The sequence below is a fragment of the Ranitomeya variabilis genome, chromosome 4 (assembly GCF_051348905.1).
Source record: "Ranitomeya variabilis isolate aRanVar5 chromosome 4, aRanVar5.hap1, whole genome shotgun sequence".
Classification (NCBI taxonomy): domain Eukaryota; kingdom Metazoa; phylum Chordata; class Amphibia; order Anura; family Dendrobatidae; genus Ranitomeya; species Ranitomeya variabilis.
The window spans coordinates 421464027-422617459 of record NC_135235.1 but is presented as its reverse complement, the minus strand read 5'-3'; positions in this window follow the sequence as shown (position 1 = coordinate 422617459).

Sequence of the window (1153433 nt, the reverse complement as noted above, 5' to 3'; positions counted from 1 at the left end):
TGTCTCAATGACATATATATATATATATATATATATATATATATATATATATAAACGAAACCCGACTTTGGAGCGAAGATCGCCGACCGCCGACCCGATCCCACAGTGAAATTGTGTCGGGTTTCACGAAACCCGACTTTGCCAAGAGTCGGCGACTTTTGAAATTGGCAGATCTGTTTCGCTCAACCCTAGTTAGGATCCCTAGGGTTAGGGGTAGGTTTAGGGGTAGGGTTAGGGGTAGGGTTAGGGTTAGGATCCCTAGGGTTAGGGGTAGGGTTAGGGTTTGGATCCCTTTATCACCTTGATGGTGGGGGGTGGCTTATGGGTTAGGGTTAGGGTTTGGATCCCTTTATCACCTGGATGGTGGGGGGTGGCTTATCAGTGTGTATTCTTGTTTTTTTCTATTAAAACGCAAGCAAACGCATATGCTTAAAAACGCATGCGTTTACATAGACAGCAATACGTTTTTTTGCGGCAAAAAAATGCCTCTAGAAATTACTACATGTTGCATTTCTGCAACCAAACGCAAGCATAGAAACGACGCATGCGTCGTCAAACGCGGCAAAACGCATACAAAAAAACGCATGCATTTTTAATGTTAAATATAGGAAAAAAAACGCATACTTTTTTTGCGCTAAAACGCAGCGGCAAAAAACGCAAATGTGAAACCAGCCATAGAAGTTGGGACCGCTATTCTTGGTGTGGGTAATATGATGTCCCAGCCTCTTACTCTGTCCCATACACAACCAGGTTCAGCCAGTGTGCCATAAGGGAAATGTAGCGTCCCTATCCACAAGAACTTGTCTATGTGTCTGTGGGAAAGAATACCTTCCCTGTGACTGCATTTGCCAGAGCACGGCTGATATTGTTGAACACATGCTTATGTAACGTGTTAACGGCACACCGGGAAAAAGTGTTGGATGGTAATCAAGTACTGTTGGGCTGCCACTGCCAAGAGGTAGCAGATAGACTCCTTTCTCACAAAATGAAACCTCAACATGTTCAGGCCTACCAATCTGGCTATGTGGGTGTTTAGCGTTTTGGTCTGTGGGTGGGTGTGTAGATATTTCTGATTTCTGTTAAATGTCTGGGGCAGGGACAAGTGAATACTGCGCTGGGACAATGAACTGGATGTGGTTGCTGACTGTTGTGTCTGTACAACTGAAGTTTGTGGGAAGGAGGCATCAGTGCCTGCTTCATGGACAGCAGATTGGGAAGGGCATAATACAGGGGAAGGAGCAGTGGTTTCATCATCAGGCACAGATTTTGTACCCAGGCATTCCACCGACCTACTTGGGTGCCTGGCTGCCATGTGCTTTTGCATGTGTGTGGTGCTCAGGTTGGAAGTGTTCTTGCCTTTTCTTAACTTGGTTTGGCACATGATGCATATTACGATTGTTTTGTCTGAAGGAATTTCAGAAAAAAACTGCCAGACAGGGGAAGAATGCACACTTAGCCTGTTATTTAGCTGAGTGCGGTTGACTGTGTGGAACAGTTGACCAAGTTCTCTCTCTGGTTAAACCACTACCAGGGCCGTATTTAGAGTTTCTGCTGCCCTAGGCACATTTCGTGCCGCCTCCCCCACTGGTGAGTATGACTAATGCAGACACTGTCGGCAGTGACTTGGGCTACTTTCACATCAGCGATTTTTACCATTCGTGGCCGATCCGGCAGTTTTTCTGCATCTGCCACGTAATGCATCACTTACGGCAACACTGCGTTCGGTCTCATTCATTCCCTGTCGGACTTGCGGACATGTGCCGCACTTGCAGTTTTGCCACGATCCGGTAAATGCGGTACTTGCAGCAACGGAAAAAAACGCTGCTAGCAGTGTTTTTTTGTCTCATCGTAAGGCCATGTTCACACTTTGCGGGTTTTACCGCGGATCCGCAGCGTTTCTGCAGCTGCGGGTCCGCAGCAGTTTCCATTGCGTTTACATTTACATGTAAACCCTATGGAAACCGCAATCTGCTGTGCACATGCTGCGGGAAAAACCGCGCAGAAACGCAGCGGTTTACATTCCGCAGCATGTCACTTCTTTGTGCAGAATCGCTGCGATTCTGCACACATAGGAATGCATTGATCCGCTAACTTCCCGCATGGAGCTGTGCCCACGATGCGGGAAGTAAGCGGATCATGTGCAGATGGTACCCGGGGTGCAGGAGAGGAGACTCTCCTCCAGGCCCTGGGAACCATATTTGTGTAAAAAAAAAAAAGAATTAAAATAAAAAATGATATACTCACCTCTCAGCGCTGCACGCGGCCGTCCGGTCGCAGGGTTGCTGTGCGAGCAGGACCTGCGGTGAAGTCGCGGTCACATGACCGTGACGTCACGAAGGTCCTTCTCGCACAGCATCTTTGGAACCAGACCGCCGCGTGCAGCGCCGAGGAGATCCCGTCCCGTCAGAGGGTGAGTATAAACCATTTTTTAAATTATTTTTAACATTACTATTGATGCTGCATATTGCTGCATATGCAGCATCAATAGTATAGGAGTAAACCCGCAGCGGAAACCGCGGAACAAACCGCGATAAATCTGCAGGGATAACCACAGCGGTTTTGCCCTGCAGATTTATCAAATCCGCTGCGGGAGAACCCGCAGAGGACCCGACCTACGTGTGCACATAGCCTAAGTGTAAAACCGCAAGTGCTGCACATGTTCGCAAGTCCCATAGGGAATCAGTAAGGGGTCCAAATCTATGTATATGCCCATGTAGCTCTTTCAAAGACAATTTCAGCAATATTTTTACATGTTCAGTCCATTCATCTGAAATCAGTTTGCATACATATGCAAATGAGGGAGTAAATCTGTTACTCAGCTCTATACCCCCTTATATACTCACCCTCCGGAGTCCACCGAAGCTGTCCCGATGCGCGTGATGCTGCCGCCAGCTTCCGTTCCCAGTGATGCATTGTGACCGTCAGCGGAGACCGTCAAGTCATCTGGGTAATTTCGCAATGCATCACTGGGAGCGGAAGCTGGCGGCAGCATCGCGCGCATCGGTGGACGGCGGAAGGTGAGAATAGCACAATTTTTAAATTATTTTTAACATTATATCTTTTTACTATTGCGCTGCATAGGCAGCATCAATAGTAAAAAGTTGGTCCGGGATGGGGCGACACACTGGCACTGACAGCTCCGCACACACGTACAGCTCCACACAGACACACACATACATACAGCTCCGTGCACACACACACAGCTCCGCTGCCCACGCGCACACACATACAGCCCCACACACATATAGTTCCACACACACACATACAGCTCTGCACACACACAGAGCTCCGCACACACACACACACAGCACCGCACAGACACACATACATATAGCTCTGCACACACAGAGCTCCGCACACACACACACACATACAGCACTGCACAGACACACATACATACAGCTCCGCACACACAGAGCTCTGCGCACACAGAGCTCCACACACACACACATACAGCACCGCACAGACACACATACATATAGCTCTGCACACAGAGCTACACACACACATACAGCCCCGCACACACACATACATACAGCTCCGCACACACAGAGCTCCGCACACAGAGCTCTGCGCACACAGAGCTCCGCGCACAGACACACATACATACAGCTCCGCACACACAGAGCTCTGCGCACACAGAGCTCCACACACACACACATACAGCACCGCACAGACACACATACATATAGCTCTGCACACAGAGCTACACACACACATACAGCCCCGCACACACACATACATACAGCTCCGCACACACAGAGCTCCGCACACAGAGCTCTGCGCACACAGAGCTCCGCGCACAGACACACATACATACAGCTCCGCACACACAGAGCTCCGCACACACAGACACACACATACAGCTCTACACACACACACACAGCTCTGCACACCAGCACTGGCAATGTTTGCTCCCAGGACCCAGATAGAGTGAGTGGGGGTGTATTATACCCCACCCCCACCACTCACTCTCTGGGTCCGTCTGCCGGGAGCAAAGATCAAACAGACATCATACATTCAGGGCTGCTGTGTTTGCACGGCTCCTCCAGCCTCAGGCACTACAGGAAGAAACGAGGCTGAGGAATGTGAGGGAAGAGGTGAGGACCGTGAGGTGAGTCACAGGCAGCCGTGCAGCAGGCAGCGCACGGGCAGGAGCCAGGAGGGAGATCATTACAGACAGAGACAGTACACTACTTACTACTGTGTATGTACTGCTCTACTGTCTGCGAGTCCTCCAGCTCCAGGCCAGCAATGTGTGAGTCCAGGACAGGACCGAGGGTCGGAACACAGGGCGCCGCCGCTCCACCTCAGCAGTCACATTCCGGCCGGCACCACCAGTGAGCCTGTGAGCAGGGGGTCAGTGAGGTCACTGTGTCTCAGCAGGGGGAGTAGGGAGAGTCGGCCACCACCACGTGTTCTGGCTGCCGCTCTGCCGCCCCCTGTCTTCAGGAAGGGACCCACAGGACTAGTATTAAAAAAAAAACAAATAAAAAAAAAAAACTTGCTCAGGTGCCGCCCCCCCGCCTGTCCCCGCCCTAGGCACGTGCCCTCAAGTGCCTAGTGGCAAATACGGCCCTGACCACTACCTTGCATTGCTGTGCTCGCTAGGCGTGCCACCATGATCCTCCTTCTGAGTTGCAATTTTAGGCTGACCTGATGACAAATATGTGTCATGTTTATTCTCCTCCTCTTCAGACATGAATTGACCTTGCTTACTCCAGGCTGTGGGTGCTCAAAAGTTTGGGCATCACTGCACTCTACCTCCTCATGACCCTGTTTAATGGTACATGTGGAGAGGCCTGAAAAATTACAAGGGAACATAAACAGTTCCTCAGAATGGCCAGCGTTGGGGTCATATGTCTCCTGGGACTCTTGATGGTGGGAGGAAGAAAGACCAGGTTGAGCATTCAGAAGCCCAGCCTCTTGGCTCCTGAGACTAGACCATTTGGAAGACTTTGTCATGCTGCTTGTCAACACACTGGCCAAAACGCTCTGTGTGAACATAGGCTAAAGGGGAGGTATATATACATTTTTTTTATTATTTTGCGTTATGTAAATGTAATTATGAACGAAATAATGTTTCTTAGCATTTTTCCCCTTAAAAAAAAATTCTGGAAACCCGGCAATAGTCTGACAACATTATTCCCAGATACCATATGTGAGTCAGAAAGCATGCAGGCATCTTCTCTATGCTGATCCAATTTAGTTTAGCTCTTTCCCATCAATTTCAGCTTTTTTCTCTGGCCCCCAGACCTGTTTGTTGGGTCCAGCAGAAAAATATTCGGCTTTCCCTTGATTTGCATTGGATTCGGTATTCGGTACGAATACACAGATATTCGAAATTATTCACGCCGATTTTCCCGAATCAAATATTTCACTATTCGATCCTCAATAATATTTGCTAAAAAGTTATAAACGTTATTAACACGAATAATCTATTGATTGATAGTAAAGCTGAAAGCAATTAATTTAGGGAGATTACCACTTTTATACTACTACATTTGGCCATGGTATGGAATGCTTTTAAAGGGAACCTGTCACCTGAATTTGGCGGGACCGGTTTTGGGTCATATGGGCGGGGTTTTCGGGTGTTTGATTCACCCTTTCCTTACCCGCTGGCTGCATGCTGGCCGCAATATTGGATTGAAGTTCATTCTCTGTCCTCCATAGTACACACCTGCGCAAGGCAATCTTGCCTTGCGCTGGCGTGTACTCCGGAGGACACAGCATGAACTTCAATCCAATATTGCGGCCAGCGGGTAAGGAAAGGGTGAATCAAACACCCGAAAACCCCGCCCATATGACCCAAAACAGGTCCCGCCAAATTCAGGTGACAGGTTCCCTTTAAAGGTCAAAATATATGTTAGTTTTCATTTACACCATGATGTGAGATAAAAAAGGTACTGGTTCCCCATTGACCATTAGCAATCCCCCTTCCCTGCCAAAAAAAAAAAAAAAAAACATCAGCACCTTTTTATCTTTCTGTAATTATGTTCATTATTTTCTCTTTTAATGCTTGCTTAACCCCTTTCCGACGTTGGGTGCAACAGTACGCCTGTTAGGGTTGGTGGATTGCACTAAAAAAAAAAAAATAATAAAGTGCAAATGCAACCCGGGTTCCACTGCGCAGAGATGTATAACTGCTGCTAGTGTGAACAATGGTGGGACACAACAGCGTGCAACCACTATAACCGCACTGTGTTAACGCAACACAGTATGAACCGTACACTAAGTAACTAGCTCAGTTACTTCACTGAGAGATACTGCACTCAATATGCTCAGTACTATACCCTGTTAAACATCACAGGGAGGAAATGCATTGTGCTCGCTCTGCAACTAAACTGTATCAATCGAACACAAGAATGAGGCAGATGCTGAGGCAAACTCATGCGATGCTAGGTGCAAAGCCCTGATGCTTTCCTTGAGAGGTATAGCCTGAGGGTTGGATTTGCTCTGTGACTCAACTGTGCTAACCGCACTCATGTAGGAACAAGATGCTAAGCCAAGGGGTAGCTACCCAGTCCTAACCCTACCTTGCCAAAAAAAGAACTCTAATTGTATAGAGCATCACGTGTTAACAGAGTGGTAGGGTATCCACTCACAAACACCACACATAAATGATATTAGCATGCCCATGTGCACTGCTGAGAGCCTTTTAAACCCTAGGCTCCACCCCAAACACTCCCAGCCAGCCATGGCATCACCCGCTGGCCAATCCGGAGCTGCAACATCACCAGAGCAGCTAACGTCCGACCACCAATGAGAAAACGCAACATGCTCAGTGAGGTGATCTCTGGTCTTAGACTCCGGAGCGCATGGCTGCACCAGAATATCACTGATTCCCATGGACTTGGCTGGAGAGCCAGCAGTAACCAAGTGAATATCACGAGCTTGAGCAAGATGCTGGGAACAATGTCTGCGCTGAGCAGCACCCGCCTCAGTCGGACCTGAATGGGAGACCACAGCATCAGGCAATCCTTGGGATATATCCCGAGCAGCGGGAGAGTCCTGATGCTTAACAATGCCCATGTCGGAATCCCTCCCTTTGATGTGTGCTCCGACATTGAGCCCACATCTTTTCCAGCACATGTCAGTTGTTTTGAACAGCTGACATATGCCTCTAACAGCTGCGAGTGGAATAGCGATCCTCCCGCAGCTGATAACCTGTTAGATGCCAATGTCAATCTTTGACAGAGGTATTTAACTTGCGGTTCCAGAAGCATTGGAGAGTACTAAATCAGCAATCTGTCAGTTTGAAGCTGAAGTCCCATCCTGGGACACTGCAAAAAAGTAAGAGAAAAGTTAATGAAAATTGTAAAAATATTTTTCAAAAATCAAAAAATATTATTATTATGCATTTGTTTGTGTTTATAGCTATTTAACTCACTTTTGCTTGTCCTTATGTGGAGAGATCACATAACTGTTTTTAAAGGGGTTTATGATCCATGTAGACCTGGACATTTGTTTATCTGATCACTACATTTATTGTGTCCTGCTGTCTCAACTGAGTTAGATTGATTGGTAACAAGAGGGGGAGAAACACCCTTTAAAAAAAAAAAAAAGTGAGATCTAAGAGCTAGCCTTCTATAAATGTAGACATAGCTTGGGGATGCATTCATGCAGGGGTGCATTCGTGCACTATTATTCGTGTATTTTTTTTTCAAAGTATTTTTTTTTTCTAAGTATGCGGCAGTTATAACATGGCAGTTAGACAGGGCAGGAGACAGGTAAGACAATCTAAAACAATTCCCTATTCACTTGAAACAAAACAAATACACACCATATGTATCTGTATAATCTATATCCTGGCTGCTGCATTCACTCACCGCCCTTGCATAAACTCTTTAAACTCCATCCATATCGGCCCCTCTGTCCTTGCCTCTCCTATGTATAGCACTCATGCTCTGTTCACATTGCTTAACAGCGCAGATCCATTCAGTCCCACCATCCAACACAAGAGACGCTCTCACAAATCACTTAACCATCTGCTCACTCTTTCTATCCTCCTTCTCCTAGTCGCTGGAGACATCTCTCCAAACCCCGGCCCCCCATGTTATAGCCAGTCAAACCTCCCAATTGCTACACCCAGAAACCCCTCTAACCTTATTAATATTCCATGCATGCCTTCTGTCTCTTTCAATTGTGCTCTTTGGAATTCTCGCTCTGTGTGTAATAAACTCTCCTTCATTCATGATTTCTTCCTTTCTAATTCTCTTAATCTCCTGGCTCTTACTGAAACCTGGATCCAGCAGTCAGACACCACTGCTGCTGCTGCTCTCTCATATGGTGGATTACACTTTTCTCATACCCCAAGATCAGACAACAGAGCAGGTGGAGGCGTTGGTCTGCTCCTTTCACCCAAATGTACCTTCCAAGTTATCCCCCAAGTACCCTCACTTGTATTCCCTTCCTTTGAGGTCCATGCTGTCAGACTCTACGTCCCCTTCTCCATGCGAGTGGCAGTGGTGTATCGTCCTCCTGGCCCCTCTCATCAGTTCCTGGATCATTTTGCCACCTGGCTTCCACACTTTCTCTCCTGTGACACCCCCACCCTTATCATGGGTGATTTCAACATCCCCATTGCTTCTCCCCTTTCCCCGTCTGCTTCTCACCTTTTATCTCTAACCTCCTCTTTCGGCCCCTCGCAGCATACTAACTCTCCAACGCATGAAGATGGAAACTGCCTTGACTTGGTCTTCTCCCAGCTTTGCTCAGTGGATGATTTCACAAACTCCCCTCTCCCGCTCTCTGACCACAACCTTCTTTCATTCTCTATCAAGAACTGCCATCCCGCTCAGGTCACCCCCACTTTCCACACTTATAGAAACATACAGGCCATTAACACCCAGAAACTTATGAAGAACTTGCAGTCCTCATTGGCCCCAATCTCCTCCATCTCATGTCCTGATTCTGCTCTGAAGCATTACAATGAAACCCTGCAAAGTGCCCTGGATGAAGCTGCTCCTCCTATACATAGAGCAACTCGACACAGACGGCGACAACCGTGGCACACGCTGCAAACACGTTTCCTGCAGCTGTGCTCCAGGTGCGCCGAACGTCTGTGGAGAAAATGTAATCTACCCGAAGATTTCATCTATTACAAGTTCATGCTAAAAACATACAATTCTGCCCTTCACCTCTCCAAACAAACCTATTTCAACACCCTCATCACCTCACTGTCCAATAACCCTATACGTCTCTTCGACACTTTCCAGTCCCTACTCAACCCAAGAGAGCAGGCCCCAACCACAGATCTCCGCGCTGACAATCTGGCCAATTACTTCAAAGAAAAAATTGACCACATTCGCCAGGAAATCATCTCCCAATCTCTTCATACCAGGCACTGTCCTCCCTCCCCCACTGCATCTAGTTCACTCTCTGACTTTGAACCAGTTACAGAAGAAGAAGTAAGCAGGCTCCTTGCATCTTCTCGCCCGACCACTTGCACCAGTGACCCCATTCCGTCACATCTAGTGTTGAGCATTCCGATACCGCAAGTATCGGGTATCGGCCGATACTTGCGGGTATCAGAATTCCGATACCGAGATCCGATACTTTTGTGGTATCGGGTATCGGTATCGAAACAACATTAATGTGTAAAATAAAGAATTAAAATAAAAAATATTGCTATACTCACCTCTCCGACGCAGCCTGGACCTCACCGAGGGAACCGGCAGCGTTCTTTGCTTAAAATGCATGCGTTTACTTCCTTCCGTGACGTCACGGCTTGTGATTGGTCGCGTGCCGCCCATGTGGCCGCGACGTGACCAATCACAGCAAGCCGTGACGTAATTTTCAGGTCCTCAATGCCTAATTCTAGGCATTCAGGATCTTAAAATTACGATCTGGCTTGTGATTGGTCGCGTCGCGGTCACATGGGCGACGCGACTAATCACAAGCCGTGACGTCATGGGAGGCAGGAAACGCGCGCATTTTAAAATTACGTCACGGCTTGTGATTGGTTGCGTGCCGCCCATGTGACCGCGACGCGACCAATCACAGCAAGCCGTGACGTAATTTCAGGTCCTGAATGCAGAATTAGGCATACAGGACCTGAAATTACGTCACGGCTTGCTGTGATTGGTCGCGTCGCGGTCACATGGGCGGCACGCAACCAATCACAAGCTGTGACGTAATTTTAAAATGCACGCGTTTCCTGCATCCCGTGACGTCACGGCTTGTGATTGGTCACGTCGCCCATGTGACCGCGACGCGACCAATCACAAGCCGGAACGTAATTTTAAAATCCTGAATGCCTAGAATTAGGCATTGAGGACCTGAAAATTACGTCACGGCTTGCTGTGATTGGTCGCGTCGCGGCCACATGGTCTGCACGTGACCAATCACAAGCCGTGACGTCACGGAAGGAAGTAAACGCGCGCATTTTAAGCAAAGAACGCTGCCGGTTCCCTCGGTGAGGTCCAGGCTGCATCGGAGAGGTGAGTATAGCAATATTTTTTATTTTAATTCTTTATTTTACACATTAATATGGATCCCAGGGCCTGAAGGAGAGTTTCCTCTCCTTCAGACCCTGGGAACCATCAGGGATACCGTCCGATACTTGAGTCCCATTGACTTGTATTGGTATCGGGTATCGGTATCGGATTAGATCCGATACTTTGCCGGTATCGGCCGATACTTTCCGATACCGATACTTTCAAGTATCGGACGGTATCGCTCAACACTAGTCACATCTCTTCCAGTCCCTTTCCCTGGCTGTCACCTCTCACATAACAAAAATATTCAACCTTTCCCTCACTTCCGGTATTTTTCCCTCCTCATTTAAGCATGCCATCATACATCCATTACTTTAAAAAACCCTCCCTCGACCAAAACTGTGCCGCTAATTATAGACCTGTCTCTAATCTTCCCTTCATCTCTAAACTCCTGGAACGCCTGGTCCACTCCCGTCTTACCCGCTATCTCTCAGATAACTCTCTTCTCGACCCTCTTCAATCTGGCTTCCACTCTTTACACTCTACTGAAACTGCCCTCACTAAAGTCTCTAATGACCTACTAACAGCTAAATCTAATGGTCACTACTCCATGCTAATTATCTTGGATCTTTCCGCAGCATTCGACACTGTGGATCATCAGCTCCTCCTCACTATGCTCCGCTCCATCGGCATCAAGGACACTGTTCTCTCTTGGTTCTCTTCCTATCTCTCTGACCGATCCTTCACTGTATGTTTTGCTGGTTCCTCCTCCTCTCACCTTCCCCTTACTGTTGGGGTTCCTCAAGGATCAGTCCTAGGCCCCCTCCTCTTCTCTTTGTATACTGCCCCTATTGGACAAACAATCAGTAGATTTGGTTTCCAGCACCATCTCTGTTATGATCCCAGTGGCTGGGGATCACAGGAAATACTAGCTAAGTAACTAAACATAGACACGAGCTCTAGGGAGGTGGTAACTGGACTGACCGCAAAACCTGATCCTATCCAAACACACTAAAGGTAGCCGGTGAACGTGCCTAAAATCCTGGACGTCTCGACGCAGCCTGAGAAACTGACTACCCCTAAAGAGAAAGCAAGACCTCACTTGCCTCAAGAGAAATAATCCCAAAGATATAGGAAGCCCCCAACAAATAATAACGGTGAGGTAAGGAGAAAACACACACGTAGGAATGAAAACATATTCAGCAAATGAGGCCCGCTAATACTAGATAGCAGAAGACAGATAGCGAACTGTGTGGTCAGTAAAAAACCCTACCAAAATATCCACGCTGAGAATTCAAGAACCCCCACACCAACTAACGGTGTGGGGGGAGAAACTCAGCCCCCCAGAGCTACCAGCAAGCTGGGAAATCACATATTAGCAAGCTGGACAAGAAACATATAGAACACTGATGATTAGTGTTGAGCGATACCGTCCGATACTTGAAAGTATCGGTATCGGAAAGTATCGGCCGATACCGGCAAAGTATCGGATCTAATCCGATACCGATACCCGATACCAATACAAGTCAATGGGACTCAAGTATCGGCCGGTATCCCTGATGGTTCCCAGGGTCTGAAGGAGAGGAAACTCTCCTTCAGGCCCTGGGATCCATATTAATGTGTAAAATAAGGAATTAAAATAAAAAATATTGCTATACTCACCTCTCCGACGCAGCCTGGACCTCACCGAGGGAACCGGCAGCGTTCTTTGCTTAAAATGCGCGCGTTTACTTCCTTCCGTGACGTCACGGCTTGTGATTGGTCGCGTGCCGCCCATGTGGCCGCGACGCGACCAATCACAGCAAGCCGTGACGTAATTTTCAAATCCTGAATGCCTAATTCTAGGAATTCAGGATTTTAAAATTACGTTCCGGTTTGTGATTGGTCGCGTCGCGGTCACATGGGCGACGCGACCAATCACAAGCCGTGACGTCACGGGAGGCAGGAAACGCGCGCATTTTAAAATTACGTCACGGCTTGTGATTGGTTGCGTGCCGCCCATGTGACCGCGACGCGACCAATCACAGCAAGCCGTGACGTAAATTTCAGGTCCTGAATGCAGAATTAGGCATTCAGGACCTGAAATTACGTCACGGCTTGCTGTGATTGGTCGCGTCGCGGTCACATGGGCGGCACGCAACCAATCACAAGCCGTGACGTAATTTTAAAATGCGGGCGTTTCCTGCCTCCCGTGACGTCACGGCTTGTGATTGGTCGCGTCGCCCATGTGACCGCGACGCGACCAATCACAAGCCGGAACGTAATTTTAAAATCCTGAATGCCTAGAATTAGGCATTCAGGACCTGAAAATTACGTCACGGCTTGCTGTGATTGGTCGCGTCGCGGCCACATGGGCGGCACGCGACCAATCACAAGCCGTGACGTCATGGAAGGAAGTAAACGCGCGCATTTTAAGCAAAGAACGCTGCCGGTTCCCTCGGTGAGGTCCAGGCTGCGTCGGAGAGGTGAGTATAGCAATATTTTTTATTTTAATTCTTTCTTTTACACATTAATGTTGTTTCGATACCGACAACCGATACCACAAAAGTATCAGATCTCGGTATCGGAAATCCGATACCCGCAAGTATCGGCCGATACCCGATACTTGCGGTATCGGAATGCTCAACACTACTGATGATCAAAAAATGAACAAAACGGAAACTTAGCTTGTCAATATTTAATTTGCTCAGACAAGCATTCTTCTTTTTGTATTAAACTGGTAATATAAGGTGATGAACTTTGATTTTTGCCTTGTTGAAAGGTCACTACAACAAAAAGTGTACAAAAAAAGGTTGCACTCTATCGTGCCAAGGCATGTCAAATATGTGAAATACATGAAATATGAACAGCTAAATGGCTTTTGAACTTTAGGAAAAATATTCATTCAGACATTAGCCTTGGGTAAGTGTTCACATTGGACAGGGAGGTCAGGGACTCATCACATTAATGAGGCCACCTTGACGATGGTTGATGGGCTCACTGTTATGACCCCAATGGCGAGGGTCTCAGAGGTACGTGGAAGTCTGCAGAATACAAAAATCCAGCTCATAGGGCAGTGGTAACTAGGTTGACCATATATCTACTCCTAACGCCAACACTAGAAGTAGCCGGGGATCATTCCTACGTTGATTCTAGATGACACGCTCCAGCCGGAGAATCTAGCTACCCCTAGTAGAGGAAAACAAAAGACCTTTCTTGCCTCCAGAGAAGGGGACCCCAAAGCTGGATAGAAGCCCCCCACAAATAATAACGGTGAGGTAAGAGGAAATGACAAACACAGAAATGAACCAGGTTTAGCACAGAGAGGCCCGCTTACTGATAGCAGAATAAAGAAAGGTAACTTATATGGTCAACAAAAACCCTATCAAAATCCACACTGGAAATTCAAGAACCCCCGAACCGTCTAACGGTCCGGGGGGAGAACACCAGCCCCCTAGAGCTTCCAGCAAAGGTCAGGATATAGATTTGGAACAAGCTGGACAAAAATGCAAAACCAAAACAAATAGCAAAAAGCAAAAGGCAGACTTAGCTGATATAACTGGAACCAGGATCAGTAGACAAGAGCACAGCAGACTAGCTCTGATAACTACGTTGCCAGGCATTGAACTGAAGGTCTAGGGAGCTTATATAGCAACACCCCTAACTAACGACCCAGGTGCGGATAAAAGGAATGACAGAAAAACCAGAGTCAAAAAACTAGTAACCACTAGAGGGAGCAAAAAGCAAATTCTCAACAGTACCCCCCCCTTAGTGAGGGGTCACCGAACCCTCACCACGACCACCAGGGCGATCAGGATGAGCGGCATGAAAGGCACGAACTAAATCGGCCGCATGAACATCAGAGGCGACCACCCAGGAATTATCCTCCTGACCATAGCCCTTCCACTTGACCAGGTACTGAAGCCTCCGCCTGGAGAGGCGAGAATCCAAGATCTTCTCCACCACGTACTCCAACTCGCCCTCAACCAACACCGGAGCAGGAGGCTCAGCAGAAGGAACTACAGGCACAATGTACCGCCGCAACAAGGACCTATGAAATACATTGTGAATAGCAAACGACACAGGAAGATCCAGACGAAAAGATACAGGATTAAGGATTTCCAATATCTTGTAAGGCCCAATAAAACGAGGTTTAAATTTGGGAGAGGAGACCTTCATAGGAACAAAGCGGGAAGAAAGCCATACCAAATCCCCAACGCGTAGTCGGGGACCCACACCGCGGCGGCGGTTGGCAAAGCGCTGAGCCCTCTCCTGTGACAACTTCAAGTTGTCCACCACATGATTCCAGATCCGCTGCAACCTATCTACCACAGAATCCACCCCAGGACAGTCAGAAGGCTCCACATGACCCGAAGAAAAGCGAGGATGGAAACCAGAGTTGCAGAAAAAAGGCGAAACCAAGATGGCGGAACTAGCCCGATTATTAAGGGCAAACTCAGCCAACGGCAAGAATGTCACCCAATCGTCCTGATCAGCAGAGACAAAACACCTCAAATAAGCCTCCCAAGTCTGATTGGTTCGCTCCGTCTGTCCATTAGTCTGAGGATGGAAAGCAGACGAAAACGACAAATCAATGCCCATCCTACTACAAAAGGATCGCCAGAACCTAGAAACGAACTGGGATCCTCTGTCTGACACAATATTCTCAGGGATGCCGTGCAAACGAACCACGTTCTGGAAAAACACAGGAACCAGATCGGAAGAGGAAGGCAGCTTAGGCAAAGGAACCAAATGGACCATCTTGGAGAAGCGATCACATATCACCCAGATAACGGACATGCCCTGAGATAGCGGAAGATCAGAAATGAAATCCATGGAGATATGTGTCCAAGGTCTCTTCGGGACAGGCAAGGGCAAGAGCAAACCGCTGGCATGAGAACAGCAAGGCTTAGCTCGAGCACAAGTCCCACAGGACTGCACAAATGACCGCACATCCCTTGACAAGGAAGGCCACCAAAAGGACCTGGCCACCAGATCTCTGGTGCCAAAAATTCCCGGGTGACCTGCCAACACCGAGGAATGAACCTCGGAAATGACTCTGCTGGTCCATTTATCCGGGACAAACAGTCTGTCAGGTGGACAAGACTCAGGCCTATCAGCCTGAAATCTCTGCAACACACGTCGCAGATCCGGAGAAATAGCTGACAAGATAACTCCATCTTTAAGAATACCAACAGGATCAGCGACTCCAGGAGCATCAGGCACAAAGCTCCTAGAAAGAGCATCGGCCTTCACATTCTTTGAACCTGGTAAATACGAGACAACAAAATCAAAGCGGGAGAAAAACAATGACCAGCGGGCCTGTCTCGGATTAAGGCGTTTAGCAGACTCGAGATACATCAGATTTTTGTGATCAGTCAAGACCACCACACGATGCTTAGCACCCTCGAGCCAATGACGGATCTCCTGGCGCCAGCGAAAAAGCCCAATCCTGAGGGTCGCCCCGTAAGAACGAAATAACTATTTTTACTTGCTGAGCAGAGTCTCCAGATGAACAGGGTCTCAGGGACAAAAACAATTTACAATTATTCACAAAATTCCTAAACTTAAACCTGTCTCCGGAAAACAGTTCAGGAATCGGTATTTTAGGTTCTGACCTAGGATTTCTGATAACATAGTCTTGTATGCCCTGCACACGAGTAGCCAGCTGGTCCACACTTGTAATCAAGGTCTGGACATTCATGTCTGCAGCAAGCATAGCCACTCTGAGGTAAAGGGGAAGAAGAAAGAAAAAAAAAAAAACTCAGAATCTTCTTTCTTATAATCCCTCTTCTGCAACGCATTAAACATTTAATACTGGCCTGGCAAACTGTTATGACCCCAATGGCGAGGGTCTCAGAGGTACGTGGAAGTCTGCAGAATACAAAAATCCAGCTCATAGGGCAGTGGTAACTGGGTTGACCATATATCTACTCCTAACGCCAACACTAGAAGTAGCCGGGGATCATTCCTACGTTGATTCTAGATGACACGCTCCAGCCGGAGAATCTAGCTACCCCTAGTAGAGGAAAACAAAAGACCTTTCTTGCCTCCAGAGAAGGGGACCCCAAAGCTGGATAGAAGCCCCCCACAAATAATAACGGTGAGGTAAGAGGAAATGACAAACATAGAAATGAACCAGGTTTAGCACAGAGAGGCCCGCTTACTGATAGCAGAATAAAGAAAGGTAACTTATATGGTCAACAAAAACCCTATAAAAATCCACACTGGAAATTCAAGAACCCCCGAACCGTCTAACGGTCCGGGGGGAGAACACCAGCCCCCTAGAGCTTCCAGCAAAGGTCAGGATATAGATTTGGAACAAGCTGGACAAAAATGCAAAACCAAAACAAATAGCAAAAAGCAAAAGGCAGACTTAGCTGATATAACTGGAACCAGGATCAGTAGACAAGAGCACAGCAGACTAGCTCTGATAACTACGTTGCCAGGCATTGAACTGAAGGTCTAGGGAGCTTATATAGCAACACCCCTAACTAACGACCCAGGTGCGGATAAAAGGAATGACAGAAAAACCAGAGTCAAAAAACTAGTAACCACTAGAGGGAGCAAAAAGCAAATTCACAACAGCTCACACTATTTGGCCAAATTTTGTGTCAAGCGTCTCATAAATATTTTTCCTAATGTTCAAAAGCCATTTTGCTATTCAGATTTCATGTAGTTCATATTCGACATGCTTTGGCATGATAGAGTGCAACCTTTTTTGTATATTGTGTATGGAGGTAGCTGCTCCTGGTGTGCTCCTATTCACACTAGTTTGGATGTGCCAGTCATTTTTCTGTTATTACAACAACAAAAAGGTTATTGGTGAAAGCTGCTTGTTTAGTATGTCAGCCTTTTTTATGTGTCCTCTATAATTATCCTTCTATTATTGTCTTTTAAGGGGCCGATGCCATCTTTTTTGGGGGGCATGGGGCATTGATGTATTTATAACATTTTTGGAGATTCATTTTGATGTCGCTGGCTATTTGATTCTCTGTAGATATCTTTAGTAGCTTGATTTATTTATTTAGATATTATTATCCCTGAAATATTATTTTTAATTTCTCAGACTTCAGGATATAGAATGCCCTTTGTGTTTGACTTGTTAAACTTTGTACTGCCTTATTTATCCATAATGGTTTCTTTTTATGCCTTGACGTTTTATTACCAGAGGGTTATCCCTTTATCTGTTGAAATCAGCTTTCTTACAGCTCATGTTTTTTGCATTTCCCTTTTTGAATGTTTTTGTAATAGAAAATTACATTAAAACTTACCATATTATGGTCACTGCTTCCTAAATGCTCCCTGACCTGTAGATCTGAAATTGTATCTGGTCTACAGTATTTGACATAACTAGATTGAGCAGATTACCTCCCTTGTTGGTTCATTTACCATCTGTGAGAGGTAATTGTTTTGAATTGCAGCTTTTAGCACAACCAGAAGGTCCCATGTCCCAATGAATGTCTGGATATTTAACCCCTTAATCCCGTTTGACGTACTATCCCGTCAAGGTGACCTGGGACTTAATTCCTGGTGACGGGATAGTACGTCATACGCGATCGGCCGCACTCACGGGGGGAGCGCGGCCGATCGCGGCCGGGTGTCAGCTGCCTATCGCAGCTGACATCCGGCACTATGTGCCAGGAGCGGTCACGGACCGCCCCCGGCACATTAACCCCCGGCACATCGCGATCAAACATGATCGCGATGTGCCGGCGGTGCAGGGAAGCATCGCGCAGGGAGGGGGCTCCCTGCGGGCTTCCCTGAGCCCCCCGCAGCAACGCGATGTGATCGCGTTGCTGCGAGGGTCTTACCTCCCTCCCTGCCTGCTCCAGACCCGGATCCAAGATGGCCGCGGATCCGGGTCCTGCAGGGAGGGAGGTGGCTTCACAGAAGCCTGCTCAGAGCAGGCACTGTGAAGCAGCCTGCACTTTCCTCAGATCGGTGATCTGTCAGAGTGCTATGCAAACTGACAGATCACCGATCTGTATTGTCCCCCCCTGGGGCAAAGTAAAAAAGTAAAAAAAAAAATTTCCAAATGTGTAAAAAAAAATAAAAAAAAAATATTCCAAAATAATGAAAAAAAAATATATATATTATTCCCATAAATACATTTCTTTATCTAAATAAAATAAAAAAACAATAAAAGTACACATATTTAGAATTGCCGCGTCCGTAACGACCCGACCTATAAAACTGGCCCACTAGTTAAGCCCTTCAGTAAACACCGTAAGAAAAAAAAAAAAAAAAACGAGGCAAAAAACAACGCTTTATTACCATACCGCCGAACAAAAAAGTGGAACAACACGCGATCAAAAAGACAGATATAAATAACCATGGTACCGCTGCAAACGTCATCTTGTCCCGCAAAAAACAAGCCGCCATACAGCATCATCAGCAAAAAAATAAAAAAGTTATAGTCCTGAGAATAAAGCAATACCAAAATAATAATTTTTTCTATAAAATAGTTTTTATCGTATAAAAGCGCCAAAACATAAAAAAATGATATAAATGAGATATCGCTGTAATCGTACTGACCCGACGAATAAAACTGCTTTATCAATTTTACCAAACGTGGAACGGTATAAACGCCTCCCCCAAAAGAAATTCATGAATAGCTGGTTTTTGATCACTCTGCCTCACAAAAATCGGAATAAAAAGCGATCAAAAAATGTCACGTGTCTGAAAATGTTACCAACAAAAACGTCAACTCGTCCCGCAAAAAACAAGACCTCACATGACTCTATGTACCAAAATATGGAAAAATTATAGCTCTCAAAATGTGGTAACGCAAAAAATATTTTTTGCAATAAAAAGCGTCTTTCAGTGTGTGACGGCTGCCAATCATAAAAATCCGCTAAAAAACCCGCTATAAAAGTAAATCAAACCCCCCTTTATCACCCCCTTAGTTAGGGAAAAATAAAAAAATTTAAAAAAATGTATTTATTTCCATTTTCCCATTAGGGTTAGGGTTGGGGCTAGGGTTGGGGCTACAGTTAGGGTTGGGGCTAAAGATAGGGTTAGGGTTTGGATTACATTTACGGTTGGGAATAGGGTTGGGTGTGTCTGGGTTAGGGGTGTGGTTAGGGTTACTGTTGGGATTAGAGTAAGGGGTGTGTTTGGATTAGGGTATCAGTTATAATTGGGGGGTTTCCACTGTTTAGGCACATCAGGGGCTCTCCAAACGGGACATGGCATCCGATCTCAATTCCAGCCAATTCTGCGTTGAAAAAGGAAAACAGTGCTCCTTCCCTTCAGAGCTCTCCCGTGTGCCCAAACAGGGGTTTACCCCAACATATGGGGTATCGGCGTACTCAGGACAAACTGGACAACAACTTTTGGGGTCCAATTTCTCCTGCTATTCTTGTGAAAATACAAAACTGGGGGCTAAAAAATCATTTTTGTGAAAAAAAAAAGAATTTTTATTTTCACGGCTCTGCGTTATAAACTGTAGTGAAACACTTGGGGGTTCAAAGTTCTCACAACACATCTAGATAAGTTCCTTGGGGGGTCTAGTTTCCAATATGGGGTCACTTGTGGGGGGTTTGTACTGTTTGGGTACATCAGGGGCTCTGCAAATGCAACGTGACGCCTGCAGACCAATCCATTTAAGTCTGCATTCCAAATGGCGCTCCTTCCCTTCCGAGCTCTGTCATGCGCCCAAACAGTGGTTCCCCCCCACATATTGGGTATCAGCGTACTCAGGACAAATTGGACAACAACTTTTGGGGTCCAATTTCTCCTGCTACCCTTGTGAAAATACAAAACTGGGGGCTAAAAAATCATTTTTGTGAAAAAAAAAAGAATTTTTATTTTCACGGCTCTGCGTTATAAACTGTAGTGAAACACTTGGGGGTTCAAAGTTCTCACAACACATCTAGATAAGTTCCTTGGGGGGTCTAGTTTCCAATATGGGGTCACTTGTGGGGGGTTTGTACTGTTTGGGTACATCAGGGGCTCTGCAAATGCAACGTGACGCCTGCAGACCAATCCATTTAAGTCTGCATTCCAAATGGCGCTCCTTCCCTTCCGAGCTCTGTCATGCGCCCAAACAGTGGTTCCCCCCCACATATTGGGTATCAGTGTACCCAGGACAAATTGGACAACAACTTTTGGGGTCCAATTTATCCTGATACCCTTGTGAAAATACAAAACTGGGGGCTAAAAAATCATTTTTGTGAAAAAAAAAAAAGAATTTTTATTTTCACGGCTCTGCGTTATGAACTGTAGTGAAACACTTGGGGGTTCAAAGTTCTCACAACACATCTAGATAAGTTCCTTGGGGGGTCTAGTTTCCAATATGGGGTCACTTGTGGGGGGTTTGTACTGTTTGGGTACATCAGGGGCTCTGCAAATGCAACGTGACGCCTGCAGACCAATCCATTTAAGTCTGCATTCCAAATGGCACTCCTTCCCTTCCGAGCTCTGTCATGCGCCCAAACAGTGGTTCCCCCCCACATATTGGGTATCAGCGTACTCAGGATAAATTGGACAACAACTTTTGGGGTCCAATTTATCCTGATACCCTTGTGAAAATACAAAACTGGGGGCTAAAAAATCATTTTTGTGAAAAAAAAAAAGAATTTTTATTTTCACGGCTCTGCATTATAAACTGTAGTGAAACACTTGGGGGCTCAAAGCTCTAAAAACACATCTAGATAAGTTCCTTATGGCGTCTACTTTCCAAAATGGTGTCACTTGTGGGGGGGTTTAATGTTTAGGCACATCAGGGGCTCTCCAAACGCAACATGGCATCCCATCTTAATTCCAGTCAATTTTGCATTGAAAAGTAAAATAGCGCTCCTTCCCTTCCGAGCTCTGCTATGCGCCCAAACAGTGGTTTACCCCCACATATGGGGCATCGTCGTACTCAGGACAAATTGCACAACAACTTTTGTGGTCTAATTTCTAATCTTACCCTTGGGGAAATAAAAAAATGGGGGCGAAAAGATCATTTTTGTGAAAAAATATGATTTTTTTATTTTTACGGCTCTGCATTATAAACTTCTGTGAAGCCCTTGTTGGGTCAAAGTGCTCAACACACATCTAGATAAGTTCCTTAGGGGGTCTACTTTCCAAAATGGTGTCACTTGTGGGGGGTTTCAATGTTTAGGCACATCAGGGGCTCTCCAAACGCAACATGGCGTCCCATCTCAATTCCAGTCAATTTTGCATTGAAAAGTCAAATGGCGCTCCTTCCCTTCCGAGCTCTGCCCTGCGCCCAAACAATGGTTTACACCCACATATGGGGTATCAGCGTACTCAGGACAAATTGCACAACAATTTTTGGGGTCCAATTTCTTCTCCTACCCTTGGGAAAATAAAAAATTGGGGGCGAAAAGATCATTTTTGTGAAAAAATATGATTTTTTATTTTTACGGCTCCGCATTATAAACTTCTGTGAAGCACTTGTTGGGTCAAAGTGCTCACCACACATCTAGATAAGTTCCTTAGGGGGTCTACTTTCCAAAATGGTGTCACTTGTGGGGGGTTTCAATGTTTAGGCACATTAGGGGCTCTCCAAATGCAACATGCGTCCCATCTCAATTCCAGTCAATTTTGCATTGAAAAGTCAAATGGCGCTCCTTTCCTTCCGAGCTCTGCCATGTGCCCAAACAGTGGGTTACCCCCACATATGGGGTATCAGCGTACTCAGGACAAATTGTACAACAACTTTTGGGGTCTATTTTCTCCTGTTACCCTTGGTAAAATAAAACAAATTGGATCTGAAATAAATTTTGTGTGAAAAAAAGTTAAATGTTCATTTTTATTTAAACATTCCAAAAATTCCTGTGAAACACCTGAAGGGTTAATAAACTTCTTCAGAGTGGTTTTGAGTACCTTGAGGGGTGCAGTTTTTAGAATGGTGTCACACTTGGGTATTTTCTATCATATAGACACCTCAAAGTGACTTCAAATGAGATGTGGTCCCTAAAAAAAAATGGTGTTGTAAAAATGAGAAATTGCTGGTCAACTTTTAACCCTTATAACTCCGTCACAAAAAAAAATTTTGGTTCCAAAATTGTGCTGATGTAAAGTAGACATGTGGGAAATGTTACTTATTAAGTATTTTGCATGACATATGTCTGTGATTTAAGGGCATAATAATTCAAAGTTGGAAAATTGCGAAATTTTAAAAATTTTCGCCAAATATTCGTTTTTTTCACAAATAAACGCAAGTTATATCGAATAAATTTTACCACTAACATGAAGTACAATATGTCTCGAGAAAACAATGTCAGAATCGCCAAGATCCGTTGAAGCGTTCCAGAGTTATAACCTCATAAAGGGACAGTGGTCAGAATTGTAAAAATTGGCCCGGTCATTAACGTGCAAACCACCCTCGGGGCTTAAGGGGTTAAAATCTCCCATAATAAGGACTCTTTTATTATTTGCTGCATTTTTATTTGTTCCTCCTCTACCTGTTCAGCTTTATTAGGAGACTTGTAGCAAACTCCAATTAGCAGCTTTCCATTATTGTCATCTCCTTGTACATTTACCCATACTGACTCAACGTTATCACAGCTCCCCCCAGTATCGTGATTTAGCACAGGTTTTAAGTTGGATTTTATGAAAATACACATCCCTCCACCTTTTTTGTCTTTCCTGTCTTTCTAAATGTAGTGTAACCCCATTCATGGCTTTCATCCATTCTGGTTTCTGTAATGCCCATCACATTGTATTCTGTGACTTACATGAGTGTCTATGGTTCACCTATTTTGTTTGTGAGACTTCTTGCATTTGCCAGTACAATTCAGGGAAAAATGGATGGTGTGAAAAACAGAGATATTCTTGAACAAAACCTGTTTCAGTCTGTCATTGCTTTGAGACTGGGGCGTAAGTTCACCTTCCAACAAGCATACTGTATAGCTCAAGCAAACTCAAGTGGTTTAAAGGGAAACATGTAAATATTTTGGAGTTTCCTAGTCAAAGCCCAGACCTTAATCCAATTGAGAATCTGTGGTCAGGCTTGAGGATTGCTGTTAACCAAAGGAAGCTACCTAACCTGAAGGAGTTTGAGTAGTTTGGACTTGAGGAATGGGCATCAATCCCAGTAGCAAGATGTGTAAAGCTCATAGAGACTTATCCACAGCGATTTGCCTCTGTTTTTTCTGAAAAAAAGGAGGCTCTACAAAGTGCTGAGTTTAGGGGGTTGAATAGTTATGCACAGTTTTCAGTTATTTTGTCCTCTTTATTGTCTGCTTCACAATTAAAAAAAAGCCAAATATTTACAGTTATAGGAATGTTCTTTACATGAATTGATGTAAAACCTCAACAAAAAAAAGTGAAATTCCAGGTTGTGAGGTGGCAAAACATACGAAATGCCAAGAGGAGTGAATACGTTCGCAAGCCACTGTGCATCCTATAGTCCAAAATATATGATACTTGTCCTATGTATTGGGTATTCATAGGTCAATTCATATTTTTTTTTTCTGTTAAATTAAGAATGTCTTCTGGTTTAGAAAACTCATTCTAAATACAATATTAAATAAGCATGATACAATAAATTCTGTTCACAATGAAAACTAGGCTTTTAAGCTTACATTTTACAAGAAGGATCCCGAAAGCTAAGGGGATTCAGAGAGAATACGAAATTATAGACCCATTTCTCTCATTAATTGTGACATCAAGTGGAGCGCCCACTTGGACCGTGGGGTACTCGGGCCGGGTCCGGAGGTACTTAAAGGGGTGGTCACGGTGGCAGTGAACCGGTCCATGGCCCTGGGCATCCAGTTAAAGGGAATGAATGAAAGTGGAGAATAAAGTCTATAAAGGGATAATTCATGATGCCACCTGTGGTACTCAGCAATAAAGGTGTTAGCCGACACTTCTTAAAGAGACCACTGGGGCTGATGGTGATGCAGCAGAGTTGGTACATCTCTCCACAGGCAGAGCTTTAGTCCCAGGGCATTTAGGTTGTTAAAGATGGAGATGCTGATGATGGATATAGGGCAGGGTGGATGGCGCAGTAATTAAGTGTGAGGACACAGCGGGGTGCAGTTTCCAATGCTTTACTCACAGTTCTTAGTTGCCCCAGCCAGGGTGCTGTGTCCTCTGGGTTTGTGGTCCACCCAGCTCTCAAGCAATTTGGGTGCACTTTCCAGAACCCCCTTTTTTCTTCTTCTTCTTCTTTATTGATATAGCACCATTAATTCCATGGTGCTGTACATGAGAAGGGGTTACATACAAAGTTATAGATATTGTTTACAGTAAATACATTTACGAGGACAGAATGGTACAGAGGGGAGAGGACCCTGTCCTTGCGGACTTACATTCTATGGGATAATGGGGAAGAGACAGAAGGTTGGAGGTGCAGCAGCTCCAGTGGTGGTGAGGCGGCAGCTCGGGTGGAGGTGAGGCGGCAGAATGATTATTGCAGCCTGTAAGCCTTCCTGAAGAGATGGGTTTTCAGATTCCATCTGAAGGTTCCAAGGGTGGTGGATAATAGGAAGTGTTGAGACGTGGAATTCCAGAGGATGGGGGATATTCGGAAGAAATGTGGAAGGCAGTTGTGTGAGGACCGAATAAGTGTGGAGGAGAGTAGGAGGTCTTTTGAGGATAGATTATGTGAAGGAAGGTATTGGGAGATTAGTTCAGAGATAAAGGGAGGGGACATGTTGTGGATGGCTTTGTAGGTCAGTGTTAGTAGTTTGAACTGGATTCATTGGGCATTTCTTATGATTTTTTCTTTCTTATGTCCTTTACTGGCCATCTCTCTGCACTGGCTCTCGCCTCTTCTGCCCTGTGCCTGCCACACAGTGTCCCAAGCCAGCAGCCATGGATCTTGTCAGGCGGCAAACTCTAAGTCCCCCTGGATCCTATACGGCTGCCTTTTCAGCAAATGTGTGCAGATGTGGCTGTACTTCTTGCAAAAGCCACAGCCTCTGGTTATCTAGCTGAGTCCTTAGTTTCTCCACTAGCATGGGGCTGGTCCCCTGACTGCAACCTGGTTCCTCCACCTGACTATGGTCAGTGTGAATGAAAGCCCCACGGGTGGACATCTCACTACCCGTGCCTTTAGGACCCCTTCCTTCTCTTCTTTCTTTAGCTTCACTTTCCTTTAGTTCCCTCTCTTTGGGAAATCCTTTCTGTCTGTCTTGATCTTTCTGCTTCCTCTCTCTCTCTCTTAGGTCTGCTCTCCTCTCCTTCTCCCTGCAGACTCCTCTGTCTCCACCCATACCCTCTGCCTATAGACTGCCTATAGATAGTGTCTAGTGTTGGATGCTGTGTTAGGGTTCTGTGCCATGCCCCCTCCTTACCTAAGAGTGGAATACCACACCTCTGGGTAAGGTGCAGTAGCTCTGTGGCACCTGGATCCCAGGGGTGCCACACAAGATTTACTCAAAGATTCTGGCAGAATGTTTAAAAAAATATACTCCCATACCTAATAAAAGATAACCAAATAGGATTTATAGGGTGACAAGAACCAGATGGGACAAGAAGGTTAATAAAACTTGATAAATCTGTTGAAATCTACAAACTCCCAAGCAACATTCCTAACACTAGACACCGAAAAGTCCTTTGATAGGCTAAACTGGGCATAACTAAAAGCCACTCTATAAATTTGGTTTTAATGACTATTTTATTTCTTAAATTTTTACCCTATATTCATGCCCTGGTGCAAACATTTACACAAATAATTTTGTATCGAAATCTATCCCCATCACTAACAGCACGAGATAGGGGTGCCCGCTATCTCCTCTTCTGTTCCGTCTCGCCATAGAAGCCCTTGCAGAAAGAATTAGGCTGAATAGGTAAATTCTTGGATTAAATATTCCCGACCATCTTTTTAAAAGTAGCTTTCTCACCGATGATCTTTTCCTAACAATGAGAGATCCCATAAACTCCATCAGGGCCCTAACTCTAGAATTGGAGACTTTCTCTAATGTTTCATACTTCAAGATAAATTCTCAAAAGTCCAAAATACTTACTTTAAGGGTAAGTTCACACAGGGCGTTTTTTTGCTGCGTTTATTTCAGCTTTTTTAATGCTAATTTTCAGCTGTTTTTTCCATTACCAGCAAAACCTATGAGATTTCAGAAATATCATGCCCACACATTGGTTTTTTGTGTCCTCAGTATTTTGTGCTTTGCTGCGTTTTTTGGACATAGAGAATGTCACTTCTTTCAGCGTTTTTGCTGTGGTCTTTCAGCGTTTTTCACCCATTGGCTTGAATGGGTGTTGGAAAAAACGCTGCAAAAATGCTGCAAAAATGCAGGTATCATTACTTGTTGCTTTTTTTGTGCAGAAAAGTCCTGGCCAGTAGGAAGTGACCTCACAGCCAAGAGCTTTGGGCTGTGGTTAGTGACATGTCCATAGTGACAGTGAGCTATTGCCAGGTAGTGTCAGTTAGTGAGGTATGCTCATAGTGCTCTATTGTGAGGGAGTGTCTGGTAGCAGTGAGGTGTGAAGAGCTATTGTGAGGTAGTGAGGTGTCCTGATAGTGATCTATTGTGAGGGAGTGTGAGGGAGCATTAATGTTTCCCAAATAATCATATGGGTGGTTCTACAGGAAGCAGTTACTTTTTTTTTCTCTTGGGACACTCAACTTTATTAACATGCGCAAAGAGACAAAAAAAAGCATGCAAAAACACACAAAAAACACCAAAAAATGCATCTAAACCTGTGTTTTTTTATGCAGTTTCTTTCCTGGCAAGAAATCAGGTTTTGCTGCAAAAAAAAGCATCAAAAAAGCCCTTAAGGCCTTAATATGAACAAGGCCGAGATTGGTGATTTGAGGGAGCAAACGTATTTTACACTGGAAGAGAAAGAAATTGTCTATCTAGGCATCATTGTTACAAATAAGCTACACTCTACTGTTGTTGCCAATCTAGACAATATTATAAAAACTATCTCTGTTGATGTTACTAATCTTGAGCACGCAGATCTCTCCCTGTTAGGCAAAATATTGGCAGTTAAATCCTTTATTCTACCCAAAATCCTTTACATATTTAGGACTCTTCCAATAATTATTCCTCCTTGGCTTATTTTCAAGATTCAAGGCATGATCAACTCCTTCATTTGGAGTGGGAAAAGGACTAGAGTGGTGTTTGACATTTTGTACAAGCGTAAATGTAACGGAGGTTTTGGTTTACCAAATATATATGCTTATTACCTTGCATCCCTGGTTAAACAAAGTTGTCATTGGTTCAACGACCAATCTCACCCTGTGTGGCTCATCTTAGAATATGTTTATAGCGTCCATAGGTCTATTAGAGAGATGTTTTTCAATTTCTTAATTCTTACTCCGCAAAAAGAATCTTCAAACCCAATTTTTAATGCTTTAATTCATGCCTGTAAAATACTCAGTAAACCTTCTAAAAGCTTCACTAAGGTTGAACAAATCAAAAAACTTCCTCTACCTTTGCTCGCTTCTATTTGCGATTTCTCTCTACCAGATATTTGGACCAAGTCAGGGATTTAAAAAAACGGGATATTTACGATGGAGGCAACTTTCTCTCTTTTAGTGAAATAAAAACCAAGTACAAACTTCCTTCCTCTGAATTGGTGTTATAAACATTCATAAATGACTTTATTAAAAAGCTTTTTAATAATAAAACAATGAATATTGAAATCCTCTCTTTGCTTTTGTGTAACACAAGCAACACAAATATTTGGAGTCTAAAAAATCTATACAACTACTTTAACAAAGATGTTACCATTAGGGTTGAGCGAAACGGGTCGGCCATTTTCAGAAGTCGCCGACTTTTGGCAAAGTCGGGTTTCATGAAACCCGACCCGACCCCTATGTGGGGTCGGCCATGAGGTCGGCGATCTTCTGAATCTGGTATCGGTATTCCGATACCGAGTTCCGATATGTTTGCAATATCGGAAATCGGTATCGGAATCCATATTTAAGTGTAAAATATAGAATCAAAATAAAAAAATATTGATATACTCACCCTCGGACGCGCCCTGGTACTAACTGGCAGCCTTCCTTCCTAAGAATGAGCGCGTGAATGACCTGCGGTGATGTCACGGCTTGTGATTGGTCGCGGCCGCCCATGTGACCGCTCACGTGACCAATCACAAGCCGTGACGTCATCTAAGGCCCTTCACGCGCTCATTCTTAAGAAGGAAGGCTGCCGGAAAGAAGCAGGGCACGTCCGAGGGTGAGTATATACCTAATAGGAATATACTCACCCTCTGCTTCTTTCCGGCAGCCTTCCTTCCTAAGAATGAGCGCGTGAAGGGCCTTAGATGACGTCACGGCTTGGGATTGGTCGCGGCCACCCATGTGACCGCTCACGCGACCAATCACAAGCCGTGACGTCACCGCAGGTCATTCATGCACTCATTCTTAGGAAGGAAGGCTGCCAGTTAATACCAGGGCGCGTCTGAGGGTGAGTGTATCAATATTTTTTATTTTGATTCTTTATTTTACACTTAAATATGGATCCCAGGGCCTGAAGGAGAGTTTCCTCTCCTTCAGACCCTGGGAACCATAGTATCCCATTGCACTGCATTGGGTTTCGTGTTTCGGCCGACCCCGACTCCGACTTTTTTATAGGATCGGCCGATTTCACTCGACCTGACTTTTGAGAAAGTCGGGTTTCGTGAAACCCGACCCGATCCTATAAAAATAAAAGTCGCTCAACCCTAGTTACCACTCTTAAGAATATATATAAGAAAAGGTGGGAGGCTGACCTTAATATTAGTCTTCAGACTGATCAATGGGACAGTGCTATTAATGCTACGTATGCCTCTAATATCTCAATGACTCTACATGAGTCTTTCGTCAAACTGTTGTCAAGGGGGTTCTATACCCCTATTAGACTATATTATATTAGACATATAAGTCCTGATCAGTCACCGTTATGTTGGAGGAACTGTGCAGGGCCGGCTTCAGCACCCGACGCACCAGGTCAAGTGCTGGGGTCCTGGCAAGACAGGGGGGCCCACTCACGCTGTCTGGGATACAGCACCAGGGCCGCCATCAGGGCATTATTGCCCTTACTGTGTCTGTGGCTCGGTCAGCAGAGGGGCCCTCATCGGGCCCCATCTCTTCTGCTGATCCGGCCCCAGTGGCAGGATTTTGCCGGTGCTGTAACTGAACCCTGTGTCCGAGACACAGGGTTCAGTTACACTCTATTCCCATGCATGCCTGGACCCACATGGCAATAGTTAAAGCCACCAGCAAATAGGAGGCTGACAGCTGACGTCAGTGCACACATCGCCGGCGTCTGACGTCATCGTCATTCGCCGGCGAGTGCGCACTTTTAGCCTGGAGGGAAGATTGCTCACTGCAGGAGTGTGGCAAGGTAAGTGAAAAGGTGTTTTTTTAATTTTTTTTATTTTTATTGAAAGCGGCAAGATGGCAGGGTGGACTCGAGTCAAGTGTTCATCCTGCCGGGGGCGGAACAGAGATGAGGTAGATTTTAGATAGGGGGCAGGGTGAAAGATATGGAGGCATGATTGGAGACAAAGTGGGCAGGATTGGAGACACATGAGGAGGATTGGAGACACAGAGTGCAGGAAGGAGACACAGGGGGCAGGATTGGAGACACAAGGGGGCATGATTGACAGGGGGAATAATAGAGACACGGGGCATTATTGAAGACATGGGGCAGAATGCAGACACAGGGGGCATAATTGGAAACACAGGGGGCATGATTGGAGACACAGGGGGAAGAATGGAGACACAGGGCATGATTAGAGACACAGGGAATAATGGAGACACTGGGCATGATTGGAGCCATGGGACAGAATGGAGACACGGGGCAGAATGGAGACACAGGGGGCAGAATGGAGACACAGGGGGCAGAATGGAGACACAGGGGGCATGATTAGAGACACAGGGGCAGGATGAAAGATATGGGGGCAGGATGGGAGACACAGGGGGCAGGATTGGAGACATGGTGCAGGATTTGGCAGGATGGAAAAAGATGGGGCAGGATGGAGACAGATGGTGCAGGTTTATGGGGCAGGATCATGGGACAGATGGGGCAGGATAATGGAACAGATGGGGCAGGATAATGGGACTCCAATTATATAAACTCCATATTATATAGTCATTATAAACATAGTGATCTATTTCAAGTGTTTATTTCTGTTAACGTAGATGATTATGGCTTACAGCCAATGAAAACCCAAAAGTATGCACTTCCCCAGACGATCAGACTGATACCTAGCACTGACCTATTCAAGCGCGCTTTGAAAACCCATCTCTTCAAACAAGCCTACCACATCAACTACTCAGTAAACTGACTTTGCCCTGTTCCCTCCTTCCAAATATTACTCTGAATCTACACCCTACTATTCATCTGTCTCCACACCCTCCATACACATAACTGCACTTGTTACTTGACTATTGCACTTAAACACATGGGCTGATGACCGGATCATAGAACAAGCCCAAAATGAAAGAAAAAAATCCAATGTTCATCCACATACCCACAACCACAGTGGGGGAGTCTACTGGGAAAACATGCTTAATGAAATAGGGCCGCCCCCTGACGAAGCCGACGCAAAACGCGCGTTGGGGCAACGGTGTGGTCCGGTCCTGGTGCCTGTGTTTTGGTAAGAATCCGGGGTGGGGAATCTTGGTATTATATTGCGTGATATGAGCCAGTGTACAGGGCTCACTATACTTTCCTATACCGCTCCATAGGCCCCCCGGGTTAATACCAGCATTAGATCCTGCACTATGCATGTGACCTTTTTTTTTTTTTTTTTTTTTAACAAAAAGGAAGAAAAATCGGAGTGACAAAATCCACCAGAGTATGATAAAATTCAAGAGAGTTTATTTATATATATATAAGCAATTACATGTATGGCACTATAAAAATCATGTGTATTACCATAAAACACAGGACATCAGCTATATTGAAGCAAAACTCAGATGCAGCTCCACATGCAGACCGACCAGACGCCAAGGCAAGAAACTAGAAATACCAATAAAGTGCTCGTGCAATAAATATAAATTCATTAAAGGTAGTTACCATGAATAGCCAAGAGAGTTAGCACAAAGCCAAAAAGTGACCACTAGTGCCAGAATTACTAACAATACCCTCTCATGGCATACATAACAATGTGAGGCTAAGTGATTATTTCTTACCCATATCTCGTCAGGTCGGCCGCACGTGTACCCCTACGCGCGTTTCGCGTGGGCTTCGTCAGGGGGGGCTGTGATGTTGATCACAGCCCCCCCTGACGAAGCCCACGCGAAACGCGCGTAGGGGTACACGTGCGGCCGACCTGACGAGATATGGGTAAGAAATAATCACTTAGCCTCACATTGTTATGTATGCCATGAGAGGGTATTGTTAGTAATTCTGGCACTAGTGGTCACTTTTTGGCTTTGTGCTAACTCTCTTGGCTATTCATGGTAACTACCTTTAATGAATTTATATTTATTGCACGAGCACTTTATTGGTATTTCTAGTTTCTTGCCTTGGCGTCTGGTCGGTCTGCATGTGGAGCTGCATCTGAGTTTTGCTTCAATATAGCTGATGTCCTGTGTTTTATGGTAATACACATGATTTTTATAGTGCCATACATGTAATTGCTTATATATATATAAATAAACTCTCTTGAATTTTATCATACTCTGGTGGATTTTGTCACTCCGATTTTTCTTCCTTTTTGTTAAAAAATTTTGTGTGGAGTGGTTCCATGGCTAATGCCTGTGGTGGCCGGGATATGTAGGCCTACGGTCACCGGTGTTCACATTTATACTGTCCTAAAGGTCTTTTTGTTTTCATGCATGTGACCTTGTTGTATATGGCATCAGCCTGAGTGCCGCACCGTTTTTGGTCTGTGCTACAACCCTTTTTTCTTCTACTATTCTGTATCTTATTAAGTTTTTTGTAATATGTTCTCTGGTATTTTTTATAATTGATTAATAAATTATGCAACTAATTCTGGACATGTACTCCATTTTTTTCTGCTTTATAAATGATGACCGGATCATGCAGCTTTGCATGAAAATCCCTATTTATTATAATTGCCAGACCTGAAATAACAAGCACTTTTCACCTATTGTGTCCCCCTATTTCCTTGTAGATTGTAAGCTTGCGAGAAGGGAACTCACCCCTAATGTCAGTGTTTAAATTGTCTTAACTCATACCGAATTTATTGTTTGTACATGTCCCCGCCTAATTGTAAAGTGCTGCGGAATATGTTGGCGCTATATAAATAAAAATTATTATTATTATTCTATAATGTTGATTTGCCTCTAATATTACAGGTACTGATACCCTGAGACCTGTGGACCTTAGATCACCAGCGTTAGCCATCTGCTAAAGCACAGGATCTACATGTCACCTAATCCAAGAGTGGCACAGTGCAGAAACGCCACTATTAGGACTTGGTTTCAAGAACACACACGTGGACTAGTAAGTGACCAATCATTAGTATATATTAGGTCAGACTCGAAGTTCCACTTGCAAGAGCCTCACATCACTTCACCCTGCACAGCCGCCCTTTCTTGGGACAGGAGAGTGCAGCTGCATAGAAATACCGACATTTCGGGTGATGCAATGCAAGGCTCGCTCATCGCTCTCGCATAATTCGCATATAAGGGGTTGACTTATATAAAGCCCATCTGCTGTATGGTATTGTAGAATTTACAATAGCTATCACTCATTTAAGAAGTGAAATCTGGCTTTGTACTATAACTATATTTCTCTGCTGTATCTGTGCATCATGAATCGTGGTATGTGTTAAGGGGGGCACTGAGACTCTTTCGCCCGGGGCCCTCAAAAACCTGGAGCCGTCCCTGGAACTGCGGACTTCAGGGCAACCTTTGACACATATTTTCAGGGTGCTCTAAAGTTAAAACACTGTGGATGCACGTTTCACAACATATTAATTCTTTCACAACAATACCTTTTTGATAACCCCTCAAAGGGCACTTCTCTCTATCAACATGGAGCATTTGGATTCTTCGATCATCGTCCACATTTTTTTAGTAGTTAAGAATACGTTGTCGTATTGGTGGAAAAAAACAGAAATGCCCAAATTTACAGACATACTAGATAAACTTCACCTACTGTATACAGCTCTCTAGAGTGGAGGTTCGTATTAACCCCTTTCTGACCTCGGACGGGATAGTACGTCCGAGGTCAGATCCCCGCTTTGATGCAGGGCCCCGGGGGTGAGCCCGCATCAAAGCCGGGACATGTCAGCTGTCTTGAACAGCTGACATGTGCCCGCAATAGCGGAGGGTGAAATCGCAATTTACCCACCGCTATTACCTAGTTAAATGCCTCTGTCAAACACTGACAGCGGCATTTAACCGGCGCTTCAGGCCATCCGGCCGGAAATGAGCGCATTGCTGACCCGCGTCACATGATTGGGGGTCAGCGATGCATCAGAAGGGTATCCATAGAGGTCCTTGAGACCTCTATGGTTACTGATGTCGGCCTGCTGTGAGCGCCCCCCTGTGGTCGGCGCTCATAGCAAGCCTGCATTTCTGCTGCATAGCAGCGATCTGATGATCGCTGCTATGTAGCAGAGCTGATCGAGTGGTGCCAGCTTCTAGCCTCCCATGGAGGCTACTGAAGCATGGCAAAAGTAAAAAAAACAGTAAAAAAAATGTGAAAAAAAATAAAAAAAATATAATAGTTTAAATCACCCCCCTTTCGCCCCATTCAAAATAAATCAATAAAAAAAATCAAACCTGCACATATTTGGCATTGCTGCTTTCAGAATCACCCAATCTATCAATAAAAAAAGGATTAACCTGATCGCTAAACGGCGTAGCGAGAAAAAAATTCAAAACGCCAGAATTATGTTTTTTTTGGTTGCCGCGACATTGCATTAAAATGCAATAACGGGCGATCAAAAAAACGTATCTGCACCAATACGATATCATTAAAAATTCCAGCTCGGCACGCAAAAAATAAGCCCTCACCCAACTCCAGATCACGATAAATGGAGACGCTACAGGTATCGGAAAATGGCGCAATTTTTTTTTTTTTTTTAGCAAAGTTTGGATTTTTTTTTCACCACTTAGATAAAAGAGAACCATGACATGTTTGGTGTCTATGAACTCGTAATGACCTGGAGAATCACAACGGTAGGTCAGTTTTGGCATTTAGTGAACCTAGAAAAAAGCCAAACAAAAAACAAGTGTGGGATTGCACTTTTTTTTGCAATTTCACAGCACTTGGAATTTTTTTCCCATTTTCTAGTACATGACATGCTAAAACCAATGATGATGTTCAAAAGTACAACTCGTCCTTCAAAAAATAAGCCCTCACACGGCCATATTGACTGAAAAATAAAAAAGTTATGGCTCTGGGAAAGAGGGAAGCGAAAAACAAACACGGAAAAGCAGAAAATCCCAAGGTCATGAAGGGGTTAATAAAAACGGCATAAATAAATACAGTAGGAAGTGGGAGATATGGAACTTAAAATTGTGTAATTTGTGAGCTACTTGTAAGATCTGTGTGGACAAACTTTGACCAGTAGATTTATTTGTCTTCATCTTGTGTTAACCATAATTAAGTTTTGTACGTGTTCAGGAGTATAAAAACACACAAGTAGTCAGCTTACCTGGAAATCAGCCACTTCTCATCTGTTCCTGCACGGAGATAGGAGCACACAGTCCACAGGAGAAAATACGATAAATCTAGCAGGAAATTCAAGTAAAAATTCTTGTTTATTTCTTCATGTTAAAATATAGATAATGGTAAATGTTGTGAACTCTGTTTTCGGGCTCCCTCTTGTGGTCACAGGTGGTATTGTGTGAGTTTTGTTTTTGGGCTCCCCCTGGTGGCTTTGTTTGTTATCCTGCGGATCTGTGGCTGAATCAGCTGCCTCGTTATGCACTAGGGAGTTTCCTATTTAGCTCTGCTTCACCTCCACTTGTTGCCGGCTGTCGATGTATTCAGTGCTATTCTGGTCTCCCCTGATTATCTTCGTTTTCAGTCTCTTCTGGAGAAGCTAAGTTTCTGTTTGATTATTTTTTGCTCATCAGTCTGCAATTTGATTTCAGTGTATAATGAGTTTAGTCCAGCTAGCTAATATGTGAGTTCTTGCTGCTGGTAAGCTCTGGGGTACGGAGTTGCTTCCCCTGCACCGTTAATTGGTGCGGGGGCTCGAGCAATCTCTGCGTGGATATTTTGCTTAGGGTTTTCTATTGACCGCACAGCTCCCTTCCTATTTTCTGCTATCTAGTGTTAGCGGGCCTCATTTGCTAAATCTATTTCATCTCTGCGTTTGTGCTTTCCCCTTAACTCACCGTTAATATTTGTGGGGGGCTTTTCTATATCTTTGGGGTCATTTCTCTGAGGCAAGTAAGGACTTTACTTTCCCTCTAGGAATAGGTAGTTTCTCAGGCCATGAAGAGATGTCTAGGATTTTCAGGAAACGTTCCACGGCTGCCTATAGTTGTTTGCGGATAGGTTCAGGTTTGCGGTCAATCTAGATACCACTTCCCCAGAGCTGGTCGTCGGTTTAGTTACTTAGCTAGTCAAACTTGCGATCCTTGCCACTAGGATCATAACAGGTAAACCACTCAAAAAGTATTAAACAGCAACACGCATAAAAAGTTAATGGAGTGGCAGCGTTATCCCGACGCGTTTTGACTTGATGTCTTAATCATGGCTAAGATTAAGGGGCTTGTAACTTCTGTCAGTATCATTTAACGGGGAATTCTTTGCAGATCAGCTCTATACATCATAAAATAAGGGATTTAATTACCTGTAAAACCAAATACGTTGTGTATATTATTTTCTGTCAATGTTCATTTTACTACATAGGAAAACCATACGTTCTGCTTTTGCAAGATTTAGAGAACATTTTCATTCAGTCTCTACAGGCAAAGGCTCACCCAGATTAATAAAGCACATCCAAGAAAAACATGATTCGAACCCCCGCTTCCTGCGTTTTGCAGGCTTGGAAGTTAAGTTGCCACCCAGCGGAGGGGACCACAATAGAATCCTTCTAAGACAGGAGGCTAAATGGATCCTTCGCACTAATGCGCAAGGTCCGCTTGGATTAAATGAAAGATTAGACTTTTCATGCTTTTTATAGAATCTGTTTGGTTGGTACTGGTTAAATTCTGCTGTCAACATAATATGTTTTTATTTTTAATATGTTTTGTCATTTCGTATGAATAGTTTTTATCGAACTGTTTTTTATTTTATAAGCACCCTTTTCACCTTATGCAATGATCGACACAGGTGCTGCTTAATGATATGCAAATATCGATATGTGTGCTGGTTAAAAGGAAATGACATACTGTTTTGCCTATCTGGACCCATGGAAGCGTGTATAATGTGAAACGGCCATAGTCCTGTTTCTCTGCCTGTACCATCTGCTCTGTACCTGCTTGCATTACCTTGTCCATGCAATTCGCTTGAAATAAAGGACTAAGGGTACCATCACACAGTGCCATTTTCATCGCTACGACGGCACGATTCGTGACGTTCTAGCGATATCGTTACGATATCGCTGTGTCTGACACGCTACTGCGATCCGGAACCCCGCTGAGAATTGTACATCGTAGCAGATCGTTTGAAACTTTCTTTCGTCGTCTAGTGTCCCGCTGTGGCGGCATGATTGCATCGTGTGACACAGGTTGTATACGATGTGCGCACAGTAAGCAACGGCTTCTACATCGCAAATACGTCATGAAATTATCGCTCCAGCGCCGTGTATTGCAACGTGTGATCGCAGTCTACGACGCTGGAGCGATAATCATACGACGCTGCAACGTCACGAATTGTGCCGTCGTAGCAATGAAAATGGCACTGTGTGACGGTACCCTAAGGTTTTTTCGTCACTGGATTTTGAAGTGTTGCTACATTTTTTCTTTCTTCTTACGGACTTCCTTATGTGCACTTCATGTCATGCACCTTCAATACCATGAACTACGTTCCTGCTGTGAGGCCTGTGATTCAGAGACCACTTCACCACACCAGTGAGTAAAGCACACTACTCAGTGCCTTTCTTTTTTCTTCATTTCATGCATTTGTTGTGAACAGAGCACAAGTTTACTGCATTTTACTTGTTTAATTTGGTGGATTGGAATACCAGTTTGCTATAATGGATGTGGATAATACCTCCGATGAGGCACATGCAGCGAGAGATAGACTCTTGCTAGGTCGGGCAGATGCAGGCAATTTTTTCATTGACTGTAACACCAAAGATGAATTAGAAGTAATCAGTACTAAATCTTTGGAATTTAAGATTCAGCTTTTGGCCGAAAAAGAGGTCAGAATGTTTTGGACTATTGAATCCTTAAAATCTTACATTGATTGTGACAGAGTACTGCGAGGTCTGAGAATTTTTAAGGAACCCCCTGTAATACTATTGTAGGAACTCAAGGATTCTGATAGTGTGGGGCAATGAACAGACAGAGACGGGTTTCTTTAGTGCAAATAGTGTATTTGTACAACAGCAATAACACAAAAAACAATATAATGATAACCTACAGTGTCCTGGAATGAAACAAGTCCTTGAAACATATACAGCAAATCAGCAGAGTTCTTAAGGCAGAGTCCTCAGCAAGGTGATAAAAAGGTGAGTGTGACAGGTGATGTGGTGCAGATCCAAACACTGTCGGTGCAGAAAGAGTCAAATCCAGGTATGAAGTAAACACAGGGAAGTCCAGAATAAGTCCACAAGTTCATCCCAGGTGTGGCATGAACACGGGTAAGTCCAGAAACTAGTTCACAAGTTGATCCCAGATGTGGCATAAACACGGGTAAGTTCAGAAACAGGTTCACATTTAAGTATTATACTGGTGTTGTTTCCAACAGCTCCCACCGGGGGGGAGTAAATGAAGGATTAAGTAGCAACACACAGTCCAGAAACAAAGTCCAAAAACATAGTTCCAAAAACACAGTTCTTACCAGGAGGAATGAACCAAGGGTTAAGTTCCAAGTCAGCAGACTAATGATAACATAGAGAGTGTAGCTACATATGCAGGGAATGTCCAGAGCCAGAGGTAGAGACACACTCAGAAACAGCAGCTGAGCAACAGGAGATCAGAATCAGAATACTCCAGCATAGAGGCTGACACCTGACCCGGGTTTTAAACAAACGAACAGGAAGTAGGGCAGACAAAAACAGCAAACTCCATCTTAAAAAAAGGGCAAAATCATTCACAAGGTGACTTGGAAAACCCGGAATACTGACACCCTCACAATTTCAAGATGACCCTGAATTTTTAAAAGCATGGGAGGCTATACACCTCGAATGCTCCCAAAAATTACTAAAGTTGGTGACATCAAAGAATGAACGTGAATATTCATCAGTATGTAGTCATTTGGAAAAAGCTAAAAGTGAACTTTCTTCACGATATAATGAAAATCAAATGGAGCATTTTGAGAAATAACTGGACAGAAAATTGTTACACAAATTGACACTAAACAAAAGAAAAAATAAAAATTTTTGAGGGACAAACAGGATTTCAATGCTGGTCGTGTTTTTTCATGGAGGCATGTTTCTAATAATAAAAAACGCAATTTTAATAAAAACCACCGCAGAACTTTCAGAAAGAAACCCACTACGGACGGTTGGTTTACTGATTCTGACTCCAGCGCAGCTGAGGATGTTGTAGAATCGTCTGCTTTTATTCCCAGTGTCTCAGCAGTCCCTTTAGGTGGAAAAAAACACGACGAGGAGGGAGGCGTTTTAAATCCACTCAAAAAACGCAAGCATGTCTCTTGGAGGAAATTAATTGCGTATTGTAAATTTGTCACGTAAAACTTTATCTGCAGATCATATTTCCTTACTATCCAGGGGCATGAATTTTTGCATTCCTTCCTCATTCGATCTGACTGAGTTTAGAATTGATATGTTTAAGTGTGTAAGGAAATTACATCTGCATAAAATGTTTATTGACACCGATAAAAAGCCTGTTATTGAGCCATCAAGAAATTTGGTTTCAATAGGGACACTTGGTTTTATGGCTTATCCTCCTGAAAATTCTTCTCATTTTGATGATGTGCAAACATTATTGGATATTTCTTGTCCAAACAGCAATATAACACCTTTGCAGGATATTGCCATTTCAGCTCCCCTTTTTATGGGTGGTGTAAAATCAGATTTTGTCCCTCCTACTACACCAGGCAATGTTATCGATTTGTTTCATGAATTGGTAGTAAAAGATGTTGAAGCTTTGATATATCGTAACCCTACAAAAAATCTTACACATCAACAGCATAAAGTCTTAGATGAGATGCGCGCCTGGGATGATGTGGTATTCCATAATGGGGACAAAGGCGGTAACATAGTTATACTTGATAAGGACTATTATATACAAGAAGCCATGTCCAAACTCAATCAGACAGAAACTTATATACATCTAAAACTCAACCCTATCCCAAGATATAAAGAAAACTTAAGGACATTTTTACGTAAAAATGTTGAGAATGGTGTTTTAATCGTGAAAGAGGGTGAGAAATTATTGCCGACATTTCCTTGTGTTCCACATTGGTACACAATACCGAAGACGCATAAGTCGCTCTCCCATCCGCCCGGTCGTCCGATCGTGTCCGGGTTGAACTCCATCATGGAACCGCTTTCCCAATATTTAGATTGGTGCTTAAAACCTTTGTTACAGCAAATCCCTTCTTTTGTGCGTGATTCTGGAGGTTTTCTCAGAGCATTGCAATCAGTTGAATGGCAACCTGGTTTCACTTTAACATCAATTGACATTGATAGTCTGTATACCAGAATCCCACATATTGAGGGTATTCTGGCAGTAGAAAGGATTTTGCACAATTCTGATAAATCTCCCTTATTCATTGCTTTCATTTTGGAGGGTCTTGATTTTGTCTTGACTAGAGATGAGCGGTGTTCCTCAATTTCAAATTCGAGCTGTTTTGGGCGGTGTTCGAGTCGTTCGATGAACCCGAACAATTTGCTTAAAATTCGGCTGTTCGAGTTTCTGTTCGATAACTGTTCGATCACCAAAAGCTTAGCTTGATTTGCACATTAAAACTGTTTATCATTGTTAATGGACTGTTTCAGTGTATAGTGGGCGGGGGAGGGGCGGGGGATAGATCTGTGCTGAAATAACACCGATCTCCATTTTTTTTTTTTTCCGCATTTACAGAGGGGCGGTGCAGTCTCTCAGCCTATCAGCAGTGCACACACACAGCAATGTGCATGTGATGCACACAAGCAAGGGCATGTGTCATTGGCTGTGTATGTCACATTTCCTTGCCCTATAAGAACCAGCCATTTGCCCCGTCGCCACCATTTCCTCACTGCTGCAGCTTAGTGTTAGACGGCACCACTGCTGCTGTGGGTGCTATACAGACTGAGTGTTTTTTTGGAGCAAATTGTCAGAGATAGGTTTAGGGAGTCGGGAGGAGTCGGGACTAGTTGTAATATCAGCCCTTTTCAGGGTAGGTTACAGCAGTTCATAGCACTGTTTGCCAGGCAGGTCTGAGCCAGTGCTGTGCAAGTGGTAGTCACAGCATTTGGTGTAATCTAGCTCAGCCAATCCTTTTGAGCTAGTAGCATTGTCTGATAGTCATCTGAGTAGCCTGCCTGTGAAGCTAGCTACACCGCCTGTGTATCTCAATTTTTACTGCATCTAACCCAGTAAATTGTTTTGGGGTTTTGGGCTTAGTAGCAGTGTCTGCACGTCAGCAGAGTAGCCCGCCTGTGAAGCAAGCTACACTGCCTGTGTATCTCAATTTTTACTGCATCTAACCCAGTAAATCATTTTGGGGTTTTGGGCTTAGTAGCAGTGTCTCCACGTCAGAAGAGTAGCCCGCCTGTGAAGCTAGCTACACCACCTGTGTATCTCAATTTTTACTGCTTCTAACCCAGTAAATCATTTGGGGGTTTTGGGCTTAGTAGCAGTGTCTGCACATCAGCAGAGTAGCCCGCCTTTGAAGCTAGCTACACCGCCTGTGTATCTCAATTTTTACTACATCTAACCCAGTAAATCATTTTGGGGTTTTGGGCTTAGTAGCAGTGTCTGCACGTCAGCAGAGTAGCCCACCTGTGAAACTAACTATACCGCCTGTGTATCTCTATTTTCACTGCATCTAATCCAGTTAATAGTTTAGGGCCTAGGAGCAGTGTCTGCACGTCAGCAGAGTAGCCCGCCTGTGAAACTAACTATATAGCCTGTGTATCTCAATTTTTACTGCATCTAATCCAGTGAATAGTTTTGGGCCTAGGAGCAGTGTCTGCACGTCAGCAGAGTAGCCCGCCTGTAAAACTAACTATACTGCCTTTGTATCTCAATTTTTACTGCATCTAATCCAGTTAATAGTTATGGCCCAGGAGCATTGTCTGCACGTCAGCAGAGTAGCCCGCCTGTAAAACTAACTATACCGCCTGTGTATCTCTATTTGTACTGCATCTAATCCAGGTAATAGTTTTGGGCCTAGGAGCAGTGTCTGCACTGTCCGACGAGCCCTGGTGCAATATGTTATGACGTATAGCCTGGGCCAACAAGATCAAGAGGTGGGGCAAATCACGCTGCAGGAGTGGTCTCAGATCAGGGACCTATGCACCCTTCTGCACAGTTTTGAAATAATAACGACGATGTTTAGTGCTGACGATGCCATTATCAGCATGACCATTCCGGTGACTTACATGTTGGAGCACACCTTACACAGTGTTCGGAGTCAGGTGGTGGAACAAGAGGAGGAGGAGGAACAGGAGGAGTCGTATGCGGAAGGGATCATATCTCCAAAGTCAAGAAGGTTGGCAGCACCAAGGCGGCTGGCGTTGGAGGCTGGGGGAGAGGGATTACCGAGGGCACATGGTAGTAGCCAAACTGTTGACGAAGGTGCAGGAGGCGAGGAAGAAGTGGAGGACGAACTGGCGCTGGGCATGGAAGAATCATCAGATGAGGGAGACCTTGATCAAATTTCTGTTGTGCAAGGTTGGGGGGAGAGGGCAGATGAAGGAAGCATGATTCTCACCTTGCCACCACCAAGACAACAAGGAAATTGTCCTCCTGGATGCGCAAGACACATGAGTGCCTTCTTGCTGCACTACCTTGACCCTCAGATTGTCAGAATCCGAAGTAATGCCGACTACTGGGTTGCCACACTCTTAGATCCTGGTACAAAAGCAAATTCGGCGAAATAATTCCTGCCATAGAAAGGGATTCATGCATGCAGGAGTATCAGCAGAGACTGTTACAGAATCTAACATCTGCTTTTCCACAAAACACCAGTGGTGCACGTAGTCAATCTCTGAGTTCTAACTTGCCAACCGTGGGCCTATCGAGTCATCACTCTAACCGTAACAGTAACATCGTATCTGGTGGTAACAGCAATTTTTTCCAATCGTTTCAAGATTTTTTTAGACCATCCTTTGCAAGGCCACAGGAGACAAGAAGTCTGACGCACAGCCAATGCCCAGAGAGGATGGTACAAGAGTATCTCCAAGTTAACATCGATGCCATGACTGTGGAACTGGACCCTTGCTCATTTTGGGCTTCCTGAGCTCGCCACTCACGCCTTGGAGATCTTGTCGTGCCCCGCAGCCAGCGTTCTCTCTGAACGTGTGTTCAGCGCTGCTGGTGGTGTGCTGACAGATAAGTGCATGCGGATGTCCAGTGACAATATAGACAGACTAACGTTCATCAAGATGAACAAATCCTGGATCCCCAAGGACTTTTCTACCCCTGTGTCATCTTGGGGAGACTAAAAGCTTGATGATTTTTGAAAATCACCTCACCAACCGTTTTAAAAAACTCTGGCGAAATTGATGCAACTTAAGTGGTGTCTGTTTTTTGAAAAAATGGAGATTCTTTTATTTAGTCCCCTTGCTGAGTTTTACATGACGTTGCCATCGTCAATTCCAGGTGGGTGGGGTCGTCTGCAGAGTTGTTTACTCATACTATTGCCTGGGATTCGGAGGTCTGCTCCAAAGCTTCAGTGTCTGCTAGTCAGCAGAGTAGCCCAGCCACCCACCACCTGTTTACCTAAGTACTATTTTTGATGGCATCTGGCCCAGGAAATACTTTTGAGCCTAGTACAATTTGGTGCTACTCAGCAGCGTACCCCACCCATGAAGCAAGCTACACCGCCTGTTTACCTAACTACTATTATGTAATGGCATCTTGCCCAGGAAATCCTTTTGGGCCTAGTAGAATCTAGTGCTACTCAGCAGCGTACCCCACCCATGAAGCAAGCTACACTGTTATGATCCCAGTGGCTTAGGATCACAAATCTAACCAGCTAAGTCAGAGATAATAGGACAAGCTCTGGGGATGTGGTAACTGGACTGACCGCAAACCTGATTCTAACCAAACACACTAAAGGTAGCCGTGGAACGTTTCCTGAAATCCTAGACGTCTCTTCACGGCCTGAGAAACTGACTACCCCTAAAGAGAAAGTAAGACCTCACTTGCCTCAGAGAAATACCCCAAAGATATAGAAGCCCCCCACAAATAATAACGGTGAGTTAAGAGGAAAAGACAAACGCAGAGATGAAACAGGTTAAGCAAATGAGGCCCGCTAACGCTAGATAGCAGAAAATAGCAAGGGATCTGTGCGGTCAGTAAAAAACCCTATGCAAAAATATCCACGCAGAGAATGCAAGAACCCCCACACCAACTAACGATGTGGGGGGAGCAACTCAGCACCCCAGAGCACCAGCAAGCAGGGAAATCACATATTAGCAAGCTGGACCAAAACACATCATATACTAGGACACATCTTGAACACAGATGAGCAAAAATAAGCAAACAAAACTTAGCTTCTCTTGGAGAGACTGATAACAGATGTAGACAGGAGCAATCAGAATAGCACTGAATACAACGACAGCAGGCAACCACTGAGAGTCCAGCTGAACTAAATAGGAACCAGCTAACAGATAACGAGACAGCTGATCCAACCTCAGACCTGCAGAATGACACAAAGAGCCACCAGAGGGAGCCCAAAGACAACACTCACACAGTACCACTTGTGACCACAAGAGGGAGCCCAAAAACAGAGTTCACAACACTACACCACCTGTTGATCTAATTACTAATTTTTAACTGCATCTAGCCCAGGAAATTGTTTTTTACCTAATAGCATTTTGTGCTACTCAGCACAGTACCTCACCCATGAAGCAAGCAACACCGCCTGTTTACCTAAGTACTATTTTTTAACAGCATCTAGCCCAGGAAATCCTTCTGGGCCTAGTAGAATTTAGTGCTACTCAGCAGCGTACCCCACCCATGAAGCAAGCTACACCGCCTTCTTTCTTTCTCAATCTAACCCCTCGGCTCTGGGGTGTCCACTCTCCCTCCAGATCTCTCCTTCTCACAGGTGGACTACCGCATGTTTTCACACTGTGATGAATCTTTTGGGCAAAGGCATAAGAAGTCGTCGAGGTAATGGATAATATGTGCTGCCTTAGAAACGTCCATGACGACCCATTCGAGGAAGCAACTAAACTCCTCAAATAGTGAGCAGGATATGGAGCACCCCATGGGCAAACAGCGATCTATGTAGTATGCTCCTTCACAGAAGCAGCCCAATGGGAGGACACTATTCGGAGGCACAGGTAGTAACCCGAACACCCCCTCAATGCCTGTTTTGGCCATTAGGGTGCCCCTTACCAACTTTTGACCCGCCTGATTGCCTCTTCAAAGGAGGTACAGTACTTGGTTCCGCATCGATGTTGTCGTTTACTGACCTGCCCCTTGGATAAGACAAATGGTGGATTAGTCTGAATGTATTGGGTTCATTTTTTGGCACAACTCCCAATGGGGTTACCACTATGTCTTCTAAGGAAAGTGTTCTGAATGGACCAACCGCCATTCTACCTAAAGATTTTTTTTAATTTTTTTTTTCAAGAAGTCTGGGTGTTGGTAGAGTGAGTTTAGATTTTTACTCCAGCCTTTCTTGATTTTAGAAGGGCATGACATGCCTATATCTGTGTCTCCTCCTCCTTTTACTCCTCCACCTCTTTTCTTTTCGCATGACTATATGTAGTTGTGACTTTTCCATGTGTTTGTTGTGTCTTCTGAGCAGTTTGTCAGCTTTTGTACACCTTTTAAGGTGTTTTCTATGTGTTTTCCATGTGTTTGTGTTTGTGTTTGCCTGCCATTGGTTTCAATGGGGTTCGAGGGTGTTTGTCGAACATGGCCCTGTTCGACGAACTGAACCGAACCCGAACACTAGGGAGGTGGCTCATCTATAGTCCTGACCCATAACGCATTCAAATTTCTCGACCAATGGTTTTTACAAGTGGTTGGTACAGCTATGGGTACTCCAAGTAGCATGCGTTTTTGCGAATTTATTTTTAGCAGCATTTGAGGAGAAATTTATTACAAGTGTAAAAAATCCCTTCCTGAAACATATAAAACACTACATACGTTATGTGGATGATATTGGTATTATTTGGGATGGTGATCAATCGGAATTTGAACAATTTGTAGCATATTTAAATCTTAGTAACGATGAAAATATGCACTTTACGTCATGTTATGGGTACGATAGACTTAATTTTTTGGATATTGATATTCAAATATGTGATGATACTATCATAACAAAAGTATATAGAAAATCTACTGCTTCTAATTTGGTATTACATTTTGATTCTGCTCATCCTTATTTCACGAAAAAAAAGTCTCCCCTACAGCCAGATGTTACGTTTAAGAAAAATTAATAATGACGACACCTGTTTCAGCAACAATTGGATGATTTAAAAACTCACTTTGGGAAAAGAGGTTATCCCCCACAGTTATTATATGAGTCTGAACAGCGTGTTAAAATGAAAACCCAGTCCGATTTATTAAGGAAGAAAAAACCATGTTTTTCTCCGCCTCATTCAGATTTATCCACACAGAAATTTTTTTTTTAATTTCTGTTTTAAACATACTCCTTTAGATTCTGTCATCCACGCATCAATTCGTAAGCATAGGCACGTTTTGACTACGGACAGTACTCTGAATAAACGTGGCGAAATTACTCCCCGCTAGTGTTGAGCATTCCGATACCGCAAGTATCGGGTATCGGCCGATACTTGCGGGTATCGGAATTCCGATACCGAGATCCGATACTTTTGTGGTATCGGGTATCGGTATCGAAACAACATTAATGTGTAAAATAAAGAATTAAAATAAAAAATATTGCTATACTCACCTCTCCGACGCAGCCTGGACCTCACCGAGGGAACCGGCAGCGTTCTTTGCTTAAAATGCGCACGTTTACTTCCTTCCGTGACGTCACAGAATTAGGCATACAGGACCTGAAATTACGTCACGGCTTGCTGTGATTGGTCGCGTCGCCGTCACATGGGCGGCACGCAACCAATCACAAGCCGTGATGTAATTTTAAAATGCACGCGTTTCCTGCCTCCCGTGACGTCACGGCTTGTGATTGGTCGCGTCGCCCATGTGACTGCGACGCGAACAATCACAAGCCGGAACGTAATTTTAAAATCCTGAATGCCTAGAATTAGGCATTGAGGACCTGAAAATTACGTCACGGCTTGCTGTGATTGGTCGCGTCGCGGCCACATGGGCGGCACGCGACCAATCACAAGCCGTGACGTCACGGAAGGAAGTAAAAGCGCGCATTTTAAGCAAAGAACGCTGCCGGTTCCCTCGGTGAGGTCCAGGCTGCGTCGGAGAGGTGAGTATAGCAATATTTTTTTGTTTTAATTCTTTATTTTACACATTAATATGGATCCCAGGGCCTGAAGGAGAGTTTCCTCTCCTTCAGACCCTGGGAACAATCAGGGATACCGTCCGATACTTGAATCCCATTGACTTGTATTGGTATCGGGTATCGGATTAGATCCGATACTTTGCCGGTATCGGCCGATACTTTCCGATACCGATACTTTCAAGTATCGGACGGTATCGCTCAACACTACTCCCCGCTTTTCTTATAAAAGAACAAATAATCTATCCGATATGTTGGTGAAACATGGTGTTTCTCAATCTAAGGCTACTTTCACACACAGCATATTTGCTGCGTATTTTTACGCGCGCGTATTTTGCTGCTGCTTTACCTGCGTTTTTTTACGCAGGCAAAAAACGCAGCTGCTTTCACACACAGCGTTTTTTGCTGCGTTTTTTGCAGCTGCGTTTTTTTCAGCATTGTGTACTGAAAATAAAGTTTGTTTGAAAAAAAAAAAAGGGGAAAAAAAAAGAGTCATTGAGGTCATTTCCTGTCTTTATGACTCAGAATACAATACACACTGGAGTTAACATCATGTCGATTCTGCCAGCTGCAATGGCCTTGAGCCAAAGACGCCTCAGCAAGCGGAACAGACATCAGCTGGGGTTTACTAACCCCACTGTCACTAACCCCAGGTTATTAGGGCAGGCGTCAGTCAGACGCCCCCCCTCGTAACCCTGTACGGTAAGGGTATGTTCACATGATCCTGATTTCAATCCTTTTTTTTCAGGACAAAAACCGCAGCTCTTGGCAGAAAACGCAGGTGCGTTTTTGGTGCGTTTTTGGTGCGTTTTTGATGCGGTTTTTAGTGCGGTTTTTTATGCAGTTTTCTCTGCAGATTGTCTGTGTTTGACACAAATAAAGCTTTAACTGCAGTGGGGGAAAAAAAAAAGAAATGATGTCATTTCCTTGTCCAACCCTTTTCTTCTTCCATCCTCCATTTTGGGACTAAACACCAAAATGAGTGGACGTGTTTTGAATGACAGCGCTCCGCAGAGTGCTGAGCGTAGGCCAGATCACAGCTCGCGGATCCAGCTCTATCCAGCTATTTAAGTCTACGTTCACATTTGCGGTCTGCGCCGCAGCGTCGGGCGCCGCATGCGTCATGCGCCCCTATACTTAACATGGGGGCGCATGGACATGCGTCGCACTTGCGTTTTGCGCCGCATGCGTCACTGCAGCGCACGCATCCGGCCGCAGAGGACGCAGCAAGTTGCATTTTTGCTGCGTCCAAAATCAATCAAAAAAAGGATGCATGCGGCGCACAACGCAAATGTGAACATAGCCTAAGTGCCACGTATTTAAGTGCCACGTATTTAAGTGCCACGTATTTAAGTGCCACGTATCACGTATTTCAGTGCCACGTATTTCAGTGCCACATATTTCAGTGCCACGTATTTCAGTGCCACGTATTTCAGTGCCACGTGCCACGTATTTCAGTGCCACGTGCCACGTATTTCAGTGCCACGTATTTCAGTGCCACGTATTTCAGTGCCACGTGCCACGTATTTAAGTGCCACGTGCCACGTATTTAAGTGCCACGTATCACGTAATTCAGTGCCACGTGCCACGTATTTCAGTGCCACGTATCACGTATTTCAGTGCCACGTATCAAAGTGCCACGTGCCACGTATCAAAGTGCCACGTGCCACATATTTCAGTGCCACGTGCCACGTATCAAAGTGCCACGTGCCACATATTTCAGTGCCACGTATCAAAGTGCCACGTATCAAAGTGCCACGTGTCACATATTTCAGTGCCACGTGCCACGTATTTAAGTGACACGTGCCACGTATCAAAGTGCCATGTGCCACATATTTCAGTGCCACGTGCCACGTATCAAAGTGCCACGTGCCACGTATTTAAGTGACACGTGCCACGTATCAAAGTGCCACGTATCACGTATTTCAGTGCCACGTATTTAAGTGACACGTATCACGTATAAGTGCCACGTGTCACGTATTTAATTGCCACATATTTAAGTGCCACATATCAAGATTTTCCATGGAGAACAGACACATCCAGAGATATGTCTGCTCTCCACGGCTGCAGCAACACACTGACAGGAGCCATAGTTCCTGTCGGTGTGTCACTGCGCATGCGCGAGCGAGTTTACCGGCGGTCATTGACCCCGGCACTCTCGCTTAACGGCAGTGCTGCGTGGGAAAGTTCAACGCAGCTGTACTGCTGTTAACCGAGACGCCGGAGCCATTGAACTCCGGAACAGTACGCGATACACTGCTAGGAGCTTCGCTCCTGGCAGTGTATCGCCGGAGAGCAGCCGATCGGCGTGGGACACTCGTTTTATGGATTCTGCGGACAGGGAGTATGAATTTGGTTTATTATTTTTGGATTTTTTCCTGGAGGATCGAGGGCTTCGCCTACAAGTGTGCTGTTGGTGAGTATATACTCTGTGTTATATGTTGTATGTACTGTGTGTCATGTATGTGTATTGTGTGTAGGTGTTATGTGTAACTTTTGTTACAATTTTATACAACTACAACTTTTGTAACAATTGTGCTAAGTCGCCGGACACAGGGACAACTCTCCCATCCTAATACCGGATGGGAGTAGTAGTCCCATACGGCGACTTAGCACAATGGTGGCACTAGCGTCGCATGGGGACACACACACACACACGCACACACACGCACACACGCACACACACACACACACACACACACACACACAGAAGGACTCCATGCTGCTTCACTGGGGGCGGGGGCTTCCCTCTTCCTGTCCGACGTCACGTCCGGTCCTGGGTGTCAACCCCTCCGTACAAAGACGCCGACACCCAGGACAAAGGCGCTGTGTGTGGAAGGTAATATGGGGCCCTAGGGGGATACGCAGACACGCCGCTGCGTAAAGAATTGACATGTCAATTCTTTTTACGCCGGCGTGTTTGCAGACAAAAGCGCCGCGTTTTTTTGCGGTGTGTCTGAACGGCAAAGTGAATTTCTCATTCACTTTGCCGGCAGACGAAAATGACATTGCGCATTTTTGAAAAGCGCCCGCAAAATAGCGCTCAAAAATGCGCTATGTCTGAAAGTAGCCTAAGTCTAATTGGTTAACTAATAATATCCCAAAAGGGATTACAAATGCGGGCCTTGTAACTTCTGTCACTATCATTTAATGGGGAATTCTTTGCAGATCGGCTCTATACATCATAAACTAAGGGATTTAATTACCTGTAAAACCACATAAGTTGTGTATATTATTTTCTGTCCATGTTCATTTTACTACATAGGAAAAACCATACGTTCTGCTTTTGTAAGATTTAGAGAACATTTTCATTCAGTCTCTACAGGCAAAGGCTCACCCAGATTAATAAAGATGGGGGCGGGAGCAAGGCGCAGCTGGGCGGAGGCCCCCCATGACTGCTTTGAGCCGGGCGGTCTTTTTAAATAATGCCACGGTTGGGGATAGGAGGATGGCAGGGGGGAGGAGCTTGGAAGGGGGAGTTGGTAGGGAAAGTGCAGGAAAACCGCCATTTCCTACCTTAATCCAGGCGAAGAAGACGTGCCTTATGGAGTCGGCCGAATCCATGATATCCCGACTGCGGGAGATGGCTAGGTCCAGGAGGGGAGGTTGGCTTGAGGCCGCTTTCCTCGATCCTTGGAGCTGCAGGCATATCCGGAATAAGCGCACGGGGCAGGAGGACCAGGCCCCCAGAGAGACTCGGCGCGTGGCAGGCGCAGGCTCCGGAGCCCCCCCGGGGACCCTGTGGGCGGTGAGTCCAGCGGCGCCGCCCCTCCCAGGCGCCCCCACTCTGGCAGGAATCCAACCACCCAGCCTGCAGGCGCCAGGCGTCAGGCCCAGGACCGGAAGTTCGGCCGGCGCAATCCAGGCAGCACGCAGCCGCCGCTCCCCCTGCTTCCAGCAGGTCCCCGGCGCCCAGAGGGCACGCAGCTGCCACTCCAACTGCCTCCATCAGGTCCCCGGCGCCCAGTGGGCGCTCAGGCGCCGCTTCCCCTGCCTCCATCAGGTCCACAGTGCCCAGGGGGAGTGCAGCAGCAGGCAGAAGAGGCGCACAGCTAGGTCGAGCAGAAGCAGCGGTGAGGGATGCGGACACTCTACCTGCGGCAGGCACCCCCAGCCCATCTCCTCCCAGGGTGCCTGCTGGGATTGCTACCAGGAGTACACAGGCGGCAGGCGGTCAGCGTTGGGAGCCTGTCAGCGACTCACATCCAGGGCACGGCCCGGTGGAGATAGAGATGCAGGCAGCAGTGTCGAGCTGTCTGTGCGGGAGCGAGGAAGGTTATACGACCGGGCGGGCTCACCCGGGTTTGAGCACGGGGATCGGTCGAGGTCACCTAGGAGGTCTCCCGAGCAAAGTCCAGCACGTACCCGGAACCTGTCCGACGGTGAAGTGTCCGGGGATACTGGCCACGGACGGAGGAGTGGGTCAGTCCGGCAGCTCCACCACACTCGGGTCCCCCTGGTGACGAGGAGGCCAGGAGCGTGGGCCTGGGGCAGAGAGGGCTAGCGGCGCAGCGGTCCCACCACGCTCGGGTCCCCCCTGGTGATGAGGAGGCCAGGGGCGCGGACCTGGGGCAGCGACGCAGCGAGGAGGTGTCGGCGTACAGCAGCGATCGTCACGAAGGGACAGAGCGACAGGGATCCGGAGGTACGGCTGGCGGGGACACAGCACCCGCGCAGCGGTGTGAGTATGAGTCTATGTCTGGTTTGTTGCCCGCAGGAGCTGGGTTACAGGAAGCTAGAGGGAGCCGGGTGGTAGGGAGTGAGGAACGGCAGAGGGGTGGGCCGGTTGATGCGGAGGTGCCAGGCCTGCAAGATTTATTGCAGGGTATGTTGCAAATTTTGCGTAGGCTAGATGGCGGGTCAGCGACTGGGGTCGCCGCATCGCCGGTTGAGGCGTGGATGTCTGGGCGGGAGGTGGAACCCCCGTCGGGGAGTGGGTTGTTAAGCCCTGGTCGGGTGTTGGAGGCAGCATCGTCAGGTGTCTATTTCGGTTCAGACAGAAAAGGAAAAAGGCGATACGGTTAAATTAGACAACAGAGCGAAAGGGGAAGTTTATATGTGCTTCGAGGGGCCGCTGGGAGCGCATTTGAAGAAGGAGGTAAAGGAGAAGATTTGGTGGGATGAGTACGTGAAAATTTTTTCCCTGCTTCCATTGGAGAAGTTTAACTTAGATAAAGGGAAAAAAGACGATAGCAAAAAGGAGGAGGAAGAAAAGCGGAGGTGGCGGTTAATCCCGCAGACATTTGTAAATTGGTTGCAGGCATTTGCAATATTGGCGAGTGTGGTGGGGAGAAGGCGCCCGAGAATTGCTTGGGTTTGTTTTGCTATTTGGACTCGATTGGCGCATCGTACTTATGGTGGTCAGATGTGGCTGCAGTATGATGAGCAGTTTCGGCAGAGAAAGGCGGTGAGGCCGGAAATTAGGTGGGACCAGAAGGATATAGGCCTTTGGCTGAAGGTTATGGCCCCAGCTAGACATGGGCAGTTCTTTCACGGGACTGAAGGTGGTGGCAACCAGCAGGCGGGACATGGCAGCAGTAGTCAGGGTACACAGGGAGCAAAAGAGAAGTCTGGAACCTGCTGGCAGTTTAATGACGGTCAGTGTAAATACGGGAATACCTGTAAATTTAAGCATGTGTGTTCCCACTGTAATGGAAGTTCCCACGGGCCTTCAAAATGTTTCAAGAAAGGGAAAGGAAAGCCAGCTTTGGGTACCGGTCAAGGGGGAGAGCCCGGTGAGGCTTCGCGAGATGGCCCCCTTTCTAAATACAGTGGGGCAAAAAAGTATTTAGTCAGTCAGCAATAGTGCAAGTTCCACCACTTAAAAAGATGAGAGGCGTCTGTAATTTACATCATAGGTAGACCTCAACTATGGGAGACAAACTGAGAAAAAAAAATCCAGAAAATCACATTGTCTGTTTTTTTATCATTTTATTTGCATATTATGGTGGAAAATAAGTATTTGGTCAGAAACAAAATTTCATCTCAATACTTTGTAATATATCCTTCGTTGGCAATGACAGAGGTCAAACGTTTTCTGTAAGTCTTCACAAGGTTGCCACACACTGTTGTTGGTATGTTGGCCCATTCCTCCATGCAGATCTCCTCTAGAGCAGTGATGTTTTTGGCTTTTCGCTTGGCAACACGGACTTTCAACTCCCTCCAAAGGTTTTCTATAGGGTTGAGACCTGGAGACTGGCTAGGCCACTCCAGGACCTTGAAATGCTTCTTACGAAGCCACTCCTTCGTTGCCCTGGCGGTGTGCTTTGGATCATTGTCATGTTGAAAGACCCAGCCACGTTTCATCTTCAATGCCCTTGCTGATGGAAGGAGGTTTGCACTCAAAATCTCACGATACATGGCCCCATTCATTCTTTCATGTACCCGGATCAGTCGTCCTGGCCCCTTTGCAGAGAAACAGCCCCAAAGCATGATGTTTCCACCACCATGCTTTAGAGTAGGTATGGTGTTTGATGGATGCAACTCAGTATTCTTTTTCCTCCAAACACGACAAGTTGTGTTATGACCCCAATGGCGAGGGTCTCAGAGGAACGTGGAAGTCTGCAGAATACAAAAATCCAGCTCATAGGGCAGTGGTAACTGGGTTGACCATATATCTACTCCTAACGCCAACACTAGAAGTAGCCGGGGATCATTCCTACGTTGATTCTAGATGACACGCGCCAGCCGGAGAATCTAGCTACCCCTAGTAGAGGAAAACAAAGACCTTTCTTGCCTCCAGAGAAGGGGACCCCAAAGCTGGATAGAAGCCCCCCACAAATAATGACGGTGAGGTAAGAGGAAATGACAAACATAGAAATGAACCAGGTTTAGCACAGAGAGGCCCGCTTACTGATAGCAGAATAAAGAAAGGTAACTTATATGGTCAACAAAAACCCTATCAAAATCCACACTGGAAATTCAAGAACCCCCGAACCGTCTAACGGTCCGGGGGGAGAACACCAGCCCCCTAGAGCTTCCAGCAAAGGTCAGGATATAGATTTGGAACAAGCTGGACAAAAATACAAAACCAAAACAAATAGCAAAAAGCAAAAGGCAGACTTAGCTGATATAACTGGAACCAGGATCAGTAGACAAGAGCACAGCAGACTAGCTCTGATAACTACGTTGCCAGGCATTGAACTGAAGGTCCAGGGAGCTTATATAGCAACACCCCTAACTAACGACCCAGGTGCGGATAAAAGGAAAGACAGAAAAACCAGAGTCAAAAAACTAGTAACCACTAGAGGGAGCAAAAAGCAAATTCACAACAGTACCCCCCCCTTAGTGAGGGGTCACCGAACCCTCACCACGACCACCAGGGCGATCAGGATGAGCGGCATGAAAGGCACGAACTAAATCGGCCGCATGAACATCAGAGGCGACCACCCAGGAATTATCCTCCTGACCATAGCCCTTCCACTTGACCAGGTACTGAAGCCTCCGCCTGGAGAGGCGAGAATCCAAGATCTTCTCCACCACGTACTCCAACTCGCCCTCAACCAACACCGGAGCAGGAGGCTCAGCAGAAGGAACTACAGGCACAATGTACCGCCGCAACAAGGACCTATGAAATACATTGTGAATAGCAAACGACACAGGAAGATCCAGACGAAAAGATACAGGATTAAGGATTTCCAATATCTTGTAAGGCCCAATAAAACGAGGTTTAAATTTGGGAGAGGAGACCTTCATAGGAACAAAGCGGGAAGAAAGCCACACCAAATCCCCAACGCGTAGTCGGGGACCCACACCGCGGCGGCGGTTGGCAAAGCGCTGAGCCTTCTCCTGTGACAACTTCAAGTTGTCCACCACATGATTCCAGATCTGCTGCAACCTATCCACCACAGAATCCACCCCAGGACAGTCAGAAGGCTCCACATGACCCGAAGAAAAGCGAGGATGGAAACCAGAGTTGCAGAAAAAGGGCGAAACCAAGGTGGCGGAACTAGCCCGATTATTAAGGGCAAACTCAGCCAACGGCAAGAATGTCACCCAATCGTCCTGATCAGCAGAGACAAAACACCTAAAATAAGCCTCCAAAGTCTGATTGGTTCGCTCCGTCTGTCCATTAGTCTGAGGATGGAAAGCAGACGAAAACGACAAATCAATGCCCATCCTACTACAAAAGGATCGCCAGAACCTGGAAACGAACTGGGATCCTCTGTCTGACACAATATTCTCAGGGATGCCGTGCAAACGAACCACGTTCTGGAAAAACACAGGAACCAGATCGGAAGAGGAAGGCAGCTTAGGCAAAGGAACCAAATGGACCATCTTGGAGAAGCGATCACATATCACCCAGATAACGGACATGCCCTGAGATAGCGGAAGATCAGAAATGAAATCCATGGAGATATGTGTCCAAGGTCTCTTCGGGACAGGCAAGGGCAAGAGCAAACCGCTGGCACGAGAACAGCAAGGCTTAGCTCGAGCACAAGTCCCACAGGACTGCACAAATGACCGCACATCTCTTGACAAGGAAGGCCACCAAAAGGACCTGGCCACCAGATCTCTGGTGCCAAAAATTCCCGGGTGACCTGCCAACACCGAGGAATGAACCTCGGAAATGACTCTGCTGGTCCACTTATCCGGAACAAACAGTCTGTCAGGTGGACAAGACTCAGGCCTATCAGCCTGAAATCTCTGCAACACACGTCGCAGATCCGGAGAAATAGCTGACAAGATAACTCCATCTTTAAGAATACCAACAGGATCAGCGACTCCAGGAGCATCAGGCACAAAGCTCCTAGAAAGAGCATCGGCCTTCACATTCTTTGAACCTGGTAAATACGAGACAACAAAATCAAAGCGGGAGAAAAACAATGACCAGCGGGCCTGTCTCGGATTAAGGCGTTTAGCAGACTCGAGATACATCAGATTTTTGTGATCAGTCAAGACCACCACACGATGCTTAGCACCCTCGAGCCAATGACGCCACTCCTCAAATGCCCATTTCATGGCCAACAACTCCCGATTGCCCACATCATAATTTCGCTCGGCAGGCGAAAACTTCCTAGAGAAAAAGGCACAAGGTTTCATAACAGAGCAACCAGGGCCTCTCTGCGACAAAACGGCCCCTGCCCCAATCTCCGAAGCATCCACCTCAACCTGAAAGGGAAGTGAGACGTCAGGCTGGCACAAAACAGGCGCTGAAGTAAACCGGCGTTTCAACTCCTGGAAAGCCTCCACGGCAGCAGGAGCCCAGTTAGCTACATCGGAGCCCTTCTTGGTCATATCCGTCAAAGGTTTCACAATGCTAGAAAAATTAGCGATAAAACGACGGTAGAAGTTAGCGAAGCCCAAGAACTTCTGAAGACTCTTAACTGACGAGGGCTGAGTCCAATCAAGAATAGCTCGGACCTTGACTGGGTCCATCTCCACAGCAGAAGGGGAAAAAATGAACCCCAAAAAGGGAACCTTCTGTACACCAAAGAGACACTTTGAGCCCTTGACAAACAAAGAATTTTCACGCAAAATTTTAAAGACCAACCTGACCTGCTCCACATGCGAATCCCAATTATCAGAAAAAACCAAAATATCATCCAGATAAACAATCAAAAATTTATCCAGATACTTCCGGAAAATGTCATGCATAAAGGACTGAAAAACTGAAGGCGCATTGGAGAGCCCAAAAGGCATCACCAAGTACTCAAAATGACCTTCGGGCGTATTGAATGCGGTTTTCCATTCATCACCTTGCTTAATGCGCACAAGGTTGTACGCACCACGAAGGTCTATCTTGGTGAACCACTTGGCACCCTTAATCCGGGCAAACAAGTCAGACAACAGCGGTAAAGGATACTGAAATTTGACAGTGATCTTATTTAAAAGCCGATAATCAATACAAGGTCTCAAAGATCCGTCCTTTTTTGCCACAAAAAAGAATCCCGCACCAAGAGGGGAAGAAGACGGACGAATATGTCCTTTTTCCAGAGACTCCTTGATATATGAACGCATAGCGGTATGTTCAGGTACCGACAGATTAAACAGTCTTCCCTTAGGAAATTTACTGCCTGGGATCAAATCTATAGCACAGTCACAGTCCCTATGAGGAGGCAGTGCACTGGATTCAGACTCACTGAAGACATCCTGATAATCAGACAAATACTCCGGAACTTCCGAAGGCGTAGAAGAAGCAATAGACACAGGCAGGGAATCCTCATGAATACCACGACAGCCCCAACTTGAGACTGACATAGCCTTCCAGTCCAGGACTGGATTATGGGTCTGTAACCATGGCAGCCCTAAAACGACCAAATCATGCATTTTATGTAAAACCAGGAAACGTATCACCTCGCGGTGTTCAGGAGTCATGCACATGGTAACCTGAGTCCAATACTGCGGTTTATTTGCTGCCAATGGTGTAGCATCAATACCCCTAAGAGGAATAGGATTTTCTAATGGTTCAAGAGTAAATCCACAGCGCTTAGCAAATGAGAGATCCATGAGACTCAGGGCAGCACCTGAATCTACAAACGCCATGACAGGATAAGATGACAGTGAGCAAATCAAAGTTACAGACAGAATAAATTTAGGTTGCAAATTACCAACGGTGACAGGACTAACAACCTTAGCTATACGTTTAGAGCATGCTGAGATAACATGTGTAGAATCACCACAGTAGTAGCACAAGCCATTCCTGCGTCTATGAATTTTCCGCTCATTTCTAGTCAGGATTCTATCACATTGCATTAAATCAGGTGTCTGTTCAGACAACACCATGAGGGAATTTGCGGTTTTTCTATCACATTGCACCGAATTAGGTGTCTGTTCAGACAACACCATGAGGGAATTTGCGGTTTTGCGCTCCCGCAACCGCCGGTCAATTTGAATAGCCAGTGCCATAGTATCATTCAGACCTGTGGGAATGGGAAAACCCACCATAACATTCTTAATGGCTTCAGAAAGGCCATTTCTAAAATTAGCGGCCAGTGCACACTCGTTCCAATGTGTCAGCACGGACCATTTCCGAAATTTTTGGCAATACACTTCAGCCTCGTCCTGCCCCTGAGACATAGACAGCAAGGCCTTTTCTGCCTGAATCTCAAGATTGGGTTCCTCATAAAGTAAACCGAGCGCCAGAAAAAACGCATCAAGATCAGCCAATGCCGGATCTCCTGGCGCCAGCGAAAAAGCCCAATCCTGAGGGTCGCCCCGTAAGAACGAAATAACAATCTTTACTTGCTGAGCAGAATCTCCTGATGAACAGGGTCTCAGGGACAAAAACAATTTACAATTATTCACGAAATTCCTAAACTTAAACCTGTCTCCGGAAAACAGTTCAGGAATCGGTATTTTAGGTTCTGACCTAGGATTTCTGATAACATAGTCTTGTATGCCCTGCACACGAGTAGCCAGCTGGTCCACACTTGTAATCAAGGTCTGGACATTCATGTCTGCAGCAAGCATAGCCACTCTGAGGTAAAGGGGAAGGAGAAAAAAAAAAAACCTCAGAATCTTCTTTCTTATAATCCCTCTTCTGCAATGCATTAAACATTTAATACTGGCCTGGCAAACTGTTATGACCCCAATGGCGAGGGTCTCAGAGGAACGTGGAAGTCTGCAGAATACAAAAATCCAGCTCATAGGGCAGTGGTAACTGGGTTGACCATATATCTACTCCTAACGCCAACACTAGAAGTAGCCGGGGATCATTCCTACGTTGATTCTAGATGACACGCGCCAGCCGGAGAATCTAGCTACCCCTAGTAGAGGAAAACAAAGACCTTTCTTGCCTCCAGAGAAGGGGACCCCAAAGCTGGATAGAAGCCCCCCACAAATAATGACGGTGAGGTAAGAGGAAATGACAAACATAGAAATGAACCAGGTTTAGCACAGAGAGGCCCGCTTACTGATAGCAGAATAAAGAAAGGTAACTTATATGGTCAACAAAAACCCTATCAAAATCCACACTGGAAATTCAAGAACCCCCGAACCGTCTAACGGTCCGGGGGGAGAACACCAGCCCCCTAGAGCTTCCAGCAAAGGTCAGGATATAGATTTGGAACAAGCTGGACAAAAATACAAAACCAAAACAAATAGCAAAAAGCAAAAGGCAGACTTAGCTGATATAACTGGAACCAGGATCAGTAGACAAGAGCACAGCAGACTAGCTCTGATAACTACGTTGCCAGGCATTGAACTGAAGGTCCAGGGAGCTTATATAGCAACACCCCTAACTAACGACCCAGGTGCGGATAAAAGGAAAGACAGAAAAACCAGAGTCAAAAAACTAGTAACCACTAGAGGGAGCAAAAAGCAAATTCACAACAAAGTTGTGTTTCTACCAAACAGTTCCAGTTTGGTTTCATCAGACCATAGGACATTCTCCCAAAACTCCTCTGGATCATCCAAATGCTCTCTAGCAAACTTCAGACGGGCCCGGACATGTACTGGCTTAAGCAGTGGGACACGTCTGGCACTGCAGGATCTGAGTCCATGGTGGCGTAGTGTGTTACTTATGGTAGGCCTTGTTACATTGGTTCCAGCTCTCTGCAGTTCATTCACTAGGTCCCCCCGCGTGGTTCTGGGATTTTTGCTCACCGTTCTTGTGATCATTCTGACCCCACGGGGTGGGATTTTGCGTGGAGCCCCAGATCGAGGGAGATTATCAGTGGTCTTGAATGTCTTCCATTTTCTAATTATTGCTCCCACTGTTGATTTCTTCACTCCAAGCTGGTTGGCTATTGCAGATTCAGTCTTCCCAGCCTGGTGCAGGGCTACAATTTTGTTTCTGGTGTCCTTTGACAGCTCTTTGGTCTTCACCATAGTGGAGTTTGGAGTCAGACTGTTTGAGGGTGTGCACAGGTGTCTTTTTATACTGATAACAAGTTTAAACAGGTGCCATTACTACAGGTAATGAGTGGAGGAAAGAGGAGACTCTTAAAGAAGAAGTTACAGGTCTGTGAGAGCCAGAAATCTTGATTGTTTGTTTCTGACCAAATACTTATTTTCCACCATAATATGAAAATAAAATGATAAAAAATCAGACAATGTGATTTTCTGGATTTTTTTTTCTCAGTTTGTTTCCCATAGTTGAGGTCTACCTATGATGTAAATTACAGACGCCTCTCATCTTTTTAAGTGGTGGAACTTGCACTATTGCTGACTGACTAAATACTTTTTTGCCCCACTGTAGGTACCCTGATCAAGTGAAGGCGGGTATTATTTTTAATGGTTTTGCGGATGGTTTTAGGATTCCTCCCCCGGGTCACGAGGTTGCTTTCTCGCTTAAGAATTTGCGGTCGGCAATGTTGCATGCCGAGGTTGTTGATGCTAAGCTCAAAAAAGAAGTGGAGTTGGGAAGGATGTCGGGGCCGTTTTCGCACCCGCCGACGCAAGGGATGGTGGTTTCCCCTTTGGGGGTAGTGCCTAAAAAAGAGCCGAATAAATTTCGGTTGATTCAGCATTTGTCATATCCAAAGGGCCGGTCGGTAAATGATGGCATCGCCCAAGAGCTGTGCTCTGTTGAATATACATGATTTGATGCAGCGGTGCAGTGGGTGAGGAGGCACGGCCCGGGGGCTTTGTTGGCAAAGACGGATATTGAGTCGGCATTCCGTTTGCTTCCGGTGCACCCGGACAGCGTTCCGTTGTTAGGTTGTTTTTGGAATGGTGGTTACTATTTGGATAGATGTTTACCAATGGGTTGCTCCATTTCTTGTTCCTTGTTCGAGATGTTCAGTACTTTCTTGGAGTGGGCGGTTAGGGACGTGGTGGGAGTTCAGTCTGTTATCCATTATTTGGATGATTTTTTGTTTTTTGGTCCGCCTGATTCCACGGTATGCCGTACGGCGTTAACGGCTATGTTTTGGGTTACAGAGCGTTTTGGGGTTCCATTAGCAGCGGATAAGACGGAAGGTCCCAGTACAGTGTTGAGTTTTTTGGGAATTTTAATTGACTCCGAGAGAATGGAGTGTCGGTTGCCGGAGGACAAGCTGGCACTGCTGCAACAAGAGGTGGATAGAGCTAGGAAGATGCGGAAGCTGACTTTGAAGGAGTTGCAGTCTCTGTTGGGTAGATTGAATTTTGCGTGCAGGATCATACCAGTGGGTAGGATATTTTGTCGCAGGTTGTCGGTCGCGACGGCGGGTGTGAAGGAGCCGCACCATTTTATTCATTTGAACAAGGAACACAAAGATGACTTGTTAGTGTGGCAACGTTTTTTGAGCAAGTACAATGGGCGTTCATTGATTCAACAGGAACAGGAGGTATTAACCAATTTTGACTGCGAGATATACACAGACGCAGCCGGTTCGGCCGGGTATGGGGCCTATTGCAGGGGTCGGTGGTGTGCAGGACGTTGGCCAGACCAGTGGAGGGAGTTGGGCCTTACAAAAAACCTGGCTTTGTTAGAATTGTTTCCTATCGTGGTGGTGGTTTCCATTTGGGGGGGAATGTTCGCTAACCGGAGGGTTCGTTTTCATTGTGACAATATGAGCGTCGTGTCGGTGATTAACAGTCTATCGGCCTCGTCTCCTCCGGTGATTACGTTGGTGAGGGAATTGGTTTTCAGGTGCTTGGAGCTGAACGCTTGTATTTTGGCGGTGCATGTGCCAGGTGTCCAGAACTCAATAGCGGATGCATTGTCTCATTTCCAGTGGGAGCGTTTTGGGGAATTGGCGCCGGATGAGGAGATCTTGGGAGAGGAATGCCCTTTGCTTCTTTGGAACGTGATTATGGACGAGCGGGTCGGTTGATTCAAGAGTCTGTTACGAGCCAAACCTGGGCATCATATGAAGCATCGTGGCGGGTATGGCAAAGTTGGGTGTCTGTTTGGGGCTAGTTGGTGTCGGACGAGGATAGGATGTTGGCGGTTTTATTCTTAGGCTACGTTCACATTTGCGGTCTGCGCCGCAGCGTCGCCGCATGCGTCATGCGCCCCTATATTTAACATGGGGGCGCATGGACATGCGTCGCACTTTCGTTTTGCGCCGCATGCGTCCCTGCGGCGCCCGCGTCCGGGCGCAGAGGACGCAGCAAGTTGCATTTTTGCTGCGTCCAAAATCAATGAAAAAAAGGACGCATGCGGCGCAAAACGCAGCGTTGTGCATGCGTTTTGCTGCGTTTTTGTTTGCGTTGTGCGTTGCGGCGCTGACGCTGTGGCGCACAACGCAAATGTGAACGTAGCCTTAATCAGCAAGGCGGCCGAGGTAGGTTGGTCGATTTCCAAGGTAAATAAATTCATTGCTGGACTGGCTTTTGCTTTTAAGTTGCAGGGGTTGGCGGATGCGACAAAACATTTTTTGGTTAGACAGGCACTTAGGGGCTTTAGGAGAGGTAATCAGACGATTGACCGTTGCGCCCCATTTTGTTTAGCCTTTTGGAAAGGTTGGGCAGAGTATTGGAGGCTATTTGTGGTTCTAGTTTTGAGTTGCGTTGTTTCGACTCACTTTTTCTTTAGCATTTTTTGGGGCAATGCGTGTGGGGGAGCTGGTGTCAAGCTCCAAGGTCAGGGCGGGGGGTTTGTTGGCTGAGGATGTGGAAGTTTGGACGGGGGGTATCGTTTTTTGGATTCGACATTCGAAAACTGACCAGTGTGGGAGAGGAAAGCGCGTGGTGCTGGGGAGGGTTAACGGGTCTTTGATGTGCCCTAGGGGATGTCTGGAAGCATACTGGCAGTTGTGGTCAGGCAGGGCAGGCCCTTTGTTGTGTCACGCAGAGGGGTCATTTCTGTCTCGCTTTCAGTTCATTGCGGTGTGGAAACGGGGTTTGCGGGAGTTGGGCCTTTCTCTGGATTTGTTCGGGTCGCATTCCTTTCGAATCGGGGCGGCATTGGAAGCTGATAGTTTGGGTTTGGGCGCGGAGGACATACGTAGAATTGGCAGGTGGACTTCGAATCGCTACTTAAGTTACGTTCGTCACTAATTTTAGGGGTGTGTTACGATTTTGTTTTTGATTCCAGTGTTTTTTCTTCGTGTATCTTGTTGCAGGTGGTCACCCCTACTTAGCCTGGATCTTCGGACATTCGTTCGTTCATTGGGGGGCGCTGCGGGCCAAGGTCAGGCCGGACGGTAGGCAACTGGGGTTTAGAAGGCGGCAAGTTGTGATTCGTTGGTTGGGATATAGGGGATGGTGTGGAGCAGGGCCCTTCCTGAATTATCCAATGCGGTTCGTTTGGATAGACAGCCTGACATTTTGATTGTGCATTTGGGGGGGAACAACTTAGGAGTTCGGCCTGTCAGGGAGTTGATCAGGGACATACGGTTTGATTTGTTGAGGTTGCAGGTATCGTTTCCTTGTGTGCTGATCGTGTGGTCAGATATTTTGCCTAGAAAACGGTGGAGAGTGGCTAGATCTTTGAAGGGTATTAACAGGGCTAGGGTCAAGTTAAATAGGGCAGTGTCGGGTTTCGTTTCCAGAAACGGGGGTATTAGCGTCAGGCATTTTGAATTGGAGTCGGGGCTGGGTAACTACTGGTTGGAGGACGGAGTTCACTTAAACGCGATTGGAATTGATTTGTGGACTTTGGCATTACAAGAAGGGGTTGAAAGGGTGTTGGTGGCGTTGGGGCACTCATAAGCCTGAGGTGGTCAGGGCTGTTCGTGTGTGGTGGGGGGGTGGGGGTTCTTGGAGTTGAAGCTGATTGGTTGGGGGATGGAATTGGAGCATAATTACAGGCAATTTAAAATGTGGTGGGGTTTGATCTGGCATTTTGGTATGGGCTCTGGACGGGGTTTTACCCTGGGGGTTTTTCTCTTCCCGGAACGGGATGTACGGTGCCCTCGAGCTGGTGATGTACGGCTGAGGGTAATATGGTGGTCGATCTTCTTTGGTGGGTTTTTGCCAGATCTTTTAGCTCCAAGAACCCTCCCGTCAAATTTATATATTGTTGTATTAATGTTTATGTTATTTTGTTAATAAAAGTTGGCCGCTGTGGCCAAAATATCCAAAAGAATATAATTGGTTATGTTTTTATTTAAGGAGAGGGTTGGGACGGTGGGTCAGGGTTTGGTGGTTTAGGTTTAAGCATGAAGGAAAAGACCGTACTCGGCATATGCGGTCAAGATGGGGGCGGGAGCAAGGCGCAGCTGGGCGGAGGCCCCCCATGACTGCTTTGAGCCGGGCGGTCTTTTTAAATAATGCCACGGTTGGGGATAGGAGGATGGCGGGGGGGAGGAGCTTGGAAGGGGGGAGTTGGTAGGGAAAGTGCAGGAAAACTGCCATTTCCTACCTTAATCCAGGCGAGGAAGACCCACCCACCCTCCCTTTTTTGTTTGTGCTTAGGGGGCTTTTCATGGGGGGGGGAATTGTTGTGTATATTTCATACATCGATACGGTTATGTAAGTTGTATGTAAAAGAAAAAAAAAGAAGGGTGTTGGGCGTACACTTTCTATGTGTTTGAGGGAAGAATGTTCAGTTCATTCTCTATATTTTATTTGATTATTGTCACAGTGGCAGTGTGGTGGGGGGGTGGGGGTTCTTGGAGTTGACGCTGATTGGTTGGGGGAAGGAATTGGAGCATAATTACAGGCAATTTAAAATGTGGTGGGGTTTGATCTGGCATTTTGGTATGGGCTCTGGACGGGGTTTTACCCTGGGAGCTGTTGGTGGTTTTTCTCTTCCCGGAACGGGATGTACGGTGCCCTTGAGCTGGTGATGTACGGCTGAGGGTAATATGGTGGTCGATCTTCTTTGGTGGGGTTTTGCCAGATCTTTTAGCTCCTAGAACCCTCCCCTCGAATTTATATATTATTGTATTAATGTTTATGTTATTTTGTTAATAAAAGTTGGCCGCTGTGGCCAAAATATCCAAAAGAATATAATTGGTTATGTTTTTATTTAAGGAGAGGGTTGGGACGGTGGGTCAGGGTTTAGTGGTTTAGGTTTTCACACGAAGGAAAAGACCGTACTCGGCATACGCAGTCAAGCACATCCAAGAAAAACATGATTCGAACCCCCGCTGCCTGTGTTTTGCAGGCTTGGAAGTTGTTAAGTTGCTACCCAGCGGAGGGGACCACAATAGAATCCTTCTAAGACAGGAGGCTAAATGGATCCTTCGCACTAATGCGCAAGGTCTGCTTGGATTAAATTAAAGATTAGACTTTTCATGCTTTTTATAGAATCTGTTTGCTTGGTACTGGTTAATTTCTGCTGTCAACGTAATATGTTTTTATTTTTAATATGTTTTGTCATTTCGTATGAATAGTTTTTATCGAACTGTTTTTTATTTTTCACCTTATGCAATGATCGACACAGGTGCTGCTTAATGATATGCAAATATCGATATGTGTGCTGGTTAAAAGGAAATGACATACTGTTTTGTCTATCTGGACCCGTGGAAGCGTGTATAACGCGAAACGACCAGTGTCCTGTATCTCTGCCTGTACCATCTGCCCTGTACCTTCTTGCATTATCTTGTCCATGCAATTCGCTTGAAATAAAGGACTCAGGTTTTTTCGTCACTGGATTTTGAAGTGTTGCTGCATTTTTTCTTTCTTCTAATGGACTTCCTTATGTAAACTTCATGTCATGCACCTTCAACACCGTGAACTACGTTCCTGTATTGAGGCCTGTGATTCAGAGACCACTTCACCACACCAGTGAGTAAAGCACACTACTCAGTGCCATTCTTTTTTCTTTTTTCTTCAAACACACCCAGAGTTCTTGCTCTAAGTTTATTAAAAAAAGTTCATCTTTTTGCGATAATCTTCAAACTTATGGTTAAAAACAAGTAAAATAGCATGTTTTTTTTAATTAATATGTAAAGTCTTTTTTATGAGGAAACAACTTTAAACTACATTTTTTTTTAGCTTTCTCAGAACTATGACCACATTATACCATTTCTTCCCTTATGTGTTAGATTATATATTATATATATCTATCTTTTCCTTGTTTTTCTGTAATGTGTGATGTCGTAGCCCTTTACAAAATTTTTCACACATTAAGAGAAAATTGGGCTATTTCAGTCCAATTGTTGCTTCTTCAAATGGAATCTGAATTGATCACAGAATCTCCACATGAAATTGCTCATACAATGTTTTCAGTCTAGTTATATAACATACTGTAGCCCTGCTGTTACAGAAAAGGACGGGATTTTTTTTATTCCTAAATAGAATTGCATTGTCTTCTGTGTTAGTTGTAATTTTTATCTGCAAGCCATGGCTGAAATGAAATTGTTCCAATGAATCATATTGTAATGCACATTTTGTCTTAGTATTTTATTCTATGTGAAAAACATTATGCAAGATTCTCTGAAAAAATATATATATTAAAATCTTAACTAAATTAAATTGAATACTAAGGGAAAGAAAGTAATTATGTGTGTATATATATATATATATATATATATATATATATATATATATATATATATATTAGGGTGTTTTCATTTTTCTGAAGTTATGATTTTCATATGACTTTGCTTGAATCCTTGGTCTAAGTCATCTAAAAGATCCATGTAAAAAAAGTTAGCAAAATAGATTAATATTTAGGGGTTGCACACTGTTAAAGAAATGGTTAATCTTCATCCTTTTTAAATATCAGAAAAACAAGTACTGTGCAAGATGTTATCACCTGTCTCTCCTTGTGAACAATTTCCCTGACATTCCACATAGTAGTGGTCAGAATTTCTCAGAATCGCCGATTCTATGTCTGTTTTTGTCTATCTTGGATACCAGGATGTGTATGACAACTAGTGTTGAGCATTCCGATACCACAAGTATCGGGTATCAGCCGATATTTGCTGTATCAGAATTCCGATACCGAGTTCCGATATTTTTGTGATATCGGAATCGGAAGTTCCCAGTGTTTGGTTCCCAGGGTCTGGAGGAGAGGAGAGGAGAGGAGAGGAGCGCCGAGGACGCTAATGAAGCAAGAGGAGGCGGCGCCTGGTGCGCACAGACCCGGAGTGAAGGCTGGGAGGTGTCTGATTAGGGGGGAAAGACCTGCCTCCCTGGCGATTTCACGGTATGAGGGGGCACATTTTATAAGCATTTATTTCAGCGTGTGCAGGGAGCATAACTAAAAGAGCCATCTTGTCAGAATGCAGCACTAGTGCTGCACAAGGTGGCTCTTTTAGTTACAAATGCCTGAGGGGGGTGAGAGGTTCCCTTTAAACTGAAAATGAGTACTAGAAAAGGAATTTGGTTACTTGAAAAGGTTCCTGGTGGTGAATTTTTGGGAGCTCGACTCTCGTCCAAGGAACAAGTGCTTTTAGTTTTTATTTACCATCAGAAGGAAATGAAAGAAAAACTCTTGTGTGCTGCTTAATCCACAAGTATTAAACTACAGGAAGTGTGGAAGAAAGCAAGTATCCCTGTCATGACAGAGGAGAATATCCAAACTCGTATACAGAAGTTATACAAGGAATATCAACATCTGGGTAAAGAGAAATCAAGAAACACTAACAAAGCAAATATGATGTGGCAGATTTGGAAAGGTGATCTTGAGCCATTTGATATTGCCAGGCAAAATGTGATGTTGATAAATAGCGTACTAGAAGAGTATAAAGCATTCCTTATGTCACAAAGAGGATCGTAGGAGTTCATCAATGAGTGGTGTAGATAAGGTTCTTGCCTCACAAATTAAAAAGAAGAAAATAAATACAGAAATAAAGGAGGCATAGAAGATGAAACATTGTAAAGAAATCACCAAACTGAACAAGACAGTTATAGTGGAACACTCAGTCTCATCTCCATCATCAATTTACGAAGAGGACGAATTTTCTGCACCACCAGTGAAAAAATCTTGTGCAGGTCATAGATTAAAACCTCTTGATCACACACTCACGGCTACATGGGATCGAGAACAACTCTCCATTCGACAAGCAAGTACTTCATTTATTGCAACTGCAAAAAGCCTTGGTCACGATGTTTCATGCATTTTCATATCTCCATCTACCGTTTTCCGAGCTTGGGTAATTAACAGAAGACAAATGGCTGAGAACATGGAAAAGTCACTGTTTGAAAATCCTCCTCATTTAGTCTTACACTGGGATAGTAAATTGTTGCCCTCGGTTGCCTGTGGGAGTGTCAAAACTCTAGAAGATAGAGTTGCGGTTCTTGTAACTGGAAAGGATTTTGAGCATTTGCTTGGCGTACCTGTTGCCCAGAAAGGTGCTGTGAGCTAATGGCTGAAGTTGTTATTCAGGAGGTGGTCCAATTTGCGCTACATGACCGTATCATTGGTATATCGTTCGATACAACTGCATCTAATACAGGAACGATCCAAGGAGCTTGTATCAGAATTAAAACTAAATTTGGGCAACCATTGTTGTGGTTGGCTTGCCGCCATCACACCCACAAATTAATCTTGAAAGGAGTGTTTGGTAACTGTTGTAACATACCATCAAGTGGTCCTGACATCCAGATTTTCCGAAAGTTCCAAAATCAGTGGAATTCAGTTGATAAGAAGTCCTATTCCATGATGTTAGATGAAGAAAATCCCATTCAAGGTTTTCTAGAAGAACAACGTGTGAAAATGGTGGACTACCTCAACAGTGTCTTGAAAGATGGCAGTCATCCAAGAAAAGATTACAAAGAGCTATTACAACTATCACTTCTATATCTTGGAGGTTGGGATGAAAACTATTTCGAATTTAGGGTTCCAGGGGCTCTGACTGAAGTAAGGTGGATGACAAAGGCCATATATGTACTCAAAATTGTGGTATTCACTAAACAATTGCATATTTCTAATACCGAATTGAAAGGAATAAGAAAAGTAGCACTTTTTTGTCTGTCTAATATATGTCCGCTTTTGGCACAAGGCATTTGTAAGTCGATGGGCTCCAAAGAATGATTTGGAGATGCTACAGCTTTTGCAATATTATCAGAGAAAGTGCCCTCACAGTGGCTAAGAGAGACATTTGGTATCTGTCAGAAACTAACATAGGATTAGCTTTTTCGGATGAACGCATCGGTCAGGCTGAGAAGGATAAGATTTTTGAAAATTTAAGAATGAAGCCTGCAAAGAAAAAGGGACTGAATTAGTTTGAAGGTAAAAACCTAGTTTTTGAAGGAAAAGACCTCAGCAATTTTGTTACAAGTAAAACAAAGACATTCTTTGAATTATTTGGGATCCACGACGTAGAAGAATATTGCAGTGATACACTAAGAAGCTCCATCAATGCTCTTAGGGTTGAAAACCAAAATCCACAGTGCACATGCTGTGGAAAAAAACATGCAGAAACGTAGCGTTGTTTATTCCGCAGCATTAAAATTCTTTGTGCGGATTCCGCAACGGTTTAATCCTGCTCCATAAAAGGAATCCGCACATTTAAAACTGCAGGTGGAATCCGCACAAAATCGCGGTAATTCTACGGGAAATTCACAGTGCGGTGTACCTGCGAAATTACTAAAATCAGTACAGAAAAATCCGCACCACTTTCCACAACGTGTGCACGTGGCCTTAGGGTAAGTTCACACAGGACTTTTTTGCTGCGTATTTTTGCTGCATTTTTTTATGCTAATTTAGGTGCGTTTTTTGGGTGCGTATTTGGTGCGTTTTTTGGGTATGTTCACACAGGACTTTTTTGCTGCGTATTTCTGCTGCGTATTTTTGCTGCGTTTTTTATGCCAATTTTCAGCTGCTTATAGATGCGTTTTTGTGCGGTTTTGGTGCGTTTTTTTGTCTATTTGTGCATGATAATAAAGTTGAGTGACCCCAGTGGAGCTTAGCATCGCCTTCATCCCAGCGGGGGAACAATTTACTGCGAATTACATTGACGATCACTGTAGTTTGGGCAAGCTACATCCCAAATTACAGGCATTGCTTCCACCTTGGAAAAATAAATGAAAAAGTAATTACCAAATGCAAGATGAAATGAAGCCAACATTCATGACAAGGAAGATACAAACATACACATAAACATGTACATAACAGCACATGAGCATCGCAAAGTGTACCATTGCAAACAATCGGATAGATAGATATATCACAAATTAAAAAAAATATTACCTCCATGATTAGTTGGGAAACATTAATGCTCATCCTCCTATACCAAGACATGGCTAACACCCCACTACCAGAAACTCCCTCACAATAGATCACAATCAGGACACCTCACAATGGCTCTTCACACCTTACAATGGCTCACAATGGCTCTTCACACCTCACTACCAGGAACTCCCTCACAATAGATCACAATCAGGACACCTCACAATGGCTCTTCACACCTCACTAACCACACCCCTAAGCTCTTGGCTGTGAGATCACTTCCTGCTGGCCATGATTTTTCTGCACAAAAAACGCAGCAAATAATGCTAAATGCGTTTTTGCAGCGTTTTTTCCATCACCCATTCAAGTCAATGGGTGAAAAAACGCTGCAAAAACGCAGCAAAAACGCTGAAAGAAGTGACATGCCCTATGTCCAAAAAACGCAGCAAAGCAGAAAATACTGATCAAACAAAAACCCAATGTGTGTGCATGAGATTTCTGAAATCTCATAGGCTTTGCTGGTACTGTAAAAAGCAGCTGAAAATTAGCATAAAAAAACGCAGCAAAAATACGCAGCAAAAAAAGTCCTGTGTGAACGTACCCTTAAGGTGGTGAATGACACCGCGTAAAGAGGCATTGCTCTGATAAAGAAGTTTAATAATTCATTCAGAGATGAACAGAAACAGTTCTTGTTAAGAGTTGTCGAGTATCATAGAAATGCCATCACCAAGCGAACAAAAGAAGGAGTTGCATCTTTCACAGCACATTAGTGTAAATCATTTAATACGTATGATACTGCCTATCAATGTTTCTGTTTATTGTCACTATTATTCTAAGTTTTACATTGTTTGAATTTCTAATAAAAAATACTTAAAATTGAAATTCTGTTTTTTGCGTACTTTTATTAAACTGATAAAAGTGTGCAACCTCTAAATATTGTTCGATCGTCTTGAAACTTGGCATATAAACTTTTTACATCAGTTAGACTCGGGGCGTAAGCAAAGTCTGTAAAAATTTGACATTTAAATTTTTACTATACAAAATGAAACACCCTAATATATATATATATATATATATATATATATATATATATATATATATATATATAAAGAAACAGTAGATGGAAAACATAATATGCTCATGGGATAAACTGCAATATTACCCTATCAGATCTAAATCAGTTATTTAGGTATCACCCATACTACATATATAACACATGCAGGACTGACTGCATAATTCACAAAGAAAACAACAAATGAGAACAAAAATAGTCTTATAGTCCAAAGATTAATGAAAATAAAAAAAAATCTTTATTAAATAACAAACAGATAAAAGACACAGCAGGGATTAAAATGTTCCAACAAGACCAGCATAAAAGCATAAGGCCGGTAGGACCACATAAGGATTCCGATATATCACAAATAGTAAATCACCAATACTCCCAAATAAGCAGATATGCCAATAGAATATAATGGTAATCAGGTTATAACCTGTAAAGTCATAGTTATATACACAAACCTATCCTAGATAATAGAATCAATAATAAATATTGGGGGTGAACATACCAGGTAGATTAGAGATCCAGACCTCACATGGTCCCCAGCCCACCCCGACTTGTGTTTCTGAGAGATTCCTTCCTCAGTGTGGAGAAAACCAGGCACTGCTCATTACCTGCCCAATACAATCCCAACAGTGAAACCTGGTGGTGGCAGCATCATGTTATGGGGGTATTTTTCAGCTGCAGGGACAGAATGACTGGCTCCCATTGAAGGAAACATGAATGCGGCCAAGTACAGAGATATCCAGAATGAAAATCTTTTCCAGAGTGCTCTGGACCTCAGACTTGGCCAAAGGTTCATCTTCCTACAAGACAAGGACATTAAGCACACAGCTAAAATAACAAAGGAGTGGCTTCAGAACAACTCTGTGACCATTCTTGACTGGCCCAGCCAGAGCCCTGACCTAAACCCAATTGAGCATCTCTGGAGAGACAATGGACAAATAAATGTTGTCGTGGCTGGGCCTGAGGCAGAACAAGTATTGGTACAAGTCCTACCACCGCAGAGGATTGCTGGATGTTTTGGGGATGTTTCTCTGTCCATGTTTCCTCCTCCTCTTACTCTGCTTCCTCCAATGCCTCCTCATCTAGTCTGCATAACACCTGCACCCCCAACTTCAAAACAGACAGGGGTAAACTACTGCATGCTGTTCTGAAACTCTTTTGTTTGTGGGAAAAATCCCACACTGTGTAGAAGCTGTGGATGGGGATCAAAGAACAGACAGATGTGTGGCTGGTGCCGCTAAATGTCAAACTTGTCCTGGTGGTGTGCGATAATGGGCAAAATCTCGATTTACTGTAGCTCTGGGTCTGGCTGATTTGATGCACATCCCTAGGGATGTGTTGAATTTGGTGGTGTAGAGCTTCCTTAAAAATTACACAGAGATCAACTGCTGAAACTGCAGGCTTCAGGCAATGATGAATGAGGCAATGGCCAGCAGGAAAAGTAGGAGCAGGAGCTGAAACTATTCACACCATTATCAGGAACGGTGTGCAAATATGTCTTGGAAGATGGATTCTTGGCATGGCTGTGATAGCTCCAGAAGTGCGCTCAGCCTAAAGGATTGTGAATTGGCTATGCTGCAGCCTTTCAACAAACTTTATTCTGTACCGAACCCGAACACTATAACTGACTTCCTGGAAAAAGTCTGTGTTTGGAATTCGTCACCGGACAATAAGTGTCTGGTACGAATTCTGAACTTTACAGTTTGGGTTCGCTCATCCCTAGTTTTTATATCTCTTAAAGCTGAAAGTTGTTTAAAGAATTATTTTTTCCCTCATTTTCCCTTCTCTTACAAGAAATAAATAAAAGAAAAACTTATTGTTCTCTGTTGCATAATGCATTTTTTTGTGCTTTCTTTTCAATATACTATGTGCTGCACAAATCAATAAAATTCTACCTGAAATATGTACATTAAAAGTCAAATGCAAAGTATTTTTAAGCCCTTTGCAGATGCCATATATTTAATTGAATACTGCTGAGAGATTTTAAATAATGTCAGAAACTGTCACTAACATCAAATGAGTGAGATTCTTCCACATTAAATAACTGCATCTTTTAATCTTCAAAGCTGGGTTATGAAAGTGTCAGCAAAGAAAGTCGCTTTAGATCAAAGGATTTATGTAATGTTAAACATTTTCTTAAAAAATAAAATTCTGGAATGATAAATAATAGTCAATCATGTATTCTGTGCTTTTAATATCCAGGAAATACTACAGAGAATATTTTGTGTATTTATCAATAGGCAACATTTAATGCTGAGATTAGAATAGTGGCATGTAATTCTTTGCAACATTAATTCAGTTAAATCTTTAAAAAATATTTTGTATAATATCTCTGCACATTATTGGATTTGTTCAACAGTTTGTTACGAGACCATGGCATTTGAAAACATGCAGGACCGTGCAACCACCACACCTGCTTTCCCAGATGGGAGTTTCTATTACAACTATAATTCTGTCTGAGATTGGTGGAAATCAAGATTTAATTCAAGATCAATAGTACCAACAATATTGCTATTTAAGGTTATATAATATCGCACACATATGACCACATAGTGGCAGAATGAGACCATACTGATTATTGCCAAACATTATTATTAGCAAGACAAATATTACCATTAATACCGCAAAATAAAAGACAAATTATATAATCAGATCATGAACACATTTTACAGCAGATGTCAGGTTTTGCTGTACAACCAAGGTATCCAAGCTAGAGAGACAGAAGTACAATTCAGCACAGGCAGGGGAACAATGGCAAAGTTCTGGGACAGTTTTTTCAGACCCTCCCATCTTGCCGACACAGTGGCAAGGGGTGCTGTCACAAGAAGTGCAATGTTTGGGAAGATGCTGAGTGAGTTCCTTGCTGATCGTACAAACGTCCTCCGTGATTCCTCTGAGCCTTTTAATTATTGGGTATACAAGCTGGACAAGTGGCATGAACTGTCTCTCTATGCCTTGGAGGTCCTGGCCTGCCCAGCTGCTAGCGTTCTGTCACAGCGGATTTTTATTGCCGCTGGTGGAATTATAACAGTTAAGCTCAACCGCCTATCAACTGAAATGCTGACAGGCTGACTGGATTGGGCAAGACTTCTGTACGCCACCAAGTGAAAACAGCAAAACATAAGCTCAAATGCATTGTCTTTTTTTGTGGAGGTGTATTCTCATGCATCTCTTCACAACCACACATTGGTATACGCTTCCTGATTTGGTTTGTTTGGTGTTATCCTCCTCCTTATCCTCATCCTCATCATCCACAACCACTAGAATATCAGGGTGAAGGTATTGCGTGATGCAAAAGTCACTCAATTTTTGAGGGTGTTTTTATGATACCTGTTACTAATTTGAAACCAACACAAATATTACTCCCCCAGGGGGAAATGTTTATCAGCCCATACACGTAGTGTATGGGCATTACAAGTCTAGGAGAGCCGCTCCTTTAAATTGGGCCTAGTTTTTACTGAGGCCTTTCTCCACGTCTCATCATCCACTGCCACTAGATCACCAGGGTAATGTGTTCCGTGCTGCCTCAGCCAGTCAATTTTTTGGCAAGGGTGTCTGTGATCCCCATAAAATAATTAAAAAAAATGTCCCCCCATGGTGAAATGTTTGTCAGCCCATGCACTTAGTGTGTGGGCATTACAAGTCTAGGAGACCCACTGCTTTAAATTGGGCCTATTTTTTAAGGAGGCCTTCCTCCACATCTCATCATCCACCGCCACTAGATACCCAGGGTTAATGTGTTCTGTGCTGCTACTGCCAGTCAATTTTTGGCAAGGGTGTCTATGATCCCCATAAAATATTTTAAAAAAATGTACCCCCATGGGGAAATGTTTGTCAGCCCATGCACTTAGTGTATGAGCATTACAAGTTTAGGAGACCTGCTCCTTTGTAATGGGACAGGGTTTTTTTGGAGTCCCTCCTCCATGTTTCTTCCAAGGGGGGATTGGAGTGCGTGCAAATTTGGATCAAGGCGGCCCTTGCATTCAATGCCTAAGGAAACAGTATGGCATGACCAACTGAAGAATGTGAAGTTGGTTTTCCTGTGGCCACCCAGTACCTGGATTCAAAGGCTTCTTGGGGCGCATATGACTTGGTAGCAGGGCAGGCCTTGCAGTCAATACATAAGAAAACAGTATGGTAGCACAAAATGAATAATGTGAACTGGGTTTTTTGTGGCCATCCAGTACCTGGGTTCAAAGGCTTATTGGGGTGCATATGACTTGATAGCAGGACAGGCCTTGCAATCAATGCTACATTTTTTCTGGAATCCCTCCTGTACCTCTCGTGAAAGGGGTATTGGGGTGCGTCGTAATTTTTGGCAGCCCAGCCACACACTGCATAGGCAATAACAGTATGGGAGACCCACTCTTTAGTAATAGCCCTTTAAGAATATTAATGCCGCCTGATGCCGCTATAAAAATAGGCTTTGTTACTTTAAAAGTCTCTCTTTCATAAATGAAACAAGATGTGTCTGATGATGTGTCACACACCACATGGCCAGCTAGGGTTGTTAAATGTTACAATGACATGTCCCAGTGAATGCATTTATATTGGTTGAAAGCAATGTTAAAGTTGAAAAACTCATCAAAAACGCTGCATGCGAACATAGCCCAAGTGGTGGAGGAACATTTTGGTCTGTGGTTAATTATTTTGCCTTATATACAAGTCATTACCCTGGAAAGGATGTGCCTTAACATATTTCATAGCAAAATCCATTTTGTTTTTTTGATGCACCTGTAAAAATGGCGTAAAACTCTGACAACATTTCTTACAGCTGTGATCTAGGAGTCAGAAATGCTTCCAGGGGTGATCCCCATGATGTTCCTGTGTCATTTGAGCAGTGTTTCCATCATTTTCAGATGTTTTCAGACCTTAAAAGAACCCCCGGGGGATCGCAGTAAAAATACTCGAGTTTCCCATAGACTTACATTGGGCTCCTTGCTCTGGTCGAGTACCCGAGTTTTCCAATTTGCTCAACCCGATCAACAGGCACCTAAGCATTTTAGTGCTTGCCCATAACTATTAATGATCCCAATAAGGGGACATTTTTGGACAGTTTGTCTCTTCATGGGCCATATTGTCTTTTTACAATTGGAAAGTGATTTTACTATATTTGAATAAAAATATTTTTGCTGGCAAATTTTCAATTTTGTTGTCATGACAAAAATTTGTAATTTTGTAATGAATTCCTCATACTCTTTATTCACTGAATTGTCATGGAACAGCTAAAATGACGAGCTACAAGCTGTTTGGGCCTCAGACTGGTGCGTCTCATTTCTTCTTAATTGGACATGTCTGAAAACTGGTACATAGTCTCTTTACAAACACATACAAAACTTGATGCTACTAAAGGAAAATGTTTCTTTTTGCTAAAGAAAGGCTATGTCATTGCTTCATACCTTTGTAAATATCAATTCTGTCACTTCTTCCCATAAAAAAATAATTTATGGACCATCTACTTCTACTTACACAGCATGTGTATAAACACTAATACACTAGGCATTTTCTACCAAATAGGCTAATGTCACCGTTTAGCTTCTGGTGGCTGACAGCCATATATGTTGAGATCACTTTAACAATACTAAGGCAGTGTTTGCGTCAAAGGGCATATTTAAAAAAAAATAAATAAGGGTAATAAAAACATTTTAGTACAGTCTCTTTAGAGCAAAATGTGATTATCAAAGCATTTAAGTGGTTTTTATATTTAGTTATTTTTACAATCAATTGTAGCTATTAGTAGAGATGGGTGAATGAAACAGTAAAGTTCGGCATCCATATCTATCACGTACTGTTCTGGGCAGGGACACTGAACATGGACTTCACCAGGAAGTCTTTGTTACTGTTCAGGTTTGGCCCCCCGAGCACTAAGTCTTTCTCACACTGTCATATGCATGACAGCGCAGCAAACACTGCTTCTGATAAGAGGTAAAATCATTACCACCAGTAAATGACGGCATAAGCCCACAGCTATGATCGGAGATTAAAAGTTTACCTCAGGTCTCTGGAGTCAGATGATGATGAGACTGCTGCTCCCATCAGCCTACACCTGCTGCCGCTAATAACAGTGAAAGTAGGAAGCTGAAAGGAGCATTCATCTGATGCCGCCTACACTATAAATAAGTAACTAAAAAAAACATGCTTGGGTCACTTTGTATTTTTGAAAACCAGCCAGGAAAATTGACCTCTGGGAGATGCAACCCTCAGCTGTGAGCTTTAGTGAGGTTGGTTATGAAGAATTAATTGGTCCACACCCTGTTTTTTTAAATTATATAAATAAATAATTTAAAAAATAGCTTGTGGTCCCACCTATTTCTGACAACCAGCCAAGCTAAAGCAGACAGCTGGGGGCTGGTGTTCTCAGGCCTATAAGAGGACATGAATATTGCCCCCCCAGCTTAAAAATAGCAGCTCATAAAAGGCACATATATTAGATGCACCAATTCTGGCACTTTGCCCTGGTCTTCCAACTTGCCCTGTGGCAGTGGCAAGTGGGGTTCATATTTGTTGAGGTCACCTTTGTATTGTCCGGTGACATCAAGCACACGGCTTAGTAATGGAGAGGCGTCTATAAGACACCTATCTATTATTAATCCTATAGTTATATTGTATAACTCCTTTATTGACTCCTTTATTTGAAATAAAAACAAAACACACTTTTCCATGTATATATTTAAAAATAACAAACACAATTATACTCACCTAACACCCATACCACTGAAGCCATGATCTCCTGTAATAAAACAAAAAAACAACAAAAAAATAATCAAGAAAAGCCCAGTTTCACTGAAGCCAAAATCTCTTGTTAGAAATCAAAAAATAAAAAACTATCACCCTCACCTGTCCAACTTTCTGTCCCTCACCGTAATTCATGTCTGGCGATAAACAGTTTTCAACCTGGACTGTGCCAAGATGCCACCATCCAGGCTAAGAACCACTGAGGATTGAGCAGTGTCAATGACTAGCAATGATATCATTGAGGATGCCACAGGTCACTGAGGCTGCGTTCTTGGCTGGGCCAATGAACTGCGATGATGTCCGTGAGATCACCACTCGCAGTGAGAAATAGTGGTATGCCAAGGGGTCATTATGGCAATTTATAGCTCATGTCTGCCATGTTACTTCTTAGCAGGGATTGTTAGGAGAGAGGTAAATTATTACACACAGCAATATAAAAATATTGCACATTAAACAAGTAATCAGGTCATTGCAGGTTCAAATCCCCTAGGATGGCCAAAAATAAATTGTGAAAACAAAATAAATAATTGAATTACCATAATTTTCTAATACTTTTATAATATATAATAAACATATTTTATGGTGTCAAATTTATAATTACCATGCATACTGAAATGTAATATTTGTTTTCTTAGTTAATGCCAAAAAAGAAGATTTGAAATGGTAGAATTGTTCTTTTTTGGAATGTACCGTTCACCGAAAATGTAATTAGAAGAGTTCAAAAAGTCATAAATGCTCCAAATTGACCATAATTAAACTGCAGCTTGTTGCACACAAAAAAATGCAACTAAATTCACTGAATCACAAACTAAAATAATAAAGGAGAAAAATGAGTCAAAACTGCCAATATTTTTCAAACGTGAACAAACTTTATTAATTATCAAAAATAGATAAAAACAGAACTGTTAATGTATATACATACAGTTCATAGAGCAATCAATATATAATGTAACAGCATGACAATAGGAGGTGTAGGACAGAACTCCAATTAGATAGGTACCGGTACAGCATACCGGCACAGATGGGTTCTCATAGTATAGTATACTGAAATGAAGTATCCTCAATAACTGTGGTACAATATGTACAGCATAGATATATGCAAGTAGATTTAGTGGAGGAGTCCTCCTCCACTAAATCTACTTGCATATATCTATGCTGTACATATTGTACCACAGTTATTGAGGATACTTCATTTCAGTATACTATACTATGAGAACCCATCTGTGCAGGTATGCTGTACCGGTACCTATCTAATTGGAGTTCTGTCCTACACCTCCTATTGTCATGCTGTTTCATTATATATTGATTGCTCTATGAACTGTATGTATATACATTAACAGTTCTGTTTTTATCTATTTTTGATAATTAACCCCTTCACCCCCAAGGGTGGTTTGCACGTTAATGACCGGGCCAATTTTTACAATTCTGACCACTGTCCCTTTATGAGGCTATAACTCTGGAACGCTTTGACGGATCTTGGCGATTCTGACATTGTTTTCTCGTGACATATTGTACTTCATGTTAGTGGTAAAATTTATTCGATATAACTTGCGTTTATTTGTGAAAAAAATGGAAATTTGGCGAAAATTTTGAAAATTTTGCAATTTTCCAACTTTGAATTTTTATGCCCTTAAATCACAGACATATGTCACGCAAAATACTTAATATGTAACATTTCCCACATGTCTACTTTACATCAGTACAATTTTGGAACCAAATTTTTTTTTTGTGACGGAGTTATAAGGGTTAAAAGTTGACCAGCAATTTCTCATTTTTACAACACCATTTTTTTTTAGGGACCACATCTCATTTGAAGTCATTTTGAGGGGTCTATATGATAGAAAATACTCAAGTTTGACACCATTCTAAAAACTGCACCCCTCAAGGTGCTCAAAACCACATTCAAGAAGTTTATTAACCCTTCAGGTGTTTCACAGGAATTTTTGGAATGTTTAAATAAAAATGAACATTTAACTTTTTTTCACACACAATTTATTTCAGCTCCAATTTGTTTTATTTTACCAAGGGTAACAGGAGAAAATGGACCCCCAAAGTTGTTGTACAATTTGTCCTGAGTACGCTGATACCCCATATGTGGGGGTAAACCACTGTTTGGGCGTATGGCAGAGCTCGGAAGGAAAGGAGCGCCATTTGACTTTTCAATGCAAAATTGACTGGAATTGAGATGGGACGCCATGTTGCGTTTGGAGAGCCCCTGATGTGCCTAAACACTGAAACCCCCTACAAGTGACACCATTTTGGAAAGTAGACCCCCTAAGGAACTTATCTTGATGTGTGGTGAGCACTTTGACCCACCAAGTGCTTCACAGAAGTTTATAATGCAGAGCCGTAAAAATAAAAAATCATATTTTTTCACAAAAATGATCTTTTCGCCCCCAATTTTTTATTTTCCCAAGGGTAAGAGAAGAAATTGGACCCCAAAAAATGTTGTGCAATTTGTCCTGAGTACGATGATACCCCATATGTGGGTGTAAACCATTGTTTGGGCGCATGGCAGAGCTTGGAAGGGAAGGAGCGCCATTTGACTTTTCAATGCAAAATTGACTGGAATTGAGATGGGACGCCATGTTGCGTTTGGAGAGCCCCTGATGTGCCTAAACACTGAAACCCCCTACAAGTGACACCATTTTGGAAAGTAGACCCCCTAAGGAACTTATCTTGATGTGTGGTGAGCACTTTGACCCACCAAGTGCTTCACAGAAGTTTATAATGCAGAGACGTAAAAATAAAAAATCATATTTTTTCACAAAAATGATCTTTTCGCCCCCAATTTTTTATTTTCCCAAGGGTAAGAGAAGAAATTGGACCCCAAAAAATGTTGGCCAATTTGTCCTGAGTACGCTGATACCCCATATGTGGGTGTAAACCATTGTTTGGGCGCATGGCAGAGCTTGGAAGGGAAGGAGCGCCATTTGACTTTTCAATGCAAAATTGACTGGAATTGAGATGGGACGCCATGTTGCGTTTGGAGAGCCCCTGATGTGCCTAAACATTGAAACTCCCTACAAGTGACACCATTTTGGAAAGTAGACCCCCTAAGGAACTTATCTAGATGTGTGGTGAGCACTTTGACCCACCAAGTGCTTCACAGAAGTTTATAATGCAGAGCCGTAAAAATAAAAAATCATATTTTTTCACAAAAATGATCTTTTCGCCCCCAATTTTTTATTTTCCCAAGGGTAAGAGAAGAAATTGGACCCCAAAAAATGTTGGCCAATTTGTCCTGAGTACGCTGATACCCCATATGTGGGTGTAAACCATTGTTTGGGCGCATGGCAGAGCTTGGAAGGGAAGGAGCGCCATTTGACTTTTCAATGCAAAATTGACTGGAATTGAGATGGGACGCCATGTTGCGTTTGGAGAGCCCCTGATGTGCCTAAACATTGAAACTCCCTACAAGTGACACCATTTTGGAAAGTAGACCCCCAAAGGAACTTATCTAGATGTGTGGTGAGCACTTTGACCCACCAAGTGCTTCACAGAAGTTTATAATGCAGAGCCGTAAAAATAAAAAATCATATTTTTTCACAAAAATGATCTTTTCGCCCCCAATTTTTTATTTTCCCAAGGGTAAGAGAAGAAATTGGACCCCAAAAAATGTTGGCCAATTTGTCCTGAGTACGCTGATACCCCATATGTGGGTGTAAACCATTGTTTGGGCGCATGGCAGAGCTTGGAAGGGAAGGAGCGCCATTTGACTTTTCAATGCAAAATTGACTGGAATTGAGATGGGACGCCATGTTGCGTTTGGAGAGCCCCTGATGTGCCTAAACATTGAAACTCCCTACAAGTGACACCATTTTGGAAAGTAGACCCCCAAAGGAACTTATCTAGATGTGTGGTGAGCACTTTGACCCACCAAGTGCTTCACAGAAGTTTATAATGCAGAGACGTAAAAATAAAAAATCATATTTTTTCACAAAAATGATCTTTTCGCCCCCAATTTTTTATTTTCCCAAGGGTAAGAGAAGAAATTAGACCCCAAAAAATGTTGGCCAATTTGTCCTGAGTACGATGATACCCCATATGTGGGTGTAAACCATTGTTTGGGCGCATGGCAGAGCTTGGAAGGGAAGGAGCGCCATTTGACTTTTCAATGCAAAATTGACTGGAATTGAGATGGGACGCCATGTTGCGTTTGGAGAGCCCCTGATGTGCCTAAACATTGAAACTCCCTACAAGTGACACCATTTTGGAAAGTAGACCCCCTAAGGAACTTATCTAGATGTGTTTTGAGAGCTTTGAACCCCCAAGTGTTTCACTACAGATTATAACGCAGAGCCGTGAAAATAATTTTTATTTTTTTTCTCAAAAATGATTTTTTAGCACCCAGCTTTGTATTTTTACAAGGGTAACAGAATAAATTGGACCCCAAAATTTGTTTTCCAATTTGTCCTGAGTACGCTGATACCCCATATGTGGGGGGCAACCACTGTTTGGGCGCATGACAGAGCTCGGAAGGGAAGGAGCGCCATTTGGAATGCAGACTTAAATGGATTGGTCAGCAGCCGTCACGTTGCATTTGCAGAGCCCCTGATGTACCCAAACAGTACAAACCCCCCACTAGTGACCCCATATTGGAAACTAGACCTCCCAAGGAACTTATCTAGATGTGTTTTGAGAACTTTGAACCCCCAAGTGTTTCACTAAAGTTTATAGCGCAAAGCCGTGAAAATAAAAATTCTTTTTTTTTTTCACAAAAATGATTTTTTAGCCCCCAGTTTTGTATTTTTACAAGGGTAACAGGATAAATTAGACCCCAAAAGTTGTTGTCCAATTTGTCCTGAGTACGCTGATACCCCATATGTGGGGGGGAACCACTGTTTGGGCGCATGACAGAGCTCGGAAGGGAAGGAGCGCCATTTGGAATGCAGCCTTAAATGGATTGGTCAGCAGCCGTCACGTTGCATTTGCAGAGCCCCTGATGTACCCAAACAGTACAAACCCCCCACAAGTGACCCCATATTGGAAACTAGACCTCCCAAGGAACTTATCTAGATGTGTTGTGAGAACTTTGAACCCCCAAGTGTTTCACTACAGTTTATAACGCAGAGCCGTGAAAATAAAACATCTTTTTTTTCCCACAAATGATTTTTAGCCCCCCAAATTTTTATTTTCCTAAGGATAACAAGAGAACTTGGACCCCAGAAGTTGTTGTTCAATTTGTCCCGAGTACGCTGATAACACATATGTTGGGGTAAACCCCTTTTTGGGCGCACGGGAGAGCTCGGAAGGGAAGGAGCACTGTTTTACTTTTTCAACGCAGAATTGGCTGGAATTGAGATTGGACGCCATGTTGCGCTTGGAGAGCCCCTGATGTGCCTGGACAGTGGAAACTTCCCAATTCTACCTGAAACCCTAACCCAAACACACCCCTAACCCTAATCCCAACGGTAACCCTAACCACACCCCTAGCCCTGACACACCCATAATTCTAATCCCAACCCTAATCCAAACGTAAATGTAATCCAAACCCTAACCCTAACTTTACCTCCAACCCTAACCCTAACCCTAACCCTACCCCTAACCCTAACCCTAACCCTAAACGTGACTGAAATACGTGGCACTGAAATACATGGCACTGAAATACGTGGCACTGAAATACGTGGCACTGAAATACGTGGCACTGAAATACGTGGCACTGAAATACGTGATACGTGGCACTTAAATACGTGGCACTGAAACACGTGGCACTGAAATACGTGATACGTGGCACTGAAATACGTGGCACTGAAATATGTGATACGTGGCACTGAAATACGTGGCACTGAAATACGTGGCACTGAAATACGTGGCACTGAAATACGTGGCACTGAAATACGTGGCACTTAAATACGTGGCACTGAAATATGTGATACGTGGCACTTAAATACGTGGCACTGAAATACGTGGCACTGAAATACGTGGCACTGAAATACGTGGCACTGAAATACGTGGCACTGAAATACGTGGCACTGAAATACGTGGCACTGAAACACGTGGCACTGAAATATGTGGCACTGAAATACGTGGCACTGAAATACGTGGCACTGAAATACGTGGTACTAAAATATGTGGCACTGAAATACGTGATACGTGGCACTGAAATACGTGGCACTGAAACACGTGGCACTGAAATACGTGATACGTGGCACTGAAATACGTGGCACTGAAATACATGGCACTGAAATACGTGGCACTGAAATACGTGGCACTGAAATACGTGGCACTATGACTGTCAGAAAATGTTCATTAAACGGTTAGGGGTGAGGTTAGGGGTAGAGTTAGGGTTAGGGTTTGGATCCCTTTATCACCTTGATGGTGGTGGGTGGCTTTTCAGTGTGTTTTCTGTTTTTTTTCGATAAAAATGCATGCGTTTTTAACGCAAACAAACGCATGTGCTTAAAAACGCAAGAAAATACTGCCGGTTGTATTTCTGAAAATGAACGCATGCAGAAAAAAACCGCATGCGTTTGAAAACGCGACCAAACGCGTACAAAAAAACCGCATGCGTTTTCAATGTTAAATATAGGGAAAAAACGCATGCGTTTTTTTGTGCAAAAAACGCTGCAGACAAAAACGCAAGTGTGAAACCAGCGACGCTTTTTATAGCAAAAAAGTTTTTGTGTCTCCACATTTTGAGACCTATAATTTTTCCACATTTTGCTCCACAGAGTCATGTGAGGTCTTGTTTTTTGCGGGACGAGTTGACGTTTTTATTGGTAACATTTTCGGACACGTGACCATTTTTGATCGCTTTTTATTCCGATTTTTGTGGGGCAGAATGACCAAAAACCTGCTATTCATGAATTTCTTTTGGGAGAGGCGTTTATACCGTTCCGCGTTTGGTAAAATTGATAAAGCAGTTTTATTCGTCGGGTCAGTACGATTACAGCGATATCTCATTTATATCATTTTTTTATGTTTTGGCGCTTTTATACGATAAAAACTAAAATATAGAAAAAATAATTATTTTGGTATCGCTTTATTCTCAGGACTATAACTTTTTTATTTTTTTGCTGATGATGCTGTATGGCGGCTTGTTTTTTGCGGGACAAGATGACGTTTTCAGCGGTGCCATGGTTATTTATATCAGTCTTTTTGATCGCGTGTTATTCCACTTTTTGCTCGGCGGTATGGTAATAAAGCGTTGTTTTTTGCCTCGTTTTTTTTTTTTTCTTACGGTGTTTACTGAAGGGGTTAACTAGTGGGGCAGTTTTATAGGTTGGGTCGTTACGGACGCGGCGATACTAAATATGTGTACTTTTATTGTTTTGTTTTTTTTATTTAGATAAAGAAATGTATTTATGGGAATAATATATATTTTTTTATTATTATTTATTTAGGAATTTTTTTTGTTTTTTTTTACACATGTGGAAAATTTTTTTTTTTACTTTTTTACTTTGTCCCAGGGGGGGACATCACAGATCATTGATCTGGCAGTGTGCACAGCACTCTGCCAGATCGACGATCTGCTGTGCAGGGCTGCAGGCTTACGAAGTGTCTGCTCTGAGCAGACACTCGGTAAGCCACCTCCCTCCCTGCAGGACCCGGATGCCGCGGCCATCTTGGATCCGGGACCTGCGGCGAGGAGGGAGGTAGGAGACCCTCAGAGCAACGCGATCACATCGCGTTGCTCCGGGGGTCTCAGGGAAGCCCGCAGGGAGCCCCCTCCCTGCGCGATGCTTCCCTGCACCGCCGGTACACTGCGATCATGTTTGATCGCGGTGTGCCGGGGGTTAATGTGCCGGGGGCGGTCCGTGACCGCTCCTGGCACATAGTGCCGGATGTCAGCTGCGATATGCAGCTGACACCCGGCCGCGATCGGCCGCGCTCCCCCCGTGAGCGCCGCTGATCGATGATGACGTACTATCCCGTCGGCGGTCATACGGGCCCACCCCACCTCGACGGGATAGTACGTCTGATGTCAGGAAGGGGTTAATAAAGTTTGTTCACGTTTGTAAAATATTGGCAGTTTTGACTCATTTTTCTCCTTTATTATTTGACATGTTTTGAGTCGCTTTTTGTCAATATGCTACTTAGCATATATATGCTACTACATGCTTGGTAACATTACAGAAGTAATATGTCTTCGGGACTATTTTTCATATTGAATCACAAACTAGTTGTATCTCTCAGAATCAAAGTGTCCAAGCCATTTTTTTCTAAAGTTTTTTTTTCTTTTTAAAGAGGATAACACAAAATAAACTACATAAATTTGTTATTGACAAGAGCATATTAACTCAGAGAACAAATATTCCAGATCATTGTGTCTGTAAACTGAATAATGTAAAAACAAAGCAAAACAATGGCAGAATTGCTGTTTTTTCTTTTATTATTTTTTTATTTTAACTCCTCAAAAATTTTGTTTCATTTTTCAATACATTATTCAGTAAATTAAAAAACCTCCCTAAAAATTACAACTTTTCTATTAAAATTGAGCCCTTAAACTGCTATAAAAAAAATCTTATGATTCTTGAAAATTGGGAGTAGAAACATAAGAAAAAAATAATAATTACTGTGTTTGAGGGGTTAAGAAATTACTTCAAAAAGCAGCTTTTTAAAACTGTATAGAATTGATTAGCCATATTTTTCTAATAAATGTCAAGGTTTCTACATAATTCATAATTACAATAAAAATGACTGATTTGGCGAATATTTAGTAGTTATATAACTATAGACTTAATCAGGGAAAATGATGACTAGAAATATGCTGCTGTGAGAAAGCAGTTTAACCTTCGCGGGCACATTATGCAAACATTTGAAAAGGTCACAGAAAATGGCTCCTTAGTATGGAAAGCACTGAATCATAACATCACTCAATGAGCTTTTTATCACAATCAATACGCAGCAAATCAATCAGCAAAAATAATATGCTAAAATAGAAAATTGTAATATGCACGTGCAAGAAAAAAAATAGAACAATACTTTCCACCTTGTTTCTAAAGTAGATTCAGAGCTCACACCTCTGCCAAAGGGGATATCACTGACATTAATGATGCAATTTTATTCCATTTCCACACAGTGTGATTGGACACTTCATTGCAATGAATTTTGGGCACTGTAAGCTTGTTTTATTTAAGAATATCATGTTAGATAATAAGAGGGTTACTTCACTAAAAGGGATGGACATATTAGCTGAGGGAGGAAAACTGTCAAAGTATAGCAGATGACTGGTTACAGAAGAAAAATATTTAGAATTGAGAGTCCTCAGTGGTTGTAACTTTTAATGGCTAACTGAAAAGATGGTAACAAATTGCAAGCTTTCGAGACTACACAGGTCTCTTCATCAGGCAAAGACTAAAAGAAATTCTGAAGAATCACATATTTATGCACAACATAGCACAGAAAAAAACAAACAAAAAAAAACATGGGTAAGACAGGTGACATGAAGCAGAATTACCATGAGTGATAAAGAGTTATGTTCATAAATATTGGACCAGTTCTTAGATAAGGAATGTTTTATTGTCCTCTGATTGGGGTCTGGTTCTGTTGTGATGACCCCACATAGTCTAAGGGGCAAGTTCCTTAGTTCCTTAGTTGATGTAAAAAGACATAAATCCATGCGACACTTTCATTCCTGCACTAAGACTGTCAAAGGTCATCATCAGTTTATATTCCCAGACTCTTCTGTCTCTCTTAGATTTGAAGCTACCATTTAATACAAGTAATTTCATGTCCATAATGTTATGATTTGGGAGACAAAAATGTATTACCGCAAGGAAGATCCATTCTTTTTTCTCTTATTGTGTGACAGTGAAAATTCATTCTTGTTCTAAGCTTTTGCCCTGTCTCCCCCACATACAGACCCCCAGTTGGACATTTAGTACAAATAATTAGGTACACCACATTAGAAGTGATGCAGCTGAAGGTACCTGAGATCTTGTAGTCCTGATGTGAATTGGGGATATTTATTTTGTCTGTGGTCATTATAAATGGACATGTTTTACATTTTTTTTCTGATTGCAAGGAAAGGTACCTGCAGCTGTTGGAGAGGACAGGGAGCTCTTGACAATGATGCTTCTTAGATTTGGGGGCTGCCTAAAACACAGTAGTCGGGGGTCTGGAAAAATGGATTGTAATCGTGCATCTTTTTGTAGTAAAGGTTGTAATTTCCATGCAGCTCCCCTTAGCACCTCCAGATTTGGATTGTAGGTGACTACTAGAGGGACCCGGTTATTTTCTTCTTTAGCTTTGTAATGTAGCAGGTGATTCCTTGATATTCTGGTGGCTCTTGTAATCTGGTTTTCAATTGTTCTTGGATGGTAGCCCTGATTCAAAAAGGTCTTTCTGAGGCGACCAATGTGTTCATCCCTATCCATTGGGTTGGAAAATATACGCTTGTATCTGATGGCTGGGCTGTAGACAATAGAGTTTTTTATGTGTTTTGGATGGAAACTGTCCCATTTAAAATATGTTGGATGGTCGATTGGCTTCTGATACAGGGATGTCTCTATTTTATTGTTCTGCAGCTTAATCATGGTGTCCAAAAAGTTAATTTCAGTACAGGAGTAGTTGAGTGTCAAGTTGATGGTGGGATGAAATTGATTAAACTGTTCATGGAACGTCTTTAGCTGTGGCTCAGACTCCGTCCAGATGATTAAAATGTCATCAATGTAGCGGTAGTAGGCCAGAGGCCTGATGGGACATGAGGACAAAAAGTCCCTTTTAAGATTAGCCATGAAAAGATTTGCATACTGTGGAGTCATTTTTCTTCCCATTGCTGTGCCAGTCTCCTGTAGATAGATCTTCTTGTCAAATTCAAAGTAATTGTGGTTGAGGATGAATTTTATAAGTTTCACCACCGAATCGGCGCTTCATTCCCTGTGTTTTTCAGGAAGAATTTGCATGCATTTAATCCATCCTGGCGTAAGATATTGGAGTACAAAGATTCCACATCCATGGTGGCCAGGATGGTTCCTTCTGGTAGAGGACCTATTGCTGATAGTTTATTCAATAGGTCAGTTGTGTCTGAATGAAGCTGGGTGTATCCTTTACCAGGGGTTTAAGAACACCCTCTACCTGTCCAGATACCTGCACAGTAAGGATACCCACACATGAAATAATTGGTCTTCCTGGATTTTCAGATTTGTGAATTTTGGGAAGCATGTAGCATGTCCCTGTTCTTTGACTTTCTGGTATCAGGTCATTGGGTCTTATCGATTCGTCAGACAGACAAGATACTAACTTGTTTAGTTACTCGTAATAGTCCTGTGTAGGATCCAACTCCAATTTTTTGTAGTAGTGTGTGTCCATAAGTTGTCTATCCAAATGAGGGTTGCGTCCAGGTGGAGGTGTCCAGTCTGACCTCTTCTTTGTTGTTAGGATTCCTTTTCCTTCAATCCAGGTGGGTTCTGAATCTACTGTATCATTGAAATATTTCTTCAGGCGCAGTCTCCTGAAAAAATGTTCCATATCACTGCAGAGTTCAGTTTTATCTAGGGCCTTAGTAAGACAAAATTAGAGTCCTCTGGAAAGCACGGCCAGCTCCACTTTGTTGGGTTTATAATCTGAGAGATTAATGACACAGTTAGGCTAGTTTCACATTTGAGTTAGAATCCACAGCGTTTAAACCGCATCTGCAAGTGCAGGAAAAAACGCATATAAACACGTACAAACGCGGCGTTTGTTAGATGCATGCGGGAATGCATGTGGTTAAAAAAAATGCCGCGTTTGCACGCTTTTCCATGCGTTTTTCCTGCATTTGCGTTTTTGGTGCGCATGGTGACAAATTTTACAGGAGAAAAATCTAGATAACCAGACACCGCCAATGTGACTACAGAGGGCGTGTATTATGGGATCTCTATATATAGACCCTAGGACTGCTGAAATCTTAACAGTGTGCTACTGTATCCTGTGTCATGATGGATCTTCGCATGGAGAGCTTTTATTTCAAACTGGATTTAAGCATCAAGCTGTTTCTTGCCTGTGCGTTTGCTTGGGAGCAAGACAGAAATCACGAAAGATGGAGAAGGAGAGGGCGTAGGTGTTTTTGGAGACACCCCATTATTGAACTATGTGAGAGACGTGGAGCCTATCACACACTGTATGGCGAGCTTAATGCCAACCCAGACAAATTCCCAGAATATACAAGGATGTCGCAAGACTCGTTCCAGGATTTGCTTGCTCGTGTCCAAGGAGCCATACGGAGACAGGACACCCAGCTCCGTAGAGCAATTCCACCAGAGGAATGTCTGCTGGTTACATTAAGGTACGTAACAAATCTAAACAACTGCCAGTGCTAATTTTGGGTGTTTTGACTAGAGATGAGCGCTGTTCGAGTCGAACTGTTCGCCAATTTCAAATTTGAGCTGTTTTGGGCAGTGTTCGAGTCGTTCGACGAACCCGAACAATTTGCTTAAAATTCAGCTGTTTGAGTTTCTGTTCGATAACTGTTTGTTCACCAAAAGCCTAGCTTGATTTGCACATTAAAACTGTTTATCATTGTTAATGGACTGTTTCAGTGTATAGTGGGTGGGGGGGCAGGGGATAGATCTGTGCTGAAATAACGCCGATCTACATTTTTTTTTCTTTCCTACATTTACAGAGGGGCGGAGCAGTCTCTCAGCCTATCAGCAGTGCACACACACAGCAATGTGCATGCGATGCACACAAGCAAGTGCATGTGTCATTGGCTGTGTATGTCACATGTCCTTGCCCTATAAGAACCAGCCATTTGCCCCATCGCCGCCATTTCCTCACTGCTGCAGCTTAGTGTCAGACCGCACCTCTGCTGCTGTGGGCGCTATACAGACTAAGAGTGTTTTTTTGGAGCGAATTGTCAGAGAGATAGGTTTAGGGAGTCGGGAGAAGTCAGGACTAGTTGTAATATCAGCCCTTTTCAGGGTAGGTTACAGCAGTTCATAGCACTGTTTGCCAGGCAGGTCTGAGCCAGTGCTGTGCAAGTGTTTGTCACATCATTTGGTGTACTCTAGCTCAGCCAATCCTTTTGGGCCGGTAGCATTGTCTAATAGTCATTTGAGTAGCCCGCCTGTGAAGCCAGCTACACCGCCTGTGTATCTCAATTTTTACTGCATCTAACCCAGTAAATTGTTTTGGGGTTTTGGGCTTAGTAGCAGTTTCTGCACATCAGCAGAGTAGCCCACCTGTGAAACTAACTAGACCGCCTGTGTATCTCTATTTTCACAGCATCTAATCCAGCTAATAGTTTAGGGCCTAGGAGCAGTGTCTGCACATCAGCAGAGTAGCCCGACTGTGAAACTAACTATACCTCCTGTGTATCTCAATTTTTACTGCATCTAATCCAGTTAATATTTTTGGGCCTAGGAGCAGTGTCTGCACTGTCCGACAAACCCTGGTGGTCTCAGATCAGGGACCTATGCACCCTTCTGCACAGTTTTGAAATAGCAAAGAAGATGTTTAGTACTGTCGATGCCATTATCAGCATGACCATTCCGGTGATTTACATGCTGGAGCACACCTTACACAGTTCGGAGTCAGGTGATGAAACAAGAGGAGGAGGAGGAACAGGATGAGTCATATGCGGAAGGGATCATATCTCCAAGGTCAAGAAGGTTTGCAGCACCAAGGTGGCTGGCATTGGAGGCTGGGGGAGAGGGATTACCGAGGGTGCATGGTAGCAGCCAAACTGTTGAGGAAGGTGCAGGAGGCGAGGAAGAAGTGGAGGACGAACTGGCGCTGGGCATGGAAGACTCATCAGATGAGGAAGACCTTGATCAAATTTCTGTTGTGCGAGGTTGGGGGGAGAGGGCAGTCGAAGGAAGCATGATTCTCACCTCGCCACCACCAAGACAACAAGGACTTGGTCCTCCTGGATGCGCAAGACACATGAGTGCCTTCTTGCTACACTACCTGCAACATGACCCTCGGATTGTCAGAATCCGAAGTAATGCCAACTACTGGGTTGCCACACTCTTAGATCCCCGGTACAAAAGCAAATTTGGCGAAATAATTCCTGCCATAGAAAGGGATTCACGCATGCAGGAGTATCAGCAGAGACTGTTACAGAATCTAACATCTGCTTTTCCACAAAACACCAGTGGTGCACGTAGTCAATCTCTAAATTCTAACTTGCCAACCGTGGGGCTATTGAGTCATCACTCTAACCATAACAGTAACATCGTATCTGGTGGTAACAGCAATTTTTTCCAATCGTTTCAAGATTTTTTTGAGACCATCCTTAGCAAGGCCACTGGAGACAAGAAGTCTGACGCACAGCCAACGCCTAGAGAGGATGGTACAAGAGTATCTCCAAGTTAACATCGATGCCATGACTTGCTCATTTTGGGCTTCCAATCTTGAAAAATGGCCTGAGCTCGCCACTCACGCCTTGGAGATCTTGTCGTGCCCCGCAGCCAGTGTTCTCTCTGAATGTGTGTTCAGCGCTGCTGGTGGTGTGCTGACAGATAAGCAGTGACAATGTAGACAGACTAACGTTCATTAAGATGAACAAATCCTGGATCCGCAAGGACTTTTCTACCCCTGTGTCATCTTGGGGAGACTAAAAGCTTGATGATTTTTGAAAATCACCTCACCAATAGTGTTGAGCGATACCGTCCGATACTTGAAAGTATCGGTATCGGAAAGTATCGGCCGATACCGGCAAAGTATCGGATCTAATCCGATACCGATACCCGATACCAATACAAGTCAATGGGACTCATGTATCGGACGGTATTCCTGATGGTTCCCAGGGTCTGAAGGAGAGGAAACTCTCCTTCAGGCCCTGGGAACCATATTAATGTGTAAATAAAGAATTAAAATAAAAAATATTGCTATACTCACCTCTCCGACGCAGCCGGGACCTCAGCGAGGGAACCGGCAGTGTTGTTTGCTTAAAATTCGCGCGTTTATTTCCTTACTTGAAGTCCCGGCTTGTGATTGGTCGCGTGCCGCCCATGTGGCCGCAACGCGACCAATCACAGCAAGCCGTGACGTAATTTTAGGTCCTTCAGGATTTTAAAATTACGTTCTGGCTTGTGATTGGTCGCGTCGCGGTCACATGGGCGACGCGACCAATCACAAGCCGTGACGTCACGGGAGGCTGGACACGCGCGCATTTTAAAATGCGCGCTTGTCCTGCCTCCCGTGACGTCACGGCTTGTGATTAGTCGCATCGCGTCGCGACCAATCACAAGCCAGAACATAATTTTAAAATCCTGAAGGACCTAAAATTACGTCACGGCTTGCTGTGATTGGTCGCGTCGCGGCCACATGGGCGACGCGACCAATCACAAGCCGGGACGTCACGGGAGGCAGGACACGCGCGCATTTTAAAATGCGCGCGTGTCCAGCCTCCCGTGACGTCACGGCTTGTGATTAATCGCGTCACCCATGTGACCGCGACGCGACCAATCACAAGCCAGAACGTAATTTTAAAATCCTGAAGGACCTAAAATTACGTCACGGCTTGCTGTGATTGGTCGCGTCGCGGCCACATGGGCGGCACGCGACCAATCACAAGCCGGGACTTCAAGTAAGGAAATAAATGCGCGAATTTTAAGCAAACAACGCTGCCGGTTCCCTCGCTGAGGTCCAGGCTGCGTCGGAGAGGTGAGTATAGCAATATTTTTTATTTTAATTCTCTCTTTTACACATTATTATATTAATGTTGTTTCGATACCGATACCCGATACCACAAAAGTATCGGATCTCGGTATCGGAATTCCGATACCCGCAAGTATCGGCCGATACCCGATACTTGCGGTATCGGAATGCTCAACACTACTCACCAACCGTTTTAAAAAACTCTGGCGAAATTGATGCCACTTAAGTGGTGTCTGTGGCTGAATTTTTTTTAAAAATGGAGACTCTTTTATTTAGTCCCCTTGCTGAGTTTTACATGACGTTGCCATCGTCAATTCCAGGTGGGTGAGGTCGTCTGCAGAGTTGTTTACTCATACCATGGCCTGGGATTCAGAGGTCTGCTCCAAAGCTTCAGTGTCTGCAAGTCAGCAGAGTAGCCCAGCCACCCACCGCCTGTTTACCTAAGTACTATTTTTAATGGCATCTGGCCCAGGAAATCCTTTTGGGCCTAGTAGAATTTTGTGCTACTCAGCAGCGTACCCCTCCCATGAAGCAAGCTACACTGCCTGTTTACCTAACTACTATTTGTAATGACATCTAGCCCAGGAAATCCTTTTGGGTCTAGTAGCAATTTCTGCTACTCAGCTCTGCAATTTCTGCTACTTCTTTCTTTCTCAATCTAACCCCTTGCCTCTGGGGTGTCCACTCTCCCTCCAGCTCTTTCCTTCTCACAGGTGGACTGCCGCGTGTTTTCACACTGTGGTGATTCTTTTGGGCCCAGGCATAAGAAGTCGTCGAGGTAATGAATAATATGTGCCGCCTTACAAAAGTCCATGACGACACATTCGAGGAAGCAACTAAACTCCTCAAATAGTGATCAGGATATGGAGCACCCCATGGGCAAACAGCGATCTATGTAGTATGCTCCTTCACAGAAGCAGCCCAATGGGAGGACACTATTCGGAGGCACAGGTAGTAACCGGAGCGTCCCCTCAATGTCTGTTTTGGCCATTAGGGTGCCCCTTACCAACCTCTTGACCCGCCTGATTGCCTCGTCAAAGGAGGTACAGTACATAGTACTGTACTTGGTTCCGCGTCGATGTTGTCGTTTACTGACCTGCCCCTTGGATATGACAAATGGTGGATTAGTCTGAATGTATTGGGTTCATTTTTTGGCACAACTCCCAACAGGCATACCACTATGTCTTCTAAGGAAAGTGTTCTGAATGGACCCGCCGCCATTCATCCTAAAGATATTTATTTTTTTATTTTTTTTGTCAAGACTTCTGGGTGTTGGTAGAGTGAGTTTAGATTTTTACTCCAGCCTTTCTTGATTTTAGAAGGGCATGACATGCCTTTATCTGTGTCTCCTCCTCTTTTTACTCCTCCACCTCTTTTCTTTTCACATGAATATATGTAATTGTGACTTTTCCATGTGTTTGTTGTGTCTTCTGAGCAGTTTGTCAGCTTTTGGACACCTTTTAAGGTGTTTTCTATGTGTTTTCCATGTGTTTGTATGTCTTTGTGTTTGCCTGCCATTGGTTTCAATGGGGTTTGACGGTGTTCATCGAACGTTCGAAGAACAGTTCATCGAACACGTCCCTGTTTAACGAACCAAACCCGAACACTAGGGAGGTGGCTCATCTCTAGTTCTGACATGTATTTTTTTGGTATTTTCCTTTATGTCTTTAGCATAACAACACCATACATAGAATTGATTGTCTTTTTTGTTTTTTTCCTTCCAGATTTCTGGCAACCAGAGAGAGTTTATCATCCCTCCACTTCCAATACCGGCTTGGAATTTCCACCCTGTCTGGAATAGTTGCAGACACCTGCCGGGCTTTGTGGAATGTTCTCCGGGATGAGTTTATACCCCTACCCACCGCGGACATGTGGATTGAAATTGTGGAAAAATTCTGGAGTGTGTGTGATTTCCCCAACTGTTTGTGAGTGGTGGATGGAAAGCATATCCGCATTATCAAACCAGCCAGAACAGGATCAGAGTACTTCAATTATAAAAAATATTTTTCTGTTGTGCTCATGGCAATAGCCAATGCAGACTGTCGCTTCATCGCCGTGGAAATTGGAGCTTTTGGCCGTGGCAACGATTCGCAGACTTTTAAGAACTCGGATATGGGCCGCCATGTGTATGGCAAAAATTTTAATTTTCCAAGGCCACGACCTCTCCCCAACAATCAAGGTCCACCAATGCCATTTGTTATGGTTGGGGATGAGTCCTTTCAGATGTGTGAAAACCTACTGAAGCCATATTCCAGTCGGGACTTGAACCACACTAAAAGGATCTTTAACTACAGACTGACCAGGGCCCGAAGAACAGTAGAGTGTACCTTTGGCATTCTAGTCTCAAAATGGCGCATTCTTGCAACAGCCATTAATCTAAAAATGGAGACAGTCGACGAGGTGCTCAAAGCCTGTGTGGTTCTCCACCATTACATAATGGCTAAGGAGAGACCCAACATTGAACTGGATGAACCAGTTGGAAACCCTTTGCCAGATTACCAGCATCACCCGCTGCGGTCAACTGCTGAAGTTGGCCACATGCGGGACCAATTTGCTGCCTTTTTTTAATCAGATATTGGACGTGTGTCATGGCAGGACAATGTTGTGTAAATGTCCTGTTGGCACTGGGTCTGTACCAGTTATTTTCTTAAATGTTACTAATATTTGTTGTTAATAAACTTGATTTTTTGGTATCTTGACTGTGTCTCCTATGTATTTCCTCTACAAACCAAGGCTGCCCTCACACTAGCAGTATTTGGTCAGTATTTTACATCAGTATTTGTAAGCCAAAACCAGGAGTGGGTGATAAATGCAGAATTGCTAAATATGTAAATATTATACTTTTCCTCTAATTGATCCACTCCTGGTATTGGCTTACAAATAGGGTTGAGCGAAACGGGTCGGCCATTTTCAGAAGTCGCCGACTTTTGGCAAAGTCGGGTTTCATGAAACCCGACCCGACCCCTGTGTGGGGTCGGCCATGAGGTCGGCGATCTTCTGAATCTGGGATTGGAATTCCGATACCGAGTTCCGATATGTTTGCGATATATTATTTAAGTGTAAAATAAAGAATCAAAATAAAAAATATTGATATACTCACCCTCTGACGCGCCCTGGTACTAACCGGCAGCCTTCCTTCCTAAGAATCAGCGCATGAATGGCCTGCGGTGACGTCACGGCTTGTGATTGGTCGCGTGGCGGTCACATGGGCCGTCGCGACCAATCACAAAGCCGTGACGTCATCTTAAGGTCCTTCACGCGCTGATTCTTAGGAAGGAAGGCTGCTGGAAAGAAGCCGAGGGTGAGTATATACCTAATAGGAATATACTCACCCTCGGACGCGCCCTGCTTCTTTCCGGCAGCCTTCCTTCCTAAGAATCAGCGCGTGAAGGACCTTAAGATGATGTCACGGCTTTGTGATTGGTCGCGACGGCCCATGTGACCGCCACGCGACCAATCACAAGCCGCGGACGTCATTCTCAGGTCCTAAATTCCTAGAATTTAGGAATTTAGGACCTGAGAATGATGTCTGCGGCTTGTGATTGGTCGCGTGGCGGTCACATGGGCCGTCGCGACCAATCACAAAGCCGTGACGTCACGGAAGGCCCTGGACGCGCTCATTTTAACCAAAGCAGGCCGCCGGTTCCCTCGGTAAGTTGCAGGGGCCGCCAGACAGGTGAGTATATCAATATTTTTTATTTTAATTCTTTATTTTACACTTAAATATGGATCCCAGGGCCTGAAGGAGAGTTTCCTCTCCTTCAGACCCTGGGAACCATAGTATCCCATTGCAGTGCATTGGGTTTCGTGTTTCGGCCGACCCCGACCCCGACTTTTTTATAGGATCGGACGATTTCACTCGACCCGACTTTTGAGAAAGTCGGGTTTCGTGAAACCCGACCCTATAAAAGTTAAGGTCGCTCAACCCTACTTACAAATTCTGACGTAAAATTCTGACCACATACTGCTAGTGTGATGGCAGCAATGTTGTTAGTGGTAAGGTTGTTGACGTCATTGCGTCCTGATTCTGTTCTGCAGTATCCATTGGACGCAGACTGAAGAGACAATGGCTGTTTGTAATACAAAACAGATCTATACTCATCAAGTCAGGTGTCAGAAATAATGAATTCATGATGCACATATAATAGCATCATGAATTCACTATTTCTGACAAATGTCCAGGTGAGCATAGATATGCCATGTATGACCGCCATTGTCCCTTCACTTTGTGTGAAATAGATTACGTACACAGAAGAGAAAATGGAGGTTATACAAGGCAGTTCTCTACTCACCAGGTCAGGTGTCCTAACTAATGAGTTTTTGGACACCTGACCTGTTGAGTATAGTTCTGCATTGTATTGCTACCATTTTCTCTTCAGTCTTCAATACTAGTCACTAGTAGACTAAGCAGAATGAATAGCTATGGAGAAAATACAAGTATTAATTTTTTGTCCCACCTCATATCTCTATACTAAAGACACACAAAGCTGCAGTCTTTTACTTGCTAACTAGTGGAGCTATGATGTGGCCAAAAAATAAAGAGTGCGGCACACGGTGTGTGTTGCCGGCAGCGAAATACACAATTAAACCACACATAATTGGGGGCAAAAAACAATATTATTTATTTTCTTATAAACCAAATTTTTATTTAACTGCACCTGCTTGGGGTAAAGTGATGGAAATGGGGGGGTGAAGCTGTGAGGCCTGGCTAAGTGTGGACAAAACAGGGGTGGCATGAGAAAAGGGCAATTAAACTAGTGTGGTCTGGTAGTTCGGGGATGGGGCTTGACACATGAGAGGCCTGGGATGCATTGGAAGAGTGAGACAAACCTGACATTACAGACACACTGGGAGGTGAGGGGGGAGGAATACTGATAGTATGCATTTTTTTATTTTTTCCCTTTCTGGGATCACCGTGTTCTGGGAAGCCTCGGTGGGCTCAGATGTCATGGCATGGTCCTGGTGGATGACCTGTCAGGGTCCAACTGCACTGTGCTCGTAGAGCATGCAGCCATGCCATAGTACATAGTGCTCGCAGAGCGTGCAGCCATGTCGCATGTCGCTCCTAAATTACCAGTCCATAACAGTACAACTGGCCAAAAATGAGCTGAATGCATCTCAAAAGAAGGAAAAGAAAAAGAGTTCTGAGCCATTTTTTTTTTCTTTAGTCTGTTTTTTCTTTTTCCTTCCTCTTAATCTCTGGGTGATTCAGGATTTGGATGCGGGCATGGATGTTCAGGGGTTGTTTTCTCGTGTGGATCAGCTTGCTGCAAGAGTACAGAGTATTCAAGATTATGTTGTTCAGACTCCGGCCTTAGAGCCTAGAATTCCTACTCCAGATTTGTTTTATGGGGATAGATCTAAGTTTTTGAACTTTAAAAATAACTGCAAATTGTTTTTTGCTCTGAAACCCCGTTCCTCTGGTGACCCCATTCAGCAAGTAAAAATAGTTATTTCTCTGCTGCGTGGTGACCCTCAGGACTGGGCATTCTCCCTTGAGTCAGGGGATCCGGCATTGCTTAATGTAGATGCATTTTTTCAATCGCTTGGATTATTGTATGATGAACCTAACTCTGTAGAGCATGCTGAGAAAACACTGTTGGCCCTGTGTCAGGGGCAGGAAGTGGCAGAATTATACTGCCAGAAATTTAGAAAATGGTCTGTGCTCACTAAATGGAATGAGGACGCTCTGGCAGCAATTTTCAGAAAGGGTCTTTCTGAAGCCCTTAAAGATGTTATGGTGGGGTTCCCCACGCCTGTTGGTTTGAGCGAATCTATGTCTCTGGCCATTCAGATTGATCAGCGCCTGCGCGAACGCAAAGTGGTGCACCATATGGCAGCGTCCTCGGAGCAGAGTCCTGAGCCCATGCAATGTGATAGGATTTTGACTAGAGCGGAACAGAGGGGATACAGACGTCAGAATGGGCTGTGTTTTTACTGTGGGGATTCTGCTCATGCTATTTCTGATTGCCCTAAGCGTATTAAGAGGGTCGCTAGATCTGTTACCATTAGTACTGTGTAGCCTAAGTTTCTCCTGTCTGTGACCCTGATTTGCTCATTGTCATCTTTTTCTGTCATGGCATTTGTGGATTCGGGTGCTGCTCTGAACTTAATGGACTTAGAATTCGCTAGGCGCTGTGGTTTTTCTTTGCAGCCTTTGCAGAGTCCCATACCCTTAAGGGGTATTGATGCTACACCGTTGGCCAAGAATAAACCTCAGTATTGGACTCAGCTGACTATGTGCATGGCTCCTGCACATCAGTGTACATCCTGCACGTTTTCTGGTATTGCATAATTTACATGATGTTGTTGTACTGGGTTTTCCATGGTTACAAGTACACAATCCAGTGCTGGATTGGAAATCAATGTCTGTGACTAGTTGGGGTTGTCAAGGGGTACATAGTGACGTTCCTTTAATGTCAATTTCCTCTTCCCCCTCTTCTGATGTTCCTGAATTTTTGTCAGATTTCCAGGATGTATTTGATGAGCCCAAGTCCAGTTCCCTTCCTCCACATAGGGACTGTGATTGTGCTATTGACTTGATTCCTGGCTGTAAGTTCCCTAAGGGCCGACTTTTCAACCTGTCTGTGCCTGAACATACCGCCATGCGGAGCTATGTAAAGGAGTCTTTAGAGAAGGGGCATATTCGGCCGTCTTCATCACCATTGGGAGTGGGATTCTTTTTTGTTGCCAAGAAGGATGGCTCCTTGAGACCCTGTATTGATTATCGTCTTCTTAATAAGATCACGGTCAAATTCCAATACCCTTTACCTTTGCTCTCTGATTCGTTTGCTCGGATTAAGGGGGCTAGTTGGTTTACCAAGATTGACCTTCGAGGGGCATATAATCTTGTTCGTATTAAACAGGGTGACGAATGGAAAACTGCATTTAATACGCCCGAAGGCCATTTTGAATACCTGGTGATGCCTTTCGGGCTTTCTAATGCTCCTTCTGTATTTCAGTCCTTTATGCATGATATTTTCCGCAATTATCTTGACAAATTCTTGATTGTGTATTTGGATGATATTTTGATTTTTTCCAATTATTGGATTCTCATGTGAAGCAGGTCAGGATGGTATTCCAGATCCTTGGTGATAATGCTCTATTTGTGAAGGGGTCTAAGTGCCTATTTGGAGTTCAGAAGGTCTCTTTTTTGGGGTTTATTTTTTCTCCTTCGTCTATAGAAATGGATCCTGTTAAGGTCCAAGCCATTCATGACTGGATTCAACCCACATCTGTGAAGAGCCTTCAGAAATTTTTGGGCTTTGCTAATTTTTATCGCCGTTTCATTGCCAACTTCTCTAGTGTGGTTAAACCCCTGACCAATTTGACGAAGAAAGGCGCTGATGTGACTAATTGGTCCTCTGAGGCTGTTGAGGCCTTTCAGGAGCTTAAACGCCGATTTACTTCTGCCCCTGTCTTGCATCAGCCGGATGTTTCTCTTCCTTTTCAGGTTGAGGTTGACGCTTCTGAGATTGGGGCAGGGGCCGTTTTGTCACAGAGGAATTCTGATGGTTCCTTGATGAAGCCATGTGTCTTATTTTCCCGAAAGTTTTCGCCTGCGGAATGCAATTATGATGTCGGCAATCGGGAGTTGTTAGCTATGAAGTGGGCATTTGAGGAGTGGCGACATTGGCTTGAGGGAGCCAAGCACCGCATTGTGGTCTTGACTGATCATAAGAATCTGATTTACCTCGAGTCGGCCAAGCGGCTGAACATTAGACAGGCTCAGTGGTCCCTGTTTTTCTCCCGTTTTGATTTTGTGGTCTCATATCTTCCAGGATCTAAGAATGTTAAAGCGGATGCCCTCTCTAGGAGTTTTTTGCCTGATTCTCCTGGAGTCCTTGAGCCGGTTGGCATTCTTAGGGAAGGGGTGATTCTGTCTGCCATCTCCCCTGATTTGCAGTGGGTGCTTCAGGAATTTCAGGCTGATAAACCTGACCGCTGACCTGTGGGGAAGCTGTTTGTTCCTGATAGATGGACAAGTAAGGTAATTTCTGAGGTCCATTGTTCTGTGTTGGCCGGTCATCCTGGGATTTTTGGTACCAGAGATTTGGTTGCTAGGTCCTTTTGGTGGCCTTCCTTGTTGCGGGATGTGCGTTCTTTTGTGCAGTCCTGTGGGACTTGTGCCCGGGCTAAGCCTTGCTGTTCCCGCGCTAGTGGGTTGCTTTTGCCTTTGCCTGTCCCGGAGAGGCCTTGGACGCATATTTCCATGGATTTTATTTCGGATCTACCTGTGTCCCAGAGGGTGTCTGTTATCTGGGTGGTTTGTGACCGGTTCTCTAAAATGGTCCATTTGGTACCTTTGCCTAAATTGCCTTCCTCCTCTGATTTGGTTCCATTATTTTTTCAGCATGTGGTTCATTTGCATGGCATTCCAGAGAATATTGTGTCTGACAGAGGTTCCCAGTTTGTTTCCAGGTTTTGGCAGGCCTTTTGTGCTAAGATGGGCATTAATTTGTCTTTTTCTTCGGCGTTCCATCCTCAGACAAATGGCCAAACTGAGCGAACTAACCAAACCTTGGAAACCTATTTGAGATGCTTTGTGTCTGCTGATCAGGATGATTGGGTGGCTTTCTTGCCGTTGGCCGAGTTTGCCCTTAATAATTGGGCCAGTTCGGCTACTTTGGTTTCGCCTTTCTTTTGTAATTTTGGTTTCCATCCTCGTTTTTCTTCAGGGCAGATTGAGCCTTCTGATTGTCCTGGTGTGGATTCTGTGATGGACAGGTTGCAGCAGATTTGGACTCATGTGTTAGACAATTTGACGTTGTCTCAGGAAAAGGCTCAGCGTTTTGCTAACCGCCGTCGGTGTGTTGGTCCTCGGCTTCGTGTGGGGGATTTGGTCTATTTATCCTCTCGTCATGTTCCAATGAAGGTTTCTTCCCCTAAGTTCAAGCCTCGGTTTATTGGTCCTTATAAGATTTCTGAGATTATCAATCCAGTGTCTTTTCGTTTGGCCCTTCCAGCCTCTTTTGCCATCCACAATGTTTTCCATAGATCTTTGTTGCGGAGATATGTGGTACCCGTTGTTCCATCTGTTGATCCTCCTGCCCCGGTGTTGGTTGAGGGGGAGTTGGAATATGTGGCTGAGAAAATTTTGGATTCTCGTTTTTCGAGGCGGAGGCTTCAGTATCTTGTCAAGTGGAAGGGTTATGGCCAGGAGGATAATTCTTGGGTGGTTGCCTCCGATGTCCATGTCGCCGATTTGGTTCGTGCTTTTTATTTGGCTCGTCCTGATCGGCCTGGGGGCTCTGGTGAGGGTTCGGTGACCCCTCCTCAAGGGGGGGGTACTGTTGTGAATTCCGCTCTTGGGCTCCCTCCGGTGGTTATAAGTAGCATTTTTGTGAGTTCTGCTCTTGGGCTCCCTCCTGTGGTTTTGAGTGGTATGACTGCTTCTTGGATTTAGCATCAGCAGCTGTTTTCACTGATCGTCTTTCTGGCTCTGCTATATTAGTCTGGACTTTTTCCTAATTCAATGCCAGTTGTCAATTGTTGAGCTTGGAGTCATGGCTCTCTGAGGATTTCCCTGTAAATCTGACCATTTCAGCAAAGCTAATGCTTTATGGCTGATGTTGTGGTCACTTTTGAATGTTAGTTGTGCTTTCACACTCATGCTTGCATGAAACGGACTCTAAAACCCACACAAGTGGCTCAGGTAGTGCAGCTCATCCAGGATGGCACATCAATGCGAGCTGCCAGAGTCCTGCAAAATGACCTCCAGCAGGCCACAAATGTGCATGTGTCTGCACAAAAGGGTTAGAAACCGACTCCACGAGGATAATCTAAGTGCCCAACATCCACAGATGGGGATGTGATCACAGCCCAACACCATGCAGGACGCTTGGCATTTGCCACAGAACACCAGGATTGGCAAATTCACCAATGGCGCCCTGTGCTCTTCACAGATGAGAGGAGGTTCACACTGAGCACATGTGACAGATGTGACAGTCTGGAGATGGCGTGGAGAGCGAACTGCTGACTGCAACATCCTTCAGCATGACCAGTTTGGCAGTGGGTCAGTAATGGTGTGGGGTGGCATTTCTTTGGAGAGCCGCACAGCCCTCCATGTGCTTGCCAGAGGTAGCCTGACTGCCATTAGGTACCAAGATGAGATTCTCAGACCCCTTGTGAGACCATATGCTGGTGCAGTTGGCCCTGGGTTCCTCCTAATGCAGGACAATGCCAGACTTCATGTGGCTGGATTGTGTCAGCAGTTCCTGCAAGATGAAGGCATTGAAGCTATGGACTGGCCCACCCATTCCCCAGACATGAATCCGATTGAACACATCTGGGACATCATGTCTCGCACCATCCACCAACGTCACGTTGCACCACAGACTGTCCAGGAGTCCCTCTGGTGACCATCCACCGTCTCATCAGGAGCATGCCCAGGCATTGTAGGGAAGTCATATAGGCACGTGGAAGCCACACACACTACTGAGCATCATTTCTTTGTCTTGAGGCATTTTCACTGAAGTTGGATCAGCCTGTAACTTCATTTTCCACTTTGATTTTGAGCATCATTCCAACTCCAAACCTCCGTGGGATATTAGTTGTGATTTATGTTGTTCATTTTTAGGTTTTATTGTTCTCAATACATTCCACTATGTAATGAATAAAGATTAAGGCTATGTGCACAGGTTCAGGTTTTTTTGCATTTTTTTCACGTTTTTTCATGATAAAAACACTATAAAAACTCATTAAAAATGCATACATTATTGCATTCTATCACTTAGAATGCATTCTGCATGTTTTGTGCACATGGTGCGTTTTTTCCGGGAAAGAACGCATTGCGGTAAAAAAAAGCAGCATGTTCATTAGTTTTGTGGATTCTCTGTGTTTTTTCCGCGATTCTATGCATCTGGAAAAAAACGCACAAAAAACGCTGTAAAATCGCGGTAAAAACGCATGCAGATTTCTGGCAGAAATGTCTGATTTTTGTCAGGAAAATTTCTGCCAGAAATCCTGACGTGTGCACATAGCCTTACAACTGGAATATTTCATTCGGTGAAATCTAGTTTGTGAGATTTTAGTGTTCCCTTTATTTTTGTGAACAGTGTATATGAAATCTCATCCACAAGCTGCAGAGAAAAACCACAGTCTAAAAACTTATATGCAATGGATGAAGTCAGCAGTAATTCCTATCTGCAGCATTTTACACAGAGGAAATCTGCAATGGGCCGGCATATAAGGTGAGGTGATTCGCTAAGTCTCTGGACCAGTTGGGCACACGGAGCCTTGGGTTTGGTACAGCTTCCACAGGACAAGTGGAATCATGGGTACTAGAGCTATCTAGAAACTCAGGAGCAGATGGACAGATTGAGTGGAAGTTTGCAGGGATGGATGAACGTTGTATCTCAGTAGTACAGATAATGGAGCACACCAAAGAACACTAGAGTCTCAATCCCAAGACACCTTTGTGTCTGGCAATGGACCTTAAATGGTCTAGTGAGATGATTTAATTGATCTACGCTGGACAACTTGCAAAACCCAACATAGAGCACAACAGAGGGCTAACGGACACAGGAGAAGGAAGTGGAGCCCGGTAAACTCAGAACAAGTGTTTAACAAGACTATTGTAATATCCACGCAATTAAATATGGTATGTATACTCTATTGCCTCTGCAAATTTTGGCAGCAAATGTATTCCCATTAGAAGTTACCTACAATTTGGAATGAAGAAGTTCTGAATGTATAACAAAATTATGATACAGGAAAGATATATATCTTGGTACCGTGTTAGCCAGTAGATAGAAAAATGTTTAGAAAGCTTGCAATTTGTTACCATCTTTTCAGTTAGCCATTAAAAGGTATCAACCACTGAGGACTCTCAATTCTAAACATTTTTCTAACAAAATTATAACATTTATCTATATATACTGAATAAACATGAATATGTCTTCATTACAATGTTTATAAAATTATTTCACTAAGGAATTAATTTGTATCAAAGGATATTTTAAGAATTTTAACTATTTTCTAATATTCTAATATAAGTAAGGTAATCCAAATTTTTGAATTCAGTCTCTATGTTTTCCCATGTTTACAGATTACAAACACACTCAATATGATATGAATATGCTGATAATGCTGAGTACTTATACATGAAGAGATAATTATTGTCAATCAGTTGACTTCGAGCTCTTGTGAGTAGTCTGATTTTGTCATCATGTCTTAGACTCTGCATTGGAGTTTAGTTTTTTTGTAAGGAGTTGCATGATGGTTTCCACTACTTTTGATAGCAAGAATACTAAATAATTCCAAACTTGTTGCAGTTTAATAACCTAAACCTCAAAGATGCCTTTTTAAGACTGACTTCACATCAGCGTATAAAAAATTATTCAATTTTCATCCAGAAAAAACAAACATTTTTTCATCTGTATTGCCAATCATATTCAATCCATGTGTCATCCAAATTGCATCTGTTTTTATATTTTCAGTTTTTAAAATTTACAAGACAAAATACAGTTTTCTATGTTAAAGAATTTCAATGTCTCCTAAAAAATAGGATGCTATGGAGTTGATACGCATGAAAATAGATTTCATATTGTGAGATGAATCTGATACATGGAAGAGACTAGGGCATGGTGTGACTTTTGTCAAGCAGACATTTGGTCCATGAAAAAAACCTAAGGTAATCTCAACAGCCCTATTGAAATACCATTTGTCCAAGTGCTGGTAGTTTGTTGTTTTTTTTAAAAAAAGGACTCAGACTATAGCAGTGTAAATGTAGCATTTGTCCTCACAGGGAGTAATGTCATGCCTGGAAGTAAGAAGGGGTCCCCTAACCAGGTGTCAGTAGGAGGAGTGGAGCTGTGATTAAACTCGCCCCAGAGCTGAGTGCTAGGAACCAGATACCAGAGTCTGTGGTTGCATGGGTACTGAAGACCTGGCAGCTAAATCCGGAGGAAAGGGGACTGCAGGTCTCCTGGTCTGATCTAATACCCAGTGGCACAGCAGCATACCAGAGCCTGGAGCCGACAAAATGGAGCAGCACCGGTGATAGGCTTGAGCTGCCTGCAATGCGGGCAATGGTTAGTTTTTAAAAACAGAGAGGGACAGTTAGCAGCAGGAGGGTGAGCTGTTTGGCAGCAAGGAAAAAGGGAGGACAGCGCAGAAAGAAGGCCTCCGTACCTACTTGGCCAGATGCATCCAAAAATTGCTTCCAGGCTGCCTGGCTCTCCATTACAATCTGTTACCAGTACCCAGGTATGTACTATCAACCATCAAGTAAAGGAAAAGAAAACTAAGCCCTTGTGTCATTCAGTGATCTCTTGCACCACAAGGTACAAGAAACCTGACATAAATGTGACCGGTAGCCCTGGGGCCTCATTCCACCTGTGGAGAGCAGAACCATCCCAGCTGCCTCACCATCAACCCCAGCGGTCTCCTCTAGCAGCATCGGCCATCTGTTGCTGAACACCACAGGTGGTGTCACCTTCAATTCCATATACATATTCCACATTTTATGGCACAGCCAGAGCCACAGAGTCAAGTCACGTCCCTGTGACTTCCCCAAAGAACTGTCTGACCCAGGTCTGAGTACCCCTGGTGGGCGTGTCAATAAGGATAGTGTCAGAGTTGCCGATGAGATGATAGAGCCTCTGTAATTTCTTGAAATTCGCAGTCTCACATGAATTCAAGCATTTTGAGATTTGATATGTGGTTTTGAAAAAAAAATTACCCTGCACTATTTTCTACACTGCTTAAGAATGTAGAGTATAATGTTTAATGATTGTCGGAGTCCTCTTATAGTTAGAGGGTTCTTGTACCTCTTTCTCTCTCGATACCGTAGAGTGCAAGCTCTCATGGTCAGTGGCAGGGCTGGCGTCAGCACCTGGCGCACCCGAGCAAGTGCCGGGGCCCTGGTGAGATGGGAGGCCCATTCACGGTACGGTATACTGAGGCTCCGGGGGCCCTGCAGGCAAGACCAGTGTTAGGGGCAGGCAGCTGCATAGGGTCCCCGCTCTCCCAAAGACCCTCAGCTAGTGGCACATCACGCAGCTGCTATGGGGCCCCTGTAAGGAAGGGGGCCCGCCTGCCGCCAGCGCCAACTCCCCCGCCGCATTGAACTATACCAGCGTCTGCCGGTACAGTTCAAAGCAATGATGGAGGAGAGAACATCAGTTGATGCTCCCTCTCTCATCATTCCCCTCTCTGCCTCTGACACTGCAGATGCATGATGACATCATTGTGCACTTACTGTGTGTCAGGCAGTGCAGCCACTGAGACAGGAGCAGGGAGCAGCGCGGGCACGAGGAGAGGTGAGGAGTGTATTTTTTTACTATAATAGTGAGTACTGGACTGTGGGGCCATTCTTGGGGGGGAGATGCGAGCTGTGATATACACTACATGGGTGTGCTATATGCCACATGGGCTGTTGTTGTGAATTTATCTTTTTGGCTCCCTCTAGTGGTTACTAGTGATTTGACTCTGGGAATGTCTGCCATCCCTTGTATGCTCACCTGGGTCGTTAGGTCAGGGGTGTTGCTATATAAGCTCCCTGGACCTTCAGTTCAATGCCTGGCAACGTTGTAATCAGAGCTAATCTGTTGTGCTCTTGTCTACTGATCCTGGTTCCTGCTAAATTAAGCTAAGTCTGCTTTCTTGCTTTTTGCTATTTGTTTTTGTTTGCATTTTTGTCCAGCTTGTACATAATCTGTATCCTAACCTTGCTGGGAGCTCTAGGGAGGCTGGAGTTCTCCCCCCGGGCCGTTAGATGGTTCGGGGGTTCTTGAATCTCCAGTGTGGATTTTTGTTAGGGTTTTTGTTGACCATATAAGTTATCTTACTACATTCTGCTATTAGTAAGTGGGCCTCTCTTTGCTAAACCTAGTTCATCTCTGTGTTTGTCATTTCCTCTTACCTCACCGTTATTATTTGTGGGGGGCTTGTATCCTACTTTTGGGGTCTATTCTCTGGAGGCAAGAGAGGTCTTTGTTTTCCTCTTCTAGGGGAAGTTAGTCCTCCGGCTGGCGCGAGACATCTAGCGACCAACGTAGGCATGTTCCCCGGCTACTTCTAGTGTTGGCGTTAGGAGTAGATATATGGTCAACCCAGTTACCACTGCCCTATGAGCTGGATTTTTGTACGTCGCAGACTTACTTGTTCCTCTGAGACCCTCGCCATTGGGGTCATAACAGTTTGCCAGGCCAGTATTAAATGTTAAATGCATTGCAGAAGCGGGATTATAAGAAAGAAAGTTCTGAGTTTTTTTTTTCTCTCTCTCATTTTTTTTTTCTTTTCCCCTTTACCTCTGAGTGGCTTGTGTTTGCTGCAGACATGAATGTCCAGACCTTGATTACAAGTGTGGACCAGCTTGCTGCTCGTGTGCAGGGCATACAAGATTATGTTATCAGAAATCCTATGTCAGAACCTAAGATACCGATTCCTGAACCGTTTTCCGGAGACCGATTTAAATTTAGAAATTTCAGGAATAATTGTAAATTGTTTTTGTCCCTGAGACCCTGTTCATCTGGAGACTCCGCTCAGCAAGTAAAAATTGTTATTTCTTTTTTACGGGGCGACCCTCAGGATTGGGCCTTCTCTCTGTCGCCAGGAGATCCGGCATTGGCTGACATTGATGCGTTTTTTCTGGCGCTCGGTTTGCTTTATGAGGAACCCAATCTTGAGATTCAGGCAGAAAAAGCCTTGCTGACGATGTCTCAGGGCCAGGACGAGGCTGAAGTGTATTGCCAAAAATTTCGGAAATGGTCCGTGCTGACCCAGTGGAACGAGTGTGTACTGGCTGCAAATTTTAGAAATGGCCTTTCTGAAGCCATTAAGAATGTGATGGTGGGTTTTCCCATTCCCACAGGTCTGAATGATTCTATGGCCCTGGCTATTCAAATCGACCGGCGGTTGCGGGAGCGCAAAACCGCAAATTCCCTCATGGTGTTGTCTGAACAGGCACCTGATTTAATGCAATGTGATAGAATCCTGACTAGAAATGAGCGGAAAATTCATAGACGCCAGAATGGCTTGTGTTACTACTGTGGTGATTCTACACATGTTATCTCAGCATGCTCTAAACGTCTTACTAAGGTTGTTAGTCCGGTCGCCATTGGTAATTTGCAACCTAAATTTATTCTATCTGTAACTTTGATTTGCTCACTGTCATCGTATCCTGTCATGGCGTTTGTGGACTCAGGTGCTGCCCTGAGCCTTATGGATCTGTCATTTGCCAAGCGCTGCGGATTTGTTCTTGAGCCATTGGAAAATCCTATCCCTCTTAGGGGTATTGATTCTACGCCATTGGCAAAAAATAAACCGCAGTTTTGGACACAGGTTACCATGTGCATGACTCCCGAACATCGGGAGGTAATACGTTTTCTTGTTCTGCATAAAATGCATGATTTGGTTGTTTTGGGTTTGCCATGGTTACAGACCCATAATCCAGTCTTGGACTGGAAGGCTATGTCAGTGTCAAGTTGGGGCTGCCATGGAATTCATGGAGATTCCCTGCCCTTGTCTATTGCTTCTTCTACGCCTTCGGAAGTTCCGGCGTATTTGTCTGATTATCAGGATGTCTTCAGCGAGTCTAAGTCCAGTGCACTGCCTCCCCATAGGGAACGTGACTGTGCAATAGATTTGATTCCTGGCAGTAAGTTTCCTAAGGGGAGACTGTTTAATCTGTCGGTACCTGAACATACCGCGATGCGTTCATATATCAAGGAGTCTCTTGAGAAGGGGCATATCCGTCCTTCTTCTTCCCCTCTTGGTGCGGGATTCTTTTTTGTGGCCAAAAAGGACGGATCTTTGAGGCCTTGTATTGATTATCGGCTTTTAAATAAGATCACTGTCAAATTTCAGTATCCTTTGCCGCTGTTGTCAGATTTGTTTGCCCGGATTAAAGGTGCCAAGTGGTTCACCAAGATAGACCTTCGTGTTGCGTACAACCTTGTGCGCATTAGGCAGGGCGATGAATGGAAAACCGCATTCAATACGCCCGAAGGTCATTTTGAGTACTTGGTGATGCCATTTGGGGTCTCTAATGCACCTTCAGTTTTTCAGTCCTTCATGCATGACATTTTCCGGAAGTATCTGGATAAATTTTTGATTGTTTATCTGGATGATATTCTGGTTTTTTCTGATGATTGGGACTCGCATGGGGAGCAGGTCAGGATGGTTTTTGAGATTCTGCGTGAAAATTCTTTGTTTGTAAAAGGCTCAAAGTGTCTCTTTGGTGTACAGAAGGTTCCCTTTTTGGGGTTCATTTTTTCCCCTTCTGCTGTGGAGATGGATCCAGTCAAGGTCCGAGCTATTCATGATTGGACTCAACCCTCGTCAGTTAAGAGTCTTCAGAAGTTCTTGGGTTTTGCTAACTTCTACCGTCGTTTTATCGCAAATTTCTCTAGCGTTGTTAAACCGCTGACGGATATGACCAAGAAAGGCTCTGATGTAGCTAATTGGGCTCCTGCTGCCGTGGAGGCTTTCCAGGAGTTGAAACGCCGGTTTACTTCGGCGCCTGTTTTGTGCCAGCCTGACGTCTCACTTCCCTTTCAGGTTGAGGTGGATGCTTCGGAGATTGGGGCAGGGGCCGTTTTGTCGCAGAGAGGCCCTGGTTGCTCTACTATGAGACCTTGTGCCTTTTTCTCTAGGAAGTTTTCGCCGGCAGAGCGAAATTATGATGTGGGCAATCGGGAGTTGTTGGCCATGAAGTGGGCATTTGAGGAGTGGCGTCATTGGCTCGAGGGTGCTAAGCATCGTGTGGTGGTCTTGACTGATCACAAAAATCTGATGTATCTCGAGTCTGCTAAACGCCTGAATCCTAGACAGGCCCGCTGGTCATTGTTTTTCTCCCGTTTTGACTTTGTGATCTCGTATTTACCAGGTTCTAAGAATGTGAAGGCCGATGCTCTGTCTAGGAGCTTTGTGCCTGATGCTCCTGGAGTCGCTGAACCTGTGGGTATTCTTAAGGAAGGAGTTATCGTGTCTGCTATTTCTCCAGATCTGCGACGTGTGTTACAGAGATTTCAGGCTGGTAGGCCTGACTCTTGTCCACCTGACAGATTGTTTGTGCCTGCTAGATGGACCAGCAGAGTCATTTCCGAGGTTCATTCCTCGGTGTTGGCAGGGCACCCGGGAATTTTTGGCACCAGAGATCTGGTGGCCAGGTCCTTTTGGTGGCCTTCCTTGTTAAGGGATGTGCGGTCATTTGTGCAGTCCTGTGGTACTTGTGCTCGAGCTAAGCCTTGCTGCTCTCGTGCCAGCGGGTTGCTCTTGCCCTTGCCTGTCCCGAAGAGACCTTGGACACACATCTCTATGGATTTCATTTCTGATCTTCCGGTGTCTCAGGGCATGTCTGTCATCTGGGTGATATGTGATCGTTTCTCCAAGATGGTCCATTTGGTTCCTTTGCCTAAGCTGCCCTCCTCTTCTGATCTGGTTCCTGTGTTCTTCCAGAACGTGGTTCGTTTGCACGGCATTCCTGAGAATATTGTGTCGGACAGAGGATCCCAGTTTGTTTCCAGGTTCTGGCGATCCTTTTGTGGTAGGATGGGCATTGAGTTGTCGTTTTCATCCGCTTTCCATCCCCAGACTAACGGACAAACGGAGTGAACTAATCAGACTCTGGAGGCTTATTTGAGGTGTTTTGTCTCTTCTGATAAGGATGATTGGGTGACCTTCTTGCCGTTGGCTGAATTTGCCCTTAATAATCGGGCTAGTTCCGCCACCTTGGTTTCGCCATTTTTCTGCAACTCTGGTTTCCATCCTCGTTTTTCCTCGGGACATGTGGAGCCTTCTGACTGTCCTGGGGTGGATTCCGTGGTGGATAGGTTGCAGCGGATCTGGAGTCAGGTGGTGGACAACTTGAAGTTGTCACAGGAGAAGGCTCAGCGTTTTGCCAACCGCCGCCGCGGTGTGGGTCCCCGATTTCGCGTTGGGGATTTGGTATGGCTGTCTTCTCGATTTGTTCCTATGAAGGTCTCCTCTCCCAAATTTAAGCCTCGCTTCATTGGTCCTTACAAGATATTGGAAATCATTAATCCTGTGTCCTTTCGCCTGGATCTTCCGGTGTCGTTTGCCATCCACAACGTATTTCATAGGTCCTTGTTGCGGCGGTACGTTGTGCCTGTGGTTCCTTCTGCTGAGCCTCCTGCTCCGGTGTTGGTTGAGGGTGAGTTGGAGTACGTGGTGGAGAAGATCTTAGATTCTCGTCTCTCCAGGCGGAGGCTTCAGTACCTGATCAAGTGGAAGGGCTATGGTCAGGAGGATAATTCCTGGGTGGTCGCCTCTGATGTGCATGCGGCCGATTTGGTTCGTGCCTTTCACACCGCTCATCCTGATCGCCCTGGTGGTCTTGGTGAGGGTTCGGTGACCCCTCACTAAGGGGGGGGTACTGTTGTGAATTTATCTTTTTGGCTCCCTCTAGTGGTTACTAGTGATTTGACTCTGGGAATGTCTGCCATCCCTTGTATGCTCACCTGGGTCGTTAGGTCAGGGGTGTTGCTATATAAGCTCCCTGGACCTTCAGTTCAATGCCTGGCAACGTTGTAATCAGAGCTAATCTGTTGTGCTCTTGTCTACTGATCCTGGTTCCTGCTAAATTAAGCTAAGTCTGCTTTCTTGCTTTTTGCTATTTGTTTTTGTTTGCATTTTTGTCCAGCTTGTACATAATCTGTATCCTAACCTTGCTGGAAGCTCTAGGGAGGCTGGAGTTCTCCCCCCGGGCCGTTAGACGGTTCGGGGGTTCTTGAATCTCCAGTGTGGATTTTTGTTAGGGTTTTTGTTGACCATATAAGTTATCTTACTACATTCTGCTATTAGTAAGTGGGCCTCTCTTTGCTAAACCTAGTTCATCTCTGTGTTTGTCATTTCCTCTTACCTCACCGTTATTATTTGTGGGGGGCTTGTATCCTACTTTTGGGGTCTATTCTCTGGAGGCAAGAGAGGTCTTTGTTTTCCTCTTCTAGGGGAAGTTAGTCCTCCGGCTGGCGCGAGACATCTAGCGACCAACGTAGGCATGTTCCCCGGCTACTTCTAGTGTTGGCGTTAAGAGTAGATATATGGTCAACCCAGTTACCACTGCCCTATGAGCTGGATTTTTGTACGTCGCAGACTTACTTGTTCCTCTGAGACCCTCGCCATTGGGGTCATAACAGGCTGTGTTATATACTACATGGACTGTGTTATATGCTATGTGGCTGTTCTATATACTACGTGGACTGTAATATATACTTCATAGCTGTGCTATATACTATGTGGGCTGTGTTATATGCTATGTGGGCTGTGTTATATACTACATGTCTGTGCTCTATACTACATGGGCAGTGTTATATGCTATGTGGCTGTGCTATTTGCTACGTGGCTGTGCTATATACTGCGTGGGCTGTGTTATATACTATGTGGCTGTTCTATATACTATGTGGCTGTGCTATATACTATGTGAGCTGTATTATATGCTATTTGGGCTTTTTATATACTACGTGGCTGTGTTATATACTATGTGGCTGTGCTATATACTACATGGCTGTGTTATAAACTAAGTGGACTGTGTTATATACTACGTGGCTGTGCTATATACTACGTGGGCTGTTATATACTATGTGGGCTGTGTTATATACTACATGGCTGTGCTATATACTATGTGGCTGTGCTATATGCTACCCATTTTGCACTTTTGCAAATGTTCTACGTTAATACTTTCTAATGTTTACTTTAAAAAGTTTTCCATTAAAAAATTGTCATATTCAATGTATGCAGTTTTTTCTTTGCAGCAAGTTCAGCTAACAATAAAATGCCTACTGTTACCTGAGGAACAGAGAGTAGGTCACAAAAATTGGCATATAAAGGGATGACTTATATAAAGCCCCTCTGCTGTATGGTATTGCAGAATTTACAATAGCTATCACCCATGTAAGAAGTGAAATCTGGCATTGTACTATACCTATATTTCTCTGCTGTATCTGTACATCATGAATCATGGCATGTGTTGAAGGGGGTGCCCACTGAGACTCTTTCACCCGGGGCCCTCAAAAACCTGGAGCCGGCCCTGGTCAGTGGGGTTCTCTTTCTCTCTTCTATAGAGTGTAACCTTTTAAGATCAGCAAAGTCCTGTCTGTCTCCTATAGATTGTAAGCTCTTATGGTCAAAAGAGCACTTTGTCTCTTTATCTTGCCTGTAAATGTAAGTTCTTATGGTCAGCTTGGTTCTCTCTCTCTTCTCTCCCCATGTGTATTTTCTGAGCAATTACATACTTTAAAGTATTGGAATTTGTGCAAATTTATTCTCTGGTAATCTAATTAGTTTGTAAAATTTGGCAAAGTTTGTGAATTTGAATTTAAACTACCATATATACTCGAGCATAAGCCGAGGCACCTACTTTTGCCATGGAAAACTGGGTAAGCTTATTGACTCAAATATAATGGGTATGCATTGTCCCCTCATCCCTGTCCTGCTATGTGTGGCTCCCCCTGTTGTATGCATGGCTCAGCGTCCTCCCCCTTGTATGCATGGCTCCCTCGTACCCCCCCCGTGTATGCATGGCTAATCCCATAACCCCCGTGTATGTATGGCTCCCCCATGCATGCATGGCTCCCCCGTACTTCCCCATGTATGCATGGCTCCCCGTACTTTCTCGTGTATGCATGGCTCCCTTGTACCCCTCCATGTATGAATGACTCCCCCGTACTCCCTGTGTATGCATGGCTCCCCCGTACTCACCTGTGTATGCATGGCTCCCCCGTTCTCCCACTTGCATGCATGGCTCACCTCAGCTCCCCTCCCCCGTCATACTCACCCCCTCCATGCGCAGTCTCTGCACTTCCCTGCTTCTCCGTTGTCCCGGGGCCGGCAGCTTTTTCCTGTGCAAAGCAGTCACTGGTACCACTCATTAAGGTAGTGAATATGTGCTCCACGTGTACATATGTATTTCCTTAATGAGGGGTACCACGTGACCGCTCTGCGCAGGAAGAAGCTGCCGGCGCCCGGACAACGGAGATTCAGGAATGGAGATCCAGAGATTGAGGCTGAGTATTGATTTCTGACTCATATACAAGCCGAGGGGGGCATTTTCAGCACAAAAAAAGTCCTGAAAATCTTGGCTTATACACGAGTATTTACGGTACATCTTTAGTAAGAGAGCATTGCTTATCTTTCTTTGTATCCTCTTTATCTGTTTGTACATGAGTATTTCAAGTATTTTTTTTTCTTAAACACTTAGCTGATAGCTTCAGAGTACCCAAACTGATTTTGCTCTTTTTTAAATTATATCTAGTATGCAGTCTAGCCTGAGATCCTTAACTCCAGCTATTGCTTATCATTACCCCAGTGTTCAATATCGCCTTCAAACATTGAGAAAAAGAAAGAAAGATAAATCTGAATAATTGTCTCTGCTTTGCAAATTCACATCAAAGTTCTAAGTAAACTCAGTTTAACTGGAAATGCTCATTTGGACCTGACATAAGGATCGTTAGTCACTGTAACGATTGCACAGAGGACAAGACCAAAAACACTAAAAGCATTTCTACAGAGACTTTTCTACATTAGCAGCCTGGAGGGATTTCTGAGACTTGCTTAGCAAAGTAATCAGTTCTTGCTAACAATGCTTTTAATAGCAATGTCTCCATCTATCTCAATAGAAAAACTAGACCAATTAAGTGTTTATCCTTAGCTAGTTGAGTTTAAAAAAGAGATAAGAAAGTCCAGTACTTACAAAATATCGTTGTTAAAAATGTCTGAATATTAAATGATCTCAGTCGTACATGAAAATAAGGCGGTACTTAAAACAGAACACATATGCTAAAACATGGCACCCGTTTTTGTTCTACAGTTAAGGTATTAACAACATTTCTACCAAAATAATATAATGTAAATCAGTTGTTGGTGTAGCACCCAAAGTAATTTTGTTTTATTTACATTTAGATATATTGATATTTATTAATTCATTACAGATGGCATTTTTAAAAACAATTACAGAAATAATTACAATTAACATCTCAGCAGAACATTAAAAACTGGATTCTACATTTTGACAAAACAGATTCTGAACAGCTAATTAAAAAATGATACCCAATCTGACTCCCTTTCCTGTGACTACTAGAAATAAGAGAATTGATTTGATGCAGATTAAAAGGCTTCAAGATACAGTCAACTGAGTCTTGGAAAACGCTTCAAATAGATGTATACATGTGAAAATTATGTCGCATCATTACAGTCAATAGTCCTTTAGTGAATACATATCCCATTTTCCTAGCCTTCAGGTCGAACGCAGCCACTTAAGTGAGGTTAAAAAGCTATGTGAGCATATCCTTAGTGTATGTGCCATCGATCCGAAAATGGCAGCGCTTTGGACGCAGCACATGTAAGCGCTGCCATCTATTGAATGCAGGTAAATCTGCATGTGATCACTGAACCATGCGGATTCACGGCGTCCAATACATTGCATTGGTAGCATTTCTCTTTTGTAGAAATTGACATGCTGCTGTCTGGAGAGACGCGCCTCATGTCCTGTGCGGGTGAGCCGCGGGCATCTGTGGATGCATAAAGGGCATGGGATTTCTAGAATTCCCATACACTATGTTGTAACAGGTGGATGCTGCAGGTTGGACACTGCACAAGTATGCAGCATTCAACTCGCAGCATTTACTGATTGTGTTCACATACCCTTAGAGATAGGGTGTTAATATAGAACATGGTAGTGATTGTAGAAGTTTGTAAATAATACTTAGAGTCAATTGATAGGGTTACAGATTTGTCAGCAGTTGTGGGTTCTGTGTGTATTGATCAAATTGTGAAATATTTAAGTAGGAAACCTTTTCCAGCTGCCTGAAACTTAACTTTCACATTCTTTATCATACTTAACCCCTTAACAACAGCCGATATGCCTTTTAACGGTAGCAGCTAAGGGTACTTATTAACTTAACTTTACTTAATGATGCTGAGAAATAAGTGTATAGCGCCCAACAGCATTTGAAATTCTCCGGGGTCTCGGCTACCAGGGGAAGGTGAGAACGCAGAGACCATGAGCTGGGTCAGTTTTTACCAACCCCAGTGTGGTGATCACAGTTATTCATGGAATAACAGAGACCGCAAAAAAAAAAGTCTGATTTCCTATTTAATTTCTCTCTCCTCTGATGTGATCTAGCACATCAGAGGAGAGAGACATGGGGTCCCCTGAGCCCCCCGGTACCTCCGGTGTCCTTGGACCCTCCTGCATCTCATGGTCTGTCCCCTGACCGCCGGTGTCTTCTTCCGGGAATAAAATGGTGGTTACATGCAAAGTGCACCCGTCGAGATGTGCCAGCAGGCACCAATTAACATTAGGAAATTTTTCCTATTGGTTCATTTTCATCATTGTGATAGACCCTACCACAGTGATGAAAATAAAAATAAAAATAAAATCACCCCCCCTTTATCATCCCCTTAGATAAGTAAAAATAATAAAATAAAAAAGTATTTCCATTTTTCCATTAGGGTTAGGGTTGGGGCAAGAGCTACAGTTAGGGTTGGGGCTAGGGTTAGGTTGGCTAGGGTTAGGGTTGGGGCTAGGGTTAACACTAGGCTAGGGATAGGGTTGGGGCTAGGGTTAGGATTAGGGTTGAGCTAAATGAATCAGAGAAATTCAAAAATCGCCGACTTTCGGCAAAGTCGGGTTTCATGAAACCTGACCCGATCCCAGTGTGGGATCGGCCATGCGGTCAGCGATCTTCGCGCCAAAGTCACGCTTCGAATGATGCTTTCACCGCCATTTTTCAGCCAATGAAGGAGGACGCAGAGTGTTTGTAAAGCAAATAGATGAAGCTGCGACTCAAGGAGAAGTCATTATTATGGGGGACTTCAACTACCCTGAAATAGATTGGGGAACAGAAACCTGCAGTTCCAGTAAAGGTAATCGGTTTTTGACAACTATGAGAGACAATTACCTTTCACAACTGGTTCAGGACCCAACAAGAAGGGGGGCACTGCTAGACCTAATATTAACCAACAGGCCAGACCGCATATCAAATATAAGGGTTGGGGGTCACTTGGGGAATAGTGATCACAAAATAATAAGTTTTCATTTCTCCTTTAATAAGATGTGTAGTAGAGGGGTGACAAGGACACTAAACTTCCGGAGGGCAAATTTCCAACGGATGAGAGAGGATCTTGGTGCAATTAACTGGGACGATATCCTGAGACATAAAAGTACACAAAGAAAATGGGAGACATTTATTAGCATCCTGGATAGGACCTGTGCACAGTATATACCGTATGGGAATAAACATACTAGAAATAGGAGGAAACCAATATGGCTAAATAAAGCTGTAAGGGGCGCAATAAGTGACAAAAAGAAAGCATTTAGAGAATTAAAGGAAGTAGGTAGTGAGGAGGCATTAAATAAATACAAAAAATTAAATAAATTATGTAAAAAGCAAATCAAGGCAGCAAAGATTGAGACAGAGAGACTCATTGCTAGAGAGAGCAAAAATAACCCCAAAATATTCTTTAACTATATAAATAGTAAGAAACTAAAAAATGATAGTGTTGGCCCCCTTAAAAATAGTCTGGGTGAAATGGTGGATGAGGATGGGGAAAAAGCCAATATGCTAAATGACTTTTTTTCATCAGTATTTACAAAAGAAAATCCCATGGCAGCCAATATGACTAGTGATAATAATCCCCAATTTAATGTTACCTGCTTAACCCAGCAGGAAGTACGACGGCGTCTAAAAATCACAAAAATTGACAAATCTCCGGGCCCGGATGGGATACACCCCTGAGTACTGCAGGAATTAAGTACAGTCATTGATAGACCATTATTTTTAATCTTTAAAGAGTCCATAATAACAGGGTCTGTACCACAGGACTGGTGTATAGCAAATGTGGTGCCAATATTCAAAAAGGGGACGAAAACTGAACTCGGAAATTATAGGCCAGTAAGTTTAACCTCTACTGTGGATAAAATCCTGGAGGGCTTTCTAAGGGATGCTATACTGGAGTATCTGAAGAGGAATAACCTCATGACCCAGTATCAGCACGGGTTTACTAGGGACCGATCATGTCAGACTAATTTGATCAGCTTCTATGAAGAGGTAAGTTCCGGTCTGGACCAAGGGAACCCAGTAGATGTAGTGTGTATATGGACTTTTCAAAAGCTTTTGATACGGTGCCACACAAAAGGTTGATACATAAAATGAGAATAATGGGGATAGGGCAAAATATGTGCAAGTGGGTTGAGAGTTGGCTCAGGGATAGGAAACAAAGGGTGGTTATTAATGGAGCACACTCAGACTGGGTCACGGTTAGTAGTGGGGTACCACAGGGGTCAGTATTGGGCCCTCTTCTTTTTAACATATTTATTAATGACCTTGTAGGGGGCATTCAGAGTAGAATTTCAATATTTGCAGATGACACTAAACTCTGCAGGGTAATCAATACAGGGGAGGACAATTTTATATTACTGGCTGATTTATGTAAACTAGAAGCTTGGGCTGATAAATGGCAAATGAGCTTTAATGGGGATAAATGTAAGGTCATGCACTTGGGTAGAAGTAATAAGATGTACAACTATGTGCTTAATTCTAAAACTCTGGGCAAAACCGTCAATGAAAAAGACCTGGGTGTATGGGTGGATGACAAACTCATATTCAGTGGCCAGTGTCAGGCAGCTGCTACAAAGGCAAATAAAATAATGGGATGCATTAAAAGAGGCATAGATGCTCATGAGGAGAACATAATTTTACCTCTATACAAGTCACTAGTGCGACCACACTTAGAATACTGTGCACAGTTCTGGTCTCCAGTGTATAAGAAAGACATAGCTGAACTGGAGCGGGTGCAGAGAAGAGCAACCAAGGTTATTAGAGGACTGGGGGGTCTGCCATACCAAGATAGGTTATTACACTTGGGGCTATTTAGTTTGAAAAAACGAAGACTAAGGGGTGATCTTATGTTAATGTATAAATATATGAGGGGACAGTACAAAGACCTTTCTGCTGATCTTTTTAATCATAGACCGGTGACAGGGACAAGGGGGCATCCTCTACGTCTGGAGGAAAAAAGGTTTAAGCATAATAACATATGCGGATTCTTTACTGTAAGAGCAGTGAGACTATGGAACTCTCTGCCATATGATGTTGTAATGAGTGATTCATTGCTTCAATTTAAGAGGGGACTGGATACCTTTCTGGAAAAGTATAATATTAGAGGGTATATATATTAGATTCCTTGATAAGGCGTTGATCCAGGGAACTAGTCTGATTGCCGTATGTGGGGTCGGGAAGGAATTTTTTTCCCCATGATGGAGCTTACTCTTACCACATGGGGTTTTTTTGCCTTCCCCTGGATCAACATGTTAGGGCATGCTAGGCTATGGGTTGAACTAGATGGACTTAAAGTCTTCCTTCAACCTTAATAACTATGTAACTATGTGTGGGCAGCGTGATGACATAGGTCTCAGTCCCCACCATCTTAGAGAAAGGCATGACAGTGATTGGCTAGCTTTCTGCGGCATCACAGGGGCTATAAAGGGGCGTGCACGCCGACCGCTATCTTACTTCTGCCGATCTCAGCATAGGGAGAGGTTGCTGCAGCTTTGTCAGAGGCAGGGATATAGTTAGGGAGGGAAGATTAACCCCCAAACCACTTGTGCTGTAGCGATTTCCACTGTCCAACACCACCTTTGTTTTGCAATGACAGTGGAGGCTATATCTTTGTGCATCAGCTCTGTAGCTTATAAGGCTGCCTTACAAGGCTCCCTGAAAGCTGCATTGCTGTTTGCACCGCTGCTGTGCCAACCAACTGCTTGTTTAAAAGCAAAAATCCTGTTGCTCCTTTCTGCATAGTTATCTTGTTTATTTGTCCACACTTTTGTGTGCAGCAGTCCTTTTTGTTGCTGCCATACTTGTCCTGAGATAGAAATAGTACTACAGTCCTTGGATTTTTTCAGATGTCTTTCAGCCACTTGCTGCCACTTACATTGTGTTGTGTTATACACTGTGCCTGAGTTGTGGTGCTGTCTCCCCCCAAAAAAAGGGGGATTCAAATTCTCACAAAGTGAATATACGTCAGTTCTGTTAGTTTGTTGTATATCAGCCAGCCACGTTCTGCCACTTACATTGTGTTGTAAAATACAGTGGGCCTGAGTTTGGGTTCAGTCTCCCCCCCAAAAAATTGAGATTGAAATTCTCACAAAGTGGATATACCTCAGTCCTCTTAGTTTGTGGTGTATCAGCCAGCCACTTGCTGCCACTCACATTGCGTTGTAAAATACATCGGGCCTGAGTTTGGGTTGTGTCCAAAAAAAAAGTGAGATTGAAATTCTCACAAAGTGGATATACCTCAGTCCTCTTAGTTTGTGGTGTATCAGCCAGCCACTTGCTGCCACTCACATTGCGTTGTAAAATACACTGGGCCTGAGTTTGGGTTCTGTGTCCAAAAAAAAAGTGAGATTGAAATTCTCACAAAGTGGATATACCTCAGTCCTCTTAATTAGTGGTGTATCAGCCAGCCACTTGCTGCCACTCACATTGCATTGTAAAATACACTTGGCCTGATTTTGTGTTCTGTGTCCAAAAAAAAGTGAGATTGAAATTCTCACAAAGTGGATATAACTCATTCCTCTTAGTTTGTGGTGTATCAGCCAGCCACTTGCTGCCACTCACATTGCTTTGTAAAATACACTGGGCCTGAGTTGGGTTCTGTGTCCAAAAAAAAGTGAGATTGAAATTCTCACAAAGTGGATATACCTCAGTCCTCTCAGTTTGTGGTGTATCAGCCAGCCACTTCCTGCCACTTACATTGTGTTGTGTTATACACTGGGCCTGAGTTGTGGTGCAGTCTCCCCCCAAAAAAAGGAGATTTAAATTCTCAACAAGTTTATATACACCTTCTACCTTGTTTTACAGTACCATATAACGGTTGTTATTTTGGTTAGATTTTCCCAAAAATGAGAAAGTCTGGTGGAAGAGGCTGTGGGCGGTCATTGCCAGCTGGTACTGGTGGTGGTGGTGGTGGAGCATCTGGTGGTAGTGGGAAAAGCAAAATAGCAGTTAAGGCTGGAGGTGCTGAGCCAGCATCATCATCTGCCTACACAAGGCCTCGAAGGCTCCCTTATCTGGGAGTAGGAAAACAAGTTTTAAAGCCGGAGCAGCAGGAAAAAGTTTTGGCTTTCATTGCTGACTCAGCCTCTTGCTCTTTTGCCTCCTCTTCAGAAAGTTCCAAATTTAAAAGCAGCGATTCGTCAGTGGATGCTCCCGGTCAGGAACAAGTCGCTTCCTTGTGTCCTTCACCCAAACCAAAAGTGAAGGATGCGTCAGGCGAAACTACAGGTTACTCCATGGAGCTCTTTACACATACCGTGCCTGGGTTAGAAAGGAAAATTGTTAACAGCCCATTACAAGATGAATCGGACATGGAGTGCACTGATGCACAGCCACAGCTAGATTATTATGATGTTGCATTGACTCAGATCACAACATTGCCCTCACAGTGTACTGAGGCAGAATCTGACCCTGATCAGACTGTGGTGCCCCGTCCCGAACGCTATAGCACCTTACACGATGACACAGAGAAAGGTGCACATGACATTGAAGAGGAGGTGATAGATGACCCAGTTGTTGACCCAGATTGGCAGCCATTGGGGGAAGAGGATGCCGCTGACAGTAGCTCAGAAGCGGAGGATGATGATCCGCAGCAGCCATCTACATCGCAACAGCTTTCATCTGGCAGGCCCGACTCAGGCCAAAAACGTTTGTCAACCAAAAAAACAGTTTTAGGACAGCGTGGCCATCCGGTGAAAGTAGCACAGTGTGCAATGCCTGAAAAGGTATTCCATAGTAGGAATAGTGGAGTGTGGCAATTTTTTAACCAAGATCCGAATGATCAATGCAAAGTTATCTGTAGGAAATGCTCAAAGACTAGTGTTGAGTGATACCGTCCGATACTTGAAAGTATCGGTATCGGAAAGTATCGGCCGATACCGGCAAAGTATCGAATCTAATCCGATACCGATACCCGATACCAATACAAGTCAATGGGACTCAAGTATCGGACGGTATCCCTGATGGTTCCCAGGGTCTGAAGGAGAGGAAACTCTCCTTCAGGCCCTGGGATCCATATTAATGTGAAAAAGAAAGAATTAAAATAAAAAATATTGATATACTCACCTCTCCGACGCAGCCTGGACCTTACCGAAGTAACCGGCAGCGTTCTTTGCTTAAAATGCGCGCGTTTACTGCCTTCCGTGACGTCACGGCTTGTGATTGGTCGCGTGCCGCCCATGTGGCCACGACGCGACCAATCACAGCAAGCCGTGACGTAATTTTCAGGTCCTGAATGCCTAATTCTAGGCATTCAGGATTTGAAAATTACGTTACGGCTTGTGATTGGTCGCATCGCGGTCACATGGGCGACGCGACCAATCACAAGCCATGACGTCATGGGAGGCAGGAAACGCGCGCATTTTAAAATTACGTCATGGCTTGTGATTGGTTGCGTGCCGCCCATGTGACCGCGACGCGACCAATCACAGCAAGCCGTGACGTAATTTTCAGGTCTACACAAACAAAAGAAAAAAAGACCAGGTCTATATGCACAGGGATCACCACATTAAATATTGCAAAGAACACAGCTTTATTAGAAAAACAACAATACAAGTAGCAAACCACATATACTTTTAAAAACATTTAAAAAGGCATAAAACTTGCCATATATGAAGGCCCACAATAGGGCAAGTAGCCCGCACAGAACTCTCAAAATGTACACATGTGGAGTGGCTATTTCAATGTGACCATCCCCATATAGACAGCATACCCCTATATTATGGACAACCAAATAGCACAGACCATATATAAATAATTTAGCCGTGCACCATAATGCACATGCCCATAGAGTATATGTTGAAGGTAGGTAAAGTGTTACAAGTATAAACCCCACACAATATATAGGTGGATAGATTGGGTCTAACCCCCTCATAGAGAGTAACCAAGTAGCTGCATGATAAAGCAAACAAATAAGTAGATGGAAACACCACCCAAAAATACTTTACACCAAATTATGGTGCATGGGTCCTGGGAGCAACATCTACCAAGAGTTCCACAAAAAGCATAGCCACTTGTTGGTCAGTATCCTTATAGTTACCAATCATGGGATAGCCTGAGATTTTCAAATATAATATGCCGCTAGGCAGAGTCCAAGTGCGGGCTACACAACAACCCAACGTGTGTCGTCACCAAGCGGTGACTTCGTCAGGGGTATTGTGTGAGTGCAGGATCTGCTACTTAAATAACAAAAAGTGTTATCGCAATATACCTGAGTCAGCTGTGTTACTGATAAGTGTTATCAGTAACACAGCTGACTCAGGTATATTGCGATAACACTTTTTGTTATTTAAGTAGCAGATCCTGCACTCACACAATACCCCTGACGAAGTCACCGCTTGGTGACGACACGCGTTGGGTTGTTGTGTAGCCCGCACTTGGACTCTGCCTAGCGGCATATTATATTTGAAAATCTCAGGCTATCCCATGATTGGTAACTATAAGGATACTGACCAACAAGTGGCTATGCTTTTTGTGGAACTCTTGGTAGATGTTGCTCCCAGGACCCATGCACCATAATTTGGTGTAAAGTATTTTTGGGTGGTGTTTCCATCTACTTTTTTGTTTGCTTTATCATGCAGCTACTTGGTTACTCTCTATGAGGGGGTTAGACCCAATCTATCCACCTATATATTGTGTGGGGTTTATACTTGTAACACTTTACCTACCTTCAACATATACTCTATGGGCATGTGCATTATGGTGCACGGCTAAATTATTTATATATGGTCTGTGCTATTTGGTTGTCCATAATATAGGGGTATGCTGTCTATATGGGGATGGTCACATTGAAATAGCCACTCCACATGTGTACATTTTGAGAGTTCTGTGCGGGCTACTTGCCCTATTGTGGGCCTTCATATATGGCAAGTTTTATGCCTTTTTAAATGTTTTTAAAAGTATATGTGGTTTGCTACTTGTATTGTTGTTTTTCTAATAAAGCTGTGTTCTTTGCAATATTTAATGTGGTGATCCCTGTGCATATAGACCTGGTCTTTTTTTCTTTTGTTTGTGTATCATTGGTTACTTCAGGTCTTAGTGTTATCCCACAATCCGTGGTGCCCCCTTATAGCTATTTAGGTGTAATTTTCAGGTCCTGAATGCAGAATTAGGCATTCAGGACCTGAAATTACATCACGGCTTGCTGTGATTGGTCGCGTCGCGGTCACATGGGCGGCACGCAACCAATCACAAGCCGTGACGTAATTTTCAAATCCTGAATGCCTAGAATTAGGCATTCAGGACCTGAAAATTACGTCACGGCTTGCTGTAATTGGCCGTGTCGCGGTCACATGGGCGGCACGCGACCAATCACAAGCCGTGACGTCACGGGAGGCAGGAAACGCACGCATTTTAAGCAAAGAAAGAAGGCTGCCGGTTCCCTCGGTAAGGTGCAGGCTGCGTCGGAGAGGTGAGTATAGCAATATTTTTTATTTTAATTCTTTCTTTTACACATTAATGTTGTTTCGATACCGATACCCGATACCACAAAAGTATCGGATCTCGGTATCGGAATTCCAATACCCGCAAGTATCGGCCGATACCCGATACTTGAGGTATCGGAATGCTCAACACTATCAAAGACCTTATGCAGAGGGAAGAATCCCCAAAATTTAAATACAATGTGCATGCGTAGACATTTAACCAGCATGCATTTGCAAGCCTGGACTAACTACCAAACATCCTGTACGGTTGGTGCACCTGCTCAGAATGAAGGTAGTCAGCAACGCTACATTGCTTCCCTCACTTTAACCCCCCCGGTTAGGACACCACCAGCAGCAAATGTGGAGGTATCGTCGCAAGGCCAAGGCAGTCAGGGAATTACAAGGTTTTTGGTAGAAAACACTGTATGTAGGTCAACCTCAAGAATACCATCACCATCCCTCTCTCAATCCGACATGTCCACCACCACCACCACCTCTTGTTCGACCATATGCTGCTCTCCAGTCCAGCTCACCCTACAAGAGACTCTCGTTAGGAAAAGAAAGTACTCATCCTCTCATCCGCGTACACAGGGTTTGATCACCCACATTGCAAGACTAATCTCGTTAGAGATGATGCCCTACCGGTTGGTTGAAAGCGAAGCTTTCAAAGCCCTGATGGCCTACGCAGCACCACGCTATGACATACCCAGTCGACACTTCTTTGCGAGAAAAGCCATCCCAGCCCTCCACCAGCATGTCAAAGACTGCATTGTCCATGCACTGAGGCAATCAGTAAGTAGAAAGGTGCACCTCACAACAGATGCATGGACCAGTAGGCATGGTCAGGGACATTATGTGTCCATCACGGCACACTGGGTGTCATGATTCCCCAATGGCATGGGAACATCAGAAACACAAAAATAACAGACTAGCTCTCGGGTGATGGAAACTCAAGCTGACCGTGACCTAAATCTACCACACAACTAACAGTAGCCAGGGAGCATTCCTACGGCTGCCTAAATGCCACGCGCCAGCCGGAGAACTAACTACGCCTGGAAGAGGAAGGAACAGACCTGGCTTACCTCTAGAGAAATTCCCCAAAGATGATAGTAGCCCCCACATATATTAACGGTGAGTTCAGAGGAAAAGACATACACAGTATGAAGGTAGATTTAGCAAAGCGAGGTCCACTTACTAGATAGAGGAAGGATACAAAAGAGGACTTCACGGTCAGCTGAAAAACCCTTTAAAAAACCCATCCTGAAATTACTTTAAGACTCCTGTGTCAACTCATGACACAGGAGTGGCAATTTCAGTCCACAAGAGCTTCCAGTAACAGGAAATGACAAAACTGTAAACTGGACAAGAAATACAAAACAATAAGGACAAGAGTCCACTTAGCTGATCAGCAGACTAGTAGCAGGAACATGCAACTGAATGACTCAGGTTACAATGATGACCGGCAAGGAAGTGACTGGAGAGCAAGGCTAAATAGGGAACTCCCAAAACTGATGGAAGCAGGTGAGCTGAAGCAGAAAAGCACACACAAGTCTCCAGTACCACCAGCCACCACCAGGGGAGCCCAAAAAGCGGATCACAACAGTACCCCCCCCTTAAGGAGGGGGCACCGAACCCTCACAAGAACCGCCAGGGCGACCTGGATGAGCCCTATGAAAGGCACGAACCAAATCCGAAGCATGAACATCAGAGGCAGTTACCCAAGAATTATCTTCCTGACCATAGCCCTTCCATTTAACCAGATACTGGAGTCTCCGCCTGGAAATACGGGAGTCCAAGATCTTCTCTATAACGTACTCCAATTCACCCTCAACCAGCACAGGAGCAGAAGGCTCAGCAGAAGGAACCACCGGCACCTCGTATCTCCGCAACAACGACCGATGGAACACATTATGGATAGCGAAAGATGCCGGAAGGTCCAAACGAAAGGAAACAGGGTTAATAATCTCCAAAATCCTATAGGGACCGATGAACCGAGGCTTAAATTTAGGAGAAGAAACCCTCATTGGGACAAAACGGGAAGACAACCACACCAAGTCCCCAACATGAAGGCGAGGACCAACCCGACGCTGGCGGTTAGCAAACCGCTGAGTCCTCTCCTGGGACAAATTCAAATTGTCCACCACTTGTTCCCAAATCCGATACAACCGATCCACCACAGCATCTACTCCAGGACAATCCGAAGACTCCACCTGACCAGAAGAAAAACGGGGATGAAACCCCGAATTGCAAAAGAAAGGGGAAACCAAAGTGGCCGAACTAGCCCGATTATTAAGAGCAAACTCCGCCAACGGCAAAAAGGCAACCCAATCATCCTGATCCGCAGACACAAAACACCTCAAATACGTCTCCAAAGTTTGATTAGTTCGCTCCGTCTGGCCATTAGTCTGAGGATGGAAGGCAGACGAAAAAGACAAATCAATGCCCAACCTGGCACAGAATGCCCGCCAAAATCTAGAAACGAACTGGGTACCCCTATCAGAAACGATATTTTCAGGAATACCATGCAAGCGAACCACATTTTGAAAAAACAAAGGAACCAACTCAGACGAGGAAGGCAACTTAGGCAATGGCACCAAATGAACCATCTTAGAAAAACGGTCACACACCACCCAGATAACAGACATCCTCTGAGAGACAGGAAGATCAGAAATAAAGTCCATCGAGATGTGCGTCCAAGGCCTCTTCGGAATAGGCAAGGGCAACAACAACCCGCTAGCCCTAGAACAACAAGGCTTGGCCCGAGCACACACATCACAAGACTGCACAAAAACACGCACATCTCGAGACAGAGATGGCCACCAGAAGGATCTAGCCACCAAATCCCTGGTACCAAAAATTCCAGGATGACCCGCCAGCGTAGAAGAATGAACCTCCGAGATGACTCTACTGGTCCAATCATCAGGAACAAACAGTCTACCAGGTGGACAGCGATCAGGTCTATCCGCCTGAAACTCTTGCAAAGCACGTCGCAGATCTGGGGAAATAGCGGATAATATCACCCCATCCTTAAGGATACCTGTAGGTTCCGAATCACCAGGGGAATCAGGCTCAAAACTCCTAGAAAGGGCATCCGCCTTCACATTCTTAGAACCTGGTAGATATGAGACCACAAAATTAAACCGAGAGAAAAACAACGACCAGCGCGCCTGTCTAGGATTCAGGCGCCTGGCAGACTCAAGATAAATCAGATTCTTGTGATCAGTCAAAACCACCACCTGATGTCTAGCACCCTCAAGCCAATGACGCCACTCCTCAAATGCCCACTTCATGGCCAAAAGCTCCCGATTACCGACATCATAATTTCTTTCGGCGGCAGAACATTTTCGAGAAAAGAACGCACAAGGTCTCATCACTGAGCAATCGGAACTTTTCTGCGACAAAACCGCCCCCGCTCCAATCTCGGAAGCATCGACCTCAACCTGAAAGGGGAGAGAGACATCGGGCTGGCGCAACACAGGGGCAGACGAAAAGCGGCGCTTAAGTTCCCGAAAGGCCTCCACAGCGGCAGAGGACCAATTGGCAACATCAGCACCCTTCTTAGTCAAATCCGTAAGAGGCTTAGCAACACCAGAAAAACCAGTTATAAATCGACGATAAAAATTAGCAAAGCCCAAGAACTTCTGAAGACCCTTTAGAGAAGTAGGCTGCGTCCAGTCACAAATAGCCCGAACCTTGACAGGGTCCATCTCAACAGAAGAAGGGGAAAAAATGTACCCCAAAAAGGAAATTTTCTGAACCCCAAAAACACACTTAGAATCCTTTACACACAGAGAATTCTCCCGCAAGACCTGAAAAACCCTCCTGACCTGCTGAACATGAGACTCCCAGTCCTCAGAAAAAATCAAAATATCGTCCAAATACACAATCATAAATTTATCCAGATATTCACGGAAAATATCATGCATAAAGGACTGAAAAACTGAAGGTGCATTAGAAAGGCCGAAAGGCATTACTAAATACTCAAAGTGGCCCTCAGGCGTATTAAATGCGGTTTTCCACTCATCCCCTTGCTTAATTCGCACCAAATTATACGCCCCACGGAGATCAATCTTGGAGAACCACTTAGCCCCCCTTATGCGAGCAAACAAATCAGTAAGCAGCGGCAACGGATACTGATATTTGACAGTAATTTTATTCAGGAGTCGATAATCAATACAAGGCCTCAGCGAGCCATCCTTTTTAGAGACAAAGAAAAACCCAGCTCCTAAAAGTGATGAAGAAGGACGAATATGTCCCTTTTCCAGGGACTCCTTAACATACTCTCGCATGGCAGCATGCTCAGGTACAGATAGGTTAAACAAACGACCCTTTGGAAATTTACTGCCTGGAATCAGATCTATGGCGCAATCACACTCTCTGTGGGGAGGGAGAGAACCAATTTTAGGCTCTTCAAAAATATCCCCAAAATCCGACAAAAATGCCGGAATCTCAGAGGGAATAGATGACGAGATAGGAACCAAAGGTATTATTATTATTATTATTATTATTTATTGTTATAGCGCCATTTATTCCATGGCGCTTTACAAGTGAGGAGGGGTATACATAATAAAAACAAGTACAATAATCTTGAACAATACAAGTCATAACTGGTACAGGAGGAGTGAGGACCCTGCCCGCGAGGGCTCACAATCTACAAGGGATGGGTGAGAATACAGTAGGTGAGGATAGAGCTGATCGTGCAGCGGTTGGTTGATCGGTGGTTACTGCAGGTTGTAGGCTTGTCGGAAGAGGTGGGTCTTCAGATTCTTTTTGAAGGTTTCGATGGTGGGCGAGAGTCTGATGTGTTGTGGTAGAGGGTTCCAGAGTAGGGGTGATACGCGAGAGAAATCTTGTATACGATTGTGGGAAGAGGAGATAAGAGGGGAGTAGAGAAGGAGATCTTGTGAGGATCGGAGGTTGCGTGTAGGAAAGTACCGGGAGATGAGGTCACAGATGTAAGGAGGAGACAGGTTGTGGATGGCTTTGTACGTCATGGTTAGGGTTTTGTACTGGAGTCTCTGGGCAATGGGGAGCCAGTGAAGGGATTGACAGAGGGGAGAGGCCGGAGAATAGCGGGGGGACAGGTGGATTAGTCGGGCAGCAGAGTTTAGAATAGATTGGAGGGGTGCGAGAGTGTTTGATGGGAGGCCACAGAGCAGGAGGTTGCAGTAGTCAAGACGAGAGATGATGAGGGCATGGACTAGGGTTTTTGCAGATTCTTGGTTGAGGAATGAACGGATTCGTGCAATATTTTTGAGTTGAAGTCGGCAGGAAGTGGAAAGGGCTTGGATATGTGGTTTGAAGGAGAGATCAGCGTCAAGGATAACCCCGAGGCAGCGAGCTTGTGGGACTGGGGAGAGTGGGCAGCCATTTACTGTAATGGATAGGTTCGTTGGGGGGGTCACGTGAGATGGGGGAAAGATGATGAATTCTGTTTTGTCCATGTTAAGTTTCAGAAATTTAGCGGAGAAGAAGGATGAAATAGTGGACAGACATTGAGGGATTCTGGTTAGTAGGGAGGTGATATCTGGTCCAGAGATGTAGATCTGTGTGTCATCAGCATAGAGGTGATACTGAAAGCCATGAGATTCTATGAGCTGTCCCAGGCCAAAGGTGTAAATGGAGAAGAGCAGGGGCCCAAGGACTGAACCTTGTGGGACTCCGACAGAGAGGGGGCGAGGTGAGGAGGTGGTGTGTGAGTGGGAGACGCTGAATGTCCGGTCTGTTAGGTATGATGAGATCCAGGATAGGGCCAAGTCTGTGATGCCAAGGGATGAGAGGGTCTGTAATAATAGGGAATGGTCCACTGTGTCAAAGGCAGCCGACAGGTCGAGGAGGAGGAGAACAGAGTAGTGTCGCTTGCTCTTGGCGGTTAAAAGGTCAGTGGTGACCTTAGTTAGGGCAGTTTCAGTGGAATGGTGTGGCCGGAAGCCAGATTGTAAGCGGTCAAAGAGGGAGCAAGAAGAGAGATGGGAGGACAGTTCAAGGTAGACGTGTTGTTCCAGTAGTTTTGAGGCATAGGGGAGAAGTGATATAGGGCGATAGCTAGATACAGAGGATGGGTCAAGAGAGGGCTTTTTGAGGATAGGTGTGATGGAGGCATGTTTAAAGCTTGAGGGGAAAACACCATTTGTTAGTGATAGGTTGAAGAGATGGGTTAGGGTTGGGATGAAGATTGTGGTGAGGTTTGGGATGAGGTGGGTTGGGAGCGGGTCAAGTGCACAGGTGGTGAGATGCGATCTTGAGAGTAGAGTGGCGAGTTGATCTTCTGTAATGGTGGAGTAGTTGGTTTCGGAGGTGGAGGGTAGGGAAGTTGGGAGGAAGGGCTCTGGGGCTTGTTGACCAAAACTGTCTCTGATGTTATCAATCTTCTGCTTGAAGAATGAGGCAAAGTCTTCAGCAGAGATAAGTGAGGAGGGAGGAGGTGCTGGGGGACGGAGGAGAGAATTGAAGGTGTTGAATAACTGTTTAGGGTTGTGAGACAGGGAGGATATGAGAGATGAGAAGTAGGTTTGTTTAGCTGTGGCGAGTGCGGACTTGAAAGTAGTGAGGGACTGTTTGAATGCGATTAAGTGGTCGTTGGAGTGGGATCTTTTCCATCTGCGCTCAGCAGCCCTGGAAGCTTGCCTCAGTTCTTTTGTCAGGCTGGTGTGCCAGGGCTGTCTGTTGATTTTGCGAGCTTTGGTATGTGTAAGTGGGGCAGCAGATTCCAAAGCTACAGCTATTGTGTTGTTATATAGAGCGGCAGCGTCATCCGCATTGTGTATGGAAATTATGTCTGTGAGAGGGAGGAGGGATTCAGAGAATGAATGTAGGTCAAGATGTTTAAGATTTCTGCGAGGGTGTGAAAGTTTGTGGGGTGGGGACTCTAGATATGGAGTGGAAAGAGATGAGAATGTGAGAAGGTTGTGGTCAGAGAGAGGAAGAGGCGAGTTAGAGAGGTTAGATAGGGAGCAGAGGCGGGTGAAGATGAGGTCCAGTGTGTGACCATCTTTGTGAGTGGCTGTAGAAGACCATTGAGTGAGGCCGAAGGAGGAAGAGAGAGATAGAAGTTTAGTGGCAGCTGAGAGGGAAGTGTCAATGGGTATGTTGAAATCGCCCATGATGATAGTGGGGATGTCCGCAGAAAGGAAATGAAGTAGCCAGGTGGTGAAGTGGTCAAAGAAGGTGGTGGCTGGCCCTGGGGGGCGGTAAATGACAGCCAGTTGGAGGTTGGAGGGGGAGTAGATGCGCACAGAGTGCACCTCAAAGGAAGGGAGGGTAACAGAGGGTGGCAGTGGGATTGGGGTGAAGGAGCAGTTATCTGACAGGAGAAAACCAACTCCTCCACCATGCTTGCTGCTGGGGCGGGGTGTGTGAGAAAGGTGGAAGCCACCGTAAGAGAGTGCAGCAGGGGAGGCTGTGTCAGAAGGGGTGAGCCAGGTTTCGGTGATTGCGAGGAAGGAAAGTTTGGTAGTAACAAAAAGATCATGGATGTAGGAAAGCTTGTTACAGACAGAGCGAGCGTTCCACAGAGCTCCTGTTAGTGGGACTGGGGAAGCGGGGGCTGGGCGAATGGGTATAAGGTTAGAGAGGTTACGGAAGTTTGTGATGGAGCGTGGATGGGAGGTAGAAATGACTGTGGGAATATGGTGAGGAGGACCAGGATTTGGAGAGATATCACCAGCAGTGAGAAGAAGCAGAGATAGTGTTAGCAGGTGGGAGCAGGAGAGAGCGTGAGGGGACTGCCTGTGCTTTGAGACAGAGGATTGTATGTTAAGGAACAGTTCTGAGGAGGAGGTGAGATGGATGGGGAGGATTGAAGAGGAGATGAACAGTTCCTTACTTGGTGTGGGGATTGGGGGAGGTTGCAGAAAGTGAAAGATTATAGGGGTAAAAGTGACAACAAACAGAAACATTGTTTACAGTGACTGGCCAGTTACCTTCAGTTCCCTTCAGGTTCAATTCAGGTTTTAATTCTAATGTAATCCACACTTTTAGAACACACTTCTAGAAATCACACTGCAGACTAAAGTCCTGCAGACTTGTGCTATGCAATATATGGAAAACTAAGTGCCGTCAGGTGTGGAGCAGAGAGGAGTGGTCTCTGCTCATCTTGGTCAGAGAATTAAGAGTGGACCAGATGCATACAATCAAGACTAAGTAAACAAGGTCATAAATATCACAGAGTAAGTTGGGGGTTAGCTGAAAGGCATACCATCACAATGCTAGGAGCAGGGGAAAGTCTATGCGCAAAGCTGGGTGATGTATTATGTGCGCTTCATAGGAGATCTGGATGAACATACCATCACAATGCTAGGAGCAGGGGAAAGTCTATGCGCAAAGCTGGGTGATGTATTATGTGCGCTTCATAGGAGATCTGGATGAACATACCATCACAATGCTAGGAGCAGGGGAAAGTCTATGCGCAAAGCTGGGTGATGTATTATGTGCGCTTCATAGGAGATCTGGATGAACATACCATCACAATGCTAGGAGCAGGGGAAAGTCTATGCGCAAAGCTGGGTGATGTATTATGTGCGCTTCATAGGAGATCTGGATGAACATACCATCACAATGCTAGGAGCAGGGGAAAGTCTATGCGCAAAGCTGGGTGATGTATTATGTGCGCTTCATAGGAGATCTGGATGAACATACCATCACAATGCTAGGAGCAGGGGAAAGTCTATGCGCAAAGCTGGGTGATGTATTATGTGCGCTTCATAGGAGATCTGGATGAACATACCATCACAATGCTAGGAGCAGGGGAAAGTCTATGCGCAAAGCTGGGTGATGTATTATGTGCGCTTCATAGGAGATCTGGATGAACATATGTCCCCATGAGCCCCCCGACATCCCCAGCCTAACACAGACATAGTTTTCCAGTCCAGTACTGGGTTATGAGATTGTAACCATGGTAATCCAAGCACTAAAACATCATGTAAATTATGCAGCACGAGGAAGCGAATCATCTCCTGATGGTCTGGAGTCATACGCATAGTCACTTGCGTCCAGAACTGTGGTCTATTACAAGCCAGAGGTGTAGAATCAATACCCTTCAGAGGTATAGGAACTTCCAGAGGCTCCAAATCAAACCCACAGCGCCTGGCGAAGGACCAATCCATGAGACTCAGAGCGGCGCCAGAGTCCACATAGGCATCCACGGTAATAACTGATAATGAACAAATCAGAGTTACAGACAGAAGAAATTTAGACTGTAAAGTGCCAATAGAAACAGACTTGTCAACCTTCCTAGTACGTTTAGAGCATGCTGATATAACATGCGCGGAATCACCACAGTAGAAGCACAAGCCATTTTTGCGCCTATAATTCTGCCGCTCGCTTCTTGACAGAATTCTGTCACATTGCATTTTCTCTGGCGTCCCTTCAGAAGATACCGCCAAATGGTGCACGGGTTTGCGCTCCCGCAAACGCCGATCAATCTGAATCGCCATTGTCATGGACTCATTCAGACCTGTGGGCGTAGGAAACCCCACCATGACATCCTTAATGGCATCAGAAAGGCCCTCTCTGAAATTTGCCGCTAGGGCACACTCATTCCACTGAGTAAGCACAGACCATTTACGAAATTTTTGGCAGTATATCTCAGCTTCATCTTGCCCTTGAGACAGGGCTATTAAAGCTTTTTCAGCTTGAATCTCCAAATTAGGTTCCTCATACAGCAACCCTAAAGCCAGAAAAAACGCATCCAAATTGAGCAACGCAGGATCCCCTGGTGTCAATGAAAATGCCCAATTTTGAGGGTCACCTCGCAGCAAAGAAATCACAATCTTAACCTGCTGAACAGGATCTCCAGAGGAGTGAGGTCTGAGTGAAAGGAATAATTTACAATTACATTTGAAATTCAGAAACCGAGATCTATCTCCGGAAAATACCTCTGGTGTAGGAATCTTAGGTTCAGAAATAGGAGTACGTATAACATAATCTTGTAAATTCTGAACCTTCGTAGCAAGATTATTTAAACCTGCAGCCAAACTCTGAGGGTCCATCCTTAAACCGGAGAGATCAGAGCCATTCAAGGATTAGAAGGAGAGAAAAGCAAGGCTGTAAATAGAGCAGAAATACAACTGAGCCAACTAAGTGGCAAACATGAAAGGGAAAAAAAAAAAAAATCTACAGACTTCTTTTACTCTCCTTTCTTCTGCCAATTACTTTAACAGTGGCCGGTCATACTGTCATGATTCCCCAATGGCATGGGAACATCAGAAACACAAAAATAACAGACTAGCTCTCGGGTGATGGAAACTCAAGCTGACCGTGACCTAAATCTACCACACAACTAACAGTAGCCAGGGAGCATTCCTACAGCTGCCTAAATGCCACGCGCCAGCCGGAGAACTAACTACGCCTGGAAGAGGAAGGAACAGACCTGGCTTACCTCTAGAGAAATTCCCCAAAGATGATAGTAGCCCCCACATATATTAACGGTGAGTTCAGAGGAAAAGACATACACAGTATGAAGGTAGATTTAGCAAAGCGAGGTCCACTTACTAGATAGAGGAAGGATACAAAAGAGGACTTCACGGTCAGCTGAAAAACCCTTTCAAAAACCCATCCTGAAATTACTTTAAGACTCCTGTGTCAACTCATGACACAGGAGTGGCAATTTCAGTCCACAAGAGCTTCCAGTAACAGGAAATGACAAAACTGTAAACTGGACAAGAAATACAAAACAATAAGGACAAGAGTCCACTTAGCTGATCAGCAGACTAGTAGCAGGAACATGCAACTGAATGACTCAGGTTACAATGATGACCGGCAAGGAAGTGACTGGAGAGCAAGGCTAAATAGGGAACTCCCAAAACTGATGGAAGCAGGTGAGCTGAGGCAGAAAAGCACACACAAGTCTCCAGTACCACCAGCCACCACCAGGGGAGCCCAAAAAGCGGATCACAACAACTGGGTTATTGTGGTGGATGCAGGGTCCACAGGGGACAGCCATAGTGGGACAGTTCTGCCTGGCCCATGGGCTAGGAAACAGTTGGCTGTAGGCTTTCACCACCCCACATCCTCCTCCTCCAGAAGCGAAAGCTCGTCCACAGAGCGCAGTCGCACAACCACTACATCTGCAGCTGCCAGTGTTGCACACGAGGTGTCCCATTATGGAACAGCTAGTGGTAAGCGTCAGCAGGCTGTGTTGGAAATGAAGTGTTTGGGCGACAAGAGACACACTGCGGAAGTACTGGCCGAGTACTTGCAGCAAGAAACTCAGTCATGGCTGGGCAGTGTACATCTTGAGGCAGGCAAGGTAGTCTGTGATAACGGAAGGAATTTTATAGTTGCCATAGCCCTTTCAGAACTGAAACACATACCTTGCCTGGCTCACACCTTGAACCTGGTGGTTCAGTGCTTCCTGAAAAATTATCTGGGGTTACCAGCCCTGCTCCTGAAGGTGGGAAGACTTTGCTCGCACATCCGCCGGTCGCCCGAACACTCCAGCCGTATGCTAAACCATCAGCGATCGCTGAAGCTTCCCCATCACCGCCTAATAATCGACGTTGCAACAAGGTGAAACTCCACACTGCACATGCTTCAGAGGCTGTGCTAACAGAGGCGTGCTGTAATGTATTTGTGGGAGGATACACAAACACAGGCAGGAAGTTGGATGGCAGACATTGAGTTGTCAGGTGTGCAGTAGTCGAAGCTACAAGACCTCTGTCAAGTCCTTCAGTGTTTTGAGGAATGCACATGGCTGGTAAGTGCAGACGATGCCATCATAATCATGAGCATCCCACTAATGCATCTGCTGATGCAAAGTTTGACGCATATTAAGGAGCAGGCATCTGCAGCCGAGGAGAAGAGAAGCCTTGATAACAGCCAGCCATTGTCTGCTCAGGGAACTCTCCTGGACGAGGTGGGAGACGAAGAGGAGGAGGAGGAGGATGATGGGGATGAATATTTATGGGAGGAGGATGCTTCTCAGGGGGCAATAGAAACTGGTGGCGTTGCAAGGTCAGGTACAGGGTTTTTGCGGGATACAAGCAATGTTGATTCACAGGAAAGTGCTCCTCAACCCAGCACAAGCAGTGAATTGACACCTGGAACATTGGCCCACATGGCTGAATATGCCTTGCATATCCTAGAAAGGGACCCCCGCATTATCAAAATGATGACCAATGATGATTATTGGTTGGCCTGCCTCCTGGATCCATGATATACAGTAAAGGAAATTACAAAATATCATGCCACATGAGAACCTTGAGCAAATATTGGCTACCAAACAAGCAACTCTTGTAGACCGTTTGGTTCAGGCATTCCCAGCACACAGCGGTGGTGATGGTTCTCACACGAGCTGTATGGGGCAACATGGCAGAGGTGTTAGAGGTGCACAAATCAGAAGTGGCGTTGGACAGAGGGGTTTTATGACCAGGTTGTGCAGTGATTTCGCAATGACCGCAGATGCGACAGGTACTGCTGCATCGATTCAAAGTGACAGGAGACTGCATTTGTCCAGTATGGTTACGAACTATTTTTCCTCCCTTATCGATGTTCTCCCTCACAGGTCATTCCCCTTTGATTACTGGGCATCTAAAATAGACACCTGGCCTGAATTGGCAGAATATGCATTACAGGAGCTCACTTGCCCTGCTGCTAGTGTGCTATCAGAAAGAGTCTTCAGTGCTGCTGGTTCAATACTGACTGAAAAAAGGACTCGTCTGTAGTGTTGAGCATTCCGGTACTGAAAATATCGGGTATCGGCCGATATTTGCTGTATCGGAATTCCGATACCGAGTTCCGATATTTTTGCGATATCGGAATCGGAAGTGTGCGGTGCGTATGGTTCCCAGGGTCTGGAGGAGAGGAGACTCTCCCTCAGGCCCTGGGATCCATATTCATGTAAAAAATAAATAATAAAAAATAATAAAAAATATTGATATACTCACCCTCGGACGGCCCCAGGCTCTTAGCGGTGCTTCCGTTCCTAAGAATGCAGGGAGTGAAGGACCTTCCATGACGTCACGGCTTGTGATTGGTCGCGTGAGCAGTCACATGAGCGGTCACGTGACCAATCACAAGCCGTGACGTCATCGAAGGTCCTTCACTCCCTGCATTCTTAGGAACGGAGGCAGACGCTTGGACCGGTGAGAGCCGGGGCCGTCGGAGGGGTGAGTATATCAATATTTTTTTTTTTATTCTTTATTTTATACATGAATATGGATCCCAGGGCCTGAAGGAGGGTTTCCTCTCCTTCAGACCCTGGGAACCATTCCGATATTTTGTGTCCCATTGATATGCATTGGTATCGGGTATCGGTATCGGCGATATCCGATATTTTTTGGATATCGGCCGATCCAATCCGATACTGATACCTTTGCATATCAGAAGTTATCGCTCAACACTACTCGTCTGGCTACCCAAAATGTTGATGATCTAACCTTCATTAAAATGAACCAATCATGGATTTCAATTTATTTTGCCCCACCTTCCCCTGCTGACACGTAGCTTGCTTACAAAATTTCTTGCTTTTGGCCTCCTCTACTGACTGCTCCAATTCCTCAATTTGCAGCTGCTGAATGTCCACCATAGGCCATTTTTTTACCTCCCTAAATGGGCTGACTCCCCCCACAGGGCTGTGGTCACCACCTAGCGCCAGCACCCGTGCGAGTGCCATTTGCCTGGACAGGTGGGTGTGCCCACTTTTGGGCACTGGCACAGGGTCCCTCATAGTACAACGAAGTGTATCTGATGGTGGTGGTGCAGAACCAACGTCAGACACACCGTCGTAATATGAGGGGCCCTGTGCCAGTATTGCAGCCCACGAGAGAGTGTTCCCCCCAGCTCGAACAGTGCTCTACCACTTGCAATACTTACCTCTCCCTGTTCCACCACAGTGTAGTCTGTGCTGATAAATCCTTTAATGGCACTGCCAATACAAATTTGTTGAAATGATAGATGATAGTAAAAATATACAGGGGCCCTGGCCTCCATTTAGGCCAGTTAATACTTTGTGCCAACTACCACTGCCTGCTACTCAGCAGAGGAGCCCACCCCTGTACCTAGCTATGCCACCTGTTTATTTATGAACATTTTTTTTGGCAGACATTTACCTCACTGTATTATTTTGGCCTACTAACTGTGTCAGCCACTCCTTACAGTTGTCCTCCACTGAACAAAGCTATGCCGACTGTGTACTTCTGTTACCAGTTTTGAAGTGCATTTAGCCTACTTTTTTATTTTAGGCCTACTAAGTCTGTCTGCGCCACTCCTTACACTTGACCTCCACTGAACAAACCAATGCCGCCTGTGTACTCCTGTTACCAGTTTTGAACTGCATTTAGCCTACTTATTTGGGCCTACTAACTGTCTGCCTCCCATTACAGTTGTCCTCCAATGCACAAAGCTGAGCCGCCAGTTTACTCCTGTTTCGACTATTAAACTGCATTTGGCCTACTTGTTTGGTTGGGCATACTAACTGTGTCTGCCGCTGCTTGTTGTTCTCCTTCACTGAACAAAGCTGAGCCTCAATTTTCATCCTGTGTCGAATATTAAACTGCATTTGGCCTACTTGTTTGGTTGGGCCTACTAACGGTGTCTGCCGCTGCTTGTTGTTCTCCTTCACTGAACAAAGCTGAGCCTCAATTTTCATCCTGTGTCGAATATTAAACTGCATTTGGCCTACTTGTTTGGTTGGGCCTACTAACGGTGTCAGCCGCTCCTTGCTTTTCTCCACTGAACAAAGCTGAGCCTCAATTTTCATCCTGTTTTGAATATTAAACTGCATTTGGCCTACTTGTTTGGTTGGGCCTACTAATGGTGTCTGCCGCTGCTTGATGTTCTCCTCCACTGAACAAAGCTGAGCCTCGATTTTCATCCTGTTTCGAATATTAAACTGCATTTGGCCTACTTGTTTGGTTGGGCCTACTAACGGTGTCTGCCGCTCCTTGCTTTTCTCCTCCACTGAGCAAAGCTGGGCCCCTCATAATACGCAAAAGTGTCTCTGCCGGTGGGAGGCGCCACTGCCGTCAAACACACCGCCGTACTTTGAGGGGCCCTGTGCCAGTGCCAATGTGAACGAGTGGGCCTTCCCTGCTTGCTCAGGATCGCAGCACTTGCAAAGTTGAAATACTTACCTCTCCCTGCTCTACCGCCGTGACGTAGTCCGCGTTTCCTGGGCCCACGAAAAACTTGAACCAGCCCTACCCCCCCCACAACTTTAGCTAAATGACCCACAATTTTCAATGCCTAACTATTATTATAAGGTAAATTAAGATTGACAAGCTTAAGTAACAAGAATTGATGTTTTTGGCATTAAAATGGGCACTCACTGCCGACTTTGATTCCCCATTGACTTGCATTGGGTTTCGTGTTTCGGTCGGCACCCGATTTTTCGCAATAATTGGCCGATTTCACCCGACCCGACTTTTGAGAAAGTCGGGTTTCGTGAAACCCGACTCGATCCTAAAAAAGTAAAAGTCACTCAACTCTATTTAGGATTAGGGCTGAGATAGGGTTAGGGCTGGGCTAGTTTTAGGGATGGAGATAGAACTAGGGTTAGGGTTGGGCTAAGTTTAGGGAGGGGTTGGGGCTAGGGTTAGGGTTGGGGCTATGGTTAGGGTTAGGGTTCGGCTAGGGTTAGGGTTGAGATAGGGTTAGGGGTGTGTTAGGGTTAGGGTTGTGGTTAGGGTTAGGATTAGAGGTAGGGGTGTGTTGGGGATAGGGTTTTAGTTAGAATTGGAGGTTTTCCACTGTTTAGGCACATCAGGGGTCTCCAAACGCGACATGGTGCCCACCATTGAATCCAGCCAATTTTGCTTTCAAAAAGTCACACGGTGCTCCCTCCATTCTGAGCCCTGCCATGCACCCAAACAGTGGCGTTCCCCCACATACAGGGTATTGGCGTACTCAGGAGAAATTGCACAACAAATTTTGTGGTACATTTTCTCCTGATACCCTTGTGAAAATAAAAAAATTTGGTTACAAATTAAAATTTTTGTGAAAAAAGTAATTTGCTCATTTCTCCTTCCACATTGCTTTAGTTCTCGTGAAGCACCTGAAGGGTTAATAAACTTTGTGAATGTGGTTTTGCGCACCTTGGGGGGTGCAGTTTTCAGAATGGTGTCACTTTTGGGTATTTTCTGTTATATTGGGGGTTCAATATATTTGTAAATTTTGTTGGAAAAATGAAAAATCACTGGTCAACTTTTAACCCTTATAACATCCTAACGAAAAAAAAATGCTTCCAAAATTGTGCTGATGTAAATTTGACATGCGGAAAATGTTATGTATTAACTATTTTGTGTGACAAGACTCTCTGATTTAAGGGTAAAAAGGTAAAAGTTTGAAAATTACTACATTTGCAAAATTTTTGCAAAATTTCCTTTTTTTTCATAAAAAATGCAAGTTATATTGAAGAAATTTTACCACTAACATGAAGTACAATAAGTCACGGAAAAACAGTCTCAGAATCAGTGGGATATGTTGAAGCACTCCAGAGCTATAAGCTCATAAAGTGACAGTGGTCAGTATTGTAAAAATTGGCTTGGTCATTAAGTACCAAATTGGCTCAGTCACGAAGGAGTTAAAGCACTATTTATTTTTACTTTTGCACTCACTGATAAAGACACATTAACTTCCACAGTGCTTTAAAAACATTATCAAAACTGTTCCTAGTAGAGCTCACAATTTAAATTCTCTATAGGTATGTTTTAGAAGTAGAAATGGGGAATAACAGAAAGAAATGCACCTAAACACTGGGAGAGCAAAAGAAAAATTTAGAATTGAGAGTCCTTAGTGGTTGATACCTTTCAATGGCTAACTGAAAATATGGTAACAAATTGCAAGCTTTCGAAACTACTCAGATCTCTTCATCAGGCATAGACAAATACAAAATCTGAAGAGTCACATATTTATGCACAACACAGCACAGCCATAGATAAGACAAGTGATGTGAAGCAGAACTATCATTATGGGGGAGGGATAAACCGTTGTGGCCATAAATATTTGGAACAGTTCATAGATAAGAAGTGTGAAAGTTTTATTGACCTCTGATTGGGGTCTGGTTCTGTGTTGTGATGCCCCCACAAGGTCTGAGGAGCAGAGAGAGTTTATACTTCTAGACTCTTCTGTCTCTCTGAGATTTAAAGTTGCCTTTTAATACAAGTAATTTCATGTCCATGGTGCTGTGATCAGGAATACAAAAATGTTTGGCCACAGGTAGATCCATTCTTTTTTCTCTTATTGTGTGGTGATGAGAATTCATCCTTGTTCAAAACTTTTGCCCTGTCTCATTCTACATAAAGACCCCCAGTTGGACATTTTGTACAAATAATTAAGTACACCACATTAGATGTGATGCAGCTGAAAGTACCTGGGATCTTGCAGTTATCTTGTCCGCGGTCATAATAAATGGACAGGTTTTACATTTTTCTGGTTGCAAGGAAAGGTTCCTGTGCCTGTTGGAGAAGAAAGGGAGCTTCTGACAATGATGCTTCTTAGATTTGGAGGCTGCATAAAACAAAGTAGTTGGGTGTCTGGAAACATAAATTGTAATCAGGCATCTTTTTGTAGTAAAGGTTGTAATTTCTGTGCAGCTCACCTTAGCACTTCCAGATTTGGATTGTAGGTCAACACTAGATACACCCGTTTATTTTCTTCTTTAGCTTTGTAATGTAAGAGATGATTCCCCTGTAGGGGGGAAGTAGAGTTAGGCCCCTCTGCCCCCTCAAAAAAGGTTTTTTGCTATTTTACACAGTGTTTAACCCCTTCCCGACCTGTGACACCACGTAGGCGTCAAGAAAGTCGGTGCCAATCCGACCTGTGACGTATATTCTGCCTCACAGAATGATCGCGTTCCTGGAGATCGGGTGAAAGGGTTAGCTCAAATTTCACCCGACCTGCAGGGACAGGGGGAGTGGTACTTCAGCCCATGGGGGGATGGCTTTCCCCCCCCCCCCGTGGCTATGATTGCTCTGATTGGCTGTTGAAAGTGAAACAGCCAATCAGAGCAATTTGTAATATTTCACCTATGAAACTTGGGGAAACATTACAATCCAGCCATGGCCGATGCTGCAATATCATCGGCCACGGCTGGAGACATCGATCTGCCCCCGCCACCGACTGACAGCGGTGATCTGCTGTTGTCAGTGTTTCCTACTCCTCCATCCTGTCCTCCATGCCCTCCTCTCCCCTCCGCCCCCCCACTGTCCGATCCCACCCCCACATTCTTACCGAGTCCCGGTGTCCCTCCCGGTGTCCCTCTGTCTTCTCCTATGGGCGCCGCCATCTTCCAAAATGGCAGGCGCATGCGCAGTGCGTCCACCGAACCTGCCGGCTGGCAGATTCATTCCAGGTACATTGTTATCACTGTGATAGGTTCTATCACAGTGATCAAAATAAAAAAAATAGTAAATAAACCCCCCCTTTATCACCCCCATAGGTAGGGAACATAATAAAATAAAGAAAATATATTTATTTTTCCACTAGGGTTAGGGTTAGAATTAGGGTTAGGGTTGCAATTGAGGTTAGAATTAGAGTTAGGGTTTTAATTAGGGTTAGGGTTAGAATTAGGGTTAGGGTTAGAATTAGGGTTAGGGTTATAATTTGGGTTAGGGTTGGAATTAGGGTTAGGGATAGAATTAAGGTTAGGGTTAGAATTAGGCGATGTGCACACGGTGCGGATTTGGCTGGGAATTCGTAGCAGTTTTGCATCACGTTTACAATACCATGTAAATCCACTGTGCCCATGGTGAGGAAAATACCGCTCGGTATTTTCCGCAGCATGTCAATTCTTTGTGCGGATTCTGCAGCGTTTTACACCTATTCCTGTATAGGAATCCGCAGGTGAAATCAGCAAAAAAACACTGGAAATCAGCACTAAATCTGCAGGTAAAATTTTTACCTGTGGATTTTTCAAAAACAGTGTGGAAAAATCCGCACACAAATCCGCAACATAGGAACATAGCCTTAGGGTTAGGGTTGGAATTACAGTTAGGGTTGCAATTAGGGTTAGGGTTGGAATTAGGGTTAATATCAGGGTTATGGGTGTGTTGGGGTTAGGGTTAGGCTTGTGGTTAGGGCTATGGTTAGGGTTGAGATTAGGGTTAGGGGTGTGTTGAGGTTAGGGTTGTGATTAGGGGTGTGTCGAGGTTAGGGTTGTGATTAGGGTCATGGTTAGAGTTAGGGTTAGGGGTGTGTTGGGGTTAGTGTTGAAGATAGAATTGAGGGGTTTCCACTGTTTAGGCACATCAGGGGGTCTCCAAACGTGACATTGCGCCACCATTGATTCCAGCCAATCTAGTGTTCAAAAAGTCAAATGGTTCTCCCTCCCTTCCGAGCCCCGACATGTGCCCAAACAGTGGTTTACCCCCACATATGGGGTACCAGCATACTCACAACAAATTGGACAACAACTTTTGGGGACCAATTTCTCCTGTTACCCTTGTGAAAATAAAATATTGTGGGCTAAAAAATCATTTTTGAGAATAAAAAATTATTTTTTATTTTCATGGTTCTGCGTTATAAACGTCTGTGAAGCATTTGGGGGTTCAAAGTGCTCACCACACATCTAGATAAGTTCCCTTGGGGGTCTAATTTCCAAACTGGGGTCACTTTTGGGGGTTTCTACTGTTTAGGCACATTAGGGGCTCTGCAAACGCAATGTGATGCCCACAAACCATTCCATCAAAGTCTGCATTTCAGAACATCACTACTTCCCTTTCAAGCCTTGACGTGTGCCCAAATAGTGGTTTACCCCCACATATAGGGTATCCGCATACTCAGGACAAACTGGACAACAACTTTTGGGGTCCAATTTCTCCTGTGACCCTTGTAAAAATAAAAAATTGTGGGCTAAAAATCATTTTTGAGGAAAGAAAAATGATTTCTTATTTTCACTGCTCTGCGTTATAAACTTCTGTTAAGCACTTGGGGGTTCAAAGTGCTCAACACACATCTAGATAAGTTCCTTGGGGAGTCTAGTTTCCAAAATGGAGTAACTTGTGGGGGGTTTCTACTGTTTAGGCACATCAGGGGCTCTGCAAATGCAACGTGATGCCCGCAGACCATTCCATCAAAGTCTGCATTTCAAAACGTCACTACTTCCCTTTCGAGCCCCGACGTGTGCCCAAATAGTAGTTTATCCCCACATATGGGGTATCAGCGTACTCAGGACAAACTGGACATCAACTTTTGGAGTCCAATTTCTCCTGTCACCCTTGTGAAAATAAAACATTGTGGGCTAAAAAAATCTTTTTTGAGGAAAGAAAAATGATTTTTTATTTTCACAGCTCTGCGTTATTATCTTCAGTAAAGCACTTGGGGGTTCAAAGTGCTCACCACACATCTCGATTAGTTCCTTGGGAAGTCTAATTGCCAAAATGGGGTGACTTGTGGGGGAGCTCCAATGTTTAGGCACACAGAGGCTCTCCAAACTTGACATGGTGTCCGCTAACGATTGGAGCTAATTTTCCACTCAAAAAGTCAAATGGTACCCCTTCCCTTCCGAGCTTTTTAAAAACTTTGGAAAACCAGTGATTTTGAATGTCAGATGGTCCTTTCATCTCTCATCTCTCTTTTTCACAAATATAAAAATAAAAATCCAACCATACAGACATTTTATATGCAACTATCTACCTCACAAATTATTTTTGCTGCTTTGCTATACGTGATATACATTTTTACACCGGTAAACGCAATACAAATATAGTACCTTGTTGGGGGTGCTAGTTCTTGGAGCGTGTATCTATCTAGCATTTCATGTCAACTCATTTCCTTTTTGGAATTTAAAAAGAAAAAAATATTAAAAATAGCGCAGTTAACTTTTTGCATAATCTGTTTCACTAGTACAAATTGACAACCCCACATACTATAACAATAATGAAGGCTGTTGCTTAAATTTTTTCTTTTCAAGTATGTCCCTCACTAGGGTTGAGCGAAACGGGTCGATCATTTTCAAAAGTCGCCGACTTTTGGCTAAGTCGGCGTCTCATGAAACCCGATCCGACCCCTGTGCTTGTCGGCCATGCGGTACGCGACTTTCGCGCCAAAGTCGCGTTTCAATGACGCGAAAAGCGCCATTTCTCAGCCAATGAAGGTGAACGCAGAGTGTGGGCAGCGTGATGACATAGATCCTGGTCCCCACCATCTTAGAGAAGGGCATTGCAGTGATTGGCTTGCTGTCTGCGGCGTCACAGGGGCTATAAAGGGGCGTTCCCGCCGACCGCCATCTTACTGCTGCTGATCTGAGCTTAGGGACAGGTTGCTGCCGCTTCGTCAGAAGCAGGGAGAGCGTTAGGCAGGGTCCACTAACCACCAAACCGCTTGTGCTGCAGCGATTTCCACTGTCCAACACCACCTTCGGTGTGCAGGGACTGTGGAAGCTATTTTTTTTTCCCTCAGCGCTGTAGCTCATTGGGCTGCCCTAGAAGGCTCCGTGATAGCTGTATTGCTGTGTGTACGCCACTGTGGAAACCAACTGCTTTTTTTAAAGCACATATCCTCTTGTTCCTTCCTTTCTGCACAGCTATCTTTTTTGTTTGTCCACACTTTTTATTTAATTTGTGCATCAGTCCACTCCTATTGCTGCCTGCCATACCTGGCTTACATTACTGCAGGGAGATAGTAATTGTAGGACAGTCCCTGTTTTTTTTTTGTTTTTTTTGTGGGAGATTAAGATTGGCATTTCTGCTACAGTGCCATCCCTGTGTGTGCCATCTCTCACTGAGTGGGCCATAGAAAGCCTATTTATTTTTTCCGTGATTTGTGTTCTAAATTCTACCTCAACACAAAAACACTACATCAATCAGTGGGAGAAAAATATTGGCCTCAGTCAGGGCTTGTGTGCCACTGCTGTGTGTGCTATCTCTCATTCAGTGGGCTATAGCAAGCCTATTTTTTTTTTTTTTTTAATATTATTTGGTTTCTAAAGTCTCCCTGAAAAAAAAAAAATACCTAAAAAAAAAAAACAGTGGGAGAGTAATATTGCCCTTTCAGCTTGTGTGCCAGTCTTGACTCCTGGGTGTGCCACCTCTCTCCCTCTCATTCAGTGGGCCATAGAAAGCCTATTTATTTTTTTTTTTAAATATTATTGGGTTTCTAAAGTCTCCCTTAAAAAACAAAAAATACCTAAAAAAAACAGTGGGAGAGTAATATTGCCCTTTCAGCTTGTGTGCCAGTCTTGACTCCTGGGTGTGCCACCTCTCTCCCTCTCATTCAGTGGGCCATAGAAAGCCTATTTATTTTTTTTTTTAAATATTATTGGGTTTCTAAAGTCTCCCTTAAAAAACAAAAAATACATAAAAAAACAGTGGGAGAGTAATATTGCCCTTTCAGCTTGTGTGCCAGGCTTGACTCCTGGGTGTGCCACCTCTCTCTCATTCAGTGGGCCATAGAAAGCATTTTTTTTTTTCCTTGATTTGTGTTCTAAAATCTACCTCAACACAAAAACACTACATCAATCAGTGGGAGAAAAATATTGGCCTCAGTCAGGGCTTGTGTGCCACTGCTGTGTGTGCTATCTCTCATTCAGTGGGCTATAGAAAGCCTATTTTTTTTTTTTTTTTTTAATATTATTTGGTTTCTAAAGTCTCCCTGAAAAAAAAAAAATACCTAAAAAAAAAAAACAGTGGGAGAGTAATATTGCCCTTTCAGCTTGTGTGCCAGTCTTGACTCCTGGGTGTGCCACCTCTCTCCCTCTCATTCAGTGGGCCATAGAAAGCCTATTTATTTTTTTTTTTTAAATATTATTGGGTTTCTAAAGTCTCCCTTAAAAAACAAAAAATACATAAAAAAACAGTGGGAGAGTAATATTGCCCTTTCAGCTTGTGTGCCAGGCTTGACTCCTGGGTGTGCCACCTCTCTCCCTCTCATTCAGTGGGCCATAGAAAGCCTATTTATTTTTTTAAAAAAATATTATTGGGTTTCTAAAGTCTCCCTTAAAAAACAAAAAATACATAAAAAAACAGTGGGAGAGTAATATTGCCCTTTCAGCTTGTGTGCCAGGCTTGACTCCTGGGTGTGCCACCTCTCTCCCTCTCATTCAGTGGGCCATAGAAAGCCTATTTATTTATTTTTTTAAATATTATTGGGTTTCTAAAGTCTCCCTTAAAAAACAAAAAATACATAAAAAAACAGTGGGAGAGTAATATTGCCCTTTCAGCTTGTGTGCCAGGCTTGACTCCTGGGTGTGCCACCTCTCTCTCATTCAGTGGGCCATAGAAAGCATTTTTTTTTTTCCTTGATTTGTGTTCTAAAATCTACCTCAACACAAAAACACTACATCAATCAGTGGGAGAAAAATATTGGCCTCAGTCAGGGCTTGTGTGCCACTGCTGTGTGTGCTATCTCTCATTCAGTGGGCTATAGAAAGCCTATTTATTTATTTATTTATTTTCTTATTATTTGGTTTCTAAAGTCTCCCTGAAAAAAAAAAAAAAAAAAAAAAAACAGTGGGAGAGTAATATTGCCCTTTCAGCTTGTGTGCCAGTCTTGACTCCTGGGTGTGCCACCTCTCTCCCTCTCATTCAGTGGGCCATAGAAAGCCTATTTATTTTTTTTTTTAAATATTATTGGGTTTCTAAAGTCTCCCTTAAAAAACAAAAAATACATAAAAAAACAGTGGGAGAGTAATATTGCCCTTTCAGCTTGTGTGCCAGGCTTGACTCCTGGGTGTGCCACCTCTCTCTCATTCAGTGGGCCATAGAAAGCACTTTTTTTTTTTTTCCTTGATTTGTGTTCTAAAATCTACCTCAACACAAAAACACTACATCAATCAGTGGGAGAAAAATATTGGCCTCAGTCAGGGCTTGTGTGCCACTGCTGTGTGTGCTATCTCTCATTCAGTGGGCTATAGAAAGCCTATTTATTTATTTATTTTTTTTCTTATTATTTGGTTTCTAAAGTCTCCCTTAAAAAACAAAAAATACATAAAAAAACAGTGGGAGAGTAATATTGCCCTTTCAGCTTGTGTGCCAGGCTTGACTCCTGGGTGTGCCACCTCTCTCTCATTCAGTGGGCCATAGAAAGCATTTTTTTTTTCCTTGATTTGTGTTCTAAAATCTACCTCAACACAAAAACACTACATCAATCAGTGGGAGAAAAATATTGGCCTCAGTCAGGGCTTGTGTGCCACTGCTGTGTGTGCTATCTCTCATTCAGTGGGCTATAGAAAGCCTATTTATTTATTTATTTATTTTCTTATTATTTGGTTTCTAAAGTCTCCCTGAAAAAAAAAAAAAAAAAAAAAAAACAGTGGGAGAGTAATATTGCCCTTTCAGCTTGTGTGCCAGTCTTGACTCCTGGGTGTGCCACCTCTCTCCCTCTCATTCAGTGGGCCATAGAAAGCCTATTTATTTTTTTTTTTAAATATTATTGGGTTTCTAAAGTCTCCCTTAAAAAACAAAAAATACATAAAAAAACAGTGGGAGAGTAATATTGCCCTTTCAGCTTGTGTGCCAGGCTTGACTCCTGGGTGTGCCACCTCTCTCTCATTCAGTGGGCCATAGAAAGCACTTTTTTTTTTTTTCCTTGATTTGTGTTCTAAAATCTACCTCAACACAAAAACACTACATCAATCAGTGGGAGAAAAATATTGGCCTCAGTCAGGGCTTGTGTGCCACTGCTGTGTGTGCTATCTCTCATTCAGTGGGCTATAGAAAGCCTATTTATTTATTTATTTTTTTTCTTATTATTTGGTTTCTAAAGTCTCCCTGAAAAAAAAAAAAAAACATAAAAAAACAGTGGGAGAGTAATATTGCCCTTTCAGCTTGTGTGCCAGTCTTGACTCCAGGGTGTGCCACCTCTATCTCTCATTCAGTGGGCTATAGAAAGCCTATTTTTTTTTTTTTTTTTTTTATATTATTTGGTTTCTAAAGTCTCCCTGAAATAAAAAAAAAACTTAAAAAAACAGTGGGAGAGTAATATTGCCCTTTCAGCTTGTGCGCCAGTCTTGACTCCTGGGTGTGCCACCTCTCTCTCTCTAATTGTGGGCCATAGAAAGCCTTTTTTTTTTTTTTTTTTTTAATATTATTTGGTTTCTAAAGTCTCCCTGAGAAAAAAAAAAAAATAAATTAGGTGGGAGATTAATATTGACATTAGTGCTTGAGTGACAGTCCTGCGTGTGTGTCATCTCTGTGATTTTGTGCCACAGAAAACAGAGTGTGTAACATTGTGCCTGATTTTCCTTGTGGTCTCACCAACCTGTTAAGGGATATTGAAATCATACTGAAGTTATAGCTCACCGTGTAAGTTGTTTGACAGAAACAAATAAAGTTACTTTGGTTAAGATTTTAAAACAATGAGGAAGTCTGGTGCAAGAGGTCGTCGTGGGCGTTCATTGTCAGCTGGTAATGATGGTAGTGGTAGTGGAGCATCAGGTGGTCGTGGGGATAAAAATATTCCACCTAAGTCTGGAGCTGTGGAGCCAGTTTCGTCGTCAGGCTACACAAGGCCTCGAACGCTCTCTTTTCTGGGAGTAGGAAAACCGCTTTTAAAGGCGGAGCAGCAACAGCAAGTTTTGGCTTACATTGCAGACTCAGCCTCTAGCTCTTTTGCCTCCTCTTCCGAAACTGGTAAATGTAAAAGCAGCGCATCGCTTGTGGATGTTCACGGTCAGGGACAAGTCGCTTCCTTGTCCTCCTCAGCAAAAACTACAACAAGAGAGAAGGATGCAGCAGGCGACACAACGGGTCACTCCATGGAGCTCTTTACACATACCGTCCCTGGCTTAGAAAGTGAAACATTTAACAGGCCATGCCCATTACAAGTATATTCTGACATGGAGTGCACTGATGCACAGCCACAGCCAGAGTACTATGCTGCTCCTTTGACTCAGACCACCACATTGCCCTCTCAGGGTACAGATCCACAATCAGACCCTGATGAGACTATGTTGCCCCGCCACGAACGCTATACCACCGACCGACACAGTGACACAGACGAAGTTGCACACGAGCTCGAAGAGGAGGTAATAGATGACCCAGTTATTGACCCCGATTGGCAGCCATTGGGGGAACAGGGTGCAGGCGGCAGTAGTTCAGAAGCGGAGGTGGAGGAGGGGCCGCAGCAGGCATCAACATCGCAACAGGTTCCATCTGCCGGGCCCGTATCTGGCCCAAAACGCGTGTCAAAGCCAAAACCTGTTGGAGCACAGCGTTGCCATCCGGTTAAAGCTCAGTCTGCAATCCCTGAAAAGGGATCCGAGTCTAGGAAGAGTGCAGTCTGGCATTTTTTTAAACAACATCCAACTGATCAGCGCAAAGTCATCTGTCAAAAATGTTCAACTAGCTTAAGCAGAGGTCAGAATCTGAAAAGTCTAAATACTAGTTGCATGCATAGACACTTAACCACCATGCATTTTCAAGCCTGGACTAACTACCAAACGTCCCTCAAGGTTGTAGCACCCTCGGCCAATGAAGCTAGTCAGCAACGCAACATCCCTTCCGTCACTGTAAGGCCACCATTTTCCGCACCACCGGCAGTATCTGTGCAGGTTTCTTTGCCAGCCAAAAGCAGTCAGGGTCAGGGAATCACCAGTTTTGTAGGAGGAAATATTGCATCTAGGGCACCGGCGGAAACAATACCGTCTCCAACCGTCTCTCAGTCTGCCATGTACACCGGCACACCCGAAAGTTCCACGATCTCCAGCTCTCCAGTCCAGCTCACCCTACATGAGACTCTGGTTAGAAAAAGGAAGTACTTATCCTCGCATCCGCGTACACAGTGTTTTAACGCCCACATAGCTAGACTAATCTCGTTAGAGATGATGCCCTACCGGTTAGTTGAAAGCGAAGCTTTCAAAGCCCTGATGGAGTACGCTGAACCACGATACGAGCTACCCAGTCGACACTTTTTTTCCAGAAAAGCCATCCCAGCCCTGCACCAGCATGTTAAACAGCGCATCGTCCATGCACTCAGGCAATCTGTGAGTACAAAGGTGCACCTGACTACAGATGCATGGACCAGTAGGCATGGCCAGGGACGTTATGTGTCCATCACGGCACACTGGGTGAATGTGGTGGATGCAGGGTCCACAGGCGACATCAATTTAGGGACAGTTGTGCCTAGCCCACGGTCTAGGAAACAGTTGGCTGTAGGCGTTCGCACCCCCTCCTCCTCCTCCTCCTCGTCCTCCTGCAGAAGCTACAGCTCTTCCACAGAACGCAGTCTGCCAACCACTCCATCGGCAGATGACACTGTTGCACACCAGTTGTCCCATTATGGGCCAGCTACTGCCAAGCGTCAGCAGGCTGTATTGGCTATGAAGTGCTTGGGCGACAACAGACACACCGCGGAAGTTCTGTCCGAGTTCTTGCAACAAGAAACACAGTCGTGGCTGGGCACAGTAGATCTTGAGGCAGGCAAGGTAGTGAGTGATAACGGAAGGAATTTCATGGCTGCCATCTCCCTTTCCCAACTGAAACACATTCCTTGCCTGGCTCACACCTTAAACCTGGTGGTGCAGTGCTTATTGAAAACTTATCCTGGGTTCTCCGACCTGCTCCTCAAAGTGCGTGCACTTTGCTCACATATCCGACGTTCGCCTGTACACGCCAGCCGTATGCAGACCTATCAGCGGTCTTTGAACCTTCCCCAGCATCGCCTAATCATAGACGTTGCAACAAGGTGGAACTCAACACTGCACATGCTTCAGAGACTGTGCGAACAGAGGCGTGCTGTTATTTATTTGTGGGAGGATACACGGGCAGGCAGTAGGATGGCAGACATGGAGTTGTCAGGTGTGCAGTGGTCTAAGATACAAGACATGTGTCAAGTCCTTCAGTGTTTTGAGGAATGCACACGGCTGGTTAGTGCAGACAACGCCGTAATAAGCATGAGCATCCCCCTAATGCGTCTGCTGATGCAAAGTTTGACGCACATAAAGGAGCAGGCGTCTGCACCAGAGGAAGAGGAAAGCCTTGATGACAGTCAGCCATTGTCTGGTCAGGGCAGTGTACAGGACGAGGTAGCGGGCGAAGAGGAGGTGGAGGACGAGGAGGATGATGGGGATGAGTATATTTTTAATGCCGAACCTTTCCCGGGGGCACAGGAAATTGGTTGCGTGTCACGGCCGGGTTCTGGTTTTTTGAGGGACACAAGTGACGTAGATTTGCCTGCAACTGCCCCTCAACCAATCACAACCGGAGATTTTACAACTGGAACTTTGGCCCACATGGCGGATTATGCCTTACGTATCCTAAAAAGGGACACACGCATTACGAAAATGATGAACGATGACGATTACTGGTTGGCCTGCCTCCTTGATCCACGCTATAAAGGCAAATTGCAAAATATTATGCCACATGAGAACTTGGAACTAATATTAGCAACCAAACAATCAACTCTTGTTGACCGTTTGCTTCAGGCATTCCCAGCACACAGCGCACGTGATCGTTCTCACACGAGCTCCAGGGGGCAGCAGACTAGGAGTGTTAGGGGTGCACACATCAGAAGTGGCGTTGGACAGAGGGGTTTTCTGACCAGGTTGTGGAGTGATTTTGCTATGACCGCAGACAGGACAGGTACTGCTGCATCAATTGAAAGTGACAGGAGACAACATTTGTCCAGTATGGTTACTAACTATTTTTCATCCCTTATCGATGTTCTCCCTCAACCGTCATTCCCATTTGATTACTGGGCCTCCAAATTAGACACCTGGCCAGAATTGGCAGAATATGCATTGCAGGAGCTTGCTTGCCCGGCAGCAAGTGTCCTATCAGAAAGAGTATTCAGTGCTGCAGGTTCAATATTAACCGAAAAAAGGACTCGTCTGGCTACCCAAAATGTTGACGATCTAACATTCATTAAAATGAACCACAACTGGATTTCGAAATCTTTTGCCCCACCTTGCCCGGCCGACACCTAGCTTTCCTATGAAAGGCTCTTGCCTGTGAATTACTTTTCTAATGTCTAATTTGCTGCAGCTGATTGTACAGCATACGACATGTTTACACCTCCCTAAATGGCCAAACTCCCCACACGGGGCCGTGGTATCGCGACTTGGCGCAAGCACCCGTGAGACTGCTGTTTGTCTGAAGAGGTGGGTGTGCTCGCTTTTGGTTGACGGCATTGCTACTGGGTCCCTCATAGTACAATGTAGTGTCTCTGGCGGTGGTGGTGCACACCCAACGTCAGACACACCGTTGTAACATGAGGGGCCCTGGGGCGGTCCCGCCGGCCTCTAGAGAGTTCCCCCCTACCCCAGCTCAAAATGTGCTCTACCACATGCAAAATTATGTCGCACAGCTCCACCAATCTTTAGTCTATTCGCTGACATCATTCAATGTCTGGCACTGACAATACAAATTTGTAGACATCTACGATGCAACTTAAAGTAGTCTGTGTCTGTGTCCTATATTGGCACCATTAAATAGTTACTGCCAAATTACTATGTCAGAAACTCAGCAGATGAGCCCACCCCTGTACCTAAGTATGCCACCTTTTTTTTTGTTTTGGTTGTTTTGCGAGACATTAACATCTATTTATATTTTGGGAGTACTGGGACAGACACTCCTTGCACTACTCCTCCACTCACCACCAAGCTGCCCGTGTATCCATGTAACCGCTGTAAAACTGCCATGAGCCTATTGTTTGTTATTTTAGGCCTTTGAAGCCTGTCTGCGGTCCCTCCTTCCACTAGTCCTCCACTGACCAGACCACTGCTGCCCGTGTACCCCTGGAACCAATTATAAAGTGCCTACAGCCAGCCCATTTTCTTATGTTAGGCCTTTGAAGCCTGTCTGCGGTCCCTACTTTAAATACTCCTCCACTGACCACCAAGCTGCCTGCCCGTGTATCCATGTAACCGCTGTAAAACTGCCATGAGCCTATTGTTTGTTATTTTAGGCCTTTGAAGCCTGTCTGCGGTCCCTCCTTCCACTAGTCCTCCACTGACCAGACCACTGCTGCCCGTGTACCCCTGGAACCAATTATAAAGTGCCTACAGCCAGCCCATTTTTTATGTTAGGCCTTTGAAGCCTGTCTGCGGTCCCTCCTTCCACTAGTCCTCCACTGGCCAGACCACTGCTGCCCGTGTACCCCTGGAACCAATTATAAAGTGCCTACAGCCAGCCCATTTTCTTATGTTAGGCCTTTGAAGCCTGTCTGCGGTCCCTACTTTAAATACTCCTCCACTGACCACCAAGCTGCCTGCCCGTGTATCCATGTAACCGCTGTAAAACTGCCATGAGCCTATTGTTTGTTATTTTAGGCCTTTGAAGCCTGTCTGCGGTCCCTCCTTCCACTAGTCCTCCACTGACAAGACCACTGCTGCCCGTGTACCCCTGGAACCAATTATAAAGTGCCTACAGCCAGCCCATTTTTTTATGTTAGGCCTTTGAAGCCTGTCTGCGGTCCCTCCTTCCACTAGTCCTCCACTGGCCAGACCACTGCTGCCCGTGTACCCCTGGAACCAATTATAAAGTGCCTACAGCCAGCCCATTTTCTTATGTTAGGCCTTTGAAGCCTGTCTGCGGTCCCTACTTTAAATACTCCTCCACTGACCACCAAGCTGCCTGCCCGTGTATCCATGTAACCGCTGTAAAACTGCCATGAGCCTATTGTTTGTTATTTTAGGCCTTTGAAGCCTGTCTGCGGTCCCTCCTTCCACTAGTCCTCCACTGACCAGGCCACTGCTGCCCGTGTACCCCTGGAACCAATTATAAAGTGCCTACAGCCAGCCCATTTTTTAATGTTAGGCCTTTGAAGCCTGTCTGCGGTCCCTCCTTCCACTAGTCCTCCACTGGCCAGACCACTGCTGCCCGTGTACCCCTGGAACCAATTATAAAGTGCCTACAGCCAGCCCATTTTCTTATGTTAGGCCTTTGAAGCCTGTCTGCGGTCCCTACTTTAAATACTCCTCCACTGACCACCAAGCTGCCTGCCCGTGTATCCATGTAACCGCTGTAAAACTGCCATGAGCCTATTGTTTGTTATGTTAGGCCTTTGATAGCCTGTCTGCGGTCCCTCCTTCCACTAGTCCTCCACTGACCAGACCACTGCTGCCCGTGTACCCCTGGAACCAATTATAAAGTGCCTACAGCCAGCCCATTTTCTTATGTTAGGCCTTTGAAGCCTGTCTGCGGTCCCTACTTTAAATACTCCTCCACTGACCACCAAGCTGCCTGCCCGTGTATCCATGTAACCGCTGTAAAACTGCCATGAGCCTATTGTTTGTTATTTTAGGCCTTTGAAGCCTGTCTGCGGTCCCTCCTTCCACTAGTCCTCCACTGACCAGACCACTGCTGCCCGTGTACCCCTGGAACCAATTATAAAGTGCCTACAGCCAGCCCATTTTCTTATGTTAGGCCTTTGAAGCCTGTCTGCGGTCCCTACTTTAAATACTCCTCCACTGACCACCAAGCTGCCTGCCCGTGTATCCATGTAACCGCTGTAAAACTGCCATGAGCCTATTGTTTGTTATTTTAGGCCTTTGAAGCCTGTCTGCGGTCCCTCCTTCCACTAGTCCTCCACTGACCAGACCACTGCTGCCCGTGTACCCCTGGAACCAATTATAAAGTGCCTACAGCCAGCCCATTTTCTTATGTTAGGCCTTTGAAGCCTGTCTGCGGTCCCTACTTTAAATACTCCTCCACTGACCACCAAGCTGCCTGCCCGTGTATCCATGTAACCGCTGTAAAACTGCCATGAGCCTATTGTTTGTTATTTTAGGCCTTTGATAGCCTGTCTGCGGCCCCTACTTGCAATACTCCTCCACTGACCACAATGCTGCCTGGAGTGCCTGCCTGTGTATCCATGTAACCGATGTAAAACTGCCATGACTGCCTACTGTTTGTTATTTTAGGCCTTTGATAGCCTGTCTGCAGCCCCTACTTGCAATACTCCTCCACTGACCACACCAATGCTGCCCGTGTACCCCTGGAACCTATTTAAAAGTTCATAGAGCCTAGTTATATATTTTATTTACTATTAATAAGGCCATGATGGACTACGCTGTACCACGCTACAAGCTAACCAGTCGACACTTCTTTTGCGAGAAAAGCCATCCCAACCCTCCACCAGCATGTAGAAGACCGCATTGTCCATGCACTCTGGCAATCTGTGAGTACAAAGGTGCACCTGACAACAGACGCATGGACCTGTAGGCATGGCCACGGAAGATTACGTGTCCATTACGGCGCAATGGGTTAATGTGGTGGATGCATGGTCCACAGGGGACAGCCTACTAAGTCTGTCTGCAGTCCCTAATTCAAATTGTCCTCCACTGTCTAAATCGGAGCTTCCACCTTCTGGCTTTCGGCCTATAGTATCAGAAATTAAACTGCATTTGGCCTTCAACTTTGGTTAGGGCCTACTAACGGCTTCTGCCCCTCCCTGGTGTTGCCCTCAACTAAATAAAGCTGAGCTTCAACCTTCTGCTCCAAATTACCATTTTAAAAAATGCAATAGGCTTTTCCGGCCTACTAAAGGTGTCTGTCTGTGTGCCCCTGCCTGGTGTTGTCCTCAACTAAATAAAGCTGAGCTTCAACCTTCCGGCTCTCATTAAGTGGTTTTAAAAAAAAAAAATGGTGGTTAGGGCCTACTAACGGCTTCTGCCCCTCCCTGGTGTTGCCCTCAACTAAATAAAGCTGAGCTTCAACCTTCTGCTCCAAATTACCATTTTAAAAAATGCAATAGGCTTTTCCGGCCTACTAAAGGTGTCTGTCTGTGTGCCCCTGCCTGGTGTTGCCCTCAACTAAATAAAGCTGAGCTTCAACCTTCTGCTCCAAATTACCATTTTAAAAAATGCAATAGGCTTTTCCGGCCTACTAAAGGTGTCTGTCTGTGTGCCCCTGCCTGGTGTTGTCCTCAACTAAATAAAGCTGAGCTTCAACCTTCCGGCTCTCATTAAGTGGTTTTAAAAAAAAAAAATGGTGGTTAGGGCCTACTAACGGCTTCTGCCCCTCCCTGGTGTTGCCCTCAACTAAATAAAGCTGAGCTTCAACCTTCTGCTCCAAATTACCATTTTAAAAAATGCAATAGGCTTTTCCGGCCTACTAAAGGTGTCTGTCTGTGTGCCCCTGCCTGGTGTTGCCCTCAACTAAATAAAGCTGAGCTTCAACCTTCTGCTCCAAATTACCATTTTAAAAAATGCAATAGGCTTTTCCGGCCTACTAAAGGTGTCTGTCTGTGTGCCCCTGCCTGGTGTTGTCCTCAACTAAATAAAGCTGAGCTTCAACCTTCCGGCTCTCATTAAGTGGTTTTAAAAAAAAAAAATGGTGGTTAGGGCCTACTAATGGCTTCTGCCCCTCCCTGGTGTTGCCCTCAACTAAATAAAGCTGAGCTTCAACCTTCTGCTCCAAATTACCATTTTAAAAAATGCAATAGGCTTTTCCGGCCTACTAAAGGTGTCTGTCTGTGTGCCCCTGCCTGGTGTTGCCCTCAACTAAATAAAGCTGAGCTTCAACCTTCCGGCTCTCATTAAGTGGTTTTTAAAAAAAAAAATGGTGGTTAGGGCCTACTAACGGCTTCTGCCCCTCCCTGGTGTTGCCCTCAACTAAATAAAGCTGAGCTTCAACCTTCTGCTCCAAATTACCATTTTAAAAAATGCAATAGGCTTTTCCGGCCTACTAAAGGTGTCTGTCTGTGTGCCCCTGCCTGGTGTTGTCCTCAACTAAATAAAGCTGAGCTTCAACCTTCTGCTCCAAATTACCATTTTAAAAAATGCAATAGGCTTTTCCGGCCTACTAAAGGTGTCTGTCTGTGTGCCCCTGCCTGGTGTTGCCCTAAACTAAATAAAGCTGAGCTTCAACCTTCTGCTCCAAATTACCATTTTAAAAAATGCAATAGGCTTTTCCGGCCTACTAAAGGTGTCTGTCTGTGTGCCCCTGCCTGGTGTTGTCCTCAACTAAATAAAGCTGAGCTTCAACCTTCCGGCTCTCATTAAGTGGTTTAAAAAAAAAAAAATGGTGGTTAGGGCCTACTAACGGCTTCTGCCCCTCCCTGGTGTTGCCCTCAACTAAATAAAGCTGAGCTTCAACCTTCTGCTCCAAATTACCATTTTAAAAAATGCAATAGGCTTTTCCGGCCTACTAAAGGTGTCTGTCTGTGTGCCCCTGCCTGGTGTTGCCCTAAACTAAATAAAGCTGAGCTTCAACCTTCTGCTCCAAATTACCATTTTAAAAAATGCAATAGGCTTTTCCGGCCTACTAAAGGTGTCTGTCTGTGTGCCCCTGCCTGGTGTTGTCCTCAACTAAATAAAGCTGAGCTTCAACCTTCCGGCTCTCATTAAGTGGTTTTAAAAAAAAAAAATGGTGGTTAGGGCCTACTAACGGCTTCTGCCCCTCCCTGGTGTTGCCCTCAACTAAATAAAGCTGAGCTTCAACCTTCTGCTCCAAATTACCATTTTAAAAAATGCAATAGGCTTTTCCGGCCTACTAAAGGTGTCTGTCTGTGTGCCCCTGCCTGGTGTTGCCCTCAACTAAATAAAGCTGAGCTTCAACCTTCCGGCTCTCATTAAGTGGTTTAAAAAAAAAAAAATGGTGGTTAGGGCCTACTAACGGCTTCTGCCCCTCCCTGGTGTTGCCCTCAACTAAATAAAGCTGAGCTTCAACCTTCTGCTCCAAATTACCATTTTAAAAAATGCAATAGGCTTTTCCGGCCTACTAAAGGTGTCTGTCTGTGTGCCCCTGCCTGGTGTTGCCCTCAACTAAATAAAGCTGAGCTTCAACCTTCTGCTCCAAATTACCATTTTAAAAAATGCAATAGGCTTTTCCGGCCTACTAAAGGTGTCTGTCTGTGTGCCCCTGCCTGGTGTTGCCCTCAACTAAATAAAGCTGAGCTTCAACCTTCCGGCTCTCATTAAGTGGTTTTAAAAAAAAAAATGGTGGTTAGGGCCTACTAACGGCTTCTGCCCCTCCCTGGTGTTGCCCTCAACTAAATAAAGCTGAGCTTCAACCTTCTGCTCCAAATTACCATTTTAAAAAATGCAATAGGCTTTTCCGGCCTACTAAAGGTGTCTGTCTGTGTGCCCCTGCCTGGTGTTGCCCTCAACTAAATAAAGCTGAGCTTCAACCTTCCGGCTCTCATTAAGTGGTTTTAAAAAAAAAAAATGGTGGTTAGGGCCTACTAACGGCTTCTGCCCCTCCCTGGTGTTGCCCTCAACTAAATAAAGCTGAGCTTCAACCTTCTGCTCCAAATTACCATTTTAAAAAATGCAATAGGCTTTTCCGGCCTACTAAAGGTGTCTGTCTGTGTGCCCCTGCCTGGTGTTGCCCTCAACTAAATAAAGCTGAGCTTCAACCTTCCGGCTCTCATTAAGTGGTTTTAAAAAAAAAAAATGGTGGTTAGGGCCTACTAATGGCTTCTGCCCCTCCCTGGTGTTGCCCTCAACTAAATAAAGCTGAGCTTCAACCTTCTGCTCCAAATTACCATTTTAAAAAATGCAATAGGCTTTTCCGGCCTACTAAAGGTGTCTGTCTGTGTGCCCCTGCCTGGTGTTGCCCTCAACTAAATAAAGCTGAGCTTCAACCTTCTGCTCCAAATTACCATTTTAAAAAATGCAATAGGCTTTTCCGGCCTACTAAAGGTGTCTGTCTGTGTGCCCCTGCCTGGTGTTGTCCTCAACTAAATAAAGCTGAGCTTCAACCTTCCGGCTCTCATTAAGTGGTTTTAAAAAAAAAAAATGGTGGTTAGGGCCTACTAACGGCTTCTGCCCCTCCCTGGTGTTGCCCTCAACTAAATGAAGCTGAGCTTCAACCTTCTGCTCCAAATTACCATTTTAAAAAATGCAATAGGCTTTTCCGGCCTACTAAAGGTGTCTGTCTGTGTGCCCCTGCCTGGTGTTGTCCTCAACTAAATAAAGCTGAGCTTCAACCTTCTGCTCCAAATTACCATTTTAAAAAATGCAATAGGCTTTTCCGGCCTACTAAAGGTGTCTGTCTGTGTGCCCCTGCCTGGTGTTGCCCTAAACTAAATAAAGCTGAGCTTCAACCTTCTGCTCCAAATTACCATTTTAAAAAATGCAATAGGCTTTTCCGGCCTACTAAAGGTGTCTGTCTGTGTGCCCCTGCCTGGTGTTGTCCTCAACTAAATAAAGCTGAGCTTCAACCTTCCGGCTCTCATTAAGTGGTTTTAAAAAAAAAAAATGGTGGTTAGGGCCTACTAACGGCTTCTGCCCCTCCCTGGTGTTGCCCTCAACTAAATAAAGCTGAGCTTCAACCTTCTGCTCCAAATTACCATTTTAAAAAATGCAATAGGCTTTTCCGGCCTACTAAAGGTGTCTGTCTGTGTGCCCCTGCCTGGTGTTGTCCTCAACTAAATAAAGCTGAGCTTCAACCTTCCGGCTCTCATTAAGTGGTTTTAAAAAAAAAAAATGGTGGTTAGGGCCTACTAACGGCTTCTGCCCCTCCCTGGTGTTGCCCTCAACTAAATAAAGCTGAGCTTCAACCTTCTGCTCCAAATTACCATTTTAAAAAATGCAATAGGCTTTTCCGGCCTACTAAAGGTGTCTGCCCCTCCCTGGTGTTGTCCTCAACTGAACAAAGCTGAGCTTCCACATTCTGGCTTTCGCCCTATACTATCAGATATTAAACTGCATTTGGCCTACTAGTGTGGTTAGGCCCTTGAAACAGTGTCTGCTGCTCTTGGGTTTGCTACTCCACTGAACAAAGCAATGCCGCCTGTTTAGTCCTGTTACCAATTTTGAACTGCATGTAGCCTACTTTATTCTTTGGCCCTATATCTGTTTCCTCCTCATCCTGCCCATTGCCCAAACACTGCTAAATGAGTCTGCTGGTACATTGACCTAGACCACTACATTCCCCTTGTACTCTACACAGCCAGAATCTGACCCTGCTGAAAGTAAGGTTCCCCTTCCCGCATGTTATACCACCTTACACAGGGACAAAGAGGAAGGTGCAGATGAAAGTGCAGGTTCCTTCATCAGGTGGGGGGGCATACTCGTTGGCGACGTCACTGGCACAGGGCCCCTCAGAGTACGCAAAAGTGTCGCTGCTGGTGGGAGGCGCCCCCGCCATGCAAACACACCGCCGTACTTTGAGGGGCCCTGTGCCAGTGGCAATGCGAACGAGTGGGCCCCCCCCTGCTTGCTCAGGATCACAGCACTTGCAACTTTTAAATACTTACCTTTCCCTGCAACACCGCCGTGACGTAGTCCGCATTTCCTGGGCCCACGAAAAACTTGAGCCAGCCCTACTCCCCCCACAACTTTCCCCCAATTCCCTATGCCCAACTATTATTATACAGTTAATTAAGATTGGCAAGCTTCAGAAACAAGAATGGATGTTTTTGGCATTAAAATGGGCACTGTAGGTGTTTTCCTGGCCTCCACTCACTGCCGACTATGCTTCCCCATTGACTTGCATTGGGTTTCGTGTTTCGGTCGATCCCCGACTTTTAGCGATAATCGGCCGACTGCACTCGACTCGACTCTGGACAAAATCGGGTTTCCCAAAACCCTACTCGATCTTAAAAAAATGAAAGTCGCTCAACCCTATCCCTCACAACAGTGCCAAAATAGCATTTTTGTTCCATTGTCATAGCATTATTTTTTGTCAGAAAAGAAGGAAAAAGTAATTTTAAATTTATACACACATGTTACTTTTTGCATGCCTGTTTATCTAGTAGAAGTTAGTAAACATACTTGTTGATAGGTATGAGTGAACGTGCAAGGAGATACTCAATATCACTCGAATATCAGGGTGCTCAGATGTGTTAAGCACTCGATGACCATTGGCTAGTGCTCAGTTTTGAAGCTTAAATTCCCACCCCACAAGCTTGGCGTCTGTTACAGAGCCAATAAGCATACTGGGATTGCCTGCCAGTCACTGTAATAGCCATCTAATAAATACAGTTTAAACTGCTTTGTGTAAAATAACAGTGGTTTAATATTTGTAACAACTGCTTGAATTGATAAAGGAAAATTGGTTTCCAGAGACCTAGCAATTAGAAAATGCATAAGGCGTATGTTAAGGGATGAGGAAGTGGAAGTGCTGATGATGGTGCAATCAGACACCGAGGACAGGGGCTGGTACAACTATGCCTGTTGCTGGAGCACAGGCCCATCCAAAACGCACAGTTTCCAGTCCCACTTTGCACAGAGGCACAGTACTCTACTTCTGAAGCCAGAGCAGTGTGAACAGGTGGTCAATTGGATAGCAGCATGCTTGGTAGATGCCTCCCACCCTGCACCTGTCCTTGCATATTCTGAGACACTACCCTCAGGCACTTCCAAAAACTTGTCCCAGCACAGTGTTTAGCTGTCCCTTCCCCAGGCTTTGGAACAAAAAAAAAGTAACCAGCCACCCACCCACAAGCCCAAGCACTAACCAGCACATTTCCAGGCTGATTGCCATAGGAATGTTACCATTTAGGCTTATAGACACAGAGGATTTCCGCCAACTCATGGCAGCAGCAGTCCCTCAGTACTTGGCCCTCAGCCACCACTATTTCTCCCGATGTCCCCACCCCCACCTTGCAATAGCACCCATGCCCTTACCAACGCAGTTACTAGGATTGTGCACATAGCAACTGACATGTGGTGAAGCACTTGTGGCCAGGGATGCTATATTTCACTGTCAACACACTGGGTGAGCATTGTGGAGGCTGGGGCAAAGTGCCACCCTGGCATGGCACATGTTCTAATGAAGCTGAGGATTGCTGGCCCTACTTCTATCAGGATTTCCTCACCTACTAATCCAGTTCCTTCACTCCTCCTGCTCCTCCACATACTCCATCTCCAATTTGGTATCTCAGACCATTTCGTCCACATCAGCTGGTAGCTGGAAGCTCTGCAGAACTGCCTCAGCAAAGCGGCACCTGTTTTGCTGAAGTTAATTTGTTTAAGAGACAAATTGCCCACAGAGGCAGAGTTATTGAAAGAAATTATAGAACAGACAGATCTTTTTTTCCCACTGAACCTCCAACCAAGCATGTGTACTCAACTTGGTAGTTCAGCGGTTTTTGAAAACCTACCCAGATTTATCAGAGCTTCTGGTCAAAGTGCATTGCTTCTGTGCTCATTTTCGAAAAGTCAACTACAGCTTGGCACATATGGCCGACTTTATGTACTGCTGCCTTTTCCTTGACCCTCTCGTTGTATTCATTTTGGTAAAAATAGAGTACTGGTGGTTCACCCTGCTAGACACACACAACAAGCAGAACTTTGCAGCTCTACTTCTTGAGGCAGAGAGGTCTACTAAAATGCTGCTACACTTGTGGGCCATTGTGGAAAATATGTTGAAAAAATTCCCATCAGAAATTGCTAGTGGCAGAAGGCAAGCTTCCTTGCTGAACCAAGGAGGGGAGGCAAGGGAGACACACACCAGGTACAACAGAGGCAGGGGTACATTGTCAGAGACATGGAACAATTTTATGACACCCTCTCAGTGTCCATACCCTGATGACTGGGTATTTTTGACTAGGAGGGAAAAGTTTTTAAAGGGAACCTGTCACCTGAATTTGGCGGGACCAGTTTTGGGTCATATGGGCTGGGTTTTCGGGTGTTTGATTCACCCTTTCCTTACCCGCTGGCTGCATGCTGGCCGCAATATTGGATTGAAGTTCATTCCCTGTCCTCCGGAGTACACGCCAGCGCAAGGCAATATTGCCTTGTGCAGGTGTGTACTACGGAGGACACAGCATGAACTTCAATCCAATATTTTGGCCAGCATGGAGCCAGCGGGTAAGGAAAGGGTGAATCAAACACCCGAAAACCCCGCCCATATGACCCAAAACTGGTCCCGCCAAATTCAGGTGACAGGTTCCCTTTAAGGATGATCAAGCAATACCTTGCTGACAAAACCAACATACTCCCTAATTCCTCTGCGACCTTCAACTATTGGGTCTCAAAGCTGGACATCTGGCATGAGCTGTCACTTTATGCCTTGGAAGTCAGAAAGGGTTATTTAAGCATCATCGGGGTGTTATAAAAGACAGGTACTTTTGCTGTCAACAGAAAAGTGTGACAGGCTCACTCTGATAAAAATCAATAAAGTCTGGATTAGCCCAGACATTTCCACACTATCAGATGATAGTAGCACATAAAATGTTTTTATTCTTCAATATTTGAATGAGGCCTGCCTATTGTTGCCTTCAAGTGCCTGTGGATAACTGGATGACACTCCTTATAATTTTTTCCTACTTTAGCACTGTGTACAAAGTATTTATGATTGTAGAAGTTCCAGAAGTCTACTTTTTAATTTTTTTAATGAGGCCTGCAAGGTATTTCCTTCAAGTGTCTATGTATGAGTGTACTACCCTCTCTATCATTTTTTCCTGGCTTTGCAATTTGTGCAAATCCTTTACGAGTGTAAGAATACATCAACTACACCTTCAAAACATTTGAATTAGTCCATCATGTTGGTATTCCAGCTGTCTTGATATCTGTTTTCCATTGTTGAAATATCTTTGGAACCCGTCTAAATTTTCATCCCTTACATGTCCCAAATTGGGTGGTAAAAAGTCAAAATGGAAATGTAAGAAATGCATTTTCAATTACATTCGGTAGCCAAGTTGTTCATTTGCTTTAAGCATGCTGTCTGCTAGTTCAGCATAGTTCTTGCCTGTTCCCAAGAAAGTTTTGCACTACTAGCACAAATGCATCCCAAGCTGCAAGTTCCACATTGTCTACATTGTATGTGGTATTGGTTTAAGAGCAGACTCACAGTAAAGAAACACAATTTGTGACTTGTTTCTTTTTGAATATTTGTCGATTTTAGTAATGCGGAAATAACAGTCTGAATGGTGAATTTTCTGCACACAACAAATCATCGGCACTGAAAAAACTATTACATTCCTTTTACCGTTCAACCACTGTGCATTCTTATGAACGGAGGCAGACGCTTGGACCGGTGAGTAGTGTTGAGCGATACCTTCCGATACTTGAAAGTATCGGTATCAGATTGTATCGGCCGATATCCGAAAAATATCGGATATCGCCGATACCGATACCCGATACCAATACAAGACAATGGGACACAAGTATCGGAAGGTATCCTGGATGGTTCCCAGGGTCTGAAGGAGAGGAAACTCTCCTTCAGGCCCTGGGATCCATATTCATGTGTAAAATAAAGAATAAAAATTAAAAATATTGATATACTCACCCTTCCGGCGGCCCCGGCTCTCACCGGTCCAAGCGTCTGCCTCCGTTCATAAGAATGCAGGGAGTGAAAGACCTGCGATGACGTCGCGGCTTGTGATTGGTCACGTGAGCGGTCACGTGACCGGTCACGCGACCAATCACAAGCCGCGACATCATTGAAGGTCCTTCACTCGCTCATTCTTAGGAACGGAGGCTGCCGGTTGCAGCGGTTACAACCAGGGCGCGCCAGAGGGTGAGTATATCCCTATTTTTTATTTTTATTATTTATTTTTTATATGAATATGGATCCCAGGGCCTGAAGGAGAGTCTCCTCTCCTCCAGACCCTGGGAACCACACACTGGGAACTTCCGATTCCGATTTCCGATATCACAAAAATATCGGATCTCGGTATCGGAATTCCGATACCGCAAGTATCGGCCGATACCCGTTACTTGCTGTATCGGAATGCTCAACACTAAATATAAAGTATAATGCATTAATACTATCAGTAAATAGGCTTTGCATATATAATTTAAAATCTAGATGTGTCAGGCAAATTCGGAGTTTATATTTGGAATCAGTGCATTCAATTTAGTAAAAATCTTGTGTTTTTCTCACAGTAGCAAAATCATTGCTGCGTGGTGTAATCGATTCAGTATGAATTGAGATTTTTTTCAAAAACTGGCAATTTTGAATTTCAAAAGCATCAATCATCTCTAGTATTTCTAGTATCATCCCTGAGGAAGGAGTCAGAGACTCTGAAACGCATAGGATAGTGTGGTCCTGTGTGCTCCTTGTAGCCGGTCACGTGATCACATCATGTGCCTGTGACGTCACGCAAGGTCCTGTACCTTGCCGGCTTTTTGCTTTCACATTAAGCTGCTCTGCACGGCAGAGTTTGCATTTTCCAGGGGAACGCTAGTCACCAGCCGGGACAGCATCCTCTGTACTACAATTCATTACTTATTACTGCCCTCTGGCATTGGACATTAATGGAACAGTTACACAGATAAGGATCCAGCCGCATGCTTCACAGCACATAACTGCAGGACCTTTTGAAGATATAACAGGCAAAATCTGAACACAGTCTTGGACACTCAGGTAATTTCAGATTGCCATTCATTTTATTCATATTAACGTGAAACATATTTTGCTTTTTATTCACATTTTTTTTATTTATTTATTTATTTATGATCTTAAATTGAGGAGTTTAGCGCAAATATTTTAACTTTTCCTTTTGTACATCTCTAGTATTTAGCATCCATTATCTCTAAATAAAGCAAAGCAAAAAAGGAATCCTCCCACTACAAGTGGTTGGACAATGGTTTATCTCATTTTTTAATATTTCTTACAGTTTTATAACAATAGAAAACAAAACAGAATCAAGAAGGATAAGTCTATAAGTGACATATTTCTGGAATGTTGTAATTTTTATGACAGTAATGATAATGATGCTCATTATTTCATGTGAACTGTTATTCTTAAGAATAACAAATAGTAACAACATCAGAAATTAATGCTATATTGCTCAATTAACCCCTTTCTACCATTGGACGTTCTATTCCGTCCATGTGGGGTGGGCCCTACTTCCCAAGGACGGAATAGTACGTCCAGCGCGATCAGCCGCGCTCACGGGGGGAGCGCGGCCGATCGCGGCCAGGTGTCAGCTGACTATTGCAGCTGACATCAGGCACTATGTGCCCCCGGCACATTAACCCCCGGCACACTGCGATCAAACATGATCGCAGTGTTCCAGCGGTATAGGGAAGCATCGCGCAGGGAGGGGGCTCCCTGCGTGCTTCCCTGAGACCCTCGGAGCAACGCGATGTGATCGTGTTGCTCCGAAGTTCTCCTACCTCCTCCTCCCTGCAGCAGGCCCAGATTCAAAATTGCCCCGGGGCTGCATCCGGGTCCTGCAGGGAGGTGGCTTCACAGCGCCTGCTCAGACCATGCGCCGGGAAGCCTCCACAGTGCACAGCAAAGTGTCAGATCAGCGATCTGTCACTTTACTGTGATGTCCCCCCCTGGGGCAAAGTAAAAAAGTAAAAAAAGAAAAAAAAAATCCTAAATAAATAATAATAATAAAAAAAATTGTTCCATTAAATCCATTCCTTTATCTAAATAAAAAAAACAATAAAAGTACACATATTTAATATTGCCGCGTCCGTAACGACCCGATCTATAAAACTGTCCCACTAGTTAACCCCTTCAGTGAACACCGTAAAAAAAAACGAGGCAAAAAACAACCCTTTATTATCATACCGCCAAACAAAAAGTGGAATAACACGCAATCAAAAAGATGGATTTAAATAACCATGGTACCGCTGAAAACGACATCTTGTCCCACAAAAAACGAGCCACCATACAGCATCATCAGCAAAAAAATAAAAAAGTTATAGTCGTCAGAATAAAGCGATGCAAAAATAATTATTTTTTCTATAAAATAGTTTTTATCGTATAAAAGCGCCAAAACATAAAAAAATGATATAAATGAGGTATCGCTGTAATCGTACTGACGTGAAGAATAAAACTGCTTTATCCATTTTACCAAACGTGGAATGGTATAAATGCCTGCCCCTAAAGAAATTCACGAATAGCTGGTTTTTGGTCATTCTGCCTCACAAAAATCAGAATAAAAAGTGATCAAAAAATGTCACGTGCCCGAAAATGTTACCAATAAAAACGTCAACTCGTCCTGCAAAAAAACAAGATCTCACATGACTCTGTGGACTAAACTATGGAAAAATTATAGCTCTCAAAATGTGGTAACGCAAAAAATATTTTTTGCAATAAAAAGCGTCTTTTAGTGTGTGACGGCTGCCAATCATAAAAATCTGCTAGAAAACCCGCTATAAATAGTAAAACAAACACCCCTTCATCACCCCCTTAGTTAGGGAAAAATTAAAAAATGTATTTATTTCCATTTTCCCATTAGGGCTATGGCTAGGGTTAGGGTTAGGGCTAGTGTTAGGGCTAGGGTTAGGGCTAGGGTTAGGGCTAGGGTTAGGGCTAGGGTTAGGGTTAGGGTTGGGGCTAGGGTTAGGGCTACAGTTAGGGTTGGGGCTAAAGTTAGGGTTAGGGTTGGGGCTAAAGTTAGGGTTAGGGTTGGGGCTAAAGTTAGGGTTAGGGTTTGGATTACATTTACGGTTGGGAATAGGGTTGGGATTAGGGTCAGGGGTGTGTCAGGGTTAGGGGTGTGGTGTGGGTTACATTGAGATTAGGGTTAGGGGTGTGTTTGGATTAGGGTTTCAGTTATAATTGGGGGGTTTTCACTGTTTAGGCACATCAGGGGCTCTCCAAACGCGACATGGCGTCCGATCTCAATTCCAGCCAATTCTGCGTTGAAAAAGCAAAACAGTACTCCTTCCCTTCCGAGCTCTCCCGTGAGCCCAAACAGGGGTTTACCCCAACATATGGGGTATCAGCGTACTCAGGACACATTGCATAACAACTTTTGGGGTCCAATTTCTCCTGTAACCCTTGGGAAAATACAAAACTGGGGGCTAAAAAATAATTTTTGTGGAAAAAAAAAGGATTTTTTATTTTCATGACTCTGCGTTATAAACTGTAGTGAAACACTTGGGGGCTCAAAGTTCTCACAACATATCTAGATAAGTTCCTTGGGGGGTCTAGTTTCCAATATGGGGTCACTTATGGGGGGTTTCTACTGTTTAGTTACATCAGGGGCTCTGCAAATGCAACGTGATGCCTGCAGACCAATCCATCTGAGTCTGCATTCCAAATAGCACTCATTCCCTTCCGAGCTCTGCCATGCGCCCAAGCGGTGGTTCCCCTCACACTTTGGGTATCATCATACTCAGGACAAATTGGAAAACAACATTTTGTGTTCAATTTCAACTGTTACCCTTGGAAAAATACAAAACTGGGGCTAAAAAAAATAATTTTTGTGGAAAAAAAAAGGATTTTTTATTTTCACAGCTCTGCGTTATAAATTGTAGTGAAACACTTGGGGGTTCAAAGTTCTCACAACACATCTAGATAAGTTCCTTGTGGGGTCTAGTTTCCAGTATGGGGTCACTTTTCAGGGGTTCTGCAAATGCAACATGACACCTGCAGACCAATCCATCTAAGTCTGCATTCCAAATGGCGCTCCTTCCCATCCGAGCTCTGCCATGCGCCCAAACGGTGGTTCCCCCACACATATTGGGTATCAGCATACTCAGGATGAATTGGTCAACAACTTTTGGGGTCCAATTTCTTCTCTTACCCTTGGGAAAATAAAAAATTGAGGGCAAAAAGATAATTTTTGTGAAAAAATAGGATTTTTTTTTTTACGGCTCTGCATTATAAACTTCTATGAATCACTTAATGGGTCAAAGTGCTCACCACACATCTAGATAAGTTCCTTATGGGGTCTGTTTTCCAAAATGGTGTCATTTGTGGGGGTTTCAATGTTTAGGCACATCAGGGGCTCTCCAAACGCAACATGGCGTCCCATCTCAATTCCAGTCAATTTTGCATTGAAAAGTCAAATGGCGCTCCTTCGCTTCCAAGCTCTGTCATGCGCCCAAACAGTGGTTTACCCCCACATATGGGGTATCGTCGTACTCAGGACAAATTGTAAAACAACTTTTGGTGTCCATTTTCTCCTGTTACCCTTGGTAAAATAAAACAAATTGGAGCTGAATTAAATTTTTTATGAAAAAAAGTTAAATGTTCATTCTTATTTAAACATTCCAAAAATTCATGTGAAACACCTGAAGGGTTAGTAAACTTCTTGAATGTGGTTTTGCGCACCTTGAGGGGTGCAGTTTTTAGAATGGTGTCACACTTGGTTATTTTCTATCATATAGACCCCTCAAAATGACTTCAAATGAGATGTGGTCCCTAAAAATAAATGGTGTTGTAAAAATGAGAAATTGCTGGTCAATTTTAACTCTTATAACTCCCTAACAAAAAAAATGTTGGTTCCAAAATTGTGCTGATGTAAAGTAAACATGTAGGAAATGTTACTTATTAAGTATTTTGTGTGACATATTTCTGTGATTTAATTGCATAAAAATTCAAAGTTGGAAAATTGCAAAATTTTCAAAATTTTTGCCAAATTTCCATTTTTTTCACAAATAAACACAGGTAATATCAAATAAATTTTACCACTATCATGAAGTACAATGTGTCTTGAGAAAACATTGTCAGAATCACCGTGATCCATTGAAGGGTTCCAGAGTTATAACCTCATAAAGGGACAGTGGTCAGAATTGTAAAAATTGGCCAGTTCATTAACGTGCAAACCACCCTTGGGGGTAAAGGGGTTAAAAACCCCCACAAATAATACATTTGATGGCATAATGCCATTTGTAGCTTAACTTTATTTTAAGTTGGCATAAAAGTTACCTGAAGGTTTTGTGCCTACTGATATATTCTCTGGATGTTTTCATTATTATGAAGTCAAAGTATATAAATCAGAATAATGGTGACAGAAGGCTTTTACTGCTTCATGTGGTTATTTTATATTGTACGATTCAAGGTCTTCTTTTTGAAAAGTTTGTGAGGATTTGAAATCTGAAATAAAATAGCAGGATGCCATCTGCACAAGTCAGTGAACAGACATTGGCTTTAACATATAACGAAAAGGAATGGTCAAATTCAAAAAGTGAAATAAATAATCTAGGAAAAATTAAAATTTAATATTAAAATGGTTAATTTCTTGCCACTTTTTTTCTGCAATTTTTGTATGAAAATGGCAATATCTAAAAAAATGGAAAAAATAAATTTTGGTCATAAGAATTGTGCCACCTTTAAATAAAAAAAACACACAGAAACTCAATACACACCCGGTCAAAATTGTTGGTACCCCTCATTTAATGACAGAAAAGCCCACAATGGTCACAGAAATAACAAAAGTAATAATAAATTTAAAAAAAAGGAAAATGAACAAATGAAAGTTAGACATTGCTTTTGAACCATGCTTCCTCAGATTAAAAAAAATAAAACTCATGAAATAGGCCTGGACAGAAATGATGATACTCTTAACGTTTTGTTGCACAACCTTTTGAGGCCATCACTGCAATCAAATGATTCCTGTAATGGTCAATGAGACTTCTGCACTAATCGACAGGTATTTTGGCCCACTCCTAATGACAAAACTGCTCCAGCTGTCTTGTGTTTGCAGGATTGCCTTTTCCAGACGGCATGTTTCAGCGCTTTCCAAAGATGCTCAATAGGATTTAGGTCAGGGCTCATAGAAGGACACTTCAGAATAGTTCAATGTTTTCCTCTTAGCCATTCTTGGGTGCTTTTAGCTGTGTGTTTTGGGTCATTATCCTGTTGCAAGAGCCATGACCTGCGACTGAGAGCAAGCTTTCTGACACTGGGCAGCATATTTCTCTCTAGAATCCCTTGATACTCATGAGATGTCATTGTACCCTGCACAAATTCTAGACACCCTGTGCCAGATGCAGCAAAGCTGCCCCAAAACATAACAGAGCCTCCTTCATGTTTCACAGAAGGGACAGTGTTCTTTTCTTGATATGCTTCATTTTTTTGTCTGTGAACATAGAGCTGAGATGCCTTGCCAAAAAGTTCGATTTTTGTATCATCTGTTCATAGGACATTCACCCAGAAGCTTTGTGGCTTGTCTGCATGAAGCCTGGCAAAATCCAGTCTGGCTTTATTTTCAGCAATGGTGTCCTCCTTGGTCGTCTCCCTGTTAGGGGTCGAGTTCCCGCCTCTGCACAGGGGAAATCTCGAGTCATCTCTGCTGCGGTCTCCCATTGTTCTCCAGCCACAGTGAAGCCTGCTCAGCGGAGATGTCATTCCCAGCGTCTGGCTCAGCCTGATACGGTGCAGATGATTACTGCTGCCTTTCCAGGTTCAGCCATTGTAACCAGTACTGGTCAGCGGTGAGCAGACGTCTCTGGGACTAAGTCCTGCTTTTCCCCTTCTGAGCATGCCCAGGGTAAGACCTCTCATTGGAGGTCGGGGTCACATGCTCAGGTACTGCAACAGCTCCCATTGGACCTCTAGGAAGGTCCAGAAGTTGCCCAGGTACTGCAGCAGCTCCCATTGGTCCTCTAGGAAGGTCCTGAAGTTGCTGCAGCTATAAAAGGTTCACATGGCCACATGGCCATGTGCTAGTATCAACTAATTTATGTGTTCTGTGCCAGTGTGATCATTTGTATGTGGTTTCAGGGTTCGGCTGAAATAAGCCCCTAGAATACCGGCACCTCCGGTGAGGAGCTTTGTGTGAGTGGATTCAGGGCCCGGCGGAAATAAGCTCTAGAATACCGGCACCTCCGGTGAGGAGTTTTGCGTGTGCTATTCGGTGGACACCAGATTGCGAACGCACTGATTACTCTTTAAATATACAGTATATTTGGTGCGTTCCGCCAAACCCTAACATAACACTAGCGCCAGGGCCTGGCTAGTAAATGGCAGATAAACAGCAATCTTTGCGGTACATCCAGCAGCTAGAGGGTAGGTTGGCAGCTCTCGAGCGCTCAACCTCAGCAGTGGATGTTACTGCAGTTGCTGTTCAGGCTGCTAGCGTGGCTGCAGCAACCTTGTCCACTGCCACCCCTGTTCTGACTCTTTCTCGCTTCCCCCTGCCAGATAAATTTTCTGGAGATAGTAACTCTTGTAGGGGTTTTGTGAGTCAGTGCTCTATACATCTCGAGCTTCTGGCCACACGTTTCCCCACAGAGCGGGCAAAGGTGGGATAAATAGTGTCTCTCTTGTCGGACAGGGCATTGGAGTGGGCTATGTGTTATGATCCCAATGGCAAAGGATCTCAGAGATTACAGCAAAGTCTGCAAACATAAATACCAGCTCATAGGGACGTGGTAACTAGGCTGACCATATACCTGATCCTAGCACAAACACTAACAGTAGCCGGGGAACGTACCTACGTTGATCCTAGACGTCTCGCGCCAGCCGGAGAACTAACTAACCCTATCAGGGAAAATAAGACCTCTCTTGCCTCCAGAGAAAAGACCCCAAAGTAATACAAGCCCCCAACAAATAATAACGGTGAGGTAAGAAGAAAAGACAAACGTAAGAATGAACTAGATTTTAGCAAAGAGAGGCCCACTGACTAATAGCAGAAAATAGTAAGATGACTTATATGGTCAGCAAAAAACCCTGCAAAATATCCACGCTGAATATCCAAGAACCCCCAAACTGACTAACGGTGAGGGGGGAGAATATCAGCCCCCTAGAGCTTCCAGCAATATCAGGAATCACATTTTATACAAGCTGGACAAAAATATGAACAAAGCAAAATAACAAAAATAAGAAAGCAGGACTTAGCTTATCTTGCAAGGAACCAGGACCTGAAGACAGGAGCAAACAGAAATGAACTGAATACAATGATGCCAGGCACTGGACTGAGAATCCAGGAAGTTTAAATAGCAACACCCCAGGCCTAACGAAGCAGGTGAGTACCAACCTGGTAAAAGACAATCCAAGTGCCAAATCACTAGTGACCACAAGAGGGAGCCAAGAAATATAGTTCACAACAGCTATGCCCCTGTGGGAGTGTGGCGATCATGTGGTGCAGAGTGCTCCGCTGTTCCTGAGTGCTCTGAAACAGGTCTTTTTAGGACCTCGAGTCATCCATGATATGGTGCTCCAACTGTTGGCATTGACTCAGGGCTCATCCTTGGTCAGCCATTTTGCCATCCACTTCCGTATCATAGAATCTGAGTTGGAGTGGTCAGATAAAGCCCGTATCCCAATATTTTGGAGGGGGCTGGCTGACCACGTGAAGGACGCTCTGGCCACTAGGGAGATTCCTGCCACACTGGAGGAGTTAATTACTGTGTCCACTCGTATTGATTATTGACCTCTGTTTTTACAAGCAGAGGTTAGAGCGAGCCCAGTGTAGACAGAGGTTTCGGCTGGCTCCCACCTTCACTAAACCTTTGGAATCTTTGATCCTGGTCCCTGAGTCACATGAGGCCATGGAGGTGTCACGAGCGAGATCTAAGTCCCGGACCGCTCGTACACTCAAGGTCTGTCATGTTTGCCAGCAGTCAGGACATCTTGCCATCAGATGTCACCAGCAGTTGAGGAAACGTCAGCGTCTAGTGGTAGTAGGTGGAGGTACACTAGACACGGCGACGTTTGCCTCCAAATTGTCCTTTAAGGGGATAATTACTATAGGTTCATTCTCCCACTCGGTAGAGCTCTGTGTGGATTTTGGGGCGGAGGGCAATTTTATGTATTCAGTAGTGTTGAGCATTCCGATACCGCAAGTATCGGAATTCCGATACCGAGTTCCGATATTTTTGTGGTATCGGAATCGGAAGTTCCCAGTGTATGGTTCCCAGGGTCTGGAGGAGAGGAGACTCTCCTTCAGGCCCTGGGATCCATATTCATGTAAAAAATAAAGAATTAAAATAAAAAATATGGATATACTCACCCGTCCGGCGGCCCCTGGACCTTACCGATTGTAACCTGCAGCCTCTGTTCCTAAGAATGAGGAGTTTAGGACCTGCGATGACGTCGCGGCTTGTGATTGGTCGCGTGAGCGGTCACATGAGCGGCACGCGACCAATCACAAGCCGCGACGTCATCGAGGGTCCTAAACTCCTCATTCTTAGGAACGGAGGCTGCCGGTTACAATCGGTAAGGTTCAGGGGCCGCCGGACGGGTGAGTATATCCATATTTTTTATTTTAATTCTTTATTTTTTACATTAATATGGATCCCAGGGCCTGAAGGAGAGTTTCCTCTCCTTCAGACCCTGGGAAAAATCCAGGATGGCTTCTGATACTTGTGTCCCATTGACTTGTATTGGTATCGGGTATCGGTATCGGCGATATCCGATATTTTTCGGGTATCGGCCGATACTATCCGATACCGATACTTTCAAGTATCGGAAGGTATCGCTCAACACTAGTCTTCAGCCTTCGCCCAACATCACAAAATTCCCCTGGTAATGCTTGCTCAACCAGTTACCGTACGAGTGATGAATGGGTCAACACTGCCCTCTCAGAAAACACACCAGACCATCCTTTTCACTCTGTCCATATCACCATCTCATCAGGAGATTATATCTCTGCTCATCATTCCTAAGGGAATTGATGAGGTCCTGATGGGGATACCTTGGCTACGGTACCACTCCCCTCATATAGAGTGGTCCACAGGCAGAATTTGGGGATGGGGTGAATCTTGTGGGGGTAGATGTCAGAGAGAATGCGTTCAGGTTGCTACTACCGAGGAACTTGCAGATCTATCCTCTCTCCCCAATCAATATTGGCCCTATGCAGACGTGTTCTCCAAAAGGGCTGCAGAGACTCGCCGCCCCATGTCTGTCCTATAGACCTCTTGCCTGGTGTTGAGCTTCCCCGGGGTCAAGTCTATCTGTTATCTCTCCCGGAGATGGAGACAATGTCACAGTACATCCAGGAAAATCTGGCAAGGGGATTCATTAGGAAGTCAGTGTCAGCTGCAGGGGCCGGGTTCTTCTTCGTGCAGGAGAAGAACGGGGAACTACATCCATGTATAGACTACAAGAGTCTTAACGCCATCACCATTAAGAATAAATATCCCTGCCCCTGATATCTGAGCTCTTTGATAGGCTTTGGGGAGCAAGGGTATTTACTAAACTAGATCTGTGGGGTGCTTACAACCTGATTTGCATCCGTGAGGGGGATGAATGGAAGACAGCTTTTTAACACCAGGGATGGGCACGATGAATATCTAGTGATGCCCTTTGGGCTCTGTGATGCCCCAGCCATTTTCCAAGACTATGTAAACGATAGCTTCCGGGATATGCTCTCCACCTTGGTTGTAGTCTATCTGGATGATATACTCATCTACTCTCCAGATACTGACTCCCACCGGAGAGATGTTTGCAAAGTCTTCAACCTCTTACGAGCTAATTCCCTCTACGCCAAGTTGGAGAAATGTGTGTTTGAGCAGGAGTCCTTACCTTTCCTGGGCTATATCATCTCCACCCAGGGATTGGCCATGGATCCTGCCAAACTACAGGCTGTGATGTACTGGCAGAACCCCATTCTCTTAAAGCGTTGCAGCGCTTTATGGGGTTCATTAACTATTATCGCCAGTTCATTCCTCATTTCTCAACCTTAGTAGCTCCCTTGGTAGCTCTCACCAAGAAGGGAGCAAATCCCAAGTTGTGGTCTGAGGAGGTCTCCAAGGCCTTCACTTCTATTAAGTCTCATTTTGCTAGGGCTCCCATCCTACATCGCCCCAATGTAGATAATCCTTTTATAATGGAGGTGGATGCCTCTTTAGTTGGTGCCTGAGCAGTCCTCTTTCAAAAGGATTCTTCTTTTCCAAGACCTTCACACCAGCTGAAAGGCATTATTCCATTGGGGACAGGGAGTTGCTAGCAATGAAGTAGGCCTTCTCTGAGTGGACAAATCTTTTGGAGGGGGTTCGCTTTCCTTTCCAAGTATTCACAGACCACAAGAATTTGGTTTACCTAAAGACAGCCCAGTGGTTAAATTCTCACCAGGCCAGATGGTCCTTGTTCTTCTCCCTGTTTCATTTTACCCTCCATTTCCTTTCCGGGGAGAAGAACATTCATGCCAACGCTCTCTATCACTCCGTTGTGTCATCTGAGGAGGAGGAAGAGGAGCCTCGGCTTATTGTCCCTACCGAGAGTCTGAGAACTGTGGCCCCAGTGTCGATAGAGTCTGTGCCTCCAGGCAAGACTCTTGTACCATCCAGTGTGTGTCTGGAGGTTCTCTCTTGGGCTCACTCGTCCAGGGTGGGTGGACATTTTGGGTCCAAAAGGACATCTGAGCTAGTGGTGAGAACATACTGGTGACCGCATATGGCCCGTGACGTCGCAGACTATGTTCGGGCGCATGTCTCCTGCGCCAAGAACAAGTCTACTCGTCAACAGCCAGCAGGGTTGCTTTACCCCCTGCTGGTGGTGGACAGGCCTTGGGAGATGGTCAGGATGGATTTTGTGGTGGGCTTACCCAAGTCTCGTAGCTGCACCATTATTTGGGTGATCACCGACCATTTTTCCAAAATGGTGCACTTGGTGCCTCTTCCACGGCTACCTTCTGCACGGGCGCTGGCAGGATTGTTTATCAAACATATCTTTCACCTACACGGTATGCCGGACAAAATAGTCAGTGACCGGGGTCCCCAGTTTGTGTCTCGATTCCGGAGAGTGCTTTGTCGTCTACTCAGCATTGAGCTGAAACTCTCTTCAGCATACCATCCCGAGATGAATGAGTTGGTAGAGAGAGGGCCAACCAGACTCTGGTCACATATCTACGTCATTTTGTTTCTACCAGGCAGGATGACTGGACATCCTTGCTAACCATGGGCGGAGCTTGCGCTTAACAACACCGTAGCCGACTCCACCGGTCAGATTCCATTCCTCCTTATTTACAGCCAGCATCTGCGTGTCCCTGTGAACATGACCGTGTCTTCCGCTAACTCCAGGGTGGCATTCTGGGCTGTGGAGGCATGGGACATTTGGGACCGCACTCAGGATGACATTCGGGCCTCCAAGGAGAGAATGAGGTCCTCCGCCGATGCTCATCGACGCCCCGCTCCGACCTTTGCTCCAGGTGACTTAGTGTGGCTCTCCGCCCGTAACATCAGGCTGTGCGTTGAGTCCACTAAGTTTGCACCTCGCTACTTGGGTCCCTTCAAGGTCCTCGAACAGGTTAACCCTGTGGTCTACCATCTGGCCCTTCCTCCATGCCTAGGTATCACCGACACCTTTCATGTGTCCCTCATGAAGCCCGTATACATGTCCCGGTTTTCCAAGTCATCTGCCAGGACATCGGGTTTGTCTACGAACGATTACAAGGTGAACGCTATTTTGGGGTACAAGGTGGTGCGTGGCAAGAAATTTTATTTAACAAGAACAGTATACATGCTACATCACATACCAAAATGTCTAAATGTAAACCACAATGGCACTTCAAGAACCAAGAGATACCAAAAAGCGGACTTAAATTAACTTAGCCGCAAGAAGAGAGCCATTTACTCATAAATTCCTATTATATGACTCTTTATTTAATTTAAAATCACCATAAACAGCTATATCAAAAGAACAGTGTGTTCCAAGGGGAACACTAGGGCAGCAGTTCCACAAAAATTCCACAATAAATTTATGGCCTGGTTAAACAGTATAATTCAGCATAAATATCAAATCATTGGTTATCATTGTTATCATCCTCCATGATAATATACAAAAAGTGGTATCACATATAAAGTTATGCAGCCCTAAAACAGGCTTGCATGTGTCACCAGCATATATACCCAGGGTACTGACAATCCCTATAGAGTTAAGGCCCCGTCTCACATAGCGAGATCGCTAGCGAGATCGCTGCTGAGTCACAAGTTTTGTGACGCAACAGCGACCTCAGTAGCGATCTCGCTATGTGTGACACGTACCAGCGATCAGGCCCCTGCTGCGAGATCGCTGGTCGTGTCGGAATGGCCTGGACCTTTTTTTGGTCGTTGAGGTCCCGCTGACATCGCTGAATCGGTGTGTGTGACACCGATCCAGCGATGTCTTCACTGGTAACCAGGGTAAACATCGGGTTACTAAGCGCAGGGCCACGCTTAGTAACCCGATGTTTACCCTGGTTACCAGCGTAAATGTAAAAAAAACAAACACTACATACTCACCATCTGTTGCCCGTCAGGTCCCTTGGCGTCTGCTTCCTGCTCTGACTGCCGCCGTAAAGTGAGAGCACAGCAGTGACGTCACCGCTGCTCTCTGCTCTCACTGTACGGCGGCTCAGTCAGAGCAGGAAGCAGACGGCAAGGGACCTGACGGGCAACAGATGGTGAGTATGTACTGTTTGTTTTTTTTGGTAACCAGGGTAAACATCGGGTTACTAAGCGCGGCCCTGCGCTTAGTAACCTGATGTTTACCCTGGTTACCCGGGTGCTGCAGGGGGACTTCGGCATCGTTGAAGACAGTTTCAACGATGCCAAAGTCGTTCCCCTGATCGTTGGTCGCTGAAGAGAGCTGTCTGTGTGACAGCTCCCCAGCGACCACACAGCGACACAACAGCGACGCTGCAGCGATCAGCATCGTTGTCTGTATCGCTGCAGCGTCGCTGTGTGAGACGGGGCCTTTACTCCTATTAAACTGCAATCACATTCAAGGGTAGATCATTAATAACCAATGCATAATCATTAAGTATAGGAAGTAATGTATACCTCAAGAGATACGTCTCCTAGCAGACCGAGTGGTGCAGAGTGCGTGCACAGATGTCCACCCTCGTGCGCCCCGATGCACGTTTCACCCAGAGCTTCTTCTGAGGGCGTCCCAATTTAAAGGGGTATGAATACTTTCTGTACGCCCCATATACAGGCCCACTCACTGATTCCAAGATTGTAGACTCTTGTGATGCTAATTAGTGGACACACCATGATTTAACATGTCCCTTTTGTCACATTATTTTCAGGGGTAACATCATTTCTGTCCAGGCCTATTTCATGAGTTTTATTTTCAAAAAAATTCTGGGGAAGCATGGTTGAAAAGCAATGTCTAGCTTTCATTTGTTCATTTTCATAGATTTTTAATTTATTATTACTTTTGTCAGATTCAAGTTATTTCTGTGAACATTGGGGTTTTTTCTCTCATTAAAACGAGGGGTACCAACAATTTTACATATTACACATGTGTGTATCTGACATGAAATCAGAATACATTTTTCCCGTTTTAAGTCAATTAGGATTACTGTAATTAATATTTGCCAAATGCCAGAATAATGAGAGAGAGAGATTGTTTTAAGAAATTTTTATTACTTACTAAGTCAAAAGTTTACATACATTTTATTAGCATTTGGTACTATTGCCCTTAAACTGAATGTCTTGGATCAAACGTTTGGGATATCCTTCCACAAGCTTCTCAATAAAGTTGGTCGGAATTTGAGCCCATTCCTCCTGACAAAACTGGTGTAACTGATCTAGGTTTGTAGGTTGCCTTCCTTGCAACTGCCTTTTAAGCTTTACCCATACATTTTCAATAGAATTGAGATCAGGGCTTTGTTACGGCCATTCCAAAATATTGACTTTGTTATCCTTAAGCCACTTTGTTATCATTTTGGCTGTATGCTTTGTGTCATTGTCCATTTGGAAGACCCATTTGTGCCTAAGCTTTAACTTCCTGGCTGATGTCTTGAGATGCTGCTTCAGTATTACCACATAATCTTCTTTTCTCATAATGATATCTATTTTGTGAAGTGCACCAGTCCTTCCAGCAGCAAAATCACCCCAAAATGTGATGTTACCACACCCGTGTTTCACAATTGAGATGGTTTTCTTAGGCTTCCAAGCTTCTCTCTTTTTCCTCGATAAACAGTGATGGCCTTTATGCCCCAAAACATAAATTTTAGTTTCATCAGACCACAGGACATGTCTCCAAAAATTAACTTTTTTGTTCCTGTGTGCATTTGCAAACGTTCATCTGTCTTTTATGTTTCTTTTGTAGTAATTGCTTCTTCCTGCCAGAATGGCCTTTCAGCCCATGTTGATACAGTACTTGTTTCTCTGTGGACATTGACACAATCTTACCAGCTATTACCATCATCTTCACAAGGTATTTTGCTTTTGTCTTGGGTTGATATCCACATGTCAGATCAAAGCACATTCATTTCTAGGACACAGAACCCATCTACTTCCTGAGTGGTATGATGGCTGGACATTCCCATATTGTTTGTATAATTGTTTGTTCTGATGAACTAAGCATTTTCAGGTATCATGAAACTGTACCTAAGGATGAGCCAGACTTGTGCAGGTCCACAATTATCTACCTGATATCTTGGGGAATTTCTTTAGACTTTCCTGTGATGCTACATAAAGAAGCAGTGTGTTTTATGTGTGCATTAAAATAAATCCAAAGGTGTGTCTCTAGTTAGCTCAAATGCTGCTAAAAAGCTATCAGGAGCTTCCAAACACATACCATCATCATATGGGCAGTCCAGAATTGTTTAAATGCATAGTAATCTTAGTGCATGTAGACTTTTGACTTTGTAGTTAATTATAAAAATGGCATAAAACTTTCAGTCTGTCTCTCATTATTCTGACATTTGGCAAATATAAACCCCTTTCTGACATCGGATGTAATGATCCGTCCAAGTGACCTGGTCCAATTTGACCATGGACGGATCATCGTGATCGGCCGCGCTCACGGTGGGTGCGTGGGTGATTGCCGCTAAGAGTCAGCTGATTTGACAGCTGACAACCAGCACTAGGTGCCAGGAGCGGTCACAGACCACTCCCGGCACTTTAACCCCCGAAATACTGCGATCAAACAAGATCACAGCATTCCGGAAGCTGACAGAGGCCCTTGCCTTTGGATCAAAGACCCCGAGGCGTGATGCTGGGTCCCGATCGTTGAGCGGATGTCATCATGACGACATCAGGGACCCCAGAGCTAGGAAACTTGTTGATCATGCGCAGTGCATGATCAGCAAGTCTCTCTGTCAGTGCAGTGCTGACAACTTATATGGAATGCAGAGACTGCTTCATCTACATGGTAAACGATCAGCCTGCAAAAAATGATTGTCCCATAGTGGGACAAAGTAAAAAAGTTAGTAAAAAGTAAAAAAAAAAGTTGTATAGTATAATTGTAAAAATATATTTTTTTTAAATCCAAAATAAAAAAAATCAATATATATTATATCTCTAAAGAAATATTTGAATGAAAAAAATATATAAACAATAAAAGTACACATATTTGATATCGCCGTGTCCGCAATGACCCAACCTATAAAATGGTCTAACTAGTTAACCCCTTTACTGAACACCATAAAAAAATAACTAAAAACAGGGCAAAAAACAATGATTTATCATCATACTGCCGAACAAAAACTGGAATAACACGCAATCAAAATAAGGATATAAATAAACATGGTACCAATTAAAGTGTCATCTTGTCCCGCAAAGAACAAGCTGCCATACAGCTCCATCAGGCGAAAAATAAAGCTCTCAGAATAAAATTATGCAAAAATAATTGTTTTTTCTATAAAACAGATTTTATTGTATAAAGGCGTAAAAACATTAAAAAAATATAAATGAGGTATCTCTGTAATCATACTGACCCAAGGAATAAAACTGCCTTATCAATTTTACCACACACGGAACGGCATAAACCCCCTCAAAAAATGAAATTCATGAATTGCTGTTTTTTGTTCATTCTGCTTCCCAAAAATTGGAATAGAAAGCGATCCAAAATTGTCATGTGCTCAAAAATGGTACTAATAAAAATGTCAGCACGTCCCATTAAAAACAAGACCTCATGACTCTGTGGGCCAAAATGTGGAAAAATTATAGCTCTCAAAATGTGGTGATGCAAAAACTATTTTTTGCAATAAAAAGCGTCTTTTAGTGTGTGACAGCAGCCAAATATAAAAACCCGCTTTAAGGCCTCTTTCACATGTCCTGATATTTCTAGTACAGGAGATGTCAGTGTCTGCATTTGTAATACGTGTGGCACACGTGTGCCTCATCAGTTCCACACGGACAGGCACCAGGGAAGAAGCGTTACAGAAAGCGCTGTTCCCAAGCGCCGGGTGCTGAACACGGCTCTCATCATTCTCCCCTGCTCTGCTGGCGATCGGCGCAAGCAGGGGAGAATGATGAAAGTTATATTTAAGTAATAAAAGAGACATCAGGTGGCCGCTGATGGGACTATTACTCCCATCAGCCTACCCCTGCTGCTACAAATAACAGTGACAGCAGGAGTGGCTAATGGGGGTTTTCATGAGCCGCCACCTGTGCTATAAATAAATAAATAAATTAATGAAAACAATGGCGTGGGTTCCCCTTTATTTTCTATAACCAGCCAGGCAAAACTCACAGCTGGGAGCTGCAACCTTCAGCTGTCAGCTTAAGCAAGGCTGGTTAACAAGAATAGAGGGGTCCCCACTCTGTTTTTTTTAATTATTTAAATAAATAATTTAAAAACAATGACATGAGGTTCCCCCAATTTTGACAACCAGCCTTACTAAAGCTCACAGCTGGGGGCTGGTATTCTCACGCTGTTAAGGGGCCATGGATATTGACTCCCCCAGCCTAAAAAAAGCAGCCCACGGCTGCCCAGAAAAAGCACATCTACTAAATGCTCCAGTTCTGGTGCTTTGCCCAGCTCTTCCCACTTGCCCCATAGCAGTGGCAAGTGGGGTTCATATTTGTCAGGTTGATGTCACCTTTGTATTGTCACGTGACACCTCTCCATTACTAAACCTATAGTTATATGGTAAATAAAGACACAGCCAGCATAAAGTCCTTTAATTGAAAAAATGACAGACTTCTTTAATAATCTCAATTAAACAATACTTACAACCTCGCCTAATTTCACTGAAGCCCTCGATCTCCTGTAATAAAAATAAAATTAAAAAACAACAATATACCATACCTGTTCATCGTTGTGTCCCACGCCGTAATCCATGTCTGGGAGATAATTAGTTTTCAACCTGGACAGTGCCAAGATGCGACTGTCCAGGCTAAGAACCACTGGTGAATGAGCTGCTGTGAACACAGCATCAGTGACTGGGGGTGACATCATAGAGGTTACCTCTGGTCACTTAGCTCTGTTCCCAGCAAGGCTGAGCTGTGGTGAGATCCCCGCTAGCACCTTGAACAGCATGGGGACCCCTTTATTCTTGATAACAAGCCTTGATGAAGCTGACAGCTGAGGATTGCAGCCTTCAGCTGTGAGTTTTGCCCTGCTGGTTATAGAAAATACAGAGGAACCTATGTCATTTTTTTTCATTTATATATTTATTTCCACAGTGCTGATGCATGTCACATGGATGACATCCATGTGTGTTATGCATATGCACGTGTGCAGGGCGTTTTGTGACCTGTGCTGACATTAAAAAATGGACATGTCAGCTTGTTTTGCCCATGGACACATGGTCCTTGGAAACACATTTACATGCACAGACCCCTTCACTTGAATAGTCAAATAGCGCTCTGTTCCTCCCTAGTCTCTCCGCATGGCTAAGTAGTACTGTACAGCCACATATGGAGTATTGCTACGTTCAGTAAAAATTGTTGGACACAGTTTGGTGCCATTTTTACCCTCTTCTTGTGTGAAAATGTAAAATCTTTGGCTAAAACAAAATGTTGGTGGTAAAAATGTAGTTATTTTGTCTTCAATACCCAATGGTATAAAATTCTGTGACACACCCATGGTGTCAGTATGATCACTGCACCCCTAGATGAATTCACTGAGAGGTGTAATTCATAAAATGGGATCACTTATGGGGGAGGTTCTGCTGTTCTGGCACCTTATGGGCTCTGCCAATGTGTCATGGCACCTGCAAACTATAATCTGTCTCTCCTTGCTCTCTGAGCTTTACACTGTCCCTGAAAAATATTTCCCGATTACATGTAGGGTAGTGGCACAATCAGGAAAAAAATGGACCTCAGTTTGTTGTAAAAAAAAACCACTATTAGCCCTTAGAAAAATTAAAAGCTTGGGTTAATACAACACTTTAGTGGTAAAAATGTAATTTATTCTTTCTTCACCGCTCAGTGGTATAAAATTCTGTCAGGCACATGTGGTGTTAATATAATCACTGCACCCCTATATGAATTAATTGGGGAGTGTAGTTTATAAAATGAGTTCACCTATAGGGGGGTTCTGTTGTTTTGGCACCTCAGGGGCTCTGCCAATGTGACATGGCACCCTCAAACCATTCCAGCAAAATGTGAACTCCAATATGGTGCCTCTTCCATTCTGAGCTTTGTACTGTGCCTCAAAAGTAGTATTACCCCACATATGGGGTATCATTGTACTCAAGAGAAATTGCACAACAACTTTTGGGGTCCAATTTCTCCTGTTACCCTTGGGAAAATAAAAAATTGGGGGCAAAAATAATATTATTTTTGAGGAAAAAATATGATTTTTATTTTTACTGCTCTACGTTATAAACTTCTGTGAAGCACTTGGGGGTTTAAAGTGCTCACCACACATCTAGATAAGTTTCTTGGCAGGGTCTAGTTTCAAAAATGGTGTCACTTGTGAGGGTTTTTACTGTTTAGGCACATTAGAGGCTCTCAATACATGACATGGCGTCCTATCTCAATTCCAGCCAATTTTGCATTGAAAAAGTCAAACAGTGCTCCTTTATTCTGAGCTCTGCCATGCGACCAAACAGTGGTTTACCTCCACATAAGGGGTATCAGCATTCTCAGGACAAATTGAACAACAACTTTTGGGGTCCAATTTCTCCTGTTACCATTGGGAAAATAAAAAATTGGGGACAAAAAATAATTTTTGTGGTAAAAATGATTTTTTATTTTTATGGCTCTACGTTATAAACTTCTGTGAAGCACTTGGGGGTTCAAAGTGCTCACCACACATCTAGATAAGTTCATTGGGGTGGTCTAATTTCCAAAATCGTGTCACTTGTGGGGTTTTTTCACTGTTTAGGCACATCAGGGGCTTTACAAACGTGACATGGTGTCCGATCTCAGTTCCAGCCAATTTTGCATTGAAAAGTCAAACAGCATTCCTTCCCTTCCAAGTCCTGCTCGGTATCAGCGTACTCAGGACAAATTGCACACCAACTTTTGGGGTCCAATTTCTCCTGTTACCCTTGGTAAAATTAAAAAAAAAATTGGATGTGAAGTAAATTTTTTGTAAAAAAATTTCAATGTTCATTTTTTTTAAACATTGCAAAAATTCCTATGAAGCACCTGAAGGGTAAACTTCTTGAATGTGGTTTTGAGCACCTTGAGGGGTGCAGTTTTTAGAATGGTGTCAGTTTTGGGTACCTTCTATCATATAGACCACTCAATCTGACCCTAAAAAAATGGTGTTGTAAGAATGAGAAATTGCTGTTTAACTTTTAACCCTTATAACGTCCTAACAAAGAAATATTGGTTCCAAAATTGTGCTGATATAAAGTAGACATGTGGGAAAAATTACTTCTTAAGTATTTTCTGTGATATATCTCTGTGATTTAAGGGAATGAAACCTCAAAGTTAGAAAATTGTGACATTTTCACCAAATTTCAGTTTTTTTCACAAATAATAAATTTTACCACTATCATGAAGTACAATTTGTCTTGAGAAAAATTCTCAAAATCACCAGGATCATTGGAAGCATTCCAGACATATTACCTCATAAAGGGACAGTTGTCAGAATTGTAAAAATTAGTTCGGTCATTAACATGCAAACCACCCTTGGGGATAAAGGGGTTAACAATTCTGGTAATCTTAATTGACCTAAAACGGGAAAGGTTTATTCTGATTTCACATCACATATTGAGAAAAACATGCATACAGTTGTACTCAAAAGTTTACATACACCGGGAGAATTTTGGCTTTTTTGGCCTTTTTTCAGAGAATATGAATGATAACACCAAAACGTTTTCTCCCTCATGGTTAGTGGATGGGTGAAGTCATTTATTGTCAAAATACAATGTTTTCTCTTTTTAAGTCATAATAAAAACCCTAAACATCCAGATAGCCCTGATCAAAAGTTCATATACCCTGGTGATTTCGGACTGATAACATGCGCAGAAGACACAAATGGATTTGAATGGCTACTAAAGGTAACATCCTCACCTGTGACCTGTTTGCTTGTGATCAGTGTCTGCATAAATGTGTGCATGTGTTTCATCCAGCCACTGACATTTCTGGATTGTGAGTCATGGGGAAAGCAAAAGAATTGTCAATGGATCTATGGGAAAAGAAAGTTGAACTGTATAAAACAGGAAAGGGATACAAAAACATGTCCAAGGAATTGATAATGCTGGTCAGCAGCATTCAAACTGTGTTTAGCAAATGGAAAATCAGGGTCTCTGTAAATACAAAACCAAGGTCAGGTAGACCAACAAAAATGTCATCCAAAACTGCCAGGAAAATTGTTCAGGATGCAAATAAAAACCCACAAATAACATCAGCTGAAATACTGGACTTTCTGAAAAATAGCAGTGTGGCTGTTTCAAGATGCACAGTAAGGAGGCACTTGAAGAACAGTGAGATGCATGGAAGAGTCGCCAGAAGAAGGCCATTACTGCGCAAATGCCACAAAGTATCTCACCTGCAATATGCAAAACAGCACTGAGACAAACTTCAAAACTTTTGGAACGAGGTGTTAGGGTTGGCGGAACGCACCGAATATATTTATTAGATGGGATTGGTGCGTTCGCAACCCGGGATCCACCGTGCAGGAAAGAACCTGCTGCTAAGTAATTGGCGGCACTATATGGTGGTATGAACCAGCTCTGTTAGCTTCACAGAGCGGCCGAGAAAGCAAAGCTCTGTGCCCTGTTAGACTTTCACAGAGGCACAGGCTAACTACCCAAATGAGAGCAGTCAGTGGTCATGCATGCGCACAAAACTCCTCGCCGGAGGTGCCAGCATTCTAGGGGCTTATTTCAGCCAGGTCCCTGAATACACACAAACACAATCTCCTCGCCGGAGGTGCCAGCATTCTTGGGACTTATTTCAGCCAGGTCCCTGAACATACAAACACATGACCACACTGGCGCAAAGCACATAACTTAGGAAGATACTAGCGCATGGCCGTGCGGCCATGCGAGCCTTAAATAGCTGCAGCACATACAGGACCTTCCTAGAAGGACCAATGAGAGGCTGCTACAGAGCCTGCGCACCTACAGGACCTTCATAGAAGGACCAATAGATTTGGCTGCAGTACCTGAGCATGTGACCCTTGATCTCCACTGAGAGATCTTACCCTGGGCATGCTCAGTGTGTGCAAAGCAGGACTTAGTCTCAGAAAAGCCTGCTCGCTGCAGATCAGTGCAGGGTACAATAGCAGAGCCTGGAGAGGCATCAGTAACCCTTTGCACAGTATCAGTCTCAGTGAGACGCTGGGACCGACGTCTCCGCTGAGCAGGCTTCACTGTGGCCGATGCAGAATGGGAGACCGCAGCAGACACGGATCAAGATTCCCCCTGTGCAGCAGACGCTAATGTCCGGAAGAGAACCGAAAAATGGCTGACCATGGTTGAACCCTGAGTCAAAGCCAGCAGTTGGAGCGCTGTATCATGGGTGACTTGAGGTCCTACAAAGACCTGTTTCAGAGTGTCCAGAAACCGAGGAACACTCCGCACCACATGATCGTTGCGCTCCCACAGTGGCGTAGCCCACTCCAACGCCCTGTCAGACAAGAGAGAGATTATGAATCCCACCTTTGCCCGCTCTGTGGGAAAACGTGCAGCCAGGAGCTCGAGGTGTATACCACACTGGCTCACGAAACCCCTACAGGACTTACTGTCCCCAGAGTATCTCTCAGGGAATGGGAGGTGAGATAAGGTCAGAACAGAGGTGGCAGTGGGTAAAGCTGCTGCAGCCACGCTAGCAGCCTGAACAGCTATTGCGGTAACATCCACCGCTGAGGTTGCACGCTCAAGAGATGCCAACCGGCCCTCCAGCAGCATTCTTGGGACTTATTTCAGCCAGGTCCCTGAACATACAAACACATGACCACACTGGCGCAAAGCACATAACTTAGGAAGATACTAGCGCATGGCCGTGCGGCCATGCGAGCCTTAAATAGCTGCAGCACGTACAGGACCTTCCTAGAAGGACCAATGAGAGGCTGCTACAGAGCCTGCGCACCTACAGGACCTTCCTAGAAGGACCAATAGATTTGGCTGCAGTATCTGAGCATGTGACCCTTGATCTCCACTGAGAGATCTTACCCTGGGCATGCTCAGTGTGTGCAAAGCAGGACTTGGTCCCAGAAAAGCCTGCTTGCCGCAGATCAGTGCAGGGTACAATAGCAGAGCCTGGAGAGGCAGCAGTAACCCTTTGCACAGTATCAGTCTTAGTGAGACGCCGGGACCGACGTCTCCGCTGAGCAGGCTCCACTGCGGCCAATGCAGAATGGTAGACCGCAACAGACACGGATCGAGATTCCCCCTGTGCAGCAGAGGAAACTCGACTCCTAACACAAGGTTATTTGGAGTGATGAAACCAAAATTTATCTTTTTGGCCACAACCATAAACATTACATTTGGCGAGACCTCAATAAGGCCTATGATGAAAGGAACACCATTCCTACTGTAAAGAACAGAGGTGGATCGCTGATGTTTTTAGGATGTGTGAGATGCAAAGGCATAGGAAACTTGGTCAAAGTTGAAAAGAAAGATTAATGCAGCACGTTATCAGCAAATACTGGAGGCAAATTGGCAATCATAAGCCCAGAAGTTGCGCATGGGACGTACTTGGACATTCCAACATTACAACAATATAAAACGCAAGGCCAAGTCGACCTGTCATTGGCTACAGCAGAATAAAGTGAAGGTTCTGGAATGGCTATCTCAGTCTCCTGACCTCAATATCATTCAGCCACTCTCGGGAGATCTTAAGCCGCAGTTCATGCTAGGCAGCCAAGGAATTTACAGGAACTGGAGGCTTTTTACCAAGAAGAGTGGGCAGCTTTACCATCTGAGAAAATAAAGAACTTCATCCACAACTACCACAAAAGACTTCAAGCTGTTAGGCGTTGGGATTCTCCTGCTCTGCGGGATTAATCCCAAGCAGTGCCTTGTGCTGTGGTCTCCCTTTCTGGTGCTGCCACTGCGGGTGCTGCTCAGCACAGACGTTGCTCCCAACATCTTGCTCAGGCTCACGGTATTTGGTTGATTACTGATGGCTTTCCAGCCAAGTCTATGGTAACCAGCGATATGCAGGTGCAGCCTGATGCTTGGGAGTCTAAGTCCAGAGTTCATCCTACTGAGCATGTCCATGATGTTGCATCTGCTTATTGGTGGTCGGATGTTAGCTGCTCTGGTGATGTGGCAGCTCTGGATTGGCCAGTGGGCGATGTCTTGGCTGACTGGGCGTGAGCGTTTGGGGTGGAGCTTAGGACATAAAAGGTTTCTAGCGGCGCACGTGGGTGCGCTAGTATAACTTGTGTGTGGTGTACACTCTCTGGCAGAAGTTATGTCGCTTATCCATGTTATGTAAGTAAAAGCTTATAACCTGACGTTAAATTCATCCATTGGCTGCATAAATTATTCTTTTGAAAGCTGAAGCCCTCCAAAATGTGGTTTAGGTTAAGAAAATAAATTGGCATCAATGCAGAAATATTGATCTGACACAGAATGGTCATATATTGGCAAGACAAAAGTTTTGTGGCCCACAGAAAGTAATGTGATATTCAAACAAATAATTAACTTAAAATACAAATATATGTTGCATAACATTGGTGAATGAAGTTGTGGTGCTATTAGAGTCATATTTAATATTTTGTGTGACTTCCATGAGCTTGAAGGACTGCATCCATGCGGTTCAACAATGATGCAGTCTTACATGCCTCCCAGAGTTCATCTAGATTCTTTGGTTTTGTCTTCCAATCTTCCAAGCTTCCTCTTTAATCCTACCCCAAACATGCTCAATGATGTTCATTTCTGGTGACTAGGCTGGCCAGTCCTTGAGCACCTTGATCTTTTTTGCCTGGAGGAACTTTGTTGTAGAGATGGATGTATGAGATGGAGCACCATCCTGCTGCAGAATTTGACCCCTTTTGTGATTTGGAATATAAGAGGTAGCTAATACTTCTTGATATTTTAGGCTATTGATATTGCCTTCCACCTTGCAAATGTTTCCCACACCCCCATACTGAACGTAACCATAGACCATGATCTTTCCACCACCAAATTTAACTGTTTTCTGTGTGTTTTTTGGATCCATACGGGCTCCAGTAGGTCTCCTGCAGTATTTGCCGTGGCTGTTTTGTAATTCTACTGAAGATTCATCAGAGAAATCCACCTTCTGCCACTTTTCCAGCGTCCATCTGTTTAGCAGGCTGTGGGTCTTTGCCACATGGTCTTTGCCACATGCCAATTGCCACATGTTTTTTTATTTGCCTTTTGTTTAGTGTTGGCTTCTGGGCACTGATTCGACCATGGAGGCCATTTCCACACAGAATCCTACAAACTGTTCTAGTTGACACAGGGTCTTGAGGTGACCCAGCCTGTTGGAGCTCTGCTGCAGTGGAAGAGGGGCTTGCTTTGGATTTTCTAACCAACAAATGATCCTCCTGAGCAGTTGTCTTGCGGGGTCTGCCGGACCTGGGCTTGTCAAACACATCTCTAGTCTCTTCACATCTTTTTTTAATTCTTTGTACTTACGCGGAGGCACATTAAAGGTGTCTGCCACCTCTGCAGTGGATCTGGTCTTCAGCCTCTTGATAATCCACGCTTTGGTCGCAGGGTGGGTTTTTGGCATGTTGTCAGAGCACAAGTTGCAGTTCAAGTGAAGGTTTGGGGTGCTAGGTTTCTTTTTATACACACACACTAATTAACCGATCATTTACTGAGCACAGGTGAGGAAGTAAACTAGGATTGGGTGCATTATATGACCATGCAACAAAACTTTTGTCTTGCCAAAATCTGACCATTCTGTGTCCATTAACTGATCAATATTTGTGCACTGCTGCCAATTTATTTTCTTAACCTAAACCACATTTCAGAGGGATTCAGCTTTCAAAATAATAATTTATACAACCAATGGATGAATTTAATGTCAGGTTATAAGCTTTTATTTACATAACATGGATAAGTGACATGACTTCTGTCAGCGAGTGTATGTGAGTTGATACTCTAACATTCATTTTGCTCGTGTCACTCTAAACCCTGTGAGTTCTTGGGTAGGCAGGTAGGTTCAGGACTGGGTTTCTATCCTTTCGCTTAGCATCTGTCTCCTTCAAGTGTGAGGTTAGCACAGTTGAGTTACAGAGCAAGTCCAACCCTCAGGCTACTCCTTTCAGGGAAAGCGACAGGGCTTTGCGTCTAGCGTCATATGAGTTCTTTTCTTTTGACTCACCATCTGCTTCATTCTTGTGTGAGATTGACACAGCTTAGTAGCAGAACGAGCGCAACCCACATGCTATCATCCCTGTGACATTTAACAGGGTATAGTACTCAACATATTGTGTGCTGTACCTTTCAGTGAAGTAACTGAGTTTGGCACTTTGCGTTCTGTTCATACTGTATGGAGTTAATGCAGTCTGATTTAGGTTAATGCACACTGCTTCATTCCGCTATTGTTCACTATCAGCAGTTAACCATCTCTGTACAGTTGACACCGGGTTGCAATTGTACTTTATTATTTATTTTTATTTAGTGCAATCCGCCAACCCTAACAGTATACTAGCACCAGGGTCTGACTAATAATGGCGGATGAGCAGCGACTCCAGTGGTACATCCAGCAGCTGGAGGGCAAGTTGTCCACACTTGAGTGGGCGACTTCAGCTGTGAATCTATCCTTCGTAGCGGCAGAGGCAGTCAGTGAAACCACCACTAGGGTTTTTGCTGTGACTACTTTTCCATCTTTTCCACATTTCCCACTACCCGATAAGTTCTCAGGGGACAGTAATGCTTGCAGGGGACTCGTGAACCAGTGCTCGATTCAGCTGGAGTTACTGGTCTCACTCTTCCCACCTGAATGGGCCAAAGTGGGAGTTGTGGTATCTCTGTTAATGGACAGAGTGTTGGAACGAGCTATACCACCATGGGAGTGTAATGACCAGGCAGTCAAGAGTGCTTCTCACTTTCTGTGCGCCCTGAGACAGGTCTTTCTAGGACCTCGGGTTACTCATGATGCCGCACTCCAACTCTTGGCATTAACCCAGGGCTGTTCCACTGCCAGCCAGTTTGCATTCCAATTCCGGACTTTAGCTTCTGAGTTGGCGTGGTCAGATAAGGTCTTGATTCCTGTATTTTGGAGGGGCCTTGCTGACCATGTAAAGGATGCTTTGGCCTCTAGGGAGAATCCAACTACACTGGAGGATTTAATATATGTCTCCACTCGGCACGCTGAACGAAGATTAAAGCGAGCCCAGGGTAGGTGAAGGATTTGGTTAGCCCCAATTTTTACCAATCCTTTGGAATCTCCAGCTCAGATGCGCGATCTGGTGAAGCCCATGGAGGTCTCTAGAGCGGAATCTAAATCCCATCCTGTATGTTCTCAACCAACTTGCTTTGTTTGTATGCAGGTGAGGCATTACGCCAATAGGTGTCTCCAGTGTCAGGGAGAATGACCGCGTCTAGGAGCTATTGGAGGAGGTTCACCAGACACTACAGATGTGTCCTCTAAATTAACTTGTCTTATGGGTTGACTGCTCACACTACCGAGGCTTGTGAGGATTCTGAGGCTGAGGGCAATGTTCTGTCTTCTACCTTCACCCAACGGCACTCAGTCCTTTTAGTGATGCTCCTTAAGCCAATTACCATATGGGTGGTTAATGGGTTTGCTCTTCCCAAATCACTCATCAGACGATACTCCATGCTCTCATGATGTCTCCAAGACATCAAGAGATAGTTTCTCTCTTGGTCATCTCTGAGGGCATGGATGCCATGCTTCTAGGCATTCCTTGGTTGCACCATCATTCCCCTTATATCGATTGGGCTACTGGGAGCATATAGGGATGGGGTAATTCATGTGAGGGACAATTTCTGGGGATCCAAGTTCAAGTTGGTTCATCTGAGGTCACTACAGAACTAACTTCCCAGCCTAAGCACTACTGGCAATATGCTGACGTGTTCTCCAAGACTCTTCCTCCTCATCGCTCTTATGATTCCCCATAGATCTCATTCCGGGGTCAGAGCCTCCTCGTGGGTGAGTCTACCCTTTATCTCTCCCAGAGACTGAGGCTATGTCAGAATATATCAGGGAGAATTTGTCGAGGGGTTTTATCAGGAAGTCTGTGTCTCCTGCTTGGACTGGTTTCTTCTTCGTCCAAAAGAAGAGTGGGGAGTTACATCCCTGTATTGATTATAGGTGTTTGAATGCCATCACCATCAAAAACAAATAACCTTTGCCACTAATCTCCAAGCTCTGTGATAGGCTGCAGGGTGCTAGGGTATTTGCCAAGTTAAACTTGTGTGGGGCCTATAATTTAATTCGTATACGTGAAGGGGACGAATGAAAAACCTCCTTTAATACCCGGGACGGCCATACTTTAGTAATGCCATTCGGTCTCTCTAATGCCCCAGCAGTCTTTCAGGATTTTAATTACATCTTACATCTTTCAGGAGTTGTTATCCACATCTGTAGTAGTATATCTGGATGACATACAGTGCTTATCTATTCTCCAGACCTTGACACTCACCGTAGAGATGTTGGTAGAGTCTTTGAACTCTTGCGTGCCAATTCTCTTTACGCCAAACTGGAAAAGTGCATGTTTGAACAGGAGTCCCTACCATTACTAGGGTATATTATTTCAGCCAAGGGTTTGGCTATGGATACTGCCAAGCTGGAGTCAGTGATGAACTGGCAGGAGCCTCATTCCCTTAAAGCGGTGCAGCATTTTATGGGATTTATCAATTACTACTGCCAGTTCATTCCCCACTTCTCTACCCTAGTAGCTCCGTTGGTAGCCCTCACCAAGAAGGGAGCAAATCCCAGGCAGTGGTCCGTGGAGGTCTCCAAGGCCTTTATCTCTCTAAATTCCCATTCACTAGGGCTCCAGTTCTGCATTGGCCTGATGTAGATAAGCCCTCAATCCTGGAGGTGGATGCCTCTTCTGTTGGTGCTGGAGCAGTCCTGTATCAGAAGGATGTTCAAAGTAGGAAACATCCTTGTTTCTTCTTCTCCAAGACCTTCTCACCAGCAGAGAGGAATTATTCCTTCAGGGACAGGGAGATGCTGGCCATGAAATTGGCCTTCTCAGAGTGGAGACATCTTCTGTAGGGAGCTCGGCATCCCTTTAAGGTCTTCATGGATGACAAAAACCTCCATCTTCAGACGGCCCAACAGCTGAACTCTCGCCAGGCCAGGTGGTCCTTATTCTTTTACCAGTTTAATTTCACCATCCATTTTCTGTCCTAGGATAAGAATTTAGTCTCGTCTGAGGAGGGGGACAAGCCATGTCTTATAGTCCCGTTGGAGAGTCTTTGAACAGTGGATCCAGTGTCACTAGGGCAAGTACCTCCAGGCAAATCCTATGTTCCACTTGATCTGCAGCCGCAGGTCATCTCATGGGCACACACTTCCAAGTTGGGTGGGTATTTTGGCATCGAGAGGACCACCGACCTTCTGGCGAGGTCTTATTGGTGGCCTCGGATGGAGTGGGGCATAATGGATTATGTGCAAGCCTGTGTCTCATGTGCCAGTAATCTGCCTACCAGGCAGAGACCCGTAGGCTTGCTCTATCCCTTGCTGGTGGCAAATAGGCCCTAGGAGATGCTCGGGATGGACTTTATAGTGGACCTGCCTAAGTCCCGAAATACTAAAATTATTTGGGTCATCATTGACCAATTTTCCAAAATGCTGCATCTGGTCCCCCTTCCATGCATACCATCTGCACGGACTTTGGCTGCATTATTCATCAAACACATTTTCCGACTCCATGGTATGTGTTGTGAATTAGACTTTTTGGCTCCCTCTTGTGGTTACTAGTGATATGACTCTGGGATTGTCTTTCCTCAGTTTGGCTCCCACCTGGGCCGTTAGTCCAGGGGTGTTGCTATATAACTTCCTGGATCCTTAGTCCAGTGCCTGGCATCGTTGTAATCAGATCCTTCTGTTTGCTCCTGTCTGCTGGTCCTGGTTCGTGCAAAATTAAGCTAAGTCCTGCTTCTTTGTTTTTTGGTTAATTGCTTTGCTCTTATTTTTGTCCAGCTTGTACTAAATGTGATTCCTGACTTTGCTGGAAGCTCTAGGGGGCTGGTGTTCTCCCCCCCCCCCCGGGCCGTTAGACGGTTCGGGGGTTCTTGAATATCCAGCTTGGATATTTTGATAGGGTTTTTGCTGACCATATAAGTCATCTTACTATATTCTGCTATTAGCTAGTGGGCCTCTCTTTGCTAAATACCTAGCTCATTCTTACGTTTGTCTTTTCCTCTTACCTCACCGTTATTATTTGTTGGGGGCTTGTATCCTACTTTCGGGGTCTTTTCTCTGGAGGCAAGAAAGGTCTTTCTTTTCCCTTCTAGGGTTAGTTAGTTCTCCGGCTGGCGCGAGACGTCTAGAACCAACGTAGGCACGTTTCCCGGCTGCTGCTATTTGTGGTGCTAGGATTAGATATATGGTCAGCTCAGTTACCACTGCCCTATGAGCTGGTTTTTTGTGTTTGCAGACTTAGTAATTATTTCTGAGACCCTCTGCCATTGGGGTCATAACAGTATGCCAGGCCAACATTGAATGTTTAATGCATTGCAGAAGTGGGATGATAAGAAAGGAAATTCTGAGTTTTTTTTTTTTTCCTCTCTTCCTCCCCTTTACCTCTGAGTGGCTTGTGCTTGCTGCAGACATGAATGTCCAGACCTTGATTACAAGTGTAGACCAGCTTGCTGCTTGTGTGCAGGGTATACAAGATTTTGTTACCAGTAGTCCTATGTCTGAACCTAAAATACCTATTCCTGAACTGTTTTCTGGAGACCGATTTAAGTTTAGGAATTTCAGGAATAATTGTAAATTGTTTCTATCTCTGAGACCCCGTTCATCTGGAGATTCAGCTCAGCAAGTTAAAATTGTTATCTCTTTTTTACGGGGCGACCCTCAGGATTGGGCTTTCTCGCTAGCGCCAGGAGATCCGGCATTGGCAAATATTGATGCGTTTTTTCTGGCGCTCGGATTGCTTTACGAGGAACCCAATCTTGAAGTTCAGGCAGAAAAAGCCTTGCTGGCTATTTCTCAGGGCCAGGATGAAGCTGAAGTGTATTGCCAAAAATTTCGGAAATGGTCCGTGCTTACTCAGTGGAATGAGTGTGCTCTGGCCGCAAATTTCAGAAATGGCCTTTCTGAAGCCATTAAGAATGTGATGGTGGGTTTCCCCATTCCTACAAGTCTGAATGATTCCATGGCGCTGGCTATTCAAATTGACCGGCGTTTGCGGGAGCGCAAAACCGCTAATCCTCTGGTGGTGTTGTCTGAACAAACACCTGATTTAATGCAGTGTGATAGAATTCAGACTAGAAATGAGCGGAAGAATCATAGACGTCAGAATGGGTTGTGTTTTTACTGTGGTGATTCTACACATGTTATATCAGCATGCTCTAAACGCCTAACAAGGGTTGTTAGTCCTGTCGCCATTGGTAATTTGCAACCTAAATTTATTTTGTCCGTGACTTTAATTTGCTCATTGTCTTCTTACCCTGTTATGGCGTTTGTGGATTCAGGTGCTGCCCTGAGTCTTATGGATCTGTCATTTGCCAAGCGCTGTGGTTTTGTTCTTGAGCCGTTGGTAAATCCTATTCCTCTTAGAGGTATTGATGCTACGCCATTGGCGGAAAATAAACCGCAGTTTTGGACGCAGGTAACCATGTGCATGACTCCTGAACATTGGGAGGTGATTCGTTTTCTTGTTCTGCATAAAATGCATGATTTGGTCGTTTTGGGTCTGCCATGGTTACAGACCCATAATCCAGTCTTGGATTGGAAGGCAATGTCTGTGTCAAGTTGGGGCTGTCAGGGAATTCATGCTGATTCCCCGCCGGTGTCTATTGCTTCCTCTACTCCTTCGGAAGTTCCTGAGTATTTGTCTGATTATCAGGATGTATTCAGCGAGTCCAGGTCCAGTGCTCTGCCTCCTCATAGGGACTGTGACTGCGCCATAGATTTGATTCCAGGTAGTAAATTTCCTAAGGGAAGACTATTTAATCTGTCTGTACCTGAGCATGCCGCAATGCGTTCGTATATCAAGGAGTCTCTGGAGAAGGGGCATATCCGTCCATCCTCTTCCCCTCTTGGTGCGGGAATCATTTTTGTGGCCAAGAAGGACGGATCTTTGAGACCTTGTATTGACTATCGTCTTCTGAATAAAATCACTGTTAAATTTCAGTATCCTTTGCCTCTGTTGTCGGACTTGTTTGCCCGGATTAAAGGTGCCAAGTGGTTCACCAAGATAGATCTTCATGGTGCGTACAACCTTGTGCGCATTAAGCAAGGAGATGAATGGAAGACAGCATTTAATACGCCCGAAGGTCATTTTGAGTACTTGGTGATGCCTTTTGGGCTCTCTAATGCTCCCTCAGTGTTTCAGTCCTTTATGCATGATATTTTCCGGAAGTATCTGGATAAATTTATGATTGTTTATCTGGATGATATTCTGGTTTTCTCTGAAGATTGGGACTCACATGTGGAGCAGGTCAGGGTGGTGTTTCAGGTTTTGCGTGAGAATGCTTTGTTTGTTAAGGGCTCAAAGTGTCTCTTTGGAGTACAGAAGGTTCCCTTTTTGGGGTTTATTTTTTCCCCTTCTGCTGTGGAGATGGACCCAGTCAAGGTACGAGCTATTCATGATTGGACTCAACCCACGTCAGTTAAGAGTCTTCAGAAGTTCTTGGGTTTTGCTAACTTCTACCATCGTTTTATCGCTAATTTTTCTAGCGTTGTTAAACCTTTGACGGATATGACCAAGAAAGGTTCTGATGTTGCTAACTGGGCTCCTGCAGCCGTGGAGGCGTTCCAAGAGTTGAAGCGCCGGTTTACTTCGGCGCCTGTTTTGTGCCAGCCTGATGTCTCACTTCCCTTTCAGGTCGAAGTGGATGCTTCTGAGATTGGGGCAGGGGCCGTTTTGTCGCAGAGAGGCCCTGGTTGCTCGGTAATGATACCATGTGCTTTCTTCTCTAGGAAGTTTTCGCCTGCTGAGCGAAATTATGATGTTGGCAATCGGGAGTTGCTGGCCATGAAGTGGGCATTTGAGGAGTGGCGTCATTGGCTCGAGGGTGCTAAGCATCGTGTGGTGGTCTTGACTGATCACAAAAATTTGATGTATCTTGAGTCTGCTAAACGCCTGAATCCTAGACAGGCCCGCTGGTCATTGTTTTTCTCCCGTTTTGACTTTGTGGTCTCGTATTTACCAGGTTCAAAGAATGTGAAGGCTGATGCTCTTTCAAGGAGCTTTGTGCCTGACTCTCCTGGAGTCGCAGAACCAGTTGGTATTCTTAAAGAGGGAGTTATCTTGTCGGCCATTTCTCCTGATTTGCGACGTCTGTTGCAGAGATTTCAGGCTAGTAGACCTGACTCTTGTCCACCTGACAGACTGTTTGTTCCTGATAAGTGGACCAGCAGAGTCATTTCCGAGGTTCATTCCTCGGTGTTGGCAGGGCATCCGGGAATTTTTGGCACCAGAGATCTGGTGGCTAGGTCCTTTTGGTGGCCTTCCTTGTCACGGGATGTGCGGTCATTTGTGCAATCCTGTGGGACTTGTGCTCGAGCTAAGCCTTGCTGTTCTCGTGCCAGCGGGTTGCTCTTGCCCTTGCCTGTCCCGAAGAGGCCTTGGACACACATTTCCATGGATTTCATTTCAGATCTCCCGGGGTCTCAGGGCATGTCTGTCATCTGGGTGGTATGTGATCGCTTTTCTAAAATGGTCCATTTGGTGCCTTTGCCTAAGCTGCCTTCCTCTTCCGATCTGGTTCCTGTGTTCTTTCAGAATGTGGTTCGTTTGCACGGCATTCCTGAGAATATTGTGTCTGACAGAGGATCCCAGTTTGTTTCCAGGTTCTGGCGATCCTTTTGTGCTAGGATGGGCATTGATTTATCGTTTTCGTCTGCCTTTCATCCTCAGACTAATGGACAAACGGAGCGAACTAATCAGACTCTGGAGGCTTATTTGAGGTGTTTTGTTTCGGCAGATCAGGATGATTGGGTGACCTTCTTGCCGTTGGCTGAGTTTGCCCTTAATAATCGGGCTAGTTCCGCTACTTTGGTTTCGCCATTTTTCTGCAACTCTGGTTTCCATCCTCGTTTTTCCTCGGGACATGTGGAGCCTTCTGACTGTCCTGGGGTAGATTCTGTGGTGGATAGGTTGCAGCAGATCTGGAATCATGTGGTGGACAACTTAAAGTTGTCACAGGAGAAGGCTCAGCGTTTTGCCAACCGCCGCCGCGGTGTGGGTCCCTGACTTCGTGTTGGGGATTTGGTATGGCTGTCTTCTCGATTTGTTCCTATGAAGGTCTCCTCTCCTAAATTTAAGCCTCGCTTCATCGGTCCTTACAAGATATTGGAAATCCTTAATCCTGTGTCCTTTCGCTTGGATCTTCCGGTGTCGTTTGCCATTCACAACGTGTTCTGTCATGATTCCCCAATGGCATGGGAACATCAGAAGCACAAAATAACAGACTAGCTCTCGGGTGATGGAAACTCAAGCTGACCGTGACCTAAATCTACCACACAACTAACAGTAGCCAGGGAGCATTCCTATGGCTGCCTAAATGCCACGCGCCAGCCGGAGAACTAACTACGCCTGGAAGAGGAAGGAACAGACCTGGCTTACCTCTAGTGAAATTCCCCAAAGATGATAGTAGCCCCCACATATATTAACGGTGAGTTCAGAGGAAAAGACATACACAGTATGAAGGTAGATTTAGCAAAGCGAGGTCCACTTACTAGATAGAGGAAGGATACAAAAGAGGACTTCACGGTCAGCTGAAAAACCCTTTCAAAAACCCATCCTGAGATTACTTTAAGACTCCTGTGTCAACTCATGACACAGGAGTGGCAATTTCAGTCCACAAGAGCTTCCAGTAACAGGGAATGACAAAACTGTAAACTGGACAAAAAATACAAAACAAAAAGGACAAGAGTCCACTTAGCTGATCAGCAGACTAGTAGCAGGAACATGCAACTGAATGACTCAGGTTACAATGATGACCGGCAAGGAAGTGACTGGAGAGCAAGGCTAAATAGGGAACTCCCAAAACTGATGGAAACAGGTGAGCTGAGGGAGAAAAGCACACACAAGCCTCCAGTACCACCAGCCACCACCAGGGGAGCCCAAAAAGCGGATCACAACAGTACCCCCCCTTAAGGAGGGGGCACCGAACCCTCACAAGAACCGCCAGGGCGACCTGGATGAGCCCTATGAAAGGCACGAACCAAATCCGAGGCATGAACATCAGAGGCAGTTACCCAAGAATTATCTTCCTGACCATAGCCCTTCCACTTAACCAGATACTGGAGTCTCCGCCTGGAAATACGGGAGTCCAAGATCTTCTCTATAACGTACTCCAATTCACCCTCAACCAGCACAGGAGCAGGAGGCTCAGCAGAAGGAACCACCGGCACCTCGTATCTCCGCAACAACGACCGATGGAACACATTATGGATAGCGAAAGATGCCGGGAGGTCCAAACGAAAGGAAACAGGGTTAATAATCTCCAAAATCCTATAGGGACCGATGAACCTAGGCTTAAATTTAGGAGAAGAAACCCTCATTGGGACAAAACGGGAAGACAACCACACCAAGTCCCCAACACGAAGGCGAGGACCAACCCGACGCTGGCGGTTAGCAAACCGCTGAGTCCTCTCCTGGGACAAATTCAAATTGTCCACCACTTGTCCCCAAATCCGATTCAACCGATCCACCACAGCATCTACTCCAGGACAATCCGAAGATTCCACCTAACCAGAAGAAAAACGGGGATGAAACCCCGAATTGCAAAATAAAGGGGAAACCAAAGTGGCAGAACTAGCCCGATTATTAAGAGCAAACTCCGCCAACGGCAAAAAGCAACCCAATCATCCTGATCCGCAGACACAAAACACCTCAAATACGTCTCCAAAGTTTGATTAGTTCGCTCCGTCTGGCCATTAGTCTGAGGATGGAAGGCAGACGAAAAAGACAAATCAATGCCCAACCTGGCACAGAATGCCCGCCAAAATCTAGAAACGAACTGGGTACCCCTATCAGAAACGATATTTTCAGGAATACCATGCAAGCGAACCACATTTTGAAAAAACAAAGGAACCAACTCAGACGAGGAAGGCAACTTCGGTAATGGCACCAAATGAACCATCTTAGAAAAACGGTCACACACCACCCAGATAACAGACATCCTCTGAGAGACAGGAAGATCAGAAATAAAGTCCATAGAGATGTGCGTCCAAGGCCTCTTTGGAATAGGCAAGGGCAACAACAACCCACTAGCCCTAGAACAACAAGGCTTGGCCCGAGCACACACATCACAAGACTGCACAAAAACACGCACATCTCGAGACAGAGATGGCCACCAGAAGGATCTAGCCACCAAATCCCTGGTACCAAAAATTCCAGGATGACCCGCCAGCGTAGAAGAATGAGCCTCCGAGATGACTCTACTGGTCCAATCATCAGGAACAAACAGTCTACCAGGTGGACAGCGATCAGGTCTATCCGCCTGAAACTCTTGCAAAGCACGTCGCAGATCTGGGGAAATAGCGGATAATATCACCCCATCCTTAAGGATACCTGTAGGTTCCGAATCACCAGGGGAATCAGGCTCAAAACTCCTAGAAAGAGCATCCGCCTTCACATTCTTAGAACCTGGTAGATATGAGACCACAAAATTAAACCGAGAGAAAAACAACGACCAGCGCGCCTGTCTAGGATTCAGGCGCCTGGCAGACTCAAGGTAAATCAGATTCTTGTGATCAGTCAAAACCACCACCTGATGTCTAGCACCCTCAAGCCAATGACGCCACTCCTCAAATGCCACGCGCCAGCCGGAGAACTAACTACGCCTGGAAGAGGAAGGAACAGACCTGGCTTACCTCTAGTGAAATTCCCCAAAGATGATAGTAGCCCCCACATATATTAACGGTGAGTTCAGAGGAAAAGACATACACAGTATGAAGGTAGATTTAGCAAAGCGAGGTCCACTTACTAGATAGAGGAAGGATACAAAAGAGGACTTCACGGTCAGCTGAAAAACCCTTTCAAAAACCCATCCTGAGATTACTTTAAGACTCCTGTGTCAACTCATGACACAGGAGTGGCAATTTCAGTCCACAAGAGCTTCCAGTAACAGGGAATGACAAAACTGTAAACTGGACAAAAAATACAAAACAAAAAGGACAAGAGTCCACTTAGCTGATCAGCAGACTAGTAGCAGAAACATGCAACTGAATGACTTAGGTTACAATGATGACCGGCAAGGAAGTGACTGGAGAGCAAGGCTAAATAGGGAACTCCCAAAACTGATGGAAACAGGTGAGCTGAGGGAGAAAAGCACACACAAGCCTCCAGTACCACCAGCCACCACCAGGGGAGCCCAAAAAGCGGATCACAACAGTGTTCCATAGGTCTTTGTTGCAGCGGTACGTTGTACCTGTGGTTCCTTCTGTTGAGCCTCCTGCTCCGGTGTTGGTTGAGGGCGAGTTGGAGTACGTGGTGGAGAAGATCTTGGATTCTCATCTCTCCAGACGGAGGCTTCAGTATCTGGTCAAGTGGAAGGGCTATGGTCAGGAGGATAATTCCTGGGTGGTTGCTTCTGATGTGCATGCGGCCGATTTAGTTCGTGCCTTTCACGCTGCTCATCCTGATCGCCCTGGTGGTCTTGGTGAGGGTTCGGTGACCCCTCCTTAAGGGGGGGGTACTGTTGTGAATTAGACTTTTTGGCTCCCTCTTGTGGTTACTAGTGATATGACTCTGGGATTGTCTTTCCTCAGTTTGGCTCCCACCTGAGCCGTTAGTCCAGGGGTGTTGCTATATAACTTCCTGGATCCTTAGTCCAGTGCCTGGCATCGTTGTAATCAGATCCTTCTGTTTGCTCCTGTCTGCTGGTCCTGGTTCGTGCAAAATTAAGCTAAGTCCTGCTTCTTTGTTTTTTGGTTAATTGCTTTGCTCTTATTTTTGTCCAGCTTGTACTAAATGTGATTCCTGACTTTGCTGGAAGCTCTAGGGGGCTGGTGTTCTCCCCCCGGGCCGTTAGACGGTTCGGGGGTTCTTGAATATCCAGCGTGGATATTTTGATAGGGTTTTTGCTGACCATATAAGTCATCTTACTATATTCTGCTATTAGCTAGTGGGCCTCTCTTTGCTAAATACCTAGCTCATTCTTACGTTTGTGTTTTCCTCTTACCTCACCGTTATTATTTGTTGGGGGCTTGTATCCTACTTTCGGGGTATTTTCTCTGGAGGCAAGAAAGGTCTTTCTTTTCCCTTCTAGGGTTAGTTAGTTCTCCGGCTGGCGCGAGATGTCTAGAACCAACGTAGGCACGTTCCCCGGCTGCTGCTATTTGTGGTGCTAGGATTAGATATATGGTCAGCTCAGTTACCACTGCCCTATGAGCTGTTTTTTTGTGTTTGCAGACTTAGTAATTATTTCTGAGACCCTCTGCCATTGGGGTCATAACCGGTATGCCTGACAAGATTGTCAGTGACCGGGGCCCCCAGTACATGTCTCGTTTCTGGAGGAAGCTTTGTAGCCTGCTCAGTATGGAGCTCCATCCTAAGATGAATGGACTGGTGGAGAGGACCAATCAGACTCTGGTTACGTATCTCCTGCATTTTGTGTCCGCCAGGCATGACAAGTGGGCATCCTTGCTGCCTTGGTCGGAGTTTGCTTTAAATAATGCTAACTCTGATTCTGCGGGGCACAATCTTTTTCTCCTTAACTATGGTCAGCACCCACGTGTTCCTGTGCCCATTCCCATCTCATCTTCTGACCCAAGGGTGATGGACATAGCCGTGGATGCAATTAAAGTTTCTAAGGAAAGAATGAGGGGTTCCGCCAACGTGCATCGTCATCCCGCTCCAGCGTTTGCCCCTTGTGATTTAGTGTGGCTGTCAGCTCGTAACATCAGGCTGCATGTAGAGTCCACTACATCTGCTCCCTGCTTCCCAGGTCTATTTAAGGTACTTGAGCAGGTGTAGTCTATCGCCTCTGCCTTCCACCGCATTTAAACATCACTGACACTTTTCATGTGTGTCTGTTGAAACTTGTATTTATGACTTGGTCTTCTGGAACTCCTGTGCAGAGTTCGGATATGTGTTCGGACGATTTCAAGGTCAACGGTACTGTCGGGTCCAAGGTAATGTGTGGCAAAAAACTTTTCTTGGTTGACTGGAAGGGTCATGGACGAAAGAATAGGACCTGGGAACTTATCGAGTATATTTGTGCCTTCCAGCTTATCACATCCTACAAGAGTGGTGAATGCCGCCAGGGGGGGAAGCTGGTGGGGGGTAATGTTAGCCATGGGGATTCACCCGCTGGGTGTGGTAGATCCCAAGCAATGCCTGGTGCTCTGGTCACTTTCTGGACCGGCCACTGTGGGTGCTGCTCAGCACTGATTTTGCTCCCAATGTCTTGCTCAGGCTCATGGCATTCAGTTGGTTACTGCTGGCTCTCCAGTCAAGTCTATGGTAACCAGTGATATGCAGGTGGAGCCTGACGCTTGGGAGTCTAAGTCCAGAGTTCACCCTACTAAGCATGTCCGTGATGTGGCATCTGCTCATTGGTGGTCAGACGTTAAGCTGCTCTGGTGATGTGGCAGCTTCAGATTGGCCTGCAGGCGATGTCTCGGCTGACTGGGCGTGAGCATTTGGGGTGGAGCCTAGGACATAAAAGGTTTCCAGCAGTGCACGCGGGTGCGCTAGTATCACTTATGTGTGGTGTATGTGAGTGGATGCTCTACCACTCTGTTTGCCCATGTCACTCTAAACCCTGTGAGGCAGGTAAGGTCAGGACTGGGTTTCTATTTCTTGGCTTAGCATATGTCTCCTTCATGGGTGCGGTTAGCACAGTTGAGTTACAGAGCAAGTTCAACCATCAGGCTACTCCTTTCAGGGAAAGCGACAGGGCTTTGCACCTAGTGTTATATGAGTTTGGCTCACCATCTGCTTCATTCTTATGCGCGATTGACACAGCTTAGTAGCAGTGCAAGAGCAACCCACATACTATCATCCCTGTGACATTTAACAGGGTATAGTACTCAGCATATTGTGTGCTGTACCTTTCAGTGAAGTAACTGTGCTTGGTACTTTGCATTCTGTTCATACTGCGTGGAGTTAATGCAGTCTGATTTAGGTTAAAGCACATTGCTTCATTCCGCCATTGTTCACTAGTAGCAGTTATCCATCTCTGCACGGTGGACCTCGGGTTGCGCTTGCAGTTTATTATTTATTTTTATTTAGTGCAATCCGCCAACCCTAACACATGCTGACATTGATGTTAGAGGGAGAAATATATGGTATTAGGAAATGGGTTATATGAACTTTTGATAAGGGTCATTTGGATATGTTGAGCTGTTATTATGATTTAAATAGAGAAAGCACCGTAGTTTGACAATAAATGACTTCACCCAACCACTAACCATGAGTGGAGAAAAAGTTTTGGTGCTATCATTCATATTCTCTGTAAAATGGAGAAGAAAGCAAAAACTCTGTCCGAGTATGTAAATTTTTGAACACGACTGTATGTGTCTTTATATATAGTGTATGTAAACTTCTGGTTTCAACTGTATATATAAATATTTATGTATATATTAACAGAGGGGGTAATAAGTATTAAACTAAGTTGTCAACAATTTTCTAAGTAAATATATTTCTAAAGGTGCTTTTGCCATGAAATTCTCATTAGATGTCGATAACACGATAACAACCCATGCAATTTACAAAATCAAAGAAATCTAACCATAGATGTTCATAAATTAAATTATGTGTAATAATGAGAAATCTCACAGGGAAAAAGTATTGAACGCTCTTACTAAAATTTAATTAATACTCCTTACAAAAGCCTTTGTTGGTGAAGACAGCTTCAAGAAGCCTCCTGTATGGAGAAACGAAACATATGCATTAATGTGGGGTGATTTTTTTATTCAGCAATGGAATCTTGCATGGTGAGCATGCATACAGACCATGGAAGTTGATTGCATTACCTATAGATTTCTTTGAAACAATTGGTCCTTGAACAACTGTTCTGATAATTCTTTTCACTCCTCTGTCTGAATTCTTGTAGGAAGTACAAGGTTATGGTGAAATTATTTTCTTTATACTTCCAGATTATGGTCCCAACAGTGCTCCCTGGAGATTTCATTAGTTTAGAAACTCTTTTGTAATCAATGCCATCAGTATGTTTTGAACATATGGTTGTTAAGGTCTTGAGTCAACTCACTGGATTTACCCATCATGAGATGTTTCCTTTTTCAGGCCATCAGTTGAGCCATCTGTTCTATTTTTTAATAAGTGACAGGATTGATTTCTAAATACTGATAGATTACAGTTGGTGTCATTATTTTCCATGGCTTTGGCTCCTCTTTTTCTTCATGTGTTCAATACTTTTTCCCTTTGTCATTTCTCATTACTACACATAACTTAATTTTTTGGACATATATAGTTTGATTTCTTTTCTTGTGTGGATTTGATGGGTTGTTACTGACATTCGGTGAGAATTTCTTGTCCATAGCACCTTTAGAAATATACGGGTACTTCTCACAAAATTAGAATATTACCAAACAGTTAATTTATTTCAGTTCTTCAATAGAAAAAGTGAAACTCATGTATTATATAGAATCAATACAAACAGAGTGGTCTATTTCAAGTGTTTATTTCTGTTAATGTTGATGATTATGGCTTACAGACAATGAAAGCCCCAAAGTCATTATCTCAGTAAATTAGAATAATTAATAAAAAAAACCCTGCAAAGGCTTCCTAAGCATTTTAAAAGGTCCCTTAGTTTGTTTAAGTATGCTCCACAATCATGGGGAAGACTGCTGACATGACAGATGTCCATAAGGCAATCATTGACATGCCACAAGGAGATCAAGCTACAAAATGTAATTCCTAAAGAAACTGGCTGTTCACACGAGGAGATAAATACATAGAACTGAAGTAACAATTGGATTAATTTGCGCTGCCGTGGAGAAAAAATAAAGGTTACCAAACCAATTTCAGGTGGTTTTATTAGTCAATCCATTTTGTAGTATACAACTTTTTCATCAGATGAGGAATGTAATGTGAGCTGATGAAAATATTTTACATTTCAAAACGCATAGAGAAATAAAACTAAAATTAGAGGTATCGTTCATTTTTTTCCAAGGCAATGTAAATTAACCCATTTGTTTCTCCAGTTCCATGTAAGAGGGACAAAAGTACATGCTGTTTAGGAATGCACAAAACTTGGAGCAGTCATGGTCACAAGAAGATGACAGTGGGAAATGGCAAATATTGTCAAAGGAAGCATATGATGATAATACACAGTTGCCAATAAGTCAGGTTGTTGTTAAGTCACCAAGTCAAGAGGATCAGGGTGCGGCAGTGGAAGATGAGGTGGTGGATTACAAAATCACTGACCCAAACCTGGGAGGCTGGCATGCAGAGCAAAGTCAGCAGCACTGAGGGGGGGGGATCGACTCCACAAAAACAAGCAGAATGAGGCTGTGTTGTGATCAAAGGAGGAAGGCAGGCAACTGTTCCACAGAGCACCAACACTCGTGAATTTCTCCGTCAAAGAGTTAGGTTGGAAAGAGAGTTCTGAGACAAAAAAATTGTAATTTACAACCTATGCAATGCCAAGATTAGCAAGGGCCTGACCACTAAGAGCCAAACCACCAGCAACATAAGGCCCTTATCATCTCTTTACCCGACTCGGTGGGCCGAACGCCTGGGTCCACAATTGGCGCCAGTGGGTGACACCACTTCTTCTTGCACTATGCTAGGTGCTTGCCAATCCCCTCTCCATGACACTGGCACAGATGCCTCCCACCCTGCACCTGTCTTTGTACATTCTAAGGCACCATCATCAAGTACTTCAAAATCCTTGACCCAGAACAGCATTCAGCTGTCCCTACCCCAGACCTTATAATGAAAAAGGAAGTACCCAGCCACCCAGCACAGGTGCAAATGCTAAAAGAGCATATTTCCAGGGTGATTCACATGGAGATGTTCCATTTAGGCTTGTAGACAAGGATGATTTCCACTGACTCATGCTGCCGCCATCTCTCTGTACTCGGTCCCCAGTTGCCACTATTTTTCCCAATGTGCCATCCCTGTCTTGTATCAGCATATGTCCATGAGCATCACCCTTGTCCTTACATATACACTTAATGAAATTGTGCACTTAATGATCAGCACAAGGACAAGTGCTAAAGGTCAGGGACGCTACATTTCCCTGACGTCACACTGGTTGAACATTGTGGAGGCCGGGTTCAAGTCCCACTCTGGCCCAGCACATGTGCTACCGACACCAAGAATTGCTGGCACTACTTCTGTAAGGGTGTCCTGCATCCCCTCCTGCTCCTCCTCATCCTCCCTCTTCGATGTGTTTTCTTGGAACAAGTCGTCCACATCAGCCAGAAACTAGAATCTCTGCAGCACTGCCTCAGCGAAGCTCTGCTGAAGCTAATTTGTCAAGGAGACAAACTGCACACTGCAGCAGAGTTATTGAAAGGAATAACAGAGCAGACTGATATGTGTCTCTCTCCACTGAATCTACAACCAGGGATTGTCATGTGTGATAATGGCAGTATCCTGGTTTCAGCGGTGAAGCTTGGCAAGCTCACAAACGTTCTATGCTTGGCCAAAAAACTCAACTTTGTAGTTCAATGGCTTTTGAACATCCACCCAGAATTGCCAGAGCTTCTGGTTAATGTATGCCACATCAGCTCCCATTTCCCCATGTCAGCCCATGCAAGTGCCAGCTCACTGATTGGCGTGTGATGTGACCACACACTGGATCTCCACACTGCATATTTTGGAAAGGTTTTTTAGTAGTAGAATCAATTTTTGGAATACCAGCTACAACACACCCATTGATTATCTGGTCAGCCTCCACACATGACAAATGAAGAGTTAGCATGGATGTCTGTCATTTAAGTGGCTGTTTAAGACTTTGAGAACTCCACAAAGGTGGTGAGCGGTGATTACGCCATAATCAGTGCAATGATTTGTCTTCTGTGCCTACTTAAACAGTCACTGCTGAAAAATAAACATGAAGCTTTGCATTCAAGATGGAGGAAAACATGAGAGAGGGATATTCTACCCAGTACACCCTCATCGCATCTGCTCAGGGTGGATTGAGTAACAATGAGGAGGTGGAAACTGAGGAGAAAGAGGAGGAACAGGAGCTTATTACTAGCTTAGCTGAGGCTAGTGCCCACACAATCTTTGTAGCATCTCTCCAAAATGAATGGGCTGAGAAGGGGAATGAAGAGGAAGAAAGGGAGGAGGAGGATATGGAAATTCATCATCGTGGTTGAGACTGAGAAAGGGAAGTGTTGGCTGTACAGAGCTTTGCACTTATGAACAACTTTATGTATTGTTGCCTGTCCCTTGACCCTTGCATTAAATTAATTTTAGCCAAAAAAATTGTGCTGATTGTTCACCTTGCTAGACCCAAGCTACCAGGACAACCTTGCATCTCTCCTTCCTGATTTGGAGACTTCTAATAAAATTGAGCTATGCCAGAAGGTCATTGTGGAAAATATGTTAAAAAAATTCCCATAAAACAATGCTAGCGGCAGGGGCAAAGCTTCATTGCCCAACCAAGGAGGAGAGGTGAGGGAGACAAACACCAGGTACAGCAGAGCCAGAAGTACACTGTCAAAAGGCTGGGCCAATTTCATGACACTCTCCCAGCATTCAAACCCTGATGAATGGGTATTTTTGACAAGGAGGGAAAAGTTTTTACAGATGGTCAAGCAATACCTGACTGACAAAACCAGCATACTACCTAATTCCTCTGCAACTATTAGGTCTCAAAGCTGGACACCTGGCATGAGCTGTCCCTCTATACATTGAAGGTGTTGTGCTGCCCTGTAACTAGCATCTTGTCTGAGTGTGTTTTTAGTGCCGCCAGGGGGGTCATAACAGACAGGTGCTTTTGCCTGTCAACGGAAAATGCTGACAGGCTCACTCAGATTAAAATGAACAAAGCCTGGATTATCCCTGACTTTTCCACACCACCAGATGACAGCAGCAATGTAAAGTGTTTTTCATCTTCAATATTTGAATGAGGCCCTCCAGTTATTGTCTTCAAGGGTGTATGGATGACCCTCCTCATAAAATTTTCTGGCTTTCCACTGTGCACAGAGCCTTTATGAGTATATAAGTAGCACAGCTATGCTTTCCTAATATTGGAATGAGGTACTCCAGTTTATGCCTTCAATGATCTATGGAGGAACCTTGTTATAACTACACTTTCTTAATATTTGAATGAGGCATTCAGTTGGTGCCGTCAAGGATGTATGAATGACCATGCTTATAGTTTGTGGCATTCTTTTCACTGTGTGCAAAGTTTTTATGAGTGTAGGAGTACCACAACTACACTTTGCTCACAATATTTGAATGAGGTATTACAATTAGTGCCTTTAAAGGTGTATGGATGAACCTGCTTATAATTTTATGGTAGTCTTTGCACTGTATGCAGAGCATTTAAGAGTGCAGGAGCACCACAACTACACTTTGTTCACAATATTTGAATGAGGCACTACAGTTGGTGACCCTGCATCTAATTTTTGTCAGGCTTTGCACTGCGTAGCCTTTATAAGTCTAGGAGTACCATTGCATGACACATTTTTGGCGGTTCCTGCTCTCTTCATAAATGACACTGAATTTTTTATTTAAAAAATGGAGATTTCAGTTTTGGTTTACTTAAATTACTATTTTTTTAAGATCTTTTTTAAAAATGTTGCCTCGTATGCAAGTCATTAATCAGGAAAAATGTTTCTAAACAAATTTATTTTGTAATCTCCAATTTCTCTTTCATTTTGAATGTTTTATTGTCCGTCCTTAAAGTAGAGTAAAGGTGTGACACTCCTGCTTTCAGCTGGGAGTCAGAAATGCTTCGAAGGGTCTTCCGCATGTTTTTATCCTTCCACTCAGCACTTTTTCCATCCATATCAACATTTTCACTGCCTTCCAGACCTCCCTGTAGGGTCTGCCAGAAAAATGCCCAGATGTCCCTTTGACTCCCATTATACTCATTACTCGAAATAGCATCCAGGCATTAGGAATTGCTCAGTTCAAATAATAAGCATCCAAGCATTTTAGTGATCGCTCATCCCTAGTGATGAGCCATTTTTCTTTTGCAGAGCCTTTGTGGTACTTTTAACGTGGATGCCCCCTATATTTTCCTTGACAGATGACTGACCTGAGTGGGAACTTGTTTTTTTTGTGGATAGAGTTAAAACTTTTATTGCGAACATTTTACATAACATTATGGATTACATTTATCATATTCTCTACTGTGAGTGCTTACATCGAGGGTTTTCATCTAAATCTTCAAATTACATAATTCAGATGAAACCCCCTTGGGATTTATTCACTGCAATGAAGCAGCAGAGTTACTTTTGACTTCAACTGACAACTGATTAGCAGTGTCCTTCTTTTCAGAGACACACAAACTGTGGCCAACAGGGCTTTTATGAATGCTTAAAAAGACAGACACGGCCGGATCACAGGCCAGAAGGCTTCCACAGTGTTTTTATCTGCATCATTACAGGAATTATTTTGTCAAAGGTTCCATCTGAATTGCAAAGAATTAGATATGCCACTCTACACAAGGAGAAACCTATACCTCATAGAATTACATAGAAATTTTGGTGCAAGAGCTCAGCATAGAGCACAGGATAAATGTGAGCAGAACCTTACTGCGATCTTTGGGAGGCAGAATAAACAAATCAACATCAATTGAAGAATTTGTCTATTTATTTTTACATTATTCCTCGTGCAGTATAAGTGATAAGACGGATTCATTTTTTGGATACTTGCAATTACACCGATTTCAGATTTATATTGTTTTTATGTTTGGCTACTATCACACACTAAAAGTCTCTTTTTTTATTTTTACAAAAAAAGGTTTTGCTTCGTCATATTTTGAGACCCATAATTTTTCTATATTTATGCCTTGTTATTTAGGCTTTGTTTTTTGCTGGACAAGTTGACATTTTATTGTTTCCTTTTTTTATACCATTTTTGGGCATTGAACATTTTTCGATTGCTTTCTTTTCCAATTGTCTGGAGGCAGAATGAATAAAAACCATCCATGTAGGATTAGTTGTTTTTTTTTATATCATTTTCCGTGTGGTAAATATGATAAGACAGCTTTATTCTTCTAGTCATTATGCTTACAGCGATACCACATTTATATTATTTTTTACGTTTTGGTGCTTTTACACAATGAAAACTGTTTTTCAGAAAGAAGAATTGTTTTTCATCACTATTTTTTGAGAGCTATAGCTTTTTTATTTCTCGGCTGACGGAGCTGTATGGTGGCTTTTTTTTTTTACAGAATAAGATTTTTTCAGCGATACCATTTATATTTACAGTTGACTTTTCTATCTCATTTTATTCCACTTTTTATTTGGCAGTATGATGAAAAAGCATCGTTTATCACCGAAGAGTACAGAGACACTAAAGTTGGCCAAATACAGGCAGCTTCAAAATTGCGCTTGCAAAATGTAATTTTGAAGTTCTTGAATTTTTTCCTTTTATGGTGTTTACTAATTGGGTTATTTGCTTTTATATTTTGGTAGATCGGACTTTTCTGAGCGATACCACATGTGTGTATTTTTTAAATATCTTTATTTTCAACGGGGGAAAGAGGGGTGAGTTGAACTTTTAGTTATTTTTATATTTTTAAAACTTTTTAAAAACTTTTTGCTGATTTTGTTAGCCGCTTGAAAATGCAATCATCTGATCGCCTGTGCTATATCCAGCAATGCAATATCATTTCTGCATATAGCAGAAATCACAGTCGCCTTTGAAGAATTGCCATAGACAGGGTTTTAAAGGAGTTTTGTAATGACAAGGTGGTAATCAGCTGACCCCCATTTGTTATGACAACCCATCGTTTTTTTTGACTTTGCAATAAATTCATGAATCGCGCTCACCATTTTGATTATTTTGGCACCAAAATGGCATCTACTACCATAGGACCAAAAAAGAAAATTACTTAAAATAATACAATTGAGGAATTGGGGCCATGGTTCATGTTGTCTGCTCAAATGATCTTGTGTATGCGCAACATGAGATATTACAAGGGGAAAGGGAAATACAGACATCTTTGCAGATTTTAGTGGAGCTTTCTACTTCCAGAATAGCTGCATGAGGCAGTTGTTGTCTGTGTAGTCTATTGCTGACTAAACTCTCATAAGGGATGATACACTTTATTGAACTGAAAACCGCAGTCTCTGAGGAAGTCTTATGATATAGTGAGTTCTAAATAAAGCACATTAGAAATTTTCACACACAGATGTACTTTGTGTTCCAAACTGGGGTAGGCTCTTTATCTGATGCTGACAAGATGTGATACATCTCGCTGTTCTTTTTAAACATGCATTAAAACCTGTGAAATAGCAAGGGAAGCATAGTAAAGCTTGATCACAAAGCAAAAAAGTTCAGCAGTATCTGGTTCTGTAACGTCACCATGTACCTGGCTGTATTTTTTACATTTATAGAGAATTATATTCTTTGCAAAATAGTGGATATAAAATCACTATACAGTATATGTACTACCATAGGTAACAAAGTGTAAGTACAGGGGGCCACATGCGAAACCATTCCATGAGGCCCCCAACCATACGGACAGAAAAATGCATGGACGGGTTTATCATTGGTGCAACCTGTGCAGCCGCACAGGTGCACAAGAGGAAATGGAGTCGACTTTCACCTCCAAAGCAGGAGGAATTGTGCAATAGGACTGCAAAGGGCCCATGTATTGTTCTTGCACAGAAGCCCTCTTCTGTCTGTGTCCACCAGTGGTGGCAATGACTAATGGTGTGTACAAGAGAGATCACTGCACTCGTATATTTCAAGATGCTTATGCCAAAATTTTATTTGGATAAAAGTTTGTGCAAATAGCGACAGGCGATAATAACGTTTCGGCCAGCCCGTGGCCTTGATCACAAAATCGCCCAAATAGACTTCATTACAGTAAGGACACTGTGTGCTTGCTGAGTCTGGAAAAGGACGCAGTTATGTAACCAAATTGGTATGATTTAGGTGCTTGCCTGTGTATTGTGAAAGCAGTCCCAGCTGGAATCAATCATGTTTTATATACTGGGTCTGGGGTACAGATAAGGCTGTATGGTCCCCAAGTGGCTTGGTATTCTCCAGTAAGAGTGAGGGTTGAAAGTGCTGTCTTGCTTATAGGGTCAGGGGTATAGTTCAGGTTGTATAGTCCCTGTATGGTTTTACAAATCCCAGAGGGAAGAGGGGATGATATCAGTCCTGGTTATTGCGCTTTCTGCACCTGGGGTGAGCGTTGGTGGCCAAGTGGAGGGATCTGACACAATCATGTGTCCAGGCTATGTGTAGACATCTCTGGATGCCTCATACATCAGAAGAATTGGGTCTCTTAACCTGTTTGGCTCTCCAAAGAGGAGTATATGAATTAGACAGGTGGCTTTCAGTGATTGCAGCTCCACTGTAGTTTGTAAGTTCAGAATCATTAGGCTGTAAGCACAAACCATGAGAAAGTCAGCTGCATGCATCAACTTTTTCTCTTTAAGGCCTATTTTCCTGCAAATCCACAAAAATATGTTTCAAATACTCTTTGAATAAGATGCCTATTACTTTTACTGTGAAATGTTCAAATTAGAGTGAAAAATACACTATTTTGTGCACTAAAGTAGTCAGGAATCAGTCTGCAACTTATTCAAAGAGTATTTGATATGGTTTTAATTTGTATTTAGGAGAGGATTCCATTTCTATCTCCTCGTAAAAAATTTTTTTGAGGTAAGTCGAATTTGTCCCTATATGTAGAGTTTACACCTATCAGTAATTTATAGCATATACTTTCGCTTTGCCACAAATGTGACAGGAGGTAATACCCCCTTAATTTTTAGTGTGACCCAATGATACATTCAGTATGGCAATGTGGCCCTTTGATCAGAAAAGGTTGTGTACCCCTGGCATAAGAGGTGTTTTTGGTGTGATCCCCTAGGCCAACTTACTCATTGGTCACTTTAAGATGCATTATTGCTTTTTCAAGTGTCATTAATAGGGTATTATTATTTTATATGTTACACTGCATGCATTATTTCTTTATAAGGGGCACTTTAGGGAATTTTTACTTCACAAGGGTTGCAGTTGTGTTTTGTTGACACAAGTCCTAAAAGGGGTTGTGTCACCATCAAATTTATGGTTATTTATGAATATTTTTTTTTTTTACGTTATTTCAATTTATTCCGGGTAAAAATAATAGTGTCCTATAGTGTTACTAATGCGGTCTGCTTGGTTCTGTGTCTGTACCTGTCTCTATGTGGCCAAGCATGTACAATCTTTGGTCTCCTGTCACTATGAGCGCTCATCTGTAAAACAATAATCCTTCCGCCCAACCAGAGTAGTAGTTTCAAAGCTGGTTGAGACAGTGGAATCTAATTTTACTGCTCTGTACCCGGCAATCATGACAGAGTTACTGCACTTCCTTGGCCATCTGTCTTCTGTCACAGTTGCCACACAAAACAGTAAACTTAGCTTCTTTTATTTCTGCAAATACTACTCCATGCAAAATGGAGGATTACACTTTTACCTTTGAGCAGTTATTTACAAAAGAACAAAAAATTACTGCGTATGCTCGGCCAACTATTTATTTATTATGATTTGCTTATTTAGCGCCATCATATTCCGCAGAACTTTACAGACATTATCATCACTGTTAACATTGGGGCGCACAATCCAAAGTTTCTGTCAAAGCCACAGGGAGAACAAACTGTTTACAGATGTTATCTTTGGTGGGTTTAGATCCCAAGAACCCAATGTTGCAAAGCAACAGTGCTAACCACTGAGCCACCTTGACCCAGAGACAATCACATACACAGAACCACTAGAAAGGCAGCATTGGTGGGACCATAGGGAACCAGTCTCATAATAAAGCATATATATGTAAATATCTAAAAAAAAAATATAAAAGTGAAAAAAAAAATGCAATTTTGCCACAAATAATTATAAATATGATTGTGACACAATCCTTTTAATAATTACATAAGAAAGATGCACTCACAAACTAACACTGGGTAAAACTAGTCTACAATTCATATCCCAAGTTCTTGTCTATATATTGGCTCTCCAAACAATTGAAAATTTACTTTTCTTTAGCCTAATAGAAAAAAAACACATTTTCTATTATGTTAGATACATTTATTAGACTTTCTATAAGTTGCTAAATATTCATAAAATTCAAAATATGAAAAAAAGATAAAACAGTTTGTAAAAGTGTAATAAAATAATATAGCTGGAGAACCTATAACTATTATTTAAATGCAGTATTTTAATGAATTTTCTATGCAGTTACATATTGTACCATGAAGACTACTAGAACTTATCCTATAATAATATAATAATAATATGCAATAACCCTAAATTGCCCAAAAGGGAAATAGGCCCCTTATGCTCCTCATCAATAATTACTAAAAATATATCACAATGTTCCTTTCTGGTTTCAAATAATGCAAAAAGACTAATTACTGTCTTTTAATCCTGTAATGTTATTTTAACTGTATTCTTATATGCTGTTTCATCATTTAGAGTAAAATGTTGCCAATATTATTGAAGACTGGCTCAGTTTGCTGCCTCTTCCCTCATCTCGTAAATCCACACAGTAAAATAAAATCATTAATTTGCATTTCAGAGTGCTTTTCAGTTACTCCATGGAGCTTTATCCTTCATCTTGTAAATGCTTCAGAGTTAGGGCTTGTGCACATGACTATTTTCAGTCCGAATATGATCCAGCAAAACATCAGATTGCATGCGGACTAATGCAGAGGTGTATCTAGCTCTTCCTGCACCCGGGGCAAAGGATCACTTTGGCGCCCCCCCCCTCAGATTTCTGCCCCTATAATGTCCTCAGATTTCTGCCCCCATAATGTCCTCAGATTTCTGCCCCCATAATGTCCTCAGATTTCTGCCCCCATACTGTCCTGATTTCAGCCCCCTTCCCCTCCCTTCCCGGGTGCAGTTGTATGTGGTGGAGAAATCTGAGGAACACTGTAGTATACAGCACTGCCCACATAGTAGTATATAGCTCAGCCCACACAGTAGTATACAGCACAGCCCACACAGTAGTATACAACACAGCCCACACAGTAGTATAGAGCACAGCCCACACAGTAGTATACAGCACAGCCCACACTGTAGTATACATCACTGCCCACAAGATGTTTGCAACACAGGTGCAAAATACTAAATAGACAGTGTGAGGCAGTGACCCCTGTTACAGCTATGTTTGTGCTCTCCAGAATATGCACAGAGACGTATGAAGGTCATAGGTGTGCATGACAGTTGCAGTGGAGCAACCCGAGTGTCAGTCTGGTGTGTGCTGGTGTGCCGAGCAGATAGATTGGACTATAAAAAGGCCTGCACAACCACATAATGTAGAAAATAAACCAAAACATTTTATTGGACACCACAAAAAGCACATAAAAACAATTAAAATACAACCAGTGTAAGCGTAACACCCCTAATCCAATGTAATAACTGGTAGAAAAATGCAATGTAACCCACCAAGCCAGCATAAGTAAATACCCTTGCAAATATACAGAATGTACATGTACACAGCACGTAATAAGAAATGTAAATCTCACCAATAAGCTCACATATGGAGAGTGTATGTCTGAATATGAACAAGTTGTGCCGTAGGTGTGCAGCTGGTTTGGGGAGAAAGGAAAAAGCAACCGCTCAGACCCAAAAATACTCTGGCCCAAAAGTGGCCATGAAACTGTCCGTGCCTGGAATGGTCGGCAGTGGGACAGAAAGGGGTGTACGTAAGAAACCCACGCGTATCGCCGCCGCAGCGGCTTAGTCAGGGAAAGTGGGTTAAATGGTGCCAAACTCACGTTTAAGTAGAAGCGCTAATCATCCATCATGGGGGCAGCCGCGTGGTTGAAGTGTAATCAAAGTGGACCGGAAGACGCACATGATTGGGTAGGGAGGTGGCAAAGCGAAAGTACACAGGTTCTCCATGGAGATAGATGGCGCATGCGCAGATGCGCCTCAAAGATGAGACACACTGCGCAAGCGTCCAGGAGGGCCGGGGCAAGAAGCACACAGCAGTGCTTGGAATGAGAGGTGCATATAGCGGTAAACACTGGTGACCAGTGTGCAAACAAGCAACAGGGCGATATCTCGTTGGAAGAGCAGCATGAAAGCAAGATGTGTTGTTAATGCATATGGATTATAAAATACACAAGTCCATGACTATCAAATTGAACAGTTTGTAAGTTACATGCGTATCTTATACAAAATAGATGAACAAATAGATGACCAAATAAATAAATAGATAAGTAAATAAATATATAAATATCCATAGTCCATGTTCAGATGTCAATTTTCTGGTAAGATCCACAGGGCATGGCAATTATGGAACCAAGGAAAAAATATATAATGAAAAAATGACGAAATATCAGAAATAAATGATGTATCCAAAGGGATTTCTTTGATTTGTCCATCTTCAAATATCCAAATAACCCATTGCAAGTCAGTAAGGAACAAGACATAATATGTGTTCAAAAAGTCATATTCCAGGAACCATGTGCTGAAGTCAATAAGCAGTCCGTTAGCATGTGTGGGGACTGTCTAAAGGACTAAAGTATCTTCCACCGCATAGTTCCTGTACAGGGTCCATAGATACCCATTCGGGTCCAGCTCCAAAAACGGTAAAGTCCAAGCCAATCCATAAGGTAGTCCAATGGTTCACTTGAAGATCCTGGGTACGAGGTCTTCAACAGATCATGTACAAAGAGACAGAACAGTCGACACCGATGCCTTATGTAGCCGATGAGTGCTGAAACATATCCAATGGGTCAACTGAAGGAAGGAAGACAATGGTAGAAATATTAAATGTGAGACCAACATCCACAAAATAAATTAAATTCCCAAAAAGCCTGTAAAAAGCCTGACACAAATACCCGACCAGACGGAGGTAACCGTATTGGGATCTTCGGATCAAAATACCTCTGTATGTGAACACGGATCTGGGACGCTGCAGGTAATAAATCTTTCTGAGTACAATCCTACATCCTTCGAGCTATCGGTCCTCCGGAGGGGACTTTCTTTTGTTCCTACACACTCGGTAGACAAATTTACTCTCATAAAAGATTTATATCTGTTTTGCAGAAGACTTACCTTTCAGATCATGTACAAGAGACCGGACATTCTTCAAACTATGCCTAGTGATGAACGTGGCACCTTTCTGGATTTATTGGAATTACTAGAAGAAAATGAGTCGGGTTCAAATGGGAAGAGGTTTCCACATAGGAAGAAGTCCCTCAAAGCACCATCCTTCTCCTTGGTACCGGCAATTAAAATATTCTTCGAAGTTGTCAAGCGAGACATACAAACTATGCCCGTTCGGGTAAGTGGCCCTACGAATTTGAGTAGGGAGGAGAAACAAGCCCTTTCTGCCTTAAAAAATAATAGGGATTTTACCATCAAAGAGGCAGATAAGGGGGGTAATGTAGTATTATGGTCTTATAATTTATATGAGGCCGAGGCTAAACGTCAATTAAACAACAGCCAATATTACCAAAAACTTCCCTCCGACCCCACTTCCTCATTTCTTCTAAAATTTGAACGATTTCTTTGTAGGGCTCTACAGCACGGTATCATTACCTTACAGGAGAAACAATATCTATGGGTGGACAATCCAGTTACGGCGACATTTTACATGCTGCCGAAAATTCACAAAGACAGCATCAGGCCTCCTGGTAGACCTATTGTGTCCAGTGTTGGTAGTATGTGCGAAAAGGCAGGTGAGTATCTTGACTTTTTTCTCCAACCTATCGCTTCATCTCTTCCTTCATTTGTTCGCGACTCCTCACATTTTATTGATATATGCAGTCAAATTGAACTTCCTGATGACTATCTTCTTGTTACGTGTGATGTTGAGTCGCTGTATTCAAATATCGGTCACAAAGAGGGAATTGAAGCGGTAACCTATTTTTTGGATAAGAATACTTCCATCGATAGAGGACATGATTCTTTTTTGGTAGATTTATTATCCTTTGTCCTCTATCATAATTTTTTCCTCTTCGATAGGGTTTATTACCTTCAGCGATCAGGCGTGGCGATGGGCGCAAAATGTGCACCGGCCTATGCTAACATCTTTTTGGGCTGGTGGGAAGAAAAATTTGTTTACCCTTCACCATCATTTGCTGCCCACGTACACGCCTGGTTTCGCTTTATCGATGACGTATTTATACTTTGGAAGGGTACGGAAGCAGAATGCATTGATTTCTTTAATAACTTGAATTCTAACACCTTTAATGTCTACCTTACCTATTCTTTTTCCGATAGCGAGGTCACTTTCCTGGACCTGAAGATCTTCCCACATGAAAACCATTTGATAACGAACCTATTTCGTAAACCTATGGCAACAAATGCACTCTTGGAATTTTCAAGTTTCCATCCCTGGCATACTAAGGTGGGTGTGCCCACGGGACAATTTTTACGTATAAGACGTAATTGTACCCGTGACTGTGACTTCTCAACTCAGGCTCGGGATCTCTCGGACCGTTTCCATCATAGGGGTTACCCGAAATGTGTCATCTCCAAGGCCTACCAGAGGGCTAAAGGTCAAAGTCAGAGGTCACTTCTTTCCTCAAAGAGACCGCGCCAGGAGTCGTCAATTAGATTTGTCACTGACTACAACAACAGTTGGAAACAGGTCAGTGATATTCTAACTAGACACTGGCCAATCCTTCGAGCTGACCCACAAACCATGGAGGTCACAGGTGACAGGCCCCTCATGACAGCTAGACGGGCACCAAATCTGAGGGATCTACTCACCCGTAGTCATTTCCATAGACCCACGGTGAGGTTAAACAGGGGGATCACTTTGAGGGGTTCATTTCCATGTGGGGACTGTAACATCTGTCCCCACATGGTGTCGACCCGTGATTTGTTTACTCATCCCACACTTTTTAGTCGACATCCCCTCAAGGGCTACATTAATTGCAAATCCAGAAATGTAATCTACACCCTTATTTGCCCGTGTAAATTGATATACGTCGGGCAGACCTCGCAAGATCTGAGGAGACGAATCCAGAAACACATCTCCACGATACATCTGGCTGCCTCAGATGTGAGAAAAGGAAAGACCCTCACTCCAGTGGCTGAGCATTTTCTCAGGAAACACGATGGTTCCTCAACCAATCTCAGGGTGGTGGGTTTGCAAAAACTCACCCCTAATGAGAGAGGAGGTGATAGACGCAAACTGCTCCTACAAATTGAATCCAGATGGATTTTTCAGCTAAAATCGGTTGCTCCCTCCGGATTAAATGAGGAATTGCTTTTTACAGGCTTTTTGGGAATTTAATTTATTTTGTGGATGTTGGTCTCACATTTAATATTTCTACCATTGTCTTCCTTCCTTCAGTTGACCCATTGGATATGTTTCAGCACTCATCGGCTACATAAGGCATCGGTGTCGACTGTTCTGTCTCTTTGTACATGATCTGTTGAAGACCTCGTACCCAGGATCTTCAAGTGAACCGTTGGACTACCTTATGGATTGGCTTGGACTTTACCGTTTTTGGAGCTGGACCCGAATGGGTATCTATGGACCCTGTACAGGAACTATGCGGTGGAAGATACTTTAGTCCTTTAGACAGTCCCCACACATGCTAACGGACTGCTTATTGACTTCAGCACATGGTTCCTGGAATATGACTTTTTGAACACATATTATGTCTTGTTCCCTACTGACTTGCAATGGGTTATTTGGATATTTGAAGATGGACAAATCAAAGAAATCCCTTTGGATACATCATTTATTTCTGATATTTCGTCATTTTTTCATTATATATTTTTTCCTTGGTTCCATAATTGCCATGCCCTGTGGATCTTACCAGAAAATTGACTTCTGAACATGGACTATGGATATTTATATATTTATTTACTTATCTATTTATTTATTTGGTCATCTATTTGTTCATCTATTTTGTATAAGATACGCATGTAACTTACAAACTGTTCAATTTGATAGTCATGGACTTGTGTATTTTATAATCCATATGCATTAACAACACATCTTGCTTTCATGCTGCTCTTCCAACGAGATATCGCCCTGTTGCTTGTTTGCACACTGGTCACCAGTGTTTACCGCTATATGCACCTCTCATTCCAAGCACTGCTGTGTGCTTCTTGCCCCGGCCCTCCTGGACGCTTGCGCAGTGTGTCTCATCTTTGAGGCGCATCTGCGCATACGCCATCTATCTCCATGGAGAACCTGTGTACTTTCGCTTTGCCACCTCCCTACCCAATCATGTGCGTCTTCCGGTCCACTTTGATTACACTTCAACCACGCGGCTGCCCCCATGATGGATGATTAGCACTTCTACTTAAACGTGAGTTTGGCACCATTTAACCCACTTTCCCTGACTAAGCCGCTGCGGCGGCGATACGCGTGGGTTTCTTACGTACACCCCTTTCTGTCCCACTGCCGACCATTCCAGGCACGGACAGTTTCATGGCCACTTTTGGGCCAGAGTATTTTTGGGTCTGAGCGGTTGCTTTTTCCTTTCTCCCCAAACCAGCTGCACACCTACGGCACAACTTGTTCATATTCAGACATACACTCTCCATATGTGAGCTTATTGGTGAGATTTACATTTCTTATTACGTGCTGTGTACATGTACATTCTGTATATTTGCAAGGGTATTTACTTATGCTGGCTTGGTGGGTTACATTGCATTTTTCTACCAGTTATTACATTGGATTAGGGGTGTTACGCTTACACTGGTTGTATTTTAATTGTTTTTATGTGCTTTTTGTGGTGTCCAATAAAATGTTTTGGTTTATTTTCTACATTATGTGGTTGTGCAGGCCTTTTTATAGTCCAATCTGTTTTCTCCGTTTTTCATGATTCACATTATTGGACTTGGCCTGGCACCCTTCTACTCTTATTTTAGAGTCTTATCCAACTTGGGTGCACCCTATATCATTATTCATTGGTGTGCCGAGCAGAGGCATGCAGAGGCACAGGCCAGCAGAGCTAGCACCTAGGGCAGCTGAATAGCCTGGCACCCGCAGCGTATATAGCGATGCAAGTCGTCCATGGTACTGGTCTCGGATGTGGACAGTCCTGTGCCCGGAGGTGGATGTCCTGTTCCCAAAAGAGTCGGATGTGGACAGTCCTGTACACGCATGTGGATGTCCTGTGCCCGAAGGAGTTGGATGTAGACAGTCCTGTGCCCAGAGGTGGATGGCCTGTGCCCAAAAGAGTCGGATGTGGACAGTCCTGTGCCCGGAGGTGGATGTCCTGTGCCCGAAAGAGGACTGGCATGGGTAATGATTGCAAACAGGTGGATATGGTGCCTGGCTACTATCCGGAGGATATCCTGGGCTGTGTGCAGCTGTGTGAGTAAAGAGACTGTGATACAGCGATACAGGACACCCACAAAAACTAGTCAGAGGAGGGCTGGCATGTGTAGTGTCTGCAACATGTAAACCTGTGTGTTTGGAGACTTCAATATGGTGCGCGGTCACCCAGGGAAACTGGACAAGGGAAGTATGGCCTGCTTAGGGACTGCAATCTAAAAGCCATATGATATGTAATGCTATGAACTGGTGTGAACTGAACACTGATAATATACACTGAAGTTATATGCAATTGTGTGAATTGAACTTTAATGCTGTGAGGAAACACATTAAAGAAACTTTTGTGTTTGAACTTTGTGGATCACTACCTCTTCACTGCATGTGAGGCTTCTGCAGCCTTTCAACAGCCACTCACCACCCATCTATTCATAGAGGGGGTGACTGCTTATTATACATTTGTACAATAAAGGCCTGCATAGGACGCTGTTCATAATGGGAATGCTAGTGTCTGGTTCTCAGCCTATTAGTCACGCCCCTACTATTCACTTAGGCGGGATGGCTCGCACTCTCACAATGCATCCCAGTGTGAACACCCCTGTATATAAGACCAAACGTGCTGGGCTTGGCTGCACCCTGAAAAATGAGTGCACAAAATACATAAAAATAGTGAGGTATTGGTTGATATTTTGGCCAAAATACGTGTAATAATTATAGGGGATAACTCAGGAGACTCTTTGCGTGGAACAAGACAACTACAGGATACAGTTTTATAAGTGGTAAAGTCTATATTATCACATAATGATAATGATTCAAACAGGTGCAGAGAGAAACTCAAGTCCACAACACTTGGTGCAAATAATAAACACAGCTTAGCAGTCTATAGGAAACTTCAGAGGAAAATGCAATCAAGCAGAAAGTCTATGAAGCACAGTTATACTTGAGGATATTTGACACAAATAAATCCTTGTCTTAGTCCAGGCACAGATAGATATGCTTATTAGGCAGTTCAAATCATATCTTAGCTCAACCAGGGAGGCCTGGTTAATAGTCTCAGGTTATTGCAAAGCAGCAACAGCTTACATGACCAGCAAATGCAGATGGAAGTAAACTTGAACAGCAGATGAAGGAGGATTACTGGAAACTTGTGCATGCAGCAGGAACTCAGAGCAGAGTAGCAGGATCACCACACAGGTTCACAGGAGCAGGTATATAGCCAGGGAGTAATCAAAGGTCAGTAGCTGGATGCAAGGCAGAATACTCTAGCACAGACTGAAGGCTGGGGTGGAGTTTTATAGCAGGATACACAGTACACATGAGACCAAAGACGCCATCTTGAAAAAGGGCAGTAATGCACAAAAGGTAAAAAATGTTCAGAGTCCTGACATTTCTCCCTCCTTAGAAGCGGCCTCAGGATGGTCCTGGAACTGGTTTCTCAGGGAATCTCTGATGAAAACGAGAAATCTTCTGTTGGGCATTGATATTTTCCACAGGTTCCCAAGAGTCTTCCTCAGGGGGATATCCCTGCCATCTTATCAGATATTGGAGCCGATTCCTGTGAATCTTGGAAACAATAATTTCCTCCACCACAAATTGTTCTTGCCCATCAATCACCACAGGCTGCGGAGGTAGCACAACACGTCCCTGGAAGGTATTAGGAGATACAGGCTTTAGTAAAGATACATGAAAAACTGGGTGTACCTTCATTGTCCTAGGCAGCTTCAGCTGGCAGGCCACACAGCTCACAATACCGTTGATCTTGAAAGGGCCAATGAATTTCTTTCCAAGTTTTTGTGAAGGAACGTTTAACTTCCGATTCTTAGTTGCTAACCACACGGAATCTCCTACCTTGAACATGGGTGCAGGTTTACGGAATCTATCAGCCGATCTCTTATAACGTTCTTGAGCTGTGATCAGGGATTCCTTCAGAACCTCCAGATTCTGTTTCATCGCAGAAAGCCTTTCCTCCACTGCCGGAACCGGAGAATTAATTGGAGACCTAGGTAGAATACACGGATGATAACCCAGATTGGCAAAGAAAGGTGTAAATTTAGTGGAGGCGCTCTGAGAATTATTATATGAAAATTCGGCTAACGGCAACAACTCCAACCAATCATCCTGGAGATGGCTGACAGAACATCTTAGATATTGTTCCAGCGTCTGGTTGGTACGCTCAGTCTGACCATTTGTCTGGGGATGGTAAGCAGAAGAGAGACAGACATTAATATTGAGTGCAGAGCAAAACCCCTTCCAGGATCTTGAAGTGAACTGTACTCCACGGTCAGAGATGATCTCATCCAGAACCCCGTGCAACCGAAAGACATTCTGTATAACCAAGTTCACTGTATTTTTAGCTGAGGGGAGGCCGGTGCACGGAACAAAATGAGCACCTTTAGTCAGGTGATCAACGACCACCATGATTGTATTCATGCCCCCCGATGTAGGCAGCTCCACAATGAAGTCCATTGATTTAGACCCCCAAGGGCGGGATGGAACAGGTAATGGTTGTAGAAGACCCATAGGTGCCACATGAGGAGTCTTGTAACGGGCACATACCTCGCAAGAGAGAACATAGTCCTTGGTATCCTTCAGGCAAGTTGGCCACCAAAGAATCGGCTCAGGAACTCTTGTGACCAGGCTACTTGGAGTCATGTACCAACTTGAGGATCTGCAGACGGACGACCTCCGGGATGTAGATACGTCGATCTCTGAACCACATGCCACCCTTAAAGACAAGATTAATATCCACAGGTGGGTTGGCCAGAAATACATCACCTTCATAGGCCTCCCTGCACTTTTTCCACAAGTCCTGATCGTGGATAACTCCAATGAAATTGGCATCAGATAAAATGGTCTTGGACGGGGCTCCAGGTACGGAATCCGCAGCATGGATTCGGGATAAAGCATCAGCCTTCCCATTACGAGAACCTTGGCAGTACGAGATAACAAAGTTAAATTGATTTAAAAATAAGTTCCAACGAGCCTGACGAGGAGAAGGACATCTAGCGGATCTAAGAAACTCTAGATTGTGATGGTCAGTTAGCACTATGATCTGTTGTGCAGCTCCTTGCAGATGATGCCTCCATTCTTTGAAAGCCACAATAATAGCCAGCAATTCCTTGTCTCCCACATCGTAATTCTTCTCTGCTGAGGTTAGTCTATGGGAAAAGAAAGCACAAGTATGTAGCAGACCCGTCTCTCAAGTGCTTTGGGAGAGAATAGCCCCCAAAGCATTATCAGAAGCATCCACCTCTACAATGAAAGGAAGTGTTGGATCTGGGTGTATCAACAGCGGTGATGATGTGAAACAGACTTTAAGCTGATCAAAAGCTTCTTGAGCCTGTGATGACCACTTAAAGGGCTTTTCCTTCTTTGTCAAGGAAGTAATGGGACGGACAATATTAGAAAAATTTCGAATGAAGCGTCTGTAGAAATTTGCAAAACCAATAAAACGTTGGACTTCCTTAACATTCAACAACAAGGATAGCCTGAATCTTACCAGATTCCATGTTCAACCCCTAGGGAGAGATGATATAACCTAAGAACTGTATTTCAGAACAATGGAACTCGCATTTCTCCGGCTTAATATACAGATGGTTCTCTTTCAGAAGTCTTAAAACAGTGTTGACATGTTCTTCATGTTTGTGTAGAGAGTCAGAAAAGATTAGATTAAGATTAAGATTAGAAAAGATTACAAAGCCCGAAGGGCATCTCAAGAGATTCAAAGTGTCCATACCGGCATCTGAGTGCTGTCTTCCACTCATCCCCTGGACGAATATGCACCAAATTATAAGCCCCACGAAGATCCAGTTTAGAAAACACCTTAGCATGGTGGACTCTTTCCAGTAATTTGGGAATCAGAGGCAAAGGGTAACGGTTTCGTATGGTTACCTTATTGAGTTCTCGATAGTCAACACAGGGTCTCAGGGTCCCATCCTTCTTCTTTACAAAAAAGATAGGTGCCCCTGCTGGTGAAGAAGAAGAACGTATGAAGCCTTTTTTTCCAGATTTTCATCAATATACTCTTTTAAGGCTTGAAGCTCAGGTGCCGCCAAAGGGTATACGTTACCAAAAGGAATGGCTGCCCCGGGAAGCACCTCAATGGGACAGTCATAATGCCTGTGTGGAGGAAGCTGATCTGCATTCTTCTTGTCACAGATGTCAGAGAACTCTTTATAAGCTGGAGGTAAAGAAAATACCTGTACATGTGGTTCCGTAGCCGTGGACTCAGGGACAGCTTCTGTTAACGCTGAGTTGCTCCTTGTTGGGAAGATAATCTCCTTGGTCTCCCAGTTGATAATTGGGTTCTGAGAACGCAACCAAGGAATGCCTAAAATCACAGGAAAATGAGGAGAAGAAATTAGCAAGAAAGAAAGTTGCTCCTGATGATTAGGCTCCAACAAAATTTCAAGGGTACGGTCTCCTGATCCACAGGCCCAGAGATTAAAGGTGACCCATCCACTGTTTCCATGGTAATTGGAGAGGCTCTTTGCTGAATTTTAATACCATGTTCCTTGGCAAATGCGATATCCATGAAATTGCCACCTGCACCAGAGTCAATCATAGCTGAACTGGAAATCCACTGTCCTGAACACAGGATCTTAATAGGGAGAGAACAGTGAGAGTTATTTTCCTTCAGCTCCTTGGGGGGTGAAGTCATGGAAAGTGAATGGAATACAGCATTTAAAGGCAGGCTACATTTAGAGATGTCAGATTCATCATCACAGTTGTCATACTGCCCTACTGCTGCTAGCACCTTGTTAGGCCGTCTAGGACACTTAGGACAATTGATCAAGAAGTGGTCAGACTGTCCGCAGTAGAAACATAGACTTTCACGCAGGTGATGCTCCCGGCGCTCATTGATCTCGTGCCTCTGAACGGAATCAATTTGCATGGGCACCTCCTCCACCTCCTGAGAGGTTTTACCTGCAGGCTCTTTGGAAGGAAGGGAAAAGTTATAAACACGGTTATATGCAGCAAATTTCTCCTGCCTACGCTCAGTAAGGCCAATGTCTATGCACACACAATGCTGTATAAATGTATCTAGCTCTTGTGGTGACTCAGAGTGGGGTAGTTCATCTTTTACAATACTAGACAGACCTCTTTTAACCCCTTCATGACCCAGCCTATTTTGGCCTTAATGACCTTGCCGTTTTTTGCAATTCTGACCAGTGTCCCTTTATGAGGTAATAACTCGGGAACGCTTCAACGGATCCTAGCGATTCTGAGATTGTTTTTTTGTGACATATTGGGCTTCATGTTAGTGGTAAATTTAGGTCGATAATTTCTGCGTTTATTTGTGAAAAAAATGGAAACTTGGCGAAAATTTTGAAAATTTCGCAATTTTCACATTTTGAATTTTTATTCTGTTAAACCAGAGAGTTATGTGACACAAAATAGTTAATAAATAACATTTCGCACATGTCTACTTTACATCAGCACAATTTTGGAAACAACATTTTTTTTTGCTAGGAAGTTATAAGGGTTAAAATTTGACCAGTGATTTCTCATTTTTACAACAAAATTTACAAAACCATTTTTTTTAGGGACCACCTCACATTTGAAGTCAATTTGAGGGTTCTATATGGCTGAAAATACCCAAAAGTGACACCATTCTAAAAACTGCACCCCTCAAGGTGCTCAAAACCACATTCAAGAAGTTTATTAACCCTTCAGGTGTTTCACAGCAGCAGAAGCAACATGGAAGTAAAAAATGAACATTTAACTTTTTAGTCACAAAAATGATCTTTTAGCAACAATTTTTTTATTTTCCCAAGGGTAAAAGGAGAAACTAGACCACGAAAGTTGTTGTCCAATTTGTTCTGAGTACGCTGATACCTCATATGTGGGGGTAAACCACTGTTTGGGCGCACGGCAGAACTCGGAAGGGAAGGAGCGCCATTTGACTTTTTGAATGAAAAATTGGCTCCAATCTTTAGCGGACACCATGTCGCATTTGGAGAGCCCCCGTGTGCCTAAACATTGGAGCTCCCCCACAAGTGACCCCATTTTGGAAACTAGACGCCCCAAGGAACTTATCTAGATGCATAGTGAGCACTTTAAACCCCCAGGTGCTTCACAAATTGATCCGTAAAAATGAAAAAGTACTTTTTTTTCACAAAAAAATTATTTTAGCCTCAATTTTTTAATTTTCACATGGGCAACAGGATAAAATGGATCCTAAAATTTGTTGGGCAATTTCTCCTGAGTACACTGATACCTCACATGTGGGGGTAAACCACTGTTTGGGCACATGGTAAGTCTCGGAAGGGAAGGAGCGCCATTTGACTTTTTGAATGAAAAATTATCTCCATCGTTAGCGGACACCATGTCGCGTTTGGAGAGCCCCTGTGTGCCTAAACATTGGAGCTTCCCCACAAGTGACCCCATTTTGGAAAGGAGACCCCCCAAGGAACTTATCTAGATGCATAGTGAGCACTTTAAACCCTCAGGTGCTTCACAAATTGATCCGTAAAAATGAAAAAGTACTTTTTTTTCACAAAAAAATTATTTTAGCCTCAATTTTTTAATTTTCACATGGGCGACAGGATAAAATGGATCCTAAAATTTGTTGGGCAATTTCTCCTGAGTACGCCGATACCTCATATGTGGGGGTAAACCATTGTTTGGGCGCATGGCAAGGCTCGGAAGGGAAGGCGCGCCATTTGACTTTTTGAATGGAAAAGTAGCTCCAATCGTTAGCGGACACCATGTCGCGTTTGGAGAGCCCCTGTGTGCCTAAACATTGGAGCTCCCCCACAAGTGACCCCATTTTGGAAACTAGACCCCCCAAGGAACTTATCTAGATGCATAGTGAGCACTTTAAACCAACAAGTGCTTCACAGAAGTTTATAACGCAGAGCCGTGAAAATAAAAAATATTTTTTCTTTCCTCAAAAATGATTTTTAGCCCAGAATTTTTTATTTTCCCAAGGGTAACAGGAGAAATTGGACCCCAAATGTTGTTGTCCAGTTTGTCCTGAGTACGATGATACCCCATATGTTGGGGTAAACCACTGTTTGGGTGCACGGCAGGGCTTGGAAGGGAAGGCACGCCATTTGTCTTTTTGAATGGAAAATTAGCTCCAATCATTAGCAGACACCATGTCGCGTTTGGAGAGCCCCTGTGTGCCTAAACATTGGAGCTTTCCCATAAGTGACCCCATTTTGGAAACTAGACCTCCCAAGGAACTAATCTAGATGTGTGGTGAGCACTTTGAACCCCCAAGTGCTTCACAGAAGTTTATAACGCAGAGCCATGAAAATAAAAAATAATTTTTCTTTTCTCAAAAAATTTTTTTTAGCCCTGAATTTTTTATTTTCCCAAGGGTAACAGGGGAAATTTGACCCCAAGAGTTGTTGTACAGTTTCTCCTGAGTACGCTGATACCCCATATGTTGGGGTAAACCATTGTTTGGGCACACGTCGGGGTTCGGAAGGGAAGTAGTGATGTTTTGAAATGCAGATTTTGATGGAATGCTCTGCGGGCGTCACGTTGCGTTTGCAGAGCCCCTGATGTGCCTAAACAGTAGAAACCCCCCACAAGTGACCCCATTTTGGAAACCAGACCCCCAAATGAACTTATCTAGATGTGTGGTGAGCACTTTGAACCCCTAAGTGCTTCACAGAAGTTTATAACGCAGAGCCATGAAAATAATAAATACGTTTTCTTTCCTCAAAAAATTTTTTTTAGCCCTGATTTTTTTATTTTCCCAAGGGTAACAGGAGAAATTTGACACCAAGAGTTGTTGTCCAGTTTCTCCTGAGTATGCTGATACCCCATATGTGGGGGTAAACCACTGTTTGGGCACATGCCGGGGCTTGGAAGTGAAGTAGTGATGTTTTGAAATGCAGACTTTGATGGAATGCTCTGCGGGCATCACGTTGTGTTTGCAGAGCCCCTGATGTGCCTAAACAGTAGAAACCCCCCACAAATGACCCCATTTTGGAAACTAAACCCCAAAGGGAACTTATCTAGATGTGTGGTGAGCACTTTGAACCCCTAAGTGCTTCACAGAAGTTTATAACGCAGAGCCGTGAAAATAATAAATACGTTTTCTTTCCTCCAAAACATTTTTTTAGCCCTGATTTTTTTATTTTCCCAAGGGTAACAGGAGAAATTTGACCCCAAGAGTTGTTGTACAGTTTCTCCTGAGTACGGTGATACCCCATATGTGGGGGTAAACCACTGTTTGGGCACATGCCGGAGCTCGGAAGTGAAGTAGTGACGTTTTGAAATGCAGACTTTGATGGAATGCTCTGCGGGCATCACGTTGCATTTGCAGAGCCCCTGATGTGCCTTAACAGTAGAAACTCCCCACAAGTGAACGCATTTTGGAAACTAAACCCCCAAGGGAACTTATCTAGATGTGTGGTGAGCACTTTGAACCCCCAAGTGCTTCACAGAAGTTTATAACGCAGAGCCGTGAAAATAAAAAATCATTTTTCTTTCCTCAAAAATAATTTTTTAGCCCGCAATTTTTTATTTTCCCAAGGGTTACAGGAGAAATTGGACCCCAAAAGTTGTTGATCAGTTTCTCCTGAGTACGCTGGTACCCCATATGTGGGGGTAAAGCACTGTTTGGGCACACGTCGGGGCTCGGAAGGGAGAGAGCACCATTTTACTTTTTCAACGCAAGATTGGCTGGAATCAATGGTGGCGCCGTGTCGCATTTGGAGACCCCCTGATGTGCCTAAAAAGTGGAAACCCCTCAATTCTAACTCCAACACTAACCCCAACACACCCCTAACTCTAATCCCAACCCTAACCACAACCGTAACCCCAACACACCCCTAACCCTAGTCTTACCCCTAATTCCAACCCTAAGGCTATGTGCTCACGTTGCGGATTTGTGTGGATTTTTCCGCAGTTTTTGAAAAATCTGCAGGTAAAACGCACTGCGCTTTAGCTGCGGATTTACCGCGGATGTCCAGTGTTTTTTGTGTGGATTTCACTTGCGGATTCCTATTATGGAGCAGGTGTAAAACGCTGCGGAATTGCACAAAGAATTGACATGCTGCGGAAAATACAACGCAGCGTTTCCGCGCTGTATTTTCCGCACCATGGGCACAGCGGATTTGGTTTTCCATAGGTTTACGTGGTACTGTAAACGTGATGGAAAACTGATACGAATCCGCAGCGACCAATCCGCTGCGGATCCGCAGCCAAATCCGCACCGTGTGCACATAGCCTAATTCTAACCCTAATTCCAACCCTAACCCTAATTCTAACCCTAATTCTAACCCTAATTCTAACCCTAGCCCTAAGTGCAACCCTAGCCCTAAGTGCAACCCCAAGTGCAACCCTAAGTGCAACCCTAAGTGCAACCCTAAGTGCAACCCTAGCCCTAAGTGCAACCCTAAGTGCAACCCTAAGTGCAACCCTAGCCCTAAGTGCAACCCTAAGTGCAACCCTAAGTGCAACCCTAGCCCTAATTGCAACCCTAAGTGCAACCCTAAGTGCAACCCTAGCCCTAAGTGCAACCCTAAGTGCAACCCTAAGTGCAACCCTAGCCCTAAGTGCAACCCTAAGTGCACCCCTAAGTGCAACCCTAAGTGCAACCCTAGCCCTAAGTGCAACCCTAAGTGCAACCCTAAGTGCAACCCTAAGTGCAACCCTAGCCCTAAGTGCAACCCTAAGTGCAACCCTAAGTGCAACCCTAAGTGCAACCCTAGCCCTAAGTGCAACCCTAAGTGCAACCCTAAGTGCAACCCTAGCCCTAACCCTACCCCTAACCCTACCCCTAACCCTAATGGAAAAACAAAAATAATTATATTTTCTGTATTTTATTATTGTCCCTACCTATGGGGGTGATAAAGGGGGTGATTTATTTACTATTTTTTTTATTTTGATCGCTGTGATAGAACTTATCACAGCGATCAAAATGTGCAGGAACGAATCTGCCGGCTGGCAGATTCGGCGGGCGCACTGCGCATGCGCCCGCCATTTTCCAAGATGGCGGCGCCCATGAAGCAGATGGCCGGACACCGGGAGGAACATCGGAGCTAGGTAAGTATGGGGGGGGTGGGACCGGAACACGGGGGGGGGGGATCGGAGGACCTGGGGAGCGGACAGGAGGACCGGGGGAGCCGACAGGAGGGAGGAGGGGAGCGGAACGGAGATCGGGGCAAAAAGGACGACTGGGGAGGCGATCTGTGGGGTGGGGTGGGGGCAGATCGGGGTCTCCAGCCATGGCAGATGCTATTGCAGCATCGGCCATGGCTGGATTGTAATATTTCACCATTTTCATAGGTGAAATATTACAAATCGCTCTGATTGGCAGTTTCACTTTCAACAGCCAATCAGAGCGATCGTAGCCACGGGGGGGTGAAGCCACCCCCCCTGGGCTGAAGTACAACTCCCCCTCTCCCTGCAGATCGGGTGAAATAGGAGTTAACCCCTTCACCCGATCTGCAGGGACGCGATCATTCTGTGACACAGCATATGCGTCACAGGTCGGATTGGCACCGACTTTCATGACGCATACGCTGTGTCACAGGTCGGGAAGGGGTTAAAAAAAGGCAATTGTGCATAACTGTCCCAATTGGTATCTACCGCTAATCTCCTGATTTCAGTGGCATACTCAATAACAGAACGTTTAGCCTGGCGTAAAGACAACAAAGCAGATTCTGCGGTTGTACGGCGATTAGGGTCGTCAAACATTAATGCCATAGCGGCCAAGAAATCATCCAAGTCATTTAACCGTGGGTCATGAGACTCAATCATTGGATTCGCCCGGGGAGCGCTCGTGAGGTCAGTAGCACTATTACACACAATACATTGGATCTATCAGTAGTAAAACGGTCAGCATGCACATCAAAATATAGCATGCATTGATTTACAAAGCCATGAAATTTGTCGCGATCACCATTAAATCTGAATGGGGGCAACTTAAGTGGGCCAGCTGGTGGCGGTTGCCCAGAGGGTAAAGTCAGTTATGCAGCTATTTGCGTGCTTATGTCCTGAAAAACCCGTCCATACTGGGATTCTATGCCAGCAAGTTTGTTTTCCTGGGCTGCCATGCGGTTGCTCAAGTCCTGCAAAGTTTGTCCAAACACATTGATTGTGTTCAAAGCTTCCAAACTTCTTTTGCAGACCTTCCACATCTTTCTGCAGTGATCTAATTATGGAAATCACCTGCTCTAATTTGCTTTCTGCAGTCATTGTTCCAGCAGTCTCCTTTTTTTTTTTAGGCTAGAGTATCCTGTAATAATTATAGGGGATAACTCAGGAGACTCTTTGCGTGGAACAAGACAACTACAGGACACAGTTTTATAAGTGGTAAAGTCTATATTATCACTTAATGATAATGATTCAAACAGGTGCAGAGAGAAACTCAAGTCCACAACACTTGGTGCAAATAATAAACGCAGCTTAGCAGTCTATAGGTAACTTCAGAGGAAAATGCAATCAAGCAGAAAGTCTATGAAGCACAGTTATACTTGAGGATACTTGACACAAATAAATCCCTGTCTTAGTCCAGGCACAGATTAATACTCTAGCACAGACTGAAGGCTGGGGTGGCGTTTTACAACAGGAGACACAGTGCACATGAGACCAAAGATGCCATCTTGAAAAAGGGCAGTAATGCACAAAAGGTAAAAAATGTTCAGAGTCCTGACAATACGCAAGCTTGCAACCCGCATCAAGGGTCCCCACACTTGTGAGTCCTATCACTAAACTAATAGCAAAGCCACAAAAGAGGACTAAAATCATCCAGTAACTCAAAAAAGCAGCAGAAAAAGTCAACAACGCTTACCTGCCCAGGTCTTTGAACTTATGCACTAAAGGATTCAGCCAGCCCATATAACAAGATGTTGGCAACACAGGTGCAAAATACTAAATAGACAGCCACTCACCACCTCCCCATTCATGGAGGGGGTGACTGCTTATTATACATTTGCACAATAAAAGCCTGTATAGGACACTGTTCACATAAAGGAAATGCATAGTGTCTCTTTCTCAGCCTATTAGTCATGCCCCTACTAATTGATTAGGCTGGCTGGCCAGCACTCTCTCAATGCATCCCAGTGTAAACACCCCTGTATACAAGACCAAACGTGCTGGGCTTGGCTGCACCCTGAAAAATATAGTGCACAAAACACATAAAAATAGTGAGGTATTGGTCGAGATTTTGGCCAAAATACGCAAGCTCACAATCCACGGCAATGGTCCCCACACTTGCGAGTCCTATCACTAAACTAATAGCAAAGCCACAAAAGAGGGCTAAAATCCTCCAATAACTAAAAAAAGTAGCAGAAAAAAAGCAGTACTGCTTAGCTGCCCAGATCTTTGAACAAATGCACTATAGGATGCAGCCAGCCCATATAGCAGATGTTGGCAACACAGTTGCAAATGGAGGGGGTGACTGCTTAGTATACATTTGCACAATAAAGGCCTGTATAGGACAATGTTCACATAAAGGAAATGCATAGTGCCTGGTTCTCAGCCTATTGGTCACACCTCTGCTATTCGATTAAGCGGGCTGGCCAGCACTCTCTCAATGCATCCCAGTGTGAACACCCCTGTAAACAAGACTACAGTACCTGTGATCTGGTGGTGTCTGTCTTTTTAGGATTGCATAAGTTTCCAGACTAACTCTGCTGCCTCATTATAGTGAATGGATCCCTTGGGGGTTTCATCTGTCACGTCACTAAGAGATTTAGATGGACACCCCAAAGTAAGTGCTCAGGGTAGAGCGCCGGATAAATGTTATCCTAATCGTTATGTAAAATGTTCCCAATAAAAGCTTCAACTCAATCGACAAAAAAAGCAAGTCCCCACTCAGATCTGTCGTCTGTTAGCGGAAGTATAGGGGGCATCCACGTTACTGGTAATACAAAGGCTCTGGAAAAGCTAAATGGCTCTTCGCTCCCCAAAACAAAATTAAGCAAATTTTCAGCTCCCAAATCCAATTGCCCTACCTCCTTTCTGAGCCCCAGTGTGCCTAAATAACATTTAGCACCGACATGTTTGGCATTTCTGTAGTGATGACAGCCTGCCTAATTTACAGGTGTGTGTCCCAGAAGCATGAGCTGGGCATAATGTACTGATGACTGCAACGTACTTGTCACTACAAAGGCAGTTTGCTATTTTCACTTTGCAATATCCACTGCTGCCTGTTTCTAGAAAACATCTATGGAGTCAAAATCATCACTACATCTGTAGATAAATTCCAAAGGGTTATAATTTTTCCAAAATGAGGTTCTGCTTTACTGGCACCTCAGGGGCTCTGTCAATGTAGCATGGCACTCTCAAATAAGTGCAGCAAAATCTACAGTGTAATATGGCGCTACTTCCCTTCTGAGCTTTGCACTGTGTCTCAAAAGCAGTTTTCGATCACATATGAGGTTTCTGTGAACTCAGTAGAAATTCCACAACAAACTATGGCATCCATTTTCTTCTTTTGCCCTTGTGAAAATACAAAAACAAATTTTTTGTGGGAAAATTAGGTTTTTTTTATTTTTTTTTTAAAATTTTTATGGCTTAACGTTATAAACTTCTGAGAAGCACCTGTGAGTTCAAGAAGCTCAATACACATCTAAATAAGTGCCCTAATGGGTTTAGTTTCTAAAATGGTGTCACTAGTTGGGGGTTTCCACTGTTTAGACACATCAGGGGTTCTCCAAACATGACATTGCATCCGCTAATTATGCCAGCAAATTTTGCATTCAAAAAAGAGAAATGGCGCTTCCTTCCCTACCGAGCCCTGCCATGTACCCAAACAGTAGATTTCCCCTACATGTGGGGTCTCGGCATGCTCAGGTTAAATTGTACAACAAAATGTATGGTCCATTTTCTCCTGCTACCCTGGCAAAAGTAAAAAAAAAATTGGTTTAAAGGTAATTTTTTGTGAAAGAAAAGTGAATGTCTATTTTTTTTCTTCCAATTCCAGTGAAGCACCTGAAGGGTTAATAAAATTCTTCAATGTGGTTTTGAGTACCTTGAGGGCTGTAGATTTTAGAATGGTGGCATTTTTGGGTATTTTCTCTCATATAGGCCCCTCACAGTCACTTCAAATGTGAGGTGGTCCCTAAAAAAATGGTTTTGCAAATTTTGCTGTAAGAATGAGAAATCGCTGGTCAACTTTTAACCCTTATAACTTCCTAACAAAAAAAAATGGCGTCCAAAATTGTGCTGATGTAAAGTAGACATGTGGGTAATGTTATTTATTAACTATTTTATGTGACATACTGTAACTCCCTGATTTAACAGAATAAAAATGCTATCTTTTAAAATTGCAAAATTTTCAAAATTTTCACCAAATTTCCATTTTTTTCATAAATAAATGCAAAAATTATCAACCTAAATTTATCACTAACATAAAGCCCAATATGTCATGAAGAAACAGTCTCAGAATCGCTAGGATCCATTGAAGCATTCCTGAGTTATAACCTCATAAAGAGATACTGGTCAGAATTGCAAAAAGGTCATTAAGGTCAAAATAGGCTGGGTCATGAAGGGCTTACTGAAAATGCTCATTTGTGGAATTTGCAGCATTAGTAGGTCACATTCACTGAACAAAAAAGCTATTTAACTCCAAAACATCCTAACAGGCCAAGTTACATATTAACATAGGACCCCTTCTTTGATGTCACCTTCACAATTCTTGCATCCATTGAACTTGTGAGTTTTTGGAGAGTTTCTGCTTGTATTTCTTTGCAGGAAGTCAGAATAGCCTCCAAGAGCTGCTGTTTTGATGTGAACTGCCTCCCACCCTCATAGATATTTTGCTTGATGATACTCCAAAGGTTCTCTATAGGGTTCAGGACAGGGGAAGATGGTGGCCACACCATGATTTTATCTCCTTTTATGCCCATAGCATCCAATGACTCAGAGGTATTCTTTGCAGCATGAGATGGTGCATTGTCATGCATGAAGATGATTTTGCTCCTGAAGGCACATTTCTGCTTCTTATACCATTGAAGAAAGTTGTCAGTCAGAAACTCTATATACTTTGCAAAGGTCATTTTCACACCTTCAGGAACCTTAAAGGGCCCATGATTCTGGCCTAAAACATGACTCTTCCATCTCCTTGCTGACGTTGCAGCCTTGTTGGGACATGGTGGCCATCCACCAACCATCCACTACTCCATCCATCTGTACCATCCAGGGTTGCTCGACACTCATCAGTAAACAAGACTGTTTGGAAATTAGTCTTCATGTATGTCTGGGCCCAATGCAACCATTTCTGCTTGTGCACACTGTTAAGGGGTGGCCGAATAGTAGGTTTATGCACCACCGCAAGCCTTTAAAGGATCCTACACCTTGAGGTTTGAGGGACTCCAGAGGCACCAGCAGCTTCAAATTACTGTTTGCTGCTTTGCAATGGTATTTTGGCAGCTGCTCTCTTAATTCAATGAATTTGTCTGGCAGAAACCTTCCTCATTATGCCTTTATCTGCATGAACTCTGTCTGTGCTCTGTTTTAGTCGCAAATCTCTTCACAGTATGATGATCACTCTTAAGTTTTCGTGAAATATCTAATGTTTTCATACCTTGTCCAAGGCATTGGGGCAGCATGGTGGCTCAGTGGATCGCACTGCAGCCTTGCAGCGCTGGGGTCCTGGGTTCTAATCCCACCTTGGACAACATCTGCAAGGAGTTTGTATGTTCTCCCCGTGTTTGCGTAGGTTTCCTCCAGGTACTCCAGTTTCCTCCCACATACCAAAGACATACTGATAGGGAATTTAGATTGTGAGCCCCATCGGGGACAGTGATGATGATAATGTGTGCAAACTGTAAGGCGCTGCAGAATATGTTAGTGCTATATAAAAATAAAGATTATTATTGCACTATTTAACTCTTTTCAGCAGCAGAGAGATCCTTTTTATATCCCATACTGCTTGAAATCTGTGGCCTGCTTAATAATGTGGAACATCATTTTTAAGTAGTTTTCCATTAATTAGAATCACCTGGAAAACTAATTATCACTAGTGTTGAGCATTCCGATACCGCAAGTATCGGGTATCGGCCGATACTTGCGGTATCGGAATTCCGATACCGAGATCCGATACTTTTGTGGTATCGGGAATCGGAATCGGAAGTTCCCAGTGTATGGTTCCCAGGGTCTGAAGGAGAGGAAACTCTCCTTCAGGCCCTGGGATCCATATCCATGTAAAAAATAAAGAATTAAAATAAAAAATAGGGATATACTCACCCTCTGACGTGCCCTGGTAGTAACCGGCAGCCTGCTTTGCTTAAAATGAGTGCGTTCAGCACCTTCCATGACGTCACGGCTTCTGATTGGTCGCATGCCGCTCATGTGGCCGCCATTCTCAGGTCCTAATTCTAGGAATTTAGGACCTGAGAATGACATCACGGCTTGTGATTGGTCGCCTGGCGGTCACATGAGCGGCACGCAACCGATCAGAAGCCGTGACGTCATGGAAGGCCCTAAACGCGCTCATTTTAAGCAAAGAAGGCTGCCGGTTAACAGCGGTGGGGTGCAGGGGCCTCCGGAGAGGTGAGTATATCAATATTTTTTATTTTAATTCTTTATTTTACACATTAATATGGATCCCAGGGCCTGAACGAGAGTTTCCTCTCCTTCAGACCCTGGGAACCATCAGGATACCTTCCGATACTTGGTGTCCCATTGACTTGTATTGGTATCGGGTATCGGTATCGGCGATATCCGATACTTTTCGGGTATTGGCCGATACTATCCGATACTGATACTTTCAAGTATCGGACGGTATCGCTCAACACTAATTATCACGTGTTTAAGATTGATTTCAGTGATCCATTGAGCCCCAATACTGTTATGACCCCAATGGCAGAGGGTCTCAGCAATAATGCTAAGTCAGTAAATACAGAAAACAGCTCATAGGGCAGTGGTAACTGGGCTGACCATATAACTAATCCTAGCACCACAAATACCAGCAGCCGGGGAACGTTCCTACGTTGATCCTAGACGTCTCGCGCCAGCCGGAGAGCTAACTACCCCTAGAAGGGAAAAGAAAGACCTTTCTTGCCTCCAGAGGAAATACCCCAAAAAGTTGGATAGAAGCCCCCCACAAATAATAACGGTGAGGTAAGAGGAAAAGACAAACATAAGAATGAGCTAGGAATTTAGCAAAGAGAGGCCCACTAGCTAATAGCAGAATATAGAAAGATAACTTATATGGTCAGCAAAAAATCCTATCAAAAATATCCACACTGGAAATTCAAGAACCCCCGAACCGTCTAACGGCCCGGGGGGAGAACACCAGCCCCCTAGAGCTTCCAGCAAGGTCAGGAATCACATTTAGTACAAGCTGGACAAAAATGATAGAAAACAAATAACCCAAAAAAGAAAGAAGCAAGACTTAGCTTAATTTAGCATGAACCAGGACCAGCAAACAGGAGCAAACAGAATGTGTCTGATAACACCGATGCCAGGCACTGGACTAAGGTTCCAGGAGGTTTATATAGCAACACCCCTGAAGTAACGACCCAGCTGGGTGCAAACAGAGGGAAGGAAATCCCAGAGTCATATCACTAGTAACCACTAGAGGGAGCCAAAAAAGTCTAATTCACAACAGTACCCCCCCTTAAGGAGGGGTCACCGAACCCTCACCAAGACCACCAGGGCGATCAGGATGAGCAGCGTGAAAGGCACGAACCAAATCGGCCGCATGCACATCAGAGGCAACCACCCAGGAATTATCCTCCTGACCATAACCCTTCCACTTGACCAAATACTGAAGCCTCCGCCTGGAGAGACGAGAATCCAAGATCTTCTCCACCACGTACTCCAACTCGCCCTCAACCAACACCGGAGCAGGAGGCTCAGCAGAAGGAACCACAGGCACAACGTAGCGTCGTAACAAAGACCTATGGAACACGTTGTGAATGGCAAACGAAACCGGAAGATCCAAGCGAAAGGACACAGGATTAAGGATTTCCAATATCTTGTAAGGACCGATGAAGCGAGGCTTAAATTTAGGAGAGGAGACCTTCATAGGAACAAATCGAGAAGACAGCCACACCAAATCCCCAACACGAAGTCGGGGACCCACACCGCGGCGGCGGTTGGCAAAATGCTGAGCCTTCTCCTGTGACAACTTCAAGTTGTCCACCACATGATTCCAGATCTGCTGCAACCTATCCACCACAGAATCTACTCCAGGACAGTCAGAAGGCTCCATATGTCCCGAGGAAAAACGAGGATGGAAACCAGAGTTGCAGAAAAATGGCGAAACCAAAGTAACGGAACTAGCCCAATTATTTAGGGCAAACTCAGCCAACGGCAAGAAGGTCACCCAATCATCCTGATCTGCCAAAACAAAACACCTCAAGTAAGCTTCCAGAGTCTGATTAGTTCGCTCAGTTTGTCCATTAGTCTGAGGATGAAAGGCAGACGAGAACGATAAATCAATGCCCATCCTAGCACAAAAGGATCGCCAGAACCTGGAAACAAACTGGGATCCTCTGTCAGACACAATATTCTCAGGAATGCCGTGTAAACGAACCACATTCTGAAGGAACACAGGAACCAGATCGGAAGAGGAAGGCAGCTTAGGCAAAGGCACCAAATGGACCATTTTTGAAAAGCGATCACATACCACCCAGATGACAGACATACCCCGAGACACCGGGAGATCAGAAATGAAATCCATGAAAATATGTGTCCAAGGCCTCTTCGGGACAGGCAAGGGCAAGAGCAACCCGCTGGCACGGGAACAGCAAGGCTTAGCTCGAGCACAAGTCCCACAGGACTGCACAAATGACCGTACATCCCGTGACAAGGAAGGCCACCAAAATGACCTAGCCACCAGATCTCTGGTGCCAAAAATTCCCGGATGACCTGCCAACACCGAGGAATGAACCTCGGAAATGACTCTGCTGGTCCACTTATCAGGAACAAACAGTCTGTCAGGTGGACAAGAGTCAGGTCTACCAGCTTGAAATCTCTGCAACACACGTCGCAAATCAGGAGAAATGGCTGACAAAATAACTCCTTCTTTAAGAATACCAACAGGTTCTGTGACTCCAGGAGAGTCAGGCACAAAGCTCCTTGAAAGAGCATCAGCTTTCACATTCTTTGAACCTGGTAAATACAAGACCACAAAGTCAAAACGGGAGAAAAACAATGACCAGCGGGCCTGTCTAGGATTCAAGCGTTTAGCAGACTCAAGATACATCAAATTTTTGTGATCAGTCAAGACCACCACACGATGCTTAGCACCCTCGAGCCAATGACGCCACTCCTCAAATGCCCACTTCATGGCCAGTAATTCCCGATTGCCCACATCATAATTCCGCTCAGCAGGTGAAAACTTCCTAGAGAAGAAAGCACATGGTCTCATTACCGAGCAACCAGGGCCTCTCTGTGACAAAACGGCCCCTGCCCCAATCTCAGAAGCATCCACCTCGACCTGAAAGGGAAGTGAGACATCAGGCTGGCACAAAACAGGCGCCGAAGTAAACCGGCGCTTCAACTCCTGGAACGCCTTCATGGCTGCAGGAGCCCAGTTAGCAACATCAGAACCTTTCTTGGTCATATCCGTCAAAGGTTTAACAACGCTAGAAAAATTAGCGATAAAACGACGGTAGAAGTTAGCAAAACCCAAGAACTTCTGAAGACTCTTAACTGACGTGGGTTGAGTCCACTCATGAATAGCTCGGACCTTGACTGGGTCCATCTCCACAGCAGAAGGGGAAAAAATAAACCCCAAAAAGGGAACTTTCTGTACTCCAAAGAGACACTTTGAGCCTTTAACAAACAAGGCATTCTCACGCAAAACCTGAAACACCATCCTGACCTGCTCCACATGTGAGTCCCAATCTTCAGAGAAAACCAGAATATCGTCCAGATAAACAATCATAAATTTATCCAGATACTTCCGGAAAATATCATGCATAAAGGACTGAAATACTGAGGGAGCATTAGAAAGCCCAAAAGGCATCACCAAGTACTCAAAATGACCTTCGGGCGTATTAAATGCAGTCTTCCATTCATCACCTTGCTTAATGCGCACAAGGTTGTATGCACCACGAAGATCTATCTTGGTGAACCACTTGGCACCCTTAATCCGGGCAAACAAGTCCGACAAGAGAGGCAAAGGATACTGAAATTTTACAGTGATTTTACTCAGTAGCCGATAGTCAATACAAGGTCTCAAAGATCTGTCCTTCTTAGCCACAAAAAAGAATCCCGCACCAAGAGGGGAAGAGGATGGACGGATATGCCCCTTCTCCAGAGACTCCTTGATATATGAACGCATTGCGGCATGCTCAGGTACTGACAGATTAAATAATCTTCCCTTAGGAAATTTACTACCTGGAATCAAATCTATGGCGCAGTCACAGTCCCTATGAGGAGGCAGAGCACTGGATCTGGACTCACTGAATACATCCTGATAATCAGACAAATACTCAGGAACTTCCGAAGGAGTAGAGGAAGCAATAGACACCGGCGGGGAATCAGCATGAATTCCCTGACAGCCCCAACTTGACACAGACATTGCCTTCCAATCCAGGACTGGATTGTGGGTCTGTAACCATGGCAGACCCAAAACGACCAAATCATGCATTTTATGCAGAACAAGAAAACGAATCACCTCCCGATGTTCAGGAGTCATGCACATGGTCACCTGCGTCCAAAACTGCGGTTTATTTTCCGCCAATGGCGTAGCATCAATACCTCTAAGAGGAATAGGATTTACTAACGGTTCAAGAACAAAACCACAGCGCTTGGCAAATGACAGATCCATAAGAGTCAGGGCGGCACCTGAATCCACAAACGCCATAACAGGGTAAGAAGACAAAGAGCAAATTAAAGTCACAGACAAAATAAATTTAGGTTGCAAATTACCAATGGCGACAGGACTAACAACCCTTGTTAGGCGTTTAGAGCATGCTGATATAACATGTGTAGAATCACCACAGTAAAAACACAACCCATTCTGACGTCTATGATTTTTCCGTTCATTTCTAGTCTGAATTCTATCACATTGCATTAAATCAGGTGTTTGTTCAGACAACACCACCAGAGGATTAGCGGTTTTGCGCTCCCGCAAACGCCGGTCAATTTGAATAGCAAGCGCCATAGAATCATTCAGACTTGTAGGAATGGGGAAACCCACCATCACATTCTTAATGGCTTCAGAAAGGCCATTTCTGAAATTTGCGGCCAGAGCACACTCATTCCACTGAGTAAGCACGGACCATTTCTGAAATTTTTGGCAATACACTTCAGCTTCATCCTGACCCTGAGAAATAGCCAGCAAGACATTTTCTGCCTGAATTTCAAGATTGGGTTCCTCGTAAAGCAATCCGAGCGCCAGAAAAAACGCATCAATATTCGCCAATGCCGGATCTCCTGGCGCTAGCGAGAAAGCCCAATCCTGAGGGTCGCCCCGCAAAAAAGAAATAACAATTTTAACTTGCTGAGCAGAATCTCCAGATGAACGGGGTCTCAGAGAAAGAAACAATTTACAATTATTCTTGAAATTCCTAAACCTAAATCGATCTCCAGAAAACAATTCCGGAATAGGTATTTTAGGTTCAGACATAGGACTACTGGTAACAAAATCTTGTATACCCTGCACACGAGCTGCCAGCTGGTCAACACTTGTAATCAAGGTCTGCACATTCATGTCACGCCACTCAAAGGTAAAGGGGAGGAAGAGAAGGAAGGAAAAAAAAAAACTCAGAATTTCCTTTCTTATTATCCCACTTCTGCAATGCTTTAAACATTCAATATTGGCCTGGCATACTGTTATGACCCCAATGGCAGAGGGTCTCAGCAATAATGCTAAGTCAGTAAATACAGAAAACCAGCTCATAGGGCAGTGGTAACTGGGCTGACCATATAACTAATCCTAGCACCACAAATACCAGCAGCCGGGGAACGTTCCTACGTTGATCCTAGACGTCTCGCGCCAGCCGGAGAGCTAACTACCCCTAGAAGGGAAAAGAAAGACCTTTCTTGCCTCCAGAGGAAATACCCCAAAAAGTTGGATAGAAGCCCCCCACAAATAATAACGGTGAGGTAAGAGGAAAAGACAAACATAAGAATGAGCTAGGAATTTAGCAAAGAGAGGCCCACTAGCTAATAGCAGAACATAGAAAGATAACTTATATGGTCAGCAAAAAATCCTATCAAAAATATCCACACTGGAAATTCAAGAACCCCCGAACCGTCTAACGGCCCGGGGGGAAAACACCAGCCCCCTAGAGCTTCCAGCAAGGTCAGGAATCACATTTAGTACAAGCTGGACAAAAATGATAGAAAACAAATAACCCAAAAAACAAAGAAGCAAGACTTAGCTTAATTTAGCACGAACCAGGACCAGCAAACAGGAGCAAACAGAATGTGTCTGATAACACCGATGCCAGGCACTGGACTAAGGTTCCAGGAGGTTTATATAGCAACACCCCTGAAGTAACAACCCAGCTGGGTGCAAACAGAGGGAAGGAAATCCCAGAGTCATATCACTAGTAACCACTAGAGGGAGCCAAAAAAGTCTAATTCACAACACAAGACACAATACCATCCGTGAGTTTATTTGAAAAAAACAAACAAACAATTAAATCTTTATGACACTTAAATCCCATTTGCATTATAATTTGGAACACGGTGTATGCAGCACAGTGGAAAATTGCAGAGAACTGCAGCATGTACTTGCAGTGATGATAAAACACCCTGGTGCTTGCCTTTCACTCTGCTTCCTATTAAATCTTTCCCCATGCTATTCCCACCTAACAAACAACTAATCTTCACAATTCTCAGCTCTTAAAAGAGCTTTTTGGAATGAATAACACTCACAATAAGCTTCTATCACTCTAACTATGCTCAAACTACACTCTCCCTACTCTGTTTTCAGCTGCAATATGTGCAAGATGGCGTCGGCAGCCTTTAAATATCCCCTATGATGCTGGATGGCCAGCCAATCACAATAATGCCACATCAAAGATGGCGCCGGCACTGCTGTGATTGGCAAGCCAGTCCAGCATATTCTTTGGCTGCAAATAACGTGCCAAACATGCTGGGCAGGTCACTCAAATATACAGAGGTGAATACCTAATTTCTCGCCGTGTAACGAATGGACTGAATACCGTACTATTCATGCGAGTAATGAATAGTGCCGAATGTATTCGCTCATCACTAATGCTTTACTCTGAAAAGCTGCAGCGTTTCAGAGAAACATACTTTGAAAAGCTGATCTAGGATCATGAATCACGCATTCAGATAGTCCGAGACCAGGCCCCAGTGATTTCTCTTCATCCTGATCTATTGGACCATTAATAGTCCGAGACCAGGCCCCAGTGATTTCTCTTCACCCTGATCTATTGGACCATTAATATGCACATACATAGAAAGAAACCTGTCAGTCATCGGCACATGGGAGAAGTCACCGAGGACCTGCCTCTGAATAGTTTTTCAAGTTGCATGGTCACAATGCTGCTTTTCAAAGTACATTTTTTGTGAAGCATTTCATGGTTTAAAAGTAAAAGACACATGACTGCAATAACTCAGTGTAGGATTCATGTTGCCCATTGTTCAGGTAGCATTAATCAGATGACAAATTCCGGTTCATGTCATTTTTATTTACACTACAAACTCATCATAGTTCTGTGCTTCATATAATACAAACTTCACATGAATACACATATTTTTATTAATATAGATATAGACTTATGTTTAAACATTTACTGCTACTAAATATTTAAAGTCAAATAAAATGCAAAAATGATAAAAGTTTTCTTCTTTTTAATTATTACTTATATAATAAATTATTATTAATAAACCAATTTATCAACCATTTGTAACTGATGTAATTTAATAAATTGGGATTAGAAATGAGCAGATTATGCTAAATTCAAAATCAACCTTTCAGGAAATTTTTACTCGATTCACGGATAAGTTATTCTTCATGAAGTTAATGAACCTTATGGTACCTCCACAGATCCCAGAACATAATAAATGTAATATGTAAAAAATAAAATGAACCTTTGATCTCACTGTCATCTGTCTGGTCCTTACTGCGTCTTCAGCTTCATGCCATTTGCGTTGATATTCTCTAGTGAAGCCTGGAAGGGTTCTGCACATGCATGTGCAAAGTCTTGCTGCATGCTGCAACATCATAATGTCGTGACCTTTCATACTCTTGCATAGAGCCTTCCTGGACCCCTAATAAACCGAAAGTACTGGCCCAGTGCAAGTGGCCTGGGGATTTCCGCATGAGCAGCAGCAATCTAAAGATTTAGATTGGTCGTGTCTTCATGGTTCGGTGCTCCATGTGACTTTTACTTGGGTGCTAGTTGTGATCTCATAGAGGTCACCTCAGGTCATCCACCCATCTCACAGTGAAGTGAGCTCGGAAGTCAACCTCAGTGACCTGTGGTAACCTCGATGATGTCACGGCTAGTAACTGAGGCTGCACTCGCAGCACCTCATTCTCTCGTGGTTTTTCAGGTTAGGGATATCGTTGTTCTTTATTTTGGTTTTTTACAGGAGACTAAGGCTTAAATAGAATGGGTGCTAGGTAAGCATTATTGTTGTTTGTTATTTTCAGTTTTTCTACAGAGGATTTTGTCTTCAATTGAATGGGCATAAGGTGAGTATAACTTTGTTTTTTTATCTTGAAATAAATCAGTAAAACAATGCATATTTTTATTTCAAATAAATGACTTTATTCAGGTTGCTTTTTATTTACAATCTGACTAAGACTCTTATAGATACCTCTCCCTTGCTAACTGCTGTGCTTGATGTCATCTGACAGTACATAGGTGACATTAAACCCACACATATTATCCCACTTGACAGGGTAAGTGGGAAGAGCCAAGTAAAGTGACATAATTGGCGCATCTAATAGATGCGCCTTTTTATGGGGAGGTTGTGGGCTGATATTATTAGACTTGCGGGGCAAATATCCATCGCCCCTTACCAGCTTGAATAGCAGCCTCAAGCTGTCTTCTTTAGGTTTGTTGGTTTTAAAAAAAGGTGTGGGAACGCCTCTATTCTTTACCTCCAGCCATGATAATGCTGAAAGCTGTGAGTTGCAGCCTGCAGCTATCAGTTTCCCATGCTGGTTATCAAAAATATTACAGACCCCACATCATTTATTATTTATTTATTTATAGTGAAGGTGCTGGCTGATTAATACTCTCATCAGAGGTGCCTGCTCTCACAGTTATCAGCTACAGCAGTAGTAGGGTGATGGGAGTAGTATTCACATCAGCCAAAGCCTCTGTGATTAGCAGTAAACTTTTTACCTCTGGTCACAGTTGCTGGTTCATGTTTTCATCTGACAGCTTGGGAACCACAACTCGCTGACCATCAGTAATAATTAGTGATGAGCGAACGTGCCGGCCACTACTCATTACTCGCCCGAGTATCACTATGCTTGGTGTACTCGGCGAACACTGAGCATTTCCGGGATTATTCGGCGGTAACTGGTGTCTCCACCCAGCATTTTTGGCGGACTTTAGAAACCCAATCACGGTGCAGGGATTATCTGCCAGGCCATGAAACACCGCAGCCATCTTTGCTGTGGTCGTGCAGTGATTGGCTTGGCCGCACAGCATCAACCCAAGTATAAGAGACCTGGCGCCACCCTGCTCGCCGCATTCTGCTCCGGATTCAGCGAGAGTAGGGAAAGCTGCTGCCGAGATAGGGTCAGAATCGTAATTTTTATAGTTAGTGTAGGTCTGCAACTTTAAATCCACAACTCCTAAAAACCAAAAGTCCTTTTTAGGGCTAATTTGTGGGTCCCGATATTGCAGCGCTTGGTAGGCAGGGCACAGCATATCCACATCAGTGCAAGGCCTGCAGGCACTGTATGTGCGTACGTTGCTCCCAGTGCATCCCTCCCAAAGCTCCATAACTGTCTGCTGCTGCAGCTTCTTTACTATATACCTAGTTGCATTTTTTTCCCAAAAATTCACCCCTCCAAAAAAAAATATACAATGTGTTCTGTGAGACTGAGGCCTGTTTAAAAATCACAGTTTGTCAGGCATACGTAGCATAGTTGTGTGTGCTAGCCTTGTGCCACTGGTTTTTTTTGTGTTTTAAATTCACCAAAAAAAGGCCTTATATATCTGCTAGCTCCAAGTTTGGGCATTTTAGGTCGTTTTGCCACTGTTTTTGCTGTCTGTTACTCTAATTATATACAGCACTATTTAGCTTAAAAAAAATATAAAAAGGCCACATATTTGCCAGTGTGGTATTTCCGTGACAGCCATCATATATCTGCGTGCTCCAAGTTTGGGCATTGTAGGCCGACATACCACTTTTTTTGCTGTCTGATACTCTAATTATATACAGCACTATTTAGCATAAAAAAAATATAAAAAGGCCACATATTTGCCAGTGTGGTATTTCCGTGACAGCCCTCATATATCTGCATGCTTCAAGTTTGGGCATTATAGGCCGGTGGACCACTTTTTGCTGTCTGTTACTCTAATTATATACAGCACTATTTAGCATAAAAAAAATATAAAAAGGCCACATATTTGCCAGTGTGGTATTTCCGTGACAGCTGTCATATATCTGCATGTTCCAAGTTTGGGCATTGTAGACCGGAGTACCACTTTTTTTGCTTTCTGTTACTCTAATTATATACAGCACTATTTAGCATAAAAAAAATAAAAAGGTCACATATTTGCCAGTGTGGTATTTCTGTGACAGCCCTCATATATCTGCATGCTCCAAGTTTGGGCATTGTAGGCCGGTGTACTGCTTTTTTTGCTGTCTGTTACTCTACTTACATACAGCACTATTTTGCATAAATTAACTTTACAAGAAAAACCCAAAATTTAATACAGTCTGTTATGTCAGGCTGAGGCCTACCTGGCGTTTGGGTTTGAAAAATCGTAGATTTGCAGGCACACTGATCAGATATTATTTTGCAACTAATAAATATATTTGTGTTGAGCATTTCAAATAGTGCAGTAGTCCATTTAAAATGGGAAAGGCAAGTGGCAAGGGACGGGGAAGTGGACGTGATGCTGATGGTGCATACAGAGGACGAGGTCGTGGCCAAGGTGAAAGTGGAAGCTCACAGACACAAAAAGAGGACTTAAAAATCCTCCAGAAAATTGAAAAAAAATTACAGAGAAAAAAGCAGAGATGATTACCTGCTGAAGCCTCCAAACAAATGCACTAGCAGGGCGCATCGGACCCGATTAATGATGGCAAAAACACAGGTGCAAAAAATACCGATGAAACAACCACTTTCAATCCAGTGTTGGCTGTTTGGCATTATTACACAAAAAGATAAGAGATAATAGTCTGTATGTGGCATTGTTCACACAGGCAATGCAGAGCATCTGGTTTACAGCCTATTACTAACGCACATACAGGTGGGCCGCCCAGTGCTTCAAAATGCATGCTGTGTGAATAGAGGCCTACAGTTTACAGAGCCATCTTGGTCCGACTGGGCCCTGGAAGATAAAGTGCAAAAAAAAAAAAAAAAACACATATCAATGTATATAAAGTATTAGTTTATATTGGGGCCTCAATACGTAAGCTGGCAACCCGCGTCAAGGGTCCTTACATTTTGCCAATCCTAACGCTAAACTTTGAGTAAAAGCTCACAGACACAAAAAGAGGACTTAAGGTGAAAGTGGGCAACAACAAAGACCCACATCTCGCTCGACCTTCCTGTTCCAGTTCCTAGAGGACCGCAGCACACCACTATTGAAGCCAGAGCAGTGTGAAACGGTTGTTGGTTGGATAGCGGAAAATGTTTCCAGTCACTTTGCCACCACCACCATGTCTTCCACACGGTCAAGTCTGAGAAGCTATGTGTGTGGCCCAGATATTCCTCACCCTGATACTCCTCCCTCCCACCATGCCGAGTGCCCTGAGACAACTGATCCCACACTTGGACACTCTGAAGACCTGTTCAGTTTTACATTTCAAGATTCAGAACTCTTGGCCGGTCAACTTTAAGTGGCTACAGATGAGATCGCATGTAGAGATGCCCAAAGCTTTGACCAGCCCCATTCACACAAAGATGATGGTAGGAAAGTGTCAGAAGAGGTGGACGATGATGAGACACAATTGCCAGAAAGTCAGGAGGAGGAGAAGGGTGCGGACGTGGAAGATGAGGTGGTGGATGACTGTGACTGACCTAACCTGACAAGAAGACATGCAGAGCGAGGGCAGCAGAACACATGGGGAAGGAGGCATATCTCCCCAACAGGCAGGAAGAAGCAGTGTGTGGTTACAGACAGAAGGCGTGCATCCGTTCCTTGTAACATGAGGAAAGTTGCCATTCCAACTGTTAGATCTTCCCGACTCTGATTATTTTTTAAAGACTCTTCCGATAACCCCAAACAGGCCATTTGCAGCACCTGCCATGCCCGCATCAGCAGGGGTAGCAAAACAACCAGCCTGACTACCACCAGCATGATCACGCAAATGGCAACAAAGCACCTGACTTTGTGGGCCGAAACCCAGGCTCAGGGACCGCTGTCTGCAGGTGACACCACTACTTCTTCCACTGTTTTGCGTAGAAACCAATCCCCAGTACACCATGAATGAGTGGATGCCTCTAGCCCTGCACCTGTTGTGGCCCACAGTCAAGCAGCACCATCATCAAGCCCATCCACATCCTTATCCCAACACAGTCTTCAGTTGTCTATATCCCAGTCTTTGGAACGCAAGCGGAAATACCCAGCCAATGCCCCACAGGCCACCGTCCTCAAATCTAATATTTCTCTTCTGCTTGCGCTAGAAATGCTGCCTTTTAGGCTTGTTGAGATGGAAGCTTTCCACAACCTGATGGCGGCAGCCATCCCAAGATACACGGTCCCCAGTCGCCACAATTTCTCCCAGTGTGCCGTACCGGCATTACACCAGCATGTGTCTCACAACATTACCCGTGCCCTCAACAATGCTGTTACAGGGAAAGTCCACCTTACCATGGACACACATGGACAAGTGGTTGTGGGCAGGGATGGTACATCTCACTGATGGCATACTGGGTTAACATAGTTGAAGCCGGGATCCAGTCGGACCTTGGGATAGAACACATCCTCCCCACGCCAAGGATTGCTGGCCCTACGTCAATCAGGGTTGTCCCAACAGTCTACAGCTCCTGCACCTCCTCCTCTTCATCCTCCATCTCTGAAATCAACACATCAGTCAGAAGCTGGAAGCACTGCAGCACTGTCTCAGCCAAGCGGCAACAGGCTATGCTGAATCTAATCTGCATAGGTGACAAACCACACAATGCAGAAGAGTTGTGGACAGCGCTGAAAGAGCAGTCAGATGTTTGGATGACACCACTGAACCTACAACCAGGCATGGTCGTGTGTGACAATGGCCGTAACCTGGTGGCAGCTCTGAGGCAAGGTCAGCTCACACACATATCTTGCCTGGCCCATGTGCTTAACCTTGTGGTTCAACGTTTTCTGAAATGCTACCCGAAGCTGCCGGATCTGCTAGTGAAAGTACGCCATCTGTCTGCCCATTTTAGAAAGTCAGCTACAGCTTCACCTGCCCTTGCCGTGCTTCAGCAGCGTTTGCTGCTTCTGGCTCACCAGTTGGTGTGTGATGTCCCCACGCGCTGGAACTCTACGCTGCATATGTTGGAAAGGATTTGTGAGCAGAAGATGGCAGTTGTTGACTACTAACATCAACAAGGCCGTCAATGTTCAGTTCAGACTCCACACATAAGACCTCAGGAGTGGACATGGATGTCCGACATATGTACCATCCTCCAAAACTTTGAGGACTGTACCAAGATGGTGAGCGGCAATGACGCCATAATTAGCATCACCATCCCGCTTCTCAGCATTCTGAAAATCTCTCTGCTCACAATTAAATAGGATGCATTGCAGGCAGAGCACGAGGACATGGAGCAAGTAACAATGCAAGGGGATTACACTCAGCCCAGCCTCATGTCTTCTCAATGTGGATTGGTAGTCAATGAGGAGGAGGAAGAACAGGAGCTACTTTCATACACAATAGATGGTACTACAAACACAGCTGTCATACCGTCTGTTCAGCGGGGATGGCCCGTGGACAGGGAGGAGGAGGATGAGGATGAGGAGAAGGAGGACAGCATGGTCAGTCGTCCAGTTGGTGAGGACACAGAAGTCTTGCATGGCATGCATGGCTGACTTTATGTTACGCTGCGTTTCACGTGACCTTCACATTATAAAAATTTTGGGTGACATTCATTACTGGTTGGTGACACTTCTAGACCCACACTACAAGGAGAACTTTCAATCTCTTCTACCAGAGGCAGAGAGGTATACTAAAATGTTGCAGTACCAGAGGGCCTTTGTAGCGGAATTACTTAGAAAATCCCCATGTGAGAACGCTGGCAGCAGTCGTCAGAGTTTGTTGTACAACCAAGGAGTCCAAGCCAGCTCAGGTAGGGGAACAATGGCAAAGTTCTGGGACAGTTTTCTCAGACCCTCCCATCGTCCCTGGACAGAGGCAAGGGCTGCTGTAACAAGAAGTGCAATGTTTGGGAAGATGCTGAGGGAGTACCTTGCAGATCGTACAAACGTCCTCCGGGATTCCTCTGTGCCATTTAACTATTGGGTATCCGAGCTGGACATGTGGCATGAACTGGCTCTTTATGCCTTCGAGGTCCTGGCCTGCCCTTCTGCTAGCGTTCTGTCAGAGCGGGTTTTTAGTGCCGCTGGTGGAATTATAACAGTTAAGCGCATCCGCCTGCCTGAAAATGCTGACAGGCTGACTCTTATAAAAATGAACAAGGGCTGGATTATGAAAGACTTCTGTACACCCCCAATTGAAAACAGTGAAACATAACCTCAAATACATTCTCTCTTTTGGGGAGGTGTATTCTCATGCACCTCTTCACAACCACACAAGGGTATACGCTTCCAGATTTGGTCTGTTTGTTGTTATCCTCCTCCTTATCCTCATCCTCATCATCCACAACCAGTAGAAAACCACAGTGAACGGATTCCGTGATGCTAAAGGCACAATTTTTTTTTTTTGCGACGGTGTAAATATTATGCCTGTAACTAATTGGAAACCAAAACAAATGTTACTCCCACAGGGGGAAATAGCATAAAAAAGAGATCTAAGTCTATTTATTCTATGTATTCTTATATTTTCCATTTTCCCAATCTCTGGACAGTCCTGTTATGATGTAGTGTATACCTCAACAATAGAAAAATATTCAAAGACTTTTAAATTATATTTTTATTTACAGCCCTGTCTCTGAGCTGTTGCTAGGGACAAACATATCTCGTTGGACACATTCAGGCTTCAAATCTATGAACCTGGGTTTGCCCCTCCCTTTTGTTATTTACTTTCATCAGTGGATTCACATTTTTTATTTCTTTGTTTAATTTCATTATGATTTAGCTTTATGTCTCCTTATTGTCCACCACAAGATCACCAGGCTTATCGGCCTCTGGGCCGCTACAGGAAGTCATTTTTTGGCAAGGGTATCTTGGATGCCCATAGTATGTTTTTAATAAATGTATCCCCCTTGGGGAAATGTTTGTCAGCCCATAGGCACTTAGCGTATGGGCATTATAGAAGTAGGAGACACAGTCCTTTACATTGGGCTTAGGTTTTAATGAGGCCTTGAGCAATATCTCCTCATTCTCCACCACTAGATCACCAGGGTTCACGTGTTCTATGCTGCTGCAGACAGTCAATTTTTTGGCAAGGGTGTCTCGGATGCCCATAGTATGTTTTTAATCTATGCATCCTCCTTGGGGAAATATTTGTCAGGCCAGAGGCACTTAGTGTATGGGCATTACAAGTGTAGGAGACACAATCCTTTACATTGAGCCTAGGTTTGTAATGAGGCTTTCAGCAATGTCTCCTCATTCTCCACCACTAGATCACCAGGGTTCACGTGTTCTGTGCTGCTACAGACAGTCAATGTTTTGGCAAGGGTGTCTATGATCCATATGAAATATTTTTTTTTAAATTTAACCCCCCATGAGCAAATGCTTATCAGTCCAAGTACTCCATTACAAGTCTCAGAGACCCACACCCCTACATTGGGCCTACTTCTTAACTCTGTCTCCTGCAATGTTTCTACTTTACCTGCCAGTAGATGACCATGGTGAACGTGCTCTGTACGGTGAATTTTGGGCAAGGGGGCTGTGATGTCACTATTTTATTTAGTATAAAAAGGACCCCACATTGGGGAATTGGGCATTACATTACATTGGGCCTACATCTTAACTCTGTCTCCTGCAATGTGTCCTTTACCTGCCACTAGATCACCAGGGTGAATGTGCTCTGTACAGTGAATTTTGGGCAAGGGGGCTGTGTTGGCACTATTTTATTTAGTAAAAAATGGACCCCACATTGGGGAATTGAGTATGACATTACATTGGGCCTACTTCTTAACTCTGTCTCCTGCAAAGTGTCCTTTAACTGCCACTAGATCACCAGGGTGAACGTGCTCTGTACAGTGAATTTTGGGCAAGGGGGCTGTGATAGCACTATTTTATTTAGTGAAAAAAGGACCCCACATTGGGGAATTGGGCATTACATTACATTGGGACTACTTCTTAACTCTCTCCTGCAATGTGTCCTTTAACTGCCACTAGATCACCAGGGTGAACGTGGTATGTATGGTGAATTTTGGGCAAGGGGGCTGTGATGGCACCATTTTGTTTACTAAAAAAGGACCCCACATTGGGGAATTGTTTGTCAGCTCATGCCCTCCATTACAAGTCTCAGTGACCCACACCCCTACATTGGGCCTACTTCTTAACTCTCTTTCCTGCAATGTCTCTTTCTTATCTCTGACGACATGACCTGGGTGAACGTGATCTCTACTTTTATAGGCCACAGAATTTTGAGCAAAGGGGGCTGTGATGGCAATAGTATATTTTTAAAAAAGGTGCCCCCCATTGGAGCAACCACATCCTTGTTGGCAAAGATTTCATAACATATGTGTGCGTTAAAGAGCTCACTTAAAAAGCTCCTTTTTGTGTTGCCTGGTTGCTCACATTGGACACAATACACTTCATATAGATTTGAAAAAGCAATGCTGTTATTTTGGCTCAGTAGTTCATTACAAATATTTCTTTATCGACTATATTAGTTTCTCTCCTTGAGAGCGACAACTTTGGCTGCCTAATATGTACAAATGGTGATTTAGAATCCAGATTAAAATACTGTATACCAAATGCATTCAGATAATCACATAACTGCATTTCTTGTAAAACATTTACAAATGTGACAGACAATGCTCATAGTGACACAATCTTCATAAATGTTTGTTTATTCACTTCACAAACAGTTCTAAGCCTCTATATGTTTGCTGTTTGTCATTGTAAAACATTAAGGTTTACTGAACTCTGCCTGTGGTGGTTTGATCTAAATCCTTGTGGCTTTTATTTTCTAGGGGTTTATGGACCCTCATCTGATGACTCCATGATATCTCAGTTTCATACAACCTTGAAAGCTGGCCACTTGAAGGTCTGGGTGAAACTAGAGTTACTACATGGTGTAAATCACTATATAAGACCAGAGAAACATGACTAAGACAGATGCCAAAACTGGGGTACCTGTACATGTACAGTGTGCTGATACCTGCATAATTGGGGATGCCCATGCAGTGTAGGTAATCTCCCAGGGGTTCTCTGTCTTGGTGTTGCTTCTCTGATATTCCAGATGGATGATGTTTAAAAGCCTCTTGGTGATGATCTAACTATACTGTATGTAGTTAATCTTCATATATACGTAATCACTATATGTATTTAATCCTTAAATGTACTTATTAACCTTTGTATGTTAACATATACAAAAGTGTACGCACTCACACTATTCAATCATACTATTCCTTGAATTTTGTAGTTTGCAATAAAATTGCGTTGTATTGCAAGTATTAGCCTTATTTAAAGCCGTATCTGAACCTTAGTGTTAAAAACATGGCAAATAAAATTGCCAAATTCTCCTGCAAATAATTCTGCAAAGAGAGAACCATCATACCATTAAAAAATACGAGTGGATTTTCTTGGGCCCATCCAGTATGTGGGTTCCAAGGCATAATGGGGTGCATATGACAATGCAGCAGGGCTGGCCTTACTGCCAATGTGTAAAACAAAGGAGTACAGAGTACAAAATTTATATTGTGAAGTGGCTTCTCATTGGCCCATCCAGTATGTGGGTTCCAAGGTGTAATGGGGTGCATATGACTGACTATGCTGCAGGGCTGGCCTTGCTGCCAATGTGTAAAACAAAGGAATATAGGAGTACAAAATGCATATTGTGAAGTGGATTTTCATGGGCCCATCCAGTATGTGGGTTCCAAGGCGTAATTGTTGTGAATTTACCTTTTGGCTCCCTCTAGTGGCTACTAGTGATTTGACTCTGGGTATGTCATTCATCCCTTGTATGCTCACCTGGGTCGTTAGGTCAGGGGTGTTGCTATATAAGCTCCCTGGACCTTCAGTTCTATGCCTGGCAACGTTGATATCAGAGCTAATCTGTAGTGCTCTTGTCTACTTATCCTGGTTCCTGCTTGATTAAGCTAAGTCTGCTTTCTTGCTTTTTGCTATTTGTTTTTGTTTGCATTTTTGTCCAGCTTGTATATAATCTGTTTCCTGACTTTGCTGGAAGCTCTAGGGTGGCTGGTATTCTCCCCCCGGGCCGTTAGACGGTTCGGGGGTTCTTGAATCTCCAGCGTGGATTTTGATAGGGTTTTTGTTGACCATATAAGTTATCTTACTACATTCTGCTATTAGTAAGTGGGCCTCTCTTTGCTAAAATCTAGTTCATCTCTGTGTTTGTCATTTCCTCTTACCTCACCGTTATTATTTGTGGGGGGCTACTATCCTACTTTTGGGGTCTATTCTCTGGAGGCAAGAGAGGTCTTTGTTTTCCTCTTCTAGGGGTAGTTAGTCCTCCGGCTGGCGCGAGACATCTAGCGACCAACGTAGGCATGTTCCCCGGCTACTGCTAGTGTTGGCGTTAGGAGTAGATATATGGTCAACCCAGTTACCACTGCCCTATGAGCTGGATTTTTGTACGTCGCAGACTTACTTGTTTCTCTGAGACCCTCGCCATTGGGGTCATAACAGTTTGCCAGGCCAGTATTAAATGTTAAATGCATTGCAGAAGCGGGATTATAAGAAAGAAAGTTCTGAGTTTTTTTTTTCTCTTTCTCATTTTTTTTTTTATTTTCCCCTTTACCTCTGAGTGGCTTGTGTTTGCTGCAGACATGAATGTCCAGACCTTGATTACAAGTGTGGACCAGCTTGCTGCTCGTGTGCAGGGCATACAAGATTATGTTATCAGAAGTCCTATGTCAGAACCTAAGATACCGATTCCTGAACCGTTTTCCGGAGACCGATTTAAATTTAGAAATTTCAGGAATAATTGTAAATTGTTTTTGTCCCTGAAACCCTGTTCATCTGGAGACTCCGCTCAGCAAGTAAAAATTGTTATTTCTTTTTTACGGGGCGACCCTCAGGATTGGGCCTTCTCGCTGGCGCCAGGAGATCCGGCATTGGCTGACATTGATGCGTTTTTTTCTGGCGCTCGGTTTGCTTAATGAGGAACCCAATCTTGAGATTCAGGCAGAAAAGGTCTTGCTGGCTATGTCTCAGGGCCAGGACGAGGCTGAAGTGTATTGCCAAAAATTTCGGAAATGGTCCGTGCTGACCCAGTGGAACGAGTGTGCATTGGCTGCTAATTTTAGAAATGGCCTTTCTGAAGCCATTAAGAATGTGATGGTGGGTTTTCCCATTCCCACAGGTCTGAATGATTCTATGGCCCTGGCTATTCAAATCGACCGGCGGTTGCGGGAGCGCAAAACCGCTAATTCCCTCATGGTGTTGTCTGAACAGACACCTGATTTAATGCAATGTGATAGAATCCTGACTAGAAATGAGCGGAAAATTCATAGACGCCAGAATGGCTTGTGTTACTACTGTGGTGATTCTACACATGTTATCTCAGCATGCTCTAAACGTCTTACTAAGGTTGTTAGTCCGGTCGCCATTGGTAATTTGCAACCTAAATTAATTCTATCTGTAACTTTGATTTGCTCACTGTCATCGTATCCTGTCATGGCGTTTGTGGACTCGGGTGCTGCTCTGAGCCTTATGGATCTGTCATTTGCCAAGCGCTGCGGATTTGTTCTTGAGCCATTGGAAAATCCTATTCCTCTTAGGGGTATTGATTCTACGCCATTGGCAAAAAATAAACCGCAGTTTTGGACACAGGTTACCATGTGCATGACTCCCGAACATCGGGAGGCAATATGTTTTCTTGTTCTGCATAAAATGCATGATTTGGTTGTTTTGGGTTTGCCATGGTTACAGACCCATAATCCAGTCTTGGACTGGAAGGCTATGTCAGTGTCAAGTTGGGGCTGCCATGGAATTCATGGAGATTCCCTGCCCTTGTCTATTGCTTCTTCTACGCCTTCGGAAGTTCCGGCGTATTTGTCTGATTATCAGGATGTCTTCAGCGAGTCTAAGTCCAATGCACTGCCTCCTCATAGGGAATGTGACTGTGCAATAGATTTGATTCCTGGCAGTAAGTTTCCTAAGGGGAGACTGTTTAATCTGTCGGTACCTGAACATACCGCGATGCGTTCATATATCAAGGAGTCTCTTGAGAAGGGGCATATCCGTCCTTCTTCTTCCCCTCTTGGTGCGGGATTCTTTTTTGTGGCCAAAAAGGACGGATCTTTGAGGCCTTGTATTGACTATCGGCTTTTAAATAAGATCACTGTCAAATTTCAGTATCCTTTGCCGCTGTTGTCAGATTTGTTTGCCCGGATTAAAGGTGCCAAGTGGTTCACCAAGATAGACCTTCGTGGTGCGTACAACCTTGTGCGCATTAGGCAGGGCGATGAATGGAAAACCGCATTCAATACGCCCGAAGGTCATTTTGAGTACTTGGTGATGCCATTCGGTCTCTCTAATGCACCTTCAGTTTTTCAGTCCTTCATGCATGACATTTTCTGGAAGTATCTGGATAAATTTTTGATTGTTTATCTGGATGATATTCTGGTTTTTTCTGATGATTGGGACTCGCATGTGGAGCAGGTCAGGATGGTTTTTGAGATTCTGCGTGAAAATTCTTTGTTTGTAAAAGGCTCAAAGTGTCTCTTTGGTGTACAGAAGGTTCCCTTTTTGGGGTTCATTTTTTCCCCTTCTGCTGTGGAGATGGATCCAGTCAAGGTCCGAGCTATTCATGATTGGACTCAACCCTCGTCAGTTAAGAGTCTTCAGAAGTTCTTGGGTTTTGCTAACTTCTACCGTCGTTTTATCGCAAATTTCTCTAGCGTTGTTAAACCGCTGACGGATATGACCAAGAATGGCTCTGATGTAGCTAACTGGGCTCCTGCTGCCGTGGAGGCTTTCCAGGAGTTAAAACGCCGGTTTACTTCGGCGCCTGTTTTGTGCCAGCCTGACATCTCACTTCCTTTTCAGGTTGAGGTGGATGCTTCGGAGATTGGGGCAGGGGCCGTTTTGTCACAGAGAGGCCCTGGTTGCTCTACTATGAGACCTTGTGCCTTTTTCTCTAGGAAGTTTTCGCCGGCAGAGCGAAATTATGATGTGGGCAATCGGGAGTTGTTGGCCATGAAGTGGGCATTTGAGGAGTGGCGTCATTGGCTCGAGGGTGCTAAGCATCGTGTGGTGGTCTTGACTGATCACAAAAATCTGATGTATCTCGAGTCTGCTAAACGCCTGAATCCTAGACAGGCCCGCTGGTCATTGTTTTTCTCCCGTTTTGACTTTGTGGTCTCGTATTTACCAGGGTCTAAGAATGTGAAGGCCGACGCTCTGTCTAGGAGCTTTGTGCCTGATGCTCCTGGAGTCGCTGAACCTGTGGGTATTCTTAAGGAAGGAGTTATCGTGTCTGCTATTTCTCCAGATCTGCGACGTGTGTTGCAGAGATTTCAGGCTGGTAAGCCTGACTCTTGTCCACCTGACAGATTGTTTGTGCCTGCTAGATGGACCAGCAGAGTCATTTCCGAGGTTCATTCCTCGGTGTTGGCAGGGCACCCGGGAATTTTTGGCACCAGAGATCTGGTGGCCAGGTCCTTTTGGTGGCCTTCCTTGTCAAGGGATGTGCGGTCATTTGTACAGTCCTGTGGTACTTGTGCTCGAGCTAAGCCTTGCTGCTCTCGTGCTAGCGGGTTGCTCTTGCCCTTGCCTGTCCCGAAGAGACCTTGGACACACATCTCTATGGATTTCATTTCTGATCTTCCGGTGTCTCAGGGCATGTCTGTCATCTGGGTGATATGTGATCGTTTCTCCAAGATGGTCCATTTGGTTCCTTTGCCTAAGCTGCCCTCTTCTTCTGATCTGGTTCCTGTGTTCTTCCAGAACGTGGTTCGTTTGCACGGTATTCCTGAGAATATTGTGTCGGACAGAGGATCCCAGTTTGTTTCCAGGTTCTGGCGATCCTTTTTGTGGTAGGATGGGCATTGAGTTGTCGTTTTCATCCGCTTTCCATCCCCAGACTAACGGACAAACGGAGCGAACTAATCAGACTCTGGAGGCTTATTTGAGGTGTTTTGTCTCTTCTGATCAGGATGATTGGGTGACCTTCTTGCCGTTGGCTGAATTTGCCCTTAATAATCGGGCTAGTTCCGCCACCTTGGTTTCGCCATTTTTCTGCAAATCTGGTTTCCATCCTCGTTTTTCCTCGGGACATGTGGAGCCTTCTGACTGTCCTGGGGTGGATTCCGTGGTGGATAAGTTGCAGCGGATCTGGGGGCATGTGGTGGACAACTTGAAGTTGTCACAGGAGAAGGCTCAGCGTTTTGCCAACCGCCGCCGCGGTGTGGGTCCCCGACTTCGCGTTGGGGATTTGGTATGGCTGTCTTCTCGATTTGTTCCTATGAAGGTCTCCTCTCCCAAATTTAAGCCTCGCTTCATTGGTCCTTACAAGATATTGGAAATCATTAATCCTGTATCCTTTCGCCTGGATCTTCTGGTGTCGTTTGCCATCCACAACGTATTTCATAGGTCCTTGTTACGGCGGTACGTTGTGCCTTTGGTTCCTTCTGCTGAGCCTCCTGCTCCGGTGTTGGTTGAGGGCGAGTTGGAGTACGTGGTGGAGAAGATCTTAGATTCTCGTCTCTCCAGGCGGAGGCTTCAGTACCTGGTCAAGTGGAAGGGCTATGGTCAGGAGGATAATTCCTGGGTGGTCGCCTCTGATGTGCATGCGGCCGATTTGGTTCGTGCCTTTCACGCCGCTCATCCTGATCGCCCTGGTGGTCTTGGTGAGGGTTCGGTGACCCCTCACTAAGGGGGGGGTACTGTTGTGAATTTACCTTTTGGCTCCCTCTAGTGGCTACTAGTGATTTGACTCTGGGTATGTCATTCATCCCTTGTATGCTCACCTGGGTCGTTAGGTCAGGGGTGTTGCTATATAAGCTCCCTGGACCTTCAGTTCTATGCCTGGCAACGTTGATATCAGAGCTAATCTGTAGTGCTCTTGTCTACTTATCCTGGTTCCTGCTTGATTAAGCTAAGTCTGCTTTCTTGCTTTTTGCTATTTGTTTTTGTTTGCATTTTTGTCCAGCTTGTATATAATCTGTTTCCTGACCTTGCTGGAAGCTCTAGGGTGGCTGGTGTTCTCCCCCCGGGCCGTTAGACAGTTCGGGGGTTCTTGAATCTCCAGCGTGGATTTTGATAGGGTTTTTGTTGACCATATAAGTTATCTTACTACATTCTGCTATTAGTAAGTGGGCCTCTCTTTGCTAAAATCTAGTTCATCTCTGTGTTTGTCATTTCCTCTTACCTCACCATTATTATTTGTGGGGGGCTACTATCCTACTTTTGGGGTCTATTCTCTGGAGGCAAGAGAGGTCTTTGTTTTCCTCTTCTAGGGGTAATTAGTCCTCCGGCTGGCGCGAGACATCTAGCGACCAACGTAGGCATGTTCCCCGGCTACTGCTAGTGTTGGCGTTAGGAGTAGATATATGGTCAACCCAGTTACCACTGCCCTATGAGCTGGATTTTTGTACGTCGCAGACTTACTTGTTTCTCTGAGACCCTCGCCATTGGGGTCATAACAGTAATGGGGTGCATATGACTGACTATGCAGCAGGGCTGGCTTTGCTGCCAATGTGTAAAACAAAGGAGTATGGAGTACAAAATGCATATTGTGAAGTGGATTTTCAGGGGCCCATCCAGTATGTGGGTTCAAAGGGTTATTGGGGTGCATATGAATTGGTAGCAGGGCAGGCCTTGAATTCTATGCAACACTTTTTCAAGAGTCCCCCTGGAGATCTTATGAAAGGGGTATTGTGGTGCATCGTAATTCTTGGCAGCCCATCCACTCACAGCATAGGCTACAACAGCTTAGGAGACCCACTGTTTAATAATGGCCCTTTACGAGGATTAATGCCGCCTGATGCACCAGTAAAAATAGGCTCTGTGACTTTAAGAGTCCCTCCTTCATAAATTAAACAAGATGGGTCTGCTTATGTGTCACACTCCACATGGCCAGCTAGGGTTGTTAAATGTTACAATGATAATTCCCAGTGAATGCATTTGTAGTGGTTGAAATCAATATTAAAGTTGAAAAATGCTTCAAAAATGCTGCGTCTGAACTAAGCGCAAGTGGTGGAGGTAATTTTTGGTCTGGGGTTAATTATTTTGCCCTACAGGCAATAATAAATAATAATAATAATCTTTATTTATATAGCGCCAACATATTCCGCAGCGCTTTACAGTTTAACAGTTTCAAACACAACAGTCATAGGCAACAATGTTAACAATACAGTAATAAAGCAAAATAAGTCTACGTTCACATTTGCGGTGTGCGCCGCAGTGTCCTCGCCGCAACGCACGACGCAATGAAAATGCATAAAAAATGCATGGTTTTGAGACGCATGCATTCAATGCATGCGTCAAAAAACACAGCGTTTTTTTGAAACGCTGTTGCGTTTTGACCAAAAAACGCTGCGTTTCCAGATGCATGCGTTTTCCTAAAGTGATGTCATTCTTCAACAAAAAATAAACCAATCATGTTTAGACACTAGATAAAGACCACCAATGGCTAGAAGAGGGTTGGTGTAATGTAATTGTGTATATATACCCTGGCAGAGATGAATTCCTCCCATTTTGCTTGTATTTACAGCATCATGATGGAGCGTCCCATGGAGAGTATCTACATGGATATGGAGATGGATTTTGCCTTGGCTAATGCCTATGTCCTTGCCTGTTATCATCAAAGGGAAAGGGAAAAACGGAGATGGAGTCATCGCCGCTTTTGGCTACACCCTATCGTGGAAGTCCGGGAGAGCCGTGGAGCCTACCATTGCTTGTTTGGCGAGCTCAATGACAACCTGGAAAAATATTTTGAATATACCAGGATGTCTCAAGACAGCTTCCGCTATCTTCTGCGTCGGGTGGAAGGATCCATTAGCAGGCAGGGCACGCAGCTCCGGAGATCAATTTCCGCATAGGAACGGCTGCTGGTGACTCTACGGTACGTAGCTGTTTGAATGACTGTGATATGTTCTTCCCTTTTTTTAGCTTTTTTTAAAAATTTGTTTTGGGTTTGGTATGGTTAATGTAATTTTATAAATTACAATGTACTTTAATGTAATTTCTTTATTTATCTTCTTGGCAGTTTCCTGGCTACCGGAGAGACCTTGAGATCCCTGCATTTTCAATTCAGAATTGGAGTATCTACTCTTTCCGGAATTATTGCCGACACATGCCGCGCTTTGTGGGATAATCTCTGTGAGGAATTTTTACCCCTCCCTACAAGTGAAATCTGGGAGGCCAACGCCAAGAAATTTGAGCAAGTGTGTTCTTTCCCTAACTGTATTGGCGCAGTGGATGGGAAGCACATTCGGATTACAAAGCCTGCAAAAAGTGGATCTCTTTTTTTTAATTATAAAAAATATTTTTCCACTGTGCTCATGGCAATTGCAGGTGCGGACTGCAGGTTTCTCGCAGTGGACATTGGTGCGTTTGGCCGTGCAAATGACTCACGGACATTTAAGGAATTGGATATGGGCCAGATTATATGGGAACAATTTTAATTTCCCCCAGCCACGACCTCTTCCCCACACCGAAGGCCCGGCAATGCCATTTGTTGTGGTTGGGGATGAGGCATTTCAAATGTCTAACAACCTACTGAAACCCTACTCCAGTCGGGGCTTGGACCATACAAAAAGGATTTTCAATTACAGACTGTCCAGGGCCAGAAGAACTGTGGAGTGTGCCTTTGGCATCCTTGTCTCCAAATGACGTATATTAGGATCCGCCATTAATCTTAAAATTGAGACAGTGGATGAGGTGGTGAAGGCTTGTGTGGTTCTCCACAATTATATTATGGTCAAAGAGAGACTGAACGTGGAACTCGATGAACCCATAGCAAACCCATTGCCCGATTACCAAGATCATCCTCTGAGGACAAGTGTTGAAATTGCGCAGATGAGGGATCGATTTGCGGCCTATTTTGTTTCAGATGTTGGCCGTGTGTCATGGCAAGATACAATGGTGTAGTGTTAATGTTACTGTTGGACTGTATTCTGGTTTTAACTACACCAATAAATACCTCTACTGTGACTGTGCTAAAAATATAATATAATGATAATAAAATATTTCTCCAGTATTATGTGCAATAAATGTCATCCGTTTAGGTGGATTTTATGTCAAATTTTGCATCTACCTATACTTCATAAATGTTTGTTACTGTAATGTGCCTTATCTAAAAACTTGCAACCCTTTTTTTAAAATGTTGTTGTTTAATAAAAAATTTTTCAAAGTTTTCTACACTGCTTCAAAGAACATATTTCTACCAACTGCGCTAAAACGGTGTACCGCCCAAAATGTACTCTGGTGATCAACAGCTCCCAAATGGTCTGCAAAACCCCCACTCTTTTGTTCACATGGCCGTGTGTTCGCTAGTTGAGCAAACATGATTCTCTCCTTCCTAGGCAAACTGTCAAGATTCCAGACTAGTTTCATGTGGAACACGGCTTCATTGAGCGCACTTGCTGATAATACATTTTCACCCGACGCAGCTACAGTTGCCGCGGCAGTGTGACTGGCACCACACCATGGCGAGGCCAATAGGCTTCGGTTGTGCATGGGTTGTGCCACTCACACAGCCTTGGAAAATGCGGATGCAGTGCCGGAAAAAAGCAGATCAGCAACCGCACACCAGGAAGCCGTGTCCATATGCTATTATTTGGAAACTGTTGAGTTTGCCAACGAGGGAGCCGATCTTGTTCGCTCCATTAAGTATTGAAGTCAGGATGCAGAAATACATCCTGATTCAAATAGTGTCAACACTTCACCATGTGACCATTGCAACCACCGGAGCACTGACCTTATTATATGTATACAATCTATGTAATAACAGTTAAGGTACCTTCACTCTAAACGATAACGCTAGCGATCCGTGACGTTGCAGCGTCCTGGATAGCGATATCGTTGAGTTTGGCAGGCAGCAGCGATCAGGATCCTGCTGTGATATCGCTGGTCATTGGTTAAAGTTAAGAACTTTATTTGGTCGTCAGATCGCCATGTATCGTTGTGTTTGACAGAAAAAGCAACGATAGCAGCGATGTTTTACAATGGTAATCAGGGTAAATATCGGGTTACTAAGTGCAGGGCCGCGCTTAGTAACCCAATATTTACCCTGGTTACCAGTGTAAAAAAACAAACAGTACATACTCACCTTCGCGTCCCCCGGCATCCGCTTCCTGCACTGACTGAGTGCCGGCCGAAAAGTGAATGCACAGCACAGCGGTGACGTGACCGCTCTGCTGTTAGGGCCGGCACTCAGTCAGTGCAGGGAAGCGGACGCCGGTGGACGCGATTGTGAGTATATATATATATATATATATATTTTTATAAATTTTACACTGGTAACCAGGGTAAACATCGGGTTACTAAGCGCGGCCCTGCGCTTAGCAACCCGATGTTTACCCTGGTTACCCGGGGACCTCGGCATCGTTGGTCGCTGGAGAGCTGTCTGTGTGACAGCTCTCCAGCAATCAAATAGCGACGCTGCAGCGATCGGCATCATTGTCTGTTTCGCTGCAGCGTTGCTTAAGTGTGAAGGTACCTTTAGTGTTTGTAAACACCTCATACAGCAATGAGAGACACCCAAAAAAAGGCAAAATAAAAATTGTAAAAATACTGTCTGACATTGCATATATGAGGTGTTTGAAGCACAAAATATGTGTAGACGGCGCACGGCGTGAATTGCCGAGAAGTATACTGCAAAATAAAAACAAATATTGTTGTGAAAATAACATTTTTTATTGGGGAAACAGGAAAAAAGATGGGAAATAAACTTATGGGGTATCAACCTCAGCTACCATGGGTGAGTGGTAAGTCTCTGGTTGGGAATGGGGAGAGGAAGAGGAGGATGATGAGCCAGAGTCCAGTAGGCTCGACGGCAATTCCAAGCCCTGGCGACGAGAGAGCAACCTCTGCAGGGGAGGGAGGAGGCAAAACAAGTCTTCCACTGGTTCTTGAATGGCTCTGGCTGCTCCTGCTGCGGCTAGACCCCTGCCGCGAAGTAGGTGTCTGTATGATTGGAGCAGCCAGAGCCGCAGTATGTGTCCTCCTTCTCTTCCTCCTATGTTCTCCCGCGGCAGCTCCCACAGCATGACGGCTACGGGAGGATGAGGGCCTGGCAGGAGCAGGAGTCGGCGGCTCGATGTTATGGTGCCTGTGGTGGCGTCGCTCCGCACGCGGACCTCGGTGGGGTGGCTGGAGTGGCCCTGCAGCAGGAGTCGGAGTCATGCTAGCCAGCGACGGCACTACGGGCATTGTAGTCGCTGACTGCATGACCAGAGCCTGCTGCAGAGCCCTCACGTAGGCAGTGTTGCAGGCCTGCATCACCGAAATCTGGAGTTCCGGCGTAAGGTGTTCCACCATGCCCTTAGCAATGGCACTAAAAAAATATTTGGCCGGCCTCGAGAGCTCGGATTCCATATTTTCAATGCGCCGGTCGATATTGGACAGAGCAGTGTCCATTCTATCGCCCAGCGCCTTGAAACAATTCTGGAAGACCGTGCTCAAATGCAAAAATTCGGGCTTTGTTGGCCTGTCCGAGGCCCACTGGCGCTGTCGGGAATTCCCGAAAGAAGGAGCGCCAGAGGCCTCGGCCAGGGGAACACCTGATGGACCGGCTTCCGGTTCTCCAGATTGTGGTGCAAGCCTGCTGTCGCTGTGAGATGGCTGTGATGGGTCAGATGGCGATTCATGAAGGTCCGCTCCAGATGGGCGAGCACGCTCGAGGGTGCTGCTCTGTGTTCTGTGAAAAGATAAGGGAAAAATTAGTCTTCAATTAATAACCTATCACATACGCCAACTCCTGTAATAAAGTTAACATTACATGACACAACAATAGATAACAATCCTCTGTCTCTCAGTCTGTCTGGCCTTTAATAAATTGCTGATTGTTATCGCCAGCTGCCTGTTATGGCTGACGAGAACAATCATGGACATACCAATTGCAGAAAAAGAGCGCTCCTTCCCGTTGCCAAAGTTTTTTGACCGCATACCACTGTCATCGGCAAACACACGTGTTGTGTTAGAAAAAACATTTTTGTCATAAACTCTTTATTGACGCTGCCTATGCCGCAGCAGTAGTATAAAATGTAAAGTTAAGAGAAAAATGTAAAACAAAACCCAAAAAAATAATTATCAACAGTGACTTTGCAGATGACTGCCATTTTAATGCTGATCGCAGGAACTGCCATGACGTTAGGGTCATGTGATCGAGACGTCATCATTATTCCTGCGATCAGACCTACCCTGACTCAGAACGTAACCTGTCATGGACTACAAGGACTCACGCTGTTAACCAAAAAAATGAATAATGGGCAATATACCATCCCACTAGGGAAAAAGTTACGTGGATGGCCAATATGCTACGCTGACTACATGGATGGCCAATACACTATGTGCCTGGGAAATATACTATGTGGATACGTGGCTAGAACGTGTACTATGTGGCTGAGATATAGTGGCCTGGCAATATACTATGTGGATGCGCAATGTACGTGGCTGGGCAATGTACGATGTGGCTGCGCAATATGGTATGTGGACAAAATACTTACTGTCGGCGGCCAAGGACCGGTCTTAGGAACTGTAACGCCCTGTTGTATTTATAGGGAACACACTTGGCCGCAGCAGCACCACTCCGAGCTTGCTCCTCCTCATTACGGAGGCCCTTATTGAAACGGTCCTTCATGGATCGCCATCTGGTCCTCAACTTTTTTACTGTGAATGCAAACAAAAAAAAGGTTACATATTTAGCATTTAAAAAGGATAAAACAACCGTGTGCGATGCAAAGTTGAAGGCGTTGATCGCATCACACACGGTTGTGTTTATCCCGGCATGATGGGTCATAGCGGCGTATCAGCACGGCGTATCAGCAATACTCACCAAAGTTGCTTTTGTCCGTGCCTGAAGCACTGTCAAAGCCATCCCACAGTGACTTTGCCACCTCAACCCACAAACGCCTCAACACCACCTGGTCCATGTGCCGGGGGTCACGGCTGTCCCACAATGGGCCACGCTCCTGTATGCTGGTGATTAGGAGGTCTACATCAATACTGTCACCGTGGTCCCGTTGTGAAACCTAGAATAATTGGAAAACATTAAGGTTAAAGATTTGAAAATATGAACAACCACCAGCACCTGTCATGATATGTACCTTTGCCCTGTCCTGTCTTTGAATAATATGCCATTTGATGTATGTATCTCTGGTTTCTATACCTGTATTTATGTATGTTCTTGTGCAGGGAGTTCAACTGTATGTTACCTTCCCCCAATACTTGCAGCCCTTAAAAGCTATAATGTAATTAAGCTTTATCAACATCACTAGTGAAAGCAGGATGCTAGTCAAATGTACTGTTCCTCACAGCAGGATGCTAGTCAAGAAAAGAAATTTAAATTAAAAAAAAAAAATACTTACTCGCCGGCTTGACGCCAGACCTTGGCCCCGAGCTCGCTGCTCCCGCTGATTCCCTTCCCCCTCACTTGAAGAAGCCTGTAAAAATTGTACACAAAAATTATTGCCAAGGCTACAAATGACAGCGAATAGTAAGCAACTGGACATAATTACTCACCGCACTCCCCTGCGCCGATTGGCTAGATGCTGACTCAGTCACCATTCTTGCAAGTTATTCTGCAATGAAAAAATGAACAAAAAATCAAATCCAAAGCAAACACTGCCACATACAAAGAAATAGCAAAAAAAAAATTAACAACCACAATGGACTGTTGACTGATAGGACAATGCAAACTCAACAAGCGACACCACAATGCCATACATTGCAAGAGAATACAATAGCAGATACAACACAATGCAGGGTATTAAAAAGTTTCATCCAGAATAGACCCCCCAAAAAATTAAGCAAAAATAGACCCCTATGTCCAAATTTTAAAAAAAACAAAAAAAAAACAAAAACCTTTATTTAAACAGAAAAAAAAGGCCCAATGAAATAGCAAACTAATGAACGCCATACTTTACAATTACAACAAGACATGATCCAAAACAACACCATCTTGTGACATAGAACCACAGAAATACATCAGAAAAAGGTAATAAATACCATTCTAGACAATAAGCAATAAACATTACGGTACAACCGCTGTTAAAATATACAGCAACCCAAAGATAAACCATAGTCAAATAGAAAAAAAACCCATGGGAAAAAAATAAAAAGGGCCCCCCCCAAAAAAAAACAATACATCCATACTCCAAACTTTACAATGCAAACAGTCAAGGAAGGAGATATATGCCATACGGTTAAAAACTACGTAAAACCATCAGAGATTTAAAAAAAAAAGAAGAAAAATACAATTGAAAATAGAATGGCATATAGCCGCACGGAACAATACAATACAAATGAAACATCATAAATGTAGCCACCCCCACCAGCAAGAAAAGACACTCAAGGAAAGAAAAAAAAAGGTAGGCAATGCCAAGAGCATACTTTACAATAAAACACAGCAAGACATGAGCCAAGAAAACGCCATACGGTTACCCCCAACAATAGAAACCAGAAAAAGACATGCACCAGAAATTTAACAAGAAAAAATCAGCCAAAAAAAAGACATTGAACAACCGCATGACACCAGAACAACCCAAAACCAATCCAAAACCAAGCAAGGCCGAAGACAAGAAACGCTATCATATAATGCCAGAAATACATCAGAACCAGATTAAAAAACACAATTTTTCAATAACAACCCACAGTGCCATAACCGTACAATAGCACAGACCAAACATTGCACAAATTAAATCAAAATCAAGAAAGAAAACACAGAATAAAAATGCAAAGAGAAATTATATACTTACAGGTTTTGAAAGCAGATTGCTCCTCTCTGTGTCTTCTCTGTAGAGAATAGCCTTGTGAAAGACAATGCCAACCCCCCTTTTTTTATATATATAGTGCTTTTTTTAAGTGTCTAGACAGTCTAGACAATTTTTTTGCATTTTTTAATTGAAAACGCATGCGTCGTACAACGCACCACGACGCAAGTACTTGCGTCGTCTGCGTTGTCAATACACTTCAATGGGGAATAAGGCGCATCGACGACGCAAACACGACGCAAACACGACGCATGCGTTTTTTAAAAGGTCGGCGCCGCCCAAAAAATGCAACATGTTGCGTTTGCCACGCCCTGACAGGTGCGCCCTAGCGCCGCATGCGGCGTACAACGCAACACAACGCATGACAACGCATGTACATGCGGCCCCAATGTTAAAGATAGGGCCGCATGATGCATGCGTTGTCTTGCGGCGAGGACGCTGCGGCGCGAACCGCAAATGTGAACGTAGCCTAAGACAAAATAAGATGACCCTGCTCCTGAGAGCTTACAATCTACAATAAAGTTATTAACCAGCAAAGGATGTACCTTGACATATTTCCCAGCAAAATCCATTTTGGTTTCGTTTTCAAGTGTTTTTTGTGGCACCGAGAAAAGTGGCATGAATCTCGGAAAAAATTGATTAAAGCTGTGAACTTGGAGTCAGGAATGCTTCCAGGGGCAAACCCCATGATGTCCCTGTGTCATTTGAGCAGTGTTTCCATCATTTTCAGACTTTTTAGACTTTAAAAGGACCCCCGGGTGGGATAGCTGTAAAAATACTCGGGTCTCCCATAGACTTACATTGGGCTTGTTGTTGTGGCCGAGTACCCGAGTATTCTAATCTGCTCGACCCGAGCAACAAGCACCCGAGTGGCAGTGTTTTCCGTGCTGTCATGCAGATGACAGCATGGCAATCAACAGATGTTCTGCCACCTGATCGCAGTTCGGGCTCAGGTACTGTTCTGACACCCAAACAAAACTTTTTAAATGTTCGTCTAAACCCGCCAGACCCGAACATTCAGATGTTCGCCCATCACTACCTGTGTGTTCCAAAAACTGCACAAGTTCATTACGTACAGTATATATTTGAAAAATCTGACATAAAGGTAGTCTCCTTCAAGCTAGCTCTCTGAGACCATCATTTATTTGTTCTTTATTAAAAAAAATGGAGGAATATTTGCAAATAAAAGTATTTAAAAAATGTAACTTTCTGAATTCTATCTAATGGTATTTTTGTTGTGGAAAAAAGTAATAATGTGTAATATCATTTTCTTCATATGTACATTGTGAAAATTATCCTTTAAATTAAACAAGTTCACTGTCCCTGTATGGAGACAGGTTATTTCTCATATGTGTTGGGGCTGAGACCCTGTTGTTTGACATTCTCTTTCTAGCCATAAGTGTGTAAAATCAGTCAGGTATCATCAATCATCATCAGCCCCATGCTGATTACCAAGGTGGGAACTGTCTTGTCCTTTGATCCTTGCACAGAGTTCTTTCTTGTCCTTGAGCTGTAATTGATTACAGTGGTATAGACAGATATCAGGCAGAACTGAATTCCAACACAGACAGTGCCATCACCTCTGGGCAGCAATCTATTCATTATATTCTGCCTTTGCCAGGTAACATGATAAACCTTTATCTGTGGAAAAATTTTAGCTTGCAAAACTTACAAATCGTGCTCATTATTCACCTGGCATAGTAATTTGTAGTTTAAAAATGATACTGTACATATAATTTCAATCAACAAGATTATTTATCCACTTGATTATGTACTATAAAACAAAACCAATATCTTCAGAAAAATAGTAGATACTGCATGTCCCAACTGTGTACAATTAGAACCTTTTCATAGATTGTCCAAATTTCTCAAAAGGGCTGACCTGTCATTTAGTGACTGCAAGAAGTAATTAAGCAAATCTCCTTTAACCCCTTTCTGACATCTGACGTACTATCTCGTCGAGGTGGGGTGGGCCCGTATGACCACCGACGGGATAGTACGTCATACGCGATCGGCCGCGCTCACGGGGGGAGCGCGGCCGAACGCGGCCGGGTGTCAGCTGCATATCACAGCTGACAGCCGGCACTATGTGCCAGGAGCGGTCACGGACCTCCCCCCGGCACATTAACCCCTGGCACACCGCGATCAAACATGATCGCGGTGTGCCGGCGGTATAGGAAAGCATCGCGCAGGGAGGGGGCTCCCTGCGGGCTTCCCTGAGACCCCCGGAGCAACGCGATGTGATCTCGTTGCTCCGAGGGTCTTCTACCTCCCTCCTCGCCGCAGGTCCCGGATCCAAGATGGCCGTGGCATCCGGGTCCTGCAGGGAGGGAGGTGGCTTACCGAGTGCCTGCTCAGAGCAGGCGCTGGTAAGCCTGCAGCCCTGCACAGCAGATCGCAGATCTGACAGAGTGCTGTGCACACTGTGAGATCACTGATCTGCAATGTCCCCCCCCCTGGGACAAAGTAAAAAAAAAATTTTTCCACATGTGTAAAAAAAAAAAATAAAAAATAAATTCCTAAATAAAGAAAAAAAACATATTATTCCCAAAAATACATTTCTTTATCTATATTAAAAAAAAAACAATAAAAGTACACATATTTAGTTTTGCCACGTCCGTAACGACCCAACCTATAAAACTGCCCCACTAGTTAACCCCTTCAGTAAACACCGTGAGAAAAAAAAAATGAGGCAAAAAACAATGCTTTATTACCATACCGCCGAACAAAAAGTGGAATAACATGCGATTAAAAAGACTGATATAAATATCCATGGTACCGCTGAAAACGTCATCTTGTCCCGCAAAAAAAGAGCCGCCATACAGCATCATCAGCAAAAAAATAAAAAAGTTATAGTCCTGAGAATAAAGCGATACCAAAATAATTATTTTTTCTATAAAATAGCTTTTATCGTATAAAAGCGCCAAAACATAAAAAAATGATATAAATGAGGTATCGCTGTAATCGTCCTGACCTGAAGAATAAAACTGCTTTATCAATTTTACCAAACGCGGAACGGTATAAACGCCTCCCCCAAATGAAATTCATGAATAGCTGGTTTTTGATCATTCTGTCTCACAAAAATCGGAATAAAAAGCGATCAAAAAATGTCATGTGCCCGAAAATGTTACCAATAAAAACGTCAACTCGTCCCGCAAAAAACAAGACCTCACATGACTCTGTGGACTCAAATATGAAAAATTATAGCTCTCAAAATATGGTAACGCAAAAAATATTTTTTGCAATAAAAAGCGTCTTTCAGTGTGTGACGGCTGCCAATCATAAAAATCCGCTAAATAACCCGCTATAAAAGTAAATCAAACCCCCCTTCATCACCCCCTTAGTTAGGGAAAAAAATAAAAAATAAAAAAAATGTATTTATTTCCATTTGCCCATTAGGGTTAGGGCTAGGGTTAGGGTTAGGGCTAGGGTTAGGGTTATGGCTAGGGTTGGGGCTAGGGTTAGGGCTAGGGTTATTGCTAGGGTTAGGGCTAGGGTTAGGGCTAGGGTTATTGCTAGGGTTATTGCTAGGGTTAGGGTTAGGGCTAGGGTTATTGCTAGGGTTAGGGTTATTGCTAGGGTTAGGGCTAGGGTTAGGGTTAGGGCTAGGGTTAGGGCTAGGGTTAGGGCTAGGGTTAGGGCTAGGGTTAGGGTTATTGCTAGGGTTAGGGGTAGGGTTAGGGCTAGGGTTGGGGCTAGGGTTAAGGCTACAGTTAGGGTTGGGGCTAAAGTTAGGGTTAGGGTTTGGATTACATTTACGGTTGGGAATAGGGTTGGGATTAGGGTTAGGGGTGTGTCAGGGTTAGGGGTGTGGTTAGGGTTACTGTTGGGATTAGGGTAAGGGGTGTGTTTGGATTAGGGTTTCAGTTATAATTGGGGGGTTTCCACTGTTTAGGCACATCAGGGGCTCTCCAAACGGGACATGGCATCCGATCTCAATTCCAGACAATTCTGCGTTGAAAAAGTAAAACAGTGCTCCTTCCCTTCAGAGCTCTCCCGTGTACCCAAACAGGGGTTTACCCCAACATATGGGGTATCGGCGTACTCAGGACAAATTGGACAACATCTTTTGGGGTCCAATTTCTCCTGTTACCCTTGGGAAAATACAAAACTGGGGGCTAAAAAATAAGTTTTGTGGGAAAAAAAGATTTTTTATTTTCACGGCTCTGCGTTGTAAACTGTAGTGAAGCACTTGGGGGTTCAAAGTTTTCACAACACATCTAGATAAGTTCCTTGGGGGGTCTAATTTCCAATATGGGGTCACTTGTGTGGGGTTTCTACTGTTTAGGTACATCAGGGGCTCTGTAAATGCAACATGACGCCTGCAGACCAATCCATCTAAGTCTACATTCCAAACGGCGCTCCTTCCCTTCCGAGCTCTGCCATGCGCCCAAACAGTGGTTTACACCCACATATGGGGTATCAGCGTACACAGGACAAATTGGACAACAACTTTTGGGGTCCAATTTATCCTGTTACCCTTGTGAAAATACAAAACTGGGGGCTAAAAAATCATTTTTGTGAAAAAAAAATTTTTTTTTATTTTCACGGCTCTGCGTTATAAACTGTAGTGAAACATTTGGGGGTTCAAAGTTCTCACAACACATCTAGATAAGTGCCTTGGGAGGTCTAGTTTCCAATTTGGGGTCACTTGTGGGGGGTTTCTATTGTTTGGGTACATCAGGGGCTCCGCAAATGCAACGTGACGCCTGCAGACCAATCCATTTAAGTCTGCATTCCAAATGGCGCTCCTTCCCTTCCGAGCTCTGTCATGCGCCCAAACAGTGGTTTCCCCCCACATATGGGGTATCAGCGTACTCAGCACAAATTGGACAACAACGTTTGGGGTCCAATTTATTATGTTACCCTTGTAAAAATACAAAGCTGGGGGCTAAAAAATCATTTCTGTGAAAAAAAAGAGGAATTTTTATTTTCACGGCTCTGCGTTATAAACTGTAGTGAAACACTTGGGGGTTCAAAGTTCTCACAACACATCTAGATAAGTTCCTTGGGAGGTCTAGTTTCCAATTTGGGGTCACTTGTGGGGGGTTTCTACTGTTTGGGTACATCAGGGGCTCTGCAAATGCAACGTGATGCCTGCAGACCAATCCATTTAAGTCTGCATTCCAAATGGCGCTCCTTCCCTTCCGAGCTCTGTCATGCGCCCAAACAGTGGTTCCCCCCACATATGGGGTATCAGCGTACTCAGGACAAATTGGACAACAACTTTTGGGGTCCAATTTATTATGTTACCCTTGTAAAAATACAAAGCTGGGGGCTAAAAAATCATTTCTGTTAAAAAAAGAGGAATTTTTATTTTCACGGCTCTGCGTTATAAACTGTAGTGAAACACTTGGGGGTTCAAAGTTCTCACAACACATCTAGATAAGTTCCTTGGGAGGTCTAGTTTCCAATTTGGTGTCACATGTGGGGGGTTTCTACTGTTTGGGTACATCAGGGGCTCTGCAAATGCAACGTGACGCCTGCAGACCAATCCATTTAAGTCTGCATTCCAAATGGCGCTCCTTCCCTTCCGAGCTCTGCCGTGCGCCCAAACAGTGGTTCCCCCCCACATATGGGGTTTCAGCGTACTCAGAACAAACTGGACAACAACTTTTGGGGTCCAATTTATTATGTTACCCTTGTAAAAATACAAAGCTGGGGGCTAAAAAATCATTTCTGTGAAAAAAAAGAGGAATTTTTATTTTCACGGCTCTGCGTTATAAACTGTAGTGAAACACTTGGGGGTTCAAAGCTCTCAAAACACATCTAGATAAGTTCCCTAGGGGGTCTACTTTCCAAAATGGTATCACTTGTGGGGGGTTTTAATGTTTAGGCACATCAGGGGCTCTCCAAACGCAACATGGCGTCCCATCTTAATTCCAGTCAATTTCGCATTGAAAAGTAAAATAGCACTCCTTCCCTTCCGAGCTCTGCTATGCGCCCAAAAAGTGGTTTACCCCCACATATGGGGTATCTTCGTACTCAGGACAAATTTCACAACAACTTTTGTTGTCTAATTTCTTTTCTTACCCTTGGGAAAATAAAAAAATGGGGGCGAAAAGATCATTTTTGTGAAAAAATATGATTTTTTATTTTTATGGCTCTGCATTATAAACTTCTGTGAAGCACTTGTTGGGTCAAAGTGCTCACCACGCATCTAGATAAGTTCCTTAAGGGGTCTACTTTCCAAAATGGTGTCACTTGTGGGGGGGTTTCAATGTTTTGGCACATCAGGGGCTCTCCAAACGCAACATGGCGTCCCATCTCAATTCCAGTCAATTTTGCATTGAAAAGTCAAATGGCGCTCCTTCCCTTCCAAGCTCTGCCCTGCGCCCAAACAATGGTTTACACCCACATATGGGGTATCGTCGTACTCAGGACAAATTGCACAACAACTTTTGTGGTCTAATTTCTTCTCTTACCCTTGGGAAAATAAAAAAATTGGGGGCGAAAAGATAATTTTTGTGAAAAAATATGATTTTTTATTTTTACGGCTCTGCATTATAAACTTCTGTGAAGCACTTGTTGGGTCAAAGTGCTCACCACCACACATCTAGATAAGTTCCTTAGGGGGTCTACTTTCCAAAATGGTGTCACTTGTGGGGGGTTTTAATGTTTAGGCACATCAGGGGCTCTCCAAACGCAACATGGCGTCCCATGTCAATTCCAGTCAATTTTGCATTGAAAAGTCAAATGGCGCTCCTTTCCTTCCGAGCTCTGCCATGCGCCCAAACAGTGGTTTACCCCCACATTTGGGGTATCAGCGTACTCAGGACAAATTGTACAACAACTTTTGGGGTCCATTTTCTCCTGTTACCCTTGGTAAAATAAAACAAATTGGAGCTGAAATAAATTTTGTGTGAAAAAAAGTTAAATGTTCATTTTTATTTAAACATTCCAAAAATTCCTGTGAAACACCTGAAGGGTTAATAAATTTCTTGAATGTGGTTTTGAGAACCTTGAGAAGTTCAGTTTTTAGAATGGTGTCACACTTGGGTATTTTCTGTCATATAGACCCCTCAAAATGACTTCAAATGAGATGTGGTCCCTAAAAAAAAATGGTGTTGTAAAAATGAGAAATTTCTGGTCAACTTTTAACCCTTATAACTCCCTAACAAAAAAAATTTGGTTCCAAAATTGTGCTGATGTAAAGTAGACATGTGGGAAATGTTACTTATTAAGTATTTTGCGTGACATATGTCTGTGATTTAAGGGCATAAAAATTCAAAGTTGGAAAATTGCAAAATTTTCAAAATTTTCGCCAAATATTTGTTTTTTTCACAAATAAACACAAGTTATATCAAAGAAATTTTACCACTATCATGAAGTACAATATGTCTCGAGAAAACGATGTCAGAAGCGCCAAGATCCGTTGAAGCGTTCCAGAGTTATAACCTCATAAAGGGACAGTGGTCAGAATTGTAAAAATTGGCCTGGTCATTAACGTGCAAACCACCCTTGGGGGTGAAGGGGTTAAAGAGAGGAAGAGGTAGGAACTTGTGTCAATAATTGGAGGTAGCAATCCTAGCAGTCCATATCGTCCCTTTAAAGGGCCTTGCCACATTACTAAGGCTATGTTCACATGTCCAGTAGATCGGCTCTAATAGGTCGGCTCTAGCATAAATTCTTTTAACATTAAAGTCTATGGAAAATGGATCCATTTAATAGCCATATGTTTTTCTTTCATTTGAGAAAGATCCATTTTTTGCTTACTGGATCCGTTTCAAAGAAAGAAAATAGATGACTATTTAACTAATCTGTTTTCCATAGACTTCAATGTTAAAGAAATGGATCCAGCTAAAATCAGTTTTTTAGAAACGGAAAAAAAAGTTTGTCGGCATAACTTTTTTGCTAACAGATTTCTGCTGAATCCATTGTAACAGATGATTACTGGATGTGTGAACAGAGCCTATGAAGCCTCTGCATGCTGCATTTTGATGCTGCGCCAAACTGCAACAAAATACAACATGTTGCGTTTGGCGCAGTTCAGCTCAGCATCAAAACGGCGCATGCGGAGGTATCCGCATACATTCGCATGGCCTACATACCCAATGTTAAAGATAGGTATGCAGGGCAATGCAGCATGCAAGGAGTAGAAGTTGGAGTGTAGGTGGAGTTTCAGGGAGGAAAAGGGAGAAGTACGCTGCCATCCGCAGCCCTCCTGTACGCTAGTGTGAAACCAGCCTTAAAAATATATAATATATATCATATGGACAGGATTATAGCTGTCTTTCGTTTGAGGGAATCTATCAGCAGGTATGACCCAATTTGAGAGCAACATATTGCAGAGACAGAGACCAAGTGATATAATCCCTTACTGGGTTGTGCATTGTATTTTCTATAAAATCAATGTTTTATCTATTATACAATTACCAGTTCTCTGAATGCTAAACTATGTTTAACCCCGCCGACACCACCGATTGGCATCTGTCTGTGCATAGGCTGAAAGCTGCCAATCAGTGGTGGAGCAGGGTTTTACAGAGCTCATGAGTATGGCGAAAAAGAAATCTTTATTAAAACTATCCCAAGAGGAAAAGGAACAGATATTTTCTGGAACAACGGTTTCTGCCCCTGTATTACACTGCTCTCAAATAAGGGAGCAAAAAGTTGGTGATAAATTTACTTTAATCCATGGTTTCACAACCTCTGGCAACAATGAAAGCCTTGAAATGTTTGTGGGGTCATCTACGAGCTGCTTGATCTTGTCTGCTGGTAGTTTTTTGCCCCCATGACTGCCATTTTTGTCCTTCTATAAAGCTAAAAAATGAAGATAAATATCTAATTAAAATCCCTGTGCTCTACTGATTCTACCATTATTTCCCCTTTTTATACTGCAAAGCTTCATTGTAAAGATCACGGGTAGACTCACAATTCATGCAACCTGTGCAGTCAAACGGGATCTCAAAAGGTAAGAGGGCAAAGGGCCCATATGTTGTTTGTGCACAGGGCCCTCTTCTATCACTGTTTACTTTTGGGAGACAGATTCACATTTTTTTTGCTTTTGGAGCACAATATGTGAAATCTCTGCTTGTAGTTCAACTGAGCATTTTTTCAGAGTTTATTCTGGGGTTGTAAGCTTTCTCTACTTCCTCTCAAATGCTGCCAGTCACAGTTCAGCAGTGTCTGAGACTGCTAGATCAGCAGCCAAGCTGTCATTGACAGTTTCTAAATAGGATGGTTAACAGCGCACACCCTGGAGAAACACCCACTTGGACTGCAAGCAGAGATTTTACATATTGATCTTCAAAAGTAACAAATATGAATAAATCTGCAACAGACAAATGCACTGCAAGATGCAAAAATCATCACAATCCGAGGAGTTCAGAGATTTTTTATTAAAATTGTTGAACAAGTTAGCTTTATGTAATTCAATAGCAGAGAGCTCCAAAAAATAGTGGTATTTATTCCTTTTTTAGAATTTGTAATTATTTAACTTGATATTCAGTTTATATAGAAACTTTTCCTGCTGCTAAAATATGCAATGATTTCAATAATGATTTTGTAAATGCTAAAATATTACATTAAACAGATAGATAAAAGTAAAGGCTGCAATTGATTTAATATATTGGCACAACGGCATTTACAATTCAAATCATTTAGGACTCAGGTGAATTGGTAATTATACATACTGTAATTGGCATTTGTCAAACAGCTGTTTTTCATGTTGTACAAAAAGGGCAATTCAGCTTGTCCTGGTGGAGTTTACACTGAAGTCAATCAAAAAAGACCAATTATTTCTGTAGGAAATCATTATGTGACAAGTAGAAATCATTCTCATGGATAATAATTTTATCAGAGAAGCAGGTGAGGTCAGCCCAGCCTTAGGCCTAGTTCACACATTTGTTTTTGTCATACATGCCTTATCAGTTTGTTAAATAGATAGCGCATGGACACCTTTTATTCTATGGCTCATTTCACATTTTGAAGAAATGTTGATGGCAATTTATGAAGAATGTTTAGTTGTATATTAATAAAAGGGTTTTTGTTTTCATTATTTCAGCCTTAATGTTTAAGATCTAACATTAAGTATTGAAAGTCCACTACAAATATTGTCACAAATCAGCTTCATTTAATTCAAGACCCTAGTAGTATAGCCAATATATAGAACAAATGGATAGTGATACTTTTTCCTTATTACCCAACAGAGAGACATCTATATGTGTGTGACTGCATTAACGTGACCAGGCTGAGCAGATTAGGCTGAAATACCTCACATTCACATTTGGACTTTTGTGGACAAGGTTATGCTGAACATTTATTTTGGTGGCTAGTAGTGATCTCAGCCGTCCGGCACATCATAAATTAGCCCTAATGATAAGAATTAAATTGAAAATTGAAGAGAGCTGCCTTGATTAGCAGCAACATGTTTTAACAAAGTAACACAGGCTAACATTTTTGGTATGAAAATAAGAGATAGTCAAATCATTTTAAGGTAAGTGGAATTTGCCTTCACAGACATTCATCAGAGGTAGAAGTAAGCAAAATGATTTGATGATAATAAAATTCAAGTACAATTTTAGGAAATGTGAAGGTCGTGATTAGTGTTGAGCATTCCGATACCGCAAGTATCGGGTATCGGCTGATATTTGCGGTATCGGAATTCCGATACTGAGTTCCGATATTTTTGCAATATCGGAAATCGGAATCGGAAGTGTGTGGTGCATATGGTTCCCAGGGTCTGGAGGAGAGGAGACTCTCCTTTAGGCCCTGGGATCCATATTCATGTAAAAAATAAATAATAAAAATAAAAAATGTTGATATACTCACCCCTCCAACGGCCCCGGCTCTCACCGGTCCAAGCGTCTGCCTCCGTTCCTAAGAATGCAGGGAGTGAAGGACCTTCGATGACGTCGAGGCTTGTGATTGGTCGCGTGACTGCTCATGTGACCGCTCACGCGACCAATCACAAGCCGCGACGTCATCGAAGGTCCTTCACTCGCTCATTCTTAGGAACGGAGGCTGCCGGTTGCAGCGGTTACAACCAGGGCGCGTCAGAGGGTGAGTATATCCCTAATTTTTATTTTTACTCTTTATTTTACACATGAATATGGATCCCAGGGCCTGAAGGAGAGTTTCCTCTCCTTCAGACCCTGGGAACCATCCAGGATCACTTCCGATATTTGTGTCCTATTGACTTGTATTGGTATCGGGTATCGGTATCGGCGATATCCGATATTTTTCGGATATCGGCCGATACCATCCGATACCGATACTTTCAAAATATTGGAAGCTATCGCTCAACACTAGTCGTGATGTGTTTGAACAAATTGCGATTCAATTAACTCAAATAGCCAAAAAAATGCAAAAAAATTGAAAAAGATTGGGTCAATCACAGAAGTCTAACATGACCTCAGGTATTACCAAGTGGCCTTCATGATAATGCAAGCATTAAATGGTATAGCATAGGCAATTAGAATGGGCTATCATAGACTGTTGAATAGCATGGACTGGGAATGCAGAAACCATTTTAGTATGATTTAGAATAGTAAAAGGATATCAAGACTCAAAGCTCAGGAGTAGAGATCAGAAGTGTAAGCAGTGAAATCTCCAAGCAGTAATGTGTTGGACAACTGCAAGCAGTGAAAGAGATTAGTATAGTAGTCTGTGAATAAAACAGAGATGAGAGAAAAAAGAGATAGCAAAGGTTCCAGCAGTAAGGCAAGATTGATCAGTGATATACTGTAGCTGACATCTTTTCTGATGCATTTGAATTATATTTACACATCTTTTTTTAATCTTAAAGCACTAGAAAGCAGCAGCAAGACAGCACACTATTTCTGCAGAAAACAAAATCCACCTGATTCCTCTTGAAATCAGGAGAATACACATTTTTCTTAATGCAAAAGAAAATTCCTCAAAGTCAGATATTTAACTGCAACTGCCTACCTCACAAAGCATAAATGATACAAACAATTCAGCACATATTTGTTTTACTGGGCAAATTTTACATCTGCAGTGATTTTTCAGTAAGGAATAACAAATATTTATGGCTTATGTTGTGGTTTTACTTCTGGTGTTTTTGGTCAAATTAAAAGTTCTGGTTTTATCATGTTCTATGCAATTAGATTACGGATAAGGTTAAATTCACTGAGCTGGAACCACTTGAATTATTTTGCCTGGTTGCATGCCTTGTTGAGGAGAAGTTCATACACCAAGGGTTATAACCATGATCTGCAGGAGATGAGCTGATTGTCTTTGTCTTTTTTGTCTGATAATGACTCCATTAGCTTGAGTCAGTGTTTTGCAAGAATAGTCTGTCTGATATCAAGTCCGTGAGCTGTATTATTAAACGGACTGTTGATTACTAATGGTTTGTATACATCCCTATGGTGATGTAATTTTGATATTACTAAAACTGTTTTTTGTGTTAAAGAGCTTGCAAAGGTTTCAGATGCAGTCTTAGGCTAGTTTCACACTGGCGTTTGTAGCAGCTGCGGAGGGCTGCGGACTTCCTCCGTGAAGCCCCGCCCTCCGCCGCTTGCTCCGCCTATTTCTGCATGCGGCCGGCATGCAGCCTGTGTACCTATATTTATCATTAGGTACGCAGGTCGTGCCGCAGTATGCGGATGCTTCCGCATGCGTCTTTTTGACGATGCGGAGACCAGCGTTGGACGCAGCTTGTAGCATTTTTTTTTTTCGTCAAAACGAAGAATGCGGAAGCATCCGCATACTGCAGTACGACCTGCGTACCTAATGTTAAATATAGGTACACAGGCTGCATGCCGGCCGCATGCAGAAATAAGCGGAGCTAGCGGCGGAGGGCGGCACTTCACAGAGGAAGTCCGCAGCCCTCCGCAGCTGCTAAAAACGCCAGTGTGAAACCGGCCTTAGGAGATCTCAGAATTTTGAGCGCATATTTTCAGGCCAATTAGAGGCCATTTCCATTTGTAATGAACTGATTTGCTGCAAATCACATTTTTTGGAAAAATTTGACAAATCCGATGAATTTCAATTTCAAATGATTTGATCATCTCTACATTGAAGCCTACTCAGTGTCGGATTCCATGGTATAGGGTGAAGATTGGGGAAGAGGATGTCTCATGGTGTGGAGAAAAAGAGGCCAGAGGGAGTTGCACGCAAGACCAGATGGGAAGCTGCAGTAGCAGAAAAATGATCAGTGAGGTTTTATTTTTTTTACATTTTTTCTTCACCCTTAGTCAGGTGTCTGAGCAGAGAACCCATAGCATATTACATAGTTACTAGAGATGGGTGAATTTATTTGAGTGCTGCCACAGTGATGAACACTAGTGAGCTGGCAAAAGTTTGGAAAAGGAAATATGCTCACCTGACTTCTCACTTTTACAGCTTATTTCCCTGCTCCCCTTTCTGTCCTGCTCCAATCCCTGAAAATGAAGACACCTAGCATCACCACCATGATGTGACCATTTATACACATGAATTTGCTTTGATCTAAACTATTCCATTGTAGCTTTTGCAATATGCTTAGGGTTGTTGTCCTGCCGGAAGGTGAACATACACCCCAGTCTCTAATCTTTGCAGTCTCTAACAGATTTTCCTTCAGGATAGCATTGCATTTAGATCCATCCTCCTTCCCATCATCTCTTTATAGCTTCCATGACCCTGCTGAAGAAAAGCATCCCCACAGCATGATGTTGCCACCACAAGGTTTGATGGTGGTGATTGTGAAGTGCAATGTAGGTTTTCCACCACATATAGCATTTTGCATTTAGCCGAAAAGGTCTACCTTGATCTTATCTGAGCAGATCACCTTCTTCCACGTGATGTGTCCCCTATATGGCTTTTTGCAATCTGCAAATGGGAATTCTTATGGATTTCTTGGATTTGGATTTCTTCTTGCCATGGTTCCACAGAGGTCAGATTTGTAGTGCATATGACTAATAGTTGTCCTGTGGACCTATTCTCCCACCTAAGCTGTGGATCTGGCCAGCTCAACCAGATATTGGTATTTTTCCAGTTGCGTAATACTCCTTAAATTTTGGATGATGAATTGAACAGTGCTCTGTGAGATGTTCAGAGATTGAGCTATGTTTTAATAACTTATCCCTGCTTTACTCTTCTCTACAACTTTAGCACTGAACTTTCTGGTGTCTTAGTAGGGTTTTCATAATGCTGTTTGATCCCTAATGTTCTCAAACAAACTTATGAGTCCTTCAAACTACAGCTATAGTTATGCTGAGAATAAATTATACACAGGTATACTCAATTTACTAATTATGTATCTTCTGGAGGCAATTGGTCACTCCGGATTTTGTTCAGGGCTTTCAAACTACAGGGGGGATGAATACAAATGAACGTCACAATTTTAAAATGTGTATTTTTAAAGGAATTAGAAAGTCATGTATAATTTCCTTCATTCTTTCCAAATGCTTACTTTTTAAGACACTGTAGATGTAGTATATCAGTAGTTTGTAAGAGGGTGGTCTCTTCAAACTCTAATCTGACATGTGCCCCACACCTATCAGAGTGTATCAAAAGAGTGTAACCCCTCCTCCCCCTGCCCTGTCAGTAGCTGTCCCTCCTTGTCTGGCTGTCAGCTTTTGATACACTTTGATATAGTTTGATACAATGCTTATTATCCCAGTATTTGTTTTTTATATTAGATTTTCATATTGTTAATTTGATACAGCGATTGCATTCTGTAATCAGGGGGCATGTGGCCTCTGTAATATGTATTATATTAAGTTTTGCTCTTATTTGCAAGTGCTGCGAGTTTTGTTGTGTTTATTTTATATCCTATGAGATTAGTTGTCAATGGAGCTGACCGCAACACATTTAGAATGAAAGCACCGTCAGCATTTCAGCGTGTCCAGGGTTGTGTTAGGTGTGATAACGCCCCACCCTGTACAGATAAAGTCCTTGCAAAGCTTGGGGAGCTAACCACAATCACGCCGGTTAACAGATAAACAAGCACAGAGACGCCCCACCCTGTACAGATAATGTCCATGGTATAATTCTCAATATTATGAAAAATGACAATCATTGTATGGTTTTAGCTGAGATTCGTTGTCAATTCCGTTGACCGCTACATATTTAGAATGAAAGCACCATCAGCATTTCAGCGTGTCCAGGGTTGTGTTAGGTGTGATAACGCCCCACCCTGTACAGATAATGCCCCATGCAGAGCGCAGTCAGCTAACCACAGTCACGCGGCTTCACACTTTGCAATGTTAGGTATTTCTCATCATTGCATGATAGTATAATTCTCTGCTCATCATTGCATGATAGTATAATTCTCAATATTATGAAAAGGTGACAATCATTGTATGGGTTTTAAAAGGCTTTATTAAATTGATACGATTCTGCAAAGTTAGCTAAATCTCAATACAACTATGCACAACTGTTGGCTAAATCTCAATACAACTGCGCACAAAGACACATACATTTTTGATGAAAAAGATGACGAGTGTTATAATGGTTCTTTAAAGTTGCTAATTTTGATTCCACAAACTCTGATACGACTCTATAATTTCTTTGCAAGTCAGGAGGGAAATGTTGTAAAAGATTCTTGAATGGTAACCCGAGCGCTAAATGGTGCAGAACATATATGCAATAATGTCTGCATACACGACTATACATATCTTGGATTTGGGCGTCTTGATAACAATACGAGTCACAATTCTTGTTCAGGAATGCCACAAAATCGCATGGGAAGATAATATTGTCCGCACGAAGCCCATAGCTATCAAAAAATATGCCCGTCTTATCATCGCAGAGTACGATTAATACCCAGTGGCGTCCAGCTTGATTCGCCGGGTCTGTATTCACGATATATGCCGCGGGTCTCTGAGTCACTCTTTCTTCCGGAAGCAAATCACACGGAAACACACCGGCGAATATGCTGTCTGTATAATTATTGGCCTTCAGTATCGCTGTAAGCTGCAGACTGTCCATCGTTACTTAATTAAAATTGTACAAGATCTCGCGCCTATTATTAATTTCCAGAATGGTGTGGTTGACTGCAAAAGCAATCATATTTATCGTGTGGGGTGTCGCTAGCGCAAAGCGGACTTCAGCACGTAGGTTACCTGTTTTAATGAGCGAGAAATGTCCTCCAGGCTCTTGATCAGGCGATAAATCAATAGCAAATAGAGTGAATCCAGCCATAAATTCTTCATGATCTATCGCCATGGCACAATCAGCCTTTTGCTTGCCAGATATATGGGCAAGCGCCATATACTCTCTGATGGCTAAATCATCATTAAAATTAGGATTATAAGGTCTCGCGGGTATCTGCTGGCCGTCCAGATATAAAGCGGCATGGTTGACATGGTAGTGGTGGAAGTGCAACGGATTTTTCAAGTATGAACCGCTGAACCCCTCATTATCTACAAACCCAATATAACAGTTTTTGGTATCTGGCCTAGGAAGAGGTTCTCGTGGTTCGTGATCCGTGTCCCTGCGGCGATGCTGTACACTTTCAGACATGTTCGGTCAATAGCATACTTGGCGGTTGCGGATAGGAGGGCCTGGCTGTGACCGATTCGGACAGCCGGAAACACCTGCACTCTCTTCACATAGAGAGCCGCTTGCAAGATTTGCACCTTCAGCGGCTCGGCTTCTGCAGACATGAGGCAGAAAGCATCCATATTTCTTGTTAACTTAACCTTAAGGTCAAGACCATTCAATATTAACTTTGGCTGATTAAATATATCCCCAAAAATGGGCCCCAAGAGGTCAATGGGCTTTGAGCGAGAAGCGGCATTGGCCCTTTTGATAAACTCTGCATTTGCGCCATCCAAGCTCCGGTCATTATGATGGCCCGCAGTGTCTTTATAGAACAAACCGGCTGTAAATTGTGATGACAGCGTCTGCGAGCTGTAATTTAAAAGGGTCTCTATGTACGCTCTATAGCTGTAGAGATTGTCTGATTGTGAGATAAGTCGGTCTCCCAGAGTAATATCGACCTGGTTAAAAAGGGTGGCTAGAGGGTAATTTATGAGGGCCACACGGGTGCCATCGGCGATAGCCGTATTATCATGCTTCACGATGCAACAGCTTATGTACAACAGCGTGTTGTTTAGATCATAATAATAATCGCCGCTCCCAGATATGAAAAATTCCAATGGGCCATTGTCTGACAGAGCCGCAACCGGTTGTACTTCTACAAATAGTGATTTCTCTATACTTGTTTGTGTCGGGGGTACGTAAAAAATATCCAGTTCAGATTTTGCGCACTCTACAGAAGCGTCATGCAGGAAAGCCATGATAACTGGTTAGAAGATGTCGTCCGCAGAGCGTCTTACTCGTTTCTGATGGAGGCGTCTCTTGGTGGTAGTTTTATTCATGAGCATCGGCGGTAAAGGCGGGCAAGCGCGCCTCTTTCTTTTTTGTGCTTTTTTAGCGACATAAATTATCCCAGATCCATCTTGCGGTGGTTGTGTATTTATCCGTTTCATAAGGGCCGTTGAGGCGGTCGTGACAGCGTCCGTCGCGATGTTCCGGACCGCCGTCTTTATGTGCGGTTTTACTAATTCTAAGCCTTTTCTGAAAAGCGGCATGGCGCGACGAAATAAGCCTTTAAATATCCCGGAAAGGCCAGAGCCATACATGTACTCGCTCCCGCGGAGCCCCTCTAGCCCGTGCCCCGACTGGGCAGTATAGTAGCGGGCATAAACAGCGGGATCTCCATACACCCTTTGATACACCATTTTATCTTGTCAATACTGTCGCGGTCTAAAATGTAATCGCACTATACACTTTCCGTATCTGAATTTAACCGGCGTAGCCTGGTCCGACATGACTGTAATGTTTATGGAGTCAAAGTGTTGTTTGCACAGCGGTATGTAATCGGGACGCGTGTAGCGTACCGTGACAATATCATTATCATCGCCGCTAACTTCTACGGTTCGTAACAGTTGAACGTAACTGTCGCCTACAAGCTGATGTTGAATTATATCAGTGTATACAAAAAGTGAATAAAAACCAGCCTTTGAATTAGGGTAAAAGAATCGATTCCACGGCATTAAAGCAACGGGGGAGTTATCGACGGTCTGTAGGCCGAAAATAAATTTTAGCTTAGTACCCAGAGCAAACTGTATAGGGGCTGGGTCGGGCAGGATCACCTCTCTGCGTAGCTCATCATACCGTATTCTGTAGGCAGGCGTGGATAAATTCAGCACCTCTATTCAGGCATTGACCGCGCCAACCAGCTTATGAATGTTCGAGTAAAATCCTGATTTTATGTGATAATGTTCTAACGGATCGTTGTGTTTTGCAGCGTAGAAGTTCCCTTCAAAAGCCTCAAACGTGTTCCATGTATGGGGTACTGTTTTTCCGTTAACGCCACTTCATAAGCGTCTGAAAGATGAACGGCCCTCACTAACTTGGTATTGTAATTCGATATGGTGTTGTCGGGGTAGATTTTAATTGAGGAATTGCTGGGTAATGTGATGAAAAATGAACCCCCTTCCATGGCTATATATCTGTCAACTCCGAAGCCGGGATCCAACTACTGAATTTTTCGGGGTACCCCAGCCATTTGACGAAGCAGTGACTCACACCCCCGACACGTTTTTTTCTCAAAATCTTTTCTACTCTGTAGACACGATTCTCATCCATAGGTATTTTTTGCAGCTCTTCCTTATAAAATGACCCCTCTACAGCCTCACCGGCTAAATCACTAATTTTATAAAGAGGTTTATGAAATTTATTGGAGACTGCGGTAATTAAAAAAATCTCTTCGCAGTACGTTTTCTCATAACTCTTACAGATTGTTCCCTTATAGCGCAATATTCTGACATGATCTCCAACCTTTAAAGACGGTTTAATCGGTTTATTAGTAATAGTAGAACTGTAAATATTTCGCCAGATTTCCAGAGCGTTTTGCGAACTCACTTCAGCCGGGCTATAGCGTATGGTTGAGTGATAAGTATGATTGTAGCTATGCACCAAATCCGGTAAAATATCAATGTACCTAAAGGTATTATGCTGCGTAAGATAGCGCCACATACGGGTTTTTAATGTGCGATTAAAGCGCTCTACCATAGATGCCTTCAGATCATTATTGGTAAAAAAGTGGTGAATATTATGCATATTACATAGTTGCTTGAGTTGTGAATTTATAAATTCTTTGCCGCGATCCATCTGCAATTTCTTCGGTATGCGCTTTTCATTTTGAAATATTAATTCGAACGATCTGGCTACACTCGCGCCGGTCTTGTTTGATAAGGCAAGACCACGCAGCATGCGTATCTCAAAAGAGTATCAATCACCGTCAGGATGTATTTGACATTATTTTTTTCCCTTGAATAGTCAATTAAACTTACGAGATCCACTTGCCACTGCGCATCAATGTCCGAGACGTAAATTTTATTTGTCAAAAAGCGTTTTCTAACAGGTTTGTGTAGAGTGTAGGCATCTTGCTTATTCAGCCAGACAGACACATCAGATTTCTTTATTCCGCAGTCTCTCGTCTCTCTAAATAATTTGTCAATTCCGCAGAATGATCCGGGCTCCTTAGCTGTAAAATATTGTCTTTCTAATATGTCATCATACGCTTTAGGCGTCATGATTGAATAAATGATTGTGTCTCGATAATCAACAGACTGCTTCTTTCAGAAATTCAATGTATAAAATTTCCTGTTTTAATCCGGCTATATTATGCTTGAGTTAATACATGCAATAATTGTCTGTATGGGTGTGTTCTGGGTGTTAACAGAAGACGTGTGGCAGGGCGTAACTGGGTGTGTTTCTGGGTGATAACAGAAGGGCTGATTTCTGACACTCGGGATAAATACAGCTGTCTGTACCACTGCCCTACACCAGACATCTACCAGAAGTCAGGCTAGACTAAGGGTACTGTCACACTCTGCAACTTTCCAACGATCACGACCAGCGATACGACCTGGCCGTGATCATTGGAAAGTCGTTGTGTGGTCACTGGAGAGCTGTCACACAGACCGCTCTCCAGCGACCAACGATGCCGAAGGCCCCGGGTAACCAGGGTAAACATCGGGTTACTAAGCGCAGGGCCGCGCTTAGTAACCCGATGTTTACCCTGGTTACCATCGTAAAAGTAAAAAAAAAAAAACAGTACATACTCACATTCCGGTGTTCGTCAGGTCCCTTGCAGTCTGCTTCCCGCTCTGATTGAGTGCCGCCGTAAAGTGAAAGCAGATCACAGCGGTGACGTCACCGCTGTGCTCTGCTCTTACATTCCGGCCCTGCGCTTAGTAACCCGATGTTTACCCTGGTTACAAGCGAACACATCGTTGGATCGGTGTCACACACACCGATCCAACGATGACAGCGGGAGATCCAGCGACGAAAGAAAGTTCCAAATGATCTGCTACGACGTACGATTCTGTGTCAGACACAGTGATATGGTATGGATATCACTGGAACGTCACGGATCGTACCGTCGTAGGGACAAAAGTGCCACTGTGTGACAGTACCCTAACAGCAGAGCTATTCTAATTGTAAGTATATACAGAGTGCAGCATTATTCTATTTTGTCTTATTATTCGCATGTGGCTAATTATATTTAACTATGCATCTCTAAAACCATAATTAAGGATGTTATTTGTTTAATAAGTTAGTATTATACTGATAGTTAGCTGCATTATTTGTTTTAATAATTTAACCGCACATTTATTATGACATAATTTGTGTAATACAGTAGTTAATAGCTGTTAATACACCCTAACTAGCGTACTTACTCATTACCTATGTTTTGCATGACAGACATATTTATACAGTGTTGCAAATTTAGTTGCGCTGTATATTATAGTTTAACTGTATAACCAGTATTTATGGTAAAATTAATATAGAAAGACTTATCCGTATTACCTATGATTTGCTTAGTATAAACATATTTATACACTAGGTGCACATTTATTTGTTGCGGTATATAAATGAGTTTGTCTGTGTTGTAAAATTAATATAGATAGCACAAAAATTTACACAGATAATTTATTTTAGATGGAATCCCAAAATTTTTTGGATTTTTCCGACCAAGTTGAGGATTCGGTATTAGGTATGTTTCAAGCTTTATATAAATGCATCTGTTAGTGTGCCATTCTAAGTAAGGGCTGTTTTGTATATTATTTTTATATTGTTTCATTCTTTCTTGTTTAAGATGAATTTATCAGGACCATGCCCAATGATTTTTTAAACAGCTTCAGCGTGCCTGCTCTGGGGTGTGATACAGCCGGAGCTGAGTATAGTAACACTAATGAAGCTGCCGCCGCTGTGTGAGATTTTGCGCAAGGCATCATAAGTGCGTTGTGTGTCTGTGTGTATATATATATATATATATATATATATATATCTTTTAAGTATTTAGACGTGAAAATATATATTAATTCTTTACAGATGTCGGCCTGAATATCTTTTAAGTATTTAGACGTGTAAATATATATTAATTCTTTACAGATATCGACCTGATTCCAGAACCAATTACCTCGGAACACAATCAGATGTCCGCTGAAGAGCTGTGGTACCTGGCCACCACACCGAGAAACAGCCCTGTTTGTAGAGCCCCTAAAAAACCGCGAGGGACTGCGAGCAAGAAAGGAAAAGGTAGCAATCGTATGAAAACGTGTTTTTGCACAACCGCTCTGAGAAAATCCACCACTCCTCTACTAAGTCCTATATCTTTATTTATAGCTTGTAAACTGAAGCCTAGAAGAATTTTCACAAAAGAGAATATACACCTGCTAATGGAGAACCTCACAGAAGCTCCAGAAGCCGCCACGGCAATCATACACCCCACATCGCTAGTCTGTAAGTGTATATTTTGATATACATGCACAGTCTCTGTACAATCAATGATACACGTGCTTCTCCAATGAGATCCTGGTACCACACATATCTGACACATGTATAATCTTTCCCGCAGCTAAGCACAGCGACATGCGGCGGTCTCGCACATATCTGACACATGTATAATCTTTCCCGCAGCTAAGTGCAGCGACATGCGACGGTCTCGCACATATCTGACACATGTATAATCTTTTCTGCAGCTAAAAGCAAAGTCATGAGAAAAACACCTCCAGCACCTCTACAGCCGCTACAGCTCTCCGAGAATGGCACAGTACCAGTGTGGACGGCAATACAGTCGGCTAATGAAGTTGTTAGAACATCCCTGCTATCACCGATCTGTGTGGTGCAGGGCGCAGGAAACCCTGTACCGGCGGACCATCGTGAAATACTCCATTCAAGTACTGGACAGCCATCGACCAGCCGTGTGAATGACCCCGCGCTACTATATCCAGAAGTGGTAGAGGCACCCCGAAAACATAAGCGAAAAACAAAGCATATTACAGAGCCACCAACCACATCCAACGTCGTGGGTACCACAGCCACGATGACTCGTGAAGAGCTTGATCGCGAGATTGATCAGCTCGCTGATGGTAAGCAATCATCCGTAGAACCGCTCATTATACGTATGACCCACACTATGCAACCGACAGCGACATGTCTAACTGTACCTGCTAATACCTCTGGGGCCGGCCACTCAGGAGCCTCTAATTTGGGCAGCACATCTCATGTCTGTGTATCTAACTCTGTTAATGTTAAGAAACGGTCAAAGAGGTCTTTACCAGCGGATGTTAAGGTGTGTAAAAAGCTTGAGGTGTGTAAAAAGCCAAGGATTCAAGCGGCATCTACAAATCTGCTGCATGAATCCATCGGCTGGGGCACCGCTGAAATGCCTGTGTTTCAGGAACACTTCGTCCGCTACTTACGCTACAAATTCTGGGTCCCCAAAATAATGTTTTTTTGTGATACTTTTGAAAAATTATTATCAACACTAATCCCAACACATGCTAATAAGGCCGAACTATATGCACTCCGGAATCTGCAGCTGGATGGGGAGACAACATCTGCAGCTAGCCCATTATGACTGAATATGGTCGGCTACGGCCTGCATAAACCACCTAAACCAACACTACCCAGGTATAATAGGGCTAGAGTTATAAAGAGGGCTCTGAAATTGTTGGTCAGCGCTAAACGCTCGCTATGTGCTAGGAGACGTCATGGTGGCACGTGTCCCGAAATATCTCTACAGACTCCCCAGTTATCGTCACAAGAGTCAGACCAGCATCCACATAGTCGAGACAACCATGCAAATGTTCTGCATGCATCTACACAAAATTCACAAGCCTCAGACGTTGACACCCCCGCTGATGGTGATGTGTTGTACCCCGATCATGCAGTACTTTTGAAGCGCATCCATCATCATCAAAGGGCCCTCTGCAATTTCAACGGTCATATACATACAAATCATTTTAGATTTGTATATTTGGAGCGTGTACGATCATTTGAAGAGAATGTGAATATTGTTCATGCCGGTATTCAGGCATTACTGGATAGAATCATCAGGGACATTGAACCTGGCGACTTTGTACAGTTAAGGTTTGAAGGTAGCGCTACTTTAGACCCTATTTTCACTACAAAACAAACCAGGGAAGATTTTAATTCTGAATCTTTTTTAAATGCCGTTGCCAGCACACTTCAAAGTAACGCTGAATGCATATCATCCAATTCGCTAAAGCTAGTCGTCACCATCATTAAAAACCGCCGCGGTGGTGTAAAACAAAAAAGGCGCTAGAAATCTATAGCGAGCAGTCAGATCATTAGAAAAAAGAGGCAATGGCTGTATGATTTTAACAATTACATGACAAATCTGTGTTTGGCTGCTAGTGTGTGCGCCCTGATGGACGACACGGGTGTCGCTGATGCTGTTTTACTGAGCCGCTCTAAAAACATACACACAGCACTGGGCATCCCTGATGATCAATTAGTGAGTTTTAGCGATAACCCGGCATTTGAAAAATATTTGGGGGTCACCATTAAAGTACTGTACTATAGCCAGGGTGATTGGCGCTACTTTCAGAGCGGCAATACAACTAATGGTAAAATCGTATTCATATTGTTCCATGATAATCACTACTATGGTATCAAAAATATGAAGGGTTTTATCAGTGCTGATTACTTTTGTGAGCTCTGCAATTCAGTGTTTCACCACAAGAACAACCATTCCTGTCAGTATTTTTGTAAAGCCTGTCAGAGAGAGGGTTGTGTGTAGAAAGCAGTGCCGCCCAACAGCCCAGGTGCCCTGTTTGCAGAGTTTATTGTCACTCGAGCGAGTGCTTAGATTATCACACACAATTGGCTGTAGGCGACCCAGCATTCTGCAGGCTTAAAACATTTTGTGATAAATGCAACCGTTTTGTTCTCAGAAATAGCGAAACTGAGCATAAATGTGATGGTTTGCACTGTCCTGTATGTCGCAGCCGTATAAATAAATTTGATGCCCATCTTTGTTACATGCATAAGTATGTAGCACAGGATGAGTCAGATTGTTATATCTTTTATGATTTTGAATGTATGCAGAAGACAGGCACGCACATCCCAAATTACATTTATGCTACTACACTGTATGGTCACCCCTCCTGGGAGTTTGAGGGGGATACCTGTACACATGACTTTGTACAGTTCTTTACAAGCGGCAAATTTTCAGATCATACATTTATTGCCCACAATGGCGGAAGATACGACTCGTACTATATTGTTAAGGAACTGATTTCTGAAAAACTACAGGTACAGTTGATAACCCAAGGTGGCCGCCTCTTGTGTGTGTCGCTACCCGGTTTGTCTATAAGGTTCATAGACTCTCTAAATTTTATCCCCATGAAACTCAGTAAATTACCGCAGGCCATGGGGTATTCAGGAGGCAAAGGACATTTTCCACACTTTTTTTAATACCAGAGAAAACCAAAACTATGTAGGCCCCATACCTGATGTAAAATATTATGGGGTGGAGTACATGTCACCTGGTGAGAAGTCAGAGTTCATGGAGTGGTATGAGACACAGGTAAATACAACTTTTAACTTCAAGGCTGAGCTAAAATCTTATTGCACACAAGATGTTGAAATTCTGAGACACGCCTGCGAGATCTATAGAGAGCGTATTAAGCAAATGACACAGAAAAATGTCAAAAAATACTGTAAGTGTCAAAAGCAAACGATTGTAGTGAGCAGATGTGTTGATCCTTTTCAGCTCATCACCCTGGCCTCGGTGTGTATGGCAATGTACAGGTTTAAATTTCTTCCAAAAAAGACCATCGCCATTTTGCCTGGTGATAATTGTCACAAGGTAAAAAAGCGCTACTCGTCACCCGCTATACAATGGCTCATGTATGTAGCCCACTCCGAGAACATCGACATACAGCACGCTTTGAGAGGCGGTGAAAAACAAGTCGGGAAATATTTTCTAGATGGCTATGCCTATGTTAGCGGTCAGCACATAGCCTTTGAATTTCAGGGGTGTTTTTACCACGGATGTCCCGTGTGCTATAATGAAAATGACACGAATAAGGTCACAAACACGTCCTACGGTCAGTTATATTATACCTTTTTAGCTAAAAAGCGCTACTTACAGTGCTGCGGCTACACAATAAGAGTGATGTGGGAACATTAGTGGAATGAAATGGTCGAAAATGATTCTAACCTTCAAGCATTTCTCCGCCAGATGGAGTTTCCCATTCCTTTAGACCCCCGTGATGCGCTTTATGGCGGCCAAACTAACGCCATTAAGCTCTATCACCATCTGGAAGAAGGGGAGACTTTACATTACTACGATTTCACAAGCCTGTACCCCTTTGTAAACAAATCTAAAACATACCCTGTAGGCCATCCAGACATCATCTATGACAATTTTGGATTCATTAAAAAATACTTTTGCATTACTAAAGTCAAGGTCTACCCGCCGAGAGATTTATTTTTTCCAGTTCTACCGGTAAAACTCAACAAAAAATTAATGTTTCCCCTTTGCTACACTTGCGCTGTAAATTCCCAGGCAGGTGTTTGTGCTCATAGTGATGAAGAACGTGCCCTGACAGGCACCTGGTGCACTATAGAGCTCGAGATGGCGATAGAAAAAGGGTATCGGATCGCCCACATCTATGAAATATGGCATTTTCCTAAAACCACTGATGAACTGTTTGCTCCCTACATTAAATTACACCTTAGGGATAAGCAGGAAGCCTCTGGTTACCCTAGCTGGTGCACTGATGATGACAAGAAAAGGCAGTACATTGACTCTTTTCTTGAAAAAGAAGGTGTCCAATTATGGCCTGAAAATATAGCTGTCAATCCTTCTAAGAGACAGATCTCCAAGCTTTTCTTAAATTCTTTATGGGGAAAGTTTGCTCAGAGATCTAATCTATCATGTACCAGCATTGTTAGGGATCCAGATGAGCTTTTTAAGTATTTGTTCCTGCCTTACTATGACATTTCGATGTTACATTTCCGTGATGATGACACTGCAACCGTTAACTGGAAATATGCAAAAGGCCACCACACACTCAACAAAAACACAAACATTTTTATAGCATGTTTTACAACAGCGTATGCCCGGTTAGAGCTCTATTCGCTGCTGGACCGGCTGCAGGAGAGGTGTCTTTATCACGACACAGATTCAGTTATTTTTGTACAGAGAGATGGTGAGTGGCAGCCGCCTTTAGGCGATTACCTGGGGGAGCTGACCAGTGAAATACCCAATGGTACATACATCACAGAATTTGTATCCGCGGGCCCCAAAACTTACGGATACAAACTCAACACCGGTAAAACTGTCTTAAAAGTTAAGGGAATAACACTAAATGTCGGTAACTGTCAATCTATTAATTTCAACAGTCTAAAAGATCTAGTTCTGGACTACCAGCGCAATTCTGCCACAGAAACTCAGAAACGTATTGTCTTACAACAGCCGTCCATTGTGAGAAAAAAAAAGTACTGGGATATTGAGACGCTGTTATGACCCCAATGGCAGAGGGTCTCAGAAATAATTACTAAGTCTGCAAACACAAAAACCAGCTCATAGGGCAGTGGTAACTGGGCTGACCATATATCTAAACCTAGCACCACAAATAACAGCAGCCGGGGAACGTGCCTACGTTGATTCTAGACGTCTCGCGCCAGCCGGAGAACTAACTAACCCTAGAAGGGAAAAGAAAGACCTTTCTTGCCTCCAGAGAAAAGACCCCAAAAGTTGGATACAAGCCCCCAACAAATAATAACGGTGAGGTAATAGGAAAAGACAAATGTAAGAATGAGCTAGGTATTTAGCAAAGAGAGGCCCACTAGCTAATAGCAGAATATAGTAAGATAACTTATATGGTCAGCAAAAACCCTATCAAAAATATCCACGCTGGAAATTCAAGAACCCCCGAACCGTCTAACGGCCCAGGGGGAGAACACCAGCCCCCTAGAGCTTCCAGCAAGGTCAGGAATCACATTTAGTACAAGCTGGACAAAAATGAGAGCAAGCAAATAACCCAAAAAACAAAGAAGCAAGACTTAGCTTAATTTTGCACGAACCAGGACCAGCAGATAGGAGCAAACAGAAAGGATCTGATTACAACGATGCCAGGCACTGGACTAAGGATCCAGGGAGTTTATATAGCAACACCCCTGGACTAACGACCCAGGTGGGTGCAAACTGAGGGAAGAAAATCCCAGAGTCATATCACTAGTAACCACAAGAGGGAGCCAAAAAGTCTAATTCACAACAGACGCGGCCATTACGCAAAACACAAAAGTGTGTTTATACAAAGCGGCGACTATTAGATGATTTCACCACATTTTTGGGTATTAGTCGAGTATTGTGATGGATACGCGTCTGCAGCACCCATTCTCATGCATTCTAGCAGGCCCGTCTAATTCTGGAAAGAGCTATTTTGTAAAACAACTGCTATATAATATTGAAACTAATTTTTCTCAGAAACCTGATAATATTGTTTGGTTTTATTCATGTTGGCAAAAACTATATGATGAAATCTCTCTCTCTTTTCCCAATGCCAGATTTGTGGAGGGTCTGCCGAATACATTCGTAGATGACAAATTATTCCCGCCGGAGAAGGTGAATTTGGCTATTGTTGATGATCTCATGGAGAGTGCTAGTGAAAATTGTGAGATAGAAAAAGCCTTTACCAAGTATGTGCACCACAGAAATCTCAGCATTTTCTACCTGGTACAAAACATATTTTGTCAGGGTAAGAAAAGCCGCACGATAAATTTAAACACAAAGTACATGGTGCTTTTTAATAACCCCCGAGATAAATTACAAATTTTATCTATAGCTCGCCAGATGTATCCAGGAAAAACACGTTTTTTCCTAGAAGCTTTTGAGGATGCCACGCGGGAGCCTTATGGGTATTTGCTTGTAGATTTGAGAGCTAATACCCATGAGGATCTTCGCTTAAGGACCGGGTTGTTTCCACCAGCATTGCCTGCTGTCTATGTTCAAAAGAAAAAACCTTCTAAAAAGTGAATTTTACCCGGTATCAGACATTCTACGCTGTGTGCGTTGTGATGTAAAGATGTCTGAGAGACTCCGGCGTAACTGGGCTCTCTTAAAAACTCTGGTGAAAGCAACACCCGCTGTCAGAAAGTCTATTTTGTGCAATGCAAGCAATGATTTAATTACAGCCATAGGCGAGATTGCTTTAAACATTTTAAAAGGCAGGATTCCTCTAAAAGAGCGTCAAAAAGGCATATTAAAGAAGTGGCGTAAAGCTATAAGAACCCTGAGCGACAGGTCTCAGCCCATAAAGAAAAAGAAGCGGCTACTAAAGCAGGCCGGCGGGTTTATCGGCCCTCTTTTAGCTTTTGCAATTCCAATAATAACAAGCCTGCTCGCAGGAAGATAATGGAGCATACAGAGAAAATGTATCTAGTCCCCAAACAGGAGCTAGGCAAACTAAGGCACGGTACTACAGATAACATACGCGACAGTGTTATTCGGCACCTTGACGGGGAAATTAGCGCCATTTTACAACATTGTGACATTCCCGATGATGTGAAAATTAAAATGTATAGCTCCGTGCTACAATGCTATTTGGTACATACGCGGCACAGCTCAAAAGAAGTAACGGCTTTAAATCTTGTTAGCACTCCTGATCCTGGTCAGCAACAATTGCCAAATACCGACTCTGATAAAAATCAGGAGGTCGCTGAAATTGTCAGTCATATAAACCAAAGATATAAAAAGAATGCTGAATTTTTACTAAACACGTTACTGCAGAATAAAAATGTTACAGCCTGGAATAATAAAGCCAAATATATTTTCAAAGGATCCGTAATACCAGGGTCTAACTTACTGGATTTGGTACGTAGTACAACGCAGAGTCATGCTCTGACCGGGCGGAATTTACCACCGGGTTGGGAATCATTTATGTATGCTATGGCCGAGCTAAATATACCGTCTACAGTTGTGGGTAATCCCACTACTAGGAAGCTTTTAGATGAATTAAAAATTTCCAGCAGCGGGACACACGCTGTATCTACTCCACAGAAGTTAACCCCGATGCCACGTACAATTCAATCTTTACATTCCCCGTCATTAGGCACCACACGCGGAACTCTAATGCCTAAAAAAAGGTATCTACCGATGCTACAAACCATGTGGCTCATGATGTAAAGAATGTACTGGATAAATGCTGTACTTGGCTTGTTACGCTATATAATTTATTTCAGCAAGAAGTGTAATGATGTATGTTCATTGTACTTGTGATACTATTTATTTATTTTGTAAGAAGTGTGTTGATGTATGATTATTGTACCATTTAATGTTTTTGCTTTTATACTCTGTAATAATTTTTATAGTATTGAAATGTCTTTGAGATGTATTTATTTTACAACAATAAAATCTTTTAAAATTTTTACAATATCGTGTCTTTGTTTGTTTTTTTTATAATCGTATAAAACACACCGCTTCTTACTTGCGGGTGTTGTAATATGGCCACATACATAATGTGCCCAATTGAGTTTGACGAGTTATATGTAAGCCGGTCACGGTTGGGGCTTGACAAATAATCTCAGCTACACAGAGAACACTGCTTCTAAAATACATATTACAGAGTTGTTTGTGTTAATCTCGCAGCACTTGCAAATAAGAGTAAACTTAATACAATACATATTACACAGCCCCCAAAAACAACTGTTTGTGTTAATGTACCAAATTAACAATATCAAAATCTAATATAGAAAACAAATACAGGGAAAATAAGCACTGTATCAAACTATATCAAAGTGTATCAAAAGCTGACAGCCAGACAAGGAGGGACAGCTGCTGACAGGGCAGGGGGAGGAGGGGTTACACTCTTTTGATACACTCTGATAGGGGGCGGGACACCTGTCAGATTTGAGTTTGACGAGACCACCCTCTTATACACTACTTATATCAATACTAGAGCTAGGTAAGTGATAATGATTGAACTATTAAGAGATGATAGGTAGATAAAAAGGATTAGGCAGATGAAAGAAATATTAAAGGAGCCTTATCACAGTAACGTATGTAAAATTCATCTGAAGGACTGTTTCAGGTTAAAAAGTTTACTGATATACCTTTTCCATATAAGGACATATTGTTGGTATTCAGAAACAAATCTTTGTTTGAAATGAGACATGAAGATATTTGCATATGGCCTATCCTCTTATGGTAGGATAGTGGAGTAATTTTCATTAATCATTTATAGTTTACATCTGTGTTATTTTATCTGCCATTGGCCCATAACCTCTTGAACTGGTGACCTATTTCTTTCCATTCACTACTTTGATAAACTAACAATGGTAGGACAGAGAGTTGTTCAGCTGTGCAGGGGTGTGATGGAGAACACTCAGTGGAAGACACTGTGGATGACCTAGGATGTGTCAGACACATGAATCAAGAAATAGGATTGAACCAGGCTGTAGTTGAATATAGAAAAAGCTATTTTTTGTGCATACAGAGCAAATTGGAGGCATTATTAAATGCTGTAACAAAGTGTTTACAGGTGCTGTCCCTACTTTACTTGGGAAAAACCTGGTGATAGGTGTTAGGGTTGGCGGAACGCACAGACTATATATATTAATAATAATAGGTGCGTTCGCAACCCGGGGTCCACCGTGCAGGAGAGTAACCTGCTGCTAGAATTGGTGGCACTATATGGAGGTATTAGCAAACTCTGTTACTTCACAGAATCGCATAGATAGAAAAATGCTGTGCCCTGTTAATCTCACAGAGGATCACAGCTACCTAACTGAGCAGAGAGCAACCAGTGGTCACGCAGTTAGCAAAGGACCCAAAGTGCCGGTATTCTAGGGGATTATTTCAGCCAAACTTGACCTCATGCAGACATGACCACTAAAGCAGCAAAGCTCATGACATAGGTTGATACTAGCGCATGGCCGTGCGGCTAAGCGAAGCTTTCATAGCTGAAGCAGACAAGGACCTTCCTAGTGGTCCAACAGGAACCGCAACAGGACCTAAGCATGTGACCCCAACCTCCAATGAGAGGTCGTCCCGTGGGCATGCGTAGTATGGGAAAAGCAGTCCCAGAAAAACCTGTTTGCTGCTGAACATTGCTGGCTACATAGGTAGAGCCTGGAAGGGTAGTAGTAACCAGTCGTCCAGTATCAGCCTGAGCCAGACGCTGGGACCAACGTCTCTGCTGAGCAGGCCCCACTGTGGCTGGAGGAGAATGGGAGACCGCAGCAGACATGGTTCGAGATTTCCCCTGTGCAGCGAGATTTCCCCTGTGCAGCGGCAGGAACTTTAAACCTAACATTAGATTCACTTTAATGAATAATTTGGCTATATATGCTTGAATCCTTGTTGGTTATATTTTTGTACTCTAAACTTTAGCTTTGCTCTTAATATACTTTTTGGGGTGTACTCATTTTTACATTATGGTCTTGAATTAATTTGTTAACAAAGTACCTTTATTTGGGTGTGCAAAATGACAAGTATCATTTACGATCAATGCCCACATTTGTGGGAGTGTTTTATAGTATGGTATCCCATAGAAAAAGTTTATTTTGAAAGGAAATGAAATTAAAAAAAAAAAAAACTGCTTTGGTGTACTCATTTATGCTGAGCAATGTACTACATAGGCTTTCTTTCCCCTTTGTGCTCTTGCATGTACATATGATATTTAGTAGGATTAGGGCTTTATACTTTTACTTAATGGAAGCTTATAGCTCTATTGGACTTGTACAGTTTACTCTGCCATCTAGCGATTACTATACTTCATAGGCTTACCTGCCCCATTGCACTTGGCACTTTACCTCTGATAGTAGGGTATGAGCTTTGTATGCTACAATATTTCCTAAGGTCTACTAGATCCATGCAAGATGCTGTCATTTATTGCATGTAATTTCAGTGCACCCGTGTGTTAGAGTTTGTACATTTTTCATTTATTGTATAATTGCTACTGAAAGTGGTTTCAGGTTTGTGCAATTTATCTTCTTGCTTTACAATTAATATATCTTACAAGCATATTTGCCTCCTTGCACATGACACTTTATCTTTCTATATACTGTATTACTCCTAAGAGTCATTCAATATATTACCATTACCCTGTTTACCTAGCTTTACCTTTGCCTTCCTAACTTTGTACTACATGTATGCCGTCACTTCATTGTTTATTCCTTCCACACTGTACGTTTCCTCATAGTGTGTGTATCTATTAATTAATTAATTAATTAATTAATTAATATCTATTAATGAGCAATTTTGAATCCATCTTTTAATGTCCTTATACCGCTGCTCGTTACATTTGCTGGTGCTGATATTTTCTTTATCTGTATTTCCTTTTTTATATTGCTATGTTTTTCAAAATATTGCAATAAAGTATTTACTGATCTTGGAGTGTTCTCATTTGTGCATAGGTATGATATTTCTCTATAAGTACGTTACCACATATTATACATTTTCAGTTTCTTAGTATAAGGTTAGTATTTGGTAAATTAGTTTTCAATCTACCTCTGATTTTTATTTTTACATTACTAATCCTGTCTAAATAAAAAGTAACAAAAACAATTTTTTTTTGCTCCGCAACTTTCCAGAAAAAAATGCCATCTGTAATTGCTTAAAATCTAATCGGAAAGTATTATTGAAATGTTGTCACGGCACTGTATGCTTCCATATGGCATATTTTTCCACCCAAATCTCACAGGTTAAGGATATGGGTACACCATATGGAAGTAATGCTATTTTCTTATTATTTCAATGAAATGTGTAATTGAATGACAAATTCTGTTAAGTCATGAGTACATATTTAAGCTGTTGAAATACAGTCTAGCCACGATGTCCTCTCTTCAGTACACCACTTTAAATTAGCTAATTAAGCACATTTTCATTTTCCAATGCCATAAGTAAATTATGCCCGAGAGTCTGTTGATGTGTTCTGTTATTTTTCAACAAGAAATAAATGCAATTCTAGTTAAAATCAGTGATTATATTTCATGAAAAGAAATGGTCTGGTTCTCTGCAATAACAGTTATAATTTGAGATGATCGAATGTTTTAAGATTTAAATTGACCAGGTTTAACAAATGTAAAAAAAAAATTGCTTTGCAGCAAATTGATTCACAAGGAATCACAAGTGCTTCTAAGCTTTCAATTGCCCAGAGGAGATGTGTTACACTTTGAGGTCTGCTAAGACTCTTTTAAACCCCATTTGAAACAAACCCCTATAATGCAAATACACAGCCTAAGAAATGTGATCATGAGCTCAACATATTTGTCCAGTGGAAAACGGATGGATACAGCCTGTTTACTAACACATGGCACTCACAGACTTTTAGACTATAAAAATGGTCCGAAAATTTTTCATCTAAGTCCAGAAAGCTGCCATACTGATTTTTCTGCACAGGTGGTGCACACAGAAGAAGTTGTAAGTTTATCCCAACAGTTAAACCAAAAATTATCCCTGTTCGGGGAGATTTAATAGTATTTTGCTGAACAAAGATGCAATGGCTTTTTACTAGCCATCCAAAAGTTATCTCTATATTTATAGAGTACAAATTGTGACTTTCGACTCTTTTTTCGACCTTTCAGAATCTGAAAAAAAGGCCCCCCTATTTGCTTTTATAATGAGGATCAAAAAGCATGGCTAAACAATTGTCATTAATTTGTTTTCTGTAGTGATGAGCGAGTATACTGTTGCTCGAGTTTTCCCGGGTGGTCTCCGAGTATTTGTAAGTGCTTGGAGATTTAGTTTTCATCGCTATAGCTGAATGATTTACAGTTACTAGACAGCTTGAATACATGTGGTGATTCTCTAGCAACCAATGCAACCCCCACATGTACTCAGGCTGGCTAGCAGCTGTAATTCATGCAGCTACATTAACAAAAGCTAAATCTCCTAGCAGTTACAAATACTCGGAGACCACCCAAGGGTACTCGGGAAAACCCGGGCAACGAGTACACTCTCTCATCACTAATTTTCTGGCATTGATAAACTTGCCAACCCACATGTATTCTAGCTTACAGATTGCCTTGCTTGCCAACATGAATAATGGCTGAATCAATTAACTTTTCACACACCAACCACTTAGGAACCTATAAAAGGTCAGTTTGTTTCTTGTTTTGTTCTTCTTCTGTTTTCACAGATATTTATCATTATTTTTTGGTCTACCGTTTATGTAAGAATGACTTTTGTGCATTCATGTTCACTATGGGGTGGGTATAGACTGAGTTTTACTCAAATATAACATCACAATTTATTTCTCCCCTTTTTGTGTTCTTTAACATAATGTTAATAAATAATAATTTGCCCCTTTCTTTTTTTATGTGCCCTTGATCACTTTATACATTTTTTTTTTTATTTTGTTCATGGTCCATTAAAGATTATAAACACTTTTGTTCACTATTTTTATCTTTTATTAAAAATGTTGAATGGTTATTTCACATATATTGTGTCACTTGTTTTTTTTATTTCCTTTCAAATATGGGAAATATCATTGACATATGATTTTCACGTTTATGTAATTTATTGATATTGACATTTTTTCTTTTATATTTTTTATCTATTTATTTTTATTTTTTATTTATGTGCATGTGTGGATTTGGATGGAATGGCAGTTTAGGGACAGATGTATGTGGATGCTTGTTTGATCTCCTTTTGGAATGTGTGTGCCATATTGTGTGACTATGTCTTTAATGACCCTCCTGCTAATTTACTTAATATTATTAAATGTATACCTTGTACTGGGGTATTAAGCCCTTAATCCCATATGATGCAGGTGACCTGGGACTTAATTTCCAGTGACGGGATAGTACATCCTATGCAATCAGCCGCGCTCATGGGGACCGCGGACCGCTCATGGCACATTAACCCCGGAAACACTGTGATCAAATATGATCGCAGCATTCCGGGGTCATAGGGAAGCATCGCATCGGGAGGGGGATCCCTGCGTGCTTCCCTGAGACCCTCGGTACAAGGCAATGTGCTCACCTTGTACCGAGCGTCTCCTCCCTGCAGGCACCGGATCCAAAATGGCCATGGGTCTACTTCAGGGTCCTGCAGAGAGGTGGCTTACAAGCGCCTGCTCAGAGCAGGCGCTGGTAAGCCTGCAGCCCTGCTTGTCAGATCGCTGATCTGACACAGTGCTGTGCAAAGTGTCATATCAGCGATCTGACCCTATAGTGTGATGTCCCCCCCTGGGACAATGCTATAAAGTAAAACAAAATATTTAGGTGTGTAAAAAAAAAATCCTAAATAAAAAAAATAAAATATTGTTCCCATAAATACATTTCTTTATCTAAATAATAAATAAAAAAAATAATAAAAGTACACATATTTAGTATCGCCGCTTCTGTAATGACCCCACCTATAAAACTATCCCACTATTTAACCCCTTCAGTGTACGCCGTAAAAAAAAAACCCCGAGGCAAAAAACAACGCTTTATTATATTAAATATATTTAAATAAACCATGGTTCCGCTGAAAATGTCGTCTTGTCCTGCAAAAAACGAGCCGCCATACAGCATCATTAGCAAAAAAATAAAAAAGTTACAGTCCTCAGAATAAAGAGATGCAAAAATAATTATTTTTTCTATAAAATAGTTTTATCGTATAAAAGCACCAAAGCATAAAAAAATTATATAAATGAGGTATCGCTGCAATCATTCTGACGAAAAGAATAAAACTGCTTTATCAATTTTACCAAACGTGGAAAGGTATAAACGCCCCCCCAAAGAAATTCATGAATAGCTGGTTTTTGGTCATTCTGCCTCACAAAAATTGGAATAAAAAGCGATCAAAAAAATGTCACGTGCCCGAAAATGATACCAATAAAAACGTCAACTCGTCCTGCAAAAAAACAAGACCTCACATGACTCTGTGGACCAAAAGATGGAAAAATTATAGCTCTCAATAGGTGGAGATGCAAAAACTATTTTTTGCAATAAACAGAATCTTTTAGTGTGTGACAGCTGCCAATCATAAAAATCCGCTAAAATACTCGCTATAAATAGTAAATCAAATCCCCCTTTATCACCCCCTTAGTTAGGGAAAAATAATAAAATTAAAAAAATGTATTTATTTCCATTTTCCCATTAGGGTTAGGGCTAGGGTTAGGGCTAGGGTTAGGGCTAGGGTTAGGGTTGGGGCTAGGGTTAGGGCTAGGGTTGGGGCTAGGGTTAGGGCTGGGGCTAGGGCTAGAGCTACAGTTAGGGTTGGGGCTAAAGTTAGTGTTAGGGTTGGGGCTAAAGTGAGGGTTAGGGCTCCCGTTAGGGTTGGGGCTAAAGTTAGGGTTAGGGTTGGGGCTAAAGTTAGCATTAGGGTGGGGCTAAAGTTAGAATTAGGGCTACACTTAGGGTCGGGGCTAAAGTTAGGGTTTGTATTACATTTACAGTTGGGATTAGGGTTAGGGGTGTGTCAGGGTTAGGGGTTTTGTTAAGGTTATGGTTGGGATTAGGGTTAGGGGTGTGTTGGTGTTAGTGGTGTGGTTAGGGTTTGGATTAGGGTTAGGGGTGCGTTGGGGTTAGGGGTGTGGTTGGGATTAGGGGTGTGTTTGTGTTAGGGTTTCAGTTAGAATTGGGGGTTTCCACTGTTTAGGCACATCAGGGCTGTCAAAATGCTACATGGCGTCTGATCTCAATTCCAGCCAATTCTTTGTTGAAAAAGTAAAACAGTGCTCCTTCCCTTCCGAGCTCTCCCGTGTGCCCAAACAGGGGTTTACCCCAACTTATGGGGTATCAGCGTACGCAGGAGAAAGTGGACAACAAGTTTTGTGGTCCAGTTTCTCTTGTTACCCTTGGGAAAATAAAAATTTGGGGGGGGCTAAAAAAAATTTTTGGGGAAAAAATTATTTTTTTTATTTTCACGGCTCTGCATTATAAACTGTAGTGAAGCACTTGGGGGTTCAAAGTTCTCACAACACATCTAGATAAGTTCCTTGGGGGATCTAGTTTCCAATATGGGGTCACTTGTGGGGGTCTACTTTTCAAAATGGTGTCACTTGTGGGGGGTTTCAATGTCTAGGCACATCAGGGGCTCTCCAAACGCAACATGGCGTCCCATCTCAATTCCTGTCAATTTTGCATTGAAAAGTCAAATGACGCTCCTTCCCTTCCGAGCTCTGCCATGCGCCCAAACAGTGGTTTACCCCCACATATGGGGTATCGGCGTACTCAGGGCAGATTGCACAACAACTTTTGTGGTCCATTTTCACCTGTTACTCTTGGTAAAATGAAACAAATTGGAGCTGAAGTTATTTTTTTGTGAAAAAAGTTAAATGTTCATTTTATTTTAAACATTCCAAAAATTCCTGTGAAACACCTGAAGGGTTAATAAACTTTTTGAGTGCGGTTTTGTGCACCTTGAGGGGTGCAGTTTTTAGAATGGTTTCACACTTGGTTATTTTCTATCATATAAACCCCTCAAAATGACTTTAAATGTGATGTGGTCCTTAAAAAAAATGGTGTTGTAAACATGAGAAATTGCTGGTCAACTTTTAACCCTTATAATTCCCTATCAAAAATCTTGATTCCAAAATTGTGCTGATGCATAGTAGACATGTGGGAAATGTTACTTGTTAAGTATTTTGTGTGACATATCTCTGTGTTTTAAGGGCATAAAAATTCAAAGTTGGAAAATAGCGAAATTCTCAAAATTTTCTCCAAATTTCCATTTCTTTCACGAATAAACGCAGGTAATATCAAATAAATTTTACCACTATCATGAAGTCCAATATGTCGCAAGAAAACAATGTCAGAATCATCAGGATCCGTTAGAGCGTTCCAGATTTATAACCTGACAGTTGTCAGAATTGTAAAAATTGGCCCGGTCATTAACGTGCAAACCACCCTTGGGGCTTAAGGGGTTAATAATAATGATAATAATAATAATAATAATAATAATAATAATAATAATAATAATGTAATCTCCCATTTAGATAGACTGTTTTGTTATTTTTGTTCCTTTTGTATTTTGTTTTGATTTTTTTATTTTATTGCACTTTAGTGCCCTCCATGGGGAGGCGTGTCTCTGGAATGGAGACACTGCTTCCGGTCCTACTTATTCATGTTTACTCCGAGATGTGCTCGATACATTATGTGGGGGAGGTGGGAGTATCTGTTCATGTTATAGGAGGCATAGATCGTGTTGACATAGTTATGCATCCCTCCATACCGCCGGGCTCCACCCACCCATGATTCGCCTATGATCTTACGGTGGTGGGGTGGAAGTATTGGTGTGTGGCGTGATAGATGCACATCACACTTGCGTGCTTGTGTACCTTCGTTGCTGATTACCGGGCTCCACCCACCTATGACATGTATTAAAACTTTTCACACACATCAGCAATGGTTGCCCATGGCGAGCGTCAAGGTTATTCTCATTATTTTCACTTTGCCAGCGTTGTTCCCTGCCTGTGCTTGGGATAACTCCACATCTACCTGTTGCTCCTCCTCCTTCCTCTCCTTCACATTTCGGTGCATGTAACATGGACATAGAGGGTCTCCAACAGCAAGAGGGCAGCAATGTACTTGCACAATTTGCTGTTTTTATTCCATCTCTTTTTGTATTCTGATTAGTGGTTTTACCTAGAAAGGTATGACGGTAATGACATCACTGAGCCAGAAACTTATGCATTTCGGAATATCAGCGGATTCCTTCATCAGGGTGAACCCTGATGTTCCAAAACGCATAGGTTTCTGGCTCCCACTGTGACTCATACTCTCTCCAGGGGCAAATGTCGCGAAGGTCCTGCCGATTACCGCGCAAGGATCTCTGAATCACAGACTGAGCGAGCGCCTGTCACCGGCCGGGACAGCACTCTCAGAATCTGCCTGAAAGCTGATAAGCAAGGACATCTATAATCTAAGTAATACCTTTCTACCGCTATTGCACAGTGTAAATGGACAGTTCTCAAACAACCCACGCCTGTACCTCTACCACAGGTATGTAAAATTGTGATTTTTTTTTAAATCATAAACAGTGTTGATACAGTAACTGTGTTCAGCCACCAGAGGTCACCCTTGAGTAATATGAAGGAACAGATGAATGACCTCGGGGAGACCAAACATCCAACACTGCGGAGACACCATCACGTGTTTCTCAACGCAGTGATCCAGAACACTGCCCCCATCCCTTATGGGAAATATGCAAACGCATGTAAAGTAAGCTGCGGAGACACCATCACGTGTTTCTCAACGCAAGCAATGAATAGCCAGGCCTTTCTCCGGGAAGGAACAACCACGGGAAGGGCAGCATCCAATAAAGGAGAATATCCAATAAAGGAAGACCAACTATGCCAAGCATGGTATCCATCCACAAACAGCTGTTTCGGGGTTTTTGCCCCTCATCAGTGTGGAGTAGGAAACTGGCTATTAGGAGCAGTACCTGGTGAAAGGCTATGAAGGAACAGATGAATGACCTCGGGGAGACCAAACATCCAACACTGCGGAGACACCATCACGTGTTTCTCAACGCAGTGATCCAGAACACTGCCCCCATCCCTTATGGGAAATATGCAAACGCATGTAAAGTAAGCTGCGGAGACACCATCACGTGTTTCTCAACGCAAGCAATGAATAGCCAGGCCTTTCTCCGGGAAGGAACAACGACGGGAAGGGCAGCATCCAATAAAGGAGAATATCCAATACAGGAAGACCACCTATGCCAAGCATGGTATCCATCCACAAACAGCTGTTTTGGGGTTTTTTCCCCTCATCAGTGTGGAGTAGGAAACTGGCTATTAGGAGCAGTGCCTGGTGAAAGGCTATGAAGGAACAGATGAATGACCTCGGGGAGACCAAACATCCAACACTGCGGAGACACCATCACGTGTTTCTCAACGCAGTGATCCAGAACACTGCCCCCATCCCTTATGGGAAATATGCAAACGCATGTAAAGTAAGCTGCGGAGACACCATCACGTGTTTCTCAATGCTTACTCCACACTGATGAGGGGCAAAAACCCCGAAACAGCTGTTTGTGGATGGATACCATGCTTGGCATAGGTGGTCTTCCTTTATTGGATATTCTCCTTTATTGGATGCTGCCCTTCCCGTCGTTGTTCCTTCCCGGAGAAAGGCCTGGCTATTCATTGCTTGCGTTGAGAAACACGTGATGGTGTCTCCGCAGCTTACTTTACATACCCTTGAGTAATAGACAGGATAATTACAATGCTGTTGCAGTAATTTTGTCCAGCCACCGGAGGTCACCCATGAGTTAAAGACAAGAAGATTCTGGAAACAGGACAGTTACCTCAGAGAGAGTTTCTGGGTGTTTGAGAAGAAGCAGCATGGTGATGGAGAGAGGGGAATCCAGATCTTGAGGCATTCCTGTTTTAGGACTGTGTGATTTCAAGAAAGCTATTCTTGTGAGTAAACAGAGAAGTGTGACCGGTCACTGACTGTGTAGTTAGCTAGGGATAGCTAGATAGGAATCACAGCCTATTTAGAATTGCATGATAACTAATAGAGACTGTGTGGATTCCTGCGCTTCACGGGTCTGGCTGTGGGATATTCCTGGAATTATTTGTGAACTTTATCTGGATCTGCATCAGAAGATTTGGTGGCTCAAATACCTATTTAATCCGCTGCTGGACGTGTGTATAACAAATTCAGTTATTTACCATTGAAGCATATATTGTGAAAGAGTACACTCTGAGCACTCAACAATAAGACCGTGCACTGCATATACACTGAGTATATACTGTGATATATATATATGTTGGGAAAAACCGGGTACCCATGATTTATTGTAAATTAGGCGGGAGGCGAGTGTAAGATTGTATTCCTGAGAGGACCACGTGTCACAGGCACAGTATAACCCCGTGTAGGCTCGTTACAGTTAATGGAGGGAGTGGTATAGTTGTGGGGTAGTCGGATTCCTGTCTGTGGCACTTGGGGTTTCTCAGGCTGTATAACTTGTATTCTGTGAGTTGTGGCTGTTGTGGCCCATATTGTGTTGGGAGAAAATTCTGTCAATGTTGCATAAGTTATCAAGAAAAGTTGGTTTAATATCATATTGTGCTCTGAGCCATTCATAGCAGCGCCGTATTCTGTTTTCGAGCAGCGACCGGCATAACGGTCGTTACATTTACATAGCGACCACTTTGGCACTCGGTTTATGTGGATCACTTACAATCTGAAGGGGCCCCAAGTGTCTTATAGGACACATTTTTAAGGAAATTTTGTAAAGGACATTGTTTTTATTGCACAGACATTATGTCTATACAGTATCACCTTCTGGGAGTGCTTGAACTATCATCTATATAAAAAGGGGGGCACTAGAATCGCTTAGACATTACATAGTACTTTGGCATTTTACAATTGTACTAAACATCCCTTTTTTTCCTCATTTTAGTCTGACTCTACATACTTCTGACTTGACCTGTCTCAGCACTAAGTAACTCAAGCATCACTTTCACCTTATCGGTATTTAACATCCTTAGTGTTTACTCAATGCATGATTGTTGCTCTACAGCACCGGTATATCTTTTTCTCTATGCAGTCAAACATTCCCCTATGTGGTTTAGGGCTCTACCCGCAGCAAACTTCATGCATTTACATTAGCGCCGCTACACCTACAAATATTTGGGGTTCACCTTGACAGTAAACTTGATTGGAGGTGTCATGCAGAAAAGGTTTACAAGAAGGGAATGAGCAGACTGTACTTTCTTCGGAAGCTCAGGTCATTCAATGTGTGCAGTAAAATGCTGGAAATGTTCTACCAGTCTGTTATGGCAAGCGCCACTTTTTTTGCTTTCATATGCTGGGGCAGTAGTGTGCGAGTAGCTGATGCTAATAAGCTCAACAAACTTATCAAGAAGGCAAGCGCAGCTGTTGGCCTCCATCTGGACTCTTTTTAGGAGGTATTGGAGGATAGGATTCAGAAGAAGTGTATGGCTATAATGATCAATAATACACACCCACTATACGAGCTGTTCTTGAAGCAGAAGAGCACATTCAGCAGCCGTCTAATCCTACTAAAGTGTAAGAAGGAAAAATTCAGGAAATCATTTGTACCTACTGCTATGGGGATGTATAATAATTTCCTAAGGGTGGTAGACAACAATGACTGATTGCAGGTGTACTAATGTCAATTAACAGTGACTTATATACCTGTACTACCTACATTTATTTGTTATGTAATGTTGGTATACTTGTGCAAGATTTGTGTCCTAATATTTTATGTACTGCTGTTTGTATTGCTGCTGTAATACCGTAATTTCCCCCGGGATCAATAAAGTGTATCGTACTGTACACATTACATTTTTCCTCCAATTGTAGAAGTACTTTGAGCCAGGGTAAATCAGGAAGTGGGAACAAGGCATGCGATTTGGGAGTGCTGGCCATTTTACACTTAGAAACAACGGCCAGCTGAATCAAGGAAAATGATGTAGTGAAAAAAAACTGGGAACCATACAGACGTGACAAGGGGGTAAAATCATCATAGAAGGATATTGTTGGAAACAGAACTAGGTATCAAAGTAGCCAATTTTTTTCCACAGTCAGCTCTGGAGCATGTGATGCCACACGTGCTGCTAGTGGAGGAGGCCTAATAGTGCATGAAACGTCTGGTTTTGGTGATAACAAGTGATATGTTTGTGCTTTTTGTGTATGGGAGTTTCTTTGCCCATTGCTGCTAGGTGATTCTTTGGCACTCCGCAAGGCTCTGCATGAAAAAAATAAGCCATGGACTGCCCAGTTGATTAAGACTAGGTACTGCGGCTCTCCATCAACTCATGAAGTGACATCACCTATTTATTTGATAAAGACAACCCATCCAGCAATCAAAGCAAGCCTTAAGTTGTCTTCCCCCATTTTTGTTGTCATGGATGTCTTTATGTCATCCAAGCTGCTCCTTCAAGTAATAGCTGTTTGGTGTCATCCTCACCACTATCATCATAAACTTTCACTTTCCTGGTCAAATTGTTTTTACAGTTGCTGCTTTCATAATCTTGTAGATTTTGCTGCCTTTTGAGAATTTAAGGTATGCACTTAGGCTCAATGGAAGATACTAAGCAACCATTTTTTCTCTGTTCTCTCCTGCAAAAGGCTGCTATCTTGACTGGTCTTGGAGCTCTAAAGTGCACTTCACTTTAAATATCTGGAGCAGAAACTATGGGTAGGGACAATCCATGAGTCTCAAAGCTCACCGAGTGAAGATTTTTCTGCCATGAAGCACACTTCAACTGAGGCTGGTGACAAAGCCTCCACAACTGAGAGCTGTTTATACTGTCAGGCGGCAGTCGTCTCTCTCCTACACCTCCAAATCCTGTTCAACTGATGTGACTCCATCCCTAACCATCACAGGTCACATTGATGATTCCACGCATTGAATTCTTTATTTTTTTCTCATTTGAGTCAAAGCAATTCTAAGAAGTTTTACAGCTTGAAAGACAAGAGGTTTAATGTAATACAGCGTGACAAGTTGCTGCTAAGCAATGAACTTGCCCTCTGGCTTCCACTGAACTGCAAATCAGAACTTTTTGCCTTATAGTAACATAGTAACATAGTATTTAAGGTTGAAGGAAGACTTTAAGTCCATCTAGTTCAACCCATAGCCTAACATGTTGATCCAGAGGAAGGCAAAAAAACCTATGAGGCAAACAGTAAGCCCCTGTTGTGCAGACAAGCAAACATGATAAACTGCATGTTGCAATGGGGTGACAGATGTAATAACAGCAATAAAAGCAGAAAGCAGGAATTTTATACAGCTTCCAAAAGGGATTCCAAATCCTTGATGATTAGCAAACCTATTGTGGATACCAAACAATGGATATTTTTTACACACTTAATTGAGAAGCCATTACTCCTTCATGTTCAAAACAGTGTTGGTTTGTGAAGAAGTTATCAATTCAAAAAGCAAATTGTTAAAATGCCATGGCTTCTTCTGTTTGCCCCACATTGGTATATATTGGATGAGATTAGCCTATTGTTAAACACATTTAATACTCTTCACCAGGGGTGTCAAACTGCATTCCTCGAGGGCCTCAAACCATGCGTGTTTTCAAGATTTCCTTCTCATTTGCACAAGGTGCTGGAATCATGCTGTGCAGGTGATTAAATGATCACCTGTGCAATACAAGGGAATCCTGAAAACATGACCTGTTTGCAGCCCTTGAGGAATGCAGTTTGACAACCCTGATCTTCACCGTATTATTGCTTTGTTAGTTGATCCACCTGGGTAAACAACAGCAAAGCAGGCACGCAGTCATCTGCATCACAAAATGGTTATTTTCTAAACCATTTATGCAATACTATATGGTGGCCCAAATCTAACGCATCGGGTATTCTAGAATATGTATGTATGTATATAGCAGCCACATAGTATATAGCACAGGCCACATAGCATGTAGGAGCCATGTAGTATATAGCAGACAACTAGTACATGGCCTGTGCTATATACTATGTGGCTGCTATATACATACATACATATTGTAGAATACCCGATGCATTAATACAGGCCACGCAGTATATAACACAGCCCAGACAGTATATAACACAGCCCACATACTATATAACACAGCCCGTGCAGTATATAGCAGCCACGCAGTATATAACACAGGCGACGTAGTATATAACACTGGCCATGCAGTATATAACACTGGCCAAGTAATACAGTATATAACACAGCCCACGCAGTACAAAACACAGCCCACATAGTATCTAACATTGGCCACATAGTATATAGCAGCCACGCGGTATATAACACAGCCCACGTAGTACACAGCAGTGTGGGCACCATATCCTTGTTTAAAAAAATAATTAAAATAAAAAATAGATATATACACACCCGCCGGGATCCAGCGAAGCTCTGGCGATGCACGCACGGCTGCCACCATCTTCCTTTCCCAGGATGCATTGCAAAATTACCCACATGACTTAGTGGTCTCGCGAGACCGCTAAGTCTTCTGGGTAATTTTGCAATGCATCTCTGGGAACGGAAGATGGCGGCAGCCACGCGCCTGGGTGAACAACGGAGGGTGAGAATAGCAGGGGGGTTTTTTATTATTATTTTTAACATTACATCTTTTTACTATTGATGCTGCATAGGCAGCATCAATAGTAAAAAGTTGGGGACACACAGAATTAATAGCAGCGATAACGGAGTGCATTACCCACGGCATAACGCGGCCCATTACCACTGGCATTAACCCTGTGTTTGCGGTGACTGGAGGGGATTATGCGGGCGCCGGGCACTGACTGCAGGGGAGTAGGGAGGGACTAATCGGACTGTGGCCATTGCTGATTGGTCACGGCAGCCATGACAGGCAGCTGGCGAGACCAATCAGTGACGTGGGATTTCCGTTACGGAAGTTGCGGACAGAAAGACGGAAGTACCCCTTAGACAATTACTGTATATATATAGAAAAGTAGCCTACTGTATATAGTCTGAAACTACATTATGCAATTCATTACGTTGCTGGCTACATCTACTTAACATCTGTTTACATCTAGTCAGATAGGTTGTGGTCATTTGAAAATTGAAAAATAAAAATTAAAAAAGCTAAGTTTACAATATAGCGCTAAACAGGTTCAACAAACTGAAAGGAGATTGTAGAGTGGTGTACACATATTTTTCAGGGCAATTACAGACTTATATTTATTTCAGATAGTATTGGATTTGCAGCAGTGGTGGAGTATGAAGATGATGGTGATGATGATAATGACACCAACCAGGCATTGCTTGGAGATATGGCCTAGCTGACAGAAAGATTTATATCAGGAGAAGTGAGCGGAAGACAATTTAAAATTTGCTCTGACCATTTTTTTTATTCACAAAGGAGTTAAGTCTTTTCAGGTGTCGATAAACTGCAGTAGTTCCTCCTCTTTGCAAACCTTGATGTCATTGGCTTATTTTACTCTAGCGGAGCCTACAAACTGCCAAAGCTTTGCCCATGGACAATGTGTAGAAGAACGCTCTCACGCAAGATGCCAGCATATACGACTTGACACCACTACCAGAGCTTTCAATAGTTTTTGAGCTTTCTACACCAACAACACATCCAGCATCAGAAAAGGATTTTAATCCAGCAGCCACTATTTGAAAACAAAGAAACTCTAAAACTTCTTGCTTATTAGGATAAACATTGAAAACTGGGAAAAATTAAAATCATGGCAGTAGGCTTCCAAACTAGTAAGGGGCGAGCCCTGGATGTTCGGGCCCGACAGGTTCAGCGGAACAGTTTAAAAAAGTTCAGTTTGGGTACTAGAACAGTACCCAAACCCGAACCCCATTCGGATGAACGTACATCCATTTTTTGCCACGTTGTCATCTGCATGCTATTTTCTGCAATTGCCCTTTTCTAAGATGGCAGATTCTGAACCTGTAGATTTCATCATGTTTCCTGACTAGGCCTACCTAAAGCCACATGAATCTCTCACTTATTGCTTAAGTATTGCGTCTGTCTAGTTCCAGTCTACAGCACCTGAACTGGTTTACCCAGACTATTCTCACTTATCTCCCAATTGTGTCCTACAACTCTTTTGTTATTGTAGCGCGGTGTAGTGTGGTAGCTACAGGTGAGGCACTCATCTTCTTTTACGCTCTGGCAGGCTACCTGAAAGTTTGGGTCATGGCTTTGTGTATGGACTTGTGCTGTGAAGGCATCACGCCCATGTAGGTTGTGGATAAGCAGTGGTGTGGGCTGGCCAGGAGCATGGTTTCCACAATTCAATAAAGGAGACTGTTGCTCAACCATAAAGTCTTTACTGAATGATAACTTAGCAAAGGTTATAAACAATTGATAGCAGGCACAAAGCCTTATGGTCATTAACTTTATGGTGTAAAGCATTTTCTCTCTCACACTCTATCCTTCCTCCATAGTTTGCTGTTCCTTGCTCTTGCTCCTTCAGCCACTGGATTTAAGCAGCGCTATACTCATATAGTAACAAGGAAAGTGAGTAAGCAAAATATTCCATATTTTAAAGTAAATTATATACAAACAGCTTAAAAAACATTATTTTCTATGTCTGACAGCTCCTATGTCTGCCCTGTTTCCAAAAAAACAAATCCTTGTAAAGTTCTCTGGCCCTCAAATGGCCTCCAGTAACCAAACCACCAATTCAATGGAAATATTATACTATTGTAGGGGTTTTACTCATTTGGGTGCAATGGAAGGAAAACATTAAGTTTGTTCCTTTAAAAGTTCATGTAGGTTTATTGCTTCATACACCCAGAAGCCAAACAGAAAACAATCAGCCCTTAGATCAGGAAAACAAAATACACATGTTAATAGTAGGGCTCTGCTCCACCAGGCTTGTGGACACACATGCTGGGGTAGTGTCCAGTTTTCAGACTCAGTCTGGAGCCAAACACACAGGAGGCCTTCTCCCTCCCAACTTTAAAATCATGTGGCAAACAACAGCCTCCATTATATAGGCTGTAACCACACCCAGAGGTGAGGTATGTGGGTAGCGAGACCCACCCATTTCAAACAGCTACCCGTAACCCAGTCTCAGGTGCAATAAACAAACCTCTTAGTGCTTTCATTCACTAGAGAAAATACTCCAGGTTACATCATAGAGACAAGCCATCTTTGTGACACACACCTCCCATCGACTACACAGCCATTAGCCACACTACATTATATTAAAAATAATTACAAATGTACAGATAAATTGCATAAAATTTTAATAATACAAATGGGCAACAACACATAAACAATAGGGGTTTCCTCTACTCTTTTTAATATATTAAAATATTTCCATTGGATTGGTTGTATGTATTTGAAAAATACTCTCTTGAAAGTATGAGGACACAGGAGCAGTTTCCCAAGAGAAGTGAGTGCTTTTATTACTGATTCCTATGACATTCACTTTAAACTGGCGCCTTTGGTTACTCACTCTCCTTTTTTGTTTTTTAACCCTGCATACTAATTCAGTAGTTCCTTAAGTTTTAAGGTTTAGCAAATGTGGATTGGAACAGCTTAACCAGAATACTGTGTGAAATTACTCGGTTTTACGATAATTTTTATATTTTTATATTATTTCCTTTCACCCGTCACTTCAATTAGAAATGCTATACCTGCAGCATATTTTTTACATAATTTTTTTGTTATAATTATTTATTATGCTTTTGCTTATATAGTGCTATATTATTCCACAGTGCTTTAGATACATTATGATCACTGTCCCCAATGGTGCTCACAATTTAAATTCCCTATCAGGATGTCTTTGGAATGTGAGAGGAAACAGGAGAACCCAGAGGAAAGCCATGCAAACACTGGGAGAACATACAAACTCCTTGAAGATATTGTCCTTGGTGGGATTTGAACCCAGGACCCCAGCGATGCAAAGTTGCAGTGCTAACCACTGAGCCACCATGCTGCCCTTTATAATATAACAAAATTTATAACAAAATATTTTTTGATTATAAAATATCAACTGGAAAGAGCCCTTGAGGTGCTGTGGGTTAGGGAACAAAGTGGCAGAGCAGAAACTTATGTCATTAAAGAGTTTGTCCAGTTTAAAATGAATAGACTGCAGTCACAGTATGTGCTGTGAGTCTGAGCGTTGTGAGGATTCACCGGTTTCGGAAATGGGATCGGTGGGTATGTATGTGTTATGAGTACTCCTGGCGAGAGCCTGTCTAATGGGAGCAGTCACACTTAATACTCTTGTTTTGAATGAAGCTGTGCCCACTAGATGACCATGCCCACTGGATGGCCATGTCACTAAATGGGCACAGCCTCACTCTATACAATTGTATGGAGCAAGGGAGTGGTCACTCGATGAGTTCTGCATAATGATTGTATTACCACCGTTCCTGGCTCAGAAACTGGTAAATCCTCACTGGGAGGGGATTCAATAGTAAATATGGACTTATAATATTAGGCTTTATGGCAGTGAAGGAGGTGGACTAAAGAGAATACTGACTGAAGCTGACAGTGACACTGTCAATTAAGCCAAGCTGGAAGCTGTAATAGAGACACCATTCCATTCCAGACTCATTCTAAAACTATATTTCCTCCGAAAAAAAACATGGCATTTAACAGCAAAATGTGGTTTATTGTAATGGAGGAGCCTGTTGCTATTTTATCCTTCCCGTGGTTAGAGCAGCATGAATCTATTTACCAGTTCTCTTTGTCTGTTGTAATATCTATGACACAAATCCATGCAACACTAGCTGCATTCTGTTAATTAAGCCATTTTTCCACCAAGAAAATAAAAAATTATGTTTGTGAAAGTAACCGTGAAGGACATGCTTTATTTACATAGATTTAAGAAGCCTATGAAGTTAATTCAGTTCTTTTCTAGATGTATCAATTTGAAAGAGAGATTTTTCACATTCTGAGTTACAACAATATAGAACATTCAAAACATACACAAGTTTCTATCTTTTATGCCTCAGTAAAATAAAAAAATCCAATCCTAATGGTTAAAGGGAATTTAGCAGCAGGATTTTAAACGGAACCTGTCACCCCCCCCCCTGGCATTTTTAACTAAAAGGGCCACCTTGTGCAGCACTAATACTGCATTCTTTGAAGGTGGCTCTTCTTTTTATGCTCCCTTCCAATGCTGCAATATTAATTTTTACAGTTTTCGCACCACACATTTTAGTCTGTCCGGGGGGCACGTCTTTTTCCCCGGATACAACCGCCTTCCAGCCATCAGTCAGCCCCTCCATGCGCCAGGCACTGCCTCCTCTGTCTTCAGTAACCTACCCAGGACCTGCACTGTGCTTTCCTTTTTCGGGCATGCGCCCGAAAATACCTGATGGATTTCATCTCACACTTGCGTGTACCCGAGGCCCAAGATCCCACCCCTGCCAGAGCTGTATATATACACTTTAAAAGCAATAAAAATATTTCACAAAAGTTTTAGATCTGTGAATACTATCTCAAGCATAGATCTTTTTTTAGAGGAATTAAATAGTATTGTATTTAGAACTGCAGAATTGGAGTAATTACATCCATTTCTTGAAGTGTTCTAACTTCTGCATGAAAGGTCAATGTCGCTATATATCATAAGATATCATTATAGAGTACAAATAGCATTATAGTCATATATGTTTAATTGTGGTAACTTCTTTGGGATTTCATTTCACCAGTTAGAAAGCCAACAGTGTTAACTGAAAGTTAAGATCTTTTAGTTTTAAAGTTTTAAAATAATGCTATCAAATTTCTTCATTTTTGATAGCAGCATCAAGAATTACGGTATGTGAATATTTCATAATATTCTTAACTATAATCAGGTTTTACTTAAACTTCCAGGAATTGAAAATATCAAGAGGTATAAATCAATAACATTTAGAACCACAGTAATGGCTCCACTTTCACGACTTCTTTTTTTTTCTTATCCTATATTACTTTATCAGAGATGGTTGATAACAAGTGAAACTTTGGAAGCAAAACTAAGAATAAAATGTTATTTAATTTCAGCTATACTTATTTGGAAATTACTAGACTGTCTATAAAATACAATTGCTCCCACTAGAAGTTAATAGACTCGCTCTCAAAAAAAGCACGGCCAGCATGTGTGCTCAGAAATAGATTACATAAATAAACATAGAAATGAATGCAGTAATAAAACTTTCCCAAACATACAAAAAGGTCATTTAATGTATTAAATGCCGATGTCCAAAACTATATGTAGGATGCACAAAACTCAAGCTACATATGCGCATGAGGCAACATGTTTACAAAATCAATAAATAATATAGGTGGTAGCCTAATAGGATCTAGCATTTGGAGGATAAAAAAAGTAAAAAAAAAAACATTGAAGAAGGGACAAATGTCAAAGGTTGATACATACTGAATCTTTCATTTAAATAAATTTATACCAGCTGGATTAAACAGCGAAATTGAATTATTTGTGTTTATGGATGGGTAATACTCATCTTTTACGTGCACGCTGTGGATCACAAAGGGGCTAAGGATGATTGCTCAGTATGAAGCTTTATACACTTCATACATGTAGGTGGTTGTTGTCCCTGATTAAGGAGATTTTTTTTTCCAAAATGAATATGTTGAAAATTCAGTAGACTTTGACATCACATCAATTGAGCAAATGAATCCCATGCCCCCACCCATGGTGTGGTGAGTCAAACTTACTTACTCATCAGATACTCCTCTTAGCAGCTTACATCCTCATTTCCTCACATTTTACCATTAAAAACCAAAGAGCAATTTTAAACGTTCCTCCTATAGAAAAGATCCTTTTTACAACAGGAGCAACTTTACTATATAGGTAACTTTTTAATTTAATGCAAGTTTGTGTTTAACCTTGATCTATTCCCCCAATCTTACTCCTGAGGAAAGGGTGGCAGTGAGATCCCTGAAGGAGGATAGCTCAATTACTATGAAACCCGCTGATAAGGGGGGCGCGTTGGTAATTATGGATAAATCATTGTATATTTCGGAAATAATGCCTCAATTGTCCGACACATCCATCTACCTACCATTACAGATAGACCCCACCTCTGATATAAGACACCAAATTGACACCATCCTCCAAAAATACACTTTTAAAGGGGTCCTTGACTCTAAAACTTGTGAGTTTCTTCAAAATAAAAACCCAATTATTCCGGTCTTCTATACTTTTACCAAAGGCCCACAAAAATCTGAGGAATCCCTCGGTAGACCTATTGTCGCATCTACTAACTCCATCCTGTCACCTCTGGCCATCTTTTTAGAAAAATTTTTGATGCCCATTATTCAAAAAACTGACTCCTCCATCCTAGACACTGGTGCCTTCCTCTCTGTCATTCAAGGTATACATACCATCCCACCGGATGCCATACTAGTCACACTGGACATGAAAGACCTGTATACCTCCATCCCCCATAATGAGGGAATTAACTCAACATCCCGCCTTCTAAGATCTACAGAAATGGATGGAGACCAGGTGGATCTTTGAATAGATCTACTCCGCCTAATACTCACCTCAAATTTCTTTTTGTTCCAGGACAATTATTACCTGCAGATACGGGGGACCGCAATGGGGTCCAATGTAGCGCCCCCGTATGCATACGCCTATATGGTGGTTTTTTAGGAAAATATAATTTACAAACAAGCAGTTTTTCGAGAGAATGTAATTGTATGGAAACGCTACATTGATGATGTCTTTTGTATATGGGGGGGCTCTTCAGAGACACTCACAATGTTCTTTAATCTCCTGAATGCCTCTTGGCCTGGGATACAATTCACAATGGGCCCTGATCCCTATCGCATCAACTACTTGGACACAATGGTGATCAAAGATCCTAGAGGAATCCTCTCTACCGATCTATATGTTAAGAAAACAGATCGGAACAGTATACTGAATTTCCGTAGTCTCCACCCCCAGCTACAAAACGGGTAATACTGGAACCTCAGTACCAGAGAGTAAGACGTATTGTCTCGGATACAGATACACGACATCAGAGGCTTAATGAGATGACTACAAAATTTAAAGAAAGGGGTTACCCCTCACAGGTGCTAACCGAATCTTGTAATGCCCCTACACAGTCAGCCAAACATTCCTTGAATCGGATTCCCTTTTGTGCACAGCTTTCACCTTTTTGCCTATATTTTACATAAGTCCATTCGGAAGAACTGGCACTTGTTATCAACCGCCTACCCAGATGTCCAGGAATTTCAAAATCTGTTCCTTCCATGTTTCAAAAGGGTACCTAACCTAAAGGACTCTTTAGTGAAAGCAAATATGGGCACGAAATCTAGTATACCAAAACGACGGTTCCTACAGAACCCAAGGAAAGGCACATTTCCATGTTTGCATTGTATATAGTGCAACAATGCGCTCAAATGTGATACATTTACACACCCCTTTTCTGGGAAGCCATTCAATATTCGTGAGTACTTTACCTGTGAATCATCATAGGTAGTGTACCTAATCAAATGCCCTTGCGGCCTTTTCTATATAGGCGAAACATCCCAACCTATTTGTGACAGGATTTCTAAGCATAAATCCACAATAAGTTGTAAAAATCTTCTCCTTCCCATCCCTCATCATTTCATTTCAGTGGGCCACAATATAGCCCAACTAAGATTCCTGGTCATAGAGTATGTCCCACCCTCACGGGGATGGGGCAACAGGGTCCTCCTCCTAATAAAAGTGAGGGCTACTGGATTCATACCCTAGACACAATGAGCCCCAAGGGTCTGAATAGGGAATATGAATTGACGTCATTCTTGTAACATACAGACAGTAGGGTTCTTCATATAGGGAACGGTCATATGCTTCCTCATACATTATATGATGATGTAAGCCCTAAGTACATGTGATATACTAATATATGTTTTTCTATTATAGAGTCGTCTATACTAATGTCTGTGGATCTGGATATGTGTTGCGAATACTACCACCACTCTTCACTAGTGACGTCACGATCTCTGCGTTATATCCCTATCCACACTTCAGCATCCATAGGACTACCACTACACAGCTCTATCCTGTATGTATCACTCGTATACTACTTCATTATTATCCCATTCAGTCTCAGGATCCCGTTTCTCGGCCCCGCCCATAATCATCATGTGACTCCATGGACACACCCACAGCCAACGTCCTACATCACCGCTCCAGATTTCCACTTCCACCCGGGTTAGGAACGGCGGTATCATATCGCACATATCCCCGCTGCACCTCCATAATACAGTTCAGTTCAGTACATAGTATAGTATCGTTTTTTTTTTTCCCCACTTCCGGCCACCAGCCTAGCTATCTTATTAACCACATCTCTTTATAGTCCTGCCCCTTCCCTTCTTATATGGGCACGCTGATACCATATGGCCAGACAAGCGATGGATGCCGCGTCGGAGAGCACTGAATCTCCAGGTAACCGATTTATCTCTCCTTTCAATATCCCTGGCCTTTTTTTCTATTATTATAAGTTGTCACTTCTTATTGCCCCCTTAGGCATCTTCCTATTTGTTCAGAGCAGGTTTGCCTACAACAACCACGATATGATATATGTAAGTGGACTAGACTTTCCTATACTACTTGGCACCTACATATGTAGTCCACCTACTTCACTCTTATCTGTATACAGGATCGTGCAGCGATTATAATTCCTGTTACCGGCTTTTATTTAATAACCTCCTGGTATGTCCCTTTTTGACCTATTTGGGCACTTCTTCACTTTTTCTTTATTATAGATTCAATAATAGAGATTGGAATTGGTATTGTGCTTGATTCCTAGCTCTGCCAATATATTGTTATGTGATATTATGACCTTATATTGTTTGCTATGTTCTTTGTATATACTTTTGTTATTGTTATTATTTTGTTTGTCATTTTTTTCTTATACTGACACAGATGTCAGTGTTTTTGTAGTAACTGATGAAGGTCACAATTGACCAAAACGTTTTCCTGTATTTACTACAATAAATTCTTCCTGCTGCATCTTACCTAAAGTTGAGTGCTAGGTCTCTTACTATTACAGTTAGTCCTCGGGTTACAACGGTCTCGAGTTACATCGTTTCATGGTTACAACGCTTTATACAAAGCCTCGTTCCGACTTACACGGTTTGCGTCGTAAGTCGAACTACATGCAATAGAGTCCAGTTCTGTACACTGTACCTGGTTACACGAGGAAAATGAGTCTCCTGCACGCCATAACACCCTAATTATGTAGGGTAATGTGTTAGGATAGGTGTTTGGATAGGCTAAGTGTTTGCAGTACTGTACTGTTATTATGGTACAGTACTGTATGAATTTATGGTCCGACTTACATCGAAATTCGGTTTACGACGCCGTGTAAGAACGGATCAACGTCGTAAGTCGAGGACTACCTGTAATCTACATTGTTTGGGAACCTGTCCTTAGCACCCCTTCTCTAGTAGTGCTCACGGTTAAATTTTCCAGTGTACAAGGCTTGTCTGAAATTTCAGATGTTCAATCACATTTTATTCATTTTATTACACCCTCTGAAGAAAGAAGGAATGGTTTAATACATTACCTAAAAAGGATTGTGTAAGTTTAGAGACAAACAGGTCATAAAACATGGATTCTGCTGAATTCCAGCTCTCAAGGCTTTCAGTAAACAAGGATAAAGACAGATTTTAAACACAGACAGCCTGAAACAGAGACTAAGCCCTTTGGCATTGCTTTTATGAATAATGCTTATGAAGCTAATGCAAAAACCACACATTTATTTAAAAAAAAGATATATAAATTGTTTAAATGAAAAGAAAGTAATGACATTATAACTATAACAATTCCTCCCTTTTTATTATTTACATACAATTTATCCATAAGCTATATACTATATGCTATTTTGTGTTAACCGATGGCCTGTGATGTTTGGCCTTACATGTATCATGCAAAGTGTTATCATAATACCAGTTCTAGTGACTACATGTACTATTAGTACCAACATTCCCATCTGTAGGATCCATTGCAGAATGCACATCAGCCACTCACATATACTTTTGAACCAATTGGTGGAAATAAGGAATGAAAATGTGTTGCTCCACAAAGAATCCTTATTTTCATGGTGTTCCTGTAACCATGTGTCACTCATTTCTATAATTATCTCTATCTTGGAAATTCCCTGTGGGGTATTTGCAGTGGCAACAGGTAGGGCCTATTATCTATCTATCTATCTATTATCTTCTAAGCAGTCAAGTAGTCTAGTACTATTATATGCTGGCTGACCACTGCAATCATCTGGGCCTACATTGTATTTATCTAGTTTACTATTCGCAATCTTTACTATATCTGGTCATCTAGATAATCAGTTGATTCTACTAGTTTATCTCACATTTTTTTTAATCAAAGGATAAATGAATATACTACTTATATTATTCCCTATCCCAAATTCTACTTTAAGATGTGTACCATTTGGTCTGGGGTGATTGCAGCTCTTTTACATAGGGAATTTAGGTCACCATGGGTAAATATGAAAGTAGCAGGCATAAGGCGTGCTAAGAATCAGGTTCTTTCTGCACCTGGGTGAAGCCATTTATAGGCCGAGTGACTAGAGATGAGCGAACCTGTTTGGAAAATGTTCGTCTATCTCAAATTCGGCACGAACATGCACTTTCGGATTCATGTTCAGATTTCCGAGTTTTTTTCCTAAAAATCGTCAACAGTCTGCCAATGTTGTGAAAATGACTGAGGTCACAAAGGGCTCTTTCAGATGCCAATGTTTCCGATAGCAAAAAATGTCCCACACAAAGGTTTCACACAAAGGCACACTGATGACACATAGACGACATCCCTGTGTCATCAGTGTGAAATGTAGTTTTTAGGGCATGCGAGCACACTTCCTGAGAGGGACTCGCAGACCCAGGGACATGAAAGGCAAAGCAAGAGAAGCAGCAGGGTGGTGTGGGCAGTGAGTAAGTCGCAGTCCCTTTCAGGTGGAAGGAGCAGAGGCATTCAGGGATGCTGGTGTTACAGTACACCCAACTTTCATGCCTCCTCTTCCTCAAGCCTGCAAGGAATTTCTCTAGAAGAGGAGCATGAATATTGGTATGCAAAGGCAAAGTCCAGGATCACATTCATCAGTTTACAAGTGGCTCTCCAGAACTTTGTTGTGAATTGGATGCCCCAGTCAGATACAATGTGTAGTTGAAACCTGTGAAGATGCAATATGTGCTGTATAAACCTTTCAGTGAGCTAGGCAGCAGATAGAGGACCAGGCAAAGGAGTAAAGTGAACCATTTTCTAGAAGCAATCCACCACAACCAAAATGAGAAAGCAACCAGAGGACCCAGGAATGTCGATAATGAAGTTCATTGCAATGTGCTGCCAGGGAGCTGAAGGAGCAAGAAGTGGAAGAAGATGCCTTGACGCAAGTTTTGTATTAGGCACAGGAAGGACAGGCAGAAATATACTCCACAATATCCCTTCTCATCATAGGCCGTCAATAATGATTGTAATTGAGTTACACAGTTGACATGACCAGCCAACTTTAAAAAAAAATGTCCCCACTGAAGAACTCGCTTCTTATCTGATTCCATTACCAAAGTCTTCTCATGAGGAATCTGAGACAAGTTCACAGGAGCAATAGTCACCATCCTGGATGGTTCAATAATATGCAATAATATCCTCTTGTTCGGGAGGTAGAAAGGTCCTTCAGTGGGCATCTAACTTAATGTTCTTGTTGGCTGGATGAATATGTAGGACAAAATCAAAGTGGGCGAAAAACAGCAACTAGCTAGGGTGGTGCAGATTCAGCTTTTGCGCCGACTTTAGGTAAGCCAAGTTTTTGTGGTCGGTGTATATGATGACCGCACGGACTGCTCCTTCGAGTAAGTAACGCCACTCCTTTATCGCCATCTTGATCGCCAACAACTCTCTGTAATCAATCTTGGAAAAGAACCCGCAAGTTATCATACGACCAATTGAAATCTTCTGTGTGAGAACTGCCCCTGCTCCAGAGGAAAAAGCATCCAGTTCCAGGAAGAATTATTTGCTTAGCTCATGTATGGGAGGTATGGCTGGGACTTCCACTGGATGCTAAATAATGAACATTGTGGTGACACTAACCCTATCATATCCGGTGAGATTGTTCCATTTTCTACTATTTTGACTGCAAAAAGTATAAGTCACTATTTGTAGGATCTATGCATGGGAATTGATGGCTGGGACCTCCACTGGATGTTAATTGGAGAACAATGTGATGATAATAACCCTATCAAACCCAGTGAGAAGGTTCCTTTGTCTACTATTTTAACTGTAAAAAGATTGAATCATTAATTGTAATTTGTATGCATTGCATTCTGCTGCAATTTGTGAGGGGATACCAGTCGGATTAATGTTCTGGATGCCCTATATGGGTGTATTTGCGTTCTCCGGCATAATGAGGATTGCAATGATATACCGTAATATGTGCTGGTTTCTCATTGTATCCTCAGTTTAGGCCTGGATTAGCATCCCTACTGATCATTGCAAATATCTGTCCAGGACGAGAAATGAGGAATAAACTGCAGGTAATAATTGGCAAATCCTAGGAACCTAGGAATAGCTTTAACACCAGCAGGATGTGGCCAATTGAGAAAGGAAGACACCTTCTCTGGATTCATCTTCAGCCCCATATCTAAGATGATATATCCTAGGAAAGCCAGAAAGGTCTGCTCAAAACACATTTCTCATAGTAGTAGTAGTAGTAGTAAAACTCAGCACTGAAAAAGGATATGTTTCAACGCAAGGTGAATTTATTTACGGTGAATCAATCCGTAGATCAACAGCTAGTAGATATAACTTTTTGGTCTCCATTAACATTCATCAAATATATGCTGTGTTGTTGAAGTGGAAGACAAGTAATCAGTCCTCATCAGGGATGACACTTACATGGACTGAAGGTCATAGAATCATAGAATGCTAGAGTTGGAAGGGACTCCAAGGGTTGCCGCTTCCAACCCGTTGCTCAATGCAAGATTCACTAAACTAAATTTTCAAAATAAAATTTGTATGCCTTTAAATCAGACATTTATGTCAAACAAAATGGTTAATACATTATATTTCCCACTTTTAACCTCTTTCTAACATCAGATGGAATAATCCGTTCATGTGCCTTGGGCCTGTTTGACCAGAGATGGATTATTGCATAGTTTTGATCTCCCGCACACACGGGTTTAACACCCGAAATGCTGCAAACAAAAGTGATTTCAGTGTTCCGGGAGCCGGCAAAGGGCTGACAGCCCCTCTGAATTTGGATCGGAGACCCCGCGGCGTGACGCGGGGTCCCAATTGTTGCCATGGTGACCCAATGTCGTCATGACTACATCCGAGTCACCTGTCCTAGGAAACTTGCTGATCATGCACTGCACTTTCCCTGTCAGTGCAGAGCTGACAGTTTACACAGCATGGTGATGCTGCTTCATCACCATGCTGTACAAGCCTGCAAAAAATTATAGTCCCATAGTGAGACTAAGTAAAAAAAGTAAACAAAAACAACATTTTTTTAAATTATTGTCAAAATATACTAAAACATATAATAATCATAACAATATCAAAAGATATTGTATCTATAAATCTTTGTATGAAAAAAATATATAAACAATAAAGGCACACATATTTGGTATCACCATGTCCGCAACGACCCAACTTATAACACTGTCTTGCTAGCTGACCCCTTTAGTCAACACCGTAAAAAAAAAACAAGACAAAAAACAATTCTTTATCGTCATACTGACGAATAAAAAGTGGAATAAAACATGATCAAAATGACGGATATAAAAACAGGTACCGATGAAAACGTTATCTTGTCCTGCAAAAAACAAGCCACCATACAGCTCAAGCAGCATAAAAATAAAAATTTTTGCTCTCAGAATAAAGCAATGCAAAAATAATTATTTTTTTCTATAAAATGTTTTTTATTGTGTAAAAGCTGCAAAACATAAAAAAGATATAAATCAGGTATCGCTGTAATCGTACTGACCCGAAGAATAAAGCTACCTTATCAATTTTACCAAACACAGAATGGCATAACCCCCCCCCAAAAAAATTCCTGAATTGCTGGTTTTTGTTCAGTCTGCCTCCAAAAAATCGGAATAGAAAGCGATCAAAAAATTCCATGTGCTCGAAAATGGTACCAATAAAAAAGTCAACTCGCCCCGCAAAAAAACAGGCCCCCACATGACTCTGTTCGCCAAAATATGGAAAAATTATAGCTCTCAAAATACGGTGATGCAAAACTATTTTTTGAAAGAAAAAGAGTCTTTTAGTGTGTGACAGCAGCCAAACATAAAAACTCGAAATAAGTATGGTATCTCTATAATTGCACCGTCCCAAAGAATAAAGATGCCTAATCACTTATACCACATGAGGAACAGCGTAAAAAATAAATAAAACCAATTCTTCACCTGTTGTTAATTTCTTCATTCTGCCTCCTGAAGATCGCAGTAAGGCTTGTTGCACATTTATCCTGTGCTCTGCGCTGAGTGCATGCTTCGGGGTTTCCATGTAAATCTCTGAAATACGTGATTCAGACAGAACCTCTTGCTGAAGATTTTGTATAATGAGGCAGATAGAGGTACTGTGGATGCCATCTGACCTGTGATCTGGACAGAGTCCAGAGTAACTCTGCTGCCTCCTAATAGTCAATGGATCCCTCGGGGGTTTCAGCTAAATCCCATTACTCAGAGATTTAGATGGAAAACCCAAAGTAAGTGGATCAGTGTAGAGTGCCAGATAAATGTGATACTAAGCGTTATGTAAAATGTTCCCAATAAAAGCTTCAACTCAGTCCACAAAAAAAAAAGGAAATCCCCACTCACGTCTGTAATCTGTTAGTGGAGATATAGGGGCTTCAATGTTACTGGTATTACAAAGGCTCTTGAAAAGTGAAATGGCTCCTCATCTACCAAAATGAAATTCAGCAAATTCTCCCCTCTCAAATTTTAATGCCTTCTCCCTTCTGAGCACCACAGTGCACCTAAACCACCTATAGCATCCATATGTTTGGCATTTCTAAAGTGATGAGAGCTTGCCTAACTTATGGGTGCATGTCTCCACCAGCATGGGAGGGCTTAAAGTACAGGTGACTATAGTGTACTGGTCACTACATTATACTGGTCACTACAACGGCAGTTTGCTATTTTCACTCGGCAACATTCATTGCTGTAAAATACCCATGAAGTCAAAATCGTCACTACACCTGTAGATAAATTTCCCAAGGGGTATAGTTTCCAAAATGGGGTTAGTTGATAGGGGATTCTGTTCTTCTAGCAATTAGGGGCTCTATATATGCAGTCCACAAACTGTTCTAGGAAAATCTGCGCTCCAGAAGGCAAATAGCGCTCGGTTCCTCCCAATTCTCTCCTTATGGCTAAGTAGTACTGTACAGCCATATATATGGGCATTGCCACGTTCAGTAGAAATTGTGGAACACATTTTGGTGCCATATTTACCCACTTTTGTGAAAATGTAAACTCTAGGGCTAAAACAAAATTTTGGTGGTAAAAATGTAGTTATTTTTTTCTCAGTGTCTAATAGTATAAAATTTTGTGACATACTCGTGGTGTCAATATGATCACTGCACCACTAGATGAATTCATTGGGAAGGGTAAAATTAGTTCACATATAGGGGGTTTCTGTTGTTCTGGCACCTCAGGGGCTCTGACAATGTGACATGGCACCCTCAAACTGTTTTGAACAGCTGACATGTGGCCGCAATAGGCGCAGGCAGAATCGCGATCTGCCCATGCCTATTAACTAGTTAAATGCCGCTGTCAAACGCAGACAGCGGCATTTAACTACCGCATCCGGCCGGGTGGCCGGAAATGATGGCATTGCCGACCCCCGTCACATGATCGGAGGTCGGCGATGCTTCAGTATTGTAACCATAGAGGTCCTTGAGATAAAAAAAAAAATCAAACCTACACATATTTGGTATCGCCACGTTCAGAATCGCCTGATCTATCAATAAAGAAAGCAATAACCTGATCGCTAAACGGCGTAGCGAGAAAAAAATTAGAAACTTCAGAATTACGTTTTTTTGGTCGCCACGACATTGCATTAAAATGCAATAACAGGCGATCAATAGAACGAATCTGCACCAAAATGCTGTCATTAAAAACGCCAGCTCGGCACACAAAAAATAAGCCCTCAACCGACCCCAGATCATGAAAAATGGAGACGCTGCGAGTATCGGAAAATGGCGCAATTTTTTTTTTTTTTTTTTTTTTTTTTTTAGCAAAGTTTGGAATTTTTTTCACCGCTTAGGTAAAAAATAACCTAGTCATGTTAGGTGTCTATGAACTCATAGTGACCTGGAGAATCATAATTGCAGGTCAGTTTTAGCATTTAGTGAACCTAGCAAAAAAGCCAAACAAAAAACTAGTGTGGGACTGCACTTTTTTTGCAATTTCACTGAACTTGGAATTTTTTTACCGTTTTCTAGAACACGACATGCTAAAACCAATGATGTTGTTCAAAAGTACAACTCGTCCCGCAAAAAATAAACCCTCACTTGGCCAAATTGACGGAAAAATAAAAAAGTTATGGCTCTGGGAAGGAGGGGAGTGAAAAACTAAAAATCCCAAGGTCATGAAGGGGTTAAATGCTTCTGAGTTTTCCTCCTTTTAGGATTGTTACCGATTGTGCAGTGAGAATTTTATTTAGGCCGGTTTCACACGTCAGTGGCTCCGGTACGTGAGGTGACAGTTTCCTCACGTCCCGGAGACACTGACACACGTAGACACATTAAAATCAATGCTTCTGTGCAGATGTCATTGATTTTTTGCGGACCATGTGTCCATGTGCCAAACACGGAGACATGTCAGTGTTCGTGGGAGTGCACGGATCACACGGACCCATTAAAGTCAATGGGTGCGTGTAAACATGTACCGCACACGGATGACGTCCGTGTGCCGTCCGTGTGCTGTCCGTGTGCGTTTTCCAAATTTTAGGGTTAACATTTGAAGCAAATGTAGCAATTACCAGACAGGTGTCTAGACATTGATTGGGACAAAGCTGAACATAAGTCTAGACATCATTTTAGCCTCTGAGGTGAAGTTGTCAACTTATCAGAGTGCTGGCATCTTCAGACTCTGCTGACTGCTTAATATTATGCCCCCTCGTGTGGACACAGAGAAGCTAATTACTTTGTTGGAGCAACATCCGGAATTATGGGACACACGATGCGAAGGATACCATGACAGGCTGGCGATTGAACGGGCTTGGTTTGCTGTAGCTGCGCAGCTGTACCCCAGACGTGGTTGGTCCACATATTCACCCGCAAAGGAGGCAAAGTTTGGTAAGTTACCCCATAGGTGTTCCTTGTTGTATTAAACATAAATTTCAGAGACACATATGACCAAAATTCATATTGTGCATTATATATGTTAGGGTCCATGTCATAACATCATAACCATTGGGCTTATGTGTTCTTAATATTTATATTTACATGGACCTTATCATATACACTTTACAAGATTCTTACTACTTTCCAGTATGTTCCCTGTGTTTGATTGTTTATTTTCGCATGAAGCATGCTTGTTTAGAATTGTTAAAAAAAGCAGTGTGTGTTTGTGTCAGCATTTTAGGTTTTGTGTGTATATTTTGTTTTTTAAAAGTGTTTTTGTCATGTTTGAAAATACTAAAGAATACCTAGGTAACTGAAGGCCTAGTTGTCTGGCATGTTCATAACCTGCATTTTTGGCACACAATTCCCTGCTGGTCAAAAACCTGGTACATGAGATTTGGCAAAGTGAACTGTATTCAAGCATATCTCCATAGATGTCTAACATTATTTTCTCTTATGCTTTACAATGTTTTATGGGGTCAGATTTTGAAATTGACCGTTGGACTATATGCCAAAAGTCAAGCCCTTAAAGTATCTTTTCCTTTTTTAGATGTTTAAATTTATGTGAAAATATAATGTTAAACATGTAAGGATTAACATGTGCTGACTGTTTTTGTCCTAACAAAACCAGGATTTATTTAAAAATGTAGTGTTTGATTTTAACATGTCTTGCTGGCCACACCACAGTTTGTGTGTGTGACTGATTGAAAACAAATGTTTCCACTTAATTAATGCCATCATCCACAATTATTCACACAAGGCAAGCCCTTACATATGTCTAATGGCCAATGCAACTTGTGTTAATGTTTGTGTTGTTAGACACAGACACAGTCATGCAGCCTATGTTTTGGGCAAGCGTTTATAACAGTACTCATGCTATTTATATCTTACTTGTAAACATTACAAGATGGTGCAAAATGGTCACACAATTATTACTCAGAAATGTTTTTTTTTATTTTTTCTAAAATTAGTTTACAGCCAGGCATGATGGTCACAAGCATAATACTTTGAAACTATAACATAGATGAACACATTGTGTAAGGAATATGTTGTTATTTGTGGGAATGTGACTTGTTGTGTCTCCACTTTTCCTACAGTTGATTTGGTTAAATGGCGATGGCGCTCATCCAGGGACCAATTTAGGCGGGAATTTAATCCCCTACCCTCCACAGCAGGTGCAACAAAAAAGAGGAAATATGTTTACTACCGCAACTTAGCCTTTCTTCGCCCAATCATGGAGATAAATCAGTAAGTGTGACTGTGTATGATTGACCAAACATATTAAAATACCTTTTTTTTGTTGGTTTTAACTTGTATGATCACACAACAGGGATCCACAAGTGATACAAACATCCGAGCAGGGAAAACGTCCAGCCCAGGACGTGGTAGAAGCCCAAAGAGTTGATTAATCCATAAAATAGTCTATACCAATAGTTGTTTAGGCATAGTATCACATATCAGCCCTCGCTGTACGTGTTTCAAACACAAACGTGTTCTTAGTCTGCAGCTGAACACTAAGAACACGTTTGTGTTTGAAACGCGTACAGCGAGGGCTGATATGTGATACTAGGCCTAAACAACTATTGGTATCGACTATTTTATGGATTTGTTTCAATAAAGGTTATTGGATTTTAATACATCAAATTCTTGCCTTTTTCATGGAAATGGATTAATCAACTCTTTATATTCAAATAACTACACTGTATTTTAACACATTTACAAAGCTTCACCATGTTACAAAATTCTGGGACAGATTTTACCCATAGTTATTTTTCCCAAGTACATTTGTGCTTACGATAATCATCATATTTATAGGTTCCATTACAAAATACAAACATGTTCAAAAATAATCCTAAAGTGCTTAAAATATATATATATTTAACAAATGTTGTTTAAAATTTGTTTAGCATTGTGAACTAAACTGTTAATGTTATTTGCTAATAGGACTGATGACAACCTTGATGACTCGGATGACTCGCCAACAGCCACATCACTGCCATGTACCTCGGCATCGGAGACCGAAGCCCCAGCAGACCCGACACCCACAACACAGCCTGATGAGCAGGTGTCTGATGCTGCTGAAACCTCCACTGATGCTGGTCCTGGAAGCACACAAACAGCAGCCCCAAGCACTTCACAAACAACAGCCCCAAGCACTTCACAAACAGCAGCCCCAAGCACTTCTCAAACAACAGCCCCAAGCACTTCACAAACAACAGCCCCAAGCACTTCTCAAACAGCAGCCCCAGCACCACAGGCAGCATCAACAGCAAATCTACCTATGTATCTAACACACACTCTCCGAGATAGGCGAACTAGGCGACAGGAACAGCCACGTATGCTGCCCGAGCTCATTGATGCTAGAGTTTTATCCATACTCAATTCCATGACACCAGAAACTGCTGTAGATAGGTTTTGTCGCTCACTGTCTCCTTGCCTTGGCAAAGTTCCTGATGGACGGCAGGAACGAGTACGTGCTGCAATCTTGACCCTCATTGCTGCAAGCCAAGGAGAGCAGGAACCCAACCAGGTGCTAGGGCCCATTGAACAATGGCGAGCTGCCCAACATCAAATACAGATGCCATCTGCTACCAATATAACAAATGACCAAAATGTAGATACCCAACAAACACAGGAAAGGCCTGCACCCTCGTCCATGCTTCCACCTCCTGCTGTAAGACCTCATTATCCCCAAAGGTCTGCTCCAGTTTGGTTTCCTCCTGCCCATAGCTACACCCATGATTATGGACAAATGTCCAATCCTACCTCTGTGCCCCATTCACGTGGCAGTAGCCAGCATTACGGACAAATGTCCGATCCTACCTCTGTGCCCCATTCACGTGGCAGTAGCCAGCAATACGGACAAATGTCCGATTCTACCTCTGTGCCCCATTCACGTGGCAGTAGCCAGCAATACGGACAAATGTCCGATCCTACCTCTGTGCCCCATTCACGTGGCAGTAGCCAGCAATAGGGACAAATGACCGATCCTACCTCTGTGCCTCTGTCCTGTGCCAGTAGCCAGCAATATTGGCAAATGTCTGATGAGACTTCTGTGCCTCATTCACGTGCCAGTAGCCATCAATATTGGCAAGTGTCTGCTCCTACCTCTGTGCCTAATGCCCGTGCCACAACTCAGCAATATTGGCAAAGGTCTGTTCCAAGCCACACCTACAGCCAACATTCCGAATCCCTGTCTTCCAGCATGTCTGTGGGTGATATTAGTGGTGCTCATTTTGCAATTCCACAGCCCTACAATATGCCATCAAGGCAACAGACACCTATGGTCACACAATTTGTTCCGCCAAACCGTATGGCAAGAGGTGAGCCCTATAGTAGTTCCCAATCATATGTGAGCCAGATTGGTCAGTCACAACCTACTTTACTTCAACCACAAAGTGATGATGCCACATTTTTGAAAGAGACAGACCAAACGCAACCTTATACCCCATCTACATCAGGAACAGCATCAGTTTTGCACACTGAACCACCTCAAACAACCACATGCCAGCCCACAGTGACTACAGGACAAATGCCCACACCCTCAAGCAGCCCTGAACGTGTCAGCGCAGAAAATACCACAGATGAATCTTTCTCCAGTCATGGTGACTTTGTGGATTTATAAGGAACATAACTCTGTTTTGTTTGATTTTTGTTGTTAAAGTTAGCTTGATTTGTCAGACACAATTGGCTGACTAAATGTGTTTGCTGAAAAATAAAACACATTGTTCAAGTGTTAATATGTCTTTGTTTAGTTTTGAATGTATATGTAATTTGCACACTACTTTATTGATATGAGCGTAATCATAATGTGTAACACATTTTTCTCAACACAAAAAAAAAAAAAAGGTTAAGCAGTAGGTCACACTAACTCATCCATATATTGCAAAGACACAATTTCCAAAAAGGATGGTGTAATTAATAATCCATCATGGCTTCAAAATAATGGTAAAGGATGAGACGGTGGTGATGCACGCAGCTACAGTGACTCTGTGAGGTTTTTAAAGATGCGGCCTCTCAAAGACTCAACTGCGTTGATCTATTTTCCATGGCAAAGTAGCTTGGTAAATGTACATTTAGATTACAGTATGTCTGAATAACATGATCTAACGGTCACACACTCTTCTTCAAAATCACACTCAATGATGGCGGGTCTTAGTTATTTGTTTGTAGTACACAATTATGTGACCAAATCAATACTTTCAGACATGGGATATTTCGGACAACCACAGTAAACACATTAGAATGAGGTATTAGTTATTTGTAATGGGTAGCAAAGGGTTGCAGACACACACATGTATCAGTTACCCACATCAAATGTAAGCTCGCAACCCACGTCAAGGGTCCTCATTGCCTTGCGAGACCCTAACAAATTTTGACATAAATAAAAAAAAAATGTTTAGTAAAACAAAAAAAAAAAAAGGGTAACATTAGTTGTGCTCCTCCATTTGCCATTGCACACTACCCTCTGGTGTTAAAAAATAATCTGCAAAAATATTCCTCACTATAAGGGCAGACTGAGATACTCGTGGAGCATGGTCTCTATCCTCTGATAATGCCACATTAACCACTCTCCCATCATCAATATCATCCAAGGCTGGTTCTTGCTGTCTGCAGAAATTATGCAAAACAACAGTTGCCTTTATGACTGCCTGTACATTTTGGGGATGCATTTGGATTTGGGTTTCAAATATACGCCATCTTGAAGTCAAGATTCCAAAAGCACACTCAACCAATCACCGGGCTTTCATCAGTCGAGTGTTAAAAATTCTTCTCCAGTTATCCAAACCTCGATGTGGAAAGGGTCTCATAACGTGCCTTGAGAGTGCAAAACCCTCATCAGCAACCATGATAAATGGTGCAGGTGGGCCTGATGCACCAGGAAGCACACATGGTTGTGGAAGATTTAAATTAGTCTCAGCAAGTCGCCGAGCTAATCTTGAAGCTCTAAAGATGCGAGCATCAGAGGCACTCCCATATGCCCCAATGTCAGCAAGAACAAAACAGTAGTTGCTGTCGGCTACAGCCAGGAGCACAACAGAAAAATATTTTTTATTATTAAAAAAACGGGAACCAGAGTTTGGCGGCTTTTTGACAAGAATGTGTTTACCATCCAGGGCACCAATGCAGTTTGAAAACTCAGTGGCTTCCATGAAACCCTGGGAAATCCGCAGCCAGTCTTGTGTGTTTGGCTGAGGCATGAGGCGACTCTTGAGCTTGTCCCAAATCACATCACAGGTTGACCGCACAATCCCGGATATGGTTGATGTGCCAAGAAGGAACTCAAAATGAAATGAAGAATATGAGTGTCCAGTAGCCAGGAATCTGTTAACAAAACCATATTTTTGATGTGAAATATTCGCCATCAATTGTTTATTATGTAGATATTTTGATAAAAGGTACACATAGTGAATGTTAAAAAGCACATAGAAACATCAAATACATGTTTTAGCAAAGAAAAAACACACCCATTAATGCACCACATAGGGGTAACTTCAAAAGAGCATTTCAAAAAGTGGCCATGTTTCGATTTTGTTTGTGGGCCCTACTATTTTATTGTTAGTTTAAAATGATAACCAAACTGTTTTTGGCTTCATTTGTATGTCAATGGATAAACAAGACATGATTAAAATTAACCATTATGTTAATTGTCTAACCTAGTGACCTGGAACATTGCTCACTAGAGATAGAAACACAACCCATTAGGATTCCTTGCACGTTATTGGGGCCAATATTCATTATTTGGGCTTACAAATTACCTCAAGGTTACTAACAAACGCTCCTCCGGAGAAATGCTGAGTCTCATGCAGGTGTCTTGTCTGAGAAGGTAAGGCCGCAAAACATGAAGTAGGTTGTCAAAGCCGGGAATGGAAAGGCGACAAAAAGCCACAAACTTCACCGGGTAACTGCGAAGTTCATGATATAATTTATGAAAATGACCATATGCAGCAACAGTAGAGGGTGAACCCATAGCCTCTTTTGGAGCTGTGGATCCTCTTCAAGCATATGGTTGCAAACACCAAAGCGACGTGAAACAATCCATACCAACCACACCAACGCCTCATTGTCAGTAGACATGTTTGTGACACCTAAGGAGTCCTACTACACACCCCAAAGCTGATATGTAATTGTGCTTACATTTATAGGAACTAAGTTCCAACATCTGCACTAATGGATCACACCTTTGCAAGTTCAATGCCTTTAATTAGGCCTTAACCCCTCATATGGACCTGAAAACCTTTGTGTGTGATACGTATGCACACGGACAGCACACGGACAGCACACGGAGAGCACACGGAGAGCACACGGATGTAAAAAACGGACACACGGCCCGCACATGGACAGCACACGGACGGCATACGCGAGCACACAGACACACGGACACGGATAACTCCGGGACCATTTGCTCCGGTACCGGAATTATCTGGACGTGTGAGACTGGCCTTAGCAAAATCTCCAATCCTTCATGGACAGTTCTGTCCTTTACAACATCCAGCTATTGGACTTTTCCTACTCTCTTTCTGAGTCCATTAAAATCTGCCTTTCTGAAGTCCAAACTTAATGTCTGAGTCCTCGCTGGTATTCCTCCTCTTATAATCCAAAATTTGAGGATAGCATGATTGCTATCTCCTAAATTCCCAGCCACCTTTACTTCCTCAAACATTTCCTCCCTGTTGGTGAGAATTAGGTCCAACATTGCAGATCATCTTGTTCTCTTCAGTGGGCACAGGGTGCGGACACTGCCACAGCCTAAGTCCCTTCCTGTTATCAATGGTGCTCATTTTAGGGACTGTGCTAACCCCTACGCTAAGAACCTTACTGTTGTATATAAAATGTGTGCATTGTGGCAAATCATACAATATGATATGTTCATATTTTTGTTTCTTTTACAGTTTGCAGCATCCATGTTTTTATGGATTCACACCAAAATTGACTTCAAGAAAAAAGACTTAACAAATCATTTTACTTGAAGAAACACATCACTATTTCCCCACTGTACACCTTATAGTGATATATGCTTCGGTCTGTGGATTCAAATCCAAGCTAACTGGGAAATCATTGCAGAACATTTAGGAGTTATTTATGGACTTGGCTTACGCAGAATCTAAACTAATAAAGCCGTAGATGTGATCTTGTATTCCCATCAACACAATAGATGTTGTTGTCACCCTGTGATAAAAGTGGTTACAGTGTCCTTTAGATAACATTTGAAATGCACCATAAATTACTGCTGTTGAAATGAAGATGACTTTAGGTGATAATGCAATATATTAAGTAACACCTTGCTTTCTTTCCATTTATGCTCTCTTACATATCATAGATTATACCTAGGAAACTTTAGAAAGCTAACTGTAATTGAACTATTTTTTCACTTACTATATTTCTAGAACTGCAGCAATATTATTTTCATAACACATGCAGCAATGTCATATTGAGACAGTAAAATTGTAATTTTATATGTGTGTATAAATATATACATATGTATATATATATATATATATATATATATATATATATATATATATATATATATATATACTAGCTGAAGAGCCCGGCGTTGCCTGGGCATAATATATATCTGTGGTTAGTTATAGCTCACTTCTCTTATTTTCCCATCACGCCTCTCATTTTCCCCCTCACATCTCTCATTTTCTCCCTTACACCTCTCATTTTCCCCCTCACTTCTCTCATTCCCCCCTAACACTTGTCATTTTGACCTCATATCTGTCATTTTCTGATCACTCCACTATTTTCCCTCACTCCTCTCAATTTGCACTCACACCTTTTCATTTTCACCTCACACCAATCATTTTCACCTCACACCTCTCATTTTCTCCTCAGTATATACATATTTGTCATCTCCCTTATATATAATATACACCTGTATGTCATCTCCAGCATATAGTATATACCTGTATGTCATCTCCCCTGTAAATAGTATATACCTGCTGTATGTCATCTCCTCCTGTATATTGTATATACCTATGTGTCATCTCCTCCTGTATATAGTATATACCTGTATGTCATCTCTTCTGTATATACTATATAATAGTATGTCATCTCCTCCTATATATAGTATATACCTGTATGTCATCTCCTGTATATAGTATATACCTGTATGTCATCTCCCCTGTATATAGTATATACCTGTGTGTCATCTCCTCTGTATATAGTATATACCTGTGTGTCAACTCCCCTGTATATAGTATATACCTGTGTGTCATCTCCCCTGTATATAGGATATACCTGTGTGTCATCTCCCCTGTAAATAGTATATATGTGTGTGTCATCTCCCCTGTATATAGGATATACCTGTGTGTCATCTCCTCCTGTATATAGTATATACCTGTGTGTCATCTCCTCCTGTATATAGTATATACCTGTGTGTCATCTCCCCTGTATATAGTGCATACCTGTGTGTCATCTCCCCTGTATATAGTATGTACCTGTATGTCATCTCCCCTGTATATAGTATATACCAGTGTGTCATCTCCTCCTGTATATAGTATATACCTGTGTGTCATCTCCCCTGTATATAGTATGTGTGTGTCATCTCTTCCTGTTTATAGTATATACCTGTGTGTTATCTCCTCCTGTATATAGTATATACCTGTGTGTCATTTCTCCTGTATATAGTATATACCTGTGTGTCATCTCCTCCTGTATATAGTACATACCTGTATGTCATCTTCTCCTGTATATAGTATATACCTGTGTGTCATCTCCCCTGTATATAGTATATATGTGTGTGTCATCGCCTCCTGTATATAGTATATACCTCTATGTCATCTCCTGTATATAGTATATACCTGTGTGTCATCTCTCCTGTATATAGTATATACCTGTGTGTCATCTCCTCCTGTATATAGTATATATCTGTATGTCATCTCCTCCTGTATTAGACCGCGTTCACACGTTATTTGCTCAGTATTTTTACCTCAGTATTTGTAAGCTAAATTGGCAGCCTGATAAATCCCCAGCCAGCAGGATGCCCTCCCCCTGGCAGTGTATATTAGCTCACACGTACACATAATAGACAGGTCATGTGACTGACAGCTGCCATATTTCCTATAAGGCACAGTTGTTGCACTTGTAGTTTGTCTGCTTATTAATCAGATTTTTATTTTTGAAGGATAATACCAGACTTGTGTGAGTTTTAGGGCGAGTTTCATGTGTCAAGTTGTGTGTGTTGAGTTGCGTATGGCAAAGTGTATATAAAGAAAACACCGTGTGCACTGCTATAATATGGTGCAGAGACTAGGTGCCCAAATCCTTATAGTAAACAGTAGAAGAAGTCTCGCACTCAACTTAAGTATAGATTTTTTTCAGGTTTTATTGGTACTGAAGTAGCACTGGAGAAACGTTTCAGCCTATACTAGGCTTTCATCAGTCACGTACTGTATCTTATCAAAGTGTGTGGATAGTTCCAATAGTCAGGACGCAGATATGGCGTGTTGCAAAAAGTAGTCGCTTGTGGAAGCATATGTTGCTGTATAGATAAGGACCTGTGATAGACTCAGGTAACGTGGCCCAGATGCAAAGTACTGGCCTCCCAGGGCGACCTATTTGTGATTTGTGCCGGCTGGAGGGGAGCCGCTGTGGGGAAATGCGTTCCTAGCAGACACGGTATCCACCGCTTGTCTCGCTATACACTCACGTCTCACAGCTGTGAATGACTGTCTTCCTTTATCACGCCATTTCAGGCAACACGCCATATCTGCATCCTGACTATTGGAACTATCCACACACTTTGATAAGATACAGTACGGTATGTGTCTCTCCCGTTTTGTCTTTCTCACATTTGGTTGGTAGATCGCCATGCTTAGCGAGAATATTGTGCTCGGTTATACTCTTATGGATCTTGTAACAATTTACAAATATGGCTCTGTTTCATGAATTGTACATACTTTGTTTTGTTATACGTATTGGGTGTTATCTGTACACTGTATTATACTAGAGACAAGCGGTGGATACCGTGTCTGCTAGGAACGCATTTCCCCACAGCGGCTCCCCTCCAGCCGGCACAAATCACAAATAGGTCGCCCTGGGAGGCCAGTACTTTGCATCTGGGCCACGTTACCTGAGTCTATCACAGGTCCTTATCTATACAGCAACATATGCTTCCACAAGCGACTACTTTTTGCAACACGCCATATCTGCGTCCTGACTATTGGAACTATCCACACACTTTGATAAGATACAGTACGTGACTGATGAAAGCCTAGTATAGGCTGAAACGTTTCTCCAGTGCTACTTCAGTACCAATAAAACCTGAAAAAAATCTATACTTAAGTTGAGTGCGAGACTTCTTCTACTGAGTTGCGTATGGCGACATGCATGTAGCGACTTTTGTGAGATGAGTTTTGTGTGGCGACATGCGTGTAGCAACTTTTTGTGTGTCGAGTTGCATGTGACAGGTTAGTGTAGCAAGTTGTGTGCAGCAAGTTTTGCGCATGGCGAGTTTTGCGCGTGGCGAGTTTTATGTGTGGTGCGTTTTGAGTATGTGCAAGTTTTGTGTAAGGCAACTTTTGCATGTGTTGCAACTTTTGTGCATGTGGCAATTTTTCCACGTGTGCAAGTTTTGTGCATGGTGAGCTTTCCATGAGGTAACTTTTGCACGTGTGGCGAGTTTTGCGTGAGCCTAGTTTTGCATGTGGCGAGTTTTGCGCGTGGCGAATTTTAAGCGGCGACTTTTGTGTTTCGACTTTTATGTGGCGAGGTTGATGTATGTGTAGTGAAATGTGTGCTGAGGGTGGTATATGTGTTCAAGCACGTGGTAGTGTGTGGCGCATTTTGTGTGTGTGTTCATATCCCCGTGTGTGGTGAGTATCCCATATCGGGGCCCCACCTTAGCAACTGTACAGTATATACTCTTTGGCGCCATCGCTCTCACTCTTTAAGTCCCCCTTGTTCACATCTGGCAGCTGTCAATTTGCCTCCAACCCTTTTCCTTTCACTTTTTCCCCATTATGTAGATAGCGGAAAAATTGTTTGGTGAATTGGAACACGCGGGGTTAAAATTTCACCTCACAACATAGCCTATGACGCTCTCGGGGTCCAGACGTGTGACTTTGCAAAATTTTGTGGCTGTAGCTGTGACGGTGCAGATGCCAATCCCGGACATACACACACACATACATACACACACATTCAGCTTTATATAATATATATATATATATATATATATATATATATATATATATATATATATATATACACTCATGGCCAAAAGTATTCAGACCCCTGCAATTCTGTCAGATAATACTCAGTTTCTTCCTGAAAATGATTGCAAACACAAATTCTTTGGTATTATTATCTTCATTTAATTTGTCTTAAATGAAAAAACACAAAAAGAATTGTCCTAAAGCCAAATTGGATATAATTCCACACCAAACATAAAAAAGGGGGTGGACAGAAGTATTGGCACTGTTCGAAAAATCATGTGATCCTACTCTAATTTGTGTAATTAACAGCACCTTTAACTTACCTGTGGCACCTAACAGGTGTTGGCAATAACTAAATCACACTTGCAGCCAGTTGACATGGATTAAAGTTGACTCAACCTCTGACCTGTGTCCTTGTGTGTACCACATTGAGCATGGAGAAAAGAAAGAAGACCAAAGAACTGTCTGATGACTTGAGAAACCAAATTGTGAGGAAGCATGAGCAATCTCAAGGCTTCAAGTCCATCTCCAAAGACCTGAATGTTCCTGTGTCTACTGTGCGCAGTGTCAACAAGAAGTTTAAAGCCCTTGGCACTGTGGCTAACCTCCCTAGATGTGGACGGAAAAGAAAAATTGACAAGAGATTTCAACGCAAGATTGTGCGGATGTTGGATAAAGAACCTCGACTAACATCCAAACAACTTCAAGCTGCCCTGCAGTCCAAGGGTACAACAGTGTCAACCCTTACTATCCGTCGGTGTCTGAATGAAAAGGGACTGTATGGTAGGAGACCCAGGAAGACCCCACTTCTTACCCCGAGACATAAAAAAGCCAGGCTGGAGTTTGCCAAAACTTACCTGAAAAAGCCTAAAATGTTTTGGAAGAATGTCCTCTGGTCAGATGAGACAAAAGTAGAGCTTTTTGGGCAAAGGCATCAATAATGAGTTTACAGGAGAAAAAAAGAGGCATTCAAAGAAAAGAACACGGTCCCTACAGTCAAACATGGCGGAGGTTCCCTGATGTTTTGGGGTTGCTTTGCTGCCTCTGGCACTGGACTGCTTGACCGTGTGCATGGCATTATGAAGTCTGAAGACTACCAACAAATTTTGCAGCATAATGTAGGGCCCAGTGTGAGAAAGCTGGGTCTCCCTCAGAGGTCATGGGTTTTCCAGCTGGACAATGACCCAAAACACACTTCAAAAAGCACTAGAAAATGGTTTGAGAGAAAGCACTGGAGACTTCTAAGGTGGCCAGCAATGAGTCGAGACCTGAATCCCATAGAACACCTGTGGAGAGATCTAAAAATGGCAGTTTGGAGAAGGCACCCTTCAAATATCAGGGACCTGGAGCAGTTTGCCAAAGAAGAATGATCTAAAATTCCAGCAGAGCATTGTAAGAAACTCATTGATGGTTACCGGAAGCTGTTGGTTGCAGTTATTTTGGCTAAAGGTTGTGCAACCAAGTATTAGGCTGAGGTTGCCAATACTTTTGTCCGGCCCATTTTTGGAGTTTTGTGTGAAATGATCAATGTTTTGCTTTTTGCTTCATTCTCTTTTGTGTTTTTTCATTTAAGACAAATTAAATGAAGATAATAATACCAAAGAATTTGTGATTGCAATTATTTTCAGGAAGAAACTGAGTATTATCTGACAGAATTGCAGGGGTGTGAATACTTTTGGCCATGACTGTATATGTTTCACAAAAGCAGGCAGCACTCCATCTATGGAGTGCTGCCTGCTTTTGTGAAACATATGGACTGAAAACAACCAGTGGACGGGTTGTCTGGGCTTTGCACCCGAAGTTAAGTAGAGGATTTGTGTTGTTCCATTTTTTTCTATTATATATATATACCGTATTTTCCGGCGTATAAGACGACTGGGCGTATAAGACGACCCCCCAACTTTACCAGTTAAAATATAAAATCTTCTTAAAAGTCGGGGGTCTTCTTATACACCCTATGTCGTCTTATAGGGCCGGTGAATATGTGCCTTTTGGGGGGGGGGGAGTGATCCTGATGACGAGGGGGCGTCTCACAGGAAAGTAAGTATCCCCCATTACCTTATCGTAGCGGTGCAGCGTGGGGGTCTCAGTGCTGGGAGTGGCGGCGGCGGCTGCTGTGCTCTGGTGCGGCGGCTGCTGTGCTCTGGTGCGGCGGCTGCTGTGCTCTGGTGCGGCGGCTCCTCTTCTGTGTGGGGCCTCTGTGCTGTGGGGTGGCGGTGGCGGCGGCATATCTTTATCCAGTTGGGGCTCCTCCGGCATCTCCTTAGCCCTGGAGGCCCCGCCGCAACTCCATCGGTGCAATGCAGCGGCCATTTTCCCGGAGGCAGCTCAATAGGTGCGATGCGGTGGCCTCCGGGAAAATGGCCGCTGCTCAGATTCAGATCTCGTCCCGAAATCTCGGGACACGAGATCTGAATCTGAGCAGCGGCCATTTTCCCGGAGGCCACCACATTGCACCGATGGAGTTGCGGCGGGGCCTCCAGGGCTAAGGAGATGCCGGAGGAGCCCCAACTGGATAAAGATACGCCGCTGCCGCCGCCACCCCACAGCACAGAGGCCCCACACAGAAGAGGAGCCGCCGCACCAGAACACAGCAGCCGCCGCCGCTCCCAGCACTGACACCCCCACGCTGCACCGCTAGGATAAGGTAATGGGGATTACTCACTTTCCTGTGAGACGCCCCCTCGTCATCAGGATCACTCCCCCTCCCCACCCACCATATACACCGGCGTACAAGACGATTCCCGGCGTATAAGACGACCCCCGACTTTTAAGAAGATTTTCGGGGGTTAAAAAGTCGTCTTATACGCCGGAAAATACGGTATATATATATATATATATATATATATATATATATATATATATAGATTCAAGCAAAAACCAGGCAGCACTCCATTGTTTCTTAGTTCATCGTGCAGTGTTTAATTACACCCACATGTCTGTCCGACGTTTCGGCTCTAAATGAGCCTTTCTCAAGCTTGAGAAAGGCTCATTTAGAGCCGAAACGTCGGACAGACATGTGGGTGTAATTAAACACTGCACGATGAACTAAGAAACAATGGAGTGCTGCCTGGTTTTTGCTTGAATCTATGGACTTTGGATAGCCGGTGGACGGGCTTCCTGAGGGCTTTGTTTGCACCCAGAAGATAAGCTTAAAAGTGTTGTGCTGTTCCCTTTTTTGTACGATTATATATATATATATATATATATATATATATATATATATATATATATATATATATATATATATATATATATATATATATATATATATACACACAACCCCTGGCAAAAATTATGGAATCACCGGCCTTGGAGGATGTTCATTCAGTTGTTAAATTTTATAGAAAAAAACAGATCACAGACATGGCACAAAACTGCTGTCATTTCATATGACAACTTTCTGGCTTTAATAAACATTGAAGGAAATCAAGAACAAAAAATGTTGTGGTCAGTAATGGTTACTTTTTTAGAACAAGCAGAGGGAAAAAATTATGGATTCACTCAATTCTGTGGAAAAAATTATGGAATCATGAAAAACAAACAAACAAACAAACAAAAAAAACACTCCAAAACATCACTAGTGTTTTGTTGCACCACCTCTGGCTTTTATAACAGCTTGCAGTCTCTGAGGCATGGACTTAATGAGTATCAAACAGTACTCTTCATCAATCTGGCTCCAAGTTTCTCTCAGATCAGCTTTGCAGGTTGGAGCCTTGTCATGGGCCATTTTCTTCAACTTCCACTAAAGATTTTCAATTGGATTGAGATCCGGACTATTTGCAGGTCATGACATTGACCTTATGTGTCTATTTTCAAGGAATGTTTGCACAGTTTTTGCTCTATGGCAGGATGCATTATCATCTTGAAAAATGATTTAATCATCCCCGAACATCTTTTCAATTGATGGGATAGGAAAAGTGTCCAAAATATCAACATATACTTGTGCATTTATTGAAGATGTAATGACAGCCATCTCCCCAGTGCCTTTGCCTGACATGCAGCCTCATATCATCAATGACTGTGGAAATTTGCATGTTCTCTTCAGCAGTCATCTTTGTAAATCTCATTGGAACGGCACCAACAAAAGTTTCAGCATCATCACCTTGCCCAATGCAGATTCGCTATTCATCACTGAATATGACTTTCATCCAATCATCCACAGTCCATGATTGCTTTTTCTTAGCCCATTGTAACCTTGTTTTTTTCTGTTTAGGTGTTAATGATGGCTTTCGTTTAGCTTTTCTGTATGTAAATCCCATTTCCTTTAGGCAGTTTCTTACAGTTCGGTCACAGACGTTGACTCCAGTTTCCACACATTCGTTCCTCATTTGTTTTGTTGCGCATTTCCTGTTTTGGAGACATATTGCTTTAAGTTTCCAGTCTTGACGCTTGGATGTCTTCCTTGGTCTACCAGTATGTTTGCCTTTAACAACCTTCCCATGTTGTTTGTATTTAGTCCAGATTTTAGACACAGCTGACTGTGAACAACCAACATCTTTTGCAACATTGCGTGATGATTTACCCTCTTTTAAGAGTTTGATAATCCTCTCCTTTGTTTCAATTGACATCTCTCATGTTGGAGCCATGATTCCTGTCAGTCCACTTGGTGCAACAGCTCTCGAAGGTATGATCACTCCTTTTTAGATGCAGAATAAAGCGGGGGGGCTGTAATAGGCGCAGTTAAATGAAAGCCCCCCATGACTGTTTTGCCAAGGGGAGTGGGAGCATTTGAAAAGAAACAGAGCAGTGGGATTGGTTCAAAGGGGATAAAACGGGGCGGGTGCTTAGGCTGAGGAGGGGGTGGGTTTTGGGGCAAAAAGTGCGGGAAGGGACAGTGCACGTTGCATCAGCAAGGAGAGAAGACCCACCCACCCTCCTTTGTTTTGGTTGGGGCTTGGGTGATTAGTTTGGGTTGGGGCATTTGGGTTTAACGGGGTTATTTACTTCTAGGGAGTTCATGTTCATATTGTCGTCACAGTGGCTGGTTTGGCGGGGGGTGGGGTTCTTGGAGCTGAGGTTTTATGGGGTTGATCTGGCTTTGGTTTACAGGCTCTGGACAGGGAGTTTACCTCGGGAGCTTTGGAGTTTGTTTGCCCGGAAACGGGTTACATGGTGCCCTCGAGCTGGTGGTTACGGCCGAGGGTAAAGAAGATTTTTGTTAAAAGTTTGTGGGGGGGGGCTTTTGCCCATGATGTGCCAGATTTTTTAGCTCCAAGAACCCTCCCCTCAAGTTTTTTACACAATTGTATAATTGGTGTTATTTATGTTTGTTTTGTTAATAAAATGGCCGCTGTGGCCAATTTATCCAAAGAAAAGAATGGTCATGTCTTAATTCGTTCGGTACTATGCATTGTTTTATGGGGAATTTGGTATTGTGTAGGGTTGATGATGTCATCAGAAAGAAGGACCAATGTTGGCGATACGCAGTCATGAGCAGACCTAATTTGATGCAGGTGTTAGTTTTGGGAATGAAAATTTAGAGGGTGAGTCCATAATTTGTTCCTCAGAATTGAGTGATTCCATAATTATTTCCCTCTGCTTGTTCTAAAAAAGTAACCATTACTGACTACCACATTTTTTATTCTTGATTTCTTTTAGTGTTATTAAAGCCAGAAAGTTTTCATTTGAAATGACTGTAGTTTTGTGTCATATCTGTGATCTGCTTTTTTTCTACAAAATTAAACAACTGAATAAACATCCTCCAAGGCTAGTGATTCCATAATTTTTGCCAGGGGTTGTATATATATATATATATATATATATATACAGTTGCCACGTATTGTGGGACGTTCTGAGACGTTGTGCATGCTCAAAATTAGATTGTAAAATCCAAGTATGTACAAAGAGAGAGCTACCACACTGACACCCAAAGTATTAGAATAGAACTCCTTTTAATACATAATTGGTCAGGGTTTATATAGGGTTTTTAATGGACATACATTGTAACAATGTATAACTGGCTCAGCTTATATCTAATATGTGCTGGCATTAGCACACATACATCTAAATGGCTAAAGTTAACACTATCAACGTCCAACTTTTGGGTCCATGTGTGGTTCTCCTTCTTTACTTCACTTCTCTGTTATCTCTAAGTATCTAAAACAAAGAAATTCCTGAGACCACCTTATCTAAACATAGACTCCATTTTTCAAACAAGGAGATGCATGTAGAATAACCAAAATGGAGTCAGGATAGATAAATAGATCCTGATCTCACAATTTCCTTCTCTTGCGGCAGTGCACAACTACAGACTCCCCCAGATACATTCTCCTCCCCTAATAGCCTAATAGAAGGAGCTTGCATTCCTATACAGGTTCACCTTATTCTCTGGATCGGTCTGTCAGTCACACCATCGGATGGACACACACACAAGCCGCAACAAGCAAAGAAACTATACAGGTGCTACATTTTTGTGCTGATCAGAGTTAGCTTCCAACAATTGGTAATAGATAGAGATGAGCGAATATGTCAATGTTCGGTTCAGATTACGATCACTGAATTTGCAATATTTGCTGATTAATTTGTCGAATAGTTGCCGAACATAGCCAAACATCATTCAGCTCAATGGGGCGCAGAAACTAACGCATGCACAACACCTTAAAACAGCCCAAAATGCTGCCAAAACACTTCAAATTAGGGACAGACACCAGAAATTGGTCTCAATTAACCCACAGTACAGATTTTAGCATGGCACTACAGCAATCAGTCAGGCATGAAGTATCAGGGTCTGGGACAGCATTTACAGCTTTCAATTGAATGTCACATTAAGACGAGGTGGGTGAAGGATTGATGTAGGCCTCCTGTGCTGGGAGCCCTGACACCACATGCAACAGCTCAACCTGCTGTCATACTCAGCCACACTCAGGTGGCTAGAATGTCATATACATTTTGCAGACTACTATTGTCAGAAAAATCTAAGAATAGTAACACGGGTAGTTGACTCCAAGAAATTGGCAGCCTGACAGTCTTGGAGGCCTACTGCTACAGGCAACATGCATGAAAGACACCCAATCAGGAGTGTACACATTTACAAAAATTAGTGGCAGACACCAACAAAGTGGCATCAATTGCAATATTGTAGAATTAGTAAAGCGGGGACCGACAAATCTCCCACTACAGCAAACCCAGCAGATGGATACTGTGCAAAGTGGTGAAATCACTGTTTCGAAGCCCTCTGAAAGCCTGGAAGGGGCGTAACTAGGTGGCCTACCAAAACCCTACTCGGACAAGTGGCAGCAGGCGAAAACTGTGACACAAGGAGCTACAAAGAGGTGGCACAAGGTCCTACTCCATGGCTAACCTACAGAAGGTGGCAGCTGACCCCCTAAAGTGGGTGAGCTGCTACGGTCCAAAGGAGGGATGAAATATGCAGGCAGGCACTGTAGACATCTGGAACCATGGGTTCAGATGGGACTGGCTGAGTAACATAAAAGCATTGGCAGGTGTGGGATATACCGGGTGTTAGACAGATGGGCACTGGCAGGAGTGATCTGGATCGACTGATGGACTTAAGAGCAGACAGGTATGAACAGATGGGCACATACAGGTAAAAGCAGACAGGTACAGGCTAGACAAGCAGATAGGCGGACCTGGGGTAACCTGACAACTAGCAAGCATGCAAGGAAAACTAACAACGTAGCTCAGGCACATCCACATTGGAGGAGAAGCCTTAAATAGAAGGTGATGCCAAGCTGTAGGTTGGGAATACCTTAGGTTGAAGTGGGCAGTCCCTTTAAGAGGGAGGGAGCGCGCATGTGCACTCTCTAAGCATTGTTTCCAGTCCTTCAACTGAACCATGGTGGACACCAAAATATAGGGGGTGAGATGAGGAGGTGGTGTGTGAGTTGGAGAAACTGAATGTCCTGTCTGTTAGGTATGAGGAGATCCAACAAAGGTCTATAATGTCAACAGATCAGAAGGTCTGTAGTAAGAGGGAATGGTCCACTGTGTCAAAGACAGATGCCATGTCCAGGAGAAGGAGGAGGACAAACTAGCGTCACTTTGATTTCGCGGTTAGCAGGTCGTTGGTGACGTTAGTCAGGGCAGTTTCATTGGAATAGTGAGGTTTGAAGTCAGATTGTAAGCAGTCAAAGAGGGAGCAAGAGGAGAGGTGGGAGGACAGTTCAAAATGAATGTGTTGTTCCAGTGGTTTGAGGCATAGGGGAGAAATGATATAAAGCGATAGGTGGATACAAAGGATGGGCTTTTTGAGGATGGGTGTGATTGAGGTATGTTTCAATCAGGATGGAAGACACCACTTGTTAGTGACAGGTTGAAAATATGGGTTAGTCTTGTGATAAAGACTGTTGTAAAGTTTGCGATGAGGTAGGACGTTATTGTGTCAAGTCCACAGGTGGGGAGGCACAGTATTTAGCTGAGATGAGAGGTGAGGGAGGAGGAACTAGTGGACGCAGGAAAGAATTGAAAGTACTGAATAGCTGCTTAGGGTTGTGAGGTAGGTATGATATGAGGGATGAGAAGTTGGTTTGCTTTGCTGCAGTCAGAATTTGCGCAGCATTTTTACAACTTTTGATACTGGATGGGAAACTTTGCTCCCTTTCTTTGGCAGCCATAAAACAGTACGCTTTGTAGATGAGGGCCAGAAATAACATGTGGTCCAGGATATGGCAAGCGCTGCATCAAGAGGTCTCTGCTCATCTTCCTCCACCTTAACATCACACACAGTACAGTCCTCAGGGGTGGCACCCCAATTATTCTTTTCTTCCCCCACATCACAACTCTCCAAGCGCCCAACTGACTGTTGGGAACAACAGGTGGATGAGTCTTCAGATCTCTTCACGCATTGTATGCCATGGACATAGGAAGTGTACTCTAAAGATTCAAAGATTCAAGACTAGGAAATCTTCTGAACCGATGACCAAATTTTTTCTCACATTGGTCCATGGCCTGACGAAGTTTTGTCTGAGCATAAACCAAACACTCGTCAACAGATGTTAACCCCATTGGGTGAAGGTGATCCATTTGTGACAAGACTCAGATATTTGAGGCAACTGCAGACTGTACTTTGCTGTCAAAGTATGAAGAGGAGGAGGGTGACTCTCAGGGTGAAGAGTGCGAGAACAGAGTGGATGTCGATAAGGTTGTAGATTACACTTGGTGTAAACCAGAGGCATGCAGCTGAGTAGCTCAGCAGAGGAGGAAGAGAAAGATGAGGAGGTTACGTGGACACAGAGTTATGCAACCATGACAACCAATGCATCCTGAAGCCTAACTCTGACAGTTGACAGCATCATTCACAGGTCTGCAGTTGGCTATCTTGGGTCTTTTCTTCAGACCAGCAAAATTCTAAAAAATCAAGTAATCTGTCAACTTTTTAAAAAACAACCTAGTAGAGTAAAAAAATAAATAAATAATTTGAGTACTACATGCATGACCTGGCACATGCGCGATCAACATGCACTAATCTGGGAATTTCACTGTGCAAAAATGCAGACTAGTGGATGTCGCCAACCACTGTCCACCCCATCAACCGCATCTTCTAATTCTTCCTCCTCCCTCACCATGGTAAGTGTCACACGGGTCTCCGGCCAAAGAACCTCCAATCGTTTACCACCTACAGGTGGGGTGACTGAGAGCCTGTCAGCTTATACAAAATTGGACATATCTGCTGTTTTTGACTGATCTTACATACCAAGCACACCCCATCTTTCTCAATCCACCATAACATCTCCGCCAGCACCTCTCTCACAGTCCAGCAGCTTGTTGTGTTCACCCTACTCCACCCTGTGTCAGCACAGCAGCAAACCCACGTTTATGCAGTTGAGCTCACGTAAAAGAATCTTTCGTTAGAAAGTTGTAAGAGGCCATGAGAATTACACAAAATACTTGTAAGAGGGCACCACAGACCGTGGGATACCACCAGGACCTATACAGAGATGAACATAAACAAAGAAGAACAGACTAGGTCCTATAAATGGGGATCACCACAACGAATATGACATGAACGTGAACACAGCTTTTATTGAAAAATACAGAAAAAGTGACAAAAACACTTACATTTAAAAACATTTATAAAGCATGACAATGCTAACCATTACAGCCCCTAATACGGCAGTAAACCACGTAGGACTCAACCATATAACATCATATACAATATGTTAGTACACGAACCAACCTGGCCATGTAAGCTATAGTACCTTGGAACTCCCCCAGGTAATTTACACCTATGTACAAAGTACTGATGACCGATATAGAAAATAACAACTATGTGAAGCTCATACAAGCTTGCTAATCCCTACACCCAAGGTACAGTATAAGGACCGCATCTCACAAAACTGCCTAGAAATAGAAAAGCAAATGTGCATATAAATGCATACAATACATAATGACAAAAAGGCATTAGCAAACGGAGCAGTCACTTGTGATATGTGACCAAAAGGTACCACAGGGAGAATTTCAAGGCCGCATGTAAAACAAGGCAATCAATGTATACTACCCAGAGGCATGTGTTGCCTGGACCTGTAGAGCCTCTAATGAGAGTCCTAATGTGGGTTACTAAGAGACCCAACGCATGTCGCCACCACACAGGGTGGCTTCGTCAGGGGTAATCTCAAGACCAAGTGTGTGCCACTTATATATACAAATACATAATGACGTTACCGCAATCAGCTGTGTTGCTGCTTGTCAGCCGCATGGAGTTTTCCAAGTCGCATCATACAAAGCACAATCCCTCCTTTACCTCCATCTGCGCATGCTCCGGCGTCCAGGCACCATTGGTGTAGCAGTCAGGTTGCCAAGGAGACCAGAATGCTTCTAGTATGACGCCCACAATGTGTAAATAGACCAACACTTGGGCCGCACTGTAGTATTTCCACTATCAGCAGGATGTGTGAGCACCGACATCCCACACATATATCCGGCTATTTCGCCGCTTGTAACCTTCCTGTAAGAAAGCACCAGCATCACAGGAAGAAAAATAAGCCCAGCTAGGTTGCCTAAGCAGCCGGGAAGCCCTCTAGTGGGCGCTTCCCGTACTGCACCTACAACTTATTACTATACCTCAGCTTGGGACACATTGTGATATTATCAGCATGATATATAGGCACCGACAATTAACTATTACGCCACTTACATGCTTTGTATGAGGCTATAAAGGAGCACCGCTCCAACCACTTTGCAGACGCTCCAGCGCTACAAAGTGATAAGTGCACCAGGCTGAGTTGCCTAGGTCACCAAGCCGCCATCTCATAGGCGCCTACGCTGTCGTACTTCCCAAAACCAACAGGGTATATGAGCACCGGTGAATGCACATACATCCGGCTTCTTCGCTGCTTACATACTTAATATGAGAACGCAAAGGCGCTCCGCTCTAATCACTGTGCGCATGATTCTGCGCCATAGAGTGATAAGTGCACCAAGCTAGGTTGCCTAGGCCCCCAAGACTACTTGCAATGGGCACCTGCATGCTACTCAAAATACCGGTCAGGCTGTGCCAAGGATGCGCCATAAATGATAATTTAGAACAGTGAAGACATACATGCATATGTTGTGGTGCTGATACAATGTGAAAGAAAAATACGCCGTATAATCGCAAGCGAACACACATATAGAAAGGTGAAAACACAAAGCGCACTGTTCACTGTCTCTTTTAATGCGCATACCCCAGCTCGACACAATGATATGTATACCCAAATGGGTTAATGAAAAGATAATGCTGTAAGCAAGCGACGCACATACAATGAGGACAATGTCCGCAACTAGGGTTGAGCGAAACGGGTCGTTCATTTTCAAAAGTCGCCGACTTTTGGCAAAGTCGGCGTCTCATGAAACCGAGCCGATCCCAGCGTTGCATCGGCCATGCGGTACGCGACTTTCGCGCCAAAGTCGCGTTTCAATGACGCGAAAAGCGCCATTTCTCAGCCAATGAAGGTGAACGCAGAGTGTGGGCAGCGTGATGACATAGATCTCAGTCCCCACCATCTTAGAGAAGGGCATTGCAGTGATTGGCTTGCTTTCTGCGGCGTCACAGGGGCTATAAAGAGGCGTTCCCGCCGACCGCCATCTTACTGCTGCTGATCTGAGCGTAGGGAGAGGTTGCTGCCGCTTCTTCAGAAGCAGGGATAGTGATAGGCAGGGTACATAAAGCTGCAAACCGCTTGTGCTGTAGCGATTTCCACTGTCCAACACCACCTTTTGTTTGCAGGGACAGTGGAAGCTACATGTTTTTTTTCCTCAGCGCTGTCGCTCATTGGGCCGCCCTAGAAGGCTCCCTGACCCTGATAGCTGCGTTGCTGTGCCTGTGTGTGTACGACGCTGTGCAAACCAACTGCTTTTTTCAAAGCACAAATCCTCTTGTTCCTTCCTTTCTGCACAGCTATCTTTTTTGTTTGTCCACACTTTTTACTTAATTTGTGCATCAGTCCACTCCTTATTGCTGCCTGCCATACCTGGCTGAGATTACTGCAGGGAGATAGTAATTGTAGGACAGTCCCTGTTTTTTTTTTTGTTTTTTTTTTGTGGGAGATTAAGATTGGCATTTCTGCTAGAGTGCCATCTTTGTGTGTGCCATCTCTCACTCAGTGGGCCATAGAAAGCCTTTTTTTTTATTATTTGGTTTCTAAAGTGTCCCTGAAAAAAAAAAAAAATCAAACAGTAGGAGATTAATATTGCCCTTTCTGCTTGTCTGCCACTCCTGACTCCTGTGTGTGCCATCTCTCACTCAGTGGGCCATAGAAAGCCTTTTTTTTATTATTATTTGGTTTCTAAAGTCTCCCTGAAAAAAAAAAAAAAAATCAAACAGTAGGAGATTAATATTGCCCTTTCTGCTTGTGTGCCACTCCTGACTCCTGTGTGTGCCATCTCTCACTCAGTGGGCCATAGAAAGCCTTTGTTTTTTTTATTATTTGGTTTCTAAAGTCTCCCTGAAAAAAAAAAAAAATTCAAACAGTAGGAGATTAATATTGCCCTTTCTGCTTGTGTGCCACTCCTGACTCCTGTGTGTGCCATCTCTCACTCAGTGGGCCATAGAAAGCCTTTGTTTTTTTATTATTTGGTGTCTAAAGTCTCCCTGAAAAAAAAAAAAAATTCAAACAGTGGGAGATTAATATTGCCCTTTCTGCTTGTCTGCCACTCCTGACTCCTGTGTGTGCCATCTCTCACTCAGTGGGCCATAGAAAGCCTTTTTTTTTATTATTTGGTTTCTAAAGTCTCCCTGAAAAAAAAAAAAAAAATCAAACAGTAGGAGATTAATATTGCCCTTTCTGCTTGTGTGCCACTCCTGACTCCTGTGTGTGCCATCTCTCACTCAGTGGGCCATAGAAAGCCTTTGTTTTTTTATGATTTGGTTTCTAAAGTCTCCCTGAAAAAAAAAAAAAAATTCAAACAGTAGGAGATTAATATTGCCCTTTCTGCTTGTCTGCCACTCCTGACTCCTGTGTGTGCCATCTCTCACTCAGTGGGCCATAGAAAGCCTTTTTTTTATTATTTGGTTTCTAAAGTCTCCCTGAAAAAAAAAAAAATCAAACAGTAGGAGATTAGTATTGCCCTTTCTGCTTGTGTGCCACTCCTGACTCCTGTGTGTGCCATCTCTCACTCAGTGGGCCATAGAAAGCCTTTGTTTTTTTATGATTTGGTTTCTAAAGTCTCCCTGAAAAAAAAAAAATTTAAACAGTGGGAGATTAATATTGCCCTTTCTGCTTGTCTGCCACTCCTGACTCCTGTGTGTGCCATCTCTCACTCAGTGGGCCATAGAAAGCCTTTTTTTTATTATTTGGTTTCTAAAGTCTCCCTGAAAAAAAAAAAAATCAAACAGTAGGAGATTAATATTGCCCTTTCTGCTTGTGTGCCACTCCTGACTCCTGTGTGTGCCATCTCTCACTCAGTGGGCCATAGAAAGCCTATTAATTTTTTTGCTTGATTTGGGTTCTAAAATCTACCTGAAAAAAAACCACTACATCAATCAGTGGGAGAAAAATATTGGCCTCAGTCAGGGCTTGTGTGCCACTCCTGACTCCTGTGTGTGCCATCTCTCACTCAGTGGGCCATAGAAAGCCTATTAATTTTTTTGCTTGATTTGGGTTCTAAAATCTACCTGAAAAAAAAACACTACATCAATCGGTGGGAGAAAAATATTGGCCTCAGTCAGGGCTTGTGTGCCACTCCTGACTCCTGTGTGTGCCATCTCTCACTCAGTGGGCCATAGAAAGCCTATTAATTTTTTTGCTTGATTTGGGTTCTAAAATCTACCTGAAAAAAAAACACTACATCAATCGGTGGGAGAAAAATATTGGCCTCAGTCAGGGCTTGTGTGCCACTCCTGACTCCTGTGTGTGCCATCTCTCACTCAGTGGGCCATAGAAAGCCTATTAATTTTTTTGCTTGATTTGGGTTCTAAAATCTACCTGAAAAAAAAAAACACTACATCAATCGGTGGGAGAAAAATATTGGCCTCAGTCAGGGCTTGTGTGCCACTCCTGACTCCTGTGTGTGCCATCTCTCACTCAGTGGGCCATAGAAAGCCTATTAATTTTTTTGCTTGATTTGGGTTCTAAAATCTACCTAAAAAAAAAACACTACATCAATCAGTGGGAGAAAAATATTGGCCTCAGTCAGGGCTTGTGTGCCACTCCTGACTCCTGTGTGTGCCATCTCTCACTCAGTGGGCCATAGAAAGCCTATTAATTTTTTTGCTTGATTTGGGTTCTAAAATCTACCTGAAAAAAAAACACTACATCAATCGGTGGGAGAAAAATATTGGCCTCAGTCAGGGCTTGTGTGCCACTCCTGACTCCTGTGTGTGCCATCTCTCACTCAGTGGGCCATAGAAAGCCTATTAATTTTTTTGCTTGATTTGGGTTCTAAAATCTACCTGAAAAAAAATCACTACATCAATCGGTGGGAGAAAAATATTGGCCTCAGTCAGGGCTTGTGTGCCACTCCTGACTCCTGTGTGTGCCATCTCTCACTCAGTGGGCCATAGAAAGCCTATTAATTTTTTTGCTTGATTTGGGTTCTAAAATCTACCTAAAAAAAAAACACTACATCAATCAGTGGGAGAAAAATATTGGCCTCAGTCAGGGCTTGTGTGCCACTCCTGACTCCTGTGTGTGCCATCTCTCACTCAGTGGGCCATAGAAAGCCTATTAATTTTTTTGCTTGATTTGGGTTCTAAAATCTACCTAAAAAAAAAACACTACATCAATCAGTGGGAGAAAAATATTGGCCTCAGTCAGGGCTTGTGTGCCACTCCTGACTCCTGTGTGTGCCATCTCTCACTCAGTGGGCCATAGAAAGCCTATTAATTTTTTTGCTTGATTTGGGTTCTAAAATCTACCTGAAAAAAAAACACTACATCAATCGGTGGGAGAAAAATATTGGCCTCAGTCAGGGCTTGTGTGCCACTCCTGACTCCTGTGTGTGCCATCTCTCACTCAGTGGGCCATAGAAAGCCTATTAATTTTTTTGCTTGATTTGGGTTCTAAAATCTACCTGAAAAAAAATCACTACATCAATCGGTGGGAGAAAAATATTGGCCTCAGTCAGGGCTTGTGTGCCACTCCTGACTCCTGTGTGTGCCATCTCTCACTCAGTGGGCCATAGAAAGCCTATTAATTTTTTTGCTTGATTTGGGTTCTAAAATCTACCTAAAAAAAAAACACTACATCAATCAGTGGGAGAAAAATATTGGCCTCAGTCAGGGCTTGTGTGCCACTCCTGACTCCTGTGTGTGCCATCTCTCACTCAGTGGGCCATAGAAAGCCTATTAATTTTTTTGCTTGATTTGGGTTCTAAAATCTACCTAAAAAAAAACACTACATCAATCAGTGGGAGAAAAATATTGGCCTCAGTCAGGGCTTGTGTGCCACTCCTGACTCCTGTGTGTGCCATCTCTCACTCAGTGGGCCATAGAAAGCCTATTAATTTTTTTGCTTGATTTGGGTTCTAAAATCTACCTGAAAAAAAAACACTACATCAATCGGTGGGAGAAAAATATTGGCCTCAGTCAGGGCTTGTGGGCCACTCCTGACTCCTGTGTGTGCCATCTCTCACTCAGTGGGCCATAGAAAGCCTATTAATTTTTTTGCTTGATTTGGGTTCTAAAATCTACCTGAAAAAAAATCACTACATCAATCAGTGGGAGAAAAATATTGGCCTCAGTCAGGGCTTATGTGCCACTCCTGACTCCTGTGTGTGCCATCTCTCACTCAGTGGGCCATAGAAAGCCTATTAATTTTTTTGCTTGATTTGGGTTCTAAAATCTACCTGAAGAAAAATCACTACATCAATCAGTGGGAGAAAAATATTGGCCTCAGGGCTTGTGTGCCACTCCTGACTCCTGTGTGTGCCATCTCTCACTCAGTGGGCCATAGAAAGCCTATTTTTTTTTTTGCTTGATTTGGGTTCTAAAGTCTACCTGAAACAAAAACACTACATCAATCAGTGGGAGATTAATATTGCCCTTTCTGCTTGTGTGCCACTCCTGACTCCTGTGTGTGCCATCTCTCACTCAGTGGGCTATAGAAAGCCTATTAATTTTTTTGCTTGATTTGGGTTCTAAAATCTACCAGAAAAAAAATCACTACATCAATCAGTGGGAGAAAAATATTGGCCTCAGGGCTTGTGTGCCACTCCTGACTCCTGTGTGTGCCATCTCTCACTCAGTGGGCCATAGAAAGCCTATTTTTTTTTTTGCTTGATTTGGGTTCTAAAATCTACCTGAAAAAAAAACACTACATCAATCAGTGGGAGATTAATATTGCCCTTTCTGCTTGTGTGCCACTCCTGACTCCTGTGTGTGCCATCCCTCACTCAGTGGGCCATAGAAAGCCTATTAATTTTTTTGCTTGATTTGGGTTCTAAAATCTACCTGAAAAAAAAACACTACATCAATCGGTGGGAGAAAAATATTGGCCTCAGTCAGGGCTTGTGTGCCACTCCTGACTCCTGTGTGTGCCATCTCTCACTCAGTGGGCCATAGAAAGCCTATTAATTTTTTATTATTTGGTTTCTAAAGTCTCCCTGAAAAAGAAAAAAAAAATAAAACAGTAGGAGATTAATATTGCCCTTTCTGCTTGTGTGCCACTCCTGACTCCTGTGTGTGCCATCTCTCACTCAGTGGGCCATAGAAAGCCTTTGTTTTTTTTATTATTTGGTTTCTAAAGTCTCCCTGAAAAAAAAAAAAAAATTCAAACAGTAGGAGATTAATATTGCCCTTTCTGCTTGTGTGCCACTCCTGACTCCTGTGTGTGCCATCTCTCACTCAGTGGGCCATAGAAAGCCTATTTATTTTTTATTATTTTGTTTCTAAAGTCTCCCTGAAAAAAAATAAATAAATAAAACAGTGGGAGATTAATATTGACATTTGTGCTTGAGTGACAGTCCTGCGTGTGTGGCATCTCTGTGATTTGGTGCCTCAGAAAACAGAGTGTGTAACATTGTGCCTGATTTTCCTTGTGGTCTCACCAACCTGTTAAGGGATATTGAAATCATACTGAAGTTATAGCTCACCGTGTAAGTTGTTTGACAGCAACAAATAAAGTTACTTTGGTTAAGATTTTAAAACAATGAGGAAGTCTGGTGCAAGAGGTCGTCGTGGGCGTTCATTGTCAGCTGGTAATGATGGTAGTGGTAGTGGAGCATCAGGTGGTCATGGGGATAAAAATATTCCACCTAAGTCTGGAGCTGTGGAGCCAGTTTCGTCGTCTGGCTACAAAAGGCCTAGAACGCTCTCTTTTCTGGGAGTACGAAAACCTCTTTTAAAGGCGGAGCAGCAACAGCAAGTTTTGGCTTACATTGCAGACTCAGCCTCTAGCTCTTTTGCCTCCTCTTCTGAAACTGATAAATGTAAAAGCAGCGCGTCGCTTGTGGATGTTCACGGTCAGGGACAAGTCACTTCCTTGTCCTCTTCAGAAAAAACTACAACAAGAGAGAAGGATGCAGCAGGCGACACAACGGGTTACTCCATGGAGCTCTTTACACATACCGTCCCTGGCTTAGAAAGTGAAACACTTAACAGGCCATGCCCATTACAAGTAGATTCTGACATGGAGTGCACTGATGCACAGCCACAGCCAGAGTACTATGCTGCTCCTTTGACTCAGACCACCACATTGCCCTCTCAGGGTACTGATCCACAATCAGACCCTGATGAGACTATGTTGCCCCGCCACGAACGCTATCCCACCGACCGACACAGTGACACAGACGAAGTTGCACACGAGCTCGAAGAGGAGGTAATAGATGACCCAGTTGTTGACCCCGATTGGCAGCCATTGGGGGAACAGGGTGCAGGCGGCAGTAGTTCAGAAGCGGAGGTGGAGGAGGGGCCGCAGCAGGCATCAACATCGCAACAGGTTCCATCTGCCGGGCCCGTATCTGGCCCAAAACGCGTGTCAAAGCCAAAACCTGTTGGAGGACAGCGTGGCCATCCGGTTAAAGCTCAGTCTGCAATCCCTGAAAAGGGATCCGATGCTAGGAAGAGTGCAGTCTGGCATTTTTTTAAACAACATCCAATTGATCAGCGCAAAGTCATCTGTCAAAAATGTTCAACTAGCTTAAGCAGAGGTCAGAATCTGAAAAGTCTAAATACTAGTTGCATGCATAGACACTTAACCACCATGCATTTTCAAGCCTGGACTAACTACCAAACGTCCCTTAAGGTTGTAGCACCCTCGGCCAATGAAGCTAGTCAGCAACGCAACATCCCTTCCGTCACTGTAAGGCCACCATTTTCCGCACCACCGGCAGTATCTGTGCAGGTTTCTTTGCCAGCCAAAAGCAGTCAGGGTCAGGGAATCACCAGTTTTGTAGGAGGAAATATTGCATCTAGGGCACCGGCGGAAACAATACCGTCTCCAACCGTCTCTCAGTCTGCCATGTACACCGGCACACCCGAAAGTTCCACGATCTCCAGCTCTCCAGTCCAGCTCACCCTACATGAGACTCTGGTTAGAAAAAGGAAGTACTTATCCTCGCATCCGCGTACACAGGGTTTTAACGCCCACATAGCTAGACTAATCTCGTTAGAGATGATGCCCTACCAGTTAGTTGAAAGCGAAGCTTTCAAAGCCCTGATGGAGTACGCTGAACCACGATACGAGCTACCCAGTCGACACTTTTTTTCCAGAAAAGCCATCCCAGCCCTGCACCAGCATGTTAAACAGCGCATCGTCCATGCACTCAGGCAATCTGTGAGTACAAAGGTGCACCTGACTACAGATGCATGGACCAGTAGGCATGGCCAGGGACGTTATGTGTCCATCACGGCACACTGGGTGAATGTGGTGGATGCAGGGTCCACAGGGGACATCAATTTCGGGACAGTTGTGCCTAGCCCACGGTCTAGGAAACAGTTGGCTGTAGGCGTTCGCACCCCCTCCTCCTCCTCGTCCTCCTGCAGAAGCTACAGCTCTTCCACAGACCGCAGTCGGCCAACCACTCCATCGGCAGATGACACTGTTGCACACCAGTTGTCCCATTATGGGCCAGCTACTGGCAAGCGTCAGCAGGCTGTATTGGCTATGAAGTGTTTGGGCGACAACAGACACACCGCGGAAGTTCTGTCCGAGTTCTTGCAACAAGAAACGCAGTTGTGGCTGGGCACAGTAGATCTTGAGGCAGGCAAGGTAGTGAGTGATAACGGAAGGAATTTCATGGCTGCCATCTCCCTTTCCCAACTGAAACACATTCCTTGCCTGGCTCACACCATAAACCTGGTGGTGCAGTGCTTATTGAAAACTTATCCTGGTTTCTCCGACCTGCTCCTCAAAGTGCGTGGACTTTGCTCACATATCCGACGTTCGCCTGTACACTCCAGCCGTATGCAGACCTATCAGCGGTCTTTGAACCTTCCCCAGCATCGCCTAATCATAGACGTTGCAACAAGGTGGAACTCAACACTGCACATGCTTCAGAGACTGTGCCAACAGAGGCGGGCTGTTATGTTTTTGTGGGAGGATACACATACACGGGCAGGCAGTAGGATGGCAGACATGGAGTTGTCAGGTGTGCACTGGTCGAAGATACAAGACATGTGTCAAGTCCTTCAGTGTTTTGAGGAATGCACACGGCTGGTTAGTGCAGACAACGCCATAATAAGCATGAGCATCGCCCTAATGCGTCTGCTGATGCAAAGTTTGACGCACATAAAGGATCAGGTGTCTGCACCAGAGGAAGAGGAAAGCCTTGATGACAGTCAGCCATTGTCTGGTCAGGGCAGTGTACAGGACGAGGTAGCGGGTGAAGAGGAGGTGGAGGACGAGGAGGATGATGGGGATGAGTATATTTTTAATGCGGAAGCTTTCCCGGGGGCACTGGAAATTGGTTGCGTGGCAAGGCCGGGTTCTGGTTTTTTGAGGGACACAAGTGACGTAGATTTGCCTGAAACTGCCCCTCAACCAATCACAACCGGAGATTTGACAACTGGAACTTTGGCCCACATGGCGGATTATGCCTTACGTATCCTAAAAAGGGACACACGCATTACGAAAATGATGAACGATGACGATTACTGGTTGGCCTGCCTCCTTGATCCACGCTATAAAGGCAAATTGCAAAATATTATGCCACATGAGAACTTGGAACTAATATTAGCAACCAAACAATCAACTCTTGTTGACCGTTTGCTTCAGGCATTTCCAGCACACAGCGCACGTGATCGTTCTCACACGAGCTCCAGGGGGCAGCAGACTAGGAGTGTTAGGGGTGCACACATCAGAAGTGGCGTTGGACAGAGGGGTTTTCTGACCAGGTTGTGGAGTGATTTTGCTATGACCGCAGACAGGACAGGTACTGCTGCATCAATTGAAAGTGACAGGCGACAACATTTGTCCAGTATGGTTACTAACTATTTTTCATCCCTTATCGATGTTCTCCCTCAACCGTCATTCCCATTTGATTACTGGGCATCAAAATTAGACACTTGGCCAGAATTGGCAGAATATGCATTGCAGGAGCTTGCTTGCCCGGCAGCTAGTGTCCTATCAGAAAGAGTATTCAGTGCTGCAGGTTCAATATTAACCAAAAAAAGGACTCGTCTGGCTACCCAAAATGTTGATGATCTAACATTCATTAAAATGAACCACAACTGGATTTCGAAATCTTTTGCCCCACCTTGCCTGGCCGACACCTAGCTTTCCTATGAAAAGCTCTTGCCTGTAGACTACTGTGAATTACTTTTCTAATGTCTAATTTGCTGCAGCTGATTGTCCAGCATACGACATGTTTACACCTCCCTAAATGGCCAAACTCCCCACACGGGGCCGTGGTATCGCGACTTGGCGCAAGCACCCGTGAGACTGCTGTTTGTCTGAAGAGGTGGGTGTGCTCGCTTTTGGTCGACGGCATTGCTACTGGGTCCCTCATAGTACAATAAAGTGTCTCTGGCGGTGGTGGTGCGCACCCAACGTCAGACACACTGTTGTAACATGAGGGGCCCTGGGCCTGTACCGCCGGCCACAAGAGAGTTCACCCACCCCCAGGTCAAACATTGCTCTACCACTTCCACAGTTATCTCTCACACTTCCACCAATGTTTAGTCTATGCGATGACATCCTTCCGCACCTGCCACTGACAATACCATTGTGTTGACATGTATGATGGTACTTAACATAGTCAGGGGCAGTGTCCTCTATTTACCACAGTAAATAATTTGCGCTAAATTAGTAGGTCTGAAACAACGCAGAGGATCCCACCCCTGAACCTAATGATTGCACCCTTTAGTGTTTTTGTTTTGTTTTAATGCGAGACATTCACATTTAATTGTTGTTTTTGACTACTAACTGGCAGACACTCATTACAATCGGCCTCCGTTGACCAGACCACTGCTGCCCGTGTACCCCTGGAACCAATTATAAAGTGCCTACAGCCAGCCCATTTTATTGTGTTAGGCCTTCGAAGCCTGTCTGCGGTCCCTCCTTCCACTAGGCCTACACTGACCAGACCACTGCTGCCCGTGTACCCCTGGAACCAATTTTAAAGTGCCTACAGCCAGCCCATTTTATTGTGTTAGGCCTTCGAAGCCTGTCTGCGGTCCCTCCTTCCACTAGGCCTCCACTGACCAGACCACTGCTGCCCGTGTAACCCTGGAACCAATTATAAAGTGCCTACAGCCAGCCCATTTTATTGTGTTAGGCCTTCAAAGCCTGTCTGCGGTCCCTCCTTTCACTAGGCCTCCACTGACCAGACCACTGCTGCCCGTGTACCCCTGGAACCAATTATAAAGTGCCTACAGCCAGCCCATTTTATTGTGTTAGGCCTTCGAAGCCTGTCTGCGGTCCCTCCTTCCACTAGGCCTCCACTGACCAGACCACTGCTGCCCGTGTAACCCTGGAACCAATTATAAAGTGCCTACAGCCAGCCCATTTTATTGTGTTAGGCCTTCGAAGCCTGTCTGCGGTCCCTCCTTCCACTAGGCCTCCACTGACCAGACCACTGCTGCCCGTGTAACCCTAGAACCAATTATAAAGTGCCTACAGCCAGCCCATTTTATTGTGTTAGGCCTTCGAAGCCTGTCTGCGGTCCCTCCTTCCACTAGGCCTCCACTGACCAGACCACTGCTGCCCATGTAACCCTGGAACCAATTATAAAGTGCCTACATCCAGCCCATTTTATTGTGTTAGGCCTTCGAAGTCTGTCTGCGGTCCCTCCTTCCACTAGGCCTCCACTGACCAGACCACTGCTGCCCGTGTAACCCTGGAACCAATTATAAAGTGCCTACAGCCAGCCCATTTTATTGTGTTAGGCCTTCGAAGCCTGTCTGCGGTCCCTCCTTCCACTAGGCCTCCACTGACCAGACCACTGCTGCCCGTGTAACCCTGGAACCAATTATAAAGTGCCTACAGCCAGCCCATTTTATTGTGTTAGGCCTTCGAAGCCTGTCTGCGGTCCCTCCTTCCACTAGGCCTCCACTGACCAGACCACTGCTGCCCGTGTAACCCTGGAACCAATTATAAAGTGCCTACAGCCAGCCCATTTTATTGTGTTAGGCCTTCGAAGCCTGTCTGCGGTCCCTCCTTCCACTAGGCCTCCACTGACCAGACCACTGCTGCCCGTGTAACCCTGGAACCAATTATAAAGTGCCTACAGCCAGCCCATTTTATTGTGTTAGGCCTTCGAAGCCTGTCTGCGGTCCCTCCTTCCACTAGGCCTCCACTGACCAGACCACTGCTGCCCGTGTAACCCTGGAACCAATTATAAAGTGCCTACAGCCAGCCCATTTTATTGTGTTAGGCCTTCGAAGCCTGTCTGCGGTCCCTCCTTCCACTAGGCCTCCACTGACCAGACCACTGCTGCCCGTGTAACCCTGGAACCAATTATAAAGTGCCTACAGCCAGCCCATTTTATTGTGTTAGGCCTTCGAAGCCTGTCTGCGGTCCCTCCTTCCACTAGGCCTCCACTGACCAGACCACTGCTGCCCGTGTAACCCTGGAACCAATTATAAAGTGCCTACAGCCAGCCCATTTTATTGTGTTAGGCCTTCGAAGCCTGTCTGCGGTCCCTCCTTCCACTAGGCCTCCACTGACCAGACCACTGCTGCCCGTGTAACCCTGGAACCAATTATAAAGTGCCTACAGCCAGCCCATTTTATTGTGTTAGGCCTTCGAAGCCTGTCTGCGGTCCCTCCTTCCACTAGGCCTACACTGACAAAGGTACACCTGACAACAGACACATGGACCTGTAGGCATGGCCACGGAAGGTTACGTGTCCTTTGTGGCTCAATGGGTTAATGTATTGGATGCATGGTCCACACAGGGGACAGCCTGCTAATTCTGTCTGCAGTCCCTAATTCAAGTTGTCCTCAACTGAATAAAGCTGAGCTTCTACCTTCCGGCTCTGATTAACTGCTGTTTTTAAACACATTGGTGGTTCCGGCCTACTAACGGTGTCTGCCCCTGCCTGGTGTTGTCCTCAACTGAATAAAGCTGAGCTTCTACCTTCTGGCTCTGATTAAGCTTTTTTTTTTTTTTTTTTTAATTGCTGGATGGGGCCTAATACCTCTGTTTGCTGCTCCCTGGTGTTTGTCCTCAACTGAATAAAGCTGAGCTTCTACCTTCTGCCTTTGATTAACTGCTGTTTTTTTAAAAAAATGGTGGTTCCGGCCTACTAACGGTGTCTGCCCCTGCCTTCTGTTGTCCTCAACTGAATAAAGCTGAGCTTCTACCTTCCGGCTCTGATTAACTGCAGTTTTTAAACACATTGGTGGTTCCGGCCTACTAACGGTGTCTGCCCCTGCCTTCTGTTGTCCTCAACTGAATAAAGCTGAGCTTCTACCTTCTGGCTTTGATTAACTGCTGTTTAAAAAAAAAAAATGGTGGTTCCGGCCTACTAACGGTGTCTGCCCCTCCCTGGTGTTGTCCTCAACTGAATACAGCTGAGCTTCAACCTTCTGCCTCTCATTAACTGCTGTTTTTTTTTAAAAACAAAATGGTGTTTAGGGCCTACTAACGGTTTCTGCCCCTCCCTGGTGTTGCCCTCAACTGAATACAGCTGAGCTTCAACCTTCTGCCTCTCATTAACTGGTGTTTTTTTAAAAAACAAAATGGTGTTTAGGGCCTACTAACTGTTTCTGCCCCTCCCTGGTGTTGTCCTCAACTGAATACAGCTGAGCTTCAACCTTCTGGCTCTCATTAAGTGTTTTTTTAAAAAAAAAATGGTGGTTAGGGCCTAATAACGGTTTCTGCCGCTCCCTGGTGTTGTCCTCAACTGTATAAAGCTGAGCTTCAACCTTCTGGCTTTTGGCCTACAGTAGCAGATATTAAACTGCATTTGGCCTATTAGTGTGTTTGGGCCCTTAAAACAGTGTCTGCTGCTCCTGGGTTTGCTACTCCACTGAACAAAGCAATGCCGCCTGTTTAGTCCTGTTACCAATTTTGAACTGCATTTAGCCCACTTTATTCTTTGGGCCCATATCTGTTTCCCCCTCATCCTGCCCATTGCCCAGCCAGTGATAGATGAGTCTGCTGGTACATTGACCCATAATGCAACATTCCCCGTGCACGCTACACTGCAAGATTGTGACCCTGCTGAAAGTCAGGTCCCCCTTCCCGCATAAAATACCACCTTACACGGGGACAAAGAGGAAGGTGCAGATGAAGGTGCAGGTTCCTTCATCAGGTGGGGGGAGGAATACTCGTTGGCGACGTCACTGCCACAGGGCCCCTCATAGTACGCAAAAGTGTTGCTACCGGTGGGAGGCGCCCCCGCCGTGCAAACACACCGCTGTACTTTGATCGGTGACTACCCAGATAACGGTGCAGCTACAACACTTAAGTAAGCCCACCACGAATTCCATCCCGACCATCTCCCAGGGCCTGTCTGCCACTGGCAGGGGGTAAAGTAGCCCAGCAGGCCGTTGCCGAGTAGACCGATTCTTGGCGCAGGAGACACATGCCCGAATATTATCCCCGACGTCACGAGCCATATGCGGCCACCAGTATGTTCTCGCCAGAAGCTCAAATGTCCTCTTGATCCCGAAATGTGTACCCTCCTTGGACAAAGGAGCCCAACAGAGAAACTCCGGTCGCAAATTTGATGGTACAAAAGTCTTGCCCGGGGGAACAGACTCTAGTGAATCCGGAGCCACGGTTCTCAGGCTCTCAGAAGGGACAATAAGCCAAGGCTCCTCCTCCTCTGATGACACTACGGAGCGGGAGAGAGCGTCGGCACGAATGTTCTTCAACCTGGAGAAAAAAGTTAGGGTGAAATGGAACCGGGAGAAGAACAGGGACCATCTGGCCTGGCGAGAATTTTGCCGCTGGGCTGTCTGTTAGTACACAAAATTTTTTTGGTCTGTAAAAACTTTAGGAGGTGTCTCCACTCTGAGAAAGCCAACTTCATGGCTAGCAACTCCCTGTCCACGATGGAATAATTCCTCTCCGCTGGTGAGAAGGTCTTGGAGAAGAAGCAAGGATGCTTCCGACCTTGAGCATCCTTTTGGAAGAGGACTGCTCCAGCACCAACGGATGAGGCATCCACCTCTATTATAAATGGCTTATCTACATCGGGGCGATGTAGGATGGGAGCGCTAGCGAAGTGTGACTTAATAGTGAGTAGGGCCTTGGAGACCTCCTCCGACCACAACTTGGGATTTGCTCCCTTCTTGGTGAGGGCAACCAAGGGAGCTACCAAAGATGAGAAGCGTGGGATGAACTGGCGATAGTAATTAATGAACCCCATAAAGCGCTGCACTGCTTTAAGAGAATGGGGTTCTTGCCAGTCCATTACAGCCTGTAGCTTGGCAGGATCCATAGCCAATCCCTGGTCAGAGATGATATAGCCAAGGAAAGGCATAGACTCCTGCTCAAACACACACTTCAGTTTGCCCGTAAGAGGTCAAAAACTTTGCAAACATCTCTCTGATTGGAGTCAATATCTGTAGAGTAGATGAGAATATCATCCAGATAGACTACGACCGAGGTGGTGAGCATCACCCGGAAGATGTCGTTCACAAAGTCTTGGAAAACGGCTGGGGCATTACAGAGTCTATCAAAGAGCTCAGATATCAAGGGCAAAGGATACTTATTCTTAAGTGATGGCGTTAAGACCCCAGTAGTCTATGCATGGACGTAGTTCTCCCCATATTGGCAGCAGCATCAGAGGGGCTAAACGCCCACGATCAATGCTAGCAGGGCGTCACCTCTCATATTGAGTTGACACCCACATTTGATCGTGACGGTGCTTTGTGTGAGCTCATATGATCCCACAGCACTGTACATATATGGCGCATGTTGGGAAGGGGGTAAGAAAGAAGTGTGTAAAGACAGAAGACACAACCTTCAAAGAAATCATGCATTTTGGAAATTAAGAAAAATAAACACTGAATCAGAAGGCAAACATTTTAATAAAATTCACAATACTAATAACAATACCACACACAATACAATACAACCACTCACCGATTCATCAAACCTACATACTAAAGATGACCTGCTAATAGTTGTTATCACATTTTACTGTCTTTATAAGTATAACAGCAGCTCTAGAATGTTGTCTTTATGTTGTTTTTTACCTATTTTGAAACACTACTGCTTTTGACAGAACAAACTTGACATTTCAGTCTGTCTTAAAATATTGTGCACAGGGCAACAAGCTCAGAGTACAAAACCAGCACTAAAACTACATATAAATTATGCAAAAGGAATCAATGAAGAAAGTAATGCAATAAAAGGAACAAATAATGTCATGTCAAATGCATACAGGTTGCTGGGGAGAGGATGTATGCCTACAAAAAAGTGCTGAATGATTGCCCACTGTCCTTAAAAGGTGATGATACCTATGGTGATAATTACAATCAGTTCCTTCTATAAAATCTTGCAATGGCTTTAAAATATAACACATTAAGTAGCAATGAAGAAAGTGTTTAAGTAGGAAAGATGGATATGCTTCTTAGACCAGCTAATTTCCCTTACTGCTCAGTTCACAGATCTGGGGGTATGACCTAGAATAATGGCCCAACAGACGGAACGTGATAACATTTCACCTGAGAAGAGCTGACAAGTGTCCATTCAGTTTTTATTATATATAACAGTAAAGGCATAACAATCATTTCCAAACCATGAAATCTTTGAGATCTCTTAGAGCCACAATTACAAAAAATATATAATGTGACTCATTAGAAACACATATATAAGACACTTTATAAGCGTGTCCCGAGGAACACTCCGGTATAAAACATCAGAAAATATAAAAATAAGTATTTTTGCTTATAAAAAAGAAAATACTGGAGAGATATCAAATGCAGACATTTTAACATTAAAAACAAAAACACATACAACAAAAAACTGGTACAGTGCAAAAATTGGCCACCAGCTACAAAAACTTTCTCATGCAAGTAGTTAACTGAAAGGTTTTTTTCAGTTGAAAACGCAGATATGGCATCCACCGAGTGTTGTCCTGTCGCGTCTTCTTTATACTATTGCCAAGAAGCTGCAACTGAATAAAGCTGTGCTTCAACCTTATGGCTTTCGGCCTATAGTATCAGGTATTAAACTGCGTTTGGCCTTAAACATTGGTTACGGCCTACTAACGGTGTCTGCCCCTCCCTGGTGTTGTCCTCAACTGAATAAAGCTGTGCTTCAACCTTCTGTTCCAAATTAAGATTTTTTTTAAAAAAGAAATTGGGTGTTTAGGGCCTACTAACGGTGTCTGCACCTGCCTGGTGTTGTCCTCCACTGAACAAAGCTGTGCTTCAACCTTCTGGCTCTTATTAACTGCTGTTTTTTAAAAGATTGGTGGTTCCGGCCTACTAACGGTGTCTGCCCCTCCCTGGTGTTGTCCTCAACTGAATAAAGCTGTGCTTCAACCTTCTGTTCCAAATTAAGATTTTTAAAAAAGAAATTGGGTGTTTAGGGCCTACTAACGGTGTCTGCCCCTCCCTGGTGTTGTCCTCAACTGAATAAAGCTGTGCTTCAACCTTCTGGCTCTTATTAAATGCTGTTTTTTAAAAGATTGGTGGTTCCGGCCTACTAACGGTGTCTGCCCCTCCTTGGTGTTGTCCTCAACTGAATAAAGCTGTGCTTCAACCTTCTGTTCCAAATTAAGATTTTTAAAAAAATAGAAATTGGGTGTTTAGGGCCTACTAACGGTGTCTGCCCCTGCCTGGTGTTGTCCTCAACTGAACAAAGCTGTGCTTCAACCTTCTGGCTCTTATTAACTGCTGTTTTTTAAAAGATTGGTGGTTCCGGCCTACTAACGGTGTCTGCCCCTCCCTGGTGTTGTCCTCAACTGAATAAAGCTGTGCTTCAACCTTCTGTTCCAAATTAAGATTTTTAAAAAAGAAATTGGGTGTTTAGGGCCTACTAACGGTGTCTGCCCCTCCCTGGTGTTGTCCTCCACTGAGCAAAGCTGTGCTTCAACCTTCTGACTCTTATTAACTGCTATTTTTTAAAAGATTGGTGGTTCCGGCCTACTAACGGTGTCTGCCCCTCCCTGGTGTTGTCCTCAACTGAATAAAGCTGTGCTTCAACCTTCTGTTCCAAATTAAGATTTTTAAAAAAGAAATTGGGTGTTTAGGGCCTACTAACGGTGTCTGCCCCTCCCTGGTGTTGTCCTCAACTGAATAAAGCTGTGCTTCAACTTTCTGGCTCTTATTAACTGCTGTTTTTTAAAAGATGGGTGGTTCCGGCCTACTAACGGTGTCTGCCCCTCCCTGGTGTTGTCCTCAACTGAATAAAGCTGTGCTTCAACCTTCTGGCTCTTATTAACTGCTGTTTTTTAAAAGATTGGTGGTTCCGGCCTACTAACGGTGTCTGCCCCTCCCTGGTGTTGTCCTCAACTGAATAAAGCTGTGCTTCAACCTTCTGTTCCAAATTAAGATTTTTAAAAAAGAAATTGGGTGTTTAGGGCCTACTAACGGTGTCTGCCCCTCCCTGGTGTTGTCCTCAACTGAATAAAGCTGTGCTTCAACCTTCTGGCTCTTATTAACTGCTGTTTTTTAAAAGATTGGTGGTTCCGGCCTACTAACGGTGTCTGCCCCTCCCTGGTGTTGTCCTCAACTGAATAAAGCTGTGCTTCAACCTTCTGTTCCAAATTAAGATTTTTTTAAAAAAAGAAATTGGGTGTTTAGGGCCTACTAACGGTGTCTGCCCCTGCCTGGTGTTGTCCTCCACTGAACAAAGCTGTGCTTCAACCTTCTGGCTCTTATTAACTGCTGTTTTTTAAAAGATTGGTGGTTCCGGCCTACTAACGGTGTCTGCCCCTCCCTGGTGTTGTCCTCAACTGAATAAAGCTGTGCTTCAACCTTCTGGCTCTTATTAACTGCTGTTTTTTAAAAGATTGGTGGTTCCGGCCTACTAACGGTGTCTGCCCCTCCCTGGTGTTGTCCTCAACTGAATAAAGCTGTGCTTCAACCTTCTGTTCCAAATTAAGATTTTTAAAAAAGAAATTGGGTGTTTAGGGCCTACTAACGGTGTCTGCCCCTCCCTGGTGTTGTCCTCAACTGAATAAAGCTGTGCTTCAACCTTCTGGCTCTTATTAACTGCTGTTTTTTAAAAGATTGGTGGTTCCGGCCTACTAACGGTGTCTGCCCCTCCCTGGTGTTGTCCTCAACTGAATAAAGCTGTGCTTCAACCTTCTGTTCCAAATTAAGATTTTTAAAAAAGAAATTGGGTGTTTAGGGCCTACTAATGGTGTCTGCCCCTCCCTGGTGTTGTCCTCAACTGAATAAAGCTGTGCTTCAACCTTCTGGCTCTTATTAACTGCTGTTTTTTAAAAGATTGGTGGTTCCGGCCTGCTAACGGTGTCTGCCCCTCCCTGGTGTTGTCCTCAACTGAATAAAGCTGTGCTTCAACCTTCTGTTCCAAATTAAGATTTTTTTAAAAAAAATTGGGTGTTTAGGGCCTACTAACGGTGTCTGCCCCTGCCTGGTGTTGTCCCCCACTGAACAAAGCTGTGCTTCAACCTTCTGGCTCTTATTAACTGCTTTTTTTTAAAAGATTGGTGGTTCCGGCCTACTAATGGTGTCTGCCCCTCCCTGGTGTTGTCCTCAACTGAATAAAGCTGTGCTTCAACCTTCTGGCTCTTATTAACTGCTGTTTTTTAAAAGATTGGTGGTTCCGGCCTACTAACGGTGTCTGCCCCTCCCTGGTGTTGTCCTCAACTGAATAAAGCTGTGCTTCAACCTTCTGTTCCAAATTAAGATTTTTTAAAAAGAAATTGGGTGTTTAGGGCCTACTAACGGTGTCTGCCCCTCCCTGGTGTTGTCCTCAACTGAATAAAGCTGTGCTTCAACCTTCTGGCTCTTATTAACTGCTGTTTTTTAAAAGATTGGTGGTTCCGGCCTACTAACGGTGTCTGCCCCTCCCTGGTGTTGTCCTCAACTGAATAAAGCTGTGCTTCAACCTTCTGTTCCAAATTAAGATTTTTAAAAAAGAAATTGGGTGTTTAGGGCCTACTAATGGTGTCTGCCCCTCCCTGGTGTTGTCCTCAACTGAATAAAGCTGTGCTTCAACCTTCTGGCTCTTATTAACTGCTGTTTTTTAAAAGATTGGTGGTTCCGGCCTACTAACGGTGTCTGCCCCTCCCTGGTGTTGTCCTCAACTGAATAAAGCTGTGCTTCAACCTTCTGTTCCAAATTAAGATTTTTTTAAAAAAAATTGGGTGTTTAGGGCCTACTAACGGTGTCTGCCCCTGCCTGGTGTTGTCCCCCACTGAACAAAGCTGTGCTTCAACCTTCTGGCTCTTATTAACTGCTTTTTTTTAAAAGATTGGTGGTTCCGGCCTACTAATGGTGTCTGCCCCTCCCTGGTGTTGTCCTCAACTGAATAAAGCTGTGCTTCAACCTTCTGGCTCTTATTAACTGCTGTTTTTTAAAAGATTGGTGGTTCCGGCCTACTAACGGTGTCTGCCCCTCCCTGGTGTTGTCCTCAACTGAATAAAGCTGTGCTTCAACCTTCTGTTCCAAATTAAGATTTTTTAAAAAGAAATTGGGTGTTTAGGGCCTACTAACGGTGTCTGCCCCTCCCTGGTGTTGTCCTCAACTGAATAAAGCTGTGCTTCAACCTTCTGGCTCTTATTAACTGCTGTTTTTTAAAAGATTGGTGGTTCCGGCCTACTAACGGTGTCTGCCCCTCCCTGGTGTTGTCCTCAACTGAATAAAGCTGTGCTTCAACCTTCTGTTCCTGATTAAGATTGAAAAAAAAAAATAATAATGTTTAGGGCCTACTAACGGTGTCTGCCCCTGCCTGGTGTTGTCCTCCACTGAACAAAGCTGAGCTTCTACCTTCTGGCTCTTATTAAGATTTAAAAAAAAAAAATGTTTAGGGCCTACTAACGGTGTCTGCCCCTGCCTGGTGTTGTCCTCCACTGAACAAAGCTGAGTTTCCACCTTCTGGCTCTTTTTTTTTTTTTTTTTTTTTTTAAATTCCTGGATGGGGCCTAATAGCTCTGTTTGCTCCTCCCTCCCAACTAAAAAAAGCTGAGCTTCAACCTTCTGGCTTTCGGCCTATAGTATCAGATATTAAACTGCATTTGGCCTTCAACTTTGGTTCTGGCCTACTAACGGTGTCTGCCCCTGCGTGGTGTTTGTCCTCAACTGAATAAAGCTGAGCTTCAACCTTCTGGCTTTTGGCCTACAGTAGCAGATATTAAACTGCATTTGGCCTATTAGTGTGTTTGGGCCCTTAAAACAGTGTCTGCTGCTCCTGGGTTTGCTACTCCACTCAACAAAGCAATGCCGCCTGTTTAGTCCTGTTACCAATTTTGAACTGCATTTAGCCTACTTTATTCTTTGGCCCTATCTCTGTTTCCTCCTCATCCTGCCCACTGCCCAGCCACTGCTACATGAGTCTGCTGGTACATTGACCTAGACCACTACATTCCCCTTGCACTCTACACAGCCAGAATCTGACCCTGCTGAAAGTCAGGTTCCCCTTCCCGCATGTTATACCACCTTACACAGGGACAAAGAGGAAGGTGCAGATGAAAGTGCAGGTTCCTTCATCAGGTGGGGGGCATACTCGTTGGCGATGTCACTGGCACAGGGCCCCTCAGAGTACGCAAAAGTGTCGCTGCTGGTGGGAGGCGCCCCCGCCATGCAAACACACATCGCTGTACTTTGAGGGGCCCTGTGCCAGTGCCAATGCGAACGAGTGCCCCCCCCCCTGCTTGCTCAGGATCACAGCACTTGCAACGTTGAAATACTTACCTCTCCCTGCTCCACCGCCGTGACGTAGTCCACGTTTCCTGGGCCCACTAAAACCTTGAACCAGCCCTACCCCCCACAACTTTTGCCAAATGACCCCCAATTTCCAGTGCCCAACTATTATTATAAAGTTAATTAAGATTGACAAGCTTCAGAAAACAAGAATGGATGTTTTTGGCATTAAAATGGGCACTGTAGGTGTTTTCCTGGCCTCCACTCACTGCCGACTACGCTTCCCCATTGACTTGCATTGGGTTTCGTGTTTCGGTCGATCCCCGACTTTTAGCGATAATCGGCCGACTGCACTCGACTCGACTCTGGACTAAGTGGGGTTTCACAAAACCCGACTCGATCTTAAAAAAATGAAAGTCGCTCAACCCTATCCGCAACCACTTTGATATTGTGGTGCCGGGATAGTGTAGAATACAAGAGCCATGTACACAACAGCCACAATGCAAGAACCAAATATAGTGTTAAGATAAATCGATATACTCTGCGTGCAGTCATGCCTGCTGTTATGCTGAACCATAACAGCACGCAACCAAGTGGAATCTCCAGGTACAAAAATATAGACCACTCTTACATGGGTCATGCACAGGGGGCCCAAAAAAGAAAAAGAAACCAAAAAAGTTTATATCCTATGCCAAAAGGCATACTAGGTTGTTACATAGATGTCAAATATTTACAACACAGCATAGCATACCCTAAGAATGCCCTAAAGGAGGCCAACTGGCCATGAAGCTCGATAACCACGGCACCATGCTGTAGAGATGTATATAAACATCAATCCACATATTCTATATTATTAATTCATAGTGTATCGGTTAAATTAATAAATTAACCAGGGGAGGCCACCTCTGTTGGCGAGTTATAGAGAAATTCATCTTAAACCTAGCCCAAAGCAGGGCAAACAACAGAGAGGAAGAGGAAAGAAAGACATGGAACACAACCTCAAATCTGCTTGTAGAACCCAGTAAATAAAAGGTCCTCATTTAGACCCAAGGGTGTTAAACAGTTTAATTCAAAGATCCATCGGGATTCACGCCTCAAAAGTTCCAAGGTGACATTGCCTCCTCTGATGTTCGTTTGAACACCTTCCAGTCCAGTGATTTTGGTGTCCACCAGCTGATAATTGTGTTCGGCCAGATAATGTGTGGCCACTGACGTAAGAGTCTGTCCTTTTGCTTTGTCCGTTTTGGCAGTGGAAATGTTCGAGAAATGCTGTTGGATGCGTTTCCTCAATTCTTGTGTAGTCTGGCTGACATACACCTTGTGACACGGACATATCAAAGCATACACCAGGTTGCGGGATTTGCAGTTAAAATAGGCCTTAATCGGAATCTGTGAAGGCAAAGAGGGCAAGGTAATAAGCTTGTTGCCAACCATAAAAGGGCACATATTGCAATTCCCACAGGGGAATGTACCCATGAGTCTGACCCCCCTATTCAACCTCTTGGTTGGCCGCTGAAAATGGCTATGGCTCAAGCAATCCCTCAGATTTCTAGCCCTCCTAGCTATTAAATTTGGTTGAGTGGAAATGTGGGGATGGAGTCCGGACTCACTGCGTAAAATGCCCCAGTACTTAGAAAGGATGTTCCTTACATCTTTCCACTGGTTGTTAAAGGCCGTAATTACCCCCAAGGGTTTTCCAGATGTCTTGGCATGGGGTTGCAAAAGGCTCGCCCTGTCAATATCCCTCACCGCAACAAAGGCTCGTGAGATTACCTTATGTGGGTATCCACGTTCACGGAACCACGTTGTAAGTTCACGGGAGTGCTCCCCAAAGTCCTCTTGTCGGCTACACTTCCTCTTCACTCTGTAGAACTGTCCTTTTGGAATTCCTCTCTTCAAGTGTTGGGGGTGAAAACTCGTAAAGTGGAGGAGACTATTAGTGGCCGTGGGTTTCCTGTATAGAGTAGTCACAATTCTTGTCTCCCTCACACTCAATTTGAGGTCCAGCAATTCAATGTCCACTTGGGAGTACTGAGAAGTCAATCGAATATTCCAAGGGTTGTCATTCAATGTTCTAACAAAGTCCTGACACTCATCCAGGGTGCCTGTCCAGAGAAATAGAACATCATCAATGTACCGTAGCCATTTGATAACATGTTTGACATATCCCTCCAGACAGTACACCCTGGTAGCCTCCCACCACCCCAAAAAGAGGTTGGCATACGCTGGGGCACACCGAGCCTCCATGGCTGTACCCCTCACTTGCCTGTAGAAGACCCGATCAAAGGTGAAGAAATTCCTATCCAAAACAAAGAGTAAAAGATCCAATAGAAACTAATCGTGTCCCCTGTCTCCTGTTGTACTCAAATCCAAGAAATACGATACAGCCTGTAACCCCAGATCATGACTTATACATGTGTAGAGTGACTCTACATCAAGGGTCACAAGCCATGTGTGGAAAGGAACCTCCAAGTCCTGCAATAGTGAGATAAGAGATGTTGAGTCCCTAACATAGGACTGCAAATTGAGGACAAGGGGCTGAAGGAAAAAATTGATGTATATACAAGGTCGCTCAAGTAGTCCCCCTATCCCTGACACTATGGGGCTACCTGGCGGAACCTCAAACGACTTGTGGACTTTGGGGAGCATGTAAAAAGTTGGGGTCCTGGGATGTTGATTTGTCAGGAACTCAACCAAATTTAATAGCTAGGAGGGCTAGAAATCTGAGGGATTGCTTGAGCCATAGCCATTTTCAGCGGCCAACCAAGAGGTTGAATAGGGGGGTCAGACTCAAGGGTACATTCCCCTGTGGGAATTGCAATATGTGCCCTTTTATGGTTGGCAACATGCTTGTTACCTTGCCCTCTTTGCCTTCACAGATTCCGATTAAGGCCTATTTTAACTGCAAATCCCGCAACCTGGTGTATGATTTGATATGTCCGTGCCACAAGGTGTATGTCGGCCAGACTACACAATAATTGAGGAAACGCATCCAACAGCATTTCTCGAACATTTCCATTGCCAAAACGGACAAAGCAAAAGGAAAGACTCTTACGTCAGTGGCCACACATTATCTGGCCGAACACAATTCTCAGCTGGTGGACACCAAAATCACTGGACTGGAAGGTGTTCAAACGAACATCAGAGGGGGCAATGTCACCTTGGAACTTTTGAGGCGTGAATCCAGATGGATCTTTGAATTAAACTGTTTAACCCCCTTGGGTCTAAATGAGGACCTTTTGTTTACTGGGTTCTACAAGCAGATTTGAGGTTGTGTTCCATGTCTTTCTTTCCTCTTCCTCTCTGTTGTTTGCCCTGCTTTGGGCTAGGTTTAAGATGAATTTCTCAATAACCCGCCAACACAGGTGGCCTCCCCTGGTTAATTTATTCATTTAACCGATATTCTATATTATTAATTCATAGTGTATGTGGATTGATGTTTATATACATCTCTACAGCATGGTGCCGTGGTTATCGAGCTTCATGGCCAGTTGGCCTCCTTTAGGGCATTCTTAGGGTATACTATGCTGTGTTGTAAAAATTTGACATCTATGTAACAACCTAGTATGCCTATTGGCATAGGATATAAACTTTTTTGGTTTCTTTTTCTTTTTTGGGCCCCCTGTGCATGACCCATGTATGAGTGGTCTATATTTTTGTACCTGGAGATTCCGCTTGGTTGCGTGCTGTTATGGTTCAGCATAAGAGCAGGCATGACTGCACGCAGAGTATATCGATTTATCTTAACACTATATTTGGTTCTTGCATTGTGGCTGTTGTGTACATGGCTCTTGTATTCTACACTATCTCGGCACCACAATATCAAAGTGGTTGCGAACATTGTCCTCATTGTATGTGCGTCGCTTGCTTACAACATTATCTTTTCATTAACCCATTTGGGTATACATATCATTGTGTCGAGCTGGGGTATGCGCATTAAAAGAGACAGTGAACAGTGCGTTTTGTGTTTTCACCTTTCTATATGTGTGTTTGCTTGCGATTATACGGCGTATTTTTCTTTCACATTGTATCAGCACCACAACATATGCATGTATGTCGGCACTGTTCTAAATTATCATTTATGATAACTTATGGCACAGCCTAACCGGTATTTTGAGTAGCATGCAGGTGCCCATTGCAAGTAGTCTTGGGGGCCTAGGCAACCTAGCTTGGTGCACTTATCACTCTATGGCACGGAATCATGCGCACAGTGATTAGAGCGGAGCGCCTTTGCGTTCTCATATTAAGTATGTAAGCGGCGAAGAAGCCGGATGTATGTGCATTCACCGGTGCTCATATACCCTGTTGGTTTTGGGAAGTACGACAGCGTAGGCGCCTATGAGATGGCGGCTTGGTGACCTAGGCAACTCAGCCTGGTGCACTTATCACTTTGTAGCGCTGGAGCGTCTGCAAAGTGGTTGGAGCGGTGCTCCTTTATAGCCTCATACAAAGCATGTAAGCGGCGTAATAGTTAATTGTTGGTGCCTATATATCATGCTGATAATATCACAATGTGTCCCAAGCTAAGGTATAGTAATAAGTAGTAGGTGCAGTACGGGAAGCGCCCACTAGAGGGCTTCCCGGCTGCTTAGGCAACCTAGCTGGGCTTATTTTTCTTCCTGTGATGCTGGTGCTTTTTTACAGGAAGGTTACAAGCGGCGAAATAGCCGGATATATGTGTGGGATATCGGCGCTCACACATCCTGCTGATAGTGGAAATACTACATTGCGGCCCAAGTGTTGGTCTATTTACACATTGTGGGCATCATACTAGAAGCATTCTGGTCTCCTTGGCAACCTGACTGCTACACCAATGGTGCCTGGACGCCGGAGCATGCGCAGATGGAGGTAAAGGAGGGATTGTGCTTTGTATGATGCGACTTGGAAAACTCCATGCGGCTGACAAGCAGCAACACAGCTGATTGCGGTAACGTCATTATGTATTTGTATATATAAGTGGCACACACTTGGTCTTGAGATTACCCCTGACGAAGCCACCCTGTGTGGTGGCGACACGCGTTGGGTCTCTTAGTAACCCACATTAGGACTCTCATTAGAGGCTCTACAGGTCCAGGCAACACATGCCTCTGGGTAGTATACATTGATTGCCTTGTTTTACATGCGGCCTTGAAATTCTCCCTGTGGTACCTTTTGGTCGCATATCACAAGTGACTGCTCCGTTTGCTAATGCCTTTTTGTCATTATGTATTGTATGCATTTATATGCACATTTGCTTTTCTATTTCTAGGCAGTTTTGTGAGATACGGTCCTTATACTGTACCTTGGGAGTAGGGATTAGCAAGCTTGCATGAGCTTCACATATTTGTTATTTTCTATATCTGTCATCAGTACTTTGTACATAGGTGTAAATTACCTGGGGGAGTTCCAAGGTAATGTAGCTTACATGGCCAGGTTGGTTCGTGTACTAACATATTGTATATGATGTTATATGGTTGAGTCCTACGTGGTTTACTGCCGTATTAGGGGCTGTAATGGTTAGCATTGTCATGCTTTATAAATGTTTTTAAATGTAAGTGTTTTTGTCACTTTTTCTGTATTTTTCAATAAAAGCTGTGTTTACATTCATGTCATATCCGTTGTGGTGATCCCCATTTATAGGACCTAGTCTGTTCTTCTTTGTGTAAGGCCATGAGAATTAGCAAGAGATAGAAGCTGGGATGCAGTTGGGGAGGTGGAGCTGTTGAAGGTTATGAGTTGCCATTTCTGATTACATGAAGTGTGGATGCAATGCATAAAAGTGGTCAAGGAAGTGCTTGAGTGAGCCTGGGGGCCGGTATATGACTGCTACTCTGAGGGAGAGGGGATGAAACACCCTGATGGTGTGAACCTCAAAAGAAGAATGACATCTAATCGCCTGTATTTATTTGCTTAATTAACAGGATTGTTCTTGGCAGAGAGGAGTGTAGGGTTATTGTGGAGTTAGCAGTGATCGTATGGCGGAATATACGCATATTCCATGTGTTCCAATCTGGACATGGATAAGCCGTACGCTCACTTTTCTGAGAACTAATTATTCTGAACAGCCTGTGGCCTCATCGGATGATTAGTTGTACAATCATATAATTGTCTGGATGATAGGGGCCAGCTGACAGCTGTTCGCTACAAAGATCACAGCGCTTGTTTCTGTATGACTCATGGCCTGTGATCTCTGTGATTATTGAATGGCCACACCAATCTTTTGGCCACAGAAATGCAGCCTTTCCACCTTATGGATACAGATGGTTTCCGAAAGCTGATGGCCGTCGCAGTCTCCCCAGTACCAGTTGCCCAGTTGCCATTACTTATCTAAGAAAGATGTGCCTGCTCTACAGCAACAAGTTGCAGACAACATCACCCATTCCCTGAAAAATTCTATGTATGCCAAGGTGCATTTCAGCAATGACACCTGGACAAGCAAGCATGGACAGGGGAGTTACATCTAGATGACTGGGCATTGGGTTACTCTGGTGGCTGTGGGGGCAGTCGGGGAAGGGGCTGCTCCACAAGTCTTGCAATCCTCAAGGCTTGCAGGGTGCTTGGAGATGGAGAAATAAACCACTACACACCATAAGATGGATAACTAAAGTATTGGACAACAGGAATTGGAGAACTAAACTACTAAGCAACAAGGGTTGTAGAACTAAACCACTACACACCATACGAAAGATAACTAAACTAATAGACAACAGGGGTTGAAAAACCAAACTACTAAACAGCTATGATTTCAGAACTATACAAAGTAACACCAGAACACGGAGAACTAAACTAATAGACAAGAGGGATTGGAGAACTAAACTACTAAACAGCTTGGGTTGGAGAACAAAACTAGTACACACCAGGGGATGGAGAACTAAAACAGTAGACACCAAGGTGTCACTAGACCCCAAGTCCCCAAGGCTTGCTGAACAAACGTCTTTATATAACAGTTTCTGCAGTGCTTCTGTCTCCTCTACCTCCTCTAGGGCCTCCACCTGCGCTCTCAAACTCTGCCTTAATTAAACACACTTTCCAGAATACCTCCCCCACCTCAGTACTGTGCAGCCAGGGCTCAACGTAATCAGGCAGTGTTTACAATAAAATGCCTTGAGGATCGCATTCATACAGATTAACAGTTGTGGATAGCTATCCATGCCGAGTTTGAGCATTGGCTGTCTACACTCAACCTGGAGCCAGGGAAGGCAGTGTGCGATGTGTGATTCCAAATAGTGCCAGTTGCCAGTGTGTTCTATCCACAGTACAAAAGTAAATTTTGCCTGTTGTTTCCCCCTGAAATGCTGACATGCTGAAAGACAATCTAGACAGTGGTTTTCCCCAACACAGCAGCGAGGCACAGAGTTTGAATCACAATGACAGCCTTCCAACCACAGAAATGTTCAGCTGTCAACGCAAAAACATTAGCAGTCTTGCAGCGCTGTAGTCCTGTGTTACAAGCCCACCAAGGACAGCATCTGCAAATAATTTGTATGTTCTACCCATGTTTGCAAGGGATTACTCAAAGAAATTATTTTTTTCTACCCACACTACAAAGACATACTGATAGTAAATTTAGATTGTGAGTCCAAATGATGACAGTGCCAGTAATGTCTGTAATGTGAATGCAGAATTATTGGTGCTATATAAGTGATAAAACAAAATTTAAAGTGATGCTCAGCCACACTCAGGTGGCACACATGTCAGTTTCATAGAATACTATTGTCAGAAAAATGTAAGGATAGTAACCTGGGTAGTTGATTCAAAGACAGTGGAGGACTGCCGGTATCGGAGGCCTACTGCTACAGGCAACACACATGAAGGAGACCCAACGCGGAATCAACGCATTTACAAAAATGTATTTGCACACACCGACAAAGTGACATCAATTTCAACAGAGTAGAAATAGTCTAATAGGGACCAACAGGTTTTCCACTACACTCAAAACAGCAGATGGACACCCAAACAAGTGTGTTCACATTTTCAAAAATTAGTGGCAGACACCAACAAAGTGGCATCAATTTTACCACAGTAGAAATAGTATATTAGAGACAGACAAGTCTTCCACTACACCCATCCCAGCAGGTGGACACCCAAGCAGGACTGTTCACATTTCCACAAATTAGTTTTAACATCTCCAGCAGCAGCAACAACAGGCACATAAGCCCCACTAAAGATATCAGAGACTGAAATTACGCAAGAACAATGCAGCACACTAAAAACTACAACACCCAGTAACAGAAGTTGTCCATTGTGTTTGGATAGGGCATTACGACAGTGGTTCACAAGTACTTTCAGAAAAATTAACACCTACCCACATACACCTGGAACACCAAGCCTAATCCCCTTCCTACATGATCTCACTTTTTCCCAGTCATGTTACTCAGATAGTGTGCTAGGAGCACACTATTAGCAATTAAAAATATATTTTTTACTCTGCACAACCTCTGCATAGAGCTGAATTTCAGCTGTGCAAAAATAGGTGAAATATGGCATGATTAATCACTTTGCTCATGGCAGAAAGAATTGTTTCAGTGTCGATGAGGCCTGTGTGACAAAGAAGATCTGCTCCAAAATATTTCATAGTGAAATGTCCCCTACTGTATGAAATTAGTAAATTATATTTTTGTTGTTTTTTTCATGTGGATGAGGCCTGTATAAGATTGACTAGATGCTGCAAACAATTTCAAAGTGACATGCCCCCTACTTTAGTAACAGAAGAATTTTCAGGGGTGCTTGGCGATGAGTCCTCTAAAACACTGACTACATGCTTGAAACAATTTCAAAGTAACATGTCCCCTATTGTATGACATTAGTAACAGAAGCTATTTTGGGGGGCCTGTCGATGAGGCCTGTATAACAACTAGATGGTACAAACAGTTTCAAAGTGACATGTCTCCTTCTGCATTATGTTAGTAACAGAAGAAATTTGTATAGGTCTATCCATAAGGCATGTATAACATTAGCTAGATGCAACAAAAAATTTGTAAGTGAGATGTCCCCTCCTGTACTACTTTAGTAACAGAAGAATTTTGGGGGGCCTGTCGATGAAGCCTGTATAACAGTGATTAGATGCTACAAACAATTACAAAGTGACATATCCCCTACTGTATTACGTTAGTAACAGAAGAATTTTTGGGAGCCTGTCGATAAAGCCTGTATAGCATTAACAAGATGCTTAAAACAATTTCAAACTGAGATCTCCCCTTCTGTACTCGGTTAGTAACATAAAATAAAAATGTTTTAAGTGTAGATGAGACCTGTATAATCTAAAATATTGTCCATGGTGTTGGAAAACCCTCTTTCCTACAGTTGCTGCAGGTAAGGTGCAGGTTTGCTGGAGAAACATGGCCGACGTGTCATTACATAAACTGATCAGGAAAAGGGCCATGATGAAGGCAGGGAATGGAAACGAACAACAGGATCAATAACAGTGCAGCTATGGGAAGCATGAGATCCAGGATCCAGCCTACAACGATTACTCATTTACCAAACACCAATTACCAGAGAGCGTTTCATGCTTGTTAGAAGATAGGTGTTATGATCCAGTGACCTTGGAGCCGCATGAGAGACTTTCTCAGGAGTAGGTGATACCTGTACTGACCGCAAACCTTAAACTAACACCGCAACTAGACGTAGCCGTGGGATGTACCTAACACATCCTAGATGGAAATGGGAATTCTATCTTGCCTCAGAGCAGAACCCCAAAGGAAAGGCAGCCCCCCACAAATATTGACTGTGAGTATAAGAGGAAAGACACACGCAGGCAGAAAAACAGGATTTAGCACAAGAGGCACTTCTAGCTAAATAGAAAAGAATAGGACAGAATTCTAAGCGGTCAGTATTAAAATCCTAAAAATATCCACAGCAGATAATACAAATATTCTACATCTAACTAAAGACATAGAAAGTATATCTGCATCTCCTGAGAATCCAGCATGACTGAAAAATCCAAACAAAGTCTAAGCTGGACAAAAACACAATGAATTGCACTGAATTGCAAAGCACACTGCATGTGTGCACAGAGACAAAAAAACAGACACTTATCTTAGCTGAATTGGCAGCAGGGCATGAGGAACCAGAGAGAGATGCAATCCCTCCAAGAACAATGGACAACTGGCAAGGACTCATGGATCCTGCACACCTAAATACCTAATAGAGCTGCAATCAGCAGAAACAACTGCCCTGGATTACAACCCCAAGACAACTGCACTACTACCAACAACCACCAGAGGGAACCCAAGAGCAGAATTCACAACAGTACCCCCCCTTGAAGAGGGGTCACCGAACCCTCACCAGAGCCCCCAGGCCGATCAGGACGAGCCGGATGAAAGGCACGGACCAAATCAGCAGCATGGACATCAGAGGCAAAAACCCAAGAATTATCCTCCTGGCCATAACCCTTCCATTTGACAAGGTACTGAAGCCTCCGCCTCGAAAAGTGAGAATCCAAAATCTTCTCAACCACATACTCCAACTCCCCATCAACCAACACAGGAGCAGGAGGATCAACAGAGGGAACAACGGGCACCACATATTTCCGCAATAAAGATCTATGGAAAACATTATGGATGGCAAAAGAGGCCGGAAGGGCCAAACGAAAAGACACCGGATTGATAATCTCAGAAATCCTATAAGGACCAATAATCCGAGGCTTAAACTTAGGGGAAGAAACCTTCATAGGAACATGACAGGAAGACAACTGTTATGACCCCAATGGCGAGGGTCTCAGAGGAACGTGGAAGTCTGCAGAATACAAAAATCCAGCTCATAGGGCAGTGGTAACTGGGTTGACCATATATCTACTCCTAACGCCAACACTAGAAGTAGCCGGGGATCATTCCTACGTTGATTCTAGATGACACGCGCCAGCCGGAGAATCTAGCTACCCCTAGTAGAGGAAAACAAAGACCTTTCTTGCCTCCAGAGAAGGGGACCCCAAAGCTGGATAGAAGCCCCCCACAAATAATGACGGTGAGGTAAGAGGAAATGACAAACACAGAAATGAACCAGGTTTAGCACAGAGAGGCCCGCTTACTGATAGCAGAATAAAGAAAGGTAACTTATATGGTCAACAAAAACCCTATCAAAATCCACACTGGAAATTCAAGAACCCCCGAACCGTCTAACGGTCCGGGGGGAGAACACCAGCCCCCTAGAGCTTCCAGCAAAGGTCAGGATATAGATTTGGAACAAGCTGGACAAAAATACAAAACCAAAACAAATAGCAAAAAGCAAAAGGCAGACTTAGCTGATATAACTGGAACCAGGATCAGTAGACAAGAGCACAGCAGACTAGCTCTGATAACTACGTTGCCAGGCATTGAACTGAAGGTCCAGGGAGCTTATATAGCAACACCCCTAACTAACGACCCAGGTGCGGATAAAAGGAAAGACAGAAAAACCAGAGTCAAAAAACTAGTAACCACTAGAGGGAGCAAAAAGCAAATTCACAACAGTACCCCCCCCTTAGTGAGGGGTCACCGAACCCTCACCACGACCACCAGGGCGATCAGGATGAGCGGCATGAAAGGCACGAACTAAATCGGCCGCATGAACATCAGAGGCGACCACCCAGGAATTATCCTCCTGACATAGCCCTTCCACTTGACCAGGTACTGAAGCCTCCGCCTGGAGAGGCGAGAATCCAAGATCTTCTCCACCACGTACTCCAACTCGCCCTCAACCAACACCGGAGCAGGAGGCTCAGCAGAAGGAACTACAGGCACAATGTACCGCCGCAACAAGGACCTATGAAATACATTGTGAATAGCAAACGACACAGGAAGATCCAGACGAAAAGATACAGGATTAAGGATTTCCAATATCTTGTAAGGCCCAATAAAACGAGGTTTAAATTTGGGAGAGGAGACCTTCATAGGAACAAAGCAGGAAGAAAGCCACACCAAATCCCCAACGCGTAGTCGGGGACCCACACCGCGGCGGCGGTTGGCAAAGCGCTGAGCCTTCTCCTGTGACAACTTCAAGTTGTCCACCACATGATTCCAGATCTGCTGCAACCTATCCACCACAGAATCCACCCCAGGACAGTCAGAAGGCTCCACATGACCCGAAGAAAAGCGAGGATGGAAACCAGAGTTGCAGAAAAAAGGCGAAACCAAGGTGGCGGAACTAGCCCGATTATTAAGGGCAAACTCAGCCAACGGCAAGAATGTCACCCAATCGTCCTGATCAGCAGAGACAAAACACCTCAAATAAGCCTCCAAAGTCTGATTGGTTCGCTCCGTCTGTCCATTAGTCTGAGGATGGAAAGCAGACGAAAACGACAAATCAATGCCCATCCTACTACAAAAGGATCGCCAGAACCTGGAAACGAACTGGGATCCTCTGTCTGACACAATATTCTCAGGGATGCCGTGCAAACGAACCACGTTCTGGAAAAACACAGGAACCAGATCGGAAGAGGAAGGCAGCTTAGGCAAAGGAACCAAATGGACCATCTTGGAGAAGCGATCACATATCACCCAGATAACGGACATGCCCTGAGATAGCGGAAGATCAGAAATGAAATCCATGGAGATATGTGTCCAAGGTCTCTTCGGGACAGGCAAGGGCAAGAGCAAACCGCTGGCACGAGAACAGCAAGGCTTAGCTCGAGCACAAGTCCCACAGGACTGCACAAATGACCGCACATCTCTTGACAAGGAAGGCCACCAAAAGGACCTGGCCACCAGATCTCTGGTGCCAAAAATTCCCGGGTGACCTGCCAACACCGAGGAATGAACCTCGGAAATGACTCTGCTGGTCCACTTATCCGGAACAAACAGTCTGTCAGGTGGACAAGACTCAGGCCTATCAGCCTGAAATCTCTGCAACACACGTCGCAGATCCGGAGAAATAGCTGACAAGATAACTCCATCTTTAAGAATACCAACAGGATCAGCGACTCCAGGAGCATCAGGCACAAAGCTCCTAGAAAGAGCATCGGCCTTCACATTCTTTGAACCTGGTAAATACGAGACAACAAAATCAAAGCGGGAGAAAAACAATGACCAGCGGGCCTGTCTCGGATTAAGGCGTTTAGCAGACTCGAGATACATCAGATTTTTGTGATCAGTCAAGACCACCACACGATGCTTAGCACCCTCGAGCCAATGACGCCACTCCTCAAATGCCCATTTCATGGCCAACAACTCCCGATTGCCCACATCATAATTTCGCTCGGCAGGCGAAAACTTCCTAGAGAAAAAGGCACAAGGTTTCATAACAGAGCAACCAGGGCCTCTCTGCGACAAAACGGCCCCTGCCCCAATCTCCGAAGCATCCACCTCAACCTGAAAGGGAAGTGAGACGTCAGGCTGGCACAAAACAGGCGCCGAAGTAAACCGGCGTTTCAACTCCTGGAAAGCCTCCACGGCAGCAGGAGCCCAGTTAGCTACATCGGAGCCCTTCTTGGTCATATCCGTCAAAGGTTTCACAATGCTAGAAAAATTAGCGATAAAACGACGGTAGAAGTTAGCGAAGCCCAAGAACTTCTGAAGACTCTTAACTGACGAGGGCTGAGTCCAATCAAGAATAGCTCGGACCTTGACTGGGTCCATCTCCACAGCAGAAGGGGAAAAAATGAACCCCAAAAAGGGAACCTTCTGTACACCAAAGAGACACTTTGAGCCCTTGACAAACAAAGAATTTTCACGCAAAATTTTAAAGACCAACCTGACCTGCTCCACATGCGAATCCCAATTATCAGAAAAAACCAAAATATCATCCAGATAAACAATCAAAAATTTATCCAGATACTTCCGGAAAATGTCATGCATAAAGGACTGAAAAACTGAAGGCGCATTGGAGAGCCCAAAAGGCATCACCAAGTACTCAAAATGACCTTCGGGCGTATTGAATGCGGTTTTCCATTCATCACCTTGCTTAATGCGCACAAGGTTGTACGCACCACGAAGGTCTATCTTGGTGAACCACTTGGCACCCTTAATCCGGGCAAACAAGTCAGACAACAGCGGTAAAGGATACTGAAATTTGACAGTGATCTTATTTAAAAGCCGATAATCAATACAAGGTCTCAAAGATCCGTCCTTTTTTGCCACAAAAAAGAATCCCGCACCAAGAGGGGAAGAAGACGGACGAATATGTCCTTTTTCCAGAGACTCCTTGATATATGAACGCATAGCGGTATGTTCAGGTACCGACAGATTAAACAGTCTTCCCTTAGGAAATTTACTGCCTGGGATCAAATCTATAGCACAGTCACAGTCCCTATGAGGAGGCAGTGCACTGGACTCAGACTCACTGAAGACATCCAGATAATCAGAAAAATACTCCGGAACTTCCGAAGGCGTAGAAGAAGCAATAGACACAGGCAGGGAATCCTCATGAATACCACGACAGCCCCAACTTGAGACTGACATAGCCTTCCAGTCCAGGACTGGATTATGGGTCTGTAACCATGGCAGCCCTAAAACGACCAAATCATGCATTTTATGTAAAACCAGGAAACGTATCACCTCGCGGTGTTCAGGAGTCATGCACATGGTAACCTGAGTCCAATACTGCGGTTTATTTGCTGCCAATGGTGTAGCATCAATACCCCTAAGAGGAATAGGATTTTCTAATGGTTCAAGAGTAAATCCACAGCGCTTAGCAAATGAGAGATCCATGAGACTCAGGGCAGCACCTGAATCTACAAACGCCATGACAGGATAAGATGACAGTGAGCAAATCAAAGTTACAGACAGAATAAATTTAGGTTGCAAATTACCAACGGTGACAGGACTAACAACCTTAGCTATACGTTTAGAGCATGCTGAGATAACATGTGTAGAATCACCACAGTAGTAGCACAAGCCATTCCGGCGTCTATGAATTTTCCGCTCATTTCTAGTCAGGATTCTATCACATTGCATTAAATCAGGTGTCTGTTCAGACAACACCATGAGGGAATTTGCGGTTTTTCTATCACATTGCACCGAATTAGGTGTCTGTTCAGACAACACCATGAGGGAATTTGCGGTTTTGCGCTCCCGCAACCGCCGGTCAATTTGAATAGCCAGTGCCATAGTATCATTCAGACCTGTGGGAATGGGAAAACCCACCATAACATTCTTAATGGCTTCAGAAAGGCCATTTCTAAAATTAGCGGCCAGTGCACACTCGTTCCAATGTGTCAGCACGGACCATTTCCGAAATTTTTGGCAATACACTTCAGCCTCGTCCTGCCCCTGAGACATAGACAGCAAGGCCTTTTCTGCCTGAATCTCAAGATTGGGTTCCTCATAAAGTAAACCGAGCGCCAGAAAAAACGCATCAAGATCAGCCAATGCCGGATCTCCTGGCGCCAGCGAAAAAGCCCAATCCTGAGGGTCGCCCCGTAAGAACGAAATAACAATCTTTACTTGCTGAGCAGAATCTCCTGATGAACAGGGTCTCAGGGACAAAAACAATTTACAATTATTCACGAAATTCCTAAACTTAAACCTGTCTCCGGAAAACAGTTCAGGAATCGGTATTTTAGGTTCTGACCTAGGATTTCTGATAACATAGTCTTGTATGCCCTGCACACGAGTAGCCAGCTGGTCCACACTTGTAATCAAGGTCTGGACATTCATGTCTGCAGCAAGCATAGCCACTCTGAGGTAAAGGGGAAGGAGAAAAAAAAAACTCAGAATCTTCTTTCTTATAATCCCTCTTCTGCAATGCATTAAACATTTAATACTGGCCTGGCAAACTGTTATGACCCCAATGGCGAGGGTCTCAGAGGAACGTGGAAGTCTGCAGAATACAAAAATCCAGCTCATAGGGCAGTGGTAACTGGGTTGACCATATATCTACTCCTAACGCCAACACTAGAAGTAGCCGGGGATCATTCCTACGTTGATTCTAGATGACACGCGCCAGCCGGAGAATCTAGCTACCCCTAGTAGAGGAAAACAAAGACCTTTCTTGCCTCCAGAGAAGGGGACCCCAAAGCTGGATAGAAGCCCCCCACAAATAATGACGGTGAGGTAAGAGGAAATGACAAACACAGAAATGAACCAGGTTTAGCACAGAGAGGCCCGCTTACTGATAGCAGAATAAAGAAAGGTAACTTATATGGTCAACAAAAACCCTATCAAAATCCACACTGGAAATTCAAGAACCCCCGAACCGTCTAACGGTCCGGGGGGAGAACACCAGCCCCCTAGAGCTTCCAGCAAAGGTCAGGATATAGATTTGGAACAAGCTGGACAAAAATACAAAACCAAAACAAATAGCAAAAAGCAAAAGGCAGACTTAGCTGATATAACTGGAACCAGGATCAGTAGACAAGAGCACAGCAGACTAGCTCTGATAACTACGTTGCCAGGCATTGAACTGAAGGTCCAGGGAGCTTATATAGCAACACCCCTAACTAACGACCCAGGTGCGGATAAAAGGAAAGACAGAAAAACCAGAGTCAAAAAACTAGTAACCACTAGAGGGAGCAAAAAGCAAATTCACAACAGACAACCAGACCAAATCCCCAACCCGAAGCCGGGAACCAACACACCAACGACGGTTAGCAAAACGCTGAGCCTCCTCCTGAGACAACACCAAATTGTCCACCACATGAGCCCAAATCTGCTGCAACCTGTCAACCACAGAATCCACACCAGGACAATCAGAAGGTTCAACTTGCCCTGAAGAAAAATGAGGATGAAAACCAAAATTACAAAAGAAGGGCGAAACCAAGGTAGCCGAACTAGCCCGATTATTAAGGGCAAACTCGGCCAATGGCAAGAAAGCAACCCAATCATCCTGATCAGCAGACACAAAGCATCTCAAATAAGTTTCCAAAGTCTGATTAGTTCGCTCGGTCTGGCCATTTGTCTGAGGATGAAATGCGGAAGAAAAAGACAAATCAATGCCCAGCCTAGCACAAAAGGCCCGCCAAAACCTAGAAACAAACTGGGAACCTCTGTCGGACACAATATTCTCCGGAATACCATGCAAACAAACCACATGCTGAAAAAACAATGGAACCAAATCAGAAGAGGAAGGCAATTTAGGCAAAGGCACCAAATGAACCATCTTAGAAAACCGGTCACAAACCACCCAGATAACCGACATCCTCTGGGAGACCGGAAGATCTGAAATAAAATCCATAGAAATATGCGTCCAGGGCCTCTCAGGGACCGGCAAAGGCAAAAGCAACCCACTAGCACGGGAACAACAAGGCTTAGCCCGCGCACAAGTCCCACAGGACTGCACAAAAGAACGCACATCCCGTGACAAAAAAGGCCACCAAAAGGACCTACCAACCAAATCTCTGGTACCAAAAATACCAGGATGGCCAGCCAACACAGAACAATGAACCTCAGAAATCACTCTACTAGTCCATCTATCAGGAACAAACAGTTTCCCCACTGGACAGCGGTCAGGTCTGTCAGCCTGAAATTCCTGCAGAACCCGTCGCAAATCAGGGGAAATGGCAGAAAGGACCACCCCTTTCTTCAGAATGCCGACCGGCTCAAGTACCTCAGGAGAATCAGGCAAAAAACTCCTAGAGAGGGCATCAGCCTTAATATTCTTAGAACCCGGAAGATACGAGACCACGAAATCAAAACGGGAGAAAAACAGGGACCATCGAGCCTGTCTAGGATTCAGCCGTTTGGCAGATTCGAGGTAAATCAGATCTTTATGATCGGTCAAGACCACAATACGGTGTTTGGCTCCCTCAAGCCAATGTCGCCATTTCTCAAACGCCCACTTCATAGCCAACAACTCCCGATTGCCGACATCATAATTGCGTTCAGCAGGCGAAAACTTACGGGAAAAGAAGGCACACGGTTTCATCAAGGAACCATCAGAATTCCTCTGAGACAAAACGGCCCCTGCCCCAATCTCAGAAGCGTCAACCTCAACCTGAAACGGAAGAGAAACATCTGGCTGACGCAACACCGGGGCAGAAGTAAATCGGCGTTTAAGCTCCTGAAAGGCAGAGACAGCCACAGAGGACCAATTCGTTACATCAGTGCCTTTCTTCGTCAAATCGGTCAGGGGTTTAACCACACTGGAGAAGTTAGCAATGAAACGACGATAAAAATTAGCAAAGCCCAAAAATTTCTGAAGGCTCTTCACGGATGTGGGCTGAATCCAATCATGAATGGCTTGAAACTTAACCGGATCCATCTCTATAGATGAGGGAGAAAAAAATGAAGCCCAAAAAAGAAACCTTCTGCACTCCAAAGAGACACTTAGACCCCTTCACAAACAAAGCATTATCACGAAGGATCTGAAATACCATCCTGACCTGTTTCACATGAGACTCCCAATCATCGGAAAAAATTAAGATGTCATCCAAATATACAATCATGAATTTATCAAGATAATTCCGGAAGATATCATGCATGAAGGACTAAAAAACAGATGGAGCATTAGAGAGCCCGAATGGCATCACAAGGTATTCAAAATGGCCTTCGGGCGTATTAAACGCAGTCTTCCATTCGTCACCCTGCTTAATACGAACAAGATTATATGCCCCCCGAAGGTCAATTTTAGTAAACCAACTAGCCCCCTTAATCCTGGCAAACAAATCGGAAAGCAAAGGTAAAGGGTATTGAAACTTGACCGTGTTCTTATTCAAAAGGCGATTATCAATACAGGGTCTCAAGGAGCCATCCTTCTTAGCAACAAAAAAAAATCCCGCTCCCAACGGTGAAGAAGATGGCCGAATATGCCCTTTCTCCAAAGACTCCTTAACATAACTCCGCATGGCGGTATGTTCAGGCACAGACAGGTTGAAAAGTCGGCCCTTAGGAAACTTACAGCATGGAATCAAGTCAATAGCACAATCACAGTCCCTATGCGGTGGAAGGGAACTGGACTTGGGCTCATCAAATACATCCTGAAAATCAGACAAAAACTCTGGAACTTCAGAAGAGGAGGAAGAGGAGATTGACATCACAGGAACGTCATTATGAACCCCCTGACAACCCCAACTAGTCACAGACATAGACTTCCAATCCAACACAGGATTATGAATCTGCACCCATGGAAAACCCAGCACAATAGCATCATGCAAATTATGCAACACCAGAAAACGACAATCTTCCTGATGGGCTGGCGCCATGCACATGGTCACCTGTGTCCAAAACTGGGGTTTATTTTTAGCCAAAGGTGTAGCATCAATGCCCCTTAAAGGAATAGGGTTCTGCAAAGACTGCAAGGGGAAACCACAACGCCTGGCAAATTCAAAGTCCATTAAGTTCAAAGCGGCGCCTGAATCCACAAACGCCATGACAGAAAATGACGACAATGAGCAGATCAAGGTCACAGATAACAGAAATTTAGGTTGTACAGTTCCGATGGTAACTGAACTAGCGATTCTCTTAGTACGCTTTGGGCAGACTGAAATGACATGAGAAGCATCGCCACAATAAAAAAATAACCTATTCTGACGTCTAAATCCTTGTTGTTCCGTTCTAGACAGAATCCTATCATACTGCATAGGCTTAGGCATCTGCTCTGAGAACAACGACACAGCGCGCACAGTTCTGCACTCCCGCAAGCGCCGATCAATCTGAATGGCCAGAGACATAGAATCACTCAGACCAACAGGCGTGGGAAACCCCACCATAACATCTTTAACAGATTCAGAAAGACCCTTTCTGAAAATTGCCGCCAAAGCATCCTCATTCCATTTAGTCAGCACAGACCATTTTCTAAATTTCTGACAATACAATTCTGCCGCTTCTTGACCCTGAGACAGGGCCAACAAGGTCTTCTCCGCTTGATCCACAGAATTTGGTTCATCATATAATAATCCTAGAGCCTGAAAAAAGGCTTCTACATTAAGCAAGGCTGGATTCCCAGATTCCAGGGAAAATGCCCAATCCTGAGGGTCACCACGCAGCAGGATGACAATTTTAACCTGCTGAATGGGATCACCAGAGGATCGAGGCTTCAGAGCAAAAACAGTTTACAGTCGTTTTTAAAACTCAAAAATTTGGACCTGTCCCCAAAAAACAAATCAGGAGTAGGAATCCTAGGCTCTAAAAGCGGAGTCTGAGCAATATAATCAGAAATACCCTGTACCCTAGCAGCAACCTGGTCTACACGAGAAACTAATCCCTGAACATCCATGCTAGCACAAGACTCCTCAGTCACCCAGAGGAAAAGAAGGAAGAAAAGACAAAGCAGGCTACAGAAAAAAAATGGCTCTTTCTTCCCTTCTTCTGAGATGCATTTAACTCATTGTTGGCCAGTTGTACTGTTATGATCCGGTGACCTTGGAGCCGCATGAGAGACTTTCTCAGGAGTAGGTGGTACCTGTACTGACCGCAAACCCTAAACTAACACCGCAACTAGAAGTAGCCGTGGGATGTACCTAACACGTCCTAGACACCTCGACACAGCCGGAGGACTAAATACCCCTATAGATGGAAATGGGAATTCTATCTTGCCTCAGAGCAGAACCCCAAAGGATAGGCAGCCCCCCACAAATATTGACTGTGAGTATAAGAGGAAAGACACACGCAGGCAGAAAAACAGGATTTAGCACAAGAGGCACTTCTAGCTAAATAGAAAAGGATCGGACAGAATTCTAAGCGGTCAGTATTAAAATCCTAAAAATATCCACAGCAAATAATAAAAATATTCTACATCTAACTAAAGACAGATAAAGTATATCTGCATCTCCTGAGAATCCAGCATGACTGAAAAATCCAAACAAAGTCTAAGCTGGACAAAAACACAATGAAGTTCACTGAATTGCAAAGCACACTGCATGTGTGCACAGAGACAAAAAAACAGACACTTATCTTAGCTGAATTGGCAGCAGGGCATGAGGAACCAGAGAGAGATGCAATCCCTCCAAGAACAATGGACAACTGGCAAGGACTCATGGATCCTGCACACCTAAATACCTAATAGAGCTGCAATCAGCAGAAACACCTGCCCTGGATTACAACCCCAAGAAAACTGCACTACTACCAACAACCACCGGAGGGAGCCCAAGAGCAGAATTCACAACAGATAGGTGTAACAGAGGCACGTTTCAAGCTAGGTATAAAAGATGCCCATGAGAAATTGGATGCCAAAGATGCACACAATCTAGAAGATAGGCTCAAAACAATTTCAAACTCAGATCTCGGCTGCTGTATCACGTTTGTAAAAAAATAAAATAAATTAATTTTAATGTGCAACAACTCTGCACACAGAACAATTTCAACGCCACTAAATGAAAAGGTTGTATATAGCGGGCTGTATCACATTTATCAACAGAAAAAAATAAATATTTTTATTTGCTTGAGGTCTGCAGACAGCTTCATCTCACCACCACAAAATGACAATGTGGGATATGGCTGGCTGTATCACAATCAGCAAAAGAAAAAAATATAACTTTTTTTAATGTGCGTTAGGTATGCAACTATTAGGGCTAGCGGAATGCACCAAGTATAGGAAGGAAACAACAAGATGCGTTCGCAGCCCGAGGTCCACCATGCAGAGATATCTGCTGCAAAGTAATTGGCGGCACTATATGGCGGTGTAAGCGAACTCTGTTAACTTCACAGAATCGCAAAGATATGAAAACGCTGTGCCCTGCTAACCTCACAGAGGATCACAGCTACCTAACTGAGCAAAGCAAAGAGTGGTCATGCAGTCAGTATAGCACACAAACAACTCATCAGCTGGGCCCTGAATCCAAGCATGCAAAACTCCTCACTGGAGGTTCCGGTATTCTAGGGGCTTATTTCAGCCAACCCTAACCACATGCAGACGTGAGCACCAAGTAGCAAAGCTCATAGCACAGGTTGATACTAGTGCATGGCCATGCAGCCATGCAAACCTTTTATAGCTGCAGCAGACAAGGACCTTCCTAGTGGTCCAATGGGAGCCACTACAGGGCCTGAGCGTGTGACCCCCGACCTCCAATGAAAGGTCCTCCCATGGGCATGCTCAGTGTGTGCAAAGAAGGACTTAGTCCCAGAAAAGCCTGCTCACTGCTGACCAGTGCAGGCTACAACAGCAGAGCCTGGAAAGGCAGCAGCAACCCTTGGAACAGTATCAGACTGAGTGAGACACTGGGACCCACATCTCCGCTGAGCAGGCTCCACTGCGGCTGATGTAGAATGGGAGACCACAGTAGACATGGTTTGAGATTCCCCCTGTGCAGCGGCGGGAACTCGACTCCTAACATTGCCCTCCTCCTTGGGCCTCACTACGCTCAAAGGCTGCAATGAACAGCGGAGTCTGAATTTGCTCCACAGGTTCCCAGGTTCTGTCCTCTGGGCCGTGACCCTTCAAGTCCACCAGATAATATTTCTTGCCAAGTACCACCTTGCACCCCACGATAGCATTCACCTCAAACTCGTCCATGTATGAACCCAATGTCCCGGCAGATGACTGGGAAAACCGGGACAAATAGACGGGCTTTAAGAGAGAAAGTGAAAGGTGTCGGTGATACCAAGGTGCGGAGGAATAGCCAAATGGTAGACTACAGGGTTGACCTGTTCCAGAACCTGGAAAGGACCATTGTAGTGAGGCACAAACTTAGTGGACTCAACTCGCAGCCTGATGTTACGGGCAGATAGCCACACTAAGTCGCCAGGAGCAAAGGTCGGAGCGGGGCACCAGTGTGCATCAGCAGAAACCCTCATTCCCTCTTTGGAGGCCTGGATAGCATTCTGTGCGCGGTCCCAAATGTCACGTGCCTCCACCACCCAGTCTGCCACCCTAGAATCGGTGGATGACACAGGCATGGGCACAGGGACATGCAGATGCTGGCCGTATTTAAGGAGAAATGGAGTCTGCCCGGTTGAGTCGGCTATGGCGTTGTTCAAGGCAAATTCCTCCCAAGGTAGAAAAGATGCCCAGTCATCCTGCCTGATAGAGACATAATGTCGCAAGTATGTGACCAGAGTCTGGTTGGCCCTCTCTACCAACCCATTCGTCTCGGGATGGTATGCAGAAGAGAGATTCAGCTCAATGCTGAGTAAACAACAGAGATCACTCCAAAACAGAGATGCAAACTGAGGACCCCGGTCACTGACAATTTTGTCAGGCATGCCATGTAGACTGAAAACATGTTTGACGAACAACGCAGCTAAAGCCCGTGCAGAAGGGATCCGTGGAAGCGGAACCAAGTTCACCATCTTAGAAAAATGGTCGGTGACTACCCAGATAACTGTACAGCTACGAGACTTGGGTAAGCCTACCACAAAGTCCATCCTGACCATCTCCCAGGGCCTGTTTGCCACCAGCAGAGGGTAAAGTAGCCCAGCAGGCCTTTGCTGAGGAGACCGATTCTTAGTGCAGGAGACACAAGCCCAAATATAGTCCCCGTCGTAACGGGCCATATGCGGCCACCGGTATGTCCTTGCCAAGAGCTCAGATGTCCTCTTGGTCCCAAAATGTTCACCCACCATGGACGAGTGAGGCCAAGAGAGAACCTCCGGTCGCAAATTAGATGGAACAAAAGTCTTGCCTGAGGGCACAGACTCTAGCGAAACTGGAGCCAAAGTTTTCAGGCTCTCTGAAGGGACAATAAGCCGAGGCTCCTCCTCTGATGATGATACTATAGAGTGAGAGAGAGCGTCGGCATGAATATTCTTCCTGGAAAGAAAATGGAGTTTGAAATGGAACCAGGAGAAGAACAGGGACCTTCTTGCCTGACGAGAATTTAGCCACTGGGCTGTGTGTAAATAAACCAAGTTCTTGCAGTCTGTGAACACTTGGAAGGGAAAACGAGCTCCCTCCAGGAGGTGTCTCCACTCTGAGAAAGCCAACTTCATGGCTAGCAACTCCCTGTCCCAGATGGAATAATTCCTCTCCACTGGTGAAAAGGTCTTGGAGAAGAAGAAGCAAGGATGCTTCCAACCTTGAGCATCCTTTTGTAAGAGAACTGCTCCAGCACCATAGGATGAGGCATCCTCCTCCATGATAAATGACTTATCTACATTGGGGCAATGTAGGATGGGAGCGCTAGGCAAGTGTGACTTAATCGAGAGAAAGGCGTTGGAGACCTCCTCCGAAGACAAATTGGGATTTGCTCCCTTCTTGGTGAGAGCAACCAAGGGAGCTACCAAAGTTGAGAAGTGGGGAATGAACTGGCGATAATAGTTGATGAACCCCAGAAAGCACTGCACTGCTTTGAGAGAATGGGGTTCCTGCCAGTCCATCAAAGCCTGCAGCTTGGCAGGATCCATAGCCAATCCCTGGGCAGAGATGGTATATCCAAGGAAAGTTAAGGACTCCTGCTCAAACACACACTTCTCCAACTTGGCATAGAGGGAGTTAGCCTGTAGGAGGTCGAAGACCTTGCAAACATCTCTCCGGTGGTAGTCAATATCTGGAGAGTAGATGAGAATATCACCCAGATAAACTATGACCAAGGTGGAGAGCATATCCTGGAAGATGTCGTTTACAAAGTCTTGGAAAACGGCTGGGGCATTACAGAGCCCGAAGGGCATCACCAGATATTCATAGTGCCCATCCCTGGTGTTAAAAGCCATCTTCCATTCGACCCCTCATGGATGCGAATTAGTTTGTAAGCACCCCGCAGATCTAATTTAGTAAATACCCTTGCTTCCCGTAGCCTATCAAAAAGCTCAGATATCAGGGGTAGTGGGTACTTATTCTTAATGGTGATGGCGTGAAGACGCCTGTAGTCTATGCATGGACGCAGTTCTCCACTCTTCCTCTGTACGAAGAAGAACCCAGCCCCTGCAGGTGACACTGACTTCCTAATGAATTCTCTTGCCAGATTCTCTCGGATATACTGGGACATTGCCTCCGTCTCCAGAAGAGATAATGGATAGACTCGACCCCGGGGAGGCTCTGCACCAGGGAAGAGGTCAATAGGACAGTCATAGGGGCAGTGAGGCGGAATGGTCTCCGCAGCCCTTTTGGAGAACACGTCCGCATAGGACCAATAGTGCTTGGGAAGAGAGGAAAGATCTGTGGGTGCCTCAGTTGAAGCAACCTAAACGCACTCCCTCTGACATATTCCCTCACAAAATTTACTCATCCCAGAATTCTCCCTGAGGACCACTCTATATGAGAAGGGTGGTAGCGTAACCATGGTATCCCCAACAGGACCTCATCAATTCCCTCGGGAATGACAAGTAGGGAAATAATCTCCTGATGAGATTTAGATATGGAGTGAGTGAATGGAAAGGTTTGGTGTGTAATCTCTGAGGGTAGTGTTGACCCATTTACTACTCGAACGGTCACAGGTCTGGAGAGCATCACCAGGGGTATTGCGTGACGCTGGGCGAAATCAGATGACATAAAGTTGCCTTCCGCCCCAGAGTCCACGCAAAGCTCTACCATAAGAGTGGATGGGCCTATGGTAATTGTCCCCTTGAAGGATAATTTAGAGGAAAATGTCTCCGTGTCTAGTGTACCACCTCCAACTACCACTAGACGCCGACATTCCCCCGACCGCTGAGAACACCTGGAGGCAAGATGTCCTGACTGCCGGCAAATATGACAGACCTTAAGTGCAAGAGCGGACCGGGACTTGGATCCCGCTCATGACACATCTATGGCCTCATGTGACTCGGACGCCTGTATCGGAGATTCCAGAGGTTTGGCGAAGGTGGGAGCCAACGGAAACCTCTGCCTACACTGGGCTCGCTCCAACCTTTGCTTGTGAAAATGAAGGTCGATGCGAGTTGATATAGCTATGAGCTCCTCCAGTGTGGTGGAAATCTCCCTAGTGGCCAAAGCGTCCTTCACATGGTCAGCCAGCCCCCTCCAAAATACCGGGATGAGAACTTTATCCGGCCATTCCAGTTCAGAGGCTAGAGTCCAGAAACAGATGGCAAAATGGCTGTCCATGGACGACCCCTGAGTCAATGCCAGCAGTTGGAGCGCCGTATCATGGGTGACTTGAGGTACTAAAAAGACAAGCACACAAGCAACTTCTCACCGGAGGTGCTGGTATTCTAGGGGCTTATTTCAGCCGGGCCCTGAATCCAAGCATACCAAACTCCTCACCGGAGGTGCCGGTATTCTAGGGGCTTATTTCAGCCAACCCTAACCACATGCAGACGTCACCACCAAGTAGCAAAACTCATAACACAGGTTGATACTAGTGCATGGCCGTGCTGCCATACAAACCTTTTATAGCTGCAGCAGACAAGGACCTTCCTAGTGGTCCAATGGGAGCCACTACAGGGCCTGAGCATGTGACCCCCGACCCCCAATGAGAGGTCCTCCCGTGGGCATGCTCAGTGTGTGCAAAGCAGGATTTAGTCCTAGAAAAGCCTGCTCGCTGCTGACCAGTGCAGGCTACAACAGCAGAGCCTGGATAGACAGCAGTAACCCTTTGCACAGTATCAGACTGAGTGAGACACTGGAACCAACATCTCTGCTGAGCAGGCTCCACTGTGGCTGATGTAGAATGGGAGACTGCAGCAGACATGGTTTAAGATTCCCCCTGTGCAGCGGCGGGAACTTGACTCTTAACACAGACAGTTTCATATCACATTTAGCTAGTGAAAAAAAAAATAGTTAGAATGCTATACTCGTGCATGGAGCACAATACAAGCAGTGCACAACACACTTGTAGGACATGTGCCCTGCTAGCTTTGCCTGTGGATCTCAGTAATAGCCCCCCAAAAAAATACAGGAAGTTAAATTTAACCGCCACACTTAACATTAGCTAGCTACAGTATCTGAATGATATACCACCACCTAGCTAAAATCTGGTATACAACCGGCTTTTTCACATTTAGCTAGTGAAAAATATATTATTTAGAATGCTATACTCATGCAGGGAGCACAATTGAAGCAGTGCACAACACATGTAGGACATGTGCCCTGCTGGCTTTGTCTGTGGACCTCAGTAATGCCCCTCCCCCCAAAAAAAAAAAATCTGAAAGGTAAATTTTACAGCCACACTGGACATTAGCTAGCTACACTATCTGATATACAACCGCCTAGCTAACCAGCTAAAATCTTGCTGCTAGCAGTGCCAGTGGCAGAAGCAGCCTCTCTGCGCTGTTACAGTGTCAAAATGACACTGAAACAAGATGTCCGCTATTTATATGGAGAGGGACATGTGATTTCAGCAGCCAATGACACAAGTCATTGTGTCAGGACATTGTGGATGTTTCCCGCGCTCTGATTGGCTAGCCGCAGTGTGCATACATAAAGTTAGGGGAAAAAAATGGCTGTTTACAAGAATGCCATGTCTCTGAGCTCTGCAAACCCCCTCCCCTCATCAAACACGTGCCAAACGCTCATGATACACCACCATTATCATTGCTAAAGTGCTGAAAATACTTTTGTGTCAACGCAAATATTTTCCAGCATTTTTACCGAATGCTACCGATTTTATAAAATTTTGCTTGTGTTTCCGATCATGAATCCGAATGTGCCATATGCGTGCCGAATTTATGTTTGGCAATCGTTTTCCAAACAAATTTGCTCATCACTAGTCAGTAGTCCATTTCACCATCGTTAACTTGGTGCCCTTGATGAGATCCATTAATGGTGCAGCAATTAAGGTGAAACTTGGGATAACCTTGGGGTAATATCCCACAATTCTACCTTTGGTAGATGACTACTCCAGTCAATGTCATAAAGATAGGCTGCAGCATGCTTCTTATGTGGAGCCAAGATCTGATCCACAGCCCTCTGGAAGGTAGCTGGGGCCTCCTGCAGTCGGAAGGGCATTCTGGTATACTGGAAACACCCATCAGGCATTGAGAAGGGCATCCTCTCCTTGGCACTTTGGGACATGAGGATCTGCCAGTAGCCCTTTGTCAGGTCAAGTTGTAATGTACCTTGCAGGTCCAAGTCTCTCAACGAGTTTGTCCACATGGGGCATCGGATTGGCATCAAAACTGGACACTTTGTTCAGCCTGTGGTATTCATTACAAAACTGATAGTCATCATCGGGCTTTGGCAAAAGGACGATGTGACTCGACCATCCACTTTTTGATTCCTATATCACACCAAAGTCTAGCATTCTTTTAACCTGCATTGATATTATTACCTGCATACTTCGGGAATTCTGTAGGGCTTGAGTTTCATATTAATACCTTTGTACTTTGGGAATTCTATAGGGCTTGAGGTTAACACTTACATGGGGCTGTTAACAAATCGTATTCCCTGGCAACTCCGATAATAGGTCATGGTTCCGCTGCAGCCATTCTTGACACTGGTGCTTCTGGGCCGACGTTAGAGTCGCTGCTAGAGTTGAGCGACTTTTACTTTTTTCAGATCGAGTCGGGTTTCGCGAAACCTGACTTTGTCAATAGTCGGGTCGGGTGAAATCGGCAGATTATTCCGTAAAGTCGGGGGCCCGACTGAAACACGAAACCCAATGCAAGTCAATGGGGAATCAAAGTCGGCAGTGAGTGGAGGACAGGAAAACACCAACAGTGCCCATATTAATGCCAAAAACATCAATTCTTATTACTGAAGCTTGTCATTCTTAATATACTTTATAATAATAGTTAGGCATTGAAAACTGGGGGTCATTTGGCTAAATTTGTGGGGGGTAGGGCTGGTTCAAGATTTTCATGGGCCCAGGAAATGCGGAATAAGTCACAGCGGTGGAGCAGGGAGAGGTAAGTATTTCAACTTTGCAAGTGCTGCGATCCTGAGCAAGCAGGGGGGCCCACTCGTCGGCATTGGCACTGGCACAGGGCCCCTCATAGTATGGCGGTGTGTTTGACGGTGGGTGGCACTGGCAGAGACACTTTTGCATACTACGAGGTGCCCTGTGCCAGTGACGTCGCCAACGAGTATGCCCCCCCACCTGATGAAGGAACCTGCACTTTCATCTGCACCTTCCTTTTTGTCCCCGTCTAAGGTGGTATAGTATGCAGGAAGGGGAACCTGACTTTCAGCAGGGTCAGATTCTGGCTGTGTAGAGTGCACGGGGAATGTAGTGGTCTGGGTCAATGTACTAGCATACTCATCTAGCAGTGGCTGGGCAATGGGCAGGATGAGGAGGAAACACAGATATAGGCCCAAATAATAAAGTGGGCTAAGTGCAGTTCAAAATTGGTAACAGGACTAAACAGGGGGCATTGCTTTGTTCAGCGGAAAAAAACTGTAAGGAGTGGCAGACACAGTTAGTAGGCCCAAAAAATTAAGTAGGCTAAATGCAGTTCAAAATAGGTTACAGGACTAAACTAGCGGCATTGCTTTGTTCTGCGGAGGACAACTGTAAGGAGTGGTAGACACAGTTAGTATCCCCAAATAATACAGTGGTCTAAATGCAGTTCAAAATTGGAAACAGGACTAAACAGGCGGCATTGCTTTGTTCAGCGAGGACAACTGTAAGGAGTGGCATACACAGTTAGTAGGCCCAAATAATTAAGTAGGCTAAATGCAGTTCAAAATTGGTAATGGGACTAAACAGGCGGCATTGCTTTGCTCAGCGGAGGACAACTGTAATGAGGGGCAGAAACAGTTAGTAGGCCCAAATAATTAAGTAGGCTAAATGCAGTTCAAAATTGGTAAAAGGACTAAACTGGCGGCATTGCTTTGTTCAGCGGAGGACAACTGTAAGGAGTGGCAGACACAGTTAGTAGGCCCAAATAATACAGTGGGCTAAATGCAGTTCAAAATTGGTAACAGGACTAAACAGGCAGCATTGCTTTGTTGAGTGGAGGACAACTGAAATGAGTGGCTGACACAGTTAGTAGGCCCAAATAATTAAGTAGGCTAAATGCAGTTCAAAATTGGTAACAGGGCTAAACTGGTGGCATTGCTTTGTTCAGTGGAGGACAACTGTAATGAGGGGCAGACACAGTTAGTAGGCCCAAATAATTAAGTAGGCAAAATGCAGTTCACAATTGGTAACAGGACTATCCTGGCGGCATTGCTTTCTTCAACAGAGGACAACTGTAAGGAGTGGCAGACACAGTTAGTAGGCACAAATAATAAAGTGGGCTAAATGCAGTTCAAAATTGGTAACAGGACTAAACAGGTGGCATTGCTTTGTTCAGCGGAGGACAACTGTAATGAGGGGCAGACAAAGTTAGTAGGCCCAAATAATTAAGTAGGCTAAATGCAGTTCAAAATTGGTAACAGGACTAAACTGGCGGCATTGCTTTGTTCAGCGGAGAACAACTGTAAGGAGTGGCAGACACAGTTAGTAGACCCAAATAATTAAGTAGGCTAAATGCAGTTCAAAATTGGTAACAGGACTAAACTGGCGGCATTACTTTGTTCAGTGGAGGACAACTGTAATGAGGGGCAGACATAGTTAGTAGGCCCAAATAATAAAGTGTTATATCAAAGCAGGGTATGACCAATAAATAAAAAATAACTTTTAATAAATATAGCTAAAAAATTGGTATAGCCAATTACATATGAAAAGACTCACAAGGAAAAAATTCCCAAAGCACGGGAATCATAAAATGACCCAGTCTCCAAGACCTTCTAAACCAGACAAGTTTGTCAGTCTTCTTTAAGGAGAGAAAGTGCGCTCCTAAACAGGAATATATAACAAATATACACCACCAACCGCATATAATTTGTCCCCATCCATCATACGGAGATGCAGTAATTGTGCTTGGTGTATAATAATTGGAACGATCTCACCTCAGGACTTCCGGGTAAGACCTCTCACATCAACAGCATCTGGGAAAGGGGGGGGGGGCTTCCAACTCTGGCCACACATACCCATCCACGCTGTTCAGAAAAATAGCTTTAACCCCAAAGTACCGACCACATTTCCCTACGCGTTTCGTTGTATATAACTCTTCAGGGGAAAATAGAATATAGTCCCTCCAAGTTAGTGGGGGACCTGCAAAATGGGGGGATATAGGCAATCACTGTATCACAGCGTTGTTCGTGCTTAAATAGCCCGCCCAGTATTATCTGGGCCGGACCAAATGATGTAATGTGCTATGCGTCCCGTGTGGAAAGCAGCTCCTGGACCGCACACGTCACTTCCGGCTGCGCGTGTTGTGAGGGTTGCTATGGTAGCGCGCCATCCAATCACATTGCAGACCGTGGGGCCGTGTGTATCACTTCCGGTGTACTGCCCCTGTCTGGGTAACTATAGCAGCGCGACGCCCGGCCATATCTTCAGGTACAGGAATACGCGCTATGTGCCACTTTTCCGGAGTCTCAGAACACCGTTGCATCTGCCTAACTAAAGATTCAACTGCCGTGTTATATCAATAAGAAATATATTAACCCCTCCATAGTTACCAAATATGCAAATTTCAGCATATTGTACCATTCATACAGGGTCATTTCTCAAACCATTATCATTAATCCTATCATAACCTTCCTTTGGAAGGGAGGATAATAGTCACAGGCATGTGCTGGCTATCTCTCACAAGTGGGGACAAAACTACAACCTAGGGTCGGTAAATACCTGAGCCCATACAATATACCAGATTTGTAAGGAAGTCCCATTATGGAACAAAAGAAATCAATCATAAGTATTTGATTATTAAATTTATGAGAGAGACTGTAAGGAGAGATGGGGGGGGGAAGTTGGGGAATTTTTGAAGGGGGAAGATATATAGGATTGGTGCACAGAAAAAAGGTAGGCAGAAAAGGACAGTGTAATGTATATTCCCAATATCCCTAACCATGCTCCTATCATTACCTGCCTAACCTATGGAGGTTGGCACCCTAGGACAGAAAAAACGCAAGAATGGCGCCCCCATTCCACGACGACTATCCCTGTTAATGGTCCTATTAAACCCTAATAAAAGAAAAAAGGGGGGGAAGAAAGAAAAGAGACCACATTATATCTTGGTTGCTTGGACTAATTCTCCAGGAAACAGCTGTATGTTAAGATTTCGTTCAAGCCTCCTGGTACTTGTGTTTTTAAACGGAAAATCCATCTTGTCTCACATTGTAGTAGCATTTGATCCCAATTCCCTCCCCTCTTAGGTGCACCAATCCTATCAATCCCCATAAACCTGAGACCTCGACTATCACCATTATGCTCAATGTTAATGTGTCTAGCCAAGGGTGTATCTCTGTTCAGGGCGATGTCCCTCAAATGTTCCCCTACGCGTCTCCTAAATTTGCGTATCGTCTTGCCGATATATTCCAAGCCACATGGGCAGACTGCTCTGTAAATCACTCCTTTGGACCTACAATTTATGAAGTGATAGATTTCATATTCTTTCCCCGTCACTCCACTCTGAAATCTCGGTCCCACCATGATTACCGGACATGCTATACACCCACTACATTTGTGACATCCCTTTGTTGGTTTTGGGAGCCATGTGTCCTTTACCGGCGAAGAATAGTGGCTGTGTATAAGTCTGTCCCCAACAGATCTGCCCTTTTTAAAGGTGATTTGCGGATGTTCCCCCACCATCTCTCCAATGTCCTCATCCATTTTCAAAATGGGCCAATATTTTTGCAATATTGACCGTATCTTTTGGGCCCCATTGTTATAAGTGGTGATGTACCTACAGACAGGCGTCTCTTCTCTTTTTGGAGCTGGCATTAGTAGACTGTTCCTGTTAATGCCCTTTACTTCATTATATGCCTTACTTAGGATGCCTTTCGGGTATCCTCTGGCCAAGAACCGTGTTTGTAGATCGTCTGCCTGTATCTTATATTCCTCATCCGAGGAGCAGTTACGTCTAGCTCGTAGGTACTGGCCCTTAGGAATGCCCTTCTTCAGGGATACTGGATGTTGACTGTCCCACCTGAGAAGGGCATTCGTTGAGGTAGGCTTCCTGTAAGTCCTGGTGTCCAGATGTCCATCTGGCATTTTTTGGATGTAAAGGTCTAGAAACGGTAATTTTTCTTTATGATGTTCAAAAGTGAAAGACAGACCCAATTGGTTATTATTTAATTTGGCCACAAAGTTAGTCAGGGTTCCAACATCCCCATTCCAAATCAACAGCACGTCATCTATATAACGGGACCACAGGGCTATGTTAGCCTGTTCCTCCACAAATGAGTCCCCAAAGACCTCAGTTTCCTCCCACCAGCCCAGGAGCAGATTCGCATATGCGGGCGCACAGGAATTGCCCATAGCGGTGCCCCTGAGCTGGTGGAAGGTGGAGCCGTTGAATAGAAAGTAGTTCTTTGTTAAGCAGAACTCAAGAAGATCTAAAACGAATCTATTATGTCCCGAGTATTGTTGACCCCTGCTTCTGATGAAATACTCTACTGCCTTTAAGCCATCCCTGTGCCTTATAGAGGAATAAAGTGCCTCCACATCAATACTACAAAGGAGGGCCTCCGGTTCCAAAGTTAATCCATCTATTTTCCTTAATAGGTCCATTGAATCTCTTGTATATGAGTTCAATGATGTAACATATGTTTTAAGGACCTCATCAAGGTAAATTCCCACATGATGACAGAGGCTGTTGATTCCTGAGACAATCGGTCTCCCCCTGAGTGGGACTAAACCCTTGTGGACTTTTGGGAGGCAATAGAATGTTGCCACTGTTGGATGCTGTGGAAGAAGATATTCAAATTCATTTTTATCAATCAGGTCATTGTTTAGTCCTTCATCTAGGATCACTTTAAGCTGTTGTTTATATAATGAGGTGGGGTTTGATGACATCTTTTCATAATTCTCTGGGTCTTTGAGGATCTTTTCACACATGTCTACATAGTCCTCATGATTCATGACCACTGTGTTCCCCCCTTTATCTGAGGGTTTCATTATGATCTTGGGGTCCTTCTCTAAGCCTTTTAGAGTCTCCATTTCTAGCCTAGATAGATTATACCTCCCCCCATTGGCTCATTTTCAAGTTTCTCCAGATCTCTGGTCACCAGCTCCTCAAAGATGTCAATTGCCGATCGATCACCCTGTACTGGGGGCATTTTTTTGCTTTTACATTTGAGTTTAGTAAAAGGGCCCTTCCCCATATTTTCTGGGGTTGAATCTGCCAAATCATACAAAAATCTAACATCTGCTAGTAATGTGTCTGGTATATCCATATCTTTGCACATCCTCTTATCCTCTCTCACAAAAGATTTTTTCCACTTGAGTTTCGTTGTGAAAGGTGTAGATCCTTGACACACTCAAAAGTTTGCAAATTAGATGTGGGTATGAAATTTAAACCCTTATTCAAAACCCCCACTTCTAAATCATTAAGACTCCTAGCCGAGAGGTTAATTACTTGTGGAGCCAGGGGTTGAGTTAATTCCCATTGGGGTTCGACCGATTCCTCAAAAAATATTCTCGGTCTAAAATACGAGCCCCTCCTGACCCGTCGTTACGCCGCCCCCTTTGGTTACCTCTTCCCCTGTGTCTACCTTTCGTGTTTCTTGGACGTGTATCAGAGTCAGACAAGTCTGTATCTGTGGACGAAATGTCAGTTTCAAAAGTCCTATTTGATTGTCTATTCTGTAGAAGTTGATATGCCTTATTGTCTTTGAACTCTTGTAAGTCCCTTACAAAATTCCGGTGTTTCCTTTCTTTTAAGTGGAACTGGTATCGTTCCACGGAATTTTGTAAAATTGTCTCCTTGGAGGCAAAATCTGATTCAGCAGAGAACTTTTTTGTAATAATTATTTGTTCTCTGAGACTTTCATTCAAATTTGTTAATGTTTTTTTTCTCTTCCTCCAGGAGTAGGTTCATAAACCTTAGGGAACTTAAGGTAGCTTCCTTCTCCCACTGTTCATTCAAGGTAGAGTTCCTATACCTAAACCCAGGTTGTAGTGTAATTCTCAAATGGCAGGGAACTATGCCCACCTTAATATAATTATCTAGGCTTTGTACCTCCCACCAGCTACAGATTTGATTTTTGTAGACCTTAGTCAGTTCTTTAAAGGCATTATTATATGTTGGTGTGTATTTGGGCTGCACAAAGTTACGATCCGAAAAAACCTCTTTGGCCTCAGCCACCCATGATTCAGTATCGACCCCTCTTGCCAAGAAACCAGCCATGCCACAAAATTAGAATCAAATCCAAAGTGATATACACCAGTCAAAAATGATATATCAAAGCAGGGTATGACCAATAAATAAAAATTAACTTTTAATAAATATAGCTAAAAAATTGGTATAGCCAATTACATATGAAAAGACTCACAAGGAAAAAATTCCCAAAGCACGGGAATCATAAAATGACCCAGTCTCCAAGACCTTCTAAACCAGACAAGTTTGTCAGTCTTCTTTAAGGAGAGAAAGTGCGCTCCTAAACAGGAATATATAACAAATATACACCACCAACCGCATATAATTTGTCCCCATCCATCATACGGAGATGCAGTAATTGTGCTTGGTGTATAATAATTGGAACGATCTCACCTCAGGACTTCCGGGTAAGACCTCTCACATCAACAGCATCTGGGAAAGGGGGGGGGGGGCTTCCAACTCTGGCCACACACATACCCATCCACGCTGTTCAGAAAAATAGCTTTAACCCCAAAGTACCGACCACATTTCCCTACGCATTTCATGTATATAACTCTTCAGGGGAAAATAGAATATAGTCCCTCCAAGTTAGTGGGGGACCTGCAAAATGGGGGGATATAGGCAATCACTGTATCACAGCGTTGTTCGTGCTTAAATAGCCCGCCCAGTATTATCTGGGCCGGACCAATTGACGTAATGTGCTATGCGTCCCGTGTGGAACGCAGCTCCTGGACCGCACACGTCACTTCCGGCTGCGCGTGTTGTGAGGGTTGCTATGGTAGCGCGCCATCCAATCACATTGCAGACCGTGGGGCCGTGTGTATCACTTCCGTTGTACTGCACCTGTCTGGGTAACTATAGTAGCGCGACGCCCGACCATATCTTCAGGTACAGGAATACGCGCTATGTGCCACTTTTCCGGAGTCTCAGAACACCATTGCATCTGCCTAACTAAAGATTCAACTGCCGTGTTATATCAATAAGAAATATATTAACCCCTCCATAGTTACCAAATATGCAAATTTCAGCATATTGTACCACTCATACAGGGTCATTTCTCAAACCATTATCATTAATCCTATCATAACCTTCCTTTGGAAGGGAGGATAATAGTCACAGGCATGTGCTGGCTATCTCTCACAAGTGGGGACAAAACTACAACCTAGGGTCGGTAAATACCTGAGCCCATACAATATACCAGATTTGTAAGGAAGTCCCATTATGGAACAAAAGAAATCAATCATAAGTATTTGATTATTAAATTTATGAGAGAGACTGTAAGGAGAGATGGGGGGGGAAGTTGGGGAATTTTTGAAGGGGGAAGATATATAGGATTGGTGCACAGAAAAAAGGTAGGCAGAAAAGGACAGTGTAATGTATATTCCCAATATCCCTAACCATGCTCCTATCATTACCTGCCTAACCTATGGAGGTTGGCACCCTAGGACAGAAAAAACGCAAGAATGGCGCCCCCATTCCACGACGACTATCCCTGTTAATGGTCCTATTAAACCCTAATGAAAAAAAAAAGGGGGGGGAAGAAAGAAAAGAGACCACATTATATCTTGGTTGCTTGGCCTAATTCTCCAGGAAACAGCTGTATGTTAAGATTTCGTTCAAGCCTCCTGGTACTTGTGTTTTTAAACCGAAAATCCATCTTGTCTCACATCTTGTCTGCCTACCTTTTTTCTGTGCACCAATCCTATATATCTTCCCCCTTCAAAAATTCCCCAACTTCCCCCCCCCATCTCTCCTTACAGTCTCTCTCATAAATTTAATAATCAAATACTTATGATTGATTTCTTTTGTTCCATAATGGGACTTCCTTACAAATCTGGTATATTGTATGGACTCAGGTATTTACCGACCCTAGGTTGTAGTTTTGTCCCCACTTGTGAGAGATAGCCAGCACATGCCTGTGACTATTATCCTCCCTTCCAAAGGAAGGTTATGATAGGATTAATGATAATGGTTTGAGAAATGACCCTGTATGAATGGTACAATATGCTGAAATTTGCATATTTGGTAACTATGGAGGGGTTAATATATTTCTTATTGATATAACACGGCAGTTGAATCTTTAGTTAGGCAGATGCAACGGTGTTCTGAGACTCCGGAAAAGTGGCACATAGCGCGTATTCCTGTACCTGAAGATATGGTCGGGCGTCGCGCTGCTATAGTTACCCAGACAGGGGCAGTACACCAGAAGTGATACACACTGCCCCACGGTCTGCAATGTGATTGGATGGCGCGCTACCATAGCAACCCTCACAACACGCGCAGCCGGAAGTGACGTGTGCGGTCCAGGAGCTGCGTTCCACACGGGATGCATAGCACATTACGTCATTTGGTCCGGCCCAGATAATACTGGGCGGGCTATTTAAGCACGAACAATGCTGTGATACAGTGATTGCCTATATCCCCCCATTTTGCAGGTCCCCCACTAACTTGGAGGGACTATATTCTATTTTCCCCTGAAGAGTTATATACAACGAAACGCGTAGGGAAATGTGGTCGGTACTTTGGGGTTAAAGCTATTTTTCTGAACAGCATGGATGGGTAATAATAATAATAATAATTTTTATTTATATAGCGCCAACATATTCCGCAGCGCTTTACAACTTATAGAGGGGACTTGTACAGACAATAGACATTACAGCATAACAGAAATCACAGTTCAAAACAGATACCAGGAGGAATGAGGGCCCTGCTCGCAAGCTTACAAACTATGAGGAAAAGGGGAGACACGAGAGGTTGGATGGTGACAATTGCTTTAGTTATTCAGACCAGCCATAGTGTAAGACTCGGGTGTTCATGTAAAGCTGCATGAACCAGTTAACAGCCTAAGTATGTAGCAGTACAGACACAGAGGGCTATTAACTGCATAAAGTGTATGAGAACACGATGCGAGGAACCTGATTATGTGTTTTGTTTTTTTCTATTTTTAATAGGCCACACAGGGATAGTTAGGTTAATGCGTTGAGGCATGTGTGTGGCCAGAGTTGGAAGCCCCCCCCCCCTTTCCCAGATGCTGTTGATGTGAGAGGTCTTACCCGGAAGTCCTGAGGTGAGATCGTTCCAATTATTATACACCAAGCACAATTACTGCATCTCCGTATGATGGATGGGGACAAATTATATGCGGTTGGTGGTGTATATTTGTTATATATTCCTGTTTAGGAGCGCACTTTCTCTCCTTAAAGAAGACTGACGAAACTTGTCTGGTTTAGAAGGTCTTGGAGACTGGGTCATTTTATGATTCCCGTGCTTTGGGAATTTTTTCCTTGTGAGTCTTTTCATATGTAATTGGCTATACCAATTTTTTAGCTATATTTATTAAAAGTTAATTTTTATTTATTGGTCATACCCTGCTTTGATATATCATTTTTGACTGGTGTATATCACTTTGGATTTGATACAAATAATTAAGTGGGCTAAATGTCTGCCAAAAAATTGTTCATAAATAAACAGGTGGCATAGCTAGGTACAGGGGTGGGCTAAATGGCTAAAAGTATTAACTGGTCTAAATGGAGGCCAGGGCCCCTATACACTCACCGGCCACTTTATTAGGTACACCTATCCAACTTCTTGTTAACACTTAATTTCTAATCAGCCAATCACATGGCGGCAACTCAGTGCATTTAGGCATGTAGACATGGTCAAGACAATCTCCTGCAGTTCAAACCGAGCATCAGTATGGGGAAGAAAGGTGATTTGAGTGCCTTTGAACGTGGCATGGTTGTTGGTGCCAGAAGGGCTGGTCTGAGTATTTCAGAAACTGCTGATCTATTGGGATTTTCACGCACAACCATCTCTAGGGTTTACAGAGAATGGTCCGAAAAAGAAAAAAAATCCAGTGAGCGGCAGTTCTGTGGGCGGAAATGCCTTGTTGATGCCAGAGGTCAGAGGAGAATGGGCAGACTGGTTCGAGCTGATAGAAAGGCAACAGTGACTCAAATCGCCACCCGTTACAACCAAGGTAGGCCTAAGAGCATCTCTGAACGCACAGTGCGTCGAACTTTGAGGCAGATGGGCTACAGCAGCAGAAGACCACACCGGGTACCACTCCTTTCAGCTAAGAACAGGAAACTGAGGCTACAATTTGTACAAGCTCATCGAAATTGGACAGTAGAAGATTGGAAAAACGTTGCTTGGTCTGATGAGTCTCGATTTCTGCTGCGACATTCGGATGGTAGGGTCAGAATTTGGCGTAAACAACATGAAAGCATGGATCCATCCTGCCTTGTATGGAGCATCTTTGGGATGTGCAGCCGACAAATCTGCGGCAACTGTGTGATGCCATCATGTCAATATGGACCAAAATCTCTGAGGAATGCTTCCAGCACCTTGTTGAATCTATGCCACGAAGAATTGAGGCAGTTCTGAAGGCAAAAGGGGGTCCAAACCATTACTAGCATGGTGTACCTAATAAAGTGGCCGGTGAGTGTATATTTTAACTATCAACAAACTTGTATTGGCAGTGCCATTGAAGGATTTAACAGCACAGACTACACAGTGGTGGAGCAGGGAGAGGTAAGTATTGCAAGTGGTAGAGCACTGTTTGATCTGGGGGGAACACTCTCTTATGGGCGGCGGTACAGGCACAGGGCTGTTGTGAATTTACCTTTTGGCTCCCTCTAGTGGCTACTAGTGATTTGACTCTGGGTATGTCATTCATTCCTTGTATGCTCACCTGGGTCGTTAGGTCAGGGGTGTTGCTATATAAGCTCCCTGGACCTTCAGTTCAATGCCTGGCAACGTTGATATCAGAGCTAATCTGTAGTGCTCTTGTCTACTGATCCTGGTTCCTGCTTGATTAAGCTAAGTCTGCTTCCTTGCTTTTTGCTATTTGTTTTTGTTTGCATTTTTGTCCAGCTTATATATAATCTGTTTCCTGACCTTGCTGGAAGCTCTAGGGTGGCTGGTGTTCTCCCCCCGGGCCGTTAGACGGTTTGGGGGTTCTTGAATCTCCAGCGTGGATTTTGATAGGGTTTTTGTTGACCATATAAGTTATCTTACTACATTCTGCTATTAGTAAGTGGGCCTCTCTTTGCTAAAACCTAGTTCATCTCTGTGTTTGTCATTTCCTCTTACCTCACCGTTATTATTTGTGGGGGGCTACTATCCTACTTTTGGGGTCTATTCTCTGGAGGCAAGAGAGGTCTTTGTTTTCCTCTTCTAGGGGTAGTTAGTCCTCCGGCTGGCGCGAGACATCTAGCGACCAACGTAGGCATGTTCCCCGGCTACTGCTAGTGTTGGCGTTAGGAGTAGATATATGGTCAACCCAGTTACCACTGCCCTATGAGCTGGATTTTTGTACGTCGCAGACTTACTTGTTTCTCTGAGACCCTCGCCATTGGGGTCATAACACAGGGCCCCTCATATTATGACGGTGTGTCTGACGTTGGTTGTGCATCACCACCGTCAGAGACACTTCATTGTACTATGAGGGACCCTGTGCCAGTGCCGTCGCCCAAGAGTGGGCACACCCACCTGTCCAGGCAAACACCACTCGCACGGGTGCTTGCGCCAGGTGGTGACCACGGCCCTGTGGGGGGAGTCAGCCCATTTAGGGAGGTATAAAAATGGCCTATGGTGGACATTCAGCAGCTGCAAATAGAGGAATTGGAGCAGTCAGTAAGAGGAGGCCAAAAGCAAGACACTTTTCAGGCAAGCTACGTGTCAGCAGGGGAAGGTGGGGCCAAATAATTTGAAATCCATGATTCGTTCATTTTAATGAAGGTTAGATCATCAACATTTTTGGTAGCCAGAAGTGTCCTTTTTTTGGTCAGTATTGAACCAGCAGCACTGAAGACTCTTTCTGATAGCACACTAGCAGCAGGGAAAGCAAGCTCCTGTAATATTCTGCCAATTCAGGCCAGGTGTCTATTTTAGATGCCCAGTAATCAAAGGGGAATGACCTGTGAGGGAGAACATCGATAAGGGAGGAAAAGTAGTTCGTAACCATACTGGACAAATGCTGTTTCATGTCACTTTGAATCAATGCAGCAGTACCTGTCGTGTCAGCGGTCATTGCGAAACCACTCCACAACCTGGTTATAAAACCCCTCTGTCCAACGCTACTTCGGATTTGTGCACCTCTAACACCTCTGCCGTGTTGCCCCCTATGGCTCGTGTGAGAATCATCACCGCCGCTGTGTGCTGGAAATGCCTGAACCAAACAGTCTACAAGAGTTGCTTGTTTGGTAGCCAATATTTGCTCAAGGTTCTCATGTGGCACGATATATTGTGATTTTCCTTTATATCGTGCATCCAGGAGGCAGGCCAACCAGTAATCGTCATCGGTCATCATTTTGATAATGCGGGGGTCCCTTTTTAGGATACGCAAGGCATACTCAGCCATGTGGGCCAATGTTCTAGGTGTCAATTCACTGCTTGTGCTGGGTTGAGGAGCACTTTCTTGCAAATCAACATCACTTGTGTCCCGCAAAAACCCTGTACCTGACCTTGCAACGCCACCAGTTTCTATTGCTCCCAGAGAAGCATCCTCCTCCCATAAATATTCATCCCTATCATCCTCCTCCTCTTCTTCTTCATCCGCCACCTCATCCAGGAGAGTTCCCTGAGCAGGCAATGGCTGACTGTCATCAAGGCTTCCCTCCTCCTCGGCTGCAGACGCCTGCTCCTTAATGTGCGTCAAACTTTGCATCAGCAGACGCATTAGTGGGATGCTCATGCTTATGATGGCGTTGTCTGCACTTACCAGCCATGTAAATTCCTCAAACCACTGAAGGACATGACAGAGGTCTTGTAGCTTCGACCACTGCATACCTGACAACTCCATGTCTGCCATTCAACTGCCTGCCTGTGTATGTGTATCCTCCCACAAATACATTACAGCACGCCTCTGTTCGCACAGCCTCTGAACCATGTGCAGTGTGGAGTTCCACCTTGTTGCAACATCGATTATTAGGCGGTGCTGGGGAAGATTCAGCGATCGCTGAAGGTTCAGCATACGGCTGGAGTGTACGGGCGAGAGGTGGATATGCGAGCAAAGTCTTCGCACCTTCAGGAGCAGGGCTGGTAACTTCGGATAATTTTTGAGGAAGCACTGCACCACCAGGTTCAAGGTGTGAGCCAGGCAAGGTATGTGTTTCAGTTCTGAAAGGGCTATGGCAGCCATAAAATTCCTTCCGCTATCACTGACTACCTTGCCTGCCTCAAGATGTACACTGCCCAGCCATGACTGCGTTTGTTGCTGCAAGTACTCGGCCAGTACTTCGGCGGTGTGTCTGTTGTCGCCCAAACACTTCATTTGTAACACAGCCTGCTGACGCTTACCACTAGCTGTTCGATAATGGGACACCTCGTGTGCAACACTGGCAGCTGCGGATGGAGTGGTCGTGCTTAGGGTTGAGCGACCTTTACTTTTATAGGATTGGGTCGGGTTTCACGAAACCCGACTTTTTCAAAAGTCGGGTCGAGTGAAATCGGCCGATCCTATAAAAAAGCTGGGGTCGGGGTCGGCCGAAACTCGAAACCCAATGCAGTGCATTGGGTTTCCAATGGTTCCCAGGGTCTGAAGGAGCGGACTCTCCTTCAGGCCCTGGGATCCATATTTAAGTGTAAAATAAAGAATTAAAATAAAAAATATCCCTATACTTACACTCTGACGGGCCCTGGTACTAACCGGGAACCTTCCTTCCTTAGAATCAGACTTCCAAGACCTGCGGTGACATCACGGTGACGTCGCGGCTTGTGATTGGTCGCGCGGCCGCCATGTGACCGCTCGCGCGACCAATCACAAGCCGCGACGTCACCGTGACGTCACCGAAGGCCCTGGTAGGGCTGATTCTTAGGAAGGAAGGCTGCCGGAACGAAGCCGAGGGTGAGTATATTCCTATTAGGTATATACTCACCCTCGGACACGCCCTGCTTCTTTCCGACAGCCTTCCTTCCTAAGAATCAGCCCTTCCAGGGCCTTCGGTGACGTTATGGTGACGTCGCGGCTTGTGATTGGTCGCGCGAGCGGTCACATGGGGGCCGCGCGACCAATCACAAGCCGCGACGTCACCGTGACGTCACCGCAGGTCTTGGAAGGCTGATTCTAAGGAAGGAAGGTTCCCGGTTAGTACCAGGGCCTGTCAGAGTGTAAGTATAGTGATATTTTTTATTTTAATTCTTTATTTTACACTTAAATCTGAATTCCGATACCAATTCCCGATATCTTAAACATATCGGGAATCGGTATCGGAATTCCGATTCCAGATTCAGTAGATCGCCGACCTCATGGCCGACCCCACACAGGGGTCGGGTCGGGTTTCATGAAACCCGACTTTGCCAAAAGTCGGCGACTTCTGAAAATTGCCGACCCGTTTCGCTCAACCCTAGTCGTGCTGATTAAAGAAGATGTGGAGGGCACCACTTATATGATAATGAAGAAGATTTTTAAAGAATGGGGTTCACCCATGGGCAGTATAAGTATATAACATGCAAAACACAAGAAAAAGAATGCCCACATACATAGGGAACACCCAAACAAATTAAATACTCAATTTATTATGGAAAAAACATGACACTACAAACACAACAATTTAAAAACATTTAAAACAGTTCTGAAAGTCCACAAAGGCCATGTCCAATAATATGGATCATAGACATCCCGTAACTACCAAAAATATGCTTGATGCTGTGTACATGGACTCAACAATAAATGTTAAATACAGGAAAAAAAAATTATCAATAAGAGCAGCCCCCATCAATTCACAGTACCATATAAAATATGTGGTGGGAAAGGGTATATATATGCATATATGTCCTATACAAAGAAAAAAAAAATGGACACAAATAAATATATGCAGGCTTTTTTAGCACACAATAAAGACGATACTCGGACAAAAAGGGAATAATAGTATCCAAGATGTAAAACAAGGTCTTGAAAGAAAACTTAAATGACACTATCTAATGACCCAACTGTGTGTATCTGGTCCAATGCCCCAGTCCGGTTGCTATACAAAACCTGTTATCCACCTAACAAATGGAGTGGTCATGCTACTGCGCTCTGTGGACAAGCTTTCGCTTCTGTAGGAGGAGGAGGAGGAGGAGGAGGGGTAGCAAATGTCTACAGCCAACTGTTTCCTAGACCGTGGGCTAGGCAGAACTGTCCCACTATGGCTGTCCCCTGTGGACCCTGCATCCACCACATTAACCCAGTGCGCCGTGATGGACACGTAACGTCCCTGGCCATGCCTACTGGTCCATGCATCTGTTGTGAGGTGCACCTTTCTACTTACTGACTGCCTCAGTGCATGGACAATGCGGTCTTTGACATGCTGGTGGAGGGCTGGGATGGCTTTTCTTGCAAAGAAGTGCCGACTGGGTAGGTCATAGCATGGTACTGCATAGGCCATCAGGTATTTGAAAGTTTTGCTTTCAACCAATCGGTAGGGTATCATCTCTAACGAGATTAGTCTAGCAATGTGGGCATTCAAACCCTGTGTACGCGGATGAGAGGATGAGTACTTTCTTTTCCTAACGAGAGTCTCTTGTAGGGTGAGCTGGACTGGAGAGCTGCATATGGTGGAACTAGCAGTGGTGGTGGTGGTGGACATGGCAGATTGAGAGAGGGTTGGTGATGGTATTATTGATGTTGGCCTACATACAGTGTTTCCTACCAATAACCTTGTGATTCCCTGACTGCTTTGGCCTTGCGTCGATACCTCCACATTTGCTGCTGGTGGTGTCCTAACTGGTGGGCTTACAGTGAGGGAAGCAATGTAGCGTTGCTGACTACCTTCATTCTGAGCAGGTGCACCAACGGTACGTGATGTTTGGTAGTTAGTCCAGGCTTGCAAATACATGCTGGTTAAATGCACGTTGTATTTAAATTTTGAAGATTCTTCCCTCTGCTAAAGGTCTTTGAGCATTTCTTACAGATAACTTTGCACTGATCATTCGGATCTTGATTAAAAAATTGCCACACTGCACTCTTCCTACTATCGAATACCTTTTCAGGCATTGCACGCTGTGCTACTTTCACCGGATGGCCACGCTGTCCTAAAACTGTTTTTGTTTTTGACACACGTTTTTGGCCTGATACGGGCCTGCCAGATGACAGCTGTTGTGATGTAGATGGCTGCTGCGGATCATCCACCTCCGCTTCTGAGCTACTGGCAGCGGCACCCTCTTCCCCCAATGGCTGCCAATCTGGTTCAACAATTGGGTCATCTATCACCTCCTCTTCAATATCATGTGCACCTTCCTCTGTGTCACCATGTAAGGTGCTATAGCGTTCGGGACGGGGCACCATAGTCTCATCAGGGTCAGATTCTGGCTGAGTACACTGCGAGGGCAATGTAGTGATCTGAGTCAATGGAACAGCATAATAATCTAGCTGTGGCTGTGCATCAGTGCACTCCATGTCCGATTCATCTTGTAATGGGCAGTTAACAATTTCCCTTTCTAACCCAAGCACGGTATGTGTAAAGAGCTCCATGGATTAACCTGTGGTGTCGCCTGACGCATCCTTCACTTTTGGTTTGGGTGAAGGACACAAGGAAACATCTTGTTCCTGACCGGGAGCATCCACTGACGACTCGCTGTTTTTATATTTTGAAAGGCGAAAGAGCTAGAGGCTGAGTCAGCAAGGAAAGCCAAAACTTTTTCCTGCTGCTCTGGCTTTAAAAGCGGTTTTCCTACTCCCAGATAAGGGAGCCTTCGAGGCCGTGTGTAGCCAGACGATGACGCTGGCCCAACACCTCCAGCCTTAGGTGCTATTTTGCTTTTCCCACTACCACCAGATGCCCCACCACCACCACCATCAGTACCAGCTGGCAACGACCGCCCATGGCCTCTTCCACCAGACTTCCTCATTTTTGGGAAAATTTAACCAAAATAACAACCGTTATATGGTACTGTAAAACAAGGTAGAAGGTGTTAGGGGTTGAGTTCCTGCCTCTGCACAGGGGGAATCTCGGGTCATCTCCGCTGCGGCCTCCCATTCTTCTTCTGCCACAGTGGAGCCTGCTCAGCGGAGACATCGGTCCCAGCATCTCGCTCAGTCTGACTCTGTACAAAGAGTTACTGTTGCTTTTCCTGCTTCTGCCATGGAAGGCAGTGCTGGGCAGCGGCGAGCAGACGCTTCTGGGACTAAGTCCTGCTTTTCTCGTTCTGAGCATGCCCAGAGTAAGATCTCTCAGTGGAGATCGAGGATCACATGATCATATTCTGCAGCTAAGGCCATTGGTCCTTCAGGAAGGCATGTAGGTGCTCATGCTCTGTGGCAGCGTCTCATTGGTCCTTCTATGAAGGTCCTGTATGTGCTGCAACTATTTAAGGTTCGCATGGCCGCACGGCCATGCACTAGTATTGTTCTATGTTATGTGCTTTGCGCCAGTGTGGTCATGTGAGTTTGTGTTCAGGGACCCGGCTGAAATAAGCCCCTGGAATGCTGGCACCTCCGGAGAGGAGTTTGTGTGCATGCATGACCACTGACTGCTCTCAGTTGAGTAGTTAGCCTGTGCCACTGTGAAGTAACAGGGTGCAGTGCTTTGAGTTTCAGCTACTCTGTGAAGTAACAGGGTTAGCTCATACCGACATATAATTCCGCCATTTGCTAGCAGCAGGTTCTCCTGCACGGTGGACCCCGGGCTGCGAACGCATCAATTATAATAAAACCTCTATATTTACTCGGTGCGTTCCGCTAGCCCTAACAGAAGGTGTATATAAACTTGTTGAGAATTAAAATCTCCCTTTTTTTGGGGGGGAGACTGCACCAAAACTCAGGCCCAGTGTATGACACAACACAATGTAAGTGGCAGAACGTGGCTGGCTGATATACGACAAACTAACAGAACTGATGTATATCCACTTTGTGACAATTTGAATCTCCCTTTTTTTGGGGGGACACTGCACCAAAACTCAGGCCCAGTGTATAACACAACACAATGTATGTGGCCGAACGTGGCTGGCTGATATACGACAAACTAAGAGAACTGACATATATCCACTTTGTAACAATTTGAATCTCCCTTTTTTGGGGGGGAGAGTGCACCAAAACTCAGGCAGCCCAGTGTATAACACAACACAATGTAAGTGGCAGAACGTGGCTGGCTGATATACGACAAACTAACAGAACTGACTTTTCCACTTTGTGACAATTTGAATCTCCCTTTTTTGGGGGGAGACTGCACCCAAACTCAGGCAGCCCAGTGTATAACACAACACAATGTAAGTGGCAGAACGTGGCTGGCTGATATACGACAAACTAAAAGAACTGACTTATATCCACTTTGTGACAATTTGAATCTCCCTTTTTTGGGGGGGAGACAGCACCCAAACTCAGGCAGCCCAGTGTATAACACAACACAATGTAAGTGGCAGAAAGTGGCTGGAAGATATATGAAAAAATGCAAGGACTGTAGTACAATTTAAATCTCCCTACAATGATCTCAGGGCAAGTATGGCAGCAAAACAAAGGACTGCTGCACACAAAAGTGTGGACAAATAAACAAGATAACTGTGCTGAAAAGAGCAACAGGATTTTTGCTTTTAAAAAAGCAGTTGGTTTGCACAGCAGCGTGCAAACAGCAATGCAGCTATCAGGGAGCCTTATAAGACAGCTTAATAAGCTACAAAGCTGATGCACAAAAATATACCCTCCACTGTCCCTGCAAAAAAAGGTGGTGTTGGACAGTGGAAATCGCTACAGCACAAGGGGAGGTTTGGGGGTTAATCTTCCCTCCCTAACTATATCCCTTCTTCTGATGAAGCTGCAGCAACCTCTCCCTATGCTAAGACCAGCAGAAGTAAGATGGTGGTCGGCGTGCACGCCCCTTTATAGCCCCTGTAACGCCGCAGAAAGCAAGCCAATCACTGTCATGCCCTTCTCTAAGATGGTGGGGACTGAGACCTATGTCATCACGCTGCCCACACTCAGCGTCCTCCTTCATTGGCTGAAAAATGGCGCTGAACACGTCATACAAAATGCGACTTTGGCGTGAAGATCGCCGACCGCATTGCCAATTCCACACTAGGATCGGGTCAGGTTTCATGAAACCCAACTTTGCCGAAAGTCGGCGATTTTTGAATTTGTCCGATCCATTTCGCTCAACCCTAGTCACTGCAATTGTGACCTCCTCCACTTTGGCTTTGGGGCAGGCTTCCAGGCAAAGAGCTTCCAGTAATTCTTGGTCTCGCCATGGTTTGAGCATGTACAGTATATATTTGGTGCAGCTTCCTTCAACCTAGCTGGTGCACCATATAATTCACCTCACCTTTTCCATCACTTTGTATGGGTCTTGTCACTTGGCTAGGTACTTGGTCTCCAATATGGGGATAAGCACTAGCAAGCAATCCCCAGGCTGGAACTGTCACAGCCTTGCTTATTGGTTATATACCCTTGCCTGTGCCTCCTGTGTCTGGAGAAGATGCTCCTTCACTATAGGCATTACTCAAGCTATTCTCTCCTGCAACTGGGCGACATGCTCAATGACGCTCTGGTGTTTCATTTTCTCAGCTTCCCAGGTTTCCTTGGCAATGTCCAGGAGCCGTCGCAGATGTTGACCATTAAGGAGCTCGAACGGCGAGAAGCCATTGGAGGCTTGAGGAATCTCTCTGATGGAGTAGATCAGAAATGGAAGCATATAGTTCCAGTCTCGACCATTCTTCTCAATGACCTTCTTGAGCATGGCCTTTAAGGTCTTGTTGAAGTGCTCTACCAGGTCTTTGATCTGCATATGGTAAACTCCTGATTGATACTCTTAACCGAAGAGTTCTTTTGTGGCACTGGGTTGCATAGTCCATGACCACTAGGATATACTGATGGCCCCATGCAGATTTAACTAGGGGACCTAAATGGTCCATGGCAATCCTCTCAAAGGGGACCTCTGCCATAGCAAATGGGACTAAGGCACTTTGGAAGTGAGAAGAGGGACCGGTTATCTGGTAGGTGGGGCAGGACCTACAATAATTTAGGATCTCCCAGTAATATCCTGGCCAATAGAACCTCCGCATCACTCTCTCCTGAGTTTTCTCTACCCCCAGATGTCCCCTCAAATCATGCAAATGGGTCATATCTAAAACCGGTAGGGTCCTGGAACCAACAGCTGCTCCATTATCTTACCTACCCTCAGTTTGGTCACCCCATACAATAAATCGCCATTGACTGCAAAGTGGGAAACTTGGTATCAGTTCCTGGCTCTTGAACAACCCCATTGCATACAGAAGTATATATTTTTATAATTATGTTGTCAGAATTATAATTCAATTATATATATAAAACTTTTTTCATTTATACATATCTTAATATATACTTACCTTATAATGTCTTCACATCCTGTTCCGTCCAGATGTGTCCGGATCCCAGAATTCCAAGAGGTGGAAGTTCACCGACCTCCATATTAGGACACCCAAGAAATGGGTGTCTCAATATGGAAACCACTGGTGGTATCAGCCTCTTGCCTGTTACCACCAGCGGAACATTGTCACACCATACACACACACACTGTATACGCCACACGCACCACACACACACAGTATATGCTGTACGCACCACACACACACACACACACACACATTGCATACACCATGTGCACCACACACACACTGTATACGTCGTACGCAGCCTCTTGTGTGGTACCACCAGCAGAACACCATCGCAAACATGCCGCCCCCGGGATCAGCCGAATGATTCACTGACTGCTGCCATCTTTGTACAGGAGGAGTGCATGCACAGTTTTAATGTGACCTCTGCTATCTGTCTGCACAAAGATGGCCGCAGTCTGATTTACTGCGCAAATTCCACGTAGGTGCCGTGAATCATTTGGCTGATCCCGGCGGCAGATGCGCGACGTGTCTACAGGCAGAGGAAGCCCGTCACATTAAAGGGGTTTTCCCACAAACGAAAGTTCATTTTAAAAATTGTCTGTGTACGGAGCATGCCACATCTCCTGGGCAGCTGAAGAATCAAACGTCAATACTGACATTACAGCAGGAGATCAAAGAGGATTTATTTTGTCAGGTTAAATATTTCACTGACTGTTTTTAAACAATATTTTACCTGACAAAATGTATCCTCTGCGATCTCCTGCTGTAATGTCAGTATTTTCATTTGCTTCCTCCCCTGCCCAGGAGCTGTGTTATGGTATGTTCTCTACACGGTCAGATACAGACAATTTTCAAAATGAACTTTCGTTCACGGGAAACCCCCTTTAAAGAGCAAATATCAGCGCCAACATGGCTTCTCCTAAAAAGTACGCCAATGACAATGAAAGGAAAGCAGCAAAGGCACAACGTCAAAGAAAACAATGGGCAAATGAGACTCTTGAAGAGCAACAGCATCGCTGGGACAAAATGGGTGCATATAAGCAAAGGCGTCAAGCACATGAGTTCCCTGATGCAAAAGTAATTAGATTGTCACAGGATGCCATTAGGCAACAACAGCGCCTCAAACAGAAATCTGCAGTCTTAACAGTAATACCATGAAAACACCAGTATACAGGCAGAGATGCTTACCTGTCCAAGGCCTCCAACAATTGCACTAACCAAGGTGCAGCGGACCCAAGTTAAGATGGCAAATACGCAGGTGCAATAATACCGATAAGGCAGCCACCCTACAATCAGGAATTGGCCACTTGGTTCAGCTGTGCAAACAAATAGTCTGTATGTGGCGTGTTCACACAGAAATGCAGAGCATATGGCTCAAAGCCTATTAATGATGCCATGTAGCGGGCTCACCATAATGCATCCTGTGTTAACAGAGGCCACAGTGTACAGAGCCATCTAGGGCCCAGCCGCACCCTGGAAAAATATACAGTGCACCAACAACATAACAATGTATGCAAGGTATTGGTCGATATTATGGCCACAATATTTAAGCTGCCAACCCGCGTCAAGGGTCCTTACATATTGGCAGTCCTAATCTAAAAAAACACCATAAGAGGAAAAACCTCCACTATTCTAGACAAAAAAACACCAGTACACAGGCAGAGATGCTTACCTGTTCAAGGCCTCCAACAATTGCACTAACCAAGGTGCAGTGGACCCAAGTTAAGATGGCAAATACACAGGTGCAATAATACCGATAAGGCTACTTTCACACTAGCGTCGTACTCGGCCCGTCGCAGTGCGTCGGGCCGACGTACCGACGCTAGCAGTGAATGCGCCGCACAACGGGGGCAGTGGATGCTGTTTTTCCACGCATCCGCTGCCCCATTGTGAGGTGCGGGGAGGTGGGGGCGGAGGTGCCAATCCCCGTCAAGTGTCCTTACATATTGGCAGTCCTAATCTAAAAAAGCACCATTCCTCTACATTGTTATGTTTTTGGTGCACTGTATATTTTTCCAGGGTGCGGCTTGGCCCTAGATGGCTCTGTACACTGTGGCCTCTGTTCACACAGGATGCATTATGGTGAGCCCGCTACATGGCGTCATTAATAGGCTCTCAGCCATATACTTTGCATTCCTGTGTGAACACGCCACATACAGACTATTTGTTTACACAGGTGCACCAAGCGGACAATTCCTGATTGTAGGGTGGCTGCCTTATCGGTATTATTGCACCTGTGTATTTGCCATCTTAACTTGGGTCTGCTGCACCTTGGTTAGTGCAATTGTTGGAAGCCTTGAACAGTTAAGCATCTCTGCCTGTATACTGGTGTTTTTTTTGTCTAGAATAGTGGAGGTTTTTCCTCTTATGGTGTTTTTTTAGATTAGGACTGCCAATATGTAAGGACCCTTGACGCGGGTTGGCAGCTTAACCCCTTAGTGACAGAGCCAATTTGGTACTTAATGACCGAGCCAATTTTTACAATTCTGACCAGTGTCACTTTATGAGGTTATAACTCTGGAACGCTTTATCGGATCCCGCTGATTCTGAGATTGTTTTTTCGTGACATGTTGTACTTCAAGATAGTGGTAACATTTCTTCGATATTACTTGCGATTATTTATGAAAAAAATGGAAATATGGCGAAAATTTTTAAAATTTTGCAATTTTCAAACTTTGTATTTTTATGCCCTTAAATCAGAGAGATATGTCACAAAAAATAGTTAATAAATAACATTTCTCACATGTCTACTTTACATCAGCACAATTTTGGAAACAATTTTTTTTTTTGTTAGGGAGTTATAAGGGTTAAATGTTGACCAGCAATTTCTCATTTTTACAACACCATGTTTTTTTTAGGGACCACATCACCTTTGAAGTGATTTTGAGGGGTCTATATGATAGAAAATAACCAAGTGTGACACCATTCTAAAAACTGCACCCCTCAAGCTGCTCAAAACCACATTCAAGAAGTTTATTAACCCTTTACGTACTTCACAGGAACTAAAACAATGTGGCAGAAAAAAATTAACATTTTACTTTTTTTTGCAAACATTTTACTTCAGAACCATTTTTTTTAATTTTCACAAGTGTAAAAACAGAAATTTAACCACAAATTTTGTTGTGCAATTTTTCCTGAGTACGCCGATACCCCATATGTGGAGGTAAACCACTGTTTGGGCGCACCGCAGAGCTTGGAAGTGAAGGAGCACCGTTTGACTGTTTCAATGCAGAATTGGCGTCCGATCTCAATTCCAGCCATGTCGCGTTTGGAGAGCCCCTAATGTGCCTAAACAGTGGAAACCCCCCACAAGTGACACCATTTTGGAAACTAGACCCCCCAAGGAACTTATCTAGATGTGTGGTGAGCACTTTGAACCCCCAAGTGCTTCACAGAAGTTTATAACGTAGAGCCGTGAAAATAAAAAATCGCATTTGTTTTCACAAAAATGATTTTTTCGCCCACAAATTCTTATTTTCACAAGGGTAACAGGAGAAATTAGACCACAAAAGTTGTTGTGCAATTTCTCCTGAGTACGTCGATACCCCATATGTGGAGGTAAACCACTGTTTGGGCGCACCGCAGAGCTTGGAAGTGAAGGAGCACCGTTTGACTTTTTCAATGCAGAATTGGCTGGAATTGAGATCGGATGCCATGTCGCGTTTGGAGAGTCCCTGACGTGCCTAAACAGTGGAAACCCCCCACAAGTGATACCATTTTGGAAACTAGACCCCCCAAGGAACTTATCTAGATGTGTGGTGAGCACTTTGAACCCCCAAGTGCTTCACAGAAGTTTATAACGTAGAGCCGTGAAAATAAAAAATCTCATTTTTTCTACAAAAATGATCTTTTTGCCCCAAAATTTTTATTTTCACAAGTGTAACAGGAGAAATTAGACCACAAAAGTTGTTGTGCAATTTCTCCTGAGTACGTCGATACCCCATATGTGGAGGTAAACCACTGTTTGGGCGCACCGCAGAGCTTGGAAGTGAAGGAGCACCGTTTGACTTTTTCAATGCAGAATTGGCTGGAATTGAGATCGGATGCCATGTCGCGTTTGGAGAGTCCCTGATGTGCCTAAACAGTGGAAACCCCCCACAAGTGATACCATTTTGGAAACTAGACCCCCCAAGGAACTTATCTAGATGTGTGGTGAGCACTTTGAACCCCCAAGTGCTTCACAGAAGTTTATAACGTAGAGCCGTGAAAATAAAAAATCTCATTTTTTCTACAAAAATGATCTTTTTGCCCCAAAATTTTTATTTTCACAAGGGTAACAGGAGAAATTAGACCACAAAAGTTGTTGTGCAATTTCTCCTGAGTACGTCGATACCCCATATATGGGGGTAAACCACTGTTTGGGCGCACCGCAGAGCTTGGAAGAGAAGGAGTGTCGTTTTACTTTTTCAATGTAGAATTGGCTGGAATTGAGATCGGACGCCATGTCACGTTTGGAGAGCCGCTGATGTGCCTAAACAGCAGAAACCCCCCAAAAGTGACCCCATTTTGGAAACTAGACCCCCCATGGAACTTATCTAGATGTGTAGTGAGAACTTTGAATGCCCAAGTGCATCACAGAAGTTTATAATGCAGAGTCGTGAAAATAAAAAATATATATTTTTTAACAATAAAGATTTTTTAGCCCCCAAGTTTTTATTTTCACAAGGGTAACAAGAGAAATTGGACCCCAAAAGTTGTTGTCCAATTTGTCCTGAGTATGCTGGTACCCCATATGTGGGGGTAAACCACTGTTTGGGCGCATGGCAGAGCTCGGAAGGGAAGGAGTGCCATTTTGGAATGCAGACTTTGATAGAATTGTCTGCGGGCGTTATGTTGCCTTTGCAGACCCCTAATGTACCTAAACAGTAGAAACCCCCAACAAGTGACCCCATTTTGGAAAATAGACCCCCCAAGGAACTTATCTAGATATGTGGTGAGAACTTTGAATGCCCAAGTGCTTCACAGAAGTTTATAATGCAGAGTAGTGAAAATAAAAAATATTTTTTTTCCCACAAAAAAGATTTTTTTAGCCCCCAAATTTTTATTTTCACAAGGGTAACAAGAGAAATTGGACCCCAAAAGTTGTTGTCCAATTTGTCCTGAGTATGCTGGTACCCCATATGTGGGGGTAAACCACTGTTTGGGCGCACGGCAGAGCTCGGAAGGGAAGGAGCGCCATTTTGCAATGCAGACTTTGATAGAATTGTCTGCGGGCGTTATGTTGCGTTTGCAGACCCCTAATGTACCTAAACAGTAGAAACCCCCACAAGTGACCAAATTTTGGAAACTAGACCCCCTAAGGAACTTATCTAGATATGTGGTGAGAACTTTGAAAGCTCAAGTGCTTCACAGAAATTTATAATGCAGAGTAGTGAAAATAAAAAAATATATTTTTTTCCAACAAAAAAGATTTTTAGCCCCCAAGTTTTTATTTTCACAAGGGTAACAGGAGAAATTGGACCCCAAAAGTTGTTGTCCAATTTATCCCGAGTACGCTGATGCCCCATATGTGGGGGTAAACCACTGTTTGGGCGCACGGCAGAGCTCAGAAGGGAGGGAGTACCATTTGACTTTTTTAGCGCAAAATTGGCTGTCGTGTTTGGAGACCCCCTGATGTACCTAAACAGTGGAAACCCCCCAATTCTAACTCCAACCCTAACCCCAACACAGCCCTAACCCTAATCTCAACCCGATCCATAATCCTAATCACAACCCTAACGATAATCACAACCCTAACCCCAAAACAGCCCTAATCTCAACCCTAACCATAACCCTAATCAAAACCCTAAATCCAACACACCCCTAACCCTAATCCCAACCCTAACCCTAATCCCAACCCTAATCCCAAACGTAACACTAATCCCAACCCTAATCCAAACCCTAACCCTAATCCCAACTCTAACCCTAACTTTAGCCCCAACCCTAACTTTAGCCCCAACCCTAACCATAACTTTAGCCCCCGTCGTCACAAAAAAAGTTCAATGTAACCTTTTTTTTGTACGTCGCGTCCGCCATTTCCGCGGATGCGTGGCCGTAACTCTGCCCCCTCCTCCCCAGGACATAGACTGGGCAGCGGATGCGTTGAAAAACTGCATCCGCTGCCCACGTTGTGCACAATTTTCACAACGTGCGTCGGTACATCGGGCCGACGCATTGCGACCGCCCCGTACCGACGCAAGTGTGAAAGAAGCCTTAGGCTACTTTCAGACATAGCGCATTTTTGAGCGCTATTTTGCGGGCGCTTTTCAAAAATGCGCAATGTCATTTTCGTCTGCCGGCAAAGTGAATGAGAAATTCACTTTGCCGTTCAGACACACCGCAAAAAAACGCGGCGCTTTTGTCTGCAAACACGCCGGCGTAAAAAGAATTGACATGTCAATTCTTTACGCAGCGGCGTGTCTGCGTATCCCCCTAGGGCCCCATATTACCTTCCACACACAGCGCCTTTGTCCTGGGTGTCGGCGTCTTTGTACGGAGGGGTTGACACCCAGGACCGGACGTGACGTCGGACAGGAAGAGGGAAGCCCCCGCCCCCCAGTGAAGCAGCATGGAGTCCTTCTGTGTGTGTGTGCGTGTGTGTGCGTGTGTGTGCGTGTGTGTGTCCCCATGCGACGCTAGTGCCACCATTGTGCTAAGTCGCCGTATGGGACTACTACTCCCATCCGGTATTAGGATGGGAGAGTTGTCCCTGTGTCCGGCGACTTAGCACAATTGTAAAGTTACACAAAACACCTACACACAATACACATACATGACACACAGTACATACAACATATAACACAGAGTATATACTCACCAACAGCACACTTGTAGGCGAAGCCCTCGATCCTCCAGGAAAAAATCCAAAAATAATAAACCAAATTCATACTCCCTGTCCGCAGAATCCATAAAACGAGTGTCCCACGCCGATCGGCTGCTCTCCGGCGATACACTGCCAGGAGCGAAGCTCCTAGCAGTGTATCGCGTACTGTTCCGGAGTTCAATGACTCCGGCGTCTCGGTTAACAGCAGTACAGCTGCGTTGAACTTTCCCACGCAGCACTGCCGTTAAGCGAGAGTGCCGGGGTCAATGACCGCCGGTAAACTCGCTCGCGCATGCGCAGTGACACACCGACAGGAACTATGGCTCCTGTCAGTGTGTTGCTGCAGCCGTGGAGAGCAGACATATCTCTGGATGTGTCTGTTCTCCATGGAAAATCTTGATACGTGGCACTTAAATATGTGGCAATTAAATACGTGACACGTGGCACTTATACGTGATACGTGTCACTTAAATACGTGGCACTGAAATACGTGATACGTGGCACTTTGATACGTGGCACGTGTCACTTAAATACGTGGCACTGAAAGATGTGGCACGTGGCACTTTGATACGTGGCACGTGGCACTTTGATACGTGGCACGTGGCACTGAAATATGTGGCACGTGGCACTTTGATACGTGGCACGTGGCACTTTGATACGTGGCACGTGGCACTTTGATACGTGGCACGTGGCACTTTGATACGTGGCACTGAAATATGTGGCACGTGGCACTTTGATACGTGGCACGTGGCACTTTGATACGTGGCACGTGTCACTTAAATACGTGGCACGTGGCACTGAAAGATGTGGCACGTGGCACTTTGATACGTGGCACGTGGCACTTTGATACGTGGCACGTGGCACTGAAATATGTGGCACGTGGCACTTTGATACGTGGCACGTGGCACTTTGATACGTGGCACGTGGCACTTTGATACGTGGCACTGAAATATGTGGCACGTGGCACTTTGATACGTGGCACGTGGCACTTTGATACGTGGCACGTGGCACTTTGATACGTGGCACTGAAATATGTGGCACGTGGCACTTTGATACGTGGCACGTGTCACTTAAATACGTGGCACGTGGCACTGAAATATGTGGGACACGTCGCACAAAAAAGTTACATGTAGTTTTTTTTGTGTCGACGGTCCGCCGAAGCACGACGCATCCGTCGCACGACGGATGCGACATGTGGCAATCCGTCGCAATGCGTCGCTAATGCAAGCCAATGGAGAAAAAACGCATCCTGCAAGCACTTTTGCAGGATGCGTTTTTTCTCCAACGACGCATTGCGACGGAAGCCAAAAAACGCTAGTGTGAAAGTAGCCTAACCCTAACCCTAGCCCTAACCCTAACCCTAAATTTAGCCCCAACCCTAACCCTAACTCTAACCCTAACCCTAACCCTAACTCTAACCCTAACCCTAACTCTAACCCTAACCCTAACCCTAATTTTAGCCCCAACTTGTCTTCTCCTGCCGGCCGGCAGATGGCAGCAGATGGCGGGCGCACTGCGCATGCGCCCGCCGCCATGATGAAAAAGCCGGCTGGCAGGAGAAGACAGAAGAGGACCCAGGGACCCCGGGTGAGTATGATAGGGTCCCCGAATCCCCCTATTTCTCTGTCCTCTGATGTGCGATCACATCAGAGGACAGAGAAATAACTGATCGCTTTTTTTTTTTTTTTTTTTTGCGGTCGCCGGTAAACTGTTAATTACCGGCGATCGCAAAGCAGGGGTCGGTGCAAATCGACCCCGATCATGTTCTTTGGGGTCTCGGCTACCCCCGGCAGCCGAGACCCCAAAGAACATCCGGGTGCCGGGCGGCGGGCGCACTGCGCGTGCGCCCGCCATTTTTTCCCGGAAAAAAGATGGCGGCGCCCATGGGGAGACACGAGGAGCACCGGGGGAGGTAGGTAAGTATTGGGGGGCTATTGGGGGCCATCGGGGACCACATTTCTCTGTCCTCCGATGTGCGATCACATCGGAGGACAGAGAAATTAAACGGCAAATCGCGTTTTTTTTTTTTTGTTGCGACCGCCGGTAAACGGTTAATTACCGGCGATCGCAACTCGGGGGTCGGTAAAAACCCCCCGAATCATGTTCTCTGGGGTCTCGGCTACCCTCGGCAACCGAGACCCCAGAGAAAATCCGACTCTGGGGGGCGCTATTCACTTTTTCCACAGCGCCGTTAATTAACGGCGCTGTGGTTTAAGTACCCTTAGCGGCCGCCGTTAAAAGGCGTATCGGCGGTCGTTAAGGGGTTAAATATTGTGGCCAAGATATCGACTATTACCTTGCATACATTGTTATGTTTTTGGTGCACTGTATATTTTTCCAGGGTGCGGCTGGGCCCTAGATGGCTCTGTACACTGTGGCCTCTGTTCACACAGGATGCATCATGGTGAGCCCGCTACATGGCGTCATTAATAGGCTTTGAGCCATATACTTTGCATTCCTGTGTGAACACGCCACATACAGACTATTTGTTTGCACAGGTGCACCAAGTGGCCAATTCCTAATTGTAGGGTGGCTGCCTTATCGGTATCATTGCACCTGTGTATTTGCCATCTTAACTTGGGTCCGCTGCACCTTGGTTAGTGCAATTGTTGGAGGCCTCGGACAGGTAAGCATCTCTGACTGTATACTGGTGTTTTTTTGTCTAGAATAGTGGAGGTTTTTTCTCTTATGGTGTTTTTTCAGTAATACCATGCTCACAAGATGACCCATTGGAACCAGCACACCACACCGCCGAGTCTACAACTTCAAAGTGTATGAGGTTAACTAAGAAGGCATTTTCCCAGTGCAAGCTACTTCAGTAACAATGTCCTTTGGCCCCAGCAAGAAGACTGTCACAATATGCAGAAGCACATCGTCTACAGTGACAAGCTGAAACACAAAGCCAGAGAGAAGCGCGACTACAACAGCTGTGACAAATTAACATTCGCCGGCAAATAAGTCACATACAAAAAGAAAGACATGAACTTCAACTACAAGCAAAAAATTTAACCCATGATGAAAACACAATTCACAAACACTGCTGCGGTCCTATGAACCATTTATGTCAAAGTTGTCAATCTTTGAATTTTGGAGCTGAGACGCCTTCCGAAGATAAGTTTACTCGGTGCTGTCAGAAGAGGAAAATCCATCTACCCATACTCCAGTATCCAGAAGAATTCAAAAAGTTGATGACAGGAGAAAGTGAATTCATCAAAAATTTTATGGACACTATTCGCAGTATCAACAGTTCTTTTGCTTTTGCCTCCATGGGAGCAAGTATTTCACCACCACCTGGATATGGCCCATACTGGACAGATCTATCATCGAACAGGCACACTACATCCAACAGACGAAGACCAACCAAAATTTGCTCAACTGTATATACTGGATACCGCTAATGCAAATGAACTCAGACTCAAAAAAAAAAAATGTCATCCTACATTGATGAACATTATATGAACCCGGATTTAATGCTCCAGTATCACAGATGCTGAGAGACTTAAATTAACTTTAACAGGCCTGGGGTTTTTGTGACCAGCTGAAGAGATGGGTGGGATGGCTGTTCACCATATCTCCACCTCAGGGAGTGGTCCATAAAGATAGATATAAATATAGATTGAGACACATAGACAAATAACAGATGATAGAGACATAGGTAGATGATAGATCAATATAAAATACATATATAATACATAGATACAGGGATGGATAGATAGATAGATACTGTAGATAGATAGATAGACAGACAGATAGACAGACATAGATTATAGAATAAAATGTGTTTTTTTGTCCTTATGTGAATACAATGTAAATTAAAGCACCTTTGTCATAAATTTTTCCATGTTGATAAAATGTTACCTTTACCTACTTTGCTTTCATTTTAAGACAGGGGAGGGGTGAGTGCACATAGGAAAGAGAACATACAGGGGGAGACAGCCCAAATGAGAGAATGCATGAGGGAAGAAGACAGCACAGTGGTGAGAGAGAGCAGACGAGGGGGAGAGCACATGGGGTACACAGGTCAAAGAAGAGATGACATGAGAGGAGAAGACAGCAGATGGGGAGAAAGTGCACAGGAGTGAGAGAGAGCACAAGGGGGAGACAGCTCAAACGGGACAGCACATGAGGGGAACACAGCACAGGAAGGAGAAAGACAGCAGACAAGGAAGATAGCACATGGGGTAGACAGGTCAAAGAAGAGAGCACAGATGGGAGAAGTCAGCACATGGGGAAAGAGAGAGTGGATAGGTGGGTGAGCACATGGGGGGAGAGATTCTCAGCACTGCAAAAGCCTGCCCTCATCATGTCATTACCGCCCTCCATCTAGTATATATATATAAATATATATATTTATATATATATATATATATATATATATATAGAAAAAATTGGAACAGCACAATGCTCACCAATGGGTGCCAAGCCTCCTAGGTAAGACGGTCCATGTATCCACCCAAGTAATATGCCAAAAAAAGAAAAGAAGGCAGCACTCCAATTCCTTTGAGAGGTGAAAAACTGTGAGGTTTATTCAAGCCCACATCTCTGTGCGACGTTTCGGCTCACACTGAGCCTTTCTCAAGCAGTGGGTGGTAACAACTTGTGTGTTTTTATACATATAATCATCAATCATTTACATATTATAATAGCCATATATGTGTTTACAGTGAACCTAATATAAATATATCACATTATCAATAAAAACTTGCTCCATGTGTTCCCTTATAAATATCAAAGTGCATAGTGCTAAAGTGCTGTAATAAATATATTGATCTCCACATTTCCCTCAATATCGCCGCTTTCATATATTTTTCACTCATATACTTTACAGTCTTGTACATATGATTATTTATGTCCCTTACCCCGCCGGACAGTTGGAGTCACACAGAGGATGGCATGTCTGCTGGTTTCGGCTTCCTATTACTATTACTGCGCATGTCTCAATGTAGCACACGCCTGTGTTAGATCGCTGACCAGTGAGAATACACTTGCTTCTGCCTCCTGTTGGCGCTATATATATATATATATATATATATATATATATATATATATACATACATACAAACAATTTTTTTATTAAGTGCTATTCCTATAAAATTATGATAAGTGCCAAGGACCTGGTAAATATATATCTTAAATAGAAGGATTTTGTCTGAACCACAAAACATGCAACCGCCAACCACTAATACCTTTGGCACCTTTTAACACAATGTCTCATGTCTGCAACCTGTGTGTGAACCCAGCTTCAATAACACAATTATCTGTCCTGTTCTTCATAATTTCTCTTTTTCTTTTCTTCCCCCCTGTATATGCCATCATGATATAATATATTAATACCACACTAGGATAAAATATGTTCTTGATATTTTATCCCTTTATTATCCTCACCATTCTTGATCCGGCATTTTTCTGTTTGCACTCCTAAGTATGATCTGTCTTGTCTTTTCTCCTGATTCATCTTCTTCCCACTGTACATCCCCTCTCGCTATATGCTGAGCCACAACGATGTGAAACCCCGGAGAAAAAGAGTTCAGTGGAGTTCAGCAGGGAGGGACTTTCCAACTAAAAGATTCCCACATTACATCATTTTACTGTTACCAAAAAGATGAAACAAACTGGCGCTAAATTGAAGAAGCCGTGAACCCGCTGATACCAAGACAGATATTGTGCTGACTCTGTCAGAAACTGAAAATTGCAATAGATAAAAGTAGGTATTGCACTAAAGGAAGAAGGCCAGTACTATGATGGCTGTTGCACCATATAACCACGCTTGACTATGTGCCCCGAATATACCACTAATGTGGCACACCAACACAATGACCAAACAATAAATAATAGATCAATTAATCATAATAATACTCTGGTACATCCAAATGATAATAACAATTATATCCTGCTTGATTGTAAGCTTAATGTGTTGCAGAGGATACAAACAATTTGTCCCAGTGCTAGCCCTAATGTGCAATGAAGCAGGTTGCAACCTGCTATATGAACTACCCGGGCGCTTGCCTAGCTTCAGATTCCTCAGTACAGCCCGAACAGCCAGAAGTGCAACACAAACCATGCCCATCGGTGCCCCTATCACAAGATTGTGGGGCGCCAGTGGGATTGCATGATTATCGGGGGTCTGCAAGAGACCCATGTGCTTGTCATTGCAGATCTGCATGAGCAACGCCCTTAGACCAGCATTTATAGCAGATAATCATTTCTGATACACATAACAAGGTTGAATCCCTACTATGTGTATCACTAGGCGATCAGAAGATAGCAGCTTCAAGTCTCCTAAGGAGAGTATTTAAGCAAGTAAAATGTAAAAAAAGTTTTTAAAAATATATTTAAAAAATTGCACTTTTTTGCAATTTCCCTGCACTTGAATTTTTTGCTCCCGTTTTCCAGTGGTCTTGTTCAAAAATACAACTCATCCAGCAAAAAATAAGCCTTCACATGGCCATATTGATGGAAAAATAAAAAGTCATGGCTCCGAGAAGAGGAGAAACAAGCAAAAATGCAAAAATGAAAATCCCAAGATGTTGAAGGGGTTAAGTACGTTGAAGGTTAAACAGCATTAAAATTTTATTATTTGGGCTAAAAAGAGCCTAAACCATTTTGAGTGTACATGCTGTGGATTTAAAAAGAATAATATCTTGATTTATCTCTGTGGAAGAAACAAATTTTTCAAATACTGTATGTCTTATCTTATTTTAATTCTGAGTTTCTTGATGGTATGGATTATTATATACAAAAATGAGTGCAAAACCTGTAAATATTGTCTGCAAATAAATGCTTTCAATTAATCTGGATGGAATATTCACTATAACTTATGAGTTCCGCTGTGGTACACTTTATTTAACATTTAAGATTTGTAGGGAAATGTGACAGCTTTGAAGTTTAACCCCTTAATGACCAAGCCAATTTTACAATTTTGGCCAGTGCCAATTTATGAGGTTATAAGTCTGGAACATTTCATTGTATCCCACTGATATTTTTTTCATGACACATTGTACTTTATGATAGTAATAAAATTTCTTCTTTATGACTTGTGTTAAAGTTGTGAAAAAAAAATGGAAATCTTACAACATTTTGAAAGTATAGCTATTTCCAAACTTTTCATTTTTATGCTCTTGAATCAGAGGGATATGTCACACAAAATAGTTAATAAATAACATTTCACATATGTCTACTTTAAATCAGCGCAATTTTTGAAACATAGCTTTTTTGCTAAGAAGTAAGAAGGGTTAAAAGTTGACCAACGATATCCCATTTTTCCAACAAAATTTACAAAACCATTTTTTTAGGGACCACATCACATTTGAAGTGACTTTGAGGTGCCCATATGACAGAAAGTACCAGAAAGTAACACCACTCTAAAACTGAACCCCTTAAGGTGCTCAAAGCAACATTCAAGAAGCTTATTAACCCTTCAGCTGCTCCACAGGAACTTAAGCAATGTGGAAGGAAAAATTATCATTTAATTTTTTTCACAAAAAATTTAATTTAGACCCAAACTTTTTTATTTTCACAAGGGTAACAGAAGAAAATGGACCCAAAAATTTGTTGTACAATATTCCCTAAGCATTTGTGAGCGAACTCTAATGTTTGGGCACACAAAAGGGCACAGAAGAGAAGGAGCACCATTTGACTTTTTGAATGTAAAATTTGCTGGAATAATTCGCTGATGCCATGTCGTGCTTAACCCCTTTCTGACATATGACATACTGTCCCGTCGAGGTGGGGTGGGCCCGTATGACCACCGATGGGATAGTACGTCATACGCGATCGGCCGCGCTCACGGGGAGATCGCGGCCGATCGCGGACGGGTGTCAGCTGCATATCGCAGCTGACATCCGGCACTATGTGCCAGGAGCGGTCACGGACCTCCCCCGGCACATTAACCCCCGGCACACCGCGATCAAACATGATCGCGGTGTGCCGGCGGTATAGGGAAGCATCGCGCAGGGAGGGGGCTCCCTGCGGGCTTCCCTGAGACCCCCGGAGCAACGCGATGTGATCGCGTTGCTCCGAGGGTCTCCTACCTCCTTCCTCACTGCAGGTCCCGGATCCAACATGGCCGCGGCATCCGGGTCCTACAGGGAGGGAGGTGGCTTACCGAGTGCCTGCTCAGAGCAGGCGCTTGGTAAGCCTGCAGTGCTCTAAGTCAGATCGGTGATCTGACAGAGTGCTGTGCACACTGTCAGATCACCGATCTGTAATGTCCCCCCCCGGGACAAAGTAAAAAAGTAAAAAAAAAAAATTTTCACATGTGTAAAAAAAAAAAAAAAAAATCCTAAATAAAGAAAAAAATATATATATTATTCCCATAAATACTGTATTTTCTGGTGTATAAGACTACTTTTTAACCCCAGAAAATCTTCTTAAAAGTCGGGGGTCGTCTTGTACGCCGAGTGCAGACACCAATGTGTATATGGTGGGTGGGGGGGGAGTGGTCCCGATGATGAAGAGGGGGCGTCTCACAGGAAAGTGTGAGTGGAGTATCCCCCATTACCTCATTGTAGCTGCAGCATGGGGTCTCTGTGCTGGGGAGAGGCGGCAGCTGCTGCTCCTCTTTGTGCCGCATGGGTGCTGTGCTGTGGGGCGGTGGCCGCCGCCGCTCCCCAGCACCCCACACTGCAGCTACAATGAGGTAATGGGGATACTCCACTCACACTTTCCTGTGAGATGCCCCCTCTTCGTCATCAGGACCACTCCCCCCCCAAAGGGCACATTAGTCACCGGCCCTATAAGACGACATACGGCGTATAAGAAGACCCCCGACTTTTAAGAAGATTTTATATTTTAACTGGAAAAATTGGGGGATCGTCTTATACGCCCAGTCGTCTTATATGCCGGAAAATACGGTACATTTCTTTATCTAAAAAAAAAAAACAATAAAAGTACACATGTTTAGTATCGCCACGTCCGTAATGACCCAACCTATAAAACTGCCCCACTAGTTAACCCCTTCAGTAAACACCGTAAGAAAAAAAACGAGGCAAATAACAACGCTTTATTACCATACCGCGGAACAAAAAGTGGAATGACACGCGATCAAAAAGACAGATATAAATAACCATGGTACCGCTGAAAACGTCATCTTGTCCCGCAAAAAACGAGCTGCCATACAGCATCATCAGCAAAAAAATAAAAAGTTATAGTCCTGAGAATAAAGCGATACCAAAATAATTATTTTTTCTATGAAATAGTTTTTATCGTATAAAAGCGCCAAAACATAAAAAATGATATAAATGAGATATCGCTGTAATCGTACTGACCAAACAAATAAAACTACTTTATCAATTTTACCAAACGTGGAACGGTATAATGCCTCCCCCAAAAGAAATTCATGAATAGCTAGTTTTTGATCATTCTGCCTCACAAAAATCAGAATAAAAAGCGATCAAAAAATGTCACGTGCCCGAAAATGTTACCAATAAAAACGTCAACTCGTCCCGCAAAAAACAAGACCTCACATGACTCTGTGGACTCAAATATGGAAAAATTATAGCTCTCAAAATGTGGTAACGCAAAAAATATTTTTTTGCAATAAAAAGCGTTTTTCAGTGTGTGACGGCTGCCAATCATAAAAATCTGCTAAATAACCCGCTATTAAAGTAAATCAAACCCCCCTTCATCACCCCCTTAGTTAGGGAAAAATAAAAAAATTATTTTTTTTTTATTTATTTCCATTTTCCCATTAGGGTTAGGGCTAGGGTTAGGGCTAAGGTTAGAGCTAGGGTTAGGGCTGGGCTTAGGGTTAGGGCTAGGGTTAGGGCTAGGGTTATTGCTAGCGTTAGGGTTAGGGCTAGGTTTAGGGCTAGGGTTGGGGCTAGGGTTAGGGCTAGGGTTAGGGCTAGGGTTAGGGCTCGCGTTAGGGCTATGGCTAGGGCTAGGGCTAGGGTTAGGGCTAGGCTTATTGCTAGGGTTAGGGTTAGGGCTAGGGTTAAGGCTACAGTTAGGGTTGGGGCTAAAATTAGGGTTAGGGTTTGGATTACATTTATGGTTGGGAATAGGGTTGGGTGTGTCTGGGTTAGAGGTGTGGTTAGGGTTGCTATTGGGATTAGGGTAAGGGGTGTGTTTGGATTAGGGTATCAGTTATAATTGGGGGGTTTCCACTGTTTACGCACATCAGGGGCTCTCCAAACGGGACATGGCATCTGATCTCAATTCCAGCCAATTCTGCGTTGAAAAAGTAAAACAGTGCAACAACACACAACACATCTAGATAAGTTCCTTGGGGGGTCTAGTTTCCAATATGGGGTCACTTGTGGGGGGTTTGTACTGTTTGGGTACATCAGGGGCTCTGCAAATGCAACGTGACGCCTGCAGACCAATCCATTTAAGTCTGCATTCCAAATGGCGCTCCATCCCTTCCGAGCTCTGCCATGCGCCCAAACAGTGGTTCCCCCTCACATATGGGGTACCAGCGTACTCAGGAAAAATTGGACAACAACTTTTGGGGTCCAATTTATCCTGATACCCTTGTGAAAATACAAAACTGGGGGCTAAAAAATCATTTTTGTGAAAAAAAAAAGAATTTTTATTTTCACGGCTCTGCGTTATAAAACTGTAGTGAAACATCTAGATAAGTTTCCTAGGGGGTCTAGTTTCCAAAATAGTGTCACTTGTGGGGGGTTTTAATGTTTAGGCACATCAGGGGCTCTCCAAACGCAACATGGCGTCCCATCTTAATTCCAGTCAATTTTGCATTGAAAAGTAAAATAGCGCTCCTTCCCTTCTGAGCTCTGCTATGCACCCAAACAGTGGTTTACCCCCACATATCGGGTATCGTCGTACTCAGGATAAATTGCACAACAACTTTTGTGGTCTAATTTCTTCTCTTACCCTTGGTGAAATAAAAAAATGGTTGTGAAAAGATCATTTTTGTGAAAAAATATGATTTTTTATTTTTACGGCTCTGCATTATAAACTTGTATGAAGCACTTGTTGGGGCAAAGTGCTCACCACACATCTAGATAAGTTCCTTAGGGGGTCTACTTTCCAAAATGGTGTCAATTGTGGGGGGTTTCAATGTTTAGGCACATCAGGGGCTCTCCAAATGCAACATGGCGTCCCATATCAATTCTAGTCAATTTTGCATTGAAAAGTCAAATGGCGCTCCTTCCCTTCCGAGCTCTGCCCTGCGCCCAAACAATGGTTTACACCCACATATGGGGTATCAGTGTACTCAGGACAAACTGCACAACAATTTTTGGTGTCCAATTTCTTCTCTTACCCTTGGGAAAATAAAAAATTGGGGGCAAAAAGATCATTTTTGTGAAAACATATGATTTTTTATTTTTTATGGCTCTGCATTATAAACTTCTGTGAAGCACTTGTTGGGTCAAAGTGCTCACCACACATCTAGATAAGTTCCTTAGGGGGTCTACTTTCCAAAATGGTGTCATTTGTGGGGGGTTTCAATGTTTAGGCACATCAGGGGCTCTCCAAATGCAACATGGCAACATGGCATGGCAACATGGCATCCCATCTCAATTCCAGTCAATTTTGCATTGAAAAGTCAAATGGCGCTCCTTTCCTTCCGAGCTCTGCCATGCGCCCAAAGAGTGGTTTACCCCCACATATGGGGTATCAGCATACTCAGGACAAATTGTACAACAACGTTTGGGGTCCATTTTCTCCTGTTACCCTTGGTAAAATAAAATTGGAGCTGAAATAAATTTTGTGTGAAAAAAAGTTAAATGTTCATTTTTATTTAAACATTCCAAAAATTCCTGTGAAACAGTGGTTTTGAGTACATTGAGGACATTAAGGAGTGCAGTTTTTAGAATGGTGTCACACTTAGGTATTTTCTATCATATAGACCCCTCAAAATGACTTAAAATGAGATGTGGTCCCTACAAAAAAATGGTGTTGTAAAAATGAGAAATTTCTGGTCAATTTTAACCCTTATAACTCCCTAACAAAAAGAAAATTTTGTTCCAAAATTGTGCTCATGTAAAGTAGACATGTGGGAAATGTTAATTATTAAGTATTTTGCGTGACATATGTCTGTGATTTAAGGGCATAAAAATTAAAAGTTGGAAAATTGCAAAATTTTCAAAATTCTTGCCAAATATTCATTTTTTTTCACAAATAAACGCAAGTTATATCGAATAAATTTTACCACTATCATGAAGTACAATATGTCACGAGAAAACTGTGTCAGAATCGCCAAGATCCGTTGAAGCGTTCCAGAGTTATAACCTCATAAAGGGACAGTGGTCAGAATTGTAAAAATTGGCCTGGTCATTAACGTGCAAACCACCCTTGGGGGTGAATGTTGTGAACTCTGTGTTCAGGCTCCCTCTTGTGGTCACTGGTGGTATGGTGTGACTTTTGCTTTGGGCTCCCCCTGGTGGCTTTGTCTGTTATCCTGCTGGTCTCTGGCTATCAGCTGGTTCATTATCCTCTGGGAGGTTTCTATATAGCTTTGTTTTACTTTCACTTGTTGCCGGCTGTCGATGTAATCAGAGCTACTCAGATTCTTTCTGACTACCTTGCTCCCAGTCCATCCAGGACAAGCTAAGTTTTGTTTGCTCTTTTTTTTTATCATCAGTGTTTATCATGTTTTCTGTTCCAGCTTGCTAAAATGTAATTCCCTCACTTGCTGGTTGCTCTAGTGGGCTGAGTTTCTCCCCACACACCGTTAGTTGGTGTGTGGGTTCTTGAAATCTCAGGATGGATATTTTGTAAGGGTTTTTTATTGATCGCATAGACCCCTGCTCTATTTTTCTGCTTTCTAGTACTAGTGGGCCTCTTTTGCTGAATCTGATTTCATCCCTATGTATGTGCCGCCTTCTTACCTCACCGTTAATATTTGTTGGGGGCTTCTATATCTTTGGGGATTATTTCTCTGGAGGCAAGCGAGGTCTTTCTTTCTCTTTAGGGGTAGCTAGTTCCTCAGGCTGGCTCGAGACGTCTAGTAATTTTTTAGGCACGTTCACCGGCTACCTCTAGTTGTGTTGGATAGGTTCAGATTTGCGATCAGTCCAGTTACCATCTCCCTAGAGCTCGTCCTTAGTTTAATCACTTGCTGGTCTATTTGTGATCCTCAGCCACTAGGGATCATAACAGGTGAAGGGGTTAAAGAGCCCTCAATGTGCCTAAACAGCGGAAACCCCCAACAAGTGACCCCATTTTGTAAACCATACACCTCAAGGATGTTATCCAGGGATATAGCGAACATTTTGAACCCACAGGTACAACACAAAATTTGATAACATTAGGTTGTCATATTTAATACGTTGTCATTAGTGTTTTGCACAAGTGCTCACTATTCCAGTTTACTTAAGGTGCTCGGGTATGCACCAAAACTCATGAGTGCTTGAGTGACATGTTTGATTCCTTGCCCTGCATGTTTTGCAGCTGTTAGACACCAAAAAAAATTATGCGGTGACCGCAAAACCCCTTGCATACCTGAGCGCCTGATGCAAACTCGAGTGGCGAACACTTGCGCTCAACACTACAACACTAGCCATCATATCGACATTATTTTTTTCACTTTTGAAAATTAAACAATTATAACCCCAACCCCAAATCTAACACACCCCTAACCTCAACCCTAACCCTAACACAACCTTAACCCAACCCTAACCCAACCCTAACCCTAACACTAACTCCAACCCCAACCCTAACGCTAACCCTATCTGCAAATTATGGAAAAAAAATTAAAAAATGTATTTTATAATTTTTATTTAACTAAGGGGATGATAAAGGGGGATTTGATTTACTATTTTTTTCTTTTGATCACTGTGATAGGGCCTATCACAGTAATCAAAAATAACCAATAGGAAAAATTTGCTTTTGTTGTCGGGTTCAAGCCAGCAGATCTCAAAGGCTGCACTGTGTATGCGCTGGCTATTTTTTTCCAGGAAGATGGTGTCGGGCTGGTGGACAGATCAGGAGGACCCGGGGATGGCGGCGGGGACAGGGGTCCTACGGGGCATCATTATTCTCTCCACTGACATGTATGTCATGTCAGAAAAGAGAGAAATTATTGTAACAGCTGGCAAACTTTTTTTTTTGTGATCGAGGACCAGAAAATCTGGCCCTGATCATGTTCTCCGGGGTCTCAGCTACCTGCAGTAGCTAAGACCTTGAAGATTTTCCGACTTTGGGGAACACTACAGACTTATTTCTGATAGCAATTTGAAAATGGCAATGAGGTAATAAGTCCCCTTAGTGGCTGCCATTTTAATGCATACCAGCGGTCATTAACGGAAGTTTTGTCTTTGATATATCTTAACATGTCTCATGATTGTAATATTCACTTTTATTTAAAATAAGCTCTAAAGGCAGATTCTGAGGTAGATCAGTGTCCAGCCCATAGCATAGAAAGGATCAGATATCATGGCAGTACAACTGGGTAGTAGTTGTACCACAAGCGATAGAGATTGTACTACCTAATTGCACTGCCTTGCTCTCTCACCCACTCCTCGGTGGTTGGTTCCTGGTGAATCCTCTTCAGCACGCTACCTGAAGAATGCCATACAATATTTCCTGAACAGTCTCTTTCAGGATCATCCTTGTGTATGTTTATAAAAGGTCTATGTAAGACTGAAACATCATGCATTGTACACACAGTATAGACCACATACTACATTTTTTCATCTAATTTCCCCATAATACCCATTCAAGTGCGGGATTCTTTCTATTGTTGGATTTGAGTTGGGACTGTGTCCGAGCACTGACTTATCCAGGAGTGCCGTATTCCTGCTGACTCATATAATGGCAGTATTACCCTAGAATTTCCTCCTTCTACAAATTGCACAAGGCCCCTGAAAATTGGCCTATATAGATCATGATTAATCTTGGTCGAAGTCATGAAACGGTAATAATTCTTTATCTTTAAAATTAGTGTTTAAGAAGAAACAGAATTTGCCATAAGCACTGTAAACATTTGTACAACCTCTATGATTTGTTCATACAACAGAGCACAGCTGTGAGAACTCGCTTGAGTTCAAGTCTGTTCTCAGGAGACATATATACTTTATATATTCCAATGTATAAATGATTTAAAGATTATAGTCTGACACATCCCTGTTGAATAGCAAAGGCAAAGAGCTTAAGACAAGACTGATGAGGAAGGTGGGGGCAGGGACGTCTGTGGAATATTAGACAATAAGCCAGAACTGAAAGCGGCTTTGTCAAACACCTGTTACTTGTGAAACCGTACAGATGTGAAATTATGTTCCTTTTTTTATTGTAAACTGAATAATAAGACTGGATTATTTTGCTGTGTGTAAAAAGAGTCCAGCAAGCACTTCTGCCATTTAAGTTTTGCAAAGGAAATATAATTTTGTGTGCATTCATGCATTGGAAAGACAGATGGGAGCACAGCAGGTAGATAAACTGACATTCCCCTCTATGAATACCTTTAGAAGAAAGGTCAGAGATAAGACAGGGAGTAAAGGGAATGCAAATGAGACTGCCCGTCTGTTATAATATGATAGGAGGAGGAAACATATTCATTCCTGTTTCTTTCTGAGTTTTGTGTTCACAAAGCTATCAACGAGCATCTGTTTCATTTGAAATTCTTTGCCTTTTTCAACACCACTCAACCATTTAGAATCCTTCCACCAATAACCCTTAGGAGTAGTCTGCAGGATCTTTGATACAATCTGAGTTTATCGAGAATACTTTATTATGATCAAAAAGCAATATGGTGTTCACGTTAATTTTAAACTGTCTGGGCTTTCTTCACGGCCTGGGTGCATTCTACAAGATATGCTTCGATGATCTCATCAGATGGTGAAATGTAAACAGTAAGCGGGGTAGCTGGATGCCAGTAACTTCTAATAGTCCCTTTGCTGTATAATAAGCAAACTGCAGTGAATTGGTTGGTAATAATAAGCAAAAACATTTTCTAATTTTCTTATGGAAATATACATTGAAGTAAATGTAATATTTTAGCAAAGAACATTTACGAAATTTTGTTTTTTGTGTTTCAAGTTCTGTTAATTCTGTAATTGCGGTGATATACACAAACACATACTGTATATGCACACCTCAATATTGAAATTGCAGCATCAAGAAGGAAAAGTTGTGGAATTATGAAAATCACAATGGATAGGCAATTTTAATGATATGGAAATGTTGAGAAAAATAATACAAAATTGTAAAATTAATTTAGATGATTTTTTCATCATAAAGAAATGCACATCCGTACCTACCTTAGCATATTATCAATGAGGTTATTGATGGTTATCTGGGGAATGTTCTGCTACACTGAATGCACTTGAGCATATAAATCATTAAGATCCACTGCCAGGAGTGCCCTTTGCAATTTCCAACCAATGACACCTCAGATTTGTACGATGGGAGACAAGTCAGGAGACACTGCAGACCATGAATCTTTGTGATATTGTGCTAAATAATGAATGCTAGAAAACTTAGAACACTTTGTAGAAATGATTGCACAACTGTTTGCATGATTGGTATGTTCTGTATTGTAAGTGATATTGGACACAACATACAGAAAGCATTAGCATGAGATTGGGCTATGAGTCAAACATCAAGCTACAGATGCTCCATTGACCTCATGCCACTAATTCTAAAACTATTATGGTGAAGAGCAAGACAGCAATTTCAGTTGAAATGGAGTTCTATCCAAATGTTAAACTAAGTTTCTCATGTTCAGTTTCATATTTTTTTTTTCTCAGACAGAATAGGTCAATGAATGAGTTTTGGACTTGGGGTCCAAGATTCTTTTTTTACAGCTATGGTATATTGCATGGCCAGTCCCTTCTTTTTTTGTTTTACTTGGTACCATCATACCCCCATTTGGCTCAGGTGTTTTTAATTAGTAGGAGACTGCAAGAGGGGTTCCACCTATGTTTGCTCTTGGCTGTTAGTCTAAGACCATGTAGAAAGTGACTTTTTTTTAGATCAGTTCACTTGGTGTTGATGCTGTGTGGCAACCACTGCTGCAGTGCTTGGCCTGTATAGTGTAAGAAGCCTTGCAGCATATGTTTTTAGCGGCATTACTGGGTCAGTCACCCTGCTTTTGAACTATTGCTTCAGTGGTGGTCATCTCATGGTGCCGCACCTTTAAATTCAAGGACCCACTATGAGGTTCGCTGTGATGTTGCAGTGGGCTTTCTACAGTCTGAGCAGAATGTTAACTAAGAACTTTGTGATCAGTTTTGTAAATTTTTGCTTAGGGTACTTTCACACTGGCGTTTTTTGTCCTCCGTCGCGATGCATCGTTTTGGTCAAAAAACGCATCCTGCAAAAGTGCTTGCAGGATGCGTTTTTTCTCCATAGACTAACATTGGCGACGCATTGCAACGCATTGACACACGTCGCAACTGTCATGCGACGGTTGCGTCGTGTTGTGGCGGACCGTCGGCAGCAAAAAACGGTGCTTGCAACATTTTTTGGTACGTCGGGAACGTCTTTTCCGACCGCGCATGCGCTGTCGGAACTCCGCCCCCTCCTCCCCGCACCTCACAATGGGGCAGTTGATGCATGGTAAAACAGCATCCGCTGCACCCGTTGTGCGGCGCAAACAACGCTAGCGTCGGTACGTCGGCCCGACGCTCTGCGACGGGCCGAGTACGACGCTAGTGTGAAAGTAGCCTTAGCTGCAATATACCAATGTATTTGTTTTGATGTGCGGTCCATTTCTTTTTCAAAACCTATGGGATAATGTGCAGTAACCTTAGCTCTCTAGTTTTCATTCCAGGTACACTAACAGATGGACAAACAGCTGGGCGTTACCTTGATTTGGTAATTAAACCAGTGGTATGGCCATTTATCCAAAGAGTCCTAAGAGCCATTTTTCAACATGCCAGCACCAGTCCACACGTTGCTCATGCTAATGTTAGCAGCTTGCTTAGCATAAACATGCTATCATGATCTGCAGCATTTCTGGACTTGTCTCCCATTGACATAGTCTGAAATGTAATTGGTTGACAATTGCAAAGGGAACTGTTAGTTGTGGATCTTGTTCATTTGTATACCAAAGTTTATTCCGAGTTGCATAACATTTCTAAGAAAACTAATAATATCATCTTTGATAGTTTGCCTGTTAGGGCTGGCGGAATGCTCCAAATAAATATAAAGATAATAATAAGGTGCGTTCGCAGCCCGGGGTCCACCATGCAGAGTTGGAACCTGCTGCCTGATAATGGCGGCACTATATGGCGGTACTATGCTAGAATAAACACGGGTTCCGTCACCTGGTATGAACTGGTGGGAACTCTGTTGCTTCACAGAGTCGCAGGGAAACAAAGGAAATGCTGTGCCCTGTTAGCAGTCACAGGGTGCAGCAGATGGACGCTAGTGGGATCCCTGAAATCACACCCACTATGCTGGTGATTGATCTCGCTCTGAACCTCGGTGGCTTTTGAGCCTGCGCCTGAGGATGCCCTGAGTCAGATGCTGAGATCAAGCGAGAGTTCCCACCCTACACTGACTGGTTGTCAGGACTAATTAAAGATTTACTGCGCAGAGTGCGTAAAGCGCCACATTGGCTGACACCACTAGCCACCCTAACTAGGGCTAGGATAGCGCACTGGTTGCGCACGGCGCCACACTCGCGATCGCTGCAAATTGACACAGTAAACTCTTGCCTGGTGCTGGAAGGCACAATCTGGCACTATTTAATATTACAGTCATGAAGCACCAATATACTCTGTATAAATGAGTGGTAAATACCAGCTCTCTCTAGGCACTCCTCAGGTGCCCTTCTGGGACTACTCCAAACCAATACATAAACAAGAACACGGAGGAAAAAAGTCCACTTAAACATATTTAGAAAACAATATTCAAAAGGTTTATTAAGTAATAACAATCATATACAAATACAAATATGTAAAATACAAAACATGGGTGTATTGTCAATACAGCCATATAGCAGAAGACACATAAAGGAGAAAATGCGGCAATGACCAAGTCAGGGGGGGAGCACACAAATAAACCTTTCGGGTGGCAGCATCAATTCAAAGTATAGAGAAAACGTATGACCAAATGTAGTCACTATGTCCAACTCACATGGCTAAATTGCCCAAAATACATGATCACATATTCATATATACATATAGTCGCTGCTTACCCATTGTGAATCAGGTATGGCCTCCCCACCTCACTCGGTCCCCCCGGACGCGCGTTTCGCGTAGCTTTTTCAACAGGGTGTCACAACACTATGACTGAAGTGGTGAGCATATCCCGGAAGATATCATTCACAAAGTCTTGGAAATCGGCAGGAGCATTAAAGAACCCGAAGGGCATCACCAGGTCCATAGTGCCCGTCCCTGGTGTTAAATGCCGTCTTCCATTTGTCCCCCTCACGGATGTGAATCAGGTTGTAAGCACCCCGCAGATCAAGCTTAGTAAATACCCTTGCCCCCCGCAACCTATCGAAGAGCTCAGATATAAGTGGCAGAGGATACTTATTCTTAACGGTTATGGCGTTAAGACCCCTGTAGTCTATGCAGGGACGTAATTCTCCATTCTTCTCCTGCACGAAGAGGAACCCAGCCCCTGCGGGTGACACTGACTTCCTAATGAATCCTCTTTCCAAATTCTCCTGGATGTACAGAGACATTTCCTCCGTCTCCGGCAGAGATAACGGGTAGACTCAATCCCGGGGAGGCTCAGCACCAGGCAAGAGGTCAATAGGACAGTCATAGGGGCGGTGAGGGGGAATAGTCTCTGCAGCCCTCTTGGAGAACATGTCCGCTTTGACATCTCCCTTTGACATCTACCCTCACAAGGTTCACTCCATCCCAAAATTCTCCCTATGGACCACTCAATATGAGCAGAGTGGCACCGTAGCCAAGGTATCCCTAACAGGACCTCATCAATTCCCTCGGGAATGACAAGTAAAGAGATGATCTCCTGATGGGATGGGACATAGAAAGAGTAAATGGGATGGTCTGGTGTGTTATCTGCGAGGTCAGTGTCGACCCTTTCACCACTCGTACGGTCACTGGTTGGCGAGCATCACCAGGGGTATTGCGTGCGATTGGGCAATGCAGAAGACATTAAGTTTCCCTCCGACCCGGAATCCACGCAAAGCGCTACCGTATGAGTGAATGGGCCTATGGTAATTGCCACCTTAAAGGACAATTTGGAGGAAAAAATCTCAGTGTCTAGTGTTCCTCCTCCTACAACCACTAGACGCTGACATTTTCCCAACCACTGGGGACATTTTCTGGCATAATGTCCCGACTGCTGGCAGACAGGACAGACCTTGAGTGCATGAGCAGTCCGGGACTTAGACCCCACTCTTGTCACCTCCATGGTCTCATGTGGCTCAGACGCCTGGACCTCGGATTCCAGAGGATTGGAGCCAGCCAAAACCTCTGCCTACACTACTCTCTCTCCAACCTTCCCTCATAAAAATGAAGATCGATGTAGGTAGATATTGCAATTAGCTCCTCCAGTATGGCAGGGATCTTCCTAGTGGCCAAGGCATCCTTCACGTGGTCAGCTAGTCCCCTCCAGAATACAGGGATGAGGAATTTATCTGGCCACTCCAGCTCAGATGCCAAAGACCGGAAGCGGACAACAAAATGGCTGACCATGGATGACCCCTGTGTCAATGCCAGCAGTTGGAATGTCGTATCATGGACAACACGAGGTCCCAAAAAGACCTGTTTCAGAGAGCTCAATAACCGCTGAGCAATCTGCACCACATGATCTTCGCGCTCCCACTTCAACGCACCTGTCCAACAGGAGGGATATAATAATTCCCACCTTAGCCCACACCGTGGGAAAACGTGCTGCCAGGAGCTCAAGATGAATAGCACACTGGCTCATGAATCCCCGACACAGCTTACTGTCACCAGCAAACTTGTCTGGCAACGGGAGACGGGATAATATCGGAACAGGGGTGGCAGTGGACAAACTAGCTGCAGCCACGCTAGCAGCCTTAACAGCTACTGCGGTAACATCCACAGCTGAGGTTGTGCACTCAAGAGCTGCCAACCTGCCCTCCAGCTGCTGGATGTACCACTGCAGTTGCTGTTCGTCTGCCATTACTAGCCAGACCCTGGTGCTAGTATAATGTTAGGACTGGCGGAACACACCGAATAAATATAAAGATAATAATAAGGTGCATTTGCAGCCCGGGGTCCACCGTGCAAAGATGGAACCCGCTGCTAGGTAATGACGGCACTATATGGCGGTACTACACCAGAATAAACACGGGTTCCGTCACCCGGTATGAAATGATGCGAACTCTGTTGCTTCAAAGAGTCGCAGGGAAACAAAGTAAATGCTGTACCCTGTTAGCAGTCACAGGGTGCAGCAGATGGATGCTAGTGGGATCCCTGAAATTCACCCCCACTATTGCTGGTGATTGATTTCCCTCTGAGCCTCAGTGGCTTTTGAGCCCACGCCTGAGGACACCCTGAGTCAGATGCTGAGATCAAGCAGGAGTTCCCACCCTACACTGACCGGTTGTCAAGACTAAGTAAAGATTTACCACACAGAGTGCGTACAGCGCCGCACTGGTGGACGCCACTAACCACCCTAACTAGTGCTAGGAAAGCGTACTAGTTGCGCACGGCGTCACACTGGCGGTCGCTGTAAATTGACACAGTAAACTCGTGCCTGGTGCTGGATGGCACAATCTGGCGCTATGTATTCAATCACTCAAGTACATTCAACAACAAATCTTTAAATCAAATTATTAAACCAGGGTACTATTAGTCCAAAATCATAATAAACCCCATAAAACCGATTTTATTCATTAATGTTAAAATGCCACCAACCTGTGGCCATACCACACAAACTCACAAACACCATGAACAAAAAACTGGTTCCGGGGATACATTGGGATATTATTCCCTAGAATGGTGCCTATGCTGATACCTTCCTAACTGTGGGGGGTTGGCACCCTAGGGGCACGATGGTTAGCCTTAGAGGCGGTGTGCATGGAAGGAGGATGACATTTGGCTTTAGGATGAGTACCATGCTTGTTCTAACTGTACCATTTCATCTAATAGCAGCACCTAAAAAGCATGGCATAAAGGATTAATTATTGTATAGTGGTGTGTATTGAGCACATAAACAGATTAGGTGCTGCAAAATTCTAGGTACAGGGATCTATGAAAAGGTATAATTGCATTATTCATATACAATTAATCATATATGATACATCATGTCAAATATATATTTCTTGTCATCTGATGCTATTATACATGTTCTCCATTGTTTTTAAACACGGTGTGGGGAGTAGGTTTTTCCTATATATAGGTGTGACCTTTGTTTAGATATTAGGGGTCCTTTAGTCGTTGTCCAGGTAGAGGGACCCAATTATATCTGCAGGGCATATTTAGGGACCCTAGGGCCAGCCATCTTTGAGTGGGGGTGCCACAACGCTCCCCCTAGGGTGCCAACCCCCGCAGTTAGGAAGGTATCAGCATAGGCACCATTCTGGGGAATAATATCCCAATTTATCCCCTGTACCAGTTTTTTGTTCACGGTATTTGTTACATTCAACAACACTAGGAATGGGTATGAATCAGAGCTTTCACCAGATTCAAGCATACATACACACACACACGATTACAGATTTATACTAGCGCATGGCCGAGCGGCCATGCGAGCCTTTTATAGATGTAGCCTTCCAGGACCTTCCTAGTGGTCCAATCGGAGCTGCTACAGGACTTGCGCTTGTGACTAGGGTAGAGCGAAACAGGTCGGCCATTTTCAGAAGTCGCCGACTTTTGGCAAAGTCGGGTTTCATGAAACCCGACCCCTGTGTGGGGTCGGCCATGAGGTCGGCGATCATCTGAATCTGGTATCGGAATTCCGATACCGAGTTCCGATATGTTTGCGATATCGGAAATCGGTATCGGAATCCACATTTAAGTGTAAAATAAAGAATTAAAATAAAAAATATTGATATACTCACCTCTCCGACGCAGCCTGGACATCGCCGCTGGTAACCGGCATCTTCCGTTCCTAAGAATGGCGCTTGAAAGACCTTTTGATGACGTCACGGCTTGTGATTGGTCGCGGCCGCCCACTTGACCGCTCAGCGACCAATCACAAAGCCGTGACGTAATTTTCAGGTCCTAAATTCCTCATTCTAGGAATTTAGGACATGAGAATTACGTCACGGCTTTTGATTGGTCGCTGAGCGGTCACGTGGGCCGCCGCGACCAATCACAAGCCATGACGTCATCGAAAGGTCCTTCACGCGCTCATTCTTAAGAAGGAAGGCTGCCGGAAAGAAGCAGGGCGCGTCCGAGGGTGAGTATATACCTAATAGGAATATACTCACCCTCGGCTTCTTTCCGGCAGCCTTCCTTCTTAAGAATGAGCGCGTGAAGGACCTTTCGATGATGTCACGGCTTGTGATTGGTCGCGGCGGCCCACGTGACCGCTCAGCGACCAATCAAAAGCCGTGACGTAATTCTCATGTCCTAAATTCCTAGAATGAGGAATTTAGGACCTGAAAATTACGTCACGGCTTTGTGATTGGTCGCTGAGCGGTCACGTGGGCGGCCGCGACCAATCACAAGCCGTGACGTCATCGAAAGGTCTTTCAAGCGCCATTCTTAGGAACGGAAGATTGTTGTGAAATTGGATTTTGGGCTCCCCCGGTGGCCACTGGTGGAATTGAACTTGTGTGCATCATCCCCTCTGTTCACCTGTTCCCATCAGGATGTGGGAGTCGCTATTTAACCTTGCTCCTCTGTCACTTCCATGCCGGTCAACATTGTAATCAGAAGCCTTTCTGTGCATGTTCCTGCTACCAGACAACTTCCAGCTAAGTCGGACTTTTGTCCTTGTTTGTTTTTTGCATTTTGTTCCAGTTCACAGCTGCAGTTTCGTTTCTGTGTCTGGAAAGCTCTTGTGATCTGAAATTGCCACTCTGATGTTATGAGTTAATACTAGAGTCTTAAAGTAATTTCAGGATGGTGTATTGATAGGGTTTTCAGCTGACCATGAAAGTACCCTTTCTGTCTTCCTGCTATCTAGTAAGCGGACCTCGATTTTGCTAAACCTATTTTCATACTACGTTTGTCATTTTCATCTTAAATCACCGCCAATATATGTGGGGGCCTCTGTCTGCCTTTCGGGGAAATTTCTCTAGAGGTGAGCCAGGACTATATTTTCCTCTGCCAGGATTAGTTAGTCCTCCGGCCGGCGCTGGGCGTCTAGGGATAAAACGCAGGCTACGCTACCCGGCTACTGTTAGTTGTGCGGCAGGTTTAGTTCATGGTCAGTTTAAGTTTCCATCCTTCCAAGAGCTAGTTCCTATGTATGCTGGGCTATGTTCTCTTGCCATTGAGAACCATAACAGTTTGACCGGCCCACAAAGGGTTAAATTAATTGGCAGAGAAAGGAGAGAAAAAAGGAAGTCTGCTGAAAAATTTTTTTTTTTTTTTTCCCTTCAGTTCTGAGTGTGCTTTCAATTGAATCACTTGCAAGTCTGCCTATATTGCAGCCTTCCTCTCTCTCTCTCCTTCTAATCCTGGAATGGCTCTGTGTTCACCTGTTTAAAATGGATATTCAGAGTTTAGCTGCAGGTTTGAATAATCTCACCACGAAAGTTCAAAATTTACAAGATTTTGTTGTTCATGTTCCTATATCTGAACCTAGAATTCCTTTGCCTGAATTTTTCTCGGGGAATAGATCTTGCTTTCAAAATTTCAAAAATAATTGCAAGTTGTTTTTGTCCCTGAAATCTCGCTCTGCTGGAGATCCTGCTCAGCAGGTCAGGATTGTGATTTCCTTGCTCCGGGGCGACCCTCAAGATTGGGCTTTTGCATTGGCTCCAGGGGATCCTGCGTTGCTCAATGTGGATGCGTTTTTTCTGGCCTTGGGGTTGCTTTATGAGGAACCTCATTTAGAGCTTCAGGCGGAAAAAGCCTTGATGTCCCTATCTCAGGGGCAAGATGAAGTTGAAATATACTGCCAAAAATTCCGTAAATGGTCTGTGCTTACTCAGTGGAATGAGTGCGCCCTGGCGGCGAATTTCAGAGAGGGTCTCTCTGATGCCGTTAAGGATGTTATGGTGGGGTTCCCTGTGCCTGCGGGTCTGAATGAGTCCATGACAATGGCTATCCAGATCGATAGACGTCTGCGGGAGCGCAAACCTGTGCACCATTTGGCGGTGTCTACTGAGAAGACGCCAGAGAATATGCAATGTGATAGAATTCTGTCCAGAAGCGAACGGCAGAATTTTAGACGAAAAAATGGGTTGTGCTTTTATTGTGGTGATTCAACTCATGTTATATCAGCATGCTCTAAGCGTACTAAGAAGCTTGATAAGTCAGTTTCAATTGGCACTTTTCAGTCTAAGTTTATTCTATCTGTGACCCTGATTTGTTCTTTATCATCTATTACCGCGGATGCCTATGTCGACTCTGGCGCCGCTTTGAGTCTTATGGATTGGTCCTTTGCCAAACGCTGTGGGTATGATTTAGAGCCTCTTGAAACTCCTATACCTCTGAAGGGGATTGACTCCACCCCATTGGCTAGTAATAAACCACAATACTGGACACAAGTAACTATGCGAATTAATCCGGATCATCAGGAGATTATTCGCTTTCTTGTGCTGTATAATCTACATGATGTGTTGGTGCTTGGATTGCCATGGCTGCAATCTCATAACCCAGTCCTCGACTGGAACGCTATGTCTGTGTTAAGCTGGGGATGTAAGGGGATGCATGGGGACGTACCTTTGGTTTCCATTTCGTCATCTATTCCCTCTGAGATTCCTGAATTCTTGTCTGACTATCGTGACGTTTTTGAAGAACCTAAGCTTGGTTCATTACCTCCGCACCGGGAGTGCGATTGTGCCATAGATTTGATTCCGGGTAGTAAATACCCTAAGGGTCGTTTATTTAATCTGTCTGTGCCTGAACATGCTGCTATGCGAGAATATATAAAGGAGTCCTTGGAAAAGGGACATATTCGTCCTTCGTCATCTCCCTTAGGAGCCGGTTTTTTCTTTGTGTCTAAGAAAGATGGCTCTTTGAGGCCGTGTATTGATTATCGGCTTTTGAATAAAATCACGGTTAAATATCAATATCCGCTGCCACTGCTGACTGATTTGTTTGCTCGCATAAAGGGGGCCAAGTGGTTCTCTAAGATAGATCTCCGTGGGGCGTATAATTTGGTGCGAATTAAGCAGGGGGATGAGTGGAAAACCGCATTTAATATGCCCGAGGGCCACTTTGAGTATTTGGTGATGCCTTTTGGCCTTTCAAATGCCCCTTCAGTCTTTCAGTCCTTTATGCATGACATTTTCCGTGATTATTTGGATAAATTTATGATCGTGTATCTGGATGATATTCTGATTTTTTCGGATGACTGGGACTCTCATGTCCAGCAGGTCAGGAGGGTTTTTCAGGTTTTGCGGTCTAATTCCTTGTGTGTGAAGGGTTCTAAGTGCATTTTTGGGGTTCAAAAGATTTCCTTCTTGGGATACATTTTTTCCCCCTCTTCCATCGAGATGGATCCTGTCAAGGTTCGGGCTATTTGTGATTGGACGCAACCCTCTTCTCTTAAGAGTCTTCAGAAATTTTTGGGCTTTGCTAACTTTTATCGTCGATTTATTGCTGGTTTTTCTGATGTTGTTAAACCATTGACTGATTTGACTAAGAAGGGTGCTGATGTTGCTGATTGGTCCCCTGCTGCTGTGGAGGCCTTTCGGGAGCTTAAGCGCCGCTTTTCTTCCGCCCCTGTGTTGCGTCAGCCTGATGTTGCTCTTCCTTTTCAGGTTGAGGTCGACGCTTCTGAAATCGGAGCTGGGGCGGTTTTGTCGCAAAGAAGTTCCGACTGCTCCGTGATGAAACCTTGTGCTTTTTTTTCTCGTAAATTTTCGCCCGCCGAGCGGAATTATGATATTGGGAATCGGGAGCTTTTGGCCATGAAGTGGGCTTTTGAGGAGTGGCGTCATTGGCTTGAGGGGGCTAGACATCAGGTGGTGGTATTGACCGACCACAAAAATTTAATTTATCTTGAGTCCGCCAGACGCCTGAATCCTAGACAGGCGCGCTGGTCGTTGTTTTTCTCTCGGTTTAATTTTGTGGTGTCATACCTACCGGGTTCTAAGAATGTTAAGGCGGATGCCCTTTCTAGGAGTTTTGAGCCTGACTCCCCTGGTAATTCTGAACCTACAGGTATTCCGGAGAATATCGTTTCTGACAGAGGAACCCAATTCGTGTCTAGATTTTGGCGGGCATTCTGTGCTAGGATGGGCATAGATTTGTCTTTCTCGTCTGCTTTCCATCCTCAGACTAATGGCCAGACCAAGCGGACGAATCAGACTTTGGAGACATATTTGAGGTGTTTTGTGTCTGCAGATCAGGATGATTGGGTTGCTTTTTTGCCTTTAGCGGAGTTTGCCCTCAATAATCGGGCCAGCTCTGCCACCTTGGTGTCTCCTTTTTTCTGTAATTCGGGGTTTCATCCTCGATTTTCCTCCGGTCAGGTGGAATCTTCGGATTGTCCTGGAGTGGATGCTGTGGTGGAGAGGTTGCATCAGATTTGGGGGCAGGTGGTGGACAATTTGAAGTTGTCCCAGGAGAAGACTCAGCTTTTTGCCAACCGCCGGCGTCGGGTTGGTCCTCGGCTTTGTGTCGGGGACTTGGTGTGGTTGTCTTCTCGTTTTGTCCCTATGAGGGTTTCTTCTCCTAAGTTTAAGCCTCGGTTCATCGGCCCGTACAAGATATTGGAGATTCTTAACCCTGTGTCCTTCCGTTTGGACCTCCCTGCATCTTTTTCTATTCATAATGTTTTTCATCGGTCATTGTTGCGCAGGTATGAGGTACCGGTTGTGCCTTCCGTTGAGCCTCCTGCTCCGGTGTTGGTTGAGGGCGAGTTGGAGTACGTTGTGGAAAAAATCTTGGACTCCCGTGTTTCCAGACGGAAACTCCAGTATCTGGTCAAATGGAAGGGATACGGTCAGGAGGATAATTCTTGGGTGACTGCCTCTGATGTTCATGCCTCCGATCTGGTCCGTGCCTTTCATAGGGCTCATCCTGATCGCCCTGGTGGTTCTGGTGAGGGTTCGGTGCCCCCTCCTTGAGGGGGGGGTACTGTTGTGAAATTGGATTTTGGGCTCCCCCGGTGGCCACTGGTGGAATTGAACTTGTGTGCATCATCCCCTCTGTTCACCTGTTCCCATCAGGATGTGGGAGTCGCTATTTAACCTTGCTCCTCTGTCACTTCCATGCCGGTCAACATTGTAATCAGAAGCCTTTCTGTGCATGTTCCTGCTACCAGACAACTTCCAGCTAAGTCGGACTTTTGTCCTTGTTTGTTTTTTGCATTTTGTTCCAGTTCACAGCTGCAGTTTCGTTTCTGTGTCTGGAAAGCTCTTGTGATCTGAAATTGCCACTCTGATGTTATGAGTTAATACTAGAGTCTTAAAGTAATTTCAGGATGGTGTATTGATAGGGTTTTCAGCTGACCATGAAAGTACCCTTTCTGTCTTCCTGCTATCTAGTAAGCGGACCTCGATTTTGCTAAACCTATTTTCATACTACGTTTGTCATTTTCATCTTAAATCACCGCCAATATATGTGGGGGCCTCTGTCTGCCTTTCGGGGAAATTTCTCTAGAGGTGAGCCAGGACTATATTTTCCTCTGCCAGGATTAGTTAGTCCTCCGGCCGGCGCTGGGCGTCTAGGGATAAAACGCAGGCTACGCTACCCGGCTACTGTTAGTTGTGCGGCAGGTTTAGTTCATGGTCAGTTTAAGTTTCCATCCTTCCAAGAGCTAGTTCCTATGTATGCTGGGCTATGTTCTCTTGCCATTGAGAACCATAACAGAAGATGCCGGTTACCAGCGGCGATATCCAGGCTGCATCGGAGAGGTGAGTATATCAATATTTTTTATTTTAATTCTTTACTTTACACTTAAATATGGATCCCAGGGCCTGAAGGAGAGTTTCCTCTCCTTCAGACCCTGGGAACCATAGTATCCCATTGCACTGCATTGGGTTTCGTGTTTCGGCCGACCCCGACTTTTTTATAGGATCGGCCGATTTCACTCGACCCGACTTTTGAGAAAGTCGGGTTTCGTGAAACCCGACCCGATCCTATAAAGATAAAAGTCGCTCAACCCTACTTGTGACCTCCGACCTCCAATGAAAGGTCACCCCACGGGCATGCTCAGCAGATGAAAAGTAGGACTTTGTCCCTGGAATGTCTGCTCACTGCTGATCAATGCTGGTTACAAAGGTTGAACCTGGGGTGGCAGTTTTAACCAGTGGCACAGTATAAGCTTGAGGCAGACGCTGGGATCGACGTCTGCTGAGCAGACTCCACTGTGGCTGGAGAAGAATGGGAGACCACAGAGGACATGGTTTGAGATTCCCCCTCGGCGGCGGGAACTCAACACTAGTGTTGAGCGATACCTTCCGATATGCAAAGGTATCGGTATCGGATTGGATCGGCCGATATCCAAAAAATATCGGATATCGCCGATACCGATACCCGATACCAATGCATATCAATAAGACACAAAATATCGGAAAGGTTCCCAGGGTCTGAAGGAGAGTAAACTCTCCTTCAGGCCCTGGGATCCATATTCATGTATAAAATAAAGAATAAAAATAAAAAATATTGATATACTCACCCCTCCGACGGCCCCAGCTCTCACCGGTCCAAGCGTCTGCCTCCGTTCCTAAGAATGCAGGGAGTGAAGGACCTTCGATGACGTCGCGGCTTGTGATTGGTCGCGTGGCCGCTCATGTGACCGCTCACGCGACCAATCACAAGCCGTGACGTCATCGAAGGTCCTTCACTCCCTGCATTCTTAGGAACGGAGGCACCGCTAAGAGCCAGGGGCCGTCCGAGGGTGAGTATATCAATATTTTTTTTTATTATTATTTATTTTTTACATGAATATGGATCCCAGGGCCTGAAGGAGAGTCATTTCTCCTCCAGACCCTGGGAACCATACACACCACACACTTCCGATTCCGATTTCCGATATCGCAAAAATATCGGAACTCGGTATCGGAATTCCGATACAGCAAATATCGGCCGATACCCGATATTTGCAGTATCGGAATGCTCAACACTACTCAACACCTAACAATACCAAAGTGTGTGAATTGCCTTTTACTTTTTGGTAGTACAATTTCAATATGGAGGAGTAACATAAACACAGGGCTGGAGTTATGGGCAGGCAGACTAGTCAGTTTGCTAGGGTCTCCATGCATAGAGGGATCCCCTGCTGGCTCTACAGTCAAGCTTACAATTCAAATAACACTAGGCATTGTTTCGCTCAGCAGAAGAAGAAGCAGATATAAGTAGATCTTCTTGGCTTCTGTTCTCCTGCAATGCTCTCACCCGGCAATGTGCTGCATAGTGATATTTATAGTTCAATCAGCTGTGATCATGAAGGTAGAAGCACTCAGGTATGTATTATGGTTTTGAAATTAGTGTTAAGACTCGCAAGCGTGAGGACCATTTTTGCAGGATGCAGCCAGGCCCTTTTTTGTTGGTTGGGTGAACTGGGGCATCTGTTCTTGTGGGGTGCACTCATATAGTCCTGGGTAGCCTGCCTGACATATTATGGGCGCTATCAATAGGCTGTAAGCCGTACAGTGTGCATCACATGTACCTTGTGTGACTGGCATTCTATAAAGCCTCATTTGTGTGCATTTTTTACTATGCAGCCTTTCCCTCCATAAAGTGGTAGGTTTGTGAGTGGCTTTCATAGTAGTTTGCACCTGTGCCACCCCTGCCTTTATAACTGGGGTCTACTGCATCCTGTTTGTGCATTTGTGATCTGACCTGGTGATAGTAAGGCTGTTTTTATCTGGTTTGTTTTTTTTTATTTATGTCCTTTAGGTTGTTGTGAGCCTGTAGCTGCATTCTGCATCTTCTCATGTTCTTCTGGGATTTGGCCACCAATTTTCACTTTTACAGGCTTTAAGATTATAATCTATGCTGTGTCCTGACAGCTGCTATTCAGCATCAGGACCTTATCACACAGCCTGAAAGTGACACCTGACCACTTATGTAGTCCTGATGTTGCACAGCGGCGCCCATCTGGAAACAGTACAGTAACTGTGCTACAACTTAAGAGAAGTGTTCCCATAGACACCACTACAGCACTGATCACCGATGGGTTTTTTACTGCATCTCAACACCAGTCAAACACTGCACAGCAACACAAACCTCCAATGTAATGATTTGAAAAAAATGAAAAAAACCTCACAAACATAAAGTGATATAAAAAAAATGAATGATACGTGCTTTTACTCATCAGGATACTGCACAGGCCGCTCTGAGGTGTGCGCTGGCACCACGAGTGATGATGTCACTCCAGCCACAAGACCATTGCGTTGTGTAATCGGCCTCGCTTACAACAGTGTATATTCTCTCATGCGAGAGAATTTGACCGATTATTCTAATGATACTTGAGGAAACTCTCATCAGAGTTTGAGCCAAGTGACAGTCAGGGCCGGAGGTAGGGCGGGGCAAATTTGACATCAGCTTAGGGTCCCCATAACCCCAGGGTTTTGTTTTTTTTAACAAAGTTTGGATTTTTTTCACCACTTAAATAAAAAAGAACCTAGACATGTTTCGTGTCTATGAACTTGTAATGACCTGGAGAATCATACTGGCAGGTCAGTTTTAGCATTTAGTGAACATGATAAAAAAAAAGCCTACTGTGGAATTGAACTATTTTTGCAATTTTCACCGCACTTGAATTTTTTTCCCATTTTCCAATACGCAATATGTTAAAACCAATGGTGTTGTTCAAAATCACCACTTGTCCCGCAAAAAACAAGCCCTCACATGTCTATTTTTATAGAGAAATAAAAAAGTTATGGCACTGGGAAGAAGGGGAGCAAAAAACGAAAACAGAAAAACGAAAATACCTCCGGTCATGAAGAGGTTAAGAGAAACATAGAATCTAGATCACATGAAGTAATTATCCCCCTCTCATATTCCTTGGTTGGACTCATCTGGAATACTGCATCCAGTTCTGGGCATCACATTTTAAAGAACACGTTGAAAAACTGGAGCAAGTTCAAAGAAGAGCTACCAGGATGGTGAGTGTACTGCAAAGTATGTCCAAGAGGAACGGTTAAAGGATCAGGAATATTTAGCTTGCAAAAAAGAAGGCTAAGAGGAAACTTAATAGCTGTCTACAAATATCTGAAGGGATGTTGCACTGTAGAGGGATCATCATTATTCTCATTTACACAAGAAAAGACTAGAAACAGTAAGCATGAGCAATGAGTAGAACAGGCTGCAATGAGATGTGATGAGTTCGCCTTCAAGGGAAGTCTTCAAACAGAGGCTGCACAGACATCTGAGCAGGGATTTGGACACGATGACCTTTAACCCCTTAACGACCGCCTTTTAACGGCGGCAGTTAAGGGTACTTAAACCACAGCTATGGAAAAAGTGAATAGCGCCCTCCAGTGTTGGATTTTCTCTGGGGTCTCAGTTACTGGGGGTAGCCGAGACCCCAGAGAACATGATTGGGGTTATTTTTACCGACCCCCGGGTTGCGATCGCCGGTAATTAACCGTTTACCGGCGGTCGCAAAAAAAAAAAGGCAATTTCCCATTTAATTTCTCTGACCTCCTATGTGATCGCACATCAGAGGACATAGAAATGGGGTCCCTGATTGCCCCCCGATACTCACCTGTCTCCCCTGGTGCTCCTCGTGGCTCCCGATGGGCGCCGCCATCTTGTTCCGGCCAAAAAATGGCAGGCGCATGCGCCGTGCGCCCGCCGGCCGGCACGGGAAGATCTTTGGGGTCTCGGCTGCCGGGGGTACGCGAGACCCCAAAGAACATGATTGGGGTCGGTTATTACCGACCCCTGTTTTGCGATCACCGGTAATTAACTGTTTACCGGCGACCGCAAAAAAAAAGAAAGCGGTGTGTCATTCTCTGTCCTCTGATGTGATCGCACACCAGAGGACAGAGAAATAGGGGGATTTGGGGACCCTGTTATACTTACCGGTGTCCCTGGGTCCTCCTGCGTTCCCTCCTGCCTGCCGGCTTCTTCATCCGGTAATCATCCATGATCTGCCGGACGGCAGCTAGAGAAGTTGGGGCTAAATTTAAGGTTAGGGTTGGGGTTGGGGCTAAATTTAGGGTTAGGGTTAGAGTTGGGGCTAAATTTAGGTTTAGGGTTAGGGTTGGGGCTAAATTTAGGTTTAGGGTTAGGTTTTGGGCTAAATTTAGAGTTAGGGTTGGGGCTAAATTTAGGGTTAGGGTTGGGGTTAAATTTAGGGTTAGGGTTGGGGCTAAATTTAGGGTTAGGGTTAGGGCTAGTGTTACAGCTACGGTTAGGGTTGGGGCTAAAGTTATGGCTAGGGTTAGGGTTGGGCTAGGGTTAGGGCTAGGGTTAGGGTTGGGGCTAAAGTTAGGGTTAGAGCTAGGGTTAGGGTTGGGGCTAAAGTTAGGGCTAGGTTTGGGGCTAAAGTTAGGGCTAGGGTTGGGGCTAAAGTTAGGGTTAGAGTTGGGATAAGGGTTAGGGCTTGGATTAGGGTTAGCATTAGGGTTATGTGTGGGATTAGGGTTAGGTTTGGGATTAGGGTTAAGGTTAGGGTTGGGATTAGGGTTAGGGGTGTATTGGGATTAGGGTTAGGTTTTAGGTTAGAGTTGAGATTAGGATTAGGGGTGTGTTGGATTTAAGGTTTTGATTAGGGTTATGGTTAGGGTTGTTTTGGGGTTAGGGTTGTGATTATCATTAGGGTCGTGATTAGGATTATGGATGGGGTTGGGATTAGGGTTAGGGGTGTGTTGGGGTTAGGGATGGAGTTATAATTGGGGGTTTCCACTGTTTAGGTACATCAGGGGTCTCTAAACACGACAGCCAATTTTGCTCTCAAAAAGTCAAATGGTGCTCCCTCCCTTCTGTGCTCTGCCGTGCGCCCAAACAGTGGTTTTACCCCACATATGGGGCATCAGCGTACTCGGGATAAATTGGACAACAACTTTTGGTGTCCAATTTCTCCTGTTACCTTTGTTAAAATAAAAACTTGGGGCCTAAAAGTCTTTTTTTGTGGAAAAAAAAATATTTTTTATTTTCACAACTCTGCATTATAAACTTCTGTGAAGCACTTGGGCATTAAAAGTTCTGACCACACATCTAGATAGGTTCCTTGGGGGGTCTAGTTTCCAAAATGGGGTCAATTGTGGGGGGTTTCTACTGTTTAGGTACATCAGGGGCTCTGCAAACGCAGCATAACGCCCGCAGACCATTCTATGTCTAAGTCTGCATTCCAAAGCGGCGCTCCTTCCCTTCCGAGCTTTGCTGTGCGCCCAGACAGTGGTCCCCCCACACATGGGGTACCAGCATACTCAAGACAAATTGGATAACAACTTTTGGGGTCCAATTTCTCTTGTTACCCTTGTGAAATTAAAAACTTGGGGGCTAAAAAATATTTTTTGTGGAAAAAAAATTAAATATTTTCACGACTCTGCATTATAAACTTCTGTGAAGCACTTGGGCATTCAAAGTTCTCACCACACATCTAGACCCCCTTCCTTAGGGGGTCACTTGTGGGGGGTTTCTACTGTTTAGGTCATCAGGGGCTCTGCAAATGCAACATAACGCCCGCAGACCATTCTATCAAAGTCTGCATTCCAAAACGGCGCTCTGCCATGTGCCCAAACAGTGGTTTACCCCCACATATGGGGTATCAGCCTTCTCAGCATAAATTGCACAATAAATTTTGGGGTCCAATTTCTCCTGTTACCCTTGTGAAAGTAAAAATTTTGGGGTGAACAGATCATTTTTGTGGAAAAAATATGATTTTTTTATTTTCATGACTCTACATGATAAACTTCTGTGAAGCAGTTGGGGGTTCATAGTGCTCACCACTCTTGTAGATAAGCTCTTTGGGGGGTCTAGTTTCCAAAATGGGGTCACTTGTGGGGGGTTTCTACTGTTTAGATTCACCAGAGCCTTGTCATCTGACAAGGCTCTGGTGAGTCTGCTCTTCATGTTGTGGTTTTTTTTTTTTTTTTTTTTTTGAGTTTTTCTATGTTACCGGGTTTCTACTGTTTAGGCACATCAGGAGCTCTGCAAATGCAACATGATGCCGGCAGACCATCCCATCAAAGTCTGCATTCCAAGCGGCGCTCCTTCCCTTCTGAGCCTCGATGGGTGCCCAAACAGTGCCCCCCCACATATGGGGTATCAGCGTACTCAGGACAAACTGGTCAACAGATTTTGGGGTCCAATGTCTCCTGTTAATCTTGAGAAAATAAAAATTGCAGGCTAAAAAATCATTTTTGAGAAAAAAAAGGATTTTTTATTTTCACGGCTCTACTTTATAAATTTCTGTGAAGCACTTGGGGGTTTAAAGTGCATGCCACACATCTAGATAAGTTCCTTATTGGGTCTAGTTTCCAAAATGGTGTCACTTGTGGGGGGTTTCCACTGTTTAGGCACATCAGGGGCTCTCCAAACGCGACATGGCGTCCGATCTTAATTCCAGCCAATTCTACATTGAAAAAGTAAAACGGCACTCCTTCTCTTCCAAGCTCTGTGGTACGCCCAAAAAGTGGTTTACCCCCACATATGGGGTATCAACGTACTCAGGAGAAATTGCACAACAATTTTTGTGGTCTAATTTCTCCTGTTACCCTTGTGAAAATAAGAATTTGTTGGCAAAAAATCATTTTTGTGTAAACAAATGCGATTTTTTTATTTTCACGGCTCTACGTTATAATCTTCTGTGAAGCACTTGGGGGCTCAAAGTGCTCACCACACATCTAGATAAGTTCCTTAAGGGGTCTAGTTTCCAAAATGGTGTCACTTGTGGAGCATTTCCACTGTTTAGGCACATCAGGGGCTCGCAAAATGTGACATGGTATCTGATCTCAATATGGGGTATCGGCATATTCAGGAGAAATTGCACAACAAAATTTATGGTTAAATTTCTGTTTTTACACTTCTGAAAATAAAAAAAAATGGTTCTGAAGTAAAATGTTTGCAAAAAAAAGTTAAATGTTCATTTTTTCCTTCCACATTGCTTCAGTTCCTGTGAAGCACGTAAAGGGTTAATAAACTTCTTGAATGTGGTTTTGAGCACCTTGAGGGGTGCGGTTTTTAGAATGGTGTCACACTTGGTTATTTTCTATCATATAGACCCCTCAAAATGACTTCAAATGTGATGTGGTCCTTAAAAAAATTGTGTTGTAAAGATGAGAAATTGCTGGTCAAATTTTAACCCTTATAACTCCCTAACAAAAAAAATGTTTTGCTGGTGTGAAGTAGACATGTGGGAAATGTTATTTATTAACTTTTTTTGTGACATATCTCTCTAATTTAAGGGCATAAAAATACAAAGTTTGAAAATTGCAAAATTTTAAAAATTTTCGCCATATTTCCATTTTTTTCATAAATAATCGCAAGTAATATCGAAGAAATGTTACCACTACCATGAAGTTCAATATGTCACGAAAAAACAGTCTTAGAATCAGCGGGATCTGTTAAAGCGTTCCAGAGTTATAACCTCATAAAGTGACAGTGGTCAGAATTGTAAAAATTGGCTCAGTCATTAAGTACCAAATTGGCTCTGTCACTAAGGGGTTAAAGTCCCTTCCAACTCTAACATTCTATGATACAAGAAAAATATGAGAAAAATAACCTTTGGCACTCAACAAGTCCACAATTTTTTCCAAAATGGATGAATTTATTAGTAGACAGCCGGCAACAAAATAACAGACATCAATATTCCAATGTTTCAGCACACTCTGCCTTTTTTAAGGAAGTCTGTATATATTTGGTAACGTGCATAATATGTGACCTGCCAATATGGCATACGGGAAAGGCAGCGTAACTGCAATAGATGATGTACCGGCGTGCGTCCAATGGCTCAGGGCGAGGTCCTAACATTCTATGATGTCTGGGCTGCATTTTGCTATATCTGGACTGCATTATACCATACGGGGGCTACACTTTACCATTTGAGGGCTACACTATACCACTAGTGGGCTGCATTATACTATATGGGGGTTGCATTATACCTTATGGGCGCAGCATTAAAATATATGGGGCACCATTATACTATATGGGGGCTGCATTATACTATATGGGACTGCATTATACTATATGGGGGCTGAATGTACTCTATCAAGGACTATGAGGAGTGCATTATACTACATATGCTATATGGGGGCCTCATTGTACTAAATGTGGACTGCATTATATCTTATGGGGGTGCATTATACTATATTGGGGCTGCATTATACTCTATTAAGGACTATGTACTATGCATTATACTTTATGTATGCTATGGGGGCTGCATTATACTCTATCAAGGACTATGAGGAGTGCATTATACTAAATGTACTGTAGGGGGTCTGCATTATATGCTATCAAGGACTATGTGCTGTGCATTATATTATGTGCACTATATTGGGGCTACATTATATGCTATCAAGGACTATGGTAAGTGCACTATACTATATGTACTACATTATAATCTATCAATGACTATTGGGAGCATTATACTGTACAAAGGACTATGGGAGTGCATTATACTATATGATGGACTATGGGTGTCCATTATACTATGGATAGGGCATTTTACTATATGGAGGACTATGGGAGGTGCATTATATTGTATGGAGGACTATGGGGAGTGTATTATACTGTATGGAAGACTATGGGGAGAGCATTATACTATATGGAGGACTATGGGGAGTGCATTATACTGTATGGAGGACTATGTGATGTGCATTACCCTAAATGGAGGACTATGGGGTGCACTATGTTTATCGCCTGGTGAAATTTGTAGATATACTGCTGATAACATGATACTGTATGGGGACAGATATATCTACTAGTGATCTTTCTGTGCCCATCATTCTTCCTCAGCCAGTGTAAAGAGGTTGGGAAAAAAGCATCAAATGACTTCAATATTGTCGACCATGCTCATTTAACGGACTGAACTCAGCGCATGTAAATACAACCAAAATGTTTCTGAGTGATGGTGCAATATGTTACCATTTGTGGCCCCACTTTAAACTTTTTTCCAGGGCCCAACTATGTCTAAAAGCGGCCCTATATAAACATAACCTCTATTGAAAAAAAGAAAACCTTTATATTTGCCTATTATTTTGTTCTGTGATTAAGAATTTGTTCTTTGCAGTTGACTTTTCAGACACTTAAGTCGACTTTCTTACCTAAGTATTATCTCTGTAGGTAAATTACATTTAACGATTGTCAATTTGATTAGATATTATTGCTCATGCGTATTGGAGTTGCCTTGGCATTATTAATTTACTGTATCTGCTCTGTTTCACTCACCTTTAATCTTCTATGCTATATTTATATTTTTTATGTTTTTTTAAAGTACATCAAAAAAGATATTTTAAAACTTTCATGATTTCTATGATCTGTATACTTTTTTTTATTGAAGATGCGTCTATGGTTTGTGCATAACATTACCACCTATTAAGGTTCACTAGATACGGCTTCTTTCCATTTTAAAGATGTAGCCATATTTAGTGCAAAAAATGGTGGATTTTTTGTGTGTCAAATCAAAGTGCTAGGGCGTGCTTCCAACCACTGCTGATTCTGTACTGAGTGGTGACTGTAGTTACTCAAAGCATGCTTTTATGATTGAAAGCCAGAGGCTTCCAAATGGAATAAAGTTAATTTCCCTTGGTAGTCACACTTTCAGTAAGACAGCCAGGTAGCATTATCATCCTTTTTACCTGCAGAATAACCCAATATTTGTAGGTTAATATTGCTTGGGACCATTACGGGTTTACTTTTATGGTACTATACAATACTTTACATACCGCAGATAAGGGCAAAAGGAAAAGGGAGCTATGGTTCACCAGTCTAGCAGCTTGAGTGTTGGAAAGTCTGAAATTATAATCATATTGTCCCATACACAGGAGGTACCAGACGAATGACCCACTTGTAAATCCAAAAAGCTGAAACCATTTCTGCACCTGGTGTAAAAAAGGTAATCCAATTATTATTTATTTTACTTAATTCAGTCATCATTGAAAACATACATGTCCATTAGCTTGGGTAATAAACAGCATTACGTGTTTTAGGTGTCCACTCTAGGCAAAGCTTAAAAAGGTTGTCTACTACTTTAACATTGGTGATCTATCCTTAGGATAGGTCATTATTAGTGATGAGCGAATATACTCGTTACTCGAGATTTCTCGAGCATGCTCGGGGGTCCTCCGAGTATTTTTTACTGCTCAGAGATTTCGTTTTTCTTGCCGCAGCTGAATGATTTACATCTGTTAGCCAGCATAAGTACATGTGGGGATTCCCTAGCAATCAGGCAACCCCCACATGTACTTATGCTGGCTAACAGATGTAAATCATTCAGCTGTGGCAAGAAAAACTAAATCTCCGAGCACTAAAAAATACTTAGAGGACCCTGGAGCATGCTTGAGAAATCTCGAGCAATGAGTATATTCGCTATCACTCGTCATTATGTCATCAATGTCTGATCGGTGGTGGTGCAGCACACGGTACCCTTGCCGATTAGCTATTCTCAGTACCGGTGGCGGCTGGAATTACTCAGTTACGGAGCAACTCCATCTACTGATGGTGGCCGCAGCTGGGTACTGCACATCCGCCCCCTACTAATTTGAGTATCTCCATTACTGAGTTCTTCCAGCCACTGTCAGCACCGAGAACAGCTGATTGGCAATTCATAGCTACTGCTATGACTAACGAGGAAGCAGCTTACAGATTTTGCTCACAGTCAAAGCACAAAATACTTTACATTAGTTTTAAAGGGAGCTTGTCAGTTTTCCCAGGCCCCTCCAATCTAAGTTTCTTCAAAGTCAGAAAAGCTGCACATTTCATATGACTCAGTATGCATTTTTCAGATGAACACTATTGAAGATTATATGGTTCCTAGATGTTGCACTATATAAAATAAAAAAAAAGTACTCTAAGATTTTCATTGTTACAGGAGTTGTTCAGTCCTGAGGAAATATTCTGAATCTTAACTTTGTATAATATACATACTGCTAGGATTAGGCTCTGCTTGCCAGTCCCAATGGTTGTCTGGTGTCTGCAAGTATGCAATTTGCTTTGTTGCAATCATGTACTGACTAGAGTTTCCACAACTTCTCAATAGAATCTATTGAGAGAAATTTCTGAGACTAAAGTCAGCATCTGACCACAACTCTGAAAATCACATACTTGCCATCACCTGACAACCATTTGGATCATCAAACACCTCTGAATCTTAACCATGTTTATATCTATCTCTGAAAAAAAATATAGTGGGTTGTCCAACATGATTCACATTAGAAATTCAACTTCTAAATTTTGACTCAATTAAAAACAAATATAATGGTGCGGTTGGCGGTCAGCACCACCCGATTTGGATTTTACCTGTATCTAAATAAAGAAGTTGAATTTCAATTGTGGTTGGAAATGGACAATCTACTATATTTTTCCCAGTTTCTATTATCAATCATTAAAAGGTGAAATCTCAGGCTCTCCAGAACCAGTTCAAGAAATTGAGCTAGGGTTTCCGGTTTATACATTCATGTGTACGTCATACATCGTTAGGATTCAGCAAGCTGTCTGAGATGGTTTAGTGAATCTTGCATTGAGCAGGGGTTTGGACATGATGACCCTTGAGGTCCCTTCCAACTCTACATTCTATGATAAGCTGCAAGACTTGTCAAAAATTTTCTTAGAGAAGGAGAGCCCCTTTAAAGTTTAAAAGGTTTACAGTGTACAAGGCTAAAAGTAATTTAGAATGAAATATATGCAGCGATATGGAAATTCTGTATAGAAACAAATATGTTTCTGATATCCCTTTATAATGTTACGTTATCATCCTATGTAACTCCAATTATCACAGCTGAAATCACATCTTAATTTAGGAAAAAAATGCAGATGAAAAATATCTTCACAGCAAACTGATCCTATCTAGAGATGAGCGGTGTTCGAGTCGAACTGTTCGCCAATTTCAAATTCAAGCTGTTTTGGGCGGTGTTTGAGTCGTTCAACGAACTCGAACAATTTGCTTAAAATTCGGCTGTTCGAGTTTCTGTTCTATAACTGTTCGTTCTCCAAAAGCCTAACTTGATTTTCACATTAAAACTGTTTATCAATGTTAATAGACTGTTTCAGTGTATAGCGGGCAGGGGGGGCGGGGAATAGATCTGTGCTGAAATAATGCCGATCTCCATTTTTTTTTCTTTCCTGCATTTACAGAGGGGCGGTGCAGTCTCTCAGCCTATCAGCAGTGCGCACACACACAGCAATGTGCATGTGATGCACACAAGCTAGGGCATGTGTCATTGGCTGTGTATTTCACATGTCCTTGCCCTATAAGAACGAGCCATTTTCCCCGTCGCCACATGTCCTCACTGCTGCAGCTTAGTGTTAGACGGCACCGCTGCTGCTGTAGGCGCTATATAGTCTTAGAGTCTTTTTTGGGAGCAAATTTTCAGAGAGATAGGTTTAGGGAGTCAGGAGTCGGGACTAGTTGTAATATCAGCCTTGTAATATCAGCCCTTTTCAGGGTAGGTTACAGCAGTTTATAGCACTTTTTGCCAGGCAGGTCTGTGCCAGTGCTGTGCAAGTGTTTGTCACAGCATTTGGTGTAATCTAGCTCAGCCAATCCTTTTGGGCTAGTAGCATTGTCTGGTAGTCGTCTGAGCACCCCGCCTGAGAAGCTAGCTACACCGCCTGTGTATATAAATTTTTACTGCATCTAACCCAGTAAAATGTTTTGGGCCTAGAAGCCGTTTCTGCATGTCAGCAGAGTAGCCCGCCTGTTAAGCTAACTACACCACCTGTGTATCTAAATTTTTACTGCATCTAACCCAGTAAATTGTTTTGGGCCTAGGAGCAGTGTCTGCATGTCAGCGGAGTAGCCCGCCTGTAAAGCTAACTACACCACCTGTGTATCTAAATTTTTACTGCATCTAACCCAGGAAATCGTTTTGGGCCTAGGAACAGTGTCTGCACGTCAGCGAAGTAGCCCGCCTGTGAAGCTAACTACACCGCCTTTATATCTAAACTTTTACTGCATCAAGGGCCAGACTGGCCATCGGGCAGTTCTGGCAAATGCCACCACCAGCGCCGCCACCGCATTCAACTATTCTGGCGTCTATGACACTGGTGCAGCTGAATGCAATGATGGAGGAGAGAGCATCTGCTGATGCTTCCTCTCCCATCATTAACCGCTCTGCCTCTGACACTGCAGGTGCGTGCGCACTCACTGTGTCCCAGGTAGTGCAGCAGCAGCAGCCGCCGAGACAGGAGCAGGGAGCAACGCGGTCACGAGGAGAGGTGAGGAGTGTGTTTTTTTTTGTTTTTTTTTGCTGGACTGTGGGGCCATACTCGGGGGGAGAGAAGCGGGCTGTGCTATATACTACTATGTGGGCTGTGCTATATACTACTGTGCGGGCTGTACTATATACTACTTTGTGGGCTTGGCTGTATACTACTGTGTGGGCTGTGCTATATACTACTATGTGGGCTGTGCTATATACTACTCTGTGGGCTGTGCTGTATACTGCTACGTGGGCTGTGCTGTACACTGCTATGTGGGTTGTGCTGTATACTGCTAGGTGGACTGTGCTGTATACTACTGTGTGGGCTTTGCTGTATACTACTGTGTGGGCTGTGCTGTATACTACTGTGTGGGCTGTGCAGTATACTACTACTTGGGATGTGTTATCTGCTATGCGGGTTGTGCTATATGCTATGGGGGTTGTGCTTTATACTATGCGGGTTGTGCTTTATACTATGCTGGTTGTGCTATATACTATGCTGGCTTTGCTATATACTATGCGGGTTGTGCTATATACTATGCAGGCTTTGCTATACACTATGCGGGTTGTGCTATATAATATGCTGGCTTTGTAATATATTATGGGGTATATTATATTCTATGGGGGAGGCCATGTTATACACTATGTGGCTGTGTTATATATTATTGTGGGGGTATATTATATTCTATGGGTGAGGCTGTGTTATATATTTGTCATGTCGGACGCTGTTCAGACCAGGTCGTTCGACAGACAGCGGTAATTCCGCTTTTGACCACTATTTGCTCATTGGCGTCGGCTAGGTTTTGTCCAGCTGTTCCAGGGTTAATTTACCTGATCCTCGGATTGGAAGCTGGGCCATGCCCATGGCCTTTAAATAGTTCTCCGGATCATTGGGCGTCGCCGATTATAGCTTCTGTCTTGCGTTGTTATCTCGGTCTGGAGTGGAGAGCTGGTTGTTGGAGAATCGTTGCTGGTGGTGTATTTTCCTTTGTCTTATTTACTCCTTCCTATATTTGTGTTTATTTTGCCCTGCACATTTATAGTGTATTCCTGAGTGTCTGCGGCATGGTGTATATTTTCCTTTATCCTTGTCTGTGCTAACTGTGGGTATTGGTGTATTACATTCACTGGGTGGAGGGCGAAGGTTTTCAGCTTAGGGTTGTAACAGGAGGCAGGGTGAGGTTCGAGGCCTGGACATTAGTGTTGAGCGATACCGTCCGATACTTCTCCTAGAAGGGAATTTAGGACCTGAGGGATGACGTCGCAGCTTGTGATTGGTCGCGTGGCGGTCACATGAGCGGCACGCGACCAATCAGAAGCCGTGATGTCATGGAAGGTGCTGAACGCGCTCATTTTAAACAAAGAAGGCTGCCGGTTACCAGCGGTGATGTCCAGGGGCCTCCAGACAGGTGAGTATATCAATATTTTTTTATTTTAATTCTTTATTTTACACATTCATATGGATCCCAGGGCCTGAAGGAGAGTTTCCTCTCCTTCAGACCCTGGGAACCATACACTGGAAACTTCCGATTCCGATTCCCGATACCACAAAAGTATCGGATCTCGGTATCGGAATTCCGATACCGCAAGTATCGGCCGATACCCGATACTTGCGGTATCGGAATGCTCAACACTACTGGACATGCACACCATCAGTGTAAACTTCAGGTAGAGGGTCAGTCAGCATTTTCCTAGTTTGAGGGAAATTGCAGGGGCCCAGGTTATTAGCTCTCACCCACCTAGTCTCCCCGTGACGTTATAATCGGCCCAACAACAACAACAAAAAAAGGGGTTCTTTTTTTTTTGTGTTTTGTCATGGATCCCATGACTTCCATAACCTGACAGTTGGAGGCGCTGTCCCTACAGGTCACGGAGTTGAGGGGGGCAGTACAGCAACAGGGACTAGCAGTATCTAATGTGCAAGCTAGAGCGACAGAAAGAGTTGCTGAGCCTAAGTTTCCTTTGCCTGAAAAAAAAAAAAAAATTTTGCTGGGGAACGCAGTAAATTTGTTTCTTTTCGTGAAGCTTGCAAACTATATTTCCGTATGCGCCCGATCTCCTCGGGTAATGAGGCTCAGCGTGTGGGCCTGGTGTTGTCATTGTTAAGCGGGGATCCCCAAGCATGGGCGTTTTCTTTGCCATCTGATTCTGCTGCATTTGACTCTGTGGAGAGTTTTTTTTCTTCTCTTGGGAAAATCTATGATGAACCTGACAGAATGGCTCTGGCAGAATCTAAGATACGCTCCATTCGCCAGGGGTAGCGAGTAGCAGAGGATTACTGTTCTGAATTCCGCCCCTGGGCGATCGATACCCAATGGAATGATCCAGCATTGCGGAGTCAGTTTATTCATGGGATTTCTGGAAGGGTTAAAAAAGCCCTTCTGATGTACGAGACTCCTGCTTCTCTAGATTCCGCTATGAGTCTGGTTGTCCACATTGATCACCGTCTGCGTCAGGGGGAGCATGAGACACTGCCTGTGGGTGAAGGTTTAGGTTCACGTGAGGTTGCTGCAGGTGAGCCCATGGAGCCTATGCAAATCGCAGGGGTGTCACGCAAAAACGCAACGGCGGAAAACTTCTAAGCTCATATGGTGTGGAGGAGACCAATCTGAGCTTATGTATATCCTCCATGGTGGTTTCTCAATGCATGCTCCCTGCTAAGGTTTTTATCGCTGGCAGTGAACTGCCAATTACTGTTTTTGTGGATAGTGGTTCAGCCACAAATCTCATTGATGAGGAATTTGCGCGCACAGCAGGTTTTAGGATTGAAAAACTGTCTCATCCTATCCGTGTGGTCACCATCAATGCTGCTCCTCTCTCTCAGGGGGAGATTACTGAATTTGTGGCTGAGGTGAAACTCCACATTGGGGTTCTACATTCCGAGCGGGTTACATGTAACGTGCTCAGGTGCTCATCTTCCTGCTCAGGTGGTTTTGGGTTTTCCTTGGTTGTCCATGCACAACCCGGTAATTGACTGGAAAACTCAGGACATAATTCAGTGGAGCGAGTTCTGCTAGGAGAATTGCCTGGCTACATGTGTGGCTGCAGTGACTTCAAGCGTTCCGGAGTCACTTCTGGATTTTGTGGATGTGTTCTCTGAAAAGGGTTGCTCAGAGTTGCTGCCACATCGTCCCTATGACTGTTCTATCAGGTTTAAACCAGGGGCCAAGTTGCCTAAAGCAAGGATGTTTAACGTCTCCGGTCTGGAGAGACAAGCGTTAAAAGATTATATTGCTGAAAGCTTGAGCAAAGGGCACATCCGGCCGTCATCCTCGCCGGTGGCAGCAGGGTTCTTCTTCGTGAAGAAGAAAGATGGCGGATTACGCCCATGTTTGGATTTCAGGGAGTTGAACCAGATTACGGTTCGTGATCCATACCCGATGCCACTGATACCAGATTTGTTCAACCAGGTGGCGGGTGCTAAGTGGTTTACCAAGCTTGACCTCAGGGGGCGTACAACCTCATAAGAGTCCGTCAAGGTGATGAGTGGAAGATGGCTTTTAATACCCGTGAGGGTCATTTTGAAAATTTGGTGATGCCATTTGGGTTGACTAACTCATCTGCAGTGTTCCAACATTTCATCAATGATGTGTTCTCGCATGTTTTGGGGAAATTCGTTATCGTGTACCTAGATGACATCCTCATATATTCTTGCGACCGTGATGCTCATTTAGATCATGTCAGGCAGGTGTTACAGCTTCTCAGAGAGAATAAGCTGTATGCTAAACTTGAGAAATGTGTATTTTCTGTTCAAGAGTTGCATTTCTTGGGTTATATTGTGTCTGCTTCTGGTTTTAAAATGGACGCCGCTAAGGTGCAAGCGGTGCTGCATTGGGAGCGTCCTGATAACCTGAAAGCACTTCAGCGGTTACTTGGGTTTTCTAACTACTATAGGAAATTTATCAAGGATTTTTCCATCATTGCTAAACCGCTAACTGACATGACTAAAAAGGGTACCAATTTCTCCGTTTGGCCTGAGGCTGCTGTGTGCGCATTTGAATTTCTTAAGAACAGTTTTGTTTCAGCCCACATTCTTGTGCAGCCAGACATATCTAAACCCTTTGTTGTGGAAGTCGATGCGTCTGAGGTTGGTGTGGGGGCGGTACTATCTCAAGGCTCATCTTTGAGTGGTTTGCGTCCGTGCGCCTATTTCTCCATGAAACTGTCGTCCGCCAAACGTAACTACGATATCGGCAACAGGGAGTTGTTGTCAATCAAGTTGGCCTTTGAGGAATGGCGACACTTCTTGGAGGGGTCGGTACATCAGGTTACTGTTATTACCGATCATAAGAATCTGCTGTATTTGGAGTCAGCCAAGCGTCTGCCCCCAGGCAGGCTCGCTGGGCATTGTTTTTCACGCGGTTCAATTTTGTTGTCACTTACAGACCGGGGTCTAAAAACACTAAGGCGGATGCTCTGTCCAGGTGTTTTCCGAGGGGTGAAGACTCTTGCTCAGGTTTTTGTGCAGGAGGTGGTCAGACTTCATGGGGTTCCGTCTGACATCGTGTCTGATAGGAGTCTCAGTTTGTGGCAAAATTTTGGAGAGCATTTTGCTCACGGCTGGGGATCAAGTTGTCTCATTCTTCGGCGTTCCATCCTCAGTCAAATGGTCAGACTGAGCATATGAACCAAAATTTGGAACAGTACTTACCCTGCTTTGTCTCTGATAACCAGGAGGAGTGGTCTACCTTTCTTCCTTTTGCTGAGTTTGCCATCAATAATCATCGCCAGGAGTCATCTGGGGAGTCTCCGTTTTTTGTGTTTATGGGCTACATCCTCAATTTTGTACCTTGAGTCAGAGGGGCTCTTCCGGCGTTCCGGAGGAGGATCAGTTAGGAGCACAATTATCATCAGTCTGGAGGAGAGTTAAACAGCGCCTGTTGAGTGTGGGTGCTAGGTACAAACGTGTGGCTGACAGTAGGCGTGTGCCAGGTCCGGACCTGAGTGTGGATGACTGGGTGTGGTTATCCACAAAAAACATAAGACTCAAAATACCATGCCTTAAATTGGGTCCACGGTTTATTGGTCCATTTAGGGTCACCGCCGTCATTAACCCAGTAGCGTACCGATTGGAGCTCCCTACAGTGTATAAGATACACAACGTGTTCCACAGGTCTCTTCTAAAGAAGGTGGTGGGTTCTGTGGACGCGGCGCCTATGCCACCTCCAGTCTTGGTGGATGGTAATTTGGAGTTTGAAGTCTCCAAGGTGGTTGACTCTCGTGTAGTGCGTCGTACTTGACAGTACTTGGTACACTGGCGAGGTTATGGGCCTGAGGAGAGGTCCTGGGTACCAGCCTCGGATATTCATGTGGATCGGCTGGTCAGGTTTTTTCATCGTCGCCATCCAGACAAGCCGGGTCCTATAAGCCGTGAGGGCCCTGGGGTCCCTCGTAGAAGGCGGGGTACTGACATGTCGGACACTGTTCAGACCAGGATACAAAGTTGAAGAGAAGGACAGCGCCACACGCACGTGTTTAAGCAGCAACACACTTTATTCTGCCTCCTGTGGCAACGTTTCGGTCCGAGGACCTTTTTCAAGCACAGTACAGTCACATTTTAACCACCATTATATATCATTAAGACCACCCCCATAGTTAACAAGTAACCAATAGGAGTGTCATGATCATGTAGAAAAAAACGTCAATATTACAAACTTCACAGAATTAAATAGAATCAATGCTATACATCAATTAATACATATATCACCTACCCACAAATAAAACACAACCCCTCGATCGCTCCCCTGATCAAATACCAACTTATAAATACAATATAAACACTCCCAGCTTCCCAGATGTAAACATACCACATCGTCCTATCAGGACCATGCATCGGCCGTCGCTATGGCTCCATGGGTGTGTGCAGGACAGGCGCAGCCCAATCAGACAACAGCGCCGGTCCCATGTGACCGCACCGTGTCCAGCAGGCAGCGCCCACCACCACACAAACCCCCAAGCATCACCAACACCGTGCATGTCCCAATCGAGGATCCTCCCACTAAAGTCCCAGTCCGGGCTTCCACACGCATCGCTGTAGGAAAGATCACCATGAGCGCTGTACTTCATTGCGCTCATCATTGCGCAGGTCCGGATACAATCCACCAATGCGCATGTCCTTGTTAGAGATCCACACATCACAGTCTAATACCGATGCTTCAGTGCGCATGTCCGCAGTGTCATAGTCTTAATACAGCCCAGCACACGAGTTCCAGCTCCAACTCTGCAACAGGCCTAATGTGCATGTCATACTGCGTCCATAATAATATAGCTTCTCACTTTGTGCATTTATTTGGAAAAATAGGACCGCCAGAGATATCTATAGCCTCCAAAGTCAGGTGCATATAGATGGGTATAACTCCAGATCCCTTATAAATCATGCCAAATGTTCAACATATATAAATAAGCACTATAAAGTGTCTTCTTATTCCTTGGACCTTAATCCAACCCTGTAACGATATATTAAAGAGGGGAGAACTGTTCCGATCACTCAATATATACAATAATAATGGAACAGATATGGCATGAGAAGATATCAGAACATGCATCATATCTCACATCTAACAATAAACGCAACATGAGATATACATCTAAATACCATTCTATTCTAACAAAAAACACTTCCTAGCAAAGGTGGATACAAGATATCAAAATTGTATGTCCAAATAGATGACAACAATCGAGGTACCTATCATACATCTCAATAATATGAGATCCCTCATATCAGGGAGATATAGGGATGCCCAATCTCACAACTCCCATATAGAGTTGAGCGACTTTCATTTTTTTAAGATCGAGTCGGGTTTTGTGAAACCCGATTTTGTCCAGAGTCGAGTCGAGTGCAGTCGGCCGATTATCGCTAAAAGTCGGGGATCGACCGAAACACGAAACCCAATGCAAGTCAATGGGGAAGCATAGTCGGCAGTGAGTGGAGGCCAGGAAAACACCTACAGTGCCCATTTTAATGCCAAAAACATCCATTCTTGTTTCTGAAGCTTGTCAATCTTAATTAACTTTATAATAATAGTTGGGCATAGGGAATTGGGGGTCATTTGGCAAAAGTTGTGGGGGGAGTAGGGCCGGCTCAAGTTTTTCGTGGGCCCAGGAAATGCGGACTACGTCACGGCGGTGTTGCAGGGAAAGGTAAGTATTTCAACGTTGCAAGTGCTGTGATCCTGAGCAAGCAGGGGGGGCCCACTCGTTCGCATTGGCACTGGCACAGGGCCCCTCAAAGTACAGCGGTGTGTTTGCATGGCGGGGGCGCCTCCCACCAGCAGCGACACTTTTGCGTACTCTGAGGGGCCCTGTGCCAGTGACGTCGCCAACGAGTATGCCCCCCACCTGATGAAGGAACCTGCACTTTCATCTGCACCTTCCTCTCTGTCCCTGTGTAAGGTGGTATAACATGCGGGAAGGGGAACCTTACTTTCAGCAGGGTCAGATTCTGGCTGTGTAGAGTATAAGGGGAATGTAGTGGTCTAGGTCAATGTACCAGCAGACTCATCTAGCAGTGGCTGGGCAATGGGCAGGATGAGGAGGAAACAGATATAGGGCCAAAGAATAAAGTAGGCTAAATGCAGTTCAAAATTGGTAACAGGACTAAACAGGCGGCATTGCTTTGTTCAGTGGAGTAGCAAACCCAAGAGCAGCAGACACTGTTTCAAGGGCCTAACCACACTAGTAGGCCAAATGCAGTTTAATATCTGATAGTATAGGGTGAAAGCCAGAATGTGGAAGCTCAGCTTTGTTCAGTTGAGGACAACACCAGGCAGGGGCAGACGGACACCTTTAGTAGGCCGGAACAGCCAATTTTTAAAAAAAACAGCAGTTAGTAAGAGGCAGAAGGTAGAAGCTCAGCTTTATTCAGTTGAGGACAACACCAGGCAGGGGCAGACCCCTTTAGTAGGCCGGAACAGCCAATTGCATTTTTAAAAATGGTAATTTGGAACTGAAGGTTGAAGCTCAGCTTTATTCAGTTGAGGACAACACCAGGCAGGGGCAGACATTCACCTTTAGTAGGCCGGAACAGCCAATTGCATTTTTAAAAATGGTAATTTGGAACTGAAGGTTGAAGCTCAGCTTTATTCAGTTGAGGACAACACCAGGCAGGGGCAGACAGACACCTTTAGTAGGCCGGAACAGCCAATTGCATTTTTAAAAATGGTAATTTGGAACTGAAGGTTGAAGCTCAGCTTTATTCAGTTGAGGACAACACCAGGCAGGGGCAGACAGACACCTTTAGTAGGCCGGAACAGCCAATTGCATTTTTAAAAATGGTAATTTGGAACTGAAGGTTGAAGCTCAGCTTTATTCAGTTGAGGACAACACCAGGCAGGGGCAGACAGACACCTTTAGTAGGCCGGAACAGCCAATGGCATTTTTAAAAATGGTAATTTGGAACAGAAGGTAGAAGCTCAGCTTTATTCAGTTGAGGACAACACCAGGCAGGGGCAGACATTCACCTTTAGTAGGCCGGAACAGCCAATTGCATTTTTAAAAATGGTAATTTGGAACTGAAGGTTGAAGGTCAGCTTTATTCAGTTGAGGACAACACCAGGCAGGGGCAGACAGACACCTTTAGTAGGCCGGAACAGCCAATTGCATTTTTAAAAATGGTAATTTGGAACTGAAGGTTGAAGCTCAGCTGTATTCAGTTGAGGACAACACCAGGCAGGGGCAGACAGACACCTTTAGTAGGCCGGAACAGCCAATGGCATTTTTAAAAATGGTAATTTGGAACTGAAGGTTGAAGCTCAGCTTTATTCAGTTGAGGACAACACCAGGCAGGGGCAGACAGACACCTTTAGTAGGCCGGAACAGCCAATTGCATTTTTAAAAATGGTAATTTGGAACTGAAGGTTGAAGCTCAGCTTTATTCAGTTGAGGACAACACCAGGCAGGGGCAGACAGACACCTTTAGTAGGCCGGAACAGCCAATGGCATTTTTAAAAATGGTAATTTGGAACTGAAGGTTGAAGCTCAGCTTTATTCAGTTGAGGACAACACCAGGCAGGGGCAGACAGACACCTTTAGTAGGCCGGAACAGCCAATGGCATTTTTAAAAATGGTAATTTGGAACAGAAGGTAGAAGCTCAGCTTTATTCAGTTGAGGACAACACCAGGCAGGGGCAGACATTCACCTTTAGTAGGCCGGAACAGCCAATTGCATTTTTAAAAATGGTAATTTGGAACTGAAGGTTGAAGCTCAGCTTTATTCAGTTGAGGACAACACCAGGCAGGGGCAGACAGACACCTTTAGTAGGCCGGAACAGCCAATGGCATTTTTAAAAATGGTAATTTGGAACTGAAGGTTGAAGGTCAGCTTTATTCAGTTGAGGACAACACCAGGCAGGGGCAGACAGACACCTTTAGTAGGCCGGAACAGCCAATTGCATTTTTAAAAATGGTAATTTGGAACTGAAGGTTGAAGCTCAGCTTTATTCAGTTGAGGACAACACCAGGCAGGGGCAGACAGACACCTTTAGTAGGCCGGAACAGCCAATGGCATTTTTAAAAATGGTAATTTGGAACAGAAAGTTGAAGCACAGCTTTATTCAGTTGCAGCTTCTTGGCAATAATATAAAGAAGACGCGACAGGACAACACTCGGTGTATGCCATATCTGTGTTTTCAATGGAAAAAAACCTTTCAGTTAACTACTTGCAGGAGAAAGTTTTTGTAGCTGGTGGACAATTTTTTTTAAAAAAAGCAGTTAATAAGAGGCAGAAGGTAGAAGCTCAGCTTTATTCAGTTGCAGCTTCTTGGCAATAATATAAAGAAGACGCGACAGGACAACACTCGGTGGATGCCATATCTGTGTTTTCAATGGAAAAAAACCTTTCAGTTAACTACTTGCAGGAGAAAGTTTTTGTAGCTGGTGGCCAATTTTTGTACTGTACCAGTTTTTTGTTGTATGTGTTTTTGTTTTTAATGTTAAAATGTCTGCATTTGATATCTCTCCAGTATTTTCTTTTTTATAAGCAAAATACTGCAGTTTTACATCGGTTACATGGATACACAGGCAGCTTGGTGGTCAGTGGAGGAGTATTTAAAGTAGGGACCGCAGACAGGCTATCAAAGGCCTAAAATAACAAACAATAGGCTCATGGCAGTTTTACATCGGTTACATGGATACACAGGCAGCTTGGTGGTCAGTGGAGGAGTATTTAAAGTAGGGACCGCAGACAGGCTATCAAAGGCCTAAAATAACAAACAATAGGCTCATGGCAGTTTTACATCGGTTACATGGATACACGGGCAGGCAGCTTGGTGATCAGTGGATGAGTATTTAAAGTAGGGACCGCAGACAGGCTATCAAAGGCCTAAAATAACAAACAATAGGCTCATGGCAGTTTTACATTGGTTACATGGATACACGGGCAGGCAGCTTGGTGGTCAGTGGAGGAGTATTTAAAGTAGGGACCGCAGACAGGCTATCAAAGGCCTAAAAATAACAAACAATAGGCTTATGGCAGTTTTACATCGGTTACATGGATACACGGGCAGGCAGCTTGGTGGTCAGTGGATGAGTATTTAAAGTAGGGACCGCAGACAGGCTATCAAAGGCCTAAAATAACAAACAATAGGCTCATGGCAGTTTTACATCGGTTACATGGATACACGGGCAGGCAGCTTGGTGGTCAGTGGAGGAGTATTTAAAGTAGGGACCGCAGACAGGCTATCAAAGGCCTAAAAATAACAAACAATAGGCTCATGGCAGTTTTACATCGGTTACATGGATACACGGGCAGGCAGCTTGGTGGTCAGTGGAGGAGTATTTAAAGTAGGGACCGCAGACAGGCTATCAAAGGCCTAAAATAACAAACAATAGGCTCATGGCAGTTTTACATCGGTTACATGGATACACAGGCAGCTTGGTGGTCAGTGGAGGAGTATTTAAAGTAGGGACCGCAGACAGGCTATCAAAGGCCTAAAATAACAAACAATAGGCTCATGGCAGTTTTACATCGGTTACATGGATACACGGGCAGGCAGCTTGGTGGTTAGTGGAGGAGTATTTAAAGTAGGGACCGCAGACAGGCTATCAAAGGCCTAAAATAACAAACAATAGGCTTATGGCAGTTTTACATCGGTTACATGGATACACGGGCAGGCAGCTTGGTGGTCAGTGGAGGAGTATTTAAAGTAGGGACCGCAGACAGGCTATCAAAGGCCTAAAATAACAAACAATAGGCTCATGGCTGTTTTACATCGGTTACATGGATACACGGGCAGGCAGCTTGGTGGTCAGTGGAGGAGTATTTAAAGTAGGGACCGCAGACAGGCTATCAAAGGCCTAAAATAACAAACAATAGGCTTATGGCAGTTTTACATCGGTTACATGGATACACGGGCAGGCAGCTTGGTGGTCAGTGGAGGAGTATTTAAAGTAGGGACCGCAGACAGGCTATCAAGGGCCTAAAATAACAAACAATAGGCTCATGGCTGTTTTACATCGGTTACATGGATACACGGGCAGGCAGCTTGGTGGTCAGTGGAGGAGTATTTAAAGTAGGGACCGCAGACAGGCTATCAAAGGCCTAAAATAACAAACAATAGGCTTATGGCAGTTTTACATCGGTTACATGGATACACGGGCAGGCAGCTTGGTGGTCAGTGGAGGAGTATTTAAAGTAGGGACCGCAGACAGGCTATCAAAGGCCTAAAATAACAAACAATAGGCTCATGGCTGTTTTACATCGGTTACATGGATACACGGGCAGGCAGCTTGGTGGTCAGTGGAGGAGTATTTAAAGTAGGGACCGCAGACAGGCTATCAAAGGCCTAAAATAACAAACAATAGGCTTATGGCAGTTTTACATCGGTTACATGGATACACGGGCAGGCAGCTTGGTGGTCAGTGGATGAGTATTTAAAGTAGGGACCGCAGACAGGCTATCAAAGGCCTAAAATAACAAACAATAGGCTCATGGCAGTTTTACATCGGTTACATGGATACACGGGCAGGCAGCTTGGTGGTCAGTGGAGGAGTATTTAAAGTAGGGACCGCAGACAGGCTATCAAAGGCCTAAAATAACAAACAATAGGCTCATGGCAGTTTTACATCGGTTACATGGATACACGGGCAGGCAGCTTGGTGGTCAGTGGAGGAGTATTTAAAGTAGGGACCGCAGACAGGCTATCAAAGGCCTAAAATAACAAACAATAGGCTCATGGCAGTTTTACATCGGTTACATGGATACACAGGCAGCTTGGTGGTCAGTGGAGGAGTATTTAAAGTAGGGACCGCAGACAGGCTATCAAAGGCCTAAAATAACAAACAATAGGCTTATGGCAGTTTTACATCGGTTACATGGATACACGGGCAGGCAGCTTGGTGGTCAGTGGAGGAGTATTTAAAGTAGGGACCGCAGACAGGCTATCAAGGGCCTAAAATAACAAACAATAGGCTCATGGCTGTTTTACATCAGTTACATGGATACACGGGCAGGCAGCTTGGTGGTCAGTGGAGGAGTATTTAAAGTAGGGACCGCAGACAGGCTATCAAAGGCCTAAAATAACAAACAATAGGCTTATGGCAGTTTTACATCGGTTACATGGATACACGGGCAGGCAGCTTGGTGGTCAGTGGAGGAGTATTTAAAGTAGGGACCGCAGACAGGCTATCAAAGGCCTAAAATAACAAACAATAGGCTCATGGCTGTTTTACATCGGTTACATGGATACACGGGCAGGCAGCTTGGTGGTCAGTGGAGGAGTATTTAAAGTAGGGACCGCAGACAGGCTATCAAAGGCCTAAAATAACAAACAATAGGCTTATGGCAGTTTTACATCGGTTACATGGATACACTGGCAGGCAGCTTGGTGGTCAGTGGATGAGTATTTAAAGTAGGGACCGCAGACAGGCTATCAAAGGCCTAAAATAACAAACAATAGGCTCATGGCAGTTTTACATCGGTTACATGGATACACGGGCAGGCAGCTTGGTGGTCAGTGGAGGAGTATTTAAAGTAGGGACCGCAGACAGGCTATCAAAGGCCTAAAAATAACAAACAATAGGCTCATGGCAGTTTTATATCGGTTACATGGATACACGGGCAGGCAGCTTGGTGGTCAGTGGAGGAGTATTTAAAGTAGGGACCGCAGACAGGCTATCAAAGGCCTAAAATAACAAACAATAGGCTCATGGCAGTTTTACATCGGTTACATGGATACACAGGCAGCTTGGTGGTCAGTGGAGGAGTATTTAAAGTAGGGACCGCAGACAGGCTATCAAAGGCCTAAAATAACAAACAATAGGCTCATGGCAGTTTTACATCGGTTACATGGATACACGGGCAGGCAGCTTGGTGGTCAGTGGAGGAGTATTTAAAGTAGGGACCGCAGACAGGCTATCAAAGGCCTAAAATAACAAACAATAGGCTCATGGCAGTTTTACATCGGTTACATGGATACACAGGCAGCTTGGTGGTCAGTGGAGGAGTATTTAAAGTAGGGACCGCAGACAGGCTATCAAAGGCCTAAAATAACAAACAATAGGCTCATGGCTGTTTTACATCGGTTACATGGATACACGGGCAGGCAGCTTGGTGGTCAGTGGAGGAGTATTTAAAGTAGGGACCGCAGACAGGCTATCAAAGGCCTAAAATAACAAACAATAGGCTCATGGCTGTTTTACATTGGTTACATGGATACACGGGCAGGCAGCTTGGTGGTCAGTGGAGGAGTATTTAAAGTAGGGACCGCAGACAGGCTATCAAAGGCCTAAAATAACAAACAATAGGCTTATGGCAGTTTTACATCGGTTACATGGATACACGGGCAGGCAGCTTGGTGGTCAGTGGAGGAGTATTTAAAGTAGCGACCGCAGACAGGCTATCAAGGGCCTAAAATAACAAACAATAGGCTCATGGCTGTTTTACATCGGTTACATGGATACACGGGCAGGCAGCTTGGTGGTCAGTGGAGGAGTATTGCAAGGAGTGTCTGTCCCAGTACTGCCAAAATATAAATAGATGTTAATGTCTCGCAAAACAACCAAAAAAAAAAAAAAGGTGGCATACTTAGGTACAGGGGTGGGCTCATCTGCTGAGTTTCTGACATAGTAATTTGGCAGTAATTATTTAATGGTGCCAATATAGGACACAGACACAGACTACTTTAAGTTGCATCATAGATGTCTACAAATTTGTATTGTCAGTGCCAAACATTGAATGATGTCAGCGAATAGACTAAAGATTGGTGGAGCTGTGCGACATAATTTTGCACGTGGTAGAGAACAGTTTGAGCTGGGGGAGGGGGGAACTCTCTTGAGGCCGGCGGGACCGCCCCAGGGCCCCTCATGTTACAACGGTGTGTCTGACGTTGGGTGCGCACCACCACCGCCAGAGACACTACATTGTACTATGAGGGACCCAGTAGCAATGCCGTCAACCAAAAGCGAGCACACCCACCTCTTCAGACAAACAGCAGTCTCACGGGTGCTTGCGCCAAGTCGTGATACCACGGCCCCGTGTGGGGAGTTTGGCCATTTAGGGAGGTGTAAACATGTCGTATGCTGTACAATCAGCTGCAGCAAATTAGACATTAGAAAAGTAATTCACAGGCAAGAGCTTTTCATAGGAAAGCTAGGTGTCGGCCGGGCAAGGTGGGGCAAAAGATTTCGAAATCCAGTTGTGGTTCATTTTAATGAATGTTAGATCGGCAACATTTTGGGTAGCCAGACGAGTCCTTTTTTCGGTTAATATTGAACCTGCAGCACTGAATACTCTTTCTGATAGGACACTTGCTGCCGGGCAAGCAAGCTCCTGCAATGCATATTCTGCCAATTCTGGCCAGGTGTCTAATTTTGATGCCCAGTAATCAAATGGGAATGACGGTTGAGGGAGAACATCGATAAGGGATGAAAAATAGTTAGTAACCATACTGGACAAATGTTGTCTCCTGTCACTTTCAATTGATGCAGCAGTACCTGTCCTGTCTGCGGTCATAGCAAAATCACTCCACAACCTGGTCAGAAAACCCCTCTGTCCAACGCCACTTCTGATGTGTGCACCCCTAACACTCCTAGTCTGTTGCCCCCTTGAGCTCGTGTGAGAACGATCACGTGCGCTGTGTGCTGGGAATGCCTGAAGCAAACGGTCAACAAGAGTTGATTGTTTGGTTGCTAATATTAGTTCCAAGTTCTCATGTGGCATAATATTTTGCAATTTGCCTTTATAGCGTGGATCAAGGAGGCAGGCCAACCAGTAATCGTCATCGTTCATCATTTTCGTTATGCGTGTGTCCCTTTTTAGGATACGTAAGGCATAATCCGCCATGTGGGCCAAAGTTCCAGTTGTCAAATCTCCGGTTGTGATTGGGTGAGGGGCAGTTGCAGGCAAATCTACGTCACTTGTGTCCCTCAAAAAACCAGAACCCGGCCTTGACACGCAACCAATTTCCAGTGCCCCCGGGAAAGGTTCCGCATTAAAAATATACTCATCCCCATCATCCTCCTCGTCCTCCACCTCCTCTTCGCCCGCTACCTCGTCCTGTACACTGCCCTGACCAGACAATGGCTGACTGTCATCAAGGCTTTCCTCTTCCTCTGGTGCAGACGCCTGCTCCTTTATGTGCGTCAAACTTTGCATCAGCAGACGCATTAGGGGGATGCTCATGCTTATTATGGCGTTGTCTGCACTAACCAGCCGTGTGCATTCCTCAAAACACTGAAGGACTTGACACATGTCTTGTATCTTCGACCACTGCACACCTGACAACTCCATGTCTGCCATCCTACTGCCTGCCCGTGTATGTGTATCCTCCCACAAAAACATAACAGCCCGCCTCTGTTGGCACAGTCTCTGAAGCATGTGCAGTGTTGAGTTCCACCTTGTTGCAACGTCTATGATTAGGCGATGCTGGGGAAGGTTCAAAGACCGCTGATAGGTCTGCATACGGCTGGCGTGTACAGGCGAACGTCGGATATGTGAGCAAAGTCCACGCACTTTGAGGAGCAGGTCGGAGAACCCAGGATAAGTTTTCAATAAGCACTGCACCACCAGGTTTAAGGTGTGAGCCAGGCAAGGAATGTGTTTCAGTTGGGAAAGGGAGATGGCAGCCATGAAATTCCTTCCGTTATCACTAACTACCTTGCCTGCCTCAAGATCTACTGTGCCCAGCCACGACTGCGTTTCTTGTTGCAAGAACTCGGACAGAACTTCCGCGGTGTGTCTGTTGTTGCCCAAACACTTCATAGCCAATACAGCCTGCTGACGCTTGCCAGTAGCTGGCCCATAATGGGACAACTGGTGTGCAACAGTGTCATCTGCCGATGGAGTGGTTGGCCGACTGCGGTCTGTGGAAGAGCTGTAGCTTCTGCAGGAGGACGAGGAGGAGGAGGAGGAGGGGGTGCGAACGCCTACAGCCAACTGTTTCCTAGACCGTGGGCTAGGCACAACTGTCCCGAAATTGATGTCCCCTGTGGACCCTGCATCCACCACATTCACCCAGTGTGCCGTGATGGAAACATAACGTCCCTGGCCATGCCTACTGGTCCATGCATCTGTAGTCAGGTGCACCTTTGTACTCACAGATTGCCTGAGTGCATGGACGATGCGTTGTTTAACATGCTGGTGCAGGGCTGGGATGGCTTTTCTGGAAAAAAAGTGTCGACTGGGTAGCTCGTATCGGGGTTCAGCGTACTCCATCAGGGCTTTGAAAGCTTCGCTTTCAACTAACCGGTAGGGCATCATCTCTAACGAGATTAGTCTAGCTATGTGGGCGTTAAAACCCAGTGTACGCGGATGCGAGGATAAGTACTTCCTTTTTCTAACCAGAGTCTCATGTAGTGTGAGCTGAACTGGAGAGATGGAGATCGTGGAACTTGCGGGTGTGCCGGTGGACATGGCAGACTGAGAGACGGTTGGAGACGGTATTGTTTCCGCCGGTGCCCTAGATGCAATATTTCCGCCTACAAAACTGGTGATTCCCTGACCCTGACTGCTTTTGGCTGGCAAAGAAACCTGCACAGATACTGCCGGTGGTGCGGAAAATGGTGGCCTTACAGTGACGGAAGGGATGTTGCGTTGATGACTAGCTTCATTGGCCGAGGGTGCTACAACCTTAAGGGACGTTTGGTAGTTAGTCCAGGCTTGAAAATGCATGGTGGTTAAGTGTCTATGCATGCAACTAGTATTGAGACTTTTCAGATTCTGACCTCTGCTTAAGCTAGTAGAACATTTTTGACAGATGACTTTGCGCTGATCAATTGGATGTTGTTTAAAAAATGCCAGACTGCACTCTTCCTAGCATCGGATCCCTTTTCAGGGATTGCAGACTGAGCTTTAACCGGATGGCAACGCTGTGCTCCAACAGGTTTTGGCTTTGACACGCGTTTTGGGCCAGATAGGGGCCCGGCAGATGGAACCTGTTGCGATGTTGATGCCTGCTGCGGCCCCTCCTCCACCTCTGCTTCTGAACTACTGCTGCCTGCACCCTGTTCCCTCAATGGCTGCCAATCGGGGTCAACAACCGGGTCATCTATTACCTCCTCTTCGAGCTCGTGTGCAACTTCGTCTGTGTCACTGTGTCGGTCTGTGGTATAGCGTTCGTGGCGGGGCAACATAGTCTCATCAGGGTCTGATTGTGGATCTGTACCCTGAGAGGGCAATGTGGTGGTCTGAGTCAAAGGAGCAGCATAGTACTCTGGCTGTGGCTGTGCATCAGTGCACTCCATGTCAGAATCTACTTGTAATGGGCATGGCCTGTTAAGTGTTTCACTTTCTAAGCCAGGGACGGTATGTGTAAAGAACTCCATGGAGTGACCCGTTGTGTCGCCTGCTGCATCCTTCTCTCTTGTTGTAGTTTTTGCTGAGGAGGACAAGGAAGCGACTTGTCCCTGACCGTGAACATCCACAAGCGACGCGCTGCTTTTACATTTACCAGTTTCAGAAGAGGAGGCAAAAGAGCTAGAGGCTGAGTCTGCAATGTAAGCCAAAACTTGCTGTTGCTGCTCCGGCTTTAATAGTGTTTTTCCTACTCCCAGAAAAGAGAGCGTTCGAGGCCTTGTGTAGCCAGACGACGAAACTGGCTCCACAGCTCCAGACTTAGGTGGAATATTTTTATCCCCACGACCACCTGATGCTCCACTACCACTACCATCATTACCAGCTGACAATGAACGCCCACGGCCACGACCTCTTGCACCAGACTTCCTCATTGTTTTAAAAAATGAACCAAAGTAACTTTATTTGTTGCTGTCAAACAACTTACACGGTGAGCTATAACTTCAGTATGATTTCTATATCCCTTAACAGGTTGGTGAGACCACAAGGAAAATCAGGCACAATGTTACACACTCTGTTTTCTGTGGCACAAAATCACAGACATGACACACACGCAGGACTGTCACTCAAGCACTAATGTCAATATTATTCCCCCACCTAATTTTTTTTTTTTTTTCTCAGGGAGACTTTAGAAACCAAATAAGATAAAATGTTTTTTTCAGGGACAATTTAGAAACCAAATACTAATAAAAAAATAAAAATACATAAAATAGCCTTTCTATGGCCCACAATTAGAGAGAGAGAGGTGGCACACCCAGGAGTCAAGACTGGCACACAAGCTGAAAGGGCAATATTACTCTCCCACTGTTTTTTTATGTATTTTTTTTTTCAGGGAGACTTTAGAAACCAAATAATATTAAAAAAAGCAAAAAAATAAATAGGCTTTCTATGGCCCACAATTAGAGAGAGAGAGAGGTGGCACACCCAGGAGTCAAGACTGGCACACAAGCTGAAAGGGCAATATTACTCTCCCAATGTTTTTTTATGTATTTTTTTTTTTTCAGGGAGACTTTAGAAACCAAATATTATTAAACAAAGCAAAAAAATAAATAGGCTTTCTATGGCCCACAATTAGAGAGAGAGATGTGGCACACCCAGGAGTCAAGACTGGCACACAAGCTGAAAGGGCAATATTACTCTCCCACTGTTTTTTTTATGTATTTTTTTTTTCAGGGAGACTTTAGAAACCAAATAATATTAAAAAAAGCAAAAAAATAAATAGGCTTTCTATGGCCCACAATTAGAGAGAGAGAGGTGGTACACCCAGGAGTCAAGACTGGCACACAAGCTGAAAGGGCAATATTACTCTCCCACTGTTTTTTTATGTATTTTTTTTTTCAGGGAGACTTTAGAAACCAAATAATATTAAAAAAAGCAAAAAAATAAATAGGCTTTCTATGGCCCACAATTAGAGAGAGGTGGCACACCCAGGAGTCAAGACTGGCACACAAGCTGAAAGGGCAATATTACTCTCCCACTGTTTTTTTATGTATTTTTTTTTTCAGGGAGACTTTAGAAACCAAATAATATTAAAAAAAGCAAAAAAATAAATAGGCTTTCTATGGCCCACAATTAGAGAGAGAGAGGTGGCACACCCAGGAGTCAAGACTGGCACACAAGCTGAAAGGGCAATATTACTCTCCCACTGTTTTTTTATGTATTTTTTTTTTCAGGGAGACTTTAGAAACCAAATAATATTAAACAAAGCAAAAAAATAAATAGGCTTTCTATGGCCCACAATTAGAGAGAGGTGGCACACCCAGGAGTCAAGACTGGCACACAAGCTGAAAGGGCAATATTACTCTCCCACTGTTTTTTTATGTATTTTTTTTTTCAGGGAGACTTTAGAAACCAAATAATATTAAACAAAGCAAAAAAATAAATAGGCTTTCTATGGCCCACAATTAGAGAGAGAGAGGTGGCACACCCAGGAGTCAAGACTGGCACACAAGCTGAAAGGGCAATATTTATCTCCCACTGTTTTTTTATGTTTTTTTTTTTTTTTTCAGGGAGACTTTAGAAACCAAATAATATTAAACAAAGCAAAAAAATAAATAGGCTTTCTATGGCCCACAATTAGAGAGAGAGAGGTGGCACACCCAGGAGTCAAGACTGGCACACAAGCTGAAAGGGCAATATTACTCTCCCACTGTTTTTTTATGTATTTTTTTTTTCAGGGAGACTTTAGAAACCAAATAATATTAAAAAAAGCAAAAAAATAAATAGGCTTTCTATGGCCCACAATTAGAGAGAGGTGGCACACCCAGGAGTCAAGACTGGCACACAAGCTGAAAGGGCAATATTACTCTCCCACTGTTTTTTTATGTATTTTTTTTTCAGGGAGACTTTAGAAACCAAATAATATTAAACAAAGCAAAAAAATAAATAGGCTTTCTATGGCCCACAATTAGAGAGAGAGAGGTGGCACACCCAGGAGTCAAGACTGGCACACAAGCTGAAAGGGCAATATTAATCTTCCACTGTTTTTTTATGTTTTTTTCTTTTTTCAGGGAGACTTTAGAAACCAAATAATATTAAACAAAGCAAAAAAATAAATAGGCTTTCTATGGCCCACAATTAGAGAGAGAGAGGTGGCACACCCAGGAGTCAAGACTGGCACACAAGCTGAAAGGGCAATATTACTCTCCCACTGTTTTTTTATGTATTTTTTTTTTCAGGGAGACTTTAGAAACCAAATAATATTAAAAAAAGCAAAAAAATAAATAGGCTTTCTATGGCCCACAATTAGAGAGAGAGAGGTGGCACACCCAGGAGTCAAGACTGGCACACAAGCTGAAAGGGCAATATTACTCTCCCACTGTTTTTTTATGTATTTTTTTTTCAGGGAGACTTTAGAAACCAAATAATATTAAACAAAGCAAAAAAATAAATAGGCTTTCTATGGCCCACAATTAGAGAGAGAGAGGTGGCACACCCAGGAGTCAAGACTGGCACACAAGCTGAAAGGGCAATATTACTCTCCCACTGTTTTTTTATGTATTTTTTTTTTCAGGGAGACTTTAGAAACCAAATAATATTAAAAAAAGCAAAAAAATAAATAGGCTTTCTATGGCCCACAATTAGAGAGAGGTGGCACACCCAGGAGTCAAGACTGGCACACAAGCTGAAAGGGCAATATTACTCTCCCACTGTTTTTTTATGTATTTTTTTTTCAGGGAGACTTTAGAAACCAAATAATATTAAACAAAGCAAAAAAATAAATAGGCTTTCTATGGCCCACAATTAGAGAGAGAGAGGTGGCACACCCAGGAGTCAAGACTGGCACACAAGCTGAAAGGGCAATATTAATCTCCCACTGTTTTTTTATGTTTTTTTCTTTTTTCAGGGAGACTTTAGAAACCAAATAATATTAAACAAAGCAAAAAAATAAATAGGCTTTCTATGGCCCACAATTAGAGAGAGAGAGGTGGCACACCCAGGAGTCAAGACTGGCACACAAGCTGAAAGGGCAATATTACTCTCCCACTGTTTTTTTATGTATTTTTTTTTTCAGGGAGACTTTAGAAACCAAATAATATTAAAAAAAGCAAAAAAATAAATAGGCTTTCTATGGCCCACAATTAGAGAGAGAGAGGTGGCACACCCAGGAGTCAAGACTGGCACACAAGCTGAAAGGGCAATATTACTCTCCCACTGTTTTTTTATGTATTTTTTTTTCAGGGAGACTTTAGAAACCAAATAATATTAAACAAAGCAAAAAAATAAATAGGCTTTCTATGGCCCACAATTAGAGAGAGAGAGGTGGCACACCCAGGAGTCAAGACTGGCACACAAGCTGAAAGGGCAATATTACTCTCCCACTGTTTTTTTATGTATTTTTTTTTTTCAGGGAGACTTTAGAAACCAAATAATATTAAAAAAAGCAAAAAAATAAATAGGCTTTCTATGGCCCACAATTAGAGAGAGGTGGCACACCCAGGAGTCAAGACTGGCACACAAGCTGAAAGGGCAATATTACTCTCCCACTGTTTTTTTATGTATTTTTTTTTTCAGGGAGACTTTAGAAACCAAATAATATTAAACAAAGCAAAAAAATAAATAGGCTTTCTATGGCCCACAATTAGAGAGAGAGAGGTGGCACACCCAGGAGTCAAGACTGGCACACAAGCTGAAAGGGCAATATTAATCTCCCACTGTTTTTTTATGTTTTTTTTTTTTTTTCAGGGAGACTTTAGAAACCAAATAATATTAAACAAAGCAAAAAAATAAATAGGCTTTCTATGGCCCACAATTAGAGAGAGAGGTGGCACACCCAGGAGTCAAGACTGGCACACAAGCTGAAAGGGCAATATTACTCTCCCACTGTTTTTTTATGTATTTTTTTTTTCAGGGAGACTTTAGAAACCAAATAATATTAAAAAAAGCAAAAAAATAAATAGGCTTTCTATGGCCCACAATTAGAGAGAGAGAGGTGGCACACCCAGGAGTCAAGACTGGCACACAAGCTGAAAGGGCAATATTACTCTCCCACTGTTTTTTTATGTATTTTTTTTTTTTTACGGAGACTTTAGAAACCCAATAATATTAAAAAAAACAAAAAAATAAATAGGCTTTGTATGGCCCACTGAATGAGAGATGGCACACACAGGAGTGGCACACAAGCCCTGACTGAGGCCAATATTTTTCTCCCACTGATTGATGTAGTGTTTTTGTGTTGAGGTAGATTTTAGAACACAAATCAAGAAAAAAAATAAATAGGCTTTCTATGGCCCACTCAGTGAGAGATGGCACACACAGGGATGGCACTGTAGCAGAAATGCCAATCTTAATCTTCCACAAAAAAAAAAAAAAACAGGGACTGTCCTACAATTACTATCTCCCTGCAGTAATGTAAGCCAGGTATGGCAGGCAGCAATAGGAGTGGACTGATGCACAAATTAAATAAAAAGTGTGGAGAAACAAAAAAGATAGCTGTGCAGAAAGGAAGGAACAAGAGGATATGTGCTTTGAAAAAAGCAGTTGGTTTGCACAGTGGCGTACACACAGCAATACAGCTATCACGGAGCCTTCTAGGGCAGCCCAATGAGCTACAGCGCTGAGAGAAAAAAAAAATGTAGCTTCCAGTGTCCCTGCACACCGAAGGTGGTGTTGGACAGTGGAAATCGCTACAGCACAAGCGGTTTGGTGGTTAGTGGACCCTGCCTAACGCTCTCCCTGCTTCTGACGAAGCGGCAGCAACCTCTCCCTAAGCTCAGATCAGCAGCAGTAAGATGGCGGTCGGCGGGAACGCCCCTTTATAGCCCCTGTGACGCCGCAGACAGCAAGCCAATCACTGCAATGCCCTTCTCTAAGATGGTGGGGACCAGGACCTATGTCATCACGCTGCCCACACTCTGCGTTCACCTTCATTGGCTGAGAAATGGCGCTTTTCGCGTCATTGAAACGCGACTTTGGCGCGAAAGTCGCGTACCGCATGGCCGACAAGCACAGGGGTCGGATCGGGTTTCATGAGACGCCGACTTAGCCAAAAGTCGGCGACTTTTGAAAATGAACGACCCGTTTCGCTCAACCCTACTCCCATATAGTATAGAGAAGTGGGAGTAAGAGGGGACATCCGATCATAAGGGGTATTGTACCAAATGACATTTAACACTAAAAAATTAAAAACAAAAACAATAATAATAATATGGTTAAAAACACTACACCAATGAGGAGCCACAACCAACCCAAACGAACGCTATAGGAGACAACTTTGTTGGTACTCAATATTCATACCTCTTGGAAAGAGTGTATCGAGCTCAAATATCCATTTGAGCTCCTTCTTTTTCAAAATGGAAACCCGGTCTCCACCACGCCTGAGCACAGGAACATCATCTATAACCCTAAATCTGAGCTGATTAACTGAGTGTCCCATTTCATGGAAATGTCTAGGTACCGGGAGTTCAACACGTTTAGTTCTAATAGTGCTCTTATGTTTGCTGATCCTTGCCCTCATTTCCATTGTGGTCTCCCCAACATAGTAGAGACCACATGGACAACTGAGGACATAGACCGCAAAACTGCTTTTACACGTATATCGTCTCCGTATCTCATATTTCCTACCCGTGTGGGGATGACAAAAAGATGCTCCCTTTACCATGTTATTGCAACACGCACAATTGAGACAAGGAAAATTCCCCAAGCTCGGACGACTCAGAGTAGTCTGTAGGTCCTTTTTAGAGCTACCAATATTAGACACCACCAGCTCATCCCTAAGATTTCTATTTCTCCTATAGGAGAGTAGGGGGGGTAGCTGAAATTCATGGACATTGGCATGTCCTCTGCTAAGCAGTGGCCAATGCTTCCGTATGACATCAGAAATCTGGTTGCTAAGGCCATTGTATGCCGTAACAAACGGAATTCTCTTATTTGCCATGACCGCCACCTTAGGATTCAAGAGCTCACCCCGCTCTTTAGATAGGGCTCTAGTTTTAAATTTATCCAAATCAGTCCTAGGGTACCCTCTAGCAAGAAATTTTTGGCACATTTCATTCAACCTTTCATCAACTCGAGTGTCACTGGAGACAATTCTTCTGACTCGCAACAATTGGCTCCATGTCAGGGACTCCACCATGCGGCATGGATGTTCACTGGAAAAATGCAACAGATTGTTTCTGTCTGTATGCTTAACAAACAAATCAGTATGAAGGAAACCATCAGATTTATAAACACAAGTGTCCAAAAATTGCATCTTGGAGTGCGAGCACTCCATAGTGAACCCCAACCCAGGATGCACACTATTCAAATAGACATGGAACTGCTCAAGTTCACTACGGTCCCCATCCCATATCAGGAAAATGTCGTCAATGTAGCGCCGCCAGCCCCTGACACAGCCCCAGAACCGCGACTCATAAACGTGTTCGCCCTCCTGGAAAGCCATATAGATGTTAGCGTATGTGGGGGCCACATTGGACCCCATAGCTGTCCCGCGGCGCTGCAAATAGAACTCATCCCCAAAGAGAAAAAAATTCCTCACAAGGATGAACTCCAGCAGCGCCAGGGTGAACCGTGTGCAGTCCGGAGCCATGTCGGACCCGGCGAGCGCCACACTGACAGCAGACAGACCCCTGGCATGTTCAATAGATGTATACAAAGAGGTAACATCAAAGGAGACCAACCAAGTGGAATCACTGACCCGTACACCCTCCAAGGATCTCATAAAGTCACTAGTATCCCTCACATATGAGGGTGCAGAAATAGCAAATTTTCTCAGCAATTGATCCAAAAAGATTGCCACTTTATTACTTAGAGACCCCCTACCCGATACAATCGGGCGACCAGGGGGCCTCTGCAGATCCTTATGAATTTTTGGGAGGGTATACAGGACAGGAACCACTGGGTGGTCTACCTTAAGATATGTTGACAATTTAGTATCAATAAGGCCATTATAAAAAGCCTCATCGATCAAACTGTCCATTTCCAATTTATACACCTGGGTAGGGTTCACTTGGAGTCTCTCATAGATATCAACATCCGAGAGCTGTGACCTTATCTCACCGACATATTGTGCCGTATCCATCACCACCAAGGCCCCGCCTTTATCGGCTGGCTTGATGGTGATGGACTTGTTCCTCCTTAGTACCCCAATTTCTCTACGCTCAGCATTGGTTAAATTGGACCGAGATCTACTTCTCTTTTGTTTTAGTCTGGCTACATCAGCCTTTACAAATTTACAGAAGGTATCTATAACAGGATCCTCTACTGGAGGCACAAAATCACTCCTGTTGTATAAACCAAACGTCTCCAGAGAAAGACATGTCGATGAAACAGAAGTCACAGCCCTCTCCTTATCAGAAAAGAACAATGCTAATTTTAGACGTCGAAAAAAAGAGAATAGATCATTGTCCACATTAAACCAGTTCACACCACCCGTAGGGCAAAAGGACAAACCCTTAGAGAGTACCCTGATTTGTAGGTCAGAAAGAGTAAGCGAAGATATATTTAGCACTAATGACGTTGCTTCACTCACTTCTTCTTCACCTTGGACCTGGTCATCAGACATTGATTCACCTTTTCGATGTTTCCTGCCACCCCTGTGGCCCTTCCGTCTCCTTGAGAAGCACCGTCCGTTCCTTTGGCTAAAAAACAAGAAGTCTCTACATTCAATACACCACCATCATCAGTGGAATCAGACTCGCCACCCGTGAATCCAAACGATGTTGATGCAGCTGTACGTTTTTGAAATTTTCTCATTCTCTTAGGGGCACCTCTCGGTCGCCCTGAACCTGGTGTGGCTCGATTTGGCAACCCATTTTTAAATTGCCATCCGTAAACTCTGCCATTACTATAATCATCCAAGTCTCTGAACCATTTTGATCTTTTAGTATCCTCCAAACTGGTCTTGAATTTCTGGAGATTATCCTCAATTCTGGTGTTAATGCTACCGAGCTCATCAGCTGAAGTGGCACATAGGAGTGTATTTCTCGTCTCCTCACTTTTCTGTTTCAGAGACTGAATCTCTTTCTTCAAGAATTCTATATTAAGTAGCATAATATCAAAGGCATATTTATTGCCAATAGCCTCGAATTTTGCACAAAATTGCACATTATTCGGCATTTGGGTCGGTCGTAAACTAGGCCTCAACCCCCTCGGGATCCTCTTGGCCTTGAAATACTCCACCAGAGTCCCAGCATGCAACTCTAACGAGATAAGTTTTCTCCTTTCTGCCTCCCATTTTTGTTTCAGCATATCATTTGATGGCCGACTTAAATAAGAGTTGTCAGCCCCAGCGTCCGATATAATCCTTGCATCATCCTCATCGGTGTAATAAAAACAGGCAGAAGCTGGCTCACTTCCACTAGTACCAGCATGTATATCCATTATAAAAATCAGGAAGGATGCAGGCCAGACAAGACCCACACAATGCAAGTATCCAACATAAAATATAAAGTCAGACCGCACCCAATACTGACATTGTCTCCATGGACATCAGGGCGCACGTCCACACCAGGGGGTCCTCCCAGTCAAAGTCCACGATACAAAGTTGAAGAGAAGGACAGCGCCACACGGAAGTGTTTAAGCAGCAACACACTTTATTCTGCCTCCTGTGGCAACGTTTCGGTCCGAGGACCTTTTTCAAGCACAGTACAGTCACATTTTAACCACCATTATATATCATTAAGACCACCCCCATAGTTAACAAGTAACCAATAGGAGTGTCATGATCAGGTAGAAAAAACCGCCAATATTACAAACTTCACAGAATTAAATAGAATCAATGCTATACATCAATTAATACATATATCACCTACCCACAAATAAAGCACAACCCCTCGATCGCTCCCCTGATCAAATACCAACTTATAAATACAATATAAACACTCCCAGCTTCCCAGATGTAAACATACCACATCGTCCTATCAGGACCATGCATCGGCCATCGCTATGGCTCCATGGGTGTGTGCAGGACAGGCGCAGCCCAATCAGACAACAGCGCCGGTCCCATGAGACCGCACCGTGTTCAGCAGGCAGCGCCCACCACCGCACAAACCCCCAAGCGTCACCAACACCGCGCATGTCCCAATCGATGATCCTCCCACTAAAGTCCCAGTCCGGGCTTCCACACGCATCGCTGTAGGAAAGATCACCATGAGCGCTGTACTTCATCGCGCTCATCATTGCGCAGGTCCGGATGCAATCCACCAATGCACATGTCCTTGTTAGAGATCCACACATCACAGTCCAATACCGATGCTTCAGTGCGCATGTCCGCAGTGTCATAGTCTTAATACAGCCCAGCACACGAGTTCCAGCTCCAACTCTGCAACAGGCCTAATGCGCATGTCATACTGCGTCCATAATAATACAGCTTCTCACTTTGTGCGTTTATTTGGAAAAATAGGACCGCCAGAGATATCTATAGCCTCCAAAGTCAGGTGCATATAGATGGGTATAACTCCAGATCCATTTTGAAAAAGAAGGAGCTCTTTCCAAGAGGTATGAATATTGAGTACCAACAAAATTGTCTCCTATAGCGTTCGTTTGGGTTGGTTGTGGCTCCTCATTGGTGTAGTGTTTTTAACCATATTATTATTATTGTTTTTGTTTTTAATTTTTTAGTGTTAACCCCTTAGTGACAGGGCCAATTTGGTACTTAATGACCGAGCCAATTTTTACAATTCTGACCAATGTCACTTTATGAGGTTATAACTCTGGAACGCTTTATCGGATCCTGCTGATTCTGAGATTGTTTTTTCGTGACATATTGTACTTCAAGTTAGTGGTAACATTTCTTTGATATTAGTTGCGATTATTTATGAAAAAAATGGAAATATGGCGAAAATTTTTAAAATTTTGCAATTTTCAAACTTTGTATTTTTATGCCCTTAAATCAGAGAGATATGTCACGAAAAATAGTTAATAAATAACATTTCCTACATGTCCACTTTACATCAGCACAATTTTGGAAACAACATTTTTTTTGTTAGGGAGTTATAAGGGTTAAAATTTGACCAGCAATTTCTCATTTTTACAACACCATGTATTTTTTAGGGACCACATCACTTTTGAAATAATTTTGAGGGGTCTATATGATAGAAAATAACCAAGTGTGACACCATTCTAAAAACTGCACCCCTCAAGCTGCTCAAAACCACATTCAAGAAGTTTATTAACCCTTTACGTACTTCACAGGAACTGAAACAATGTGGAAGAAAAAAATGAACATTTAACTTTTTTTTGCAAACATTTTACTTCAGAACCATTTTTTTTAATTTTCACAAGTGTAAAAACAGAAATTTAACCACAAGTTTTGTTGTGCAATTTCTCCTGAGTACGCTGATACCCCATATGTGGAGGTAAACCACTGTTTGGGCACACCGCAGAGCTTGGAAGTGAAGGAGCGCCGTTTGACTGTTTCAATGCTGAATTGGCTGGAATTGAGATCGGACGCCATGTCGCGTTTGGAGAGCCCCTAATGTGCCTAAACAGTGGAAACCCCCCACAAGTGACATTATTTTGGAAACTAGACCCCTTAAGGAACTTATCTAGATTTGTGGTGAGCACTTTGAACCCCCAACTGCTTCACAGAAGTTTATAATGTAGAGCCGTGAAAATAAAAAATCGCATTTGTTTTCACAATAATGATTTTTTCGCTCACAAATTCTTATTGTACAATTTGTCCTGAGTACGCCGACACCCCATATGTGGGGGTAAACCACTGTTTGGGCGCATGGCTGAGCTCGGAAGCATTTGACTTTTCAATGCAAAATTGACTGGAATTGAGATCGGACGCCATGTCGCGTTTGGAGAGCCCCTGATGTGCCTAAACAGTAGAAACCCCCAAAAAGTGACCCCATTTTGGAAACTAGACCCCCCATGGAACTTATCTAGATGTGTAGTGAGAACTTTGAATGCCCAAGTGCATCACAGAAGTTTATAATGCAGAGTCGTGAAAATAAAAAATATTTTTTTTTTTAACAAAAAAGATTTTTTAGCCCCCAAGTTTTTATTTTCACAAGGGTGACAAGAGAAATTGGACCCCAAAAGTTGTTGTCCAATTTGTCCTGAGTATGCTGGTACCCCATATGTGGTGGTGAACCACTGTTTGGGCACATGGCTGAGCTCGGAAGGAAGGAGCGCCATTTTGGAATGCAGACTTTGATAGAATTGTCTGCTGGCGTTATGTTGCGTTTGCAGACCCCTAATATACCTAAACAGTAGAAACCCCCAACAAGTGACCACATTTTGGAAAATAGACCCCCCAAGGAACTTATCTAGATATGTGGTGAGAACTTTGAATGCCCAAGTGCATCACAGACGTTTATAATGCAGAGTAGTGAAAATAAAAAATATATTTTTTTCCCACAAAAAAGATTTTTTAGCCCTCAAATTTTTATTTTCACAAGGGTAACAAGAGAAATTGGACCCCAAAAGTTGTTGTCCAATTTGTCCTGAGTATGCTGGTACCCAATATGTGGGGGTAAACCACTGTTTGGGCGCACGGCAGAGCTCGGATGGGAAGGAGCGCCATTTTGGAATGCATACTTTGATAGAATGGTCTGCGGGTGTTATGTTGCGTTTGCAGAGCTACTGATGTACCTAAACAGTAGAAACCCCACACAAGTGACCCCATTTTGGAAACTAGACCCCCCAAGGAACTTATCTAGATATGTGGTGAGAACTTTGAATGCTCAAGTGCTTCACAGAAGTTTATAATGCAGAGTAGTGAAAATAAAAAAATATTTTTTTTCCCACAAAAAAGATTTTTAGCCCCCAAGTTTTTATTTTCACAAGTGTAACAGGAGAAATTGGACCCCAAAAGTTGTTGTCCAATTCATCCCGAGTACGCTGATGCCCCATATGTGGGGGTAAACCACTGTTTGGGCGCACGGCAGAGCTCAGAAGGGAGGGAGCACCATTTGAGTTTTTTAGCACAAAATTGTCTGTCGTGTTTGGAGACCCCCTGATGTACCTAAACAGTGGAAACCCCCCAATTCTAACTCCAACCCTAACTCCATCACACCCCTAACCCTAATCTCAACCCGATCCATAATCCATAATCCTAATCACAACCCTAACGATAATCACAACCCTAACCCCAAAACAGCCCTAATCTCAACTCTAACCATAACCCTAATCAAAACTCTAAATCCAACACACCCCTAACCCTAATCTCAACCCTAACCTCAAACCTAACCCTAATCCCAATACACCCCTAACCCTAATCCCAACCCTAACCTTAACCCTAATCCCAACCCTAACCCTAATCCCAACCCTAATCCAAAACGTAACCCTAATTTCAACCGTAACCCTAATACCAACCCTAATCCAAACCCTAACCCTAATCCCAACTCTATCCCTAACTTTAGCCCCAACCCTAACCCTAACCCTAATTTTAGCCCCAACCCTAGCCCTAACCCTAACTTTAGCCCCAATCCTAACCCTAAATTTAACCTTAACCCTAGCCCTAACTTTAGCCCCAACCCTAACCCTAAGGCTACTTTCACACTTGCGTCGTGTGGCATCCGTCACAATCCGTCGTTTTGGACAAAAAATGGATCCTGCAAATGTGCCCACAGGATGCCTTTTTTGCCCATAGACTTGTATTACCGACAGATGGCCACACGTCGCGTCCATCATGCATGTGTTGTGTTTTGGCGGACCGTCGTCACAAAAAAAGTTCAATGTAACCTTTTTTTTGTACGTCGCGTCCACCATTTCCGCACATGCGTGGCCGTAACTCTGCCCCCTCCTCCCCAAGACATAGACTGGGCAGCGGATGCGTTGAAAAACTGCATCCACTACCCACATTGTGCACAATTTTCACAACGTGCGTCGGTACGTCGGGCTGACGCATTGCGACCGCCCCGTACCGACGCAAGTGTGAAAGAAGCCTAAGGCTACTTTCACACTAGCGTCGTACTCGGCCCATCGCAGTGTGTCGGGCCGACGTACCGACGCTAGCGTTGTAAGCGCCGCACAACGGGTGCAGAGGATGCTGTTTTTTCAACGCATCCGCTGGAAAAGGAAAAAAAGTTGTGTCCGTGGGGTAGTAAAGCAACAGTAATATCTGCAGAAGAAAGACCGTCTTCCAGCCAAAGTAAGATGTCTACTTCTTTTCGTGGACAATCTGATATGATCCCTTTCTTACGAGCATCACTATGAGCATCGCTACAAATTCCAGATGAGGCACAAAAACAGCAGGTGCTTGAACGGATATTAAGTGCTCGTTCAAGTGGTCTCTCGTCCGCCTCAACTTCAACATCACAAATACTCCAGTCCTCAGAGGTGTCACCCCAATCGCACTTGCTTACTCACAGCTCCCAAGTCTCCAGCCGCCCATCTGAGTATGGGGTAAGACAGATGGTTGAGTCTGCAGAGTTGTTTACTCATATTATAGCCTGGGAATTAGAGGTCTGCTCCAGAGCTTCTGTGAATCCAGACAAGGAAATGATCTGCACTGATGCCCAGAATCTTTGTGAGTCAGATCCAGGCCCAGATGAAGAAGGTTCTGAGCATAATGTAGACACTCGTTTCCAAACTGTAACTCCTGTTGGTGGAGACAATGAGAAAGATGATGATGATACTGAGATACCTGATTGGAACGAAAACTTGACTTTTCGGTCAGGGCAGGATGAGGTTGGCTCTGAGGACGACGGGTGTGAGAACACACATGGTGATGATGACGAGGTTGGAGACCCCATTTACTGTCAACTCACAGTCCGCCAGTCCATGAGGTCAGCAGAGGAAGTGGAGGAGGATGCTAGTGACGAATCTGACAATGAGGTTAGGTTGCGCCTTCCTGGACAGAGACGGAGTACTGGAAGCACATCAACAACTGCATCCTCAACTCCAACTGTACCTCTGAGCACAAGTCGTGGTGGCTCTTCAGGTCGCATGCGCTCTAAGCCTTGCATAGCCTGGTCATTTTTTGAGATTGCAAAGGATGACCCAACTCACGTTGTCTGTAAGATTTGTCACCAAAATCTCAGTAGAGGCAAAAAATGAATAGTTTGAGTACTTCATGCATGAACGTCACATGGATATGAGGCATAAGTTGCAGTGGGAAGCTCACTGTGCTACAATGCGGCCTAGTGGGCCGGGCCAACCACCTTCTGCCGATTAAAGTTCATCCACATCCTCTTCATCCTCTGTGACTGTAGGGACAGCAGTAGCACATGGTTTTAGACGCAGACCTTCCACCTCTTTACCCACAACAGCCAGTGTGATTGGCAGGTCGTCAGGACTCAGGACATTTGCAAGTGGAAACACCTGCTGGTGTTGAGCGCTTTCCGGCATCGAGACCATCACATTTTGATCAAGGCAACATAGTATCTCCACCTGCACCATCCTCACAGACCAGCAGTTTGCTGGGGACACCCTACTCAACCCAGTCTAAGCACGGCAGCCAGCCCTCGGTCCCTCAGATGTGGACAAATAAAAGACCATTTCCTCCTAGCCATGACAAAGCTAAGAGGTTGACTTTCACCATCTGCAAGCTGTTGACTACAGAAATGCTGCCTTTCCGCCTGATGGACACATAGGATTTTCGAGACCTTATGTCCGTCGCAGTGCCCCAGTACCAGATGCCCAGTTGCCACTACTTCTCAAAGAAAGCTGTGCCTGCGCTACACCAGTATGTCGCACACAACATCAACGCTTCCTTGAGAAACTCTGTGTGTGACAGGGTGCATTTCATCACAGACACTTGGATGAGTAGACATGGACAGGGGAGTTACATGTTGTTGACTGGGCACTGGGTAACTATGGTGACATCAGGAGAAGGGGCTGCTGTCCAAGTCTTGCCGTACCCATGAGTTGCACGTCGATCCTCTGTATCTCTATATTCCTCCACTGCTTCTGCCTCCTCAAACTCCTCTCGGTCCTCCACCTGCACCCAAAGCCTGTCTGGTAATGCCTCCCGCATTCTAACTGCGCAGAAGGAATCCTGCGCACCTCCTTACTATGCTGTCACCAGGGCTCAATGGCATCAGGCGGTGTTTATTTTGAAATGTCTGGGAAATGTGAGTCACACAGCTGAGCAGTTGTGGTCAGCTCTGGAGACCATCCATGGTTGTCTCCACTGAACCTACAGCCAGGGAAGGCCATGTGCGACAATGCTGAAAACCTGCGTGCGGCCCTTTGCCGGGGCAATGTCACACACGTGCCTTGTATGGCTCACGTTTTGAACCTGGTTGTCCAGCTATTTTTATCCAACTATCCCGCACTAGATGGGCTTCCGCAGAGGGCACGGTTGGCGTGTGCTCACTTCCGCCATTTGCATCCCGCAGCTCAACGACTTACATCTCTACAGAAGTCGTTGGGCCTGCCAGTTCACCGGCTGAAATGCGATGTGCCCACATGGTGGAATTCAAGTCTGCACATGTTGTAGCATGTTGTATTGCACCGGCAAGCCCTGTGCAATACGTTATGACATATAGCCTGGGCCAACAAGATCCAGAGGTGGCGCAAATCATGCTGCAGGAGTGGTCACAGATCAGGGACCTATGCAACCTGCACAGTTTTGAAAAGGCAACGAAGATGTTTAATGCTGACAATGCCATTATCAGCATGACAATTCTGGTCATTTACATGCTGGAGCACACCTTAAACAGTATTCGGAGTCAGGTGGTGGGATAAGAGGAGGAGGAGGAGCAGGAGGAGTCGTATGCGGAAGGGATAATATCTCCTGGGTCCAGACGGTCTGCAGCACCAAGGCGGCTGGCATTGGAGGGTGGGGGAGGGGGATTACTGAAGGCGCATAGTAGCAGCGAAACTGTTGAGGAAGGTGCAGAAGCTGAGGAAGAAGTGGAGGACGAACTGGTGCTGGGAATGGAAGACTCATCAGATGAGGGAGACCTTGATCAAATTTTGGCTGTGTGAGGTTGGGGGGAGAGGGCAGAGGAAGGAAGCATGATTCTCACCTCACCAAGACAACAAGGACTTGGTTCTCCTGAATACGTAAGACACATGAGTGCCTTCTTGCTGCACTACCTGCAACATGACCCTCGGATTGTCAGAATCCGAAGTAATGTCGACTACTGGGTTGCCACACTCTTAGATCCCCGGTACAAAAGTAAATTTGGAGAAATAAATCCTGCCATAGAAAGCGATTCACGCATGCAGGAGTATCAGCAGAGACTGTTGCAGAATTTAACATCTGCTTTTCCACAAAACACCAGTGGTGCACACAGTGAATCTCTGAGTTCTAACTTGCCAATCGTGGGACTGTCCAGTCATCACTCAAACCGTAACAGTAACATCGTACCTGGTGGTAACAGCAATTTTTTCCAATCGTTTCAAGAATTTTTTAGACCATCCTTTGCAAGGCCACAGGAGATAAGAAGTCTGACACATAGCCAATGCCTAGCGAGGATGGTGCAGGAGTATCTCCAAGTTAACATCGAATTTTTTTTTTAGAATTGTTTGCCAGAAAATTAGTCTTGAAAAAGTTTTTTTCTCCCAAACATGACCCTTCTTTGTCTCCTACTGATTTACAGGTCTTGTCTGACCTGGAAGACCTGGAGTCTGAGAATGCTCAGAATGACTCTCCCTCGGTACCCACATTTTTACATCGGCGCTCGCAGGTTTTTCCACCCTTGTCGGCCTGCCCCTCAGTGGAAATTTTCGTCAAACTGGTTCGGGAGGAGCTGAACAGTCTAAACCCAACCATTGACCATGACAATATTACTCCTATTTTTAGGAAAGCTATTAAAGATCTCAGAGCTATGAGGGATGTAGTCATTAAGAGGGCTGACAAGGGTGGTAACGTTGTGGTATGGCCGGTGTCACTTTATGAGGCCGAGGCTTTTCGTCAGCTCCAAAAACCTGAACATTACAAAAAACTTGACTCTATTCCACTTCCAATGTTCCAGCAGAAACTTAAGAGCCTCCTGGACGAAGGGGTGGAATATTCAGCAATCACCCACAAAATGAGAGAGGCCCTCCTCCCTGACTTTCCCGTCGTTCCCACGTTCTATCTGCTGCCTAAGGTTCACAAGGACCCCTCATGCCCCCCGGGCAGACCCATTGTCTCGGGCATGGGGGGCCTTTGTGAACCTTCATGCCAATTTATTGATTTTTACTTACAGAGATGCGTGGAGACTCTTCCATCCTTCGTACAGGACACGACCGATGTGCTGAGGAGGATTGACGGTCTCGTGCTTGAGGAAGACATGTGGCTTGTCACATGCGACGTGGAGTCCCTGTATACGTCGATTGGCCACAGCCACGGGACGCGGGCTGCCAAATTTTTCTTGGATATGACCAATTTAGGACCAGAGCTCACTAATTTTATTCTAGAGCTATTACAATTTATACTAACCCACAATTTTTTTGTGTTCAAGGACCGCCCCTTCCTACAGCTCCAGGGCACAGCAATGGGGGCATCTTGTGCGCCCTCATATGCTAATTTGTTCCTGGGGCTGTGGGAGAGGGATACGGTCCTTGACACTCCTGGTCACAGCTCCGTCATCTCGTGGCTGCGCTATATCGACGATATTTTCTTTATCTGGCAGGGCTCCACGTCGCAGTTGGACACATTTTTAAATCTTTTGAATTCTAACCCTTTAAACATCAAACTTACTTGGACTTATAGTCAAAAATCGGTCAACTTTTTGGATCTGTCCATCTCAAAAACTACCGACGGGTATATCACCACTGATGTCTTTCGGAAAAGCACATCCACTAATGCACTTCTCCATTTTTCCTCGTCACACCCACCCAAACTGAAAAGTTCAATACCAGTGGGTCAATTTTTAAGGATGCGTCGCATTTGTTCCAACGATGATGCGTTTCATAAACAGGCGGCAGACTTAACACGGCGTTTTAAAAATAGGGGTTATAAATACGCTGATATCAACAGGGGTTACTCTCGCGCCCTACATTCAGACAGACCCTCTCTACTGGCAGGGCGGCCTAAAAAGCCCTCTAAGGATACAGACCTAGTACCACGGTTTATCACCAAATTCAATTCTAATTGGTCAGTAATCAATGACATCTTTAGAAAACATTGGCCGATCCTGCTTGCCGATAGGGATCTGTCTAGTCAGCTGACCCCCTATCCACTTATTACTTGGCGTAAATCTCGTACATTGGGAGATATGCTATGTGACAGCCACTATGTACCCCCGAAAAGTAATCCCTTTGGCACGCACCTGAAGGGTCCCCCCTGGGGCTGTTTCCCCTGCGGGAACTGTTCAGCCTGCAGATATATCTGCAGGACAAAAGAGTTCTCGAATTCTGCCGGGGATAAAAGCTACAGGATCGTACATCACATCACCTGCAATACGGAGGCCATTGTTTATTATGCTCAATGTCCCTGTGACCGGATTTACATTGGCATGACCACAAGATCTTTTAAAGTCCGTGTCCAGGAACATATTAGAGACATTAACAACTCGGTAAAGTGTACCGAACCGGCTCTTCTTAAATCTATCCCTAGGCACTTCCGTGAGGCTCATAACAGCAATCCTAAAGGCCTTAATTTCCGTGGGATTGACCACGTATATACAGGGATCAGGGGTGGCAATACCAAACAGAAACTCCTCCAGAAAGAGACACGTTGGATGGTCACGCTTAATACACTCTCACCCATTGGCCTCAATGAGGCCATCAGCTTCAAGTCCTTCTTGTAAAACTAAAATTGAATATTTGAGCTTTTTTAACCTTTTTGTAGGTCTGGGGATATTTTAATATAGTCTATTGGTGTTGCTTTGTCTATGGTTTTGGGCTTGATATTGATTTGTTTGTGTCATTTTGATCTAGATATCATTTCTACCCTTCTTTTCATCATACCTACTACCGGGAGGAATTCGGAGGACGTCTTAATATTTAATCTGCTTCGGATCTGCTCCTATTCAGAGTCCATTTAAAGGAGCCTCTGCATTCACCTTTGCGGCAACAAATTCGGATTCCGTTATGATCAATTACTAATGATTCCTACAGGACTAACCTTAGTAATAATATATTTATATATAAATCTGCTGCTTCAGTTTGTATCAAGTACATCATGCCCTGTAGTCCTATGTCATGGACAGATAGCAGTGGGATTTTCTTACCGCGACAGCGGTTTGATTTATAGTCTTATTATAATTATGTTTATTTTCTACTGCAATCTATCTGTATTATTGTATCTGCCTTCTTGTATTTTTTTGAAATTTCGTTATGGTGGTTATGTATTTTCTATTCATTGACAGATGGCCATAGCTCTTGCTTTTAGCATGAGTAGTCTGTTAGATATGCTTATCATAGTTATATTTATCTGTATTCTTTCCTCAAAATCTTCATGATTGCTGACGTGCATTATAAATTTCTGCTTTTTTGACAGAATGCTGGAGGATCCTTTTCCCTTTATTGTTGACAGCCTGAATGGATTATAGTGATCCTCTGTGGCTCTGTAGTCAACTGACCTTGCCAGCTCATTAGTGGACGGTATTGCTGACTTGTCCCTGCTCGTACAGTCTTACACGTGGCCAATTTCTCCTGCCGTGCGGGGTTATTTCAGGCAGATCCCCCAGTGGATTAGACTATTGCTGCTATTTATAATCTCCATCTTGCGCTATATACTCACCTCGTACCCCTGTCTTTCTCCCTGTCCCTTTTTGGTCCGTGCGCACCTCAGGCATGCGCTGTGGTTCCCTGGGTAGCGCCGCGGGCTGGCCGCGTTGCTATGGGGATGGGCGGAGATGACGTCTGTCCTCCCGCCCATCTCCTGTGGCGCGCGGCTCGCCCGGCTGTCCATGGTTAATCACATCATGCCGGGCTGTGCGCCGATTGGACTATCAGCCCTCCCGACTCACTACATATACCCCAGCCCTTCCTTTTAATGGCCACGCCTCCTGACGAAGCCACTCAGGTGAAACGCGCGTCGAGGCTTCCCTCTCTGCCTGCAGCACCCTGTCATCTACTGCAATCATGTCCCAAGGTAACAGTATGCTATCTTTAGCCCACTTATTGCACTCATTATTATGTTACCTTCTTTAGACATATATCCCTCACTATTCACCTTAGTTAAGGGATCACTATAGGGACTCATCCCTTTGACACTTTGTGCATACTATTTTGGCACATCATCCAGTATTCACTGGGCTGCGGTCAGAGTAGGGTGCTCATATCTCTTTTCTTTTTTTGTTTTTTCATGTTATCGCCAGCGTTGTTTTTTGCCATCCATTACATGCTATCTTTTAGCTGCTTCCCTCTACCACCCTCTTGTCCATGTATTATTATATTTAATATTGTGTGTATATTTGATACTTTAATAAATTCTTATTCATTACTACTGTTTTTTGTACCTCTATTCTTATGCACTGATTCTCGGTCTACTACCTCTCCTTAATTGATCGTTTAGATCTAGGGATCATCTAGTTTGGTGCGTTTTTTTAGGTTCATATGATTAGGCCTAGAGGTATGCCCTCGGCTGGCCGAGAGGGCATCATTGTTTAGGTGTACGTTATGACATATAGCCTGGGCCAACAAGATCCAGAGGTGGCGCAAATCATGCTGCAGGAGTGGTCACAGATCAGGGACCTATGCAACCTGCACAGTTTTGAAAAGGCAACGAAGATGTTTAGTGCTGACAATGCCATTATCAGCATGACAATTCTGGTCATTTACATGCTGGAGCACACCTTAAACAGTATTCGGAGTCAGGTGGTGGGATAAGAGGAGGAGGAGGAGCAGGAGGAGTCGTATGCGGAAGGGATAATATCTCCTGGGTCCAGACGGTCTGCAGCACCAAGGCGGCTGGCATTGGAGGGTGGGGGAGGGGGATTACTGAAGGCGCATAGTAGCAGCGAAACTGTTGAGGAAGGTGCAGAAGCTGAGGAAGAAGTGGAGGACGAACTGGTGCTGGGAATGGAAGACTCATCAGATGAGGGAGACCTTGATCAAATTTTGGCTGTGTGAGGTTGGGGGGAGAGGGCAGAGGAAGGAAGCATGATTCTCACCTCACCAAGACAACAAGGACTTGGTTCTCCTGAATACGTAAGACACATGAGTGCCTTCTTGCTGCACTACCTGCAACATGACCCTCGGATTGTCAGAATCCGAAGTAATGTCGACTACTGGGTTGCCACACTCTTAGATCCCCGGTACAAAAGTAAATTTGGAGAAATAATTCCTGCCATAGAAAGCGATTCACGCATGCAGGAGTATCAGCAGAGACTGTTGCAGAATTTAACATCTGCTTTTCCACAAAACACCAGTGGTGCACACAGTGAATCTCTGAGTTCTAACTTGCCAATCGTGGGACTGTCCAGTCATCACTCAAACCGTAACAGTAACATCGTACCTGGTGGTAACAGCAATTTTTTCCAATCGTTTCAAGAATTTTTTAGACCATCCTTTGCAAGGCCACAGGAGATAAGAAGTCTGACACATAGCCAATGCCTAGCGAGGATGGTGCAGGAGTATCTCCAAGTTAACATCGATGCCATGACTGTGGAACTGGACCCTTGCTCATTTTGGGCTTCCAATCTGGAAAAATGGCCTGAGCTCGCCACTCATGCCTTGGAGATCTTGTCATGCCCCGCAGCCAGCGTTCTCTCTGAACGTGTGTTCAGCGCTGCTGGTGGTGTGCTGACAGATAAGCACACGCAGCTGTCCAGTGACAATGTAGACAGACTAACGTTCATCAAGATGAACAAATCCTGGATCCACAAGGATTTTTCTACCCCTGTGTCATCCTGGGGAGACTAAAAGCTTGATGATTTTTGAAAATCACCTCACCAACCATTTTAAGAAACTCTGGCGAAATTGATGCCACTTAAGTGGTGTCTGTGGCCCAATTTTTGGAAAAATAGAGACTCTTTTTGGAGTCCCCTTGCTGTGTTTTACATGATGTTGGCATTGTCAATACGAGGTGGGTGGGGTCGCTCCCCCCTTTTAACTTTTAGAAACTACATACACTATGGCTTGGGGTAACACAGATGGTTGTGTCTGCAGAGCTGTTTTACTCATACTATGGCCTGGGATTCAGAGGTCTGCTTCAAAGCTTCAGTGTCTGCTAGGCAGCAGAGTAGCCCACCCATGAAACATGCTACACCACCTGTTTATCTAATTACTAATTTTTAACTGCAACTAGCCCAGGCAATACTTTGAGCCTAGTAGCAGATTCTGCTACTCAGCAGAGTAGCCCATCCATGAAGCAAGCTACACCGCCTTCTTCCTTTCTCAATCTAACCCCTCAGCTCTGGGGTGTCCGCTCTCCCTCCAGCTCTCTCCTTCTCACAGGTAGACTACCGCGTGTATTCACACTGTGGTGAATCTTTTGGGCCCAGGCATAAAAAGTCGTTGAGGTAATGGATAATATGTGCCCCCTTAGAAACGTCCATGACGACCCATTCGAGGAAGCAACTAAATGTCTTAAATAGTGAGCAGGATATGGAGCATCCCATGGGCAAACAGCGATCTATGTGGTATGCTCCTTCACAGAAGCAGCCCAATGGGAGGACACTATTTGGAGGCATAGTTAGTAACGGGAACACCCCCTTAATGTCTGTTTTGGCCATTAGGGTGCCCCTTCCCAACTTCTTGACCCGCCTGATTGCCTCGTCAAAGGAGGTACAGTATATAGTACTGTACTTGGTTCCGCGTCAATGTTGTAGTTTACTGACCTGCCCCTTGGATATGACAAATGGTGGATTAGTCTGAATGTATTGGGTTCCTTTTTTGGCACGACTCCCAACGGGGATACCACTATGTCTTCTAAGGAAAGTGTTCTGAATGGACCCGCCATTCTACCTAAAGATATATATTTTTTTAAATTTTCTTGTCACAACGTCTTGGTGTTGGTAGGCTGATTTTAGATTTTTACTTCAGCTTATCTTGATTTTTGAAGGGCATGACATGCCTATATCTGTGTCACCTCCTCCTTTTACTCCTCCATCTCTTTTCTTTTCACATGACTATATGTACTTGTGACTTTTCCATGTGTTTATTAAGTCTTCTGAGCAGCTTGTCAGCTTTTGGACACCTTTTAAGGCGTTTTCTATGTGTTTTCTATGTGTTTGAGTTTGCCTGCCATTGATTTTAATGGGGTTCGACAGTGTTCGTCGAACGTTCGATGAACATTCATCGAACACTCCCCAATTCGGCGAACCAAACTCAAACACTAGGGGGGTGGCTCAACATTATTCCTATCATAAGGAGAAAGACAAGTGCAAATTAGTTGGGCACACTCTCACCCCTCTGTGAACTCCTGAAGCAAGCAGGCTGAACATTGAGGCACAAACTTCACAGCAGTAATGCATGACTTTCAGTTACATCATATTATCAAGGCATCATATACAAGATTATCTCCCCATTTTTTTATTAAAAATAGTACGTGTCATTTGTTAATGAGTAAAAGCTGGTTATTACTTTATATTCCATGACATGTAAATATTTCAATATTGTGTTTCTGCTTATGGCGCCAAGACCTGTTTGCTAATCTAATATTTCAAGGCAATGACTTTTTAATGTAGCTTCTGGGACACAAGAGAAATGGAGTTATAACATTAATAGACATGATGGGCTATTTGTTTTAATAAATGCCTGGCATAAGCATCCGGGGATTTGGAATCCATTATACCTCGATAAAGCTGCTTAGGAATGTTTTAGCTTTTTTTATCAACTCCATGAAAAATGACTTTGTCATGTGTGTTAATACAATTAACTCCTAAGCTTTGCTTTTAAAAACTGTTGAAATGCAAATGCAAGTGAAAAACAATATATGATATTATGTAGCGCAGAATGGAATAGCATGGTGCAAAATAACACAGATATGGGGTGATGTACTGTATGGCGCACAGTACATGAATAATATCTATGAAGGCTTTTTACACCAAAAATGGAACCAGCTCTCACTATATGAAATCATCATCCTGAGAAGAGGGGTGATATTTTTTTGTACTGATGAAAATAGGGTCACTCCTTTCACACTAAATAAAAAATCTGGCTCTGATAGTAGAACATGGTATTTCGCACAAAAACATATATCATAGTATATGACCACAGGATTTATACCTCTACTAAACTTACAAAACTGATTTTTATTTTTTTTCACTTTTTTTTATTCTTGTTTCTAGTCAACATAAGGGTATATGCATACGTTAAGCATTTGCAGCGTAAATTTACTCCAAAACATTGCACCATAATACAAATTTCTGCTGCAAATACTCAGTGTGAACACATATCTTAAGTATACGCCTAAGGGCTCTTTTCCACTTGAGAGAAAAAATACGGTCAGATTTACGGACGGAAAAACAGAGGTAAATCATGCAATTGTCATGCGCGTGTCATGCGATTTTTTTTATTTTTTTATTTTATCGCAACATCCGTATGACATCTGTATTGCTGTCCGATTTTTACACACCAGTGTCCTTTGAAAAGCTGGCAAATCAGTGCTGTGTACAGTAAAATCACACTGACAGATTAGAATAGAAAAGATAGAATAGATATACAGTATATGTATATATACCTATTCTATGTATATATCTATTCTATTCTAACCTGTCAGTGTGATTTTACTGTACACCGCGCCGAATTACCGGCTTTTCAAAGGACACCGGTGTGTAAAAATCGGACAGAGCTCGCATGGTGCGAGTGCTGTCCTATTTTTTTCTCGCACCCATTGACTTACATTGGCTAGTCTCGTCCGAGAATCGCAGCATTACACAGCATGCTGCGATTTTTTTTCTCAGTCCGATTTCAGCTGAGAAAAAAATCGCAGATGAGATGTCACCCATTGAATAACATTGGTCCGAGTGCAATCTGATTTTTAATCGGATTGCACTCATCCATTTTTCTCGCAAGTGGAAATGAGCCCTAACCAAAATGCTCTGTTTAAAAAAAAAAAATTAAATGATAAATAAAACCTCAACAATCCGCACTTTGTCTCAAGCTGGGGAGTAGATTTCTAACATAAGAGTTATACAATACTCAAAAAATATTGTCACTTAGTAGTAAAACATTTGATTAAACTCTATTGCGGTATTTGACAGATCAAAGCATGTTTGTTTGTTTTTCTGTAGCAAAATCAATTTATGAATCAATACATAATTAGTTTTCTAACCAGAGTTTTGTATTAAATTATAATTCTGTAATATAAATTCGATAACACAATATATTTTAAATTAGGTTGTAAAAGCCACAAAAGAATAAAAAGTGCCTTTGAGAGCTAGTAAAATTAGGTAATTCGGGATATCAGCTTAGAAGTTTAGGTTTACTTGTTGATTTTTTTCTGATACAGTCTTAAAAAATTCAATTTCACCACAGGATTTAACTCCTTAGTGGAATATCTTGTGCATGTATTACAGGTGTGAACACGTGTGGAGAGGGCTCAGGAATTGAACTCTAGCAGCAGATACCAGCATTTTAACATCTAAGGGCTAATATGTAATGTCTAAGAGCTCATGCAAATGGCCATATTATCAGTTCATGTGTGATCTGAGAAAGCATAAAAGCACACTAGGACCAATGTTAGTCTATGGGGTTGTGCACATTTCCGACTTTTTCCTTGGACAGAGTCTGTCCACGGAAAAAAAACACTGTGTGCTTGAGTTTGATCGGATATTCAGATTGTACTCAAACATGCAAGTCAGTGAGTCCTTGGAGTACATCAGACTACACATGTATGTCATCTGAGTGCATTCCAATTCTGCAGGATGGAGAAGATGGAGTTATTTTTTACTGTATCCTCTGCCCATTTAAGAGATTTGGACCGCACTATGAATACAATCTAGTTAGAGTGAGATTAGATGGGGGAATCTACGGCCTTAAGAACCTGCCATAACTGTCACGGCTGGAACTGAGTTCCGCCTCCCTCTGTTAATAATTTAAATGCCACTATATCAATTATCCTGGGGCACCGATGGTTTACCACAGCAGCGGAGACTAGTTGAAGGCCCCCATTGCTGTTGTCTTGGTAGTCCTATGAGGTTATACCGCACACTAGAAAATAACATATGCTTAAAAGCAAAAAAGTTTAGAATTATATAAAAACAAATAAAAATTTCAATCAAAGGTTCCGTCCCTGCCTTTGATGCAGACTTGCAAGCCAAGAACATACCTTTCCCTGCATATAATGGTTGACTTAATCTATTAACCAGTTTGTTAACCAGTTAAATCCTGCTGTCGTACACTGACAGCGGCTGTTAGGCGTCAGGATTCTCCCGCTGCATGGGATAGATCCCAAGCTTTATCTGCCTCTGCGGTCTCCTATTCAGGTCTGGCCGCTGCTGAGCATAGAGGTCGGTTGCAGCGGCTTGTTCAGGCTTGAGGTGTTCTTTTGGTTACTGCTAGCTCTCCAGCCAAGTCTATGGTAACCAGCCATAGGCAGCGACGACCTGATGCTCTGAAATCTAAGTCCATGTCCAATGTCCAATCCAAGTCCAATCATCTTACTGAGCATGTCCGTGATGTGGTGTCATCCTATTGGTGGTTGGACATCTCTGGCACTGGTGATGTGGTACCTCCAGCCAGATTGGCCCTCGGATGATGTCTTGGGAGACTGAACGTGAGTGCTTGGGGCTGAGCCTTTTGTATACAAGACTCTCAATGGCACCCACGGGCACGCTAGTATCATTTATGTGTGGCTATGCGAGTGGAGGCTCTACCACTCTGTCTGCATGTGCTTTGTGTCTGAATAGCTTTAGGACTGTATATGTAGGCATGCAGCTAGCGACAGTGGGGGCAATGAGCCATTTGGCTTAGCATCTGTTACCTACATGTGTGTGGTTAGCACAATATAGTTTCAGAGCAAGCTCAACCCTAGTCAGGGTATTATGCTCAGCATCTGTTTCATTTCTGTGTGCGATTGACACAGCTCAGATGCAGTGCAAGCTATCTCCTCGTGTTTTCCCTGACGTTTAACAGGACTTAGCACTCAGTTTTTATTGGTTCAGCACCTTTCTCTGGTGTTTTAGAGTTTCGTGCTTTCATTGGTTCAGCACCTCTCTGTGGAGTTTTGGAGTTTGGTGCTTGGTGTTCCAGTCACACTGTGCAGCGTTAACACAGCATGTCCAGACAATTGCTCTCTGTCTGTTCCATCGTTATTCACAAGCAGCAGTTATCCATCTCTGCACTGTGGACCCCGGGTTGTGATTGCACTTCATAATTTATTTTTATTTAGTGCAATCCGCTAACCCTAACAGTATACAGTACTAGCGCCAGGGTCTGGCTAGAAATGGCAGATGAGCAGCATCTACAGTGGTTCATCCAGCAGTTGGAGGGCAGATTGTCCAAGTTTTAGCAGGCAACTTCAGCTGTAGATCTATCCACAGTAGCAGCACAAACAGCTGCCACTAGGGTGTCTGCTGCAACTCCTGTTCTGTGCTCTATTCAGCTGGAGCTACTGGTCTCACATTTCTCATCTGAGTGAGCCAAGGTGGGATTTGTGGTTTTCCTGTTGATGGACAGAGCATTGGAGTAGGTTATGCCGCAATGGGAGCATAAGGACCAGGTGGTCTGGAGCGCCTCTCATTTTCTGGGCACCCTGAAAAAGGTCATTCTTGGACCTCAGGTTACCCACGATGCTGCACTCCAACTCTTGGCATTAACCCAGAGCTCTTCCACGGCCAGCCACTTTGCTATTCAATTCCGGACTTTAGCATCTGACTTGGAATAGTCAGATAAGGTCCTGATTCCCATATTTTGGAGGGGTCTTGCTGACCACGTAAAGGATGCTTTGGCCACTAAGGAGGTTCCAACTACACTGGAAGATTTAATATCTGTCTCCACACACATTGATCTTTGGCATGCTGAATCGAGATTGGAGCAAGCCCAGTGTAGACAAAGGATTTGGCTAGCTCCAAACTTTACCAATCCTTTGATGTGAATACTTTTCTGCCCAATGATGACAAAAGTATTCTAGGAGTGATACCTTTATTAGTTAACCAGAAAATAATATGTTTGCAAGCTTTCAGAGCAAGGCTCCTTCTTCAGGCAAGATTACAAATAGATTAATAAGAAAAGAGCACAACATTTAAATGATACTACAGTAGCACAATTGTTCAGGGGGGTGGGAGGTGTGATAAGCCAAGAAAATCAAATTAGGCATTTTCTTACAAATTGAGAGGCAGTGGAAATAATGTTATTGTAATGTTATTGTACATCATACCAATCCCCAGCTCAAATGAGTAATCAGGTGGTACTCAAAGAGTTCTCTTGGGCGGAATCAAAATCCCGTCCTGTATGTTCCCAACCGACCTGCTTTGTTTGTGGGCCGACTGGACATTATGCCAAAAAGTGTCCCAGGCATCAGGGAGAATGTCCGCATCAAGTGGCTATCAGAGGAGGTTCACTAGTCATGGCAGTAGTGTTCTCCAAATAAACCTTTATGGTCATACAACTCTGCCCTTCACCTCTCCAAACAAACCTATTTCAACACCCTCATCACCTCGCTGTCCAATAACCCTAAACGTCTCTTTGACACTTTCCGGTCCCTACTCAACCCAAGAGAGCAGGCCCCAACCACAGATCTCCACGCTGACGATCTGGCCAATTACTTCAAAGAAAAAATTGACCACATTCGACAGGAAATCATTTCCCAATCTCTTCATACCAAGCACTGTCCTCCCTCCCCCACTGCATCTAGTTCACTCTCTGACTTTGAACCAGTTACAGAAGAAGAAGTAAGCAGGCTCCTTGCATCTTCTCGCCCGACCACTTGCACCAGCGACCCCATTCCGTCGCATCTCCTCCAGTCCCTTTCCCCGGCTGTCACCTCTCACCTAACAAAAATATTCAACCTTTCCCTCACTTCCGGTATTTTTCCCTCCTCATTTAAGCATGCCATCATACATCCACTACTTAAAAAGCCCTCCCTCGACCAAAACTGTGCCGCTAATTATAGACCTGTCTCTAATCTTCCCTTCATCTCTAAACTCCTGGAACGCCTGGTCCACTCCCGTCTTACCCGCTATCTCTCAGATAATTCTCTTCTCGACCCTCTTCAATCTGGTTTCCGCTCTTTACACTCTACTGAAACTGCCCTCACTAAAGTCTCTAATGACCTACTAACAGCTAAATCTAATGGTCACTATTCCATGCTAATTCTCTTGGATCTCTCCGCAGCATTCGACACTGTGGATCATCAGCTCCTCCTCACTATGCTCCGCTCCATCGGCCTCAAGGACACCGTTCTCTCTTGGTTCTCCTCCTATCTCTCTGGCCGATCCTTCACTGTTTGTTTTGCTGGTTCCTCCTCCTCTCACCTTCCCCTTACTGTTGGGGTTCCTCAAGGATCAGTCCTAGGCCCCCTCCTCTTCTCTTTGTATACTGCCCCTATTGGACAAACAATCAGTAGATTTGGTTTCCAGTACCATCTCTATGCTGACGACACCCAATTATATACCTCTTCTCCTGTTATCACGCCGACCTTTTTAGAAAACACCAGTGATTGTCTTACCGCTGTCTCTAACATCATGTCCTCCCTCTATCTGAAACTGAACCTGTCAAAAACTGAACTCCTCGTGTTCTCTCCCTCTACAAACCTACCTTTGCCCGACATTGCCATCTCTGTGTGCGGTTCCACCATTACTCCAAAGCAACATGCCCGCTGCCTTGGAGTCATCCTTGATTCCGAGCTTTCATTCACCCCCCACATCCGATCACTGGCTCGCTCTTCTTATCTGCATCTCAAAAACATTTCCAGAATTCGCCCTTTTCTTACTTTTGACTCTGCAAAAACTCTTACTGTCTCACTTATTCATTCTCGTCTGGACTATTGTAACTCTCTACTAATTGGCCTACCTTTTACCAGACTCTCCCCGCTCCAATCTGTCCTGAATGCTGCTGCCAGGATCATATTCCTCGCCAACCGTTACACCGATGCCTCTACCTTGTGCCAGTCATTACACTGGCTACCCATCCAATCCAGAATCCAGTACAAAACTACTACCCTCATCCACAAAGCACTCCATGGCTCAGCACCACCCTACATCTCCTCTCTGGTCTCAGTCTACCAACCTACCCGTGCCCTCCGCTCTGCTAATGACCTCAGGTTAGCATCCTCAATAATCAGAACCTCCCACTCCCGTCTCCAAGACTTTACACGTGCTGCGCCGATTCTTTGGAATGCACTACCTAGGTTAATACAATTAATCCCCAATCCCCACAGTTTTAAGCGTGCACTAAAAACTCATTTGTTCAGATTGGCCTACCGCCTCAACGCATTAACCTAATTATCCCTGTGTGGCCTATTAATAAAAAACAACAACATAATCACGTTCCTCCATCATGTTCTCATACACTTTATGCAGTTAATAGCCTCTGTGTCTGTACTGTTACATACTTAGGCAGTTAACTGGTTCATGCAGCTTTACATGAACACCCGAGCCTTACACTATGGCTGGTCCAAATAACTAAAGCAATTGTTACCATCCACCTCTCGTGTCTCCCCTTTTCCTCATAGTTTGTAAGCTTGTGAGCAGGGCCCTCATTCCTCCTGGTATCTGTTTTGAACTGTGATTTTTGCTATGCTGTAATGTCTGTTGTCTGTATAAGTCCCCTCTATAAGTTGTAAAGCGCTGCGGAATATGTTGGCGCTATATAAATAAAATTATTATTATTATTATAACCTTTATGGTCTCCCTGACATATGGGTCGACTACACTCACTGCCGAGGCCTGTGTGGATTCCGGGGCTGAGGGCAATTTTTTGTCTTCTGCCTTCGTCCTGCGGCATGCAATTCCCTTGGTCAGGCTCTATAGCCCAGTCACCATTTGGGTGGTTAATGGGTCTGCACTTCCTTATTAAATTACTCACCTGACAATACCCCTTACCCTCATGGTGTCCCCTAAACATCAGGAGAGAATTTACTTTTTAGCACTCTCAGAGGGCATAGATGAGGTACTACTTTTGGGTTTAACTTGGTTGCGTCGCCATTCACCTCATGTTGATTGGTCAACAGGGAACATACTGGGTTGGATTTGTTCATGTGAGGGACAATGTCTTGAGGCCCAAGCTTCCATAGCGTTCTCTGAGGTTACTAGAGATCTAACTTCTATTCCTAAGCACTACTGGCACTATGCTGATGTGTTCTCCAAAAAGGCCTCGGAGAGGCTTCCTACTCATCGGCCCTATGATTGTCCCATAGACCTCATTCTGGGGGCAGAGCCTCCTAGTGGGCGTGTCTACCCTTTGTCTCTCCCGAAGACTGATGTTATTTCAGAGTGCATCAGGGAGAATTTTGTCATTGACATTGCAGCTCTAAACTTCCAACCTCCTGCATGTCAATTTTTCAGCACCAAAACATTAACAGCAGCAGCAGTGGTGTATGTGGAATAAACAGTTTCTGTGAGTCTTTTGACATTTTTTTAGACTAACTCGTGCAAAAGCACAACAGAGGACAAGTCTTACATGTGGCGAACGGATGAAGAGGATGGTACAGGAGTATCTAGAACCGAATACAAATACCATCAGGGAGGGTTTGGACCCCTTCGCATTTTGGCCTTCAAAAAACGGAAGAGTGGCCTGAGTTTGCCTCAGACGCCTTGGAGGTTTTATCATGCCTGGCAGCCAGAGTTCTCAGAACGTGTCTTTAGCGCTGCTGGTGGTGTCCTGATGGATAAGCACAGCCGGCTGTCCTCTAAAAGTGTAGACAGCATAACTTTCATCAAGACAAACAAGTCGTGGATCTCTAAGGACTTTTGCACCTCAATTGCAGACTGTGCAGACTAGGTGATATTGCATTTTTTAGTGTGATTAATTAATGTCACATAACTGCACTCTGTGATATCTTTATTGTGGCTTCTGTGCCTGCTGTGGGTGCTGCTGCTGATGTTAACACAAATTTTTGGAAAAGAGAACAGTTATAGTTGGTCTACATGGGATAGCTGTAGTGGAAGACGTGTCGATCTCAATTATACTACTTCTATTCTCGTGACAGTTATTTAACTTCAGTGGTGTCAGGCCCTCATTTTTTAAAATGTGAAAACTCCAGGTTGGGTGTCCATCTGCTGGAATGCACATAGTGGAAGACCTGTAGGACCCTATTATACTATCTATACTGTGGTGAAATTGATGCCACTTTCTTGGTGTCTGCCAGTAATTTTTGGAAATGTTAACACTCCTGGTTTGGTGTCCATCTGCTGGGTTGTGTGTAGTGGAAGATTTGTGGGTTCCTATTTTACTATCTATACTGTGGTGAAATTGATGCCACTTCTGTGGTGTAAAGCCCTCATTTGTTTAAAGGAGAACTCTCCTGATTGGTGTGTCTATCTGCTGGATTGGGTGTAGTACTGTAGTGGAACACCTATCAGTCCTTATTATACTATTTCTACTGTGGTGAAATTGATGTCACTTATGTGGTGTAAACCCCTCATTTGTTTAAATGTGAACACTTATTGTTGGGTGTCCATCTGCTGGATTGGGTGTAGTGGAAGACCTGTTGGTCTCTATTATACTATTTCTACTGTGGTGAAATTGATGCCACTTCTCTGGTTTAAGACCCTCATTTGCTTTAATGTGAATACTCCTGGTTGGGTATCCACCTGCTGGATTGTGTGTAGTGGAATAACTGTCGGTCCCTATTATACTATATAAACTGTGGTGAAATTGATGCCACTTTTTTCTTGTAAGCCAATAATTTTTGGAAATGTGAATATTCCTGGTTGTGTCTCCTTCATGCGTGTTGCCTGTAGAAGTAGGCCTCCGATGCAGTCAGGCCTCCACTTCCTTGAACTCAACTATCCGTGCTACTTTCCTTAATTTTTTTTGACAATGGTAATCTGCAAAACTGAAATTTGTGCCACCTGAGTGTGGCTCAGCATAATAGCAGGTAGAAATGTTGCATGTGGTATCAGGGCTCCCAGCAAAGGAGGCCTACACTGATCCCTCACCTACCTCATCTTACTGTGATGTTCAATTGAAAGCTGACATTTATTTTGACTAAAAACTTTTTTGTTTTAAGGATGTTTTTTACCTGCAGCAGCGCGGCACTGCCATGGGCGCGGCCTGTGCGCCCTCTTTCGCCAATCTCTTCCTGGGGTATTGGGAAAGGGAGGTCTTTGGCGGGGGAGGGCCGCGGGCCGCGGACCATGTGCAGTGCTGGCTGCGCTATATTGATGATTTGTTCATCATATGGTAAGGACCTGATGTGGCCTTACATGAGTTCATGCATCAGCTCAATGAGAATACGTATAATATCAAACTGACGCATCAGGTGAGCAAGACTGAGGTGGACTTCCTGGACATCAAGATTGAGGTCGATGGTGACCGTTTTCTGCAGACAGATTTCTTTAGGAAGTCCACGTCGGTTAACTCACTTTTACATGCTGAATCAAGCCATCCTTACAGCACAATTAAAGCCATCCCAGTTGGTCAGCATCTTAGGATGAAGCGGATCTGTTCCTCCACCACCAAATTTGAAGCTCAGGCAGCTGACTTGAAAGTCAGGTTCCAGACTAGGGGGTATAGCAATAGAAGCATCAATAAGGGATATTTAAGAGCTAAGTATGTACCGTGTGATGAATTGCTATGCGCTGGTAAAAAGAACTTTAAAACCACTGAACAGCAAAATGTGGTAAGATTTATTTCTACCTACAATGGTGAGTGGTCTACTATGAGGGACTGTCTCCAAAAACATTGGAGCATTCTTCATAACGACCCACTGCTGTCTAAATGTCTGACTAAATGTCCTTTAATGACCGCAAGACGTAGTAAAATCTTAGAGATCTGCTGGTGTCAAGTCACTATGTCCCCAAGATACATACATACAATTTTGGATCTGGTGGACCACCTCATGGCTGTTATCAATGTGGTGATTGTGTCTCTTGTTCTAATGTCTGTCGCACCACTACTTTTGAATCTGCGGATGGTAAAAAAATATTTTCTATCAATTACCATATAACCTGCAATACCACTCATGTGGTATATTACGCTACATGCAGTTGCCCCAAGATCTACATTGGTCTAACGTCTCGTCATTTGGGCACCCGTACTCGGGAACATGTGCGGGATATATTGGCGGCTGCAAGTGAGACAGACGTGACACAATTGAAAACAATACCACGTCATTTTCGACAGCTTCATGGGTGTAACCCGAAATCCTTTATGGTACGTGGTATTGACCTTGTTAAATGTGGCATTAGAGGCGGAAATATCAAGCGCATTCTGGCACAAAGAGAGTGTCGCTGGATTTCCATATTGGGCACAATGACGCCCATAGGCCTCAATGAGGCACATGGCTTTTCCTCTTATCTTTGAGATATGCAAGCTTATTTTTCCTTTTCCTCCGTTTTTTCCTGTTGTCCCCACCATGCCATATCAGTTTTTAATTTTGTGTCTTTGTCTCATATTTTAGTGTGTATTTTTTTCCCGACGGTGTCCATGTGAGGTCTGCTTTTTGTGGACACTAATATGAAGTTGGAGTGGAACCGAAGACCTACAAACTTCAACATTAAGCATCATAAAGAATTTAGAGTGGACATCATAACCGTGAAAATTTTTGTATACATAAAACCGTGAACAATGGTCTTTGTGGAAATAATCAATTGAAGATTTGTCACATATTGTTTTATGGCTAATTGTTCTACATTATCTATTGGAGAATGTGTCCTTTTTTGGATGTCCTCAATTGCGGGCTCGCTTATGTACACCGCTGGGATATTTTATCTTTGCAATTGTTGTTATTACCATTTACTGCAAAATTCTTTTTGCATTGCACACACTTTCTTAATATTTATTCCCCTGTCCAGGTCCCCTTTTGATCTTTAGATCTCGGTCATGGGTGGGTTATAGCACCGACATCTATTATGGGATCTTGGAGACTGGGCTTCGGGGATTCTATCACTTATATTTATCATTTGCGCATGCGCATTATTTAGCGCTATATAATATAATCATTATATTATTTAAATATTAGTATTTTATCATTCATCACTGTTGCACTTTCTTTAGCACTGTCACTTTATAGTTACCGCATATGCTGGCCTGTGATACTTCTCGGCCTCCTCCTGTGCCGCGGTCCCGTGTCATGTGTTGTGGGCGTGGCGCCCGCCCACTCACATGACCGGTGTCAACGTCACGGGAGTGAGGCTTGGGACTCACAGTGCTGGCTTTGCGGTTCACGCATGCGCATTTTTCACTTGTTTCACTTGGTCACATGATCGGATGTGACCGCTATTTATATGGGACTGAGACCTCAATTAAGCCACGCCCGCTGAGGAAGCGGCAACGTTCAAATGCAAAACGCGCGTTGGGGTATGTGACTGGGCTCCGGACGGGACCTCCATATCATCCCACATGGGTAATTAATTGCTTTACTTGTATTGTGTGTGCTTTGGCTCCCGGCTACTTTTGTAGCACTCTTGCATTTTATTATACCATCATATTTTTCTGCTGGGCTACCTGTTTTTGGCAGATAGTCCTCAGTGCACACTTTGTGACAGCATATGTATCACATATCTATATACCTTAGGATTTCTATGTCTCGTACTGGTTTTCTCAGTTCACCAGTATCCACGGATTTAGTCACTTTGTTACTTTATTGTAATTGGTAATATTTTATCCTGATATTGATGTATCTTTAATAAAATTTGTACTTTTTGCTCTAATTGTTTTTGGCAACTTTTTGACTCATGGTTCTCCAATTAGTGTTATTGTTGGTGTACATGTGGAACCCTTGGTAAAGAAATAACATCATTAGTTCCCAGACAATTTTACCTTGGATACTAATTGACTTAGAGCAATTTGGTGGGTTTATTTGGCGGTCCCTACCTCCATAAGTTAGAAAGCTGCATGTGTTCTCTGCTGTGCTCTCGCACATTTTGTATAATTTTATAGTGTATTTGACTTATTTGGAGGGAATAAATTGGCATAATGAAAGACAGCCCTTGAAACTCATGAGGGACATGTCAACTGCAATATTTTGCTCTGCGAAATAGGAATTTAGAAATTAATCTTTTAGGAGGAAAATTATATTTCTCAATTTGTTAAGGACAGCATTGTTGTATTATTTCTTGAGGGGTAGCTTGGAAATTATCAATAAAATGAAAGAATTTCATTAGGGTTTCATAACGGTCTTGGGACATGACAGCTGCAAATACAGGGATGCTGTGGACAGATTCTGTTGCCCAGTGGGAATGAAGAGTGGATTTTTTTTTCACTAAACCCATGTTGAGAATAAGGCCCAAAAATGTTTTCTTTCAGGTACATTTGTCAGGATTCATGAATAGGAATGAAAGGATGTGGGATTTTGAGAAATATATTGTGAGGCATATTAAGTGGTTTGATGAGCAATTAATTGTAGGACTTCTGAGGTAGCAAAAATTTGGAAAAAATAAAAAGAGGCTGACATTTTTTACATCTAATTTTATTCTAGGGGCTGCTTAAAAATGTTGAATTTGAGGGGAAAATGCATTGTCAGGACACCACAATGGAGGGGGTGCTGCGGAATGTGTCCTGCCTTTGACGCTTCAGCAGTGATGACTGACTCCACTATTATCGGACAGTCGGATCACAAAGAGGAAGAGGAGTCGTCAATGTCTGAAAACTGTTCTGCTTCATAAACAGATTCAGTTTCACTCCCTGAACTGCTTGAGCAAAGTAGGGTGAACGCATGCTCCATAGTAAACATTCTGCGGGCCAATATTTTATTTTATAAGAATCCCTATAAAAAAACTAACTTAATTTAATACTGAAAAGTCTAACCAAACCTAACACTAGTAAACCTAATCTAACTCTAGTAGACATAACTTAACAGTAGTATTTATTTTTTTTTGGGGGGGGGGAATTTTTTATTTTTACTTTTAAACCAACGGTACTACTAAAGCCTAACTATTATGTCCAACTCTAACCCTAACTCCAACCATGACCCTAAGCCAACCCTAAACCTAAGCTGAACCCTAGCCCTAAACCCAATCTATGCCCAACCCCAACCCTAAACCAAGCCCTAAACCCTAACCCTAGCTAAGGGCAGAGAAAGAAAGAAATTATAAAATGAAAAAACTAATCTGATTAGGGGTGTGACAAATATTGGGCTTTTGATCACTGTGATCGGATCAATCACAATGATCAAAAGTCAGGGATTACTTGAAAAAAACCCTACTGTTGCCAGGTTCCAGCCGGCAGATCTCGCAGGGCACAGGATACATGTGTCTGCCATTTTTCTTCAGGATAAGGAGTAGGAGGGCCAGGGGATTGCATGGCTGGTACCAAGGTACCGTGGGAATCTTGGGGACATCTTTTCTCTCTCCTCTGATGTGTTATTTGAAACCTCGGAGATTTAACCTGTTACAGGTTAAGGGGTTAACCTGTAATAGAAAAATAGTAAAAAATAGTAAATAATAGTAGTAAATAATAGTAAGTAATAGTAAAAAAAATCTGGAAATTTGTTAAACGTTATTTGTTAGCTGTAGACATGCAGTAACATTTTACAACTGCATAAGTTATAATAAGATATGATGCAATGCAAGTCAATGGGACCAAAATATCGGAATTAAAATAAACCCTTTCTTTCCTTGTAGGTTCATTCTACATGAAGGAAAACAACTAGAATATTGTAAGATGTATTGGGGGAGGTGGAGGAGACATTAAAGGCATAGAGTTATGTGCAAATCAAATGGAATAGCAGGAATTTTTTTTTTTTTAAGACGTTCGGAGTTACAAAGATATTGACTATGTTAAGATTTTTTATATTTTGTCAGATATTGATGTTTCACTAATTCCATGCTCTTCACCTTCTTTTATACTTCTCCGACACTTTCTTCTTCATCATCTTCAGCAGCAGCATCTTTTACATCAACTTCTTCTTCACCTTATTCATCTTCTTCTTCACCTTCTTCCTATTATTCATTTTTGTTACATTCTTCATATTCTTTTTATTAAACTATTATTATTCTTCATATTCTACTTCTTCATCATATTCTTATTTGTGACAGGCATTCCTGTAGTTGTTATCTATAAAACTTTGAAGATTACACCTTCCGTTCTGCCTGTCACAAAAGAGTTAGAACAGGATTTGTCCGCGTTTAGTTTGGCCTGCAGCAGCAGGCTTTTTCCAGGGGCACCACGAGGAGGAACAGACTCACCCCCATACACTGCTTAGTCTACTTCTGCTTATAATTTAGATAATATCTTTTGCTCAGAGTTTTAGTCTTATGCATAATGTTCTTCTGCTCTTTGTTCTGCAGCTTCTTGTTCTCCTGCTTCTTGGTCTCCAGGGTCATCGTCTCCAGGGTCGTCGTCTCCAGGGTCGTCGTCTCCGGGGTCGTCGTCGTCTTCGGGGTCGTCTCCAGGGTCGTCGTCTCAGGGGTCGTCGTCTCTGGGGTCATCGTCGTCGTCTTAGAGGTGGTCTTCAGGATCGTTGTCTTTAGGGTCTTGAACTTGGAAATGTAGTAGAAGGTACAAGAAGGCTGAGGAAATGCCGAGAACCAGCTGACGGTACAGGAACCCGTATGGCTACCCGAAGGTCCAAGAGCCAATGGAACTACCGAGGACCAGCTGACAGTACTGGAACCCGGTTACTAAGCAGGAGGTACCCGTGCCAGAAAGCACTACCAAGGACCACCTGACATTGGTGGAACTCGGATACCCAGAAGGAGGCACCTAAGCCAAAGGCTCTGCCCGGAACCAGCTGACGGTACTGGAGCCAGGGGGACCTATTTAAGATTGTCTTCCTAAGAACCAGCTAATGGTACTGGAACTCAGATAGGCAGCAGAAGGTCCACAGGAAAAACAAAAGTTGCTAGGCCGCGAGCAGGCCGTAGTTACCGAAAATCCACAGTCCTACAGGGGGAGCTTGTCCTATTGGCAGTACGGAACCAGCCTTGATTGCCAGTTCCCGCAGCCCACATAGGAAGCACCTAGACTGCTTGCACCATAGAGTCGGCTAACCCGACCGCAACACGACAGGTCAACGTATTGAAGGCAAAGTGACCTTGACACTACCCAGAAACAGCTGGCATGCTGGAACCAGGCTGGGCAGGAGGGAGTACCCGTGCCAAAGACACATCAGAGCAGCAACTGGCGGTGTTGGAGCCCAGGGATTACATGACAAACAGAGTGTAGGCTGAGGCCTAGTTGAAAGGGAACCTTTAACGCCCCCAGGCGTTAGCAACTAGAAGAGTCACCTTGTGCAGCAGTAATGCTGCACAAGGAAAAGGAGGCTCTTTTAATTATGCTCCTTGCACACGCTGAACGAAACACTTACAAAATTTGGCCCCTCATACCGTGAAACCGTCCCAGAGGTGGGACTTTCCTACCTAATGAGACGCAGCACAGCTGTCATTCATATCCCCTTGGCGTCGGGCGCAGCCTCCTGAGCGTTGTTTGTTTGTGTACCGGCGTCTGCGCTGTTATGTTATCCCTTGGCCATGCGCAGTTAGCGCTGCCTGTCTTCTGACATCATTTGATGTCAGCCTGACTGCGACTGTGCGGTCGCGCTGCTCGAGATCACGCCACACAGTGTCTTCTGATTTATTCACACTGCGGGGCTGGGATTCATGGCCTTGCGCATTGCATATCTTCGCCTCTCACTCATCTCTTTCTGCCTTCCTCAGACTATGTGGCATCAGCTGATCCCTAATCACATGCCACGGCCATGACGCTGCACAGTCTGAAGAAGGCAGAAGGAGATGAGTGAGAGGCGAAGATATGCACTGCGCATGCCTATGAATCCCTGCCCCGCAGTGTCTTCTGATTTATTCAAACTGTGGGGCTGGGATTCATGGCCTTGCACAGTGCATATCTTCGCCTACCACTCATCTCCTTCCGCTTTCTTCAGACTGTGCGGCGTCTGCTGATCCTTAATCACATGCCACGGCCGTGTCGCCACACAGTCTGAAGAAGGTGGAAGGAGATGAGTGAGAGCCAAAGATATGCACTGCGCATGCCCATGAATCCCAGCCCCGCAGTGTGAATAAATAAGACACTGCGGGGAGTGATCTCGGGCAGGGCGGCCGCACAGGCGCAGCCAGACTGACAACAAATGATGTCAGAAGTCGGGCAGCGCTAACTGCTCATGGCCAAGGGATAACATAACAGCGCAGGCTCCGGAACAGATTCAAACAACGCTGAGGAGGCGATGCCTGGTGCCTAGGGAATAGGAATGACGGCTGTGCTGCGTCTCTTTAAGAAGGAAAGTCCCACCTCCGGGACAGTTTGAAGGTACAAGGGGACACATTTTATAAGTGTTAACTTCAGCGTGTGCAAGGAGAATAACTAAAATAGCTTCCTTGTCCAAATGCAGCATTAGTGCTGCACAAGGTGGCTCTTTTAGTTACAAATGCCTGAAGGGGGGACAGGTTCCCTTTAATTCCTGTTGTGTCAGCGTAGAGGTCGCAGGACACATTGCCGGATACACAGCAGGGGAGGGGCTGACGTTACTGAACCCCAATAACACGGCAGGAAGTGTTGACTGTGCAAACGGCACTTCTGGGCAGCAACTGGCAATGTTGGAGCCCAGGGATTACATAAGAAACACAGTGTAGGCTGAGGCCTAATTTGAGCAATTTCAAATCTGTAGTAGTGTGAATGTGGAGGGAGCAGGCAAAACTGTCGGACACACAGCAGGGGAGCAGCTGGCGTTACTGAACCCCACTAACACAGGAGCGAGTGTTTTTCTCTGTGCAGACGGCACTTCCGGGCAGCAACTGGTGGTGTTGGAGCCCAGGGTCAATCAGGCTGTAGGCCGAGGCTTAATTGGAGCAAGTTTAATATCTGATGTAATTTGACAGTGGAGGTAGCAGGAGCAATTGCCTGACACACAGCAGGGGAGCAGCTGATGTTACTGAACCCCACTAACACAGGAGTGTGACCGGGTGTACGGCAGAGCAGGAAGGGACAACAGGCCGAGGGACGATCCAACGAGATTTATTAAAGCAGGGAGCATAAAACATCAAATATCCATAATGTCCTTCAAGTTCACGAGAAGTCCACAATAAGTCCAAGTAAAGAAACAGATCTGGAGGTGCTTTCCAGTAATCCCGCACCCAATAAACGAGACAATAGTCCTTCCACGAGTCCCACAGAACAGATACGGGGGCACCTCCCGATAATCCTTGTGCCAGCTAACAAAGCAATAGTCCTTCCACGAGTCCAACAGATCCCAAAACAATCTCACGAATGACGAGATATGTCCTCAGCTCAAGTCTCGCCCCGTTCGCTTCCGCAGTCACAGATGGACGTGGGGTCTTGCCTCAGCTAAGAATCCCCACTCCTTGTCCTTTTTTGATCAACTCACATCTGATCTCAAAATAAGAATGGATTGTCTGAGCTCCTGGGATCCGCCCATGAAGGGGGGTAGGGGTCACACCTTCTATTCAATGGTTGGGTCCATCAGAAGATTCTACACTGGTTGGCTCCGCTTAGTCTAGGTAGTATGTACATTTGACTTGCCACCTGCTGTGAGGAAGAATGGCTATTCCTTCACTAGTTGACAAAGCTTAATTACATTATAGCTTAGGGCTGCAAGTATTGGGGGAAGGAGACATTGTTACAGGTAAACTCCCAGCACAAGAAAATACATAAACTACAGCTAATAGAAACCAGAGAACAGTTACATACATCAAATGGCATATTATTCAAATACAGGACAGGGCAAAAGTACATATCATGACAATCAGCGAGTGTTTTTCTCTGTGCAGACAGCACTTCCGGGCAGCAACTGGTGGTGTTGGAGCCCAGGGTCAATCAGGCTGTAAGCCGAGGCTTAATTCGAGCAAGTTTAATATCTGATGTAATTTGACTGTGGAGGTAGCAGGAGCAATTGCCGGACACACAGCAGGGGAGCAGCTGACGTTACTGAACCCCAGTAACACATGAGCGAGTGTTTTTCTCTGTGCAGATGGCACTTCAGGGCAGCAACTGGCGGTGCTGGAGCCCAGGGACAGCAGGAGGAGCAGACTTGAGTTATTGCCGCACACACAGCAGGGGAGCAGCTAGCGTAACTGAACACCAATAACACGGCAGCAAGTGTTGACTGTGCAGACAGCACTTCCAAGCAGCAACTGGTGGTGTTGGAGCCCAGGGAATGCAGGAGAAGCAGAGTGTAGGCTGAGGCCTAATTGGAGCAAGTTGAAAGGAAACCTTTAACCCCCGTCAGGTGTTAGTAACTGAAAGAGCCACCTTGTGCAGCACTAATGCCGCACAAGGAAAACGTGGCTCATTTAATTATGCTCCTTGCAAACGCAGAACTAAACACTTATAAAATGTGTCCCCTGATACTGTTAAACCGTCCCAGAAGCGGGACTTTCCTTCTTAATGAGATGCAGCACAGCTGTCATTCATACCCCCTTGGTGCCGGGCACAGCCTCCTGAGTGTTGTTTGTTTGCGTACCGGAGTCTGCGCTATTATGTTATCCCTTGGCCATGTGCAGTTAGTGTTGCCAGTCTTCTGACATCATTTGGTGTCAGGCTGACTGCGCCTGTGTGGCCGCGCTGACCGGGATCCCGCCTCGCAGTGTCTTCTGATTTATTCACACTGCGGGGCTAGGATTCCTGGGCATACACAGCGCATATATTCACCTCTCACTCATCTCCTTCCGCCTTCTTCAGACTGTGCGGTGTCACAGCCATGGCAGGCGATTAGGGATCAGCTGATGGCACACAGTTTGAAGAAGGCGGAGGGAAATGAGTGAGAGCCTGAGGTGAGCCTGAGTGCTGATTTGGAACTTGAGTATGAGGAGGAGTCAATGTGTGCAAATAAGCTAGGAGACCAACTAATATACACTAAGACCTAAAATATAACTTAATAAATAATATTAAAATCTCGAATGGATAATAGCGCAACATGTGATAAAGTGCAAAAAAGTGCTCATATAACCAGTGCCGTATTAAAAATTGGTTTTATCTCACCAAATGGTCCTCATTCTTTTTCCTTTTGTTCGGGAGCATCCAACAATGTTCTTAGGGGGAGGGGGAAAATTGTATTCTATACTACCCCAGTCGTGCCCCTGTGTAGCTCCCGCCCTGACAAAGGCAGTCCCCAAGTCAGTCTACTATATTGTACCCACCAAAACAATGTGACCTTCCCTACGCGTTTCCTCTCCCATAGGGGTGAATCATCAGGGGAACTGCAAAATGAACGTGGGGTATTCCTATCAAGAGGGAGTCCCTGCATCGGCAGGTGACTCTCGTGTCTAGAGCTCCCAGTAGTGGGACCAGACTTATGGTAAGGTGAGCTGCGGGGCCCAATACTTCCACTTAAATAATTTACCAAATGGACTTAGCATCCTACCTCACTTCCGTTTTTCCTCGTGCTTCTATGGCACCGTTTTGATTCCCAACGGTCATAGCCGTGTGTTGTAAATGGACTTCCCCCGGTAACATTTCCATAGGGTAAACCGTGCTATACACACGGCCCCTGCTTTACTGCCTACCCAGTGCCGGTATGTTTATGCATTTCCGGTTTCCATACAAGCGGCACTTCCGTCCCTCCATGCATGTCCTATCTCCGCTGCTGCTTAAAGCGGTAGTGGCTGTGTGTTGTACTTTTCCTTCCCCCGAAATTGAAGCGCTCTCATACTGCGCATGCGCCTCTTTCTACCAAGCATCCCTCAGGCGCTGCAGGTAAATGCTAACACATCCAGCTCATTCAGGTCTAATGCGCATGCGAACGAGCCCAACCAACACATCCATATAGAATGTCGGTGGCACTGTATATCACATGATCCAAAATCCAGGAACATATGTTGGAGGTACAGTTTCTGGTTTCGGACAAATATTTCTGGCCAATAAAACAGTATATAATTTGTCTACTATGACTTTGGAGCAAAGGGTGGCCATTGCTGCATTTGCAATATTTTTCTCTGACTCATATTATGTGTGGTTTCAAACAGAGATTTTTTAATTTTTTAGATGGATACTAGCAAATAGGGACCCTCTTCCATATTCTATACACTTATAATAATGAAAACGGTATAATATTATCACCTATTCCTGGTATGATCAGGTTGTTTATGTCTGGAGTTATGGACAACTCGGTACGTTGCCTCTACATATATAAAAAATTCTTCCCTCTGTTCGCCTTTTGGATATGTACACGCCAAAAGAGCAATAATGTGGAGAGTGTGCAATTCCCCCTACGTATATCAAGTATTTTTTAGCAGGATATCGGAATTGCCGGCATTTTCAAACATATATACCTCCCTTTGGTGTGGTGGGTGGTAAAACGGGGTGACATTTATATTGCATTGATCTTATGATCGAGTTGCTAATATAGTCCCTGTTATACCGGCAGTCACAGTAAATTGGATCATGTGATATACAGTGCCACCGACATTCTATATGGATGTGTTGGTTGGGCTCGTTCGCATGCGCATTAGACCTGAATGAGCTGGATGTGTTAGCATTTACCTGCAGCGCCTGAGGGACGCTTGGTAGAAAGAGGCGCATGCGCAGTATGAGAGCGCTTCAATTTCGGGGGAAGGAAAAGTACAACACACAGCCACTACCGCTTTAAGCAGCAGCGGAGATAGGACATGCATGGAGGGACGGAAGTGCCGCTTGTATGGAAACCGGAAATGCATAAAAATACCGGCACTGGGTAGGCAGTAAAGCAGGGGCCGTGTGTATAGCACGGTTTACCCTATGGAAATGTTACCGGGGGAAGTCCATTTACAACACACGGCTATGACCGTTGGGAATCAAAACGGCGCCATAGAAGCACAAGGAAAAACGGAAGTGAGGTAGGACGCTGAGTCCATTTGGTAAATTATTTAAGTGGAAGTATTGGGCCCCGCAGCTCACCTTACCATAAGTCTGGTCCCACTACTGGGAGCTCTAGACAAGAGAGTCACCTGCCGATGCAGGGACTCCCTCTTGATAGGAATACCCCACGTTCATTTTGCAGTTCCCCTGATGATTCTCCCCTATGGGAGAGGAAACGCGTAGGGAAGGTCACATTGTTTTGGTGGGTACAATATAGTAGACTGACTTGGGGACTGCCCTTGTCAGGGCGGGAGCTACACAGGGGCACGACTGGGGTAGTATAGAATACAATTTTCCCCCTCCCCCTAAGAACATTGTTGGATGCTCCCGAACAAAAGGAAAAAGAATGAGGACCATTTGGTGAGATAAAACCAATTTTTAATACGGCACTGGTTATATGAGCACTTTTTTGCACTTTATCACATGTTGCGCTATTATCCATTCGAGATTTTAATATTATTTATTAAAAGTTATATTTTAGGTCTTAGTGTATATTAGTTGGTCTCCTAGCTTATTTGCCTATATTTTGAGGACCTTGAGGGGTATCATATTCAGATACACCCTATATGTGATATAGAGGAGTCAATGTGTACAGACTGGATTCCTGCAATCCATGGAGTTGGCAGAACACGTCCTGCGCCACTCGCACGATCTGTACCCGGATCCACAACATTTACCCAATGGGCAGTGAGGGAAAGGTATCGCCCCTGTCCATGGTGACTGGTCCACTCATCGGTGATCAGGTGGACCTTGCTACTGATGGCATTCAGTAGCGCGTGTTTAATGTTTCCCTCCACATGCTTTTGCAGGGCAGGGACGGCTTGCCTGCTAAAATAAAAGTGGCTTGGCACATTGTATTGTGGGACTAACAATGCCATCAAGTTACGGAAGGTGTCAGTCTCCACCAGCCTGAATGACAGCATTTCAAGGGACAGTAGTTTTGCAATGCCAGCATTCAGAGCCTGTGCTTGTGGGTGGTTTGCTGAGAATGGCCGCCTTTTCTCCCATGCCTGTGCTACCGATGGCTGTAGACTGGGCTGGGAGTGTGAGGATGACTGGGAACGTGGTGCTGTGGGTGGAATTACACTGGGTCACTGGACAACAGTGCCAGAGGTTCTTCCATGGCGATCCTGTGAGGAAGCCGAACCAGCTGTGTGTGAGTTGGAGGAAGAGGCAACAACACGAGCTGAAGAGGTGGTAGGTGCCGCTGTAGGTTGGCCTAGGTCTTCAGTGTGTTTTTGTAACTCCACCACGTGCTTGGTCTGCACATGTTTCCAGATATTTGTGGTATTGAGGTTGCTGACACTTTTCCCTCTTTTGACTTTCTGATGACACACCTTGCATTTGACAAAGCAAATGTCATCTGCAGCTGTGTCAAAAAAGGGCCAGGCACTGCAAGTCTTGGCAGTGCCTGTTTTGGCTTCTGGAAGAGGCATGTTCCTAATGGGTGCCAAAGTGGAGGCTACAGGCACCGCAGTCTTCCCCCTCCCTCTCCCTGTTTGGGCCATTCGGGGAATCTCTTCCTCAGAGCTGCTCTCACCACCTTCCTGTACCTCACGCCATGATGGGTCAAGGACCTCATCATCTACACTATCCTCTTCCACCAACTGCTTCTCCTGGGTAGTCTCGGCAGCACAGTACACACCGGAAAGTGGCACCTGACTCTTATCATCAGATGCGTACTAAGGTGTGCTGACCGGAGGCACTGGCCCACCCGTCTCCTCAGAGTCAGAGAGACAAAGCTGTTGGGCATCACTGCATACTGCCTCTTCTTCCATTTCTCCAATGCTGCTTGGCTGGCCCCCTCTTTCCAAGCCAAGATTCAGAGAACAGAAGTAGAGATGACTCCTGTCCTGGGCTCTCTGACTGCCTGGGCAATTGGCAGGTGGTGAAGATACAGATGGGTGCTCTTCAGTGCTCTGTGCCTGAGAGGATGTGGCACTAATTGAAGTCGATGCGTTAGCTGCCATCTATCCAACAACGGCTTCAATTTGTTTGTCCCGCAGCAGCGGGGCACGGTGAGCTCCTACAAAGCTGTGCATGAAGGACTGTTCCCTGCTAAAACTGGGGGATGATGAGTCACTGGTGCCTGCAGCAAGCAAAGAATCCCCATGTCCTCTCCCTGCTCCACCTCCACGCCCACGCCCACGTGCCTTACTCCTGCCTTCTTCATCTTGGTAGACTTGTAAAGATAGGGAGAAAAGTACTAAGGGCTTAGTGTGCTTATTCCTCAACAGCTGCTAACAGGTATAAAGAACACTAATTTTAGCAAGTGTGGACTAGACTTTAATATGAGCTAATGTGGCCTACACAACTCTAAAGTGGAGTGTTTGGTGAACTTTATAAACTTTTAGTTTTTTCCGCAGAACAGACTACAGAGTGAGCTGCACTCACACAGAGACCGTGCAGACAGCCATAAACAGCACTGCAAGGCCCAAAAAAGCTCCTCTATGTAATCCTATATAGTGTTTTTCCACAGCTAGCAGGATACGGATGGAAAGCCACTAATAGGATAAATTTGAAAAAATGTGCAGCAGACTTCACTAATTGAGAAATGGACAATGGAACGGTATGAGGCAGTGACGCAGTGACGCACCCTGAGCTGACTACAACTGGCTGTGGCAGCAGAACAGACTACAGAGTGAGCTGCACTCACACAGAGACCGTGCAGACAGCCGTAGAAAATGCTGCAAGGCCAAAAAAAGCTCCTCTTTGTAATCCTATATAGTGTTTTTCCAAAATCTAGCTGGATACGGATGGAAAGCCACTAATAGGATAAGTTTGAAAAAATGTGCAGCAGGCTGCACTTATTGAAAAACGGACAATGGAACGGTATGAGGCAGTGACGCATCCTGAGCTGACTACAACCAGCAGTGGCTGCAGACCAGACTACAGAGTGAGCTGCACTCACACATACACCTTGCAGACAGCCATGAACAGCGCTGCAAGGCAAAAACAAGGTTCTAACAGAGCGGTTGCTAAATACGCCTGGGTAAAGCACAATGAAGCAAATCGCTATCTCTAAACTGGCCCTCAGTCAGAACACAGCGTCCTGTCCCTAACTGAATTTACAGCAGAGTGAACCCAAAATGGCGGCGGCGACTTTTATAGTGCATCATGACATCATTTCAGCAGCCAATCACAGCCATGCCAGTAGTTACATGCCCACCATGCAGAACAGGATGTGCCCACACTTCTAATCATTCCTCATTGCCTGAATTCGGGCACTTTGAATTATGGGAACTTCCGGTATCCGATATACTGAAAGTATCTGAACTCGGTATCGGAATTCCGATACCGCAAATATCGGACGATACTTGCGGTATCGGAATGCTCAACACCAATGAATAAATAATGACATTAAGCATTTTTTTTTCTCTTTTACTGAATATTCATAACAATGGCAACTAATTAGAGTATAGAAAACTAATTAACCGGATTTTGCAGCCTTGCATTCCTCCAGGGCTATGTTATTCAATTACAGTTATTTTAGTTATGTCCTTCCAAGCTCATCAGTAATAATGAGCAGCATAAAATCCCTCTATTAAACTATGCATTTGCTTTTCTTTTTAAGATGGCTGAATATTCTTCTGAGTTTTATTAAGAAATCAATCAACTAATAGACTGTATGTATAAAGTGCAACTATCTTATTTAATTGGGAACAATTTAGACACAGTCTATTACAATCAACCTTCTATTAATCAGAAATAGTCCACAATTATGTAAAAACCTAGAAATATAAAGTAAGTATGATAAGTAGTGTTGAGCATTCCGATACCGCAAGTATCGGGTATCGGCCGATACTTGCGGTATCGGAATTCCGATACCGGGATTCCGATACTTGGCGCGTATCGGATACCGGAATCGGAAGTTCCATGATTCAAAATTCAGAAATTCAGCCAATGAGAAAGATTCCAAGTGTGGGCACATCCTGTTTAGCATGGAGGGCATGAAACTACTGGCAAGGCTGTGATTGGCTGCTTAAATGATGTCATGATGCAGTTTAAAAGTCGCTGGCGCCATTTTGCGATCACTCTGCTGTGAATTCAGTTAGTGACAGGACGCTGTTTGCTGACTGAGGGACAGTTTAGAGATAGCGATTTGCTTCTTTGTGCTTTCCAAAGGCTAATTTAGCAACCGCTGTGTTCACCTACTAATCACCTTCCTTTTGCCTTGTAGCGCTGTTTTCACAGCGATCTGCAAGGTCTCTCTGTGTGTGTGTGTGAGTGCAGCCCACTCTCTAGTCTGAGTGCAGCCACATAGGCCATCCATAGCTGGTTGTATTCAGTTCAGGGAGGGTGGTTCATTGCCTCATACTGTCCTTTTTTTTTTTTTTTTTGAAGTAGTGCAGGCTGCTGCACATTTTTTCCAAAAATTCCTATTAGTGTCTTTCCACCCGTCTCCAGCTAATTTGTGGAAAAACACTACATAGGATAACGTAGAGGAGGGTTTTTGGGCCTTGCAGCGCCGTTTACGGCTGTCTGCACGGTCTCCGTGTGACTGCAGCTCGCCCTGTAGTCTGTGAGCAGCCGTAGCTTGGTTGTCTCCAGCTCAGGGTTGTTCACTGCGTCATACCGCCAAATCAATTTTCATTTTGTTTTCAAGTAGTGTAGTCTGCTGCTAATTAATTTAAAAAAATCCTATTAGTGTCTTTCCACCCGTCTCCAGCTAATTTGTGGAAAAACACTACATAGGATAAAGTAGAGGAGGGTTTTTGGGCCTTGCAGCGCCGTTTACGGCTGTCTGCACGGTCTCCGTGTGACTGCAGCTCTATCCGTTGTCAGTTCAGCCCCAAAAAAATAAATAAATAATAAAGTTCACCAAACACACCAGTTACACCACTTTACATTTGTGTAGGCCACATTAGCTCATATTCAAGTCTAGTCCACACTTTAGAAAATTAGTGTGTCTTATACCTGTTAGGAGGAGTTGCTCAGGAATAAGCACACAAAGCCGTTAGTACTTTTCTGCTTATCTTTATCAGTCAACCAAGATGAAGAAGGCAGTGAGTAAGGCACGTGGGCGTGGGCGTGGGCGCGGAGCAGGGAGGGGACGTGGGGATTCTGTGCCTGCTGCGGGCACCGGTGAGTCATCAGCACCCACTTTCACAAGGGAACAGTCGTTCATGCGCAGCTTTGTCGCCGAGCGCCGTACACCGCTGCTGCGTCAAGACCAAATTGAAGCCGTTGTGGGATGGATGGCAGCTAATGCATCAACTTCCATTAGTGCCACATCCTCTCAGACACAGAGCACTGGAGAGCAGCCATCTGTCTCTTCACCACCTGCAAAATTGCCCAGGCAGACAGAGATCCCAGGACAGGAGCAGTCTCTACTTCTGTTCTCTGAATCATCTCTTGGCTTGGAAACAGGGGGCCAGCCAAGCAGCATTGGAGAAATGGAAGAAGAGGCAGGGTGCAGTGATGCCCAACCGCTTTTTCTGTCTTCCTCTGAAGAGGCGGGTGGGCCAGTGGCTCCGGTCACCACCTCGCAGGCCGCATCAGCTGATGATGACACTCAGGTGCCACTTACTGGTGCGTGCTCTGCTGCTGAGACTACCCAGGAGGAGCAGTTGGGGGCAGAGGGTAGTGTAGATGATGAGGTCCTTGACCCATCTTGGCGTCAGGGACAGGAAGGTGGTGGGAGCAGCTCTGAGGAAGAGATTCCCCGTACGGCCCAAAGAGGGAGAGGGAGGGGGAAGACTGCGGATCCTGCAGCCTCCGCTTTGGCACCCGTAAGGAGCATGTCTCTTCCAAAAGTCAAAAGGGGGGCTCCCAAGACTTGCAGTGCCTGGTCCTTTTTTGACACAGTTGCAGATGACATTTGCTATGTCAGATGCAAGGTGTGTCATCAAAAAATCAAAAGAGGTCAAAAAGTCGCCAACCTCAATACCTCCAACATGTGGAAACATGTGCGCAACAGGCACCCGGCGGAGTTAGACAAACACACTGAAGAGCTAGGCCAACCAACAGCGGCAGCTACCACCTCTTCAGCTCGTGTTGCCTCTTCCTCTAGCTCACACGCAGCTGGTTCGGCTTCCTCCCAGGATCGCCGTGGAAGAACCTCTGGCCCTGTTGTCCAGAGACCCGCTGTCATTCCACCCGCAGCACCACTTTCCCAGTCAACCACACACTCCCAGCCCAGTCTACAGCCATCGGTAGTACAGGCATGGGAGAAAAGGCGGCCTTTCTCGTCAAACCACCCACGAGCACAGGCTCTGACTGCAGGCATTGCCAAACTTCTGTCACTGGAAATGCTGTCATTCAGGCTGGTGGAGACTGACAGCTTCCGTGACTTGATGTCATTGGCAGTCCCACAGTACAGTGTGCCCAGCCGCTTTTACTTCAGCAGGCAAGCCGTCCCTGCCCTGCACAAGCATGTTGAGGGACACATAAAACACGCGCTACTGAACGCCGTCAGTAGCAAGGTCCACCTCACCACCGATGCGTGGACCAGTCAACATGGACAGGGGCGATACCTTTCCCTCACTGCCCATTGGGTTAATGTCGTTGAGCCGGGTACAGACCGTGCGAGTGGCGCAGGACGTGTCCTGCCCACTCCAAGGATTGCAGGAATCCATTCTGTACGCATTGACTCCTCCTCTTACACCAGTTCCTCAGAATCATCGCTGCAGGAGCCGTCACAGTCCACCTCCACATGGACCCGTGATGAACGTGTACCTGTTACGACCGACATGAGCACAGCCGTGGCCAAACGTCAACAGGCCGTCTTGAAATTAATTTTTTTGGGGAATCGTAGCCACACAGCGCAGGAGCTCTGGAATGCCATCAAGCAGGAGAGCGATGTGTGGTTTGAGCCAGCGAATCTCCAGCCAGGCATGGTAGTGTGTGATAATGGCCGAAATCTGGTGGCAGCCCTGGGCCTCGGCAACCTCACTCACATCCCATGTCTGGCACATGTGCTCAATTTGGTCGTGCAGAGTTTTTTGAGGGACTATCCGGATCTTGATGCACTGCTGCACAAGGTCCGCCTAGAGTGTGCTCACTTGCGGCGTTCCAGCACGGCAAAAGCGCGCATTGCGGCTCTGCAGCGCCGACACCGCCTGCCGGAACATCGCATCATATGTGACCTACCTACCAGGTGGAATTCCACGTTACATATGTTGGAGCGGTTGTGTGAGCAGCAGCAAGCTGTAATGGAGTACCAGCTGTATCAGGCGCAAAAAAGTCGCAGTCAGCGCCGTACAGACTTCACAACCACAGAGTGGGCCACTATGAAGGATGTCTGCCAGGTTTTGCGTCCCTTTGATTATTCCACGCGGATGGCGAGTGCAGATGATGCACTAGTCAGCATGACTGTCCCCCTTATCTGCCTGCTTGAAAAATCACTGCAAGCGCTAAGGGATGATGTTGTGGAAGAGGTGGAGGATGAGGATTCACCACTTCCATCATCTTCTGGACAGTCAGCGCCACGTGGTTCCTCACAAACGCGTAGGCAGGGGACAGTTTGTGAGGAGGATGAGGAGGAGTCAATGGAGGAGGAAGACATCCGTCCAGAGGAGGGAGTTCCCGAATTGTCCAGTACTCAGTGTGTACAGCGAGGGTGGGGTGATGACGAGCGGGCAGAGATCACGCCTCCAGCTGGGGACAGCGTTTCTTGGGCAGTTGGCAGTCTGCAGCACATGGTGGATTACATGCTGCAGTGCCTGAGAAACGACCGCCGCATCGACCACATTCTCAACATGTCTGATTATTGGGTGTTCACCCTCCTCGATCCTCGCTACCGGGACAACGTAGAAAGCCTCATCACACCGTTGAACCGGGAGCGAAAAATGCGGGAGTACCAAGACACACTGGTCAGTTCCATCATCTTCTCCATTCCAACTGAGAGAAGTGCTGCTACTGCATTCCAAAGCAGCTCAGTGCGTCCAGGCAGTGGTGGAGGCTCTGCACAAAGAGGGAGCAGAAGCAGTGCCTCTGCCCAAGGCAAGACCAGTATGGCCCAACTGTGGCACAGTTTTGTGTGCCCCCCACAAAAGTCTACACCATCACAGACGGCTCCAGTCAGCAGGAGGCAACGGTTCCGTCAGATGGTGACAGACTACATGTCTTGCCCTCTTGCTGTACTCCCAGACGGCTCTTCCCCTTTCAAGTTTTGGGTCTCAAAGCTGGATACATGGCCAGAGCTAAGCCAGTATGCATTGGAGGTGCTGTCTTGCCCTGCGGCCAGTGTATTATCGGAACGTGTCTTTAGTGCTGCAGGTGGTGTACTAACTGACCGTCGCATGCGACTATCCTCCGATAACGTTGACCGGCTTACTTTCCTGAAAATGAACAAGGCCTGGATCTCGCAGGAATTTGCCACTCCTCCTCCTGATTAAATAATTAGGTCACTGTATACGTTATCCAGGTCTCCTGTTGTGTTCATCTTTCTACCACCTGAACTTAAATTCCTGGGCTCCAACACCGCCAGTTGAGGCTCAGACGTGCCGTCTGCACAGTCAAAACATACGACCCAGTGTTATTGGGTTTCAGTAACGTCAGCTGATCCCCAGCTGTGTAGCCGGCAATGTGTCATGCGACCGCCACGCTGACACAACAACTGAAATGTAAGGGAATCTGTCCCCCCCCCCCAAGGCGTTTGTTACTGAAAGAGCCACCTTGTGCAGCAGTAATGCTGCACAAGGAAAAAGGTAGCTATTTTGGTTTTGCTCCTTGCACACGCAAAACTTAACACTTATAAAATGTGTCCACTGATACCGTAAAACCGTCCCGGAGGTGGGACTTTCCTTCGTAATATGACGCAGCACAGCCGTCATTCCTACCCCCCCGGCGCCGCGCCCCGGCTCCTCAGCGTTGTTTGATTCCGTCCCGGAGCCTGCGCTGTTATGTTATCCCGTGGCCAGGCACACTTAGCGCTGCCCGTCTTCTGGCATCATTTGGTGTCAGGCTGGCTGCGCCTGTGCGGCCACGCTGGCCGAGAGCCCGCCTCGCAGTGTCTTCTGATTTAATCCCACTGGGGGCCTGGGATCTATGGACATGCGCAGTGCATATCTGAACCTCCACCTCTCACTCATCTCCCTATGGCTTCTTCAGACTGTTCGGTGTCAGCTGGTCCCTAATAGCATGCCACGGCCGTGACACCGCACAGTCTGGAAAAGAAGCCGTAGGGAGGGGAGTGAGAGGCGAGGATATGCACTGCGCATGGCCATGGATCCCAGGCCCCCAGTGGGATTACATCAGAAGACACTGTGAGGCGGGCTCTCGGCCAGCGCGGCCGCACAGGCGCAGCCAGCCTGACACCAAATGATGTCAGAAGATGGGCAGCACTAAGTGTGCCTGGCCACGGGATAACATAACAGCGCAGGCTCCGTGACGGAATCAAACAACGCTGAGGAGCCGGGGCACGGCGGCGGGGGGGTAGTAATGATGGCTGTGCTGCGTCATATTACGAAGGAAAGTCCCACCTCCGGGACGGTTTCACGGCTTCAGGGGACACATTTTATAAGTGTTTAGTTCTGTGTTTGCAAGGAGCATGATGAAAAGAGCCACCTTTTCCTTTTGCATCTTTTGTGCTGCACAAGCTGGCTCTTTCAGCTACAAACGCCTTGGGGGGGGGGTTAAAGGTTCCCTTTCGACTTTCTCAGGCTTCGGCCTACATTGTGTTCCTCTGCTTTTCCACCTGCCCCTGGGCTCCAACACCGCTAGTTGCCGTCCAGAAGTGCTGTACGCACAGTCAACAGTCGCTCCTCTGTTATTGGGGTTCAGTAACGTCAGCTGTTCCCCTGCTGTGTGTGTGGCAATCCCTCCTACCTCCTCCAACCTCCTCCTCCTCCACCTGTCTCTGGGCTCCAACACCGCCAGTTGCCGTCCAGAAGTGCTGTACGCACAGTCAACAGTCCCTCCTCTGTTATTGGGGTTCAGTAACGTCAGCTGTTCCCCTGCTGTGTGTGTGGCAATCCCTCCTACCTCCTCCAACCTCCTCCTCCTCCACCTGTCCCTGGGCTCCAACACCGCCAGTTGCCGTCCAGAAGTGCTGTACGCACAGTCAACAGTCCCTCCTCTGTTATTGGGGTTCAGTAACGTCAGCTGTTCCCCTGCTGTGTGTGTGGCAATCCCTCCTACCTCCTCCAACCTCCTCCAACCTCCTCCTCCTCCACCTGTCCCTGGGCTCCAACACCGCCAGTTGCCGTCCAGAAGTGCTGTACGCACAGTCAACAGTCCCTCCTCTGTTATTGGGGTTCAGTAACGTCAGCTGTTCCCCTGCTGTGTGTGTGGCAATCCCTCCTACCTCCTCCAACCTCCTCCAACCTCCTCCTCCTCCACCTGTCCCTGGGCTCCAACACCGCCAGTTGCCGTCCAGAAGTGCTGTACGCACAGTCAACAGTCCCTCCTCTGTTATTGGGGTTCAGTAACGTCAGCTGTTCCCCTGCTGTGTGTGTGGCAATCCCTCCTACCTCCTCCACCTCCTCCTCATCCACCTGTCCCTGGGCTCCAACACCGCCAGTTGCCGTCCAGAAGTGCTGTACGCACAGTCAACAGTCCCTCCTCTGTTATTGGGGTTCAGTAACGTCAGCTGTTCCCCTGCTGTGTGTGTGGCAATCCCTCCTACCTCCTCCAACCTCCTCCTCCTCCACCTGTCCCTGGGCTCCAACACCGCCAGTTGCCGTCCAGAAGTGCTGTACGCACAGTCAACAGTCCCTCCTCTGTTATTGGGGTTCAGTAACGTCAGCTGTTCCCCTGCTGTGTGTGTGGCAATCCCTCCTACCTCCTCCAACCTCCTCCAACCTCCTCCTCCTCCACCTGTCCCTGGGCTCCAACACCGCCAGTTGCCGTCCAGAAGTGCTGTACGCACAGTCAACAGTCCCTCCTCTGTTATTGGGGTTCAGTAACGTCAACTGTTCCCCTGCTGTGTGTGTGGCAATCCCTCCTACCTCCTCCACCTCCTCCTCATCCACCTGTCCCTGGGCTCCAACACCGCCAGTTGCCGTCCAGAAGTGCTGTACGCACAGTCAACAGTCCCTCCTCTGTTATTGGGGTTCAGTAACGTCAGCTGTTCCCCTGCTGTGTGTGTGGCAATCCCTCCTACCTCCTCCAACCTCCTCCAACCTCCTCCTCCTCCACCTGTCCCTGGGCTCCAACACCGCCAGTTGCCGTCCAGAAGTGCTGTACGCACAGTCAACAGTCCCTCCTCTGTTATTGGGGTTCAGTAACGTCAGCTGTTCCCCTGCTGTGTGTGTGGCAATCCCTCCTACCTCCTCCAACCTCCTCCTCCTCCACCTGTCCCTGGGCTCCAACACCGCCAGTTGCCGTCCAGAAGTGCTGTACGCACAGTCAACAGTCCCTCCTCTGTTATTGGGGTTCAGTAACGTCAGCTGTTCCCCTGCTGTGTGTGTGGCAATCCCTCCTACCTCCTCCACCTCCTCCTCCTCCACCTGTCCCTGGGCTCCAACACCGCCAGTTGCCGTCCAGAAGTGCTGTACGCACAGTCAACAGTCCCTCCTCTGTTATTGGGGTTCAGTAACGTCAGCTGTTCCCCTGCTGTGTGTGTGGCAATCCCTCCTACCTCCTCCACCTCCTCCTCCTCCACCTGTCCCTGGGCTCCAACACCGCCAGTTGCCGTCCAGAAGTGCTGTACGCACAGTCAACAGTCCCTCCTCTGTTATTGGGGTTCAGTAACATCAGCTGTTCCCCTGCTGTGTGTGTGGCAATCCCTCCTACCTCCTCCAACCTCCTCCAACCTCCTCCTCCTCCACCTGTCCCTGGGCTCCAACACCGCCAGTTGCCGTCCAGAAGTGCTGTACGCACAGTCAACAGTCCCTCCTCTGTTATTGGGGTTCAGTAACGTCAGCTGTTCCCCTGCTGTGTGTGTGGCAATCCCTCCTACCTCCTCCACCTCCTCCTCATCCAGTTGTCCCTGGGCTCCAACACCGCCAGTTGCCGTCCAGAAGTGCTGTACGCACAGTCAACAGTCCCTCCTCTGTTATTGGGGTTCAGTAACGTCAGCTGTTCCCCTGCTGTGTGTGTGGCAATCCCTCCTACCTCCTCCAACCTCCTCCAACCTCCTCCTCCTCCACCTGTCCCTGGGCTCCAACACCGCCAGTTGCCGTCCAGAAGTGCTGTACGCACAGTCAACAGTCCCTCCTCTGTTATTGGGGTTCAGTAACGTCAGCTGTTCCCCTGCTGTGTGTGTGGCAATCCCTCCTACCTCCTCCAACCTCCTCCTCCTCCACCTGTCCCTGGGCTCCAACACCGCCAGTTGCCGTCCAGAAGTGCTGTACGCACAGTCAACAGTCCCTCCTCTGTTATTGGGGTTCAGTAACGTCAGCTGTTCCCCTGCTGTGTGTGTGGCAATCCCTCCTACCTCCTCCACCTCCTCCTCATCCACCTGTCCCTGGGCTCCAACACCGCCAGTTGCCGTCCAGAAGTGCTGTACGCACAGTCAACAGTCCCTCCTCTGTTATTGGGGTTCAGTAACGTCAGCTGTTCCCCTGCTGTGTGTGTGGCAATCCCTCCTACCTCCTCCACCTCCTCCTCCTCCACCTGTCCCTGGGCTCCAACACCGCCAGTTGCCGTCCAGAAGTGCTGTACGCACAGTCAACAGTCCCTCCTCTGTTATTGGGGTTCAGTAACGTCAGCTGTTCCCCTGCTGTGTGTGTGGCAATCCCTCCTACCTCCTCCAACCTCCTCCAACCTCCTCCTCCTCCACCTGTCCCTGGGCTCCAACACCGCCAGTTGCCATCCAGAAGTGCTGTACGCACAGTCAACAGTCCCTCCTCTGTTATTGGGGTTCAGTAACGTCAGCTGTTCCCCTGCTGTGTGTGTGGCAATCCCTCCTACCTCCTCCAACCTCCTCCTCCTCCACCTGTCCCTGGGCTCCAACACCGCCAGTTGCCGTCCAGAAGTGCTGTACGCACAGTCAACAGTCCCTCCTCTGTTATTGGGGTTCAGTAACGTCAGCTGTTCCCCTGCTGTGTGTGTGGCAATCCCTCCTACCTCCTCCACCTCCTCCTCATCCACCTGTCCCTGGGCTCCAACACCGCCAGTTGCCGTCCAGAAGTGCTGTACGCACAGTCAACAGTCCCTCCTCTGTTATTGGGGTTCAGTAACGTCAGCTGTTCCCCTGCTGTGTGTGTGGCAATCCCTCCTACCTCCTCCACCTCCTCCTCCTCCACCTGTCCCTGGGCTCCAACACCGCCAGTTGCCGTCCAGAAGTGCTGTACGCACAGTCAACAGTCCCTCCTCTGTTATTGGGGTTCAGTAACGTCAGCTGTTCCCCTGCTGTGTGTGTGGCAATCCCTCCTACCTCCTCCAACCTCCTCCAACCTCCTCCTCCTCCACCTGTCCCTGGGCTCCAACACCGCTAGTTGCCGTCCAGAAGTGCTGTACGCACAGAGCCAAACACCTCGCCAATGTGTTAGTGGGGTTCAGCACCGCCAGCTGTTCCCCTGCTGTGTATACGGCAACGTGTACTGCGACCGCCACCCAGGCACAACAAGTTAAATGTAAGGGAACCTGACCCCCCCCCCCCCAGGCGTTTGTTACTGAAGGAGCCACCTTGTGCAGCAGTAATGATGCAAAGGGAAAAAGTGCCTCTTTTCGTGATGCTCCTTGCACATGCTGAACCAAACACTTATGAAATGTGTCCCCACACAGCGTTAAACCGTCCGGTAGGTGGAACTTTCCTTTGTCGTGTGACGCAGCACAGCCATCATTTTTACCCCCTTGGCGCCGTGCGCCCCCTCCTCAGCGTTGTTTGAATCTGTCCCGGAGCCTGCGCTGTTAGGTTAGCCCTTGGCCATGCACACATGTTGCGCTGCCCGTCTTCTGACCTCATTTGGTGTCAGGCTGGCTGCGCCTGTGTGGGTGCGCTGGCCGAGATCCCGCCTCGCAGTGTCGTCTAATGTAATCCCACCGCGGGCCTGTGATCCGTGCCCGTGCGCAGTGCATATCCTCTCCTCTCACTCCCCTCCCTACGGCTTCTTCAGACTGTGCGATGTCAGCTGGTCCCTAATAGCATGCCACGGCCGTGACACCGCACAGTCTGAAAAAGCCGTAGGGAGGGGAGTGAGAGGAGAGGATATGCACTGCGCACGGGCACGGATCACAGGCCCGCGGTGGGATTACATTAGACGACACTGCGAGGCGGGATCTCGGCCAGCGCACCCGCACAGGCGCAGCCAGCCTGACACCAAATGAGGTCAGAAGACGGGCAGCGCAACATGTGTGCATGGCCAAGGGCTAACCTAACAGCGCAGGCTCCGGGACAGATTCAAACAACGCTGAGGAGGCGGCGCACGGCGCCAAGGGGGTAAAAATGATGGCTGTGCTGCGTCACACGACAAAGGAAAGTTCCACCTACCGGACGGTTTAACGCTGTGAGGAGACACATTTCATAAATGTTAGGTTCCGCGTGTACAAGGACCATAATTAAAAGAGCTAAGTTTACCTTTTCCAGCATTAGTGCTGTACACAATGGCTCTTTCAGCTACAAACGCCTGGGGGGGGGGGGGGGGGTTAAAGGTTTCCTTTCAACTTGCTCGAGTGCAGGCTTCGGCCTACACTCCGCTCCCCCTGCTCCTCCTGCTGACCTGGGCTCTAACACCGCCAGTTTTTGCCCAGATGTGCTAGCTGCACAGAGAAAAACACCTTGCCAATGTGTCAGTGGGGTCCAGCACCGCCAGCTGTTCCCCTGCTGTGTAGCCGGCAACGTGTCCTGCAAAAGCCACGCAGACACAACAGACCCAAAGCTGCCGCCAGTGCAGGCTTCGGCCTACACTCCCCTCCCCCTGCTCCTCCTCCTCCTGCTCCTCCTCCTGCTGTCCCTGGGCTCTAACACACCGCCAGTTGGGGCCCAGATGTGCTAGCTGCACAGAGAAAAACACCAGCCAATGTGTCAGTGGGGTCCAGCACCGCCAGCTGTTCCCCTGCTGTGCAGCCGGCAACGTGTCCTGCAAAAGCCACGCAGACACAAGAACTGAAATTGAAGGGAACCTGTCCCCCCTCCCCCAGGCGTTTTTACGTTATCCAGCCACCTTGTACAGCGGTAATGCTGCATGTGTGCAAGGTGGCTCAGAAACGTATTCTCCTCGCACATGTGGAACTGAAAACACGTCTGAAATGTGTCCTCTGTGTGACCATTTAACCGTCCCGGTGGTGTGACTTTCCTTTGTAATGACACGCTGCAACCCCCTTGGTAGCGCTGCCCGTCTTCTGGCATCATTGTTTGGCTGCCTGCGCCTCTGCGGCCGCCCTGACCCACACAACGCCCCTCGGTGTCTTATTTATTGGGACTGCGAGGGTGTGATTGATGGGCAGGATCAGTGCATCAGTTCGCCTGTCCCTCCTCTCCTTCCGCCTTCTTCGGACTGTGCGGCTTCATGGCCGTGGCATGCGATAAGGGATCAGATGACGCCGCACAGTCTGAAGCGGGTGTAAGGACCCGAGTGTGAGAGGCCAACATATGTGCTGCGCCAGGCCCTGAATCCCAGCCCCGCAGTGTTTTAACAATGTTAAGACACTGCGGGGCTGGGATTCATGGGCATCGCGAACCGCACCGGCCGACATTACATGATGCCAGAAGATGGGCAGCGCTAACGGCGCTAGGCCAGGGGATAACACGACAGCGCAGACTCCTGTACAGCAAATAACAACGCTCGGGAGGCTGCACCCAGCACCAAGGTGGGATTCTTGACACCTGTGCTGCGTCTCATTACAAAGGGAACTCTCGCCTCCATTACACAGTTTGACTGTATAAAGGGCTGAATGTTATACGTGTTCCATTCAGCGTGTGCAAGGAGAAAAATTACAAGAGCAACCTTTGACTTGCGCAGCACTGCTGCTGCATAAGCTGTGGCTCTTCTACTTTGTAACCCCTGAGGGGGGGTTAAAGGTGACTTTTGAAATCGGTTCAATTAGGCTTCGGCCTACACTCTGCTCCACCTGCAGAGCCCGGGCTCCAACAACGCTAGTTGCTGTCCGGAAGTGCTGGCTGCACAGAGCCAAACACCTCGCCAATGTGTCAGTGGGGTCCAGCACCGCCAGCTGTTCCCCTGCTGTGTAGCCGGCAACGTGTCCTGCAAAAGCCACGCAGACACAACAGACCCAAAGCTGCCGCCAGTGCAGGCTTCGGCCTACACTCCCCTCCCCCTGCTCCTCCTCCTCCTGCTCCTCCTCCTGCTGTCCCTGGGCTCTAACACACCGCCAGTTGGGGCCCAGATGTGCTAGCTGCACAGAGAAAAACACCAGCCAATGTGTCAGTGGGGTCCAGCACCGCCAGCTGTTCCCCTGCTGTGCAGCCGGCAACGTGTCCTGCAAAAGCCACGCAGACACAAGAACTGAAATTGAAGGGAACCTGTCCCCCCTCCCCCAGGCGTTTTTACGTTATCCAGCCACCTTGTACAGCGGTAATGCTGCATGTGTGCAAGGTGGCTCAGAAACGTATTCTCCTCGCACATGTGGAACTGAAAACACGTCTGAAATGTGTCCTCTGTGTGACCATTTAACCGTCCCGGTGGTGTGACTTTCCTTTGTAATGACACGCTGCAACCCCCTTGGTAGCGCTGCCCGTCTTCTGGCATCATTGTTTGGCTGCCTGCGCCTCTGCGGCCGCCCTGACCCACACAACGCCCCTCGGTGTCTTATTTATTGGGACTGCGAGGGTGTGATTGATGGGCAGGATCAGTGCATCAGTTCGCCTGTCCCTCCTCTCCTTCCGCCTTCTTCGGACTGTGCGGCTTCATGGCCGTGGCATGCGATAAGGGATCAGATGACGCCGCACAGTCTGAAGCGGGTGTAAGGACCCGAGTGTGAGAGGCCAACATATGTGCTGCGCCAGGCCCTGAATCCCAGCCCCGCAGTGTTTTAACAATGTTAAGACACTGCGGGGCTGGGATTCATGGGCATCGCGAACCGCACCGGCCGACATTACATGATGCCAGAAGATGGGCAGCGCTAACGGCGCTAGGCCAGGGGATAACACGACAGCGCAGACTCCTGTACAGCAAATAACAACGCTCGGGAGGCTGCACCCAGCACCAAGGTGGGATTCTTGACACCTGTGCTGCGTCTCATTACAAAGGGAACTCTCGCCTCCATTACACAGTTTGACTGTATAAAGGGCTGAATGTTATACGTGTTCCATTCAGCGTGTGCAAGGAGAAAAATTACAAGAGCAACCTTTGACTTGCGCAGCACTGCTGCTGCATAAGCTGTGGCTCTTCTACTTTGTAACCCCTGAGGGGGGGTTAAAGGTGACTTTTGAAATCGGTTCAATTAGGCTTCGGCCTACACTCTGCTCCACCTGCAGAGCCCGGGCTCCAACAACGCTAGTTGCTGTCCGGAAGTGCTGGCTGCACAGAGCCAAACACCTCGCCAATGTGTCAGTGGGGTCCAGCACCGCCAGCTGTTCCCCTGCTGTGTAGCCGGCAACGTGTCCTGCAAAAGCCACGCAGACACAACAGACCCAAAGCTGCCGCCAGTGCAGGCTTCGGCCTACACTCCCCTCCCCCTGCTCCTCCTCCTCCTGCTCCTCCTCCTGCTGTCCCTGGGCTCTAACACACCGCCAGTTGGGGCCCAGATGTGCTAGCTGCACAGAGAAAAACACCAGCCAATGTGTCAGTGGGGTCCAGCACCGCCAGCTGTTCCCCTGCTGTGCAGCCGGCAACGTGTCCTGCAAAAGCCACGCAGACACAAGAACTGAAATTGAAGGGAACCTGTCCCCCCTCCCCCAGGCGTTTTTACGTTATCCAGCCACCTTGTACAGCGGTAATGCTGCATGTGTGCAAGGTGGCTCAGAAACGTATTCTCCTCGCACATGTGGAACTGAAAACACGTCTGAAATGTGTCCTCTGTGTGACTATTTAACCGTCCCGGTGGTGTGACTTTCCTTTGTAATGACACGCTGCAACCCCCTTGGTAGCGCTGCCCGTCTTCTGGCATCATTGTTTGGCTGCCTGCGCCTCTGCGGCCGCCCTGACCCACACAACGCCCCTCGGTGTCTTATTTATTGGGACTGCGAGGGTGTGATTGATGGGCAGGATCAGTGCATCAGTTCGCCTGTCCCTCCTCTCCTTCCGCCTTCTTCGGACTGTGCGGCTTCATGGCCGTGGCATGCGATAAGGGATCAGATGACGCCGCACAGTCTGAAGCGGGTGTAAGGACCCGAGTGTGAGAGGCCAACATATGTGCTGCGCCAGGCCCTGAATCCCAGCCCCGCAGTGTTTTAACAATGTTAAGACACTGCGGGGCTGGGATTCATGGGCATCGCGAACCGCACCGGCCGACATTACATGATGCCAGAAGATGGGCAGCGCTAACGGCGCTAGGCCAGGGGATAACACGACAGCGCAGACTCCTGTACAGCAAATAACAACGCTCGGGAGGCTGCACCCAGCACCAAGGTGGGATTCTTGACACCTGTGCTGCGTCTCATTACAAAGGGAACTCTCGCCTCCATTACACAGTTTGACTGTATAAAGGGCTGAATGTTATACGTGTTCCATTCAGCGTGTGCAAGGAGAAAAATTACAAGAGCAACCTTTGACTTGCGCAGCACTGCTGCTGCATAAGCTGTGGCTCTTCTACTTTGTAACCCCTGAGGGGGGGTTAAAGGTGACTTTTGAAATCGGTTCAATTAGGCTTCGGCCTACACTCTGCTCCACCTGCAGAGCCCGGGCTCCAACAACGCTAGTTGCTGTCCGGAAGTGCTGGCTGCACAGAGCCAAACACCTCGCCAATGTGTCAGTGGGGTCCAGCACCGCCAGCTGTTCCCCTGCTGTGTAGCCGGCAACGTGTCCTGCAAAAGCCACGCAGACACAACAGACCCAAAGCTGCCGCCAGTGCAGGCTTCGGCCTACACTCCCCTCCCCCTGCTCCTCCTCCTCCTGCTCCTCCTCCTGCTGACCCTGGGCTCTAACAAACCGCCAGTTGGGGCCCAGATGTGCTAGCTGCACAGAGAAAAACACCTCGCCAATGTGTCAGTGGGGTCCAGCACCGCCAGCTGTTCCCCTGCTGTGCAGCCGGCATCGTGTCCTGCAAAAGCCACGCAGACACTTGCTCTTGTACCTTCTGCTCCCCATCCTGGTTCCAGTACCGTCAGCTGGTTCCGGGCAGAGCCTTTGGCTTAGGTGCCTCCCTTTGGTATCCGAGTTCCACCAACGTCAGGTGGTCCTTGGTAGTGCTTTCAGGCACGGGTACCTCCTGCTTAGTAACCGGGTTCCAGTAACGTCAGCTGGTCCTCGGTAGTTCCATTGGCTCTTGGACCTTCGGCTACCCATCCGGGTTCCAGCACCGTCAGCTGGTTCTCGGCAGTGTCTTTTGCTCTTGTACCTTCTGCTCCCCATCCTGGTTCCAGTACCGTCAGCTGGTTCCGGGCAGAGCCTTTGGCTTAGGTGCCTCCCTCTGGGTATCCGAGTTCCACCAACGTCAGGTGGTCCTTGGTAGTGCTTTCAGCACAGGTACCTCCTGCTTAGTAACCGGGTTCCAGTAACGTCAGCTGGTCCTCGGTAGTTCCATTGGCTCTTGGACCTTCGGGTAGCCATCCGAGTTCCAGTTCCATCAGCTGGTTCTCGGCATTTTCTCAGCCTTCTTGTACCTTCTGCTACATTTCCAAGTTCAAGAGACTAAACACAATGACCCAGAAGACCACCCCTAAGATGACGACGACACCAGAGACGACAACCACCGTGATGACGACGACCCTGGAGACGATGACCCCGAAGACCACCCCGATGACGACGACCCCGGAGACGACGACCCTGAAGACCACCCCGATGACGACGACCCCGGAGACGACGACCCTGGAGACGACGACGACCTGGAAGACCGAGAAGCAGAAGAACAAGAGGCTGCAGAACAAAGAGCAGAAGGACATTAAGCATAACACAAAATATCAGAGCAAAAAATATTATGTAAATTATAAGCAGAAGAAGACTAAGCAGTGTATGGGGGTGAGTCCGTTCCTCCTCGTGGTGCCCCTGGATAAAGCCTGATGCTGCAGGCCAAACTGAACGCGGACAAATGTAACTGTTTTGTGACAGGCAGAACGGAAGGTGTAATCTTCAAACTTTTATAGATAACAACTACGGGAATGCCTGTCACAAATAAGAATATGATGAAGAAGTTGAATATGATGAAGATAATAGTAAAATAAAAAGAATATGAACAATGTAACCCAAAAAATAATAGGTAGAAGATGAAGAAGATGAATAAGGTGAAGAAGTTGATGTCAAAGAAGCTGATGATGAGGATAATTAAGAAGAAAGCGTGGGAGAAGTAAAAAAGAAGGTGAAGGGCGTGGAAGTAGTGAAACATCAATATCTGACATAAAAAAAAAAAAAAAAACATAGTCAAATTCTTTCTAACGCCGAACTTCATAAAAAAAAAAAAAAAAAATCCTGCTATTCTATTACATTGGGCTAAACCTCTGTCCCTTTAATATCTCCGCCACGTCCCCCAATACATCCTACAATATTCTTAGTTGTTTTCCTTCATGTAGAATGAACCTACAAGTGTATAAAGGGTTTATTTTAATTCCGATATTTTCGTCCCATTGACTTGCATTGGGATCGGGTATCGGTATCGGATTGGATTCCGATACTGTGACGGTATCGGCCGATACTTTCCGATACCGATACTTTCCGATATCGGAAAGTATCGCTCAACACTAATGATAAGTAAATAAGAAAACAAAATAAAAACAGTAACAATTAAAAGATAAGATACACTTGATCATGCACTTTGGTTTTCCTAGTTTTTATTGGAAATTGCACATTGTAGATTCAGACTATCTGTTACACCTTGGACTACCCAAAGTATCCCCATATTTTCATTCATAGTGCTGTCATTATTTTTCCCAATGACAAAACAGTGGCAAAAAATATAGGGGTACATTGAGGAATGTAAAGTTTAACTATATTATTCAACTGGGCTGTTCAGATTACCTTTTTTTTTTACAAGTACCAAATGTCCAAGTGAAAAAAAATTGCTGCATGCAATATTTGCTTTCAAATTTGCCCCAAAATAATTGGTTTCCCTATGGTTTAACCAAATGTCATCAGATTTTATGGAAACATCACCATTATTAAAAAGGGAAACTGTTTTTGGTCTTGTATATATAAAAATGAATGCCACACAGATTAATTCAGAGAGCATACAGGTGACAATACTGATAATAAATCATCCATTTTCTAGGTAAAAATCGGCTGATTTTTTAACCCCTTTACCCCCGAGGGTGGTTTGCATGTTAATGATCAGGCCAATTTTTACAATTCTGACCACTGTCCCTTTATGAGTTAATAACTCTGGAACATTTCAACCAATCCCACTGATTTTGAGACTGCTTTTTTGTGACATATTGTAATTCATGATAGTGGCGAAAGTGTTGAAAATTTTGCAATTTTCCAAATTTGAATTTTCATGCCCTTAAATCACAGAGATACAGTACAGACCAAAAGTTTGGACACACCTTCTCATTTAACGCTTTTTCTGTATTTTCATGGCTATGAAAATTGTACATTCACACTGAAGGCATCAAAACTGTGAATTAACCCATGTGGAATTATATACTTAACAAAAAAGTGTGAAACATCTGAAATTATGTCTTATATTCTAGGTTCTTCAAAGTAGCCACAATTTGCTTTGATGACTGCTTTGCACACTCTTGGCATTATCTTGATGAGCTTCAAGTGGTAGTCACCGGGAATGGTTTTCACTTCACAGGTGTGCCCTGTCAGGTTTAATAAGTGGGATTTCTTGCCTTATAAATGGTGCTGGGACCATCAGTTGTGTTGTGCAGAAGTCTGGTAGATACACAGCTGATAGTCCTACTGAATAGACTGTTAGAATATGTATTATGGCAAGAAAAAAGCAGCAAAGTAAAGAAAAATGAGTGGCCATCAATACTTAAAGAAATGAAGGTCAGTCAGTCCAAAAAATTGGGAAAACTTTGAAAGTGTCCCCAAGTGCAGTGGCAAAAACCATCAAGTACTTCAAAGAAACTGGCTCACATGAGGACCACCCCAGGAAAGGAAGACCAAGAGTCACATCTGCTTCTGAGGATAAGTTTATCCGAGTCACCAGCCTCAGAAATCGCAGGTTAACAGCAGCTCAGATTAGAGACCAGGTCAATGCCACACAGAGTTCTAGCAGCAGACACATCTCTACAACAACTGTTAAGAGGAGACTTTGTGCAGCAGGCCTTCATGGTAAAATAGCTGCTAGGAAACCATTGCTAAGGACAAGCAACAAGCAGGAGAGACTTGTATGGGCTGAAGAACACAAGGAATGGACATTAGACCAGTGGAAATCTGTGCTTTGGTCTGTTGAGTCCAAATTTGAGATCTTTGGTTCCAAATTTGTCTTTGTGCGACGCAGAAAAGGTGAACAGATGGACTCTACATGCCTGGTTCCCACCGTGAAGCATGGAGGAGGAGGCGTGATGGTGTGGGGGTGCTTTGCTGGTGACACTATTGGGTATTTATTCAAAATTGAAGGCATACTGAACCAGCATGGCTACCACAGCATCTTGCAGCGGCATGCTATTCCATCCAGTTTGCATTTATTTGGACCATCATTTATTTTTCAACAGGACAATGACCCCAAACTGTCATGTCGGACACCGTTCAGACCAGGTCGTCCGACAGACAGCGGTAGTTCCGCTTTTGACCACTATTTGCTCATTGGCATCGTCTAGATTTTGTCTAGCTGTTCCGGGGTTAATTTACCTGATCCTCGTATTGGAAGCTGGGCCATGCCCATTGCCTTTAAATAGCTTTCCTGATCATTGGGCACCGCCGATTATAGCTTCTGTCTTGCGTTGTTATCTCGGTCTGGAGTGGAGAGCTGGTTGTTGGAGAATCATTGCTGGTGGTGTATTTTCCTTTGTCTTATTTACTCCTTCCTATATTTGTGTTTATTTTGCCCTGCACATTTATAGTGTATTCCTGAGTGACTGTGGCGTGGTGTATATTTTCCTTTATCCTTGTCTGTGCTAATTGTGGGTATTGGTGTATTGCATTCACTGGGTGGAGGGTGGAGGTTTTCAGCTTAGGGTTGTAACAGGAGGCAGGGTGAGGTTCGAGGCCTGGACATGCACACCATCAGTGTAAACTTCAGGTAGAGGGTCAGTCAGCATTTCCCTAGTCTGAGGGAAATTGCAGGGGCCCGGGTTATTAGCTCTCGCCCACCTAGTCTACCCGTGACACAAACACACCTCCAAGCTGTGTAAGCACTATTTGACCAAGAAGGAGAGTGATGGGGTGCTATGCCAGATGACCTGGCCTCCACAGTCACCAGACCTGAACCCAATCGAGATGGTTTGGGGTGAGCTGGACCGCAGCATGAAGGCAAAAGGGCCAACAAGTGCTAAGCATCTCTGGGAACTCCTTCAAGATTGTTGGAAGACCATTCCCAGTGAGTACCTCTTGAAGCTCATCAAGAGAATGCCAAGAATGTGCAAAGCAGTCATCAAAGCAAAAGATGGCTACTTTGAAGAACCTAGAATATAAGACATAATTTCAGTTGTTTCACACTCTTTTGTTAAGTATATAATTCCACATTTGTTAATTCATAGTTTTGATGCCTTCAGTGTGCATTTACAATTTTCATAGTCATGAAAATACAGAAAAATCTTTAAATGAGAAGGTGTGTCCAGACTTTTGGTCTGTAAGGTATATTACATAAAATACTTAATAAGTAACATTTCCCACATACCTACTTTACATCAGCACAATTTTGGAGCCAAATTTTTTTTGTCAGGAAGTTATAAGGGTTAAAAATAGTGTTGAGCATTCCGATACCGCAAGTATCGGGTATCGGCCGATACTTGCTGTATCGGAATTCCGATACCGAGTTCCGATATTTTTGTGATATCGGAAATCGGAATCGGAAGTTCCCAGTGTATGGTTCCCAGGGTCTGCAGGAGAGGAGACTCTCCTTCAGGCCCTGGGATCCATATTCATGTAAAAAATAAAGAATTAAAATAAAAAATATAGATATACTCACCCTCTGACGCGCCCTGGTAGTAACCAGCAGCCTCCGTTCCTAAGAATGAGGAGTTTAGGACCTGTGATGACGTCTCGGCTTGTGATTGGTCACGTGAGCGGTCACATGAGCGGCACGCGACCAATCACAAGCCGCGACGTCAGCCGCAACGTCATCGAAGGTCCTAAACTCCTCATTCTTAGGAACGAAGGCTGCCGGTTAACAGCGGTAAGGTCCAGGGGCCGCCGGACGGGTGAGTATATCCATATTTATTATTTAAATTCTTTATTTTTTACATTAATATGGATCCCAGGGCCTGAAGGAGAGTTTCCTCTCCTTCAGACCCTGGGAACCATCCAGGATACCTTCCGATACTTGAGTCCCATTGACTTGTATTGGTATCGGGTATCGGTATCGGCGATATCCGATATTTTTCGGGTATCGGCCGATACTATCCGATACCGATACTTTCAAGTATCGGAAGGTATCGCTCAACACTAGTTAAAAGTAAAACAGCGATTTCTCATTTTTACAACACCATTTTTTAGGGACCACATCACATTTGAAGTCACTTTAACGGGTTTATATGATGGAAAATACCCAAGTGACAACATTCAAAAAACTGCACACCTTAACCCCTTTACCCCCAAGGGTGGTTTGCACGTTAATGACCAGGCCAATTTTTACAATCCTGACCACTGTACCTTTATGAGGTTATAACTCTGGAACGCTTCAATGGATCCCGGTGATTCTGACACTGTTTTCTCGCGACATATTGTTCTTCATGATAGTGTATTTTTGATATTACCTGCGTTTATTTATGAAAAAAATGGAAATTTAGCGAAAATTTTTTAAATTTTGCAATTTTCCAACTTTTCCGAATTTTTATGCAATTAAATCACAGAGATGTGTCACACAAAGTACTTAATAGGTAACATTTTCCACATGTCTACTTGACATCAGCACAATTTTTGAACCAATTTTTTTTTGTTAGGGAGTTATAAGGGTTAAAATTGACCAGCAATATCTCATTTTTACAACACCATTTTTTTTAGGGACCACATCTCATTTGAAGTCATTTTGAGGGGTCTATATGATAGAAAATAACCAAGTGTGACACCATTCTAAAAACTGCACCCCTCAATGTGCTCAAAACCACATTCAAGAAGCTTATTAACCCTTCAGGTGTTTCACAGGAATTTTTGGAATGTTTAAATAAAAATGAACATTTAACTTTTTTTCACAAAAAATTTATTTCAGCTCCAATTTGTTTTATTTTACCAAGGGTAACAGGAGGACATAGACCCCAAAAGTTGTTGTATAATTTGTCCTGAGTACGCTGATACCCCATATGTGGGGGTAAACCACTGTTTGGGCGTATGGCAGAGCTTGGAAGCAAAGGAGCACCATTTGACTCTTCAATGCAAAATCGACTGGAATTGAGATGGGACACCATGTTGCATTTGGAGAGCCCCTGATGTGCCTAGACATTGAAATACCACCACAAGTGACACCATTTTGGAAAGTTGACCCCCTAAGGAACTCATCTAGATGTGTTGTGAGACCTTTGAACCCCCAAGTGTTTCACTACAGTTTATAAAGCAGAGCCGTGAAAATAAAACATCTTTTTTTTCCACAAAAATTATTTTTTAGCCCCCAGTTTTGTATTTTCCCAAGGGTAACAGGAGAAATTGGACCTCAAAATTTGTTGTCCAATGTGTCCTGAGTACGCTGATACCCCATATGTTGGGGTAAACCCCTGTTTGGGTGCACGGGAGAGCTCGGAAGGGAAGGAGCACTGTTTTACTTTTTCAATGCAGAATTGGCTGGAAGCGAAGGAGCGCCATTTGGCTTTTCAATGCAAAATTGGCAGGAATTGAGATCGGACGCCTTGTCGCATTTGGAGAGCCCCTGATGTGCCTAAACAGTGGAAACCCTAATCCAAACACATCCCTAACCCTAATCCCAACGGTAACCCTAACCACACCCCTAACCCTAATCCCAACCCTATTCCAAACCGTAAATGTAATCCAAACCCTAACTTTAGCCCCAACCCTTACTGTAGCCTTAACCCTAGCCCCAACCCTAACCCTAACCCTAGCACTAACCCTAGCCCTAACCCTAACCCTAGCCCTAGCCCTAACCCTAACTCTAACCTTAGCCCTAACTCTAACACTAGCCCTAACCCTAACCCTAGCCCTAATGGGAAAATGGAAATAAATACATTTCTTTAATTTTTCCCTAACTAAGGGGGTGATGAAGGGGGGGTTTGATTTACTTTTATAGCGGGTTATTTAGCGGATTTTTATGATTGGCAGCCGTCACACACTGAAAGACACTTTTTATTGCAAAAAATATTTTTTGCGTTACCACATTTTGAGAGCTATAATTTTTCCATATTTTGGTCCACAGAGTCATTTGAGGTCTTGTTTTTTGCGGGACGAGTTGAAGTTTCTATTGGTAGCATTTTTGGGCACGTGACATTTTTTGATCACTTTTTATTCCGATTTTTGTAAGGCAGAATGACCAAAAACCAGCTAATCATGAATTTCTTTTGGGGGAGGCGTTTATACCGTTCCGCGTTTGGTAAAATGGATAAAGCAGTTTTATTATTCAGGTCAGTACGACTACAGCGATACCTCATTTATATCATTTTTTTATGCTTTGGCGCTTTTATACGATAAAAACTATTTTATGGAGAAAATAATTATTTTTGCATCGCTTTATTCTGAGGACTATAACTTTTTTCTTTTTTCTTTGATGATGCTGTATCATGGCTCGTTTTTTGTGGGACAAGATGACGTTTTCAGCAGTACCATGGTTATTTATATCCGTGTTTTTGATCGCGTGTTATTCCACTTTTTGTTTGGCGGTATAATAATAAAGCATTGTTTTTTGCCTCTTTTTTTTACGGTGTTCACTGAAGGGGTTAACTAGTGGGATAGTTTCATAGGTCGGGTCGGTACGGACGCGGTGATACTAAATATGTGTACTTTTATTGTTTTTTTATATTTAGATAAAGAAATGTATTTATAGGAACAATATTTTTTTTGGGGGGGGGGAATTTGTTTTTTTTTACACATGTGAATATTTTTTTTTTACACTCTAACATTGCCCCAGGGGGGGCATAATGTTATAGTGTAAGATCGCTGATCTGACACTTTGCTGTGCACTGTGTCAGAACAGCGATCTGACGTGCGCAGCTCCAGGCTTCCCGGCACCTGCTCTGAGCAGGCGCTGTGAAGCCACCTCCCTGCAGGACCCGGATGCAGCGGCCATTTTGGATCCGGGCCTGCTGCAGCGAGGAGGAGGTAAGAGACCCTCGGAGCATCGCGATCACATCGCGTTGCTCCAGGGGTCTCAGGGAAGCACGCAGGGAGCCCCCTCCCTGCGCAATGCTTCCCTATACTGCTGGAAAACTGTGATTATGTTTGATAGCAGTGAGCGCGGCCGATCGCATATGACGTACTATCCCGTCGGTGGTCATAAGAGCCCACCCCACCTCGACGGGATAGTACGTCTAATGTCAGAAAGGGGTTAAGGTGCTGAAAACCACATTCAAGAAGTTTATTAATCCTTCAGGTTCACAGGAATTTTTGGAATGTTTAAAAAAAATTAATTCAGATCCAATTTTTTTTTATATTACCAATGGGTAACAGGAAAAATTAGACTCCAAAAGTTCTTGCGCAATTGGTCCTAAATACACTGATATCCAACATGTGCAGGTACACCACTGTTTGGGCGTATGGCAGAGTTTGGAAGGGAAGGAGCACCGTTTGACTTTGCAGTGCAAAATTGGCTGGAATTTAGATTTGGAGAGCCAATGATGTGCCTAAACAGCAGAAACCCCCCACAATTGACCCCAATTTGGAAACTAGAACCCCCAAGGAACTTATCTAGATGTGTGGTGAGCACTTTGAACCCCAAGTGCTTCACAGAAGTTTATAACGTAGACCCGTGAAAATAAAAAAAAACATATTTTATCCACAAAAATGATCTTTTTGCCCCAATTTTTTATTTTCCCATGGGTAACAGAAAAAATTGGACACCAAAAATTATTGTGCAATTTATTTTGAGTAAATTAATACCCCATATGTGGGGGTAAACCACTGTTTGGGCGCATGGCAGAGTATGAAAGGGAAGGAGTGTTGTTTGACTTTTTCAACGTAAAATTGGCTGGAATTGAGATCGGCCGCTATGTCGCGTTTGGAGAGCCCCTGATGTGCCTAAACAGTGGAAACTCCCCACAAGTGACACCATTTTGGAAACTAGCCCCCCAAGCAACTTATCTAGATGTGTGGTGAGCACTTTGAATCCCCAAATGCTTCACAGAAGTTTATAACGTAGAACTTCGAAAACAAAAAATGATATTTTTTTTTATCCAAAAAATAATCTTTTTGCACCCAATTTTTTATTTTACCAAGAGTAACAGGAAAGGGGTGTGGCCTAGCTGCATGAGAGGAAAGACGTGCCTAATGAGAGCTCCTACTAAAGCTGGAACTAAATAAAGTTCTGGGAGTCTTATACAGCAGAAAAGAACCCCGAGGTGTACCCTAGTACTGCCTGCACATTGTGGTGATAAAAGAGCGACTAGAAGGAAGCAAGTGAGCTGTGCCGGATCGGTGAACCTGCGAGGCTGAGAGGGGTGAAGACGGGCGCCATCTTAAACAACTCTTAGCGTGAGAGTTGAGCGGGAAGATTAGACCGCAAAGGTAACAGCGGCGCCCCGAACCCTGACGTGGACCGAGATCCATCTGCCCCGATCGCCTCCAAAACGTTGTGGGGCTGCCTATTGGGGTCCCGACCCGATCTAGGTGGATAAGCGGGTCCCCCGGGGAGCGCGCCTGACACTTCGCACGCGCGCCTGAACGGAGCCCCGTGCTGACGAGGTGAGCCGACGGAGAGCTGTGCTGTGACTCCAGGCTGCCGCGGCGAGTCAGGAGCCGAGTGGTCTAACCTGCCATTCATCACTGGGGGCCCCAGACCGGCACTGTAACTTCGGGCAGGAGATCTTCCTGTCCCAGGACTAGCGCCACTTTGAACTCCCGACACATACAGCAGTGCAGAGCAGAACGCAGCGCAATAGGCAAAACCGTCTGCAGGCGGTAAATTGTCTCTGACCCACCGGACCCCACAGATAATACCGGACCCTATCTTGGACCAGGAAGCAGAGGGGTCGGTTCTGTGCTCCTCATAACCCACTGAGGTGGATCAGTCTGGGGCCAGCTTTCTCGTGCAGACCGCACATTAAACTCCCCCCTGGCATCTGGTCCTGCTTTGCCCCCCTCCCTTCTGCTGCTACTGAGGAAAGCTTTAAGCTATCAATCGTAACAAAGCAACGGACATACACCAATACAGACTTATTAATAAAAGAACCAATATGCTGTGCTGAACCTGCCACTTTGCCAGCAGGGGGAGAATAATGTTTATTCTTCAATACATTAAGCCTCACTAAAGACATGGGGAAAACTGGAACTAAGACCCCAAAAGGATCGTCTCTAAGGTCTCTAAATCAGTCACCCAAGCTGACGTGGACAACTTCTTAAAAAAGCAAACAACTTATTCGGACCACAACAAACCTACAAAGCTTTTTGACTCTCAAATGGAGGAAGATACGGACTCAGATCTCGAGAGTGACTCAGATAGAGGTAGCACTACAAAAGAGAAGATGGTGACCCGTTCTTTCATCAAAAGGATTCTATTACAAGCTATGGAGCCCATAGGCAGAGAGTTGGTGGAGATAAAACAAGATCTAACACAACAGGGCCACAGAATTGAATCAGTCGAAAACTTTCAAACAACCCTGTCACAACAGACCAACAATTTGCTCAGCTGCCTTAATGAACATGAAAACCAAATCCACACCATTCATTCCACTCTAGAAGACCACGAAAATCGTGAGAGACGGAACAATATCCGTATCAAAGGTCTCCCGGAATCGGTGGCATTTGAAGCGTTAACCAAAGCTTCGACTGAGATCTTTAACAAATTATTGCTAGAAGATGACCCGCATGACATAGAGATCATCAGAGTCCACAGGTCTCTTCGCCCCAAACCCAAACAGGGCGACCCTCCACGGGATGTAATATGCCGCTTCCTTGACTATAGAATAAAAGACTTGATACTCCGCAGAGCGCGGGAATCACAAGAAGTGAAGTATGAAGATTCCCAAATAAGACTGTTCCAAGATTTGTCTGCCACAACCCTTAAAAAACGCAGACTCTTAAAACCATTTACAGAGGCTCTACTCCAAAAAGGGCATCGCTTTCGATGGCCTTTTCCTTTTGGGATCTTTATTACTGCGGGCGACAGGAAATTTCAAGCTAGAACATCTCAAGACATCAAGGAGGTGTGCAAGGCTCTAGATATCCCCATAGAGACCTATCCCTACTTGGAACACTTTCACGCTGCTTCTCAGCAACTCCCCTTGACAAATCCAACTCCGTGGCAACTTGCTGGAACCCCAAAGTAACAGAGGCAAAAGAAGAAGTCCACTAAATCTCCAACCTCAAAGGGTGCTGGAGAGGAGGTGGGATGAGGGGACCTCCCCCCCTCTGATGCCACCACTTTAAGATGATCCTCTAGAAGGAATCAATCCCCCCCCATGTCTTGCACCAACCTGGAAAGCATTTCAGAACTATTTGTTGATTTTTGTTAGGTTTATTTTTTCTCTTTACTATTTTATTGTAGTTTCTCATGTTGGCTTGAGGTGATAATAACCTCAAAATATTCTCTCTCGGGCTGGCATAAATGCTGTGCAAAGCCACAAACTTTACTGTTTGTTTTGTACTTAATATGTTTCTCATAAAAATTAATTTAATTTTATTTTTCTATCCCTTCTGATCTCATATCTACTCTCCTCTTCTTCCCCCCTCCACTCATCTTACTTCCCCTCGCATCATGAATCTCCTAGAATATCTACAGGCATCCGGATGACAACTTCAATCCCGCCATCAAATCTTCTCCAATGGCTATTCATGATAAGGTAATTTAATTTGCCTCTCTCAATGTAAATGGACTTAACTCACCAGTACCTAGGCGACATACATTAGATTATCTTAAAAAACAGAAGGCCGACATTCTATTGATCCAAGAAACCCACTTTAAACCCGAAAAATTACCCAACTTTGAAAACAACTACTATGATACATGGTTCCATGCTACTACAACACAAGTGGGCTCAAGAGGAGTATCGATAGCAATAGCTAGGGGAATACCCTTCCAAGCCCATAAAACTTTGAAAGACCCTAGCGGTCGCTATATACTAGCTAAAGGCCTCCTCGCTGGGAACCTAATAACCATCTGTAGCCTATACGCACCCAACAAAAAACATTTGAAATGGATACTGAGAACACTTAGGACAATAGAAAATTTTAGAGAAGGAACTCTTATCATAGGGGGCGATCTGAATATCGCACTGGAACCCTTGTTGGACACCACAGCGAGGAGAAGTGCGATTTCCCTAAAGGATCTCACTAGAATTAAAATGCAACTTAACTCTATGCAGATGCTAGACATTTGGAGATACTTACACCCGACGGACCGTGACTATTCCTATTATTCTCACCCTCATAGAACCTATCACCGATTGGACTATATATTTATTCCCAGACAGCTTTTCCCCAATGCCCGCATCGCTAACATACTTTCGGATCACTCAGTAGTTACATTACAGATAACATTAGCGAAACCCTTCAAAATTAACAGAACATGGCAACTAAACGAATCAATATTAGCTTGTCCAGAAATACGCGCGCGCATCACCAAAACTATCACGCAATATTTTGACCATAATGAAACAGGGGAATTACCGACCTCGGTGGTATGGGAAGCACATAAATCAGTTATCAGAGGGGAGCTCATTTCAATATCTTCATACTTAAATAAAAAGAGGCAACAGGAAATAGCAGAGCTTTATAATGAAATATATTCCCTGGAAAAGCAACATAAGAAACAAACAAATACACAGGTGATGCCTACACTGACGATAAAACGTCAGAAGTTGAAAGATACACTAAACAAAAAATCGGCCAAATGGTATGCTTCATAGCGTACCAGGATGTGCATGGAGATAAGGCTTCCAAACTTATGCTATCTAGAATAAGACACCGCCAGGCCCGCACCTACATACATGCCATTAAAAAATCCAACGGACAATGCACCCACAACTACCCACAAATAGAAACAGAGTTCCTAACCTATTATAAGCAGCTATACAATTTACGTCCAGCTGAGTCAAATTCAGAAAACTTGAAAAGAAGACATGATATTAGAGCCTTCTTGTCGCTCCTGAACCTACCCCACTTGACAGAAGCACAGCAACACCAATTGACTAGCCCTTTTAGCCTGGAGGAGCTCCGGTCCACCCTGTCGGGGAGCCGGTCTGGTAAGGCCCCTGGTCCAGATGGACTTCCAGTAGCTTATTATAAATCCTTTTTACCTTCTCTCCTCCCACGCTTACTGAAAACGTATAATGATATACAAGGTGGTGATTGTTTCCCCACCCAGGCGCTGGAAGCGCGGATTTCATTAATTTACAAAGAAGGTAAGGACCAGGAGCTCTGTAGTAGCTACAGACCGATTTCACTATTGAATGTAGATCTGAAGCTATTTGCTAGCCTATTAGCTCACAGGATAGCTGAGTCCTTACCGACGATAATTTCTTTGAACCAAACAGGCTTTGTGGGAGGAAGAGAGGGGAAGGACAATATGCACAAAATATTGCATCTTATGCACTATGCGAAAATGAATAATTTCCCTCTGGTTCTTCTGGGGAAAGACGCGGAGAAGGCCTTTGACAGGGTGGACTGGACCTATCTTGAGGAGACAATGAGGAGCTCTGGCTTTCCAAGCCAATTGATCTTCACTATAATGAAGATGTACAGAGACCCATCAGCTCGCATAAAAATCAATGGCTCAATGACTGATAGGTTCTTCATTAAAAATGGGACACGGCAGGGGTGTCCATTGTCCCCCCTGCTATTCGTACTAACAATGGAACCATTGTTGACTACTATACAACAGTGCCAAGAAATAGAAGGCATCAAAATTGGGGATACACATCATAAAACTGCGGCTTTTGCTGACGACCTCTTGGTCTTGATGACTAAGCCCCTTAGAAGTTTAACCACCCTCTTAAAGATTTTGAATGTCTTTGGTGATTTGTCAAACTTCAAAGTAAACGTGTCCAAATCTGAGGCATTAGACCTAAATATCCCTCAACATATTCTTAAAAAAGCGAAAAACTTATACCCATTCACATGGCCCAAACGATACATTAACTATCTAGGGATTAAAATAGGCAGAACAGATAAAGAACTATTGGAAAACAACTACTACCCGTTACTTAAACAAACAGCCGCAACCATCCAATCCTGGAGAGACCCATATCTCTCTTGGACAGGTAGTAAGAACCTAATAAAAAGTCTGATACTGCCCACTGCCCAAATTCACATATTTGTTTCAGGCGCTACCCATACACATTCCTTCTACTTTCCTAACCAAAGTAAATTCCCTATTCTCTAAATATATCTGGAAAAGTACGAAACCTCGCATAGCCTTCCGTACATTGACTTTACCTAGAAACTGGGGGGGAATGGGAGCCCCGGACATAAAGAAATATTACTATGCTGCAGTACTATCTCGGTCAGTAAACTTAATCAGAAAATCCCAAGGAAGCCTGGCAACGGATGTAGAGAAAGAAATTTCTTCTTTTCCTCTCAGACCATTCCTATTGACCTTTGTGGGGGGGCACTCACTTCCCCCTCACCCCAATCCGCTTACCCGTACACTCATAAAAATATGGTCGAAAACACACAACATTTTTGCACCCCCTTCCTCACCATTGCTAACCCTCTCAGATATCATAACCCATTCAATTGGGAACCAAGCTAAAAGCTACCCAATAGATCAACTGTTAACTGAGGGAACGCTTCTTACACTAGCAGAACTTCGTGAAAAACCCGGTCTGACAAACCTCAATTTTTTACAATACTCAACACTTAAAGAAACGCTGAAAAGATTACAATACTTTTCAAATACTACACGTAAGCTTACCTCATTTGAAACCCTGTGTGCTAAGTCGTCCAGGCCCACTAAAGTACCGTATTTTCCGGCGTATAAGACGACTGGGCGTATAAGACGACCCCCCAACTTTACCAGTTAAAATATAAAATCTTCTTAAAAGTCGGGGGTCTTCTTATACACCCTATGTCGTCTTATAGGGCCGGTGAATATGTGCCTTTTGGGGGGGGGGGAGTGATCCTGATGACGAGGGGGCGTCTCACAGGAAAGTAAGTATCCCCCATTACCTTATTGTAGCGGTGCAGCGTGGGGGTCTCAGTGCTGGGAGTGGCGGCTGCTGTGCTCTGGTGCGGCGGCTGCTGTGCTCTGGTGCGGCGGCTCCTCTTCTGTGTGGGGCCTCTGTGCTGTGGGGTGGCGGTGGCGGCGGCATATCTTTATCCAGTTGGGGCTCCTCCGGCATCTCCTTAGCCCTGGAGGCCCCGCCGCAACTCCATCGGTGCAATGCAGCGGCCATTTTCCCGGAGGCAGCTCAATAGGTGCGATGCGGTGGCCTCCGGGAAAATGGCCGCTGCTCAGATTCAGATCTCGTCCCGAAATCTCGGGACACGAGATCTGAATCTGAGCAGCGGCCATTTTCCCGGAGGCCACCACATTGCACCGATGGAGTTGCGGCGGGGCCTCCAGGGCTAAGGAGATGCCGGAGGAGCCCCAACTGGATAAAGATACGCCGCTGCCGCCGCCACCCCACAGCACAGAGGCCCCACACAGAAGAGGAGCCGCCGCACCAGAACACAGCAGCCGCCGCCGCTCCCAGCACTGACACCCCCACGCTGCACCGCTAGGATAAGGTAATGGGGATTACTCACTTTCCTGTGAGACGCCCCCTCGTCATCAGGATCACTCCCCCTCCCCACCCACCATATACACCGGCGTACAAGACGATTCCCGGCGTATAAGACGACCCCCGACTTTTAAGAAGATTTTCGGGGGTTAAAAAGTCGTCTTATACGCCGGAAAATACGGTACTCTCCACAATCTATCAAACACTTATGCTAGACGAACTAAGCCCTAAGAGAGCGTACATCTTAAGATGGGAAAAAGATCTAGGATACACTTTTACGCAGACACAAGTATCCCACATTTATAAATATTCACAGGGACCTACATGCTGCGTTAAAACCCAGGAAAATTCTTATAAGATTGTATCTAGATGGTATATCTCTCAAACGCAACTTCGGACCTGGAGATTGAGTCCTCATGCTGACTGTTGGAGATGCAAATCAGAGGAGGGCGGATACCTTCATCTTTGGTGGTCGTGTCCGAGAATTCGTGGTTTCAGGACAATGATAGAACAATTGATAAAAGACGTGACTGGGAAAAAGATACAATTATCACCAGAAATAGCGCTCTTGAACTTCCCTCTGTGGCCTAGATACACATGGCTCACCATTCTAGCTCAAAACATATTGGCTGCAGCCAAGTTGTTAATCCCCACTTTCTGGAAAACCACGAACGTTCCGACATACCAAAAAGTGTTGAAGAAGATAGACCAATTATATTACATGGCTGAATTTGTAGCCTTGGTGAACCATTCCCAACCTAAGTTTAAAGGAATCTGGCTCCCTTGGATCATATTCAGGTCGTCCACCAGACTCGATGTAGTCGAGGATTGATTGAACCAGATAAGAGAATTTATGATGCCACCCCCTCTCCCCTCCACTCCCTTCCCCGTGCTCCTCTTTCTATCTTCCCGCCTCTCTCTTTGATCTCTGCCCCTCTTATCTATTCATTACCACCTTAATCTCCCCCCTCTCTCTCTTAATTGCCCTATGCCTACTATATTACACTTCAAGGAATTATTATATTTTATGCGTTTCTTGACGGAGACGATTGCTCCAGTTTTATTATTATTCTTATTCAAGCTGAGTACTTTGTAAAAAGGAGCTCCATTTTCACTGTTAAATGTCAAAAGAGTTAATTGTTATTCTACAAATGTCACTATTTCTGTCTATTTGCATTACTTTTCAATAAAAAGAACATTGAAAAGAAAAGAAAAGAGTAACAGGAGAAACTGGACCACAATAGTTGTTGTGCAATTTCTCTTGAGTACACTGATAGCCCATATGTAGTCACAGTGCAAAGCTCAGAAGGGAAGAGGCACCATATTGGAGTTCATATTTAGCTGGAATGTATTGAGGGTGCCATGTCACATTGGCAGAGCCCCTGAGGTGCCAGAAGAAAAGAAAACCCCAAAATGTGAACTCATTTTACAACTACACTCCCCAATGAATTCATCTAGGGGCGCAGTGATCATATTAACACCACATGTGCCTCACATAATTTTATACCACTGAGCGGTGAAGAAAGAATAAATTACACTTTTACCACTAAAATGTTTTAGCCCCAAGTTTTTAATTTTTCCAAAGGCTTAGTACAATAAACCTCATTTCAAGGCAGAAACATTACTGTGTCCAACAGTTATTAGATATATGAAACTGAAATAGCTGTTGCAAAAAAAACAATTTTTATAAAACATTAAGCTTAGGGGTGCCCAAACTTTTTCATATAACTGTATATTGATGGTTTTTATTTTCGTTTTAGGGGAACGAGGGCTTTGTTGGATTTAGGCGAGGTTGTAAGTATGGTTTTATTAAGATATTAATGGAGTCTGTGTCATTTTTTCAATTAAAGGACTTTTTTATTGATATGTATGTTTTTATACAATATGACTATGGGGTTAGTAATGAGAGCATCTTATTAGCGCCTCTCCATTACTAACCTCGGGGCTTGATGTCACCTGACAATACAAAGGTGACATCAACCCCACAAATATGAACCCACTTACCACCGCTAGAGGGCAAGTGGGAAGAGCCCAGCAATATCCAGAATTGGCTCATCTAATATATGTGTCTTTTCTGGGCAGCTGAGGGCTGCTATTTTTAGACTGGGGGACAATATCAATGGCCTCTTACCAGCCTGAGAATACTAGCCTGCAGCTGTGAGCTTTTGCAAGGCTGGTTGTCAAAAATGGGGGGAATCCACATCTTTCCAGGCACATGTCAGCTGTTTTGAACAGCTGACATGTGCCCGCAGTAGCCGCAGGTGGAATCGCAATCCACCTGTGACTATTAACCAGTTAAGTGCCACGGGCAAACTCTGACAGCGGCATTTAAACCGCACTTCCGGCCATCGAGCCGGAAATATTCACACCAGTGACCCCATCACATGATCGCGGGCCACCAGTGGGTTGACATGACAACCTTTGGTCTCCTAGAGACCTCTATGGTTGTCAGTGCCAGCTTGCTGTGAGCGCCACCCAATTGTCAGCACTCATAGCAAGTAAGCAATTCTGCTATGTAGAGGCGATCTGTACATCGCCCGTATGTAGCAGAGCCAATTGCGTTGTGGCAGCTTCTAGTCTACTCTGAGACTATTGCAGCATTCCAAAAGTAAAAAAAAACTGTTTTTAAAAATATAAAAGAAATAAAAAAATATAAAAGTTCAAATCACCCCCCTTTCACCCCATTCAAAATAATACAATAAAAAAAAAAAAAAACATACACGTATTTGGTATTGCCAAGCTCAGAATCTCCGATCTATCAATTAAAAAAAGGATTAATTTGATCGCTAAACGGCGTAGCGAGAAAAAGTTAAAACGCCAAAATGACATATTTTTGGAGGCCTCGACATTGCATTAAAATGCAATAACGAGCAATCAAAAGTTTGCATCTGCACCAAAATGGAATCATTAAAAATGTCAGCTCGGCATGCAAAAATAAGCCCTCACCTGACTCGAGATCATGAAAAATGGAGACGTTACGGATATCAGAATTTTTTTCTATGAACTCATAATGACCTGGAGAATCATAAGGGCAGGTCAGTTTTAGCATTTAGCGAACCTAGTAAAAAAGCCAAACAAAAAACGAGTGTGGGATGGCACTTTTTTTGCAATTTCGTCGCACTTGTTTATTTTTTCCCGTTTTCTAGTACACAACATGGTAAAATCAATGGTGTCATCCAAAAGTACAACTCATCCTGCAAAAAAACAAGCCCTCACATGGCCAAATTGACTGAAAAATAAAAAGTTATGGCTTTGGGAAGAAGGGGCGCAAAAAACCAAAAACTCAAAACCAAAAAAAGCTCCGGGGATTAAGGGCTAAATTATTTTTAAAAAACAGTGTGGGGACCGCTCTATTTTTGATAACCAGCCTTACTGAGTTTTGCCTGGTTATAGAAAATACAGAGGACTCCACCCCAATTTTTTTCATTCATTTATTCATTAGGCTGCATCTGATGAATACCCCCATCATCTGCTCCTGCTGCCACTGTTATTAGCAGCAGCAGGGATAGTCTGATGGGAGTAATAGTCCCATCAGCTGCCTCCTGCTGTCTCTTTTATCACTTAAATGTAACTCTCATCATTCTTCCCTGCTTGCTCCGATTGCCGGCATAGCGGGGGAGAATGTTCAGCACTCGGCTCCGGGGAACAGCACTTACTGTAACGCTTCTTCCCTGGCACCCGTCCGTGTGGTACTGATGCGTCACGCAGTTGCCACACGTGTACAACACGTATTACACACACAGACACTGAAATCCCCGCTACCGGACATATCAGGACGTGTGAAAGAGACCTTATTGTGGGTTTTTATATTTGACTGCTGTCATACACTAAGGCCGGTTTCACACGTCCTGATATTTCCGGTACCGGAAAATACGGCACCGGAGATATCCATGTCCGTGTGTCCGTGTACCACACGGACGGCCGCAGGGGAAGAAGCCAGCGTTCATCCCTTCTCCCCTGCTCAGCCGATGAGCAGGGGAGAATGAATGAAAGAAAAAACCGACATGGGGTCCCCCCTATATTTTTCAACCAACTCATCAAAACTCACAGTGAGGGCTGCTATTCTCAGACTGGTAAGGGGCCATGGATATGGCCCCCCCAGCCTAAAACAGCAGCTCGCAGCTGCCCACAAAAGGCACATCTATTGGATGCGCCAATTCTGGAGCTTTGCCTGGTTCTTCCCACTTGCCCTGTAGTGGTGGCAAGTGGGGTAATGAGGGGATAATGTCACCATCCTATTGTAAGGTGACAAGCTGGCTTAGTAATGGAGAGGTGTCAATAAGACACCTCTGCATGACTAATCCTATAGTTGTTAAAAGTTTAATCAAACACCACACAGTAAGGAAAAAGTCTTTTAATGAAATAAAACAATATACACAGTTTTCCCATCTTTATTAGTCTGCCATTCCAAGCGAAACCCTCGATCTCCTGGAAAAAACATCAAAATAAATAACCAACAATATACCCATACCTGTCCGGCATACAGTCAGTCCCACGCAGTAATCCATATCTAGGGCGGTGCTTCCGGCTGTAAACTACTAGAGAAATGAATGAGAAGCAGCGAGCACAGACTCAGTGATGTCACCGCTTGGCAGCCCGTGTGTCTGGGTAAAAACGGACATGTCTGCGTCTTTTGCACCTGGACACATGGCCCGTCAAAACATGCTGGCATCTGCATAGATCCATTCACTTGAATGGGTCTACGTGTGTCACTGTCTCCGGTACCCGAGAAAACTGTCACTACACGTACCGGAAGCACTGACGTGTGAAACCGGCCTAAAAGAAGCTTTTTATTGCAAAAAATAGCTTTTGCATCATCACATTTTGAGAGCTATAATTTCTCCATACTTTGGCCCACAGAGTCATGTGAGGTCTTGCTTTTTGCGGGACAAGTTGACATTTTTAGAAGTAGAATATTCGGGCACATGACATTTTTTGAACGCTCTCTATTCCGATATTTGGGAGGCAGAATGAAGAGAAACCAGCAATTCATATATATTTTTTTTTTTTTGTGTTGGGGGGGGGGGTTTAGGCCATTCTCTGTGTGATAAATTTGATAAGGCAGCTTTATTGCTTGGGTCAGTACGATTACAGCGATACCTCATTTATATTTTTTTATGTTTTGGCACTTTTTTACAATAAAGTCTATTTTATAGAAAAAATTATTATTTTTGTATCACTGTATTCTGAGAGCTATAACTTTTTTATTTTCGAGCTGATGGAGCTGTATGGCGGCTTGTTTTTTGCTGGACAATATGACATTTTCAGCGGTACCATGTTTATTTATATCTATCTTTTTGATTGCATGTTATTCCACTTTTTGTTTGATGGTATGATGATAAAGCATTGTTTTTTGCCTTTTTATGGTGTTCACTAAAGGGGTTAACTAGTGGGACAGTTTTATAGATCAGGTCATTGCAGACGCGGCGATACCAAATATGTGTACTTTAATTGCTTATATATTTTTTTTCATTCAGATATTTATTTAGAGATAGAATATACTGTATATTGATTTTTTATAATTATTTTTGATTTTTTTTTAAAAAATATGTTTACAATTTTTTTATATATATATATTTTTTTACTGTAAGGAGGTGGCCCGTCCCCTCAGTTGCACACTCTTCTTCTCAGTGTGGCCCCTCCGTGCACTTGGCGTGGTACCCGGACTCTGTACCCATACAGTAGCAATGTCTGTATCTTTATTGCCTTGTTATTAATTGTTAATGTATGTGCTGTAATTGTTATGCCTTGATTGTAATGTGTTCCCCTTTATCTGCTGTAATCTGCCCTGTTGTTATGCAGTCTTTCTAGGTCAGGGACAGCAAGAGTTAACACTATGGGCTGTGCTTGCAGCCACAAGGTGAAAGGAAGCTGCAGCTCCCTCAAAACTGCCTGAGACTCTGGCCAGAGCAGACCTGCTTTTCAGACAGGGCACTGCCAGACCCCCCCGGAAGAGAGAGGTCTGTTGCCCCAGATTCAAGAGGGGTCCCAAGGACTCCTAGGACCCAGAGTAGCTAAATGCACTCAAGAGGGGTCCCAAAGACTAAGGACTAATAGCCTGCACTATGGGTCTCCAGGACTATAGGAGGGCCCCACATTGAAGGGGTTACAAGCGCCCAGATTACAGCGTGTGGGTTGCTGTCACTTTCGGCTTCTGCAACCGTTGTGGGTACGGCTGCAGCCAGCGTCAGGGAGAGAACAGTAATCCAGTTGTGCACTTTTTGTCATCTTCCTGGATCCTTTTCCTGTGCTACTGCGGCTGGAACAAGAACAAGGTTAACTGTGGGAAAAGATGTGTCCGTCTCGTCCATTTGTGTACAAGGGACCGGGGGTGCTCGCTGACGGTGTGCTCAGTGGACTCTGCCTATGTACTGTACCTTTCAGTACTCAGCCACAACTACCCCCCCCCCCCCGTGTCCCTTGTCACACCACTATGGGACAATAATTTTTTGCAGGCTGATCGCTTCTATAGCATATAGATGGAGCCCCTCTACATGATATAGAAGCTGTCAGTGCTGCACTGACAGAGAGACTTGCTCATCATGCACTGCGCATGATCACCAAGTTTCCTAGCTCTGGTGACCCTGATGTTTTCATGACAACATCGGATCACCATGGCATCATGCCGCGGGGTCTCCAATCCAAAGGAAGAGGGGCTGTCATCCCTCTGTTGGATTCCGGAATGCTGCGATCATGTTCGACCTCAGTATTTCAGGGGTTAAAGTGTCGGGAGAGGTCTGTGACCACTCTTGAAACTTAGTGCCGGGTGTCAGCTGTCAGAATATGCTGACGCCCAGCGGCGATCGCCTGTGCACCCCCCAGTGAGAGTGGGCGATCACGATGAAATAATGATCCATCCATGGTCAAATAGGCCCAGGTCACATGGACGGATCATAATGTCCAATGTCAGAAAGGGGTTAAAGAAGACCTTTCACCAAATTTTTCATGTTAAAAATGGACACACAATGTAATAGGTGTTATGGAGTAGAATTATATACTATTTCTTTACAAAAAGAAAAAAATCAATACAATAGTACAAAAAATACAAAAAAATAATCAGGATAAAAACAGGATTAAAAATATTAATATTGCCTGCTCTGCTCGTAAGAAGTCTGCGATATTCTTAAAAGGTTCTTTATTATCCACTAAGCATTTAATTGCCATACTGGCAATGCCATACTGGCATCTTTAACCCCTTACTGACATCGGACGGGATAGTACTTCCGATGTCAGCTCCCCTGCTTTGATGCAGGGCTCCGCTGTGAGCCCGCATCAAAGCCAGGACATGTCAGCTGTTTTGAACAGCTGACATGTGCCCACAATAGCGGCGGGTGAAATCGCGATTCACCCGCTGCTATTAACTAGTTAAATGCCGCTGTCAAACGCAGACAGCGGCATTTAACTACCGCATCCGGCCGGGCGGCCGGAAATGACGGCATCACCGACCCCCGTCACATGATCGGAGGTCGGCGATGCTTCTCCATTGTAACCATAGAGGTCCTTGAGACCTCTATGGTTACTGATTGCCGGTAGCTGTGAGCGCCACCCTGTGGTCGGCGCTCACAGCACACCTGATTTTCTACTACATAGCAGCGAACAGCAGATCGCTGCTATGTAGCAGAGGCGATCATGCTGTGCCTGCTTCTAGCCTCCCATAGAGGCTATTGAAGCATGGCAAAAGTTAAAAAAAAAGTTCAAAAAATGTGAAAAAAATAAAAAAATATATAAAAGTTTAAATCACCCCCCTTTCGCCCCAATCAAAATAAATCAATAAAAAAAGTCAAATCTACACATATTTGGTATTGCCACGTTCAGAATCGCCCGATCTATCAATAAAAAAAAGCATTAACCTGATCGCTAAACGGCGTAACGAGAAAAAAAATCAAAACGCCAGAATTGCATTTTTTTGGTCGCCGCGACATTGCATTAAAATGCAATAACGGGCGATCAAAAGAACGTATCTGCACCGAATTGGAATCATTAAAAATGCCAGCTCTGCACACAAAAAATAAGCCCTCAACCGACCCCAGATCATGAAAAATGGAGACGCTACGGGTATCGGAAAATGGCGCAAGGTTTTTTTTTTTTTTTTTTTTAGCAAAGTTTGGACTTTTTTTTCACCACTTAGGTAAAAAATAACCTAGTCATGTTAGGTGTCTATGAACTCATAATGACCTGGAGAATCATAATGGCAGGTCAGTTTTAGCATTTAGTGAACCTAGCAAAAAAGCCAAGCAAAAAACAAGTGTGGGATTGCACTTTTTTTGCAATTTCACCGCATTTGGAATTTTTTTCCCGTTTTCTAGTACACGATATGGTAAAACCAATGACGTCGTTCAAAAGTACAACTCGTCCCGCAAAAAAATCAGCCCACATATGGCCAAATTTATGGAAAAATAAAAAAGTTATGGCTCTGGGAAGGAGGGGAGTGAAAAACGAACACGGAAAAGCGAAAAATCCCACGGTCATGAAGGGGTTAAAGTGTAAAAAATCAACAGGTTACACACACTGGTGGATGGAAATATTTATAGACCAAAATGGGCACCAAGAATTTTAGGGTACCACCCACGGAGGATTGTGTTTCAAATTCAAAAAGAGGCCTGGAAGAAAGGAAGAAGGAGGAGAAAAAAAAATTGAAGACTGCAATAATTACTGCCATTAATAGTTGAAAGGACCCATTAGAAAAAAAAGTGTGTTTTAGTTATAGAAATACAAATAATGGAAAATTGCTCAAAGGTGGTCAAGAATGAATAAAAAGAATATGAATATGTGAAGAAAGCAGAATAGAACCTCCAATTTTTCTTTCTTTGCTCAAGTTTTACTCATGTTTTATAATAATGGATATAATTTTTAAACTTTTGAAAAAAACGGACTTTTAATGGAGTTTTTGGATGCTGGACTTGAATCATCTTCCAATGTCTGTATTTACAGGACAGAGTTGCAGTGGACGCCACTGCGATCAGGCTCAGTGGTTCAAGAACCTGCAGCAAAAATATCAATTGGATGTGCATCCAATACATGCTGTCGGCCAATCAGAGGCCAGAGTATTTATTATTATCGCTGCTCCCATTCGCTTCCAAAATCCTGGAGCAGCACGTCCACGCTGAACTTTCTTCCCAGCTCTCATCTAACTTAATCTTTGACAATCTACAATCTGGTTTCCGCCCCATCACTCAACTGAGACAGCCTTGACCAAAACTACTAAAGACTAGTGTTGAGCATTCCGATACCGCAAGTATCGGGTATCGGCCGATATTTGCAGTATCGGAATTCCGATACCGAGTTCTGATATTTTTGCGATATCGGGAATCGGGATCGGAATGCATATTCATGTGTAAAATAAAGAATAAAAATAAAAAATAGGGATATACTCACCCTCTGACGCGCCCTGGTTGTAACCGCTGCAACCGGCAGCCTCCGTTCCTAAGAATGAGCGAGTGAAGGACCTGCGATGACGTTGCGGTCTTGTGATTGGTCGCGTGAGCGGTCACATGAGCGGTCACGCGACCAATCACAAGCCGCCACGTCATCGAAGGTCCTTCACTCGCTCATTCTTTGGAATGGAGGCTGCCGGTAAAACACCGCTAGGTCCAGGGTCCGCCGGAGGGGTGAGTATATCCATATTTTTTATTTTTATTCTTTATTTTTTACATGAATATGGATCCCAGGGCCTGAAGGAGAGTTTCCTCTCCTTCAGACCCTGGGAACCATCCAGGATAGCTTCCGATACTTGTGTCCCATTGACTTGTATTGGTATCGGGTATCGGTATTAGCGATATCCGATATTTTTCAGATATCAGCCGATACTATCCGATACCGATACTTTCAAGTATCGGAAGGTATCGCTCAACACTACTAATGACCTACATGCAGCAAAAGCTAACGGACAATACTCTGTACTCCACCTTCTAGAGCTGTCCTCTGCTTTTGACACAGTTGACCACTACCTCCTACTACAGATCCTCTCCTCCTTTGGCATCAAAGACCTTGCCCTATCCTGGATCTCCCCATACCCTTTCAACCACACATTCAGCGTCTCCCACTCCCACATTACCTCCTCATCCCACCCTCTCTCTGTTGCAGTCCCCCAAGGCTCTGTTCTAGGACCCCTACTCTTCTCAATCTATACACTTGGCCTGGGACAACTCACAAAGTCTCATGGATTCCAGTACCACCCTTATGCTCATGACTCAGATCTACATTTCTGGCCCAGACTTCACCTCTCTGCTGTCCAGAATCCCAGAGTGTCTATCAGCCATATCCTGCTTCTTCTCCTCTTACTTCCTCAAACTAAATGTGGACAAATCTGAAGTCATCATCTTTCCTCCATCTCATAGATCTTCTTTACCTGACCTATCTATTGCAATTAACAACATCACGCTTTCCCGCTGCCTCGGAGTAACTCTTGACTCGGCCATGTCCTTCAAACTGCGCATCCACCTTCTATCAGCTGCAGCTCAAAAATATCTCCAGAATCCGTCCTTTCCTCAACCGTCAATCTACTAAAATGCTTGTGCATGCCCTCATCAGCTCCTGCCTTGACTACTGCAACATCTTTTTCTGTGGCCTCCCTGCTAACACCCTTGCACCTCTCCAGTCCATCCTTAACTCTGCTGCCCAACTAATTCATCACTCCCCTCACTACTCCTCCGCTTCCCCCTCTGCAAATCTCTTCACTGGCTCCCATTCCCTCAGCGTATCCAGTTCAAATTACTAATACTAGCCTACAAAGCCATCCATAACTTGTCTCCTCCATATATCTCTGAACTAATCTCCCGAGATCTTCCCTCACTAATCTCCGGTCCTCCCAAGAACTCCTTCTCTCCTCCACACTTATTCGCTCCTCACCCAACTGCCTACAAGGCATCTCCAGAATATCCTCCATCCTCTGGAATTCTTAGCCCCAACAAGTCCGACTATCAACCAAATTTGGATCCTTCAGATGGAAACTGAAAACCCACCTCTTCAGGAAAGCCTACAGCCTGCACTGACCCCGCTGCCTCCTCACCACTACCGAAGCTACCGCCTCACCATCACCGGAGCTCCTGCAACCCTCAACCTATTGTCTCCTTCCCACCATCTTGTAGAATGTAAGCAAGCAAGGGGGGCAGGGTCCTCACCCCTCTGTGTCAGTCTGTAATTGTTAATTTGCTTACTGTAAGTGATATTTGTAATTTGTATGTAACCCCTTCTCATGTACAGCACCATGGAATCAATGGTGCTATATAAATAAATAATAATAATAGCTATTATTATTCTGCACAAACGTTCACCACAGTGATAAATGACAAAAAAGTGAAAGAATCTTATCCAAGTGATGTCTTTTAACATTTCACACCAAGCCCAGGTCTTTCTCAAATTCGCTAAGGTAAAACAAACATTGTCAGTGCAATGTACCACTATATAGGTGATAAAAACAAACTTTGAACAATATCAGAACAAATAAATGAAACAAGAAATAATAAAAATAACATGCGAAACTAAAAACCCCTTTAGCAACCGTCTGGGCGAATTAAGTGGTAAACAGTATCAGTATCAAGATAACCATGAAATTGTGGTATTATAAAATTCAAAGGGAAATAAGGAGCCATTTATATGCATATCAAGAAGATCAGAATGGGTGAGACGAAAAATGTCATGCAAAAATTAACATGTAAAAAGTAATATGTAAAAAATAATACCTTGTAAAAAGTAGCATGTAAAAAATATAACCTGTACAAAATAACCTGTACAAAATACTGACCAAGTGTAAATAGTAGTAGAGATTAGCTGGAGACAAGCTGGTACCTCATATAAGACTGGGGAACATAAAGTGAGAGTAAAGGCCCCGTCACACATAGCGAGATCGCTAGCGAGATCGCTGCTGAGTCACAAGTTTTGTGACGCAACAGCGACCTCAGTAGCGATCTCGCTATGTGTGACACGTACCAGCGATCAGGCCCCTGCTGCGAGATCGCTGGTCGTGTCGGAATGGCCTGGACCTTTTTTTGGTCGTTGAGGTCCCGCTGACATCGCTGAATCGGTGTGTGTGACACCGATCCAGCGATGTCTTCACTGGTAACCAGGGTAAACATCGGGTTACTAAGCGCAGGGCCGCGCTTAGTAACCCGATGTTTACCCTGGTTACCAGCGTAAATGTAAAAAAAAAAAAAACAGTACATTCTCACCATCTGATGTCCGTCAGGTCCCTTGCCGTCTGCTTCCTGCTCTGACTGAGTGCCGCCGTACAGTGAGAGCACAGCACAGCAGTGACGTCACCGCTGCGCTCTGCTCTCACTGTACGGCGGCACTCAGTCAGAGCAGGAAGCAGACGGCGAGGGACCTGACGGACATCAGATGGTGAGTATGTACTGTTTGGTTTTTTTGGTAACCAGGGTAAACATCGGGTTACTAAGCGCGGCCCTGCGCTTAGTAACCCGATGTTTACCCTGGTTACCCGGGTGCTGCAGGGGGACTTCGGCATCGTTGAAGACAGTTTCAACGATGCCGAAGTCGTTCCCCTGATCGTTGGTCGCTGGAGAGAGCTGTCTGTGTGACAGCTCCCCAGCGACCACACAGCGACAAAACAGCGACGCTGCAGCGATCAGCATCGTTGTCTGTATCGCTGCAGCGTCGCTGTGTGTAACGGGGCCTTAAGGAGAAAAAGTGTTGCTGGGGAAAGAGGGAGGGGGTGAAGGGGGGTTTGTTTGGGTAGATTAGTATGTACCAGTGGGCTTCAGATGAGAGGATAAGTATGTAAATTAATACATTGGTGGTAGTCAGTTGAATGGTAGCATCAAAATGGTGCTAGAGAATAAGGAATAGTAAAATTCATAAATCCCTTACAAACCCTCAGGGCCGACCTATCGTGGCTTCTATAGATTCTCTGCTATCACCTTTATTAATAGCAACAGCTAATAGAAAGAATTGGCATACTTATTACAAAAATATTCATATTACCTTATTGTATAATGATTAATGAAGTAATATCCACATCTGTCAAGTAAAGGACTAATGGAAGACCGATCGTCATACAATGCATCATAAAGGAGGATGAAAACGATCCACTAGTCTAGATATAAAATATACAAATATTTTATTCAATATCAAAATAGCAATAAAATAAATACAGGTAAGGGAAAGACATAGATGTGCAACATAGGCAAAAAAAAGTGCAAAGGGCACAGCAGGTGGTGGGTAGCAAAGCGTCACATACTGAATTGTAAATCAATGGCATATCTATGACACTATGCAGCAAATTGTATGCATGTGCAACCATAGTAATCTAACCGGTGATCAAGAACACCCGCTACTATATTCTAGACACAGGTCACTTTCTCAACATCATCAGGCAATTAGCAGCCATCACATCAGATAGCCTACTAGTAACCTTTGATGTCACTAATCTATACAGCTCAATCAAACATGATCTGGGCATACAAGCGGTCCAGAAGATGTTGGAATCCTCGGATTTGACACAGAACTCACAAGAACTATGCCTAGAACTTACATCATTAGTCCTCCACAATAATATCTTCCTATGTGGAGACCAGTTTCAGTTACAAATCTGTGAAACTGCCATGGGCTCCAATATGGCCCCGGCTTACGCTAACTGTTACATGGATTGGTTTGAGCAGAATTTTGTCTATAGCAATGACTTATTCAAGAAGCACATGAAGTGTTGGATTAGATATATAGATGATATTTACTGCATATGGGATGGCACATCTGAATCACTAGATAAGTTCTTTCACTACCTTACTTCCATTAGAGCAGAACTATAATTCACAATGGACTATAACCAAGTCAAAATGTCAGTCTTGGACACATGAGTACAGAAGGACAACACAGGCACTATTACCGCTGATCTATGTACCAAACTGACAAACACCAATAATCTCCTCCATTACTCTAGTTGCCATCCAAAGTAATCGAAAAATAGTCTACCACTATCCCAATTTCACCGTATCACATGTATAGTTTTGGATAAAAATGTATTACCTACCCATCTGGAGGAAATGTCTAAAAACAATTCTGACAAAAATTACCCTGCCCATATCCACAAACAAGAAAAAGCTTGGTTCTTAAACCCAATGCAACTACAAACCAAAGCAAATCCGCCAGAACGCATTCCTTTTGTGCACATGCACCAACCTGTAATGCCCAAAGTGTATAATATCAATAGGAGACATTGATCATGATTGACCAAGGCATACCCAAATATTGAGGCATTTAGATCCCCGGCACCCAGGAGAGACAACCCAATACGTAAGGGATAGAATTGCTAGCCACAAATCGACCATCAGATGTAAAAAAAACCTGGCTTCCAGTACCACATCATTATACTGCCGTAGGTCACACAGTCGCACAACCTAGATTCCAGATATTAGAACAAGTTCCAAGACCAAGGAAGGCCGGAAATCACATTAAAGGGAACCTGTCACCCCGTTTTTTCCGTATGAGATACAAATACTGTTAAATAGGGCCTGAGCTGTGCATTACAATAGTGTATTTTGTGGACCCCGATTCCCCACCTATGCTACCGAAATACGTTACCAAAGTCGCCGTTTTTGCCTGTCAATCAGGCTGGTCTGGTCAGATGGGCGTGGTGACATCGCTGTTTCTTCCCCCAGATCTTGCTTATCTGTACGTTGGTGGCGTAGTGGTTTGCGCATACCCAAGGTCCCGAATCCACTGCACAGGGGAGGGAAAAGAGCGCCATCTGTGCTATTCCCCTGGTGATCGTGGAGGCGGCCTGTTGTGAATTCTGCTTTTGGGCTCCCTCCGGTGGTTGTAGGTGGTAATGCAGTTGCCCCTGAGTTGCAGCCCTGGTCAGGTGTATCTGCTGATTGCAGTTCTGACTGGGGTATTTAGGCGTGCAGGATTCATTTGTCCTTGCCAGTTGTCAATTGTTCTTGGGAGGTTATGGACCTCTGCCTGGTTCCTCCTGCCTTTCTGCCAAATCAGCAAAGATAAGTGTCTGGGTTTTTTTTCCTGTGGCACACATGCAGTGTGCTTCACAATTCAGTGCTATTCTTTGTGTTTTCTTGTCCAGCTTTGATTGTGTCAGTATTTTCTCAGTCTTGTTGGATTCTCTGGAGTGGCAGATATACATTCCATGTCTTTAGTTAGATTGTGGAACTTTTTGTATTATCTGCTGTGGATATTTTTGGAAGGGTTTTAATACTGACCGCCTAGTAATCTGTCCTATCCTTTCCTATTTAGCTAGAGTGGCCTCTTTTGCTAAATCCTGTTTCTACCTGCGTGTGTCTATTCTTCTACTACTCACAGTCATTATTCGTGGGGGGCTGCCTATCCTTTGGGGGTCTGCTCTGAGGCAAGGTAGCATTCCTATTTCCCTTTATAGGGGTATTTAGTCCTCCGGCTGTGTCGAGGTGTCTAGGTTCGTGTTAGGCACACCCCACGGCTACTTCTAGTTGCGGTGTTAGTTCAGGATTGCGGTCAGTACAGGTTCCACCGACTCCAGAGAAAATTTCATGCGGCTCCAAGGTCACCGGATCATAACAGCGGCCATCTTCCTGTGGCCGCGCGTGTACAGATGGAGCGCTCTGCTCCCCGGGGCTTCAGGAAAATGGCCGCGCGATGCCGCGCGTGCGCAGATGGAGATCGCGGTGGCCATTTTCCTGAAGCCGGGATGCGAACTCTGCTTCAGGAAAATGGCCGCCGCGATCTCCATCTGCGCACGCGCGGCATCCCGCGGCCATTTTCCTCAAGCCCCGGGCAGCAGAGCGCTCCATATGCGCACGCGCGGCCACAGGAAGATGGCCGACCCCACGATCACCAGGGGAATAGCGCAGATCGCACTCTTTTCCCTCCCCTGTGCAGTGGATTCGGGACCTTGGGCATGCGCAAACCACTACGCCACCAACGTACAGATAAGCAAGATCTGGGGGAAGAAACAGCGATGTCACCATGCCCATCTGACCAGACCAGCCTGATTGACAGGCGAAAACGGCTACTTTGGTAATTTATTTCGGCAGCATAGGTGGGGAATCGGGGTCCACAAAATACACTATTGTAATGCACAGCTCAGGCCCTATTTAACAGTATTTTTATCTCATACGGAAAAAACGGGGTGACAGGTTCCCTTTCAGCTTCTGAAAGAAAGAAAAGCCTATTGGATCCATACTCTGCTGACTCTAGCACCCAAGGGTTTCAATAGAGAACTGGACTTCCAGATACGATAAATGTAGTTTACTCTATTCAGGAATATGTGTTCAGCAACTGTAGATGTGCAACGAAGATATCACTTATGTATGTCACATTATGTATTTAGTGAGCCATTCATACAATATATGCATATTGTCACCTTTAAGGGGTGTTTATAGGACATATTTTATTGTTGTCACTTTCCATGATCTAATCTCCTTCTATTCCATTACAGACACACTTATCTTTTCCACCCTATGTGGGTAAGTACTCCCCTCGCTAGGTTCATTTTTTTTTTTTTTTTTAATTTTATTATTTATTTTTTTATTTCCCATTCTTTCATTTCATCATTGTTAACTTTTATTCTAAGTTATTTTATTTCATTCTTTCATTTTGTTCCTATATTTTTTACCCTTTTTGTCCAAAACAACTGTTCAGCACATTCAACTCTCTCCTCCACCCACCACTGCCACCTCCAACTCACCTCATCTCTGCCAAGGACTTTGCCACATACTTCAAAAATAAGATCGACCAAACAAGTCAAACCTTTACTGTTTTACCACCCCAACCACTACATGTACCAGACTGCTGCCCTTCCCTAATAACCTCCCTCTCCAGCATCACTGAAGGAGAGCTTACTCATCTCCTTTCCAAATAACACATCACCACCTGTGCACATTACACCATCCCTTCCCACCTGCTCCCCAACCTCACTACCATGCTCATTCCATCCCTAACCCATCTCTTCAACCTATAGCTATCTTCTGGTACGTTCCCGTCTGCCTTCAAACATGCCACCATCACACCCATCCTCAAAAAAACTAACCTTGACCCAACTGCTATGCCCAGCTATAGCCCCATACCACTGCTCCCATTTGCTTCCAAACTCCTTGAGTAGCAAATTCCATGCTCAACTTTCCTCCCACCTCTCATCTAACTCTCTCCTTTACAACCTCCAATCTGGCTTCCACCCCTACCACTCCACCAAAACTGCTCTGTCCAAAATTGATAATGACTTGCTCACAGCCAAAGCTAACAGACAGTTCTCCATCCTCCTCTTTCTTGACCTGTCTGCTGCCTTTGACACAGTCGACCACTGCCTACTTCTACAGATTCTTTCTTCCCTTGGCATCAAAGACCTTGCCCTTTACTGGATTGCCTCATACCTTTCAGACAGCACATTTAGCATTTCCCACTCCCACACTACCTCCTCATCCTGCCCTCTCTCTGTTGGAGTCCCTCAAGGCTCTGTCCTGGGGCCCCTACTTTTTTCCATCTATACCCTTGGCCTAGGACAACTCATAAAGTCCCATGACTTCCAGCACCACTTGTATGCGGACAACACTCAGATCTACCTCTCTGGCCCAGATGTCATCTCTCTGCTATCCAGAATCCCAGAGTGTCTATCAGCCATATCCTCCTTCTTCACCTCTCATTTCCTAAAACTCAATGTAGACAAAACCGAACTCATCATCTTTCCTCCATCTCATGTACCTCCCCTACCCGACCTATCTGTTATGGTAAATGGCATCACGCTCTCTCCCTCACCTGAAATCCGCTGCCTCGAAGTAACTCTTGATTCTGCCCTGTCCTTCAAACCACACATCCAAACTCTTGCCACCTCCTGTCGCCTCCAAGTCAAAAATATTTCCAGAATCCATCACTTCCTCAGCCCTCAATCTACTAAAACTCTTGTGTATACCCTCATCATCTCCCGCCCCTATTACTGCAACACCCTCCTCTGTTGCCTCTCCACTACCTCTGTTGCACCACTCAAGTCAGTCCTCAACTCTGCTGCCCGATTAACCCACCTCTCTCCTCGCTACTCCCGTTTTTCCCCTCTTCAAATCCCTCCACAGGATCCCAATCCAGTTCAAACTACTAACATTGACCTACAAAGCCATCCACAACCTGTCCCCTCCCTATATCTCTGAACTAATCTCCCAATATCTTCCCTCAGGTAATCTTCAATCCTCACAAGACCTCCTAATCTCCTCCACACTTAATCGTTCCTCACACAAACCTCCTCCAAGATTTCTCCTGAATAATAATAATAATAATAATAATAATAATTTTTATTTATATAGCGCCAACATATTCTGCAGCACTTTACAGTTTAACAGTTTCAAACAACAATCATAGGTAACAATGTTAACAATACAATAATAAAGCAAAATAAGACGACACTGCTCGTGAGAGCTTACAATCTACAATGAGGTGGGGGAGATACAAAGTACAGGTGTGTATTTACAATGATGTATTTACAATGATGGTCCAGCCATCTTCAGGGGGTGGGGGATAGATGGAGATAGTGAAAGGGCTACACACACACAAACATAAAATGACTTTGATTAGTTAATGTGGTAGGCAGCTCTGAACAAATGTGTTTTGAGGGAGCGCCTAAAACTATGCAAGTTGTGGATGGTCCTAATATCTTTTGGTAGAGCATTCCAGAGGATTGGCGCAGCACGGGAGAAGTCTTGGAGTCGGGAGTGGGAGGTATGGATTAGAGCCGAGGTTAGTCGAAAGTTATTTGCAGAGCGCAGCAGTTGGCTAGGCTGATAGACTGAAATGAGGGAGAAGATGTATGGGGGCGCCGCACTGTGGAGAGCTTTGTGGGTGAGAACAAGAACTTTGAATTGTATCATGTAATGAATGGGCAGCCAGTGTAATGACTGGCGAAGAGCGGATGCATCTGAGTAACGATTAGCCAGATGGACAACCCTGGCTGCTGCATTAAGGATGGACTGGAGAGGGGAAAGTCGAGTGAGGGGGAGGCCAATTAATAGAGCATTGCAGTAGTCAAGGCGGGAGTTGATCAGGGCGACAGTGAAGGTTTTTGTTGTCTCCATGGTAAGAAAAGGGTGGACTCTAGAGATGTTCCTTAGGTGTAAGCGGCACGAGCGGGCAAGAGATTGTATATGGGATGTGAAGGAGATATTGGAGTCAAACAAAACACCCAGACAGTGCGCCAGCTGCTGGGGTGTTATTATGGTGCCACCCACAGAGAGGGAAATGTCAGATTTAGGGAGGTTAGTAGATGGCAGGAGCAGATGAAGTTCAGTTTTGGAGAGGTTGAGTTTCAGATAGAGAGCAGGACATGATGTTGGAGACTGCAGACAGACACTCAGTGGCGTTCTGTAGTACAGCAGGGGTAAGGTCAGGGGATGACGTGTATAGTTGTGTGTCATCAGCATAAAGATGGTACTGAAAGCCAAATCTGCTGATGGTCTGTCCAATTGGGGCTGTGTAGAGTGTTATGACCCCAATGGCGAGGGTCTCAGAGGAACGTGGAAGTCTGCAGAATACAAAAATCCAGCTCATAAGGCAGTGGTAACTGGGTTGACCATATATCTACTCCTAACGCCAACACTAGAAGTAGCCGGGGATCATTCCTACGTTGATTCTAGATGACACGCGCCAGCCGGAGAATCTAGCTACCCCTAGTAGAGGAAAACAAAGACCTTTCTTGCCTCCAGAGAAGGGGACCCCAAAGCTGGATAGAAGCCCCCCACAAATAATGACGGTGAGGTAAGAGGAAATGACAAACACAGAAATGAACCAGGTTTAGCACAGAGAGGCCCGCTTACTGATAGCAGAATAAAGAAAGGTAACTTATATGGTCAACAAAAACCCTATCAAAATCCACACTGGAAATTCAAGAACCCCCGAACCGTCTAACGGTCCGGGGGGAGAACACCAGCCCCCTAGAGCTTCCAGCAAAGGTCAGGATATAGATTTGGAACAAGCTGGACAAAAATACAAAACCAAAACAAATAGCAAAAAGCAAAAGGCAGACTTAGCTGATATAACTGGAACCAGGATCAGTAGACAAGAGCACAGCAGACTAGCTCTGATAACTACGTTGCCAGGCATTGAACTGAAGGTCCAGGGAGCTTATATAGCAACACCCCTAACTAACGACCCAGGTGCGGATAAAAGGAATGACAGAAAAACCAGAGTCAAAAAACTAGTAACCACTAGAGGGAGCAAAAAGCAAATTCACAACAGTACCCCCCCCTTAGTGAGGGGTCACCGAACCCTCACCACGACCACCAGGGCGATCAGGATGAGCGGCATGAAAGGCACGAACTAAATCGGCCGCATGAACATCAGAGGCGACCACCCAGGAATTATCCTCCTGACCATAGCCCTTCCACTTGACCAGGTACTGAAGCCTCCGCCTGGAGAGGCGAGAATCCAAGATCTTCTCCACCACGTACTCCAACTCGCCCTCAACCAACACCGGAGCAGGAGGCTCAGCAGAAGGAACTACAGGCACAATGTACCGCCGCAACAAGGACCTATGAAATACATTGTGAATAGCAAACGACACAGGAAGATCCAGACGAAAAGATACAGGATTAAGGATTTCCAATATCTTGTAAGGCCCAATAAAACGAGGTTTAAATTTGGGAGAGGAGACCTTCATAGGAACAAAGCGGGAAGAAAGCCACACCAAATCCCCAACGCGTAGTCGGGGACCCACACCGCGGCGGCGGTTGGCAAAGCGCTGAGCCTCCTCCTGTGACAACTTCAAGTTGTCCACCACATGATTCCAGATCCGCTGCAACCTATCCACCACAGAATCCACCCCAGGACAGTCAGAAGGCTCCACATGACCCGAAGAAAAGCGAGGATGGAAACCAGAGTTGCAGAAAAAAGGCGAAACCAAGGTGGCGGAACTAGCCCGATTATTAAGGGCAAACTCAGCCAACGGCAAGAATGTCACCCAATCGTCCTGATCAGCAGAGACAAAACACCTCAAATAAGCCTCCAAAGTCTGATTGGTTCGCTCCGTCTGTCCATTAGTCTGAGGATGGAAAGCAGACGAAAACGACAAATCAATGCCCATCCTACTACAAAAGGATCGCCAGAACCTGGAAACGAACTGGGATCCTCTGTCTGACACAATATTCTCAGGGATGCCGTGCAAACGAACCACGTTCTGGAAAAACACAGGAACCAGATCGGAAGAGGAAGGCAGCTTAGGCAAAGGAACCAAATGGACCATCTTGGAGAAGCGATCACATATCACCCAGATAACGGACATGCCCTGAGATAGCGGAAGATCAGAAATGAAATCCATGGAGATATGTGTCCAAGGTCTCTTCGGGACAGGCAAGGGCAAGAGCAAACCGCTGGCACGAGAACAGCAAGGCTTAGCTCGAGCACAAGTCCCACAGGACTGCACAAATGACCGCACATCCCTTGACAAGGAAGGCCACCAAAAGGACCTGGCCACCAGATCTCTGGTGCCAAAAATTCCCGGGTGACCTGCCAACACCGAGGAATGAACCTCGGAAATGACTCTGCTGGTCCACTTATCCGGGACAAACAGTCTGTCAGGTGGACAAGACTCAGGCCTATCAGCCTGAAATCTCTGCAACACACGTCGCAGATCCGGAGAAATAGCTGACAAGATAACTCCATCTTTAAGAATACCAACAGGATAAGCGACTCCAGGAGCATCAGGCACAAAGCTCCTAGAAAGAGCATCGGCCTTCACATTCTTTGAACCTGGTAAATACGAGACAACAAAATCAAAGCGGGAGAAAAACAATGACCAGCGGGCCTGTCTCGGATTAAGGCGTTTAGCAGACTCGAGATACATCAGATTTTTGTGATCAGTCAAGACCACCACACGATGCTTAGCACCCTCGAGCCAATGACGCCACTCCTCAAATGCCCATTTCATGGCCAACAACTCCCGATTGCCCACATCATAATTTCGCTCGGCAGGCGAAAATTTCCTAGAGAAAAAGGCACAAGGCTTCATAACAGAGCAACCAGGGCCTCTCTGCGACAAAACGGCCCCTGCCCCAATCTCCGAAGCATCCACCTCAACCTGAAAGGGAAGTGAGACGTCAGGCTGGCACAAAACAGGCGCCGAAGTAAACCGGCGTTTCAACTCCTGGAAAGCCTCCACGGCAGCAGGAGCCCAGTTAGCTACATCGGAGCCCTTCTTGGTCATATCCGTCAAAGGTTTCACAATGCTAGAAAAATTAGCGATAAAACGACGGTAGAAGTTAGCGAAGCCCAAGAACTTCTGAAGACTCTTAACTGACGAGGGCTGAGTCCAATCAAGAATAGCTCGGACCTTGACTGGGTCCATCTCCACAGCAGAAGGGGAAAAAATGAACCCCAAAAAGGGAACCTTCTGTACACCAAAGAGACACTTTGAGCCCTTGACAAACAAAGAATTTTCACGCAAAATTTTAAAGACCAACCTGACCTGCTCCACATGCGAATCCCAATTATCAGAAAAAACCAAAATATCATCCAGATAAACAATCAAAAATTTATCCAGATACTTCCGGAAAATGTCATGCATAAAGGACTGAAAAACTGAAGGCGCATTGGAGAGCCCAAAAGGCATCACCAAGTACTCAAAATGACCTTCGGGCGTATTGAATGCGGTTTTCCATTCATCACCTTGCTTAATGCGCACAAGGTTGTACGCACCACGAAGGTCTATCTTGGTGAACCACTTGGCACCCTTAATCCGGGCAAACAAGTCAGACAACAGCGGTAAAGGATACTGAAATTTGACAGTGATCTTATTTAAAAGCCGATAATCAATACAAGGTCTCAAAGATCCGTCCTTTTTTGCCACAAAAAAGAATCCCGCACCAAGAGGGGAAGAAGACGGACGAATATGTCCTTTTTCCAGTGACTCCTTGATATATGAACGCATAGCGGTATGTTCAGGTACCGACAGATTAAACAGTCTTCCCTTAGGAAATTTACTGCCTGGGATCAAATCTATAGCACAGTCACAGTCCCTATGAGGAGGCAGTGCACTGGACTCAGACTCACTGAAGACATCCTGATATTCAGACAAATACTCCGGAACTTCCGAAGGCGTAGAAGAAGCAATAGACACAGGCAGGGAATCCTCATGAATACCACGACAGCCCCAACTTGAGACTGACATAGCCTTCCAGTCCAGGACTGGATTATGGGTCTGTAACCATGGCAGCCCTAAAACGACCAAATCATGCATTTTATGTAAAACCAGGAAACGTATCACCTCGCGGTGTTCAGGAGTCATGCACATGGTAACCTGAGTCCAATACTGCGGTTTATTTGCTGCCAATGGTGTAGCATCAATACCCCTAAGAGGAATAGGATTTTCTAATGGTTCAAGAGTAAATCCACAGCGCTTAGCAAATGAGAGATCCATGAGACTCAGGGCAGCACCTGAATCTACAAACGCCATGACAGGATAAGATGACAGTGAGCAAATCAAAGTTACAGACAGAATAAATTTAGGTTGCAAATTACCAACGGTGACAGGACTAACAACCTTAGCTATACGTTTAGAGCATGCTGAGATAACATGTGTAGAATCACCACAGTAGTAGCACAAGCCATTCCGGCGTCTATGAATTTTCCGCTCATTTCTAGTCAGGATTCTATCACATTGCATTAAATCAGGTGTCTGTTCAGACAACACCATGAGGGAATTTGCGGTTTTGCGCTCCCGCAACCGCCGGTCAATTTGAATAGCCAGTGCCATAGTATCATTCAGACCTGTGGGAATGGGAAAACCCACCATAACATTCTTAATGGCTTCAGAAAGGCCATTTCTAAAATTAGCGGCCAGTGCACACTCGTTCCAATGTGTCAGCACGGACCATTTCCGAAATTTTTGGCAATACACTTCAGCCTCGTCCTGCCCCTGAGACATAGACAGCAAGGCCTTTTCTGCCTGAATCTCAAGATTGGGTTCCTCATAAAGTAAACCGAGCGCCAGAAAAAACGCATCAAGATCAGCCAATGCCGGATCTCCTGGCGCCAGCGAAAAAGCCCAATCCTGAGGGTCGCCCCGTAAGAACGAAATAACAATTTTTACTTGCTGAGCAGAATCTCCTGATGAACAGGGTCTCAGGGACAAAAACAATTTACAATTATTCACGAAATTCCTAAACTTAAACCTGTCTCCGGAAAACAGTTCAGGAATCGGTATTTTAGGTTCTGACCTAGGATTTCTGATAACATAGTCTTGTATGCCCTGCACACGAGTAGCCAGCTGGTCCACACTTGTAATCAAGGTCTGGACATTCATGTCTGCAGCAAGCATAGCCACTCTGAGGTAAAGGGGAAGGAGAAAAAAAAAACTCAGAATCTTCTTTCTTATAATCCCTCTTCTGCAATGCATTAAACATTTAATACTGGCCTGGCAAACTGTTATGACCCCAATGGCGAGGGTCTCAGAGGAACGTGGAAGTCTGCAGAATACAAAAATCCAGCTCATAAGGCAGTGGTAACTGGGTTGACCATATATCTACTCCTAACGCCAACACTAGAAGTAGCCGGGGATCATTCCTACGTTGATTCTAGATGACACGCGCCAGCCGGAGAATCTAGCTACCCCTAGTAGAGGAAAACAAAGACCTTTCTTGCCTCCAGAGAAGGGGACCCCAAAGCTGGATAGAAGCCCCCCACAAATAATGACGGTGAGGTAAGAGGAAATGACAAACACAGAAATGAACCAGGTTTAGCACAGAGAGGCCCGCTTACTGATAGCAGAATAAAGAAAGGTAACTTATATGGTCAACAAAAACCCTATCAAAATCCACACTGGAAATTCAAGAACCCCCGAACCGTCTAACGGTCCGGGGGGAGAACACCAGCCCCCTAGAGCTTCCAGCAAAGGTCAGGATATAGATTTGGAACAAGCTGGACAAAAATACAAAACCAAAACAAATAGCAAAAAGCAAAAGGCAGACTTAGCTGATATAACTGGAACCAGGATCAGTAGACAAGAGCACAGCAGACTAGCTCTGATAACTACGTTGCCAGGCATTGAACTGAAGGTCCAGGGAGCTTATATAGCAACACCCCTAACTAACGACCCAGGTGCGGATAAAAGGAATGACAGAAAAACCAGAGTCAAAAAACTAGTAACCACTAGAGGGAGCAAAAAGCAAATTCACAACAGTAGAGGGAGAAGAGAATGGGGCCAAGGACTGAGCCCTGAGGTACCCCAACAGTGAGAGGAAGAGGAGATGAAGTGGAACCAGAGAACAGAACATTGAAGGAGCGGTCAGAAAGATAGGAGGAGAACCAGGAGAGAGCAGTGTCCTTAATGCCTAGTGACTGGAGCCTAGAGAGTAGGAGAGGGTGGTCAACAGTGTTGAAAGCTGCAGAAAGGTCCAGAAGAATGAGCAGAGAGTGGTCACCGTTACATTTTGCTGTCAGAAGGTCATTGGTCACCTTGATGAGTGCAGTTTCTGTCGAATGTAGGGGGCGGAAACCAGACTGGGAAGGGTCTAGGAGGGAATGAGTGAAGAAGTAATGGGTAAGGCGGGAGTAGATCAGGCGCTCGAAGAGTTTAGAGATGAAGGGGAGATTGGAGACTGGTCTGTAGTTGTTTGTGCAGGATGGGTCGAGGGTGGGTTTTTTTAGTAATGGAGTAATGATAGAGTATTTGAAGGAGGAGGGGAAAATGCTAGAGGAGAGGGAGAGATTAAAGATTGTGGTTAGGTGAGTTGTGACAACTGGAGAGAGAGACTGGAGGAGATGTGAGGGAATGGGGTCGGTAGTGCATGTAGTCGGACGAGAAGAGGAGAGGAGCTTGGAGACTTCTTCTTCTGTGATGGGATCGAATGTGGAGAGTGAGCCAGGGGAGATGCAGGGAGGGATGGGAGTCATTGCACTTGGTGTCTGGGAGCGGATTTCCTGACGGATATTGTCTATTTTCTTTATAAAGTGGGAGGCCAGGTCATCAGCACAAATGTCTGTGATAGGATCTTGTGCTTTTGGCCTGAGGAGGGAGTGAAAGGTGTTAAAAAGTTTCTTGCTGGATAGTGAGGAGATAAGGGTGGTGTAGTAGGTCTGTTTGGCAAGGTGAAGGGCAGAGTTATAGGTTCCTAACATAAATTTGAAGTGTGTGAAGTCTTCTGGTGTGCGTGTTTTCCTCCATAAGCGTTCAGCACTCCTAGAGCATCGCTGGAGAAATCGGTTTTGCGATGTGAGCCAGGGCTGTTTCACTCTGTGTTTCGAGGTTCTGAGGGTGAGGGGAGCTACTTGTTCAAGGGTGCTTCTAAGAGTGTCCTTGTAGTGATGTACAACCAGATCAGGACATGAAAAAGAAGAGATTGGGGACGATGATGAGTGTAGGGAGTCTGAAAGTGTATGAGGGTTAATGGCATGTAGATTTCTGAATGTGTTGCAGGTAGGAGAGTTCTGGGGTGGGGGAGGAATTGTGAGTGTGAAGGATAGAATGTTGTGGTCAGAGAGGGGAAGCGGTGAGTTATCTATGTAGGAGATTGAACAGAGCCACACAAAGACCAGGTCCAGGGTATTACCGTCTTTGTGTGTTTCAGAGGTTGAGAGCTGTGAGAGGCTTAGAGAAGTGGTTAGTGATAGAAGCTGGGATGCAGATGTGGAAGTGGGGCTGTTAAGGGGGATGTTGAAGTCTCCCAGGATAAGGGTTGGAAGTTCTGAGGACATGAATTGCGGCAGCCAGGCTGAGAAGTGGTCCAGGAAGTGGGTGGGTGAGCCAGGGGGCCGGTATAAGACCGCTACTCTGAGGGAGAGGGGACAAAAGAGCCTGATGGTGTGGACCTCAAAAGAAGGGAATGAGAGTGATGGAACTGGGGGTATAATCTTGAACGTGTATAGTGGGGACAGGAGTATGCCAACTCCACCACCAGGTCTGTTTGTGGGTCTCGGGGAATGGGAGAATTGTAAGCCACCATGAGAAATGGCAGCGGGGAAACAGTGTCAGAGTCCTGGATCCAGGTTTCAGTGAGGGACAACAGATTCAGAAAGTTGTTCACAAAGTAGTTGTGCAGGAAAGGAAGCTTGTTACATACAGACCGTGGATTCCAAAGGGCACAATTGAAAGAGAGAGGTGAGGGAGTGCAAGTAATATTACTAAGGTTAGTATGGTTTTGATATGAGGTAGGGTAGCGGTTGAAGTTGGGGGATGGGGGATCGGGGTTGGGGGAGATGTCCCCCGAAATCCATAGGAGTAAGAAGATAAAAAGCAAGTCATTTTTGGAAGTGTATGAAGTTTTTTTGTGCAGTGTGTTTGGTCAAGATGGGCTGAGGTTTTCCAGGAAGGTGAGAAGTGCATAGGAGATGTACATGGGAGAGGGAAGGAGAGAGAAGCTGATGTATATGAGTCGTGATGGAGGGGGATTGGGCGGTGAAAGTGGATTGCAAGGGAACATAGGAGGATAGGAATAAAGCACATTGATAGAAGGGAGAGCAGAGTGTGGGTTACCTCACTCCTGCCCTGACTAACTGCCATGGAATAACTGCTGTATCACAATGCTTATCTTCGTGACGCTTTCCTTCTGGGACACTTGCGTGCACCCCCACATGCGTGCACCCCTAAGGATGGTTCTAATTTATAGTCCAGAGATGGATTGTGGGACCAGGGTGGGGATAATTTGGCAGCTGGGGCCAGCACACCCTGGGGTGGTTAAATGATCAAACACATTGTGGCTGGCAACATGCTATAACACCTTCACCTGATAGTATCTAGAGTGACCACAGTAATGGATATACATCAAAGAGTGAGTAAATCATACAATGCAACAAATCAATTATACCAATCATTAAGCAGGCACATTAAAATATGTTGCTAGATGGTAGAGTGGCAGATGACAGACAGCAGACAGAAAGCATATGAAGTGTATACCATTAAAGTCAATAGCAGCAGATGAGACAGCAATCAGAGGTAGGAAGGTGCCCCATTTGAATATGTTGCAGGAGACAGCAAGCAGAGGGACTTTATACCACTAGAGTCTATAGCAGCAGATGAGACAGCAATCAGAGGTAGGAAGTTGCACCATTTGAATATGTTGCAGGAGACAGCAAGCAGAGGGACTTTATACCATTAGAGTCTATAGCAGCAGATGAGACAGCAATCAGAGGTAGGAAGTTGCACCATTTGAATATGTTGCGGAAGACAGCAAGCAGAGGGACTTTATACCTGTATGAAGAGAGAAGATGAATGTTAGTTCTGTGCCATGGAATAACTGCTGTATCATGACGCTTATCTTCATGACGCTTTCCTGCTGGGACGTTTGCGTGCACCCCCACATGCATCTCCTGAATATCCCCCATCCTTTGGAATTCCATGCCTCATCAAGTCCGATTATCCACCACCCTCGGATCCTTCAGACGGAACATGGAAAACCATCTCTTCAGGAAAGCTTACAGCCTGCAATAACCATTCTGCCACCTCACTACCACCGGAGCTGCTGCACCCCCAACCTTCTGTCTCTTCCCCATTTTCCCTTAGAATGTAAGTCCGCAAAGACAGGGTCCTTTCCCCTCTGTACCAGTTTGTCATAGTAAATTTGTTTACTGCAAACGGTATCTATAACTTTGTATGCAACCCCTTCTCATGTACAGCACCATGGAATTACATTTTTCTGTATCCATGGTGCAACACTGGTTTTGGTGCACCCATTTTTCAATATTCAAATGACTCTGTATGGTATAATTATTTGATTACAATTTGGATTTATGTTTCGTAATTTATAGTTTGTGATGTTTTGTATTAATAAATATATTTTTTAATATGTCTATGAGTTGCTATACTTCATGTTCTTTGGTTCTTACACAATCCAAGCTGTTTGAGGTCTTGTGTCAAGTTTCCACAATCAGTGATGGTTGCGGATTCATGTCATCTACTGGTTTAGGTCCACTGTGTTTTAACACGACCAAAGTCAGTGCAGCTGTTTACCAGGAAAATTTTAGAGCACTTCATACTTCCCTCTGCCGATAAGGTTCTTTGGAATTGGAAATTTCATTCTCCAACAGGACGTACCACCTGTCGACACTACCAAAAGTACCAATGCATTGTTTTAAAACAACAGTATCACTGTGCTTGATTGACCATAAAACTTGCCTGACCTTAACCCCAGTTTTGAGCAGTCCCAAAATTTCTACCAGAAACCCACAATTCAGGAATCTTAGCCTCACTGGTTACCAACTTGTCCTCAACACCATCCAGGACACACAAGAGGAACTCATCAACCTCCAACTGCAATGAGGTTTCCTCAGTGTTGAGCTGCCTTCTGTCTGGGACCTCGGCATTCCCGACTTCCCCCACATGTCCTAGAACAAGCTACAGTCCCACCCTATAAACAAGATCTTAACCACCCCGACCTTATGCGACTCATCCTCACACTTTATAGTCACTCTAGCAACAGGATAGTCCTTGGCATCCCTGTGAATACAGCGGGCACCCACGTTTTTCCTTGGGACCCATGGGTGGGGGAGTGTAGCTCTTATTAGGGTCACCAAGCTCCCTGAGTCTAACAGTCCTGACACCAGCACTCTGTTTATTGTCACAGGACATGACTGCAGCCCCTCTCCAGCCTGATAGTCCACACTGCAGGTGGGATATACATAATGGGAGCAGTGCCTCCCTAGACTGCAGTCGATCTCTTCAGGGGATAATGGACAATGGGTGGCTATATGTCCTGGACCGCGACATCTCCAGCAAAGCAAGTCTCTCCCCATGGCCTTTTACAACCACTCAGTGATCCCTGGGGATCTAGGACTCCCTGTAGTGGTGGCTCTACTACACCTCTTTTGAGGCTCAGGTTCCCACTGGGTACACCAGTATGGGGATGCACCACCCCCGGGTTTCCTTAGGGACCATTCGACCACCTGGAACCATTCCACTAGGGCCACCAATTTGTCCGTATTTCGAGGATAACCCAGGTCTGCACCAGCCTAAGAAAGGAGTGCACGAATCTGTCCATGACAACCCGCTTGACCATCTGGGCTGGAGTGGAGGATTCGGACTGCAGCCATTTTTGCACCAAATGCAGTAGGTCAAACATCCGGGACCAAAGCATTTTATCCCCACAATATGCCCAGTGGTGAACCCTTGGTGCTCTCACTTACATAGTCATTCCCACTCGTGCCAAAGTTTCAGTTCAGATCATAATAGTCCTCCTGGGGCTCACCAGTTATATAGGGAGCCAGCACCTCCACCCACTGCTCTGTTGGTAGGTTTTCATGCTCCGCAACCTGCTCAAATACAGTCAAAAATGACTCCACATCATCACCCGGGGTCATTTTTTGCATAGCTTGTATTAAAACCTTGTGGATGTACGTGTCATCATCTGGACTTCGGAAAGGAGCTGCTGGTCTTCCAAGAACCGCCTCTGCCAGCAAGTCAATCTGCTGCTGGTGCTGCTTGTGCTGTTGCTGCATCTGCTGCATAAGCAGCTTACTTGTCTCTTGCTGAGCCTTCTGTTGCTGCTGTAATTGCTGGTGGTGCTGTTGCTGCTGTGCTTGTAGCAGATGTTTCAGCAGGTCCTCCATCTTGCCAGACATTGTACGCTGGCTTATGGCTATCCCACGTGCTCACTGTTAACGCTTCTAACACCACCTGTGGTAAATACAATGCCTTGCGAAAGTATTTGGCCCTCTGGAACTTTTCAACTTTTTCCCACATATCATGCTTCAAACATTAAGATACCAAATGTAAATTTTTGATGAAGAATATTTAACAAGTGGAACACAATTGTGAATTGGAACGAAATGTATTGGTTATTTAAAATTTTTGTGGAAATTCAAAAACTGAAAAGTGGGGCGTGCAATATTATTCGGCCCATTTACTTTCAGTGCAGAAAACTCACTCCAGAAGTTCATTATGGATGTCTGAATGATCCAATGTCGTCCTAAATGCCTAATGATGATAAATAAATTCCACCTGTGTGTAATCAAGTCTCCGTATAAATGCACCTGCTCTGTGATAGTCTCAGGGTTCTGTTTGAAGCTCAGAGAGCATCATGAAGACCAAGGAACATAACAGGCAGGTCCGTGATACTGTTGTGGAGAAGTTTAAGCCAGATTTGGATACAAAATGATTTCCAAAACTTTAAAACATCCCAAGGAGCACTGTGCATGCGATCATATTGAAATGGAAGGAGTATCACACCACTGCAAATCTACCAAGACCCAGCCGTCCCTCTAAGCTTTCATCTCAAACAAGGAGAAGACTCATCAGAGATACAGCAAAGAGGCCCATGATGAACTGTAGAGATCTACAGCTGAGGTGGAACAGTCTGTCCATAGGACAACAATCAGTCGTACACTGACAAATCTGGCCTTTATGAAAGAGTGGCAAGAAGAAAGACATTTCTCAAAGATATCCATAAAAGTGCTGTTTAAAGTTTGCAACAAGCCACCTGGGAGACACACCAAACATGTGAAAGAAGGTGCTCTGGTCAGATGAAACCAAAATCGAAATTTTTGGCAACAATGCCAAACACTATGTTTGGCATAAAAGAAAACACAGCTCATCGCCCTGAACACACCATCTCCACTGTCAAACATGGTGGTGGCAGCATCATGGTTTGGGCCTGCTTTTCTTCAGCAGGGACAGGGAATATGGTTAAAATTGATGGGAAGATGGATGGAGCAAATTCAGGACCATTCTTGAAGAAAAACTGTTGGAGTCTGCAAAAGACCTGAGACTTTGACAGAGATTTGTCTTCCAACAAGACAATGATCCCAAACATAAAACAAAATCTACAATGGAATTGTTCATTAATAAACATATCCAGGTGTTAGAATGGCCAAGTCAAAGTCCAGACCTCAATCCAATTGAGGATCTGTGGAAAGAGCTGAAAGCTGCTGTTCACAAACAATCTCCATCAACCTTTACCAAGGAAGAATGGGCAAGAATTTCAGTCTCTCGATGTACAAAACTGATAGAGACATATCCCAAGCGACTTGCAGCTGTAATCTGTTGTGAATTCTGCTTTTGGGTTCCCTCCGCTGGTGGTAGGTGGTAATGCAGTTGTCCCTGAGTTGCAGTCCTGGTCAGGTGTTTCTGCTGATTGCAGTTCTGACTGGGGTATTTAGGTGTGCAGGATTCATTAGTCCTTGCCAGTTGACAATTGTTGTTGGGAGGTGTTGGACCTCTGCCTGGTTCCTCCTGCCTTTCTGCCAAATCAGCAAAGATAAGTGTCTGGTTTTGTTTCTGTGGCACACATGCTGTGTGCTTCATGATTCAGTGCTATTCTTTTGTGTTTTCTTGTCCAGCTTAGATTGTGTCAGTATTTTCTCAGTCTTGTTGGATTCTCTGGGGTTGCAGATATTTATTCCACGTCTTTAGTTAGATTGTGGAATTTTTTGTATTATCTGCTGTGGATATTTTTTGAAGGGTTTTAATACTGACCGCCTAGTATTCTGTCGTATCCTTTCCTATTTAGCTAGAGTGGCCTCTTTGCTAAATCTTGTTTTCTGCCTGCGTATGTCTTTTCTTCTCCTACTCACAGTCAATATTTGTGGGGGCTGCCTATCCTTTGGGGTTCTGCTCTGAGGCAAGGTAGTATTCCTATTTCCATCTATAGGGGTATTTAGTCCTCCGGCTGTGTCGAGGTGTCTAGGGTTTGTTAGGCACACCCCACGGCTACTTCTAGTTGCGGTGTTAGTTCAGGATCTGCGGTCAGTATAGTTTCCACCTACTCCAGAGAAAGTTTCATGCAGCTCCAAGGTCACCAGATCATAACAGTACAACTGGCCAATAATGAGCTAAATGCATCTCAGAAGAAGGGAAGAAAGGTGTTGAGCCATTTTTTTTTCTGCAGTCTGTTTTGTCTGTTCTTCCCTCTTTATCTATGGGTGGCTGAAGAGTCCTGTGTTAGCATGGATGTTCAGGAACTAGCTTCTCGTGTAGACCAGCTTTCTGCTAGGGTACAGGGTATATCTGATTATATTGTTCAGACTCCTGTTTTAGAACCGAAGATTCCTACTCCTGATTTGTTTTTTGGTGACAGGTCCAAATTTTTGAGTTTTAAAAACAATTGTAAACTGTTTTTTGCTTTGAGACCTCGATCCTCGGGTGATTCCATTCAGCAGGTTAGAATCGTCATCTCCCTGCTGCGTGGTGATCCACAGGATTGGCCATTTCCCCTGGAATCTGGGAATCCTGCTTTGCTTAATGTAGACTCCTTTTTTCAGGCTTTGGGATTACTATATGATGAACCGAATTCTGTGGATCAAGCGGAGAAGACCTTGTTGGCCCTGTCTCAGGGTCAAGAGGCGGCAGAATTGTATTGTCAGAAATTTAGAAAATGGTCTGTGTTGACTAAATGGAATGATGATGCTTTGGCGGCAATTTTCAGAAAGGGTCTTTCTGAATCCATTAAAGATGTTATGGTGGGGTTTCCCACGCCTTCCGGTCTGAGTGATTCTATGTCTCTGGCTATTCAGATTGATCGGCGCTTGCGGGAGCGTAGAACTGTGCGCACTGCGGCACCGTACTCAGAGCCAATTCCTGAGCCAATGCAGTGTGATAGGATTTTGTCTAGAACGGAACGACAAGGATTCAGATGTCAGAATAGGTTGTGTTATATTTGTGGCGACGCTTCTCATGTCATTTCAGTCTGCCCTAAGCGGACAAAAAGGATCGCTAGTTCATTTACCATCAGTACTGTACAACCTAAATTTCTGTTATCGGTGTCCTTGATCTGCTCATTGTCATCATTTTCTGTCATGGCGTTTGTGGATTCAGGCGCCGCCTTGAACTTAATGGATCTTGAGTTTGCCAGGCATTGTGGTTTTCCCTTGCAGCCTTTGCAGTACCCTATTCCTTTAAGGGGGATTGATGCTACACCTTTGGCTAAAAATAAGCCTCAGTTTTGGACACAGGTGACCATGCACATGGCGCCAGCCCATCAAGAAGATTGTCGATTTCTGGTGTTGCATAATTTGCATGATGTTATCGTGCTGGGTTTTCCGTGTTTGCAGGTACATAATCCTGTGTTGGATTGTAAGTCTATGTCTGTGACTAGTTGGGGTTGTCAGGGGGTTCATAATGATGTTCCTTTGATGTCAATCTCCTTTTCTTCCTCTTCTGAAATTCCAGAGTTTTTGTCTGATTTTCAGGATGTATTCGATGAGCCCAAGTCCAGTTCCCTTCCACCGCACAGGGACTGTGATTGTGCGATTGACTTGATTCCAGGCAGTAAGTTTCCTAAGAGCCGACTTTTCAACCTGTCTGTGCCTGAACATACCGCAACGCGGAGTTATGTTAAGGAGTCTATGGAGAAAGGGCATATTCGGCCATCTTCTTCACCGTTGGGAGCGGGATTTTTTTTTGTTGCTAAGAAGGATGGCTCCTTGAGACCTTGTATTGATTATCGCCTCTTGAATAAGATCACTGTCAAGTTTCAATACCCTTTACCTTTGCTTTCTGATTTGTTTGCTAGGATTAAGGGGGCTAGTTGGTTTACTAAGATTGACCTTCGGGGGGCATATAATCTTGTTCGTATTAAACAGGGTGATGAATGGAAAACTGCGTTTAATACGCCCGAAGGCCATTTTGAATAACTTGTGATGCCAGTCGGGCTCACTAATGCTCCATCAGTTTTTCAATCCTTCATGCATGATATCTTCCGGACTTATATTGATAAATTCTTGATTGTATATTTGGACGATATTTAGATTTTTTCCGATGATTGGGAGTCTCATGTGGATCAGGTCAGGATGGTATTTCAGATCCTTCATGACAATGCTTTGTTTGTGAAGGGGTCTAAGTGCCTCTTTGGGGTGCAGAAGGTTTCTTTTTTGGGCTTCATTTTTTCTCCCTCATCTATGGAGATGGATCCGGTTAAGGTTCAGGCCATTTATGATTGGATTCAACCCACATCTGTGAAGAGCCTTCAGAAATTTTTGGGTTTTGCAAATTTTTATCGCCGTTTCATTGCTAATTTCTCCAGCGTGGTTAAACCCTTGACCGATTTGACGAAGAAAGGCGCTGATGTGGCGAATTGGTCCTCTGCGGCTGTCTCTGCCTTTCAGGAGCTTAAACGCCGATTTACTTCTGCTCCGGTGTTGCGCCAACCGGATGTTTCCCTTCCGTTTCAGGTTGAGATTGACGCCTCTGAGATTGGGGCAGGGGCCGTTTTGTCTCAGAGGGATTCTGTGGGTTCCTTGACGAAACCGTGTGCCTTCTTCTCCCGCAAGTTTTCGCCTGCTGAACGCAATTATGATGTCGGCAATCGGGAGTTGTTGGCTATGAAGTGGGCGTTTGAGGAGTGGCGACATTGGCTTGAGGGAGCTAAGCACCGTATTGTGGTCCTGACTGATCATAAGAATCTGATTTACCTCGAGTCTGCCAAACAGCTGAGTCCTAGACAGGCTCGATGGTCCTTGTTTTTTTCCCGTTTTGATTTCGTGGTTTTGTATCTTCCGGGTTCTAAGAATATTAAGGCTGATGCCCTTTCTAGGAGTTTTTTGCCTGATTCTCCTGAGGTCCTTGAACTGGTCGGCATTCTGAAAGAAGGGGTGGTCCTTTCTGCCATTTCCCCTGATTTACGGCGGGTTCTTCAGGAATTTCAGGCTGACAGACCTGATCGCTGTCCTGTGGGGAAATGATCGATGTCTTGTGGGGAAATTGTTTGTTCCTGACAGATGGACTAGTAGAGTGATTTCTGAGGTTCACTGTTCCATGCTGGTTGGTCATCCTGGTATTTTTGGTACCAGAGATTTGGTTGGTAGGTCCTTTTGGTGGCCTTCCTTGTCACGTGATGTGCGTTCTTTTGTGCAGTCCTGTGGGACTTGTGCGCGGGCCAAGCCTTGTTGTTCCCATGCTAGTGGGTTGCTTTTGCCATTGCCGGTCCCTGAGAGGCCCTGGACGCATATTTCTATGGATTTTATTTCTGATCTTCCGGTTTCCCAGAGGATGTCGGTTATCTGGGATGTTTGTGACCGGTTTTCTAGATGGTTCATTTGGTGCCTTTGCCTAAATTGCCTTCCTCTTCAGATTTGGTTTTGTTGTTTTTTCAGCATGTGGTTCGTTTGCATGGTATTCCGGAGAATATTGTGTCCGACAGAGGTTCCCAGTTTGTTTCTAGGTTTTGGCGGGCCTTTTGTGCTAGGCTGGGCATTGATTTGTCTTTTTCTTCTGCATTTCATCCTCAGACAAATGGCCAGACCGAGTGAACTAATCAGACCTTGGAGACCTATTTGAGATGCTTTGTGTCTGCTGATCAGGATGATTGGGTGGCCTTTTTGCCATTGGCCGAGTTTGCCTTTAATAATCGGGCTAGTTCAGCTACTTTGGTTTCCCCTTTCTTTTGTAATTTTGGTTTTCATCCTCGTTTTTCTTCTGGGCAGGTTGAGCCTTCTGACTGTCCAGGTGTGGATTCTGTGGTTGACAGGTTGCAGCAGATTTGGGCTCATGTGGTGGACAATTTGGTGTTGTCTCAGGAGGAGGCTCAACGTTTTGCTAACCGTCGTCGGTGTGTTGGTTCCCGGCTTTGGGTTGGGGATTTGGTTTGGTTGTCTTCCCGTCATGTTCCTATGAAGGTCTCTTCCCCTAAGTTTAAGCCTCGGTTTATTGGTCCTTATAGAATTTCTGAGATTATTAATCCAGTGTCTTTTTGATTGGCGCTTCCGGCCTCTTTTGCTATCCATAATGTCTTCCATAGATCTTTATTGCGGAAATATGTGGTGCCCGTTGTTCCCTCTGTTGATCCTCCGGCCCCTGTGTTGGTTGATGGGGAGTTGGAGTATGTGGTTGAGAAGATTTTGGATTCTCGTTTTTCGAGGCGGAGGCTTCAGTACCTTGTCAAATGGAAGGGTTATGGCCAGGAGGATAATTCTTGGGTTTTTGCTTCTGATGTCCATGCTGCTGATTTGGTCCGTGCCTTTCATCTGGCTCGTCCTGATCGGCCTGGGGGCGCTGGTGAGGGTTCGGTGACCCCTCCTCAAGTGGGGGGTACTGTTGTGAATTCTGGTTTTGGGTTCCCTCCGGTGGTGGTAGGTGGTAATGCAGTTGTCCCTGAGTTGCAGTCCTGGTCAGTTGTTTCTGCTGATTTCAGTTCTGACTGGGGTATTTAGGTGTGCAGGATTCATTAGTCCTTGCCAGTTGACAATTGTTGTTGGGAGGTGTTGGACCTCTGCCTGGTTCCTCCTGCCTTTCTGCCAAATCAGCAAAAATAAGTGTCTGGTTTTGTTTCTGTGGCACACATGCTGTGTGCTTCATGATTCAGTGCTATTCTTTTGTGTTTTCTTGTCCAGCTTAGATTGTGTCAGTATTTTCTCAGTCTTATTGGATTCTCTGGGGTTGCAGATATTCATTCCACGTCTTTAGTTAGATTGTGGAATTTTTTGTATTATCTGCTGTGGATATTTTTTGAAGGGTTTTAATACTGACCGCCTAGTATTCTGTCCTATCCTTTCCTATTTAGCTAGAGTGGCCTCTTTTGCTAAATCTTGTTTTCTGCCTGCGTGTGTCTTTTCTTCCCCTACTCACAGTCAATATTCGTGGGGGCTGCCTATCCTTTGGGGTTCTGCTCTGAGGCAAGGTAGTATTCCTATTTCCATCTATAGGGGTATTTAGTCCTCCGGCTGTGTCGAGGTTTCTAGGGTTTGTTAGGCACACCCCACGGCTACCTCTAGTTGCGGTGTTAGTTCAGGATCTGCGGTAAGTATAGTTTCCACCTACTCCAGAGAAAGTTTCATGCGGCTCCAAGGTCACCGGATCATAACAGTAATCACAGCAAAAGGTTAAAGGGGCTGAATAATATTGCACGCCCCACTTTTCATTTTTTAATTTCCACAAACATTTAAAATAACCAATAAATTTCGTTCAACTCCACAATTGTGTTCCACTTGTTGTTGATTCTTCACCAAAAATTTACATTTGGTATTTTTATGTTTGAAACATGATATGTGGGAAAAGGTTGAAAAGTTCCAGGGGGCCGAAAACTTTTGCAAAGCACTATATATACATGTACAGTATATACAGTATATATACAGTGTATATATATATATATATATATATATATATATATATATATATATATATATATATATATATATATATATATACATATTTATACAGCTCTGGCAAAAATTAAGAGACCACTGCACAGTTTCATAAAAATCAGCTTCTCTACATGTCTAACAGTCATTCCATTCCTGTGTAAGTTGAATTCCAACCAGAGTACACCTCATTCTACTTAATGTGCTTCTGACTAGGTAATCACCTGAAGCAAATCTTATTTAATGAAAGAAAGTATGAAAAGCATTGCTGTGGTGTTCACAATCCTCTTGCAATAGGACAAGCTGGATGACAAAACATCCCCAAAGTATTAGGAATGAAAAAATAACTTTTAACCATGACAAAGGAGTTGAAAAGAAAAGTCTTGAGTAAGGAAAAGAAGGGCTCAACGCTCGCTTTACTAGCAGAGGGACACAGTGAGCATCTCGTTGCCTCCATCCTTAAAATTTCTAAGATGGCAGTCCATCACAACAAGGTCAAGCAGCAGACATTGGGGACAAAAAAGGTACAGACCGGCAGAGGGCAAAAACGACTCTCCACTGACCCGGATGAACGTCATCTTATTCGAATGTCACTCAGCATGACATCAAGTGACCTGCAAAAGGAACGGCAAATGGCAGCTGGGGTGTAGTGCATGGCAAGAACAGTTAGTATAATAGGCCCCTAGAGGCAGGACTCAAGTCATGTAAAGCTAGAAAAAAGCCTTTCATCAATGAGAAGCAAAGGCGAGCCAGGCTGAAGTTTGCCAAAGACCATAAGGATTGGACCATAGAGGACTGGAGTAAGGTAATCTTCTCTGATGAGTCCAATATTCAGCTTGGCCCAACACCTGGTCATCTAATTGTTAGACAGAGACCTGGAGATCTAAAGAGGCGTACAAGCCACAGTGTCTTGCACCTACTGTGAAATTTGGTGGAGGATCGGCGATGATCTGGGGATGTTTCAGCAAGGCTGGAATTGGGTAGGTTAATCTTTGTGAAGGATGTTGAAATCAAGCTGCATACAAGGTTAACCTGGAAAAACAGTTGATTCCTTCAGCTCAGGCAATGTTCCCCAACTCCGAGGACTGGGTTTTCCAGCAGGACGGTGCACCATAACACACAGCTAAGTCAATCAAGGTGTGGATGAAGGACCACCACATCAAATCCCTGTCATGGCCAGCCCAATCTCCAGACCCAAACCCCATTGAAAACCTCTGGAATGTTTTCAAGAGGAAGATGGATAGTCACAAGCCATCAATTAAATAAAAACTGCTTAAATTTTTGTACCAGGAGTGGCAAAAGGTCACAGTGTGAAAGACTAGTGGAAAGTATGGCAAGATGCATGAAAGCTGTGATTAAAAAAATCATGGTTATTCCACAAAATGTTGATTTCTGAAATCTTCCTGAGTTAAAACATTAGTATTGTTGTTTCTAAATGAATGAACTTGTTTTTTTGTTGTTTTTTTTGCATTATTTGAGATCTGCAAGCAATGCATTTTTTTCTAATTTTGACCATTTCTCATTTTCAGAAAATAAATACAAAATGTATTGTTTGGAACTTCGGAGACATGTTGTCAGAAGTTAATAGAATAAAATAACAATTTAAATTTTACTCAAAAATATACAGTACATGTAAAGAGAAAAATAAGACAAACTGAAAATTTTTCAGTGGTCTCTTAATTTTTGCCAGAGCTGCATATACTGTATATACAACCCTTGGCAAAATTATGGAATCACCGGCCTTGGAGGATGTTCACTCAGTTGTTTAATTTTGTAGAAAATTTTGTAGAAAAAAAAGCAGATCACAGACATGGCACAAAACTAAAGTAATTTCAAATGGCAACTTTCTGGCTTGAAGAAACACTAAAAGAAATCAAGAACAAAAAATGTGGTAGTCAGTAATGGTTACTTTTTTAACTAAGCATAGGGAAAAAATTATGGAATCACTCAATTCTGAGGAAAAAATTATGAAATCACCTTGTAAATTTTCATACCCAAAAGTAACACCTGCATCAAATTATATCTGCTCGTTAGTCTGCATCTTAAAAGGAGTGATCACACCTTGGAAAGCTGTTGCACCAAGTGGACTGACAGGAATCATGGCTCCAACACGAGAGATGTCAACTGAAACAAAGGAGAGGATTATCAAACTCTTAAAAGAGGGCGAATCATCACGCAATGTTGCAAAAGATGTTGGTTGTTCACAGTCAGCTGTGTCTAAAATCTGGACCAAATATAAACAACATGGGAAGGTTGTTAAAGGCAAACATACTAGTAGACCAAGGAAGACATCGAAGCATCAAGACCAGAAACTTAAAGCAATATGTCTCTAAAACAGGAAATGCACAACAAAACAAATGAGGAACGAATGGGTGGAAACTTGAGTCAACGTCTGTGACCGAACTATAAGAAACCGCCTAAAGGAAATGGGATTTAAATACAGAAAAGCTAAACGAAAGCCATCATTAACACCTAAACAGAAAAAAATAAGGTTACAATGGGCTAAGGAAAAGCAATCATGGACTGTGGATGACTGGATGAAAGTCATATTCAGTGATGAATCGTGAAGTTGCATTGGGCAAGGTGATGATGCTGGAACTTTTGTTTGGTGCCGTTCCAATGAGATTTATAAAGATGACTGCCTGAAGACAACATGCAAATTTCCACAGTCATTGATGATATGGGCCTGCATGTCAGGTAAAGGCACTGGGGAGATGGCTGTCATTACATCTTCAATCAATGCACAAGTTTATGTTGATATTTTGGACACTTTTCTTATCCCATCAATTGAAAGGATGTTTGGGGATGATGAAATCATTTTTCAGATGCCTCCTGCCATAGAGCTAAAACTGTGAAAACATTCATTGAAAAAAGACACATAAGGTCGGTGCCATGGTCTGCAAATAGTCTGAATCTCAATCCAATTGAAAATCTTTGGTGGAAGTTGAAGAAAATGGTCCATGACAAGGCTCCAACCTGCAAAGCTGATCTGGCAACAGCAATCAGAGAAAGTTGGAGCCAGATTGATGAAGAGTACTGTTTGACACTCATTAAGTCCATGCCTCAGAGACTGCAAGCTGTAAGCCAGAGGTGGTGCAACAAAATACTAGTGATGTTTTGGAGTGTTTTTTGGTTTGTTCGTTTTTCATGATTCCATATTTTTTTCCTCAGAATTGAGTGATTCCATAATTTTTTCCCTATGTGTGGTTAAAAAAATAACCATTACTGACTATCATATTTTTTGTTCTTGATTTATTTTAGTGTTCCTTAAAGCCAGAACATTGCCATTTCAAATGACTTTAGTTTTGTGCCATGACTGTGATCTACTTTTTTCTACAAAATTAAACAACTGAATGAGCATCCTCCAAGGCCAGTGATTCCATAATGTATGCCAGCGGTTGTACATATATTGTGGTATATACTCAGCTGCACACGGAGGTAGACAAGGGTACACTGTGGATTTAAGAATTTCCTTGGGTTTATTGTAGGCAGCATAAACCCAGATGTGGTAAAGAAAATACAGCCCTCTTGGCAAAACAGGAAAACAAAACAAAATGGTGGCAGAATAAACACAGTCCTTCTGTGAGCGAGGTTCACACAGGGTTCAGTTTCTCAAGTCCATGCATCACTTTCCTGCAGTGCTCCTTCTCCAGGTAAACCCACTGAACACTGACAGTTTTTCCCTTGAGCCATTTAAGCCCAGACCATGTGACTCATCCACCACATGACTGATCACATGACTGTGACCTCAGCAAGGTCCAGTCTGCACACCGGTGCTAGCTCTGTAAGGGGAGATATGGGCGAACACACTCCCACCTGCTGTATGAATGTTCTCCTAAAAACCAGCCCATAACATAACTTACCCCTCACATCACTTACTGTGCTGGAGGAAATACAACTCTGGATTTTGTATCACTGATGCCATTAGGCGTAGTGAAAAGTTTCCCCCCTCTATTACGTTACCAGCGACTCTGTCACAATATATATATATATATATATATATATATATATATATATATATATATATATATATATATATACTGTAGCTTTGTCATGATAAATGGAGTGGTTAAAACACGCTTTCAAAGGGACCCCAGGTTTTCACTGTTCTCCCTTGCATCTATCTATCTATCTATCTATCTATCTATCTATCTATCTATCTATCTATCTATCTACAGTATCTATCCACAGTATCTATCTATCTATCTATCTATCTATCTATGTATCATCTATCCATCTATCTATCTATCTATCTATCTATCTATCTATCTATCTATCCCCCTGTATTTTCAGTAACATGCCTTAAAATGTGAATCATTTCGGGACATTTTTTAAATATCTTTTATTCTCTGAAATAACCACAGGAAAAATAAAGAAATAATGTTGTGTAGAGATAAGAAAAGCAATAGTTGCTAAATGCATTTTAGATTGATTTTTTAAAAGAATTTGTTGTTTCTAAGATTTATGCAAGGTAACAATCAATTGTAATTTAATAGGAAAGATATACAGTGGGGCAAAAAAGTATTTAGTCAGTCAGCAATAGTGCAAGTTCCACCACTTAAAAAGATGAGAGGCGTCTGTAATTTACATCATAGGTAGACCTCAACTATGGGAGACAAACTGAGAAAAAAAAATACAGAAAATCACATTGTCTGTTTTTTTATCATTTTATTTGCATATTCTGGTGGAAAATAAGTATTTGGTCAGAAACAAAATTTCATCTCAATACTTTGTAATACATCCTTTGTTGGCAATGACAGAGGTCAAACGTTTTCTGTAAGTCTTCACAAGGTTGCCACACACTGTTGTTGGTATGTTGGCCCATTCCTCCATGCAGATCTCCTCTAGAGCAGTGATGTTTTTGGCTTTTCGCTTGGCAACACGGACTTTCAACTCCCTACAAAGGTTTTCTATATTGTTGAGATCTGGAGACTGGCTAGGCCACTCCAGGACCTTGAAATGCTACTTACGAAGCCACTCCTTCGTTGCCCTGGCGGTGTGCTTTGGATCATTGTCATGTTGAAAGACCCAGCCACGTTTCATCTTCAATGCCCTTGCTGATGGAAGGAGGTTTGCACTCAAAATCTCACGATACATGGCCCCATTCATTCTTTCATGTACCCGGATCAGTCGTCCTGGCCCCTTTGCAGAGAAACAGCCCCAAAGCATGATGTTTCCACCACCATGCTTTACAGTAGGTATGGTGTTTGATGGATGCAACTCAGTATTCTTTTTCCTCCAAACACGACAAGTTGTGTTTCTACCAAGCAGTTCCAGTTTGGTTTCATCAGACCATAGGACATTCTCCCAAAACTCCTCTGGATCATCCAAATGCTCTCTAGCAAACTTCAGACGGGCCCGGACATGTACTGGCTTAAGCAGTGGGACACGTCTGGCACTGCAGGATCTGAGTCCATGGTGGCGTAGTGTGTTACTTATGGTAGGCCTTGTTGCATTGGTCCCAGCTCTCTGCAGTTCATTCACTAGGTCCGCCCGCGTGGTTCTGGGATTTTTGCTCACCGTTCTTGTGATCATTCTGACCCCACGGGGTGGGATTTTGCGTGGAGCCCCAGATCGAGGGAGATTATCAGTGGTCTTGAATGTCTTCCATTTTCTAATTATTGCTCCCACTGTTGATTTCTTCACTCCAAGCTGGTTGGCTATTGCAGATTCAGTCTTCCCAGCCTGGTGCAGGGCTACAATTTTGTTTCTGGTGTCCTTTGACAGCTCTTTGGTCTTCACCATAGTGGAGTTTGGAGTCAGACTGTTTGAGGGTGTGCACAGGTGTCTTTTTATACTGATAACAAGTTTAAACAGGTGCCATTACTACAGGTAATGAGTGGAGGAAAGAGGAGACTCTTAAAGAAGAAGTTACAGGTCTGTGAGAGCCAGAAATCTTGATTGTTTGTTTCTGACCAAATACTTATTTTCCACCAGAATATGCAAATAAAATGATAAAAAAACAGACAATGTGATTTTCTGTATTTTTTTTTCTCAGTTTTGTCTCCCATAGTTGAGGTCTACCTATGATGTAAATTACAGACGCCTCTCATCTTTTTAAGTGGTGGAACTTGCACTATTGCTGACTGCCTAATTCCTTTTTGCCCCATTGTATAGAAGAACACATGTTTAAATGTAGTAACTGAAGAGGGTGATGGAGTGAGGTTGTGAAAAATAGTTGTTCTGGATTTTTACATACAGTATGTGAACATGTGAACCTGATGTGTACTTGATGTGCAGCCTCTAGTGACAATGGTGTTTCTTTAGGATGAATAAGCTTTGTAAGGTTTATATGTATAACCATATAACAGAGCTCACAGATGGCTGTATTTCTCCTGCAAGGATTGCATAGTAATCCTTAAACTGATGGTTGTCTTTCCTAACCTGGAGGTCAAGAGAGGTGTTGTGCCAGTCAGTGTACTAGGATGTGATCCTCGCATGAGAAATATGGCCATCTTTCTGAGCCGTAAGGCAAGTGCTGGATATATTACAAGATAATGGATAATGTAACATCAGAAATGATCTATTATTGAAGTGTCTATGTTAACAAATTTGTCTCAAACTACAGTACTGTGCAAAAGTTTTAGGAAGGTTTGGAAGAAATGCTGCAAAGTAAGAAGGTTCTCCAAAAATATAAGTGTTAATAGTTTATTTTTTGATCACTGCAACAAGACACAAGAAAGTTATTTTGCTTCAGCAAAATTTCTCCAAGGCAAAGATTTCAGGTAATCTGGGTTTTAAAATGTGCTATTCAAGCTCTTTTGAAGAACATCAAAGACATGGTCATTGTTGAGGACCATAGATGCAGTGGTCTGCCAAGGAAATTTAGAGCAGGATATAAAATATATATGCTTATTTCACTTTGAAATTGGGAGAGGTAAGAGAGGTCTTGCAGTTCCAACAGCTCAGAAATGGTAGCAACCAGATGGACCCAGCTACTCCTATCTACTGTATAGATAAGTCTACCCAGAAGTGGTCTTCATGGAAGTATTGGGGACAAAAAGATATGCCTTCAACATAGAAGCAAAGCCAAGAGACTCAACTATGCAGGAAAGCATAAGAACTCAGGTTCAGATTGCAGAAAAATGAAAGCAAGTGCTTTAGACTGATGAGCCCTAATGCTCACGAAAGGACTCTAAAGTGATATAATAATGAGTGTCTACAGGCAAAAATTAAGCATGGTTCATTTCAGCAATTGGAGTTGGTGACATTGTCAACAAAAACAGTGTTCTCAATGTTGAGGGATATGGGCAGATACTTATCCATCATGCAATTTCAGTAGAGAGGAGTCTAATTGTCATTACATTTATTCTGCATTCAGGATAACAACCTGAAACATACAGGGAATGTCATTGACAAATAACCATTGTTTAATTTATTTTTAATAAATTAATTGTACAAGTGAAAATAAGAAACGTTGTTATATACTGTATCTTAACAGATAAATCTGTTTCTTTTTCCTCATGACCAGATTATTCATTATCGAAATTCTTAATTCATAGTGTGGGAGATCAGTTCAGTCTGCTGCACAGTGAGGAAGACAAAAGAACACTGTCTACTCAAGCCTCTCACTGGTTTGTTAAGAGTGCTGATAAACAAGGCCTTTCTGACCTAAGGAAAAACAAAACATAACATATAGCACAGTCTGTGTTGTTAAGGGGATCGGCCCATTTAGGACAAATCAACATTGGTTCAGCTTCCTTGACAGGACACATAGCAATAGAGTTCCACTCTCCAAACCTACCAAACACTGAATGCCCCCAAAAATTGACTATTTAAGTGCCAGACCACATCCTGGAGTGGAGATAAGGTGGACAACCTAGCATCCATTCTATGGTTTTCCACAAAAACCCAACACATAAAATGGCAAATTAACCCTTCTCAACAAATAGTGTGCTGGAGCAAACTTTGGGGCTTAAAATCACTGAAGCAAATAGACAATGAAATATGTCTCCCCTCCAGCACTTTGCAGTTACTTTGCCAAATCCCCCACCCCTTGCCAAAGCTGGGGGTTTTGGATCATTCAGTCACTAAACTGGGAAGTCTGGACAGGGCAACTGCTTTATCACCCAGTTTCCTGGGCCTGTGGGCCACATGAAAACTAAAGTCTTTGAGTGTGAGAAACCACATAGTCACTCGGGCATTCTTCCACTTCCATTCCCTCATCTAACTCAGGGGCACATGACCTGACACTAGCCTGAACTTCAGGCCTAACAGGTAGTACCACAGCTTATCAATTGCCCATTTGATGGCCAAGCACTCTTTCGCTAAGATGACATAGTTCTTTTCCAAATTTCCTATTCAGATATAGGACTGGATGTTCATCCACATCTATTTCTTGGGACAAAACAGCTCCCAAACTGTCCTCGAAGGCATCAGTCTGGATCACAAGCAACTTAGTGAAGTCAGGTGCGACCAAGACCAGCTGTTTACATAGGGCAAGCTTCAACTCCAGGAACACCATCTCTGCTTCAGAGGACCATTTGGCCATTGATTTCTTTGTTCTATTAAGATCAGTCAGGGGTGGCTATCATGGCAAAATTTGGAATAAATCCCTGATTGTATCCCACAATTTTCAAAAACATAGAATTTGTTTATCAGAGACCAGTTGCATCCAATTTTGGACTGCCTCAACTTTATTTACTTGCAATTTTATTTTGCCCCTTCTGATGATGTAGCCCAAGTATTCTCACCATCAGTGCATTCAGTACTACCTGGACCTTCTGCAGGTGACTTCCCCAATCTGGGCTGAAGATCGTGAAGTCAGATAAGCTGCAACATACTTTTTGTGAGAGGCTAGGATGTGGTCATGGCCCTCTGGAAGGTCCCTGCAGACCAAATGGCATCCTGGTATACTGAAAGCATTAGTCAGGGGTATAGAAGGCCATCTTCTCCTTGGCACTTAAGGACAGTAGAATTTGCCAGTACCCTTTTGTTAGCTCCAGGTTTGTGATATATCTGGCTAACCCTAGCCACTCAATGAGCTTATTGCCCGGAGGCATTGTATATGTATCAAATTTGGACACCTCATTTAGCCTCCTGTAGTTATTACAGAAATGCCACTTTCAATCTTCAGCACAAGGACAATGGGGCTGTACCTGCTGCTCTTTGACGCTTCAATGATGCCCAAGCTCAACATTCTTCTCACCTCATTCGAATTTACCTTGCGGCAGGCTTCAGGGATTTGATGTGGCTTTTGATTCACTTGCACATGCAGTTATATCAAAATGTCATGCTCAGCAACCTGCTTACATCCTGGCAACTCAGAAAACATGTCTGGTTTCTGCTGAATCAGTTCTTGGCACTGTTATTTCTGGGTCAGTGACAGTTTCTTTGCAACTGGGATGAGGGCCGCCATCAGGGTATTACTGCCAATACTGGCATATGGGGCCCGATGAGCCTTCTGTTCAACAGGACCCAGTGGCAAATGCCTGCCACTTCTGTAAGTGTGTCCTCTGATGCATGATCAGTTAACATCTTTTGCTGTACAGGAGATTCCATCCGCATGGCAACAGTTAACAGTGGCCAGCTAATAAAAGGCCGGCAGCTGACATGAGCGCACACATCGCCGATGTCACTGTCATATGCCAGAAAGACACTGCGCGCCTCATTTGAAATGTAGGGGTGAACACCGCTAAACCACAATCAGGTAAGGAGAAACAATATTTTTTTGTAAAGCTGAAGTATGGGGTGCATTATATTGCTATGGGTCTGCATTATATTACTATGGGTGCATTAAGCTATATATGACAAGAGGGTGCATTATACTATGGGGTGCATTACACTATGGGGTGCATTATACTCTATATGACTAGGGGTGCACTATACTATGGGGTGCATTTTACTATATAAGACAAGGGGGAGGATTATACTATATCTGACAAGGGGGTGCATAATACTACATAAGACAAGGGGGTACATTATACTATATATGACAAGGGGGTACATTATACTATGTATGACAAGGGGCTGCATTATACTATGGGGGTGCATTATACTATATATGACAAGAGAGTGCATTAAACTATGGGGGGTGCATTATACTGTAGATGGCAATTGGATGCATTATTCTGTATATGACAAGGAGCTGCATTATACCCTGGGGTGCATTATACTATGGGGTGTATTATAGTAATATGGGGGTGCATTATACTACATATGACAAGTGGGTGCATTATAATATGGGGGCACATTAATTTTGGGGTGCATTATACTATATATGACAAAGGGGTGCATTATACTATGGGGTGCATTATACTATATAATAAAAGGTGGTGCATTATACTATATATGACGATGGGGTGCGTTATACTATATAAGACAAGGGGGTGCAATATACTATATATGACGATGGGGTGAAGTATACTATATGATACAAATGGGTCCATTATACTATGTATGACAAGGGGTTGATTATACTATACAGTGGGGGAAAAAGTATTTAGACAGCCTCCAATTGTGCAAGTTCTCCCACTTATAAAGATGAGGTAGGCCTGTAATTGACATCATAGGTAGACCACAACTATGAGAGTCAAAATGAGAAAACAAATCCAGAAAATCTCCTTGTCTAATTTGGCAAGATTTATTTAGCAAATTATGGAGGAAAATAAGTATTTGGTCATTAACAAAAGTTCAACTGAATATTTTGCTATATATCCTTTGTTGGCAATGACAATGGTCAAACGTTTTCGTTTTCGGTCTTCTCAAGGTTGGCACATACTGTTAGTGGTATGTTGGCCCATTCTTTATGCAGATCTCCTCTAGAGCAGTGATGTTTTGGGCCTGTCATTGGGTAACATGGACTTTCAACTCCCTCGAAAGGTTTTCTATGGGGTTGAGATCTGCAGACTGGCTAGGCCACTCCAGGGCCTTCATATGCTTCTTACGAAGCCACTTCTTTGTTGCCCTGGTGGTGTGCTTGGGATCATTATTATGCTGCAAGACCCATCCATGTTTCATCTTCAATGCCCTTGCTGATGGAAGGAGGTTTGCATTCAAACTCTCACGATAAATGGCCCCATTAATTCTTTCATGTACATGGATCAGTCGTCCTATGTCCCTTTGCAGATAAACAGCCCCAAATCATGATGTTGCTACCCCCATGCTTCACAGTAGGTATGGTGTTCTTTGGATGCAACTCAGCATTCTGTTTCCTCCAAACACAACGAGTTTTGTTTTTACCAAACAGTTCCACTTTGGTTTCATCAGACCATATGACATTCTACCAATACTCTTCTGGATAATCCAAATGCTCACTAGCAAATTTCAGACAGGCCTGGACATGTACTGGCTTAAGCAGGGTGACATGTCTGGCACTGCAGGATCTCAGTCCCTGGCGGCATAGTGTGTTACTGATGTTACCATTTGTTACAGTGGTCCCAGATCTATGCAGGTCATTCACTAGGTCCCCCCATTTGGTTCTGGGATTTTTTGCTCACCATTCTTGTGATTCATTTTGACCCCATGGGGTGAGATCTTGTGTGGAGCCCCAGATCGAGGGAGATTATCAGTGGTCTTGTATGTCTTCCATTTTCTTATTATTGCTCCCACAGTTGATTTCATCACACCAAACTGCTTGCCTATTGCAGATTCAGTCTTCCCAGCCTGGTGCAGCGCTACAATTTTTTTTTCTGGTGTCCTTCGACAGTTCTATGGTATTCACTAGTGTTGAGCGATACCGTCCGATACTTGAAAGTATTGGTATCGGATAGTATCGGCCGATACTTGAAAAGTATCGGATATCGCCGATACCGATACCCGATACCAATACAAGTCAATGGGACACCAAGTATCGGAAGTTATCCTGTATGGTTCCCAGGGTCTGAAGGAGAGGAAACTCTCCTTCAGGCCCTGGGATCCATATTAATGTGTAAAATACAGAATAAAAATAAAAGATATTGATATACTCACCTTCCGACGCAGCCTGGACCTTACCGATGTAACCGGCAGCTTCCGTTCCTAAGAATGAGCGCTTGAAAGACCTTAGATGACGTCGCGGCCTGTGATTGGTCGCGTGAGTGGTCACATGACCGCCTTGCGACCAATCTCAAGCCGCGACGTCATCTAAGGTCTTTCAAGCGCACTACCAATCACAAGTAGTGTTGAGCGATACCGTCCGATACTTGAAAGTATCGGTATCGGATAGTATCGGCCAATACCCGAAAAGTATCGGATATCGCCGATACTGATACCCGATACCAATACAAGTCAATGGGACACCAAGTATCGGAAGGTATCCTGATGGTTCCCAGGGTCTGAAGGAGAGGAAACTCTCCTTCAGGCCCTGGGATCCATATTAATGTGTAAAATAAAGAATTAAAATAAAAAATATTGATATAATCACCCATCCGGAGGCCCCTGCACCTTACCGCTGTTAACCGGCAGCCTGCTTTGCTTAAAATGAGCGCGTTCAGGACCTTCCATGACATCACGGCTTCTGATTGGTCGCGTGCCGCTCATGTGACCGCCACGCGACCAATCACAAGCCGCGACGTCATTCTCAGGTCCTAAATTCCTAGAATGAGGAGTTTAGGGCCTGAGAATGATGTCGCGGCTTGTGATTGGTCCTGTGGCGGTCACATGAGCGGCATGCGACCAATCAGAAGCCGTGACGTCATGGAAGGTCCTAACCGTGCTCATTTTAAGCAAAGCCGGTTAACAGCGGTAAGGTGCAGGGGCCGCCGGAGAGGTGAGTATATCCATATTTTTTATTTTAATTCTTTATTTTACACATGAATATGGTTCCGATACCAATTCCCGATACCACAAAAGTATCGGAACTTGGTATCGGAATTCCGATACCACAAGTATCGGCCAATACCCGATACTTGCGGTATCGGAATGCTCAACACTACTCCTGAGTTATCCCCTATAATTATTACAGGATACTCTAGCCTAAAAAAAAAGGAGACTGCTGGAACAATGACTGCAGAAAGCAGACTAGAGCAGGTGTTTTCCATAATTAGATAACTGCAGAAAGATGTGGAAGGTCTGCAAAAGAAATTTGGAAACTTTGAACTCAATCAACAAGTGTTTGGACAGACTTTGCAGGACTTAAGCACCCGCATGGCAGCCCAGAAAAACAAACTTGCTGGCATAGAGTCCCAGTATAGACGGGTTTTTCAGGACATAAGCATGCAAATAGCTGCACAAGCGACTTTTCCCTCTGGGCAACCGCCACCAGCTAGCCCACCTAAGTTGCCTCCATTCAGATTTAATGGTGATCGCGACAAATTTCGTGGCTTTGTGAATCCATGTATGCTATATTTTGATGTGCATGCTGGCCATTTTCCTAATGATAGATCCAAAGTATTGTGTGTAATAATGCTGCTGACCGCACGAGCACTCTCCTGGGTGAATCTGATGATTGAGTCTCGTGACACACAGTTAAATAACTTGGATGATTTCTTGGCTGCTATGACATTAATGTTTGATGTTCCTAATCACCGTGCAACCGCTGAATCTGCTTTATTGTCTTTACGCCAGGCAAAATGTTCTGTTATTGAGTATGCTACTGAATTCAGGAGATTAGCGGTAGATACCAATTGGGACAGTTATGCACAATTGCCTATTTTTAAAAGGGGTCTGTCTAGAATTGTAAAAGATGAGTCACCACAAGAGCTAGAGACATTTATACAGCATTGTGTGCGCATTGACATTCGCCTTACTGAGCGTAGGCAGGAGAAGTTTGCTGCATATAATCGTATTTCTAACTTTTCCCTTCCTTCCAAAGAGCCTGCAGGTAAAACATCTCGGGAGGTGGAGGAGGTGCCCATGCAAATTGATTCCATTCAGAGGTGCGAGATCAATGAGCGCCGGGAGCATCGCCTTTGTGAAAGTCTATGTTTCTACAGAGGCCAGTCTGACCACTTCTTGATTAATTGTCCTAAGTGTCCTAGACGGCCTATCAAGGTGCTAGCAGCAGTAGGGGAGCATGACAACTGTGATGATGAATCTGACATCTCTGAATGTAGCCTGCCTTTAAACGCTGTATTCCATTCACTTTCTATGACTTCACCCCCCAAGGAGCTTAAGGAAAAGAACTCTCACTGTTCTCTCCCTATTAAGATCCTGTGTTCAGGACAGTGGATTTCCAGTGCAGCTATGATTGACTCTCGTGCAGGTGGCAATTTCATGGATATCGCATTTGCCAAGGAACATGGTATTGAAATTCAGCAAAGAGCCTCTCCAATTACCATGGAAACAGTGGATGGGTCACCTTTAATCTCTGGGCCTGTGGATCAGGAGACCGTACCCCTTGAAATTTTGTTGGAGCCTAATTATCAGGAGCAACTTTCTTTCTTGCTAATTTCTTCTCCTCTTTTTCCTGTGATTTTAGGCATTCCTTGATTGCGTTCTCAGAACCCAATTATCAACTGGGAGACCAAGGAGATTATCTTTCCAACAAGGAGCAACGAGCAACTCAGCGTTAACAGAAGCTGTCACTGAGTCCACAGCTACGGAACCACATGTACAGATATTTTCTGTACCTCCAGCATATAAAGAGTTCTCTGACATCTGTGACAAGAAGAATGCAGATCAGCTTCCTCCATTATGCATTATGCATTAGGCATTATGACTGTCCCATTGAGTTGCTTCCTGGGGCAGCTATTCCTTTTGGTAATGTATACCCTTTGGCGGCACCTGAGCTTCAAGCCTTAAAGGAGTATATTGATGAAAATCTGACCAAAGTCCTTATACGTCCTTCTTCCTCACCAGCAGGGGCACCTATCTTTTTTGTAAAGAAGAAAGATGGGACCCTGAGACCCTGTGTTGACTATCGGGAACTCAATAAGGTAACCTGTTGTGAATTCCATTCTTGGGCTCCATCCTGTGGTTGCTAATGGTATTTTTGGGAGTTCTGCTCTTGGGCTCCCTCTGGTGGTTTCAAGTGGAACTTAGCAGCTGCCTTCACTAATCGGTTCCTTGGCCTTGTTATTTAACTGGGCTTTTGGCTGTAGTTGATGCCAGCTGTCAATGTTTCTTCCTGTGGATTCAGTCCTTTCCTGGAAGTTCTCTGTTGGCCAGTCCATTTCAGCTTAAGATAAGTTCTGCTAGTTTTTGTGTGTTTCCCTGCTTATGACCTTCTGTTCAGTTTAAGTTATGTCTCTTTTGTCCAGCTTGTCATTATGAAATATTCCGGCTAGTTGGAAGCTCTGGGGTTGCAGATTTGCCCCTCCACACCGTGAGTCGGTGTGGAGGTTATTTTTGTAAACTCTGCGTGGACATTTAGTTTTTTATACTGACCGCACAGTAGCCTTTTCTATCTCTGTCTATTTAGATAGTATTGGCCTCCTTTGCTAAAATCTAGTTTCATTTCTGAGTTTGTTATTTTCCTCTCCATTCACCGTCAATATTTGTGGGGGCTATCCTTCCTTTGGGGGTTTCTCTGAGGCGAGATAGTTTTCCGTTTCCATCTTCAGGGGTAGCTAGTTCTTAGGCTGTGAAGAGGCGTCTAGGCAGAGATAGGAACGCTCCACGGCTATTTCTAGTGTTGGTGTTAGGAGTAGGGATTGCGGTCAGTAAAGCTACCACCTTCTCAGAGCTAGTACATTATTTGTTTTACCCACTAGGTCATTTCTGTGCTGCTCCGTAATCACTAGGTCATATTGGTGATTACTGTCTGTGGAGCTGCCACCTCCTCTGAGCTTGTCCATGATTGGTTTTACCCACCAGGTCATCTCAGTACCACTCCGTAACCACCAGGTCATAACAGTAACCGTACGAAACAGTTACCCTTTGCCTCTGATTCCCGAATTACTGGTAAAAGTCTGCCATGCTAAGGTGTTCTCTAAACTGGATCTTCGTGGGGCTTATAATTTGGGGCGTATTCGTCCAGGGGATGAGTGGAAGACAGCATTCAGATGCCGGTATTGACACTTTGAATCTCTTGTGATGCCCTTCGGGCTTTGTAACGCCCCTGCAACATTTCAACACCTTGCTAATGACATTTTCAGAGATTTGTTGGACCAGTTTGTAGTGATCTATTTGGACGATATACTAATCTTTTCTGACTCTCTACAGGAACATGAAGAACATGTCAAAACTGTTTTAAGACGTCTGAAAGAGAACCATCTGTATATTAAGCCAGATAAATGCGAGTTCCATCATTCTGAGATACAGTTCTTAGGTTATATCATCTCTCCCCAGGAGCTGAACGTGGAATCTGGTAAGATTCAGGCTATCCTTGACTGGCCGGTACCCAAGAACGTTAAGGAGGTCCAATGTTTTATTGGTTTTGCAAATTTCTAAGGATGCTTCATTCGAAATTTTTCTGATATTGTCCGTCCCATTACTTCCTTGACAAAGAAGGAAAAGCCCTTTAAGTGGTCATCACAGGCTCAAGAAGCTTTTGATCGGCTTAAGATCTGTTTCACATCAGCACCGCTGTTGATACACCCAGATCCAACACTTTCTTTCATTGTGGAGGAGAATGCTTCTGATAATGCTTTGGGGGCTATTCTCCCCCAAAGAACTGGAGAGAAAGGTCTGCTACATCCTTGTGCTTTCTTTTCCCGTAGAATAACCTCAGCAGAGAAGAATTACGATGTGGGAGACAAGGAATTGCTGGCTATTATTGCGGCTTTCAAAGAATGGAGGCATCATCTGCAAGGAGCTGCACAACAGATCATAGTGCTAACTGACCATTGCAATCTAGAGTTTCTTAGATCCGCTAGATGTCTTTCTCCTCGTCAGGCTCGTTGGAACTTATTTTTAAATCAATTTAACTTTGTTATCTCGTACCATCCAGGTTCTCGTAATGGGAAGGCTGATGCTTTATCCCGAATCCATGCTGCGGATTCCGTACCTGGAGCCCCGTCCAAGACCATTCTATCTGATGCCAATTTCATCGGAGTTATCCACGATTCAGACTTGTGGAAAGAGTGCAGGGAGGCCTATGATGGTGATGTATTTCTGGCCAACCCACCTGTAGATATTAATCTTGTCTTTAAGGGTGGCATGTGGTTCAGAGTTCGACGTATCTACGTCCCTGAGGTCGTCCGTCTGCAGATCCTCAAGTTGGTACATGACTCCAAGTTGGCTGGTCACAGGGGGGTACAGAAGACACAATAGTTCCTGAGCCGATTCTTCTGGTGGCCAACTTGCCTGAAGGATACCAAGGACTAAGTTCTCTCTTGCTAGGTATGTGCTCGTTACAAGACTCCTCATGTGGCACCTACGGGTCTTCTACAACCATTACCTGTTCCATCCCACCCTTGGGGGTCTATATCAATGGACTTTATTGTGGAGCTGCCTACATCCATGAAAACAATCATGGTGGTAGTTGATCGCCTGACTAAAGCTGCTCATTTTGTTCCGTGCACCGGCCTCCCCTCAGCTAAAGATACAGTGAACTTGGTTATACAAAATGTCTTTCGGTTGCATGGGGTTCCGGATGAGATCATCTCAGACTGTGGAGTGCAGTTCACTTCAAGATTCTGGAAGGGGTTTTGCTCTGCACTCAATATTAATGTCTGTCTCTCTTCCGCTTACCATCCCCAGACAAATGGTCAGACTGAGTGTACCAACCAGTTGCTGGAACAATATCTACAATACTATGTCAGCCATCTCCAGGATGATTGGTTGGAGAAGCTGCCATTAGTCAAATTTTCATGTAAAAATTCTCAGAGCTTCTCCACTAAATGTACACCTTTCTTTGCCAATCTGGGTTATCATCCATGTATCTTACCTAGGTCTCCAATTAATTCTCCGGTTCCAGCAGTGGAGGAAAGGCTGACTGCGATGAGGCAAAATCTGGAGGTTCTGAAGGAATCCCTGACCACAGCTCAAGAACGTTATGAGAGATCGGCTGATAGATTCCGTAAACCTGCACCCATGTTCAAGGTAGGAGATTGCATGTGGTTAGCAACTAAGAATCTGAAGTTAAACGTTCCTTCACAAAAACTTGGACAGAAATTCATTGGCCCTTTCAAGATCAACAGTATTGTGAGCTCTGTGGCCTGCTGGCTGAAGCTGCCAAGGACTATGAAGGTACACCCAGTTTTTCATGTATCTTTACTAAAGCCTGTATCTCCTAATACCTTCCAGGGACGTGTTGTGCCACCTCCGCAGCCTGTGGTGATTGATGGGCAAGAACAATTTGTGGTGGAGGAAATTGTTGATTCCAGGATTCGCAGGAATCGGCTCCAATAACTGATAAGATGGCAGGGATATCCCCCTGAGGAAGACTCTTGGGAACCTGTGGAAAACATCAATGCCCAACGGAAGTTTTCTTGTTTTCATCAGAGATTCCCTGAGAAACCAGGTCCAGGATCGTCCTGAGGCCGCTTCTAAGGAGGGAGTAATGTCAGGACTCTGAACAATTTTTATTACCTTTTTGTGCATTACTGCCCTTTTCCAAGATGGTGTCTTTGGTCTCATGTGCACTGTGTCTTCCTGCTATAAAACTCCACCCCAGCCTTCAGTCTGTGCTAGAGTATTCTGCCTTGCATCCAGCTCCTGACCTCTGGTGACTCCCTGTCTATATACCTGCTCCTGTGAACCTGTGGGGTTATCCTGCTACTCTGAGTTCCTCCTGCATTCACCAGTTCCAGTAATCCTCCTTCATCTGCTTCTCGTGTTTGCTTCCATCTGCATTTGCTGGATATGTAAGCTGTCTCTGCTCTGTAAGAACCTGAGACTATTACCCAGACCTCCCTGGTTGAGCTAAGATATTATTTGAACTGCCTTATAAGCATATCTATCTGTGTTTTGGACTAAGCAAGGACTTATTCGTGTCAAGTATCCTCAAGAATAATTGTGCTTCATAGACTTTCTGCGTAATTGCATTTTCCTCTGAAGTTTCCTATAGACTGCTGAGCTGCATTTGATATTTGCACCAAGTGTTGTGGACTTGAGTTTCTCTCTGCACCTGTTTGAATCACCGTGTGATAATATAGACTTTACCACTTATAAAACTGTGTCCTGTAGTTGTCTTGTTCCACGCAAAGAGTCTCCTGAGTTATCCCCTATAATTATTACAGTGGGGTTCTTCTTCGTGCAGAAGAAGAACGGAGAATTACGTCCATGCATAGATTACAGGGGTCTTAACGCCATCACCATTAAGAATAAATACCCGTTGCCCCTGATTTCTGAGCTCTTTGATAGGCTACGGGGAGCAAGGGTATTTACCAAATTAGATCTGTGGGGTGCTTATAACCTGATTCGCATCCGTGAGGGGGACGAATGGAAGATGGCATTTAACCCCTTCACCCCCAAGGGTGGTTTGCACGTTATGGACCGGGCCAATTTTTACAATTCTGACCACTGTCCATTTATGAGGTTATAACTCTGGAACGCTTCAACGGATCCCGGTGATTCTGACAATGTTTTCTCATGACATACTGTACTTCATGATAGTGGTAACATTTCTTTGATATTACCTGCGTTTATTTGTGAAAAAAAGGGAAATTTGGTGAAACTTTTGAAAATTTCGCAATTTTCCAACTTTGAATTTTTATGCAATTAAATCACAGCGATATGTCACACAAAATACTTAATAAGTAACATTTCCCACATGTCTACTTTACATCAGCACAATTTTGGAACCAAAATTTTTTTTTGTTAGGGAGTTATAAGGGTTAAAATTTGACCAGCAATTTCTCATTTTCACAACACCATTTTTTTTTAGGGACCACATCTCATTTGAAGTCATTTTGAGGGGTCTATATGATAGAAAATACCCAAGTGTGACACCATTCTAAAAACTGCACCACTCAAGGTGCTCAAAACCACATTCAAGAAGTTTATTAACCCTTTATGTGTTTCACAGGAATTATTGGAATGTTTAAATAAAAATGAGCATTTAACTTTTTTTTCACTCAAAATTTACTTCAGCTCCAATTTGTTTTATTTTACCAAGGGTAACAGGAGAAAATGGACCCCAAAAGATGTTGTACAATTTGTCCTGAGTACACCGATACCCCATATGTGGGGGTTAACCACTGTTTGGGCGCATGACAGAGCTCGGAAGCGAAGGAGCGCCATTTTACTTTTCAATGCAAAATTGACTGGAATTGAGATGGGACGCCATGTTGCGTTTGGAGAGCCCCTGATATGCCTAAACATTGAAACCCCATACAAGTGACACCATTTTGGAAAGTAGACCCCCTAAGGAGCTTATCTAGAGGTGTGGTGAGCACTTTCACTCACCAAGTGCTTCACAGAAGTTTATAATGCAGAACCGTAAAAATAAAAAATCATATTTTTTCACAAAAATTATCTTTTCACCCCCAATTTTTTATTTTCCCAAGGGAAAGAGAAGAAATTGGACCCCAAAAGTTGTTGTCCAATTTGTCCTGAGTACGCTGATACCCCATATGTGGGGGTAAAGCACTGTTTGGGCGCATAGGAGAGCTCGGAAAGGAAGGAGCGCCGTTTGACTTTTCAATGCAAAATTGACAGGAATTGAGGTGGGACGCCATGTTGCGTTTGGAGAGCCACTAATGTGCCTAAACATTGAACCCCCCACAAGTGACACCATTTTGGAAAGTAGACCCCCTAAGGAACTTATCTAGAGGTGTGGTGAGCACTTTGACGCACCAAGTGCTTCACAGAAGTTTATAATGCAGAGCCATAAAAATAAAACAAACATTTTTTTCCCACAAAAATTATTTTTTAGCCCCCAGTTTTGTATTTTCCCGAGGGTAACAGGAGAAATTGGACCCCCAAAGTTGTTGTCCAATTTGTCCTGAGTACGCTGATACCCCATATGTGGGGGGGAACCACTGTTTGGGCGCATGGGAGGGCTTGGAAGGGATGGAGTGCCATTTTGAATGCAGACTTAGATGGAATGGTCTGCAGGCGTCAGATTGCGTTTGCAGAGCCCTAATGTACCTAAACAGTAAAAAAAACCACACAAGTAACACCATTTTGGAAAGTAGACCCCCTAAGCAACTCATCTAGAGTTGTGTTGTGAGAGTTTTGAACCCTCAAGTGTTTCACTACAGTTTATAACGCATAGCCGTGAAAATAATAAAAAAAAAATTTCCCCCAAAAATTATTTTTTAGCCCCCAGTTTTGTATTTTCCCAAGGGTAACAGGAGAAATTGGACCCCAAAAGTTGTTCTCCAATGTGTTCCGAGTACACTGATACCCCATATGTTGGGGTAAATCCCTGTTTGGGTGCACGGGAGAGCTCGGAAGGGAAGGAGCACTGTTTTACTTTTTCAATGCAAAATTGGCTGAAATTGAGATCGGACGCCATGTCGCATTTGGAGAGCCCCTGATGTGCCTAAACAGTGGAAACCCCCCAATTATAACTGAAACCCTAATCCAAACACACCCCTAACCATAATCCCAATGGTAACCCTAACCTCACCTCTAACCCAGACACACCCCTAACCCTAATCCCAACCCTATTCCCAACCGTAGATGTAATCCAAACCCTAACCCTAACATTAGCCCCAACCCTAACCCTAACTTTAGCCCCAACCCTAACTGTAGCCTTAACCGTAACCCTAGCCCTAACCCTAGCCCCAACCCTAACCCTAGCCCCAACCCTAACCCCAACCCTAGCCCCAACCCTAACCCTAGCCCCAACCCTAGCCCTAACCCTAGCCCTAACCCTAGCCCCAACCCTAACCCTAACCCTTGCCCTAACCCTAGCCCTAACCCTAGCCCTAACCCTAGCCCTAACCCTAGCCCTAGCCCTAACCCTAGCCCAAACCCTAGCCCTAACCCTAACCATAATGGTAATATGGAAATAAATACATTTTTTAAATTTTTTTATTTTTCCCTAACTAAGGGGGTGATGAAGGGGGGTTTGATTTACTTTTATAGCGGGTTTTTTAGCTGATTTTTATGATTGGCAGCCGTCACACACTGAAAGAAGCTTTTTATTGCAAAAAATATTTTTTGCGTTACCACATTTTGAGAGCTATAATTTTTCCATATTTGAGTCCACAGAGTCATTTGAGGTCTTGTTTTTTGCGGAACGAGTTGACGTTTTTATTGGTAACATGCTCGGGCACGGGAGATTTTTTGATCGCTTTTCATTCCGATTTTTGTGAGGCAGAATGACCAAAAACCAGCTTTTCATGAATTTCTTTTGGGGGAGGCTTTTATACCGTTCCGCGTTTGGTAAAATTGATAAAGCAGTTTTATTCTTCGGGTCAGTACGATTACAGCGATACCTCATTTATATTATTTTTTTTATGTTTTGGCGCTTTTATACGATAAAAACTATTTTATAGAAAAAATAATTATTTTGGCATCGCTTTATTCTGAGGACTATAACTTTTTTATTTTTTCGCTGATGATGCTATATGGTGGCTCATTTTTTGCGGGACAAGATGACGTTTTCAGCGGTACCATGGTTTTTTTTTACGTTGTTCACTGAAGGGGTTAACTAGTGATATAGTTTTATAGATGGGGTCGTTATGGACGCGGCGATACTAAATATGTGTACTTTTATTGTTTGATTTTTTTTATTTAGATAAAGGAATGTATTTATGGGAATAATATATATATTTTTTTCTTTATTTAGGAATTTTTTTTTTCTTTTTTTTTTACACATGTGGGAATTTTTTTTTAAACTTTTTTACTTTGTCTTATGGGGGGACATTACAGATCGTTGATCTGACAGTGTGCACAGCACTCTGTCAGATCACCGATCTCACTTACAGCCGTGCAGGCTGCAGCTTTCATCTGCAGCCTGCATGGCACCCGGAAGTAATCCCTGCAGGACCCGGATGCAGCCCCGCGGCCATTTTGGATCCGGGGCCTGCAGGGATAGGAGGTAGGAGACCCTCGCAGCAACGTGATCACATCGCGTTGCTCCGGGGGTCTCAGGGAAGCGCGCAGGGAGCCCCCTCCCTGCGCGATGCTTCCCTGTACCGCCGGCACACCGCGATCATGTTTGATCGCGGTGTGTCGGGGGTTAATGTGCCGGGGGCAGTCCGTGACCGCTCCTGGCACATAGTGCCGGATGTCAGCTGTGATAGTCAGCTGACACCCGGCCGCGATCGGCCGCGCTCCCCCCGTGAGAGCGGACGATCGTGCTGGACGTACTATTCCGTCCTTGGGAATTAGGGCCCACCCCACATGGACGGAATAGTACGTCCAATGGCAGAAAGGGGTTAATACCAGGGATGGGCACTATGAGTATCTGGTAATGCCCCAGCCGTTTTCCAAGACTTTGTCAACGTTATCTTCCGGGATATGCTCCCCACCTCGGTCGTAGTCTATCTGGATGATATTCTCATCTCTCCAGATATTGACTCCCACCGGAGAGATGTTGGCAGAGTCTTCGACCTCTTACGGGCAAACTCCCTCTATGCAAAGTTGGAAAAGTGTATGTTTGAGCAGGAGTCTTTACCTTTCCTGGGCTATATCATCTCCGCCTAGGGATTGGCTATGGATCCTGCCAAACTACAGGCTGTGATGGACTGGCAAGAACCCCATTCTCTTAAAGCGATGCAGCACTTTATGGGGTTCATAAACTACTATAGTCAGTTCATTATCCACTTCTCAACTTTGGTAGCTCCCTTGGTAGCCCTCACCAAGAAGGGAGCAAATCCCAAATTGTGGTCTGAAGAGGTCTCCAAGACTTTTTCTTCTATAGTCTCATTTTGCTAGCACTCCCATCCTACATTGTCCCGATGTTGATAAGCCGTTTATAATGGAGGTGGATGCCTCATCCGTTGGTGCAGGAGCAGTCATCTTCCAAAAGGATGCTCAAGGCCGGAAGCATCCTTGCTTGTTCTTCTCCAAGACCTTCACACTAGTGGAGAGGAATTATTCCATCAGGGACAGGGAGTTGCTAGCAATGAAGTTAGCCTTCTCGGAGTGGAGACATCTTTTGGAAGGGGCTTGCTTACCCTTCCAGGTCTTCACGGACCACAAAAATTTGGTTTATTTACAAACAGCCCAGCGGCTAAATTCTCATCAGGCCAGATGGTCCTTTTTCTTCTCCCGTTTCCCCTTCACCCTCCATTATCTCGCTGGGGAGAACATTCGTGCTGACGCCCTCTCTTGCTCCATTGTGTCATCTGAGGAGGAGAAGGGGAGCCTCAGCTTATTGTCCCTTCTAAGAGCTTGAGAACCGTTGCTCCGCTTTCGCTAGAGTCTGTGCCTCCCGGAAAACTTTTGTACCCATTAATTTGCGACTGGAGGTTCTCTCTTGGGTTCATTCGTCCAGGGTGGGTGGACACTTTGGGACAAAGAGGACATCTGAGCTGCTGGCAAGGACATACTGGTGGCCACATATGGTCCGTGACGTCAGATCATTTTTCTAAAATGGTGCATTTGGTGCCACTTTCACGGCTACCTTCTGCACGGGACTTGGCAGCGTTGTTCATAAAACACATCTTCCGCCTACACGGTATGCCGGACAAAATTGTCAGTGCTCGGGGTCCTCAGTTTGCATCTCGGTTCTGGAGAGAGCTTTGTAGTCTTCTCAGCATTGAGTTGAATCTCTCTTCCGCATATCATCTCGAGACGAATGGGTTGGTAGAAAGGACCAACCAGACCTTGGTCACATATCTGCAACATTTTGTCTCAGCCAGGCAGGATGACTGGGCTTCCCTGCTACCATGGGCAGAGTTTGCGCTGAACAATGCTGTAGCCGACTCCACTGGACAAACCCTATTCCTCCTTAACTACGGTCAGCATCCGCGGGTACCTGTGCCTATGCCCATGTCTTCCGCTGACTCCAGGGTGGAAGACTGGGCTGTGGAGGCACGGGATATTTGGGACCGCACTCAGGATGCCATTCGGGCCTCCAAGGAGAGAGTGAGGTCCTCTGCTGATGCAAATCGACGCCCCGCTCCGACCTTTGCTTCTGGCAACTTGGTGTGGCTCTCCTCCCGTAACATCAGGCTGCGAGTTGAGTCCTCTAAGTTTGCACCTTGCTAATTGGGCCATTTCAAGGTCCTCGAACAGGTTAACCCTGTGGTCTAACGTTTAGCCCTGCCTCCACGCATGGGTATCACCGACACATTTCATGTGTCCCTCTTGAAACCCGTATACATGTCTCGGTTTTCTGAGTCATCTGCCGGGACATTGGGTTCGTCTACAGACAATTACGAGGTGAACGCTATTTTGGGGTGCAAGGTGGTACGTGGCAAAAAATTTTATTTGGTGGACTGGAAGGGTTATGGTCCTGAGGACAGGTCCTGGGAGCCTGCTGAGCACATTCAGGCTCCACAGCTCATTGCTGCCTTCGAGCCTAGCGAGGTCCAAGGAGGGGGGCCATGTTAGGGGTCGAGTTCCCGCCTCTGCACAAGGGGAATCTTGGGCCATCTCCGCTGCGGTCTCCCATTCTTCTCCTGCCGCAGTGGAGCCTGCTCAGCGGAGACGTCAGTCCCAGCATCTCGCTCAGTCTGACTCTGTGCAAAGGGTTTCTGCTGCTTTTCCAGCTTCTGCCATTGAAGCCAGTGCTGGGCAGCGGCTAGCAGACGCTTTTGGAACTAAGTCCTTCTTTTCTCCTTCTGAGCATGCCCAGGGTAAGATCTCTCATTGGAGATCGAGGGTCACATGCTTGGATACTGCAGCAAAGCCCATTGTTTCTCCAGGAAGGTCCTGAAGGTGCTCAGGCTCTGTGGCAGTCTCTCATTGGTCCTTCTAGGAAGGTCTTGTACTTGCTGCAGCTATACAAGGTTCGCTGTCATGATCTCCATGGCCAGAGAACTAGCATAAGCCTCAATAGGAACAAGCTCTTGGAAGATGTAACTGTACTGACCATGAACTAAACCTACCGCATCATCTAGAAGTAGCCAGGTAGCATGTCCTACTTTTTATCCCTATATGCCCAGCGCCGGCCGGAGAACTAAATAATGCTAGCAGAGGGAAATATAAGACCTGACTCACCTCTAGAGAAATGCCCAAAAAGGAGACAGAAGCCCCCCACATATATTGGCGGTGATATGAGATGAAACAACAAACGCAGCAGGAAAATAGTTTTAGCAAATTTGAGGTCCGCTTTCTAGATAGCAGAAGACAGAAAGCATACTTTCATGGTCAGTAGAAAACCCTAACAAAACACATCCAGAAATTACTTTAGGACTCTGGCATTAACTCATAATACCAGAGTGGCAATTCCTGATCAACAAGAGCTTTCCAGACACAGTAACGAAACTGCAGCTGTGAACTGGAACCAAAATACAAAAACAAAACATGGACGAATGTCCAACTTATCTAGTAGATGTCTGGGAGCAGGAACAAGCACAGAGAGGCTTCTGATAACATTGTTGACCGGCAAGCATCTAACAGAGAAGCCAGGTTATATAGCGACACCCAGATCTAATCAGAACAGGTGAACAGGGAAGATGATGTCACAAGTTCAATTCTACCAGTAGCCACCGGGGGAGCCCAGAATCCAAATTCACAACAGTACCCCCCCCTCAAGGAGGGGGCACCGAACCCTCACCAGAACCACCAGGGCGATCAGGATGGGCCCTATGAAAGGCACGAACCAGATCAGAGGCATGAACATCAGATGCAGTGACCCAAGAATTATCCTCCTGGCCGTATCCCTTCCACTTGACCAGATACTGGAGTCTCCGTCTGGAAACACGGGAGTCTAGGATTTTTTCCACAACGTACTCCAACTCACCCTCAACCAACACCGGAGCAGGAGGCTCAACGGAAGGCACAACCGGTGCCTCATACCTGCGCAATAACGACCGATGAAAAACGTTATGAATAGAAAAGGATGCAGGGAGGTCCAAACGGAAGGAAACAGGGTTAAGAATCTCCAATATTTTATACGGACCGATGAACCGAGGCTTAAACTTAGGAGATGAGACCCTCATAGGGACAAAACGAGAAGACAACCACACCAAATCTCCAACACAAAGCCGAGGACCAACACGACGGTGACGGTTGGCAAAAAGCTGAGTCTTCTCCTGGGACAACTTTAAATTGTCCATCACCTGCCCCCAGATATGATGCAATCTCTCCACCACCGCATCCACTCCAGGACAATCCGAGGATTCCATCTGACCGGAGGAAAATCGAGGGTGGAACCCCGAATTACAGAAAAACGGGGACACCAAAGTGGCAGAGCTGGCCCGATTATTAAGGGCGAACTCCGCCAATGGCAAAAAAGCAACCCAATCATCCTGGTCAGCAGACACAAAACACCTCAGATATGTCTCCAGGGTCTGATTAGTCCGCTCGGTCTGGCCATTAGTCTGAGGGTGAAAAGCAGACGAAAAAGACAAATCTATGCCCATCCTAGCACAGAATGCCCGCCAAAATCTAGACACAAATTGGGTTCCTCTGTCAGAAACGATATTCTCAGGAATACCATGCAAACGAACAACATTTTGAAAAAACAGGGGCACCAACTCGGAAGAAGAAGGCAATTTGGGCAGGGGAACCAAATGGACCATCTTAGAAAAACGGTCACACACCACCCAGATGACAGACATCTTCTGAGAAACAGGCAGATCTGAAATAAAATCCATCGAGATGTGTGTCCAAGGCCTCTTAGGAATAGGCAAGGGCAACAATAATCCACTAGCCCGAGAACAACAAGGCTTGGCCCGAGCACAAACGTCACAAGACTGCACAAAGCCTCGCACATCTCGTGACAGGGAAGGCCACCAGAAGGATCTTGCCACCAAATCCCTGGTACCAAAAATTCCAGGATGACCTGCCAATGCAGAAGAATGTACCTCAGAGATGACTCTACTGGTCCAATCATCAGGAACAAACAACCTATCAGGCGGACAACGATCCGGTCTATCCGCCTGAAACTCCTGCAAGGCCCGCCGCAGGTCTGGAGAAACGGCTGACAAGATAACTCCCTCCTTAAGAATACCTGTGGGGTCAGAGTTGCCGGGTGAATCAGGCTCAAAACTCCTAGAAAGGGCATCCGCCTTAACATTCTTAGAACCCGGTAGGTACGATACCACAAAATTAAACCGAGAGAAAAATAATGACCAGCGCGCCTGTCTAGGATTCAGGCGCCTGGCGGTCTCAAGATAGATCAAATTTTTGTGGTCAGTCAATACCACCACCTGATGTCTGGCCCCCTCGAGCCAATGGCGCCACTCCTCAAACGCCCACTTCATGGCCAAAAGCTCCCGATTCCCAACATCATAATTCCGCTCAGCGGGCGAAAATTTACGGGAAAAGAAGGCACAAGGCCTCATCACGGCGCAGTCAGAACTTTTCTGCGACAACACTGCCCCAGCCCCGATCTCAGAAGCGTCGACCTCAACCTGAAAAGGAAGAGTCACATCAGGCTGACGCAACACAGGGGCAGAGGAAAAACGGCGCTTAAGCTCCTGAAAGGCCTCCACAGCATCAGGGGACCAATTAGCAACATCAGCACCCTGTCTAGTCAAATCGGTCAATGGCTTAACGACATCCGAAAAACCAGAAATAAATCGACGATAAAAGTTGGCAAAGCCCAAAAATTTCTGAAGACTTTTAAGAGAAGAGGGCTGCGTCCAATCACAAATAGCTTGAACCTTGACAGGATCCATCTCAATGGAAGAGGGAGAAAAAATATATCCCAAAAAGGAAATTCTCTGAACCCCAAAAACGCACTTAGAACCCTTGACACACAGAGAATTAGACCGCAAAACCTGAAAAACCCTCTTAACTTGCCGGACATGAGAGTCCCAATCATCCGAAAAAATCAGAATATCATCCAGATACACTATCATAAATTTATCCAAAAAATCGCGGAAAATATCATGCATAAAGGACTGGAAGACTGAAGGGGCATTAGAAAGACCAAAAGGCATCACCAAATACTCAAAGTGGCCCTCGGGCGTATTAAATGCGGTTTTCCACTCATCCCCCTGCCTGATCCGCACCAAATTATACGCCCCACGGAGATCAATCTTAGAGAACCACTTGGCCCCCTTTATGCGAGCAAACAAATCAGTCAGCAACGGCAATGGGTATTGATATTTAACCGTGATTTTATTCAAAAGCCGATAATCGATACATGGTCTCAAAGAGCCGTCTTTTTTTGACACAAAGAAAAAACCGGCTCCTAAGGGAGATGACGATGGACGAATATGTCCCTTTTCCAAGGACTCCTTTATATATTCTCGCATAGCAGTATGTTCAGGCACAGACAGATTAAATAAACGACCCTTTGGGTATTTACTACCCGGAATTAAATCTATAGCACAATCGCACTCACGGTGCGGAGGTAGCGAACCCAGCTTGGGTTCTTCAAAGACGTCACGATAATCAGACAGGAACTCAGGGATTTCAGAGGGAATAGATGATGAAATGGACACCAAAGGTACGTCCCCATGAGTCCCCTTACATCCCCAGCTCAACACAGACATAGCTCTCCAGTCAAGGACTGGGTTGTGAGACTGCAGCCATGGCAATCCTAGCACCAAATCATCATGTAGATTATACAGCACCAGAAAACGAATAGTCTCCTGGTGATCCGGATTAATACACATAGTCACTTGTGTCCAGTATTGTGGTTTATTATTAGCCAATGGGGTGGAGTCAATCCCCTTCAGAGGAATAAGAGTCTCCAAAGGCTCTAAATCATACCCACAACGATTGGCAAAGGACCAATCCATAAGACTCAAAGCGGCGCCAGAGTCGATATAGGCGTCCGTAGTAATAGATGACAAAGAGCAAATCAGGGTCACAGACAAAATAAATTTAGACTGTAAAGTGCCAATGGGAACGGATTTATCAAGCTTTTTAGTACGCTTAGAGCATGCTGATATAACATGAGTAGAATCCCCACAATAGAAACACAACCCATTTTTCCGTCTAAAATTCTGCCGCTCGCTTCTGGACAGAATTCTATCACACTGCATGTTTTCTGGCGTCTTCTCAGTGGACACCGCCAGATGGTGCACTGGTTTGCGCTCCCGCAGACGCCTATCGATCTGAATGGCCATTGTCATGGACTCATTCAGACTTGCAGGCACAGGGAACCCCACCATAACATCCTTAATGGCATCAGAAAGACCCTCTCTGAAAGTAGCCGCCAAGGCACACTCATTCCACTGAGTAAGCACAGACCATTTACGGAATCTTTGGCAGTAAATTTCAGCTTCATCTTGCCCCTGCGATAGGGACATCAAAGTTTTTTCTGCCTGAAGTTCCAAATGAGGTTCCTCATAAAGCAAGCCCAAGGCCAGAAAAAACGCATCCACATTGCGCAACGCAGGATCCCCTGGTGCCAATGCAAAAGCCCAATCTTGAGGGTCGCCGCGGAGCAAGGAAATCACAATCCCAACCTGCTGTGCAGGGTCTCCAGCAGAACGAGATTTCAGGGACAAAAATAACTTACAATTATTTCTAAAATTCTGAAAGCTAGATCTATTCCCTGAGAAGAATTCCGGCAAAGGAATTCTCGGCTCTGATACCGGAGCATGAACAACAAAATCTTGCAAACTTTGTACTTTCGTGGCGAGATTATTCAAACCTGCAGTTACACTCTGTAGATCCATTATAGACAGGTGAACATAGAGCCATTCAAAGATTAGAAGGAGAGAGAAAAAAAAGAAAGACTGCAGCATAGACAGACTGGCAAGTGATCCAATTAAGAGCACACTAACTACTAGAGAAAAAAAAAAAAAAAATTTTCAGCAGACTTCTTATTTCTCTCCTTTCTCAGCCAAGGATTTTAACCCTTTAGTGGGCCGGTCAAACTGTCATGATCTCCATGGCCAGAGAACTAGCATAAGCCTCAATAGGAACAAGCTCTTGGAAGATGTAACTGTACTGACCATGAACTAAACCTACCGCATCATCTAGAAGTAGCCAGGTAGCATGTCCTACTTTTTATCCCTATATGCCCAGCGCCGGCCGGAGAACTAAATAATGCTAGCAGAGGGAAATATAAGACCTGACTCACCTCTAGAGAAATGCCCAAAAAGGAGACAGAAGCCCCCCACATATATTGGCGGTGATATGAGATGAAACAACAAACGCAGCAGGAAAATAGTTTTAGCAAATTTGAGGTCCGCTTTCTAGATAGCAGAAGACAGAAAGCATACTTTCATGGTCAGTAGAAAACCCTAACAAAACACATCCAGAAATTACTTTAGGACTCTGGCATTAACTCATAATACCAGAGTGGCAATTCCTGATCAACAAGAGCTTTCCAGACACAGTAACGAAACTGCAGCTGTGAACTGGAACCAAAATACAAAAACAAAACATGGACGAATGTCCAACTTATCTAGTAGATGTCTGGGAGCAGGAACAAGCACAGAGAGGCTTCTGATAACATTGTTGACCGGCAAGCATCTAACAGAGAAGCCAGGTTATATAGCGACACCCAGATCTAATCAGAACAGGTGAACAGGGAAGATGATGTCACAAGTTCAATTCCACCAGTAGCCACCGGGGGAGCCCAGAATCCAAATTCACAACAGTTCGCATGGCCGCACGGCCATGCGCTAGTATCAATGCATGTTATGAGTTTTGGGCCAATGTGGTCACGCTTGTATGGATTCAGGGACCCGGCTGAAATAAGCCACTTAGAATACCGTCACCTCCGGTGAGGAGATTGTGTGTATAGTTTCAGGGCCCCAGCTGAAATAAGCCACCTAGAATACCGGCTCCTCCGGTGAGGAGATTGTATGTTTGCCTCCTTGACTGCATGACCACAAGCTGCTATCTGCTCAGCAGTTACTGTGTATTCCTGTGGAGTTTAACAGGACACAGTCCTTTCTTTATAGTGACTCTGTGAAGCAACAGAGATTGCTTCTACTGCCATATAGTGCCACCGTTTGCCAGCAGCAGGTTCTTTTCCTGCACGGTGGACCCCGGGCTGCGAACGCACCAAATAACATCTCTATATTTACTCGGTGCGTTCTGCCAACCCTAACACCCGCCATATCCCAAATTGTCATTTTGTGACTATGATATGAACTTATCCGCAGACCTAAAGCTCATTTAAAAATTATATTTTTTTATGTTGCTGAATGTGATATAGCTTGCCATATCCCACATTGTCATGTTGTGGCGGTGATCTGAACCTGTCTGCAGACCTAACGCACATTAAAAAAGATACTTTTTTGTTACTGAATGTGATACAGCCTGCCATATCCCACATTGTCATCTTGTGGCAGTGATATGAACCTGTCTGCAGACCTGCACACTAAAAAAAGTTCTGTTGCAGAATGTGATACAGCCCGCCGTATGCCACGTTGTCATTTTGTGGAGGTGATATGAACCTTTCAGAAGACCTAAGGCACATTAAAAAAATATATATTTTTTTCTGTTGCTGAATATGATACAGCCTGCTGTATCCCATGTTGTCATTTTGTGGTGGTGACATGAAGCTGTCTGCAGACCTCAAAAATATTTATTTTTTCTGTTGATAAACATGATACAGCCTGCTATATCCAACCCTTTAATTTAGTGGCATTGAAACTGTTCTGTGTGCAGAGCTGTTGCACATTAAAATTAATTAATTAATTTTTTTCACGAACGTGACACAGCAGCTGAGATTGCAGTTTGAAATTGTTTTGAACCTATCTTCTAGATTATGTGCATCTTTGGCAACCAATTTCTCATGGGCATCTTTTATGCCTAGCTTGAGATGCGCCTCTGTTATACCTGTCTTCTGACGAGCATCAAACTCTCTCTGGTAATTGGTTTTGGGTAAATGAGTAATCATTGTAGGCTGGATCTTGGATCTCATACTTCCCATAGCCCATTCCCTGTTATTGATCCTGTTGCACATTCCCAATTCCCATTACCGACATTGTCATGCCCCTTTTCCTAATCAGTTCATCTAACGACATGTTGGCCACATTTCTCCAGCAAACCTGCACCTTACCAGCAGCAACTGTAGGAACAAGGGCATTCCAACGCAACGGACAGTCTTCTAGATTATTTAGGCCTCATCTACACTAAAAAAATTGCCAAGAATGTCGGTGTTGCCAGCAGCAGTAGAACCACTTCCATTGGCATTAGTTGACTGCACAGTAGTACAACCATACATAGGTCACAGTTGGCCTCATTTGCCTCCAGAAAGCGTTTCAGTGGGGAGGAAATGCAAGGTGTTATGGAATATCTGGCATATTAGTTGTCTTGATCACAGCCATACAATGGTACCACTGACAGTGACACCATCAGTTAGAGTCAGTGTTCAGCAGGAATTCTCTGTCTGATCACAAATAATCAGAAGGATAAGTTGCTGACCATTTAAAAAAAAAAAAAAAACATGAAAAAACCTATCACTCTGTTGTGTTACTAAATGAGTTGTTAGTCGCTACCGGGTAACCAATCATTTCTATTTTGAGGTGACTTTGACATTACTGAGGCAGTGTTTGTATTGAAAAGCTTAAAAGGGGCTGGATACAATCCTACAATCTAATAGTGTTAAACACGTATTTTCAGGGCAGTGCTTGGCTTTTCTGAATTGCATTTTCTGGAGAGCCAATTTGCTGTTAAGCTAATTTTTGGTAAAAATTCTATTAACCAGGCAAATTTAAATTTCAAAACACATCATATCAACTAGGGTATCACTTGTACTCATACAACACAGGATTTTTATCATTCACAATAGCTGATATCACTTCTCATCTTCTACTTCTCCTGGAATGTGACCTCTCCACTGTACAAAGGACTAACCTACAAAACTTTCCTATAGAAATCAATGAACTTCTCCAGTCTACTGGCTCCTATGGTCCATGTGGCTGCAATATTCCATAGACATGAATGGTGTCAACTGCACATGAGGTACATTGGTAACCCCCATAATCATGCATAGAGAAAACAGTTTGCCTTAACAAAATAAAGTTGATAAGGTAAAATATAAGAAAAATAATATAAAAATCTGCATTAATATAAATATTTATTATTTAAAAATAACATATAAGATATATTCCATTAAATAAAAAAGAAAAAAGATCATATGTTATATGTTCCTGTTCTCTTTCCTTTCCACACTACAATTATTGTAGTTCTGGTATAGTACACAAAGTACATTAAACATTTAACTTTAACATAGAAAAAAACTACAGTTACAAGCTGTGAAAAATGGAAACATGCTGCTTAACCAATCAGATATACCTTCCAAATCTTCAGTGAAAATAAGAACAGTTTGTCCAAAAGCAGATTCAGATTGATTTGTTTCGAACTGTATGCTTTCTTCATTTTAAGATCCGACCAGTGGAGAAGTTGTGCTTAGCAAACTAACAATTGATTTATCCCTTATTTAAACTGCAACTGTATTAGAATAAGTAAAGTAGGTAAATAAGACTTTGCAGAATGGGAACAAGGGCAGACTAGCTATGACTACTATATACTGTATATATATATATATATATATATATATATATATATATATATATATATATATATATATATGTATATAAATACTGCATATATATATTCTGTATAAAAAATACACATTGATGCCTTTAAATTCTTAGTTAATATTGGTTAAGCAACTTCTATACATACTTTATTTTATTAATTATTCTTTAATTTATCCATAGATCTTTTTTTAATAGAACCACTCTTATTCATGGGTTCCTTTCGGGTATTGTAGTTCATCCTCATTCAGTTTTCAACAAAATGGAAGAATTATTATTTCCAGTAGAGATGAGTTAATTTATTTGATTATACTTTAGTTCTCCTTGAATTTTACAAAAATGTATAAACTCTTCAATACAGATTTTTTTTATTTAGCTCTGCACAAATTTATCAAAATGAGATGGTGCTGGAGGAGATGGAGAATTTGATTCTAATGTCAATCTGTGTTGCAGTCTCTGTGAGCCAAGGTAGTACAGGTTGGGCCATTTATATGGATACACCTGGGTGGGCCATGTATATGGATACACCTAAATAAAATGGTAATGGTTGGTGATATAAATTTCCTGTTTGTAGCACATTAGTTTTCCCCCTCCCATATACTAATGTGCCACAAACAGGAAGTTGATATCATCAACCATTCCCATTGTATTTAGGTGTTTCCATATACATGGCTCACCCAGGTGTATCGACATAAATGGCCCACCCTGTAGATAGCACGGACACACATAGCAACAAGAGCAAACCTGATGGTGGGAATCAGGCACAGGGTTCAAGAAGCGCTGGTCACTCACACACAAAGACTCCTGTCAGCCGGATCATGGATAATGGTGAAGATGATAATGATTTTTTTGTTGGTCAAAACATAGGAAACAGACAGGAGTGACGAGGAGCTAAGGTCATTGTTTTGTACACATTTCTCAACACATGACATAGGATGCACCTATAAGGGTTATTTTATCTCCTATTACTCAATCCAGCTCTCAATCTCTGTTTTAGGCTATAAAGTGAGCATAAATCACACACTGACATATTGAGCACACCCAGATTTCTTAATGCGCTGCCACTGTTGATGGGTGGGCACTAAAATGCTTGGGAGCTTGTTGCCCTGATAGAGCAAATTGGAATGCTCGGGTACTCGGCCTAAGCAACAAGCCCGATGTAAGCCTATGGGAAACACAAGCTCTTTTGCTGCGGCCCCATGGGGGTCTTTTTATGGTCTAAAAACATCAGAAATCAATGGGAACAGTGCTCAAATGACATGGAAACATCATGGGGAAGACCCCTGGAAGCATTTCTGATTCCTAGGTCAATGCTGTGAACAATGTTGTCAGAGTCTTATACCACTTTTACAGGTGCACACTAAAACATACAAAAACCAAACCAAAATGGATTTTCCTGGGAAATATGTTAAGGAACATCCTTTCCAGGGTAATAATTTCTATGTAAGGCAAAATAAATACCCCCAAAAAAATGTACCTCCATCTCTTGGGCACACATAGCGTTTTTGATGCGTTTTTCAACTTTAGCATTGCTTTCTACCAAGACAAATGCATTCACTGGGAAATGTCATATTAACATTTTACAACCTTAGCTGGCCATGAGGTGTGTGACACAACATCAGACAGATCTTCTTTCATATATGAAGGATGAACTCTGAGAGTCACAAAGCCAATTTTTATAGGGCCATCAGGCGGCATTAATATTCTTAAAGGGCCATTATTAAACAGTGGGTCTCCTATACTGCTATTGCCTATTCAGTGAGTGGCTGCGCTGCCAAAAATTGTGAGGCACCCCAATACCCCTTTGACGAGACGTACAGGAGGGCCTCCTGAAAAAATGTTCCCAACATAAGAAAGTGGGTCTCCCACAGTGTTTGTCTATGCATTGAATGCAAGGCCTGCCCTTCCCAAAAGTTACACGCACCCCAATAGCCCTTGGAACAAATGTCCTGGATGGCCACATGAAACCAAAGTTCCCATTAGTATTATTTTGTTACTGCTATACTGTTAGCCTATGCATTAAATGCAAGGCCTGACTTGCCCCAAAGTTACACACACCCCAATAACCCTTGGAACAGACGTCCTGGATGGCCACATGATACCAAAGTTGCCATTATTTTTCATTTGGTACTGTCATACTGTTATCCTATGCATTGAATGCAAGACATGCCTTGCACCAAAGTTACACGAACTCCAATAAGCCTTTCAAGCGACGTACAGAATGGCCACATGAAACCAAAGTTCCCATTTTTTTCATTTGGTACTGTCATACTGTTAGCCTATGCATTAAATGCAAGGCCTGCACTGCCACAAAGTTACATTCACCCCAATAACCCTTGGAACTGATGTCCTGAATGGCCACATGAAACCAAAGTTCCCATTATTTTTCATTTTGTACTGCCATACTGTTAGGTCCACTGCTGCTGCCCCTCGGCCTTTCATCTCTCACCCTGCTCTGCCTACTGTGAATCTGGCATCCCTGCATGCTACAAGTCAGAGACTTCGCCAAACCTCTTCCTCTGCAGCTCTTACTATTATGCCTCTTGGTTCTCGGAGCTCACGCACGCCCCTTGGCCATCTTAGAATGAGGCCGTGCTCTCCTCCTGTGATTTATAAAATGCCACCATGTCCTAACCTGGAAGTACTTTTCAGCCAATAGCTTTGAGGTACAGGGTATTTCAGGCAGCCTCCTCTAAGGAGAGATGCCCGCTTATTGTGTTAATTTGCTTTGCTGATACTCAGGTCTCCTGTGTGCTCCACTGTACTTTAGTTTAAGTACTCACTTAATCTTTGCCTTGTCTTTGTCTGTTCCTCAACGCTTCCTGCCGCCTAAGCATCTCCAGTGGCTACCAGGTCCTGCTCCGCGTGCCCAGCTTAACACCAGAAGCCCCAGAACCTATCGCTTACCTGAACACCTGGTTACCCAGCACCCAGTGACTCATCAAAAATCTGTGATATGCTACCCTCCGTGCTTTCCTAGTCCTTGCCCATACGAGCCGCGATCTCGGTAATGGCAGTCGTGGTATTTGGGATGCCTAGGCTTGCCCCTGATGATCCCTCTATAGGGATTGGATCAATAGGTTCAGCTCACCCAGGGGAGGTTTGATACAATGGCCCTGAGGGTCCACTCTAGGGCGCTTACACATACACATACTGTTAGCCTGTGCATTGAATACAAGGCCCACCTTGCCACAAAGTTACACACACTAAAATAACCCTTTGAAACCAGCTCCTATTAATCTTTTCTCAATTTAAAGAGCGGGTCTCCTATACTTGTAATGCCCATACATTAAGTATATCGGCTGACAAACATTTTTTGGGTACACATCAACCTAGTGTGTCAACATTTTTTTAGGGGCATCACAAACACCCTTGAAAATTAAAAGAGTGGCTGTTGCATCACAGAACATTTTTACCCTGGTGATCTAGTGGTGGTGCATGATGAGGATGAGGAGAAGGAGCAAGATAACAGCAAAAAACAAAATCATGAATCGCATACCCATGTGTGGGGGTGAAGAGGTGCATGGGAATGCACCTGCCAACAAAAGACACTGTATTGGAGGTTATATTTTGCTGTTATCATTCAGTGATGTAGAGAAGTCTGGCCCAATCCAGCCCTTGCTCATTTTTATAAGAGTCAGCCTGTCAGCATTTTCAGTTGACAGGCGGATGTGCTTATCAGTGATAATACACCAGCAGCACTAAAAACCCGCTCTGACAAAATGCTATTGGCAGGGCGGGCCAGAACCTCCAAGGCGTAGATAACCTGTTCATGCCACTTGACCAGCTTGAATACCTAATAATTAAAAGGCACAGAGGAATCACGGAGGACATTGGTACGGTCAGCAAGGTACTCACTAAGCACCTTCCCAAACTTTGCACTCCTTGTGAGAGTACCCCACGCCTTTTGGCCAGGGTGATGGAAGGGTCTGAGAAAACTCTCCCAGAACTTTGCCAGTGTTCCCCTGCCTCTGCTGGATTGGAGTTGTGTCTCTCTTGCCTGTACTCCTTGATTGTCCAATAAACTGTGACCTATGTTGCCAGCATTTTCTGATGAGAATTTTTTTTTTAATAATTCCGTAACAATGGCCCTCTGGTACTGCAAAATCTTAGTACACCTATCTGTCTCTGGAAGAAGAAATTGAAAGGTCTCCTTGTAGCGTGGGTCTAGAAGTGTCACCAACCAGTAATGAGTGTCTCCAAAAATTTTGATAATGTGAGGGTCACGGGAAAGGCAGCACAGCATAAAATCAGCAATGCGTGCCAGACAGCTAACAAACAAGACTTCCATGTCCTCACCAAGAGGACAACTGACCATTCTGTCCTCCTCCTCCTCCCTATCCCCAGACCATCCACACTGAACAGATGGTATGACAGTGGTGCTTGTAGTACCATCTATAGCGTATAAAAGTAGCTCCTGTTCTTCCTCTTCCTCATTGTCAACCAATGTATGTTGGGATGATATGAGGCTGGTTTGTGTATAACCACCCTGTATGGTTCCTTGCTCCATCTCATTATGCTGCACCTGCAATGCATCCTCTTTCATTGTGAGCAGAGAGGTTTTCAGAATGCAGAGAAGCGGGATGATGATGCTAACTATGGCATTATCGCCGCTCATCATCTTGGTGGAGTCCTCAAAGTTTTGTAGGATGGTACTGTACATATGTCTGACATCCATGTCCACTCCTGTGGTCTTATATGTGGAGTCTGAACCGAATACTGATGGCCTTGTTGATTCTGGTAGTCAACAACTTCCCTCTTCTGCTCTCAAATCCTTTCCAACATATGCAGTGTAGAGCTCCAACGCTTGGGGACATCACACACCAGTCGGTGAGCCAGAAGCTGCAAATGCTGCTGAAGCATGGCAAGTGCGGCTGAAGCTGTAGCTGACTTTCTAAAATGGGCACACAAGTGGTGTACTTTCACAAGCAGATCCGTCAGCTCAGGGTAGCTTTTGAGAAACCGTTGAACAACGAGGTTAAGCATATGGGCCAGGCATGGTACGTGTGGGAGCTCGCCTCACCTCAGAGCCATCATGAGGTTTCAGCTATTGTCACACACGACCATGCCTGGCTGTAGGTTTAGCGGTGTCAGCCAGAGATCTGACTGCTCTTTCAGAGCTGTCCAAAACTCTTTAGCATTGTGAAGTTTGTCACCTAAGCATATTAGTTTCAGCACAGCCTGTTGACGCTTGGCTGAGGCAGTGCTGCAGTGCTTCCAGCTTGTGACTGATATGGTCACTTCAGAGATGGAGGCTGAAGAGGAGGAGAAGGATGAAGTGCAGGAGCTGTAGACTGTGGGGGCAACCCTGATTAACCTAGGGCCTGCAATCCTCGGCGTCAGAGGACGTGTTCTGTCCCAAGGTCTGACTGGGTCCTGGCTTCCACTATGTTAACCCAGTGTGCCATCATTGAGATGTACCATTCCTGCCCACAAGCACTTGTCCATGTGTCCATGGTTAGATGTGCTTTCCCAGTAACAGCATTGTTGAGGGCATGGGTAATGTTATGGGACACGTGCGTGTTTAATGCCAGTATGCACATTGGGAGAAATAGTGTCAGCTGGAGACTGAGTATCTTGGGCCTCCATCTGGTTGTGGAAAGCTTCGGTCTCCACAAGCCTGAAAAGCAACATTTTGAGCACAAGCAGACGAGAAATGTGTGATTTTAGTAATGTGGCCTGTGGGGCATTGGCTGCGTATTTCCGTTTGCGTTCCAATGACTGGGGTATGGACAACTGAAAGCTGCTCTAGGACAAGGACTTGGACATGCTTGATGATGGTGCTAGTTGAGTGTGGTCAATGACAGCTGCAGGGCAGAAGGCATTTTCACATGCAGCATGGACAGGGGATTGGCTTGCACGCACAACAGTGGAAGAATCAGTGGCGTCACACGCAGTCACTGTTCCTGGAGCCTTGGGTTCAGCCCACAAAGTTGGGTGCTTTGCTGCCATGTGCCTGATCTTGCTGTTGGTGGTCAGGCAGGTAGTTTTGCCACCCCTGCTGATACGGAAATGGCAGGTGGTGCAAGTCATCTGTTTGGGGTTATCAGCAGAGTCTTTATAAAACAACCAGACATGGGAAGACATAGCAGTTGGACTGCCAACGTCCATCGTGTTGGTGTTACGAGGATGCACGCCTTCTGTTTGCAGGCACCACACCACTTCCTGCTTGTTGGGGTGCTACGCCTTCCTCCCCCTGTGTGCTTCAATCCTTGCTCTGCATTTTATCATGCCAGATTGGGTCAGTTACTATACAATTTATACAAAGACATAACAGGTGCGGAAAAACACACACATCACCACCTTCAACAAATATATAAGACAATGAATTAAATGTTAAAAACTGGAATTGTCAAGTTATTGTTAATGAAATAAACAAAGAACAGTCAATAATGCAACATGATTTCTTTTTTAAGATTTAAACCTGATGGAACACGTGTATTTAACAAGTATATCCAAAATGCTTCTTTATCATGTAATTTCATCTCTCTGTCCCCACCCCGTGGATCTATATTAATTTTTTCTATTGCGAAAACTTGAAGGAACGTGGTTTGTCTATTGTGAACGGTAACAAAATGTTTTGATAAATTAGAAATATTACGTGTAGTTGGTTATGAAATGTCATATAAATGTTCTCTTATTCTATTTTTTAATTTGCGAATAGTGGAACCAACTTATTGGAGTTTGCATGCTGAGCACTCAATAATATAGACCACATGGTCAGAATTGCAATTCAAAAAATGTTTAATTTTGTGGATTTTTTCATTTTTATTATCTGAAAAAGTTGAAGTTTTTTTAGAATGTAAACTTTTTTTGCATGGAAATTGTTCACACTTGTAAAAAACCTGTCATGGTCAACCAATGAGATGGTTTGGAATTCTTGTTTGGATTGTAAAAGCTTGGAGACAAATAACTCCCTAATGCTGGGGCACGTCTAGACACTATTTTAATGCCATTTTTTAAAATACTGTCCATAGCATCATCATTTCTGAGAATATTCAAATTGCGATGTATAATATTTGAAATGGCTTTAAAGTGAGAGCTGTATGTCACTGCTAAAACAGGTTGTTTTGATGAAGGGATTGGAATGGTATTACAGCCACTATTCACACTAGGATCAGGATTGATTAGATTCTGTCTAGATCTAGAATCCACAATTTGAAAGCTTGATTAATAGTCCAGCTAGGATATTTCCTTTTAGTAAGACGGCTTTTTATATTTTTCTTTTCAGTTTGAAAAAAAGAACTATCACTAAAATTGCGCTTTTCTCTTAATGTTTCACCTAGGGCAGCACGGTGGCTCAGTGGATAGCACTAAAGCGCTGGAGTCCTGGGTTCTAATCCCACCTTGGACAACATCTGCAAGGAGTTTGTATGTTCTCCCTGTGTTTGCGTGGGTTTCCTCTGGGTACTCCGGTTTCCTCCAACATTCCAAAGACATACTGATAGGGAATTTAGATTGTGAGCCCCATCGGGGACAGTGATAATAATGTGTGCAAAGCTGTAAAGTGCTGTGGAATATGTTAGCGCTATATAAAAATAAAAAGATTATTATAAAAAATATATATTATTAGTATAGTGCGGTGTTTCTCAACTCCAGTCCTCAAGACCCCACAACAGGTCATGCTTTCAGGATTTCCTTAGTATTGCACAGGTGATAATTCCATCACCTGTTCAAGCATTAATTCCATCGCCTATGCAATACTAAGGAGATCCTGAAAACATGACCTGATGTGGGTCTTGAGGACTGGAGTTGAGAAACACTGGTATAGTGGAATTGATGTAATGGTATGGAAAGGGTGATGTTAGGTGTCAAGTTCCCGCCACTGCACAGGGGGAATCTCGAACCATGTCCACTGCAGTCTCCCATTCTTCTCCAGCTGCAGTGGAGCCTGCTCAGTAGAGATGTCGGTCCCAGCATCTGGCTCAGGCAGATACTGTGCACTTGGTTACTGCTTTGTTTCCAGGTCCAGCCATTGTAACCAGCACTGATCAGCGGCGAGCAGACGCTCCTGGGACTGAACCTGCTTTTTCTCTACTGAGCATGCCCAAGGGACGACCTCTCATAGGAGGTTGGGGGTCACATACTCAGGTCCTGTAGCAGCTCCTATTGGATCACTAGGAAGGTCCCGGAGAGGTTCTGCTGTAAAAGTTTCACATGGCCGCACGGCCATGCGCTAGTATAAACTTGATAACGTGTGTGTGTAGATGAATGACTGTCGATGGATGAAAGCTCCTTAATCATTCCCATTCCTTGTGCTGTTGACTGTTCGTGAATGGTGGAAGCTATCTAGCGCCCGACAGTGCTACCTGCACACGTAGCACACATTACAGTGCCTTTTGCAGTGTCCATCTGTACGGCACCATTTGCAAACAGTGTGCTTTCCTGACAGCATGTTAGTGTAGGGTGGGCATTCTTGGACTCTGCATCTGACTCGGGGTGTCCTCAGGCACAGGCTCAAAAGCCACCGAGGGTCAGAGCGAGTCCAATCACCAGTTTAGTGGGGGTGATTCATAGGGATCCCACTAGTGTCTTGCAGCTGCACCCTGTGACTGCTAATAGGGCGCAGCGTATTTTGGCGACTCTGTGAAGCAACAGGGTTCACCTCCATTCACACTGGGTGAAGTCTAACCCACGTGTGAGCAAGTGTCCATCCGCATTACTCAGCAGCAGGTACCATATCTGCACAGTGGACCCCGGGCTGCGAACGCACCTCATATCTACCTCTTTATTATTTGTTGCATTCCGCTAGCCCTAACATTATACTAGCGCCAAAGTTTGGCTAGTAATGGCAGACGAACAGCAACTGCAGCGGTACATCCAGCAGCTGGTAGAGCAGGTTGGAGGCTCTCGAGCGCACAACCTCAGCTGTGCATATTACCGCAGTAGCTGTTCATGCTGCTAGCATGGCTGCAGCTAGTTTGTCCACTGCCACCTCTGTAACAACCTTATCATGCCTCCCGCTGCCAGATAGGTACTCTGACGATAGCAAGACATGCAGGGGATTCACACCTCATATCTACCTCTTTATTATTTGGTGCTTTCCGCTAGCCCTAACAGGTAGAAACTGTGTGCATGCAGTATGGTGTTCCCTGCAGTCGATTTGCGATGTGTGCAGCTGGTGATGACTTGGTGTGGAATTCCCGATAAACCAAGATCAAGAAAATTTATTGACTTTTTATAATACCTGTATGTACATTTTAAACTAAATGGATTATTATTGATGTAATCAAAAATATAGAAATTTTAGAAACATCATCATTCCAAACTAGCAATAAGTCATCAATATATCTAGAATACCATTGTATGGACTCAAAAATGGATTATCAGTATTAAAGATGTGCAAATCTTCCCACTAAGCCATCACCAAATTAGCCACTGAAGAGGAGAATTTTGCACCAATGGAAACTCCACTGTTCTGAAGAAAAAACCTCTTATCAAATAAAAAAAAAATTATGAGTTAGTAAAATGGACAAAACCATAATGATATCATTTTTTAGCTCATCAGTATAAGTACTATATCTGTTGAGGTGGAATTGTGCTGTATTGATAGCTATTTTATGTGAGATACACGTATATAACGAAATCACATGTTAACTAAGTCCAGCAAGCGTTCCAATCAACATTTTGAAACATAGCAAGAATATCTCTTGAGTCTTTCAGATAGCCTGGTACCCTCTGTACCAAGGGTTGTAAAACTGTGTCAAGCCATTCACCCAGATGTTCATTAAGCGAACCAATGCCAGAGACTATTGGACTATTTTTTATACAGTTATATGAAAAAGTTTGGGCACCCCTATTAATCTTAAGCTTAATGTTTTATAAAAATTGTTTTTTTTTTTGCAACAGCTATTTCAGTTTCATATATCTAATAACTGTTGGACACAGTAATGTTTCTGCCTTGAAATGAGGTTAATTGTACTAACAGAAAATGTGCAATCTGCATTCAAACAAAATTTGACAGGTGCATATGTATGGGCACCCTTAACATTTTCTTGTTTTAAATACTCCTACCTACTTTTTACTGACTTACTAAAGCACTTTTTTTGGTTTTGTAACCTCATTGAGCTTTGAACTTCATAGCCAGGTGTATGCAATCATGAGAAAAGCTACTTAAAGTGGCCACTTGCAAGTTGTTCTCCTGTTTGAATCTCCTCTGAAGAGTGGCATCATGGGCTCCTCAAAACAACTGTCAAATGATCTGAAAACAAAGATTATTCAACATAGTTGTTCAGGGGAAGGATAGAAAAAGCTGTCTCAGAGATTTAACCTGTCAATTTCCACTGTGAGGAACATAGTAAGGAAATGAAAGAACACAGGTACAGTTCTTGTTAAGGCCAGAAGTGGCAGGCCAAGAAAAACATCAGAAAGGCAGAGAAGAAGAATGGTGAGATCCAAGGACAATCCTCAGACCACCTCCAGAGAGCTGCAGCATCAACTTGCTGCAGATGGTGTCACTGTGCATCGGTCAACTATACAACGCACTTTGCACAAGGAGAAGCTGTATGGGAGAGTGATGCGAAAGAAGCCGTTTCTGCAAGCACCCCACAAACAGAGTCGGTTGAGGTATGCAAAAGCACATTTGGAGAAGCCAATTTCTTTTCGGAAGAAGGTCCTGTGGACTGATGAAACCAAAATTGAGTTGTTTGGTCATACAAAAAGGCGTTATGCATGGCGGCAAAAAAACACAGCATTCCAAGAAAAACACTTGCTACCCACAGTAAAATTTGGTGGAGGTTCCATCATGCTTTGGGGCTGTGTGGCCTATGCCGGCACCGGGAATCTTGTTACAGTTGAGGGACGCATGGATTCCTCTCAGTATCAGCAGATTCTTGACACTAATGTTCATGAATCAGTGACAAAGTTGAAGTTACACAGGGGATGGATCTTTCAGCAAGACAATGATCCAAAACACCTCTCCAAATCTACTCAGGCATTCATGCAGAGGAACAATTACACTGTTCTGTAAAGGCCATCCCAGTCCCCAGACCTGAATATCATTGAACATCTGTGGGATCATTTGAAGAGGGCTGTCCATGCTCGGCGACCATCAAACTTAACTGAACTGGAATTGTTTTGTAAAGAGGAATGGTCAAACATACCTTCATCCAGGATCCAGGCACTCATTAAAAGCTACAGGAAGCGACTAGAGGTGGTTATTTTTGCCAAAGAAGGATCTACTAAATATTAATGTCACTTTTCTGGTGAGGTGCCCATACTTATGCACCTGTCAAATTTTGTTTGAATGCAGATTGCACATTTTCTATTAGTACAATAAACCTCATTTCAAGGCAAAAACATTACTGTGTCCAACAGTTATTAGATATATGAAACTGAAATAGCTGTTGCAAAAAAAACAATTTTTATAAAACATTAAGCTTAAGATTAATAGGGGTGCCCAAACTTTTTCATATAACTGTAAATTGATGTTATGCCTGGCCAGAGCTAACTGAGATAAAGAGCTCTTGTGTGTTTGAAACGCGTACAGTTTATACAGGTGCTCACCTTCCGTATATCCGTTTTTTGTATGTCCTATAGCCTACTTCTATTTTAAATGAATACTATTAAAGTTCAATGATTTTATCTCTTGGAGCTGGATTCCCATTTTGTCACATGTGCATCTCTAGGCATCTGGCAGAGACGCAAATCCGTGCTCAAGATTTCATGGACTCATAAGGAAATTCATCTAAAAGGTGAGTTGAATTTATCTTTTGCTCTGCAATAGCTAGGGTAAGACATGGCAAAAACAGTTGAATAAAGGCCTGAAATGCCACAATTTGTAGCCCACAGATAGATGAGGTGTCTGACGGAGATACTACCCTGTTTAATATGTGGCCTGTATTTTTATTTTTAGCGCAAAATAGTGTATAGTACTAGGGTAACAGACAACCAAAACAGTAGAATGGAGGTCTCAAATGCCACAATTTGCAGCCCACAGATATATGAGGCATCTGAAGGAGATACCACATTATTCAATATGTGGCCTCTATCTTTATTTAATGCAAAATAGTGTATAGAACTAGGGTAACAGACAGCCAAATCAGTTGAATGGAGGTCTCAAATGCCACAATTTGTAGCCCACAGATAGATGAGGCGTCTGATAGAGATAGCTCACTTTCAAATATCTGGATTGTATTTTTCTTTTGCCCAGCTTAATTGCGTCAATAAGTAGACACAACAAAAAATTTAAATGAAGGCCTGAAATGGCACAATTTTGAGCTCAATGATATGCGATCCCTGTGGTGGACAAAACCCAGTGTAAAATATCTGCTCTGTAGCTAAATATTTTTTTGACAGCTAAATATTTTTTTGGAGCAAAATGGTGTCAAGAAATTATATAAGACTCTCCAAAAATTTTTTACAGTACCACAAAAATGACAGAATTTTCTGCCCACTCAGATGTGATGGCTGGGACAGGCAAACCCGTTTAAAATAGCTAGATTTTCCCGCTGTAGTATGAAAAGGATCTGGCTGTATTCTGCAGTGTCAACAAGCAAATGGAGAAAAAAGGGGGCTCTGGATTGCTTTGGAATAAAATAATCAGGATTAAGATGCAAAAAAAAAATTCCTGGCCACTGATACCTGGGGCTATGTATATAGAGTCAATATATGTAATAGGCAGCAGCAGACAGTCCTGTTATGGTCTGGTGATTAAGGAGCGACATGCGACTAGCTCTGAGCAGGTGGTAACTATAACGACCGCAGTTCCTAATCTTAACACAAACACTAGCAGTAGCCGTGGAATGTTCCTGTCACTCCCTAGACATCTCGTCACAGCCGGAGATCTAGCTACCCCTAAAGGTAGAAACAGGAAAGCTACCTTGCCTCAGAGAAAATCCCCAAAGGATAGGACAGCCCCCCACAAATACTGGCTGTGAGAGGAGAAGGAAATGACATATGTAGTATGAAACAAGATTTAGCAAAGGAGGCCACTACTAGCTAGACAGAATTAGTACAGAACAGAAAACTGTGCGGTAAGTAATAAAAACTAGAAAAAGTCCACCGCAGAGAAATGCAAAAATCTCCACACCTGACTAAAGGTGTGGAGGGAAAACTCTGCTGCCCAGAGCTTCCAGCTTAGCTAAATAGAGCCATACTGATAAGCTGGACAAATGAGCAAAACATAGAAAATGCCAAACAACAAAGTCCACAACAAGTGAACTGCAAAAAGACAAGCAAGGACTTAGCTTTGCTGAAATGGTCAGAGTGGCTGGGAAATCCTCAGAGAGCCATGACTCCAGGCTCAACAATTGACAACTGGCATTGAATTAGGGATAAGGCCAGACTAATATAGCCGAGCCAGAAAGACGATCAGTGAGAACAGCTGCTGTTGCTAAATCCAAGAAGCAGCCATACCACTCAAAACCACAGGAGGGTGCCCAAGAGCATAATTCACAAAAATGCTACTTATAACCATCAGAGGGAGCCCAAGAGCGGAATTCACAACACACTCCCTACCTACCTAGTTCTGCAATCTATATGCCTCCTAATTAATCCTTAGAAGGACTGATGATTAAGCTGTGTATCCTATTATGGTATACCCACACTAACTTATAAACCCTCAAATCTGACCCTATCTCACCGGCAAATCTCCCTACACTGTCTGATTCCGGAGGTGACTGTGCCGAGCAGGGTGGCGCCTGGTCTGATATAGAGCTGATGACGCTGTGCCAACAGCCAATCACTGTAATGCTACAACCAACATGGCTGCTGCATTACAGTGTGTGGCAGACAATCCCTGCATGTTGATTGCCACAATAAATAGTGCCAAATATCAGGGTGGGGACCCGACCTCCCGCCAAATAATCCTGGAAATGTTTGGTGCTCGTTGAGCACAAGTAGAGCAATGCTCGGGCGAGTAACGAGCATCAACAAGTATGCTCACCCATACCAAGTCCTATAAAAAAAAATTGTGTTTCTAAAATTGTGCTGATGTAAACTCAACATGTGGAAAATGATATTTATTAACTATTTTGTGTGACACTACTTTCTTTAACCCCTTCACCCCGAAGCCTTTTTTCACCTAAGTGACAGGGCCAATTTTTACAATTCTGACCACTGTCATTTTATGAGGTCATAACTCTGAAACGCTTCAATGGATCCTGCTGATTCTGACATTGTTTTCTCGTGACATATTGTACTTTATGATAGTGGTAAAACTTCTTCGATATGACTTGCATTTATTTGTGAAATAAACAGAAATTTGTCGCAAATTATGAAAATATAGCAATTTTCAAATTTTTCGGTTTTATGCCCTTAAATTAGAGAGTTATATCGCATAATATAGTTAAACAACATTTCCCACATGTCTGCTTTACATCAGCACAATTTTGGAGTTATAAGGGTTAAAAGTTGACCAGCGATTTCTCATTTTTGCAACAAAATTTGCAAAACCATTTTTTTTACGGACCACCTCACACTTGAAGTGACTTTGAGGGGTCTATATGACAGAAAATACCCAAAAGTGACACCATTCTAAAAACTGCACCCCTCCAGGTACTCAAAACCACATTCAAAAATTTTATTAACCCTTCAGGTGCTTCACAGGAATTTTTGGAATGTTTAAAAAAAATTTAACATTTAACTTTTTTTTTTACAAAATGTTTAATTCAGATCCAATTTGTTTTATCTTACCAAGGGTGACAGGAGAAATTGGACCACAAAAGTCATTGTACAATTTGTCCTGAGTACGACGATACCCCACATGTTGGGGTGAACCAATGTTTGGGTACATGGCAGAGCTCGGAAGGGAAGGAGCGCCATTTGACTTTTCAATGCAAGATTTGCTGGAATTGAGATCGGAACCCATGTCGCGATTGGAGAGCCCCTGACGTGCCTAAACAGTAGAAACCCCCACAAGTGACACCATTTTGGAAACTAGACCCCCTAAGGAACTTATCTAGATGTGTGGTGAGCACTTTGAACCTCCAAGTGCTTCACAGAAGTTTACAATGTAGAGCCGTAAAAAAAATTTCATATTAATTTTCACAAAAAAATGATCTTTTTGCCCCCAATTTTTTATTTTCCCAAGGGTAACAGGATAAATTGGACCCGAAAAGTTGTTGAGCAATTTGTCCTGAGTACGCTGATACTTCATATATGGGGATAAACCACTGTTTGAGCACATGGCAGAGCTTGGAAGGGAAGGAGTGCCGTTTGACTTTTCAATGCAAAATTGGCTGGAATTGAGATCGGAACCCATGTCGCATTTAGAGAGCCCCTGATGTGCCTAAACAGTAGAAACCCCCCACAAGTGACCCCATTTTGGAAAGAAGACCCCCTAAGGAACTTATCTAGATGTGTGGTGAGCACTTCTAACCCCCAATTGTTTCACTAAAGTTTAGAATGTAGCGCCGTGAAAATTAAAAAATAATTTTTTCTTTCCACAAAATGATGTTTCAGCCCGCAATTTTTTTTCCCAAGGGTAACAGGAGAAATTGGACCACAAAAGTTGTTTTCCAATTTGTCCTGAGTACGCTGATACCCCATACATGGGGGGAAACCACTGTTTGGGCGCACGGCAGAGCTTGGAAGGGAAGGAGTGCCGTTTGAAATGCAGACTTAGATGGATTGGTCTGCAGGTGTCATGTTGCATTTGCAGAGTCCCTGATGTACCTAAACAGTAGAAACCCCCCACAAGTGACCCCATATTGGAAACTAGACCCCCCAAGGAACTTATCTAGATGTGTTGTGAGAACTTTGAACCAACAAGTGTTTCACTAGAGTTTATAACGCAGAGCCATGAAAATAAAAAATATTTTTTTTTTCCACGAAAATGATATTTTAGCCCCCACATTTTTTTTTCCCAAGGGTAACAGGAGAAATTGGACCACAAAAGTTGTTGTCCAATTTGTGCTGAGTACGCTGATACCCCATATATGCAGGGGAACCACTCTTTGGCGCACAGCAGACCTCGGAAGGGAAGGAGCACTGTTTTACTTGTTCAAAGCAGAATTGGCTGGAATTGAGATCGGACGCCATGTTGCTTTTGGAGAGCCCCTGATGTGCCTAAACAGTGCAAACCCCCCAATTCTAACTGAAACCCTTACTCCAACCCTAACCCCAGCCCTAACCCTAGCCCTAAACCCAACCCTAACCCTAGCCCTAACCCCAACCCCAACCCTAGCCCTAACCCTAGCCCTAACCCTAACCCTAATGGGAAAATGGAAATAAATACATTTTTTAAAAATTTTATTATTTTTTCCTAACTAAGGGGGTGATGAAGGGCGGTTTGATTTACTTTTATAGTGTTATTTTTGGCTGATTTTTATGATTGGCAGCCCTCACACACTAAAAGATGCTTTTTATTGGAAAAAATAGTTTTTGCATCACCACATTTTGAGAGCTATAATTTATCCATATTTTTGCCCACAGAGTCATGTGAGATCTTGTTTTTTGCGGGACGAGTTGATGTTTTTATTGGTAACATTTTCGGGCACATGACATTTTTTGATCGCTTTTTATTCCGATTTTTGGGAGGCGGAATGAACAAAAACCAGCAATTCCTGAAATTCTTTTAGGGGGGGCATTTATTGCGGTCCACGTGTGGTAAAATTGATAAAGCAGCTTTATTCGTCAGGTCAGTACGATTACAGCGATACATCATTTATATAATTTTTTTATGTTTTGGCGCTTTTACACAACAAAAACTAATTTATATAAAAAAATAATTGTTCACAATTATTGTTCACAAGTTCATGTGGCTTTCCGGCGCCTGCTCTCAGCAGCTCTCAGCAGGTGCCGGCTAGCCAGGTCATTTCATGACCCGGAAGGAGTCCCGCAGCCATCTTGGATCCGGGGACTCCTTCTGGATCACTGGAGCAACATGATCTCATCGCGTTGCTTCGGTGGGAGAGCGCAGGGAGCCCCCGTCCCTGCGTGATCCCACTCTATGCCGCTGTCACTACTGACAGCGGCATCAGAGGGGATAAATGCCCGCGATCGGCGCTAGATCCGATCGTGGGCATTGCTGTGGGGTGTCAGCTGTCATATACAGCTGACACCCACACCCGATCGGTGTGCCATACTAGTACTGCTGCTGGCACAAATGCAGTGCCGGCAGCGCAGTACTAGTACGGCGCATGGCGCGAAGGGGTTAACTGTACAAATATTAAGTTTGAAAATTGCTAAATTTTCTAAATTTTTGCCAAGTTTCCGTTTTTTTCCATAAATAAACGCAGGTTATATCGAATAAATGTTACCACTAACATGAAGTACAATATGTCATGAAAAAAGAATGTCAGAATCAATGGGATATGTTGAAGCGTTCCAGAGCTATAACATCATAAACTGACAGTGGTCAGAATTGTAAATATTGGCTTGGTCATAAAGTACGAAATTGGCTCTGTCACTAAGGGGTTAAAAAGAGAAAACACAGTAGTTTGACAATAAATGGCTTCACCAAACCACTAACCATGAGTGGAGAGAAAGTTTTGGTGTTATCATTCATATTCTCTGAAAAAAGGCCAAGAAACAAAAATTCTGCTGGGGTATGTAAACATTTGAGCACAACTGTATATATATATATATATATATATATATATATATATATATATATATATATATATATATATATATATATATATATACTAGTGGCTTGACACAAGGAATGTGACACTTGTTGCCCATATCCCGAATATGTCTGTGTGTGGTGGCTCTTGAAGCAGTGACTCCACCAGCAGTCCACTCCTTGTGAATCTAGCCCCAAAATTTTGAATGGCCTTTTATTAACAATTCTTTCAAGGCTGCGATTATACCTGTTGCTTGTGCACCTTTTTCTACCACACTTTTTCCTTCCACTCAACTTTCCATTAATATGCTTGGATACAACGCTCTGTGAACAGCCAGCTTCATTAGCACTGAACTTTTGTGGCTTACCCTCCTTGTGGAGTGTGTCAATGACTGCCTTCTGGACATCTGTCAAGTCAACAGTCTTCCCCATGATTGTGGAACCTACTGAGATAATGACTTTTGGGTTTTCATTGGCTGTAAGCCATAATCATCAACATTACCAGAAATAAACACTTGAAATAGTTCACTCCCACTCACACACCACCTCTTCAACTCGCCCCCTATTTGTCGGAGCGCAGCAAGGTTCAGCCCTGGGGCCCCTGCTTTTCTCCATTTACACCTTTGGCCTGGGTCAGCTCATAGAATCTCGCGGCTAGCAGTTTCACCTCAATTGTGATGACACACAGATCTACTTCTCTAGACCAGATATCACCTCCCTACTAATCAAAATCCTACAATGTCTGTCCGCTATTTCATCCTTCTTCTCCACTAGATTTCTAAGACTTAACATGTACAAAACAGAATTCATCATCTTTCACCCATCTCACTCTACTCCCCCAACAATTCTATCCATTAAAGTTAATGACTGCTCACTCTCCCCAGTCCCACACGCTCGCTACCTCGGGGTAATCCTTGACTTTGGTCTCTTCTTCAAGCCCTTTCCACTTCCTGCCGACTTCAACTCAAAAATATTTCCCATATCCGTATATTCCTCAACCTAGAATCTGCAAAAACTCTAGTGCATGCCCTCATCATCTCCCTCCTTGACTACTACTACCTCCTGCTCTGTGACCTCCCCTCTAATACTCTCGCGCCCCTCCAATCTATACTAAACTCTGCTGCCCGACTAATACTCCTGTCCCCTCGCTAGGTCTTTCCTCTCTGTCAATCCCTTCACTGGCTCCCCATTACCCACAGACTCCAGTTTAAAAACTTAACCATGGCATACAAATCCATGCGCAACCTGTCTCCTCCATACATCTGTGACCTAGTCTCCCTGTACTTGTCTGCACCCAACCTCCGATCTTCACAAGATATCCTACTTCCCTCTTATCTCCAGCTCCCACAATCGGATACAAGATTTCTCCCCCCTACTCTGGAACTCTCTACCCCAAAATATCAGACTCTCGCCTACCATGGAAAACTTCATAAAGAAACTGAAGACCTACCTCTTCTGACAAGCCTACATTCTGCAGTAACCACCGATCCATCAAACCACTGCATGGCCAGCTCTGCCATCACCTATTGTATCTTCACCCATCCACCACTGTAGATTGTGATCCCTCGTGGGCAGGGTCATCTCTCCCCCTGTACCAGTTGTGACTTGTATTGCTTAAGATTATTGTACTTGTTGATTATTATGTGTACCCCTCCTTACATGTAAAGCGCCATTGGAATAAATGGCGCTATGATAATAAATAATAATAATCGCTCTGTTTGTATTGACTCTCTATAATATATTAGTTTCACTTTTTGTATTAAAGAACTGACTTAAATTAACTTTTTGATGATATTCAAATTTTGTGAGAAGCACCTGTATATACACAATTTGCATGAAAAAGTCTTTGCCCCTTCCTGATTTCCTATTCTTTAGCATGTTTGTCACACTTAAATGTTAAAGATCACCAAACACATTTACATATTAGACAGAGATAACACAAGTAAACACAAAATGCAGTTTTTAAATTAAGGGTTTTTTTTACTAAGGGAAAAAGAAATCCAAACCTACATGGCCCTGTGTGAAAAAGTCATTGCCCCCTAAACATAATAACTGGCTGGGCCACCCTTAGCAGCAACAACTGTAGTTAAGCAATTGTGATAACTGGCAACGAGTCTTTTACAATGCTCTGGAGGAATTTTGGCCCACTCATCTTTGCAGATTTGTTGTAATTCAGACACATTGGAGAGTTTCCGAGCATGAACCGCCTTTTTAAGGTCATGCCACAGCATCTCCATCGGATTAACATAAGGACTTTGACTAGGCTACTCTAAAGTCTTAATTTAGTTTTTCTTATGGCATTTATAGGTGGACTTGCTGGTGTTTGCTGGTGTGTTTTGGATCATTGTCCTGCTGCATAATCCAAGTGTGATTCAGCTTGAGATCACAAACAGATGGCCGGACATTCTCCTTCAGGATTTTTTGGTAGACAGCAGAATTCATGGTTCCATTTACTATAGCAATTCTTCCAGATCCTGAAGCAGCAAAACAGCCCCACACTATAACACTACTACCACCATATCTTACTGTTGGCATGATGTTTCTTTTCTCAAATGCTGTGTTACTTCTATGACAGATGTAATGAAATATACACCTTCCAAAAAGTTCACCTTTTGTCTCGTCAGTCCACAAAATATTCTCACAAAAGTCTTGTGGATCATTAGAATGTTTTTTGGCAGAACTGAGATGAGCCTTTATGTTCTTATTGCTTAGCAGTGGTTTTCATCTTGGAAATCAGCCATGCAGGCCATTTTTACCCGGTTTCTTTTTTTCTGTGGGAGTCATGAACACTGACCTTAACTGAGGCAACTGAGACCTGCAGTTCTTTAGATGTTGTTGTGGGGTCTGTTAAGTGTCCAGTTCCCGCCGCTGCACAGGGGGAATCTCGAACCATGTCGTCTGCGGTATCCCATTCTTCTCCGGCTGCAATGGAGTCTGCGCAGCAGAGATGTCAGTCTCAGCATCATCTGTCTCAAGCTGATACTGTGTGTCTGGTTACAGCTGCCATCCCAGGTTCAGCCTTTGTAACCAGCATTGATCAGTGGCGAGCAGACATTCCAGGGACTAAGTCCTGCTTTTCATCTACTGAGCATGCCGGTGGGACGATCTCTCATTGGAGGTCAGAGGTCACATGCTCAGGTCCTGTAGCAGTTCTGATTGGACCACCAGTAATGGCCCGGAAAGCAAAAAAAGGTCCGCATGGCTGCTCATCCATGCGCTAGTATAAACCTGACTAGGTGTGTGAGTGCTGTGTGTTTGAGACTGGTGAAAGCTCCTTAATGATCCCCATCCCTTTGTTTGTTGTTTGGGTATTAGGGTGAGTGGAGCAAACCATCAGCAGCATATGTAGGCTGCACAGCTGTGTTTTTACCACCGGTCAGTGTAGGGTGGGAATTCCCACTTGGACTCAACATCTGACTCAGGGCATCCTCAGGTGTGGGCTCAAAAGCCACCGAGCGTCAAAGCGAGTCCAAACACCAGTATAGTGGGGCTGAATCATAGGGGTACCACTAGCGTCTACCAGCTGCACCCTGTGACTGCTAACAGGGCACAGTCTTCCTTTTGCAACTCTGTGAAGCAACAGAGTTCACTTCCATTCACACTGGGTGAAGTCTAAGCCATATATGAGCAAGCGTTCATCCGCCATCTTGTTCTGCCATTACTTAGCAGCAGGTACCATCTCTGCACTGTGGACCCTGGGCTGTGAACGCACCTCATATCTCCCTGTATATTATTTGGTGCATTCCGCCAGCCCTAACAGGGTCTTTTTTTACCTCTTGGATGAGTCGTTGCTTCTCTCATAGAGTAATTGTGGTCGGCTGGCCACTCCTGGGAAGGTTCACCACTATTCAATGTTTTTGCCATGTGGATAGTTGCTCTCGCTGTGGTTCACTGGCATCCCAAAGCTTGAGAAATGGATTTATAACCTTTTACAGACAGATTGATATCAATTACTTTGTTTCTCATTTGTGCCAGAGTTTCTTTGGATCGCGGCATGTTGTCTATCCTTTGAGTATCTTTTGGTCTACTTCGCTTTTTCAGGCAGGTTCTATTTAAGTGATTATTTGAGTAAGAACAGGTGTAGCACTAATCAGGCCTGCATGTGGCTAGGGAATTTGAACTCAGATTCCCAAAGATATGATAAACCACAGATAATTTATGTTTTAAGCAGGGGGTGCAATCACTTTTTTACACTGGGCCCTGTATGTTTGGATTTATTTTTCACTTAGAGTTACATCCATATATATTTGGACAGAGACAACGTTTTTCTAATTCTGGTTCTAGACATTACGACAATGAATTTTAAACAAAACAATTCGGATGCAGTTGAAGTTCAAACTTTCAGCTTTCATTTTAGGGTATCCACATTAAAATTGGATGAAGGGTTTAGGAGTTTCAGCTCCTTAACATGTACCACCCTGTTTTTAAAGGGACCAAAAATAATTGGACAGATTAAATAATTTTAAATAAAATGTTCATTTCTAGTACTTGGTTGAAAACCCTTTGTTGGCAATGACCAGATGCTGTGTTTCCTCCCTTTTGATGCTCTGCCAGGCCTTCACTGTGGTGGTTTTCAGTTGTTATTTGTTTGTGGGACTTTATATCTGAAGATTAGTCTTTAACAAGTGAAATGCATGCTCAATTGGGTTGAGATCAGGTGACTGACTTGGCCATTCAAGAATATTCCACTTCTTTGCTTTAATAAACTCCTGGGTTGCTTTGGCTTTATGTTTTGGGTCATTGTCCATCTGTAGTATGAAATGACGACCAATCAGTTTGGCTGAATTTGGCTGGATCTAAGCACGCAGTATGGCTCTGAATACCTCAGAATTCATGCGGCTGCTTCTGTCCGGTGTCAAATCATCAATAAATACTAGTGACTAGTGTTGAGCGATACCTTCCGATACTCAAAGGTATTGGTATCGGATGGTATCGGCCGATATCCAAAAAGTATCGGATATCGCCGATACCGATACCCGATACCAATGCAAGTCAATGAGACACAAGGATCGGAAGGTATCCAGGATGGTTCCCAGGGTCTGAAGGAGAGGAAACTCTCCTTCAGGCCCTGGGATCCATATTCATGTAAAAAATAAAGAATTAAAATAAAAAATATGGATATACTCACCTCTCCGGCGGCCCCTGGACCTTACCGATGTAACCGGCAGCCTCCGTTCCTAAGAATGAGCACGTGAAGGGCCTTCGATGACGTTGCGGCTTCTGATTGGTCGCGTGACCGCTCACGCGACCAATCACAAGCCGCGACGTCATCGCAGGTCCTTCACGCGCTCATTCTTAGGAACGGAGGCTGCCGGTAACAGCGGTAAGGTCCAGGGGCCGCCGGAGAGGTGAGTATATCCATATTTTCTATTTTAATTCTTTATTTTTTACATGGATATGAATCCGATTCCGATTTCCGATATCACAAAAGTATCGGAACTCGGTATCGGAATTCTGATACCGCAAGTATCGGCCGATACCCGATACTTGCGGTATCGGAATGCTCAACACTACTAGTGACCCAGTGCCACTGGCAGCCATGCATGCCCAATCCATCACACTGCCTCCGCTGTGTTTTACAGATGATGTGGTATGCTTTGGATCATGAGCTGTACCATGCCTTTGCCATGCTTTTCTCTTTCCGTCATTCTGGTAGAGGTTGATCTTCGTTTCATCTGTCCAAAGAATTTCTTCCAGAACTGTGCTGGCTTTTTAACATGTCTTTTAGCAAAGTCCAGTCTAGCCTTTTTATTCTTGATGCTTATGAGTGGCTTGCACCATGCAGTAAACCCTTCTCTTTATGGTAGATTTGGATATTGATACGCCTACCTCCTGGAGAGTGTTGTTCACTTGGTTGGCTGTTGTGAAGGGGTTTCTCTTCACCATGGAGATTATTCTGCGATCATCCACCACTGTGGTCTTCCGTGGGCGCTCAGGTCTTTTTGCATTGATGAGTTCACCAGTGCTCTCTTTCTTTCTCAGGATGTACCAAACTGTAGATTTTGCCACTCCTAATATTGTAGCAATCTCTCGGATGGGTTTTTTCTGTTTTCGCAGCTTAAGGATGATTTGTTTCACCTGCATGGAGAGCTCCTTTTACTGCATGTTTACTTCAGAGCAAAACCTCCCAAATGCAAGCACCACACCTCAAATTAACTCCAGGCCTTTTATCTGCTTAATTGAGAATGACATAACGAAGGGATTGCCCACATCTGTCCATGAAATAGCTTTGGAGTCAATTGTCCAATTACTTTTGGTCCCTTTAAAAACAGGCTGGCACATGTTAAAGAGCCGAAAATCCTAAACCCTTCATCCAATTTTAATGTGGATACCCTCAAATGAAAGCTGAAAGTCTGAACTTCAACTGCATCTGAATTGCTTTGTTTAAAATTCATTGTGTTAATGTCTATAACCAAAATTAGAAAAATGTTGTCTCTGTCCAAATATATATGGACGTAACTGTAATAATAAAGATCTTCATTTCAAATCTGCATTTTGTGTTTACTTGTGTTATCTTTGTCTGGTATTTAAATTCATTTGGTGATCTGAAATATTTAAATGTGACAAACATGCAAAAGAATAGGAAATCAGGAAGGGGCAAACACTTTTTCACACAACTGCATATTGTAATTGGTGCTGCTTTCTAAACTATTTGTAAAATTGTTAATTTTGTGAAGGAAAATTGCATTTGTGAAACTTAAAGGATTTAGTTTTTAAAATTTGAATCAATTTGTCTCTCTGGCAAGTGTGCACTCTCCAAGGAGATCATTGTGGTCACCTGGTCAAATCATGTGGTCAGAAACTGTCCACTGTGCAAAAGCTTCATCAATTAGACATTGTGGCATTTTGCAACGTTCCCAACCTGTCTATATTGAAACTTTTATCCAGATGGTGAGTGCCATTACATTTTCCTCACAATGACTAATGTTCTTTCCATTTTATGAACTTAGTAATTGAGCATCTCTGTTGGTTTCTTGGTTTGTGTCAGTTTTCTATTTCAGCATTACTCCTCACACCCATGGTTGAAGAACGAGCCAAGTTTTCCTTCACTTTTACTGCTTCATCAGTTAGAGAACTCATATTTACTTGTTAATACACCAATTTCCTCTCCCCAAAAAAGTCTTAATGTATTGGTAAAAAATTATATTCTTCTGACAAAAATGTTGTATTTGTGGAATTCAAATTATTTTGGCTAAATAATTTTTAATTTACCTGCTCTGTTTAAGTGGAACAAACACAGAGAGGTGTTGACTGTCCACGGAAGGCATATTGGTCACCTAGTCATACATCTGTTTGACAACAGTTTTCTTTACTTCACTTATGAACTTGGTTGTATCATTTGCAACATTTTGCCCTTTTTCCCAATCCTGATCAAAGTTCTGCTGGGAAAATTCAACCTAGATGCAAGCTCAATTGTTTATAGAATCTCGTTTTATGCCATTTGGTTAGGGTTTGAGAAACTACTCTTTTGATTTTGGTGTATTTGCAGAGCTTTCTTCATTGGATAACTTTGTTGTTTCTTACTACCACTATAACGCCATTGTATTAATCTGTACCTGTTTGTGCCTTTGTTTCTATTTCCAATTTTATTTAAAATAAATAAATAAATAAATAAATAAAATTGATGAAAACAGATGTGCTCTTTTTTTTAGGAAGGCAAGTAATGCTCTGAACTATAGAAACCACCATGAAGTTGCTTTCATGAAGATCATGTTGATAGTATAATTACAAATCTAAAAAATATGCCTATTCGGTGCCACAAGACATTTTTAATTCCATCCAAACCCTAAAGTATATGTGAGCCACTCATTTAATATTTCTTATAAATTTGGCTGGATACATCTGACTTTAGCTTAGTTTATCTACATATTTGTTAAATTGATAAATTGTATTGCAAAGTCAGAGTTTTGCAACTTTTCAAAAATAAATGGAAGGATTTTAGGAATCAGGAGAATTAGAGCCCAAACTCAGTCTGAGGAAACAATGGAAATTGTATCATAATATTAAAATATAGAGGCTGAGATTTATGCATCCAAAATGCATTTGAAAATTTCAGAAAATTACAGAAGATAATATAAAACAAAAAGGCCCTGTCCTATTTGTGTGAACTTAAGCAGTGTGGGACCAATAAGTTAAAATTTAACCTTTAATGGTAATCCTAAAAACTGTGGACCATAAGGTCCAACACAGTAATTACACTAAAACTATGCAGCCAACAATATGCGAACAAATATACTAATTAATATCACAAATAGACACATCCACAAACAAGTGCGTATATCCACATAAACACAAAAATGGCAGGCACGGTACCGCATAGGGAATGTGCCTCGGACTGCGGACCCCCTTATGGGAAAAGCTAATACACCGTGCAGTGCCTATTCCCCTCTCACACTACTCCCCCAGGTGATGCACTAATTTGGGACGCCCAGCTGGCCAACGGGAAGAGAGAGGAAGGGGCATCCAGCCACACCCACAATGGTTAAATCCAGGTGCCGGGGTCAGTTCCTTCCTCTTTCTCCCCGGCTGACCCTCTAGAAGCACGCCTATTTCCGGCTCCACTTCCTCCCTGGCCCCGCAGGCCCGGAGCTCCATTCAGGGTGGCGAGGGACCACTCGCCGCCTCAGTTACCTCTGCGGCAACCCAGCCGCTCTCCAGGACCGGGGTGCGGCACGGCCAACCAGCCCTGGCATGCCGCAAGTGCCCTGCAGCGGCAGACAGCTTCCCCTCGATGTTGCCAGCCCGGCACCATCATGCCCCACCCACTTCCACCCCTGCACTCACTACTAGCACAGCGCTAGCCTGTGGGGCCTCGGCCCACCAAATTGTTTGGAGGGGCGCCTCACAGGCAGCGCTCCCTAGCCCCTCAAGCCAGGTCCTGCTCATCCATCCGCCGCCCCAACACAGACCATCCGCCAGCCGCGGCCTGGCCCACAACGTCCTTCCGGCAGGCATAGCTGCAATGCCTGCCCGGGGGGCCGTGGTGTCAGGTCTTTCACCCAGGAATGCGGTTGCGGAGCACTCTGATCGGTCCATCTCGACCAACCAGCGCGCTCCGCAACCATAACCATATAACAATCACGGTCACACGCAACATGTACACACCACTAATAAACAATGCACCGCCGACACTCCCATACACCCAGACGCAAATTGATCCATTTAGCACACCCCCGGTCCTTTCCAGCACACCCCTTGCAGTAAACGTCGCCACCTTATCGCCAACGCTGTCGCCACGCCCCGCACCGCCAGTTATGACACACAGCCAGCACCCCGCCATCACATCCCCTAACCACGACAGTCACAGGTGTATACGCTGCAGACCGTCCCCATCCTCCTCCGAAGACTCCCAGCATTATGTTCACTGTCCCTCTAATCCCCACTATTCCCCCTATCGGCGCAGACGCAGAGCACATGCGTACCACCATAGGTCCCGGTCCGCTAGATGGCGCTCACCATCCACATCTGGACGGTCTGAAAGTTCTGAGTGCTGCGAGAGGCGGTACTGTAGAATACAGCGGTCACCCCAGGGATCCATCAGCAGGGCTGGAGTGACACCACCTGCGGTAACCGCTCGGCCACACATCAGCAGGGCTGGAGCGACACTAACAGCGGTAACCGCTCAGCCACACAACGAGCCATCACCGTCATGTCCCCCACCCTTGGCTGCCGGCAGGTGATACCCACCCTCATGTCCCCAGGCTACCGGCCAACATCAACACTGTACCACCACATTGGAAGACGGAAGAGTCACCCTCGCCCTGGCACATGGCTGGCCACAGCCACATGCAGCAGCTTTGGCTACCTGCCAGGGAACCCCATCTCCACCTCCATGCTCTTCCGGCCAGCAAGTTGTCACTACGACGGGAGTTGGAGTCCCTCCACCAGTGGGAGACACTCGGCCTGCGTCAGACAGCGGTAAGAGCTCTGAATTCGGTGAGCACCACGCAGTACACATCACAGGGGAAGGCAAATTAGCTTCCACAATCAGGGTGCTGGTCCATCAGCTGACTTGCACTGCTGGACCAACTGACACAAAGACAGCTCAATCAGCTAGCCTTCACAAAGATGCTTTTTTCTGCTGGATTAGCCCCCTAGGTACACACGTAGATCCTGAGATAAAACAGAAAATGTGGGATAACGACTACGTAGATATATGGTCACTTTTGTCAGCAGACCAACAATCCATAGATAGGGAGCGGGGAACAGGATACGAAAAAAACAGACCAAAGATTGCTCAAACCATGAATAACTGGCTCCAGGCCTTTGCAGTCTTAGGCTGCATTATGGGGCAAAAACACCCGGAACGCTGTTCTGAGCTATTCATATACCAGGACCTAGTATATAACTCATAAAAGTCTCACGTCGGGTCAGCGTGGAGGCGGTACGACGAAGAATTCTGCAGGCGGCTTGCCATGCAACCCGACCTAGGCTGGGGCGTTAAGGTAACGGATGTTTGGTTGCGTCTTATGCTGTCCCAAAAACAACCCCCCTTTTCATCGTCGGCCAATAATTACTCAGCCACCGCAGGCCAAAATTCAGTGGTCGTACGGAGACCAGGGGCCTGCTTGCTGTATAACGAGGGGTACTGCCGCTTCCATGGCTCCTGTAGATATAAACACGACTGCTCTGCCTGCAGCGAGATGTACGTGCCAAGCACCTGCAAGGCATAACTCCGGTGAACGTTACCGCAATGGGCCCTTGGCTAAGCCTCTACCCCAACAAAATCGGCAAATAATCTTAAATCCGCTTGCGAATTTCCTGAGATCTTACAAGAAAAAATTCAGAAAGAGGTAGAAATAGGCAGGATGGCGGGCCCATTTACATCGCTGCCATTCAGGAACTTTAGGATTTCCCCCCTGGGAATCGTCCCAAAAAAAGAACCGGGAAAATATTGGTTAATCCATCACCTCTCATACCCTAAAGGCGATTTGGTTAACGATGCGATACTCCCAGAAGAAGCATCAGTAACCTTCATTTGACAGGGCAGTCAAGCTCATGCGGAAAGCCGGCTCCGGTGCCCTGCTGGCAAAATCGGACATAGAGTCAGCATTTCGCCTATTACTCATTCACCCCGAGTGCTTCCACCTACTAGGGTGTACGGTGGACCAGCTCTATTACTTTTACAAGTGTCTACCGATGGGCTGTTCCATCTCCTGTCATTATTTTGAGATTTTCAGCACTTTTCTTGACTGGGTAGTGCGCTACGAAACCGGCAGCAATTCGACGGTTCATAACCTCGACGATTTTTTGTTTTGCAGGCCAAAAGACTCTAAGCTTTGCTATTTCCTCCTTCAAAAATTTAAATTTCTAACCAGTCATTTCGGCGTGCCACTCTAAACAGAAAAAAACGGTCGGCCCATGTAATGTGCTTCCTTTCCTTGGCATAGAGATAGATACCAACGCAATGGTTTTTAGATTGCCAGAGGACAAATTGCAAAAAACTCTGAAAATGGTGGAAGACTTCAGCGCAGTTAAAAAAGTCACCCTCCAACAGATGCAGTCCCTACTAGGTTTGCTCAATTTCGCTTGCCGCGTAATGCCGGTGGGCAGAACCTTTTCACGCCGACTATCGCTGGCAACGAAGGGCATCTCCCAGCCAGGCGATAGAATTAGGATTACTCGCACTCTGAAGGAAGACTTGCTAGTCTGGAAACATTCCTAAATTCCTACAATGGCCATACTTGCCTCATGTCTCAAGAAACGCTAAGTAAAGAGTTGGGACTTGCCGTGGGTGGAAATCTCAGTTACGGCTTTGTGGCAATCCACCAAGATCAATGGTGCAAAGCGAGCTGGCCTGAGTTGTGGGCCTCCGCCGACTGGGGCCGCAACCTGGCCCTGCTAGAAGTCTTTGCAATCGCAGCTGCAATAGAGCTCTGGGGCGCACAACTAGAGAACAAAAACATAAGATTCTCCACAAAACACCCCGTCACAGCAAAGAGCTTGAACAGCATGCGTTCTGCATCCCCGCCTTTACTCGCTCTTCTGCGCCGCCTAGCGCTGCTATGCTTAAAACACAACATCTGGTGTCGTGCCACAGTTACGTCGGTTGATGATAACCTTGTTAACACTCTGTTATTTTCCGATTGGCAGGCCTTCAAAGCTCTCCTTCCGAATGCACAACCATTGGGTGTCCAGCGTCCAACACTGCTTTTGGACATGGTAGCCAATCAATGATGCCACTGATCCGCGCATCAGTTATGCCGGCTACCTGGCAGGTTTACGGTAAGGCGTGGGATGAGTGGTGCTCCTTAATTCACAGAAGACCAGTCGATAGGTGTGATCGGGCGAGATGTGAGGTGTTGGTCAATCTCTTGAATTTGCTCAGGCAAAGAGGCATGTCGGGAACATCGGCCCAGCGTCATCTTTCGGGAATAGCCTTTTTCTTCCAGCTATTGGGGTGGGCAGATGTGACGAAGTATTTTTTCATCAGACAAGCCATTAAAGGCTGGAAAAGGCTCCAACCTAGTCAGGAGTGTCATTGTCCCATTTATTTGTGTCTACTGCACGATATTATCTCGATTTCCCCGTCGGTATGCAACTCCCAATACGAGTCAAGTCTAGCATCAGCCGTGTTTGCCATCGCCTTTTTCGGAGCGCTTCGGATTAGCGAGCTGGTGCCGCGTTCAAAAACCTCATAAGAGGGCGGACTAATCAATGAAGACCTTGTTATATGCAACGATGCACTGCGCATCAGGGTGCGCAAATCCAAATGCGACCCCGCTGGTAGAGGGACGTGGGTCCTCGTTAAGTCGTCGGACAGTCCCATTTGCCCACTTAACATAGTAAAAAGATACACCGCAACGAAATGCGCGGGTAGATTCTTTCTGTCACACACAGACGGGCCCCCCTCACCAAATACCAGTTCCACACAATTTTTAATCGGTGTATCGAAGCCGTTAGCGTCGATCCATCAGAATATGGTACACATTCCTTCCGTATAGGGGCTGCTACTGAGGCGGCTAAGGCCGGGATCTCTGAGGCCGAAGTGCAGCGATTGGGTAAATGGAAATCCGCATGCTTTGCCAGATACATAAGACCTGACCTGCTTAAGTAACATATCTTGTCTTTTCCAGGCGTCCAAAAACCCGCAGTGTGGGTGGTTGGACATTCATACATCTACTGGGCAAAGAAACGGGCCGAACATCGCCCCAGTGGTGCGAATTTAGGCTTCAGGAATGTAGAGGTCAACTGGAGAGGGATAAGAGGCCTACAGTGGCAAAAAATCTTCCCAGAAGTCATTGACATCGCCAAGAGGGCCAAAGGGCCGGTAATACTAGTCTTACACGCCGGCGGCAACAATCTGGGAAAACGGAGATGTATCGAGCTCAGTTCTTCAATGACAGCCGACATCGAGCGTTTCTTCTACCTATTACCTGATATGATACTGGTGTGGTCGGAGATGGTGCCATGAGCGGTCTGGCAGGGGGCTAATGACCAAAGAGCCTTAGAACGATCAAGAAAAAAGGTCAACCTGAGAGTGGCAAGATTAAAAGTAAAATTCTGAGTTATAGTTCGTCACCACCAACTGGAAGGCGACAAATCAGGATTGTTGAGGCCCGATGGTATTCATCTCATGGACATTGGGCTCGATATATTTTTGTCAGGTCTACAAGATGGGATTGAACAGGCCCTAATGCTGATGGGTGGGGGTCGGAGTCATGTGTAGGTAGTACACATGATCCTCCGTGGCAGAGGTGGAGGGAGGGGAGAAGCTTCTTACCCGCTCATTGGCTGGCCGCCAGTCGGTTGCAGACTGGGCCCATGGCTGTGAGCCCATTGCAAAATGTAATTTGCCCTCCCTGCTTATCAAATTAATAAACTGTGACCGACTAGTTCAACCCATCTAAGCCTGTTCGCGTTGTCTTTTCGGGATTGGTGGTAGGGGGAAGGCACTATTTACGACACACGGGTCTCCACAGTCTAGGAATCTTAGAATCAATAGACAAGAATCCATAAATGGTCCTCCATATTCAGCAGAATTTATATGACCTTTCCCCCGGTTGTATGATGGGTGTCCATGTATCAGAATGGTTTGACACCAGACTTCTTCTATTATGACATCATCCCCTGATGAGTTTTAGAAACAAAACGCGTTGGGAAGCCTGAACTTTGGGGAGACGCTATATTTCCAGACTGGTGATCTACGTGGGGTAATGTATGGACAGAAATAATAATTGCCTACCCTACATATATGGCACCAGTGTTCATGGATTATTCTCCCTCTGTTAGATGAACAAAAGAACATGAGGTGAGACGGTTCCCTTTTCTTTATATCAGTAGTTGAAATCGTTACTGCTTTATGTATATACTAGATGGTGGCCCAATTCTAACGCATCGGGTATTCTAGAATATGCATGTCCACGTAGTATTTTGCACAGCCACGTAATATATTGCCCAGCCACGTAGTATATTGCCCAGCCACATAGTATATTGCCCAGCCACATAGTATATTGCCCAGCCATGTAGTATATTGCCCAGCCACATAGTATAATGCCCAGTCACATAGTATACAGCACAGACACGTAGCATACTGCTTAGTCATGTAGTATAGTGCCCAACCACGTAGTATGTTGCCCAACCACGTAGTATATTGCCCAGCCACGTAGTATATTGCACAGCCACATAGTATATTGCCCAGCCATATAGTATATTGCCCAGCCACATAGTATATTGCCCAGCCACGTAGTATATTGCCCAGTCATGTAGTATATTGCCCAGCCACATAGTATATTGCCCAGCCACTTAGTATATTGCCCAGCCACATAGTATATTGCCCAGCCACGTAGTATATTGCCCAGCCACGTAGTACATTGCCCAGTCATGTAGTATATTGCCCAGCCACATAGTATATTGCCCAGCCACGTAGTATATTGCCCAGCCACATAGTATATTGCCCAGCCACATAGTGTATTGGCCAGTCACGTAGTATGCACCATATCCCTGTTAAAAAAAGAATTGAAATAAAAAATAGTTACATACTCACCCTCCGTTGACCCCCGGATCGAAGCGGCCAGTTACCGACGCTCCTTTGCGCTCCCGTCTGAACAGTGCTTTGCGGTCTCGCAAGATGTTGATGTAGCGGTCTCTCGAGACCGCATGTCATCATCTCGCGAGACCGCAATGCATGGAGCGGTCACCGGGGCGTCGCGAGGAGCGTCGGTAACCGGCCGCTTCGATCCAGGGGCCAACGGAGGGTGAGTATGTAACTATTTTTTATTTTTTTAATTATTTTTAACATTAGATCTTTTTACTATTCATGCTGCATAGGCAGCATGAATAGTAAAAATTTGGTCACACAGGGTTAATAGCAGCATTAACCGAGTGCATTACACCGTGGTCAACGCTGCCATTAACCCTGTGTGAGCGCTGACTGGAGGGGAGTACGGAGTGGGCACTGACTGCGGGGAGGAAGGAGCGGCCATTTTTCCGCTGGACTGTGCCCGTTGCTGATTGGTCATGGCTGTTTTGCCACGACCAATCAGCGACTTGGATTTCCATGACAGACAGAGGCCGCAACCAATGAATATCCGTGACAGACAGACAGACGGAAGTGACCCTTAGACAATTATATATATAGATGGTTGAAACGTATAGCCATATAAATTCTGCTGAATATGGAGGACCATTTATGGATTCTCGTCTATTGATTCTAAGATTCCTATTTTTGTGTTTATGTGGATATACGCACTTGTTTGTGGATGTGACATTAGTTAGCATATTTGTTCACATATTATTGGCTGCATAGACCTCTTTCCTAACTCAGTGATCTAGTTATGTGAACTTCTAGATGACCGTACCTCTTTCCTAGCTTAGTGACCTAATTGTATGAACTCCTAGTTGTGCAGAACTCTTTCCTAGCTCAGTGATCTAGTTGTGTGAACTCCTAGTTGCTCGTAACTCTTCCCTCTCTCAGTAATCTAGTAGTATGAACTTGTAGCTGAGTGGACCTCTTTCCTAGCTCAGTCATCTAGTTGTGTGAACAGATGTAGATTTTCAGGATAATTTTGTACTCATATAATATCTTGCTCAATCAAATCCATTCTGTCTTCTTCTACTTGTATCAATTTCAGCCCACACTGTATTTCAAGGTCTCAGCATCACAAAGCACAGTAGTATACTGCCCTTCTAGGCCTCAGTAGCTGAGGGGGTGCCCCTACTCAAAGAGCCTGCACCTGCAGATCTGCCTTTTAACAACATAACATTGCTGGAGGTAGAATATTCTCATCAAAAGAGCAAGTCTAAAGCTTCTGTATTGCATAGCTTCTCAAAGGACATGATAAAATCTTTTGAAACTCTGTAATTCAGTTTTATAGAACACACATCTCTTAGATATAGCTTTTGTGCATGCATTCCATTTTAATGTCAAGCTTCATGCAGCCAAAGAGCCTTTTTAACTTTATATTAATATTCATATATTTCTATCTAGGCTCCTTTTTATTGAGAGCATTTTTCAGATCTATGTGTTTTTATGTTCTGTTTTTAAAGGCATAAAACACATTAGGTAAATACTTAGGCCTTAAAAAAAAAAAAAACGCCAGTAATTTGCTAGTTAAATAGTTAACAGATACAGCATGAAGAAAAAACATTTATCAATGAATTCTGTAATTAGATGTATGGCTGTAGGCTGGCTCAAAATGATGTGAATTAATGTTCCTATGTATCTGCTGTAGATCTAGTTGCTTACTTTAAAATCTAATACAAAAGTATAGATAGGAGATTCAAAAACAAAAAAAAAGGAAACGTAGGATAAAATGAAGAAAACCACATTATCTGCTATAACTTGTAATTATATGGCTTTATAGACAATCCATCATATAATCAATATATATAGTCTGCATGACAGATGCATCCATCACAGTACTTGACCTTTTTCTACCCTTTTCCTTTTCTAAGTTGAATATCATTTGACTTGGCAAAAGAGTCACTGCTATGGTTGTATTACAGACAGAGTATTACACACGGATCCAGTGGTATAACATAAACCTTCTGTTTATAATGCAAAATCTATAACAGGGTCCTACCCACCTTTGGACTTTTAAAATATCAGTGTCATGTTATGGTGCACAAGGACTAATGGTTCCCTTAAAATGTTAAGCAGGAGATGCACTTGCACATGACATTTGTGAGATACACTTGCCCATGACTAATTTCTGATTGATGTTGAAACAGTCTCCTCAAAATTTACGCTACATTATAAGAGATTCAGTTTCTATATATTGCATTTTAGTTTTGTCTGGTAAACAACTGAAGGGTTAACAAATAGCAGACCAGTGAGCTTTGCATGCCTTGTCTAATAACCTAGCAATGGAAGAGGACTCCTGCAGTTGATGGTATCTTTACAGCCAGAGAGAGTTCTAAGCTAGGGTTTGTGAGAAGGAAGAAAGTGGTGGATGATTTCCTAGGATGCAGAAAAAAAGATTTATTTCTATATTTATTATAATTTTCTTTATACTATGAGATGTAAAGGGAACAAAGAAGAGGAGAAAAATTAAGGAATTTATATTTTTTTCTGCATTTATTGGGTTTATCAATACTTCAATATTATCAAACGTAAGTTTAATTAAGTAAAAATGTATTTTATAAACCAGAGAAGATTAACAATATGGAATAGACAAAGAGTAGTTGAAGAGCTGATCCGTGGAAGTTTGGATTCAGCAAGTTCGGCCGCACTTGAAGTTCTGCAGGGGCACCAGAACTTGAACCGAACTTGACCCTGGACCCGAACCCCATATAAGTTAATGGGGATCTGAGCTTTGGTGCTGTAAATTGGCTGTAAAATGGTTATAGTAAGGGCTAGGGGGCTGCAGAAGGAAGAAAATGGAGATAAGAGCAGGACAATTGTCCTGCAGACAAATGTAGATAGGAAAATGATGTAAAATAACATAGAATAATTTTTTTTTTTTTAAATAATCTTGAACCAGGAGAGAGAGGACCAAGAAAAGGTCTAGGCCAGTACTTGTTAATATGTAAATAAATGAGAAAATTGATGTGGGTCCACCATGTTTTTATAAACAGCCAAGGGAAAGTGTCATGATTCTCAATGGCGAGAGAACATAGCCCAGCATATATGAGAACTAGCTCTTGGAAGATGGAAACTATACTGACCATGAACTAAACCTGCCGCACAACTAGAAGTGGCCGGGTAGCATGCCTACGTTTTTTATCCCTAGATGCCCAGCGCCAGCCGGAGAACTACCTAATCCTAGCAGAGGAAAAGACAGTCCTGGCTCACCTCTAGAGAAATTTTCCCAAAAGGCAGACAGAGGCCCCCACATATATTGGCGGTGATTTTAGATGAAATGACAAACGTAGTATGAAAATAGGTTTAGCAAAATCGAGGTCCGCTTACTAGATAGCATGAAGACAGAAAGGGCACTTTCATGGTCAGCAGAAAACCCTATCAAAACACCATCCAGAAATTACTTTAAGACTCTAGCATTAACTCATAACACCAGAGTGGCAATTTCCGCTCACAAGAGCTTTCCAGACACAGTAACGAAACAGCAGCTGTGAACAGGAACAAAATGCAAAAACACACAAGGACAAAAGTCCAACTTAGCTAGGAGTTGTCTAGTAGCAGGGACATGCACAGAAGGCTTCTGATTACATTGTTGACCGGCATGAAACTGACAGAGGAGCAAGGTTATATAGCGACTCCCACATCCTGATAGGAGCAGGTGAACAGAGGGGATGATGCACACAAGTACAATTCCACAAGTGGCCACCGGGGGAGCCCAGAATCCAATTTCACAACAGTACCCCCCCCTCAAGGAGGGGGCACCGAACCCTCACCAGAACCACCAGGGCGATCAGGATGAGCCCTATGAAAGGCACGGACAAGATCGGAGGCATGAATATCAGAGGCAGTGACCCAAGAATTATCCTCCTGACCGTATCCCTTCCATTTGACCAGATACTGGAGTTTCCGTTTGGAAACACGAGAGTCTAAGATCTTTTCCACAACGTACTCCAACTCACCCTCAACCAACACCGGAGCAGGAGGCTCAACGGAAGGCACAGCCGGTACCTCATACCTGCGCAACAATGACCGATGAAAAACATTATGAATCTAAAAGGATGCAGGGAGGTCCAAACGGAAGGACACAGGGTTAAGAATCTCCAATATCTTGTACGGGCCGATGAACCGAGGCTTAAACTTAGGAGAAGAAACCCTCATAGGGACAAAACGAGAAGACAACCACACCAAGTCCCCAACACAAAGCCGAGGACCAACACGACGACGGCGGTTGGCAAAAAGCTGAGTCTTCTCCTGGGACAACTTCAAATTGTCCACTACCTGCCCCCAAATCTGATGCAACCTCTCCACCACAGCATCCACTCCAGGACAATCCGAAGATTCCACTTGACCGGAGGAAAATCGAGGATGAAACCCCGAATTACAGAAAAACGGGGACACCAAGGTGGCAGAGCTGGCCCGATTATTGAGGGCGAACTCCGCCAAAGGCAAAAAAGCAACCCAATCATCCTGATCCGCAGACACAAAACACCTCAAATATGTCTCCAAGGTCTGATTAGTCCGCTCGGTCTGGCCATTAGTCTGAGGATGGAAAGCAGACGAAAAAGACAAATCTATGCCCATCCTAGCACAGAATGCCCGCCAAAATCTAGACACGAATTGGGTCCCTCTGTCAGAAACGATATTCTCCGGAATACCATGCAAACGAACAACATTTTGAAAAAACAGAGGAACCAACTCGGAAGAAGAAGGCAACTTAGGCAAGGGAACCAGATGGACCATCTTAGAGAAACGGTCACACACCACCCAGATGACAGACATCTTCTGAGAAACAGGCAGATCCGAAATAAAATCCATCGAGATGTGCGTCCAAGGCCTCTTCGGGATAGGCAAGGGTAACAACAATCCACTAGCCCAAGAACAACAAGGCTTGGCCCGAGCACAAACGTCACAAGACTGCACAAAGCCTCGCACATCTCGTGACAGGGAAGGCCACCAGAAGGACCTTGCCACCAAATCCCTGGTACCAAAGATTCCAGGATGACCTGCCAACGCAGAAGAATGAACCTCAGAGATGACTCTACTGGTCCAATCATCAGGAACAAACAGTCTACCAGGTGGGCAACGATCAGGTCTATCCGCCTGAAACTCCTGCAAGGCCCGCCGCAGGTCTGGAGAAACGGCAGACAATATCACTCCATCTTTAAGGATACCTGTGGGCTCAGAATTACCAGGGGAGTCAGGCTCAAAACTCCTAGAAAGGGCATCCGCCTTAACATTCTTAGAACCCGGTAGGTAAGACACCACAAAATTAAACCGAGAGAAAAACAACGACCAGCGCGCCTGTCTAGGATTCAGGCGCCTGGCAGACTCAAGGTAAATTAAATTTTTGTGGTCAGTCAATACCACCACCTGATGTCTGGCCCCCTCAAGCCAGTGACGCCACTCCTCAAAAGCCCACTTCATGGCCAAAAGCTCCCGATTCCCAATATCATAATTCCGCTCGGCGGGCGAAAATTTACGGGAAAAAAAGGCACAAGGTCTCATCACGGAGCAGTCGGAACTTCTCTGCGACAACACCGCCCCAGCTCCGATTTCAGAAGCGTCGACCTCAACCTGAAAAGGAAGAGCAACATCAGGCTGACGCAACACTGGGGCGGAAGAAAAGCGGCGCTTGAGCTCCCGAAAGGCCTCCACAGCATCAGGGGACCAATCAGCAACATCAGCACCCTTCTTAGTCAAATCAGTCAATGGTTTTACAACATCAGAAAAACCAGCAATAAATCGACGATAAAAGTTAGCAAAGCCCAAAAATTTCTGAAGACTCTTAAGAGAAGAGGGTTGCGTCCAATCACCAATAGCCTGAACCTTGACAGGATCCATCTCGATGGAAGAGGGGGAAAAAATGTATCCCAAGAAGGAAATCTTTTGAACCCCAAAAACACACTTAGAACCCTTCACACACAAGGAATTAGACCGCAAAACCTGAAAAACCCTCCTGACCTGCTGGACATGAGAGTCCCAGTCATCCGAAAAAATCAGAATATCATCCAGATACACAATCATAAATTTATCCAAATAATCGCGGAAAATGTCATGCATAAAGGACTGGAAGACTGAAGGGGCATTTGAAAGACCAAAAGGCATCACCAAATACTCAAAATGGCCCTCGGGCGTATTAAATGCGGTTTTCCACTCATCCCCCTGCTTGATTCGCACCAAATTATACGCCCCACGGAGATCAATCTTAGAGAACCACTTGGCCCCCTTTATACGAGCAAACAAATCAGTAAGCAGTGGTAACGGATATTGATATTTAACCGTGATTTTATTCAAAAGTCGATAATCAATACACGGCCTCAAAGAGCCGTCTTTCTTAGACACAAAGAAAAAACCGGCTCCTAAGGGAGATGACGAAGGACGAATATGTCCCTTTTCCAAGGACTCCTTTATATATTCTCGCATAGCCGCGTGTTCAGGCACAGACAGATTAAATAAACGACCCTTAGGGTATTTACTACCCGGGATCAAGTCTATGGCACAATCGCACTCCCGGTGCGGAGGTAGTGAACCAACCTTGGGTTCTTCAAAAACGTCACGAAAGTCAGACAAGAATTCAGGAATCTCAGAGGGAATAGATGATGAAATGGAAACCAAAGGTACGTCCCCATGAGTTCCTTTACATCCCCAGCTTAACACAGACATAGCTCTCCAGTCGAGGACTGGGTTATGAGATTGCAGCCATGGCAATCCCAGCACCAAAACATCATGTAGATTATACAGCACCAGAAAGCGAATAACCTCCTGGTGATCCGGATTAACACGCATAGTCACTTGTGTCCAGTATTGTGGTTTATTACTAGCCAATGGGGTGGAGTCAATCCCTTTCAGAGGTATCGGAGCCTCCAATGGCTCCAAATCATACCCACAGCGTTTGGCAAAGGACCAATCCATAAGACTCAAAGCAGCGCCAGAGTCGACATAGGCGTCCGCGGTAATAGATGACAAAGAACAAATCAGGGTCACAGATAGAATAAACTTAGACTGTAAAGTGCTAATTGAAACAGACTTGTCAGGCTTCTTAGTACGCTTAAAGCATGCTGATATAACATGAGTTGAATCACCACAATAGAAGCACAACCCATTTTTTCGTCTAAAATTCTGCCGCTCGCTTCTGGACAGAATTCTATCACATTGCATATTTTCTGGCGTTTTCTCAGTAGACACCGCCAAATGGTGCACAGGTTTGCGCTCCCGCAGACGCCTATCGATCTGAATAGCCATCGTCATGGACTCATTCAGACTCGCAGGCACAGGGAACCCCACCATAACATCCTTAATGGCATCAGAGAGACCTTCTCTGAAAATCGCCGCCAGGGCGCACTCATTCCACTGAGTAAGCACAGACCATTTGCGGAATTTTTGGCAGTATATTTCAGCTTCATCTTGCCCCTGAGACAAGGACATCAAGGCCTTTTCCGCCTGAAGCTCTAAATGAGGTTCCTCATAAAGCAACCCCAAGGCCAGAAAAAACGCATCCACATTGAGCAACGCAGGATCCCCTGGTGCCAATGCAAAAGCCCAGTCCTGAGGGTCGCCCCGGAGCAAGGAAATTACAATCCTGACCTGCTGTGCAGGGTCTCCGGCAGAGCGAGACTTCAGGGACAAAAACAATTTGCAATTATTTTTAAAATTTTGAAAGTGAGATCTATTCCCCGAGAAGAATTCAGGCAAAGGAATTCTAGGCTCAGACATAGGTGCATGAACAACAAAATCTTGCAAATTTTGTACCTTTGTGGCGAGATTATTCAAACCTGTAGCTACACTCTGAAGATCCATTTGAAACAGGTGAACACAGAGCCATTCAAGGATTAGATGGAGAGAAAGAGAGGAAGGCTGCAGCATAGGCAAACTAGCAAGTGATTCAATTAAGAGCACACTCAGAACTAGAGGAAAAAAAAAAAAAAAATTGTAGCAGACTTCTTTTTTCTCTCCTTTCTCAGCCAGTAATTTAACCCTTTTTTTTTTTGGCCGGTCAAACTGTCATGATTCTCAATGGCGAGAGAACATAGCCCAGCATATATGAGAACTAGCTCTTGGAAGATGGAAACTATACTGACCATGAACTAAACCTGCCGCACAACTAGAAGTGGCCAGGTAGCATGCCTACGTTTTTTATCCCTAGATGCCCAGCGCCAGCCGGAGAACTACCTAATCCTAGCAGAGGAAAAGACAGTCCTGGCTCACCTCTAGAGAAATTTTCCCAAAAGGCAGACAGAGGCCCCCACATATATTGGCGGTGATTTTAGATGAAATGACAAACGTAGTATGAAAATAGGTTTAGCAAAATCGAGGTCCGCTTACTAGATAGCATGAAGACAGAAAGGGCACTTTCATGGTCAGCAGAAAACCCTATCAAAACACCATCCAGAAATTACTTTAAGACTCTAGCATTAACTCATAACACCAGAGTGGCAATTTCCGCTCACAAGAGCTTTCCAGACACAGTAACGAAACAGCAGCTGTGAACAGGAACAAAATGCAAAAACACACAAGGACAAAAGTCCAACTTAGCTAGGAGTTGTCTAGTAGCAGGAACATGCACAGAAGGCTTCTGATTACATTGTTGACCGGCATGAAACTGACAGAGGAGCAAGGTTATATAGCGACTCCCACATCCTGATAGGAGCAGGTGAACAGAGGGGATGATGCACACAAGTACAATTCCACAAGTGGCCACCGGGGGAGCCCAGAATCCAATTTCACAACAGGAAAGCAGACAGCTGTGAGCTGGTCTTATTATACTGGGAAGGGGCCAATATCCAAGGACTTTCAACAGCTTATTAATATCAGATCACAGCTGTCTGCTTTTCCTTTGAAGGTTATTAAAAATGGGGTGACCCTAAAAATATGATGTGGGGTCCCCCCTATTTATATTAACCAGTGAAAGCAATACAGACAGCTATGGGAAGATATTAATAGGCTGTAAATGGTGATAGATATTGGCCCCTTCCCAGAAAAATAAGAACAGCCATCAACCACCATTGAAATGGCTCATCCATTAGATGAGACAATTCTGGCTCTTAGTCTCAGCTCTTCTAGATTACCGTGGTGCAGTGGTGAATGGGATAATGGTTTTGGGTTCAATGTCAGCTTTGTAATGTCCACTGACAGGGATTAGTAATGGGGAGGCGTTTGTCAGACACGTTCATTATTAACCTCTATTCACTGCTAAATCCAATTGGAGTAATGTGTAAAATATAACTTTTAATATTTACTTATATTAAAAACAAGAACAGAAAAAATAAACAGAAAAAAGACAAATAACTCACAGGGTCAAGTAAGTATATGATTTGACACAGCAACAATTGTTATTGCTAGTAATCCGACACCGCAACTAAATTATTACCGGTCAAAAGATTGTCTATTCCCAATTTTCTAAGTAAAACCATTGAATAGGTATAATCTTGTAACATAAAATAATTATTATTTTTTACTATTATTATACATTTTTATAGCACCATTTATTATATGGCACTTTACATGTGAAAAAGGGGGCAAATATAGACAAATACGTTAATCATGAGCAAAAAACAAGGCACACAGGTATACAAGGAGGGAGGACCCGGCCCGCGAGGGCTCACAGTCTGCAGGGGATGGGTGAGGATACATTAGGAGAGGGTAGAGCTGGTTGTGTGGTGGTTCAGTAGGTTGAGGATCACTGCAGGCTGTAGGCTTGTTGGAAGAGGTGAGTCTTCTTTTTGAAGGTAGGCAAGAGTCTGATGTGTTGGTGTAGAGAGTTCCAGAGTATGGGGGAAGCACGGGAGAAGTCTTGGATGTGGTTGTAGGAAGAAGAAATGAGAGGAGAGTAGAGAAGGAGATCTTGAGAGGATCAGAGGTTGCGTGTAGGTAAGTACCGGGAGACCATGTCACAGATGTATGGAGGAGACTGGTTGTGGATGGCTTTGTATGTCATAGTAAGGGTTTTGAACTGGAGTCTCTGGGCGATAGGAAGCCAGTTAAGGGCTTGGCATAGGGGAGAGGCTGGGGAATAGTGGAGAGACAGGTAGATTAGTCGGGCAGCAGAGTGTAGGAAGGATTGGAGTGGTGCCAGAGTGCTAAAGGGGAGGCCAGAGAGTAGGAGGTTGCAGTAGTCAAGGCGGGAGATGATAAGGGCATGCACTAGTGTTCTTGTGGTGTCGCGGTCAAGGAATGCACGGATTTGGGATATATTTTTGAGTTTGAGATGGTAGGAGGAGGCACGGGCTTGGATATATGGCTTGAAAGAGAGGGCAGGGTCGAGGATCACCCCGAGGCACCGGGCATGTGAGACTGGGGAAAGTGAGCAGCCATTTACATTGATGGATAGGTCTGGTGGAGGGGTAGAGTGAGATGGGGGAAAGATGATGAATTCTGTTTTGTCCATGTTCAGTTTTAGAAAGCAAGCAGAAAAGAAGGCCAAGATAGCAGACAGACAGTGTGGGATTTTGGTAAGTAAGGAGGTCAGGTCAAGTCCCGATAGGTAGATCTGCGTGTCATCAGCGTAGAGATGACACTGCATACTGTGGGATTCTATGAGCTGTCCCAGGCCAAAGATGTAGATGGAGAAGAGCAGAGGTCCTAGAACAGAGCCTTGAGGAACACCGACAGACAATGGGTGAAGTGAAGAGGTGGTGTGGGTGAGGGAGACACTGAATGTTTGGTCTGTCAGATATGACGAGATCCAGGATAAGGCCAAGTCTTTGATGCCAAGAGATGAGAGGATCTGTAGCAGATGGGAGTGGTCCACAGTGTCAGAAGGCAGAAGACAGGTCCAGGAAAAGGAGGACAGAGTAGTGTCGCTTGCTCTTGGCAGTTAGTAGGTCATTGGTGACTTTAGTTAGGGCAGTTTCATTTGAGTGATGGGGTCGGAAGCCAGATTGTAACTGGTCAAAGAGGGAGCAGGAGGAGAGGTGGGAGGACAGTTCAAGATGGACGTGTTGTTCCAGTAATTTTGAGGCATAAGGGAGAAGAGATATCGGGCAATAGCTAGACACAGAGGATGGGTTGAGGGAGGGCTTTTTGAGGATGGGTGTAATCTTGGCATGTTTAAAGGATGAGGAGAAGACACCTGTTGTGAGTGAGATGTAGAAGAGGTGTGTTAGGGTTGGGATGAAGACCATGGCAAGGTTAGGGATGAGATGGGACGGGAGCGGGTCAAGCGTGCAGGTGGTGAGGTGGGATCTTGATGGGAGGGTTGAGAGTTGATCTTTTGTCATGGTGGAGAAGCTGGTTTTGGAGGAACAGGGTTGAGCAGCTGAGAGGGGCATTAGATTCTGTGGGCTAAAGCTTTCTCTGATCACATCAATCTTCTGCTTAACCCCTTAATCCCATTTGACGTACCATCCCGTCGAGGTGACCTGGGACTTAATTCCCAGGGATGGGACAGTATGTCATGGGCGATCAGCCGTGCTCACGGGGGAAGCGCGGCCGATCGCCGCCGGGTGTCAGCTGACTATTACAGCTGACATCCGGCACTATGTGCCAGGAGCAGTCACGGACCGCTCCTGGCACATTAACCCCCGGAAAACTGCGATCAAACATGATCACAGCATTTCGGCAGCATAGGAAAGCATCGCGCAGGGAGTGGGCTCCCTGCATGCTTCCCTGAAACCCTCGGAGCAACGCGATGTGATCGCGTTGCTCCGAGGGTCTACTACCTCCTCCTCCTGCAGGCCTCAGATCCAAAATGGCCACAGGGGGCCTTCTGGGTCCTGCAGAGAGGTGGCTTGCAAGCGCCTGCTCAGAGCAGGCGCTTGCAAGCCTGCAGCACTGCCTGTAAGATCGCTGATCTGACACAGTGCTGTGCAAAGTGTCAGATCAGCGATCTGACACTATAACATGATGTTCCCCCAGAGGGAATGTTATAAAGTTAAAAAAAAATTTTACATATGTAAAAAAAAACTAAAAAAAATTCCTAAATAAAGAATAAAAAATTGTTCCAATAAATATATTTCTTTATCTAGATAAAAAAACAGTAAAAGTACACATATTTATTACTGCCGCGTCTGTAACCACCCGACCTATAAAACTGTCCCACAAGTTAACCCCTTCAGTCAACACTGTAAAAAAGGCAAAAAACTATGCTTTATTATCATACCGCCAAACAAAAAGTGGAATAACACGCAATCAAAAAGACAATATAAATAAACATGGTACCGCGGAAAACGTCATCTTGTCCCACAAAAAATAAGCCACCATACAGCATCATCAACGAAAGAGTAAAAAAGTTATAGTCTTCAGAATAAAGCGTTGCAAAAATTACTATTTTTTATACAAAATAGTTTTTATCGTATAAAAGCGCCAAAACATAAAAAATTACATAAATGAGGTATCGCTGTAATCGTACTGACCTGAATAATAAAACCGCTTTATCAATTTTACGAAATGTGGAACGGTATAAGCGCCCCCCAAAAGAATTTCATGAATAGCTGGTTTTTGTTCATTCTACCTCACAAAAATCGGAATAAAAAGCAATCAAAAAATGTCACGTGCCCGAAAATGGTAGCAATAAAAATGCCAACTCGTCCAGCAAAAAACAAGATCTCACATGACTCTGTAGACCAAAATATGGAAAAATTATAGCTCTCAAATGTGTAGAGACGCAAAAACTATTTTTTGCAAAAAAAAGCGTCTTCCCACATCGCCCCCGATATTGGTTATCCCGGTACTTATACTCATCCCTATTTATGTGTTATGGGATGGAGTCACAATTGATATACTTTTGTGGGGTTTTTGTGTAGGCTAGGTCTTCTTAGACCATTGCTTAACAGCATCTGATTATATTAGATCATAGGGTTTTTTGATGCTTTCCTTTGTGGGGGCATCATTTGAGTGTGGGGGGTGGGGTCTTCAGCATTTCTTGGCATCTTTGTGCATGTTACTGTATAATGTTAATGAATTTCACTTTTTATTATGGACTATTTATGAAATAAACTTTGATATTTATTGTTCATCTATGCTCTGTATTTTCTCCTTTTTTCATATGATGTTTTTGGAGCGGATTTAGTGAGTTTGAGGGTGGGTGCTACTATTCGCCACACTCCCTATCTCACAATATGTATTTGGGGTTTCTGTTATCAATATACCTAAAAATTACTAGAAGTTACTACTGAGTTGTAGTGGACACTGTAGATGTTACTGAATAAGCCAAACTAACAGCACCCTAAAAAATCAAGAGCATAACCATTCACATACTATCTAAGTGACCACTAGCTGAAGTGAGTACTATTGATGCTAAAGATTATTATATAGATATTAGATATGAGTACCTAAGCAAGTAAGCTCTATGTGTTTCATCATTAGTTATTGGTTTGAGTCATAAGGGGCTAGTAGTAGTGATGAAAGAGTGTGCTCGTCATGACTCATTACTCGCTTGAGCATGAGTGTGCTTGGGATGCTCGTTACTCAGCGAGTAATTCTTGAATGTTTGAGATGGAGCTCGAGTCTCCGCTCTGCATGTTTGGTGCTTTGTAGACAGCCAAAGATCATGTAGGGATTGCCTGACATTCACTGTAATGCTGTAGCCATCTTGGTTGTGGCATTACTGTGATTTGCTGGCCACATAGTGTAATCAGGTCTATATAAGACCCGTGACGCTATGCTCGGCAAACTGTACCCCAGATACAGGCAGCCTATTGGAGAAGTGCTAATGAGAAATGGACAGAATGGTAGCTGTGCATTAATCAGAGATTCAACCACATTTATATTTCTATTAAACACAACAACATCCCTTCTTAGGGCTAATGATAATCAATAGTAATACTGCTGTTAGCAGCACTTACGGAGAGATTGGGCTGAAGGGATCATATAGGACAGGATAGGATGAATTGTACGTCTTTTATGCTGCAGCCTGCATCTCATACCAAAACCCCTTTTCAGGGCTGCTAATATACTTTTTTTGCTCTTAATCCTGCAAATAGTTCTGAGCTGGGAAATATTATACATCATTTTTACTGCTGCTTTACTTTTACTTTTTACTGCTGCTGCAGTTGTACATCAAAAGCATAGCGCCAAACTTGGTTGGATCTTAATGGCATCAATATGTTCAAATACTTAAATGTTCAGCCTCAAAAAAACAAAAAACAGAAATTGTTTGTTAAAAAAATTGCATTGGTATAATTATACTGCAGTCTCATATGCCCATCTGAGGTGTGCAAATTTGCCTTGCAATGCAATACTGGAATATTTTTGATCATTGAAAATTCATAGGAAATGTATCATGCTACAGCCCATCTGAGGTGTGCAAATTTGGATGGCATTGTAATACAGCCTTTTTTCCAGCAGTGACATGTTTTACATTTTTTAGTGTGTTACAGGTTGGCCTCAAAAATTCCCCCAAAAAGAAATTGTTTGTTAAAAAATTGCATTGCTAGGTTTATACTGCAGTCTCATACATCCATATGAGGTGTACAAATTTGACTGGCACTGTAATACAGCCTTTTTTGGAGCTGTGACATTTCATTTGGCATTTAATATGCTACAGTTGGGCCTAAAACCACAAAAAAAATAAATTGCTAAAAAAATTGCATTGCTATTTTTATACTGCAGTCTCATGCGTCTGTCTGAGATGTGCAAATTTGTCTGGCATTGTATTATTATAATTTATTCCAGCAGTGACATTTTATACAGCATTTAGTGTTTTACAGTCAGGCTTCAGAAGCAAAAAAAAATGTTAAAAAAGCGCATTACTATATTTATACTGCAGTCTCATATGTCCATCTCAAATGGCCAAATTTAATAGACGTGCAAATTTGGCTGACATTGTGTCACTGCAGCAGTGACATTTTATGGCATTTGGCATGCTACAGTTGGGCCTCAGAAGCAAAAAAAAATGTTGCTAAAAAACCGCTTTACTATGTTTATACTGTAGTCTTATATGTCCCTCTCAATTGGACAAATTTTGCTGGCATTATAATACTGCAATTTTTTACAGCAGTGGCATTTTTTATGGCATTTATCATGGAAGCGTTGGACCTCAATCCCCCTACCAAAAAATTGTTTGTTATGTTGATTCTGCAGTTTTGTACTATCATTGTAATACTGTCTGTAATGTGTTCTCAACAGGGATATATCATACGTAATTAAAAATGGGCAAGGCACGTGGTAAGGGAAGGTAAAGTTGATGTCATGATGATGGTGAGCGCAGAGGCTGAGACAGTGGGCAAGGTGAAACTATGCCTGCTGCGGGAGCACAAAAAAAACATGTCGATATAGCTTCCTGTCCCACTTTGTAGTGGGGCGCAAAACACCACTGTAGAAGCTAGACCAAAGGTTGTTGAATGGATAGCAGATAATGCTTTCAGTGAGTTTGCCATCAACGCCCTGTCTACCACACGGTCCAGTCTCAGTAGCCTTGATACTGAACCACAAAATCCTCACCTTGATCCTCCTTACTCCCATCATGCTGAGTGCCCGGAGACAAATGATCCCACACTTTGACACTCCGAAGAGCTTATCACATTTCCATTTATACATTTTGGCCTCTTACCCTGCCCGTTTCAAGCAGGACATGAGGAGATCGGATGCAGCGATGCTCGAATATTTCAGCAGCTACACACACAAGAAGACAACGTTGAGAAAATTCCTGTGATAAAAAGAGATGGGAGAACCCAAACAGTAAAGTTCGGCTTCCATACCGAACACCTACTGTTCAGGCACAGACACTGAACACGGACTTCACTGGGAGGTCGTGTTACTATTTGGGTTCGGCTGCCCAAACACTGGGTGTTTGTCACGCTATCATGTGCATGACAGCGCGGCAAACACCGCTTACGATTAGCGGTGAAATCATCCCCGTCAGGCAGAGAGACACAGTTCCAATGCTGTCTAAAGACAGCATAAGATCTCAGCTGTGATAGGAAGTATAAGGTTTAATTCTGGTCAATGGTATCAGCTGAAGGGAAAACTGCTCCCATCATTCTGAACCAGATGCTGCTAATAGCAGCGAGAGCAGGAGCTGCGGATGGGAGTATTCATCAGCTGCTCTGGTGCTGTAAATAAATAATAAAAAAAAAAACGGCATAGGTTCCCCTATATTTTTGTTGACCAGCCAGGAAAACAATCACAGCTGGGGGCTGCTACTCTCAGATGTCAGCTTCAGCAAGGCAAGTTATCAAGAATAGAGGGGTCCCCACATCATATTTTTAAATTATTTAAATAAATAATTTTAAAAAACGGCATGGGGTCCCCCCCATTTTTGACAACCAGCCTTGCTAAATCAGACAGCTGGGGGCTGGTATAGCGCCATGGATATTAGCCCCCCAGCCTAAAAATAGCATCCCTCTGCTGCCCAGAAAAGGCAGATCTATTAGATGTGCCAATTCTGGCGCATTGCCCAGCACTTCCCACTTGCCCTGTTGTGGCAAGTGGGGTGATAGTTGGGGGGGTTGATGTCACCTTTGTATTGTCCGATGATATCAAGTCCCAAGGTTAGTAATGGAGAGACGTCTATAAGATGCCCCCATTTCTAACCCCATAATCACATTGTATGAAAACACAGATGCCAAGAATTAAGTCCTTTGTTTGAAAAAATGATTCAGACTCCTTTAATAATCTCAATGAAATCATACTAATGACCTCACTTAATTCCACCGAAGCCCTGTTTGATATCTGGTGTAAGCTCCTAATCATCCCCCTCCCTAGCGCTGTTGCATGTAGTAAGGTGTTTGCGCTAACTAGAGACAGACTATGCCATCCAGCACTAGGCATGAGGATACTGCGTCACATTAGCAGTGACCGCCAGTTGCAGCGCCATGCGCAATTAGTGCACTTTCCAGGCCCAAGTCTGGGTGGTTAGTGGCGTCCACCAGAGTGGTGCTGCGCGCACTTAGTGTGCTAAGTCTATCAGCTTAGTCTCATCCTGGCACCGCAGTTGCGGCACCAAGTGCTAGTGGGTCTAGAGGGATTCTAACCCTGTGTCCTTGGTGCAGAGTCCTGTGACTGTACACTAGTGCTCACTTTGCCGAGCTCTGTGAGCTTTAACAGGCTACGGCATTTATATTCCACGGTAGTGCGGTTCTGTGAAGCAACAGAGTCCGCCTCTGTACACACTGGGCGATGTTAACCAACGTGTGTTTTTCTATTATACTGCCATATAGCGTCTGCCATTACTGGACAGCAGGTAACATCTCTGCACGGTGGACCCTGGGCTGCAAGCGCACCTTATTACTACCTTTATAATATTTGGTGCCTTCCGCCAGCCCTAACAGGGTCAATATCCATGGCCCCTTACCAGCCTGAGAACACCAGCCCCAGCTGTGAGCTTTAGCAAGACCGGTTGTCAAAATTGGAGAGGACCACAGGCCTTTTTTTAATCATTTATTTAAATAATTAAAAAATATGGTGTGGGGACCCTTTATTCTTGATATCCAACCTTGCTGAAGCTGATAGCTGAAGGTTGCATCCCCCAGCCTTGAGTATTGTCTGGCTGATTATCAAAAATAGGGAATCTATGCCATTTTTTAAAAAATTACCGCATTTATTTACAGCACAAGAGCTGCAGATGAATACTCCCATCCACCGCTCCTGCTGTCACTGTTATTAGCAACAGGGGTAGGCTGATGGGAGTAATAGTCCTATCAGCTGCCACCTGTTGTCTCTTTTATTACTTAAATGTAACTCTCATCATTCTCACCTGCTCACGCTGATCACCAGCAGAGCAACGAAGAATGAGGAGAGCCATGTTCAGCACCCGACACCAGGGAACAGCGCTTACCGTAACTCTTCTTCCCCAGTGCTGATGCGTATCACATGGATGACATTCATGCGTGTTATATGTATGTACGTGTGCGGAACGTTTCATGGCCCGTGCTGACATTAAAAAATGGACATGTCAGTGTGTTTTGCCCACGGGCACACCGTCCGTGAAACACACTGACGTGCACAGACCCATTCACTTGAATAGGCAAATAGCACCCCATTCCTCCCAAGTCTCTCCACATGGCTAAGTAGCGCTGTACAGCCACATATGGGGTTTTGCCACATTCAGAAGAAATTGTGGAACAAATTTTGTAGCCATTTTTACCCACTTCTAGTATGAAAATGTAAAATCTTTGGCTAAAACAAAATGTTGGTGGTAAAAATGTAGTTATTTTGTCCTCACTGCCCAATGGTATAAAATTATGTGACACACCCATGGTGTCAATATGATCACTGCACACCTTGATGAATTCATTGAGAAGTGTAGTTTGTAAAATGGGGTCACTTATGGGGGTTCTGCTGTTTTGGCACCTCATGGGCTCTCCCAGTGGGTCATGGCACCTGCAAACCATGACAGTAAAATATGGCGCTCCTTCCCTTCTGAGCTCTGCCATGCACCCAAACAGTGGTTTATCCCCACATTTGGGGTATCAGCATACTTAGAACAAACTGCATAATAACTCTTGGAGTCTTTTTTCTTCTGTTACCCTTAAAAAATTGGTGGCGAAAAAATTATTTTTGTGAAAAAAATGATTTTTTATTTTTACGGCTCTACGTTATAAACTTTTGTGAAGCACTTGGGTGTTCAAAGTACTCATCACACATCTAGATAAGTTCCTTAGGGGATCTAGTTTCCAAAATGGTGTAACTAGTGGGGGGTTGTCATTAGTCACTCCAGGGGCTCTCCAAATGCGACATGGCGTCTGCTCTTAATTACAGCCAATTTTGAAAAAGTGAAACGGTGCTCCTTCCTTTCTGAGAGATCTGCCATGCGTCCAAACAGTGGTTTATCCCCACATATGAGGTATCAGCATACTGAAGACAAATTGCTCAACAATTTTGGGGGTCAAATATCTCCCGTGAAACTTGGGAAAATAAAAAATTGGGGGTGAAAATTTCATTTTTGTGAAAAAAATATGATTTTTTATTTTTACAGCTCTATGTTATAAACGTCTGTGAAGCACTTGGGGGTTTAAAGTGCTCATCACACATCTAGATAAGTTCCTTAGGGCGTGTAGTTGCCAAAATGGTGTAACTTGTGGGGGGTTTCCACTGTTTAGCCACATCATTGGCTCTCCAAACGGGACATGGCGACCGATCCCAATTCCAGACAATTTTGCATTGAAAAGTCAAACTGCGCTCCTTCCCTTCTGAGCTCTGCCATGCGCCCAAATAGTGGTTTACCTACATATATTGCATATTAGCATACTCAGGACAAATTGCACAATAATGTTTGGGGTCCAATTTCTCCTGTTACCCTTGGCAAAATAAAACAACATTGATCTGAATTTAATTTTTTGTGAAAACTTTTTAAACATTCAAAAAATTCCTGAAGGGTTAATGAACTTCTTGAATGTGGTTTTGAGCACCTTGAGTGGTGCAGTTTTTAGAATATTGTCACTTTGGGGTATTTTCTAAAATATAGACCCCTTAAAGTGACTTCAGATGTGAGGTGGTCCCTAAAATATAAATGGTGTTGTAAAAATGAGAAATTGATGTTTAATTTTTAACCCTTATAAATTTCTAATAAAATTGGGTTCCAAAATTGTGCTGATGTAAAGTAGACATATGGAAATATTATTTATTAATTATTTTGTGTGACATATTTCTCTGTTTTAATTGCATAGAAATTCAAAGTTTGAAAAATGCAAAATGTTCAACATTTTCGCCAAATTTCCATTTTGTACACAAATAAACGCAAGTTATATCAAACAAATTTCACCATTAACATGAAGTACAATATGTCACAACAAAATCTGAGAATCATCAAGATCCGTTGAAGCATTCCAGAGTTAGTACCTCATAAAGTGACAGTGGTCAGAATTGTAAAAATTGACTTGGTCATTAACATGCAAACCATCCTCGGGGATAAAGTATTTAATTATAGAGGGACCCCACATCATCTTTTGGGGGGTCCCCCATTTTAATAGCCAGTAAAGGCTAATTATACAGCTGTGAGCTGATAATAATAGCCCGGGAAGCTCCATGGGTATTACCCCCTTTCCAGGCTATAAACATCTGCCCCCAGTCATTGGCTTTCCCTCTGCTGGTTACAAAAATTGCATGGGAGCCCAGGCAATATATGTCCAAAAAATAATATTTTATTAATTAAATGCATGTCCACTAATTTGCATACACACTGTACTAATTGTATTTGTCACTGACATCTATATATCTACCTATCCTATTTGTATTTACTGTATGTAATCCATCTTTTCTATCCTGTCGGCTCCTGCAGTGATTTTACAGATCTATCTATGTAATATATACATATATAATGTATGTGTGTGTCACTGACATATACAGTATATGCTGTATGTATTCCATGTGTATATATCTATTCTATCTATTTTATTCTAACCTGTCAGTGTGATTTTATTTTACTGTACGCGCACATGATTGCATGTTCATACTTTATATATATATATCAAGAAAAAAGAAAAAAGTTGCGCTGCACAGCCTATTTATCTTGGAGTGAACCGTGGTTCACATGTGGTATGAATGGAATGTCCGACATGAAGACTGGAGGTGCTCGCATGGAAACAGTGAATCAATGCCTGAAACCAAGAAAGAATGCGGCAGCACTCACCAGACGGTGTGGTCCAAACTTTTATTGAAGCATTTTCACAGCCGCGTCTTCACGGCTCGGGGGAGTGCAGGAGAACGGAGGTGAGCAGGAGTGACGACAATCGTTTTGCGCTGAAGCAGCGCTTGTTGAAGCACTGCTTCAGTGCGAAATGATCGTCGTCACTCCTGCTCACCTCCGTTCCCCTGCACTCCCCCGAGCCGTGAAGACGCGGCTGTGAAAATGCTTCAATAAAAGTTTGGACCACACCGTCTGGTGAGTGCTGCCGCATTCTTTCTTGGTTTTATGTATATATATATATATATAGCTGAATGCATGTATGTGTGTGTATGAATCTAGCCACTCCCACTCCACATAGCCCTGCCCACTCCACATATCCACACTCACTCCAAAGCAAAGGGGTGGAGACACATTCACATCGAAAGCCACCCTGTATAACTCACCGGCTGCGATGTCCCAGCTGCAGTGAGCTACAATCAGGGCCACTGCCTTCAGAGCATCAGTGCGTGGCAGGCAGAGGCCACACCTAGCTCTGTCGTGTCTAGAATGGAGTTGCTCCTGTTTGGCACGGCATCAAGGGAAAGGGAGGAGCCTCATGGATTAGAAACGCTGTGCTCATAACAGCAAGTGGCTGTGCATGTGTGAGGGCAAGAGATGAGTGAGGGGAAAATTAAGTGAGGGGAAAATTTAGAAGAGTGAGGGGAAAATAGTGGAGTGAGGGCAAATAATGGAGCATGTGTGCGAGGGGCAAATAGTGGAGCGTGTGTGCAAGGGGCAAATAATGGTGTGTGTGTGCAAGGGGCAAATAGTGAAGCGTGTGTGCGAGGGGCAAATAGTGGAGCATGTGCGCGATGGGCAAATAGTGGAGCATGTGCGCGAGGGGTAAATAGTGGAGCATGTGAGCGAGGGTCAAATATTAGATCGTGCGTGTAAGGCTGCCGTCACACTAGCAGTATTTGGTCAGTATTTTACATCAGTATTTGTAAGCCAAAACCAGGAGTGGAACAATTAGAGGAAAAGTATAATAGAAACATATGCACCACTTCTGCATTTATCACCCACTCCTGGTTTTGGCTTACAAATACTGATGTAAAATACTGACCAAATACTGCTAGCATGATGGCAGCCTAAGGGGAAAGTAGTGGAGTGTGTGCACGAGGGGCAAATAGTGGTGCATGTGCGTGAGGTGTAAATAGTGAAGTAAATAGTGGAGTATGTGCGAGGGGGAAATGGTGGAGATGTGTGTACAAGGGGAATATAGTGGAGTGTGTGTGAGGGGCAAATAGTGGAGCATGTGTGCGTGGGGCACATAGTGGAGCATGAGTGCGAGGGGCAAAGAGTGGAGTGTGTTTGCAAAGGGCAAATAGTGGAGCATGTGTGCGATGGGCAAATAGTGGAGTGTGTGCTTGAGGGGCACTGTTATGACCCCAATGGCGAGGGTCTCAGAGATATCAGCAAGACTGCGAAGCACAAAAATCGAGCTCATAGGGCAGTGGTAACTGGGTTGACCATATATCTACTCTTAACGCCAACACTAGAAGTAGCCGGGGAACATGCCTACGTTGGTCGCTAGATGTCTCGCGCCAGCCGGAGAGCTAACTACCCCTAGAAGAGGAAAACAAAGACCTCTCTTGCCTCCAGAGAAAAGACCCCAAAAGTAGAATACAAGCCCCCCACAAATAATAACGGTGAGGTAAGAGGAAATGACAAACACAGAGATGAACTAGGTTTTAGCAAAGAGAGGCCCACTTACTAATAGCAGAATGTAGTAAGATAACTTATATGGTCAACAAAAACCCTATCAAAATCCACGCTGGAGATTCAAGAACCCCCGAACCGTCTAACGGCCCGGGGGGAGAACACCAGCCGCCCTAGAGCTTCCAGCAAGGTCAGGAAACAGATAATATACAAGCTGGACAAAAATGCAAACAAAAACAAATAGCAAAAAGCAAGAAAGCAGACTTAGCTTAATCAAGCAGGAACCAGGATCAGTAGACAAGAGCACTACAGATTAGCTCTGATATCAACGTTGCCAGGCATTGAACTGAAGGTCCAGGGAGCTTATATAGCAACACCCCTGACCTAACGACCCAGGTGAGCATACAAGGGATGAATGACATACCCAGAGTCAAATCACTAGTAGCCACTAGAGGGAGCCAAAAGGTAAATTCACAACAGTACCCCCCCCTTAGTGAGGGGTCACCGAACCCTCACCAAGACCACCAGGGCGATCAGGATGAGCGGTGTGAAAGGCACGAACCAAATCGGCCGCATGCACATCAGAGGCGACCACCCAGGAGTTATCCTCCTGACCATAGCCCTTCCACTTGACCAGGTACTGAAGCCTCCGCCTGGAGAGACGAGAATCTAAGATCTTCTCCACCACGTACTCCAACTCGCCCTCAACCAACACCGGAGCAGGAGGCTCAGCAGAAGGAACCACAGGCACAACGTACCGCCGCAACAAGGACCTATGAAATACGTTGTGGATGGCAAACGACACCGGAAGATCCAGGCAAAAGGATACAGGATTAATGATTTCCAATATCTTGTAAGGACCAATGAAGCGAGGCTTAAATTTGGGAGAGGAGACCTTCATAGGAACAAATCGAGAAGACAGCCATACCAAATCCCCAACGCGAAGTCGGGGACCCACACCGCGGCGGCGGTTGGCAAAACGCTGAGCCTTCTCCTGTGACAACTTCAAGTTGTCCACCACATGACTCCAGATCCGCTGCAACCTATCCACCACGGAATCCACCCCAGGACAGTCAGAAGGCTCCACATGTCCCGAGGAAAAACGAGGATGGAAACCAGAGTTGCAGAAAAATGGCGAAACCAAGGTGGCGGAACTAGCCCGATTATTAAGGGCAAACTCAGCCAACGGCAAGAAGGTTACCCAATCATCCTGATCAGAAGAGACAAAACACCTCAAATAAGCCTCCAGAGTCTGATTAGTTCGCTCCGTTTGTCCGTTAGTCTGGGGATGGAAAGCGGATGAAAACGACAACTCAATGCCCATCCTACCACAAAAGGATCGCCAAAACCTGGAAACAAACTGGGATCCTCTGTCCGACACAATATTCTCAGGAATGCCGTGCAAACGAACCACGTTCTGGAAGAACACAGGAACCAGATCAGAAGAGGAGGGCAGCTTAGGCAACGGAACCAAATGGACCATCTTGGAGAAACGATCACATATCACCCAGATGACAGACATGCCCTGAGACACCGGAAGATCAGAAATGAAATCCATAGAGATGTGTGTCCAAGGTCTCTTCGGGACAGGCAAGGGCAAGAGCAACCCGCTGGCACGAGAGCAGTAAGGCTTAGCTCGAGCACAAGTACCACAGGACTGCACAAATGACCGCACATCCCTTGACAAGGAAGGCCACCAAAAGGACCTGGCCACCAGATCTCTGGTGCCAAAAATTCCCGGGTGCCCTGCCAACACCGAGGAATGAACCTCGGAAATGACTCTGCTGGTCCATCTAGCAGGCACAAACAATCTGTCAGGTGGACAAGAGTCAGGCCTACCAGCCTGAAATCTCTGTAACACACGTCGCAGATCTGGAGAAATAGCAGACACGATAACTCCTTCCTTAAGAATACCCACAGGTTCAGTGACTCCAGGAGCATCAGGCACAAAGCTCCTAGACAGAGCATCGGCCTTCACATTCTTAGAACCTGGTAAATACGAGACCACAAAGTCAAAATGGGAGAAAAACAATGACCAGCGGGCCTGTCTAGGATTCAGGCGTTTAGCAGACTCGAGATACATCAAATTTTTGTGATCAGTCAAGACCACCACACGATGCTTAGCACCCTCGAGCCAATGACGCCACTCCTCAAATGCCCACTTCATGGCCAACAACTCCCGATTGCCCACATCATAATTTCGCTCTGCCGGCGAAAATTTCCTAGAGAAAAAGGCACAAGGCCTCATAGTAGAGCAACCAGGGCCTCTCTGTGACAAAACGGCCCCTGCCCCAATCTCCGAAGCATCCACCTCAACCTGAAAGGGAAGTGAGACGTCAGGCTGGCACAAAACAGGCGCCGAAGTAAACCGGCGTTTCAACTCCTGGAAAGCCTCCACGGCAGCAGGAGCCCAGTTAGCTACATCAGAGCCTTTCTTGGTCATATCCGTCAGCGGTTTAACAACGCTAGAGAAATTTGCGATAAAACGACGGTAGAAGTTAGCAAAACCCAAGAACTTCTGAAGACTCTTAACTGACGAGGGTTGAGTCCAATCATGAATAGCTCGGACCTTGACTGGATCCATCTCCACAGCAGAAGGGGAAAAAATGAACCCCAAAAAGGGAACATTCTGTACACCAAAGAGACACTTTGAGCCTTTTACAAACAAAGAATTTTCACGCAGAATCTCAAAAACCATCCTGACCTGCTCCACATGCGAGTCCCAATCATCAGAAAAAAACAGAATATCATCCAGATAAACAATCAAAAATTTATCCAGATACTTCCGGAAAATGTCATGCATGAAGGACTGAAAAACTGAAGGGGCATTAGAGAGCCCAAATGGCATCACCAAGTACTCAAAATGACCTTCGGGCGTATTGAATGCGGTTTTCCATTCATTGCCCTGCCTAATGCGCACAAGGTTGTACGCACCACGAAGGTCTATCTTGGTGAACCACTTGGCACCTTTAATCCGGGCAAACAAATCTGACAACAGCGGCAAAGGATACTGAAATTTGACAGTGATCTTATTTAAAAGCCGATAGTCAATACAAGGCCTCAAAGATCCGTCCTTTTTGGCCACAAAAAAGAATCCCGCACCAAGAGGGGAATATGACGGGGACGGATATGCCCCTTCTCAAGAGACTCCTTGATATATGAACGCATCGCGGTATGTTCAGGTACCGACAGATTAAACAGTCTCCCCTTAGGAAACTTACTGCCAGGAATCAAATCTATTGCACAGTCACATTCCCTATGAGGAGGCAGTGCACTGGACTTAGACTCGCTGAAGACATCCTGATAATCAGACAAATACGCCGGAACTTCCGAAGGCGTAGAAGAAGCAATAGACAAGGGCAGGGAATCTCCATGAATTCCATGGCAGCCCCAACTTGACACTGACATAGCCTTCCAGTCCAAGACTGGATTATGGGTCTGTAACCATGGCAAACCCAAAACAACCAAATCATGCATTTTATGCAGAACAAGAAAACGTATTACCTCCCGATGTTCGGGAGTCATGCACATGGTAACCTGTGTCCAAAACTGCGGTTTATTTTTTGCCAATGGCGTAGAATCAATACCCCTAAGAGGGATAGGATTTTCCAATGGCTCAAGAACAAATCCGCAGCGCTTAGCAAATGACAGATCCATAAGGCTCAGGGCAGCACCTGAGTCCACAAACGCCATGACAGGATACGATGACAGTGAGCAAATCAAAGTTACAGATAGAATAAATTTAGGTTGCAAATTACCAATGGCGACCGGACTAACAACCTTAGTAAGACGTTTAGAGCATGCTGAGATAACATGTGTAGAATCACCACAGTAGTAACACAAGCCATTCTGGCGTCTATTAATTTTCCGCTCATTTCTAGTCAGGATTCTATCACATTGCATTAAATCAGGTGCCTGTTCAGACAACACCATGAGGGGATTTGCGGTTTTGCGCTCCCGCAACCGCCGGTCGATTTGAATAGCCAGGGCCATAGAATCATTCAGACCTGTGGGAATGGGAAAACCCACCATCACATTCTTAATGGCTTCAGAAAGGCCATTTCTAAAATTTGCAGCCAATGCACACTCGTTCCACTGGGTCAGCACGGACCATTTCCGAAATTTTTGGCAATACACTTCAACCTCGTCCTGGCCCTGAGACATCGCCAGCAAGGCTTTTTCTGCCTGAATCTCAAGATTGGGTTCCTCATAAATAGTGTTGAGCATTCCGATACCGCAAGTATCGGGTATCGGCCGATACTTGCGGTATCGGAATTCCGATACCGGGATTCCGATACTTGCCGCGTATCGGATACCGGAATCGGAAGTTCTAAGATTCAAAAAGCAGAAATTCAGCCAATGAGATTGATTCCAAGTGTGGGCACATCCTGTTTAGCATGGAGGGCATGAAACTACTGGCAAGGCTGTGATTGGCTGGTGTAATGATGTCATGATGCAGTTTAAAAGTCGCTGGCGCCATTTTGCGATCACTCTGCTGTGAATTCAGTTAGTGACAGGACGCTGTTTGCTGACTGAGGGACAGTTTAGAGATAGCGATTTGCTTCTTTGTGCTTTCCAAAGGCTAATTTAGCAACCGCTGTGTTCACCTACTATTCACCTTGCTTTTGCCTTGTAGCGCTGTTTTCACAGCGATCTGCAGGGTCTGTGTGTGTGTGTGTGTGAGTGCAGCCCAGTCTCCAGTCTGAGTGCAGCCACATAGGCCATCCATAGTTGGTTGTATTCAGTTCAGGGAGGGTGGTTCATTGCCTCATACTGTTCCTTTTTTTTTTTTTTTTCCCAAGTAGTGTAGTCTGCTGCTAATTTATTCAAAAAAATCCTATTAGTGTCTTTCCACCCGTCTCCAGCTAATTTGTGGAAAAACACTACATAGGATAAAGTAGAGGAGGGTTTTTGGGCCTTGCAGCGCCGTTTACGGCTGTCTGCACGGTCTCCGTGTGACTGCAGCTCGCCCTGTAATCTGTGAGCAGCTGTAGCCTGGTTGTCTCCAGCTCAGGGTTTTTCACTGCGTCATACCGCCAAATCAATTTTCTTTTTTTTCAAAGTAGTGTAGTCTGCTGCTAATTAATTCAAAAAAATCCTATTAGTGTCTTTCCACCCGTCTCCAGCTAATTTGTGGAAAAACACTACATAGGATAAAGTAGAGGAGGGTTTTTGGGCCTTGCAGCGCCGTTTACGGCTGTCTGCACGGTCTCCGTGTGACTGCAGCTCGCCCTGTAATCTGTGAGCAGCTGTAGCCTGGTTGTCTCCAGCTCAGGGTTTTTCACTGCGTCATACCGCCAAATCAATTTTCTTTTTTTTCAAAGTAGTGTAGTCTGCTGCTAATTAATTTAAAAAAATCCTATTAGTGTCTTTCCACCCGTCTCCAGCTAATTTGTGGAAAAACACTACATAGGATAAAGTAGAGGAGGGTTTTTGGGCCTTGCAGCGCCGTTTACGGCTGTCTGCACGGTCTCCGTGTGACTGCAGCTCGCCCTGTAATCTGTGAGCAGCTGTAGCCTGGTTGTCTCCAGCTCAGGGTTTTTCACTGCGTCATACCGCCAAATCAATTTTCTTTTTTTTCAAAGTAGTGTAGTCTGCTGCTAATTAATTTAAAAAAATCCTATTAGTGTCTTTCCACCCGTCTCCAGCTAATTTGTGGAAAAACACTACATAGGATAAAGTAGAGGAGGGTTTTTGGGCCTTGCAGCGCCGTTTACGGCTGTCTGCACGGTCTCCGTGTGACTGCAGCTCGCCCTGTAATCTGTGAGCAGCTATAGCCTGGTTGTCTCCAGCTCAGGGTTTTTCACTGCGTCATACCGCCAAATCAATTTTCTTTTTTTTCAAAGTAGTGTAGTCTGCTGCTAATTAATTTAAAAAAATCCTATTAGTGTCTTTCCACCCGTCTCCAGCTAATTTGTGGAAAAACACTACATAGGATAAAGTAGAGGAGGGTTTTTGGGCCTTGCAGCGCCGTTTACGGCTGTCTGCACGGTCTCCGTGTGACTGCAGCTCGCCCTGTAATCTGTGAGCAGCTATAGCCTGGTTGTCTCCAGCTCAGGGTTTTTCACTGCGTCATACCGCCAAATCAATTTTCTTTTTTTTCCAAATAGTGTAGTCTGCTGCTAATTTATTCAAAAAAATCCTATTAGTGTCTTTCCACCCGTCTCCAGCTAATTTGTGGAAAAACACTACATAGGATAAAGTAGAGGAGGGTTTTTGGGCCTTGTAGCGCCGTTTACGTCTGTCTGCACGGTCTCCGTGTGACTGCAGCTCTATCTGTTGTCAGTTCAGCCCCCAAAAAATAAATAAATAATAAAGTTCACCAAACACACCAGTTACACCACTTTACATTTCTGTAGGCCACATTAGCTCATATTAAAGTCTAGTCCACACTTTAGATAATTAGTGCTTCTTATACCTGTTAGGAGGAGTTGCTCAGGAATAAGCACACAAATCCGTTAGTACTTTTCTGCTTATCTTTATCAGTCAACCAAGATGAAGAAGGCAGTGAGTAAGGCACGGGGGCGTGGGAGCCGTCGCGGAGCAGGGAGGGGACGTGGGGATTCTGTGCCTGCTGCGGGCACCGGTGACTCATCAGCACCCACTTTCACCAGGCAACAGTCGTTCATGCGAAGCTTTGTGTCCGAGCGCCGTACACCGCTGCTGCGTGAAGAACAAATTGAAGCTGTTGTCGGATGGATGGCAGCTAATGCATCAACTTCCATTAGTGCCACATCCTCTCAGACACAGAGCACTGGAGAGCAGCCATCTGTCTCTTCACCACCTGCCAAATTGCCCAGGCAGACAGAGAGCCCAGGACAGGAGCCGTCTCTACTTCTGTTCTCTGAATCTCTTGGCTTGGAAACAGGGGGCCAGCCAAGCAGCATTGGAGAAATGGAAGAAGAGGCAGGGTGCAGTGATGCCCAACAGCTTTTTCTGTCTTCCTCTGAAGAGGCGGGTGGGCCAGTGGCTCCGGTCACCACATCGCAGGCCGCATCAGCTGATGATGACACTCAGGTGCCACTTACTGGTGCGTGCTCTGCTGCTGAGACTACCCAGGAGGAGCAGTTGGGGGCAGAGGGTAGTGTAGATGATGAGGTCCTCGACCCATCTTGGCGTGAGGGACAGGAAGGTGGTGGGAGCAGCTCTGAGGAAGAGATTCCCCGTACGGCCCAAAGAGGGAGAGGGAGGGGGAAGACTGCGGATCCTGCAGCCTCCGCTTTGGCACCCGTTAGGAGCATGTCTCTTCCAAAAGCCAAAAAGGGCGCTCCCAAGACTTGCAGTGCCTGGTCCTTTTTTGACACAGTTGCAGATGACATTTGCTATGTCAGATGCAACGTGTGTCATCAAAAAGTCAAAAGAGGGAAAAATGTCAGCAACCTCAATACCTCCAACATGTGGAAACATGTGCGCAACAGGCACCCGGCGGAGTTAGAAAAACACACTGAAGAGGTAGGCCAACCAACAGCGGCAGCTACCACCTCTTCAGCTCGTGTTGCCTCTTCCTCTACCTCACACGCAGCTGGTTCGGCGTCCTCCCAGGATCGCCGTGGAAGAACCTCTGCCCCTGTTGTCCAGAGACCCGCTGTAATTCCACCCGCAGCGCCACTTTCCCAGTCATCCACACACTCCCAGCCCAGTCTACAGCCATCGGTAGTACAGGCATGGGAGAAAAGGCGGCCTTTCTCGTCAAACCACCCACGAGCACAGGCTCTGACTGCAGGCATTGCCAAACTTCTGTCACTGGAAATGCTGTCATTCAGGCTGGTGGAGACTGACAGCTTCCGTGACTTGATGTCATTGGCAGTCCCACAGTACAATGTGCCCAGCCGCTTTTACTTCAGCAGGCAAGCCGTCCCTGCCCTGCAGAAGCATGTGGAGGGACACATAAAACATGCGCTACTGAACGCCGTCAGTAGCAAGGTCCACCTCACCACCGATGCGTGGACCAGTCAACATGGACAGGGGCGATACCTTTCCCTCACTGCCCATTGGGTTAATGTCGTTGAGCCGGGTACAGACCGTGCGAGTGGCGCAGGACGTGTCCTGCCCACTCCAAGGATTGCAGGAATCCATTCTGTACGCATTGACTCCTCCTCTTACACCAGTTCCTCAGAATCATCGCTGCAGGAGCCGTCACAGTCCACCTCCACATGGACCCGTGATGAACGTGTACCTGTTACGACCGACATGAGCACAGCCGTGGCCAAACGTCAACAGGCCGTCTTGAAATTAATTTTCTTGGGGAATCGTAGCCACACAGCGCAGGAGCTCTGGAATGCCATCAAGCAGGAGAGCGATGTGTGGTTTGTGCCAGCGAATCTCCAGCCAGGCATGGTAGTGTGTGATAATGGCCGAAATCTGGTGGCAGCTCTGGGCCTCGGCAACCTCACTCACATCCCATGTCTGGCACATGTGCTCAATTTGGTCGTGCAGAGCTTTTTGAGGGACTATCCGGATCTTGATGCACTGCTGCACAAGGTCCGTCTAGAGTGTGCTCACTTGCGGCGTTCCAGCACGGCAAAAGCGCGCATTGCGGCTCTGCAGCGCCGACACCGCCTGCCGGAACATCGCATCATATGTGACCTACCTACCAGGTGGAATTCCACGTTACATATGTTGGAGCGGTTGTGTGAGCAGCAGCAAGCTGTAATGGAGTACCAGCTGCTTCAGGCGCAAAAAAGTCGCAGTCAGCGCCGTACAGACTTCACAACCACAGAGTGGGCCACTATGAATGACGTCTGCCAGGTTTTGCGTCCCTTTGATTATTCCACGCGGATGGCGAGTGCAGATGATGCACTAGTCAGCATGACTGTCCCCCTTATCTGCCTGCTTGAAAAATCACTGCAAGCGCTAAGGGATGATGTTGTGGAAGAGGTGGAGGATGAGGATTCACCATTTCCATCATCTTCTGGACAGTCAGCGCCACGTGGTTCCTCACAAACGCGTAGGCAGGGGACCGTTTGTGAGGAGGATGAGGAGGAGTCAATGGAGGAGGAAGACATCCGTCCAGAGGAGGGAGTTACACAATTGTCCAGTACTCAGTGTGTACAGCGAGGGTGGGGTGATGACGAGCGGGCAGAGATCACGCCTCCAGCAGGGGACAGCGTTTCTTGGGCAGTTGGCAGTCTGCAGCACATGGTGGATTACATGCTGCAGTGCCTGAGAAACGACCGCCGCATCGCCCACATTCTCAACATGTCTGATTATTGGGTGTTCACCCTCCTCGATCCTCGCTACCGGGACAACGTAGAAAGCCTCATCACACCGTTGAACCGGGAGCGAAAAATGCGGGAGTACCAAGACACACTGGTCAATTCCATCATCTTCTCCATTCCAACTGAGAGAAGTGCTGCTAGTGCATTCCAAAGCAGCTCAGTGCGTCCAGGCCGTGGTGGAGGCTCTGCACAAAGAGGGAGCAGAAGCAGTGCCTCTGCCCAAGGCAAGACCAGTATGGCCGAACTGTGGCACAGTTTTCTGTGCCCGCCACAAAAGTCTACACCATCACAGACGGCTCCAGTCAGCAGGAGGCAACGGTTCCGTCAGATGGTGACAGACTACATGTCTTGCCCTCTTGCTGTACTCCCAGACGGCTCTTCCCCTTTCAAGTTTTGGGTCTCAAAGCTGGATACATGGCCAGAGCTAAGCCAGTATGCATTGGAGGTGCTGTCTTGCCCTGCGGCCAGTGTATTATCGGAACGTGTCTTTAGTGCTGCAGGTGGTGTACTAACTGACCGTCGCATGCGACTATCCTCCGATAACGTTGACCGGCTTACTTTCCTGAAAATGAACAAGGCCTGGATCTCGCCGGAATTTGCCACTCCTCCTCCTGATTGAATAATTAGGTCACTGTATACGTTATCCAGGTCTCCTGTTGTGTTCATCTTTCTACCACCTGAACTTAAATTCCTGGGCTCCAACACCGCCAGTTGAGGCTCAGACGTGCCGTCTGCACAGTCAAAACATACGACCCAGTGTTATTGGGTTTCAGTAACGTCAGCTGATCCCCAGCTGTGTAGCCGGCAATGTGTCATGCGACCGCCACGCTGACACAACAACTGAAATGTAAGGGAATCTGTCCCCCCCCCCCCAAGGCGTTTGTTACTGAAAGAGCCACCTTGTGCAGCAGTAATGCTGCCCAAGGAAAAGGTAGCTATTTTTGTTTAGCTCCTTGCACACGCAGAACTTAACACTTATAAAATGTGTCCACTGATACCGTAAAACCGTCCCGGAGGTGGGACTTTCCTTCGTAATGTGACGCAGCCCAGCCGTCATTCCTACCCCCCCGGCGCCGCGCACCGGCTCCTCAGCGTTGTTTTATTCCGTCCAGGAGCCTGCGCTGTTATGTTATCCCGTGGCCAGGCACACTTAGCGCTGCCCGTGTTCTGGCATCATTTGGTGTCTGGATGGCTGCGCCTGTGCGGCCGCGCTGGCAGAGAGCCCGCCTCGCAGTGTCTTCTGATTTAATCCCACTGGGGGCCTGGGATCCATGGACATGCGCAGTGCATATCTGAACCTCCACCTCTCACTCATTTCCCTATGGCTTCTTCAGACTGTTCGGTGTCAGCTGGTCCCTAACAGCATGCCACGGCCGTGACACCGCACAGTCTGAAGAAGCCATAGGGAGATGAGTGAGAGGTGGAGGTTCAGATATGCACTGCGCATGTCCATGGATCCCAGGCCCCCAGTGGGATTAAATCAGAAGACACTGCGAGGCGGGCTCTCTGCCAGCGCGGCCGCACAGGCGCAGCCATCCAGACACCAAATGATGCCAGAAGACGGGCAGCGCTAAGTGTGCCTGGCCACGGGATAACATAACAGCGCAGGCTCCTGGACGGAATAAAACAACGCTGAGGAGCCGGTGCGCGGCGCCGGGGGGGTAGGAATGACGGCTGGGCTGCGTCACATTACGAAGGAAAGTCCCACCTCCGGGACGGTTTTACGGTTGCAGGGGACACATTTTATAAGTGTTTAGTTCTGTGTTTGCAAGGAGCATGATGAAAAGAGCCACCTTTTCCTTTTGCATCTTTTGTGCTGCACAAGCTGGCTCTTTCAGCTACAAACGCCTTGGGGGGGGGTTAAAGGTTCCCTTTCGACTTTCTCAGGCTTCGGCCTACATTGTGTTCCTCTGCTTTTCCACCTGTCCCTGGGCTCCAACACCGCTAGTTGTTGCCTGGTAGTGCTGTACGCACAGTCCCAACAGTCGCTCCTCTGTTATTGGGGTTCAGTAACGTCAGCTGTTCCCCTGCTGTGTGTGTGGCAATCCCTCCTACCTCCTCCAACCTCCTCCTCCTCCACCTGTCCCTGGGCTCCAACACCGCCAGTTGCCGTCCAGAAGTGCTGTACGCACAGTCAACAGTCCCTCCTCTGTTATTGGGGTTCAGTAACGTCAGCTGTTCCCCTGCTGTGTGTGTGGCAATCCCTCCTACCTCCTCCAACCTCCTCCTCCTCCACCTGTCCCTGGGCTCCAACACCGCCAGTTGCCGTCCAGAAGTGCTGTACGCACAGTCAACAGTCCCTCCTCTGTTATTGGGGTTCAGTAACGTCAGCTGTTCCCCTGCTGTGTGTGTGGCAATCCCTCCTACCTCCTCCAACCTCCTCCTCCTCCACCTGTCCCTGGGCTCCAACACCGCCAGTTGCCGTCCAGAAGTGCTGTACGCACAGTCAACAGTCCCTCCTCTGTTATTGGGGTTCAGTAACGTCAGCTGTTCCCCTGCTGTGTGTGTGGCAATCCCTCCTACCTCCTCCAACCTCCTCCTCCTCCACCTGTCCCTGGGCTCCAACACCGCCAGTTGCCGTCCAGAAGTGCTGTACGCACAGTCCCAACAGTCGCTCCTCTGTTATTGGGGTTCAGTAACGTCAGCTGTTCCCCTGCTGTGTGTGTGGCAATCCCTCCTACCTCCTCCAACCTCCTCCTCCTCCACCTGTCCCTGGGCTCCAACACCGCCAGTTGCCGTCCAGAAGTGCTGTACGCACAGTCAACAGTCCCTCCTCTGTTATTGGGGTTCAGTAACGTCAGCTGTTCCCCTGCTGTGTGTGTGGCAATCCCTCCTACCTCCTCCAACCTCCTCCTCCTCCACCTGTCCCTGGGCTCCAACACCGCCAGTTGCCGTCCAGAAGTGCTGTACGCACAGTCAACAGTCCCTCCTCTGTTATTGGGGTTCAGTAACGTCAGCTGTTCCCCTGCTGTGTGTGTGGCAATCCCTCCTACCTCCTCCAACCTCCTCCTCCTCCACCTGTCCCTGGGCTCCAACACCGCCAGTTGCCGTCCAGAAGTGCTGTACGCACAGTCAACAGTCCCTCCTCTGTTATTGGGGTTCAGTAACGTCAGCTGTTCCCCTGCTGTGTGTGTGGCAATCCCTCCTACCTCCTCCAACCTCCTCCTCCTCCACCTGTCCCTGGGCTCCAACACCGCCAGTTGCCGTCCAGAAGTGCTGTACGCACAGTCCCAACAGTCGCTCCTCTGTTATTGGGGTTCAGTAACGTCAGCTGTTCCCCTGCTGTGTGTGTGGCAATCCCTCCTACCTCCTCCAACCTCCTCCTCCTCCACCTGTCCCTGGGCTCCAACACCGCCAGTTGCCGTCCAGAAGTGCTGTACGCACAGTCCCAACAGTCGCTCCTCTGTTATTGGGGTTCAGTAACGTCAGCTGTTCCCCTGCTGTGTGTGTGGCAATCCCTCCTACCTCCTCCAACCTCCTCCTCCTCCACCTGTCCCTGGGCTCCAACACCGCCAGTTGCCGTCCAGAAGTGCTGTACGCACAGTCAACAGTCCCTCCTCTGTTATTGGGGTTCAGTAACGTCAGCTGTTCCCCTGCTGTGTGTGTGGCAATCCCTCCTACCTCCTCCAACCTCCTCCTCCTCCACCTGTCCCTGGGCTCCAACACCGCCAGTTGCCGTCCAGAAGTGCTGTACGCACAGTCAACAGTCCCTCCTCTGTTATTGGGGTTCAGTAACGTCAGCTGTTCCCCTGCTGTGTGTGTGGCAATCCCTCCTACCTCCTCCAACCTCCTCCTCCTCCACCTGTCCCTGGGCTCCAACACCGCCAGTTGCCGTCCAGAAGTGCTGTACGCACAGTCAACAGTCCCTCCTCTGTTATTGGGGTTCAGTAACGTCAGCTGTTCCCCTGCTGTGTGTGTGGCAATCCCTCCTACCTCCTCCAACCTCCTCCTCCTCCACCTGTCCCTGGGCTCCAACACCGCCAGTTGCCGTCCAGAAGTGCTGTACGCACAGTCAACAGTCCCTCCTCTGTTATTGGGGTTCAGTAACGTCAGCTGTTCCCCTGCTGTGTGTGTGGCAATCCCTCCTACCTCCTCCAACCTCCTCCTCCTCCACCTGTCCCTGGGCTCCAACACCGCCAGTTGCCGTCCAGAAGTGCTGTACGCACAGTCAACAGTCGCTCCTCTGTTATTGGGGTTCAGTAACGTCAGCTGTTCCCCTGCTGTGTGTGTGGCAATCCCTCCTACCTCCTCCTACCTCCTCCTCCTCCACCTGTCCCTGGGCTCCAACCCCGCCAGTTGCCGTCCAGAAGTGCTGTACGCACAGTCAACAGTCCCTCCTCTGTTATTGGGGTTCAGTAACGTCAGCTGTTCCCCTGCTGTGTGTGTGGCAATCCCTCCTACCTCCTCCAACCTCCTCCAACCTCCTCCTCCTCCACCTGTCCCTGGGCTCCAACACCGCTAGTTGCCGTCCAGAAGTGCTGTACGCACAGAGCCAAACACCTCGCCAATGTGTTAGTGGGGTTCAGCACCGCCAGCTGTTCCCCTGCTGTGTATACGGCAACGTGTACTGCGACCGCCACGCAGACACAACAAGTTAAATGTAAGGGAACCTGACCCCCCCCCCCCAGGCGTTTGTTACTGAAGGAGCCACCTTGTGCAGCAGTAATAATGCAAAGGGAAAAAGTGCCTCTTTTCGTGATGCTCCTTGCACATGCTGAACCTAACACTTATGAAATGTGTCCCCACACAGCGTTAAACCGTCCGGTAGGTGGAACTTTCCTTTGTCGTGTGACGCAGCACAGCCATCATTTTTACCCCCTTGGCGCCGTGCGCCCCCTCCTCAGCGTTGTTTGAATCTGTCCCGGAGCCTGCGCTGTTAGGTTAGCCCTTGGCCATGCACACATGTTGCGCTGCCCGTCTTCTGACCTCATTTGGTGTCAGGCTGGCTGCGCCTGTGCGGGTGCGCTGGCCGAGATCCCGCCTCGCAGTGTCGTCTAATGTAATCCCACCGCGGGCCTGTGATCCGTGCCCGTGCGCAGTGCATATCCTCTCCTCTCACTCCCCTCCCTACGGCTTCTTCAGACTGTGCGATGTCAGCTGGTCCCTAATAGCATGCCACGGCCGTGACACCGCACAGTCTGAAAAAGCCGTAGGGAGGGGAGTGAGAGGAGAGGATATGCACTGCGCACGGGCACGGATCACAGGCCCGCGGTGGGATTACATTAGACGACACTGCGAGGCGGGATCTCGGCCAGCGCACCCGCACAGGCGCAGCCAGCCTGACACCAAATGAGGTCAGAAGATGGGCAGCGCAACATGTGTGCATGGCCAAGGGCTAACCTAACAGCGCAGGCTCCGGGACAGATTCAAACAACGCTGAGGAGGGGGCGCACGGCGCCAAGGGGGTAAAAATGATGGCTGTGCTGCGTCACACGACAAAGGAAAGTTCCACCTACCGGACGGTTTAACGCTGTGAGGAGACACATTTCATAAATGTTTGGTTCCGCATGTACAAGGACCATAATTAAAAGAGCTAAGTTTACCTTTTCCAGCATTAGTGCTGTACACAATGGCTCTTTCAGCTACAAACGCCTGGGGGGGGGGGGGGTTAAAGGTTTCCTTTCAACTTGCTCGAGTGCAGGCTTCGGCCTACACTCCGCTCCCCCTGCTCCTCCTGCTGACCCTGGGCTCTAACACCGCCAGTTTTTGCCCAGATGTGCTAGCTGCACAGAGAAAAACACCAGCCAATGTGTCAGTGGGGTTCAGCACCGCCAGCTGTTCCCCTGCTGTGTAGCCGGCAACGTGTCCTGCGACCGCCACGCAGACACAAGAACTGAAATTGAAGGGAACCTGTCCCCCCTCCCCCAGGTGTTTCTATGTTTTACAGCTACCTTGAACAGCAGTAATGCTGCATGTGTTCAAGGTGGCTCAGAAACTTATTCTCCTTGCCCATGTTGAAGTGAACACGTCAAAAATGTGTCCTCTGTGACCATTAAAACGTCCCTCAGGTGTGATTTGACTTTGTATTGACACACGCAACAAGCTCCTTGGTAACGCTGCCCGTCTTCTGGCATCATTGTTTGGCTGGCTGCGCCTCTGCGGCCGCCCTGACCCACACAACGCCCCTCGTTGTCTTATTTATTGGGACTGCGAGGGTGTGATTGATGGGCAGGATCAGTGCATCAGTTCGCCTGTCCCTCCTCTCCTTCCGCCTTCTTCGGACTGTGCGGCTTCATGGCCGTGGCATGCGATAAGGGATCAGATGACGCCGCACAGTCTGAAGCGGGTGTAAGGACCCGAGTGTGAGAGGCCAACATATGTGCTGCGCCAGGCCCTGAATCCCAGCCCCGCAGTGTTTTAACAATGTTAAGACACTGCGGGGCTGGGATTCATGGTCATCGCGAACCGCACCGGCCGACATTACATGATGCCAGAAGATGGGCAGCGCTAACGGCGCTAGGCCAGGGGATAACACGACAGCGCAGACTCCTGTACAGCAAATAACAACGCTCGGGAGGCTGCACCCAGCACCAAGGTGGGATTCTTGACACCTGTGCTGCGTCTCATTACAAAGGGAACTCTCGCCTCCATTACACAGTTTGACTGTATAAAGGGCTAAATGTTATACGTGTTTCATTCAGCGTGTGCAAGGAGAAAAATTAAAAGAGCAACCTTTGACTTGTGCAGCACTACTGCTGCATAAGTTGTGGCTCTTCTACTTTCTAACCCCTGAGGGGGGGTTAAAGGTGACCTTTGAAATCGGTTCAAGTAGGCTTCGGCCTACACTCTGCTCCACCTGCAGAGCCCGGGCTCCAACAACGCTAGTTGCTGTCCAGAAGTGCTGGCTGCACAGAGCCAAACACCTCGCCAATGTGTCAGTGGGGTCCAGCACCGCCAGCTGTTCCCCTGCTGTGTAGCCGGCAACGTGTCCTGCAAAAGCCACGCAGACACAACACACCCAAAGCTGCCGCCAGTGCAGGCTTCGGCCTACACTCCCCTCCCCCTGCTCCTCCTCCTCCTGCTCCTCCTCCTGCTGTCCCTGGGCTCTAACACACCGCCAGTTTTTGCCCAGATGTGCTAGCTGCACAGAGAAAAACACCAGCCAATGTGTCAGTGGGGTCCAGCACCGCCAGCTGTTCCCCTGCTGTGCAGCCGGCAACGTGTCCTGCAAAAGCCACGCAGACACAAGAACTGAAATTGAAGGGAACCTGTCCCCCCTCCCCCAGGCGTTTTTACGTTATCCAGCCACCTTGTACAGCGGTAATGCTGCATGTGTGCAAGGTGGCTCAGAAACGTATTCTCCTCGCACATGTGGAACTGAAAACACGTCTGCAATGTGTCCTCTGTGTGACCATTTAACCGTCCCGGTGGTGTGACTTTCCTTTGTAATGACACGCTGCAACCCCCTTGGTAGCGCTGCCCGTCTTCTGGCATCATTGTTTGGCTGCCTGCGCCTCTGCGGCCGCCCTGACCCACACAACGCCCCTCGGTGTCTTATTTATTGGGACTGCGAGGGTGTGATTGATGGGCAGGATCAGTGCATCAGTTCGCCTGTCCCTCCTCTCCTTCCGCCTTCTTCGGACTGTGCGGCTTCATGGCCGTGGCATGCGATAAGGGATCAGATGACGCCGCACAGTCTGAAGCGGGTGTAAGGACCCGAGTGTGAGAGGCCAACATATGTGCTGCGCCAGGCCCTGAATCCCAGCCCCGCAGTGTTTTAACAATGTTAAGACACTGCGGGGCTGGGATTCATGGTCATCGCGAACCGCACCGGCCGACATTACATGATGCCAGAAGATGGGCAGCGCTAACGGCGCTAGGCCAGGGGATAACACGACAGCGCAGACTCCTGTACAGCAAATAACAACGCTCGGGAGGCTGCACCCAGCACCAAGGTGGGATTCTTGACACCTGTGCTGCGTCTCATTACAAAGGGAACTCTCGCCTCCATTACACAGTTTGACTGTATAAAGGGCTAAATGTTATACGTGTTTCATTCAGCGTGTGCAAGGAGAAAAATTAAAAGAGCAACCTTTGACTTGTGCAGCACTACTGCTGCATAAGCTGTGGCTCTTCTACTTTCTAACCCCTGAGGGGGGGTTAAAGGTGACCTTTGAAATCGGTTCAAGTAGGCTTCGGCCTACACTCTGCTCCACCTGCAGAGCCCGGGCTCCAACAACGCTAGTTGCTGTCCGGAAGTGCTGGCTGCACAGAGCCAAACACCTCGCCAATGTGTCAGTGGGGTCCAGCACCGCCAGCTGTTCCCCTGCTGTGTAGCCGGCAACGTGTCCTGCAAAAGCCACGCAGACACAACACACCCAAAGCTGCCGCCAGTGCAGGCTTCGGCCTACACTCCCCTCCCCCTGCTCCTCCTCCTCCTGCTCCTCCTCCTGCTGTCCCTGGGCTCTAACACACCGCCAGTTTTTGCCCAGATGTGCTAGCTGCACAGAGAAAAACACCAGCCAATGTGTCAGTGGGGTCCAGCACCGCCAGCTGTTCCCCTGCTGTGCAGCCGGCAACGTGTCCTGCAAAAGCCACGCAGACACAAGAACTGAAATTGAAGGGAACCTGTCCCCCCTCCCCCATGCGTTTTTACGTTATCCAGCCACCTTGTACAGCGGTAATGCTGCATGTGTGCAAGGTGGCTCAGAAACGTATTCTCCTCGCACATGTGGAACTGAAAACACGTCTGCAATGTGTCCTCTGTGTGACCATTTAACCGTCCCGGTGGTGTGACTTTCCTTTGTAATGACACGCTGCAACCCCCTTGGTAGCGCTGCCCGTCTTCTGGCATCATTGTTTGGCTGCCTGCGCCTCTGCGGCCGCCCTGACCCACACAACGCCCCTCGGTGTCTTATTTATTGGGACTGCGAGGGTGTGATTGATGGGCAGGATCAGTGCATCAGTTCGCCTGTCCCTCCTCTCCTTCCGCCTTCTTCGGACTGTGCGGCTTCATGGCCGTGGCATGCGATAAGGGATCAGATGACGCCGCACAGTCTGAAGCGGGTGTAAGGACCCGAGTGTGAGAGGCCAACATATGTGCTGCGCCAGGCCCTGAATCCCAGCCCCGCAGTGTTTTAACAATGTTAAGACACTGCGGGGCTGGGATTCATGGTCATCGCGAACCGCACCGGCCGACATTACATGATGCCAGAAGATGGGCAGCGCTAACGGCGCTAGGCCAGGGGATAACACGACAGCGCAGACTCCTGTACAGCAAATAACAACGCTCGGGAGGCTGCACCCAGCACCAAGGTGGGATTCTTGACACCTGTGCTGCGTCTCATTACAAAGGGAACTCTCGCCTCCATTACACAGTTTGACTGTATAAAGGGCTAAATGTTATACGTGTTTCATTCAGCGTGTGCAAGGAGAAAAATTAAAAGAGCAACCTTTGACTTGTGCAGCACTACTGCTGCATAAGCTGTGGCTCTTCTACTTTCTAACCCCTGAGGGGGGGTTAAAGGTGACCTTTGAAATCGGTTCAAGTAGGCTTCGGCCTACACTCTGCTCCACCTGCAGAGCCCGGGCTCCAACAACGCTAGTTGCTGTCCGGAAGTGCTGGCTGCACAGAGCCAAACACCTCGCCAATGTGTCAGTGGGGTCCAGCACCGCCAGCTGTTCCCCTGCTGTGTAGCCGGCAACGTGTCCTGCAAAAGCCACGCAGACACAACACACCCATAGCTGCCGCCAGTGCAGGCTTCGGCCTACACTCCCCTCCCCCTGCTCCTCCTCCTCCTGCTCCTCCTCCTGCTGTCCCTGGGCTCTAACACACTGCCAGTTTTTGCCCAGATGTGCTAGCTGCACAGAGAAAAACACCAGCCAATGTGTCAGTGGGGTCCAGCACCGCCAGCTGTTCCCCTGCTGTGCAGCCGGCAACGTGTCCTGCAAAAGCCACGCAGACACAAGAACTGAAATTGAAGGGAACCTGTCCCCCCTCCCCCAGGCGTTTTTACGTTATCCAGCCACCTTGTACAGCGGTAATGCTGCATGTGTGCAAGGTGGCTCAGAAACGTATTCTCCTCGCACATGTGGAACTGAAAACACGTCTGCAATGTGTCCTCTGTGTGACCATTTAACCGTCCCGGTGGTGTGACTTTCCTTTGTAATGACACGCTGCAACCCCCTTGGTAGCGCTGCCCGTCTTCTGGCATCATTGTTTGGCTGCCTGCGCCTCTGCGGCCGCCCTGACCCACACAACACCCCTCGGTGTCTTATTTATTGGGACTGCGAGGGTGTGATTGATGGGCAGGATCAGTGCATCAGTTCGCCTGTCCCTCCTCTCCTTCCGCCTTCTTCGGACTGTGCGGCTTCATGGCCGTGGCATGCGATAAGGGATCAGATGACGCCGCACAGTCTGAAGCGGGTGTAAGGACCCGAGTGTGAGAGGCCAACATATGTGCTGCGCCAGGCCCTGAATCCCAGCCCCGCAGTGTTTTAACAATGTTAAGACACTGCGGGGCTGGGATTCATGGTCATCGCGAACCGCACCGGCCGACATTACATGATGCCAGAAGATGGGCAGCGCTAACGGCGCTAGGCCAGGGGATAACACGACAGCGCAGACTCCTGTACAGCAAATAACAACGCTCGGGAGGCTGCACCCAGCACCAAGGTGGGATTCTTGACACCTGTGCTGCGTCTCATTACAAAGGGAACTCTCGCCTCCATTACACAGTTTGACTGTATAAAGGGCTAAATGTTATACGTGTTTCATTCAGCGTGTGCAAGGAGAAAAATTAAAAGAGCAACCTTTGACTTGTGCAGCACTACTGCTGCATAAGCTGTGGCTCTTCTACTTTCTAACCCCTGAGGGGGGGTTAAAGGTGACCTTTGAAATCGGTTCAAGTAGGCTTCGGCCTACACTCTGCTCCACCTGCAGAGCCCGGGCTCCAACAACGCTAGTTGCTGTCCGGAAGTGCTGGCTGCACAGAGCCAAACACCTCGCCAATGTGTCAGTGGGGTCCAGCACCGCCAGCTGTTCCCCTGCTGTGTAGCCGGCAACGTGTCCTGCAAAAGCCACGCAGACACAACACACCCAAAGCTGCCGCCAGTGCAGGCTTCGGCCTACACTCCCCTCCCCCTGCTCCTCCTCCTCCTGCTCCTCCTCCTGCTGTCCCTGGGCTCTAACACACCGCCAGTTTTTGCCCAGATGTGCTAGCTGCACAGAGAAAAACACCAGCCAATGTGTCAGTGGGGTCCAGCACCGCCAGCTGTTCCCCTGCTGTGCAGCCGGCAACGTGTCCTGCAAAAGCCACGCAGACACAAGAACTGAAATTGAAGGGAACCTGTCCCCCCTCCCCCAGGCGTTTTTACGTTATCCAGCCACCTTGTACAGCGGTAATGCTGCATGTGTGCAAGGTGGCTCAGAAACGTATTCTCCTCGCACATGTGGAACTGAAAACACGTCTGCAATGTGTCCTCTGTGTGACCATTTAACCGTCCCGGTGGTGTGACTTTCCTTTGTAATGACACGCTGCAACCCCCTTGGTAGCGCTGCCCGTCTTCTGGCATCATTGTTTGGCTGCCTGCGCCTCTGCGGCCGCCCTGACCCACACAACGCCCCTCGGTGTCTTATTTATTGGGACTGCGAGGGTGTGATTGATGGGCAGGATCAGTGCATCAGTTCGCCTGTCCCTCCTCTCCTTCCGCCTTCTTCGGACTGTGCGGCTTCATGGCCGTGGCATGCGATAAGGGATCAGATGACGCCGCACAGTCTGAAGCGGGTGTAAGGACCCGAGTGTGAGAGGCCAACATATGTGCTGCGCCAGGCCCTGAATCCCAGCCCCGCAGTGTTTTAACAATGTTAAGACACTGCGGGGCTGGGATTCATGGTCATCGCGAACCGCACCGGCCGACATTACATGATGCCAGAAGATGGGCAGCGCTAACGGCGCTAGGCCAGGGGATAACACGACAGCGCAGACTCCTGTACAGCAAATAACAACGCTCGGGAGGCTGCACCCAGCACCAAGGTGGGATTCTTGACACCTGTGCTGCGTCTCATTACAAAGGGAACTCTCGCCTCCATTACACAGTTTGACTGTATAAAGGGCTAAATGTTATACGTGTTTCATTCAGCGTGTGCAAGGAGAAAAATTAAAAGAGCAACCTTTGACTTGTGCAGCACTACTGCTGCATAAGCTGTGGCTCTTCTACTTTCTAACCCCTGAGGGGGGGTTAAAGGTGACCTTTGAAATCGGTTCAAGTAGGCTTCGGCCTACACTCTGCTCCACCTGCAGAGCCCGGGCTCCAACAACGCTAGTTGCTGTCCGGAAGTGCTGGCTGCACAGAGCCAAACACCTCGCCAATGTGTCAGTGGGGTCCAGCACCGCCAGCTGTTCCCCTGCTGTGTAGCCGGCAACGTGTCCTGCAAAAGCCACGCAGACACAACACACCCAAAGCTGCCGCCAGTGCAGGCTTCGGCCTACACTCCCCTCCCCCTGCTCCTCCTCCTCCTGCTCCTCCTCCTGCTGACCCTGGGCTCTAACAAACCGCCAGTTGGGGCCCAGATGTGCTAGCTGCACAGAGAAAAACACCTCGCCAATGTGTCAGTGGGGTCCAGCACCGCCAGCTGTTCCCCTGCTGTGCAGCCGGCATCGTGTCCTGCAAAAGCCACGCAGACACTTGCTCTTGTACCTTCTGCTCCCCATCCTGGTTCCAGTACCGTCAGCTGGTTCCGGGCAGAGCCTTTGGCTTAGGTGCCTCCCTCTGGGTATCCGAGTTCCACCAACGTCAGGTGGTCCTTGGTAGTGCTTTCAGGCACGGGTACCTCCTGCTTAGTAACCGGGTTCCAGTAACGTCAGCTGGTCCTCGGTAGTTCCATTGGCTCTTGGACCTTCGGCTACCCATCCGGGTTCCAGCACCGTCAGCTGGTTCTCGGCAGTGTCTTTTGCTCTTGTACCTTCTGCTCCCCATCCTGGTTCCAGTACCGTCAGCTGGTTCCGGGCAGAGCCTTTGGCTTAGGTGCCTCCCTCTGGGTATCCGAGTTCCACCAACGTCAGGTGGTCCTTGGTAGTGCTTTCAGGCACGGGTACCTCCTGCTTAGTAACCGGGTTCCAGTAACGTCAGCTGGTCCTCGGTAGTTCCATTGGCTCTTGGACCTTCGGGTAGCCATCCGAGTTCCAGTTCCATCAGCTGGTTCTCGGCATTTTCTCAGCCTTCTTGTACCTTCTGCTACATTTCCAAGTTCAAGAGACTAAACACGATGACCCGGAAGAACACCCCTAAGATGACGACGACACCAGAGACGACAACCACCGTGATGACGACGACCCTGGAGACGATGACCCTGAAGACCACCCCGATGACGACGACCCCGGAGACCACCCCGATGACGACGACCCCGGAGACGACGACCCTGGAGACGACGACGACCTGGAAGACCGAGAAGCAGAAGAACAAGAGGCTGCAGAACAAAGAGCAGAAGGACATTAAGCATAACACAAAATATCAGAGCAAAAAAATATTATGTAAATTATAAGCAGAAGAAGACTAAGCAGTGTATGGGGGTGAGTCCGTTCCTCCTCGTGGTGCCCCTGGATAAAGCCTGATGCTGCAGGCCAAACTGAACGCGGACAAATGTAACTGGTTTGTGACAGGCAGAACGGAAGGTGTAATCTTCAAACTTTTATAGATAACAACTACGGGAATGCCTGTCACAAATAAGAATATGATGAAGAAGTTGAATATGATGAAGATAATAGTAAAATAAAAAGAATATGAACAATGTAACCCAAAAAATAATAGGTAGAAGATGAAGAAGAAGATGAATAAGGTGAAGAAGTTGATGTCAAAGAAGCTGATGATGAGGATAATTAAGAAGAAAGCGTGGGAGAAGTAAAAAAGAAGGTGAAGGGCGTGGAAGTAGTGAAACATCAATATCTGACATAAAAAAAAAAAAAAAATAACATAGTCAAATTCTTTCTAACGCCAAACTTCAAAAAAAAAAATTAAAAATCCTGCTATTCTATTACATTGGGCTAAACCTCTGTCCCTTTAATATCTCCGCCACGTCCCCCAATACATCCTACATTATTCTTAGTTGTTTTCCTTCATGTAGAATGAACCTACAAGTTTATAAAGGGTTTATTTTAATTCCGATATTTTCGTCCCATTGACTTGCATTGGGATCGGGTATCGGTATCGGATTGGATCCGATATTTTGACGGTATCGGCCGATACTTTCCGATACCGATACTTTCCGATATCGGAAAGTATCGCTCAACACTACTCATAAAGCAAACCGAGCGCCAGAAAAAACGCATCAATGTCAGCCAATGCCGGATCTCCTGGCGCCAGCGAGAAGGCCCAATCCTGAGGGTCGCCCCGTAAAAAAGAAATAACAATTTTTACTTGCTGAGCGGAGTCTCCAGATGAACAGGGTCTCAGGGACAAAAACAATTTACAATTATTCCTGAAATTTCTAAATTTAAATCGGTCTCCGGAAAACGGTTCAGGAATCGATATCTTAGGTTCTGACACAGGATTTCTGATAACATAATCTTGTATGCACTGCACACGAGCAGCAAGCTGGTCCACACTTGTAATCAAGGTCTGGACATTCATGTCTGCAGCAAACACAAGCCACTCAGAGGTAAAGGGGAAAAGAAAAAAAAATGAGAGAGAGAGAAAAAAAAAAAAACTCAGAACTTTCTTTCTTATAATCCCGCTTCTGCAATGCATTTAACTTTTTATACTGGCCTGGCAAACTGTTATGACCCCAATGGCGAGGGTCTCAGAGATATTAGCAAGTCTGCGAAGCACAAAAATCGAGCTCATATGGCAGTGGTAACTGGGTTGACTATATATCTACTCCTAACGCCAACACTAGAAGTAGCCGGGGAACATGCCTACGTTGGTCGCTAGATGTCTCGCGCCAGCCGGAGAGCTAACTACCCCTAGAAGAGGAAAACAAAGACCTCTCTTGCCTCCAGAGAAAAGACCCCAAAAGTAGGATACAAGCCCCCCACAAATAATAACGGTGAGGTAAGAGGAAATGACAAACACAGGGATGAACTAGGTTTTAGCAAAGAGAGGCCCACTTACTAATAGCAGAATGTAGTAAGATAACTTATATGGTCAACAAAAACCCTATCAAAATCCACGCTGGAGATTCAAGAACCCCCGAACCGTCTAACGGCCCGGGGGGAGAACACCAGCCGCCCTAGAGCTTCCAGCAAGGTCAGGAAACAGATAATATACAAGCTGGACAAAAATGCAAACAAAAACAAATAGCAAAAAGCAAGAAAGCAGACTTAGCTTAATCAAGCAGGAACCAGGATCAGTAGACAAGAGCACTACAGATTAGCTCTGATATCAACGTTGCCAGGCATTGAACTGAAGGTCCAGGGAGCTTATATAGCAACACCCCTGACCTAACGACCCAGGTGAGCATACAAGGGATGAATGACATACCCAGAGTCAAATCACTAGTAGCCACTAGAGGGAGCCAAAAGGTAAATTCACAACAGGGCACATAGTGGAGCGTGTGCGTGAGGGGCAAATAGTGGAGCGTGTTTGCGAAGGGCAAATAGTGGAGCATCTATTTAAGATTTAGGCACATAGTGCCTTTGTGTGGCTGCGGTCTTATGCTAGACTATTGAATAAAAATTCACTGTCACTTTATGCAGCCCTGGGCAGCTCTGCTTGTTGCGGATTGTGCAGCGGGGGTTATATGTGTTATCTTTTTTGCGCCTATTCTACCAGCTCACCATCTAGCTTTATTTTTCTGCCACTCTGTACTGCTGTCTCTGTGTTTATTGATGCTGTTATGTTTTTCTATAATAAAATATTGAATTTGTAGCTCCCCCTTGCTCAGTTTGGATTGATGTGCACTGTCACTTTAATACTTTATTATCTTAGATTTTACAACAAATCCAACCCTTTAGTACTTGTTAGTATGTTCGGTTTTCTTAGTGTTAGCCCTTAAGGGGGGAGGCCCCTGGGTGGCTTCCAGGACTCTTTTGTAGGTTCGAATAGTGGAGCGTGTCTGCAAATGGCACATATTGGAGAATGAGTGCAAGAGGCAAATAGTAGAGCATGCATGCGAGGGGCAAATAGTGGAGCGTGTGTGCGTGGGGCACATAGTGGAGCGTGTGTGCGAGGGGCAAAGAGTGGAGCGTGTTTGCGAAGAGCAAATAGTGGGGCATGTGTGCGATGGGAAATTAGTGGAGCATGTGCATGAGGGGCACATAGAGGTGCATGTGCGTGAGGGGCAAATAGTGGAGCGTGTGTGCGAGTGGCAAATATTGGAGCATGTGTGCAAGGGGCAAATAGTGGAGCATGTTTGCGAAGGGCAAATAGTGGAGCGTGTCTGCGAGGGGCACAGATTGGAGAAAGAGTGCAAGTGGCAAATTGTAGAGCATGCATGCGAGGGGCAAATAGTGGAGCGTGTTTGCGAAGGGCAATTAGTGGAGCATGTGTGCGATAGGCAATTAGTGGAGCATGTGCGTGAGGGGCACATAGCGGAGCGTGTGCGCGAGGGGCAAATAGTGGAGCGTGTGTGCGGGGGGGCAAATATTGGAGCATGTGTGCGAGGGGCAAATAGTGGAGCATAGGGTTGAGCGAAACGGTTCGTTCATTTTCAAAAGTCGCCGACTTTTGGCAAAGTCGGCGTCTCATGAAACCGAGCCGATCCCAGAGTTGCATCGGCCATGCTGTACGCGACTTTCGCGCCAAAGTCGCGTTTCAATGACGCAAAAAGCGCCATTTCTCAGCCAATGAAGGTGAATGCAGAGTGTGGGCAGCGTGATGACATAGATCTCAGTCCCCACCATCTTAGAGAAGGGCATTGCAGTGATTGGCTTGCTTTCTGCGGCGTCACAGGGGCTATAAAGGGGCGTTCCCGCCGACCGCCATCTTACTGCTGCTGATGTGAGCGTAGGGAGAGGTTGCTGCCGCTTCTTCAGAAGCAGGGATAGTGATAGGCAGGGTACATAAAGCTGCAAACCGCTTGTGCTGTAGCGATTTCCACTGTCCAACACCACCTTTTGTTTGCAGGGACAGTGGAAGCTACATTTTTTTTTCCTCAGCGCTGTCGCTCATTGGGCTGCCCTAGAAGGTTCCCTGACCCTGATAGCTGCGTTGCTGTGCCTGTGTGTGTACGACGCTGTGCTTTTTCAAAGCACAAATCCTCTTGTTCCTTCCTTTCTGCACAGCTATCTTTTTTGTTTGTCCACACGTTTTATTTAATTTGTGCATCAGTCCACTCCTTATTGCTGCCTGCCATACCTGGCTGAGATTACTGCAGGGAGATAGTAATTGTAGGACAGTCCCTGTTTTTTTTTTTTTTTTTTGTGGGAGATTAAGATTGGCATTTCTGCTAGAGTGCCATCCATGTGTGTGCCATCTCTTTTTAAAATGCGCGCGTGTCCTGCCTCCCGTGACGTCCCGGCTTGTGATTGGTCGCGTCGCGACCAATCACAGCAAGCCGTGACGTAATTTTAGGTCCTTCAGGATTTTAAAATTACGTTCTGGCTTGTGACTGGTCGCGTCGCGGTCACATGGGTGACGCGACCAATCACAAGCCGTGACGTCACGGGAGGCAGGACACGCACGCATTTTAAAATGCGCGCGTGTCCAATCACAAGCCAGAACGTAATTTTAAAATCCTGAAGGACCTAAAATTACGTCACGGCTTGCTGTGATTGGTCGCGTCGCGGCCACATGGGCGGCACGCGACCAATCACAAGCCGGGACTTCACGTAAGGAAGGAAAAGCGCAAATTTTAAGCAAACAACGCTGCCGGTTCCCTCGGAGAGGTGAGTATAGCAATATTTTTTATTTTAATTCTTTCTTTTACACATTAATATGGATCCCAGGACCTGAAGGAGAGTTTCCTCTCCTTCAGACCCTGGGAACCATCAGGAATACCGTCCAATACTTGAGTCCCATTGACTTGTATTGGTATCGGGTATCGGTATCGGATTGGATCCGATACTTTGCCGGTATCGGCCGATACTTTCCGATACCGATACTTTCAAGTATCGGACGGTATCGCTCAACACTATTTCTAAAGTCTCCCTGAAAAAAAAAAAAAAATTCAAACAGTAGGAGATTAATATTGCCCTTTCTGCTTGTGTGCCACTCCTGACTCCTGTGTGTGCCATCTCTCACTCAGTGGGCCATAGAAATTTTTTTATTATTATTATTATTTGGTTTCTAAAGTCTCCCTGAAAAAAAAAAAAATTAAAACAGTAGGAGATTAATATTGCCCTTTCTGCTTGTGTGCCACTCCTGACTCCTGTGTGTGCCATCTCTCACTCAGTGGGCCATAGAAAGCCTTTGTTTTTTTTATTATTTGGTTTCTAAAGTCTCCCTGAAAAAAAAAAAAATTCAATCAGTAGGAGATTAATAATGCCCTTTCTGCTTGTGTGCCACTCCTGACTCCTGTGTGTGCCATCTCTCACTCAGTGGGCCATAGAATTTTTTTTTTTTTTTTTTTTATTATTTGGTTTCTAAAGTCTCCCTGAAAAAAAAAAATTCAAACAATAGGAGATTAATATTGCCCTTTCTGTTGTGAATTCTGTTTGTGGGCTCCCTCTGGTGGCTACTGGTGGTACTGGTTGACTTCTGTCTTCTATCTCCAGTGCACCTGTTCCCATCAGGAAATGGGAGTTTCCTATATAGTCTGGCTTCTCACTCATTTACTTGCCGGCTATCAATGTTACCAGAGCTCTTCTGTTACTTGCTACCTGCTCCAAGTCTGCTGAGTCAGATAAGTTTGATCATTTGTATCTTTTGTCCAGCGTGCATTTATATGAATCTTGCTGCTGGAAGCTCTAGTGAACTGAAATGACCACTCCGGTGTCATGAATTGATACCGGAGTTTAAAGTCACTTCAGGATGGTATTTTGTAGGGTTTTGAGTTGACCGCGAAGTCCACTTTTGTATTTTCTGCTATCTAGTTAGTGGGCCTCTCTTTGCTGAACCTGTATTCATACTACGTATGTGTTTTCTTCTTAACTAACCGTCATTATATGTTGGGGGCTACTATTACTTTGGGGTTTTCTCTGGAGGCAAGCCAGGTCTGTGTTTCCTCTATTAGGGGTAGCTAGATCTCCGGCTGGTGCGAGACGTCTAGGGATTAAACGCAGGTACGTTCCCCGGCCACTGGTAGTTGTGCGTTAGGTTCAGCATCGCGGTCAGCTTAGATTCCATCTTCCTAGAGCTAGTCCTGTTTTTGCCCATGTCCCTGCCATTGGGAATCATGACACCTTTCTGCTTGTGTGCCACTCCTGACTCCTGTGTGTGCCATCTCTCACTCAGTGGGCCATAGAAAGCCTATTAATTTTTTTGCTTGATTTGGGTTCTAAAATCTACCTGAAAAAAAATTACTACATCAATCAGTGGGAGAAAAATATTGGCCTCAGGGCTTGTGTGCCACTCCTGACTCCTGTGTGTGCCATCTCTCACTCAGTGGGCCATAGAAAGCCTATTAATTTTTTTGCTTGATTTGGGTTCTAAAATCTACCTGAAAAAAAATCACTACATCAATCAGTGGGAGAAAAATATTGGCCTCAGGGCTTGTGTGCCACTCCTGACTCCTGTGTGTGCCATCTCTCACTCAGTGGGCCATAGAAAGCCTATTAATTTTTTTGCTTGATTTGGGTTCTAAAATCTACCTGAAAAAAAATCACTACATCAATCAGTGGGAGAAAAATATTGGCCTCAGGGCTTGTGTGCCACTCCTGACTCCTGTGTGTGCCATCTCTCACTCAGTGGGCCATAGAAAGCCTATTAATTTTTTTGCTTGATTTGGGTTCTAAAATCTACCTGAAAAAAAATCACTACATCAATCAGTGGGAGAAAAATATTGGCCTCAGGGCTTGTGTGCCACTCCTGACTCCTTTGTGTGCCATCTCTCACTCAGTGGGCCATAGAAAGCCTATTAATTTTTTTGCTTGATTTGGGTTCTAAAATCTACCTGAAAAAAAATCACTACATCAATCAGTGGGAGAAAAATATTGGCCTCAGGGCTTGTGTGCCACTCCTGACTCCTGTGTGTGCCATCTCTCACTCAGTGGGCCATAGAAAGCCTATTAATTTTTTTGCTTGATTTGGGTTCTAAAATCTACCTGAAAAAAAATCACTACATCAATCAGTGGGAGAAAAATATTGGCCTCAGGGCTTGTGTGCCACTCCTGACTCCTGTGTGTGCCATCTCTCACTCAGTGGGCCATAGAAAGCCTATTAATTTTTTTGCTTGATTTGGGTTCTAAAATCTACCTGAAAAAAAATCACTACATCAATCAGTGGGAGAAAAATATTGGCCTCAGGGCTTGTGTGCCACTCCTGACTCCTGTGTGTGCCATCTCTCACTCAGTGGGCCATAGAAAGCCTATTAATTTTTTTGCTTGATTTGGGTTCTAAAATCTACCTGAAAAAAAATCACTACATCAATCAGTGGGAGAAAAATATTGGCCTCAGGGCTTGTGTGCCACTCCTGACTCCTTTGTGTGCCATCTCTCACTCAGTGGGCCATAGAAAGCCTATTAATTTTTTTGCTTGATTTGGGTTCTAAAATCTACCTGAAAAAAAATCACTACATCAATCAGTGGGAGAAAAATATTGGCCTCAGGGCTTGTGTGCCACTCCTGACTCCTGTGTGTGCCATCTCTCACTCAGTGGGCCATAGAAAGCCTATTAATTTTTTTGCTTGATTTGGGTTCTAAAATCTACCTGAAAAAAAATCACTACATCAATCAGTGGGAGAAAAATATTGGACTCAGGGCTTGTGTGCCACTCCTGACTCCTTTGTGTGCCATCTCTCACTCAGTGGGCCATAGAAAGCCTATTAATTTTTTTGCTTGATTTGGGTTCTAAAATCTACCTGAAAAAAAATCACTACATCAATCAGTGGGAGATTAATATTGCCCTTTCTGCTTGTGTGCCACTCCTGAATCCTGTGTGTGCCATCTCTCACTCAGTGGGCCATAGAAAGCCTTTGGTTTTTTTATTATTTGGTTTCGAAAGTCTCCCTGAAAAAAAAAAAAAGTCAAACCGTGGGAGATTAATATTGCCCTTTCTGCTTGTGTGCCACTCCTGACTCCTGTGTGTGCCCTCTCTCACTCAGTGGGCCATAGAAAGCCTTTGTTTTTTTTATTATTTGGTTTCTAAAGTCTCCCTGAAAAAAAAAAAAATTCAAACAGTGGGAGATTAATATTGCCCTTTCTGCTTGTGTGCCACTCCTAACTCCTGTGTGTGCCATCTCTCACTCAGTGGGCCATAGAAAGCCTATTAATTTTTTTGCTTGATTTGGGTTCTAAAATCTACCTGAAAAAAAATCACTACATCAATCAGTGGGAGAAAAATATTGGCCTCAGGGCTTGTGTGCCACTCCTGACTCCTGTGTGTGCCATCTCTCACTCAGTGGGCCATAGAAAGCCTATTAATTTTTTTGCTTGATTTGGGTTCTAAAATCTACCTGAAAAAAAATCACTACATCAATCAGTGGGAGAAAAATATTGGCCTCAGGGCTTGTGTGCCACTCCTGACTCCTGTGTGTGCCATCTCTCACTCAGTGGGCCATAGAAAGCCTATTAATTTTTTTGCTTGATTTGGGTTCTAAAATCTACCTGAAAAAAAATCACTACATCAATCAGTGGGAGAAAAATATTGGCCTCAGGGCTTGTGTGCCACTCCTGACTCCTGTGTGTGCCATCTCTCACTCAGTGGGCCATAGAAAGCCTATTAATTTTTTTGCTTGACTTGGGTTCTAAAATCTACCTGAAAAAAAATCACTACATCAATCAGTGGGAGAAAAATATTGGCCTCAGGGCTTGTGTGCCACTCCTGACTCCTGTGTGTGCCATCTCTCACTCAGTGGGCCATAGAAAGCCTATTAATTTTTTGCTTGATTTGGGTTCTAAAATCTACCTGAAAAAAAATCACTACATCAATCAGTGGGAGAAAAACATTGGACTCAGGGCTTGTGTGCCACTCCTGACTCCTTTGTGTGCCATCTCTCACTCAGTGGGCCATAGAAAGCCTATTAATTTTTTTGCTTGATTTGGGTTCTAAAATCTAACTGAAAAAAAATCACTACATCAATCAGTGGGAGATTAATATTGCCCTTTCTGCTTGTGTGCCACTCCTGACTCCTGTGTGTGCCATCTCTCACTCAGTGGGCCATAGAAAGCCTTTGTTTTTTTATTATTTGGTTTCTAAAGTCTCCCTGAACAAAAAAAAAATTCAAACAGTGGGAGATTAATATTGCCCTTTCTGCTTGTGTGCCACTCCTGACTCCTGTGTGTGCCATCTCTCACTCAGTGGGCCATAGAAAGCCTTTGTTTTTTTTATTATTTGGTTTCTAAAGTCTCCCTGAAAAAAAAAAAAAAAATTCAAACAGTGGGAGATTAATATTGCCCTTTCTGCTTGTGTGCCACTCCTGACTCCTGTGTGTGCCATCTCTCACTCAGTGGGCCATAGAAAGCCTTTGTTTTTTATTATTTGGTTTCTAAAGTCTCCCTGAAAAAAAAAAAAATTCAAACAGTGGGAGATTAATATTGCCCTTTCTGCTTGTGTGCCACTCCTGTTATAGTTCTCAATGGCAAGAGAACATAGCCCAGCAAACATAAGAACTAGCTCTTGGAAGGATGGAAACTAAACTGACCATGAACTAAACCTGCCGCACAACTAACAGTAGCCGGGTAGCGTAGCCTGCGTTTTATCCCTAGACGCCCAGCGCCGGCCGGAGGACTAACTAATCCTGGCAGAGGAAAATATAGTCCTGGCTCACCTCTAGAGAAATTTCCCCGAAAGGCAGACAGAGGCCCCCACAAATATTGGCGGTGATTTAAGATGAAATGACAAACGTAGTATGAAAATAGGTTTAGCAAAATTGAGGTCCGCTTACTAGATAGCAGGAAGACAGAAAGGGCACTTTCATGGTCAGCTGAAAACACTATCAAAAAACCATCCTGAAATTACTTTAAGACTCTAGTATTAACTCATAACATCAGAGTGGCAATTTCAGATCACAAGAGCTTTCCAGACACAGAAACGAAACTACAGCTGTGAACTGGAACAAAATGCAAAAACAAACAAGGACTAAAGTCCAACTTAGCTGGGAGTTGTCTAGCAGCAGGAACATGCACAGAAAGGCTTCTGATTACAATGTTGACCGGCATGGAAGTGACAGAGGAGCAAGGCTAAATAGCGACTCCCACATCCTGATGGAAACAGGTGAACAGAGAGGATGATGCACACCAGTTCAATTCCACCAGTGGCCACCGGGGGAGCCCAAAATCCAATTTCATAACAGTACCCCCCCCTCAAGGAGGGGGCACCGAACCCTCACCAGAACCACCAGGGCGATCAGGATGAGCCCTATGAAAGGCACGGACCAAATCGGAGGCATGAACATCAGAGGCAGTCACCCAAGAATTATCCTCCTGACCGTATCCCTTCCATTTGACCAGATACTGGAGTTTCCGTCTGGAAACACGGGAGTCCAAGATTTTTTCCACAACGTACTCCAACTCGCCCTCAACCAACACCGGAGCAGGAGGCTCAACGGAAGGCACAACCGGTACCTCATACCTGCGCAATAATGACCGATGAAAAACATTATGAATAGAAAAAGATGCAGGGAGGTCCAAACGGAAGGACACAGGGTTAAGAATCTCCAATATCTTGTACGGGCCGATGAACCGAGGCTTAAACTTGGGAGAAGAAACCCTCATAGGGACAAAACGAGAAGACAACCACACCAAGTCCCCAACACAAAGCCGAGGACCAACCCGACGCCGGCGGTTGGCAAAAAGCTGAGTCTTCTCCTGGGACAACTTCAAATTGTCCAGTACCTGCCCCCAAATCTGATGCAACCTCTCCACCACAGCATCCACTCCAGGACAATCCGAAGATTCCACCTGACCAGAAGAAAATCGAGGATGAAACCCCGAATTACAGAAAAAGGGAGACACCAAGGTGGCAGAGCTGGCCCGATTATTGAGGGCAAACTCCGCTAAAGGCAAAAAAGCAACCCAATCATCCTGATCTGCAGACACAAAACACCTCAAATATGTCTCCAAGGTCTGATTCGTCCGCTCGGTCTGGCCATTAGTCTGAGGATGGAAAGCAGACGAGAAAGACAAATCTATGCCCATCCTAGCACAGAATGCTCGCCAAAATCTAGACACGAATTGGGTACCTCTGTCAGAAACGATATTCTCCGGAATACCATGCAAACGGACCACATTTTGAAAAAACAGAGGAACCAACTCGGAAGAAGAAGGCAACTTAGGCAGGGGAACCAAATGGACCATCTTAGAGAAACGATCACACACCACCCAGATGACAGACATCTTCTGAGAAACAGGAAGATCCGAAATAAAATCCATCGAGATGTGCGTCCAGGGCCTCTTCGGAATAGGCAAGGGCAACAACAATCCACTAGCCCGAGAACAACAGGGCTTGGCCCGAGCACAAACGTCACAAGACTGCACGAAGCCTCGCACATCTCGAGACAAGGAAGGCCACCAGAAGGACCTTGCCACCAAATCCCTGGTACCAAAGATTCCAGGATGACCTGCCAACGCAGAAGAATGAACCTCAGAAATGACTTTACTGGTCCAATCATCAGGAACAAACAGTCTACCAGGTGGGCAACGATCAGGTCTATCCGCCTGAAACTCCTGCAAGGCCCGCCGCAGGTCTGGAGAAACGGCAGACAATATAACTCCATCCTTAAGGATACCTGTAGGTTCAGAATTACCAGGGGAGTCAGGCTCAAAACTCCTAGAAAGGGCATCCGCCTTAACATTCTTAGAACCCGGCAGGTAGGACACCACAAAATTAAACCGAGAGAAAAACAACGACCAGCGCGCCTGTCTAGGATTCAGGCGGACTCAAGATAAATTAGATTTTTGTGGTCAGTCAATACCACCACCTGATGTCTAGCCCCCTCAAGCCAATGACGCCACTCCTCAAAAGCCCACTTCATGGCCAAAAGCTCCCGATTCCCAACATCATAATTCCGCTCGGCGGGCGAAAATTTACGCGAGAAAAAAGCACAAGGTCTCATCACGGAGCAATCGGAACTTCTCTGCGACAAAACCGCCCCAGCTCCGATTTCAGAAGCGTCGACCTCAACCTGAAAAGGAAGAGCAACATCAGGCTGACGCAACACAGGGGCGGAAGAAAAGCGGCACTTAAGCTCCCGAAAGGCCTCCACAGCAGCAGGGGACCAATCAGCAACATCAGCACCCTTCTTAGTCAAATCAGTCAATGGTTTAACAACATCAGAAAAACCAGCAATAAATCGACGATAAAAGTTAGCAAAGCCCAAAAATTTCTGAAGACTCTTAAGAGAAGAGGGTTGCGTCCAATCACAAATAGCCTGAACCTTGACAGGATCCATCTCGATGGAAGAGGGGGAAAAAATATATCCCAAAAAGGAAATCTTTAGAACCCCAAAAACGCACTTAGAACCCTTCACACACAAGGAATTAGACCGCAAAACCTGAAAAACCCTCCTGACCTGCTGGACATGAGAGTCCCAGTCATCCGAAAAAATCAAAATATCATCCAGATACACAATCATAAATTTATCCAAATAATCACGGAAAATGTCATGCATAAAGGACTGAAAGACTGAAGGGGCATTTGAAAGACCAAAAGGCATCACCAAATACTCAAAGTGGCCCTCGGGCGTATTAAATGCGGTTTTCCACTCATCCCCCTGCTTAATTCGCACCAAATTATACGCCCCACGGAGATCTATCTTAGAGAACCACTTGGCCCCCTTTATGCGAGCAAACAAATCAGTCAGCAGTGGCAACGGATATTGATATTTAACCGTGATTTTATTCAAAAGCCGATAATCAATGCACGGCCTCAAAGAGCCATCTTTCTTAGCCACAAAGAAAAAACCGGCTCCTAAGGGAGATGACGAAGGACGAATATGTCCCTTTTCCAAGGACTCCTTTATATATTCTCGCATAGCAGCATGTTCAGGCACAGACAGATTAAATAAACGACCCTTAGGGTATTTACTACCCGGAATCAAATCTATGGCACAATCGCACTCCCGGTGCGGAGGTAATGAACCAAGCTTAGGTTCTTCAAAAACGTCACGATATTCAGTCAAGAATTCAGGAATCTCAGAGGGAATAGATGATGAAATGGAAACCACAGGTACGTCCCCATGCGTCCCCTTACATCCCCAGCTTAACACAGACATAGCTTTCCAGTCAAGGACTGGGTTATGAGATTGCAGCCATGGCAATCCAAGCACCAACACATCATGTAGGTTATACAGCACAAGAAAGCGAATAATCTCCTGGTGATCCGGATTAATCCGCATAGTTACTTGTGTCCAGTATTGTGGTTTATTGCTAGCCAATGGGGTGGAGTCAATCCCCTTCAGGGGTATAGGAGTTTCAAGAGGCTCCAAATCATACCCACAGCGTTTGGCAAAGGACCAATCCATAAGACTCAAAGCGGCGCCAGAGTCGACATAGGCATCCGCGGTAATAGATGATAAAGAACAAATCAGGGTCACAGATAGAATAAACTTAGACTGTAAAGTGCCAATTGAAACAGACTTATCAAGCTTCTTAGTACGCTTAGAGCATGCTGAAATAACATGAGTTGAATCACCGCAATAGAAGCACAACCCATTTTTTCGTCTAAAATTCTGCCGTTCACTTCTGGACAGAATTCTATCACATTGCATATTCTCTGGCGTCTTCTCAGTAGACACCGCCAAATGGTGCACAGGATTGCGCTCCCGCAGACGCCTATCGATCTGGATAGCCATTGTCATGGACTCATTCAGACCCGCAGGCATAGGGAACCCCACCATAACATCCTTAATGGCATCAGAGAGACCCTCTCTGAAATTCGCCGCCAGGGCGCACTCATTCCACTGAGTAAGCACAGCCCATTTACGGAATTTCTGGCAGTATATTTCAGCTTCGTCTTGCCCCTGAGATAGGGACATCAAGGCCTTTTCCGCCTGAAGTTCTAACTGAGGTTCCTCATAAAGCAACCCCAAGGCCAGAAAAAACGCATCCACATTGAGCAACGCAGGATCCCCTGGAGCCAATGCAAAAGCCCAATCCTGAGGGTCGCCCCGGAGCAAGGAAATCACAATCCTGACCTGCTGAGCAGGATCTCCAGCAGAGCGAGATTTCAGGGACAAAAACAACTTGCAATTATTTTTGAAATTTTGAAAGCAAGATCTATTCCCCGAGAAAAATTCAGGCAAAGGAATTCTAGGTTCAGATATAGGAACATGAACAACAAAATCTTGTAAATTTTGAACTTTCGTGGTGAGATTATTCAAACCTGCAGCTAAACTCTGAATATCCATTTTAAACAGGTGAACACAGAGCCATTCCAGGATTAGAAGGAGAGAGAGAGAGAAAGGCTGCAATATAGGCAGACTTGCAAGAGATTCAATTACAAGCACACTCAGAACTGAAGGAAAAAAAAAAAAAAAAAAAATCTTCAGCAGACTTCTCTTTTCTATCCTTTCTCTGTCAATTAATTTAACCCTTTTTGGCCGGTCAAACTGTTATGGTTCTCAATGGCAAGAGAACATAGCCCAGCAAACATAAGAACTAGCTCTTGGAAGGATGGAAACTAAACTGACCATGAACTAAACCTGCCGCACAACTAACAGTAGCCGGGTAGCGTAGCCTGCGTTTTATCCCTAGACGCCCAGCGCCGGCCGGAGGACTAACTAATCCTGGCAGAGGAAAAGACAGTCCTGGCTCACCTCTAGAGAAATTTCCCCGAAAGGCAGACAGAGGCCCCCACAAATATTGGCGGTGATTTTAGATGAAATGACAAACGTAGTATGAAAATAGGTTTAGCAAAATTGAGGTCCGCTTACTAGATAGCAGGAAGACAGAAAGGACACTTTCATGGTCAGCTGAAAACCCTATCAAAACACCATCCTGAAATTACTTTAAGACTCTAGTATTAACTCATAACATCAGAGTGGCAATTTCAGATCACAAGAGCTTTCCAGACACAGAAACGAAACTACAGCTGTGAACTGGAACAAAATGCAAAAACAAACAAGGACTAAAGTCCAACTTAGCTGGGAGTTGTCTAGCAGCAGGAACATGCACAGAAAGGCTTCTGATTACAATGTTGACCGGCATGGAAGTGACAGAGGAGCAAGGCTAAATAGCGACTCCCACATCCTGATGGAAACAGGTGAACAGAGAGGATGATGCACACCAGTTCAATTCCACCAGTGGCCACCGGGGGAGCCCAAAATCCAATTTCACAACAGGCCAGCTACTGGCAAGCGTCAGCTGGCTGTATTGGCTATGAAGTGTTTGGGCGACAACAGACACACCGCGGAAGTTCTGTCCGAGTTCTTGCAACAAGAAACGCAGTCGTGGCTGGGCACAGTAGATCTTGAGGCAGGCAAGGTAGTGAGTGATAACGGAAGGAATTTCATGGCTGCCATCTCCCTTTCCCAACTGAAACACATTCCTTGCCTGGCTCACACCTTAAACCTGGTGGTGCAGTGCTTATTGAAAACTTATCCTGGGTTCTCCGACCTGCTCCTCAAAGTGCGTGGACTTTGCTCACATATCCGACGTTCGCCTGTACACTCCAGCCGTATGCAGACCTATCAGCGGTCTTTGAACCTTCCCCAGCATCGCCTAATCATAGACGTTGCAACAAGGTGGAACTCAACACTGCACATGCTTCAGAGACTGTGCCAACAGAGGCGGGCTGTTATGTTTTTGTGGGAGGATACACATACACGGGCAGGCAGTAGGATGGCAGACATGGAGTTGTCAGGTGTGCAGTGGTCAAAGATACAAGACATGTGTCAAGTCCTTCAGTGTTTTGAGGAATGCACACGGCTGGTTAGTGCAGACAACGCCATAATAAGCATGAGCATCCCCCTAATGCGTCTGCTAATGCAAAGTTTGACGCACATAAAGGATCAGGCGTCTGCACCAGATGAAGAGGAAAGCCTTGATGACAGTCAGCCATTGTCTGGTCAGGGCAGTGTACAGGACGAGGTAGTGGGCGAAGAGGAGGTGGAGGACGAGGAGGATGATGGGGATGAGTATATTTTTAATGCGGAAGCTTTCCCGGGGGCACTGGAAATTGGTTGCGTGGTAAGGCTGGGTTCTGGTTTTTTGAGGGACACAAGTGACGTAGATTTGCCTGCAACTGCCCCTCAACCAATCACAACCGGAGATTTGACAACTGGAACTTTGGCCCACATGGCGGATTATGCCTTACGTATCCTAAAAAGGGACACACGCATTACGAAAATGATGAACGATGACGATTACTGGTTGGCCTGCCTCCTTGATCCACGCTATAAAGGCAAATTGCAAAATATTATGCCACATGAGAACTTGGAACTAATATTAGCAACCAAACAATCAACTCTTGTTGACCGTTTGCTTCAGGCATTCCCAGCACACAGCGCACGTGATCGTTCTCACACGAGCTCCAGGGGGCAGCAGACTAGGAGTGTTAGGGGTGCACACATCAGAAGTGGCGTTGGACAGAGGGGTTTTCTGTCCAGGTTGTGGAGTGATTTTGCTATGACCGCAGACAGGACAGGTACTGCTGCATCAATTGAAAGTGACAGGCGACAACATTTGTCCAGTATGGTTACTAACTATTTTTCATCCCTTATCGATGTTATCCCTCAACCGTCATTCCCATTTGATTACTGGGCATCAAAATTAGACACCTGGCCAGAATTGGCAGAATATGCATTGCAGGAGCTTGCTTGCCCGGCAGCAAGTGTCCTATCAGAAAGAGTATTCAGTGCTGCAGGTTCAATATTAACCGAAAAAAGGACTCATCTGGCTACCCAAAATGTTGACGATCTAGCATTCATTAAAATGAACCACAACTGGATTTCGAAATCTTTTGCCCCACCTTGCCCGGGCGACACCTAGCTTTCCTATGAAAAGCTCTTGCCTGTGGACTACTGTGAATTACTTTTCTAATGTCTAATTTTCTGCAGCTGATTGTCCAGCATACGACATGTTTACACCTCCCTAAATGGCCAAACTCCCCACACGGGGCCGTGGTATCGCGACTTGGCGCAAGCACCCGTGAGACTGCTGTTTGTCTGAAGAGGTGGGTGTGCTCGCTTTTGGTCGACGGCATTGCTACTGGGTCCCTCATAGTACAATAAAGTGTCTCTGGCGGTGGTGGTGCGCACCCAACGTCAGACACACTGTTGTAACATGAGGGGCCCTGGGCCTGTACCGCCGGCCACAAGAGAGTTCACCCACCCCCAGGTCAAACATTGCTCTACCACTTCCACAGTTATCTCTCACACTTCCACCAATGTTTAGTCTATGCGCTGACATCCTTCCATACCTGCCACTGACAATACCATTGTGTTGACATGTATGATGGCACTTAACATAGTCAGGGGCAGTGTCCTCTATTTACCACAGTAAATACTTTGCGATAAATTAGGAGCCATCGCCCCCCGAGGAAGCCATACGCGAAACGCGCGTTGGGGCTGCTTCACTCAGGCTGCAGTGTGGAAAATTATGGGTGAGTTTGCCTGGCACTACTCCTTGGGAGGACTAATGTCCTTTCTAAATTAATGATTTCCTTTGGCACAAGTGGTATGGTTTAGCCGCTTTCTATGGGATAGACACTTGATATAAAAAAAAAATTTTCTATGTACTTAGTACTTCTTAAAATTGATAACTGTTTTAGTCACCAAGTGGCTACACCACCACGTGTGCTAGTAATTGTGTAGGTTGAAATTTTTGCCTGGCGCTCCCATCCACTTACAATTGTAGGCCCTGGGTGTTACACCTGTGAAGTCATGTTTTTTCATCTTGTTTTTATGTGGTATTGTATTTTGTCATATGTTGTAAACAAAATGGTATTTATATAATAAATTACTTGGATTTTATTTTGGACAATATCTCTCTTTGTTCTAACGTTGTACTTTGCGCTAAATTAGTAGGTCTGAAACAACGCAGAGGATCCCACCCCTGAACCTAATGATTGCACCCTTTAGTGTTTTTGTTTTGTTTTAATGCGAGACATTCACATTTAATTGTTGTTTTTGACTACTAACTGGCAGACCCTCCTTCCACTAGGCCTCCACTGACCAGACCACTGCTGCCCGTGTACCCCTGGAACCAATTATAAAGTGCCTACAGCCAGCCCATTTTATTGTGTTAGGCCTTCGAAGCCTGTCTGCGGTCCCTCCTTCCACTAGGCCTCCACTCACCTGACCACTGCTGCCCGTGTACCCCTGGAACCAATTATAAAGTGCCTACAGCCAGCCCATTTTATTGTGTTAGGCCTTCGAAGCCTGTCTGCGGTCCCTCCTTCCACTAGGCCTCCACTGACCAGACCACTGCTGCCCGTGTACCCCTGGAACCAATTATAAAGTGCCTACAGCCAGCTCATTTTATTGTGTTAGGCCTTCGAAGCCTGTCTGCGGTCCCTCCTTCCACTAGGCCTCCACTCACCTGACCACTGCTGCCCGTGTACCCCTGGAACCAATTATAAAGTGCCTACAGCCAGCCCATTTTATTGTGTTAGGCCTTCGAAGCCTGTCTGCGGTCCCTCCTTCCACTAGGCCTCCACTGACCAGACCACTGCTGCCCGTGTACCCCTGGAACCAATTATAAAGTGCCTACAGCCAGCCCATTTTATTGTGTTAGGCCTTCGAAGCCTGTCTGCGGTCCCTCCTTCCACTAGGCCTCCACTCACCTGACCACTGCTGCCCGTGTACCCCTGGAACCAATTATAAAGTGCCTACAGCCAGCCCATTTTATTGTGTTAGGCCTTCGAAGCCTGTCTGCGGTCCCTCCTTCCACTAGGCCTCCACTCACCTGACCACTGCTGCCCGTGTACCCCTGGAACCAATTTTAAAGTGCCTACAGCCAGCCCATTTTATTGTGTTAGGCCTTCGAAGCCTGTCTGCGGTCCCTCCTTCCACTAGGCCTCCACTGACCAGACCACTGCTGCCCGTGTACCCCTGGAACCAATTATAAAGTGCCTACAGCCAGCCCATTTTATTGTGTTAGGCCTTTGAAGCCTGTCTGCGGTCCCTCCTTCCACTAGGCCTCCACTCACCTGACCACTGCTGCCCGTGTACCCCTGGAACCTATTTTACAGTGCATAGAGCCTATTTTTTTATTTTATTTAATATTAATAAAGCCATGATGGACTACGCTGTACCACGCTATGAGCTACCCAGTTGACAATTCTTTTGCGAGAAAAGCCATCCCACCCCTCCACCAGCATGTTAAAGACCACATTGTCCTTTCATTCTGTCAATCTGTGAATCCAAAGGTACACCTGACAACAGACACATGGAGCGGAAGGCATGGCCATGGAAGGTTACGTGTCCTTTGTGGCGCAATGGGTTAATGTATTGCATGCATGGTCCACACAGGGGACAGCCTGGTAAGTCTGTCTGCAGTCCCTAATTCAAGTTGTCCTCAAATGAATAAATCTGAGCTTCTACCTTCTGGCTCTGATTAAGTTTTTTTTTTTTTTTTTTTTTAATTGCTGGATGGGGCCTAATACCTCTGTTTGCTGCTCCCTGGTGTTTGTCCTCAACTGAATAAAGCTGAGCTTCTACCATCTGGCTCTGATTAACTGCTGGTTTTTAAAAAAATTGGTGGTTCCGGCCTACTAACGGTGTCTGCCCCTGCCTGGTGTTGTCCTCAACTAAATAAAGCTGAGCTTCTACCTTCTGGCTCTGATTAACTGCTGTTTTTAAAAAAAATTGGTGGTTCCGGCCTACTAACGGTGTCTGCCCCTGCCTGGTGTTGTCCTCAACTGAATAAAGCTGAGCTTCTACCTTCTGGCTTTGATTAACTGCTGTTTTTTAAAAAAATTGGTGGTTCCGGCCTACTAACGGTGTCTGCCTGCCACTGCCTGGTGTTGTCCTCAACTGAATAAAGCTGAGCTTCTACCTTCTGGCTCTGATTAACTGCTGTTTTTAAAAAAAATTGGTGGTTCCGGCCTACTAACGGTGTCTGCCTGCCCCTGCCTGGTGTTGTCCTCAACTGAATAAAGCTGAGCTTCTACCTTCTGGCTTTGATTAACTGCTGTTTTTAAAAAAAATTGGTGGTTCCGGCCTACTAACGGTGTCTGCCTGCCCCTGCCTGGTGTTGTCCTCAACTGAATAAAGCTGAGCTTCTACCTTCTGGCTTTGATTAACTGCTGTTTTTTAAAAAAATTGGTGGTTCCGGCCTACTAACGGTGTCTGCCCCTGCCTGGTGTTGTCCTCAACTGAATAAAGCTGAGCTTCTACCTTCTGGCTCTGATTAACTGCTGTTTTTAAAAAAAATTGGTGGTTCCGGCCTACTAACGGTGTCTGCCTGCCCCTGCCTGGTGTTGTCCTCAACTGAATAAAGCTGAGCTTCTACCTTCTGGCTTTGATTAACTGCTGTTTTTTAAAAAAATTGGTGGTTCCGGCCTACTAACGGTGTCTGCCCCTGCCTGGTGTTGTCCTCAACTGAATAAAGCTGAGCTTCTACCTTCTGGCTCTGATTAACTGCTGTTTTTAAAAAAAATTGGTGGTTCCGGCCTACTAACGGTGTCTGCCTGCCCCTGCCTGGTGTTGTCCTCAACTGAATAAAGCTGAGCTTCTACATTCTGGCTCTGATTAACTGCTCTTTTTAAAAAAAATTGGTGGTTCCGGCCTACTAACGGTGTCTGCCTGCCCCTGCCTGGTGTTGTCCTCAACTGAATAAAGCTGAGCTTCTACCTTCTGGCTTTGATTAACTGCTGTTTTTAAAAAAAATTGGTGGTTCCGGCCTACTAACGGTGTCTGCCTGCCCCTGCCTGGTGTTGTCCTCAACTGAATAAAGCTGAGCTTCTACCTTCTGGCTCTGATTAACTGCTGTTTTTAAAAAAAATTGGTGGTTCCGGCCTACTAACGGTGTCTGCCTGCCCCTGCCTGGTGTTGTCCTTAACTGAATAAAGCTGAGCTTCTACCTTCTGGCTTTGATTAACTGCTGTTTTTAAAAAAAATTGGTGGTTCCGGCCTACTAACGGTGTCTGCCTGCCCCTGCCTGGTGTTGTCCTCAACTGAATAAAGCTGAGCTTCTACATTCTGGCTCTGATTAACTGCTCTTTTTAAAAAAAATTGGTGGTTCCGGCCTACTAACGGTGTCTGCCTGCCCCTGCCTGGTGTTGTCCTCAACTGAATAAAGCTGAGCTTCTACCGTCTGGCTCTGATTAAGCTTTTTTTTTTTTTTTAATTGCTGGATGGGGCCTAATACCTCTGTTTGCTGCTCCCTGGTGTTTGTCCTCAACTGAATAAAGCTGAGCTTCTACCTTCTGGCTCTGATTAACTGCTGTTTTTTAAAAAAATTGGTGGTTCCGGCCTACTAACGGTGTCTGCCCCTGCCTGGTGTTGTCCTCAACTGAATAAAGCTGAGCTTCAACCTTCTGGCTTTGGGCCTATAGTATCAGATATTAAACTGCATTTGGCCTACTAGTGTGGTTGGGCCCTTAAAACAGTGTCTGCTGCTCCTGGGTTTGCTACTCCACTGAACAAAGCAATGCCGCCTGTTTAGTCCTGTTACCAATTTTGAACTGCATTTAGCCTACTTTATTCTTTGGCCCTATATCTGTTTCCTCCTCATCCTGCCCATTGCCCAGCCACTGCTAGATGAGTCTGCTGGTACATTGACCTAGACCACTACATTTCCCTTGCACTCTACACAGCCAGAATCTGACCCTGCTGAAAGTAAGGTTCCCCTTCCCGCATGTTATACCACCTTACACAGGGACAAAGAGGAAGGTGCAGATGAAAGTGCAGGTTCCTTCATCAGGTGGGGGGGCATACTCGTTGGCGACGTCACTGGCACAGGGCCCCTCATAGTACGCAAAAGTGTCGCTGCCGGTGGGAGGCGCCCCCGCCGTGCAAACACACCGCTGTACTTTGAGGGGCCCTGTGCCAGTGCCAATGCCAACGAGTGGGCCCCCCTGCTTGCTTAGGATCACAGCACTTGCAAACTTGACATACTTACCTCTCCCTGCTCCACCGCCGTGACGTAGTCCACGTTTCCTGTGACCGTTTGCTTGAACCAGCCCTACCCCCCACAACTTTTGCCAAATGACCCCAATTTCCAATGCCCAACTATTATTATAAAGTTAATTAAGATTGACAAGCTTCAGAAACAAGAATGGATGTTTTTGGCATTAAAATGGGCACTGTAGGAGTTTTCCTGGCCTCCACTCACTGCCGACTATGCTTCCCCATTGACTTGCATTGGGTTTTGTGTTTCGGTCGATCCCCGACTTTTAGCGACAATCGGCCGACTGCACTCGACTCGACTCTGGGCAAAATCGGGTTTCCCAAAACCCGACTCGATCTTAAAAAAATGAAAGTCGCTCAACCCTAGTGGAGCATGTGTGCGAGGGGTAAATAGTGGAGTGTGTGTGCGAGGGGCAACTAGTGGAGCGTGTGTAAGGGGCATATAGTAGAGCGCATGTGCAAGGGGCAAAAAGTGTAGCATGTGTGCCAGGGGCAAATAGTGGAGCGTGTTCGTGAGGGGCAAATAGTGGAGCATGTGCGTGAGAAGCAAAGAGTGCAGCATGTACGCAAAGGGTAAATAGTGGAGCTAGTGAGCGAGGGGCAAATAGTGGAACGTGTGTGTGAGGGGCAAATATTGGAGCGTGTGTAAGAGAAAATAGTGGAGCGTGTGCACGAGGGGAAAATGGTGGAGCCTGTGCTCGATGGATAAATAGTGAGGTGTGTGCATGAGGGGCAAAGAGTGCAGTGCGTGTTCTAGGGGCAAATAGTGGAATGTGTGCGTGAGGGGCAAATAGTAGAGCATGTGCGTGAGTGGCAAAGAGTAGAGCGTGTGCGCAAAGGGCAAATAGTGGAGCATGTGAGCGAGGGGCAAATATTGGATTGTGTGTAAGGGCAAAATAGTGGAGCCTGTGCATGAGGGGCAAATAGTAGAGCGTGTGCGCAAGAGGTAAATAGTGAAGCATGTGCACAAGAGGCAAATAATGGAGCATGTGAGTGAGTGGCAAATAGCGGAGCGTGTGTACAAGGTGCAAATAGTGGAGCGTGTGCCTGAGGGGTAAATAATGGAGCTTGTGCGCCAGGGGCAAATAGTGGAGAGTGTGGGTGGGAGGAAAATAGTGGCGCGTGTTTGTAAGGGGCAAATAGTGGAATGTGTGGGTGAAGGGGCAAATAGTGGAGCATGTGTGTGAGGGACACATAATGAGCTTGTGTGCGAGGGGGAAATAGTGAAGCGTGTGCATGAGGGACAAATAATGGAGCATGTGCGTGAGGGGCAAATAATGAAGCATGTGGATGAGGGGCAAATAATGGGGCGTGTGTGTGACAGGTAAATAGTGGATCGTGTGTGCAAGGGGCAAATAGTGGAGCATGTGTGCGAGGGGCAAATAGTGGAGCATGTGTGCGAGGGGCAAATAGTGGAGCATGTGTGCAAGGGGCAAATAGTGGAGCGTGTATGCGAGGGGCACATAGTGGAGAGTGAGTGCAAGAGGCAAATAGTGGAACATGCATGCGAGGGGCAAGTAGTGGAGCGTGTGTGCATGGGGCACATAGTGGAGCGTGTTTGTGAGGGTCAAGTAGTGGAGCATGTATGCGAGGGGTAAATAGTGGAGCATGTGTGCGAGGGGCAAAGAGTGGAGCGTGTTTGCGAAGAGCAAATAGTGGAGCATGTGTGCGATGGGAAATTAGTGGAGCATGTGCGTGAGGGGCACATAGCGGAGCGTGTGCATGAGGGGCAAATAGTGGAGCGTGTGTGCGGGGGGCAAATATTGGAGCATGTGTGCAAGGGGCAAATAGTGGAGCGTGTTTGCGAAGGGCAAATAGTGGAGCGTGTCTGCGAGGGGCACATATTAGAGAATGAGTGCAAGAGGCAAATAGTAGAGCATGCATGCGAGGGGCAAAAAGTGGAGCGTGTTTGCGAAGGGCAATTAGTGGAGCATGTGTGCGATAGGCAATTAGTGGAGCATGTGCGTGAGGGGCACATAGTGGAGCGTGTGTGCGGGGGGCAAATATTGGAGCATGTGTGCGAGGGGCAAATAGTGGAGCATGTGTGCGAGGGGTAAATAGTGGAGTGTGTGTGCGAGGGGCAACTAGTGGAGCGTGTGTAAGGGGCATATAGTAGAGCGCATGTGCAAGGGGCAAAAAGTGTAGCATGTGTGCCAGGGGCAAATAGTGGAGCGTGTTCGTGAGGGGCAAATAGTGGAGCATGTGCGTGAGAAGCAAAGAGTGGAGCATGTACGCAAAGGGTAAATAGTGGAGCTAGTGAGCGAGGGGCAAATAGTGGAACGTGTGTGTGAGGGGCAAATATTGGAGCGTGTGTGCAAGGGGCAAATAGTGGAGCATGTTTGCGAAGGGCAAATAGTGGAGCGTGTCTGCGAGGGGCACAGATTGGAGAAAGAGTGCAAGTGGCAAATAGTAGAGCATGCATGCGAGGGGTAAATAGTGGAGCATGTTTGCGAAGGGCAATTAGTGGAGCATGTGTGCGATAGGCAATTAGTGGAGCATGTGCGTGAGGGGCACATAGCGTAGCGTGTGCGTGAGGGGCAAATAGTGGAGCGTGTGTGCGGGGGGCAAATATTGGAGCATGTGTGCGAGGGGCAAATAGTGGAGCATGTGTGCGAGGGGTAAATAGTGGAGTGTGTGTGCGAGGGGCAACTAGTGGAGCGTGTGGAAGGGCATATAGTAGAGCGCATGTGCAAGGGGCAAAAAGTGTAGCATGTGTGCCAGGGGCAAATAGTGGAGCGTGTTCGTGAGGGGCAAATAGTGGAGCATGTGCATGAGAAGCAAAGAGTGGAGCATGTACGCAAAGGGTAAATAGTGGAGCTAGTGAGCGAGGGGAAAATAGTGGAACGTGTGTGTGAGGGGCAAATATTGGAGCGTGTGTAAGAGAAAATAGTGGAGCGTGTGCACGAGGGGAAAATGGTGGAGCCTGTGCTCGATGGATAAATAGTGAGGTGTGTGCATGAGGGGCAAAGAGTGCAGTGCGTGTTCTAGGGGCAAATAGTGGAATGTGTGCTTGAGGGGCAAATAGTAGAGCATGTGCGTGAGTGGCAAAGAGTAGAGCGTGTGCGCAAAGGGCAAATAGTGGAGCATGTGAGCGAGGGGCAAATATTGGATTGTGTGTAAGGGCAAAATAGTGGAGCCTGTGCATGAGGGGCAAATAGTAGAGCGTGTGCGCGAGAGGTAAATAGTGAAGCATGTGCACGAGAGGCAAAAAATGGAGCATGTGAGTGAGTGGCAAATAGCGGAGCGTGTGTACGAGGTGCAAATAGTGGAGCGTGTGCCTGAGGGGTAAATAGTGGAGCTTGTGCGCAAGGGGCAAATAGTGGAGAGTGTGGGTGGGAGGAAAATAATGGCGCGTGTTTGTAAGGGGCAAATAGTGGAATATGTGGGTGAAGAGGCAAATAGTGGAGCATGTGTGTGAGGGACAAATAATGCGCTTGTGTGCGAGGGGGAAATAGTGAAGCGTGTGCATGAGGGACAAATAATGGAGCATGTGCGTGAGGGGCAAATAATGAAGCATGTGGATGAGGGGCAAATAATGGGGCATGTGTGTGACAGGTAAATAGTGGATCGTGTGTGCGAGGGGCAAATAGTGGAGCATGTGTGCGAGGGGCAAATAATGGAGCATGTGTGCAAGGGGCAAATAGTGGAGCGTGTATGCGAGGGGCACATAGTGGAGAGTGAGTGCAAGAGGCAAATAGTGGAACATGCATGCGAGGGGCAAGTAGTGGAGCGTGTGTGCATGGGGCACATAGTGGAGCGTGTTTGTGAGGGGCAAATAGTGGAGCATGTATGCGAGGGGCAAATAGTGGAGCATGTGTGCGAGGGGCAAATAGTAGAGCATGTGTGCGAGCGGCAAATAGTGGAATGTGTGTGCGAAGGGCAAATAGTGGAGCGTGAGTGTAAGGGGCAAATAGTAGAGCACATTTGTAATGGGAAAAAAGTGTAGCATGTGCCAGGGGCAAAGAGTGGAGAGTGTGCGCTTGGGGCAAATAGTGGAGCATGTGCGTGATGGCCAGATAGTGGAGTGTGTGCGCAAGGGGTAAATAGTAGCGCATGTGTATGAGGGGCAAAGAGTGGAGCATGTACGCATAAGGCAAATAGTGGAGCGTGTGAGCGAGGGGTAAATAGTGGAACATGTGCGCGAGGGGCACATAGGGGAGCGTGTGCACGAGGGGCAAATAGTAGAGCATGTGCGCGAGGGGTAAATAATGAAGCGAGTGCACGAGGTGCAAAGAGTGTAGTGTGTTCCAGGGGCAAATAGTGGGGCGTGTGCACGATGGGCAAATAGTGGAGCATGTGCGCGAGGGGCAAATAGTGGAGCATGTGAGCGAGGGTCAAATATTGGATCGTGTGTGTAAGGCCGGCGTCACACTCGGCGTAAGACAATACGCCACGTATTATACGTCCGTACTACGGCCGTAATACGGAGAAATGTTCCCAAAATAGTGATCCGTAGTCAGGGTGTGTCAGCGTATTTTGCGCATGGCATCCTCCGTATGTAATCCGTATGGCATCCGTACTGCGATATTTTCGCGCAGGCTTGCAAAACCGACATCTAATGGATTTATGTGCTCAAATGTTCATTAAAACATATATACAGTATATATATATATATATATATATATATATATATATATGTCATTGAGACACATATATATATATTCTGTATTTAGATTTCATTCAGCGCGATATCTGTGAACAGCCGGTAATTCAATTGCCGGCTTTTCATTTCTCCTGCACAAACCCGACAGGATATGAGACATGGTTTACATACAGTAAACCATCTCATATCCCCTTTTTTTTGCATATTCCACACTACTAATGTTAGTAGTGTGTATGTGCAAAATTTCAGCGCTGTAGCTGCTGAAATAAAGGGTTAAATGGCGGAAAAAATTGGCGTGGGCTCCCGCGCAATTTTCTCCGCCAGAATGGTAAAGCCAGTGACTGAGGGCAGATATTAATAGCCAGGAGAGGGTCCATGGTTATTGGCCCCCCCATGGCTAAAAACATCTGCCCCCAGCCACCCCAGAAAAGGCACATCTGGAAGATGCGCCTATTCTGGCACTTGGCCACTCTCTTCCCACTCCCTGTAGCGGTGGGATATGGGGTAATGAAGGGTTAATGCCACCTTGCTATTGGAAGGTGACATTAAGCCAGATTAATAATGGAGAAGCATCAATTATGACACCTATCCATTATTAATCCAATTGTTGGAAAGGGTTAAAACACACACACACACATGATTAAAAAAGATTTTAATGAAATAAACACAGCGGTTGTTGTAATAATTTATTGTTCTCGCAATCCATTTCCAGGCCCTCGCTTGGCAAAATAATAAACGCACAAGATACATACCTTCTGATGTCAGATCAGGTCCCACGAAGTAATCCATCTGAAGGGGTTAACTAATATTACAGGCACGAGCTGCGATAAACCACTCGCTGGTACCTGTAATCCCCGGGTGCTGAAAGGAAAGCAGGATCTGTACTTACATTGAGTCGCGGTGATGCGCCCTCTGGTGGATGTTCTCATGAACTGCAGCCTGGGAACTTTTTCCCACGCTCCAGGTCATATGAGGACATCCACCAGGGGGCGCCTCACCGCGACTGAAGGAAATGTAGGTCAATGACCTACATTTCATTCATTCGCCGGGGATTACAGGCACGGAGCACACAGCTGCATTAGCAGGGCTCCTGCCTGTAATATTAGTTAACCCCTTCAGATGGATTACATCGTGGGACGTGATCTGACATCAGAAGGTATGTATATTGTGCGTTTATTATTTTGCCAAGCGAGGGTTTGCAAATGGATTGCGAGAACAATAAATTATTACAACAACCGCTGTGTTTATTTCATTAAAATCCTTTTTAATCATGTGTGTGTGTTTTTTAACCCTTTCCTACAATTGGCTTAATAATGGATAGGTGTCATAATTGACGCCTCTCCATTATTAATCTGGCTTAATGTCACCTTCCAATAGCAAGGTAACATTAACCCTTCATTACCCCATATCCCACCGCTACAGGGAGTGGGAAGAGAGTGGCCAAGTGCCAGAATAGGCGCATCTTCCAGATGTGCCTTTTCTGGGGTGGCTGGGGGCAGATGTTTTTAGCCACGGGGGGGCCAATAACCATGGACCCTCTCCTGGCTATTAATATCTGCCCTCAGTCACTGGCTTTACCACTCTGGCGGAGAAAATTGCGCGGGAGCCCACGCCAATTTTTTCCGCCATTTAACCCTTTATTTTACAAGCTACAGTGCACAAATTTTGCACATACACACTACTAACATTAGTAGTGTGGAATATGCAAAAAAAATGGGAATATGAGATGGTTTACTGTATGTAAACCATGTCTCATATCATGTCGGGTTTGTGAAGGAGAAGGAAAAAGCCGGCAATTGAATTACCGACTTTTCACTAACACCGCTGCGTATTTCTCGCAAGTCACACTGCAGGTCCGTGTGGAATCCGTATTTTTCTCACCCCCATAGACTTTCATTAGCGATTTTTTTGCGCAATACGCTGACAAACGCAGCATGCTGGGATTTTGTACGGCCGTAGAAAGCCGTATAATACTGAACCGTAATATACGGCTAATAGGAGCAGCCCCATTGAGAATAATTGTGCCGTATGTAATGCGAGTTTTACGGACGTAGTTTCTGCGCTCTTACGTCCGTAAAACTCGCCAGTGTGACGCCGGCCTAAGGCTGCTGTCACACTAGCAGTATTTGGTCAATATTTTACATCAGTATTTTTAAGCCAAAACCAGGAGTGGAACAATTAGAGGAAAAGTATAAAATGTATAAATATATATATATATATATATATATATATATATATATATATATATATATATATATATATATATTAGAAACATATGCACCACTTCTGCATTTATCACCCACTCCTGGTTTTGGCTTACAAATACTGATGTAAAATACAGACCAAATGACCAAATACCTTTAGTGTGATGGCAGCCTAAGGGGAAAATAGAGGAGCGTGTGCACGAGGGGCCAAAAATTCTGGTGTGTGTGCGTGAGGTATAAATATTGAAGTAAATAGTGGAGTGTGTGCAAGGGGAAAATGGTGGAGATATGTGTGCAAGGGGCAAATAGTGGAGTGTGTGTGTGAGGGGCAAATAGTGGAGTGTGTCTGCGAGAGGCACATAGTGGAGAATGAGTGCAAGAGGCAAATAGTGGAGCATGCATGCGAGGGGCAAATAGTGGAGCGTGTGGGCGTGGGGCACATAGTGGAGCATGTGTGCGAGGGGCAAATAGTGGAGCGTGTTTGCGAAGGGCAAATAGTGGAGCATGTGTGCGAGGGGCAAATAGTGGAGCGTGTGTGCGAGGGGCAAATATTGGAGCATGTGTGCGAGGGGCAAATAGTGGAGCATGTGTGTGAGGGGAAAGTAGTGAAGCGTGTGTGCGAGGGGCAAATAGTGGAGCATGTGTATGAGGGGCAAAGAGTGGAGCGTGTACAAGAAAGGCAAATAGTGGAGCTTGCGTGCGAGGGGTAAATAGTGAAGCATGTGCACGAGGTGCAATGAGTGTAGTAGTGTATTCCAGGGGCAAATAGTGGAGAGTGTGCACAAGGGGCAAATAGTGGAGCGTGTGCGCGAGGGGTAAATAGTGGAACATGTGCGCGAGGGGCAAATAGTGGAGCATGTGAGCGAGGGTCAAATATTGGATCGTGTTTGTAAGGCTGCCATCACACTAGCAGTATTTGGTCAGTATTTTACATCAGTATTTGTAAGCCAAATTCTTCCCACTGCCCTGTGGCATTGGCATATGGGGTAATAAGGGGTTAATGTCACCTTGCTATTGTAAGGTGACATTAAGCCAGCTTAGTACTGGAGAGGTGTCATTAAGACACCTATCCATTACTAATTCTAAAGTTGTGAAAGAGTTAATAAAACGCATGCTAAGAAAAAAGTATTTTAATGAAATAAAGAAACACACTGTTAGGGCTAGCAGAACGCACTAAATAATTAGGAAGATGGTAAAAGGTGCGTTCGCAGCTCAGGGTCCACCGTGCAGAGATTTAACCTGCTGATGAGTAATGATGGACTATATGGTGGTATATAGGGTTGAGCGAAACGGATCGTTCATTTTCATAAGTCGCCGACTTTTGGCAAAGTCGGCGTCTCATGAAACCGAGCCGATCCCTGTGTGGGGTCTGCCATGCGGTACGCGACTTTCGCGCCAAAGTCGCTTTTCAATGTCGCTAAAAGCGCCATTTCTCAGCCAATGAAGGTGGACGCAGAGTGTGGGCAGCGTGATGACATAGATCTCAGTCCCCACCATCTTAGAGAAGGGCATTGCAGTGATTGGCTTGCTTTCTGCGGCGTCACAGGGGCTATAAAGGGGCGTTCCCGCCGACCGCCATCTTACTGCTGCTGATCTGAGCGTAGGGAGAGGTTGCTGCAGCTTCTTCGGAAGCAGGGATAGTGATAGGCAGGGTACATAAAGCTACAAACCGCTTGTGCTGTAGCGATTTCCACTGTCCAACACCACCTTTTGATTGCAGGGACAGTGGAAGCTACATTTTTTTTTCCTCAGTGCTGTAGCTCATTGGGCTGCACTAGAAGGCTCCCTGACCCTGATAGCTGCGTTGCTGTGCCTGTGTGTACGCCGCTGTGCAAACCAACTGCTTTTTTCAAAGCACAAATCCTGATTTTCCTTCCTTTCTGCAGCTATCTTGTGTGTTTGTCCACACTTTTGTGTGCAGCAGTCCTTTTTATAGCTGCCTGCCATACTTTTCTGAGATAACTGCAGGGAGATAAATATTGGCAAGTCTGCCTCCGTGCCATTGCTGTGTGTGGTATCTGTCTCTCATTGTGTGGCACCGAAAACACTGTGTAATACTTGGCTTTTTTTTTGGGGGGGGGTACATTCTCCCTTTTCCAAAAAAAAAAAAAGTGGGAGATAAATATTGGCAAGTCTGCCTCCGTGCCATTGCTGTGTGTGGTATCTGTCTCTCATTGTGTGCCACCGAAAACACTGTGTAATACTTGGTCATTTTTTTTTTTTGCTAAATTCTCCCTTTTCCCCCCAAAAAAATTAGTGAGAGATAAATATTGGCAAGTCTGCCTCCGTGCCATTGCTGTGTGTGGCATCTGTCTCTCATTGTTTGGCACCGAAAACACTGTGTAATACTTGGCCATTTTTTTTTGGGGGGGGGGTACATTCTCCCTTTTCCCAAAAAAAAATTAGTGGGAGATAAATATTGGCAAGTCTGCCTCCGTGCCATTGCTGTGTGTGGTATCTGTCTCTCATTGTGTGCCACCGAAAACACTGTGAAATACTTGGCCATTTTTTTTTTTTTTTTGCTAAATTCTCCCTTTTCCAAAAAAAAAAATTAGTGGGAGATAAATATTGGCAAGTCTGCCTCCGTGCCATTGCTGTGTGTGGTATCTGTCTCTCATTGTGTGCCACCGAAAACACTGTGTAATACTTGGCCATTTTTTTTTGGGGGGGGTACATTCTCCCTTTTCCCCAAAAAAAATTAGTGGGAGATAAATATTGGCAAGTCTGCCTCCGTGCCATTGCTGTGTGTGGTATCTGTCTCTCATTGTGTGCCACCAAAAACACTGTGTAATACTTGGCCATTTTTTCTTTTTTTTGCTAAATTCTCCCTTTCCCCCAAAAAAAAATTAGTGGGAGATAAGTATTGGCAAGTCTGCCTCCGTGCCATTGCTGTGTGTGGCATCTGTCTGTCATTGTGTGGCACCGAAAACACTGTGTAATACTAGGCCATTTTTTTTTTTTTTGGCTAAATTCTCCCTTTTCCAAAAAAAAAATTAGTGGGAGATAAATATTGGCAAGTCTGCCTCCGTGCCATTGCTGTGTGTGGCATCTGTCTGTCATTGTGTGGCACCGAAAACACTGTGTAATACTTGGCCATTTATTTTTTTTGGGGGGGGTACATTCTCCCTTTTCCAAAAAAAAAATTAGTGGGAGATAAATATTGGCAAGTCTGCCTCCGTGCCATTGCTGTGTGTGGTATCTGTCTCTCATTGTGTGCCACCGAAAACACTGTGTAATACTTGGCCATTTTTTTTTTTTTTTAGGGTAAATTCTCCCAGAAAAAAAAAAAATAGTGGGAGATTAAGATTGGCATTTCTGCTTGAGTGCTGGTCCTGTGTGTGCCATCTGTCTCAAATTTTTGGGGCACAGAAAACCCAGTGTGTAACATTGGGCCTGATTTTCCTTTCAGTGTCAGGCACCTGTAAAGGTATATATAAATCCTACAGAAGATTGAGTTCACCTGATAAGTTGTTTTACAGTAACAAATAGCGTTACTTTGGTTACGTTTTGCAAACAATGACGAAGTCTAGTGGAAGAGGTCGTGGCCGTGGGCGGTCATTGTCAGCTGGTAATGATGGTAGTGGTGGTGGAGCATCAGGTGGTCGTGGTAAAAGCAGTACAGCACCTAAGTCTCGAGTTGTTGAGCCAGGTTCGTTGTCTGGCTACACAAGGCCTCGAACACTCTCTTTTCTGGGAGTAGGAAAACCACTTTTGAAGCCGGAGCAGGAGGAACAAGTATTGGCTTTCATTGCTGCCTCTGCCTCTAACTCTTTTGCCTCCTCCTCGGAAAGTGCCAAATGTCAGAGCAGTGCATCGTCAGTGGGTGCTCCCGGTCAGGAACAAGTCACTTCCTTGTGTCCTTCACTAAAAACAACAGTGAAGGATCCGTCAGTCGACACAACAGGTTACTCCATGGAGCTCTTTACACATACCGTTCCTGGGTTACACATTGAAACAGTTAACAGGCTATGCCCATTAGATCAGATGCACAGCCAGATTACTATGCTGTTCCTTTGACTCAGACCAGAACATTGCCCTCGCAGTGTACTGAGGCAGAATCAAAACCAGCGGAGACTATGGTGCTCCGTCACGAACAAAATATAACCGGCTTACACGGTGACACAGACGAAGTTGCACACAACATAGAAGAGGAGGTCATAGATGACCCAGTTGTGGACCCCGATTGGCAGCCATTGGGGGAAAAGGGTGCAGGCGGCAGTAGTTCTGAAGCGGAGGAGGAGGAGCCGCAGCAGGCATCAACATCACAACAGGTTCCATCTACCGGGCCCGTATCTGGCCAAAAACGCGTGACAAAACCTAAACCAGTTGGAGGACAGCGTGGCCATCCGGTTAAAGAAGCTCAGTCTGCAATGCCTGAAAAGGTATCCGATAGTAGAAAGAGTGCAGTCTGGCATTTTCTTAAACAACATCCAAATGATCAGCGCAAAGTCATCTGTCAAAAATGTTCAACTACCTTAAGCAGAGGGCAGAATCTTAAAAGTCTAAATACAAGTTGCATGCATAGACATTTATCCACCATGCATTTGCAAGTCTGGACTAACTACCAAACGTCCCTAAAGGTTGCAGCACCCTTGGCCAATGAAGCTAGTCAGCAACGCTACATCCCTTCCCTCCCTGTAAGCCGACCATTTCCCACACCACCTACAGTATCTGTGCAGCTTTCGTCGCCAGGCCAAAGCAGTCAGGGAATCACCAGGTTAGTAGTAGGAAACACTGCATGTAGGGCACCGGCAAGAATACCATCTCCAACCCTCTCTCACTCACCCATGTCCACCGGCACCACCGCTAGTTCCACGATCTCCAGCTCTCCAGTCCAGCTCACCCTACATGAGACTCTTGTTAGGAAAAGAAAGTACTCATCCTCGCATCCGCGTACACAGGGTTTGAACGCCCACATTGCTAGACTAATCTCATTAGAGATGATGCCTTACCGGTTAGTTGAAAGCGAAGCTTTCAAAGCGCTGATGGACTACGCTGTACCACGCTACGATCTACCCAGTCGGCACTTCTTTTCTAGAAAAGCCATCCCAGCCCTCCAACAGCATGTTATAGACCGCATCGTCCATGCACTCAGGCAGTCTGTGACTACAAAGGTGCACCTGACAACAGATGCATGGACCAGTAGGCATGGCCAGGGACGCTACGTGTCCATCACGGCACACTGGGTGAATGTGGTGGATGCAGGCTCCACAGGGGACAGCAATATTGGGACAGTTCTGCCTAGCCCACGGTCAAGGAAAGAGTTGGCTGTAGGCATTCGCCCCCCCTCCTCCTCTTCCTCCTCCTCCTGCAGAAGTGAGAGCTCGTCCACAGACCGCAGTCGCACATCCACTCCATCCGCAGCTGCCACTGTTGCACACCAGGTGTGCCATTATGGGACAGCTAGTGGCAAGCGTCAGCAGGCTGTATTGGCAATGAAGTGTTTGGGCGACAACAGACACACCGCGGAAGTTCTGTCCGAGTTCTTGCAGAAAGAAACTCAGTCATGGCTGGGCACTGTACATCTTGAGGCAGGCAAGGTAGTGAATGATAACGGAAGGAATTTCAGGGCTGCCATAGCCCTTTCCCAACTGAAACACATTCCTTGCCTGGCTCACACCTTAAACCTGGTGGTGCAGTGCTTCCTGAAAAGTTATCCGGGGTTACCCGACCTGCTCCTCAAAGTGCGCAGACTTTGCTCGCATATCCGCCGTTCGCCTGTACACTCCAGCCGTATGCAGAACTATCAGCGTTCTTTGAACCTTCCTCAGCATCGCCTAATCATCAACGTTTCAACAAGGTGGAACTCCACACTGCACATGCTTCAGAGAGTGTGCGAACAGAGGCGTGCTGTTATGTATTTGTGGGAGGATACACGGGCAGGCAGTTGGATGGCAGACATGGAGTTGTCAGGTGTGCAGTGGTCGAAGCTACAAGACCTGTGTCAAGTCCTTCAGTGTTTTGAGGAATGCACACGGCTGGTTAGTGCAGACAACGCAATAATAAGCATGAGCATCCCCCTAATGCGTCTGCTGATGCAAAGTTTGACGCACATAAAGGAGCAGGCGACTGCAGCCGAGGAAGATGAAAGCCTTGATGACAGTCAGCCATTGTCTGGTCAGGGCCGTGTAGAGGACGCGGTAGCGAGCGAAGAGGAGGAGGAGGACGAGGAGGATGATGGGGATGAGTACTTTTTTACTGAAGAAGCTTCTCCTGGGCCAACAGAAATTAGTGGCGTTGCAAGGCCGGGTTCTGTTTTTGTAAGGGAGACAAGTGACGTAGATTTGCCTGTAACTGCCCCTCAAACCAGCACAACCGCAGATTTGCCAACTGGAACTTTGGCCCACATGGCGGATTATGCCTTACGTATCCTCAAAAAGGACCCACGCATTATTAAAATGATGAGCGATGACGATTACTGGTTGGCCTGCATCCTTGACCCTCGCTATAAAGGCAAATTGCAAAATATTATGCCACATGAGAACCTCGAACAAATATTAGCAACCAAACAAGCTACTCTTGTAGACCATTTGATTCAGGCATTCCCAGCACACAGCGCCGGTGATGGTTCTCACACGAGCTGCAGGGGGCTACAGGGCAGAGGTGTTAGAGGTGCACAGATCAGAAGTGGCGTTGGACAGAGGGGTTTTCTGACCAGGTTGTGGAGTGATTTCGCAATGACCGCAGACAGGACAGGTACTGCAGCATCTATTCAAAGTGACAGGAGACAACATTTGTCCAGTATGGTTACTAACTATTTTTCAGCCCTTATTGATGTTCTCCCTCAACCGTCATTCCCATTTGATTACTGGGCATCCAAATTAGACACCTGGCCTGAATTGGCAGAATATGCGTTGCAGGAGCTTGCTTGCCCAGCAGCTAGTGTGCTATCAGAAAAAGTATTCAGTGCTGCTGGTTCAATATTAACCGAAAAAAGGACTCGTCTGGCTACCCAAAATGTGGATGATCTCACCTTCATTAAAATGAACCACTCCTGGATTTCAAATTATTTTGCCCCACCTTTCCCGGCTGACACCTAGCTTTCCTATAAAAAGGTCTTGCTTGTGGACTGGTCTTACTGAGTGTTAAAATCTCTTAATTTGCAGCAGCTGTTTGACCAGCATACGACATGTTTACACCTCCCCCAATGGGAAAACTCCCCCCACGGGGCCGTTGTCTCACTCTCGACACTTGGCGCAAGCACCCGTTAGTTACAGTGCTGTTTGTCAGAAGAGGTGGGTGTGCTCGCTTTTGGTCGACGGCACTGCCACTGGGTCCCTCATAGTACAATGTAGTGTCTCTGGCGGTGGTGGTGCGCACCCAACGTCAGACACACCGTTGTAACATGAGGGGCCCTGGGGCCGTACCGCCGGCCACAAGAGAGTTCCCCCTCCAGCTCAAACTGTGCTCTACCACGTGCCAAATTATCTCGCACAGCTCCACCAATGTTTAGTCTATGCGCTGACATCATTCAATGCCTGGCACTGACAATCAATACCAATTTGTTGACATCTATGATGATAGTTACAGTAGTCTGGGTCAGTGTCCTATATTGACACCAGTAAATACTAATTTACTGCCAAATTACTTTGTCATAAACTCTGCAGATGAGCCCACCCCTGTACCTAAGCATGCCACCCTTTTTTTTATTTATAGTTGTTTTGCGAGACATTAACATCTATTAATTTTTTGAGAGTTCTAACTGTGTCAGACACTTCTTGCAATACTCCTCCACTGACCACAATGCTGCCTGCCTGTGTATCCATGTAACCGATTTAAAACTGCCATGCCTGCCTATTGTTTGTTATTTTAGGCCTTTGATAGCCTGTCTGCGGCCTCTACCTGCAATACTCCTCCACTGACCACAATGCTGCCTGGAGTGCCTGCCTGTGTATCCATGTAACCGATTTAAAACTGCCATGCCTGCCTATTGTTTGTTATTTTAGGCCTTTGATAGCCTGTCTGCGGCCCCTACTTGCAATACTCCTCCACTGACCACAATGCTGCCTGCGTGTGTATCCATGTAACCGAATTAAAACTGCCATGCCTGCCTACTGTTTGTTATTTTAGGCCTTTGATAGCCTGTCTGCGGCCCCTACTTGCAATACTCCTCCACTGACCACAATGCTGCCTGGAGTGCCTGCCTGTGTATCCATGTAACCGATTTAAAACTGCCATGCCTGCCTATTGTTTGTTATTTTAGGCCTTTGATAGCCTGTCTGCGGCCCCTACTTGCAATACTCCTCCACTGACCACAATGCTGCCTGCCTGTGTATCCATGTAACCGATTTAAAACTGCCATGCCTGCCTATTGTTTGTTATTTTAGGCCTTTGATAGCCTGTCTGCGGCCCCTACTTGCAATACTCCTCCACTGACCACAATGCTGCCTGGAGTGCCTGCCTGTGTATCCATGTAACCGATTTAAAACTGCCATGCCTGCCTATTGTTTGTTATTTTAGGCCTTTGATAGCCTGTCTGCGGCCCCTACTTGCAATACTCCTCCACTGACCACAATGCTGCCTGCCTGTGTATCCATGTAACTGATTTAAAACTGCCATGCCTGCCTATTGTTTGTTATTTTAGGCCTTTGATAGCCTGTCTGCGGCCCCTACCTGCAATACTCCTCCACTGAACACAATGCTGCCTGGAGTGCCTGCCTGTGTATCCATGTAACCAATTTAAAACTGCCATGTCTGCCTATTGTTTGTTATTTTAGGCCTTTGATAGCCTGTCTGCGGCCCCTACTTGCAATACTCCTCCACTGACCACAATGCTGCCTGCCTGTGTATCCATGTAACCGATTTAAAACTGCCATGCCTGCCTATTGTTTGTTATTTTAGGCCTTTGATAGCCTGTCTGCGGCCCCTACCTGCAATACTCCTCCACTGACCACAATGCTGCCTGCCTGTGTATCCATGTAACCGATTTAAAACTGCCATGCCTGCCTATTGTTTGTTATTTTAGGCCTTTGATAGCCTGTCTGCGGCCCCTACCTGCAATACTCCTCCACTGACCACAATGCTGCCTGGAGTGCCTGCCTGTGTATCCATGTAACCGATTTAAAACTGCCATGCCTGCCTATTGTTTGTTATTTTAGGCCTTTGATAGCCTGTCTGCGGCCCCTACTTGCAATACTCCTCCACTGACCACAATGCTGCCTGCCTGTGTATCCATGTAACCGATTTAAAACTGCCATGCCTGCCTATTGTTTGTTATTTTAGGCCTTTGATAGCCTGTCTGCGGCCCCTACCTTCAATACTCCTCCACTGACCACAATGCTGCCTGGAGTGCCTGCCTGTGTATCCATGTAACCGATTTAAAACTGCCATGCCTGCCTATTGTTTGTTATTTTAGGCCTTTGATAGCCTGTCTGCGGCCCCTACTTGCAATACTCCTCCACTGACCACAATGCTGCCTGCCTGTGTATCCATGTAACCGATTTAAAACTGCCATGCCTGCCTATTGTTTGTTATTTTAGGCCTTTGATAGCCTGTCTGCGGCCCCTACTTGCAATACTCCTCCACTGACCACAATGCTGCCTGGAGTGCCTGCCTGTGTATCCATGTAACCGATTTAAAACTGCCATGCCTGCCTATTGTTTGTTATTTTAGGCCTTTGATAGCCTGTCTGCGGCCCCTACTTGCAATACTCCTCCACTGACCACAATGCTGCCTGGAGTGCCTGCCTGTGTATCCATGTAACCGATTTAAAACTGCCATGCCTGCTTATTGTTTGTTATTTTAGGCCTTTGTTAGCCTGTCTGCGGCCACCACTTGCAATACTCCTCCACTGACCACACCAATGCTGCCCGTGTACCCCTGGAACCTATTTAAAAGTTCATAGAGCCTAGTTATATATTTTATTTACTATTAATAAGGCCATGATGGACTACGCTGTACCACGCTACAAGCTAACCAGTCGACACTTCTTTTGCGAGAAAAGCCATCCCAACCCTCCACCAGCATGTAAAAGACCGCTTTGTCCATGCACTCTGGCAATCTGTGAGTACAAAGGTGCACCTGACAACAGACGCATGGACCTGTAGGCATGGCCACGGAAGATTACGTGTCCATTAAGGCGCAATGGGTTAATGTGGTGGATGCATGGTCCACAGGGGACAGCCTACTAATTCTGTCTGCAGTCCCTAATTCAAATTGTCCTCCACTGTCTAAATCGGAGCTTCCACCTTCTGGCTTTCGGCCTATAGTATCAGATATTAAACTGCATTTGGCCTTCAACTTTGGTTACGGCCTACTAACGGTGTCTGCCCCTGCCTGGTGTTTGTCCTCAACTGAATAAAGCTGAGCTTCAACCTTCTGGCTCTCATTAAGTGCTGTGTTTTTAAAAATTGGTGGTTAGGGCCTACTAACGGTGTCTGCCCCTCCCTGGTGTTTGCCCTCAACTGAATAAAGCTGAGCTTCCACCTTCTGGCTTTCGGCCTATAGTATCAGATATTAAACTGCATTTGGCCTTCAACTTTGGTTACGGCCTACTAACGGTGTCTGCCCCTGCCTGGTGTTTGTCCTCAACTGAATAAAGCTGAGCTTCAAACTTCTGGCTCTCATTAAGTGCTGTGTTTTTAAAAATTGGTGGTTAGGGCCTACTAACGGTGTCTGCCCCTCCCTGGTGTTTGCCCTCAACTGAATAAAGCTGAGCTTCCACCTTCTGGCTTTCGGCCTATAGTATCAGATATTAAACTGCATTTGGCCTTCAACTTTGGTTATGGCCTACTAACGGTGTCTGCCCCTGCCTGGTGTTTGTCCTCAACTGAATAAAGCTGAGCTTCAACCTTCTGGCTCTCATTAAGTGCTGTGTTTTTAAAAATTGGTGGTTAGGGCCTACTAACGGTGTCTGCCCCTCCCTGGTGTTTGCCCTCAACTGAATAAAGCTGAGCTTCCACCTTCTGGCTTTCGGCCTATAGTATCAGATATTAAACTGCATTTGGCCTTCAACTTTGGTTACGGCCTACTAACGGTGTCTGCCCCTGCCTGGTGTTTGTCCTCAACTGAATAAAGCTGAGCTTCAACCTTCTGGCTCTCATTAAGTGCTGTGTTTTTAAAAATTGGTGGTTAGGGCCTACTAACGGTGTCTGCCCCTCCCTGGTGTTTGCCCTCAACTGAATAAAGCTGAGCTTCCACCTTCTGGCTTTCGGCCTATAGTATCAGATATTAAACTGCATTTGGCCTTCAACTTTGGTTACGGCCTACTAACGGTGTCTGCCCCTGCCTGGTGTTTGTCCTCAACTGAATAAAGCTGAGCTTCAAACTTCTGGCTCTCATTAAGTGCTGTGTTTTTAAAAATTGGTGGTTAGGGCCTACTAACGGTGTCTGCCCCTCCCTGGTGTTTGCCCTCAACTGAATAAAGCTGAGCTTCCACCTTCTGGCTTTCGGCCTATAGTATCAGATATTAAACTGCATTTGGCCTTCAACTTTGGTTATGGCCTACTAACGGTGTCTGCCCCTGCCTGGTGTTTGTCCTCAACTGAATAAAGCTGAGCTTCAACCTTCTGGCTCTCATTAAGTGCTGTGTTTTTAAAAATTGGTGGTTAGGGCCTACTAACGGTGTCTGCCCCTCCCTGGTGTTTGCCCTCAACTGAATAAAGCTGAGCTTCCACCTTCTGGCTTTCGGCCTATAGTATCAGATATTAAACTGCATTTGGCCTTCAACTTTGGTTACGGCCTACTAACGGTGTCTGCCCCTGCCTGGTGTTTGTCCTCAACTGAATAAAGCTGAGCTTCAACCTTCTGGCTCTCATTAAGTGCTGTGTTTTTAAAAATTGGTGGTTAGGGCCTACTAACGGTGTCTGCCCCTCCCTGGTGTTTGCCCTCAACTGAATAAAGCTGAGCTTCCACCTTCTGGCTTTCGGCCTATAGTATCAGATATTAAACTGCATTTGGCCTTCAACTTTGGTTACGGCCTACTAACGGTGTCTGCCCCTGCCTGGTGTTTGTCCTCAACTGAATAAAGCTGAGCTTCAACCTCCTGGCTCTCATTAAGTGCTGTGTTTTTAAAATTTGGTGGTTAGGGCCTACTAACGGTGTCTGCCCCTCCCTGGTGTTTGCCCTCAACTGAATAAAGGTGCGCTTCCACCTTCTGGCTTTCGGCCTATAGTATCAGATATTAAACTGCATTTGGCCTTCAACTTTGGTTATGGCCTACTAATGGTGTCTGCTCCTGCCTGGTGTTTGTCCTCAACTGAATAAAGCTGAGCTTCAACCTTCTGGCTCTCATTAAATGCTGTGTTTTTAAAAATTGGTGGTTAGGGCCTACTAACGGTGTCTGCCCCTCCCTGGTGTTTGCCCTCAACTGAATAAAGCTGAGCTTCCACCTTCTGGCTTTCGGCCTATAGTATCAGATATTAAACTGCATTTGGCCTTCAACTTTGGTTACGGCCTACTAATGGTGTCTGCCCCTGCCTGGTGTTTGTCCTCAACTGAATAAAGCTGAGCTTCAACCTTCTGGCTCTCATTAAGTGCTGTGTTTTTAAAAATTGGTGGTTAGGGCCTACTAACGGTGTCTGCCCCTCCCTGGTGTTTGCCCTCAACTGAATAAAGCTGAGCTTCCACCTTCTGGCTTTCGGCCTATAGTATCAGATATTAAACGGCATTTGGCCTTCAACTTTGGTTACGGCCTACTAACGGTGTCTGCCCCTGCCTGGTGTTTGTCCTCAACTGAATAAAGCTGAGCTTCAACCTTCTGGCTCTCATTAAGTGCTGTGTTTTTAAAAATTGGTGGTTAGGGCCTACTAACGGTGTCTGCCCCTCCCTGGTGTTTGCCCTCAACTGAATAAAGCTGAGCTTCCACCTTCTGGCTTTTGGCCTAAAGTATCAGATATTAAACTGCATTTGGCCTATTAGTGTGTTTGGGCCCTTAAAACAGTGTCTGCTGCTCCTGGGTTTGCTACTCCACTGAACAAAGCAATGCCGCCTGTTTAGTCCTGTTACCAATTTTGAACTGCATTTAGCCTACTTTATTCTTTGGCCCTATATCTGTTTCCTCCTCATCCTGCCCATTGCCCAGCCACTGCTAGATGAGTCTGCTGGTACATTGACCTAGACCACTACATTCCCCTTGCACTCTACACAGCCAGAATCTGACCCTGCTGAAAGTAAGGTTCCCCTTCCCGCATGTTATACCACCTTACACAGGGACAAAGAGGAAGGTGCAGATGAAAGTGCAGGTTCCTTCATCAGGTGGGGGGGCATACTCGTTGGTGACGTCACTAGCACAAGGCCCCTCAGAGTACGCAAAAGTGTCGCTGCTGGTGGGAGGCGCCCCCGCCGTGCAAACACACCGCTGTACTTTGAGGGGCCCTGTGCCAGTGCCAATGCGAACAAGTGTGCCCCCCTGCTTGCTCAGGATCACAGCACTTGCAACGTTGAAATACTTACCTCTCCCTGCTCCACCGCCTTGACGTAGTCCACGATTCCTGGGCCCACTAAAACCTTGAACCAGCCCTACCCCCCACAAATTTGCCAAATGACCCCCAAGTTCCATTGAACAACTATTATTATAAAGTTTATTAAGATTGACAAGCTTCAGAAACAAGAATGAATGTTTTTGGCATTAAAATGGGCACTGTAGGTGTTTTCCTGGCCTCCACTCACTGCCGACTATGCTTCCCCATTCACTTGCATTGGGTTTCGTGTTTCGGTCGATCCCCGACTTTTAGCGATAATCGGCCGACTGCACTCGACTCGACTCTGGACAAAGTCGGGTTTCACAAAACCCGACTCGATCTTTAAAAGATGAAAGTCGCTCAACCCTAGTGGTATATTGTAGATACACACACGGGTTAGCTTCACCCGGTATTAAGGAAGCAAACCCTGTTGTATCACAGGGCCGCGGAACCGCACAAAGAGCGCAAGCAAGGAGTCACAGAACTCTATCCCAAGACTCAGGGAAAGAGATCCTCTAGACCTCTTGCACTCGACACCGCTACTGGGGTGTCAGATTTAAACAGAAATAATAGTTTAATGCACAAGAGTGCGTGCAGTGCCGCTCTGGCAGATGCCACTAACCACCCAGACTTGGGTCAGGAAAGCGCTCTTTTAACCAAAGAGCACCGCACTGGTGGTCACTGCAATAAGACGCTGGATCGTGCGCTAGATGTGCAGGTAGCTCTGTTGGGCGCTAAATAGCGAGCATCCACCATTCGCGAGCAGTCAACAACACTAGGAAGGGGGATGATTAAAGAGCGACAGTCACACTTCTACACACACATGTTTTCAAGTATACATTAGCGCATGGCCATGTGGCCATGCGAACCTTTTATAGCTGTAGCACTCAAGGACCTTCCTAGTGATCCAATAGGAGCTGCTACAGGACCTGAGCGTGTGACCCCCAGCCTCCAATGGGAGGTCGACCAGTGGGCATGCTCAGTATGGGAAAAGCAGGATTTAGTCCCTGAAACACCTGCTCGCTGCTGATCAGTACTGCCTGGTAAAGTAGCCCAGCAGGCCATTGCCGAGGAGACCGATTCTTGGCGCAGGAGACACACGCCCGAATATAGTCCCCGACATCATGGGCCATATGCGGCCACCAGTATGTCCTCGCCAGAAACTCTAATGTCCTCTTGGTCCCAAAATGTCCACCCACCCTAGATGAGTGAGCCCCAGAGAGAACCTCCGGTCACAAGTTAGATTAAAGGAAAGTCTTGCCTGGGGGCACCAACTCTAACGAAACCGGAGCCACAGTTCTCAGGCTTTCTGAAGAGACAATAAGCCGAGGCTCCTCCTTCTCTGATGGCACAAAGGAGCGGGAGAGAGAGTGTCGACCCGAGTGTTCTTCTCCCTGGAGAGAAAATGGAGGGTAAAGTGGAATAGGGAGAAGAACAGGGACCATCTGGCCTGGCGAGAGTTTAGCCTCTGGGCGGTTTATAAGTACACCAAATTCTTGTGGAGGGTGAATACTTGGAAGGGGTAGCATGCCTCCACCAGAAGATGTCTCTACTCCGAAAAGGCCAACTTCATGGCTAGCAGCTCCCTTTCCCCGATGGAATAATTCCTCTCCGCCGGTGTGATGGTCTTGGAAAAGAAGAAGCACTGATGCATCCGACCTTGAGCATCGTTCTGGAAGAGGACTACTCCAGCACCGACGGAAGAGGCATCCACCTCCATGATAAATGGTTTATCAACATCGGGGAGATGTAAAATGCGAGCGCCAGCAAAGTGTGACTTGATAGAGAGAAAGGACTTGGAGACCTCCTCCGACCACAATTTGGGATTAGCTCCCTTCTTGGTGAGGGCAACCAGAGGAGCTACCAAAGTTGAGAAGTGGGGAATGAACTGGAGATAATAGTTGATGAACCTCATAAAGTGCTGCACTGCTTTGAAAGAATGGGGTTCCTGCCAGTCCATCACAGCCTGTAGTTTGGCAGGATCCATAGTCAATCCTTGGGCAGAGATGATATAGCCCAGGAAAGGCAAAGACTCCAGCTCAAACACACACTTCTCCAACTTGGCATAGAGGGAGTTTGCCCGTAGGAGGTCAAAGACTTTGCAAACATCTCTCCGGTGGGAGTCTATATCTGGAGAGTAGATGAGAATATCATCCAGATAGACTACAACTGAGGTGGAGAGCATATCCCAGAAGATATTGTTTACAAAGTCTTGGAAAAAGGCTGGGGCATTACAAAGCCCGAAAGGCATCACCAGGTATTCATAGTGCCCATCCCTGGTGTTAAAAGCCATCTTCCATTTGTCCCCCTCACGGATGCGAATCAGGTTGTAAGCACCCCGCAGATCAAGCTTAGTAAATACCCTTGTTCTCGGCACCCTATCGATGAGCTCAGATATCAGGGGCAGAGGGTATTTATTCTTAATGGTGATGCGTTAAGACTCCTGTAATCTATGCATGGGCGTAATTCCCCGTTCTTCTTCTGCACAAAGAAGAACCCCGCCCCTGCAGGTGACACTGACTTCCTAATGAATCCTCTTGCCAGATTCTCCAGAATGTACTGAGACATTGCCTCCGTCTCCAGGAGAGATAACGGGTAGACTCGACCCCTGGGAGGCTCAGCACCAGGCAAGAAGTCAATAGGGCAGTCATAGGAGCGGTGTTGAGGAAGAGTCTCCGCAGTCCTTTTGGAGAACATGTCCGCGTATGGCCAATAGTGCTTGGGGAGAGAGGAAAGATCTGCAGGTGTTTCAGTTGTAGCAACCTGAACGCACTCCCTCAAACATCTACCCTCACAAGATTCACTCCATCCCAGAATTCTCCCTGAGAACCACTCTATATGAGGAGAGTGGTAGCGTAGCCATGGTATCCCCAACCTCATCAATTCCCTTGGGCATGACTAGCAGGGAGATAATCTCCTGATGAGATGGAGACATGGATATAGTAAATGGTATGGTTTGATGTGTTATTTGAGAGGGCAGTGTCAACCCATTTACCGCTCATACGGTCACAGGTTTGGCGAGCATCACCAGGGGTATTGTGCAGCGCCCCAGAGTTCTGGTCATTGCAGTACTGATGCTCTGCCGCTAAGGGGGGTGTTGGTACGTCTGATTGCACTAAAGGAGTTCACCTGATCAGGTATCACACACACTACACTTCACACTCCGGCCACCACAGGGAGCGGTTCTATCTAGTAGGCCACTCCTCACACTCTGGTAAAACTGGGGGTTGGACAAGAAGACAGGGAGAAGTAAGAGGGAAAAGCTAGAGAGCGGACCTGTCAGGGATGGGATACTGACAGATTCCTAAGAAAGGACAAGAAGCAAGAAAACGGGAATACAGCAAAGAGGCAATAGGACCAGAAGGAGTCATGCTGTAAGATCGAGGCAACATCCTTCTGAGGCGCAAACAGTCGGTGGCCATAACGCTGAGCAAGTAAGAGACTCTAAGCATTACTGCAAACCACAGCAGGATAGCCAATTATAGGTTGGCTGTCTCACCCAAATCACCTAAGCAGACAACGGAGGCAGCTGTGGGAGAGGAACGACTCTAGGGTCCCGGAAGAACTCCAGGCCTACCCCGTCATACAGGTGCGTCCTACCATATCATCTGGGGGGATGGAGAGAACGAATATCAGAGGCAGACATGACAGTTGTGAGGACTATCCCGGGGTGCTCAGCAGGGAAGGACTACAACACACACAGGCGCTAGAAGGTAGACACTGATTCCCACCTGTTAAGGGAACTCCGGATGTGCCATCGGACCAGCGGGTCTCAGACAGCCCTGTTAACAGTGCTCTGGATTGAGTACCTCGAGACCTTCAGTAAAGAGGTAAAGAGACTGCACCCCTGTGTCCTCGTTATTCACCGCGACCTGCACCACACCACCACATCATCACGTTCTATCTTCATTGGACGCCCCTCAGCAGGGTCACGGACCGGGTCTAGCCACTGTGACAACCCCAGAACTGAGACAGAAAGGCCCGGTATCGCAGCAGCTTCTTCAGGGAAAGTGGGTTCTGTGGCGACAGACTTACGTTTAAGTACAGGCAGTAATCATCTATAGTTGAAGCAGCCGCGTCGTCCAAAGGTGGGAGGTATAGACCGGAAGGCGTGCAATAGTCACGGGTGAGGAGACACCTAATAGGAATATACTCACCCTCGGACGCGCCCTGCTTCTTTCCGGCAGCCTTCCTTCCTAAGAATGAGCACGTGAAGGACCTTAGATGACGTCGCGGCTTGTGATTGGTCGCATGACCGCCCATGTGACCGCTCACGCGACCAATCACAAGCCGCAACGTCACCGCAGGTCATTCATGCGCTCATTCTTAGGAAGGAAGGCTGCCGGTTAGTACCAGGGCGCGTCCAAGGGTGAGTATATCAATATTTTTTTATTTTGATTCTTTATTTTACACATTAATATGGATCCCAGGGCCTGAAGGAGAGTTTCCTCTCCTTCAGACCCTGGGAACCATAGTATTCCATTGCACTGCATTGGGTTTCGTGTTTCGGCCGACCCGGACCCCGACTTTTTTATAGGATCGGCCGATTTCACTCGACCCGACTTTTGAGAAAGTCGGGTTTCGTGAAACCCGACCCGATCCTATAAAAATAAAAGTCACTCAACCCTAATCTCTACAATGCATGGGCATGCTCCTGATGAGGAGGCAGATGGTCTCCTGAGGGATCTCCTCCCAGACCTGGACTAAAGCATCCACCAATTCCTGGAAAGTCTGTGGTGCAATGTGACGTTGGTGGATGGTGCGTGACATGATGTCCCAGATGTGTTCAATCGGATTCAGGTCTGGGGAACAGGTGGGCCAGTCCATAGTTTCAATGCCTTCATCTTGCAGGAACTACTGACACACTCCAGCCACATGAGGTCTGGCATTGTCTTGCATTAGGAGGAACCCAGGGCCAACCACACCAGAATATGGTCTCTCAAGGGGTCTAATGATCTCATCTTGGTACCTAATGGCAGTGAGGCTACCTCTGACGAGCACATGGAGGGCTGTGCGGCCCTCCAAAGAAATGCCACCCCACACCATTACTGACCTACTGCCAAAATGGTCATGCTGAAGGATGTTGCAGGCAGCACATCGCACTCCACGGTGTCTCCAGACTCTGTCATATCTGTCACATGTGCTCAGTGTGAACCTGCTTTCATCTGTGAAGAGCACAGGGCACTAGTGGTGAATTTGCCAATCCTGGTGATCTGTGGCAAATGCCAAGCGTCCTGCACGGTGTTGGGCTGTGAGCACAACCCCCATCTGTGGACTTTGGGCACTCAGACCATCCTCATGGAGTTGGTTTCTAACCGTTTGTGCAGACACATGCATATTTGTGGCCTGCTGGAGGTCATTTTACAGAGCTCTGGCAGTGCTGCTCCTGTTCTTCCTTGTACAAAGGCTGAGATAGTGGTACTGCTGCTGGGTTGTTGCCCTTCTATGGCCCCCTCCACATCTCCTGGTGTACTGGAATGTCTCTTACTAGCGCCTCCTGCCTCTAGACACTACACTGACAGACATAACATGCATTCTTGCCACAGCTCGCATTGATGTGCCATCCTGGATGAGCTGCAATACCTGAGCCAGTTGTGTGGGTTGTAGAATGCGTTTCATGCTACCACGAGTGTGAAAGCACAACCAACGTTCAAAATTGACCAAAACATCAGCCAGAAAGCATTGATACTGATATGTGGTCTGTGGTCCCCACCTGCAGAACCACTCCTTTATTGAGTGTGTCTTGATAATTGCCAATAATTTCCATCTGTTGTCTATTTCATTTGCACAACAGCATGTGAAATTGATTGTCAAACAGTGTTGCTTCCTAAGTGGACAGTTTGATTTCACAGAAGTATGATTTACTTTGAGTTATATTTTGTTGTGTAAGTGTTCCCTTTATTTTTTTGAGCAGTGCATATTTTTGTGGGTAAAATATGATTTATTTTATTTACACAGCTCTACATTATAAATGTCTTTGAAGCACCTGGGGTTTCAAGGTGCTCGAAGAAACAAGAAAATCCAGCTTCAGAAGTTGCAAACTTGATTGAAATAAAAAGATTTCATCATTTTAATCAAAGCTAGACGTGCTGAATACGCGTTCATTTATATAAATGTCCACCAATGAGAAAAATTGATGCAGTCACATGATGAGTGTAATTATTGTATAAAAACACCACATGATAATGCAAATTAGAAACACACAAATATAAAAAATATATAAAAACATTACATTTATGTACACGGAAAAACACATGTGATGATATAAGATTGGGCGCTAGTAATTAAACATTAATTCACTTCGCAAATTGAGACTGTTTGGATGACAAGTGTCTAAATAAAAATATCAGAAGACTAATCATCACTTCCAAGCAGAAATCAGGCGTGATTTCTTCTTGGTTATATACAGTATCTGCCATAACAAAATATGTTCTGGAGAAAAGGATTAGAAACAAGGTACAAACAATTGATCTCCCAAAAGGACATTACCTAATTGGCAAGCAAGGGCGAATATTTTGCACCCATAAAGATGCACTTACATTGAAGAAAATATTCTTGGGAATACATAAACAAATTATGAGATATGAGAAATTATATGACATGCATAATGTAATTACAAAGGACTATAGTATAATTGCTATGTTTCTTTACATAGTACTGTACTGCTTGCGATTCGATGTCGCATGGATTGCAGGTGCATAGTGATGTCACATCACAGCTCAACAGGTTAGAAAGTTGATATAGTACATCCCGTGCGTCCTTGAGGAAACCGGGTACCCTTTGTGCAAGAGGTTGCAACAGGGTGTCCAGCCAATCCCCCAGATGTTCTGTGACTGAATTTATACTGGGAATTATCAGTCTCATAGGGAGTGGACTGTTCATTTTATACATTTTAGGAAGGCCAAATAAGCAGGGAGCATGGACTGATCCACAATTTAATAGTCTCTCTGTTTATCCGTGATAATCCCTAAAGCAAACCCCTTTGCAACTATACCAGGTGTTTCCATTATAAGAGCTGGTAACAGATTATGTAAGATTCTTTTGTATGTCATTGTATCTGAGAGCATATTATTCAGTTGAAGATTGTATGATTCTAGGTCCATTACTAAGATAAGACCCCCTTTATCCGACATTCTCACTATAATATCTTTCATGTCTTTAAGTTCATGTAAAGCAAGTGATTCCTTTTCGGTTAAATTATCTTTTTATTTTTCTGATGTTTGTTGAATTATGCAATTATTTTAACTCTTTATATAATTTCCTGGAATCGATCCTTTTATTCTGTTCTAGATTGAACTGGATAAAAACCCGGATTTTTAGCCTTAAACGTGTGGGCTGAATTCACAGGGGATTCAATTTCAGTGTCAGCTGCAATTCCTGTAGATTCAGTACAACCATTTGCTCCTGGAAATTAAATTGCTGGTATTCACTCATATGTTGTATATGGTTGATAGCTCCATCACCAACAGGGTCTTCAAAATGGAAATGTCTCTTGATGGTAAGATTTCTAATATTTTTTTTAATATCAAGAAGTGTGCCAAACAAAGTAAACTTTCTATCTGATACAAAATTGAGACCATACGACAAAACCTTGATATGAGAGATAACTTAGAACGATTGAGAATCTTAAATGTTTGCTTTTTTAAGGATATTTCCTGTGGCAAGTTGACATGTTTGAGGTGCTTGGTGTGCTTACATCCACTGCGTATGGTGCGTTTTTTTTGTGCATTTTCTTGTTTTGGAAAATAAGACAAATCCTAATTCAAATTAACAGGATCCATTCCATTGGTGTTCCTATCCAAGTTATCAGGATCTGAGGAGCTGAAGCTTTGTATTTGTGTGTTTTTATTTTATGTTTACATGTGATGTTTATATCCAATCATGACACCCTATCATGTGATTTGTGGGGGGTTACCACTGTTTAGGCACATCCGGGGTTCTCCAAAAACAACATGATGTCCGCCTTCGATTCTAGACATTTTTGTGTTTAAAAAGTCAAACATGTGCGGAGGCCTCCGGCCTTTCACAAAACGCCTGTGCAGCCCCCGCACCACAGAGCACCACCGTACCTGCCACACCAGTCTGGGATGGGAGTCTTATTACTGGAAAACTGAACACGCCCTGTGACCACGCTCCACCAGTGCTGCCGATCCCCCCAGTAAGCTGAATTCATACTGTAAGATGGACCCCATTTGACACATTATTTTTTTTCCCTATTTTCCTTCTGAAACTTTGAGGTGCGTCTAATTATCTGGAGCGTCTTATAGTCCGAAAAATACAGCATCTGTGTATATATATATATATATATATATATATATATATATATATATATATATACAGTATATATATATACATATATACATATATATATATATATATATATATATATATATATATATATATATATATATATATATATATATATATATATTGTATATAATAGGTATGAATGTTTAAAAAACAATGTGAATTGCATTGTATCCAATTACCCCATTTGTGCATAAATGATCCAGTTTGTATTTTCTGAGAAAATAAACTAAAGTTATAGAGATTATATTATAATCAACTGAAATGCTTTAGTGCTCCAGGCAACGCGCCTTAATAATTTAAGTGGCATGTAAGAATTGTTGTGTAAATTATATCTTTTGTCCTTTTGAAGATAATTGCAGTAAGTATCAAGTTTGCCAAATTATGGTGTAATGAAGAGGAGAGGAAAAATTGTTTGTTTTATTGGAGATGAATACAGTAAAGAAATTCTATAGCTCTCCATGGCTTATTAAATAGTACTTTATTTAATAATCTGTCATGTGAGTCACTTTTATATCAAGCTGCAGCAATTATACAAATTAAACTCCAACAACTCACATATAAATGTGACACGCAGCCAAACGATTCTCTTCATAAAAGATATCAACGTGTTGCTAAAGAAACAAACATCTAATTAGGGAGTAACGCCTGTGCTAGTTAGAGGTTTACAGTTCTAAGAAAAATTTCAAATACTTAAATTTTTTTCTAAATTGGAATATTAACATTTATTAGAATTTGGAAAAGTAAAATGCAAAAATGTTAAAAAATTTAGCTCACAAAATAACTTAAATGGGATTCTCAAGTAATGAAAAATCTTTTTGTTTTACTTGTAAACACCTATACTCAAAATCCATATAGTAAGACTCAAGCATAAATCATGAAGAACACCAATAATAGAAATAATGTAAGTTATTTTTTATTATTAATCTATAAAATAACAACTACAATTATTGACAACAAAAGAATGGGATACCACAGGTAATGGAAAAAAGCACGTCAAAGTAGGAAAAATTAAGCCGTAATGGAAAACTTGGTTACTTTTTACTAATAGCAGTTGGCAAGCCACGGAAAAGAGATAATATGATGGTTATCAAAGAATGACTAGAGCGTAAAGGTACCGTCACATTAAGCGACGCTGCAGCGATATAGACAACGAGCCGATCGCTGCAGCGTCGCTGTTTAGGTCGCTAGGAGACGTCAGACACCGGCAACAGCAGAACGATGCAGGAGTGATCCAGTGACGTACTTATCGTTCTCGCTGGTTGTTCGCTCCAGTTCGCTCCATGAAGAAACATTGCAGGCATCGTTGCTTTTGCTGTCAAACACGACGATACACGCCGATCTGATGACCAAATAAAGTTCTGGACTTCTAGCTCCGACCAGCGATATCACAGCGGGATCCAGATCGCTGCTGCCTGTCAAACACAATGAGATCGCTATCCAGGACGCTGCAACGTCACGGATCGTTGTCGTTCTCATTGGAAAGTTGTTTAGTGGTCCCTTTGGTCCTAATCCACAGTCACACAGATTTTCCAAATTAGTGTTTAGAAATTTGCAATTGGCCACAGACAAAGAGAAAGCAAGCAACAATAAAAGATCATTTGTACATGTCCAGACTAGTTATGTTACTGTTTTGTTATTTTGGTCTTTCTGCAACCAACTAATTTTACTGGCACTTTTCGACTTTAGAGCAACTATGCTGTCTTTCAGCTTAGGGCACAGTCAGAAGGCTACATAAATCGGACCAAGATCGGATCGTAATGCTTGGACTGGCAGGCAGATTTCCCTACCTGAGCATAAGAGCTGTATACAAATATGTGAAGCTCTCACGCTTAGGCCAGAAGAGCTGCTTCTCAATTCAGTTCTAATTAATCAACCGTCTGACTGCGACCTTACTTGGAAATACAAGCCACAATTGGCCTAGTGGTTTCTCCCTTGTTACCTTCATCCATATAACATAGACATTTACATTAGGAGAAAATAATAAAAAATTTTACAACTTTTCTTGCCCTGATGAAGAAGTCTGTTGTGAATTCTGCTCTTGGGCTCCCTCCGGTGGTTGTAAGTGGTAGCGCTGCTGTCTCTGAATCGCAGCATTTATCAGGTGTGTTCACTTTCTGCAAATCAGACTGGGCTATTTAGTCTTGCTTCACCCTTTAGTCAGTGCCAGTTGTCCATTGTTCCTGGAGGATTCACATCTCTGCCTGGTCTCTCCTGCTTTGCAGTTATTTTCAACAAAGATACGTTCTGGCCTTGATTTTTTGCTGTCCACATGCTGTGGCCTTATTGTTCAGTTCTTTTCCATGTTTTTTTGTCTTGTCCAGCTTGGTCTGTATAAGGATTTGTTTAGCCAAGCTGGTATCTCTGGAGATGCAGATATACCCTCCATATCTTTAGTTAGCTGAGGAGTTTTTGTATTTTCTGTGGTGGATATTTTCTAGTGTTTTAATACTGACCGCATAGTACTCTGTCCTATCCTTTCTATTTAGCTAGAAGTGGCCTCCTTTGCTAAATTCTGATTTCAGTCTGTGTATGTTTTTTCCCTCTCCTCTCACAGTCAATATTTGTGGGGGGCTGTCTGTCCTTTGGGAATTTTCTCTGAGGCAAGATAGTTTTCCCTTTTCTATCTCTAGGGGTAATTAGTCCTCCGGCTGTGTCGAGATGTCCAGGGAGTGCTAGGTACATTCCACGGCTACTTCTAGTTGCGGTGTTAAGTTCAGGGTCTGCGGTCAGTACAGGTACCACCTTCTCCAGAGTACGTCTCATGCTGCTCTTAGGCCACCAGATCATAACAGTACAACTGGCCAACAATGAGTTAACCGCATCTCAGAAGAAGGGAAGGAATGTGCTGAGCCATTTTTTTTTTCTGTAGTCTGTTGTGTTTTTTTTTTCTTCCCTCTTTACCTCTGGGTGGCTCAGGAGTTCGGCGCTGGTATGGATGTTCAGGGATTGGCTTCTCGTGTGGATCAACTTGCTGCTAGAGTACAGGGTATTTCCGATTATATCATTCAGACTCCGGTTTTAGAGCCTAGAATTCCAACTCCTGATTTGTTTTTTGGAGATAGGTCCAAATTTCTGAGCTTTAAAAATAACTGTAAACTGTTTTTTGCTCTGAAACCCTGTTCCTCTGGTGATCTCATCCAGCAGGTTAAAATTGTTATATCTCTGCTGCGTGGTGACCCCCAGGATTGGGCATTTGCCCTGGAACCTGGGAATCTGGCGTTGCTTAATGTAGACACCTTTTTTTAGGCGCTTGGGTTATTGTATGACGAACCTAATTCAGTGGATCATGCTGAGAAGACCTTGTTGGCCCTGTCTCAGGGTCAAGAAGCGGCAGAATCATATTGCCAGAAGTTTAGAAAATGGTCTGTACTGACTAAATGGAATGAGGATGCCTTGGCGGCAATCTTCAGAAAGGGTCTTTCTGAATCCATTAAAGATGTTATGGTGGGGTTCCCCATGCCTGCTTGTCTGAGTGATTCTATGTCTCTGGCCATTCAGATTGATCGGCGCTTGCGCGAGCGCAGAGTTGTGCACACTATGGCATTGTTTTCCGAGCGGAGTCCTGAGCCTATGCAGTGTGATAGGATTGTGTCTAGAGCTGAACGATAAGGATTCAGACGTCAGAATAGGTTGTGTTTTTACTGCGGTGATTCTGCTCATGTTATTTCTGATTGCCCTAGGCGTACCAAGAGAATCGCTAGTTCTGTTACCATCAGTACTGTACAACCTAAATTTCTGTTATCTGTGACCCTGATCTGCTCATTATTGTCATTTTCTGTCATGGCATTTGTGGATTCAGGCGCCATTCTAAACTTAATGGACTTAGAATTTGCCAGACGTTGTGGTTTCCCCTTGCAGCCTTTGCAGAGTCCTATTCCTTTGAGGGGCATTGATGCTACACCGTTGGCTAAAAATAAACCTCAATTTTGGACACAGCTGACCATGTGCATGGCGCCAGCCCATCAGGAAGATTGTCGTTTTCTGGTGTTGCATAATTTGCATGATGCTATTGTGCTGGGTTTCCCATGGTTACAGGTGCATAATCCGGTATTAGATTGGAAATCTATGTCTGTGACTAGTTGGGGTTGTCAGGGGGTTCATGGTGACATTCCTTTGATGTCAATTGCCTCCTCCCCCTCTTCTGAAATTCCTGAGTTTTTGTCAGATTTCCAGGATGTATTCAATGAGCCAAAGTCCAGTTCCCTTCCACCGCATAGGGACTGTGATTGTGCAATTGACTTGATTCCAGGCTGTAAGTTCCCTAAGGGCCGACTTTTCAACCTGTCTGTGCCAGAACATACGCCATGCGGAGCTTTGTTAAGGAGTCCTTGGAGAAGGGGCATATTCGGCCATCTTCGTCACCGTTGGGAGCGGGGGTTTTTTTTGTTGCCAAAAAAGATGGCTCCTTGAGACCCTGTATTGATTATCACCTCTTGAATAAGATCACGGTCAAATTCCAATACCCTTTGCCTTTGCTTTCTGATCTGTTTGCTAGGATTAAGGGGGCTAGTTAGTTTACTAAGATTGACCTTCGAGGGGCATATAATCTTGTTCGTATTAAGCAGGGTGACGAATGGAAAACTGCGTTTAATATGCCCGAAGGCCATTTTGAATACCTTGTGATGCCATTTGGACTCTCTAATGCTCCATCTGTGTTTCAGTCCTCCATGCATGATATATTTCGGAATTATCTTGATAAATTCATGATTGTATATTTGGATGATATTTTGATTTTTTCAGATGATTGGGAGTCTCATGTGAAACAAGTCAGGATGGTATTTCAGATCCTTCGTGATAATGCCTTGTTTGTGAAGGGGTCTAAGTGCCTCTTTGGAGTACAGAAGATTTCTTTTTTGGGCTTCATTTTTTCTCCCTTATCTATAGAAATGGATCCGGTTAAGGTTCAGGCCATTCATGATTGGATCCAGCCCACATCCGTGAAGAGCCTTCATAAATTTTTGGGCTTTGCTAATTTTTATCGCCGTTTCATTGCCAACTTCTCCAGTGTGGTTAAACCCCTGACCGATTTGACGAAGAAAGGCGCTGATGTGACGAATTGGTCCTCTGCAGCTGTTTCTGCCTTTCAGGAGCTTAAACGCCGATTTACTTCTGCCCCTGTGTTGCGTCAGCCGGATGTTTCTCTTCCTTTTCAGGTTGAGGTTGACGCTTCTGAGATTGGGGCAGGGGCCGTTTTGTCTCAGAGGAATTCTGATGGTTCCTTGATGAAACCGTGTGCCTTCTTTTCTCAAAAGTTTTCGCCTGCGGAACGCAATTATGATGTCGGCAATAGTGAGTTATTGGCTATGAAGTGGGCATTTGAGGAGTGGTGACATTGGCTTGAGGGGGCCAAGCACCGTATTGTGGTCTTACTCTTGACCGATTATAAGAATCTGATTTATCTCGAGTCTGCCAAACGGCTGAATCCTAGACAGGACCGATGGTCCCTGTTTTTCTCCCGTTTTGATTTTGTGGTCTCATATCTTCCGGGTTCTAAGAATGTTAAGGCTGATGCCCTCTCTAGGAGCTTTTTGCCTGATTCTCCTGGGGTCCTTGAGCCGGTCGGCATTCTGAAGGAAGGGGTGATTCTTTCTGCCATCTCCCCTGATTTACGATGGGTTCTTCAGGAATTTCAGGCCGATAAACCTGACCGCTGTCCAGTGGGGAAATTGTTTGTTCCTGACAGATGGACTAGTAAAGTGATTTTGGAGGTTCATTTTTCTGTGTTAGCTGGTCATCCGGGGATTTTTGGTACCAGAGATTTAGTTGGTAGGTCCTTTTGGTGGCCTTCTTTGTCACAGGATGTGCGTTCTTTTGTGCAGTCCTGTGGGACTTGTGCGCGGGCCAATCCTTGCTGTTCCCGCGCTAGTGGTTTGCTTTTGCCTTTGCCGGTCCCTGAGAGGCCTTGGACGCATATTTCTATGGATTTTATTTCGGATCTTCCGGTTTCCCAGAGGATGTCAGTTATCTGGGTGGTTTGTAACCGGTTTTCTAAGATGGTTCATTTAGTACCTTTGCCTAAGTTGCCTTCCTCTTCTGATTTGGTTCCGTTGTTTTTTCAGCATGTGGTTCGTTTGCATGGCATTCCGGAGAATATTGTGTCCAATAGAGGTTCCCAGTTTGTTTCTAGGTTTTGGCGGGCCTTTTGTGCTAGGCTGGGCATTGATTTGTCTTTTTCTTCCGCATTTCATCCTCAGACAAGTGGCCAAACCGAGCAAACTAATCAGACTTTGGAAACTTATTTGAGATGCTTTGTGTCTGCTGATCAGGATGATTGGGTGGCTTTCTTGCCATTGGCCGAGTTTGCCCTTAATAATCGGGCTAGTTCTGCTACCTTGGTTTCACCCTTCTTTTGTAACTATGGTTTTCATCCTCGTTTTTCTTCGGGGCAGGTTGAGCCTTCTGATTGTACTGGGGTGGACTCTGTGGTTGACAGGTTGCAGCAAATTTGGGCTCATGTTGTTGACAATTTGGTGTTGTCTCAGGAGGGGGCTCAGCGTTTTGCTAACTGTCGTCGGTGTGTTGGTTCCCGGCTTCGGGTTGGGGATTTGGTCTGGTTGTCTTCCCGTCATGTCCCTATGAAGGTTTCTTCCCCTAAGTTTAAGTCTCGGTTTATTGGCCCTTATAGGATTTCTGAGATTATCAATCCAGTGTCTTTTTGTTTGGCCCTTCCAGCCTCTTTTTCCATCCATAATGTTTTTCATAGATCTTTGTTGCGGAAATATGTGGTGCCCGTTGTTCCCTCTGTTGATCCTCCTGCCCCGGTGTTGATTGATGGGGAGTTGGAGTATGTGGTTGAGAAGATTTTGGATTCTCGTTTTTCGAGGCGGAAGCTTCAGTATCTTGTCAAATGGAAGGGTTATGGCCAGGAGGATAATTCTTGGGTTGTTGCCTCTGATGTTCATGCTGATGATTTGGTTCGTGCCTTTCATTTGGCTCGTCCGGATCGGCCTGGGGGCTCTGGTGAGGGTTTGGTGACCCCTCCTCAAGGGGGGATACTGTTGTGAATTCTGCTCTTGGGCTCCCTCCGGTGGCTGTAAGTGGTAGCGCTGCTGTCTCTGAATCGCAGCATTTATCAGGTGTGTTCACTTTCTGCAAATCTGACTGGGCTATTTAGTCTTGCTTCACCCTTTAGTCAGTGCCAGTTGTCCATTGTTCCTGGAAGATTCACATCTCTGCCTGGTCTCTCCTGCTTTGCAGTTCTTTTCAACAAAGATACGTTCTGGCCTTGATTTTTTGCTGTCCACATGCTGTGGCCTTATTGTTCAGTTCTTTTCCATGTTTTTTTGTCTTGTCCAGCTTGGTCTGTATAAGGATTTGTTTAGCCAAGCTGGTATCTCTGGAGATGCAGATATACCCTCCATATCTTTAGTTAGCTGAGGAGTTTTTGTATTTTCTGTGGTGGATATTTTCTAGTGTTTTAATACTGACCGCATAGTACTCTGTCCTATCCTTTCTATTTAGCTAGAAGTGGCCTCCTTTGCTAAATTCTGATTTCAGTCTGTGTATGTTTTTTCCCTCCCCTCTCACAGTCAATATTTGTGGGGGGCTGTCTGTCCTTTGGGAATTTTCTCTGAGGCAAGATAGTTTTCCCTTTTCTATCTCTAGGGGTAATTAGTCCTCCGGCTGTGTCGAGATGTCCAGGGAGTGCTAGGTACATTCCACGGCTACTTCTAATTGCGGTGTTAAGTTCAGGGTCTGCGGTCAGTACAGGTACCACCTTCTCCAGAGTACGTCTCATGCTGCTCTTAGGCCACCAGATCATAACAGAAGTCTGTAGTACTTCGAAATGTGTTGCCAAAATAAAGAAAAAAACACATGTACTTTCTGTTAGGACTGGAGGAATGCACAAATTAACAAAAATAGAGAATATGAGGTGCGTTCGCAGTCCGGGGTCCACCGTGCAGAGATAACACCTGCTGCACGGTAATGGCTGACTATATGGCGGTGTAGAGAAAATACTCACACGGGTTAACTTCACCCGGTAAGAAGGAAGTGAACCCTGTTAATTCACAGAGACGCGATACCGCGCAGAGAGTCACAGAAGCCTGTCCCTAGACTCGGGAAGAGTTCCTCTAGACTTCCTACACTCGACACTAGGGTTGAGCGACTTTCATTTTTTTAAAATCGAGTAGGGTTTTGGGAAACCCGATTTTGTCCAGAGTCGAGTCGAGTGCAGTCGGCCGATTATCGCTAAAAGTCGGGGATCGACCGAAACACGAAACCCAATGCAAGTCAATGGGGAAGCATAGTCGGCAGTGAGTGGAGGCCAGGAAAACACCTACAGTGCCCATTTTAATGCCAAAAACATCCATTCTTGTTTCTGAAGCTTGCCAATCTTAATTAACTGTATAATAATAGTTGGGCATAGGGAATTGGGGGAAAGTTGTGGGGGGAGTAGGGCTGGCTCAAGTTTTTCGTGGGCCCAGGAAATGCGGACTACGTCACGGCGGTGTTGCAGGGAAAGGTAAGTATTTAAAAGTTGCAAGTGCTGTGATCCTGAGCAAGCAGGGGGGGGGCCCACTCGTTCGCATTGCCACTGGCACAGGGCCCCTCAAAGTACGGCGGTGTGTTTGCATGGCGGGGGCGCCTCCCACCAGCAGCGACACTTTTGCGTACTCTGAGGGGCCCTGTGCCAGTGACGTCGCCAACGAGTATGCCCCCCCACCTGATGAAGGAACCTGCACTTTCATCTGCACCTTCCTCTTTGTCCCTGTGTAAGGTGGTATAACATGCGGGAAGGGGAACCTTACTTTCAGCAGGGACAGATTCTGGCTGTGTAGAGTACAAGGGGAATGTAGTGGTCTAGGTCAATGTACCAGCAGACTCATTTAGCAGTGGCTGGGCAATGGGCAGGATGAGGAGGAAACAGATATAGGGCCAAAGAATAAAGTAGGCTACATGCAGTTCAAAATTGGTAACAGGACTAAACAGGCGGCATTGCTTTGTTCAGTGGAGTAGCAAACCCAAGAGCAGCAGACACTGTTTCAAGGGCCTAACCACACTAGTAGGCCAAATGCAGTTTAATATCTGATAGTATAGGGCGAAAGCCAGAATGTGGAAGCTCAGCTTTGTTCAGTTGAGGACAACACCAGGGAGGGGCAGACACCTTTAGTAGGCCGGAAAAGCCTATTGCACTTTTTAAAATGGTAATTTGGAGCAGAAGGTTGAAGCTCAGCTTTATTTAGTTGAGGGCAACACCAGGGAGGGGCAGAAGCCGTTAGTAGGCCCTAACCACCATTTTTTTTTTTAAAACCACTTAATGAGAGCCGGAAGGTTGAAGCTCAGCTTTATTTAGTTGAGGACAACACCAGGCAGGGGCACACAGACAGACACCTTTAGTAGGCCGGAAAAGCCTATTGCATTTTTCAAAATGGTAATTTGGAGCAGAAGGTTGAAGCTCAGCTTTATTTAGTTGAGGGCAACACCAGGCAGGGGCACACAGACAGACACCTTTAGTAGGCCGGAAAAGCCTATTGCATTTTTCAAAATGGTAATTTGGAGCAGAAGGTTGAAGCTCAGCTTTATTTAGTTGAGGGCAACACCAGGGAGGGGCAGAAGCCGTTAGTAGGCCCTAACCACCATTTTTTTTTTTAAAAACCACTTAATGAGAGCCGGAAGGTTGAAGCTCAGCTTTATTTAGTTGAGGACAACACCAGGCAGGGGCACACAGACAGACACCTTTAGTAGGCCGGAAAAGCCTATTGCATTTTTCAAAATGGTAATTTGGAGCAGAAGGTTGAAGCTCAGCTTTATTTAGTTGAGGGCAACACCAGGGAGGGGCAGAAGCCGTTAGTAGGCCCTAACCACCATTTTTTTTTTTAAAACCACATAATGAGAGCCGGAAGGTTGAAGCTCAGCTTTATTTAGTTGAGGACAACACCAGGGAGGGGCAGAAGCCGTTAGTAGGCCCTAACCACCATTTTTTTTTTTAAAACCACATAATGAGAGCCGGAAGGTTGAAGCTCAGCTTTATTTAGTTGAGGACAACACCAGGGAGGGGCACACAGACAGACACCTTTAGTAGGCCTGAAAAGCCTATTGCATTTTTCAAAATGGTAATTTGGAGCAGAAGGTTGAAGCTCAGCTTTATTTAGTTGAGGGCAACACCAGGGAGGGGCAGAAGCCGTTAGTAGGCCCTAACCACCATTTTTTTTTTTAAAACCACATAATGAGAGCCGGAAGGTTGAAGCTCAGCTTTATTTAGTTGAGGACAACACCAGGGAGGGGCACACAGACAGACACCTTTAGTAGGCCTGAAAAGCCTATTGCATTTTTCAAAATGGTAATTTGGAGCAGAAGGTTGAAGCTCAGCTTTATTTAGTTGAGGGCAACACCAGGGAGGGGCAGAAGCCGTTAGTAGGCCCTAACCACCATTTTTTTTTTTTTAAACCACATAATGAGAGCCGGAAGGTTGAAGCTCAGCTTTATTTAGTTGAGGACAACACCAGGGAGGGGCACACAGACAGACACCTTTAGTAGGCCTGAAAAGCCTATTGCATTTTTCAAAATGGTAATTTGGAGCAGAAGGTTGAAGCTCAGCTTTATTTAGTTGAGGGCAACACCAGGGAGGGGCAGAAGCCGTTAGTAGGCCCTAACCACCATTTTTTTTTTTAAAACCACATAATGAGAGCCGGAAGGTTGAAGCTCAGCTTTATTTAGTTGAGGACAACACCAGGGAGGGGCACACAGACAGACACCTTTAGTAGGCCTGAAAAGCCTATTGCATTTTTCAAAATGGTAATTTGGAGCAGAAGGTTGAAGCTCAGCTTTATTTAGTTGAGGGCAACACCAGGGAGGGGCAGAAGCCGTTAGTAGGCCCTAACCACCATTTTTTTTTTTAAAACCACATAATGAGAGCCGGAAGGTTGAAGCTCAGCTTTATTTAGTTGAGGACAACACCAGGGAGGGGCAGAAGCCGTTAGTAGGCCCTAACCACCATTTTTTTTTTTAAAACCACATAATGAGAGCCGGAAGGTTGAAGCTCAGCTTTATTTAGTTGAGGACAACACCAGGGAGGGGCAGAAGCCGTTAGTAGGCCCTAACCACCATTTTTTTTTTTAAAACCACATAATGAGAGCCGGAAGGTTGAAGCTCAGCTTTATTTAGTTGAGGACAACACCAGGGAGGGGCAGAAGCCGTTAGTAGGCCCTAACCACCATTTTTTTTTTTAAAACCACATAATGAGAGCCGGAAGGTTGAAGCTCAGCTTTATTTAGTTGAGGACAACACCAGGGAGGGGCACACAGACAGACACCTTTAGTAGGCCTGAAAAGCCTATTGCATTTTTCAAAATGGTAATTTGGAGCAGAAGGTTGAAGCTCAGCTTTATTTAGTTGAGGGCAACACCAGGGAGGGGCAGAAGCCGTTAGTAGGCCCTAACCACCATTTTTTTTTTTAAAACCACATAATGAGAGCCGGAAGGTTGAAGCTCAGCTTTATTTAGTTGAGGACAACACCAGGGAGGGGCAGAAGCCGTTAGTAGGCCCTAACCACCATTTTTTTTTTTAAAACCACTTAATGAGAGCCGGAAGGTTGAAGCTCAGCTTTATTTAGTTGAGGACAACACCAGGCAGGGGCACACAGACAGACACCTTTAGTAGGCCTGAAAAGCCTATTGCATTTTTCAAAATGGTAATTTGGAGCAGAAGGTTGAAGCTCAGCTTTATTTAGTTGAGGGCAACACCAGGGAGGGGCAGAAGCCGTTAGTAGGCCCTAACCAAAGTTGAAGGCCAAATGCAGTTTAATTTCTGATACTATAGGCCGAAAGCCAGAAGGTGGAAGTTCCGATTTAGACAGTGGAGGACAATTTGAATTAGGGACTGCAGACAGACTTAGTAGGCTGTCCCCTGTGGACCATGCATCCACCACATTAACCCATTGCGCCGTAATGGACACGTAATCTTCCGTGGCCATGCCTACAGGTCCATGCGTCTGTTGTCAGGTGCACCTTTGTACTCACCGATTGCCAGAGTGCATGGACAATGCGGTCTTCTACATGCTGGTGGAGGGTTGGGATGGCTTTTCTCGCAAAAGAAGTGTCGACTGGTTAGCTTGTAGCGTGGTACAGCGTAGTCCATCATGGCCTTATTAATAGTAAATAAAATATATAACTAGGCTCTATGAACTTTTAAATAGGTTCCAGGGGTACACGGGCAGCATTGGTGTGGTCAGTGGAGGAGTATTGCAAGTAGGGGCTGCAGACAGGCTATCAAAGGCCTAAAATAACAAACAGTAGGCAGTCATGGCAGTTTTACATCGGTTACATGGATACACAGGCAGGCACTCCAGGCAGCATTGTGGTCAGTGGAGGAGTATTGCAAGTAGGGGCCGCAGACAGGCTATCAAAGGCCTAAAATAACAAACAATAGGCTCATGGCAGTTTCACAGCGGTTACATGGATACACGGGCAGGCAGCTTGGTGGTGGTGAGTGGAGGAGTATTTAAAGTAGGGACCGCAGACAGGCTTCAAAGGCCTAACATAAGAAAATGGGCTGGCTGTAGGCACTTTATAATTGGTTCCAGGGGTACACGGGCAGCAGTGGTCTGGTCAGTGGAGGAGTATTTAAAGTACGGACCGCAGACAGGCTTCAAAGGCCTAACATAAGAAAATGGGCTGGCTGTAGGCACTTTATAATTGGTTCCAGGGGTACACGGGCAGCAGTGGTCTGGTCAGTGGAGGAGTATTAAAAGTAGGGACCGCAGACAGGCTATCAAAGGCCTAACATAACAAACAATAGGCTCATGGCAGTTTCACAGCGGTTACATGGATACACGGGCAGGCAGCTTGGTGGTCAGTGGAGGAGTATTTAAAGTAGGGACCGCAGACAGGCTATCAAAGGCCTAAAATAACAAACAATAGGCTCATGGCAGTTTTACAGCGGTTACATGGATACACGGGCAGGCAGCTTGGTGGTCAGTGGAGGAGTATTTAAAGTAGGGACCGCAGACAGGCTTCAAAGGCCTAACATAAGAAAATGGGCTGGCTGTAGGCACTTTATAATTGGTTCCAGGGGTACACGGGCAGCAGTGGTCTGGTCAGTGGAGGAGTATTTAAAGTAGGGACCGCAGACAGGCTATCAAAGGCCTAACATAACAAACAATAGGCTCATGGCAGTTTCACAGCGGTTACATGGATACACGGGCAGGCAGCTTGGTGGTCAGTGGAGGAGTATTTAAAGTAGGGACCGCAGACAGGCTATCAAAGGCCTAAAATAACAAACAATAGGCTCATGGCAGTTTTACAGCGGTTACATGGATACACGGGCAGGCAGCTTGGTGGTCAGTGGAGGAGTATTTAAAGTAGGGACCGCAGACAGGCTTCAAAGGCCTAACATAAGAAAATGGGCTGGCTGTAGGCACTTTATAATTGGTTCCAGGGGTACACGGGCAGCAGTGGTCTGGTCAGTGGAGGAGTATTTAAAGTAGGGACCGCAGACAGGCTATCAAAGGCCTAACATAACAAACAATAGGCTCATGGCAGTTTCACAGCGGTTACATGGATACACGGGCAGGCAGCTTGGTGGTCAGTGGAGGAGTATTTAAAGTAGGGACCGCAGACAGGCTATCAAAGGCCTAAAATAACAAACAATAGGCTCATGGCAGTTTTACAGCGGTTACATGGATACACGGGCAGGCAGCTTGGTGGTCAGTGGAGGAGTATTGCAAGTTGGGGCCGCAGACAGGCTATCAAAGGCCTAAAATAACAAACAATAGGCTCATGGCAGTTTTACAGCGGTTACATGGATACACGGGCAGGCAGCTTGGTGGTCAGTGGAGGAGTATTTAAAGTAGGGACCGCAGACAGGCTATCAAAGGCCTAAAATAACAAACAATAGGCTCATGGCAGTTTTACAGCGGTTACATGGATACACGGGCAGGCAGGCAGCTTGGTGGTCAGTGGAGGAGTATTTAAAGTAGGGACCGCAGACAGGCTATCAAAGGCCTAAAATAACAAACAATAGGCTCATGGCAGTTTTACAGCGGTTACATGGATACACGGGCAGGCAGCTTGGTGGTCAGTGGAGGAGTATTTAAAGTAGGGACCGCAGACAGGCTTCAAAGGCCTAACATAAGAAAATGGGCTGGCTGTAGGCACTTTATAATTGGTTCCAGGGGTACACGGGCAGCAGTGGTCTGGTCAGTGGAGGAGTATTTAAAGTAGGGACCGCAGACAGGCTATCAAAGGCCTAACATAACAAACAATAGGCTCATGGCAGTTTCACAGCGGTTACATGGATACACGGGCAGGCAGCTTGGTGGTGGTGAGTGGAGGAGTATTTAAAGTAGGGACCGCAGACAGGCTTCAAAGGCCTAACATAAGAAAATGGGCTGGCTGTAGGCACTTTATAATTGGTTCCAGGGGTACACGGGCAGCAGTGGTCTGGTCAGTGGAGGAGTATTTAAAGTAGGGACCGCAGACAGGCTATCAAAGGCCTAACATAACAAACAATAGGCTCATGGCAGTTTCACAGCGGTTACATGGATACACGGGCAGGCAGCTTGGTGGTCAGTGGAGGAGTATTTAAAGTAGGGACCGCAGACAGGCTATCAAAGGCCTAAAATAACAAACAATAGGCTCATGGCAGTTTTACAGCGGTTACATGGATACACGGGCAGGCAGCTTGGTGGTCAGTGGAGGAGTATTGCAAGTAGGGGCCGCAGACAGGCTATCAAAGGCCTAAAATAACAAACAATAGGCTCATGGCAGTTTTACAGCGGTTACATGGATACACAGGCAGCTTGGTGGTGAGTGGAGGAGTAGTGCAAGGAGTGTCTGTCCCAGTACTCCCAAAATAGAAATAGATGTTAATGTCTCGCAAAACAACCAAAACAAAAAAAAAAGGTGGCATACTTAGGTACAGGGGTGGGCTCATCTACTGAGTTTCTGACATAGTAATTTGGCAGTAACTATTTAATGGTGCCAATATAGGACACAGACACAGACTACTTTAAGTTGCATCATAGATGTCTACAAATTTGTATTGTCAGTGCCAGACATTGAATGATGTCAGCGAATAGACTAAAGATTGGTGGAGCTGTGCGACATAATTTTGCACGTGGTAGAGCACATTTTGAGCTGGGGTAGGGGGGAACTCTCTTGAGGCCGGCGGGACCGCCCCAGGGCCCCTCATGTTACAACGGTGTGTCTGACGTTGGGTGCGCACCACCACCGCCAGAGACACTACATTGTACTATGAGGGACCCAGTAGCAATGCCGTCAACCAAAAGCGAGCACACCCACCTCTTCAGACAAACAGCAGTCTCACGGGTGCTTGCGCCAAGTCGCGATACCACGGCCCCGTGTGGGGAGTTTTGCCATTTAGGGAGGTGTAAACATGTCGTATGCTGTACAATCAGCTGCAGCAAATTAGACATTAGAAAAGTAATTCACAGGCAAGAGCTTTTCATAGGAAAGCTAGGTGTCGGCCGGGCAAGGTGGGGCAAAAGATTTCGAAATCCAGTTGTGGTTCATTTTAATGAATGTTAGATCGTCAACATTTTGGGTAGCCAGACGAGTCCTTTTTTCGGTTAATATTGAACCTGCAGCACTGAATACTCTTTCTGATAGGACACTTGCTGCCGGGCAAGCAAGCTCCTGCAATGCATATTCTGCCAATTCTGGCCAGGTGTCTAATTTGGAGGCCCAGTAATCAAATGGGAATGACGGTTGAGGGAGAACATCGATAAGGGATGAAAAATAGTTAGTAACCATACTGGACAAATGTTGTCTCCTGTCACTTTCAATTGATGCAGCAGTACCTGTCCTGTCTGCGGTCATAGCAAAATCACTCCACAACCTGGTCAGAAAACCCCTCTGTCCAACGCCACTTCTGATGTGTGCACCCCTAACACTCCTAGTCTGCTGCCCCCTGGAGCTCGTGTGAGAACGATCACGTGCGCTGTGTGCTGGGAATGCCTGAAGCAAACGGTCAACAAGAGTTGATTGTTTGGTTGCTAATATTAGTTCCAAGTTCTCATGTGGCATAATATTTTGCAATTTGCCTTTATAGCGTGGATCAAGGAGGCAGGCCAACCAGTAATCGTCATCGTTCATCATTTTCGTAATGCGTGTGTCCCTTTTTAGGATACGTAAGGCATAATCCGCCATGTGGGCCAAAGTTCCAGTTGTCAAATCTCCGGTTGTGATTGGTTGAGGGGCAGTTGCAGGCAAATCTACGTCACTTGTGTCCCTCAAAAAACCAGAACCCGGCCGTGACACGCAACCAAATTCCTGTGCCCCCGGGAAAGGTTCGGCATTAAAAATATACTCATCCCCATCATCCTCCTCGTCCTCCACCTCCTCTTCGCCCGCTACCTCGTCCTGTACACTGCCCTGACCAGACAATGGCTGACTGTCATCAAGGCTTTCCTCTTCCTCTGGTGCAGACGCCTGCTCCTTTATGTGCGTCAAACTTTGCATCAGCAGACGCATTAGGGGGATGCTCATGCTTATTACGGCGTTGTCTGCACTAACCAGCCGTGTGCATTCCTCAAAGCACTGAAGGACTTGACACATGTCTTGTATCTTAGACCACTGCACACCTGACAACTCCATGTCTGCCATCCTACTGCCTGCCCGTGTATCCTCCCACAAATAAATAACAGCACGCCTCTGTTCGCACAGTCTCTGAAGCATGTGCAGTGTTGAGTTCCACCTTGTTGCAACGTCTATGATTAGGCGATGCTGGGGAAGGTTCAAAGACCGCTGATAGGTCTGCATACGGCTGGCGTGTACAGGCGAACGTCGGATATGTGAGCAAAGTGCACGCACTTTGAGGAGCAGGTCGGAGAACCCAGGATAAGTTTTCAATAAGCACTGCACCACCAGGTTTAAGGTGTGAGCCAGGCAAGGAATGTGTTTCAGTTGGGAAAGGGAGATGGCAGCCATGAAATTCCTTCCGTTATCACTCACTACCTTGCCTGCCTCAAGATCTACTGTGCCCAGCCACGACTGCGTTTCTTGTTGCAAGAACTCGGACAGAACTTCCGCGGTGTGTCTATTGTCGCCCAAGCACTTCATAGCCAATACAGCCTGCTGACGCTTGGCAGTAGCTGGCCCATAATGGGACAACTGGTGTGCAACAGTGTCATCTGCCGATGGAGTGGTTGGCAGACTGCGTTCTGTGGAAGAGCTGTAGCTTCTGCAGGAGGACGAGGAGGAGGAGGAGGAGGGGGTGCGAACGCCTACAGCCAACTGTTTCCTAGACCGTGGGCTAGGCACAACTGTCCCTAAATTGATGTCGCCTGTGGACCCTGCATCCACCACATTCACCCAGTGTGCCGTGATGGACACATAACGTCCCTGGCCATGCCTACTGGTCCATGCATCTGTAGTCAGGTGCACCTTTGTACTCACAGATTGCCTGAGTGCATGGACGATGCGCTGTTTAACATGCTGGTGCAGGGCTGGGATGGCTTTTCTGGAAAAAAAGTGTCGACTGGGTAGCTCGTATCGTGGTTCAGCGTACTCCATCAGGGCTTTGAAAGCTTCGCTTTCAACTAACCGGTAGGGCATCATCTCTAACGAGATTAGTCTAGCTATGTGGGCGTTAAAACCCTGTGTACGCGGATGCGAGGATAAGTACTTCCTTTTTCTAACCAGAGTCTCATGTAGGGTGAGCTGGACTGGAGAGCTGGAGATCGTGGAACTTTCGGGTGTGCCGGTGTACATGGCAGACTGAGAGACGGTTGGAGACGGTATTGTTTCCGCCGGTGCCCTAGATGCAATATTTCCTCCTACAAAACTGGTGATTCCCTGACCCTGACTGCTTTTGGCTGGCAAAGAAACCTGCACAGATACTGCCGGTGGTGCGGAAAATGGTGGCCTTACAGTAACGGAAGGGATGTTGCGTTGCTGACTAGCTTCATTGGCCGAGGGTGCTACAACCTTGAGGGACGTTTGGTAGTTAGTCCAGGCTTGAAAATGCATGGTGGTTAAGTGTCTATGCATGCAACTAGTATTTAGACTTTTCAGATTCTGACCTCTGCTTAAGCTAGTTGAACATTTTTGACAGATGACTTTGCGCTGATCAGTTGGATGTTGTTTAAAAAAATGCCAGACTGCACTCTTCCTAGACTCGGATCCCTTTTCAGGGATTGCAGACTGAGCTTTAACCGGATGGCAACGCTGTGCTCCAACAGGTTTTGGCTTTGACACGCGTTTTGGTCCAGATACGGGCCCGGCAGATGGAACCTGTTGCGATGTTGATGCCTGCTGCGGCCCCTCCTCCACCTCCGCTTCTGAACTACTGCCGCCTGCACCCTGTTCCCCCAATGGCTGCCAATCGGGGTCAATAACTGGGTCATCTATTACCTCCTCTTCGAGCTCGTGTGCAACTTCGTCTGTGTCACTGTGTCGGTCGGTGGTATAGCGTTCGTGGCGGGGCAACATAGTCTCATCAGGGTCTGATTGTGGATCTGTACCCTGAGAGGGCAATGTGGTGGTCTGAGTCAAAGGAGCAGCATAGTACTCTGGCTGTGGCTGTGCATCAGTGCACTCCATGTCAGAATATACTTGTAATGGGCATGGCCTGTTAAATGTTTCACTTTCTAAGCCAGGGACGGTATGTGTAAAGAGCTCCATGGAGTGACCCGTTGTGTCGCCTGCTGCATCCTTCTCTCTTGTTGTAGTTTTTGCTGAGGAGGACAAGGAAGCGACTTGTCCCTGACCGTGAACATCCACAAGCGACGCGCTGCTTTTACATTTACCAGTTTCGGAAGAGGAGGCAAAAGAGCTAGAGGCTGAGTCTGCAATGTAAGCCAAAACTTGCTGTTGCTGCTCCGCCTTTAAAAGCGGTTTTCCTACTCCCAGAAAAGAGAGCGTTCGAGGCCTTGTGTAGCCTGACGACGAAACTGGCTCCACAGCTCCAGACTTAGGTGGAATATTTTTATCCCCACGACCACCTGATGCTCCACTACCACTACCATCATTACCAGCTGACAATGAACGCCCACGACGACCTCTTGCACCAGACTTCCTCATTGTTTTAAAATCTTAACCAAAGTAACTTTATTTGTTGCTGTCAAACAACTTACACGGTGAGCTATAACTTCAGTATGATTTCAATATCCCTTAACAGGTTGGTGAGACCACAAGGAAAATCAGGCACAATGTTACACACTCTGTTTTCTGTGGCACAAAATCACAGAGATGACACACACGCAGGACTGTCACTCAAGCACTAATGTCAATATTAATCTCCCACCTAATTTATTTTTTTTTTTTTCTCAGGGAGACTTTAGAAACCAAATAATATTAAAAAAAAAAAAAAAAAAAGGCTTTCTATGGCCCACAATTAGAGAGAGAGAGGTGGCACAACCAGGAGTCAAGACTGGCGCACAAGCTGAAAGGGCAATATTACTCTCCCACTGTTTTTTATGTTTTTTTTGTTTTTTTCAGGGAGACTTTAGAAGCCAAATAATATTAAAAAAACCAAAAAAAAAAAAGGCTTTCTATGGCCCACTGAATGAGAGGGAGAGAGGTGGCACACCCAGGAGTCAAGACTGGCACACAAGCTGAAAGGGCAATATTACTCTCCCACTGTTTTTTTAGGTTTTTTTTTTTTTTTCAGGGAGACTTTAGAAACCAAATAATATTTAAAAAAAAAAAAAAAAAAAAAAAAAAAATAGGCTTGCTATAGCCCACTGAATGAGAGATAGCACACACAGCAGTGGCACACAAGCCCTGACTGAGGCCAATATTTTTCTCCCACTGATTGATGTAGTGTTTTTGTGTTGAGGTAGAATTTAGAACACAAATCACGGAAAAAATAAATAGGCTTTCTATGGCCCACTGAATGAAAGGGAGAGAGGTGGCACACCCAGGAGTCAAGACTGGCACACAAGCTGAAAGGGCAATATTACTCTCCCACTGTTTTTTTATGTATTTTTTGTTTTTTCAGGGAGACTTTAGAAACCCAATAATATTTTTAAAAAAAAATAAATAGGCTTTCTATGGCCCACTGAATGAGAGGGAGAGAGGTGGCACACCCAGGAGTCAAGACTGGCACACAAGCTGAAAGGGCAATATTATTCTCCCACTGTTTTTTTAGGTTTTTTTTTTTTTTTCAGGGAGAATTAGAAACCAAATAATATTAAAAAAAAAAAATAAATAGGCTTTCTATGGCCCACTGAATGAGAGGGAGAGAGGTGGCACACCCAGGAGTCAAGACTGGCACACAAGCTGAAAGGGCAATATTACTCTCCCACTGTTTTTTTAGGTTTTTTTTTTTTTTTCAGGGAGACTTTAGAAACCAAATAATATTAAAAAAAAAAAAAAAAAAAAAAAAAAATAGGCTTGCTATAGCCCACTGAATGAGAGATAGCACACACAGCAGTGGCACACAAGCCCTGACTGAGGCCAATATTTTTCTCCCACTGATTGATGTAGTGTTTTTGTGTTGAGGTAGAATTTAGAACACAAATCACGGAAAAAATAAATAGGCTTTCTATGGCCCACTGAATGAAAGGGAGAGAGGTGGCACACCCAGGAGTCAAGACTGGCACACAAGCTGAAAGGGCAATATTACTCTCCCACTGTTTTTTTATGTATTTTTTGTTTTTTCAGGGAGACTTTAGAAACCCAATAATATTTTAAAAAAAAAATAAATAGGCTTTCTATGGCCCACTGAATGAGAGGGAGAGAGGTGGCACACCCAGGAGTCAAGACTGGCACACAAGCTGAAAGGGCAATATTATTCTCCCACTGTTTTTTTAGGTTTTTTTTTTTTTTTTCAGGGAGAATTAGAAACCAAATAATATTAAAAAAAAAAAATAAATAGGCTTTCTATGGCCCACTGAATGAGAGGGAGAGAGGTGGCACACCCAGGAGTCAAGACTGGCACACAAGCTGAAAGGGCAATATTACTCTCCCACTGTTTTTTTAGGTTTTTTTTTTTTTTTTCAGGGAGACTTTAGAAACCAAATAATATTAAAAAAAAAAAAAAAAAAAAAAAAAATAGGCTTGCTATAGCCCACTGAATGAGAGATAGCACACACAGCAGTGGCACACAAGCCCTGACTGAGGCCAATATTTTTCTCCCACTGATTGATGTAGTGTTTTTGTGTTGAGGTAGAATTTAGAACACAAATCACGGAAAAAATAAATAGGCTTTCTATGGCCCACTGAATGAAAGGGAGAGAGGTGGCACACCCAGGAGTCAAGACTGGCACACAAGCTGAAAGGGCAATATTACTCTCCCACTGTTTTTTTATGTATTTTTTGTTTTTTCAGGGAGACTTTAGAAACCCAATAATATTTAAAAAAAAAAATAAATAGGCTTTCTATGGCCCACTGAATGAGAGGGAGAGAGGTGGCACACCCAGGAGTCAAGACTGGCACACAAGCTGAAAGGGCAATATTACTCTCCCACTGTTTTTTTAGGTTTTTTTTTTTTTTCAGGGAGACTTTAGAAACCAAATAATATTAAAAAAAAAAAAAAAAAAATAGGCTTGCTATAGCCCACTGAATGAGAGATAGCACACACAGCAGTGGCACACAAGCCCTGACTGAGGCCAATATTTTTCTCCCACTGATTGATGTAGTGTTTTTGTGTTGAGGTAGATTTTAGAACACAAATCACGGAAAAAATAAATAGGCTTTCTATGGCCCACTCAGTGAGAGATGGCACACACAGGGATGGCACTGTAGCAGAAATGCCAATCTTAATCTCCCACAAAAAAAAAAAAAAAAAAAAAAAAAAAACTGTCCTACAATTACTATCTCCCTGCAGTAATGTAAGCCAGGTATGGCAGGCAGCAATAGGAGTGGACTGATGCACAAATTAAATAAAAAGTGTGGACAAACAAAAAAGATAGCTGTGCAGAAAGGAAGGAACAAGAGGATATGTGCTTTGAAAAAAGCAGTTGGTTTCCACAGTGGCGTACACACAGCAATACAGCTATCACGGAGCCTTCTAGGGCAGCCCAATGAGCTACAGCGCTGAGGGAAAAAAAAAAAAAAAAAATAGCTTCCACAGTCCCTGCACACCGAAGGTGGTGTTGGACAGTGGAAATCGCTGCAGCACAAGCGGTTTGGTGGTTAGTGGACCCTGCCTAACGCTCTCCCTGCTTCTGACGAAGCGGCAGCAACCTGTCCCTAAGCTCAGATCAGCAGCAGTAAGATGGCGGTCGGCGGGAACGCCCCTTTATAGCCCCTGTGACGCCGCAGACAGCAAGCCAATCACTGCAATGCCCTTCTCTGAGATGGTGGGGACCAGGATCTATGTCATCACGCTGCCCACACTCTGCGTTCACCTTCATTGGCTGAGAAATGGCGCTTTTCGCGTCATTGAAACGCGACTTTGGCGCGAAAGTCGCGTACCGCATGGCCGACAAGCACAGGGGTCGGATCGGGTTTCATGAGACGCCGACTTAGCCAAAAGTCGGCGACTTTTGAAAATGATCGACCCGTTTCGCTCAACCCTACTCGACACCACTGCTTTGGTGTCAGAGAAGAAACAATATAATAATTTACCGCACAAGAGTGCATACAGCGCCGCACTGGTGGGCACTGCAAAGAGACGCTGTAACGTGTGCTGAGTGTGCAGGTTAGCACTGTCAGGCACTAGGTAGCTTCCACCATTCGCGAGCAGTCATCAACACTAGGGATGGGAATGATTCGGAGGTTTCATCCATCGACAGACATTCATCTACACACACACATTAGCAAGTTTACACTAGCGCATGACCGAGCGGCCATGAAAACCTTTTATAGCAGTAGCACAATGGGACCTTCCAGATGGTCCAATAGGAGCCGCAACAGGACCTGAACATGTGACCCCGACCTCCAATGGGAGGTCATCCCATGGGCATGCTCAGCATGAGAAATGCGGCAATTAGTCCCAGAAAGGCCTGCTCACTGCTGATCAGTACTGGCTACAAAGGCAGAGTCTGGAAAGGCAGCAGTAACCAGTCGCACAGTATAAGCTTGAGCCTGGCACTGGGACTGACGTCTCCGCTGACCAGGTTCCACTGGGACTGGAGAAGAATGTGAGACTGCAGTGGACATGGTTCGAGATTCCCCCTGTGCAGCGGCGGGAACTCGACACCTAACACTTTCTCTCTGGATATAGAATTATTATATGGGATAACAGCAGTGCAGATTATCCACAAATCCTCCTTATCTGTGTCAAATATACATATTGATAGCTTTAGTTTTGTCTAGTTTAGTTTCTAAATGCCATTTCTGAGATTTTACATCAGCTCTTGATGATTGCTTTTATATGCAATCTAATATATAAAACTGAATGTGTGTGTATATATGTGTGTATGTCCAGGATTGGCATCTGCACCGTCGCAGCTACAGCCACAAAATTTTGCACAGTCACACGTCTGGACCCCGAAAGCGTCATATGCTATGTTGTGAGGCAAAATTTTAACCCTGTGCGTTCCAATTCACCAACAAATTTTGCCTCTATCTACATAATGGGGGAAAAGTGAAAGGAAAAGTGTTGGAGGCAAATTGACAGCTGCCAGATGTGTACAAGGGGGACTTAAAGAATGAGAGAGATGTCACCAAATAGTATATGCCGTACAATTGCTAAGGTGGGGCCCCGACATGGGATACTTACCACACACGGGAATATGAACACACACACACAATGCGCCACACACTACCACATGCTTGAACACATATCACCCTCAGCACACATTTCACCACATATACACCAACCGTGCAACATAAAAGTCGAAACACAAAAGTCGCCACTCAAAACTCGCTAAGCGCAAAATTCACCACATGCAAAACTAGGCTCACGCAAAACTCTCCACATGCAATACTTGCACACGTGGAAAAATTGCCACATGCACAAAAGTTGCAACACATGCAAAAGTTGCCTCACACAAAACTTGCACATACTAAAAACGCACCATACATAAAACTCGCCATGCGCAAAACTCGCCATGCGCAAAACTTGCTGCACACAACTTGCTACACTAACCTGTCACATGCAATTCGACACACAAAAAGTTGCTACACGCATGTTGCCACACAAAAATCATCTCACAAAAGTCACTACATGTATGTCGCCACATGCAAATCAACACACACAGCTTGACACATGAAACTCGCCCTAAAACACACACAAGTCTGGTATTATCCTTCAAAAATAAAAATCTGATTAATAAGCAGACAAACTACAAGAGCAACAAATGTACCATATATGAAATACGGCAGCTATCAGTCACATGACCTGTCTATTATGTGTATGTGTGAACTTATATATATACTACCAGGGGGGAGGGTTTCCTGTTGGCTGGGGATTTATCAGGCTGCCAATTTAGCTTACAATTACTGAGGTAAAAATACTGACCAAATAACAATTGAATGAGGTCTAATACAGGAGGTGATGACACAGATATATACTATATACAGGAGGAAATGACATACAGGTACATACTATATACAGGGGAGATGACACACAGGTATATACTATATACAGGAGGAGATGACTTACAGGTATATACTATATACAGGAGGAGATGACATACAGGTATATACTGTATATAGGAGGAGATGACATACAGGTATATACTATATACAGGAGGAGATGACACACAGGTATATACAATATACAGGAAGAGATGACATACAGGTATATACTATATAAAAGAGGAGATGACATACAGGTATATACTATATAAAGGGGAGATGACATACAGGTATATACTATATAAAAGAGGAGATGACACATAGGTGTATACAGGAGGAGATGACATACAGCAGGTATATACTATATACAGGAGATGACCTACAGGTATATACTATATATAGGAGGAGATTACATACAGGTATATACTATATACAGGTGGAGATGACACATAGGAATATATAATATACAGGAGGAGATGACATACAGCAGGTATATACTATTTACAGGAGGAGATGACATACAGGTATATACTATATAAAGGGGAGATGACATACAGGTATATACTATGCACAGGAAATGACATACAGGTGTATATTATATATAAGGGAGATGACAAACATGTATATACTGAGGGGAAAATGAGAGGTGTGAGGTGAAAATGAGAGGTGTGAGGTGAAAATGAAAAGGTGTGAGTGCAAAATGAGAGGGGTGAGGGAAAATAGTGGAGTGATCAGAAAATGACAGATGTGAGGTCGAAATGACAAGTGTTAGGGGGAATGAGAGTAGTGAGGGGGGAATGAGAGGAGTGAGGGGGAAAATAAGAGGACTGAGGGGGAAAATGACAGATGTGAGGGAGAAAATGAGAGAAGTGAGGTGCTAAATGAGAGGGGTGATGGGAAAATAAGAGAGGTGAGGTGCTATAACTAACAACAGATATTTACTATGCCCAGGCAACACTGGGCTCTTCAGCTAGTATCAAATATAATTAACACTTGGGCAAGAAAACTAAAAAATCTATAAGTCCCATATAGATTCAATGGAAAGACTATGAGCAAATACACCATTTTATTTCCTGAACGGAGCTAGTGTGGCAAGTGTTTCAAGCAATTGGTTGGAGTCTCAGGACTCATATTTTTTCAGACCTACAAGGCATCTACATGTCAACTCAATGTGAGCCAAGTAGTTTTAACATAAGGATAAATTCAACCTTTAAAGTAGTCATATGAGAAAAAATAAGGTAGCTTCTATTTTCAGCTAAAATATATTACAATTCGTATCAATTATGTCTAGTATAGACTTTGCCTCAATAGAGCTTACACTGGCAACATCGTCATGCACAACAGTGAAGCTGCTACTTGAAAGCATAACGTTTTATTCTAATTTTAAATATGCTTTTAAGTTCAGGCCTACATTTATTTTATGTATGAAATATGAATAACTGATGTAATCAGTATAAAATTGTTCTTACATTCTAGTCTTTATTCTCAGGCTCCACACGTCATTCATCAGGATAGGCTTCTGGGAATGATCCTTCCCTTCACATATAGTAGTAAGAATATAGATTAGGAAATAGCATGTTATATTTTTATCCACATTAAAGCATCTAGAATTTCAGCTATAATTTTCCTTTTAAATGATTTAAAAGCCAATGGTATAGTAATCCATCAGAATACACTCTATAATCAGGGTCATAAATAACACAAATTATTTCATTTAATTGAACAATAGTTATTTTCCCTTACAGCGTTCCTAGACTTTAAGTGCTTTTAAATCACAGCAATTTGTGTAGAAGATGATACCTGTCAATACGTTATATTTGTTACCACCTTGTAATTGTCTTCAGGGCTTGGATGTGACTTTTGATGTCAATTGGAAAACACCAATACATCATGAGAATCTCTCTGTGAAGTGTTTTTGCATCTATATTAAAAAAACTGTAGTTTTTACAAATGTATTCATATAATTTTTTATCTTGGATCTTCAGTTCCAAATTAATGGCGAAAACAAGTAACATTCATGCTGATATTGAATCTTATTTTTGTATGATTGCTTTTCTTTTATTAAATGGCATAGTACTTAGAGATGAGCGAGCACTAAAATACTTGGGTTCTTGTTACTTGAACCGAGCAATTACTAATGCTCGGATGCTAGTTTCGAGTAGTATATAATGGGAGTCAATGGGAAAGCTAAGCTTTTTTCCAGCAGACCCTACAAAGAGGTTTGTGGGGTAGTGAAAATGTTTAAATGAATGTGAAAAGTGATGAATGGAAGGAGAACAGTATGGGGAAGACCCCTGGAAGCATCTTTGACTCCCAGATCACTGCTGAGGACAATGGTGTTACAATTTTACTCCACTCCAAGGAATGACAATAAAACATTCCAACCCAATGAGAAATTACATTTCACAGGAAAAAATGTTAAGAAACATTTTGTCCTGTTTAATGACTTGTTTAAAAGACAACATTTTAAAAGGATTTTAAAAATATTCAAAATATTATAATTTTAGTAAACCAAAATTATTTTTTTTTATTAACAAATAGGTAATTTCAGCTGAATATATGAAGAAAGCAAGAACTGACAAAATTATGGGACTCAGATTTACCCAGTATTAAACATAAAGAAAAGCCTCATACATATTCTTTTCACATTGTCATGTATTGGCACTAGTGATGAACGAGCACTAAAATGCCGGGGTGCTCGTTACTCAAGTCGAGCAAATCGTAATGCTCACGTGCTCGACCCGAGTAACGAGTATAATGGAAGTCATTGGGAAAGCCGAGCATTTTTCCTGCAGACAAAACAAAGAGGTTTAGGGGACACTAAAAATGTTCAAATGGATGGGAAACAGAGTTGAAATGGGATGGGAACAGCATGGAAAAGTCCCTTGGAAGCATCTCTGAATTTCAGGTCACTGCTGAAAACAATGTTGTCAGAGTATGATGCCACTTTTACTGATTGACAATAAAACATACAAAGCTGCAGTTAAAGTGGATTTGATTGGAAAAATGTTAAGAAATATTCTTTACTGGATAATGATTTGTCTCTAAGGCAAAATAAATAATAGAAAAAAATGCTCCTCCTCACCTTGAGCTATGTTCACATGTAGTGTTTTTGCTGCACTTTGCATTGCTTTCAATAGCGAAAAAAACATTCTACTGGAAATTTTAATTTTATAATTTTAATACCTTATCTGGCCATGTGGTGTGTGAGATATGATCAGATACATCCAGTTTAATTTATGAAGGAGCGACTCTGAAAGTCACATTTTTTTTTCTTTTTCAGGGCCATTAGGTGGCCATCACTCTAGTTTTAGTGGGCCAGAAGCCAGCACTCACTAAGCATTTTTGGAAGGCCAGCACTCAGTAAGCATTTTTGGAGGCCAGCAGATGGCTAATCTTTGCATAGCTACGTATTGCTACTGCAATATAATTTATCCATCTGAGGTGGGGAAATTTTATTTTTCATTTTAATACTGTTTGAAACTTGGTGGGTTAGCAGGCAGCCCTCACAATTTATAGAAGGGCAGAAGGTGGTCTCTACTATTGTTAGAGGGCCTGTAGGCATCTTGTGAACACATGAGACCAAGATAGAGTTTTTTGGTAAAGCACATCATTCTACTTTTTACTGTAAATGGAATGAGGTCTACAAAAAACACAGTATTAACAGTCAAATATAGTGGAGGATCAAAGTTATTTTGGGGTTGCTTTGCTGCCTTTGGTCATGGGTGCCTTGACTGTGTGCAAGTCATCATGGAATGTGAAGATCTCCAAAGGATTTTTGGTTGCAATGTGGAGCCCAGCATCAGAAAGCTGGGTTTGTATCCTAGGTCATGTGTATTCCAGCAGGACAATAACCCCAAACATACTTCAAGAAGCATCCAGAAGTAGATGAAAACAAAGCACTCGAGAGTTCAGAAGTGGTAATTCCAGCTCCAAGCAGCATCAAGTCTCCCACCACTACCTCAACTACAATGACCTTCTTTGATGAATTTCTGAGTATGGAACACTGAAAAATATGAATTGGTCAATGAGTCCATGGGAAAAAAGAAGCAGCAAGGCTTAGAATTTATAAGACAGTAATCCTGGTCTATATGCCTGTCATATTCTATACCTACTGCAACAACTCACCATAGATGATTTGTAGATAAGAGAGGTATAAATGTAGAATATTGAAGGGATTTGTACCTGCCATGAAAAGATTTTTGTTGTTGTATGTGGCAGCAGCAAACTCTGAAGGAACACAATTAGCACTGCCAGCTTTTATGAATTTCTGAGTACAGATCACTGTAAAAAACATGAATCAGCCAATGAATCCATGGAAAAAGCAGCAGCAAGGCTTAGAATTTATAACACACTAATCTTTGACTAGATGCCTGTCATACGCTATACCTACTGCCACATCTCATTCTTCACATCTTGCAGAAAAGTACAATATTATTGTAGAATATACAGTTGAAACCAGAAGTATAACTGCACTATATAAAAAGATATATGCAAGTTTTTATCACTATAGGACATGAAATAAGAATAGACCTTTTCCATTTTAGGTCAATTAGGATTACCAAAACTATTAATATTTGCCAAATGTCAAAATAATGAGAGAATGTTTTAATTTATGTAAACTTCTAGTTTCAACTGTAGAAGAATTTGAACTGGTCCTGAAAAGATTTTTTGTTGAATGTGGTAGCAACAAACTCAGCAGGAATGCAAGTGTCACTGCCAGCTTTTAGTTTCTGAGTACATATCTGAGTAAAAAACATGAATCTGTAAATGAGTGGTTGGAAAAACCAGCAGGAAGTCTTAGAATTTCTAAAACAATAATCCTTAACTATATGCCTCTCATACACTATACCCACTGCAACACCTCACTGTAGATAAGTTGCAGATAAGAGAGATTTTAATATAGAATATTAAAGGAATTTAAATGGGCCTTGAAAAGATTTTTTGTTGTATGTGGCAGCAACAAAGTCTGGAAGAATGCAAGTAACACTGCCAGTTTAATGAATTTCTGAGTTCAGATCACCTAAAAATATATGAATATCTCAATGAGTGCATAGAAATAAGCAGCAGCAAGGATAATGATTTATATAAGTCAATAATCCCTGACTAAATTGCTGTAATATGCTATTCCTAATGGCACACCTCACCGTAGATGAAGTGAAGATAAAAGTGCTATTATTATAACAATATAGAATCTATTTGAATTAGCCATGAAAAAAGAGATTAGTTTAATGTAGCAGCATCAAATACTGTTATTTCGTCAACTCTGCTGGGAAATATAGTGTAAAGGCCCCATCTCACATAGCGAGATCGCTAGCGAGATCGCTGCTGAGTCACGAGTTTTGTGACGCAACAGCGACCTCAGTAGCGATTTCGCTATGTTTGACACGTACCAGCGACCTGGCCCCTGCTGTGAGATCGCTGGTCGTGTCGGAATGGCCTGGACCTTTTTCTGGTCGTTGAGGTCCCGCTGACATCGCTGAATCGGTGTGTGTGACACGGATTCAGCGATATCTTCACTGGTAACCAGGGTAAACATCGGGTTACTAAGTGCAGGGCCGCGCTTAGTAACCCGATGTTTACCGTGGTTACCAGCATAAAAGTAAAAAAAAACAAACCGTGCACACTCACATTCCGGTGTCCTTCAGACTGCCGGCCGTAAAGTAAGAGCAGATCACAGCGGTGATGTCACCGCTGTGATCTGCTTTCACTTTACGGCGGCACTCAGTCAGAGCGGGAAGCAGATGGCAAGGGACCTGAAGGACACCGGAATGTGAGTATGTACGTTTTTTTTTTTTTTACTTTTACGCTGGTAACCACGGTAAACATTGGGTTACTAAGCGTGGCCCTGCGCTTAGTAACCCGATGTTTACCCTGGTTACCCGGGGCCTTCGGCATCGTTGGTCGCTGGAGAGCGGTCTGTGTGACAGCTCCCCAGCGACCACACAGCGACAAAACAGCGACGCTGCAGCGATCAGCATCTTTGTCTGTATCGCTGCAGCGTCGCTGTGTGTGATGGGGCCTTAATGCTTCACATCTAATCAGCCTGATAAGGAGGAGGCTAGGATCTTCTGTGCTTACTGTACAAAGTCTCCCTTCCCGGCTGTCAAATCCTGTATGCAGTTAAGGTACCTTCACACTGAGCGACTTAACAACGAGAACAACAACGATCTGTGACATTGCAGCATCCTGGATAGCGATCTCGTTGTGTTTGACACGCAGCAGCGATCTGGATCCCGCTGCGATATCGTTGGTCGTAGCTGAAAGTTCAGAACTTTATTTGGTTGTTAGATCGGCGTGAATCGTCATGTTTGACAGCAAAAGCAACAATGCCAGCAATGATTTACATGGAGCTAACGACCTGTGACGACATGTGAGAACGATAAGTGAGTAGCCCTTACATCACAGGATCGCTCCTGCATCGTTCTGGAGCTGCTGTGTTTGACATCTCTACAGCGACCTAAACAGCGACGCTCCAGCGATCGGCTCGTTGTCTATATCGCTGCAGCGTCGCTGAGTGTGACGGTACCTTAAGAGAACTCAATATGTGATGACCATCTGACAACCCACAACAAGGCACTGGATCAAATACTATTAAACTTAACATAATTACTAGAACCCACTGGCTCTTTTGGATTCCAGAAAATGTTCCCTCAATTAGAAGGCAGAGCCTCAGTAAAGCATTTTTTGCTATTACTAATGTGTGGGACTCCTACACTAGTAAAGGGTATGCACTAATTGCAAGGGATGTCAAAATTAGTAGAGGGCCTCAGAAAACATTATATCCATTATTAAGGAGTGGATATTTTAGACAGGTAATGCCCATGCACTAAGTGTATGGGCTGAAAACATTCACCCCTGGGGTGTGTACATATAGATCAAAGAATGTTTGAGGTAGGCCTCTTAAAATTGTTAATGCGGGCATCATAAATACAGTTAAAAAATTGATAACGAATATAGCATAATCACCCTGTTGATATGGTGGTGGAGGAGAAAGAGGAGGACTACTGTTATGACCCCAGTGGACAGGGTCTCAGAGGAACGTGTAAGTCTGCAAGATACAAAAATCCAGCTCATAGGGCTGTGGTAACTGGGTTGACCAAATAGCTACTCCTAACGCCAACACTAGAAGTAGCCGGGGATCATGCCTACGGTGATCGCTAGATGACTCGCGCCAGCCGGAGAATCTAACTACCCCTAGGAGAAGAAAACAAAGACCTCTCTTGCCTCCAGAGAAAGGGACCCCAAAGCAAGATACAAGCCCCCCACAAATAATAACGGTGAGGTAAGAGGAAATGACAAACACAGAAATGAACCAGGTTCAGCAAAGAGAGGCCAGCTTACTAATAGCAGAATATAGCAAGATAACTTATCTGGTCAACAAAAACCCTATAAAAATCCACGCTGGAGATTCAAGAACCCCCAAACCGTCTAACGGTCCGGGGGGAGAACACCAGCCCCCTAGAGCTTTCAGCAAAGGTCAGGATACAGATAGGAACAAGCTGGACAAAAATACCAAACAAAACAAAAGCAAAAAGCAAAGAAGCAGACTTAGCTTGAAAAACAGGAACCAGGATCAGAGGACAAGAGCACAACAGATTAGCTCTGATTTCAACGATGCCAGGCATTGAACTGAAGGTCCAGGGAGCTTATATAGCAACGCCCCTGAACTAACGGCCCAGGTGAGGATATAGAAAAAGACAGACGCTCCAGAGTCAAATCACTAATGACCACTAGAGGGAGCAAAAAGCAAAATCACAACAGTACCCCCCCCTTAGTGAGGGGTCACCGAACCCTCACCACGACCACCAGGGCGATCAGGATGAGCGGCGTGAAAGGCACAAACTAAATCGGCCGCATGAACATCAGAGGCGACCACCCAGGAATTATCTTCCTGACCATAGCCCTTCCACTTGACCAGGTACTGAAGCCTCCGCCTGGAGAGACGAGAATCCAAGATCTTCTCCACCACGTACTCCAACTCGCCCTCAACCAACACCGGAGCAGGAGGCTCAGCAGAAGGAACCACAGGCACAACGTACCGCCGCAACAAGGACCTATGAAACACGTTGTGGATAGCAAACGACACAGGAAGATCCAGGCGAAAGGATACAGGATTAAGAATTTCCAATATCTTGTAAGGACCAATAAAACGAGGTTTAAATTTGGGAGAGGAAACCTTCATAGGAACAAAGCGGGAAGAAAGCCACACCAAATCCCCAACACGTAGTCGGGGACCCACACCGCGGCGGCGGTTGGCAAAGCGCTGAGCCCTCTCCTGTGACAACTTCAAGTTGTCCACCACAAGATTCCAGATCCGCTGCAACCTATCCACCACAGAATCCACCCCAGGGCAGTCAGAAGGTTCCACATGACCCGAAGAAAAACGAGGGTGGAAACCAGAGTTGCAGAAAAATGGCGAAACCAAGGTGGCGGAACTAGCCCGATTATTAAGGGCAAACTCGGCTAACGGCAAGAAGGTCACCCAATCGTCCTGATCAGCAGAGACAAAACACCTCAAATAAGCCTCCAAAGTCTGATTAGTTCGCTCCATCTGTCCATTAGTCTGAGGATGGAAAGCAGACGAAAACGACAAGTCAATGCCCATCCTACTACAAAAGGATCGCCAGAATCTGGAAACGAACTGGGATCCTCTGTCTGACACAATATTCTCAGGGATGCCGTGCAAACGAACCACGTTCTGGAAAAACACAGGAACCAGATCGGAAGAGGAAGGCAGCTTAGGCAAAGGAACCAAATGGACCATCTTGGAGAAGCGATCACATATCACCCAGATAACAGACATGCCCTGAGACACCGGAAGATCAGAAATGAAATCCATGGAGATATGTGTCCAAGGTCTCTTAGGGACAGGCAAGGGCAAGAGCAACCCGCTGGCACGAGAACAGCAAGGCTTAGCTCGAGCACAAGTCCCACAGGACTGTACAAATGACCGCACATCCCTAGACAAGGAAGGCCACCAAAAGGATCTGGCCACCAGATCTCTGGTGCCAAAAATTCCTGGGTGACCTGCCAACACCGAGGAATGAACCTCGGAAATGACTCTGCTGGTCCACTTATCAGGCACAAACAGTCTGTCAGGTGGACAAGAATCAGGCCTATCAGCCTGAAATCTCTGCAACACACGTCGCAGATCAGGAGAAATAGCTGACAAGATAATACCATCCTTAAGAATACCAACAGGTTCAGCGACTCCAGGAGCATCAGGCACAAAGCTCCTGGAAAGAGCATCGGCCTTCACATTCTTTGAACCTGGTAAATACGAGACAACAAAGTCAAAACGGGAGAAAAACAATGACCAGCGGGCTTGTCGAGGATTCAGGTGTTTAGCAGACTCGAGATACATCAGATTTTTGTGATCAGTCAAGACCACCACACGATGCTTAGCACCCTCGAGCCAATGACGCCACTCCTCAAATGCCCATTTCATGGCCAACAACTCCCGATTGCCCACATCATAATTTCGCTCCGCAGGCGAAAACTTCCTAGAGAAAAAGGCGCAAGGTCTCATAACAGAGCAACCAGGGCCTCTCTGCGACAAAACGGCCCCTGCTCCAATCTCTGAAGCATCCACTTCAACTTGAAAGGGAAGCGAGACATCAGGCTGGCACAAAACAGGCGCCGAAGTAAACCGACGTTTCAACTCCTGGAAAGCCTCCACGGCAGCAGGAGCCCAATTAACCACATCGGAGCCCTTCTTGGTCATATCCGTCAAAGGTTTCACAATGCTAGAAAAGTTAGCGATAAAACGACGGTAGAAGTTAGCGAAACCCAAGAACTTCTGAAGACTCTTAACTGACGAGGGCTGAGTCCAATCAAGAATAGCTCGGACCTTGACTGGGTCCATCTCCACAGCAGAAGGGGAAAAAATGAACCCCAAAAAGGGAACCTTCTGTACACCAAAAAGACACTTTGAGCCCTTGACAAACAAAGAATTTTCACGCAAAATTTTAAAGACCATCCTGACCTGCTCCACATGCGAGTCCCAATTATCAGAAAAAACCAGAATATCATCCAGATAAACGATCAGAAATTTATCCAGATAGTTCCGGAAAATGTCATGCATAAAGGACTGAAAAACTGAAGGGGCATTAGAGAGCCCAAAAGGCATCACCAAGTACTCAAAATGACCTTCGGGCGTATTGAATGCGGTTTTCCATTCATCCCCTTGCTTAATGCGCACAAGGTTGTACGCACCACGAAGGTCTATCTTGGTAAACCACTTGGCACCTTTAATCCGGGCAAACAAGTCAGACAACAGCGGCAAAGGATACTGAAATTTGACAGTGATCTTATTTAAAAGCCGATAGTCAATACAAGGCCTCAAAGATCCGTCCTTTTTAGCCACAAAAAAGAATCCCGCACCAAGAGGGGAAGAAGACGGACGGATGTGTCCTTTCTCCAGAGACTCCTTGATATATGAACGCATAGCGGTATGTTCAGGTATCGACAGATTAAACAGTCTTCCCTTAGGAAATTTACTGCCTGGAATCAAATCTATTGCACAGTCACATTCCCTATGAGGAGGCAATGCACTGGACCTGGACTCGCTAAAGACATCCTGATAATCAGACAAGTACTCCGGAACTTCCGAAGGCATAGAAGAAGCAATAGACACAGGCAGGGAATCCTCATGAATACCACGACAGCCCCAACTAGACACTGACATAGCCTTCCAGTCAAGGACTGGATTATGGGTCTGTAACCATGGCAGCCCCAAAACAACCAAATCATGCATTTTATGTAGAACGAGAAAACGTATCACCTCGCGGTGTTCAGGAGTCATGCACATGGTAACCTGTGTCCAATACTGCGGCTTATTTTCTGCCAATGGCGTAGCATCAATACCCCTAAGAGGGATAGGATTTTCTAATGGTTCAAGAATAAAACCACAGCGCTTAGCAAATGAGAGATCCATAAGACTCAGGGCAGCACCTGAATCTACAAACGCCATGACAGGATGAGATGACAGTGAGCAAATCAAAGTTACAGACAGAATAAACTTAGGATGCAAATTACCAATGGTGACAGGACTAACAACCTTAGATATACGTTTAGAGCATGCTGAGATAACATGTGTAGAATCACCACAGTAGTAGCACAAGCCATTCCGGCGTCTTTGAATTTTCCTCTCATTTCTAGTCAGGATTCTATCACATTGCATCAAATCAGGTGTCCGTTCAGACAACACCATGAGGGAATTTGCGGTTTTTCTATCACATTGCATCACATCAGGTGTCTGTTCAGACAACAACATGAGGGAATTTGCGGTTTTGTGCTCCCGCAACCGCCGGTCAATTTGAATAGCCAGGGACATGGTATCATTCAGACCTGTGGGAATGGAAAAACCCACCATAACATTCTTAATGGCCTCAGAAAGGCCATTTCTAAAATTAGCGGCCAGTGCACACTCGTTCCAATGTGTCAGCACGGACCATTTCCGAAATTTTTGGCAATACACCTCAGCCTCGTCCTGGCCCTGAGACATAGCCAGCAAGGCTTTCTCTGCCTGAATCTCAAGATTGGGTTCCTCATAAAGTAAACCGAGCGCCAGAAAAAACGCATCAATATCAGCCAATGCCGGATCTCCTGGCGCCAACGAAAAAGCCCAATCCTGAGGGTCTCCCCGTAAGAATGAAATAACAATTTTTACTTGTTGAGCAGAGTCTCCAGACGAACAAGGTTTCAGGGACAAAAATAATTTACAATTATTCCTGAAATTCCTAAACTTAAATCGGTCTCCTGAAAACAGTTCAGGAATCGGAATCTTGGGTTCAGACCTAGGATTTCTGGTAACATAATCTTGTATACCCTGCACACGAGCGGCAAGCTGGTCCACACTTGTAATCAAGGTCTGGTAAAGGGGAAAAGAAAAAAAAAAAAAAAAATGAGAGAGGAAAAAAAAAACTCAAAATTTTCTTTCTTATAATCCCACTTCTGCAATGCATTAAACATTTAATACAGGCCTGGCATACTGTTATGACCCCAGTGGACAGGGTCTCAGAGGAACGTGTAAGTCTGCAAGATACAAAAATCCAGCTCATAGGGCTGTGGTAACTGGGTTGACCAAATAGCTACTCCTAACGCCAACACTAGAAGTAGCCGGGGATCATGCCTACGGTGATCGCTAGATGACTCGCGCCAGCCGGAGAATCTAACTACCCCTAGGAGAAGAAAACAAAGACCTCTCTTGCCTCCAGAGAAAGGGACCCCAAAGCAAGATACAAGCCCCCCACAAATAATAACGGTGAGGTAAGAGGAAATGACAAACACAGAAATGAACCAGGTTCAGCAAAGAGAGGCCAGCTTACTAATAGCAGAATATAGCAAGATAACTTATCTGGTCAACAAAAACCCTATAAAAATCCACGCTGGAGATTCAAGAACCCCCGAACCGTCTAACGGTCCGGGGGGAGAACACCAGCCCCCTAGAGCTTCCAGCAAAGGTCAGGATACAGATAGGAACAAGCTGGACAAAAATACCAAACAAAACAAAAGCAAAAAGCAAAGAAGCAGACTTAGCTTGAAAAACAGGAACCAGGATCAGAGGACAAGAGCACAACAGATTAGCTCTGATTTCAACGATGCCAGGCATTGAACTGAAGATCCAGGGAGCTTATATAGCAACGCCCCTGAACTAACGGCCCAGGTGAGGATATAGAAAAAGACAGACGCTCCAGAGTCAAATCACTAATGACCACTAGAGGGAGCAAAAAGCAAAATCACAACAGACTACACAACAAATACAAAATCATGAAGCATATACCCACACTTGAGTGGGAAGGCGTACATGGGAATAGTTCAGAAAAAAAAGACTGGATTTAAGTTTATGTTTCACAGCTGTCATCCGGTGGTGCAGAGAAGTTTAGCCCAATCCAGCTCTTGTTCATTTTGATAAGAGTCAGCATTTTCAGTTGACAGGTGGATTATATTACCCCCAGCAGCACTAAAACCCGCTCTGACAAAATGCTAGTGGCCAGAACCTCTACGGTGTAGAGAGACAGCTAATGCAACATGTCTAGCTTGGATGCCAAATAGTTTTAAAGCACAGAGGAATCATGAAGGATGGTGGTACAGTCAGCACGTTACTCCTTCAGCATCTTCCAAAACCTTTATCTTCTTTGTCAGAGTACCTTGTGGATCAGGGTCTGGGTGATGAGAGGGTCTGAGAAAACTGTCCCAGACCTTTGAGAGTGTTCCTCTACCCCTGTAGCATCTGGTGTTTGTCTCCCTTGTCTCCACTTCTTGGTTGTCCAAGGAACTGTGACCTGTACCACCAGCGTTGTCAGAATTTTTAAATAATACTTCAACAAGGGCTTTCTGGGACTACAACATTTTGTTAGACCTCTCCGCCATGGGAAGTAGAGATGTAAAGTTCTCAATGAAGTATGGGTCTAGAAGGTTGACCAACCAGTCATTAGTGTTGTCCAAAATTCATATATCGCAAGGGTCATGTTAAAATCAGCAGAACATAAACTCAGTCATGTGATCCAAGAGCCAAGACTTCCCTGTCCTAACCAAGAAGACGACTGTTCATGTTGTCCCTCTCATCCTCCTCATCTTCAGGCCATCCACGCAGGATAGATGGGATGATGGTGGAGTGGGTTCTACCAACTCTAGCACAGGCAACCATCTCCTGATCCTCATTGAAGATGAGATGAGGCTGGGCTTTGTAGCATCACCCAGTATAGTTTTTTTTCTCCATCTCAACTTGTTCTGCCTGCAAAGCCTTCTCTTTAACTTTGAGCAGCAAGCATTCCTGTTGAAAGAGAATCAGGATGGTGATGCTGATTATGGCGTCATTGTCGCTCACCGTTTTGGTCGAATCCTCAAAGATTCGGAGAACCACACAAATGTTAGACATCCATGCCCACTCATCATCTCTTATGTGCAGAGGCTGACTGGAATACCAATGTGCATTGTACAGCTGGAAATCACTGCCTTCCGCTGCTCACCAAGCTTTGCCACCGTATACACTCACTGGCCACTTTATTAGGTACACCTGTCCAACTTCTTGTTAACACTTAATTTCTAATCAGCCAATCACATGGCGGCAACTCAGTGCATTTAGGCATGTAGACATGGTCAAGACAATCTCCTGCAGTTCAAACCGAGCATCAGTATGGGGAAGAAAGGTGATTTGAGTGCCTTTGAACGTGGCATGGTTGTTGGTGCCAGAAGGGCTGGTCTGAGTATTTCAGAAACTGCTGATCTACTGGGATTTTCACGCACAACCATCTCTAGGGTTTACAGAGAATGGTCCGAAAAAGAAAAAAAATCCAGTGAGCGGCAGTTCTGTGGGCGGAAATGCCTTGTTGATGCCAGAGGTCAGAGGAGAATGGGCAGACTGGTTCGAGCTGATAGAAAGGCAACAGTGACTCAAATCGCCACCCGTTACAACCAAGGTAGGCCTAAGAGCATCTCTGAACGCACAGTGCGTCGAACTTTGAGGCAGATGGGCTACAGCAGCAGAAGACCACACCGGGTACCACTCCTTTCAGCTAAGAACAGGAAACTGAGGCTACAATTTGTACAAGCTCATCGAAATTGGACAGTAGAAGATTGGAAAAACGTTGCTTGGTCTGATGAGTCTCGATTTCTGCTGCGACATTCGGATGGTAGGGTCAGAATTTGGCGTAAACAACATGAAAGCATGGATCCATCCTGCCTTGTATGGAGCATCTTTGGGATGTGCAGCCGACAAATCTGCGGCAACTGTGTGATGCCATCATGTCAATATGGACCAAAATCTCTGAGGAATGCTTCCAGCACCTTGTTGAATCTATGCCACGAAGAAATGAGGCAGTTCTGAAGGCAAAAGGGGGTCCAACCCGTTACTAGCATGGTGTACCTAATAAAGTGGCCGGTGAGTGTATAAGTTCCAACGCGTGGTGACTTCTCACACCAGTCGGTGAGGTGGAAATTGCAAATTCTGCTGCAGCACTTCCATGGTGGTGGCAGTTGTAGCTGACTGAAATGGGCACACACTCAGCATACTTTTACAAGTAGCTCAGGTAGATCGGGGTAGGTTTTGAAAAACCGTTGAACCACTTGGTGGAACACATGGGTCAGGCATGGTCCATGTGTGTGCAATGCTGCCAGGATTCAGAGCTGCCTCCAGGTTACAGCCATTGCCACACTCGACCATGCCTGGCTGAAAGTTCAGAAATGAGAGCCACAGATCAGTCTGGTCAGTTAGACCTTTAAGGTACCGTCACATTAAGCGATGCTGCAGCGATAGCGACAACGATGCCGATCGCTGCAGCGTCGCTGTTTGATCGCTGGAGAGCTGTCACACAGACCGCTCTCCAGCGACCAACGATGCCGAGGTCCCCGGGTAACCAGGGTAAACATCGGGTTGCTAAGCGCAGGGCCGCGCTTAGTAACCCGATGTTTACCCTGGTTACCAGCGTAAAAGTATAAAAAACAAACAGTACATGCTCACCTGCGCGTCTCCCAGCGTCTGCTTCCTGACACTGACTGAGCTCCCGCCCTAACAGCACACTTTCACTTTCACTTTAGGGCCGGATCTCAGTCAGAGCAGGAAGCAGACGCTGGGGGACACGCAGGTGAGTATGTACTGTTTGTTTTTTTTACTTTTACGCTGGTAACCAGGGTAAACATCGGGTTACTAAGCGCGGCCCTGCGCTTAGTAACCCGATGTTTACCCTGGTTACCAGTGTAAAACATCGCTGGTATCGTTGCTTTTGGTGTCAAACACAACGATACACGGCGATCGGACGACCAAATAAAGTTCTGGACTTTATTCAGCGACCAGCGACATCACAGCAGGATCCTGATCGCTGCTGCGTGTCAAACTAAACGATATCGCTAGCGAGGACGCCGCAACGTCACGGATCGCTAGCGATATCGTTTAGTGTGACGGTACCTTTAAACAACTCTGCGGTGTTGCGCAATTTGTCATCTAAGTAGATTACCTTCAGAAGATCCTGTTGCTGATTGGCTGAAGAAGTGTTGCAGTGACTCTTTCTTGAGACTGTTGTTGACACTTCAGAGATGGCAGAGGAGGTGCAGGAACTGCTGAAGAAGATGAAGGAAACATTGATTGAATCAGGGCCCGAAATCCTCGGTGTCGGTAACACGTGTTCCGTCCCATGGTCCAACTGGGTCTCGGTTTCCATTATGTTCAACCCATGTGCTGTCATGGAAATGTAGTGTCACTTGCCACAGGTACTTGCCCAGGTGCTCGTGGTTAAGAGGACCTTCCCAGTAGCATTGGTCAGGACACGTGCTTGTGTTAGCTTGGGACAGCATGTGTGGTGGTGAGCAACTTGAACCCCCAGGTGCCACACATAAGTTTATAACGTAGAGCCGTGACAATAAAAAAAACACATTTTTTCCCACAATAAAAATTTTCTTATAGCTCAATTTTTTTATTTTCACAACTGAGAAAATGGACCCAAAAATACGTTTATCAATTTCTTCTGCATTCGTTGATACTCCATATGTGTGCATTGCAGGGCTCAGAAAGGAAGCAGTGACTGAATGGTCTGTGAGTGTTATATCATGTTTGGAGAGCCCTTGATGTGCCTAAATAGTGTAAGCCCCCAACAAGTGACCCCTGTTTAGCAACTAGATCATCAAGGAATTTATCTAGATGTGCGTTGAGCACCTTTAACCCACAGGTGCTTGCAAATTTTACAACATTGAATTGTAAAAAAAATTCCCACAAAAATGTTGTTTTTGCCCCAATTTTTTAATGTTCACAAGGATGGCAGAGGAAGCTGACCCCAAAATGTGTTGTGCATTTTCTGCTGATGTTCAAGGAAATGGAGCGCACTCAGCCAACTAGGAGGTGCAGGTTGTACTTGGGTAAACCCAAAGTAGTCCAATAATCAAGAAAACAGCCGCACTCTCTTGGGTTATATCTTGCAAACGGTGATATATTTATTCACATGTGTTGAAACATAAGTATATATACACACACAGCAGGATTAGAAACGAAGTAACGTTTCGACCCTATTCTGGGTCTTTCTCAAACTGTGTTATTGATAGTGGACGAAATGAGGTTTGGTCCCTTTAAGGGCTCATCCTGGCGTGGTGCTGGGTTATCCTGCTTCACACCTTAAGAAACTAGTGGGACAGTTTTATCGGGCAGGTTGTTCCGGACGCAGCAACACCACTGCACTTTTGCAAAAAAATAAAAATTTATGGGTATGGTATGTTTGATTTTTACTATTATTTAGTGAGTTTTTTTATATATATACAAAATGTTTCTTTTTTTTTTCTATTTTGCTTAGTCCCAATATGAAACTTTCATTTTTACAGCTCTGATCACTGTTATCAACCATTCCAATGCATGAGCATTTCCATGGTTTAAAACTGCCAGTGTTACACTGACACAAGTTAGTTAGCTCATGCACTGCACATGATATAACTAGCTTGTCATAGCCTAGTGACCCGGATGTCATCATGAAGGCATCAGGTCACCATGGCAACGATCAGGCCTGCAATGACGTTGCGGAGGCACCAAGCGGAGGTCAGAGGGGGCCCCCTCCCTCTCCCTGTGATAAATACCAATCATAGCACTTAGGATTAAACTGTCAGTGAGTGCCAGGTATCTGCATTTCTCAACCATGACGTACTGGGTATGTCCAAGGTCGGGAAATGGTTAAACAGTGGTTATTTTCTGATGATACATTTCCTTTAATAATGTATGTATAACACCCCAGGTTCCTGGTTGTTACAAGGGCATTACAGGAGCATTACTTTTCTCACAGGGAAAGTGATGTTATGCTTGGAAGCAAGGAAGGATCCCTTTATCAGCTATTCACAAACATGCAACATGTTCTTACCTCAGGCCAGAAGACGGAGCTCTGATCCAGTTTGTGGGTGGCACCCCTATATATATTCTGGCTGGAGGGGAAAGGACTGAGTCAGTCTGTCACAGAGAAGTGAAGAGAGAGGAAGAGACAGAGAGAGTAAGGAAGACTGAGGGCTGTGCAGCCACGTGGGGTGCTGCAGCTCCTGGAAAGGAAAGAAAAGACAGAACAGTTTGTAGAGAGCGTGAAGGAGGAAGGAGCAAAGGAGAGAGAAGAGCTGGAGAGAGAATCTGCGACTGAGCTTCCTCCAAGCTGAGCGCAGATACTGGTAGCCGGAAGACCAAGGTTGAAACTGGCAGACAGCAGATTGCAAGTTACCTGTTCACCATTAACACTCGAGGACACAGTAGCAGATAGAGCCCGGGTTGTGATAGAGATCCTGTAAAAAGGCTGGAGTTACCTGTCTTACAGGTAGTGTCCTACCAACAAGGGGGACAGAGAGAAAATGTGAGGACCTTGTGTGAGGCCTAAGGCACTAGAAGGAAGGCTTTCAAACCCACCTGGTAAATGGGAATTCCAGATTTGCTTCCAAGCTAGTCCGACCATAACAGCTCCTGTGATCTGGTACCCTGGGCTGTGGCTGTCTACCATCAGTAAAACAGGTAAAGAGACTGCAACCCTGTGTCCTCTGTTTATTTTCCAGCACCACACCATCCTTGCCAACCACAGCGGGGGCCCTGGGGACCCAGGTTCACCCATGGGAATCCATACCATCCCTGCTGCCATAATATCACCCCAGAGGACCCCTTTAATCAGCGTTGGTCACCCCTGACCGAGTACCACATGTGGCATCACAAACTTTTATTATTTCACAAACCCCTTTAAAGACCTTTCCTTTAACCTTTTCCTTGGGTGCCCAGGGCCACGGACTGGGTCACCGCTGCCGTGACACATCCCCTTTATGTACCAGACCTGGTACTGAGTACCCCACAGTCCTGGCCGGCGTTCCAACTTGGCGTCACGAACAGGATGGACCAACCCAAAAAAAGGGGTCTTGTGAACCTAAGAGACTGTGCTTTATTGAGAGACTATTGAATTGCTAATTGCCGCCAAAACTGACACCATTACAGCACCATGTTTTGTGCAGGAGGAAAAGGGTGTGCTGTTGTAGGTGGAGCTTGGAAAAATGGAGCGAGAGCATTGGCCGCATCTCACCAATACTACTCTGTGAGAGGAGTATGCTCATTAATGAGAGAAGTCCCTGCCTGGTCTGGGATGGCGGGAGGAAGAGGAGGAACCGCTCACGAAGACAGGCATGGTGGAGTGAAACTGAGGGAAACCATACCGAGGAGGAAGTGCCGGAAAGCAGCAAGGCGGAGGGAGGTGAGCAAGCACTGGAGCGTGAGATGGAGCAGGAGGACACCCCCAGCCAGGACCCACAAGAACTGTACCAGCCACCGACATTGGATCCGGACCTCCTGCAGAAAGAAGTGGAGGAACCCACCCAGCAGCTCGTGCAGATGCAGCTGGAGGCTGTGACCGGGTGGAAAGAGGCCTTCCTCGGAAACCTTACCGAGCGGCTGCCAGCAACCTTGTCCGACTCAGATCAAGAAAGGAGATCCGGTGCTCCAGAAGAAAAGGTAAGGGGTGCGATCCTGACCTCGATGGCAGAAGGCCCAACGTCTAGGCCTGAGTCACCCCCACCGCTGGACACACCCGACCAGGGTTTTGGGTCCCTCGGTGAAATGTCACCATATGCTGAGGGTACCCCAGCCTCAAGTCCTGCTACAACCCCTGCACTAGATGACACCCTTGTGGGCCCCCTACTGATCCCGCTGATGCCGTGGCCAGGAGGAGCAGATCGTCAACTATACCGGGACCGGGGGGACAGTAGCTTGGGTCAGATGGCAGCCACAATAATTCCAACTTGTGGGCCCTGGGTTAAATATACTGAACCCATGGTGTTTGAAGAAGGACTCGCGGAGGAGGACATGATAGTGCTCCAAGGGAAAATCCCCATTATAGAATGGCAGGAGCACTGTAGACTTCGGGAAAAGCAGGAGAGGCAGCAATCCCTGGCCTGACAGGCATAACAGAAAGTAAAGCGTTAACCCCTCATTGCTGAAAGTTTGAAATGACTATTGAAGTTTAAAAGTTGATTTGTTTAAAAAGACACTGAGGCCATGGACTTTGAATGGGCCACAACTTTCCTTGTATATAGTTGGCACCTTTTTAGGTGCTTTCTACTGGTTTTACATAAGACCAAAGAAAATACTGTTCATTGTTGAGTTCATTAAAAAAGTTTATATTTGTTCAAGGACCTGAAGAAAAACTCGTTTGGCGCAGCCGAAGAAATGGTCCAACTAGATGGCCAATTATGTCTTGCAGCACGCCCAAGCCTACATTGGGGTTTACGAATGGGTCCCCAGCATCATTGCTGATTTTTGGTGAGAGAGATCTCACAGTTTACTAAAAGAGACAGCTGGTGTTATAATGTGAAGTTGAGTTGTTTGAATACTTGTATGTTTCATTTTTGTATGTTGCACTTCCTCAGAGCAGAAAAATGTTGACCATGTTGCACTTTATGAAAATGTTATAGAACCAGAAACACATGGGCCACTTGCACATTGAACAAGTCTGTAGGAACCTGTTCACACCACCAGAAAACTTGAAGACACAAAAGAGCACAGTGAGGTCAAAAATACTCTGTTGTAAAAAAAAATCACAGTAATCAGCAAGTGCTAGTCAAAAGATGTAAAGAAAACAGGGTATTTAGTTGATATGTTTTTTTTGCAAAAAAATGTATACTAAGCTGCTCCACCAAATCGTCAAGGTATACCCTTATAGAGCAGTCCTAACTAATGTATAGAATCCCTATCTGATGTATTTAAAACCTGATCATCGGTATAGTACCTGTATAAGCAGGGTTCAGAGAAGGACTATCCATGTGGACATGCAGGATGGAACAGCTTAAATGCAAATGACCCACAGAGGAGTGGTGGACTCCCCAGTCTTGTAGAAACAATAGATCAATTATAGAACCAGAAACACATGGGCCACTTGCACATTGAACAAGTCTGTAGGAACCTGTTCACACCACCAGAAAACTTGAAGACACAAAAGAGCACAGTGAGGTCAAAAATACTCTGTTGTAAAAAAAATCACAGTAATCAGCAAGTGCTAGTCAAAAGATGTAAAGAAAACAGGGTATTTAGTTGATACGTTTTTTTTGCAAAAAAATGTATACTAAGCTGCTCCACCAAATCGTCAAGGTATACCCTTATAGAGCAGTCCTAACTAATGTATAGAATCCCTATCTTAAATGCATTTAAGCTGTTCCATCCTGCATGTCCACATGGATAGTCCTTCTCTGAACCCTGCTTATACAGGTACTATACCGATGATCAGGTTTTAAATACATCAGATAGGGATTCTATACATTAGTTAGGACTGCTCTATAAGGGTATACCTTGACGATTTGGTGGAGCAGCTTAGTATACATTTTTTTGCAAAAAAAAACCGTATCAACTAAATACCCTGTTTTCTTTACATCTTTTGACTAGCACTTGCTGATTACTGTGATTTTTTTTACAACAGGGTATTTTTGACCTCACTGTGCTCTTTTGTGTCTTCAACTTTATGAAAGTGATAGTGTTAAATATTGCTAAAAGAATTAGCCAGTAAAAGAGAACTGAATAATAGTTTAAATGTCAGATAGTTAAAGTATGCACAAGTAATATTGAGTATTACAGAGAGAATTCCATATTTGTGGTAAAGCTGATGTTATGCACTTTAGCGTAAGAAGTGTTAGTAAAAGATAGTATACCCATAAAGTGTGATTCTGATTTCATATTTTGTATTTAACATTTCATATTTAGTGTAATAAAAACTCCTATTTTTGAAAAGTTATATTTTACCTTGTATTAAAGTTTGCAATGTTAAAGCTAATTACCTCCCATAAAGGAATCAAAAGTTTTGAACCTGTTGTATGCATGTAAAAAATCATGTAAGTCTTTATCTAACCTGTGCTGTTGTTTTTCTACTCCCAGTCCGGGAGTACTGGATTTAATGGGGGGGAGTGTAACACCCAAGGTTCCTGGTTGTTACAGTGGCATTGCTTTCCTCACGGGGAGAGTGATGTCATGCTTGGAAGTGAGGAATCAGGAATTCACAAACATAAATATAAAAAAAGTTGATTCAGCTCACCCATTAGAAGTTAAATCGCTGTGGTGGTATCATCCGAACACAGAAATGACATGTCTGCCAGGACGTGGAAAATTTGAAAAGAAAAATGTAGGAATCCAGCTCCAGGATGTAAAATATCAAAAAATACTTTATTCAAACATTTAAAAATTGGAACAAGGGCTAACAAATGACCAGCAAAATAGTTAGGGAGCAGCCATGGACGACTGAACGCATTTCGAACAACTGCTGTGTTCTTAGTCTTCAGTACAAAAGTGGAAAATCCAGGCCTTCTTTAAAGCTGTACCCAACAGATGGAAGATAATTAGCAGACCACATGTGGAAATTACTAAAAAAACAACTAGTCAAATAAACATAGAATGTGAAAAAAAAAATACTAACACACATAGAAGAAATCTACGCATGAAGGAGAGAAATAACAATATAACTATAATTAATAATATAGCATCATTTATTTTCTGAGATTCAATCCCAAAGGTGCCCTGGTATTAAGACAAAGGTTCCAAAAGGCTTCTCTATCACGCAGTTTCCTCTCTCTATCCCCACCTAGTATGTTTTTATAAATTTGTTCTATTGCAAGAACTCTCAAAGATGAGGTTTGTCTATTATGAACTTTTATAAAATGATTGGAAGCGTTAGACACATGTCGAATGGTGGGTTGTACAATGTCATACAAATGTTCACAAAATCTGTCCTTGAGTTTTCTTATGGTAGAACCAACATAAAGCAGTTAACAATCTACACACTCAATGATGTAAACCACATAATCTGAATTGCAGCGTAAGAAACTTTTTATACATTTTTTTGTTTTGTTTTTTAACACATGAAATCGCTGCAGATTTTTTTTGTATAAAAACAGATTTTGCAAGGATATGATCCACACTAGAAAAAACCTTTTGTAGATAACCAATTTGAAAAACTCTTTGATGTATTGGATTGTAAGAAACTTGGAGAAAGTGAGTTGCCCAAAGTGGGCACTCTCCTAGAGACTATTTTCACACCATTTTCAAGAATTGAATCCATAACCGAGTCAGCTTTATTTATAGTATTATCACAGCTGTGTGAAGTGTCAGATGTGCTTCCTATATGTTCTGATCTTTGTTACCAGCTATATTAAAGGCTCTTTCAATAGCCCATTTTGGATATCTTTTGTTAGTAAGATGTTTGCTGATAATAGATTTTTCCTGATTAAAAAAGGACTCTTCACTGCAATTTCTCCTTGCCCTAATTGCCTCACCTACAGGGATAGATTGAATAGTGTGAGGAGGATGAAAACTGTCTGTGTGTAAGATGGTGTTGCCTGCGGTTTGTTTGCGATAAGTTTGAGTTCTAATTGTTTAATACGGAATCCCCAAAAGACTTAGATCTAGAAAATTAATACATTCAGGGTTCCAGGTGTATGTGAATTTAAAATTAAAAGGATTATTGTTGATATAAAAACTGAATGCGTTTATGGAGAAAAAAATCTCCATCCCAAATTATCAATAGATCATCTATGAATGTGGAATACCATTTGATATGGTTGAAAAATGGATTATCCACACTGAAAATATAATTTTCTTCCCACCATGACATAACAAGGTTAGCTACCGAGGGAGAAAATTTCGCCCCCATTGAAACTCCACTTGATTGTAAAAAAAACTTGCAATCAAACAAAAAATAATTGTGAGAAAGTAAAAATGCAAGCACTGAAATAATATATGATTGAAGATCATAACAAAAATTACTGTATTTACATAAGTGGAACTGTACACATGTAAAGCTACTTTGTGGGGTATAGACGTGTAGAGAGCAATTACGTCACAGGTGAGCCATGACCATTGGGGATCCCATGTAACATCCTGAAAAATTCCAAGAACATCGCGCAAATCCTTGAGGTAACCAGGTACTCGTTGGGCTAGTGGCTGTAAAATAGTATCAAGCCACTCCCCCAAATGTTCACTATACGAGCCTATACCAGAAATAATAAGGCTCAATGAAGAAGGAAAAACCTGTTTTTGTGTTTTAGGTAAGGCATGCAGAATTCAGATTTTAGGGTTGTATATACAAATATACTCTGCCTGTTGTTTAGTAAAAAATCCCCATCTAACACCATTATCCACAATGCACTTGATAAGTGATGAAAATTCCAAAGTTGGATTAGATTTCAGAAGCGTATATACATCACTTTCTGATAACATATCATGAATGGTTTTGAAATAATCAGATCTGTTTAGTACAACCACTGATCCACCTTTATCTGACATTCTAATAACGATATCAGGATTATTTTTGATTTTTTTCAAGAGATTCACTTTCTGATCTAGACAAATTAAATTTACAGGAACAGACGTCTGATTTCAATGTAAGATTACAAATTTCTTTTTCTACAATTTCCTGAAAACGGGGAATTCGAAGATTTTCAAAAAGACCTGAAATCCAAATTACACACCTTGCAAGAGTCTACAGGTCCTTCTCAAAAAATTAGCATATAGTGTTAAATTTCATTATTTACCATAATGTAATGATTACAATTAAACTTTCATATATTATAGATTCATTATCCACCAACTGAAATTTGTCAGGTCTTTTATTGTTTTAATACTGATGATTTTGGCCTACAACTCCTGATAACCCAAAAAACCTGTCTCAATAAATTAGCATATCAAGAAAAGGTTCTCTAAATTACCTATTACCCTAATCTTCTGAATCAACTAATTAACTCTAAACACATGCAAAAGATACCTGAGGCTTTTAAAAACTCTCTGCCTGGTTCATTACTCAAAACCCCCATCATGGGTAAGACTAGCGACCTGACAGATGTCAAGAAGGCCATCATTGACACCCTCAAGCAAGAGGGTAAGACCCAGAAAGAAATTTCTCAACAAATAGGCTGTTCCCAGAGTGCTGTATCAAGGCACCTCAATGGCAAGTCTGTTGGAAGGAAACAATGTGGCAGAAAACGCTGTACAACGAGAAGAGGTGACCGGACCCTGAGGAAGATTGTGGAGAAGGACCGATTCCAGACCTTGGGGAACCTGAGGAAGCAGTGGACTGAGTCTGGTGTGGAAGGAAATGGGCTACAGGTGCCGCATTCCCCAGGTAAAGCCACTTTTGAACCATACACAGCGGCAGAAGCGCCTGACCTGGGCTACAGAGAAGCAGCAATGGACTGTTGCTAAGTGGTCCCAAGTACTTTATTCTGATGAAAGCAAATTTTGCATGTCATTCGGAAATCAAGGTGCCAGAGTCTGGAGGAAGACTGGGGAGAAGGAAATGCCAAAATGCCTGAAGTCCAGTGTCAAGTACCCACAGTCAGTGATGGTGTGGGGTGCCATGTCAGCTGCTGGTGTTGGTCCACTGTGTTTCATCAAGGGCAGGGTCAATGCAGCTAGCTATCAGGAGATTTTGGAGCACTTCATGCTTCCATCGGCTGAAATGCTTTATGGAGATGAAGATTTCATTTTTCAGCACGACCTGGCACCTGCTCACAGTGCCAAAACCACTGGTAAATGGTTTACTGACCATGGTATTACTGTGCTCAATTGGCCAGCCAACTCTCCTGACCTGAACCCCATAGAGAATCTGTGGGATATTGTGAAGAGAAAGTTGAGAGACGCAAGACCCAACACTCTGGATGAGCTTAAGGCCGCTATTGAAGCATCCTGGGCCTCCATAACATCTCAGCAGTGTCACAGGCTGATTGCCTCCATGCCACGCCGCATTGAAGCAGTCATTTCTGCCAAAGGATTCCCGACAAAGTATTGAGTGCATAACTGAACATTATTATTTGATGTTTTTTTTGTTTGTTATTAAAAAACACTTTTAATTGATTGGACGGGTGAAATATGCTAATTTATTGAGACAGGTTTTTTGGGTTATCAGGAGTTGTAGGCCAAAATCATCAGTATTAAAACAATAAAAGACCTGACAAATTTCAGTTGGTGGATAATGAATCTATAATATATGAAAGTTTAATTGTAATCATTACATTATGGTAAATAATGAAATTTAACACTATATGCTAATTTTTTGAGAAGGACCTGTATTATAACAATCAAGAAACGTAAAATTCAACAGGGATGCCATTGATTACAAAAAAAAACAGGTTTACGAGTGGGGCAGATGGGAGAAATATCCAACAACTCCCAGATCAATTCGACGTGATCGCACGTTTTCTGCCACACGTCGAAACCAAGTGACCTTCCCTTCTTTGGATCCTGAATCCTCAGATGCTTCTTTAGGCTCATCTACTCATGATGCCTATATTAATCAAGTGACACCTGGTTCTAAATCCCAAGTGCGGTATTATCATAAACAAAACAATCATGGTTATTCAAAAAAAGTTCCAAAAAACGCATCAGGAGGAGTGGGAGAAAAACACCACAAGCACTCTCTCGATTTTCCAGAATCGTCTGAGAAGTCAGAACAGGACGCCTCAATAGATGTTGTCAATCTCTCGTCTGTGGTATTTTCTGAGATGGAAATAAAACTTCTAACCTGAGGTCTCAATTTTGCTCCTACTAATACTGGACTTGATATTTTTTCAACATTGAAAGACATCAACAAATTTGTATGGGACATAACTGTTAAAATACATTTTTTTAAGGAAAATAGGGAAGCTCAAGCTTTTAGTTTACCTTCCCTTCCAATGAGTTCGCTGGAAAAAATGTTTTGGAACAAAATGGACTAATGTCTCTTATGGATCTAGACACTGAATCTAATATAAGTGAACAAACCAACAATGTTTCTTTGTTTAAAACAAAAAATCCTTTATTCTATCCAGTCCATACCAGAACTGAAGCCATGGACCATTTTCAAGAAATTGTAGAAAAAGAAATTCGGAATCTTACATTGAAATCAGACGTCTGTTCCTGTAAATTTAATTTGTCTAGATCATAACGTGAATCTCTTGAAAAATCAAAAATAATCCTGATATCGTTATTAGAATGTCAGATAAGGGTGGCTCAGTTGTTGTATTAAACCGATCTAATTATTTCAAGACCATTCATGATATGTTATCAGAAAGTGATGTATATACCTTCTGAAATCTAATCTAACTTTGAAATTTTCATCACTTACCAAATGCCTGGTCCACTCCCGTCTTACCCGCTATCTCTCAGATAACTCTCTTCTCAACCCTCTTCAATCTGGTTTCCTCTCTTTAAACTCTACTGAAACTGCCCTCACTAAAGTCTCTAATGACCTACTAACAGCTAAATCTAATGGTCACTACTCCATGCTAATTCTCTTGGATCTCTCTGCAGCATTCGATACTGTGGATCATCAGCTCCTCCTCACTATGCTCCGCTCCATCGGCCTCAAGGACACCATTCTCTCTTGGTTCTCCTCCTATCTCTCTGACCGATCCTTCACTGTATGTTTTGCTGGTTCCTCCTCCTCTCAACTTCCCCTTACTGATGGGGTTCCTCAAGGATCAGTCCTAGGCCCCCTCCTCTTCTCTTTGTATACCACCCCTATTGGTCAAACAATCAGTAGATTTGGTTTCCAGTACCATCTCTATGCTGATGACACCCAATCATACACTTCTGCTCCTGTTATCACACCGACCTTTTTAGAAAACACCAGTGATTGTCTTACCGCTGTCTCTAACATCATGTCCTCCCTCTATCTGAAACTGAACCTGTCAAAAACTGAACTCCTCGTGTTCTCTCCATCTACTAACCTACCTTTGCCTGACATTGCCATCTCCGTGTGCGGTTCCACCATTACTCCAAAGCAACATGCCCGCTTGTTATGGTCCTGGTGGTAGGAACACATGAACTGACCTGATAGGTAAACCACAACATAGGACAAGCTCTGGGGATGTGGGAACTTTACTGACCGCAATACTGATCCTATCAAAACACACTATAGGCAGCCGTGGAGCGTTCCTAACTCGGCCTAGACACCTCTGCACAGCCTGAGAAACTAGCTACCCCTAGAGAGAAACAAAGCCTCACTTGCCTCAGAGAAATTTTCCCCAAAGTGAGAGCAGCCCCCACAAATAATAACGGTGAGTTAAGAGGAAAACACAAACATAGAAATGAAAACAGGTTTTAGCAAATGAGGCCCACTAATAACTAAATAGTCAGAAGATAGAAAGGAATCTGTGTGGTCAGTATAAAATACTACAAAAATTATCCACGCAGAGAAAACAAAAAGACCCCCACACCGACTCACGATGTGAGGGGCGCAACTCCGCACCCCAGAGCTTCCAGCTAGCAATCAAATAGCATATAAGCAAGCTGGACTGAACTCATCATATACTGAGAAACATTTTCAAATAGTAATGAGCAAAAATAGACTAGCATGAACTTAGCTTCTCCACGAGGAGACAGGTCACAAGGGAAGTCCCAGAGAGATCTGAACCAGTACTGAATACAACGACAGCAGGCAACAAGTAAAGGTCCAAGTGGAGTTAAATAGGCAGCAAGCCTAGCAGGAAACGAGGCAGCTGGAGTCCAGCTACAGACCAGCGGTAACACTCAAAGCCACCAGAGGGAGCCCAAGAACAGAACTCACAAAGTACCACTCATGACCACAGGAGGGAGCCCGAGAATGGAATTCACAACAGTACCCCCCCCTTGAGGAGGGGTCACCGGACCCTCACCAGAGCCCCCAGGCCGATCAGGACGAGCCAAATGAAAGGCATGAACCAAATCGGCAGCATGGACATCAGAGGCAACAACCCAGGAATTATCCTCCTGACCATAACCCTTCCATTTAACCAAGTACTGAAGCTTCTGTCTCGAAATACGAGAATCTAAGATCTTCTCCACCACATACTCGAATTCTCCCTCGACCAACACCGGAGCAGGAGGATCAACAGAAGGAACCACAGGCACCACATACCTCCGCAACAATGACCTATGGAACACATTATGAATGGCAAAAGATGCTGGGAGGTCCAAACGAAATGACACAGGATTGAGGATTTCTGAAATCTTATAAGGACCGATGAAACGAGGTTTAAACTTAGGAGAGGAAACCTTCATAGGAACGTAACAAGATGACAACCATACCAAATCCCCCACACGAAGTCGGGGACCCACACAGCGACGGCGATTAGCAAAGCGCTGAGCCTTCTCCTGTGACAACGTCAAATTGTCCACTATGTGGTTCCAAATCTGCTGCAACCTATCCACCACAGAATCCACCCCAGGACAGTCAGAAGGCTCAACCTGGCCCGAGGAAAAACGGGGATGAAAACCAGAATTACAAAAAAAGGCGAAACCAAAGTAGCAGTACTAGCCCGATTATTGAGGGCGAACTCAGCCAATGGCAAAAAAGTCACCCAATCATCCTGATCAGCAGAAACAAAACATCTCAGATAAGCTTCCAAGGTCTGATTAGTTCGTTCGGTTTGGCCATTTGTCTGAGGATGGAAGGCCGAAGAAAAAGACAAATCAATGCCCATCTTAGCACAAAAGGACCGCCAAAATCTGGACACAAACTGGGATCCTCTGTCAGACACAATGTTCTCCGGAATACCATGCAAACGAACCACATTCTGAAAAAACAGCGGAACCAAATCAGAGGAGGAGGGCAACTTAGGCAAGGGCACCAAATGGACCATTTTAGAAAAACGATCACAAACCACCCAGATGACAGACATCCTCTGAGAGACTGGAAGATCCGAAATAAAATCCATGGAAATATGCATCCAAGGCCTCTTCGGGACAGGCAAAGGCAAAAGCAATCCACTGGCACGAGAACAGCAAGGCTTGGCCCGAGCACAAATCCCACAGGACTGCACAAAGGAACGCACATCCCGCGACAAGGAAGGCCACCAAAAGGACCTGGCCAGTGTGGCCACCAGATCCCTGGTACCAAAAATCCCAGGATGACCCGCCAACACAGAAGAATGAACCTCGGAAATAACTCTACTGGTCCATCTATCCGGGACAAACAGTCTCTCCGGTGGACAATGGTCAGGTCTATCGGCCTGAAATTCCTGCAGCACCCACCGCAAATCAGGGGAGATGGCAGACAAAATCACCCCCTCTCTGAGGATACCAGCCGGCTCAGAAACTCCCGGAGAGTCAGGCACAAAACTCCTAGAAAGGGCATCAGCCTTCACATTCTTTGAGCCTGGAAGGTACGAAACCACGAAATCAAAACAGGAGAAAAACAGCGACCAACGAGCTTGTCTAGGATTTAACCACTTGGCAGACTCGAGATAAATCAAGTTCTTGTGATCCGTCGAGACCACCACGCGATGCTTGGCTCCCTCAAGCCAATGTCGCCATTCCTCGAATGCCCACTTCATTGCCAACAACTCCCGATTACCAACATCATAATTCCACTCGGCAGGTGAAAACTTTCTAGAAAAGAAAGCACATGGTCTCATCACCGAGCCATCAGAGCTTCTCTGTGACAAGACAGCCCCTGCTCCAATCTCAGAAGCATCAACCTCGACCTGAAAGGGAAGAGAGACATCAGGCTGACGCAAGACAGGAGCCGCAGAAAACCGACGTTTCAGCTCCTGAAAGGCCTCAATGGCCGCAGAAGACCAATTCGTCACATCAGCACCCTTTCTAGTCAAATCCGTCAAAGGTTTAACCAGACTAGAAAAATTAGTGATGAAGCGACGGTAAAAATTAGCAAAGCCCAAGAACTTCTGAAGACTCTTCACCAATGTAGGTTGAGTCCAGTCATAGATGGCCTGGACTTTAACTGGATCCATCTCGATAGTAGAAGGGGAAAAAATAAAGCCCAAAAAGGAAACCTTCTGGACTCCAAAGAGACATTTAGAGCCCTTCACAAACAAGGCATTGGCACGCAGGACCTGAAACACCATCCTGACCTGCTTCACATGAGACTCCCAATCATCAGAAAAGACCAAAATATCATCCAGGTACACAATCATAAATCTATCCAGATACTCTCGGAAGATGTCGTGCATGAAGGACTGAAACACGGAAGGGGCATTAGAAAGCCCAAAAGGCATCACCAAGTACTCAAAATGACCTTCGGGCATATTAAATGCTGTTTTCCATTCATCGCCCTGCTTTATACGCACAAGATTATAAGCTCCTCGAAGATCTATCTTGGTGAACCAACTAGCCCCCCTAATCCGAGCAAACAGATCGGACAGCAGAGGCAAAGGGTACTGAAATTTGACCGTGATTTTATTTAGAAGGCGATAATCTATACAGGGTCTCAGAGAACCATCCTTCTTGGCCACAAAAAAGAACCCTGCACCCAAAGGTGACGAGGACGGACGAATATGCCCTTTCTCCAAAGACTCCTTTATATAAGTCCACATAGCAGTATGTTTTGGTACAGATAAATTAAAAAGTCGACCCTTAGGGAACTTACTACCAGGAATCAAATTTATAGCACAATCACAATCCCTATGAGGAGGTAGGGCACTGGATTTGGGCTCATCGAATACATCCTGGTAATCCGACAAAAATTCAGGGACTTCAGAAGGAGTAGAAGAAGCAATTGACACCAAAGGAACATCGCCATGTACCCCTTGACAACCCCAACTTGACACAGACATTGCTTTCCAATCCAGGACTGGATTATGAACCTGCAGCCATGGCAGACCCAACACGACAACATCATGCAAATTATGTAACACCAGAAAGCGAATAACCTCCTGATGTGCAGGAGTCATGCACATAGTCACTTGAGTCCAGTATTGAGGCTTATTCTTGGCCAATGGCGTAGCATCAATTCCCTTTATTGGAATAGGGAATTGCAATGGTTCCAAGATAAAACCACAGCGCCTGGCAAATGACAAATCCATCAAATTCAGGGCAGTGCCTGAATCCACAAAAGCCATAACAGAGTAGGATGACAGAGAGCAAATCAAAGTAACAGACAAAATGAATTTAGGCTGTACAGTACCAATGGTGACAGACTTAGAGAACCTTTTTGTGCGCTTAGAACAGTCAGAGATAACATGAGTGGAGTCACCACAGTAAAAGCACAACCCATTCTGATGTCTGTGATTTTGCCGTTCAATTCTGGTCAGAATCCTGTCACATTGCATAAACTCAGGCTTCTGTTCAGAAAACACCGCCAGATGGTGCACAGGTTTGCGCTCCCGCAAACGCAGATCAATCTGAATGGCCAAAGACATTGACTCATTCAGACCCGCAGGCGTGGGGAACCCCACCATAACATCCTTAAGGGCTTCAGAAAGACCCTTTCTGAAAATCGCTGCCAGGGCACACTCATTCCATTGAGTGAGCACAGACCACTTCCTAAACTTCTGACAGTAAACCTCTGCTTCATCCTGACCCTGAGAGAGTGCCAGCAAAATCTTTTCTGCCTGGTCCACTAGATTAGGTTCCTCATAAAGCAATCCAAGCGCCATAAAAAACGCATCCACATTTAGCAATGCAGGATCTCCTGGCGCCAGGGAGAATGCCCAATCTTGAGGGTCACCACGTAACAAAGAAATAATATTTTTAACTTGCTGAGCAGGGTCACCAGAGGAACGAGGTCTCAGAGAAAGAAACAATTTGCAATTATTTTTGAAATTCAAAAACCTAGACCTATCTCCAGAGAACAGCTCAGGAATTGGTATTTTAGGTTCTGACATAGGACTGTGAATTACATAATCCTGAATGCTTTGTATCCTTGTAGCGAGCTGATCCACACAAGAGGACAGACCTTGAATGTCCATATCTGCAGCTGAGTCCTGAACCACCCAGAGATTAAGGGGAGGAGAGAGGCTAAACACACTGCAGAGGAAAAAAAAAAAACTCAGAGCTTCTCTTATCCCTCTTTTGCGATGCATTAACACTTTACGGGCCTGCTGTACTGTTATGGTCCTGGTGGTAGGAACACATGAAGTGACCTGATAGGTAAACCAAAACATAGGACAAGCTCTGGGGATGTGGGAACTTTACTGACCGCAATACTGATCCTATCAAAACACACTATAGGCAGCCGTGGCGCGTTCCTAACTCGGCCTAGACGCCTCTGCACAGCCTGAGAAACTAGCTACCCCTAGAGAGAAACATAGCCTCACTTGCCTCAGAGAAATTTTCCCCAAAGTGAGAGCAGCCCCCACAAATAATAACGGTGAGTTAAGAGGAAAACACAAACATAGAAGTGAAAACAGGTTTTAGCAAATGAGGCCCACTATTAACTAAATAGTCAGAAGATAGCAAGGAATCTGTGCGGTCAGTATAAAATAATACAAAAATTATCCACGCAGAGAATACAAAAAGACCCCCACACCGACTCACGATGTGAGGGGCGCAACTCCGCACCCCAGAGCTTCCAGCTAGCAATCAAATAGCATATAAGCAAGCTGGACTGAACTCATCATAAACTGAGAAACATTTTCAAATAGTAATGAGCAAAAATAGACGAGCATGAACTTAGCTTCTCCACGAGGAGACAGGTCACAAGGGAAGTCCCAGAGAGATCTGAACCAGTACTGAATACAACGACAGCAGGCAACAAGTAAAGGTCCAAGTGGAGTTAAATAGGCAGCAAGCCTAGCAGGAAACGAGGCAGCTGGAGTCCAGCTACAGACCAGCCGTAACACTCAAAGCCACCAGAGGGAGCCCAAGAACAGAACTCACAAAGTACCACTCATGACCACAAGAGGGAGCCCGAGAACGGAATTCACAACACCCGCTGTCTTGGGGTCATCCTTGATTCCAAGCTTTCATTCACCCCCCACATCCGATCACTGGCTCGCTCTTCTTATCTGCATCTCAAAAACATTTCTAGAATTCGCCCTTTTCTTACTTTCGACTCTGCAAAAACTCTTACTGTCTCACTTATTCATTCTCGACTGGACTATTGTAACTCTCTACTAATCGGCCTCCCTCTTACCAAACTCTCCCTGCTCTCCCCAATCTGTCCTGAATGCTGCTGCCAGGATCATATTCTTCACCAACCGTTACACCGATGCCTCTACCTTGTGCCAGTCATTACACTGGCTACCCATCCATTCCAGAATCCAGTACAAAACTACTACCCTCATCCACAAAGCTCTCCATGGCTCATCACCACCCTACATCTCCTCTCTGGTCTCAGTCTACCACCCTACCCATGCCCTCTGCTCCACTAATGACCTCAGGTTAGCATCCTCAATAATCAGAACCTCCCACTCCCGTCTCCAAGACTTTACACGTGCTGTGCTGATTCTTTGGAATGCACTAGCAAGGTTAATACGATTAATCCCCAATCCCCACAGTTTTAAGCGTGCCCTAAAAACTCATTTATTCAGACTGGCCTACCGCCTCAACGCATTAACCTAACTATCCCTGTGTGGCCTATTAAAAAATAGCCTTACACTATGGCTGGTCCAAGTAACTAAAGCAATTGTTACCATCCACCTCTCGTGTCTCCCCTTTTACTCATAGTTTGTAAGCTTGTGAGCAGGGCCCTCATTCTCTCTGGTATCTGTTTTGAACTGTGACTTCTGTTATGCTGTAATGTCTATTGTCTGTAAAAGTCCCCTCTATAAGTTGTAAAGCGCTGTGCAATATGTTGGCGCTATATAAATAAAAATTATTAATATTATTATTATTATATTAAATGCATTGTGGATAAAGGTGTTAGATGGGGATTTTTTACTAAACAACAGGCAGAATATATTTGTATAGACAACCTTAAAATCCCAATTCTGCATGCCTTACCTAAAACACACAAACAGGTTTTTCCTCCTCCAATGCGCCTTATTATTTCTGGTATAGGCTCGTATAGTGAACATTTGGGGGAGTGGCTCGATACTATTTTACAGCCACTAGCCCAACGAGTACCTGGTTACCTCAAAGATTCGCGCGATGTTCTTGGAATGTTTCATGATGTTACATGGGATCCCCAATGGTCATGGCTCACCTGTAATGTAATTGCTCTCTACACGTCTATACCCCACAAAGTAGCTTTACATGCGGTACAGTTCCACTTATGTAAATACAGCAATTTTTCTTATGATCTTCAATCATATATTATTTCAGTACTTGCATTTTTACTTTCTCACAATAATTTTTTGTTTGATTACAAGTTTGTTTTACAATCAAGTGGAGTTTCAATGGGGGCAAAATTTTCTCCCTCGGTAGCTAACCTGGTTATGTCATGGTGGGAAGAAAATTATATTTTCAGTGTGGATAATCCATTTTTCAACCATATCAAATGTTATTCCAGATTCATAGATGATCTATTGTTAATTTGGGATGGAGATTTTTTTCTCCATAAATGCATTCAGTTTTTATATCAACAATAATCCTTTTAATTTAAAATTCACATACACCTGGAACCATGAATGTATTAATTTTCTAGATCTAAGTCTTTTGGGGATTCCGTATGAAACAATTAGAACTCAAACTTATCGCAAACAAACAGCAGGCAACACCATCTTACACGCAGACAGTTTTCATCCTCCTCACACTATTCAATCTATCCCTGTAGGTGAGGCAATTAGGGCAAGGAGAAATTGCAGTGAAGAGTCCGCTTTTAATCAGGAAAAATCTATTATCCGCAAACATCTTAGGCTACTTTCACACTAGCGTCGTACGACGCACGACGAATTGCGTTGTTGCGATGTACCGATGCATGCAGTGAAAGCGCCGCATAATGGGGGCAGCGGATGCTGTTTTTCAACGCATCCGTTGCCCCATTGTGAGGTGCGGGGAGGAGGGGGCGGAGTTCCGGCCGCGCATGCGCAGTTGGAAATGGCGGACACGACACACCAAAAATTTTACATGCAACGTTTTTTGGTGGCGACGGTCCGACGCAACACGACGCAACCATCGCACGACGGTTGCGACGTGTGGCAATGCATCGCACTGCGTCGCTAATGCAAGTCTATGGAGAAAAAACGCATCCTGCAAGCACTTTGCAGGATGCGTTTTTTCTACAAAACGACGCATAGCGACGTGCAGTGCATGACGCTAGTGTGAAAGTAGCCTTACTAACAGAAGATATCCAAAATGGGCTATTGAAAGAGCCTTTAATATAGCTGGTAACAAACAAAGATTAGAACTTATAGGAAGCACATCTGACACTTCTCACAGCTGTGATAATACTATAAATAAAGCACGACAAATTGTCAAAAACACTTATTGTGAACAACCTTTTCTAGTATTTACTTACAGCACTCATTTCAAATCCATATCAGAAATTATCCTTCGCAATCTAAATATTTTGCGACATGACTCAGTTATGGATTCAATTCTTAAAAATGGTGTGAAAATAGTCTCTAGGAGAGTGCCCACTTTGGGCAACTCACTTTCTCCAAGTTTTTTACAATCCAATACATCAAAGAGTTTTTAAATTGGTTATCTACGAAAGGTTTTTTCAAGTGTGGATCATATCCTTGCAAAACCTGTTCTTATACAAAAAAAAACTGTAGCTTTTTCATGTGTTAAAAAAAAAAACAATTATAAAAAGTTTTTTAAACTGCAATTCAGTTTATGTGGTTTAAATCATTGAGTGTGTAGATTGAGAACTGCTTTATGTTGGCTCTACCATAAGAAAACTGAAGGACAGATTTCGTGAACATTTGTATGACATTGTACAACAAACCATTCGACATGTGTCTAACGCTTCCAATCATTTTATAAAAGTTCATAATAGACAAACCTCATCTTTGAGAGTTTTTGCAATAGAACAAATTTATAAAAACATACGAGGTGGGGATATAGAGAGGAAACTGCGTGATAGAGAAGCCTTTTGTATCCTTTGTCTGAATACCAGGGCACCTTTGGGATTGAATCTCAGAAAAGAAATGATGCTATATTATTAATTATATTTATATTGTTATTTCTCTCCGTCATGTGTAGATTTATTCTATCTGTGTTTGCTTTTTTTTTTCACATTCTGTGTTTATTTTAAAGGTAAAAAGTGGAAACACTAGTGCTACCGGCAGTTGCTGGTGAAGAGACAATTGCTTACTGTAGAATGCTGCTGGTGAATAGAACAGGTTCTGTGTGGACCCGTTAGATAAGTAGTATAGATACTTGGGAAAAAATATATATAGCATTCACCTGCGCTGTCTACATTACATAAGCAAAAAATAAATGTGTGTGGTATAGTGGATATAAGTTCAAAATGCACTTACTCATTAGATCATCATTGATGATGAGGTAGATTTTTTGATAAACCCTTATAGGTGCTGGTAGAATCTTTTTAAAGGATAAGAGAGAAGAAAAAAAATAGCAGATGCTTTTATGTTAACCATATTCATAAATATAGTGGAATAGTGAGATATAGAATTTCTACTCACTTAGGTACTGAATGGCAATATGCGGTTGGGGACCGTGATTCATTTGTGTCCACAATTATTACTGGTGTCGGGATGGCTAAAAGTGCTTTTTCCAAGGCTGAACGGTTCCTCCTGCTTAGAAGGATAAACACCCTTTTACAAGTGTGATTCTAAATGTCTGTGATCCAGTTCTCACAACGTTAAGTATACTTACTACTGATAACGTCAGGAGTGAAGCAAGGTTTCGCTGGTGGTGAGTATGTAAGTTGCCGTCAGGTGGTGTTTAAAGTAGGTTACTTTAAATAGAGACAGTTACCCGTGCATAAAAAATGAGTGGTAATCTTTCTCCCGTGAGACAGTTAATAGTACTGTTATATCACGGCTTATGCATGCATATGTAATTGGGCTGTACTCACTGTCTCACTGGTATAGAGAGGAGCGGTTCCGAGGAATCTGTGTTGCCGCTGTACCGCCGCCGTAGCAGGACGGTGGGTTAGGACGATAGATGTGGCAAGAGATACAAGACCGCGAAACCTTGCATGCCCCGACAGGAAGCAACGCTGAGGTAGCGGTTGGAGAGGTGGGCGGAGCTACAGGTGACGTCACGAAGCTATGGGGCCAGAGAAAGCAGGTGTGCTAGAGCAGCTAACCAACCAATGCATTTCAAGGGCTCTAGCCCTCTTCCGTGTTTATTTGATCAGTTGTTTTTTAGTAGTTTTCACATGTGGTCTGCTAATTATCTTCCATCTGTTGGGTACAGCTTTAAAAAAGGTGTGGATTTTCCACTTTTGTACTGAAGACTAAGAACACAGCAGGTGTTCTAAATGCTTTCCGTCATCCATGGCTGCCCCTAACTATTTTGCTGGTCATTTGTTAGCCCTTATTCACAAACATGCAACATGTTCTTACTCCAGGCCAGACGGGGGGAACTCTGATCCAGTTTGTGGGTGGCTCCCCTATATATATTCTTGCTGGACGGAAAGGAGGGAGTCAGTCTGTCACAGAGGAGTGAGCAGAGAGGAAGAGACAGAGAGAGTAAGAAAGACTGAATGACCATGCAGCCATATGAGGTTCTACAGCTCCTGGAAAGGAAAGAAAGGAAGTAACAGTTTGGAAGGAAGGAGCAAAGGAAAGTGAAGAGCTGGAGAGAGAATCTGAGACTGATCTTCCTCCATACTGAGCGCAGATACCGGCAGCCGGAAGACCGAGGTTGTGGGGGTAACTCTTTGTCCCACGGCAGAAACCGGCGGACAGCAGATTGCAAGTTACCACCATTAACACCCAAGGACACAGTAGCAGATAGAGCCCAGGTCACGATAGAGATCCTGTAAAAAGGCTCGAGTTACCTGTTGTACGGGTAGTGTCCAACCAACAAGGGGACAGAGAGAAAACGTGAGAAACTTGTGTGAGGCCTAAGGCAGCAAGGCACTACAACGCACCGCTAGAAGGAAGGCTTTCAACCCCACCTGGTAAAGGGGTTTCCAGATTCGCTTCCAAGCCGGCCGGACCATAACAGCACCTGTGATCCTGTACCCAGGACTGTGGCCGTCTAGCATCAGCAAACCAGGTAAAGAGACTGCAACCCTGTGTCCTCCATTTATTTTTCAGCACCACACCATTCTTGCCAACCACACCGGGAGCCCTGGGGACCAGCTTCACCTGTGGGAAGCCATACCATCCCTGCTGCCATAACGTCACCCCAGAGGACCCCTTTAAGAAACACCGATTACCCCTGACCGAGTACCACAGGTGGCGTCAAAAACTTTTATTATTTTGCAACCCCCTTAAAAAGACCTTTCCTTTAACATGGGTGCCCAGGGCCACGGACCGGGTCGCCGCCATCGCGACACATCCCTTTAAGTACCAGACCCAGTACCCCACAACCCTGGTGGGCATTCCATATGCAATTTGTACTGTGAAATCAAAAGACATATCACTTTTAAGTGAATAGAAAAACTATGCACAAATGACGTTAAGTAGGTGTAGTAAAAATAGCTCTTAATTTGCCCAGTCTTTTCTAAAACACATCAAGCTGAAAACAATCTCATTTGCTATGCACAGAGAAATGTTTAGGAAGGTCTAGGCCTGAAATAGCATAACAACAGTTTTTCTTCAAAGTGTTCAAAATAGAATGGTATCAGACCCTCTTTACGTGTTTGAAGCTTTTTATCATTTCTATTATGCTAGTAAAGAATAAAATTCCTGGAAAGCAGGCAGTGTTACGTCAAGTCATTTAGTGGCATCAATGAGTCTGATGTTATCAATTTCTAAGTGTAAATTGCCTCCTTGCTACAAATACTAACTGTAGTATACGATTAAAGTAGTACGTTTTTCAAATGTTTTCAATGCAGCATCTCAGACATACATTTCAGAGGTCATACAAATAAAGCATCACATAAAATGGATTTAACAGTTTAAAATATTCACATTCCTGATTCATTCACATTCAGCAACACAACAATGAAAAAGTAATATATCTAAATAAGTCAATTTAATAAATGAATTTGATTTAGAGTGAATGTTTTTCATTTCTGTAATTTTTTTATAAAATGCTACAATTTATTTGTATAATCTATCATTAACCCCTTCCCGACATGTGACGTAATAGTACGTCACATGTCGGGACCCCCGCTTTGATGTGCGCTCCGGCGGTGAGCGCACATCAAAGTCGCGACATGTCAGCTGTTTTTTACAGCTGACATGTGCGCGCAATAGCGGCGGGTGAAATCGCGATCACCCGCCGCTATTAACTAGTTAAATGCCGCTGTCAAACTCAGACAGCGGCATTTAACTACCGCATCCGGCCGTGCGGCCGGATATGAGCGCATCGCCGACCCCCGTCACATGATCGGGGGTCGGCGATGCTTGTGCATTGTAACCATAGAGGTCCTGGAGACCTCTATGGTTACTGATCGCCGGTGGCTGTGAGCGCCACCCTGTGGTCGGCGCTCACAGCACACCTGCATTTTAGCTACATAACAGCGATCTGATGATCGCTGTTATGTAGCAGAGCCGATCGGGCTGTGCCTGCTTCTAGCCTCCCATGGAGGCTATAGAAGCATGGTAAAAGTTAAAAAAAAAAGTAAAAAAAAATGTGAAAAAAATAAAAAAAATATAAAAGTTTAAATCACCCCCCTTTCGCCCCAATCAAAATAAATCAATAAAAAAAAAGCCCAACCTACACATATTTGGTATCGCCGTGTTCAGAATCGCCCGATCTATCAATAAAAAAAAAGCATTAACCTGATCGCTAAACGGCGTAATGAAAAAAAAAATCGAAACGCCAGATTTACGTTTTTTTGGTCGCCACGACATTGCATTAAAATGCAATAACGGGCGATCAAAAGAACGTATCTGCACCGAAATGCTATCATTAAAAATGCCAGCTCGGCACGCAAAAAATAAGCCCTCACCCGACCCCAGATCACGAAAAATGGAGACGCTACGGGTATCGGAAAATGGCGCAATTTTATTTATTTATTTTTTTGCAAAGTTTGGAATTTTTTTTCACCACTTAGGTAAAAAAGAACCTAGTCATGTTTGGTGTCTATGAACTCGTACTGACCTGGAGAATCATAATGGCAGGTCAGTTTTAGCATTTAGTGAACCTAGCAAAATAGGCAAGCAAAAAACAAGTGTGGGATTGCACTTTTTTTGCAATTTCACTGCACTTGGAATTTTTTTCCCGTTTTCTAGTACACGACATGGTAAAACCAATGATGTCGTTCAAAAGTACAACTCGTCCCGCAAAAAATGAGCCCTCACATGGCCAAATTGACAGAAAAATAAAAAAGTTATGGCTCTGGGAAGGAGGGGAGCGAAAAACGAAAACGGAAAAACGGAAAAAGCTCCGGGGGTGAAGGGGTTAAAGTGAAATGAATCTAATAGAAACATATATAATGTTTTTCCAATCTCCACACCCCAAATGGATCTGCCCGTTCTGTACATGTTCTGTGATTGGTCCGTCAGCTTACTTCCGATGTCACCATCCATTTGTAGGACTGACCAATGTATATTAAGAATTTCCGAACCTGTTGAGCCCCATTATCATAAGTCATCACAAATCTAATATTGTTGGTTTCAGGGGGCCTCATTCTTGGTCCAAGGGGGTCCGATTGAGTTCTCACTTTAGCTTTCTGATAAGCCCTTAAAAGGATGTAATCAGGATAGCCTCTGTCTCTGAACCAGTCCTTTTGTTTTCTAGCTGGTGTTTCAAATCTATTGCCTCTCCTGCAGTTCTCCTGATCCTGAGGCATTGTCATGTAGGGATCCCCCTTTTCAATTGTGTAGGATGGTTACTTTCCCACCTCAACAAAATATTGGTTGTTGTGGGTTTCCTAAATGCGTAGATTAGGAGTTCATCATTCGTATTTATGGTCTCACAATGTCAAAGAATGGCAGAGAGGGCTTCTCCAAGACAGACGTAAAAAACATAGTGCTGTAATTCCAGTTTAGTGAAGCTAAAAAGTTGTCAAAATCACTTTGGCCACCTCTAAAGATTAAAAAGATACCATTGATGTAGCGTGTCCATAGCTTCAATCTATTGGTGTCTCCCCCAAATACCTTTCTATCCCCCCATCATCCCAGGAACAGGTTTGCATAAGTGGGCGCACATAGCAGTGCCCCTGAGCTGGTGGTAGATCTTATGATTAAAGAGAAAATAATTCCTTGTGAAACAAAGCCTCAATAGTTTGATGACAAACTCATTATTGGCTTGGTATTGGCCAACCTCTCATACTAAAGAAATACTGCACGACTGTTAGTGTTTTATCATAGAGTATGACTGAATATAGGGCCTCTACGTCAATGCTAACAAGCATCACCTCAGGATCAATGGAGAGGACCTACAGTTCAATTATCAGGTTGCGAGTGTCATGTACAAATGATTGAAAAGCTGTAACAAATGGTTTTAGAAAATTATAAAGAAAAATTCCACAATCTTGTGTCAGACTATTAATTACTGATACAATGGGTCTGCCTTTTACAGGATCCAACCTCTTGTGTAACTTAAGCAAACAGTAAAAAGTTGCAGTCATTGCATGTGCTGGTAGCAAATAATCATATTGTGTTTTACTGATTAAACTGGCTTCCAGATCTTAATCCGAATCAGTTTCAATTCCTTAGTGTATGGGTATGTGCACACGTCAGGATTTCTTGCAGAAATTTCCTGAAGAAAACCGGAAATTTTCTGCAAGAAATCCGCATGCTACTTTTCGTGTTTTTTTCCCCGTTTTTTCTGCTTTTTTTTAGCATTTTGCAAGCTTAATTAGCTTGCAGAATGCTAAAGTTTTCCAAGCGATCTGTAGCATCGCTTGGAAAACTGATTGACAGGTTGGTCACACTTGTCAAACATAGTGCGTGACAAGTAGTGTTGAGCATTCCGATACTGCAAGTATCGGGTATCGGCCGATACTTGCTGTATCGGAATTCCGATACCGAGATCCGATATTTTTGTGATATCGGGTATCGGTATCGAAACAACATTAATGTAAAAATGTGTAAAAGAGAGAATTAAAATAAAAAATATTGCTATACTCACCTCTCCGACGCAGCCTGCACCTTACCGAGGGAAGCGGCAGCGTTCTTTGTTTAAAATTCGCGCTTTTCTTTCCTTTACGTGAGTCCCGGCTTGTGATTGGTTGCGTGCCGCCCATGTGACCGGGACGCAACCAATCACAGCAAGCCGTGACGTAATTTCAGGTCCTTCAGGATTTTAAAATTACGTTCCGGCATTGTGATTGGTTGCGTCGCAGTCACATGGGCGACGCAACCAATCACAGCAAGCCATGACGTAATTTCAGGTCCTTAAGGATTTTAAAATTACGTCCCGGCTTTGTGATTGGTTGCGTCGCAGTCACATGGGAGATGCAACCAATCACAAGCCGTGATGTCACGGGAGGCTGGACACGCGCGCATTTTAAAATGGGCGCGTGTCCAGCCTCCCGTGACGTCCCGGCTTGTGATTGGTTGCGTCGCAGTCACATGGGAGACGCAACCAATCACAAGCCGTGATGTCACGGGAGGCTGGACACGCGCGCATTTTAAAATGGGCGCGTGTCCAGCCTCCCGTGACGTCACGGCTTGTGATTGGTTAATGGCGGCCATGTTGCCGGGACGCGGACCAATCACAGCAAGCCGTGACGTAATTTCGTCACGGCTTGCTGTGATTGGTCCGCGTCCCAGCAACATGGCCGCCCTGACCAATCACAAGCCGGGACTTCACGTAACCAAGTAAAAGCGCGAATTTTAAACAAACAACGCTGCCGGTTCCCTCGCTAAGGTCCAGGCTGCGTCGGACAGGTGAGTATAGCGATATTTTTTATTTTAATTCTTTCTTTTACACATTTATATGGATCCCAGGGCCTGAAGGAGAGTTTCCTCTCCTTCAGACCCTGGGAACCATCAGGATACCGTCCGATACTTGAGTCCCATTGACTTGTATTGGTATCGGGTATCGGTATCGGATTGGATCCGATACTTTGCCGGTATCGGCCGATACTTTCCGATACCGATACTTTCAAGTATCGGACGGTATCGCTCAACACTAGTGACAAGTGTGACCAACTTTTTACTATAAATGCAGCATCAATAGTAAAAAGATATAATGTTAAAAGTAATAAAAAAATAAAAAAAAAGGTTATACTCACCCTCTGATGGCCCCCGATCTCCTCAGCTGTTGCTTTGTGTGTAGGACCTGCGATGACATCGTGGTCACATGACCGCGACGTCACGGTCACATGACCGCAAAGTCATCGCAGGTCCTTCACACAGAGCATCTATAGGAACGGAAGAGAGAGCATGCACCGATGAGAGGCGGGAAGACTCTGGGGCCATCATTTATTTTAATTCTTTTTTTTACCAATTATATGGTGCCCAGTCCGTGGAGGAGAGTCTCTTCTCCTCCACTCTGGGTACCAACCGCACATGATCTGCTTACTTCCCGCATGGTGGGCATAGCCCCATGCGGGAAGTAAGCAGATCAATGCATTCCTATGTGTGCGGAATCCCCGCGATTCCGCAAATTAATGAACATGTTACTTTTTTTTCTGCAATGCGATTTATTCGCGGAAAAAAATGCAACATTTGCACAAGATGTACGGAATACACTGAAAATAATGGGAGGCATATGTAAGCATTTTTTTCGCGATTTTATCGCATTTTTATAGCGAAAAAACGCGAAAAAACTGCAAAAAATCCTGAACGTGTGCACCTACCCTATGTGTTAGGCACAGGGATTTTCCCACTGCAAAATGTGGATCCCAAGCTTTATCTGCTCCTGCTGTCTCCCATTTGACTTTCGCCCCTGTGGATGCTGCTGTGCATAGACATTAGTCCCATCATCTTGCTCAGGCTCGTGCTGTTCATCTGGTTTCTGCTTGCTCTTCAGTCAAGGCTATGGTAACCAGCGGTAGGCAGCGACAAAGGAAGCACTGGAGACTAAGTCTAGAAATCATACTACTGAGCATGCCCGTGATGTGGCGGCATCGTTTTGCTGGTTGGTCATCAGCTGCTCTGGTGATGTGGCAGCTCCAGATTGGTCCATGAGCAAGGTCTTGTCTGACTGGAAATGAGCTGAAACTTATGAAAGGGTCTCAGAGGCACACGCGGATGTGCTAGTGTCATTATGATTATATGTCTGCATGGGACTCAGCACCAGTGTGATCTCTGTATGCATGTGCTCAGGGTCAGCTGTAAGCCATTATAATTCCGGCATATCTGGATAGGAGCTAGTGTGTGAATTCAGGGCTGGCGTTAAAGCCATTAGTATTCCGGCTACTCCTGAGAGGAGTTGTTGAGTGCATGTGGTCTTTAAGAGATCACTGAGTGTTCTCTATCCCCCTAGAGGGCTACGACTTCCTGTGAGGTTAACAGGGGTTGTGTCTAGTGCCATATCTCCTTATTTGCAGTTATATGCACCTTTCTGTGCAGAGGCTGATTTGTTATTGTGTGCAGGAGTGAACCTAGCTTCTCTGCTACTTGAGGCGAACTGCAAAATGGCACCCCCATAATAAAATCAGTTCAAATAAATCTGGTTTCCTCTTTACTAGCCTGATGCGCATGTAAAATACATACACTTTTAAATAGGAATATATTTGAAACATTGATCTTTACACTTCTTCAGGGACTCAATGCCGCCTGAGGAGAAGTGATCAACTTCTTTCATTTTAGATGCGCCTTGGCGGGGGAACAGTGCTTAATGGTGTACGGGCCTGTCTCCTGGTAGCGCCTCCAGCCTCTGGACACTATGCTGACAGACACAGCAAACCTTCTTGCCACAGCTCACATTGATGTGCCATCCTGGATAAGCTGCACTACCTGAGCCACTTGTGGGGGTTGTAGAGTCCATTTCATGCTACCACGAGTGTGAAAGCACAACCAAAATTCAAAAGTGACCAAAACATCAGCCAGAAAGCATTGGTACTGAGATGTGGTCTGTGGTCCCCACCTGCAGAACCACTCCTTTATTGAGTGTGTCTTTATAATTGCCAATGATTTCCATCTGTTATGTATTCCATTTGCACAACAGCATGTGAAATTGATTGTCAAACAGTGTTGCTTCCTAAGTGGACAGTTTTATTTTCACAGAAGTTTGATTTACTTGAAGTTATATTCTGTTGTTTAAGTGTTCCCTTTATTTTTTTGAGCAGTGTATATACTAGTTATCCTATGGGCAACTATATTCATTTTGCTATCAGGTCAGATTAATATTGAGCATCTGAGAGGCCAGTAGTACTTTTTTAACACCCCCACCCCCCTTTTTCAGTTCATTACTTGTAGGACACTTCCTTCACTGTGTTACCCCTTTGTTTTAGTTTTTTGACTAATTTGGCTTGTTACAATTTTACCTAATAAAGGTTAAGTTTTAATATCCACCTTACTACACAGATAATCCCTTAATTAGCCCTTATGGTATATCCTGGCCCCTATTTGTCAAATTACTAGCTCCAGCTGTATGTCCTCCCATCCTGACCTCATGAGTATCCATTCTGCCCCCATGTGATGTCCCATGATCCTGCCCCATCTGTCTCCATTGTATCCATCCTGCCCCATCTGTCTCCATCCTGATACATTATACTGCCCCCTGCTCTATTCTGCCCCATGCTCCATTCTGCACCCCATGCTCAATTCTGCCCCGTTTCTCCATTCTGCTCCCGTGTCTCCATTCTGCCCCCATGCTCCATTCTGCCCCCCTTGCTCCATTCTGCTCCCCTTGCTCCATTCTGCTCATATGCTCCATTCTGCCCCGTGTTCAATTCTGAAAGAAAGAACAGAGAGAGAAAGAAAGAAAGAACAGAGAGAGAGAAAGAAAGAAACAGTGAGAGAAATAAAGATTAGAGAGGGAAAGAAAGAACAGAGAGAGAGAGAAAGAACAGAGAGAGTAATAAAGAAACAGTGAGAGAAATAAAGATTAGAGAGGGAAAGAAAGAACAGAGAGAGAGAGAGAGAAGAAACAGAGAGAGAAACAAAGAAAGATTCTATAAAGAAATTATAGCAGCCCGGCTCCCATTGTGATGCCCACCTGAGCATCCCGATGCAGGACATATCATGATCTGCTCACATGGTGGGCATCCCTGATTCCAAGGCAATCCCGCTGTCCGCTCTGTTGGAGGAGGACACGGTGATGGATCTAAAGCATTCTCTGAAGTGCCTCCATGGTTACAATCTCCTCCCAAAATTACCTAATTTCCTGTCAGCTTCCAGCACATCACTTTCGGTGCAGCATCATGTGTGAGTTTCAAAGTGCTCCTCGGGGCTCCACCGTGTACTCCTGTGTCTGCAGGAAAAGTAAGCTCTCAGCCGGGACACTGGGGCAGACTCTCAAATTCAGGACTGTCCCACTGGATCCGGGATGGTTGGGAAGTCTGCAAATTGCTCCCTATCATACACCGACCTCGTACACGCATGGCTCCGTACACCTCATACACACACGGTTCTGCTTTGTATTCCTCGACACACATGGCTCTGCTCCATACACCTCACATACACACAGCTCCACTCAGTACACACATGGCTCCACTCCGTAAACCTCGTACACATGCGGTCTGCTCCATACACCTTGTACACATGCGGCCATGCTACGTACACCTCGTACACACATGGCTCCACTCCATAAACATTGTAAACATGCGGCTCTGCTCCTTACACCTCGCACTCATACAGCTCCGCTCCATACATCTCGTGCTCATGCGGCTCCGCTCCTTACACCCCATACACACAGGGCTCTGCTCCGCTCCATACACACACAGCTTAGCTCTGTACACTTCATACACACAGGGCTCCATTTCGTACACCCCGCACACATGCAGCTCTGCTCCATACACCAAGCACACATATGGCTTTGCTCTGTACACCAAGTACACACACGGCTCTGCTCCATACACCTTGTACACATGTGGCTCTGCTCTGCACAATTCGCACACACATGGCTCCACTCCGTACACCTCATACACACTCAGTTCTGCTACATCCACTCTGTAAACCCCTCCTGACCCCACACATAAATTCCCCCTCATCCAGCACCATGACAAAGAGCACAGCAGAGTCCTGCATACACTGAGGCCCCTGATCGTGTGACTCCTGACTCTTCCCCTCCTGTGACATCACAGGTCCTGTGCACACAGAACAGCCATATATGAGTAACCTGAGCAGATGCAGAAGAGGAGCGACTTCAGCTTCAGGACCTGTGATGATGTCCCGATCATAGGACCGGTGACGTGAGTCGGGGAGGGCTGGATGAGGGGATCCAGGATGGTTGGGAGCCCTGAATAGAGTAGTAACTGAACCTGCATCTCCTACACAAGTTCAGTTACTACAAGTGTCAACTTGCCTCATGGTAGGTGCGCCCCTGAATGTGTGCAAAGGACACAGCTCTATAGCTGAGCATCTGTTCCGCTACTGAGATCACCTCTCTGAGCAGTTATCAGAGTAGGGAAATTAGTGCACAGTTCTCACGGAGTGATGTCTAATTCTGTGTGTACTTTGAGTTCACACGCCGCACAGTCCCACCATAACCTTAGGTGCAGGTTAACATCTCTGCACAGTGGACCTCGGGTTGCAATCGCACTATATTAGTTATTTTTATTTAGTGCGATCTGCTAACCCTAACAGTACACTAGTGCCTGGGTCTGGCTAGTAATGGTGTACGAGCGTCAGCTTCCACAGAATATGCAGCAGCTGGAGGGCAGGTTGACCATGCTTGAGGGTGCAACTTCAGCTGTGGATATGTCCGCAGTAGCAGCACTGACAGCCAGTGAAGCCGCTACTAGGGTTTCAGCTGCAACACCTGTTCCATTTTTCCCACACTTCCCACTCCCTAATAAGTTTTCTGGGGATAGCAAGGCTTGCAGGGGATTTGTGAACCAGTACTTGATCCAGCCAGAGCTACTTGGTTCACGGTTCTCATCTGAATGTGCCAGGGTCGGATTGGTGGTGTCCCTTTTGACGGACAGGGCATTGCAGTGGGCTACGCTGTTATGGCAACATAAGGACCTGGTGATCAGGAGCGCCGCTCCTTTTTTAGCACTCTGAAACAGGTGTTTCTTGGACCCCAGGTTACCCATGATGCCACACTTCAACTCCTGGCATTGACACAGGGCTCTTTCCCTACCAGCCAGTTCGCTATCTGGTTCCAGATATTAGCTTTGAGCTGGAGTGGCCAGATAAGGTCGTGGTCCCGGTGTTCTGGAGGGGCCTTGCAGACCACATTAAGGATGCTTTGGCCACTAGGGAGATCCCAACTACACTGGAGGATTTAATATCCATATCCACTTGCATCGATCTTCGGTATGCTGAATGAAGATTAGAGTGAGCTTAGTGTAGACAAATGATTCGGTTAGCACCAAATTTTACCAATTCTTTTAGGTCTCTGACTTGGACGAGCAAACTGGTGGAGCCCATGGTAGTTTCTCGGGTGGAGTCTAAATTCCATCCTGTACGTCCTCCACCAACTTGTTTTGTCTGTAGACAGGCTGGCCATTATGCCAATAGGTGTCCAAGGTGTCAGGGAAAACGACCGCCTCTAGTGGCTATTGGAGGAGGCTCTCTAGATATGTCGGATGTCTCCTCCAAAGTAACCTTTAAATTGACACTGTCCTATGGGTCGACCTCTCACACTACAGAGGCTTGCGCGGATTCCGGGGCTGAAAGTAATTTTATGTCTTCCTCCTTCGCTCAATGGCACAGAATATCCCTAGTGATGCTCTCTAAGCCCGTTACCATATGGGTGGTTAGTGGATCCGCATTATCCTCTCAAATTACTCATCAGACCATTCCGCTTACCCTTATGTTCTCTCAAAAGCATCAAGAGATAATCTCTTAGTTGGTCATCCCTGAGGATATTGATGAGGTATTGTTAGGTATACTTTGGTTGCATCGCCATTCCCCCCATATTGATTGGGCTACTGGAAGTATACGGGGATGGAGTAGGTCATGTGAGGGGCAGTGTCTCCAGGCCAAAGTTCAGGTGGGTCATCTGAGGTCACTACATATCTAGCCTCACTTCTTAAGCACTACTGGCAATATGCGGATGTGTTTTCATAGAAGGCCATGGAGACTCTTCCTCCCCATCGCCCTTATGATTATCCAATAGACTTCCTTCCGGGGGCAGAGCCTCCTCGCAGGCATGTTTGCCTTTTGTCTCTTCTGGAGACTGAGACAATGTCGGAGTAGGTAAAGGAGAATATGGCTAGGGGATTTATTAGGAAGTCAGTGTCTCCTGCTGAGGCTGGGTTCTTCTTCATCTAGAAGATAGACATCAGTCACAGGGTCTTGCTCAGTTTTATGCTTATGTGTCTGTATGGGACTCTGCACCAGTGTGATCTCTGTATGCATGTGCTTAGAATTCTGGCATATCCAGAGAGTAGCTAGTGTGTGTGAATTCAGGGCTGACGTTTAAGCCATTAGTATTCCGGCTACTCCAGAAACGAGTTTTTGAGTGCATGCGCTCTTGAAGAGATCACTGAGTGCCCTCTATCCCGCCAGAGGACTACGACTCCCTGTGAGGTTAACAGGGGTCGTGTTTAGTGCCATATCTCCTTAGTTGCAGTTAGCTGCACCATTCAGTGCAGAGGCTGCTTTGTTACTGTGTGCAAGGGACATAGCTCTATACCAGAGCATGTCTTCCTCTACTGTGTTCACCTCTCTGAGCAGTCATCAGAGTAGGGAAATTAGTGTACAGTTCTCATGGAGTGACGTCTAACTCCATGTGTACTTTGAGTTCACACGCTGAATGATCCCGCCATTATCTTAGCTGCAGATTAACATCTCTGCATGGTGGACCCTGGGTTGCAATCATACTGTATTAGTTATTTTTATCTAGTGCGATCTGCTAACCCTAAGGGTATGTGCACACGTTCAGGATTTCTTGCAGAAATTTCCTGAAGAAAACCGGAAATTTTCTGCAAGAAATCCGCATTTTTTTTTTTGCGTTTTTTTTTCGTTTTTTTCGCGTTTTTTTAGCATTCTGCAAGCGTAATTAGCTTGCAGAATGCTAAAGTTTTCCAAGCGATCTGTAGCATCGCTTGGAAAACTGACTGACAAGTTGGTCACACTTGTCAAACATACTGTTTGACAAGTGTGACCAACTTTTTACTATAGATGCAGCTTATGCAGCATCTATAATAAAAGATAGAATGTTTAAAAATAATAAAAAAAATAAAAAAATGCTTATACTCACCCAGACATCTCATCAGCGGCATCCGTTCGTCTTCCTATAGCTGGTGTGTGCGCGCAGGACCTTCCGTGACGTCACGGTCACGTGAGCGGTCACATGACCGCTCACGACCAATCACAGGACAGTGACGCCATCGGCGAGGTCCTTCGCCGCACATCAGCTACAGGAACCGAACGGCAGCGTGCAGCGGTGAGGTGGGAACACTGCGCGGGACATCGAGGGTGAGTATAGGACTATTTTTTATTTTATTTCTTATTTTTTGACCACTTATATGGTGCCCAGTGCGTGGAGGAGAGTCTCCTCTCCTCCACCCTGGGTACCAAACGCACATAATCTGCTTACTTCCCGCATGGTGTGCACAGCCCCGTGCGGGAAGTAAGCAGATCAATGGACCCCTAGGTGTGCGGAATCCCTGCAATTCCGCATTTTTAATGAACATGTTGCTTTTTTTTCCGCTATGCGATTTTTTCGCGGAAAAAATCGCAACATTTGCACAAAAAATGCGGAATACCTTGTAAATAATAGGAGGCATAGGTTAGCGTTTTTTTCGCGTTTTTATCACGTTTTTATAGCGAAAAAACGCGAAAAAAACGCTAAAAATCCTGAACGTGTGCACATGGCCTAACAGTATTTTTCCTTGAGGTTGAAAGGTAGTATTTCATACCCTTGCTGATCGCTTAGGAGATTATCAGATTTGTTTATAATGAGAGGTATCCAGCACAATGTGGTTGTCACATTTTAGTTGTTATGATATCTGTATTTCAAATTTACTGCAGTTATACCCCAAATAATTAACCTGACCAGAAACATTTGCAAGGTCTTTTTGTGACCAGATTGCAAAATACTGTTGTATAACTTTCCAGGCTCAGAAACTCCCACCAGGTTGCACTCTGATCTTTACATATTTGCGTCAGTTCTCTAAATGCCACATTAGAGGAAGGAATATATCTTTTCTGTACAAATCCCTGATCTGCGAAAGCCTCCTTCGCTTGCAGTTCCTATATAGAAATATAGGAGCAGAACCAGATGCCATTCACTGGATAGCAAAAGAAAACCATCTAAGATATTCCCAATGCTAGACCATCAGAAATTCATAAATGAGTGATGACATTCCATTTCCTTCCACTATTTGTTTGTATATATATGATCCACCATTAGGGTTAATAGCAAAGACTAGACTTGAGCTAACCTGTTCGGAAAACATTTGCCAATTTCAAAGTCGGCACGAATGTTGCACATTCTGATTCGTGTTCGAAAACCTGAGTATTTTCAGCAAAATTCCGTAAATGATTGAGTTTCCACTAAGAGTTTGCTCTTGCCAGCAGTTTTGATCGTGGTAGATTGTTACCATCAGTTAGAGCACTGCGAGGACACTGTGAGATGTCAGTGTGACCCGCAGCTGTGACTGCTGCCTGCAGCACTGTAAATCATTACCGCTGGTTAGAGAGCCGTGGTCCCCACACTATCAAATTACAGCGTAATTCCGCAGCTGTGATCGGACATAAAAAGTTTACCTCCGGTCACTGGCATCAGCTGATGGGACTACTCCTCCCATCAGCCAACTCCTGCTGCCACTAATAACAGCAAAAGCAGGAGCTGCTAATGGAAGTATTCATCAGTCGGTTCCTGTGCTCTAAATAAATCATTTAAAAAGAAGTTTCCACTATGCTTTTGATACCCAGCCAGGCAAAGCTGACAGCTGTGGGCTGCAATCCTCAGTTGCCAGTTTTAGCAAGGTTGGTTATCATGAAAACAGGAGTCCCCCTGAAGTTTTTTAAAATATTTAAATAAATAATTATATGGCATCCACCCCATTTTTGACAATTAGCCTTGCTAAATCAGACAGGTGAGGGCTGGCATTCTAAGGCTGGTAAGGGGATATTGATGTTGGATCCGCCAGCATAAAAATAGCAGACTGCAGCCATCCAGAAAAGGTGCATATATTCTGGCCTTTTACCTGGCTTTTCCCATTTGCCCTGTGGCGGTGGCAAGGGGGGTTCCTATTTTTGGGGTTGATTTCACCTTTGTATTGTCCGTTAAATCATGCTCACGGCTTAGTGATGGAGAGGCATCTATAATACACCTGTCCATTACTAATCCTATAGTTTTGTGGTAAATAAACACACAGCAAGTATGAAAATGTGACTGTACAGGCTGAGAACCACTGGGGAATAAGCTGCTGCGAGCTCAGCGACAGTGACTAGTGGTGACTTCATCGAGGATACCACCAGCCACTGAGGCTGCATTTCCAGCAGGGCCCCTGAACTGTTGGGACCTTGATGAGATCACCGCTAGCACAGTAAGAAAAAGTCTCATGGTGTAGTGGTGAGATAACTGTGAGAAATGTCTCCCATGAACTGCTGTGAGCTCACCACTGCACCGTGAAACTTTTTTTCACTGTGCTGGCAGTGATCTCACTTAGGTCACCACAGTTCGGGGACCCGGCTGGGAATGCAGCCTCAGTGACCAGTGGTAACCCCAATGATATACCTAAGGCTGAACTCGCAACAGCTCATTCCCCAGTGATACTAAATCTGGACAGTCGCATCTTGGCGCCGTCCAGTTTGAAAACTGCTTATAGCCAGACATGGATTATGAAATGGGACAGAACGACGGACATGTGAAGGATATGATTTTTTTTATGTATTTTTCTATTACAGGAGACGAGGGCTTCAATGGAATGGGTTTTAGGTGAATGTAACTGTATTTTGAAATAAATGTGGAAAAGTGTGTACTGTGGTGCACATGCTCTAGGAAAGGTCAGAAAGGAAGGCTGCCGGAAAGAAGCCGAGGGTGAGTATATTCCTATTAGGTATATACTCACCCTCGGACGCGCCCTGCTTCTTTCCGGCAGCCTTCCTTCCTAAGAATCAGCCCTTCCAGGACCTTCGGTGACGTCACGGTGACGTCGCGGCTTGTGATTGGTCGCGCGAGCGGTCACATGTGCGGCCGCACGACCAATCACAAGCCGCAACGTCACTGCGACGTCACCGCAAGGTCCTGGAAGGCTGATTCTAAGGAAGGAAGGTTCCCGCTTAGTACCAGGGCGCATCAGAGTGTAAGTATAGCGATATTTTTTATTTTAATTCTTTATTTTACACTTAAATCTGAATTCCGATACCAATTCCCGATATCTTAAACATATTGGGAATCGGTATCGGAATTCCGATTCCAGATTCAGAAGATCGCCGACTTCATGGCCGACCCCACACAGGGGTCGGGTCGGGTTTCATGAAACCCGACTTTGCCAAAAGTCGGCGACTTCTGAAAATTGCCGACCCGTTTCGCTCAACCCTACTCTTGATTACTTGCACCAATTTAGACATTGCTTCCGGTTCCTATTAGAATAATATATTTCATTCTTAAAAAGGTATATTTTTTTAAAGGTTAGTTAAAAAGACATTGCTTCTTTTCTTTCCAAACAACTAAATATTTTGCTCATTCCAAGTTAGGATATATTTTAAAATGGTTTGGTAAAAGCCTTTTCTTCGTTATGGGCTATACAGACTTCTTGCAGTGGACAATAAATTATACAATTTTTACATTAAAAATGTAGCAAAGCTTTTTTATGCAGTGATTGAAATAAGCCATTGCTTCTTTATACTCTTGTTAACAATTTGTCATAGGTCAGTAAAAATAAGCTATGTGCTGTCTGGGCCCTGGGCTGGTGCTTCCTATTGCTTCTTCATTGGTCTCTCTGGACCCACTGTTTATTCACCTTACAAACTCATACTAAGCCTTTTGCTACTCAACAAAAAAAAGGGATATTTAATAGTTTCTGAATGGCTAAAAGAAGTCAAACCTTTACATCTTCAGTTTGCTAATACCAAACATGTTATTGGGTAATACTAAAGGATAATGTTTGGATCACCGCTTGTCAAAAAGCTATGTTTTTTTTTTCAAATTTATTAAATGTGTGCAAACACTGATATATCAAGCATCTGTTCCCAAAAAGGGAAAATTGTTTTTATTTTTTATTTTTAATTACATTTCTACAGTGCAATGTGTTTTTAACTAAGTTATTGCTTACCACCGGTTGCCATCCTGCTACCCATAGCCATAAATATTGAGGTCACTTTACTAGGGTTGAGCGACTTTTACTTTTTTGGGGTCGAGTCGGGTTTTGCGAAACCCGACTTTGTCAAAAGTCGAGTCGAGTGAAGTTGGCCGATTATCGCGAAAAGTCGGGGATCGACCGAAACATGAAACCCAATGGGGAAGCATAGTCGGCAGTGAGTGGAGGCCAGGAAAACACCTACAGTGCCCATTTTAATGGCAAAAACATCCATTCTTGTTACTGAAGCTTGTCAATATTAATTTACTTTATAATAATAGTTAGGCATTGGAAATTGGGGGTAATTTGGCTAAAGTTGTGGGGGGTAGGGCTGGTTAAAGTTTTTAGTGGGCCCAGGAAACGTGGACTACGTCACGGCGGTGGAGCAGGGAGAGGTAAGTATTTCAATGTTGCAAGTGCTGTGATCCTGAGCAAGCAGGGGGGGGGGCACTCGTTTGCATTGGCACTGGCACAGGGCCCCTCACAGTACGGCGGTGTGTTTGCAAGGCGGGGGCTCCTCCCACCGGCAGTGACACTTTTGCGTACTATGAGGGGCCCTGTGCCAGTGACGTCACCAATGAGTATGCCCCCCCCACCTGATGAAGGAACCTGCACTTTCACCTGCACCTTCCTCTTTGTCCCCGTGTAAGGTGGTATAGTATGCGGGAAGAGGAACCTGACTTTCAGCAGAGTCAGATTCTGGCTGTGTAGAGTGCAAGGGGAATGTTGTGGTCTGGGTCAATGTACCAGTGGACTCATCTAGCAGTGGCTGGGCAATGGGGAGGATGAGGAGGAAACACAGATCTAGGCCCAAATAATAAAGTGGGCTAAATGCAGTTCAAAATTGGTAACAGGACTAACCAGGCGGCATTGCTTTGTTCAGTGGAGGACAACTGTAATGAGAGGCTGACACAGTGAGTAGGGCCAAATAAGTAACTAGGCTAAATGCAGTTCTAAATTGGTAACAGTAGGAAACAGGCGGCACTGCTTTGTTCAGTGGAGGAGAACACCAAGCAGCGGCAGACACTGTTACTAGGCCCCAACCAAACTAGTAGGCCAACTGCAGTATTACATTAACAACTACCTAATGAGAGCCTGAAGGTTGAAGCTCAAGAAAAACAAACAGGAGGAAACCCAGGAGCGGCAGACACTGTTAGAAGGCCCCAACCAAACTAGTAGGCCTGATGCAGTGTTATCTAAACAACCACTTAATGAGAGCCTGAAGGTTGAAGCTCAAACAAGGAAACCTGGAGGAAAACACCAAGGAGGAGGAGAACACCAAGGAGCGGCAGACACCGTTACTAGGCCCCAACCAAAGTAGTAGGGCAACTGCAGTGTTACATTAAAAAATACTTAATGAGAGCCTGAAGGTTGAAGCTCAGACAAGGAAACCTGGAGGAGAACACCAAGGAGCGGCAGACACCGTTACTAGGCCCCAACCAAAGTAGTAGGGCAACTGCAGTGTTACATTAAAAAATACTTAATGAGAGCCTGAAGGTTGAAGCTCAGACAAGGAAACCTGGAGGAGAACACCAAGGAGCGGCAGACACCGTTACTAGGCCCCAACCAAAGTAGTAGGGCAACTGCAGTGTTACATTAACAACTACTTAATGAGAGCCTGAAGGTTGAAGCTCAGACAAGGAAACCTGGAGGAGAACACCAAGGAGCGGCAGACACCATTACTAGGCCCCAACCAAAGTAGTAGGGCAACCGCAGTGTTACATTAACAACTACTTAATGAGAGCCTGAAGGTTGAAGCTCAGACAAGGAAACCTGGAGGAGAACACCAAGGAGGAGGAGAACACCAAGGAGCGGCAGACACCGTTACTAGGCCACAACCAAAGTAGTACGGCAACTGCAGTGTTACATTAACAACTACTTAATGAGAGCCTGAAGGTTGAAGCTCAGACAAGGAAACCTGCAGGAGAACACCAAGGAGCGGCAGACACCGTTACTAGGCATCAACCAAAGTAGTAGGGCAACCGCAGTGTTACATTAACAACTACTTAATGAGAGCCTGAAGGTTGAAGCTCAGATTTTTCTGTGGAGGACAGCGTGATTGAGTGGCGCAGACAGACAAAGGTAGTATGTGTTAACTAAAAAAGTTGGCTCTATGCATTTTTAAATTTGTTACAGGGGTACACAGGCAACATTGGTGTGGTCAGCGGAGGACAATTGGAAGGAGGGACCACAGACAGACTTCCTAGGCCTAAAATAATAAAATAGGCTCTATGCAGCTTCCATTATGTGGCCGGGGTACACATACAGCATTGGTGTGGTCAGCGGAGGACAATTGGAAGGAGGGACCGCAGACAGACTTCCTAGGCCTAAAATAATAAAATAGGCTCTATGCAGCTTCCATTATGTGGCAGGGGTACACATGCAGCATTGGTGTGGTCAGCGGAGGACAATTGAAAGGAGGGACCGCAGACAGACTTCCTAGGCCCAAAATAATAAAATAGGCTCTATGCAGCTTAAATTTGGCTACAGGGGTACACAGGCAGCATTGGTGTGGTCAGCAGAGGACAATTGGAAGGAGGGACCGCAGACAGACTTCCTAGGCCTAAAGTAATAAAATAGGCTCTATGCAGCTTCCATTATGTGGCAGGGGTACACAGGCAGCATTGTTGTGGTCAGCGGAGGACAATTGGAAGGAGGGACCACAGACAGATTTCCTAGGCCCAAAAAACTAAAATAGGCTCTATGCAGCTTCCATTATGTGGCAGGGGTACACAGGCAGCATTGTTGTGGTCAGCGGAGGACAATTGGAAGGAGGGACCGCAGACAGACTTCCTAGGCCTAAAATAATAAAATAGGCTCTATGCAGCTTCCATTATGTGGCAGGGGTACACAGGCAGCATTGTTGTGGTCAGCGGAGGACAATTGGAAGGAGGGACTGCAGACAGACTTCCTAGGCCTAAAATAATAAAATAGGCTCTATGCAGCTTCCATTATGTGGCAGGGGTACACAGGCAGCATTGTTGTGGTCAGCGGAGGACAATTGGAAGGAGGGACCGCAGACAGACTTCCTAGGCCTAAAATAATAAAATAGGCTCTATGCAGCTTCCATTATGTGGCAGGGGTACACAGGCAGCATTGTTGTGGTCAGCGGAGGACAATTGGAAGGAGGGACCGCAGACAGACTTCCTAGGCCTAAAATAATAAAATAGGCTCTATGCAGCTTCCATTATGTGGCAGGGGTACACAGGCAGCATTGTTATGGTCAGCGGAGGACAATTGGAAGGAGGGACCGCAGACAGACTTCCTAGGCCTAAAATAATAAAATAGGCTCTATGCAGCTTCCATTATGTGGCAGGGGTACACAGGCAGCATTGTTGTGGTCAGCGGAGGACAATTGGAAGGAGGGACCGCAGACAGACTTCCTAGGCCTAAAATAATAAAGTAGGCTCTATGCAGCTTCCATTATGTGGCAGGGGTACACAGGCAGCATTGTTGTGTTCAGCGGAGGACAATTGGAAGGAGGGACCGCAGACAGACTTCCTAGGCCCAAAATACTAAAATAGGCTCTAGCAGCTTAAATTTGGCTACAGGGGTACACAGGCAGCATTGGTGTGGTCAGCGTAGGACAATTGGAAGGAGTGTCTGACACAGTAAGTACTCCGAGTCCCAAAAGCTAAATTGATGTTAATGTATCCCCAAAAAAAACAACACCACAAAAAAAAAAGGTGGCATACTTAGGTACAGGAATGTGCTCCTATATTGACTTTCAGACATTGTAATTTGGCGCAAAGTATTTACTGGTGTAAATGTAGGACAGGGCCCCAGACTATTTTAACTAGCATCATACATGTCAACAAATTGTTATTGTCTGTGCCAGCCATTGAAGTATTTCAGCGCATAGACAAAACAGTGGTGGAGCAGCGACAGATAATTTTGCAAGTGGTATAGCACTGTTTGACCTGGGGGGGGACACTCTCTCCTGGCCGGCGGTACAAGCCCAGGGCCCCTCATGTTACAACGGTGTGTCTGACGTTGGGTGCGCGCCACCACCGCCAGAGACACTTCATTGTACTATGAGGGACCCAGTTCCAGTGCCGTTGACCAAAAGTGGGCACACCCACCTCTTCAGACAAACGGCACTCTGACGGGTCCTTGCGACAAGTGGCGAGACCACGGCCCCGTGGGGGGAGTTAGGCCATTTAGGGAGGTGTAAACATGTTGTATGCTGGACAAACAGCAGCTGCAAATTAAGAGATTGGAACAGTCAGTAACACCAGTCCCAAAGCAAGACCTTTTTACAGGAAAGCTAGGTGTCAGCCGGGAAAGGTGGGGCAAAATAATTTGAAATCCATGAGTGGTTCATTTTAATGAAGGTTAGATCATCAACATTTTGGGTAGCCAGACGAGTCCTTTTTTCGGTCAGTATTGAACCAGCAGCACTGAATACTCTTTCTGATAGCACACTAGCTGCTGGGCAAGCAAGCTCCTGCAATGCATATTCGGCCAATTCAGGCCAGGTGTCTATTTTGGATGCCCAGTAATCAAAGGGGAATGACGGTTGAGGGAGAACATCGGTAATGGAGGAAAAATAGTTAGTAACCATACTGGACAAATGTTGTCTCCTGTCACTTTGAATTGATGCTGCTGTACCTGTCGTGTCTGCGGTCATTGCGAAATCACTCCACAACCTGGTCAGAAAACCCCTCTGTCCTACGCCACTTCTGATTTGTGCACCTGTAACACCTCTGCTCTGTTGCCCCCTGCAGCTCGTGTGAGAACCATCACCGGCGCTGTGTGCTGGGAATGCCTGAATCAAACGGTCTACAAGAGTAGCTTGTTTGGTTGCCAATATCTGTTCGAGGTTCTCACGTGGCATGATATGCTGCAATTTACCTTTATAGCGAGGATCAAGGAGGCAGGCCATCCAGTAATCATCATCGGTCATCATTTTTATAATGCGTGGGTCCCTTTTGAGGATACGCAAGGCATAATCCGCCATGTGGACCAATGTTCCAGTTGTCAAATCAGTGCATATGCTGGGTTGAGGAGCACTTTCTGGCAAATCAACGTCACTTGTCTCCCTCAAAAACCCTGAACCCGGCCTTGCACCGCCAGCAATTTCTATTGCCCCCTGAGAAGCTTCCTCATCCAAAAAATACTCATCCCCATCATCCTCCTCGTCCTCCTCCACTTCGCCTGCCACCTCGTCCTGTAGACTTCCCTGAGCAGACAATGGATGGCTGTCATCAAGGCTTCCCTCGTCCTCGGCTGCAGACGCCTGCTCCTTTATGTGCGTCAAACTTTGCATCAGCAGACGCATTAAGGGGATGCTCATGCTTATTATGGCATTGTCTGCACTAACCAGCCATGTGCATTCCTCAAAACACTGGAGGACTTGACACAGGTCTTGTAGCTGCGACCACTGCACAACTGACAACTCCATGTCTGCCGTCCAACTGCCGTGGACACGTGTATGTGTGTCCTCCCACAAATACATAACAGCACGCCTCTGTTTGCACAGTCTATGAAGCATGTGCAGTGTGGAGTTCCACCTTGTTGCAACGTCGATAATTAGGCGATGCTGGGGAAGGTTCAAAGACCGCTGATGGTTCTGCATATGGCTGGAGTGTACGGGCCAACTGCGGATGTGAGAGCAAAGTCTGCGCACTTTCAGCAGCAGGTCGGGTAACCCCGGATAACTTTTCAGGAAGCACTGCACCACCAGGTTTAAGGTGTGAGCCAGGCAAGGAATGTGTTTCAGTTGTGAAAGGGCTATGGCAGCCATAAAATTCCTTCCGTTATCACTCACTACCTTGCCTGCCTCAAGATGTACAGTGCCCAGCCATGACTGAGTTTCTTGCTGCAAGAACTCGGACAGAACTTCCGCGGTGTGTCTGTTGTCGCCCAAACACTTCATTGCCAATACAGCCTGCTGACGCTTGCCACTAGCTGTTCCATAATTGGACACCTCGTGTGCAACAGTGGCAGCTGCGGATGGAGTGGTCGTGCGACTGTGGTCTGTGGACGAGCTCTCGCTTCTGCTGGAGGATGAGGAGGAGGAGGGGTGACGAACGCCTACAGCCAACTGTTTCCTAGACCGTGGGCTAGGCAGAACTGTCCCAATATTACTGTCCCCTGTGGACCCTGCATACACCACATTAACCCAGTGTGCCGTGATGGAGACGTAACGCCCCTGCCCATGCCTACTGGTCCATGCATCTGTTGTCAGGTGCACCTTTCTACTCACAGATTGCCTGAGCGCATGGACAATGCGGTCTTTTACATGCTGGTGGAGGGCTGGGATGGCTTTTCTGGAAAAAAGTGTCGACTGGGTAGCTCGTAGCATGGTACAGCGTAGTCCATCAGGGCTTTGAAAGCTTCGCTTTCAACTAACCGGTAAGGCATCATCTCTAACGAGATTAGTCTAGCAATGTGGGCGTTCAAACTCTGTGTACGCGGATGCGAGGATGAGTACTTTCTTTTCCTAACGAGAGTCTCATGTAGGGTGAGCTGGACTGGAGAGCTGCATAGGGTGGAACTAGCGGGGGTGCCGGTGGACATGGGTGACTTAGAGAGGGTTGGTGATGGTATTCTTGCTGTTGCCCTACATACAGTTTTTCCTACCATGAACCTGGTGATTCCCTGACTGCTTTGGCCTTGCGACGAAACCGCCACATTACTTGCAGGTGGTGTGGTAAACGGTGGGCTTACAGTGAGGGAAGGGATGTCGCCTTGCTGTTTAGCTTCATTGTGAGAGGGTGCTACAACGTTAAGGGACATTTGGTAGTTTGTCCAGGCTTGCAAGTGCATGGTGGTTAAATGTCTACGCATGCAACTTGTATTTAGATTTTTAACATTCTGACCTCCGCTGAAGGTCCTTGAACATTTCTTACAGATGACTTTGCACTGATCATTGGGATCTTGGTTAAAAAAATTACAGACTGCACTCTTCCTACTATCGGATACCTTTTCAGGCATTGCACACTGAGCTACTTTAACCGGATGGCAACGCTGTCCTACAACTGGTTTTGTTTTTGCCACACGTTTTTGGCCAGATACGGGCCTGCCAGATGGAACCTGTTGCAATGTTGATACCTGCTGCGGCTCCTCCTCTTCCGCTTCAGAGCTACTGCCGCCTGCACCCTGTTCCCCCAATGGCTGCCAATCGGGGTCAACAACTGGGTCATCTATGACCTCCTCTTCTATGTCCTGTGCACCTTCCTCTGGGTCACCGTGTAAGCCGGTGCTATAGCGTTCGTGACGGGGCTCCATAGTCTCATCGGGGTCAGATTCTGGATCAGTACACTGCGAGGGCAATGTTCTGATCTGAGTCAAAGGAACAGCATAATAATCTGGCTGTGGCTGTGCATCTGTGCACTCCCTGTCCGATTCATCTTGTAATGGGCATGGCCTGTTAACAATTTCCCTTTCTAACCCAGGCACGGTATGTGTAAAGAGCTCCATGGAGTAACCTGTTGTGTCACCTGACGCATCCTTCACTGTTGTTCTGGGTGAAGGACACAAGGAAGCGACTTGTTCCTGACCGGGAGCATCCACTGACGACGCACTGCTCTGACATTTGGCACTTTCCGAGGAGGAGGCGAAAGAGCTAGAGGCAGAGTCAGCAATGAAATCCAATACTTGTTCCTCCTGCTCCGGCTTCAAAAGTGGTTTTCCTACTCCCAGAAAAGGGAGCCTTCGAGGCCTTGTGTAGTCAGACGATGACGCTGGCTCAACAACTCGAGACTTAGGGGCTATATTGCTTTTCCCATGACCACCACCATTACCAGCTGGCAATGAACGCCCACGGCCACGACCTCTTCCACCAGACTTCTTCATTCTTGTAAAAATGTTACCAAACTAACAACCGTTATGTGGTCCTGTAAAACCAAGAAGGTGTACGTGAACTTGTTGTGAATGTAAATCTCCCTTTTTTATGTGTGGGAGAATTCAGGAAAAAATCAGGCCCACTGTATTACACTACACAGTTTGATTGGCAGAAAGAGGCTGGCAGATATGGCACTAACAGGACTGACGCAGATAAACACACTGGCAATAGAAATGTCCCTATTTATGTGTGGGAGAATGCAGGGAAAAATCAGGCCCACTGTTTTACACTACACTGTTTGATTGGCAGAAAGAGGCTGGCAGATATGACACTAACAGGACTGATGCAGATGCACACACTGGCAATAGAAATGTCCCTCTTTATGTGTGGGAGAATGCAGGGAAAAATCAGGCCCACTGTATTACACTACACAGTTTGATTGGCAGAAAGAGGCTGGCAGACATGGCACTAACAGGACTGATGCAGATAAACACACTGGCAATAGAAATGTCCCTATTTATGTGTGGGAGAATGCAGGGAAAAATCAGGCCCACTGTATTACACTACACAGTTTGATTGGCAGAAAGAGGCTGGCAGATATGACACTAACAGGACTGACGCAGATGCACACACTGGCAATAGAAATCTCCCTCTTTTTTATATGGGAGACAAGGGATTTAATCAGGCCCACTATATCACAGTATAGTTCCTGTGGCACAAAATGACTGACAGATACCACAGACAGCACTGGCACAGATGCACAGATTTGGCAAGATTATTCTCCCTTTATTAAAAAAAATTTTTTGGATATGGGATACAAGTGATTTAATCAGGCCCACTGTTATACTGTAGGTTTTCTGTGGCAGAAAAACAAAGACAGATGCCACACACAGAACTGGCACTGATGCAGATTTGCCAATCTAAATCTCCCACTTGTTTTTTTTTTCTGGGAGAATTGTGAAGAAATCAGGCCCACTGTTATACAGTAGGTTTTCTGTGGCAGAAAAACAAAGACAGATGCCACACACAGGACTGGCACTGATGCAGATTTGCCAATCTAAATCTCCCACTTTCTTTTTTTTTTGGGGAGAATTGTGAAGAAATCAGGCCCACTGTTATACAGGTTTTCTGTGGCAGAAAAAAAAAGACAGATGCCACACACAGGACTGGCACTGATGCAGATTTGCCAATCTTAATCTCCCACTTGTTTTATTTTTTTTGGGAGAATTGTTAAGAAATCAGGCCCACTGTTATACAGTAGGTTTTCTGTGGCAGAAAAACAAAGACAGATGCCACACACAGGACCGGCACTGATGCAGATTTGCCAATCTGAATCTCCCACTTGTTTTTTTTTTCTGGGAGAATTGTGAAGAAATCAGGCCCACTGTTATACAGTAGGTTTTCTGTGGCAGAAAAAAAGACAGATGCCACACACAGGACTGTCACTGATGCAGATTTGCCAATCTTAATCTCCCACTTGTTTTATTTTTTCTGGGAGAATTGTGAAGAAATCAGGCCCACTGTTATACAGTAGGTTTTCTGTGGCAGAAAAACAAAGACAGATGCCACACACAGGACTGGCACTGATGCAGATTTGCCAATCTTAATGTCCCACTTGTTTTTTTTTTTTTTTCTGGGAGAATTGTGAAGAAATCAGGCCCACTGTTATACAGTAGGTTTTCTGTGGCAGAAAAAAAAGACAGATGCCACACACAGGACTGGCACTGATGCAGATTTGCCAATCTTAATCTCCCACTTGTTTTTTTTTTTTTTTCTGGGAGAATTGTGAAGAAATCAGGCCCACTGTTATACAGTAGGTTTTCTGTGGCAGAAAAAAAAGACAGATGCCACACACAGGACTGGCACTGATGCAGATTTGCCAATCTTAATTTGCCCCTTTTTTTTTCAGGGAGACTAGTGAATAAATCTGGGCCACTGTATTAGAGTATATTTTCTGTGGCAGAAAGTGGCTTGAAGAGATATAACAAAAAAAAAAAAAAAGGGACTGTACTACAATTACTATCTCCCTACAGTAATCTCAGAAAAGTATGGCAGGCAGCAATAAAAAGGACTGCTGCACACAAAAGTCAAAAGTGTGGAAAAACAAACAAGATAGCTGAGCAGAAAGGAAGGAGCAACAGGATTTGTGCTTTGAAAAAAGCAGTTGGTTTGTACAGCGGGGTACACACAGCAACGCAGCTATCAGGGAGCCTTATAACCTACAGAGCTGTTGCACAGAAATCTAGCCTCCACTGTCCCTGCAAAGAAAAGGTGGTGTTGGACAGTGGATATCGCTACAACACAAGCGGTTTTGGGGTTAATTTACCCTGCCTAACGAAATCCCTGCTTCTGATGAAGCGGCAGCATCCTCTCCCTATGCTCAGAACAGCAGCAGTAAGATGGCGGTCGGCAGGAACGCCCCTTTATAGCCCCTGTGACGCCGCAGAAAACAAGCCAATCACTGCCATGCCCTTCTCTAAGATGGTGGGGACCAGGACCTATGTCATCACGCTGCCCACACTCTGCATGCACCTTCATTGGCTGAGAAATGGCGCTTTAAGCATCATAGGAAACGCGACTTTGGCACGAAGATCGTGTACCGCATGGCCGATCCCACGCTGGGATCGGATCGGATCGGGTTTTATGAAACCCGACTTTGCCAAAAGTCGGCGACTTATGAAAATGACCGATCCGTTTCGCTCAACCCTACACTTTACCTTTACTAATTCTCTGTTTATATTAAACAGCTGGAAATGCATTGGATTCAGTCTTAGAAGACCTCAGAATGTCAAACACATCTTTCAAGGAAATTGGAGACTTTGCAGCACTTACTATTCGAAAAAAAAAAATGCTGAAAGTTTTGGAACTATTAGGCAATGCTGACAAATTAAAGTTTCAAAAAAATTGCTTATCTCTGTTAACATAAGTCGATAATTTTTAGAAAAGTATTTGTTTTTAGTTGTAGGGAAGATAACCTTTGAAGAGGGAGTAAATATGAACAATTTGAAAATTTGTGGGCTTTACTAAAGACTTTATTTTGGGTAGTAGTCTAAACTTCGAATGATTCTTTTCATCACATTTATAGAAAATGATTAGAACACCCTTACTTCTTTGATATACTTTATACTGTAAACTCTCTGTATTTCACTTGATTGTTAAGCTTTCCCTAGAAAGAATAGCAATGACTGCTGTTAGAATGGAGTTGATATTGTCTGCCAGATACCATGAAAATATAATTTAAGCTGTTGGAAGGCTTTTGCTCTATTTTTCTTTTTCACAGCTCTTGAGTGAGCTTTTCTATTCAGAGCTGGGCCACACGGGATATCACAGTGCTGTCAGTCACTTCTCTAATCCAGCCGAGAGCTGCATTATAATTTTGCCTACAGTATATCTAATAAGGGGGTAATTTTATGATAATTCCTCTTTAATAAAATTTAATCAACGAGGAATATAATCATAACAATTTATTCTGTTACTTTGATAAATGAGCTGTTTTTATATTCTCTGTAAATCGTGTTATCATTGTAGCTTCTAGGAGCTGATGTATTATTTTTTTAACTCGAATGATTCAGAAAAATCACATGAGCTGAGAATCATAGTGCGCTCTTGACTACTTAAGTGATGATGAAATATTAAGTATGTAAAGGATGGATAATTTTTCTCCTTTCATAAAGCAGGTCAGCTTTTGATGACCTCTCTATTTCAGAAAGACTTCAAAAAATTCAATATCAGTTTAGGCTTTATAAGAAATTGGTGCAGTGTGTGCTTAGACTTAGCAATATACCTAAATTAAATCTATCAAAATCTGCAGAAGCATTTAAGATTATTACAACTTGCAAGTACTGCAGAACGTGAATAAAAAACACTGCTGAGGTTTCTGCGTAGTATTGATAAACCAGTAGGCTATCATAAATTCGCAACATGTTATTTATAAGTCCTTTAGGTGTACTGTAGGCTGAGGAAGGTTGTGTTACAATGATAAGTGACATTCAATTGTAAATTGCATTATTTTAGTTTTATAAAATAAAAAATTTCTATTGTCTGGATTCAATCATTTCATACTGATTTAACAACAAACAAATTCAATTGGCCATATTCCTCAATATTATGGGCTTTGTGTAACCTTCAGTACTAAGAAAAGCCAACTCTGAGAGACTTGACAACGTGGTAAATTTAGTCCTGGGATAAAATGAGTTAATGGGACTCTGTGAGCTGAGTCCTTAGCCTTTTAGGAGGCCATAGTAAATCCTGTGTGTGTAAAAGTTTTCCTTTGTGTGATGAAAGGCAGGTCAAATATGTAAAATCCTCCACACAAAAAGTGCCGTAAAAGACAATATCTTACAAAAATTCTTAACTTTATTGAAAAACAATATCATATATCAAAATAATTTTTTGTACAACTGATAATAGGAGCACATGAAATAAAGATACCGAGTGAGCCCAAAATTTAATAATAAAAAATGTACCAAAATACCGTGCTAAAAAATGTATATATGAAAATTTAGATAGGAATATATATATATATATATATATATATATATATATATATATATATATATATATATATATACTAGATTGTGGCCCGATTCTAATGCATCGGGTATTCTAGAATATGCATGTTCCCGTAGTATATGGACAATGATGATTCCAGAATTCGCGGCAGACTGTGCCCGTCGCTGATTGGTCGAGGCAACCTTTATGACATCATCGTCGCCATGGCAACCATTATGACGGCGGCCTCGACCAATCAGAGACACGGGATTTCCAGGACAGACAGACAGACAGAAAAACCCTTAGACAATAATATATATAGATATATATACCGTATATACTCGAGTATAAGCCGACCAGAGTATAAGCCGACCCCCCTAATTTTGCCACAAAAAACTGGGAAAACTTAATGACTCGAGTATAAGCCTAGGGTGGAAAATGCAGCAGCCACCGGTAAATTTCAAAAATAAAAATAGATACCAATAAAAGTAAAATTAATTGAGACATCAGTAGTTTAAGTGTTTTTGAATATCCATATTGAATCAGGAGCCCCATATAATGCTCCATACAGTTTATGATGGGCTCCATAATATGATCCATATTAAAATATGCCCCATATAATGCTGCACAAATGTGGATTATGGCCCCATACAGATGCCCCATACAGATATTTGCCCCCATATCATGCTGCATGTTAAGCATAAGAACAAATGCGGATTCTTTACTGTAAGAGCAGTGAGACTATGGAACTCTCTGCCATATGATGTTGTAATGAGTGATTTGTTACTTAAATTTACGAGGGGTCTGGATGCCTTTCTTGAAAAGTATAATGTTACAGGGTAAATACACTAGATTCCTTGATAGGGCGTTGATCCAGGGAACTAGTCTGACTGCCGTATGTGAAGTCGGGAAGGAATTTTTTCCCCAATGTGGAGCTTACTCTTTGCCACATGTTTTTTTTTTTGCCTTCCTCTGGATCAACATGTTAGGGCATGTTAGGTTAGGCTATGAGTTGAACTAGATGGACTTACAGTCTTCCTTCAACCTTAATAACTATGTTACTATGTAACTATATAAGATGCCCCATACAGATATATGCCCCCATATCATGCTGCACATGGCCCCATAAGATGCCCCATGCAGATATTTGCCCCCATATCATGCTGCACATGGCCACATAAGATGCCCCATACAGATATATGCCCCCATATCATGCTGCACATGGCCACCCCATAAAGATATTTGCCCCATATCATTCTGCACATGGCCACATACAGATGCCCCATACAGATATTTGCCCCCATATCATGCTGCACATGGCCACATAAGATGCCCCATACAGATATATGCCCCATATCATGCTGCACATGGCCACCCCATACAGATATTTGCCCCCATATCATGCTGCACATGGCCTCATAAGATGCCCCATACAGATATTTGCCCCATATCATGCTGCACATGGCCACATAAGATGCCCCATGCAGATATTTGCCCCATATCATGCTGCACATGGCCACATAAGATGCCCCATGCAGATATTTGCCCCATATCATGCTGCACATGGCCACATAAGATGTCCCATACAGATATGTGCCCCCATATCATGTTGCACATGGCCCCATGAGATGCCCCATGCAGATATTTGCCCCCATATCATGCTGCACATGGCCACATAAGATGCCCCATACAGATATATGCCCCCATATCATGCTGCACATGGCCACATAAGATGCCCCATACAGATATTTGCCCCCACATCATGCTGCACATGGTAACCCCATACAGATATTTGCCCCATATCATGCTGCACATGGCCACATAAGATGCCCCATACAGATATTTGCCCCATATCATGATGCACATGGCCACCCCATACAGATATTTGCCCCCATATCATGCTGCATATGGCCACATAAGATGCCCCATACAGATATTTGCCCCATATAATGCTGCACATGGCCACATAAGATGCTCTATACAGATATTTGCCCCATATGCTGTTGCTGCGAATAAAAATATAAATACATTACATACTCACCTCTCCGGCCCCCGGCACTTGCTATAGTCACCTGCTCCCCGTTCCAACGCTGACTGCCGCTGTGTCTTCCCATCCTCTGCACCGACATTCAGGAAGAGGGCGGCGCGCACTAATCACGTCACCCCGCCCTCTGACCTGAGCGTCACTGCGGAAGACACAGCAGCGCCGATGGTGGAGCGAGGAGCTGGTGAATATCGTGCACTGCCCCCCGTCATACTTACCTGCTCCCGGTGCCGTCGCTGCACGTCTGTTCTCCGGCGCTGCATTTTCTTCCTGTAGTGAGCGGTCACCGTTACCGCTCATTACAGTAATGAATATGCGGCTCCACCCCTATGGGAAGTGGAGCCGCATATTCATTACTTTAATGAGCGGTACCATGTGACCGCTCACTACAGGAAGAAACTGCAGCGCTGGGAAGCAGGGACCTGCAGGGACCGCGCCAGGAGTAGGTGAGTATTATTAGACAGCCCCCGCTCCCACTCCCCTGCCGACCTCTGGGTATGACTCGAGTATAAGCCGAGAAGGGGACTTTCAGCCCAAAAAAGTGGGCTGAAAATCTCAGCTTATACTCGAGTATATACGGTATATAAAAATTGTGTAAATAGTCCTCTTACACACAATGTGAACTAAACCAATGTCAAACACAATAAATATATCAAAGTCTGGTGCAAAAATATATTGCATATAAGTGATAATAATTAATAGTAAATGTTATCAAATGTGCAACAGTGCAAAACCATGTGCAAACAGTGCTTGATACCACAATTTATAATGGGTTAACAAATTAAGGGCTCCTGATGCCTATATGTACAGTATGAGGAGCCCTTAATTTGTCTGCAATATTTACCTGCTATTCTATTGTTTATCCAATTTCTTGGCACTGCAGCATTTTATATTAGCATCTGCACAGCACTGTAGCACTTTATATTCCTATTACATGGCAGTGCTGTTTATTAAGTGATTCCCTCCTTTTGGGATTTACTCAGTGTCACCTTTACCATTAGCACTATTGTTTTTTGTTAATCCATTATAAATTGTGGTATCAAGCAATGTTTGCCCATTGTTTTGCACTGTTGCACATGTGATAACATTTATTATTAATTATTATCACTTATATGCAGTATATTTTTACACTAGACTTTGATATATTTATTGTGTTTGACATTGGTTTATTTCACATTGTGTGTTAGAGGACTATTTACACAATTTTTATATATATACAGTACAGACCAAAAGTTTGGACACACCTTCTCAGTTAAAGATTTTTCTGTATTTTCATGACTATGAAAATTGTACATTCACATGAAGGCATCAAAACTATAAATTAACATATGTGGAATTATATACTTGACAAAAAAGTGTTAAACAACTAAAATTATGTCTTATATTTCAGGTTCTTCAAAGTAGGCACCTTTTGCTTTGATGACTGCTTTGCACACTCTTGGCATTCAAGAGGTACTCACAGGGAATAGGTTTCACTTCACAGGTGTGCCCTGTCAGGTTTAATAAATGGGATTTCTTGCCTTATAAATGGGGTTGGGACCATCAGTTGTGTTGTGGAGAAGTCTGGTGGATACACAGCTGATAGTCCTACTGAATAGACTGTTAGAATTTGTATTAAGGCAAGAAAAAAGCAGCTAAGTAAAGAAAAACGAGTGGCCATCATTACTTTAAGAAATGAAGGTCAGTCAGTCTGAAAAATTGGGAAAACTTTGAAAGTGTCCCCAAGTGCAGTGGCAAAAACCATCAAGCGCTACAAAGAAACTGGCTCACATGAGGACCGCCCCAGGAAAGGAAGTCCAAGAGTCACCTCTGATTCTGAGGATAAGTTTATCCAATCACCAGCCTCAGAAATTGCAGGTTAACAGCAGCTCAGATTAGGGACGAGGTCAATGCCACACAGAATTCTAGGTTAACAGCAGCTCAGATTAGAGACCAAGTCAATGCCACACAGAATTCTAGCAGCAGACACATCTCTTCAACAACTGTTAAGATGAGACTTTGTGCAGCAGGTCTTCATGGTAAAATAGCTGCTAGGAAACCACTGCTAAGGACAGGCAACAAGCAGAAGAGACTTGTTTGGGCTAAAGAACTGTTGTGAATTCTGCTCTTGGGCTCCCTCCGGTGGTTGTTTGTGGTAGTGCAGTTGTCTTGGGGTTGTAATCCGAGCAGGTGTTTCTGCTGATTGCAGCTCTATTAGGTATTTAGGTGTGCAGGATCCATGAGTCCATGCCAGTTGTCCATTGTACTTGGAGGGATTGCATCTCTCTTTGGCTCCTCATGCCCTGCTGCCAATTCATCTAAGATAAGTGTCTGTTTTTTTGTCTCTGTGCACACATGCTGTGTGCTTTGCAATTCAGTGCAATTCATTGTGTTTTTGTCCAGCTTAGACTTTGTTTGGATTTTTCAGTCATGCTGGATTCTCAGGAGATGCAGATATACTTTCTATGTCTTTAGTTAGATGTAGAATATTTGTATTATCTGCTGTGGATATTTTTAGGATTTTAATACTGACCGCTTAGAATTCTGTCCTATCCTTTTCTATTTAGCTAGAAGTGCCTCTTTTGCTAAATCCTGTTTTTCTGCCTGCGTGTGTTTTTCCTCTTATACTCACAGTCAATATTTGTGGGGGGCTGCCTATCCTTTGGGGTTCTGCTCTGAGGCAAGATAGAATTCCCATTTCTATCTATAGGGGTGTTTAGTCCTCCGGCTGTGTTGAGGTGTCTAGGATGTGTTAGGTACATCCCACGGCTACTTCTAGTTGCGGTGTTAGTTTAGGGTTTGCGGTCAGTACAGGTACCACCTACTCCTAAGAAAGTTTCTCATGCGGCTCCAAGGTCACCGGATCATAACTGTACAACTGGCCTACAATGAGTTAAATGCATCTCAGAAGAAGGGAAGAAAGAGCCATTTTTTTTTTTCTGTAGCCTGCTTTGTCTTTTCTTCCCTCTTTTCCTCTGGGTGACTGAGGAGTCTTGTGCTAGCATGGATGTTCAGGGATTAGTTTCTGGTATAGACCAGCTTGCTGCTAAGGTACATGGTATTTCGGATTATATTGTTCAGACTCCTCTTTTAGAACCTAGGATTCCTACTCCTGATTTGTTTTTTGGGGACAGGTCCAAATTTTTGAGTTTTAAAAACAATTGTAAACTGTTTTTTGCTCTGAAGCCTCGTTCCTCTGGTGATCCCATTCAGCAGGTTAAAATTGTCATCTCCCTGCTGCGTGGCGACCCTCAGGATTGGGCATTTTCCCTGGAATCTGGGAATCCGGCCTTGCTTAATGTAGATGCCTTTTTTCAGGCTCTAGGATTATTATATGATGATCCAAATTCTGTGGATCAAGCGGAGAAGACCTTTGTTGGCCCTGTCTCAGGGTCAAGAAGCGGCAGAATTGTATTGTCAGAAATTTAGAAAATGGTCTGTGCTGACTAAATGGAATGGGGATGCTTTGGCGGCAATTTTCAGAAAGGTTTTTTCTGAATCTGTTAAAGATGTTATGGTGGGGTTTCCCACGCCTGTTGGTCTGAGTGATTCTATGTCTCTGGCCATTCAGATTGATAGGCGCTTGCGGGAGCGCAAAACTGTGCGCGCTGTGGCGTTGTCCTCAGAGCAGATGCCTGAGCCTATGCAGTGTGATAGGATTCTGTCTAGAACGGAACAACAAGGATTCAGACGTCAGAATGGGTTGTGTTCTTATTGTGGCAATGCTTCTCATGTCATTTCAGTCTGCCCAAAGCGTACAAAGAGAATCGCTAGTTCAGTTACCATCAGAACTGTGCAACCTAAATTTCTGTTATCTGTGACCTTGATCTGCTTATTGTCATTTTCTGTCATGGCATTTGTGGATTCAGGCGCCGCTTTGAACTTAATGGACTTTGAATTTGCCAGGCGTTGTGGTTTCCCCTTGCAGTCTTTGCAGAACCCTATTCCTTTAAGGGGCATTGATGCTACACCTTTGGCTAAAAATAAACCCCGATTTTGGACACAGGTGACCATGTGCATGGCGCCAGCTGTTGTGAACTCTGTTCTGGAACTCCCTCCTGTGGTCAGGAATGGTATTTCTGTGAGTTCTGTCCGTGGCTTCCCTCTGGTGGCTGAAAGTGGAGCTGCTGGTCTGGAGGTGGCTTCCTCAGCTGCATCGTTTAAGACTGGGCTGGTTCCTCTATTTAACTCTGCTCAGATCGTTACCTGATGCCAGTTGTCAATGTATCTGTACTGGTTCAGATCTCACTTGGATATCCTGATGACCTGTCTACTTCAGCAGAAGCTAAGTCCCTGTTAAGCTCATTTGTTGTTCATTTGTGTGCTGAATATATTTCTGAGTACCTGCTAAGTTTTGTCCAGCTGGCTATCATGATATTGTCTCGCTAGCTGGAAGCTCTGGGTTGCAGAGTGGCACCTACTGCGCCGTGAGTCGGCGCGGGGAGTTTCTTGCTCACTCTGCGTGGCTTTTTGTAGTTTTTTGTGCTGACCGCAAAGATCCCTTTATCTATCTTCTGTCTATTTAGTAAGTCGGGCCTCCTTTGCTAAAACCTGTCTCATTCCTATGTTTGTGCCTTCCTCTTAACTCACAGTCAATATATGTGGGGGGCTTCTCTTTTCCTTTGGGGAATTTCTCTGAGGCAAGGTGAGGCTATATTTCTCTTTAGGGGAAGTTACCTCTCAGGCTGTGAAGAGTCGTCTAGGCAGAGTCAGGTACGATCCACGGCTAATTCTAGTGTGTGTGATAATAGATTAGGGCTGCAGTCAGCAGAGCTCCCACTTCCCAGAGCTCGTGGCTTTTTGTAGTTTTGACTATCAGGTCATTCCCGATGCTCCTAACCACCAGGTCCAGCCATAACAGTACAACTGGCCAGAAAGTGTTAATGCATCTCAATAGAGGGATAAGAGAAGTTCTGAGACCATTTTTTTTTCTCTGCAGTGTGTTTAGTATTTTTTTTCCCCTAAACCTCTGGGTGGTTCAGGACTCAGGTGTAGATATGGACATTCAAGGTCTGTCCTCTTGTGTGGATAATCTCACTGCAAGGGTACAAGGCATTCAGGATTATATAGTTCAGAATCCTATGTTAGAGCCTAGAATCCCAATTCCTGATTTGTTTTCTGGGGATAGATCAAAGTTTCTGAATTTCAAGAATAATTGTAAACTGTTTCTTGCCCTGAAACCTCGCTCCTCTGGTGACCCTAGTCAGCAAGTAAAAATCATTATTTCCTTGTTGCGTGGTGACCCTCAAGACTGGGCATTCTCCCTTGCGCCAGGAGATCCTGCATTGCTTAATGTAGATGCGTTTTTTCTGGCGCTTGGATTGCTCTATGACGAACCAAATTATGTGGATCAGGCAGAGAAAATCTTGCTGGCTCTATGTCAGGGTCAGGATGATGCTGAAATGTATTGTCTGAAGTTTAGAAAGTGGTCTGTGCTTACTCAATGGAATGAGTGTGCTCTGGCAGCGATTTTCAGAAAGGGTCTTTCTGAGGGCCTTAAGGATGTTATGGTGGGGTTCCCCACGCCTGCTGGTCTGAATGAATCAATGTCCTTGGCTATTCAGATCGATCGGCGTTTGCGGGAGCGGAAAGTTGTGCACCATATGGCAGTGTCCTCTGAGCAGAGGCCTGAGCCTATGCAATGTGATAGGACTTTGACCAGAACTGAACGGCAAGAGCACAGACGTCAGAATGGGCTGTGTTTTTACTGTGGTGACTCCACTCATGCTACCTCTGATTGTCCTAAGCACACTAAGCGGTCCGCTAGGTCTGTCACCATTGGTACTATACAGCCTAAATTTCTTTTGTCCGTTATTTTGATTTGCTCTTTGTCATCCTACTCTGTTATGGCGTTTGTGGATTCAGGCGCAGCCCTGAATTTGATGGACTTAAGAGTATGCTAGGCGCTGTGGTTTTTTCTTGGAGCCCTTGCAGCATCCTATTCCATTAAGGGGAATTGATGCTACGCCTTTGGCCAAGAATAAGCCTCAGTACTGGACCCAGTTGACCATGTGCATGGCTCCTGCACATCGGGAAGATATTTGCTTTTTGGTGTTGCATAATTTGCATGATGTGGTCGTGTTGGGTTTGCCATGGCTACAGGTCCATAATCCAGTATTGGACTGGAAATCTATGTCTGTGTCCAGTTGGGGTTGTCAAGGGGCCCATGGTGATGTTCCAGCATTGTCAATTTCTTCTTCCACTCCTTCTGAAGTACCTGAGTTTTTGTCGGATTACCAGGATGTATTTAATGAGCCCAAGCCCAGTGCCCTGCCTCCTCATAGGGATTGTGATTGTGCTATTAATTTGATTCCTGGTAGTAAGTTTCTTAAAGGCCGACTTTTCAATTTATCTGTGCCAGAACACGCCGCTATGCGGAGCTATATAAAGGAGTCCTTGGAGAAAGGGCATATTCGCCCGTCGTCGTCACCATTGGGAGCAGGGTTCTTTTTTGTGGCCAAGAAGGATGGTTCTCTGAGACCTTGTATAGATTACCGCCTTCTTAATAAAATCACGGTCAAATTTCAATACCCTCTGCCTCTATTGTCTGATTTGTTTGCTCGGATTAAGGGGGCTAGTTGGTTTACCAAGATAGATCTTCGAGGAGCGTATAATCTTGTGCGTATTAAGCGGGGCGATGAATGGAAAACCGCATTTAATACGCCCGAGGGCCATTTTGAGTATCTGGTGATGCCATTCGGGCTTTCTAATGCGCCATCTGTATTCCAGTCCTTTATGCATGACATCTTCCGAAAGTATCTGGATAGATTCATGATAGTATATTTGGATGATATTTTGGTCTTTTCGGATGATTGGGAGTCTCATGTGAAGCAGGTCAGAATGGTGTTCCAAGTCCTTCGTGCTAATTCCTTGTTTGTGAAGGGGTCTAAGTGTCTCTTCAGAGTTCAGAAGGTTTCCTTTTTGGGCTTCATTTTTTCCCCTTCTACTATCGAGATGGATCCAGTTAAAGTCCAGGCCATTTATGATTGGATTCAACCTACATCTGTAAAGAGCCTTCAGAAATTTCTGGGCTTTGCGAATTTTTACCGTCGCTTTTTCGCTAATTTTTCTAGTGTTGTCAAACCACTGACTGATTTGACCAAGAAAGGTGCGGATGTGGTGAATTGGTCCTCTGCGGCCGTTGAGGCGTTTTAGGAGCTGAAATGTCATTTTTCTTTGGCTCCTGTTTTGTGTCAGCCAGATGTTTCGCTCCCTTTTCAGGTCGAGGTTGATGCTTCTGAGATTGGAGCAGGGGCTGTTTTGTCTCAGAGAAGTTCTGATGGCTCTGTGATGAAGCCATGTGCTTTCTTTTCTAGAAAGTTTTCGCCTGCTGAACGTAATTATGATGTTGGCAATCGGGAGTTGTTGGCCATGAAGTGGGCATTCGAGGAGTGGCGACATTGGCTTGAGGGCGCCAAGCATCGCATGGTGGTCTTGACGGATCACAAGAATTTGACTTATCTCGAGTCTGACAAGCGGTTGAACCCTAGACAGGCTCGATGGTCACTGTTTTTCTCCCGTTTCGATTTTGTGGTTTCATACCTTCCTGGTTCTAAGAATGTGAAGGCTGATGCCCTTTCAAGGAGTTTTGTGCCTGATTCTCCGGGAGTTTCTGAGCCGGCTGGTATTCTCAAAGAGGGGGTGATTTTGTCTGCCATCTCCCCTGATTTGCGGCAGGTTCTGCAGGAGTTTCAGGCGGATAGACCTGACCGATGTCCTGCAGAGAGACTGTTTGTCCCTGATAGAGGGACTAGTAGGGTTATCTCGGAGGTTCATTGTTCGGTGTTGGCTGGTCATCCTGGAATTTTTGGTACCAGAGATTTGGTGGCTAGGTCCTTTTGGTGGCCTTCCTTGTCCCGGGATGTGCGTGCTTTTGTGCAGTCCTGTGGGACTTGTGCTCGGGCAAAGCCCTGCTATTCTCATGCCAGTGGATTACTTTTGCCCTTGCCGGTCCCGAAGAGGCCCTGGACGCATGTTTCCATGGATTTTATTTCAGATCTCCCTGTCTCTCAAAAGATGTCGGTCATCTGGGTGGTTTGTGATCGCTTCTCTAAGATGGTCCATTTGGTACCCTTGCCTAAGTTGCCTTCATCCTCTGATTTGGTTCCGTTGTTTTTCCAGCATGTGGTTCGTTTGCATGGCATTCCGGAGAATATTGTGTCGGACAGAGGTTCCCAGTTTGTTTCGAGGTTTTGGCAGTCCTTTTGTGCTAAGATGGGCATTGATTTGTCTTTTTCTTCTGCTTTCCATCCTCAGACAAATGGCCAAACTGAGCGAACCAATCAGACTTTGGAGACGTATCTGAGATGCTTTGTTTCTGCTGATCAGGATGATTGGGTGACCTTCTTGCCATTGGCTGAGTTCGCCCTTAATAATCGGGTCAGTTCGGCTACTTTGGTTTCACCTTTTTATTGTAATTCTGGTTTTCATCCTCGTTTTTCTTCAGGGCAGGTTGAGCCTTCGGACTGTCCTGGTGTGGATTCTGTGGTGGACAGGTTGCAGCAAATTTGGACTCATGTAGTGGACAATTTGACATTGTCACAGGAGAAGGCTCAACGTTTCGCTAACCGCCGTCGCCGTGTTGGTCCTCGACTTCGTGTTGGGGATCTGGTTTGGCTGTCATCTCGTTATGTTCCTATGAAGGTTTCTCCTCCTAAGTTTAAGCCTCGTTTTATTGGGCCTTATAAGATTTCTGAAATCCTCAATCCTGTGTCATTTAGTTTGGACCTTCCGGCCTCTTTTACCATCCATAATGTGTTCCATAGGTCGTTGTTGCAGAGATATGTGGCGCCTATGGTTCCTTCCATTGACCCTCCTGCTCCGGTGTTGGTCGAGGGAGAATTGGAGTATGTGGTGGAGAAGAATTTAGATTATCGTATCTCGAGACGGAAACTTCAGTATCTGGTCAAATGGAAGGGCTATGGTCAGGAAGATAATTCCTGGGTTCTTGCCTCCGATGTCCATTCTGCCGATTTGGTTCGTGCCTTTCATTTGGCTCGTCCTAATTGGCCGGGGGGTTCTGGTGAGGGTTCGGTGACCCCTCCTCAAGGGGAGGTTACTGTTGTGAACTCTGTTCTGGAACTCCCTCCTGTGGTGTCAGGAATGGCATTTCTGTGAGTTCTGTCCGTGGGTTCCCTCTGGTGGCTGAAAGTGGAGCTGCTGGTCTGGAGGTGGCTTCCTCAGCTGCATCGTTTAAGACTGGGCTGGTTCCTCTATTTAACTCTGCTCAGATCGTTACCTGATGCCAGTTGTCAATGTATCTGTACTGGTTCAGATCTCACTTGGATCTCCTGATGACCTGTCTACTTCAGCAGAAGCTAAGTCCCTGTTAAGCTCATTTGTTGTTCATTTGTGTGCTGAATATATTTCTGAGTACCTGCTAAGTTTTGTCCAGCTGGCTATCATGATATTGTCTCGCTAGCTGGAAGCTCTGGGTTGCAGAGTGGCACATACTGCGCCGTGAGTCGGCGCGGGGGGTTTCTTGCTCACTCTGCGTGGCTTTTTGTAGTTTTTTGTGCTGACCGCAAAGATCCCTTTATCTATCTTCTGTCTATTTAGTAAGTCGGGCCTCCTTTGCTGAAACCTGTCTCATTCCTATGTTTGTGCCTTCCTCTTCACTCACAGTCAATATATGTGGGGGGCTGCTCTTTTCCTTTGGGGAATTTCTCTGAGGCAAGGTGAGGCTATATTTCTATTTAGGGGAAGTTACCTCTCAGGCTGTGAAGAGTCGTCAAGGCAGAGTCAGGTACGATCCACGGCTAATTCTAGTGTGTGTGATAATAGATTAGGGCTGCGGTCAGCAGAGCTACCACTTCCCAGAGCTCGTGGCTTTTTGTAGTTTTGACCATCAGGTCATTCCCGGTGCTCCTAACCACCAGGTCCAGCCATAACAGCCAGCCCATCAGGAAGATTGTCGTTTTCTGGTATTGCATAATTTGCATGATGCTATTGTGCTGGGTTTTCCATGGTTGCAGATACATAATCCTGTGTTGGATTGGAAGTCTATGTCTGTGACTAGTTGGGGTTGTCAGGGGGTTCATAATGACGTTCCTGTGATGTCAATCTCCTCTTCCTCCTCTTCTGAAGTTCCAGAGTTTTTGTCTGATTTTCAGGATGTATTCGAAGAGCCCAAGTCCAGTTCCCTTCCACCGCATAGGGACTGTGATTGTGGTATTGACTTGATTCCAGGCTGTAAGTTTCCTAAGGGCCGACATTTCAATCTGTCTGTGCCGGAACATACTGCCATGCGGAGTTATGTTAAGGAGTCTTTGGAGAAAGGGCATATTCAGCCATCTTCTTCACCGTTGGGAGCGGGATTCTTTTTTGTTGCTAAGAAGGATGGCTCCTTGAGACCCTGTATTGATTACCGCCTCTTGAATAAGATCACGGTCAAGTTTCAATACCCTTTACCTTTGCTTTCCGATTTGTTTGCCAGGATTAAGGGGGCTAGTTGGTTTACTAAAATTGACCTTTGGGGGGCATATAATCTTGTTCGTATTAAGCAGGGTGATGAATGGAAAACTGCGTTTAATACGCCCGAAGGCCATTTTGAATACCTTGTGATGCCATTCGGGCTCTCTAATGCTCCATCGGTTTTTCAGTCCTTCATGCATGATATCTTCCGGAATTATCTTGATAAATTCATGATTGTATATTTGGATGACATCTTAATTTTTTCCGATGATTGGGAGTCTCATGTGAAACAGGTCAGGATGGTATTTCACATCCTTCGTGATAATACTTTGTTTGTGAAGGGGTCTAAGTGTCTCTTTGGAGTGCAGAAGGTTTCTTTTTTAGGCTTTATTTTTTCTCCCTCATCTATAGAGATGGATCCGGTTAAGGTTCAGGCCATTCATGATTGGATTCAACCCACATCTGTGAAGAGCCTTCAGAAATTTTTGGGCTTTGCTAATTTTTATCGCCGTTTCATTGCTAACTTCTCCAGTGTGGTTAAACCCCTGACCGATTTGATGAAGAAAGGCACTGAGGTAACAAATTGGTCCCCTGTGGCTGTCTCTGCCTTTCAGGAGCTTAAACGCCGATTTACTTCTGCCCCGGTGTTGCATCAGCCAGATGTTTCTCTTCCGTTTCAGGTTGAGGTTGACGCTTCTGAGATTGGGGCAGGCGCCATTTTGTCTCAGAGGAATTCTGATGGTTCCTTGATGAAACCGTGTGCCTTCTTTTCCCGTAAGTTTTCGCCTGCTGAACGCAATTATGATGTCGGCAATCGGGAGTTGTTGGCTATGAAGTGGGCACTTGAGGAATGGCGACATTGGCTTGAGGGAGCCAAGCACCGTATTGTGGTCTTGACCGATCATAAAAATCTGATTTACCTCGAATCTGCCAAGCGGCTGAATCCTAGACAGGCTCGATGGTCCCTGTTTTTCTCCCATTTTGATTTCGTGGTCTCGTATCTTCCGGGTTCTAAGAATGTTAAGGCTGATGCCCTCTCTAGGAGTTTTTTGCCTGATTCTCCTGAGGTATTGGAGCCGGTCGGCATTATGAAGGAAGGGGTGGTCCTTTCTGCCATTTCCCCTGATTTGCAACGGGTTCTGCAGGAATTTCAGGCTGACAAACCTGACTGCTGTCCTGTGGGGAAACTGTTTGTTCCTGATAGATGGACTAGTAGAGTGATTTCTGAGGTTCACTGTTCTGTGTTGGCTGGTCATCCTGGTATTTTTGGTACCAGAGATTTGGTTGGTAGGTCCTTTTGGTGGCCTTCTTTGTCGCGTGATGTGCGTTCTTTTGTGCAGTCCTGTGGGACTTGTGCGCGGGCCAAGCCTTGTTGTTCCCGTGCTAGTGGGTTGCTTTTGCCTTTGCCGGTCCCTGAGAGGCCCTGGACGCATATTTCTATGGATTTTATTTCAGATCTTCCTGTTTCCCAGAGGATGTTGTTTATCTGGGTGGTTTGTGACCGGTTTTCTAAGATGGTTCATTTGGTGCCTTTGCCTAAATTGCCTTCCTCTTCTGATTTGGTTCCGTTGTTTTTTCAGCATGTGGTTCATTTGCATGGTATTCCGGAGAATATTGTGTCCGACAGAGGTTCCCAGTTTGTTTCTAGGTTTTGGCGGGCCTTTTGTGCTAGGCTGAGCATTGATTTGTCTTTTTCTTCCCCATTTCATCCTCAGACAAATGGCCAGACCGAGCGAACTAATCAGACTTTGGAAACTTATTTGAGATGCTTTGTGTCTGCTGATCAGGATGATTGGGTGGCTTTCTTGCCATTGGCCGAGTTTGCCCTTAATAATCGGGCTAGTTCGGCTACCTTGGTTTCGCCCTTCTTTTGTAATTTTGGTTTTCATCCTCGTTTTTCTTCGGGGCAAGTTGAACCTTCTGATTGTCCTGGTGTGGATTCTGTGGTTGACAGGTTGCAGCAGATTTGGGCTCATGTGGTGGACAATTTGGTGTTGTCTCAGGAAGAGGCTCAGCGTTTTGCTAACCGTCGTCGGTGTGTTGGTTCCCGGCTTCGGGTTGGGGATTTGGTCTGGTTGTCTTCCCATCCTGTTCCTATGAAGGTTTCTTCCCCTATGTTTAAGCCTCGGTTTATTGGTCCTTATAGGATTAATGAGATTATCAATCCGGTGTCTTTTCGTTTGGCCCTTCCGGCCACTTTTGCCATCCATAATGTTTTCCATAGATCTTTATTGCGGAAATATGTGGTGCCCGTTGTTCCCTCGGTTGATCCTCCTGCTCCTGTGTTGGTTGATGGGGAGTTGGAGTATGTGGTTGAGAAGATTTTGGATTCTCGTTTTTCGAGGCGGAGGCTTCAGTACCTTGTCAAATGGAAGGGTTATGGCCAGGAGGATAATTCTTGGGTTTTTGCCTCTGATGTCCATGCTGCTGATTTGGTCCGTGCCTTTCATCTGGCTCGTCCTGATCGGCCTGGGGGCTCTGGTGCGTGTTCGGTGACCCCTCTTCAAGGGGGGGTACTGTTGTGAATTCTGCTCTTGGGCTGCCTCCGGTGGTTGTTGGTGGTAGTGCAGTTGTCTTGGGGTTGTAATCCGGGCAGGTTTTCTGCTGATTGCAGCTCTATTAGGTATTTAGGTGTGCAGGATCCATGAGTCCATGCCAGTTGTCCATTGTACTTGGAGGGATTGCATCTCTCTTTGGCTCCTCATGCCCTGCTGCCAATTCATCTAAGATAAGTCTCTGGTTTTTTGTCTCTGTGCACACATGCTGTGTGCTTTGCAATTCAGTGAAATTAATTGTGTTTTTGTCTTAGATTTTGTTTGGATTTTTCAGTCATGCTGGATTCTCAGGAGATGCAGATATACTTTCTATGTCTTTAGTTAGATGTAGAATATTTGTATTATCTGCTGTGGATATTTTTAGGATTTTAATACTGACCGCTTAGAATTCTGTCCTATCCTTTTCTATTTAGCTAGAAGTGCCTCTTTTGCTAAATCCTGTTTTTCTGCCTGCGTGTGTTTTTCCTCTTATACTCACAGTCAATATTTGTGGGGGGCTGCCTATCCTTTGGGGTTCTGCTCTGAGGCAAGATAGAATTCCCATTTCTATCTATAGGGGTACTTAGTCCTCCGGCTGTGTCGAGGTGTCTAGGACGTGTTAGGTACATCCCACGTCTACTTCTAGTTGCGGTGTTAGTTTAGGGTTTGCGGTCAGTACAGGTACCACCTACTCCTGAGAAAGTCTCTCACGTGGCTCCAAGGTCACCAGATCATAACAAAGAACACAAGGAATGGACAATAGACCAGTGGAAATCTGTGCTTTTGTCTGATGAGTCCAAATTAAGATCTTTGGCTCCAACCACCGTGTCTTTGTGCGATGCAGAAAAGATGAACGGATGGACTCTACATGCCTGGTTCCCACCGTGAAGCATGGAGGAGGAGGTGTGATGGTGTGGGAGTGCTTTGCTGGTGACACTGTTGGGGATTTATTCAAAATTGAAGGCACACTGAACCAGCTTGGCTACCACAGCATTTTGCAGCGGCATGCTATTCCATCCGGTTTGCATTAATGACCCCAAACACACCTCCAGGCTGTGTAAGGGTTATTTGACTAAGAAGGAGAGTGATGGGGTGCTACGCCAGATGATCGGGCCTCCACAGTCACCAGACCTGAACCCAATCAAGATGGCTTGGGGTGAGCTGGACCGCAGAGTGAAGGCAAAAGGGCCAACAAGTGCTAAGCATTTCTGGGAACTCCTTCAAGATTGTTGGAAGACCATTCCCGGTGACTACCTCTTGAAGCTCATCAAGAGAATGCCAAGAGTGTGCAAAGCAGTCATCAAAGCAAAAGGTGGCTAATTTGAAGAACCTAGAATATATGCCAAGAGTGTGCAAAGCAGTCATCAAAGCAAAAGGTGGCTACTTTGAAGAACCTAGAATATAAGACATAATTTCAGTTGTGTCACACTTTTTTGTTGAGTATATAATTCCACTTCTGTTAATTCATAGTTTTGATGCCTTCAGTGTGAATGTATAATTTTCATAGTCATGAAAATACAGAAAAATCTTTAAAAGAGAAGGTGTGTCCAAACTTTTGGTCTGTACTCTATATTTTCTTATATACATTTTTTATATATACATTTTAGCATGGTATTTTGGTATATTTTTTATTATTAAATATTGGCCTTGCTCGGCATCTTTATTCCATGCGCTCCTATTATCAGCTGTACAAAAAATTATTTTAGTATATGATATTATTTTTCAATAAAGTTAAGAATGTTATTGTTAATTAGTGCATGACAAGCTTAATTGTATATTCAATTGGTTTCTTTTCTGATTGTGTAGGTCAAATATGTAGTAAAAGATGATGTTTTGGTACCATCTTTTAAAAGTTTAAGATACATTGGCCGGTCTCGATTTAATGGATCCCCTATCTGGAATGGTGAAAGGAACGCAGATGTACACAAATTAAAATTTAATAACTTTTCACATGGAAAGCTACAGCTATGAGGCAGCCTGCTTGGAAGCTACATCATTTTAAATAAGGTTACAAGCTTGAACAGCAGGTATTCTTCCTTGGGTTGTGAACCTCCTCTATACTGACACAGTCTCTGTGTGTTTGTTACAATACAGCACAACCACACACTCAAAGTTGCTTTCATAGCCCTCACTAAATATAATTCTCCTGACAGCAATACCTTACAGTTAAAGATGAGGGAATTAATTTGTTGTGAATCCAATTTAAGTAAAAATTAAAAAAAAAATTCAGGTCCTGACACATTTAAACAATTTTCAATTCAATTTGTGTAAATTTCCCCCCAAAATGACAACTTTTTCAATGCAGAAGATTGCATCAGCCACAGGAAGCTTCCATGACAATCAGGCTCGACCTTTGTGGGCTTCCACCTTAATGCCTTGCAGCTATCACTTCATATGGCATAGCACAAGCAATCAGAAAGAACTAACATAACCTGTATAAAAATCAAGCCAGGGAAAAAAGCAGCCATTTTACTGTGATATCTTGTAGGATAATAAGAGGATATTAACAGCTTAGCAATAGGGATAGGAAAAGCAAGAGCTATAACATTGGACAAATGATCCAGACAGAAATGTATTGTACAATTGCAACAGTGAAGAAGATGAGTGTAGTAGTCCAATAATAACACAGAGAGTCATTTGATGAGTTTTTACATATATGTTTTATCTGTAAGTATCCATAAAGTGATAGTGTGTTAAAGATAATTGAAATTCAGGCTAAAACTTTTATTTTTGAATTTTATTAGTGATTTATAATTTATTATTATTTATTAGAATTGTTTTTTTAAATCTCATACTGGTCTCGCTCCTGGATTAACCACGTTATTAAGAAGGTACAATATGTCCAAATTCATCCAAATTCCCAATCCAAATTCCCAATGTCCCACTCATCAAGGTTGTACCAATGGGTATAGTATCTAAGACAATCAGGACGCTCACTGATATGGTGTATTCTCACACTTCAGTATCCCAATAGTGCAGCTGACAACATGCCCATCTTTTGACCTTTCCAGGCTTCTGTGGTTTGGCAAACTGGGTTGGTCTCCTTGGTGATCAGAATGGTCCATTCACCTGCTATATAAATAGAGCATGTGCAGCCATATTACTCATTTGGAATTGGGTTCTGTTGAAACTTACTTTGCAAATGATCAGAATTTAATACTGCACTTATAACTTAATAATATACATATTCAAATCTACGTATCAGTACGTGATCACCATATGGAATTGATATGCTTAATACTGAATATCCTTTTTTTTTCTTTTTTCACAATGTCAGGTTTTACTTGAATTATGTTCATATGGCTCCTTGTTTTTTAACATTTTATTAATTTACCTTATGCTGCAATTTGATATCTGTTTTTTATCAAGCTAACAACATCCTTTGCTTTACCATTTAAAATCCTTACGTCTTTTTAAACTTGAGATTGTATATATCAATAAATGACTTTGTACCCTATTGACTAAGTGTGTCAGAATCCGTTGACATCAATTGTCCTCCTAGAATTACACAGCTGAACCAACTGGTGTCTTAAGGCTGAGTCACAAAACGATATCGTTAACGATATCGTTGCAACGTCACGCTTTTGGTGACGTAGCAACGATCCCGCTAACGATCTCGTTATGTGTGACAGCGACCAACGATCAGGCCCCTGCTGGGAGATCGTTGGTCGTTGGAATGATCAGGACCATTTTTTGGTCGCTGATCACCCTCTGTCATCGTTGGATCGGCGTGTGTGACGCCGATCCAGCGATGTGTTCACTTGTAACCAGGGTAAATATCGGGTTACTAAGCGCAGGGCCGCGCTTAGTAACCCGATATTTACCTTGGTTACCATTGTAAAAGTTTAAAAAAAAACAGTACATACTCACATTCTGATGTCTGTCACGTCCCCCGGCGTCCACAGGGTTGAAAAAGCTTTCGGCAGGAGCGCTGCTAATGCACGTGCTGCTGCCGAGAGCTTCCCTGCACTGACTGTGTCAGCGCCGGCCAAAAAGCAGAGCACAGCGGTGACGTCACCGCTGTTACTGCCGGCGCTGACACATTCAGTGCAGGGAAGCTCTCGGCAGCAGCGCGTGCATAGCAGCGCTCTTGCCAAAAGCAGTTTTAACCCTGTGGATGCCAGGGGACGTGACAGACATCAGAATGTGAGTATGTAGTGTTTTTTTTTAAAAAACTTTTACTATGGTAACCAGGGTAAATATCGGGTTACTAAGCACGGCCCTGCACTTAGTAACCCGATGTTTACCCTGGTTACCCGGGTGCTGCAGGGGGACTTCGGCATCGTTGAAGACAGTTTCAATGATGCCGAAGTCATTCCCCTGATCGTTGGTCACTGGAGAGAGCTGTCTGTGTGACAGCTCCCCAGCGACCACACAACGACTTACCAACAATCACGGCCAGGTCGTATCGCTGGTAGTGTTGAGCATTCCGATGCTGCAAGTATCGGGTATCGGCCGATACTTGCTGTATCGGAATTCCGATACCGGGATTCCGATACTCTTGTGGTATCGGGTATCGGAACAACATTAATGTTAAAATGTGTAAAATAGAGAATTAAAATAAAAAATATCGCTATACTCACCTGTCCGACGCAGCCGGGACCTCAGCGCAGGAACCGGCAGCGTTGTTTGTTTAAAATTCCCGCTTTTACATGGTTACGCGAAGTCCCGGCTTGTGATTGGTCAGGGCGGCCATGTTGCCGGGCCGCGGACCAATCACAGCAAGCCGTGACGAAAATACGTCACGGCTTGCTGTGATTGGTCCGCGTCCCGGCAACATGGCCGCCATTAACCAATCACAAGCCGTGACGTCACGGGAGGCTGGAAACGCGCTCATTTTAAAAAGGGCGCGTGTCCAGCCTCCCGTGATGTCACGGCTTGTGATTGGTTGCGTCGCGGTCAACCAATCACAAGCCGGGAGGCTGGACACGCGCCCATTTCAAAATGAGCGCGTCCAGCCTCCCGGCTTGTGATTGGTTGATCGCGGCGCAACCAATCACAAGCCGTGACGTCACGGGAGGCTGGACACGCGCCCATTTCAAAATGAGCGCGTGTCCAGCCTCCCGTGACGTCCCGGCTTGTGATTGGTCAGGGCGGCCATATTGCCGGGACGCGGACCAATCACAGCAAGCCGTGACGTATTTCGTCACGGCTTGCTGTGATTGGTCCGCGTCCCGGCAACATGGCCGACCTGACCAATCACAAGCCGGGAATTCACGTAACCAAGTAATAGCGCGATTTTTAAACAAACAACGCTGCCGGTTCCCTCGCTGAAGTCCCGGCTGCGTCGGACAGGTGAGTATAGCGATATTTTTTATTTTAATTCTTTCTTTTACACATTTATATGGTTCCCAGGGCCTGAAGGAGAGTTTCCTCTCCTTCAGACCCTGGGAACCATCAGGGATACCGTCCGATACATGAGTCCCATTGACTTGTATTGGTATCGGGTATCGGTATCGGATTGGATTCCGATACTGTGACGGTATCGGCCGATACTTTCCGATACCGATACTTTCAAGTATCGGACGGTATCGCTCAACACTAATCGCTGGTCGTGATCGTTGGTAAGTCGTTTAGTGTAACTCCAGCTTTACTGGAGCGCCAAGAAAGTGGACAATACCAAAAACCGCTGGATATTACTTTTACTGATGCATTTTTCTCTAATTTGATATTCAGTGTAACATTTGTTCACTGACTATGTTAACTATGAATTTGTAAAACTATGATTAAATTCCTTATTACTTTGCCCCAGTTTTTCCCTTTTCTCTTGCTTAATCATAGTCTTATTTAATTATATCATGTTTTCAATTTGCAGCACTTGCTGTGATTTTTCCATTTAATGTAGGTTATATGACGGAGTCTTGACTTTTTCTGTTTTTCTTAATTATTGTAACATCTCAGCATGGTACTTTACACTATCACCTATCATGTTTTTATGTATTTCCACATTTATTATCACCAAGATTTGTTCTACTTATTGATACTCATTTGTTCAAATTGATATTTATACACCTATGTGCTGCTTTTTCTGGTATTTTTATTGACATATACAGCTCTGGAAAAAATTAAGAGACCACCACATCAAAATCCTGTCATGAGCAGCCCAATCTCCAGACTTGAACCCCATTAAAAACCTCTGGAATGTAATCAAGAGGATGATGGATAGTCACAAGCCATCAAACAAAGAAGAACTGCTTACATTTCTGCGCCAGGAGCAGTGTGAAAGACTGGTGGAAAGCATGCCAAGATGCATGAAGCTGTGATTAAAAATCATGGTTATTCCACAAAATATTGATTTCTGAACTCTTCCTGAGTTAAAACATTAGTATTGTTGTTTCTAAATGATTATGAACTTGTTTTCTTTGCATTATTTGAAGTCTGAAAGCACCATTTTTTTTTTAAATGTTGACAATTTCTATTAGTCAGAAAAAAAAACAAAATTTATTGCTTGGAAATTCAGGGACATGTTCTCAGAAGTTTATAGAATAAAAGAACAATTTACATTTTACTAAAAAAAATACCTATAAAGAGTAAAATCAGACATCTGAACATTTTGCAGGGGTCTCCTCATTTTTGCCAAAGCTGTAAATATATATTATGTCCAGTTTCTCTGGTGACGCCTCAAGTGAACCTATGGGCTCACTAAGTGATGTGCCCTTATGCCGCCACTCTGTTAATGCCTCTGTCAAATTCTGACAGTGGCATCAACAGGTTAACAGTCGCAGGTAGAGCTCCGCTCTATCTGCAGTTGTCAGGGCCAGAACATGACTGTACGTTACAGCCATTAACGGCAAGATATGGGTTGGGCTAACCCCGCTTTATACACCTGCTATTGAATTATGCTGTCCATGTACGGCGAATGTAGGTAAGGGGTAAATAAAGATTTAAACAGGTGTTAATTAAATTCGTTGTCATATTAGCTAAATGTCAGTTTATTCATGCCCAGAACTGTCAAGGCATTAATGCAGAAACATGATCAGTACATGAATATTCAATTCAGTTTTTTTTACTGCATCTGTAGTCCGCTGTTTGTGTGCTCTCCTGTCACCCTGGAAAACAGGACATGAGCTGCTGAGGACATTGCTATTCTATACACACAGAACAATCATGTTATTGATTGTTCTGTGCATATAAAATTGCAGTCAGCCTGTCTATATAAGCTATTAAATGTCTCCTGATTTACCTTATACAGCAGATCAGCAGTTGTTTTAGGGTCAGTGTAAAGGTACATTTAGATCCAAGAACCTTATAAGAGGCATCTTCTGTAAATCGAGTTGTTCTCATCCCTTTATTCATCTGGTTGTGACTAGAGTTGAGCTAATTTGATCGGGTCCATGCTTATTCGGCAAGCTATAGCGCTTGCCGAATAAGCTGCAGAGGGAACTCAGATACATGGAGCGTGCTGGACGATCAGCTGTCCGGCTCCTCAGCTTCATGTGCCATGGCTGTGTCGCTGTTACAGCGCATGAATGGAGAGCCTGAGAGTGTTGGGCTCTCCATGCATGTGCTGTGACTGTCACACAGCTGCGACACATATAGCTGCAGTGCCGGACAGCTGATGAGCCGGCACGCTCCATGTGTCTGAGTTCCCTCTGCAGCTTATTCGGCAAGCGTTATTGTTAGGTGTAGAGTTCCTGCCGCTGCACAGGAGGAATCTTGGGCCACCTCCACTGTGATCCCCATTCTTCTCCAGCCGCAGTGGAGTCTGCTCAGCAGAGATGTCGGTCCCAGCAGCTGGCTCGGGCAGATACTCTGCGCTTGGTTACTGCTGCTCTTCCAGGCTCAGCCATTGTAGCCAATACTGGTCAGCGGCGGGCAGACGTCTCTGGGACTAAGTCCTGCTTTTCCCCTTCTGAGCATGCCCAAGGGAGGTCCTCTCATTGAATGTTGGGGGTCACATGCTCAGGTCCTGTAGCAGCTGACATTGGTCCTCTAGGAAGGTCCTGAAGTTGCTGCAGCTATAAAAGGTTTGCATGGCCGCACGGCCATGCGCTAGTATCATTTGTGTTTTGTGCTTGTCGCCAGTAATACTCTGCCACTCAGGCTACACGTGAAGAGTGTCTGTTAGCCATGGGAAATTACATAGGCAGGCAGCTAGCATCAGTGGGGCAATTAGTTGCTTGGCTTAGCATCTGGTTCCTTCATATGTGCAGTTAGCACAGAAGAGTTCCAGAGCAAGCACAACCTAGTTAGGGTTTTAGTCCCACTATTATTTCACGACTCTGTGAAGCAACAGGGTTCGTGTTGATACTGACCGAGTGACGGAACTCATGTCTAATCTGACATTGTACCGCCATATAGGGCTGCCATTTCTCTAGCAGCAGGCTTCACTCCTGCACGGTGAACCCCGTGCGAACGCACCTATGACAACTCATATATTAACTTGGTGTGTTCCGCCAGCCTTAACAGCTATAGCTTGTCGAATAAGCAGAGACCCACTCAAATTGGCTCAACTCTAGTTGTGACTTGAAGTTGAAGTTTCACAGCTCATCTCTGCATAGTTTCCTCTTCTCTGGTCTTCTGCAGCACATGCTGAAACAGTGATTGAAAAAATAAAACTGTCATTATGACTCCCCTTGTATTATTAAGCCCCACACTAGTGTGCTGCCCCTCAATAAATAATTTGCTTCACTTTTCTCCCTCCACAAAAAATAAAATCTGCACTGTCCGTCTTGTAGTAAATGGCTGCACACTATCCTCTGCTATAAAATTTTGCCTCCACACCATATCCCCATATATACTAAGACCACCACAAAATCCCACTTAAGTATTATGACTGCTACATTGCATACTTATGAGTTATATTCACCACACCATTCTCCTAATGAATAAGAACCACCACATTGTCCTCGTCATGAATAGAGATGAGTTACAAAAGCCAAACCACCCAGCTTATAAACTACTACAACATGTTCATAGACTATAAACGCTACACTGCCCTCTTATAAACTATCACCACATCATTCTGATTTGTAAAACTACAAAAACACACCATCCCCCTTATTATTTATAACTACTATATCATCATCCTAATGAATTATACCCACTACATTGTTCCCCTTATAAATTACTCCAATCACATCATCCACCTTTATCAGCACTATCCAAACTTCACACTCCTGACTTGCTCCCACACTATGCCCCTTTTTTACACTGTCTCCCCATGCTGCCCCTTCTCAATACTATGCTCTTACACTATTCATTACTCAGTTTACTGAACCACCCCCCTATTCATAGTAAAAGTCCTTTGCATCTTTGGCTGCTTGGAGTGCTTTCCTTTCCTGGTACCAGCATTTGTGCCCCCTATGTGATGCTGCAGCAATGTCTGCAGTGTAATGAGGTAACCTGATTATCATATCTGAGGAGAGGAGGGATTCATTTTTTTTCCTTTTAGGTCGGTGCTGCCCCTTCTGCTCTGACTGCTGCCACATTTAACTTTTTGTACATTCACCTACTTACTTACTATTCCTTGTTATTTTTATTTTAAAAGGGTTGAATAAATGGTGTTGAGAAAATTGTAAATAGTTGTGGAAAATGTGTCACCAAAGAAAACGTGGCAATGTCGTTTGGTAGGATAGTGTAATCGATAAAAAAAATCATCACAAATTTGAATGGGGAAGTCTTTATCAGTAGCAGATGCACCCGTCCATCACTAGCACCAGCTGTCCAGGCACTAGTTTTACCAAATACAGGCCATAACTGGCTTCGTTGACCTTCAACAAGCATATTAGTTGGGATGAAAAAGTGGGCTTTATGGAATACTAGATTGTGGCCCGATTCTAACGCATCGGGTATTCTAGAATATGCATGTCCCCGTAGTATATGGACAATGATGATTCCAGAATTTGCGGCAGACTGTGCCCGTCGCTGATTGGTCGAGGCAACCTTTATGACATCACCGTCAACCTTTATGACATCACCATATGACATCTACGTCGATACTGTGCCCGTCGCTGATTGGTCGAGGCCTAACGGCCTCGACCAATCAGAGACGCGGGATTTCCATTATGACATCATCGTCGCCATGCGGTGCCCGTCGCTGATTGGTCGAGGCCTGGCGGCCTCGACCAATCAGAGACGCGGGATTTCCAGGACAGACAGACAGACAGAGACGGAAAAACCCTTAGACAATTATATATATAGATATGGCACATCACTTGTCTCACTCACAACAAGATGACAGCAACTTCAGTACTTTGAGTCAGTGTCCTACACATAAAGGTTTGTCTGCTCACAATGACTATGGACAGAGGTATAATGTCAGAGAGGGTGTGAACATGGCAGGGCTTGTACAGTCAGAGGGTCCATCCATGCCAGTGTCATTTTAAGGTGAATATATGTCTAACTAAGGATGTACATCCAGATCAAATATTTTGCCACACAGAGAGCCTCTGAAAAGCTGCGCTACACTGGATAAAATTACCACCAAAACCCAAGAAAAAAGACAAAAAACTAAATGAGTATAGAACCGACAACAAGTACATAAGTAAATAGCAATTATACATGCAAACAACACAGGACACCGATTACCGCTATAATGACCAAAAAAGCATAAAAGCCACCCCAGCATAAAAAAGCATAAAAGTTCATCACTTTTTCATATTAAAACCTTAGTATTTGTCATACAATGTCAATGTAAATAAGGGCAGAGTAGGAGAGGGCTCCGAATAAGACACACAGCAATTGGAAATCTGTGCAGTTGGAATAGTTAGCCCAGAAAGGGGGTCCACAAAAAATTACAGCAAAACCAAAAACCTGAGCCAGACCATAAGCTGGAATATGTGCAAAGCGTAAGAGCATATTCACACTATGGCCACTTCACAGACAAAACCCAAGAAAAAAACAAAAGGAGTAGTGTGCCTAAAAAAATAATTCTACTATGCAGCCTTTTTTTGTGAGTAGTGTGTCTAAAACGCAATTCTAAGTAAAAAACAGTAAGGTTGCACCATAATTTACCAAGAGTGATTACGATAGAACATTGAAACCGCATTGCGGCCACAGAAAATGGGAAAAATGGGAAAAAACGCTATATAATGTATATATGAAATATTAATCTGCAAAAATTGCTATGAAAAAAAGGAACGTACATAGTGCATAGACTGGCCAATATATGTCAGCCCAATTGCCATGTCAAGGCGTCCTTTCGGAAATTGGGTCCCTGTCCTGATAATTTAGGTAAGCCCCAAAACATAAATTTTTCATTTATTTATACAAAAAAACTTGTTTTCAAGAGACACAGCAATTCAAAAATGTGTAAGGCATGCAGTAAGGGAAGGGGAAGTGCAAGTGCTGATGATGGTGCACACAGACGTCAAAGATGTGGGTCAATTGTGACTTTGCCTGTTCCTGGAACACAAGAAACATGCCCATCCATGACACATAGTTTCATGTCCTACTTTGCAGTGAGGCACGATACACCACTTCGGAAGCCAATTCCAATAAATTTGTTCCACCCTATTCCCAGGTAACAAAATCTTAGTGACATTAAAAAGTCTTACATTTTGAATAGAAAAATGTGTGATTGTAAGCAAAAAGTGTAAGATACTTTCTTTCCTTTGTGTTCTATGTATTTCAGAAACAATTACACATTTCTAAGTTACTTTTTGTGTAAGAAGAAAGTATAAGATACTTTCTTTCCTTTGTGTTCTATGTATTTCAGAAAAAAATTACACATTTCTAAGTTACTTTTTGTGTAAGAAGAAAGTATAACATACTTTATTTCCTTTGTGTTCTATGTATTTCAGAAACAATTACACATTTCTAAGTTACTTTTTGTGTAAGAAGAAAGTATAAGATACTTTCTTTCCTTTGTGTTCTATGTATTTTAGAAAAAAATTACACATTTCTAAGTTACTTTTTGTGTAAGAAGAAAGTATAACATACTTTATTTCCTTTGTGTTCTATGTATTTCAGAAACAATTACACATTTCTAAGTTACTTTTTGTGTAAGAAGAAAGTATATGATACTTTCTTTCCTTTGTGTTCTATGTATTTCAGAAAAAAAATTACACATTTCTAAGTTACTTTTTGTGTAAGAAGAAAGTATAAGATAGTTTCTTTCCTTTGTGTTCTATGTATTTCAGAAAAAAATGACACATTTCTAAGTTACTTTTTTTGCAAGAAGAAAGTATAACATACTTTATTTCCTTTGTGTTCTATATATTTCAGAAAAAAGTTACTTTTCTAAGTTACTTTTTGTGTAAGAAGAAAGTGTAAGATTCTTTCTTTCTAATGTGTTCTATGTATTTCAGAAAAAAATTACACATTTCTAAGTTACTTTTTGTGTAAGAAGAAAGTATATGATACTTTCTTTCCTTTGTGTTCTATGTATTTCAGAAAAAAAAATTACACATTTCTAAGTTACTTTTTGTGTAAGAAGAAAGTATAAGATTAGTTTCTTTCCTTTGTGTTCTATGTATTTCAGAAAAAAATGACACATTTCTAAGTTACTTTTTTTGCAAGAAGAAAGTATAACATACTTTATTTCCTTTGTGTTCTATATATTTTAGAAAAAAGTTACTTTTCTAAGTTACTTTTTGTGTAAGAAGAAAGTGTAAGATTCTTTCTTTCTAATGTGTTCTATGTATTTCAGAAAAAAATTACACATTTCTAAGTTACTTTTTGTGTAAGAAGAAAGTATATGATACTTTCTTTCCTTTGTGCTCTATGTATTTCAGAAACAATTGCACATTTCTAAGTTACTTTTTGTGTAAGAAGAAAGTGTAAGATAATTTTTGTTATGCATTAGGCATAAAATGTTCAGGGACACACTCTTAACATCTGCTAAGCAGGGCTAATTTAGTACTTCACAAGTTTTCAGTCCAATTTCTGTATGTCATCACAAGTCTCACTTTGAAATCCCCTTCTGTGCACATAACACGAATTAATGCAGCACAATGTCAAAGTTCACAAGTTTTATCGTCTGAGTAAATTTAATGCTGCTAAAGATATAGCATAGTAATAGTTTCACAGACACCTGAGTACAGGGAGGGCATCTTGCAAAGTTTTTTATTTCTGTATAAGAAAGCACTTTATACTATTTTATTCATACGTCACTTAGTTTCCATTGAAAAACATTATACAGCTGACAAGAGTTTTCCAGTTTATGTATCAGTTTCTCATAATTTTTAAGATATTTTCACTACTTGTCAAGTTAACAGAAAATTCCAATTTAAATCAAACAATGCAACTTATAAATAACTTGATAGAGATGTCTATCTTATTAAAATACAGTATATCAAACCTCTTCAGTAGCAACACTTATTATTATGGGGTTTTACTGAAGAAAAGTGAATCTTTTGAAATTTGAATTCTCCAGCTTTGCTGATTTTTCCACAAAAATGTGATCCAATGCTTATTAATTTGCTGTGAATAAAAAGTACTTTAAATACTCCAATTCTCATTTTTTGGCAGTAGTAAGGTTCACTAAAAATAGTGAAAAATTGTGCTTTGGTTTTGATGAATGAAAAAAATAATAAAAAAAGTCATGACATATTTCTGTGGCTAGTGACAACATTGACTTTTGGGTGGTAGCACAGCACTTAACCTTTGTTTAGAAAAAAAGTAAAATTGCTTGAGGACACTATTGATTCTGAAGAATCAGTCATTTATTTCAGCTGACCCATGGCAATTTACATACAAAAATGTATATATTTGCAATAAGGTTTACTAAAATTAATGAAAGGAAACCTGTGCCTCTGATTAAGTGGATGGAACGCAATGATAAAGAAGCCATGGCTTATTTTGGTCATGACAAGAAAGTCCAACTGTGCTGATAACAAGATGGATGGTTCATTTCCTCTTGAGTCTGCAGAGCATATCATCTATGATTTCTATAAAAAAATGTAAAATTTTGATTCAACTGCTCACAGAACAGTTTTCCATTTGCCTCATTCCACAATAAATGAGCTTTGATCCAGAGAAGAAGGCAGCACTTTGGATTATGTTGCTATGTGTGGCTTCTTCTTTGCATGGTAGAGAATTTATTTGAATTTGTGGGTTGCACAAAAAACTGTGTTCACCGTTATTGATTTCTGGAAGTATTCCAGAGCCCGTGCAGTGATTTTCGTTACTAAATTATGCCTATTTTTAATGCAGTGCTACCTAATTGCCCAGAGATCATGAGTATCCAATATTAAGCGTCAGCCTTTTCCCTTGTGCACATGGATTTCTCCAGAATTTAAGAATCTCTTGATAAAATTATGTATTTTAAATGACTGTATTTTACAGTCATCAAAATTTTATGTTGAGGAACATTTTTCTGAAATTGTTCTATAATTTTTAGATGCAGTTCTCATATGCTTGAACCTCTGACCATATTTGCTTCTGAAAGACTCTGCCTCTCTGACATGATCTCTTTATACACAGTCATGCGATTTAGTTGAAATTTGACCATTCAGCTGATTTTTATTAGTAACACTTACTTTGTAGCCTTTAATTAACCCTGTTCCAACTTTTCTTAGATGTGTTGCTAACAACAAATTAATTATCTTTTTTCAAATATAATGGATAATATGTAACTGTTAACTTACTATCTGTGTTGTATGTTTTGTAGTGAAATACGGCTATAAGAGATTCCAAATCATTGCATTCTTTTTTTTCTTTACATTTTACACTTTTTTGAACTTTTTTGAAATTAAGGCTGTAAAACAAAACCGCAAATTGTATGGTAAAATTTGCTAATATCATTATATGATATATAGCACAATAAATAACTATTTTAACTTACTGAATTAGGATAAGGCTAAAAGGTGTTTTTAAAAGCTTGCATGCATGCGCAGTGGTTTGGCTGCATTTATCCTTTGGCAATATACAAGCTTCCATTCAGGGAGGCTGCGCTGTATAATATGATCTTTCACGCATGCGCATTAGAATGCACGCCGTCTCATTCCCATTGCGACTCATGCCCATGCGCGGTGGACATTTCCGGGAGTCGGACATGGAGGATGTGATGACGCCTGACTCCGGCGTGGTCTGCTCATCAGCTGTGACAAATCCTGTAATGTTTGAGTGTATAAATATTGTGCAGCGCCCCAGAGTCCTGGTCGTTGCAGTACTGTGGCTCCGCCACTATGGGGAGCTATGGTACGTCTGATGGCACTGAAGGAGTTCATCTGATCAGGTATCACAGACACCAATGCATTTCAAAGCCGGGCCTCCGGGGGGAGCTAAGGGTACTATTCACTAGGCCACTCCCCACCATAGTGGGTAAACTGGGGGTCAGGCAGGAAGTTAGTCAGAAGCTGACTGGGTTGGAACCAGGCAACACCTTGTGGCAGAGGGTGTTGTGGGGGAAGATACAGTAGGGTCTCTGTCAGGGGTGGGATCCTGACAGAGGCTTGGCAACTTGAACGAACGTAACGGGACCGTGCCTGCTCAGGATAGCGGCGGTGCCCAAGAAAGGATCAGAAGCAAGATAGATTGTGCTGAGTGAGAAACGAGATCATAGCAATAGGAGAATACCAGTAGGAGTCGTGCTGTAAGACCAAAGCAACATCCTACTGAGGCGCACAACCGGTGGCCGGAACGCCGAGAGAGTATCATAATATCCAGCTTCAAGCAATACTCTAAACAGCGGCAGGACAGTCAGTCTCAGGCGGGCTGTCTAACTCAAATCACCTATGCAGTCTTGGGGGGCAACTTGTGGAGAGGGGCGTCTCTAGGGTCCCGGAAGAGCTCCGAGCCTACCCGTCAAACGGGTGCCGTCCCAACCAGAACATCAGGGAGGGACGGAGGATTAGCAGAACATCATCTAATCGAGTTGTGAGGGAACTTAAGAAACAGACACAACAGTTGTGGGGTACTTTCCGTAAGCACAGCAGGGAAGGACCACAACACCCAGCGCTAGGGGGAAGGCGCAGATTTCCACCTGTGAAGAGAACTCAGGAGGTGCCATTGGACCGGCCGGACTTGCGCAGCCTGGTGAACCGTATTCCGGACTGAGGACCCAGAGATCTTCAGTAAAGAGGTAAAGAGACTGCAACCTGGTGTCCTCGTTATTTACCGCGACCTGCACCCCACATTTGCACTGCTACACCACCACTTATTGCACTGGACGTCCCCCACTGACAGACAGGGCCACGGACCGGGTCTAGCCACCGTGACAACCCCAGGACTGAGACCCAGAGGCCCGGCTCCGGGTACCCCTCGGCCCTGCGGCGGTGTGGGGGCGCTCCAACTTGGCGTCACGAACAGGATCTACTTAAGCCTGAAGAATCAGGTCATGTGTGCCTTGGAACTGTGATTTACTGTGCTTGGACTGTACTTCATTGCAAAGACTGTGCAGCGCCACTTGCCGCCAAAATCCGCCGCCATTGCAGCGCCGAGGAGAGCGCAGGAAGAGAAGAGGGGCGTGGAGTGGGCGTAGGTAAGCTGGAGAGCACGAACAACAATGGCCGCCCAGTCTAAATATTTCTGTGTCCTGAGGACGTGTCCGTCAACAGCCGAGGTCCGCCTCCTGATCCTGTTTGGAGGGTGGAGACCATGGAGACGGGGCCGCCCACGAAAAAGACCGCGGGAAGAAGACACTGGAGAAGGAGAAAAGATGGCGACACCGAGAACACCGCGCGGGACTGACCCGATCCAGCCTGAGGCTGCACCACCCGACACAGCCCCGGATGCGTCAACGTTGCAGGGACTGACCCTCATGGAGCTACCGATGGGCCGACCCCCCTTGCCACCATCTGAGGAGTGTGTAGCTGCAGCCGAGGCTCGCCAAATAGCACACCGCTTGGAGGCTGATGCCCGCGTGCTTGCTCGGCTAGGCCAGCCCACGGAGATCCGTCTATCTCCGGTGTCCCCTGCTCTTCCCAACCCGGCCGCGGCAGAAGGTACGCTGCCCACACAGGGTATGAGGATCTTGCCGGAGGCCGAGCACCTGCGGCACCTGATGACGGCGTGGCGGAGCCGGCCCCAGCCTGCATCTCAGATTGATTTGACCAGTGTGGGAGAAACCCCGTCGTCACACTGGGGTGTAGTGGTCTCCTTCAACCCCCGAAATGGAAGAGGGGTTATACAGGAGATCAGGGAGCCGCTACAAGTCCACGTGGACCGGGAGGAGGTCGAGCCCTGCGGGAGAAGGTTTGCTCGCGACCTGGAGCCCGGTGATGCTGTCACTTATACTAGGTGGAGGAGGGCAACCGGCGAGGCTGGCTGGATGGCGCGGGGCGTCCAGCGGTGCGTCGCGCTCCAGGCCGCCGCTGCAACATCTGAAGATGAGCCTCCTGCCGAAAAGGCAATGGAACCTGACCCAGCAGAGCAGCGGAGAACCCAGACCCACCATGTACCCTGGGGGCGTGCAGGATCCTCGGCGAAAAGAGCATCGCGGCGAGGGATCCTGTCATTGCTGGGACCAGAACCACTTCCTGGATCACCAGCGCGACCCGTTGGTCTGGTGAGGCCCGGGAGGAAACCACCTTCTGCACCGAATGAGTAAGATAATACTACTCTTAAAATATGTATATAGTTACTGTTTCCTGTTCTGCTGCTAAACCCGTTCAGGGTTAACTTTTAAAAGGGATCCCTTTGTTGACCCGGGATCCCTGTTGTTTTGTTTATTTTTTCTGAGTTTTGCACAAGTTTTAAGAACTGCCGCAATCATGAACAGTGCATGATACAAACTTATTGTAAATAGTTGCACCTTCTTAAAGGCGCTCCCTACTGGTTTTACTTAAAGAGAGACTCTTTGTGAAGATACCGCACCGGAGCCTTTGATGAGTATAGACTGGTAGCCTGAGAAGATATGCTACCTCATAAAGACTTGGTCCCCTCTTAAAGGGGATGTCCATCTGTGTACTTATGAGTAATACTGCCTTAAAACAGTAAAGTGATAACGATGCATTGAAAGAAAATGATAATGTTTACATGTAAAAGTTATATGTATTGAACTAGTTAATTGTAAAGAAATGCTGATGATGTTCCCTGAAAGTGAAAGCTAGAAGAAGGACGCAGTGGACCCATAGGGATAGGCGAGGTGTCCAGCGTGCATGTTAGTGAGAAAAATAATGAGAAGGATGATGTTCTATAGGAAATGTTTAATAATGTTGATAGATAATGAGGATAGAAGGTAAACCCTGAGTCCTCATAGGAGCCAAATAGAGATGGCTCAGTGCTCTTAAATTGAAAGTAATGTTATGTTCTATACTGTGTATAGTAGTTGAAAGACAGAAGGCTCGGGCTGAAAGGAGCGGTCCTGTAAGAAAGGAGAGGCAGTAGGTCTGGTGCCGATAGGACAGGCGGTCCTGCAGATCTAAAGAAGGATAATGTAAAAGTTAAATTGCCTTATAATGTGATTATAAGAAGGTCTTTTAGGGATTTAGAGTGTGCATCCTTAAAGGCAAAGTTAAATTATTGTTCAACAATGTTGCACTAAGTAGAATACCCGGTTGGGTAAGAAGAGTTGTTTATAGCATGTGGCTATGATATTTAACCATGTTTGTAACGTTCAAGTGTCCTTACCTCCCATAAAGGGAAGCCTGTTCAAGTATACTTACTGTTATTGCACTCAACAAAACTGTATGTCTTTTTGCTAACTTGTATTGTTGTTTTCTTCCCAGTCCCGGAGTACTGTGTTTAACCAGGGGGGAGTGCAGCGCCCCAGAGTCCTGGTCGTTGCAGTACTGTGGCTCCGCCACTATGGGGAGCTATGGTACGTCTGATGGCACTGAAGGAGTTCATCTGATCAGGTATCACAGACACCAATACATTTCACAGCCGGGCCTCCGGGGGGAGCTAAGGGTTCTATTCACTAGGCTACTCCCCACCATAGTGGGTAAACTGGGGGTCAGGCAGGAAGTTAGTCAGAAGCTGACTGGGTTGGAACCAGGCAACACCTTGTGGCAGAGGGTGTTGTGGGGGAAGATACAGTAGGGTCTCTGTCAGGGGTGGGATCCTGACAGAGGCTTGGCAACTTGAACAAACGTAACGGGACCGTGCCTGCTCAGGATAGTGGCTGTGCCCAAGAAAGGATCAGAAGCGAGATAGATTGTGCTGAGTGAGAAACGAGATCATAGCAATAGGAGAATACCAGTAGGAGTCGTGCTGTAAGACCAAAGCAACATCCTACTGAGGCGCACAACCGGTGGCCGGAACGCCGAGAGACTATCATAATATCCAGCTTCAAGCAATACTCTAAACAGCGGCAGGACAGTCAGTCTCAGGCGGGCTGTCTAACTCAAATCACCTATGCAGTCTTGGGGGGCAACTTGTGGAGAGGGGCGTCTCTAGGGTCCCAGAAGAGCTCCGAGCCTACCCGTCAAACGGGTGCCGTCCCAACCAGAACATCAGGGAGGGACGGAGGATTAGCAGAACATCATCTAATCGAGTTGTGAGGGAACTTAAGAAACAGACACAACAGTTGTGGGGTACTTTCCGTAAGCACAGCAGGGAAGGACCACAACACCTAGCGCTAGGGGGAAGGCGCAGATTTCCACCTGTGAAGAGAACTCTGGAGGTGCCATTGGACCGGCCGGACTTGCGCAGCCTGGTGAACCGTATTCCGGACTGAGGACCCAGAGATCTTCAGTAAAGAGGTAAAGAGACTGCAACCTGATGTCCTCGTTATTTACCGCGACCTGCACCCCACAACTGCACTGCTACACCACCAATTATTGCACTGGACATCCCCCACTGACAGACAGGGCCACGGACCAGGTCTAGCCACTGTGACAACCCCAGGACTGAGACCCAGAGGCCCGGCTCCGGGTACCCCTCGGCCCTGCGGCGGTGTGGGGGCGCTCCAATTGCGATAGCAATCAGTTAACCATGCCATTTCCCCTGAGGAAGTCATCGAGGTGACGACACGCGTTGGGTGGGCTGCATGGGTGCCCGTTCCTGATCCTGGTCTCCCCTAAACAAACACTTATGAGTGTATTGTGTGAGCATGACCATTGGGTATTTTTTTATAAATGTTTGGAAATATGATAAGTCTGCCTGCTAGACTAATTTTTGTCTGCTAGATACTTATATTATTAAGGCATCAGACATTTTCTGCTTTCTATCTAAGATACTTGGGGTGTTTTGGTTTGCCCCTTGGTGTATTTAACACTAAACCATATTTATATTGGGTACCAATCATCTGGTGTCTGAGATTAAGTATAAATGGACTGCTTATGACAACGTTCACTGGTATTGATATTTCACAATGATTTGGGATATGTGATTGAGAGGCTTCAGGTAGTCAATCGGACCCTTGCTTGTGTTCTCTCCCCCTATTTGTTTGGGTGCAATCTGTTTACATTTTGGTGATTTTAAATGTTTTTAATAATTGTAGTGTATGGTTAACGGACATTAATAAAATTATGTAATGGTATATGTTGATCCCTGCGTATATGCATGTCTCTTGTTCTCTCTTTTTGTATTGTCTGCATTTTGGCATGCTGCAGGTTGAACACATAAATGATTATGTTTGATGGTGCCCTCTATTTCTAGTTTTTGCTGTGTTTTTAAAATTTGTCGCAACCTGCAGCAGCCACACGTGACCATATCTGGGCCAATTTGCAGCACAAATTTATATTTCAATGAATGAGTCCATCATGTTACAGAACACAATACCAAATTAATCTGTGTCATAACAATGTCCAGTCTGTTTGTGACTTGGAGATGTGAATTCAACCTGACTGTGAACCTCACCTACCCATATTTATTAAGAGAGTTCCCCATACTTCCCATAAAAGACTTATAATGCCTTCCTTACCATCCTTAGACTCATTACACATAATGTGTATTTGGTATTGATTTTCTTGCAGAAAATCCACCGCATTATTCAGTACCAGCTAAATAAGTTATGTTATAACAGTTTCACATAAACTGACCTGTGATCCAGATTTCCAGGTCTCATAATTGTCTCAAAATACTATTATAATGCTATGGCTTTCTTCAATCTGATAAGGTTTTTCACATTCTAAATAGAGATGAGACGATGTGACAAGATTCAATTCTTCAAACCACATTGATTTTATGAGGAAATTATATTTACTGCAAACGTATTCTTCATGAATTGAATGTTGCTTATTATGCTCTGGAATCTGGAGAGACACCAGAGCAAAAAAAATCATTAAGATCTAGAAAAAACAAGCATATAATACTCACCTTAGGCATCTTCACATTAGGAGGGGACTTATGACCATGACAGTGACTATTGTCTGGGCCTGGCCTTCCTTGCAGGTCTTAAAATTGCAAGTCATTTGGATGTAACAATGTCCTGGCATTGCAGTGCACATGGACAAGAATGTCACTGGCCCAGTCGCATCTAGAAGTTCCAGCCAAAGTGTGCATTGTAAGTTCGTGGCACATATCATGACATTACAAAGTCCCAGCCTAGTGTGAAGGAACCCAGGATTCAAGCATGTGGAAACGGTAAGAAAAGAAACCAAGGGCCACATGATGGAGAACGAGCTAAAGAGATGAGTGGTGAGTACCATTGTTTTCCTTTTTTCTTTTTTTTTTTTTTTTACTTTTTGTCAACCCGTTATGGTTCAGCAAAATGGTGGCAGCCATTTTGTTGAATTCACTCACAGAAAATAGTAAAAAAAATCTGCATACTGGAGAATATGGATTTTTATAAAATTCAAGCAGAATTTAAATCCACTCAAATAAGATCGGCCAACACTTAGGATACTGTGTATAATTTTGGGCTCTGGTGTATAAGAAGGGTATAGCTGAGCTAGAAGGGTGCAGAGAAGAGCAACCAAGATAATTAAGGGAATAGGTGTACTGCAGTACCTTGAGAGGATGTTAAATTTGGGGTTATACAGTTTGGAAAAATGAATTCTTAGGAGGGATCTTATTACAATGTACAAATACAGTATATGCTCTGTCTCTAGAAGGATGGCTCTAAAAGGATGACAGCAGAAATATGCCAGAAGAATAACCCCTGCTATAGATGCTTCATTATTATTATTATTACTATGCTTCATTATTGCTACCAATCTGACAATCGATCTGCTTCATCATCAGGTATGTCCTCTGGCTGCAATCCCAATCCCATCAGCATCACCCAACTTTCCTGATCCATGCAACCCTGTATCCATCTGCTATTCCTGGTATGTCCTCTAGCTGCAATTCCAATCCCATCACCATCATCCAACTTTCCTGATCCTTGTCACCATGTATCCGTCTGCTATTCCTGGTATGTCCTCTGGCTGCTATTACGTTTTTTTTTCCTTCCTGCATGTGTTCCCACCATAATTCTTTGATGCTAACACACAGTTGGCTTTATCTTTCCGTTTGACTCTGACTATTTCCTTTTGCATTTTCCCTTGTGACTTTTAATTAACACCCCCCTGTGTCTGTGATTAGTCTCCCTGCTGCTCCTCCCTCCTGATCACACCTGGCCTATTTCATGTGCACTCAGTCTGTTATAAATTCAGAGACACAGGTCTGTCTGGACCATGGTCTGTCTCTAGAAGGATGGCTCTAAAAGGATTACAGTAGAAATGTGCCAGAAATGAGCCAGAAGTGAACAGAAGGTAAGACTAACCACTGTTAATAAATGTACTAAATTTCTTTCTCTTTCCGACACACTTACTCATCATGCTGACATACGCTGTTAGGGCTAGCGGAACGCACCAAATAATTAGAAAGATAGAGTAAGGTCCGTTCGCAGCCCGGGGTCCACCATGCAGAGATGGAACCTGCTGCTAAGTAATGATGGACTATATGGCGGTACAATATGGATTCACACACAGGTTAACTTCACCCAGTATGAAGAAAGCAAATATTGTTGTGTCACAGGGCCATGGTACCGCACAAAGAGCACAAGCAAGGAGTCACAGAACTCTACCCCTAGACTCAGGATTAGAGTACAACTAGACCTCATGCACTCGACACCGCAACTGGGGTGTCAGCGTAACCGAAATAATAATTTAGATGCACGGGAGTGCGTGCGGTGCCTCTCCGGCGGACGCCACTAACCACCCGGGCTTGGGTAGGGAAAGCACTGTGATAGCGCACGGCGCCGCACTGGCGGTCATAGCAAATAGACGCTGTTTTGTGTGTTCAAGTGTTGATAACAAAGTCGGGCGCTAGATAGCAATCATCCACCTTTCGCGAGCAGTCAAACACAAGGGAGGGAATAATTAAAGAGCGACTTTCTCTCATCAACACACATACGTTCACAAGTGTACACTTTTATAGCGGCAGTGCTACAAGACCTTCCAGATGGACCAATCGGAGCTGCAACAGGACCTGAGTATGTGACTCCTGAACTCCAATGGGAGGTCATCCCGTGGGCATGCTTAGTAAGGGAAAAGCAGGACTAAGTCTACGTTCACATTTGCGGTCTGCGCCGCAGTGTCGGGCGCCGCAGCGTTGCCGCATGCGTCATGCGCCCCTATATTTAACATGGGGGCGCATGGACATGCATTGCACTTGCGTTTTGCGACGCATGCGTCACTGCGGCGCACGCGTCCGGGCGCAGAGGACGCAGCAAGTTGCATTTTTGCTGCGTCCAAAATCAACCAAAAAAAGGACGCATGCGTCGCAAAACGCAGCGTTTTGCATGCGTTTTGCTGCGTTTTTGTTTGCATTGTGAACGTAGCCTAAGTCCCAGAAAGACCTGCTCGCTGCTGAACATTGCTGGCTACAAGGACAAAACATGGAAGGGCAGTAGTAACCAGTCGTCTAGTATCAGCCTGAGCTAGATGCTGGGACCGACGTCACTGCTGAGCAGACTCCACTGCGGCTGGAGAATAATGGGAGACTGCAGCAGAGATAATTTGAGATTCCCCCTGTGCAGAGGTGGGAACTCGACATCTAACTTATGCTCTAATAGCTTTGGCTCCATTACTCCTCACTCTCCTTCACTATCCCCAAACCCCAGCACCCTCTAACCAAGTAATAATCTCTACTTCCCTCCTGCCTTCCCACCTGACCTCCTCCGCTGACCTGCTCCTCAACCTCAGATATCTCCTAATAAAACACAAAACAAGCTGCCCACTCTCCTTCTCCCACCTTCTCTGTTTCTCTCTGCTTCTCCTCACTGCTGGCGACATATCTCCCAATCCTGGACCCTCCCATTATTACCCCCTCCTATCACTCCCAATCCAATATAAACACCCAAAATCTTGCCCACCTCAAATAGGTGCCCTTGAAACCCACCACCCTGCTCCCTCTCTCTGGAGCACTCTGGAATGCCCACTCCATCTGCAATAAACTCCACGTGCTTCAGAACCTCTTTACTTATTGTAATCTTTCCTTCCTGGGCCTCACAGAAACATGGCTGACACATTCTGACACAGCCTCCCCTGCTGCACTATGTTACGGCGGCCTCCACTTCACCCACACCCCTCATCCTGGCAACAGACATGGTGGAGGAGTGGGCCTTCTCCCTTCTTCTAACTGTTCCTTTAACCCAATTCCACCTCTGCCCTCCCTTATCCTCCCCTCTTTTGAAGTCCACTCTATCCGCATCTATTCTCCCTCCAGCCTCCAAATGGCCATCATGTACTGACCTCTGGGCTTGACCATTGCTTTTATTGACCAATTCTTCACATATCTCCTTCACTTTCTGTCTGCTGACATTCCCACCATCATCATGGGTGACTTCAACATCCCCATTGACACCCACCAATCAGCAGCCTCCAAACTCCTGTCCCTTGCTTCATCATTTTGACTTACTCAGTGGTTCTCCTCAGCCACCCACACAGACGGACACACATTACACCTTGTCTTCACCAGTTTCTGCTCCGAATCTAACTTCACAACCTCCCCTCTCCATCTATATGACCACCATCTACTCACTTCTCATCACTGTCCTCCACACCTGTCACCCATGTCCAGCAACTTGCATACCCCAGCAGAAACCTCGCACATCTAGACCCTCACACACTCTCTAACTCTATTCAGCCACTGTCCTCCATAGCTTCACTCCATGACACAGACACTGCCACTAGTTTCTATAATGCCACTCTGGCATCAGCCATCGACTCAGTCGCCCGTGTTATGCATAGCATAGTGCGACAAATCAATAGACAACCCTGGCACAATAACATCACTAAAAAGCTTTGGCAAGTATCCAGAATTGCAGAACAGTGTTGGAAGAAAACACATTCGCAAGATGATTTCACTGCAGTCAAACAATCAACACTCACATTCAAATCAGCTCTCACCTCTGCTAAACAGGCCTATTCCACATCCCTTGTATCTTCTTTATTCCACAACCCCAAATAGTTGTTCAACACCTTTAACTCCCTCCTCCCCCACCACTGCCCTCTCCGACTTCTTTAATCTTTGCTGAGGACTTTGCCACACACAAAAATAAGATAGACCAAACAAGGCAAGTCTTTATTGTCCGACCACCACAATCCCTTTGTAAGCCAGACCAATGCCCTAACCCCATAACTTCACCCCCCAAAATCACTGAAGGACAGCTTGCTCATCCTCTCTCCAAATCACACCTCACCACGTGTGCGCTTGACCCTATCCCATCCCACCTCCTCCCCAACCTCACCACTACACTAATCGCATCCATAACCAATCTCTTCAATCTATCACTATCTTCTGGTACCTTCCCCTCTGCTTTCAAACATGCCACAACCACATCTATACTCAAAAAGCCTTCCCTTGACCCACGCACTAGGTCCAGCTACCGCCCCATATCTTTGCTCCCATTTGCTTCCAAACTCCTTGAGCAGCATGTCCACACTGAACTTTCCTCTCACTTTGCATCTCTCTCTTCAACAGAATACAATCTGGCTTCCGTCCCCACCATTCCACTGAGACTGCCCCAACCAAACTTACGAATGACTTACTTTCAGCCAAAGCTAGCAGACAATTCTCTATACTCCTCCTTCTCGACTTGTCCTCATAAGTTTTGAAGAGTTGTGTGGGAGCCATCATATGTTATGCAGAACTATGTTGGAATCAGCAATCATTATGAGAAAATATCAATCAGGAGAAAAATATCGGAGTATAATGGTTTAAAAATCTGATTTTTATTGTGAAACAACATAGCCAAAAATTATAAAAGTGTATGAACAAGACATACAGACAGATATAGCACTCCAGAGACAATTGCTATTAAACCTTCTAGTAAAAATGAGTACACCATTAGCTAGGGGAGGGTCATGCATTGCTAATTATGAGTAAATGTGTGTGAACCAGCATACGCTATGGGGGGTTTTGTGGGGACCATCATAAATTATAGGGGCTGTGTGGGGACAAGCATATATTACGGTGGACTGCGTTGGTAATTAGCATAGTTGATGGGAAAATGTGTGGGGAGCATCATATAATATTAGGGGCTTTATGGGGGCCATCATGCGATATGGAAGGCTTTTTGGGAACCATGGTACATTATGGGTGGCTATGTAAGGGCCATAATACAGTGGGGGGCATTTATATGGATACACCTGGGTGGGCTATTTATAAAGTTGCATTCAAAAATGGCCTCCATGGTCACGACCCAGCTTGAAAAGTTTTCCCCCTCTCATATACTATTGTGCCACAAACAGGAAGTTGATAACACCAACCATTTCCATTTTATTAAGGTGTATCCATATAAATGGCCCACCCTGTATATTATGGGGGGTTGTGCAGGGCCATTATAAGTTTTGGAGGGCTGTATGGGGGCCATTATATTTTATAGAGAGTTGTGTGAGAACCAGTATACATTATGGTGGAATTTATGGGGACCACAATATGTCATGGTGGACTGTATCGGTGCCATCATACATCGTAGGGGTTGAGTGGGGTCAATCATATATTATGGGAGGCTATGTGGAGATCAGCATATGTCAGAAGGAGTTGACCGAGGACCTGTGTAGTTGATGGAAGGTGTGTGGTGACCATCTTACATTATGAGGGGCTGTGTGGGGGACATCATATGCTAGGTGGGGCTGTGTGGAGACCATCATATGTTACTAGATGGCAGCATGGGGGCCATTATATGTTATGGGTGACTGTGTGGGGACCAGCGTACTCGATGGAGGGCTGTGTGTTGATTATCCTAATCTATAGAGGTCTGTGTGAGGGCCATCATATTCTATGATGAACTGTGTGGGGACCATCATATATTATGGAGGGCTGTGTGGGGACCATCATAAGTTATTAGCAACAGCTGACATGATTTAAACAGACATATTTAGTTTCAGAGCCAGAAACAATAAATCAAAAAGAAGAGAAACTCCTCACCTTATATATTCCTACAAAAAACAATGGAGTGATATGCCCTAAGCAATAAAGTGAGATGAGAAACAATGACATCAGTGATATAAAAATAATTTTTATTGAAAAATTAATATAAAAATGAAGGGTGTAAACCAATACGACAATGCAAGATGGGTATAGAAGGGGAAGAACCTGGCAACATGTGCCATCACACATAGCAAAAGTATATATAGCAGCACAGAGCACAATACTAATAGTAAATGTATCGCAAAGAAGCTAGTTCATGTAATAGAGAGGAATATTGAGATTACATGTGGGAAGATGGTGTGTGTGCTATAACAGAAATCAATCTGCATAATTCCTCAATGTGCTCAAAAGTTGTCATACCCCAGGAGAATATTTGCTTTCTTGGCCTTTTTTCAGAGAATATGAATGATAACACCAAAACTTTTCTCCACTCATGGTTAGCAGTTGGGAAAATCCATTTATTGTCAAACTATTGTGTTTTTTCTTTTTAAATCATAAGGACAACCCAAAACATCCAAATGGCCTTGATCAAAAGTTTCCATACCCTGGTGATTTTGGCCTGATAACATGCACAGAAGTTGAGACAAATGAGTTTGAAAGGAAACTAAAGTTAACATCCTCACCTGTGACTTGTTTGCTTGTAATTAGTGCTTGTGCATAAAAGCTGAGTGAGACACTGAGATCCAGACAGACTCTTGTATCTTTCATCCAGCCACTTCATCCATTTCTGGATTGTGAGTCATCAGGAAAGCAAAAAAATTATCAATGGATCTATGGGAAAATGTAGTTGAACTGTATAAAACAGGAAAGGGATACAAAAAGATATCCAATGAATTGATAATGCCTGTCAGCAGCATTCAAACTGTGATTAACCCCTTAAGCCCCAAGGGTGGTTTGCACGTTAATGACCGGGCCAATTTTTACAATTCTGACCACTGTCCCTTTATGAGGTTATAACTCTGGAATGCTTCAACGGATCTTGGTGATTCTGACACTGTTTTCTTGTGACATATTGTACTTCATGGTAGTGGTAAAATTTCTTCGATATAACTTGTGTTTATTTGTGAAAAAAATGGAAATTTGGCGAAAATTTTGAAAATTTTGCAATTTTCCAACTTTGAATTTTTATGCCCTTAAATCACAGAGATATGTCGCACAAAATAATTAATAAGTAACATTTCCCACATGTCTACTTTACATCAGCACAATTTTGGAACCAAAATTTTTCTGTTAGGGAGTTATAAGGATTAAAAGTTGACCAGCAATTTCTCATTTTTACAACACAAATATTTTTTAGGAACCACATCACATTTGAAGTCATTTTGAGGGGTCTATATGACAGAAAATAACCAAGTGTGACACAATTCTAAAAGCTGCACCACTCAAGGTGCTCAAAACCACATTCAAGAAGTTTATTAACCCTTCAGGTGTTTTACAGGAATTTTTGGAATGTTTAAAAAAATGAACATTTAACTTTTTTTCTCAAAAAAATTCTTCAGCTCCAATTTGTTTTATTTTACCAAGGGTAACAGGAGAAAATGGACCCCAAAAGTTGTTGTCCAATTTGTCCTGAGTACGCTGATACCCTATATGTGGGGGGAACCACCATTTGGGCGCATGGCAGAGCTCGGAAGGTAAAGAGCGCCATTTGGAATGCAGACTTAGATGGATTGGTCTGCAGGCATCATGTTGCATTTACAGAGCCCCTGATGCACCTAAACAGTAGAAATCCCCCACAAGTGACCCCATATTGGAACCTGGACCCCCCAAGGAACTTATCTAGATGTGTTGTGAGAACTTTTAACCCCCAAGTGTTTCACTACAGTTTATAACGCAGAGTCGCGAAAATAAAAAATTTTATTTTCTCAAGGGTAACAAGAGAAATTGGACCCCAATAGTTGTTGTCCAATTTGTCCTGAGTATGCTTATACCCCATATGTTGGGGTAAACCCCTGCTTCAGCGCACGGGAGAGCTCGGAAGAGAAGGAGCACTGTTTTACTTTTTCAACGCAGAATTGTCTGGAATTGAGATCGGATGCCATGTCGCGTTTGGAGAGCCCTGATGTGCCTAAACAGTGGAAACCCCCAATTCTAACTGAAACTCTATCCCAAACACACCCCTAACCCTAATCCCAATGATAACCCTAACCACACCCCTAACACTGACACACCCCTAACCCTAATCCCAACCATAAATGTAATCCAAACCATAACCCTAACTTTAGCCCCAACCCTAACTTTAGCCCCAATCCTAACCCTAACTTTAGCCTCAACCCTAACTCAAACTTTAGCCCCAACCCTAACCCTAACTTTAGCCCCAACCCTAACTGTAGCCCTAACCCTAACTTTAGCCCCAACCCTAACTTTAGCCCCAGCCCTAACCCTAAATTTAGCCCCAGCCCTAACTGTAGCCCTATCCCTAGCCCCCACCCTAACCCTAGCCCCATCCATAACCCCAACTCTAACCCCAACCCTAGCCCTAACCCTAGCCCTAACCCTAGCCCTAACCCTAGCCCTAACCCTAACCCTAGTTCTAACCCTAGCCCTAACCATAAACCAAGCCCTAGCCCTACCCCTAACCCTAACCCTAGCCCTAACTCTAGCCCTAACCCTAACCCTAGCCCTAACCCTAACCCTAAGCCTAGCCCTCACCCTAACCCTAACCCTAACCCTAGCCCTAACCCTAACCCTGACCCTAGCCTTAAACCCAACCCTAACCCTAGCCCTAACCATAACCCTAACCCTAGCTCTAACCCTAACCCTAGCCCTAATGGGAAAATGGAAATAAATACATTTTTTTCATTTTTTTTATTTTTCCCTAACTAAGGGGGTGATTAAGGGTGTTTTGATTTACTTTTATGGCTGGTTTTTTGCGGATTTTTATGATTTACAGCTGTCACACACTAAAAGACTCTTTTTATTGCAAAAAATATTTTTTGCGTTACCACATTTTGAGAGCTATAATTTTTCCATATTTTGGTCGACAGTCATGTGAGGTCTTGTTTTTTGCGGGACGAGTTGACATTTTTATTGGTACCATTTTTGGGCACGTGACATTTTTTGATCGCTTTTTATTCCGATTTTTGTGAGGCAGAATGACCAAAAACCAGCTATTCGTGAATTTCTTTAGGGGCGGGCATTTATACCATTCCACGTTTGGTAAAATGGATAAAGAAGTTTTATTCTTCGGGTCAGTACGATTACAGCGATACCTCATTTACATAATTTTTTTATGTTTTGGCGCTTTTATACGATAAAAACTATTTTATAGAAAAAAAAAATATTTTTGCACTTTATTCTGAGGACTACAGTATAACTTTTTTATTTTTTTGCTGATGATGCTGTGCGGTAGCTCGTTTTTTGCGGGACAATATGACGTTTTCAGGGGTACCATGGTTATTTATATTTATCTTTTTGATCGCATGTTATTCCACTTTTTGTTCGGCGGTATGATAATAAAGTGTTGTTTTTTGCCTCTTTTTTTTTACGGTGTTCACTGAAGGGGTAAACTAGTGGGACAGTTTTATAGGTCGGGTTGTTATGGACGCGGTGATACTAAATATGTGTACTTTTACTGTTTTTTTTATTATTTAGATAAAGAAATGTATTTATGGGAACAATATATATTTTTTTTTCTTTATTTAGGAATTTTTTTAAATTTTTTTTACACATTTAAATTTTTTTTTTTTTACTTTTTTTACTTTGTCCCAGGGGGGACATCACTGTATAGTGACAGATTGCTGATCTGACACTTTGCAGAGCACTGAGTCAGATCAGCAATCTGACGTGCCTTGCTTCTGGCTTACCAGCGCCTGCTCTGAGCAGGCACTTGGTAAGCCACCTCCCTGCAGGACCTGGAAGTAGCACCGTGGCCATTTTGGTTCCAGGGCTTGCAGGAAGGAGACGCTCGGTACAAGGTGAGCACATCACCTTGTACCGATCGTCTCTGGGAAGCACGCAAGAAGCCCCCTCCCTGCGCGATGCTTCCCTGTACCGCCAGAACACTGCGATCATGTTTAATCGCAGTGTGCCAGGGGTTAATGTGCCAGGAGCGGTCCGTGACCGCTCCTGGCACATATTTCCGGATGTCATCTGCGATAGTCAGCTGACACCCGGCCGCGATCGGCCGCGCTTCCCCCGTAAGCGCGGCCGATCGCATATGACGTACTATCTCATCACTTTGAATTAAGTCCCAGGCCACCTTGATGGGATAGTACGTCATATGGGATTAAGGGGTTAATACATAGAAAATCAGGGGCTCTGTAAAAACAAAACCATGGTTAGGTAGACCAACAAAAATCATCTACAACTGCCAGGAAAATTGTTCGGGATGCAAAGAAAAGCCACAAACAATAGCAGCTGAAATTTCAGGACTATCTGAAAACTAGCATTGTGGCTGTTTCAAGATGCTCAATAGGGAGGCACTTGAAGAAAAATGGGCTGCATGGTAGAGTAGCCAGAAGAAAGCCATTACTGCACAAATGCCACAAAGTATCTCGCCTACAATACACAAAACAGCACAGAGACAAGCCTCAAAACTTCTGGAACAAGGTAATTTGGAGTGATGAGACCAAAATTGAACTTTTTGCCCACAACCATAAACGTTTCATTTAGAGAGAGGTCAACAAGGCCTATGAAAGGAACATTATTCCTATTGTAAAGCACGGAGATGGATCGCTGATGTTTTGGGGATGTGTAAGCTACAAAGGTACAAGAAACTTGGTTAAACTTGAAGGAAAGATGAATGCAGCACGTTATCAGCAAGTACTGGAGGCATATTTGCAATCATCAGCCTGGAAGCTGTGCATGGGACGTACTTGGACATTCCAACATGACAACGATCCAAAACACAAGGCCAAGTCAATCTGTGTTTGGCTACAGCAGAACAAAGTGAAGGTTCTGGAGTGGCCATCTCTCTTCTGACCTCAATATCATTGAGCCACTCTGGGGAGATCTCAGTTCATGCTAGTCAGCCCAGGAATTTACAGGAACTGGAGGCTTATTGCCAAGAAGAGTGGGCAGCTTTACTGTCTGAGAAAATAAAGAACCTCATCCACAACTACCACAAAAGACTTCAAGCTGTCATTGATGCAGGAGGGGGCAATACACGTTATTAAGAAATGGGATATGTGAACTTTTCATCAGGGTTATTTGGATGTTTTGGGGTTTTCATTATGATTTAATAAGAGAAAACACCGTAGTTTGACAATAAATGGCTTCACCCAACCACTAACCATGAGTAGAGAAAAACGTTTTGGTGTTATCAATAATATTCTCAGAAAAAAAGGCCAAGAAAGCAAAAATTCTGCCAGGGGTATGTAAACTTTTGAGCTCCACTGTAGCTGCTGCACATGTCTCATTCTTTTTGAAAAATGTGCTATATTGTCATCCATAGAGTTTTAAGTGCTTTGTGTTATATTAAGGTGATACATAACACTCCAAAAAAATGCAAAAATCTGGATTCAATTAGTTATTCTTAGAGTATTATGTGCTTTGTTCACAATATTTGAATGAGGTAGTACAGTTGTTAACTTCATGGATGTATGGATGACCCTGCTTGTAATTTTTGGCAAGATTCGTACTGTGTGCAGAGCTTTTAGGAATAAAGGACTACCACAGAGTCTGGAGACACTGAGGACAATGTTCTGCTGTCTGCAACATCCTCCTGCATGACCAATTTGGCAGTGAGTCAGTAATGGTGTGGGGAGGCATTTCTTTGGAATGCCACACAGCCTTGCATGTGCTAGCCAGAGGTACCCTGATGGCCATCAGGTACCGGGATGAGATTCTCAAACAGAACATTGTGAGACCATATGCAGGTGCACTGGACCCTGGCTTCTTTCTGCTCCATAACAATGCTAGGCCTCATGTGGCTGAAGTGAGTCAACAGTTCCTGACTTTTGGATATGGGATGGACCCCACTCCATCTTAAAACCACCATAACTACTGTAAACCTAGGCACTAAAATAAATACACAAAACACATTATTTTGGTTGTCAAAATGGAAATGGCTTTTATTCAAATCACAGGTTAAATAATCACAGTAGGAGACAGGTGGAGTGCTAGTACATTGGGATTCACAAGTACTGCGATATCCCCTGCTGTCTGACATACAGCACTAGGACAGACAGCCATAAAGGGGCAGCACGCACTGGCTTGCCATTCAAGCAGAGCCAGTAAACTTTCAGGGCACAAATGACCCTATTATCCTCACTCCTGTGCTTAACCACTGTGCCTGCCCCTGATTGATGTTACCATTAAAATGTCCTTGACGCTGGCCACCAAAGCTGAGCCTGCTCACCACCATGAGCTTTTACATCCTCTATTAGTTAAAATGAGTCCACCTTAACTTTTCTGCAACTTCCACCTGATTCCTAAACCGCCATCAGCGAGGCCATTTGACACCTTGAATGGACTCAACCCCCATCATTCATGCCTAATAAAGTCATCAACCAGTTCTGCATGCTATGGAAAGACTGTGCATATGAGTAACAAAATTCCAGGACTACAACAGATTAATTTTAACAATGCAACACTACAAAATTATGATCGATAATACGGTAACTACAGCAAAATAACAGCCACTAAACATCCTGCAATGAGGATCCTAGGTAGCTAAACCATAATAAAGGGGTTGCCACAGTCTGACTACCTGTATAATGACATCTGTCATGCCTCAAAAACTATTATACCGCATGTATTGTAGCCAGCTCTAATAACTCACTAATTCACAGATTTTAGTTCTAGAAACCACCACTACATACAGTAGCTGGGCTGTGCAGTAATTATTTCTTAAACCCACTTACTATTACTACCCAAAAAGTGATGAGTGTATATAAAGTGAAAGATGCTATAAACAAGGAGCAATTAAAAGCCATACACAATATAATATCAACATTATAACTGACTAGATGGTGGCCCTATTCTAACGCATCGGGTATTCTAGAATATGTATGTATGTGTATAGCAGCCAGATAGTATATAGCACAGGCCACGTAGTATATAGGAGCCATGTAGTATATAGCAGACAAATACTACGTGGCCTGTGATATATACTATGTGGCTGCTATATACATACATACATAAATATTGTAGAATACCCACTGTGTTAATACAGGCCACGCAATATATAACAGTGGCCACGCAGTATATAACACAGCCCACGTACTATATAGCACAGCCCACGCAGTATATAGCAGCCACGCAGTATATAACATAGCCACATTTGTGTATAGCACAGAGATGTAGTATATAATAGAGACAACTCAGTATGTAACACAGCCCACGTAGTATATAGCAATGTGGGCACTATATGCGTGGTTAAAAAATACTTAAAATTAAAAATAAACATATACTCACCCTCCGAAGGCCGCTTGAAGTCCTGGCGCCTGTGTGCAGTGCACGCGGCAGCTTCCAGTCCCAGGGTTGGTATGAGAGCAGGACCTGTGATGACATCGCGGTCACATGACCGTGACATCATGGAAGCTCCTTCTCGCATAGCATCCTTGGCACCGGAACCTGCCGCTTGCACTGCCGAGGACAGCCGTGACGTTGGAGGGTGAGAATAACCTTTTTTTATTATTCTTATTTGTAACATTGAATCTTTTTACTATTGATGCTGCATACGCAGCATCAATAGTAAAATTTTGGTCACACAGGGTTAATAGCTGCATAACCGGAGTGCGTTACACAGTGCTCCGGTAATGCTGGCATTAACCCTGTATGAGGGCTGAGTGGAGGGGAGTATGGAGCGGGCACTGACTGCGGGGAGGAAAGAGCGGCCATTTTGCTGCCGGACTGTGCCCATCGCTGATTGGTCGTGGCAATGGTCGTGGGCATTTTGCCACGACCAATCAGCGACTTGGATTCCATGACAGACAGAGGCCGCGACCAATGAATATCCGTGACAGACAGACAGAAGGACAGACGGAAGTGACCCTTAGACAATTATATAGTAGATCATTAAATAATTTCTGTAATATTTGGACATAGTAAATGAAATAAGCCTATAGCAGAAAAGTCTACAAAGGCATTATTAATAACCTTGCCACGCCATTGTTAATTGCTTTACAGGCAATTGATAACATACACCATTAAGCCTCTCCAACTGAGACAAAGGCATTGGGAATAGGCACATTGTCCTTTGTGTTATTGCACTTGATTACTTCACCCTTAGTTGCTCCCACTGGCTCAAGGGCATCGGGATGCACTTCATTACTTTTCCCTTAGTCACTCCCACTGACTCCAGGGCACCCATATTAGGTTCATTGCTCTTCAGGTTAATGCCCCAGATTACTCCATTGTCCAGACGACAACCTTGAAAGAAACAGGAGTTGGTAAATATAAACAGTCAAAATCCATGCCTCAGCATTCTCAAGTCACATGAAAAAAGAGAGCGTCCTTGAAGCTACAGATTGTATTGAAATGCATGCCTACCTTTATTTGTTTTTGCTCCAGCCATTGTTCCTACCTCATAGGACCCAATTTAATCTGTAGGCATGCAAAATATGATTGCCATGACCACAGGGACTTTACCCTAACAGGGTCTTGTAAGATATAAATGCTTCTGGAGACCAGGGGGACATACTGTGATAGTCACTCCTCTACACCAGGGGGCCATACCAAAGATGGTTATCCCTCCATACCAGGGGGTCATACTATGATGTGCAACCCTCCATCCAGGGGCCTTTTTGTACTCCTATCAGCTTTAATGTGAGGTGATAACCCAGTATTATACTCCCTGAAACTGCAGACATGTTTCCTCCTGTCCATCCTGTGAGAGAAAGAGGGAGAGGCAGAGTTGCCTCCCCTATATAAGCCCCACCCTCCTCACAGTAATACAACAGGCACAAACATCTAAACTCCTTCCTCTTAAAGCAACATCATAGTTGTTTAAAATCTACACCGCAATACAAACAAAAGCTGCAGGAGTTCACGGTCCACCCATCCCCAAGTCATGTCCACCTCCGTCTAGTCTCCGGTGGTTTCTTGCATGATGAAGGCATTGATGCTATGGACTGGCCTTGCTATTCCCTAGACCTGAATTCAATTAAGCACATCTGGGACATCATGTCTCATTCCATCCACCAATGCCACGGTGCGTCACAGACTGTCCAAGAGTTGACTGATTCTTTAATCCAGGTCTGGGAGATTTCTCAGAACATCAGTTGGATCAGCCTGTAATTTGATTTTCTACTTTGATTTTGAGTTTCATTCCAAATCTAGACCTCCGTGGGATACTAATTTAATTTACATTGATCATTTTTATGTTTTATTGTTCTCAACGCATTCCTCTATGCAATGAATAAAGAATTGCATCTAGAATATTTTATTCAGTGATTTCTAGGATGTGGTATTTTAGTGTTCCTTTTATTTTTTTTGAGCAATGTATATATGCAACACTAAAGCAGTATATGAAAAAATAAGCTGGTCCCAATTGTATCCTTTATTTCATTGCAATGCAAATGTAGTTGCTATCTATTAATTGAAGCATTGTCTTCATAGTCAATGGTTGAGGTACCTTCATGATAGGAAAACATTTTATCAGGCAGGCAATTCTGAAAGATCTCATCTTTTTCATTATGGAATAAAAGATTGGGATCATTTTGTGAATCCCATTTTCTTAGTTGGCTTAGATTACCATTCCCACAGTACTCCATTCGATCTTCAGCGAGAGCACAAAAGAATAGTTAATTTGGTAATTCACAGATAAGGTAATTGATGATTTCTACAGGATGCTGATTTGCTCATTTCGCATATATTATTGGACATTACATGGAAACCCTGCGGTGTGGGAGACAATAGATTTGTAAATTAAGTTTGTCATCATTAGATATGAGAATTTTTTAAATTCTTGATATTCTCAAAAACTCTAATCTGAACATGCCCAAAAAGCAGTCAAATAGAGCAATGTGCTTTATACTATGCAGTGGAATGTAAATATATATCAAGCAAAAATAAAGCACTCATTTCTGGAGACGCACAAGGAAAGCTTGCTGACTAAGCCCTAAGGGGTGCTGCTATAAAAGGTTAATGTCCTTTTAGGAAAAAAGTAAAATAAGAGTCCACACAGCCAGAGGCCCCTAGTAAAAACTACTGGAAACATGCAGTAAACTTACTTAGTCAGCAACATTGGGTAAACGCAAGTCTACCATGATGCACAGCTGTTATTCTGGAGCCATCTTTAATTACATGTTAGAAAATATGATTTAGGGCTCGATCACACTGCTGTATAACACGGTTGAGTGCATTGCGATGATTTATCGGATAGCCTACTGCCTCAACGCATTAACCTAACGATCCCTGTGTGGCCTATCATAAAAAAAAAACCATAATCAGGTTCCTCTCATCATGTTCTCATACACTTTATGCAGTTAATAGCCCTCTGTGTCTGTACTGCTACATACTTAGGCAGTTAACTGGTTCATGCAGCTTTACATGAACACCCGAGCCTTACACTGTGGCTGGTCCAAATAACTAAAGCAATTGTTACCATGCACCTCTCGTGTCTCCCCTTTTCCTCATAGTTTGTAAGCTTGCGAGCAGGGCCCTCATTCCTCCTGGTATCTATTTTGAACAGTGATTTCTGTTATGCTGTAATGTCTATTGTCTGTACAAGTCCCCTCTATAAGTTGTAAAGCGCTGCGGAATATGTTGGCGCTATATAAATAAAATTATTATTAAAATTATTATTATTATAGCACCCAGCCCAATGTTATGCTACAGGGCAGTGCTGACTAGCTCTTTTTTTCATACCAATTCAGCACCACAAAAAAATCACAGCATGCCGTGAGTACATCCAATAATTGGGCCACGCGGAACCCATAGAAGTCTATAGGTATGTGTATAACATTGGACTGCACTAGGATGTCATCTGAGTGCAGTCAGATTTATGGGCACAGATAAATTAAGTTCTCTGTCTTCTCCACATCTGCACTGTGATTCTCTCATGTGAAAGACTCTGATCACACTAAGATGACACTCGGCTCAAACAATAAAGAAGTGTCGGAATCCCTTCTGAAAATGTACTGTATAACATGTCTTTGAATGTAGAATAGTTTTCAAGTGGTTGTTACTTGCTTAGTGTCGTTAGCCTGGGAAGGGTTAACAGTAGGGATACAGGCTCTGGGGGAGGAGTGACATGGTAATTTTCAGGAAGCTAACTCCTGGTTACTTTGTTAGTAATGTATAGATATTGAGGAGATAAGGACTGCAGCAAGTCAGTTTGCCACAAGTGGGAAGTGTGCAGTCACTAGGAATCAAACAAGAAAATTCAGAACAGTTCTATAGAAGACCACTACCAACTGCAAGGCTGGAATACGGAGATAAAAAGTGACACACATTGACCCGTGTGGCTGATATACTAAGGCCGGCGTCACACTTACCGTATGGAAATCCATGTATAATGCATTTGATGATGTGATTTTTCTCGTACCTATGTACAGATGCAAACTGGGGCTGAAATTCAGCCCTAGCATTTGAAATCACACAGGCCCATGGTGTCCCTGTCCCCAAGTATGAGATGCGGATATATTACTAATATTACTCTGGATGGAGGAAAGCTAGATTTACTACTAGACCATTATTTCTAATTATACCCTTGGCCTTTTGGGGTAAGGGTATTTTCACACAACAGGTTTTTGCCATCAGGCTCAATCTGGCTTATTTTGAAAAAAAATCGATCGGGAGAAAGATGCAGCTGGATCAGTTTTTTTCTTATAGACTTGTATTAGCGCCGGATTGCGCCGGATGGCCTTAGGTTTCATCCGGCGAAAATTAGTTTTCCGGCGTCTGGAAAAAGCATACACAGTAACATTTTTTTGTCTGCGGCGAAAAACCGGACAGCGCCAGCGCTTCCGGCTTTTTGCTATAATGGAAGTCTATGGGCAAATGTTGGATTCCAGGTCCGGATTCCATTATTTTCAACTGAGCATGCTCCGATACAATTGACCAGCCCCCAGTTAAGAAACAGATATAAAGCCTGCCAGGTAGGACTTCACTCATCCATTTACCAGCCAACAAGACACAGAGAACACCTGCCACCAGAGCTGAACCTGCCGCCAGCCAGAGCTGAATCTGCTGCCAGCCAGAGCTGAACCTGCCCCGGGCTAGCCACAGTCAGTAGCCAGCAGCCAGCCAGCTACATCCACAGCCAGCAGCCAGCCAGCTACAGCCACAGCCAGCCAGCAGCCAGCCGTAGCAAGCCATGTATTCTTCTGGGAGCCCTCCCCCGTGTCGTCAGCAATGTGAGGTAAATAAATGTATTTGTTATTCTTTTTGGTGATGTTCACGTAATATATATATTATTATTAATATATCATTTATGTATAAGCTGTAGCATCAGAGGTGCTTCCAGAAGGAGAAAAACGGGGTGGAGAAATACTCAGAGTGGGCTCACAATTGGTAAGTTTCTTACATGCATCACAGAACCACATCATCACAACATCACAGTACACACAACACAAAAACAGATCATTGCAGACATCACCGTACACACAACACATAAGCCTACATGCAAGCACATAATTTATTTATTTTTTCTTTTAGTCTTCTGATTCTGCGGCTCAATCTAGAGGTCTTCAAAGCGCCTCCCAGGGTCATTGGCGTGAGCGTCAGGGCATATGCCATCGAGTAAGTACCTTTTTTTTCACTTTATGTTGTTATTTTGAGTCTAATGTCTTTGTTTTTTGTCTTTTTTAACAGGCTTCATAGCGTGCCCCTGAATCGGACTGTGAGGAGGCCGGGCTAAACATCGACCTCCTCGTCGATCTAATCCGAGAGCGGGAGCAGCTATGGTATATGGGGGACTGCCGCCACGCCAATATTGTTGTGACCCGTCGGCTCTGGGAGCAAGTGTGCCACGAAGTATTGGACCACTGGGAAGACCTTGATGTTCGGGCCCAGAATCAAGTGTGTAAGTATTCACAGTTCAGTTATGTTGCTGGATGTAATGTGCTGTAAACTAACAAATTTGTGCTTTCACTTTACAGGCGAAAGAGTTGTCAAGCGGTGGCGGTCAATCAGGGATCGCTTCAAGAAGGAATTCAACAAAGAGATGCAGGCCCCAAGTGGATCGGGAGGATGCAGGAGCAAATATAAATATGCTCGAGCCCTGTCGTTCCTCCGGTCGACAAAGGTGAGCAGCAGGTAAATATCACCCACCAAATTTAATAAAAAGTCTTTACGTGTCTAACACTTTTTTGAGGTTTCAGCCAGGGCCAAGCAATATCAATATATTAACTACATTTTTTTTCTTTGTTCCACAGCACCATCTGCAGCACTCGGAAGCCTGCAGAGTTGAACCCCTCTAGAGTGATGCCTCAGGATCCCAGCCTTCCCTCACACCTGATCCCTCGGTCACATCCACCAGCGCTGGAGCATCATGGCCAATTTCATTACATGAAGCTGCTGGCAAGCATATAGCTTTTCCTCTACCCCACCCCTCTGACACTGCTGCCACCTCTAGAACACCTGTGGGTTCTGGGCGGCAGCACCAGAGGGGTCAGGAAAATAGCTATGCGTCCGAGTTCTTGCATCTGAATGCAACCTTCCAGAACTGTCTCAAACTGTTGTCTGAGCAAATGACTGCAGGATTTAATTTGCTCAACAACAGTATTCTTGAGTTGCACACATGTCTGGTTAGGATGCATTCAGATGCAAGTAAATCGCCTAATCACTTCTTTTTCCAGGCAGTACTCGAGCGCATAGACAAGCTATCTCCTGACCTGCAGATGAATGTAATGCAAGCCTGCCAGTTTGCCCTAGCCCATGTTACCTCCCAAGCCCCTCCACCCGCTCTGGTAGTTCCTCCCGCACCTGCCCACCTCCAGCCACTTTCCCTCCTCCCCCTCCTATACAATACAAGTATTCTGCCCCATACCAGTTCCCAACCACATCATCTGCTCCTCCACTCCCTGCCCAACCTCTACTCCCTGCCCACTGCCACCAGTCTCCTTCCACACCCTTCATGCCCCAAACACAACCCTCTGCTCCACCCACCATCTCTTCTGCCTCCCAATCCCTCCACTCCACCCATCCAACCTTCCAAATTCCCAACACTACTCCCGGTTTCATGTCCACCCGTTCTCTTTCTTTCTCCACCCATTCACCTTCTGGTATTCCTCCTGATCCATCACCACCACAATCCTCTCTCCACACTCCCACTGTCGAAGTGTCCCAATCTGACAGCCCCTCTAGTATTATCTCCACCTCACACTTTTTTAAATTTTATTAAACTTTTAAATAACTAATAATTACTAAATAACTACTATATAATTTGTAAATAAAACTGTTTTTTTGTTTACAAATTGTGTCTTTCATTTATTAAATTATAAGGTTAAATACTTTGGGTAAGCAAGGTACAATACTTTAGGTAAAACCAAACCAGGTACAATACATTAAGTAAAACATGTAAAATACTTTGGGTAAATCCCAACCAGGTACAATACTTTGGGTTAAAAAGGTACAATACTTTGGGAAAATCCCAACCAGGTACAATACTTTGGGTTAAAAAGGTACAATACTTTGGGAAAATCCCAACCAGGTACAATACTTTGGATAAAAAATGTACAATACTTTGGGTAAAACCCAAACAGGTACAATACATTGGGTAAAACATGTAAAATATGTTGGGTAAATCCCAACCAGGTACAATACTTTGGGTTAAAAAGGTACAATATTTTGGGAAAATCCCAACCAGGTACAATACTTTGGGTAAAAAAGGTACAATACTTTGGGAAAGTCCCAACCAGGTACAATACTTTTGGTAGAAAAAGGTCAAATACTTTGGGTAGCAAGGTCCAAGACAAATTTTTCACACACTCTCATCCTGCCAGTCTACTCTCACTTGAGGTGAAATAAAGTTTTCAGCAAATTTATCCCTCATTCTGGAAACTGACACAGAACTTCTAAAAGTAATGTTCTGATAATCATGCAAGGTGGTTTCTTCAGAGTGGCCATCAATGGAAATCTGTTCCTTGCATATAACAAAATTGTGCAGGACCACTCAAGCTTTCACCAAATCGTCAAAAGTCTCAGTCTTCAGGTTGATAGTGGTCAACAGAACTCACTATTTGGATGTTAGAATCCCAAAAGCGCACTTCACCATTCTTCGTGCTAGTGTTGGGCGGTAATAAAAATTATTTTAGTTGCCGTCAATCCACTACTGGAGTATTGTTTCAGCAGGTGTTCCGAGAGTTGGAAGACTTCATGTCCAACACATACAAATTGGTGGCCCAGAGGTTTCAGGCAGTGGTTTTGGTGGTGGAAATTGGAAGGTGTTTCCATAGAGATGACGCCCCTTTGCAGACACTTTAATATCTTGTGAATCATTGGAGCGGTCATAGGCCCCAATATCGACCGCTATAAGTTTGTATTCTGTGTCTGCTATGTCAATGAGCACAATGGAGAAATATTTTTTATTGTTAAAATATTCAGATCCAGATCCAGCAGGTTTGACGATGCTGATATGTTTCCCGTCCACTGCACATAAGCAATTGGGAAACTGACAGATTTGTTACAAATTTTCAGCTATTTCCAGTCAACTCTCTGTTGTGGGATATGGTTTAAATTCGCCATGTAAAGAGTCCCACAATGCACGGCAGGTGTGCTTCACAATTCCGGATATGGTGGATATCCCAAGTCTAAGCTGGAAATGGAGGGATGAAAGGGATTCTCCACTTTCAAAGAATCTGGGAAAAAAGCAAGGGAAAAATTAGTACAAAATACCAGCAATAATATTAGTTATAAGTCAGCTTTAACAGTAGGAGATACAATAAAAATGGCTTACCTAAGAGTCACCATCAGACGCTCCGCCGGTGAAGCTGACAAGCGGCAATATGTATCACTTGTTGGGATGAGGTGTCCAATCCATTCCACCAACAAGTCGAAGTTCTCCATTTTCATCAGCACGTAGCTGAAAAATTTCTCTGGGTTTCCTCGTAGCTCCATGTATAGTGTAGAATACACCCCACGCATCATTCTCTGTGCTGTGATTGGGTGTATCCACAAACGCCGTCAGCGTTTGATTTGTCTCAAAGGTAAAATCCACAGAAATCTTCAGAATGTTTGCCATCAATCCTTCCACCTTCGCCACTTGCTCCTCTATAACCTGTCAAAGATGGGCTGTAGGAAAACTGTATATATAGGTTTTCAGTAGCCAATCACATTTGGGAGCCTCCCATGGGCGTTTTTAACAACTGGATCCATTGTAAAATGGATAAAAAAAACTGATGAAATGGATGCAAAATGAATGGGACGGATCCCTTTTTTTGCCGGTTCCGATAGTCGGATCCAGCAGAAAAATGGATCCGTCCCATCAGTTTTTCACAATTTACTCCGGATCCATTGCTCTGTCGGGTCGCCGGATTCAGCCTGACAGCGAAAACCTGATGTTTGAAAGTAGCCTAAGATATAAGGGAATAGCATCTCCATACAGGTGACAATCCAGCAGTTGTTGGCTGTACACTATAGCTGTCAACTTGCTGTATCAGCCACGATTAGTGTTGGTACCATCCAAATCTGTTTTACCCCTTAGATGCAGCTGTCAGTAGTGACTACATCATATAAATGGTTAACAGAGCATGGGGGTTTCTTCTTTAACCCCATCGGCACCCTGAGATCATCATTGTGTGGTCCTGATGTTTGCCATGGCAATTCATGGCCAAATAATGGCTTTAGAGTCTGCCGGCTATTAGCGACCTGTTCAGAAGTTAGAGACATTTATATGGTTAAATACACTTCTTCTTTCCTGTCATATCAATTTGCATTCATTCCTGAACAGCACCTGAAGAGTTAATAAACTACCTGACAGAGGTTTTCAATATGGTCTTGCTCATTAGTTTATATACCTCGGCAGAATTTTTGCTTTCTTGGCCTTTTTTCAGAGAACATGAATGATAACACCAAAACTTTTTCTCCACTCATGGTTAATGGTTGGGTAAAGCCATTTATTGTCAAACTATTGTGTTTTCTCTTTTCCAATCATAATGAGAACCCAAAACATCCAAAAGACTCTGATCAAAAGTTCACATACCCTATTTCTTAATACCGGGTTTTGCCCCCTCTAACATCAATGACAGCTTGAAGTCGTAATTGCAGATGAGGTTCTTTATTTTCTCAGATGATAAAGCTGTCCACTATTCTTGGCTAAAAGCCTCCAGTTCCTGTAAATTCTTGGGCTCTCTAGCATGAACTGCGCACTTGTGATCTCCCCAGAGTGGCTCAATGATATTGAGGTCAGGAGACTGAGATGGCTGTCATGGTTCCCAATGGCAGGGGAACGTCAAAACACAAAAATAACGGACGAGCTCTGGGTGATGGAATCTCGAGCTGACCGTGAGCTAAATCTACCACACAACTAATAGCAGCCAGGGAGCATACCTATGATTATCCCTAGATGCCACGCGCCAGCCGGAGGACTAACTACTCCTGGTAGAGGAAGAAACAGACCTGGCTTACCTCTAGTGAAATCCCCCAAAGATGATAGAAGCCCCCCACATATAATAACGGTGAGTTCAGAGGAAACTACATACACAGTATGAAAGTAGATTTAGCAAAGAGAGGTCCACTTACTAGATAGCAGAAGGATACAAAAGAGGACTTCACGGTCAACTGAAAACCCTTTCAAAAAACCATCCTGAAATTACTTTAAGACTCCTGTGTCAACTCATGACACAGGAGTGGCAATTTCAGCCCACAAGAGCTTCCAGCTACAGAGAATTACAAAACTGCAAACTGGACAAAGATACAAAAACAAAAGGACAAAAGTCCACTTAGCTGATCAGCAGACTAGTAGCAGGAACATGCAACCGAAGGCTCTGGTTACAATGATGACCGGCAAGGAAATGACTGGAGAGCAAGGCTAAATAGGAAACTCCCAAACACTGATGGGAGCAGGTGAACTGAGACCGCAAAGCACACACAGTCAACAGTACCACCAGCAACCACCAGGGGAGCCCAAAAGCGGATTCACAACAGTACCCCCCCCTTAAGGAGGGGGCACCGAACCCTCACGAGAACCACCAGGGCGATCTGGATGAGCCCTATGAAAGGCACGAACCAAATCCGAGGCATGAACATCAGAGGCAGTTACCCAAGAATTATCTTCTTGACCATAGCCCTTCCATTTAACCAGATATTGAAGTCTCCGTCTGGAAATACGGGAGTCCAGGATCTTCTCAACAACGTACTCCAATTCACCCTCAACCAGCACAGGAGCAGGAGGTTCAGTAGAAGGAACCACCGGTACCTCATACCTCCGCAACAACGACCGATGGAATACATTATGGATAGCGAAAGATGCCGGGAGGTCCAAACGAAAGGACACAGGGTTAAGAATCTCCAAAATCCTATAAGGACCGATGAACCGAGGCTTAAACTTAGGAGAAGAAACCCTCATAGGGACAAAACGGGAAGACAACCACACCAAGTCCCCAACACGAAGGCGAGGACCAACACGATGACGGCGGTTAGCAAACTGCTGAGTCCTCTCCTGGGACAACTTCAAATTGTCCACCACTTGTCCCCAAATCTGATGCAACCGATCCACCACAGCATCCACTCCCGGACAATCCGAAGATTCCACCTGACCAGATGAAAAACGAGGGTGAAACCCTGAATTGCAAAAGAAAGGGGAAACCAAAGTGGCAGAACTAGCCCGATTATTAAGAGCAAATTCTGCCAACGGCAAAAAGGCAACCCAGTCATCCTGATCCGCAGACACAAAACACCTCAAATAAGTCTCCAAAGTTTGATTAGTTCGCTCCGTCTGGCCATTAGTCTGAGGATGGAATGCAGACGAAAAAGACAAATCAATGCCCAACCTGGCACAGAATGCCCGCCAAAATCTAGACACGAACTGGGTTCCCCTGTCAGAAACGATGTTTTCCGGAATACGATGCAAGCGAACCACATTTTGAAAAAATAGAGGGACCAATTCAGATGAGGAAGGCAACTTAGGCAAAGGTACCAAATGAACCATTTTAGAAAAACGGTCACACACCACCCAGATGACAGACATTTTCTGAGAAACAGGGAGATCAGAAATAAAGTCCATAGAGATGTGCGTCCAAGGCCTCTTCGGGATAGGCAAGGGCAACAATAACCCACTAGCCCTAGAACAACAAGGCTTAGCCCGAGCACAAACATCACAAGACTGCACAAAAACACGCACATCTCGAGACAGGGAAGGCCACCAGAAGGACCTAGCCACCAAATCTCTGGTACCAGAAATTCCAGGATGACCTGCCAGCGTAGAAGAATGAACTTCCGAGATGACTCTACTGGTCCAATCATCAGGAACAAACAGTCTACCAGGCGGACAACGATCAGGTCTATCCGCCTGAAATTCTTGCAAAGCACGTCGCAGGTCTGGGGAGACAGCAGACAAAACCACCCCATCCTTAAGGATACCAGCAGGTTCAGAATCCCCAGGAGAGTCAGGCTCAAAACTCCTAGAAAGAGCATCTGCCTTCACATTTTTAGAACCCGGTAGGTATGAGACCACAAAATTAAACCGAGAGAAAAACAACGACCAGCGTGCCTGTCTAGGATTCAGGCGCCTGGCCGACTCTAGATAAATCAGATTCTTGTGATCAGTCAAAACCACCACCTGATGTCTGGCACCCTCAAGCCAATGACGCCACTCCTCAAACGCCCACTTCATGGCCAAAAGCTCCCGATTACCAACATCATAATTCCGCTCGGCGGCCGAAAATTTTCGAGAAAAGAACGCACAAGGTCTCATCTCTAAGCAGTCGGAACTTTTCTGCGACAAAACCGCCCCTGCTCCGATCTCGGAAGCATCGACCTCAACCTGAAAGGGAAGAGAAACATCAGGCTGGCGCAACACAGGGGCAGACGAAAAGCGGCGCTTAAGCTCCCGAAAGGCCTCCACAGCAGCAGGGGACCAATCGGCAACATCAGCACCCTTTTTAGTCAAATCAGTCAAAGGCTTAGCAACGCCAGAAAACCCAGTTATAAATCGACGATAAAAATTAGCAAAGCCCAAGAATTTCTGAAGACTCTTAAGAGAAGTTTGCTGCGTCCAGTCACAAATAGCCCGAACTTTGACAGGGTCCATCTCAATAGAAGAAGGGGGAAAAATGTACCCCAAAAAAGAAATCTTTTGAACCCCAAAAACACACTTTGAGCCCTTTACACACAAAGAACTAGCCCGCAAAACCTGAAAAACCCTCCTGACCTGTTGAACATGAGACTCCCAGTCATCAGAAAAAAATCAAAATATCATCCAAATACACAATCATAAATTTATCCAAATATTCACGAAAAATATCATGCATAAAGGACTGAAAGACTGAAGGTGCATTAGAAAGGCCGAAAGGCATTACTAAATACTCAAAATGGCCCTCAGGCGTATTAAATGCGGTTTTCCACTCATCCCCCTGCTTAATTCGCACCAAATTATACGCCCCACGAAGATCAATCTTAGAGAACCACTTAGCCCCCCTTATGCGAGCAAACAAATCAGTCAGCAAGGGCAACGGATACTGATATTTGACTGTAATTTTATTCAGGAGTCGATAATCAATACAAGGCCTCAGAGAGCCATCTTTTTTAGACACAAAGAAAAAAACGGCTCCTAAAGGAGATGAAGAAGGACGAATATATCCCTTTTCCAGGGACTCCTTGATATACTCTCGCATAGCAGTATGTTCAGGTACAGATAAATTAAACAAACGACCCTTTGGAAATTTACTGCCAGGAATCAGATCTATGGCGCAATCACAATCCCTGTGAGGAGGGAGTGAACCAATTTTAGGCTCCTCAAAAACATCACGATAATCAGACAAAAACGCCGGAATCTCAGAGGGAGTAGATGACGAAATGGAAACCAAAGGTACATCCCCATGAGCCCCCCGACATCCCCAGCTTATCACAGACATTGTTTTCCAGTCAAGGACTGGGTTATGAGATTGTAACCATGGTAATCCAAGCACTAAAACATCATGTAAATTGTACATCACAAGGAAGCGAATCACCTCCTGATGGTCTGGAGTCATACGCATAGTCACTTGCGTCCAGAACTGTGGTTTATTCATAGCCAAAGGTGTAGAATCAATACCCTTCAGAGGTATAGGGACTTCCAGAGGCTCTAAATCAAACCCACAGCGCCTGGCAAAGGACCAATCCATAAGACTCAGGGCGGCGCCAGAGTCCACATAGGCATCCACGGTAATAACTGATAATGAACAAATCAAGGTTACAGACAGAATAAATTTAGACTGTAAAGTGCCAATTGAAATAGACTTGTCAACCTTCTTTGTGCGTTTAGAGCATGCTGATATAACATGAGCAGAATCACCACAATAGAAGCATAACCCATTTTTACGCCTATAATTCTGCCGCTCGCTTCTGGACAGAGTTCTGTCACATTGCATATTCTCTGGCATCTTTTCAGAAGATACCGCCAAATGGTGCACAGGCTTGCGCTCCCGCAAACGCCGATCAATCTTAATAGCCATTGTCATGGACTCATTCAGACCTGTAGGCGCAGGGAACCCGACCATAACATCTTTAACGGCATCAGAGAGGCCCTCTCTGAAATTTGCCGCTAGGGCGCACTCATTCCACTGAGTAAGCACAGACCATCTACGAAATTTTTGGCAGTATATCTCAGCTTCATCTTGCCCTTGAGATAGGGCTATCAAAGCTTTCTCAGCCTAAATCTCCAAATTAGGTTCCTCATAAAGCAACCCTAAAGCCAGAAAAAACGCATCCACATTGAGCAACGCAGGATCCCCTGGTGTCAATGAAAATGCCCAATTTTGAGGGTCACCTCGCAGCAAAGAAATTACAATCTTAACCTGCTGGACAGGATCTCCAGAGGAGTGAGGTCTGAGAGAAAGGAATAATTTACAATTATATTTGAAATTCAGAAACCGAGATCTATCCCCGGAAAACACATCTGGTGTAGGAATTTTAGGTTCAGACATAGGAGTATGTATAACAAAATCTTGTAAATTTTGAACCTTAGTAGCAAGATTATTTAAACCTGCAGCCAAACTCTGAGGATCCATCTTTAAACAGGTGAGATCAGAGCCATTCAAGGATTAGAAGGAGAGAAAGGCAAAGGCTGTAATTAGAGCTGAAATACAACTGATCCAACTATGGAGCAAGCATAGGGGAGAAAAAACAAAAAAAAAATCTGCAGACTTCTTTTTCTCTCCTTTCTTCTGCCAATCACTTTAACACATGGCCGGTCATACTGTCATGGTTCCCAATGGCAGGGGAACGTCAAAACACAAAAATAACGGACGAGCTCTGGGTGATGGAATCTCGAGCTGACCGTGAGCTAAATCTACCACACAACTAATAGCAGCCAGGGAGCATACCTATGATTATCCCTAGATGCCACGCGCCAGCCGGAGGACTAACTACTCCTGGTAGAGGAAGAAACAGACCTGGCTTACCTCTAGTGAAATCCCCCAAAGATGATAGAAGCCCCCCACATATAATAACGGTGAGTTCAGAGGAAACTACATACACAGTATGAAAGTAGATTTAGCAAAGAGAGGTCCACTTACTAGATAGCAGAAGGATACAAAAGAGGACTTCACGGTCAACTGAAAACCCTTTCAAAAAACCATCCTGAAATTACTTTAAGACTCCTGTGTCAACTCATGACACAGGAGTGGCAATTTCAGCCCACAAGAGCTTCCAGCTACAGAGAATTACAAAACTGCAAACTGGACAAAGATACAAAAACAAAAGGACAAAAGTCCACTTAGCTGATCAGCAGACTAGTAGCAGGAACATGCAACCGAAGGCTCTAGTTACAATGATGACCGGCAAGGAAATGACTGGAGAGCAAGGCTAAATAGGAAACTCCCAAACACTGATGGGAGCAGGTGAACTGAGACCGCAAAGCACACACAGTCATCAGTACCACCAGCAACCACCAGGGGAGCCCAAAAGCGGATTCACAACAGATGGCTACTCCAGAACCTTCACTTTGTTCTGTGGCAGCCATTGACAGGTTGACTTGGCCTTGTGTTTTGTAAAGTTGTCATATTGGAATATCCACGTACGTCCCATGCGCAGCTTTCAGGCAGGTAAGTGCAAATTTGCCTCCAGTATTTGCTGATAATGTGCTGCATTTATCTTTCCTTCAACTGTGACCAAGTTTCCTGTGCCTTTGTAGCTCACACATCACCAAAACACCAGTGATCCACTTCCTTGCTTCACAGTAGGAATGGTGTTCCTTTCATCATAGGCCTTGTTGAACTCTCTCCAAATTAAATGATTATGTTTGTGGCCAAAAAGTTCAATTTTGGTCACATCACTCCAAATTACCTTGTTCCAGAAGTTTTGAGGCTCGTCTCTGTGCTGTTTTGCATATTGTAGGCGAGATACTTTGTGATATTTGTGCAGTAATGGCATTCTTCTAGTGACTCTATCATGCGGCCTATTTTTCTTCAAGTGCCTCCTTATTGTGCATCTTGTAACAGCCACACTGCTAGTTTTCAGATAGTCCAGTATTTGAGCTGATGTTATTTGTGGGTCTTTATTTACATCCTGAACATTTTTCCTGGCAGTTGTGGACGACGTTTTTGTTGGTCTACCTGACCGTGGTTTTGTTTTCACAGAGCCCCTGATTTTCCATTTGTTAATCACAGTTTAAATGCTGCTGACTTTCATTATCAATTCCTTGAATATCTTTTTACTTCTCTTTCCTGTTTTATACAGTTCAACTACCATTTCCCGTAGATCCGTTGACAATTCTTTTGCTTTCCCCATGACTCGCAATGCAGAAATGTCAGTGGCTGGATGAAAGATGCAAGATTCTGTCTGCATCCCAGAAATTAACTCAGCTTTTATGCAGACACACTGATTACAAGCAAACAGATCACAGGTGAGGATGTTACCTTTAGTAGCCATTCAAGCCCGTTTGTGTCAGCTTCTGTGTATGTTATCAGACCAAAATCACCAGGGTATGTGAACTTTTGATCAGGATCATTTGGATGTTTTGTGTTGTCATTGTGATTTAAAAAAAGAAAACACAGTGAGGGATTATTTTCTGCAAGACAAGTTGTACTTTTGAATGACACAATTGATTTTTCCATGTCAATTACTAGAAAACGGGGAAAAATTCAAGTGCGATGAAATTGCAAAAAAAGTGCAATCCCACACTTGTTTTTTGTTTGGCTTTTTTGCTAAGCTCACTAACTGCTAAAATTACTTGCCATAATGATTCTCCAGGTCATTACTAGTTCATAGACACCAAACACGTCTAGGTTATTTTTTATCTAAGTGGTGAAAAAAAATTCCAAACTTTGCTAAAAAAAAAATAAAATTGCTCAATTTTCCAATACCCGTGACGTCTCCATTTTTTGTGATCTGGGATTGGGTGAGGGCTTATTTTTTGCGTGCTGAGATGACATTTATAATGATACCATTCTGGTGCAGATACGTTCTTTTGATTGCCCGTTATTGCATTTTAATGCAATGACGCGGCGAGCAAAAGAACATAATTCTGGCGTTTTTACTTTTTTTTATTGGTACGCCTTTTAGCAATCAGGTTAATCAATTTTTTTTGATAGATCAGGTGATTCTGAACATGGCAATACCAAATATGCGTAGGTTTGATTTTTTTTATTGTTTTATTTTGAATGAGGCGAAAGGGGGGTTATCTGCACTGTTATTTTTTTTATTCTTTTCATATTTTAAATAACTTTTTTTTTTACTTTTGGCATGCTTCAATAGCCTCCATAGTAGGCTAGAAGCTGCCACAACTTGATCAGCTCTGCTACATAGAGGCGGTGCTCAGATCACCTCTATGTAGCAGAATTACAGACTTGCTATGAGCGCTGACCACAGGGTTGCTCTCATAGCAATCCGGCATCAACAACCATAGAGGTTTCAAGGAGACGTCTGGTTGTCATGCTGATGCATCGATGACCCCCGATTTCCTGCCGGATTCCCAGAAGCGCTTGTTAAAGGCCACTGTCTGAGTTTGACAGCGACATTTAATTAGTTAATAAATGTGGGTGGATCGTGATTCCACCCGTGCCTATTGCGGGCACATGTAAGCTGTTCAAAACAGCTGACATGTCCTGGCTTTGATGCGGGTTCACTTCCGGAGTCCACATCAAAGCGGGGGATACTGCCATCAGATGTACTATTACTTCAAATGGCAGTAAGGGGTTAATGTTTTTCTGTGGTATGACTATCTGGATTAAAAATTAGCAATTCACTGAATTATGTTCCCAATATTGGGTACATGTTGTGGTGAATTGCTAATTTTGATGGTACCTTATTATCCTATGTATGATGACTTTAGAAAAATATCTGGATTAAAGGGATAATCCTTCAAAGTTAGAAAATTGCTAATTTTTTAACATTTTTGTCAAATTACTGATGTTTTTTATAAATAAAGACAAAGCATATCGACCTAAATTTAACATTATCATAAATTACAATTTGCCATGAAAAAAGAGTCTCAAAATCATTGGGATTTGTTGAAGTGTTCCAGAGTTATTACCGCATAATGGGACACTGGTCTGATTTCAAAATTTTGGTCCGGTCACTAAGGGGTTAATTCTATATTTTACACAGGAGTTACACAGCTGCTGCTGAATTCAACTTCCATCATTGCCTCATGGTCACGCTGATCTCAGCGCGAGTAGGAGACAATGATGATAGATGCCTTGAGCGGCCGGCAGACGCCTGGGAACAGCAGAAACTGTAGCGCTTTTACCCAGGCTCCTGTACAATTAACGCTAATGACACACAGATGTCAACCATGTGTTATCAGTGTGCACATGTGGAGCACAGATTTTGTCCATGCTGCATGAAAAAAAAAAACTGACATGCCTAGGGGTTTATCACCCCGGCCCGCATAGGGACACAAAAAGAATGTACATGTGAAGAAGGCCTTAGGCCAACATCACACCTAACGTATCAAAATACTGTCTGTTTTTTTATGGCCAAGATACACAGCAAATTTCCTGAACAGTGATCTGTATTCAATGTGAGGATGCGATTTTTTCTCCAAAAATTATCCGTGTGTCATCCGTATGGCATCCATATGGAATCTGTACGGCGAGATTTTCTAGCCAGCTTGCAAAATGGACATAGAATGGATCCATGGGCTCAAATATTCATGAAAACATATATACAGTCTATATATATACAGTACAGACCAAAAGTTTGGACACACCTTCTCATTTAAAGATTTTTCTATATTTTCATGACTATGAAAATTGTAAATTCACACTGAAGGCATCAAAACTATGAATTAACACATGTGGAATTATATACTTATCAAAAAAGTGTGAAACAACTGAAAATATGTCTTATAGTCTAGGTTCTTCAAAGTATCCACCTTTGCTTTGATGACTGCTTTGCACACTCTTGGCATTCTCTTGAGGAGCTTCAAGAGGTAGTCCCCGGAAATGGTTTTCACTTCACAGGTGTGCCCTGTCATGTTTAATAAGTGGGTTTTTTTGCCTTATAAATGGGTTGGGACCATCAGTTGTGTTGTGCAGAAGTCTGGTGGATACACAGCTGATAGTCCTACTGAATAGACTGTTAGAATTTGTATTATGGCAAGAAAAAAGCAGCTAAGTAAAGAAAAACGAGTGGCCATCATTACTTTAAGAAATTAAGGTCAGCCAGTCTGAAAAATTGGGAAAACTTTGAAAGTGTCCCCAAGTGCAGTTGCAAAAACCATCAAGTGCTACAAAGAAACTTGCTCACATGAGGACCGCCCCAGGAAAGGAAGACCAAGAGTCACCTCTGCTTCTGAGGATGTTTATCGGAGTCACCAGCCTCAGAAATCGCAGGTTAACAGCAGCACAGATTAGAGACCAGGTCAATGCCACACAGAGTTCTAGCAGCAGACACATCTCTACAACAACTGTTAAGAGGAGACTTTGTGCAGCAGGCCTCCATGGTAAAATAGCTACTGGGAAACCACTCCTAAGGACAGGCAACAAGAAGGAGAGACTTGTTTGGGCTAAAGAACACAAGGAATGGACATTAGACCAGTGGAAATCTGTGCTTTGGTCTGATGAGTCCAAATTTGAGATCTTTGGTTCCAACCACCGTGTCTTTGTGCGATGCAGAAAAGGTGAATGGATGGACTCTACATGCCTGGTTCCCACCATGAAGCCTGGAGGAGGAGGTGTGATGGTGTGGGGGTGCTTTGCTGGTGACACTGTTGGGGATTTATTCAAAATTGAAGGCATACTGAACCAGCATGGCTACCACAGCATCTTGTAGCGGCATGCTATTCCATCCGGTTTGCATTTAGTTGGACCATCATTTATTTTTCAACTGTACAATGACCCCACCTCCAGGCTGCGTAAGGGTTTTTTGACCAAGAAGGAGAGTGATGGGGTACTACACCAGATGACCTGGCCTCCACAGTCACCAGACCTGAACCCAATCAAGTTGGTTTGGGGTGAGCTGGAACGCAGAGTGAAGGCAAAAGGGCCAACAGGTGCTGAGCATCTCTGGGAACTCCTTCATGATTGTTGGAAGACCATTTCCGGTGACTACCTCTTGAAGCTCATCAAGAGAATGCCAAGAGTGTGCAAAGCAGTCATCAAAGCAAAAGGTGGCTACTTTGAAGAACCTAGAATATAACACATATTTTCAGTTGTTTCACACTTTTTTGTTAAGTATATAATTCCACATGTGTTAATTCATAGTTTTGAAACCTTCAGTGTGAATTTACAATTTTCATAGTCATAAAATATATATATATATATGTCAGCGAGACTCTTGCGGTGCTGCGCCTCCTGGTGGCATAAACTCATATGAACTGTAGCGTGAGAAAATATTTAGAAAAATTCCCACGCTACAGCTCATATGAGTTTATGCCACCAGGGGGCGCAGCACCCCAAGTTAACGAAGCTGCATTCCTTTTATTCCCCAGTTTTTACAGCCAGCTGCATTAGCAGGTTCCTAGTTGTAAAATTATTTATTTCCTTCAGATGGATTTACATCATGGGACATAACTGTACTGCGGACAGGTATGGGATATTGTTGTTTTTTTGTTTTTCCTTATTTTTCAGATGATCGAGGATCATCAGTTGGATTGAGAGTACAATAAAGATATTAAAACCCCATGTGTTTATTTATTTCATTAAAATACTTTACTTTATTCGTAATGTGTGTGTGTTTATTTAATACTTTATTATTATTGGATTTATAATGGATAGGTGTCTTATTGACATCTCTCCATTATTAACCTGGCTTAATGTCAGGTGACATAGCAAGGTCATATTAAGCCCTTATTATCCCATATCCCACCACTACTCGGGAGTGGGAAGAGAGAGGCTAAATGCCAGAATAGGGGCATCTTGCATGTCTATTGCTCCATTCCCTGACAGCAAGCAGCCTGAATGGTAAACTTATCATTCATTCTCTGAACTGAAATATCCTGTATTTCTATTGCTCCACTCCCTGACAGCAAGCAACCTGAATGGTAAACTTATCATTCATTCTCTGAACTGAAATATTCGGCATGTCTATTGCTCCACTCCCTGACAGCAAGCAGCCTGAATGGTAAACTTATCATTCATTCTCTGAACTGAAATACCCTGCATGTCTATTGCTCCACTCCCTGACAGCAAGCAGCCTGAATGGTAAACTTAACATTCATTCTCTGAACTGAAATACCCTGCATGTCTATTGCTCCATTCCCTGACAGCAAGCAGCCTGAATGGTATCTGATTCATTCTATCTTCGGCATTGAATCCTGCATATATCTATATATGTTAGCCATCTTATTATGCAATTGTTTGTGTTTATAGATATTTAACTCACTTCTGCTTGTCCTTATGCAGAGAGATCACATAACTGTTTCAAAGCGGTTTATGAATGATCCATGTAGACCTGGACATTTGTTTATTTGATCACTACATTTATTGTGTCCTGCTGTCTCTACTGAGTTGAATTGATTGGTAACGAGAGGGGGGAAAAAGTGAGATCTAAGAGCTAGCCTTCTATAAATGTAGACATACTTTGGGTATGCATTTGTGCAGGGGTGCATTTGTGCACTATTATTCGTGTACATTTATTCAAAGTACTTTTTTCTAAGTACTCGGCAGTTATAACATGGCAGTTAGACAGGGAAGAAGACAGGTAAGGCTACTTTCACATTTGCGTTTTAATCTGCAGCGTTTAATCTGCAAACACAAGGACACGAAAAATGCAAGAAAATGCATGTAAACGCAGCGTTTTAAAACCGCATACGGTTACCGCATGCGTAATTAAAATGCATAGCCTGCACATAAGCAGCATTGCAGGCCTGCATAACAGTAATCTGGAGATTGGGACTAAGGTGTTCCGACATGCCCTGTTCTATCTGATTAAAAAAATGATGTGCTGGCCTCTGGAGGTCGGCTTTCACTTGGGCAAGGGCTGTGGTAACCTCCTGGATACGTGTGCTCATATGACTAATGGCAGTATCCAGTCGGTCACCCATCGCCTTGAGTCCCTCGTGGAAGACCGAGCTCAAGTGCAAAAACTCGGGCATGAGTGACCTGTCCACGGCCCTCTGCCGCTGCCGGGATGAGCCCATAAAAAATTGGCTAGAGGCAGAGGACTGGGGAAGGGGAAAACCTGATGGACCAGCTTCCTGGTCTCCAGGTTGTGTGGCAGGTCCACTTGCTGCAGCGCTGGAGGACGGCTGGGACGGGTCCGTGGCTGACTGATGAAGGACCGCTCTAGAACCTGGGCCAACAGTGGAGCTCCAAGTGCTGTGAAAAAAAAAAAAAATAATACAAAACATTTACAAAAAGATAACTCCAGAGTTATATAAACATTCAGATAGGGAAAGGTCACACTAGCACTATTTGGAGTGAATTTTACATCAGAATTTGCAAGCCAGGAGTACAACAGTAGGAAGAAAAGTTTCATAAAACCACATGCTCAACTTCTGCATGCATCAACCACTCCTTGTTTTGGATTAAAAATACTGATGTAAAATATGAAGAGACGATGGAGGCGATGCAAGCCATATCTCTATGCAAGCCACATGTATACTCACCAGGACAAGTGCCAGGAAAAATGAATTCAGGAGCCATTGGCATCCTGAATTCATTATTTCTGACACCTGACTTGATGAGTATAGATCTGTTGAGTAGGCTGCTGTCACACTGTCAGTATTTGCTCTGTATTTCAAATCAGTATTGGTAAGCCAAAACCTGGAGAGGAACTATGTGAGGAAAAGTATTCAAAGAACACGTGCCCCACTTCTGCATGTATCAATCACTCATGGTTTCGCATTCCAAATACTGATTCAAAATAGTGACCCAAAAAAGCTAGCATTATACAAAACTTTTTTTTTCTTTTTTAACCAATATACTTACATTCTTCGTGCAAGGACCGGTCTCAAAAACGCAAGGATGCGGTGGTACTTGTATTTTCGTATCCTTGCTCCAGAACCACTTGGAAGCCGGCTCTCTTGGCGCAGGTCCTTGTTGAAGCGGTCCTTCATCGATCATCAACGTGTTTTGACTTTTGACACTGTTGACAAAACAAAACATAATAGTTAGGACAATGGTCTTTTGACTGTGGTCACACAACTGTGTGTGCTGTGAAAAAGTAATGACTTTTTATCATCATACACAGTTGTGTGAGCATGGCCAAGGTATTGACTACATCACACTGCATTGCGATACTTACCAAATGCAGAACGGACCCGAGCCGGGGCATTGGCCCAGCCATCCCACAACGCTGTGGCCACCTCATTCCAAAGCCTCCGGATCGTCACGTTGTTGGCGTGCAGTGGATCCCAGGTGTCCCACAATGGGACTCACTCATGGACCAGGGAGATGAGGTGTTCATTCTCTATGAGGTACTCATCTCCTTCTGGAACCTAAAAACAAAAAGGACATTAATATTGGAGACATTCACATAAAGAAGACAGAAAACAGAATCAGAGGAATGGCATGAATATTGAAATTAAAAAAAACACGGATGCTGAAGCAAAAGGGAAAGAAAGAGAGAAGTAGAAAGAAATGAAGATTCAAGAATTGTAAAGTGAGGATACAATAAACCGTCAGCCAGGTATACTTACACGCTGCCGCCGTGCCACCCGACAGTGACTAGGCTGCTCCTGCCCAGTCTCCTGCCCAGTCTCTTCCACTGTAGAAGAAGTGGTCTGAAAAAAGGAAAATATACATTGTCATATGTGTAGATGTGACAGTGAATACTTACCAATCTGAGGAGGTGAATACTCACTTTGCTGACCTGTTCCCCTTGTGCAGGCCCAGGCTTTTCCTCATCAGAAGAAGAAGACATTCTGATGTGTGCAGAAAGAAAGAAATGGCAGAAATTAGGGCATATAGACACAGATTATAGAAAAGAAATGCATTGGATAGGATATACTCACATAGTTCTGAGGCTTGTTTGCTTGTTTGCTGCTCCAAGGGGTTGTGAGGCGTCTAGTCTGCAAGACAGTCTGATGAGTAGTGACCTGCAAATGTCCACTCCCTCCCTTTGTCACCTTGTATGTGGGGGGTGGCTTATCAGTGTCTAGACATGTTTTTCTCAATTGAAAGGCATGCGTCGGCAAATGCAACCAAACGCATGTGCTGCAAAACGCATGCGTTTACATAGACTACAATGCGTTTTTTTTTGCGCAAAGCTTGCGCAATCAGCCGCTTACGTTTCCAGGCGGCAAAATGACGCCTCTAAAAATTACTACATGTTGCATTTCCGCGCCAAGAGGCAGATGACTAGACGACGCATGCGTCGTCAAACGCGGCAAAACGCGAACAAACAAAAACGCATGCGTCGATAATGTTAAAGATAGGAATACACAACGCATGCGGATATTTGCGGAAGAAACACTGCGGACACAACCGCAAATGTGAAAGCGGCCTAAGAATCTAAATCTATTCCCTATTCATTTGAAACAGAACAAATACTCACCATATGTATTTGTATAATCTATATCCTGGCTGCTGCATTCACTCACATTCACCGCCCTTGCATAAACTCTTTACACTCCATCCATATCGGCCCCTCTGTTCTTGCCTCTCCTATGTATAGCACTCATGCTCTGTTCACATTGCTTAACAGCACAGATCTATTCAGTCCCACCATCCAACAGAAGAGACACTCTCACAAATCACTTAACCATCTGCTCACTCTTTCTATCCTCCTTCTTCTAGCTGCTGGTGACATCTCTCCCAACCCCGGCCCCCCATGTTATAGCCATTCAAACCTCCCATTTGCTACACCCAGAAACCCTTCTAACCTTATTAATATTCCATGCATGCCTTCTGTCTCTTTCAATTGTGCCCTTTGGAATTCTTGCTCTGTGTGTAATAAAGTCTCCTTCATTCATGATTCTTCCTTTCTAACTCTCTTAATCTCCTGGCTCTTACTGAAACCTGGATCCAGCAGTCAGACACCACCGCTGCTGCTACTCTTTCATATGGTGAACTACACTTTTCTCATACCCCAAGATCAGACAACAGAGCAGGTGGAGGCGTTGGTCTGCTCCTTTCACCCAAATGTACCTTCCAAGTTATCCCCCAAGAACCCTCACTTGTATTCCCTTCCTTTGAGGTCCATGCTGTCAGACTCTACGTCCCCTTCTCCATGCGAGTGGCGGTGGTGTATCATCCTCTCGGCCCCTCTCATCAGTTCCTGGATCACTTTGCCACCTGGCTTCCACACTTTCTCTCCTGTGACACCCCCACCCTTATCATGGGTGATTTCAACATCCCCATTGCTTCTCCCCTCTCCCCATCTGCTTCTCACCTTTTATCTCTATCCTCCTCTTTCGGCCTCTCGCAGCATACTAACTCTCCAACGCATGAAGATGGAAACTCCCTTGACTTGGTCTTCTCCCGGCTTTGCCCAGTGGACAATTTCACAAACTCCCCTCTCCCGCTCTCTGACCACAACCTTCTTTCATTCTCTATCAATAATTGCCATCCTGCTCAGGTCACCCCCACTTTCCACACTTATAGAAACATACAGGCCATTAACACCCAGAAACTTATGAAGAACTTGCAGTCCTCATTGGCCCCAATCTCCTCCATCTCATGTCCTGGTTCTGCTCTGAAGCATTACAATGAAACCCTGCAAAGTGCCCTGGATGAAGCTGCACCTCCTATACATAGAACAACTCAGCACAGACAGCGACAACCGTGGCACACGCTTCAAACACGTTTCCTGCAGCGGTGCTCCAGGTGCACCGAACGTCTGTGGAGAAAATCTAATCTACCCGAAGATTTCATCCATTATAAGTTCATGCTAAAAACATACAACTCTGCCCTTCACCTCTCCAAACAAACCTGTTTCAACACCCTCATCACCTCACTGCCAAATAACCCTAAACATCTCTTTGACACTTTCCAGTCCCTACTCAACCCAAGACAGCAGGCCCCAACCACGGATCTCCGAGCTGACGATCTGGCCAATTACTTCAAAGAAAAAATTGACCACATTCGACAGGAAATCATCTCCCAATCTCTTCATACCATGCACTGTCCTCCCTCCCCCACTGCATCTAGTTCACTCTCTGACTTTGAACCAGTTACAGAAGAAGAAGTAATCAGGCTCCTTGCATCTTCTCGCCCGACCACTTGCACCAGTGAACCCATTCCTTCACATCTCCTCCAGTCCCTTTCCCCGACTGTCACCTCTCACCAAAAAAAATATTCAACCTTTCTCTCACTTCTGGTATTTTTCCCTCCTCATTTAAGCATGCCATCATACATCCATTACTTAAAAAACCATCCCTCGACCAAAACTGTGCCGCTAATTATAGACCTGTCTCTAATCTTCCCTTCATCTCCAAACTCCTCGAACGCCTGGTCCACTCCCATCTTACCCACTATCTCTCAGATAACTCTCTTCTCGACCCTCTTCAATCTGGCTTCCGCTCTTTACACTCTACTGAAACTGCCCTCACTAAAGTCTCTAATGACCTACTAACAGCTAAATCTAATGGTCACTACTCCATGCTAATTCTCTTGGATCTCTCCGCAGCATTCGATACTGTGGATCATCAGCTCCTCCTCACTATGCTCTGCTCCATCGGCCTCAAGGACACCGTTCTCTCCTGGTTCTCCTCCTATCTCTCTCACCGATCCTTCACTGTATCTTTTGCTGGTTCCTCCTCCTCTCACCTTCCCCTTACTGTTGGGGTTCCTCAAGGATCAGTCCTAGGCCCCCTCCTCTTCTCTTTGTATACTGCCCTTATTGGACAAACAATCAGTAGATTTGGTTTCCAGTACCATCTCTATGCTGACAATACCCAATTATACACCTCTTCTCCTTTTATCACGCCAACCTTTTTAGAAAACACCAGTGATTGTCTTACCGCTGTCTCTAACATCATGTCCTCCCTCTATCTGAAACTGAACCTGTCACAAACTGAACTCCTCGTGTTCTCTCCCTCTACTAACCTACCTTTGCCTGACATTGCCATCTCCGTGTGCGGTTCCACCATTACTCCAAAGCAACATGCACGCTGCCTTGGGGTCATCCTTGACTCCAAGCTTTCATTCACCCCCCACATCCGATCACAGGCTCACTCTTCTTCTCTGCATCTCAAAAACATTTCTAGAATTCGCCCTTTTCTTACTTTCGACTCTGCAAAAACTCTTAATGTTTCACTTATTCTTTCTCGTCTGGACTATTGTAACTCTCTACTAATCAGCCTCCCTCTTACCAAACTCTCCCCGCTCCAATCTGTCCTGAATGCTGCAGCCAGGATCATATTCCTCACCAACTGTTACACCGATGCCTCTACGTTGTGCCATTCATTACACTGGCTACCCATCCACTCGAGAATCCAGTACAAAACTACTACCCTCATCCACAAAGCACTCCATGGCTCAGCACCACCCTACATCTCCTCTCTGGTCTCAGTCTACCACTCTACCCGTGCCCTCCACTCCGCTAATGACCTCAGGTTAGCATCCTCAATAATCAGAACCTCCCACTCCCGGCTCCAAGACTTTACATGTGCTGTCCTTTGACTTTTTGGAATCCACTACCTAGGTTAATATGATTAATCCCCAATCCCCACAGTTTTAAGCGTGCCCTAAAAACTCATTTGTTCAGATTGGCCTACCGCCTCAACGCATTAACCTAACTATCCCTGTGTGGCCTTTAAAAAAAAAAAAAAAACATAATCAGGTTCCTTTCATCATGTTCTCATACACTTTATGCAGTTAATAGCCCTCTGTGTCTGTACTGCTACATACTTAGGCAGTTTTCTGGTTCATGCAGCTTTACATGAACATCCGAGCCTTACACTATGGCTGGTACAAATAACTAAAGCAATTGTTACCATCCACCTCTCGTGACTCCCCTATTCCTCATAGTTTGTAAGCTTGCGAGCAGGGCCCTCATTCCTCCTGGTATCTATTTTGAACTGTGATTTCTGTTATGCTGTAATGTTTATTGTCTGTACAAGTCCCCTCTATAATTTGTAAAGCGCTGTGGAATATGTTGGCGCTATATAAATAAAAATTATTATTATTATTATTATTATTATTATCTTACAGATGTGCCTTTTCTGGGGTGGCTGGGGGCAGATGTTTTTAGCCAGGGTGGGGCAATAAGCATGGTCCCTCTCTAGGCTATTAATATCTGCCCTCAGTCACTGTCTTTCCCACTCTGGCAGAGAAAATTGCACAGGAGCCCACGCCAGTTTTTTCTGTGATTTAATCCTTTATTTTAACACCTAGAGCTCCCAAATTTTGCACACATGAAGCGATGGCCCGAGGGACCACCACGGTGCAGGAGACTACTGTACACAAGACGAGGTGCAATCAACAAAGGATAGATTTATTGGGAGACAGGGAATGGAGGGGACATGGAAGATGCAAACAGGAATTTACAATAGCAAAAGATAATGCACATGAGTCAACTTGTCTGTAAAACAGCACGGTACTTCAACAATTACAAACTCAAAATCTATCTCACCAGCCACTGTACACAATGAAACATATATCGATGCTACTCTGTACATAGCCTCCCTGGCCTTTACTACTCAGGCCACACGGCTACCGTGCTCTAGCTACTGAAGTCTGCACTAGACCCTAGCTGGTGCACCAGGCAGGAACAGACTCACGGTGATGTTGGGGACACAGGTCCAGTCCCAGGGGGCCCCAAAAGTCCACAACGGTGGTGCGCACGGATTCCTATCAGCTCTGCTAAGCGTGGTCTTCTCCTTGCTCCTGGAGACCGTAAGTCCCCTTCCAAGTATCTTCGTGGCTTCACAAACCAGCGCAGAACAGCCACCCTTTGCTGTATCCGGGAAAGTCTCTCTACCAAACGCAGTTCGTCTCAAGCTGTGAAATCTTCCTTGCAGCCTACGGCTCTTCCTTGCAGACAGGCCAGAAGACAGGCCAGCACACAGTTCACACAGTTCACACAGTTCCCTCTAGAAACTTCTCTCTCTTCTCCCTGGAGACTTCCTATTTCACACGCAGTCCAGGCTCAACTCCTCCCCTCAAGCTAGGGCAGTTCATCTTACAGCCTAAAGCAGGGGAAAAAGCAGAACAATCCATCTCACACCAGACAAGGGGGTGCAGTCTCTTAAAGTGACAGGGTGTTCCTTACTGTGCATAACAGCACCACCCTCTTACACACACACACACACTACTAACATTATTAGTGAGGAATATGTAAAAATATAAGGGATATGAAATGGTTTACTGTGCATAAACCATGTCTCATATCCTGTCGGGTTTGGTAAGGAGATAGCAAAAGCCTGCAATTGAATTACCGTCTATCTAGCTCTGTATTAAATATAAATATATATATATACGTATATGTGGGTGTGTGTGTCAATGACATATATATATATATATATATATATATATATATATATATATATATATATATATATACACATATATACCCATTCTATGTGTACACATTTATTTTAGCTATTCTATTTTAACCTGTCAGTGTGATTTTACTGTACACCGCACTGAATTGCCGGCTTTTCTATAGAACACCGGTGTGTATTTCTCTCAAGTCACATGTATGGTCCGTGTGTAATCCGTATTTTTCTCACCCCCATAGATTTTCATTGGTGGATTTTTTGCGCAATACGCTGACAAATGCAGCATGCTACGATTTTCTCAGCCCGTAAAACACAGCCAAGAAATATATGGCTGATGGCAGCTGCCCCATAGAGAAACATTGATCCGTGTGCAATGTGTTGTTTTTGCGCCTCTCGCTCGTCCGTATTCCTCTCTAGTGTGACCACGGCCTTAGCCTGAGTAAAATGTGAATTGACACCAGTCCCCACAAAGGGGTATAGGAAAAAAGGCATCATTACCTATCACATGGAGTATGATTTATGTTTGCAAAATAAACAAGCTGAAATTTAGGAATTACTTATAAAGAAAGCTTTCTTTTTTTTATTTATTGAACATTTTCCTTTCTCAGAAGGCAGATGGAAAATAGAGGATGCAGTTATGTTTTTATCTGATTGAAGCCAAGAGAAAACATTCGTTTCCATTATCATCCGTCTGGTCTTTGCTAAAGAACAAGTCTGTGAATCTGTGTAATCATGATTAAAATTTGTATTTAAATAGAATATCGCTTTTCACATTCATTGTACAGAGATTAGTACTCACATTAGAGAATCACATTTATGGGCAGTAGTAAAAATGATGTGCTATCTACAAGGGTACAGCTATAGGGGCTGCATTGTTAGAAATCATAAATAGCAATACATTCACTAGCTACATTTTTGCTAGTGAAACCATATTAAGGCCCCCAAAAAATTGGGGTGGATGTAAATGCTACACCAAAGAATTAATATGTAGCAATAGGACAAAAGTGAGTTTTGGCAGAAGAATTTTACACTTTATTTGACAATTATATAAAATACACACACATTATAAAAAAGGACATGATAAAAAAGTACAACAACCAAAATCCAATACCTGAGTGACAAATGCATGAAAAGCTATATACTGTGACGAAATTGTTGGTCCCAATGGAAGAATGTTCATCAAAAATATTACAGAAATAAAAATTGCGTAATTGTCTCTCCAAGCAGCGTCGACTAGCGTCTCACATTTGCCGAGTACCACAGGTGGCGTCACGAACTTTAAACTTTATTCCCATTTACTTCATCCCCTTTTATTGGATGCCCAGAGCCATGGACCGGGTTACTGCTGCCATGACACGTCCCCTAAGAACCGGCCCAGTGCCGAGTATCCCCATGGCCCTGGCGGGCACTCCATACGCAAGTTAATGTATGCATATTCCCGGGCAGAACCAATCTAGTGGGCGCGGCCTCGCTCAATACAAGTGTATTTAGTGAAGCCATTCCCCATCTAGTGGGCGCACCCACTAAAGGTGTTCTGCCCAGGAGTATGCATATCTCATACCTGTCCGCCTTTTCAAGGCAGACAATACCGAATTCTCACAGCGCATAGTGCATGCAATGGGAGGATTAATAAATCTGAAGTCACACAGGGTGACTGCAGACTTTTCATTTTAGACCGGACAACCCTTTTAAGGACCTCTATTTTTAATCAGCTTGCTATTTTTATACTGAGGTATGGTTCCTTGCTTGGTTGATATGGTTCATACATGTGAGACATATTTGAATGTTTTGATTTGTCATTTTATTAAATTCACTAAAAGTATAGAAAAAAATAATAAAGAAAGAACTTTAAAAAATCAATGTGTTTTACTTGTGTTTGTAGGTGATTCTAGATCATTTGACTTATAATGCATGACGCATCCAAATGTCATCAACATATTCTCGTGTGAGCAAACTCATGCCCATAATGCCTTTAACTCTCTTAATCTCTTCTATAACACATTTATCGCACAAAGGTTGGATTTCTTTATTTCAAAATCTGCCAACAATTTATCTTCCCTATCACCCAGCTCAGCAGTAATGTAATAGCTATGCAAATAGATATTATATCCATATGTTATTGTTTTAATTAGTTGTCTCAGATGAACATAATCTGCTGTTAATACATTGTTTCTATCATTCTAGCCCCTCGAAGGATTTATATTATATATTTTCCTATTGTGAGTTTCTCAGCAGAAGTCACTAATTTATTTTTAAACAAATTAATCAGAGATTATTTATTCTTAGCATTGTGCCGCCTGAGCAAAGCCTCATATAATTGTTCAAATATTTAAAAAAAAAACATTTTTTTTTTATTTGAGGGGTAGTAGTAAGTCAAATATTTGCCATGCTAAAAGAAACATGGTTTCTGCAAAAAAATTTGACGGTGATTTTCACAGAAAAATTTGATGCCATTCTTATACCTGTATAAAAAAATCTATTAAAAATCTGCTTGAGGTTATTTGTTCCTCAGCTATAACTACTATCTCAGTTTCCACTGTACAGTCTGTGTCATTTGGCAGGCTGTGGCTCTAGGGAAATTTCTTTGTACATAATGGATAGGAAGCTGAAGAGTAAGCAAGCTCATTAGCAAGTCATTACCCAGAATCCTTCTCTCAGGTTGAGCACTGCAGGATATGACAGGTGGATGTAGCCGGTTTTGATACTGACAATATATTTGTAATGATTATCAAAGGTGCACTCATACCAAATAGCGGTGAATTACCCATATTTGTTGTAATAGTTTTTCTCCAGAAGTAATTTGGGGACTTTTTTTCTTCTAAGCTAACATTGGCATGCGACTTCATTGTCCACATTTGCACTACAGATGGTAAAGTACACTAGGTATTTCATGGAAAATATGTGAAATTGAAATTAGTATATGTAGAGGTGAAAAAATTAAGAAATGTGCACAGTAGAGATTTCAAATATCCTGTTTTCTGCATATAAAAAAACTAGACATTCTCTTAAACTGCTGCGGCTTGCTGGGTGATTAGCTTTGTTGATTCTGAGCCCACTCCTGGGGCACTACAACAAACTGCTGAATTTACCAGAGAGGAAGTTTTGACCAGTTAGTATTATGCAGGAAGATTAGTCTGCTAAAATGAAAGCCAGTATTACAGAATGGCACTGTGTTCTGACTCATACATGACAGTTCCAAATGGTGAACAACCTCCTAGAGGGCAATAAGGTCTGTTGGGGCACATAGACAAGGGTTATCATCGAGAGACAACTCCCTTAATTAAACAGTAATATAGTAACATTGTAAGGTGCAAAATGTCTGTCTATATTAACTTACCACACTACAACAAAGGTCACATCCTGTCTCTCAGAGACAACACTTTTCACGTGATATTTAGTGCAGCCCCTAACCACCACTATTAAACTGGATGTCCACTTTAAAGAAAGTGTATCCCAAAATACTGTAAAATGCCTAAAATAAAAAACACAGAAGGAGCTCACACTTCTTGGGTCCAATGCTGGAAAATGTTCTCAAATCCAGTCTCAGTGTTTTGAGTGTACATCATCCCTGTAGTTAATCACTGAGTTGAACAGTTATGTCCAGTACATGAGTTATGGCTATCATGGTGATGCACACTGTTTACATGATGTCAATGTTGCAAAAAAACACAGAGATTGGAGGAGTGCTGAGTAGTGTTGAGCGATACCTTCCGATATCCAGAAGTATCGGCATCGGATTGGATCAGCCAATATCCAAAAAATATCGTACATCGCCGATACGATACCCAATACCAATGCAAGTCAATGGGACACAAATATCGGAATGTAAATAAACCCTTTCTGTCCTTCTCCATCCTGTTCCAGAGGGGGAAGAGTGTGGGCGATGTGTGGGCAGTGCGTGTGTGGACACTGCATGTCTGTGTGTGCGGGCGGGGTCTGTGCAGGCCTGCCGGGGATCTGTATGGGCCTCTCGGGGGTCTGTGCAGAGTGCTGGGGTCTGTGCGTGCCTGCCGAGGCTCTGTGCGGCCTGCCGGGGCTCTGTGTGGGCTGCCGAGGCTCTCTGCAGGCTGCTGGGGCTCTTCGCGGGCCTGCCGGCGCTCTGTGTGGCCTGCCGGGGCTCTGTGCGGGCTGCCGGGGGTCTGTGCGTGCCTGCTGGGGCTCTGTGCGTGCCTGCCGGGGCTCTGTGCGGGCTGGCGGGGGTCTGTGCATGCCTGCCAGGGCTCTGTGCGGGCTGCCGGGTGTCTGTGCGAGCTGCCGGGGGTCTGTGCGTGCCTGCCGGGGCTCTGTGCGGGCTGGCGGGGGTCTGTGCATGCCTGCCAGGGCTCTGTGCGGGCTGCCGGGGGTCTGTGCATGCCTGCCAGGGCTCTGTGCAGGCTGCCGGGTCTCTGTGCGGGCTTCCGGGTGTCTGTGCATGCCTGCCGGAGCTCTGTGCAGGGTGCCGGGGGTCTGTGTGGGCTGCCGGGGGTCTGTGCGTGTGTGCAGGCATGGTCTGATGGGACTACAAATCCCATCGGACGATGCCTGCTACAGTGACAGTGATTGACACATTAGCCAATGATGGGACAGTAGTAGTCCCATCTTCCGTCTAATGTGCTGAATGTAAAAAAAACATACATACTACATACATACTACATACAATACATTCATACACTACATACGATACATACAGTACATACAAACATACAGTACATTAAACATAGATTACATACTCACCATTACTTGTCATTTTGATCCCCGAAGCCAGTGTCATCTGTAAAAAAGATTAAAATAACAAACAACCAATATACTCCCTGTCCGCAGAAATTCACGAGTGTCCCACGATGATCTCCCATGGAGAGCAGCAGCATCAGCTGATGCGACCACTCTCTAGGGGCTCCAGGAATACAATGACTGGAGGAAGGCATACTTCCGCATTGTATTCCTCCGCCGCTGTAAAAAAATAGTTCCTAGTCTCACTTTTGGCATTGCTGTGTGAGAAATTTTCCCACGCAGCAATTGCCATAAAGTGAGACTTTGAACTATAGTAACCTCAGTGATGCACTGCAGGAGCCATTGTCTTCTGTCAGTGTGTCACTGAGGGTCCTATAGAGCAGTGACATCACCCAATGTCACTGTTCTATAGGGGAGATCGTCGTGGGACACTCGTTATTAATTCGACTACGGCAGACAATGGCTCCTGCAGTGCATCACTGAGGTTACTATAGTTCAAAGTCTCACTTTATGGCAATTGCTGCGTGGGAAAATTTCTCACACAGCAATGCCAAAAGTGAAACTAGGGACTATTTTTTTACAGCAGCGGAGGAATACAGTGCGGAAGGATACCTTCCTCCCATCATTGTGTTCCTGGAGCTTCTGGAGAGCGGTCGCATCAGCTGATGCTGCCGTTCTCCTCGGGAGATCGTTGTGGGACACTCGTGGATTTCTGCGGACAGGGAGTATATTGGTTGTTTGTTATTTTAATCTTTTTTACAGATGACACTGGCTTCGGGGAACAAAGTGACAAGTAACGGTGAGTATGAAATCTATGTTTAATATACTGTATGTCTGTCAGTATGTATTGTATGTAATGTATAAATGTATTGTATGTAGTATGTATGTATGTATGTAGTAGTATGTATGTATGTATGTCCCCCTATCCAATAATTATCCAATAGTAATAAAGGGTTAATAAAACACACAGACATTAGGAAAAAAGTATTTTAATATTCTTCATTTAACCATACTTACCATACTTCTGCGTTGCAAAAACATAAAATAATAAACCGTATACTACCTGTCTGCCGTAGTCCAATTAATAACGAGTGTCCCACGACAATCTCCCCTATAGAACAGTGACATTGGGTGATGTCACTGCTCTATAGGACCCTCCGTGACACACTGACAGGAGACAATGGCTCCTGCAGTGCATCACTGAGGTTACTATTAGTGTTGAGTAGTGTTGAGCATTCCGATACCGCAAGTATCGGGTATCGGCCGATATTTGCTGTATCGGAATTCCGATACCGAGATCCGATACTTTTGTGGTATCGGGTATCGGTATCGAAACAACATTAATGTGTAAAAGAAAGAATTAAAATAAAAAATATTGCTATACTCACCTCTCCGACGCAGCCTGGACCTCACCGAGGGAACCGGCAGCGTTGTTTGCTTAAAATGCGCGCTTTTCCTTCCTTCCGTGACGTCACGGCTTCTGATTGGTCGCGTGCCGCCCATGTGGCCGCGACGCGACCAATCACAGCAAGCCGTGACGTAATTTCAGGTCCTTCTAGGCATTCAGTATTTTAAAATTACGTCCCGGCTTTGTGATTGGTCGCGTCGCGGTCACATGGGCGACGCGACCAATCACAAGCCGTGACGTCACGGGAGGCAGGAGACGCGCACATTTTAAAATGCACGCGTGTCCAGCCTCCCGTGACGTCACGGCTTGTGATTGGTCGCGTCGTCCATGTGACTGCGACGCGACCAATCACAAGCCAGAACGTAATTTTAAAATCCTGAAGGACCTGAAATTACGTCACGGCTTGCTGTGATTGGTTGCGTCGCGGCCACATGGGCGACGCGACCAATCACAAGCCGTGACGTCACGGGAGGCTGGACACGCGCGCATTTTAAAATGTGCGCGTCTCCTGCCTCCCGTGACGTCACGGCTTGTGATTGGTCGCGTCGCCCATGTGACCGCGACGCGATCAATCACAAAGCCAGAACGTAATTTTAAAATACTGAATGCCTAGAAGGACCTGAAAATTACGTCACGGCTTGCTGTGATTGGTCACGTCGCGGCCACATGGGCGGCACGCGACCAATCAGAAGCCGTGACGTCACGGGAGGAAGGAAAAGCGCGCATTTTAAGCAAACAACGCTGCCGGTTCCCTCGGTGAGGTGAGTATAGCAATATTTTTTATTTTAATTCTTTATTTTACACATTAATATGGTTCCCAGGGCCTGAAGGAGAGTTTCCTCTCCTTCAGACCCTGGGAACCATCAGGGATACCGTCCGATACTTGAGTCCCATTGACTTGTATTGGTATCGGGTATCGGTATCGGATTAGATCCGATACTTTGCCGGTATCGGCCGATACTTTCCGATACCGATACTTTCAAGTATCGGACGGTATCGCTCAACACTAGTGTTGAGCATTCCGATACCGCAAGTATCGGGTATCGGCCGATACTTGCGGGTATCGGAATTCCGATACCGAGATCCGATACTTTTGTGATATCGGGAATCGGTATCGGGATTAATAGCAATGTGTAAAATAAAGAATTAAAATAAAAAATATTGCTATACTCACCTCTCCGACGCAGCCTGCACCTCACCGAGGGAACCCGGCAGCCTTCTTTGCTTAAAATGCGCGCGTTTACTGCCTTCCGTGACGTCACGGCTTCTGATTGGTCGCGTGCCGCCCATGTGACCGCGACGCGACCAATCACAACAAGCCGTGACGTAATTTCAGGTCCTGAATGCCTAATTCTAGGCATTCAGGATTTGAAAATTACGTCACGGCTTGTGATTGGTCGCGTGCCGCCCATGTGACCGCGACGCGACCAATCACAAGCCGTGACGTAATTTTCAAATCCTGAATGCCTAGAATTAGTGTCATCTGTATTTTAATCTTTTTTACAGATGACACTGGCTTTGGGGAACAAAGTGACAAGTAACGGTGAGTATGAAATCTATGTTTAATGTACTGTATGTCTGTCTGTATGTATTGTATGTAATGTATAAATGTATTGTATGTAGTATGTATGTATGTATGTATGTAGTATGTATGTAGTATGTATGTTTGTAGTATGTATGTATGTAGTATGTATGTAGTAAGTATGTATATATGTAATATGTATGTAGAATGTATGTAGTATGTAGTATATATGTAGTATGTACAGTACAGACCAAAAGTTTGGACACACCTTCTCATTTAAAGATTTTTCTGTATTTTCATGACTATGAAAATTGTACATTTACACTGAAGGCATCAAAACTATGAATTAACACATGTGGAATTATATACTTAACAAAAAAGTGTGAAACAACTGAAATTATGTCTTATATTCTAGGTTCTTCAAAGTAGCCACCTTTTACTTAGATGACTGCTTTGCACATTCTTAGCATTCTCTTGATGAGCTTCAAGAGGTAGTCACAGAGAATGGTCTTCCAATAATATTGAAGGAGTTCCCAGAGATGATTAGCACTTGTTGGCCCTTTTGCCTTCGCTCTGCGGTTCAGCTCACCCCAAACCATCTCGATTGGTTTCAGGTCTGGTGACTGTGGAGGCCAGGTCATCTGGCGTAGCACCCCATCACTCTCCTTCTTGGTCAAATAGCCCTTACACAGCCTGGAGGTGTGTTTGGGGTCATTGTCCTGTTGAAAAATAAATGATGGTCCAACTAAATGCAAACCGGAAGGAATAACATGCCGCTGCAAGATGCTGTGATAGCCATACTGGCTCAGTATGCCTTCAATTTTGAATAAATCCCCAACAGTGTCACCAGAAAAGCACCCCCACACCATCACACCTCCTCCTCCATGCTTCACGGTGGGAACCAGGCATGTAGAGTCCATCCGTTCACCTTTTCTGTGTCGCACAAAGACACGGTGGTTGGAACCAAAGATATCAAATTTGGACTCATCAGACCAAAGCACAGATTTCCATTGGTCTAATGTCCATTCCTTGTGTTCGTTAGCTCAAACAAGTCTCTTCTGCTTGCTGCCGGTCCTTAGTAATGGTTTCCTAGAAGCTATTTCACCATGAAGGCCTGCTGCACAAAGTCTCCTCTTAACAGTTTTGTAGAGATGTGTCTGCTGCTAGAACTCTGTGTGGCATTGACCTGGTCTCTAATCTGAGCTGCTGTTAACCTGTGATTTCTGAGGCTGGTGACTCGGATAAACTTATCCTCAGAAGCAGAGGTGACTCTTGGTCTTCCTTTCCTGGGGCGGTCCTCATGTGAGCCAGTTTCTTTGTAGCGCTTGATGGTTTTTGCCACTGCACTTGGGGACACTTTTAAAGTGTGCCCAATTTTTCAGACTGACTGACCTTCATTTCTTAAAGTAATGATGGCCACTTGTTTATCTTTACTTAGCTGCTTTTTTCTTGCCATAATACAAATTCTAACAGTCTATTCAGTAGGACTATTAGTTTTGTATCCACCAGACTTCTGCACAACACAACTGATGGTCCCAACCCCGTGTATAAGGCAAGAAATCCCACTTATTAAACCTGACAGGGCACACCTGTGAAGCGAAAACCATTCCCGGTGACTACCTCTTGAAGCTCATCAAGCGAATGCCAAGAGTGTGCAAAGCAGTCATCAAAGGAAAAGGTGGCTACTTTGAAGAACCTAGAATTTAAGACATAATTTCAGTTGTTTCACACTTTTTTGTTAAGTATATAATTTCACATGTGTTAATTCATAGTTTTGATGCCTTCAGTGTGAATGTACAATTTTCATAGTCATGAAAATACAGAAAAATCTTTAAACGAGAAGGTGTGTCCAAACTTTTGGTCTGTACTGTATGTAGTATGTATGTAGTATGTAGTATGTATGTAGTATGTATGTACAGTGGGGCAAAAAAGTATTTAGTCAGTCAGCAATAGTGCAAGTTCCACCACTTAAAAAAATGAGAGGCGTCTGTAATTTACATCATAGGTAGACCTCAACTATGGGAGACAAACTGAGAAAAAAAAATCCAGAAAATCACTTTGTCTGTTTTTTTATCATTTTATTTGCATATTATGGTGGAAAATAAGTATTTGGTCAGAAACAAACAATCAAGATTTCTGGCTCTCACAGACCTGTAACTTCTTCTTTAAGAGTCTCCTCTTTCCTCCACTCATTACCTGTAGTAATGGCACCTGTTTAAACTTGTTATCAGTATAAAAAGACACCTGTGCACACCCTCAAACAGTCTGACTCCAAACTCCACTATGGTGAAGAGTAGACCAAAGAGCTGTCAAAGGACACCAGAAACAAAATTGTAGCCCTGCACCAGGCTGGGAAGACTGAATCTGCAATAGCCAACCAGCTTGGAGTGAAGAAATCAACAGTGGGAGCAATAATTAGAAAATGGAAGACATTCAAGACCACTGATAATCTCCCTCGATCTGGGGCTCCACGCAAAATCCCACCCCGTGGGGTCAGAATGATCACAAGAACGGTGAGCAAAAATCCCAGAACCACGTGGGGGGACCTAGTGAATGAACTGCAGAGAGCTGGGACCAATGTAACAAGGCCTACCATAAGTAACACACTACGCCACCATGGACTCAGATCCTGCAGTGCCAGACGTGTCCCACTGCTTAAGCCAGTACATGTCCGGGCCCGTCTGAAGTTTGCTAGAGAGCATTTGGATGATCCAGAGGAGTTTTGGGAGAATGTCCTATGGTCTGATGAAACCAAACTGGAACTGTTTGGTAGAAACACAACTTGTAGTGTTTGGAGGAAAAAGAATACTGAGTTGCATCCATCAAACACCATACCTACTGTAAAGCATGGTGGTGGAAACATCATGCTTTGGGGCTGTTTCTCTGCAAAGGGGCCAGGACGGCTGATCCGGGTACATGAAAGAATGAATGGGGCCATGTATCGTGAGATTTTGCGTGCAAACCTTCCATCAGCAAGGGCATTGAAGATGAAACGTGGCTGGGTCTTTCAACATGACAAAGATCCAAAGCACACCGCCAGGGCAACGAAGGAGTGGCTTCGTAAGAAGCATTTCAAGGTCCTGGAGTGGCCTAGCCAGTCTCCAGATCTCAACCCTATAGAAAACCTTTGGAGGGAGTTGAAAGTCCGTGTTGCCAAGCGAAAAGCCAAAAACATCACTGCTCTAGAGGAGATCTGCATGGAGGAATGGGCCAACATACCAACAACAGTGTGTGGCAACCTTGTGAAGACTTACAGAAAACGTTTGACCTCTGTCATTGCCAATAAAGGATGTATTACAAAGTATTGAGATGACATTTTTTTTCTGACCAAATACTTATTTTCCACCATAATATGCAAATAAAATGATAAAAAATCAGACAAAGTGATTTTCTGGATTTTTTTTTCTCAGTTTGTCTCCCATAGTTGAGGTCTACCTATGATGTAAATTACAGACGCCTCTCATCTTTTTAAGTGGTGGAACTTGCACTATTGCTGACTGACTAAATACTTTTTTGCCCCACTGTATGTATGTATGTAGTATGTATGTTGTATGTAGTATGTAGTATGTATGTAGTATATATGTTGTATGTAGTATGTAGTATGTATGTAGTATGTATGCAGTATGTATGTAGTATGTATGTTGTATGTATGTATGTAGTATGTATGTTGTATGTAGTATGTATGTACACTCACCGGCCACTTTATTAGGTACACCATGCTAGTAACGGGTTGGACCCCTTTTGCCTTCAGAACTGCCTCAATTCTTCGTGGCATAGATTCAACAAGGTGCTGGAAGCATTCCTCAGAGATTTTGGTCCATATTGACATGATGGCATCACACAGTTGCCGCAGATTTGTCGGCTGCACATCCCAAAGATGCTCCATACAAGGCAGGATGGATCCATGCTTTCATGTTGTTTATGCCAAATTCTGACCCTACCATCCGAATGTCGCAGCAGAAATCGAGACTCATCAGACCAAGCAACGTTTTTCCAATCTTCTACTGTCCAATTTCGATGAGCTTGTGCAAATTGTAGCCTCAGTTTCCTGTTCTTAGCTGAAAGGAGTGGTACCCGGTGTCGTCTTCTGCTGCTGTAGCCCATCTGCCTCAAAGTTCGACGCACTGTGCATTCAGAGATGCTCTTAGGCCTACCTTGGTTGTAACGGGTGGCGATTTGAGTCACTGTTGCCTTTCTATCAGCTCGAACCAGTCTGCCCATTCTCCTCTGACCTCTGGCATCAACAAGGCAGTTCCGCCAACAGAACTGCCGCTCACTGGATTTTTTTTCTTTTTCGGGCCATTCTCTGTAAACCCTAGAGATGGTTGTGCGTGAAAATCCCAGTAGATCAGCAGTTTCTGAAATACTCAGACCAGCCCTTCTGGCACCAACAACCATGCCACGTTCAAAGGCACTCAAATCACCTTTCTTCCCCATACTGATGCTCGGTTTGAACTGCAGGAGATTGTCTTGACCATGTCTACATGCCTAAATGCACTGAGTTGCCGCCATGTGATTGGCTGATTAGAAATTAAGTGTTAACAAGAAGTTGGACAGGTGTACCTAATAAAGTGGCCAGTGAGTGTATGTAGTATGAATGTAGTATGTAGTATTTAGTATGCATGTAGTATGTATGTAGTATGTATGTTTTTTTTTTACATTCAACACATTAGCCGGATGATCGGACTACTACTGTCCCATCATTGACTAATGTGTCAATCACTGTCACTGTAGCAGGCATCGTCTGATGGGACTTGGATGATGCCTGCACACACGCACAGACCCCCGGCAGCCCGCACAGAGCCCCGGCAGCCTGCACAGAGCCCTGGCAGCCCGCACAGATCTCCGGCAGGCCTGCACAGAGCCCCGGCAGCCCGCACAGAGCCCCGGCAGGCACGCACAGACCCCCGGCAGCCCGCACAGAGCCCCGGCAGGCTGCACAGAGCCTCGGCAGGCACGCACAGAGCCCCGGCAGGCCGCACAGAGCCCCGGCAGGCACACACAGACCCCCGGCAGCCCGCACAGAGCCCCGGCAGGCATGCAAAAAAATCCCGGCAGGCACGCACAGCACCCCAGCAGCCCGCACAGAGTCCCGGCAGCCCACACAGAGCCCCGGCAGGCATGCACAGACCCCCGGCAGCCCGCACAGAGCCCCAGCAGGCATGCAAAAAAATCCCGGCAGGCACGCACAGCACCCCAGCAGCCCGCACAGAGTCCCGGCAGCCCACACAGAGCCCCGGCAGGCATGCACAGACCCCTGGCAGCCCGCACAGAGCCCCAGCAGGCACACACAGACCCCGACCGCACACACACATGCACAGTCTCTGCCCATGCACCGCCCACGCACCACCCACACTCCATTTTAGTGCATCATTGCATTATGGGAACTTCCGATTCCAGTATCTGATATCGCAAAAATATCGGAACTCAGTATCAGAATTCCGATACAGCGAATATCGGCCGATACCCGATATTCGGAATGCTCAACACTGGTGCTGAGGAGCTAATTATTATTTTATTTTTTCAGCATTTGGGATCCATGTTCCTAAAGTGGACAAACCCTTTAAGGGGTGTAGCACAGTTTGGCTGGCACCAGCTGGTTGTGACTGGCCCACTGGAGCATCCACTGTTGTTCCCAGGCCCTGACTAATGCTTTGGATACTCCTGTGCTGGAGTATTTTGAACATCTAGGGAAGAACAGTTGCTAGACTTCTTGTAACTCAGTGTGCACTGAGTCATGGGCAGAAGTATGGACCTAGTGCATCATATGGGTAGAGGTATAGGTCCTGGTGGAAGGGGGGCCCATAGGCTGACAGGTAGGTCCAATAATATTAACTTACCTTTGCTTCAGAGTAGAGATAATTGTTGTGATCAGTAGGTGCAGCACTGCATAGTGATGCTGAATTCTGTATTTTTCACCATTGGCTTCTGGAGATTGGGCAAATAAAACAGTTACGAAGCCGGAGTCACATTAAACGTATGAAAAATTGGTCCGAGTCTCTCTGCCGAGAGGTGCATGAGTGTAATGCAAGTGTCATGCGAGTGTCATGCCAAAACAGTCTGATTTTTACAACTAGCATCCAATTTACATCCGAATGCATGATTGCTATCCAATTGCAAAGCGATTTTAATACGATCTTTTACATACACATCGTTTTCAACGGAAATTTTCATCAAAACACACACACACACGCACACACACACACACACATATACACTCACCGGCCACTTTATTAGGTACACCATGCTAGTAACGGGTTGGACCCCCTTTTGCCTTCAGAACTGCCTCAATTCTTCGTGGCATAGATTCAACAAGGTGCTGGAAGCATTCCTCAGAGATTTTGGTCCATATTGACATGATGGCATCACACAGTTGCCGCAGATTTGTCGGCTGCACATCCCAAAGATGCTCCATACAAGGCAGGATGGATCCATGCTTTCATGTTGTTTACGCCAAATTCTGACCCTACCATCCGAATGTCGCAGCAGAAATCGAGACTCATCAGACCAAGCAACGTTTTTCCAATCTTCTACTGTCCAATTTCGATGAGCTTGTACAAATTGTAGCCTCAGTTTCCTGTTCTTAGCTGAAAGGAGTGGTACCCAGTGTGGTCTTCTGCTGCTGTAGCCCATCTGCCTCAAAGTTGGACGCACTGTGCGTTCAGAGATGCTCTTAGGCCTACCTTGGTTGTAACGGGTGGCGATTTGAGTCACTGTTGCCTTTCTATCAGCTCGAACCAGTCTGCCCATTCTCCTCTGACCTCTGGCATCAACAAGGCATTTCAGCCCACAGAACTGCCGCTCACTGGATTTTTTTTCTTTTTCGGACCATTCTCCGTTAACCCTAGAGATGGCTGTGCGTGAAAATCCCAGTAGATCAGCAGTTTCTGAAATACTCAGACCAGCCCTTCTGGCACCAACAACCATGCCACGTTCAAAGGCACTCAAATCACCTTTCTTCCCCATACTGATGCTCGGTTTGAACTGCAGGAGATTGTCTTGACCATGTCTACATGCCTAAATGCACTGAGTTGCCACCATGTGATTGGCTGATTAGAAATTAAGTGTTAACAAGAAGTTGGACAGGTGTACCTAATAAAGTGGCCAGTGAGTGTATATATGTATATATATAAACTTTTTGTTTCTCCATCGATCAGTCCAATGGTAGAGTAAAATATACAGTACCTTTTATTTATCCATTAAAAAGTTCCAGATTTCTTCAGTAACAATATTGTTACTGAAGAAATCTGGAACGTTTTAATGGATAAATAAAGGTATATTTTACTCTACCATTGGACTGATCGCTGGAGAAGCAAAAAATTTTTTCTTTACATGTGTGGATTTATCCCAATCCTTTTCCGTGTGAACTGTAACCACAGGTTGGATGTATTTCTGTTACTCTTTTATATATATACTGTATATGTATATATATATATAATTGTCTAAGGTCCACTTCCGTCTGTTTGTCTGTCTGCCTGTCTGTTTCTCTGTCACGGAAATCCCGTGTCGCTGATTGGTCACGGCCGGCTGGGCACGACCAATCGGCGACAGGCACAGTCCGGCCGCGAATTGACCCCTCCCTACTCCCCTCCAGTCAGTGCCCCCTCCATACCCCCCTCCAGTCAGCACCCACACAGCTTTTTAGTAGTCCGTTAAATGGACTGCATTACACTGCAGCATAACGCGATGTAACGTAGTCCGTTAACGCTGCCATTAACCCTGTGTGACCAACTTTTTACTATTGATGCTGCCTATGCATCATCAATAGTAAAAACATTTAATGTTAAAAATAATTTTTTTTAAAAATCATTATATTTTCACCTTCCGGCGTCTGCGGCAGCCTTTCCCGCTTCTCTCAATGCTCCGGTCCCAAGAATGCATTGCGGCAACGACCCGTGATGCCATAGCAGTCTCGCGAGATGATGACGTATCGGTCTCGCGAGACTGCTACATCATCACGGGTTATTGCCACAAGGCATTATTGGGAACAGAGTGTCACGAGGAGCATCGCTAAAGGCCTGGGCTGGATCAGGGGGCCGCCGGAAGGTGAGTATATAACTAATTTTTTAGCAGGGATATGGTGCCCACATTGCTATATACTACGTGGGCTGTGTTATATACTACGTGGGCTGTGTTACATACTGGTTGGGCTGTGTTATATACTACGTCGCTGTGCTCTACAGTGCGTGGGCTGTGCTATATACTTAGTGGCTGTGCAATACACTACATGGCTGTGCAATATACTATGTGGTTGTGCTATATTCTACGTGATTGCACAATATACTACGTGGCTGTGCTATATACTATGTGGCTGTGTTATATACTACATGGGCTGTGTTATATACTGCGTGGGCTGTGCTATATACTACATGGGCTGTGCTATATACTACGTGGGCTGTGTTATATACTGTGTGGGCTGTGTGTATACTGCGTGGCTCTGCAATATACTACGTGGCTCTGCAATATACTACGTGGCTGTGTAACATACTACGTGGCTGTGTAATATACTACGTGGCTGTGCTTTATACTACGTGGCTGTGTTATATACTGCGTAGGCAGTGCTATATACTACGTGCCTGTGTTATATACTACGTGGCTGGGCTATATACTACGTGGCTGCTGTATACTACGTTGCTGCTATATACTACATGGCTGTGCTATATACTATGTGGCTGTGTTATATACTACATGGCTGTGCTATATACTACGTGCCTGTGCTATATACTACGTGGCTGTGCTATGTACTACGTGGGCTGTGTTATATGCTACGTGGGCTGTGAGACTCTTTCGCCCGGGGCCCTCAAAAGCATGCAGCTGGCCCTGGCTTCACTGATTGGTCACGGCTGGCCGACAAGCGCAGTACGGCCGCAAATTGGGGTGGAATTTGAACCACACTTCGCTAATTGGTCGCGCCCGGCCGGCCGAATTCTGTGTATTCATTGCATTATTCTGAAATCTTCATAAATAAACTACATACATATTCTAGAATAACCGATGCATTAGAATCAGGCCACCATCTAGTATATATATATATATAATTGCAAAAAAATAAGAGCAGCACAGAAAAACAAATTTAGGGTGCAAAGCCCCTCAGGCATGTACCAAACCTTATTTTAGAAGTCCAAAAAATCAGAGGCAGCACATCATTATGGATAAAGTTTTGAAGGTGTTCAAGTTTTAAAAGCCCATCATGCCAAGGTTTCAGCTCATAAAGAGCCTTTCTCAAGCAAGGTGACAGTGTAAGGACACGGTATTTATCATACAAACAATTTAAACATACCTAATATTATTTGTGCAAAAAAAGGTTATAACCCTATTGAGCGAAACGGATCATTCATTTTCATAAGTCGCCGACTTTTGGCAAAGTCGGCATCTCATGAAACCCGACCCGATCCCTGTGTGGGGTCGGCCATGCGGTACGCGACTTTCGCGCCAAAGTCGCGTTTCAATGACGCTAAAAGCGCCATTTCTCAGCCAATGAAGGTGGACGCAGAGTGTGGGCAGCGTGATGACATAGATCTCAGTCCCCACCATCTTAGAGAAGGGCATTGCAGTGATTGGCTTGCTTTCTGCCGCGTCACAGGGGCTATAAAGGGGCGTTCCCGCCAACCGCCATCTTACTGCTGCTGATCTGAGCGTAGGGAGAGGTGCCGCTTCGTCAGAAGCAGGGATAGACAGTGTTAGGCAGGGTACATTCACCCCCAAACCGCTTGTGCTGTAGCGATTTCCACTGTCCAACACCACCTTTTGTTTGCAGGACAATGGAAGCTACATTTTTTTTTCCTCAGTGCTGTAGCTCATTGGGCTGCCCTAGAAGGCTCCCTGATAGCTGCGTTGCTGTGTGTGTATGCCGCTGTGCAAACCAACTGCTTTTTTCAAAGCACAAATCCTGTTGTTCCTTCCTTTCTGCACAGCTATCTTGTGTGTTTGTAAACACTTTTGTGTGCAGCAGTCCTTTTTATAGCTGCCTGCCATACTTTTCTGAGATTACTGCAGGGAGATAAAGATTGGCAAGTCTGCCTCTGTGCCATTGCTGTGTGTGGCATCTGTCTCATTGTGTGCCACCGAAAACCAGTGTCTAATACTGGGCCATTTTTTTTTCTAAATTCTCCCTGTAAAAAAAAATAATTAGTGGGAGATAAAGATTGGCAAGTCTGCCTCTGTGCCATTGCTGTGTGTGGCATCTGTCTCATTGTGTGCCACCGAAAACCACTGTGTAATACTGGGCCATTTTTTTTGAGGGGGTAAATTCTCCCTGTAAAAAAAAAAAATGAATAGTGGGAGTCTGGGAGATAAAGATTGGCAAGTCTGCCTCTGTGCCATTGCTGTGTGTGGCATCTGTCTCATTGTGTGCCACTGAAAACCACTGTGTAATACTGGGCCATTCTTTTTTTGGGGGGGTAAATTCTCCCTGTAAAAAAAAAAATAATAGTGGGAGTCTGGGAGATAAAGATTGGCAAGTCTGCCTCTGTGCCAGTCCTGTGTGTGGCATCTGTCTCTCATTGTGTGCCACCGAAAACCACTGTGTAATACTGGGCCATTTTTTTTGGGGGGGGGTAAATTCTCCCTGTAAAAAAAAAATTAATAGTGGGAGTCTGGGAGATAAAGATTGGCAAGTCTGCCTCTGTGCCAGTCCTGTGTGTGGCATCTGTCTCTCATTGTCTGCCACCGAAAACCACTGTGTAATACTGGGCCATTTTTTTGGGGGGGGTAAATTCTCCCTGTAAAAAAAAAAAAATTATAGTGGGAGTCTGGGAGATAAAGATTGGCAAGTCTGCCTCTGTGCCATTGCTGTGTGTGGCATCTGTCTCATTGTGTGCCACCGAAAACCACTGTGTAATACTGGGCCATTCTTTTTTTGGGGGGTAAATTCTCACTGTAAAAAAAAAAATAATAGTGGGAGTCTGGGAGATAAAGATTGGCAAGTCTGCCTCTGTGCCAGTCCTGTGTGTGGCATCTGTCTCTCATTGTGTGCCACCAAAAACCACTGTGTAATACTGGGCCATTTTTTGGGGGGGGTAAATTCTCCCTGTAAAAAAATATTAATAGTGGGAGTCTGGGAGATAAAGATTGGCAAGTCTGCCTCTGTGCCATTGCTGTGTGTGGCATCTGTCTCATTGTGTGCCACCGAAAACCACTGTGTAATACTGGGCCATTCTTTTTTTGGGGGGGTAAATTCTCCCTGTAAAAAAAAATAATAATACTGGGAGTCTGGGAGATAAAGATTGGCAAGTCTGTCTCTGTGCCATTGCTGTGTGTGGCATCTGTCTCATTGTGTGCCACCGAAAACCACTGTGTAATACTGGGCCATTCTTTTTTTGGAGGGGTAAATTCTCCCTGTAAAAAAAAAAATAATAGTGGGAGTCTGGGAGATAAAGATTGGCAAGTCTGCCTCTGTGCCAGTCCTGTGTGTGGCATCTATCTCTCATTGTGTGCCACCAAAAACCACTGTGTAATACTGGGCCATTTTTTTGGGGGGGGTAAATTCTCCCTGTAAAAAAAAAAAATTAATAGTGGGAGTCTGGGAGATAAAGATTGGCAAGTCTGCCTCTGTGCCATTGCTGTGTGTGGCATCTGTCTCATTGTGTGCCACCGAAAACCACTGTGTAATACTGGGCCATTCTTTTTTTGGGGGGGTAAATTCTCCCTGTAAAAAAAAAAATGATAGTGGGAGTCTGGGAGGTAAAGATTGGCAAGTCTGCCTCTGTGCCATTGCTGTGTGTGGCATCTGTCTCATTGTGTGCCACCGAAAACCACTGTGTAATACTGGGCCATTCTTTTTTTGGGGGGTAAATTCTCCCTGTAAAAAAAAAATAATAGTGGGAGTCTGGGAGATAAAGATTGGCAAGTCTGCCTCTGTGCCAGTCCTGTGTGTGGCATCTGTCTCTCATTGTGTGCCACCGAAAACCACTGTGTAATACTGGGCCATTTTTTGGGGGGGGTAAATTCTCCCTGTAAAAAAAAAATTAATAGTGAGGGTCTGGGAGATAAAGATTGGCAAGTCTGCCTCTGTGCCAGTCCTGTGTGTGGCATCTGTCTCTCATTGTGTGCCACCGAAAACCACTGTGTAATACTGGGCCATTTTTTTTGGGGGGGGTAAATTTTCCCTGTAAAAAAAAAATTAATAGTGGGAGTCTGGGAGATAAAGATTGGCAAGTCTGCCTCTGTGCCAGTCCTGTGTGTGGCATCTGTCTCTCATTGTGTGCCACCGAAAACCACTGTGTAATACTGGGCCATTTTTTTTGGGGGGGGTAAATTCTCCCTGTAAAAAAAAAATTAATAGTGGGAGTCTGGGAGATAAAGATTGGCAAGTCTGCCTCTGTGCCAGTCCTGTGTGTGGCATCTGTCTCCCATTGTGTGCCACAGAAAACCTAGTGTTTAATATTGTTTTTTTTTTTTTTTTTTTTTTTTTTTTATTCTCCCAGAAAAAGAAAACTCAGTGTGTAACATTGGGCCTGATTTTCCTTTCAGTGTCAGGCACCTATAAAGGTATATATAAATCCAACAGAAGTTTGAGTTCACCTTATAAATTGTTTTACAGTAACAAATACCGTTACTTTGGTTACGTTTTGCAAACAATGAGGAAGTCTAGTGGAAGAGGTCGTGGCCGTGGGCGGTCATTCTCAGCTGGTAATGATGGTAGTGGTGGTGGAGCATCAGGTGGTCGTGGTAAAAGCAGTACCTCACCTAAGTCTCGAGTTGTTGAGCCAGGTTCGTTGTCTGGCTACACAAGGCCTCGAACGCTCTCTTTTCTGGGAGTAGGAAAACCACTTTTGAAGCCGGAGCAGGAGGAAAAAGTATTGGCTTTCATTGCTGACTCTGCCTCTAGCTCTTTCGCCTCCTCCTCGGAAAGTGCCAAATGTCAGAGCAGTGCATCGTCAGTGGATGCTCCCGGTCAGGAACGAGTCGCTTCCTTGTGTCCTTCACCCAGAACACCAGAGAAGGATGTGTCAGTCGACACAACAGGTTACTCCATGGAGCTCTTTACACATACCGTTCCTGGGTTAGACAGTGAAACAGTTAACAGGCCATGCCCATTAGAAGTTGAATCGGACATGGAGTGCACAGATGCACAGCTACAGCCAGATTACTATGCTGTTCCTTTGACTCAGACCAGAACATTGCCCTCGCAGTGTACTGAGGCAGATTCAAACCCAGCGGAGACTATAGTGCCCCGTCACGAACGCTATACCACCGGCTTACACGGTGACACAGATGAAGTTGCACACAACATAGAAGAGGAGGTCATAGAGGACCCAGTTGTTGACCCCGATTGGCAGCCATTGGGGGAACAGGGTGCAGGCGGCAGTAGTTCTGATGCGGAGGAGGAGGAGCCACAGCAGGCATCAACATCACAACAGGTTCCATCTGCCGGGCCCGTATGTGGCCAAAAACGCGTGGAAAACCAAAACCAGTTGGAGTACAGCATGGCCATCCGGTTAAAGAAGCTCAGTCTGCAATGCCTGAAAAGGTATCCGATAGTAGAAAGAGTGCAGTCTGGCATTTTTTTAAACAACATCCAAATGATCAGCGCAAAGTCATCTGTCAAAAATGTTCAACTACCTTAAGCAGAGGTCAGAATCTTAAAAGTCTAAATACAAGTTGCATGCATAGACATTTATCCACCATGCATTTGCAAGCCTGGACTAACTACCAAACGTCCCTAAAGGTTGCAGCACCCTCGGTCAATGAAGCTAGTCAGCAACGCTACATCCATTCCCTCACTGTAAACCCACCATTTCCCGCACCACCTGCAGTATCTGTGCAGCTTTCGTCGCCAGGCCAAAGCAGTCAGGGAATCACCAGGTTTGCAGTAGGAAACACTGCATGTAGGGCACCAGCAAGAATACCATCTCCAACCCTCTCTCACTCACCCATGTCCACCGGCACCACCGCTAGTTCCACGATCTCCAGCTCTCCAGTCCAGCTCACCCTACATGAGACTCTTGTTAGGAAAAGGAAGTACTCATCCTCGCATCCGCGTACACAGGGTTTGAACGCCCACATTACTAGACTAATCTCATTAGAGATGATGCCCTACCGGTTAGTTGAAAGCGAAGCTTTCAAAGCGCTGATGGACTACGCTGTACCACGCTACGAGCTACCCAGTCGACACTTCTTTTCTAGAAAAGCCATCCCAGCCCTCCAACAGCATGTTAAAGACCGCATCGTCCATGCACTCAGGCAGTCTGTGACTACAAAGGTGCACCTGACAACAGATGCATGGACCAGTAGGCATGGCCAGGGACGTTACGTGTCCATCACGGCACACTGGGTGAATGTGGTGGATGCAGGGTCCACAAGCGACAGCAATATTGGGACAGTTCTGCCTAGCCCACGGTCAAGGAAAGAGTTGGCTGTAGGCGTTCGCCCCCCCTCCTCCTCTTCCTCATCCTCCTGCAGAAGTGAGAGCTCATCCACAGACCGCAGTCGCACATCCACTCCATCCGCAGCTGCCGCTGTTGCACACCAGGTGTGCCATTATGGGACAGCTAGTGGCAAGCGTCAGCAAGCTGTATTGGCAATGAAGTGTTTGGGCGACGACAGACACACCGCGGAAGTTCTGTCTGAGTTCTTGCAGAAAGAAACTCAGTCATGGCTGGGCACTGTACATCTTGAGGCAGGCAAGGTAGTGAGTGATAACGGAAGGAATTTCATGGCTGCCATAGCCCTTTCCCAACTGAAACACATTCCTTGCCTGGCTCACACCTTAAACCTGGTGGTGCAGTGCTTCCTGAAAAGTTATCCGGGGTTACCCGACCTGCTCCTCAAAGTGCGCAGACTTTGCTCGCATATCCGCCGTTCGCCCGTACACTCCAGCCGTATGCAGAACTATCAGCGGTCTTTGAACCTTCCTCAGCATCGCCTAATCATCGACGTTGCAACAAGGTGGAACTCCACACTGCACATGCTTCAGAGACTGTGCGAACAGAGGCGTGCTGTTATGTTTTTGTGAGAGGATACACATAAACGGGCAGGCAGTTGGATGGCAGACATGGAGTTGTCAGGTGTGCAGTGGTCGAAGCTACAAGACCTGTGTCAAGTCCTTCAGTGTTTTGAGGAATGCACACGGCTGGTTAGTGCAGACAACGCCATAATAAGCATGAGCATCCCCCTAATGCGTCTGCTGATGCAAAGTTTGACGCACATAAAGGAGCAGGTGTCTGCAGCCGAGGAAGAGGAAAGCCTTGATGACAGTCAGCCATTGTCTGGTCAGGGCCGTGTAGAGGACGCGGTAGCGGGCGAAGAGGAGGAGGAGGATGAGGAGGATGATGGGGATGAGTACTTTTTTAATGAGGAAGCTTCTCCTGGGCCAACCGAAATTAGTTTTTTTAAGGGAGACAAGTGACGTAGATTTGCCTGTAACTGCCCCTCAAACCAGCACAACCGCAGATTTGACAACTGGAACTTTGGCCCACATGGCGGATTATGCCTTACTTATCCTCAAAAGGGACCCACGCATTATAAAAATGGTGAGCGATGACGATTACTGGTTGGCCTGCATCCTTGACCCTCGCTATAAAGGCAAATTGCAAAATATTATGCCACATGAGAACCTCGAACAAATATTAGCAACCAAACAAGCTACTCTTGTAGACCGTTTGATTCAAGCATTCCCAGCACACAGCGCCGGTGATGGTTCTCACACGAGCTGCAGGGGGCTACAGGGCAGAGGTGTTAGAGGTGCACAGATCAGAAGTGGCGTTGGACAGAGGGGTTTTCTGACCAGGTTGTGGAGTGATTTCGCAATGACCGCAGACAGGACAGGTACTGCAGCATCTATTCAAAGTGACAGGAGACAACATTTGTCCAGTATGGTTACTAACTATTTTTCATCCCTTATCGATGTTCTCCCTCAACCATCATTCCCATTTGATTACTGGGCATCCAAATTAGACACCTGGCCTGAATTGGCAGAATATGCATTGCAGGAGCTTGCTTGCCCAGCAGCTAGTGTGCTATCAGAAAGAGTATTCAGTGCTGCTGGTTCAATATTAACCGAAAAAAGGACTCATCTGGCTACCCAAAATGTGGATGATCTCACCTTCATTAAAATGAACCACTCCTGGATTTCAAATTATTTTGCCCCACCTTTCCCGGCTGACACCTAGCTTTCCTATAAAAAGGTCTTGCTTGTGGACTGGTCTTACTGAGTGTTCCAATCTCTTAATTTGCAGCAGCTGTTTGTCCAGCATACGACATGTTTACACCTCCCTCAATGGGAAAACTCCCCCCACGGGGCCGTGGTCTCGCCACTTGGCGCAAGCACCCGTTAGAGTGCCGTTTGTCTGAAGAGGTGGGTGTGCCCGCTTTTGGTCGACGGCACCGCCACTGGGTCCCTCATAGTACAATAAAGTGTCTCTGGCGGTGGTGGGGCACACCCAACGTCAGACACACCGTTGTAACATGAGGGGCCCTGGACGGTACCGCCGGCCACAAGAGAGTTCCCCCCCCAGCTCAAACTGTGCTCTACCACGTGCAAAATTATCTCGCACAGCTCCACCAATGTTTAGTCTATGCGCTGGCATCATTCAATGCCTGGCACTGACAATACCAATTTGTTGACATCTATGAAGCTAGTTAAAGTAGTCTGGGTCAGTGTCCTATATTGACACCAGTAAATACTTACTGCCAAATTACTTTGTCAGAAACTCAGCAGATGAGCCCACCCCTGTACCTAAGTATGCCACACTTTTTTTTTGTTGTTGTTTTGCGAGACATTAACATCTATTTATTTTTTGTGAGTACTAACTGTGTCAGACACTCCTTGCAATCCTCCTCCTCCGCTGACCACAATGCTGCCTGTGTATCCATGTAACCGATTTAAAACTGCCTTGAGCCTATTTTTTGTTATTTTAGGCCTTCGTTAGCCTGTCTGCGGTCCCTCCTTGCAATCCTCCTCCACTGACCACAATGCTGCCTGTGTATCCATGTAACCGATTTAAAACTGCCTTGAGCCTATTTTTTGTTATTTTAGGCCTTCGTTAGCCTGTCTGCGGTCCCTCCTTGCAATCCTCATCCACTGACCACAATGCTGCCTGTGTATCCATGTAACCGATTTAAAACTGCTTTGAGCCTATTTTTTGTTATTTTAGGCCTTCATTAGCCTGTCTGCGGTCCCTCCTTGCAATCCTCATCCACTGACCACAATGCTGCCTGTGTATCCATGTAACCGATTTAAAACTGCCTTGAGCCTATTTTAAGTTATTTTAGGCCTAGTACGCCTGTCTGCAGTCCCTCCTTGCAATCCTACTCCTCCGCTGACCACAATGCTGCCTGTGTATCCATGTAACCGATTTAAAACTGCCTTGAGCCTATTTTAAGTTATTTTAGGCCTAGTACGCCTGTCTGCGGTCCCTCCTTGCAATCCTCCTCCTCCGCTGACCACAATGCTGCCTGTGTATCCATGTAACCGATTTAAAACTGCCTTGAGCCTATTTTAAGTTATTTTAGGTCTAGTACGCCTGTCTGCGGTCCCTCCTTGCAATCCTACTCCTCCGCTGACCACAATGCTGCCTGTGTATCCATGTAACCGATTTAAAACTGCCTTGAGCCTATTTTAAGTTATTTTAGGCCTAGTACGCCTGTCTGCGGTCCCTCCTTGCAATCCTCCTCCTCCGCTGACCACAATGCTGCCTGTGTATCCATGTAACCGATTTAAAACTGCCTTGAGCCTATTTTAAGTTATTTTAGGTCTAGTACGCCTGTCTGCGGTCCCTCCGTGCAATCCTCCTCCTTCGCTGACCACAATGCTGCCTGTGTATCCATGTAACCGATTTAAAACTGCCTTGAGCCTATTTTAAGTTATTTTAGGCCTAGTACGCCTGTCTGCGGTCCCTCCTTGCAATCCTCCTCCTCCGCTGACCACAATGCTGCCTGTGTATCCATGTAACCGATTTAAAACTGCCTTGAGCCTATTTTAAGTTATTTTAGGCCTAGTACGCCTGTCTGCGGTCCCTCCTTGCAATCCTCCTCCTCCGCTGACCACAATGCTGCATGTGTATCCATGTAACCGATTTAAAACTGCCTTGAGCCTATTTTTTGTTATTTTAGGCCTTCGTTAGCCTGTCTGCGGTCCCTCCTTGCAATCCTCATCCACTGACCACAATGCTGCCTGTGTATCCATGTAACCGATTTAAAACTGCCTTGAGCCTATTTTTTAGTTATTTTAGGCCTTCGTTAGCCTGTCTGTGGTCCCTCCTTGCAATCCTCATCCACTGACCACAATGCTGCCTGTGTATCCATATAACCGATTTAAAACTGCCTTGATCCTATTTTTTGTTATTTTAGGCCTTCGTTAGCCTGTCTGCGGTCCCTCCTTGCAATTCTCATCCACTGACCACAATGCTGCCTGTGTATCCATGTAACCAATTTAAAACTGCCTTGAGCCTATTTTTTGTTATTTTAGGCCTTCGTTAGCCTGTCTGCAGTCCCTCCTTGCAATCCTCATCCACTGACCACAATGCTGCCTGTGTATCCATGTAACCGATTTAAAACTGCCTTGAGCCTATTTTTTGTTATTTTAGGCCTTCGTTAGCCTGTCTGCAGTCCCTCCTTGCAATCCTCATCCACTGACCACAATGCTGCCTGTGTATCCATGTAACCGATTTAAAACTGCCTTGAGCCTATTTTTTGTTATTTTAGGCCTTCGTTAGCCTGTCTGCGGTCCCTCCTTGCAATCCTCATCCACTGACCACAATGCTGCCTGTGTATCCATATAACCGATTTAAAACTGCCTTGAGCCTATTTTTGTTATTTTAGTCCTTCATTAGCCTGTCTGCGGTCCCTCCTTGCAATCCTCATCCACTGACCACAATGCTGCCTGTGTATCCATGTAACCGATTTAAAACTGCCTTGAGACTATTTTTTGTTATTTTAGGCCTTCGTTAGCCTGTCTGCGGTCCCTCCTTGCAATCCTCATCCACTGACCACAATGCTGCCTGTGTATCCATGTAACCGATTTAAAACTGCCTTGAGCCTATTTTTTGTTATTTTAGGCCTTCGTTAGCCTGTCTGCGGTCCCTCCTTGCAATCCTCCTCCACTGACCACAATGCTGCCTGTGTATCCATGTAACCTATTTAAAACTGCATTGAGCCTATTTATATATTTTATTTAATATTTATAAAGCCATGATGGACTACGCTGTACCACGCTACAAGCTAACCAGTCGACAACTTCTTTTGTGAGAAAAGCCATACCTACCCTCCACCAGCATGTAAAAGACCGCATTGTCCATGCACTCTGGCAATCTGTGAGTACAAAGGTGCACCTGACAACAGACGCATGGACCTGTAGGCATGGCCACGGAAGGTTACGTGTCCATTACGGCGCAATGGGTTAATGTGGTGGATGCATGGTCCACAGGGGACAGCCTACTAAGTCTGTCTGCAGTCCCTAATTCAAATTGTCCTCCACTGTCTAAATCTAAGCTTCAACCTTCTGGCTCTCATTAAGTGCTGTTTTTTAAAAAACTTGGTGGTTACGGCCTACTAACGGTGTCTGCCGCTCCCTGGTGTTGTCCTTAACTGAATAAATCTGAGCTTCAACCTTCTGGCTCTCATTAAGTGCTGTTTTTTAAAAAACTTGGTGGTTACGGCCTACTAACGGTGTCTGCCGCTCCCTGGTGTTGTCCTTAACTGAATAAATCTGAGCTTCAACCTTCTGGCTCTCAATAAGTGCTGTTTTTTAAAAAACTTGGTGGTTACGGCCTACTAACGGTGTCTGCCGCTCCCTGGTGTTGTCCTCAACTGAATAAATCTGAGCTTCAACCTTCTGGCTCTCATTAAGTGCTGTTTTTTTAAAAACTTGGTGGTTACGGCCTACTATCGGTGTCTGCCGATCCCTGGTGTTGTCCTCAACTGAATAAAGCTGAGCTTCAGTCTTTAGGCTTTCGGCCTATAGTATCAGATATTAAACTGCATTTGGCCTTCAACTTTGGTTACGGCCTACTAACGGTGTCTGCCGCTCCCTGGTGTTGTCCTCCACTGTATAAAGCTGAGCTTCAGTCTTTAGGCTTTTGGCCTATAGTAGCAGATATTAAACTGCATTTGGCCTACTAGTGTGGTTGGGCCCTTAAAACAGTGTCTGCTGCTCCTGGGTTTGCTACTCCACTGAACAAAGCAATGCCGCCTGTTTAGTCCTGTTACCAATTTTGAACTGCATTTAGCCTACTTTATTCTTTGGCCCTATATCTGTGTTTCCTCCTCATCCTGCCCATTGCCCAGCCACTGCTAGATGAGTCTGCTGGTACATTGACCTAGACCACTACATTCCCCTTGTACTCTACACAGCCAGAATCTGACCCTGCTGAAAGTAAGGTTCCCCTTCCCGCATGTTATACCACCTTACACAGGGACAAAGAGGAAGGTGCAGATGAAAGTGCAGGTTCCTTCATCAGGTGGGGGGGCATACTCGTTGGCGACGTCACTGGCACAGGGCCCCTCAGAGTACGCAAAAGTGTCGCTGCTGGTGGGAGGCGCCCCCGCCGTGCAAACACACCGCTGTACTTTGAGGGGCCCTGTGCCAGTGCCAATGCCAACAAGTGGGCCCTCCTGCTTGCTTAGGATCACAGCACTTGCAAACTTGACATACTTACCTCTTACTGCTCCACCGCCGTGACGTAGTCCATGTTTCCTGGGCCCACTAAAACCTTGAACCAGCCCTACCCCCCACAACTTTTGCCAAATGACCCCCAATTTCCAATGCCCAACTATTATTATAAAGTTAATTAAGATTGACAAGCTTCAGAAACAAGAATGGATGTTTTTGGCATTAAAATGGGCACTGTAGGTGTTTTCCTGGCCTCCACTCACTGCCGACTATGCTTCCCCATTGACTTGCATTGGGTTTCGTGTTTCGGTCGATCCCCGACTTTTAGCGATAATCGGCCGACTGCAATCGACTCGACTCTGGACAAAGTCGGGTTTCGCAAAACCCGACTCGATCTTAAAAAAATGAAAGTCGCTCAACCCTACTTACTGTGTCAGACACTCCTTCCAATTGTCCTCCACTGACCACACCAATGCTGCCTGTGTACCCCTGCCACCTAATGGAAGCTGCATAGAGCCTATTTTATTATTTTAGGCCTAGGAAGTCTGTGTGCGGTCCCTCCTTCCAATTGTCCTCCACTGACCACACCAATGCTGCCTGTGTACCCCTGCCACCTAATGGAAGCTGCATAGAGCCTATTTTACTATTTTGGGCCTAGGAATTCTGTCTGCGGTCCCTCCTTCCAATTGTCCTCCACTGACCACACCAATGCTGCCTGTGTACCCCTGCCACCTAATGGAAGCTGCATAGAGCCTATTTTATTATTTTAGGCCTAGGAAGTCTGTGTGCGGTCCCTCCTTCCAATTGTCCTCCACTGACCACACCAATGCTGCCTGTGTACCCCTGCCACCTAATGGAAGCTGCATAGAGCCTATTTTACTATTTTGGGCCTAGGAATTCTGTCTGCGGTCCCTCCTTCCAATTGTCCTCCACTGACCACACCAATGCTGCCTGTGTACCCCTGCCACCTAATGGAAGCTGCATAGAGCCTATTTTATTATTTTAGGCCTAGGAAGTCTGAGTGCGGTCCCTCCTTCCAATTGTCCTCCACTGACCACACCAATGCTGCCTGTGTACCCCTGCCACCTAATGGAAGCTGCATAGAGCCTATTTTATTATTTTAGGCCTAGGAAGTCTGTCTGCGGTCCCTCCATCCAATTGTCCTACGTTGACCACACCAATGCTGCCTGTGTACCCATACCACCTAATGGAAGCTGCATAGAGCCTATTTTATTATTTTAGGCCTAGGAAGTCTGTCTGCGGTCCCTCCATCCAATTGTCCTACGTTGACCACACCAATGCTGCCTGTGTACCCATACCACCTAATGGAAGCTGCATAGAGCCTATTTTACTATTTTGGGCCTAGGAATTCTGTCTGCGGTCCCTTTTTCCAATTGTCCTCCACTGTCCACACCAATGCTGCCTGTGTACCCCTGCCACCTAATGGAAGCTGCATAGAGCCTATTTTATTATTTTAGGCCTAGGAAGTCTGTGTGCGGTCTCTCCTTCCAATTGTCCTCCACTGACCACACCAATGCTGCCTGTGTACCCCTGCCACCTAATGGAAGCTGCATAGAGCCTATTTTATTATTTTAGGCCTAGGAAGTCTGTGTGCGGTCCCTCCTTCCAATTGTCCTCCACTGACGACACCAATGCTGCCTTTGTACCCCTGCCACCTAATGGAAGCTGCATATAGCCTATTTTACTATTTTGGGCCCAGGAATTCTGTCTGCGGTCCCTCCTTCCAATTGTCCTCCACTGACCACACCAATGCTGCCTGTGTACCCCTGCCACCTAATGGAAGCTGCATAGAGCCTATTTTATTATTTTAGGCCTACAAAGTCTGTCTGCGGTCCCTCCTTCCAATTGTGCTCCGCTGACCACACCAATGCTGCCTGTGTACCCCTGAAACTAATTTAAAAATGCATAGAGCCAACTTTTGAAGTTAACACATACTACCTTTGTCTGTCTGCGGCGCCACTCAATCACGCTGTCCTCCACTGAAAAAGCTGAACTTCACCCTTCAGGCTCTCATTATGTAGTTGTTTATATAAGACAACAGTTGCCTACTACTTTGGTTGGGTCCTAGTAACGGTGTCTGCCGCTCCTTGGTGTTTTCCTCCTCCTTGGTGTTCTCCTCCAGGTTTCCTTGTCCGAGCTTCAACCTTCAGGCTCTCATTAAGTATTTTTTAATGTCACACTGCAGTTGGCCTACTACTTTGGTTGGGGCCTAGTAACGGTGTCTGCCGCCCCTTGGTGTTCTCCTCCTCCTTGGTGTTCTCCTCCAGGTTTCCTTGTCTGAGCTTCAACCTTCAGGCTCTCATTAAGTATTTTTTAATGTCACACTGCAGTTGGCCTACTACTTTGGTTGGGGCCTAGTAACGGTGTCTACCGCTCCTTGGTGTTCTCCTCCTCCTTGGTGTTCTCCTCCAGGTTTCCTTGTCCGAGCTTCAACCTTCAGGCTCTCATTAAGTATTTTTTAATGTCACACTGCAGTTGGCCTACTACTTTGGTTGGGGCCTAGTAACGGTGTCTGCCACTCCTTGGTGTTCTCCTCCTTGGTGTTCTCCTCCAGGTTTCTGTTGTGCATTTGGTTTTTGGGCTCCCCCGGTGGTCACTGGTGGTACTGGACTTGTGTGCTTCACTTTCTCTGTTCACCTGTTTCCATCAGGATATGGGAGTATCCTATTTAGCCTTGCTGCTCAGTTATTCTAGTGCCGGCCATCAATGTAACCAGAGCCTTTCTGTTGCATGTTCCTGCTTCTAGACTACTATCAGCTAAGTTGGACTCTTAGTCCTAAGTTTGTTTTGCGTTTTTGTTCCAGTTCACAGTTATGTTATTTTTCTGTAGCTGGAAGCTCTTGTGGGCCGAAATTGCCACTCCGGTGTCATGAGTTGACACATGAGTCTTAAAGTAATTTCGGAATGGTATTTTAATAGGGTTTTCAGCTGACCGTGAAGTTCCCTATTGTATCTTCTTGCTATCTAGTAAGCGGACCTCGCTTTGCTGAACCTACCTTCATACTGCGTATGTCTTTTCCTCTGAACTCACCGACAATATATGTGGGGGGCTTCTGTCTCCTTTTTTGGGGGAATTTCCCTAGAGGTAAGCCAGGTCTGTCTTTTCCTCTATTAGGGTTAGTTAGTCCTCCGGCTGGCGCTAGGCGTCTAGGGATAAAACGTAGGTACGCCACCCGGCCACTGTTAGTTGTGTGGTAGGTTTAGCTCACGGTCAGCTCGAGATTCCATCACCCAAGAGCTGTTCTGTTATTTATGTTCTCTGACGTTCCCTTGCCATTGGGAACCATGACAGTGGCTATTCAGATTGATCGGCGTTTGCGGGAGCGCAAACCTGTGCACCATTTGGCGGTGTCTTCTGAGAAGGCTCCAGAAAATATGCAATGTGAAAGAATTCTGTCCAGAAGCGAACGGCAGAATTTTAGGCGAAAAAATGGGTTGTGCTTCTGTTGTGGTGATTCAACTCATGTTATATCAGCATGCTCTAAACGTACAAAAAAGGTTGATAAGTCTATTTCAATTGGCACTTTACAGTCTAAGTTTATTCTGTCTGTGACCTTGATTTGTTCATTATCGTCAATTACCGCGGATGCCTATGTCGACTCTGGCGCCGCTTTGAGTCTAATGGATTGGTCCTTTGCCAGGCGCTGTGGGTTTGATCTAGAGCCTCTGGAAGTTCCTATACCTCTGAAGGGTATTGACTCTACACCATTGGCTAGTAATAAACCACAATACTGGACACAAGTGACTATGCGTATGAATCCAGACCATCAGGAGATGATTCGCTTCCTTGTGTTGTACAATCTACATGACGTTTTGGTGCTCGGATTACCATGGTTACAATCTCATAACCCAGTCCTTGACTGGAAAGCAATGTCTGTGTTAAGCTGGGGATGTCAGGGGGCTCATGGGGACGTACCTTTGGTTTCCATTTCGTCATCTATTCCCTCTGAGATTCTGGACTTTTTATCTGATTATCGTGATGTTTTTGAGGAGCCTAAGCTTGGTTCACTACCTCCTCACAGAGATTGCGATTGTGCCATAGATCTGATTCCGGGCAGTAAATTTCCAAAGGGTCGTTTATTTAATCTATCTGTACCTGAACATGCTGCTATGCGAGAATATATTAAGGAGTCCCTGGAAAAGGGACATATTCGTCCTTCTTCATCTCCCTTAGGAGCCGGTTTTTTCTTTGTATCTAAAAAAGATGGCTCTTTGAGGCCGTGTATTGATTATCGACTCTTGAATAAAATTACAGTCAAATATCAGTATCCTCTGCCACTGCTTACTGATTTGTTTGCTCGAATAAAAGGGGCTAAGTGGTTCTCTAAGATTGATCTCCGTGGGGCGTATAATTTGGTGCGAATTAAGCAGGGGGATGAGTGGAAAACCGCATTTAATACGCCCGAGGGCCATTTTGAGTATTTAGTAATGCCTTTTGGTCTTTCAAATGCCCCTTCAGTCTTTCAGTCCTTTATGCATGACATTTTCCGTGAATATTTGGATAAATTTATGATCGTGTATCTGGATGATATTTTGATTTTTTCGGATGACTGGGATTCTCATGTCCAACAGGTCAGGAGGGTTTTTCAGGTTTTGCGGGCTAATTCCTTGTGTGTGAAGGGTTCTAAGTGTATTTTTGGGGTTCAAAAGATTTCTTTTTTGGGGTACATTTTTTCCCCCTCTTCCATTGAGATGGATCCTGTCAAGGTTCGGGCTATTTGTGATTGGACGCAACCTTCTTCTCTTAAGAGCCTTCAGAAATTTTTGGGCTTTGCTAATTTTTATCGTCGATTTATAACTGGTTTTTCTGATGTTGCTAAACCTTTGACTGATTTGACCAAAAATGGTGCTGATGTTGCTGATTGGTCCCCTGCTGCTGTGGAGGCCTTTCGGGAGCTTAAGCGCCGCTTTTCTTCCGCCCCTGTGTTGCGTCAGCCTGATGTTACTCTTCCTTTTCAGGTTGAGGTCGATGCTTCCGAGATCGGAGCTGGGGCGGTCTTGTCGCAGAAAAGTTCCGACTGCTCCGTGATGAGACCTTGTGCGTTCTTTTCTCGAAAATTTTCGCCCGCCGAGCGAAATTATGATATTGGTAATCGGGAGCTTTTGGCTATGAAGTGGGCTTTTGAGGAGTGGCATCATTGGCTTGAGGGGGCTAGACATCAGGTGGTGGTATTGACCGATCACAAGAATTTGATTTATCTTGAGTCTGCCAGGCGCCTGAATCCTAGACAGGCGCGCTGGTCGTTGTTTTTCTCTCGGTTTAATTTTGTGGTCTCATACTTACCAGGTTCTAAAAATGTGAAGGCGGATGCCCTTTCTAGGAGTTTTGAGCCTGATTCCCCTGGTGATTCTGAGCCTACAGGTATCCTTAAGGATGGGGTGATATCATCTGCTGTTTCCCCAGACCTGCGACGGGCTTTGCAGGAGTTTCAGGCGGATAGACCTGATCGTTGCCCGCCTGGTAGACTGTTTGTTCCTGATGATTGGACCAGTAGAGTCATCTCGGAGGTTCATTCTTCTGTGTTGGCAGGTCATCCCGGGATCTTTGGTACCAGGGATTTGGTGGCTAGGTCCTTCTGGTGGCCTTCCCTGTCTCGAGATGTACGAGTTTTTGTGCAGTCTTGTGATGTTTGTGCTCGGGCCAAACCTTGTTGTTCTCGGGCTAGCGGATTGTTGTTATCTTTGCCTATTCCGAAGAGGCCTTGGACTCACATCTCTATGGATTTTATTTCTGATCTCCCTGTTTCTCAGAAAATGTCTGTCATCTGGGTGGTGTGTGACCGTTTTTCAAAGATGGTTCATTTGGTGCCCTTGCCTAAGTTGCCTTCCTCATCCGAGTTGGTTCCTCTGTTTTTTCAAAATGTGGTTCGCTTGCATGGTATTCCGGAGAATATCGTTTCTGACAGGGGGACCCAGTTCGTGTCTAGATTTTGGTGGGCGTTCTGTGCTAGGATGGGCATTGATTTGTCTTTTTCGCCTGCGTTCCATCCTCAGACTAATGGCCAGACTGAGCGAACTAATCAGACCTTGGAGACTTATTTGAGGTGTTTTGTGTCTGCAGATCAGGATGACTGGGTTGCCTTTTTGCCATTGGCGGAGTTTGCCCTCAATAATCGGGCTAGTTCTGCCACTTTGGTTTCTCCTTTCTTTTGCAATTCGGGGTTTCATCCTCGTTTTTCTTCCGGTCAGGTGGAGTCTTCGGATTGTCCTGGAGTGGATACTGTGGTGGATAGGTTGCATCGGATTTGGGGACAGGTGGTGGACAATTTGGAGTTGTCCCAGGAAAAGACTCGGCATTTTGCTAACCGCCGTCGTCGTGTTGGTCCTCGTCTTCGTGTTGGGGACTTGGTGTGGTTGTCTTCTCGTTTTGTCCCTATGAGGGTTTCTTCTCCTAAGTTTAAGCCTCGGTTCATCGGCCCGTATAAGATTTTGGAGATTCTTAACCCCGTGTCCTTTCGATTGGACCTCCCAGCATCTTTTTCTATCCATAATGTCTTCCATCGGTCATTATTGCGCAGGTATGAGGTACCGGTTGTGCCTTCCGTTGAGCCTCCCGCTCCGGTGTTGGTTGAGGGTGAATTGGAGTACGTTGTGGAGAAGATCTTGGACTCCCGTGTTTCCAGACGGAAACTTCAGTATCTGGTCAAGTGGAAGGGCTACGGTCAGGAGGATAATTCTTGGGTGACAGCCTCTGATGTTCATGCCTCTGATTTGGTCCGTGCCTTTCATAGGGCTCATCCTGATCGCCCTGGTGGTTCTTGTGAGGGTTCGGTGCCCCCTCCTTGAGGGGGGGGTACTGTTGTGAATTTGGTTTTTGGGCTCCCCCGGTGGTCACTGGTGGTACTGGACTTGTGTGCTTCACTTTCTCTGTTCACCTGTTTCCATCAGGATATGGGAGTATCCTATTTAGCCTTGCTGCTCAGTTATTCTAGTGCCGGCCATCAATGTAACCAGAGCCTTTCTGTTGCATGTTCCTGCTTCTAGACTACTATCAGCTAAGTTGGACTCTTAGTCCTAAGTTTGTTTTGCATTTTTGTTCCAGTTCACAGTTATGTTATTTTTCTGTAGCTGGAAGCTCTTGTGGGCCGAAATTGCCACTCCGGTGTCATGAGTTGACACATGAGTCTTAAAGTAATTTCGGAATGGTATTTTAATAGGGTTTTCAGCTGACCGTGAAGTTCCCTATTGTATCTTCTTGCTATCTAGTAAGCGGACCTCGCTTTGCTGAACCTACCTTCATACTGCGTATGTCTTTTCCTCTGAACTCACCGACAATATATGTGGGGGGCTTCTGTCTCCTTTTTTGGGGGAATTTCCCTAGAGGTAAGCCAGGTCTGTCTTTTCCTCTATTAGGGTTAGTTAGTCCTCCGGCTGGCGCTAGGCGTCTAGGGATAAAACGTAGGTACGCCACCCGGCCACTGTTAGTTGTGTGGTAGGTTTAGCTCACGGTCAGCTCGAGATTCCATCACCCAAGAGCTGTTCTGTTATTTATGTTCTCTGACGTTCCCTTGCCATTGGGAACCATGACAGGTTTCCTTGTCTGAGCTTCAACCTTCAGGCTCTCATTAAGTATTTTTTAATGTAACACTGCAGTTGGCCTACTACTTTGGTTGGGGCCTAGTAACGGTGTCTGCCGCTCCTTGGTGTTCTCCTCCTCCTTGGTGTTCTCCTTCAGGTTTCCTTGTCCGAGCTTCAACCTTCAGGCTCTCATTAAATATTTTTTAATGTCACACTGCAGTTGGCCTACTACTTTGGTTGGGCCCTACTAACGGTGTGTGCCGCTCCCTGGTGTTGTCCTCCACTGTTTAAAGCTGAGCTTCAGTCTTTAGGCTTTCGGCCTATAGTACCAGATATTAAACTGCATTTGGCCTTCAACTTTGGTTGGGCCTACTAACGGTGTGTGCCGCTCCCTGGTGTTGTCCTCCACTGTATAAAGCTGAGCTTCAGCCTTTAGGCTTTCGGCCTATAGTACCAGATATTAAACTGCATTTGGCCTTCAACTTTGGTTGGGCCCTACTAACGGTGTGTGCTGCTCCCTGGTGTTGTCCTCCACTGTATAAAGCTGAGCTTCAGTCTTTAGGCTTTAGACCTATAGTACCAGATTTTAAACTGCATTTGGCCTTCAACTTTGGTTGGGCCCTACTAACGGTGTGTGCCGCTCCCTGGTGTTGTCCTCCACTGTATAAAGCTGAGCTTCAGTCTTTAGGCTTTCGGCCTATAGTACCAGATATTAAACTGCATTTGGCCTTCAACTTTGGTTGGGCCCTACTAACGGTGTGTGCCACTCCCTGGTGTTGTCCTCCACTGTATAAAGCTGAGCTTCAGTCTTTAGGCTTTCGGCCTATAGTATCAGATATTAAACTGCATTTGGCCTTCAACTTTGGTTGGGCCCTACTAACGGTGTGTGCCGCTCCCTGGTGTTGTCCTCCACTGTATAAAGCTGAGCTTCAGTCTTTAGGCTTTCGGCCTATAGTATCAGATATTAAACTGCATTTGGCCTTCAACTTTGGTTGGGGCCTACTAACGGTGTGTGCCGCACCCTGGTGTTGTTCTCCACCCGTATAAAGCTGAGCTTCAGTCTTTAGGCTTTCGGCCTATAGTACCAGATATTAAACTGCATTTGGCCTTCAACTTTGGTTGGGCCCTACTAACGGTGTGTGCCGCTCCCTGGTGTTGTCCTCCACTGTATAAAGCTGAGCTTCAGTCTTTAGGCTTTCAGCCTATAGTACCAGATATTAAACTGCATTTGGCCTTCAACTTTGGTTGGGCCCTACTAACGGTATGTGCCGCTCCATGGTGTTGTCTTCCACTGTATAAAGCTGAGCTTCAGTCTTTAGGCTTTCGACCTATAGTACCAGATATTAAACTGCATTTGGCCTTCAACTTTGGTTGGGCCCTACTAACGGTGTGTGCCGCTCCCTGGTGTTGTCCTCCACTGTATAAAGCTGAGCTTCAGTCTTTAGTAGTGTTGAGCGATACCGTCCGATACTTGAAAGTATCGGTATCGGAAAGTATCGGCCGATACCGGCAAAATATCGGATCCAATCCGATACCGATACCCGATACCAATACAAGTCAATGGGACTCAGGTATCGGACGGTATCCCTGATGGTTCCCAGGGTCTGAAGGAGAGGAAACTCTCCTTCAGGCCCTGGGAACCATATTAATGTGTAAAAGAAAGAATTAAAATAAAAAATATCGCTATACTCACCTGTCCGACGCAGCCGGGACCTCAGCGAGGGAACCGGCAGCGTTGTTTGTTTAAAATTCGCGCTTTTACTTGGTTACGTGAGGTCCCGGCTTGTGATTGGTCAGGGCGGCCATGTTGCCGGGACGCGGACCAATCACAGCAAGCCGTGACGAAATTACGTCACGGCTTGCTGTGATTGGTCCGAGTCCCGGCAACATGGCCGCCAATAACCAATCACAAGCCGTGACGTCACGGGAGGCTGGACATGCGCGTATTTTGAAAAGCGCGCGTGTCCAGCCTCCAGTAACGTCCCGGCTTATGATTGGTCACGGCGCCATGTTGCCGGGACGCGGACCAATCACAGCAAGCCGTGACGAAATTACGTCACGGCTTGCTGTGATTGGTCCGCGTCCCGGCAACATGGCCGCCATTAACCAATCACAAGCCGTGACGTCACGGGAGGCTGGACACGCGCGCTTTTCAAAATACGCGCATGTCCAGCCTCCCGTGACGTCCCGGCTTGTGATTGGTTAATGGCGGCCATGTTGCCGGGACGTCACTGGAGGCTGGACACGTGCGCTTTTCAAAATACGCGCATGTCCAGCCTCCCGTGACGTCACGGCTTGTCACGGCGATATCGGATATCGGATCTCGGTATCGGAAATTCCGATACAGCAAGTATCGGCCGATACCCGATACTTGCAGTATCGGAATGCTCAACACTAGTCTTTAGGCTTTCGGCCTATAGTACCAGATATTAAACTGCATTTGGCCTTCAACTTTGGTTGGGCCCTACTAACGGTGTGTGCCGCTCCCTGGTGTTGTCCACTGTATAAAGCTGAGCTTCAGTCTTTAGGCTTTCGGCCTATAGTATCAGATATTAAACTGCATTTGGCCTTCAACTTTGGTTGGGGCCTACTAACGGTGTGTGCCGCACCCTGGTGTTGTTCTCCACTGTATAAAGCTGAGCTTCAGTCTTTAGGCTTTCGGCCTATAGTACCAGATATTAAACTGCATTTGGCCTTCAACTTTGGTTGGGCCCTACTAACGGTGTGTGCCGCTCCCTGGTGTTGTCCTCCACTGTATAAAGCTGAGCTTCGGTCTTTAGGCTTTCGGCCTATAGTACCAGATATTAAACTGCATTTGGCCTTCAACTTTGGTTGGGCCCTACTAACGGTGTGTGCCGCTCCCTGGTGTTGTCCTCCACTGTATAAAGCTGAGCTTCAGTCTTTAGGCTTTCGGCCTATAGTACCAGATATTAAACTGCATTTGGCCTTCAACTTTGGTTGGGCCCTACTAACGGTGTGTGCCGCTCCCTGGTGTTGTCCTCCGCTGTATAAAGCTGAGCTTCAGTCTTTAGGCATTCGGCCTATAGTATCAGATATTAAACTGCATTTGGCCTTCAACTTTGGTTGGGGCCTACTAACGGTGTGTGCCGCACCCTGGTGTTGTTCTCCACTGTATAAAGCTGAGCTTCAGTCTTTAGGCTTTCGGCCTATAGTACCAGATATTAAACTGCATTTGGCCTTCAACTTTGGTTGGGCCCTACTAACGGTGTGTGCCGCTCCCTGGGGTTGTCCTCCACTGTATAAAGCTGAGCTTCGGTCTTTAGGCTTTCGGCCTATAGTACCAGATATTAAACTGCATTTGGCCTTCAACTTTGGTTGGGCCCTACTAACGGTGTGTGCCGCTCCCTGGTGTTGTCCTCCACTGTATAAAGCTGAGCTTCAGTCTTTAGGCTTTCGGCCTATAGTACCAGATATTAAACTGTATTTGGCCTTCAACTTTGGTTGGGCCCTACTAACGGTATGTGCCGCTCCATGGTGTTGTCTTCCACTGTATAAAGCTGAGCTTCAGTCTTCAGGCTTTTGGCCTATAGTAGCAGATTTTAAACTGCATTTGGCCTACTAGTGTGGTTGGGCCCTTAAAACGGTGTCTGCTGCTCCTGGGTTTGCTCCTCCACTGAACAAAGCAATGCCGCCTGTTTAGTCCTGTTACCAATTTTGAACTGCATTTAGCCTACTTTATTCTTTGGCCCTATATCTGTGTTTTCTCCTCATCCTGCCCATTGCCCAGCCACTGCTAGATGAGTCTGCTGGTACATTGACCCAGACCACTACATTCCCCTTGCACTCTACACAGCCAGAATCTGACCCTGCTGAAAGTAAAGTTCCCCTTCCCGCATGCTATACCACCTTACACAGGGACAAAGAGGAAGGTGCAGATGAAAGTGCAGGTTCCTTCATCAGGTGGGGGGGGGCATACTCGTTGGCGACGTCACTGGCACAGGGCCCCTCAGAGTACGCAAAAGTGTCGCTGCCGATGGGAGGCGCTCCCGCCGTCAAACACACCGCTGTACTTTGAGGGGCCCTGTGCCAGTGCCAATGCCAACGAGTGGGCCCCCCCCTGCTTGCTCAGGATCACAGCACTTGCAAACTTGACATACTTACCTCTCACTGCTCCACCGCCGTGACGTAGTCCACGTTTCCTGGGCCCACTAAAAACTTGAACCAGCCCTACCCCCCACAACTTTAGCCAAATGACCCCCAATTTCCAATGCCTATCTATTATGGTAAAGAAAATTAACATTGACAAGCTTCAGTAAAAAGAATGGATGTTTTTGCCTTTAAAATGGGCATTGTAGGTGTTTCCTGGCCTCCACTCACTGCCGACTATGCTTCCCCATTGACTTGCATTAGGTTTCATGTTTCGGTCGATCCCCGACTTTTCGCGATAATCGGCCGACTTCACTCGACTCGACTTTTGACAAAGTCGGGTTTCGCAAAACCCGACTCGACCCCAAAAAAGTAAAAGTCACTCAACCTTAGTCGACGGCACTGCCACTGGGTCCCTCATAGTACAATGAAGTGTCTCTGGTGGTGGTGGCGCGCACCCAACGTCAGACACACCGTTGTAACATGAGGGGCCCTGGGCCTGTACCGCCGGCCACGAGAGTGTCCCCCCCCAGCTCAAACAGTGCTGTACCACTTGCAAAATTATCTCTCACTGCTCCACCACTGTTTAGTCTATGCGCTGAAATCCTTCAATGCCTGGCACTGACAATAACAATCTGTTGACAAGTATGATGCTAGTTAAAATAGGCAGGGGCCCTGTAATACATTTAAACCAGTAAATACTTTGCGCCAAATTACAACGTCTGAAAGTCAGCATAGGAGCCCACCCCTGTACCTAAGTATGCCACCCTTTTTTTTTTTGGTTTTGTTTTTTTTTGCGAGACATTAACATCTATTTAATTTTTTGGGAGTACTTTCTCTCTGCGGTCCCTCCTTCCAATTGTAATCCGCTGACCACACCAATGCTGCCTGTGTACCCCTGCCACATAATGGAAGCTGCATAGAGCCTATTTTGTTATTTTAGGCCTACTAAGTCTGTCTACGGTCCCTCCTTCCAATTGTCCTCCGCTGACCACACCAATGCTGCCTGTGTACCCCTGCCACATAATGGAAGCCGCATAGAGCCTATTTTGTTATTTTAGGCCTACTAAGTCTGTCTGCGGTCCCTCCTTCCAATTGTCCTCCGCTGACCACACCAATGCTGCCTGTGCACCCCTGCCACATAATGGAAGCCGCATAGAGCCTATTTTGTTATTTTAGGCCTACTAAGTCTGTCTGCAGTCCCTCCTTCCAATTGTCCTCCGCTGTCCACAACAATGCTGCCTGTGTACCCCTGCCACATAATGGAAGCTGCATAGAGCCTATTTTGTTATTTTAGGCCTACTAAGTCTGTCTGCGGTCCCTCCTTCCAATTGTCCTCCGCTGACCACACCAATGCTGCCTGTGTACCCCTGCCACATAATGGAAGCCGCATAGAGCCTAATTTGTTATTTTAGGCCTACTAAGTCTGTCTGCGGTCCCTCCTTCCAATTGTCCTACGCTGACCACACCAATGCAGCCTGTGTACCCCTGCCACATAATGGAAGCTGCATAGTGCCTATTTTGTTATTTTAGGCCTACTAAGTCTGTCTGCGGTCCCTCCTTCCAATTGTCCTCCGCTGACCACAACAATGCTGCCTTTGTACCCCTGCCACATAATGGAAGCCGCACAGAGCCTATTTTGTTATTTTATGCCTACTAAGTCTGTCTGCGGTCCCTCCTTCCAATTGTCCTCCGCTGACCACAACAATGCTGCCTGTGTACCCCTGCCACATAATGGAAGCCGCACAGAGCCTATTTTGTTATTTTACGCCTACTAAGTCTGTCTGCGGTCCCTCCTTCCAATTGTCCTCCGCTGACCACAACAATGCTGCCTGTGTACCCCTGCAACATAATGGAAGCCGCACAGAGCCTATTTTGTTATTTTACGCCTACTAAGTCTGTCTGCGGTCCCTCCTTCCAATTGTCCTCCGCTGACCACAACAATGCTGCCTGTATACCCCTGCCACATAATGGAAGCTGCATAGTGCCTATTTTGTTATTTTATGCCTACTAAGTATGTCTGCGGTCCCTCCTTCCAATTGTCCTCCGCTGACCACACCAATGCTGCCTATGCACCCCTGCCACATAATGGAAGCCGCATAGAGCCTATTTTGTTATTTTATGCCTACTAAGTCTGTCTGCAGTCCCTCCTTCCAATTGTCCTCTGCTGACCACAACAATGCTGCCTGTGTACCCCTGCCACATAATGGAAGCTGCATAGAGCCTATTTTGTTATTTTAGGCCTACTAACTCTGTCTGCGGTCCCTCCTTCCAATTGTCCTCCGCTGACCACACCAATGCTGCCTGTGTACCCCTGCCACATAATGGAAGCCGCATAGAGCCTATTTTGTTATTTTAGGCCTATTAAGTCTGTCTGCGGTCCCTCCTTCCAATTGTCCTACGCTGACCACACCAATGCTGCCTTTGTACCCCTGCCACATAATGGAAGCTGCATAGAGCCTATTTTGTTATTTTAGGCCTACTAAGTCTGTTGTGAAATTGGATTTTGGGCTCCCCCGGTGGCCACTGGTGGAATTGAACTTGTGTGCATCATCCCCTCTGTTCACCTGTTCCCATCAGGATGTGGGAGTCGCTATTTAACCTTGCTCCTCTGTCACTTCCATGCCGGTCAACATTGTAATCAGAAGCCTTTCTGTGCATGTTCCTGCTACCAGACAACTTCCAGCTAAGTCGGACTTTTGTCCTTGTTTGTTTTTTGCATTTTGTTCCAGTTCACAGCTGCAGTTTCGTTTCTGTGTCTGGAAAGCTCTTGTGATCTGAAATTGCCACTCTGATGTTATGAGTTAATACTGGAGTCTTAAAGTAATTTCAGGATGGTGTATTGATAGGGTTTTCAGCTGACCATGAAAGTACCCTTTCTGTCTTCCTGCTATCTAGTAAGCGGACCTCGATTTTGCTAAACCTATTTTCATACTACGTTTGTCATTTTCATCTTAAATCACCGCCAATATATGTGGGGGCCTCTGTCTGCCTTTCGGGGAAATTTCTCTAGAGGTGAGCCAGGACTATATTTTCCTCTGCCAGGATTAGTTAGTCCTCCGGCCGGCGCTGGGCGTCTAGGGATAAAACGCAGGCTACGCTACCCGGCTACTGTTAGTTGTGCGGCAGGTTTAGTTCATGGTCAGTTTAAGTTTCCATCCTTCCAAGAGCTAGTTCCTATGTATGCTGGGCTATGTTCTCTTGCCATTGAGAACCATAACATAAGTCTATCTGCGGTCCCTCTTTCCAATTATCCTCCGCTGACCACACCAATGCTGCCTGTGTACCCCTGCCACATAATGGAAGCCGCATAGAGCCTATTTTGTTATTTTAGGCCTACTAAGTCTGTCTGCGGTCAATCCTTCCAATTGTCCTCCGCTGACCACATCAATGCTGCCTGTGTACCCCTGCCACCTAATGGAAGCTGCATAGAGCCTATTTTGTTATTTCAGGCCTACTACGTCTGTCTGCGGTCACTCCTTCCAATTGTCCTCCGCTGACCACACCAATGCTGCCTGTGTACCCCTGCCACATAATGGAAGCTGCATAGAGCCTATTTTGTTATTTTAGGCCTACTAAGTCTGTCTGCGGTCCCTCCTTCCAATTGTCCTCCGCTGACCACAACAATGCTGCCTGTGTACCCCTGCCACATAATGGAAGCTGCATAGAGCCTATTTTGTTATTTTAGGCCTACTAAGTCTGTCTGCGGTCCTTCGTTCCAATTGTCCTCCGCTGATCACACCAATGCTGCCTGTGTACTCCTGCCAGATAATGGAAGCCGCATAGAGTCTATTTTGTTATTTTAGGCCTACTAATTCTGTCTGCGGTCCCTCCTTCCAATTGTCCTCCGCTGACCACAACAATGCTGCCTGTGTACCCCTGCCACATAATGGAAGCCGCATAGAGCCTATTTTGTTATTTTAGGCCTACTAAGTCTGTCTGCGGTCCCTCCTTCCAATTGTCCTCCGCTGACCACAACAATGCTGCCTGTGTACCCCTGACACATAATGGAAGCCACATAGAGCCTATTTTGTTATTTTAGGCCTACTAAGTCTGTCTGCGGTCCCTCCTTCCAATTGTCCTCCGCTGACCACACCAATGCTGCTTATGTACCCCTGCCACATAATGGAAGCCGCATAGAGCCTATTTTGTTATTTTAGGCCTACTAAGTCTGTCTGCGGTCCCTCCTTCCAATTGTCCTACGCTGACCACAGCAATGCTGCCTGTGTACCCCTGTAGCCTAATTTAAACCGCATTGAGCCTGCTTTATTATGTTAGGCCTAGAAAGTCTGTCTGCGGTCCCTCCTTGCAATCGTCCTCCGATGACCACAGCAATGCTGCCTGTGTACCCATGTAGCCTAATTTAAACCACATCGAGCCTGCTTTATTATTTTAGGCCTAGGAAGTCTGTCTGCGGTCCCTCCTTGAAATCGTCCTCCGCTGACCACACCAATGCTGCCTGTGTACCCCTGTAGCCTACTTTAAACTGCATAAAGACTACTTTCTATTGTAGGCCTACTACCTGTGTCTGTCTCGGCCTGTCCACTCCTTACAGTTGTCCTCCACTGAACAAAGCTATGCCGCCTGTGTACTCCTGTTACCAATTTTGAACTGCATTTATCCTACTTACTTATTTGTGCCTAGTAACTGTGTAAGCCTCTCATAACAGTTGTCCTCCACCACAGAACCCAGCTATGCCACTTGTGTACTCCTTTTACCAATTTTGAACTGAATATAGCCTTCCTTTTTATTTTAGGCCTACTTCATGTGTCAGAGCCACTAATTACACATGCCCTCCACTTACCAATTTTGAACTGCATTTTGCCTAATTACTTATTTAGGCCTACTTATTGTGTCTGTCTCCCATTACAGTTGTCCTCCACTGTACAAAGCTGAGCTTCAGTCTTCAGGCTCTCATTAAGTAGTTTTTGTTAATATAACAGTGCAGTTGGCCTACTATTTTGGTTCGGGCCTACTATTTTGGTTCGGGCCTACTAACGCTGTCTGCCGCTCCCTGGTGTTGTCCTCCACTGCACAAAGCCGAGCTTCAATCTTCAGGCTCTCATTCAGTAGTTGTTGTTAATATGACAGTGCAGTTGGCCTACTATTTTGGTTGGGGCCTACTAACTGTGTCTGCCGCTCCCTGGTGTTGTCCTCCACTGCACAAAGCTGAGCTTCAATCTTCAGGCTCTCATTAAGTAGTTGTTGTTAATATAACAGTGCAGTTGGCCTACTATTTTGGTTGGGGCCTACTAACGGTGTCCGCCGCTCCCTGGTGTTGTCCTCCACTGCACAAAGCTGAGCTTCAATCTTCAGGCTCTCATTAAGTAGTTGTTGTTAATATGTGTGGTTGGGGCCTACTAACGGTGTCTGCCGCTCCAAGGTGTTCTCCAGGTTTACTTGCCTGAGCTTCAATCTTCAGGCTCTCATTAAGTAGTTGTTGTTAATATGACAGTACAGTTGGCCTACTATTTTGGTTGGGGCCTACTAACTGTGTCTGCCGCTCCCTGGTGTTGTCCTCCACTGCACAAAGCTGAGCTTCAGTCTTCAGGCTCTCATTAAGTAGTTGTTGTTAATATGTGTGGTTGGGGCCTACTAACGGTGTCTGCCACTCCAAGGTGTTCTCCAGGTTTACTTGCCTGAGCTTCAATCTTCAGGCTCTCATTGAGTAGTTGTTGTTAATATAACAGAGCAGTTGGCCTACTATTTTGGTTGGGGCCTACTAACAGTGTCTGCTGCTCCCAGGTGTTGTCCTCCACTGCACAAAGCTGAGCTTCAATCTTGAGGCTCTCATTAAGTAGTTGTTGTTAATATAACAGTGCAGTTGGCCTACTATTTTGGTTGGGGCCTACTAACGGTGTCTGCCGCTCCAAGGTGTTCTCCAGGTTTACTTGTCTGAGCTTCAATCTTCAGGCTCTCATTAAGTAGTTGTTGTTAATATGAGAGTGCAGTTGGCCTACTATTTTGGTTGGGGCCTACTAACGGTGTCTGCCGCTCCCTGGTGTTGTCCTCCATTGCACAAAGCTGAGCTTCAATCTTCAGGCTCTCATTAAGTAGTTGTTGTTAATATGTGTGGTTGGGGCCTACTAACGGTGTCTGCCGCTCCAAGGTGTTCTCCAGGTTTACTTGCCTGAGCTTCAATCTTCAGGCTCTCATTAAGTAGTTGTTGTTAATATAACACTGCTGTTGGCCTACTAGTGTGGTTGGGGCCTACTAACGGTGTCTGCCGCTCCCTTGTGTTGTCCTTCACTGTACAAAGCTGAGCTTCCGTCTTCAGGCTTTCGGCCTATAGTATCAGATATTAAACTGCATTTGGCCTACCTGGTTGGGCCCTACTAACGGTGTCTGCCACTCCTGGGTTTTCTCCTATTTGGTTTTCTTGAGCTTCAATCTTCAGGCTCTCATTAAGTAGTTAAATACCAAAAGAGACAAGAGCACAAATGGAAGCACCGTCACAGTATTAAAAACTAATATATTTTATTGAGGGTCAGTTGACACAAACATAGAAAAAAATTATATTTATATATAAAAATAATAGGATACCATCTTCTAGGGGACAACATACAGTCTGAGACCACAGGTGCACGGCCCTATACAATAATCATTAACTTGCTCAAAAAGACACTCGGAGTGAAAAGTAATAACTATATATAGTTCCTATCAAAGGATGTCCAATAGGTTTAGCTATATATGGTGGAGATACACCCCTTACCATGGTATGCCTGGATCAATATATGCGAGAACTATAGATGTAAAGTAAAGTGCCAAGTGCTTTAAAGAGCTCACTATTGTTGCTGCCAATAATCTAATAGAGTTATAGTGGTAGTGAAGGTAAAAGAGCTAGTAAGAGCACCGTACCCACTATCAAACTTATGATACCGGCATATAAGATGAAAGTTATACGTAACCTGCACGTGTAGTCCTGACAGCCCCAACGCGCGTTTCGCGTCTTGCTTCTTCCGGGGGAGTATACATACTGGGGCTGTCAGGACTACACGTGCAGGTTACGTATAACTTTCATCTTATATGCCGGTATCATAAGTTTGATAGTGGGTACGGTGCTCTTACTAGCTCTTTTACCTTCACTACCACTATAACTCTATTAGATTATTGGCAGCAACAATAGTGAGCTCTTTAAAGCACTTGGCACTTTACTTTACATCTATAGTTCTCGCATATATTGATCCAGGCATACCATGGTAAGGGGTGTATCTCCACCATATATAGCTAAACCTATTGGACATCCTTTGATAGGAACTATATATAGTTATTACTTTTCACTCCGAGTGTCTTTTTGAGCAAGTTAATGATTATTGTATAGGGCCGTGCACCTGTGGTCTCAGACTGTATGTTGTCCCCTAGAAGATGGTATCCTATTATTTTTATATATAAATATAATTTTTTTCTATGTTTGTGTCAACTGACCCTCAATAAAATATATTAGTTTTTAATACTGTGACGGTGCTTCCATTTGTGCTCTTGTCTCTTTTGGTATTTATATTTAGGGAAGCGTCACCTTAAAGGGGCCGTACGTATTGGTTTCTCATTAAGTAGTTGTTGTTAATATAACACTGCAGTTGGCCTACTAGTGTGGTTGGGGCCTACTAACGGTGTCTGCCGCTGCTTTCTGTTCTCCACTGAACAGAGCTGAGCTTCAATCTTCAGGCTCTCATTAGGTTGTTGTTTAGATAACACTGCAGTTGGCCTACTATTTTGGTTGGGCCTAGTAACGGTGTCTGCCACACTTTGGTGTTGTCCTGTGTTATTTTCCAGAGCTTCAATCTTCAGGCTTTCGGGCTATATTTGTAATATTAAACTGCATTGGGCCTACTAGTGTGGTTGGGCCCTTAAAACGGTGTCTGCCGCTCCTGGGTTTTTTCCTGTTTTGTTTTCCCGAGCTTCAATCTTCAGGCTTTCGGCCTTTATTTGTAATATTAAACTGCATTGGGCCTACTACTGTGGTTGGGCCCTTAAAACGGTGTCTGCCACTCCTGGGTTTTCTACTCCACTGAACAAACCAATGCCGCCTGGTTAGTCCTGTTACCAATTTTGAACTGCATTTAGCCCACTTTATTATTTGGGCCTATATCTGTGTTTCATCCTCATTTTGCCCATTGCCCAGCCAGTGCTAGATGAGTCTGCTGGTACATTTACCCAGACCACTACATTCCCCTTGCACTCTACACAGCCAGAATCTGACTCTGCTGATAGTCAGGTTCCCCTTCCCGCATACTATACCACCTTACACAGGGACAAAGAGGAAGGTGCAGTTGAAAGTGCAGGTTCCTTCATCTGGTGGGGAGGCATACTCGTTGGTGACGTCACTGGCACAGGGCCCCTCAGAGTACACAAAAGTGTCGCTGCTGGTGGGAGGCACCCCCACCGTGCAAACACACTGCCGTACTTTGAGGGGCCCTGTGCCAGTGCCAATGCGAACGAATGGGCCCCCCCTGCTTGCTCAGGATCACAGCACTTGCAAACTTGAAATACTTACCTCTCACTGCTCCACCGCCGTGACGTAGTCCACGTTTCCTGGGCCCACTAAAAACTTGAACCAGCCCTACCCCCACAACTTTAGCCAAATGACCCCCAATTTTCAATGCCTAACTATTATTGTAAAGTTAATTAAGATTGACAAGCTTCAGTAACAAGAATGGATGTTTTTTCCATTAAAATGGGCACTGTAGGTGTTTTCCTGGCCCCAACTCACTGCCGACTATGCTTCCCCATTGACTTGCATTGGGTTTCGCGTTTCGGTCGATCCCCGACTTTTCGCGATAATCGGCCGATTGCACTCGACTCGACTTTTGAGATAGTCGGGTTTCGCAAAACCTGACTCGACCCCAAAAAAGTAAAAGTCGCTCAACCCTATTCCTCACCTTTCTGCAGAGATGCTGCTAACCCATTTGTCCCACAATGGGGCCAGCGCTGATACATCTAGATGGTAGGCTGCGTGGTTGCATGATGCGACCATGTAGCCTGTCATTCAGCAGACACACTGATCCCCGTGTGCTCAGTGTCTCTCTGTGAACTCCCATTACCTATCTTGATGGCACAGCGAGTGTGAGAAAGTTCTCCTGCTCGTGGTGCCATCTGACAGGTCCTGCGCGTTCACAGCCAATGAACTCTCTTCATCTTTCTGTAGTCAGTGTCTACGAACTGACAATTAGCTGGAGATGGAGAATCATAGAGGCAGGTCAGTTTTAGAATTTAGTGATCATGGTAAAAAAAAAAAAAACAAATCTAATAAATCTATTTTACAATTGCACTTTTTTGTAATTTCACCGCAATTAGATTTTTTCCCCATTTTTCAGTACATGATATGGTACAATCAATGGTGCAGTTCAAAAGTACAACTCACCCCATACATCTTTATACAATATATAGTTGATACTGCTACTGCTGTAAATACATTGTATAGGTTATACTTCTACTGCTGTGTATAATCACAGTATCACCTACATAACATATATACAGCAGTATCAGTATCACATATATTGTATATACATGACACAGGTAAAACTGTGACTGCTGCATATACATAGAAACATTTATCTTGGTACTTACCAAGATCCGTGAGATGAGGGGGAAATGGATTATGAGCTGCAGCACGTGCAGCGTTCTTATGCAGAGGAGCGGATCCTGAATTTCCCTGTCACCGGTGATGATGAGCAGAAAAAACTTGTAAATAAAGCCCACGTGTGTGCATGCTATCTCACTTGCCATCGCTGAGGGCTACTGTGCACATGTCATGACAAGAGCTGCCACGTGTGCGTCATGACAAACGCCGCCACACGCACTTTTACACGCGATGCTAAGGACCAACATGCGGCTTTCTGAGTGCATGCAAGCGAGGGGCTTTATTCAGAAGTTTTAATGGGCTGGCAGCCACTTTGCAGTTCAGAGCCACCCTCCCATTGGGAATATGCCTGCCTCGACAGTTTGCCAGTCTGAGCCTGGTACCTGTAGTGTACTTAGCAAAATTCTGATGACAGGTTCGCTTTAAGGACATGTAGATACAACATCATTTTTTTTAGGCAGTACTTACTTTGCACCTACAAGCTATCAAGTTAGTTGATATTCCTTGCAAATCCACACTGATGGTAAAATGTCACCTTTTAGATTATTGAACTCTACTTTTATCCCTTTTGTTATCGGGACATTTAAGTCTTTACATTTTTATAAAGACAAGAATTATTGTGAAGGAAAGGAAATGTTCCTGCTTCCTTAATCGTTGACATTCCTATGTCATACTTTCTGGCCATTTTCAGGAATTATTTTTTCTTGACTTTTTAATGTTTTTCTCAGCATTGACCTTTCCTGATTAACTTATAGATATGATTACTCAATTCTTGTTATAGTACCAGTAATTAGGCACTTTTCTCAAGACTGAATTGACAACCACAACCATGAAAAATTACCTATCTAATCTAATCAAAGCATTCTCACATCCCTTTGAAAAAGCAGGTATGCGAAACGCGTGCCAGGGGCTGCAAGGAGGGCAACAGCGGTCCAGACCTACTAAGGGTAAGCAGAATTGATCTTTTATGGCAGCTCACACTGTTGGTATACATGATGCACCCTACAGCTAAATGTATTCCTTATCACTTGGTGCTGCCTTTAAATACATTTTAGTGATCTTGTGGTTCTGCTTCCCAAGGTTCTACTTTGATCTCTACCCTCTCCTTGCCTACCTCCATGTCCCCTCCACATTTCTCTAAATGTTGTTATGTACTCTTTGTTTAGTATACAGTGGGGAAAAAAAGTATTTAGTCAGCCACCAATTGTGCAAGTTCTCCCACTTAAAAAGATGAGAGAGGCCTGTAATTGACATCATACGTAGACCACAACTATGAGAGTCAAAATGAGAAAACAAACCCAGAAAATATCCTTGTCTGATTTGGCAAGGTGATTAGTACAAATGGTGGCTAACTAAATACTTTCTTTCCCCGCTGTACTTTTAATGTTATGTCCTAATAAAACTTATTCGGTTTATATTACTTTCTGGCGGTTTATGGTTTATCCATTCTGTTGTCAGTTTTCTAATCACAGCATGAAGCAGCATGGGCCCCAAATGTTTAATCATTTCTAAACTTCTGCATCTTACTTACAGTATACATCATCTGATCTACTAGTTAGTGGGGTAGCAGGAAGGGCAAAAGAATGTTACCTTGCAATGGCTATGTTCGGGAAGAGATAATCTGAGATTATGGAACTCTTTGAAGCTCCCTTGAGAATGTTCCCATGAGTAGTAATTATTGCTGTTGATTTTGTTCCAGAAAAACTGTGCATTTTCCGCACACTTCATCCCTTGAACTTCAAATTAAAATCTGCAGCAGAAATTCATATAGTGGAGATCTCCAATTTGTTCTGCTAATTTTCTACACAGCGTGTGGACTAGAAATGTTTGAAATCTCATTCACAACCCTGTTACTGTACAGAAAATCTACTGTCTATTCACCAGTGGAGAGGCCCCTTTATTGTCCTTTAATGGTACATAGTTATATAGGTTAAAAAAAGACCTAGGTCCATTAAGTTCAGCCTTTCTCCACCAATTACACATTTTTGTCACTAAATTATATATAAGCCACAGTGTTATGTGAACTGAGAAAAAAAGCTCTCTTTTAAAAGCTGTCACAGTGTCTGCCATTACTACCTCTTATGGTAGAGCATTTCACAGTCTAATGGCTCTAACTATAAAGAACTCTTTCCGATTTAGCTGTTAGAATTACCTTTTCTTCATCATAATGGTTGTCCTTTGTAAGGTCTTTAGAAGGAATATATCATGTGCCAGTGCTTTGTATTGACCACACATTTATTTATACATACAGTATGATGAGAGGCGTCTGTAATTTACATCATAGTTAGACCTCAACTATGGGAGACAAACTGAGAAAAAAAAATCCAGAAAATCACATTGTCTGTTTTTTTATCATTTTATTTGCATATTATGGTGGAAAATAAGTATTTGGTCAGAAACAAAATTTCATCTCAATACTTTGTAATATATCCTTTGTTGGCAATGACAGAGGTCAAACGTTTTCTGTAAGTCTTCACAAGGTTGCCACACACTGTTGTTGGTATGTTGGCCCATTCCTCCATGCAGATCTCCTCTAGAGCAGTGATGTTTTTGGCTTTTCGCTTGGCAACACGGACTTTCAACTCCCTCCAAAGGTTTTCTATAGGGTTGAGATCTGGAGACTGGCTAGGCCACTCCAGGACCTTGAAATGCTTCTTACGAAGCCACTCCTTCGTTGCCCTGGCGGTGTGCTTTGGATCATTGTCATGTTGAAAGACCCAGCCACTTTTCATCTTCAATGCCCTTGCTGATGGAAGGAGGTTTGCACTCAAAATCTCACGATACATGGCCCCATTCATTCTTTCATGTACCCGGATCAGTCGTCCTGGCCCCTTTGCAGAGAAACAGCCCCAAAGCATGATGTTTCCACCACCATGCTTTACAGTAGGTATGGTGTTTGATGGATGCAACTCAGTATTCTTTTTCCTCCAAACACGACAAGTTGTGTTTCTACCAAACAGTTCCAGTTTGGTTTCATCAGACCATAGGACATTCTCCCAAAACTCCTCTGGATCATCCAAATGCTCTCTAGCAAACTTCAGACGGGCCCAGACATGTACTGGCTTAAGCAGTGGGACACGTCTGGCACTGCAGGATCTGAGTCCATGGTGGCGTAGTGTGTTACTTATGGTAGGCCTTGTTACATTGGTCCCAGCTCTCTGCAGTTCATTCACTAGGTCCCCCCGCGTGGTTCTGGGATTTTTGCTCACCGTTCTTGTGATCATTCTGACCCCACGGGGTGGGATTTTGCGTGGAGCCCCAGATCGAGGGAGATTATCAGTGGTCTTGAATGTCTTCCATTTTCTTATTATTGCTCCCACTGTTGATTTCTTCACTCCAAGCTGGTTGGCTATTGCAGATTCAGTCTTCCCAGCCTGGTGCAGGGCTACAATTTTGTTTCTGGTGTCCTTTGACAGCTCTTTGGTCTTCACCATAGTGGAGTTTGGAGTCAGACTGTTTGAGGGTGTGCACAGGTGTCTTTTTATACTGATAACAAGTTTAAACAGGTGCCGTTACTACAGGTAATGAGTGGAGGAAAGAGGAGACTCTTAAAGAAGAAGTTACAGGTCTGTGAGAGCCAGAAATCTTGATTGTTTGTTTCTGACCAAATACTTATTTTCCACCATAATATGCAAATAAAATGATAAAAAAACAGACAATGTGATTTTCTGGATTTTTTTTTCTCAGTTTGTCTCCCATAGTTGAGGTCTAACTATGATGTAAATTACAGACGCCTCTCATCTTTTTAAGTGGTGGAACTTGCACTATTGCTGACTGACTAAATACTTTTTTGCCCCACTGTATATATGAGATCTAGCCGTTTTTCTTAGCTAAACAAGCACAACTTCTCCAACCTCTCCTCGTATGAGAGGCCTTTTACATATTGTAATAATCTAGTTGCTCTCATTTGTACGGTCTCTACTTTTTGAAAAACCTTTTTAAAATGTGGAGCCCAAAACTGAATCTCATATTCTAGATGTGGTCTCACAACTGATTTCAAGAGGGATATAGTTATATAATAGAGGAGTATAGTAACATATAGAGGGGTACAATTATGTAATAAAAGGGTATAGTTACATCTTCTTCAGCTTTTCCCCTCATTCATCCAGCTTTTCCAGCAATTTTTACAACAAGGCCATTATAACCTGAAATCACATACAAAATGTAGTACTAGAAAAACTGTAGGTCTGTGGCAGATGTGATTGAGTAGAAGATCCAGCCAAGCTGTATTGGTATTTCATTTAAGTACCTGTATTAAGTGCACAGCTGTATCGCAGCATCCCTCTAAAATCTGGTATATATGGCACCCTGTGTTCAGATTACCTACTTCTTTAGACACCATGTAAGAGCGGATCAATTTATTTTTTGGCTGTGCTATATCTAATGTGTCTGTTAATTACCGGTATGACATTTCTGTTCTCAATGAAAAAGTGGATTTACCATGTACTGCAACTGTTATGGTATGTTTCCAAGGTCAGTTGCTGCAATGCTGCAGGTTGGACACTGCGTACAGCCGCAGCATTCAATCCGCAGCATCCAGATGTTACAGCATAGTGGAGGGATTTCATGAAATCCCGTCTCCACTATGGGTGCAGGGATGAGTCTGGCTTTTCTGCATAAAAGGACATGCGGCTTGTCTTTCCAGACTGCAGCATGTCTATTTATCTTGCATCACCAATGACTAGGATGCAGTGATTCCGCATGGTTCAATGAACACGAGGTATCACCGGCATTCAAAAGTCAACAGCGCTTTGGACAGAGCGGACATGAGCTGCGTCCAAAGCACTGCCGGTTTCTGCCCATGGAAACATACCCTAAATGATTTTCTGAAAGTTCGTTTTGTTATTGTTATCTGTTAAAGAAATCAGGTTACCAGTTTTACATTGTCCTGAGAGCTGTGTAAAGTAATGACAGACACTGAGTCTGTCATATCCTATGGTTACCTTATTTTTGGATTATTTAAATATTTGTAGAAATAATAGACCTTGAAGCATCCTTGGCGACAAGGCAAGTCTGTGCACTTATATAGATTGTTCATATCTAATTTCCTTGAAATGAGAAGTAAGGAGGAAGTAATCATGGGTTTCATTAAAAATACAACATAATGAATGTTAAATATCTGTGATAACAGACTTGCAGTAACTAATGGTCATTAACTGGCAACACTGAGTAATATAGATGATCTAATTTATTAGCATTGATTTGAATTCTACTCAAATATACAAAAAAGCATGCAATTTTAAGAATAAAGATTTTTTGTAAATTCACTTTGCACTGATTATTGATTAAGCAAAATGGCAGCCAGCTGGAACATTTGAGGGTGCGACAGTGAAAAGAATAGAATCGGATGATGAGCTTCAGAGAACACTGTGTCACATCGTCTTTGATGTCACGAAATATGATTAGCAGTGACCTCCAAGGCCTGGTCATGCCTGGAATTCCTGAGCTATCACTCACAGAGTCCCCAGATGATGAAACCGTTACATATAGGTAGGACTTTTTTCAGCAGTATAAAACCTGTATGCCCAAAAGAATAGAATAGATGTATCAAGTGTGGTGACAGATTCCCTTTAAAATCATCTGTACTTGCACCTTAAGGCCACATTCACATGTTTATTATCTGGTAAGTATTTTACATCAGTATTTGTAAGCCAAAATCAGAAGTTGAACAATCAGAGAAAAGCTATAATAGAAACACTTCTGCATTTTTCATCCATTCCTGGTTTTGACTTGCAAATACTGAGATAAAAAACTAAGGAAATACTGAACATGTGAATGTGGCCTAAGGCTTATGTGGAGACACGGGTGTCAGCGAGTGCTCTAGTCCTCTGGCCTGAGAGAGAATGGACAGGTCTCATCCCACTGAATATTTTACCATGGGCATAATGCTACTCAGACAACACAGGGTGTAGGTAAAACAAAGTTGCAATATTTTATTGAACCACAAAACAGACAATAACACCTAGAACAGTATTAACAAAATACCAAAGATGAGGCGAAATTATAGAGCCTCACCCTTCTGCTGACTGGCCGGGATTATAGCAGCTGCGACTTCTGAGCTACCAAGGCCAAAAAACCCCACCTAGGCAAGCACAGAGAGGAGGTAACATCAAGCTTAGGAAGATGAAATTCTATTGAGGCACAAAGCCAGGTGACCAGAGGATCATAACCTGGCTTCTCTGAACATCTCCATGAAGCCAGGTGAATGGTGAGTCCCAAACATATCCATGGGGCTCAGGTGACCGATGGGTCCAAATCCTGGCATCCTCAAACGTATTCATAGTTTCAGTGATGGTCAAAGGAACAGATCTGTATTCTTTCAGCCAGGGGCTGGGGACCTCTAGGCTGGCATCCTGTAGAAAGTCAAATCTGTTTCCCTCATGATGGAGCCATGATGTTCTGGCAGCTATCCTGTAGAGTGTTTCTGGCTGTGGTTTTGTAAAGAATCTCTGGTTCTTTGGATCTCTTGTTACAGAGGTATATCCTGTCATGATTCCCAATGGCAGGGACATGGGCAAAACCAGGACTAGCTCTAGGAAGATGGAATCTAAGCTGACCGCGATGCTGAACCTAACGCACAACTACCAGTGGCCGGGGAACGTACCTGCGTTTTATCCCTAGACGTCTCGCACCAGCCGGAGATCTAGCTACCCCTAATAGAGGAAACACAGACCTGGCTTGCCTCCAGAGAAAACCCCAAAGTAATAGTAGCCCCCAACATATAATGACGGTTAGTTAAGAAGAAAACACATACGCAGTATGAATACAGGTTCAGCAAAGAGAGGCCCACTAACTAGATAGCAGAAAATACAAAAGTGGACTTCGCGGTCAACTCAAAACCCTACAAAATACCATCCTGAAATGACTTTAAACTCCGGTATCAACTCATGACACCGGAGTGGTCATTTCAGTTCACTAGAGCTTCCAGCAGCAAGATTCATATAAATGCACGCTGGACAAAAGGTACAAATGATCAAACTTATCTGACTCAGCAGACTTGGAGCAGGTAGCAAGTAACAGAGGAGCTCTGGTAACATTGATAGCCGGCAAGTAAATGAGTGAGAAGCCAGACTATATAGGAAACTCCCATTTCCTGATGGGAACAGGTGCACTGGAGATAGAAGACAGAAGTCAACCAGTACCAACAGTAGCCACCAGAGGGAGCCCACAAACAGAATTCACAACAGTACCCCCCCTTGAGGAGGGGGCACCGAACCCTCATGAGAACCACCAGGGCGATCTGGACGAGCCCTATGAAAGGCGCAAACCAAATCAGAGGCATGAACATCAGAGGCAGTCACCCAAGAATTATCCTCCTGACCGTATCCCTTCCATTTGACCAAATATTGAAGTCTCCGTCTGGAAATGCGAGAGTCCAAAATCTTCTCCACAACATACTCCAATTCACCCTGCACCAGCACAGGAGCAGGAGGCTCAACAGAAGGAACAACCGGTATCTCGTACCTCCGCAACCAAGACCGATGGAAGACATTATGAATAGTGAAAGATGCTGGTAGGTCCAAACGAAACGATACAGGATTAAGAATCTCCAAAATCTTATAAGGACCTATGAACCGAGGTTTAAACTTAGGAGAAGAGACCTTCATAGGGACAAAACGAGAAGATAACCACACCAAGTCCCCAACGCGAAGACGATTACCAGCACGACGATGACGATTAGCAAACTGCTGAGTCTTCTCCTGGGACAACTTCAAGTTGTCCACCACATGACTCCAAATCTGGTGCAATCTATCCACCATAGTGTCCACTCCAGGACAATCCGAAGATTCCACCTGACCAGATGAAAAACGAGGGTGAAACCCCGAATTGCAGAAGAAAGGAGAAACCAGAGTGGCAGAACTAGCCCGATTATTAAGGGCAAACTCCGCCAACGGCAAAAAGGCGACCCAGTCATCCTGATCAGCAGACACAAAACACCTCAAATAAGTCTCCAAGGTCTGATTAGTTCGCTCTGTCTGGCCATTCGTCTGAGGATGGAAAGCAGACGAAAAAGACAAATCAATGCCCATCCTGGCACAGAACGCCCGCCAAAATCTAGACACAAATTGGGATCCCCTGTCAGAAACGATGTTTTCCGGGATACCATGTAGACGAACCACATTCTGAAAAAATAGAGGAACCAACTCCGATGAAGAAGGCAACTTGGGCAAGGGTACCAAATGAACCATTTTAGAAAAACGGTCACACACCACCCAGATGACGGTCATTTTCTGAGAAACCGGGAGATCCGAAATAAAGTCCATAGAGATGTGCGTCCAAGGCCTCTTCGGAATAGGCAAGGGCAACAACAATCCACTAGCCCGAGAACAACAAGGCTTGGCCTGAGCACAAACATCACAAGACTGTACAAAAGTACGCACATCCCGAGACAGGGAAGGCCACCAGAAGGACCTGGCCACCAAATCTCTGGTACCAAAGATTCCAGGGTGGCCTGCCAACACAGAAGAATGAACTTCCAAGATGACTCTACTGGTCCACTCATCTGGAACAAACAGTCTCCCAGGCGGACAACGATCAGGCCTATCCACATGAAACTCCTGCAAAGCACGTCGCAAGTCTGGAGAGACAGCAGACAATATCATCCCATCCTTAAGGATACCCGTAGGCTCAGAATCACCAGGGGAGTCAGGCTCAAAACTCCTAGAAAGGGCATCTGTCTTCACATTTTTTGAACCTGGTAGATATGAGACCACAAAATTAAACCGGGAGAAAAACAACGACCAGCGCGCCTGTCTAGGATTCAGACGCCTGGCTGACTCAAGGTAAATCAGATTCTTGTGATCAGTCAAGACCACCACCTGATGCCTAGCACCCTCAAGCCAATGACGCCACTCCTCAAAGGCCCACTTCATAGTCAAGAGTTCCCGATTACCAACATCATAATTTCGCTCGGCGGGCGAAAATTTTCGAGAAAAGAACGCACATGGTCTCATCACCGAGCAATCGGAACTTCTCTGCGACAAAACCGCCCCCGCTCCGATCTCTGAAGCATCAACTTCGACCTGAAAAGGAAGTGAAACATCAGGTTGGCGCAACACAGGAGCAGAAGAAAAGCGGTGCTTAAGCTCCCGAAAAGCCTCCACAGCCGCCGAGGACCAATTGGAAACATCAGCACCCTTCTTAGTCAAATCCGTTAGAGGCTTGACGACACTTGAAAAACCAGTTATAAATCGACGATAGAAATTAGCAAAGCCCAAGAATTTCTGAAGGCTCTTAAGGGAAGTCGGTTGCGTCCAATCACAAATAGCCCGAACCTTGACAGGATCCATCTCAATAGAAGAAGGGGAAAAAATATACCCCAAAAAAGAGATCTTCTGAACCCCAAAAATACACTTTGAACCCTTTACAAACAAAGAATTGGCCCGCAAAACCTGAAAAACCTTCCTGACCTGTTGAACATGCGACTCCCAGTCATCAGAAAAAATCAAAATATCATCCAGATACACAATCATAAATTTATCCAGATATTCACGGAAAATATTGTGCATAAAGGACTGAAAGACTGAAGGGGCATTAGAAAGACCAAAAGGCATTACCAGATACTCAAAATGGCCCTCGGGCGTATTAAATGCAGTTTTCCACTCATCTCCCTGCTTAATCCGCACCAAATTGTACGCACCCCGAAGGTCAATCTTAGAGAACCACCTTGCCCCCTTAATACGAGCAAACAAATCAGTCAACAGTGGCAAAGGATACTGATATTTGACTGTAATCTTATTCAACAGCCGATAATCAATACAAGGCCTCAGGGAACCATCTTTTTTACCCACGAAAAAAAAACCTGCTCCTAAAGGGGATGAGGATGGACGAATATGTCCCTTTTCCAAGGACTCCTTAATATACTCTCGCATAGCAGCATGCTCTGGCACAGACAGATTGAACAAACGACCTTTAGGAAATTTGCTGCCAGGAATCAAATCTATAGCACAATCGCAATCCCTGTGAGGAGGGAGCGAACTAAGTTTAGGCTCCTCAAAAACATCACAATAGTCAGACAAAAATGCCGGAACCTCAGAGGGAGTAGATGAAGCAATGGAAACCAAAGGTACTCTCCATGAACCCCCTAACATCCCCAGCTTAATACGGACATTGTTTTCCAGTCAAGAACTGGGTTGTGAGTTTGTAACCATGGCAATCCAAGTACTAAGACATCATGCAAATTATGCAACACAAGGAATCGAATCACCTCCTGATGGTCTGGAGTCATACACATAGTCACTTGTGTCCAGTATTGAGGTTTATTCCTAGCCAATGGTGTGGAGTAGATACCCTTCAAAGGAATAGGGACTTCCAGAGACTCTGGACTAAACCCACAGCGCCTGGCAAAGGACAAATCCATAAGACTCAGGGCGGCGCCAGAGTCCACATAGGCATTCACATTAATAGATGATAACGAACAAATCAAAGTTACAGACAAAAGAAACTTAGACTGCAAGTTGCTAACTGCAAAAGACTTATCAACCCTTTTAGTGCGTTTAGAGCATGCTGATATAACATGAGCAGAATCGCCACAATAGAAACACAACCCATTTTTACGCCTATAATTCTGCCGTTCACTTCTGGACAGAATTCTATCACATTGCATATTCTCCGGTGCCTGCTCAGAAGACACCGCCAAATGGTGCACAGGTTTGCGCTCCCGCAAACGCCGGTCAATCTGAATAGCCATTGTCATGGACTCATTCAGACCTGTGGGCGTAGGAAACCCCACCATGACATCTTTAACGGCGTCAGAGAGACCCTCTCTGAAATTCGCCGCCAGGGCGCACTCATTCCACTGAGTAAGCACAGACCATTTACGAAACTTTTGACAATATATTTCAGCTTCATCATGCCCTTGAGAGAGGGCTATCAAGGCCTTTTCAGCTTGAATCTCCAAATTCGGTTCCTCATAGAGCAACCCCAGCGCCAGAAAAAACGCATCCACATTGAGCAGCGCAGGATCCCCTGGCGCCAATGCAAATGCTCAATTCTGGGGGTCACCCCGCAGCAAGGAAATAACAATCTTAACCTGCTGAGCAGGGTTTCCAGCGGAGTGAGGTCTCAGAGAAAGATACAATTTACAATTGTGCTTAAAATTCAAGAAACGAGATCTATCTCCAGAAAAAAACTCTGGTATAGGAATTTTAGGTTCAGACATAGGAGCATGTATGATGAAATCTTGTATATTTTGAACCTTAGAAGCAAGATTATTCAGATTTGAAGCTAAACTCTGGATATCCATTTCTCAGCAGCTGAGATCTGAGCCATTCAGGGATTAAGAGGAGGGGAAAGAAGCAGACTGCAATTATGGCTAAACAGACTTCAGAGTAAAAAAAAAAAAAAGGTGTCAGAGACTTCTTTTCTCTCCTTCTTCAGCCAATACTTAACACATTTGGCCGGCTATACTGTCATGATTCCCAATGGCAGGGACATGGGCAAAAACAGGACTAGCTCTAGGAAGATGGAATCTAAGCTGACCGCGATGCTGAACCTAATGCACAACTACCAGTGGCCGGGGAACGTACCTGCGTTTTATCCCTAGACGTCTCGCACCAGCCGGAGATCTAGCTACTCCTAATAGAGGAAACACAGACCTGGCTTGCCTCCAGAGAAAACCCCAAAGTAATAGTAGCTCCCAACATATAATGACGGTTAGTTAAGAAGAAAACACATACGCAGTATGAATACAGGTTCAGCAAAGAGAGGCCCACTAACTAGATAGCAGAAAATACAAAAGTGGACTTCGCGGTCAACTCAAAACCCTACAAAATACCATCCTGAAATGACTTTAAACTCCGGTATCAACTCATGACACCGGAGTGGTCATTTCAGTTCACTAGAGCTTCCAGCAGCAAGATTCATATAAATGCACGCTGGACAAAAGGTACAAATGATCAAACTTATCTGACTCAGCAGACTTGGAGCAGGTAGCAAGTAACAGAGGAGCTCTGGTAACATTGATAGCCGGCAAGTAAATGAGTGAGAAGCCAGACTATATAGGAAAATCCCATTTCCTGATGGGAACAGGTGCACTGGAGATAGAAGACAGAAGTCAACCAGTACCACCAGTAGCCACCAGAGGGAGCCCACAAACAGAATTCACAACAATATCCCCTCTTATATAGTTAACACTTGTCCTTCAAGTCATACTTCAGAGGTTAAGAGGAAGATTTAACTCGCACTGTATAAGTATTTAAGCAACTTGCATAGTTCCTCCTTCTCTGTTTTGCAGATCAAAAAAACTAGCTGGCCTGGACAATGTGTATTCAACATATTAACAAACATCTATTGTTCAATTACCCTGCATCTCTGTAATCCAGGATAACAACACAGTATGTTACAACAAACGTCATCTTAAAACTCAATATTTCAGGCTCATCCGAAAAATAGTCTGTGTTTTCTTGACCAACCAAAGAAAAACACATAAATTCAAAAGTCACTATAAAGATAACAGTCTGTGCCTCCTGGCTTACTGAAAATAGATGTCTGGATAATTAAGATTGAATGCTGTGTCATCAAAGCTTACTCAAACCATCTGTACTGAAAGATTTAATAGCTAACTTCGCTGTCTGGATATATGAATTGTTTAGCCATACCACCATTGTTTTCTCTTGGGGACTGTAAATTGTAATATCCTTAATTCCCAACTCACTGATTGACATACTGCATATCAATTGCATAGGCATTTAGAGTTGTTATTGAGTAATACCATATAAATATCATGTTCACATAGAGTCATTTTGTGCAGTTTTTCATGTCTATTTTCAGCAAAACGTATGAAACCAAAGAGAAACATAATGTGCAAACTTACACTCTGAAGTTCATTGCTGTTTTTGACTAAATATAAAGAAAAAAAAAACTCGATCAAATATTTACCGTTTCAACATGGCCCAGGGCTTAAACCCTTAGTGACCACTAATATGTCTTTTTACTGACCTCACCTACAAGACAATAGCATTTCCTGACTGGAGAAAATGAAGCAACTGTCAGCTGTACACTAAAGCTTCTTTTAAACTTGCAGTGTTTTTGCAGCCCGTTTTTGTGGCCCTTTTTTGCTGGCAGTATTGCCGTAATTTTCACTGTCTGTGGCAAAAACGGGTCACAAAAATCTTCTCAGATTGCCGTTTTTCTGGTTTGGAATAGGTCCATCTCGTGTCTCTGCAGGCCTTCAAAGTGAAAAACAGGAAGGACATGGTAGTGTTCTAGTAAAAACATGGTGTTCCGCAAATTCAGTCTTCAAGGTGCACCACAAAGTCAACACACTGGGCAAGCTTCCGCTGTTTTTGCGGCCACATTGATTTAAATGGGGGCCTGTCATGGTTCTCAACACACAGAGAACATAGTTGAGCATACAAAAAGGACTAGCTCTTGGAAGATGGGAACTCTAGCTGACCATGAGCTAAACCTATCACAACAACTGAAAGTGGCCGGGTAGCGTGCCTACGTTTTATCCCTAGACGCCCAGCGCCAGCCGGAGAACTGACTGACCCTAGCAGAGGAAAATACAGACCTGGCTCACCTCTAGAGAAATTTACCCCAAAAGGCGGACAGTAGCCCCCACAAATATTGTCGGTGATTTTAGAGGAAATTGACATACGAAGTATGAAAATAGGTTTAGCAAAATTGAGGTCCGCTTACTAGATAGAAGGAAGACAGAAAAGGGGACTTCACGGCCAGCTGAAAACCCTATTCAAAATTCCATCCTGAAATTACTTTAGAACTCTAATATCAACTCATGACACCAGAGTGGCAATTTCAGTTCACAAGAGCTTTCCAGTCTCAGAAATATGCAAACACAGAGAACTGGAACAAAAATGCAAACAAACTTAGGACAAAAATCCAACTTAGCTGAAAGTAGTCTAGGAGCAGGAACATGCAACAGAAATGCTTCTGGTAACATTGTTGGCTGGCATAGAAATGACTGAGGAGCAAGGCTAAATAGAAACTCCCACATCCTAATGGAAACAGGTGAACAGAGGAGATGACAAACCCACGTTCAGTACCACCAGTGACCACCGGGGGAGCCCAGAAGCCAAATTCACAACAGTACCCCCCCCTCAAGGAGGGGGCACCGAACCCTCACCAGAACCACCAGGGCGATCAGGATGAGCCCTATGAAAGGCACGGACCAAATCGGAGGCATGAACATCAGAGGCTGTCACCCAAGAATTATCCTCCTGACCGTAGCCCTTCCACTTGACCAAATACTGAAGTCTCCGTCTGGAAACACGGGAGTCCAAGATCTTCTCCACAACGTACTCCAACTCACCCTCAACCAACACCGGAGCAGGAGGCTCAACGGAAGGCACAACAGGTACCTCATACCTGCGCAACAATGACCGATGGAAGACATTATGAATAGAAAAAGATGCAGGGAGGTCCAAACGAAAGGACACAGGGTTAAGAATCTCCAATATCTTGTACGGGCCGATGAACCGAGGCTTAAACTTAGGAGAAGAAACCTTCATAGGGACAAACCGAGAAGATAACCACACCAAATCCCCAACACAAAGACGAGGACCAACACGACGACGGCGGTTGGCAAAATGCTGAGTCTTCTCCTGGGACAACTTCAAATTGTCCACCACCTGCCCCCAAATCTGATGCAACCTCTCCACCACAGCATCCACTCCAGGACAATCCGAAGGCTCCACCTGACCAGAAGAGAAACGAGGATGAAACTCCGAATTACAGAAGAAAGGAGAAACCAAAGTGGCAGAACTAGCCCGATTATTGAGGGCAAACTCCGCCAAGGGCAAGAAAGCAACCCAATCATCCTGATCCGCAGAGACAAAACACCTCAAATAAGTCTCCAAGGTCTGATTAGTTCGCTCGGTCTGGCCATTAGTCTGAGGATGGAAAGCAGACGAAAAAGACAAATCAATGCCCATCCTAGCGCAGAACGCTCGCCAAAATCTAGACACGAACTGGGTCCCCCTGTCAGAAACGATATTCTCCGGAATACCATGCAAGCGAACCACATTTTGAAAAAACAGAGGAACCAACTCGGATGAGGAAGGCAACTTAGGCAAGGGAACCAAATGGACCATCTTAGAGAAACGGTCACACACCACCCAGATGACAGACATCTTCTGAGAAACAGGGAGATCAGAAATAAAATCCATCGAGATGTGAGTCCAAGGCCTCTTCGGAATAGGCAAGGGCAACAACAATCCACTAGCCCGAGAACAACAAGGCTTGGCCCGAGCACAAACATCACAAGACTGCACAAAACCTCGCACATCTCATGACAGGGAAGGCCACCAGAAGGACCTAGCCACCAACTCCCTGGTACCAAAGATTCCAGGATGCCCTGCCAACGCAGAAGAATGGACCTCCGAGATGACTCTACTGGTCCAATCATCAGGAACAAACATTCTACCAGGCGGGCAACGATCAGGTCTATCCGCCTGAAACTCCTGCAAGGCCCGTCGCAGGTCTGGGGAAACAGCAGATAAAATCACTCCCTCCTTAAGGATACCCGTAGGTTCAGAATTACCAGGAGAATCAGGCTCAAAACTCCTAGAAAGGGCATCCGCCTTCACATCTTTAGAACCTGGTAGGTATGAAACCACAAAATTAAACCGAGAGAAAAATAACGACCAGCGCGCCTGTCTAGGATTCAGGCGCCTGGCAGACTCAAGATAAATCAAATTCTTGTGGTCGGTCAATACCACCACCTGATGTCTAGCCCCCTCAAGCCAATGACGCCTCATCTGTACCCTGGGACAGGGCCATCAAGACTTTTTCAGCCTGAGTCTCTAAATGGGGTTCCTCATAAAGCAACCCCAAAGCTAGAAAAAACGCATCCACATTGAGCAATGCAGGATCCCCTGGTGCCAAAGCAAATGCCCAATCCTGAGGGTCGCCCCGGAGTAAGGAAATTACAATCCTGACCTGCTGTGCAGGATCTCCAGCGGAGCGAGATCTCAGAGACAAAAACAATTTACAATTATGTTTGAAATTCTGAAAGCGAGATCTATCCCCGGAGAAAAATTCAGGTAAAGGGATTCTAGGTTCAGATATTGGAGCATGAATAACAAAATCCTGTAAACTTTGAACCTTATTAGCGAGATTACTCAAACCAGTAGCTAAACTCTGAGGATCCATTTTAATCAGGTGAGATCAGAGCCATTCAAGGATTAGAAGGAGAGAGAGACGAAGGCTGCAGTATAAGCAGAGAAGCAAACTCAGGGAAAAAAAAAAAAAAAAATTCTCTGCAGACTTCTAATTCTCTCCTTTCTTCAGCCAATTATTTTAACCCTTGGCCGGCCAAACTGTCATGGTTCTCAACACACAGAGAACATAGTTGAGCATACAAAAAGGACTAGCTCTTGGAAGATGGGAACTCTAGCTGACCGTGAGCTAAACCTATCACAACAACTGAAAGTGGCCGGGTAGCGTGCCTACGTTTTATCCCTAGACGCCCAGCGCCAGCCGGAGAACTGACTGACCCTAGCAGAGGAAAATACAGACCTGGCTCACCTCTAGAGAAATTTACCCCAAAAGGCGGACAGTAGCCCCCACAAATATTGTCGGTGATTTTAGAGGAAATTGACATACGAAGTATGAAAATAGGTTTAGCAAAATTGAGGTCCGCTTACTAGATAGAGGGAAGACAGAAAAGGGGACTTCACGGCCAGCTGAAAACCCTATTCAAAATTCCATCCTGAAATTACTTTAGAACTCTAATATCAACTCATGACACCAGAGTGGCAATTTCAGTTCACAAGAGCTTTCCAGTCTCAGAAATATTCAAACACAGAGAACTGGAACAAAAATGCAAACAAACTTAGGACAAAAATCCAACTTAGCTGAAAGTAGTCTAGGAGCAGGAACATGCAACAGAAATGCTTCTGGTAACATTGTTGGCCGGCATAGAAATGACTGAGGAGCAAGGCTAAATAGAAACTCCCACATCCTAATGGAAACAGGTGAACAGAGGAGATGACAAACCCACGTTCAGTACCACCAGTGACCACCGGGGGAGCCCAGAAACCAAATTCACAACAGGGGCCGTGTCCACCGTGTCCATAAGCCGTGAAGAATAGCGAGCAGGCTTGATATTTTTTCACGGCTGTAAATACGTCCCTCACGTCCATACGCCGTAAGGCACTCTGACAAATTTTTACAGTCTGTTTTTGCGGCCCCATAGAAATCTATTGGAGTCACAAAAACAGCCCACATACATGGCAAGTGTAAAAGAGGCATAAAGCTGACACCCTGCTGTATCAGCCTTGATTGATTTTGGCATCAACCATTGCTTTTTAACCCTTTAGATGCTGCTGTCAATAGTGACTGCTGCATCTAAATGGTTAACAGAGTGTGGGGGTTCCCTCTTTAACCCCATCTGCACCCTGAGATATTGATCTTGTGGTCCTGATGTTTGCCGTGGCAATTCACGGCCAAATAACAGCCTTAGAGTCTGCCAGCTATAGTGACCTGTTTAAAAGTTAATGACATTTAAGTGGTAAAAATAAAAAAAATTCCTTCCTGTCATGCCACTTTGTATTAATTTCTGAAAAGCACCCAAAGAATTAATGAATTACTTGACAGCAATTTTGAATACGTTGAGGAGTGCTGTTTATAAAATGGCATCCCATTTGAGTTTTTATGACAAGTCATTTCAAAACTGATTAGGTCCTTGAAAAAAGCACATTTTCTAAATTTACTTGAAAAAAATTGAAAACTGCTGCTAAAATTTGAAACCTTCTAATACTCTAAAAAAATAAAAGAATATTTTAAAAATGGTGATGATGTATAGCAGACATGAGTTAAATGTTATTTGATGACTATTTTATATGATATGACTGCCTGGATTAAAGTGATAATCATTTAAACTTTAAAAATTGCAAATTTTTAGAATTTTTTAACAACTGTATGATATATTTATAAATAAGCAAAGAAAATATTGACATAAATTTACCATTATCATAGAGCGCAATGTGTCACGAAAAAAAAAACAATCTAAAAATGAGTGAGATCTGTTGAAGCTTTCTAGAGTTATTACCACATAAAGTGACACTGGTCAGATTTGAAAAATGTGGCCCGTCACTAACGGTTTAATATGTAACCCATATGGGTGAATACATGATGTTGGTACTTGTCAATGCACATACACTGAAACCTGTTGACATAACGGCAAGTGTTATATTTTGTGTTTGTTTCTTTCTACATTTTATTTCCCTTGTTTCGTGTTAATCCAGCCTGTAGCTGTCTTTCATTATGCATCTTTTGTTTATTGCAGGATGATTTCTATCTTCAGACTCTGCTTTTATGACTTTGCTTTTGCAAGTGACACATTTATATTTCTCCAACATCCGGCCAAATAAAAAACAATTTACCGCAGCTGATTAAATATTTTTGGTTATGCTACGTTTATAACCTCCCCAGCATCATTTCAATATTGGCAGTTCAAGTTCAACTTTTTAAAATTCATGGCCTCAAACAAGGCATCATTTGCAGTACGCTTTGTAAAACTATTGAAATTGATGTTAGAGGTTTGCCATCTCTGCATAATGTACATTTTAAGAGTTTCCTTCAATAAAATATGCAAAGAAATTGTGCAAGACCTTTGCCAAACAAGAAGGCGAGTCTGATATAGTAGAGTGTCAAGATGTAAGATTACACTGCCATTAGCAAAGCAAATCGATCCTCTTCTCTCGATGTTAGAATAAATTAGTTGTGTTCTTTGCTAGGTCCTTTATAAAGCTTTCCCAGTATAAAGTACAGTCATGTAATGATCATTTATTAAGATGTGCTGGGTTGCAATCCATGCACGTACATGCACAGACTTCTGCCATGATAGTGTTATTTTTATTACTGGCAGAATATTTTGCTCCACCAAGCCCTTCTCATCCTTAGCCTGCACAATACCATTGAAGGGATAGAACAGGAAAGATCTACTGATTGCCACAAATTGGAATAAGATAACCTAATAGTTGTAACCTATAATTATTTGACAAAACTATATTTAATTTTATTTCATTAGTTTAAATATCCATTCAAATATATTCAACTTTTTTGAGATTTCGGTATAAGGAATATGTACGTCGTTAATTCTTTGTAAACATGTAATCCAAGCTGAATACCAATAATGGGTATAAATGGGCATAGCTTTGTCCTGATTTGGAAATCAATTTGCCGTGTTGTTGATTTACGGTTGGAAAATCAGAAAGATTGATTTGTTCTTCTTCAGGAATGATTTGAAAGGGTTAGTAGAATTAGTAATGAATTGATTTACCTAATGGACAATTTGCAAATTAAAGCGCTTGTTTGTGAGTCACTACTGGTAAATAGGAAGAATTGATTCAAGCATCGTTCTCTAAAGAGTAAAGATAAGTGAATTGATCTTTAAAATTGGACAATTAACAAATTCTAACTTTTGACAGTTATAATATTTGTTTGCTTTTTTATAAATTAAGGAAATTTACCCCTTTCTGCCATCGAAAGATTATCACAGCTGACACCCGGCACTGTGTGCCAGGAGTGGTCATGGACCGCTTCCGGCACTTTAACCCCTGGAATACTGCCATCAAACAAGATCACAGTGTTCCGGTGGCATAAGGAAGCATCGCGCAGGGATGGGGCTCCATGCATGCTTCCCTGAGACCCTCAGAACAATGCGATGTGATCGCACTGCTCCAAGGGTCTCCTCCCTGCAGGACCCCGGATCCAAGATGGCCACTGGAGGTGACTTGTCAGTGCCTGCTGAGAGCAGGCGGCGGCAAGCCTTCTTCACTGCCTGTCAGATTGCTGATCTGACACAGTGCTCTGCAAAGTGTCAGATCAGTGATCTGACTTTATATAGTGATGTCCCATCCTGGGAGAATGTAAAAAAGTAAAAAAAAAATGAAGTTAACATGTGTAAATATATATATATATATATATATATATATATATATATATATATATATATATATATATATATATATATATATATATATATATATATATATATACATATATATATATATATATATATATATATATATATATATATATATATATATATATATATATATATAAATCCTAAATAAAGAAAAAAATAAAATAAATATTTTTCCAAAAAATACATTTCTTTATGTAAATAAAAAAACAATAAAAGTACTAATATTTAGTATCGCCATGTCCATAACAACCTGACATATAAAACTATCCCGATAGTTAACCCCTTCAGTGCACATCATAAAAATATAAATAAAAAACGAGGCAAAAAACAATGCTTTATCATCATACCGCCAAACAAAAAGTGGAATAACACGCGATCAAAAAGATGGATATAAATCAACATGGTACCGCTGAAAATGTCATCTTGTCTCGCAAAAAACAAGCCACCATATGGTGTCATCAGCAAAAGAATTAAAAATATATAGCCCTCAGAATAAAGCGATGCAAAAATAATAATTTTTTTTATATAAATAGTTTTTATTGTATAAAAGCGCCAAAACATAAAAAAGTTATACAAATGAGGTATCGCTGTAATCGCACCTAAAGAATAATACTGCTTTATCAGTTTTACCACACACGGAACGGATTAAACGCCCCCCCAAAAGAAATTCATGAATTGCAGGTTTTTGTTCATTCTACTTCCAAAAAATCGTAATAAAATGCGATTAAAATATATCATGTGCCCGAAAATGGTACCAGTAAAAATGTCAACTCGTCCTGCAAAAATCAAGACCTCACATGACTCTGTGGGACAAAATGTGGAAAAATTATACACTCACTGGCCACTTTATTAGGTACACCTGTCCAACTTCTTGTTAACACTTAATTTCTAATCAGCCAATCACATGGCGGCAACTCAGTGCATTTAGGCATGTAGACATGGTCAAGACAATCTCCTGCAGTTCAAACCGAGCATCAGTATGGGGAAGAAAGGTGATTTGAGTGCCTTTGAACGTGGCATGGTTGTTGGTGCCAGAAGGGCTGGTCTGAGTATTTCAGAAACTGCTGATCTACTGGGATTTTCACGCACAACCATCTCTAGGGTTTACTGAGAATGGTCCGAAAAAGAAAAAAAATCCAGTGAGCGGCAGTTCTGTGGGCGGAAATGCCTTGTTGATGCCAGAGGTCAGAGGAGAATGGGCAGACTGGTTCGAGCTGATAGAAAGGCAACAGTGACTCAAATCGCCACCCGTTACAACCAAGGTAGGCCTAAGAGCATCTCTGAACGCACAGTGCGTCGAACTTTGAGGCAGATGGGCTACAGCAGCAGAAGACCACACCGGGTACCACTCCTTTCAGCTAAGAACAGGAAACTGAGGCTACAATTTGCACAAGCTCATCGAAATTGGACAGTAGAAGATTGGAAAAACGTTGCTTGGTCTGATGAGTCTCGATTTCTGCTGCGACATTCGGATGGTAGGGTCCGAATTTGGCGTAAACAACATGAAAGCATGGATCCATCCTGCCTTGTATGGAGCATCTTTGGGATGTGCAGCCGACAAATCTGCGGCAACTGTGTGATGCCATCATGTCAATATGGACCAAAATCTCTGAGGAATGCTTCCAGCACCTTGTTGAATCTATGCCACGAAGAATTGAGGCAGTTCTGAAGGCAAAAGGGGGTCCAACCCGTTACTAGCATGGTGTACCTAATAAAGTGGCCGGTGAGTGTAGCTCTCACAATGCGGCGATGCAAAAGCTATTTTTTGCAATAAAAAGCATCTTTTAGTGTGTGACAGCTGCCAAACAAAAACCCGAAAACCCGCTATAAAATACCCCTATAGATAGTAAATCAAACCCCTTTCATCACCTCCTCAGTTAGTGAAAAATAATAAAATAAAAAAATGTATTTATTTCTATTTTCCCATTAGGGTTAGGGCTAAAGTTAGGGTTGGGGCTAAAGTTAGAGCTAAAGTTAAGGTTAGGATTGGGGCTAAGGTTAGGGTTGGGGCTAAAGTTAGGGTTAGGGTTGGGGCTAGAGATGGGGTTAGAGTTTGGATTACATTCACGGTTGGGATTAGGGTTGGGATTGGGGTTACGGGTGTGTTCGGGTTAGGGTTGGAGTTAGAATTGGGGGGTTTCCACTGTTTAGGCACATCAGGGCCTCTCCAAACGTGACATAGCGTCCGATCTCAATTCCAGCCAATTCTGCGTTTAAAAAGTAAAACAGGTGCTCCTTCCCTTCTGAGATCTCCCATGCACCCAAACAGTGGTTTACCCCCATGGTATCATGGTATCAGCGTACTCAGGACAAATTGGACAACAACTTTTGGGTCCAATTTCTCCTGTTACCCTTGGGAAAATACAAATCTGGGGGCTAAAAAATCATTTTTGTGGAAAAAAAACTAATTTTTATTTTCACGGCTCAGCATTATAAACTGTAGTGAAACACTTGGGGCTTCAAAGTTCTCACAACACATCTAGATGAGTTCCTTGGGGGGTCTAATTTCCAATATTGGGTCACTTATGGGGGATTTCTACTGTTTAGGTACATCAGGGGCTCTGCAAATGCAACGTGATGCCCGCAGACCATTCCATCAAAGTCTGTATTCCAAAATGGCACTCCTTCCCTTCTGAGCTCTGCCATGCGCCCAAACGGTGGTTCCCCCATATATGGGGTATCAGCGTACTTAGGACAAATTGGACAACAACCTTTGGGGTCCAATTTCTCCTGTTAACCTAGGGAAAATAAAAAATTGGGGGCTAAAATATCATTTTTGTGGAAAAAGAAAGATTTTTTATTTTCACGGCTCTGCGTTATAAACTGTAGTGAAACACTTGGGGGTTCAAAGTTTTCACAACATATCTAGATAAGTTTCTTAGGGGATCTGCTTTACAAAATGGTGTCACTTGTGAGGGGTTTCTACTGATTAACTGTTTAGGCACATCAGGGGCTCTCCAATTTGACATGGCGTCCCATCTCAATTCCAGTCAATTTTGCATTGAAAAGCCAAATGGTGCTCCTTCCCTTCCGAGCTCTGCCATGCTCCCAAGCAGTGATTTACCCCCCACATATGAGGTATCAGCGTACTCAGAACAAACTGACCAACAACTATTGTATCAGCATACGTAGGACAAATTGGACAACAAATTTTGGGGTCCAATTTCTCCTGATACCCTTGGGAAAATAAAAAATTGGGGGCGAAAAATCATTTTTGTGAAAAAATATGATTTTTTATTTTACGGCTCTACATTATAAACTTATGTGAAGCACTTGGGGGTTCAAAGTGCTCACCACACATCTAGATAAGTTCCTTAGGGAGTCTACTTTCCAAAATGGTGTACCTTGTGGGGGGGTTTCACTGTTTAGGCACGCCAGGGGCTCTCCAAATGTGACATGGCGTCCTATCTCAATTCCAGCCAATTTTGCATTGAAAAGCCAAACGGCGCTCCTTCCCTTCTGAGCTTTGCCATGCACCAAACAGTGGTTCCACACCACATATGGGGTACATTTTTTGTGAAAAAAAGTTAAATGTTCTTTTTTTTAAATGTTCCAAAAATTCCTGTGAAGCACCTGAAGGGTTAATAAACTTCTTTAATTTGGTTTTGAGTGTCTTGAAGGGTACAGTTTTTAGAATGGTGCCAGTTTGGGGTAATTTCTATCATATAGACCCCTCAAAGTGACTTCAAATGTGATGTGGTCCCTAAAAAAAATTGGTTCCAAAATTGTGCTGATGTAAAGTAGACATGTGGGAAATGTTACTTATTAAGCATTTTGTGTGACATATCTCTGTGATTTAAGGGAATGAAAATTCAAAGTTGGAAAAGTGCAAAATTTTCAGAATTTTTGCCAAATTTCTGTTTGTTTCACAAATAAATGCAAGTAATATGGAGGAAATGTTACCACTAGCATGAAATACAATATGTCTCGAGAAAACTTTGTCAGAATTTCCAGGATCCATGCAAGCGTTCCAGAGTCATAACCTCATAAAGGGACAGTGGTCAGAATTGTAAAAATTGGCCCGGTCATTAACATGAAAACCACCCTTGGGGGTTAAGGGGTTAATGTATTGCATTTCAATAGCAGACTAAAAAATCTAAATATGAGTAAACTGATTTACCCTTATATGAGTCACAAAGAAGGTAGATAATGTGAATATCAAGGTAATTTATTCCTGCTAAGCTAATCAACTAACATTGCATGCCATTAAAAACCTAATGGTCTTTATTGGCAATTAAACTAGTTATTATGTTCAACATTACTGATGTCCTATAATAAGGCAAAAATGATTTGAGAACACTATTGTTTGCAAGCCGCGTCTTTCTCTTACACTGGGCTAGCTAGATTGTTTTTGCAGTCTATGATCACTTTATTTTTTACTACTAAAACTTTCAGTTCTAATCCCAGATCATTTATTGCTTGTCCTTGCCTTATCCTTTATGATAGAACTCCAGTAATTAATTTTACCCTGCTAAATTGATACAAGACAGACTCTTGGTTAGAGATGAGTGGATCTGACAAATTTCTAATTCACCAAATTGCGTAGATTTTCCCAGAAAATTCAATTAGCAGCAATGTCATTCTACACATATTGAATGTTCCCTATTATTCTCTGGGGTCCCTTGAAGCCCCAAAGCATAATAAAAGTAAGACATAGAAAATAAAAAAAAATGCTGAAGCTCACTTTATCGTTTACCCCTCTGGCCCCTATGTTCTTCACGATTCCCCATCCTGTCCTCAACACATTTTATCATCGCCACCAACCACTGTATCCTTGGACTTCTTGATGCTCTGATGATGCCATAAAATTTCTGTGCAATCACATAAACTCTTGGTGTAAACACGCAGTGACAGTTTTGTGCTGACAGCCAGGGTTGAGCGACTATTACTTTTTTAGGATTGAGTCGGGTTTCGTGAAAGTCGGGTCGAGTGAAATCGGCCGATTATCACTAAAAGTCGGGGATCGACCTAAACACGAAACCCAATGTAAGTCAATGGGGAATCAAAGTCGGCAGTGAGTGGAGGACAGGAAAACACCTACAGTGCCCATTTTAATGCCAAAAACATCATTTCTTGTTACTTAAGCTTGTCAATCTTAATTTACCTTATAATAATAGTTAGGCATTGAAAATTGGGGGTCATTTGGCTAAAGTTGTGGGGGGTAGGGCAGGCTCAAGTTTTTCGTGGGCCCAGGAAACGCCGACTACGCCACGGCGGTGGAGCAGGGAGAGGTCAGTATTTCAACTTTGCAAGTGCTGTGATCCTGAGCAAGCAGGGGGGGCACACTCGTTCGCATTGGCACTGGCACAGGGCCCCTCAAAGTACGGCGTTGTGTTTGACGGTGGGGGCGCCTCCCAAGGCAGAGACACTTTTGCATACTATGAGGGGCCCTGTGCCAGTGACGTCGCCAATGAGCTTGCCCTCCCCACCTGATGAAGGAACCTGCACTTTCATCTGCGCCTTCCTCTTTGTCTCTGTGTAAGGTGGTATAGTATGCGGGAAGGCAAACCAGACTTTCAGGAGGGTCAGAATCTGGCTGTGTAGAGTGCAAGGGGAATGTAGTGGTCTGGGTAAATGTACCAGCAGACTAATCTAGCAGTGGCTGGGCAATGGACAGGATGAGGAGGAAACACAGATATAGGCCCAAAGAATAAAGTAGGCTAAATGCAGTTCAAAATTGGTAACAGGACTAAACAGGCGGCATTGCTTTGTTCAGTGGAGGACAACTGTAATGAGTGGCAGACACAGTTAGTAGGCCCAAATAATAAAGTGGGCCAAATAAAGTTCAAAATTGGTAACAGGAGTAAACAGGCGGCACTGCTTTGTTCAGTGGAGGAAATGCAGTTTCATATTCTAAATGCAGGCCGAAAGCCTGAAGATTGAAGCTCAGCTTTATTCAGTGGAGGACAACACCAAGGAGCGGCAGACACCGTTAGTAGGCCCAACCAAACTAGTAGGCCAAATGCAGTTTCATATTCTAAATACAGGCCGAAAGCCTGAAGATTGAAGCTCAGCTTTTTTCAGTGGAGGAGAACACCAAGGAGCGGCAGACACCGTTACTAGGGCCCAACCAAACTAGTAGGCCAAATGCAGTTTCATATCTGATGTAGGCCGAAAGCCTGAAAATTGAAGCTCAGCTATATTCAGTGGAGGAGACAAGCAAGGAGTGGCAGACACCGTTACTAGGGCCCAACCAAACAAGTAGGCCAAATGCAGTTTAAAATTTCCTGTAGGCCGAAAGCCTGAAGATTGAAGCTCAGCTTTGTTCAGTGGAGGAGACAAGCAAGGAGCGGCAGACACAGTTACTAGGGCCCAACCAAACAAGTAGGCAAAATGCAGTTTAAAATTTCCTATAGGCCGAAAGCCTGAAGATTGAAGCTCAGCTTTGTTCAGTGGAGGAGAAAAGCAAGGAGCGGCAGACACAGTTACTAGGGCCCAACCAAAATAATAGGCCAAATGCAGTTTAAAATTTCCTATAGGCCGAAAGCCTGAAGATTGAAGCTCAGCTTTGTTCAGTGGAGGACAGCTATATTGAGTGGAGCAGACAGACACAGGTAACAGGCCTAAAATAAAAAAGTAGGCTCAATGCAGTTTAAAATAGGTTACAGGGGTACACAGGCAGCATTGGTTTGGTCAGCGGAGGACGATTGCAAGGAGTGGCGCAGACAGACTTACTAGGCCTAAAATAAAAAAATAGGCTCTATGCAGTTTAAAATAGGTTACAGGGGTACACAGGCAGCATTGGTTTGGTCAGCGGAGGATGATTGCTAGGAGTGGCGCAGACAGACTTACTAGGCCTAAAATAAAAATAGTAGGCTCAATACAGTTTAAAATAGGTTACAGGGGTACACAGGCAGCATTGGTTTGGTCAGCGGCGGATGACTGCAAGGAGTGGTGCAGACTTACTAGGCCTAAAATAAAAAAGTAGGCTCAATGCAGTTTAAAATAAGTTACAGGGGTACACAGGCAGCATTGGTTTGGTCAGCGGCGGATGATTGCAAGGAGTGGAGCAGACTTACTAGGCCTAAAATACAAAAGTAGGCTCAATGCAGTTTAAAATAGGTTACAGGGGTACACAGGCAGCATTGGTCAGCGGCGGACGATTGCAAGGAGTGGCGCAGACTTACTAGGCCTAAAATAAAAAAGTAGGCTCAATGCAGTTTAAAATAGGTTATAGGGGTACAGAGGCAGCATTGGTTTGATCAGCGGTGGATGATTGCAAGGAGTGGTGCAGATTTACTAGGCCTAAAATAAAAAAGTAGGCTCAATGCAGTTTAAAATAGGTTACAGCGGTACACAGGCAGCATTGGTTTGGTCAGCAGCGGACGATTGCAAGGAGTGGCCCAGACTTACAAGGCCTAAAATAAAAAAGTAGGCTCAATGCAGTTTAAAATAGGTTACAGGGGTACACAGGCAGCATTGGTTTGGTCAGCGGAGGACGATTGCAAGGAGTGGCGCAGACAGACTTACTAGGCCTAAAGTAAAAAAGTAGGCTCAATGCAGTTCTACACTGGTAACACGAGTAAACTGGCGGCACTGCTTTGTTCGGTGGAGGACAACTGGAAGAAGTGGTTGACACAGTAAGTTGGCCAAAACAGTAAAGTGGGCTAAATGTCTGCACATTTTTTTTTCCTAAATAAACAGGTGGCAAAGCTAGGTACAGGGGTGGGTTCCTCTGCTGAGTAGCAGACAGTGGTAGTTGGTGCAAAGTATTAACTGGTCTAAATGGAGGCCAGGGCCCCTGTATATTTTTACTATCATCTATCATTTCAACAAATTTGTATTGGCAGTGCCATTGAAGGATTTAACTGCACAGACTAGGGTTGAGCGAAACGGGTCGGCCATTTTCAGAAGTCGCCGACTTTTGGCAAAGTCGGGTTTCATGAAACCCGACCCGACCCCTGTGTGGGGTCGGCCATGAGGTCGGCGATCTTCTGAATCTGGTATCGGAATTCCGATACCGAGTTCCGATATGTTTGCGATATCGGAAATCGGTACCGGAATCCACATTTAAGTGTAAAATAAAGAATTAAAATAAAAAATATTGATATACTCACCTCTCCGACGCAGCCTGGACATCGCCGCTGGTAACCGGCATCTTCCGTTCCTAAGAATGGCGCTTGAAAGACCTTTCGATGAAGTCACGGCTTGTGATTGGTCGCGGCCGCCCACGTGACCGCTCAGCGACCAATCACAAAGCCATAACGTAATTTTCAGGTCCTAAATTCCTCATTCTAGGAATTTAGGACATGAGAATTACGTCACGGCTTTTGATTGGTCGCTGAGCGGTCACGTGGGCTGCCGCGACCAATCACAAGCCGTGACGTCATCGAAAGGTCCTTCACGCGCTCATTCTTAAGAAGGAAGGCTGCCGGAAAGAAGCAGTGCGCGTCCGAGGGTGAGTATATACTTAATAGGAATATACTCACCCTCGGCTTCTTTCCGGCAGCCTTCCTTTTTAAGAATGAGCGCGTGAAGGACCTTTCGATGACGTCACGGCTTTGTGATTGGTCGCTGAGCGGTCACGTGGGCGGCCGCGACCAATCACAAGCCGTGACGTCATCGAAAGGTCTTTCAAGCGCCATTCTTAGGAACGGAAGATGCCGGTTACCAGCGGGGATGTCCAGGCAACGTCGGAGAGGTGAGTATATCAATATTTTTTATTTTAATTCTTTATTTTACACTTAAATATGGATCCCAGGGCCTGAAGGAGAGTTTCCTCTCCTTCAGACCCTGGGAACCATAGTATCCCATTGCACTGCATTGGGTTTCGTGTTTCGGCCAACCCCGACCCCGACTTTTTTATAGGATCGGCCGATTTCACTCGACCCGACTTTTGAGAAAGTCGGGTTTCGTGAAACCCGACCCGATCCTATAAAAATAAAAGTCGCTCAACCCTAGCACAGACTACACAGTGGTGGAGCAGGGAGAGGTAAGTTTTGCAAGTGGTAGAGCACTGTTCGAGCTGGGGGGAACACTCTCTCGTGGGCGGTGGTACTGGCACAGGGCCCCTCATATTACGACGGTGTGCCTGACATTAAGTGTGCACCACCACCGTCAGAGACACTTCATTGTACTATGAGGGACCCTGTGCCAGTGCCGTCAGCCAAAAGTGGGCACACCCACCTGTCCAGGCAAATGGCACTCGCACGGGTGCTTGCGCCAAGTGGTGACCACGGCCCCGTTGGGGGAGTCACCCCATTTAGGGAGGTGTAAAAATGGCCTATGGTGGACATTCAGCAGCAGCAAATGGAGGAATTGGAGCAGTCAGTAAGAGGAGTCCAAAAGCAAGACCTTTTTACAGGAAAGCTACGTGTCAGCAGGGGAAGGTGGGGCAAAATAATTAGAAATCCATAATTGGTTAATTTTAATGAAGGTTAGATCAACATTTTGGGTAGCCAGACGAGTCCTTTTTTCGGTCAGTATTGAACCAGCAGCACTGAAGACTCTTTCTGGTAGCACACTAGCAGCTGGGAAAGCGAGCTCCTGTAATGCATATTCTGCCAATTCAGGCCAGGTGTCTATTTTAGATGCCCAGTAATCAAAGGGCAATGACGTGTGAGGGAGAACATCGATAAGGGAGGAAAAATAGTTCGTAACCATAGTGGACAAATGTTGTCTCCTGTCACTTTGAATTGATGCTGCATTACCTGTCGTGTCTGTGGTCATTGCAAAATCACTCCACAACCTGGTCATAAAACCCCTCTGTCCAACGCCACTTCTGATTTGTGCACCTCTAACACCTCTTGCATGTTGCCCCCTGCAGCTCATGTGAGAACCATCACTGCCGCTGTGTGCTGGGAATGCCTGAACCAAACGGTCTACAAGAGTTGCTTGTTTGGTAGCCAATATTTGCTCAAGGTTCTCATGTTGCATGATATTTTGCAATTTCCCTTTATAGCGTGGATCCAGGAGGCAGGCCAACCAGTAATCATCATTGGTCATCATTTTGATAATGCGGGGGTCCCTTTTTAGGATACGCAAGGTATAATCAGCCATGTGGGCCAATGTTCCAGGTGTCAAATCACTGCTTGTGCTGGGTTGAGGAGCACTTTCTGGCAAATCAACATCACTTGTCTCCCGCAAAAACCCTGTACCTGACCTTGCAAAGCCACCAGTTTCTATTGCCCCCTGAGAAGCTTCCTCCTCCCATAAATATTCATCCCCATCATCCTCCTCCTCCTCTTCATCCGCCACCTTGTCCAGGAGAGTTCCCTGAGCAGACAATGGCTGACTGTCATCAAGGCTTCCCTCATCCTCGGCTGCAGACGCCTGGTCCTTAATGTGCGTCAAATTTTGCATCAGAAGACGCATTAGTGGGATGCTCATGCTTATGATGGCATCATCTGCACTTACCAGCTGTGTGCATTCCTCAAAACACTGAAGGACTTGACAGAGGTCTTGTAGCTTCGACTACTGCACACCTGACAACTCCATGTCTGCCATCCAACTGCCTGCCCGTGTATGTGTATCCTCCCACAAATACATTACAGCACGCCTCTGTTCGCACAGCCTCTGAAGCATGTGCAGTGTGGAGTTCCACCTTGTTGCAATGTCGATTATTAGGCAGTGCTGGGGAAGCTTCAACGATCGCTGATGGTTCAGCATACGGCTGGAGTGTACGGGGGAACGGCAAAGGTGCAAGCAAAGTCTTCGCACCTTCAGGAGCAGGGCTGGTAACCCCGGATAACTTTTCAGGAAGCACTGCACCACCAGGTTCAAGTTGTGAGCCAGGCAAGGTATGTTTTTCAGTTCTGAAAGGGCTATGGCAGCCATAAAATTCCTTCCGTTATCACTGACTACCTTGCCTGCCTCAAGATGTACACTGCCCAGCCATGAATGAGTTTCTTGCTGCAAGAACTCGGCCAGAACTTCTGCGGTGTGTCTGTTGTTGCTCAAAAACTTTATTTTCAACACAGCCTGCTGACGCTTACCACTAGCTGTTTCATAATGGGACACCTCGTGTGCAACACTGGCAGCTGCGGATGGAGTGGTCGTGCGACTGCACTCTGTAGACGAGCTTTCGCTTCTGCTGGAGGAGGAGGAGGAGGGGTGGCGAACGCCTACAGCCAACTGTTTCCTAGACTGTTGGCTAGGCAGAACTGTCCCACTATGGCTGTCCCCTGTGGACCCTGCATCCACCACATTAACCCAGTCTGCCGTGATGGACACGTAACGTCCCTGGCCATGCCTACTGGTCCATGCATCTGTTGTGAGGTGCACCTTTCTACTGACTGATTGCCTCAGTGCATGGATAATGTGGTCTTTGACATGCTGGTGGAGGGCTGGGACGGCTTTTCTCGCAAAGAAGTGTCGACTGTGTAGGTCATAGCGTGGTACTGCATAGGCCACCAGGGCTTTGAAAGCTTCGCTTTCAACCAACCGGTAAGGCATCATCTCTAACGAGATTAGTCTATCAATGTGGGCTTTCAAACCCTGTGTTCGCAGATGAGAGGAGGAGTACTTCCTTTTCCTAATGAGAGTCTCTTGTAGGGTGAGCTGGACTGGAGAGCTGCATATGGTGGAACTAGCGGGGGTGGTGGTGGACATGGCAGATTGAGAGAGGGTTGGTGAGGGTATTCTTGCTGTTGGCCTACATACAGTGTTTCCTACCAACAACCTTGTGATTCCCTGACTGCTTTGGCCTTGCAACGATACCTCCACATTTGCTGCAGGTGGTGTCCTAAACGGTGGGCTTACAGTGAGGGAAGCAATGTAGCGTTGCTGACTAGCTTCATTCTGAGCGGGTGCACCTACATTACGGGACGTTTGGTAGTTAGTCCAGGCTTGCAAGTGCATGCTGGTTAAATGTCTACTAGTGTTGAGCATTCCGATGCTGCAAGTATCGGGTATCGGCCGATACTTGCTGTATCGGAATTTCCGATACCGAGATCCGATATTTTTGTAATATCGGATATCGGTATCGAAACAACATTAATGTAAAAAGGTGTAAAAGAAAGAATTAAAATAAAAAATATCGCTATACTCACCTGTCCGACGCAGCCGGGACCTCGGCGATTGTAAGCGGCAGCGTTGTTTCTTTAAAATTCGCGCTTTTACATGCTTACGTGAATTCCCGGCTTCTGATTGGTCAGGGCGGCCATGTTGCCGGGACGCGGACCAATCACAGCAAGCCGTGACGAAATTACGTCACGGCTTGCTGTGATTGGTCCGCGTCCCAGGAACATGGCCGCCATTAACCAATCACAAGCCGTGACGTCACGGGAGGCTGGACACGCGCTTATTTTGAAAAGCGCGCGTGTCCAGCCTCCCGTGACGTCACGGCTTGTGATTGGTCACGGCGCCATATTGCCGGGATGCGGACCAATCACAGCAAGCCGTGACGAAATTACGTCACGGCTTGCTGTGATTGGTCCGCGTCCCAGGAACATGGCCGCCATTAACCAATCACAAGCCGTGACGTCACGGGAGGCTGGACACGCGCTTATTTTGAAAAGCGCGCGTGTCCAGCCTCCCGTGACATCACGGCTTGTGATTGGTCACGGCGCCATATTGCCGGGACGCGGACCAATCACAGCAAGCCGTGACGTAATTTCGTCACGGCTTGCTGTGATTGGTCCGAGTCCCGGCAACATGGCCGCCCTGACCAATCAGAAGCCGGGAATTCACGTAAGCAAGTAAAAGCGCGAATTTTAAAGAAACAACGCTGCCGCTTACAATCGCCGAGGTCCCGGCTGCGTCGGACAGGTGAGTATAGCGATATTTTTTATTTTAATTCTTTATTTTACACATTTATATGGTTCCCAGGGCCTGAAGGAGAGTTTCCTCTCCTTCAGACCCTGGGAACCATCAGGAATACCGTCCGATACCTGAGTCCCATTGACTTGTATTGGTATCGGGTATCGGTATCGGATTGGATCCGATATTTTGCCGGTATCGGCCGATACTTTCCGATACCGATACTTTCAAGTATCGGACGGTATCGCTCAACACTAATGTCTACGCATGCACGTTGTATTTAAATTTTTGACATTCTGCCCTCTGCTAAAGGTCCTTGAGCATTTCTTACAGATAACTTTGCACTGATCATTCGGATCTTGGTTAAAAAATTGCTAGACTGCACTCTTCCTACTATCGAATACCTTTTCAGGCATCGCACGCTGTGCTACTTTCACTGGATGGCCATGCTGTCCTAAAACTGTTTTTGGTTTTGACACATGGTTTTGGCCAGATACGGGCCTGCCAGATGAAAGCTGTTGCGATGTTGATGCCTGCTGTGGCTCATACTTCTCCGCTTCAGAGCTACTGCCAGCGGCACCCTGTTCCCCCAATGGCTGCCAATCAGGGTCAACAACTGGGTCATCTATCACCTCCTATTCAATGTCCTGTACACCTTCCTCTGTGTCACCGTGTAAGGTGCTATAGCTTTCGGGATGGGGCACCATAGTCTCATCAGGGTCAGGTTCTGGCTCAGTACACTGCGAGGGCAATGTTGTGATCTGAATCAATGGAACAGCATAATAATCTAGCTGTGGCTGTGCATCTGTGCACTCCATGTCTGATTCATCTTGTAATGGCCTGTTACCAATTTCCCTTTCTAACCCAGGCACGGTATGTGTAAAGAGCTCCATGGAGTAAACTGTAGTGTAGCCTGCCGCATCCTTCACTTTTGCTTTGGGTGAAGGACACAAGGAAGCCACTTGTTCCTGACAGGGAACATCCACTGATGACTCGCTGCTTTTAAATTTTGAACATTCTGAAGAGGAGGCGAAAGAGCTAGAGGCTGAGTCAGCAAGGAAAGCCAAAACTTTTTCCTGCTGCTCCGGCTTTAAAAGCAGTTTTCCTACTCCCAGAAAAGGGAGCGTTCGAGGCCTTGTGTAGCCAGACAATGAAGCTGGCTCAACAACTTGAGCCTTAGGTGCTATTTTGCTTTTTCCCACTACCACCAGATGCTCCACCACCACCACCACCATCATTACCATCTGGCAATGACCACCCACGGCCACGACCTCTTCCACCAGACTTCCTCATTCTTGGGAAAATGTAACCAAACTAACAACCGTTATATGGTACTGTAAAACAAGGTAGAAGGTGTATGTAAACTTGTTGTGAATTTAAATATCCCTTTCTATATGTGTGGGAGACTGCTGCAAAAATCAGGCCCACTGTATTACACTACACAGTGTACGTGGCAGAAAGTGGCTGGCAGATATACGCCAAACAGAACTGATGCAGATGCACTTAGTGGCAATATAAATCTCCCTTTTTATGTGTGGGACACTGCTGCAAAATTCAGGCCCACTGTATTACACTACACAGTTTCAGTGGCAGAAAGTGGCTGGCAGATATACCACACACAGGACTGCCCCAGATGCACTTAGTGGCAATAGTAATCTCCCTTTTTATGTGTAGGACAATGCTGCAAAATTCAGGCCCACTGTATTAGACTACACGGTATAAGTGTCAGAAAGTGGCTGGCAGAAATACGCCAAACAGAACTGACGCAGATGCACTTAGTGGCAATATAAATCTCCCTTTTTATGTGTGGGACACTGCTGCAAAATTCAGGCCCACTGTATTACACTACACGGTATAAGTGGCAGAAAGTGGCTGGCAGACATACACCAAACAGAACTGACGCAGATGCACTTAGTGGCAATATAAATCTCCCTTTTTACGTGTGGGACACTGCTGCAAAATTCAGGCCCACTGTATTACACTACACAGTATAAGTGGCAGAAAGTGGCTGGCAGATATACGCCAAACAGAACTGACGCAGATGCACTTAGTGGCAATATAAATCTCCCTTTTTACGTGTGGGAGAATGCTGCAAAAAACAGGCCTACTGTATTACACTACACTGTATAAGTGGTTGAAAGTGGCTGAAAGATATACGCCAAACAGAACTGATGCAGATGCACTTAGTGGCAACATAAATCTCCCTATTTATGTGTGGGAGACTGCTGGAAAAATCAGGCCCACTGTATTACACTACACAGTTTCAGTGGCAGAAAGTGGCTGGCAGATATACGCCAAACAGAACTGACGCAGATGCACTTAGTGGCAATATTAATCTCCCTTTTTATGTGTGGGACACTGCTGCAAAATTCAGGCCCACTGTATTACACTACACAGTATAAGTGGCAGAAAGTGGTTGGCAGATATACGCCAAACAGAACTGATGCAGATGCACTTAGTAGCAATATAAATCTCCCTTTTTATGCGTGGGAGACTGCTGGAAAAATCAGGCCCACTGTATTACACTACACAGTTTCAGTGGCAGAAAGTGGCTGGCAGATATACCACAAACAGGACTGCCCTAGATACACTTAGTGGCATTATTAATCTCCCTTTTTATGTGTGGGACACTGCTGCAAAAAACAGGTCCATTGTATTACACTACACTGTATAAGTGGCTGAAAGTGGCTGGCAGATATACGCCAAACAGAACTGATGCAAATGCACTTAGTGGCAATATAAATCTCCCTTTTTATGCGTGGGAGACTGCTGGAAAAATCAGGCCCACTGTATTACACTACACAGTTTCAGTGGCAGAAAGTGGCTGGCAGATATACCACAAACAGGACTGCCCTAGATACACTTAGTGGCATTATTAATCTCCCTTTTTATGTGTGGGACACTGCTGCAAAATTCAGGCCCACTGTATTACACTACATGGTATAAGGGCAGAAAGTGGCTGGCAGATATACGCCAAACAGAACTGACACAGATGCACTTAATGGCAATATTAATCTCCCTTTTTGTGTGTGGGAGACTGCTGCAAAATTCAGTCCCACTGTATTATACTACACGGTATAAGTGGCAGAAAGTGGCTGGCAGATATACACCAAACAGAACTGACGCAGATGCACTTAGTGGCAATATAAATCTCCCTTTTTATGAGTGGGAGACTGCTGGAAAAATCAGGCCCACTGTATTACACTAAACAGTTTCAGTGGCAGAAAGTGGCTGGCAGATATACCACAAACAGAACTGACGCAGATGCACTTAGTGGCTATATAAATCTCCCTTTTTATGTATGGGAGACTGCTGGAAAAATCAGGCCCACTGTATTACACTACACAGTTTCAGTGGCAGAAAGTGGCTGGCAGATATACCACAAACAGGACTGCCGCAGATGCATTTAGTGGCAATATAAATCTCCCTTTTTATGTGTGGTAGACTGCTGGAAAAATCAGGCCCACTGTATTACACTACACAGTTTTAGTGGCAGAAAATGGCTGGAAGATATATATATATATTAAAAAAGGGACTGTACTACAATAATAATCTCCCTACAATTATCTCAGGAAAAGTATGGCAGCCAGCAATAAAAATGACTGCTGCACACAAAAGTGTGGACAAATAAACAATAGAACTGTGCAGAAAGGAGCAACAGGACTTTTGCTTTTAAAAAAGCAGTTGGTTTGCACAGCGGCGTACAAACAGCAATGCAGCTATCAGGGAGCCTCATAAGCTACAGAGCTGATGCACAGAAATCTAGCCTCCACTGTCCCTGCAAAGAAAAGGTGGTGTTGGACAGTGAAAATCGCTACAGCACAAGCGGTTTGGGGGTTAATATTTCCTCCCTAACAATATCCCTGCTTCTGATGAAGCTGCAGCAACCTCTCCCTATGCTCAGTTCGGCAGAAGTAAGATGGCGGTCGGCGTGCACGCCCCTTTATAGCCCCTGTGATGCCGCAGAAAGCAAGCAAATCACTGCCATGCCCTTCTCTAAGATGGTGGGGGCCGAGACCTGTGTCATCAAGCTGCCCACACTCTGCGTCCACCTTCATTGGCTGAGAAATGGCGCTGAAAGCGTCATACGAAACGCGACTTTGGTGCAAAGATTGCCGACAGCATGGCCGATCCCACGCTGGGATCGGGTCGGGTTTCACGAAACCTGACTTTGCCGAAAGTCGGCGATTTTTGAAAATGTCCGATCCGTTTTGCTCAACCCTACTGACAGCTGTTAGTGATAGCTGAGCATCACGGCAAGAGTTGCGAGAACCCATGCTGTCAGGCCCCTCACTCAGGGTGCCGTTATCGGTCAGTCAATGTGACTGACCAATCACAGCAAGATCGCGAAGAAATATCAGCACCTCCCGCTCAATCATAACAGGAGCTCAGCCCTGCTAGTAGCCGAGCTCCTGCACTAACCCCCCAAACTTCCTAAATGCTGCGATTGAGATTGCCATAGCAACATTTAAAAGAGAGTTAGAGGGAGGGAGCTCCTTCTGTCCTCAGATTGGCAGCCCTCAACTTAATTGCAGGGGCCCAATAAATGTCATGATGACTCTCTGGTAACCAGCTATGCTTAAAGCATGGTCTAAGAAGATTCTTTGTAGGTATAATGCCAATGCATTGCAATGCATTATACTTACTTACAGTAGAAAAAAAGAAAGTCTCATAGAGGGGCTAAGTAAGAAAAAAAGTTAAAAAAAAAATGTAAAAATATAAAAAAACACAATAATATAAAAAAAAATACCACACTGATAAATACACCTTTTTTTGCAACAAAAAGCATAAATAAGCAAAACAAGTACACATAATTAGTATTGTTGTGTCCGGAATGACCTATAGATTTGTCACACTAGTTAACCCCTTCAGTGAACACCATAAAAAAATTGAGAAACTATTTTTTGCATCATACCGCTTAAAAATAAGTGGATTAAAATGTGATAAAAAAGTTGAATGTACAACAAAAAGTATAGCTGAATAGATCATCTTGTCCTGCAAAAAAACAAGCTGCCATACAGCTCTATCGGTGCTAAAATGAAAGAGTTATAGCTCTCAGACTATAGCAATGCAAAATAATTAATTTTCCTATAAAAGTTTTTATTGTGTAAAAGCAACAAAACATAAAAAAGAAAGAAAGAAGGTATAGCTGTTATCGTACTGACCCGAAGAATAAAGTTGCCTTATCAATTTTACCACATGCAAAACGGTATATAAACAACCCAAAAAATACAATTGCTGATTTGTTGATTTTTGTTTATTGTGGTCCTAAAATTCATAAATGATGATCAAAAAATGTTATGTTCCTGAAAATGGTATCAATAAAAACGCCAAGTCATCCGACTAAAAACAAGCCCTCACATGACTCTATGGGCTGAAATATGAAAAATTATAGCTCTCAAAATATGGCGATGTAAAAACTAGTTTATGCAAAAAAATCAAAGTGTGTGACAGCAGTCAGACAAAAAAAATTATAAATCTAGGAACGCTGTATTCGCACCGACTCGAAAATAAAGTTGCTTAAGCACTTACACCTCACAAAGAACAGCGTAAAAAATAAATAAAACCAATTCATCACCTTATGTCAATTTGCTCATTCTGCCATCCAAAGATCGCAGTATGGCTCGGCTTACAATTATCCTGTGCTCTGCACTGAGCTCTTACGCCAGGGTTTTTGTGTAAATCTCTGAAATACATGATTTAGATGGATCTCCCTGCTGAAGATTCTCTATAATGAGGTAGATGGAGGCACTGTGGATGCTGTCTGGTCTATGATCTGGCTTTGTCCATCTTTTTAGACGTTTATAAAAGTGTGGTCCACCACAGTTTTATGCACTTCTGAAAAGAAGGACAACGATGAACACAGGCCAGATGGATTCCAGAGTAACTCTGCTGTTTCATTATAGTGAATATATCCTCGGAGGTTTCATCTGAATCACATAATTTGGATATTTCTAAGGAAACCTCGATTTAAGTGCTCAGCCTAAAGCGCAGGATAAATTTGATCCAATATGTTTTGTGACAAAAGCTTCTCAACAAAATCTTCAAATCAATCCAGAAAAAAAGCAAGTCCCCATTCAGTTCCATCATCTGTTAGGTTACATGTGGGAAGCTTCCACGTTACTGGTAGTACAAAGGCTCTGGAAAAAAGCTATGCCTCTCCCACCCCCCAAAAGAAATCCAGCAAATTCTGCACTCCCAAATCCAAATGCCCCCTCCCTTCTCAGCCCGATAGTGTGGCTAAAAAACATTTAGCACACACATGTTTGACAGGGGTATAATTTCCAAGATGGGGTCACTTGATGGGGGCATAATGCTCTTCAATCACTTAGAGGCTCTGTATAAGCAGTCATCAAACTATTCTAGGAAAATCTGCACACTAGGAGGCAAATAGCAATTTGTTTCTCCAGAGTCCTGCCATGTGGCTAAGCAGTACTGTACAGCCACAAATAGGGTATTGCCACATTCAGCAAAAATTGTGTGACACATTTTGGTGCCATTTTTATCCATTTCCCCATGTGAAAATGTAAAATATGGGTCAAAAGCAAATTTTTTGTGGTACAAATTAAATTATTTTTTCTTCAATGCCCAATTGTATAACATTCTGAAACACATCTGTCGTATCAATATCATCACTGCACCCTTAGATGAATTCATTGATAAGTATAGTTTGTAAAATGGAGTCACGAATGGGTTGGTTTTGCTGTTCTAGCACCTCCACTTCTGGTCTGGTGGGTCATGGCACCAGCAAACCAAAACAGTAAAATTGGCAGTATAATATGGTGCTGCTTCCCTTCTGAGCTTTGTACTGTGCCTCATAAGTAGTTCTCAATTACATGTAGGGTGAGTCGCTGAGTCACTACTCACAGACCCACCATGCGACAGGGTTGTTAGGAGGTCAGATACCAAGAGAGCTCGTAGTACAGATGAGTGATACAAAAGTATTGTCAGGTTAGAGTCTGGGGTCAAATGCCAGGAACATTTGTCAAAAGCAGAAGAGGAAATCCAAAAGAGTAGTCACAAGATTCAAGGTCATCCAACAAAGACTCAGAGCAAACACACCTACCTAAAGCAAATCATAATGTTCCTTGGCCACAGTCAATGTAGAAACTGTTACATAGCACAACAAACTGTAGGGTTAATATTTTCCTAGTATCCCTAATAAAAATAAAAACTTTGAGGGCTAAAACAATATTTTAGCAGCAAAAATTAAATTATTTTTTCTTCCACTCCCAATGGTACAAACTTCTGTTAGGCACATATGGTGTTAAAATGTTCACTGCACCCCTAGATGAATTCATTAGTTTGTTAGATGACATCACTTATGGGGGGTTTCTGCTGTTCTGGCACCTCAGACTCTGCCAATTTGACATGACACCGTCAAACCATTGCAGCAAAATCTGAACTCCAACATATTGCTTCTTCCCATTTGAGTTTTTCACTGTGCCTCAAACGTAGTTTTTTTTTTTACCACATATGGGGTATTGGCGCACTGAGGAGAAATTGCACAAAAATATGTACAAACCATTCCCTCATATACCCTTGTGAAAATAAAAACATTTGGGCTAAGCTGTCATATTACTGATGTCACCACTCAGTACAGCATCCGGATGTAGCTGAGATTGAGGCCAATGTGGGATGGATTTTACAGCTGATCACTTTGGATTTTTGGGGGTTTGCATGGTAATAAGTGTGTAAAATAGGATTGGGGAGTGTTTTTTTCAACTATAGGACTTTTCTGTGTTTGTTAATTACTTTTGACAATGGGGTTAGTAATATTGGTGTCTTATAGATGCCTCTCCATTACTAACCCCTGGGCTTGATAACAGCTGACATTACAAAGCTGACATCAACCCCAAACCATTTGGGAGGCTAAGGGTTGTGGTATTAGTCTGGAGGTGGTCTACAACTTTCATCAGCATCGTATGTTCTCATTGATCCCAGGTAGACCAAGCGAGTATGATGAGAATTGTAGTCAGCAATCGCGGCTGGGAAAAGCACTAACTGTACTGCTTTCTTTAGCCACTGGAGTGTATAATTCCGGGACGTGTGACATGGATGTCGTTCATGTGTCATCAGTGTACACATGTGCAGTATGCATTTCATCCATGGTAACAGAAAATAAAGAAAATGTATATGGGTCTTTCAGATGGATATACGGTCCGTGTGAAATACCTGACATATAGATAATCTGTTAATTAACATAAGGTAGAGTCATTAAAAGAAAATAGAATTAAAATACTTAGAACACAGGTTTGTTTAGTTCATGATCACTGTTCTACACAGGGCTGGACTGGGACTAAAATTCAGCCCTGGCATTTGAAGTCACACAGGCCCACTTGTCGCCTGGTGACTGTATAATATCTTTGTACACTTGTAGGTTACAAGAAGTGAGGGGAGTGTAACACAACTATATAACATATAATCACAGCTGCATCCAGCATTACAGCTCTGTCCCCATAGAATGTAATACAGCACAGCCGCCATAGAATGTAATGCAGCACAGCCCCCATAGAATGTAATACAGCACAGCCCCCTTCCAATAGCCCCACAATCCAGTTATCACTCATTGATATATAATAATAATTTAAAAAAACACTCTACTCACCTTTCCTCTTGCCCCGCGCTGCTCCTGGCTCTGGTCTCAGCAGCTGCAGTCTGCCCGCCCGGTCACACAGCAGTTGCGCAATGATATGACGTCATCGCGCACCTTCAGTGTCAGCGGCAGGCAGAGCGGGGAATGATGGGAGAGGGGGCGTCAGCGGACGCTCTCTCCTCCATCATTGCATTCAACTGTACCGGCGTCATAGACGCCGGTATAGTTGAATGCGGGGCCTGGAGTGCGCCAACAGTGGGGGGAGTGCGCCGACAGCGGCACACTCGAGCGGCCCACTACTGCCACCGGCCCTTCTGGCATTTGCCAGAACAGCCCGATGGCCAGTCCGGCCCTGGTTCCACACTTCAATTTGACCAATATGTTGTCTTGATGCAAAGGTTAAAAATTCTCTAGTAATGATGATAAGTGAGACTGACAAATTCTGTGTGCATCTCCATAGTTATCGCTTTGTTGGACTCTGCAAAAGACAACAATTTATGAGCAGCCCCAGGTATAAGTTACAAGAAAGACATAACTGTGGACAACTCACAGGTAGGACCATGAATAAATTGAATAGTGTCAGAAAGCAATACAAGTCTCCATAAAAATATCTATTAACACTGTATAAAATTAAACAGTAAAAGCCATGAACACAGACAGCGAAGGTCAAAGGTTCCGTGAAACTGGACAGCTGACTATTATTTTTATAAGTGTAAATCACATAAATCCACAGCCACATACATATAGGTTTCTGTCAACTAGCCAGGCAAGAGAAAGAGTTTTTATACTATCACAGATAAGACTTATCATTAAAACAAAATAAGTATTGCACTAGCACCACTCCAGCTTTTTTTATTATTATTATTTCAGTGTTGTAGTGGTGAAACTAGTCTAAATTCCCTGTGCCTAGTATTAAACTCAACTGCGTACGTCTTAAGTTGTTCCAAGCGCTGTTCTGTTCCGGTGCCGCCATCTTGTGACCGCAATATCTGATTGACTGTAAATCAGAGGTAACAGTCAAAAGCTCTCAATGTAAGTCCGTGAGAGCCGCGTTCTGGTCTTGTTCTGGCTCTCATAGACTTACACTGAGTTGTGACTTCCGGATCACCCAGCAAACATTGGAGCGATCAGGCAGGTCATAAACTGCTGGAGACTGATTGAAGCAGCACCAATAACAGATGAAGACAGTGGCTGGTAAGTATAATCCAAGGGACAGGGAACTTACATTAGTGACACCACTCTGGTGGTTATATATATATATATATATATATATATATATATATATATATATATATATATATATATATATATAACGGAGTGGTGTATTAAATAAAATAAGTTGTTAGCCTTTCTTTAGAGGAATGTTCCATACATGTGATCATGCTGCATTTTTACGCTACAACTACAGATGTAAAAATATATTGTTCCAAAAATGCAGCTATTTTACCGTTATTTTTTTTCAAAAATCACAGCAAACTCTAAAGGCACAATTGCATTACTGGAGCATACCCTTAATATTATGGGTTTAAATGCCCCTTCATCCATCATTATTTCTCTATATAATAAGTATATTATAAACTATAAGGAACCCAGGCGGGAGCACAATTACTATATATGGGCGTTATGCTGGAGCCCCCTAGTGAACCAGAGAGAACAAAGTAGTATGGGAAGCAAACAAAAAGCATATCACCCTGTCCTAAATGGCAAAACATGGTACTTTTATGGGGGATTCCATTTTATCTTTGCTATTGGTTCCCTCCCTTGCATTATTAATGCTAAATGTAACTTCTTTCCAGAAACTTAACATTAATCATTATCTTTGTACTATATTTTTATATCACTTGATAATTCAATTTAGTTTTGAGGCATTTTTCTAAAATTCAAAATTGTGTTGAAATAAAAAAATTCTTACTAAAAGTAGATCTGTCCAAACAATACTGTATGTAAAAGTGTAAAACTAGAAGTCAATGAAGACATATTTGACACCCTCAACTCTACTCATGACTATCTGCATAATGACATCGCTAGTTTATTTTTTCCACACACCATATGGCTCTTATTGCTTGCTAAGTCGATTGTATATATAGATTTTTTTTTTCTTTTTTTTTTTCAATATGTTGAGCAATTAAATAAAGTGGATGCAGGATCAGGAAGGTGTGACAATTCAATGATGTTTAACAAAAAAGATACTTTACATTGATGAAATTAGCAGAAACTAAATATGAAGTTATTCTAAAGCCAGATCTTACTCTAAAATCTAAGCTATTTTCTATAACTGCTGTCTGTTGACCCTGGATATCTGTTGAACCTGTTTGACATGTTCTCTTCTAGGCTTCTATGTAAACCATTGCCTGTAGGGTTGAGCGACTTTCATTTTTTTAAGATCGAGTCGGGTTTTGTGAAACCCGACTTTGTCCAGAGTCGAGTCGAGTGCAGTCGCCCGATTATCGCTAAAAGTCGGGGATCGACCGAAACACGAAACCCAATGCAAGTCAATGGGGAAGCATAGTCGGCAGTGAGTGGAGGCCAGGAAAACACCTACAGTGCCCATTTTAATGCCAAAAACATCCATTCTTGTTTCTGAAGCTTGTCAATCTTAATTAACTTTATAATAATAGTTGGGCATTGGAAATTGGGGGTCATTTGGCAAATTTGTGGGGGGTAGGGCTGGTTCAAGGTTTTAGTGGGCCCAGGAATCGTGGACTACGTCACAGCGGTGGAGCAGGGAGAGGAAAGTATTTCAACGTTGCAAGTGCTGTGATCCTGAGCAAGCAGGAGGGCACACTTGTTCGCATTGGCACTGGCACAGGGCCCCTCAAAGTACAGCGGTGTGTTTGCACGGCGGGGGCGCCTCCCACCAGCAGCGACACTTTTGCGTACTCTGAGGGGCCCTGTGCCAGTGACTTCGCCAACGAGTATGCCCCCCCCACCTGATGAAGGAACCTGCACTTTCATCTGCACCTTCCTCTTTGTCCCTGTGTAAGGTGGTATAACATGCGGGAAGGGGAACCTTACTTTCAGCAGGGTCAGATTCTGGCTGTGTAGAGTGCAAGGGGAATGTAGTGGTCTAGGTCAATGTACCAGCAGACTCATCTAGCAGTGGCTGGGCAATGGGCAGGATGAGGAGGAAACAGATATAGGGCCAAAGAATAAAGTAGGCTAAATGCAGTTCAAAATTGGTAACAGGACTAAACAGGCGGCATTGCTTTGTTCAGTGGAGTAGCAAACCCAGGAGCAGCAGACACTGTTTTAAGGGCCCAAACACACTAATAGGCCAAATGCAGTTTAATATCTGATACTTTAGGCCAAAAGCCTAAGACTGAAGCTCAGCTTTATTCAGTTGAGGGCAAACACCAGGGTGGGGCAGACACCGTTAGTAGGCCCTAACCACCAATTTTTGAAAACACAGCATTAATGAGAGCCAGAAGGATGAAGTTCAGCTTTATTCAGTTGAGGACAAACACCAGGCAGGGGCAGACACCGTTAGTAGGCCGTAACCAAAGTTGAAGGCCAAATGCAGTTTAATATCTGATACTATAGGCCGAAAGCCAGAAGGTTGAAGCTCAGCTTTATTCAGTTGAGGAAAAACACCAGGGAGGGGCAGACACCGTTAGTAGGCCCTAACCACCAATTTTTGAAAACACAGCACTTAATGAGAGCCAGAAGGATGAAGCTCAGCTTTATTCAGTTGAGGACAAACACCAGGGAGGGGCAGACACCGTTAGTAGGCCGTAACCAAAGTTGAAGGCCAAATGCAGTTTAATTTCTGATACTATAGGCCGAAAGCCAGAAGGATGAAGCTCAGCTTTATTCAGTTGAGGGCAAACACCAGGGAGGGGCAGACACCGTTAGTAGGCCGTAACCAAAGTTGAAGGCCAAATGCAGTTTAATTTCTGATACTATAGGCCCAAAGCCAGAAGGTTGAAGCTCAGCTTTATTCAGTTGACGGCAAACACCAGGGAGGGGCAGACACCGTTAGTAGGCCCTAACCACCAATTTTTAAAAACACAGCACTTAATGAGAGCCAGAAGGTTGAAGCTCAGCTTTATTCAGTTGAGGAAAAACACCAGGCAGGGGCAGAAACCGTTAGTAGGCCGTAACCAAAGTTGAAGGCCAAATGCAGTTTAATATCTGATACTATAGGCCGAAAGCCAGAAGGTTGAAGCTCAGCTTTATTCAGTTGAGGGCAAACACCAGGGAGGGGCAGACACCGTTAGTAGGCCGTAACCAAAGTTGAAGGCCAAATGCAGTTTAATATCTGATACTATAGGCCGAAAGCCAGAAGGAGGAAGCTCCGATTTAGACAGTGGAAGACAATTTGAATTAGGGACTGCAGACAGACTTAGTAGGCTGTCCCCTGTGGACCATGCATCCAACACATTAACCTATTGCGCCGTAATGGACACGTAATCTTCCGTGGCCATGCCTACAGGTCCATGCGTCTGTTGTCAGGTGCACCTTTGTACTCACAGATTGCCAGAGTGCATGGACAATGCGGTCTTTTACATGCTGGTGGAGGGTTGGGATGGCTTTTCTCGCAAAAGAAGTGTCGACTGGTTAGCTCTTAGCGTGGTACAGCGTAGTCCATCATGGCCTTATTAATAGTAAATAAAATATATAACTAGGCTCTATGAACTTTTAAATAGGTTCCAGGGGTACACGGGCAGCATTGGTGTGGTCAGTGGAGGAGTATTGCAAGTAAGGGCCACAGACAGGCTTACAAAGGCCTAAAATAACAAACAGTAGGCAGTCATGGCAGTTTGAAATCGGTTACATGGATACGCAGGCAGGCACTCCAGGCAGCATTGTGGTCAGTGGAGGAGTATTGCAAGTAGGGGCCACAGACAGGCTCACAAAGGCCTAAGATAACAAACAGTAGGCAGTCATGGCAGTTTGAAATCGGTTACATGGATACACAGGCAGGCAGCATTGTGGTCAGTGGAGGAGTATTGCAAGTAGGGGCCGCAGACAGGCTCACAAAGGCCTAAAATAACAAACAGTAGGCAGTCATGGCAGTTTGAAATCGGTTACATGGATACACAGGCAGGCAGCATTGTGGTCAGTGGAGGAGTATTGCAAGTAGGGGCCGCAGACAGGCTCACAAAGGCCTAAAATAACAAACAGTAGGCAGTCATGGCAGTTTGAAATCGGTTACATGGATACACAGGCAGGCAGCATTGTGGTCAGTGGAGGAGTATTGCAAGTAGGGGCCGCAGACAGGCTCACAAAGGCCTAAAATAACAAACAGTAGGCAGTCATGGCAGTTTGAAATCGGTTACATGGATACACAGGCAGGCACTCCAGGCAGCATTGTGGTCACTGGTCAGTGGAGGAGTATTGCAAGAAGTGTGCGACACAGTTAGTACTCCCAAAAAATAAATAGATGTTAATGTCTCACAAAACAACTATAAATAAAAAAAGGGTGGCATGCTTAGGTACAGGGGTGGGTTCATCTGCAGAGTTTATGACACAGTAATTTGGCAGTAAATTAGTATGTACTGGTGTCAATATAGGACACTGACCCAGACTACTTTAACTAGCATCATAGATGTCAAGAAATTGTTATTGTTTGTCAGTGCCAGGCATTGAATGATGTCAGCGCATAGACTAAACATTGATGGAGCTGTGCGAGATTATTTTGCACGTGGTAGAGCACAGTTTGAGCTGGGGGGGGACTCTCTTGTGGCCGGCGGTACCGCCCCAGGGCCCCTCATGTTACAACGGTGTGTCTGACGTTGGGTGCGTACCACCACCGCCAGAGACACTACATTGTACTATGAGGGACCCAGTGGCAGTGCCGTCGACCAAAAGCGAGCACACCCACCTCTTCTGACAAACAGCACTGTAACTAACGGGTGCTTGCGCCAAGTGTCGAGAGTGAGACAACGGCCCCGTGGGGGGAGTTTTCCCATTGGGGGATGTGTAAACATGTTGTATGCTGGTCATACAGCTGCTGCAAATTAAGAGATTTGAACACTCAGTAAGACAAGTCCACAAGCAACACCTTTTTATAGGAAAGCTAGGTGTCAGCCGGGAAAGGTGGGGCAAAATCATTCGAAATCCAGGAGTGGTTCATTTTAATGAAGGTGAGATCATCCACATTTTGGGTAGCCAGACGAGTCCTTTTTTCGGTTAATATTGAACCAGCAGCACTGAATACTCTTTCTGATAGCACACTAGCTGCTGGGCAAGCAAGCTCCTGCAACGCATATTCTGCCAATTCAGGCCAGGTGTCTAATTTTGATGCCCAGTAATCAAATGGGAATGACGGTTGAGGGAGAACATCGATAAGGGCTGAAAAATAGTTAGTAACCATACTGGACAAATGTTGTCTCCTGTCACTTTGAATAGATGCTGCAGTACCTGTCCTGTCTGCGGTCATTGCGAAATCACTCCACAACCTGGTCAGAAAACCCCTCTGTCCAATGCCACTTCTGATCTGTGCACCTCTAACACCTCTGCCATGTAGCCCCTGCAGCTTGTGTGAGAACCATCACCGGCGCTGTGTGCTGGGAATGCCTGAATCAAACGGTCTACAAGAGTAGCTTGTTTGGTTGCTAAGATTTGTTCGAGGTTCTCATGTGGCATAATATTTTGCAATTTGCCTTTATAGCGAGGGTCAAGGATGCAGGCCAACCAGTAATCGTCATCGCTCATCATTTTAGTAATGCGTGGGTCCTTTTTGAGGATACGTAAGGCATAATCCGCCATGTGGGCCAAAGTTCCTGTTGGCAAATCTGCGGTTGTGCTGGTTTGAGGGGCAGTTACAGGCAAATCTACGTCACTTGTCTCCCTTAAAAAAACAGAAGCCGGCCTTGCAACGCCACTAATTTCTGTTGGCCCAGGAGAAGCTTCCTCATTAAAAAAGTACTCATCCCCATCATCCTCCTCCTCTTCGCCGGCTACCGCGTCCTCTACACGGCCCTGACCAGACAATGGCTGACTGTCATCAAGGCTTTCCTCTTTCTCGGCTGCAGACGCCTGCTCCTTTATGTGCGTCAAACTTTGCATCAGCAGACGCATTAGGGGGATGCTCATGCTTATTATGGCGTTGTCTGCACTAACCAGCCGTGTGCATTCCTCAAAACACTGAAGGACTTGACACAGGTCTTGTAGCTTCGACCACTGCACACCTGACAACTCCATGTCTGCCATCCAACTGCCTGCCTGTGTATGTGTATCCTCCCACAAAAACATAACAGCACGCCTCTGTTCGCACAGTCTCTGAAGCATGTGCAGTGTGGAGTTCCACCTTGTTGAAATGTCGATGATTAGGCGATGCTGGGGAAGGTTCAAAGACCGCTGATAGTTTGCATACGGCTGGAGTGTACGGGCGAACGGCGGATATGCGAGCAAAGTCTGCGCACTTTGAGGAGCAGGTCGGGTAACCCCGGGTAACTTTTCAGGAAGCACTGCACCACCAGGTTTAAGGTGTGAGCCAGGCAAGGAATGTGTTTCAGTTGGGAAAGGGCTATGGCAGCCATGAAATTCCTTCCGTTATCACTCACAACCTTGCCTGCCTCAAGATGTACAGTGCCCAGCCATGACTGAGTTTCATTCTGCAAGAACTCAGACAGAACTTCCGTGGTGTGTCTGTTGTCGCCCAAACACTTCATTGCCAATACAGCCTGCTGACGCTTGCCACTAGCTGTCCCATAATGGCACACCTGGTGTGCCACAGTGGCAGCTGTGGATGGAGTGGATGTGCGACTGCGGTGTGTGGACGAGCTCTCGCTTCTGCATGAGGAGGAGGAAGAGGAGGAGGGGGGGCGAACGCCTACAGCCAACTCTTTCCTTGACTGTGGACTAGGCAAAACTGTCCCAATATTGCTGTCCCCTGTGGACCCTGCATCCACCACATTCACCCAGTGTGCCTGATGGACACGTAACGTCCCTGGCCATGCCTACTGGTCCAGGCATCTGTTGTCAGGTGCACCTTTGTAGTCACAGACTGCCTGAGTGCATGGACGATGCAGTCTTTAACATGCTGTTGGAGGGCTGGGATGGCTTTTCTAGAAAAGAAGTGCCGACTGGGTAGTTCGTAGCGTGGTACAGCGTAGTCCATCAGCGCTTTGAAAGCTTCGCTTTCAACTAACCGGTAGGGCATCATCTCTAATGACATTAGTCTAGCAATGTGGGCGTTCAAACCCTGTGTACGCGGATGCGAGGATGAGTACTTCCTTTTCCTAACAAGAGTCTCATGTAGGGTGAGCTGGACTGGAGAGCTGGAGATCGTGGAACTAGCGGGGTGCCGGTGGACATGGGTGACTGAGATAGGGTTGGAGATGGTATTCTTGCCGGTGCCCTACATGCAGTGTTTCCTACTACTAACCTGGTGATTCCCTGACTGCTTTGGCCTGGCGACGAAAGCTGCACAGATACTGCAGGTGGTGTGGGAAATGGTCAGCTTACAGGGAGGGAAGGGATGTAGCGTTGCTGACTAGCTTCATTGGCCGAGGGTGCTTCAACCTTTAGGGACGTTTGGTAGTTAGTCCAGGCTTGCAAATGCATGGTGGATAAATGTCTATGCATGCAACTTGTATTTAGACTTTTAAGATTCTGACCTCTGCTTAAGGTTGTTGAACATTTTTGACAGATGACTTTGCGCTGATCATTTGGATGTTGTTTAAAAAAATGCCAGACTGCACTCTTTCTACTATCGGATACCTTTTCAGGCATTGCAGACTGAGCTTCTTTAACCGGATGGCCACGCTGTCCTCCAACTGGTTTTGGTTTTGCCACGCGTTTTTGGCCAGATACGGGTCCGGTAGATGGAACCTGTTGTGATGTTGATGCCTGCTGCGGCTCCTCCTCCTCCGCTTCAGAACTACTGCCGCCTGCACCCTGTTCCCCCAATGGCTGCCAATCGGGGTCCACAACTGGATCATCTATGACCTCCTCTTCTATGTCGTGTGTGATTTCGTCTGTGTCACCGTGTAAGCCGGTGGTATAGCATCCGTGACGGGGCACCATAGTCTCCGCTGGGTTTGATTCTGCCTCAGTACACTGCGAGGGCAATGTTCTGGTCTGAGTCAAAGGAACAGCATAGTAATCTGGCTGTGGCTGTGCATCTGTGCACTCCATGTCCGATTCAACTTCTAATGGACATGGCCTGTTAACTGTTTCACTGTCTAACCCAGGAACGGTATGTGTAAAGAGCTCCATGGAGTAACCCGTTGTGTCTCCTGACGCATCCTTCTCTCTTGTTCTGGGTGAAGAAGACAAGGAAGCGACTTGTCCCTGACCGGGAGCATCCACTGACGATGCACTGCTCTGACATTTGGCACTTTCCGAGGAGGAGGCGAAAGAGCTAGAGGCAGAGTCAGCAATGAAAGCCAATACTTGTTCCTGCTGCTCCGGCTTCAAAAGTGGTTTTCCTACTCCCAGAAAAGAGAGCGTTCGAGGCCTTGTGTAGCCAGACAACGAACCTGGCTCAACAACTCGAGACTTAGGTGCTGTCCTGCTTTTACCACGACCACCTGATGCTCCACCACCACTACCATCATTACCAGCTGACAATGACCGCCCACGGCCACGACCTCTTCCACTAGACTTCCTCATTGCTTGCAAAACGTAACCAAAGTAACACTATTTGTTACTGTAAAACAACTTATAAGGTGAACTCAAACTTCTGTAGGATTTATATATACCTTTATAGGTGCCTGACACTGAAAGGAAAATCAGGCCCAATGTTACACACTAGGTTTTCTGTGGCCCAATAATTTGAGACAGATGGCACACACAGGCCCAGCACTCAAGCAGAAATGCCAATCTTAATCTCCCACTATTTTTTTTTTTTCTGGGAGAGTTTACCCTAAAAAAAAAAAAAAGGCCCAGTATTACACAGTGTTTTCAGTGGCACACAATGAGAGAGAGATGGCACACACAGCAATGGCACGGAGGCAGACTTGACAATATTTATCTCCCACTAATTTTTTTTTGGGAAAAGGGAGAATTTAGAAAAAAAAAAAAAAAAGGCCAAGTATTACACAGTGTTTTCGGTGCCACACAATGAGAGAGAGATGCCACACACAGCAATGGCACGGAGGCAGACTTGTCAATATTTATCTCCCAATAATTTTTTTTTTTTGAAAAGGGAGAATGTACCCCCCCCAAAAAAAATGGCCAAGTATTACACAGTGTTTTCAGTGGCACACAATGAGAGAGAGATGCCACACACAGCAATGGCATGGAGGCAGACTTGACAATATTTATCTCCCACTAATTTTTTTTTTGGAAAAGGGAGAATTTAGAAAAAAAAAAATGGCCAAGTATTACACAGTGTTTTCAGTGCCACACAATGAGAGAGAGATGCCACACACAGCAATGGCACGGAGGCAGACTTGCCAAAATTTATCTCCCAATATTTTTTTTTTTTTTGAAAAGGGAGAATGTACCCCCCCCCAAAAAAATGGCCAAGTATTACACAGTGTTTTCAGTGGCACACAATGAGAGAGAGATGCCACACACAGCAATGGCACGGAGGCAGAGTTGACAATATTTATCTCCCAATAATTTTTTTTTTTTTGAAAAGGGAGAATGTACCCCCCCAAAAAAATGGCCAAGTATTGCACAGTGTTTTCAGTGGCACACAATGAGAGAGAGATGCCACACACAGCAATGGCACAGAGGCAGACTTGACAATATTTATCTCCCAATAATTTTTTTTTTTTGAAAAGGGAGAATGTACCCCCCCAAAAAATGGCCAAGTATTACACAGTGTTTTCAGTGGCACACAATGAGAGAGAGATGCCACACACAGCAATGGCACGGAGGCAGACTTGACAATATTTATCTCCCACTAATTTTTTTTTGGGAAAAGGGAGAATTTAGAAAAAAAAAAAAAGGCCAAGTATTACACAGTGTTTTCGGTGCCACACAATGAGAGAGAGATGCCACACACAGCAATGGCATGGAGGCAGACTTGCCAATATTTATCTCCCAATATTTTTTTTTTTTTTGAAAAGGGAGAATGTACCCCCCCCAAAAAAAAATGGCCAAGTATTACACAGTGTTTTCAGTGGCACACAATGAGAGAGAGATGCCACACACAGCAATGGCACGGAGGCAGACTTGACAATATTTATCTCCCACTAATTTTTTTTTTGGAAAAGGGAGAATTTAGAAAAAAAAAAAAAAAGGCCAAGTATTACACAGTGTTTTTGGTGCCACACAATGAGAGAGAGATGTCACACACAGCAATGGCACGGAGGCAGACTTGCCAATATTTATCTCCCTGCAGTTATCTCAGAAAAGTATGGCAGGCAGCTGTAAAAAGGACTGCTGCACACAAAAGTGTGGACAAACACACAAGATAGCTGTGCAGAAAGGAAGGAAAAACAGGATTTGTGCTTTGAAAAAAGCAGTTGGTTTACACAGCGGCGTACACACAAAGCAACGCAGCTATCAGGGAGCCTTCTAGGGCAGCCCAATGAGCTACAGCGCTGAGGAAAAAAAAATGTAGCTTCCACTGTCCTGCAAACAAAAGGTGGTATTGGACATTGGAAATCGCTACAGCACAAGCGGTTTGTGGCTTTATGTACCCTGCCTACCACTATCCCTGCTTCCGAAGAAGCTGCAGCAACCTCTCCCTACGCTCAGATCAGCAGCAGTAAGATGGCGGTCGGCGGGAACGCCCCTTTATAGCCCCTGTGACGCGGCAGAAAGCAAGCCAATCACTGCAATGCCCTTCTCTAAGATGGTGGGGACTGAGACCTATGTCATCACGCTGCCCACACTCTGCGTCCACCTTCATTGGCTGAGAAATGGCACTTTTAGCGTCATTGAAACGCGACTTTGGCGCGAAAGTCGCGTACCGCATGGCCGACCCCACACAGGGATCGGCTCGGTTTCATGAGACGCCGACTTTGCCAAAAGTCGGAGACTTATGAAAATGAACGATCCGTTTCGCTCAACCCTAATTGCCTGTGATCATTACAGTGAGGTGATTTAGGATCTAGTCTCCCACCCTGTGGTACATGTTCCTTTAGGAATTCATGCCTCTCAGGGGTAACTTGCGCTGCTCCAATGTCATGCCCCCCAATAGGCTGCATTTGATATTTGCACATAATTGTTACAGTACATCAGGGGTCCCCAACCTGTAGCTCCGGAGCCACATGTGGCTCGCGGTCCCATGAATTGTGGCTCGCAGCTGTCTGCCAGCTTGGTGCAATAGCTCCAGATTTAGTAGCCTGGTATGAAGAGTACATCTCAAAATGGTGAACTTTGTGAGTAGTCCTGCACAGAAGAGCAGACCTGGATGCACATACACACGTGGTCAAAATTGTTGGTACCCCTCGTTTAATGACAGAAAAACACACGATGGTCCCAGAAATAACGTGAATCTCACAGAAGTAATAATAAATAAAAAATCTATGTGAATGAACAAATGAAAGTCAGACATTGTGTTTCAACCATGCTTCCACAGAATAAAAATAAAAAATAAAACTCATGAAATAGGCCTGGACAGAAATGATGGTAACCCTGAAAATAATGTGACAAAAGGGACATGTAATATCAAAGTGTGTCCACTAGGGTAGAGCGACTTTCATTTTTTTAAGATCGAGTCGGGTTTTGCGAAACCCGACTTTGTCCAAAGTCGAGTCGAGTGCAGTCGGCCGATTATCGCTAAAAGTCGGGGATCGACCGAAACACGAAACCAAATGCAAGTCAATGGGGAAGCATAGTCGGCAGTGAGTGGAGGCCAGGAAAACACCTACAGTGCCCATTTTAATGCCAAAAACATCCATTCTTGTTTCTGAAGCTTGTCAATCTTAATTAACTTTATAATAATAGTTGGGCATTGGAAATTGGGGGTCATTTGGCAAAAGTTGTGGGGGGGGGGGTAGGGCTGGTTCAAGGTTTTAGTGGGCCCAGGAAACGTGGACTACATCATGGCGGTGGAGCAGTGAGAGATAAGTATGTCAAGTTTGCAAGTGCTGTGATCCTAAGCAAGCAGGGGGGGCCCACTTGTTGGCATTGGCACTGGCACAGGGCCCCTCAAAGTACAGTGGTGTGTTTGCACGGCGGGGGCGCCTCCCACCAGCAGCGACACTTTTGCGTACTCTGAGGGGCCCTGTGCCAGTGACATCGCCAACGAGTATGCCCCCCCCACCTGATGAAGGAACCTGCACTTTCATCTGCACCTTCCTCTTTGTCCCTGTGTAAGGTGGTATAACATGTGGGAAGGGGAACCTTACTTTCAGCAGGGTCAGATTCTGGCTGTGTAGAGTGCAAGGGGAATGTAGTGGTCTAGGTCAATGTACCAGCAGACTCATCTAGCAGTGGCTGGGCAATGGGCAGGATGAGGAGTACTAAACACAGATATAGGGCCAAAGAATAAAGTAGGCTAAATGCAGTTCAAAATTGGTAACAGGACTAAACAGGCGGCATTGCTTTGTTCAGTGGAGTAGCAAACCCAGGAGCAGCAGACACTGTTTTAAGGGCCCAACCACACTAGTAGGCCAAATGCAGTTTAATATCTGCTACAATAGGCCAAAAGCCTAAAGACTGAAGCTCAGCTTTATACAGTGGAGGACAACACCATGGAGCGGCAGGCACCGTTATTAGGCCGTAACCACCAATTTTTTTTAAAAAAGCACTTAAGGATAGCCAGAAGGTTGAAGCTCAGATTTATTCAGTTGAGGACAACACCAGGGAGCGGCAGACACCGTTAGTAGGCCGTAACCACCAATTTTTTGTTAAAAAAGCACTTAATGAGAGCCAGAAGGTTGAAGCTCAGCTTTATACAGTTGAGGACAACACCAGTGAGCGGCAGACATCGTTAGTAGGCCGTAACCAAAGTTGAAGGCCAAATGCAGTTTAATATCTGATACTATAGGCCGAAAGCCTAAAGACTGAAGCTCAGCTTTATACAGTGGAGGACAACACCAGGGAGCGGCAGACACCGTTAGTAGGCCGTAACCACCAATTATTTGTTAAAAAAGCACTTAATGAAAGCCAGAAGGTTGAAGCTCAGACAAGGCAACCTGGAGGAGATCACCAAGGAGGAGGAGAACACTCAGGAGGAGGACAACACCAGGGAGCTTCAAACATAGTTATTAGGCCCCAACCACCAATTTTTTTTAATAAACGCACTTAATGAGAGCCAGAAGGTTGAAGCTCAGATTTAATCAGTTGAGGACAACACCAGGGAGCGGCAAACAGAGGTATTAGGCCCCAACCAGCAATTTTTTTTTAAAAAGCACTTAATGAGAGCCAGAAGGTTGAAGCTCAGATTTATTCAGTTGAGGACAACACCAGGGAGCGGCAAACAGAGGTATTAGGCCCCAACCACCAATTTTTTTTTAAAAAGCACTTAATGAGAGCCAGAAGGTTGAAGCTCAGATTTATTCAGTTGAGGACAACACCAGGGAGCGGCAAACAGAGGTATTAGGCCCCAACCACCAATTTTTTTTAAAAAAGCACTTAAGGATAGCCAGAAGGTTGAAGCTCAGATTTATTCAGTTGAGGACAACACCAGGGAGCGGCAAACAGAGGTATTAGGCCCCAACCACCAATTTTTTTTTAAAAAAGCACTTAATGAGAGCCAGAAGGTTGAAGCTCAGATTTATTCAGTTGAGGACAACACCAGGTAGCGGCAAACAGAGGTATTAGGCCCCAACCAGCAATTTTTTTTAAAAAAGCACTTAAGGAGAGCCAGAAGGTTGAAGCTCAGATTTATTCAGTTGAGGACAACACCAGGGAGCGGCAGACACCGTTAGTAGGCCGTAACCACCAATGTTTTGTTAAAAAAGCACTTAATGAGAGCCAGAAGGTTGAAGCTCAGACAAGGCAACCTGGAGGAGAACACCAAGGAGGAGGAGAACACTCAGGAGGAGGACAACACCAGGGAGAGGCAAACATAGTTATTAGGACCCAACCACCAATTGTTTTTTTAAAAAAGCACTTAATGAGAGCCAGAAGGTTGAAGCTCAGATTTAGACAGTGGAGGAAAATTTGAATTAGGGACTGCAGACAGACTTAGTAGGCTGTCCCCTGTGGACCATGCATCCACCACATTAACCCATTGCGCCGTAATGGACACGTAACCTTCCGTGGCCATGCCTACAGGTCCATGCGTCTGTTGTCAGGTGCACCTTTGTATTCACAGATTGCCAGAGTGCATGGACAATGGAGGTGGTGCTGGTGGAGGGCTGGGATGGCTTTTCTTGCAAAAGAAGTGTCGACTGGGTAGCTCGTAGCGTGGGACAGCGTAGTCCATCATGGCTTTTTTAACATTACATAAAATAAAGAAATAGGCTCTTTGCACTTTAAAATAGGTTCCAGGGGTACACAGGCAGCATTGTGGTCAGCGGAGGAGGAGGATTGCAAGGACGGAGCGCAGACAGGCGTACTAGGCCGAAAATGACTAAAAATAGGCTCAAGGCAGTTTTAAATCGGTTACATGGATACACAGGCAGCATTGTGGTCAGCGGAGGAGGAGGATTGCAAGGACGGACCGCAGACAGGCGTACTAGGCTGAAAATAACTAAAAATAGGCTCAAGGCAGTTTTAAATCGGTTACATGGATACACAGGCAGCATTGTGGTCAGCGGAGGAGGAGGATTGCAAGGACGGACCGCAGACAGGCATACTAGGCCGAAAATAACTAAAAATAGGCTCAAGGCAGTTTTAAATCGGTTACATGGATACACAGGCAGCATTGTGGTCAGTGGATGAGGATTGCAAGGAGGGACCGCAGACAGGCTAATGAAGGCCGAAAATAACTAAAAATAGGCTCAAGGCAGTTTTAAATCGGTTACATGGCTACACAGGCAGCATTGTGGTCAGCGGAGGAGGAGGATTGCAAGGACGGACCGCAGACAGGCGTACTAGGCCGAAAATAACTAAAAATAGGCTCAAGGCAGTTTTAAATCGGTTACATGGATACACAGGCAGCATTGTGGTCAGCGGAGGAGGAGGATTGCAAGGACGGACCGCAGACAGGCTTACTAGGCCAAAAATAAATATAAATAGGCTCAAGGCACTTAGAGTTATCTCGCAGGGGTACACAGGCAGCATTGGTGTGGTCAGCGGAGGACGATTGCAAGGAGTGTCTGACACAGTTAGTACTCACAAAAAATAAATAGATGTTAATGTCTCGCCAAAAAACAAAAAACAAAAAAAAAAAAAGTGTGGCATACTTAGGTACAGGGGTGGGCTCATCTGCTGAGTTTCTGACATAGTAATTTGGCAGTAAGTATTTACTGGTGTCAATATAGGACACTGACCCAGACTACTTTAACTAGCATCATAGATGTCAACAAATTGGTATTGTCAGTGCCAGGCATTGAATGATGTCAGCGCATAGACTAAACATTGGTGGAGCTGTGAGAGATAATTTTGCACGTGGTAGAGCACAGTTTGAGCTGGGGTGGTGAACTCTCTTTTGGCCGGCGGTACCGTCCCAGGGCCCCTCATGTTACAATGGTGTGTCTGACGTTGGGTGCGCGCCACCCCGCTAGAGACACTTTATTGTACTATGAGGAACCCAGTGGCAGTGTCGTCAACTAAAAGCGGGCACACCCACCTCTTCACACAAACGGCACTCTAATGGGTGCTTGCGCCAAGTGGCTAGACCACGGCCCCGTGGGGGGAGAATTCCCATTGAGGGAGGTGTAAACATGTCGTATGCTGGACAAACAGCTGCTGCAAATTAAGAGATTGGAACACTCAGTAAGACCAGTCCACAAGCAAGACCTTTTTATAGGAAAGCTAGGTGTCAGCCGGGAAAGGTGGGGCAAAATAATTTGAAATCCAGGAGTGGTTCATTTTAATGAAGGTTAGATCATCCACATTTTGGGTAGCCAGACGAGTCCTTTTTTCGGTTAATATTGAACCAGCAGCACTGAATACTCTTTCTGATAGCACACTAGCTGCTGGGCAAGCAAGCTCCTGCAATGCATATTCTGCCAATTCAGGCCAAGTGTCTAATTTGGATGCCCAGTAATCAAATGGGAATGACGGTTGAGGGAGAACATCGATAAGGGCTGAAAAATAGTTAGTAATCATACTGGACAAATGTTGTCTCCTGTCACTTTGAATAGATGCTGCAGTACCTGTCCTGTCTGCGGTCATTGCGAAATCTCTCCACAACCTGGTCAGAAAACCCCTCTGTCCAACGCCACTTCTGATTTTTGCACCTCTAGCACCTCTGCCCTGTAGCCCCCTGCAGCTCGTGTGAGAACCATCACCGGCGCTGTGTGCTGGGAATGCCTGAATCAAACGGTCTACAAGAGTAGCTTGTTTGGTTGCTAATATTTGTTCGAGGTTATCATGTGGCATAATATTTTGCAATTTGCCTTTATAGCGAGGGTCAAGGATGCAGGCCAACCAGTAATCGTCATCGCTCATCATTTTAATAATGCGTGGGTCCCTTTTGAGGATACGTAAGGCATAATCCACCATGTGGACAAAAGTTCCAGTTGTCAAATCTGCGGTTGTGCTGGTTTGAGGGGCAGTTACAGGCAAATCTACGTCACTTGTCTCTCCTTAAAAAAAACAGAACCCGGCCTTGCAACGCCACTATTTTCGGTTGGCCCAGGAGAAGCTTCCTCATTAAAAAAGTACTCATCCCCATCATCCTCCTCGTCCTCCTCCTCCTCCTCTTCGCCCGCTACCGCGTCCTCTACACGGCCCTGACCAGACAATGGCTGACTGTCATCAAGGCTTTCCTCTTCCTCGGCTGCAGACGCCTGCTCCTTTATGTGTGTCAAACTTTGCATCAGCAGACGCATTAGGGGGATGCTCATGCTTATTATGGCGCTGTCTGCACTAACCAGCCGTGTGCATTCCTCAAAACACTGAAGGACTTGACACAGGTCTTGTAGCTTCGACCACTGCACACCTGACAACTCCATGTCTGCCATCCAACTGTCTGCCCGTGTATATGTATCCTCCCACAAAAACATAACAGCACGCCTCTGTTCGCACAGTCTCTGAAGCATGTGCAGTGTGGAGTTCCACCTTGTGGCAACGTCGATGATTAGGCGATGCTGGGGAAGATTCAAAGACCGCTCATAGTTCTGCATACGGTTGGAGTGTACGGGCGAACGGCGGATATGCGAGCAAAATCTGCGCACTTTGAGGAGCAGGTCGGGTAACCCCGGATAACTTTTCAGGAAGCACTGCACCACTAGGTTAAAGGTGTGAGCCAGGCAAGGAATGTGTTTCAGTTGGTGAAAGGGCTATGGCAGCCATGAAATTCCTTCCTTATCACTCACTACCTTGCCTGCCTCAAGATGTACAGTGCCCAGCCATGACTGAGTTTCTTTCTGCAAGAACTCGGACAGAACTTCCGCGGTGTGTCTGTTGTCGCCCAAACACTTCATTGCCAATACAGCCTGCTGACGCTTGCCACTAGCTGTCCCATAATGGCACACCTGGTGTGCAACAGTGGCAGCTGCGGATGGAGTGGATGTGCGACTGCGGTCTGTGGACGTGCAGGAGGACGAGGAAGAGGAGGAGGGGGGGCGAACGCCTACAGCCAACTCTTTCCTTGACCGTGGGCTAGGCAGAACTGTCCCAATATTGCTGTCCCCTGTGGACCCTGCATCCACCACATTCACCCAGTGTGCCGTGATGGACACGTAACGTCCCTGGCCATGCCTACTGGTCCATGCATCTGTTGTCAGGTGCACCTTTGTAGTCACAGACTGCCTGAGTGCATGGATGTTGCGGTCTTTAACATGCTGTTGGAGGGCTGGGATGGCTTTTCTAGAAAAGAAGTGTCGACTGGGTAGCTCGTAGCGTGGTACAGCGTAGTCCATCAGCGCTTTGAAAGCTTCGCTTTCAACTAACCGGTAGGGCATCATCTCTAATGAGATTAGTCTAGCAATGTGAGCGTTCAAACCCTGTGTACGCGGATGCGAAGATGAGTACTTCCTTTTCCTAACGAGAGTCTCATGAAGGGTGAGCTGGACTGGAGAGCTGCATACGGTGGAACTAGCGGGGGTGCCGGTGGACATGGGTGACTGAGAGAGGGTTGGAGATGGTATTCTTGCCGGTGCCCTACATGCAGTGTTTCCTACTACTAACCTGGTGATTCCCTGACTGCTTTGGCCTGGCGACGAAAGCTGCACAGATACTGCAGGTGGTGCGAGAAATGGTGGGCTTACAGGGAGGGTAGGGATGTAGCGTTGCTGACTAGCTTCATTGGCCAAGGGTGCTGCAACCTTTAGGGATGTTTGGTAGTTAGTCCAGGCTTGCAAATGCATGGTGGATAAATGTCTATGCATGCAACTTGTATTTAGACTTTTAAGATTCTGACCTGTGCTTAAGGTAGTTGAACATTTTTGACAGATGACTTTGCGCTGATCATTTGGATGTTGTTTAAAAAAATGCCAGACTGCACTCTTTCTACTATCGGATACCTTTTCAGGCATTGCAGACTGAGCTTCTTTAACCGGATGGCCACGCTGTCCTCCAACTGGTTTTGGTTTTGCAAAGCGTTTTTGGCCAGATACGGGCCCGGCAGATGGAACCTGTTGTGATGTTGATGCCTGCTGTGGCTCCTCCTCCTCCGCTTCAGAACTACTGCCGCCTGCACCCTGTTCCCCCAATGGCTGCCAATCGGGGTCAACAACTGGGTCATCTATGACTTCCTCTTCTACGTTGTGTGCAACTTCGTCTGTGTCACCGTGTAAGTCGGTGGTATAGCGTTCGTGATGGGGCACCATAGTCTCCGCTGGTTTTGATTCTGCCTCAGTACACTGCGAGGGCAATGTTCTGGTCTGAGTCAAAGGAACAGCACAGTAATCTGGCTGTGGCTGTGCATCTGTGCACTCCATGTCCGATTCAACTTCTAATGGGCATGGCCTGTTAACTGTTTCACTGTCTAACCCAGGAATGGAATGTGTAAAGAGCTCCATGGAGTAACCTGTTGTGTCGACTGACGCATCCTTCACTGTTGCTCTGGGTGAAGGACACAAGGAAGCGACTTGTTCCTGACCGGGAGCATCCACTGACGATGCTCTGCTCTGACATTTGGCACTTTCCGAGGAGGAGGCGAAAGAGCTAGAGGCAGAGTCAGCAATGAAAGCCAATACTTGTTCCTGCTGCTCCGGCTTCAAAAGTGGTTTTCCTACTCCCAGAAAAGAGAGCGTTCGAGGCCTTGTGTAGCCAGACGACGAACCTGGCTCAACAACTCGAGACTTAGGTGCTGTACTGCTTTTACCACGACCACCTGATGCTCCACCACCACTACCATCATTACCAGCTGACAATGACCGCCCACGGCCACGACATCTTCCACTAGACTTCCTCATTGTTTGCAAAACGTAACCAAAGTAACGGTATTTGTTACTGTAAAACAACTTATAAGGTGAACTCAAACTTCTGTAGGATTTATATATACCTTTATAGGTGCCTGACACTGAAAGGAAAATCAGGCCCAATGTTACACACTAGGTTTTCTGTGCCCCAATAATTTGAGACAGATGGCACAAACAGGACCGGCACTCAAGCAGAAATGCCAATCTTAATCTCCCACTATTTTTTTTTTTTACAGGGAGAATTTACCAAAAAAAAAAAATGGCCCAGTATTACACACTGGTTTCGGTGGCACACAAGGAGAGACAGATGCCACACACAGCACTGGCACAGAGGCAGACTTGCCAATCTTTATCTCCCACTAATGATTTTTTTACAGGGAGAATTTACCCCCCCCCCAAAAAAATGGCCCAATATTACACACTGGTTTTCGGTGGCACACAAGGAGAGACAGATGCCACACACAGCACTGGCACAGGGGCAGACTTGCCATTCTTTATCTCCCACTATTAATTATTTTTTTTACAGGGAGAATTTACCAAAAAAAAAAAGGCCCAATATTACACACTGGTTTTCGGTGGCACACAAGGAGAGACAGATGCCACACACAGGACTGGCACAGAGGCAGACTTGCCAACCTTTATCTCCCACTATTAATTATTTTTTTTACAGGGAGAATTTACCAAAAAAAAAAAAAAGGCCCAATATTACACACTGGTTTTCGGTGGCACACAAGGAGACAGATGCCACACACAGGACTGGCACAGAGGCAGACTTGCCAATCTTTATCTCCCACTATTAATTTTTTTTTACAGGGAGAATTTACCCCCCCAAAAAATGGCCCAATATTACACACTGGTTTTCGGTGGCACACAAGGAGAGACAGATGCCACACACAGCACTGGCACAGAGGCAGACTTGCCAATCTTTATCTCCCACTATTTATTTATTTTTTTTCAGGGAGAATTAAAAAAAAAAAAAAAAAACAATATTACACACTAGGTTTTCTGTGGCACACAATGAGAGACAGATGCCACACACAGCACTGGCACAGAGGCAGACTTGCCAATCTTTATCTCCCTGCAGTAATCTCAGAAAAGTATGGCAGTCAGCTATAAAAAGGACTGCTGCACACAAAAGTGTGGACAAACAAACAAGATAGCTGTGCAGAAAGGAAGGAACAACAACAACAGGATTTGTGCTTTGAAAAAAGCAGTTGGTTTGCACAGCGGCGTACACACACAGCAACGCAGCTATCAGGGAGCCGTCTAGGGCAGCCCAATGAGCTACAGCGCTGAGGAAAAAAAAATGTAGCTTCCACTGTCCTGCAAACAAAAGGTGGTGTTGGACAGTGGAAATCGCTACAGCACAAGCAGTTTGGGGGTGAATGTACCCTGCCTAACACTGTCTATCCCTGCTTCTGATGAAGCGGCACCTCTCCCTACGCTCAGATCAGCAGCAGTAAGATGGCGGTCGGCGGGAACGCCCCTTTATAGCCCCTGTGACGCGGCAGAAAGCAAGCCAATCACTGCAATGCCCTTCTCTAAGATGGTGGGGACTGAGATCTATGTCATCACGCTGCCCACACTCTGCATCCACCTTCATTGGCTGAGAAATGGCGCTTTTAGCGTCATTGAAACGCGACTTTGGCGTGAAAGTCGCATACCGCATGGCCGACCCCACACAGGGATCGGGTCGGGTTTCATGAGACGCCGACTTTGCCAAAAGTCAGCGACTTATGAAAATGAACGATCCGTTTCGCTCAACCCTAGTGTCCACTAATTAGCATCACAGGTGCCTACAATCTTGGAATCAGTGAGTGTGCCTGTATATAGGGCGACAGATACTCACTGTGCTGTTTGGTGACATGGTGTGTATCACACTGAACACGGACCAGAGGAAGCGAAGGAAAGAGTTGATTCAGGAGATTAGAAAGAAAATCATAGACAAACATGTCAAAGGTAAAAGTTATAAGACCACCTTCAAGCAGCTTGAAGTTCCCGTGACTACAGTTGCACATATTATTCAGAAATTTAAGATCTATGGGACTGTAGACGACCTCTTTGGATATCTCTGCATGAGGAAAATTAATGACAAATCAAAGAAACGGGTAATACAAATGGTAATAAAAGAGTTCAGAAAAGCTTAAATAGATTAAAGGTGAACTTCAAGCTCAAGGAACATCAGTGTGAGATCGCACCATACGTAGTTGTATGAGCCAAAGTGGACTTCATGGGAGACAACCAAGGAGGACACCGTTGTTGAGAAAAAATCATAAAAAAGCCAGACTGGAATTTGCAAAACTACATGTTGACAAGCCGCAAAGTTCTGCGAGAATGTCCTATGGACAGATGAGACAAAAATGGAACTTTTTGGCAAGGCACATCAGGCAAGGCTCCATGTTTACAGATGGAAAAATGAAGCATATCAAGAATAGAACACTGCCCTACTGTGAAACATGGAGGAGGCTCTGTTATGTTCTGGGCTGCTTTGCTGCATCTGACACATGGTGTCTAGAATGTGTGCAGGGTACAATAAAATCTCAAGACTATCAAGGGATTCTTGTTGTGAACTCCGTTTTCAGGCTCCCTCTTGTGGTCGCAGATGGTATTGTGTGACTTTGTTTTTTTGGCTCCCCCTGGTGGTTTGGTTTATTATCCTGCGGGTCTGCTGAATCAGCTGCCTCGTTATTCACCAGGGAGGCTCCTATTTAGCTCTGCTTCACTTCCACTTGTTGCCGGCTGTCAATGTATTCAGTGCTATTCTGATTACTCCTGATTATCTCGTTTTCTGCCTCTTCAGGATAAGCTAAGTTCTGTTTGAATATTTTTTGCTCATCTGCCTGCAATATGATTTCTGTGTATGATGAGTCTAGTCGAGCTTGCTAACATGTGATTTCTTTTTGCTGGTAAGCTCTGGGGTACGGGGTTGCTTCCCCCGCACCGTTAGTTGGTGCGGGGTCTCGAGCAATCTCTGCGTGGATATTTTGAATAGGGTTTTTTATTGACCGCACAGTTTCCTTCCTATTTTCTGCTATCTAGTATTAGCGGGCCTCATTTGCTAAATCTGATTTCATCTCTGCGTTTGTGCTTTCCCCTTAACTCACCGTTAATATTTGTGGGGGGCTATTCTATATCTTTGGGGTCTTCAACTGAGGCAAGTGAGGACTTACTTTCCCTCCAGGAATAGTCAGTTTCTCAGGCCGTGACGAGACGTCTAGGATTTTTTAGGTAACGTTCCACGGCTGCCTATAGTTGTTTGCGGATAGGATCAGGTTGCGGTCAATCTAGTTACCACTTCCCCAGAGCTAGTAGTCTGTTCAGTTACTTAGCTAGTCCGACCTGCGATCCTTGCCACTAGGATCATAACAGTACAGCCGGCCTATAAAGTGTTAATTGCATGGCAGAAGCAGGAGAAAAGAAGCTTGGAGATATTTTTTTTTTTTTTGCTGCCGTGTGTCTAGCTGCTGTGTGTCTGGCTTCTCTCCTCCTCTTAATCTTGGTGTGGCTCTGAGTTCAGCTGCTGATATGGATATCCAGAGTTTAGCCTCCAGTGTAGATCATCTTGCTGCAAGGGTACAAAGTATTCAGGATTTTGTTGTGCACAGTCCTATGTCAGAGCCTAGAATACCTATTCCGGAGTTGTTTTCTGGAGATAGATCTAGGTTCCTGAATTTTAAGAACAATTGCAAGTTGTTTCTTTCTTTGAAACCTCGTTCCTCTGGGGATTCTGTTCAGCAGGTTAAGATTATTATTTCTTTCTTGCGTGGCGATCCTCAAGATTGGGCTTTCGCATTGGCTCCAAGGGATCCTGCGTTGCTCAGTGTGGATGCGTTTTTTCTGGCCCTTGGATTGCTCTATGAGGAACCTAATCTTGAGAACCAGGCTGAAAAAGCGTTGTTGGCCCTCCCTCAGGGGCAAGATGATGCAGAGGTGTACTGCCAGAAATTTTGGAAATGGTCGGTGCTTACTCAATGGAATGAGTGTGCCCTGGCTGCAAATTTCAGAAAAGGTCTTTCTGAAGCCATTAAGAATGTCATGGTGGGGTTCCCTACGCCTGCAGGTCTGAATGAGTCAATGACTCTGGCCATTCAGATTGATCGGCGTTTGCGGGAGCGCAAACCTGCGCACCATTTGGCAGTGTCTTCTGAACAGACACCTGAGTCTATGCAATGTGATAGAATTCTGACCAGAAGTGAACGGCAAAATTATAGACGGCAAAATGGGTTGTGCTTTTACTGTGGTGACTCAGCTCATGTTATCTCAGCATGCTCTAAGCGCACAAAAAAGATTGATAAATCTGTCACCATCGGTACTTTATAGCCTAAGTTTATTTTGTCTGTTACCCTGATTTGTTCCCTGTCATCTTACCCGGTTATGGCTTTTGTGGATTCAGGTGCTGCCCTGAGTCTGATGGATTTGTCATTTGCCAGGCGCTGTGGTTTTGTTTTGGAGCCTTTAAAATTCCCTATTCCACTAAGGGGAATTGATGCTACACCATTGGCTACGAATAAACCTCAGTACTGGACACAAGTGACCATGTGCATGACTCCTGTTCATCAGGAGGTGATTCGCTTTCTTGTATTGCATAATTTGCATGATGTTGTCGTGTTGGGCCTGCCGTGGTTGCAGACTCATAATCCAGTCCTGGATTGGAAAGCAATGTCTGTGTCAAGTTGGGGTTGTCAGGGAATTCATGGCGACGCTCCTGTGGTGTCAATTGCTTCATCCACTCCTTCTGAGGTCCCTGCGTTTTTGTCAGATTACCAGGATGTATTTGATGAGCCCAAACTCAGTTCTCTACCTCCTCATAGGGATTGTGAGTGTGCTATAAATTTGATTCCTGGTAGTAAGCTTCCTAAGGGACGACTTTTCAATTTGTCAGTGCCGGAGCATGCTGCTATGCGGAGTTATATAAAGGAGTCTTTGGAGAAAGGACTTATTCGCCCCTCCTCCTCCCCTCTTGGTGCGGGGTTCTTTTTTGTGGCTAAGAAGGATGGTTCCTTGAGACCTTGTATTGATTATCGCCTTCTAAACAAAATCACGGTCAAATTTCAGTATCCTTTGCCATTGTTATCTGATCTGTTTGCTCGCATTAAGGGGTCTAGTTGGTTCACCAAGATAGATCTTCGTGGTGCGTATAACCTTGTGCGTATTAAGCAGGGTGAAGAATGGAAAACTGCATTTAATACGCCCGAAGGCCATTTTGAGTACTTGGTGATGCCTTTTGGACTTTCTAACGCTCCTTCTGTCTTTCAGTCCTTTATGCACGACATCTTCCGCGAATATCTGGATACATTTATGATTGTGTATCTGGATGATATTCTGTTTTTTTTCGGATGATTGGGAGTCCCATGTTAAGCAGGTCAGGATGGTGTTTCAGGTCCTGCGTGCCAATGCTTTATTTGTGAAGGGCTCAAAATGTCTTTTTGGAGTCCAGAAGGTCTCTTTTTTGGGTTTCATTTTTTTCTCCTTCTGCTATTGAGATGGACCCAGTCAAGGTTCAGGCTATTCATGACTGGACTCAGCCTACATCTGTTAAGAGTCTTCAGAAGTTCTTGGGTTTTGCTAATTTTTACCGTCGCTTCATCGCTAATTTTTCTGGTGTTGTTAAGCCATTGACGGATTTGACCAAGAAGGGTTCTGATGTTACTAATTGGTCTCCTGCGGCTGTGGAGGCCTTTCGGGAGCTGAAGCGCCGGTTTTCTTCGGCTCCGGTCTTATGTCAGCCAGACATCTCCCTTCCCTTCCAGGTCGAGGTTGATGCTTCTGAGATTGGAGCGGGGGCTGTTTTGTCGCAGAGAAGCTCTGATGGCTCTGTGATGAAGCCATGTGCTTTCTTTTCAAGAAAGTTTTCGCCTGCCGAGCGGAATTATGATGTTGGTAATCGGGAGTTGTTGGCTATGAAGTGGGCATTTGAGGAGTGGCGACATTGGCTCGAGGGAGCTAAGCATTGTGTGGTGGTCTTGACTGATCACAAGAATTTGATTTATCTTGAGTTGGCCAAGCGGCTGAATCCTAGACAGGCTCTTTGGTCGTTGTTTTTCTCTCGTTTTGATTTTGTGGTCTCATACCTGCCTGGTTCGAAGAATGTGAAGGCTGATGCTCTTTCTAGGAGTTTTGTGCCTGACTCTCCTGGTGATTCAGAGCCAGCTGGTATCCTCAGAGAAGGGGTGATTTTGTCTGCCATCTCCCCAGATTTGCGACGAGTGCTGCAGGAGTTTCAGGCGGATAGACCTGACCGTTGTCCACCGGAGAGACTGTTTGTCCCGGATAGATGGACCAGCAGAGTTATTTCCGAGGTTCATTCTTCGGTGTTGGCGGGCCATCCTGGGATTTTTGGTACCAGAGATTTGGTGGCTAGGTCCTTCTGGTGGCCTTCCTTGTCGCGGGATGTGCGTTCCTTTGTGCAGTCTTGTGGAATTTGTGCTCGGGCTAAGCCTTGCTGTTCTCGTGCCAGTGGCTTCTTGTTGCCTTTGCCTGTCCCGAAGAGGCCTTGGACGCACATTTCCATGGATTTTATTTCAGATCTCCCTGTCTCTCAGAGAATGTCGGTCATTTGGGTGGTGTGTGATCGTTTTTCTAAAATGGTCCATTTGGTGCCCTTGCCTAAGTTGCCTTCCTCCTCCGAGTTGGTTCCTCTGTTTTTTCAAAATGTGGTTCGTTTGCACGGGATCCCTGAAAATATTGTTTCCGACAGAGGATCCCAGTTCGTGTCTAGATTTTGGCGGACCTTTTGTGCTAAGATGGGCTTTAATTTGTCTTTTTCGTCGGCCTTCCATCCTCAGACGAATGGCCAAACCGAGCGCACTAATCAGACTTTGGAAACCTATTTAAGATGTTTTGTTTCTGCTGATCAGGACGACTGGGTGACTTTTTTGCCATTGGCCGAGTTTGCCCTTAATAATCGGGCTAGTTCTGCTACTTTGGTTTCGCCTTTTTTTTGTAATTCAGGGTTTCATCCTCGTTTTTCCTCGGGTCAGGTGGAGTCTTCTGACTGTCCTGGAGTGGACGTTGTGGTGGATAGGTTGCATCAGATTTGGAATCATGTGGTGGACAATTTGAAGCTGTCACAAGAGAAGGCTCAGCGCTTTGCCAACCACCGTCGCTGTGTGGGTCCCCGACTTCGCGTTGGGGATTTGGTGTGGTTGTCTTCTCGCTTTGTTCCTATGAAGGTCTCCTCTCCTAAGTTTAAGCCTCAGTTTATCGGTCCTTATAAGATTTTGGAAGTCCTTAACCCTGTGTCATTTCGTTTGGACCTCCCGGCATAGTTTGCTATTCATAATGTGTTCCATCGGTCGTTGTTGCAGAAGTATGTGGTGCCTGTGGTTCCTTCGGTTGAGCCTCCTGCCCCTGTGCTGGTTGAGGGAGAATTGGAATACGTGGTGGAGAAGATCTTGGATTCTCGTATTTCTAGATGGAGGCTTCAGTATTTGGTTAAGTGGAAAGGCTATGGTCAGGAGGATAATTCCTGAGTTGTCGCCTCTGAGGGTACCGTCACACAGTGCCATTTTCATCGCTACGACGGCACGATTCGTGACGTTGCAGCGTCGTATAAGTATCGCTCCAGCGTCGTATACTGCGGTCACACATTGCAATACACAGCGCTGGAGCGATAATTTCATGACGTATTTGCGATGTAGAAGCCGTTGGTTACTGTGTGCACATCGTATACAACCTGTGTCACACAATGCAATCATGCCGCCACAGCGGGACACTAGACGACGAAAGAAAGTTTCAAACGATCTGCTACGACGTACGATTCTCAGCGGGGATCCGGATCGCAGTAGCGTGTCAGACACAGCGATATCGTAAATGCATCGCTGGAACGTCACGAATCGTGCCGTTGTAGCGATCAAAATTGCACTGTGTGACGGTACCCTGATGTTCATGCGGCCGATTTGGTTCGTGCCTTCCATGTGGCTCACCCTGATCGCCCTGGGGGTTTTGATGAGGGTTCGGTGACCCCTCCTCAAGGGGGGGGTACTGTTGTGAACTCCGTTTTCAGGCTCCCTCTTGTGGTCACAGATGGTATTGTGTGACTTTGGTTTTTTGGCTCCCCCTGGTGGTTTTGTTTATTATCCTGCGGGTCTGCTGGATCAGCTGCCTCATTATTCACCAGGGAGGCTCCTATTTAGCTCTGCTTCACTTCCACTTGTTGCCAGCTGTCAATGTATTCAGTGCTATTCTGATTACTCCTGATTATCTCGTTTTCTGCCTCTTCTGGATAAGCTAAGTTCTGTTTGAATATTTTTTGCTCATCTGCCTGCAATATGATTTCTGTGTATGATGAGTCTAGTCCAGCTTGCTAACATGTGATTTCTTTTTGCTGGTAAGCTCTGGGGTACGGAGTTGCTTCCCCCGCACCGTTAGTTGGTGCGGGGGCTCGAGCAATCTCTGCGTGGATATTTTGAATAGGGTTTTTTATTGACCGCACAGTTTCCTTCCTATTTTCTGCTATCTAGTATTAGCGGGCCTCATTTGCTAAATCTGATTTCATCTCTGCGTTTGTGCATTCCCCTTAACTCACCGTTAATATTTGTGGGGGGCTATTCTATATCTTTGGGGTCTTCCACTGAGGCAAGTGAGGACTTACTTTCCCTCCAGGAATAGTCAGTTTCTCAGGACGTGATGAGACGTCTAGGATTTTTTAGGTAACGTTCCACGGCTGCCTATAGTTGTTTGCGGATAGGATCAGGTTGCGGTCAATCTAGTTACCACTTCCCCAGAGCTAGTAGTCTGTTCAGTTACTTAGCTAGTCTGACCTGCGATCCTTGCCACTAGGATCATAACAGATTCTAGAGAGAAATGTGCTGCTCAGTGTCAGAACGCTTGGTCTCAGTCACATTAAACGAGGTGTACCAACAATTTTGTATACTGGTCTTGGGGGATTAGAGATAATTTAAGTATTTTACGCTGCAACACATGTCCCTTCTTTCCCACATGTTCCACCTCCCAATAAGTTCTCTGGAGATAACAAGTCTTGCAGGGGATTCGTCAACCAGTGCACTATTCAGTTGGAGCTGCTGGTCTCTTGTTTCCCCTCTGAATGGGTCAAAGTGGGATTCGAAGTATCTCTATTGACGGGCAGAGCATTGGAGTGGGCTATGCCGCTGTGGGAGTGTAATGAGCAGCTGATTCAGAGCACCTTTCATTTTCTGGGTGCTGTGAAACAGGTCTTTTTGGGTCCTCAAGTGACTCATGATACCGCTCTCCAAATCCAGGCATTAATTCTGGGCTCTTCCTTGGTCAGCCAATTTGCTGTCCATTTATAGACTTTAGAGTCCGAGCTGCAGTTGCCAGATAAAGTCCTGATTTCATTGTTTTGGCGGGGTCTTGCTTACTAACTAAAAGACGCCCTGTCCACTATGGAGATTCCTACTACACTGGAGGACTTGATAACGGTGTCCAGGCTTGGACTGGCCCATAGGTAACAGGGAAATCCCCCGGTGGGCCCCTGTGCAGAACTGGGCCTCCCACCACACTGTATGAGCAGTACTTAGCATAATTCAATTGATTCTGTATAGAAAAAAGCAACATCTCATCATTCATTAATCACCTTTCCCAGTTTATTATTATATAGGGATATAGGTAAATTTGTGATATTTGCATACAGGTGGGCCCCCAAAGTCAGTGTCACTGGTGGGCCCTTTGCACCCCAGTCAAACGCTGACGGTGTCCACTCGCATTGATCTTCTGCATGTTGAACGAAGATAGATTGGAGCACGCACAGTGTAGACAAAGGATTTGGTTGGCTCCAATCCTTTGGAGTCTCTGGCTCTGTCCACCAAGCCACTGGAGGCCATTGAGGTATCTTGAGCAGAATGCAGGTCACATTTCGTTCGTCTGTGGTCAATCTGCTTTGTTTGTGGGCAGGCAGGTCATAATTAGTGATGAGCGAATGTGTTTGCCACTACTCATTACTCGCCCGAGTAACACTATGCTCGGTGTACTCGGCGAGTACCAAGTATTTTCGGGATTAATCGGCAGGAGCTCAGGTCTCCGCCCTGCAATTCTGGTGCTCTTTAGAGCGCCAATGACAGCGCAGGGATTGTCAGTAGGGTTGAGTGACTTTTATTTTTATAGGATCGGGTCGGGTTTCACGAAACCCGACTTTCCCAAAAGTCGGGTCGAGTGAAATCGGCCGATCCTATAAAAAAGTCGGGGTCGGGGTCGGCCGAAACACGAAACCCAATGCAGTGCAATGGGATGCTATGGTTCCCAGGGTCTGAAGGAGAGGAAACTCTCCTTCAGGCCCTGGGATCCATATTTAAGTGTAAAATAAAGAATAAAAATAAAAAATATTGATATACTCACCTCTCCGACGCAGCCCGATGTAACCGGCAGCTTCGGTACCTCAGAATGAGCGCTTGAAAGACCTTAGATGACGTCGCGGCCTGTGATTGGTCGCGTCGCGGTCACATGACCGCCACGTGACCAATCACAGGCCGCGAGGTCATCTAAGGTCTTTCAAGCGCTCATTCTGAGGTACCGAAGCTGCCGGTTACATCGGGCTGCGTCGGAGAGGTGAGTATATCAATATTTTTTATTTTTATTCTTTATTTTACACTTAAATATGGATTCCGATACCGATTCCCGATATCACAAACATATCGGAACTCGGTATCGGAATTCCGATACCAGATTCAGAAGATCGCCTTCTGAAATTGGCCGACCCGTTTCGCTCAACCCTAATTGTCAGCCATGCACTGTAATGCCGCAGCCATCTTTGTTGTGGTATTATAGTGATTGGCTGGCCGCACAGCGTCATCAGGTCTATAAGAGACCTGGTGCCTCCCAGCTCGCCACATTCTGCTCTGGACTTAGCGAGTGTAGGGAGAGCTGCTGCTGAGATAGGGTCAGAATTGTCCTTTTAATAGTTAGTGTAGATCTGCAACTGTTCAGTCCACAACTCTTAAGAAACCAACAGTCCTTTTTAGGGCTAATTCGGGGGTTCAGAGATTAGGCCTATAGCGCTAAGTAGCAGGGGAGTCTATGTGCACATATCCACATCAGTGCTAGGCCTGCAGGTACTGTATGTGAGTACATAGCTCTCACTGCATACATATAAAGGCTTCATTACTGGCTGCTGCTGCTTATGCAATATATACCTAGCTGCAGTTTTTTGTGGCTTTTCTTCACCTTACACCTGCTACTTTTATTCTAAAGCAATCCATAGCCCTTTTTTTCAACATTTATTTGCTTTGTCACGCTGCCTACTACAGCCAGGTTATTGTAATCAAAGAATGTGCAAATACACCATTTTTTTTTATATCCCAGGCACCAGATATGAGTGCGCCAAAAAATCATTCTTGTGTGTCATAGCCAACTTGTTGACATAATTTAGTTGTGCCTAAAAAAATCAAGGCCACATTTAGATCAGTCTGATATCTGAGGCTGACGGCTGGTGTATCTGTGGTGGAAAAATCGTAGCTTTGCAGGCATAAGTTTCATTGCTGTCTGCTATCCTTTTTGTACTCATTTAGAATCTTTTGCCAATTTCACATACAAGAGAAAAAAAATGCAGTCTGTTATCTGTGGCTGTTGTCTGGTGTATCTAAGGTGGAAAAATTGTAGTTTCATAGGCATAAGTAGCATAATTCTGTGTGCTAGCCTTGTTCTACTCTTTTTTTTTCCAAAATTCACATACAACAGAAAAAATAATTATACAGTCTGTTATCTGTGGCTGCGACCTTTTGTATCTGTGGTGGAAAAATCATAGCTTTGAAGGCATACTGCTCAGATATAATTTTGCTCCAAATAAACACATTTGTGTTGATCTTTTGAAATAGTTCAGTAGTCCATTTAAAATGGGCAAGGCAAGGGGCAAGGGATGGGGAAGTGGACGATATGCTGATGGAGCATGCAGAGGACAAGGCCTTGGCCAAGCTGAAAGTTAGCCACAACAAAGACCCACATCTTCTCGCTCAACCTTCCTGTCCCAGTATCTAGGGGATCGCAGCACACCACTATTGAAGCCAAAGCAGTGTGAAACAGTTGTTGGTTGGATAGCGGATAATGCTTCCAGTCACTTAGACACCACCACCACTATGTCTTCCACACAGTCAAGTCTGAGTAGCCGTGAATGTGGATCGGATATTCCTCATCCTGATCATCATTCCTCCCACCATGCCGAGTGCCCTGAGACAACTGATCCCACACTTGGACACTCCGAAGAGCTGTTCAGTTTTCCCTTTCAAGATTCCGGACTCTCAGCCTGTCAACTTGAAGTGGGGCCAGATGAGATCGCTTTGGAACTCTACACTGCATATGTTGGAAATGATTTGTGAGCAGAAGAGGGCAGTTGTTGACTACCAACATTAACAAGGCTGTCAATATTCAGTTTAGACTCCACACATACACATACATACACTTCGTGTATTGGCATTTCTTGTCTAGCAGACCCGCTCCTTAACATTGGGCCTAGTTTTTAATAATGCCTTCCTCCACACATCATCATTCCCTGCCACTAGAACACCATGTTGAACATGTTGTGTGCTGCTGCAGCCTTTCAATTTTTGGCCAAGGGTGTTTATGATACCCATAAATAAATGTTTTAAACTGTACTCCCCATGGGGAAATATTGGTCAGCCCATACATTTAGTGCATGGGCAGTATGATTCTAGGAGACACGATCCTTGGTAATGGGACAGTTTTGTTTAGGAGGCCCTCCTCCATGTTTCTTCCAAGGGGGGATTGGGGTGCGTGCAAATTTGGGTCAAGGTGGCCCTTGCATTCAATGCATAAGGAAACTCTATTACAGGACCAACTAAAGACTGTGTACTGGGTTTTCCTGTGGCCTTCTAGTACCTGGGTTCAAAAGCTTATTGGGGTGCATATGACTTGATAGCAGGGTAATGTAGAAGAAACTTGGCACTTAACTTTTGTTGAAATTAGGTTAATTTTTTAATGCAGTCAAAAGCGTTACAATATTCAGACGTTTCGGTCCAACATAGACTGACAAAAATAAAAGCATATAATTTGACAAAAATTTCTGTTCATAGAATATAAAGTATATACATGACAATTGTTAGAATACTCAAAATATTCATATAAGGACCAAATTGGTTGTTTAAATGGTAATAATCCCGCAAAGCTGTCTTAGGCATGCTAGGTTTGAACATAGTTCTCATTATATATGCAAATAATGCATAAGGAAAAAGGAAAAGAAAAAGGAAAATAAGAAATAAAAAGAAGAAATAAAAGCACCTACCCGTGCTAGGTTTGAACATAGTTCTCATTATATATGCAAATAATGCATAAGGAAAAAGGAAAAGAAAAAGGAAAATAAGAAATAAAAAGAAGAAATAAAAGCACCTACCCGACTGCTTATATAACACAGCTCTCATTATATATGCAAATGATGCATAAGGAAAAAGGAAAAGAAAAAGGAAAAAAAGAAATAAAAAGAAAAAATAAAAACACCTACCAGACAGCTTATATAAGCAGTCGGGTAGGTGTTTTTATTTCTTCTTTTTATTTCTAATTTTCCTTTTTCTTTTCCTTTTTCCTTATGCGTTATTTGCATATATAATGAGAACTGTGTTCAAACCTAGCATGCCATAGACAGCTTTGCGGAATTATTACCAATTAACCCCTTAACGACCGCCAATACGCCTTTCAACGGCGGCAGTTAAGGGTACTTAAACCACAGCGCCGTTAATCAACGGCGCTATGGAAAAAGTGAAAAGCGCCCCTCAGAGTCGGAGTTTCTCTGGGGTCTCGGTTACCGGGGGTAGCCGAGAACCCAGAGAACATGATTTGGGGGTTTTTTTACCGACCCCCGGGTTGCGATCGTCGGTAATTAACCGTTTACCGGCGGTCACAAAAAAAAAACATAACGCGATTTCCCATTTAATTTCTCTGTCCTCCGATGTGATCGCACATTAGAGGACAGAGAAATGGGGTCCACGATCACCCCACCCCCCGATACTCACCTTTCTCCCCCGGTGCTCCTCGTGGCTCCCGATGGGCGCCGCCATCTTGTTCCAGCCAAAAAATGGCGGGCGCATGCACAGTGCTCCCGCCGGCCGGCACCCAGAAGATCTTTGGGGTCTCGGCTGCCGGGGGTAGAACATGATCGGGGTCAGTTTTTACTGACCCCTGCTTTGCGATCGCCGGTAATTAACTGTTTACCGGCGACCACAAAAAAAAAGCGATGTGTAATTCTCTGTCCTCTGATGTGATCGCACATCAGAGGACAGAGAAATAGGGGGATTTGGGGACCCTGTTATACTTACCGGTGTCCCTGGGTCCTCCTGTGTCCTCTCCTGGCCGCCGGCTTCTTCCTCTGGAAAGAAAATGGCGGGCGCATGCGCAGTGCGCTCGCCATGATCTGCCAGCCGGCAGCTAGAGGAGTTGGGGCTAAAATTAGGGTTAGGATTAGGGTTAGGGTTAGGGTTGGGGCTAAAGTTTGGGTTAGGGTTGGGGCTAAACTTAGGGTTAGGGTTGGGGCTAAAGTTAGGGTTAGGCTTAGGGTTGGGGCTAAATTTAGGGTTAGGGTTAGGGTTGGGGTAAATTTAGGGTTAGGGTTAGGGTTAGGGTTGGGGCTAAATTTAGGGTTAGGTTTAGGGTTGGGGTAAATTTAGGGTTAGGGTTAGGGTTGGGGCTAAATTTAGGGTTAGGGTTGGGGCTAAAGTTATGGTTAGGGTTGGGGCTAAAGTTAGGGCTAGGGTTAGGGTTGGGGCTAAATTTAGAGTTAGGGTTAGGGTTGGGGCTAAAGTTATGGTTAGGGTTGGGGCTAAAGTTTGGGCTAGGTTTGGTGCTAAAGTTAGGACTAGGGTTGCGGCTAAAGTTAGGGTTAGAGTTGGGATTAGGGTTAGGGTTTGGATTAGGGTTGGCATTAGGGTTACGTTTGGGATTAGGGTTAGGTTTGGGATTAGGATTAAGATTAGGTTTGAAATTAGGGTTAGGGGTGTATTGGGATTAGGGTTAGGTTTGAGGTTAGGGTTGAGATTAGGATTAGGGGTGTGTTGGATTTAGGGTTCTGATTAGGGTTATGGTTATTTTGGGGTTAGGGTTATGATTATCGTTAGGGTTGTGATTAGGATTATGGATCGGGTTGGGATTAGGGTTAGGGGTGTGTTGACATTAGGGTTGGAGTTAGAATTGGGGGGTTTCCACTGTTTAGGTACATCAGGGGGTCTCTAAAAGCCACAGCAAATTTTGCGCTCAAAAAGTCAAATGGTGCTCCCTCCCTTCTGAGCTCTGCCGTGCACCAAAACAGTAGTTTACCTCCACATATAGGGCATCAGCGTACTCGGGATAAATTGGACAACAACTTTTGGGGTCCAATTTCTCCTGTTACCCTTCTGAGAATAAAAACTTGGGGCTAAAAAAATCTTTTTTGTGGAAAAAAAATATTTTTTGATTTTCATGACTCTGCATTATAAACTTCTGTGAAGCACTTGGGCATTAAAAGTTCTCACCACACATCTAAATAAGTTCCTTGGGGGGTCTAGTTTCCAAAATGGGGTCAATTGTGGGGGGTTTCTACTGTTTAGATACATTAGGGGCTCTGCAAACGCAACATAATGCCCGCAGACCATTCTATCAAAGTCTGCATTCCAAAACAGTGCTCCTTCCCTTCCGAGCTCTGCCATGCGCCCAAACAGTGGTCCCCCCCACACATGGGGTATCATTGTACTCAGGACAAATTGGACAACAACTTTTGGGTTCCAATTTCTCTTGTTACCCTTCTGAAAATAAAAACTTGGGGGCTAAAAAATCTTTTTTGTGGAAAACATTTTTTTTTTATTTTCACGACTCTGCGTTATAAACTTCTGTGAAGCACTTGGGCATTGAAAGATCTCACCACACATCTAGATAAGTTCCTTGGGGGAGTCTAGTTTCCAAAATGGGGTCACTTGTGGGGGGTTTCTACTGTTTCGGTACATCAGGGGCTCTGCAAACGCAATATAACGCCCGCAGACCATTCTATCAAAGTCTGCATTCCAAAACAGTGCTCCTTCCCTTCCGAGCTCTGCCATGCGCCCAAACAGTGGTCCCCCCCACATATGGGGTATCATTGTACTCAGGACAAATTGGACAACAACTTTTATGGTCCAATTTCTCTTGTTACCCTTGATAAAATAAAAATTGGGGGGCTAAAAAATCTTTTTTGTGGAATTTTTTTTATTTTTATTTTCACGACTCTGCATTATAAACTTCTGTGAAGCAGTTGGGCATTCAAAGTTCTCACAACACATCTAGATAAGTTCCTTGGGGGAGTCTAGTTTCCAAAATGGGGTCACTTGTGGGGGGTTTCTACTGTTTAGGTACATCAGGGGCTCTGCAAACGCAACATAACGCCCGCAGACCATTCTATCAAAGTCTGCATTCCAAAATGGTGCTCCTTCCCTTCCGAGCTCTGCCGTGCACCCAAACAGTGGTCCCCCCACATATGGGGTATCAGCGTACTCAGGACAAACTGGTCAACAGATTTTTGGGTCCAATGTCCCATGTTCCCCTTGAGACAATAATAAATTGCTGGCTAAAAAATCATTTTTGAGGAAAAAGAAAGGATTTTTTATTTTCACGGCTCTACGTTATAAATTTCTGTGAAGCACTTGGGGGTTTAAAGTGCTAACCACACATCTAGATAAGTTCCTCAAGCGGTCTAGTTTCCAAATTGGGGTCACTTGTGGGGGATTTCTACTGTGTAGGCACATCACGGGCTCTCCAAACACGACATGGTGTCCGATTTCAATTCCAGCCAATTCTACATTGAAAAAGTAAAACGGCACTTCTTCACTTCCAAGCTCTGCGGTGCGCCCAAACAGTGGTTTACCCCCACATATGGGGTATCAACATACTCAGGAGAAATTGCACAACAACATTTGTTGTCCAATTTCTCCTGTTACCCTCGAGAAAATTTTAATTTGGTGGCAAAAATCATTTTTGTAGAAAAAATGTGATTTTTTTTTTCACGGCTCTACGTTTTAAACTTCTGTGAAGCACCTGGGGGTTTAAAGTGCTCACTACACATCTAGTTAAGTTCCTTAAGGGGTCTAGTTTCCAAAATGGAGTCACTTATGGGGGGTTTCCACTGTTTAGGCACATCAGGGGCTCTCCAAACACGACATGGCGTCCGATCTCAATTCCAGCCAATTCTACATTGAAAAAGTAAAATGGCACTCCTTCTCTTCCAAGCTCTGCGGTCCGCCGAAACAGTGGTTTACCCCCACATATGGGGTATCGACGTACTCAGGAGAAATTGCACAACAACTTTTGTGGTCTAATTTCTCCTGTTACTGTTGTGAAAATAAGAATTTGTGGGCGAAAAAATAATTTTTGTGTAAACAAATGCGATTTTTTATTTTCACAGCTCTACTTTATAAACTTCTGTGAAGCACTTGGGGGCTCAAAGTGCTCACCATACATCTAGATAAGTTCCTTAAGGAGTCTAGTTTCCAAAATGGTGTCACTTGTGGGGGGTTTCCACTGTTTAGGCACATCAGGGGCTCTCCAAAAGCGACATGGCGTCCGATCTCAATTCCAGCCAATTCTGCATTGAAAAAGTCAAACGGCGCTCCTTCTCTTCCAAGCTCTGTGGTGTGCCCAAACAGTGATTTACCCCCACATATGGGGTAGCGGCGTATTCAGGAGAAATTGCACAGCAAAATATATGGTTAAATTTCTGTTTTTACACTTGTGAAAATAAAAAAAATGGTTCTGAATTAAAATGTTTGCAAAAAAAAGTTAAATGTTCATTTTTTCCTTCCACATTGTTTCAGTTCCTGTGAAGCAAGTAAAGGGTTAATAAACTTCTTGAATGTGGTTTTGAGCACCTTGAGGGGTGCAGTTTTTAGAATGGTGTCACACTTGGTTATTTTCTCTCATATAGACCCCTCAAAATGACTTCAAATGTGATGTGGTCCCTAAAAAAAATTGTGTTGTAAAAATGAGAAATTGCTGGTCAACTTTTAACCCTTATAACTCCCTAACAAAAAAAAATTTGTTTCCAAAATTGTGCTGATGTAAAGTAGACATGTGGGAAATGTTATTTATTAACTATTTTTTGTGGCATATCTCTCTGATTTAAGGGAATAAAAATACAAAGTTTGAAAATTGCAAAATTTTAAAATTTTTCGCCATATTTACATTTTTTTCATAAATAATCGCAAGTAATATCGAAAAAATGTTACCACTAACATGAAGTACAATACATCACCCTGAGCAAGGCACGGGAGTGCCGCTCCTACACTCCATCACATCGGACTCAGCAGTACACCGGGAGCCAGGATATTCATCATCCCCCGTCACCCTAGTACATCCTACCATACTGGACATAAATGTACTCTGGCTCAAGGACAATACAGGTCCAGCACGTCTAATCCTGCCTTACCAGTGAGGGTGTGTGGACTCGCTACCTCCCCTCTTTCTCTAGTACACTACATTGAGTTCCATATGGAAGAATTGCAGCTCCGAGCCTTAACAGGCACAACTTATGCGTTACAATGCTACCCCTGGCTATTCGATGATTCGCCATTTGCCTTCATCTTCATGCACTGTATTGTCGTTGACACCGATGCGCCTTCCTGCGACACCATAGTGACAGGATTTATACTAAAAGATTGCCTACCTGCTTTCCTCTTTTTGCCATTTGTGTACGCACTTCTGGAAACCAAGTAACCCCATGTCATGTGTATACTTTATATTCTATGAACAGAAATTTTTATCAAATTATATGATTTTATTTTTGTCAGTACACTGATGAATGTCTGGATATTGTACTACTTTTGACTGCATTAAAACGTGAACCTCATTTCAACAAAAATTGAGTGCCAAGTTTTTTCTACATTACTATTGGTTTGGGATCCTACTTTGAGCACCACCCCGGTAGTGCCACATCACATTTTCACTTGATAGCAAGGCAGGCCTTGCATTCAATGCAACATTTTTTCAGGAGGCTATTCTGTACCTCTAGTGAAAGGGGTATTGGGGTGCATTGTAATTCTTGGCAGCCCAGTCACTCACTGCATAGGCAATAACAGTATAGGAGACCCACTGTTTAATAATGTCCCTTTAAGAATATTAATGCTGCCTGATGCTCCTCGAAAAATAGGCTTTGTGACTAAAAGAGCCCCTCTTTCAGAAATGAAACAAATGTGTCTCCTTGTGCGTCACACACCACATTGCCAGCTAGGATTGTTAAATGTTACAATGACATTTCCCAGTGAATACAATTGTATTGATTGAAAGCAATGTTACTGTTGAAAAACACATCAAAAAAGCTGCGTGCAAACATAGCCCAAGTGGTGGAGGAACATTTTGGTCTGGGATAAATTATTTTGCCTTATATACAAGTCATTGCCCTGGAAAGGATGTACCTTAACATATTTTCCAGCAAAATCTATTTTGGTTACGTTTTTGTATGTTTTTTGGTGCACCTGTAAAAATGGCGTGAAACTCTGACAACATTGCTTACAGCTGTGACCTAGGAGTCAGAAATGCTTCCAGGGGCTATCCCAATGATGTTCCTGTGTCATTTAAGTTGTGTTTCTGTCATTTTCAGATGTTTTTAGACCTTAAAATGACCCCCGCGTCGGATCGCGATAAAAATACTCAGGTTTCCCATTGACTTACATTGGGCTCGTTGCTTGGGTTGAGTACCCGAGTATTCCAATTTGCTCAACCCGAGCAACGAGCACCCGAGCATTTTAGTGCTCACACATCACTAGTGATAATGCCAACAAGTGCCCCAGAAGGCAGAGAAAAGACCGCGTCTAGTGTCTATCAGGGGAGGCTCACTAGACACAGGAGATGTGTCCTCCAAATTAACCTTAATGGTGACTTAATCCGTGTCCTTGTGCTCATGTGGCACATCAGTGTGGCACACGTGCGGCATCTGTGTGCCGCCCGTGTGCCGCCCGTGTGCTGCCTGAGGACCACACGGACCGTGCAGGAGAGACAGCGCTACAGTAAGCGCTGTCCCCCCCGCTGTGGTGCTGAAGGCGGCATTCATCTCTTATCCCCGCAGGAGAGAAGAAGAGATGAAAGATCAAGTTTTTTTTCTTTTTTGTTAAAAATAAAGTTTGCATGTGACCCCCGCCTCCCATCCCCAGTGTGCCGCCCAGCCCCTTGCAGAAGAAATACTCACCCAGCTCCCGCAATGTCTCCTCTCTCCTCTCAGCGCCAGCAGCCTGTCCTGTGTGAGCGGTCACGTGGGACCGCTCATTACAGTGATTAATATGTGCACATTCCTCACTGTAATGAGCAGTCCCACATGACCGCTCACACAGGACAGGCTGCCGGCACTGAGAGGAGAGAGGAGACATCGCAGGAGCTGGATGAGTATTTCTTCTGCAAGGGGCCGGGCGGCGCACTGGGGATGGGAGGCGGGAGGTCCCAGCAACTTTATTTTTAACAAAAAAGAAAAAAAAACTTGATCTTTCATCTCTTCTCTCCTGCGGGGGAGAAGAGATGAATGCCACCTTCAGCACCACACAGGCGGGGCAGCGCTTACTGTAGCACTGTCTCTCCTGCGGGCGGTACATGCACACGGAGGAGAGTGCACACTGTTCTCCGTGTGCACGTGTGCAGGACGTATTGCTGTACGTGCTACCGGAGAAACACGGACATGTCTCCGTGTTTTGCACACGGACACACGGTCCGTGAAAACACAGAGACATGTGCATAGACCCATTCATTTGAATGGGTCTACGTGTGTCAGTGTCTCCGGTACGTGATAAAACAGTCACTACACGTACCGGAGACACTGACGTGTGAAAGAGGCCTTATGGATTGACTACTCACATCACTGAGGCTTGCGTGGATTCCGGGGCTGAAGGCAAATTTCTGTCTTCCACCTTTGCCCGATGGCACACAATACCCCTAGTAATGCTCCCGAAACCAATCATCATTCAGGTGGTTAATGGGTCTGCCCTTTCCACCCAAGTCACTCATCAAACCATACCTCTTATTCTCACATTCTTTCCAAAACATCAGGAGATAATTTCCTTGTTGTTCATCCCTGAGGGTATTGATGAGGTACTATTGGGCATACCCTCATTGTGCCACCATAAAACTCATATAGATTGGGCAACTGGGAGCATATTGGGATGGAGTAAGTCATGCGAGGGACAGTTTCTTAGGCTGCACGTTCAGGTTGGGTCATCTGAGATTCCTTCAGACTCAACCTCTCTTCCTAGGCACTATTGGCAATATGCAGACGTTTTCTCAAAAAAGGCTGCAGAGACTCCCCATCACCCCTACGATTACCCTATAGACCTCATTCTTACCCATTGTCTATCTCGGAGACTGAGGCTATGTTGGAGTATATCAAGGAGAACCTGGAGAGTGTGTTTATTAGGGAGTCAGTGTGTCCTGCGTGGGGCTGGGTTCTTATTTGTCCTTGCATAGATTATAGGGGTTTGAATGCAATTACCATAAAAAATAAATACCCTTTGCCACTCATCTCTGAGCTCTTCGATAGGATATGGGGTGCTAGGATTTTCACTAAATTGGATCTGCGTGGGGCCTATAATTTAATTCACATACAAGAAGGGGATGAATGATTTTGAGATTAATGCTATTGTCGGGTCCAAGGTGGTGCATGTCAAAAAAATTTTTTTGGGTGGACTGGAAGGGTCATGGGCCAGAGGATAGGACCTGGGAACCTTTAGAGCACATTTGTGCCCCCAGCATATTGCAGCTTTCAAATGTGGCGAATGTTGCCTGGGAGTGATGCTAGCGGGGGGTAATGGATTCTCTCACTGCATGGGTTAGATCCCAAGCCTTGCATGCATCTGCGGTCTCCCATCCAGCTGCGGGTGCTGCTGAGCAGAGACATCGGTCTCAGCGTCTTGCTCAGGCTCATGCTATTCGTCTGGTTACTGCTGGCTCTTCAATCAAGCCTATGGTAACTAGTGGTAGGCAGTAACAATCTCATTGGTGGTCAGTCGTCTGCTGCTCTGGTGATGTGGCAGCTCTGGATTGGTCCACGGGCAAGGTCCTGTCCAACTAGACTTGAGATTTATGTATAAAAGGCTCTCAGAGGTGCACGCCAGTGCTCTAGTATCAAGCATTTTACATGTATGCTTGTGACATTGCAACAGTTTGGTCTATGTAAGCATGTGCTCAGGGTCGGCTGTAAACCATTAGAATTCCAGCACCACCGGAGAGGAGTTTGTCTGAGTGAAATAGGGGCTGACGTTTGGCCATTAGAATTCCAGCACCTCCGGAGAGGAATTGACTGCGTGTTGTTTGCTGGCTGTTTGACCACTGTTTGCTATCTACCTCTTGTGCGTGTTTCAATCTCCTGTGAGGTTAACAGGGATAGTATCTAGAATAATTTCTATTCCATTACTGTGTGCGACTGACTAAGCTCTATAGCGGAGCATCTTTTCCATTACTATGTGCGAGTGACACAGCTTTGTGTGCTGATCATTGAGTGACGTGTAATTCAGTGCAAGCTAGCAATCGCTCTCTGTGTGTTCCGCCATTGTTCACACTAGCTGCAGTTTAACATCTCTGCACAGTGGACCCCGGTTTGCGATTGCACTATAAAATTTATTTACTGCAATCCATGAACCTTAATAGTGTTATTGTCAAGTTTTTCATTGGTAAAATGAGTAAAAATAAGCAACTTTACAATTTGCATCTTCTTAAAATCATCTCTGTTATCAAAAACTAAGTTATTTTTTAATTCTATTGAGTACTGCTTGTTGCCTAGGTTGTCTGTCATTGTTGCGATCCATGAACAGTTGCCGGTATCCTAGGCAAGTAGTGATGCACTTGCAAGCTCTTTGTGACAGAGTTTGTAAGTGATTGGAATCTGGCCAGATCACTGGATCCAACCAGCTTCATTGCCTTTACACTCCTCTTATGCCATATGGGCAAAGCCACCTGTGTTTCCAGCATCAGAGAAAGTGCATACTGGCCAGTAGCTCAAGTAGTAGGATGCATGCTGGCTCAGTGGTTAGTGCTTTTGCTTTCCAGGGCTGGGTTCCTGGGTTGAAATCTCACCAAGGACAACATCTGCAAGGAGTTTGTATGTTCTCCCTATGTTTGCGTGTGTTTGCTTCCACAGTCTAAAGACATACTGATAGGGAATATAAATCGTGAGCCTCAATGGGGACAGTGACAATGATGTCTGCAAAGTGCTGTGGGATTAATGTCGCTATATAAGTGAGTAAAATAAATAAATGTCAGATCCCTGAGAAGTTATGCACTCCTGAACAACGAAGATGATACATACAACCCATCTAACAACTACTGTGTAAGCAGAATAGACTGTGTAGTTAAGGAGGCAGGAAGGGATATGTTTTAATTTTGAGGTCACGATTAGTGTTGAGCGATACCATCCGATACTTGAAAGAATTGGTATCGGAAAGTATCGGCCGATACCGGCAAAGTATCGGATCCAATCCGATACCGATACCCGATACCAATACAAGTCAATGGGACACCAAGTATTGGACGGTATCCTGTATGGTTCCCAGGGTCTGAAGGAGAGGAAACTCTCCTTCAGGCCCTGGGATCCATATCAATGTGTAAAAGAAAGAATTAAAATAAAAAATAGGGATATACTCCCCCTCCGACGCAGCCTGGACTTTACCGCCGTAACCAAGAGCCGTTGTACCTAAGAATGCGCGCTTGAAGGGCCTTAGATGATTAGAGAAATGGAGGGCACCGCAAAAGACAGAGGGTTCACTGTGGGCTTGTGACTAAGCATGGACAAAAAAGAAGAAAATGATCATGCCCACATATATAGGAACACCTCTGAAATGGTATGAAATAGTGATTTTTATTAAATTGGCAAAGAGACCTACAAAATACACACACATGTGCACACAAAAAAACACGACATAATGATTAAAAACACTTAAAAAATGCAAATATGCAAAAACACTGCCCAAATATATGTATACATGTCATATCCCAAGGTGGGGAAGATGACAACCCACAAAACATGAACTTCCCACAATAAGATGACTCCAATGATAGGCTCCTATCCCACACTTTGCTTCCCTTGTGTACTACACATCTTTCTTATGGCCTTGGACTGTGGGTATGACGGGGGTGTTTTTTGTGCAAACCTCCTATATATTCAGACAGAGCTTTGGGGAAGGATTTATGAAGGGGGGATTTATGCACATTTTATTCCAAGTGCACTTTTTCAAAGTGCATGGCAGTTACAGTTAGGTCCATATATATTTGGACAGAGACAACATTTTTCTAATTTTGGTTATAGACATAACCACAATGAATTTTAAACAAAACAATTCAGATGCAGTTGAAGTTCAGACTTTCAGCTTTCATTTGATTGTATCCACATTAAAATTGGATGAAGGGTTTAGGAGTTTCAGCTCCTTAACATGTGCCACCCTGTTTTTAAAGGGACCAAAAGTAATTGGACAATTGGCTCCAAGGCTATTTCATGGACAGGTGTGGGCAATCCCTTCGTTATGTCATTCTCAATTAAGCAGATAAAAGGCCTGGAGTTGATCTGAGGTATGGTGCTTGCATTTGGAAGGTTTTGCTGTGAAGTAAACATGCGGTCAAAGGAGCTCTCCATGCAGGTGAAACAAGCCATCCTTAAGCTGCGAAAACAGAAAAAACCTATCAGAGAACTTGCTACAATATTATGAGTGGCAAAATCTACAGTTTGGTACATCCTGAGAAAGAAAGAAAGCACTGGTGATGAACTCATCAATGCAAAAAGACCTGGGTGCCCACAGAAGACAATCGTGGTGGATGATCGCAGAATAATCTCCATGGTGAAAAGAAACCCCTTCACAACAGCCAACCAAGTGAACAACACTCTCCAGGAGGTAGGAGTATCAATATCCAAATCTACCATAAAGAGAAGACTGCATGAAAGTAAATACAGAGGGTTCACTGCACGGTGCAAGCTGCTCATAAGCATCAAGAATAAGAAGGCTAGACTGGACTTTGCTAAAAAACATCTAAGGCTACGTTCACATTTGCGGCCAGCGCCGCAGCGTCGGGCGCCGCAGCGGCGCCGCATGCGTCATGCGCCCCTATATTTAACATGGGGGCGCATGGACATGCGGCGCACTTGCGTTTTGCGCCGCATGCGTCGCTGCGGCGCCCGCGTCGGGGCGCAGAGGACGCAGCAAGTTGCATTTTTGCTGCGTCCAAATTCAATGAAAAAAACGACGCATGCGGCGCAAAACGCAGCGTTGTGCATGCGTTTTGCTGCGTTTTTGTTTGCGTTGTGCGCTGCGGCGCCGACGCTGCGGCGCACAACGCAAATGTGAACGTAGCCTAAAAAAGCCAGCACAGTTCTGGAGGAACATTCTTTGGACAGATGAAACCAAGATCAACTTGTACCAGAATGATGGAAAGAGAAAAGTATGGCAAAGGCATGGTACAGCTCTTGATCCAAAGCATACCACATCATCTGTAAAACACGGCGGAGGCAGTGTGATGGCTTGGGCATGCATGGCTGCCAGTGGCACTGGGTCACTAGTGTTTATTGATGATGTGACACAGGACAGATGCAGCCAAATGAATTCTGAGGTATTCAGAGCCATACTATATGCTCAGATCCAGCCAAATGCAGCCAAACTGATTGGTCGTCGTTTCATACTAGAGATGAACAATGACCCAAAACATAAAGCCAAAGCAACCCAGGAGTTTATTAAAGCAAAGAAGTGGAATATTCTTGAATGGCCAAGTCAGTCACCTGATCTCAACCCAATTGAGCATGCATTTCACTTGTTAAAGACTAAACTTCAGACAGAAAGGCCCACAAACAAACACCAACTGAAAACCACCGCAATGAAGGCCCGGCAGAGCATCAAAAAGGAGGAAACACAGCGTCTGGTGATGTCCATGAGTTCAAGACTTCAGGCAGTCATTGCCAACAAAGGGTTTTCAACCAAGTGCTAAAAATTAACATTTTATTTAAAATTATTGAATCTGTCCAATTACTTTTGGTCCCTTTAAAAACCGGGTGGCACATGTTAAGGAGCTGAAACTCCTAAACCCTTCATCCAATTTTAATGTGGATACCCTCAAATGAAAGCTGAAAGTCTGAACTTCAACTGCATCTGAATTGTTTTGTTTAAAATTCATTGTGGTAATGTCTCTAACCAAAATTAGAAAAATGTTGTCTCTGTCCAAATATATTTGGACCTAACTGTAAATAGGGCAGTTAGATAGGTATGACATTCAAAGAAACTTACGGTACTTACAGGACATTTGTATTGCAACAAATATTCACCATATGTATTTGTATAATTTATATTTTGGCTGTTTCATTCTTTCACATCCACCATCCTTGTACAAACTCTTTGCTCTTCATCCATATCAGCCCTCCCTCCTCTCCTCTATGTTCAGCACTCACTCTCTTTTCAGTATCCTAAACTGCACAGATCCATTCACTCCCACCATATAACACATGAGACGCACTCATAAATCACTAAACAATCTGCTCACTCTCTTTATACTCATACTGCTAGTAGTGGGAGACATCTCTACATCTCTCACAACCCTGGCCCTTCTTGTATTATTAAGTTGAACCCCTCCCCTACTACACTTATAAACACTGTGAATCTCATTACTGTTCCCTACATGCCTTTTGTCTATTTTAACTGTGCTCTCTGGAATTCACGCTCAGCATGTAACAAAATCTCCTACTTCCATGACTTTTTAATTTCATTAACCTTCTGGCTCTTAGGCTAGGTTCACACTGCGTTGTGTGAACCCATTTAACGGACTACATTACACCGCGGCATAACGCGGTGTAACGTAGTCCGTTAACGCCACCATTACTTTCAATGGCGAACGCATCGCTAGCGCACGCCCACAATGGGCGTGCGCTAGCGATGTGACGTCATTTGAGTGATGGACCCGAGACGCGGGCTGCAGCGTTTCTGGGTCCGTCACTGCTAGCCAGATGGAGCTAGCAGGAGCTCCATCTGCGCTAGCGCTGTGCAAGTACCAGCACTTGCGTTAGTGCAGTCCGTTTAACGGATATGTTGAACGTACTGCACTAACGCAGTGTGAAATTAGCCTTACTGAAACCCAGTGTAACAGGCCAGATTAACCCCCTCGCCCAGAATATACCCGGGGTTAAAGTGGCCTAGGCCAGATTATACCCCGGGTATATTCTGGCCTAGCCCAAACGATACCCCGGGGTATAAATTGGACTAGTCCAGTTCATACCCCTCTGGGCCAGAATATACCCCGGGTACATTCTGGCCTAGCCCAAACTATACCCCGGGGTATAAATTGGACTAATCCAGATTATACCCCTCCAGGTCAGAATATACCCCAGCTGCTGTAGATCAGGCAGCGCACAGGGCCCCAGGCAGCACACAGGCGCCCCAGGCAGCGCACAGGGCCCCAGGCAGATTACAGGGCCCCAGGCAGCACACAGGTGCCCCAGGGAGCGCATAGGGCACCAGGCAGTGCACGGGGCCCCAGGCAGCCCACAGGTCCCCAGGCAGCACACAGGGGCCCCAGGCAGCGCACAGGGCCCCAGGCAGCCTACAGGGGCCCCAGGCAGTGCACAGGGCCCCAGGCAGTGCACAGGGGCCCCAGGCAGCGCGCAGGGCCCCAGGCAGTGCACAGTGGCCCCAGTCAGCGCACAGGGCCCCAGGCAGCACACAGGGGCCTCAGGCAGCACAAAGGGGCCCCAGGCAGCACACAGGGGCCCCAGGCAGCACATGGAGCCCCAAACATCGCACGGTGCCCCAGGCAGTGCACAGGACCCCATGCAGCCCACAGGGCCCCAGGCAGCACACAGGGGCACCAGGCAGGGCACAGGGCCCCAGGCAGCCCACAGGGGCCCCAGGCATCCCACAGGGCCCCTGGCAGAACACAGGGCCCCAGGCAGCGCACATCGCACAAGGGCTGTAGACATCTTATGCTAGTTTCACACTTGCGCACAGCTGTGTACGCTGTCAGTGAAGCCCCGCCCATTGCCGCACCTGCCAATTAAGCTCCGCCCAGGTGCGCATGCAGCCGCATGCGGCCTGTGTACCCTATCTTTATCATTGGGTATGCAGGCCCTGCGGATGTTTGCGTTTGCGTCTACATGCGTTGTTTTGACAATTCGGTGAACGCAAGAAAATCCAACTTGATGCCTTTGCTGTGGGTTGCAGCACCGTCAAAAGAACATCGGCGGAGCTTAACCGGCGGGGCGCAGCAGTGGTCAAGGCTTCACTGAGAGCGTACACATGCGCACAGCTGTACACAAATGTGAAACTAGGATTGAGTGATATACTCAAGAGCAGGGCCCCAGACATCACACAGAGGGTCCCAGACAGCGTACAGTGGGTCCCAGATAGTGCACAGGGGGCCCAGATAGCGCACAAGGGACATGCGCTCTGTCTATTTCCCCCCTTGCGCGCTATCTCTTACCCCCTTGCTCACTGTCTCTGCCCCCCTGTGCGCTATCTGGGACCCCCTGTGGGCTGCTTGGGGTCCTGTGGGCTGCCTGGGGCTCCTGTGGGCTGACTGGAGCCCTGTGTGCTGCCTGGGGCTCCTGTGCACTGCCTGGGGCCCTGTGCACTGCCTGGGCCCCTGTGCACTGCCTGGGCCCCTGTGCGCTGCCTGGGGCCCTGTGCACTGCCTTGGGCCCCTGTGGGCTGCCTGGGGCCCTGTGGGCTGCCTGGGGCCCCTGTGTGCTTCTTGGGGCCCTGTGCGCTGCCTGGGGCCCTATTCACTCCCTGGGGCCCCTGTGTGCTGCCTGGGGCCCTGTACTCTGCCTGGGGCCCTGTGCGCTGCCTGGGGCGCCTGTATGCCGCCTGGGGCCCTGTGCACTGCCTGATCTACAGCAGCTGGGGTATATTCTGACCTGGAGGGGTATAATCTGGACTAGTCCAATTTATACCCCGGGGTATAGTTTGGGCTAGGCCAGAATATACCCGGGGTATAATCTGGCTTAGGCCACTTTAACCCCGGGTATATTCTGGGCGGGGGGTTAAACTGGCCTGTTACACCGGATTCATCAGTGGAACACCACCGCTGCTGCTCCCCTTTCATATGGTGGCCTAGGTTTTTCACATACCCCAAGCCCCAAAAGAATACAGCTGAAATCTGCTGCTAGCAACCACATGTACTTTTCAGGTTGCCCCCCCCCCAGTACCCTCAATTATTTTCTCTTCTTTTGAGGTCCACACTGTCAGACTCTAACGGCCCTTCTCCCTGCAATTGGCTGTTGTGTATCATCCTCCGGGCCCCTCCCGTCAGTTCACTTTGCCACCTGGCTTTCCCATTTTTTTTATCCTGTGACATCCCCATCCTCATCATGAGGGACTCTAAAATCCCCATCTAACACTCACCTTTTATCTCTAGCCCCCTCCTTAAGCCTTTCACAGATTGCTAACTCTATTACAAATGAAAATGGAAATATGCTGGACCTGATCTTCTCCAGGCTCTACTCAGTGCATGATTTTACTAACTCCCTTCTCCCACACTTTGACCACAATCTTCTTTCATTCTTTCTCAAGAACTGTCACCCCACTCAGAACACCCCCACTTTCCACACTTATAGAAATATACGTGCTATTAACAAGCAGAAATTTGTGAAGAATTTGCAGTCATCATTGACCCCAATATCCTCCCTTTCAGGTCTTGACTCTGCATTGAAACATCATAATGATATAATGATTAATTGCAGAGTTTCCCAGATGAAGCTGCACCTCCTACACATAGAACAACTCGGCACAGATGATGACAATCCTGGTTCATGCTGCAAACATGTCTCATACATGGTTGCTCCAGGTGCGCCAAACATCTGGCGAGAAAATTCAACCTGGCCAAAGATTTCATCCATTACAAGTTTATACTTAAAACATGCAGCTCTGCCCTTCACCTCTCCAAACAAACCTTCAGTGGGGAAAAAAGTATTTAGTCAACCATCAATTGTGCAAGTTCTACCACTTAAAAAGATGAGAGAGGCCTGTAATTGACATCATAGGTAGACCACAACTATGAGAGTCAAAATGAGAAAACAAATCTAGCAAATCACCTTGTCTGATTTGGCAAAATTTGTTTGCAAATTATGTTGGAAAATAGTATTTGGTCATTAACAAAAGTTCATCTCAATATTTTGTTATATATCCTATGTTGGCGATGACAGAGGTCAAACATTTTCTGTAAGTCTTCACAAGGTTGGCACACACTGTTGGTGGTATGTTGGCCCATTTCTCCATGCAGATCTCCTCTAGTCCAGTGATGTTTTGGGCCTGTGGCTGGGCAACACAGATTTTCAATGCCCTCCAAAGGTTTCCTATGGGATTGAGATTTGTAGACTGGCTAGGCCACTCCAGGATCTTCATATGATTGTTACGAAGCTAGTACTTTGTTGCCCTGGTGGTGTGCTTAGGATCTTTATCATGCTGAAAGGCCCATCCACGTTTCATCTTTCATCAATGCCCTTGCTGATGAAGGTGGTTTGCACTCAAAATCTCACGATACATGGCCCCATTTATTCTTTCATGTGCAAGGATCAGTCATCCTGGTCCCTTTGCAGAGAAACAGACCCAAAGCATGATGTTGCCACCCCCATGCTTCACAGTAGGTATGGTGTTCTTTGGATGCAACTCAGCATTCTGTCTCCTCCAAACACGACGATTTTTGTTTCTACCAAACAGTTCTACTTTGGTTTCATCAGACCATATGACATTCTCCCAATACTCTTCTGGATAATCCAAATGCTGTCTATCACACTTCAGACAGACCCAGACACGTACTGGCTTAAGCAGGGGGACATGTCTGGCACTGCAGGATCTGAGTCTCTGGCAGTGTAGTGTGTTACTGATGGTAGCCTTTGTTACGGTGGTCCCAGCTGTATGCAGGTCATTCACTAGGTCCCCCCATGTGTTTCTGGGATTTTTGCTCTCCGTTCTTGTGGATATTTGACCTCACTGGTGAGATCTTGCATGGAGCCCAGATCTAGGGAGATTATCAGTGGTCTTGTGTGTCTTCAATTTTCTTATTATTGCTCCCACAGTTAATTTCATCACACCAAGCTGCTTGCCTATTGCAGATTCAGTCTTCCCAACCTGGTGCAGGACTACAGTATTGTTTCTGTTGTCCTTCAACAGATCTTTGGTCTTCACCATAGTGGAGTTTGGAGTGTGACTGTTTGAGGTTGTGAACAGGTGTCTTTTATACCAATAACAAGTTCAAACAGGTGCCATCACTACAGGTAATGAGTGGAGGACAGAGGAGCATCTTAAAGTAGAAGTTACAGGTCTGTGAGAGCCAGAAATCTTGCATGTTTTTAGGTGACCAAATACTTATTTTCCACCATAATTTGCAAAATAAATCTTGCCAAATCAGACAAGGTGATTTTCTGGATTTGTTTTCTCATTTTGACTCTCATAGTTGTGGTCTACCTATGATGTCAATTACAGGCCTCTACCATCTTTTTAAGTGGTAGAACTTGCACAATTGATGGCTGACTAAATACTTTTTTCCCCATTGTATTTGAACATCCTCATTACCTCACTCTCCAGCAACCCTAAATGTCTCTTTGACACTTTTCATTCCCTCCTGAATCCAAGAGTACAAGCCCAGAAAACTGACTTCAGCGCTGACGATCTGGCAAAATATTTCAAAGAAAAATTGACCATTTCCAACAGGAAAATTTCTTCAAAATCATTAATATCATGCACTGTCCTTTCTCGCCCAGTGCACCTAGCTCACTCTCTGTCTTTGATCTAATCACAGAAGAAGTACTAGTGATCAGGCTCTTTGCAACTTCTCACCCTACTACTTGCATCAGTTACCCTATTCCCTCTCATCTCCTCAAGTCAATTTTTCAGGCTGTCACCACACACATAACTAACATTTTCAACCTCTTTCATCTGTTATCTTTCCCTCCACTTTAAAACAAGCCAGCATACATTCATTACTTAAGAAACATTCCTCGACTAAAACTGTGCTGCTAACTTTAGACATGTCTCTAAATCTAATGGTTAATACTCCATGCTGATTCTTCTGGATCTCTCTGCATTATTCCACATTGTCACATTGTAGATCACCAGCTCCTCCTCACTATGCTATACTCTATCAGCCTCAAGGACACCATTCTCTCCTAGTTCTCCTTCTATCTCACTGACCACTCCTTTACTGTATCTTTTGCTGGCTCCTCTTCCTCTTACTGTCGGGGTTCCTCAAGGATCAGTCCTAGACCACCTTCCCTTCTCCTTGTACACTGCCCCTATTGGACAAATAATCAGTAGACTTGGTTTTCAGTACCATCTATATGCCAATGACACCCAATTACACACCTCTACTCCATCCTGATGTCACGCCTGCATTATTACAAAACACCAGTGATTGATTTTCCGCTGTCTCTAACATCATGTCCTCCCGCTATTTGAAACTGAACCTGTCAAAAACTGAACTCCTTGTGTTTCCTCCATCAAGTAACCTAACTGTGCCTGATATTGCCATTTCCGTGTGTGATTCTACCTTTATTCCCCAGTAACATGTTCACTGTCTTGGGGTCATATTAACACATTCACACTACATTAGATGCATGTACACACACACACACACACACACACACACACACATTTAATGAATAAAAAAGTTAGTGGTAGTGCTTCTTTAATGACACATTCTTGCCACAGGTTGGTCAGAAACTTCATAACCATTTTTACTGGGTTACATGTCAGCAGAGGGAAGGTTCCAATTGCCTAGGGTGTTAGACTACACATATCAAGCAGGCTAGATAATAAGCTATGTATGGCATTAAAATATTTGTCTGCTCTTGCAAAAATTAGATGGAACAATTCATTGTCTCTTTCACAAAAGAGAAATGGTTGGAGTTTGGGAGGGGTGGAGGAACAGGGCATGGTCACGTCCACTCATTCGATTCAGGAAAAGTCCTAGTGTTCTTTATAACATAAATGCTATCACAGTCTATGACTGGTAAGTAGCATGTCTGGATTAGCACACACCATTCAGAAGAAGTGCGGAATTCATTAAGTGTTGGAGGCCTCTTATTGAATTTGGCACCTCTTCTACTCCAATAAGACTGGCATAGCTCAAGTATGCGGAATGCCAGAACATGATGGATCGGTGACATAGTGATTCTCTTCTCATAACATCTACAATGCTTTGCAGTCTTCCCCTTGCCACTCTAGATGTCCTCCTTTCTTTCCGATCACATTGTAAGGGCCTAAGTGCAACACATTTTACATTTAATTGCACATTGTTCAATATATTTGAGTATGCTTTCCTGTAGCAGGCATCCTGCTTTTGACAACAATCTAACTGTGTGAAGTAAGTCTAACTTTTTAACTATGTAAATGTAATGTTACCAGAAAAAAAATCTGCAAATCATGATGTGTTTTTCATTAAACAGAGCCCACGACACACATCCATTTGTTCTGGTCCATTGAAGCTTTGTAAACTGGATAAGTTGCGTACATGACAATAATTTAGAAACTAATTTCACACATCAGATGTTAATGGTAACGCACGACGCCTTTGTTGTTCCCAGTCAATGCGCGTGAATTTGAAATGCTTTAAACATTTGTGATATTTTCACAGCAAGTTGTAGCCCAATGAACAGTCCCTCACTTGGATACTGTGTTCAATGAAGCAGCAGGAATGAGATAATCAATATTGTACTTAGCAAGAATTTGTCTGGATCTGACTTTATTACAGCCACGAGTGCCTGCTGACTAATATCTTTTGTAATCTCTGATTTGACATTTGTGTTATGCATTGCACAAGTATTGAATTGGCATCCGCGGTAACTAGATAAATGTCTGTTCTTGAATAGAAATGACAAGGCAATCAAAATACAAATTGCTGCTAATATTTAGAATTGTATCTTAAGCACAACAGCATTGCCCTGGGAAGATAATATGGAGAAGCGAGAATGACTGATTCATGCAAGGCTTTTAATGCATATACTGTAGTGGAAACATGCAATGACCAGTAACATGTTGGTCAGGAATCAGATGTGATAAAATTGCATCTATTATTCGACTTGATCTTTAGGTACCAGAATTATAGACTGTATTTATTCAATATGCTGAAAGAATGTTAGCAAGAAACAGCAGGCAAGGAGCAAATGAGAAAATTACCCAGAGCAAAATTTACTACTTATACTAATAGACCACAATCCTAAAAGTCCTAATTGACAACATAAAAAATGATCATATCATTCTCTGTCTGCGAAGAGTTGATTTGAAAGTTTCCTGTATTCTATTTGATGACATGACTAAAATACAAAAACTAGGAACCAATTTGCCAAACATTATTGTTACGGTTGAGGTCTTAAAATATTTGGCAAACAGGACCACCACAGTTAAATGTTACAGATGTAGCAATTAGTGATGAGCGAGTGTGCTCATTACTCGAGTTTTCCAAGCATGCTCAGGTGTTCTCCGAGTATTTGGGGATGCTCGGAAATTATGTTTGTGTCCCCGCAGCTGCATGATTTGCAGCTGTTAGACAACCTGAACACATACAGGGATTGCCTGTTTGTTAGGGAATCCCCACATGTATTCAGGTTGTCTAGCAGCCACAAATCATGCAGCTGAGGCGATACAAACATAATCTACAAGCATGACCAAATACTTGGAGAACACCCGAGCATGCTCAGAAAACTCGAGTAACGAGCACACTCGCTCATCACTAATAGCAATCATTAACTTGTTACTTAACACGCTATGATATCCTGATGTAAGAAACATTATCAATGGCTTGTCCTATGTTGCATGCAAGTTGAGGTATAAAGCGCGATTGCTAGAGATGATCAAATTGATCCATAGTGAATAGAAGTTGACTCAAATTTTCTGAAATTTGAAGGTCCAGCAAATTTGAATAGCTTTTGATTCAATTAATTTGGATCAGCAAAAAACTAAATGTCTGGCACCATTTCGCACATTGATGAAGAGTCAAAAGGCAGACTGATGATGACAGATGCGGCATGGTGGGATGTGACATCATGCCCTGCAGTTACCCCATCACATTATATAGCACAGCCAGTCATGCAGAGCTCACAATTATCAGCTCTCTCCAGTATTGGAGCATGGAAATGTTCTACAAATTATTCCAAAGCAATAGGACTCCATTAGATAGCCGCAAAAAAATTGCCGTAATATCAAATTTTTCAGAAAAATTGGATAACCTGAAAAATTCAAATTTCAAAAGGTTCAATCATCCATAATAATGGTATTATGAATCTGTAACACAAAATTTGTGAGGTAAACTTGTGCGGTATCTGCACATTCATTTATCACCTTGTATTTTGCCAGTTAGAATTCTACTGTTAGTAGAAACTAGTTTATAGTTGAAATTTGCTCATCTCTTTGAAACAAGCAGAGTTTAATAATTTATCTGAACTGATATAAAAAGAAAGGGCATCAATTAAGATTGGATTTTTCAGTCTTAAATAACAGTTGAAGTGAATTGATCAAATGTATTAAATGGCACAAAGCTTCTAGTTATTTGCTGTCTTTAGATCTGCCTGAAAGCTGAAGAATTAAATGTATGCATCAACTTTAGATTTGTGGTATAATATGTGACATTATATGCTTTTCTTCTTAATAAATCTGTTTCCTTGAAAACACGTTCACTCCATAGTAACTAACTGCCATAACACCTAATCATTTTTTCAACTGTTTGGCATAAAAAGTAATAATTCTTGCACAATTTTGGTGAAGAGCATATTTGTGCAAAATGCGTCTCTGTTGTGGTTGGTCGCCTGGTGCTTCCTATTTGGGTTATTTGCTCAGTATTTTTTCTTTGCAGGTCTGGTATCCTGCTTTTTATGGACATCCTCTTCCAAATTCATCAAGGTGTCCAGCTCTGCTGCGAGCAGGAGCCAAGTGTCATGCTACTGTGCTCCGATCCTCTCTCATGAGGGAATCGCAGCACAGGTGTGGAGGAGATGGAGAATGTAATTTCTCCATCTCCTCCATGGTCTGACTCAGCGTATATTGGCCTGCACTAGGATGACAACCAAGTGAAGTCCGATGTTTCACAAGGACTCATAGACTTGTATGGGTGTGAGTGACATGAGTTTGGCTGCCAATTGCAGCATGCTGTGATTGTTCTCTCATGCCGAATCGGCATGAGAGAATAATTTCAGATCTAAGCTGCCCCATAGTGACACCGTGGGCCGCATAATACTCGGCCGTGGTATACAGTACTATGACTCCCGCCTAATTCTGCAGATGCATAGAATGAGGACACACTTTGTAGCACAACTATCTGCACAAAATATGGCAGAAAGGAGTACTAATGAAAATCCAGAGAAAGCAAAGTTAAATCAAGAAATTTAAAAATGATTGCAATTCAGTAATCAATGTGAGCAGCCTTGATTAAAGATGAGTGGATTGATTCATGGAAAATCAACTTCACATTGAACTTCCTTAAATTCGTAGGTTCCCACAAATTTAAACACTCTGAGATTTGATTTGGGAGCATCGGTAAAAAAAAAAATGCCCAGAACCATTTTATGCACTGCTGAAGAGAGAGACCATGCTCAGCCAAGTGGGCCTCACCATAAAATCCTTCTGCTATCACATCAAATAGTCTAGCCCAGTGAACCAGGGTGGACTATTACAGACAGAATAAAAGGTAGGGGCCGAACAACCTCACTTTAGCCTTCAGCGATGGGATAGGAGGTCAGAGCCCACAACTCATTCCACAAAGCAAAGGCAAAAAGCCAAATCTGATTGTGATGTACTACTTTAGTGCTGAATCCTATTAAAAATGGAAATGGTAGTCTCATTCTACAGGATTGGAGGATGGCTCACGTGGTACTAATATACAAGAAAGGTATGAAGATGGATCCGGGCAACTACCATCCGGTAAGCCTGACATCAGTAGTGTGCAAAAATTTTTAGGGCATTATAAGAGATGACCTGCAGAAATATATTGCAGAGAATAATATAATAACTGACAACCAGCATGGATTCATGAAGAATAAGTCATGTCTAACTAACATGTTGGGTTTCTATCAGGAGGTGAGTGTAAATCTGCAGATAGGTAATGTGGCTGATGTGATTTATCTAGACTTTGCAAAGGCATTTGATACAGTTCCACATAACAAATTTATACTTAAGCTACAGCAGCAAGGACTGGGGGAAACTATATGCAGATGGGTAAGGAATTGACTAAATGACCGGAAATAAAGAGTTGTCATAAATGGTACATCCTCAAAATGGCAGCAGTGGGGTACAGCAGGGATCTGTGCTAGGTCCAATTCTTTTTGACCTCTTTATTAATGACCTTGTGGATAAGATTGAGAGTAAAGTGTCAGTCTTTGCTGATGACACCAAACTATGTAGAATATTACAGTATGACCCTGACACTACAATCTTGCAAAACGATGTGAATAGGATGATTGAATGGGCAAACACTTGGCAAATGAGATTTATTGTAGATAAATGTAAAGTAATGCACCTAGGACGGAGTAATCCTATTGCTGCATATACTGTACATTAAATGGGAGTATACTCGGGACTACAGATTAAGAGAAGGACTTGGGTATTCTGGTTACAAGAAAGCTGAGCAGCAGTACTCAATGTCAAGCAGCAGCTGTAAAAGCAACAAGATTTTAGGATGCATAAAAAGAAAGATAAAATCCCACAATCCCAACCTATTATTACCCCTTTATAAATCAGAGGTGAGGCCACATCTAGAATATGGGATCCAGTTTTGGACTCCACATTTTAAAAAGGATATTCAGAAGTTAGAATCAGTTCAAAGATGGGCCACCAGATTATTACAAGGGATGGAAGGCCTCTCATATGAGGAGAGGATGGAAAACTTAGACATGTTTAGCTTAGAAAAAAAGACACCTCAGAGGGGATCTCCTTTACATGTACAGTATAAATACAGTATATGGAATCAGATAAGAAAAAATTGTACAGGAGAACCGATCATAAAAAAATACAAAATTTTATTGACAAAGAAAAAATCAAAAAGACAAGTAAGGTATTAAAAAAGTGGGAAACCAGAAAAATGGCAAATGGCACTATATATTGTACAGAGACACCACATGAAACTAAACACACTAATATACTACACATGATTATACGTCAAGGAAAGGGATAAAAATACTTTGTACAAAATTATTATATCCACAGATGTAAAATAATCAAAAGCAATCATATATAACAGTAGCACAGAGATTATCTCTGGTGGGTGCCAATGCCTGCCCCTATGTATAAATATATGTATGTATAAATATATGTGTAGCCAGTACAAATGACTGGCATATGAAATGTTCCTTCCAAGGACCATGTTGATGACTAGGGGGCACTCATTACGGGTGGAAGAAAAGCGATTCCTACAGCTAAACAGGAAAGGGTTCTTTACAGTTAGAGCAGTCAGACTGTGGAATGCCGACCTCAAAAGGTAGTAATGGCAGACACTATAACAGCTTTTAAAAAAGGGATGGATGATTTCCTTGATACACATAACATTGCGGGTTATAGCTAGATTAGTGATGAAATGTACAATTGGCGGAGAAAGGTTGAACTTGATGGACTTAGGTCTTTATTCAACCTACGTAACTATGTAACTAATTCTGTGAATAATTATCTAAGGATTCAAATGATATAGGGAAATGCTGTATCTGTATATTCACTCAATTAATTCACTTAATTAATAATAGCCTATTTTCATTCTTCACTAGTGTGAAGCGATACCTTCCGATATGCAAAGGTATCGGTATCGGATTGGATCGGCCGATACCGGCAAAATATTGGATCTTGCCAATGCCGATACCCGATACCAATGCATATCTATGGGACACAAAATATCGGAATGGTTCCCAGGGTCTGAAGGAGAGGAAACGCTCCTTCAGGCCCTGGGATCCATATTCATGTATAAAATAAAGAATAAAAATAAAAAATATTGATATACTCACCCCTCCGGTGGCCCCTGCTCTTAGCTGTGCCTCCGTTCCTAAGAATGCCGAGTTAAGGACCTTCGATGACGTCGCGGCTTGTGATTGGTCGCGTGACCGCTCATGTGACTGCTCACGCGACCAATCACAAGCCACGACGTCATCGCAGGTCCTTCACTTGCTCATTCTTAGGAAAGGAGGCTGCCGGTTGCAGCGGTTACAACCAGGGTGCGTCAGTGGGTGAGTATATCCCTATTTTTTATTTTTATTCTTTATTTTACACATGAGTATGGATCCCAGGGCCTCTCCTCCAGACCCTGGGAACCATACACTGGGAACTTCCGATTCCGATTTCCGATATCACAAAAATATCGGACCTCGGTATCGGAATTCTGATACCGCAAATATCGGCCGATACCCGATACTTGTGGTATCGGAATGCTCAACACTATTCTTCACACACTGCAAGGGGGACAGTATTAAACCCCTCAGTGCTAATTTTTGTTGCTAATCAAAAATTCTGAAACCAAGACTTGTGTGTCATAGAAAGTGTAAGATCAGCAAGTAATATTTTTTATAGCCAAAAGAAAAATCTCTATAATTTAGAAAGTTAAACAGAAATCTCTACCTCATAAAGAGTGTGTATCGTAAAAAAAATATTTTTGCTCCTAACACATTTTCCTTTTGCAGTAGACCATTATTTGACCTGTACACACTACTAAAATTCTGCTGTTGGTTATCAAAGGTTACTATCCATTGTCCTCTTGCCAGGTAGGCTGAGGTCACTTGAAAATTACTAAGGTTGAGTTGACATTAACCCTCAATCAGGCGCAGCTGATCTTACAGGCACAGCTCAATTAGTTTTGTTTGTCGGGAGAGCCAGAGGTGCTTCTAATGGAGGGTTAAAGAGCTCATAATGGATCCAGTATGCTACTAGTAAAACATAGCTTGTTATACACATATCTTTCAGTCAATTAGAGGCTTTTCAGTGTTGCAATTCATGACTTATTCATTAGAATTTTTAGTAAAATTCGATAAAGCTGGGAAATTTAAACTTTAAACAATCAACCAACTCTAGTGATAATCTATTACAAAAGGATGACTCTCTTAGGCTGGTTTTACACTTGCGTTTCGGTAGAGTGCATAGGGCTGCTTACTTCCTCCCTTAAGCTCCGCCTACTTCCACACTTCTTTGCTTAAGCTCCACCTACTTCCACATGCATCCTGCATACCTATCTTTAACAATGAGTATGCAGGGACATGCCTTGCATGCGGATGCGTCAGCATGCGTCGTTTTGATGTGCCCGCCGACCACACGGGAACACAACATGGAGTTAGCTGAATCTAAAAGAAATAAATAGTTTGCGACTTTGTGCAGATCAACTAAAATGATTGCCACTTTTCTACTAAATACAGAAGATTACATCAGAAAGAGAAGGCTCATATAACCTTAGGTGATGCCACCAAGCCTTCCACATAATACCATGCATCTATCAACTCACATGATATAGCCAATTAAGAAGGACGATAATAACATGATAATAACATGTGTAAAATCCAAAGCAGAGAATGCAGCAGCCCAATTTGTGGTGAATATGGATAGTGAAAATGTATGACAGTTCACAGCTTAGCTATAAATATGCAGATAGACAGAGACTTAAAACCCTGAATAAATTGTATTTCCATTTTGGGGGGCATGAAGAGGATTGTGTTTAAAGCATACAGAAAAGTAGTAAAATGGAAGACGTTTTAAGCATCTGATCCAAAAAGAAATATTTTATTTTAAAATTTGAAAAAGCATAACAAATCTTGACAGTTCAATATATTATTTGCATTAGCGAACCTGTCACCCCCAAAATCGAAGATGAGCTAAGCCCACCAGAATCAGGGGCTTATCTACAGCATTCTGTAATGCTGTAGATAAGCCCCCGATGCATCCTGAAAGATGAAAAAAAGAGGTTAGATTATACTCACCCAGGGGTGGTCCCGGTCCGATTGGCATTGCGGTCCGGTCCGGGGCCTCCTATCTTCATAGGATGACGTCCTCTTCTTGCCTTCACGCTGCAGCTCTGGCGCAGGCTGTTGTGAACTCTGTTTTTGAGATCCCTCTAGTGGTCACAAGCGGTACTGTGTAGTGTTGTCTTTCTGCAGGTTGGCAGCATCAGCTGGTTCGTTATCCTTGGTTGGTTTCCTATTTAGCTCACCTGGATACTCAGTTCCTTGCCTGCTTTCAATGTATTCAGTGCTCTTCAGATTCCTTGTGACTACCTTGCTCCCAGTCTCTCCAAGACAAGCTAAGTTTTTGTTTGATAATTTTTTGATTATCAGCATTTATTATGTTTTTAGTCCAGCTCGCTAAAATGTTATTTCCTCGCTTGCTGGTTGCTCTAGGGGACTGAGTTTCTCCCCCCACACCGTTAGTTGGTGCGGGGGTTCTTGAAATCTCAGTGTGGATATTTTGTAAGGGTTTTTACTGACCGCACAGACCCCTTTACTATTTTCTACTATCTAGTATTAGTGGGCCTCATTTGCTAAATCTGTTTTCACCCCTGTGTATGTGCCTTCCTCTTACCTCACCGTTATTATATGTTGGGGGCTTCTATATCTTTGGGGGATTATTTCTCTGGAGGCAAGATAGGTCTTTCTTTCTCTCTAGGGGTAGTTAGCTCCTCAGGCTGGCTCGAGACATCTAGGATTTTTAGGCACGTTCACCGGCTACTTCTAGTGTGTTTGGATAGGTTGAGATTTGCGGTCAGTCCAGTTTGCCACCTCCCTAGAGCTTGTCCTATGTATGTTACTTAGCTGGAGTAATTTGTGATCCTCAACCACTAAGGATCATAACAGCAGAGCAGGCCTCAAAAGTGTTTAATGCATCACAGAAGTGGGATAAAAAGAAGACCTGAGTACATTTTTTTTTTCTCCTCTCGCTTTTCCTTTGCTGCAGTCTTTTTAGCTTCTTTCATCCCCTTGAACTCTGGGTGGTTTTGAGCTCAGCTGCAGACATGAATGTTCAGACTCTGACTTCTAGTGTGGATCATCTGACTGCACGGGTGCAAAATATTCAGGATTTGGTTATTCATAGCCCTATGTCAGAACCAAAGATACCCATTCCTGAGTTGTTTTCTGGTGATAGATCTAGGTTCCTAAACTTTAAGAATAATTGTAAGTTATTTCTATCTCTGAGACCTCGTTCCTCTGGTGATTCCGCTCAGCAAGTTAAAATTGTTATCTCCTTGTTGCGTGGCGACCCTCAAGATTGGGCTTTCTCTCTGGCGTCAGGAGATCCTGCATTGCTTAATGTAGATGCATTTTTTCTGGCTCTTGGACTGCTTTATGAGGAGCCTAATCTTGAGAATCAGGCAGAAAAAGCGTTGCTGGCTATCTCTCAAGGTCAGGATGAAGCAGAGGTGTATTGTCAAAAATTTCAGAAATGGTCGGTGCTTACTCAATGGAATGAGTGTGCACTGGCTGCATATTTCAGAGAAGGTCTTTCTGAGGCCGTTAATAATGTTATGGTGGGGTTTCCCACCCCTACAAGTCTGAGTGATTCTATGGCTTTAGCCATTCAGGTTGATCGGCGTTTGCGGGAGCGCAAATCTGCTCATCCTTTGGCGGTATTTTCTGAACAGAGACCTGAGTCTATGCAATGTGACCGAACTCTGACCAGAATTGAGCGACAAAGTCATAGACGTCAAAATGGGTTGTGCTTTTACTGTGGTGATTCTACTCATGTTATCTCAGCATGCTCTAAACGCTTAAAAAAAATTGCTAAACCTGTGACCATTGGTACTATGCAGCCTAAATTTATTTTGTCTGTTACTTTGATTTGTTCTTTGTCATCCTACCCGGTTATGGCTTTTGTGGATTCGGGTGCTGCCCTGAATCTGATGGATTTGTCGTTTGCCAGGCGCTGTGGTTTTTTCCTGGAGCCTTTGGAATTTCCTATTCCTCTGAGGGGAATTGATGCTACGCCATTGGCTGAGAATAAGCCTCAGTATTGGACGCAAATGACCATGTGCATGACTCCCGTACATCAGGAGGTGATTTGCTTTCTTGTTCTGCATAATTTGCATGATGTTGTCGTTTTGGGTCTGCCATGGCTGCAGGCTCATAATTCAGTTTTAGATTGGAAAGCTATGTCTGTGTCAAGTTGGGGTTGTCAGGGAATTCATGGCGATGCTCCGTTGGTGTCTATTGCTTCTTCCCCTCCTTCTGAGGTCCCTGAGTTTTTGTCTGACTACCAGGATGTATTTGATGAACCCAGGTCCAGTGCCCTGCCCCCTCATAGGGATTGTGACTGTGCTATAAATTTAATTCCTGGTAGTAAATTCCCTAAGGGACGACTTTTTAATCTGTCTATACCAGAGCATGCCGCGATGCGCAGTTATATAAAGGAGTTTTTGGAGAAGGGACATATTCGCCCATCCTCTTCCCCTCTTGGTGCAGGATTTTTTTTTGTGGCCAAAAAGGACGGTTCTTTGAGACCTTGTATAGATTATCGTCTTCTGAATAAAATCACAGTCAAATTTCAGTATCCTTTACCACTATTGTCTGATTTGTTTGCTCGGATTAAGGGTGCCAGTTGGTTCACCAAGATAGATCTCCGTGGTGCGTATAACCTTGTGCGCATTAAGCAGGGAGATGAATGGAAAACACCATTAAATACGCCTGAAGGCCATTTTGAGTACTTGGTGATGCCTTTTGGACTCTCTAATGCTCCTTCTGTGTTTCAGTCTTTCATGCATGACATCTTCCGAGAATATCTGGATAAATTTATGATTGTTTATCTGGATGACATTTTGGTCTTTTCTGATGATTGGGAGTCCCATGTGAAGCAGGTCAGGATGGTGTTTCAGGTCCTGCGTGCTAATGCTTTATTTGTGAAGAGCTCAAAATGCCTCTTCGGAGTACAGAAGGTCTCCTTTTTGGGTTTTATTTTTTCTCCTTCTACTGTGGAGATGGACCCAGTCAAGGTCCAGGCTATTCATGACTGGACTCAGCCCACGTCTGTTAAGAGTCTTCAGAAGTTCTTGGGTTTTGCTAATTTTTACCGTCGTTTCATCGCTAATTTTTCTAGCGTGGTTAAACCTTTGACGGATTTGACCAAGAAGAGTTCTGATGTGACTAATTGGTCTCCTACGGCCGTGGAGGCTTTTCGGGAGCTGAAGCACCGGTTTTCTTCAGCTCCAGTCTTATGTCAGCCAGATGTCTCTCTCCCCTTCCAGGTCGAGGTTGATGCTTCTGAGATTGGAGCAGGGGCTGTTTTGTCGCAGAGAAGCTCTGATGGCTCTGTGATGAAACCATGTGCTTTCTTTTCAAGAAAGTTTTCGCCTGCCGAGCGGAATTATGATGTTATTAATCGGGAGTTGTTGGCTATGAAGTGGGCATTTGAGGAGTGGCGACATTGGCTCGAAGGAGCTAAACATCGTGTGGTGGTCTTGACTGATCACAAAAATCTGATTTACCTTGAATCTGCCAAGCGCCTGAATCCTAGACAGGCTCGTTGGTCGTTGTTTTTCTCCCGTTTCAACTTCGTGGTCTCATATCTGCCTGGTTCGAAGAACGTGAAATCTGATGCACTTTCCAGGAGTTTTGTGCCTGACTCTCCGGGAGTTTCTGAGCCGGCTGGTATTCTCAGAGAGGGAGTGATTTTGTCTGCCATTTCCCCAGATTTGCGACGAGTGCTGCAGAAATTTCAGGCGGATAGACCTGACCGTTGTCCACCAGAGAGACTGTTTGTCCCGGATAGATGGACCAGCAGAGTTATTTCCGAGGTTCATTCTTCGGTGTTGGCAGGTCATCCTGGGATTTTTGGTACCAGAAATTTGGTGGCTAGGTCCTTCTGGTGGCCTTCCTTGTCGCGGGATGTGCGTTCCTTTGTGCAGTCTTGTGGGATTTGTGCTCGGGCTAAACCTTGCTGTTCTCGTGCCAGCGGTTTGCATTTGCCTTTGCCTATTCTGAAAAGGCCTTGGACACACATTTCCATGGATTTTATTTCGGATCTTCCGGTATCTCAGAAAATGTCAGTCATCTGGGTGGTGTGTGATCGTTTTTCCAAGATGGTCCATTTGGTGCCCTTGCCTAAGTTGCCTTCTTCCTCCGATTTGGTTCCTCTATTTTTTCAGAATGTGGTTCGCTTGCACGGCATTCCTGAAAATATTGTGCCTGATAGAGGATCCCAGTTTGTGTCCAGGTTTTGGCGGACTTTTTGTGCTAAGATGGGCATTGATTTGTCTTTTTCGTTGGCCTTCCATCCTCAGACTAATGACCAAACCGAGCGAACTAATCAGACGTTGGAAACTTATTTGAGATGTTTTGTTTCTGCTGATCAGGATGATTGGGTGACTTTTTTGCCATTGGCCGAGTTTGCCCTTAATAATCGGGCTAGTTCTGCTACTTTGGTTTCGCCTTTTTTCTGCAATTCTGGTTTCCATCCTCATTTTTCCTCGGGTCAGGTTGAGCCTTCTGACTGTCCTGGGGTGGATTCTGTGGTGGATAGGTTGCAGCAGATTTGGAACCATGTGGTGGACAATTTGAGGTTGTCACAAGAGAAGGCTCAGCGCTTTGCCAACCGCCGCCGTGGTGTGGGTCCCCGACTTCGTGTTGGGGATTTGGTGTGGCTGTCTTCTCGGTATGTTCCTATGAAGGTCTCCTCTCCTAAATTCAAGCCTCGCTTCATCGGTCCTTATAAGATCTTGGAAATCCTTAACCCGGTGTCTTTTCGTTTGGATCTCCCAGCATCGTTTGCCATTCATAATGTGTTCCATAGGTCTTTGTTGCGGAGGTATGTGGTACCTGTGGTTCCTTCTGTTGAGCCTCCTGCTCCGGTGCTGGTCGAGGGCGAATTGGAGTACGTGGTGGAGAAGATTTTGGATTCTCGTATCTCTAGACGGAGGCTTCAGTATTTGGTGAAGTGGAAGGGCTATGGTCAGGAGGATAATTCCTGGGTTGTCGCCTCTGATGTTCATGCGGCCGATTTGGTTCGTGCCTTCCACGCGGCTTGTCCTGATCGCCCTGGGGGTCTTGATGAGGGTTCGGTGACCCCTCCTCAAGGGGGGGGTACTGTTGTGAACTCTGTTTTTGGGCTCCCTCTAGTGGTCACAAGCGGTACTGTGTAGTGTTGTCTTTCTGCAGGTTGGCAGCATCAGCTGGTTCGTTATCCTTGGTTGGTTTCCTATTTAGCTGACCTGGATACTCAGTTCCTTGCCTGCTCTCAATGTATTCAGTGCTCTTCAGATTCCTTGTGACTACCTTGCTCCCAGTCTCTCCAAGACAAGCTAAGTTTTTGTTTGATCATTTTTTGATTATCAGCATTTATTATGTTTTTAGTCCAGCTCGCTAAAATGTTATTTCCTCGCTTGCTGGTTGCTCTAGGGGACTGAGTTTCTCCCCCCACACCGTTAGTTGGTGCGGGGGTTCTTGAAATCTCAGTGTGGATATTTTGTAAGGGTTTTTTACTGACCGCACAGACCCCTTTACTTTTTTCTGCTATCTAGTATTAGTGGGCCTCATTTGCTAAATCTGTTTTCACCCCTGTGTATGTGCCTTCCTCTTACCTCACCGTTATTATATGTTGGGGGCTTCTATATATTTGGGGGATTATTTCTCTGGAGGCAAGAGAGGTCTTTCTTTCTCTCTAGGGGTAGTTAGCTCCTCAGGCTGGCTCGAGACGTCTAGGATTTTTAGGCACGTTCACCGGCTACTTCTAGTGTGTTTGGATAGGTTCAGATTTGCGGTCAGTCCAGTTTGCCACCTCCCTAGAGCTTGTCCTATGTATGTTACTTAGCTGGAGTAATTTGTGATCCTCAACCACTAAGGATCATAACAGCAGGCGTACTTTGTCTGCTGGGCCTCTCTGACCTTTCCGGGCACCTGCGCAATGCAATACTTTGCTCTGCCCTCAACAGGGCAGACAAGGTACGCCTTCACCGGAGCCGCAGCGTGAATACAAGAAGAGGATGTCATTGCAAGAAGATGGGAGGCCCCGGACCATGACGCCCATAGGACCAGACCGCAGCAGGATTGCCCTGGGTGAGTATAATCAATCCTCCTTTTCTCATCTTTCAGGATACATTGGGGGCTTATCTACAGCATTACCAAATGCTGTAGATAAGCCCCTGATGCCGGTGGGCTTAGCTCATCTTCGATTTTTGAGGTGACAGGTTCCCTTTAAACAGGTTGTTGGAAAGATCAGAAGAGATAACATCGAAAAAGTCTATCGCCATTCACAGCCCTAATATAAGTGGATAGTGAATGTCGCAGGAGACCAGATTTCTATGAGAATAAAAGTTTTGTTTGTTATAAAATGAACAAATTTCAACAGTAACTAATATCCTCAACTTAACACACCATACCTTTTAATTTTCTCCAGTTCACCTGTCCAATGATCAGATCTGTGGCTTCTTAAGATGAGAGTGGAACCAGTTATGTCTGTAAAAAGTGTCATCAAACCTATTTATCATTGCTGAAAGTAACCAAAAAAACTGTATCATGTTGACACACACAAATTTAGAGCTCCAGTATGACAGATGTTAAGGGTCTCGATGGATTTACGAAATGAAATAAATAGTGAGTCACACAATTCAGTGATGTGTAAAACTATTGTGGGAAGTTTAGTATGACAGATGTGATCTGGTTGTGTCCAAGTAATATAATAGAACACAATAGTCTTCAAAAATGTAAGCGTAAATCTTGGTTTGGGAGTTCAGACGCATCTGATTTTATTTTAGAACAAAAGAGAATTTGATTTTAAAGTTAACTCAAAAGGTAACTGGAATTGTATATTTTTACTCTGTACCTTTAATTGGCTTTTCATATTCAGGAATTAATTACTTTAACTATTGTTAACCATTATTAATTTTGCCTAATTTCTTGCCAAAAATGAGCTTCAGGTTCATAGACTGTGTTTTGGATAAAAAATGAGCAAGAAGCAAATAAGCAAGGGCTGTAAGCTCTTATAGAAGTTAAACATACACTTAAAGGAATCTGTCAGCAGATGTTAGTTACCTCATCTGAGAGTAAAGTAATGTAGGTAAAAAGAAGCTAAATCCTACTATGTACAGTATTTACTGGGTGCAGTGGTTCTGACACTATCAGAGCTTTCAGATTTAGAATGAAGCAGAGCTGAGAAAGCTAACCCCACCCACAACAGGTTATCAGTGTGCAAATTCCATAGACAGTGAGCTGTTTATCACAGGACGGGTCGTTGCAGGACTAGTCTATGTTAATCTCTTAGGAATAAAACCTTTGCAATTGGTAAACAACAGCACATACTTTGATCCCTGAATTCTGTGTTTCTGCAGTCTTCAGATTACATAGCAAAAACCTGCTGACAGATTCCTTTTAAAGCAAATATCAACTGAATGCTAGTTCACCAGTCAACTCTTTCTCCCTACTCCTGCACAAGTATTTCAAGGGAACTTGTCACCAGTTTTTAAATCTCTCAAAAAATGCCACCACCTATATCTGCTCCTAAACTACATTCCACAAATGTGTATATTGTTTGCTGATTTCCCTTGTATGTCCCCCAAAATACCATTTGAATTTCACCCATGCTGTATTTAAATGAATATGGGTTGGCCTGATGGGCGTCATCACTGTGGTGTCTATGCCTCCTCTCTTCTCCCAATCGCCATCCTCTAGCTCTGATTGATGCGCAGTATTATCTCATGTGCACTTTGTTCTGCCCTACCGTGGGCAGAGCAAAGGACACCATTTCACATGCTCTGCTAAACGTCATGGTGGCTCCTGTGAAACTGTGCATCTCGGACCTGCTATGCTACTGCGCAGGCACAAGATTGTGTTGCACTGTGTGCATGATGTAGGATGCATCATCCTCATCAATCAGAGTTGGAGGATGGCAAATAGAAACAGAGGAGGCACAGATGCAGCAACAATGATGCCCATTGGTTGGGGCTATCGTCATTTAGACACAGTGCAGGCGCAATTCAAATGTTTGGGGGTATAATGGAGGAGCCAGGAGTATATACTATATATATTTTCAACTTTCAAATTTTAAAAATTATATAAAGGAAAATGGTTTGATGCAAAAGTTTTGGCAACCTGCATGGTTGGTACATAGTAGCACCCCATTTTGCAAGTATCATAGATTCAAACTTGAACTGAACTTGACCCTATTCAAGTAAATTTCATTAGTGTAAAATGGCTGTAAAATAGTTGGAGTAAGATCTAGGGGGCTGCAAAAGGAAGTTAAATGGGGGTAAAAGCAGGAGAATTGCCCTGCAAACAAATGTGGATAGCAAAAGGACTTAAAGGGGATCTGTCACCAAAGCAATCATGGTAAAAATGGCAACAGTGCCATCACAGAGACTGAGGCTTGCCTCAGTCAGTCCAGTTAAAAATGTCACTCACAGAGCATGGTGCAGGGTACCCCTACAGAAGCAGCTTACAAATTTCACCCACAGAGCATAGGGCTGAGTAGGACTGCATTAGCAGCTTACAAATTTCAACCACAGAGCATTGGGAACAGTACCCCTACAAAATTTTATAAAACATTTCAACCACAGATCATATTTCCACATTTCCCACACAGCCACACAGAAGCTGATAGCAAATTTCCCCCACAGAGCATGTTTCCACATTTCCCCCACAAAAGCTGATAACAAATTTCAGCCACAGAGCATGTTTTCACATTTCCCTGAGAAAGCTTACTAAGAATTTCACAAACAGACAATGGAGCATAGTACTCCCACAGGCAGGGTTGCAGAGTACACACAGCAGCTTTAAGGCACAGTACTCCCTTGGATATGTGTTAAAGAATTCACACACTGGCTTTTGACACAGTACTATCACAGACATGGTTGCATAAAAGTAGAAAGATATGTTTGGACTCACATCACTCCCACCGACACAGGTGAAGATTATAAAAACTTTTGGTTACATACGGTACTATCACAGACATGGGTGCAGATTACACATAGAGAGTTTTTTTTGGAAAACTGAAAATTATCTCTTCAGAAAGAAAGAGGATAAGAATTCTAATGCCATCTATAGTAACATAGTAACATAGTTATTAAGGTTGAATGAAGACTAAGTCCATCTAGCTCAACCCATAATCTAACCTAACATGCCTTAACATGTTGATCCAGAGGAAGCCAAAAAAAACCATTTGGCAAAGAGTAAGCTCCACATTGGGGAAAAAAATTCCTTCGCGACTCCACATACGGCAATCAGACTAGTTCCCTGGATCAACGCCCTATCAAGGAATCTAGTATATATACCCTGTAACATTATACTTTTCAAGAAAGGCATCCAGTCCCCTCTTAAATTTAAGTAATGAAACACTCATTACAACATCATACGGCAGAGAGTTCCATAGTCTCAGTCACTGCTCTTACAGTAAAGAATCCGCGTCTGTTATTATGCTTAAACCTTCTTTCCTCCAGACATAGAGGATGCCCCCTTGTCCCTGTCTCAGGTCTATGATTAAAAAGATCATCAGAAAGGTCTTCATACTGTCCCCTCATATATTTATACATTAACATAAGATCACCCCTTAGCCTTCATTTTTCCAAACTAAATAGCTCCAATACCAGGAGTGGAACAATTAGAGGAAAAATATAATAGAAACATATGCACAACTTCTGCATTTATCACCCACTGCTGGTTTTGGCTTACAAATACTGATGTAAAATACTGACCAAATACTGCTAGTGTGATGGCAGCCTAAGAGGCAAAGGAGGAGTAATCCAACAGTTTTTTTCCATTTCTTTTATGTGTGTTTTTTTATGTTTTTTCTTTTTTATGTAACTCATTTAAAACAGCCCAGAATTTACAGAAACAAACCTAGCAATCTAGAACCCCGAGTTGTAGGTCCAAGTGGAGAAAGGACTGTATATAACTGTATAGGTGAAAGAGGCAAGGTGGGCGCAATCCAACAGTGTTTCTTTTTTTTAGGGTACTGACATCAATGAACATAGAATGAACACATAATAAATAGTGATGAGCGAGTATACTTGTTGCTCGTGTTTTCCCAAGCACCTCGGGTGGTGTCCAAGTATTTGTTAGTGCTCGGAGACTTATTTTTCATCGCCTCAGCTGCATGATTTATGGCTGCTAGACAGGCTGAATACGTGTGAGGAATGCATGTTTGTTAGGGAATTCCCACATGTATTCAGTCTGTCCAGCAGCCTTAAATCATGCAGCTGAGGCAAGGAAAACTCAATCTCCGACCACTATAAAATACTCGAAGATCACCCGTTCATGCTCAGGGAGACCCGAGCAACAATGCTATTCGCTCATCACTAATAATAAACTAACAAGCTACAACCAGGGGCGGAGGTCCAACTGGAGGAGGAGATGTACATGGCGATGTAGGTGTAAGAGGCGGAGGAAGAGGTAGCCAACATAGTTTTTGTTTTTTTATTTGGGAATTAGGCACTCAAATGAAACGAATAGTAAAAAGAGTTGAAGACTAGCTGAATATGACTGTTATAGTTGTCTAATCATCCAAGGTACGGACAATTCCTGCATGATCTACGCCTGATTAATTTTCAAAAATATTAGCATCTGCATGTTGGATGTGGATAGGCGGATGTGCCTGTCTGTGATCACACCCCTTGCCATGCTAAACACAAGTTCCGACAGTACACTTGCCACAGGGCAGGCCATAAACTCAAGGGCATAAAAGACAAGCTCAGGCCATGTGTCTAATTTGGAGACCCAGAAATTAAATGGAGCAGACTCTTCTGCTAGTAAGTGGAAACTTGTGGACATGTACTCTTCCACGATGTTGTTGTAACGCTCCCTCTTGCTAATGTGGGCAGTATCAAATGGTGGTGCCAGATGTGTGGTGTGCTCATAAAGTTTTGCCACATTTCAGCCATGCTAACCCTTCCCTCCGACATGCTGGTTGTGGCCCAGCTGCATTGTCAACTTCCTTCTCTGCCATTGCCTTGTTATTCCACTGAGCCTCAGCTGTCTGGTAGTAAAGCAATTAGTAGTTATTTTACCAGGGTGTGCATATATTAACACATTTTGCAATTCCTCTCTAGTGACAGAAGTAATGATGGTACATTATCCTTGTAACAGGGATCCAACAAGCAATTTGGACTAGCTAATTGCATGTAGTAGCTGCACCACTATATTAGGCCTAATAATTTTTCAGTGGAAATCTGACCTTCTTATTTCCCACTGAAACATAGTTTTAACACAAAACGATTTGGAGTAGCTAATTGGGCCTTGTGGCTGCACTACTATAGGAGGCCTAATGATTTTTTCATGAAAATCTGGCTTTCTGAATTGCCACTGAAACACAGTTATAGCACTAACGATTTGGAATAGCTAATTGGGCCTTATGGCTGCACCACTTTAGTAGGCCTAATGATTTTTCCATGGAAATCTGGCTTTCTGATTTGCCACTAAATATAGTTTTAGTACAAACAATTAGAAGTAGCTAATTGGCCCTCAAGGCTGCAACACTATATTAGGCAAATCAATTTTTAAGTGGAAATCTGGCCTTCTCATTTGCCACTGAAGCAGTATTAGTACAAATGATTTGGAGTAGCTAATAGGGCTTCCAGAGACTGCAACACAGTTTTTGCGCAATCTGCTTCGATGCTGGAAGATCGATTTCACACAGGATATGTTCACTTTCAGCAGCCACACTAGCACAGGAGCGTCCTCTCTGCACTGTGACAATTAAAAAATGGTGCCAGCAGAACAAGCTGTGCACTTTTTATATGGGCACGGACATGTAATTTCAGCAACCAATCACAGAAAACCTTGTGTCATGACATTGTGGATGGTTTCTACACCCTGATTGGTTGCCGGAATCAATACATCAATTTAACGTGAGAAAAAAAGAAAGTATGCGCCTCTGCTGTAACCTCTCCACATGCTGCTCTGACCTAGACACACCCCCTCCCCTCATCAAACTCTTCCCCTTACCCCCCTGCTCATCATACACCACTAACATAGCCAAAGTAATAACAAAAGCATTAGTGGAAATATGATGATTTACCTAAATGTGCTGAGTTTGAGTAAAAATGCTCATGAAAGCAAACACAAATCCAAATGTGCTACGTTCGTGCTGTATTTGAGATTGACAAATGTTTTCCGAACAAATTGTTCATCTCTACTGTAGACATCCATCCCCGAGAATGTCAAGGCGTTATCACCAAAACTTTAGCAGCAGCAGCGTAAGTGGCATAAGCAATTTATGTGAGTCGTTTAACACATTTTTTAGACCATCCTGTGCACCAACAGAACAAGGTACAAGTCTGACACTTTGATAAAGACTGGAGAGGATGGTGCAGGAGTATCTAGAGCTCAAAATCAATGCTGTGGTGTACTGACGGATAAGCGCATATGAGTCGCCCACCAGGGCAATGGGGATACTCACTTAAAGGTGATGTCACGGTGGCTGCGACCCGGTCCGTGGCCCCGGGACTCAATTAAAGGGGAAAGGTCTTTTAAGGGAATTGTGAAAGTCTATTTTCATGACGCCACCGGTGGTTCTCGGTCAATTGGGACCGACGCTGTTTAATGGGGTCCTCTGGGGTGATGTTGTGGCAGCAAGATGGTGACGCTTCCCACAGGTGAAGCGGGGTCCCCAGGGCTCCCAAGGTGTATGGCAGGGATAATGTGTTGCCGGTAAATAACGGGAGACACAGGGTTGCAGTCTTTAGCTGGTTTACTGGTGGTAGCAAGCCACAGTCCAGAGTTTCGGCAAGAGGTACAAAAGGAGTTCAGGCAGCCCGGAAACAAGCAGAAATCCCCTTTGGCAGGTCAGGTTGGGAGAATTCCGCTATGCGCTGCTTTCCTGGTCCCTTGCTCTCTGTAGTTTGCTGGCAAGGTACTCCTTTTCTCTCCTGTCATGGGACAGTACCTGCATGGTAGGCAGCTTGAGCCATTTTCTTGGGGTCTCTGACAGGGTGGTCCCAGGCTCTAACTGCTGCTGTACCTCAGGTATGGTACGGGCAATTAACATACAGTCCCATGCCCTCCGGTTCTACTGTGGACCTTGCAGTAATCAACAATCTTGGGCTCCCGGTGCCCGGTTTCTGCACTCTGGCTCACAGGAGGCCCAATTGCAGCCTCCTTGAGCTTCTAATCACTCCTCTCCCTTCACTGTCTGCTCCAGACTGAACTGACTCCTCCTCCAGACCAGGATCTATGTATCTCAGGGAAGCTTCCATAAAACAGGGTTTTGAGCTCCCCCTCCTGGCCTGTAGTTAGAATGTGTTGTGTGTGCGATAACTGCCAAATGGATCCCTCTTGTCTCCAGGCATAGCACTACCCTCCCCGAGAGGAAGGCAGCACTACTGTGGTACCCAAACTCCTGGGGTGCCACTTTCCCCCTCTGTTAAATCTAGGACTCCTGGACTGGGGAAAGGAAACATAAACAACAAGTTAGATAAGATGCAAAAACATTTTGAACATTAAACAGGGTACATTAACTTTTTCTTCCCTATGGCCTTTAGGCTTGAACATTGCAAATAAACATTTTATAAGAGTACATCTGGCCTTATACTAGAAAGTCCTTGTCTATATACAACAGTACTGAAGCAAGGGACCCGTCATAAACCCCCAACGTAAGACTTGGGCAGACTACAAAGCATATACAGACCCGTGGTTCGGATGCTCCAGATGGTTTTCTGATTCAGGTCTGCTAAGAAACAAGCCCCTACCCATGCCGGCAAAGTGGGTAGAACAAGGGTGCACCTTGAGGGTGCCAACTATGTACAAAGACAGTTTTTGGGCAATTCATTGTTCATTACCCTATTGTACATTTTTAAACCTGTAATAAATATAAGCAGATATTTCAAACAGGTAACAGCAATTATTGACATTTCTAGTCCCTGTAATGGACTGGTATTTGACCCTTGGTGCTACGAGTAGACCTACACAGTTCCTGGTCTAACATGTCTGCTGTTGCTGTTGTGAGCCCACTAGTGTCTGTGCTACTTGTAGGCCTGCATCTTATTGGTAAGCTAGGCAACTGTCTGTGACTTCTTAAATTCACCATAAGTCTGACAGATTCGCCGATAGCAGAGGGTGGATTCTCTTGTTCCACTGCTGGGGTGATGTTTGCTGCTTGAGCCTGCTGATGTAAAGTCTCTTCTGGTTCAGGATGGTTCTGAGTCACTTCTTCTGGTATTTCCAGCTGGGGAGAAGTCAAGACAGGTATCACTATGACCTGATGTACTTGAGTCCAAGACTTGGGAAAATCTCCAAGAAAACAGATTTTCTTATTTTCTTTCTTTTCTTTTTCTTCTGTAGGTTGAGAAGTACTGGGGTCTTTTTCTCTTTTTTTGACTCAATTTATCAGGGCACACTTTGAGATGATCCCTTGATACCACAGTTGAAGTTTCTCCTCCATCTTTGCTTATAAGACAGACTTTAGTATTGTCAAAGTTTGATGGTAAGATGGTATATGGTTCTGCTTCCCACTGGTCATCGAGTTTGTGCATTGTCCTTTTACGCTTTAGCACTTGTTCACCTGGTGACAAGGGAATTGCAGGGGCACGTTGATTGTAGTTTCTCTCTTGTTTTTGTCTCACACGGGACAAGATTCTTTCTACACACTCTTGTACTTGGCGGTATTTCTGTTGTTGCTCAGTATCCCAATCTGCATCTGGTGAGGTAGTTTCTGGTGTTAGGACTCCCATGTCTAGATCAACAAGTAACTTGCTAGACCTTCCTCTCATCAGGTAGGCTGGAGTGCAGTTGGTGAAATTTACTGGTATGTGATTGTACAGATCTACCAAGTCTGGCAGCTTCTCTGGCCATAAGTTTCTTTCATGCAAAGGGAAGGTCTTTAGTAAGTCAATTACTATTTGATTCATCTTTTCACACATGCCATTTGTTTGTGGGTGGTACGGTGTTGTTCTGATCTTCTTACATCCGGACAGGTTGCAGAACTCTTAAAACACTTCTGCTTCAATGGCTGGGCCTTGGTCAGTGAGTACCTTATCAGGGTATCCCTGTGGTCGACAAAAGTGTTGTTTGGCTGCCGTCGTCGCTGTCTGGTCCTTGACAGGTACGACTACCAGGAATCTGGAGTAAAGGTCCACAATGGTCAGAGCATAGACATAGGCTGTCCGGCTTGGAGTTAGCTGTACATGATCCAGAGCAACCAATTCAATTGGCTGTTTGGTGACTATGGGCTGTAGGGGAGCCCTTTGGCTGTAATGGTCCTGTCTGCGCAGGTTGCATGAGCCACATTCTCGGCACAACTTTTCGATGGCTTTTCTCATGCCAATCCAGTAGATCCTTCCACTGAGTAGGATCTCTAACTTCTTCCATCCAAAGTGTCTGGCTCCATCAAGGTACACTTCCAGAACCATTGGCGCATCTTGTCTTGGGACCACCACCTGCCAGACCAGCTCGTGAGTGCATGGGTCAATATTCCTCCGACACAGCTCACCATCGCAGATAAACAATTTGCCCTTCTCCTTCCACAGCTGTTGAGTCTCTTGTGGAGCATCTGGACCAGGGTGCCAATCGGCTTGCTTCAGTAGCTCTTTGACCAGACGGACTGTTGGGTCACTATCCTGCATCTCTGCCCATCCATGGTGAGGCAATGGGCTCAGCGTAGCTTCTTGCTTGTCATTATGCCTGTTTCTCACATAATGGGAATACTGAGTCGCCCTGGGGCGCTGGAAAGCTGGCAACTATCTCTTCGAGTTTTTCCGTTTCTTCTCCCACCTCTGGTAAGTTGGGCATCCTGGACAACTCATTGGCATTGGCATTTTTGTGCCCTGCCTGGTACTTGATGGTCAATTCATAGTTGGACAACCGGGCCATCCATCGCTGCTCCAAGTCACCTACTTTGCCATCTCCAGGTGTTTCAGCGGGTTATTGTCCGTGAAAACAATGAATCTTGCTGAGGCCAGGTAGTGTTTGAAGTGCTCTGTTACCACCCAGACTATAGCGAGGAACTCCAGCTTAAAGAAACTGTCGTTCTCAGGGTTCCTTTCAGTGGACAAAGCTTCCTGCTGGTGTAGGCAATTACTCTTTCTTTGCCTTTCTGTACCTGGGACAACACGGCTCCCAGTCCCACGTTGCTGGTGTCCATGTACAACACAAATGGTTGGTCATATTCAGGGTAGGCCAGTACCTCATTTCCCGTGAGAGCCAACTTCAACCGAGTGAAGAATCCCGCCAGCCTGTTGTTCCAGTCAAATGGAGTATTCTTACCCTTGGTTTTCTTGGAATGGCCCACTAACAGGTCTTGCAGTGGTGCAGCTATCTTAGTGAAGTCTTTTATAAATCTTCTGTAGTAGCCTGCCAACCTGAGGAACTGCCGGACTTCATGGATGTTGTTGGACTTCGGCCAGTCCCTGATCACAATGACCTTGTCAGGGTCTGGTGCCACTCATTCGGCGCTTACCACATGGCCCAGGTACGGCACTTTGGGCTTTAACAGATGGCATATTTATGGCTTTACATTCAGGCCATAGTTGGGCAGAGCTTCGAACACCTCGGCCAGGTGCTTCAGGTGGTCCTCATAAGTCTTGGAGAAGACGATGACATCGTCCAGATATAACAAGACGGTTTAGAAATTCTTGTACCCAAGACAGTACTCCATCATCCTTTGAAATGTTTTTGGTGCATTGCACAGTCCGAACGGCATGTAGTTGAATTCAGAGAGACCCATCGGTGTTGTGAAGGCCGTCTTTTTCTTATCCGCCTCTACCACGGGAACCTGCCAATACCCAAGGTGGAAAAGTAGTTAGCAGATTTTAAAGCAGCAAATGACTCTTCTATTCTGGGCAACGGGTATGCATCTTTGTGTGTAATGTGGTTTATCTGCCTATAATCAACACACATTCTCATTGTGCCATCCTTTTTCCCTACAAGGACTAGTGGAGCAGCCCTGGGGCTACAACTGTCTCTGATTAACCCAGCCTCCTTCATTTCTTGCAACATACTTTTGGCACACTGATAGTGACCTGGAGGTACAGGCTGGTACCTCTCCTTAATGGGCAGATTACCTACCGTGGGGATATGATGTTGAATCCCTTTTACCTGCCCAAAATCTAGTGGGTGTTTGCTGAATACCCGCTCATACTCATGGAATACCCGGCAAGCCCCATGTTTCTGGTGTGATGGGCTAAAATCTGTGTCTGCATGAAACTTCTGGCACCAATCCTCTAACTGTCCTGCAGAGCCATTGTCTTCCATGGGTTCTGTTGCCTGTATTACATTATTATCAACAATAAACAGTTTGGCAAGTGTGGCATATCTGGTTAGGTGGACCTCTTTCTCTCCACAGTTAAGAACACGTACTGGTACCCTCCCATTGTGGACATCAACCATCCCTCTGGCTGTCAGGATTGTGGGCCTACTATCTGAATATACGGGTTCTACCAGGGCCTGGTAATCTGTACCTCTGAGGCCTATTGCTGCCCAACACCATATTAACATTTCACTCCTTTGGGGTATTCCTATGGGGATCGGATCACTCACTGTGACACGACCACTTTCTCCACCAGACAATTCTACCTGTTGTTTCTGCATCAGGGCTCTGATTTCTTTTGCAGGACACGTTGCTCACTGGAACCAGCAGTTTTGGCCACCTGTTGTAACAAGACAATAACCTCGGCAAGACAATTTTCAATGACATTAGTACCAATGGTCATCATGGGGTTACATTCACGTCGGTCAATATCAACAATCACCAGTCCTTGGGCCTTCAATTCTACCCGCCCCACTTTAATGGTGACCTCCTTGCACCCCACCTGTGGCAAAGGCTGACCATTACTGGCATCCAGGGCTGGACTGGTCATTGGGCATTTCTGGCAAATGCCAGAAGGGCCGGTGGCAGTCGTGGGCTGCTCGCCAGTGCCAACTCCCCCCGCCACCAACTCCCCCCCCCGCCAGCGCGGCCGCTTTTAACTATACCGGCATCTATGATGCCGGAACAGTTGAATGCAATGATGGAGGAGGGAGCGTCTGCTGATGCTCCCTCTCCCATCATTCCCCATTCTGCCTCTGACACTCTGGGTGCATGATTACGTCATATCAGAGCAGAGCGCACCTGCTGTGTGTGGCCGGGCAGACTGCAGCTGCTGAGACTGGAGCGGGGAGCAGCGCGGCACGAAGAGAGGTGAGGAGAGTGTTTTTTTTTGCTTTGTTTAAATATACCAATGAGTGACAACTGGATTGTGGGGCTATTGGGGGGGCTGTATTACATTCTATGGGGGGATTTATTTCATTCTATAGGGGCTGGCTGCATTACATTCTATGGGGGCTGTGCTGCATTACATTCTATGGGGGCTGGCTGCATTACATTCTATGGGGGGGATTTATTACATTCTATGGGGGCTGTGCTGCATTACATTCTATGGGGGCTGGCTGCATTACATCCTATGGGGGCTGTGCTGCATTGCATTCTATGGGGGCTGTGTTGCATTACATTCTATGGGGGCTGTGCTGAATTACATTCTATGGGGGCTGTGTTGCATTACATTCTATGGGGGCTGTGCTGCATTACATTCTATGGGGGCTGTGCTGCATTACATTCTATGGGGGCTGTGTTGCATTACATTCTATGGGGGCTGCCTGCATTACATGCTATGGGGGGCTGACTGCATTACATTCTATGGGGGCTGTGCTGCATTACATTCTATGGGGCTGTGCTGCATTACATTCCATGGGGGCTGTGCTGCATTACATTCAAAGGGGGGCTGTGCTGCATTACATTCTATGGGGGCTGTGCTGCATTACATTCTATGGGGGCTGGCTGCATTACATCCTATGGGGGCTGTGCTGCATTACATTCTATGGGGGCTGGCTGCATTACATTCTATGGGGGGCTGGCTGCATTACATTCTATGGGGCTGTGCTGTATTACATTCTATGGGGGCTGCGCTGCATTACATTCTATGAGGGCTGGCTGCATTACATCCTGTGGGGGCTGTGCTGCATTACATTCTATGGGGGCTGGCTGCATTACATTCTATGGGGGCTGTGCTGCATTACATTCTATGGGGGCTGGCTGCATTACATTCTATGGGGGGGATTTATTACATTCTATGGGGGCTGTGCTGCATTACATTCTATGGGGGCTGGCTGCATTACATCCTATGGGGCTGTGCTGCATTGCATTCTATGGGGGCTGTGTTGCATTACATTCTATGGGGGCTGTGCTGCATTACATTCTATGGGGGCTGTGTTGCATTACATTCTATGGGGGCTGTGCTGCATTACATTCTATGGGGGCTGTGCTGCATTACATTCTATGGGGACTGTGTTGCATTACATTCTATGGGGGCTGGCTGCATTACATGCTATGGGGGGCTGGCTGCATTACATTCTATGGGGGCTGTGCTGCATTACATTCTATGGAGGCTGGCTGCATTACATTCTATGGGGGCTGTGCTGCATTGCATTCCATGGGGGCTGTGCTGCATTACATTCTATGGGGGGCTGGCTGCATTACATTCTATGGGGCTGTGCTGTATTACATTCTATGGGGGCTGCGCTGCATTACATTCTATGAGGGCTGGCTGCATTACATCCTGTGGGGGCTGTGCTGCATTACATTCTATGGGGGCTGTGCTGCATTACATTCTATGGGGGCTGTGCTGCATTACATTCTATGGGGGCTGGCTGCATTACATCCTATGGGGGCTGTGCTGCATTACATTCTATGGGGGCTGGCTGCATTACATTCTATGGGGGGCTGGCTGCATTACATTCTATGGGGCTGTGCTGTATTACATTATATGGGGGCTGCGCTGCATTACATTCTATGAGGGCTGGCTGCATTACATCCTGTGGGGGCTGTGCTGCATTACATTCTATGGGGGCTGTGCTGCATTACATTCTATGGGGGCTGTGCTGCATTACATTCTATGGGGGCTGGCTGCATTACATCCTATGGGGGCTGTGCTGCATTGCATTCTATGGGGGCTGGCTGCATTACATTCTATGGGGGGCTGCCTGCATTACATTCTATGGGGCTGTGCTGTATTACATTCTATGGGGGCTGTGCTGCATTACATTCTATGAGGGCTGGCTGCATTACATCCTGTGGGGGCTGTGCTGCATTACATTCTATGGGGGGCTGGCTGCATTACATTCTATGGGGGCTGGCTGCATTACATTCTATGGGGGTTGGCTGCATTACATTCTATGGGGCTGTGCTGTTTTACATTCTATGGGGGCTGTGCTGCATTACATTCTATGGGGGCTGGCTGCACAACATCCTATGGGGGCTGTGCTGCATTACATTCTATGGGGGGCATTATTACCTTCTATGGGGGAGGGCTGTATTACATTCTATGGGGGGGCTATATTATATTCTATGGGGGCTACATTGTGTTCTATTGGGGCTGTATTATATTCTATGGGGAGGTGGGCAGTATTACATTTTATGTGGGGCTGTATTACATTCTATGGGGTGCTGTAATATATTCTCTGGAGGGGCTACATTATATTCTATGGGGGGCTGCATTATGCTCTATGAGGGGGCTACCATATATTATATATGCAGGGACTTCATTATACTTTATGAAGGTGCTGCATTATATTCTCTGGGTGTCTACATTATACTCAGGGGGCTACAATATATTCTGTGGGGTGGCTGTATTATACTCTGGGGTAACATCATTATACTATATGTGGGCTGCATTATACTGTATCGAGGACTATTGGGAATACATTATACTATATGAAGAACTATGGGGTACAATAAACTATGGGATGGGAATTGTACTACATGGATGACAATGGTGGTGCATTATACTATATGGAGCACTATGAGGAATGTATTATACTATTTGGAGGAATGAGGAGTGTATTATACTATATGGAGTACTGTGGCAATACACTATACTATATGGAGGACTGAGGAGTGTATTATACTATATAGAGGACTATGGGCAGTGTATTATACTATATGGAGGACTGAGGAGTGTATTGTACTATATGGAGGACTGATTAGTGTGTTATACTACATGGTGGACTGAGGAGTGTATTATACTATATGGAGGACTGAGGTGCACATTATAATATATGGAGGACTATGGGGTGTATTATACTAAACAAGCAAAATGCTGCCTATTCATTGAGTGATTGGATTGTTTATGTGGGAACAGAAATCCTTGTTCTCAGCAGCATATTGCCGGTGTAAACTGTAGATGTGCTGCTGATAACATGATACTGTATGGGGACAGATTGATCTAATTGTGATTGCTCTGTCCCCATCATTCTTTTACAGTTGGTGTAAAGAGGCCGGGAAACAAGCGAACGACTTCAGATTTGTCGATCACACTCATTTAGCAGCTTGAGATTAACGCATGTAAATACAGCAGAAATGCTTCACAGGGAGACCAGGCAAAGATGATGACAGTTGTAGTTAGCACCTGGCACCTGGGAATAGCGCTAACTCTACTGCTTTTCCCAGTTGCCAGAGCATTTAATTCTGGTATGTGTAATGATTTTTAGGGTTGATGTCAGCTGCGTAATGTCAGCTGCTATCAATCCCTGGTGTAAGTAATGGAGAGGTGTCTATCAGACACTCCCACTACTAGCCCAGACCTGGCAAGACCCAGCGACTCTGAAGAGCGGTGACGGTAGTAACAATACCGCTCTTCACAGTCGCCGAGCTCAGCTCAAGACCCGGAATATCTGAAGAGTGGTGACGTTACTGAGTTACTGATGTCACCGCTCTTCAGAGTCACCGGGTCTCATGCTGCGCAGCAGAACCAAAAGTGGCTGTAGGCAACGTTTATGGAGCATCAGAATGAGGTTCCATAGCCTTTGGTCGTCTCAATCCCTTCATTATCCAGTTATGTAGGTAAAGTAGCGGCTTTTCTTCATACTGAAACTAAAAGCCATGAATAGGACTGAGCTATAATGCTGGATACAGCTGTGATTATATGTTATATAGTCGTGTTACACTCCCCTTACTTCTTGTAACCTACAAGTGTACAAATATATTATACAGTCACCACGTGACAAGTGGGCCTGCGTAACTTCAAATGCCAAGGCTGAATTTTAGTCCCAGTCCAGCCCTGCCTGCATGCTTATTGGCTGTGTAACAATCACCAAACATGAAGGATGGGGATTTGGGTTTTACATAGATCACTACTAGCGATGAGCGAGTAGGCTCGTTGCTCAGGTTTACCCAAGCACGCTCGGGTGGTCGCCGAGTATTTGTTAGGCCGGGATCACACATGCAAGAAATACGTCCGAGTCTCGCATGGTAATACCCGGCATTGCCGCCGTCTCTCTGGAGCGGAGCGTGCGGCCGCACGCTCCGCTCCAGAGAGACAGCGGCAATGCCGGGTATTACCATGTGAGACTCGGACGTATTTCTCGCATGTGTGAGCCCGGCCTTAGTGTTGGGAGATTAAGTTTTCATCGCTGCAGCTGAATGATTTACAGCTATTAGCCAGGCTGAGTACATGCGGGGGTTGCCTGGTTGCTAGGGAATTCTCACATGTAATCAAGCTGGCTAATAGCTGTAAATCATTCAGCTGCAGCGATGAAAACTTAATCTCCGAACACTAACAAATTCTCAGAAATCACCCCAGTGTGCTCGGGAAAAGCTGAGCAACGAGTATACTCGCTCATCACTAATTACCACCCATTATTTGCCGAGTAGTGAGCACATCCCGTTGATACTTGAGTGATAACCTAGTATCACCAAGCAAGTTCGCTCATCCGTAGTGTGTATTTCTCAATCACAGATTCTCTTTCATTATAAACTCCACTTTTTCATATTTGACTACCCAATGCTTCATTCTGGCGCACAGATGAAGAAATCTTTTTATATAAAATGCAAAATCAAATGACAGTGCTGCACATTCATTATGCTGTTATGATGTCTTATATTTATATCAGATGACTCAAGTGAAATTCATCGTGCTTGTGGTGAGGTCTGTAGTCTCTGATCCTGAAAGCAAAATTAAAATTATTTATTTATCAGATCAATGGCTTGTGTTCAGCTCATTGACCCCTATGGTGCCATTCTTTTACTTCAGTATAATGTGCCGAGTTGAACATTTTGCGCTTGAAAGATTTAAATAAAACATCCTTGAAGGTTGCATTAGAAGGGAACAGTTGGAGATAGATGGAAATCACAACCCCAAATGTTAAAAAGTTATAAACAAAAAATAATGTTGTGCTCTTGAAGACAGTACTTATCACAAACCACATTCCTTAGATTGTTAATTTGTTATTTTGTTATAAGGCTTTATTTCAGTAAATTACTTGACAGAAGTGTATGGTATGTTCATCTTACATAGCATGCATGTGTAAGCGATAAAATCAGGTTTATGCTCAGATCCAAGGATTGCTAATCATAAATAATCAGCCTAATATGTGGTAGTCTTTGCCACTTTCCTCAGTATCAAACATCAAGCATTGGACATACAATTTGATCACTGAACTCTGGATTACTCTACATGTCATCAATAAAACCAAAAACTGAGCTGAACATTAAGTGTGATGTGAGGCAGTGACTGGTGTTACCTGTAGGATCGCTGTATGTCCCCCCCAGGATGTGCATGTAGGCATATTGAGGCCATGCGAGGACATTGCAGTCACAGGCATAACTGTGGTTGCAATGCAGACTAAAGTAAGCATATGTTTTGGACATGCTGGTTGTCCAAGGCAGATTCATGGAAAAGCTGCTCTGGGTTTTTGGGTATTAAAACAGACAGCAAGACGGTAGTTGCAGTTCTTTTCATTCCGGCATAGTGAGCTACATTTTCCTGTGTTACTGTCTAGGGTTGAGCGAAACGGGTCGTTCATTTTCAAAAGTCGCCGACTTTTGGCTAAGTCGGCGTCTCATGAAACCCGATCCGACCCCTGTGCTTGTCGGCCATGCGGTACGCGACTTTCGCGCCAAAGTCGCGTTTCAATGACGCGAAAAGCGCCATTTCTCAGCCAATGAAGGTGAACGCAGAGTGTGGGCAGCGTGATGACATAGGTCCTGGTCCCCACCATCTTAGAGAAGGGCATTGCAGTGATTGGCTTGCTGTCTGCGGCGTCACAGGGGCTATAAAGGGGCGTTCCCGCCGACCGCCATCTTACTGCTGCTGATCTGAGCTTAGGGAGAGGTTGCTGCCGCTTCGTCAGAAGCAGGGATAGCGTTAGGCAGGGTCCACTAACCACCAAACCGCTTGTGCTGTAGCGATTTCCACTGTCCAACACCACCTTCGGTGTGCAGGGACACTGGAAGCTACATTTTTTTTTCCCCTCAGCGCTGTAGCTCATTGGGCTGCCCTAGAAGGCTCCGTGATAGCTGTATTGCTGTGTGTACGCCACTGTGCAAACCAACTGCTTTTTTCAAAGCACATATCCTCTTGTTCCTTCCTTTCTGCACAGCTATCTTTTTTGTTTGTCCACACTTTTTATTTAATTTGTGCATCAGTCCACTCCTATTGCTGCCTGCCATACCTGGCTTACATTACTGCAGGGAGATAGTAATTGTAGGACAGTCCCTGTTGTTTTTTTTTTTTGTGGAAGATTAAGATTGGCATTTCTGCTACAGTGCCATCCCTGTGTGTGCCATCTCTCACTGAGTGGGCCATAGAAAGCCTATTTATTTTTTTCCTTGATTTGTGTTCTAAAATCTACCTCAACACAAAAACACTACATCAATCAGTGGGAGAAAAATATTGGCCTCAGTCAGGGCTTGTGTGCCACTCCTGTGTGTGCCATCTCTCATTCAGTGGGCCATACAAAGCCTATTTATTTTTTTGTTTTTTTTTAATATTATTGGGTTTCTAAAGTCTCCGTGAAAAAAAAAAAAAAATACATAAAAAAACAGTGGGAGAGTAATATTGCCCTTTCAGCTTGTGTGCCAGTCTTGACTCCTGGGTGTGCCACCTCTCTCTCTCTAATTGTGGGCCATAGAAAGCCTATTTATTTTTTTGCTTTTTTTAATATTATTTGGTTTCTAAAGTCTCCCTGAAAAAAAAAAATACATAAAAAAACAGTGGGAGAGTAATATTGCCCTTTCAGCTTGTGTGCCAGTCTTGACTCCTGGGTGTGCCACCTCTCTCTCTCTAATTGTGGGCCATGGAAAGCCTATTTATTTTTTTGCTTTGTTTAATATTATTTGGTTTCTAAAGTCTCCCTGAAAAAAAAAAAATACATAAAAAAACAGTGGGAGAGTAATATTGCCCTATCAGCTTGTGTGCCAGTCTTGACTCCTGGGTGTGCCACCTCTCTCTCTCTAATTGTGGGCCATAGAAAGCCTATTTATTTTTTTGCTTTTTTTAATATTATTTGGTTTCTAAAGTCTCCCTGAAAAAAAAAATACATAAAAAAACAGTGGGAGAGTAATATTGCCCTTTCAGCTTGTGTGCCAGTCTTGACTCCTGGGTGTGCCACCTCTCTCTCTCTAATTGTGGGCCATAGAAAGCCTATTTATTTTTTTGCTTTGTTTAATATTATTTGGTTTCTAAAGTCTCCCTGAAAAAAAAAAAAATACATAAAAAAACAGTGGGAGAGTAATATTGCCCTTTCAGCTTGTGTGCCAGTCTTGACTCCTGGGTGTGCCACCTCTCTCTCTCTAATTGTGAGCCATAGAAAGGCTATTTTATTTATTTATTTTTTTTTATTAGTATTTGGTTTCTAAATTGTCCCTGAAAAAAACATTTTATCTTATTTGGTTTCTAAAGTCTCCCTGAGAAAAAAATAAAAATAAAAAATTAGGTGGGAGAATAATATTGACATTAGTGCTTGAGTGACAGTCCTGCGTGTGTGTCATCTCTGTGATTTTGTGCCACAGAAAACAGAGTGTGTAACATTGTGCCTGATTTTCCTTGTGGTCTCACCAACCTGTTAAGGGATATAGAAATCATACTGAAGTTATAGCTCACCGTGTAAGTTGTTTGACAGCAACAAATAAAGTTACTTTGGTTAATTTTTTAAAACAATGAGGAGGTCTGGTGCAAGAGGTCGTGGCCGTGGGCGTTCATTGTCAGCTGGTAATGATGGTAGTGGTAGTGGAGCATCAGGTGGTCGTGGGGATAAAAATATTCCACCTAAGTCTGGAGCTGTGGAGCCAGTTTCGTCGTCTGGCTACACAAGGCCTCGAACGCTCTCTTTTCTGGGAGTAGGAAAAACGCTTTTAAAGCCGGAGCAGCAACAGCAAGTTTTGGCTTACATTGCAGACTCAGCCTCTAGCTATTTTGCCTCCTCTTCTGAAACTGGTAAATGTAAAAGCAGCGCGTCGCTTGTGGATGTTCACGGTCAGGGACAAGTCGCTTCCTTGTCCTCCTCAGCAAAAACTACAACAAGAGAGAAGGATGCAGCAGGCGACACAACGGGTCACTCCATGGAGCTCTTTACACATACCGTCCCTGGCTTAGAAAGTGAAACACTTAACAGGCCATGCCCATTACAAGTAGATTCTGACATGGAGTGCACTGATGCACAGCCACAGCCAGAGTACTATGCTGCTCCTTTGACTCAGACCACCACATTGCCCTCTCAGGGTACAGATCCACAATCAGACCCTGATGAGACTATGTTGCCCCGCCACGAACGCTATACCACAGACCGACACAGTGACACAGACGAAGTTGCACACGAGCTCGAAGAGGAGGTAATAGATGACCCGGTTGTTGACCCCGATTGGCAGCCATTGGGGGAACAGGGTGCAGGCAGCAGTAGTTCAGAAGCAGAGGTGGAGGAGGGGCCGCAGCAGGCATCAACATCGCAACAGGTTCCATCTGCCGGGCCCCTATCTGGCCCAAAACGCGTGTCAAAGCCAAAACCTGTTGGAGCACAGCGTTGCCATCCGGTTAAAGCTCAGTCTGCAATCCCTGAAAAGGGATCCGATGCTAGGAAGAGTGCAGTCTGGCATTTTTTTAAACAACATCCAATTGATCAGCGCAAAGTCATCTGTCAAAAATGTTCTACTAGCTTAAGCAGAGGTCAGAATCTGAAAAGTCTCAATACTAGTTGCATGCATAGACACTTAACCACCATGCATTTTCAAGCCTGGACTAACTACCAAACGTCCCTTAAGGTTGTAGCACCCTCGGCCAATGAAGCTAGTCATCAACGCAACATCCCTTCCGTCACTGTAAGGCCACCATTTTCCGCACCACCGGCAGTATCTGTGCAGGTTTCTTTGCCAGCCAAAAGCAGTCAGGGTCAGGGAATCACCAGTTTTGTAGGCGGAAATATTGCATCTAGGGCACCGGCGGAAACAATACCGTCTCCAACCGTCTCTCAGTCTGCCATGTCCACCGGCACACCCGCAAGTTCCACGATCTCCATCTCTCCAGTTCAGCTCACACTACATGAGACTCTGGTTAGAAAAAGGAAGTACTTATCCTCGCATCCGCGTACACAGGGTTTTAACGCCCACATAGCTAGACTAATCTCGTTAGAGATGATGCCCTACCGGTTAGTTGAAAGCGAAGCTTTCAAAGCCCTGATGGAGTACGCTGAACCACGATACGAGCTACCCAGTCGACACTTTTTTTCCAGAAAAGCCATCCCGGCCCTGCACCAGCATGTTAAACAGCGCATCGTCCATGCACTCAGGCAATCTGTGAGTACAAAGGTGCACCTGACTACAGATGCATGGACCAGTAGGCATGGCCAGGGACGTTATGTGTCCATCACGGCACACTGGGTGAATGTGGTGGATGCAGGGTCCACAGGGGACATCAATTTCGGGACAGTTGTGCCTAGCCCACGGTCTAGGAAACAGTTGGCTGTAGGCGTTTGCACCCCCTCCTCCTCCTCCTCCTCGTCCTCCTGCAGAAGCTACAGCTCTTCCACAGACCGCAGTCAGCCAACCACTCCATCGGCAGATGACACTGTTGCACACCAGTTGTCCCATTATGGGCCAGCTACTGGCAAGCGTCAGCAGGCTGTATTGGCTATGAAGTGTTTGGGCGACAACAGACACACCGCGGAAGTTCTGTCCGAGTTCTTGCAACAAGAAACGCAGTCGTGGCTGGGCACAGTAGATCTTGAGGCAGGCAAGGTAGTTAGTGATAACGGAAGGAATTTCATGGCTGCCATCTCCCTTTCCCAACTGAAACACATTCCTTGCCTGGCTCACACCTTAAACCTGGTGGTGCAGTGCTTATTGAAAACTTATCCTGGGTTCTCCGACCTGCTCCTCAAAGTGCGTGGACTTTGCTCACATATCCGATGTTCGCCTGTACACGCCAGCCGTATGCAGATCTATCAGCGGTCTTTGAACCTTCCCCAGCATCGCCTAATCATAGACGTTGCAACAAGGTGGAACTCAACACTGCACATGCTTCAGAGACTGTGCCAACAGAGGCGGGCTGTTATGTTTTTGTGGGAGGATACACATACACGGGCAGGCAGTAGGATGGCAGACATGGAGTTGTCAGGTGTGCAGTGGTCGAAGATACAAGACATGTGTCAAGTCCTTCAGTGTTTTGAGGAATGCACACGGCTGGTTAGTGCAGACAACGCCGTAATAAGCATGAGCATCCCCCTAATGCGTCTGCTGATGCAAAGTTTGACGCACATAAAGGAGCAGGCGTCTGCACCAGAGGAAGAGGAATGCCTTGATGACAGTCAGCCATTGTCTGGTCAGGGCAGTGTACAGGACGAGGTAGCGGGCGAAGAGGAGGTGGAGGACGAGGAGGATGATGGGGATGAGTATATTTTTAATGCAGAACCTTTCCCGGGGGCACTGGAAATTGGTTGCGTGTCAAGGCCGGGTTCTGGTTTTTTGAGGGACACAAGTGACGTAGATTTGCCTGCAACTGCCCCTCACCCAATCACAACCGGAGATTTGACAACTGGAACTTTGGCCCACATGGCGGATTATGCCTTACGTATCCTAAAAAGGGACACACGCATAACGAAAATGATGAACGATGACGATTACTGGTTGGCCTGCCTCCTTGATCCACGCTATAAAGGCAAATTGCAAAATATTATGCCACATGAGAACTTGGAACTAATATTAGCAACCAAACAATCAACTCTTGTTGACCGTTTGCTTCAGGCATTCCCAGCACACAGCGCACATGATCGTTCTCACACGAGCTCAAGGGGGCAACAGACTAGGAGTGTTAGGGGTGCACACATCAGAAGTGGCGTTGGACAGAGGCGTTTTCTGACCAGGTTGTGGAGTGATTTTGCTATGACCGCAGACAGGACAGGTACTGCTGCATCAATTGAAAGTGACAGGAGACAACATTTGTCCAGTATGGTTACTAACTATTTTTCATCCCTTATCGATGTTCTCCCTCAACCGTCATTCCCATTTGATTACTGGGCATCAAAATTAGACACCTGGCCAGAATTGGCAGAATATGCATTGCAGGAGCTTGCTTGCCCGGCAGCAAGTGTCCTATCAGAAAGAGTATTCAGTGCTGCAGGTTCAATATTAACCGAAAAAAGGACTCGTCTGGCTACCCAAAATGTTGACGATCTAACATTCATTAAAATGAACCACAACTGGATTTCGAAATCTTTTGCCCCACCTTGCCCGGCCGACACCTAGCTTTCCTATGAAAAGCTCTTGCCTGTGGACTACTGTGAATTACTTTTCTAATGTCTAATTTGCTGCAGCTGATTGTCCAGCATACGACATGTTTACACCTCCCTAAATGGCCAAACTCCCCACACGGGGCCGTGGTATCGCGACTTGGCGCAAGCACCCGTGAGACTGCTGTTTGTCTGAAGAGGTGGGTGTACTCGCTTTTGGTCGACGGCATTGCTACTGGGTTCCTCATAGTACAATAAAGTGTCTCTGGCGGTGGTGGTGCGCACCCAACGTCAGACACACTGTTGTAACATGAGGGGCCTTGGGCCTGTAACGCCGGCCACAAGAGAGTTCACCCACCCCCAGGTCAAACATTGCTCTACCACTTCCACAGTTATCTCTCACACTTCCACCAATGTTAAGTCTATGCGCTGACATCCTTCCATACCTGCCACTGACAATACCATTGTGTTGACATGTATGATGGTACTTAACATAGTCAGGGGCAGTGTCCTCTATTTACCACAGTAAATACTTTGCGCAAAATTAGTAGGTCTGAAACAACGCAGAGGATCCCACCCCTGAACCTAATGATTGCACCCTTTAGTGTTTTTGTTTTGTTTTAATGCGAGACATTCACATTTAGTTGTTGTTTTGGACTACTAACTGGCAGACACTCATTACAATCGGCCTCCGTTGACCAGACCACTGCTGCCCGTGTACCCCTGTAACTAATAATAAAGTGCCTACAGCCAGCCCAATTTAATTATGTTAGGCCTTCGAAGCCTGTCTGCGGTCCCTCCTTCCACTAGGCCTCCACTGACCAGACCACTGCTGAACGTGTACCCCTGGAACCAATTATAAAGTGCCTACAGCCAGCCCAATTTAATTATGTTAGGCCTTCGAAGCCTGTCTGCAGTCCCTCCTTCCACTAGGCCTCCACTGACCAGACCACTGCTGCCCGTGTACCCCTGTAACTAATAATAAAGTGCCTACAGCCAGCCCAATTTAATTATGTTAGGCCTTCGAAGCCTGTCTGCGGTCCCTCCTTCCACTAGGCCTCCACTGACCAGACCACTGCTGCCTGTGTACCCCTGGAACCAATTATAAAGTGCCTACAGCCAGCCCAATTTAATTATGTTAGGCCTTCGAAGCCTGTCTGCGGTCCCTCCTTCCACTAGGCCTCCACTGACCAGACCACTGCTGCCCGTGTACCCCTGGAACCAATTATAAAGTGCCTACAGCCAGCCCAATTTAATTATGTTAGGCCTTCGAAGCCTGTCTGCGGTCCCTCCTTCCACTAGGCCTCCACTGACCAGACCACTGCTGCCCGTGTACCCCTGTAACTAATAATAAAGTGCCTACAGCCAGCCCAATTTAATTATGTTAGGCCTTCGAAGCCTGTCTGCGGTCCCTCCTTCCACTAGGCCTCCACTGACCAGACCACTGCTGCCCGTGTACCCTTGTAACTAATAATAAAGTGCCTACAGCCAGCCCAATTTAATTATGTTAGGCCTTCGAAGCCTGTCTGCGGTCCCTCCTTCCACTAGGCCTCCACTGACCAGACCACTGCTGCCCGTGTACCCCTGTAACTAATAATAAAGTGCCTACAGCCAGCCCAATTTAATTATGTTAGGCCTTCGAAGCCTGTCTGCGGTTCCTCCTTCCACTAGGCCTCCACTGACCAGACCACTGCTGCCCGTGTACCCCTGTAACTAATAATAAAGTGCCTACAGCCAGCCCAATTTAATTATGTTAGGCCTTCGAAGCCTGTCTGCGGTCCCTCCTTCCACTAGGCCTCCACTGACCAGAACACTGCTGCCCGTGTACCCCTGGAACCAATTATAAAGTGCATACCACGCTATGAGCTACCCAGTTGACAATTCTTTTGCGAGAAAAGCCATCCCACCCCTCCACCTGCATGTTAAAGACCGCATTGTCCTTGCATTCTGTCAATTTGTCAGTCCAAAGGTATACCTGACAACAAACACATGGACCTGTAGGCCTGGCCACGGAAGGTTACGTGTCCTTTGTGGCTCAATGGGTTAATGTATTGGATGCATGGTCCACACAGGGGACAGCCTGCAAAGTCTGTCTGCAGTCCCTAATTCAAGTTGGCCTCAACTGAATAAAGCTGAGCTTCTACCTTCTGGCTCAGATTAACTGCTGTTTTTAAAAAAATTGGCTTTTCCGTCCTTCTAAAGGTGTCTGCCCCTGCCTGGTGTTGTCCTCAACTGAATAAAGCTGAGCTTCAACCTTCAGTTCCAAACATACAACAAAAAACTGGTACAATACAAAAAGTGGCCTCCAGCTACAAAAACTTTCTCCTACAAGTAGTTAACTGACAGTTTTTTTTCCAGTGAAAACACAGATATGGCATCCAACGAGTGTTGTCCTGTCTCGTCTTCTTTATATTATTGCCAAGAAGCTGCAACTGAATAAAGCTGTGCTTCAACCTTCTGTTCCAAATTACCATTTTTAAAAATGCAATTGGCTGTTCCGGCCTACTAAAGGGGTCTGCCCCTGCCTGGTGTTGTCCTCAACTGAATAAAGCTGAGCTTCAACCTTCAGTTCCAAATTACCATTTTTAAAAATGCAATTGGCTGTTCCGGCCTACTAAAGGTGTCTGTCTGCCCCTGCCTGGTGTTTTCCTCAACTGAATAAAGCTGAGCTTCAACCTTCAGTTCCAAACATACAACCAAAAACTGGTACAATACAAAAAGTGGCCTCCAGCTACAAAAACTTTCTCCTACAAGTAGTTAAATGACAGTTTTTTTTCCAGTGAAAACACAGATATGGCATCCAACGAGTGTTGTCCTGTCTCGTCTTCTTTATATTATTGCCAAGAAGCTGCAACTGAATAAAGCTGTGCTTCAACCTTCTGTTCCAAATTACCATTTTTAAAAATGCAATTGGCTGTTCCGGCCTACTAAAGGGGTCTGCCCCTGCCTGGTGTTGTCCTCAACTGAATAAAGCTGAGCTTCAACCTTCAGTTCCAAACATACAACCAAAAACTGGTACAATACAAAAAGTGGCCTCCAGCTACAAAAACTTTCTCCTACAAGTAGTTAAATGACAGTTTTTTTTCCAGTGAAAACACAGATATGGCATCCAACGAGTGTTGTCCTGTCTCGTCTTCTTTATATTATTGCCAAGAAGCTGCAACTGAATAAAGCTGTGCTTCAACCTTCAGTTCCAAATTACCATTTTTAAAAATGCAATTGGCTGTTCCGGCCTACTAAAGGTGTCTGTCTGCCCCTGCCTGGTGTTGTCCTCAACTGAATAAAGCTGAGCTTCAACCTTCAGTTCCAAATTACTATTTTTAAAAATGCAATTGGCTGTTCCGGCCTACTAAAGGTGTCTGTCTGCCCCTGCCTGGTGTTGTCCTCAACTGAATAAAGCTGAGCTTCAACCTTCAGTTCCAAATTACCATTTTTAAAAATGCAATTGGCTGTTCCGGCCTACTAAAGGTGTCTGTCTGCCCCTGCCTGGTGTTGTCCTCAACTGAATAAAGCTGAGCTTCAACCTTCAGTTCCAAATTACCGTTTTTAAAAATGCAATTGGCTGTTCCGGCCTACTAAAGGTGTCTGTCTGCCCCTGCCTGGTGTTGTCCTCAACTGAATAAAGCTGAGCTTCAACCTTCAGTTCCAAATTACCATTTTTAAAAATGCAATTGGCTGTTCCGGCCTACTAAAGGTGTCTGTCTGCCCCTGCCTGGTGTTGTCCTCAACTGAATAAAGCTGAGCTTCAACCTTCAGTTCCAAATTACCATTTTTAAAAATGCAATTGGCTGTTCCGGCCTACTAAAGGTGTCTGTCTGCCCCTGCCTGGTGTTGTCCTCAACTGAACAAAGCTGTGCTTCAACCTTCTGTTCCAAATTACCATTTTTAAAAATGCCATTGGCTGTTCCGGCCTACTAAAGGTGTCTGTCTGCCCCTGCCTGGTGTTGTCCTCAACTGAATAAAGCTGAGCTTCAACCTTCAGTTCCAAATTACCATTTTTAAAAATGCAATTGGCTGTTCCGGCCTACTAAAGGTGTCTGTCTGCCCCTGCCTGGTGTTGTCCTCAACTGAATAAAGCTGAGCTTCAACCTTCAGTTCCAAATTACCATTTTTAAAAATGCAATTGGCTGTTCCGGCCTACTAAAGGTGTCTGTCTGCCCCTGCCTGGTGTTGTCCTCAACTGAATAAAGCTGAGCTTCAACCTTCAGTTCCAAATTACCATTTTTAAAAATGCAATTGGCTGTTCCGGCCTACTAAAGGTGTCTGTCTGCCCCTGCCTGGTGTTGTCCTCAACTGAATAAAGCTGAGCTTCAACCTTCAGTTCCAAATTACCATTTTTAAAAATGCAATTGGCTGTTCCGGCCTACTAAAGGTGTCTGTCTGCCCCTGCCTGGTGTTGTCCTCAACTGAATAAAGCTGAGCTTCAACCTTCAGTTCCAAATTACCATTTTTAAAAATGCAATTGGCTGTTCCGGCCTACTAAAGGTGTCTGTCTGCCCCTGCCTGGTGTTGTCCTCAACTGAATAAAGCTGAGCTTCAACCTTCAGTTCCAAATTACCATTTTTAAAAATGCAATTGGCTGTTCCGGCCTACTAAAGGTGTCTGTCTGCCCCTGCCTGGTGTTGTCCTCAACTGAATAAAGCTGAGCTTCAACCTTCAGTTCCAAATTACCATTTTTAAAAATGCAATTGGCTGTTCCGGCCTACTAAAGGGGTCTGCCCCTGCCTGGTGTTGTCCTCAACTGAATAAAGCTGAGCTTCTACCTTCTGCCTCTTACTAACTGCTGTTTTTTAAAAAAAATTGGCTGTTCCGGCCTACTAAAGGTGTCTGTCTGCCCCTGCCTGGTGTTGTCCTCAACTGAACAAAGCTGTGCTTCAACCTTCTGTTCCAAATTACCATTTTTAAAAATGCCATTGGCTGTTCCGGCCTACTAAAGGTGTCTGTCTGCCCCTGCCTGGTGTTGTCCTCAACTGAATAAAGCTGAGCTTCAACCTTCAGTTCCAAATTACCATTTTTAAAAATGCAATTGGCTGTTCCGGCCTACTAAAGGTGTCTGTCTGCCCCTGCCTGGTGTTGTCCTCAACTGAACAAAGCTGTGCTTCAACCTTCTGTTCCAAATTACCATTTTTAAAAATGCCATTGGCTGTTCCGGCCTACTAAAGGTGTCTGTCTGCCCCTGCCTGGTGTTGTCCTCAACTGAATAAAGCTGAGCTTCAACCTTCAGTTCCAAATTACCATTTTTAAAAATGCAATTGGCTGTTCCGGCCTACTAAAGGTGTCTGTCTGCCCCTGCCTGGTGTTGTCCTCAACTGAATAAAGCTGAGCTTCAACCTTCAGTTCCAAATTACCATTTTTAAAAATGCAATTGGCTGTTCCGGCCTACTAAAGGTGTCTGTCTGCCCCTGCCTGGTGTTGTCCTCAACTGAATAAAGCTGAGCTTCAACCTTCAGTTCCAAATTACCATTTTTAAAAATGCAATTGGCTGTTCCGGCCTACTAAAGGTGTCTGTCTGCCCCTGCCTGGTGTTGTCCTCAACTGAACAAAGCTGAGCTTCCACATTCTGGCTTTCGCCCTATACTATCAGATATTAAACTGCATTTGGCCTACTAGTGTGGTTAGGCCCTTGAAACAGTGTCTGCTGCTCTTGGGTTTGCTACTCCATTGAACAAAGCAATGCCGCCTGTTTAGTCCTGTTACCAATTTTGAACTGCATTTAGCCTACTTTATTCTTTGGCCCTATATCTGTTTCCTCCTCATCCTGCCCATTGCCCAGCCACTGCTAGATGAGTCTGCTGGTACATTGACCTAGACCACTACATTCCCCTTATACTCTACACAGCCAGAATCTGACCCTGCTGAAAGTAAGGTTCCCCTTCCCGCATGTTATACCACCTTACACAGGGACAGAGAGGAAGGTGCAGATGAAAGTGCAGGTTCCTTCATCAGGTGGGGGGGCATACTCGTTGGCGACGTCACTGGCACAGGGCCCCTCAGAGTACGCAAAAGTGTCGCTGCTGGTGGGAGGTGCCCCCGCCATGCAAACACACCGCTGTACTTTGAGGGGCCCTGTGCCAGTGCCAATGCGAACGAGTGGGCCCCCCCTGCTTGCTCAGGATCACAGCACTTGCAACGTTGAAATACTTACCTTTCCCTGCAACACCGCCGTGACGTAGTCCGCATTTCCTGGGCCCACGAAAAACTTGAGCCAGCCCTACTCCCCCCACAACTTTTGCCAAATGACCCCCAATTCCCTATGCCCAACTATTATTATAAAGTTAATTAAGATTGACAAGCTTCAGAAACAAGAATGGATGTTTTTGGCATTAAAATGGGCACTGTAGGTGTTTTCCTGGCCTCCACTCACTGCCGACTATGCTTCCCCATTGACTTGCATTGGGTTTCGTGTTTCGGTCGATCCCCGACTTTTAGCGATAATCGGCCGACTGCACTCGACTCGACTCTGGACAAAATCGGGTTTCACAAAACCCGACTCGATCTTAAAAAAATGAAAGTCGCTCAACTCTATTACTGTCCTCTTATATAAGCTTTATATGTGTGCATTCATAATACTAAGCAACCAACTGCCTCATATTGAATAAAGGGTATGATTGAGCATATCCAGTTCAAATTACTAATACTGACCTACAAAGCCATCCATAACCTATCTCCTCCATATACAGTATATCTGAACTAATCTCCCAATATCTTCTCTCACATAATCTCCGGTCCTCCCAAGATCTCCTACTCTCCTCCACACACATTCACTCTTCACCTAATCGCCTCCAAGGCTTCTCCCAAATATCCCCCATCCTCCGGAATTCTTTGCCCCAACATGTCCGACTATCAACCACATTTGAATCCTTCAGACAGAACCTGAAAACCCATCTCTTCAGAAAAGCCTACAACCTGCACTGACTCCGCTGCCTCCTCACCACTACTGCCTCACCAACACCGGAGATCCTGCAACCCTCAACCTATTGTCTCCTTCCCCATAATCCAGTAGAATGTAAGCCTGCAAGGGCAGGGTGCTCTTCCCTCTGTATCAGTCTGTCATTGTTAGTTTTGTTTACTGTGATATTTGTACTTTGTATGTAACCCCTTCTCATGTACAGCACCATGGAATCAATGGTGCTATATAAATAAATAATAATAAAATAATAATAATTGGTTGTTCATCAGTATTCTGCATCTACTGTATGGTACCTCCTTCTTTTATCCATGGAGGTCTGCAAGCATTGCACAATATATTGATATTGTGATCAGGTATTTGTAAGATATATGACCGTTCTTTTCTGTTATGTTAAACAGATATAGTGGAATAAAAAGTCTGCACACCCTTACGAAAATATTTTGATTTTGCATTGTAAAAAATAATACCAAGAAGAATAATTTCAAAACCTTTAATTTTTTCCACCTTTAATGTCACCCGTAACCTTTACAATTCCAATGAAAAATATTTTCAGGTGGAACAAGAAGAATACAAAACTGAAATATTGTGGTTGCATAAATATGCACACACTTAGGGTATGTACCCATACGTGAGAAAAAAAGTTCCAATATCTGCACCGAAAAAATGGACGAGTGCCATGCCAGTGTCATGCGAGTACAATGTGATTTTCACACCTAGCATCCGATTTACCTCCGAGTGCATTGTGATTGCTATCCAATTGCAATGCGACTTTAACGGCAGTTCTGTATTTCATTTACACATCGTTTTCAAAGGAAATATATTAGTAAAAATACACACGTGTGTGTAAATATATATATATATATATATATATATATATATATATATATATATATCTATAATATAACGCTGGGAGCGTCACTTTGTCCGAAGCCTTTATAGACTGCGTAAGCGCAAGCGCCGGCGCAGTCTGGACCCCACAGAGTGACGCTCCCAGGAGATCTCGGTATGCATAAGCACTGAACGCACACCGCGATCTCCAACGGAGAAGCAGGGACAAGCCAGGAGGGTGAGTATGCAATATTTACCTGTCCCGTTCCACCGATGCGCGCTGCTCCATCCTCCACATCCTCTGCCTGTGACGTTCAGTTCAGAGGGAGCGATGACGCGCATAATGCGCGCCGCCCTCTGATTGAACAGTCACAGCCAGAGGATGTGGAGGATGGAGCAGCGCGCATCGGTGGAACAGGGGACAGGTGAATATAGCAAGTGCCGGGGGCCTGAGCTAGCGGCGACTCCGGCACCTGACCCCCACAGCGTGCCCCTGCTCAGGCCCCCAGCACTCGGCGCCCAGCACAGCCACGCACAGCCATCTGTACTCAACACAGCCACGCACAGCCGCCCACACTCACCACAGCCACGCACACCCGCCCGCACTCACCACAGCCACGCACAGCTGGACGCACAGCTGCTGGCACTCAGCACAGCCACGCACAGCCGCCCACACTCAGCACAGCCATGCACAGCTGCCCGCACTCACCACAGCCACGCACAGCTGCCCGCACTCACCACAGCCACGCACAGCAGCCCGCACTCACCACAGCCACGCACAGCCGCCTGCACTCACCACAGCCACGCACAGCCGCCCACACTCACCACAGCCACGCAGAGCCGCTCGCACTCACCACAGCCACGCACAGCCACCCGCACTCAGCACAGCCACGCACAGCCGCCCGCACCCACCACAGCCACGCACAGCCGCCCACACTCAGCACAGCCACACACAGCCACCCGCACTCAGCACAGCCACGCACAGACGCTTGCACTCAGCACAGCCACGCACAGCCGCCCGCACTCAGCACAGCCAGGCACAGCCGCCCGCACTCACCACAGACAAGCACAGCCGCCCGCACTCAACACAGCCACGCAGAGCCACCCGCACTCAGCACAGCCACGCACAGCCGCCCGCACTCAGCACAGCCACGCACAACCGCCCGCACTCACCACAGCCACGCACAGCCGCCCGCACTCAGCACAGCCAGGCACAGCTGCCCGCACTCACCACAGACAAGCACAGCTGCCCGCACTCACCACAGCCACGCAGAGCCGCCCGCACTCAACACAGCCACGCACAGCCGCCCGCACTCAGCACAGCCACGCACAGCCGCCGGCACTCAGCACAGCCACGCACAGCCTCCCGCACTCACCACAGCCACGCAGAGCCGCCCGCACTCAGCACAGCCACGCACAGCCGCCCGCACTCAGCACAGCCAGGCACAGCTGCCCGCACTCACCACAGACAAGCACAGCCGCCCGCACTCACCACAGCCACACAGAGCCACCCGCACTCAGCACAGCCACGCACAGCCGCCCGCACTCAGCACAGCCATGCACAGCCGCCCGCACTCACCACAGCCACGCACAGCCACCCGCACTCAGCACAGCCAGGCACAGCCGCCTGCACTCACCACAGACAAGCACAGCCACCCGCACTCACCACAGCCACGCAGAGCCACCCGCACTCAACACAGCCACGCACAGCCGCCCGCACTCAGCACAGCCACGCACAGCCGCTGGCACTCAGCACAGCCACGCACAGCCGCCCGCACTCACCACAGGCACGCACAGCCGACCGCACTCAGCACAGCCATGCACAGCCGCCCACACTCTGCACAGCAACGCACAGCCGCCAGCACTCAGCACCGCCACACACAGCCGCCCGCACTCAGCACAGCCACGCACAGCCGCTGGCACTCAGCACAGCCACGCACAGCCGCCCGCACTCAGCACTGCCACACACAGCCGCCCGCACTAACCACAGCCACGCAGAGCCGCCCGCACTCAGCACAGCCACGCACAGCCGCCCGCACTCAGCACAGTCACGCACAGCCGCCCACACTCAGCACCGCCACGCACAGCCGCCCGCACTCAGCACCGCCATGCACAGCCGCCCGAATTCAGCACCGCCACACACAGCCGCCCACACTCAGCACCGCCACGCACAGCCACCCGCACTCAGCACCGCCACGCACAGCCGCCCACACTCACCACAGCCACGCACACCCGCCCGCACTCACCACAGCCACGCACAGCCGCCCGCACTCAGCACAGCCAGGCACAGCCGCCCGCACTCACCACAGACAAGCACAGCCGCCCGCACTCACCACAGCCACGCAGAGCCGCCCGCAAACAGCACAGCCACGCACAGCCGCCCGCAGTCAGCACAGCCACGCACAGCCGCCCTCACTCACAGCAGCCACGCACAGCCGCCCGCACTCAGCACAGCCAGGCACAGCCGCCCACACTCACCACAGACAAGCACAGCCGCCCGCACTCACCACAGCCACGCAGAGCCGCCCGCACTCAACACAGCCACGCACAGCCGCCCGCACTCAGCACAGCCACGCACAGCCGCCGGCACTCAGCACAGCCACGCACAGCCGCCCGCACTCACCACAGCCACGCAGAGTCGCCCGCACTCAGCACAGCCACGCACAGACGCCCGCACTCAGCACAGCCAGACACAGCTGCCCGCACTCACCACAGACAAGCACAGCCACCCGCAGTCACCACAGCCACGCAGAGCCACCCACACTCAGCACAGCCACGCACAGCCGCCCGCAGTCAGCACAGCCACGCACAGCCGCCCACACTCACCACAGCCACGCACAGCCGCCCGCACTCAGCACAGCCAGGCACAGCCGCCCACACTCACCACAGACAAGCACAGCCGCCCGCAGTCACCACAGCCACACAGAGCCACCCGCACTCAGCACAGCCACGCACAGCCGCCCGCAGTCAGCACAGCCACGCACAGCCGCCCGCACTCACCACAGCCATGCACAGCCGCCCGCACTCAGCACAGCCAGGCACAGCCGCCCGCACTCAGCACAGCTATGCACAGCCGCCCGCACTCAGCACCGCCACACACTGCCGCCCGCACTCAGCACCGCCACGCACAGCTGCTTGCACTCACCACAGCCACGCAGAGCCGCCCGCACTCAGCACAGTCATGCACAGCCGCCCACACTCAGCACCGCCACGAACAGCCGCCCGCACTCAGCACCGCCATGCACAGCCGCCCACATTCAGCACCGCCACGCACAGCCGCCCAGTCAGAACCGCCACGCACAGCCACCCGCACTCAGCACCGCCACGCACAGCCGCCCACACTCAGCACCGCCATGCACAGCCACCCGCACTCAGCACCGCCACGCACAGCCGCCCGCACTCAGCACAGCCGCCTGCACTCAGCACAGCCGCGCACAGCCGCCCGCACACAGCACCGCCACGCACATCCGCCCGCTCTCAGCACCGCCACGCACAACCGCCCGCGCTCAGCACTGCCACGCACAGCCGCCCGCACCCACCACAGCCGCCCGCACTCAGCACAGCCGCCCGCACTCAGCACAGCCACGCACAGCCGCCCGCACTCAGCACAGCCACGCACAGCCGCCCGCACTCAGCACAGCCAGGCACAGCCACCCGCACTCACCACAGACAAGCACAGCCGCCCGCACTCACCACAGCCACGCAGAGCCGCCCGCACTCAGCACAGCCACGCACAGCCGCCCGCATTCAGCACAGCCACGCACAGCCGCCGACACTCAGCACAGCCACGCACAGCCGCCCGCACTCACCACAGCCACGCAGAGCAGCCCGCACTCAGCACAGCCACGCACAGCCGCCCGCACTGAGCACAGCCATGCACAGCCGCCCACACTCGGCACAGCCACACACAGCCGCCCGCACTCAGCACCGCCACGCACAGCCGCCCACACTCAGCACCGCCACGCACAGCCGCCCGCATTCAGCACTGCCACGCACAGCCACCCGCACTCAGCACCGCCATGCACAGCCGCCCGCACTCAGCACCGACAAGCACAGCTGCCCGCACTCAGCACCGCCGCGCACAGCCGCCCGCACTCAGCACAGCCGCCCGCACTCAGCACAGCCGCGCACAGCTGCCCGCACACAGCACCGCCATGCACAGCCGCCCGCTCTCAGCACCGCCACGCACAGCCGCCCGCGCTCAGCACTGCCACGCACAGCCGCCCGCACTCAGCACAGCCGCCCGCACTCAGCACAGCTGCCCGCACTCAGCACAGCCGCCCGCACTAAGCACAGCCGCCTGCACTCAGCACAGCCGCACTCGGGCAGTAGAGCCGGAGAGAGTAATTTGGGAGCAACATATTGCAGAATGGAAACAGGAACAGGCAGAATGGTTGCAGCACATTACAACAGAAAGGGGGCACAGGATGGGAGCAGCACATGATAGAATGGGGGCACAGGATGGGAGCAGCACATGACAGAATGGGGGCGCAGGATGGGAGCAGCACATGACAGAATGATTGCGCACGATGGGAGCAGCACATGACAGAATGGGGGCACACACATGACAGGATGGGGGTGCAGGATGGGAACACATGACAGGATGGGAGCAGCACATGACAGAATGGGGGCACAGGATGGGAGCAGCACATGACAGAATGGGGGCACACACATGACAGGATGGGGGTGTAGCATAGAGCAGCATATGACAGGATGGGGGCGCAGGATGGGAGCACAGGATGGGAGCACATGACAGGATGGGGACGCAGGATGGAGCAGCACATGACAGGATGGGGCACAGGATGGAGCAGCACATGACAGGATGGGGGTGCAGGATGGAGCAGCACATGACAGGATGGGAGAGCAAGATGGGAGCAGCACATACCAGGATGGAGACCATATACCAATATAAATGCTCACCACCCGGGCATAGAACGGGTTCAATAGCTAGTATATATATATATATATATATATATATATATATATATATATATATATATATACAGTACAGACCAAAAGTTTGAACACACCTTCTCATTTAAAGATTTTTCTGTATTTTCATGACTATGAAAATTGTAAGTTCACACTGAAGGCATCAAAACTATGAATTAATGAATTAACACATGTGGAATTATATACTTAACAAAAAAAGTCTGAAGTTTTGATGACTGCTTTGCACACTCTTGGCATTCTCTTGATGAGCTTCAAGAGGTAGTCAACGGAAATGGTCTTCCAACAATCTTGAAGGAGTTTCCAGAGATGCTTAGCACTTGTTGGCCCTTTTGCCTTCACTCTGTGGTCCAGCTCACCCCAAACCATCTCGATTGGGTTCAGGTCTGGTGACTGTGGAGGCCAGGTCATCTGGCGTAGCACCACATCACTCTTCCTTCTTACACAGCCTGGAGGTGTGTTTGGGGTCATTGTCCTGTTGAAAACTAAATGATGGTCCAACTAAATGCAAACCGGATGGAATAGCATGCCGCTGCAAGATGCTGTGGTAGCCATGCTGGTTCAGTATGCCTTCAATTTTGAATAAATCCCCAACAGTGTCACCAGCAAAGCACCCCCACACCATCACACCTCCTCCTCCATGCTTCACGGTGGGAACTAGGCATGTAGAGTTCATCCGTTCACCTTTTCTGCATTGCACAAATACACGGTGGTTGGAACCAAAGATCTCAAATTTGGACTCATCAGACCAAAGCACAGATTTACACTTGTCTAATGTCCATTCCCTGTGTGTTCTTCAGCCCAAACAAGTCTCTTCTGCTTGCTGCCTGTCCTTAGCAGTGGTTTCCTAGCAGCTATTTTACCATGAAGGCCTGCGGCACAAAGTCTCCTCTTAACAGTTGTTGTAGAGATGTGTCTGCTGCTAGAACTCTATGTGGCATTGACCTGCTCTCTAACCTTAGCTGCTGTTAACCTGCGGTTTCTGAGGCTGGTGACTTGGATAAACTTATCCTCAGAAGCAGAGGTGACACTTGGTTTTGCTTTCCTGGGGCTATCCTCATGTGAGCCAGTTTCTTTGTAGCATTTGATGGGTTTTGCCACTGCACTTGGAGACACTTTCAAAGTTTTTCCAATTTTTCGGACTGACTGACCTTCATTTCTTAAAGTAATGATGGCCACTCGTTTTTCTTTACTTAGGCTAGTTTCACATTTGTGTTTAAAAACGCAGCATTTTTAACGCAAACGCAGGTGGTGAAAAAACGCATGTAAACGCGTGCAAACGCTGCGTTTTTTAGATGCATGCGTTTTTGCATGTGGTAAAAAAAATGCGGCATTTTGCCGTGTTTACATGCATTTTTTTTTTGCGTTTTCGTTTTTGAAACGCATGCTGAGAAGTGTATGACAGCTGCCAATCATCAAAATCAACTAGAAAACCCACTATAAATAGAAATAGCTAGGGTTAGGGTTAGGGTTAGGGATAGGGTTAGGGTTAGGATCCCTAGGGTTAGGGTTAGGGGTAGGGTTAGGGTTAGGATCCCTAGGGTTAGGGTTAGGGTTAGGGTTTGGATCCCTGGGGTTTTGGTTAGGGTTAGGGTTAGGGTTAGGGGTAGGGTTAGGGATAGGGTTAGGGGTATGGTTAGGGTTAGGGTTAGGGTTAGGATCCCTAGGGTTAGGGTTAGGGTTAGGGGTAGGGTTAGGGTTAGGGTTAGGATCCCTTTATTACCTTGGTGGTGGGGGGTGGCTTATCAGGGTGTATTCTTGTTTTTTTTCTATAAAAACGCATGCGTTTTTAATGCAAGCAAACGCATGTGCTTAAAAACGCATGCGTTTACATAGACAACAATACGTTTTTTTTGCCGCAAAAAAAGCATGCTTTTTTTGTGGCAAAAAAACGCCTCTAGAAATTACTACATGTTGCATTTCTGCGACAGAACGCATGCAGCTAAGAAACGCATGCGTCGTTAAACGCGGCCAAACGCGTACAAAAAAACGCATGCGTTTTTAATGTTAAACATAGGGGAAAAAACGCATGCGTTTTTTTCTGTACAAACGCTGCAGATCAAAACGCAAGTGTGAAACCAGCCTTAGCTGCTTTTTTCTTGCCATAATACAAATTCTAACAGTCTATTCAGTAAGACTATCAGCTGTGTATCCACCAGACTTCTGCTCAACACAACTGATGGTCCCATGTTATGATCCTGGTGGTAGGATCTCAAACTGACCTGACAAATATACCCTGAGTATATAGGACAAGTTCTGGGGATGTGGAAACTATACTGACCACAATCCTGATCCTATCCAAACACACTAAAGGCAGCTGTGGAACATTACCTGAAAACCTAGACGTCTCATCACAGCCTGAGAAACTGACTACCCCTAGAAAGAAAGCAAAGACCTCACTTGCCTCAGAGAAATGTACCCCAAAGTTTTAGATATCCCCCCACAAATAATAACGGTGAGGCAAGGGGAAAACACAAACGTAGAGATGAAACAGATTTAGCAAATGAGGCCCGCTAATACTAGATAGGCAGAAAATAGATAGGTGTCTGTGCGGTCAGTACAAAAACTATCAAAAGTAAACCACGCAGAGAATACAAGAACCCCCACACCGACTCACAATGTGAGGGGCGCACTCTGCACCCCAGAACTAACCAGCAAGCAAAAAATCACATAAAAGCAAGCTGGGCTGAACTCATAATATAATGAGAAACGTTTTCAAGGAAATAATGAGAAACTGAACAAGCAAACTTAGCTTCTCATAGCAGGAGACTGGTCACAAGGAATATTCAGGAGGACACAGGATCAGGACTGAATACACCGACAGCAGGCGACATCTAAAGGTCCAGGTGAGTTAAATAGGCCCAGCCTAGCAGGAGATGAAACAGCTGAGCCCAGCCAAGACCAGCCATATCGCTAAAAGCCACCAGAGGGAGCCCAAGACCAAACTCACACTGTACCACTCATGACCACAGGAGGGAGCCCGAGAACGGAATTCACAACAGTACCCCCCCTTGAGGAGGGGTCACCGAACCCTCAACAGAGCTCCCAGGCCGATCAGGATGAGCCAAATGAAAGGCACGGACCAAATCGGCCGCATGGACATCGGAGGCGACAACCCAGGAATTATCCTCCTGACCATAACCCTTCCATTTCACCAAGTACTGAAGCCTCCGTCTCGAAATACGAGAATCCAAGATCTACTCCACCACATATTCCAACTCCCCCTCGACCAAGACCGGAGCAGGAGGATCAACAGAAGTGACCACAGGCACCACATATCTCCGCAACAATGACCTATGGAACACATTATGAATGGCAAACGATGTTGGGAGGTCCAAACGAAAAGACACAGGGTTGAGGATTTCCAAAATCTTATAAGGACCGATGAAACGAGGCTTGAACTTAGGAGAGGAAACCTTCATCGGGACATAACGAGAAGACAACCATACCAAATCCCCCACACGAAGTCGGGGACCCACACAGCGACGGCGGTTAGCAAAGCGCTGAGCCTTCTCTTGGGACAAAGTCAAATTGTCCACCACATGGTTCCAAATCTGCTGCAACCTATCCACCACAGAATCCACCCCAGGACAGTCAGAAGACTCAACCTGACCCGAGGAGAAATGAGGATGAAAACCAGAATTGCAAAAGAAAGGTGAAACCAAAGTAGCAGAACTAGCCCGATTATTGAGGGCGAACTCAGCCAATGGCAAAAAGGTCACCCAATCATCCTGGTCAGCAGAAACAAAACATCTCAAATAAGTTTCCAAGGTCTGATTAGTTCGTTCGGTTTGACCATTCGTCTGAGGATGGAAGGCTGACGAAAAAGACAATTCAATGCCCATCTTAGCACAAAAGGATCGCCAAAATCTGGACACAAACTGGGAGCCTCTGTCGGACACAATGTTCTCCGGAATACCATGTAAACGAACCACATTCTGAAAAAACAATGGCACCAAATCGGAGGAGGAAGGCAACTTAGGCAAGGGTACCAAATGGACCATTTTGGAAAAACGATCACAAACCATCCAGATGACAGACATCCTCTGAGAGACAGGAAGATCCGAATTAAAATCCATGGAAATATGCGTCCAAGGCCTCTTCGGGACAGGCAAAGGCCAAAGCAATCCACTGGCACGAGAACACGAAGGCTTGGCCCGAGCACAAATCCCACAGGACTGCACAAAGGAACGCGCATCCCGCGACAAGGAAGGCCACCAAAAGGATCTCGCCACCAAATCCCTGGTACCAAAAATCCCAGGATGACCAGCCAACACCGAAGAATGAACCTCGGAAATAACTCTACTGGTCCATCTGTCTGGGACAAACAGTCTCTCCGGTGGACAACGGTCAGGTCTATTGGCCTGAAACTCCTGCAACACCCGTCGCAGATCAGGAGAGATAGCAGACAAAATCACCCCTTCTTTGAGAACACCAGTCGGTTCAGAAACTTCCGGGGAGTCAGGTACAAAACTCCTAGAAAGGGCATCGGCCTTCATGTTTTTCGAACCCGGAAGATATGAAACCACGAAATTGAAACGAGAGAAAAACAGCGACCATCGAGCCTGTCTCGGATTCAACCGTTTGGCAGACTCGAGATAAGTCAAATTCTTGTGATCCGTCAAGACCACCACACGATGCTTGGCTCCCTCAAGCCAATGTCGCCACTCCTCAAATGCCCACTTCATTGCCAACAACTCTCGATTACCAACATCATAATTCCGCTCGGCAGGCGAAAACTTTCTTGAAAAGAAAGCACATGGTCTCATCACAGAGCCATCAGAGCTTCTCTGCGACAAAACAGCCCCTGCTCCAATCTCTGAAGCATCAACCTCGACCTGAAAGGGAAGAGAGACATCGGGCTGACGCAAGACAGGAGCCGAAGAAAACTGACGTTTCAACTCCTGAAAGGCCTCCACGGCCGCAGGAGACCAATTCGTCACATCAGAACCCTTCTTGGTCAAATCCGTCAAAGGCTTCACCACACTAGAAAAATTAGTGATGAAGCGATGGTAAAAATTAGCAAAACCCAAGAACTTCTGAAGACTCTTCACAGATGTAGGTTGAGTCCAGTCATGAATAGCCTGGACCTTGACTGGATCCATCTCTATAGTAGAAGGAGAAAAAGTAAAGCCCAAAAAGGAAACCTTCTGGACTCCGAAGAGACATTTAGAGCCCTTCACAAACAAGGCATTGGCATGCAGGACCTGAAATACCATCCTGACCTGCTTCACATGAGACTCCCAATCATCAGAAAAGACCAAAATATCATCCAGGTACACAATCATAAATCTATCCAGGTACTCTCGGAAGATATCGTGCATGAAGGACTGAAACACAGAGGGGGCATTAGAAAGCCCAAAAGGCATCACCAAGTACTCAAAATGGCCTTCGGGCATATTAAATGCTGTTTTCCATTCATCGCCCTGCTTTATGCACACAAGATTATACGCTCCACGAAGATCTATCTTGGTGAACCAACTGGCCCCCCTAATCCGGGCAAACAGATCGGACAACAGTGGCAAGGGATACTGAAATTTGACCATGATGTTATTTAGAAGGCGATAATCTATACAGGGTCTCAGCAAACCATCCTTATTGGCCACAAAAAAGAACCCTGCACCCAAAGGGGACGAGGACGGGCGAATATGTCCCTTCTCCAAGGACTCCTTTATATAACTCCGCATAGCGGTATGTTCTGGTACAGACAAATTAAAAAGTCGTCCCTTAGGGAATTTACTACCAGGAATCAGATTTATGGCACAATCACAATCCCTATGAGGAGGTAGGGCACTGGATTTGGGCTCATCAAATACATCCTGGTAGTCCGACAAAAATTTAGGGACTTCAGAAGGAGTAGAAGAAGCAATTGACACCAAAGGAGCATCGCCATGAATCCCCTGGCACCCCCAACTTGACACAGACATTGCTTTCCAATCCAGGACTGAATTATGAGCCTGCAGCCATGGCAGACCCAACGCGACAACATCATGCAAATTATGTAGCACCAGAAAGCGAATTACCTCCTGATGTACAGGAGCCATGCACATGGTCAATTGAGTCAAGTACTGAGGTTTATTCTTGGCCAATGGTGTAGCATCAATTCCCTTTAGCGGAATAGGGAATTGTAAAGGCTCCAAGATAAAACCACAGCGCCTGGCAAATGACAAATCCATCAAATTCAGGGCAGCACCTGAATCCACAAAAGCCATAACTGGGTAGGATGACAGAGAGCAAATCAAAGTAACAGACAAAATGAATTTAGGCTGTACAGTACCAATGGTGACAGACTTGGCAACCCTTTTTGTGCGCTTAGAGCATGCTGAGATAACATGAGCAGAATCACCACAGTAAAAGCACAACCCATTCTGACGTCTGTGGTTTTGCCGTTCAACTCTGGTCAGAATCCTGTCACATTGCATAGGCTCAGGTTTCTGCTCAGAAAATACCGCCAGAGGGTGCACAGGTTTGCGCTCCCGCAAACGTCGATCAATCTGAATGGCCAAAGACATTGACCCATTCAGACCCGTCGGCGTGGGGAACCCCACCATAACATCTTTAAGGGCTTCAGAAAGACCCTTTCTGAAAATCGCCGCCAGGGCGCACTCATTCCACTGAGTGAGCACTGACCACTTCCTAAACTTCTGACAATAAACCTCTGCTTCATCCTGACCCTGAGAGAGAGCCAGCAAAACCTTCTCTGCTTGGTCTACCAGATTTGGTTCCTCATAAAGCACTCCAAGCGCCAGAAAAAATGCATCAACATTTAGCAGTGCCGGATCTCCTGGCGCCTAAGAGAATGCCCAATCTTGAGGGTCACCTCGCAACAAAGAAATAACAATTTTGACTTGCTGAACAGAGTCGCCAGATGAGCGAGGTCTCAGAGAAAGAAATAACTTACAATTATTCTTAAAGTTCAAAAACCTAGATCTATCTCCGGAGAACAGCTCAGGAATAGGTATTTTAGGCTCTGACATAGGACTGCGGACTACATAATCCTGAATGCCCTGTACCCTTGCAGTGAGATGATCCACACTAGAAGACAGACTCTGAATGTCCATATTAGTTGCTGCATACAGAACCACCCAGAGATTAAGGGGAGGAGAGAGGCAAAACACAGTGCAGAGGGAAAAAAAAAAAAATGACCTTAAGATTTCTCTTCTCCCTCTTTAGCTGCATTAACACTTTCGGGCCTGCTGTACTGTTATGATCCTGGTGGTAGGATCTCCAACTGACCTGACAAATATACCCTGAGTATATAGGACAAGTTCTGGGGATGTGGAAACTATACTGACCGCATTCCTGATCCTATCCAAACACACTAAAGGCAGCTGTGGAACGTTACCTGAAAACCTAGACATCTCGTCACAGCCTGAGAAACTGACTACCCCTAGAAAGAAAGCAAAGACCTCACTTGCCTCAGAGAAATGTACCCCAAAGTTTTAGATAGCCCCCCATAAATAATAACGGTGAGGCAAGGGGAAAACACAAACGTAGAGATGAAACAGATTTAGCAAATGAGGCCCGCTAATACTAGATAGGCAGAAAATAGATAGGTGTCTGTGCAGTCAGTACAAAAACTATCAAAAGTAAACCTCGCAGAGAATACAAGAACCCCCACACCGACTCACGATGTGAGGGGCGCACTCTGCACCCCAGAACTAACCAGCAAGCAAAAAATCACATAAAAGCAAGCTGGGCTGAACTCATAATATAATGAGAAACGTTTTCAAGGAAATAATGAGAAACTGAACAAGCAAACTTAGCTTCTCATAGCAGGAGACTGGCCACAAGGAATATTCAGTAGGACACAGGAACAGGACTGAATACACCGACAGCAGGCGACATCTAAAGGTCCAGGTGAGTTAAATAGGCCCAGCCTAGCAGGAGATGAAACAGCTGAGCCCAGCCAAGACCAGCCATATCGCTAAAAGCCACCAGAGGGAGCCCAAGACCAAACTCACACAGTACCACTCATGACCACAGGAGGGAGCCCGAGAACGGAATTCACAACAGTCCCAACCCCATTTATAAGGCAAGAAATCTCAACAACTGAAAATATGTCTTATATTCTAGGTTATTCAAAGTAGCCACCTTTTGCTTTGATGACTGCTTTGCACACTCTTGGCATTCTCTTGATGAGCTTCAAGAGGTAGTCACCGGGAATGGTTTTCACTTCACAGGTGAGACCTGTGAGGTTTAATAAGTGGGATTTCTTGGCTTATAAATGGTGTAGGGACCATCAGTTGTGTTGTGCGGAAGTGTGGTGGATACACAGCTGATAGTCCTACTAAATAGACTGTTAGAATTTGTATTATGGCAAGAAAATAGCAGCTAAGTAAAGAAAAACGAGTGGCCATCATTACTTTAAGAAATGAAGGTCAGTCAGTCCAAAAAATTGGGAAAACTTTGAAAGTGTCCCCAAGTGCAGTGGCAAAAACCATCAAGGTTACAAAGAAACTGGCTCACATGAGCACCGCCCCAGGAAAGGAAGACCAAGAGTCACCTCTGCTTCTGAGGATAAGTTTATCTGAGTCACCAGCCTCAGAAATCGCAGGTTAACAGCAGCTCAGATGACCAGGTCAATGCCACACAGAGTTCTAACAGCAGACACATCTCTACAACAACTGTTAAGAGGAGACTTTGTGCAGCAGGCCTTCATGGTAAAATAGCTGCTAGGAAACCACTGCTAAGGACAGGCAACAAGCAGAAGAGACTTGATTGGGCTAAAGAACACAAGAAATGGACATTAGACCAGTGGAAATTTGTACTTTGGTCTGATGAGTCCAAATTTGAGATCATTGGTTCCAACCACTGTGTCTTTGTGTGACGCAGAAAAGGTGAACGGATGGACTCTACATGCCTGGTTCCCACCATGAAGCATGGAGGAGGAGGTGCGATGGTGGGGGGTGCTTTGCTGGTGACACTGTTGGGGATTTATTCAAAATTGAAGGCATACTGAACCATCTTGGCTACCATAGCACCTTGCAGCGGCATGCTATTCCATCCGGTTTGCATTTAGTTGGACCATCACTTATTTTTAAACAGGACAATGACCCCAAACACACCTCCAGGCTGTGTAAGGGCTATTTGACCAAGAAGGAGAGAGAAGGGGTGCTACACCAGATGACCTGGCCTCCACAGTCACCAGACCTAAACCCAATCGAGATGGTTTGGGGTGAGCTGGACCACAGAGTGAAGGCAAAAGGGCCAACAAGTGCTAAGCATCTCTGGGAACTCCTTCAAGATTGTTGGAAGACCATTCCCGGTGACTACCTCTTGAATCTCATCAAGAGAATGCCAAGAGTGTGCAAAGCAGTCATCAAAGCACAAGGTGGCTACTTTGAAGAACTTAGAATATAAGACATAATTTCTGTTGTTTCACACTTTTTGTTAAGTATATAATTCCAAATGTGTTAATTCATAGTTTTGATGCCTTCAGTGTGAATGTACAAGTTTCATAGTCATGAAAATACAGAAAAATCTTTAAATGAGAAAGTGTGTCCAAACTTTTGGTCTGTATTATATATATATATATATATATATATATATATATATATATATATATATATATATATATATATATATATATATATATATATATCAGTCAGTAATTCATCTGCTGGCTTCTGTAAAATCACTGCAGGAGCTGACAGGATAGAAGAGATGGATTACATACAGAAAATATAAATATAATAGGTAGACGAATACAATTAGTGCAGTGTGTGTGCAAATTACTGGACATGTATTTAATTAATAAAAGATTATTTTATGGGGAAAAAAGGGCGTGGAATCCCATGCAATTTTTGCAACCAGGAGAGGGAAAGCAATCGACTGGGGGCAGATGTTTATAGCCTGGGAAGGGGGTAATACCTACGGAGCTTCCCATATCAGCTCACAGCTGTTTACTTAGCCTTTACTGGCTATTTAGTAATAGGGGCATTTCCACCCCACCCAAGTTAACCACATAGTTGCTACATTATATAGTATTAGTTGGTCAATTAGTAAAAGAGCATGTTTGATTACCCCTGTGTATATGACTAAAATGGGCTTAGGAAACAACTAATCTGTTACACAATTATGCGCTAATGGCATATTTAGATCTCCAGTTGGGGATAGATTCAATCACAACCCAAAGTGTTAAAGATATAAACAAAAAGTAATATTGTGTTCATGATGACATTACTTGTGATTATATTTCAAACTCCATATAGTGTTATTATAGTATTTGTCAAATGGCTTTACTTCAGTAAATTATTTTATATTAGTATCATCACCTCACTAAAATCTTAGCACAATACCTAATGTCCTATGTCACATACAATACATAGTATTATTTATAAGTGATAAAATCAGAATTATGCTCACACAAGGATTGTCAATACAAAAATCAAGTACAGTTGTTATTACGCTCCTCATATACAGCCGACTGGTAGTCCTATACTAGCCTGTTAGTGCAGGTCGACTAACATTCTATGCTCACAAATCCATCAATAATACTATCCTTTTGTGCACCTGGAATAGATTGTATTTGGAATCACATCAACTGTTTACACAGGACAATGTGGTGCAGATAATGATTTTTATACATGCATAAAATTCATCACACCCAAAGAGTGAGTCTTTTGCTCATTTGACTGGTCATTTTCCAGGTATTTAGATGAATAGATATTGGCTTGCCCGAGCTGGTATATTACTCTCCACAAGGAGAATAGCTACCCTTTAAACCCCAGTCCAGAGCCTCTCACCTAGCCAAATCAGTTCTCATACTTTGCACTGATGACAGCCTATATCTTGAAACACCATGTCTACAAATTGAAATTCTGATTTGGCTTTTATCCTAAGTCATATTGCAAGACTCGTTAAAGGGTTGTGTCACAACTCATTTTTGGAGTCTTGACAGCTCTGGTTCTGCTTTAGTTTAAACCTGTTTTTTTCTTTTGGGTCAGCGAGGGTTAATGTCAGTTTCCTTGCTGGCAGCTGCTGCATTGCTGGTCAGCTGATATGGGTGGTGACCACTCCCATCATCCTTTAAATAGTCACATGACGCATCAGCTGACAGTTGTAATATTGCAGGAGCTAAGTTTCTTGTTCCCCTTTTCTTCTCTCATGCTTGTCACTACCACCTGTGTTTTCACCATCTGCAGTGGTGAGGCTAGCGTCATTGCCAGCCAGTGCACTATCCATGGTATAGTGAGTTGACAGCTAGGGACTAAGCACATAACGGAGGCAGGGAAGTCATATTGCAAGACTCGTTAAAGGGTTGATTGTGGCTTGTAGGATCGCTACTTCTAACAGGTGGCGCTTTAGAGTACAACTCCTCTTTTTTTCTGAAGAGGCAATTTGCATATTAAATTTGCCAGACGAGCATTGCACGGTGAATATGCCTTGTTACCTCTACATGCCTGAGCTGGTATGTTACTCCCCACAAGGAGAAACGTTATCACTTAGACCTCAGTCCAGAGCTTCTCATCTAGCCAAATCAGTTCTTATACTTTACAATGATGAGGTCCAATACCCTGAAACACTGTGTCTGAAAATTGAGATTCTGATTTGACTTTTATCTTAAGTCATATTGCAAGACTCGTTAAAGGGTTGATTGTGGCTTGTAGGATTGATACTTCCAACAGGTGGCGCTATAGAGTACAACTCTTTCTCTCTGAAGAGGCAATTTGCATATAGATATAACACTTTTCTAAATGAGCTATCAGACATTCACTTCACTGTGAAATCAGTTTCTAGAACTATGCATCGCCTTTCAGATTGTCTTCATTGAGGTGACACATGTGCAGGGAAACAAAAAACAATACATTTCCTAAGTAGTTGCACAAAATTATAGTATAATATAAACATCGAAACGCATCATAAGACATAAGAAATGGTGCACATTTCCTAGATGATTAAATAAAAGCATGGTATATTATGGCCAATTGTACAACTTAAAACAATAATTCGGACCTGCTCAATTCCACGTCTGGTGGTGAGGGAAGCCAGTGACATCAAGTCTACAAACATTTGCCAATTCATGTGCGTGAGCGGCAGGTATCATGTCTTTGTCTTATCTATCCTATTCTTTAGAGAAGTTTCTACCGAGTAGGGCAGATGTGTGATATGGTGTGAGTCGCACATTTGCGACTTATTTAGCAGAGAAATTAAAGCTTTAGAAATTCATTGAATGGCACTATTTGTGTTGAATTGTATGATGAACGCATCAATATATGAATACAGAGATACAACAAGAAGCTGCACACACGTCAACTCACTCAAAACCTAGTACCGTACAACACCCAATCACTCATGCAAATCATGAAATAAATCATCTAGTTACAACCACCAATCAATAATGTAATTTGAAATGTGCAATTATGCAAAAAATAAATAAATGAATAAAATGTTTTGCAACGGTATTGCACAAGTCAAATCACAGTATTATATTTTGACGGAAATGGAAAGTACAAGTAATAATGTTTTTTGTAGCATTATGGAAAAAGGCAATGATCATATCTATTGGTAGGTATTTTCATATTTTACATAAATCTGTTTATTATATGCGTGAAATATTAATTGACACCATTTGTATAAATGTCATAATCTTGATAAAATAATGAGGAACAATGTTAATAGCTCTTACAACAATTTAGTTAGAAATAGCATGACAAATCATATTTAATAATCTAGCACACATCGTTATGGCGTGGGAATGAAACATTGAAAGTGATTCATGAGATAGTATAGGTTTTTACTTTGACAATTAGGGTTTAGACGGAATGTATGACACATTTATCTCAATATTTAGTATTTAAAAGTTGATCATTCTAGGAAAAGAAATAGGGTTTCAGGCACAGGAAATACCGATCAGAACAAAAACAGTAGAATGGGATTTTAGAAAAGGACAAACATCCTTATGAACAAAAGAGGAAATAGAAATATTAACAAGCAGCAATAGCTGGGTCCTTGAATTTTTTACATAGACGTTGTTGATGGCCACATATATAGAACATAAAAATTAAATTATCATATCCTTGGACAAGAAATTCATAGATTGAGTAGTTTCAAAAAGATTCCTTTTTTTCATTCACTATTTTAGTTGACTCTACATTGAGTCAATTTTCAACTGAAAATTATGTATATTATAAAGAGTTATCCCTTCCACGGATTTGAATTATCTGGCCTCTTCCACTGGTGCACATATCATTTTAATAAAGTATCTAAAGGATCAATGGTCACATTTTCATTCATAAAATTACCACATGCTTCCAGTAATGAGTAATGAAAAAGCTCACATAGCACATTATAAACTTGTTTAAGGACTTTAAAATTTACATTTGGATGTCATAGCCTTTCCTTCAGGCTGTGTGCCCATGTTGCGTTTTTATGCACTTCTGACACGTTTTTTGCCTCAGCGGAAATGCATAAAAACGCTTAAAAACGCATTCCCATGCAATCCTATGGGATTCCGCAGTTGCTGTGCACATGCTGCAAATTTTCCCTGTGTGGAATGACATAGTGGAAAAATACATAGCATGTTCATTATTTCTGCAGAATCGCGGCGATTCCGCAGCCATAGGATTGCATTGAACGCTCTCTTTATGCATGTGGCTATGCTTACCATGCGTAAAGTGAGCGCTTCATG